The 988,708-nt window shown below is 44.6% G+C and overlaps 2 protein-coding genes, 1 non-coding gene and 2 pseudogenes across 7 annotated transcripts in view; 2 read left to right on the plus strand and 3 right to left on the minus strand.

Annotated features, from left to right (window-relative positions):
* Positions 1–287,070: 287,070 nt before the first annotated feature.
* On the minus strand, positions 287,071–287,323 carry LOC144679313 (general transcription factor IIH subunit 5 pseudogene; annotated as a pseudogene).
* A 97,395-nt stretch (positions 287,324–384,718) lies between these two features.
* On the minus strand, positions 384,719–959,420 carry itga9 (integrin, alpha 9). Its single transcript, XM_078540091.1, has 28 exons — positions 959,034–959,420; positions 958,414–958,541; positions 951,203–951,309; positions 914,589–914,712; positions 913,105–913,172; positions 879,878–880,007; positions 877,306–877,391; positions 873,601–873,663; positions 861,959–862,096; positions 847,144–847,249; positions 841,428–841,522; positions 829,422–829,512; positions 814,772–814,817; positions 786,821–786,975; positions 764,477–764,634; positions 648,004–648,156; positions 610,053–610,129; positions 580,768–580,918; positions 551,552–551,638; positions 545,681–545,760; positions 521,776–521,865; positions 519,866–519,974; positions 505,522–505,629; positions 445,228–445,353; positions 440,186–440,305; positions 439,097–439,198; positions 415,115–415,234; positions 384,719–386,296 (listed from the first exon to the last, which is right to left on the minus strand). Exons 1-28 carry the CDS (start codon positions 959,219–959,221, stop codon positions 386,198–386,200), a joined length of 3,105 nt encoding a protein of 1,034 aa, XP_078396217.1. The 5' UTR covers positions 959,222–959,420; the 3' UTR covers positions 384,719–386,197.
* LOC144680134 (U6 spliceosomal RNA) lies at positions 667,909–668,008 on the plus strand (annotated as a pseudogene).
* trnae-cuc (transfer RNA glutamic acid (anticodon CUC)) lies at positions 729,483–729,554 on the plus strand. The gene has a single exon. It is a non-coding gene; the product is annotated as a tRNA-Glu (tRNA).
* Positions 959,421–979,550: 20,130 nt separating the features above from the next.
* The window catches only part of golga4 (golgin A4), a 212,248-nt gene continuing 203,090 nt past the window's right edge, over positions 979,551–988,708 (minus strand). For 3 of the 5 annotated variants that reach the window (XM_078540096.1, XM_078540094.1, XM_078540092.1), the window contains 2 exons: positions 986,200–986,263; positions 979,551–980,081 (listed from right to left, as the gene is read on the minus strand). In XM_078540096.1, the coding sequence (XP_078396222.1) occupies positions 986,234–986,263 (30 nt within the window). In that variant the 3' untranslated portion in view covers positions 979,551–980,081; positions 986,200–986,233. The remainder of the gene's footprint in view (positions 980,082–986,199; positions 986,264–988,708) is intronic. The other 2 variants (XM_078540095.1, XM_078540093.1) reach the window with 1 other exon arrangement.

Genomic DNA, 988,708 nt, shown 5'->3' on the forward strand with positions numbered 1-988,708 from the left:
TCCTCCATGGAGAGAGTGGCAACTCTCATGGACAGGGGCCTCCAGGAGAGCAAGCAGCTTCTCCTGGGGTTATGCTCAGACCTGCAAGCCCTCACAGCACCAGTGGCCACAGCTGGTCATTGCCAATGTGGGAGATGGTGTAGGCTTCAAGCTTCCCAGCTCATTGCCCATCCATCGACGTTGAGCAGGGAGGTCCGGGGCGACCTCACGTCGGCGGAGCAGCTGCCTGTCCTATCTGCGGGTTCCTCTCACAACACTCTGGTTGAGGGCAACAGCTGATCCGCCCATCTCCCAGTGGCCGCTTCATCGGGTGAGGCTGCGACGACTGGGGAGATGCCAGCTGTGGAACTGGCAGATCCCTCCTAGGTGGGGCCAGCATAGGCTCCACTGGCCAGAGGGCGACCGCCAAGGTCATCGAGGCCAACAGGACAGCAGAGTCAGCAGACTGTCTCAGAAGCCACTCTGAGCGATGGGGTGACACCAAGCCTATAAACGTAAGCATAAGGCACCTTAGGCACTCCACAGGTTTCTCACTGGTGCTTTTGTGTTGGCCCGAGATTAGGGACTTTTTATTTGTTTCTGCCTGAATAACTTTTTGTTTTGACTTTGTGTGAACTTCTGATGGTGAAAATTAAAACCAGATGTGTTACCATGGCTGAGGATGGCTCCTTTGTTCTGCATTTGTATGTTTTACATACATGTCATGAGTGTTTGAGTGGACATTGAAGTTTATGTCCAAAGCCCTTAGCTGATGACCTGGCAGATTTAGTACTTAAGTGCCGAGTATGGAAGCGACAGGCAAGGCTGGTCCTGCTGATCCATTTGTCTGGAGCTAGCTGAAGGTTTGTTGGATTAAAGTCTCCTGGGTGTTCCTGCCTCCTTGGTGTGGTCCCGGGTCAGCGTTTAGCCCCTCAACATTCCCCTGTGCTTCCTCATTCTCCAAATCACTGCTGGACTCATCGTGTGCAGCCGCAGCCACTGCGTCAATGTTTTCATTGTCCACTGCTTCCCCCCTTTCCAGCAGAAGATTGTGGAGAGCGCAGCATGCTACCACTATCACCAAGATACAATCTGGGGGGTACTGGAGTACGCCCCCTGAGCGGTCCAGGCATCGGAAGTGCATCTTGAGAAGACCAATGGTTCTCTCCACCACAGCCCTTGTGGAGGCGTGGCTCCTATTGTACCGCTGATCAGCTTCTGATATCATGAACCACCTTCTGAGGGATAGCCCTTGTCTCCCAGCAGCCATCCATCCAGCCGGGCTGGAGCAGTGAAGAGCCCCAGCACCTGGGAGTGTCTGAGGATGTAGAGCTGCCTCGGTCCTTGCACAGACTTGTAGAATCGGCATCCTGTGATCACACACTATCTGCACGTTCACGGAGTGGAAGTCCTTCCTGTTGATGAAGGCACCGGGCTCACCTGCTGGCGTCTTGATGGCCACATGTGTACAGTCTATAGCACCCTGGACACGGGGGAAGCCAGCAATCGCCGTGAAGCCTCTGGGTCTGGCTTGCCTGGTCCCAGCAGAAGTGGATGAAGGTCAATGCATGTCTGAACAGAGCATCTGTGACTTGCTTGACACAAGTGTGGACAGCTGATTGGGAGACACCGCAAAGATCACCCACCGACCCCTGGAAGGAACCAGAGGCATAGAAGTCGAGGGCAACTGTGACCTTCAGAGCCACTGGCATGGGGTGTCTACCCACACAGTTAGGAGAAATCTCAGGGCCAATCATCTGATAGATGTAGTTGACTGTCTCCCTTGCCAGTCGGAGCCTCCTTCTGCACCGCACCTCAGTCATATTGAGGTAGCTGCTTCACTGCCTGTATACCCAGGCAGCAGGATAGTGGCATCTTCTGCAGCCCCTTCCACCTTGGACTACCTCTTGGCCCTGCGCCCCTTGTGCATGCGCCTGTACTCCCAAAGGTGGCTCCCCTGGAAGCTGATTGTGCACTCCTGGCCTTCGCCTTATTCCAGCCCTCCCTCCCTCCTCAGGGGAGCTTTCTCCAGTGCACATGTCAGAACCCATACCCAGGCTAAATGGAGGCCTCCAGAAAGCTGCAGGCCCGATAAAGATTACTGACTGCAGACTGGTGAGCTGAGGGTTCAACGTACACAGAAAGCTGATGGAATTCGTTCTGAACTGCTGCAGATCACACAGGCAAGTTTAAAACCCTTTCTGCAATAAATACTCACAGACCAGATTGACAACCCCACTGAGCCCTCTTATCCCACCTGCGGATGTGTTTGATTAAAAGGTCTCTTACCCGCCTACCCGTTGCGCCCATGTGCTGACCCAAAAATCACACGGGCACCTGAAAATCGCCGTCGATTGACGATTTAAGGGCCTTAACTAGCCCGTTAATTAATGGCGGGCGCACGTCGAACTTCATCGCGCGCCCACCCAGCGAAATATCGTGATAGCGCGCGGTGACTCAGGATGCTCGCCCAACATCACCGCGCGTCATTTTATGCGCTGACGTGCAGGGCCTGACCCCCCCCCAACACGTCAAGCAGAAAACTCTGCCCATAGAGTTTAGTCTTGGTCTTTCAGACGATCATGTTTGTGCCAGCTGAAAAAGAGCTGCCCAGTCTAATCTCATTTTCCAGCTCTTGGTCCAAAACCTTGTAGATTATTGCATTTCAGTAAACTTGCATACACTAAATTGTGATAGAAAAGTTTGGCATCTGTAATGTGACACCAGAGGTGAGAGACAGCGCAGATTATTTTCAACATTTCCCCCTTTGGCAATAACCTGGCAGATCATACAATCTTCCTATTGTAGAAGCTGCCTAATTATCAATCCATTGATTCAGATCAAGAGAAAGATGGATAGAGATAGAGAGTGTGTAATAAATCACAAAACAGTGGTTTGGAGATTGTGAACCAAAACCCAAACAAAACACAAAATGTATAGGAAAATAATTAAACTTCCCTAGACGACAGAATGTTCTTTAATTTCAGATCTACTTCCAACCAGTCTTGACTAGGAAATTCAGGACTGTCACTGCCGGTATAAGGGTAGTGAAGATTTGTGGTTAAATTGCTCGGTTTTGAGGTGCTAGATCTGTTTTGAATCCATTCCATTTAGCATGGTGGGAGTGCCACACAACATGATGGTGGGTGCCTCAATGTGACGGTACTTCTCCACACATACTGTGCGGTGATCACTCCTATAAATGCTGTCCTGGATAGATGCATCTGCAACAGGTAACTCAGAGAGGACAAAGTCAAGTAGGGTTTCGCTCTTATTAGTTCTTTCACCACCTGCCCAGGCCTGTCAGTGGTGGACAGAGTGAATATTTAAGGTCTTGAATCAGGTGTCAATTAAATGTGCTGTTTTGTCCTGGATAGTATCAAGCCTCTTGAGTTTTATTGGAGTTACACTCATCCAGGCAAGTGGAGAGCATTCTTCACATTCCAGCCCTGTACATTGTAGATGGTGAACAGGATTTGGGGAGTTAAGAGGTGAGATACTTGTCAAAGAACACCTAGCCCTTGTCCTGGTTTCTGGTCAATGGTGATTCCCCAGGATGTTGATGATTGGTGATTCAGTGATGGAAATCCTATTGAAAATCAAGGGTTGAGATTGTCTTTTGTTGGAGATGGTCATTGCCTGGCTCTTTGTGGCACAAATATTATTTGCCACTTATCAAAGCAAGCTTGAATGTTGTCCAGGTCCTACTGCATGTGGACACAGGCTGCTTCATTATCTAAGGAGTTGCAAATGGAGCAAAACACTGTGAAATTATCAGAAAACATTCCCAATTCTGACCTTGGTCCCACTTCAGGGCCTAGGTCCTGGGACTGAGGTGATTGGCCTCCAACATCCACAACCATATTCCTTTCCTAGGTACAATTCCAGTCATTGGAGAGGTTACCCCCTGATTGTCATTCATTTCAATTTTACTATGACCTTGTTGCCACACTCTATCAAATGCTGCCTTGATGTCAAGGGAGTCACTCTCACCTCACCCCTGGAATTCATCCCTTCTATATATGTTTGAACTAAAGCTGAATTGAGGTCTTGAGCTGAGTTCTGGCAGAACCCCAGCTGAGCAGATTACTGGTGAATAGGTGCTGTTCAAAGCACTGTGGATGATAACCATCTATCACTTTGCTGATGATTGAGAGTAGGGTAAAAGGCAGGATTGGATTTGCCCTGCTTTTTGTGGAAAGGACACACCTGGACAATTTTCCACATTGCCAGGCAGATGCCAGTGCTGCAGCTGTACAGAAACAGCTTGGCAAAGGTGCAGCTAGTTCTGGAGCAAAAGTTTTCAGTACTATATCCGGGATTTTGTCAGGGCTCATAGACGTTCCTATATCCAATGCCTTCAACTCTTTCTTGATATCATGCAAAGTGAATCGAATTGTCTAATATCCTGCATGATGGTAGCAGGAAGAGACTGAGAGGGATCATCTGCTCAGCAGTTCTTGCAAGTTCACAAGTACTTCCGCCTTGTCTTGTGCACTCATGTACTGGGCTCTGTCTTTATTGAGGATGGGGCTGTTCATGGAGACTCCTCCTCCCATTAGTTAGATGAGGCAGGACTGCAGAGCTTTGAGCTGTTGTGGAATTGATTAGCTCTGTCTATAGCATGCTGGTTCTACTGTTTATCATTCATGTAGTCCTATGTTGTAGCTTCACCAGGTTGGCATCTCACTTTTAGTTATGTCATGCTCTCCCACACTCCTCATTGAACCAGGGTTGGTTCCCTGGCTTGATGGTATTGGTACAGCGAGCGATATGCCAGGCTATGAGGTTACAGATAGTGATCAAATACAATTCTGCTCTTGCTGATAGGGTACAGTACCTTATAGATGCCTGGTTTTGAATTGCTAGATTTGTTTTGAATCTATTCCATTTAGCATGGTGGCAGTGCCACACAACACAATGGGAGGTGCCTCAGTCTGACAGTGGGAGTTCTTCTCCACATGTACTGTGCGGTGATGCCTCCTACCAATACAGCCCTGAATTGATGCAGCTGCGACAGGTAACTCAGAGAGGACAAAGTCAAATAGGTTTTCCCTCTTGTTAGTTCTTTTAGCACTAGCCCAGGCTCAATCTGGCAGATATGTCCTTCAGGACTTGGCGAGCTCGGTCAGTGATGGTGCCACCGAGTCACTCTTCGTGATGGATGTTGGAATTCCCCACCCAGTGTACATTCTGTGCTTTTGCCAACCTCAGTGTTTCTTCCAAGTGATGTTCAGCATGGAAGAGCACTGATTCATCTGCTGAGGTGTGATTTTATTTGTTGATTTGAGTAAATTAATTTTCATCTCCAGATAATTTAAACATTATGTATAAATTGAATGGCTCTTTATCCTAATAAGAAAATTCAGGTATAAACCATGGCTTAAAGAGAAAAAGGATCATTCATTATACAACTCATTAAAGCCTTAGTTCAAACATGGAAAAAAGAGCTGAGCTCTAGCAGTGAGGTAAGAGTGACTGCCCTTGACATTAAGGCAGCATTTGAACGAGTGTGGCATCAAGGAGCTCTAGGAAAATTGGAGTCAATGCGAATCAGGGGGAAATCTCTCTACTGGTTGGAGTCATGCCTAACACAAAGGAAGACGGTTGTGGTTGTTGGAGGTCAATCATCTCAGTTCCAGGACATTACTGCGGGAGTTCCTCAAGGTAGTGTCCTCGACCCAACCATCTTCAGCTGCTTCATCAATGACATTCCTTCCATCATAAGGTCAGAAACGGGGATGTTCACTGATGACTGCACACTGTTCAGGACTAAGCGCGACTCCTCAGATAGTGAAGCAGTCCATGTCCAAATGCAGAAAGACCTGGCCAATATCCAAACTTGGGCTGACGGAGTGGCAAGTGATCTTCATGCTACACAAATGCCAGGCAATGACCATCTCCAGCAAGAGAAAATCTAACCATTGCCCCTTGACATTCAATGGCATTACCATTGCTGAATCCCCCACTATCAACATCCTGGGGGTTACCATTGACCAGAAACTGAACTGGACCAGCTATAGAAATACTGTGGCTACAACAGCAGGTCAGAGGCTAGGAATCCTGTGGTGAGTAACGAATCTCTTGACTCCCCAAAGCCTGTCCACCATCTACAAGGCACAAGCCAGGAGTGTGATGGAATAGTCCCCACTTGCCTGGATGAGTGCTGCTCCAACAACACTCAAGAAGCTGGACACCATCCAGAACAATGCAGCCCGCTTGATTGGCACTCCATCCACAAACATTCACTTCCTCCACCACGGACGCACAGTTGCAGCTAAGTATCATCTACGAGGTGCATTGCAGGAACTCACCAAGCCTCCTTAGACCATCCAAACCCACGACCACTACCATCTAGAAGGAAAAGGGCAACAGACACATGGGAAGACCACTACCTGGAAGTTGCCCTCCAAGCCAGTCATCATCCTGACTTGGAAATATATTGGCATCATTCCTTTACTGTCGCTGGGTCAAAATCCTGGAACTCCCTCCCTAACAGCACTGTGGTTGTCCCTACACCACAGGGACTGCAGTGGTTCAAAAAGGCAGCACTCCTCCACCTTTTCAAGGGCAATAAGGGATGGGCAATAAATGCTGGCCTAGCCAGCAATGCGCCACATCCCAAGAATGAATTTATTTTAAAATCAGACAAATATCTACCTAGAGTTAAACAATGGGTGGTTTCACCAGTCCCTTAGCATGGGGGCATCATGGCGGGCGGGGAGGTTGGCGGGGGGGGGGGGGAGTTGGGGAACAACTCGGCATGAAGGGCGGAAACCAGTTTCACACCGGCGTGAAATCATGGTGGGATCATCTGACGGTGTCCGCCAGGGCAGAATGCAAATCCCACTGGAGGCCGTTGTAAACCCGATTTGCATCCCGTTAATGGGATCCAAAGTAAGGCCCGACCACAATCATCCAACAACGCCCGATTCACTGGGCAGAATCATCCCAGATTTGCACAAAGTGCAGTAGCGGGCGGGTAAAATGGTGTTTTACCCGCCGGCCGCGATGGCAGGTTTTCACATCATATCATCCCAAATCCGTCGCATTACTTATGCATTCCTGGGAAACACACCATTTCCATGGCGGACAGGCTCTTATTCGCTCACCACTTCATCACGTTAGCCATCACATTTAAAGTACAGCCACATTCTGTGCTTCCAGTCCAGGACTGTATCAAAGAAGACATCGCCCCAAAAGGCAAGAAGACTGCAGCCTCCAGCGCCTTTTAGACGCCGTGGAGGCCCGGTGTGATGTCCTCTACCCCCACTCTGGCCACAGGAGGGGCAGCTACATTAGCACTCCAGCTTGGTAGGCGATGACAGTGGCGATCAGTGCCAATGCTGCACAGAAGAGGTTGGCCATCCAGTGCAGATAGAGGATGAATGATCTCATCCGTGCAGCCAAGGTATGGCAACCATCTCATCACTCTAAACTCTCACACTCAAGCCCATCACACATTCACTGGCATCTCACTCACTGCCAGCTCAAGGGCATCACCACCCATTCTCACACACATACCCTGACATGTCCATCTGGCCTCACCTCCTCTGGAGACTGCCTCCTCAGCCCTCACCATCTTGAGGCCACTTGCACACATCAACTGGTGCCCCCACACACACCCTTTGTCCAGCAGGCGCCCAGCGAGGCATTACTAAATTTTGGGGCTGCCACCTTCTTTGCTTACGGGGCTATTTCTCACCTGGAGCAGTCCTGGTCTGTAGACATGAAGCTGGCATGCGCTCTAGTGTGGAGCAAGGAAGTACTGAGGTCATGGCGTGGCGGGCAAATCTGAGTTTGCTCGCCAGCAAACCAGCATGTTTCCCACGAATGCATTATTAATAAGGTGGGACGCATCAGGACGGGGCGATACGCCGCAAAACTCCGCCATTACAGCTGGCAGGTAAAACATCGTTTATCACGCTCGCTCCCACACTTAGTGCAAATCTGGGTCCTATATCTGCAGTTCATAAATGATTTAGAAGTGATTTGACATATAAAAATTAAGAACTTAACATCAGAACATAAGAGAAAGGAGCAGGTGTAAACAATACAGCCCTTTGAAACAGCATTGCCATTCAAAGAGATCCTGGCTAATCTTCTTCATCAATTCCATTTCCCCCAGATCATCTTGGTTCTCGTCAAATAGATGGCAAATTTCTTGAATATGCTCAATGTCTGAGCATCCAAAGTTTTCTGGGCAAGAAAACTCAAGATTCATAACCCTCTGAGTGAAGAAATTTCTCCTCATCTCAGACCTAAACAACTGCCCTCATATCCCAAGACCCATTTCAGCCTCTTTGCATCTATCTCACAGCTTACTTTTCTCCCGAGCTTTGTATTGTCAGCAAACATGGATACATTACTCTTAGTAGCTTCATCTAAGTCCTTAATATAGATTGTAAATTGCTGAGGATCCTTCGGGTCAAACACTAGTTATGACCTGCCAACATAAAAATGCCCCTTTTATTCCTACTCTCTGTTTTCTGTTCATTAACCAATCTTCAATCCATGCTAATATATTGCCCTCCAAACTCATGAGCCTTAAAGTTGCGTAACAGCCTCTTTTTTTTTTATTTGTTCATGGGACGTGGGCATCACTGACTAGGCCAGCATTTTTTGCCCATCCCTACTTGACCTTGTTCAGAGGACATTTAAGAGTCAACCACAGATAAGTCAACATTGCTGTGGGTCTGGAGTCATGTGTAGGCCAGACTAGGTAAGGACAGCAGATTTCCTTCTCTAAAGGATATTAGTGAACTAATTCCAGATTTTTTACTGAATTCAAATTCCACTATCTGCCATGGTGGGATTTGAACCTGGGTCCCCAGAGCATTACCCTGGGTCACTAGTCCAGTGACAATACCACTGTGCCACCACCTTCCCTCTTGTGAAGGACCATTTCAAATATCTTCTGAAAATTCAAATATATTACATCCATAGCTTCACCCTTATTTACTCTCTGTGAAATCTTCAAAAAACTCTAATAGATTTGTCTAACTCAATTTTCCTTTCACAAAACCATGTTAACTCAGCCTAACCATATTACAATTGTCTGACTGCCCTGTTGCAACATCCCAGATAAATATTCCAGCATTTTCAAAAACATTTAATAGTGAAAGGAGATAATTGAGACACTGGTTAAAAACTGATAAACATAGAAACATAGAAACTAGGAGCAGGAGTAGGCTATTCGGCCCTTCGAGCTTGCTCCGCCATTCATTATGATCGTGGCTGATCATCCAACTCATTGGATAAGCTGTCTGTACTTAAAGTTGATAAGTCAACAGAACCAGATCAGATACATCCAAGGATACTGAGGGAAGTAAGGCTGGAAATTGCAGAAGTACTGACCATAATCTTCCAACCATCCACAGGAGTGATGCCAGAGGACTAGAGAATTGCAAATGTTAATCCTTTGTTCAAAAATGTGTGTAAAGATAAGCCCAGCAATTACAGGCCAGTCAGTTTAATGTTGGTGATAGGGAAAACTTTTAAAAATGATAACCCAAGACAAAATTAACAGTCACTTGGACAAATGTGGATTAATTAAGGAAAGCCAGCTTGGATTTGTTCATGGCAAATTGCGTTTAATAAAACTGATTGAGCTTTTTGATGAGGTAACAGAGACAGGGCATGTGTGTATTACTATTGGCATAGTGCACATGGACTTCCAAAAGGCATTTGATAAAGTGTCAGCAAAGCTGAAACCCATGGATTAAAAAGGAGTGGTCACTTGGATAAGAAGTTGGCTGAGTGATAGGAAACAGAGAGTAGTGGTGAATAGTTGTATTTTGGGCTGCAGGACGCTATATAGTGGGGTCCCTGTGAGTCTCTATTAGGACCACTGCTTTTCTTGATCTGTATTAACAACCTAGACTTGGGTAAGCAAAGCACAATTTCAACATTTGCAGGTGACACAATACTTGGAAGTATTGTGAACTGTGAGCAGGATAGTGATAGGCTTTCAAGAGGATATAAACAGGTTGGTGGAACGGGTGGACATGTGGCAGGTGAAATTTAATGCAGAGAAATGTGAAATGATTCATGTTGGTAGGAAGAATGAGGAAAAGCAATATAAAATAAAGGATACGATTCTAAAGAGGGTGCAGGAGCAGAGGTACCTGGGTATATGAGCTCAAATCATTGAAGATGGCAGGGCAGATTGAGAAAGCAGTTAATTGAGCATACGATATCCTGGGCTTTATAAATAGAGGCTTAGAGAACAAAAGAAACTAAATTATGGTGAACCTTTATAAACACTAGTTGAGTCTCAACTGGAGTTCAATTCTGCACACCACACTTTAGGGAGGATGTGAAGGCATTAGAGAATGTGCAGAAAAGATCTACAAGAATGGCTCTGGGAATGAGAGACTTCAGTTATGTCGATAGTTTGGTGAAGCTGGAACTATTCTCCTCCAGAGAATGTTGAGTGGAGATTTGATAGCAATGTTCAAAATAATAAGAAGATAGAGAAAAACTTTTCCCATTGCAGAAGGGTCGACAACCAGAGGACACCAATTAAAGCAATTGGCAAAAGAACCAGAGGTGACGTGGGGAAAACCTCTTTATGCAGCGTGTGGTTAGAATCTGTGATGCACTGCCTGAGAGTGTGGTGGAGGCTGATTCAATCATGGCTTTTGAAAAGGAAATGGCTAATTATCTGAACAGAAAGATTTGTAGGGCTACAGGGAAAGGGCAGGGGACTGGGATAGACTGAGTTGCTCTTGTAGAGATCCAGCATGGACACGATGGGCCAAAGAGCCTTCTTCTGCCCTGCAGCCATTCTATGATTTTCCCAACAATGATGTCATGCTAACTTGTCTGCAGTCCACTATTTTCTCTCTCCCTCTTTTCTTGGACAGCAGGGCTATATTTTCTACCTTCGAATTCAGGGGGACCATTCTAGAACCTAGGGAATTCGGGAAAATCAAAACCAATTGGATCCGTTATTTCTGTAGCCATCTCTTTTAAACCCTAGGGTGAGGCCAATTACGTCTCGGAGACTTGTCAATTTTTAGTCCCATTAATTTCTGCAGTCATTACGAATATTAATTACTTTTAAGGTTCTTATTCCCAATAGATTCTTGGTTCCTCATTATTTCCAGTATATTTCTGACACCAAAATCTTCTTGCTCCAAAATCACTACCTAGCTTAGACAAAAAAGCCTATAGTACACTAATCCCTTAAAAGAAAGTTTTACATATGCTTAAGTTTGGCTTAGGCTTGAGGTTTGTTGAGGTATTTTAGTTATTTTGATGCCCATGGGAAGTTTTGTATCACATAACAGCAGTAGAGCAGCCATGCAAGAAATATAATCTGAAAAAAGCAATGAGGCAAAGAGGGTCCTTCCAATTGGTCATTTTTTTCAGTTCACTTGATTGGGTCCACAACCATGGGTGGTTGCTTGCCAATAAAGGACTTACAGATCAGCTCAGGAATTGACTTGCACTCCCTTCACCCATTGCCTTTGATCTAGCTCTGTTATGCAGGTTTCCATGGTGATCAGTTTTTCTCTTGTTTCGTCACAAGCTGTGAATTAATAGTATTTTATTCCAACCTATCTGAAGGAAATTTCACCGTTTTTATATTTTATTTTATTCCTACATTACAACAATGACCACAGGTAGAATTTGACTATTTCAACCTGCTCACAGTGGGCGAGGCCAGCAGTGAGTCGAGAATTAGAGAGTTAATGAAGCTGGCATTGCTGGGGAACTTAACTATATCTTGGCATTAGCATCCCACTTCCAGATTCCCTTACCAATCAGACCAGGTGGGCGTGATCACAACCAGCACCTGACTGTTAAAGGCTTTCCATTAAAAGAGATCCTGGCCAGGGTCAGAATGGGTCCATTATAGAACTGTCAAGATAGATAGAACAAGTGCAATAGTGGAGTCTCAGTATAGGAAAGCTGCCCTCCGATTCTTTGCGGCATCCCTGGAGTCAGGCTGCAGGGTCTAAGGGCTCACAGGGAAACACTCTGCTCAGCAGATGGGAGGAAAAGCCCAGCCTCTGAAACCAAGTAGGCATGGCTGGAAGTAGCTGAAGAGCAGGACTGTGGAACCGTGCTCTTGGATGCAGTGTCGGTCGAGGTTCAATGACTTCATCGGGGCAGGAAAAGTGAATTACATCCCATATTCAAGTGCTTCCCCATCATTGTCTGTGCAGCACTCCTCAGACCTTACAGCTCCACTCATTCCTCTCTTGATGCACCTCCATCTATTCCCACCTGAACAGCCACCGCTGGCACTTACCCCCATTAAAACCTTACAACCATCCCTCCCAGTCATCCTTTAAAAATCTTTCCATCCATTCAAAATGTTCCATTTCTCACACTCATAACGTTCTGTTTTCTCTCCTTGCAAAAGAAGAGCACAGAATTCCAAGGCGAGGCAGAGAACCAGGGGTGGCTCTCGAATAATCACCATTCTGATTGCTGTGGAGGAGGAAGCAATGAGATCAGCAGAGTGGTGGTGCACATGGCCATTGGCGATGAAGAGATGGGACTCTCCCAGATGCCTGATAACAGAATTAGATACCCCACAGCCACGTGGCATATGACACTCACTCATGTTGAATTGATGTTAACACTAACCTAATGATGACTTTGAATCCTTTCCCCTTGTCAGTTCTAATATGTCTTTCTTCTCCCACAGGTCATTGAAGCGTGACACAGGAGCTGGTGCGGAGGAGACAGAGGGTCCTCAGAGGAGATCACACACTCTGAGGATACACCGTTACACGACACATGTGCACCTTCCATCAGCTCAGATAAACACTCCTTGGTGGGGCCTCCAAGGCAGGTAGCTACATTGTTACATGGTGAACCACACATCAGAAGTGAGCAGGAGTAGGCGCTGGAGACAGGGACAGCAGTGGAGAGTCCCTTTATGAGAATGCCAGACACCCAAGCTCTGCTCAACTGGATGCAGATCTGCTGCCATCACTCAAAACCAGCTCGGTTGGGTGGGACCTGTCAAATTCATATGCCTGACACCAGACGCTTGAAGCAATTGCTCTACTTGGAACTTAGTCATGGCGGAAGACTCCCAGGAGGGCAGCAGAAATGCTTTAGGGATGTCCCCAAAACATTCCTGAAGAGGTCAAAGATACCTGCTGACTCTTGGGAGACCCTGGCTTATGACTGACCAAAATTGAGAAGGTTAATTCAAGAAGGCACCGAACATATCAAGAAACTTCATTGGAAATGTACAGATGCGACGTTGAGCCAGCAAAGGGAGCTCCAAATAACACATTTACCCAATCCTTCAAGCACCACCTGCCCTGCATGTGGCAGAGTCTGCATTGTGCATTGGGCTTATCAGCCATTTAATAACCCATCGAACTGAAGTGGAAGCAAGTCATCCTTCATCCCGAGGGATTGCCTAAAAAGAAAGAGAAAAGGACACAGATCCTGAGCCTCTGAGGTCATCCGTGAGAGAATTCCATCAGGGCCACCCAGCTCCCAAACCTTCACTAGAATCTTAGTCCAAACATGGATGAAAGAGCTGAATTCAAGAAGAGAAGTAAAAGTGACATCAAGGCAACTCAAGTAAAATGTAAGTCAATTGGAATCAAAGAGAAAACTCTCCACTGGTTGGTGCCATACCCAGCATAAAGTAAAATGGTTGTGGTTGTTGGAGGCCAACCACTTCAGCCCCAGGACATCACTGCAGGGGTTCCTCAGGGTAGTGCCCTACCACCATCAGCAGTTTTGTCAATGACCTTCCCTCCATCATAAAACCAGAAGTGGGGATGTTCACTGATAATTGCACAATGTTCTGTATAATTCGGAAGACTCAGACTCTGAAGAAGTCTGTGTCCATAAGCAAAAAGACCTGGACCTGAGGAGACCTGACTGCATTATAGAGGGACATAGAAGAGCAAATATGTAGGCAAATTTCTGAGAAGAGCAAAAATAATAGGGTAACAATCATGTAGGATTTCAACTACCTTAATTTTAACTAAGATAGAATTAAGCCCGGATTTTCACTCCCAGGTAAAAAAGAGCAGAGTTGGGACATTTCCCGGCTCCGCAAATCCGACCCAGGAAAAGGCGGCCCGGAAGTTGGGATTTTCATTCCGGGAGTGCGGGCTGGATTAAAAGTTGGACTCGCGACCCCAGAAACGACTACGAAGGCTGCCAAGTGCAGAAGCAGGCTGGCTGGAAGGCCTGCCTCTGTGCTCTGGCAATATGTGTAAGATTGAAAAAATAACAATAAAACAAAAAACAGCTCTCACACCTCCCCACACACTCACCATCCCCTATCCATGCCAACACATGCCACCTCATGCCAAACTATGCCCATGTACCCACCCCATGGCATCTCATACCCCTTATGCCAACCTATACCCTTGTACCCACCCCATGGCCCCTCATAGCCTCAATGCCCCTCTACCCACCCGCCAAGGCTCCTCATACCCCCTTTGCCATCTCATGCCCCCACTCATCCCCATGGCACGTAATAGCCCCTATGCCAATTTAGTGCCAACTCATGTCAGCCCATGGTCCCCACCCACCATCCTTTGTACTTATCCCCTCCATGCCAACTCACCTAGTTTCCACCATGGGCAAACTTCAGGAACCATAAAATAAAGTTATGACATCACTATTAAAAAAACACTAATTGATTTTAAAAAAACAATCAATTCATTGAAATTTCTATTCTATAACCACTTGCAGCTGTCAGTCAAATGGATCACTTAACAGGCACCCCACTGTAATAATGTTAGATTGTAAAATCAACCATACGGCATAAATCCTATAATGATAGTCTTCAGGCTTGTGTCAACAGACAGAATGAAATAGTAAACACTGATTTTTTTTTAAAAATCCACACTTTTTTCAATTTAAAGTGCAACAGAGTTAAATACCTGACAGCTTTTACAGTTCCAATGAGTTTTAAGAGTTCTTTGACAGCTTGACAGTTCTCTGACAACTTCACAGTTCTTTGACAACTTCACAGTTATTTGGCAGTTTTGACAATTCCAGAGTTTGTGCACTTTTCATGCAGATTCAATGTCTACTCTGAACAATGCCAAAAGGCACCTGAGCTGTCCAAAAGGGTATCTTACCTCATCAAAAGGAGTGCCTTAGGTTTCTGACCTCTCTCAAAGGTGTCCCTGGACCATATCCAAAGGGGTACTTCTCCAAAAGCTTACCCTGGCTATCCAAATGAATCCTACCAGGTCTAGTGTACACACTTTGGGCTTCAGACACCTAACTCACCAAAATCACACATGAATTTAGGCAGCTGCTTCTGGGGACATGGATGTGAAATTTAGAACCTGCCCCTATGCCCCCTCTGTGAAAACTTCAGAGGCCATGTTCAGGGCAGGACTTCCAGATTCAGGCCTCTGTCAGCAATTGTCTAATTGCTGATTACTATAATTTGAACTTGTCTGGAGGTGCTAAACTAGACATCTGCATATTTGGCACTCAAGTGCTGATTAGATGCAATTTTAATGGAGCACCCACTCCCACTGAAGATGTGCAGTACATTAGCTGACACACGCAACACACTGTAGGATGGCTCAAGAGCTGTATGAAAGGGCCTGCTGGATCTTGGACATGGCACTGGAGGTCCTGGTGGAAAAGGCCCAGAGGAGGATGGATGTCCCTGTACCCACAGAGAGTGGAGAACACTATCTCGCCCTCTATCCCTCTCTCCTGCAAACTCTCCATCTGCTTGAAAATTCAGGCCTTAGTGTGAAAGACAATAGGGAACAGAATTTTTAAAGTGCACTCAGGAGAACTTTTTTGTGGCAGAAGCGTTGAACAAGTATTTTGTGTCTGTCTTCACCGTAGAAGACTTAGAAAACTTCCCAAAAATACTTGAAAATCAAGAGGTGAAATGATGGGAGGAACTTAAAACAATCAGCTTCATCAGGGAAAAGGTACTGGGAAAAATATTAGAATTAAAGGCTGACAAGTCCCCAGGACATGATGGCCTGCATCCTAGGGTCATAGTGGATGCATTAGTTATAATCTTTCAAAATTCCCAGCAAATTTAAAAATGGCAAATTAAATTCCTTTATTCAAGAAAGGAGGGAGACAGAAAGTCGGAATCTATAGGCCAGTTAGTCTAACATCTGTCATAGGGAAATTGCTAGAATCCATTACTAAGGAGATTATAGCAGGATACTTAGAAAATCATGAGACCAAGCAGAATCAACATGGGTTTGTGAAAGGGAAATTGAGTTTAAATAATTTCTTAGCAATCTTTGGGGAAGTAACAAGCAAGGTGGATAAAGGGGAGTCTGTAGATATGGTGTACTTGGATTTTCAAAAGGCATTTGATAAGGTGTCACATCAAAGGTTACTATATAAAATACGAGCTCATGGTGTAAGGGATAACAGATTAACATGGATAAATGATTGGTTAGGAACTCAGGAGCATAGGAAACAAGAGGAGTAGGCCATCCAGCCCCTCGAGCCTGCTCCGCCATTCTACTAGATTATGGCTGACCTTCCGCCTCAACACCATTTTCCCACATGATCCCCATATCCCTTAATATCTTTAATATATAGAAATCTAATCGATCTCTGTCTTGAGTATACCCAATGGCTGAGCCTCCACAGCCCTCTGGGGTAAAGAATTCCAAAGGTTCAGCACCTTCTGAGTGAAGAAATTCCTCATTATCTCAGTCCTAAATGACCTACCCATTATTCTGGGACTGTGTCCCCTGCCTCCAGACTGCCCCCGCCCCACACTGTGCCCCCAGCCCCCAACCAGGGGTAACATCCTGTAGAGGTTCCCCTTTTCCCTCAGAGACCCTCCCCACACTCAAGTTTGTGACACCAGATTCACAAGTGTATGGCTTGAACAGAATGACCGATGAGACAAGTTTCTTCTGATAATTCACAATCGCTTTATTGAATCACCCACAACCCCACAGAATAAAACCACAAAATTTAAAACAACCCTTTCCCAGTACCCAAAATAAAGTCTTGGGCTTAAACTTACAAAAAATGCTAACTACCCATGGCTTGGTTTAACCTTACAAAAACATAGGCAAAACATCACGCCTTGTCCTGAAACCTGAAGAAAAAACCGTCAGACCATTATCACCAAGACATGGCTGAAACTTACAATCCCCAACACGGCTGGTCTGTCCAGTGTTGACTGTAGGCCTGAGTCAAGGTGACCAAACTCGACCCTTCTTTCAACTGCAGCCCAAAACCTTCAGGCCAATATCACCACGATATGGCTGAAAACACTTACACTCCCCAACACGGCTGGTCTGTCTGGTGTAGAATGAGTCAGGATGACTGGCCCTAACCCTCCTTCCAACTGCAGCCCAGATACTCAGATCTGCTCTTCTTTTATAATAATATAACTCCAATGTGTCAAAACATATTTCCTGTTGTTCCAATGTCCATTTAGTTGATTCCATGCAAAGCCCAGACAAATGTTATCAGCTCCTGCTGGTTGAAACAATATTGGGTTTTCCATGGAAGATGTATCCAGACAAATATTATTACTTCTCATTCTACGAGTAATTTTCCTGCTGTTTGAGGTAGCACAATAACAGCACCTGGCTCCAAAGTTAATAAGGGTTTGAATGACCCTATTCCAGTACCATTATCTGTGATGGAGACCTTAGTTGCATAATGCCTTGAGTGTATTGTATTGATGTGTCCTTTGTGCCATTGTATTAGGTAATCAGACTTCTTGATTGCATTAGCTGATGGCAGTTAATGGCATTTTCCTGGTATCATTGTTCTCTGATAGCAGTCAATCAATGTCCAAACCTTTTTGATGAGTTACTTTTTTTTAACTAAATGTCCGAATTAATCCCTTGCTGTCCAGCCCTGTACTGCTGATTGCAGTTTATCTTTTTGTACTTTATAGTTCCAATCATGAGGTCAAAACATGTCCATGGGTTTGCAATTATATTCTATAAATTTCCTAGTTGGAGGGGATTTCCAATCCTACAATTCTTCTTGCAACTACCCTGTCGAGTCCTGTAAGAATTTTGCATGCTTCAATGATATCACCACTCATTCTTCTAAACTCTGGAGAATACATGCCCAGTCTCTTCAATCTCTCTTCATAGGCCATCCCAGGAATCAGTCTGGTGAACCTTTGTTGCACTCCCTCAATAGCAGGTATATCCTCCCTAGTTAAGGAGAGCAAAACTGTACACAGTACTCCAGGTTTGGTTTCACCAAGGTTCTATATAATTGCAGCAAGACTTCTTTACTCCTGTGCTCAAATCCTCTTACAATAAAGGCCAACATACCATTTGCCTTTCTAATTGCTTGCTGCACCTGCATGTTAACTTTTAACGACTTATGAACAAGGACACCCAAGTCCTTTTGGACATCAACACTTCCTAACCTGTCACCATTTAAGGAATATTCTGCCTTTCTGTTTTTCCTACCAAAGTGGATAACTTCACATTTTTCCATATTATATTCATCTGCCAGGTTCTTGCCCACTCACTTAGCCCCTCCAAATCCCCTTGAAGCTTCTTTGCATCCTCCTCAAAACTCACATTTCCAGCTAGTTTTGTGTCATCAGCAACCTTGCAAATATTACATTTGGTCCCATTTTGGGACCATCAACTCTAAAATGATATCAATGGTTTGGTTGAGTGGGCGGAGAAGTGGCAAATGGAATTCAATCCGGAAAAGTGTGAGGTAATGCATTTGGGGAGGGCAAACAAAGGAAGGGAAGACTCAATAAGTGGGAAGTTATTCAGAGGGATTGAGGAAGTGAGAGACCTTGGAGTGAATGTCCACAGGTCGTTGAAGGGGCAGGACAAGTGGACAAGGTGGTCAAGAAAGCATATGAAATGCTTTCCTTTTTTGGGTGTGGTATTGAATACAAAAGCAGTAATGTAATGATGTAACTGTATAAAATGCTGGTTAGGCCACAGCTGGAATTTTATGTAAGTTTCTGGTCACCACATTACAGGAAGGACAGAATTGCTCTGGAGACAGCACAGAGAAAATTTACAAGGATGTTGCCAGGGCTTGAAAATTGCTGCTATGAGGAGAGATTATGTAGGCTAGGACACTGAAGGCTGAGGGGTAACCTAATTGAGGTGTACAAAATTATGAGGGGCCTAGATAGGGTAGACAGGAAAGATTTGTTGCCCCTAGCTGAGGGATCAATTACCAGGGGGCATAGATTTAAGATGGTTGGTAGATGGATTAGAGGAGAAAAGAGGGAAAGCTTTTTCATCAGTAGGGGGAGGGAGGGTGAGAGAAGCAGCCATGCACTTGGAAAAGCTTGTCAAAAGTGAGCATTCTTCCACAGCTGAGACCATTCAGCTGCAGCTCCATTGTCATGCTTGGAGTCGGGCCTCTGAAGCATTTCTGCCCACTCAAGCAACGCAAAAGCATGAAAGTGCCGCCAAATGTTCCTGAACTTTTCACCCCTCAGGTGCAGGCTGCAAAGTAATATGTTTTTTAGGGGACAGCAAAAGACTTGACCAACTGGGCAACTTGTACAATCCCTTTGCAAGAGGTGGCATGGAGCAGTCACTGGTGAAGGCGCTCAGAGCCCCTTGCAATGTCTTTATTAAGGTTTGGACCAGTATGTATTATGGTTCAAGCTAACAGCACAGCCTTGCAGTGTGGGTTAAGAGAATGCCTGCACCTGAGTTTGAGAGCACAGCATGTAGTCCAGTGGCTGAAGCTGCTGCCAATCGGTCAAGTGGAGGGGGGCGGAGGTGGGTGGCGTTTCAGACAGCCAATGAGTGCATTACACACTGGCCATCCAAGTGATGGCCAGCACTCTCCTGCATGTGTGAAAGGGCCTTCAGACTTAATCTTAGATTCTTAGGACACGTGCTAACCCACGTATCTCTCTCTTTGATCCTGCAGGAGAAGAACATCAGGATCATGGATCCTGGTGATTTAGCGGTATGCCTCATGGCAGAGAAGAAGAGGAGTACGGCAGAGGCACCTGACTCGACAAAGGAAGGAGCACCTCCCTCAAGATGAAGGAGCGGCATGGCCTGCTGCGCACACAGCTGAAGATCCACAGACAACTGTCGCTTATAGGCTAGACGCAGGGTCCATAGATGGCGCTTGTCATTCCTGCAGATGACTGAGAACCAGTGTCACCAATGCCTGTGCATGTCTAGAGAATGGGTCAGACACATGTGCCACCTGCTGCAGGATTTGGTGCCATGGGGGCATGGAGTACATCCTCTGCCAGTGGCCATGAAAGTGACCACAGTGCTCAATTTTATGCCAGTGCCTCCTTCCAGGGCTCCACAGGTGACCTGTGCGGGATCTTGCAAGCCTCCACGCACAAGTGTATCCGGGAGGTCATGGACGTCATCTTCGCAAAGGCACAAAACTTTGGGCATTTCGACCAGGACCAAGAAAGCCAGGAAGCAAGAGCGTTGGGATTTGTGCAGATCTCTGGTTTTCCAAAGGTACAAAGTGCCATTCACTGCACTCACGTGGGGCTTAGATCTCCACGGCAACAAGCAGTCAATTACATCAACCGCAAGGGCTTCCACTCGCTGAATGTTCAGCTGGTGTGGAACCACCATAAACACATCCTGCAGGTCAACGTACAATTCCCAGGGAACGTCCACGACTCCTACATCCTTAGCAGGTCTCAGATCCCTGCCATCTTCCAGGGTCCACAGAGGCTGCAGGGTTGGCTCCTTGGGGACAAGGGCTACCCACAGAGGTCGTGGCTGATGACGCCCGTGCGGCGGCCACAGACTGCAGCAGAGTGATGGTATAACGAGGCTCATGCCAAGACCCGGACTTTGGTGGAGCAAACAAAAGGCATCTTGAATATGAGATTCTACCTCAACATATCCAGTGGAGCATTGCAATACAGTACACCAAGAGCATCACGCATCATTGTGGCTTGCTGCGCACTACATAACCTGGCGCTTCAATGGGGGGAGGACCTGGCTGAGGAGGAGATGGAGGAGCTGCATGTCTCCTCTGATGAGGAGGATGTCGAAGGGGAAGATGGTGATGAGGTACTCAAAATCAAGGATGCCAGCTATGAGGCCATTGCACTGGCCAGATGAGGCAAGCGCACTGGGGAGACCCGCATAGCCTCAAGATTTATGGAGGATGATGACAAGATGCTGTGAGGACCCTCCATAGATCTTCACCTTGCATCTGTTAACGTTTGACTCCTATGTGGCTGACGGCAGCTTGCTTATGCTTTGTGATCAGGGATATACCATGGAGTTGCAGCCGTGAAACTTTAAATGTACCTAATCCTTTGTCAACCTTAAGCACCTGTCCCCTTCAGGAGCACACCGTCACCGGTCTCAGATGCTGATGAGATGGGGGGCCAGTCCCACCTCAAAGGTGCTGAGAGCACACAGAGAGAATGACGGAAATCTGTGAAGCCTGCCCATGACATCCTAGCAGCAATGACAGCACCATCGAGGTGCAGGCATCAGTAATGTGTCAAGTGAGTGTGAAACCAGACTATCACTATGACCTGAAGATTAGATGCTGCACAAGGAAGAGGCCCTGGACTGAGACAGCTGCCTTTATCTTGTGCAGGAACCAAGGGTTCACATCTGAATGACACGAACACTGCCCATCATAACAAGGAGCCATAGGAAAGGAGACATTCTTGGGAGTTTATTTACAATAGTGAACCTTATGTACAAGTGATTAACACCTATGCCCAGGGTGTGCAACTACATCTTCTTAATATTCCCAACCTTGCTGCAATAAGAACAAAAAAATAGGAGCAGGAGTTGGCCATTCAGCCCCTCAAGCCTGCCCCGCCATTCAATAAGATCATGGCTGATCTGCCCCAGGCCTCATTTCCTCTTTCATGCCAGCTCCTCATAGCCCTCAACTCCCTGATATTTCAAAAATCTAACCACCTCCTCTTTAAATACTTTCAGTGATCTAGCCTCAACAACTCTCTGGGGTGGAGAATTCCAGACATTCACTATCCTCTGAGAGAAGAAATTCCTTCGCATCTCAGTTTTAAATGAGTGTCCCTTTATTCTGTAACTATGTCCCCTAGTTCGAGATTCCCCCACTAGTGGAAACATCTTCTCAACATTTACCCTGTCAGACCCACTCAGAATCTTGTATGTTTCAATCAGATCACCCCTCATTCTTCTAAACTCTAATGAAAAAAGGTCTAACCTGTTTAACCGTTCTTGATAGGTCAACACCTTCATCCCAGGAATCAGCCTAGTGAATCTCTTTTGAACTGCCTCCAATGCCAGTATATCCTTTCTTAAATGCTAGGACTAAAACTCTACACAGTACTCCAGGTGCAACCTCACTGACACCCTGTACAGTTGTAACAAGACTTCCCTATTTTTAAACTCCAACCCCCTAGCAATACAGGCCAAAATTCCATTTGTCTTCTTAATTACTTGCTGCGCCTGCATGCTAACTTTTTGTGTTTCATGCACAAGAACACCCAGATCCCTCTGTGCTGCACTTTTTTGGAGTCTCGCTCCATTTAAATTATAGTCTGCCTTTTGATTCTTCCTACCAAACTGTATGACCTCACACTTTCCTACATTAAACTCCATCTGTCAAGTTTTGGCCCACTCACTCAACCTATCTATAGCCCCTTGCAGATTCCTTATGCCCTCATCACAACATGCCCTCCCACCTATTTTTGTATCATCAGCAAATTTGGATACATTACACTCTGCCCCCTCCTCCAAGTCATTAATATAGATAGTAAATAATTGAGGACCTAGGACTAATCCTTGTGGCATTCCATTAGTTATGTCTTTCCAACCTGAAAAAGATCCATTAATCCTGACTCTCTGTCTTCTGTGTGTTAACCAATCCTCAATCCGTGTTAATACATTACCCCCAATACTGTGAGCTCCTATCTTGTGCAATAACCTTTTATGTGGCACCTTATCAAATGCCTTCTGGAAATCTAAATACACCACATCTACCAGTTCCCCATTATCAACTCTGCTTGTTATATCCTCAAGGAACTCTAGCAAATTTGTCAAACATCATTTCCCTTTCACAAAACTATGTTGACTCTGTTTGATTGCGTTAAGCTTTTCTAAATGTCCTGCTATTTCTTCCTTAATAATGGAGGCTAGCATTTTCCCAACAACAGATGTTAGGCTGACTGGCCTATAGTTTCCTGCTTTTTGTCTCAACAAAGAACAAAGAAAAGTACAGCACAGGAACAGGCTCTTCGGCCCTCCAAGCCTGCGCCGATCATATTACCCGTCAACTAAAACAATTTGCACTTCTGGGGTCCGTATCCCTCTATTCCCATCCTAGGCCCTAGGACTGATCCTTGTGGCATTCCATTAGTTAAGTCTTTCCAACCTGAAAAAGACCCATTAATCCTGATTCTCTGTCTTCTGTCCCTCCCTTCTTGAACAGGGGCGTCACATTAGCGGTTTTCCAATCCACCGGGACCCTCCCAGAATCCAGTGAGTTCTGGAATATTTCAACCAATATCTCCACTGTCTCTGCAGCCACTTCCTTTAAAACCCTTGGATGCAGGTCATCAGGTCCTGGCGACTTGTCTGCCTTTAGTCCCATTAGTTTGTCAAATACCATGTCCCTTGTGATGGAGAATATTACAAGATCCTTCCTCCCATTAGCTCCTTGCTTATCTGATATCTTTGGGGTGTTTATAGTGTGATGACCGATGCAAAATATTGGTTTAAATTATTTGCCATTTCCCTGTTCACTGTTATCAATTCTCCAGTCGCATCCTCCAATGGTCCCACGCTCACTTTAGCCACTCTCTTTCTTTTAAATACCCGTAGAAACTCTTGCTGTTTGTTTGTATATTTCTTGCCAATTTACTTTCATAATCAATTTTCTCTCTCTTTATTAGCTTTTTAGCCATCTGCTGCTGTTCCTAAAAAATTCCCAATACTCTGGCCTACCACTAGTTCCCACCGCTTTGCATGCCTTAGTTTTTGATTGAATACTCTCCTTGACCACCTTTGTTAACCACGGGTGGTTCATCCTTCTCACCGAGTCTTTCTTTTTGACCGGGATAAATTTTTGCTGAGCATTATGAAATATCTGCTTAAATGTTTGCCACTGAAGATCCACTGACCTTCCCCTTAGTCTATTTTCCCAGCCTGCTTTAGACAACTCTTTCTTCATACCTCTGTAATTGAGGACGCTGGTTTGAGACCCGAGTTGCTCACCCTCAAACTGAATTTGAAATTCTACCATGTTGTGATCCTTAACTATGATATCTCTTATTAATCCCACCTCATTACATATTACTAGATCTAAAATAGCCTGTTCCCAGGTAGGTTCTGCAACATATTGCTCTAAGAAACAATCCCTGATGCACTCTACAAATTTATCATCCATGTTACCCCTGCCAAACTGATTTGTCCAGTAAATATGCAGATTAAAATCACCCATGACAATTGTAGCGCTCTTCTTACACGCCTCCATTATTTCCCAATTTATACTTTGTCCTACAGTGAGGAAACTCTTTGGGGGCCTAGAGACAACTCCCACCTGTGACTTCTTGCCCTTGCTATTCCTAATTTCTACCCAATTTCACATCACGATCTATTGCACCGATATCACTACTCATCACCGCACTGATACCTTCCTTTATTATCAAAGCCACCCCACCTCCTTTTCCTTTTTGCCTGTTTTTCCAGAACGTCGAATATCCTTGAATATTGAGTTCCCAGTCTTGGTCACCCTGCAACCACGTCTCTGTAATAGCTATCAAGTCATTTTCATTTATTTCTATTTGTGCCGTCAACTCATCTATCTTGTTACAAATGCTGAGTGCATTCAGATAAAGAGCCCTAAGCTTTGACTTTTTACCATTATTACTCCTTCTGATTTTAATTTCTGCTGCACTCTTCTGCTTATATTTTCTGCCTCTTCCTGTCACACTTTGATTATTGTTCGCCTCTTCACTACACTGCACACCTGCTCTCTTATTTCTTTTTGGCTTTTTAAACTTCTCTTCAATTGAACCCTTACTCCCCCCCCCAACTAATTAGTTTAAAGTCCTATCTACGACCCAAGTAATACAATTCGCCAGGACACTGGTCCCAGCACTGTTCAAATGAAACCCGTCCCAACGGAACAGCTCTCTCTCCTTCCCCAGTACTGGTGCCAGTGCCCCAAGAAGCGGAACCCATTTCTCCCACACCAAGCTTTGAGCCACGCATTTACCTCTCTAATCTTATTTACTCTACGCCAATTTACACGTGGCTCAGGTAGTAATCCGGAGATTATTACCTTTGTGATTTTGCTTTTAAATTTAGTCTCTAGCTGCTTGTAGTCCCTGAGAAGAACCTCTTTCCTAGTCTTACCTATGTCATTGGTACCTACGTGGACCATGACAACTGGACCCTTCCCTCCCACTCCAAGCTCCTCTCTAACCCAGAAGAGATGTCCTTAGCAAAAACAGAAAATGCTGGAAAAACTCAGCAGGTCTGACAGCATCTGTGGAGAGAGAAACAGAGTTGATATTTTGAGTCCATATGACCCTTCTTCAGAGCTGCTGCTGCTGAGATGGCCTTAGCTTTAGCATCAGTATGTAACACAGCTTTCGGGATTCTGTCTTTGCTGCAGAGAAGAATATCTATTCCCCTACCAATGCTATCCCCTATTACTACTACTTTTCTCTTTTCTCCCCCCATTTGAATGGTGCTCTGACCATGGTGCTACAGTCAGTTCGCTCATCCTCCCTGCAGTCTGTGCCATCGTCCATGCTAGGAGCAAGAACCTCATACCTATTGGACCTAAGGGCATTGGCTGAAGCTCCTCCAAAGCTAAATTCTGGATCCCCATACCTGCCTCACTCGCAGTCACACCTCCTGTCCCGGACCATGGTCCAAATTTGATGTAATCAATTTAAGATGTGTGACTGCCTCCTGAAACAATGTGTCCAGGTAACTCTGGTGGTTTTTATTTCCCGCTGCCGCTGCCCTTCTCACGCAGATCTGCTCCCTGTGTGCTCAAGTCCCAGGGTCTTCCTCTCACACTCTCCTCTACGTGCTGCTGACTGCCTATCCCAGGGTCCTCCTCTCACACTCTCCTCTGGGTGCTGCTGACTGCCTGTCCCAGGGTCCTCCTCTCGCATTCTCCTCTGGGTGCTGCTGACTGCCTGGCTTGGGGTCCTCCTCTCACATTCTCCTCTAGGTGCTACTGACTGCCTGGTTTGGGGTCCTCCTCTCGCACTCTCCTCACTTATGTCTTGGGTGCTCCCCCGACATCCACAGTTTAATTGAAGGCAGCCTGCTGACTGCTGTGATGACTTTGGCGGGTGAGCTATGGAAGGCCCCAGCCTGCTTTGGGTATCCTAATATGGGCCAAATGCACCGTCCTTGGCCTATGGAGCTGGAGCTGCGGAGCTCGCAGGAAGAGGGTATTCGGATGGGCTGGACATTCTCGGAGTCACCTGGGTGGATGGCCCTGGGGTGTGCACCTTCTGATCCTCCTCTCTATGCGTGCCCAAAGGCCCCTGGCTGATTCCTTAAAGAGAAGGGGAAACTGGAATGAGATCAAGCTGCCCCGCACCCCTCTCATGTTCACACTGTTGGAGGCCAACTATGGCATCAGTGATGGAGTTCAGCCCGCACAGCAGTGCAGTACGGATTTCCTGGACCAAGGTTTCCATGATGGCCGCCATCCTGCCAGTGTTGACCTCGATGTGCCGGCATACCAGCGCTATCACCTCAAACTGAAGGCGGATAGATTCCTCCATTGTCCCTTGCAATCTGAGGAGTGCACCAGACTTCCCTTCCTGATGTTCCCGTTATTGTCTCTGCAGCTCCCCAAAATGATTGAGAACCAAGTCCTGAGATTCATCATCTAATTCAGACTCAGCAGATTTCTTGCCTCCAGCAGTCTTCTGAATGCCGGTGACCAAGGATGTCCCTGCCTGCGCCTGCTGTGGAACAGATTGTGTGGTGTGCTCACCAGATTGTGATCCCGAGACTACTCTACATCTAGGTCCCACTGAGGTGTGTATCGCTGCACTAGTGGAGGGTGTGGGTGAGTGTCGTGACAGGTCTTCAGTGGTGCTGCCCTCAGGGTCCTCAACCAAGGTTGTCTCAGCGCTGGGTTCGGGCTCAAGGTTGCCTGAGGGCAACATGTCAGATATGCCCAGGAAAGAAAGTGGAGATTATTAGTGCTTGGCAGCCACGTGGAACACAGAACAGTGGATTTAGAGTAGCATTGAGAGAGGGATCATGTGGTGACTCACATGGGTGAACGCCGCTGACCTCACTGCCGCCACAGGAATGGTCGATGTCCTCTCTGGCCAGCTCCAATGGCCGACTTTCAAACAGAGTGAGGACTTTGATGTCTGGCACTCCACTCCTGGTCTGGGAACTCTCCCAGTGATTGTGCGCAATCTTGTCCAGCATAAAGACAGATGGAGTATGAACAAGGTGCATGCTAGGCCAAATAAGATGTCAGGCATGCATGTGTGCTGAGTGGAGCCATGGATGGGATGAGGAGGCAGGCTCCAGAGGAGATGAGGTCAAATGGAGATGTGAGGGTGTGTGTGATAGAGTGAGTGGTGATGTCCCTTGAGCTGGCAGTGACTGAGATGCCAGTGAATGTGTGATGGGCTTGAGACTGGGTGAGTTGAGATTAAGATAGTTGACTTACCCTGGCAGCACGGATGAGATCATTCATTCGAGATCCGTTTTCTGCAGTGGATGGCCGGCCTTTTGTGTGCAGCGTTGGCACTGACCACCTCTGCCACCGCCTCCCAAGCCAGAACGGTGAGACTGATGGGTCTCCTGCGTCCAGAGGTTAGAGCAGCAATAGAGGACATCATGGCGGGCCTCTATGATGTCCAGAAGGTGTCCCAGGGATGTATGACTGAATCAGGGTGGGGACTGCAGTCTTCCTAGCTTTTGGGGCCTTGCCTTCTGTGCAGCAGTCCTGGGCTGCAAGCATTGAGAAATATGCGTGTGGCTGCATTTTAAATATGACTCCTGGCATGAGGAAACGGCAAGATAACGGCGTGGCAGGCAAATTGGAGGCCCGTCGCCAGCAATCCGGTACGTTTCCCGTGACTGCATAATTTATGAGGTGGGTAGGGGATACAACGCGAAAACCTGCCATTGCGACTGGTAGGTAAAACGTCTTTTTCCATGCCTGCTACTGCACTTATTGCAAATCTGGGACAATTCCTTCTTTGGTCTTCCCTTTTCAGATACCAACAGACTTACTATGTGCTTTCAATATTTTGGCTTTATTTCAGATTTCTTGCATTTGCAATTTTTCATATTTGAGTTAGCAAAGTGGTCAGAAAAAAACTGGCTACTTTTGTTTTGATATTTTATTATAAATCTAGGCATACAATTTCATAGATGTGCAATTTAAGCAAAAAGTTTAATAGCAGGCTTGAAGTCCAGTCATGAAATAAGGGCTGCTTCACACAAAGTATTTTAATGGTTCTTGATCAGTCTTCAAAGTCCTCTATGTGTCATTATTGCTTGATTTGGATTCTGTGATTTCATACAACATCTGTGTAGGCAGGGTTTCCTTTGGGATGAGTTTTAACCATGGGAGACTTGGGTTCAGCCTATCCTCCATGGCAGACTCAACAATTTGATACATGATCCAGAGATGTGCACAGTATGCCACTCTATTGTCACTGAACTTGGCTGGCTGAACATTGGAATTTGGAAGGATACCTGTCCTTGTCCCTAATTAATTAATAGATAGCTTTATTGCTCTTCAAGTAAACTTCCAATCATATTCATTGCAGGCACTGTGTCCATACAGATATAAAAGCTTTTCATGCATTCGCAGGGGTGTACTGGCAAGCTAGGTGCAGCAGAATGTCCTCCACAGTATTAGTGCTAATTAGGTTTGCCAAGTCTATAAATAGATTAAAGATCCCCATGATTATTGTATTACCGTTGTTACATGCACTTTTAATTTCCAGATTTATACTGTGCACTACATTACCACTACTATTTGGTGGCTGATAAACCACCCTGTCCACAGCTATGTTTGCGGCTAGGTGTCCCTGAAGAGGGAGCACGCAGTGTCTGCCGGCACTGTCGAGGCCTTCCGTGCTCAGTGGGCGTCGCGGGGACTGGGGTGTTTTATTGACTCTATTAATCACATTTTGGTTTAATGTTTGCAAGTATCCATTAAATGTTGTCTTTGTTTTTGCAGTTTCCCTTTAAGGGGTTGCCTTTTACTTTGTCCCTAATTTTGTTAATTTAGTTTACTTAACTAAATTAAGTCAATTTTGGTGACTTAAAAAAGTTATAAACAACCCCGACTAATGTTTACTGCCCCTTGCTGTTTCTTAGCTCCACCAATACTGATTTTACATCTTGATCTTCCAATCTAAGATCCCCTCTCACTAAAGTACTGATCTCATCCTTTCTTAAAAGCGCATTGCCACCTACTTTTCTTTTTTGACTATCCTTCCTGAATAACTGGGAGTAATTTGGGAGACACAGCAAAAATTCATCCCTAGGAAGAAGAAGCATACTAAAGGGAGGACGAGGCAACCATGGCTGACAAGGGAAGTCAGGGACAGCATAAAAGCTAAAGAGAAAGCATACAATGCGGCGAACAGCAGTGGGAAGCCAGGGGATTGGGAAGCCAACAAAGACCAACAGAGCGCAACTAAAAAAGAAATAAGGAGGGAGAAGATTAAATGTGAGGGTAAACTAGCCAGTATTATAACAGAAGATTGAAAGAGTTTTTTTAGATATATAAAGGGTAAGAGAGAGGCAAAAGTGGACATTGGGCCGCTGGAAAATGACGCTGGAGAAGTAGTAGTGGGGAACAAAGAAATGGCAGAGAAACTGAATAGGTAGTTTGCGTCAGTCTTCATGGTGGAAGACACGAGTGACATCCCCAAAGTTCAACAGAGTCAGGGGGCAGAGGTGAGTATGGTGACCATTACCAAGGAGAAGGTGCTAGGAAAACTGGAAGGTCTGATGGTGGATAAATCACCTGGACCAGATGGATTACACCCCAGAGTTCTGAAGGAGATAGCTGAAGAGATAGTGGAGGCGTTAGTGGTGATCTTTCAGGAATCACTGGAGTCAGGGAGGGTCCCAGAGGACTGGAAAATCGCTAATGTAACCCCCCTGTTTAAGAAGGGAGTGAGGCAAAAGATGTGAAATTACAGGCCGATTAGCCTCACCTCAGTCGTTGGTAAGATTTTAGAGTCCATTATTAAGGATGAGATTTCAGAATACTGGGAAGTGCATGATAAAATAGGGCAAAGTCAGCATGGTTTCATCAAGGGGAGGTCATGCCTGACAAATCTGTTAGAATTCTTTGAGGAGGTAACGAGTAGGTTAGACAAAGGAGAGCCAATGGATGTTATTTACTTGGACTTCCAGAAGGCCTTTGACAAGGTGCCGCACAGGAGGCTGCTCAGTAAGATAAGAGCCCATGGTGTTAGAGGCAAGGTACTAGCATGGAGAGAAGATTAGCTGTCTGGCAGGAGGCAAAGAGTGGGGATAAGGGGGTCCTTCTCAGGATGGCAGCCGGTGACTAGTGGAGTTCCGCAGGGGTCAGTGTTGGGACCACAACTTTTCAATTTATACATTAATGATCTAGATGAAGGAACTGAGGGCATCCTGGCTAAGTTTGCAGATGATACAAAGATAGGTGGAGGGACAGGTAGTATTGAGGAGGCGGGGAGGCTGCAGAAGGATTTGGACAGGTTAGGAGAATGGGCAAAGAAGTGGCAGATGGAATACAACGTGGGGAACTGTGAGGTCAGGCACAGAGGCATAGACTATTTTCTAAATGGGGAGAGAATTCAGAAATCTGGAATGCAAAGGGACTTGGGAGTCCTAGTCCAGGATTCTGTTAAGGTTAACATGCAGGTTGAGTCGGTAGTTAGGAAGGCAAATGCAATGTTGGCATTTATTTCGAGAGGACTAGATTATAAAAGCAGGGATGTGCTGCTGAGGCTTTATAAGGCTCTGGTCAGACCACATTTAGTATATTGTGAGCAATTTTGGGCCCCGTATCTCAGGAAGGATGTGCTGGCCCTGGAGAGGGTCCAGAGGAGGTTCACGAGAATGATCCCAGGAATGAAAGGCTTAACATATGAGGAACGTTTGAGGACTCTGGATCTATACTCAATGGAGTTTAGAAGGATGAGGGGGGATCTGATTGAAACTTACAGAATACTGAAAGGCCTGGATAGAGTGGACGTGGGGAAGATGTTTCCATTAGTAGGAGAGACTAGGACCCGAGGGCACAGCCTCAGAGTAAATGGAAGACCTTTTAGAACGGAGATGAAGGGAAACTTCTTTAGCCAGAGAGTGGTGAATCTATGGAATTCATTGCCACAAAAGGCTGTGGAGGCCAGGTCACTGAGTGTATTTAAGACCGAGATAGATAGGTTCTTGATTGGTAAGGGGATCAAAGGTTACGGGGAGAAGGCGGGAGAATAGGGTTGAGAAACTTATCAGCCATGATTGAATGGCGGAGCAGACTCGATGGGCTGAATGGCCTAATTTCTGCTCCTATGTCTTATGGTCTTATAACCTTGAACATTCGGTTCCCAGCCATGGTCACCCTGCAGCCACATCTCTGTACTGGCAAATAGTTCATACCTGTTTACTTTCATTTGTTCCTTCAATTCATCCACTTTGTTGCAAATTCAGATAGACTGCCTTTAATTCTGTCTTCTTAGTAGTTTTTGCAACCTCTAGCCTTAAGAGTAATTGACTTAAATGGTTTAATTTAAAGGGATAAGTCATGGCAGGAGCGCTCAAAGCCAAGGTGTGCTCCTTGTGCTCCATGTGGGAAGCCGGGGATATTTCCAATGCCATGTGTGCAGGTAGTGTGCCCAGCTGCAGCTCCGGGAAGCTCGGGTTTCAGAGCTGGAACGGTGGCTGGGGAAACTGTGGAGCATCCACGAGTCTGAGAGCATCTTGGATAGCACGTTTAGGAGGTGGTCACACCACAGATGAAGGGACTTGAGGAAGGAAGGGAATGGGTGACCACCAGGCAGTCCAAGAGAAACAGGCAGGTAGTTCAGGAGACCCCTAGGGTCCCGCTCGCAAATCGGTATTCCGTTTTGGAGGCTGATGAGGGCACTGGTTCCTCCAGGGAGTGCGGACAGAACCAAGCTTCTGGCACCATAAGCAGCCTGTCTGTACAGGAGGCGAGGAAGGGATGAAGATCAATAGTAATAGGGGATTCTATAGTCAGGGGAACAGATAGGCGCTACTGAGGGGAACTTGATAGAATTTTACAAAATTATGAGTGGCATGGACAGAGTAGATAGTCAGAAGCTTTTTCCCAGGGTGGAAGAGTCAATTACTAGGGGACATAGATTTAAGGTGAGAGGAGAAAACTATAGAGGAGATGTGCGGGGCATGTTTTTTTACGCAGAGGGTAGTGAGTGTCTGGAATTCGCTGCCAGAGGAGGTGGTGGAAGCACGTACGATAGTGGTGTTTAAGAGGCAGCTTGACAAATACATGAATAGGATGGGAATAGAGGGATACGGACCCCGGAAGTGCAAAATGTTTTAGTTGACGGGCAACATAATCGGTGCAGGCTTGGAGGGCCGAAGGGCCTGTTCCTGTGTTGTAATTTTCTTTGTTCTTTATTCTTTGTACTGTGGCCATCAACATGACTCTAGGATGGTATGTTGCCTCCCTGGTGCCAGGGTCCGGGATGTCACTGAATGGCTGCAGGGCATCCTGAAGGGGGAGGGTGATAAGGCAGAGGTCATGGTACATGTTGGTACCAATGACATAGGTAGAAAGAGGGGTGAGGTCTTGCATCAATAATTCAGGGAGTTAGGCAGTAGACTAAAAAGCAAGACCTCTCAGGTTGTAATCTCTGGATTACTCCCAGTGCCACGTGCTAGCGAGCTCAGAAATAGGAGAATAGTGCAGATGAATACGTGGCTTAAAAGTTGGTGGAGGAGGGAGGGTTTTAGATTCCTGCATCACTGGGACTGTTTCTGGGGAAGGTGGGACCTGTACAAGCGGGACGGTCTACATCTGAACCAGAGCAGGACTAACATCCTTGTGGGCAGGTTTGCTAGTGCTGTTGGGAGGAGTTTAAATTAATTCAGCAGGGGGAGGGGACACAGAATGTTAGCACAATAGGGACACATCGTAAAACAGTAAAACAAACAAGTCAGAGGGAGTACAGCTGCAATAAGCTTCAAGGGAGTAAGGCAAGGCTGGGTGGCCTCTACTTTAATGCCAGGAGTATAATAGGTAAAACGGATGAGTTAAGGGTGAGGATTAACATGTGGAATTGTGATATAGTAGCCCTTACTGTGACATGGTTGAGGGAAGGGCAGAATTGGCAGCTCAACATTCCAGGATATACAATCTTCAGGCGAGACAGGGGAGGGGGTAAAAGAGGAGGAGGCTTTGCATTATTAGTTAAGCAGTCCGTTACTGCAGTAAGGGGAGATGATATCTTGGAGGGGGCATCGAATGAAGCTTTGTGGGTAGAGGTGAGGAATAAAAACACATTATTAGGTGTTTATTATAGAGCCCCAGATAGTCAGCAGGAAATTGAGGAGCACAATATGTGCACGATTTGTGGAGGTGTGTAAAAACAATAATAGGGTAATTATATTAGGTGGTTTCAACTTTCCCAACATTAATTGGGATAGACATAGTGTTAAGGGCTTGGATGGAGTGGATTTCTTGAAATGTGTGCAGGAGAAATTTTTAGGTCAATATGTAGAGGGTCCAACAAGGGACGGTGCATTGCTGGACCTAATTCTGGGGAATGAAGCCGGACGGGTAGCTGAGGTGGTGGTGGGCGACCACAACATGGTACAATTTAACTTTGTTATGGACAAAGAAATCGACAAGTTGCAAAAAAATGTTTTGGATTGGGGGTGAGTGGATTTTAGTAAAATAAGGCAGGATCTGGCCAAGGCGGACTGGGAACAGCTACTTGTGGGGAAATCTACAGAGGAACAGTGTGGGGTGTTCAAAAAGGAAATGGGGAGGGTACAAGCTCAACATGTTCCCTCTAGGGTGATAGGAAGCAGTAACAAGCCCAGAGAACCATGGATGACCAGAGATATTCAGGTTACGATGAGAAGGAAAAGAGAGGCTTTTAGCAGGTACAAGGGAAGCAAATCAGCAGAGGCATTCGTGGAGTACAGAAAGTGCAGGGTGGAGCTTAAGAAAGCAATTAGGAGAGCAAAGAGGGGATATGAGAATGCTCTGGCTGGTAAAAGTAGGGAAAATCCCAAGATATTCGTATATCAATGGGAAGAGGATAACCAGGGAAAGAGTAGGGCCCATAAGTGACCAAGGGGGCAATCTATAGGTGGAGCCAGAGGACATCGCTAGAGTGTTGAATGAATACTTCACGTCCGTCTTCACCCAAGAGAATGCGGATGAAGGTATCGAACTTGGGGAGAGAGACTGCGAGGTTCTTAAGCAAATTGTTATAGGGAGTGACAAGGTATTGGAGGTGTTGGCAGGCTTAAAAGTGGACAAATCTCCAGGTCCGGATGATTTGTGTCCCAGACTGCTGAGGGAAGCAAGGGAGGAGATCGCAGGGGCTCTGACCCAAATTTTTAATTCCTCTCTGGCCACGGGGGAGATGCCAGAGGACTGGAGAACAGCTAATGTGGTTCCGCTATTTAAGAAGGTTTGTAGAGATAAGCCAGGGAACTACAGGCCAGTGAGTCTCACGTCAATGGTAGGGAAAGTATTGGAGAAATTTCTGAAGGAGAGTATCTATCTCCACTTGGAGAGTCAGCATGGCTTTGTCAGAGGGAGGTCATGCCGAACAAATTTGATTGAATTTTTTGAGGAGGTGACCAGGTGTGTAGATGAGGGTAGTGCAATTGATGTAGTTTATATGGATTTCAGCAAAGCCTTTGACAAAGTCCCACAAGGGAGACTTTTAAAGAAGGCAAATGCATATGGGATACAGGGTAATTTGATAAGGTGGATTCAAAATTGGCTTAGTTGTAGGAGGCAGAGGGTGATGACAGAAGGATGCTTTAGTGACTGGAAGCCAGTGTCCACAGGGATCTGTGCTCGGTCCCCTATTATTTGTCATTTATATAAACGACATAGATGACTATGTTGGGGGTAGGATTAGTAAGTTTGCGGAAGACACAAAGATTGGCCGGGTGGTTAACAGTGAGGTTGAGTGTCTTGGGCTACAGGAAGATATAGACGGGATGGTCAAATGGGCAGATAATTGGCAGATGGAATTCAACCCTGAAAAGTGTGAGGTGATACACTTTGGAAGGAGTAATTTGACAAGGAAGTATTCAATGAACAGCATGACACTAGGAAGTTCTGAGGAACAAAGAGACCTTGGCGTGTGTGTCCATAAATCTCTGAAGGCAGAGGGGCATGTTAGTGGGGTGGTGAAAAAGGCATATGGGACACTTGCCTTTATCAATCGAGGCATAGATTACAAAAGTAGGGAGGTCATGTTGTAGTTGTATAGAACCTTGGTGAGGCCACAGCTGGAGTACTGTGTGCAGTTCTGGTCGCCACATTATAGGAAGGATGTGATTGCACTGGAGGGGGTGCAGAGGAGATTCACCAGGATGTTGCCTGGGATGAAACATTTAAGTTATGAAGAGAGGTTGGATAGACTTGGGTTGTTTTTGTTGGAGCAGAGAAGACTGAGGGGCGACCTGATCGAGGTGTACAAGATTATGAGGGGCATGGCCAGGGTGGATAGGGAGCAGCTGTTCCCCTCAGTTGAAGGGTCAGTCACAAGGGGGCATAAGTTCAAGGTGAGGGGCAGGAGGTTTAGAGGGCATGTGAGGAAAAATTGTTTTACCCAGAGGGTGGTGATGGTCTGGAATGCATTGCCTAGAAGGGTGGTGGAGGCGGGTTGCCTCACATCCTTTAAAAAGTACCTGGATGAGCACTTGGCACGTCATAACATTCAAGGCTATGGGCCAAGTGCTGGTAAATGGGATTAGGTAGGAAGGTCAGGTGTTTCTCACGTGTTGGTGCAGACTCGATGGGCCGAAGGGCCTCTTCTGCACTGTGATTCTGTGATCTGTTGGTGCATTCTTAAGTTTGTATTCTCTGCCCCTTCTTGCCACACTCAGATTATCAAATCACTTATTGCTATCTTGCTCTCTTGCATTGTTCTCCCTTTAGTTTATCAGATCTTTCTGCACTTGATCCCTCATCCCCACCATTTAGTTTAAAGCCGCTTCTTCCGTTCTAGTTATACAACTTGCCAGAACACTGGTCCCAGGACGGTCCAGGTGAAGACCATCCCAACAATACAGCTTCCGCTTTTCCCAGTGCTGGTGTCAGTGCCCCATAAATCAAAACCCAATTCCCCCACACTAATCTTTAAGTCACGCATTTAACTCCCTAATCTTATTTACCCTCCTCTAATTTTCTCGTGGCTCAGGTAATAATCCACCTCTCATTCTTCTAAGCTCCCATAAGTATAAGCCCAACCTGTTCAACCTTTCCTCATAAGACAAAACCTTCATCTCAGGAATCAACCCAATGAACTTTCTCTGAACTGTCTCCAATGCAAGTATATCTGTCCTTATATAAGGAGAACAAAACAGTACACAGTACTTCAGTTGTGGTCTCACCAATGCACTGTACAGTTGCAACAATACTTGCCCACTTTTATACTCCATGCTCCTTGCAATTAAAGCTAACATTCTATTTGCCTTCCTAATTGCTTGCTGTACCTGTATGCTAACTTTTTGTGATTCATGTACAAAGAAATCCAGATCACTCTGCACCACAGCATTCTGCAGCCCCACTCCATTTAAATAATATTCTGCTTTTCTATTCTTCCCATCAAAGTGGACAACCTGACATTTGCCCACATTAGACTCCAGAGGCTATTTTTTGCCCATTCACTTTACCTATCTATATCCCTTTCCAGAGTCTTTGGGCTGAATTTTCCGTCTGGCAGGGGGGCGGAGTGGGAGCAGACGCGGGCGGACGCGGACCTGATTGCCGCCTGCGATCGGATTCATGCCGCCATTTTACGTGGGCGGCCCAATTAAGGCCCACCCAGCGTATTTCCTGACTCGAGGATAGCAGGAGTGTGCGGGCGTGCACAGACCGCCGGGTCCAATGGCGACCCGGCAGTCTGTTTAAAAGAAGGCCTGGCAGCCTTTTATAGGCTGCTCACAATGGCCAGTGCTAGGTCGCAGCAGAGGGGTGAGCAGGCCAGGCTGGAGGGTAGGCTAGCAGGGGGGCCAGTACGCCCCTCGTTTTTCTGATGACTGCCTTGCTGCCCTCCTCGAGGAGGTGGCAGCACGGCGGGAAGTGTTGGTCCCCTAGGATGGAAGGAGGAAGCCCCCCACATGACAAAATGTGCCTGGGAGGAGGTGGCGGAGGTGGTGAGCTCCCGCGACGTGGTGCAGCGCACCTGGATCCAGTGCTGCAAGAGCTTCAATGATTTGCTGCACTCTGGTGGGGTGAGTACCATGTTGGCATTGGGCATTTAACCCAGCAGGTAGCCTTACCCTCTGCGACCCCCACCCCCAACTCCAAGTCTCAGTGTCGTGACTGCATTGAATCATTGACAGCATTTTTCCTTTGCTGGATGGGCAAGCAGACAGTGTCCATGCTGAGGTCAGCCTGAGTGGGTCATAAGGAGATGAGTTTTCCCCCGCAGCATGTATTGATCTGAGTCCCGCACGACTTCTTTGGGGGCAACCTGGAGGAGCTGCACCTATGCCCAGACTCAGAACTCCAGGACATGTCCCGGTCAGGGTGATGAGATGGTGGAAGGGGAGCTTCAAGGTGGCGTGGCAACGAACCATCTGATGCCCTCTACGTTGCATGTGCTTGCGCCTCCTTGCTACGGGAGGAAATACCATACGGTTCCTAATGTGATGTAGGCAGCATGTGTCCAAGGGGGCTGTGGGATGCAGGCCTAGCATCTTTGCCTGAGTGATCGGCAGCAACGGAGTGAGGAGGCACTGGAGGCCTTTTATGGCCCACTCTGGTTGGGGTGGGCCGTGAACGAACAGAATCCATGCGCAATTTACCCTAATCAATGCTCTTCTCTCTTTTTCAGGAGAAGAATGCGCAGAACGTGGCTGAGCGTATGAGGACTGGAGGCAGCTCTCCATACTAAGCCACTTCGAGCAGGAGGCCCTTGAACTGGAGAGGTGCCATGCACCCAGGTCTACTGGTGTCGGTGAGGCTGGGGTGCCACGACCAGGTATTTATGCCCAACAGTGTGATCAGCATTGTCCTCCCAACAGCTATAGCACTGATGATTGTTAAATTAGTTATTGTTGCAACATAGCTGGACCATTGGTTATGGAAGGTTGAGCACACAATGAGCCGGGGGGACAGGGATGAACTTTGTCATTGTCTGCACGCTAACTGTTCCAATGTCTTTGTTCTTCCTTTCAACATCATCAGAGCACAGTCGGGAGGAGGAGCAGCAGATGCCCTGTCTCACACCTGAGGGACCTGCAGTCTCACCAGCGTCACACTATTTCTGTGAGGCAGGCACCAGCGCAGATACTAGCACCTCGGTGGGAATTAGAACAATAGCTAGTGTCCTGGGCACAGCGGTGAGGGCACTTCACACTCACTGGAGGAGCTGGCAGAGACAGAGAGTGCCGATGGCACCAGCAGTTGGAGGACTGCAGGGGACCAGGCACATGCTCAGTCGGTGCCTGATGATGTGCCTCTGGAGTCGACTGCGACGCAGCAGGTGCAAGAAATGCGGCCGGGTGTGCAGGAGCATCTGGGGGTGATACATGAGGTTATGCTTGGCATGGTCTCCATGCTGGAGAAGTCTACATGGACGCTCGCCAAAGCAATGAGCCATATGTCCCAGCGCCAAGCCACTCTCGTGGAAAGCCTACTCCAGGAGACCCGCAAGGGCTTCCTGGGGATCCAATCTGACCTGCAAGCCCTCATATCGGCAATGACCTCAGCTGGTCACTGCCAGTGTGGGAGATGGTGTGGTCAAGCTTCCCAGCTTGTTGCCCATCCATTCACAGTGAGCAGGGAGGTCCGAAGCGGCCTTACGTCGGTGCAGCACCTGCCTGTCGTCTCTGCGTGCTCCTCTCAGGGCACTCCGGATGAGGGCGGCAGCTCCTCCAACCCTATCCCAGTGACCGTATCATCCAGTGAGGCTGTGACAACTGGGGAGATGCCAGCTGCGGAATAGGCAGCTCCATCCCAGGCGGGGCCAGCACAGGCTCCATGGGCCAGAGGACGACCACCAAGGTCATCGAGGCCAACAGGACAGCAGAGTCAGCAGGCTATTTCAAGTGCCACTCCAAGCATTAGAGCAGCACTGAGATGTAGCACCCGTAAACAAAAGCATAAGGCACCTTAGGCACACCATGCGTTTCTCACTGGTGCTTTTGTGTTGGCCCGAGATGAGGTCCTTATGATTTCTTTTTGATTGTTAACATAGTTGTTTTCTCTTTTTGAAAAATTCTTCTGCTTCACACATTAAATGCAGATGTGTGACCATGGCTGAGGGTGCCTTGTTTCTACTGCATGTGTATAGTTGACAAAAGTGTAATAAGTGATTTGTTGGACATTCAGCTTTATTTACAAGGCCCTTAGTTAGTGCTGCTGACCTGGCAGATTTTGCACTTAGGTGTCGAGTTTCAAGGCGGCAGTCCAGGCTTGTCCTGGTGATCCATCTATGTTGTGCTAGCTGAAGGTTCGTTGGATTAAAGCATCCCAGGTGTCCCTGCCTCCCTGGAGTATGCCCGGGTCAGCGTCTACCCCCTCAGCATTTCCCTGTGCATGCTCAGCCTCAGAATCATTGCTGGACTCATCGTGTCCAGCCGCAGACACTGGGTCAATGTCTTCATCGTCCACTGTATCCCCCCTGTCCAGCGCAAGATTGTGGAGAGCGCAGCATGCACCCACTATCACCAAGACACAATCTGGGGGGTACTGGAGTGCACCTCCTGAGCGGTCCAGGCACCGGAAGTGCTTCTTGAGAAGACTGATGGCTCTGTGCACCTTGTGGAGGCGTGGCTCCTATTCTAACGCTGCCCAGCTTCTGTTCTTGGATGGCGGAGAGGCGTCATGAGCCATCTTTTGAGGGGATAGGCCTTGTCACCCAGCAGCCATCCATCAAGCCAGGCTGGAGCACTGAAGAGCCCCGGCACCTGGGAGTGTCTGAGGATGTAGGCATCGTGGGTACCTTGTACAGACTTGTAGAATCTGCATCCTGTGATCGCACACTATCTGCACGTTCATGGAGTGGAATCCCTTCCTGTTGACGAAGGCACTGGGCTCACCTGCTGGCGCCTTGATGGCCACATGTGTACAGTCTATAGAACCCTGGACGCGGGGGAAGCCAGCAATGGCCGCGAAGCCTCTGGCTCGCTGTGCCTGACTTGCCTGGTCCCAACGGAAGTGGATGAAGGTCAATGCACGCCTGAACAGAGCGTCTGTAACCTGCTTGACACAAGTGTGGACAACTGATTGGGAGACACCGCAAAGATCACCCACCGAGCCCTGGAAGGAGCCAGAGGTATAGAAGTGGAGGGCAGCTGTGACCTTCAGAGTCATTGGCATGGGATGTCCGCCCGCACAGTTAGAGGAGATCTCAGGGCCAATCATCTGACAGATATAGTTGACTGTCTCCCTTGAGAGGCAGAGCCTCCTTCGGCACTGCACCTCAGGCATATTGAGGGAACTGCTTCGCCACCTGTATACCCTGGCAGCAGTTTAGTGGCAGCTTCTGCGGCCCCTTCTGCCTTGGACTACCTCTTGGCCCTGTGCCCCTTGTGCCTGCACCTGCCATCCCAAAGGTGGCTCCCCTGGGGGCTGAATGTGCACTCCTGACCTCCTCCCCCTTCTAGCCCTCTCCTCCTCCTCAGAGGAACTGCCTCCAATTGGCAGATTAGCTCCCATACCCAGGCTAAGGGAAGGTTCCCTGAAACCTGCAGGCCCGGAAAAGATTCCTCACTGCAGAGTGCTGACCTGAGGGTTAAAAGTCCAGAAAAAGCAGCTGGGATGCATTCTGAAGTACTGCAGGTCACACAGGCAAGTTTGAAAAACTTTCAACAATAAATACTTCACAGAGCAGATTCACGACCCCACAGAACCCTTTATCCCGCCCGTGGATGAGGTTTATACAAATGTCTCCTGCCCCCCCCGCCCATTGCGCCTGTGCACTGACCCGAAGATCACACGGGTGCCAGAAAATCGGCATCGATTGAACACTAAAGGGCCTTAAGTGGCCCGTTAATTAATGGCGGGCGCGCATCGGACTTCAAAGCGCACCCGCTCAGCGAAATATCGCGATGGTGCGCGATGACATCGGGATGCTCGCCTGACGTCACCGCTTGTCATTTTACACACGGACGCCCACCTACCCCCCACCCCCGCACGTCAAACATAAAATTCTGCCCTTTGTGTCCTCATCACAATTTGTTTCCTACCTTTCTTTGTATCAGCAAATTTGGCTACAATGCTCGGTCCCTTCATCTAAGTCATTAATATACAGTGTAAATAGCTGAGGCGCCAGCACTGATCCTTATGGCACTCCACTAGCTACACTTTGCGAACCTGAAAATGATCATTTATCCCAACTCTCTCTCTGTTTCTTGCTAGCCAATCCAAGGTGTTGGAAATTGCCTCCAAAGTAGTTAAAGCATATTCTCAGAACAAGTCCTGGAAGAAAAAGCCTTTCACTTAGGCAAAGAAGCAGCTGTCATAGTTCAGTCTTTAAAATTTTCCTATCAATTTCACAGCTGTCAATCCCAGCTGTGCTCCCACCTTGTTGGCCTTGGCAAGCTTCAGGTGACTTGGGAAACTCGTGCACTGGCAGTTAAAGTCAGAATTCAAGGTTAAATCGTCAATCTATCGTCACCTTGCACCTGGTAATTGACAACCCACCTGTCTCACGGAGGCTTCCTGCACACCTCAAAATGCACACAGATTAAATCTGGGAGGGGTCAGTGGGTTTCTTCCATTTTTAACTCCTCTGCACACACCAGCTCCCGCAGCCCCTTCCCCTTCACACAGGTTAAAATTGCTTCCTACAGTTCAAAAGTACTTAATTGGCTATAAAGCCCTTTGGGATGTCCTGAGATCGGGAAAGCCACTATATAACTGCAAGTTGCTTCTTTCTTTCTGTTATATTTTTACTCGATACAAGTTGGAAATTCAATGCTTGTTGCTCAGGAACTACAGGTAGCTGTAGCTTGTCCCTGTTACCTTGAGCTCAATCTGGGTCAGGCTAACTAAAGCTCACAGATTCCCTGTTTATATTAGTCCAGATCACTATTCATCAAAATACCAAGTTAGCAGCTCACCTGATCTCCATTCTTGCTGTTGGCAAACGAGCTTCCTAACTGTGCTTTCTCAACTCATTGTATCTTCCTTCCCCCAGGTGCTCACTAGACCAAAAGTTTTGACGTCATAATTAGTAATGTCATTTCCCAAAATAATGAAATCCATGCAGCATGTGCAGTCATCATGGGGGGAGAGGGAGGATCTGGGGTGGGGTTTGGGTTCTTCAGTTTAATGATAACAGTGTCATGCACCAATGTTGCTTCATAGAAACATAGAAAATAGGAGGAGTAGGCCATTTGGCCCTTCAAGCCTGCTCCGCCATTCATCATGATCATGGCTGATCACCCAACTCAATAGCCTGCTTCTGCTTTCTCCCTATATCCTTTGATCCCTTTTGCCCCAAGAGCTATATCTAACTCCTTCTTAAAAACATACAATCTTTTGGCCTCAACTACTTTCTGTGGTAGCGAATTCCACAGGCTCACCACTCTGTGGGTGAAGAAATTTCTCCTCATCTCAGTCCTAAATGGTCTACCCCATATCCTCAGACTGTGACCCCTGGTTCTGGACTCCCCCACCATCGGGAACATCCTTCCTGCATCTACCCTGTCCAGTCCTGTTAGAATTTTATAGGTTTCTACGAGATCCCCCTCATTCTTCTGAACTCCAGCGAATATAAACCTAACCGACTCAATCTCTCCTCATATGTCAGTCCCGCCATCCCAGGAATCAGTCTCGTAAACCTTCACTACACTCCCTCTATAACAAGAACATCCTTCCTCAGATAAGGAGACCAAAACTGCACACAATATTCCAGGTGTGGTCTCACTATGGCCCTATATCATTGCAGCAAGACATCCCTGCTCCTGTACTCGAATCCTCTTGCTATGAAGGCCAACATACCATTTGCCTTCTTTACCGCCTGCTGCACCTGCATGCTTACCTTCAATGCTTACAAGGACACCCAGGTCTCATGCACATTCCCCTCTCTTAATTTATAGCCATTCACATAATAATCTCCTTTCCTGTTTTTGCTACCAAAGTAGATAACCTCACATTTATCCACGTTATTCAGATAAGAGGTGTATTTTATTCATATAGAGGGAAACAATAATGTGAACCAAAGCACTGTAATTTTAATGATGTTTCCATTTCCCTATTTCTATATCAACTGTTAAGAGAATTAAACTAAAGGATATATGTATAGTTGAATGTTGTGCTTACAAAGATAAAGTGAGACCTCAAGCCTCACAATTCCAATGTCCCTGCCCATCTGTTGTGTTGTACGTGTGCCATTAAGTCTGTAACTAAGACTGATAAGTCACAATATCTCACCTAGCTATATAGAAATTGATGAATTGCTAGATCAATCTAAATGAGACAAAAATAGCTAATGGTAGTCCAGTCACATAATATTATCTTTTGATATGTTACTCGACAAGGTTGGGATTGACCGGTGCTCAAGAGTGGCAAATGTTTAAAATTATCAAACAATGAAAGGTACTATGACATATCACAATCTCTGATATAAAGCACATGACTTTCTTCTTATGTTAAAGGATACACATTGATTCATGCGAACTTATATACGAAAATACGAATTAGGAGCAGGAGCAGGCCGCATGGCCCCTCGAGCCTGCTCCAACATTCAATAAGATCATGGCTGATCTCATTGTAACCTCAACTGCACATTCCTGCCTACCCCGATAACCTTTCACCCCCTTGTTAATCAAGAATCTATCTAGCTCTGCCTTAAAAATATTCAAAGACTCTGCTCCCACCGCCTTTTCAGGAAGAGAGTTTCAAAGACTCACAACTCTCTGAGAGAAAAAAATTCTCCTTATCTCTGTCTTAAATGAGCGACCCCTTACTTTTAAACAATAACCCCTAGTTCTATATTCTCCCACAAGAGGAAACATCCTCTCCAATTCCACCCTGTCAAGACCCCTGAGGATCTTTAAGGTTTCAGTCAAGTCACCTCTTAACTCTTCTAAATTCCAGTGGATACAAGCCTAACCTATCCAACCTTTCCTCATAAGATAACCTGCCCATTCCTGGTATTAGTCTAGTAAACCTTCTCTGAACTGCTTCTAACGCATTTGCATCTTTCCTTAAATAAGGAGACCAGTACTGTACACAGTACTCCAGGTGTGTCTTACCAGTGCTCTGTACCATGGAAGGATAAGCTCCCTGTGGAGACACGGGATAAAAGAGCATGAGGAGAGCGGCAGAGGCACAGGATAAAAGAGCATGAGGAGAGCGGCAGAGGCACAGGATAAAAGAGCGCGAGGAGAGCGGCGGAGACACAGGATAAAACTGAAAAAGTGACATCACAGGAAAGCTGTGACCTGATTGGTTATTAGGAAATCTGCACCTAATTTGAAAAAAAACTGCAAAGCTAATTAATAAATTAATTAACTAAGTAGAGGTGGCTGGGCAGGTGTTGTGCTGTAGCTGTATGATGTGGGAGCTGGCAGATCCCATTGCGAGCCGCAGTGACCACATCTGCAGCAAGTGTTGGCTGCTGGAGGAACTCCGGATCAGAATTGATGAGCTGGAGTCCGAGCTCCGGACGCTGCGGCACATCCGGGAGGGGGAGAGTTACCTGGACGCTTTGTATCAGGAGGCGGTCACACCCAGTAGATTAAGTACCTCAAATTCGGTCAGTGGTCAGGGTCAGCAGGGTGTGACTGCAAGTGAGGCAGGTAGAGGGATCCTGTGTTCATGAGCAGAGGAGCCTCAGCTCTTGACCTTGTTCAACAGGTACGAGGTACATGCTCCCTGTGTGGATGAGGAAGAGGGCTGTAGGGAGGATGAGCCAGCTGACCACGGCACCATGGCACAGGAGGCCATTCAAGAGGGGGAAGCAAAAAGACAAGTGGTAGTTGTAGGTGATTCTAAAACTAGGGGAATTGTTAGCATCCTTTGTAAGCAGGATCGAGAGTCCCGCATGGTATGTTGCCTGCCCGGTGCCAGGGTGAGGGACATCTCTGACCGGCTTGAAAGGATTTTGCAGGGGGAGGGGGAGGATCCAGTTGTTGTGGTCCACGTCGGGACAAATAACATAGGTAAGACTAGGAAAGAGGACCTGTTTGGGAATTATCAGGAACTAGGAACTAAATTAAAGACCAGGTCCTCAAGGGTTATAATCTCCGGATTACTACCCGAGCCACATGCAAATTGGCATAGGGACGTGAGAATAGGGGAAGTAAACACGTGGCTAAAGGAGTGGTGCGGGAAAGAGGGGTTCCATTTCATGGGGCACTGGCATTAGTATTGGAACAGGAGGGATCTGTACCGTTGGGATGGTCTCCACCTGAACCGATCTGGGACCAATGTTCGAGTGAAAAGGGTAAATAGGGTGGTCAACAGGACTTTAAACTAGAAAGTGGGGGGGGAAGGGAAGGGTAAAACTCCAAGAAGTATGACTAATGGGAAACAAAGCAGCAAGTTAGCGTGTGGGGGGGGTGGATTCAACTTCATGGAAATTATGGAAAAACTGAAAAGGACGGAGAGCCCAGGAGAGGCTATTAAAGTCTCCAGAACACAAAATAGGACAGAGTTTTTGGAAAGGGCTAGGAATCTAACTTCAAGCACATCAGATCAAAGGACGACAATGAGAAAGGGGATGGGAAATACAGGACTGAAGGTGTTGTATCTGAATGCACGCAGCATACGAAATAAGGTAAATGAGCTTGTGGCGCAGATTGAAATTGGTAGGTATGATGTGGTGGGCATCGTGGAGACATGGCTGCAGGGGTATCAGGTCTGGGAGCTAAATATCCAAGGATATACATGCTATCGAAAAGATAGGCAGGTTGGCAGAGGGGGTAGGGTTGCTTTGTTAGTAGGAAATGAAATTAAATCGATAACAAGAAACGATGTAGGGTCAGATGATGTAGAATCTGTATGGGTAGAGTTGAGGAATCGCAAAGGTAAAAAAACCATAATGGGAGTTATGTACAGGCCTCCGAACAGTAGTCAGGATATGGGGCACAAGATACACCAGGAGAGAGAAAAGGCGTGTAAGAAAGGCAAGGTTACAGTGATCATGGGGGATTTCATTATGCAGGTAGACTGGGAAAATCAGGTTGGTAGTGGATCCCAAGAAAAGGAATTTGTGGAATGTCTACGAGATGGCTTTTTGGAGCAGCTTGTGGTGGAGCTCACTAGGGAACAGGCAATTCTAAATTTAGTAATGTGTAATGAGGCAGATTTGATAAGGGAGCTTAAGGTGAAGGAACCCTCAGGAGGAAGTGACCATAATATTTTAGAATTTACCCTGCAATTTGAGAGGAAAAAGCTGGAATCAGATGTAACAGTATTACAGTTGAATAAAGGCAACTACAGAGGCATGAGGGAGGAGCTGGCCAGAACTGACTGGGAGATGAGCCTAGCATGAAAGACAGTGGAACAGCAATGGCAGGAGTTTCTGGGAGAAATTTGGGAGACACAGCAAAAATTCATCCCTAGGAAGAAGAAGCATACTAAAGGGAGGACGAGGCAACCATGGCTGACAAGGGAAGTCAGGGACAGCATAAAAGCTAAAGAGAAAGCGTACAATGCGACGAAGAGCAGTGGGAAGCCAGGGGATTGGGAAGCCTACAAAGACCACCAGAGGACTACTAAAAAAGAAATGAGGGAGAAGATTAAATATGAGGGTAAACTAGCCAGTAATATAAAAGAAGATTGCAAGAGATTTTTTTAGATATATAAAGGGTAAGAGAGAGGCAAAAGTGGACATTGGGCCGCTGGAAAATGACACTGGAGAAGTAGTAGTGGGGAACAAAGAAATGGCGGAGGTACTGAATAGGTACTTTGGGTCAGTCTTCACGGTGGAAGACACGAGTGACATCCCCAAAGTTCAACAGAGTCGGGGGGCAGAGGTGAGTATGGTGGCCATTACCAAGGAGAAGGTGCTAGGAAAACTGAAAGGTCTGAAGGTGGATAAATCACCTGGACCAGATGGATTACACCCCAGAGTTCTGAAGGAGATAGCTCAAGAGAAAGTGGAGGCGTTAGTGGTGATCTTTCAGGAATCACTGGAGTCAGGGAGGGTCCCAGAGGACTGGAAAATCGCTAATGTAACCCCCCTGTTTAAGAAGGGAGTGAGGCAAAAGATGTGAAATTACAGGCCGATTAGCCTCACCTCAGTCGTTGGTAAGATTTTAGAGTCCATTATTAAGGATGAGATTTCAGAATACTTGGAAGTGCATGATAAAATAGGGCAAAGTCAGCATGGTTTCATCAAGGGGAGGTCATGCCTGACAAATCTGTTAGAATTCTTTGAGGAGGTAACGAGTAGGTTAGACAAAGGAGAGCCAATGGATGTTATTTACTTGGACTTCCAGAAGGCCTTTGACAAGGTGCCGCACAGGAGGCTGCTCAGTAAGATAAGAGCCCATGGTGTTAGAGGCAAGGTACTAGCATGGATAGAAGATTGGCTGTCTGGCAGGAGGCAGAGAGTGGGGATAAAGGGGTCCTTCTCAGGATGGCGGCCGGTGACTAGTGGAGTTCCGCAAGGGTCAGTGTTGGGATTACAACTTTTCACTTTATACATTAATGATCTAGATGAAGGAACTGAGGGCATTCTGGCTAAGTTTGCAGATGATACAAAGATAGATGGAGGGACAGGTAGTATTGAGGAGGCAGGGAGGCTGCAGAAGGATTTGAACAGGTTAGGAGAGTGGGCAAAGAAGTGGCAGATGGAATACAACGTGGGGAACTGTGAGGTCATGCACTTTGGTAGGAAGAATAGAGGCATAAACTATTTTCTAAATGGGGAAAGAATTCAGAAATCTGGAGTGCAAAGGGACTTGGGAGTCCTAGTCCAAGATTCTCTTAAGGTTAACTTGCAGGTTGAGTCTGGAGATAGGAAGGCAAATGCAATGTTGGCATTTATTTCGAGAGGACTAGAATATAAAAGCAGGGATGTGCTGCTGAGGCTTTATAAGGCTCTGGTCAGACCACATTTAGAATATTGTGAGCAATTTTGTCCCCCGTATCTCAGGAAGGATGTGCTGGCCCTGGAGAGGGTCCAGAGGAGGTTCACGAGAATGATCCCAGGAATGAAAGGCTTAACATATGAGGAACGTTTGAGGACTCTGGATCTATACTCAATGGAGTTTAGGAGGATGAGGGAGGGATCTGATTGAAACTTACAGAATACTGAAAGGCCTGGGTAGAGTGGACGTGGGGAAGATGTTTCCATTAGTAGGAGAGACTAGGACTCGAGGGCACAGCCTCAGAGTAAAGGGAAGACCTTTTAGAACAGAGATGAGAAGAAACTTCTTTAGCCAGAGAGTGGTGAATCTATGGAATTCATTGCCACAGAAGGCTATAGAGGCCAGGTCATTGAGTGTATTTAAGACCGAGATAGATAGGTTCTTGATTGGTAAGGGGATCAAAGGTTATGGGGAGAAGGCGGGAGAATAGGGTTGAGAAACTTATCAGCTATGATTGAATGGCGAAGCAGAGCTGATGGGCTGAATGGCCTAATTTCTGCTCCTATGTCTTATGGTCTTATTTAAAATCTGAAGGAATGATAATCCACATTTGTAAAGGTATATTTTTAGTGCCAGTGAAGTTGCTTGGTATTAACCAGGATTTAAAATGGCATTAATAATTCACTTACAACTGAATACACAAGTCATAACTTCTTCTGCCTTGTTTAGTGGGTATTAACTGGGTAAATACAAGAACTTCATAGTCTTCATATACTTAAATGCTGTGAATCATCGCCAGATACCCATGCAACGAAGCTTGTGAGGGGGAAAAGGTAAATTGGACAGCAACTATTAGAATTTCAAGTTTAATGGCACAAGTGCGGATGCCAGAAGTGCCATCCAATTTACTTTATAGTTATTCATTGCAAATAGCACTGATAGCATTCCCCTTATTCTCAATGCAAAATCTAGACCAAGAGGTGATGAAAAATTCTGATCAATAATCATTATCAATTCCGATCTTTCATGAATCCAAATTTTTGGTTCTAAACTAAGGACCTGTTTACCATCTCAGGTGGAACCTTGGCATTATTTTGAAAAAGAGCAGGGAGCCATCTCCAATGTCCTGGAAAATATTTATCTCGTGATGAGGACCTAAAAAAATTATCTGGTCATTGCTGTTTGTGTGACTTTACTGAGCACAAGTTGACTGCCATCTATCCTATATTACAAAAGTGTTCAAAAATTGCTTAATATACTTTAAGTGCTTGTAGTGTCCTAAGACTGTGACAGGCACCAAGTTATTCTTTACTTGTATTTTTGAAGGCAAGAAATTAGTCCAAATATGAATAATGGGAAAAGTCTTTCTAAAATCTCATTCTAGCAATGATAACCAACATGTTCTAACTTTATTAGCTTACCAAACCTACAAGTCTCACTATAAATCTCTAGTAGGCTGTTTTAAAATGCCTCCTACAGTTTCCTCAACACCTTTGGTTGACTGCAAATATATGCTGTACAGTTGTTAAAAGATGATTCAGAATAAAATATTAATTTGGGGAAACTTGTCTTCAATTTTCCTATTTTGTGTCAATGGGAAGTCTGTTGCTAAAATGTCTATGGGCAACTGATGGCACTCAACATTGAATCTGTCATTGCTCTGTTTTTACTGATGGTTGTGCAGTCGTACCTTTCACAATCCTGTTTATGGAAGATTTTCAAGACAATCTGGCAATGTAACAATGTTTGAGAACAATGGATGACAAGTTTATATCAAGTATGAGACAAAATACTTTGCCACATAAAACATTTCGCATCAGAGGAGGCGGCTTGATGAAGGCACCTCTCTGTGTTAAAGAGAGAGCTCCTCCTAGGGGCTGCACAGTGAGGTACCCTGTTATTAAAATGCAGTAAAGATGGTAGAAAGGCATAGATTCATAGCATGGTTACAGCACAGAAGGCCATTCAGCACACCATGTCCTTGCCAGCTCTCTGCAAGTGCAACTCACCTAGTCCCATTTGCCCACCCTTTTCCCCACAGCCCAGCAAATGCTTTTATCTTCAGATAATTATCTACTTTTCTTTTGAAGACGTCAATTGAATCTGCCTCCACCACACTCTCAAGAAATGCATTCCACATTCTAAGCTGGTGTATCCATATACTTGGCCTCAGGTTGCAAGAGTGAATGTTTATGCCTGTAATAGTTGCTCTATGGGTTTAAGAAGGTGCCGTGAAAAAGAAGTGTCTGCTTCATAGGGAAGTGAGGTTAATTGAAAGAAGCCGATATGGGAGAAGCCTCAGAACAGGTCACCCGACTGACCTCTATATTAGGAAATGGTGCATTGTTAAGGAGAAGCTAGGAAGACAAAAAATAATTTCAAAAAAGAAGGAAAGGGAGTAAAAATAATTTTTAACAGTGCATGCTGGCTTATCCAATATCCCTAGTGAAGAAAACTCGATTAAATCAATTGTTTACTAAAGAAAATGAAGATGGGCTGGGAAACAAAAAGATATAACTAAGGATTGCAAGGCATTTTGGTATTCCAGGGGTTAATTTGAGGACTGTAATAAAACACTGATTAATGACCAGGGACTCCCAAAGCTATTTTATCTACATCAGCAATACATGGCTTGAGCAGCAGTGTAATATATAATAACTAATTACTGACACACGAATTAAGTCATTTTGCCATGAACAGATCATTATGGGCCATATTTAATTATAAGCAATGCAAATTCTATTGAGACATTCAGGGGACAATAAATTGATTCATTTTAACAATAACATTTTTGTATTTTATTAAATTGATGTAAATTCTGTGAAAAAGGCAGTATATAAACAGGGCAGGTGTTGATGATGCAAATGAAATAGATGACAGATGGTTACCAGTGAGATCACTGGCTGTGTCTATAATGGATTGAGGTAATCAAAATCCTCTGTGAATATGTGACTTTGTTTAGATGTACAACTTTCAAAAACAATGCAGGAAGGCTCAAAATGCATTATTGAGAGCAATGCTATGCACTAATATTAATATTTCTAAAATCACAACCTCAGGTACAATATCTTTCCACATAATGGAGAAACATCTTTATTTTAGACAAGGAAAAATAGACATTGACATTTCAATTATTCCATAATTCTGTATATGTGTGTATTTTATTTTTGTAATTTTACACAGCAAATCGATTGAGCTGACAACATACATGTTCTTTTGCCACAAAAGTCTTGCGAATTTGTTCAAACAGGGGCTTTCGCAAATGCAGCATTTCTGTGAAGGGGTCCAGCTATTTTATGGAATATGTGCAGAAAAATATATTTTAGAAGTCTGTTTAAAGCTTTATTAATTGGGACCCATAGTTGGTCGTCAACAATGTTCAAGAAAACAAGTACTGGTTTCATGTACTTCATGTACACATGTAGACTAAGAAAATTATGATTTAAGCACAGAACAAGCACCATGGCTTTGATAATGAAAATATGCTGGACTACTGCCAGTCCAGATTATAACTGGTGTCTGCACATCTCACTTGTATGCCATCCCTTTTCCTTTTTATCTTTTCATAGATGTCAGTGCTTATTCTCAATTCCTTGCCAAAACTGTATAGTCTATCTTACACATGGTTCACTAATACAAATAAAAGTGCATGAACTCAGTTGCCGCAAATAATAATTCACAAATCAGCAGCTGCTATTGCAACCAGTGTAACCATAGTACTCCTTTACAGACAGTTCAAAATACATATGTGGCTGCCAAAATCAAGATCATACTTTTGGAGCTGTGAACGTCATTAAAACTTCAATGCTCCATGGCATGGAATGGTTTACAGAGGAACATTGGAACAGGACTAGACCATTCATCCCCTCATGTTTATCCTGCCGTTGGCTGATCTGTATCTTAACTCCGCCTACCTAGCTTGGTTTTGTAACCTTTAATATCCTTACCTAACAAAGATCTATCAATCTCAGTTTTGATATATTTAACTAGCCTAGACTCAACAGCATTTTGGGAGAGAGTTCAAGATTTTTGCCACCTTTTTGCCAGAAACATTTTCTGACATTAGCCCTGAATGACCAAGCTCCAATTTTACTAATATATTGTGAACTCCCCCACCAGAGGAAGTAGTTTCTCTCTTTTTCTTCTTCAGTTCTCTGTCTGAAGGCAGTTCCTGGCAATCAAGATTACGTGTCGTGATTTTTTTACAATGGGTAGGGCAAGGAGGCAAGTCCACCTCAGCCAGAACAGAGATCGAACTTCCTGCTGTTGGCATTAATCAGATCCACACGCTAATCACCTTGACAACTAACCAGCCCCAGTTTTTCTCTACCCTATTAAACCCTTTAATGACTAAAATTACCTCAATGTATTTTAGATCTCAATGAGGTCAACACATTGTATTTTATATTCAAAGAAATACAAGCCTAGTCTGTGCAACCTTTCTCTAATTTAACCCTTTTAAGTTCAGTATCATTCTGTTTGCACCTATGAATTCTTCACAAGTTCCCAATCTCAGTTATGTCTTCAAGGACAGGCTGACCACAAAACAACTTGAAGAAATGGAACATTTAGTTTGAGACTAATTATGCAACAAACTACTGGAACTGCCTGTAACGAGTCAACCCATTACAGCTAACTGTGCTACCCTGCCAATAATTAAATAAATTAACTAAACATTTGCATATATTCACGTTGATTTTTTGTTTTATTGCAAATGCTGTATCATTTCCCATTCAGGCTAAAGCTTCACATGTGCTGGTTAATTTATTAATTATGAAATGAATTCTAGAAGAATGATGCTCAGCTTGAGTTCCTCCATGGCCATTCAGCTCCTGACCTCATTAAAACCTTGGTTCAAACATGGGCAAAAGAGCTGAACTCCAGAGGTGAGTAGAGAATGACTGCCCTTGACATCAAGGCCGCATATGGCAGAGTGTAGCATCAAGAAGCCCTAGCAGAACTGGAATCAATGGGAATCAGGGGGAAAACTTTCCACTGGTTAGAGTCATACCTAGCACAAAGGGAGATGGTTGTGGCTGCAGGAGGTCAATCATCTTAGCTCCAGGACATCACTGCAGGAGTTTCTCAGGGTAGCAACCTAAGCCCAACCATCATCAGTTGCTTCATCAATGACCTTCCTTCTATCATAAGGTCAGAAATGGGGATGTTCTCTGATGATTGCATAATGTTCAGCACCATTTGCAAATCCTCAGATACTGAAGCAGTCCATGTTCAAATGCAGCAAGACCAGGACAATATCCAGGCTTGGGCTGACTAGTTGGGGAGTCGATGGCGTAGTGGTATTGTCGCTCGACGAGTAAAACAGAGACCCATGGTAATGCTGTGGGGACCCAGGTTCGAATCCCGCCAAGGCAGATGGTGGAATTTGAATTCAATAAAAATCTGGAATTCAAAGTCTAACGATGACCATGGAATCATTGTCGATTGTTCCTTAAAAGAAAAACCCCATCTAGTTCATTAATGCCCTCCTTTACAGAAGGAAATCTGTCGTCCTTACCTGGTTTGGCCTCCACGTGACTCCAGACCCACAGCAATGTAATTGACTCTTATATGCCCACTGAAATGGCCGAGCAAGCCACTCAGTTGTAACAAACCACTACAAAGTCACAAAAAAGTAATGAAACTGGACGGACTACCTGGCATCAACCTAGGCACCAGAAACAACAACGGCAATCTCAGCACTTTCGACCCTGCAAGGTCCTCCTTACTAACATCTGGAGGTTAGTGCCAAAATTGGGAGAGCTGTCTCACAGGCTTATCAAGCAACAGCCTGACATAGTCAGCCTCACAGAATCATACCTTACAGATAATGTCCCAGACATGGCCATCACCATCACTGGGTATGTCCTGTCCCACTGGCAGGACAGGCCCAGCAGAGGTGGCAGCACAGTGGTATACAGTCGGGAGGGAGTTGCCCTGGGAGTCCTTAACATTGACTCTGGACCCCATGAAGTCTCATGGCATCAGGTCAAACATGGGCAAGGAATCCTCTTGCTGATTACCACTACCGCCCTCCCTCAGCTTATGAATCAGTACCCCTCCATGTTGAACATCGCTTAGAAGAAGCACTGAGGGTGACAAGGGCACAGAATATATTCTGGGTGGGGGACTTCAATGTCCATCACCAAGAGTGGCTTGGTGGCACCAATACTGACCAAGCTGGCCGAGTCCTAAATGACATAGCTGCTAGACTGGGTCTGCAGATGGTGGTGAGGGAACCAACAAGAGGGAAAAACATACTTGACCTCATCCTCACCAACCTGCCTGCTGCAGATGCATCTGCCCATGACAGTATCGGTAGGAGTGACCACCGCACAGTCACTGTGGAGACAAAGTCCCGCCTTCACATTGAGGATACCCTCCGTTGCGTTGTGTGGCACGACCACTGTGCTAAATGGGTTAGATTTCAATCAGATCTAGCAACTCAAGACTGGGCATCCATGAGGCGCTGTGGGCCATCAGCAGCAGCAGAATTGTACTCAAATCTGTAACAATCTGTAAGCTCATGGCCCCGCATATCCCCCACTCTACCATTACCATCAAGCCAGGGAATCAACTCTGGTTCAATGAAGAGTGCAGGAGGGCATGCCAGGAGCAGCACAAGGCATATCTAAAAATGAGATGTCAACCTGGTGAAGCTATAACACAGGACTACTTGTGTGCCAAACAGCATAAGCAGCAAGTGATAGAGAGGGCTAAGCGATCCCACAGCCAACAGATCAGATCTAAGCTCTGCCGTCCTGCTTAGTTCAACAACTTTAGATCTTGAACTCTCTCCTCCATCCCCACCCCCTTTCCGTTTCTTCCCCCTCCTTTTTGTTTTTTCCAATAATTTATATAGATTTTTCTTTTCCCACCTATTTCCTTTATTTTTAAATGTATTTCCACCCATTGTTTTATCTCTACCTTTTAGCCTTTTTAGTATTCCTTCACCCCACCCCACCCCCACTACAGCTATCTGTACCTTGTTTGTCCTGCTTTCTACCCTTAATTAGTACATTCCTTTAGATAATATCACCACCTACAACACCTCTTTGTCCTTTTGTCTGTGACATCTTTTGGTTATCTCCCCCTATCACTGGCTTCTTGTCTCAACAACGCCCCCCCCCAACTTAAACCAGCTTATATTTCACCCCTTTCCTATTTTTACTTAGTTCTGTCGAAGGGTCATGAGGACCCGAAACGTCAACTGTGCTCTTCTCCACCGATGCTGCCAGACCTGCTGAGTTTTTCCAGGTATTTCTGAATAGTACTGAAGACTTATGCTCCAGAACTTGCCGTGCCCCTAACCAAGCTGTTCCAGTACAGCTACAACACTGGCAGCTACCTGGCTATGTGGAAAATTGTCTAGGTACGTCCTGCACACAAAAAGCAGGACAAATCCAATCTGGCCAATTATCACCCCATCAATCTACTCTCCATCATCTGTAAATTTTAAGTGCTATCAGTGCTATCAAACAGCACAAGCTTAGCAATAATCTGCTCACTGATGCCCAATTTGGCGTCACTCAGCTCCTGAATTCATTACAGCCTTGATTCAAACATGGACAAAAAAGCTGAGCTCCTGATGTGTGGTGAGAGTGACTGCCCTTGACATCAAGGCTGCATTTGACAGAGTGTAGCATCAAGGAGCCCGACCAAAACTGGAGTCAATCAGAATCAGGAGGAAAACTCTCCAGTGGCTGGAGTCATACCTAGCACAAAGGAAGATGGTTGTGGTCGTTGGGGGTGAGTCATCCAGGGCATCACCGCAGAAGTTCCTCAGGGTAATGTCCTCATACCAACCACCTTCAGCTGCTTTATCAATGACCTTCCTTCCATCATAAGGTCAGAAGCGGGGATGTTTGCTGATGATTGCACGATGTTCAGCACAATTCGCGACTCCTCAGATACTGAAGCAGTCCATGTCCAAATGCAGCAAGACCTGGACAATATTCAGGCTTGGGATGACAAGTGGCAAGTAACATTCATGCCATACAAGTGTCAGGTAATGACCAACTCCAACAAGAGAGAATTCAAACATCACCCCTTGATGTTCAATGGCATTAACATCACTGAATCTCCCACTATTAACATCCTGGGGGTTACCATTGACCAGAAACTGTACTAGACTAGCCATATAAATACTGTGGCTACATGAGCAGATCAGAGGCTAGGAATTATGCAATGACCTCCTGACTCTCCAAACATGTCCACCAACTACAAGGCACAAGTCAGGAGTGTGCTGGAATAACCTCCATTTGCCTGGATGAGTGCAGCTCCAACAACACTCAAAAAGCTCGACACCACCCAAGACAAAGCAGCCCCCTTGATTGGCACCCCATACACAAACATTCACTTCCTCCACTACCGATGCACAATAGCAACAGTGTGTAGCATCTACAAGATGCACTGTAGGGACTCAGCAAGCCTTTTTAGGCAGCATCTTCCAAGCCCATGACCACTACCATCTAGAAGGACAAGAGCAGCAGACACATGGGAACGCGACCACCTGAAGGTTTCCCTCCAAGCCACACCATCCTGACTTGGAAATATATCGCCATTCCTTCACTATCATTGGATCAAAATCCTGGAACTCCCCCTAGGAGGGGAGCACTGTGGGCGTACCTACACCACGTGGACTGCAGCAGTTCAAGAAGGCAGCTCACCACCTTCTCAAGGGCAATTTGGGGTGGGCAATAAATGCTGGCAGAGCCAGTGATGCCCACATCCCATGAATTAATAAAAAAAAAACTTTTCCTTGAAAATGCCAATCATAAAATAAGTATTGTTTAAAATAGTTTATATCTGTGCCTCCTCCACTTCTGTAAGATTCCAATTTTACAAGGGAAGGGTGTTTAAAGTGTCTAATAATTTTGCTTCGGAGTTCCTTTTACATGATTAATCCTTTCACATGAATATATCGTCATACATAGACTCTGTTTTCAGAGAGATTTCTGAACACGTAAGATGTGATTGATGAACATTAATAAGATATGCATCAGTTTAAAAAGAAATAGGAATTCCAAATGGATGAAACAAACTACACAGAATAAATTTTCTTTCTGGCTGTACCTGCTCAACATTTGAAGTTGAAAATCTTCAAAGAAATCATGGCTTTTATGACCCAGATCTTCTGATCGCCAGATGGATTACATGAAGAAGTGCTGCAGGAACCCTCAGAAATTCCAATGCAAGAACTCCGTAGGAATTGCCCATGAAGTTTGGATTCCCGATGGGCAATTCCCCTGCTCTCCGGACCCTCCGAAAAAGTCTCCAACTCTAATTAGAGCCGGAGACTTCGGATAGTTCCAACTTCCTTACCTGGATAGTTACCCAGGAAATGTTAGGCAGAAAAATCTTAGTCTAGCTCCTGGGTAACTCTAACTGACCCCAAAACACTTACACTGACCGTCCCCCCGCGACTACTTCCCCCGTTCTCCAACTATCACCCTGACCCCCCTGATCCGACCTGACAAGCCCCCACCACCCAAGTCCCCTCGACCCGACCTGACTAACCCACAGCCCAACATGATTAGCCCCTACCACACAACACCCCACTCCCCAACCCCACCTGACTCGCCCCCACCACCCAACTCCACCCGACCTGACCTGACTAGCCCCCACCACCCAACGCTCCCTGACCTGATCTGACTAGCCTCCACCATTCGACTCCCTTCTGAAACCAATTGACTAGGCCTCACCACCCAACTCCCCCACTGACCCACCCTGACTATCCCGCAACCTGACCCGACTACCCCTGGTCCACGTACCCACTCACCCATCTACAGTCCTACCCACCCCATCCTCCTACCCACCCCATCCTCCTACCCACCTGCCACCCTACCCATCTCACCTACCTACCCACCTGCCACACTACCCCCTTACCCACCTACTTTACCCACCCTATCACCTTACACACTTACCTTCTCTCAGTAGCTGTTTTCAAAGCAGCTTTGGGACATTCAAACTCTACTTACTGGAATACGGCAGCCACTGACGTAAAAAGGGGACGTGGCTTCTGCGCGGATTCTCTGCGCCGCTGCTCCCTCCGGGGTTTGCTGCACTGTGACGGATCCTCCATCGGAAGATCACTCGGAAAAATCCGAGGAAGGCAAGTGTGCATTCTTTTGGTCTGATCAGGGTCGGAATTCGGGTTTCTGACCTTGATGGGAAGATGTGGGGCCTATCCAGTGTTGAGCAATTGTCAGCGGATGAAGTAATACATAAAGGCCAGGGTAATAATTCCTGGGGCAGGAAGGAAGAATATGTGGTTGGAAAGCCCAGAAGTAAGGAGGATTCCTTCAGATCCCGCCAAATTTATTTTTTCCCCAATAGGTTTTCAGCTGTCGGGCTGGAAAACAGTTGAGGAGCAGGAGCGAGGAACGTTTGACGTAGATGGAGGTGGCGGGAGGGGAGTGGGGGTGGGGGTTGGGTCAGATGTTAGGTCGTGGTGTTTGGAGGTTGGAGGGAGTTCATCATCTGGGACCTGAAATGTTAAAAATAAAAGCAACATTAAAATGGACTTATTCAGTCTCCTTAACATATTTTAAGAACTGCCTCCCACTCCCCTGCTGAGAATGGTTGGTCGTCTGCCTCCTGACTCACTTCCTTTAAAACCAAATGTAGGTGGGCTTGAGTCCAGTTGCCCATCTCTTATATTTAACACCCCCGGGTTGGGAGTTAAAACTATCTCCAGTATTTTATCTTGCCCCTTTGTCTTTCCTCCTGGGTTTACAACCACAACCTATTGATATCTTTTATTTTACTTGTTTTTTTTTACATGTCAGAGATTCATTTTAATAACATCTATACAGGTTGGAATTGACAGAACAGGCAGTATGGTTTTCCAAGTAAAGCAAAGTAATTTACATAAAGTTTAAGTTGGCTTCTTCTATTAACCGTTCCCAAGGTTTCCACTTGGCCATTTTATGTGCCAGAGAAAGTTCATTCTCAGCCTGTGAAATGACTTCCTCTATCCACCCATAGTTGATTTTGTCTTCCAGTTTTTGAACATCAAGCTCTGATTTTATCAAGTTAAACCTTTCATTGATGATCTGCTTGGTGTACTTCCTGTAGGCTGCATCCTGAAGGATGGATTGCAGGACAGCAAGAATTTTGGTGTACTGAATTCTCAACATCTCATAAGGATTCTGGGCCACAGCAAGACCCACCAACCCAGTGGTTTTCTTTAGGATTGGGCATTTATGTTAATTAGCCATTCTAACAAGAATGTGGTTACATATTTAGCTGAAGTGCTAGCTTTGTTATTGAGGACGTTGTTAACTAGCCCTAATTATGCACTCAGGGCAACGATATCAATGTTGTAGTACATGAGTTCCCAATTAGCAGTCCAGTGCACAGATCTGTCACAGTTTGGGTTGTCCATGAGGGTCTTGGTGTTCCAGGTCCTGAACTTCATTTGAGGAGTGGAAGATGCCTGTACATTAATTCTTTTAATGTGGCGTGGTTGTTGTATGCCAGCTACGACATGGTTTTGACAGAGTGAGGTCTTGATCCAATGATAAGGAAGTCCAGGACAGGAAATTAGAGATGCTTGTAACAGCGTGCTACAGTAATCACGGGTGCCTTGAATCTACATATAGACTGGGCAAACCAAATTAGCAATAATACTGTGGCGGATGAATTCCTGGAGTGTGTATGAAATGTTTTATTAGACCAGTACGTTGAGGAACCGACTAGGGAACAGGCTATCCTAGATTTGGGTGTGTGCAATGAGAAGGGGTTAATTAATAAACATATTGAGTGGGGTCCTTTAGGAAACAGTGACCATAGCATGATAGAATTCTGGAAAGTGAAGTAGTCCAATCCAAAACTAGGGTCCTAAATCTAAACAAAGTAAACTACGAAGGTGAGGCATGAGTTGACTAAGATAGATTGGGGAGTTTCATTAAATGGATAGACAATGGCTAATATTTAAGGAATGAATGTATGCATTGCAACAGTAATATATTCCTTTCTGGAACAAAAACACAATTGGAAAATTGGCCCAACCATAGCTAACAAAAGAAATTAAGGATAGTATTAGATCCAAAGAGGAGTCATATAAAGTTGCTAGAAAAAGTAGCAAACCTGAGGCTTGGGAGCAGATTAGAATTCAGCAAAGGAAGACCAAGAGATTGATTAAGAGGGAAAAAATAGAGTATGTAAACTTGCAAGGAACATAAAAGGACTGTAAAAGCTTCTGTAAGTATGTAAGAAGAAGAAGATTGGTGAAGACAAGCCCTTAAAGTCCGAAACAGGAAAATTTATAATAGATAACAAGGAAATTGCAGAGCAATTTAACAACTACTTCAGTTCTGTCTTCATGGTGGAAGACACGAATAACTTCCCAGAAATGCTAGGGAACCGAGGCTCTAGTAAGAAGGAGGAATTGAAGGAAATTAGTATTCCTGAAAAAACAGTGCTGGAGAAATTAATGGGACTGAAAGCCAAAAAGTCCCCAGGGCCTGATAATCTATGTCCCAGGGTACTAAAGGAGATGGCCTTGGAAATAGTGAATGCGTTGGTTGTCTTCCAAAATTATGTAGATCTTGGAACAGTCCCAGCAAATGTAACCCCACTATTTTAAAAAGGAGGGAGGGTAAAAACAGGGAATTGCAGACCGGTTAGCCTAACATCAGTAGTAGGGAAAATGCTAGAGTCTATTATAGAGGATGTGATAACAGGACACTTAAAAAAATATCAACAGGATTAGACAAAGTCAACATGGATTTATGAAAGGGAAATCATGTTTGACAAACCTACTGGAGTTTTTTTAGGGGATGTAACTAGCAGAATAGATATGGGAATACCAATGGATGTGGTGCATTTGGGTTTTCAGAAAGCTCGAGGTTAGTGTGCAAAATTAAAGCACATGGGATTGGGAATAATATATTGGCATAGATTGAGAATTGGTTAGCAGACAGGAAACGGAGAGTAGGAATAAATGGGACTTTCATAATGGCAGGTGGTGACTAGTGGGATACCGCAGGGATCAGTGCTTGGGCTCCAGCTATTCACAATATATATCAATGATTTGGATGAGGGAACCAAATGTAATATTTCCATGTTTGCTGATGACATATTCCCACCTAGTTTTGTGAGTGGTGAGGAGGATGTTAAGAAGCTTCAAGGCAATTTAGACAAGTTGAGTGAGTGGGCAAATACATGGCAGATGCAGTATAACGTGTATAAATGTGAAGCTATCCACTTTGGTAGGAAAAACAGATTGGCAGAGTGTTATTTAAATGGTGATAGATTGGGAAATGTTGATATACAGAGGGACCTGAGTTTTCTTGTACACCAATCACTGAAAGCCAGCATGCAGGTTCAGCAAGCAGTTAAGAAGGCAAATGGTATGTTGGCCTTCATTGCAAGAGGATTTGAGTACAGGAACAAGGATGTCTTACTGCAGCTATACAGGGCCTTGATGTGACCACACCTGGAGTATTGTGTGCAGTTTTGGTCTCTTTACCTAAGAAAGGATATAATTGCTATAGAGGGAGTGCAGTGACGGTTCACCAGACTGATTCCTGGGATGGGAGGACTGTCGTATGAGGAGAGATTGGGCCAATTAGGCCTGCATTCATCGGAGTTTAGAAGAATGAGAGGAGATCTCATTGAAACATATAAAATTCTGACAGGGCTGAACAGACTGGATGCAAGGATGATGTTTTCTCTAGCTGGGGGGTTCTAGAACAAGGGGTCACAATCTCAGTATACAGGGTAGACCATTTAGGACCGAGATGAGGAGAAACTTCTTCACTCAGAGGGCGGTGAACCTGTGGAATTCTCTGCCACAGAGGGCTGTGGATGCCAAGTCACTGAATATACTTAAGAAGGAAATAGATAGATTTCTAGACTCTAAAGGCTCTGAAGAAGAGTCATGTGGACTCAAAACATCAACTCTGTTTCTCTCTCCACAGATGCTGTCAGACCTGCTGAGTCCAGCATTTTCTGTTTTTGTTGCAGAATTCCCTGCTGGGACTGGACCTCCTGAGGGCCATGAACCCAAGGGGATTTACCATTATTCATAGTTTTTAATAGTGCTGAAGGATTCATTATTGTGAACAAGCAGCCAGCCTGCAGCAGCGGGGGGGTGGGGGGGCCGATCCTGGTGACCAGTTTGCAACATGAGATGATGCAGCACAGGAGGAGGTCATTCAGGCCATCTTTGCTATGCCAGTTCTTTAGTAGAGCTATCCAGTTAATCCCACACACCTGCTCTCTCCACATAGCCCTGTACTTTTTTTCTTTTCAAGAGTTTATTCAATTCTCCTTATGAGAGTTACCATTGAATCTGCTTCCATCACCCTTTCAGGCAGCGTATTCTAGATCAACAACAATGAAAACAACAACCTGTGTGTATCTAGCTCATTTATATTAGTTAAAAAGTCCCAAGGCGTTTTACAAGAGTACTATGAAACAGAAATATCACCCAGTCACATCAGGAGATATTTGAGCAGATGACCAAAGGCTTGATCAGAGGGGAAAAAATGCTGAAAAAACTCAGCAGACCTGACAGCATCTGTGGAGACAGAGACTGAGTTAGCATTTCAAGTCCGTATGACTCTTCTTCAGAGCAAACTCTTCTTCTTCTTCTTCATCATCATACGGACTCGAAACTTTAACTCTGTCTTTCTCTCCACAGATGCTGTCAGACCTGCTGAGTTTTTCCAGTATTTTTCATTTTTGCTTCAGATTTCCAGCAACCGCAGTATTTTGCCTTTAGCTTGGTCAAAGAGGTATGTATTAAGGAATGTCATAAAGAGGAAAGAGAGGAAGAGACACAAAGGTATTTAGGAATTCCAAAACCTAGGGCTTTGGTAGCTGAAGGCATGGCCACCAATGGTGGAGCAATTAAAAGTGGAGATGCTCAAGAGATCAGAATAAGAGCATAGGGTTAAACAACTAGAGGAGGTTACAGAGATAGGGAGGGGTGAGGTCATGGAAGAATTTAAAAACAAAGGTCAGAGTTTTAAAATCAATGTGTTGCTTAACCGAGGGCCAATGTAGGTCATTGAGTACTGGGTGAACAGGACCCGGTGTGAGTTAGGGCACAGGCAGCAGAGATTTTTTAAATCTAAAACCTCCTGATGTCTGTTGAAATGCACCACAATGTTCACCACATTTCAGAGTTTGGTATCATCTGCAATCTTTGAAATGATGCCCTTTATATTCAAAGTACTCGTTTAGTGTTATTGTGATCCAGATGCCATCCATCTTCATGCTGCCTGTTCAATACTATGATTTCTGCCTGCAGCCAGCCTTAACCATGCTGTTCATTGGCTACACACATCAGCATGGGTCCCAGGATCATTACTTGCTAGCATTGCTCAAAGCTAGCCTACACCTTTTAAACTAAAGATGCATTGTGGCTGCTAGAGGTGCTGACATAATTCAAAATAGTGCTATAAAAAACAAAGAATAATGCTGATCCTGGGAGAGCGTGGATACCAAGGTTTTCCACGGCTAACTGGAGGTTTTTTTTGATAATTAGTTATTTTATTTAATTAATTAACAGTTGAATGCGTTTGCAGAAGGTTTCACATACAAGCGCCTTTGCTGCGCATTAAACAATTTGAATTATAAGCTCTGCTTTTGATTTGGAAACCAGGGGAAAGCATGAACGCAGTCCCCCACTAGCCAGAAAGATGTCCTTTATCTGAAGAGGGGCAGGAGGCCCTACAGACACATGCTGAGAAAGCATTTGAAACAGATAGCTTCAGAGGTTAATACCAGGAGATTAGCAGTACCAAAGTTAAATCACCTCACACAAGTAGTCAAGGAATGCATCTTCAAATGCCACAACCCACCAACAGCACTGGCCTCGCACATTTTTCAATTCATCACACCCCCATCCCTCACCTACCCACAATTTCTGACATATCAAGACTTACGCACAAATCTCTCAGCTTGCGCAAGTCAAACATGGGCAAGGAAACCTCCTGCTGATTACCACCATGAATCAGTACTGCCCCATGTTGAACACTAAATGGACGTAGCACTGAAGGTGACAAGGGCACAGAATGTACTCTGGGTGGGGGACTTCAATGTGCATCACCAAGAGTGGCTCAGTAGCACCACTACTGACCAAGCTGGCCGAGTTTTAAAGCTGCTAAACTGGATCTGTGGTAGGTGGTGAGGGAACCAACAAGAGGGAAAAACACATTTGACCTCGTCCTCAACAATCTACCTGCTGCAGATGAATCTGTCCATGACAACATTGGTAGGAGTGACCACTGCACGTCCTTGTGAAGATGAAGTCCCATCTTCGCCTTGAGGATACCCGCCGTTATGCTTTGTGGCACGACCACCGTGCTAAATGGGATAGATTTTGAACAGATCTAGCAACTCAAAACTGGGCATCCATGAGGCGCTGTGTGCCATCAGGAGCAGCAGGATGATATACTACCACAATCTGTAACCTCATGGCTCGGCATGTCCCCACTCTACCATTACCATCAAGCCGAGGGATCAACTCTGGTTCAATGCAGAGTGCAGGAGAGCATGCCAGGAGCAGCACCAGGCATACCTAAAAATGAGGCGTCAAACTGGTGAAGTTACAACACAGGATTACTTGCATACCAAACAGCAGAATCAGCATGCAATTGACGGAGCTAAACGATCCCACAACCAACGGATCAGATCTAAGATCTGCAATCCTGCCACGTTCAGTCATGAATGGTGGTGGACAATCAAACAATTAACGACAAGGAGACTGCACAGATATCCTCATCCTCAATGATGGGGAAACCCAGCACATCAGTGTAAAAGAGAAGGCTGAAGCAATGGCAACCATCTTCAGTCGGAAGTGCCAATGGATAATCCATTTCGACTCCTCCTTGGGTCCCCAGCATCACAGATGCCAGTCTTCAGCCAATTCAATTCACTCCACGTGATATCAAGAAACGCCCGAAGGCACTAGATACTGCAAAGGCTATGGGCCCCGAAAACATTCCGGCAATAGTGCTGAAGACTTGTGCTCCAGAACTTGCCACGTCCATAGCCAGGCTGTTCCAGTACAGCTAAAACACTGGGCTCTACCTGGCAATGTGGAAAATTGTCCAGGTATATCCTGTACACAAAAAGCAGGAAAAATCCAACCCAGCCAATTACCACCCCATCAGTCTGCGCTTGATTATCAGTAAAGTGATGGAAGGGGTCATCAACAGTGCTATCAAGCGGGACCTACTCAGAAATAACTTGCTCACTGATGCTCAGTTTGAGTTCTGCTTGCGCCATTCAGCTCCTAGACCTCATTACAGCCTTGGTTCAACCATGGACAAAAGAGCTGAACACAAGGGGGGAGGTGAGAGTGACTGCCCTTGCATTTCAAGCAGCATTTGACTTACTGACTGACTGATGCCTGTAGCATCAAGGAGCCCTAGCAAAAATGGAATCAATGGGGAATCAGGGGGGAAAATCTCCACTGGTTGGAGTCATACCTAGCACAAAGGAAGATGGTTCTTCTTCTCATATTCCAATTCCTCCTCATCATACTATCTCTGCTGATTGAGAAGCTACAGTGTAAACATGCACAACTTATTTTTCCTTCACCCCTCACCATGACCTTTCCCTTATGTTTTTCTTTCATTTCAGATACCCAAAAAGTGATCAGCACGTGAAGCTGAGCAGGAGAGGTTATTTGAGAAGTTGACCTTTGGGACTTTTTGTGGATAAGATCTTGTCAGCTCCCATCCAGCAGAGTCGAGCCACAAAAGAAGATTGATGTAACTGTTCTTAAAGACATGGCCAAGAGACAAGAACTGGAACACAAACTAGCCACAGGGATTGCTCATGGCCCAGAGGGCAATGTTGCCACTGAAGATTCTTGGATAAGCTTAAAGGATATCATTTACAGCATGGCATCTGAGATCCTAGGATTCATTAAATGGAAGCACCAAGACTGGTTCAACAACAACGATCAAGACAAAGACAAGCTTCTAGACGAAGTGCACGATGCTCACAAATCTTAACTATCTGACAAGGGATCACCAGCAAGGAACACCAGATACCATTGCGCAAAATACATGCTGCAGGCCAAACTAGGAGAGATGAAAACCCTTTGGTGGAAAAACAAGGCTGATGAGCTTCAAGCAACTTCCAATAAAAATGACCTGAAGGTTCTACACCAAGGTCTGTAATTAGTCTATGGCCCAAAAACCAACAGTGGAAGTAACAAAGGCCAGAAAGCAGCTTTCTATGGGCCAGTCTCTGGAAGCTGATTGCATCCCACCTGAAATATTCAAGTACGGAGGGACTTGCATGGTTAGGAAACTCATTAGTCTCTTTTGCCTAATTTGGAACCAGGGTGCTGTGCCCAAGACTACAAGGATGTCTCCAGAACTCAAATTTACAAATAGAAAGGGAGAAGTCCATCTGTGACAATCATCGTGGAATATCACCCCTTGCAACAGTAGGAAAGATTCTTACATGGGCTATTCTTAATCGGATGGCCACTGACCTCATTGACTCTGTACTCAGAATCACAGTGTAGCTTCCATACAGAATGGGGAACAATGGACATGATCTTTGCAGCACGTCAAATTGCAGTAAAGTCCCGCAACCAGAATAAGGACCTCTATATGGTGTTTGTTGACCTGACCAAGGTTAAGGTTCTCTACAAATGTGGCTGCCCTAAAAAGATGATCGTTATCATTCGCTCATTTCACAATGGCATGATGGCCAGCGTGATGCAAAGTGGTAGGTCATCTGATGCGTTGCCTATCACCAACGGCGCCAAGCAAGGCTGTTTGCCATATATTTCTCAGCTATGCTCCTCATAGAGTCATAGAGGCCTACAGCACAGAAAAAGGCCTGTTGAATCTGCACAGGTCAAACAAGTACCTAACTATTCTAATCCCATTTTACAGCACCAGGCCCATAGCCTTGTATGCCATGCCATCGCAAGTGCACACCCAAATACTTCTTAAATGTTATGAGGGTTTCTGCCTCTACCACCCTTTCAGGCAGTGAGTTCCAGATTCCCACCGCCCTCTGGGTGAAAAAATTCTTCCTCACATCCCCTCTAAACCTCTTGTCCCTTACCTTAAATCTACACCCCCTGGTTATTGATCCCTCCACCAAAGAGAGAGATTCCTCCCTGTCTACCCTATCTATGCCCCTCATAATTTTATACACCTCAATCATGTCCTCCCTCAATCTCCTCTGCTCCAGGGAAAATAACCCCTGTCTATCCAATCTCTCCTCATAACTAAAACTCTCCAGCCCACGCAACATCCTGGTAAATCTCCTCTGCACTCTCTCCTTGCAATCCCATCCTTCCTATAATGCGGATTCCAGAACTGCACGCTGTGGCCTAACCAGTGTTTTATACAGCTCCAGCATAACCTCCCTGCTCTTATATTCTATGCCTTGGCTAATAAAAGCAAGTATCCCATATGCCTTCTTAACCACCTTATCTACCTGTCCCGCTACCTTAAGGGACCGGTGGACATGTACACCAAGGTCCCTCTGATCCTCGGTACTTGCCAGGGTCCTACCATTCATTGTATTTTCCCGTGCCTTGTTTGTCCTGCCCAAGTGCACCATCTCACGCTTATCCGGATTCAATTCCATTTGCCACTGATCAGCCCATCTGACCAGCCTGTCTATATCCTCCTGTAATCTAAGGCTATCCTCCTCACTATTTACCACCCCACCAATTTTCGTATCATCCGCAAACTTATTGATCAACCCATCTACATTCAAGTCTAAATCGTTTATATGTACCACAAACAGCAAGGGACCCAACACCGATCCCCATGGAACCTCACTGGACACAGGCATCCAGTCACAAAAATACCCCTCGACCATCACCCTCTGCTTCCTGCCACTCTGCTAATTCTGGATCCAATTTGCCAAATTGCCTTGGATCCCATGGGCTCTTACCTTTGTTATCAGTCTCCCATGCGAGGCCTTATCAAAAGCCTTGCTGAAGTCCAAGTAGACTACGTCAAATGCATTGCCCTTATCTACACACCTGGTCACCTCTTCAAAAAATTCATTCAAATTGGTCAGACATGACCTCCCCTTAACAAAACCATGCTGACTGTCCTTGATTAATCCCTGCCTCTCCTAGTGTAGATTAATTCTGTCTCTCAGAATTGCTTCCAATAGTTTCCTCACCACTGAGGTTAGACTGACTGGCCTGTAGTTCCCTGATTTATCTCTTCCTCCCTTCTGGAATAACGGTACCACATTGGTTGTCCTCCAGTCCTCTGGCACCTCTGCTGTGGCCAGAGGGGTATTTAAAATTATTGCCAGCGCCCCTGTTATCTCCTCCCTTGCCCCTCTCGACAGCCTGGGATACATTTCATCCAGGCCTGGAGATTTTTCTGCCTTTAAGCCTGCCAGACCACTTAGAACCTCCTTTTCTATGCTAATTTCTTTAATTATATCACAGTCCTTCTGACTGATTTCCATACCCACATCATCCCTCTCACTTGTGAACACTCCTGTATGCACTCAGAGATCTTAACACAAGAATTCAATGCAGGACAGACAACAGCATCTTCAATGTGCAAAGGCTCAAGGCTTGCACAAGGGTTACTGAACAGCTACTGAGTAAATACTTGTTCGCGGATGACTGCTCTCTCATAGCACATACTCTGGAGGACATTCAGCTGCTTGTTGATTTCTTTGCCCTAGCCACTGAGCATTTTGGCCTGACAATGGGCGAATTGTCCCAAATTCACACTAAGTGCGGTGGTGGGCTGGAAAGAGGACACTTTACCTGCCCACTACGATGGCGGCTTTTCACGCAGCATCATCCCATTCCTGCCTCATTAACATCCATGTGAGTATCTGCACCACATCACCCCCCTCTCAACACAACTGTGAGTGCTCTCTCTCCTGTTTTTGACTCTGCTGCCATGCACTAATTATCTCTCCCTTGGTTCACAAGGAGCTCTGCCAAGCGACTGACACCCTCAGCTCCATCCACGCCCTCACCTCCAGCCAGCGGACACCATTGAAAAGCCAGAAATAAGCAGCCTGGAAGACTCGTTACAGCACTTACCCACACCTTTCACCAGTGCAGAGACACACACCTCGGTGGTTCCTAGATCTCGAGCAGGCTCGGGTTCACAATCTGGTAGTCACCACACGGACTCGTGACCACAGCAGGTTCAGCCGAGCTCCCCAGCACTCTGAGGACTCCTGGGGAAAATGCATGCTTGAGGTCTGACTCAGATGACGAGCCTCTGGATTCGGCCTTCTAACTCATCCTGGGGATTCAGCAGAAGGTAGGGGAACATCACGCAGAGCAATTGGAAGCCCTCAACAGAGTGGCACGCAAGTTGGAGGAATTTGTCCGCCTGCTCTCTGATGAAGCGGTGCCCACATGTGCATGTATGGAGATCTCCATGTGAAGGATGGCGGACACCATGGAGACCCTGATCCGCAGCCCTCAGGCACCTGAAGGAACATATGAACAAGGAGCAGGAGTAGGCATTCGGCGCCTCGAGCCTCCTCCACCAGTTAATAAGATCCTGGCTGATCTGATAGTAACCTCAAATCTGCATCTTGCCTACGCCCAATAACCTATCACCCCCTTGCTTATCAAGAATCTATCCACCTCTGCCTTAAAAATATTCAAAGATTCTGCTTCCACTGCCTTTACTAGAAGAGGGTACGACCCCCTGAGAGAAAAATTTTCATCTCATCTCCATTTTAAATGGGCGACTCTAGTTCTAGATTCTCCCAACAATAGGAAACATCCTCTCCACATTAATCCTGTCAAGACCCCTCAGGATCTTATATGCTTCAATCAAATTGCCTCTTACTCTTCTAAACTCCAGCAGATACAAACCTAGCCTGTCCAACCTTTCCTCATGAGACAACCTGCCCGTTCTAGGGATTAGTCTGGTAAACCTTATCTGAATTGCTTCCAACGCATTTACATCCTTCCTTAAATAAGGTCACCAGTACTGTACACAGTACTCCAAATGTGGCCTCACTAGTGCTCTGTATAACTGAAGCATAACCTCCCTACTTTTGTATTCAATTCCCCTCGTAATAAATGATAACATTCTATTAGCTTTCCTAATTACTTGCTGTGCCTGCATACTAGCCTTTTGTAATTCATGCACTAAGATGCCCAGATCTCTTTGCATCTCAGAGCTCTGCAATCTTTCACCATCTAGATAATATGCTTCTCTTTTATTCTTCCTGCCAAAATGGACAATTTCACATTTTCCCATATTATACACGATTTGCCAGATCTTTGCCCATTCACTTAACCTATCTATATCCTTTTGTAGCCTCCTTATGTCCTCTTCACAACTTACTTTCCTACCTATCTTTGTGTCATCAGCAAATTTGGCAACCAACCCATCCATCCCTTCACCCAAGTCATTTATATATACTGTAAAAAGTTGAGATCCCAGCACTGATCCCTGTGGCACAGCACTCGTTACATCTTGCCAACCTGGAAAAGACCCATTTATGCCGACTTTTTACTTCCTGTTAGCCAGCCAATCTTCTATCCATGCCAATAATTTACCCCCTATACCATGAGCTTTAATTTTGCACAATAACTTTTGATGTGGCACTTCATCAAATGCCTTCTGGAAATCTAAATACAGTACATTCACCGGTTCCCATTTATCCACAGCACATGTTACTCCCTCAAAAAACTCCTATAAGTTGGTTAAACATGACTTCCCTTTCACAAAACCTTGTTGATTCTGCCTGATTACCTTGAACTTATCCAACTGCCCTGCTATAGCGCCTTTAATAATAACTTCTAACATTTTCCCTATGACAGATGTTAAGCTAACTGGCCTGTAAGTTCCCACTTTCTGTCTCCCTCCGTTTTTGAGTAATGGAGTCACATTTGTTATTTTCCAAACTAATAGGACCTTCCCCAAATCTAGGGAGCTTTCGAAAATTAAAACCAATGCACCAACTATCTTACTAGGCATTTCTTTCAAGACCTTGGATAAAGACCATCAGGATCTGGGCACTTGACAGCCCGCAGCTCCAACAATTTACTCAGTACCACTTCTCTAGTGATTGTAATTTTTCTGTGTTCCTCCCACCTTCTATTTCTTGATTTACAGCTGTCTCTGGGATGTTCCTTGTATCCTCTTTAGTAAAGACTGATGCAAGATTTCTGTTCAATTCATCTGCCATTTCCTTGCTATCCATTATGAGTTCTCCAGACTCACTTTCTATAGGACTTTGTTAACTTGTTTCTTTTTTAAATATATATAGAAACTCTTTCAATCTGTATTTATATTTCTGGCTAGCTTTCTCTCATACTCCAATTTTTCCTTCCTTATTAATCTTTTAGTCATCCTTTGCTGGACACCCCTGGGTCATCCACTCAGGAATCTCTGAGGCTGTCCTCTCCCTCCGAGTTCCCTTTGCCTATGATCCCCTCAACCTCACTCTCTGTCACCCCAGAGGGAGCAGCCGGCCCACAGGAGGACGGCCAAAGAAACTGGGGCCCTCAAGGCCTCGGCTGTCCAGAGGAAGCACACTGAAGTCATCAGAGGCAACAGGACCAATCATTGCACAGGCTGTCTCCACCCCTCCTGCAGATGTCAGGGCTGCACCTAGAACAAGTGGTAGGCCTAAAATCGTTAAGAAATTCTGACCACAAGTGGTTGAACGGATGAACACGTTTTGTCACTTAATCTTTAAATATATTCAGTTTCACTGAATAATGTGTAATGTTGTCTTTCAGCTTCATTTGCAGGCTTCTCGATTCCTTCTCATGCATTCCCCCACCCCCCCACCCCCCCCACTAGTAGTTCAGCTGCACGCAGCCGGACTACGAGTGATTCTGGAGGGAGAAGTGTATGGGGCAGGGCCTTTTGGAGCCTCATGCAAGCGATCTCCCATGCACATGGAGCCTTCCTCCATCACACTCATCTCAATGCCCTGAGCATTTTCAATGCTGCCTACTGTCCCTCTGAGCTGACCTGCATCTCCGCCCACCTACTGATCACACTCCCATGCAGCATCTGTGCCCATCCAACACGAGGCTCCTCTCGCTTTCCATTTGAGAAAAATGGTAGTCATTTCTGTTCAGTTTCCCCCATCCTTTCCCCTTCTGTAGACACCCATATCCTTTCCCCCATCACCCTTGATCCCCCGGCGTCACCTACCAACCAGAACCCTTTACGTTCCAGGATGTCCAGGTGAACGTGCATGTTCTCTACCTTCCTGAGAATCCCACCCCCATCCACGTTGACCTCCCCGACCTCCTCCTTCCCACCCCCAGGGTCCACATGATTTCCTGAGTCAACGCAGAACAAACAACTCACTTTATAAAAAGGCGTCCGAGTCCCAACCAACCTTTCTCGCTGCCCTTTTCTACCGCTATCATCGCACCCTCAGTCTCCCGCCCTTCCGGCTCACTCTGCACCCTCTCATACTCATCATTCCCTTCTACCATGCCTACCCTCAGTTTGCTCCCCAGGAGGCAGTCATTGACTCCATAGACTCCTCCCTTGCACGCTCACCTGGACCCTAACTCCCTCCTCCCCATGGTCCCCTTCCTCGTCCTCCCCACCCCAGGGTCCTTCCTCTCCACAGACTACTTCCTCCCCCTGGACTCCTTTCCCCCTTCTAACTCCTTCCCCTCCCTGGACACCTTCCTTCCCATTGGACTCCTTCCCCCATCTGAATCGCTCCCCCCCCCAAAAGTCCTTTCCCCCTTCCAACTCCTTTCCTTACACCTACCTACCCAGTTGCTACATTCTCTCCCGTTACACACTGCCCCACCCTCAACCCCCTCTGACACCTTCATTCCCCCCGTCCCAACCTCATCCACTGCCCCCACAACCCCCACCCCCCTCCCCGCCGCCTTGGTACACCTTCCTCCTTTAGCCAAACCTAGACCTTCGTCTCCCATCCCTCCACCCAGTACCCCTCTCTCTCCCCCCATTGCCAATCACCGTAGCAGCCATTGGCCAAGACTGTGATGTCCCAAAGCAGACCCCAGACATCAACGGAGATCTCCCACCTTCCGTGGGCTGCTTCGTGGCAGAGCCATGTCTATGAGAATCCACCCAGCATGGGATGCACGTGTTCCTCCAGGGTCCGGTAGCTGTAGGGCTCCAGCATCTTCTGCTTCTTGGATGTCTGCGATGTGAGCAAAACCCTAATGTTAAGTCCCAACTACTGCACATCATACTTGTCCAGACGTGTTTTGGATCGGCATGTTTTCCCGCCAACATGGGTGGTAAATTGAACATGGCGGGATGATTCCGGTGAGCAGGCAAGGCGATGAGAAGCAAATGCATTGAAATTAGGTACCCGATGTTGGATAGCGAGAAAGGTGGCCTACTGTTGACAGGCGGAATGGACGACCACAAACTGGTTTCATGATGGCGTGAAACTGATTTTTGTCCTTCTCGCCATATTGTCTGCTCACGCAGGCCATGAGGCCCAATGCCAAAGAAGGGCGGAAAATTCCAGCCAATAAGTCTGAAAAAGAAACAAATCTTGTATCAACCCACCCCTTGACACAGTCCAAGACCCCACAGTCACTATTAGCAACACAGCCCTCTGTTCAGTACAGAAATTTTGCTATCTTGGGAGTATCCTCTCAAGTAACACTAAGCTGGATCACAAAGTCAAACATTGCATGTCAAAAGCAAGCTCAGCATTTGCCAAACTCACTCACAGACTTTGGAAAAAGTTTGTCTCAGAACAAAGATCAAAGTCTGCTAGACAGTGGTTCTTACATGACTTCTTTATCAGTGCGAGACTTGGACAACCTACCAGCATCACATAAAACAACTAGAAGCATTCCATCTTCACTTTCTAAGATCCATTTGCAACATAAGGTGACCATAAGACATAGGAGCAGAATTTAGGCCATTCGGCCCATCGAGTCTGCTCCGCCATTCAATCATGGCTGATAAGTTTCTCAACCCCATTCTTCCGCCTTCTCCCCGTAACCTTTGATCCCCTTACCAATCAAGAACCTATCCATCTCGGTCTTAAATACACTTAAACACACCTGGCCTCCACAGCCTTCTGTGGTAATGAATTCCATAGATTCACCGCTCTCTGGCTAAAGAAGTTTCTCCTCATCTCTGTTCTAAAAGGTCTTCCCTTTACTCTGAGGCTGTGCCCTCGGGTCCTAGTCTCTCCTACTAATGGAAACATCTTCCCCACGTCCACTCTATCCAGACCTTTCAGTATTCTGTAAGTTTCAATCAGACCCCCCCTCATCCTTCTAAACTCTATTGAGTATAGATCCAGAGTCCTCAAACGTTCCTCATATGTTAAGCCTTTCATTCCTGGGATCGTTCTCGTGAACCTCCTCTGGACCCTCTCCAGCGCCAGAACATCCTGAGATACGGGGCCCAAAATTGCTCACGATATTCTAAATGTGGTCTGACCAAAGCCTTATAAAGCCTCAGCAGCACATCCCTGCTTTTATATTCTAGTCCTCTCGAAATAAACGCCAACACTGCATTTGCCTTCCTAACTACCGACTCAACCTGCAAGTTAACCTTAAGAGAATCCTGGACTAGGACTCCCAAGTCCCTTTGCATTCCAGATTTCTGAATTATTTCCCCATTTAGAAAATAGTCTATGCCTCTATTCTTCCTACCAAAGTGCATGACCTCACAGTTCCCCACGTTGTATTCCATCTGCCACTTTGCCCATTCTCCTAACCTGTCTAAATCCTTCTGCAGCCTCCCCGCCTCCTCAATACTACCTGTCCCTCGACCTATCTTTGTATCATCTGCAAACTTAGCCAGGATGCCCTCAGTTCCTTCATCTAGATCATTAATGTATAAAGTGAAAAGTTGTGGTCCCAACACTGGCCCCTGCGGAACTCCACTAGTCACCAACCGCCATCCTAAGAAGGACCCCCTTATCCCCACTCTCTGCCTCCTGCCAGACAGCCAATCTTCTATCCATGCTAGTACCTTGCCTCTAACACCATGGGCTCTTATCTTACTGAGCAGCCTCCTGTGTGGCACCTTGTCAAAGGCTTTCTGGAAGTCCAAGTTGATAACATCCATTGGCTCTCCTTTGTCTAACCTACTCGTTACATCCTCAAAGAATTCTAACAGATTTGTCAGGCATGACCTCCCCTTGATGAAACCATGCTGACTTTGCCCTATTTTACCATGCACTTCCAAGTATTCTGAAGTCTCATCCTTAATAATGGACTCTAAGATCTTACCAACGACCAAGGTCAGGCTAATCGGCCTGTAATTTCCCGACTTTTGCCTCACTCCCTTCTTAACCAGCGGGGTTACATTAGCGATTTTCCAGTCCTCTGGGACACTCCCTGACTCCAGTGATTCCTGAAAGATCACCACTAACACCTCCACTATCTCTTCAGCTATCTCCTTCAGAACTCTGGGGTGTAATCCATCTGGTCCAGGTTGATTTATCCACCTTCAGACCTTTCAGTTTTCCTAGCACCTTCTCCTTGGTAATGGCCACCATACTCACCTCTGCCCCCCGATTCTCTTGAAGTTTGGGGATGTTACTCGTGTCTTCCACCATGAAGACTGACACAAAGTACCTATTCAGTTCCTCCGCCATTTCTTTGTTCCCCACTACTACTTCTCCAGCGTCATTTTCCAGCGGCCCAATGTCCACTTTTGCCTCTCTCTTACCCTTTATATATCTAAAAAAACTCTTGCAATCTTCTTTTATATTACTGGCTAGTTTACCCTCATATTTAATCTTCTCCCTCCTTGTTTCTTTTTTAGTAGTCCTCTGGTGGTCTTTGTAGGCTTCCCAATCCCCTGGTTTGCCACTGCTCTTCGCCGCATTGTATGCTTTCTCTTTAGCTTTTATGCTGTCCCTGACTTCCCTCATCCTCCCTCTAGTATGCTTCTTCTTCCTAGGGATGAATTTTTGCTATGTCTCCCAAATTATTCCCAGAATTTCCTGCCATTGCTGTTTCACTGTCTTTCCTACTAAGCTCATCTCCCAGTCAATTCTGGCCAGCTCCTCCCTCATGCCTCTGTAGTTGCCTTTATTCAATTGTAATACCGTTATATTTGATTCCAGCTTTTTCCTCTCAAATTGCAGGGTAAATTCTATCATATTATGGTCACTTCCTCCTAAGGATTCCTTCACCTTAAGCTCCCTTATTAATTCTGCCTCATTACACATCACTAATCTAGAATTGCCTGTTCCCTAGTGAGCTCCACCACAAGCTGCTCCAAAAAGCCATCCCGTAGACATTCCACAAATTCCTTTTCTTGGGATCCACTACCAACCTGATTTTCCCAGTCTACCTGCATATTGAAATCCCCCATGATCACTGTAACCTTGCCTTTCATACACACCTTTTCTATCTCCTGGTGTATCTTGTGACCCACATCCTGACTACTATTCGGAGGCCTGTACATAACTCCCATTATGGTTTTTTTACCTTTGCAGTTCCTCAACTCTACCCATACAGATTCTACATCATCTGACCCTACGTCATTTCTTGCTATCGATTTAATTTAATTTCTTACTAACAAAGCAACCCCACCCCCTCTGCCAACCTGCCTATCTTTTCGATAGGATGTATATCCTTGGATATTTAGCTCCCAGTCCTGATCCCCTTGCAGCCATGTCTCCGTGATGCCCACCATATACCTGCCAATTTCAATCTGCGCCACAAGCTCATTTACCTTATTTCGTATACTGCGTGCATTCAGATACAACACCTTCAGTCCTGTATTTCCCGTCCCCTTTCTTACTGTCATCCCTTTATCTGATGTGCTTTAAGTTAGATTCCTAGCCCTTTCCAAACACTCTGTCCTATTTTGTGTTCTGGGGACTCTAATAGCCTCTCCTGGGCTCTCCTTTCTTTTCAGTTTTTTCAAAATTTTCTATGAAGTTGAATCCACCCCCCCGCCCCCCCCCCCCCCCACACGCTAACCTGCTGCTTTGTTTCCCATTAGTCATACTTCTTGGAGTTTTACCCTTCCCTCCCCTCCCACTTTCTAGTTTAAAGTCCTGTTGACCAGGCAGGACAAAATCCCCAACACTGAGGTTCTTGCAAAGTGCTGCATCTCTGGCATTGAAAACGTGCTCAGAGCTCAGCCTTGTTGAGTTGGTCATATGATTCGCATGGAGGATTCCACAAACCAAAGGCAGTACTCTCAGCCAGCTGAGCACGGGAACCTGCAACACAGGACATCCCAAACTTAGATATAAAGACAATCTGAAAGCCAACCTTAGAGCTTGCAAGCAGGATCCCAAAACATGGGTAAGAGCAACTATGGACAGATCCAAATGGAGAAGCGTCTATCATCAAGTGATTTTGACATTTGAGGAGAGCAGACTCAAGTGCTTTCAGGACAAGCGAGCATGGCTCAAAGCCAATGCCTTCATTTATCACCCCCCAACACTGACTTCATATGCATTACTTGCAATCAGTTATGCAAATCGAGACTTGGCCTAATGTCACACATAAGACAACATCAAACTAGACTGTAAACTAGTCTTTTTTTACTTGCTGAACACTCATCCATTGAAGCGATGGAAGAATCCATCACCCAGGAAATGCAATCTGGCAGGTAGTGGAGGAAGCCCAAGAAGACATTACTGATGAAGAAACCCCATTACTTGATTTCAGCCTTGCAGTCACCAGCTAGATAATGTGAACGCACATACCTTAGTGAACAGCATCGACTTGGGATCTCTACTTGATGAGACACTGGGCACAAATGCACTGTAGCCAGTGCAGGAAACAAGGATAATGGAGATACCGGCTCTCACCTACACTACTGCACCCCCATGCCCGAATGGACCCAACCTGACACCCGACCGGGCACCCCCGAAGCCCCACATCGATCCCCCGCACTACTCTGTCCCTCCAGAGGATTGACCCCTGGCGCTAGCGCACCCCCGCCCCCTCCCCCCAAACCGTCCGACCCCGCCCCCCGAGGCCTGACACCCACCCTGGAGGCTCGAGACCCGACACGCAACCTCCGAGCCCCAACACCCTCCACTCCGAGGTCTGACCCACCACCCGAGGCCCGACACCTGACCCCTCCTCCCGTGGCTCGACACCCCCGCCCCCCGAGGCCCTACACCCTTCCCTCGCCGAAGCTCAAAAGCCCCCTTGCCTGATCTGCCCCCCACCTCCCCGAGGCTCAACACTCCACCCCACAAGGCCTGATCCTCCTCCCCGCAGGGCCTGATCCTTCCCCACCTGTGACGCCTGACCCTCCTCCCACCGACATCTGACCGCTGCTAACCCCTGGTATCCTCCCCAACCTCTGAAACCCCCAACTTCCGATCACCCCTCGACCTCCAGTCCCCAACCTCCGGTCCCCCCACCCCCCATTTCAATGGACCTTTAAGCTTAACTGGTTTACGACAGCTAATGCCATAAAAAGGGGATGTGGCCTCCTTCACTTCGACTCTCCTGCACTTTGACGCTAGGCCCCGAGGACATGTTGCACTGCTTGGATCTCGCCCAGCCTGAGTCGGTAGGTCGGGCGAGACAGGCTGGGAAAAAAAATCAGATAAGAAACTGGGCATAGAGTGGCAATCCGACGCTAATTGCCATTCCGAAGATGTTCACGCCCAATATGATGAATGGACTTGTGCAATCCAAGTTTGCAATATGTCATATTAGCCAGTGATGTTGTTTGACATCACTACCTGGCCAATTGGGTAACTTCTAGCATACATTCTGCATGCCTTCATGAGTTCCCTTCACCACATGGGTGGTACACAAGTTTCCCAGAAGCTACTGGAGGTCCTGAACATCCTGTTCAAAGGGCCTCCAGCTTTCATAGCACCGGTTCCAATGGCACTATGCATTTTCTCACCTAAGTTCTGCGTAGAGGACATTGATGAGGCATATATTGGGCCAGGCTACAGAAGAAAACTGGTAGGTGTACACGAAGCAAAACTCTTGTTGCATTGGAAAGCCTGTCAGAAAGCCTGCATTCATTGAAGGAGCCAGGAGGAGTCTGGCACCAATTTGGCAAAAGGCTTTAGGAACATGAGGACATAGGAAAAAAAGAGCTGGAGTCAGCCATTTGGTTCCTTGAGCCTGTTTCACCATTCAGCACGATCATGTATGATCTTCTACTTCAACTCCACATTCCGCATTATCCCCATATCCCCTAATTTTCGTGGTATCCAAAAGTCTATCGACCTCCATTTTGAATATACTCAACAACTGAGCATCAACAACCCTCTGGGGTAGAGAATTCCAAAGATTCACAACTCTCTAAGTCAAGAAATTTCTCCTCATATCAGTCCTAACTGGCTGACCCCTTGTTCTGAGACTGTGCCCCAGTGTTCTAGATTACCCAGTCAAAGCAAATATTTATTTCAACATATACCCTGTTAAACATCTTAAGAATTTTATATGATTCAATTAAATCATCTCTTATTCTTCTAAACTCAAGGGAATATAGGTCTAATCTACACAACCTCTCCTCATAGGATAATGCCCTCAAACCACAAACTAGTGCAGCGAACCTTTGTTGTGCTTCTGCTCAGGAAATTATGACCTCCCTCATTAAGGGAAGGGAAAACACACAGCACTCCTGGTATGGCCTCACCTAATGCCCGTTATTATTGTAGTAATACCTCATTATTTAATCCCTAATCCCTTTGCAACAAAAAGTAACATACAATTTCCCTTCCTAATTGCTTGTTGTACCGCACGTTAACTTTCTGTGATTCATGTACAAGGAGACCTAGGTCCTCTGCAAACATTTCCCAGTGTCTCACCATGTGCCTTGCACAGAGCTTGGAGTCTATCCTTTCCAGTATGGAACAGAACATCACACTTATGAACTCAACAATGTAGTGCCTGATAACCCAGCCACTGGCGTAGGCAAGTTGGCATGTATCGGTGCCAGCCTGAACACCCCCCCCCCCCCCCACTACCCCACTCCCCCCAAAGTAGGAAGGGTTAATGGCAGGAAGGGCAGTTAGCTGTAAAACCACCCATCAAATCCAAATGGTGGTTGATATGAATGGAGAAGGCACCCATTTTGGAGCGTACCCTGCAAGTGATGCGCAGGGTCCCTGCTGAACCCTGTGCAGAATGGGCAAGGATTACCATCTAATGGACAAGGATGGCTAAAGAAGAAAGCCTGAAGGAGAGGTGTAAAGGTGAAATGGGAAGTTGAAACACCGGTAGCCTGACAGAGAGAAGTAGTGAAGTAACTGACCTGATGATGAGAAAAGGAATTCAAATCATAGGTCTCCAGGAAACAAAGTGAAAAGGCAGCAAAGCAAAAGAAATTGGTAATGAATGTAACCTTTATTACCATGGAGAGGATGGGAGAAGAAATGGTGTTGGAATAGCACTAAGAGAGGAAATGAAGGACAAGGTGCTGTCAGTAGACAGAATCAGTGGCAGAATCATCAAAGTAAAGCTAGAAATCGAAGGTAAATGTAGAACATGTTCCGCACCACAGAACAGGTATGGACCAGAAGGGAAAGAAGAATCCTGGAGCGGAAGGACAACGCAATTCAAACAATACTAAGCAGTGACAGACTAGTGGTGAGAGGTGATCTAAATGAACATGTGGGAAGAGAAATAGTGGGACATGGTGGACAGTTTTGGAGCAGCAGATGAAGAAGGAGCCAAGATCCCGGAATTTGCTGTGTTATTCCAACTGGTAATACTAAACACCCTGGTATCAAAAAAAGCAGAAACCACCTTATACCCTACAACAGTGGTCCTAGAGAAACACAGCTGGACTACAGCATTGTTCAAAATGAACATGCAAAGGAAGCAAAGAGCTGCAAAGTCTTCCCAAGTGAGACATTGACCACCTAACATAGACCACTGATTATAGAGCTGATTGCAAATAAAAAAAAAAACAGCAGCAGACAAGAGTTGGACAGAATATCAGGTAGTGGAAGCTTAAAGATCCGCAAGTGAAGAGGGAATTCAAACAACAGATGGAGAGACAGTTAAGAGAAATAGAAGTTACGGCAGACACGGAGGAAGACTGGTGGACCTCAAGTGCTCAAGTGGCAGACTTGTTTCGGAAAATTGGCAAAGAAACATGCAAAAGATCATCAGGGAGGAGAAAGGCTGGAAAAAATACTTGGTGGTGGAATGAAAACAAGGAAAATCAGTCAAAGAAGGAACTGTTAAAGAAGTGAAAACAGTCAGAGCTCAAAGAGGATAAAGAACAGTACAAAAAGGCAAAAAGGAAGTAATTACTGGAGAAAGATCCCTGACCATGGAAGAAATACATGAAATTCTGGATACCAAAGAGGGACAAAAGATATCTTCAGAGTAGCAGCTTAGAGATAGATTGACAAAATTTGTGAGAAATATCTAGGGTACAATTAAGGATGTAAGTGGAGTCGCCTTGTGAAAGAGAATGAAATCAAAGAGAGGTGGGGCCAATACTTTAGCTAGCTTATGAATGAAGAAAACCCAAAAACAAAGACTGAGGAGGTAGCTGCAAATCAAGGAATGACAACTAGTATCAATGCAAAAGAAATCAGAACAGCATTGAAAGGAATGAAAATGGCAAAGTGTCAGGACTGGATGAGATATTAGCAGGCATTAGGACCTGCCAAGGTGAATATGGAGTCCAGGTCCTGAACAAGATACTCAATTGTGTCATGATAAGAGAGAAAATCCCAAGAATATGGAGGCAAAGCATTTTGGTACCAATATTCAAAGGAAAAAGACATTCAAGATTGCAAAGAACTATCGAGGAATTAAACTCCTACCACATACCTTCAAGATATGGGAGAGAGTCATCGACCAGAGACAGAAAAATAGTGGAAATCAATTAAGCTCAATTCGGATTCACACCCGGAAGAAGTACCACCAATGGCACTTTTGTTTTGAGGCACACGGTGGGGAAATATCAGGAAGGCCAATGCAACATAAAGATTGTATTCATCATTCTATAGAAGGCTAATGACTGGGTGTCTAGGGAGGAAGTCTGGAGATGTACTAAAATTTTTGGAGTGCATGAGAAGTATGTATGACCATTACAGGACATGTACAATAAGTGCCAGACAAGGGTAAGAAGCAGTGTGGGGGAGAGTGAGAATTTTGAAGCCAAAGTTGGATTGCACCAGGATCAGCACTGAGCTCATTCTCCTTCCTGATTGTCATGAATGTTCTAACAGAGCAAGTGAAACAGGAAGTGCCATGGTCAATATTTGTAGATGACATTGAGCTATGTGGTGGGGATAATGAGAACATGACTCAGTAGCTGGAGAACTGAAGAAAAACACTGGAAGTCAGTCAGTAGGCCAAGGACCCAATTTATGGACTGTCTGTTTGAGCCTAGGGAAGAGGATCAGAGTGAAGGTGTAATTATTATGGGTGAAGATGTGGAGAAAATGAGTAGTTTCAGTACCTGGCAGCAGCAGTTGCAGAAAATGGACGTATGGAAATGGAAAATTAAGCCACAGTTTAGCTCTAGTTAGAGCAATTAGAAGAAGTGCAGCGGAGTATTATATGATAGAAAAGTGTCGCTGAGACTGAAAGGTAGAAGCTACAAGGTGCTTGGGAGACCGACCTTGTTATATAGTGCAGAAACTTGAGGCAACATCAAGAAGAGAGGAACAATAACTAGATACTAGTGAGATGTGGATGCTGAGATCGATGTGTGGAGTAACGAGAAAGGACAAAATCAGGAACCAGCAAATCAGGGGGTCAGTGAAGATTGTGGGGTCATAGGAGAAAGTAGCAGAGAAGAGATTGAAATGGTATGCTGCCGAGAGACAAAATGTGATGAGGCGAGTGATGGAGATGGGACTGCCGGGAAGACGGAGAAGAGGAAGGCCAGATGGAAAGATGCGTTAATGAGAGACTTAAACACAGCAGGATTGAAAGAGGAATGGGTGACTGCCAGGAGATGGAGAAGGGTGATTAATCAGCATTGTGGTAACCCCAAGCAAAATGGGAGAAGCCGGAAGAAAAAGAAGAAGAGAAGAAGAATGATGTAGTGTCTCATGTCCAATTGTAGGAGTAGCAGCTTCCACCAACAGTCTGATTGCTGAAATGGAAGCTCAGATTGATGTTATCCAAGGTCAGCTTTCTGCCACAAAGCAGATTCCAGCAAACTGCCCGTCTGATGGGAATAGAGGGGCATCTCAGTTCTTGTGTAGGCAACAATGTTATGTGTTTGTGTTCAGTCTTTATTGAATATTCATGTGTGTAGCATGATTTGTAATCTCGACTCTGGGGGACATGTCTGAACATGGAGTCTTTGGTGGCCCTCCCTTAAGCCGTAGCAAGGAGAATGGCTGGGGTTACTTGCTACTGACACAAATGCTGTATGGGCACTCAGCCTCTCATGATGGACCAGCATCTAAAGTCTCCATCATGGTACTTTGTGACTTATGTCCAAGTGCGCAGCAGTTGTCCTCAAGAACAGCCTTCACTCGCTTGCTTGTGACAAAGCGCCACTCTCCTTGCCCTAGATGATAGAGGATGCAGATTTAAAGCTTGCTCCGGGGGAGGCTGAGGGGGGAAGTGGGGAGACTGGCAGAGGTGGACGACCGTCCCAAGCAGGCAATGGTTTGCAGGAGACGGGATGTTGGCCAGTTAGGTGCCCCACACTGTGCAAAACAAGTTAAAATCAAGTTGTTTCTCATTGGCCCTTGCACCTTGGAAAGGTGCCATGACATTCCTAGCCTCTTTCTCAGAGTCCTCACCGTCATCCATATCTGAGGATTCCTCTCCTCATTGCAATACCATGTTGTGTAATGCACAGCAGGCCACAACAATCTGTGGTACCCTCTGTGGAGTGTATTGTAACGCTCTGCTGGACCAGTGAAGGCAGCGGAAGCACATTTCCAACAATCCAATGGTCTGATTTATGATTGCTTTGCTTGAAACATGAGCTGCATTGTACCGATCCTCCATGGGGCTGTTGGGACATCGCACTGGTGTCATGAGCCACATCCTGAGGGGATAACCCTTGTCACCCAGAATCCAACTGTCGGCTTGGGCGGGGACCTCAATAAGCCCTGTGAGCTGGGAGTAGCGTATGATATAGGAGTCACAAGAGTTCTGTGGAAACCGAGCACAGACCTGCACAATCTGTTGTGTGTGGTTGCGGACCAGGTGTACATTAAGGGAGTAAAACCCCTTACGATTGACATATGTTGCTGGCTGCTCCCAGGGAGTTTCCATGGCCACATGAATGCAGTCAATTAACCTTGCACACATGGAAACCAAGTGATGGAACTGAAGAGCAGTGCCTTCGCAGCCTGGCTCTCTGTATCAGTCAAATGCTGATGAAATCTTTGACCCTTGGGAATATGCTAGCCTCCTTTATACATCTATGTGTGGCAGCCTGGAATATGACATACATGACCCTGTGATCACCTGAAAAGCGCTGGTGACATTGGAATTCAATCATGCAGTCACCTTGAGAGCGACTGGCATTAGGTTACCTTCAAATCCACGTCTTGTTGAAGGAGGACACAGGTCAGTGACTGCTTCCTGGGGTAGCCCCAGCCATCTCTGGCATTGCCTGTCAGAGAGATGGAGGTAATCGGTGCGCATTCGGAACACGTGCTGACGCTCCAGTGCTCGTCGGTGACTAAGCCTGCCCTGGTTGCCTTCCCCTTGATTAGCCTCACCCTCTGATACTGTCTGTTGATGGCCTTGTGGCCTCTGTTGTTGCTCAGCCACAGTCTTCCTCTAGTGAATCCTCTCTTCCGCCTGAGGTTGCAAAAAGACTGGATTGTACGGGACACATTGCAAACCCACAAAGTGAGCTATGGGAAGAGAGTAGGCAAAGATATGAACACCTCTGCATACATGGCCTTCATCCATGGAGCAGCTGCAGCTGACCAATGGGAATTACTGAAATTGTCATGTGCCACACTCAATTTTCTCCCATCCTACAATGGCCACCTTCCTCTTGAACCTGGACTTCTGCCAGTTGCAACTGCATTTGCAACTATATTGTCAGACAAGCCCAGCTTAACCGTTCAGTTGTCAGCCATCATCTTCCAACCTCCCTCTGTCGTCCTCAAGCTTTCACCCATTGCCCTTGACTCTCCCAGCATCGCCTTGCATCTTCCCTTCTTCACCTCCTACCATCACCCTTGCCCCCATGACAGTGATACTCAACCTTCCACCTCTCACCCTCGACCCTAACTCCCTCATCCTTGACTGCTTTCTGTGATTCTGGAGCTTCCGCCCATCACCCTTTACCTGCGCTCTGTAGCCCTCAACTCGCCCTCAGACATCATTAAAGTCCCCTGCCCTTCAAGCTTCAACTTCCTTCTCTGACTATTGACTTTCCCTCTGTGGTACAGCTGGCTCCCTTATACATCCAGGACCCAACATCTGACGTGACAGACCCTTCATTATGGGTCAGACAATTGCTCAATTGAACTTGCTCCTCCAACCAACTTGACCACCCTCTCAAAACATGCCAATGCCTTCCATGCCCCAACCCAACCCTTTGCCCTTGCAAGCTCCACTGTTGAGCACTTTCATGCCCCAATCCCATCTGCAAGACCCTCACTACACTTTGTCCTTGCCACTACCGACAGTCCAATTCTGCAAACATTCCCCGGCTCCCCTCTCCTTTGCTGCAGAGTTCACAAAGGTAACTGCCATCTCTGATGTAAATGGACTACCTCGCCTGGTGCATGCCACCATTAAATAGTTGTAAATCAGGTGACACGAGTTTCCCATTCGCCACTGACTTAATCTTGAAGGTAGGACTTAATTTGGAAAAGTAATTTAATGAGTATTCAAGAGATGCTAATCCCATGAAAAAAGAGGTTCCCGCCACCGGATGGCGTGAACCCTGACCCACCACTAACGTATTAATTTCTTAACACACAACTCGCTGACAGGAAGCCAAGATTTTGGCTCCCAACTGATTCAGTCACTCTGCCCGACTTGTTTCCTGCTCCTGGTGGCCACAATAAGTTCCGTTCCATGAGTGAGTAAATGACAACAGGGGAAACGGTGCTATGCAAAGGAAGGTAATTGGACGTTACAAAAAAGATGGGTCCAGAGTAGATGTAAATAGCATCATAGGGTCGAATATAGTGTAGGTGAAGCAGGTTCAGCTCACAGTTGGGAGTACCAGTAGGAAACCTGTGTAACCTATCAAGTGGTGCCCAATGCTATTTAAATGCACTCAGGCATTTACATGGATAAGGTTGGGACACAGACAGAAGTAAGGTGGAAATCCAGCTCCCGAGAGCTTCTGGCCTCTGTATTTACAGGCAGAGACACTGGGACCAGTGGCTGATGCCGGCAATGCTCTGAGGTCTTCACCAGTGTTCATCACTGGGCCCCTGGGCACAGGTGAGCGACGTGGATTGGGGGTCACGGGGAGGGAGTTGTCAGTCAGGGAGGTGAATTGGCGCTCAGATGCAACGCATTGGAGTGGCTCTCAGTGGGCACCCTCCTTCCTGCTCCCAGTCCCTCGATTGGGAACTGTGTGCTTTTGAAAGAGAGACCCCTGGAAGGCTGGTGGCAAATCCAACATGGTTTGCTGGGTGGCCATCAGGAGGCGAGTTAGGGAGAATTACGGAATAGTGGCTTTTAAGTGGCTCAATAATTAGTCCAATTAACCATATATGTCTATATGTGAGACAATTCCTGCTGCTGACTAAATGGGATTCAGTTTTCCACCAATGGACTACACAGATTTCCCTGCAATTATTAGAGTGTAGCCTGCTCCAGTTGGCTCCATTAAATCCCAGAGTCATAGAGAAATTACAGCACAGAAGAAGGCCATTTGACAAATCGAACCTATGCTGGCTCTCTGTAGAGAAATTCAGGCACACCGATATCCACTGTATCCCCATAGCCATGCACATTTTTTTTTCCAACGTGTACCTATCTCATTTCCTTTTGAAACCATCAATGGTCTCTGCTTCCACCATCCTCATGGACAGTAACATCTGAGTCATTAAAGTCATTAATACCTGCTCAGTTAAATCATCCTGTCTCACATCCCCCCCTGCATCTCTTGCCTAAAACCTTAAATCTGTGTCCCTAGTCCGGGTACCATCAGCTAATGGGAACAGTTTACATTTGTCTATCTTATCTAAACCTGTCATAATCTTGTACACATAACCTTGTCAAGTGTGGTAATCAGAACTGGATGCAATACTCTCTCAATATGTCCTGTCACTTTGAAAGATCTGTGTACATGAATCCCCAGATCCCATTGTTACTGCAAATTCTTCAGAATGTGCCATTAAGACTATATTGACACTCCCTATCCCTTCTGCCAAAAACCACCACGTCGGTTATATTTAATTCCATCTGTTATAATAAAAACAGAAAATGCTGGAAAAACACAGCAGGTCTGGCAGCATCTGTGGAAAGAGAAACAGAGTTAACGTTTCAAGTCCGTATGGCTCTTCTTCGGGGTTGCCATTTGCCACTTATCTGACCACTCTGCCAGTCTATCTATGTCCTGTTGCAGTCAATTTTTAAAAATTCTTTCATGAGATGTGAGTGTTGCTGGCAAGGCTGCTTGTTGCTCGTTGATATCATCCTCCATATTTGCCACATTTGGTAGCAGGGGTAAATTTTGAAATTTACTCTGTATTCCAAAATTCAAGGCTTTTGTATGTATCTAAAAAAAACAGTGGTCCCAGCACTGACCCTTCACTAAATGACTGTCTACCATGCTTCAGTATGAAAAACAATCATTTATCACTACTTGTTGTTTTCTGTCCTTTAGCCAATTTTTTATCTAAGTTGACACTGACCCTCCTATTGACACAATTCTGTTAACCAACTTTTTATGAGGCACTTTGTCAAACCCTTTCTTTAAATCCATATAGACAACAAACCACTGCATTCTTCATCAACAATCTCCATTACTTCTTCAAAACATTCAATTAGACTTTTTCCTGATTATTGTTTCTAAAACCATACTGATGTTAAATTGACCAGGCTGTAGTTGATGTCCTTCCACCCTTTCTTGAATAAGGGTGTCCCTTTGCTACTCTGCAATCCTCTGTCATATCCCACATATCAAAGGAAGATTGAAAGATTATGACAAGCACTTCCACCATCTACACTCTCACTTCCTTTAGCAGCCAGGGATGCAAACCATCCAGACCAGGCGACTTATCCACTCTATGCATAGCCAGCCTTTTCAGTACATCCTTCTTATTATTAACCCTGTCCATTACCTCTACCATCTCGGCTTCTACCAATATTATGTCTGCATCCTCTTTTTCGGTAAACACCAATACAAAGTAATCATGAAGTATTCCAGCCTTGCACTGCACCTCTCAGTATATTTCACCTTCTTTGTCTCTAATAGACTCCACCATGCCTCTTACTACCCACTTACCATTTACATGCCAGTAGAAGATTTTGGGATTCCTTTTATGCTAACTGCCATTCTATTCTCATATTCTCTCTTTGTCAGTCTTATTTTCCTCTTCGCTTTCCCTCTCAACTTATTCTATTTAGCCTGCTTGTCACTTGAAGAATTTATCTGACAGGCATCATGCATCATCTTTTTTTTGGCTCATCATATTCTCTATCTCTCTCTTCAATCAAGGACTCCTGGCATTATTTCTCCTACTTTTTGACCTTGTAGCTGAAACATCTGCCCATTAAAGATTATCCATCTTTCCATTACAGATTTTCCTGTCAGTCTTTGATTCCATTTCATCCTGGCTAGATCCCTTCTCATCCCATTGAAATCATCCCCTTCCAATTTAGATGTTCTACTTTAGATTGTTCTTTCCTGTTCCCCATGATGAATCTAAACCTTATGATACAATGATCACTCTTACCCAAGTGTTTTCCAACAGACAAGTGGTTCACTAGCCCACATCATTCCATAGCACCAGACCTAGCAATGCCTCATTCCTAGTTGGACTGAAAACATATATGTCAGAAATTCCTTCCCCTCCTTACCCTTTACTCTAAGATTATCCCAATCGATAGTTGGCTAACTAAAGTCCCCCAATATCACCATCTATACTTCTTGCATATCTCTGTGATTTCCTTGCACATTTCCTCCTCTCTCTCTCTCTCTCTCTCTCATAGTTTGGAGACCCTAGAATACCCCCAGTCACATGATCACATGTTTTTCATTTCTCAACTCTAACCAAATGAATTCTGTCCTTGCCCCTTCAAGGGTATGCTCTCTTTCCAACACTACAATGTCATTTGTAATTCATACTGCTACCCCACCTCCCTTTTTTCCTTCCCTTCCTTTTTGGAACACATTGTTACCTTGAATATTAAGCACCCCAGTCCTCACCATTTTTAAGCCATGTTTCCGTTTTTGCCAGTAAATTATATTCCCACATGGCTATTTGTGCTTGTCTCTTACCTCTTATTTTCCCTTATCTAGGCCAGAGAATTTTAATTGGAGTAAGTATAACATTAAATGAAATATTAAGAGTATAAGCACTATTGGGAATAGTGCCAGTAATTAAAATTTAAATAAGAAAATAATTAATTAGTTAATTAAAACATCACAAAAGGCAGGGCAGGTGATGCATTGCAGCTGTAGTATGATGGACATCTGTGGGATCCATAGCACCACATCTGCAGTAATTGCCAGGGCTTGAGGAAAACCAGTTCAGAGCCAATGAGCTGGAGGGTGATGCATCAGGGTGGGGTTAAGTTACGTGGACACTTTGTTCCAGAAGGCACTCCCCTTAGGCTAAGGTCTTCTAATTTGGTCCATACAGCTACATGAGGGTGTGACTGCAAGTAAGGCAGGTTGGAGATTGATAAGGTGGAAGTGGACAAGCCTCAATCCTTGTAATTGTCCAACAGGTTTGAGATGCTTGCAGCTTGTATGGACGATAGCAGGGGCAGCAAGGTGGATGAGGGAACTGACCATGGCACCATGGTGGAGTGGACCATTCAAGTGGGGAGAGGAGTTGTAAACAGAAATGAGAAATGTAGGGGCAGTAGGGCACACTATGGTCAGAGGAATAGAGAGCATGAGTCCAAAAGGCTAGGTTGCCTGCCCGGTGATGGGGTTCAGAACTTCTCCTCGGGACTGGAGAGGAATTTACAATGAGAGGGATAGGATCTAGTTGGCATGATCCACATGAATATCAACAATATAGATAGGGCTAGGAGAGGGGCTCAGCCTTAGGGATTATGAGCAGCTAGGGGATACATTAAAAAGAAGTACTACAAAGGAAATAATCTCGAACCACAAATGCATTGAAGTAGGGTAAATAAGACAAGAGAGTTGAACTCTGCAATCTCTATCTACAGTTAAATAATATACTGCTTTTCTATTCTTCCTGCCAAAGTAAAAAAGTTCATATCTTCCTACATTATACTCCATCTGCCAAATTTTTGCAAACTTACTTAACCGATCTAAATGCCTTTATAGACTGTTTGGGCAGAGGCGGGGCCGTAAAATGCGGTGAGTCGTTCAAAAGTCCATTGACTTCAGCAGGACCTTAAAATCCCGCTGGCGTAAAATTTCACCCTTTGTCTTCTTGACAACTCTGCAATCTGGTTGTTCTGGTACATGATCGCAAAATGTTGGTATACAGGTGCAGCAAGTGATTAGGGAGGCAAATGTTGGCAGTTATTGCAAGGGGAATCAAGTATAAAAGCAGGCAGTGTTGCTGCAGCTGTACGAGGCCTCAATTAAACTGTATCAAAGGAAGATTGAAAGATTATGACAAGCACTTCCACCATCTCCACTCTCACTTCCTTTAGCAGCCAGGGATGCAAACCATCCAGACCAGAGTATCTGGAGAACTGTGTACAGTTTTGTTCTCCTTACTTAAGAAATGACATAATTGCATTCAAAGCAGTTCAAAGAAGGTTCATTCAACTGATTCCTGGGATAAAGGGATTATTTTATCTGGAAAGCTTGAGGAGGTTGGGCCTATACCCATTGGAGTTTAGAAGAATGAGAGATGATCTTATTGAAACCTATAAGATCCTGAGGGGACTTGACAGGGTGGATGCTGAGAGGATGTTTCTCCTTCTGGGGAAGTATAGAACCAAGGTCTCCCATTTAATACTGAGGTGAGAATTTCTTTCTCTCAGGGGGTTGTCAGTCTGTGTAATTCTCTTTCCCAGAGAGCAGTGGAGGCTGGCTCATTGAACATATTCAAGGCAGAGTATGAGGGATAGACAGGTAAATGCAATTGAGGCCACAATCAGATCTGCCATGATTTTATTAAATGGCAGAGCAGGCCTGAGGGGCCAAATGGCTTTCTCCTGCTTCGAATTCTTGTGTTCTTGTAGTTCACCAACCTTATTTACCACATTTCATGTGTTTACATACATGCATTCTAAACTAGCCTTTGTAAGCTAGTCTTCTTAGTCTGCACCTATATAATAAGGCACTATTTCCTTCTCTAGTACTATCTAATTCTCTCATTCCTCTATGCACCTTATTCCTCAATTCTACTTCTATGTACTAATGATCTTCCCTCATCCAATTTGCTTTAATCCCTCACCAACCATACTAGTGAACCTCCCCCTGAGGACATTGGCCCCAGTCTGTTGAGGTGCAACCCATTACAGGTGCCTTCTGCTCCAGAAATGGCCCCAATGCCCCAGGAATCTGAAGTCCTCTCTACTGCACCATGCTTCAAGCCATGCATTAATCATCCCTATCTTCCTATTTTTACTCTCACCCTGCGAGTAATCTAGATATTACTACGTTTGAGATCCTACTTTATAACTTCTTCCCTAACTGCTGAAAGTCTGATCATGGGACCTCAATACCTGTACTCGCTATGTTGTCGACACAACGTCTGGCTCACTCCTTTCCTCCTGCAGAGTATTCTGCATCCTCTCAGTGATGTCCTTTAGTCTAGCACAAGGGAAGCAATACCACATGCGGGACTCAGATGATGGTTACAGAAATGACTGTCCTCCTAACTATGGAATCTCCCATAACAACTGCATTAAAACTCTTTGTCGTACCCCACTGTGCAGTCCTTTGCCCATTAGTGCCATGATCTGGGCTGCACTCCTTCAATGTGTCATTACTCCCAGCATTCTTCAATACTGTACACCAATTTGAGAACAATGCAGACCCCAAAGACTCCTGTACCTCCTGCCTCTTCTTACTCTTCCGAATGGCCACCAAACTACTATCCCGAACTCTCTCTGCCTGTGGGGTGAGCATCTTCTGGAATGTATAATCTAGGAAACTCAGCCTCTTAACTGCAGCTATCCCTCAAATTTAAAAACCCTGAGCTCGAGTTCAAGCAGCTGAAGTCACTTTCTATACACATGATCCCCTTAAATCAGATAAAGTGTCTTGAAGTCCCCACATGGTATAGGAACTGCAAGCAACAGGCCTTAGCTGCCTAACCGTGATCTAAAACAAAAACTCTATCTCCTCTTTTGAACATAGGAATATAGGAGCAGGAATAGGCCATTCGGCCTCTCAATCCTGCTCCACTATTTACCTAGGTCATGGCTGGCCTTCTACCTCAATGGCATCTTCCCACACAATCCCCATATCCTTTTGATGTCGTTGGTATCTAGAAATCTATCATCTTCTGCTTTAAACATACTCAATGACTGAGCCTCCACAACCCTCTGCGGTAGAGAATTCCAAAGATTTACCACCCTCTGACTGAAGAAATTCCTCCTCACCTCAGTTCAAAATGGCCTGCCTCTTTTCTGAGACTGTGTCCCCTGGTTCTAGACACCCCCCCACCCCACCCCACCCCCAGCACCCCCCCCTGCCGCCAACCAGGGGAAACATCCTTCCTGCATCTAAGCTGTCAAGCCCTGTAAGAATTTTGTACGCTTCAATGAGATCACCAATTTGAATCTATTTGTTCAAGCCAATAATTTTAATTTATGCTTCTGTGCTAATACTCTTAATATTAACTTGCTTACTGTTCAACACACTTTCAATTGAAATTTTAAATTTCCCAGGTCCTAGTTTTAAAAGTGTCCTGGTTTCGAGACAGAGAATTGGAAAAAATGACTTACCTGCTTCCCTGTGAGGTCATACTTTGAGATCCCCAAGCTCTTTATCCCTCTACTGGACTCACTCAGCTCTCACTCTCGCTGCTGGCCTCGGTTGATGGCATGCCAGTGGTTCCCAAAAAATAGATCCAAAGAGAGTAAGAAGCCAGCGGAAGATGTCTAAGTGAACTGAGAGTTCTGAAGACGGAAGAGGTGAAGACTCTAGGCCAAAGAAGTAGACTTGAGGTGAAGGCAATGAAAGATCTCAGCATCATATCAAGCTCGAAATTCATTGAATTGGGGCTTATAGGAATGGAGATGAGGCCTTTGCTGAGGACTGATCAGTCAGAGAAGAGAATTGAGAGGACTATGAAAACAGTGAAAGGTAAAATTGGAATGAAAGATGGAGACAGAGGAGATGTTGGAAAACAAAAACGGAAAATGCTGGAAAAACTCAGCAGGTCTAACAGCATTTGTGGAGAGAAAGACAGCGTTAACATTTTGAGTCCATATGGAACAGATGCTGTTAGACCTGCTAAGTTTTTCCAGCATGTTCTGTTTTTGTTTCAGATTTCCAGCATCCGCAATATTTTGCTTTTATCCGAGATGTTAGAGAAGAAGGATATGGAGGGGCATTGGTATCTTGGAGTTCTTGAATATTGCCATAAACTCGTATGGTGACATTGTGAACAAACTTGTGAAAATATTCACTGCACCCACCAAAATTGTAAACCTATACACCTCACTGGGAGCTTCAAGTTCTCTTTAGTTCATTGACGATTTTCAAGTTTCCATTGATATGTTAAAGACTTTCTTCAGACTTTTCCCATACCCTAATCTGATACTTCATTTGCCATCCAACACTGGCACTATGACTGTCCATATAAACGACAGTAAGTGTTTGGCCTGAATTGTAAAATGTGTCATGTCACACTAATGTATAATGAGGAAAATGACACAGATCCTGTAAGTACAATCTGCCTTTGATTTCTCTAGCGAGTTTGAGGTGGATAACATGCAGCTGCAGGGCTTGTTACACAGGCTTCCTCACTTGTGAAATAACAGATTTTACTGCTAACTGAGTATTGTCCTTTCTGTTATATGCATGTGGTGTTTTACGATCAGTAGTTTATGCTTCTCATGGGACTCTGCTAGAAGTATTTTAAAATGATTACCTGGCCAGCGTAAATTGTGTTTGATGCAAAGTCCTAATGAACCAAAAGTAGTGATCACATTAGTGAACTACAATTTAATAGAAAAAAGGATCAGAGCAGAGCCTTTACTAATTCAGTGTTTCACTTCCACATTGCAGACATGGTCTAACATTTCAGTAACACACATGCTAATTTTGATAATGATGAAAACGAATGAGAATTAGATACAATGCATAAAGACCAAATATAGCAGACAATGTACCCTGGTATGACCTCAGGACTTGTAAATAAAGGGGGCACTTCTGAATCCTGCAGCCTGATGTCCTCATTCATAAACACTTGAGGGGACGAATTCATTTGTATAGCACCGATTAAGACCATGTTGATTCCCAGGGGCAGACAGCAGCTTTTGCTGCTGCCTGCATGGCCTGTGGTGCTTTCTGCCTCTGGGAACTAACACCATGTAACGCCACGTGAAACAGTTCCACGCAAATAAAAAAAAATTCCCTCTTGATCTTTTCCCTTTATTCCCTATGTATGTAATTCAAAGCACCTTTGTGTTAAGACAGTGTCTGGGAATGTAAAACATGTAACAAAGTCCCAACTGAGTTATTATGATCAGCTGCACAAGTCAAATTAAGACAGTTTCAATCTCTAGAGCAAATGTGGCTCTGTTTATGCAGGGCACTCTTGGTATTATTTAAAAATATGATTCTTATGCAAATTTTTTAATGTCATATTTGTATTCATAGTAGGTCTGTCACTGTGATGGAGGGTTGAATAGTGTGCGCAGGTCACTGTGACCCTGACTAATTCGTGGAGCATGAGCTGAATGGCGGATCGTACAGTAAGAGAAGTAGTGATGGGAAATGAGTGACAGGGATTTAGCAGCAAGAATCTAAGGGAGCACAGAATGAGAAAAATCCCTGGCCTAGAAACTGGGTCATGGAATGCACATTTTTCAGGCATTATTCTGCCACCTAAGGACTTGAATGGCGGGATCAATGAGCTTTGTGGAGTTAGGAGTGCTCCATCCGCCATTTTGCTACTGGAGGTGGCACTTGTGGCGAAACTGCACATCCATCCCATTTAAAGTGAGAAATACTTTATTGAGCTGAGGGTCTCTGCTAGACTACCCCAGCTGATTGGACTCCATAAGCACAGAGACACTAACAGGTATAATTACTTATCAGTATTATTTAATATGATCATACAGCATTTACAGCTTAGTTGCTAGCTTACTATTTTTGGATACTGTTTCACTTCTATACCATTATGGCTGCATTATACTGCGCCACTCCTCAAACTTTACTTTCCCTACCTAGAGAGAGATTTGGCTGCTTTTGCACCACTCTTGCATTTAGTCTCACAATCTGTCTGCAAGCATGGATGGTGTGCTTCTAATTATAGAATATGATTGGGAGCACCAAGGAAGACCACAGAGCAGGATAAGGTGCCAGAAATGGCAACTTGGGGAGTGACAGCATGGATACAATATTAGGTGAGAGACAGAAAGCAGAGAGTAGTGGTGAATGGTTATTTTTGACTGAAGGACAATGTGCAGTCGTGTCCTGAAAAGATTGCTATAAGGGCCATTGCTATTATCATAATACACTAATGACTAAACCTCTGAGTGTAGAGCGCAAAATGTCAAAGGTTGCTGATGACATAAAAGTAGGAAATGCAATAAACACCGAGGAGTTAGAAGTTACAGAAATGAAGTTACAGACTTCAGGATGACAGAGAAAGACTGGTGAAATGAACATGGAATGGCAGATGAACTTTGATGAGGAGAAGTGTGAAGTGAAGCATTGGGAACAGTAGTATAGTGGTTATGGGACTAGTAATCCAGTGACATGAGCTCAAATCCCACTACAGCAGCTGGGAAACTTAAATTTAGCTAATTAAATAAACCTGGAATAAAAAAACTGGTGTTAATAATGCTGACCACATTACTAACAGATTATTGTAAAAGCCCATCTGATTTACTAATGCCCTTTTGGAAAGGAAATCTGCTGTCTTTGCCTGGTCTGGCCTATTTATGACTCTAGACCCAGAGCCATCAGGTTGACTCTTAACTGTTCTCTAAAGTAGCCTAGCAAGCTATTCACTGTCAAGAAGGCAACTTCCAATCACCTTGTCAATGGGGTGGAATTGACAATAAATGCTGGTTTGCCAACGATGCCCTCATCTCAGAGAGAATTAAAACATGTTTAAACTGAAATGAGGGCCACCAATGAGAAGTCTAATTGTTCAATTTTCCAGGGGGGTGCAGGAACAGAGACACCTGGGCATGTACATATACAAGTCTCTGAAAGTGGCAAGACAAGTTGAGAAGGCTGTTGGAAGATATATTGAAGCTAGATATATTTAGCTCTATAACTAGAGGTATAAAGTACAAAAACAAGGATATGACAACAAACTTATAAATCATTGGTTAGATCACAGCTGGAGTGCTCTGTCCATTACTAGGCACTGCACTTTAGGAAGGATGTTAAAGCCTTGGAGAGGTTCCAGAGGAGATTTAGCAGAATGGTGCCATGCTTGATGGAATTCAGTTATTGGGAGCAACTTGAGAAGCTGGAGCTATGCTTCTTAGAGCAAAGAAGGTTAAGAGGAGATTTAACAGAGACTTCCAAAATTATGAGGAGTTTTGATACAATAGATAAGGACAAACAAGTTCCACTGGCAGGAAGGTGAGTAACTAGAGAACATAAATTTAGGATAGTTGGCAAAAAAGCCAAGATGGAGTGGGAAATGTTGAGGAGAAATGTCTTTGTCCAATGAGTTGTGATCTAGAATGCATTGCTTGAAAGCAGGTTCAATAATAACTTAGAAAATAGAAGTGGATCATTTGGAAAATGTAAGGATCAATTTGCAGAACTGGGTAAAGAGAAGGACAGTGGGATGAGTTGGATAGCTCTTTCAAAGAACAGGTACAATAGGCTGAATGGCCTCTTCCTGTGTTGTATAATTCTCTGGTTGGAGTCTTATGGCCCCTCTGGGGGTGTGATGGCAGGTGAGGAGGGCATAAAACTGGGCAGTTTGGCAATGGCACCATGCCTGTCACCTACCTATACCCACCAACCCCTGCTGCAATTTTACTGGTGGCAGAGGAGGTGTGGGTTGGTCCACTCACCTGTGAGACAATTGAGGCCTGAAGTAACCTAACAATAACCACTTATGGGCCTCCTCCTACTGCTGCATGGATTTTATCTGTGGCAGGAGAGGCTCTCACCAAGTGCCCAGGCCCCCCTCCCCCACAAGGTAATATCCCCACACCAGGTTTTTCTCCCCTCTTCCCTGATGATACTGGACCCTTCCAAACCCCTCCTGGTGAGACCCCAGGCTTACTTTAAAATATAGGGTCCACCTTGTCTCTTTCCCCAGTGGCACTGCTGGGAAGAGAACTGATAGCCCTCTGTTCAGCAGCTCTCAGAAGTGGAACTTACTCCCCAGTGGGGGTGGAAGACCCTTCTCGAGCCATTTAGTAGCCCAATGGCCATAAAATAGGAAAAGGTGAAAACAGCAACATCTCTCAGTTTGCAGTAAACGACGTATCAGGGAGATTACTGAAGCACTCTACACCATGACATCTTGCATCTCCTTCCCTGTTGATACAGAAAAGCAGGATGAGAGAGCACAAAGTCTTATCCACATGACAGAATTCCCCGGGATGCAAGGTGCTATTGACTGCATACACAGTGCTTTGCATACTCCACATCAAAATCCTGGAGCATTGATTAATCTCAAGGGAATATACTCCCCCAGTGTACAACTAGCTTGTAAACACAGATAACCCAACATGCAGTCTGTGCTAACTATCCTGATAGCAGTCAGGGCTTTTTCATTCTCCGCCAATCCCCTGTGCTACCTTTATTCCAACCATACCACCAAGTTACAGACTGGCTATTGAGTGACAAGGGACATATTAGATATCTCCTGTCAGGGGGATTTCCTAGTGCTATTAGAGAGGGTTTAAACTAGTTTGGCAGAGGGATGGGAACCTGAGAGAGAGCTCAGATCGGACAGAAGCAAGACTGGTAACAGGAAGTAGAAAAATGGTAAGTGAACATAGAAGGCAGACGAAACAAAGACAAGCATCAAATAGGATCAAAGTACAAAATATTGTTGAAAAGGCAAAGATAAGAGCACTCTAAATGCACACAGCATTTGCAACAAGGTAGATGATCTGAAGGCATAAACAGAAGTAAACAGGTATGATTTATTGCCGTTATGGAGATGTAGCTACAAGACTATGAACTGAATACTCAAAGATATTTGACATTTAAGAAGGATAGGCAAAAAGGAAGAGAAGGTGGGGTAGTGCTGTTAATAAGGGATGAAATCAGTACATTAGTGAGTGAGAATTTTAGATCGAAAGATCAAATTGTGGAATCAATTTGGGTGGAGCTAAGAAACAGCAAGGGGCACCAAACATTGTGGGGAGTTGTTAATAGGCCACTAAGCAGTAGTGGTAATGTTGGTCAGGCTATAAATCAGGAAATTAGAGGTGCATGTAACATGGCTAACACAGTAATCATGGGTGACTTCAATCTACATATAGACTGGGTAAACCTAATCAGCACTAATGCTGTGGTGGATGAATTCCTGGAACATGTATGAGATGGGTTTCTGGAGCAGCATGCTGAAGAACCAACTAGGGATCGGGCTATTTTCAATTTAGTGCTGTGTGATGATAAAAGGCTAATTAATAACCTTGTTGTCAAGGAATCTTTAGGAAATAGTGATTATAATGTGATAGAATTTTACATTAAGATTTAAAGTGATATAGTTCATATTGAAACTAGGGTCTTAAATCTGAAGATATGAGGGGCAAGTTGATTATGGTGGATTGGGAAAATGCATCAAAAGATTTGATGATAGACATACAATGGCTAGTATTTAAAGAAGTATCACAATGGTAATTCCCCAGGATGATAGTGGGGATTCAGGCCACACAACTGCCAGGCAATGACCATCCCCAACAAGAGAGAATCTAACCATCGTCCCTTGACATTCAATGACATCAACAGTGCTCTCAATGAGGTCAGGAGCTGAGTGACCCTGGTGGAACCCAAACTGAGCATCAGTGAGCAGGCTATTGTTAAGCTAGTGCTGCTTGATAGCACTGTTGATGCCATTGAATGTCAAGGGTGATAGTTAAATTCTCTCTTGCTGGAGATGGTCATTGCCTGGCACTTGTGTGGTGCGACTATTACTTGCCAGTTGTTAGCCCAAGCATGGATATTGTCCAGGTCTTGCTGCATTTGGACATGGGGCAGGATTTTCCTTTCATCAGGCGGGAGCGCACCCAACCTGACCAGGCGTAAAATAGTACGCGACGATGTCAGGCGAGCGTCCTGACATCATCGCACAGTCGCATGATGTTTCAGTCGGCAGGCACACAAGAGTGCCTGCTGAAAATTAAGAAGGCTATTAAGCCCATTAATCAATTAATTAAGCAGTACTTTTCACTGCCCGTCCAAATAGCCTTTGTATTTTTTAGGAAACCTCATCCACAGGCGGGATGAGGTTTCCAACAGTAATTTAAAAAATATAAAAATGTTTAAACATAATTCTTAATATGTCCCTGCTTATGTGACTGAGTCACATTTGGGGACGTCTTTCCCTTATTTTTAAAATCTTTATTTTTGATTGTAAAATTCTTCAACCCCCTGAGGCAGCTTTGTGCCTTCAAGGAACTTTCAGTGCGCGCTCTCCCACGCAAGCACAGACTTTAGCGCTCACACTCCCCCCGCCCCCACCCTAGCAGTGCTGAGGATTCCAGCCCACATTTCATGCTAGCTGTCCATCAATTGGCCAGCCAGTGTGAAATCGCGGTCGGGGCCTGATCACAAGTGGCGGACCATTTCCCGACCGTTCCCCGGCCCAACCGCCGTGCCCGCCCAACGAACGGAAAATCCTGGCCATGGACTGTTTCAGCATCTGAGGAGTCGTGAATTTTACTGAACATTGTGCAATTCATCAGAGAACATCCCCACTTCTAACCTTATGATGGAGAGAAGGTCATTGATGAAGCAGCTGAAGATGGTTGGGCCTAGGACGCTACCCTGAGGAACTCCTGCAGTGATGTCCTGGAACTGAGACGATTGACCTCCAACAACCACAACTGTCTTCCTTTGTGCTAGGTGTGACTCCAACCAGTGGAGAGTTTTCCCCCAATTCCCATTGACTCCAGTTTTGCTAGGGCTCCTTGATGCCACACTCGGTCTAATGCTGCCTTGATGTCAAGGGCAGTCACTCTTACCTCAACTCTGGAGTTCAGCTCTTTTGTCCTTGCTTAAACAAAGCTTGTAATGAGGTCAGGAGCTGAGTGACCCTGGCGGAACCCAAACTGAGCGTCAATGAGCAGGTTATTGCTAAGCAATTGATAGCACTGTTGATGACCCCTGCCATCATTTTACTGATGATGGAGAGCAGACTGATGGGGCGTAAATTGGCTAGATTGAATTTGTCTTTTTGGGAACAGGACATTCCTGGGCACATTGCCAGGTAGATGCCAGTGTTGTAGCTCTACTGGAACAGCTTGGCTAGGGGCACGGCAAGTCCTAGAGCACAAGTCTTCAGTACTATTGCCGGAATATTGTCAGGGCCCATAGTCTTTGCAGTATCCAGCACCTTCAGCTGTCTCTTGATATCATGTGGAGTGAATCAAATCAGCTGAGGACTGGCATCTGTGAAGCTGGAATTTCTGGAAGAGGCCAAAATGGATCATCCGTTCGGCACTCCTGGCTGAAGAGTGTTGCAAATGCTTCAGCCTTATCGTTTGCACTGATGTGCTGGGCTCTTCCATCATTGAGGATGGAATGAGAAATAAGAGTGCTGGTCCGAACTGTTTTTTCCTATTGGGTGGGGATATTTGTGGAACCTCCTCCTCCAGTGAGTTGTTTAATTGTCCACCACCATTCACGACTGGATGTGGCAGTACTGCAGAGCTTAGATCTGATCCATTGATAATGGAATCACTTAGCACTGTCTATTGCTTGCTGCTTATGCTGTTTGGCATGCAAGTAGTCCTGTGTTGTAGCTTCACCAGGTTGACACCTCATTTTTAGGTATACCTGGTGCTCCTCCTGGCATAGCCTCCTGCACTCTTCATTGAACCAGGGTTGATCCTCTAGTTTGGCTGTAATGGTAGAATGAGGGATATGCCTGGCCATGAGGTTACAGATTGTGCTTGAGTACAATTCTACTGCTGCTGATGACCCACATTCTGTGCCCTTGCAACCCTCAGCGCTTCCTCCAAGTAGTGTTCAACACGGAGGAGTACTGATTCATCAGCTGAGGGTGGGGGACAGTGCATGGTAATCAACAGGAGGTTTCCTCGCCCATGTTTGGCCTGATGCCATGAGACTTCATGGGGTCTAAAGTCGATGTTGAGGACTCCCAGGGCAACTCCTGCCCAACTGTCTACCAATGTGCTGCCACGTCTGCTGGGTCTGTCCTGCCAGTGGGACAGGACATACCTAGGTGGTGTTTACGATGAAGGGGATCTTATTGGTAAGGTATAATTCCGTAAGTATGACTATGTTTTGGCACAAGCCCGCAGATGTTAATAAGGAGGACTTTGCAGGGTTGACAGGGCTAATTTTGCTGTTGTCATTGCGGTGCCTAGGTTAATACTGGGTGTTCTGTCCGGTTTCATTCCTTATCCAATTTTCTGTAGCAGTTTGATAAAACTAAGTGGCTTGCTAGACCATTTCAGAGGGCACTTAAGAGTCAGCCACATTACTGTGGGTCTGTAGTCACATGTAGGCCAGACCAGGTAAGGACAGCAGATTTCCTTCCCTAAAGGAGATGGGTTCCCTAAACAAGATGGGTTTTTAACAGTAATCGACAATGGTTTCATGGTCTACAAACATGTCTTTGTATCCCTCTTAGCCTGCTCCTATTTAATATGTCTTGTCATATAGGAACAAAGGACCATTGGCAGTTGGAGCAGGAGTGGGCCATTTGGCCCATCAAGCCTGCTCCACCATGCAACAGAACTTGGCTGATCATCTACTTCTGCGCAAGTTTTCCTTACTATCCCATATTCCTTGACAACATTAGTACCCAGAAATCTATCGATTCCTGTCTTGAAAATGCTCAATGATTGAGCTTCCACAGTGCTCTGGGGTAGAGAATTCCAAAGATTCACCACCTTCTGAGTGAAGAAATTCCTCCTTATCATGGTCCTAAATGGCCTGCCCCTTATTATGAGACAGTGTCACCTGGTTGTAGACACACCAGCCAGGGGAGACATTCTATCCACATCTACCCTGTCACGCCCTGAAAGAATTTTGGAACCTTCAATGAGATCACCCCTCATCCTTCGAAACTCTGGAGAATACAGGCCCAATTTCCTAAATCTCTCCTCATAAGACAAACCTGTCATCCCAGGGATTAGTCTGGTGAACTCCCATTGTACTCCCTCTAAGGCAAATACGTCCTTCCTCAGATAAGGAGACCAAAATTGTGCACAATATACCAGATGCAGTCTCACCAAGGCTCTATACAATTACGGCAAGACATCTTTACTCTTGCACTCAGATCCCCTTGCAATGAAGGCCAACATACCATTTGCTGCACCACTTTGCTAGCTTTTAGTAACTCATAAACATCGATACCCAGGTCCCTTTGGATATCAATACTTCCCAACCTCTCACCATTTAAGACGTACTCTGTCTTTCTGTTTTGTTCTACCAAAGTGGATAACTTCACACTTATTCACATTATATTCTATCTGCCATTTAGCTCATTCAATTAGCTTGCCCAAATCCCCTTGAAGCTCCCTTGCATCCTCCTCACATTCCCACCAATTTTGTGTCATCAGCAAATTTGGGAATATTACATTTGGTCCCCACATCTAAATCATTTATATAGATTGTGAACAACTGTGGCCCAAACACTGATCCTTGCGGTACCCCACCTAACACAGTTGGCCACCCTGAGGATGATCCATTTATCCCAACTCTCTGCTTTCTGTCTGTTAACTAATTTTCAATCCATAGAAGTGTATTACCTCCAATCCCATGTTTTCTAATTTTGTTTACTAACCTCCTGGGTGGGACTTTATCGAAAGCCTTCTGAGAATCCAAATACACCACATCTACTGGTTTTCCTTTATCTGTGCTACAAGTAACATCCCCAAAAAATTCCATCAGGTTTGTCAAACTTGATTTCCCTTTCATAAATCTATGTTTACTCTGCACAATCATATCATTATTTGCCAAGTGTTCAGTGATCACATCCTTTATAATAGTTTCTAATATTTTCCATACTACTGACGTCAGACCAACAGGTCTTTGGTTCTTTGCTTTCCCTCTCCTTTCTTAAATAGTGGGGTTACACTTGCTACTTTCCCATCTGCAGGAACCTTCCCAAAATTGATAGAATTTTGAAAGGTAATCACCAATGAATCCACTGTCTCTATAGCCACCTTCTTCGTTAAGGAATACATTGCAGTGTTGAAAAGAGAGGATCTCCTGGAGGGTGCAAAGACAGAATCCACCTAGCTAGAGTTGAGAAGCACAAAGGGTATGATCATACAACTGGGGATATTCTATTGGCCTCCAAATCATGAGAGATAGAAGATCAAATGTGTAGGGAAATCACAGAGATGCTCAAGAACTATAGAGTGAAGATATTGGGGGACTTTAATTACCCAAATATCATGTAGAGTAAAGAATAAGGAGGAAGAGGAATTTCTGAAACATGTTCAGGAGAACTTCATGACCAGTATGTTCTTGGTCCAACTACACATGAGGTTTTGCTGGATCTGGTGCTGGGGAAAGAGGTGAGCTAAGTGGACCAAGTGTCTGTGGGGAAAAACCTCGATAAGAATGATCATCACATCATAAAGTTTAGACTATTAATGCAGAAAAGCAAGAAACAATCTAAAGTGAAACATCTAAATTGGAAAAGGGGTATTTCAATGAGGTGAGAGGGGATCTAGCCAGGATAAAATCAAACAAAAACTTGACAGAGAAAACTGTAACGGAACAATGGATGATCTTTAAGGAAGTGATGTTTCAGGTACAGGCGTGGGACATTTCAACAAGGGTTAAAGGGCACCAAAGCCAGGGCTCCTTGAATGTTGAGGGAGATAGAGAATATGATGAATCATAAAAAAAAATGATGTTTGATGCATATCAGGTGAATTCTTCAAGCGAGAACCAGGTCAAATACAACAAGTTGAGAGGGAAAATGAAGAGGAAAATAAGACTGACAAAGACAGAATATGAGAATAGAATGGCAGTTAACATAAAACAAAACCCAAAATCTTCTACTGACATGCAACTAGTAAGCAGGTAGTAAGAGGTGTGGTGGGATTATTAGGGATAAGGAGGGTGATATATGCTTGGAGGTGCAGGGCAACATTAGAAAACCTGAGTACTTTGTATCAGTGTTATTAAGGAAGAAAATGCTGACTAAGTATTGGTTGAAATGGAGATGGTAGATGTAATTGATGGAGTGAAAATTGATAGGAAGGATGTACTGGAAAGGCTGGATATACTTAGAATGGATGGGTGGTATTTTATACCCTCCACTATGGCACTTTTGGAAGTGCCATAAAGAATCAGGCATTATGGTAGTGGGTGGGGACCTCTCCACCTTTATGCATCCAACCCCATTTAGTCTGAGGTAGGAAGGCTCATGGACAACCTTCTCATCCCACTGCCAATTATTAAACCAGCAGCAGGTGGGCCTGTCACCTTGAAGGAAGCACAACAAGCAAACCTGTGTAGGGGCATCCCTCGGTCAAAGATCTAGATAGCCTGATCTAGAGACCCAGCATCGGGAAGAGGGAGACCTGCTAAGAACCAATCCCTGCCCTTACTGCCAAACCCCCCCTCCCCTGTGACCCTCGCCAACACCCCATGAAACCCCTCCTGCCATTACTTACCTCTAGCCTGGGTCGCTTTGTGCTCCTGGGTCTCCAGTGAGTATATTTTCCACAGCAGCCACTGCCTTCCCAGTGATGCTGCTGAGAAAGAGATCTGCTGACCTTTAATTGGCCGGCACCTCTTACCATTGGGACTTCCCACCCCCAAGGTCCTAATCCTGGTGGAAGGCCTGCTACGGCTCAGTTGATTGCCTGATTGGCTCCTAACTTGACAGGCCTTCCCAAAGGAGATAACGCAGGTTTCTCGCCAGCTCTCCACTGGCAGGTGAGCCTCCAATTGCCTCCATAAAATTCCCCCCAATAAGTCATCTGGCCTAGAGGGCTTGCATCCCAGGCTGCTAAAGGAAATGTCAGTGGAGATAGCAAAAGCGCTAGCCATAATCTTCCAATCTTACCTGGGTGCAGAGGGGATGCCAAAGGATTGGAAAGTAGAAAATGTGACATGTCCTTGTGACAAATGTGACAACAATTCCGTTGTTAAAAGGATGTAAGGAGATTCCTAGTAACTACAGGCCAGTCAGTTTAACATCAGTGGTTATGGTTTTAGAAACAACAATCAGGGACAAATTAACAGGCTCTTGGAGAGATTTGAATTAATTAAGGAGAGCTAGCATGATTGGTAAAAAGTAGATCATGCTTGACCAATCTAATTGAATTTTTTGATGAAGTAACAGAGAAAGGTCATAAAGAGAAAACAATTGATGCTATCTGTATTGATTTTAATAAAGCTTCTGATAAAGTACCACATAAAAGGTTGGATAACAATATTCAGGCTCAGGAATAGGAACGTCATTATCAGCTTGGATAAAAACGAAATGGCTTAAGAACAGAAAACAGTGAGTCATGGTAAATGATAGTTTTTCAGACTGGAAGATTGAAGACTTTTTTTGATATATAAATGATCTAAATATTGGATTACAGAGTAAAATTTCAAAAGTTGCTGATGATACCAAACTTGGAGATGTGGCATACAATGAGAATGATACCAATCAAAGCTTATGGGATTGTGGCCTTCATAAATAGAGTTATTGAGTACAAAAGCAAGGAAGTTATGCTGAACCTTTATAAGGCTCTGGTTAGACCACAACTAGAGTATTGTGTCCAGTTCTGGTTGCCATAGTTTAGGAAGGATGCCAGAATCCTTTAGAGGGTGCAGAGGAGGTTCCAGGGATGGGGGATTTTAACTACAACGTTAGGTTGGAGAAGCTGGGCTTGTTTACCTTGGAGCAAAAGCGTTTAAAGTGCGATCTGATAGAAGTGTACACGATTATGACAGGTTTAGGTCAGGTAGACAAAGAAAAGTTATTCCTATTAGGTGTTTATAGAATGACTCGGGGACTCATATTTAAGGCTTTGAGAAAGAGATACAGAGGAATTTGAGGAAGAACATTTTTAAGCAGCGAGTGGTAATGATCTGGAATCGGCTACCTATGCAGGTGTGAGGGAGCTAAAAATGGAGACACTGAATGATTTCAAAAGGAAATTGGATAGGCCCTTGAGGGAATATATTTGCAGGGCCATGGGGATAGAACAGGTGAATGGGGCTGATTACAGAGAACCAGCATGGAATCACTGGGCTGAGTGCCCTCCTTCAGTGTTGTAAGACACTAGGAGGAGGAGCATGAAGAGAAGGAGGAGGAAGAGGATACAAGAAAAACAGCAGGTAGAAGAACAGCGGAATAGGCCCAAGAGATCACCTATCTGACTGAGTTATCAGAGACAAGCTCATCAAGAAACACTTTAAGTGAGTCAGATCTCCTATTCCCTATTCACCAGCAGTCACACTATCATTATCTTATTTTGCAACCAACATGTCATTGCTTTCCTACACACTCATTGGTCTGTCCCTCACTTCAGTCCAAATATGGAGTCTCACGTTTCATGCTGAAACTCAGAACCAAACTTATCAAATAAAGAATGTTATCATCAACAGAAAACATGGCTATTAACCCTTGTGCATATCCTTACCTGACTTGTGTCTTCCCTTCCCTACCTTAATATTCCTGTAATATATTCATACATTATGTTAATATGATATAATGTTTGAGCATGCGCAGTATGTATTGACACAATGAACTTACTCTTGTGCATTGGCTATACCTGTTATTGGTCATCTTCATTTGTGCTATGCAATATGCCACAAAATTAGCGATGAAGGTGGATGGGATAAAGCCACCATGCCCAGGGTCAACCCAACAATCTGGTAAGTTTATATAGGCGCAGGTAAGTTTTTGCACATGTCTGGGAAATGCCCTGCTCCCTGACACAAAAGAGCAGGAGCGATCGGGGTCATGCTAAAGCCACACTGTTTTGCTGAAGTGACATAGTTGCCCAATACTCTGGAAACTAAAGTAGAATCAGGCCTGGATCAAAGCACAGAGAGGCTCCCAGAAATATATTCAGCAGATGGATCTTTTGGAGAAAAAGATTTTTGAGGTATAGCACTGTTGCAGAGCAGAACAAGTTAGCACACAACTTTATTCCATTAGGCCAATTGCCAATAACATTATTGCAAGGCAAGCCATAGATGAGTCATCTGCTAAATTTGATGATGTCTGAAAATCCTTTGACGTTTTCTTCAGCCTGATATCCAATAAAATCCTGGAACATGCCAAATTTAACAGGACAGTCCAGCAGCCTGGGGAACCTGTTGATTTCTTCATCAATGATCTTTACCACATGGCTGAACATGTAACATGGCAACTCAAAATCCGAACTCATCCAAGACAGAATTGTGATGAGTATAGCAGACAGTTCACTCTCTGACCTCCTTCAAGTCAAAGATGATCTTACTCTTAACAAGGCTGTCCAGCTGGTTAAAAGCAAAATACTGCAGGTGCTGGAAATATGAAACTAAAACAGAAAATGCTGGAAAAACTCAGCAGGTCTAGCAGCATCCATGGAGAGACAAACAGAGTTAACATTTCGAGTCCATGTAATTCTTCTTCAGAGCTCTGAGGAGAGAACACTTCATGGGGCAGAAGACACACCTCAGTCCACCATATCAAGCCACAGAAACACAGGGACCACCAAAGTCAGGGTAACCCACCCTTGAACTACCCTGACGAATGACCTTGCCAGCGCTGCAGTGCAAAGCACCCTCACAGGAAAGACCAACATCCTGCAAGTACTGCCCAGCACTTCCAGTGCCACAGACAGGGACATTTCAGTAAGCTGTGCATGTCAAGACCCCAGCACCACACAGAAAACCAAAACGCCATCCACAAGGTCAAGGCTAGCGACCCAGAAGACACACTGCCTCTCTTTTTAGGCGACATCAGACGATGCGGCTCTTTGTTCTGGAACACAGACATCATGGTGAATGGCCATCTAACCAACTTTAAGTTAGGTTCAGTGACAGTCCTATCATTGATGATGGGGATATTTGTGGAGCCTCCTGTTCCAGTGATTTGTTTAATTGTTCACCACCATTCACGACTAGATGTGGTAGGACTGCAGATCTTAGATCTGATCCGTTGGCTGTAGGATCACTTAGCTCTGTCTATAACTTGCTGCTTATGCTGTTTGGCACGCAAGTAGCCCTGTGTTATAGCTTTGCCAGGTTGACCCCCTGGCATGCCCTCCTGCACTCTTCATTGAACCAGGGTTGATCCCCTAGCTTGATGGTAATGGTAGACTGGGGAATATGCCAGACCTTGAGATGTTCGAATACAATTCTGCTGCAGCTGATGGTCCTCAGCAACTCATGGATGCCTAGTCTTGAGTTGCTAGATGTGTTTGAAGTCTATCCCATTTAGCACGGTGGTAGTGCCACACAACACGACGGAGGGTATCCTCAATGTGAAGGCGGGATTTCATCACCACAATGTGCAGCGGTCACTCCTACTGATACTGTCATGGACAGATGCATCAACAGCAGGCAGGTTGATGAGGATGAGGTCAAGTATGCTTTTCCCTCTCGTTGGTTCCCTTACCACCTGCTGCAGACCCAGTCTAGCAGCTATGTCCTTTAGGACTCTGCCAGCTCGGTCAGTAGTGGTGCTACCGAACCACTCTTGGTGATAGGACACTGAAGTCAGAACGTTAAAATCCCCCACCCAGAGTACATTCTGCACCCTTGCCATCCTCAGTACTTCCTCCAAGTGGTGTTCAACATGCAGGAGCACTGATTTATCAGCTGAGGGAGGGTGGTACATGGTAATCAGCAGGGGGTTTCCTTGCCCATATTTGACCTGATGGCACAAGACTTTCTGGGGTCCGGAGTCGATGCTGTGGACGCCGAGGATAACTTGATGCCAACTGTATACAACTGTGCCACCACCTCTGCTGGATCTGTCCTGCCAGTGGGACAGGACATGGTGATGGTGGTGTCTGTGAAATTGTCTGTAAGATATGATTCCGTGAAGATGACTATGCCAGGCTGTTGTTTGACTAGTCCACGAGACAGCTCTCCCAATTTTGGCACTAGCTCCCAAATGTTCGTAAAGAGGACTTTGCAGGGTCGACAGGGCTGAGATTGCCGTTGTGGTTTCCAGTGCCGGTGCTGGGTGGTCCATCCAGTTTCATTCCTTTTTTGTGACTTTGTAGCAGTTTGATACAACTGAGGGCATGTAAGAGTCAACCACATTGCTGTGGGCCTGGAGTCACATGTAGGCCAAATCAGGTAAGGACAACAGATATCCTTCCCTAAAGGGTATTAGCGAAGCAGATGGGTTTTTACAGCAATTGACAATGGTCATCATTAATTCCAGTTTTTTATTGAATTCAAATTCCTGCCATGACAGGATTCGAACCCAGGTCCCCAAAGTATTACCCTGGGTCTCTGGATTACCAGTCCAGTGACAATAGCACTACGCCATCGTCTCCCCATACATATTTACAGTAGGTATGGAGAGGACTCCGTACTAGGTCCTTACACATTGCTACTCATCTCTAGACTGGCCCCAGCTCTAGACCATGTGCCTTCTTACATCACTGTGTGGGCAGTACTATACTCAGTCCCATGTTAACCCTTTAGGTACCAGATCCTTCTATAACACCTCCCTCCAAGGAAGGAGTTCAGTCATCTCAGCTCCAGGACATCATTGCAGCAGTTCTTCAGGGTGGTGTCCTTGGCCCAACCATCCTCAGCTGCTTCATCACTTATTTTCCTTCCATCATAAGGTCAGAAGTGGAGATGTTTGCTGATGGTTGCACAATGTTCAGCACAATTTGCAACTCCTCAGATACTGAAGCAGTCCATGTCCAAATGCAGCAAGACCTGGACAATATCCAGGCTTGGGCTGACAAGCGGCAAATAACATTCGCGCCACACAAGTGTCAGGCAATGACCATCTCCAACAAGAGAGAATCCAACCATTGCCCCTTGCTGTTCAATGGCATGACCATCATTGAAACCTCCATTATTAACATCCTGGGGGTTTACCGTTGACCAGAAACTGAACTGGACTAGCCATATAAATACTGTGGCTACAAGTGCAGGTCAGAGGCTGGGAATCCTGAGACGAGCAATTCGCCTCCTGACTCCCCAAAGCCTGTCCACCATCTACAAGGCACAAGTCAGGAGTGTGATGGAATACTCCCCACTTGCCTGGATGAGTGCAGCTCCCGCAACGCTTAAGAAGCTTGACACTATCCAGAACAAAGCAGCCGGCTTGGTTGGCACTACATCCACAAACATTCACTCCCTCCACCATCCGCACACTGTAGCAGCAGTGTGTGCCAACAACAAGATGCACTGCAGGAATTCACCAAAGCTCCTTCAACAGCACCCTCCAAACCCACGACCACTACCATCTAGAAGGACAAGGACAGCAGATGGATGGGAACACCATCACCTGAAACTTCCCCTCCAAGTCACTCACCATCCAGACTTATAAAAATATCACCGTTCCTTCACCGTTGTTGGGTCAAAATCCTGGAACTCCCTAGCAGCACTGTGGGTGTACCTACACCACATGGACTACAGCGGTTCAAGAAGGCAGCTCACCACCACCTTCTCAAGGGCAACTAGGAATGGGCAATAAATGCTGGCCCAGCCAGCAAAGCCCACATCCTGTGAATGAATTTTTAAAAAGCAGTATCTCATGAAAAACATGTTTTTTTCTCTGATGCTCCTACACAAAGTTGCCCTGTGATGTGAAGTCTTCTCCAAATATCTTTCATGTTACAATGGTTAAGATTTTGTAAGGATTGCTGTATTGCTTATGCAATCAGAACAATATGCTGATAGTGAATGCAACAGAGGAAGACAATCTTCAAGTGTTGGGTGAAGTGTTAAAAAGTTTCAGTGATCACAATGTGAAGTTGAAAAGGAACAAGTGTGGTTTCATGGAATTTGAGGTGGTGTCTCTTGGCCTGCAAATCAATGAGGAGGGATTACATTAAAAGAAAGAGAAGTTTTAGTCAATCCCCAAAGCCAAAAGATGTGTCTGAACTTAGATCTTTTCTAGGCATGGTTCAATTTTATTCATGATTTCTGCCTGAGCTTGTAACGGTGTTAGCTCCATGACATGAATTGTTGAAGAAAGATGTAAAATGTAAATGGTCCAAAGCATCACAAGATGCTCATGATACATGTAAGAGAAGCTTGATCAGTGATGCACTACTCACATATTATGACACAAATGACCTTAAGTCAGCATGTAACAGTTCAAACTATGGAGTGGGAGCAGTGATCAGTCACGTAATGGATGATAGTCGAGGGAATTCCATCACATTCTCATCACATATTCTGACCAAGAGTGAATGCAAATATGTGCAGATATAAAAGGAAGCACTCGGAATCATCTTCAGAATCAAAACATTTCAGCAGTTTTTGAGGGGTAAAAATTTCACAACAGTAACAGATCATAAATCTCTATCAGCTATTCCAGGACCAAAATTGCAATACCAATGATGGTGGCATCGAAGATGTACTTCTCTTGCTGTATGTCTACAATATAGAATATTGCAGTTCAAAAAAGGATGTTATTACTGACACAGTTGTGTTTGCCACATGAGGACGCAGAAGTTGGCTGTGAAGATGCAATATGAGCAACAGATAATCACTTTCCAATCACTGAAACTGAAATTGCAAATGAAACTCAGGAAGGCTCACGAAAATGTCTACAAACAGACATTGATGGACAGAATTTGATCAGGAGGAACTGAAACCATTTCACAACCATTACAATGAGTTGTCATGGGAGTAAGGCTTTATCAAGTGGGGCCACAGAGTAGTTGTACCTAGTTTTTTGAGAGATAGAGTTCTGGCGGAACTCCATATTGAACATACTGGAATAGTCAGTATGAAACCCACAGCAAGAAGTTTTGTTTATTGTCCTGGTTTTGTAAGAAAGATATCTTTTTATTTCTGTTGGACTGTTGTAAAGAACATCTCTTTTTATTTTTTGTTGGACTGGAGATTAAAACTACAATGGCTGCAGGTTGAAAGACATGTCCACTGGAACAGGGTGAGAGATATATACAATGTTGCAGTCCTGGAACAGAGTGTGCCATGAAAGACAGAATGGTGCTGGAAAGGAGCCCTGGACCAAGAGACCGCCTGGCAACATTTTAATTGGCTCCTGACCAGGTGACCAGGTTTTGTGTGAAAGCAGTGCAGAGAATAGTTCCTAGCCTGAATGGAAAAATGCCTAAAACCTCTCTCTCATGTGTATGGAAGATTCCAGAGATTCCACAATAATAGCTAGCTAGCTTTTACTCCTCATATCTATATAACCTGCTGTCTCTCTGAAAACCCCTGTCAAGAGGCAGAAGGGGGAAATCACGGTTAGAGACATTGAAAGGCAAGTGTTCAACCAGTGAACTAAATACTGAAAGTCATGGAAGACCACCTCATGTCATCAACAAGAACTGAAAAGAATTTGGAAGACATCAATCAAAATCAACCCATTGAATCCTGTACTCTGGAATTGGTGCTATTGAACTGTTTTATCCCATTCTGAAAATCCATGTTTTTGTGTGTCTTATGTGTCTTTTATGTCTGTGTATAGAGATTTAAGAAGAGGTAGAATTTAGGTTATAGAGATAGAAGTTAGCAGTTCACAGTTCTTTCTTTTGCCACAGGTTAACGACAGTCAGTTCAATAAACATTTATTTACTTATTAAGTTTACAAACCTGGTGCTTGTATTCTGTTTACCTAAATTAAACAGTTAGGTAGGATTGGGGCAATCTGGTGTTTCGGTCAAACTTTTCACATTTGTCGTGTTTCGGGGAAGTGTGGGGCTTGATATTACAGAGCACTATCCACAGTGAGTTGTGACAAAGTTTGGGGGCTCGTCCAGGATATTTTGGAACAAAAGTAATAAAAGCAAAAAGGAAACACCAGGTTTGTGCTGTCAAAAATGAATTGCATGGAAACTGCTAAAGCTTTCTTGCAAGTGGAAAATATGTCTCTGATGATTTTACAAGGGATCCCAATAGCCAGGTTAATTGAATTGGCAAGTAAATTAAGAGTATTATTGCCTGCCAAAGCTAGAGATAATTGAAGAGATGACACAGCATTCAAAATTAGAAGGAATACCTGAGAGACCAAGTTCTCCAAGGGGTGGTTCATTGGAATGGGCTCAAATTCAGTTGCAAATAAAATAATTGGAACTAGAGGCAGCAGAAAAAGAAAGGGCAGAGAAATAAAAAGAACAGGAAAGAGAGAGAGCATTCCAAAAGGAACAGGCAGAAAAGGAAAGAGAAAGGACATTTCAAAGGGACTTGGAAATGGCAAAGTTAGAAAAGGAGGAAAGAGAAAAAGAGAATTCTAGCTGAAAATGCTGACAGTTAAAAAGAGACACCAATAGGTGAGACAGGACTTATTTCCAGATCAGAACCCACTGGGGAGATGTTTAACTTTGTACAAGCTCTTCCAAGGTTTGAGGAAAGGGATGTTGAAGCATTCTTTATTTAATTTGAGAAGATAGCTAAACAGATGAACTGGCCAAAGGAAAACTGGACATTGCGCATGAAGAGCAAATTAACAGGTAGAGCACAGGAAATTTATGCTTCGCTGTCAGAGGAGGTTTCTGATGTGGTGAAAAAGGCCATTTTGAGTGCCTATGAGTTGGTCTATGAAGCGTACAGACAAAAGTTTTGAAACTTAAGGAAACAGCCTAGACAAACTTACATTAAATTTGAAAGGATTAAGCAAAGCAGTTTTGACAGATGGATACAAGCGTTAGGAATTGAAACTACATATGACGTTCTCAGAGAGACCATTCTCTTGGAAGAATTTAAAAACTTCCTACCTTCTGTTATAAGAACCCATGTTAAAGATCAAAGGGTTGCAACTGCTAGGCAGGCAGCAGTAATGGCTGACGATTTTGAGCTGATCCATAAATCTTTTTTCCATCACCCCGATAAATTTTAAAAGGATAGAAAGGGAGAGGGTGAAAGGAAGGCAAGTGGTCAGGGTAAAGAATGGACAGCTGGGAATACCTTGAGATCTCCTCCCCAGATCAGGAAGGAAGGTAATGAGGGTGGAGGTGAAACTCGAAGGCCCAAGTGCTTCCATTGTAATAATGTGGGACACGTTTGTTCAGAATGCTGGAAGTTGCGAGGGAAGCCCATGGGACTTCTTAGAGTTCGTAAGAGTGAGTTCGAAAAGGGAACTCAAAAAGAAAATGCCACAGATCAAATTGTAGCTTTAGCTACAAATAAGGGACTGGAGGTAAACACTGCTGTGAATGCAGGTGAAGTGAATAAGGTAGATGAGAGATATAAAGGGTTTTTTGTCTAAAGGAAAGATAACCCCTTTTTCATCAAATGATGCAGCTAAACCCATAACTATGTTAAGGGGCACAGGAGCTAATCAAACTCTTTTGCTGGAGAAGGACCTAGTTTTCCCTGCAGAGAGTTCAATGAAAGCTAAAGTATTGGCAAACAGGATAAGTGGTTCCATTATACAAAATGCAATTGGAGTGTGATTTGTTGTCTGGATTGGTGATTGTAGGAGTGGTTAAAAAATTACCCGTGGATGGAGTTGATTTACTCCTGGGGAATGATTTGGCAGGAGTGAAGGTTATAGCTTGGCACATAATTACAGAAAGTCCGAGAGAGGCTAAAGAGGTGGAGCAGTTACAAGTACAGGTTTCCGGTATTTTTCCATCGTGTGTGGTGACCAGAGCAATGGCTAAACAAAGTCCATCACCAGAGGTCAACATGGAAACATAGAAAATAGGAGCAGAAGTAGGCCATTCGGCCCTTTGATCCTGCTCCGCCATTCATCATGACCATGGCTGATCATCCAACTCAATAGCCTGCTCCCGCTTTCTCCCCATATCTTTTGATCCCTTTCACCCCAAGAACTATATCTAACTCCTTCTTGAAAACATATGATGTTTTGGCCTCAACTACTTTCCGTGGTAGCGAATTCCACAGGCTCACCACTCTCTGGGTGAAGAAATTTCTCCTCATGTCAGTCCTAAAAGGTCTACCCCATATCCTCACACTGTGACCCCTGGTTCTGGACATCGGGAACATCCATTGTGCGTCTACCCTGTCTAGTCCTGTTAGAATTTTATAGTTTCTATGAGATCCCCCCTCATTCTTCTGAATCCCCCCTCATTCTTCTGAAAAGTAATACAAAGTAATATCACGAGCAGATGTTAGAGGAGCTGAAACTTTCTTTAAGGATGAGCATAATTCAGAGGAACTGTTTGGCATGTCTTCATTAATTGAGGCTCAGGAAGCAGGTCCAGAGTTAAACAAGTTAGCACAGTCAGCTCACACTGAAGCTGAGGGAGAAGGAGTTCCGGAGTGCTATTGCATTAAAAATGGAATTCTGATGAGGAAGTGGAGACACCCTCACAGACCTGTGGATGAGGAATGGACAGTCGTTCATCAGATAGTGGTACCGCCCAAATATCGTAAGGAGATATTGCGAGTAGCACATGAAATTCCTATGGCAGGACATGTAGGAATACGGAAAACCCAAGCATCGATAAACAGGCCAAGACCTTGCCAAGACTTCATAAGGATGTAGGGCAATTTTGTAAAACATGTCATGCATGTCAGGCAGTAGGTAAACCTCAACATGTAATCAAACCAGCACCTTTAATACCCATAACAGTTTTGAAGAATCATTCAGTTGGGTATTAGTAGATTCCGTAGGGCCATTACCCAAAATGAAAGCAGGACATCAATATATCCTTACAATCATGATATGACAACCCGATTTCCAGAAGTTATTCCTTTAATGGCAGTTACTGCTAAGGTGGCAGTGGAAAAGTTAACTCAGTTTTTCACTCGTTATGGCCTACCAATTGAAATACAATCTAACCGATGTTCTAACTTCATGTCTAAAATTTTTCAGTACATAATCAGCAATTTGGGTTCTAACAACTAAATCTATCACCTACAGACACAGGGAGCTTTAGAGAGGTACCATCAGACTCTCAAAACCATAATTAAGACCTATTGCCATGAATATCCAAAGGATTGGGACAAAGGATTAGATTGCTACCGGAGATTCTCTGAATGAATCTACTGATTTTAGTCCATTTGAATTGATCTATGGTCATAAAATAAGAGGTCCATTAAAAGTGATTAAGGAAAAGTCCCTAAAGCAGAAAGATGAATCCTCCATGTTGGATTACATGTCCATGTTTCTAGAAAGTTGTCTCAAGTGGTGTTCCACAGGGCTCAGTTTTGGGACCCTTGCTGTTTGTGTTATATATTAACGATTTGGACGTGAACGTGGGGGGCACGATTGGGAAATTTGCAGATGACACGAAGATTGGCCAAGTAGGGTATAGCCATAATCTCTAAAACGATATAGATGGGTTGGTGGAGTGGGCGGTAAAGTGGCATATGGATTTTAACATAGTGAAGTGTGAGGTCATACATTTAGGGAGGTCAAACAGTTACAGGGATTACAAAATAAATGGGAATATACTAAGAGGGCTAGATGAAGTGAGAGATCTTGGCATACAAGTACACAGGTCCCTGAAGGCAGCAGTTCAGGTAGACAAGGTTGTAAAGAAGGCATATGGAATGCTCTCCTTCATTGGCAGAGCTATAGAATATAAAAGTAAGGATATAATGTTGGAATTGTATAAAACACTTGTGAGGCCACAACTGGAGTATTGTGTGCAGTTCTGGTCACCACATTATAAGAGGGACATAATAGCTCTGGGGAGAGTGCAGAGGAGGTTGCCAGGGTTAGAAAAGTGTAGCTGTGAGGAGAGATTGGATAGGTTGGGGTTATTTTCCTTGGAACAAAGAAGGCTGGGAGGTGACTTGATTGAGGTGTACAAAATTATGAGGGGAACAGATAGTGAACAGGATAAAATTGTTTCCCTTGATGGAGAATTCTAGAACCAGGGGACATAGATTCAAGATAAGTGGCAGAAGGTGTAGGGGGGACATGAGGAAGCAATTTTTTACGCAGAGGGTAGTGGATGTCTGGAATTCATTGCCCAAGTTGGTGGTAGAGGCAGAAACTTTAAACTCTTTTAAAAGGTACCTGGATTTGCACCTAAAGTGCTGTAAGCTGCAGGGCTATGGGCCGGGAGCAGGAAGGTGGGATTAGAAAGGCACCTGGGTGTCCTCGGGCTGGCATGGACAAGATGGGCTGAATGGCCTCCTTCTGTGCTGTAGCTTTTCTATGGTTCTAAAGATTCACAGGAGCATGTAAAGTAGCACAAGAACACTTAAAAATTTCCCAAGCCAAAATGAAAGAATGGGCAGACAACCATGCTACAACTAGAACGTTCCAAGCAGGAGATGAAGTATTGGTATTATTACCTTTGCAGGGTGAACCCCTGAAAGCGAATTTCAGTGGCCCCTACAAGATAGTTAGGAGAGTTAATAAAGTGACTTATCTGATAGATACTTCTGAGCTTAGGAAGGAGAAACAGTTATGTCACATAAACATGTTGAAGCAATATCATCGCAGAGAAGGTGATAAGACAGAGCATGTATGCCAGGTGGTAGGAGTAATGGAGGATGACAGACAGTAAAGGCAAGGTAGGAGGAGAAGTAGGCAGTGCCCAAAGCGAACTTCCTGCATTTCGACTAGCCAATATGACAATACTGGGACAGTTAGACACTGCGTTGTCATATTTAGAGGAAGGAACAAGGAAAGATTTAATAAGGTTACTTAGGAAGTATAAGGGAATTTGTAGGGATAGAGAGGCTGGTGGGGTACTTTTGCACAAAACTAAATCAATATCAGAGGACGTACTCTCCTGTAGAAAAAGAAACTCTAGCATTGTGGTTGTCTCTTCAACACTTTGAAGTTTATGTCCAACACAATAGCAAAGAAACACTAATCTACACTGATCATAATCCACTAGCGTTCCTTGAAAAGTTTAAAACTCGAAATGCGAGACTGTTTAGATGGAGTCTGTTGTTTCAACCATTCAATGTAAAGATTGTTCACATTGACAGCAAAGATAATGTGATTGTGGATGCATTGTCCTGGGCGTAAAATACTAAAATAAGTTAGAGGGGTAAGAAATGCTGAAGATTGTATAAACTTGTATAAGGGGGAAGAAGGATGAATGAAATTAAGTCTCATGTTTTGTTGTCCATGTGTGACATATTTTGTGATGAAATGGCGTTTCATCTCTTTTAAGGGTGGAGGCATGTAAGGAACATTTTTTAAATTTCTGTTGGACTGTTGTAAAGAACATATCTTTTTAATTTTTGTTGGACTAGAGATTAAAATTGCAATGGCTGCAGGTTGAAAGACATACCCACTAGAACAAGATGAGAGCTATATATAATGTTGCAGTCCTGGAACAGAGTGTTCCATGAAAGACAGGATGGTTCTGGAAAGGAGTCCTGGACCAAGGGAGTTGCCTGGCAACAACGTTTTAATTGGCTCCTGACCAGGTGACCAGGTTTTGTGTGAAAGCAGTGCAGAGAATAGCTCCTAGTCTGAAAGGAAAAAGACCTAAAACCTCTCTTTCCTGTGTGTGGAAGATTCCAGTAATTCCACAATAATAGCTCATTGGCTTTTTCTCCTCATATCTATATAAGCTGCTCTCTCCCTCTGAAAACCCCTGTCATGAGGCAAAGTGGGTAAATCACTGTTAGAGACATTAGGCAGAATTCTTTGCTCAGGCGGGTGCACGCCCGACCCGCTCGAGCATGAAATGACACATGTTGACGTCGGCCGAATGTGCCGGTGTCAACACGCTCTCTCGCACTGTTTTGCTAGGTGGGCGTACTATTAATTAAGAGGCCAGTTAAGGTCCTTGACACACCAATTGTCTCCGGGTTTACGTAGCTCGTGCAAATTTTTGGCCATCACACAGGCAAAACGGTCAGGCCACAATTTGCAAAAGGTCATCCATGGGCGGGATAAGAAGGGTCAGCAGCATTGTCAATATGAGTTGTGAGGAGTTTTGGAGATCGTGTGCTGCTGGTTGATTTGGTGAACTGGACAGCTTCATCTCCTTCAGAGCTGCATTCTAAGTATTTTTAGGCTTCATTTCAGGACTCATTGGTGTCTTTCAGGTCCCCAGAGGATTCAGACCTTGTAGGCCCTTCCAGGTATCAGACAGCCTTCCATAACCTTGGTGATGGGGATTGTGGTCTCCGCTGGTGGCACCTCCTCTGAGGAGGAAGAGAGGGGCAGCAGGGAGAGGAGGCCAGGTGTCCCTATGCAGCTTCCTGGAGAGTGACCTGTGGGAGGAGAGATGCAGGTACAAGGGGGGCAGGGCCAGCTGGCAGCCCATAGCGGAAGGGGCCACAGAAGATGGTACTATCCCGCTGCCAGGGTTTACAGACAGCGATGCAGCTACCTCAATATGTCCAAGGTGCAATGCCGAAGGAGGCTCCATCTCTCAAGGGAGACAGTGACCTCCATTTGTCAGAGGATTGGGCCTGAGATCAGTTCCGACTGCATGGTGGACATCCCATGCCAGTGGCTCTGAAGGTCACTGTGGCCCTCAACCTCTATGCCTCCAGCTCTTTCCAGGATTCAGTGGGGGATCTGTGTGGAGTGTCCCAGTCAGCTGTCCATAGTTGGCTCAAACTGGTGAAAGAAGCTCAGTTCAGGTGTGCATTGACTTTAATTCATTACCATACAGACGAGGCCAGCCAGGCCGAGCGAGCCAGAGGCTTTAAAGTGATTGCTGGGTTCCCCCACATCCAGGGTGCGATCAACTGCACACATGTTGCCATCAAGGCGCCAGCAGGTGAGCCGGGTGCCTTTGTCAACAGGAAGGGATTCCACTCCATGAACGTGCAGATAGTGTGTGATCACAAAATGCAGATTCTGCAAGTCCTTGCAAGGTACCCTGGCAGCTCCCATGAGCTTACATCCTGAGACACTCCCAGGTCCCAAGGCTCTTCAGTGCTCCAGCCCGACTGGAAGGGTGGCTGCTGGGTGACAAGGGCTAACCCTTGAAAAGGTGGCTCATGACGCCTCTCCACCACCCAAGAACAGAGGCCGAGCAGCAATACAACAGGAGCCATGGCTCCACAAGGGCGGTGGTAGAGAGAACCATAGGTCTTCTCAAAATGTGCTTCCAAAGCCTAGACCATTCAGGGGGCGCACTGCAATATCCCCCAGAATCACTGATAGTAGTTGCATGCTGCACTCTCCACAATCTGACATTGGCAACGGGGGACCCAGTGGAGGAAGAGGATGTTGACGCAGCTGCGCAGGCCACAGATGATGAGTCCAGTAGTGAGTCCGAGGACGAGCACAGTGAGGAGAATGCTGAGAGTATGGACGCTGGCCTGGGTAACCTCCAGGTAGGCAGGGACACCTAGGATGCTTTGATCCAAGGCTTCTTCAGCTAGACTACCAAATAAGAACCACCACCACATGCGAGGGCTGCAGGCTCCATACTCGATCCCAGAGAGGACCATTTCCTTGGCCACCAACACACACTCTGCCTGTGCGTAAAGTTTCAGGAGATACACGTCCATCATTACATAATGGCTTACCTTGCACCTACAGAACAAATGAAATATAGAGAGGCCAAAAGCACAAAGTAAAATCTCATTTAATTTTGGATGTGACACATTGCTGAAATGAACATAAACCAGTGTTCTTAATCACACCATTAAAAACATTAAAGCAAAATGGGGGGACAAAATGTCACCCGTGATAAGGCCATCTTATGCTTAAGGTGCTTTACATTTACATTTGTGGATGCTGCGTCAAGGCACACCCCCCTCGCTGGCACCGGCATTGGAGACAGTTGCTGACTCTGCTATCTTGATGACCTTGTGGAGCCTGTGCCACGGCTGGCATCTCCCCAGTCACCGCAGCCTCATCAGATGCCATGGTCACAGGCAGAGGGGTGGAGGAGCTGCTTCCATCATCCGGGGTGCCCTGAGAGGAGCCCGCAAAGATGACAGTGCGCTAATGTGAGGTCGCTTTGGACCTCCCTGCTCACCTTTGATGGACAGGCACCTAGCTGGGATACTGGGTGCCCAATCCATCTCCCACACTGACACTGAACAGCTGAGGTCATTTCCAGTGTGTTGGCTTGCAGGTCCAAGTGCATCCCCAGGGACCCTTGATTTTGTCCCTGAAGTAGCCTCTCCATGAGAGTCGCCACTCTCTCCATGGAGGAGGCATTGCGCTCGACCATGAGGGTCAACACAGGGGTCATGTTCCACAGGGACTCCTCCCAAATGGACACCATGGCACGTATTCCCTCATATATCTCTGCCAGATCCTCTCGCACACCTCGCTGGACTTCCAGCATCTGCTGCCCAATGGACGACTGCAGAGGCCCATCATCAGCCATCGACTGAGCATTGTCCTGGTCTCCAGCAGTCCTCCGACTGCCGGCACCCTAGGCGCTCTCAGCCCCTGCCTGCACCTCAGGCAAGTGTGAAGTGCCCTCACCAATGTGTGCTGAGATACTAGAAGGCGATCTTATGCCCACCGAGGTGCTGTATCTGTGCTGGTGCCTGCTTGACAGAGTTGGTGTGACGAAAATGCGTGCTGAGCATGGTGGTCCTCCAGGATCAGGGGTGGGCCTTCAGGGTCCTCATTGTGAGCGCCTGCTGGTGAGCCTAAAAGGGAGAAGAAGGACATTAGTTTAAGTTATGACAGTCATGCTAGGCACCCTGGTGAGACAACAGATATCTGCATTATGCTGCCCTCATCTTTCTATTATCAATGGTGACTCCAGTTTTGAGGCTCACATCAATATAGAGACAACGCTACAATGGTTGCAAAAGCCGACTTTCTCACCTCAGTGCACTGTAGTCTTACCTTCATCTGGCATCCCAACCCCACTATGACCGGTTGACCGAGGCACATGCTGCCCCTCGAGCTCCAGTGCCTCCTGCACATAGCGTGTCAGGATTAGGAGCTGTGGGGGCCCCCCACCAGTCCGTCACCTCTCAATATTGTTATGGGATGACTTCTCCTGAAAGGATAGAGGAGCATTGATTAGTCCACTCTGTAACTGCATCACCATTGCAGCCTGGCCAACCCCAGCTGAGGAAAACCTGGCAGCGTTCAGCTGATTCGTGGCCCTTGAGCCGCAAGGCACTCAGCCCACGCAGCCAGGGCTCGCCCTCTTGCCAGCTCCAGCATCATTAACAGTTCCCACTCACACTCTATTAACACCCCTCAGGTCCACAGTGGGGGGGGTGGCCGGCTCTTGGCTGTTCTGCACACTGACCCATGCCAACACGGTACTTACCCTTCCCGATCGCAGCAGATCGTTGAAGCGCTTCGGGCACTCCACCCATGTGCACCTCACCACATCGTGGCTGCTCACCCTGGCTGCCACCTCTTCTCAGGCCTTTTTGGTGAGGTGCAGGGACCTTCTCCTCCTGTCTCTGTGGATAAGGGCTTCCCTCTTGGCTTCCACCTCCTCCAGGAAGGCAGCAAGGCACTCATCGGAGAAATGCATGGCCAATGGCCCCGCCGACCTGCCCTCCACTCTGCCGTGTCCAACCGCACTGGAATCCATCAATACTTCAGCGTCCTGCCATGGCAGCTTTCCAGGGGCTGCCTGGGCTGCTTATGAATCGGCCGCCGGGTCGCCATTGGAGCAGGTGGACATCATACTCCCGCCCCCGCCCCTTCTCAAAGCTTCCCCAACCGCCTTTCACACTGGGCGGGCCTTAAATGGCTCACCAGCCGTGAAATCATGGCGCCATGCTGATCGAGTCCGCTCGAGCCCACCTGCCAAGGGCAAAATTGTGCCCATTGAAAGGCAAGCTATCAACCAGTGAACTAAATACTGAAAGTGCTGGAAGATCACCTCATGTCATCAACAAGAACTGAAAGGAATTTGGAAGACATTGATCAAAATCAACCCACTGAATCCCGTTCTCGGGAATTGGTGCTATTGAACTGTTTTATCCCACCCTTAAAATCCATGTTCTTATGTGTCTTGAATGTGTGTGTACAGGGGTTTAAGAAGGGGTAGAGTTTAGGTTATAGAGTTAGAGGTTAGCAGTTCATATTTCTTCCCGTTGCCACTGGTTAATGACAGTTTGTTCAATAAACAGTTATTTACTTACTGAGTTTACAAACCTGGTGCTCGTATTCTGTTAACCTAAATTAAACAGTTAGGGGTAGAATTGGTGGTTTGGTCAAACTTTTCACATTTTTCAAGGCTCGGGGAACAGTGGGACTTGATATTACAGCGCATTATCCTCGGTGAGTCGTGACAATCAAGACAGTGACCTAGAATCATTGGTTAAAAATGTAGTATCTGCCAAAATTGTAGAATTATCCACCAAAAACTCCTTTGCAACCATGGTCATGGCCGATGTGACCATTTCACAGAGTCAGTGTAGACTTTTGAGAAAAGGAAATGACAATTCCTTGGTGCTCATTGATAGCAACTTGAAGTGGATCGAAGTAAAGTACATAGGTCAAAACATCAATACTGAGCATACAATAGACAAATTACAATTTATATTTAATGTCATGGTTTACCAAAGGAGCTTATCTCAGATATTGGTTCTCAATTTTGTCTTGCTCTGTACCAAAGCTTCTTGAAGCAAAATGGTACCAGGCATACCCTCACTTTTCCTCATCATCCAGCATCAAAAGCAGATGACAGATTCATTCGGATGGTTAAAGAAGCACTGCATGGATGTTCAAATTTTATTATGAAACAACAGTTGGCTAATTTTCTGCTGAAGTATAGAACAGATTCACACTCCACTACAGGGTATGCACCCGTGAGCTTTTGATGAAGAGACAGTTAAGGACACCTTTGAGTCTGGGTCTACCAAACTTGGCTGTTTAAGTTGAACATAAACAGTTCAGTCAAAAATGAGAGCATGGCATAAACAAAAGGGAATGCTGTTTAACTGAGGATTTTTGTTTTTGAGACTCCGCACATGTCACACAAGCGAGATGTGAGAAATGTAGGAGAAGTTTGAAACCAAAGATACTTGGTTGAAATTCACAGAAAAGTGAGAAATACCCATGTAGATTACATGATCCTGGCAAGGGATGAACCATAACTAACCGCTTGATCACTCTCTCATACCAGAGTTTGAACTAGTTCATAACCCAACAGTCCAAAACTTGACTTGACATCAAAACATGTAAGGGTCTGTATTTTTGCTCCTGGGTTGGGAGAGCAGAGTCGGACATTTCCTGGCTCCGCAAACCCGACACAGTGAAAATTATGGCCAGGAAGTTGGAATTTTTGTTCAGGGAGTCGGGAGTGAAACGGGAGGAGGGCCCGCCACCCTTGGGACAAGTGTGGAGGCTGTCAGGTGTAGAGATGCTGGCTGGCCAGAAGGCCTGCCTCTGTGCTCCAGCACTTTGTCAAAGTTTGAAAAAAAGTAATAAAACAAATAACAGCCCTCACCCCTCACCACCCCTCATCCCTTCGACACACTCCCCATGCAATGTCATGCCCCATACTGCCCATTACCCCATGCCACCTCATGCCCCAACCCGCTCCCATAGCTCCCATACCCCCATGCCACCTCATGCCCTGTACCCACCCCTATCACTCCTCATACCCTCCATGCCATCTAATAACCCACTCCCATAATCCCCATACCCCCCATACCACCTCATGCCCTCTACCTATTTACCCTTAACTCCATATCCTCCATGCCACCTCATCTTCTGTACAAACCACCATAACCCCCCCATACCCTCCATGCTAACCTATGCCCTGGTACCCATAGCAAGCTAGGACTTTTTTTTAACACTCCAGGTATTTTTCAAGAAATTTAATGGGCAGGACTATTAAATGCTTTGACAGCTTCCTTTGACAGTTGGTTTTCACAGATCCTCTTGACAGTTCTGATAGCTCTGTCTGACAGGTCCCTTTAACAGGTGCCTCTGACAGTATTGACAATTGATTTTGACAGGTCTGTTGACAGTTGCAATGAGCTTGACAGTATGAATTTACACACATTTTACCCATATTTATGCCTACTTTTAACAATTCCAAAGGACATCTGACCTACCCCAAAGGGCATCTTTCCTCGCCAAAAGGTGTGTTGGAACCAAATCCAAAGGGGTACCTTGTTTCTCCAAAGGTATACCCTGGCTATCAAAAAAAATTGACAAAGTTCAGGTCTGCTCTTACCTGGTCTAATCTGCACCCTCTGGGTTTCTATAGGAATGCAAAAATCAGAATTGAGTGGAAGCAGCTGATGATTTAAATGGCCAGTTGCCTCCTTGAACCACGCATGCACGAATTCCATCCTACCCCCATTCCTACCCCTGTGAAAATGAGAAGTTCCACATTTAGAGGCAGGACTTAGGATTTTCAGCCACTTCTGCCAATTTCTCCATGATGGAGAGGCTTTCCATTGTGGAAAAATTCAGTCCCAGGAAGGCTTCGTAAACCAATTACTAAACTTGATTTGTAGAAAAAAAAGCCAATTGTAATTATGCCAAGTGTGCATATCCATGACGATTGCAAAACATTAAATGTGCGAATTACAGGTTTTTAAGGAATTAAGAATCTGCTTTATGCACAGCTCATAGCATTTGTATATGTATCAAAGAATATACCAGCAATACTTTTGTATAGCTGAAGAAAGAGACATGCTGTAGAAGCTTTTCATCTTGCACTCATCAGAACCGATGCAAGAATGCTAAATTTCAAAGGTAACAACAGTTGGCTGCATGAGAAAAGAGGTACTTATTGGTTAGCAAGTCGGCTCTGAGTGGTCAAGATGTTGCCATGGCGAATGCACAAGGAAGCTATTGTCCCTCATGCTTTTGTTTATTCAAAAAAGATGCAATGTCTGGACACATTCCTTTGTCTGCAGAACATATGTTGCTTCTAGCAAACATAAGTGAGCTTGACTTGAATTGACCTTAAATTGACCAGAAGACCATAAGATGTAGGAGTAGAAGTAGGCCATTCAGCCCATCAAGTCTGCTCTGCCATTCAATGAGATCATGGCTGATCTGATATTCCTCAATTCCACTTTCCTGCCCTTTCCCCATAACCCTTGATTCCCTTACTGATTAAAAATCTGTCTATCTCAGCCTTGAATATACATAACAACCCAGCCTCTACAGCCCTCTGCGGTGAAGAATTCCACAGATTCACTACCCTCTGAGAGAAGAAATTCCTCCTCATCCCTATCTTAAATGGGTGACCCTTTACTCTGAGATTATGCCCCCTGGTTCTAGACTCTCCCACAAGGGGAAAAAACCTAAGTCAAGTCCCCTAAGAATCTTACATGTTTCGGTAAGGTCGCAGCGTAAAATTATGCGTGATGACATCAGGCGAGCGTCCCGATGTCATCGCGCACTGGCATGATATTTCAGGCGGCGGCGCATGCAAGAGTAGGCAGGGTGCCCACCGACAAATAACAGGCCTATTAAGGCCATTAAAATAACAATTGAATTAAATTTTTCACTGCCCGTCCAACTGTACAGTGGGCGGGCAGGCAAAAAGGCCGAACGGCCTTTGGATTTTTTAGGAAACTTTATCCACGGGCGGGATGAGGTTTTCGACAGCAATTAAAAATTAAATAAAGATTTTAATATTTCATTAATAACTCTGTCACATGAGCAGACATGTGTTTAACATTTTAAAATTCTTTATTTTTCATTTTTTAAATCTTCATCTCCCTGAGGCAGCTCTGTGCCTCAGGGAGCTGTCATCGTGCGCACTCATGCCTACATGTGAACTTATGCGCTCGCTCTCCCCCACCCCCCTGCAACACACAGGCAGTGCTGAGTGCTGCAGCACGCGTTTTCTGCTAGTTGGGCCTTAATTGACCCGCCAACATAAAATCGCAGTCGCAGGTGGCTCTCTGACCGCCCCCGCTTGCCCCCGCCAGGCCCACCCGATGAGGGCAAAATTCTGCCCCTAAACTCCAATGATTACAGGCCTAACCTACGCAACCTCTCCTCATAAGAAAATCCCTCCATACCCGGGATCAACCTAGCGAACCTTCTCTGGACTGCCTCCAATGCCAGTATATTTTTCCTTAGATAAGGGGACTAAAATTGTTCACAGTATGCTAGGTCTAATTAGTGCCTTATATAGTTTCAGCAAGACAGCCCTATTTTTATACGCCATTCCCTTTGAAATAAAGGCCAAAATTCCATTTGCCTTCCCTATTACCTGCTTAACTTGTATGCTAACTTTTTGTGATTCATGCACAAGGACCCCTAAGTCCATCTGTGCTGCAGCTTTCTGCAGTCTTTCTCCATTTAAATAATATTCAGCTCCTCTATTCTTCCTGCCAAAGTGCATAACCTCACATTTGACCACAGTATATTCCATCTGCCAAGTTTTTGCCCAATCACTTAACCTGTCTATATGCCTCTGTAGATTCTTTGTGTCATCCTCACCACTTGCCTTCCCACCTATTTTGGTGTTATCTGCAAACTTGGCGATAGTACATTCACCTCCCTCATCCAAATCATTAATATATATTGTAAATAATTGTGGCCCTAGCACTGATCCCTGTGACACTCCACTAATTACAGGCTGCCATCCTGAAAATGCCCCCCTTATCCACCATCTGTCTTCTATTAGTTAGCCAATCCTCTATCCATGCTAATATACTCCCCCCAACGCCATGGGCTTTTATCTTATTAAGTAACCTTATGTGCGGTACCTTATTGAACACCTTTTGGAAATCCAAAATATTACATTTACTGCTTCCCCATTATCTATGCTGCTTGTTACCTCCTCAAAGAATTCTAATAAACTTGTCAGGCATAATTTCCCCTTCATGAAGCTATGCTGACTCTGCTTGATTATATTGTGTATTTCTAAATGGTCTGCTATTATGTCCTTTATAATACACTCTAACATTTTCCCAATTACAGATGTTAAGCTTACAGGCCTATAGTTACCTGATTTTTGTCTCCCTTTTTGAATAAGGCTGTTACATTGGCAGTTTTCCAATATTCTGGGACTTCTCCAGAATCTAAGGATTCTTGGAAGATTACTACCAGTGCATCCTTTATCTCTGTAGCTACTTCTTTAATATCTTAGGATGCAACTCATCAGGTCCAAGGGACTTATCAGCCTTTGGCCATATTAGTTTCCTAGTACTTTTCCTCTAGTGATAGTTATTGCATTTATTTCCTTCCCCACCAACCCCCCCCCCCCACTTTTGCACCTTGATTATTTAGTATTTTTGGAATGCTATTAGTGTCTTCTACCGTGAAGACTGATGCAAAGTATTTAATCAATTCCTCTGCCATTTCCTGGTTCCCCATTATTATTCCGCCAGCCTCATTCTCTAAGGGGTCTATGTTCATTTTGGCCCCTCTCTTCCTTTTTATATATTTAAAGAAGCTCTTACTGTCCATTTTTATACTACTTTGCTCATTTACCCTCAAAGTTTATTTTCTCCTTCTTTATTATTTTTTTTGTCATCTTATGTTAGTTATTAAAACTTTCCCGTTCCTCTGGCTTACCACTAATCTTTGCCACATTATGTTTTTTCTTTCAATTTGATACTATCCTTAACTTCCTCAGTTAACCATGGTTGGTTTATCCCCTTCCTAGAATCCTTTTTCCTCACTGGGATATATCTTTGTTGTGAGCCATGAACTATTTTCTTAAACCCCTGCCATTGTTCATCAACTATTTTTTCTGTTAAACTCCTTTCCCTGTCCAGTCTAGCCAACTCTGCCATCATTCCTTCATAACTGCCCTTATTTAAGTTCAGCACAGTTGTTTCCGACCCAAGTTTCCTCACTCTCAAACTGAATGCTAAATTCTACCATGTTATGATCACTGTTTCCTAGGGGATTCTTTATTCTGAGATCATTTATTAAACCTGCCTCATTATACATTACAAGATCCAAAATATAAATACAAATAAAAAATCAAACTTTCTTATCCAAATACTGCATGCATTTATTCCTACAGTAAACTGAATTTGCTAGCTGAATTTATATGCTCCTAATTGGTCATTAGTGTAATTCTTAGCAGACCGTGATTGTTCAGCAAATGCTGCCCAAACGTGAAATCACATCTAACATTAGATATTATGTTCTTGAGTTTTGTTAGCATGGGTTGGTTAAGTAGGGTTAGTACTTTGCCTAATGCAAACAACCGAAGGAACTTTTCTTTTAGAAAGGAAATACAGTGTAGAGTATTCATACATTATGTTAATGTGCTATGATGTTTGAGCATGTGCAGTAGGGAATGATGCAATAAACTTACTCTTGTCAACTGTCTATACCTCATGTTAGTCTTCTTCATTTCTGTCATGCAATATGCCACAATTCCTAGTAAGTTTTTCCCAGTATCTACAGGTTGGAGGGTTGAAGGTTGCTGAGATTCTAATAAGATAACTTCAGATGACCATGAAGAGCAAACTCAGGTAGCTCTGGGCCTAGGAGGCAAGGCCACAGATTGTATCATCTTGGCAGCAGTCTGCTGGATGACAGCAAAAATGGCACTGGTGGAGTGGCTGACTGGAGACCAGGAATACTGTCATCATGAGAGGGGACAGAAGATTCCTCTCCCATGCAGTAAAGGCCATGCTCCATGGGGCAGCACCACAGTACTCACAGTGCACTGTTGGAGAAGAGACTGCTGGAGTGATGTGAACCTTGGGAGTCACTTTCAACAATGTCACATGCAGTCAAGATGGCAGCCATCTGAACTTTCATGGCAACAGTTTGTGCTGTGATGGATTCTGTCAAATGCATGTTCAGGCATTCCAACATGATGGGATCATATTGATGGATTTGACATCCCATGCTGGAAAGAATGGACTCCATGTTCTGTGCAAAGCTTTGTACCAAATTGTAGGCGCACTGGTCCATTCAATGCAACATTGTGTACAAACTCTGCGGCAAGTTGCCCACTACCCCAAACATTTCCCAATGTGAACCTATTAGCCTCCTTTGGTAACCTGGCCCATCGGAGTCCGTAACTGACTCCTATGCAACATAATTAGTACAGGGCCTTGCCTGCATGAGTAGTTTGTTGTGTATCACCATGCAGATCCTGCCCACTGGTGGCATGCTACTGCCTGGCAATATTTGCCACCTTCTGCTGCAAGAAAGAGGTGTGTTAGTGAAAGGTTTTGAAGATAATTTGGTGGCTGCCATGGTTCAATATCTGTCATTGTGTGTGTGAGAAGTGAGTTCCAGGTGTGAAACTTGTAAAATGCTGAGGGGTGAAGATGAAGTAAAAAGCATTGTGACATGTGCTGATTGGAGCAAAGTGAATGGTGGAGGAGGGGATAATTGATTCAATCAATGTGACTGTGAATGATGAGGGACATTTGAATTCCCTTCTTGAGGTGTCAGCTGTGGCTCAGTTCATAGCACCCTCGCCTTTGAATCAGAGGGTTGTGGGTTCATGTCCCACTCCCGGAAACCAAGAACTGTGATTGTACTCGAAAGAGTTGCAATCTGTGACTGTTGATAACTCGAAAGAGTTTCCCTTCTTACCTTGATAGTCAAATTATTTAACCCCTGCAGCACTGCATCCACAACCTGAGAGCAATGCCCCTGGCATTCATCTCAGTGGTGACTCCATCCCTTTCCTTCTTTCCTCTAGGGAATAAAAGATTTCCAAACTCTTCTACATTTCCTGCACCAACTCCTTCAGTGCATCACCCAAGAGCCTTAATGCCTGTTCTACCCCAGCTTCAGCCATTAGTCTTTCACAAAACATTTGTGCACAATACTTTTGCAGTCACAATCCAACGGACCCTTTAGAAAATACTGACTACCTTTAAATAGCACGGATTCTCCATGATATTGCCTTCATCCACACTCGACAGGCTTGCAATGGGGAGATGCTGTTTGCACACCCAGATTATTAAGATTGTAAGCAGCATGGATTTCATATGCTGCCTACATTGCTAACTAGCTGAGTTAATAGCAGATCAGCATCAAAATGTACATTTTGAATTTCTTGGCTATGTGTCTCCTCAAGCCCACACATTCTTCAGATCATTTACTAACTAATTCAAGATAGATTCCACCCTACCCTTCAATCTCCCAAGGGAAAGTTCTGCAAAATGTCTTCATGAATCCAAAAGCAATCAAAAACTAAAAGCTGGAACACTCAATGTCCTCCAAAATCCTGTTTTGGCCAGTTGCTTTCCATAAATGAGATTTCTGGCAGAGAAAGCATCATTGTTTATGAAATTGGATTAAATCCTTCCTGTTCCTTTAATCTCATAGGTGCCAGGATAGAGGGGGGAGTGAAGCCAGGTTACCTGGCAGGGTATGTTGGAATGCCGGGAGGTGGGGTTGAAGGTGGGGGATGCAGGAGCTTTTTGACATTCATGCTGATTTAAAGGGCTGCACTCCTGTGCAAACTCTGCACCTGTTTGGAGCACCCTAAATAAATCAGTAACAAAAATAAAAATTGCTGGAAAAACTCAGCAGGTCTGACAGCATCTGTGGAAAGGAAGCCAGAGTTAACGTTTCGAGCCCACATGACTGTTCATTTTGCTTTTATCCAAATAAATCAGTGTAGTACAAGTATAGGTATAGGGCAATCTCGAACACAACCTGTAACCTCATAACCCGGCATATCCCCCACTCTACCATTACGATCAAGCCGGGGATCAACCCTGGATCAATAAAAAGTGCAGGAGGGCATGCCAGGAGCAGCACCAGGCATACCTAAAAATGAGGTGTCAACCTGGTGAAGCTGTAACACAGGACTACTTGTGTGCCAAACAACATAAGCAGCAAATGATAGACAGAGCTAAGCAACTCCACAACCAACAGATCAGATCTAAGTTTTGCAGTCCTGCCACATCCAGTCGCCAATGGTGGTGGACAATTAAACAACTCACTGGAGATGGAGGCTCTACTAATATCCTCATCCTCAATGATGGGGGAGCCCAGCACATCAGTGCAAAAGCTAAGGCTGAAGCATTCACTACAATGTTCAGACAGAAGTGCCAAGTGGATGGTCCATCTTGGCCTCCCCCAGAAGTCCCCAGCATCGTCCCCAGATGCCAGTCTTCAGCCAATTCAATTCACTCCACATGATATCAAGAAATGGCTGAAGGCACTGGATACTGCAAAGGCTATGGACCTTGACAATATTCCAGCAATAGTACTGAAGACTTGTGCTCCAGAACTTGCCGCGCTCCTAGCCAAGCTGTTCCAGTACAGCTACAACACTGGCATCTACCAGGCTATGTGGCAAATTGCCCAGGTATGTCTTGTACTCAAAAAGCAGGACAAATCCAACCCAGTCAATTACCGCCCCATCAGTCTACTCTCAATCATCAGTAAAATAATAGAAGGGGTCATCAACATTGCTATCAAGCAGCACTTTCTTGCCAATAACCTGCTCACCCGACGTCAAGAGCTGAACTCCCGAGGTGAGGTGAGAGTGACTGCCCTTGACATCAAGGTCGCATTTGACCGCGTGTGGCATCAAGGAGCCCTAGCAAAACTGGAGTCAATGCGAATCACTGGTTAGAATCATACCTAGCACAAAGGAAGATGTTTGTGGTTGTTGGAGGTCAGTCATCTCAGCTCCAGGATATCCCTGCAGGAGCTCCTCAAGGTGGTATCCTCGGCCCAGCCACCTTCAGTTGCTTCATCAATGACCTTCCTTCCATCACAAGGTCAGAAGTGGGGATGTTCGCTGATGATTGCACAATGTTCAACACCATTCGCAACTCCTCAGATACTGAAGCAGTCCATGTCCAAATGCAGCAAGACCTGGACAATATCCAGGCTTGGGCTAACAAGTAGCAAGTAACATTCGCGCCACACAATGACCATCTCCAATCAGAGAGAATCTAACCATCGACCCTTGACATTCAAAGGCATTACCATCACTGAATCTCCCACTATCAACATTATGGGGGTTACCATTGACCAGAAACTGAATTGGACTAACCATATAAATACTGTGGCTACAAGTGCAGGTCAGAGGCTAGGAATCCTGAGACGAGTATCTCACCTCCTAACTCCCCAAAGCCTGTCCACCATCTACAAGGCACAAGTCAAGAATGTGATGGAATACTCCCCACTTGCCTGGATGAGTGCAGCTCCAACAACACTCAAGAAGCTTGACACCATCCAGAACAAAGCAGCCCGCTTGATTGGCACCATATTCACAAACATTCACTCCATCCACCACCGACGCACAGTAGCAGCAGTATATACCATCTACGAGATGCACTGCAGAATTCACCAACACTCCTTAGGCAGCACCTTCCAAACCCACGACCACTACCATCTAGCAGGACAAAAACAGCAGGTAGATGGGAATGCCACCACCTAGAAGTTCCCCTTCAAGTCACTCACCATGGAAATATATCGCCATTCCTTCACTGTCGCTGGGTCAAAATCCTGGAGCTCCTTTCCTAACAGCACTGTGGGTGTGCCTACACCACATGGACTGAAGGTTCAAGAAGGCAGCTCACCACCACCTTCTCAAGGACAACTAGGGATAGACAATAAATGGTGGCCCAGCCAGCGAACCCCACATCCCATGAATTAATGAAAAAAAACCTAAGCTGCCATACTGACAGGTCCTGTCATGGACCATCAGTGTGCGTTCTCCCAAAGTCCATTCAGGGCATCGCAACTTCCAGATTTGAGTGTAACTGGACTGTGCCTTATTTGTGGCCCTCAATAGCAGTGAACCTCTCAGCGTTCACTGCCTAATGGATCCGCAACATCCAAGCCTATATGCTTTAATGGGATCATCACTCATTCTTGTAAACTGTAAGAAATTTAGGCCTCATCTACTCAATCTTTCAACATAGCACAATCTTCTCATCGGAGGGATCCAGTGCACCTTTGGCAAGCATATCCTTAGGTAAGGAAACCAAAACTGTACACAGGCGCAGTCGCACCAAAGCCCTACATAATTACAGTAAGATAACCTTATCTTTATACGGCCCCCTTGCAATTAAGGCTAACATATATTTTTTCTTCATAATTGCTTGCTGTACCTGCATGTTAACTTTCTGCGAATTATATACATGGACACACTGATTCCTCTGAATATCAACATTTCCCAATCTCTCGCCATTTAAAACATATTCTGCGTTTTCTATTTTTCCCACGAAGGTGGATAACTTTACAATTCACTATACTCCAGCTATCACATTCTGGCCCACTCACCCAATTTGTCTAAATCCCATTGCAGCCTCTTTGCATTCTCCTTACAACTTACTTTCCCACCGAGTTTTGTATCGTCAGCAAACTTAAATACATTACACTCATCCCTTCATCTAAGTCATGATATAGATTATAAATAGCTGAGGCCCAAGCACAGATCCTTGCAGTACCCCACTAGTTATAGCCTGCCAACACAAAAATGGCCCGCTTATTCCTGCTGTCTATTTTCTGTCCATTAACTAATTATCATTCCATGCTAATATATTATTTCCAATCCCATGAGCCCTAATTTTGTGTCCTAACCTCTTGTATGGCATTTCTCGAAAACCTTTTTGAAAACACAAATCATCCACTTGCCCCTCTTTATCCACCCACCAATTTAGCAAACACAATTTCCCTTTCATAAATTTATGTTTAATCTACCCAGTCATATTATGATATTTTTCATGTGCCCTGATATCACATTCTTGATAATAGATTCCAGCATTTTGACAGATGACAGGTTAACTGGCCTAGATTTCCCTGTTTTCTCTCTTTCTCCTTTCTTGAATAGTGGAGTTATGTTTACTCCCTCCCAATCCACAGGGACCATTCTAAAATCTTGGGAAATCTGAAGCATCAAATTGTATCCACCATCCCTGCAGTCACATCTTTTACAACCCTAACGTGCAGGATATTGAGTCTGTGGGATTTGTCGACATTTTATGCCAGAAAATGATGATGAACATTGTGCTATCATTAGCAAACAATGCAATTCTGATCTTATGATGGAGCAAAGGGGTGGAATCGTCCCAGATTTGCACTAAGTGCGGTAGCGAGCAGGAAAAAGAACATTTTACCCGCCGGCCGCAAAGGTGTCTTTTCACACCATATTGTCCCAATCCTGCCTCATTAACCATGAATTCCCAGGAAACATACCATTTTGATGGTGGGTGCCATGTTTAAAGTGCAGCCGCGTGCACGCCTCTTAGTGCTTCCGGCCCAGAAATCCTGCAAAGAAAACATGGCCTCGAAAGGCAGGAAGGCTGCAGCCCCCTGGTTTAGTGACGTGTCACTCCAGCGCCTTTTGGACGCCATGGAGGCCCACCATCCTCTACCCCCACTCTGGCTGCAGGATGTGCAATAGCATCACCAATCCAGCATGGGAGGCGGTGGCAGCAGTGGTTAGTGCCAACACCCTGCAAAAGAGGATAACTACCCAGTGTCAAAGAGGATGAATGATCTCTTCTGTTCCGCCAGGGTAGGTCACTTTTCTCATCACTCTGAACTCACAAACCCATCACACATCCACAGGGCCCTCACTCACTGCCAGTTCAAGGGACCATTCACTCTCTCACAGACACCTTCATTGTCTTCATCCCATCCATGGGACCACTCATCACCCACACATGCCAGGCATACTTATCATCTGGCCTGGCAAGTGTCCTGCTTACATTCTTTCTATCTGTATTCATGCAGGACAAGCTGGCACACAAGTGGGAGAGGTCGCAGACTGGTGGAGGAATGTGAAGGTCCTCACAGACTTTGAAAGTAGAGTCTTACTGCTGGCCGGTGAAGATCTGGACCGTTCTTGTGCTGACGGTGAGGTCAATGGTGCTCTACCAAGTGAGGATGCGATATCAATCAGACAACCACGTTGTGAGTGATGTGTCCTGTTTCAGAGGCCTTTGTCATGCACTAATTATCTCACCTTGCTTTCGCAGGCACATCTGGGAAACAGCCGAGGGGGTCCATAACTCAGGAGCTCCAATCAAGTCCCAAAAACACACCAGATGAAAAATCTGAAGGCACCCTCATTGAAGACCCGTCACAGTGCTCACCCACACCTACCAGCACAGAGACACAAACCTTGGTGGAGCCTAATTCTAGAGTAGCTTCGAGGTCACAATTTAGTGAACACATCACACTATCTGAGCCACAGCAGGTGGTGGCAGGGACTTCCCAGGTTTCCGGCACTTGGAGGACTGCTGGAGGCCAGAAATCTGCTGAGTCCAAGTCAGATGACGAGCTTCTGGACTTAGTCATACCTCAGTTGCTGCACCTGCAAAGGCAAGGCTGAGAATATCAGAAAGGGATGTCCGCTGCACTCCTCAGATTGCAAAATACAATGGAGGAGTCTGTTTGCCTTCAGTATGAGGTGATAGAGCCAGCATGCAAACGCACTGAGGTCAACACTGGTAGGATGGTGGCTGCCATGGAGACCTTGGTCCAGGACATCGGTCCTGCACTGCTGCACAGGTGGAACTCCATCATTGATGCCATAGTTGGCCTCCAGCAATGTCAATGCAAGAGGGATGCAGGGCAACTCGATCTCACTCCAACTTACTCTTCTCCTCAAGGAGTCAGCCAGGGGCCCACGGGCATCCATAGCGAGGAGGATCAGCAGGTGCACACCCCGTGGCCATCCACGCAAGTGACTCCGGGAGTGTCCGGCCCATCCATTTTTATTCCTTAAAAGCACGTATAACTGTTGATGTAGTTTATATGGATTTCAGCAAAGCCTTTGACAAGGTCCCACATGGGAGACTTATAAAGAAGACAAAGGCACATGGGATACAGGGTAATTTGATAAGGTGGATTCAAAATTGGCTTAGCTGTAGGAGGCAGAGGGTGATGACAGAAGGATGCTTTAGTGACTGGAAGCCAGTGTCCAGTGGCGTACCACAGGGATCTGTGCTCGGTCCCCTATTATTTGTTATTTATATAAATGACATAGATGACTATGTGGGGGGTAGGATTAGTAAGTTGGCATGACACTAGGAAGTTCTAAGGAACAAAGGGACCTTGGCGGGTGTGTCCATAGATCTCTGAAGGCAGAGGGGCATGTTAGTGGGGTGGTGAAAAAGGTATATGGGACACTTGCCTTTATCAATCGAGGCATAGATTACAAAAGTAGGGAGGTCATGTTGGAGTTGGATAGAACCTTGTTGAGGCATCAGCTGGAGTGCTGTGTGCAGTTCTGGTCGCCACATTATAGGAAGGATGTGATTGCACTGGAGGGAGTGCAGAGGAGATTCACCGGGATATTGCCTGGGATGAAACATTTAAGTTATGAAGAGAGGTTGGGTAGACTTGGGTTGTTTTCGTTGGAGCAGAGGAGACTGAGGGGCGACCTGATCGAGGTGTACAAGATTATGAGGGGCATGGACAGGGTGGATAGGGAGCAGCTGTTCCTTTTAGTTGAAGGGTGGTTTAGGGGGGATGTGAGGAAAAACTTTTTTACCCAGAGGGTGGTGATGGTCTGGAATGCACTCCCTGGGAGGGTGGTGGAGGTGGGTTGCCTCACATCCTTTAAAAAGTACCTGGATGAGCACTTGGCACGTCATAACATTCAGGGCTATGGGCCAAGTGCTGGTAAATGGGATTAGGTAGGTAGGTCAGGTGTTTCTCACGTGTCGGTGCAGACTCGATGGGCCGAAGGGCCTCTTCTGCACTGTGATTCTGTTGCAAATTATGAAATAATCCTTTAAATGTTTGCCATTTTCTTTCTACCATTAAATCATTTAATCTGGTTTCCCAATCTATTTTCACCAACCTGTCTCTCAGATCATGATAATTTGTTTTTCAATTTTATGACCCTAGACCACAACTAAATTACTTTCAAGCTCAATGTAAGAATCTGTAATATTATGATCACTCTTCTACTGTGCTTCCCTCTCAATGGCATAACCATTACTGAATGTCCCTACCAGCAACATCCTGGGAGTTACCACTGACCAGAAACTTAACTGGGCTAGCCATATAAATACTGGGCTGCAAGAGCAGAGCAAAGCTACGATTTCTATGGCAACTCACCACCTGAGTCCCCAAGGCCTGTCCACCATCTATAAGGCACAAATCAGATGTCTGATAGAATACTCTCAACTTGCCTGGATGAATGCAGCTCTAACAACACTCAAGAAGCTCGACACCATCCAGGACAAAGCAACCCACTTGAATGGCACCCCATCCACCATATTCAACATTCATCCCCTCCACCACCGATGCACAGTAGCATCAGTGAGTACCATATACAAGATGCACTGCAGGAAATCTCCAAAGCTCCTTCGACAGCACCTTCCAAACCTGTGAATTCTAAAAGAACAAGGACAGCAGATACACAGGAACATCACCACCTGGAAGTTACCCTCCAAGTCACACAACATCCTGACTTGGAAATATATCACCATTCCTTCACTGTCGTTGGGTCAAAATCCTGGAACTCCCTTTCTAACAGCACTGTGTGTGTACCTACACCACATGGACTGTAGCTCACCACCACCTTCTTAAGGGCAATTAGGGATGGGCAATAAATACTGGCCTAGCCAGGGATACCCACATCCCATGAACGAAAAGGAAAACTATAAAGGTTATTAATTAACTCACTTTCACTGCACAACATCAATATAAAATAACCTGTAACTTAGTTGGTTTCTTGATACACTGATCTAGAAAACTCACTTAAATGCATTGCATGAACTCATGCACCACAATAGTGCAAATCTGGTTTGCCTAGTGTATCTGAAGATTAAAGCTCCCCATGATTATGTTTTTACCCTTGTTACATGCACCTCTAATTTTCTGATTTATACTTTGTCTCATGCTGCAATACTGGTAGGGGACCTATAAACTACCCCCACAATTGCTTTCTGTCCTTTAATGTATCTTAGCTCAATCCAAACTGAAACCACATCTTGATTTTCTGAGCTAAAATCCTTTCTACTGTTATAATCCCATGCTATATTATCAGGGCAACACCTAATGCTTTTCTATTTTGCCTAAAGGTCAAATACCCTGGAATATTTAATTCCCAACTCTGCAACCATAGACAAAATTTTAAACTGATTGCATTGGCAGGACTTGAAGTGGATCAGAAACCCGAATGTTGAAGAAATTGGCTTTGGTGTGGCTGTTTAACTCTTAACGGTATTAGCATCCTACTTTGGCTTTCCCAACCAATCGTAAAGGGTGGGCAGGATCACTCAACATCTCTCAAAGAAGGCTGTATATTTAAAGGGCCCTCACAAGGGTCTGAATGGCTGCAGGAAATCTTGCTAGGGAAGCAAGGATAATGGAGGCAAGATGTGGGAAGGCTACCTCCTTGTTTTTAGACTCATCTCTGAAGGTCATAATGGATGCAGAGATGGCCAGGAGAGACTCTTCCCTGAGGACAGGAGAAGGAGGCCCGGCATGGCTGCAAGTAGCAGAGCCTGTGAGCAGCAGAAGTATTGAAGTATGGTACCGAGGACATAGATACGATGTCTGAAAAAGTTTCATGGTCTCATTATGTACAGTAAGGTGAGTGTCTTCCCACAATCATCTGGCAACCATCACTCTCTCAGCTCCCTAACATTCTCCTGCACAGCACTTATCTGATGAACACACCTTGCTGTAACATGCATTCCTTTTACTCCAGCCTGCTCCACAAAGCTCCCATCAACTCACACTCAGCCCCACCATTTTGCCCTCTCACACCCATTCCTCACATTCACCATCCTCAATGGTTCTTATTACATCCTCAACACTTATTTCATTTCTCAGACACATAACTCTCTGCTCTCACTATTGCAGGAGTAGGGACCCCACAACTCCAGAGAGAAGCAGAAAATCCGGGACGGGGGTGGGGGAGGGAGGGTGGACTTGCAGCCACTGCCACACTGACCACAATGGAGGGGGACACCCTTCAGATCAGCAGAGTGACAGACATACTGGACATCTGTGATGGAGAGATTGGAGTAGCCCAAAGACCTGGTGACAGCGTTAGATGATACATTGCTACTTGGCACTTAGCAGTCACTCTGAGTTACTCCAAACTCTGGTCAGCTGGAATTAAATGCTGACCGTCAGGGGAAAAGGACAAAAAGAAGAAATGTGTGTGCTTCAGTCAGCAATTCCAGACACAGTGTGCATCTATGGAGACAGATTGGAGACGCCATCTCTAGCATTAGTGCCATGATGTCTTAGGTACTTATGCTGATATTCACCTCCACAAAAAGCATGGCCACCCTCATGGAAAATCAGACACAGCAGGCAACTGAGTGAATGTTGGCCCAGATAATTGGCCTGCACACTCATCTGCCATTTTACACTGGATGGAGCAAAGCCTCACCTTAGTGGCTCGACAGTTCATTGAAATATAGTCAAGTGCTTTCCAGCTCTTGGTTAGCAGTGAAGTACAGGTGGCCATGAAAGGGAAGATGGAGAAAGGGCTCAGGGCAGTGGGGATAATTTTTAGCCCTTGCCTCCCCCACTCAGACAGAGGTGCATGAGCTGTCCATTGCCCCAGTGACCAATTCTACCCCTGCACAGGTTTAGGTGGGGCAGTCTTGCCAGGGCCCTCACAGGCTCCAAAACCCAGAGGGCATCTGCCACGGGCATCTTCATGTGTCAGAGTCGGTGAACAATCAACCTGCCTCCAGCTGTGCTGAAACCACAAGCGGAGAACCATGTAGGAGTAACAGAAATTGGAAGAGGAATACATTTTAGTTGCACAAAGGAATTCACTTGAGTCCTTATTACAGTGATAATGAGCAGAAATTAATGCAGTCCTCCCACCAGGAGCGGGCTGGAAGGTGGGGTTGAGGGGGTGGATGGTGGGGGGGAGGTGAGGTGACGGTAGATTTAATTGGGGGGAAAGACAGGGGGCGGGGAGCCCACCACCTTCCCCATTCCCTCTAATTAAGGGAAGGTTGAAGATGGCCTTGCCACCCAGAGATCAATTAAGGTACTTATGTGGATAATTAAGAGCCACTTAAATGCTTCATCCCATTGTCACTGGTATTCTGCCAGCAATCGGGTGTTGGGGTGGAGTGGTGCCATGCCTTATGGACAGGCCACCAGGTATACCCTGGCAGCCTGGAAACAGGCTGGAGGTAGTGGGGGAGCTCCTATTCAGGAACCCTGTACCCAATGAATGTCCCTGACAGCAGCAGGGCTGTCCCCAACGGAAGACTCCTCCCCGCCCTCCACACCGACCCCTCTACCACCCGACACCAAGACCTGCCTAACTGGCCTCTCGGAGGCCATCTCACTCACCTTTTCTCCAGGCCTCCAAGGTTGCTCCCTGCCCGGGACTTCCTGCAATCCCAGCAGTGGCCATCGATCCTGGTGGCGCTACTGGGACTGAAGGTACAGCCCAATATGTCCTGTTTGGAGAAAGCCAGAAACTAGGAGTTAAGTTAAAGAACAGGATCTCAAGGACTGTCATCTCCGGAGCCCGGTGCAAATTGGTGTGGGGATAATCTGATCAGGAAAGTGAATATGTGGCTGAGGGAGTAGTATGCACTCGACAAGTGCAAGTAATATTGATGCCACACAAATGCCAGGCAACGACCATCTACAACAATAGAAAATCTAATCATCCCTGCTTGATACTTCATGGAATTAACATTACTGAATCCCCCACTGTCAACACCCTGGGGGATACCATTGACCAGAAACTGAACTGGATGAGCCACAAAAATATTGTGGCTACAAGAACAGGTCAGGGGCTGAGAATTCTGTGGTAAGTAACTCACCTTTTGACTCCACCATCTACAAGGCACAAGCACAAGTCAAGTTGTGTGGCGTGAATGTTACTTGCAATTGCTTCTTACTATATGCCACTTTTGGAAGGCTATGAAGGCATTAGAGTGAGTGCAGAAAAGATTCACAAGAATCATTCCAGGGACGAGGAACTTCAGCTATGAAGAAAGATTGGGGAAATTTGGAATGTTCTCTTGGAGAAGAGAAGGTTGAGAGAAGATTTGATAGAGGTATTCAAAATCATGAGGGCTGTGGATAGAGTAGATAGGGAGAAACTGTCCCCATTGATGGAAGGATTGAGAACAAGAGGGCACAGATTTAAGGTAATTGACAAAAGAAGCAATGGAGTTATGAGGAGAGACTTTTTCACACAGCAAGTGGTCAAAATCTGGAATGTTCTGCCTCAGGGTTTGGTGGAAACAAGTTCAATCGAGGCATTCAAGAGGGAATTGGATTATCATCTAAAAAGGAAGAGTATGCAGGGTTATGGGGAGAAGGCAAGGGAATAACATTAGATGTATTGCTCATTCAGACAGCCAATGCAGAATGACTGACCTCCTTCAATGCTGTAACATTTCTGTGATACTGTGAAGTCAGGAGTGTGATAGAATGCTCTCCACTTGCCTGGATTAGTGCAGCTCCAACAAAAATTAAGAAACTCGATGCAATCAAAGACAAAGCAGTCTGCTTGATTGGTTCATTCACTCCCTCCACCACCAGTGCACAGCGGGCAACAGTGTGTACCATATACAGGGTGCTCTGCAGCAACTCATCAAAATCCCTTCGACAACACCTTCCAAACCCACAATCTCTACCACCTGGAAGCACTAGGATAGCAGATGTATGGGAACACCACCACCTGCAAATTTCCCTCCAAACCGCACATCATCCTGCTTTGGAACTATTTCGCCATTCCTTTACTGTTACTGGGTCAAAATCCTGGAACTCCCTTCCTAACAGCACCGTAGGCTGGAATGCAGTTGTTCAAAAAGGTGGCTCACCACCACCTTCTCAGGGGCAATTAGGGGTTAGCAACAAATTTTGCCAGCATGCTCACACCCGACGAAAGAATAAAAAAAGAGGGGTTCTCTTTCATAGGGCACTGGTACTAGAATAGGAAGGAACTGTAACATTGGAATAAAAGCAAAATACTACGGATGCTGGAAATCTGGAATAAAAACAGAAAATGCTGGAAAAACTCAGCAGGTTTGGCAGCATCTGTGAAGAGAGAAACAGAGTTAACGTTTCGAGTCTGTGTGACTCGCTGAAGGGTTATACAGACTCAAAACATTGGATGGAATTTTCCATGCCTGCTGGCATCAGGCGTGCTCGATGATGTGAACGGACCATATGGCAAGAAGGCCAGAAATCGGTTTCACAATGTCGTGAAACCAGTTTGTGATTGTCTGCTCAACCCATCAACGGTGAGCTGCGTTCCCCACCATTGGGTGTCAGGAGCCTCATTGTAATACATCTGTATATCATTATAAGACTGGCCCGCTGGAATTATCCCCTACCTGCAGTAGATCATCCACCCAAGTCAGGATGTGCAGAAGTCGGGACTTACCGCCAGGATCTTGTTCACATCGCTGACATCTGAGGAGCAGAAGGTGCTGGAGCCCGACACCAGCGGCAAACTGGAGAAATGTCCATTGCATGCTGGGTGGATTCTGCTGTGAAGCAGTCCATGGAAGTTGCAAAGACACCTTTGAGGGTCGGCTTACAACGGATGAAGTTTGAGGGGGTGGAGTGGAACGTCCAGCTGTGTTTGGGAGATGAAGATGCATTGGGTGGTGGAAGAGGAAGATCTAGGATCAACTGGGGGAGAAAGAAGTGTCATGATGGGGGAAGGTTGGGAGGGGGGACAATGAAGGTGTCAGGATGGGGTGATGTTGGGATGGGGGGTAATAAAGGAGTCAGGGGGAAGTTTGGCGAGCGGGGAGGGAGTCCAGGGGAGGAAGAAGTACAGCGTGGAGAGGGAGTCCAGGGGGAGGAAGTAGTGCAAAGAGGGGAAGGAGTAAGCCTGGAGGAAGAAGTAAGGGTGGGGGAAGGAGTTGGGAAGGGGGAAGGACTAAGAGTGGCAGAAGAGGTAAAGGTGTCTGAAGGAGACAGGAAGGGGGAAGCGGGGGTGACCAAGGGCGGAGGGGAGGAGGACCAAGAGAGAGGAGGCCGGGAGCAGGGGGGGAGGAGTTCCAAGGAGGGGGAGGGGGAGGGGTTTCAAGGGGGGAAGGGGTCTGGAGAGGGAGATGTCCAGGTGAACGTGTAAGGGATGGGCTGTGATGAGTTCATGACTACCTCCTGCAGAGCGATCTGAGAGTGGGCATGGAACAAGGGAATGGTGAGAATGACCAAGGGCAGAGTGAGGTGGGGTGTGGGTTTGACAGTAATGGTAGAAGGGATGGCGAGTGTGGTTGTTGGGGACTCAGAGGCAGTTACGGACCTTCAGGGTGCGAAGGAGGAGGCCAGAGAGGTGAATGTGGATGGAGGTGGAATTTTCGGGAAGGAAGAGAACCTTCATGTTCATTGGGACATCCCAATGTTTTGCCATTCAAAGAGATCATGGCTACTTTGCACACAAACTTCATATACCCATCTTACCACCATGAGTAATTCCCTGACAACAGGTGTTAGGCTAACGGGTTTATAATTCCGTCTTTTCAACCTCACTTTTCCCAAGATGGCAGCCATGACTCAGTTGGAGGCCTCTTGTCTCTGAGTGAAGAGGTTGTAGGTTCAAGTCACTCCAGGAATTGAGCTCAATAATCTAGGTTGAATGTCAGTACAGGACTGAGGGAAATCTGCATGGTCAGAAGTGCTGTATTTTGGATGAGATATTCAACTGAAGCCTCCTAGATGGATGTAAATGATCCCATGGCACTATTTTGAAGAAGAATGGGGGACTTCTCTCTAGCCTCCTGGCAAATATTTATCCCTCAATCAACATCAGAAAAAGCAGATTATCTGGTCATACTGGCATTGATGTTTTTGGGAGCTTGCTGTGTATAAATTGGCTCCTCTGTTTCCTACAACAGTGACTACACTTCAAAAGCACTTCATTAGCTGTAAAAATATTTGGGACATCCTCAGATTGTGAAAGGAGCTATACAAATGCACATCTTTCTTTCCTTCTTTAAATAGTGAGTGACTTGCATTCAGGAAACACCATTTTGATGACGGGCAGGCTCTCATTCACCACCATGTCATCACCTTGCCGCTTCATCACATTGGACACCATATTTAAAGTGCAGCTGTATGCACACCTCTCAGCGCTTCCAGCCCAGGACTGCTGCACAGCTGTCTTCTCCTCCGGCATATGCCGCTCAATAGTGTAGAGAGGATGGGCACTAAGATTCAGCTTAAAGGAGGTGTGACCCACAACTCAGGATCAGCTCCATTGATATGTGTGAGTATCATTGCTTCACGAATGCAAATTTTCATTATAGATTGTTGCTGCCATCTGTGTGATAGAGAATCTGTAATGGAGACTGTGTGATAGGGAACGTGTGATAGGGTATAGGTGATGGAGAATCTGTGATGGACACCCTAGTATGTAGAATCTGCAATGCAGAACCTGTGATAGAAAATTTTGTGGGAATATTTGATGGAATATTAGTGATGAAGGCAGTGATGTCATTGGATTGTAAAACAGGAGTCTTTGATGGATAATCTGTGGTTGGAATCTGTGATGAAGAATTTTGTGGTGGAAATGTGTAATCGGACTTTGATAGGATATCAGTGATGTAGAATAATTGATCGGAACCTGTGCTGGATAATCTGTGGTGGGTAAACTGCATTGTGAATTTGTGACAGAGAATCTGTGATAGAGAATCTGAATGGAATCTGTCAGAGAATTAGCAATGGAGCAACTGTGATGGGGAATCTATGATGAGAAATTTGTGATGTAGAAACTGTTAACAGGTAACCTGTAATAAGGAATCTATGATGCAGAATCTGTGATGGGGAATCTCAAGTGGAGTATTCTTGAGAAGACCATATGTAGAGGAGTAGGATATTTAGCCCTTTAGTTGATGCTGCCATTTATTAGATTGTGGCTGATCTTTATCTTAACCCTATCTATCTTGGTTCCATAACTGAAATGACCCTTGTAAAAAGAAATGATCAATCTCAGTTTTAAATTTTTCAGTTGACTTAAAGGGAGTGAAATTGGACTTTGAGAGAAAATGAGCAAGAAATATAAAAACAGATAGTAAAAGCATTTACAAGTATATAAAAAGGAAAAGAGTAACTAAAGTGAGCATTGGTCCCTTAAAGAATGAGACTGGGGAATTAATAATGGGAAACAAGGAAATGGCAGAGACTTTGAACAAGTATTTTGTATCTGCCTTCACTGTATAAGACATTTAAGGCATAGAAAATCAAAAGGCCAAAGGGAGGGAAGACCTTAAAACAAATACAATCGCTACAGAGAAAGTGCGAGGAAAACAAATGGGACTAAAGGCTGACAAGTCTCCTAATCTGATGGTCTGCATCCTTGGGTCTTAAAAGAAGTAGCTACACTGATAATGAATGCATTTGTTGTAATCTTCCAAAATTCCCTAGATTCTGGAAAGGTCCAAACAGATTGGGAAACTGCAAATGCAAGAAGGGAGGGAGACAGCAATCAGGAAACCATAGGCCAGTTAGCTTAACATCTGTCATTTGGAAACTGCTAGAACTCAACATTAAGAAGATAGTAGCAGAACAGGTCTTGTGGCATCCCTATCTCTGGGCCAGAGGATCCGGGTTAAATCCTATTTCAGGACTTGATGGCCAAGGAAGGTGTGTGCATAGCATGGCTGAACAGGTTAGTTATCAGCCTGTAAATCCTTCCAATATGCCTGATAGCAGGAGGTAAAGAGAGGGAGAGGTTCCTGGTCAGCCATACTGCAGAAAGCAGTGGAAAACCACTGTAGTGCTTTGCCAGGCACCCTCTAAGGGCATGGCACCTGAAGGAGGAGGAGTGGCAGGACATTTAGAAAATTGTAATACAATCAGGTAGAGTCAACATGGGGCAGAATCTTGCCCTTGTCAGGTGGGGTTGAAGGGGGCGGTGGCAGGGGGGCAGCTGGGAAGCCAACTGCCACCCGTGATCAAGGCCAGAAGGCGATTTAATGCTGGCGGGCCAATTAAGGCCCGCCCAGTGTGAAACGCGAGCAGCAGCGCTCAGCACTGCCTGTGCAGGTGGGGGGAGGAGGGTGAGCGGGGCGAGCAAGACTTTTGCGCATGCGCACGAGTGCGTGCTTCATAATCTCCGTGAGGCACAGAGCTGTCTCAAGGAGATGAAGCATTTTCAAAAAAAAGATAAATAAATAAATAATGTAATAAAACATGTCCCCTCATGCAGGGACATGTTATTAATTAAATTTTAAATTTTTTATTTTATTTTTATTTGCTTTAGGAAACCTCCTTCTGCACCTGGATGAGGCTTCCTAAAAAGTGCAAAGGCGCTTGGCCTTTCCGCCTGTCCGCCAACCATAAGGTTGGACGGGCAGCAAAAAGTTTAATTTAATAACCTTGTGAATTGCCTTAACAGGTGCTTGCCCACCCACCAAGCTAAAAATTTTGCCCATGGTTTTGTGAAATAGAAATTCTGCTTGACAAATTTATTAGTTTGACAGATTTACTAGGGTTCTTTGAGGATGTAAAAAGCAGGTTAGATAAAGGGGGCAAGTAGATGAAGTGTATTTGGATTTTCCAAAGACAATCATTCAGGTGCCACATAAAAGGTTCCTGCACAAGATAACTGCACAAGAGAAAATCTTATTGTTTGTTTTTTTTTATTTATTTTTTTTTATTCATTCACAGGATGTGGGTTTCGCTGGTTGGGCCAGCATTTATTTTCCATTCCTAGTCGCCCTTGAGAAGGTGGTGGTGAGATGCCTTCTTGAATCGCTGCAGTCCATGTGGTGTAGGTACACCCACAGTGCTGTTAGGGAGGTAGTTCCAGGATTTTGACCCAGCGACAGTGAAGGAACGGTGATATATTTCTAAGTCAGGATGGTGAGTGACTTGGAGGTCAACTTCCAGGTGTGACGTTCCTATCTACCTGCTTCCCTAGTCCTTCTAGATGGTAGTGGCCGTGGGTTTGGAAAGTGCTGTCTCAGGAGCCTTGGTGAATCCCAGCAGTGCATCTTGTAAATGGTACACACTACTGCTACTGTGCATCAGTGATAAAGGGAGTGGATGTTTGTGGATGTGGTGCCAATTAAGCAGGCTGCTTTGTCCTAGACGGTGTCAAGCTTCTTGAGTATTGCGGGAGCTGCACTTATCCAGGCAAGTGGGGAGTATTCCATACAGTGATGGTAATGCCATTGAATGTCAAGGGGTGATGGTTAGATTCTCTCTTGTTGGAGATAGTCAATGCCTGGCACTTGTGTGGCACGAATGTTACTTGCCACTTGTCAGCCCAAGCCTGGATATGTCCAGGTTTTGCTGCATTTTCTGCATTTGTGGGTGATATATTAGCATGGATAGAGGATTGGCTAATGAACAAGAAAACAGAGAATTGGGATTAATGGGTTGGAAAACTGTAACTTTTGGAGTGGCACAGGGATCGGTGCTGGAGCCACAACTATTTACCGCCCAGACTAATGGCTAGAATGAAGAGACCAACTGTAGCCAAATTCGCTGACAATAGGTCGGAAAACAAGTTGTGAATAGAATACGGAGTCTAAAAAGGAATATGGATAAGTTAGAGAGTGGGCAAAAATTTTGCAGATGGACTATAATGTGAGGTTGTCCACTTTGGCAGGAAAATAGAAAAACAGAATATTATTTACATGGCGAGAAATTGCAGAACGATGCAGTGCAAAGGATCTGGGTGTCCTTGTACATGAATCACAAAAAGTTAGCATGCAGGTACAGCAAGTAATGAGGAAAGCAAATGGAATATTGGCCTTTTTTGCAAGAGGATGGAGTATAAAAGTAGGGAAATCTTGCTGTAACTGTACAGGGCATTGGTGAGATGACACAGAATCACAGAATTGTTACAGTGCAGAAGGAGACCATTTGGCCCATCGTGTCTGCACTGGCTCTGTGAATGAGCATCACGACTCAGTGCCAGTCACCTACCTTTTCCCCATAACCCTGCACATTGTTTCTATTTAAACTATCATCTAATGCCTTCTTGAATGCCTCAGTTGAACCTGCCTCCACCACACTTCCAGACACTGCATAACAGACACGAACCACTCACTTTGTGAAAAAATTTTCTCACAACGCATTTGCTTCTTTTGCAAATCACTGTAAATCTGTGCCCTCTCATTCTCGATCCTTTTACAAGCAGGAGCAGTTTCGCCCTATGTACTCTGTCCAGCCCCCTCATGATTTTGAACATCTCTATCAAATCTCCTCCTAGCCTTCTCCTCTTCAAGAGAACAGTCCCAACATCTCCAATCTGACTTCATAACTGAAGTTTCCTATCCTGGAACCCTTTTTGTAAACTCTTCTGCACTGCCTCATTCTTCCTAAAGTTCCCAGAACTGTACACAATACTCCAGCTGAGGTCTAACTAATGTTCCATACAAGTTCAGCATAACGTCCTTGCTCTTGTATTCTATGCTCCTATTAATAAAGCCTAGAATACTGTATGCTTTATTAACTGCTCTCTCTACATGTCCTGCCACCTTTAATGACTTATGTGCATATACACCCAGGTCCCTCTGCTCCTGGACACCCTTTAGAATTGTACCCCTTATTTTATATTGTCTCTCCATGTTGTTCCTACCAAAATTAATCACCTCACACTTCTCTGCATTGAACTTCATCTGCCAGCTATCTGCCTCTCCACCAATTTGTCTATGTCCTTTTGAAGTACTACACTGTCCTCCTCACAGTTTACAATGCTTCCAAGTTTTGTATTGTCCGCAAGCTTTGAAATTGTCCCCTGCGCACCAAGATCTAGATCATTAATAGATACCAGGAAAAACAAGGGCCCAATACCGATCCCTGGGGGATCTCCACTACAAAACTTCATCCAACCCGAAAAATACCCATTAACCATTACTTCCTGTTTTTTATTACTCAGCCAATTTTGTATTCATGTTGCTATTGTCCTTTTTATTCCTTGAGCTATAACTTTTCTCACAAATTTGTAGTACGGCACCGTATTGGATGCCTTTTGGAAGTCCATGTACGCAACATCAACTGCATTAACCTCATCAATCTTCTCTGTTAAGAAGACTGTTTCTTTTTATCTTAAAATTTCTATCTCCTTTTTCATCCAGGGAGCTCTGGATTTGTTTGCCCCACCTTTCCCTTTTGAGGGAATATATCTTGACTGTGCCTGAACCATTTCTTCTTTGAAGTTAGCCAATTGTTCATCTACAGTTTTTCCCACCAACCTTCGGTTCCAGTCTATCCGGCCCAGCTCTGTTCTTGCCCCATCAAAGTCGGCTCTCCCCCAGTTAATTATTCTTATTCTGGATTGCCCAGAGTCCTTTTCTACCGTCATCCTAAACCTTACAATACAATGATCACCGTCTCTTAAATGTTCATCCACTGACACTTTATCCACTTGGCCCACCTCATTTCCAAGAACCAGATCTGGCAGGTGCCTCCTTTCTTGTTGGACTGGACACATACTGCTGTAGAAAATTGTCCTGAACACACGTTAGGAACCCTTGCCCCTATCTGCCCTTTACAGTCCTACTATCCCGGTCTATAATCAAGTAATTAAGTCCCCATTATAACTACTCTATAATGTTTACACCTCTCTGTAATTTCCCTGCAGATTTTTTCCTTTACATTCTTTCCACTAGATGGTGGTCTATAGATTGCACTGAGCAATGCAATTGCACCCTTTTTGTTCCTTAGCTCTAGCCACATTGATTCTGTCCTTAAACCCTCTGGGACATCCTCTTTCTCCAGCACTAAATGCTCTCCTTAGCCAATAAAATCACCCCTCCTTCTTTTCTTACTGTCTATTTTTCCTGAACACCTTGTACCCAGGAATATTTAACACCCAGTCCTGCCCTTCCTTGAGCCAGGTCTCTGTTAACGCCACAGCACCATAATTCCACATCTCAATCTGTCTGCAACTCCCCAATCTTACATGCAGTATAACCATTATTTAGTACTTTTTCCCTTACTCTGATTCCACCTATTAACTTACTATTCTCTATTCTAGTGCTATCTATCTCTTCTAGTATTTTGAGCACCTTGGTATTACTCTCACAATGGTTCCCACATACCTACTGAGTTAGTTTAAAGCTGCTACAACAGCCTTAGCAAAACGCCCCGCAAGGAACTCAGTCCGGCTCTGTTCAGGTGTAACCTGTCCGGCTTGTACAGGTACCATCCACCCCAGACCGTGTCCCAGTAATCTAAAGCCCTCCCTCCTCCGTCTTTCCAGCCACACAATTCATCTGCCTTATTTCTGTACCCGCTTGTAAGTGGAAGTAATCCGGAGATGACTACTTTTGAGGTCTGTTATGACACAGCAGTTGGTAAAGGCTGAGTTATTCAAAATCCCAGAGGGAAACTTTAAACAACTGTCATACCCCATATTTTCAATTGGTATATTTGAAATGCAGCTTTGAATTCAGAAATGAAACCGCCAAGCCACCAGAGGTTTCTTTTTATATAGATTATTTTTTTTTTTTATAATTCATTCATGGGATGTGGGTCTTGTCACTGGCCAGGCCAGCATTTATTGCTCATCCCTAATTGTCCTAGTCCTAGTTCAGAGGGCAGTTAAGAATCAACCACATTGCTGTGGGGTCTGTAAATACATGTAGGCCAGGCCAGGTAAGGACAGTAGTTTTCCTTCCCTGAAGGGCACTAGTGAACCAGATGGGTTTCGGTAATGATTTCATTCGGTAATGGTTTAATTCTAGATTTTCATTGAATTCAAATTTCACCATCTGCCATGGTGGGATTTGAATCCAGGTCCCCAGAGCATTACTCTGGGTTTCTAGAATACCAGTCCAGTGACTGGTACCACTATGCCACCACCACCTTTAAGGTATTAAACACATACACATGTCTGCAAATTACTACCATAATAACTATTAAACAAATCCCCAAATTAATCACTCACAAGTAATCTTTCCCAAGGCAACAATAACCCATAGACTTAAACAGACACCAGGCAAAGCAAATTTTATCTTACAAATTCAAAATGAGGTTCCTTTCAATGTGGTTCCTTTACACAGTTGTAGGCTTACAGGCGGCATCTCTCTGATTCACACACAAAACTCTTTCCCTTAGAACTCCACTTCCTCTAACAATAAACCCCTTTCATAGTGCCAATTTTATTAGTAATATAAAAGTATTGCTTGGTGTCTCCTAACTAGGTGCAAGATTTCACCCCCAGTCTTTGAATGGTTTATTCAAAAAAATGCAAATGTCCCCTCTACCTTGCTGTTTAACATGTCAAAATTACTATACATCAAAGCATCCAGACTAGCTGGCTTTAATCCAATTAAGACACAAACACTCACACCCACAGACGAAGACCCTACTACAAGTCCAATTTAAAATAATTTTCAATAACATATATACATTAATATCTTCATGACATCCCCCTCCCTATCCAAAAATGAACTGTCATAATTCTAAAAGACGGCTTCGTTTTTTAATAACCCATCTCACACTATCTCCTATACTTATTACATTATCAGATGCATACATTAACATAACAATAGATATACACAAGCCCTTGGTAGCAACAGAAATCACTCCAGTTCACTGTCCAGGTTTTTTTAAAACATCCAATCTTCCTTTAAGCTTCAAACTCTTGATAACACATCTGCTAACAGACTCTCTACCACCAACATGTATAATCCGTAGATTAAATGGCTGTAATAATAGGCTTCACCCGAAAAGTCTTGCATTTTTGTTTTGAAATTTGTCCAAAAACTTCACAGAATCACAGTGCAGAAGAGACCCTTCGGCCCATCGAGTCTGCATCGATACGTGAGAAACACCTGACCTACCTACCTAATCACATTTACCAGCACTTGGCCCATATCCTTGAATGTTATGACATGCCAAGTGCTCATCCAGGTACTTTTTAAAGGATGTGAGGCCACCCGCCTCCACCACCCTCCGAGGCAGCGCATTCCAGACCGTCACCACCCTCTGGGTAAAAAAGTTTTTCCTCACATCCCCCCTAAACCTCCTGCCCCTCACCTTGAACTTATGCCCCCTTATGACTGACCCTTCAACTAAGGGGAACAGCTGCTCCCTATCCACCCTGTCCATGCCCCTCATAATCTTGTACACCTTGATCAGGTCACCCCTCAGTCTTCTTTGCTCCAACAAAAACAACCCAAGTCTATCCAACCTCTCTTCATAACTTAAATGTTTCATCCCAGGCAACGTCCTGGTGAAACTTCAAAGGATTGTGGTCTGCATAAACAATTGTTTCTGATGAATTGTTTGCATCATAAATTTCAAAATGATGCAATGCCAACACCAAACACAAGGTCTCTTTTTCGATCTTTGGATATCTTCTCTGTTGTACATTCAGCTTCCGTGAAAAATACCCTATTGGTTTTTCAATTCCAGCGTCATCTCCAGCCCCAATAGCTAAATCACTTGCATCAAAGACAACTTGAATTGCTTGGCATAATTGGGTACTGCCAAAACTGGTGTCATAGCTAATATAGTTTTCAAACTATCGAATGCCTTCTGACACTCCAGTGTCCATTGAAACGTCTTGTTCTTTTTAATAGCTCAGTCAGTGGAGAAACCACACTTCTAAAATTTGGTACAAATTTCCGGTAAAACCCACTCATGCCCAGAAATCTCAAAACTTCTCGTTTTGTTGTAGGCGTTGGGAAATCCACGATAGCCTTGACTTTCACATCTCTCGGAGCCACCATGCCATGTTCAATGGTATTGCCTAGATACATAATTTGAGCTTTTGCAAATTCACTCTTAGCCAAGTTGATCACCAAATTAGCTTCTTGTAATCGAGAAAATAATCCTTCCAGATGCTGTAAAAGCTCTTCCCACGTAGGACTGAAAACAATTAGATCATCAATATAAACAGCACAATTGCTTAGACCTGCAATTACTTTGTTTGTCAGTCTTTGAAATGTTGCAGGTGCATTCTTCATACCAAATGACATGACTTTAAACTGATATAGTCCGCTCCAAAAATGTTATCTGCTAATATCTTTTTAGCAAGTCAATCTTTGTGATAAATTTCGATTGTCCCACTTTCTCAATGCAATCTTCCAAAATTGGTATAGGATATGAAAGCACTTTGGTCACTGCATTCACCTTTTGATAGTTCATACACAGTCTTTGTGTTCCATCCGGTTTCAGTACCAGAACAATAGGCGAACTCCAGTCACTGCAACTAGACTCAATGATATAATTTTTATGCATGAAATCAATTTCTTTTTGTACTTGTGATAAATTTGCTGGGTTTAATCTATAAGGATGTTGCCTTATTGATGATGAAACTTGTACAGAGACATCATGGGCAGAAATTTTCACTCAGCGGGCAAGCGCACGCCCAACCCGCTCGAGCATGAAATGACGCGCGTTGACGTCAGCTGAGCATGCCAATGTCAATGCACAGTCGCGCGATAGTTTGGTCGCCGGGCATGGTGCCGACTCCAGTGCCGACGATTAAAAGGCCTGTTAAGGCCATTAAATAATCAATTAACCTAAATCCTTCATGCCTAACAGTTGACGGGCAGGCGGAGAGGCCAAGCAGCCCTTGCATTTTTTTGGAACCCTCATCCACAGGTGGGATGAGGTTTCTAAGAGCAAATAAAAATAAAATAGAAGTTTTACAAATGAATTAACAACATGTCCCTGCTCATGTGACAGAGCCACATGAGGGGACGTGTTTTATTACATTCTTATTTTCTTTATTTTCTTTTTTTAACATTGCTTCATATCCCTGAAGCAGCTCTGTGCCTGAGGGAGATAATGAAGCGTGCACTCACATGCACGTGCGAAGTTCGCACTCGGCCCACTCACCCTCCTCCCCACTCCATACAGGCAGTGCTCAGCTGTTTTACGCTGGGCAGGCCTTAATTTGCCTGCCAGTGTCAAATCGCGGTCCGGTGCCGATCGCAGGCTTCCCAACCGCTCCCATCCGCCCCAACCCACCCTCGCTGAGCCCACCTGCGAAAGGAAAAACTCTGCCCCACCTTTCCCAATTTATTCCCACAAATAGATTTGTGTGACTGCAATAGCTTTTCCAAATCACTTTGACACTTGCTTGGAAGGTAACTCAATATTTCATTTAAATTTTCAAGCACCCCCTCATTATCCAATTTGATTGGAGGAAAATCAATTTCCTGTCCTGCACTTCTACCCCTTTCTCATCATCCACCATCACTAATAACTCTTTTTGTTCCTTTTCCCTGTCAAAGTACTTTTTAAGCATATTTACATGACATGACTCTGCTTCTTTCTTCTATCTGGAGTACTTATTAAATAATTTACTTCAATCTCTTTTCAATCCTGTAAGGCCCACTAAATCTTGCATTTAATGAATCACCTAGTACTGGTAACAAAACTAATATTTTCTCTCCAGAAACAAAACTGCGAGCTTTAGCTTTCTTATCAGCCTTCACTTTCATCACTTGCTGTGATGTCTTTAAATGTTCCCTAGCCAACTCACATGCTCTGTTCAATCTTTCCATGAAATTTGATATGTAATCCATGAGAATAGTTTCTGAATTTTGACCTACCAATTTCTCATGAATTAATTTCAGTGGTCCCCTTACCTCATGACCATAAACTAGTTCAAAAGGGCAAAAACCAGTCGATGCATTAGGACCGTCTCTAATAGCAAATAACAAGTATGCAATTCCTCTATCCCAATCCTGTGGATATTCTTGACAGTATGCTCTCATCATAGTTTTTAAAGTTTGATGCCATTTTACCAAAGCTCCTTGTGACTCCAGATGATAAGCTGTTGACTTAAACTGTTTTATCCCAAAAATGTTCATTACTCCCTTAAACATGAAATTTGACCCTTGATATGACTGTATTTCCTTAGGTAAACCATGGGGAGAATTTTCCCCATATTGGGTGGGGAGTGCGGGTGTGGGCACTGGCGGGCGCGGTCCCGATTGCCACCATTTCGCGTGGACGGGCTAATTAAGGCCCACACAGCATGTTTGGCAAGTCCCGGGGACGGCAGGAGTGGGCGGGTGCAGGTGGAAAGGCAATCACCACCGGGTCCAATGGCAAACCAGCGGCCTGTTTAAAGGCCAAGCTGTAGCTGCAGCAAGGCTGCTGTACATGGCCAGAGGTTGGGGGCAAGGCAAATCAGAAAGAGCCAAGCAGGAGGGTAGGACCGGTGGCCTGTGTGCACCCAGGTTTTCTGATGAGTGCCTTGCTCTCCTCCTCGAGGAGGCGGCAGCACGGCGGGATGTGCTTGTCCCCGAGGACAGGAGGAGGAGGCCACCCCACTTAACAAAGTGTGCGTGGGAGGAGGTTGCGGAGATTGTGAGCTCCCACGACGTGGTGCGGCGCTCATGGACCCAGTGCCGCAAGCACTTCAATGACCTGCTGCGCATGGGAAGGGTGAGTAGCATGTTGGCATCATTCACTGCACCCATCATGTAACCTTCTCCCCCGCTGGCGGACCACCCATGTCTGAGTGGCCTGAGTGCAATGAGTCAGTGACAGCATGTGTCCTTAGCTGGGCGGCCCACCAGAAATTGCCTATGCGTTCGTCAGCATAAAAGGGTTGAGATGAGATGGGTTCTGCACCCACAGCATGTGGTGCAGTGACACCCACATGACTGGTGGGTTCAACCTGGAGGAGTTACACCCAGGTGCACTAGTCAAACTCCAAGACATATGGAAGTCAGGGTGATGACATGGTGTAAGGGGATCTTCAAGGTCCTGTGGCACAGATGAATGGCTGGGCGGGCGCGCGATGATGTCCAACGTGTACCCGCTGTTAATTAATGGGCCAGATAAGGCCCTTTAGTCTTCAATTGATGCCGATTTTTAGGCACCCATGCGATTTTCAGATCGCCGCATGGGCGCAACAGGCAGGTGGGTAAGAGACTTTTCTATGAACCTCATCCACGGGCGGGTTAATAGGGCTCAGTGGGGTCGTCAATCTGCTTTGTGGAGTATTTATTGGAGAAAGTATTTTAAACTTGCCTGTGTGCTCTGCAATAGTTCAGAATGCATTCCAGCAGCTTTTTGTGAACTTTTAACCTTCAGGTCAGCACTCTGCAATCAGGAATCTTTTGCGGGCCTGTAGCATTCAGGAAGCCTCCCCTTAGCCTGGGTAGGAGATCTGACATGTCCACTGGAGGCAGCTCCTCTGAGGAAGGGAGGGCTAGAAGGGGGAGGAGGCCGGGAGTGCACATTCAGCCTTCAGGGGAGCCACCTTTGAGGGTACAGGCGCAAGCACAAGGGGCGCAGGGCCAAGAGGTTATCCAAGGTGCAAGAGACTGCAGACGACGCTACTATCCTGCTGCCAGGGTATACAGGCGGCGAAACAGCTACCTCAATATAACTGAGGTGCAGTGCAGAAGGAGGCTCCGACTGACAAGGGAGACAGTCAACTACATTTATCAGATGATTGGCCCTGAGATCTCTCCTAACTGTGTGGGTAGATACCCCATGCCAGTGGCTCTGAAGGTCACAGCTGCCCTCAATTTCTATGCCTCTGGTTCCTTCCAGGGGTCGGTGGGTGATCTTTGCGGTGTCTCCCAATCAGCTGTCCACACTTGTGTCAAGCAGGTTACAGACGCTCTGTTCAGATGTGCATTGACCTTCATCCACTTCTGCTGGGACCAGGCAAGCCAGACACAGTGAACCAGAGGCTTCGCAGCCATTGCTGGCTTCCCCCGTGTCCAGGGTGCTATAGACTGTACACATGTGGCCATCAAGGCGCCAGCAGGTGAGCCCGGTGCCTTCATCAACAGGAAGGGCTTCCACTCCATGAACGTGCAGATAGTGTGTGACCACATGATGCTGATTTTACAAGTCTGTGCCAGGTACCCAGGCTCCCACGACACCTACATCCTCAGACGCTCCCAGGTGCCGGGGCTCTTCAGTGCTCCAGCCCAGCTGGATGGATGGCTGCTGGGTGACAAGGGCTATCCCCTCAGAAGGAGGCTCATGACGCCTCTCCGTCATCCAAGAACAGAAGCTGAGCAGCAGTACAATAGGAGCCACGGCACCACAAGGGCTGTAGTGGAGAGAGCCATCGGTCTTCTCAAGATGCACTTCCAATACCTGGACTGCTTAGGGGGTGCACTCCAGTACCCCCCAGTGTCTCAGTGATAGCGGTTTCATGCTGCGTTTTACACAATCTCGCGCTGGAAAGGGGGGACGCAGTGGACGATGAAGATGTCGACGCAGTGTCTGCGGCTGCACACGATGAGTCCAGCACTAATTCTGAGGATGAGCAAACACAGGGGAATGCTGAGGGGGTAGACGCTGACCCGGGACTACACCAAGGAGGCAGGGACACCCGAGAGGCTTTAATCCAACCAACCTTCAGCTAGCACAACACAAATGGATCAGCAGGACATGCCTTGCCTGGCGCTTCCATACTCGGCACCTAAGTGTAAAATCTGCCAGGTCATCAGCAGGAACTAAGGGCCTTGGACATAAATTTGAAAGTCCAAACAAACACTCGTGACAGTTTTCTTAAACATACACATCCAGAACAAACGAGCCGCCCTCAGCCATGGTCACACATCTGAATTTTAATTTTCAAATCAGAAGTTCTCCCAATTATTAAACAATACTGTAATCAAGCAAAGAGAAATCCTGAGGGCCTAATCTTGGGCCAAGACAAAAGCACCAGTGAGAAACCTGTGGTGTGCCTAATTTGCCTTAACGTTTCCATTTCTGGCTGCTACATCTTGGTGCTGCCCCATCGCTTGAGGTGGCATCTGAGATAGCCTGCTGGCTCTGCTGTCCTGTTGGTCTCAGTGACCTTGGCGGACGTCCTCTGGCCCGTGGAGTCTGTACTGGTCCCGCCTGGGAGGGATTTGCCAGTTCCACAGCTGGCATCTCCTCAGTGTTCGCAGCCTCACCAGATGATATGGTCACTGGGAGAGGGGCGGAGCAGCTGGTGCCCTCATCCAGAGCGTCGTGAGAGGAGGCCACAGAGATGACAGGCAGCTGCTGCACCGACGTAAGGTCACCTCGGACCTCCCTGCTCACCATGGATGGATGGGCAACAAGCTGTGAAGCTTGTTGCCCACACCATCTGCCACACTGGCAGTGAGCAGCTGAGCTCATTGCCGATGTGAGGGCTTGCTGGTTTGAGCGCATCCCCAGGAAGCCCTGGCGTGTCTCCTGGAGGAGGCTCTCCATGAGAGTCGATCACTTTCTTCATGGAGGACGCTTGGTGCTCAGACATGTGGCTCATTGCTTCGGCGAGCGTCCGCGTAGAGTCCTCCACCACGGACACCACGCGAAGCATATCCTCATGTATCACACCCAAATGTTCCCGCACACCTGGCCAGGGTTCTTCAGTGCTGGATGGATAGCTGCTGGGTGACAAGGGCTATCCTCTCAGAAGGTGGCTCATGACACCTCTCTGCCATCCAAGAACAGAAGTTGAGCAGCAGTACAATCGGAGCCACGCCTTCACAAGGGCTGTGGTGGAGAGAGCCATCGGTCTTCTCAAGATGCACTTCCAATACCTGGACTGCTTAGGGGGTGCACTCCAGTACACCCCAGTGTCTCGGTGATAGCGGTTTCATGCTGTGCTTTACACAATCTTGCGCTGGAATGGAGGGACGCAGTGGACGATGAAGATGTCGACGCAGTGTCTGCGGCTGCACACGATGAGTCCAGCACTGATTCTGAGGATGAGCACACACAGGGGAATGCTGAGGGGGTAGACACTGACCTGGGACTACACCAAGGAGGCAGGGACACCCGAGAGGCTTTAATCCAACCAACCTTCAGCTAGCACAACACAAATGGATCAGCAGGACATGCCTTGCCTGGCACATCCATACTCGGCACCTAAGTGTAAAATCTGCCAGGTTATCAGCAGGAACTAAGAACACACCCAGATGCTCCCGCACACCTGGCCACAATTCCTGCAGCTGCAGCATCGCGGACCAGAGGCACATCATCAGGCACCAACTGAGCATGTGCCTGCTCCCCTGCAGTCCTCCGACTGCTGGCGCCATCGGCACTCTCTGTCTCTGCCAGCTCCTCCAGTGAATGTGAAGTGCCCTCTCCACTGAGCCCCGGGACACTAACTGATGTTCCAATGCCCACCGAGGTGCTAGTATCTGCGCAGAAATGGTGTGACGCAGCTGAGACTTGAGGGGCCTCAGGTGTGAGAGGGGGAATCTGCAGTTCCTCCTGCCAGCTATGCTCTGATGATGCTAAAAGGAACAACAAGGACAGTGGGTCAGTTAGCGTGCACACACTGACAAATTTCATCCCTGTGCCCCTGGCTCATTATGCGCTCAACCTTCCAGAATCAATTGACACGAACATTGGTGGGGTGGTAAATAGTGAGGAGGATAGCCTTACATTACGGGAGGATATAGATGGGCTGGTCAGATGGGCTGATGAGTGCCAAATGGAATTTAATGTGGATAAGTGTGAGGTGATGCACTTGGGCAGGACAAACAAGGCACAGGAATACACGATGAATGGTAGGGCCCTGGGAAGTGACAAGGATCAGAGGGACCTTGGTGTGCATGTCCACCAGTCCCTTAAGATAGTGGGACAGGTACATAAGGTGTTTAAGAAGGCATATGGCATACTTGCCTTTATTAGCCGAAGCATAGAATATAGGAGCAGGGAGGTAATGTTCAAACTGTAGAAAACGCTGCTTAGGCCACAACTACAGTACTGCGTGCAGTTGTGAAATGCACATTATGGGAGGGATGTGATTGCAGTGGAGAGAGTGCAGAGGACATTTACCAGAATGTTAGCTGGCCTGGAGAGTTTCACTTATGAGGAGAGATTGCATAGACTGGGGTTATTTCCCCTGGAGCAGAGGAGATTGAGGGGGGACATGATTGAGGTGTATAACATTATGAGGGGCATAGGGTCGACAGAAACAAACTTTTCCTCTTGGTGGAGGGATCAATAACCAGGGGCATAGATTTAAGGTAAGGGGCAGGAGGTTTACAGGGGATGTGATGAGCAACATTTGCACACAGAGGGTGGTGAGAATCTGGAACTCACTGCCTGAAAGGGTGGTAGAGGCAGAAACCCTCAAACGTTTAAGTATTTGGGTGTGCACTTGTGATGCTGTGGCATACAAGGCTATGGGCCTAGTGCTGGAAAATGGGATTAGAATAGTTAGGTACGTGTTTGACCGGTGCAGACTCGATGGGCCGAAGGGCCTTTCTCTGTGCTCCACACCTCTGACTCTATGACCAAGCAATTTTGCAACAATAACAGATCAAAATATCATCCGTGCTATGGATGTTGAGAGGACATTGCAGATCTCACTGTTGGCCTCAAATACCTGGCCGTGCCACCACAGCCTTACCAACACCAGTTGACCTGGATGCATGCCCCCTCTCCAGCTCAAGGGCCTCCTGCTTGAATCTGCCTAAGATGAGGTGTTCCTGGCCGCTTCCAGTCCTTGCACACTCCGAGGCATTATGAGCATTCTTCTCCTGAGAAAGAGAGAAGACCATTCATTACGGCAAATTGTAAATGGACTCTGCACACGCACGCCGCACCCCAACCACAGTGGGCCATATCAGGCCTCCAGTCCCTCCTCTCCCCACTACTGCTGATCACTCACACAAAGGTAGTATGCCTGCTCCCAACCTCCAACGGCCACTTGGACTCATGCTGCGTACATCACTTTAGGAACCACACGGTATTTGCTTCCATAGCAAGGATGCGCAGCTAGGTGCAGCGTCGAGCGCAGCAGATGGTTCTTTGTCACAACATCTTGAGGCTCCCCTTCCACCATCTTATCACCCTGAATAGGACATGTGTTTGAGTTTTGAGAATGCGCCTAGCTGCATCTCCTGCAGGTTGCCCCCAGACTAGTCATGTGCGACTAAGATCAACACATGGTGCGGGGGAGAACTCATCTCCTCATGAACCACTCAGGCTGATCTAAGCATGGGCACTATCTGCTTGCCCGTGCAGTGAAAGAAAAATGCCCTACATGATTCAATGCAGTCACAACAGTAAGACTTGGTGGGAGGGAGGGTGCCTCAAAGGCTAAGGCTACTTGCTGGTTTAAATGCCCAACATGGTACTCACCCTGCCAAAGCGCAGCAAATCATTGAAGCACTCACGACACTGGATCCAGGTGCACTGCACCACGTCGCGGGAGCTCACCACCTCCGCCACCTCCTCGCAGGCACGTTTAGTCATGTGGGGGGGCCTCCTCCTCCCATCCTGGGTGACCAACACCTCCCGCCGTACTGCCACCTCCTCGAGGAGGGCAGCAAGGCAGTCATCAGAAAAACGAGGGGCGCATTGGCCCCCCACTGGCCTACCCTGCAGCCTGGCCTGCTCCTCTGCCCTTCCCTCCAGCCTGGCCTGCTCAGCCGACCCTCTGTGGTGTGCCCTCGAACTGGCCATTGTCAGCGGCCTACAAAAAGCTGCCAGGCCTTCTTTTAAACAGACTGCCGGGTCACCATTGGACCTGGCGGTCTGTGCACACCCGCCGCTGCCTGCGGCAAATACGCTGGGCGGGCGTTAATTGGCCCGCCTGCGTAAAATGGCAGCACGGACCCGATCACGGGCGGCGATCAGGTCCACGCCCGCCCACACCCGCTGTCCCCCCTCCACAATGGAAAATTCTGCCCGTAGGGCAGGTTTTCCCAGTTGGCAAGTGGGGGCGGGGCCCGCTCACCAACGCGTAAGATGATGCAGGGATACGTCGGGCATGTGTCCTGACTTCACCCCGCATCATTTAGATTGTCAGTGCGGCGGCCTATTAAGGCCATTAAAAAGCCAATTAACGGGATTGATGGACCTGCCCCGGGAGCCCAGGCGGGCCTCGGGAAAAGCATGAAACCTCATCCACGGGCAGGATGAGGTTTCATGAGGGTCTTTAAATTTTTACGAAAGGCTTCAATAAAAGTTATGGACATGTCACAACTTATGTGACAGTGTCACAAGAGGGGACATGGCAGGGAAATTTTTCAAACCTCTTTATTTCAAGTTTTACATCGGAGATGATCTCCCTGAGGCAGCACTTTGACTCAGGGAGATCTGTGCGCTCTTTCGCGCGCATGCGTGAAAGAGCGCACTCCAGGCCGAGGGAATCCCCCTCCTGCTCACACAGGGAGTGCATAAGGCTTCCTGGCGCACGTCACGCTGGGTGGGCCTTAATTGGCTCACCCACTTGAAATGGCTGCGCGCCCCCTATTGGGGGTGCCGATCGGAGGCCCACCCGCCGGCACCCACTCCTGCTCTTCCACCCTGACGGGGGGAAAATGTTGCCAATAAAAACCAACTTAATTTATTTTTTTTAAGAGAGAATACAGAAACATTCAACTCACCCACTGCTTTAATACGATGGCTGAGCTTGCTTGCCCTTAATGAGTAGCACTGTGTCTCAATCATAGCACTCCTGAAATTCAGCTCAACGTTTTGCTTGCTTTCCTTTCCCATTCTCTCTCTCTGCCTCTCTCTCTCTCTCCTTTCCCACTCTGTCGCTCTCTCTCTCTCCCACTATCGGTCTCTCTCTCTCTCCATCTCCTTTCCCACTCTGTCTCACCCCCAAACCAGCCCAGGGCAGTGACTCAACAACCCAAGGCTCTGGCCAATTCCCAGTCGAGGCTGCGCCTGCACCTGCGCCTGTAGCCTGGGCCTCTTCCTCTGTGTGCAGGGCCTGAGCCTCTGTCCTGGGACACCAATGGAGCTAGGAAGGGGAGCGGGGGTGAGCCGCTGATCGAGCCGAGTGTCCTGCTCCCTCTCTCCCACTTCACCACCTTATTAGCAGCCGCAGTTTCCCAGGCCTGCCCTGCACTCCTTCTCCTGGATCTCGGGCCTCACTCATTCACTGCAGCATGAGCCTCTGGTGACTACGGCTGAGGCTCAGGCATCAGAACATGGCGGCTGCTGGCCCAGAGTGCAGCACGTGGGGCGTGCGGGGCCAGATTTTCAAGTCTCTCTGTGGGCCAGGTGAAAAAGTACAACGGGCCATTTTGGCCCCCGGGCTGGGGATTTCCCCACCCCTGCAATACAGGATATGCATAACATCCCAGAAACAGCTGTAAATCAGGGAATGGAAGGGACGGAAGAACTCAAGAAAATTACAATCACCAGGGAAGTGGTACTGAACAAATTGTTGGAGCTGCAGGCTGACAAGATGATCGACTTCATCCTAGGGCCTTAAGATAGTTGATGTGTTAGTTTTAATTTTCCAAAATTCCCTAGATGCAAGGGAGGTTCCAATGGATTGGAAAGTAGCAAATGTAACTTCTTTATTCAAAAAGGGAGGGAGACAGAAAGCAGGAAAGTACAGGCCGGTTAGCTTAACATCTGTCATAGAGAAATTGTTAGAAGCTATTATTAAAGATGTTATAGCAGGGCACTTAGAAAAATTCAGAATAACTAGGCAGAGTCAACATAGTTTTATGAAAGGGAAATCATGTTTAACCAATTTATTGAAATTCTTTGAAGAAGTAACATTTGCTGTGGATAAAGGGGAATCAGTGGATGTACTGTATTTAGATTTCCAGAAGGCATTTGATAAGGTGCCACATCAAACATTATTGTGAAAAATAAAAGCTCATGGTATAGGGGTAATACATTGGCAGGGATAGAAGATTGATGAGCTAACAGGAAACTGGGGGTAACATATTGGCATGGATAGAAGATTGGCGAGCTAACAGGAAACAAAAAGTAGGCATAAATGGGTCACTTTCTGGTTGGTAAGAAGTAACAAGTGCTGTGCCACATGGATCAGTGCTGGGCCCTCAACTTTTTACAATTTATATAAATGACTTGGATAAAGGGACTGAATGTATTGTTACTAAATTTGTTGTTGACGCAAAGATAGGTAAGATCGTAAGATGTGAAGAGGAGACAATGAGGTTACAAAGGGATATAGGTAGGTTAAGTGAGTGGGCAAAGGTTTGGTAAATGGAATATAATGTGTGAAAGTGTGAAATTATCCATTTTGGAAGGAAAAATAAAAAGGAAGTACATTATCTAAATGGTGAGGGATTGCAGGGCTCTGAGATGCAGAGAGATCAAGGTGTGCTCGTGCATGAATCGCAAAAGGCTAGTATGCAGGTACAGCAAGTAATTAGGAAAGCTAATAGAACGTTATGTAGTTTCCTGCTTTCTGTCTTTTTCCCTTTTTGAATAAAGGAGTTACATTTGCTATTTTCGAATCTAATGGAACCTTTGCCAAATCCAGGGAATTTTAGAAAATTAAAACCAAGGCATCAATTATCTCACTAGCCACTTCTTTTTCAAACCTAGGATAAAGCTAATCAGGACCCAGGGATTTGTCAGCCCGTAGCTCCAACAATTCGCTCAATACCACTTCCCTGATGATTGTAATTTTCCTGAGTTCCTCCCTCCCTTCCATTTCCTGATTTAAGCTATTTCTGAGATGTTGCTTATATCCTTTATAGTGAAGACCGCTGCAAAATACCAGTTCAATTCATCTGCCATCTCCTTATTTTCCATTATTAATTCCCCCGACTTACTTTCTATAGGACCAGCACTTACTTTGTTAACTTGTCTTTTTAAATATCTATAGAAACTCTTACCATCTGTCTTTATGTTTCTAGCTAGCTTTCACTCATACCCTAATTTTTCCTTCCTTATCCATCTTTTGGTTATTTTCTGCCGTTTTTTCATATTCTGTCCAAACGTCTGACCTGTCACACATCTTTTCACAATTATATGCTTTTTCTTTAAGTTTGACACTATCTTTAATATTTTAGTTAACCATGGGTTCTCCCCTTGGAATTTTTCTTTCTCATGTAATCTGAAATATCATGTTTAACCAATTTATGGAGTTCTTTGAAAAAATAACATATGCTGTGGATTTACTGTATTTAGATTTCCAGAAGGCATTTAATAACGTGCCACATCAAACATTATTGTGAAAAATAAAAGCTCATGGTGCAGCGGGTAACATACTGGCAGAAGGTTGGCTAGCTAACAGGAAACAGAGAGTCGGCATAAATGGGTCATTTTCTGGTTGGCATGATATAACGAATGGTGTGCCACAGGGATCAATGCTGGGGCCTCAACTTTTTACAATTTATATAAATGACTTGGATGAAGGGATTGAAGGTATAGTCGGTAAATTTGCTGATAACACAAAGATAGGTCAGATAGTAAGATGTGAAGAGGACATAAGGAGGCTACAAAGGGATATAGATAAGTGAGTGGGCAAAGATTTGGCAAATGGGGTATAATGTGGGAAAGTGTGAAGTTGTCCACTTTGACAAGAAAAAAAGGAAGCATATTATATAAATGGTGAGAGATTGCAAAGCTCTGAGATGCAGAGTGATCTAGGTGTCCTAGTGCATGAATTGCAAAAGGCTAGTATGCAGATGCAGCAAGTAATTAGGAAAGCTAATAGAGCGTTATCATTTATTGTGAGGAGAATTAAATACAAAAATAGGGAGGTTATGCTTCAGTTATTGGTGAGACCACGGGCAGAATTTTCTGCCTGTCAAGCAGGCTGGCCCGACCCAATCTCCGGCAGGCGGGGAGCCATTCCCAGCCGGAGATGCGGGCCGCACCGCCATTTTACGTGGGCGGGCCAATTAAGGCCCGCCTAGCATGACGTCCGGCAGGAAGCACTATGCGCTTCCTGTGCGGGTGAGGGGGGATTCCCTAAAAGGGAGAGTGCGCTATTTCGCGCATGCGCACAAAAGAGCGCACATCTCTCTGAGGCTAAGTGCTGCCTCAGGGAGATCGCTTACACTTTGAAAAATTAAATTTGAAAAATTACAATTCCTAAATTTAAATTAGGAAACTATAGGCCATTTAGCCTGACATCTGTCATAGGAAAAATGCTAGAAGCTATTATTAAAGATGTTATAGCAGGGCACTTAGGAAAATTTAAGGCAATCAGGCAGAGTCAACATGGTTTTGTAAAAGGGGCAGAATTTTTCCGTCGGCTGCGCGCCCGCCAACCTGTCAACAGCCTATTAAGGCCATTAAGAAACCAATTCAGCTCATTATTGGATCTGCCCATCCAACCTTAAGGTTGGCGGGCAGGCCGGGAGCCCAGGCGGGCTTGTGAAAACACATGAAACCTCATCTACTTGCGCGATCAGCCTACATGAGGGTTTTTAAATTTTAATGAAAGGTTGCAATAAAAGTTATGGGCATGTCCCAACTAATGTGACAGTGTCACATGAGGGGACATGACAGGGAAAATTTTAAAACTCCTTTATTAGAAGTTTCAAAACGGAGCCAATCTTCCTGAGTCAGCACTTAGACTCAGGGAGATCTGTGCGCTCTTGCATGCGCATGTGCACTCCCGGCTGAGGGAATCCCCCCCCACCCGGCCCGCACAGGGAGCGCATAGTGATTCCTGGCAGACGTCATGCTGGGCGGGCCTTAATTGGCCTGCCCATGTAAAATGGCGGCGCGCCCCCAACTGGGGGCGCCGATCGAGAACCCACCCACTCGCGCCTGCTCCCTCTCTTTCCCCCCCAATGGGGGGAAATCTTTCCCACGGAAATCAAGGCCTGAATTTTTCAAGCAGCGGGCGGTCTCGGTGGGAGCCAGCTGTGATCAGCTCTGCGCCGCCATTTTACGTGGGCGGGCCAATTAAGGCATAAGATGTGAGCGGTAGCGCTCAGTGCTACCTGTGCAGGTGGGGGGAGGAGCGAGAGTCAGGGCCAGCGCTCTTTCGCACATGCGCACGAAAGAGCACTTCAATCTCTATGAGGCATGGAGCTGCCTCAGAGAGATTGAATCGCTACTGAAAATATTAAATACATGCATTAAAAGTTTATTTAAACATGTCCCATCTCATGTGACTGTGTCACATGAGATGGGACATGTTTTTATATGTAGGAAAGATTTTTTATTAAATTAATAAAAGCTTTAGGAAACCTCATTCCACCCATGGGTGAGATTTCCTAAAAAAACGCAAAGGCCACTTGGCCTTTTCACCTGCCCACCAACCTTAAGGTTGGACCGGCAGCGCTAACAATTACCTTAATCACTTCCTTAATGGCCTTAATAGGCTGTTTAAGTATCGGTGAGCACACAGCCGACTCCGGCGTGCACCCACCAAATGAAACATCGCGAGACAGCGCGATGACATTGGGACACACACCCAACATCATTGCGCGTCATTTTACATGTTGGCATGTCAGGCCCAGCCTGGCACGCCGACTGAAAAATCCTACCCCATGTTTAACCAATTTATTGGAGTTCTTTGAAAGGGTCACATGTGCTGTGGATAAAGGGGAACCAGTGAATGTACTGTACTTAGATTTCCAGAAGGCATTTGATAAAGTGCCACATCAAAGGTTATTGCAGAAAATAAAAACTCATGGTCATGGTCAGCCATGATCTTATTTAATGGTGGAGCAGGCTCGAGGAACCGAGTGGCTTACTCCTGCTCTTAATTCAAATGTTCGTATGTATATAAATATGATGTAAATCCCTTTACATTTTGTATCCAGCCCTCTTGAGGTAAAAAGCTAACATTCCTTTTAAGTCATTTTTTGTACCTGTTCACTAGCTTTTAATGATTACTGTATTGGACCCCTAAATCTTTCAGCTTCTCTGGAGTTCCCAGCTTTTCACTATTTAGAACCATTACGAACATATGAACCTACTATTTAGGAGCAGGAGTAGGCCACTTGGCCCCTCAAGCCTGCTCCACCATTCAATAAGATCATGGCTGATCTGAATGTAATCTCAACCCCACATTCCTGCCTATTCCTGATAACCTTTCACCCCCTTGTCAATCAAGAATCTATCAAGCTCTGCCTTAAAAATATTCAAAGACTCTGGTCCCACCGCCTTTTGAGGAAGAGAGTTCCAAGGACTCACAACCCTCTGAACGAAAAAAATTCTCTTCATTCTGATCTACCTTTCCTAGGTCCAAATTGGATGACAGCCACTTCCCCTCATTGAACTCCATCTGCCACAGTTTTGTCCACTCACTTAATCTACCACTATATCTTTGAAACTTTCTGCTCCCGTTTAAACTATTTGCACTGCCAAATATCATCAGCAAACTTGAATATATGGTTCTTTATTCCTTCACCCAAGCCAATTGTAAGCATAATGAAAATTTGAGGCCCAGTGCAGATCCCTAGGGGACAACACCAGTCACATCCTGTTGATTTAAGTACATACCCATTACCCCTATTTTCTGTCTCTGAACCAATTCCCTATCCTTGGCAAGAGGTTGCCTCCAATTAGGTGAGATCTCATCTTTGTTAACATTTTTTTTTGGACCTTATTGAATACCTCCTCGTGGTTCCCATAAACAACATCCTTCAACCATATTAGTTACCTCTTCAAAAATATTCAACTAGGTTTGTTAGACATGATTTATGAACCTTTACAAATCCAAGCTGGCTCTGTCTAACCAATTTATATTTGTCTGAGTGCTCAGTCACTGTGTCCCTAATGGTAGATTCCAGTAATATCTCCACAACAGACTTTAGACTGATAGACCTATAATTGCTTAGTTTGACTGTCTTACCCTTCTTAAATAGTGGAGTAGCATTATTAAATTTCCATTCCAAGGGATGATTGCTGAATTAAGAGAGATTGGGAAGATTATGACTCAAGCATCCAAAATTTCCTCTCCCACTTCTGTTAATTCCTTGGGGGCGATATCATTAGGTCCTAGAGATCTATCAACGTTCAGTCTCAATTCTTCTTCATTATTTTTCTCACTTACATTAAATCTAGTATGTCTTCCCTTGATTTATTTTTTTCCTCTTCTCTGGTATTTATCCTCATCGTCTATTGTGAAGACTGATACAAGCTAACTATTTAGCAAGTTTGTCATTTCCTGATCTTCAGCTACAATATTTGGAGAAACTGTGAATGGAACCTTTGGTGTAGAATTTGTGACAGGGAATCTGTGGTGGGGAATCTGTGGGGGTCAATCTCTGACAAGGATTGAGAGTTGTGCTGAAGAATTTGTGGTCAAAAGTCTGTAATGGAGTATCTGCAATGTTTAATTTGCAAAGGTTGAATCTATAATGGTGAATACATGAAATTTAAGCATTGATGGCTAAGCAGAAATGGGTATTTGTGATAGAGAAGCTCTGATGGAGCATCTCAGATGTGGAATCCATCACGAGGGTAACCATAATTGAGAACCTGTGATCCGAGGTCTATGATGGAGAATCCATAGTGAAGAGGAAACAATAGGGAGTAGATGACATGAAATAACTGTGAGTTAAGCCTGCCAGGGGCTTTAAAGTTGCTAGCATATTTATAGAGATGTTGCAGAGGCTAGGGGTTAATACTTGCAGCTGCCGTATGTTGCCATTTTCCTTGAATTGGAATGAAAGGTTTCAATGATCTGAATTCAAACTACAGATGCTGGCTTTAGTAACTCATCTGCAAATGATAATATGCTGAAATGCTAGAAAATTGACAGAAGAAAATATTTTAACAAATTAGCCAATGCCTTGCAAATGGAGTCTCAGCATCTGAGGACGCTGTGAAGGCAAAGCTTAGTACTTGTACGTGTGTCTCAAATCAGTACAACCTTGTAATGTAACATAATCTGCAGTTGTGCATTTGACACATTGTGAAAAAATAAAAAATTCTATAAGCCTGATATAAAATCTCCTCCAATGACTGCCCATCCAGGCAGCTTGCGTCTTCAGTTTCCTGAGTGTTGGTATCCGGAGGCTGTGCTGCCAAGCTGCCAGTCTGCAGCGTCACACCTTACTGCCTTTAAAGATTGCCCTGCAGAGACAGAGGAAAATGGCAATTTTTACATGATGCAGTCTGGCAGCCCATGAGATTTAAAGACAGAACTGGTGCCAAGGATTACCCTAGAGAATGAAACATGGAAAGCAGAGACCTGCATATCAGAAGAAAGTGTGCATTAGCCCCTAACATACTTCTAGAATTATAGGTGGAGTGACAGAAATCTAAAGTATTTAATTTCACTTTTAATCCTTATTTCATTTTTGTGTTAAAAAGTAGAGCAAAAATTTGTGTTTTTTTGTCAGAAATTGCAGTAGATTGTGAAATGTAAATGAGATGGTTATTACACCAATGTTCATCAAGCTGAGCTGGAAAGACTTCAATAGCCTGATGAATATGCATGTGAATTTGTTAATTAAGTTAATTATTCTGCTGAAAATTCATTTGTCTTCCAAGGACATTTTCCCAATGATTTTAACATGCTTGTGCCATTAGTCATGCCCTACGCTGTTTAAAATCACTTTTGTCCACCCATGTAACTGCAACTTCATAAACATGGTAACAAGTAAAATCCTTTTATTTTTCTAAGCTTTTAGAATCCTGAAATATCTTTAAGACCTTTTGTTCTCATGTGAATCTACCGATTAATTTTGCCTTTGAATCTCTGTAACGATTGCAGATTCTCAAGGGTTAGTGGTTTTAACAATAAAAAAGCCCTTTGATGCATGAGAATAACTAAGCATTGGCTTCAGAGTGCAGCATATAAACTTTTGAGAGTGCCAAAGGGAATCTGTGTATGCAATGACAAGCAACACAATGCCAACATTCTGCCCTGAGACAAGAAGAATTCAACCATGAGCCAACGCTGCAAAACTTATTCAAATAGAGATCTGTTTTGTACATCAGATACTTCCTCCTGCAACATTTGTGTCTGAAATCTTCAGAATAAAGCGGTATACTGCAGATTCAAGTAACAATATGACTAAGCTTGCGATTTTCCTGTCTAGCTCTACTTAAGTGATGACCTTGTGTGCAGCTCAGCAGGCGATTTCTCAATGTATTTTATGAAAAATTTTGTAAAATTATCATGACTTTGAAAACCAGTATTAAGGATCAGTAAAATGTCTTGATTTTATATTGAGCATCTGTGTGACTGAATGAGGAGTCGAGGACTCAGATGGTATTCAGTCACAAATGAGTGACACCGTTGGCAAGGAAATATGATGTATGATTTTCTGTCAACTTCACAGTGATTGTCATTGCAGGATTGCAGAACATTAGGTATCCAGCTCACCCTTTCTTCAATGGATGTTTCCTCCCCACAACTCCCCCACCCCTCCCCACCCCCTCCCAAACCTTTAATGGATTATGTATCCTGTTCCAAATCATTTTCTCCTACATTTTCTCTTTCCTATTTTGGCGTCTTTCAGTGTTACTGAGAGTGTAGGTGCTAGGCCAATTTATCCCTCAGTGAGCACTTTCCCAGTATATCTCATTTACCATATAAACTTCAAAACAGCCAAGATCTTACCAGTGACAGCCAAGGCATGGCAAGGGAATTCATTTTGGCTGCTTTTACTTATTTACAACTGGGATCTTGTTTGTTCCCCATCCCCCAAATAATTTGAATCCACATAAACATGTTTATATGGTTTGCCAAGAAATGTTATGCTTGGATAAGGCTTACATTTGGATTAGAATTTCTGTGGAATGCATATGAAAAAAATAACCAATTTATAATAATTATACCCTATCCCATTTACTGCTTAATTCAGTAAATTGGTGTAAATGAAAACAACTAAAACTCTGCAGTGTTATAAATTTGTTAAAGGAGCAACATTCATTATTTCAAAAATGTGAATTCAAATAAATTATTTGCAATCACAACATTCTGCCAGCTGTTTGATTGGAGTGCCACTGCAATCCAAATTTGTAAAATTCTTCTGTGTCACAGAGATAACATTGGTGTCAATTCTTGGAGGGGATTCTCAGCAATGTCATTTCACTGTGGGCTGCTTGTGCTCTGTGGCTGCAGTTGTACTTCAGCGCATTTCACAGAATACAAACATATCTGTGTATATACACACATGTTTTGCTAAGAGATACCTGTGGCACTGCTCATGGCAAAACAGATGATGAGGAAGAATAAGAAAGTCAGATTAAGTAAGCATGGCTTCAAGTTGCAGAGTTTAATTTTTATTTCCTTCAAGTATCAAGGTGTGATGTCTGCTATGGACAATATGGGACAATATGGCACTAATGATGTGACTCAAGCAACTTTGTCGGGGAGGCGATAACATAGTGGTACTGTTGCTGGACTAGTAAACCAGAGACCCAGGATAATGCTCTGGGGACCTGGGTTCAAACCCTGCCACGTCAGAGGGTGGAATTTGAATTCAATAAAAATCTGGAATTAGAAGTCTAATGATAAACATAAAACGATTGTTGTAAAATCCCACCTGGTTCACTAATGCTCTTTAGGGAAGGAAATCTGCTGTCCTTAGCTGGTCTTGCCAACAAAGTGGTTGACTCTGAAATGGCCGAGCAAGCCAGTTGTCTCAAAAATAAAGGAATGAAACTGGACATTGACCTGGCGTCAACCTAGGCACTGGAAACAACAATGGCAAACCCAACCCTGTTGACCCTGCGAAGTCCTCCTGACTAACACCTGGGGGCTAGTGCCAAAATTGGGAGAGCTGTCTCGCAGACTAGTCAAGCAACAGCCTGACATAGTCACCCTCATGGATTAAGATAATGTCCCAGACACCACCATCATCATCCCTGGGTATGTCCTGTCCCACCGGTAGAGGTGGTGGCACAGTGGTATATAATCAGGAGGGAGATGCCTTGGGAGTCCTCAACATTGACTCCGGACCCCATGAAGTCTCATGCCATCAAACATGGGCAAGGAAACTTCCTGCTGATTATCATGTACCTCCCTCCCTCAGCTGATGAATCAGTGCTCCTCCATGTTGAACATCGCTTGGAAGAAGCACTGAGAGTGGCAAGGGTGCAGAATGTACTCTGGGTGAGGGACTTCAATGTCCATCACCAAGAGTGGTTCAGTAGGACCACTAATGACCAAGCTGGCCAAGCCCTAAATGACATAGCTGCTAGACTGGGTCTGCAGCAGGTGATAAGGGAACCAACAAGAGGGAAAATCATACTTGACCTCATCCCCACCAACCTGCTTGCCACAGATGCATCTGCCCATGACAGTATTGGTAGGAGTGACCACCGCACAGTCATTGTGGAGATGAAGTCCCGCCTTCACTTTTGGGAACCACATAATTCATGTGATTGGTTGTAAAAGACTGACCCTGCCAGTTAACCAATTTACAATACTGTGTAGATTACAACGTATAAATGTTCCCAGCATATAAGATGACCCCATTTACACAGTGCCAAAAATCATGCTTATGCACATACTTGGCATATAAGTCAACCCTCCTTTTTCAGCTATGAAATGCGATACTTGCATTCGTAGTCAGCCTCAATTTTTCACCTCAGGAATGCATGTTTTGCGTATTTATACTGTAAGTTGGTGCATGGGATCAAGCAGGCGACACGGGCTATGTTGCGAAGAAGATGCATGGGAGTTTAAGACACATCCACACATAGCAGACCGTGTATGATAAACGATGAACAGAAATGGGTCCTCTACCAAAAGGAATTAAATATGAAGCTGCTTTCAAACTAACAGTCCTCACATTTGCTAACTCTTCAAATAACTGAGTTGCAGCGAGGACATTTGGTGTTAATGAAGAAGTGGTGTGAGAATGGAAGAAGAAGGAATTTGCCCTGAAGAAGATGCCCAGGACCAAATGCGCCATGAGAACAGTGACCAGCCACTGGCCTGATCTTGAGAAGCATGTATCAGAATGGGCCCTTGAAACTCGTCAGAATATTTACATCGTCACCAGAAATGCAGTGCGTATATACACGTTTAAATATGTCAAATCAAACCCTGAATCCAGTCAAGATTTCCGACCAACAGTTAGTTGATGTAACTGCTTTATGGAATAAAACAGTCTAGCGTTGCTACCGAAGACCAAGATTGCTTAGAGGCCACCAAGAGGCTTTGATGTCAAAATGACTAGTTTCCAGCAGATCATCATCAAACAGTGGCAAAAACACAAGTTCCCATTTAGTCACACCAGCAACAGGATGAAACACCCATGAATTTCGAAATTCCCAGCATCTGAACTGTGGAGCGGAAAGGTTCGAAAACAGTTCTTGTGAAAATGACAGGACATGAGAAGACAAGATTCACGGTGGTACTAGCCTGCATGGCCCACGGAATGAAATTAAAGCTATGGTAATTTTCAAATGTAAAACCATGTCGAACATCAAGCTCCCTGCAGATGTTTTTGTGGATGTCCATGACAATGGTTGGAGGGATGAGGATGGAGTGAAGTTATGGATCGATAATGGGCGGAATTTTCCCAGATTTGCACTAAGTTCGGTAGCAGGCGGGTGAAATGGAGCCCTACCCGCCGACGAAAATGGCGGGTTTTCACGCCATATTATCCTGAGCCTGCCTCATTATTTATTCACACCCACGAAACACACTGTTTCCATGACGACAGGCTCTCATTCACCCGCCTGCCATCACCCCACTGTTGCATCACGCTGGCTGCCATGTTTAAAAGGCAGCAGCCATCACAGTGGTCATCGCCACCAGCTCACCGCTGCTGCCCGGGAGACGTGGACAGCAAAGGGAAAAAGACTGCAGCCCCCTGCTTCAACATTGGGTCCCTCAAGCAACTGCTGGATGCTGTGGAGGCCCGCCAGGTTGTGCTCTACCCCTGCTGCAGCAAAGTCACCAACCCAGCTTGGGAGGTGGTGGCAGCGACAGTCAGCACAAACGCCCTGCAGAGGAGGACAGCCACCCAGTGCCTCTAAAGGATGAATGATCTCCTCCATTCTGCCAGGGTAAGTCACTCTTTTCATCACTCCCAACTTACATACTCACAAACCCAACACACATCCACAGGGCCCTCACTCACTGCCAGTGCAAGGAACATCACCATTCACTCTTTCACACACACCTGCATTGTCCTCAACCTGTCCATGGGGCCACTCACCACCCACACAGGCCAGGCATACTTATCATCTGGCCCGGCAGGCATCCTGATATACCCTCCCCTTCGCTATCTGTGCTGGACAAACTGGCACACGACAGGAGGGAAAGGTCGCAGACAGGTGGAGGGATGCCGGAGATGAAAATTCTGACAGAATTCAAAAACAGAGCCATCCAGCTGGCCGACGATGACCGGGACCGTTCCTGTGCTGACAGTGAGGTCAACGCTGCTCTACCAAGTGAGGATCCAGCAGCGCAACATCCATCAGACAACCATGCCGTGAGTGATGTGTCCTCTTTCACAGGCCACTGCCATGCACTAATTATCTCTCCTTGCTTTCGCAGTCACATCTGCCAAACATCCGACAGAGTCCATGACCCAGGGCCTCCAATCAAGCCCCAAAAAACCTCTGAAGAGGAATCTGAAGGCACCCTCCCTGAAGTCCCATCACAGCTTCACTCACACCCTCCACCAGCGCAGAGACACACAACATGGTGGGACCTAGCTTTAGAGTAGCCTCGGGATCACAACCTGGTGAGCACATTGCATTTTCTGATCCATTGCAGTAAGAGGCAGGGACTTCCCAGGTCCCCGGCACCCGGAGGACTGCTGGAGAACAGAACGTTGCTAAGTCTGAGTCAGATGATGAGTCTCTAGGCTCAGTCATGTCACAGTTGCTGGAGCTGCAAAGACAAGCTAGGGAACATCAGGAAGGGATGTCCACTGCACCTCTCAGATTGCAAGGCACAATGGAGGTGTCTGTCCGTCTTATAGTGTCAGCATTGCAATGTACCGAGGTCAACACTGGCAGGATGGTGGCTGCCATGAAGACCTTGGTCCAGGATGTCACTCCTGCACTGCTGCGTGGGCTTAACTCCATCGCTGATGCCATAGTTGGCCTCCAACAGTGTGTACACGAGAGGGGTGCTGGGCAGTTCAATCTCACTCCAGCTCACAGAGTCAGCCAGGGGCTCTCGGGCACCCACAGGGAGAAGAATCAGCAGGTGCACACTCTGAGGCCATCCACCCAGGTGACTCTGAGACTGACCGGCCCACCTGAATCCCCTCTTCCTGTGGTCTCCACTGCTCCAGCTTCACAGGCCGAGGACGGTGCCACTGCCACACAGCAGGAGCCTGAAAGCAGGCCGGGGCCCGCCACATCTCGGCCCCCCCAGAGGACGCCCCCCAAAGTCATTACAGACGGGGTGTCACAGTCAGCAGGCTGCCTCCACTTCTGCTGTGGATGCCCGGGGAGCACAAAGACATAACAGTAGGGTTAGGAAAGTTAAGTAAAAGTAGCTGCACAGCCTGGGCAAGAGCTTTGATCACTTGTACATACTGTTCACTATTGGCAATAAACTCCTAAGAATGTCCCCCTGCCTGTAGCTCCTTGTTCTGATGAGCAGTGTTCTTGTTACTCAGATGTGAAATCTTTCTTCACAAGATAAAAGGCAGGTGTCTCAGTCCAGGGCCTCTTCCCTGTGCAGCCTTCAGACCACAGTGATGGTCCAGCCTCACACTCCTTGGAAACATTACTGATGCCTGCACCTCAGCAGTGCTGGTCATTGCTACCAGAGTGTAGTGAGCAGGCGCCACAGAGTTCCCTCATACTCTCTGTGTGCTCTCAGCACCTTTAAGGTGGGACTGGCCCCAACCACACTGGTATCTGTGACCAGTGATGTTGTGCACCAGCTCCTGAAGGGCTGAGCTGCTGAAGGCGGACACAACATCAGATGCATCTAAAGGTTCATGGCTGCGTCTCTGAGATGGCCTTGATCATGGAGCGCAAGCGAGCTGCCCTCTGCCAGACAGGAGTCAGACATTCTCAGAGGCTATATGAAGACCTATGGAGTGTCCTAACTGCATGTTGTCATCATCCTCCTGCGATCGAGCAACTATTAGTGCCTCCACTGCATCTCCATGACAGGAGCATTATCACAGAGAGTATTGCCGCTGCCATAAGCCAGACTAGAGTCAAACGTTCACAACTGTGATGTGAGGATCTATGGGGACACCTCACTGCATGTCCTCATCATCCTCCACAAATCTGGCAGCTATGAGGGCCTCCTGAGTGCGCCTGCCTCATCTAGCCAGCATGAGAACCTCATCCCTGTCATCATCACTACCGAGGACCCCCTCACCCTCATCCCCATCGGCGTCCTCCTCATCCGAGGAGGCCTCTAGCTCCTCCATCTCCTCCTCAGCCAACTCATCTCCCCGTTGCAGCGCCAGGTTGTAAAGGATGCAGCAGACAACGATGATGCGTGACATCCTCTGAAGACTGTATTGCAGGGTGCAGGGCTCCACCAGACCGTTCCAGGCACCAGAACCTCGTCTTCAGCATCCCGATGGTTTTGCTCCACCAAGTTGCGAGTTGCAGCATGAGCCTCATTATTGCGTCGCTCTGCTGCAGTCTGAGGCCACTGCACGGGTGTCATCAGCCAAGCCCTCTGCGAGTAACCCTTGTCCCCAAAGAGCCAACCCTGCAGCATCTGTGGACCCTGGAAGACTGCAGGGATCTGCAAGTGACTCAGGAAGTAGGCATCGTGCACACTCCCTGGAAAACATGCGCACATCTGCAGGATTTCTCGTGGTTGCATACCAGCTACACATTCAGCGAGTGGAAGCCCTTGTGGTTGATGAAGTCCACTGAGTGTAGTGCTGGAAACCTGAGTGCTACATGAGTGCAGTTAATCACACTTTGCACCTGTGGGAATCCCGCGACCAGGGCGAATCCAATGGCCCTTGTTTCCTGGCTGTCCCGGTCCTGGGTGAAATGCACAAGGCTGTGTGCCATGGAGAAGATGGCATCCATGACCTCATGGATGTATTTGTGGGTGGCGGCTTGTGAAATCCCCCAGAGGTCACCTGTGGAGCCCTGAAAGGAGCCACTGGCATAGAAAATAAGCGCCGTAGTCACTTGCACAGCCACTGGCAGTGGATACCCTCCATGTCCCCTTGGCGCCAAATCCTGCAGTAAGTGGCAGATGTGAGCTACCAGATCCCTAGACATGCACAGTCATCAGCAACATTGGTTCTTAGTCATCTGCAGGAATGGCAGGTGACATCTATAAACCCTAGGTGTTGCTAGGCGCTGACCAGCCACGGTTTGCTGTTGTTCCTGGGCAGCGTGTGCGGGAGCCCCTGCTGCCCCTTCTTCATGAGGTTGCTGCTCCTGCCTTTGCACAGCCAGGAGCCTCAGTTACTCTCTTCTCGGCTTTCTACGCTGTCTGTAGGCCATCAGGCATACGGCTAGGTCACCAGGATCCATGATCCTCAGATGGTCCTCCTGCAGCATGAAAGAGAGAGAGAGGCATGGTTATCATGGCTGTACTTAGCACCCTTACTGGCCCTATGTGACCGCCCCTTAATGCTTCCCGGAGAGTGCTGGTCACCCCTTGGATGGCCAGAGATGAGTGTGCTGCATGGCTGCCCTGTCAGTCTGCGACATGGGGGAGGCTGCTCCTAAATGGGTTGCTGAGATTGCAAGGGGCTGTGAGCGCCTCCAGCAGTAACTGCTACATGGCCAGCATTGGCGAGGAGATTGTACAACATGTGCAATCCAATTGCTCCAATGTCCAATAAAGTGGTGGTGGACTCGAAGTCTGTGCAGGGGGTGGGGTGAGGGACAGTGGGGGGTAAGGTATGGAGCGCTTGGTGGCCCTTTGGTGCTTCCATGTTGCTTACATGGGCGGCAGGCTAGGAGCCTGACCCCAATCATATTACTGTGGCTGCGCCTGATCTGTCTCATTTGCAGAGGTATGGTCAGTTTATACAGGTGTCCCTAATGCGTGGCCACTGCCCTCGCTTAGCCTGACCCCCACTTCGGTTGCCTGTGTGTGGATGCAGTGCCAGGACAGCACTTGACCAACCCCCCAACCGACAACGGTTGCCTCTGAGGCTGGCCAGCATTTTCCCCCAGACCCTGGACACCGCACCCCCTCCTCCCCACCTCCACAGCAATCGCCTCTGGGGCCAGGCATCAGTTTCCCCCACCCCCCAGCACCCCTAAGGCCTGTAAACAAGTGGCGAGCTGTGGAGAGCGCTGCTGCTCACTCACCTCAGTTCCCCCAAAGTGAAGGCCGCCAAGTGCACGTCGCCTGCGTGCTGTTGTGAAACACGTTGGCGTGTTTTCCCACCGACGTGGACAGACGATACGCCGGGGTTCCAAGAGCCTGGCAAAATGGCCTTTTAATTACATGCTGATGTATTACAATTAGCTTCCCGCCAACCGATGGCGGGAAACGTGGCCCGCCGTCACCGGGCTGAGTGGACGATCACAACCTGCATTCACACCATCGTGAAGCAGGTCGCGCCATATTTTCTGTGGACACCACCTAACCCCCCCTTCGCCAGCGGGCTCAGAAAATTCTGCCCAATGTGTGGAACAGGCATCCTGGTGGCCTATGTAAATAATTCAGCTTATTAACGCGGGACATAATCAGATTCCATATAATCGATGAGATCAAGAGGTGCCTGTGAAGAAATAACACCTATATTGCAGTTATGGCAGGGGGTCTAACAACCATAGTTCAACCTTTGGATGCATGCCTCAACAAACCATTTAAGGATCACTTTCATGCCGAATGGAGTAGCTGGATGGTTGATGGAGAAAAATCCTTCACAAGGAGTGGAGATATGTGTGGAAATATGTGTGGGATGCTATTAGTGCATAAAATGTCATCAGATTATTCAATAGGCGCAGAATATCCAATTCAATGGATGGAGAGGAAGTTGATTTGATGAGGACAGATGATTCTGAAAGTGAAAGTGCCAAATCTGATGCTATATGAGTCAGAATAAATTCGATGAGCTCTTTACATTGGGTGCCGAAGGCAATGAATTTGATAGTTTTAAAAAGCTTTGATTGCAGTTAAAGATATCTTTATACAATTAATTCATTCAATAAAATGCGCCACATTAATTTATTGTGAATTCCTGATTTTTTTTATCACATTTCGAAATGGCATCACCTACACCCACATCGGTGATTCACATTTTATACTCGATGTATAAGTCAAATTCGATTTTTGAAAGATTTTTTTGAGGTTTCAGTTGTCAATTTGTACACCGCGATCTACGTAATTGTATTTATCCTATCCAACACATACAAAAGAAATTTAAGAGTTATAAATTGTTAGAAAAGGACAGAAGTATAATGCTATGAATTGCATAAATTAGATGAACCTAATAAATTATTCTATGAAAATTTCTGACAAAATGAAGTTATAATAAACAAGATGTCATCTAGAAATATCATGCTACATTCATGATGCATAAGCCATTCACTGTGGGCAGGATTTTCCAGCCCCGACACTGGCAGGCATTGTCATGGGAGAGACGGGAAAATTTGGAGAGCCGTTAAAAGTCAATGGTTCTCCAAATTTTCCCATCCCACCATAAGGATGCACGTTGGTGTCAGGGCCGGAATGTTACAATACTCCTGTACATTTACTAAAAATAGGTGAGTAGATAGATCGATCGATAGACAAACAGACAGACAGAAAGATAGACAGACAGACAGATAGATAGATAAATAGTTAAACAGATAGATAGATTGACACCGATAGACAGACAGAGATGGAAACAGTTATACTTCAATGGTTCTTGCCAACACAGGACTGATTATTCCAGTACTTGTGATGTGAGGAAGACAGGGTATTTCCATTATTGTTTATGTATTGAGTATTCATTTTTATTTACTAGTAATCTTTTGGTATTCAACAATAGAAATAGAAAAGATAGATAAAAGAAAAACATAGGAGTATTCATAAACGTGCAGCATAATAGGACAAAATTCAAGCTGGAACCTTTGTACGTAATATAACTAAATAATTAAGACAGCTCCATCACATATATATCTCGATACAGGCAGGGCAGATGGTCGTCTACCTAGAGGATGGGTGTGAAAAGGATGTGATTTTGTACATTGGAATTCCAACCTTGGCTCAGTTGCGCATTTATCTCAAGTCAACTGCAGTAAAATTCTGAACTTCACTGAAAACACTCCTTAGGAGCCAGATGCTCTTTTCAGTTCAGCTTGCACAATGCATGGCTCCTTGTCTCTCACTCTTTTATGAAAAAACTGAGTACTAGCTTCTCTTTGTGTCCTTCCTCACTTTAATAACCTAACTACGTGTTTTAGCAAAGAATGTCATCAGTTTGAAATCTCTAACCTCACAGTGAGCAAAATTCTACTGATCCGAAAAAAATCAAGAGCTATAAATGCTGCTTTCATACTCAAGAGCTTGGTTCCATGACTATGCCTTGTTCACTAAGTAGCCTCAATAATTTCTCAGGTTTTTATTGAATATAAAGGCCTCAGAATGGTTAAGGAGTAGAAAAAGATATTACATCCTCGAAGGATCTTTAATTTTAAATCTGTTTTTTTTTAAAGTGCATTCTGTTGAATACTTTTCCCAAAAGCTCACATGCTGAGGTAGCTAAGGATTAATAGACCATTTCATTTCTTCATAGATGCAATAACAGCATCCTCTGCTCCAATCTGCTCAAAGGCCTTGGTCCTGATTGTGGCCTTACCTGCCCAGCACTGAACACATTGGATTCAGGTCACACATTTGTTTACAGCTCATCTGATTTTACACTCCATTGACTTCACTGGAGCATGAACTAGGGTGGGGTATAAAACAGGCATCTGACCCAAATCTGCTCAACTTTACTAAGTGGGTTAGTACATCGCCAGAAAATGTCATTGCCCTTGATCTAGATGGATAGGGGATGCTTGCATCTTCAACATTTACATTACCTTTTTATAAAAACTGGATACATTCTCATTGAGAATACTCAGATTTATCCAAACTTCTATAAAATGTATTATATTTGCTCTCTAATTCTCATGGGTCAAGTTCTATGGGTTTGACCTAAAGTATTGGTACAGCAAATGCAATGTGAATTTGGACTTATCTTGTAAGTGGGAGGGAAAACTTTAGGATATCATAAAATTGATTAATTTGAATGGAAAAGAATACAAAAGACTTTCATTTGGAGCACACTTTAACAGGTATTTCCAAAACATCTAAAAGTGCATCATGTGAATCACAAGTGAAGCCACTGTTGTTTTGTAGACAAATGTGGCAATTATTTTCTGCACAATAAGATCCCACAAGAAGCAATGTGATGAATGACAAATTAGTCTGGTAGTCTATATGGTGTAGAAAAAAATGATGTTTGAATATTATGATAAAAATGACCTCAGAAACAGTGGAGGCTGGACCATTGAATGTATTTAAGGCTGAGTTAAATTTTAGATCTATAAGGGAGCCAAGAGTTATGAGGGCGCAGGAGGAAATTGAAGTTGAAGCTGAGATAGATCAGCCATGATCTTATTGAATGGCTAAGCAGGATCGAGGGACTAAATGGCCTACTCCTGCTCCTATTTCTTACGTTCTTATGTAAATGCTTAATATGTTGCTTTCTTGACTAGTTTAATAAGCAGTTGTCTTTTAGATAGGTGACTGGCCCTGTTAAATTAGCAAAGAGCTTTCACATGAATGCTTTCAATGCTGCACAGTCCTTTTCACACTAGGGCCTATATTTTTGCCACTGTCTGGGGCAAATAAGATTAAAGGCATCTTCAGTGACTAAAGGATATTGTTGCCAGAACATTATCTACCTAATATCTGCTTCTTGGTTCCTGATCTTGCTTCGACTCACTCACATGTTTCTCCTGCCAAATAGAGAAAGGTGCGAGCAAGCAGAAACAAACTCTTACCTCTCCAGTGATTCAGAGGGGAAGATGAGGAAGAATTGTGCTCCAGCTCTCAGTAAGAGAGAACATGCAGAGTGTTTAGAGGAGGAGCAGGCTGAGCTTCTGGGGAGATGTACAGACGGCATGTTTCAGATATGCAGAATTTGATTCTTGGCATTCATCAAAGCACACAGCAAGAGTACCAGATTGTGACTGTGTCTACCTCTATATGTCTGTTACAGTTTCAAGTAATTGGGCAAAATAAAATCGTGCTGCATTTTGTCGATGGTCTAAATCTTGTATTACTGGTCCAGTAATTTCTGGTAAGCATTTTGATAGCATTTCTCCACAATTGGTTAATCTTAGGTATTCAGATTCCCTCTGATGAAAATTCAGTGGGGATTTGAGGCTTCAGGTTAGTACAAAGAAATAATTATGTGGATAGTAATTGTCAAAGTTACAGTGTGATTCAAGGAACTGTAGAACACTTAAAACCAGCTACATCTACTTTGGTACTCCAATTATATCAAAAGCATGATGAGTTTCTTTAACGCATCATGTTAAAGTGTTGTTGCCACAAATGCTGGTATAATATCAGTAGGATTAATTGTTATGAAATCTTCATTGATTAAAAATATTATAAAAATTACCATTCACAGATTATTTCATAATTAGTGACTATAACATTACATATGCACTTTGATTAGTGTTAAACTGCCCTTCATATGACCAAAAAACATCCATAACTCCTTTTCTGCTGCCTGATCATCATTTCTCTGGATTAATCACCTCAGGTTCATATTTTCCAAACTGAATTAAACACAGCCATGATAGATCACTATATTGCAACCAAAGTGCCAATTAAATATTACACAAAGTTGAACATGACTAAAATAAGTCCATTTTCTGCATCTTTTCAGGTGTAAGGATACACAATATGAATTATTTTGAAGCATGATTCTGCATCACATTTAGACAATAATCTCACATGCTCCACAATAAAATCAGTGAATAGTATTTGGATTTCAAAGTAATGTGCGACATTTAAAAAGTATCTATAGTGTTGCTCTGGAGGGACCATTTTGCAAGGCTTTGCTCTTGCTCGGTGGGAGTGAGTATTGGAGATCGGACTCGAACACTGCAGAGCCAATTCTCTGGCCCCTGTTCCCATCTGGCAAGGCTCCATGCCAGAAGCACAGCCTCATAAAATTACCCCTAGCATTATAACAGGAGAAATGGCAATCTGCCCATTTTTGCTTTAATTTATTTTAATGAATTACCTGAAACAAAGCAAGACATCTTCTACATGCTTACAGTAAAGGAATGAGAACCCAGAGGCATTTAAGATATGTCAGAATACCTCGGAAACAGAAAATGGAGCACATATGGTTCTCCCACAGCTTACAATTCTCATTTTTAATTTTAATTCATGCTCATAACTAGATTTCCAGCACCACATTAAAAGGCACCAGATGAAGAAATATTGAAACATTTTGCTTAAGAAGACTTTGACAAAAAAGCAATGCATTATATTGATGACTTTACTTCGTACGAATAAAATAAAGACAAGTTTTTGTCACTGATGGTTATAATTATTTTAAGACTCTCAAACTTGCTAAAAGGAAGAATCATGACACAAATGATCCACAGGGACAGCCTCTGTGGGAAGCAACACATCAAACACAATAGCTCTCAAGTCTGCCCCAAGAATCTTGCCAGGCTGTCAGAGGACTCCAAGGAAAAGGCCTGACTGGCATCATCCTTGAGCTGCATGAAGGAAAGTGCCTGGCTTCAGACCAGTGTAGTTACTAGATTGACAACAGAGCCAACCTGCTCAACAAACTGTACCCAGCCAACTAGATTAGTGTGATTCACTGTAAAACAGACTGTATGCTATCCAAGAATTGTCAGAGCCCTAAGCCTTTCGAGTATTCACTGTATCAGGCTGTCTTAAAGTGTTGAATGGGAGAGCATTGAAGGCATGGTTCTGGGTGCTTTCACTGTTGTATCCTTTCATTTTTTCGTTTAAAGTGCATACCCTCATAAAAAGAGTTTGGACCAATACATTCCGGAAAGAAAAGGAATCAGGAAGGCTATGCATTATTTTTATCTCAAAACGTAGCACACAAGAAACATGTTGCAGCATTCATGGACAGATAACTTTCTAATGAAATGATTCTTCTTGAAAGCCTACTACATTAAGCTAATAGCGAACAACCAAACATTCTGAAAAGCAGTTTTATATTGCAGTCATATCACATTAGCTGTGATTGGTATTATCTACTAAATGACATGATATAACTTAAATTTCAAGAGCTCTTGTTTCCACAGACAACATCACACCATAGGTCAATTCCTTTCTGTAACCAATAGTTATCTTCAATAAAAAATGTCCACCCTTGTCTAGTCTTCATATTTCTTATTATGGCATAACTTCAAGCATATCAATTGTTTGACATTATTGAGATTCCTTCTGATATTTGGAAAGGCTATCTTTGTGTTTTATTCTTAGTTTCTCCACCCTACTAAGATTGAAAGCTCTGACCTTGTAAGCTATTCGTCCCCCAGTCTAATTAATGCTATGTGTGTGGACCTGGTTTTGAATTGATGAGAAATTCCCCCTTTTATCAGATTAAGAGCCTGTGTGTTTTTGATGAAAATGAACACAGCAAAACCTTCAAGGCTTTGCTCCCTCTGTTGGATGCATATATAACTACACAATATGGTTTTAAATACTCATCCCCAGAAATGGCAATAGCCATTCGAAACCAAGTGATCATGTGATTGAACCTCTTGAACTGGGAATCTATTTTTCACAGAATGCGGACAATGCTGGCAAGGTTACATTTATTTTCCATCCCTAGCTGCTATATCATTTAACCATTGTTTGTTTTCCATTGGGTGCTTTACAAACCATATTTTCCTTCCTCTTGCTTTGTTCCTTTTAAAATGCTATTTATCTATAATATCTTCCAGTTCTGATGGAGAGAGCACACATTTGAACCAGTAGCCTAGCTGCTCTCTCCACTGATACTATTTTCTATTTTTTGTTTTAGATTTCCAGTATCTGCAGGATCAAAATGTCAAAATGTTTGTCTGAATACTTTGGTGCCTTCCAGACCAATGTACAAAAAACATACATTTTCATAGGTTTGGTTAATCAATTGGCACCTACATGTGTGACAACAGAAATAAAATTTCTCTAATTTTAATTGAAAGCAGAGAAAGAGGAAAGAGCTCTATTTACATATGTTTTTACATTGAATTGCAGGTATTTGCTCACTGTAAGGTCCCGCAAACAGCAAATGAGATAAATCATCAAATAATCCTTTAGAGATATTGGTTGTATCATGCCCAGAAGATATGAAGGAATATATATATATATATATATATATATATCATCCTGGCTAATTTATAAAATTACTATTTTTTTTAAAGTGGACAAAGGCTTTACACTGACTGAAGATTGACTAACTACAACTCACACAAAAAGAATTTCTAGCCTTCAGAAAACAACAGGGACCTCATTATCTCAAAAGATGCGTTAATGCCCCTGTGGCTGCAGAAATTAAATTCCCAGGAAAAGCACAAAGACCCTTTACATTTCTAAAGCAGAGCTCTGACCAATGGAGGAGATATGTTTGTGAGAACAAAGGGGCCCTGAAACTTATTAATGGACGCAGCATGAACCATGTCAAGAATCTAGGCCAGGAATATACATCCTTTGTCCAAACCAAGGGGAAGAAGTGGGAGTTATGTCACATGACCACACCAACCCCACCTCCCCAAGCTACTAGAACCTGTAATATTGCCTTGTGAAGCTAAAAGAGGCAGTCTGCCATCTTCCATCAACTGAACAGCAGCAGAAATAGAGCTCTGTCCAGGTTTAAACTGACTGGCCCTCATCTACGCTGTTTCTACTGGAACGTGTGAACTTCTGTACCAGGGCCTACTGCAAGACTGATTCATCTCTATGTGCTTCCCCCATCATGGACATTAGCGCTACTGGAAAAGTGGATCACCTCACATCGGTTTCAGCCTGCTAACCTCTCTGAAGGAATGCACCATTAGTCTTTTTGATTCTGGGTTCTGGACTCACATGAAACAATAATTCTTATTTTGTCTGTGGTCTCTGCCCTGTACCTCTTTCTTTCCCTTATCCCTCTTTTATTGTGTGAATGTACCAGGGTTACATAGTGACATTCCCCTCCCCATCTTTTCAATGTGTGTAAAATAAACTAATGATCTGATTCTCAAGTTTGCTGTGGGGTTATTAATGGAGGATTGGAGCACTCCAAACTGAGGGGTTGTAGAAAATTTGCCACCACTTATAAAGGTGAAAATCAAAAGTCAAAAAACATCTTTATGTTTACAGACAGGTGGTGAGAGGAGAAAGCAGAGCTGTTAAACTTAAACCCTCCTCCTGTCTGTAGCAGGGATAAACATTGGCCAGAGCACTGGGAAAACCTCCCTGTTCTTCTACAAAGAGTGCTGTAGAATCTTGTAGGTTCATCAGAGAGGAGCCATGATTTAATGGTACGTAACTTCCAAGCTCCCCAGCGTCACATTGTGGCGGGGGTGTGGGGCGGTGGGGAGGGCGGTTGTGGAATCCCAAAGATGCACTGGAGAATCCCCTTTCAATGTTCCGGGTAAGGTTTGCATGGCAATTTCCCAGAAGTGCAAACTCCCCTGCATTGCCCTGCAATGGGAACCATCTGAAAAATGCGATTTACATCGCAAACTTCAGATGGTTCTGATTGGATTGCACCAATAGTTCTCCAGAAAAGGTTAGAAGAATTAAAACCTCTTCTAACTTCTGGATAATTATTGCACAGACCCATACCAATGCCTCCCACAGAACTACCCCTACTCCCCCTCACCCTAACCCCCAAGGATTGCCCCCCAACCTCCCCACCCATGGAACTCCCCCAGCTCCCTTGACACCACAGGGTTCTCCCTCCAGCCCCCCGATTACTCCCCACGGGACTTCCTCTACACCCACGGGGACTCTTCCCAGTCCCGATTCTCACCCCCACCCGCCAGCCCTGAAGCCCGACCCAACCCCACCCCAGACCTGACCCAGCCAGACCTGACCCCCTCCCCATCAGCCACCTCCAGGCCCGAACCCCCAAGACCTGACATGCCCCCGCAAGGCCCGACAGCCTCTGTAGTAAAGTAGAGTGTTATGTATCTTTAAGAGTTAGTTGACCATGTGACTGTATTAACCAATCGCTACACAGTATGGGCTTCTTGGATAACTAAGTCTAGAGCTGGATGTGATTGATGAAGCACACATGGCGTTAGTGCTCTGTTCTTAGTTCCAATAAACTACCAGACTTTGCTCAGTTAATTGGTCTATCTGCCTATATTATTTCAAGCACCAACTAATGTATTAATATCAAGGGTGCAGCTAACATTAACCGGTAAAAGTGAACCTGATGACCAAAAACATAAAACTGGCGACGAGGATAAACTGGATCAATTGACGGCAATCAAGAATGCTGCGGTAAGCCAGCTACATTACTTCGCCACTACCTTGAAAGCTGTTTGAAAGCGCAGTCTCTTTAGTCATTGAGTATGCCGCAGTTTGGGCATCTTGAACCATTCGACCCCGTTTCCAATGACTGGTCTCATTATGTCGAATGCCAAGCGTTCTTGTTTACCACTAACGACATCGCGGGGGAGAACACGAAGAGGACGATTCTTTTGTCCACATGCGTGAGCAAAACACATAGGCTGATCCGCAGCATCACGTCACCTAACACTCCCAATACTAAGACTTTCTACGACTTAGTAAACATTGTAAAAAACCACCTGAAGCCAAATCCCTCAGTCACTATGCAGTGTTTTGAATTCAATTCGAGGAATAGGCTTCCAGGAGAGGCAATCGTTGGCTATGTAGCTACTTTAAAGGAATTAATGGAATATTGTGAGTTCAGAATTTCAATTAATGACATATTGAGAGATCGATTGATATGCGGAATTAGGGACGAAGCTATTCAAAGTGATTGCTATCTGAAACTAATCTAGACTTCAGTAAGGCATTAAAATTGGCAACAGCCATGGGGAGCGCTGTTAGAGACTCGGAGGCAATAAAAGGCAGACAAAATGGCTCCATCCATCTTGTGGGGCGGGAAGTGCCGGTAACAAAAGGCGCGAAAACATCGAACTCTGCAGAAAGGCAGGGAACGCCCACTATGTACAGACCATTGAAGAACAACAGTGCTACAGTAAAAACCCATGACATTAATGAGAGAAATGCATTCAGGCAGCCTGCAGGCGATCGACAGTTCAAAAATTTCGAATGCTTTTTCTACTACCACAATGTGACATAATGTGGCATGTCAAGATAGGCTGAGACAGCAAAGCAAAGGTAGAAATTGTGAAATCTGTCTCGTTGAAAAACCAGAGGAAGCAGAGTCTGGCATCTATTCATTATACAATCTGAAAGTGGGTAGAACTGAGCCAATCCAGGTAGTCATTAGAGTCAATGAACAACCCATCAAGATGGAGGTCGATACTGGGGCATCAATGTCTGTCATAGGAGAACATGCATTCAGACACTTGAATAAAGGAATCCATCCTTTAAGTTTGGAATAATTGGACACTAAATTCAAAACATGTACGGGCGAAGAAATAAGAGTGAAAGGGTTATGTCAAGTCCTGGTGCAGTATGGGGATCAGTCTGCAAATTTACTCCTTATAATAGTAGCTGGGGCGGGCCCCAGTTTAATTGGTCACAACTGGCTCAAAAAGATTAAATTGCAATGGGCCGAGATTTTTCAAATCAGAACAAGAAACTTACAGGAATTGTTCCAAAAGTACACTTCCATTTTCAGTGATGAGCTAGGAAGGATTCGTGGGCTACAAGCCAAAATCCACATTGGCCCTAACGCGACCCCCAGTTTTATCAGAGCCAGAGCAGTCCCTTATGCTCTACGGGACAAGGCTGAGACCAAGATAAACAGGCTGGAAAAGTTGGGTATCTTACAACCGGTGCAATTTCCTGAGTGGGCGGCAACCATAGTACCCATACTGAAGCCAAACCAAAGTGTTCGCTTATGCAGTAACTATAAGTTAACTGTAAACAGAGTGGCCAAACTTGATAGACACCCAATACCAAAGATTAATGAATTATATGCTAAATTGGCAGGGGGTATCACATATTCAAAACTCGACATGAGCCACGCTTACCAGCAGGTGGAGTTGGAAGAAGGCTCTAGGGAATTTGTGACCATCAATACACATCGAAGATTGTATCAATATACTCAACTACCCTTTGGGGCCTCATCGGTGTGTGCTATTTTCCAGCGTACCATGGAAAATCAGCTTCAGGGACTGCCCCATGTCATTGTTTATCTGGATGATGTCTTAGTCACTGGATGAACTGACAAAGAACACTTAGCTAATTTGGAGGAGGTGCTGACAAGCCGGGGTGCACTTGAAGGGAGAAAAATGTTTTTTCCAAGCCAAAGAGGTAGTTTATTTGAGCCATAAGGTCAAAGTGCAGGGCCTACATCCCTGGAAGAAAAAGTCAAGGCTATACACGAGGCACTTGAACCGAGAAACACTACAGAGCCAAAGGCCTTCTTAGGCATGATAAACTACTATGGGCAATTTCTCCCAAATCTATCAACCATACTGGCTCCATTATATGCATTGCTTAAGAAAAACCATGAATGGATTTGGCAAGCTCCACACCAGGATACATTTCTGAAAATAAAGCAATTGTTAAGATCATTGGCCCTGCTGGCCCATTTTGACCCAAAGAAAGAATCAATTTTAACTTGCGACGCATCCCCTTATGGATTAGGAACTGTACTTTCACATCAGATGGTGGATGGTTCCGAACGACCCATTGGCTATACATCTCGCACGGTCAGTGCTGCAGAGCGACGATATTCTCAAATTGAGAAGGAGGGCTTGTCTGTTGTGTTTGATATTCGGAAATTCCATCAACACCTCCGTGGTCACCAATTTCACGTTATATCCACCACAAGCCTCTACTGGGATTATTTGGAGAGGATAAAGTGATACCCTACATTGCATCTGCTTGCATCCAGAGTTGGGCACTGATGTTGGCTGCTTATGAATACACTTGTATTCACCGATCGGGAAGCTAGACCGCACATGCGAATGCACTGAGCCACCTGCCGCTGCGAGATAACAATGTGAAGGTTCCAATTCCCCAAGAACTTGTCTTAGTATTAAATTTTTTGGATTCCTCCCCTCTCCAGGCCAAACAAATCCTTGAGTGGATAAGCCGAGATCCACTTTTATCTCACATCCAGGGGCAGGTCAGGCGAGCCAAAGTCTGATGACATGAAGCCTTATTTCAATCACAGATATGAGCTCACCTGCCAGGACGGCATATTGCTCTGGGGAGCACGGGTTATCATGCCCCTGAGAGGGCAGAGGCCATTACTGGCCGAATTACATAGCACTCACCCTGGCATTAGTAGGACAAAGATGCTTGCGTGCAGCTACTTTTGGTGGCAAGGGATGGACGCGGATTTCAAAATCCTAGTCAAAAGTTGTCTTCAATGCCAGCAGGTACAAAAGCTACACCCCTTAGCTCTGCTGCAAACCTGGGAGTGGCTGGGGCGGCCATAGGTGCGCCTCCACGTCGACTGTGTGAGGCCCTTCTTGGACACGATGTTCCTTTTACTAATAGATGCCCAGTCCAAGTGGATGAATGTCTACGAAGTCCGGCCACCCACATCTGCTGCCACCATAGACTGTTTGCGACAGAGTTTTGCAGTGCGTGGGTTACCAGAGGTGCTCGTGTCTGACAATGGGACTGCATTTACCAGTGGGAGTTCCACAGGTTTGCAGCCCTCAAGGGAATAACTCATATCAAAACCACGCCTTACCACCCCGCCTCTAATGGTTTGGCTGAGTGGGCGGTCCAAACTTTTAAATTCGGGATGAAAAAGCTGGACGGGGATTCCTTCAGCACCAGATTGTCACAGTTCCTGTTCGCATACCGGATGATACCACACATGACCACCGGTATTTCCCCCGCTGAATTACTAATGAAGAGACATCTCCACACCCGTCTAAATCTTATCAGGCCGAATTTAGGGGGGAGAGGGGAGGGTGGAGAGAAGACAAGAGGCCAAGAAGGCTAGACATGATGGCCATAATCATGAAAGAAATTTCACGGTGGGAGACACAGTTCTCACGAAGAACTTTGAAGATGGGCCCAATTGGCTATGGTGAGTGCCGTAACAGGGCCTCTCTCCTATAATGTGTCGGTAAATGGCCAAGTAATTAGACAATACGTGGATCTTCTCTGGAGAAGAGAGACAGCCCCACAAGAAGGAATTCCGTCATCATTTGCGTTTGAGTCTGCACCGCATGTGGAAGAAATATCACACGATTTGGAAGTTCTGATGGGGCCTGTTGGACCCGAGAGGGTCAAAGGCACAAACTTGCCCACTTCCACCGAAGAGCCTGGTGGACAGTTAACACCTGAGAAGCAGGTCTCAGAAAAACCAGCCGAGGCCATTGAACTACAACGCTCGATACGTCCGAGAAAGCCTCCTGAGAGACTTGACTTGTAAATAGTTATTCATGTAAATAATTGGGATGTTGTGATGCTTGTCAATTATACTTTCAAGTAAAGGGGGAGGAATGTGGTAAAGTGGAGTGCTATGTACTTTTAAGACAATGTAGTTAGTTGACCATGTGACTGTGTAGACCAATCATTGCATAGCGCGGGCTTCTTGGGTAACTGTAAGCCTAGAGCTCAAGATGATTGAAGAAGCAAACATGGTGTTAGTGCTCTACCAGTGTTTGTTCAGTTAATCGGTCTCTCTGCCTATGTTGTTTCAAGCACAAACTAATGTGTTAATATTAAGGGCGCGTTGGCCAAACAAAGTGAACCTGATAACCAAAAATATAAAAGCCCCCATAACCCCTGATGCCCGACAGCACCCACCCCCGGAGGCTCGATCCCCCTCTCCCCCGAGGTCTGACTCCCCCACCCACCGTCGGGGCCCAACTCCCCCACACCCCCATGGCCCAACCCTCTCACCTACCCCAAAGCCCGATCACTCCCCCACCCCGAGGCCTGACTCCACCACACCCACCATGGCCAAACCCCACCACCCACTCCAAGGCCCAACTCCCCCAGCCCCCCAAGACAGCGACTTCCCCACCCACATCCCCCAAATCCTACACACTTACCTTCTACATTTACCTTCTCGCTGGTCTGTCATGGACCTTTAAACTTACCTGCTTTGTGGCAGCTAGTGCTATAAAAAAAGGGTGTAGCTTACTTCCCTTCGATGGAGCTGCACTCAATACTGGGCCCCTGGGATGCACTGCAGTGCCCAGATCTCACCCAGCCCAAGTTGGAAGGTCGGGCGAGACAGGATATCAGGTGAGTAACTGGGATCAGAGTGGCAATGTGACGCTAATTGCCACTCCGAGGAAGTTCAGGCCCATTGTCTCATCCAAATTATGACACCTCTGAAAGTGCAGAAGTCCCTCTATTACACTGAAGCATATCAGCCTAGATGATGTACCCAAATAACTGGAATGGAACATGAACCCACAACCTTCTGACTTGGAATTTAAATTAAAATACTAAAAGTATCAAATATTTCAGCCTTTGAGCCTTGGAATGTCAAAGACTTGACACAGGAGACTGGACAACTGGTGAAATCCATTTTACAGGCTAGGATATTGATATCCTGATTGACAGCATGAAATGCAATGATTGCACCCATGTAGCCATCAGGGCACCGACAGAGGTGTCAGTCAGATTCTTCAATGGAAAAAATTTCCACTCATTGAACGTGCAGTTGGCCCATGATCAGCTGAAGCATCTCTTTGCAGGTCATGATTACTTCTTCCTGCAAGAGTCCCATATGCTGCACCTATTCAGGCCAACATCCAGACGCTGTAGGTGGCTGTTGGAGGATAAGGGTTATCCTTGAGGAGGTGACCCAACTGGTACCCAGACTTGGAATTGGAGAGGCAGTACAACCAGAACCACCTACTAACATGAAGCTGCATTGAGCAGATCATCAGCATATTGATGATATTCTTCCATTACCTTGACCAGAGAGGTGGTGCCCTCCAGCATGAGCCAGCCTGGGTGTCCCATATTGTGGTCATCTGCTGCATGTTCCACAAATCGTCTATTCAGAGAAGCCTAGAGTTAGATGAGGAGGAGGGAGTGATATACCACCCTTCCTCAGAGAATTTTGGAGAGAAGGAAGAGGAGGACAGATGGGGCACTGCAGAGGAGCCTGGCTTCCTTGCATGCCAATACCCTTCCAAGTCTCATGGTGATCGATAGGTTGGCATGGCCGCAAGTGCCATGTTAATTTGTCAACGCTTCACCTGAGTGGCTCCCAGGCCTATGTCACATGACTCCCAATCTGAATTTGAACCATCAAGACGTGTTTTCCAACAAGCACACATATCTGGATAATCAATTGCCACCCAGAAACATCTGGAGCATGGGGTCTCCCCACAACCACCATTACCCCACCTTACAGACCTGGCACCTGCAAGAAGGCCATGGCCTCCCTCTCTAGCAACACCCCTAGCAACACTCCCTCATCCCTTGCTCCTTAGCCTTCTTCGCTTTCCCCACAACAATCCATGAACACATAGAAATCTGAGCAATGCCATCAAACAATATTTTTTTGCAAATCAATGAAAACACAAACAAAGAAACATCATTCAGGTAACCCATTAAATGACATGGCACCTTACTCTCATGGCTGCTTCTATGCGGTGCTCCCCCTGTAACTGAGGATGAGGTAGAAGTAGCCTGTTCCATTCTATCAGCATCTGGCTGACATGCTGATGGTTTTCATCCTTGTACTGTAGGTAACCGTGGGGGCTCTTTCACAGGGTACTGCACCTGCTTCATTGCAGGAACCAAGGAGGTATGGGATGACGCCAATGCCTGCTGATTGCTGGCCCCTCATCAGCCCCTTTGACTCCTATAGCTCTTTCATGCTGCCATTGATGTTGAGGCCACCAGCTGGGGTGCAGCTGACATCCCCTCATCCACTCCTCAAATCTCTGTGCCATTTGTGACACTGAGCATTCCATGTGACAAAGTCTCTCTCTTTGTGTGCATGTCAACGCACTGCCTCTGCATCTACTGTTACATATTGCTCTCCAAGAGGAGGAGTGCATTCCTCAAAACCCTAACACATTATGGAGCACATGTGCTGCATGGACTTCTCAATTGCCTGCCTGTGGCTCTGCAATACCTCAGAGATCTCTAAAAATCAGAAACTCATCTGCCTCTGATGCTCCAGGAAGGTCCTCCTTGTCTGTGACACCCAATGCCCAGCATCTCCACCCAGCAGAACATGGCTGTGTCTTCCCCCTGTCCTCCGAATGGAACTACCCACAGTTGACTCTGCTGTCTCCTCCTCCTGTTCACTGGTTATGTGATGCTCACCCATTGCTCATTACTGTAATCTAGATTGTGGCCCTGCTGAGGTGATTGTATCTGCGCTGATGGATCATTATTGAGTATAGGAATGTTTTTAGATTTTCTGCCTCCAGTTATTTGTTTAATTGCCCACCACAATTCATGGCTGGATATGGCAGGACTGTAGAGCTTAAATCTAATCCATTGCCTGTGGGATCACATAGCTCTGTCTATAGCCTTTTGTTTCCACTATTTAGCAAGCACGTAGTCCTGTGTTGTAGCTTCACCAGGCTGGCACCTCATTTTCAGGGTACACCTGGTGCTGCTTTGGCATGCACTCCTGCTCTCCTCAATGAACCAGGATTGATCCCCCGGCTTATGGCTCCCTTAGAACATGCCCCAGACCCAGTCTGGCAGAAATGTTCTTCAGGATTCAGCCAGTTCAGTCAGTAGTGGTGCTACTGAGCCACTCTTGGTGATGGACATTGAAATCCCCCACCCAGGGTGCATTTTGTGTCCTTGCTACTCTCAGTGTTTCTTTTAAGTTGTGTTCAACATGGAGGAGCCATGATTCGTCAGTTGAGGGAAGGTGAGAAATGGTAATTAGCAGGTTTACTTGACCCGATGCCATGAGACTTCATGGGGTCTAGAGTCAAGGATGAAGACTCCTAGGGTAATTCCCTCCTGCCTGTATACCACTGTGTCACCACCTCAGGTGGGTCTTTCCTGCCGGTGGGACAGGACATGCCCAGGGATGGTGATGGAGGAGTCCGGGATGTTGGCTGCAAGTCCTGATTCAGTGAGTATGACTATAGGCCTCTGCTTGACTAGTCTGTGGGATAGCTCTCCCAATCTTGGTACAGACCCCCAAATATTGGTAAGGGTAACTTTGCAGGGTCGACTGGGCAGGGTGTTCCATTTTTGGTTCTGAAGCCTGGGTCAGTGCCAGATTGTCCATCTTGTTTTATTCCTTTTCAAATTTTCTGCCACAGTTTGGTACAACTGAGTTGCTTGGCTTGCTAGGCCATTTCAGAGGTCAATTAAGAATCAACAACATTGCTGTGGATCTCGTGTCACATATCGGTTTGACCAGGTAAGGGAGACAGAGTTCTTTCCCGAAAGAGCATTAATGAACCAGCTGGGTTTCTGAGACAATCCCATAATTTCATGGTCATCATTACGGAGACTAACTTTTAAATTCGAGATTTATTAATTAAATTTAAATTCCACCAGCTGCCATGGTGGGATGACAATGGTCCATTTTGCTGGAGCATTAGGCTGGGCCTCTGGATCACTGGTCCAGTGACATTACCACCACATAAGCTCTCCCAGCATTTGTGATACTGGACCCATGTCCTTCTGGTGACATTGTGACTGTTGATCTCCTTCACCACCTGCAGCCATGCCCTTTCAGTTGCTTGGGGGTGGGGTGGGGTTTCTTTGACCAGATGCAGGAAAGAAAACATGCTGCCACTCAGCCACAGTCTCATTGAGGACCTCCATGAAGGCATCAGAAAATCTGGGGGCTACCTGTGCCTGCCCACCCCAGCAGCATAGGCTTCATCCCGTACTTCTCCTTGGTCAGACATCTCCGCAGCAAGTGGCAGCACTCAGATAGATCATTACTGAATGCATAGTAGTGATATGTATAGAGAAGCACATAAGTTGTTGCCTGACAGCCACATCAGTAGTAATTCTGGCACATTATGTAATAAGTAAATGCTGCCCCCATCTCACAAAGCAATAGTGAGGTTCATAGCATAGGGTTCTCATGACACTTTTGCAAGTGTATCAAGGTTAGTTGCAATTGCAAGCCGCTTGCCTTCTGAATCCTAGAGCGGTTTGCCAGAGCACTGCAACCTCCTTCATTAGGGATACACTTCATAGTAAAGTAAGTAGTATAAGCAGTAGACAGTTCAAAAGTCACTAAGACACTTATATCACACACACTGTAAAAATATAGACACTCATTCACTAAATAGAATTATATCACTTTGAATATATCTCACATTCTGCCATTCTTTCACTGCGTTGGAAAGTTTGCCTGAAGTAAACTGAAGTGAACAGTTTGGATTATGAGGCTCAAACAAATAGATAAAGAAATAGGCAGGTTCCTGATTGCAAATATGTGGAATAGAAAGCTGCAGCAGGTAACTGTAGGACTGCTCCGCCTACCCTTAAACACTATAAAATCCATCACATTTCTACCTCTCTTCAGCTCTGAAGAAGAATCACGTGGACTCGAAACATTAACTCTGTTTCTCTCTCCATGGATGCTGCCAGACCTGCTGAGTTTTTCTAGCACTTTCTGTTTTTATTTCAGATTTCCAGCATCAGGTTCACTAAATGCTGCCAAATATCAGTGTCGTCCTGTTGTGCCATGTCTTTTTCTTGCTCGTCTTTCAAGTACATAGTGAGGTCTCTGCCCATGGTAACTAGATACACCATAAAATCATAGAATTATTGAAAAGTACAGAACAGAAGGGAGCCATTTGGCCCATCAAGTCTGCACCGACTCTTTTGAAGAGCAATCCAGTTTGCTTCACATCTCTGCTCTTTCGTCATGTTCCTGCAATTTTTCCTCTTAGAATCATAGGAGCAGGAGTAGGCCATTTGGTCCATTGAACCTGCCCTGCTATTCAATTAGATCATGGCTGATCAGCTACCTCAACACCACTTTCTTGTGCTATCCCCATATCCCTTGATGTCAATAGTATCCAGAAATCTATCAATTTCTGTCTTCAACATAGTCAATGACTGACCCTCCACAGCCCCCTGAAGTAGAGAGATCCAAAGATTCACCACCCTCTGAATGAAGAAATTCCTCCTCATCTCAGTGCTAAATGACCCGCCCCTTATTCTGAGACTGTGCCCTCTGGTTCTAGACTCACCAGACAGGGGAAACATCCTATCCACATCTACCCTGTCATGACCTGCAAGAATTTTGTAAGTTTCAATGAGATCACCTCTCATTCTTCAAAACTCTAGGGGATACATGCCCTGTTGCCTCAATTTCTCCTCATAAGACAATCCTCCCTTCCCAGGGATTAGCCTGGTGAACCTCCATTGCACTCCCTCCATAGCAAGTATATCCTTCTTAGATATGAAGACAAAAATTGTACACAGTACTCCAGATGCTCATACTCATTCAAGTATCTATCCAATTCTCATTCAAAAGCTCCTATTAAATCTATATGCATCACCCTATCAGGCAGTGCATTCCAAATCCTAAACCCTCATTCCATTAAAAAAAAATCCTCATTTTGCCCTTCTTTGTGACACTTCAGCCATTGGAAACAAGTTTCTCTTTATTTATTCTATCTAAACCCTTTCCCTATTCACATAAGTGGAATACCTGACCCCTGGAATCATTCTGGTAATTCTCATATGTACCTTCTTCAAAGCCTTAATGTCCTAAAGTATGGTGTCCAGAAGTGGTCACAATACTCCAGCTGGCTCTGAGCTAGTGTTTAGCATAACTTCCTGGCCTTTGTACTCAATCAACTTATTCTTTTACCCACTTCCAGTGGGGCATGTTAAAGAATCTCAAACCACTGATATCTCTTCGCAAGACCTTTGGAGACTCATGTGAGGTGGGATGAAACTTCCACCCAGCTTATCAATACACAGCTCCGTCTTTCCTAGATTGAGCTGCTTTGCATAATTCAGATGTGCACCCAAACCACATATAACATAACTAGGGTGCTTGTTTGAAGTGTAGGACGGAATGGTAGCAAGTTGCTGTGGCATTTTGCTGGAGCATTACTGCTCCAGCTCCTGATTTAAGAAACTCAAAATACTATCTAATTTTACAACAGGCCTGTTAAGTTTTAAATAGCAAATCCAAGGCACATAGCAACAGCCAGAAACATATCAGCTTCCTTCATGCCTAGTATTTCTAGTGGAGAAATAGAGGGAAATATGCCACATTTCCCACCATTGCTTGGTTTTACGATGAGTCCATCAATTTCTGACATTGGCAAAAGGAAGTGGGGACTCAGCAAAAATCCATGCCCTCACCCATTTTCTTTTATGTTAATCATTAATCTCTTCTCATGTTCTTTAGCAGGTACAAGGGAAGCAAATCAGCGGAGGCATTAGTGGAGTACAGAAAGTGCAGGGTGGAGCTTAAGAAAGCAGTTAGGAGAGCAAAGAGGGGATATGAGAGAGGGTAAAAGTAGGGAAGATCCCAAGATATTCTATAAGTATATCAATGGGAAGAGGATAACCAGGGAAAGAGTAGGGCCCATAAGGGACCAAGGGGGCAATCTATGGTTGGAGCTAGAGGACATTGCTAGAGTGTTGAATGAATACTTCACATCCGTCTTCACGCAAGAGAATGAGTATGAAGGTATCGAGCTCGGGGAGAGAGACTGCGAGGTTCTTAAGCAAATTGATATAGGGAGTGACAAGGTATTGGAGGCGTTGGCAGGCTTAAAATGGACAAATCTCCAGGTCTGGATAATTTGTGTCCCAGACTGCTGAGGGGGAGGCAAGGGAGGAGATCACAGGGGCTCTGACCCAAATTTTTAATTCCTCTTTGGCCACGGGGGAGGTGCCAGAGGACTGAAGAACAGCTAATGCGGTTCCGCAATTTAAGAAGGGCTGTAGAGATAAGCCAGGGAACTACAGGCCAGTGAGTCTCACGTCAGTGGTAGGGAAACTATTGGAGAAAGTTCTGAAGGAGAGTATCTATCTCCACGTGGAGAGGCAACGTTTGATCAAGGATAGTCAGCATGGCTTTGTCAGAGGGAGGTCATGCCTAACAAATTTGATTGAATTTTTTGAGGAGGTGACCAGGTGTGTAGATGAGGGTAGTGCAGTTGATGTAGTTGATATGTTTTTCAGCAAAGCCTTTGACAAGGTCCCACATGGGAGACTTATAAAGAAGGCAAATGCACATGGGATACAGGGTAATTTGATAAGGTGGTTTCAAAATTGGCTTAGTTGTAGGAGACAGAAGGTTGCTTTAGTGACTGGAAGCCAGTGTTCAGTGGCGTAACACAGGGATCTGTGCTCAGTCCCCTATTATTTGTCATTTATATAAACGACATAGATGACTATGTGGGGTGTAGGATTAGTAAGTTTGCAGATGACACAAAGATTGGCCAGGTGGTTAAAAGTGAGGTTGAGTGCCTTGGGCTACAGGAAGATATAGACGGGATGGTCAAATGGGCAGATAAGTGGCAGATGGAATTCAACCCTGAAAAGTGTGAGGTGATACACTTTGGAAGGAGCAATTTGACAAGGAAGTATTCAATGAATGGCATGACACTAGGAAGTTCTGAGGAACAAAGGGACCTTGGCGTGTGTGCCCATAGATCTCTGAAGGCGGAGGGACATGTTAGTGGGGTGGTGAAAAAGGCATATGGGATACTTGCCTTTATCAATCGAGGCATAGATTACAAAAGTAGGGAGGTCATGTTGGAGTTGTATAGAACCTTGGTGAGGCCACAGCTGTGTGCAGTTCTGGTCGCCACATTATAGGAAGGATGTGATTGCACTAGAGGGGGTGCAGAGGAGATTCACCAGAATGTTGCCTGGGATGAAACATTTAAGTTATGAAGAGAGGTTGGATAGACTTGGGTTGTTTTTGTTGGAGCAGAGAAGACTGAGGGGCAACCTGATCGAGGTGTTAAGATTATGAGGGGCATGGACGGGGTGGATAAGGAGCAGCTGTTTCCCTTAGTTGAAGGGTCAGTCATGAAGGGACATAAGTTCAAGGTGAGGGGTAGGAGGTTTAGGGGGGATGTGAGGAAAAACTTTTTTACCCAGAGGGTGGTGACAGTCTGGAATGCACTGCCTGGGAGGGTGGTGGAGGCGGGTTGCCTCACATCCTTTAAAAAGTACCTGGATGTGCACTTGGCACATCATAACATTCAAGGCTATGGGCCAAGTGCTGGTAAATGGGATTAGGTAGGTAGGTCAGGTGTTTCTCATGTGTCGGTACAGACTCGATGTTTCAAAGGGCCTCTTCTGCACTGTGTGATGCTGTGATTCTGTGACTCTCCCTTTGCCTCTCTTTTCCCTTTATTTAGATGTCCTCTGTACTATATATATCCAACTTGGTTCTGTACCCTTTTATGAACCTTATAATTGTCATATATCTCTTTTTTCAGACTCATTTTGGCCTCTATATATTTAGTTATCCAGGGAACTCTAGCTTTGCATGCCCTCCCGTTCCCTCTCATGGAAAACGTATTCACTCTGTACTCAAGTCATCTCCCCTTCAAAGCTCTCCCATTGTTAAATTACCAGTTTCGCCAACCAATTTTTGATTCCAACCTAGGGCCAGATCCCTTTCAACTCAATGAAGTTATTTCTTCTTTAGTATCTTAATGCTAGATTTTTCCTTGTTCTTTTCTATAACTATTCTAAATCTGATGATATTATTATCACTCTTCCCCAAATACTCCCCTCATAAAACATGCTCTAATTGTCCCACTTTGCTGCCCAGAAATAGATCAGATGCCAACTCTGTATCATTGGTTCTTACATGAAATATGACTTCAGTCTGTTCCTTTCCCCCTCAAAATGTTGTACACTTTCTCAGTGATGTCCTTTAATACGGCATTTGGGAGGCAATACATGAGGTGGGGCTCACGTCAGTGCTTCAAGAAGTGTTTGTCAATCCCCCTGACTATCAAATCCCCTGTAACCACTGCATTTCTACATTTTCCTACATCCCCATGTACAATTATTTGTTCCACAATGCAATGGATGTGCTCTAAACTATACTCCCCAAGGTGTCATCACCCTTCAGCATTGTAAACCATTTTGAAAGGGTCACACTTCCAAAGGATTCCTGTACTGCTTGCCTCTTATGATCCTGCCGAATGGCCACTCAATGACCTGAATTTCTGAATTTTTTGTAGCTGAAGAGTAACCACCTCCTGAAACATGCACTCCACGAATCTCCAGCTTCCCGTCACTTCAGCCACTCCTCAAGTCACAAGCTGACAAACGTGAACTTGAGTTCAAGCAACTGAAGGCATTTCTTGCACACTTGGGGTGGAATTTTACAGCCCTATCGCAGCAGGAGCGGGGCGCCCATAGTTATCTAGCACACATGAAGCATCCTAATGTTCACACCTGGCACAGGAATTGCAGGCACCGGGTTTCAGCTTTTCCAGCATTTGGCTTTAAAGTCTATTGAATTATGTTATACACACATTTTTAGTTTGGTTTCCTCTTACCCCTATCAATTATTCAGTTATTTAAGTACACCAGATTTTTATTCGATGCAATTTGGACACCTTTCGTGTTGGCATTCTCAGTTAATTTTAAATCTATTCCAATTGATCTCATTAACCACTCTGAGTTGTATTTACTTATTTACGGTCGTTTCTTGGTTTAAAGCAGCATCTCCTCCCCACTGAAGTAAGTTCCCAATCTCACAAATTGCCTGTAGCCACTCTATTTAGTAAGCCAATCTATTCAAAAGATTCTCCCGTTCTGTGCGTACAGCACTCCTGCCAGGGGTTAACCTATTCAAAATAATTGGGCTTACACCAACATTCAGGTAATCCCCACACAAAATTCTAGGTAGAAGAAGCCAACATTCCATCTTGTTTTTTGTTCAAGTGACATACTTGATTGTCATAGAATGAAAGTGTGGTATTATTTCCTGGACAAAAACAGAATTACCTGGAAAAACTCAGCAGGTCTGGCAGCATCGGTGGAGAAGAAATCAGTTAACGTTTCGAGCCTCCATGGCCCATCGGCAGAACTGAAGCATAGTTAGAAGAAGGGAGAAATATAAATTGGTTTAAGGTGGGGGGGTGGGGGGAGAGAGAGAGAGAGAGAGAGACACATTGAGGGTGTGGTGATTGTGGAGATGAGCAGATAATCAAAAGATGTCACAGACAAAAGGGTCAAAGAGGTGTTTTGTCTGAGAAAAGTGCTAATTAAGAATGGAGGACAGGATATTCAAAGTACAGCTCTAGTGGGGGTGGGGTGGAAAGGCTAACAAGGTTTTAGTTTTAGATTTAAAAATAATGGAAATAGGTGGGGAAAGAAGAATCTATATAAATTATTGAAAAAAAAAAGCGGGTGGGGGGGGGGGAAGAAACGGGGTGGGGATGGGGGGAGGGGGAGTTTAAGATCTAAAGTTGTTGAATTCAATATTCAGCCCGGAAGGCTGTAAAGTGCCTAGTCGGAAGATGAGGTGCTGTTCCTCCAGTTTGCGTTGGGCTTCACTGGAACAATGCAGCAAGCCAAGGACAGACATGTGGGCAAGAGAACAGGGTGGAGTGTTAAAATGGCAAGCGACAGGGAGGTTTGGGTCTTTCTTGCGGACAGACCGCAGGTGTTCCGCAAAACGGTCGCCCAGTTTGCGTTTGGTCTCTCCAATGTAGAGGAGACCGCATTGGGAGCAACGAATGCAGTAGACTAAGTTAGGGGAAATGCAAGTGAAATGCTGCTTCACTTGAAAGGAGTGTTTGGGCCTTTGGACGGTGAGGAGAGAGGAAGTGAAGGGGCAGGTGTTGCATCTTCTGCGTGGGCATGGGGAGGTGCCATAAGTAGGGGTTGAGGAGTAGGGGGTGATGGAGGAGTGGACCAGGGTGTCCCGGAGGGAACGATCCCTACGGAATGCCGTCAGGGGGGGGTGAAGGGAAGATGTGTTTGGTGGTGGCATCATGCTGGAGTTGGCGGAAATGGCCTGGCATAGTCAGCATTGGTAAAGAGCAGAATCGTCCCAGATTTGTAGTAGCGGGTGCCGAAAAGGACATTTTACCTGCTGGCCACAATGGTGGCTTTGCACACTGCATCATCCTTTTCCTGACATCCGCGTCTTATTAATAATGCATTCCCGGGAAACATGCCTGGTCACTGGTATGACAGCCCCTGATTCACTAGCCCTGCCCCGCCATCAGGCCTTCAGTAATCCCGGCGCCTTATATAAATGGGACCTCTGCACAGATCTAATTCTCTCTAAGGCTACTGGAAAGTCTTGGCTGCCAAACTGGGGAAACATGCTACTCCCAAATTTAGCGATGTCTCCCTCGGCATCTACTGGATGCTGTGGGGGCCTGGTGCAAAGTCCTCTACCCCAACTCTGGATAATAACCAGCAAGCAAGGTCACCAATCCAGCATGGGAGGCGGTGGCAGCGATGGTCAGCACCAACGCCCTGCAAAAAAGGACACCCACCCAGTGCCGAAAGAGGATGAATGATCTCCTCCGTTATTCTAGGGTAAGTCACTCTTCTCATCACTATCAACACACACATTCACAAACCCATCACACATCCACAGGAATCTCACTCACTGCCAGTTCGAGGGACATCATCATTCACCCTGCAGATCGTGTCCTCATCCTGTCCATGGCACCACTCACCACCCACACATGCCAGGCATCCTTGTCATCTGGCCTGGCAGACATCCTGCTTACATTCTCTCCATCTGTATTCACGCACAAGCTGACACACAAAAAAAGGGAAGTGTCGCAAACTGGTGGAGGAATGGCTACATCAAGGTCCTCACAGACTTTGAAAATAGAGTCATCCAGCTGGCCGGTGATGATCTGGGCTGTTTCACTGTTGGAGGCCAGAAAGCTGCTGAGTCTGAGTCAGATGACGAGCCTCTGGACTCGGTCATACCTCAGTTGCTGAATCTGCAAAGGCAAGCTCGGGAACATCAGACATCAGGGAGGGATGTCCGCTGCAGTCTTCAGATTGCAAGGCATGATGGAGGAGTCCGTCCGCCTTCAGGCTGAAGTGATAACGCCGGCATGCCAATGCATCGAGGCCAACACTGGTAGGATGGCGGCCATCATGGAGACCTTGGTCCAGGACATCAGTCTGGCATTGCTGCACAGGCTGAACTCTATCGTTGATGCCATAGTTGCCCTCCAACAGTGTCAACGCAAGAGGGGTGCAAGGCAGCTTGATCTCATTCCCGCTCCCCTTCTCCTCAAGATTCAGCCATGGCCCTCGGGCAACCAGGTGCACACCCCGGGGCCATCCACCCAGGTGACTCTGGGTTGTCCGGCCCATCCGAATCCCCTCTTCCTGGAACCCCCAGCAGCCCAAGTTCCACAGGCCAAGGAGGGTGCTACTGCCACACAGCAGGACCCCAAAAGCAGGCAGGAGCCCTCCAGCTTTCAGCCCTCCAGAGGATGCCAATCAAAGTCATCACAGACAAGGCGTAGCAGTCAGCAGGCTGCCTCCACCTCCGCTGTGGATGTCGAGGGAGCACCAAGTGTTGTGGCAGGATTAGGAAGGTTAAGAAGGTGTAGTTGTACAGCCTGCCATGGGTGTTGATCACTTATACTTAATGTTCACTATTGTAAATAAACTCCCAAGAATGTCTCCTCACTTATGGCTCCTTGGTCTGATGAGCAGTGTTCGTGTCATTCATGTGAAACCTTGGTTCCTGCACAAGGTAAAGGTGGGTGTCTCAGTCCAGGGTCTCTTCCCTGTGCAGTGTGTAACCTTCAGATCAAAGTTATGGTCCGCCTTCACACTCACTGGACACATTAGTGATGCCTGCACCTCGATGGTGCTTGTCATTGCTGCCAGAATGTCGTGGGCAGGCGTCACAGAGTTCCGTCATTCTCTCTGTGTGCTCCCAGCACCTTTGAGGTGGGCCTGGCCCCCATCCCTTCAGCATCTGTGACCGGTGACGCTCTGCTCCTGAAGGGGTCAGGTGCTGAAGGCTGACAAAGCATCATGTGCATTTAAAGTTTCATGGCTGTGTCTCCATGATATGACCCTGATCACAGAGCACAAGAAAGCTGCCCCCAGCCAGACAGGAGTCAGACATTCACAGAGGCTATGTGAAAATCTATGGCGTGTCTTCAGTGCACGTCATCATCATGCTCCTGGAACGTAGCGACTATTAGGGCCTCCGCTGTGTCTCCATGACATGAGCCTGAGCACTGAGGGTATGTGCACTGTCATCAGCCACAGAGGAGTCAAACGTTCACAGATGCAAGGTGAGGATGTCAGGACAGTGCTCACTGCATCCCGTCGTCATGCTCCATGAATCTTTCGCTATGAGGGCCTCCCAAGTGCACCTGCCTCGTCAGGCCATTGCGATGGCTTCATCACTGGCATCCTTGCCTTCAAGGATCTCATCGCTGTCATCCCCTTCGATGTCCTCCTCAACGGAGGATATGTGCAGCTCTTCCATCTTCTCCTCAGCCAGCTCCTCCCCCCTTTGCAGCGCCAGTTTGTGGAGCATGCAACGAGTGACGATGATATGCAACACTCTCGGTGAACTGTATTGCAGTGCTCCACTGGACCTGTCGAAGCACCGGAACCTCATTTTTATGTTATACCATCACTCTGCTGCAGCCTGAGGCTGTTGCACGGGTGCGATCAGCCATGTCCTCTGTGGGTAGCCCTTGTGCCCGAGGAGCCAACACTGCAGCCGGTCTGGACCCTGGAAGGTATCAGGGATCTGAGATCTGCTATGGATGTAGGAGTCGTGGACCTTCTCTGGGAATTGTGCGCAGACCTGCAGGATGTGTTTGTGGTGGTTGCACACCAGCTGAACATTCAAAGAGTGGAAGCCCTTGCAGTTGATGTAGTTGACTGTTGGTTGCCATGGAGATCTAAGCGCCATGTGAGCACATTCGATGGCACCCTGCACCTGTGGGAAACCTGAGACCTGTGCAAATCCCAGCACTCTTGCTTCCTGGCTTTCTTAGTCCCCGGTGAAATGCACAAAGTTGTGTGCCTTTGTGAAGATGGTGTCCATGACCTCCTGGATAGACTTTGTATGTGGAGGCTTATGAGGTCCTGCACTAGTCACCTGTGCAGCCCTGGAAGGAGTCACTGGCATAAAAATTGAGCGCCACGGTCACTTTCACAGGCAATGGCAGCACTTGCCCTCCATGTCTCCGGGGCACCAAATCCTGCAGCAGATGGCATATATAACTGACCAGTTCCCTAGACATTTTTTTAAATTCATTCATGGGATGTGGGCAGCACTGGCTAGGCCATCATTTATTGCCCATCCTTAATTGCCCTTGTTCAGGGGGCATTTAAGAGTCAACCACACTGCTGTGGGTCTGGAGTCACATGTAGGCCAGGCCCTCCCAAAGTAGATTCATGAATCAGTTGGGTTTTTACAACAATCAGCAATGGTTTCATGGTCGTCATCAGACTTCTTGAATTCAAATTTCACCATCTGCTCTGCTGGGATTCCAACCCGAGTCCTTAGAGCATTACCCTGGGTCTCTGGAATACTAGTCCAGTGACAATACCACTATGCCACTGCCTCCCCACAGGAATGACAGGAACCATCTATAGACCCTGCATCTAGCAAGGTGCCGACGAGCAATAGCTCACTGTAGATCTTCATCTTAAGGGAGGTTCTCCTCCCTTTGCCGAGCCAGGTGCCTCCACCGCTCTCTTCTTCTTCTCTGGTCTCTGTGAGCCATGAAGCATACTGTTAAATCACCAGGTTCCATGATCCTGATGTTCTCCTCCTGCAGGATCAAAGGGAGAGATGTGTGGGTTAGCATGGGTTTACTAAGAACCTCCCTTGGTTAAGTCTGAAGACCCCTTCACGCATGCAGGAAAGTGCTGGCCACCACTTGGATGGCCAGCGTGCAGTGCGCTCAGCGGCTGTCCGAAACCCCACCCACCTCCGTCCCACTTCACTTTACCGATTGGTGGCAGCTTTGGCCACTGGACAGCATGCTGTGGCTTCAGCCCAGGCACAGGCATTCTCCTAACCCACACTGCAAGGCTGCATCATTAGCTTGAACCATAATAGATTCTGGTCTACATCTGAATAAAGACATTACAAGGGGCTGTGAGCACGTCCACCAGTGACTGCGCCATGGCCACCTTTCACAAGGGGATTGTACAACTTTCCCAGTCGGCCAATTGCTCTGCTTCCCCCTAAAAAGCACATTAATTTGCAGTCTGAACTCGAGGGGTGAAACGTTATGGAACATTTGGTGGTACTTTTATGCTTTTGCATTGCTTGAGTGGGCAGAAAAGCTTCAGAGGCCCGACTCCAAGCATGTCAATGCAGCTGCAGCTAAACGGTCTCAGCTGCAGAAGAATGCTCACTTTTGCCAAGCTTTTCCAAGTGCGTGGCCACTTCCCTCACTCCTATCCCCCCAACCCCGCCGCCATGTGCTTGAGGCTTTCCTTCAGTCTGTCTGTGCTGCCTTGTCCCCCATGCCCCCCAGCCTTACCCACACTGGAGCCTTTGCCCCAGCACCCCATCGAAAGCCAGCCAGGAAAAAGCAACTTGCCCGTGCCCCCCACAAATGTACAGCTTCTCATCCTATGGGCAATGCTTGAGAGCGCTGTGCAAGGTTGTGTGCACTCACCTCTGAGCTCCGGTCGAAGTTCAGGTTGCCAGGTGCACACCTCTTAAAGGCAGTCATGAAGTATGTCGTTCTGAAGTCATGCCGATGCGGGTGGCAAATTTGACATGAGGGAATGATTCCGGTGAGCAGGGCTTATATTTAGATGCAAATGTATTTAAATGATGTTCCCAACATCCGGTGGCGGGAAACGTGGCCCACCATTGACATGTGGAGCAGACAATGGCAAACTGGTTTCACGACAGCATAAAACCACTTTTTGGCCTTCTCGCCATATTGTCATTCCCCCCCACCGCCTGTCACGACGCCTGGCACCAACTTGGCCAGAAAATTCCAGACTTTGAGTTTACTACATAAGTAACAGCCAGAATTGTTAAAAAGCACAATATAAGTTAAATCCAAATAATTGAAAATCCTTTAGTCTTAATTCAATCCCATGCAAAATAATAGATTATCATCTCTGGGGCCACCATTCAATTAAAAATGGAGGGAGGAACTGGCACCCAGCTGGCCCAATGAGAGGGCCCTTGGCGATGTCCTGCCAGCAGTCCCACCGAGAGAGGTAGGCAGGCAGGAGAACCTGCCTCAGGGTGGAGCTGCCCTCAGAGGGTGTGTGAAATTATTTAAATTATTTGAGGTCACAGCTGCCAGGCCATCATTATGAAGGGGGTTCCCATTCCATAGAATGGCCTGTGGCCACAGCTGTAGCAGACATGGCTTCCAGGAATGGATAAATAAAGGTGGTTTCACTGGCCACCTCCAGTGGGGCCTCTCCGTTGCCTTTAAGATCTGAGTGATGTCGCTAATCTGGTCCCAACTGGCCAGATAACTGCTACTAATTGGACCTGACACTGCCGGGAGGGAAGCGCTTCTTTTGCTCACCAACCTCCAGCAAAATCACCTGGTGGTGATAACATGTTGGCCTGCTGACCAGACAGTAACCTTTCAGATTTCCCTCCCAGTCCTGCCTACAGCCCCTCTTCTGTGAGCCTCATAAGATTCTGATGTGAGCAGAAACAGCCACTCAAAAGAACTGACTCTGACACAGGCCCATTGCAAAATATGCCTCAAGGTTCTCAGTAATCTATCGATGAAACCGTGGAACCAGTCAGCGCATTTACTCCTCTGTAATGGAGTCATTTAGGAATGATAGGCATATATAGGTGAGACCTCATCCAGAAAAATAATCATGCAGCATTCATCAAATGATAAAGAAGTTTTCTATGTGGCAGACAGTGGCAGTACTGTAATATGTCTCTTGACCTATAAAGACATCTGAAACATTTCTACAATGATTCTGATGGTAGAACGGGTCTTGTAACTCTTTTTCCTTGGGAACATGTTGATAAAATGTGTCATTTGCGATGGTTGCAGAGGAAAGCCTTGATCTCCCAGAAGCCATCTTTCTGTTCTTTCTGACCTATTGAATAAGGTGGGCATAGTTGATTAGTGTAAAATAAAAGCATCATGGGTGCTTCTGGGAAGCGAGGCATTGAGCTGCTGATTCAATGTTGGTGGTCACAAACCAACTACAGATTGATAAGAGTAAAACCCTTTTTGATTGACATAGGCTGTAGTATTATGGATCAGTGCCCGAATAGCCACATGGCCATATCCAAACGCCTGTTATTTTCTTAGAAAGCTAGCAAATTACTAGAATGGTATGGTCTTTTCACACAGCTGCTGCTGTCAGTTGTAAATGTGGTGAAGATGAGAAAAAGTTAAAAAATCTGCAGATGATGGAAAACTGAAACACAAAGTGAAAATGCTGAAAACATTCAACAAGTCAGGTAGCATCCACGGAGAAAGCAGAAAACTTTGCATTCTCAATACTTACTTAGAGGGGGGAGGATTTACTTACAAGAATTTGGATGTATGGGTTTTCCACATTTACTGCCAACTTTATGGGCCAAAATTCTCAATCCTGTATGAATAAAAAATGGCTTCACTCCATTAACATTGGCGAAGTTTAACTGTAGGCACAATGTTATTCATATCAATGGCTGCCATCCTGATAACTGCCACAACTCCTTTAGCGCACCCTGTGAAACCAGCAGTATTTGAAGGAACAGAATGACTGGGTGAACCACTCCTCAGTGACTAAGAATATCCTCTCCAGTCTTAGCTATAAGTTAAATGGTGCTATTTTAAAGGGGGTGCAGAAACAAATAGACCTGGGGTTTAACATATCATATTGACAGGATGGCTGCCTGTTGGATATGAAAGTACCTGGGAAGTTGATCTCATTTAAATCTCGGGTGGAGGTGGCAGGGTGGACATCGCAGAGGGAATTTATACATTACTGGAGGATTTGGTCATCACAAAGGATTTGGATATCACAGTGGATTTAGATATCAGAGGGTAGTTTGGACATCATGGAGAATTGAATATCGCAGGGCGGGTCTAGATATTCCAAAGTATTTGCATATCATGGGTGATTTGGATATTGAGGGGATTTGTCATTATGGGAGGGGAGTTGGGATTTTGTGGGGGATTTGGATACTCCATGCGATTTGGACATCATGTAGATTGGGACATCACAAGGAGATTTAGATATTGTAAGGGATTTGGGTATTGTGTGGAATTTGGATATTGTGTGGGATTTGGATACTGTGTGGGATTTGGGTATTGTGTGGGATTTGGATATTGTGTGGGATTTGGATACTGTCAGATGCTGGCAGACCTGCTGAGTTTTTCCAGGTAATTCTGTTTTTGTTTCTAATAGCCTGTTTGTTAGTTTCACTGGTGGAGCAATGGCATTGGCTGTACCCTGCCAGAGTGGATGGGTTCTGGACACATCAGAAGGCACGTCTTCATTGTCAGCCAAGAGCCACCCTGAAGGTCAGGTGGTGGACTGAAGAGTTGAGGCACCTGAGACTACCTGAGATTAAAGGGGTCATCACAGTTGCCTGGGAACCTTGAGCAAACTTTCTTGAATGTGCATTTAGAGACTATAAACAGGGACAAAAAAATTCGATAGGCACTGGAAGGCTTTGAGCCAGCATGTGTTAAAAATTAAATGTTAAACGGAGGCACACAGCCTCCTTAAAATATTTCAGTGAGCATTTGACCTCCTAATCACAAGTTGGTCACCCACAGCCAGTGAAACCTGGGGTGGGTTGGAGTCTCTTCTCAGTTGTCCCCAGTACACCTGTCCTTGGGGACTATAATTCCCTCCAATATTTCAGCTATAGCCCCTTCATTAAAACTAGAGGGTTTTACAGCTGAACATTTAAAGAGGAACAGGATAAAGCGAATGGGGAGAAAGGCAAGCATGCAAAACTTTCCTCCTGTGTGTATGTTTTCCTCCCTACTCCCTTTGTTCTTTTTCCTTTTTTAATGCTGTTCATCTTTAATATCTTCCAGTTCTGATGAAGGATCCATGAACAAAACGTCAATCTGTCTGCTTTTTTTTAATACCTCTCCTATTGAGGGTTTCCAGCATTTTAGGTTTTGGAATATGTTGAAGGTCCAACTAATAGTGCATCTGTCACCTCTTTCATACATCTGTGGACAGCAAACTGGCCAACCACTGCCAGTCTGATAAATACATAAACATTGACATTTGTGCTCATTTTAACAACCACTAAAGTTAAAGAGTGTCTGGGTCGTTTTCCTTTAGGAAATTGCAGTTTTGTTAAAAGCCTCTGCGCTAAACACTAGCCTTCTACCCTGGGACACTAGGGCTAAAGGGTGATGCGACAGCAGGACTGGTTGTACATCTTCCCTACTACCTAACCTCCCTGAGAGTATTTTCCAGTTTCACTGATCTCCCTCAGCCAAGTCAATTATGAGGGAGGTAATAAACACAATGTCAATGTCCATTTCAGACAGATTTCAATGCCTTGAAGCCAAATGATGCACTATCTATTCTGTCACTGCAGATATGTGGGGTACTGCAATGCAATGCATAAAGCATCTGCCCAGAATTGTACAAAGGTAAGCAGGCATAACATTTCCAGAAAAGGCAAGACAAATCCAATCCAACAAATTACCATCCCATCAGCGTAATCCCAAACATTAACAATGTGATGGAAGCAGTTATCAACAGTAGTATCAAGTGGCAATTTTCTCCAATAACCTACTCACCAATGCTTATTTTGGGCCCTAGGAAGACCACTTGGCTACAGATCTCATTAAAATCTTGGTCCAAACATAGATACATAATCTGAAATCTGGAGGTGAGGTGAGAGTGACTGCCTTTGATATGAAGCATTTGACTTAGCGTACCATTGAAGATCCCTCATAGTCAATGGCCTGATTTTTACAGGGGCAGGGTGGGGTGGTGTACTGCTCGCCCCTCCCCTACCCCCCTACCCCACCCTGGAAGAAATGTTGGACACCAGCCGACCCACGTTACACAAGGCTGCCCAACAGCAATAACTTGCTGTGGGTGGCCTTAAGTGGGTGAGAGTGGGACTTCTGCACCTCAGCGGGAGAAAGTCCTATCCTCAAGAGTTACCCAGCTCGAGCAGTCTAAGAGCACAACTAAGTAGTGGCCACTGATGGGACTGCAAGCAAGCCCATGGATGAAGATGGCCATGGCCTCTGAACCCAGGTAGGTCTCAGTTTTGGTCAGGGAAGGGTCAGGGAGCCTAGGAAGAGGAGTAAGGTGGTTAGGGGGAAGGTTTTGGTGGCCAGGTAGGAAGTGACAAAGTGGGAGGAGGTAACATCTTTGGGAGGGAGGGGTTGCCCCTGATGTACACACTCCCTGAAGGACATACCCCACCTTTCCTTTTTGTCTTTTCACCAGTTTTATAAAAAAAAAGGCGGCCTACCCACTCCCACCTGCCTGCCCACACCAACCGTTTTATGGCATGGGCGGTGTGATATTTGGGTCAACGAACTTGTTAACAAGCTCAATTGCCCATTATTTTTTTTTTAATGGGATCAGCTGCTGATTTTGGCACCCGATTATGGAGACCTGGTCTGGGTGGGGAGGAGGCGGTGGGCTGGCCACACATCTTATTTTATGTGCCTCACCTGCTGAAAATATGCCCAGCAGGGCTGTATAATCCAGCCCAATGAGAATCAGGGAGAAAATTCTCCTCTGGTTGGAATCATTCCTGGCAAAAAGAAAGATGATTATGGCTGTTCAGTTCATCTGAGCTCGAGGACATCACTACAGGAGTTACTCAGGGTGGTGTCCTCGGCCCAACCATCTTCAGCAGCTTCACCAATCCATCATAAAGTCAAGGACTTTTGCTAAAGATTGCACAATTTTCAGGTCCATTTGCAATTCTTCAGATAACGAAGCAGTGTATGTTTGCATACAACAAGGCCTAAGCGACATTCAAGATTGTGCTAATGGGTGACAGGTAGCACTCACACCACACAAATACAAAGCAATGTCCTCTTTGGCTGCACTTCCCAAGCTCAGAACTTCCACCATTACCTTTAAGTCATACACCACCCTTACTTGGCAATGTATTAACATTCCTTCATCGTTGTTAACTCAAAATCCTAGAACTTAATGAGCCATGTGGGAGTGCCCTCATCACATGGACTGCAGCAATTTAAGAACCCACACCACCAACTTCTCAAGGGTAACTAATGGATAGGCAGGAGTACATTTAATTTGAGATGCTTGTGCCTTGTAACATTGGGGCAGAATTTAATGCCCCTCCCCAGTGGTAAGTTTGGTGGTGCAGGGCATTTAAGCCAGCCAGGGTATGGCAGGTCACCACCACCTTCTCACCTTCACCCCAATTAAATCATGGTGGGAAAGCCCATGGACAGTCTTCCCGCTTCACTGCCAATTGAGGCCTTTAAGTGGGCAATTAATGCCTACTTAAGGGCCTCATCCCGCCACCACTGGTGGTAGCCTAGCAGCTACAGGGGGCTCACCATGCGGAAAGCACATCAAGCAAACCCATGCAAGGTTGCCTGCAGGCTCTCGGGGCGGGGATACCTCTTTAAAGGCAATCACTGACTTTTCGAGGAACCCGGTATCGAGAACGGAGAGGGGCCCACTGAGATCCAGCCCCTGCCCTTGTTTCCAACTTCCACCCAACAACCCCCCCTCCCACCATTACTCACCTATGGCCTGGGATCCAGCGACCAAGCTAGGCCTCAGGTGGGTGTAGTACTGTATTATGACACAGCCGATGGTAAAGCCTGAGTTGTTCAAATCCCAGAGGGAAACTTGAAACAACTGTCATAATCCATTTTTGCAATTTGTATGTTTCGAGATGCAGGCTTTGAATTCAGCAGTAATAAGACCACCAAGAGGTTTTTTATAAAACTAAATTAAACATTTATTAATACAAGAAAAATTGTAAGCACATACATATGTCTACAAAATTATTACTACAATAACTACAAAAATCCCCTAATTAATCTGACTCTCAGTTACACCCCCGTTAAGGCAACAGTAAAACTCATAGACTTAAAAAGACCCCAGGCAAAACACATTTGACCTTACGAATTCAAAATGGGGTTCCTTGCAGACATGGTTACAGGCATACAAGCTGATTAGATCTTAAATGCATCTGCCTTACACACACACAAACTCCTTTCTGTTTATACCAAGTTTTTCCGTTGAATGTAAATTTTCCATTGTATTACTAGGCTTTTAACGTCACATCTTCTAACAATAACATTTTCATCCCACTGATTTCATTAGTAATATAAACACATTGTTTGGTGTCTCCCAGCTAGGTGCAAGATTTCACCCCCACTCTTGAATACTTTATTCAACAAATGCAAATGTACCCCCTTGACACCTATGTTCTAAATTTCCCCATCTTTATCTAATTACCATTTCAAACCTACTTCTTTCTATACATCAAAGCACCCAGACTAATTGGCTTTAATCCAATTCAGACACACACATGGATAGACACCACTGTACTCTATTTTAAAAAATAATTTCCAATCATATGATAGACATTAATCTCTTCATGACATACTGGCAGGAGAATATAAACTCCTGCAACTAAGCTGCCATGTGCAGCTCATTTGGAAAAGCACTTGATTCCTACACATATCCTAGATACTTTGAAAACATGCTTCTTTCAAAAACAGCTCCATTAAAACCAGAACTTTGTTCCCATTAGCAGAGATGCAACACAAGTTGCCTAACTGGATAGCATATGCCTTCATCTCTGATTGGTTGCCAGCTCCAGCGGGCAGGACTTCCACCCCCAGGGCCCTTGATCACAGTGAAGGCCCACTACTGTCCAGTTAAGTGCCCGAGTGCCACTTAATATCACAGGCCTTTCCTAGAAGAAGTGGCGCAAGGCTCTCAGTGGCTCTCCAGCCATCAGGCGAGACCCCTGTCACCTCCATTAAATGCTGCCCATTATGTTCATTGCTTTTTGCTTGAATCCCAACAAAAACAACCACCAAACTCTTCAACTTTAAAGAGAGTGAAAGCTGAATCCCCTCTGCAGCTATTTCACAGCATACATTAAATAGCCAGCAAAGGTGAATGACTCTGCATTCCTGACATTACTCATTGCTACTGCACAAGTAATACATGAGTTAGAGCTAACACCAACTGTCATTTTCAGGCTCCCATCAGTGCTTTCATATGGCCTTATGAATTTAAAAAAGCAATTGAATATGCTTTAAACGTAGCCAAGAAAACAAAAACTGCTGGTGCTTGACCTGGTTTAGACTCCCAGTGGATAATTGGGTCATTATGGTTAAAATATAAGAAACCTTTGTGCCACTATCAGCTAAATCTGTCAAGTTTTTTCCTGCCACATCTTTCTACCCTCGGCTATGGAGCTGTCATCGCCTCTTAAGCAATAATGAGTAAAATACGTCTGGAAATGCAAATCAGCTGGATAAGTGCTGTACAAACCACAAACCCACATATTGGATTGGAATGGAGGTGAGATGGTAAGCACCTTTGATGTGTAGAAAATAATGGGTGGATGCAAGTGGTTTAACGTGATTTGCCTGAGATTATAGGTCTGATTTTTGAAGAAGTAAAATAGAATGGAGGAAGGCAGAAAAGCTTCAACCAGACAGAGAATGAGAGAGAAGGCCACATTACAAAGCACACATTATTGAGACCAGTTACTTGGTCAGGTTCTCCAATAGTTTCCACCCAATCCACAGAGTGCTATATCAGTTGCGAGGTCATGATTTTAAAGCCTGTTTTCTTGGAACATTCCCTAGCAGAAGTGAGACTGAGCTTTAGCTTTCTGAGAAGAGAGGCTTTATAGATAGTCATAGAGGTCTACAGCACAGAAAAAGGCCCTTTGGCCCATCGAGTCTGCGCCAGTCAAACAAGTACCTAACTATTCTAATCCCATTTTACAGCACTGGCCCATAGCCTTGTATGCCATGGCATCGCAAGTGCACATCCAAATACTTCTTAAATGTTATGAAGGTTTCTGCCTCTACCACCCTTTCAGGAGTTCCAGATTCCCACCACCCTTTTGGTGAAAAAATTCTTCTTCACCTCCCTTCTAAACCTCCTGCCCCTTACTTTAAATCTATGCCCCCTGGTTATTGATCCCTCCACCAAAGGGAAAAGTTCCTTCCTGTCTACCCTATCTATGCCCCTCGTAATTTTATACACCTCAATCATGTCCCCTATCAATCTCCTCTGCTCCAGGGAAAATAACCCCAGTCTATCCAATCTCTCCTCATAACTAAAACTCTCCAGCCCAGGCAACATCTTGGTAAATCCTCTCTGTACTCTCTCAAGTGCAATCACATCCTTCCTATAATGTGGATTCCAGAACTGCATGTAATACTCTAGCTGTGGCCTAACCAGCATTTTCTACAGTTCCAGCATAACCTCCCTGCTCTTATATTCCATGCCTTGGCTAATAAAGGCAAGTATCCCATATGCCTTCTTAACCACCTTATCTACCTGTCCCGCTATCTTAAGGGACCAGTGGACATGCACACCAAGGTCCCTCTGATCCTTGGTACTTCCCAGGTCCTACCATTCATCGTGTATTCCCGTGCCTTGTTTGTCCTGCCCAAGGGCATCAACTTACACTTATCCCGATTAAATTCCATTTGCCACTGCCCATTTGACCAGCCCATCTATATCCTCCTGTAATCTAAGGCTATCCTCCTCACTTTAACCCTGGATTCCTGGCTGTTGTATCATTTCTGAGAAATTAGCTTCTGGCTTGGGTCCTAAAGAAAAGGAAGCGAATTGAGAAGAATAAACAGGCAGGGGATCAAATGTTAGCCTGTGTTCACAACAACAGTGATAAAAGGAGCAGTTTCTGTTCAGTAGAAAAGAGAACAGTTCAGATGAGCTGTGACGAGAGAGATAGGGGTGAAAATGAAAAGAAAGAAGTGTGGGTATAACAGATGTCAGGTAGAAAATACAATGGAGAATCAGGCTGAATATAGAAGGACCAGAGGGGAAGTGAAGAAGCTAATATGAAAAACAAGGAGAGAGCATGAAAAGAGGCTGGCAGCTAACATAAAAGGGAATACCAAGGTCTCCTATAAGCATGTGAATAATATATGGGTGGTAAAAGATAGAATGGAGCTGATTAGGGACAAAAAAGGAGACTTGTATGTGGTGGCTAGAGAAATAGCAGAGGTACTGAACGAGTACTTTGCATCTGTCTTTAGAAAGGAAGAAGATGCTACTGAGGCTGAGTTGGGAGAGGAGGTAACTGGTACACTAGAAGAAATTATAATTGAGAAGGAGGAGGTGTTAGAAAGACTATCTTTACTTAAAATAGATAAGGTACCAGGACCAGATGAGATGCATCCAAGGGTACTGAGGGAAGTAAGACTGGAAGTTGCAGAGGCACTAGTGATAATCTTCCAGTCTTTCTTAGACACAGGGGAGGTGCTAGAGGATTTCAGAATTGCGGATGTTGCAGTCTTGTTCAAAAAGGCGTGCAAGGATAAAGCTGGCAATTACAGACAGTTTGACAGACTACGGTTTGACCTCAGTGGCAGGGAAACTTCTGGAAATTATAGTTCGGGATAAAGTCAGTAGTCACTTAGACAAGAGCAGGATAATAAGGAAAGCCAGCATGGATTAATTAAGGGAAAGTCATGTTGAACTAACTTGCTGGAGTTTTTTGAGGAGGTAACAAAGTAGGTTGATAAGGGAAAAGCCGTTGATGATGTGTATATGGATTTTCAAAAGGCATTTGATACAGTGCCACACAACAGACTTGTGAGCAAAATTCTAGGTCATGGGATAAAAGGGAAAGTAGACACTTGGATAAGAAATTGGCTGAGTGACAGGAAACAGAGAGTAGTGATAATTGGTTGCTTTTCAGGTTGGAGGAAGGTTTGTAGTGGTATTGCCCAGGGGTCAGTGTTGAGACCCTTGCTCTTCCTGATATGCATTAATGACATAGACTGTGGTGTGCAGGGCATGATTTCAAAATTTGCAGATGACATGAAGGTTGGAAATGTTGTCAACTGTGATGAGGATCGTCTTGAACGTCGAAAGGACATGGACATGTTGGTGGATTGGGCAGACAAGTGGCAGATGAAGTGCAATGCAGAAAAGTGTGTGAGGTGATCTATTTTTTGAAGGAAGAATATGGTGAGACAGCATAAGCTAAAGGAAGAGACTCTAAAGGAGGTGCAGAAACAGAGAGACCTTAGTGTATACATACATAGATTATTGAAGATGGCAGGGCATGTTGAGAGAGCAGTTAACAAAGTGTATAGTATCTTAGGATTTATTAATAGGGGCATTGAGTGCAAGAGAAAAGAGGTCATGTTGAACTTGTATAAAACACCAGTTAGGCCTCATCTGGAGTACTGCATCCAGTTCTGGGCGCCATACTTGAGGAAGGATGTGAAGGCATTGGAGACCGTACTTAGGAGCTTCACAAGAATGATTACAGGGATAAAGAACTATAGCTATGAGGTTAGATTGCAGAGATTGGGACTCCTCCTTGGAGAAAAAAAGGCTGAGATGAGACTTGATAGAGGTTTTCAAGATCCTGAGGGGTATGGACAGGGTAAATTGTGAGAAACTGTTCCCACTCAAGACAGCATCAAGAACCAGAGGGCACAGATTCAAAATAATTGGCAAAAGGTGTAAAAGTGATGTGAGGAAAACATTTTTCACCCAGAGGGTGGTTGGAGCTTCCTGACTGAACTTTCTGAAAGGATAGTGGAGGCAGGTTCAATCAAGTTCAGTTCAAAAAAGAACTGGATTGCTATCTGAAAAAAGAGAATGTGCAAGGTAATGGGGATAAGGCAGGGAAGTGGGACTAGGTGGAATGTTGTATCAGAGAGCCAGTGCAGACTTGATGGGCCGAATGGCCTCCTTCTGCACTATAAAGATTCTGTGACTCTGTGAAATGGAGCTTAGCATGATACAGTGTTTTTTTTTCCAACTGAATGAGAACAGGACTGTGACTGTGAAGTTGGGAGGATTTTGAAAGGTGTGCCTATTGGTGGACATTGTACCCATGGAACTCAGAGAGGTCATAAAGCTGCTATCGGAGGTGACTCAATATCTGAGAATAAGGGAACAGAAGATCTACCTGGGAAGAACAGAATTTTGTAGAGCTTTTTGGCTGAGATTAATGCCATATATGGTGAAGGGAGAGCTGAAGAAATTTGGGAGACGTACCCTTTGTTGTGTTGCCTATTTAAAGGTAATTTTATAGTTTCTACATCATGCCATTTGGCTGTAATTCATGTTTAATTTCTGTTGATTTTAGCTTGATTGAAACAGTTAAAAGTTATAAAAAGAGAAATCTTGTCCATCGGGTTTTTCCATTGAGGTCATTTGGGAAGCTCAGTCGTTTCACCTTGTATGTCTCCATGGAGATAGTAACACAGTTAATGAGAAAAGTGATTGCATTTTTTCTACATTGCCCTCATTAAGGATGTTCAGTGTCAAAATATGCTGAAGCTGTTGACCACATACTTGAAAAAAATCAGTTACATTGGATATTGCACTATTCAGTGTGTCCTCCAGACTGAGCAACTTTGTTTTGCTGCAGTATTTGGTTTTTTTCTTCAATGTTTTGAATCATTTTACACCTAGTTTCATTGTTTTTTTTGGTTTAATTTTTATGGCTCCCTTTTAATCTGTAGCTCACTAGCAACTACAATTTATTTCACAACAATTACAATTCTGAAGAGCAATGTCCCATTCAGTAAACCTTTGCATTTGTTTATTTTGGAGAAGGAACAGAAGGATCCAATGTGGCCTAAGACAAAGGTCTAGATAAATCTGAAGCAGTCTAGCCACACCTGCTCTCACCTAACCACACATATCACAGACCAAGGCAAACCTATCCAAGAAAATCGACCTTCAACGCTAAAGGCAATCCAGACCTCTCACAACTGAATAACGAGAAGTCCAGATAAGTTCAAGTATAGCTCTGCCAGTAGCTGCCACAGCAGCCACAACCTTAAACTTCTATGCTACTGGAGCTTTCCAAGCAACAACAGGGGTATAGGCAAAGTTTTGCTAGCATAAGAGTTCCAATTCATTAGGCTAGTGGTGGATGCCTTAACTTTTGCATTCCATTCTGCATGAAAAACATTCAGTGCCAATGAAATGCCATGTGCATTTTCCCCAAGTTTTAAGTTTCTCCAAAGTGTAAGACATTATCTATCACTGGCATGCGAAGGGCCAAAATTCCCAATCCTGCTTGAACAGAAGCACCTAGAGTTGTGCCATACCAAAGAGCCTCTCCGCTGTGGCGAAAATAATGGAATTGCCTGAATATCAGAAGTCCGCCCCCAAATATGACTGGCATGAAACTAACATTTTTTTCATAATATTTTTCTGGTTTATTGTGAAGTAGGTTTATGGGGGTAAGTAAAGTTGGGTCTGTCTGTGCGATTTAATTATGTTTTGTAGTCAAGCATACTATAAGTTTTAATTCATCAAAGGAAGCTAGGTGCTTGACATGTTAATGAGTGAATATGGATGCTGGCTTAGCATGTAAGGTGTGAAGGGAATTTGCATTTTTAGATAAATGAAGGGATATTTGGATTTCAAAGGGATCTTAGTCTGTTTACAACTAGCCAGATAAGCAAGGCTAAGGAATATGTTTATTTTTCCCAAAGGTTACTGATAATATTGGAAACATTAAAGTTTTTTTATTATGAGGAAGATACAGATTCAAAGACATATGGAACAATAGAATTTACATATTAAAAAGAGAGAAACATATATAAAGGAGAAAGAAGGGCTATGTGAAAAGAGAAGGCCATGTAAGATCCAACAGGGGTGTGTGAAATAGCCTGAATGAAGCGTCCAGAATTTGTGCGTAGTCTGCTATGTAAGAAAACTGAAGCTGGGGAAAAGCTATTTGGAATTCCAATGTCCAGGGTACTGTGTTAACTTAAACAAAATAAAAACAGAATTACCTGGAAAAACTCAGCAAGTCTGGCAGCATCGGCGGAGAAGAAATCAGTCAACGTTTCGAGCCCTCATGGCTCTTCGGCAGAACTGAAGCATAGTTTCAACAAGGGAGAAATATAAATTGGTTTAAGGTGGGTGGGGGGGAAGAGACACATTGAGGGTGTGGTGTGAGCAGATAATCAAAAGATGTCAGAGACAAAAGGGTCAAAGAGGTGTTGAAGGTGGTGGTCTTTGTCTGAGAAAAGTGCTAATTAAGAATGGAAAACAGGATATTCAAAGTACAGCTCTAGTGGGGGTGGGGTGGAAAGACTAAAGGTTTTAGTTTTAGATTTAAAAATAATGGAAATAGGTGGGGAAAGAAGAATCTATATAAATTATTAAAAAAAAAAGGCGGGTGGGGGGGGAAAGAAACGGGGTGGGGATGGGGGGAGGGGGAGTTTAAGATCTAAAGTTGTTGAATTCAATATTCAGCCCAGAAGGCTGTAAATTGCCTAGTCGGAAGATGAGGTGCTGTTCCTCCAGTTTGCGTTGGGCTTCACTGGAACAATGCAGCAAGCCAAGGACAGACATGTGGGCAAGAGAACAGGGTGGAGTGTTAAAATGGCAAGCGACAGGGAGGTTTGGGTCTTTCTTGCGGACAGACCGCAGGTGTTCCGCAAAACGGTCGCCCAGTTTGCGTTTGGTCTCTCCAATGTAGAGGAGACCGCATTGGGAGCAACGAATGCAGTAGACTAAGTTAGGGGAAATGCAAGTGAAATGCTGCTTCACTTGAAAGGAGTGTTTGGGCCCTTGGACGGTGAGGAGAGAGGAAGTGAAGGGGCAGGTGTTGCATCTTCTGCGTGGGCATGGGGAGGTGCCATAAGTGGGGGTTGAGGAGTAGGGGGTGATGGAGGAGTGGACCAGGGTGTCCCGGAGGGAACGATCCCTACGGAATGCCGTCAAGGGGGGTGAAGGGAAGATGTGTTTGGTGGTGGCATCATGCTGGAGTTGGCGGAAATGGCGGAGGATGATCCTTTGAATGCGGAGGCTGGTGGGGTGATAAGTGAGGACAAGGGGGACCCTATCATGTTTCTGGGAAGGAGGAGAAGGCGTGAGGGAGGATGCGCGGGATATGGGCCGGACATGGTTGAGGGCCCTGTCAACGACCGTGGATGGAAAACCTCGGTTAAGGAAGAAGGAGGACATGTCAGAGGAGCTGTTTTTGAAGGTAGCGTCATCAGAACAGATGCGACGGAGGCGAAGGAACTGAGAGAATGGGATGGAGTCTTTACAGGAAGAGGGGTGTGAGGAGCTGTAGTCGAGGTAGCTGTGGGAGTCGGTAGGCTTGTAATGGATATTGGTGGACAGTCTATCATCAGAAATTGAGACAGAGAGGTCAAGGAAGGGAAGAGAAGTGTCAGAGATGGACCATGTGAAGATGATGGAGGGGTGGAGATTGGAAGCAAAATTAATAAATTTTTCCAGGTCCCGACGAGAGCATGAAGCAGCACCGAAGTAATCATCGATGTACCGGAGAAAGAGTTGTGGGAGGGGGCCGGAGTAGGACTGGAACAAGGAATGTTCCACATACCCCATAAAGAGACAGGCATAGCTGGGGCCCATGCGGGTACCCATAGCCACACCTTTTATTTGGAGGAAGTGAGAGGAGTTTAAGGAGAAATTGTTCAGTGAGAGAACGAGTACATCCACTAACGCCTCCGTCGCATCTGTTCTGATGACGCTACCTTCAAAAACAGCTCCTCTGACATGTCCTCCTTCTTCCTTAACCGAGGTTTTCCATCCACGGTCGTTGACAGGGCCCTCAACCGTGTCCGGCCCATATCCCGCGCATCCTCCCTCACGCCTTCTCCTCCTTCCCAGAAACATGATAGGGTCCCCCTTGTCCTCACTTATCACCCCACCAGCCTCCGCATTCAAAGGATCATCCTCCGCCATTTCCGCCAAATCCAGCATGATGCCACCACCAAACACATCTTCCCTTCACCCCCCTTGACGGCATTCCGTAGGGATCGTTCCCTCCGGGACACCCTGGTCCACTCCTCCATCACCCCCTACTCCTCAACCCCCACTTATGGCACCTCCCCATGCCCACGCAGAAGATGCAACACCTGCCCCTTCACTTCCTCTCTCCTCTCCGTCCAAGGGCCCAAACACTCCTTTCAAGTGAAGCAGCATTTCACTTGCATTTCCCCTAACTTAGTCTACTGCATTCGTTGCTCCCAATGCGGTCTCCTCTACATTGGAGAGACCAAACACAAACTGGGCGACCGTTTTGCGGAACACCTGCAGTCTGTCCGCAAGAAAGACCCAAACCTCCCTGTCGCTTGCCATTTTAACACTCCACCCTGTTCTCTTGCCCACATGTCTGTCCTTGGCTTGCTGCATTGTTCCAGTGAAGCCCAACGCAAACTGGAGGAACAGAACCTCATCTTCCGACTAGGCACTTTACAGCCTTCTGGGCTGAATATTGAATTCAACAACTTTAGATCTTAAACTCCCCCTCCCCCCATCCCCACCCCGTTTCTTTTCCCCCCCCACCCGCCTTTTTTTTAAATAATTTATATAGATTCTTCTTTCCCCACCTATTTCCATTATTTTTAAATCTAAAACTAAAACCTTTAGTCTTTCCACCCCACCCCCACTAGAGCTGTACTTTGAATATCCTGTTTTCCATTCTTAATTAGCACTTTTCTCAGACAAAGACCACCACCTTCAACACCTCTTTGACCCTTTTGTCTCTGACATCTTTTGATTATCTGCTCACACCACACCCTCAATGTGTCTCTTCCCCCCCACCCACCTTAAACCAATTTATATTTCTCCCTTGTTGAAACTATGCTTCAGTTCTGCCGAAGAACCATGAGGGCTCGAAACGTTGACTGATTTCTTCTCCGCCGATGCTGCCAGACTTGCTGAGTTTTTCCAGGTAATTCTGTCTTTATTTTGTTTTGGATTTCCAGCATCCGCAGTAGCTTTTAGCTTTTTGTTTTTATCACTGTGTTAACTTGCTGAGTTTGTTTTAAATCTAAAATCCATTGTGGGCCGTTGCCTTAAAGGGAGTGTAACTGGGGTCAGGTCAATTAGGAATTTTAAGAGTTATTACATTAGTCATTGTGGTCTTGTGTTTGTGCTTGACACCTTTTATTTTGTTAATAAATATTTTAATCTATTTTTTTTTAGTCTCTAAAGGTCTTGGTAGACTTATTACTTCTGAATTCAGGGCACACATCTCGTAATAAAGACAAATTGCAAAACCATTGTGATAACTTGACCAAGTTTCCTTTGTGGACTTGGTTGGCCTGGCAACATCATCTGCCACATCATAACAATGGCACTTCCCATTTTTGCAGGGGCGGTAATGGGGTTGCATGTGTTTCACACATATATGGTTTACGGAGTCAGCTAGCCATTTAAATCATCAGCTGCCTCGACTGAAGTGGGATTTTGGTAGGCCACAAGTGTGAAACCCAATGTGTGCAGATTAGACCAGGTAAGAGCAGAGCTGAACTTGATGGAGTTGTTTGGAAAGCCAAGAGAGGTAAGGTACCCCTTTTGATCTGGTCCCAGGACACCTTTAGGAGAGGTACCTGTTGGTGGAGCTCAGATGCCCATTGCAGTAGGTCAGGTACCCTTTGGAAATGTTAAAAGTAGGCATAAATATGCATAAAAAGTGCATAAAAGCATTACTGTCAAGCTCATTGGAACTGTCAACAGACCTGTCAAAATCAAATGTCAAAACTATCAGAAGCACCTATCAAAGAAACCTGTCAAAACTCTCACAAGTACCTGTCAAAGCGGCCTTCAAAACTGTAAGAAGCTCTTGTCGCACGGACCTGTCAAAGGGAGCTGTCAGGCTGTCAGATCTTTGAAATAAATGTCCCTCTGCCTGTTGACATAAGCCTGAAGGCTTCCATTACTGGATTACAGCTGTATGACTGATTTCACAACCATCCATTTTAACAGTAGGGTGTCTTCCATTTCACAGTTTGATTGATAGCTACAAGTGGTTATACACTCTTTGATGTGGGATTAAAACCAATGTTGTTGTTATAAGGGATTGTGCATTTGAATTAAATGTTTATTGTTATAAGACATTACTTAGTTGAAGGAATGTAAATGTAGCAAATGGGTTTTTATGAATGAGAGTGTTATTTCCAATATAGTGAAGGCTGCAATAGACACTTAGGCTGGAATTTTCCAGCTCCATTGACATCAGGCAACATGACGGATGGGGGACAATTTGGCATGAGGGGCAGAAATCAGTTTCACACCAGTGTGAAAGCACAGTGGGATCATCCGATGACGTCTGTCATGGCAGAACGTGAATCCCGCTGGAAGCCAGCATAAACCCGATTTGCATCTCAGTAACGGGATGCAAAGTAAGGCCCGACCAGAATCATCCTCCCATGCCTGATTTACCATTACGCTGGCAGGGAAACATACCAGGCCAGAATACATCTGGACAAATGTGATGAGCAGAAGTTGAGACTTACTGATAGAGCCTTGTTCAGATTGCGAACATCCAAGCAGCAGAAGATTCTGGAGCCCTACAGCTACTAGGCCCTGGAGGAACATGTGCATTGCATGCTGGGTGGATTTTCATGGACATGTCTCTGCCACGAAGCAGCTCACTGAAGGTGGGAGGTCTCCGTTGATGCTTCGGGTCTGCTTCGGAACATCACGATCTTGGCTATGGGCTGCTACGGATGATCGGCGAAGTGTGGGAGAGGAAGGTCCAGCTGTGAGTGGGAGAGGAAGGTGTACCGGGTTGGGGGCGGGGGGGTTGGTGCTGGTGGGTGATGTTGGGGGTGGGGGGAAATGAAGATGTCAGGTGGGGGTGAGGTTGGGAGGGGGGATGGATGTGTTGTGGGTATGAGGTTGAGATGGGGGAGGAGGGATTACAGGGGAAGGAGGGTGTAATGAGAAAGAATGCGGCAAGTGGGGAGATAAGTGTAATTGGAGAGGATAGTGTAAGGGACGGAGTTCGGAGTGGAGAAGGGGTTTGGAGGAGGGAAGGTGTCCAGGGCGAGGAGGGTGTTCAGAGGGGAGAAGTAATTCAGTGGGCAGGAAAGTGTCAGGGGGAAAGAGGGAGTAAGGATGGAGGAGGGAGTAAGGGTGGAGCAGGGAGTAGGGGGTGTGGTGGATGTCCAGGTAATGTGCAAGGGAGGGGTCTGTAGAGTCAATGACTGCCTTCTAGGGAGTGAACCAAGGCACGGTAGGAGGGATTAATGAGTATGAGAGGGGACAGAGGGAGCCGGTAGGGTGGGAGGATGAGGGTGCCTCAGTAGAAGGGATGGTGAGGGTGGTTGATGGGGACTCGAAGGCAGACACGGGCACTGGGGGTGGGAAGAAGGAAGTCAGGGAGGTCAATGTGGATGGGAGTGGGATTCTCAGGAAGGTAGGGAACATGAACATTCACCTGGACATCCTAGAAAGACAAAGGTTTGGCTTGGTAGGTGACGGTGGGGAGGTGGAAGGTGATGCCAGTGGGGATGGGGGAAAGGACATGGGTGACTGGGAGAGGGGAAAGGACAGAGGTGCTGACAGTATACTTCACTGCTACCATGGTTGTTGAAATCTGAAGTGAGCGGAGGCTCGTGTTGGACTGGCACAGGTGCTGCATGGGAGTGCAATCAGTGGCGGGGGGTGGGTTGCAGATGTGCAGCTCAGGTAGACAACTGAAATAAACCCCAGCAGGCAGCATTAAAAATGCTCGGGATAGTAAGATGACTCACTTCGTGCTTCGTGCGTGGGAGAATGCTTGCATGAGGCTCCGAAAGGCCCTCTCTCACACACACTTCTCCCTCCAGAATCACTCATGGGCCAGCTGCGTGCAGCTGAACTGCTGGTGGGGGGCATGTGCATGGGGAGGACTCGCGAAGCCTGTAAATGAAGCTGAAAGACACTATTACACATTATTCAGTGAAAATGAATATATTTTCAGATTATGAAGTGTCACACAGAATCACAGAATCAGAGTGCAGAAGAGGCCCTTCAGCCCATTGAGTCTGCACTGACACATGAGAAATGCCTGACCTACCTACCTAATCCCATTTACCAGCACTTGTCCCATAGCCTTGAATGTTATGATGTGCCAAGTGCTCATCCAGGTACTTTTTAAAGGATGTGAGGCAACCCGCCTCCACCACCCTCCCAGGCAGTGCATTCCAGACCGTCACCACCCTCTGGGTAAAAAAGTTTTTCTTCACATCCCCCCTAAACCTCCTGCCCCTCACCTTGAATTTATGTCCCCTCGTGACTGACCCTTCTAAGGGGAACAGCTGCTCCCTATCCACCCTGTCCATGCCCCTCATAATGTCAAAATGTGTTCACCTGTGGAACTACTTGTGATCAGAATTTTCAACTTTTGTAGGCCTCTCATTTCTAGATGCTGCCCTAACATCTGCAGGCGGAGTGGAGACAGCCCGTGCAATGGTTGGTCCTATTGCCTCTGATGACTGAAGGCCTTGAAGGCCTCGGCTTGCTTTGGCTCCTGTGGACCAGCTTCTCACTTTGCAGTGAGAGAGGACAAGATTGAGGGGGTCACAGGCAAAGAGGACTTGAAGGGAGAGGACAGCCTCTGAGATTTCTAAATAGATGACTCAAGGGGGTCCAGCTGCCGCTCCTTCTCCCTTTGGGTGCCTGAGGGCCCTGGCCTGACTCTTTGAGGGGAAGGAACACCTGGAGGGACGTCGAGGTGCCCCGCTTCCCTTTCGCGTTACCACTGCAGGAACTCACCCATGGCTATGGTAATGGAGTGCAGGTCGATACGCATCTCCATGTTTTGCTGGATCAGGGTCCGCGTGGCGTCTGCCATCCTTCCAATGGAGACCTCCATGCGCACACATGTGAGCACCACTTCATCAGAAAGCAGGTGGCTGCACTCCTCCGACTCGTATGACACTCTGTTGAGGTCTTCCAACAGCTCTGCATGATGTTCCCTCACCTTCTGCTGACTCTCCAGGATGAGTTGGAAGGCTGAATCCAGAGGCTCGTCAGCTGACTTGGACCTCACAGATGCCTCTTTCCCAGCAGTCCTCCAGATGCTGAGGAGCTCAGCTGAACCTGCCTCCTCCTGCTGCAAACACATGTCCATGCGTTGACCACCAGCCTGCTCTTCATCTAGGTCCCACCAAGGTGTGTCTCTCTGCGCTGGTGCAGGGTTTGCATAATTGCTGTGATGGGTCTTCCAGGCTGCTTATTTCCAGCTCTTCATGGAGGAGCTGTCCTCTTGGCTGGAGATGAGGACACGGATGGTGCTGAGGGACTGGCTGGCTGAGGGTGTTGGTCGCTTGGCAGAGCTACCTGTGAACCAAAGTAGACATAAGTAGTGCATGGCAGCAGAGTCAAAAGCAGGAGGAGAGCACTCACAGTTGTGTTGAGAAAGGAATGATGTGGTGCAGAATCCTCACATGGGTGTTCACCTTGACCTCACCGTCGCCGCAGGCGCGGTCCACATCCTCACCAGTCAGTGCGATGGCACAAAGTGAGTGAGGGGCCTAATGTTGGCCACTCCACCTGTGGTCTGGCACCTCTCCCTGCTGATGTGAGCCAGCTTCTCCTGCATGAAAACAGATGGAAAGAGTGTGAGCAGGACACATGGCACTGCATGAAATGTTTGTGTGGTGAGAGGAGCCATATACGGGATGAGGACATGAGCTCCAGAGGGTATGAGCCTGATGGAGATGTGACGGTGTGTGTGAGAGTTAGTGGTGTCCCTTGATGTGTGAGATCCCTGTGGATGTGTGATGGGTTTGAGAGTGTGCGAGTTGAGAGTGATAAGGTGGTTGATTTAGCCTGGTGGAACAGATAAGAGCATTCATTCTCTTCCTGCACTGGTTGGCTGACCTCCTTTGTGCTCCGATGGCACTGATCGTCGCTGCCACCGCCTCCCAGGACAAATTGGTGTCTCTGGTGGACCTCCTGTGGCAAAAGCGGGGGTAGAGGACATCGCAGCGGCCTTCCACTGTGTCCAGCAGGTGCCCCAGAGAGATGTCACTAAATTTGGGGGCTGCTGTCTTCTTTGCTTTTGGAGCTACCTGTTGCCTGGAGCAGTCCTGGTCTGTAGACATGAAGTAGGTTGCACATTGGTACGCTTTAAATATGGCACCTGGAACGAGGAAGCGTTGAGGTCACTGCATGGTGGGCAAATCCAAGCCACCCACCAGCAATCAGGAGTGTTTCCCGTGAATGCATTATTAATGAAGTGGGACGTGCCAGGAATGCGATGATACTGTGAAAAAAACCGCCATTGTGACCAGCAGGAAGATTAAGCCGTTAGAAATTTATTTTATAGAAATTTATTTTATCTCATTTCTGCATGGGCCCTGAGATCTGCCCATGGTGGATACTGGGTGAGTTGGCATGACATGTGTAAGGGCAAAGGGTAATGGGTGTGGGTGCTTGGGTTGGCATTCATTGGCATGGGGCTATAAAGGGCCATGAGCGTGGGTACAGGCATGAGGTTACATGGGTTGACATGGATGCAGTATGGGGAGCGTGTGGGAGGTGGGATGGTTATGCTTTAATCTTTATTTTTTTTATTTTTGGCCACAGTGCCGGAGTCCTAAGGCAGGCCTTCTGTCCAGCCGGCCTCCGCACCCAGCAGCCTCCTCACTTCTTCCTGGGTCACCTACCCCGACTCCTATTCTAACCCATTCTGCGGACCAAAAATCTGACTCTAGGCAGCCATTTTTAAAGGTCTTTTTTTTCTTTACTCTTTCATGGCATGTGGGCATCGCCAGCAAGGCCAATATTTGTTGCCCATCCTTAATTGACCTAGAATTGAATGTCTTGCTGGCGCTTTCAGAGGACAGTTAAGAGACAACCTGTGGATCTGGAGTTACATGTAGGACAGACCAGTTAAGTATGTCAGATTTCCCTCCCTAAAGGACATTTGTGAACCAGTTGGATTTTTACAATGATGGATGATAGCTGTCACGGTCACCTCATTGAGAGTAGCTTTATATTCCAGATTTATTCATTGAATTTAAATTCTACCAGCTGCCATGGTGGTATTTGAACTTATGTTCCCAGAGCATCAGAGCAGGAGTAGGCCATTCGGCCCGTCGAGCCTGCTCCACCATTCAAACAGACCATGAAAATCTAACGATTTCTGTCTTGAACATACCCAATGATTGTGCTTCCACAGCACTCTGGGATACAGAGTTCTAAAGATTCACCACCCTCTGAGTGAAGAAATTCCTCCTCATCTCAGTCTTAAATGGCCTGCCCCTTATTCTGAGCCTGTATCCCCTGGTTCTAGAACCACCATCCAGGGGAAACATCCAACTACATCTACCCTGGTGAGTCCTGCGAGAATTTTTGGAAGTTTCAAGGAGATTACTTCTCATTCTTTGACACTCTAGAGAATACAGGCTCAATTTCCTCAATCTTTCCTGCCAATCCTGCTATCCCAGGGATTAGTCTGGTGAACTTCCAATGCACTCCCTCTATTGCAAGTATATCCTTCCTTATATAAGGAGATCAAAACTGCGCACAATAGTCCAGGTGCTGTGTCACCAAAGGTCCAAATACAATTAGAGCAAGACATCTTGACCCCTGTACTCAAATCCCCTTGCAATGGAAGCCAATGTACCATTTGCCTTCCTAATTACTTGCTGCATCTCTATGCTAGCTTTCAGTGGCTCATGAACAGGGACACCCAGGTCCCTTTGAACAACCACACTTCCCAACGTCTCAACATTTAAGAAACACTCTGCCTTTCTGTACTTTCCTATCAAAATGGATAACTTCACATTTATTCACATTGTATCCATCTGCCATGTTCTTGCCCACTCACTTAGCCTATCTAAATTCCTTTGAAGTCTCCTTGCATCCTCCACACAACTCACATTCCCACCTAGATTTATGTCATCAACAATTTTGGAAATTATGCAATGGTCTATTGGAAATGATCCAAATCATTTATATAGATTATGAACAGTTGTAGCCCCATAGTGATCCTTGCAGTACCCGACTAGTAACATCCTGCCATCCTGAGAATGACCTGTTTATTCCTACTCTCCGTTTTGTTAAAAAATTCTCTACCCATACCAATATGTTACCCCCAATCCCAAGTACCCTAATTTTGTTTACTAACCTCTTGTGTAGGACCTTATCAAACACTTTCTGAAAATTCAAATGCACAACATCCACTGGATCCTTATCTATGCTATGAGTAACATCCTCAAAAAAACTCCAATGGTTTGTCAATTTCCCTTTTATAAATCCATGTTGACTCTGCTCAATCATATCATTATTTGCTAAGTGTCCATTATCCTTTATAATAGATTCTAATGGATTACTAGTCCAGTGACATTACCACTACGCCAATTCTCCCATCTCTGCGCAACCAACCCAGTGCAAAAATCTGGGCTAAAGTGTCCAATTCTGAGCACAATACTTTAAGGAGGGATTCCAAGGCTTTGAAGATGGTGCATAGATTAATTTACTAAAGTGATTTACTAAGGATGAAAGACTGAAGAAGCTGGGATTGTTCCCTTTTGGACAGAGAAGTTTTAGAGGAAAGTTAATTGAGGTGTTCAAAATTATGAAGGGTTTTGTTAGAGAAAAGCTGCTTGAACTGGCAGGACAACGCAGTTTTAAGCAAGAAAGCCAAGGGAAGATGAGGAGTTTTTTTTTTAAAGTTCAGCTAGTTGTTATGGTCTGGAATGCACTGTCAGAAGCAGACCCAATAACAAACGATTGGATCGCTACGTTAAAAAAAATTGTGGGGCTGTACAAAAGCAGCAGGAGAGTGGAACTAATTGGTAGCTCCTTCACAGAGCTGTCACAGGCATGGTGGACCAAATGGTCTCCTTCCTTGTGCTTTATGATTCCAAGGTATGTGTTTAATACAGTGGGCTAGATAGTTCCTAGCTAATTAGTTTCTATTTCTTTACAAATATTTACAGATAACACAACAATATATAACAGGCCCCTCAAGCATGCTTTGCTACTCAATAAGTTCATGGCTATCTGATTTAGGACTCAACTCTACTGTCTTGCCTGTTCCTCAATATCCTTGATTCCCCTTTAGTTCAAAAATATGTCTATCTGAGCCTTGAAAAGACTCAGTCTTCACAACACTCTGGGTACAGAATTCCAAAAATTCATGACCTGCTGAGAGAAGAAATTCCTCCTCAACTCCATTTTAAATATGAGACCTTATTCTGTATCTATGCTCCCTGGTTCTGAATTCCCCCACTTAAAGGCCTCAATTGACCTCCGGATAAGAAGGACAACCTTGACCCTTTCTGCCCCAAGCATAACTGGGGGGAGTCGGAAGGCAAAGGACTCTCCACCCAAAGCCTTCTCACCCCACTTTATGGCCCATTCCGGCCCCACCGCTGCCCAGTTCAATGGTGGGGTGTGGGGAAGCATTAACTTCTGCCCGTACTCTCACCAATACTTGGAACAGCACTGTGGAACCAACTACAAAGCTATTTTACATCTGGTATTGTACAGGGATAATTTGTAATCTCATAGTAAATCTGCTGGGAAGAAGTGATCATAAAACAATTGAATTTCATTTTAAGTTTGAAAGCGACATACCAGTCCCAAACAAGAATCTTAAACTTAAACAAAGCCAATTGCATAGATATGAGGGGAGAGCTGTCTAAGGTTGCTTGGGTATATAGACTAAAAGGTACTAAAGCTAATAAACAGTGGGAAATATTTGAAGAAACAATTGAAAATGTTCAAAAGAAGTATATTCCACTAGGAAACAAATATTCAGCAATAAAGATCCATCCATGGCTTTAAGGAAATTAAAGATAGTATTAGATTAAAAGCAGAAGCTTATAACATTGCAAAAACTAATAAGATTGGAAGTGTTTTGGAAATCAGCAAAGGGCCATCAAAAAGTTGATACAAAAGGAAAGATATAATGAGAGTAAACCAGCCAGGAATATAAAATCACATTGTAACAGTTTTTACTGATTTGTATAATGGAGGAGATTACCCAATGTAAATGTTGGTCCTTTAGAGATACAAACAGGAGAAATTATCATGGGGAATGAGGAATTATTTTATGTCTATCTTTATAGTAGGCAATACACAATACATATCAGAATAAAAGGCAGCCAAAGGGTGAATAACAGTAAGGAACTTAAGGTAATTAATAATAGCAAAGAAAAAGTATTGGGAAACCTAAGGGGCTAAAATCCTGATGGCCTACATCCTGGGGTTTTAAAGATAGCTATAGAGTTAGTGGATGTACTCGTTCTCTCACTGAACAATTTCTCCTTAAACTCCTCTCACTTCCTCCAAATAAAAGATGTGGCTATGGGTACCTGCATGGGCCCCAGCTATGCCTGTCTCTTTATGGGGTACGTGGAACATTCCTTGTTCCAGTCCTACTCCGGCCCACTCCCACAACTCTTTCTCCGGTACATCGATGATTGCTTCGGTGCTGCTTCATGCTCTCGTCTGGACCTGGAAAGATTTATTAATTTTGCTTCCAATTTCCACCCCTCCATCATTTTCACGTGGTCCATCTCTGACACTTCCCTTCCCTTCCTTGACCTCTCTGTCTCAATTACCTTCTGGTGATAGACTGTCCACCAATATTCATTACAAGTCTACCGACTCCCACAGCTACCTCGACTACAGCTCCTCACACCCTGCTCCCTGTAAGGACTCCATCCAATTCTCTCAGTTCCTTCGCCTCCGTCACATCTGTTCTGATGATGCCACTTTCAAAAACAGTTCCTCCGACATATCTTCCTTCTTCCTTAACCGAGATTTTCCACCCACGGTGGTTGACAGGGCCCTCAACCGTGTCCGGCCCAACTCCCGCGCATCCACCCTAACACCTTCCTCTCCCTTCCAGAACCATGATAAGGTCCCCCTTGTCCTCACTTATCACCCCACCAGCCTCCGCATTCAAAGGATCATCCTCCGCCATTTCCGCCAACTCCAGCATGATACCACCACCAAACACATCTTCACTTCACCCCCCCCCAGCGGCATTCCGTAGGGATCGTTCCCTCCAGGACACCCTGGTCCACTCCTCCAACAACTCCTACACCTCAACCCCCTCCCACGGCACATTCCCATGCAACCGCAGAAGGTGCAACACCTGCCCCTTTACTTCCCCTCTCCTCACTGTCCAAGGGCCCAAACACTCCTTTCAAGTGAAGCAGCATTTCACTTGCACTTCCCTCAATTTAGTCTATTGCATTCGCTGCTCCCAATGCGGTTTCCTCTACATTGGAGAGACCAAAAGCAGACTGGGTGACCGCTTTGCGGAACACCTTCGGTCTGTCCGCAAACATGACCCAGACCTCCCTGTCGCTTGCCATTTCAACAGTCCACCCTGCACTCATGCCCACATGTCCGTCCTTGGCCTGCTGCATTGTTCCAGTGAAGCTCAACGCAAACTGGAGGAACAGCACCTCATCTTCCAACTAGGCACTTTACAGCCTTCCGGACTGAATATTGAGTTCAACAATTTTAGATCATCCCCACCCCCTTTCCGATCCCCCTTTTTCCAATAATTTATATAGATTTTTCTTTTCCCACCTATTTCCATTATTTTTAAATGTATTTCCATCCATTGTTTTATATCTACCTTTTAGCCTATTTCGATCCCTTCACCCCACCTCACCCCGACTAGGGCTATCTGTACCTTGCTCGTCCTGCTTTCTACCCTTAATGTCACCTATTATCACATTCCTTAGATAATATCACCACCTTCAACACCTCTTTGTCCTTTTGTCTATGACATCTTTTGGTTATCTCCACCTATCACTGGCCCTCTATCCAGCTCTACCTGTCCCACCCCCCCTTAAACCAGCTTATATTTCACCTCTTTTCTATTTTTCCTTAGTTCTGTTGAAGAGTCATACGGACTCGAAACGTTAACTGTGTTCCTCTCCGCAGATGCTGTCAGACCTGCTGAGTTTTTCCATGTATTTTTGTTTTTGTTTTGGATTTCCAGCATCCACAGTTTTTTGCTTTTATTTGAGTTAGTAGATGCACTGGTGAAGATTTTCCAAAATTCCCTAGATTCTGGAATGGTGCCAGCAGATTGGAAGATATTCAAGAAAGGAGGGAGTGAGAAAACAGGGAATTACAGGCCAGCTGGTCTGATATCAGTCATTAGGAAATGCTGGAATCTCTTATTAAGGAAGTCTTAACAACGCACTTAGAAAATCAGAGTATGATCAGACAAAGTCAACATAGTTCTACAAAGGGAAATGATGTTTCACAGAAGTATAAACTTTTGATGAGGATGTAACTAGTTGGGGAGATAAAGGGGATAAATTTTGATATCCAAAATTAAAGAAGGATATACTTGCAATGAATGCGGTAAAGCAAAAGTTCACTAGATTGGTTCATCTGATGAGAGGATTGTCCCATGATGAGAAGCTGAGTAAATTCAGCCTATACTCTCTGGAGTTTAGAAGAATGAGTGGTGATCTTATTGAAACATACAGGTTTCTAAGGGGTTGACATGTGAAACACAGAGATTGTTTCACTTGCCTAGGGAATCTAAAACACAGGGCACAGTCTCAGAATAAGGGGCCAATCATTTAGGACTGAGATTAGGTGAAATTTCTTCCCTCAAAGGGTTGTGAATCTTTGGAATTCGCTACCCCAGAGGGTTGTGGATGCTTCAGCATTGAAGATATTTAGGACTAAGATAGACAGATTTTTGGTCTTTCAGGGAATCAAGGGGTATAGGGAGCAGGTAAGAAAGTGAAGTTGAAGCCAAGGATTAGCTATGACCGCATTGAACGGCACAGCAGGCTTGAGGAGCTGTATGGTCTACTCCTGTTTCTATTTCTTTTGTTCTTATGTTCAGCATCCACCCTGTCTAACCCCCTCAGAATCTTACATTTTTCAATAAGGCCACCTCTCTTTCTTCGAATCTCCAAAGAGTATAGGTCCAACCTGTTCAACCCTTCCTCAAAAGATCACCCCTTCACCCCAGGAAACAACCTAGTGAACCTTCTCTGAACTGCCTCCAATGCAAGTATATCTCTCCTTAAATATGGAGACAAAAACTGTACCTATTTGCCTTCCTGATTACTTGCTGTACCTGCATGCTAACTTTTCATGCACAAGGACACCCAGAACCCTCTGTACCACAGCATTCTGTAGTTTTTCTCCATTCAACCATTTATTTTGCTTTTTGATTCTTCCTACCAAAGTGGATAATTTGACATATTCCCACATTAAACTTCATCTGCCAAATTTTTGCCCACTCACTGAACCTGATCCCTTTTCAGACTATTTTTGTCCTATTCACAACTTGCTTTTCCACCGATATTTGTATTGTCATCAAATATGACTACAATACGCTCGGTCTCTTCATCCAAATCATTAAAATAGATTGTAAATAGTTGAGGTCCCAGCCCTGCTCCCTGTGGCAAGCCAATAGTTACAGTTTGTCAACATGATGAAATACCATTAATCCTGGCTCTCAGTTTCCTGTTCGTTAGTCAATCCTCTATCCATGCTAATATATTACCCCTAACATAATGAGTTCTTTATGTTGTGTGGGAACCATTTATGTGGCACCTTATCGAAAGCTTTTTAGAAATTCAAATACACTACATCAGCTGCTTCCCCTTTATCCACCCTTCTTGTTACTCTAATAAATTTGTCAAACAAAATTTCCCTTTCATAATATTATTTTGACTGTGCTTGATTATATTATGATTTTCTAAATGTCCTGCTACAACTTGTTTAATGATGGATTCCAGCAATTTTTCAATGGAAGATGTTAAGCTGACCGGCTTATAGTTTCCTGCTTTCTGTCTCCTTTCTTACTTGAACAGTGGTGTTACATTTGTGGTTTCCAATTCACTGGGTCCTTTCTGGAATCTAGGGAATTTTGGAAGATTACAACCAATGCATCCCATAGCTCAGCAGCCACTTCTTCTAAAACCCAAGGATGCAGGTCATCAGGTCCAGGAAACTTGTCAACCTTTAGTCCCAGACAAATGCGAGGTAATGCATTTTGGAAGGTCTAATACAGGCAGGAATTATACAGTAAATGGCAGAACCCTTAAGTGCATTGACGGGCAGAGGGATCTGGGTGTACAGGTCCACAGGTCACTGAAAGTGGCAACGCAGGTGGATAATGTAGTCAGGAAGGCATATGGCATGCTTGCCTTCATTGGCAGGGGTATTGAGTATAAAAGCTGGGAAGTCATGCTGCAGCTGTATAGAACCTTGGTTTGGCCACACTTGGAATATTGCGTGCAATTCTGGTCACCATATTACCAGAAGGATATGGAGGCGTTGGAGAGGGTGCAGAGGAGGTTTACCAGGATGCTGTTGGTCTGGAGGTTATTAGCTATGAAGAGAGGTTGGAGAAACTTGGAGTGTTTTCACTAGAGCGACGGAGATTGAGGGGCGACTTTATAGAAGTTTACAAAATTATGAGTGGCATGGACAGAGTAGATAGTCAGAAGCTTTTTCCCAGGGTGGAAGAGTCAATTACTAGGGGACATAAATCTAAGGTGAGAGGAGAAAACTATAGAGGAGATGTGCGGGGCAAGTTTTTTACGCAGAGGGTAGTGAGTGTCTGGAATTCGCTGCCAGAGGAAGTTGTGGAAGCAGGTACGATAGTGGTGTTTAAGAGGCAGCTTGACAAATACATGAATAGGATGGGAATAGAGGGATACGGACCCCGGAAGTGCAAAATGTTTTAGTTGTTGGGCAATATGATCAGCGCAGGCTTGGAGGGCTGAAGGGCCTGTTCCTGTGCTGTACTTTTCTTTGTTCTTTGTTTTCCTAGTTACTTTTTCTCTAATGATAATGATTATTTAAAGTTCCTAAGGCCTTTTGTCCTCTGTTTTTCTAGTTATTGGGATGCTTTTAGTGTATTCTACCATGAGGACAAATGCATAATATTTGTTCAAAGTCTCTGCTATTTCCTTATTTCCCATTATTAATTCCCCTCTAAGGAACCAATGTTTACTTTAGCTGCCCTCTTCCTTTTTATATACCTGTAGCTGTTTGTTTTAATACTTCTAGTTTACTCTCAGTCTATTTTCTCTGCCTTTATATTTTTTAGTCATCCTTTGTTGGTTTCTAAAATGTTCTAAATCTCTGGCCTATCACCAATATCAGCTTTATTGGAGATGCTTTCTCTCAATCTGATGCCATCCTTCTCTGCCTAATTGGCCAGACATCATTCATCCTCACATAGAGTCTTTCTTTCTCAATGGAATATATCTTCATTGAGAATTATGAAATATCTCCTTAAATGTTTGCCACTCCATTGTCTTACAGCCCTAACATGAAAGGAAATGCAGAGGTCTTCTGAAGGCACATTAACAGTAAGAAGATTCTCTGATCAGGTTGATTAGAGACAAAATGAAGATATATTGCTGGAGGAAGAAGACATAGTGAGGGAGGAGACCATGCCTGAGTGAGATGGAAACAGAGTGAGTACTTGGGAATTTTATTCAAAGCGGGAGTTCGGTGCAAAGGGGGAAAGAGGTGCTTTAGGTAAGATTTATTGCAAGAAATAGAGCTTACTGAGTTTGGAGCTTGGTGAAGTGGGGGAGGAGGTTCTCCTTCTACTCTTTTTCAGCCTCTCGCATTTGATGTCCACTTTGGTGCAACAGGAGGAGTGGGTTAATCAGTAACTGGTAAGCAACTGGAAAAGTCCGAGAGCTTAAACAGCAGGTGCTCAGACTGTGAGCCAACCACATTCTGTGAAAGATAAAAAATTGAGAAACAGGTAAGGAATTCATTGGTGGTATTTTGTTCATTTATCTTTCAATACTTAGGTGATTTATTGGTCATTTTAGGGTCTTATTAGTATAGTAGGGTTCACTAGCATTAATAAAACTTATTGGGAGCAGCAGGGTTTATAAATTGTAATTTAATTTAGAACCAATAAATTAATTATTACACAATAAAGATCGCAGGGCAGGTGATGTGCTGCAATTGCAGTATGTGGGAGCTTCTGGACGTCACTGTGGTACAGGACAAACACATCTGCGTCTGCGTGAACTTCGGCTCAGAGTTTATGAGCTGGAGGCTGAGCTACAGACACTGCGACACATCAAGGAGGGGGAAAGTTACCTGGAGGTGGTCACAACTCTTGGGATAGGGCCTTCTGATTTGGTTAGTGGTCAGGGACTGGACAGTGTGACCTTGAGTGAAGCAGGTAAGGGTCCCAGAGGGCAGGAGTAGAGGAGCCCCAGCCACTGCAATTCTCCAACTGGATTGAGGTTCTTTCTGTATGTTTGGATGTAAGTGAGAGCTACAGGAATAATGAGCTAACTGACCAGGGCACTGTGGTACAGGAAGCCACTCAAATGGGGGGAGCAAAAAAGAATGTAGTGGTATTAAGGCACAGTATAGCGAGGGGAATAGACACTGTTCTGTACAGCCAAGAGCATGAGTCCAGAGACAACATTGCCTATCCGGTTCCAGGGTTTGGGACCTGTTCAGGGCTGGACAGGAACTTGGAGTGGGAGGGTGGGGGGGACCCAGTTATCATGGTCCATCTAGGCTCTGCTTAGACAGTGTGAGTAGCTAGGCACCAAATTGAAAAGCAGGACCTCAAGGATAACAATCTCTGGATTATTACCTGAGCCACGTATCAATTGGCAGAGCACACAAAAGATTAGTGAAATGAATACATGGCTCAAAATATGGTGGGGGAGAAGAGGGTTTCGGTTCATGGGGCATTAGCATCAGTACTGGGGAAAGTGGGGGCTGTACTGTTGGGATGGTTACATCTGAACCATGCTGGGTCCAATATTTGAGCAAACCGTATAATGAGGGAAGTAGAGAGGGCTTTAAAGTAAACAAGGTGGGGGCAGCGGTGGGGGTGGAGGGGGGGGGGGGGGGGTGAAGGATCAAACTTTGATCGAAGTAGCAAATCAAAAGGTAGAGCCAAGGCAGGAGAGCAAAATAGTAATATGGGAAATGAAAGTCAGAGAATGGCAGGAAGGGACAGAGAGAGAAAAACCTAAGAATACGCCAACAGTCAAGACTACATGTTACAAAGATAACAAAAAGACAAAACTAAAGGCTCTTGATTTGAATGCGTAAATTAATTGATAGCATTGAAGGAAATGCTATCTGATAATCATTGCAGATTACAAGGATTGGGTCCTGAATATTGATGGGTATATGACATTCAAGAGGAATAGGAAGCTCGGTAAAGGTGGAGGGGTAGCATTGCTAATCAACGATGGCATTGGAGCAATTGTTAGAGATTACCTTTGTTCTAGAGATCATGATGTAGAGTCGGTTTGGGTGGAGATAAGGAATAGTAGGGGGAAGGAAATTGCTAGTGGGAGTAGTCCACAGGCCCCTGAACAGTAACCATAAGGTAGGACAAAGTATACAAGAAGAAATATTGGGTGCTTGTGATAAAGGGACGGTGATAATCATGGGTGATTTTAATCTACATATAAACTGGAAAAATCAGATTGTTGGTAGTAGCCTGGGTGAAGAGTTCATAGATTGTTTTTGAGATAGCTTCTTCGAGCACCACATTCTGGAACCAACCAGAGAGCAGGTTATATTAGACTTGGTGTTATGTAATGTGACAGGATGACCTCAGGGTAAAGGCACCCCTAGGTGGCAGCAACCACAATATGAATGAATTTTGCATCCAGTTAGAAAGGGAGAAGAGTGGATCTAAGACTAGTATCTTAAACTTAAATAAGGGCAACTATATGTGCATGAAAGCTGAGAAAGCTGAAGTGAACTTGGATACTAGGCTAGGGGATAGATCAATAGAGAAGCATGGCAGACATTTAAGGGGATATTTCAGAATGCTCAGAATAAGTATATTCCTACTATCAAGAAAAATTCTAAAGGGAGGACCCACTATCCATAGTTAACTAAAGAAGTTAAGGAAAGCATAAAGGTTAAGGAAAAAGCATATAATTGTGCAAAGATGTGACAAGTCAGATGATTGGTCAGAATATGAAGAACAGCAGTGAATGACTAAAAGATGAATCAGGGGAAAGAAATTAGAGTATGAGAGGAAGCTAGTTAGAAGTGTAAAAACAGACAGCAAGAGTTTCTACAGATATTTAAAAAGGAAAAGAATACTTAAAATGAGTGTTGGTCCACTAGAGAGTCAGAATGGGCAGTTAATATAATATGGGCAGATAATAAGGAAATGGTGGGTGAAATGAACAAATATTTTGCTTCTGTCTTCACTATAGAAGATACAGAAAACATTCCAGTAATAGGAGATGGAAGGAAAAGAGGAACTTGGTGAAATTACAATCACTAGGGGAGCGGAACTGAGAAAACTGATGGAGCTGCGGGCTGACAAATCTCCAGGTCCTCATGGACTTCATCCTACGGTCTTAAAAGAGGTGGCTAATGAGGTAGTAGATGCGTTGGTGTTAATTTTCCAAAAGTCGCTAGATTCTGGAAAGGTCCCATCGGACTGGAAAGTAACAAATATAGCCCCTCGATTCAAGAAGGGAGGGAGGCAGAAAACAGGAAACAGTAGGCCAGTTAGTTTGACATGTCTTGGGGAAGGTATTAGAATTGATCATTAAGGAGGTTATAGCTGGGCACTTAGAAAAACTCAAGGGGAGAATTTTCCTGTCGGCGAGTGGGGGCGGGGCCCGCTCACCGACACGTAAAATGACGCACAGTGACATTGGGTGAACGCCCCGACATCACCATGCGTCATTTAGATTTTCAGTTCGGCGGGTGCACAGCCGACTCAGCTGCGCACCCGCTGAACTGTCAAAGGCCTATTAAGGCCATTCAAAACCTAATTAATTCAATTTAAGGAGCTTCCCATCCAACCTTAAGGTTGGCAGGCAGGCGAAGAACCCAGACAGCCTTCGCGTTTTTCATGAAACCTCATCCATGGCAGGATGAGGTTTCATGAAGTGTTTTAAAATCTAATAAAAATTTATACATTTATTCTTTGACAGGTCCCAGCTCATGAGATAGTGTCATGGGGACATGTTTTAAAAGTGTTAAAATTCTTTATTTAAAACTTTAGCACTGAAACAAATCTCCCTGAGGCACCTCTGCGCCCCAGGGAAATCTTTGCGCTCTTTCGTGTGCATGCGCGAAAAAGCACAGGGAATCTCTCAGGGAATCCCCCCCGCCGCCTGCACAGGGAGCACTTACATAAAATGGTGGAGTGCCCCCAATCGGGGGCGCCTATCAGAGGTCCCGCACTTCCCCCCCAACGGGGGGAAAACTTTTCCCAAGGTAATCGGGAAGCATGGTTTTGTGAAAGGGAAATCATGTTGAACCAATTTATTGGAGTTCTTTGAAAGAGTGACATGCCTGTAGACATACTGTGCTTGGATTTCCAGAAGACATTTGGAAAGGTGCCACATTAAAGGTTATTGCACAAAATAAGAGCTCATGGTGTAGGGGGTAACATACTAACATGGATAGAGACTCGGCTGGCTGACAGAAAACAGAGAGTATGTATAAATGTGTCATTTTCTTATTGGCAGGATGTGACAAGTGGAGCCCCACAGGGGTCTGTGCTGGGGCTGCAGCTTTTTACAATTTATATCAATGATTTAGATGATGGGAGCGAAGGCATGGTAGCTAAATTTGCAGATGACGCAAAGATAGGTAGACAGATGTCAAACTAACTGGCCTATAGTTTCCTGTTTTCTGCCTCCCTCCCTTCTTGAATAAAGGGGTTACATTTGCTACTTTATAGTCTGATGGCAGCTTTTCAGAATCTAGTGAATTTTGAAAAATTAACACCAACGCATCTACTACCGCATTAGCCACCACCAACGCATCTACTACCGCATTAGCCACCTCTTTTAAACCATAGCATGAAGTCCATCAGAACCCAGAGACTTGTCAGCCCACAAATCCATCAGATAGGTAGGAAAGTATGTCATGAAGAGGACATCAGGAGGGTGCAAATGAATGTAGATATGTTGAGTGAGTGGGCAAAAATTTGGCAGATGGAGTATAATGTGGGGAAATGTGAAGTTGTTCACTTTGGGAGGAAGAATAAAAAAGTAGACCATTACTTAAATAGAGAAAGACTGCATAATTCTGAGGTGCAGAGGGATCTAAGTGTTCGAGTATCAGTTAAAGAAAGTAAGTTTGTAGGTTCAGTGAGCAATTAAGAAGGCGAATGGAGTGCTATCCTTTATTTTGAGGGGAATTGAACATAAAACTAGAAGCTACACTTCAATTGTACAGGACATTGTTGAGACCGCATCGCAAATACTGTGTGCAGTTTTGGTCTCCTTATTTAAGGAAGGATGTAATTGCACTGGAGGCAGTTCAGAAGAGGTTTACTAGATTGATACCTGGAATGTGCGGGTTGTTTTATAAGAAAAGGTTGGATAGACTGGGCTTGCTTCCACTGGAATTTAGAAGAGTGAGGGGTGACTTGATTGAAGTACATGAGATCCTGAATGGTATTGACAAAGTGAACGTGGAAAGGATGTTTCCTTTTGTGGCTGAGTCCAGAACAAGTGATCACTGTTTTAAAATTAGGAGTCGCTCTTTTAGGACAGAGATGAGGAGAAATTTATTCTCTCAGACGGTTGTGCCACTTTGGAACTCTCTTCCTCAGAATTTGATGGAGGCAGGGTCATTGAATATTTTTAAGGTGGAGGAAGATAGATTCTTATTAGGCATGGGAATCAAAGGTTATCAAGGGGTAGATGGGAATGTGGAATTCGACATTCAAACAGATCAGCCATGATCTTATTAAATGGCGGGGCAGGCTCAAGAGGCTGAATGGCCTACTCCTGCTCCTAATTCATATGTTTGTATGTTCATATACCTGAGGTACTAAATGAGCAGTTTGCATCACTATTTACCCAAGAAAAGGGCTTTTCCAAACCTATTGCAAATGAGGCAGTTGCCAGAAAAATGGAAGAGATAGTAATAAAGAGGAGGTAGAGAAAGGCTGGCAGTAATTAAAGTGGATAAGTCTCCCATTCCAGACAATATGCAACCTAGGTTGCTGAGGGTAAAATAAGGGTGATAGTAAGGGTAAAAATTGCAGAGGTGATGGTCATAATCTTCCAATCCTCCTTAGATATAGTGGTGGTGCCAAATATTTGAATGATTGCATATGTTACATCCTTGTTCACAAAAGAGGAGAAGGATAAAGCTGGCATTTACAGGCCAGTCTGTTTCACATTTGTGGTGGGGAAGCTTCTAAAACCTATAATCCCGAAGAAAATTAACAGCCACTCGGATAAGCATAGCCAAATAAAGGAGACTCAGCATGAAGTTGTTAAGAGCAAATCTTGTTTGACTATCTTGATTGAGTTTTTGATGAGGTAGTAGAGAGGGTGCATGGGTGCATTTGATATTATCCATGTCAACTTTCAAATAAAGTATTACCTATTATCCTTGTTGGCAAATTGAAGCCGATGGACCAAAACGGACAGTAGCAGCTTGGATACAAAATTGAGTATGGGACAGAAAACAGAGCTGTAGAAGGAGTTCCCCTAGGCCTCTAGGAGGCCTCTAGGCCTTGAGGAGTTCCCCTCGGTCTCTTCTCTGTCGTCTCTGCTCTCTATACACCATGAGGCATACAGCTAGGTCACCAGGCTCCATGCTCCTGATGTACTCCTCCTGCACGATGAAAGAGAGAGACATGTGGGTTAGCTTGGATATACTAAAAACCTCTCTTGGTTAAGTTTGAAGGCCCCTTAACGCATCCTGAAGAGTGCTGGCCATGACTTTGATGGGCAGAGATTAGTGCGCTGCATGGCTGCCCGAAATCCCACTCACCACCACCCCGCCCCACTTGACTGATTAGCGGCAGTTTTGCCCACCGGACTGCACGCTGTGCTCTCAGCTCGGGTGCAGTGTTAGCTTGAACCATAGGGGAGACTGGTCCAAACCTGAATTATGCCATTACAAGGGGCTGTGAGCAGTTCCACCATTGACTGCTCCATGGCCAGCTTTAGCAAGGAGATTGTACAACATGCCCAGTTGTCCAACTGTTCTGCAGTCCACTAAAACGCTGATTAGTTTGTAGTCTGTGCCCAAGGGGTGTAAAGCTCTGGAGCACTTGGTGGCACTTTCATGCCTCTGCATTGCTTGATTGGCAGATAAGCTAGAGACCTGACTCCACGCATGTCAATGTAGCTGCGTCTGAACTGTCTCAGCTGTGGAGCAATGGTCACTTTATATAAGGTTTCCCTAATGCATGGCCGCTTCCCTCCCCCCCACCCCACATATGCTTGTGCACCACTTTGAACCACAGGGCAGTCCTTGCCTCCACCCCCAAGTCACCTCAACCACAGGCCACCCCTTGCCCAGCTCTCTCTCCAACCGCCTCAACTTCGAAATCCAACAGGCAACCAGGGTGAGCGCTGCACTACTTTACTGTACACTCACCTCTCTGTTCCCCTCAAAGTGCAGCCTGCCTGGTGCAGACCTTATATATATACATGAACATAAAAACATATAAACAAGGAACAGGAGTAGGCCATCTGGCCCCTCAAGTCTGCTCTGCCATTTAATAAGGTCATGGCTGATCTGATAGTAACCCCAAATCTACATCCCACCTACCCCCAATAACCTCTCACCTCCTTGCTTACCAAAAATCTATCCACCTCTGCCTTAAAAATATTCAAAGACTGCCTTCACCGCCTTTTCAGGAAGAGAGTTCCAAAGACCCACAACCCTCTGAGAGAAAAAATTTTACCTAATCTCCATTTTAAATGGGCCACCCCTTATTTTTAAAGAGTGAATGCTGCTGTGAAACATGCCGGCATGTGGGCAGATGACCCAGTGTGGGCGGATGATTCTGGCGGGCTGGCCTTATAATGATATACAAATGTATTACAATGAGGTTCCCAACGCAGCCGGTCATCGATAGGCTGAGCGGACAATCAGAAACCAATTTCTCGCCTTCTCGCTTTATTGTCTGCTCACGCCACCGAGCACGCCCAGTGCTAGCGGGCGTGGAAAATTCCACCCATAGTCAAACTCACAGAATCACACCTTACATAAAGTGTCTCAGACACCACCATCACCATCCCTGGGTATGTCCTGTCCCATCGGCAGGACAGACCCAGCAGAGGTGGCAGCACAATAGTATACAGGCTGTGTATACAGGCAGGATGGAGCTGCTCTGGGAGTGCTCAATATCAGCTCTGGACCCCATGAAGTCTCATGGCATCAGGTTAAGCATGGGCAAGGAAACCTCCTGCTGATTACCATGTACTAGACACCCCTGCCCCCTCATCTCATGAATCAGTACTCCTTCATATTGAACACCACTTGGAGGAAACGGAGGGGGACAAGGGCACAGAACATACTCTGGGTGGGATCTTCAATGTCCATCAGCAAGAGTGGCTCAGTAGCACCACTAATGACCGAGCTGGCCAAGTCCAAAAGGATATAGCTGCTAGACTGCGTCTGCAGCAAGTGGTGAGGGAACCAACAAGAGGGATAAACATACTTGACCGCATCTTCACCAAACCGCCTGTCGCAGACGCATCTGTCCACGACAGTATCGATAGGAATGACTACTGCACAGGCCTTGTGGAAGTCCTGTCTTCACAATGAGGATAGCCTCCATTGCACTACCACTGTGCTAAAGGGGATGGATTTCAAACAGATCTAGCAACTGAAGAGTGGGCAACCACAAGGCACTGTGGGCCATCAGAAGCAGCACAATTGTACTCGACCACAATCTGTAACCTCATGGCCAGGCACGTCCTGCGCTCTACCATTACCACCAAGCCAAAGGATAGACCCTAGTTCAATGAAGAGTGCAGGAGGGCATATCAGGAGCAGCACCAGGCATGCCTGATGAAGCTACAACTCAGAGCTACATGAGTGCCAAACAGAGTAAGCAGCATGCGATAGACAGAGCAAAGCAATCCGATAATCAACGGATCAGGTCTCAGCTCTGTAATCCTACCACATCCAGTTGTGAATGGAGGTGGACAATTAAACAACTCATTGGAGGAAGAGGCTCCACAAATATCCCCATCCTCAATTATGGGGGTGCCCAGCACATCAGTGTAAAAGATAAGGCTGAAGGATTTGCAACAATCTTCAGCCATAAGTGTCAAGTGGAAGATCCATCTCAGCCTGCTCTGGAGGCCCGCAGCATCACAGATGCCAGTCTTCAGCCAATTCAATTCAGTCCATGTGATATCAAGAAATAGCTGAAGACACTGGATACTGCAAATACTACGGGCCCTGACAATATTCTGGCAATAGTACAGAAGACTTGTGCTCCAGAATTGCCACACCCTTAGCCAAGCTGTTCTAGCACAGATGGGAACTGCCCGGCTATGTGGAAAATTGCTCAGGTATGTCCTGTACATAAAAAGTGGACAAATCCAACCCGGCCAATTACTGCCTCATCAGACTGCTCTCCATCATCAATAAAATGATGGAGGAGGTCATCAACAGTGCTATCAAGCGGCATTTGCTTAGCAATAACCTGCTCAATGACGATCAGTTTAGGTTCTGCCAGGATCACTCAGCTCCTAACCTCATCACAGCCTTGGTTCAAACATGGACAAAGGAATTGAACTCCAGAGGTGAGGTGGGAGTGACTATCCTTGACACCAAGACAGCACTTGACCGAGTGTGGCATTAATAAGCAATAGCGAATTTGGTGTCTATGGGATTCAGGGGGGAAATCTCTGCTGATTGGAGTCATACCTAGCAAAAAGGAAGATGTGTGTGGTTGTTGGAGGTCAATCATCTCAGTTCCAGGACATCACTGGAGGAGTTCATCAGGGTAATGCCCTAGGCCCAACCATCTTCAGCTGTACATCAATGGCCTTCCTTCCATCATAAGGTCAGGAGTGGGGATGTGCGCTGATGATTATACCATGTTCAGCACCATTAGCGACTCCTCAGATACTGAAGCACTCCATGTCCAAATGCAGCCAGACCTGGCCAATGTCCAGGCTTGGGCTGACAAGTGGCAAGCAACATTTGTGCCACACAAGTGCAAGGCAATGATCATCTCCAACAAGAGAGAATCTAACCATCGACCCTTAACATTCAATGCCATTACCATCGCTGAATCCCCCACTATCAACATCCTGGGAGTTACCATTGAACAGAAACTGAACGAGACTAGCAGGTCAGAAGCTAGGAATCCTGTGGTGAGTAACTCACCTCCTGACTCCCTAAAGCCTGTCCCCCATCTACAAGGCACAAGTCAGGAGTGTGATGGAATACTCCCCACTTGCCTGGGTGAGCACAGCTCCAACAACACTCAAGAAGCTTGACACCAAGACATCCAGGGCAAAGCAGCCCACTTGATTGGCACCCCACCCACAAACATTCGCTCCCTGCGCCACTGGTGCACAGTGGCAGCAGTGTGTACTATCTACAAGATGCACTGCAGGAACTCATCAAGGCTCCTTAGACAGCACCTTCCAAACCCACAACTGCTACCATCTAGAAGGACAAGAGTATAAGGTGCTTGGGAACACCACCACCTGGAAGTTCCCCTCCATCTTCTCACTATCCTGACTTGGAAAGATATCACTGTTTCTTCACTGTGGCTGGATCAAAATCCAGGAACTCCCTCCCTAACAGCACTGTGGGTGTATCCAACAACACTCAAGAAGCTTGACACTGTCCAGAACAAAGCAGCCCACTTGTTTGGCACCACATCCACAAACATTCACTCCATCCACCACCGACGCACAGTAGCAGCAGTGTGTACCATCTACAAGATGCACTGCAGGATTTCACCAAGGCTCCTTAGGCAGCACCTTCCAAACCCACGACCACTACCATTTAGAAGGACAAGGGCAGCAGGTAGATGGGAACATCACCACCTGGAAGTTCCCCTTCAAGTCACTCACCATCCTGACTTAGAAATATATTGCTGTTCCTTCACTGTCACTGGGTCAAAATCCTGGAACTCCTTTTCTAACAGCACTGTGGGTGTGCATGCACCACATGGACTGCAGCAGTTCAAGAAGACAGCTCACCACCATTGCCTAGCCAGCAGTGCCCACATACCACGAATGAATAAAACTAATCTAAAATTGTTTTCAGTATACATTAGTGACTTGGACCTGGGGTACAAGATACAATTTTGAAGTTTGCAGATGGCTCAAAACTCGGAGGGGTCGTAAAAGGGAAGGAAGATAGTAATAAGATTCAAGGGAAGAGGCAATTGGAATGGGTGGGCAGATGGCAGATGAAATTCAGTGCAGAAAAATGTGAAGTGATACATTTTGGCAGGAAAAATCATATGCTAAATGGTAAAATTTTTAAAGGGGGTTCAAAAAGAAAAGAAACTTGCAAGTGTTAGTGCAAAATCTTTGAAAGCAGCGAGATATGTTCAGAAAGAAGTTAATACATCACATGGGATCCTGGCTTTTATAAATAGAAGCATAGTGTCCAAGAGGCGGAAGTTATAATAAACATTTAGAAACACGAGTTCAGCCCCAGCTAGAGTATTATGTCCAATTCTGGGCACAACACTTTACAAAGGATGCAAAGGCTTTGGAGAGGGTAAAGAAGGGAATGGTTCCAGGGTTATGTGACTAGACTGGAGAAGCTGGGCTTGTTCTCCTGAGAGCAGAGAAGGCTGAAAAAGAGATATGAGAGAAATATTTAAATCATGAGGGGGTGTAGATAGAAGAAATAAAGGCTGTTTCTCACAGCTAAAGGGCCAATAACAAAAGTGCACTGATTTCAGGTGATTAGCAAAAGAACCCTGGGCAAAATGAGGAAAAGCTTTTTAATACAACAAATGGTTATAGTTTGAAATGCTCTGTCTCATAGGATAATGGGTGCAAATTCAGTAGCAACTTTCAAAGTGGAATTATATGGATACTTGAAGGAGAAAAAAATGTTGGGATATGAGAAAAGAGTGGGAGAATAGGATTAACTGGATTGCTCTTTGAAACAGCCAGCACAAACTCGATGGGTGTCCTTCTGTGCTGTACTGTTTTATGAACCCTTGACTCTAGAGGACACCTTTCCCTGCAATCTGGCCTTTGACTCCAAAGTTCACAAAAGCTGCAACTTCTTCAGCAACCCCCGCCCCTCCCCCACCACCGCCCCACCGACTCCTGCCTGCTTCTTCAAGCACTGCAGCAGTGTTTCCACTGTAGCACTGCTGAATCTCCCTCCATTGGACTGGTAACAGGAATCCACTGTGCATCCTGAAATGGGTCAGGTTAGGCAAAGTCCGAGCGCATAATAGAAGTCCCACCCACTACTCGTACTCCACCTCAAAAAGGAAAATTTATATGCTTAAACTGTCAGGTAGCATGTATGAATCTAGTACAGCACTTGTTGTTGTATTAACTAATAGTCTGAAGACAATTCCAAAATCTGTTTCCATCTAAAATGGAGAGCATAGTTATGTACATGCAAGACTGAGAAGACCTGAGCATCAATTGTATGATGTCATGTTAAGCTGGCTTGCAGACTTTATATGTATATATCTACAATTGTTTCATTAACCAAATTAAAGGAGGGAGTATAACAAATGTAGCTTTCCCTCTACCTTCTGAGCATTAATGGAGATCATGGGGTACATGCCCACACTTCTTCAAATTGTAGCCCCAGGAGATGAAGCTCCATGCTGGGAGTGTGTATTTCTGAAAAAGTCAGCTAACGCTAATAAATAGATATTTTCTTCATTGATAAAACAAGGTGAAAAGTCAAGGACTGTCCTGCAGAGTGCCACCAATGTCAAAAAGAGTAAGCAAAATGAGGTAATGGATGCTGAGGCCTGAAGGTGAAACAAGAAGATTGTAGCAAGCTGAGGTAGCAAAAACAGAGCAAGTTGCTGCTAGAGTGGGAGAGGCAGCTTTGAGATTGTGCACAGTGCACTCAGCATCAGAACTGCAATTTCAGCTTGCTCATTAATTTTTGATCCTGCTGCTTTATAGATGAAAAGCTGACTTTATTATTTGGAAGACCAATCTATCTAGCAATGGTATTGTGAATAATCCACCCTTCCCTGCCCAGGTCACAGTGCCGAAGTCACTAAATCTTGAGCCCTGATACTATTCTCACCTGTTTGATACTGGGACTAAAGCCAGCACTCAGGCTTGTGATCCTCACACCTGGGGCAGAATCTTGAGGGTGGGCGCAGTCAGCGGGCCTGGGAGAGGTCGGGAAACGGGCCACCACCCACAGTTGGCCCCCAACCGCGATTTCAATCTGGCAGGCCAATTAAGGCTCACTCAGTGTGAAACGCGGCTCCTCACTGGTCGGAAAGGGCCAAGCGGGGGCGGGGGCCTGTCAGCCGCCGCGTCCAATGGCAACCCGGCGGCCGGTTTAAAAACAGCCCAGGCAGCCCCTGGAAGGCTGCCAGCGAAGAAGACATCTTCAATGTTGTCAACAGGAAATTATGGCTTCCAGTGCAGCTGCAGATGCTAGGCGGTCGGGCAGGTCGGGTGGGCACTCAGAACCACCTCCCTCATGGAGGAGGTGGCTACCAGGAGGGACACCCTTGTCCTGAGGGATGGAAGGAGGAGGCCACCGCACCTTACAAGAAGAGCTTGGGAGGAGGTGGCAGCGCTGGTCAGTCACCATGATGTTTTGCAGCACACCTGGGTCCAGTGCCACAAGAGGTTTAATGACCTGCTGTCCTCGGGAAGGGTGAATACCGTGTTGGCTTGGATCAGTGTGTTGAAATGTTAAGGGCTGTCCGCCCCTCCCCGTGGAGCTCAGGGATGTTAAGAATCTGTGTGCCAACCGTCAATGACGCCAGAGCTGGCCAAGGGGGTGAGCCCTGGCTGCTTGGACTGAGTTCCTTGCAGCTCATGGGCCATGACTTGGATGTGCCCTGCAAGGTGTTCCTCAGGTTGTCCAGACTGCAATGGCGCTACAGGTAGAGAGTGGACTAATCTGAACCAGGCACCAGCGCAGGTACCAGCACCTCGGCGGCTAGAATGTCAATGCACAGCGGTGAGGGTACTTCACACTCTCTTGAGGTGCAGGCGGAGGCAGAGACTGCCCAGGGCGCTGGCAGTCAGAGGGCTGCTGAAGACCAGGATGATGCTGAGCTGAAGGCAGATGCTGAGCCTCTGGAGTTGTCCATCAGGTGGCAGATGCTGGATGTCCAGCAAGATGTGCGGGAGAATCTGGCAGAGATCCATAAGGGTATGTGTGCCATGGTCTCCATTATGGAGGAGTCCATGCGGAGCATCAGCACTGCACTCACCCTCGTGGATGAGTGCATTGCCTCCTCCATTGAAAGAGTGGCGACTTTCATGGAGTGGCAGCTCCAGGGACAGAATCAGGGGTTCCTGCAGTTGCGCTCGGACCTGCAAGCTCTCAAACAGGCATTGACCTCAGGTGGTCAGTGTCAGAATGGGAGATGGATGAGGCATCCAGTATCCCAGCTAGGTGCCCTTCCATCAATGGCGAACAGGGAGGTCCAGTTGGCGCACGAGCTGCCTGTCATCTCTGTGGGCTCCTCTCAGGGTGCTCTGGATGACAACAGCATCTCCTCCACCTCTCTGCCAGTGACCGTGGTATCTGATGAGGCTGCGGTGACTGGGGAGATGCCAGCCGTGGCACTGGCTGCTCCCTCCCAGGCAGGGCCAGCACAGGCTCCACTGACCAGAGGATGACCACCAAGGTCATCAAGTCCAACAGGACAGCAGAGTCAGCAGGCTGCCTCCAATGCAGCTGCCAGCAAGGGGGGAGCACCAAGACGTAGCACTCACAAGCGTAAGTTTAAGGCACCATGAGCATAAGAGGGACTGGTCACGGGTGATCTTCTGTTGTGCAATGTTTTGTTTATGTGTACTGGTCTGGGGTTGAAGACCAGAGAAGTATTTGTTAATTTGTTTGGACTGTCAAAATAAGATAAATTTTCTTTTGTCATAATGGCCTGAGTATGCTTCACCTTTTTTATTTAACGTGGTGCAGGGTACGCCAGTATGCAATGATGGACATGGGTGGCTCTAAACTTTATTGCACAGGCACTGAGTGGACTTTGGGGTCAAAGGAAAGGGTCATTTCTTACATCCAGGGTGGAGGCAGCAGCCCTGGCATGAGGTGGTAGCGTTTATTTGGCAGCCTAACTGAAGGAGCATTGGATCAAAGCCAATGGTGTCTCTGCCTCCCTGGACGTTACAGAGGTCTGCATCCACGTCCTCAGCATTCTCCTCACCATTATCCTCTTCGGACTCACTACTGGGTTCATATCTGTGATCTGTGCAGCTGCGTCAACATCCCCTTCCTCCAGTGGGTGCCCCCTTGCTAGTGCTATGTTGTGGAGAGCGTAACATATGAAAACGATCAATGACACCCGCTCTGGTGGGTATTGAAGGGCTCCCCCTTAACGGTCCGGGCATTGGAAGCAAATCATCAGAAGGCCTACAGATCTCTCTATCACTGCCCTGTGGAGGCATGACTCCTGTTATACTGCTGTTCTGCCTCTGTTCTTTGATGACGGAGAGGTGTCATAAGCCACCTTTTCAAGGGATAGCTTTTGTCACCCAGCAGCCATCCATCCAGTCGAACCACAGCATTGAAGAGCCTCGGCACCTGGGAGTGCCTCAGGATGTATGCGTCATGGGAGCTGCCAGGGTACCTTGCACAGACTTGCATCCTATGGTCACACACTATCTGCACACTCATGGAGTGGAATCCCTTCCTGCTAACGAAGGTACCCGACTAACCCGCTGGTGCCTTAATGGCCACATGTGTGCAGTTGATTGCACCCTGGAAGTGGGGGAACCCAGCAATCGCTGCAAAGCCTCTGGCTTGCTCAGCCTGGCTGGCGTCATCCTTAAGGAAATGAATGAAAGTCAATACCTGCCTAAACAGAGCTTCTGGCACCAGCTTGACGCAACTATAGACAGCCAATTGGGAGAATCGGACGCATAGAAGTTGAGGGCCGCTGTGTCCTTCAGAGCCACTGGCATTAGGTGTCCGCCCACACAGTTGGAGGTGATCTTAGGCCCAATCATCTGACAGATGGAGGTCACAGTCTCCCTGGAGAGGCGCAACCTCCTTCGCATTGCACCTCGGACATGTTGAGATAGCTGCATTGCCACCTGTAAACCCTGGCAGCAGGATAGTGGCATCTTCTGCAGCCCCTTAATGCCTTGGACTACCTGCTGGCCCTGAGCCCCTTGTACCTGTGCCTCTCCTCCCACAGGTCCCTCCCCTGCAAGTGCATTGGGACACCTGGCCTCCTACCCCTTCTGCCCCTCTCTTCCTCCTCAGAGGAGGTGCCTCCAGCGGAGACCGCAATCCCCATTACCAGAGTTACAGAAGACCTGGAAGGGTGCACACGGTCTGAATCCTCCGAGGTCCTTGGAGACACCAAGGAGATCTGAAATGAAGCCTGGAAATGCTAAGAATGAAGCCCCGAACAGAGATGAAGCTGCCAAGTACCAATAAGTCACCAGCAGCAAAGTATCTACCAAACTCCTCACTACTCACACTGACAATGCTGCTGACCCTTTCTATCCCAGCAGAGGATGAGGTTTTGCAAATTGTCGGCTGGCCACCTGCCAGTTTTGCCCATGCAACGAGCGCAAAATCACACGGGCAATGTAAAATCGGCATCAATTGTCTTTTTAATGGCCTTAAGTTGTCTCTTAATGGCGGGCACAGCTCTGATTCCCACCAACTGAAATATCGCATGAATGCGCGATGATGTCAGGATGCTCACCTGACATCATCACGCGCTATTTTATGTTCAAGAGAATCATGCACACACCCGCCCGCTCAGCAAAACATTCTGCCCCTGGTCACAGTTCCACATATCTAGCCATGTGCTCAGCTACTGCAGTGGCTCCTTCATCCTCTCACAAACTCAGCAATGTGGCAGCTCTAATGGAAAAAACTAAAGTTCCAAACATAATTCCCCCCACTTCTCCCTCCTTATTGGACTTGCAGTATCATTGTTTCACTTGTTACATGAAGCCATATAGAGGCCGTCTGGCTTCCTGTTTTAGTTTTGCAGCACACACAATGTCTTGAGGTGCCTTCGTGTTTTAGTGTCTTACCAAACCTTGATAAGGCTTTGTTTGTTCCAGCACATGGTTTCCAGGACACAGACTATTCTGCATCATGATCTCTTGGAGATTCTTCGTCATTTGACTCTTGATGTCATGCTTACATCATCATTACTATCATGGTCTCATTAACATAACCATTATCCCATTATACTACATCTCACCCCAAGTATAATCTCAACTGTTGCATTCTTTTGTTGAAATATTTACATTATATTCCCAATGTCTGTAAGCCTTCTGTCCAGTTTACAGTTTCTATCCAACTCCTACCTTCCCCCATTCCAAGTCACTGTCACCAAAGGCTTCAGTCCACAACAGTGTTCTGGGCTCTCTTGGGGGACATTGTGGACATATGTGTTTCATTATCTTCTCCTTGGAAGGCTAACAGATTGGTGGAGCACGATAGCAGTTTTTCACAACTGCTGATTCGTGAGCTAAAACTCTTACATTGACCTGACTGCAAAGGTTGTGAAAACCAATCAAGGAAAAACTGATTCAAGAGAGAAATCGTCAAGACTTGGAAAATCTCACCCCCTTGAAAAGGAAGAGAACAAGCTAACATGCTCTCTAATCTGCTTCTTCTTCTCTGCGCACTGAGAAGATAAAATATTTTCAACTTCTATGAAGAATTTTGCAGCTGTATCATTCACTACTGCTGTGATGACAAAAGGAGTGTTCAATATCTGAGACTTGAATAAATCTAGTAGACGAGAAGAACAACAACAAACATCTGGAAGACATTGCGGGATACAAGAAAAGACGAGTTCCTGACTTTAGGATAGAAATTTCATTTTCTGTAGGTAGTGGTATCATTTCCATGCTTGCTTCAGCGTGAGGCTGCTCTGCTGTAGGCAATGGGATCATGGCGTCAGCATGAAAAGGTAGGCCTGAACCATCTTCAACAATGGAATAAACCTCCTGACTTGGATCTTGATGAAATTCTTGTGCAGTACTCTTCAGCTGTAGAAGCTCTGTAGTTCATGTGTCTGTTTCTTCACTGAAAGCTGGCTTGGCTGTATCCATGACTTGCTGGTGACATTCAAGTCTGAGCTGTAGACTACATTTGTACAAATTAATAAGCTCTGAACTTCCTCTATTGGTGTGATCCAACTTGGAATCAAGCATCCCTTTTTCACTGAAGAGCTTACTGTGTCAGCCATCAATTATTGACACATGTCATTGGTGGGTTCAGTGGAACAAGTAGACAAATTCTCCTCTTGAGTGCCTCCTTCAATGAAAAACTGAAGCTCCTCAAAAAGACAACAGAGATTTCAGATGCATTGACAGTGGAGTCAAAGAGTGTAGTAAGATCTAGGACCTCTTCCTCCAATAGATCACCTGCTTTTGCAATGGCTTCATTGTCTTGAATGGCTTCATTGTGAGGAAAAAGCCAATCAAGGTCTAAAAGCTCCTCTAGCAGATGGTCACCACCTTTTTCAGTGCCATCTATTTCCCTTCTAGCCTGTCTGCAAAGAGAAGTGAGAGATCTGCAATCTCCTCCTATGGTCCAGCAGAAAGTATTCCTGCAATAAAGTGGGGCTCACTGCATAATGAGTGAACTTCAACTGCTGCTGCAGTTTTGAGGTTTGCCAGTTCATTAACCAACTTTGGAAATTCATCTCTGGGTATTTCTTCGCTGTCCTCTACCGATACCTCATCAATCTTCTGCATAAGACCAACGGCTGGATTTTCTGGCCCCCCCGCCGCCGGGATCATCCAGTCCCACCGAAAGTCAATGGGCTCTTGGCTAGGCCACTTAATCTCCCGCACCAGGTCCCGCCACGATAGGGCCCGAAAATCCCAGCCCAAGTCTTAAATATGCTGACCTGCTAAGTAAAGAAATTTGCTGGTTCTGTAAGATATAATGAGTTTCATTAATTTCTTTGTCTTCGTGCCTAAGGGTCGTAATGAACTGACCCTTCACTTTGAGGTCTATGCCTCTCAGCCTTTGTAGCTTTAATTCACATGGTTGCTCTTTTACTTCCTTAAGCCAGTTCTGAAGACAGTCCAATTTGTCCGACAAAACTGTGAGTCCTGTCCCGATGTCCAGTTTAAATTCCATTCTGTATCCTTGGACTTGTAACTCCACAGACCAGTTCTATTTATCAGAATCTTTTATTTCTCCGAGGAAATCATCATGTTGGAAAGGTGAATTTCCTATTTCCTGGACCGCAAAATGGTTGGGAACTTATTCTAGCTTTCTTCCATTGAATCATGTTTTAGATCTGCAGAACTGTTTAAAATGTCCAGTCTTATCACAAAGAAAACATTCAGCTCCCCCCTGCTGAGCTGTCTTATTGGCAATGCTGTCCGATGGTGCTGCACCTGGAGCATTTTTTCAAAGGTGGGAGAGTTCTCCCCACCCATTCAGCAGTTTTGGCAGACTTTTTTGTTGTGGGCTTTTCGATGGAAGGGGCTCCGAACTTTGGGCCTACATACTGAATTGACCCCCACCCCCCCCCCCCCCCCCCCGAGCCTTGACATCTCCCCGAATTAGACTCCAATTCTGCTGTCACAACTCTGCCTGCCTTGCAGTTTGTTCAGCCTTCGCTAAGGTCAAATCCTCTTTGGATTGCAAAAGGTCTGACAGCGCACCGCCAAGCATGCTGATTCCAATCCAGTCAAGAATTAACTCGTAATAAGGCACTGTTACTGCAAGGACTAGCCAATCGATATAAATCATTATTAAAGAGATGAATGGATTCACCCAGCCTTTGGTTCCTTTGGTTGAATCTTGCTCTTTCAAGGCTACATTCTTCTTAGGGCTGAAGTGCTTATCAAAGACCCTCATAACCTCATTGTAGAATTCCAAGGTCTCCTCAATGAATTGTCACACCAGGACATCATCAACCATGGCCCAATTTGCATATAAAACGGCACAGAATTGGTATTTCTGTGCTTCTTGTAAGCCCAAAGCAGTTTGGTACCTTTCGAACTGTCTCCTCCAGAGCTCCCTTCAATGTCCTTGCTGCTGAGCCTTGATGAGTTGGAACGGTGGTGGAAGGGGTAGTGGCTGTTCAATAGCTGTCAATGTCGTGTGTGCCTCACTGTCCCTTATCGAGGTACTTTTAGGTTTTGTTCTCCTTCATTGTGAAGTCGATGTCTTCTGTTTCCACGGTCTTCACCCATGGGTTAACAATCTATGGCATCAGTTTCTTAAACTGTGGCCTCCAATACTGTCACCATATCTGAATCTGTTTCCATGGCCTGAATTTTTCAGTCGTGGGGCATGTGCAATCGGCGGACCTGGGAGCGGATGGGAAATGAGCCACCGACCGCGATTGGCCCCCAACCATGATTTCACGCTGGCTGGCTGTTAATTGGCAGTCCAGCGTGAAACGCGCGCTGAAATGCTCAGCGCTGCCAGGGTGAAGGCGGGAAGAAGGTGGGCGCTGACGTAACCGAGAGAGCTTCGAGAGAGCTCCCTGAAGACAGACAGCTTCCCCAGGGAGCTGCAGACCTCCACAGACTAAAGGACATGGCAGAAATGCTGCAAAATGTGTCCATGCAGTGCAATAAAGCACCTGAAAGCATACCTCATAAAAACCCAGTACCCAAAAATCTCTTTTCATTTTCCCACAGAGGTTTCATCCCGCCCTGGATCAAAGTTTGAGCAAAAATATGAATGCCGCCTGGGGGAATGGCCTGTCCACCAACTGTAAATGTGGACGGGCCATGTAAAATTGCTGTTGATTGCATCATTAATAGGCTTAATTGTCCTTTTAATTGTCGACGGGCCCACTTCCAACTGCCATGCACGCCCACCGAGTGAAATATCGTGCAAGTACACGATGACATCGGGATGCTCGCCCAACATCATCCCGCACTATTTCACATCTGTTCAGGTCAGGCACACACCCGCCCATGCTTTGGGGTACCTTCATAGTTTAGTGTCTTACCATGCCTTGATGAGGTTTTGCTTACTCTATGAGAGTCTTGAGATAGTCGGTATATAGTTTTTTTGAAATTATTAAGAACTGTTTACAAAGACCTCAGTGTAAGACATGGTTTCCATGACACAGGCTATTCTGCTCTTGCTGCCTTGGAGCCTCTTGGTCGCCTGGCTCTTGATGTCATGCTTACATCATCACTACTACCATGGTCTCATTAACATAACCATTAACCCACCACTCTAACACAAGGCTCCATAGCTTCTCATTCACAGTAAAGTTTTCTTTTGCTTTGTTCATGAGGTGTGGACACCCTCCCCAATGACATTGCAACAACACTAACATCTGGAGGCCCTTGCCCTGGCCTGACTTGACCTAGATCCATCCTGAGAAAAAATTTATTTTATCAGCTTCAGTTCAGTCACTAATGTTCATCAGTTAGCAGCTCCGATAGCAGCAGCTGAAATGGTTAGCTTGAATGTTTCACTTTTTTAAGGAACAGTACTTAATAATCAGCAAAGATTATTTAGTCAAGAACAACAACTTGTATTTACATAGCACCTTTAATATAAGAAAGCATCCTAAGACGTTTCACAGGTAGATTATAAAACAGACATGACAGCAAGTCACGTAAGGAGATACAAGGGCAGATAAGCAAAAGCTTGGTCAAAGAATCAAGGAATCATAGAATGGTTACAGAACAGAAGGAGGCTATTCACACCTTGTGACCATGCAGGCCCTCTGCAAAAGCAACTCACCCTCTCCCCTGCCTTTTCCCCGTTGCCCTGCAATTTTTTTTCTTCAGATAATTATCAAATTCTCTTTTGAAGGTCTCAATTGAATTTGCCTCTGGCAAACTCACAGGCAGTGCATTCCAGATGCTAACAGCTCGCTGCATAAACAGATTTTCTTCATGTTGCCATAGTTTCTTTTGCCAATCACCTTAAATCACTGTCCTTTGCTTCTTGATCCTTCTGGCAACAGGAACAGTTGCTCCCTATCTAGTAACCAGACACCTCAATATTTCGAACACCTCTATCTAGTCTCCTCTTAACCTTCTCTTGTCCAAGGAGAACACCCTCAGCTTTTCCAATCTATCTATGTAACTGAAGTTCCTCATTCTCAGAACCATTCTTGTGAATTTTCCATACCCTCTCTAATGCCTTCACATACTTCCTAAAATGTGGTGCATAGAACTAGACACAATATTCCAATTGAGGCTGAACCAATGTTTTATACAAGTTTACCATAACTTCCTCACTTTTGTACTATTTAGAAATCCCAAGATTCCACATGCGTTATTAACTGCCATTTCAACCTGCTCTACCATCTTCAATTTTTTTTATTTATTTGTTCATGGATGTGGGCATTACTTATTGGCCAGCATTTAGTGACCAGCCCTAATTGCCTTTGGTGGGAAGCTGCCTTCTTGAACTGCTGCAGTCCACGTGATGTAGATACACCCACAGTGCTGCTTGGCAGGCAATTCCAGGATTTTGACCCAGCACATTGAAGGAATGGCAATATAGTTCCAAGTTAGGATGGTGCATGACTTGGAGGGGAACTTGCAAGTGGTGCTTTTCCCATGCACCTGCTGCCCTTGTCCTTCTAGGTGGTAGGGCTTGCAGGTTTAGAATGTGCTGTTGAAGGAGTCTTGGTGTAAGAAGTCTGTGGTGCATCTTGTAGATGGTACACACTGCTGCCACAGTGCATCGGTGTTGGAGGGAGTGAATGTTTGAGGCGGTGGATGGCACGCCAGTCAAGTGGGTTGCTTTATCCTGGAAGGTGTCAAGCTTCTTGAGTGTTATTGGAGCAGCACACATGCAGGCAAGTGGAAAGCATTCCATCACACTCCTGACTTGTGACTTGTGGACAGGCTTTGGGGAGTCAGACGCTGAGTTAGTCATCACAAAATTCCAAGCCTCTGATCTGCTCATTTCACCATAATATTTATATGGCTGGTCCAATTCAGTTTCTGGACAATGGTAACCCCCAGGACATTGATAGTGGGGAATTCAGCGATGGTATTGCCATTGAATCTCAAAGTGAGAAAGTTAGATTCTCCTCTTGGCAAATGTGTGGTGTGAATGTTATTTGCCACTTATCAGCCCAAGCCTGAATGTTGTCCAGGTCTTTCTGCATATGGACACGGACTGCTTCAGTACCTGAGGAGTCGCAAATGATGCTGAAGATGTGCAATCACCAGTGTATATCCCCACTTCTGACCTTATAATAGAGGGAAGGTTATTGATGAAGCAGCTAAGATGGTTAAGCCTAGAACCCTGAGGAACTCTTGCAGCAATGTCCTGGGACTGAGTAGATTGATCTCCAACAATCACAACCATCTTCCTTTCTGCTAGGTATGACTCCACATTGTACACATACGCCCCTAGTCCCTTTTCTCCTGGAACCCTTTTAGGATTGTATCCTTTATTTTATATAGCTTCTCCTTGTCATTTCTCCCTATCAAAATGTATCACTTCGTACTTCTCTGCATTAAATTTCATGTACCACTTGTCCACCCATTCCACCAGCCTGTCTATGCCATCTTGAAGTTTAAAACTATCCTCTTCATAGTTCACAATACTTCCAAGAGACATATGAAAATTTTGTGCATCATTCATCCAAATCTAAGTCATTACTATATATCGAGAAAAGCAGTGTCCCATGATTTGGCTTTGGTTTCCCCAATAATTAATTGGAAGAAATTTTTTTGTTCATCCAGCACTGGATGCCAGCCAAGCATTCCAATAGTTTAGAGACAATGGAGAGGTAGAGCTGAGTTTCATAAGCATACATGTGGAAGGTAACACTCTGCTTTCGGAACTGTCACAAAGGGACAGCATGTAGATGAGAAATAGGAAGGGGCCAAGAATAGATCCTTGGGGGATGTCAAAGTTAACAGAAGCAGGGAGAGAAGCCATTGTAGGTGATCCTCTGGGTACAGTTACATAGGTAAAAATGGGACAAGGCAATTGCAGTACCACCCAAGTGAACAATGATGGAGAGACATTAGAGGAGTTCTGATCAATTGTGTCAAAGGGTACTGACAGGTCGAGAAGGATGAGGAGGAATAGTTTACCTTAGGTACTGTGACATGAGTGTACACTTGAATGGAGGGATTCAAAAATGGAGTTCTAGAAAATATAAGCACAGACTTGCGAGGCAACAACATACTTAAGGACTTTGTGAAGAGAAGGGAGGTTGGAGCTGGAGCGGTAGTTTGCAAGAACAGTGAGGTCAAAGGTTGGTTTTTTGAAGAGGGTTGATAATGGCAGATTTGAATGAGAGGGGTGCAGATCTGAGAAGAGAGAACTGTTAACAATATAGCTAACATGGGAGCCAAGAAGGAAGCCAGGTGATCAATAGTTCAATGGAAGTAGAGTTGAGACAGCAGGAGTCCAATGGTTAATAATGAGAACACAAGAAATAAAGACTGTTTTCACTGATTGTACTGAATTATTAGGTCATTTTGAATGTTTGGCTTAAGTTACTTTGACAACTAAACATATCAAAAGTATTCTCAGAAGCTCAAGACCTAGATTTGGAAATGTTATAGTTGTTCGCCATCTATTGGAGATTGGAAGAAAGTGCAAAAGAATTTTCAATAAGGAATTAATAGCTTAATGATATTGATAATGATAAGGAAGAAAAACAACTTTGTCCTAATGTTTCTTCTTTGTACCTTTTCCCGCTCTTTGGCTTAACTGTCGCTAACTTTTCTATTGAAAGGGTCCCCATAACAATACCCTCAGTGTACATTCAAAGCCTGTGAAGGAGCGCTATTGTGATGGCACACAGCCCAATTGGCTGATGTAATACCAGATTACCTGACTTGAACCATGCAGGTCCAGGCAATGATTTTGCATATCACTCTGCAAACAATAAGCAGTCAACAGCAGGAAGGGCATTATTTAAAACGTCAGGCACCTAAATTGCAGGGATGGTAATTTTTAAGAATGTTGCTATTGCAAAGTTGCTGTAAGTATGCTGGAATGTTTTTGGAGGTGAATTCTTGGATTTTCCAAAGATTGTTGCTGCACTCTCACAGAAGCGAGTGGCACTGGGAATACTCTACATTCATTCCAGACCCCATCAAATATGGGCAAGCAAATCTTCTGTTCATTTTCAGCAAAATACTTGTTGTTGTGCCAACAAGTATTTGCTCAATCTATGTGAAGCAATACAAACTGCTAGTGACAGTGGTAACTTTTGCACAATGTATGATGGTATTAAAAGAGCACTCAGCCCCACCATCACCTAAGTTGCCCCTGTGAAATCCGTGGATGGGCAAGTACTCACTGGCAGGAACAAGCAAATTGCTCGCTGGATAAAGCACTACTGCGAGTTATACTTTTTATGATCTTTTGCAGCTGCCTGTCATGTATGAATTTTTTTTTTATTCATTCATGGGATGTGGGCTTTGCTGGCTGGGCCAGCATTTATTGCCCATCCCTAGTTGCCCTTGAGAAGGTGGTGGTGAGCTGGATTCTTGAACCGCTCCAGTCCATGTGGTGTGGGTACACCCACAGTGCTATTAGGAAGGGAGTTTCAGGATTTTGACCCAGCGACATTGAATGAACAGCGATATATTTCCAAGTCAGGATGGTGAGTGTCTTGGAGGGGAACTTCCAGGTGGTGGTGTTCCCATCTATCTGCTGCCCTTGTCCTTCTAGATGGTAGTGGCTGTGGGTTTGGAAGGTGCTATCTAAGGAGCCTTGGTGAATTCCTGCAGTGCATCTTGTAGATGGTACACACTGCTGCTTCTGTGCATTGGTGGTGGAGGGAGCGAATGTTTGTGCATGTGGTGCCAATCAAGTGGACTGCTTTGTCCTGGACGGTGTCAAGCTTCTTCAGTGTTGTGGGAGCTGCACTCATCCAGGCAAGTGGGAAGTATTCCATCACACTCCTGACTTGTGCCTTGTGGACAGGCTTTGGGGAGTCAGGAGGTGTGTTACTCATCACATGATTCCTAGCCTTTGACCTGCTCTTGTAGCCACAGTATTTTTATGGCTAGTCCAGTTCAGTTTCTGGTCAATGGTAACCCCAAGATGTTGATAGTGGGGGATTCAGTGATGGTAATGCCATTGAACATCAAGGGGGCGATGGTTGGATTCTCTCTTGTTGGAGATGGTCATTACCTGACACTTGTGTGGCGTGAATGTTACTTGCCACTTGTCAGCCTAAGCCTGGATATTGTCCAGGTCTTTCTGCATTTGATGCAGAACCCTCATTACTTGAGCTTGGAAACACCATTGACTCCCTAGCAGCAAGGAAAGCAGCTGGAAGGATGGAATACCAGCTGAGATACTCAAGTATGGAAAGCCCCACCTACTGTCATACCTCTATGAGCACCTGCTCTGCTGCAGAGGTTCTGTCCCACATGATATCTGTGATGCAAACATCATCACATTATACAAGAACAAAGGTGATTAAAGGGATTGCAACAACTATTGGGGCATCTCACTCCTCAGCGTTACTGGGGAATCCTTTGCCAAGTTCTCCCTAATGAGGCTCCATCGTCTAGACAACTGAATATACCCAGAGGTGCAATGTTGGTTCAGAGCAGGCAGATATGATCCCTCCCTGCATCAGCTTCAAGAGAAGTGCAGAGTGCAGCAAACATCACTCTACCTTGCTTTTCTGGATCTCTCAACAGCATTTGACACTATGAGCAGGACAGGCCTCTACTGAAAACTAGAGAAAATCAGCTGTCCCCCAAGTTTCACAGTCTCATATGATCCTTCCATGATAATATGCAGAGCACCATTCAGTGCGACAACTCCACAACTGTCAGTTTTAAGATAAAGAATGGGGTGCAACAGGGCTGCATCTTAGTCCCTACTCTGTTTATTATCTTTTTCTCTGTTTTCCTGACCTATGCTTTACCTGCCTACATGGAAGGAGTGTACCCCTACATATGATCAGACTGCGAACCCCTCAACCTGAAGAATGAAAGCCAAGATAAAAGTGTGAAATATCCCGATCAGAGAACTTCTGAAAGCTGATGATGCTGCACTAGATGCTGCATCAGACAGAAGACCAGCTCCAAAGGCTCATAGATCGTCTGTCAAATGTCTGTGTCATTTTATCCCTCACCATCAGTGTCAAGAAAACTGTAGTTATGGGACAGGGTGTTCTGTCTCTGCCTGTGATCAGACTCAACAACACACCACTGGAAGCAATCATCAAATTCTGCTACCTTGGATCTACAGTGATAGACAACCTTTCTCTTGATGAAGAGCTCAACACACAATGGAAAGGCAGCCACCAACTTTGGCCAATTAAAAAAACAGGCATGGAAAATCAACAAGTTGACACACAGGACCAAGATGCTTATCTGCATGGCCTGTACCCCCAGCACATTGCCGTATGGCAGTGAAGCCTGGACAACTTACACCTACCAAGAAAAAATAACTTCCATCTTTGGTGTCTATGACGCATCCATGTTGTCACATGGAAAGACAAAGGCTGGAATTTTCCATCCTTGTTGGTGTCAGGCGTCATGGTGAGCATGAGCGGACAATATGGTGGGAAGGCCAAAAATCAGTTTCAAGTCGTTAAACCAGTTTGCCATCGTCCACTCCACCCACCGCCGCATGTTTGGAACATCATTTTAACACATCTGCATATAATTATAAGCCCTGCTCACCAAATCATTCCCTCATGCTGGATCATCCGGGCACGTCGGTGGGAAAACACGCTGGCACAGAACACATCTTGACAAGTGTGACATGCAGAAGTCAGGACTTACTGTTAGGCCTTGCTCATTTTGCAGACATCCGAGGAGCAGAAGATGCTGGAGTCCTACAGGTACCCAACCTGTGGGGGAACAGGTACACCGCATGCTGGGTGGATTTTCATGGACATGGCCCCACTGGAAAGCAGCTCACAGAAGGTGGAAGGTCACCGTTGATGTCTGGGGTCTGTTTCAGGACATCAGGGTCTTGGCCAAGGGCTGCTATGGATGATGGTCAAGGGGGTGGGAGAGGAAGGTGTAGCGGGGGAGGGGGGACAGTAGAGGTTGAGACGGGAGAATGATGGTGTCGAGGGAGGGGGGGTGGTGGTGGGGTGAGGTTGGGACGTAGGGGGCCAAGGTGCGGGGGGGTGAGGTTGGGAGGGGGGAGGGAGTAGGGGGGAGCAGGGTGTAATGGGGAGAATGTGGCAAATGAGGAGATGGGTGTAAGGGGGAGAAAGGTGTAAAGGAAGGGGTTTGGATTGGGGAGGAAGCAGCTCAGGGGAGAGCAGGCCTTAGGGGGAGGAAGAAAACCAGGGGGAGGAAGAGGTCTGGGGGTGGAGGGAGTTTGGAGGGGGGGAAGGACTCCCGGACGGGACGGGGGGAAACAAATCCAGGGGAAGGAAGTAATCCAGAAGGGAGGAGATCGGTGGGAGGAAGGAGTAACGATTGAGGAAGGAGTAAGGCAGGGGATGTTCAGATGACTATGCAAGGGAGGGGTCAGTGGAGTCAATGACTGCCTCCTGGGGAGCAAACTGAAGGTGGGCGTGGAAGGAGAGAATGGTGAGTATGAGAGGGGACGGAGGGAGCCGGTAGGGTGGGAGGATGAGTGTGTGTCGGTAGAAGGGATGGTGAGGGTGGTTGGTGGGGACTTGGAGGCAGACACAGACCCTGGGGATGGGAAGGAGGAGGTTAGGGAGGCCAATGTGGATGGGGGTGGGATTCTTGGAAAGATAGGGAACGTGTACGTTCATCTCGACATCTTGGAAAGAAAAGGATTCGGGTTGGTAGGTGACGGTGGGGAGGTGGAAGGTGATGCCGGGGGAGTCAACAGTGATGGGGAAAAGGACATAAGAACATAAGAAATGGGAGCAGGAGTAGGCATTTAGCCCCTCAAGCCTGCCTTGCCATTTAATAATGTCATGGCTGATCTGCCCAGGCCTCAACTCCTCTTTTGTGTCAGCTCCTCATAGCCCTCAACTCCCTGATATTTCAAAAATCTATCTACCATCTCTTTAAATACTTTTAGTGATCTAGCCTCCACAACTCTCTGGGATAGAGAATTCCAGACATTCACTACCCTCTGGGAGAAGAGATTACTTTGCATCTCAGTTTTAAATAAGCATCCCCTTATCCTGTAACTATGTCCCCTAGTTCAAGATTCCCCCACTAATGGAAACTTCTTCTCAACATCTACCCTGTCAAGCCTCCTCAGAATCTTGTATGTTTCAATAAGATCATCCCTCATTCTTCTAAACTCTAATGAATAAAGGCCTAACCTGTTTAGCAGTTCTTGATAAGTCAACACCTTCATCCCAGGAATCAACCTACTGAATCTCTTTTGAACTGCCTCCAATGCTTTTCTTAAATACAGGGACCAAAACTGTACACAGTACTCCAGGTGTTGCCTCACCAACACCCTGTACTGTTGTAGCAAGATTTCCCTATTTTTAAACTCCAGCCCCCGAGCAAAACAAGACAAAATTCTATATGTCTTCTTAATTACTTATTGCACCTGCATGCTAACCTTTTGGGTTTCATGCACAAGAACACCCAAATCCCTTTGTGTTGCACTTTTTTGGAGTCTCTCTCCATTAAAATAATAGCCTGTCTTTTGATTCTTCCTACCAAAGTGCATGACCTCACATTTTCCTACATTAAATTCCACCTGCCAAGTTTTTGCCAACTCACTCAACCTATCTATATCCCTTTGCAGATTCCTTATGTCCTCATCACAAAATGCCTTCCCACATATTTTTCTATCGTCATAAAATTTGGATACATTACACTCTGTCCCCTCCTCCAAGTCATTAATATTGATAGTAAATAATTGAGGCCCTAGGGCTGATCCTTGTGGCATTCCACCAGTCACATCTTTCGAACCTGAAAAACACCCATTAATCCCGACTCTCTGTCTTTTGTGTGTTAATCAATCCTCAATCCATGCTAATGCATTACCCCCAATACTGTGAGCTCCTTTCTTGTACAATAACCTTTTATGTGGCACCTTATCGAATGCCTTCTGGAAATCCAAATACACTACATCTACCGGTTCCCTTTATCAACTCTGCTTGTTATATCCTCAAAGGACTCTAGCAAATTTGTCAAACATGATTTCCCCCTCACAAAACCATGTTGATTCTGTTTGATAGCGTTAAGCTTTTCTAAATGTCCTGCTATTTCTTCCTTAGCAATGGACTCTAGCATTTACCCAACTACAAATGTTAGGCTGACTGGCCTATAGTTTCCTGCTTTTTGTCTCCCTCCCTTCTTGAACAAGGGCGTCACATTAGCGGCTTTCCAATCCGCTGGGACCCTCCTGGAATCCAGTGAGTTCTGGAATATTTTGATCAATGCTTCCACTATCTCTACAACCACTCCCTTTAAAACCCTTGGATGCAGGTCATCAGGTCCTGGCAACTTGTCTGCCTTTAGTCCCATTAGATTGTCAAATACTTCATCCCTCATGATAGAGATTGTTACAAGATCTTTCCTCCCATTAGCTCCTTGCTTATCTGATATCTTTGGGATGTTTATAGTGTCCTCCACTGTGAAGACGAATACAAAATATTGGTTTAAATTATCTGCCATTTCCCTGTTCCCCATTATTAATTCTCCATCACATCCTCCAAGGGTCCTATGCTCACTTTAGCCACTCTCTTTCTTTTTATATACCCGTAGAAGCTCTTGCTGTTTTTTTAAATATTTTTTGCCAATTTACTTTCATAATCAATTTTCTCCCTCTTTGTTAACTTTTTAGTCATCTGCTGCTGGTTCCTAAAAAAGTTCCCACTCCTCTAGCCTACCACAAGTTTTTGCCGCTTTGTGTGCCTTAGTTTTTGACTGGGTACTCTCCTTGACCATCTTTGTTAAACATGGGCGGTTCATCCTTCTTATCGAGTCCTTCTTTTTGATTGCGATAAATTTTTGCTGAGTGTTATGAAATATCTGTTTAAATGTCTGCCACTGTTCATCCATTTACCTTGCCCTTAGTCTATTTTCCCAGCCCACTTTAGACAACTCTTTCTTCATACCTCTTTACCAACTTATTTAAGTTGACGACACTGGTTTGAGACCCGAGTTGCTTGCCCTCAAACTGAATTTGAAATTGTTGTGATTGCTACGCCCTAGAAGATCCTTAGCTATGATATCTTATTAATCCCACCTCATTACACATTACTAGATCTGAAATAGCCTGTTCCCAGGTAGGTTCTGCAACGTATTGCTCTAAGAAACAACCCCTCTACAAATTCATCTTCCATGTTACCCCAGCCAATCTGATTTGTCCAGTTAATGTGCAGATTAAAATCACCCATGACAACTGTAGCACCCTTCTTACATGCCTCCATTATTTCCCAACTTACACTTTGTCCTAAAGATTGTGAGGCAACTTTTGGGGGGCCTATAGATGACTCCCACCCGTGACTTCTTCCCCCTGCTATTCCTTATTTCCACCCAAATTGATTCCACATCACTACTCACCACTGCACTGATTCCCTCCTTTATTAACAAAGCTACCCACCTCCTTTTCCTTTTTGCCTATTTTTCCGGAACATCGAAGACTCTTGAATATTGAGTTCCCAGCCTTGGTCACCCTGCAACCACATCTCTGTAATAGCTATCAAGCCATATTCATTTATTTCCATTTGTGCTGTCAACTCATCTATCCTGTTACAAATGCTGCGTGCATTCAGATAAAGAGCCTTAAGCTTTGACTTTTTCCCATTATTGCTTATTCTGCTTCCGATTTCTGCTGCACCCTTCTGCTTATATTTTCTGCCTCTTCCTGTCACACTTTGATTATCCTTCACCTCTTCACTATCCCGCACCTCTGCTCTCTTGTTTCTTTTTGGTTTTTTAAATTTCCCTTCAATTGAACCGCCTCCCCACTAATTAGTTTAAAGTCCTATCTACAACCCTAATTATACGATTCGCCAGGACACTGGTCCCAGCATGGTGCAGATGAAGCCCATCTCAATGGAACAGCTTTCTCTCCTTCCCCAGTACTGATGCCAGTGCACCATGAATCGGAACCCATTTCTGCCACACCCACCTTTGAGTCACGCATTTACCTCTCTAATATTATTTACCCTTCGCCAATTTGCACATGGCTCAGGCAGTAATCCAGAGATTATTACCTTTGTGGTTCTGCCTTTTAATTTAGCCCCAAACTGCTCGTAGTCCCTCAGCAGAACCTCTTTCCTAGACCTACCTATGTCATTGGTACCTACGTGGACCACAACAACGGGATCCTTCCCCTCCCACTCAAAGTTCCTCCCCAGCCCAAAAGAGATGTCCTTAACCTTAGCACCAGGTAAGCAACGCAGCCTTCGGAACTCTCTGTATTTGCTGCAGAGGACAGTATCTATTCCCCTAATTATGCTATCCCCTATTACTACTACATCTCTTTTCTACCCCCACTTGAAAGGCACTCTGTACCGCGGTGCTGTGGTCAGTTCGCTTATCCTCCCTGCAATCTGTGTCCTTCTCCAAACCAGGAACGAGAATCTCATACTATTGGACAAGGGCACTGGCTGAGGCTCCTCCAAAGCCAAATTTTGGATCCCCATACCTGCCTCACTCACAGTCACACTCTTCTGTCCCTGAACATGGTCCAAATTTGATGTAGTTAATCTAAGGGGTATGACTGTCTCCTGAAGCACAATGTCCAGGTAATTCTCCCCCTCCCTGATGTGTCACAGTGTCCGCAGCTCAGACTCCAGCTCAACTCTGAGCCGAAATTCCATGAGCAGCCAACATTTGCTGCAGGTGTGGTCACCGTGGATCACACTGGCATCTACCAGCTCCCACATACTACAGCTGCAACTCATCAACTGCCCAGCCATCTCTATTCTATTTAATTAATTAATTTGGATGTTAAATATTTTAAAAGTGACTGTTTTAACTGTATCGTCAGCTGTAATAATGTCTGTAGGAACATCTGTAATTATGGGTGACATTAATCTGCATATAGATTGGGCAAATCAAATTAGTACAATACCGTAGAGGAGGAATTCCTGGAGTGTATATGTGATGTTTTTCTGGACCAATATATTGAGGAACCAGCGAGAGAACAGGCCATCTTCAACTGGGTATTGTGTAATGAGAAAGGAATAATTGGCAATCTAGTTGTGCGAGGCCCCTTAGGGATGAGCGACCATAATATGATAGAATACTTCATCAAGATGGAGAGTGACGTAGTTGATTCTGAGACTAGGGTCCTGAATCTTAATAAAGGAAACTACGATGGTATGAGGTGCGAGTTGGCTATGATGGATTGGGAAACATTACTTAAAGGGATGATGGTGGATAGGCAATGGCAAACATTCAAAGAGCACATGGGTGAACTGCAACAATTGTTTATTCCTGTCTGGTGCAAAAGTAAAACAGGAAACGTGGCCAAACCATGGCTTACAAGGGAAATTAGAGATAGTATTAGATGCAAGGAAGAGGCATACAAATTGGCCAGAAAAAACAACAGCCCTGAGGATTGGGAGCAGTTTAGAATTCAGCAAAGGAGGACCAAGGGATTGATTAAGAAGGGGAAAATAGAGTACAAGAGTAAGCTTGCAGGGAACATAAAAACTGACTGTAAAAGTTTCTATAGGTATGTGAAGAGAAAAAGATTGGTGAAGACAAATGTAGGTCCCTTACAGTCAGAAACAGCGGAATTTATAACGGGGAACAAAGAAATGGTTGACCAACTAAATACATTCTTTGGTTCTGCCTTCACAAAGGAGGACACAAATAACATACCAGAAATGTTGGGGAACACAGGGTTTAGTGAGAGGGAGGAACTGAAAGAAATCAGTATTAGTAGGGAAATGGTGTTGGGGAAATTGATGGGTTTGAAGCCTAACAAATCCCCGGGGCCTGATAAGCTACATCCCAGAGTACTTAAGGAAGTGGATCTAGAAATAGTGCATGCATTGGTGGTCATCTTCCAACGTTCTATAGACTCTGGAACAGTTCCTACAGATTGGAGGGTAGCTAATGTAACCCCACTATTTAAAAAGAGAGGTAGAGAGAAAACAGGGAATTATAGACCAGTCAGCCTGACGTCAGTAGTGGGGAAAATTCTAGAGTCCATTATAAAAGATTTAATAGCTGAGCACTTGGAAAACAGTGGCAGAATCGGACAGAGTCAGCATGGACTTATGAAAGGGAAATCATGCTTGACAAATCTACTGGAATTTTTCGAGAATGTAACTAGTAGAGTTGATGAGGGGGAGCCAGTGGATGTGGTTTATTTGGACTTTCAGAAGGCTTTCGACAAAATCCCACATAAGAGATTGGCATGTAAAATTAAAGCGCATGGTACTGGGGGTAGTGTATTGAGATGGATAGAAAACTGTTTAGCAGACAGGAAACAAAGAGTAGGAATAAACGGGTCTTTTTCCGAATGGCAGGCAGTGACTAGTGGGGTATCGCAGGGATCGGTGCTGGGACCCCAGTTATTCACAATATATATTAATGATTTGGATGAGGGAATTAAATGTATTATCTCCAAATTTGCAGATGACACAAAGCTGGGTGAAAGGCGTGAGCTGTGAGGAGGATGCAGAGATGCTTCAGTGTGATTTGGACAAGCTGAGTGAGTGGGCAAATGCATGGTAGATGTAGTATAATGTGGATAAATGTGAGGTTATCCATTTTGGTAGCAAAAACAGGAAGGCAGATTATTATTTGAATGGCTATAAATTGAGAGAGGGGAATGTGCAATGAGACCTAGGTGTCCTTGTACACCAGTCGCTGAAGGTAAGCATGCAGGTGCAGCAGGCAGTAAAGAAGGCCTTCATAGCAAGAGGATTCGAGTACAGGAACAGGGATGTCTTGCTGCAATTGTGCAGGGCCTTGGTGAGACTACACCTGGAATATTGTGTGCAGTTTTGGTCTCCTTATCTGAGGAAGGATGTACTTGCTATAGAGGGAGTGAAGCAAATGTTTACCACACTGATTCCTGGGATGGCAGGACTGACATATGAGGAGAGATTAAGTCGATTAGGATTATATTCACTGGAGTTCAGAAGAATGAGGGGGGATCTCATAGAAACTCATAGGTGGAGCTGAAAATAAACTTTACAACCACCATGCTTCTGAAATCGAATGTGAGGAGCCTTGTGTTGGATGGGCAAGCTGCTGCATGGGAGCGCAATCAGTGGGTGAGCGGAGATGCAGGTCAGCTCAGATGGACAACTGAAAGAGAACCCCAGTAAGCAGCATTGAAAATGCTTGGGGCATTGAGATGAGCATGATGGAGGAAAGCTCCACGTGCATGAGAGAATGCTTGCACAAGGCTCCACAAGGCCTTGACACACACACACACATTCCTCCATCCAGGATCACTCCTGATCCAGCTGCATGCAGCTAGTGGGAGGGGATGAAGAGGGAGGACTCGTGAAGCCAAATGAAGTAAGTGAAGCCGAAAGACACCATTACACATTACTCAGTGCAAGTGAATATATTTTCAGATTATAAAGTGACAAAATATGCTCACCCGTGCAACCATTTGTGATTAGAATTTCTTAACTTTTCTAGGTCTACCACTTCTTCTAAGTGCTGCCCTGATATCTGCAGCAGGGGTGGAGACAGACTGTACAATGGTTGGCTGTGTTGCCTTTGATGACTTCAACGTGGGTCCTCTGGAGAGCTGAGGCCTTGGGGGCCCTGGCTTGCTTTGGCTGTCCTCCCGTAGGCCAGCTGCTCCCCCTGCAGTGACAGAGGATGAGGTTGAGGGGCTCACAGGCAAAGGGGACTCGGAGGGAGAGGACAGCCTCTGAGATTCCTGAGTGGATGACCCAGGGGTGTCCAGCTGCCGCTTCTCCTATCTCCGGGTGCCCGAGAGCCCTGACCTGACTCTTTGAGGGGAAGGGGCACTTGGAGGGACGTCAAGGTGCCCCGTTTCCCTCTCACGTTGCCACTGCAGGAACTTACCCATGGTTGCTGTGATGGAGTGCAGGTCTGCGTGCATCTCTGTGTTCTGCTGGACCAGGGCCTCCAAGGCAATTGCCATCCTTCCCAAGGAGACCTCCAAACATGTACATGTGGGCACCACTTCATCAGAGAGCAGGTGGATGCATACCTCTGACTCGTGTGCCACTCTGTTGAGGGCTTCCATCAGCTCTGCGTGATGTTCCCTGCCTTCTGTGACTCTCCACAATGAGTTGGAAGGCTGAATCCAGAGGCTCACCATCTGACTCAGACCTTATAGATGCCTCTTCCCCAGCAGTCCTCCGAGTGCCAAGGAGCTCAGCTGAACCTGCTGCGGACATGTGTCTGTGCAGTTACCACTAGATTCTGAACCCGAGCCCGCTCTAGATCTAGGACCGTTGAGGTGTGTGTCTCTGCACTGATGGAGGGTGTGGGTAAGCACTGTGAAGGATCTTTCAGGTTGCTTATTTCCAGCTTTTCAGTGGAGGAAGTGTCCTCTTCACTGGAGGTGTGGACCTGGATGGAGCTGAGAGACAGGCTAACTGGGTGTTGGTCGCTTGGCAGAGCTCCCTGTGAACCAAAGTAGAGATAATGGGCAGAGTTGTCCCAGATTTGCACTAAACACGGTAGCGGGCAGGAAAAAGGACGTTTTACCACCGGCTGCAACAGTGGCTTTTCGCGTCGTATTGTCCCATTCCTGCCTCGTGAATTATGCAGCCACGGGAAACACGCCGTCTCGCTGGCAGGCAACCTCTGATTTGCCTGCCATGCCATTACCTCATCGCTTCCTCACACAGGGTGCCATATTTAAACTGTGGCTGTAAAAACACTTCTCAATGCTTGCAGCCCAGGGGGACACTGGTGAAGACATGGCCCTAAAAGCCAAGAAGAGTGCAGGCCCTGATTCAGTGACACATCCCTGAGGCACCTTCTGGACACTGTGGAGGCCTGCCGCGATGTCCTCTACCCCCGTTCTGGCTGCAGGACACCCATCAGTGTCACCACTCTGGCTTGGGTGGCAGCAGCAGAGGTGGTCAGTGCCAATGCTGCACACAAGAGGTCGGCCATCTAGTGCAGAAAGAGAATGAATGGTCTCCTCTGTGCGGTTAGGGTAAGGCAACCGTCTCATCACTCCAAACTCACACACTCACTGGCTACTCAGTCACTGCCAGCTCAAGAAACATCACCACTCATTGCCTCACACACACCCTCACATCCCCATCTGGCCTCATCTCCCATGGAAACTGCCTCCTCAGCCCTCACCATCTTGAGGCCGCTTGCACAGATCAACATGTGACCCCACACACACCCTGGGATACCCCCTTTCCCCAGTACAGCCCTCACCCTGCAGCCTCTTCCCTTGCCTGAAGCCATTTTCCCCCCTTCTCCAAGCAAGCCTGAGCCCTGCAGCCATTGAAAATCCACCCCCATCTTATGGCTGGTCTGGTAGGTGGAGACCGGCCCGTGAGCCCCCTAAAGGTGATGTGGTGCTGCCTATGAAGCCTGGCGCTGATGACCGGGAGTGCTGCCTGAAGAAAGGTAGGCAAATAAACCTCAAAGTCCCGAGCAAAGTGCAGCTCACCAGGTGCACATCGCTTATGTGCTGTTGTGAAACACACCGGCGTGCTGTCACGGCGATGTGCCCGGATGATCCGGCATGGGTGGCTGATTCCGACGAGCAGAGCTTTTAATGATATGCAGATGCGTTAAGATGACATCCCCAACGTTAGGCAGCGGGAAACACGGCTCGTCATTGATGGGTGGAGCGGACAATTGAAAACTGGTTTCATAACGGTGTGAAACTGATTTTTGGCCTTCCCGCCATATTGTCCACTCACACCTGCCATGACGCCCAATGCCAATGAGCAGGGAAAATTCTGCCCAATGAGCTGCCCCATGGCAGCAGAGTCAAAAGCAGGAGAGAGAGCACTCACAATTGAGTTGAGAGAGGAATGATTTGGTATAGGGTCCTCACGAGGGTGTTCGCCGTCGACCTCACCGTCACCACAGGCATGGTCCACGTCCTCACCATTCAATGCGATGGTACACTCCTCAAAGTAAGTGAGGGGTCTAATGTAGGCCACTCCACCTCTGGTCTGGGACCTCTCCCTGCTGTTATCAGCCAGCTTCTCCTGCATGGAAACAGATGGAGGGTGAGAGCAGGAAGCATGACATTGCGTGGACAGTTTATGTGGTGAGCGGAGCTATGGATGGGATGAGGACGTGAGCTCCAGAGAATATGAGCCTAATGGAGATGTAAGGTGTGTGGGAGAGTTAGTGGTGTTGGCCTTAAGGTGTGAGATTCCTGTGGATATGTGATGGGTTTGTGAGTGTGTGAGTCGAGAGTGATGAGAAGAGTGACCAGTGATACAAAGAGAAGACCATTCATCCCCTTGCTACACGGATGGCTGTCCTCTTTTGCAAGGCATTGGCGCTGACCACCACTGCCACTGCTTCCAAGTTGGATTGATGACCTTGCTTGCTGGCCTTTGCCCAGAGAGGGAGTAGAGGACTTTGTGGCAGGCCTCCACTGCATCCATTAGACGCTCAAGGGAGGCGTCGCTAAATCTGAGGGCAGCATGAAACATGCATCCCTTTGGCAGCCATCATTTCCCAGCAGCTTCCTATCCTTGAAGAGTGCTAGTTCGGTGCAGGAGCGGCCATTAAATATGGCAGCCGGTTTACTGAAGACCTGAGATGACGGCGGGGCGGGTGAATCAGCGACCCGGCATGTTTCCCAGGAATGCATAATTAATGAGACAGGAATGAGGCAATACGGCGTGAAAAGCTGCCATTGTGGCCGGCCAGTAAAAAATGCTTTTTCCCGCCCATTACCGCACTTAATGTAAATCTTGGAAGATTGCGCCCAAAATCACAAATGAAGCAGTCCATTCTCGGGCAAACATGTCAAGTATGCAAGCACTAATTGAGCAAAGAATGCTTTACTAGCTTGGGCGTGCACACAGGACGGAAGATGGCCCCATACCCAAGTGTGTACTATACTGGGAGGTAGCCCATTCCAAGAGACCAGCAGGATGCCCAAAGCTCCAATTCAAAGATGCTGTCAAGAAACATGAAAGCCCTCAAAATCAATCATGACAAATGGGAAACTCGAGCTGACGATCAATGCAAATGGCATCACCAGCTGTAGGTCACGATGGTATTTGGCTTGAGAAGCTCCAATAAAGGTGCCGGCCCTGAAAACAAGACACCCGCAGAGATCATCCCGGCACTACCAGCAAGGGATAATTTCATGTGTGGCACTTGTGGCAGACTTTGCCTTTCCAGAATCAGTTTGTTCAGCCATCAGAAGAAGTGCAGCAGATGCTGATCTCATTGACCTCACCAAAAATTCCCAGTATCTCTCGCAGCTGGAAGGATGCCGATCATAATTCCAGACCCCAAGAAGTATCATGTCATCAAACATGGATAAGCAAATCTTCTGTTGATTATCTGGGCATTGGTGAGACCGCACCTCGAATACTGTACGCAGTTTTGGTCTCCTAATTTAAGGAAGGATGTAAATGCATTGGAGGCAGTTCAAAGGAGGTTTACTAGATTGATACCTGGAATGAGAGGGTTATCTTATTAGAAAAGGTTGGACAGGCTGGGCTTGTTTCCTCTGGAGTTTAGAAGATTGAGGGGTGATTTGATTGAAGTTTACAAGATCCTGAACAGCCTTGACAAGGTGGACATCGAAAGGATCTTTCTTCTTGTGAGTGAGTCCAGAACTAGGGGGCACTGTTTTAAAATTAGGGGTTGCCCTTTTAGGACAGAGATGAGGAGAATTTTTTTCTCTCAGAGGGTTGTGCAACTTTGGAATTCTCTGCCTCAGAAGGTGGTGGAGGCGGGGTCATTGAATATTTTTAAGGCAGAGGTAGATAGATTCTCATTAGGCAAGGGAATCAAAGGTTATCGGGGTTAGATGGGAATGGAAATCAAAACACAAGAAGGTCAGCCATGAGCTTATTGAATGGTGGAGCAGGCTCGAGAGGCCAAATGGTCTACTCCTGTTTCTATTTCTTATGTTCTTATCACCTACAGCCCTTTGTCAACTGATGAATCAATGTTCCTCCATGTTGAACATCACTTGGATGAAGCCCTGAGTGTAGCAAGGGTACAGAATGTACTCTAGGGGCAGAATTTTACATTCCCCACCGCCGGGTTTTCAGGTGGGGGGGATGGCCATGAAATTCTTTGGATGGCCCTCCCACTGGCCCTTCTACTTGTTCTGACCACTCCACAATTTTACAGTGAAATGGATGAGGGCTAGGCTGGCCTACCCACCCTTGTCGCAACGGAGGCTGTTAAGTGACCAATTAATGACCACTTGAGGGTCATTTCCCGCACAGCCAGGATGGTGGGGGATGTTCAACAGCTGGGGGGGAAGCTGAGGCCTTGGGTGGGAAGGGGGCATAGCACCTCCATCAATAGCCTCCTTTCACCATTTGGTGCCCCCACACCACCATGAGGTCTGCCCTTGCAGGTGTTCCCTCCCCCTTGGACTCTTCACCAGCACCCCCAACACCACACCCGCCCCATCAAACCCGAGGGTCTCACTTCCCCTCTATGCCCTGAGAATCCAACACTTAACTGGTTCTGGACTCCCAGGACTTAGACTCTGGGGGTTGCTTGTAGTCCCAGTCTTGGCCACTGCAGCTTCTGGCATAATGGGAGTAGGGAGCTGCGGCCAATCTGATTGGCCCCCAGCTCTCTGAGGCGGGTCTTCCTCCTGACTGAGGGGTGCCAGTCCCATTTCCATGCAATTAGTACTCCTTGGAGCATTAAATGGCTGTGGGGTAGCCAGTACTAGTGGCGATATGATCCTGACTAACCCTTCGGGTGTTGGGCAGAGAAACCCCACCATCCAAAAAATTCTGGCTCAGGTGTGGGACTTCAATGTCCATCACCAAGTGTTGCTTGGTGGTACTATCACTGGCCAAGTACTGAAAGACAATTCTGCTAGATTTGGGCTTAGATAGGTGGCAAGAGGATCAACAAGAGGGACAAAGCTGACCTCATCAATCTACATGACACAGATGCATCTATTCATGACAGTGTTGGTAGGAGCGGCTGTTGCACAATCTTGTGGAGGCAAAATCCCATCTTCGCACTGAGGATGCCCATAATTAAATTGTCTGGCACTACTACTGTGCTAAATGGGATAGATTCAGAGCAGATCTAGCAGCTCAAAATTTGCTTTGGGCCGTCAGCAGCAGCATTGTATACAACCACAATATGTAACTTCATGGTGCGGTGCATCCAGGCAATGTGTATAAAAATCAAATAGATTTTGTGATGGTGAAACAATGCTTTAGATACAATATAAAGAACATTCATATGTATCCCAGCACAGATATAAATTCAGATGAATGTTTCCTTGTGGCAAAAAATAAGGTTTAACTGAAAATACCAAAAATGAAAAAGATGTGTGACCTTTTAGACCTTGGCATGCTGAAGTATGAGAACATCAGAGAGGCATTTACACTTAAAGTGAAAAATAAGTATGAATGTCTCAGGATCATGGAAACAAACCAAACAGAGGTCTCAGAACAAGAAATAGAAAGCAAATGGAAAAACATGAAAGTGAGTATACAGTATGCTGCAAAGGAAATATTAGCAAAACAGAAAAGAAAGAGAGACAAGGAATGGGTGACAGATGAGATAATAGCAATGATGATATAGTTACAACACCAGCATCTACCAAACAATGTGCAAAATTGCCCAGGTAAGTCCTGTCCACAAAAAGTAGGTCAATTAAATCCATGAAAATACCGCCCCGTTAGACTACCCACAATCAACTGCAAAATGACGGAAGGTGTCACTAGTGGTACTATATCAGATAACAGTGATAGGGGCCTGGGAGCCGTGTTGTTACAAGATGATGTTGCTAACATAGGGCGGAATTTTCCATGTCTGCTAGCGTTAAGTGTGTTTGACAGCGTGAGCAGACAATATGGTGAGAAGGCCAAAAACCGGTTACACGATGTCGTGAAACCAGTTTGCAATCGTCCGCTTTGCCTGTTGATGGCGGGCCACATTTTCCACTGTCGGACGTCAGCAACCTCATTGTAATATATCATTATAAGCCCAGCCCGCTGGAATCATCCCGCACATTGGATCATCCGAGAACACAGCAGCATATATAAGTTGTGCACTTGGCAGACTGCACTTCGCGGGGAGCTCGGAGGGAGGTGAGTGCAGCACTCGCCAGGGTATCAAAATTGAGGCGCCACGCATTCAGACGAGGATACTTTTTTCTCAGCTGGCTGACAGTGCAGCGCTGGGGAAAGAGCTGCCCTGTGGTTGAGGCAACTTGGCAGGGGGTAACGGCTGCACTGCAGTTGAGGCAACTTGAGTGGGGGGGGGCAAGAACTGCACTGTGGTTGACGGTAGTGCACAAGCACGTGCAGGGTTGGGGGGTAGCCGCCAGACACTAGGGAAACCTTGTATAAAGTCGCCATTCCCCTGCAGCTGAGACATTTCAGATGCATTGACACACGTGGAATTGGGTCTGTAGCTTATCTGCCCACTCAAGCAACGCAGAGGCATGAGATTTCCACCAAATGCTCCTGAACTTTTCACCCCTCGGGCATGGACTGCAAGCTAATGAGTGTTTTAGTGGACTGCAGAACAGTTGGACAGCTGGGCACGTTGTACAATCTCCTTACACAAGCTGGCCATGGAGCAGTCACTGCTGGAGGTGCTCACAGCCCCTTGCAATGTCATCATCCCGGTTTGGAGCAGTCTCCCCCATGGTTCAAGCTAACAGTGCAGCCTTGCAGTGTGGGTTAGGAGAATGCCTTGCCTGAGCTGAGAGCACAGCATGCCAATTAGTCAGGTGGAGCGGGGCTGAGGTGTGTGGGGTCTCAGGCAGCCATGCAGTGCACTAAACTCTGGCCATCCAATTGGTGGCCAGCACTTTCTGGGGTATGTTAAGGGGCCTTCAGACTTAACCAATAGATGTTCTTAGAACACCCAAGCTTGCCTGGTGAACTAGCTGTATGCCCCATGGTGTACAGAGGGTGGAGATGAAGGAGAAGAGAGCGACAGAGGCACCTGGCTGGGCAGAGGGAGGGGCAGCACCCTCAGGAAGAAGGGGCAGCTGGGGCTCACGCACATGCCACTGAAGAGCCACAGCGAGCCATCGCTGATCGGTGCCTAGCTAGACCCACGGTCTATAGACACCACCTTTCGTTCCCGCTGATGACCAAGTCCAGTGTTGCCGAAGACTGCGCATGTCTAGGGAACTGGTTGGTCACATCTGCCAGCAGCTGCAGGGTTTGGCGCCACAGCGACATGGGGGGCATCTGCCCATGGCCGTGAAAGTGACCGTGGCGCTCAATTTCTACACCAGTGGCACCTTTCAGAGCTCCACCAGTGACCTCTGTTGGATATCGCAAGCTTCCACCCACAAATGCACTCATGAAGTCATGGATGCCATTTTCATAAAGGCACACAATTTTGTGCGTTTCGCCCAGGGCCAGGAAAGCCAGGAAGCAAGAGCTCTGGGAATTGTGCAGATCTCAGGTTTCCCACAGGTGTAGGGTGCCATCGACTGCACTCACGTGGCACCCAGATCTCCGTTGCAACAAGTGGTCAACTATGTCAACAGCAAGGGCTTCCACTCTCTGAATGTTCAGCTGGTGTGCGAGCACCACAAAAGCATCCTGCAGGTCTGCACACGGTTCCCAGGGAGTGTCCATGGCTCCAACTTCTCAGTTGGTCTCAGATCCCTGACATCTTCCAGGGTCCGAAGAGGCTGCAGGGTTGGCTCCTCAAGGACAAGCACTACCCGCAGAGGCCATGCCTGGTGACACCCAGGCAGCGACCTCAGACTGCAGGAGGGCGAAGGTATATCGAGACTTATGCTGTAACTCTCATCTCGGTGAAGCAAACCATTGGGATGCGAAAACGAGGTTCTGGTGCTTGGACCGGTCTGGTGGAGCCCTGCAATATAGTCCACAGAGGGTGTCACACATCGTCGTCGCCTGCTGCAGTCTTTACAACCTGACGTTGCAACGGGGAGATGGAGATAGAGGAACTGGACATCTCCTGCAATGAGAGGGACATCAACAGTGATGAGGGTGAGGAGGTCCCTGAAGGCGAAGATGACGGCGATGAGGCCAGCGCACTGGCTAGACGAGGCAGGCGCATTTGGGAGGCCCTCATAGCTGCTAGATTTGCAGAGGATGATAACGACATGCATTGAGGAGACACCATAGATCCTCACATTGCATCTGGTAATGTTTGACTCCTGTCTGGTTGATGGCAGCGCACATACCCTCTGTGATAAGGCTCCTGTCATGGAGACGCAGTGGAGGCCCTAATAGTCGCTCGATCCCAGGAGGACAATGACAACATGCAGTGAGGACACTCGAGACATCTCACATAGTCTCTGTGAATGTCTGACTGCTGTCTGGCTGAGGGTAGCTCGCTTGGGCTCCGTGAACAGGGTCATATCATGGAGATGCAGCCATGAAACTTTAAATGCGCCTGATCCTTTGTCCGCCTTCAGCACCTGAGCCCTTCAGGAGCACAGCATCACTGGTTGGCCACAGATGCTGACGAGATGGGGGCCAGCTCCAACTCAAAGATGCTGAGAGCACACAGAGAGAATGACAGAACTCTGTAACACCTGCCCATTCTGGCAGCAATGAAAGTGCACCATCGAGGTGCAGCATTCACTAAAGTGTCCAGTGAGTGTGAGGCCAGGCCATCACTTTGTTCTGAAGGCTGCACAAAGCACAGGGAAGAGGCCCTGGACTGAGACAGCTGCATTTATCTTGTGCAGGAACCAAGGTTTCACATCTGAGTGACACGAACACTGCTCATCAGGACAAGGAGCGACAGACAGGCAGACATTCTTGAGAGTTTATTTACAATAGTGAATATTATGTACAAGTGATTAACACCAAGTTTCCACAGAAGAAACGAGGTGGGGAGGAGCTCATTCTGCTCCCCAGCTCCTCGATAAAAGATTGAATCGTTCATTATTATGCATCGGAATGGCTGAACACCCATTGTGGGAGCAGATTAGTAGAGGTTTTGTACATCACTATTGCCAAAGGTTTGATGTAGACCGAACAAAGCTTGGGACTCTTTATAGTGACTGTTCCTGCTTAATATGGGAAGGACAACCTTTCCAGGGAAAAGCTGCAATAATGGAGAAAATAGCTACATCTTCCTGATTGGAGACAGGTGCAGCTCATTGTTGTCTGAGCGGGAGTTGTTGCTGTGGCTCTGCCTGGAGCTTGAAGGAGCCAGGAGTTGTTGTTGCTGCTGTGAATTGCGGGGCAAGAACAAGGAAACATCTCTCTGAGGGAGTTTTCCTATCTGGCGAGAGAGGGGAAATACACTGCTGAGTAGGGGAGGAGACCTGCTGCATTTAGAGGAGGCCTACAGCCAGAGGCCTCAGGCTTTGGGCATGGCCCCATTTGGAGGGAGGAGAAGACCAGGAGGGAGGAAATTACCTCTGGAACAAAGAACAGTTGTAACATCAAGCAGTGGGTGTTGTGGGCCTGAGGGGTTGGGGGTGGGGCAGGTGGGGAAGAAGATTTCTCTCCAGGGGATTATTGTGCTGACGGGGGATGCAGAAAAGCAAGTAATACCGGTGGGGTGTGGCTGTGTTTGTGGACTTTCTTTTTGATGCTTTGTGACCATGTGTGCCCACACCACCCTTCACGTTCCTTTAGAGTCCAGGCTAGCTGGGGCTGCTTGGTGAAGAATACCATCTGCCTGAAAGACTGTGTGCTGGACAGTTCTAGCTACCCGGGTGAAGACGCTTGCCTCCCTCTGTCTGAAGACACTCTCTGTGAAGAAACCACATCCCCACCAACCACAAACCCCCACACCCCCCACATCTACCCACCAGTGGCACTTGACAACCCCGTGCCGTTCGATCCTCCCTCCTGTGCCTTCCTCTCTCTCACTCTATCCTCTCTGAACTTTCTCATTTGGGGAGTACATTTTCCACCCTTGTCTCCCTGTACTATACAGATAATGATACCTTTTTGGGGCCTGTGTGGCTCTGATAGCCCATGGCTATACCATCTCCTGTGGTTGCGGAGCCATCAAAAACCACCTATGCAGGGGTGGTGGCTTCTCCATCTCCTGCCACTCCCATGGCCCTGTCACCTTTTTGTCTGGTGACTAGGGAGCATGGTGTTAAAGAGCTACACCCACCCTGATGTCTATTGAGGCCTGCATAAAGGCAATGGCAGGGGTAGTCAGCCCCTCGGCCATTGTCGGGTCCTCTAAGATGTATGGCAAAGCCGTATTTTTCCAGAGGACCGAGCCCTGTAAAAGGTGTTCACTGTGGGTGGGACTTTTCTGGCAGTGGACCCCCTTGAGGCCACCACCCAGAGACTTGTATTGTCCAATGTCCCGCCCTTTGTCCCCAATGGGCTTCTCCTCCCCCACCTCCATCTACTGGTAGAGGTCAGGTCCGGGATTGTGCCGATCCCGCTAGGCCTCAGGGAGACGAGCCTCCACCACATGTACTCCTTCCAGCACCAGCTATTTATACACCTGGCCCGGGAGCAGTGCGTAGAGGGGGGCCTCACTGTGGAGTATGAGTGGACTGCCTACAGAGTCTTCTGGACTGCGGATGGCATGTGGTGCCATGCTTGCAAGGAGATGGAGCCCATCCAAAAGAACTGCCCTTTCAAGGCTGCCAATACCATCCAGGCAGCCATAGCTGGCACCACTGTTCCTCGCCTCGCCACTTCTCCGCAAAGGGAGGTGCCACCGGCAGCTACCGCCACCTTGACTGCCGGTGAGGAGGGGGGGGGGAAGAGACCCCATGGCAGAATAAAGCGCTTTACCCTCACACACTCCCCATTCCCCATCCATGACAACTCATGCCACCTCAAGCAATGCCCCACCCATACCACCAATCTATGGCACTTCCATGACCATACGCCCCGTATACACTCTACAGATAAGCACTGAACACTAGAGTAACAATAGCATGTGTGTAAAATCTTTCAAAAAAAGTCATTCATTTATAGAAGTTACTCTTACTACAGTCCTATAAAAGTGTCAATCATCCAGACCATTTAAAGTATCAGTATCAGAAACTGCAAGCACTTACATTTTTTTGTCATGTGTAAATAAACAATGTGCAATTGACAGAATAGATCAGAGAGAAAGAGTTGTTAATCAAGCAATGTTTTTCTTGGACACAGCAGTTTCAAAACAGTAATGGATGTCTGGACTCTCAGCCCAAAAATACATTATGAAAACCTCTTTCAGGAAGGATTCAGTTGAAATCTAGCCTGTTGGCTAAATGATTTTGAAACTATAACTGAAGAGCTTTTAGCAGTGAGTTAGTCTTCTGGTTTTTATTCTTTCATGGGATGTGGACATTGCTGGCATGGCTAGCATTTGTTGCCCATCCATATTTACCCTGAGAAGGTGTTGCCCATCTTGAACTGCATTTGCCTATCTGTGGTGCAAGTGCTGTTAGGACTTTGCTGCAGCAGTTTGGTTCAACTGAATAACTTGCTAGCCTATTTCAGAGGGCAGTTAAGAATTAACCACATTGCTGTGGGTCTGGAATCACAAGTAGGCCAGACTGGATAAGGATGTAGATTTCCTTCCCTAAAGGACATTAGTGAACCAAATGGGATTATACAATTGATAATAGCTAACATGGTCACCATTCCTGAGATTAGTTTATCCCAAGTTTTACAGATGAATTATAACATTTCTCACTTCAGTTATAACCTTATTTATTCCAGTTATATAGGCATATCATAAACTTATCTATTAAATAGTTGCATTATAACATTGTTCTCCATAGCTGTATGGGTGTAACATTGGTGCTGTTTTATAGAGTTTTCCATATAGGCAGCATCCTGTCACATCCTGGTCTGAGTAAAGGTTCTGCCCCAGGCCCTCCTTGCCACTGACCAATTTTCAAGGAAGCAGGTTTTTTTTAAACCACCCCTGACATTTATTACTTCTGCATTATTTGAAATGAGTTTTGATCCATTAAGTCTCCAACTTTTTCTTGTAAGATATGGACCTAAGGTGGTCCCCCACCAGGATAAACAGATGAGTTTCATCCAGGTCTTGAATTATGCATTTTTTTCCCCCAAAGCATTTGTCTCATCTAAGTACAGCAAAAATTATTTCATGGCTGGGTCACATTCAATAAGAACTCCTTATAAGACATTAGCCATCTTTATTGAAGCTCTATGATGATTGTCAAGAGTCACTGTTGATCATCAAACTGCATATGAACATATCAACGATGTAGTCCAATGAGATCAACCAACACCGCAGTTATTCCCAGTGGTCTTATGAGTGTTCAGCCTTGGATGTCTGTATAAATAAACTCTCAAGGACAGTTTCTGTTCAAAACATTTTTCAGTTCGTTGGGGGCTCCCAAACCAGCTCCTGGGAACCCACAATGAGCAGGCAGGAAATATCTTTAACAATATTTGGGTATCTCCCACAATGAAGTGTGCCTGCCAAACTTTGGGACTGGTCCAAATTAATATCCTGCCAATCTCCCCCTATAACAATCTTCTGCAAACTCTTCACAGAAATTCCACCTCACATTTTTTCCTCTTTATTTTCAACTGATAACTTATGACGTGTGATTAATTGCCCTCTGATTACATTGGCTGAGGTAGACCTTTAACATTTGGCACTATGGATGTCCAACATTCCAAATAGCTAGTGTTTCTGAGACAAAATTGGTGGGAATTATGTCAAGGTATTGCCATTATTGCATTCCTTTAGCACACATGCACCCATATCTAGACAACTGTGATGGTACATCCCAATCATTTCCATCAGAAAGTTCCAAAAGAAATCAAGAAGCTGATATGACTCCTAGTGGAGTTCGCACCACATTCCTCTGGAGTAACACCAGCACAAAATCCTACCCCTTTGCTTCTCAGTGGCTGGATCAGATTCAAATTGATATCTCATATCTGTTTTTCACTTTGGAAGAAGTGTTCCTTTCTGATGTGACTTTGTCATTAGATAAGAGAACCACTGGTCCTAAATGTTTTTCTGGACATCTTTTTACTTCACTTATCTCTAGAAGCAGTGAAACTTTAATGAGATTGAAGAGTTGATATGAAGTCAAAAACATTTAAAAAGTTGAACCAACTGAGATGTGCAACCTTCGCTTTGTAGTGATTGCAGTTATGCTGTATCTGGTGTGAAAACAGTGATGTGAGCTTATTTTATGCTGAACATTATGGCAGAACATGATTATATCCAAAATTGGGACAGACCCTTGGTGTATTTCCAAAATTCTCTGTTTTGTTCCCAATTCTCAGCTCTTTTTTACCTTGGCTGTTTTGTACTTTCTGTTTAAATTGAATATGTTGCCAGCTTAGTAACCATTCCTGGTACATATTTTGCATTGATATGAAACTAAAAAAAACTTTGTATTGACTTAAAATGTGCATGATAACTTGTCATTAAAAGATCTGTCGCAGTTGCTGTGTAGAACATACTGTTTTGGCTGTGACCTCTAGGGGGAGTAACAGAGCTATCTCCTTGTTGCAGGAGCTGAGCTCAGACAGTTTGTTCGACATTTAATCTTCATAGAATATTTAGACATTTGGAAAAGTAACCATGTCTCTGTTTCTCCTCAGGTGTCTAACCAATGTAGATGCATTTATTCCGGACTTATGTGCCTATACCCTCTTCAGATTCTCATTCATTATATACAACAATTTGTATACACTGATTCCACAAGGGAAGCTGCTTGAGTAATGCTTTAAATAGACTCTTAACTCAAAATCAACATCTGAGTGACTGACCAATGTACTTCAGAACAGGGCTTCGATGTTCACTGCATGAATGTTCTGCCGAGATTGAAGCACGCTGTGGCAGGGAGTAGTAAGATGTTAATTTATGACTGGAATTGGCCATATGGTGATTGTGTAGAGAGTGGAGACCGAGCAATTGCCTATGGGAAGGAGAGGAAATAGGAAGAGAGGCACAACCCAGGCTACACTCTTGCACCATCTGGTGTCGAAACACAGAGCAGCATCTTCAGAAATCTGGAAGCAGGTTGCCTGTCTGTTCTTTAAATGAGAGTCGGCCTATGACATGGGGAACCTGCTTCTAATTCAGGGAAGGTTAGGGACAGTTGGAAAGTCACTTGCTGCTTTGGAAATGAGGCCTGGCCTATTTTAATTCCGAAACCTCATTGAAACCATTCCAGTTGTGAAACTAGGGAAAGCTTGGTGACACCAGGCAGGTGGCAGGATTAGCTGCCAGAGTCATCTAGTGGGGTTATTGTGATCGTGAAGAGGGAGTGAGTCCACAGAAGGAGACGCCTGAGCTTTCATTGCCTGACATGGAGAAGCATTGCCGTTCTTTCTTGATCTATGAGGAAAGTAAAAAACCTACCTATTTGAACCTCTTCTGGCCTGATTCTCTTCTCCAATATCTTCATCTGGCTAGGAAGCCACTTCAGTGTAAGTAGCCTGGGCAATTTTATCTGTGGCCCCACTTGGTTTCTGACAAGCAGTAGAAATAAAATCACCTCCAAGGAGGTCCAGCTGGAAAAGGGATTGGAAATAGTTATCATAAAAGATAAAATGATTAAAAAAAACCAGACCTTATTTGAACCTCCTGAATATATATTGCTGCAATAGCCACCAGGGAGATGTTTATAACCAGTGGAGAGACACTCACTATATCGGTTGCATGTCAATGCCCTGCATTCTGTAAGCAATTTTCATCTTTGTTGTGACAGCCAAGTGGTGGTGATTTATCAGGATGCAAATTAGATGTTAAGTGGAATGTTGAAACTTTGCCCTGCACATCACATTTGAGAAACCACAGACTTTTGAATACACCACAGTGGGTTCAAAAGTCCGAACTCATCACCATCGGTATAGATTTATCATGGCCTCGACGATCTTGCGAAGTAAAAATCCCTCTGCCAGCAGTTTGAGTGCAGTCACATCTCTGGGGAGGGTTTGAAGCTGACTTGATAGCTATGTGAGGGTTGTGGAGCCTCAGTGAATTTGAAAGTAGGAGGAAGTGCTCTCTGTATGCCACTGAAATAACGTCACTGCTAACCACCACAAAGCTTTGTGTCTGGGCGACCAATTTATACCATAACCAAAAACACTGCAATTTAGAAATGAAAAGCGCACAACTGATTGCTTTTCTGCACTACTAACATCAACACAGAACAAATTTTGAAAATCAGCTGCAGTATTCCTGTTCCTGCCCAAATGAAATACATGACAATATTGAGGCACTCCACCCCAGAACTCACCCTGACTGTGGACAGCAAGTTTCAGTGACATCGAATCCTGGCTCTTAAATCTATTTCCAGCTGCTTGGAAATAAACTCCCATAACAATCCTGTGTGGAAGAAACTATGAAATACTGTGACATCATGTTAAATCAGAATGCTTTCATGTTCACCTCTTGGGGATCCGAAGGGTTCTTGAAAAGAGAATTCAATGCTAAAATCCTTCTAAAATAAATTGGGGATGAAGTGTTTTAATTAATTTTACCTTCTGTTTTTCTTCTTTTTTTTATATTTAATTTTGAATAGTTTTGTTTATACATCAAGATATAATTGAGGGAGCTGCTGAGCAGGAATTGTATGCGCACACATATAAATGCATGTGCACTCATACACAATGTACACAAAAATACTCTCCTGTGTGCACATACAATATCATACACTCCTGTGTACATGTACACATTTATATGCACACACAAACATGTGCACAGATACACACACTTACATATACAGATACATTCAAAAACACTAACACACATGTGGGTATGCACACATGCATGCACAAAATGCTTAAACTAGCATTCCTATTCCTTTGGTTAATGTACCAATAAAATTGTTGAATATATTTACTCTGGTTCTTAAGCAGGTGACAATGACGTTGATAAGCTCATTGGGATAAACGTTCTGCTTTGAACATAATTGACAATCCAGGCATGAATTGTGGTCAAAATTGTGCTAGTTTTCCAATTTGAACTTTTTTCTCAGGTTTCTGCCAAAACTCAATTGTACATCGGCGAATATATAAACTCTTCCATGAGCTCAGCTCTAGACCTCATTACAGCTTTGGTTCAAACATGGACAAAAGAGCTGAACTCCAGAAGTGAGGTGAGAATGACTCAAGGCTGCATTTGACCGAGTGCGGCATCAAGGAGCCCTAGAAAAACTGGAGTCAATAGGAATCAAGGGAGGAAGTCATACCTAGCAAAAAGGAAGGTGGTTGCAGTTGCTGGAGTTCTGTCATCTCAGTTCCAGGACATCACTGCAGGAGTTCCTCAGGGTAGTGTCCTCGGCCCAATCGTATTCAGCTGCTTCATCAGTGCCCTTCCTTCCATCATAAGGTCAGAAGTGTGGATGTTCGCTGATGATTCCACGATGTTCACCATTCGTGACTCCTCAGGTGCTGAAGCAGTCCATGTCCAAATGCAGCAAGACCTGGATAATATCCAGGCTTGAGCAGACAAGTGGCCAGTAATATTTGCACCACATGAGTGTCAGGCAATGATCATCTCCAACAAGAGAGAATCCAACCATCGCCCCTTGACGTTCAATGGCATTTCTATTGCTGAATACCCTACTATCAACATCCTGGGGATTACCATTGACCAGAAACTGAACTGGACTAGCCATATAAATACTGTGGCTACAAGAGCAAGTCAGAGGTTGGGAGTCATGCAATGATTAATTCACCCCATGACAACCCCAAGCCTGGCCACCACCTACAAGGCACAGGTCAGGAGCGTGATGGAATACTCCCCACTTGCCTGGATCAGTGCAGGTCCCACCACAATCATGAAGCTTGACACCGTCCAGGATAAAGCACCCCACTTGATTGACACCCCATCCACAAACATTCACTCCCTCCACCACTGACGCACAGTCACAGCAATGTGTACCATTTACAAGATGCACTGCAGAAACTCATCAAGGCTCCTTAGACAGCACCTTCCAAATCCACGACCATTACCATCCAGAAGGGCACGGGCAGCAGATAGATGGGAACACCACCACCTGGAAGTTCCCCTCCAAGTCACTCACTATCCTGACTTGGAAATATATCACCGTTCCTTCACTGTCACTGGGTCAAAATCCTGGAACTCTCTTCCTAATAGCACTATGGTTGTACCTACACCATATGGACTGCGACAGTTCAAGAAGGCAGCTCACCACCATCTTCTCAAGGGTAACTAGGGATGGGCAATAAATGCTGGCCTAGCTAGCAAAGCCCACATCCTGTGAATGAATAAGAAAAGTGCATTGGATCGCATTTGAGAGCATTTTTTGTTTCTTAAAAGATGAATATATTGATATATTTAATATAGTCTTGATATATTTAAGAGTGATAACCTAGTGCAGTTTCGTTAATACAGTCGAAAATAGTTTTAACACAAAAGATATTTTTAAACAGAGTATCTATACTACTACCTGTAGATAACCTGGTTAAAATAACTGAAAATGACTAAAACTAAATGAACTTAGTAGTATCATTGGTTTACACTAACCTCAAAATTTTTTAAAAGTGCCCTCGCAGAAATTTCCATGGTGATTAATTCAATCTGGAGTGTGGCCAGTTTTATAGGTGGAGCCAGTTTCCACTGTGATGTTTTGAAACCTGGGGCTTTCACGGGGCGTGCATCATAGACACTCAATTTGAGGCAGACGTCATTTACGCTTGGAATTTCACAATATTTTGTGCTGGTTTGGCCAATTCTGAATGAATTGCACTGGAAATATCAGCACAAGCTAACGGAACCTCCATCCCTGTCGTATTATCAACCCCTGTGTAAATGATGTTGCCTGTATAATCTCGGGGCTATTGAAAGTCAGTAAGGGACTCAGCATGAGGAGACAGGTGACTACGCCGGAGTGAGTCAGAGACCGAGTGAGGAGCAAATTAGGTTCACGTGTGAATTCGGTGCATGGGGGAAAGAGGTGTGGTAAACATAGGAATTATTCTAAGTCAAGAACAGGAGTAGCTGAGCAGAAAAGGATCCGGGTGTAAACCTCACCTTTGGAGCTAAGTTTGAAAAAAAAAATCAAACAATGACATCACAGGAAAACCATAAGTTCCTCGGTTGGTAAGAACTTACTGTTAGGGACTGTCTTTAAATAGCTGTAAATTAGAAAAGTGTATTACTTTTAAAGAAGTAGCTACTTGGATTTGAGTAAGAAACACTAGGGATAGGGGAGGTCAGGCCCAATAACGTAAAGTAATATAAGTAAGCCAAGGTATAATAAAGTTAATGTAAGGGAAGTAAAGTTAAAACATGGCAGGGCAGCTCAGCCATGTGGAATGCGTGTCTACTGCTGACATAGGCCACCACATGTGCGGGAAGTGCTGCCAGCTGCAGAAACTTGAACTCCAGGTTTCGGAGCTTGAGCAGTGGCTGGAGTCAGTGTGGTGCTTCCACAGGGCTGAGAGCTATGTGGATAGCACTTTCATAGAGGTGGTCACACCACAGGTTAAGAGCATGGAGGAAGAAAGGGAATGGGTGACCAACAGGCAGTCCAAGCAAACGAGGCAGGCAACACAGGAAGTCCTGCTCACTGGTGTCCTGCTCACTAATCGGTTTTCCGTTTTGGATACTCATGAGGGCGTTGGTTCCTCAGAGGAGTGCAGTCACATCCAAGTTTGTCGTACCACAAGTGGCTCAGCTGTACAGGTGTGGAGGAAGAAGAAAGGAAGAGCAATAGTGATAGAGGATTTGTTAGTTAGGGGAACAGACAGGCATTTCTGCGGCTGTAGACATGACTCAAGGATGGTACATTGCCTCCATGGTGCCAGGGTCAAGGATGTCACCGAACAGCAGCAGGATATTCTTCTGGGGGAGGGTGAACAGTCAGAGGTGCTGGTCCACGTTGGTACCAATGACTCAGGCAGGAAGCAGGATGTGTTCCTGCAGACAGAATTTAGTGAGCTAGGTAGAAAATGAGCAAGCAGGACCTCAAAAGTAGCAATACCTGGATTATTCCCAGTGCAACATACAAATGAATACAGAAATAGGAGATGAATGCATGGCTGGAAAAATGGTGCAGGAGGGAGGGCTTTAGATTCCTGGGACAACTGGACTGACTCTGGGGGCGATGGCACCTGCACAAGCCAGACAGGTTGCACCTGAACAGAGCCGGGACTGAGTTCCTTGAGGGGCATTTTGCTAGTGCTGTTTGTGGGGGGCTTTAAACTAACTCAGCATGGGTGTGGGAACTGGGAGAGAATGTTAGAGAGTAATACCAAGGTGCACAAAATACTGGGATAGACAAATAGCACTAGAATTTTTAAAATTAATTTACGGAATGTAGGCTTTCACTGGCGTGGCAAACATTTATTGTCCATTCCTAGAATAAAGAATAGTAAGTTAATAGGTGGAGTTGAAGTAAGGGAGAAAGTAATGAAGCCTAAATCAGGGTTGTACTGCATGTATGTGGATGCACGGAGTATAGTAAATAAGATTGGGGAGTTACAAGCGTAGATTGTCATTGGGGAGTTAAGATGTTGTGGCGATAAGAGACCTGGCTCAAGGAAGAGCAGGACTGGATGTAAAATATTCCTGAGTACAAGGTGTCCAGGAAGAAAAGGAGGAGGGGTGGCTGTATTGGTTAAGGAGAGCATTGCAGTGCTGGAGAAAGGGGGTGTCCCAGTGGGTTCAAGGACAGAATCAATTTGGCTAGAGCCAAGGAACAAAAACGGTGCAATTACATCGCTTAGTGTAGTCTACAGACCATAAACTAGTGAGAAGGATGTAAAAGAACAAATCTGCAGGGAAATTACAGAGAGATGCTGTTATAGAGTAGGTATAATGGGGGACTTTAGTTACCTGATTATAGACTGGGATAGTGGTAGTATAAAGGGCGGAGAGAAGCAAGAGTTCCTGGAAGTGTTCAGCAGAATTTTCCACAGCAGTATGTGTCCAGTCCAACAAGAATGAATGCACTGCTAGACCTGGCTCGTGGAAATGAGATGGGCCAAGTAGATCAAGTGGGGGGATCATTTAAGAGATGGTGATCATTGTATCATAAGGTTTAGTACGACGGTAGAAGAGGACATTGGAAAATCCACAGTAAGAATAATTAACTGGACTTCAAAGGGGCAAGAACGGAACTGGGCCAGATAGACTGGAACCAAAGATTGGCGAGAAAATCTGCAGCTGAACGATGGGCTACCTTCAAAGAAGAAATGGTTTGGGCACAATCAAGGTATATTCCCTCAAAAGGGAAAGGTAGGGCAAACAAATCCAGGGCTCCCTGGATGAAAAAAGAGATAGAAATTAAGGTAAAGAAGAAAAAGTGTGCTTATGACAGGTGTCAAGTAGAAAATACAATTGAGAACCAGGCTGAATATAGAAGGTTCAAAGGAGAGGTGAAGAAGCAAATAAGAGGTGCAAAGAGGGATTATGAGAAAAGACTGGCAGTCAACATAAAGGGGAATCTAAAGTCTTCTTATAGGCACATTAAATAGTATAAGGGTGGTAAAAGCAGGAGTAAGGCCGATTAGGGACTAAAAAGCAGATTTACACATGGAGGCAGGGGGCATGGCTGAGGTGTTAAATGAACATTTTGTATCTGTTTTTACCAAAGAAGCAGATGTTACCCAGGCCACGGTGACAGGGGAGGAAACTCTGTCACTAGAAGAGTTCAAGTTGATAAAGAGGAGGTATTGGATAAACTATCAGTAAAACGTTGACAAGGCACTGGGACTGGATCCGAGGAAGTGAGAGTGGAAATTGCAGGGGCACTGGCCATAATCTTTCGCCTTCCCTGGACTCAGGGAGGTGCCAGAGGACTGGAGAATTGCAAACATTACACCGTTGTTCAAAAAAGGTCGCAAGGATAAGCCCAACAATTACAGACCAGTCAGTTTAACTTTGGTGGTCGGGAAGCTTCTAGAAACAATTATTCAGGATAGAATTAATAGTCACATGGAAAAATCTGGGTTGATTAGGAAGAACTAGCATGGATTTCTTATGGGAAAACCATGTTTAACTAACTTGGAGTTTTTTGAAGAGGTAACAGAGAGGGTTGATGAGGGTAATGCTGTTGATGTGGTGTACATGGACTTCCCAAAGGCATTCGATACAGTGCCGCACTACAAAGCTGTGAGAAAAGTTATAGCTCATGAAATAAAAGGGACAGTAGCAACGTGGATACAAAATTGGCTGAGCAATAGAAAACAGCAAGTAATGGTTAATAGATGTTTTTCGGGTTGGACAAGGTTTTGCAGTGGAGTTCCCCAGGGGTTGGTATTGGGACCTTTGTTTTTCTTGACATATATTAATGATCTAGATCTTAGATCTTAGTGTGCAGGGGACAATTTCAAAGTTTGCGGATGGTACAAAACTTGGAAGCATTGTAAACTGTGAGGAGGACAGTGTAGAACTTCAAAAGAACATAGATAAGTTGCAGAATGGGCAGATAGGTGGCAGATGAAGTTCAATGCAGAGCAGCATGAGGTGGTTCATTTTGGTAGGAAGAACATGGAGAGACAATATAAAATAAGGGGTACAATGCTAAAAGGTGTGCAGGAGCAGAGGGACCTGGGTATATATGTACATGTCATTAAAGGTGGCGGGACAGGTGGAGAGAGCAGTTCATAAAGCATACAGTATCCTTGGCTTCATTGATAGGGGCATAGGGTACAAGAGCAAGGAGGTTATGCTGAAGGACATTAGTCTGCCAGCCAACACCCTGAGATGAACACACATTTGCACAGTATTGACACCGCCCCCTAGGCCCCTTATTTTCTTACCTTGATTGACTGTTACAGCCACCCCCAGCACATGAAGGGACTTCCCTCTTCCACCTCTCCACATGCCTGACCCCATCCTCTGTCTCCCTTGGATCCCTCTTTCACTCCTCTATGCCCCCTACTCCAACCTACAACACCGCCCCCCCATCACTGATTCATCCTTGCTGGTCCCATTCCTCCATGCAAGCTGCCATTCTCCTGCTCCCCTTCCTAGTGCCGCAGAATTCAACAAGGAAAACCACTAACCTCAAACACAACTACATAAAGTTGACTGTTGCACACCACCTTTAAACAAATGTGAACTAGGTTCCACAAGATTCCCTTGTGTTGCTGACTTTATCTTGAAGGTAGGACATAATTAAAAGAAGTTTTCTGTTAATGAATAATTATGGAATGCAAATGTATTACAAGTATGAACCCGCTACAGGCTGGCATGACATGCTGCTGACTTAATCTCTGCATCATAACCCGTCGTCAGGAAATCGAAATTTTGGCTCCTGCGTGTAGGACATTAGTTAGCCCTCAGCTGGAGTATTGTGTATAGTCCTGGGCGCCACACTTTAGACAGAATGTGAGCACCTTGGTGAGAGTGCAGAAGAGGTTTACAAAAATTGTTCTAGGGATGAGAAACTTCACTAATGAAGATAGATTAGAGAGGAGAAGGCAAAGAGGAAATTTAATAGAGGTGTTCAAAATCATGAGAGGGCTGGACAGAGTAGATAGGGAGAAACTGTTCCTGCTCGTAAAAGGATTGAGAATGAGAGGGCACAGATTTAAAGTGATTTGCAAAAGAAGCAAATGCGTTGTGAGAAAACACTTTTTCATAGTGAATTGTTTGGGTCTGGAATGCACTGCCTGGAAGTGTGGTGGAGGCCGGTTCAATTGAAGAATTCAAGAGGGCATTAGATGATTATTTCAAGAGAAACAATTGAATCATAATGCTTTATTGGAGAAACGGCACAGGCACGGTGGGCTGAATGGCCTCCTTCTACACCATAACAATTCTGTGATACTGTGTGTAAGGGTCCAAAGAGGAAGATAAAGCAGAGCATCATCAGCGTACATGGGGAACCCATGGGGGGGATTTTATGGAGCCTGCTAGAGTAGGAAATGTGACATGTAGGTTGGCTGAATTAGGCAGGAGCCAAAATTTCAATTTCCTGACGATGGGTCATGATGCAGAGATTAAGTCAGTAGCATGTAGCGGGTTCATACTTGTAACACATTTGCATTCCATAATTATTCATTAACAGAAAACTTCTTTTAATTATGTCCTACCTTCAAGATAAAGTCAGCAGCACAAGGGAATCTTGTGGAACCTAGTTCACATTTGTTTAAAGGTGGTGTGCAACAGTCGACTTTATGTAGTTGTGTTTGAGGTTAGTGGTTTTCCTTGTTGAATTTTGCAGCACTAGGAAGGGGAGCAGGAGAATGGCAGCTTGCATGGAGGAATGGGACCAGCAAGGATGAATCAGTGATGAGGGGGGTGTTATAGGCTGGAGTAGGGGGCATAGAGGAGTGAAAGAGGTATCCAAGGGAGGACAGAGGATGGGGTCAGGCATGTGGAGAGGTGGAAGAGGGAAGTCCCTTCGTGTGCTGGGGGTGGATGTAACTGTCAATCAAGGTAAGAAAATAAGGGGCCTACGGGGCGATGTCAATACTGTGCAAATGTGTGTTCATCTCAGGGTGTTGGCTGGCAGACTCCATACCAGGCTTTAAGTTCACCTACAACATTTCAATTATTTCCGCTGAGAGTGAGTTTGGACAATGTCCTTTACAATGCATAGAAGGGAGGGCCAGCTGAGCCTGCAAGTTTAACCATATACCACAGAGTGGCAAGTACAACCCTGGACGCTAACACGAATATTCAATCAAGAGTGAGGCAAAAGCACAACATTTTTTCTTCCACAATAAAGAAATGTCCCTAATTCCCCTGTCAATGTGTGCCAACCATAAGATGTGTCAGTACATTTAGCTCCCTGACTAAGCTAGTCTCAACCAATAACAATGTTGCACACATGAATAAAGTGAAACCAATGCAATGTGAAATATTTACAAGTAAAATTTAAATTTGAGAAACACCTGTGCCATCTTTGCACTCTCAATAAGTGTTATGTTAATGGCAGTGGAGTTGGGCAGGAAACTTGTGGCCATGATGAACAACCTCCCTATTTGACCAGGAGGCTCTTTTAAAACCCGCCTGTACCTGCTGCATTGTCAGCTGATGGTGGGTTTCACCAATGAAAAGCTTCCCCTACAGTGTAACCCGACTTGTCTCCCACGCATGCCACTGACTTTACATTTCAATTATAATTGCATGGGAACCAGCAAAAAACAAGAGTCCGCCATCGGGAACGGTGTGCCAGGGTTAAAATTCCGCCCTGTCTGTTTTCAGATGATGTTGCAGAGAGGCAAAAAGTAAATGAGAAAGAGAAGGAAGCCAAGGATAGATCTTTGGGGGACTTCAGAGGGAGCATTTCATGAGTGGGAAGAGATGGCATTGCACATGATTCTCCGACGAGGATTCAAATATTATGAATAGATCCAGGAAGGGGAGTTCCCCGCCAGCTGGATGACGGAGGAGAGGTATTGGAGATGGTATGGTTAATGGCTGCAGACTGTAGAGGAGGAGGAGTGATAGTTTACCACAATCACAGTCACATAGAATGTCCTTTGTAACTTTTTTAAGGGCTGTTTCAGTGTCATGGTGGGGACAGAAATCTGATGGAGTCAAGCATAGAATTGTGGGAAAGATGAGCATGGATTCAGGGGTGGCAACACCACATTCAAGGCCCTTAGAGAGGAAAGGGATTTTGGAGATGGGGTGGTAAATAGCAAGGAAAGAGGAGTCAAGGATGATTTTTTGAGCAATGTAGCGATGATGGTACATTTCAAGGGGAGGGAGATACTTCCCAAGGAGAGGGAATTATTAACATCAGTTAACATGGGGGTGGGAGACGGGTGCCATGTACAATATGAACTCAGAGAGAGTATGGCCAGATATGGGATAGAAGCTGGATAAAGATATGAGTTCAGGGCTAGCACAGAAGGGAACATTGGGGGAAGTTTGGTCCAGCATCCGAGCGGAAGGGAAGAAAGTGGCAGAGATAGCTGACTGGAGGGACTCAAATTTTGTACAAGTGAATAAACTTGAATAATATCACAGGGACTACCATGCCCCAACAATGGTGCTGCAACCTGGTTAAATGAGCCAGAGCCTACACACTTCTTCGGCTAGAAATTAGTTTACCCTGATTTTTGAGCACCAGGGGATCATTATTTGTGATGTGCCCACTCCTATTCAGATTGAGGTGAGCAATACTCAAAATTCATGTACCACCTCATTTGAATGGTTGTGGTGCTAACTGAAGCATCTCCGGAACCGCTCTCTGTTTATTAACACTGTCAGCATGCTCTATAGATAGCAGGAGGCCCCAGCAGTGTTGTTTGCCAATCACATGGCACAGGCAGCCTGCTCTTCACAATGGCAGGCTGTCTCTTAAAGGAAAGCTGCTCATAAAGATTGCTACAATGTCAGCTCCTGCAAACTGAACACCTGGGCTGGCAGAGGGCTCCATGATGCACCTTGTGGCCCAGGCAACATTAGTGGTAACAAGCGGACAGGAGGATAGGCAGGATCAGGAGATACTCAAGGACCACCCAAAGAGTGGAAGCAGGTGGCCAGGAAGGTCAACTCCCAGGGGAGAACTTTCCCCATATCGGGCGGGGAGTGCAGGAGTGGGCATGGTCCTGAGTGCCGGTGGTGATCGGGACCATGCCGCCATTTTGCGTGGGTGGGCCAATTAAGGCCTACTCAGCGTGTTTGGTGACTCCAGGGGACAGCGGGAGTGGACGGGCGCAGGCAGGATGGCAATCACCACCGGGTCCAATGGCGACCCGGCGGCCTGTTTAAAGGCCAAGCTGCAGCCACACCAAGGCTGCTTTACATGGCCAGAGGTTGGGGGCAAGGCAAATCAGAATGAGCCATGCAGGAGGGTAGGGCCAGTGTGCACCCAGGTTTTCCGATGAGTGCTTTGCTGCGCTCCTCGAGGAGGTGGCAGCACAGTGGGATGTGCTTGTCCCCGAGGACGGGAGGAGCAGGCCACCCCACTTGACCAAGCTTGCATGGTAGGAGGCTACGGAGGTCGTGAGCTCCCACGACGTGGTGCGGCACTCATGGACCCAGTGCCGCAAGCGCTTCAACGACCTGCTGCGCTTGGGGTGAGTAGCATGTTGGCATCATTCACTGCACCCATCATATAACCTTCTCCCCCACTGGCAGACCACCCATGTCTGAGTGGCCTAAGTGCAATGAGTTAGTGACGGCATGTGTCCTAAGCTGGGCGGCGCACCAGAGATTGCCTATGCGTTCGTCAGCATGAGAGGGTTGTGATGAGATGGGTTCTGCACCCGCAGCATGTGGTGTAGTGACACCCACATGACTGCGGTGGGTTCAACCTGGAGGAGCTACACTTAGGTGCACTGGTCGAACTCCACAACATGTGGGAGTCAGGGTGATGGCATGGTGTGAGGGGATCTTCAGGTCCTGTGGCACAGATGGATGTGCTGCCCTTTGCACTCCACATCATCGTGCCTCCTTGAAATGGCTGGTACAACTGTGTGCTCCCAACTGTGATGAAGGCAGCATGTGGGCGGCGGTGGGTGGGGGAAAGGATACACCAGGCATATTAGTGTGAGTGCTGGCCACCAGTGGGGGAAGGATGCACTGCAGACCTGCAATGGCCAACTGGGCTTGGGGTAGTCCGGCCGCGAGGAGATTGATGGTACAAGTATCACTTATCAATGCAATTTTTTCATTTGCAGGAGAAGAATTCTCATGACAGCGCTGAGCAGCTGAGGACTGGCAATGGGCCAGTCCAGATATTGATGCTCAGTTGCTTTGAGCAGGAGGCGCTAGACCAGGAGAGGTGGCACGCGCCCAGGTCTACTGGAGCCAGAGAGGTTGGGGTTCCATGGGCAGGTATGCATGGCCAGCATTCATGTCACCAGTAGTCTCCCAACATCCATGACAGTGCTGATTGTTGAGTGAGTGACATTACCAACATGGCTTGCCCAGTGCGTATGGAATGATGAGCGCTTGATGATCCGGGTACATTGACATTGTTCACAGGCTAACTGTTCGAATTTCCTTACTCTTCCTTCCAGCGTCATCGGCGCACAGCCAGGAGCAGGAACAGCAGAGGCCCCCTCTGACACCTGAGGGGCATGAAGTTGCACCATTAGAAGCGTCACACCATCTCTGCCAGGCAGGCACCAGCACAGACACTGGCACCTCGGTGGGCATCATATCTTCAGATGGTGTCCCGGGTTACAGCAGTGAGGGCACTTCACAGTCGCTGGAGCAGCTGGCAGAGACAGAGAGTGCCAATGGCGCCTGCAGTCAGAGGACTGAAGGGGCCCAGACACATGCTCAGTCCGTCGCTGATGATGAGCCTCTGGAGACGTGGGCAATGCAGCTAAGTGCTGACATGCGGCCGGGTGTTCGGGGACATCTGGTGGAGATACATGAGGCTCTGCCTGGCTTGGTGTCAGTGGTGGAGGAATCTATGTGGGCCGTGCGATGCATTGAGCATCATGGCTGAGCACCAAGCTTCCTCCATGGAGAGATTGGTGACTCTCATGGAGAGGCAGCTCCAGGGACAGGATCAGAGGTACCTGGAGTTGCACTCGGACCTGCACGCCCTCACAGGGGCATTGGCTTCATCTGGTCAGTGCCCATGTGGGTGGTAGTTTGGCCACCAGGTATCCCACCTCGGTGCCCATCCATCTACGGTGAGCAGGGAAAGCCAAATGGACCTCATGTCAGTGGAGCAGTTGCCTGTTGTCTCTACTGGCACCTCTCAAGGCGCTGCGGATGAGGGCAGCAGCTCCTCCGGCCCTGTGCCAGTGACCGCGGCACCCAATGAGGCTGCGACAACTGGGGAGATGCCAGCTGCGGATCTGGCAGCTCCCTCCCAGGCGGGTCCATCACAGGCTCGACAGGCCAGAGGACATCCGCCAAGGTCATTGAGGCCAACAGGACATCAGAGGGAGCAGAAAAAAGCAAAAAAAACTGCGGATGCTGGAAATCCAAAACAAAGATAAAAAAATACCTGGAAAAACTCAGCAGGTCTGGCAGCATCTGTGGAGAGGAGCACAGTTAACGTTTCGAGTCCGCATGACTCTTTAACAGAACTAAAGGAAAAATAGAAAAGGGGTGAAATATAAACTGGTTTAAAGGGGGGTGGGGGTTGGGACAAGAGAGCTGGATAGAGGGCCAGTGATAGGTGGAGATAACCAAAAGATGTCACAGACAAAAGGACAAAGAGGTGTTGAAGGTGGTGATATTATCTAAAGGAATGTACTGATTAAGGGTAGAAAGCAGGACAAGCAAGGTACAGATAGCCCTAGTGGGGGTGGGGTGAAGGAATCGAAAAAGGCTAAAAGGTAGAGATAAAACAATGGATGGAAATACATTTAAAAATAATGGAAATAGGTGGGAAAAGAAAAATCTATATAAATTATTGGAAAAAACAAAAAGGAGGGGGAAAAATCAGAAAGGGGGTGGGGATGGAGGAGAGAGTTCATGATCTAAAATTGTTGAACTCAATATTCAGTCCGGAAGGCTGTAAAGTGCCTAGTCAGAAGATGAAGTGCTGTTCCTCCAGTTTGCGTTGAGCTTCACTGGAACAATGCAGCAGGCCAAAGACGGACATGTGGTCATGAGAGCAGGGTGGAGTGTTGAAATGGCAAGCGACAGGGAGGTCTGGGTAATGCTTGCGGACAGACCGAAGGTGCTCTGCAAAGCGGTCACCCAGTCTGTGTTTTGTCTCTCCAATGTAGAGGAAACCGCATTGGGAATATTGACAATGACAGAATATTGTCACGGTCCATAGCCTTTGCACTATCCAGTGCCTTTAGCCCTTTCTTGATATCACCTGGAGGGAACCAAATTGGCTGAAGACTGGCATTAGTAAAGCTGGGGACCTCTGGAGGAGGTCGAGATGGATCATCCACTCAGCATTTCTGGTTGAATATTATTGCAAATGCTTCAGCTTTGTCTTTTGCACTGATATGCTGGACTCTCCCATCATTGAGGATGGAGGTATTTGTGGAGCCTCCTCCAGTGAGTTGTTTAATTCTCCACCACCATTCAAGGCTGAATGTGGCAGGACTGCAGAGCTTAGATCTGATCCGTTGGTTGTGGGATCGCTTAGCTCTGTCTATCACTTGCTGCTTATGCTGTTTGGCATGCAAGTAGTCCTGTGACATAGCTTCACCAGGTTCTGACCCACTGTCACTGGGTCAAAATCCTGCAATTTCTCTCCTAACAGTACTGTGGGTGTACCTACGCCACATGGACTGCAGTGGTTCAAGAAGGCAGCTTACCACCACCTTCTCAAGGGCAACTAGGGATGGGCAATAAATGCTGGCCCAGTCAGCGAAGCCCACTTCCCATGAATAAATAAAAAAAAGGTTGACACCTTATTTTGATGCAAGCCTGGTGATGCTCCTGGCATGCCCTCCTTCACTCCTCATTGAACCATGGTTGATCTCCTGGCTTGGTGGTAATGGTAGAATGGGGGATATGCCAGCCAATGAGGTTACAGGTTGTGGTTGAGTATAATTTTACTACTGCTGATGGCCTATAGCACCTCGTGGGTGCCCAGTCTTGAGTTGCTAGATCTGTTTGAAATCTATCCCATTTAGCACAATGGTAGTGTCACACAACACGATGGAGGGTATCCTCAATATGAAGGCAAGACTCCACAAGGACTATGCAGTGGTCACTCCTACTGATGCTCTCATGGACAGATGCATCTGCGGCAGGCAAATTGGTGAGAATGAGGTCAAGTATGTTTTTCCCTCTTGGTGGTTCCCTCACCACCTTCTGCAGACCCAGTCTAGCAGCTATGCCCTTTAGGACTTGGCCAGCTCAGCCAGTAGTGGTGCTACCTAGCCACTGTTGGTGATGGAGATTGAAGTCCCCCACCCAGAATACATTCTGCGCCCTTGCCAGCCTCAGTGCTTCTTCCAAGCGGTGTTCAACATGGAGGAGCACTGATTCATCAGCTGAGGGGGGTGTGGTAAATGGTAATCAGCAGGAGCTTTCATTGCCCACAATTGGCCTGATGCCATGAGAGAGAGTTGAGCCGATGTTGAGGACTCCGAGGGCAACTCCTGACTGTATACCACTGTGCCGCCACCTCTGCTGGGTCTGTGCCGGTGGGACAGGACAGGACATACCTAGGGATGGTGATAGTGGTGTCCAGGACAATATCTGTAAGGTATGATTCTGTCAGTATGACTATGTCAGGATGTTGCTTGACTAGTCCGCGGGATAGCTCTCCCAATTTTGGCACAAGCCCCGGACGTTAGCGGGGAGGACTTTGCAGGGCTCAGGTTGCCGTTGTCGTTTCCAGTGCCTAAGTTGATGCTGAGTGATCCGTCTTATAGACTTTGTTGTGGTTGGATACAACTGAGTGGCTTGCTTGGTCATTGAAGAGTCAACCACTTTGCTGTGGATCTGGAGTTACATGTAGGTCAGACCAGGTAAGGACATCAGATTTCCTCCCCTAAAGGGCATTCGTGAACCAGGTGGGTTTTTGTGGTGGTTTCATGGTCATCATTAGATTTAATTCCAGATTTTTATTGGATTCAAATTCGAACCCTGGTCCCCAGAGCATTACCCCAGAGCTGGGTCTCTGGATTACTAGTCTGGCAACAATATCACTGTGCCACCACCTCCCTTCTGAAACATACCAGTCAAATTGTACACAAGAAGATCCCACAAACAGTGAATTGATAATCAGCATTTGGCAGTATTGGTTGAGTTAGACATGGTTGACTGGGATGCTGGCTAAATTCCCCAATATTCAAAAAATGGGATCTAAACATTTTATCTGAAATCAATACCTTTGAAGATGCAGCAGTTCCTCAGTTCTGCACTGAACTGTCAATCTAAATTATATGCTCAAGGTCCTGAGTGGGACTTTTTTAGCTAGAGAGGAGAGTGTTGCTAACTGAGTCAAATGGTAAGGTGGACTAAGTTGGGGAGCATAAGTGTGACAGCGAGTTGATGGAGGGCATCATAGCCAATCTCATTCAGGAGCCTTCAAGTATTTGAAAGGACTATTTTATAATATATCAAAAAAGAGGGCTGGAATAGATCACCTGCCCATCAAGGTCTCCCACTCCAGGTACAATGTAAACTCAGCAACCCTTACCTCAGGAAAAGCAAAAAGACTGCTGCCAATTTAGGAAAAACCCATCTCCAGCCCCAAAGCCAGCAGCCTGGAACTCACATCTGACCATTGCTCATTATCACCCAAGTTAGCTAACAATTGGTTGTAGCACTCTCGCCTAGGAGTTGGAAAATCATGGGTTCAGGACTTATTCCAGGAGTTGTGCACATAATACAGGCTACAGCTTCAGTGCTGTACCGCTATGCTATTTGCCTGTTTCTACTTAACTGTCTGGTGGTCACCCATTCCCCCTCTCCCTGCATACACTTAACCTGCAGGTGACCACATCTATAAATCTGCCAACCACGAAATTAATTAACATGTTATTTATCTCATTGCTCTGTTTGCCTACATAACACATCAATTCACAGGGTGTGAAGTACTTTGAGATGAGCTCAGGACCTGAAAGGAGCCACATAATGCCAGTGCTTTCGCTTCTCATGTTCTCGAACTGAAAATTTCCTTTTCCCTCAGAAACGAGTCTAGTTCCTTTCTGAAGCACTGCAATGAACACATTCCTGATGGATGATTTAGTAATCTATTCCAGAATGTGACTTTTAAAAATTATATTATTTCCTGGCACCGAGCCTCTTTTGCCTAACGATTTTCCATTTGCATCAGGAGGAATATTTCTTCCTTTATTTTCTAAGAGCTGCAAAAATTGTGCCTTAACAAATAGCTGAGTTAAATTTAATTTCCTTTACAGTGAAATGACAGAAGGCAGCTCATACATTATAGGGGTAATTTTCTGAATTTATACTCCCAGAATGGAGCTTCATCCATCGGGAGCATGCATCATGAATTCGGATGTGGAGGTCAGCAGACTCTGTGGGCTGAAAATCCCACGGGACTCGCACTGACCTCCAGTTCAATTTACCAATAAGCTCCGCTGGAAGGTAACTGGAGCAAAAAAAAATCCTAAATTTGTATTCCCTCAGTTACTGAGGCAGCTTATCTCCGGGACAAAAGTGAAACTCGTTGACAGCACCGTGAGTAGCTCCGAGAATCTCTACAGGCTGTTGTACTCTGCAATTTAACTACCCTGATAACATTTTTTTTTAAAATTACAATGAGTTGTTCTTTCCCGCTGAAAAATACCATTAATGTCCAACACAGCCATGGGCCTGTAGCGAGTATAGTATGGCTGCAGATGAAATCACTCGGAGTACGAGAGACAAACCCCTCCCCTCCACCTCGACCTGCCCCATTTGCACTGATTCCCTACACAGAAAATGAGAGAGGAGAAAAAAGACATTATGGTGGCATTTTTACTGAAATATGCAGTACTGGCTGTATTTTTATAGTGATCCAAACAGGACCCTTGTCTTCAGAGTTTCCAGCACCATGTTGGGCACTCAGGCACATTCCGAGAGTACAACGCACTAGCCTCCTAGTTTCTTCTTACTTCGAGATATGGCTCAGCCATCCCAGTGAAAAATCAATATTCTAGGCAATTTTATCAGCAACAATAGGACAATGAACCTGGATTGAAGGATAAAGAATATATCTCAGATATTGCAGTAAAAATAATGGCGAGCCTAACGCGGTCTTATTAAAGTGTAAATCGGACAGCGACTTCCAGCGACCACACGTGTTCTGTTAAACGCAGAAATCGGAATGTAGCTGTTCGGGTTTCCCTACTCCTCCAGAATTTTGGCAAGAGACTCGACATTGAAATGCATTGGACGACATGAAGTTGCTGTACTTATATGATGTGTAAAACTCGCCACATAAAACTAGGTGCATCCATTCGTGTAAGAATGTTTTTTAACGGTGAGATAAGTCTTAATTACTGCCAAACGAACATCCTGACAAATTACAATTGTGGAATCTCACTGCTTCAGATTTTAATTATTGTTGGACATTAAAAACACAAAAATGCTTTTTTACTTCTAATTTCTCTTTTATCTCTCTCTCTCTTAGTCCAACCTTTCCCTCCTTATTTCACTTTCTGCACATGATTTTACATTGAATTAACAATTCTGACAAACACTTCCTGGTTCAGACTCCTCACACCTTAATAAGAATTCTACTTGATTGATTAAGAAAGCACATTACTGCTTGTCCTGATCACACAGTTACCAACCACCCACTGTAGAGGGCACAGCACCAAAATGGCTTTCCAATCAGAGCAAGTGCCTTTGCAAAAGCTCATAAAAAGTCTGTGAGAAAGTGTAAGTTAACAGCTGGTGCCATTCATTTGCCACTGATTGCCAAATCTGAGTCTACTATAGCTCAGGAAGTGGATGTGGCATGTAGCTGACTCAGGTCTCCAGTCTCACACCTGATATTAGTCCAATATTGACAGTTCTGAAATTACCACTGTAAGCAGAACACATGCTGAAAGAAAGCATAAAAGACTTGCATTTATCTAGCGCTTTTTACAACTAATGGCGGTCTCAAAGCACTTTACAGCCAATGAAATGGAGTCACTGTTGTAATGTAGAAAATATGGCAGGTAATTTGCACAAGCAAACTCCCACAAACAGCAGTGCAACAGCACTTTTGTGCTGTTGGTTGAGGGATAAATCTTGGCCAGGCCACCAGGGATAATTCCCCTGCTCTCCTTTGAAATAGTGCCGTGGGATATTTTACATCTACCCAAGTGGACAGGTAGGGCCTTGGTTTAACATCTCACCTAAAATGCAGTATTCCCTCAGTCCTGCACTGAGGTGACAGTGCAGATGTTTGAGCTTAAGCCCTGGAGTGGGATTTGAACTCAGAAATTTGTGACTCAGAGGCAAGGGTACTGCCAACTGGGACATGGTTGACAACCTGGGTAGAAGACAGTTACAGTTAGCTGAGGTAACGTCTACAGGGATACATTGCATTAAATAGGCTGTATTATAATACAAGATATGATAGGTTACATTTAAATGATTAAAAAATAGTTCCATATTTGGAATTCTAATAGTAAATGGATCATACCCAATGTACAATGTCACAATAAGTGGCTAGTTTCCCAGGCAATTACTGCCTCAAATTGGATTGTTGAATTGGTTCCTACAGGGAGATTCCAAAAATATATTCCTGACAATAATAATGTTCTACAACATTAAACCATTTCATAACATCTTGATCATTTCATAATCTATGAATCGCTGATAGTATCTGGGAGCAAACATGCTATTTCCCAGTGCCACTGAGAATCAGATCAACCATGAACTTATTGAATGGAAGAGCAGGCTTGAGGGGCCAAATGGCCTACTCTTGCTCCTATTTCTAATGTCCTTATGTAGGATATCTTATTGAATGGTTGGTGACAATTGCCAGTACATTTTTAGCTGAAAGCCAACAGTTCATAAGAAATATCCACTTTCCCCCACTGGAACTGCAGGTTGCTAAATTAATTAATCAGACCAGTTACAACTGCAGCCCTTCAGCACAAATCAGATATGTTGGAGAGATGAACATGAGCCCATTTATGGGCATTGATATTGAACATTCTTCTTCTATTATGGGCTAACTTAACTCTTAAAATCATATTTTAAGAATTTTAAAACTGTAATGTTTATAAATTTAAAAATAGTAAATTCATATCTATCTGCTCATAGCCAGAGAATCTCCTATAATGGTTTTTCTGCCAGCATCATAACTTCTGGTGCCCCCAAGGATCTATCCATGACCCCCTCCTATTTCTCATCTACGTGCTGTCCTTTAGTGACATAATCTGAGAACACAACATCAAATTCCACATATACGCTGACAATTCCCAGCTCTACCTCACAATCACATCTGTCGGTCATCTGATTTGTAATGCTGCTTTGTCTGGCAACCAATACAAGGTGAGCAGAAACCTTCTCCAATTAAATATTCTGAAGACCAAAGCCCCATTGTTTTCAGCCAATCAATGGCATTTCCATCACTGATTCACCCACCATCAACATCCTGGGGGTTACCATTGATCAGAAACTGAACTGAACTAGCCATATAAATACTGTGGCTACAAGAGCAGGTCAGAGGCTAGGAATCCTATGGCACATAACTCACCTGACTCCCCAAAGTCTGTCCACAATCTACAAGGCACATGACAGGGGTGTGATGGTATACTCCCCACTAGCCTTGATGATTATACCTCCAGCAACTCTCAAGAAGTTCAACACCATCCAGGACAAAGTAGCCTGCTTGATTGGCACCTCATCCACCACCTGAAACATTTACTCACTCCACCACCGACGCATGGTGGCAGCAGTGTCTACAAGATGCACTGCAGCAACTCAGGAATCTTGTTCTACAGCACCTCACAAACCCATGACCTCTACCACCTTGTAAAACAAGGGCAGCAGATGCATGGGAACACCACCACCTGCAAGTCACATATGTTGGGTCAAAATCCTGTGACTTACCACCCTAACAGCACTTTGAGAGGGTCTGTACCAAATGGACTGCAAACGGTTCAAGAAGGCAGCTCACCATCACCTTTTCAAGGGCAATTAGTGATGGGCAATAAATGTTGGCCTAGCCACAGCCATGTGGATGGCCCACATCCCATGACTGAATAAACATACAAAACAAGGAGCAGGAGTAGACCATTTGGCCCCTCAAGCCTGCTCCGCCATTTAATAAGATCATGGCTGATCTGATAGTAACCTCAAATCTGCATCCTTCTACCCCCGAGAATCTATCCACCTCTACCTTAAAAATATTCAAAGACTTTGCTTCCACCACCTTTTCAAGATAACATGTAATATTCTTACCTTGCCAGAAATCAGTTATATCTTCTAACTCTGATATGGCCTTCATACGTGCAACAACAGTTGTTGGAGGTTTCAATGATAATTCCTCAGAGGAGCTGAGTCCTTCTGAAGGTGGACAGTCACAGGAATCACGTAGAACATGCACCAGCTCAGACACTCATACATCAGTGGGACCAGTTAGACAGATAGTTGGGTTTTCATCTTGTGACTCAAATGTCACAAGTGAGCAAGCACAGACGGCAGTGGCAAGAACAATATTAGGGAGCTCAATTGGAAGGGCTCTGTTCAGCTGGACATAGATAACGTACCCAGTGGGCTGTCAATGAAAAGGGGAATCATTGAGCAGCAGTAGAGAATGTGCGATAGACTGACAGGATTTCTAAGCAAACTGTTCACAATTGCAGAGAGGATGAAGGAGTTCATCTCAAGTATGAATGAGTTGATGTCATAGGGCATCGTGGGGATGTCTTCTTCCAAGGTTGGAGTGGCCAACTCTGTGGGACATCAAACGTTTCCATCAAATGAGTCCATGCAGGCCTTGACTATGGCTGGGAAGACTCTGAATTATATGTCTGCTACCTTAAATGGGGTGACATATACCTTGTCTTTGGCCTTACAGTGCCGCACTGATCTGCACCAATGTGCTCTCCTGCACAGTACTATGAGTGAAATACAGCTGAGCCATGAGAGGTGTGATGGCAAAAGCAGATGTGTAAATGAGGACTCCACTCAAAGCATTTTCACTCCTCACCCCGACTCAGTACCCAATCATGCTACTTCATTATCCAGTGCCTGAATCTGGGCCTGCATAGGTGAAGGTGGAGAAGCATTTGGCTCCAATATCTAGAGGTCATTGACCAAGAGTGTCTCAGCAATCAGGGCAGAGGCCTGAGCACCTTTGCTATTGGACTTCATTGGTGGGTTTCTGATGGGTGCCCATTGAGTTTCAATCCTCCCTTATGTCCAGTATGAAACATGGAAACAGACAGCCTGGAAACTCCATAATTTTTAGGTGTTGGCTCATCTTTAAACAATGAGATGTGTGGATTCCACAAATGGCGTGAAGTACCCACACCTATGTCCATATTTAATTAGTTATTCACCAGATACTTGATACTATCTGTAGTCCAAATGGCAGGAGTCACATGGTTTGTTGCAGCCATCTTAACAGCTTGTATGTGTCCAATTTTTAAAACAATATTGACTGAAAGTTCATGAAATGACATGCCTGCACTGTGCATGACACCAAATAGATAGTATGAGGTACAAAAAGAGAACATGAAACTAAGATTGCAACAAATATCAAAATCAACACAAAAAGGTTCACAATTATATTAGGAAAAAGAGGGTGATTAGGAGTAATGTGGGCCCCTTGAAAGCTGATAATGGTAATATTGCCAATGAAAATAAGGAAATGGCAGACATGTTGAATAATTACTTTACATCTGTAATTACAGTTGTCAAGGAGGATAGTATACTGGCCCTCCTAAAGAAACTAATGTTGAGTCAGGAACATGACCTCAGCTAACTTAATGTGGAAAGTCACTTTCCTGGTCTGCCAGTGATACAAAAATCAGCGGGCATTGCAAGCAGTGTAGCTGGAAGCATAAAATTACAAACAGACATTGATAGATCAGCAAAACTGTGGCAAATGGATTTCAATATAGGCAAATGTGGCATCATCCAGTTTAAGTCTAAAATGGATAGGTCATAGCACTTTCCAAATGGCGAGAAGCTAGAAACACTGGAGATCAAAAGAGACTTAGGGGTCCAGGTACATAAATCATTAAAATGTCATGGACTGCGATGGAAAATAATCAAAAAATTTGAAATGCTGGATATAAGAGGGTAGAAGTTATGCTTTAGCTGTACAAAGCTATAGTTAGAATACACACTGGACAGTTCTCGGAACCACACCTTAGAAAGGATATATTGACATTGGAGAGAGTGCAGCATAGATTTACTAGAATTGTACCTAAATTTCAAGAATTCCAGGAGGAGAGGTTATGCAAGCTAGAGTAGTAATCCCTGGAATTTAGAAAGTTAAAGGATGATTTGATCCAAGTTTTCAAGACATTAGGGGGAACTGATAGGATGGACAGTGTGACACAATTTCCACTGGTTGCGGAGTTGCGCCTGAGGAATCGGGGACATAGCCAATAAATTAGAACCAGATTATTCAGGATTGAAGTTAGAAACACTTTCACATGCAATTGGTGGGAGAAATTTGTCTTCCGCATATTAATTTTAAATTGGAGATTGATAGATTTTTGTTAAAGGTATTAAGGGATATGGAGTGTAGGTAGACATATACAGTTAGGTCAGAGATCAGCCACAATCTCATTGAATGGTGGTGCAGGCTCAGGGAGTTAAATGGGGTACTGTTCCTTTGTTCTCCTGCTGTGCAGATACAGGCTTCTCAAAAGCCAGGTTGCTGCTGCTGCTGGTTCTGATACAGGTGTTGCTGATCTTGGTCTTCATCTGAGGTCCAATCTAAGGCAGCCAAAGGGCCACCGATCCTGCTGTGATTCAGAAAGCCTCCAAAGTGTAAAAAGTCTAAAGGACTGTGAACAAACCCTTCCTCATTAGCACGTCAGAAAACAGCTGTGTTGTGAGTATTAATTGCTGTATTTTCATGAGATTGATTCAGCTCGCTCAATTTCTGTTGTCTTCTTGCCTTGCTTTCACGGGCCTGGGGAACCTGTGGATATGTCGTTAAATTTAAAAGTGTGTTAAAAATCAATCCATTTCAGTCACAATACATTACAATGTGTTTTACTGCTGCAGTTATTGAATGTATGGCGTCAAATATGCTTCTAGTGAGTAGCTATTTTAAGGGAAAATTAGAGAAACATTTGAAGCAGAGCAAGGTACAGAGCTATGTGAAATGCACAGGCAGCTAGATTAGTTTTAAATTGCTTCAGTAAAGAGCTGATGCGAACACAATGGGCCAAATGACCTTCTTCCAAGTTGTAAATATTAGTTCAATGATAAATATAACGCTGGAACTAAGCCTTTGCAGAAAACAGCTCTCGGTTGTTCCATGCATTGAACGCATCTGGAAAAAGAAACAAGGTTAAAAGAGAAATTGCTCTGATACTGTACTCAAATTCATCGGATTGACTGGGCACATGGAATATCAACAATGTGGATGGGTCAAAGCACAAGATTGTTAAAAATAAAAAAATTAAAATCCTCCATTTAAATTAATAGAGGAAAAGAAGCAGTTCCTTCACAACTGACACTACAAACCATCCATTTTTCTAATATTCACTATGTTCAGGAGATCTAGCACACCTGAGCACAGACTCAAGAAAATGTTCACTTACTTCTGTAAGCAAATTGAGCACTTGAAGGGCAACACCTTCCCACTTTAAAGGTAATTATATTTATTCAACAGTTCCCCTTCTATTTTCTAGCTTGGAAAGAAATTGATAAGCAGGACCTCAAAGATAGTAACCTCCTGATTATTCCCCGTGCCATCTACTAGTGGGTACAGAAATTGCATGGCTAGAGAGATGGTGTAAGTGGGAGGGCTTTAGATTCCCAAAGAATGGGAATCAGTTCTGGGGGAGATGGGACCTACACAATCCAATGGGTTGCATAATACTGAAACATGACTTAAAGAAGGGCAGGAATACCAGCTCAACATTCCTGGTTACAGGTTTCTTTTATGGAATAGAGAGGAGAATAAAAGGTTTGTGGTGGGGGGGGTGCAAATTTAATATTTGGTTAAGAAAACAATCACAACTGTGAGAAACAATGATATGCTAGCAAGATCATCAAATAAGGCCATATGGTCTGAACCAAAGAGGGGAGATCACATTGCTGGGAGTGTACTATAGACCCTCAAAAAGACAGAGGGAGATAGAACAGCAAATATGTAGGCAAACTGGTAAGAAATGTAGAAAAAAAGGACAGCAAGAGTAGGGGATTTCAACTACCCTAATATTAACTGGAACAGAATCAGTGTAAAAGTTATAAAGAGTGCAAAATTATTAAAATACATTCAGGAGAACTTTATCTAGCCAATGCATAGCAAACCCAACAAATGAAAGGGGAAGTTCTGGACTTAGAATGAAGGGAATGAAGCTGGCTATGTGGAAGGGGTATAAGTGGGAGAGTGTTTTTTATGGTAGTGATCATATTTAATATAGTTCTGAAGAAAGACAAAGACACACCAGGAACAGTTCTAAGTTGGAGAAAGGACAATTTAATAAACTGAGATGAGATTTGGCAAAAGTGGACTGGAAACAGCTACTTGAAGGTAGATCAGTTTGAGGGCAGAGGGAGACATTTAAGGAGGAGATAGAAAGGGTCTAAAACAAATATGTTGCCACAAAGAGAAAGGGTGGGACCCCCACATCTACACTCCTCTGGAAGTCAAAGGGCATGCAGGGTAAGATAAAGCAAAAAAGGAAAGCTTATGCCAAGAGTTCAATACTTCAGAAAACCTAGGTGGGTATGGAAGATTGAGGTGTGAAATTTAAATGAAATTAGGAAAGCAAAGAGAGGGCATGAAACCATATTGGCAAGTAAGATCAAGGAAAATGAAAAGATATTTTATAAATTCCTAAAGAGCAAGAGGATAACGAAGGAAAGAATAGGGCCTATTAAAGAAAGAAAGAAAGTCGATTAGAGACTAAAAATTTATTTTGTGTGTGGGACAGAAGACGTGGGCATGGTTCTTAGTGATTACTTTGCATTTCACAAAATCACAGAATCACACAGTGTAGAAGAGGCCTTTTGGTCCATCAAGTCTGCACCGACACATGAGAAACACCTGACCTACCTACCTAATCCCATTTACCAGCACTTGGCCCATAGCCTTGAAAGTTATGATGTGCCAAGTGCTCATCCAGGTACTTTTTAAAGGATGTGAGGCAACCCGCATCCACCACCCTCCTAGGCAGCGCATTCCAGACGTCACCACCTTCTGGGTAAAAACGTTTTTCCTCACATCCCCCCTAAACATCCTGCTGCTCACCTTGAACTTATGTCCCCTCGTGACTGACCATTCAACTAAGGGGAATAGCTGTTCCCTATCCACCCTGTCCATGCCCCTCATAATCTTGTGCACCTCAATCAGGTCGTCCCTCAGTCTTCTCTGCTCCAACGAAAACAACCCAAGTCTATCCAACCTCTCTTCATAACTTAAATGTTTCATCCCAGGCAACGTCCTGGTGAATCTCCTCCGCACCCCCTCCAATGCAATCACATCCTTCCTATAATGTGGCGACCAGAACTGCACACAGTACTCCAGCTGTGGCCTCACCAAGGTTCTATACAACTCCAACATGACCTCCCTACTTTTGTAATCTATGCCTCGATTGATAAAGGCAAGTGTCTCATATGCCTTTTTCACCACCCCAATAACATGCCCCTCCACCTTCAGAGATCTATGGACACACACGCCAAGGTCCCTTTGTTCCTCAGAACTTCCTAGTGTCATGCTGTTCATTGAATACTTCCTTGTCAAATTACTCTTCAAAAGTGTATCACCTCACACTTTTCAGGGTTAAATTCCATCTGCCACTTATCTGCCCATTTGACCATCCCATCTATATCTTCCTGTAGCCCAAGACATTCAACCTCACTGTTAACCACCCAGCCAATCTTTGTGTCATCCGCAAACTTACTAATCCTACCCCCCACATAGTCATCTATATCGTTTATATAAATGACGAATAATAGGGGACCGAGCACAGATCCCTGTGGTATGCCACTGGACACTGGCTGCCAGACACTAAAGCATTCTTCTGTCATCACCCTCTGTCTCCTACAACTAAGCCAATTTTGAATACACCTTAACAAATTACCCTGTATCCCATGTGCATTTGCCTTCTTTATAATTCTCCCATGTGGGACCTTGTCAAAGGCTTTGCTGAAATCCATATAAACTACATTAACTGCACTACCCTCATCTACATACCTGGTCACCTCCTCAAAAAATTCAATCAAATTTGTTAAGCATGACCTCCCTCTGACAAAGCCATGTTGACTATCCCTGATCAAACCTTGCCTCTCCAAGTGGAGATAGATTTTCTTCTTCAGGACTTTCTCCAATAATGTCCGTACCACTGACATGAGACTCACTGGCTTGTAGTTCCCTGGCTTATCTCTACAACCCTTCTTAAATAGCGGAACTACATTAGCTGTTCTCCAACCCTCTGGCACCTCCCCTGTGGCCAGAGAGGAATTAACGATTTGGGTCAGAGCCCCTGCGATCTCCTCCCTTGCCTCCCTCAGCAGTCTGGGACACAAATCATCTGGACCTGGAGATTTGTCCACTTATAAGCCTGCCAATACCTCCAATACCTTGTCACTCCCTATATCAGTTTGCTCAAGAACCTCGCAGTCTCTCTCCCCGAGTTCAATACCTTCATCCTCATTCTCTTGGGTGAAGACGGATGTGAAGTACTCGTTCAACACTCTATCGATGTCCTCTGGCTCCACCCATAGATTGCTGCCTTGGTCCCTAATGGGCCCTACTCTTTCCCTGGTTATCCTCTTCCCATTAATATACTTATAGAATATGTTGGGATTTTCCCTACTTTTACCAGCCAAAGCTTTCTCATCTCCCCCTCTTTGTTCTCCTAATTGCTTTCTTAAGCTCCACCCTGCACTTTATGTGCTCCGCTGATTTGCTTCCCTTGTACCTTCTAAAAACCTCTCTTTTCCTTTCATTTACCTTAACAGAGGGGAGGATGTTGGAGGCATTGCAGTTAAGGAGGAGTATGAAATATTGGACAGGGTCATCATAGTGAGAGAGGAAATACTAAGGGGTTTAGCATCTTTGAAAGTAGATAAGTTTCGGGGCCCAGATGAAAAATATCTCAGGTTGCTAAGAAAAACCAGGAAAAACATAATGGTAGCTCTGACCATCTTCTCTGACTACAGGTATGGTGCCAGAGGACTGCTAACTGTGTACCACTATTTAAAAAGGGAGAAGGGAATAGACTGAGTGTAGTGGTCAATTGTTCTGTCTTTGATTACATGAGCCTGTTTACTATTAATGTTCACTGTGCTTGATTGGTTAAGCCTAGGTGTGGACTCAAAGAGAAGTAACTAACCTATAGAAAGAGCTGGAATCTAGAGCCTGAAGCATGAAATAGACATTTTAAAAGTTCTGTGAATAAAATGTGTTGCGCACATAGAAACTAGTGTCCACTCTTTCCAAAACATAAAATATATAACACTGAGGAATTATAGACCAGTCAGTGGTGGGAAAACTATTGGAAAAAATTATGAGCAACGATGAAAATCGTCATTTAGAAAGACACAAATTAATGAAGTCAGCGTGGATGTGTTATCTGTGATAGAGGCAGAAACCTCATTGTATTAAAAAAAAACACTTGGATACAGACTTGAAGTAAGATAATCAACAGAGCTACAGACTAAGAGTTGGAAAGGGAGATTAGGCTGGATAGCTTTCGAACAGCCAGCATAGAATGGATGGGCTAAATGGCCTCCTCCTGTGCTGTAAATTTTCATGTTTCCATGTTTTTATTTCCAGAATTCAAGTGAAATAAGTATCATTGGCCACTTTAAAGCAGCCCTTACATCAGGGAGATACACAGTGAAAGTGTAAAGCTGTTTTGGGAGATTAATTTGAACTTTAATTTTTCACATAAAATCATGTGTTTGTAATTAACTCTGTTCCCAGGCTGTTGCCAAGTAAAGCCATGTTTTTATATTTGGTAGGGTGATCTCACTCATATCATTAATGCAGCAATTTGGAGGTTTAGCTTGCTCTGAGGCAATACTTCCACAGACAGGATGTGCCTTATTTTCATTCAACTTAACAGCTGTTCTCTATCAAACTCTGTCTCTCTCCCAATTCTAAATGTTAAAGACTCTATAAATGGTTAAAAAGGCTACTATTTTAACTTCCTGTCATCACATATGGACTGTCAGGCTGTCCATTTCAAAGGGTCCCCTCAGTAGTGGTGGGAAATGTGACCTGCCTCAGGAAATTCCTCGTCTCACAGAATGTGTAATGTAAATCCAAGAATCATGTGCCTGAGGAAGGTCACACACTCAAACCAGTATAATGTGTTTTTTTGCTCAAGAGTTCTTCATCAACGTCTGTGTTTCTCCAATCTCCCCTTGCTTTGAAAGCTTTCTGAGAAAGTGAGGATGTGGTAAGGGGGGTGCAGTCTACAAAGGTGGGGATGAGGTAGTTTTTCTACAATTACTTGGAGTCTTAGCTCCAAAGTTAATGAACCTAATTTCTGTCAGAGAATATTGTGCTTACCACTTGAAATTCTTTGCCATCTGCATGCTGATGATTTTGATTTCATATGTGATCACAGTTTATTTCTCACTCAATAATTTAATGAAAGCCATTACGAAGTGCATGACTTGTAGCAGGGGATCACCATGTACAACTTGTGATGGAGTTGTAGCTTAAAGTGAGAAAATTGGATCAATGTCACTTGGTGGCTAGAAAGGAATGAGAACATTCCCCATCATTCCTGGTCCCATTAAAAATACCTAAAACTCAATTTTCCCATTTAGCTGTGCAGGAACATCAAAGGAAGTATTGCATGAACTTCTTTTATTGTTTGGATATAAAGTGTTAGGCCATCAGCAAAGTACCTGTAATTTATTTTGGATGTCCAGATGGTGGGCCAGATACTCCTCGGAAGTAGCCTAACAAACAGGCGGGTCATAAAGTCACGTGGAATGGAAGGTTGGGGGGGGGTGGGTGCACTGTGTCGTTGTCTACCCACACGCACTGGTATTTTACCAGCAGCGGTGTAAGTGTTGGGTGGCATCTGCTTTGGGCCAATTGAGGCCCTTAAGTGGCCATTTCACCCAACAGAGGGTTCCACCCCCAGTGGAAAGGGCCGGCGTTTCTTGAATTCCCAGTTCCACTAACACAGATGCTACAGATGCTGGAAATCTGTAATTAAAACAGAAATTGCTGGAAATGCTCAAGAGGCCTGCCAGCATCTGTGCTGATAGAAAGTGTTAGCAGGCTGAATTTTCCAGCTGGTGTCAGGACCCTGACATCATGTGCATACGGGGGTCCCAAGCCAGCCATGTCATCAGCAAGCCTGCCTGTGTACCCTTCTGGGGTGCAGCTTCCTCAACATTTGCCATTGTATTAAGAATGATGGGTAAGTTCCCAAGCCTGAAGGCCCATTCAGAGGGCCCGCAGCGATGTCAAGCTAGCAGCCCCACCAGGAGAAATAATGCTGTTGAGGCACCCGCAATTAAATGCTTTGATGTCATCAAATGAAAAGACTCGGAGCGACATGGTCGAGGGGAAATCTCACTGTCATGGATGAGAATGCAATTTTTCACCCATGAGGTCCCCTCATTGGAACTCTGGCTCTGATGGTCACCCGGCCTGCTGCCGGGAGGTAGTTTCAATTGCGCTGGCCTCCATACTCGGTGGAGTTTGCACTGATGATGGTGAAATACACCGGGGCCTAATTGTCCTAATTGACTGCCTGCCTCCATGGTTTACCCAGTTCCCAGCCCACCACTAGGAAAGACCTCTTGAAGCTGAAATGCATCATGCTGACGCAACTCCCTGCTATTTTCTCAGACCCCTCCCCATTTCCAACTACATTTCTATGGGGCCTGGAAAATGCCGCCCAACATTTCAGGTCGCTGACCTTTCAGTAGAGTTTAGGCTTTTGAATACATCTTATTGCCATAGTCAAAGCAGCATTGTTTGCAAATTTTATAACCCTCTCACCCATACTCATGGACATTAGCCTTGCCATAAGACAAGGGCCAAGATTTTCGTCCCCGGGTCGGGTTCACAGAGTTGGGAGATTTCCTGGCTCGGCAAACCTGAACTTTAAGAATGTCCACCTGCAGGTCGAATGTTCGGTCAGGGAGTGCGTGCAGGCTTGAAACAGGAGTTGGTGCGGGCAATCCCGGAATAAGTGCGGAGGCTGCTGGGTGTAGAAGTGGGCTGGGCGCAACAGCTGCCCCTGTGCTCTGGCACTGTTTTTAAATAAACAAAAAATATTAATAAAACAAAAAATATTCCCCCAGCTTTGCTCCTCAACCCTCCACACACACCTTATGCCCCATCCACGCCAACCTATGTCAACCCATGCCCCCACCCTTCCCCCATGGCCCCTAAACCCCCCATGCCAACTCAGTACCCATCTATCAACCCCCATTGCCCCATATCCCCATGCCAACTTAGTGCCCAAATACCCACCCTATTGTCCCATGCTCCTATGCCAACTTAGTGCCCCTCTTTCCACCCCATTGCCCCATTACCCCATGTCAACTTAGTGCCAACTCATGCCAAACACCCCACCCACCACTCTTTGCCTGTACTCCCTCCAGCCAACTCACCTAATATCCTTGGACAGTTCCTTGACAGCTTTGACACTTCCTGGGTAGCTTTGACAGATTTCACAGTTGCAAAGCTCCTTAACGTTTCATTGACAGCTGGAGAGTTCCTTGACACTTGGAAAGTTCCTTAACATTTCCTTGAAAACTGGGCAGTTTCTTGACAGCTGAACAATTCTTTTACAGCTTCACAGCTCTTTCACAGCTTGACGGTTCCAATGACTTTCTACCTAAAAGTGCATAATCATGTTCACTTTTAACAATCCCAAAGGACGCCTTACCTCTCCCAAAGGGTGCCTTACCTCTCCCAAAGGGTGCCTTACCTCTCCCAAAGGGTGCCTTACCTCTCCCAAAGGGTGCCTTACCTCTCCCAAAGGGTGCCTTACCTCTCCCAAAGGTGTCTTGGGACCCTATCCAAAGGGGTACCCTTGCTATCCATAAGTATCCACCAAGTTCAGACCTCCTCTTACCTGTTCTATTCTGCATACTCTGGATTCTACCTCCTGTTCTTCCAACATCCCATTTTAGTAGAGGCAGCTGGTGATTTAAATGGCCAGCAAACCCCGGCCCGACTCCATTCTCACCCCTGCGAATATGGGAAATGCCAGGGCGGGGGGTGGAACTTAGAGTTTTCAGCTGTTTCTGGGATTTTCACCACGGAACAGGCTTCTCCGTGATGGGGAAAATCCAGGCCAAAGTCTTCCCAGATCCAAAGTCACAGTTATTTGCATGGCCATTTCCTACCACTAGTTGCCCATCTCAGCCTTCCAGACTTCATCCTTCTCTGTCGAAAAGTTACCCTTTACCTCCCACACTAGCATTATCTCTTATCCCAACTCTCTTTCTTCACCCGCCATGACATCAGCTCCTCCGTTGATTAGCTCAACAACTGCCTTGCATTCATCATCAATGCCTTCATACACATTAGATTACGAGCTATCTCCCAACTTCACAATTCACAATGTGGCCGACCAGACCATTATGATGACAAATTCAAGTGTGGCTGGCCTGTGTGTTCATTGCTGATGACAATATGCTGTTTATCCTGTACTAGATATAGCTTAACCGCCTCAACAACAACAACTTGCATTTGGGCAGCATCTTAACATAGTAAAAATGTCCTAAGGTGCTTGACAAAACTTGACAACAAGCCACATAACAATAATTTGGATTTACATAGCACTTTCAACATAGCAACTTGACCCAAGGATTTTCACAAGAACGATGTAAATCAAAATTTGACACCGAGCCACATCAGGACAGATGGTAAAGAGGTATAAGGGTGGGTGACCAAAGCTTGGTAAGAAAGGTAATTTTTAATGAGTGACTTAAAGGAGGGGAGAGAGGTGAAAATGGAGGGCTGGATTTTTGTCACAGAGAGGGGAAACATGAGTTAGGTTTGTTTTCAGGTCAGAAACACAGCTCCGGTGAGAACTGATTAAAGTTCAGATTTTCACAGGTATAAGTTCTTAATTAATATGGAGATGGATTTCCTGTCCACTTAGAGCCAGTGGGAGTGGGAATGGAGGTGGGTCAGATAAAGTGTGGGACTGATTTAGACTCTCCACAGCAGCCATCATTGAGGCTGTTAGTTGTCCTAAGGGAGAAATCTGCTGATTGTTCCAAAGCCTTCCACAGCACCAGAGGGAAGTTGGAGAATTGGAGGCCTGGCACTCAGGATAGGGCAATCCCTCACTTCAATGCTGACCTGAATCTAATGCTGGAGGCAGTGAGGAAGAGGACGGAGGTCCTCTTCCCGAAGGGTGGCTGAGGGCACCACCTAGATGTGCAGCAAGGTTACCTCTCTATTCAGCGTCTTCTGCCTCCACTTCCAGATCCTCCTCCTCTCCAATCCGCTGCTCCTTCCCTAATTAGCAGACTCCTTCCAGGGCCTCAGTTTCCTCAAGTCCACACAGACAGTGCAGCAGACCATCACAATGACTGAGACCCTTGCAGGAGGGAATCGGAGGGCACCAGTTGACTGCTCCAGGCACTGGAATCACATCTTCAGAAGCCCAACTGCCCGCTCAATAGTTCTCCTGCTGAGCAGGTGCCATTGGTTGTATTGCCTTGGTGTCTCTATCTGGGCTCCTGTAGAGGCTTGAGTAGCTATCTGTTCAAGGAATTTCCCTTCTCCCCTAGGATCCACCCACACCTTGTGGGTTGGAGTGAAGATCTGAGGCAGCCCGGACTTCTGGAGGATGAAGAAGTCATGGCAGCTGCATGGAAAGGAAGCACTCAAATGGAGGAAGCTCTTGTCGTGGCAGCAGACAGGTTAGATTTTGAAGGAGTAGAAGACCTTCCCGTTGACGAATCTGAGTGAGCAGTCACTGGGGGCATTGTTGGCCATACGGGTGCAATCAATGATGCCCTGCCAGCAATAGCAGTGAAACTCAATGCCCTCTGCCTCTGCGAGACTGTGTTTGTTGTGAAATGAATGGACTGTCCAACCCTGGCAAAGAGGGCAAAAATGACGTGTGAGATGCTGCTGTTTTTCAGATGCTGCTATGGTCCACAGCTGATCCTTGATGGCCATTGCTAGGGAATGGTAACAAATGCTGCAAGTTGTGAGATTTGCGGTGTGAGATCTGTGACCATCTGTGGCACTGGTACTTGGTCATCTCCAGGTAACTGCATCTTCAACAGTAGATCCTGTGTTGAGGGAATGGATTCTATTGCCTTCTTCCCCCTCTTTCATCTCCCATGCATCGTTTTTTAAATTCATTTACGGGATGTGGGTGTCGCTGGCTAGGCCAGCATTTATTGCCCATCCCTAGTTGCCCTTGAGAAGGCTGCAGTCCTTGTGGTGTTCGTATACCCACAGTGCTGTTAGGGAGGAAGTCCCAGGATTTTGACCCAGTGAGAGTGAAGGAACGGCGGGCGATATATTTGCAAGTCAGGATGGTGATGGCTTGGAGGGGATCTTCCAGGTGGTGGTATTCCCGTGTGTCTGCTGCCCTTGTCCTTCTAAATGGTAGTGGTCATGGGTTTGGAAGGTGCTGCCTAAGGAGCCTTGGTGAGTTTCTGCAGTGCATCTTGTAGATGGTACAAACTGCTGCCACTGTGAATCGGTAGTGGAAGGAATGAATGTTTATGGAAGGGGTGACAATCAAGCAGGCTGCTTTGTCCTGGATGGTGTCAAGCTTCTTGAGTGTTGTTGGAGCTGCACTCATCCAGGCAAGTGGAGAGCATTCCATCACACTCCTGACTTGTGCTTTGTAGATGGTGGACAGGCTTTGGGGAGTCAGGAGGTGAGTTACTCGCTGCAGGATTCCTAGCCTCTGATCTGCTCTTTTAGCCACAGTATTTATATGGCTAGTCCAGTTCAGTTTCTGGTCAATGGTAACTCCCAGGGATGTTAATAGTGGGAGATTCAGTGCTGGTAATACCATTGAACGGCAAGGGGCGATGATTAGATTCACTGCTGTTGGAGCTGGTCATTGCTTGGGACTTGTGTGGTGTGAATGTTACCTGCCAGTTGCCAGCCCAAGCCTAGATATTGTCCAGGTCTTGCTGCATATGGACATAGACTGCTTCAGTATCTGCGAAGTTGGTCATGGTGCTGAACATTGTGCAATTATCAGTGAAGATCCCCACTTTTGACCTTATGATGGAAGGAAGGTCATTAATGAAGCAGCTGAAGGTGGTTGGGCCTAGGACACTAGTCTGAGGTACTCTTGCAGCAATGTCCTGGAGCCAAGATGATTGACATTCAACAACCACAACCATCCTCCTTTGTACTAGGTATGACTCCAACCAGTGGGGAGTTTTCCCCGATTCCCATTGACTCCAGTTTTGCTAGTGTTCCTTGATGCCACACTCAGTCAAATGCAGCCTTGATGTCAAGGGCAGTCACTCTCACCTCACCTCTGGAGTTCAGCTCTTTTGTTCATGTTTGGACCAAGGCTGTAATGAGGTCAGGAGCTGAGTGACCCTGGCGGAACTTAAATTGAGCATCAGTGAGCAGGTTATTGCTAAGCAATTATTGTCAGGGCCCATAGCCTTTGCAGTATCCAGTGCCTTTAGTGATTTCTTGATATCACATGGAGTGAACCGAATTGGCTAAAGGCTGGCATCTGTGATGCTGGGGACCTCCGGAGGAGGCCGAGATGGACCATCCACTCAGCACTTCTGGCTGAAGATTGTTGTGAATGCTTCAGCGTTATTTTTTGCACTGCTGTGCTGGGCTCCCCCATCATTGAGGATGGGGGTATTTGCGGAGCCTCCTCCTCCAGCGAGTTGTTTAATTGTCCATCACCATTCACAACTGGACGTGACAGGACTGCAGAGCTTAGATCTGAACCGTTGCTGTGTGTTACTTGCTGTTTATGCCGTTTGGCACGCAAGTAGTCCTCTATTGTAGCTTCACCAGGTTGACACCTCATTTTTAGGTATGCCTGGTGCTGCTCCTGGCATGCACTCTTGCATTTTTCATTGAACCAGGGTTGATCCCCTGGCTTGGTGGTAATGGAGGAGTCGGGGATATGCCAGGCCATGAGGTTACAGATTGTGGTTGAGAACAATTCTGCTGCTGATGGTCCTCAGCGGCTCGTGATGCCCAGTTTTGAGTTGCTAGATCAGTTTGAAATCTATCCCAATTAGTATGGTGGTAGTGACCATAACTCAGTTAGATTTAGGATAGTTATGGAAAAGGATAAGGTTGGGCTGGGAATAAAAATTTTAAACTGGGGAAAGGCTAATTTTACTAAGGTGGCTTACAATTTTGCCCAAGTGGACTGGGAGCAGCTACTTGCAGGTGAAACTGTGTCAGAGCAATGAGAGGCATTCAAGGAGGAAATAGCGAGAGTACAGGGCAAGTATGTTCCCATAAACACAAAGCAGGAGACCAAGTCCAGAGAACACTGGATGTCAAGGGACATAAAGGTTATGATTAAGAAAAAAAGAGAATCTTATGGCAGATACCGAGGGCTCAATACGGCAGAGTCTCTAGAGGAGTATCAAAAGTGCAGGGGGGAACTTAAAAGGGAAATTAGGAAAACTAAGAGCGTGCATGAGAAAGCATTGGTGGGTGGGATAAAGGAAAACCCAAAGGGATTTTTTAAATATATAAGGAGCAAGAGAATAACTTGGGAAAGAGTAGGGCCAATTAGGGACCATAGAAGTAATTTGTGTGTGGGCGCGGAAGACATGGGTACAGTCCTCAATAAATAGTCAGTCTTCACAATGGAAAAGGACAACGCAGATATAGATATCAGGGTGGAGGACTGTGAAATATTAGAAGAAATTAACATAGAGAGAGAGGAGGTACTAGTGGGTTTTGCGGCCTAAAAGTGAATAAATCCACAGGCACGGATGAGAAGTATCCCAGGTTGTTGAGGGAGGCAAGCAAAGAGGTATCACGGGCCCTGGCAGTAATTTTCAAACCCCCTCTGGCCACAGGTGTGGTGCCAGAGGACAGGAGGACTGCTACTGTTGTCCCATTACTAAAAAAAGGAGGAAGGGATAGACCAGGAAATTACAGGCCAGTCAGTCTAACCTCGGTAGTGGGGAAGTTATTAGAAAGAATTTGAGGGACAGAATATATCTACACTTGGAGAGACATGGATTAATCAGAGATAGTCAGCATGGATTTGTGAAGGGATGGTCATATTTGACAAATTTGATCGAATTCTTTGAGGAGGTAACAGGAGTGTTGATGAGGGTAATGCATTTGATGTGGTCTACATGGACTTTAGCAAGGCTTTTGATAAGGTCCCTCATGGCATACTGGTCAAGAAAGTAAGAGCATATGGCATCCAAGGCAAACTGGCACATTGGATTCAAAATTGGCTGAGAGGCAGAAAGCAGATGATGATTCAGCAAAGGAGGACCAACGGATTGATTAAGAAGGGGAAAATAGAGTACGAGAGTAAGCTTGCAGGGAACATAAAAACTGATTGTAAAAGTTTCTATAGGTATGTGAAGAGAAAAAGATTGGTGAAGACAAATGTAGGTCCCTTACAGTCTGAAACAGGGGAATTTATAATGGGGAACAAAGAAATGGTTGACCAACTAAATACATACTTTGGCTGTCTTCACAAAGGTGGGCACAAATAACAAACCAGAAATGTTGGGGAACACAGGGTTTAGTGAGAGGGAGGAACTAAAAGAAAAGAAATAGGGAAATGGTGTTGGAGAAATTGTTGGGATTGAAGACAGATAAATCCCCAGGGCCTGATAATCTACATCCCAGAGTACTTAAGGAAGTGGTTCTAGAAATAGTGGATGCATTGGTGGCCATCTTACGAGATTCTATAGACTCTGCAACAGATCCTATAGATTGGAGGGTAGCTAATGTAACCCCACTATTTAAAAAGGGAGGTAGAGAGAAAGCAGGGAATTATAGACCAGTCAGCCTGACATCGGTAGTGGGGAAAATTCTAGAGTCCATTATAAAGGATTTAATAGCTGAGCACTTGGAAAACAGTGGCAGAATTGGACAGAGTCAGCATAGATTTATGAAAGGGAAATCATGCTTGACAAATCTACTGGAATTTTTCGAGAATGTAACTAGTAGAGTTGATGAAGGGGAGCCAGTGGATGTGGTTTATTTGGACTTTCAGAAGGCTTTCGATAAAGGCCCACATAACAGATTAGCGTGTAAAATTAATGCACATGGGATTGGAGGTAGTGTATTCAGATGGATAGAAAACTGGTTGGCAGACAGGAAACAAAGAGTAGGAATAAACGGGTCTTTTTCCAAATGCAAGGCAGTGACTAGTGGGATACCGCAGGGATCAGTGCTGGGATCCCAGCTATTCACAATATATAGTAATGATTTAGATGAGGGATCTAAATGTAATATTTCCAAATTTGCAGATGACACAAAGCTGGGTGGGAGGGTGAGCTGTGAGGAGGATGCAGAGATGCTTCAGTGTAATTTGGACAAGCTGAGTGAGTGGGCAAATACATGGCAGATGCAGTATAATGTGGATAAATGTGAGGTTATCCACTTTGGTAGCAAAAAACAGGAAGGCAGATTATTATCTGAATGGCTATAAATTGAGAGAGGGGAATGTACAATGAGACCTGGGTATCCTCGTACACCAGTCGCTGAAGGTAAGCATGCAGGTGCAGCAGGCGGTAAAGAAGGCAAATGGTATGTTGGCCTTCATAGCCAGAGGATTCGAGTACAGGAGCAGGAATGTCTTGCTGTAATTATACAGGGCCTTGGTGAGACCGCACTTGGAATATTGTGTGCAGTTTTGGTCTCCTTAACTGAGGAAGGATGTTCTTGCTATAGAGGGAATGCAGCGAAGGTTTACCGGACTGATTCCTGGGATGGCAGGACTGACATATGAGGAGGGATTGAATCGGTTAGGATTATATTCACTGGAGTTCAGAAGAATGAGGGGGGATCTCATAGAAATCTATAAAATTCTAACAGGACTAGACAGTGTAGATGCAGGAAGGATGTTCCCGATGGTGGGGGAATCCAGAACCAGGGGTCACAGTCTGAGGATACGGGGTAGACCATTTAGGACTGAGATAAGGAGAAATTTCTTCACCCAGAGTGTGGTAAGCCTGTGGAATTCGTTACCACAGAAAGTAGTTGAGGCCAAAACATTGCATGTTTTCAAGAAGGAGCTAGATATAGATCTTGGGTGAAAGGGATGAAAGGATATGGAGAGAAAGCAGGAGCAGGCTATTGAGTTGGATGATCAGCCATGATCATAATGAATGGTGGAGCAGGCTCGAAGAGCTGAATGGCCTCCTGCTCCTATTTTCTATGTTTCTATGATGGTAGAGGGACGTATTTGTGACTGGAAGTCTGTTTCCAGTGGGGTTCCACAGGGCTCAGTGCTGGGGCCCTTGCTACCTAAATGTAGGGGGTATGGTCAAGAAGTTTGCGGAATACACGAAAATTGGTAAGGTGGTATATAGTGAGGTGGATAGCCATAAACTGCAGGAAAATATCAATGGTCAGGTGGGCAGAGCTGTGGCAAATAGAATTCAACCCAGAAAAGTGTGAGGTAATGCACTTGAGGAGGGCTAACAAGGCAAGGGATTACACTATGAACGGTAAGTACTGAAGGTCAGAGGGACATTGGAGTACATATCCACAGATCCCTGAAGGTGGCAGGGCAGGTAGATAAGGTTGTTAAGAAGGCATATGGGATACTTGCCTTTATTAGCCCAGGCATGGAATACAAGAGCAGCGGGGTCATGCTGGAAGTGTATAAAACACTGGTTAGGCCACAACTGGAGTAGTGTGTGCAGTTCTGGTCGCCACATTATAGGAAGGATGTGATTGCACTGGAAAGGGTGCAGAGGAGATTTACCAGGTTGCTGCCTGCTCTGGAGGGTCTGAGCTATGAGGAAAGATTAGATAGGCTGGGGCTGTTTTCCTTGGTGCAGCGAAGGTTGAGAGGGGACCTGATAGAGATATATAAGATTATGCTAGACATAGATAGGGTGGATAGGAAGGCACTTTTTCCATTAGTAAATGGGTCAATAACCAGGGGTCATAGATTTAAGGTAAGAGGTAGAAGGCTAAGAGGGGAGTTGAGGAGAAATGTTTTCACGCAGAGGGTAGTCTGGAACTCACTGCCTGAAAGGGTGGTTGACTCAGAAACTCTCGTAACATTTAAGTAGTATTTAGATATTCACTTGCGTTGCCATAGCCTCCAGGGCTATGGGCCAAGCGCTGGAAAATGGGATTAGTGTAGTCAGATCTTAGTTGACTGACGTGGACATGATGGGCCGACTGGCCTCCTTCTGTGCTGTAAATGTCTGAGCCTATGCCACACAACACGATGCAGGGTATCCTCAATGTGAAGACAGGCTTTGTCTCCACAAGGACTGCGGTTGTCACTCCTACCGATACTGTCATGGACAGATGCATCTGCAGCTGGCAGGTTGGTGAGGATGAGGTAAAGTATGTTTTTTCCTCTTTTTGGTTCCCTCCCCACATGCCGCAGACCCAGTCTAGCAGCTATGTCCTTTACGACTCAGCCAGCTCAATAAGTAGTAGTGCTACCGAGCCATTCTTGGTGAAGCCCCCCACCCAGAGTACATTCTATATCCTTTGCCTCCCTAGTGCTTCCTCCAAGTGGTGTTCAACATGGAGGAGCACTGATTCATCTCTGAGGGAGGGCAGTACATGGTAATCAGCAGGAGGTTTCCTTGCCCATGTTTGACCTGATGCCATGAGACTTCATGGAGGCTGGAGTCGATGTTGAGGACTCCCAGGGCAACTCCTTCCCAACTGTATGCCACTGTGCTACCACCTCTGCTGGGTCTGTCCTGCTGATGGGACAGGACAAACCCAGGGATGGTGATGGTGGTGTCTTGGACATCGTCTGTAACTTATGTTTCCGTAAGTATGACTGACAGGCTGTTGCCTGTAGTCTGTGAGACAGGTCTCTCAATTTTGACGCAAGTCCCGCTGTTGTTAGTAAGGAGGACTTTGCAGGGTCAACAGGACTGGGTTTGCCTTTGTGTTTCCAGTGCCTAGGTCGATGCTGGGTGGTCTGTCCAGTTCCATTCCTTTTTATTGACTTTTTAGTGGTTTGATGCAACAGAGTGGCTTGCAAGGCCATTTCAGAGGGCAGTTAAGAATCAACCACATCGCTAAGGATCTGGTTGCCATGAAAGCCAGACCAGGTGATGAGAGCAGATTTCCTTTCCTTAAGAGTTCTGCCCACCTTACAGATCTGTTGCCCCTCATCGTCGCAAGGCCAAAAGTCTGACAGTCATGCTCCCATCGCTAGCTGGAGCCTTCCTTTTTGACAGTTGGAGACCCAATTGTTCTTGGCAGCCTTGCCCCTCCCCGGTCTTCTGTCCCGCAATGCTGGGGTGGGGCGACCACTCCATTCAATGGCTGAATGCTGAGTGCCTACTCGCCCTGCCATCTGTATAATGCCAAGGGCACCTCCTTACCAAATTCTGAGCCTGCCTTTGCCCCCCCCCCCCCCCCCTTCTTTTATTAGGCCAGGATGATACATTATGGCAGCCATGACTCTGTATCTGCCTTTCTTCAGAAAATGATAGCTCCTGAAACCCATGCGCCCCTTCAAATATACTACGCTCCCCCTTCAACATGTGCGTAATGAGCTTTTTATCTAATTAAATTGGCTTCAATAGGGAAGGGAGTGGGATCTCTCTCCCACCACGGTGAGCATTGCTGGCACTGAGAACGGCATCCTGAAACAGACATGCTGATTAGCACTGCTATTTTCAGGCCCCTTCATGCCTCTGTTCCTGCCACCGGCGAGTGTGAAAATCAAACCTACAGAGTTTCTGAGAGGGAATTCCAGAGCTTTGGGTCTAATCAGTTGAAGGCACAGCTGCCAATATTGCAAAGATGAAAATCAGGAATTTGCAAGAGGCCAGAAATGGAAGAGTGCAGAGATCTTGGAGGATTGTCGGACTGGAGAAAGTGACAGAGCTTGACAGGAGCTAGGCCATAGAAACATTTGAACACAGCGATGAGAATGTTAAAATCGATTTGTTGTCAGTCTGAGAGTCAATGTGCGTCAATGTGCACAAGGATAAGGGACGAACAGGCCTTGGTGGAAGTTAGGACACAGGAAGCAGAGTTGGGATGAGCTCAGGTTTAAAGAGGGTGGAAGGTGGGAAGCTGGCCAGTTTAGTCCTGAGATAATTGAATTTGGAGGTAACAAAAGCATGGCTGAGTGTTTCAGCAGCAGATGAGCTGAGGCAGGGTTGAGATGGACGATGCAAAAAGGTGTGGGCTTGTTGAAGAAGATGATACGAGGTCAGAAGCTCAGAAAAGGCCAAATAAGACTCTATGGTTGCAATTGGTCTGGTTCAGCTTAAGGTAGTGACAAGGGAGGGGAGTGCAGTTGCTGGCTAGGGATCAAAGACAACAGCTGGATGTCATGCAAACTGCATGATGAATCAGTGGCAATAGAAGGGTTGAGAGAAGTTGTGGTGACATGGAGCAGTATCACCTCAATACCCCAAAGCCACAGCATCCCTATCTCTTTTAGATACACAAAGTCAATCCTAAAATTTTCTTCTCTACCACATGTCTCAACTCTTAACCTCCTTTCCCCACCCCTATCATTCAACATGGACTTCTTCATCTTTTAACAATTTTTAATTCCATTGAAGTCCATTGAAAGACCAGTTAATCTGTTTTCAGTAGTATTCTTAAATGTTGGCCAGGGTTGTGAGAACTCTGTGCATTTCAAATGGTGCCATGAGATATTTTACATCTGAGAGGTGGATGGGTTTAGTGTTTCATAAAACATACTTCACTTTCAACAGCACAGCACCTCTGTGCTACAATATTGAGGTGTCAGTCTAAATTATGAGTTCAAATTTGTAGGGAAGCTCAAACTTGACCTTTTAACTCAGGCAAGAGTGTAATCAACTGAGCCAAGCTGAAGTTCGGCTCCCCATCCCCCAGCATATTGATTTCAAAATACTTACTGAGTTATTAATCCCTCTGTGGCATTGTTCCAGCCTGTGCCTGTGCCTCTACGAATCATATATTACAATTCACACTATCTACTTTTCTGGTTTACTATCATTCGCCTCCTCTTTCTGCATCATCGTCTGTGTTGGATCCCCCAGCCAGCATAACCCTGCAGTTTGGGATTCAAAGAACAAAGAAAAGTACAGCACAGGAACAGGCCCTTCGGCCCTCCAAGCCTGCGCTGATCATATTGCCCGTCAACTAAAACATTTTGCATTTCCGGGGTCCGTATCCCTCTATTCCCATCCTATTCACGTATTTGTCAAGCTGCCTCTTAAACACCACTATCTTACCTGCTTCCACCACCTCCTCTGGCAGCGAATTCCAGACACTCACTATCCTCTGCGTAAAAAACTTGCCCTGCACATCTCCGCTATAGTTTTCTCCTCTCACCTTAAATCTATGTCCCCTAGTAATTGACTCTTCCACCCGGGATAAAGCTTCTGACTATCTACTCTGTCCATGCCACTCATAATTTTGTAAACGTCTATCAAGTCGCCCCTCAATCTCCGTCGCTCTAGTGAGAACAATCCGAGTTTCTCCAACCTTTTTCACAGCTTCTCTTGTCATTGTTCTACGCCTTCAAAAGTCCCCATCAAAACCAACTGCTTTAAATGCAAGCAAAATACTGTGGATGCTGGAAATCTGAAATAAAAACAGAAAATGCTGGAAAAACTCAGCAGGTCTGACAGCACCTGTGGAGAGAGACACAGAGTTAATGTTTCGAGTCTGTATGACCTCTGAAGAAGGATCATACAGACTTGAACTGTTAACTCTGTTTCTCTCTCTACAGATGATGTCAGAGCTGCTGAGTTTTTCCAGCATTTTCTGTTTTTAGTTCTTGAAATGCACCTTCATTCACATCCCCAGCTTCTTCTTAACTTCCTGCTCAGTGTCCACCACACTTCCTGCAAAGTGCTTTGGATCATTTTGTTGTGTGAAAGGTGCTATGTAAATGCCTATTGACATTTTTATAAATAGCTATTTTGTATAAATAGCATAAATTAAAATTAAACAACATGCTGAAGACAATTATAGCTTAATTGTAAAACTTTGGATACAGGAGAAGCTATAATCAAAAAGTATCTCATTTACAGTTTAAGATGCAATATAAAGTCCAGGATAATGTACAGTAGCACAGCCAAAGCAGCAGCTCAGTTGGAATCAGTCTAATGATGGGAAAGAGCTGTGTGCAGTCAGCCCAGGTTGCCAGTACACAGATGGTGAAAGCATGAGACTTATTGCTGCTGGCTCATGGCCAAGCTGGAATTTAAATGTTGTTCTGGTGGTTACCTAATTGGGGTTTTTTCTGCCTGACAGTAGGATGACATATCCTGACTAACTTGTACCAATATACATATGAGGCGACTTCTGACTTTTCTGACACAATCCCAGAATTACTTTGACTTAACTACGATTCATTACACTTTTTGCCACCAGTTGTGTGTGGTAGGACTGACTGTATCTTCCACTCAGAGACAGAGCTAATATAAGAGATATATGAGTGCACAAGGCTGGTGTTAATCATCAAAATGAAATGGATGTTAGTTACAGTGGAGTACCTAAATAGCTTTTTCCATAGTATTGATAGTATGGGAATCGTCAAAAGGAGTCCAGTCAAGTTGGGAAAGGGATAAATTAGTTTTGCCAGCCTGTTACAGTAAAGGAACCTGGTGGTGTTTTGGGTTACCGCATACTCCCGCCACCTCTTTCAGCCATGCATTGAAATCCAACCCAGACTGCTAGGTTGAAAGTTGTCTCTAACTGGTGGCTATAAGGGTCCTATGTCAAATGACTCTGGACAGTCTCAAGCCAGTTTTACATAAGAATAAAGGAAAAGACAAAGACAGGAAGGTCATTATAACATCCATCCTAATGTACAGGTATGGTTACCAAGTGGTTATGGTACTTAATTATTAGCCTGGAGATTTAGGAGTTCAAATATCAGCACAAACTGAAATTGAACTCAATAAATCAGGTAATTTGGGCTGGCAATTGAAAAGTAACTATGAAAGTTGTTAGCATAGGGTATGTAAATTTCTTGCAGCTAATTAATCAAATCTCATATTTGTGATTAGAGATAAATCAAAACTCAGTGACTGAAATAAGTCATAAATATCTATCAGTCAAAAAGCACACAGCGGATCAATCAGATTACCTTTGCAAAAATCCTTTCAGATCCCAATAATTATAAAGAGTATTGAAAAACTACTAAATAAAAAAGAAACTTGACCCAATCAAACTCCTAAACAATTGCCTTCAAAAATGTTTAGTCCGCCTTTTTACCTGTGCTTAAACTGAGCATAGTGCCACTATCCAAGCCCACCTGCAGATTTGTAGCATGGGAAGTCCCACTGGCTGCTGCCCATGAGGCATGGGTCAGCTGAGGTGTACAATCAAGAGTGTGCGCCTGAACATGCATGATGATGACATCACTCAAGTCAATGGGCTGATGCAATGCCAGGATGCCAAAACTGGCCAATAACTATGCAAGCAACAACATCTCTGAAACAACAAGCATTAGGAAGTAAGATGCCTTGTTCTCGGGGTATGTAAAGGCTCACTGAAGTAAAATCAGTGGAAACACTGTGGTGGGTTGCTGGAGGTTTTTGCTGATCACTGAAAATCGGAAAATAACATTGCTTTCTAACCTGTCAAGGCTTCTTCGACAGCTCCTTCCACTTCCACAACCTCTGCCATCTAGAAGAACAAGGACAACAGATACCTGGGAACACCACCACCTGGAAGTTCCCCTCTAAGCCATACACCATCCTGACTTGGAAATATATCGCCATTCCTTCATAGTCGCTGGGTCAAAATCCTGGAACTCCCTCCCTAACAGGGAATGCAGCGGTTCAAGGAGGCGGCTCACCACCACCTTCTTGAGAGCAATTATAGATGGCAATAAATGCTGGCCCAGCCAGCAATGCCCACACCCCATGAACAAATAAATAAAAAAAGGGTATGGGGGCAGTAATTGCAGTGCCACTTACTCTGCAACATGAGCAGGACATGGAGAGGAGGAGACAGAGAGAAGAAACTCTGCCAGGAGGGATGACAAAAAGGGTCTTCTATCTTCTTGAATGTCTGCTATTCTGGGACCACCCTCCATGTTTTTATCCTGCCACAGTTTTCCAAGACAGACAACAGGATGGCTCCTCGGTGACAAAGGACACCCTCTCCACACATGGCACATGACCCCCTTCCATCATGCCACCATGAGATCACCTTCAATGAAAGCCATCGAATCACACACAACACCATGGAGCAAGTCATCAGGCCCTGAATGCAGAAATTTCACTGCTTAGATTGCTCGGGAGAATTTCTGCAGTACATGCCCAAAAGGATGTCCATGTTTGTGGTGGTGTGTTGTGTCCTCCACAACCTGGCAATTGAGGGCCTTGCCACTACCCCCTGAGATCCGAAAGCCACCTCGGGAGGAAGAGGAGGAGAAAGACGAAGAAGAGGAGGAGGTCGGTGGAGCCTTCAGGAATCACGTGCAACTGGACAGAGGAGAGGGACTGACTTGTGAGATTTTGCTTCAGTTAAAAGGAACTACCCCACCTCTACAACCATTTCAGACTCCCCATCACAAAATCCCCTTAGACAACATTACTCAATAAACGCCAACAGCAAAATCTTTTGCTCAACAACTTTATCCAGTAATACATCAATAATACAAAAAAAGAACTAATCAGCCGTGTACATCCCCTTTAGTGCCTTTCTTGTGGGTGCCCTTGCCTGCCCTAGTTTTCCAATGCAGTGCTACCCCAGTAACTGCACCATGACTGGTGGAAGGCTGCTGGCTTTCACCGGGGAGACGGCAAATGGCCTTCAGGGTGTCTTCAAGCATCTCCGGCCTCAAGGGCCCAGCTTTGGACTGCACCTTCTATCACTGCAGCAATCCAGGCTGGCTGGCCTAACAGGCAGATGCAAGAGCACTGATAGATTGGCAGTGGTGGAAGACAATTCTGTCATCCTGAGAGAGCACAGCAGCTCTGTGTTCCATGGAGCCACTGCCATTCCAGTGGGGCCGCATTTCAGTGACCATTGTAGTCTGTTGGAGGACGGATTGCTGGACTGCCAGCAGTGCCTGTAAACCACATTGGCAGTGTCTCTGTCTGCATGTTAGTAGCCAGGGTTCTCATGACCTCTCTCGGAGCTTCCACTGTAGCACCAAGACATTAAGAGGCCTCCATCTGCAGTGTTGCTCCTTGTTGCTACTACCCCGTTTTTTCCATGAGCTTTAACTTTGCTCACAAGTCTGTTGTTTGGCACTTTTATCAAATGTCTTTTGGAAGTTCATGTACACCACATCAACGGCATTACCACGCCTACCCTCTCTGTCACCTCATCAAAGGACTAAAGCAAGTTAGTTAAATATGATTTTTCCTAAACAAATCTGTTGCACCTGAACCAGAATGGGACCAAAATCCTTGCGGGGAGGTTTGCTAGTGCTGGTGGGCAGGATTTAAACTAACTTGGCAGGGGGATGGGATCCTGAGAGGAGATTCAGCAGGGGGAGATGCACAGCCAAAATTAGAAGAGGGAGCAAGTGAGTCTGGAAGGCATAGAAATTATAGGCTAGTTAAGGCACAAGGGAGTTTGGCAAGGTTGGATGGTATTTATTTTAATGCAAGCAGTCTGACGAATAAGGCAGATGAGTTGAGGGCACAAATTAACACATGGAATTATGATGTGATTGCTGTCACAGAGACATGGTTGAGAGAGGGGCAGGATTGGCAGCTCAATATTCCAGGATATAGGGTCTTCAGCTGATACAGGGAAGAAGGTAAAAGAGGAGGGGGTATCACAATATTGATCAAGGAATCAATTACAGCAGTAAGGAGGGATGACATCTTAGAAGGCTCCTCAAATAAAGCCATAAGGGTAGAACTTAAAAACAAAAAAAAGGAGCAATCACATTGCGGGGAGTGTACTATAGGCCCCCAAACAGTCAGAGAGAAGTAGAAGAGCGGATATGTAGGCAAATTTCAGAGAAGTGTAAAAATAATAGGGTAGTAAGAGTGGGGAATTTCAACTTCCCCGACATTAATTGGTTCAGTCATAGCATGATAGGTTTGGAGGGAGCGGAATTCTTAAAATGCATATAGGAGAGCTTTTTAAGCCAGTACGTAGAAGGTCCTACAAGAGGTCCTGGACTTAATTTTAAGGAATGAAGCCGGGCAAATGGTAGAGGTATCATTGGGGGAACATTTTGCAGATAGTGTTCATAACTCCGTTAGATTCAAGGTTGTTATAGAAAAGGACAAGGATGGGCCAGAAATCAGAGTTCTAAATTGGGGGATGACCGATTTTAATAAGATCAGATATGATTTGGCTAGAGTGGACTGAGAGCTGCTACCTTTAGGTAAATCTACATCAGAGTAGTGGTTCGCATTCAAGAAGGAAATAAGGAGAGTACAGGGCCAACATATTCCAGTAAAGATAAAGGGTGGGACCAACAAATCCAGGGAACCCTGTATGTTGAGGGATGTACAGGATTGGATAAAAAGACAAAAGGAGGCTTGTGGCAGATACCAAGGGCTCAAAACAGCAGAAGCCCGAGAGGAATATAGAATGTGTAGGGGGGCACTTAAAAAGGAAATTAGGAGAGCAAAAAGGGGCATGAAAAAATATTGGCAGGCAAAATAAAGGAAAATCCAAAGTTATTTTACAAATACATTCAGAGTAAGAGGATAACGAGGGAAAGAGTAGGGACCATTAAGGACCATAGTGGTAATTTGTGTGTGGAGCCGGAAGACGTAGGTAGGGTTCTAAATGAACACTTTGTGTTGGTGTTCACAAATGAGAGGGATGACGTGGGTATGGAAATCAGGCAGAAGGACTGTGATATAATTAAAGAAATTAGCAAAGAAAGGGAGGAGGTTCTATGTGGTCTGGCAGGCTTAAAAGCAGACCCAGATGAAATGTATCCCAGGCTGTTGAGTGAGGCAAGGGAGGAGATAGCAGGGGCACTAGCAATAATTTTCAATACCTCTGGCCACAGGTGAGGTGCGAGAAGACTGGAGGACAGCCAATGTGGTACCGTTATTCAAGAAGGGAGGAAGGGATAAACCAGGGAACTACAGGCCAGTCAGTCTAACCTCAGTGGTGGGGAAACTATTGGAAGCAATTCTGAGGGACAGAATTAGCCCACACTTGGAGAGGCAGGGATTAATCAAGGACAGTCAGCATGGTTTTTTTAAGGGGAGGTCATATCTGACCAATTTGCTTGAATTTTTCGAAGAAGTGCCCAGGTGTGCAGATGAGGGCAATGCATTTGATGTAGTCTACTTGGACTTCAGCAAGGCTTTTGACAAGGTCCTGCATGGGAGACTGATAACGAAGGTAAGAGCCCTTGGGATCCAAGGCAAATTGGATCCAGAATTGGCTGAGTGGCAGAAAGCACAGGGTGATTGTCGAGGAGTGTTATGTGACTGGATACCTGTGTCCAGTAGGGTTCCACAGGGATTGGTGTTGGGTCCCTTGCTGTTTGTGGCATACATAAACGACTTAGACTTGAATGTAGGAAGGTTGATCAGTAAGTTCGCGGATGACACGAAAATTGGTGGGGTGGTAAATAGTGAGGAGGATAATCTTAGGTTACAGGAGGATATAGACAGGCTGGTCAGATGGGCTGATCGGGGGCAAATGGAATTTAATCCGGATAAGTGTGAGGTGATGCACTTGGGCAGGACAAACAAGGCACAGGAAAACATGATGAATGGTAGGATCCTGGGAAGTACCGAGGATCAGAGGGACCTTGGTGGGCATGTCCACCGGTCCCTTAAGATAGATAAGGTGGTTAAGAAGGCATATGGGATACTTGCCTTTATTAGCCGAGGCATAGAATATAAGAGCAGGGAGGTTATGCTGGAACTGTAGAAAATGCTGGTTAGGCTACAGCTAGAGTATTGCATGAAGTTCTGGAATCCACATTATAGGAAGGATGTGATTGCACTAGAGAGAGTGCAGAGGAGATTTACCAAGATGTTGCCTGGGCTGGAGAGTTTTAGTTATGAGGAGAGATTGGATAGACTGGGGCTATTTTCCTTGGAGCAGAGGAGATTGAGGGGGGACATGACTGAGGTGTATAAAATTATGAGGGGCATAGATAGGGCAGACAGGAAGGAACTTTTCCCCTTGGTGGAGGGATCAATAACCAGGGGGCATAGATTTAAAGGTAAGGGGCAGGAGGTTTAGAGGGGATGTGAGGAAGAATTTTTTCACCCAGAGGGTGGTGGGAATCTGGAACTCACTGTCTGAAAGGGTGGTAGAGGCAGAAACCCTCATAACATTTAAGAAGTATTTGGATGTGCACATGCGATGCTATGGAATACAAGGCTATGGACCTAGTGCTGGAAAATGGGATTAGAATAGTTGGTACTTGTTTGACCGGTGCAGACTCAATGGGCCGAAGGGCCTTTTTCTGTGCTGTAGACCTCTATGGACTCTATGACTATGCTGGCTTTCCTTAATTAATCTGTATTTGGCCAAGTGGCTTTTAATTTTGATCTGAATTATTATTTCTAAAAGCTTCCCCACCACTGAGCTTCAACTAACTGACCTGTAGTCTCTGGTCTTATTCTTTCACCCCTTTTTGAACAAGTGTGTAACATTTGCAATTCTCCAATCCTCTGACATCACCCTTGTATCTTAAGGGAATTGGAAAACTATGTTCAATGCATCCACAGTTTCCACCTTTACTTTCAGTATCAGCCTCTCATCTGGTCCTGATGACTTATCAAATAGCCAGCCTGTCTAATGCCTTCTCCATATCAATTTTTAACCCATCAAGTGTTTCAACTCGCTCTTCTTTCACTATGTCCAGGGCAGTATTTTCTTCTGTTATGATCCTGTTAGGGACCACTAACATTTAACGAAGAAATCTGAACACCCAGTGATTAACTGACAGAACTATGCCACAAGATTTCACATTTTTAAACAAAAATAAATTTTATTGCATATCAAATAAAATTAAACAAAGTCGGCACCATTAACTTAACAAACTTATAAAAACGTGCTATAAACTCAATTCCACTTTTTTACCTTCCCTTATCTTAAGAAATCTTGAAAGTTCATTCACTTTTCCTGGGACCAATCCAAAGGCATGCCACAATCCTCCAGAATTTACTTTAATTCTCCTTAATATTCCTGCTATTCCTCTGAGGTATGACCTCTATGGGGGTCCTTTCATTAGAATTTTGGCTATGCAACCCTCCACATTCTCCTTTACAGACCTCACGACTGTGGATGCATCAACTCCTTGTTGGGGTTGCCGGCAGATATCCAACTGCCTTCCTGCAGCTTCCCAAGCTAACTCTGCTGACTGCGTTCTTCCACAAGGCTCCGTGAGAACCACTGTAAATTTCTTCCACTAGCTGCAGGCTAAACCAAATCATCCAACTGCTTTTCCCTCATGAAATCCAAACTGAGATAGAATCCCATCCACATACTACATGCTGAATGATGAAGTGAGCATTTTCTCTGCTTGAAATGCAGGCTTAACTGACTATCACCTCCTGTTGATTCTCTTAATCCGGTAAAATGCAGTCTTCACCAAAGCAAAGCTACAACTCCCTCTATCTGTTCCCAAGCTGAACTGCCTGTTTCTGTCAGCAAACAAACACAGATAAATCAAATAAAATAACATTCTAAACAAGGCTCCACCCTGTGTCAGCGTCTCTATGACACACACAGCCTGTTCCCCGGTAGAAACACAAATTAGCTGCTTTTTAATTCCAAATTTTTCTTCGATTTTGGGAAACTATTTGAAGATTTTCAATCTCTAATGGAATGTTATGACCTTCTTTCCCAGAATTGCTAGCTCTGACCTCTCAAGTCAACATAATCCAACCTTTTTGTTTTGTTATTCATTTACGGGGTGTGGGTGTCGCTGGCTAGGGCAGCATTTATTATCCATCTCTGATTGTCCTTGAGAAGGTGGTGGTGAGCTGCCTTCTTGAACCGCTGCAATCCATGTGGTGTAGCACACCCACAGTGCTGTTAGCGAGGAAGTTCCAGGATTTTGACCCAGCGACAGTAAAGGAACGGTGATATATTTCCAAGTCAGGATGGTGATTGTCTTGGAGGGGAACTTCCGGGTGGTGGTGTTCCCACCTATCTGCCACCCTTGTCCTTCTAGATGGTAGTGGTCATGGGTTTGGAAAGTGCTGCCTAAGGAGCCTTGGTGAGTTCTGCAGTGCATCTTGTAGATGGTACACACTGCTGCCACTGTTCGTCGATCGTGGAGGAAGTGAATATTTGTGGATGGGGTGCCAATCAAGTGGGCTGCTTTGTCCTAGATGGTGTCAAGCTTCTTAAGTGTTATTGGAGCTGCTCTCATCCAGGCAAGTGGGGAGTATTCCATCACGCACCTGACTTGTGCCTTGTGGTCGGTGGACAGGCTTTGGGGAGTCAGGAGGTGAATTACTTATTGCAGGATTCCTAGTCTCTGACCTGCTCTTGTAGCCACAGTATTTATATGGCTAGTCCAGTTCAGTTTCTGGTCAATGATAATCCCCAGGATGTTGATGGTGTGGGGTTCAGTGATGGTAATGCCATTAAATGTCATGAGGTAATGGTTAGATTCTCTCCTTTTGTCGATGGTCATTGCCTGGCATTGTGTGATGCAGACATTACTTTTTAAGTGTAATAAACTCCAAGCTTTTTGAACTGCATTTACTTCTGGGTTGCTTATCAGTTCTCAATCATATGCCCCCATTTTCTACAGTTAAAACTTTACTTCCTAAAACCAAAAGTTATATTTCAAAACATTTGAATTATGAACTAGAAATTTGCAACACTTCACTGTTAAAGGCAGATGCAAAGTACTCATTTAGTACCTCAGCCATGCCTCTTGCCTCCATGCATAAATCCCCATTTTAGATCCCTTATCAGCCCCATTCCTCCTTTTACCACCCTTATACTATCTATAAGCCAATAGAAGACTTTTGGATTCCCTTTTACGTTAGCTGAAAGTCTCTTCTCATATTTATTGTTTGGGCCGAATTGTCACTCATGATAATTCCTGACACCGCTCGGGAGAAAGTGCCCCAGATCTTCAGATTTTTGTTCTGGGGTGGTGGGAGTGCAGCGGGGGTGGGGCGGGGTGGGGGGTGAGAGGGGGCTATGGTTTAATGGGAGTCAAGCCACCCAAGCCCAGAAACAGTTTAGAGGCAGCCACAGAGCACACAGGGTGCCAGGTGCCAAGGCAGGCTGGTAAAAAGGCCTGCCTCAGTACTTTGGACTTCATCCCAGTTACAAGACAAACTAAAAAAACAACCATCTAGCCCTCACCCCTCACACTCACACACACTACCCATGCCCCAGCTATGCTATCTCATGCTACCTCATTCCCCGCCCCCCACCCCCCCCCCCCACACACACTCCATGGCCCATCAATACCTTCCATGCCAGCCTATGCCCCATGATCTTTTATAACCCCCGAGCCAACTTAGTGCTAACTCATGCCGACCCATTCCCTCCCAACCACCACCAGTTGTCCTTACACCATCCACACCAACTCACAAAAACAAACATTTCCTTCAAGTATTTAATCCCATATGAAAACAAACATTTGTATTCATCAAAGACTTCATAATCACTTGGAGCTGTCAATCAAACTGTGAACTTCCAGCCCCTCCCCCACTTTGACAATGATAGAGTGTGGAATCAGTCATGTAACACTGATCCTATAATGATATTCCTCAGGCTTATGTCAACAGACAGCTAGTAAAACTGCAAGCAGCCACAACATGCTGTTTTTTTCCCAAAAATTTAAATGGCTTAGGGATTTAAATAAATTGAAAGCTTAACAGTTCCACTGAGCTTATCCACTTTTTACACACATTCATGTCTACTGTTGCCAATCCCAAAGGGTATCTGACCTCTCCCAAAGGGCTTCTGACCTCTCCCAAAGGGACCTTTACAAAAGGGTACCCTACCTCTCCAAATAGTCTTTCCAGGCCTTTTTCTCAAATTTTAAAGCCCACAAATCATGTTTTTTACATCCCAGTTATGAAAATTGCATCTGTTTGAAAGCAGCTTCACTTCTACTGCCACAGTGAACCACAGATGTGCAACCTATTACCCGCCCCCATTCCCAACACCAACCCCCCCAGGTGAAAATGATGAGTGCCGAGTTGAGGGGTGGGACTTGGGGAATCAAGGCTCTGGCACCATTTTGGCTAAGACGCAAAGCCCTTCTATCTCTGAAAATTTGGACTAAATTATTTGTTTTTTCAATTCCTCTCTGAACTTTTTATATTAAGTCTGATTCACCACCTGACTTTCATCATAAGAACCCTTTTTCTGCTTCATCTTGCTCTCTATCTCTTTTATCCAGGGAGATCCGGATTTGTTTGCCCTACTTTTCCCCCCTAATGGAAATGTACCTTAACTATACCAAACCATCTCTTCTTTCAAGGCAGCCCATCATTCAGTTATAGTTTTGTCTGCCAATCTTTGATTCCAATTTATCTGGACCTGATATGATCTCACCTTATTGAAGTTTCAATTCCTACACTTAAAATATGGTTGCAATATTGAAAGTTACCCTGAATAAGCACAACTGGAGGGAACTCGAATTTGGAAGATGCGGTGTGACCAGTTGTATGGTTGGAGATTTGTCTGGATGAAGGTATAATAGGGAGACTTTGAAGATCGAAGAGGCATGTGCATATTGTAGTTACACAACCTCAACTCATTCACACCCAAAATTCTGTGTTCTTTTAAAGATAGTGATTTTCCCCAGATGATAGGTGTATCTGAGTAAAATGTGAAGGAAACTCAAGGCCAAGCAGTCTTACCATGTGCGGTGTAACAGATCATCCCATGTGCATTAGTACTATTCATTGTAATAACTCAAAATGTATCTTTCCTTCAGCTTATAATTGCTGGCTTAATAGTAATTCTAAAATCACATGGGGCAGAAATTTTATTCTGTGGGCGGGCACACGCCCAACCCGAACGGATGTAAAATAGTGCGTGATGACATCGGGTGAACGTCCCGACGTTCCGCCAGCAGTTAGTCCAAGGCGGAAGGGGCCACAGAAGACACCATGATCCTGCTGCCAGGGTTTACAGGCGGCGATGCAGCTGCCTCAATATATCCAAGGTGCAATGCCGAAGGAGGCTCCGCCTTTTAAGGGAGACATTTGCCAGATGATTGGGCCCGAGATCAGCTCCAACTGTGTAGGAGGACACCCCATGCCAGTGGCTCTGAAGATCACAGTGGTCCTCAGCTTCGATGCCTCCAGCTCTCTCCAGGGCTCAGTGGGGGACCTTTATGGAGTCTCCCAATCAGCTGTCCACAGTTGCGTCAAGCTGGTGACAGAAGCTCTGTCCAGGCAGGTACTGATCTTTATTCTTTACTGTATGGACAAGGCCAGCCAGGCTGAGCGATCCAGAGGCTTTGCAGCAATTGCTGGGTTCCCCTGTGTCCAGGGTGCAATCGACTGCACACATATGGCCATCAAGACCCCCGCGGGTCAGCCGGGGGTGCCTTTGTCAACAGGAAGGGATTCTACTCCATGGGCAGAATTCTCCTGTCGGCAAGCGGGGGCGGGGCCCACTTGCCGACACATAAAATGACGCGTGGTGATGTCAGGCGTGCATCCCGACATCACCGCACGTCATTTAGATTGTCAGTTCAGTGGTCGCATAGCTGACTCGGCTGTGCACCCACCAAACTGTCAAAGGCCATTTAAATAGTCATTAACTCAATTAAATTAGCTGCCCATCCATCCTTAAGGTTGGTGGGCAGGCGAAGAGCCCAGACGGCCTTCGCATTTTTCATGAAACCTCATCCACGGGCGGGATGAGGTTTCGTGAAGTGTTTTAAAATGTAATAAAAATTTTTACATTAATTCTTTGACATGTCCCAGCTCATGTGACAGTGTCACATGAGGGGACATGTTTCAAAAGCTTTTTCCTTCCTTTATTTAAACTTACACATGTCAAACGGATCTCCCTGAAGCAAGGAGGTGCCTCAGGGAGATCTCTGCACTAAAGAGTGCAGGGAACCACTCAGGCAGTTCCCCCCTCTCCGCCCCCCCACCCGCACAAGGAGTGCTCAGTGCTTCCAGGCGCACGCCACGATGGGCGGGCCTTAATTGGCCCACCCAGATAATATGGCGGCACGTCCCCTATCGGGGGTGCCGATTGGGTTCACACCCGCCTCAGCCTGCTCCCACACAATCCCCCCAATGGGAGGGAAAATTTCTGCGAGTCTGTGCAAGGTACCCTGGCAGTTCCCATGATGCGTATATCCTGAGACACTCCCAGGTGCCAAGACTCTTCAGTGCTCCAACCCATCTGGGTGGATAGCTGCTGGATGACAAGGGATATCGTTGAAGTGGTGGCTCATGACGCCTCTCCACCAACCAAGAGCAGAGGCAGCGAAGCGTTACAATACGAGTCATGCCTCCACAAGGCCAGTGGTAGAGAGGACCATCGGTCATTTCAAGATGCACCTCTGATGCCTGGGCCGTTCAACGGGAGCACTACAATACCCCCCCAGAGCACATGTCACTGATAGTGGTTGCATGCTGCGCTCTCCACAATCTGGCACTGGCAAGGGGGGGACCCAGTGGAGGAAGAGGATGTTGACGCAGCTGCGCAGGCCACAGATGATGTGTCGAATAGTGAGTCCGAAGATGAGCACGGTGAGGAGAAGACTGTGGGCATAGAGCCAGACCTTGGTAACGTCCAGGGAGGCAGGGATACCAGGGATGCCTTGATCCAACGCTCCTTCAGCTAAGCTACTAAAGATCAGCTTCAATCACATGCCAGAGCTGCCTTCCCCATCCCGGATATCTGAAAGGACCCTTTCATTTGAACACAAAGAATACTCAGTACCTGTGCAGGTAGAGCCGCTCACGTCCAGTGTTACATACTAGCGCACCAATGAAATAAAAAGTAAAGCATACTCAGACGTCAAAAACAAAATTTACCTCATTTTGATAATTCCAAACTATTTACATGGACTTCCTCGGTCTTCAATCCCAGACCAGTAAAGATAAAGTGAACATAAAATAACCCGTGACCTGTCCCTCTTGTGCTCATGGTGCCTTTAACTTATGGTTTACGGGTGCTATGTCTTAGTGCCCCACTCCCTCGCTGGCACGGGCATTGGAGGCAGCCTGCTGACTCTGCTGTCCTGTTGGCCTTGATGACCTTGGTGGTCGTGCTCTGGCCAGTGGAGCCTTTGTTGTCCCCACCTGGGAGGGAGTAGCCAGTGCCACACCTGGAATCTCCCCAGTCATCACAGCCTCATCTGATGCCACGGTCACTGGCAGAGGGGCGGAGGAGCTGCTGCTGTCATCCGGAGTGCCCTGAGAGGCACCTGCAGAGACACCAAGCAGCTTGTGCATCAACGTGAGGTCACTCTGGACCTCCCTGCACACCATTGATGGACGGGCACCTAGCTGGGAAACTGGGTGCCTCATCCATCTACCACACGGACACTGATCACCTGAGATCATTGCCTGTGTGAGGGTTTGCAGGTCCAAGTGCAACCCCAGGAACCCCTGATTCTGACCCTGGAGCTGCCTCTCCATGAGAGTCACCGCTCAATCAATAGAGGAGGCACTGCGCTCACCCAAGACGGTCAACGCAGTGCTTACACTCCACATGGACTCTTCCATAATGGAGGCCGTGGCATGCAGACCCTCATGGATCTCCGCCATACCCTCCCTCACATCTCGCTGGACATCCAACATCTGCCGCCTAATGGACGACTCCAGAGGCTCATCATCAACCTTCGACTGAGCATTGTCCTAGTCCCCAGCAGTCCTCCAACTGCCGGCACCCTGGGCACTCTCTACCTTCACCTACACCTCAAGCGACTGTGAAGTGCCCTCACCAATGTACACCGAGATACTAGGTGCTGCTCTAATGCCCACCAAGGTGCTGGTATATGCTCTGGTGCTTGCTTCTGAGAGTGGGTGTGACGCAGGTGAAAGCGACACCCTGTGGTCCTCTAGTGCCGGGGTGGCCCTTCGGGATCTGCAGGTCAGATGCCTGCTGGCGAAACTAAAAGGGAGAAGGGGATGTCGTTAGTTAAAGTTATCACACTGTCACTGCACATGCCAGGTGCCCTGGTGAGACAATTCATCGTGGTGCCATCGTCTTTTAATGATCAATGGGGACTCCAGGTTTGAGACTCCCATCAATGAGGAGTCTGCACCAAAATGGTTGCATAATCTGAAACTCTCACCTCTGTGCACTGCGCTCTTACCTTCAACTGGCACCCCTGCCTCTCCACGCCCAGTTGCATGGGGAGCATGCCGGCTCTCGAGCTCTAGGACTTACTGCTTAAACCTAGTGAGCAGCAGCAGGTTGGGTGGGCCTCTGCCTATTCGTGCCCTCTCGGCTTGGTTATGGCTCGCCTTCTCCTGAAAGGACAGAGGAGCATTGATTAGCCCACCCTTTATGTGCAGCCTGGCCAACCCCAGCTGAGGATGACCTTGCAGGGCACATCCAAGTCATGGCCCTCGAGCTGAAAGGCACTTAGTCCAAGCAGCCAGGGCTCACTCCCTTGGTCAGCTCCATCGTGATTGACAGTTGGCACTCAGACTCTAACACCCCTGAGGTCCATGGGGGGACAGCCACACCTTAACACTTCTGCACACTGACCCATGCCAACAAGGTGTTCACCCTTCTGGAGTGCAGGCCTTTGAAGCGCTTCTGACATGGCACCCATGTACGCTGCACCACATCACAGCCACTGACCAGCACTGCCACCTCCTCCCATGCCTTCTTTGTGAGGTGCAGTAGCCTCCTCCTCCCATCTCTGGGGACAAGTGAGGCCCACATCCCATGAATAAATAAAAAATGCGTTGGAGTTGGTTAAAAAAAAAATCAAAAAATCTGAAACAGGAACCCAACCCGCCTTGAACCCATTCACTTCTGGTTTTAACAGACTCGGGACAAGGCACAGGTGACCAATCCATTCACAGGTTAGTTGGCCATTTAAGTATCATAATGAGGTTGAATGCCTTCATGTTAACAGTCATTCTATTTTTAAATTTAATTCAACTGAGTTTTCCAGACCTCAATAAACCCATTAGGCTGCAGTGGTGAGAAGTGTTAATCCATGAGCTATTGTGGACTGCTTGTGGACCAGGAGGAACAAGAGTCTTTACCCTGACATAAGTTACCCAGAAAGCTCCATTCCACCCCCGACCATCACCCAGCCCCTCCCAACAGCTCCTGTCAGGCCATCATTAGACACCCTCTACGATCAGCCCCCCACCACAATCAGGATCACCACCACCCCCCCCCCCCCCCCAACCACAATCAGGATCCCCCAACGCCAACTCTCCCAACTACTAGCTTAGTTGTGACTTGTGCTGGAAGCTTCCCTGCCCAATGGGGATGGCTGTGGGTGGGAAAGCAACAGAAAAAAATTAAAATCATCGACTATCAGAACCTATTCTTCCAGATTTACGGACCTCAAAACAGCTCACCCCATGAGTTTGTTTGTTTTCCAGGTGGCTTGGAAACAAGTCAGGCCATGAGCTTTAGAACTAACCTTGATACTAAGGTTTGCCAGAGAATCCAGCTATTATCATCTGTCAACACATTTAACACCCTTTTCTTTCTGTAATTTATATCTACAACTTCCTCTGCAAAACTCAATAATTATTAATCCTTTTAAATACTCAAGAACTTGTGTATTTTCTTTCCAAAACCTCTTAGAATTTAAGAGCAGAGCAGTTGAGTGAAGATCCAGCTGGCCATGACGATACACAGGCTCCAATAGATGAAGACGAAGAGGACTCAGAATATTTTCCACTAAAATAAACTGAGGATTCAGTTCTTGGGACTGATTAAAACAAGGTGCAGTTAATATTTGCACTCCACTGAGGCAATCTGTTTCTGATTAGACTTGTATGCAGTACTGAGAGCATTCAGCCCCTGAGTTTCCATTGCACTCTTGCCCCAACTTTCCTTCACGCCACACACACAGTATCCCTGTGGAAAATCAGGAGCCACACAAGTTAGCAGGCACAATGGCAAATGGACCTCAACAAATGGAATGTGAAAGTCAAAAACCGTTGAATTTATTTCAGTCTTTGTGCAACACTAATCTCAAATACAGCAATTACTTCATTTTTCTCAATTAAAAATACAAATAAAAGGGAACTTGAAGGAAGCAAATCAAAGGTCAGTGGTCCAGGTATCTTGAACCTTAACTTTGTACTTTGTGGCCGAGATTTTCGCTCCCAAGTCAGGTGCCTAGAAATGGGAAAATTCCCGGCTCCGTGAACCCAGCCTAGAAAAGTGGCTGCCAAAACTTCCCATTTTCGGTCCAGTGGGGGTGGGTTAGAATAGGAGATGGAGTGGCCAACCTGAGAAGTAGTGAGGGGTCAGAGGTGGGCCAGCATGGATTGGGCAACTCGGGCACAGATAAAAGGCAGAGAGGTGGGCCGCCAATGGTGAAGTGCCTGTGACTCGGAGGAGATTTTCATTGCCTTGTCAGGTGAGTGTCAAAGCTGTAAATGTTGTCCAACTGTTAGCTGACCCTGGAACAGCTGGCCCATCATGGGCTTTCCTTATGGGAGAATTGTCATTGTTCTTATCACAGTGTAGTCTACTGAAGCACTGAAAGCATGGAGTTGATTCTCAAGACATAGCCATGCAGATGGCATTGTCTTATCATCACCACCTGGTACACATATTGTACAGTCATGTGATTATCTGCCAAGACTAAGCGGGTGGATTAATGATGAATAGTGCCAAGCTCATTATCCCATCCACTTGCCCTCTTACCACTCATCTATCAGGATGCACACAGACTGTTAGCCTTTGATTAGGTCCCTCACAGCTACACACTGTCACCGCGTAACAGTCTGACTAACAGGGGAGGTGGTGGCACAGTGGTATTGTCACTGGACTAGTAATCCTGTGTTTGAATCCCACCAGATGGTGGAATTTGAATTCAATATTTTTTTTAAAATCTGGAATTAAAAGTCTAATGATGACCATTGTTATTGTTGACAGATGAAACTATTGTCATAAAAACTCATCTGGTTCACGAATGCCCTTTAGGGAAGGAAATCTACCATCCTTACCTGGTCTGGCCTACATGTGGCTCCAGATCCACAGCAATGTAGTTTACTCTTAAATGCCCTCTAAACAAGGACAATTAGGGATGGGCAATAATTGCTGGCCTAGCCAGCATCCTAGCCACATCCCATGAATGAATAAAAGAAAATGGAGGAGCACAGCATGCCATCTTGGTCACAGAGCATAGCATGCCACCTTGGAATCACAGCTACAATGTGGATGGCATTAAATATTTGCAAAGGGCCAGTTTCTCCACCAAACCTTAGCAGTAACCAATGATGATTTGGTGAAAATGGTTAGTGCATGTATGGACACAAAAGTGAATGAGAGCATTGTAATCTGAATGGCTCACCACCCTTTTCGCCTTACATTTTTATTCATGGAATGTCACACAGGAGATGAGGGTAAGGTGAAGGGATGGGTCCAGCTGCCCCACGCTTTCTGATCAGGACCTTCAAGTTTTGGCTGTGTTCAGATAGCTGAACAGAAACATTAAAGCTCCTCCTGCCCCCACCCCTCCTCCTGCCCCCACCCCTCCTCCTGCCCCCACCCCTCCTCCTGCCCCCACCCCTCCTCCTCCTGCTCCCAGTCCTCCTCCTGCCCTCAATATTCTTCCTCCTGCTCCCACCCCTCCCCTTCTCTCAATCCTTCTCCTGACCTCAATCCTCCTCCTGACTTCAATCCTCCTCTTCCTGCCCTCAATCTTCTTCCTCCTGCTCCCACCCTCCTCCCCTGCCCTCAACCCTCCTCCTCCTGTTCCCACCATTCCTCCTGCCCCTCTTCCTTGCCAGAGAGAAGATGGTGGAATAAGCACACAGCTTTGTGAAGATTGCAGGCCGCATACCTCGCTTTGCAGGCATAACATATCCACACTGACGTGTACCGCAACCCAAAGCAATTCCACTCCCTTCAACATCCAGCTGACATGTGACCCTATGTCATCTGTCATGCAGGTCAATGTCTCCTATCCTGGCAGCATTCATGATGCCTTCAATCTGCATCAGACCACTGTACCATCCACATTTGAGCCACTGTAACAAATCAGAGAGTGGCTACTGTGTAACAAGGGCTATCTGCTGATTACGTAGATTATGATCCTAGAGCACAACCTAAGCACATGCGGGCAGCGTTCTTTTAGTGAAAGTCATGTTGTGTCATCTTCCTCTGGCAAGGAAGAAGGGCAAGAGGAGTGGTGGGAACAGGAGGAGGAGGTTTGAGGGCAGGGGAGGAGGAAGAAGATTGAGGGCAGGAAGAGGAGGATTGAGAGCAGGAGGAGGATTGAGGGCAGACCAATGGAATGCTTAAACAGCCTTCTGCTACCTAGACTGCTCTGAAGGAGCACTGCAGAACTTGGCAGAGCACATGTCAAAATATATGGTGCCTTGCTGCATGTTACACAACCTCGCCATCATGAGAGCACAGGCCTTGCCACCGGGTATATGGAGGGCAGTTGGGGAGGAGGAATATGCAAGGCAATCAGCACAACATTTTTTGGCTGGGTTGTTCATGATCGACTCATCAGACTGCAGTACCAGTAAAAACAATCCCAATTCTCAATTCACCAACAATCCCACACCTTCTGTTACTGGCCATCACTGCGTCCTCTTGGCCACAATGTAAAAGCTACCACAAAACAAACATTCTAAACCAAATTTATCAAACCATCCAATATTGCATACAAAAGTCAACTAATCACCTTTGCGCATTCCCCAGTGCTGATCTTCCAATGCTTTTGCCTGACCTAGTGCTACCCTTATCAGTAGGCTGCTGATTTTCAGCAGAGGCGATGGAAGATGACATTGCAGGATTACCTCGAGCAGCCCTAGAAGGCCTAGCTTCAAATTGCACCATCTCGACATGGGGAGCACCAGTCCAGGTTAACTGGTTGACAGGCAACACAGGAGCATTGGCAGAGTGGTAGTGGTGGGAGGACAAATGCTGTCATTCTAATTGAGGACAGCAGGTCTGCACTTAACAGAGCCACTGCCAGTCCCCTGTTATGCTACCTCAGCAATCTTAGCAAAGTGTTGAAGAACAGAGCTATGAATGAGGTTAATGGTCCACTTTGTAGGATCTGGCACTTGAAGGTGCATTCAACTAGAATGCACCTCTTCTTTAAAGGTGTAGGTTGGTTTTCAGTATAGGCTAGCTTTAAGCATGCTAGCCTCACATGAACTTGGGTCCCCTGCTGAGGCATACAGCTACTTAGCAGTGTCTTTAGCACCAGGCTGCTTGCTACTATCATTTAAATTAGCAAGCAGCACAAAGTTTACATACTGCCTGCATCAGAAGCAATGGATGCAGGCTAATTGCCCTTGGTGATCCCCGCACTCATTTTCAGGGGCTATTGAGTTTTTTCTGCATGGTATTGAACAGAACCTGAGACATCACAGTACCCAGTCCTGCCGACGTGGTGGAATGAAGCAAGCAGCAGTCAGCGGGTTCAAATGACCAAATTTGACAGCTAGATGGCTTCAATCTCACCAGTCCTCCTTGCTGGCCATCTCCAATATGCAAATTGTCTATAGGGAGCTCTAGAAGTTTGGTGAAAGGCCCTTTCCAAATCCAGCAATCTTGCAAAGCATCTGAGACATTTTTCTCTGGGCTCTTATCATTTGGGCTTTAGTCAACAAACTATCATGAGAGACATACCGAGCATAGTCCTAAAGCTAATCCCAGCCAGTTCAGCGTTTACCATCATGACTCAGCCATGGTAGCAGAGTCACAGGATATCTCTTTTACAGCATGCAATGGAGTGTATAAGGGATGGTTTTCTGGACCAATACATTAAGGAACCAACTAGAGAACAGGCCATCCTAGACTGGGTATTGTGTAACGAGAAAGGAATAATTGGCAATCTAGGTGTGCGAGGCCTCTTGGGAATGAGTGACCATAATATGATAGAATTCTTCATCAAGATGGAGCGTGACATAGTTGATTCTGAGACTAGGGTCCTGAATCTTAATAAAGGAAACTAAGATGGTATGAGGTGCGAGTTGGCTATGATGGATTGGGAAAGGTTACTTAAAGGGATGACGGTGGTTAGGCAATGGCAAACGTTCAAAGAGTGCATGGGTGAACTGCAACAGTAATTTATTCCTGTCTGACGCAAAAGTAAAATAGGAAAGGTGGCCAAACCATGGCTTACAAGGGAAATTAGTGATAGTATTAGATCCAAGGAAGAGGCATACAAATTGGCCAGAAAAAACAACAGACCTGAGGATTGGGAGCACTTTAGAATTCAGCAAAGGAGGACCAAGGGTTTGATTAAGAAGGGGAAAATAGAATACGAGTGTAAGCTTGTGAGGAACATAAAAACTGACTGTAAAAGTTTCTATAGGTATGTGAAGAGAAAAAGATTGGTGAAGACAAATGTAGGTCCCTTACAGTCAGAAACAGGGGAATTTATAATGGGGAACAAAGAAATGGCTGACCAACTAAATACATACTTTGGTTCTGTCTTCACAAAGGACGACACAAATAACATACCAGAAATGTTGGGGAACACAGGGTTTAGTGAGAGGGAGGAACTGAAAGAAATCAGTATTAGTAGGGAAATGGTGTTGGGGAAATTGATGGGATTGAAGGCCGATAAATCCCCAGGGCCTGATAATCTACATCCCAGAGTACTTAAGGAAGTGGTACTAAAAATAGTGGATGCATTGGTGGTCATCTTCCGAGATTCTATAGACTCTGGAACAGTTCCTACAGATTGGAGGGTAGCTAATGTAACCCCATTAAAAAGGGAGGTAGAGAGAAAGCAGGGAAACATAAACCAGTCAGCCTGACTTCGGTAATGAGGAAAATTCTAGAGTCCATTATAAAAGATTTAATAGCTGAGCACTTGGAAAACAGTGGCAGAATCTGACAGAGTCAGCATGGATTTACGAAAGGGAAATCATGCTTGACAAGTCTACTGGAATTTTTTGAGAATGTAACTAGTGGAGTTGATGAATGGGAGCCAGTGGATGTGGTTTATTTGGACTTTCAGAAGGCTTTCGGCAAAGTCCCTCATAAGAGATTAGCGTGTAAAATTAAAGCACATGGGATTGGGGGTAGTGTACCGAGATGGATGGAAAACTGCTTGGCAGACAGGAAACAATGAGTAAGAATAAACGGGTCTTTTTCCGAATGGCAGGCAGTGACTAGTGGGATACCGCAGGGATCGGTGCTGGGACCCCAGCTATTCACAATATATATTAATGATTTAGATGATGGAACTAAATGTAATATCTCCAAATTTGCAGGTGACACAACACTGAGTGGGAGGGTGAGCTGTGAGGAGGATGCAGAGATGCTTCAGTGTGATTTGGACAAGCTGATTGAGTGGGAAAATGCCTGACATCTGCAGTATAATGTGGATAAATGTGAGGTTATCCACTTTGGTAGCAAAAACAGGAAGGCAGATTATCATCTGAATGGCTATAAATTGAGGGGAATGTGCAACGAGACCTGGGTGTCCTTGTACACCAGTCACTGAAGGTAAGCATGCAGGTGCAGCAGGCAGTAAAGGCAGCAAATGGTATGTTGGCCTTCATAGCCAGAGGATTCAAGTACAGGAACAGGGATGTCTTGCTGCAATTATACAGGGCCTTGGTGAGACCACACCTGGAACATTTTGTGCAATTTTGGTCTCCTTATCTGAGGAAGGATGTACTTGCTATAAAGGGAGTGCTGCGAAGGTTTACCAGTCTGATTCCTGGGATGGCAGGACTGACATATGAGGAGAGATTGAGTCGATTCGCATTATATTCACTGGAGTTCAGAAGAGTGAGTGGGGATCTCATAGAAACCTATAAAATTCTAACAGGACTAGACAGGGTAGATGCAGGAAGGATGTTCACGATGGTGGGGGAGTCGAGAACCAGGGGTCACAGTCTGATGATATGGAATAGGCCATTTAGGACTGAGATGAGGAGAAATTTCTTCACCCAGAGAGTGGTGAGCCTGTGGAATTCGCTACCACAGAAAGTAGTTGAGGCCAAAATATTATGGCCAGGATTTTCCCCTCGGCGATTTGGTGGCAGGGCCCGCTCACCGAAGGGAAAATGACGCGGGATGACGTCAGGAGGAATCCCCTGGTCCATTTAAATCTTCAGGAAAGCGGGCGGACAGTGAAATCAGCTGTCCGCCCGCCGACCTGTCAATGGCCAATTAAGGCCATTGACAGGCTAATTAGCCTTGTTAAAGACCCTGCCCGTCCAAGCTTAAGGCTGGCAGGCAGGCCAGGAGCCCCATCGGACTCCAGATTATTCATGAGACTTCATCCACTGGCGGGACGAAGTTTCATGTCGGTTTTTTTTAAAAAGTTAATAAACTTTATATGTTTCTTTTTCACATGTCCCATATCATGTAACATTGTCACAGGAGGGGGACATGTTAATAATTTTAATTTTCTCTATTTTTTGACTTTTCTTACCTGTCAGTAAACCCCCTGAGACAGAACTTTGACAGATGGGGAATCCATCTTCCTATCAGGAAGGCCGCTGGGTGGGCCTTAATTGACCCCCCCACTCAAAATGGCGGCCGGCCCCGTTTCGGCGGCAGAGTTCTGCTGCCCGCCCACTGTAGAGCCAGTGGGGCCCGCCCGCCATCCGAGGGCAAAATTCTGCCCTATACGTTTTCAAGAAATAGATATAGCTCTTGGGGCGGAAGGGATGAAAGGATATGGGGAGAAAGCGGGAGCAGGCTATTGAGTTGGATGATCAGCCATGATCATAATGAATGGCAGAGCAGGCTTGAAGGGCCAAATGGCCTACTCCTGCTCCTATTTTCTATGTTTCTATGTTGGCAATGTTATGTTAATGACCTTTTGGTTTATAACTTATTTCCCGATATTACTTAAAGACAGAAGGGAGTTAATACACTGTGACCTGATAAATTTACTGTAAAATTAATTTTACCTCTAGAGGGCAGGATTTGCTGAGTGTTCCCTATTAAGAGAAGTGGACACTTCCATTAGGATTTCATTCAGAAGTTCAGATATAGGAAACAAAATATTGCATCAAAATTTAGTAATAGAATTCAAAATCATTAGGGGTCTGGACAGAGGAGATAGGGAGAAACTGTTCCCACTCGTGAAAAGATCGTGAATGAGAGGGCAAAGATTTAAAGTAATTGGCAAAAGAAGCAAAAGTGATATGAGAAAAAAACCTTTTTAACACAGCAAATTGTTAGGATCTGGAATGCACTGCCTGAGAGTGTGGTGGAGGGAGGTTCAATTGAAACATTCAAAAAGGAATTAGACTTATCTGAAAAGGAAGAACGTGCAGGGTTATGGGGAGAAGGCAGGAGAATGGCAGTAAGTGAGTTGCTCATTTGGAGAGCTGGTGCAGACATGATGGGCTGAATGGCCTCCTTCTGCACTGTAGCATTTCTTCTGTGGTTCTGTAAAATATTAATGGAACTACAGAATGAAATAATTTGCATTCATTGAGTGCCCCCAGTACATCTCAAAGCACTTTACAACTAATGGACTATGTTTGAAGAGCAGTCATTGTCATTATGTAGGCAGATCCAGTTGTCAGTTCACAGAGCAAAATCCCAAACCCAGCAAATGATTGGTCAATCTGTTTTACGTGGTGGGAGTCGGAGCATAAGTATGGAGTGTAAGATTTCCCCTGTTTTTCTTCAGATATTGCCATGGGATATTTTACATGCACGTGAACAAACAGATGGAGCCTTAGTTTAATGTCTCTTCTACAAAACAGCATCTCTGACAGTGCAGCGCTCCCTGAAGTGTCAACCTAAATTATGTGCTCAAGTCTCTAGGGAAGGGCTTGCATCCATAGCATTTTTGGTGCTGAGAAGGAGAATATTGTGTGTCTACATTAAAAATGCTGCATATTGTTAAATTCTGATAAAAGCCATTGATGCTGATGATGTTAAATATCAAAATCATGTTGCCAACCATCGAGGCTGGGGACCAGAGTCAGAATTACAATAGCTGTTAAGGAAGGTCATTGGGGAAAATTTTCCAGCCTGCATGATTTGTTCTGCCATATCATAATATATTTGTGAGGGTGAGAATAGGGCAGGACATTCTTCTGTTTGGATCCCACTGGATTAACACGCTTTTCAATCTTCCATCAGCCTTTCAAGACACCTGAAAGTTTTCTGACACAAAAATGCAATTTAATGCAGAGAAGTGTGAAGTGATGCATTTTGCTAGGAAGAATCAGGAGAGGCAATATAAATCAAATGGTTCAATTTTAAAAGGAATGTAGGAACAGAGTGACCTGCACATCCACAAATCATGAAGGTGGCAGGACATGTTGAAAAGGTTTTTGAACAAGCATACAGGAGCTTTGACTGTATTCACAGAGGCTTACAGTACAAAAGCACGGAAGTTATATTAAACCTTCATAAATCACTGCTTTGGTCTCAGCTGGTGTATTGTGTTCAGCTCTGGGCACCAAATTTTAGGAAGGATGTCAATGTCTCAGGGAGGTTGCAGAGGAGAGTTACTGGGACATAGAACTTTAGTTACCTGGAGAGATGAGAGAAACACGTTCTCCGTAAAGCAGAGGTGGTTAATTAAGGTGTTCAAAATGTATAAGATTTTGACGGAGAAAATGGGGAGAAACTGATTTCAGTGGCAGAGGGTCTGTAACTGAAGGACACAGTTTAAGAGCTGCCTCAATTTCCACCCTGACATCCGTCAGTAATCTAAGGTGTATCCCACCTGAATTGGTTGACTTTTCCACTTTGAGGGCTGTCAACTTTTTGAGTACCTTGCTTATGTCAGCTGTGGCTCAGTTGGGAGCATACTCATTGCTGAGTTAGAAGGTTGTGGGTTTAAATCTCACTCCAGGACTTGAGAGCACAAATATCAAAACTGAGATTCCTGGAAGTCCTTCACCATTGGAATTGCTTTCATTTAGATGAGATATTGAACAAAGTCCCCATCTGCCATCTTAGGTAGATGTGGAAGATCCCACAGCGCTATTGTGAAGAAGAGCAGGGGAGTTATCCTTGTTGCCTTGACCAATTTTTACACCGCAAACAAAATCATAAAAATAAATTAACTGGTCATATGCCATTCCTGTTTGTATGAGCTATGTATGCACAAATTAGATGCTTTGTTTCCTACATCACAATAGTTCAAAAGTATCTCATTAGCTGTAAAATGCTTTGGGACATCCTGTGGTCATGTAAGGCACTATATATGCAAGTCTTTCTTTTTTATTATTTTCTTTATCTATTTTTTCCTATCCAATATATCTACTGCCTCTTTTTTTCACAGAATCACAGAATTGTTATGATGTAGGAGGAGGCCATTCGGCCATCATACCTGCATTGGCTCTCTGAGCATTTTAACTTTGTGTCAATCTCCTGCCTTTTTCCCCGTAACCCTGCACATTGTTTCTATTTAAATAATCATCCAATGCCCTCTTTAATGCCTCAATTGAACCTACCTCCACTACACTTCCAGGCATGCATTTGAAACCCTAACTACTTGCCGTGTGAAAAAGTTTTTTCTCACCACACATTTGCTTCTTTTGGAAAACACTTCAAAACTGTGCCCTCTGGTTCTCGATCCATTTAAGAGCGGGAACAGTTTCTCCCTACCTACTCTGTCCAGACTTCTCATGATTTTGAAAACTTCTATCAAGTCTCCTCTTAGCCCTCTCCTCTCTAAGAAAAACAGTCCCAACTTCTCCAATCATTCCTCATAACTGAAGGATCTCATCCCTCTTTTGCACTCTCTCCAATGCATTCACATCCTTCCTATTGTGTGGTGCCCAGAACTACACACGATGCTCCAGCTGAGGTCTAGCCAGTGTCTTATATAAGTTCATCATAACCTCCCTTCTCTTGTACTCTATGCCCCTATTAATGAAGCCTTGAATACTGTATGCTTTAGTAACAGCTCACTCTACCTGTCCTGCCACCTTTAATGACTTATGTACATATACACCCAGGTCTCTCTGCTCCTGCACACCCTTTAGAATAGTATCCTTTATTTTATACTGTCTCTCCATGTTCTTTGTATCAAAGTGTATCAGTTCACAATTCTCTGCATTGAACTTCACCTATCTGCCCACTCCACCAATGTGTCAATGTCCTTTTGAAGTTCTACACTGTCCTCCTCACAGTTTACAATTCTCCCAAGTTTTGTGTTGTCCGCAAATGTTGAAATTGTCCCCTGCACACCAAGATCTAGATCATTTATATATATCAGGAAAAGCAAGGGTCCCAATACTGACCCCTGGGGAACTCCACTACAAATATTCTTCCAGCCCAAAAAATACCCATTAACCATTACTCTCTGTTTCCAATCCCTGAGCCAATTTTGCATCCACCTTGCTACTTTCCTCACAAGTCTGTTGTGTGACATTGTATTGAGCACCCTTTGAAAGTCCATATACACCACATCAACAGCCTTGCCCTCATCAACCATCTCTGTTACCTATTCAAAAAATTAAAGCAAGTTAGTTAGACACGATTTTCTTTTAACAAATCCATGCTGACTCTTCCAAGTCAATCTTGAATCTTTTACAGAGATATTTGCAGCATCTCCTTCTCTTGTGAAGACAGAGACAAAGTATTCATTTAGCCCTCAGTCATGGTCTTTGTCTCCTCCCCCAGATTTCTTTCTTGGTCCCTAATCGGTCCCACTTTTTATTTGAGTATCATTTTTACTATTTTTATGTTTATAAAATCCCTTTAGGTTCCCTTTTCCATTAGCTGAAAACATAATCTTAAATTTTCTCTTTGCCCTTCCTTTCTCCTTCATGGAATGTCCCTATTACACCTCCTACCATTCCTCTTTGAAGGCCTCTCATTGTTCAATTGCAATTCTGCTTACAAATCTTTGATTTCAATCCACCCAAATCCTTTTTCAACTCACTGTAGTTGTACTCCTCCTGTTAAGTATTATTATGTTTAAGGGCTCCTTGTCCTTTTCCATAACTATTTTCAACCCAATGACATTATTAACGTTTGGAACACCAAATGCTCCCCTATTGAAACTTGCTCTAGTTCCCTGCTTCATTTTGCAGAACTAGAACTGCTTCCTTCCTAATTGGGCCAGGAAAATACTAACCAAGAAAGTTATCTCATTCACATTTCAGGAATGCCTCCCACTTACACTGCTATTATCCTAGTTTATCTGAGGATAATTGAAGTTGTCCAGTATCCCTACTCTGCAGTTCTTGCCTGCAAATTTGCATTTCCCTCTCAATCTCATTTTCTGGTTACCCAGTATTGTAACAGCTCCACCTTATCTGTAATTGGCGCCCTCAACTACATTGTCACTCTCCCAGTGCTATAATAGTTTCTGTGATTAATACTGCCACATTCTCTCCATTTTTTTCCTTCTCTTTCCTGAATACCTGGCGTCAGAAATATTAAGTTCCCAATCCTCTCCTTCTTAGTGCCTATAACAGAGGCCTGGCTCAATGTCACAGTCCCTGCAACAACTTGTGTCTGCAGCCCATCAACTTTATTTACCACGCTACATGCATTCAAGCACGTCCACTCCAAACTCACCTTAAATTGCTTCACATTTGCCAATCTGATTAATCCTAATTCTGAACTATTCTTTGCTGTAGTGCCTTCTCAGCTCAAGGACATAACTGCAAGAGTTCCTCAGGGTAGTGTCCTAGGGCCAGCATTTTTAGCTTCTTCATCAATGATCTTGCCTCCATCATACGGTCAGAAGTGAGAACATTCGCTGATGATTGCATCATGTGCAGCACCATTCTCGACTCCTCAGATACTGAAGAAGTCCATGTGCATATGCAGCAAGACCTGGACAATATCCAGGCTTGAGCTGACGAGTGGAAATTAACATTATGCCACTCAGGTGCCAGGCAATGACCATCTCCAACAAGAGAGGATCTAAGCATCTCTCCATGACATTCAACAGCATTACCATTGTAGAATATTCCCACTATCAACATTCTGGGGGTTACCAATGACCAGAAACTGAACTGGGCCAGCCATGTAAATATTGTGGTGACAAGACTAGGTCAGAGGCTGGGAATTCTGCAGCTAGTAACTCATCTCCTGACAACTCAAAGCCTGGCCACCATTTATATGGCACAAATGCGATGGAATATTCTCCACTTGCCTGGATGAGTGCAGCTCCAACAACACTCAAGAATCTTGACACATTCTAGGACAAAGCAGCCCACTTGATTGGCACCCCATCCACCACCTTAAACATTCACTCCCTTCACCATCAATGCACAGTGACAGCAGTATGTACCATCTACAGGATACATTGCAGCAACAGTCAAGGCTCCTTCAACAGCACCTTCTAAACCCGTGACCTCTACCACCTAGAAGGACAAGGGCAGTAGATATATGGGAGCATCACCATCTGCATGCACCCCTCCAAGGCACGCACCATCCTGACTTGGAACTATATCATTATTTCTTCACTGTCACTGGGTCAAAATCTTGGAACTCCCTTCTTAAAAGCTCTGTAAGTTTATCCACACCACATGGCTCCAGAGGTTCAAGAAGGAGATGCACTACCACCTTCTCAACAGCAATTAGGGATGGGCAATAAATGCTGGTCTTGCCAGTAATGGCCACCTTCCATGAATAAAAAAAAAGAAATTCTGTTGCCTTTGATGTTCCTTCTAGTGTCTAACCCTCTACCAAATTAGTTTATATTCTCCTAGCCACCATCTCCATTTTACAGCAATTACTGAAAACTGTTGATTCAAATCAGCTAAACTGCACACACTTATTAAGAAATGCAAGCTGTCTTTAAATGGTCTTTGAAGGGAAAAATATGCAGTGCTATGGGGAAAGGGCAGGAGAAAGGTACTAGTTGGAAAGCACTTTCAAAGAACCAGCACATACTGGTCCCAAAGGCCTCCTTCTGTGCTGCATCATGAAGGGTTAATAGTTATGTTAATTAAACAATGATGTTAATGATGATGCCAGCATGACATCAGGGAAAGATAACCAAGAGGCTCCAAGGGAGAAGGACACAGAGCAGTATGTGACCAGAGAACAATGTGCTTACCATGAGGTCTTGGATGTAATTAGTTCAAAATAATTTCAAGAAAAATTAAATACTGACCAACCCCAAGTCACTCAGAGTAAGAGAGACCTCATTGAGCCAGAAGACCAAACAAGTAAGGGTAACAAACACAAATACGGTGACAGCATAAAACATGGTGGCAGAACTGGGGGCCTCAGTTTAAGAAACCAAGATCACAGATTGGTAACCCATGGGTGAAGACCTTGGAGCAGCTTGCAATGAAAAAGAACAAAAATAAGGCATAGCTTGGTAGAGAACAGTGAACCACTCACAATGTTGGCAGGTATTGAACAGCCACTACTCCTTTCACAGTCCTACCAACACATTGAGCATCACAGCAAAGACAATGAGAGGAACCCTGGGGATGATGGTTTGAAAGGTACCGAACAGCTTTGGGCTTATAAGAGAGGGCACAAAAACACCAGGTCAGTATCCTTTTGTACACAGTTGGGGCTATAGCTGATGCTATCCTGGCGAGACAAGAAGTCGAGGAGACCTTGACATCCTACAAGGAGGTTTTGAGGGCCTTCAATAATTACTTCAGCCCTAACAGGAATCTGGCCATTGAACAGGCAAGATTCTACCAAAGGAGCCAATGGCCGGGTAAATTAATTCATTCATTTACTAATGACATGTATTGACTGGCCAGTAGTTACAGCTATGCAACTTTAAAGCATGAGTTAACTCATTGTAGTCAGCATGCTTGAAGATGCATTGTCAGACCACTTACAAACCAAGGAGGATTTAATGTTAGAGAAAGCCGAACAATTTGAAAGGCTGGTGGAGCAGAATTGGGGCATACTTCGGGGAGAAGTTGTGGCGCATGAGGGATCGATCCAGTATGCAGGCCCAATTTCAGGAGCCCCACCCATCAAAAAGCCTGTTAAAAGCCATCCAAAACTGCCTCAGGGGTAGTAAGAGCCTTTCCAACTATTATAAACTAATCCAGATGTGGTGCCAAAAAGGCAGCATTGTTACAGAGAATTCCAGCCGAGGGAGTCAATGCTTTCTCTGTGGCAAGATTGGACATTTTAGACAACTCTGCAGATCTAAAGCATAATTTAAGGGAAGAGAATTAGAACAAGCTTCCAACCATTTTAAAGTACTGGGAAATGAAAATAAGGACATTGAGGATGAAGATTTGCTGGGAGAAATAAAAGATCCCAATTACCAGTTCTGGTCTGTAGAGCTGAAAGTCCAAGGATATAGAACAGAATTTAAACTGGACACAGGGGCTGAGGGCCACAGTCTTGTCATACAGATTGAACTGGCTTCAGAACTGCTTAAAGAAGTAGAAATCCAGCCATCAAAGATAAAGCTATAGGAGTCAGGGGACACAAACCTCAAAGTGAAGGATCAGTTCACTACAACCTTGAGGCACGAAGGTAAAGAAATTAACAAACCTCTTTATATCTTGCAGAATCAACAAATTTCTCTGCTCAGCAGGTCAGCATGTTTAGGGCTTGGTCTTCTACAAAAGATCGACGAAGTAACAATAGAGGACAGCAAAGCAATATTCAGGGATGAATTTCCAAAGTTGTTCCAATGAAGCTCAAAATTGCAGCAGAAATTGAAGTTGACTTATTACGCAGTGAACCAGTCTTTACAGAAGGTGTAATCCTCTCAACATGGACAGAGTGCAGCTGGTTCTGAGTGTAATTACTGCAAGTTTGGCAAGTAAGGGAGTGAAGTTTTAAACTTTAAGGACCAATATCTTATAAAATCTATTACTGCTTGCTTGCAATTTGGCATTTAAGTTAAACTCATTGTTTTAAGTTTAGGCTTGGGCAGGGCAAATTAAGCAAATCAGGGTCTCTGAAGAGCAGGTAAGTTCAGCAAATTAAGTAACTGGCCTAATCTAGTTATGTAACTGCCACATAGTAGAGTCATTTGAATCTCAGTAGTATAAATAAGAGAGGTTAAGTGCCCTGGTACATAACACAGCTGGTTCTGAGTGTAAATACTACGAGTTTGATGAGTGAGGGAATTTGGTGAGGAGGGGAGGAAGGTGCTCTTTTCTTTTTCAGCCTCCACGAGACCAAGAGTTGAAATGTTTCACAAGAAGGCTAAGTTTGAAAAAAATCCAAGAGTTACATCACTGGTGAAACATAAAGTCACTGGTTGGAGAGAAGTTGTTGTTAGGGAGGGTCTTTAAGTAGCCAAAAATGGGAAAAATGCATTATTTTTAAAGGAAGTATCTACTGAGCTTTAAGTAAGAAACATAAGAAATTGGGAAGTAAAGTTAAGTCATGCCTAGGTAAAATTAATTTGTATAAGTAAACCGAGTCATTCGTGAGTGACTCTGAAAGACAGAAGCACAGGTTAAATAATGTATAGCACAGGAATTTGGCAGTGTTAAAAGGTGTATATGTAAATGCAAGGAGTATCACAAATAAAGCTGATGAGCTGAGAGCTAAGTTAGATGCATGGCTGCATGATATCATTGTTATGACAGAAACTTGGCTTAAAAAGGGATGAAAATGGCAGCTCAACATCCCTGGATACAGAGTTTTCAGACCCAATACAAAGGGGGGGTGTAGCATTATTGGTTAAAGAATCAATACAGCTGTGAGAAGGGATGATGATATACTAAATGAAGCATCAAATAAGGCCATATGGGTTGAGCGCAGAAATAAAAAGGGGCAATCACACTGTCAGGAGTGTACTATAGATCCCCAAATAGTGGAAGGAGTTAGAAGAGCAAATATGTAGGCAAATTTCTCAGTGCAAAAACAATAGGGCAGTAACTACCCTAATATCAATTGGGATATGAATAGTGTGAAGGCACAAAAGTCTTGAACTACATTCAAGAGAACTTTTCTAGCCAGCATGTAACAAGGCCAACAAGAGGGAGTGTAATTCTAGATTTAGTCTTAGGAAATGAAGTTGGGCAAGTGGATGAAGTAGCAGTGGGGCTGCATTTTGGGAGTAGTGACCATAATACAGTTAGATTTGGCAGTACCACCCTTTTTCTTTGTGGGGACATGTCTACAATATGCCTGTAGAAAATCGCTTTTGAATGCTTCCTACTAATTTGACAGTTTTCCCTTCCAGTAGCTGTATCCAGTCCACTTTCACCAGCAGTGGGGCACCATTTTGGGAATAGTGACCATAATAGGGTTAGATTTACCATCATTATGGAAAAGGACAAAGATATAACAGGATTAAAAGTTCTAAATTGGGGAAAACAAATTTTACAAAGATGAGGTGAACTGGTGAAAGTGGACTGGATACAGCTACTGGAAGGGAAAACTGTCAAATTAGTAGGAAGTATTCAAAAGCGATTTTCTACAGGCACATTGTAGACATGTCCCCACAAAGAAAAAGGGTGGTACTGCCAAATCTAGAGCCCCCTGGTTATCCAGAAGCATACAGGGTAACATAAAACTGAAAAAGAAAGCTTTTGACAGTCACAAAAAGCTTAATCCTGTAAAAAGCCTAGGGGAGTATAGAAAGTACAGGGGTGAAGTAAAAAAGGAAACTACAAAAGCAAAGGGAGGAAATGAAAAAATATTGGCAGGTAAAATCAAAGAAAACCCAAAGATGATACACCAGTACGTTAAGGGCAAGAGAATATCTAAGAAAAAGGTAAGTCCTATCAGAGATGTACGTGGTAACTTATGCATTGATGCTGAAGATGTGGGCGGGGTTCTCAATGAGTACTTTGACTCTGTCTTCACTAAGGAGAGGGATGATGCAGACATTCTAGTTAAAGAGGAGGAGTATGAAAAATTAGATACAATAAGCATAATGATAGAAGAAGTACTAGAGGGACTGACATCCTTGAAGGTGGATAAATCACTAGGGCCGGATGGATTGTATCCAGGTTGTTAAAGGAAGCCAGGGAGGAAGTAGTGGATGTTCTGAGGATCATTTTCCAATCCTCACTAGTTACAGGCGAGGTACCAGAGGATTGGAGATCTATGAACGTTGTACCATTATTTAAAAAGGGTGCGAGGGATAGGCCAGAAAATTATAGGTCAGTCAGTCTGACTTCGGCGGTGAGCACATTATTGGAATTAATTCTGAGAAACAGGATAAACTGTCACTTCAAACGGCATGAATTGATCAGGGATAGTCAGCATGGTTTTGTTAGGGGAAGATTGTATATTACTAACTTAATAGAATTTCTTGAGGAAGTAACAAGGAGGATTGATGAGGGTAATGTAGTAGATGTTGTCTATAAATGGATTTTAGTAAAGCATTTGACAAGGTCCCACATGGCAGAGTGGTCAGAAAAGTGAGATCCCATGGGATACAGGGGAAGGTGGCAAGTTGGATCCAAAATTAGCTCAGTGACAGAAATCAAAGGGTAATGGTCGATGGATGTTTTTGCAGTAAAGATTAAAGATGGCATTACAGTACTGGAGAGAGAGGATGGTCTAGAGGGGTCAAGAATGGAATCTCTCTGGCTAGAGGTAATGAAGAAAGTGCAATAACATTGATTGGTGTAGTATATAAACCACCAACTAGTGGAAGGGATGTAGAGAAACAAATATGCAACAAATCACAGAGGTGCAAGAATTAGAGAGTAATTATAATGGGGATTCCAATTATCCAAATATAGACTGGGATAGGAATAGTGCAAAACAACAAGAGGGGCGAGAGTTCCTGAAATGTGTTCATGATAATTTTCAGTAACAGTGCGTTTCTGGTCCAACAAGAGGACACGCACTTTTGGACCTAGTTCTGGGGAATGAGTTGGCCCAAGTGGATCAAATGTCAGTGGGAAAGCATTTAGGGGACAGTGACCATTGTATCATAAGGTTTAGGTTGACCATGGAAAAGGACAAGGAACAATCCAGAGCAGGGATCATTAATTTGGGGAAAGCCAACTTCGATGAGATGAGAATGCATCTGAATCGAATGAGTTGGAATCAAGTGTTGGCAGAAAAGACTATGGCTAGACAATGGGCCACCTTCAAAGAAAAAGTATTGCAGGCAATGTCAAGGTGGGAAAAGGGGAAAGGTAAGACAAGTAAACCCAGAGTGCTCTGGATATCGAGAGAGATAGAGGTGAAGATGAAAAGAAAGAAGTACTTGTACGACAGATGTCAGGTAGAAAATATAATGGAGAATCAGGCTGAATATATAAGAACCAGAGGGGAAATGAAAAGCTAATAAGAAAAGCAAGGAGAGAACATGAAAGGAGACTGGCAGCTAACATAAAAGGGAATCCCAAGGCCTTCTATATGCATATAAATAATAAAAGGGTGGTAAAAGAAAGAGTAGTGCCAATTAGGGATAAAAAAAAAGGGATCTTGCATTTGGAGGCAGGAGAAATAGCGGAGGTTTTAAATGAATACTTCGCACCTGTCTTTGCAAAGGAAGAAGATGCTACCCAGTCCGAGAGAGGAGATAACTGGTACACAAGGAGAATTTAGGATTGAGAAGGAGGAGGTATTAGAAAGGCTATATTTTCATGGGGAGTTCAAATGGCTGTATGTTTGATTGAGGGGAAATATTTTTCAACTGGAGTTTGAGTGTAGAATTGTTTATTTTATTTCCTCAGCATTTCAAAAACTTCCCAGTGTTACTATAAAGTTCACAAGTTCTGTACATAGTGGCTACTGGGTGAGTGGGCTTGGAGGATGCGCGGAGGATCATAAGAGCTGGATGAGGGAGTGACAGTGTGCGAGGGATGAGAGCTAGGGGACCTACAATCATGACGAGAACTGGGCTGATGTCCCAAAGAACAGAGGCGGGCCTTCTAACCTGCCAACATCAGCATTTTCCCACCTCCGTTCCCACCTTGGACATGCATCAGGCAGGAGAAGCCACAGCCCCGGCTCGCCCCGACTCTGGAAGATGAAAATTCCAGGTGAGTGAGCTGACTTTGGCAATGCAACGTAGGGAAATGGCTTGAATTGTGCTTCCTAGCTTGAAGGGGAAAATTCATGCCTAATTTTATTTTGTAAAGTTGTAACAAATGACTTAGGGCAGTAAAAATAAAATAAATGTGGAAACCCACTGGTGGAATACAGCTTTTCTGAAGCAAATGCTGCCCAATCTCATTAAACTGAAACTTGCCAATAGTAATCATTAAACCAAGTACTCAGACAACCTTCTGAGATACTGCCTATCTTACAAAACATTAACATTGAATCATCTTTAGCATTGAATTACAATTGGGTCAACTTTACAGGGGGACGTAAAGCCAGACAGCACTTTTCTGACTTTAAGTCTGGCTGCCTTGCAGCAATAATACGCTGGAGGCAGATTACTTACTTGCGGGTGGGAGTTCCACCCCTCAGGGACAGGGAGCTCCACCCCTCAGGGACAGGGAGCTCCACCCTCGAGAGCTGCCAGCCAATCTAATTGGCCAGTGGTTCTGTAGTCTCAGCAGCTCCAGAAATGGCTGAAGACAGCAGACTATAATCAGTCCCCAGGATGGAAGAAGATGGATATCGGACTTGATGGTGAATTTGGGAAGGGATTTGAGACCCCAGCAGAGGTGGGGAGGGGTGGAAGTCAGGTTTTAGAGGCTATGGGAGAGGCACTAAGGGAGGGGCACAATCTTGGACGGGACCCCCCACCAAATGTGGCACCCCACTTCCTGCTCACCTTTAGCACATGCAGTGAAATCTGCTGGCTTGGTCATCTTTCTTCGGCCTTTCCCAACCACGTGTTATAGCAGTGGAGGCAGAATGAAGTCCTTAAGTGGCCATTCACTGGCCACGTAAGGGCCTCAATAAACCTCAGGGCAGGTGGGTTGCCTAACACATTACCTGTTCCCTGTAATAGTGGAGATAGGGTCAGGGGTGGGCGGGAAGGTGGTGGGCTGGCCACTCACTTTATTTTATGTGCCCCCCCGCCTTCAAACATGCAGGCCGGATGTGCCATAAAATTCACCTCAATGTTTGTTTTAGCTCTCTTTGAAATAAGCTGAAATGAACCAAATTTTGATCGCACTGGAATAAGTTACAAAATGTTTAAATTTAAAAGGGCTGTGAGCCGCATGGGATTGACAGGGACAGGAATCGAGCATAAAATTGTTGATTAAATATATTGATTGAAATTAGGCTAAGGCAGACATTATTATACTATGGTGTGGGCTATTTGGGTCACTAAATTGTGAAAAATTCTTAGTGTGTGTGTGAAGCTTAATGTAGTCAGCATAGAGAGTTACTGGAAGTTTAACATTGCTGAACTAGTATTGTGACATGGTGTCTCTTAAAACTCTTGTTCTTTGTTTTGGAATCTTAAGTAAATCTACAATACATTTTCCCATACATAGGATACAAAGCTTCAGCATTATTGTGTTAAGTATCTTTTTGGTATGTGTATTTAAAAAAAAAAGTCACTTCAATAACAACTTACATTTTTCCAGCATTCCTCAAGGGCTTTACACTAAATAAGAAAGAGCAGAAAAGGAAAAGAAAACGCTTAAAGCAGGAGACCAGGCATGATCAAAAGGATGGCATCTGAGAAGGATTTTGAGACGAGGGAGAAAAGTAACCAGCTGGATGGAAACAAGCAGTAAGTCCCCAAGGGCAGAAGTTGAATGAACATAGTCTCTAATGGAGTTAAGTGGAGAGAGCAGTGGTAATGCAGAAGAAGAGTGGCAAGCTCATATGGGGATGTAAAACTAGAGGAGATCGCAAAAGTGGGGAAAAGTCATGGATGCATTTGAAAGTGAGGATGAGAACTTAACTTAAAATTAACACCTTAGGGTATGGGAAGTAAGTGTAGCCTGGGGAAGGCAGGGGTAATATGCAATGTTCCCTTTAAGATGCGCATCTGAGCAGCAGCTTAAAGATACTGTGCAAGCCACTTACAAGTTGTCCCATTGAAAACAATGCACACAAAAGTATTCAAAGTTTCTACACATTGAAGTACACAGGCCACACACACATAAAACAATATTGTGAATATTGGTGATGTGATTGCTGAGCCTCTGTGGATGAGGACATGAATGCAATGTTAAGAATTAGCTATATAATATGAAGTAAAAGAAAGTCTACAAATTTTTTAAGCAATTGATCCTCACGTTGATGAAATAATAAACTAGAATTCTAGCAGAGACAGGCAGCAGCAAGGGCAGAAGTGGAAAATGTCAAGAAGACTTGGTAGAGGTATTCAAAGTCATGAGTGGCATTAAGATGTGGAGAAGGAAGCTCAACTTAGGGGTAAGCAGCTTGAGGTGGCAGTCAGAGAAGTTTATTGAAGTTAAGGCATATAGGACGCTGGTAAGAGCCATACTTAAAGGCTTCTGTTTAGCCAACATTAAACTGAATGGAATTTTGGCTTGTGTAGGCCTTGACCTCAGAGGCAATTGAATACTGTAATGCTTTCACAATATACCATAAGCACAATTTCCCACACAATGGGCTGAATTTCCTTGGCCCCTGTGGACATGGGATTGGGGGCAGAGAGGCCTGAAAAATATTGTGGGGGAGGGCAGGAAGCTGTGTCAGGGAGGCCCCCCAACCACTAGAGGAGCTTCCCAGCAGTAGGCAGGGAAGAAAGTTGGCAGCTTGCTCCAGCAAGATAGGCAGCCACTTAATGGCCAACTTAGGAGCCATTTTCCAATGGAGACAGAATCTTCCCACCATTGGACTGATCCCCCCTGTTCAGCTCTCGAGAGGCATCATCCCAGTAGCAGGCCAAGAGGCCATTGAAACCAGAGGCTCCATGCCCCAATAAATACACCGCCAAGATGAAAGACTTCCACTGAATCCAATACCAGCCCTGTGTAGGTGTTCCTTCATGTTAATGCTCTCTTGCTTATGCCTGCCTGCCTCAGCAGTGCCCACTTCTCCAAGTGGGGCTGCCAGTTGGACATTGCAGTGGGCCCTCTGATTAGGCCTCCCACTTCCCTGGTCTGTCATCCTTAATTGGATAGGACTCCCAGAGGCCACTTCTTAATTGGCACCTCCAAGAAGATGGTGACTGATGCCCCACCAGCCACCTCTGGGTTCCCAACCTGAAATTGAGGCCAATGTTGGGGGACCATGATCCAACCAGGAAAATCTAGCCCAATGAGACAGTGATCTTAGCCATGCCATCTTAAAGCAGAGGATAGCTGCCAGTCTGTGCTGTGGAAGTTTAAAGTAGCCACACCAGGCTGCCTCACACACCGACTTGGCAACAGGCTACATGCAGTATTGGCAGAGGGCTGGGATTAGGTTTCTAACTCACCCTCTTGGACAATGACAGTGCATGAGATTACTCAAACTGGGAGGCACAAAGGAAGCAAAAGATAAAATGTTGACAATATATTGCCTGTGAAATGAAAAAAGACAGATTAACATTTTGGCTGTAAATGCTTTGTGAGATCGTTTTCTGGTTTTGTTTCAGTTTTATAGGGTTTTTTTTTTTCATTTTTGTTTTACTGAAAGACTTTTTAATAGCTCAGAACACTGGGGTTTTCTTTGACTATTACCACTGGATCACAAACACAATAGAGAATCTGTAGATTCTGCAGATTAATTTGTTTTTCACTTGAGCACCAGCTGACCCGGCAGCTCCTTGGTAAGAAAATAGGAACATAAAAAGTGCAGTTGTAGACTCTACATGAGTAAGAACCCAACTATTATTTAAAGAAGCACCATGTCAGAGATTTTCAAGCTACACTGTAGGCAGAGGTAGATAGATTCTTGTTAGGCAAGGGAATCAGAGGTTATTGGGGGTAGATGGGTAGAGGGGAATGTGGAACTCGAAACACAAACGGATCAGCCATGATCTTATCAAATGTCCCCTTTAAAAAGTGAAAGTAATTTAGGATTTCTGGTCATAAGTGTGTTTGATATCTGCTTAAAACAAGGCAAGACTAAAAGAAATTCAACATATGTTCAAAAACAGTGTATTTAGTCAAGATTTGAAATCAAAGAATGGGCTTAATTAGCAAATCTCAGCACAGAATCACACACAGAGCAGAAACAATCTAAAGTAAGAAATAGAACAATATGAAAAATTTGGGCTAAGATTGTTTTTCATTTGACCATCCAACTTCAGACCACCTGCCAAGTGAACCAAGTGGGCACACATTACCAGTGACAGTAAAAGCTACCACCACCCTTAATTTCTTTGTTCCTCGCTCCTGCCATGGTTCTCCAGGAGGTATTTAATGAATCTCATAGTTTGCTGCATCTCACAGGTGACTGAAGCCATGTTTGCTAGGACTGGGAATTATATGCAGCTGATGAGGCCAGTCTAAATGAATGGGTGCTCAGATTTGCAGCTCTGGCTGGCCTCCCGCAGACCCAGGGCGTTATCGAGTGCACAAATGGCAATCAAGGCACTCTCAGATCACCCGAGGTTCTTAGTTAACTGCAAAGGTTTCCAATCCATTAACATGCAACTTGTCTGCCGCAAAGAGGCCATCATGCATATTTGTGTAAGATTCCTAGGAAACTGTCATGATGCTTTCATCCTGCATCAGTCAAACCTCCCAGATCCCTTTGCACCTTGAAGTAGAGTTAACAACTGGCTCATTGGAGGCATAACCTCCTCACCAGAGACTTGACTGTTAACATTATGTAAAAAATCACTGTCTAATAACCTTATAACATCTTAAGAAATTGAACATTCTCAACATCTTATGAAGAAAGCTTCCTTACAGCTTGCTGGTTGAAAAACACAGGAAAGGCCTGTTATCTCTATCAAGGCTATGTCTCTAGTGCAGACATTCCTGATAAGGATTGGATCTCATGACCCATACATAAACAAAACATCTCAGTAAAGTTTAAAACAGGGTCTTGAGAGAAGAAAAATTCACTTTGGACAGGAAAGAGTTTCCAAGCCTTCAACAGGTGATGAAAGACCAGGGAAGAGCTTCCTAACACATCAGTTGGAAAGCAGAAGAGGCTGCCACCATCAAGTATGGAGACCAACACTCTGCATCATCAGTCAGTTTGTCCGCTGCCCATGTTAGCTGTTCCCGGAAGGGTTGTATGCTTTTTCTACTTAGCCTACATGCACATATTTAAATTGTTGCTTCTTAAACTACTTTAAAATTGCCGCAGCTTTTAAAATCTACGCCTTAACGACAATCAAAAGACACTTAACCATATTTTTTTTACCTTTTTTTATGGACTCTAACTTCCCTTATTTCTGATACGTGTGAGTGTGAGTCAGAGAGAGAGAGAGAGTGTGTGTGTGTCTGTGTGTGTGAGAGAGAGAGAGAGAGAGAGAGAGTGTGTGAGAGAGAGAGAGAGAGAGAGAGTGTGTGTGTGTCGACCCCAATGACTGCATGAGGATCGAATGCTTGATGTCATAACTTTATTATTTTTCTCAGGTTTAGTGGTTAATAAATTTGCTCTTTCTTTGACTCAAGAAAACCGTGTTTGATTGGCTGCTTATTGCTCACAGCTTAATTAATTAAATACATTCTGATTTGGAAAAGGCATATCCATGTGAAAAAGAAACTTAAACCTTTGTTGTGACCAACTGAGAAGGTTGAAAAGCAGGGAGTCAGTTCACCCCTTCTCACCTGGTCGTAATAATGCAATTCCTGTGGCTTCAGCAGAGGTAAAGGTAGGATACGCATATACTCCCTCCAACTGCTGAGATGCTCTTGGTTGACTTCCTTTGGGTCATGGAACCCATGAGAGCCCTGCCAAAGACTTCTCCAATCTGCCCATGGGCAGGGACAGAGTCAGTGACTTGGGCAAGAGGCAGCATGTGAGTGCCCACAGCTTCCCTTTCATGGCCCACCAGCACTTTTCCGCTAGCAATGGGCTGGAAAGCACTTTGCTGAACATGAAAGAGGCTTTGAAGGGCTAAGGCTAGGTTTTCATGAAAAGCAAAATACTGCAGGTGCTGGAAACCTGAAATAAAAATAGAAAATGCTAGAAATACTCAGCAGGTCAGGCAGCATCAGTGGAGAGAAAACAGAGTTAGCCATCGGAATCATCCCAGATTTGCACAAAGGGTGGGAAAAAGTCATTTTACCCGCTGGCTGCAATGGTGGGCTTTTGTGCTGTATTGTCCCATTTCCACCTCATTAGTTATGCAGCCACAGGAAACACGCTATCTCACTGCCGTTACCTTCCTGCTTCCTCACGCAGGGCACCATATTTTAACTGCAACCATACGCACACTTCCCAATGCTTGCAGCCCAGGACTGCTCCGTGAAGACATGGTCCTAAAAGCCAAGAAGAGTGTAGGCCCCCAATTTCATGATTCATTCCTGGGATGCCTTCTGGACGCAGTGGAGGTCCACCGCAATGTCCTCTATCCCCGCTCTGACTGCACGAGCACCATCAGTCTCACCGCTTGGCTTGGGAGGCAGTAACAGTAGTGGTCAGTGCTAATGCTGCACACAAGAGGTCTGCCATCCAGGGCAGAAAACAGATGAATGTTCTCATCTGTGCTGCCAGGGTAAGGCAACCATTTCATCACTCTAAACTCTCACACTCACTGGCATCTCACTCACTTCCAGTACAAGGAAATTCACCACTCTCTCTCTCACACAAACCCTCACATCTCCATCTGGCCTCATCTCCCTTGGAGACTGCCTCCTCAGCCCTCACCATCTTGAGGCCACTTGCACAGATCAACATGTGTCCCCACACACACCTTGTGATACAACCCTTCCCCTTAAGCCTCTTCCCTTGCCTGAGGCCACTTCTCCAAGTGGCTGCAGCCATTGAAAAGTCAACCCCACCATATGGTTGGTCTGGTAGATGGAGGCCTGCCTGTGAGCCCCCCTAAAAGTGATGTGGTGCCGCCTGTGAAGCCTGGCGCTGATAACTGTGACTGCTTCCCAAATCAATGTAGGCAAACAAACCTCAAAGTCCCGAGCGAAGTGCAGCTTGCCAGGTGCGCATTGCTTATGTACAGTTGTGAAACACGTCGGCCTGCAATCATTCTGACGTGGCCAGATGACCAGCGTAGGGAGATGATTCTGGCGAGCAGGGCCTATAATGAGATGCTAAAATATTAAAATTAGGTTCCTGACATGCAGCAGTGGGAAATGTGGCCTGCCATTGACAGGTGTAGTGGACAATCGCAAACTGGCTTCACAACGGCATGAAACCAATTTCTGGCCTTCTCACCATATTGTGTCCCCTCCCCCCGCCGGCCATGACACCTGACACCAACGGGGTCGGAAAATTCTGTCCAACATTTCAGGTTGATGATCTTTCATCAGAACTAATCAGGTTTTCAGCAATCCTGTTTACGGTGGCAATGTGAGTGTGCAAGTCATGACTAAGGGCCAGCATGAGCTTGTTTGAGTGCAGTACCTGATGCTCCATGCAGGTGGCCACTCTTTTCATGGAAGTATAGACATCAACACAAAGGCCTGCAAGATCATGACACTCATAGTTGAGATAGTCTCGTCCAGTACCTCTAAGTGTTCCGCTGTGTGGCTAGAAAGGCTGACAGCGCTTCACACATTTTCTGCTGCTGCTCCAGAGTTATGCTGTTTGTGAAAACTTCCTGTGGGAGAGGAAAACATGATGTAGAACTGTCAAGGTAAGCCACCATGCGTGCATAATAATATTTCACTTGATGTTGACATCAAGTCAGCATGAATGTGTAATAGAAACGGAAAATGCTGGAAAAATTCAGCAGGTCTGACAGCATCTGTGGAGAAAGAAACAGAGTTAATGTTTCGAGTCAGTATAACTATACTTCAGAGCTAAGGAGAAGTAGAAAGTGATGGAATTTATACTGTTTAAGGGGGAGCGGAGCAGGTAAAGCAGGATAAAGGTCAAAGGGGGCTCCTTTCTATCACTGACCTTCTATTCTGCTTTACCTGTTCCACCTCCCCCCTTAAACAGTATAAATTCCATCACTTTCTACTTCTCTTTAGCTCTGAAGAAGTCATTGAAACGTTAACTCTGTTTCTATCTCCACAGATGCTGCCAGACCTGAGTTTTTCTAGCATTTTCTGTCTTTATTTCAGATTTCCAGAATCCGCAGTATTTTGCTTTTATCAATGTGAATGTGTGTTGTATGCCATGTAGCTGCCTGATTTTAATTGTGTCCATGCATCTGCATGTTTGCCCTCTGGAGTGTCCCAGCTACTTGCACCGATTCTCTCCCTCTCCCTGGTGTTCTGTGATCTCTTCTGCAAGGAGAGAGAGAGGAGACCTGTTAGTCAGAGTAATAGTGTGTGCTGAATGGATGGATGGAAATGGACAATCATTTCTGGAGGATCACTGTGAGGGATGGGCATGACGTTGTATTAAGATAAGGATGAGTGGTCGGATGAGGATGTGAGGAGGTAACTGGACTGAGAGAGATGGGCGCACCTGCAAGGTAAGTTGGTATGAGAAGTGATGTGCAAAAGTAGGCTTGAGAAAGCAGCGTGAGGGGGGATATTGGGGTTAGACAAACATAAGAATGTACTTGAATGGACAATGCTGTTCACATTTCCTTACCTGATTGAGTATCATTAAACCTCTTCCAGCACTGAGTTTAGGAATGTGACACCCCGCTCCTGCTGCTAACTTCCTGAACAATTTCTAGCTATTCCTTCTTGTTCTCTGTGGCTGGTTTCTTCTTCCTGTTAGAAGCTCCCTGTGGTCAATTACAGCCTGTACCATCAGCATTAAGAATGATTCATTGATGTGAGGTGCTGCCTTGCAACATTGAGAGTTTATTTCTGCAGTTTCCTGCTCTGTGGATACTCCGAGGCAATCCTTCAACTTTCATCCTAGCATGGTCCCTTAAACACTTCAGCTGAAATACAGTCATGAAGATTGTTATCACGCCTGTTCACACTAATTGACGGGGAGCCTTGGAAGTCAGATGTGAATGCAGTGGCTGCATTAAAAAGCCACCGACAGACTGCTGAAACTTCCCTGAAGCTAGTATGTTGAAAAATTAAAGTCCATCCCATACTGATATATGGCCAGGATTTTCCTGGAGTGGGGGGGGGGGCAGCGCTCGCCAACACGTAAAATGCAGAACACCCGACGTCACCGTGCCCCATTTAAATGTTCAGGTAGGCGGGGGCTTAGCAAAATCAGCTGTGCACCCGCCGACCTGTCACTGGCCAACTGAGGCCATTGACAGAATCATTTAAGTAATTAATGGACCTGCCCGTCCAACCTTAATGTTGGCGGGCAGGCTGGGAGCCCTGGCGGGCTTCAGAAAAAGCATGAAACCTCATCCACTGGCGGGATGAGGTTTCATGTAGGTTTTAAAAAATTTAAAGTGTTTTTAAAAGTTATGGACATGTCCCAACTCATGTGACAGTGTCACATGAGGGGACATGTCAGGGAATTTTTTAAATTCTAATTTTAATATTTTTTAATGTACAATCGATCTCCCTGAGGCAGCACTTTGCCTCAGGGAGATGAGTGCGCTCTTTCGTGCGCATGTGTGAAAGAGCACGCACTCGGCTGAGGGATTCCCTGCCCGCACAGGGAGCGCATAGCGCTTCCATGTGGATGTCAGCTGGGTGGGCCTTAATTGGCTCGCCCGCATAAAAGGCGGTGCACCCCCCCAATTGGGGGCGCCGATCGAAGGCATGCCTCCGCGCGCCCGCTCTTCAACATCCCCCCTGACAGGGGCAAAATTCTGCCCTATGAGTAATGGCCATTTGAGCGAGATACAGAAGGCAGCTGACAACCATCAATTTGCAGATCAGAAGGGAAAATTTGGTTAGGGGAATATTAAAAACGTTAACATATGTGTTACTTATTTCTCATTGAAGTTTAAAAATCTTTATCAGTGGTACCACTGATCTAAGCCAGCACTAATTATGTAATTGAGTTTAGCCCTAGCCTTGGTAAAGTGCTTCGCAGAGAGATGACCCTTAAAAAGCTGAGTATCAGAACCCTGAAATGTTGGTCCCAGCATGGAATCTGAGGACCAGGTGTGGTCAGTGCTTTCCAAATGTGCAATGCGTTTCACGTTCTGCTAGTTCTCATCTGTTCTAGTCTAGTTTTTTGACCCGTGCACCCAACCAGAGAGACTCGTGAATGGGGGCAAAGAGTCTCAGAACATCAGGCGGCTCAAGTAACAAAACTATCATAATATTCCAGTCATAATGCAGCAAATTATAAGAAGCAAATGCATCATGTCATTACGGAGCGCATCACAGGTGCATTTACCAGCATGCACTCTCAATGAAGCCACTGTTATCTTACACACCCAAACGCCCTCCCTCAAGGTAAGAAGTGGAATGTAATAACAACACTCCCAAAATCTTTAAAGCCAATGGCTACTGCAATCTGCCATAGACCAAGATTATTAAAATATTGAAAAGCCAATACAGAAATAGTGTGAATCCATTTTTATTATAAAATTGATGGAAATAATTATAAATATACTTTGGAATGAGCTTACTCTTATACATGTAACAACACAGAAAATCAAATCCCAAGTATAATAAACAAACAGTAGTAGCATTTTCTAATCAGAAATAAAATGTGAAATACTTGCTGGGTAATTTGTATGTACTGCTGCGTGTGCCTATAAGGTAGCTCAACATGGTCAGCAACATGTAAACATTCCAAAAGTTCCTTGATGGACTAGTGGTGAAGCCAATATCTAGTGTAATTCAGACCAGGGAGTTCCAGATTCAATTCCCGGTCTAAGCTCAGTAAGCCAATCTTATCTGGGTGGCAGTTTGGGGATGATAGCCATCCACAGACATCTTAAACTAGTGAGGGAAAATAAATCAGCCAAGGTTCCTGCACCTAAATGTTATTCAGCTAGACGTCATGGTCATGGTTGAAAATCTTCCCCAGTGCAGAAATTAAAAGTGTTCTGACACCCAGGAGGAGAAGTGTCAGAAGCCCATCAGCACCCGGGGAAGTGCCCTACACGACTTGGCACCTTCTGGAGAAAGGATAGGAAATTCTGAAAATTATTCCCTTAACTTAATCAAGTGGGCAGATGAGTAGAGATTTAATATACCAAACTATACAATATTATCTATCCCAAATACAATGAGAACCAATTAAAAAGATTACGTTCAAGCTATGTTACAAGCATCAGAATCCAATCCTAGATCATCATCTGCTAATAGAATCATTTTAAGTTTCAACCCTCTTCACTAACTTGGATGCCTTTTTACAGGTTCAACCTGATCCCTTGAAATCCCTCGAGATGCTTTGGACGATATTGTGAAATATAACTCACTAACCACTGCCATATGATAAAAGTTGCACTATTTCCCTGAGCTCATGTCCACAGGGCAGTAGTTTGCCACATACACTGATACATTCTTTCTAATCACACTCATAAATAACAATTACTATACAAAGGTCTCTACTGATTTCTTTAGTTAGCATTTCCCTTGTTTGATACTGCACAGTCCACTCACAAAAAACTTACTCTAAATAATCTATTGGAGGGAAGGAGGCAGCTATGTGTTATTAAAGTATGATTAATAACTACAACTAATAAATGTTTCTTCATTAACTGTAAAATATTTTCATTGTTTTCTATGAAGAAACAACAGTTTTACTTCTCTCCCAGAAGACAAGGGGAATTAATTTTTTTTATACCAGTAGTGTGAAACAGGCTCACAATTATCCATCTGTGATGGAATATGCCAATTTTCATTGACATCAGTGGAAAACAAAGTCGGGTTCAGTAAAGCGAGTGCCTGTTTGTTATGAACCTATTTTACACTGCCAGCAAAAATTAAACACATCAAACCCCCTCTGTCTCATCAAAGGGTAAATTCCCCAATCCTGCTTCTCCAGAGAGAGCTGCATGTGAAGAAAGCACAGGTCAATTAGGGTTACAAAGCTGTAAGTCCTTTCCCGACCTACACTGCCTTCAAGTGTGGCTGCTCAATAGCAGTACAGGTTGCTGGTTGTACTCATGTTCTGAGTTACAAAAAGACCATGAGGACAATCACTTTCTTGTTTAACTTTCTTGGTCTGAAGCATGTTAACCTTGTGTCTTCCTTTCTAAGGCTTAAGGGGACACAGATTTTTATTATTTTACAGATTATATGTAATCTCAGCACTGTCAGGATGATATAATGCATGAAATTAATCTTTAAAATTTGGGAACCTACTGTAGCTGGGGAAGGGAGTTACTTTAAATTAAGGACGCTTTCTGGAAATTTGTGAAAACATTGCTGAAACCATTTTTAATCTCTTCAATGGAAGATAATCCTTCATAGTACAGACAACAAACTCAAGTGCGTGAGTACAAAAGCAGGCTGGGAATTTGCTGGTGAGTAACTCATCACTTGACTCCAAAGCCTGTTCATCATCTTCAAAGCACAAGTCAGGACTGTGATGGAATATGCTCCACTCAAAAGGCTAGGTACCATCCAGGACAAAGCAGCCTGCTTGATTGGCACCTTAAACATTCATTCCCTCCACCACTGGCTTATAGGAACAGCAATGTAGACCATCTACAAAATGTACTGCAGCAATTTGCCAAGGCTCCTTGACAGCACCTTCCAAACCTCTGATCTCTATCACCTCCGAGAACAAGGGCAAAAGACACATGGGAACACCATCACCTGAAAGGTCCCCTCCAAGCCTAACTTGGAACTATATCACCATTCTATCATGGTTGCTGAGTCAAAATCCTGGAACTCCCTTCCCAACAGCACTGTAAAAGTAGCCATCACTACATGAAATGAAGTGGTTCAAGAAACAGTTCTCACTACCTTCTCGAGGGCAATTAGGGATGGCCAACAAATGCTGGCCTTGCCAGCGACCTTTACATACCGTGAAATAAAAATAAAGATACAAAACCAGATATTCAAAAAATGTAATGCGAAACCAGTTGGCTAGTTTTGAAAATAAGAAATAGCCATTGTAAGCCACCAGCGTTAATGTTGTTTGAATATCAGATACACTCATTGTTACATATTAGCCCTTAACATTACTAAGAAGGGGCTGGTAATCAGTTCTTTGACTGAAAAGGTTATGTTTTATAAATATATATATATAATCTAAGTTTTATTACTACCTCAAGTAATATGCAACAATACTTCATCTTAATAAACTGGGCTCCTGGTTAATACATTATAGCTGAATCTTATACAGATCTTTCCTTGTGGCATGTGGTAACATATTTTTCAAAACAACAAATCAATTCCACATATATGAACAAAAGATAACTATGGAGTGATTTGCCAAGCTAATACAGTGGCTGAGTGAGATGTGCTCCTTTCATTAACAGGAAATTATGTCCTATTGTCACATGGCTCAGGGGTGCCCAACCAGTGACCCCCTGAGCCCTGACAATCAGTCCTTAATGCTCAGGCATCTAAATCTTATTTGCACATATATTTCTTTTTGTCTTTTGCAATTCATATCTTTGGTGGATTAATTCTTAATCAGAGCACTGAGACCTGTTAGTATCAGCAACATAAGATATATACATATTTATAGAAACATGGATTTAAACATGACCCCCCCAAGGCTTCATGGTCCATAGCAACAAAAATAAAAGCTTGAACACCCTGACACAGAAACTGTATTATGTTCAACTTGGTTCCCCTGGACCTTAGAAGCTATTAGCAGCAGATCAGTCATTGTTCAAGGGGATTTTACACTGAGGGACAGTGCTGCACAAACTACATGTATTGATCCTTGAACAATACACCAGAGAAATGTGACATGATAGGGACCTCAATCCAGCCTGCTCAGCCATAATACTGCAAATTTAACATAAACATATCTGTGCACATAAGGATATAACTGGATAAAATTATGATCAGGTTTCATGGCATCTAGTAAGTGTAGCATGATTGGGAGGAACAGGTGACTTTGGGCTTATGATTCCTGAAGCTTTTCACCACTAGTTGTTTTCCTCATCTCAGGTCTGTGTTTGTTGAAGACTAAGGTCTGAGTTTTCGCCTCCCAGTTGGGAAAATTCCCAGCTCCACAAACTGAACTTGGGAGAAAGTGCCCCGGATAGTCAGATTCTTGTTCTGCAGGGATGGGTGTTAACTGGCGTGAGGCTCACCACCCCCGGAAAGAGTTCGGAGGCAGCCACAGGGGCTGCCAGGTGTGGAGACAGGCTGTGTGAAAGGCCCACCTGGGTGTTCTGGAACTTTGTTGCATTTGTTAAAAAAAAAATAAACCAAAAAAAAAGAGCCCATTAGTCCTCATCCCCTCACAGGTGAGAATGACTGCCCTTGACATCAAGGCAGCATTTGACTGAGTGTGGCATCATGGAACCTTAGCAAAATTGGAGTCAATGGGAATAAGGGGAAAACTCTCCACTGGTTGGAGTCATACCTAGTACAAAGGAAGATGGTGTGGTTGTTGGAGGTCAGTTATCTCAGCTCCAGGACATCACTGCAAGAGTTCCTCAGGGTAGTGTCCTCAGTCCAACCATCTTCAGCTGCTTCATCAATGACCTTCCTTCCATCATAAGTCAGAAGTGGGAATGTTCGCACGATGTTCAGCACCATTCACGACTCCTCAGATACTGAAGTAGTCTATGTACAAATGCGGCAAGACCTGGACAATATCCAGGCTTGGGCTGACAAGTGGCAAGCAACATTTGTGCCACACAAGTGCCAGGCAATGACCATCTCCAGATGGATGGGAACACCACCACCTGGAAATGCCTCTCCAAGTCACTCACCATCCTGACTTGGAAATATATATCGCCATTCCTTCACTGTCGCTGGGTCAAAATCCTGGAACTCCCTTCCTAACAGCACCGTAAGTGTACCCACACCACATGGACTGCAGCGGTTCAAGAAGGCAGCTCACCAGCACCTTCTCAAGGGCAACTAGGGATGGGCAATAAATGCTGGCCCAGCCAGCGAAGCCCACATCCTGTGAATGAATAAAAAAGAATTCCTACAGACTCCCTATGTCGCATCCATGCCACCTCATGCCCCCAGCCCCCACTGTCCCTCATATTCTCCATGCCAACCTATGCCCCACTACCCACTCTCATGGTCCCTCATACCCTCCATGTTAACCTATGCCCCTCCACCCACCCAATCCCATGGCCCTTTATAGTCTCTATGATAACTTAGTGCCAACCAACCACCGCCCTTTGCCCTTACACCCAAGCTGAGATGAAATAAGATAAAATTCTTCAGTATCTATTGATGAAGTCACTTTTTTAAATTTAAAAATAAGGGGTTTCCCATTTAAAAGAGAGATGAGGTGAAATTTTTTCACTCAGAGGGTCATGAATTTTTGGAACTCGCTTCCTGAAAAGGTGGTGGAAGCAGTGTCTTTGAATATTTTTAAGGCAGAGGTGGATAGATTCTTCGTAAGCAAGGAGGTGATAGGCTATCGGGGGTAGGTGGGATGCATATTTCAGGTTACTATCAAATCAGCCATGATCTTATTAAATGGCATAGCAGACTCGATGGGCTGAGTGGCCTACTCCTGCTCCTTGTTCGTATGTTCATATGTAAATCCTATAAGGATGGCCCTCCGGCTTATGTCAATAGACAGAGTGAAATAGCAAGCACTGATTTTTCTTTAGCACTGTAGACAATTTTTCAAAAAAAATTAAAGGCCGGGAGATTTAGATGCCTTGACAGTTCCCTTGACAGCCTGATTGTTCCACTGATTTTATAAGGAAAAATGTTAGCATTAAACAGAGATGAGGGAGCAGCACTATTTGAGTAAGCATTAATGAATCCCATCTCCTCTCTCTCAGTGGCATCACAAGCAAATGGTGATACTGCAGTTGTTCCCTCATATTGCTGATACAACTGCTTCTCTTTGTGCAATATTACGGAGGTGTACGAACAGGTGAAGTTAACCTAGCATCATCGATTTTGCTCCAGAACCAATCTGATGTATCCAATGACCAATCAGAGATTGTCACAATGTAAGTCTTTTGAAACTTACAACATAACCAATTTAATTATTTTAAATAATCCAAGGAAATGAACTTCCCTAAGTATTCAGCTTTCAATAAGATAAATTTTTGGTCGCACTACTTTATACAGTAAATTCAGTGATGCTGTGCTCCTAGCACACAGCCTCATTCAAGAGGAGAGTGCATTGCAGGTAAGTCCCTTTAATGTTTTATGACCAATTTGCAGCCTGAGCTCTCCATAAGTGAGATTCTGGAAACATCACTGAAATTACACTCATTGGTAATACAGTCCTACATAATGCAATGTAGCAAAAAGATAATGAATAACCCACTGAAATCACTGTACAATAAAACCTTATGTAATATGTTTGTGACATGACAACACAGGAAACTTGCACACACTTAAGTCACAATGTTTGAGTACTGCTCGCACTGGTGTCACGTTTTCTGTATCACACAGACCCAAGGAAGCTTTTTATACTGTTCGGTCGCCAGAAATGTCAAGATTCGATAAATCAAATTAAAGATCGCTTTTAACTGCTCTATTATGGAGGGATTAATGGACAATAACAATCCTGTATTCAGGTAATATGCACAGCAATAAAAGTGCCCCTTTTGATTGTCTAATCACATACAAATACTTTCCTCCTTGCTTTCCAAAGCATGTCAATGGTTTTTACCTCTGCCAGTGGCAGACACGCAGACCGTTTTCATTTTCTTCCTAAACTCTCCCATCGTGCTTTCTCCTCCTTCTCCCTCTGTTTTCAGAAGCCCTTTAAAAGTCCTCCTCTTCGCCTGTGCTTTCAGCTTCAGTCCCTAACTCCTCCCTTCTTTTCTCCTTCCTTTCTCCCCTCGCTCTGTAAAGAATTCGAGAACGTCATTTTATGTGTAAATAGTATTTTATATTTCCATGGACACTTCTTGTCCTCTGGCACCTCAGAACAGTGGTAATTATTCTTATCTGAGCCTTGACAGGTGAATGTCAGTAGGTTATTCAACTGCTGAAGAAAATTACAACTAGGCTTGATCCTAACCCCATCCAATGTGCACAAATGGTAAACTTTCATCAGGTGTCACTAGATGGTGACCTGGTACAGAAACCCTGGCCCACATTCTCTGACCTAACCCAGGAGCAATATGTTCCCCACACTCCCCACCAGATTGAATGTTTTGCTTGTATAGAATACATTGCATGATCATTGTTTCAGACAGTAGACTATGGAAAGTAGCTTGCTGCAAAGTGCAAAGAATATACAGTACTGAAAGGGTTAGATAACTCTGCATGTGGTCGTGAATTTTCATTATCAAGATTGACCTTACTGCAAAGACCTTCAGATAAAATAGCTTCTTCATCAACTTGTCATCACTCAGGTTCTGAGCAAGACATCAGTGCAGTGAGTGTATTATAGAAATGGATAAGAGTAATTTACATTTGGATAAAAATATAGAGGAATAAACATTTTGGACAAACACGTTCTCTTTATAAAAAATATTTGTTTCTCTTTACTGAACACACAAAGAGAATTCAATCCCCTGAGGGTATTGTTGTAAATCCCATTCTCCTCCGTCTTGAGTCTGTGTTCTTCACAGCACTTTGCTTTCTGAAGTTCGTTGATGTATTTTAAAGGAAGTCTAAGCACCACAGAACAAATCTTCTGTCTGTAGTGCTGGCCTCAGGAATACTTCCAGCTGTTGAATTACGTGAATACACAATCATCAGATCTCCGAAAAATCTGGAGGATTCCCTCTTCCACGTATGGAAGACTCTGGAGCAGGGTCAATCGGCTGTCTGATGCATGTCACATAACTAAATTATCTGGCAGCTCATTGGTCTTTTTGCATCCAGTCCCAACTTTCTTCACTGTCCTTCCTGTTCTTCTCGGCTTCAATGATTTCCTTGTACCTCCGACGAAAGAAGCCCATCTAGATAAAAAAGAAAAGTGGAATGGGTAAGGGCTCAAGATGATTGCACACAGTATTGGAATTATGATTACAACAGTTCAGTTGTGACAAACCTCATTGCGATCAATAAATCTTTAAATATGTTTTTTTGAGGTTATTCATTCTTGCAGCTATGTTGTAACTCATCGGCACAAGCCCAATCGTATTGAGTGGGCAGACTGGTTGGCATATGACCCCCAGCACCCCAGTGAACCCTCTAGACATCACTAGAAGGAAATCATTCCTTAACACAAGACAAATTGAGAAGATAACTCTGAAAATTAAAAGGTGAATGTGTTGCCAGAAGCAAAGTGTTTGAAAGGCTTACAAAGGGAACTGTGTTTTTGCACACTCTTCTGCCAGATGAATTAAAATTTAGATCAGATTAGTGGGATCTGACAATTGGAATGGTCCCACCTGACATGAGTTTCAACTCAGGACCCAACCAAAGGATGAAGTATAAAACTGCTGACAATTCAGTAAAAGGTGGCATTAATACTCAAAAGGGGTAATAACGAGAACTGATATAAGAAGTGGAAATATTCACTTGATAGCAATGGGTAGCAGGGGCTTCTAGCATTAAGACATATTGTTGAAATGCAGTTGTATCAGATTTATGGCAGTTGACAGATCTCATACCTGACTTGGGGAGAACACTAACACAGATTACTCAAAATGGAAAATGTCCCATTCCTCAGTGCTGACATTAATCATCTTTATCAGCATTGTAAAGTATAATTGAGCAAAAGAAACGATTAGTGATCGTCATTGTCATTGAAAGAATGCTATTTCTACAAAAGTCGCAATTAAACTCTGCAAGGCCCTCACATAGCCTTTGACCACCCATTTTTCTGTTGTGTTTTTGTGGTAAATTTGAGCAGCCTAATCTACAGGCTGGGTTCCATGATCCCACATTCCCAATAAGGAGTTATCCTTAACAGGAACACGGGTCAGGGAAACTGTTCTCTGATCTACTCTCTTTTCAAAAACAGCTCACCATTGTGAGTGTTCAATTTTCCCTATTTTTTTTTGTCTGGGCTTTGTACTTGCGCACTGAAGATCATTTGGAGCTCAAATGTGGTACTGATTAACAGTGACCCGTCAGAGATTGTGTTGAAAATAAGGGGTGTGAGGAACTTCCCTCATGCATGAAGTGTCTCCATTTCCACCATATTGCTTTATGGATCTGATGTTACATTACTTTGATATTTTTTGCAAAATTTCAAGGCTTTGGGGGTATTCATGGGAGCAGAGGACAGGAGACAACGTCTGCAGTCCCTTTGCCCAGAAGCAGAAATCGGACCGCAGCAGTTAAGCCTCTCTGACATCTGGCCTCAGTCTCGACTTATATGGGGAAATGTGATCTCAGCTTAAAGAGAAGTCTGGAAATCCAACAATTTTCATGGTCTAAACAGTTTTTGTCATTTCCGCCAATACCTGTTTGATCATAAATAATTTGTACCATAAATATTATTACAACCATAAAAATTAATCAAAGTGCAGCACCACAGATATCGTAAGCAGCAGCAACCATTAACTGTTTATTGATTGGGCAATATGTGTGGCAGGATTATCTTTATTTGTGGAGAACTGAAGCTTTCTTCTTGATGTTGAAAGACTTCAAGTTTCCCTGTTGTTTTCTGATAACTTTTCCTTGCTTTGAATCATTTATAGGCGTAACTTTCTGTCTTTGTACTTAAGTCATAAAATTAGCTTTCATGTCAAAAGAAAATCAAGAGAAGCTGGAAATCCAAAGTGAAAAACAGGAAATGCTGGAGAATGCACAGCAGGGAAGCCAGCACTTGAAACAGAAAGAACAAAGTTGCACATCCTCAGGATATCCCAAAGTACTTTACAGCCAATGAAGTACTGTTGGGAAATGCTGCAAGAAAATTGTGCACAGTAAGATCTCATAAAAAACAATTTGCTAGGTCACCAAATAACTTGTTTTTGGTCATGTTGGTTGGGAGATAAATGTCAGTCTGGACAGAAGAAGTTTGCTAAAGACAGATTAATATTTTGTTAATGAAAGCTTGTAACTCAAACCTTGACCTATCCTTCATTTCAGGTACTGACTGACCTTCTGTGTATTTAGTTTCTGTTTTTATTTAAAGATAGCTTTACAGAATAAGAAGAGTGAGACAGGCAGTGCAATCATATTACTATCTAGTCAATCTGTTACAAATTTCTTATAATATAATAGTATTTATTCTGGGTTAATTCAGTATCCTCAGTTATCACTGCAGTTTCTATGAGAAAAGAATGTGAATTTTGCAATGTGTTTTAACGAATGACAAACATAATTATTTCTTGATTCAAGCGTAACAGCAGTAACCTTTTGATTAAAAGAGGACAAGTTTAGAGAGTGGCACCCAAACTATGAATTTATAGTATCTGATGAGGAGGAGAGAAAGAAAGATGCGTTTTTATATTCCGCCTTTCACAACCACAGGACAAACAAAGTCGGTTTGCTTTATAGTCGGTAAAGTACTTTTGAAGTGTAGTCACTGTTGTAATGTAGGAAACACAGCAGCCAATTTACACACTGCAACCTTCCACAAATAGTAATGTGATGATGACCATATATTCTAATTTTGTGATGTTGAGTGAGGGATAAATATTGGCAGGATACCAGGGATAATTTCTCTGCTCTTCTTCAAGATAGCACTACGTTCTACATCCACTTAAGAGGGCAGAGAGGACCTCAGTTTAACATCTCGTTTGAAAGGCAACATCTCAGAAGCATAACACTCACTCAGCACTAGGGTGTCAGCCTTCATTTTTGTGTTCACTTCTTAGAATGGAACTTGAACCCACAACCTTCTAACACAAAGATGAAAGTACTACCATGGCTGACTCTGAATGAATTGGGGCCAGTCCCACTGAACTGGACAATGCAGGACAGGTGCTGAAGGAGGATGAGGTGGTGAACCATGTCAAAGGCTGTAGAAGGGGATGAGAAGAGATAGGACTTATGATTACAGTCACAGAGGATGCAATTTATGATTATGTTTTGGGCCATTTTGGTGTTTCAGAAGTGATGGGCCAGGATTTTTCCTTTGTCGGGCAGGCTCTGCAGGGGCGGACGGGGGCAGTCAGGGAGTCAACCGCCGCCTACGATCGGGGCCAGTTAAAGCCAGCCCAGCATGAAACCGGCGCTGCAGTGCTCAGGGCTGCCTGTGTGTGTCTGGGGTGGGGGTGGTTGTGGGCCAGGGGGGAAGAGGGTGGCGAGCGCACAAGCTTGTGCAGGAAATTTAGAAAGAAAGACTTTTAGAATGTTAAAAAAAATGTCCCTTATGTGACTCTGTCACATGAGTAGGGACATGTTAGAAATTAGGATGAATTTTTTTTTTTAATGATGGATCAAAACCTCACCCTGCCCATGGATGAAGTTTAGCAAAAAATCCAAAGGCTGCTTGGCCTTTTCACCTGCCCGCCAACCATAAACAGCGAAAAATTTAATTCAATTACATTGTTAGTGGCTTTAATAGGCCTTTTAATTGTCAGCGGGCGCGCTGCTGACTCCCACACGCACCCGCTGACCGAAATATCGCGCGAGTGCGCAATGGCATTGGGACGCTCGCCTGATGTCATCGCATGTCATTTTACGCTTGAGAGGGTTGGGCGAAAAATCCTGCCCATAGAAACCTGACTGGAGAGTTTGAAGAAAGGAGTTGCGAGAAACACAGGCACAAATGTGCGAGGCAGCAATAGGTTCAAGTAATTTGTAGAGAAAAGCAGTGGGGTTGAAAACGGGCTAGTAAATTACAAGGACGGTGGGGTTGAAGGTGCTTTTTTGAGGGGGATATGATAATGGTAGTTTTTAAAAACAAAAATAGAACATAAGTAGAGGGAGGTTGGGTGGTCAGCCTTTTAGTGGGAAGATGATCAAGGCAACAGATGGTGGGTATCATGGGCACATTGAGCTCAGAAAAGGAATGATGGAAGATAGAAGAAAAGTTAGAGAAAAGTGATAGTTCAGGACACTGGCGGAGGAGGGTCTGGAATCAGGTTTGGTTTGTTGGGAATGCAAGTGTGCAGATGCAGAGATGATCTCAGTCCTAGTGAAAAAGACCTCATACCTGATGTTGGAGGAAAGGGAGGAGGGGGCAGAAATAAGGCCATAATAATCGATGAAACAGTAGCACCAGCAACAACAACAGCTTGTATTTATATAGTGCCTTTAATGCAATAAAACATCCCAATCCGCTTCACAGAAGCATTTTAAAACTAAATTTGAAACCGAGCCACACAAAGAGATATTTGGGCATATGATTAAAAGCTTGGTCAAAGACGTAGTTTTTAAAGAAGCATCTTAAAGGAGGAAAGAGTGGGATAGAGGCAGAGAGGTGTTGGGAGGAGATTCCAGAGCTTAGGGCCTTGGCAGCTGAAGGAACAGCCACCAATGGCAGAATGATTAAAGTCAGGGATGCTTAGGAGGCCAGAATTAGATGAGTGCAGAGATATTTGAGGATCGTGGAGCTGGAGGAGATTACAGGGATAGGGAGGGGTGAGGCCATGAAGGGATTTGAAAACGAGGATGAGAATTTTAAAATTGAGGCATTGCTTAACACAAAGCCAATGGAGGGCAGTGAGCGCAGGGGTGATGGGTGAACATGAATTGCTGCGAGTTAGGACATAGGTAATAGTGCTCTGGATGACCTGAAGTTTATAAATGCTAGAAGGTGGGAAGCCAGTCAGGGGTGATTGGAGTAGGCAGGTCTAGAGGTAACAAAGGCATAGATGACGGTTTCTGTAGTATCTGAATTGAGGCAAGAACAAAAACAGCTAAATGTTGCCTGGATGATGCAGCTCCAACAACACGCTTGACACCATCCAGGACAAAGCAGCCCGCTTGATTGGCACTTCTTCCACAAACATTCACTCCCTCCATCGTCTACAAGATGCACTACAGAAACTCACAAAGGCTCCTTAGGCAGCACCTTCCAAACCCATCGCCACTACCATCTATAAGGAAAAGGGCAGCAGATACATGGGAACACCAACACCTGGAAGTTCGCCTCCAAGCCATTCACAATCCTGGAAATATATCGCCGTTCCTTCACTGGGTCAAAATCCTGGAACTCCCTCCCTAACAGCACTGTGGGTGTACTTACACCACATGGACTGCAGCGGTACAAGAAGGCAGCTCACCACCACCTTCTCAAGGGCAATTAGGGATGGGTAATAAATGCTGGCCTAGCCAGCGGCGCCCACATCTTATAAATGAATTTTTAAAATGAGGGAAAAAAGTGGTCTTAGTGATTGTGTGGATGCGTGTTTGGAAGCTCATTTCAGGGTCACATATGACACCAAAATTGCAAACAATCTAGTTCAGCCTCAGACAGTTGCCAAGGAGAAGTATGGAGTTTGTGGCTAGGGAACGGAGTTTGTGGTGAGAACTGAAGACCATGGGCCTTCGTGGAGGAGGTGGAAAGGTCAAGTCGGGAAACCTCCCGACTCACCAGATCCGTCTGCTTTAAAAAGGTTCCCACCCGCCATACCTTTGTTCCGGGGTTGGGTGCAGGATGGAGTCAGGCCTGTCGCCTCTAGAGGCAGGCCTAAGGTGGCAACAGAAGCAGGCGCACGACGAGGGTAGCGGCTAGAATACCCAGTTCCATTTACTGGGACATCGTCTCAGTTGTAGTGATGAATGTCAGGCCCTCACCCCCCCTCAACGTTCCTCCCACCTCACATGCTCCCTCAAATCACCATAGGCAGACCTCAGGAGACATGTCAAATGGACACGAAAAAAAATTCTAACAATCTAATAGAGTTCTCACTCAAATACACTTCATGCTGATAAAAGATACCAATTCTAAGAAGCCATTCAAAAAGGTAAAATTCCCTCAAGTGATCAATCTGCTGTAAAAACAAATATCTATCCAATAACCAGATCAAAGACAATTAATCCTTTAATAATTTCTTAAAACTGTCAATCAAATTATCTACACAGCACCCTGCTGGGATAAATAGTTTCCCCAGGTTTTCAAGCTCAATCAAGTATTCATAATGGACAAAGCTATCAAAACAAACCTGTGCAACTGCAGTCAATGGAATCTATTGAAACCAGAAAAATGGATGGCTAGTTTTTTCCAGACTACACCAGATGGCCTGTCAATCAAAACAGCCCAGGAGAAGTTTTTTTTTCAAAGTGAAAGCTGAGACCAGTTTATTTTCAAATTTAAAGCACTGTGAATATTTCAATCACTTCAGATCATGAGACTTAGAATTCGCAACGGCTGTTTTCTTCTGTTTTGAATGTATAATAGGAAAAAGTACTCTAATGCACCTCCATGCTTTGCCAACTTAGGTTTTCAGGATAGAGCTCTATAATCAATTACTACAGTACAAACACATCTAACTTATGAATACATCATCTACCTATTGAAATTGAAAGAACAGATGTTTTTATTTGTGTTTCAACACCTGTCAATCAAAGAAGTCCAGGAGTAGGTGGCTGTTTAGTTTTTGGTTCCCCATTTGGAACAGGGGTTCCCATGGTTCACCGCAGCTCCCCCATGGTTCACGACTCTGCTGAGATGCAGTGAACCACTTATCCTTACATAAGGGGCCTTAGTTAATAAAAAATCCAGTAGGGGGAGGGGTAGTGGTGGATTTAAACTTTCCACCCCCACAATGGAACTGACAATGTCTGGAGTGCTGCGTGCGGGTGGACTACTATGGGAGTGGGAATCCCAGAATCAGGTCCAGCCCATCAATTTTAAAGGACTCCCGAGTCAGCCAGAGTCTGAAAATCCGGGCCAATGGCATTGGTCCTCCCAACATTTAGTTGGATGAAAATTCTGCTCACCTAGTACTGCATGTTGGACAAGGAGTCTGACAATTTAGAAACAGTGGAGGGGACAAGTGAGAAGGTGGTGAAGTAGTTGTCAGCCGCGTGTTGTCAGCATAGGGGACTATACCGGAGGAGAGAGAACCATTGGCCATATCACCTGATGTGGGAACCAGGAAGAGAAGCTGGATGATCAGCTGTTTAGCAGGAATAGGATTGAAGCAGCAGGGGCTGGGTTTCATGGACAAGGTGAGTTTGCAGAGGGCATAGAGGGAGATAGGAAATAAACTTGAAAAAGAGGCAAATGCAGGGTTAAGGCAGGAGGAAGCCTTAGAAGAAAATTGGCCTGTTGGCCTAGAGGAAGAGAGGGAAGTGGCAGAGGCAGCTGATTGGATGGTCGCTATCTTTGTAATAAAGAAGTTTGAATATTTGCATTCAGGATGACTGTGGAATAGTGGTGTAGCCAATGACCTTTTACACTAGTTTTAAAAACATCATGCTGCAAGCATTCCCACCTACACAACTGGCCATGCTCCCCCCAGGATCAATTAACCACATTCAAAGTTTCCACTAATTGAATTCCTTTGTTGGCCTTCAGGGAGGCTTTAAAAGTTAAGCTGATGCTTTTGGACACAAGGACACTAAAAGGATAGTTATAAAAACTTTTGAATTTCATTTTTGTTTAAATTTACTATGAGACTGATTACATAATGTACTCCAATTTAAGTAGAAAATAGCTTAATACATTTTTTTAAATGGATTGCAGTAATTTGAAATTAGATTACTCAGAGCTGATGAATTAAAATTGCTTTTATAAAGGAAAAATTACATGATAAAACACTGCCAGATTGTATTCGGTCATGGCAGATTTTGTGTTTGGCATTCTGCAAATGATTCTGAAACTCAAGGCAAAAGCACTTTTCAAAATGGGTGTGTTTGTGTTTGCACTGGAATCAGCAACTGCATCCAAAGCAGAAATTTATCCTTCATTTTTAAAATTAATTTACAGGATGTGGGCATCGTTGGCTAGGTCAGCATTTATTGCCCATCCCTAATTGCCTTTAAAAAGGTGGTGGTGAGCTGCCTTCTAGAACCGCTGCAGTCTATGTGGTGTAGGTACACACACAGCGCTGTTAGGGAAGGAGTTCCAGGATTTTGAACCAGTGACAGTGAAGGAACAGTGATATATTTCCAGTCAGGATCGTGAGTGGCTTGGAGGGCAGGTGATGGTGTTCCCTTTTGGCTGCTGCCCTTGTCCTTCTAGAGGGTAGTGGCCGTGGGTTTAGAAGGTGCTGTCTAAGGAGCCTTGGTGAATTCCTGCATTGTATCTTGTAGATGGTACACACTGATGCCACACTGCGTCAGTGGTGGAGGGAGTGAATGTCTGTGGATGGGGTGCCAATCAAGTGGGCTGCTTTGTCCTGGATGGTGTCAAGCTTCTTGAGTGTTGTTGGAGCTGCACTCATCCAGGCGAGTGGAGAGTATGCCATCACACTCCTGACTTGTACCTTGATGATCATGGACAGGCTTTGGGGAGTCAGGAGGTGAGTTACTTACTGCAGGATTCTTAGCCCCTGACCTGCTCTTGTAGCCACAGTATTTATATGGCTCATCCAGTTCAGTTTCTGATCGATGATAACTCCCAGGAGGTTGATAGCAGGGGATTCAGTGATGGTAATGCCATTGAATGTCAAGGGTCCATGGTTAAATTCTCTCTTGTTGGAGATGGTCATTACCTGGCACTTGCGTGGTGCGAATGTTACTTGCCACTTGTCAGGCCAAGCCTGGATATTGTCCAGGTCTTGCTGCATTTGGACATGGACTGCTTCTGTATCTGAGGAGTCGTGGATGGTGCTGAACATTGTACAATCATCAGTGAGCATCCCCACTTCTGAAAGGAAGGTCATTGATGAAGCAGCTGAAGATGGTTGGGCCTAGGGCTACCCTGAGGAACTCCTGCAGTGATGTCTTGGAGCTGAGATGACTGACCTCCAACAACCACAACCATCTTCCTTTGTGCTAGGCAGCAGAGAGTTTTCCTCCTGATTCCCACTGACTCCAGTTTTGCTCGGTCTTCTTGATGTCACACTTGGTCAAAAGCTGCTTTGATGTAAAGGGCAGTCACTCACCTCGCCTCTGGGGTTCAGCTCTTTTGTCTCTGAACCAAGGCTGTAATGAGGTCAGGAGCTGAGTGGCCTTGGCAAAACCCAAACTGAGTGTCAGTGAGCAGGTTATTGCTAAGCACTTTACTGAGAGTAGGCTGATGGGGCAGTAATTGGTCGGGTTGGATTTGTCCTGCATTTTGTGTACAGGACATACCTCTTAATATGGAGAATCCTTTAAAAGGGTGAGTGGCCATAATTATTATATTTTCCAGTTGGTAATTTTGAGAGACCTTAATTCTTGAAATCCATGTCCATGGAATCTCACTGAATCATTCATTTTTAAAGCTCTAACACTGGAGAGGAGAAATCTCTGATTGTCCCATTTTTTCATACTTGCTCCAGTTTTACTCATCGCCCATAACAGCACTCACTCAGACAGCAGCAAGACGCAGATTAGTCACAATTGCCCTTGCATGCAGACAATATCATTGGATCCATTGTAAGCCATTCATCTACCTTATATCAGATGGGAGCTTTAAATATTCTGTGAATTGTGGAACAATGAGGAGAATTTTCTCTCCATCGGGCGGGCTGGGCGGGAACGGGCGGGCGCACAGCTGATTGCCACCTGTGATTGGCTGCGCGCTGCCATTTTATGTGGGCGGGCCAATTGAGGCCCGCCCAGCGTGATGCGCACCCGGAAGCGTTGAGCGCTCTCTGTGCGGGCGGGGGAAGGAGGGAGATTCGGGGCCTGTGCTCTTTCGCACATGCACACGAAAGAGCGCAGAAATCTCCCTGAGGCACAGAGCTGCCCAGGGAGATTATTTTGATGTTGAAAAATTGAAATAAAGAAAAAAAAATTATTCAGACATGTCCCCTCATTTGACAGTGTCACATGAGCTGGGACATGTCAATGAATTGTAATAAAAATTATTATTAAACTTAAAACCCCTTCATGAAACCTCATCCTGCCCATGGATGAGGTTCCATGAAAAATGCGAAGGACGCCTGGGCTCTTCACCTGCCCACCAACCTTAAGGTTGGACGGGCAGCCCTGTTAATTGTGACTATTAGTTTTTAAATGGCCTTAACAGGCCTTTGACAGTTCGGCAGGCGCGCAGCCAACTCCGGTGCGCGCCCGCCGAACTCAAGATCGGAATGACGCGCAGTGATGTCGGGACGCACACCCAACATCACCGCACGTCATTTTACGTGTCGGCGAGCGGGGCCCGCCCCTGCATGCCAACCAGAAGATTCAGACCTCTATGTTTGTAGCATGCATCCCACCAGTGTTGCTGCTGATTTCTCCTCTCCAGCTCAGGGCTATAAAAATGGCTGATTCAGTGAATTTCTTGTCCCCATCATGTGAGCATGGATCTCATGACTCAAGGCCTCTCAGAATTACCAGTATATATTAAGACTTTTCGTATTGATGGACAGCCCTTGTTGTGTTCATCTCTGTGTGAAATGCCAGATGCAATAATCAATGTCAAATACTGTATCACCTCATCGTTATCAGATACCACCCCACTCCATTACTTAGCTGAAGTCTGATTATATAGTTTCTGTTGAGGACTGTCATCTCTGTATAAGCTGAGGGCTTTGTCTGGGAATAGAGGCTTTGTTTTCTGAACCCATCCTCAGAGAACTGACTGACTGAGTTACCTCATGTTGTACAATTGTTTATCATCACTATCCTGTCACGAAGGCATTTGTCTGATTCAAGCTGCTCAACCACTTTTTAGAGCAACATCACTTCATCAAGTAATAACCTACTAGAATACACATTAACTATTTTGTTCCATAGTGTGCCTCTGCTTGATGTGATGCGCTAAGCGTGTTAGCGTAGTGGGTGGTGTCCAGCAGATAGGGTGCTTGTCACCTCTTGCTTTCAGCTCTCACTGCTGGCTAGTAGTATAAATATTGCAACACTGGAGTGCTGCTTTGGGCTGCATTAGAGTGCTTAAGTTAGAGCTTAGTGTGAGAAGAACTTTTAAGGGTTAATTTCTATCTAAAGTCTAATCTTTCTTTAATTTAGCAAATAACTAAAAGTTGCTCTTTGTATTGGGAGAAGGTGAGTTTTATTCCAGCTTTAAAACAGGGGTTATACAGGCTCTTTTGCAGCTGCAGCTAGTAAATTAGATAACTGACTTAAACAGGTTTTCAGAAGCTAGATTCAGAGAGCATAAAAGTGCTGCTTTTGTCTGCACTGGAGTGCTGCATTTTGGGCTGCATTAAAGTGCTTCGGTTGGAGTTTGGTGAGAGGGAGTTTGGTGAGAGGAAGTTTGTTGATGAGGAAAGGAGAGATCCTTTCATTTTCCATCTTTCCTCAATAAGAAGAGCGGCGGCCTTGGTAAGTGGGACCTGGCGAGTATTTCTTCTGTCCTTAATATGCTCTAAACTAGAGGAAATGAAAATAAAGGGAGTAATTTAAGGTTAAGTCATGGCAGGGCAGCTCAGCCAAGTGGAACGCACCTGTGCGATGTGGGAAGTTAGGGACACGTCCAGTGTCCAGGGTGACCACACATGCAGGAAGTGTCTCCAGCTGCAGCCACTCGAAATCTGTGTTTTGGCGCTGCAGCTGCAGTGACTGTAGAGCATCCCCAAGGATGTGATCTTCGTGGATAGCACGTACAGTGAGGTGGTCATATCGCAGGGAAAGAGTGCACAGGCAGAAAATGAACGGGTGACCGCCAGACAGAGTAAAAGCAGTAGACAGGTAATGTAAGAGTCTCCTGGGTCATCTCCCTCTCTAACACATTTTCTGTTTTGGAGACTGCTGGGGGAGATGGTTTCTCGGGGGAATGCAGCAACAGCTAAGTCTGTAGCACACAAGTAGCTCAGCTGCACAGAGGGAGAGAAAAAGAGAGTGGAAGATCAATAGTGATAGGGGATTCTATCGTAAGGGGAACAGATAGATGTTCCTGCGGCCACAGACGTGATATCAGGATGGTATGTTACCTCCTTGGTGGCAGGGTTAAGGATGTCACTGAGCAGCTGCAGGATATTTTAAAGGGGGAGGGTAAATAGCCAGTGGTCATGGTCCATAATGGTACCAATGACATGGGTAAAAAGAGGGATGAGGTCCTGAAAGCAGAATATTAAAAAGCTGGACCTCAAAGCTAGTAATCTCAGGATTGCTCCCAGTGCCACATGCTAGAGGGATCAGCAATAAGAGAATAGACCAGATTAATGCGTGGCTGGAGAGATGGTGTAGGAGGAAGGGATTTAAATTCCATTCTGGCGAAGATGGGAACTGTACAGAACCGGGACCAATATCCTCATAGGGATATTCACTCGTAAGGTGCGGGAGGGTTTAAACTAGAGTGGCAGGGGGATGGGAACCTGAGCAGGGAGATACATGACAGGGAAAAAACAATAGGAATGAAAGACAGAAAAGTAGAAAGCAAAAGTGGAAGGCAGAGGAAACAAGGGCCAGCAGCAAATAAGGCCATAGTACAAAAAAAATGTGTAAAAATGATAAAAACACAAGTCTAAAGGCACTGTATCTGAATGCACAGAGCATTCGCAATAGGGTAAGTTAATTAACAGCGCAAATAGATGTAAATGGGACAATATGATTGCGATTACGGGGACATGGCTGCAGGGTGATCAAGACTGAGAACTGAAGATCCAAGAGTGCTTGATATTTAGGAAGGACAGGCAAAAAGGAAAAGGAGGTGGTGTGGGTGTTGTTAGCTAAGGATGAAAATCAGTGAAATAGTGAGAAAGGACATTGGCTTAGAAAATCTAGATGTTGAATTAGTCTGGGTGGAACTAAGAAGCAACAAGGGGCGGAAAATATTAGTGGGAGTTGTCTATAGGCCTCTAAACAGTAGTTGTAAGGCAGGGGATGGCATGAAACCATTAAATTAGGAAATTATAGATGCAGGTAACAATTAAGGATAGTATTAGATCCAAAGAGTCAGTGTGCAAAATTAAAGCACATGGGATTGGGGGTAATATATTGACATGGATTGAGAATTGGTTAGCAAACAGGAAAAGAGTAGGAATAAATGGGTCCTTTTTGGAGTGGCAGGCGTTGACTAGTGGGGTGCTGCAGGATCAGTGCTTGGGCCACAGCTATTCACAATATATATCAATGCTCTGTGATATTTCCAGGTTTGCTGGTGACATGAAACTTGGTGGGAATGTGAGTGGTGAGGAGAATGTTAAGAGGCTGCAAGGCGATTTAGACAAGTTGAGTGAGTGGGCAACTACATGATAGATGCAGTATAATGCGGATAAGTGTGAAGTTATTAGTTAATGCTATTGTGGTTTATTGTAAAAGTGGATCAATGGTGGGGTTTGGATTAGTTTCTCTGTGGGTATGTGGTGTGTGTGGGATTTAATTGAATTGGAGACAGCTGGTCTGGAGGCTTTGGGTTATCAACAAGAAGCTAGGGTTGAAATGCTAAATACGTAAACATGGCTGAAGTATTAGAATGTGAGGTGTAAGGAACATTGGCATTTTTAGATAAATTAGGTTAGTTTGAATTTCAAAAAGATGGTAAGATGTTACACCTGGCCAGAAGAAGCTAAGCCAAACAGTGTGTTTATTTTTCACAAAGATTACTGATAAAATTGGCACTATGAAAAGATTTATATTATGAGAAAGGTAAAGTTCCAAAGACATATTGGAACAATGGAATTTGCTTAAAAAGGGAGAAACATGCATAAAGGGGATGAGGCTATGGGGAGAATTTTCCCCCCATCAGGGGGGTTGTGCTGGGGCGGGTGCGGACCTAATCGGCGCCCCCGATCGGGTCTGCGCCGCCATTTTATATGGGCGGGCCAACTAAGGCCCGCCCAGCATGACTTGCTCCCAGAAAGGCTGAGCGCTCGCTGTGCGGGCCAGCGGGGGGGAGGGGGGGTTCCCTGAGTCGGGGCCTGCGCTCTTTCGCACATTCACGCTCAGGGAGTTTAGTTTAACTTTTAGAAATTTAAATAAAGAAAATAAAAGATTAGAAGACATATCCCCTCGTGTGACATGTCAATGAACATTAATGAAAAAACGTTAATTAATTAATAAACTTTTCATGAAACCTCATCCCGCCCGTGGGTGAGGTTCCATGAAAGATGCGAAGGTTGCCAGGGCTCTTCGCCTGCCCGCCAACCTTAAGGTTGGACAGGCAGCTCAGTTTATTAGTTTAATTGATATTTAAATGGCCTTAATAAGGCTTTGACAGTTGGGCGGGCGGACAGCCAACTCGACGTCACTGCGCATCATTTTACGCCTCAGCGAGTGGGCCCTGCCCCCGCTCGCCCAGCCAAAGGTTCAGGCCTATGTGTAAGAGGAGAAGGAATTCTAAGATCTAACACAAGTGTGAAAAGCCTCCAGCATCTGCGCATCAAGTTGCTGTCTGCAGGAACCAAAGCTGAGAAAACTCACTTTGAATATCACTGTCCAGGATATTGTGTTGCTTTGCCTGGATCTGTTTAAATCTATTTGTGTTTACTGTCGCCTTAACGGAGGTGTAGCTGGAGTCAGATTAGGAGTATTATAGTAGTAATTTGCAGACCTGTGTATGTGCTTGAAATCTTTTCTTTTGTTAATAAATGTTTCATTTCGTTTTCTAAAAACCCCTGAAGTTGTGGTAGTCTTATTACTTCTGATTTCAAGGCACACACCTCGAAATAAAATACAAATTGCAAAATAGTTGTGACCGCATGATCAGTTTCTCTCATGGATTTGATCCACCTGGCACACATCATCTGCCACGTCATAACTTTATCCACTTCACTCGGAAACCAGAATGGCAGAGTATTATATAAATGGTGATAGATTGGGAAATGTTGATGTACAAAGGCACCTGGGTGTCCTTGTACACCAATCACTGAAAGCAAGCATGCAGGTACAGCAAGCAGTTAAGAAGGCAAATGACATGTTGGCCTTCATTGCAAGAGGACTTGAGAACAGGAGCAAGGATGACTTACTACAGCTGTACAGGGCCTTGGTGAGGCCACACCTGGAATATTGTGAGCAGTTTTGGTCTCCTTACCTAAGAAAGGATATACTAGCCATAGGGAGAGTGCAGCGAAGTTTCACCAGACGGATTCCTGGGATGACACGATTGTTGTTTGAGGAGAAATTGGGTTTACTAGGTCTGTATTCACTAGAGTTTAGAAGAATGAGAGGGGATCTCATTGAAACGTATAAAAATCTAACAGGGCTGGACAGACTGGATGCAGGGATGATAGTTCCTCTGGCTGGGGGGGTCTAGAACAAGGGGTCACAGTCTCAGGATACTGGGTAAGCCAGGTAGACTGGTCAGGTGGGCAGAGCAGTGGCAAATGGAATACAACCCGGAAAAGTGTGAGGTAAAGCACTTGGGAAGGGCTAACAAGGCAAGGGAATGGTATTGGAATGGTATCACACTATGAATGGTAGGACCCTGGAAAGTACTGAAGATCAGAGGGATCTTGGTGTGCATATCCACAGATCCCTGAATGTTGCAGAGCAGGTAGATAAGGTGGTTAGGAAGGCATAGGGATACTTGCCTTTATTAGCCAAGGCATAGAATGCAAGAGCAGGGAGGTTATGCTGGAAATGTATAAAATGCTGGTTAGGCCACAACTGGAGTACTGTGCGCAGTTCTGGTCACCACATTATCAGAAGGATGTGATTGCACTGGACAAGGTGCAGAGGAGATTTACCAGGATGCTGCCAAGGCTGGAAGTTGTGGGCTATGCGTAAAGATTGGATAGGCTGGGGTTGTTTTCCTTGGAGCAGTGAAGGTTGAGAGGGGACCTGATAGAGGTGTATAATGAGGGGCATAGATACGGTGGATAGGAAGGCACTTTTTCCATCAGTAGAGAGGTCAATAATCAGGAGGGCATAGATTTAAGGTAAGAGATAAAAGGCTAAGAGGGGAGATGAGGAGAATTTTTTTCACCCAGAGGGTGGCGGGAGTCTGGAACTCACTGCCTGAAAGGATGGTTGAATCAGAAACTCTCATAACATTAGATATTCACTTGCATTGCTTCCAGGGCTATGGGCCAAGCGCTGGAAAATGGGATTAGTGTAGTCAGATCTTTGTTGACTGGCGTGGACACGATGGGCCAAATGGCCTCCTTCTGTGTTGTAAATGTCTGAGTCTAGGACTGAAATGAGGAGAAACTTCTTCACTCAGAGGAATGGGATGATACGGCGCCAAAAGCTGCCATTGTGACAAAGAACACAGAAAAGTACAGCACAGGAACAGGCCCTTCGGCTCTCCAAGCCTGCGCCGATCATATTGCCTGTCAAACTAAAACACTTTGCACATCCAGGGTCCGTATCCCTCTATTCCCATCCTATTCATGTATTTGTCAAGTTGCCTCTTAAACACCACTATCGTACCTGCTTCCACCATCTCCTCTGGCAGTGAATTCCAGACACTCACTACCCACTGTGTAAAAAACTTGCCCCGCACATCTCCTCTAAAGTTTTCTCCTCTCACCTTAAATCTATGTCCCCTAGTAATTGACTCTTCCACCCTGGGAAAAAGCTTCTGACTATCTACTTTGTCCATGCCACTCAGAATTTTGTAAACTAGCAGGTAAAACATCCTTTTTTCCGCCTGCTACTGCACTTTATTCAAATCTGGGACGACTGCACCCTGTGTCTTTCCTTTTCAGTATGGAAGCATTATTATTCTACCTACTGAAATACTGCTGGTATAACTTTCTAAATGATAAAATATGCATCCTATCAAATATATGATAAATATTTTACTGACATTTAAAGGTAAGTTTTAAAAATGGGGATTCCCAGCCACCAAGAGGACATATCAGAGGAAACATGTCATGAAACCCTGCTCCCAGCGTAACACTCACATATCAGGAGTACATTGTGAGGCAATTATTGCACCAATCACTGCTCCCAGCACAAAGCCTAGTGTGCAAGTGTCTAGACGAGGACATGCTTAATGAGACTCTGCAGTCAGGGAAAATCATTGCCCATTGGTGGAAGACAGTAAGTGATTTTTACACCAATCACTGCTCCGAGCACAAACCCTAACGTGCTGATGGTACATAGTGAGCAGATACTGTATGAATCACAGTTCCCAGCAATAACTAGAAGCTCAGGCACAAACTACCAGTTATGTTGAGACTATCATTTTGAAGCAAAACTTTCAAATAACATTGTCGAGGCTTATTGTCAACAGTGCAGGTTGTTAGAATCCCTCCCACTGGCTGCAATCCTCATCATTCTCTACTCCATAATGGACAGACAATTATAGGCCCTGTGCCCTGCAATTTCCCAATTCTTGCACAGCAGGTGAGTTTCCACATTTGTAAGTTAACCTAAGTAAATTAGATTTAAACATTTTACCATGATGAACAAGCAGCAGTTACTCATCCAGTCTACCTGAGGCAATCCCTTCTAACCTCAGTGACAATCCTTCACTAGTTAGTTTAGAGTTCAGATGATATTTCAAACTAATTCAGTCAGAATTTCTGTCCAGGCGGACTAGTGGTAAACTGAACTGAGTTTACAGCAACAAGATTATTCCTGAAGGAGTCATTTTGACGTAAATATTTGCTAAGATGGCAAGAGATTTCAATGTGAACTAAACATTTATTCCAGTACAAAAAAGTTGTTCTCATATACTGGAATGTGAAAGCCTTTTCATGTTAGTGTTGAATGGGTTGATGGCCTTGGTTGCATCAAATCCACCTCATTAGCCTGTGCATTTTTGCTGTTCGCTCAATTATGTTAAACAAAGCTCTGATTGAAGATTGGTGCACATTGCTTATCAGGGGAACAGGAAAATAAATCAGTGGTAAGCTGTTTTATTTTGTATATATAATGTATCTTCTACACCACTGAGTCATCAGGCATTGGACAAAGACTCTTTCTCGAGACTGGTTTTAATTTACCTTTGTTCAACAGCACAAATATTCCAGCTGCTTTCTTTGGAATTTTAACTGATAAGCAATTAGACGCATACTTTCCCATCAGCTGTTGGCCAGCAGTTTTGGCATTACTGAAAGTAAACTTCTGAATATTACTGAACTATTACAACAGAAAACTTCCCATTAATACATTCCTGGATCAATGCCACAGTTATCAGAACTAAAGAAACACAGCATTGGAAAACAGTTGAGATGTACATTGATACTAATCACCTGAGGGCATTGGTTTCAGTGTTGCATGGCATCCCTTATGCATGGGAACAGCAACACAAACCATTTTAGATCAAAGGTGTAATCAATAAATCAAAGGATGGAAAACTGAAGAATTTGCAAAAGTTGACTCCAGCTCCCCCGCCACCCACTCCCCCTCCCCCACCAAAGGGAAGGCAATTTCTGCACAAGAAAAAGGAAAACTCAAGCAAACACTTTGCGCTCATCTCCCTAGTGAGGAAAAGTAAATCACTGAAAAATAGGCAGCAGAGTGAGATCATCAAATCATTTTAGTTCATCAGCCCAATAAACGGATCATTGACACCATTCTCTGATTTTGAAGTTGATGGCTGATACTGAGCTGTTTAACCTTATATGGATATGTCCTAAAAGCTACCTAACAATAATTGCAACTATTTCACAGTGGGTAACATGTTGACCCCGAGTTTCTGCTAGGGCACAATTCAAATTGGCCAAAGCAGCACAAAAATTGAGGAATTCCACATAATGCCATTTTAGCCAGTTCAAATTATGTTCAGCACAAATAGAATTTTGATATTTTTTATGTTAGTTTATGAAAAGTTCATGCTGGCCCCACCTCCAGATTGAATTAATCACCATTCAGTTTCTGCTTATAGTCAGGAAGATATAATAATTTTCATAATGTTATTGTAATTTATTGTAAAGCAGAGTAATAGTGGTGTCTGTGTCTGTGTGTATGTGGGGGGTGAGACTTAACTGAATTAAAGGCAGCTGGTCTGAAGGTTTTGATGTACCAGAAGATAAGCTAGGTTTGAAATGTTAAATAGGTAAACATGGGAGAAGTTTTAGAATGTAAGGTGTAAAGGGGGCATTTGCATTTTTAAATATATCAGATTAGCTTGAATTCAAAAGAGGGGGTGAAATGTTTTGCCTAGCCAGGAGAAGTTAAGAAACAGTGTGGTTATTTTTCCAAAAGATTACTGGTAAAATTGGTACTTTGATGGATTTTTATTATTAGAGAGGTAAAGTCCAAAGACATAGTGAAACAATGGGAGTTTGCATTCAAAGGGGAAAATATGTATAAAGGAGGGAAGGCTGTGTGTAAGGGCAGGAATTCTAAGATCTAACAAGTGTGAAAAGCCTCCAGCATCTAAGCCTCAAACTGCTGTCTACCAGGAACTGAAGCTGAGAAAACCTTACTTTGAATTCGACTGTCCAGGGTATTGTGTGTTACTTTGCCTGGGTCTTTTAAATTCTATGGGCAGAATTTTCACCTCAGTGGACAGGCACACGCCCAACCTGCTCGAGCATCAAATGACGCGCATTGACGTCAGGCAAGCGTCCCGATGTCAACATGCAGTCGCATGATGGTTCGGTCAGCAGGAATCGGCAGCAGACCCGCTGACAATTAAAAGGCCTATTAAGACCATTAAATTATCATTTAAGTTAAATTTTTCGCTGCCCGTCCAATGTAAGGTTGGTAGGCAGGCAAAAAGGCCAAGCGACCTCTGCACTTTTAAGGAAACCTCATCCATGGGTAGGATGAGGTTTCCTAAAGCAAATAAAAAAATTTTTAAATTAAAAAATTCAATTAATACCACGTCCCTGCTCATGTGGCAGAGTTACATGAGGGGACATGTGTTGTAACATTTTAAATTTTTTTAGTATTTTTTTCTAAAACTCTTTGTCTCCCTGAGGCAGCTCTATGCCTCAGGGGGATTATGAAGTGCACATTCGCGTGCATGTGCAAAGGTCATGCTCGCCCCGCTCGCACTCCCCGCCCACCACACAGGCAGCACGGAGCACTGTCGCTCGTGTTTCACATTGGGCGGGCCTTAATTGGCCCACCAGCTTGAAATCACCTTCCTGCCTTGATCACGGGCGGCGGTCGGCTTCCTGACTACCCCTGGTGAGCCCGCCCGACAAGTGCAAAATTCTACCCTATATGTCTTACTGTTGCCCTAACAGGTGTAACTGGGGTTTAGATTAATTTGGGGATTTAGAAGTTATTATAGTAGTAATTTGTAGATCTATATATGTGCTTAAAATAATTTCTTCTATTAATAAAGGTTTAATTTAATTTTGTAAGAAACCTATAAAATTTGGTGACCTTTTTACTGAATTCAAAGCCCGCGTCTTGAAATATATACAAATTGCAAAACCCTGGCGGCAGTTGTTTCAAGTTTCTCTTTGGGATTTGAGCAGCTTGGCATTTATCATCCGCTTGCCATAACATTACTGTGCCATTTGCTAGCCTTCGAAGAGGATCTATATCAATGACTTGGATGAAGGTACCGAACGTATGGCTGTTAAATTTGTTGATGACACAAGGATATGTAGGAGAGTAAGTTGTGAAGAGGATATAAGATGTTTGCAAAGGGATACAGATAGGTATCTCAAAAATTTGAGCAACAGGCGAAGCTAGCTGTTTCATGCTGCTACTATGCAATGTTGATTCTGCAATTAGACATTTGCTAAATAATCCTCAGTATGCTAATAATTATGCTGACAACCAATTTAAGATCGTCAGTTGGGCGTGCAGTGTGGTGCATATGTGTGCAGTGGAAGCTACATATATTAATATGCATGGCCCTGTTCTTTGCAGACAGAAAGAACATGTACACACACTGTGACTGTTTCAGCTAAGAAAAATAAGTGATAGCCATTCGCTGACTCATTTCTCAGGGCAATGCCTTGACCAATCAGGGTCAAGCTGCCTGGTTTAAATTTCAAATGATGCTTGGCAGTTAACTGTCAATCACCATCAATTGCTGCATTCTCCTTGGCAACGCCTCTACCAATCAGAGTCCACTTGCCAACCAATCAGCACTCTCTTCTCATACTGGAAAATTGCTGTTTTCCCCTTGTGTTGGTATTCTTGCAAAGTGTCCTGATGAGTGCAAGATGAAAAGCCTCTTTTTTTGTCTCTTTTTCCAGCAATACTCTTCCTTTGCACTTGCAATAATACTGCACTTTGTCCCTGCATAGTTATTACCTACAGAATAATCAGTGGCTGGACTGGTCAAAGGTAGGAGTTTGGAAGACTTTTTTGTACAGCACTGATGCCCACCCATTGTATAATGCTGCACCGAGCATCCATTGCCATTTTCTTCCCACAAACCTAAGAAAAGCTGCCAAGCACCAGTGGTAAGTTCACCAGGAGCATTCCAGAAAAGTTACACTGACCCTGGCACACAAAGCCTCTCAAGATATGCCAGGGTAAATGCTCATAAATACGGGGGTGAAAGGGCAAAGCCCAGTCAGCTGTTGAATCAGAAATTTAGGCATTGCATTTTTCTTTATTTTTATTATGTATCTGTTAGAAAGACATGCTTTATATCAAAAATAACTTTATTTATTTATTGGGCTAAAACCACTGATTGAATTTTAAAAGACTGAAAACAGTACTTCAGTGACTTAAAACAGCAACTTCTAAGATGGCTGAACATTTGCATAACTGTGCCTTACAAATTCCAAAGCCATTAAAAAGAGTCAGGCTGCCTAGAAGAGCCTATTAAAGACAATCACCTTAGAGGAATGTGAATGCATCCATCTCCTGACCCACTCACAAAACACGCAGACAGCACCAGTATTCAACTGGGGGTTGGGGGGGGCATGCCATTAGACACAATCACTTTGGACAATGGAAACTGGCTGAGATAAGAACTCATCCAGCCATAATCTAATCACATCCAAACCATGGACCTGGAATGAACTTGCTATGACCATGTTTGGGGAACTGATCAGTTGATGAGAGGGGTCATGTGATGAGCCAGTTAAGGAACTGTTTAAGAAACTGTTTTTCTCCAAGTTAGAGAACAAAAGAAGAGAACAGAAGAAGCAGGATCCAGAGTGGGTACTATCTCTTTCTCTATCTCCAACCATCCTGCATTCATGCTCAAGCCCTGCCTGTTGTCTGACCATTCTCATGCCACAGGTGGTATTTTATGAATCAACACAGCGGCTGCTGGCTCCAAAAGAAAAGGTAAAAATTGTGCGTCAACGTCTTTAAATTGTTTCGATTCAGAATCCAGAAAGACCATTGAGCCCGGTCTGAAACCATCCAAGTTATCAATCCACTAGTTCCATGTACCACTGATTTTTATTGGACTTTTAAACTCCTCAACCTGTCCTCCCACTTTGTAACTTACTTGTGTGCGCGTATTTGAATCCTCGAATGCATGTGTGTAAGTCAGTCTTATTTTTATTTAGATCAGGTGTTAAATACAATAAATCCGATTATTTTCTTTAAAAGCTTACTAGAAAACGTGTCTGTCTTTTACAGTCACAGCATGTGAACAGTTAAACACTCACTGAATTGGCAAGCATATCCGTTCAAAAACCTGGAAAAAGAGGGCAGCCGGTCTATCTCTCCTCACCTGGCCTTAACAGTATCAGAAATGATGGTATGCCAGTCACAGCTAGACAGATAGTTTTAACTATACTGTTTTCAAAGAGGACAACTGAGAAATTGCAGTTAAAACACATTGTTAATCTTTTGTATATCTTCAGCACATTTAACTTATCTTTCGTTAGGTGCAATTTTACAGAAGATAATTACAGTGCTCACCTCCCTTGAATTAGCCTAGTTAACTCCATGCCTATTCCCAGAACCTCGGGATGTTTTTCTATGTTAAAGGTGCTATATAAATTTAAGTTGCTGCTATTGTTGACTGATGCAGTATTGGCTGGGGAAAGGGAAACAGAGACCCTCTAATGTGAATGCATGTGCGCCTGATGCTGAGATATTTGACAGCTCCAATTTGAAACAGTAAAGATATACATAATTTAGTATATGGATTCAGTGTGCACCCTCAGTGTTTTGATATTTACTACAGCCAACCTGAAGCTTATACAATCTTCAGCAGATAAAAATCAAAATGTGTACTCTCTAAATCAATCCCAAATCCTAAACATTTGCAGATGTATGAACACTGTATAAAGTACAATCAGTTAGTGGCAGAAACTAAGAAACAAAACCACAACAACTTCAAGAATGAATGGTGTCAGCTAAAAATGAATTATACTCTAGATTGCATAGTACTTTCAACTCACATGTTTCTGATATATTCTGCGATATGAAGATAGTGAGTGAACTGAATAAGCTGTGATGATTTACAAGAGCGATTCAAGGTCCCAAGATCTGACACGAAAGAAAGATGTGCCTTTATTGTGTATAGGTTGATGCTGTGTGATCTATACGACTTTCTTCTTATTGGACCTTTTATAGAGGATTGGTACATCTGAGCGGCTTACAAGGCCATTTCAGAGGGCAGTTAAGAGTCAATCACATTGCTGTGATTCTGGAGTCACGTGTAGACAAGGTAGGGTAAGGAAAGAAGACTTCCTTCCTGTGAAGGACATTAGTGAACAACAGCTCTGTGGGGAATGGCAGCAATAGTTTAGAAGCTAGTGGACTAGTAATCCAGAGGCCTGGACTAATGCTTTGGAGATGAATTCAAATTCCATTACAGCAGTTGGGTAGTGTAAATTCAGTTAATTAAATAAATATGGAATGAAAAGTTGGTACGAGTAATGGTGCCCATGAAACTAATAGATGTTCACTAATATAAAAGCAAAATAATGTGGATGCTGGAAATCTGAAATAAAAACAGATAATGCTGGAAAAACTCTGCAGGTCTGGCAGCATCTGTGGAGAGAGAAACGGGGTTAACATTTAGAGTCCGTATGACTCTTCTTCAGAGCTAATCTATACTTAAGTAGGAGTAAGGGAAAAATAAAAGCAAGGGTCCATATTCTATTTAGTTAAGATATGTCTGGGGAGCTCAGTCCCCTAATTTACACGTCCTGTGCTATGTGGGAAATCCTAGATGCTCCTGGCGGTCTGGGTGACCATGTGTGCAGCAGGTGCCTCCGACTGGAGCAACTCAAGCTCCGGGTTTTGGAGCTTGAGTGGCAGCTGGGGGCATATTGGTGCATTCACGATGCTGAGAGATTCGTGGATAGCACGTTTCAGGATGTGGTCACCCCGCAGCTTAAGGAAGTGCATGCGGAGAGGGAATGGGTGACCGCCAGACAGAAGGGGGCCAGATAGGTAGTGAGGGAATCCCCCAAGTGCATCTTGCTCGCAAACCGTTTTTCGCCCTTGGAAAATGGTGAGAGTGATGGTTCCTCTGTGGAGGCCAAACAGAGCCAAGGCCATAGCACTGTGGGTGGTCCAAGTGCTCAGGGCAGGAGAAGTGTGGAAGGGCAAAATGGTAGGGGATTCGTTAGTGAGGGGAGTACACAGGCGCTTCTGTGGCCATAGACGTGACTCCCTAACCCTAACCCTAACCCTAATGCGGTATGTTGCCTCCCGGGTGCAAAGGTCAAGGATGTTACGGAACGGCTGCAGGACATTCTGAAGGGGGAGGGTGAACAGCCAAAGGTCGTGGTCCATGTTGGGACCAATGACATAAGAAGAAAGAGGAATGAGGTCCTACAAGCGGACTTTAGGGAGTTAGGTAGGAAATTGAAAAGTAGGACTTCAAAAGTAGTAATCTCCGGATTACTCCTGGTGCCACGCAGTAGTGAGTAAAGGAACAGAAGGATAGAGCAGATTAATGCGTAGCTGGACAGATGGTGCAGGAGGGAGGGCTTTAGATTCCTGGGGAATTGGGACCATTTCTGGTGGAGGTGGGACCTGTACAAGTTGGGCGGGTTACATCTGAACAGGAACGGGACCAACATCCTTGCAGGGAGATTTGCAAATGCTGATGGGGTGGATTTAAACTAAATTGGCAGGGGGATGGGATCCTGAAAAGTAGTTCAGAGGGGAGAGAAGCTGAGATGGAATTAGAAGTTAAAACGCTAGTGAGACTGGATGGCAGAGGAAACATAGGCTAGATCAGAAATAATTGAGTTTAGCAAGGCTAAATGGAATATATTTTAATGCAAGGAGCCTGAGGAATAAGAACAGACGAGCTGAGGGCGCAGATAGGTACGTGGGAGTATGTTATCATAGCTATGACTGAGACTTGGCTAAAAGAAGGGCAGGATTGGCAGCTCAACATTCTTGGTTATAGGGTACTCAGGCAAGATAGAGAGGGGAATAGCAGAGGAGGAGAGTTGCAATATTGATCAAGAAATCAATTATAGCAGTGAGGATGGATGATATTTTGGAAGGATCATCAAATGAAGCCATATGGGTAGAAATGAAAAACGCAAAAGGGGCAAACACGCTGTTGGGTGTGTACTATACGCCCTCAAACAGTCAGGGAGAGATAATTCTGGAATCCGCATTATAGGAAGGATGTGACTGCACTAGAGAGAGTGCAGAGGGGATTTACCAGGATGTTGCCTGGGCTGGAGAGTTTTAGTTATGAGGAGAGATTGGATAGACTGGGGTTATTTTCCTTGGAGCAGAGGAGATTGAGGGGGGACATGATTGAGGTGTTTAAAATTATGAGGAGCATAGATAGGGTAGACAGGAAGGAACTTTTCCCCTTGGTGGAGGGATCAATAACCAGGGGGCATAGATTTAAGGTAAGGGGCAGGAGGTTTAGAGGGGATGTGAGGAAGAATTTTTTCACCCAGAGGGTGGTGGGAATCTGAAACTCACTGCCTGAAAGGCTGGTAGAGGCAGAAACCCTCATAACATTTGGATGTGCACTTGCGATGCCATGGCATAAAACGCTATGGGCCTAGTGCTAGAAAATGGGATTATAATAGTTAGGTACTTGTTTGACCGGTGCAGACTCAATGGGCCGAAGGGCCTTTTTCTGTGCTGTAGACCTTTATGACTCTATAGCTGTATAAAATGCTGGTTAGGCCACAACTGGAGTACTGCATGCAGTTCTGGTCACCACATTATAGGAAGGATGTCATTGCACTGGAGGGGGTGCAGAAAAGATTTACCAGGGATGCTGGGCTGGAGGGTCTGAGCTATGAGAAAAGATTGGATAGGCTGGGGCTGTTTTCCTTGGAGCAACGAAGGTTGAGAGGGGACCTGATAGAGGAATATAAGATTATGAGGGGCATAGATAGGGTGGAAAGGAAGGCACTTTTTCCATTAGTAGAGGGGTCAATAACCAGGGGTCATAGATTTAAGCTAAGAGGTGGAAGGCTAAGAGGGGAGTTGAGAAACTTTTTCACCCAGAAGGTGGTGGGAGTATGGAACTCACTGCTTGAAACGATGGTAGAGTCAGAAACTCTCATAACATTTAAGAAGTATTTAGATATTCACTTGCGTTGCCATAGCCGCCAGGGCTATGGGCCAAGCGCTGGAAAATGGGATTAGTGTAGTCAGATCTTTGATGACCAGCGTGGACATGATGGGCCGAATGGCCTCCTTCTGTGCTGTAGACGTCTATGAGTCCATAACTCTGGTTCAACGAAGAGTGCAGAGAGTACGGCAGGTGCAGCTGTAAACTGCAGGAGGATATCAATGGATTGGTCAGGTGCGCCTCTAGTGGCAAATGACATTCAACTCAGAAAAGTGTGAGGTAATGCACTTGCCCTCGGGCCAACAATCTTCAGCTGCCTCATCAATGACCTTCCTTCCATCATAAGGTCAGAAGTGGGGATGTTCACACAATGTTCAGCACCATTCGCGACTCCTCAGATACTGAAGCAGTCCATGTCCAAATGCAGCAGGACCTGGTAAATATCCAGGCTTGGGCTGACAAGTGGAATGCAATATTCGCACCACACTAGTGCCAGGCAATGACCATCTGCAACAAGGGAGAATCTAACTGTCGTTCCTTAACATTCAATGGAATTACCATCACTGAATCTCCCACTATCAACATCCTAAGGGTTACCATTGACCAGAAACTGAACTGGACTAGCCATATAAACACTGTGGCTACAAGAGCAGGTCAGAGACTAGGAATCCTGCGACGAGTAACTCACCTCCTGACTCCCCAAAGCCTGTCCACCATCCACAAGGCACGGGTCAGGAGTGTGATGGAATACTCCCCACTAGCCTGGATGAGTGCAGCTCCCATAACACTCAAGAAGCTTGGCACCATCCAGGACAAAGCAGCCCACTTGATTGGCACCACATCCACAAGCACAGTGGCAGCAGTTTGTACCACCTACAAGATGCACTGCAGGAATTCACCAAGGCTCCTTGGACAGCACCTTCAAAATCCATGACCACTATTGTCTAGAAGAACAAGGGCAGCAGATAGGTGGGAACACCACTGCCTGGAAGTTGCCCTCCAATTCACTCACCATCCTGACTTGGAGATATATCGCTGCTCCTTTACTGTTGCTGGGTCAAAATCCTGGAACTCCCTTCCTAACAGCACTGTGGGAGTACCTATGCCACATGGACTATAGCGCTTCAAGAAGGCAACTCACCACCACCTTCTCAAGGACACCTAGGGATAGGCAATAAATGCTGGCCCAGCCAGCGAAGCCTACATCCCACGAATGAAGAAAAAAACATTGAAGGTGCAAGATGCCATAAGATGCACGGTGGTTTAGATTCTATGTACATGGTACTTTCAACGTTATTGTCCCTCTCAAGCTCCAATTCTGATGTGAAATCCTTTTCACATGTGGCTTGTGAAGTTCTGTAATATGCATGATAGACTTATCCTCATGAGTGTACTTCTTTAGCTTTCAAAATTATTACACCAGCGACATTAAGCAGAAGTTAAACTGGATAAGGCCATATCACAACAACAGTCAAGAAGCTTCACACTATCCAGGTTACAGTAGACTGCTTCGTTGGTGCCCCTACTAGTGAAATCAACGTCCATCTCTTCCGCTTCCAGCAAACTGTGACTGCAGTATGCACATGGGTTGCACAGTAACAACTCACCAAGGTTACTTTAACAACAACTCCCAGCTCTGTGATGTCAACCATTGAGAAGAGCAAGAGCAACCATGTCATGGATCTACTGTCACCTTTAAGCTCTTCTCCAAGTCACTCACTAAGACATTTTTTTGTTGTTCTTTCATTGGCACTGGGTCAAAATATGGTAATTCCCTTATAGTACCACAAGGCCTGTAGAAGATCGAGGAGAAATCCCACCACCACCTCAGGCTAACTAGGGATGGATATTAAATAGGGCATTGGTAGTATCGTCCAAATCCCAAAAATCAAAACAATTTACAAGTTCATTCACTTTTCACACAACTTTTCAGATGTTGAAGTGGGGCAACACCTGCCTATTTGGAAAATATTTGTAAAAAATCCCTTGGGATTATTAGAAGAGTAGAAATTTCACCCAGTTTCCGGGCCAACATTAATCCATCAGCCAATACCACCAAATACAGATTACCTGGTCACTTACTTGCTGACTGTGGGACCTTGCTGTGTACAAATTGGCTGCTGCTTTTACCAATAAAACAGTGACTACAAAGCAAAATGCATTTCATTGGTTGTGGAGTACTTTGGGATGATCTGAGGATGTGAAAGGCACTGTATGGCGAGTTTATTTGTTTCTTTTGCTTTCAGCACAGATTAATAATTCAGATGCATCCATTTACAGTAAATGAATGGATAGAAAATCAGGCTGCAGCAAGGTAGTTCTGAGAATGCCTGATTCAAAAAACAACCCCATAATTTAAATATCTGTGCAAGAGTAATTATGTGATTTAGCGCTAATAGGATGGAGCAACACTTGCATGCAGTACATCCCTAGAAATCACAGCCCTCACTACCCACATAGGCCATTCCCAGGTTGTGGAACCAACCTGTGTGTTAATATTGTAGGAAGCATTTAAACGATTAAATGGATAATGGACAATCCATCAGATATAGTTTATTCACACTAGAAGAAAAAACAAAGGCAAATTTCTGCTTCCATGGAAAAATATAAGACTGCTCTGAGAGATCACATGCCAGTTTACCTTCCAAAGCAAAACAGCAAGTAATAGGAAAATGAGGATTCCCACAAAAAGGCTGATGGCGATGATCCATCCCACAACGTAACCACGAGGCTCCATATTGTGCAAGGCTTCAAACACCATCTAGATGAAAGGGAAAGCTGTGTTAATGGGACTCAGAGACACCAACTGGCAAAACATTAAGATGGCATCACACGTGGTGCCAATAAATTCTCAAGACACTTCAATTTGACAGTGCTGCTATGAGAGAAGCATGTTTTATGTAACATCCATATGCCATCTTTCAAAACTGTCAGTCATGTAACCAACTTGCGACTTCTTCAGATTTTGTCAGCAGCTCAAATCATTCCTCCTGTGTGTGTCAACCATGGCACATGATGGAAACTTGTTGCTGAATCAAAAGGTTGCATCTGCAAGTCCCACTTGAGCACACAAATCAAGCCACGAGTGAGTGCTGCACTGTTAGAGGTGCTGTCTTTTGCACAAGATCTGAAACCAAGGGTGGATGTAAAAGATCGCATGGTATTATTTGGAAGAACAATGGAGTTATCCGCTGTGTGCAGGCCAATGTTTATTCCTCAGCCAACATCACAAAAAATAGATTATTTGGTCATCATCAAATTAGTTACCATGTTTCTTACATTACAACAGTGACTAGTTTCAAAAGCACATCATTGGCTGCAAATCCAGTGGTCATGAAAGGCACTATATAAATACAAGTCATTCTGTCCTTTAATTTTTTCCATTTGAATAGTAAAAATGATAAATTCTCTTGTAGAACAATTGATGGGTTAATAAAAGGTTCAGTTACATTACTGGTGTAGACAATCATACTTGCAACCGAATACTCATTGTCTCCAACATTCTGAGACTGGACAGGCACAAAGCCTGATTTTTCCTCAGGGGCAGAATTTAAAATGGGCCCTGATTACAGTGGATTCTGCCCATTTGTACTGCCGTTTAACTTTCAGTATGGGGGAACATGGAACAATCTACCGCCTGGTTCCTCCGGCAAGGTTAAGGGGCCATTTTGGGTTGAGTTATTGGGCTTCCCCAAAAATTCTGCTTTTCATATAAATGAACCACCTAAGTGGTTCACCGGCCCATTGAGAGCTAGTTTGAGTCCCATTGAGGCCTTCTTAAAGGCACCAAGCCTTAGGTAATCAATCCCGGGGAGGGGATTGATTAACCAGTCTTGAAGACAACATAGCTCCTTTGGAGACAAAGGTTTGAAAAAGCTCATTTTTCTTAGAAAGGGAAGGGGATGTTATTTATTCTTTCATGGGAAGCAGGTGTTGCTGGCAAGGGCAGCATTTGTTGTCCATCCGTAATTGCTCTTGAGAGGATGGTGGTGAGCTGCCTTCGTGAACCGTCCAACTATTGCAGGTACATCCATAGTGCTGCTGGGAACGATACACAGGCAGAGAAATTGTGGGTTGCTTCACCTTACATCCCTTAAATACAGTGACAGCCACAAGGCTGGAAGAAAATGTCCATGTTGGCACAAGTTATAGAACAGAATAACGAAAGCACAGAGGACCAGCCCTGAAAATAATCGCCATCTTGTCCAATTTCCCAGCCCTCTTTAAAACCTTATTTTTCTTCTATATCAACTTTATACCTCAAAGACTCAAAGGGTACAATTTTACAGGCCCACACCACCAGCCCGCCCCACCCCATCCCTCAGAGCAGGCTGGCAGGCAGGAGGGCTGTATAATTGAGTGCAATGCCAGTGTGCCATGCCAGCATCTACCTGCCTCCACTGGTATTTTACCAGCGGCCAGGATGCCCGTCCACCCTTGGGGCAATTGAACCCCTTAAATTGCCAATCAATGTCCACATTGCCAATTAATGCCACATAAGGGCCTCCTCCTGCCACCACCAGTATTTTACCAGTGGTGGGAGGTGTGAAACTTGGTGGCTTTTTTGTGGGTTGTGGGGGAAGGTCCCACCTGTTTGGGAACCCTGTGCCAAATAAACACCACCTTCCCCCACCCCCACATTACTCCCCCCGTTGGTGTGCTCTCTCCCCTCACAGCCGTCCTGAACCCGGAGCCCCCAACCCCTCACTGGGGCCTGCCAGCCTGTCCCCAGCAAAACCCCGGTTTGAATGAAAGGTCACGACCTTAAATGTTAACTCTGTTTCTCTCCCCATAGATGCTGCCAGACCCCCTGAGTATTTCCAGCATTTTCCACTTTTATTTAACCCTAGACTTGCCAGGGTCTCTAGATCCTAGCTTTTTGCGGTTGAGGATGTCTGGAGTCCCAGCAGCGGCCATCAGTCCCGGTGGCGGTGTTGGCACTAAAGAGCCATTTGATTGGCCGGCAGCTCTCAGAAGCAGGACTGACTCACTCCCAGATGGGGCAGAAGTCTCACTCTGAGCCAATTAACAGCCCAACAGCTATAAGCTCGCTGTGGGGCAACCCTGCCAAGCAGAAGGAGAATTGCCCCCGACTTCTCAGTAACAGGTGTGAGGCCACCACCTTAACATAAACCTCTAGCCATAGAGTCATAACAGCACAGGAGGCCATTCAGCCTATCAAGCCCATGTCAGTTCTCTATAGAGCAGTCCAGTCAGTCCCATTCCTCCCCCACTCTATCCCAGTAGCTCTGCAAGTTTATTTCCCTCAAATGTCCATCCAATTTCCTTTTGAAATCATTCAGCATTTCCACTTCCACCACCCTCATAGGCAGCGAGTTCCAGGTCATGACCAGTTGCTGGGTAAAGAAGCTCTTCCTCACATTCCCCCTGCATCTATTGCCCAAAACCTTAAATCTGTGTCCTCTAGTCCTTGTGCCATCAGCGAATGGGAACAGCTTTTCTTTATCTACCTTATCTAAACCTGTCATAATCGTGTACACTTCTATCTAATCTCCCCTCAATCTCCTTTGCTCCAAGGAGAACAGCCCCAACTTCTCCAACCTAACCTTGTAGCTAAAATCCCCATCCCTGGAACCATTATGGTGAATTTCCTCTGCACCTTCTCAAGGAATCTCACATCCTTAGTGAAATATGGTGACTAAAACAGGATGCAACACTCTCGTTGTGGCCCAATCAGCATAACTTCCCTGCTTTTGTACCCAATATTACTTATGAAGTAAAAGATTCAACATGCTTTGCTAACTGCGCTTTCAATATGTCCTGCCACCTTAAAAGGTCGATGCACATGAGCCCTCAGGCCCCTCTCTCCCTGTATGCTCTTTAGGATTGTGCCATTAGGTCTATATTGCCTTTCCTCATCTCCTTTGCCAGAATGCATTACCTCACACATCTCCACTTGGGCTCCCTTTTATGTTAATTGCCATTCTAATATCATAGTCTCTCTTGCCAGTGAAATTTTACACTTTCCTTCCCCTGTCAACTTATTGTATTCTCACTTAAAGAACTCACCTGACATGCATCATACACCCTCTTTTTTGTTTCATCATATTCTCTATCTACCTTGTCATCTATGGAGCCCTGGTATTGGTTCCTCAACCTTTCCTCATTGTCGAAACATATCTCGCCTGCACCCAAAACATTTCTTCCTTAATGATCAACCATTATTTCATTACAGATTTTCCTGTTGAACTTTGGTTCCATTCTACCCTGGCTAGGTCTCCTCTCATCCCATTGAAGTTGGCCCTCTTCCAATTTAGAAGTTCTACTTTAGATTGTTCCTTGCTCTTCTCCATTACTCATCTAAACCTTATGATATGATGATCACTCTTACCCAAATGCTTCCCCTCAGATACTTGTCCACGTGGACTACCTCATTCCTTAGCACCAGATCTTCATCCTAGTTGTTCTGAGGAAATACTGATCAGGAAGTTTTCCTGTACACACTATTCACCCTTTATTCTAACATTAGTTATCCAAATATCAATGGGGATAAAGTCCCCCAATATCACCTCTCGATAATTCTTGCATATCTCTATGCTTTTCCTGCATATCTGCTCCTCTATCTTTCTCACTAGTTGGAGGCCTATAGAATATCCCTAGTAGTGTGATCACACCTTTCTTGCCTCTCAACTCTCACCAAATGGATCCTGTCCTTGTTCCCACAAGGCCATCCTCTTTTTCCAACTCTACAAGGTCTTCCCTTCTTTCCTTCCCTATCATTTTGAAGACTTTGGGCTGGATTTTCATCCTTGAGATGGGTAGCGGGAGTCGGGAAAATCCCTGGCTGGGCCCACCCACCTCGGGAGAAAGTTTCAGCAAGGATGGGATTTTCACTGTGGGAAGATAGGTGTGGGCTGCAGTTGGTCCAGCCAACCTGGGAAAATGTTCAGTTGCAGCCACAGGGATTGCCGGGTGCCAAGGTGGGCTATTTAAAAGGCTTGCCTCAGTGCAGGGTTACAGGGAAAAGGCTGGAAATTGGCACTAAGTTAAAATGCTCAGTGAGCCGGTGCAGACACGATGGGCTGAATGGCCTCCTTCTACACCGTAACAATTCTGTGCTGTGGGAATTTGCTCCAGCTATAATAAAAACACACGAAACACACAGGCCCTCCAGCCCTCACTCCTCATATCCCCTCACTCCCAACACACTCTCCATGCCCCCTCCATGACACCTCATACCCCCACCACACCCTATTGTCCCTCTTGCCCCCTGTGCCAAGACATGACCCCAAACAACCCCTATGGCCCCTCATGCCAAAATGTGGTCCCAAACATCCCCTCATACCCTCCATGCCAAGGTATGCCCCGCTTAACAACCCCCATTTATCATGTTCCCATGCCAAGCTATTGCACTTCCATCCACTATACATTGTATCAAACCAATGAACCCTATAGTGACAGCAGGATATGTAAAAAATTATTTTTTAAAAAGTCATTCATTGATAACTTTTCACTTAAAAAAAACTTTTATTGACCAATAAAAGTGTCAATTATCCAAAGCCTTTAAAGTATCCATAGCAGAAACTGAAAGCACTTGAAATCTCTCTATTTTTTTGGAAATAAGCATTGTTTTTTCCCTGGGCTCAGGTTTTTCAACAGGCTAATGAATTTCTGGGCTCTCAGCCATGCCTCATTATGTGTCCTTGGCTAAGAGACCAGAAATCTATTAGCCTGCTGAAAGACCTGAGCCCCAGGGGAAACATTGCTTGATTGACAGCTCTGGCTCTCTGATCTATGCTGCCAATTTCACAATGTTTATTTTCATAGGATAAAAAGGTTTCAACTGTTTTCAGTTCCTACTATTGATATTTTAAAGGGTCTGGACGATTGACACTTTTATTGGGCTGTAGTAAAAAGGAATTTTTATTAGGAAAGTGAAAAGTTATCAATAACTGTTTTCTAAAAGCTTTTTTTTAAACCCATCCTACTGACATTATCAGGTTCATTGGTTCTATACAGAGCCTAGTAGGTGGATGGGCATGAAAGTGCCCTAATGGGGCATAGGGGCATGAAGGACCATAGGGGTTACTTGAGGGCAGAGTATGCCTGGGCATGAGGGGCCATAAGGGGTGGTGAGGGCATAACTTGGCATGGGGGCATAAAGAGGACCTTTTGAACTTACATTTCAAAAGATTCCCTCATGAAAACTGTAGTTCATGACACCTCTGAGGTGCCGTGAAGCACAACTCTTTGAAAAGCTAGTCTGACCCCCTGAAAATTGCGGGCGACTAAGAGATGCCTATTTCTGCAATAGAGCCAACTAGGTCGGGGGCATAGCATGTGGGCTTGCGACCCAAACCAGCCTGCACCCTTAAAAGACACTCCTGAAAATCAGAAATCCCAGGAATGGGTTTGGGAATGCTGAAATAGGGACCCACCTGCCATTTTTAAAGGGCTTCTGAGTCACCCTGACTCAGCAAAGATCCAGCCCTTTGAATCCTGTGAATATTAAGTGCCCAATCCTCACCGTTTTGCAGCCATGTTGCCGTTATTGCCCCTACACTGTATTTCCACGTTTTTTGTGTTTATCGCTCACCAACCACACTATGAGTGTTTATATACATGCATCCTAAATCTGTGTTTGTATTCCTCACTGTTCTTCTTAATCTGCTCAACTCTAATATACTACTTTCTTGTCTAGTGCTATTCAACACTTTCAATCCTTTATGCACCTTATTCCTATTTTCTACTTCTATATGCTGATATTATAGACTCTGCTTCTCCTTCTGATTCTAGTTGCACAATCAGTAAGAAAAATCATTCTAGGGATGTGGGTGTTACTGACAAGTCTGGCATTTATTACTTGATTGTTCTAATTGCTCTGATTGAATAGCTTGTTTGGCCACTTTACAGGGCCTTAAGAGTCAACCATTCGTGAAGGATGAGTTACAAAAAGGATGGGAAGTGTTATTCCCTTAAGGAATTTCATGAACCAATTGGGTTCCTACAAGAATGCTCTGCATAAATTAATTTCTCCGAGCAACTCCCTTTTTTATTTGGTGATTATCTCAAATGTATGATCTCTAGTTACCTTTCATAATTTCAAACTCTGAACATCTCTATTTCATCTCCACTCACACTTTGCTCTAATAAAGGAGCCCCAATTTGTACACTCTCCTCATAACCAAATGCTCTCATCTCTGGTATCACCTTAGTCACTTAAATCCTTAGATTTAACTTTCTAAGTAGAGATGAAAATAGCCAGAGGGACATAAAAATAGCCACTACTATCTCAGAAAAAAAATCTATATCATTACTTTTATTTATTTAATGCTGTTTAACAACGTTCTTCAACATGCCATTCTGAGTGCTCATGTTCCAGTGAGCAGTTATGTGCTGGTAACAGTTAACCTCTGACTTCTAATTTCTACACAAGATTTAGGCAGCTTCTTGCGCATGCAAAGGTCACTTTTTACTTATTCCAGACACTGGGGATCTGTTAAGAGCCAACAGTTATGACCAGCAAGCGTGACACAGATTGTAATCTCATTTGAACATAAATATTTAAACTCACATGACTCAACACACTTGCATTTGTGAACAGAGTTGGCAGTCCAGGTTCACTCTCACTTTCCCATTCCCACCCCCACCCTGAGTATATTGAACTTAATAATAACAACTTATATTTATATAGCGCCTTGAATGTAGTAAAAACATCCCAAGGCATTTCACAGGAGCATTATCATACAAACATTGACACCGAGCCATAGAGAGATATAAGGACAGGTGACTAAAAACCTGATCAAAGAGGTAGATTATAAGCAGCAATTTAAAGGAAGAAATTGAGGTAGAGAGTTGGAAAGGTTTAGGGAGGGAATTCTAGAGCTTATGGCCTAAGCAGCTGAAAGTACAACTGTGAATGGTGGAACGATAAATATCAGGGACGTGGCAAGAGGTCAGAATTGCAGGAGCGCAGAGATCTTAGATGGTTGTAGGGCTGGAGGGGGCAACAAAAAAAAAACGGTGGGAGAGGTGACAGAGGGAATTAAGCACAAGGGTGAGAATTTTAAAATGAGGTGTTGCCATAAGAAGCATAGCTTAAGTCCCTCAGATATATTATTATTTGTCGACAATTTGTGCACATAAAGAGACACATGGGTCTTCTGGTCTGTACCTGATTGTCAATCATTTAAATTAAGTTTCACCTTTGCTCAAATACAGTATTCATGCCTCTGAGTCAGAGGTTGTGGGTTTATGCTCCACTTCAATGATATGAGCAAATAATCTAGGTTGACAGAGATTTGTTGGCTTTTATACAAGAGATTGAACTGAGGTCTTGTATTGTCTCTCAGATAAATATAAAAAAACCTCATGGCACTATTCAAAGAAGAGTGGTGCCCTGGGCAACAATTAACCCTCAACCAATATAACTAAAATGGGTTATTGAGGCAATCATCTCATGGCATTATTGTGGGATATTCTTATGTCCATTGCCTGCTATTTTTTTCTACATGGCAACAGTGACTAAATTTCAAAAAAATACTTTTTCAAATTTGTTCTCAGGATGCGGGTGGCATTGGCAAGGCTGCATTTATTGTCCATTGCTAGTTGCCTTGAAAGGTTGGTGGTGGGCCACCACCTTGACAGTGATTGCTTTCATTGTGAGTGGCTTGCTAGGCACTTCAAAGGTTATTAAGAATCAGACACAGTGTGGGAATAAGCGATGTGTAGGTCAGACCTGAATGACATTGGTTAACCAGTGGGTTTTTACAATGATTTGGTAATTGGTGTTAGCCTAAAAGTTACAATATTTATTGAACTCAATTTCACAACTTTCCCGAGTGATTTCATACTTGGAGCCTCTGGGTTGTTAATACAGTACCATAACTACTCAGTTGCTCTAACCCTATTTCATACTTCTACAACACATTTCAAAATTTACAGCATGGCACAAACAAAGGGCAATATTTTATGGTGCTCCTATGGGAAATACTGGAATTCCCAACTAACACTTTGTGGTTGCACCATCACCATAAGGTCTGTAGTGGCTCAAATAGAAAGAACACCCACCAACACCATTACAGGGCAACAAGGGATGGGTAACAAATAACAGCTTTGCCAATGCCACTCACGTTCCATGAAAAGAATACAATAAGCTCCTCAAAGGGATGCACAGCACGGAACACCAACCAAGAAATCAGAACCACTTGGCCATAATTTTCCAAGATGTACTCCCTGGAAATGCGGCTCCCTACTGGAAGTATCAGATTGTGTCACTGCCCCATCTCTCACAAGTGACGTATACACAGTTGAAAGACCCAGACTTGATTCCTAGTCTGTGGTGTACTAGGCAATGTCTTTAAGACTAATGTTGTGGGGGGGGAGGAGCTGGGACGGGTAGCTACAATTAGCCACAGCAGACTACGCGAGGGAGCGGGAGAGAATCTACTATGGTATCAAGCAACCTGTGCGCGACAGAATGTGTGCGGAGGACAGCATTGGAAGTGGCTGTGCTGTCCCTAGTGTGACACTGACTATCCAGACTCACACATGAAAAATGGCATCTTGGACAAGGGACGACAAGGGTGATTGTGCCTATGGAATCTTGGGCCGGTAAGAGTCAATGACAAGGAAGCAGAGATGAGAAAATGGGCGAAAGGGGAATAAAAGCTTCTGCCTTTAGTGTTGTTATTTTGCATTTGTCTAAAATAGGCATCAGCATTGCATGGACTATACCATGGGTCAGAATTCATCCGAGATGGCTGAAGTTCCTCCGCCAGTCTCGAAAGTGGAAGGTGACCACACTTCAGCTAGTAGCAGAATAGAGGCAGAACAGCTGCCAGCTCTGTCACCAGACTCAACAGTGCAATGGGGAGCTGTGGCCATTGCTGAGGCTACAGATACAAGTAAGGGTAACTGATGAAATAGCTGTGGTGCCCTCAAAGAGGGGTAAGTGGGTTTGGGGGCATTGGGGATAGGGTAGGCAAGCCCTAGTGTAGGTTGCCATGAGACACAGCCGATGCCGTTGCTGTGGGGGCATCCATTGCCGCCAGGGGGGGATTCTTCCATGGGCCATGCAGTGCTCAAAAAGTAGGGCCACCCCCTGGAGATTTCACCCAGCGGTCCCCCATATGGTGACAGGATCCCCAGATGCAGCCAAAATGCCTGAGGAGGCAGAAAATGGCACTTAATTGGCTACTTAAGTGGCTCAACTGGGCTCCAGGTGGGCTGCTAATCTGCCAAACTTCATACCATTGGCACTGTTCCATTTTGCCATCCTTCCACCTCCTAGCCCATCTCCAACTTCTTGATAAAATTCCAGTCATCGAGTGTGATAGATGTGCCTTCACATCAATTATTCCAAACACAGCAGAATCCGCTTCAATAATCAGACTTCCTAACTGAGATAGAGGGAAAATGGGGTGATGGATTAGCTTGGCCAACTGCAATATTAAGATTGGAAAAGAAAGACTATCATTTATATAATGCTTTTCATGAACACCAACACCTCAAAGCATTTTAAAGTCAATGAGGTACATTTGAAGTGTAGTCACCTTTGTAATATAGGAAATGTGGCAGCCAATTTGCACACAGCAAGCTCCCACAAACAGCACATGATAATGACCGGATTTTTTTTTTAATTGAGGGATAGATGTCGATCAGAGATAAACCAACCGCTGCTCTTCTCCAAAATAGCGCCATGATATACTTTATGTGGAGCTAAGCCAGACAGGACTTCAGATTAACGTCTCATCTGAAAAACAGCACCTTCAACAGTGCAGCATGCCCTGAGTGCTGCACTGAAGTGTCAGCTTTGATTTTTGCTCAAGTCCTGGAGTGGGACTTGAACCCACAAGCTTCTGCCTCACAGGCAAATGTGTTATGAGCTGAGCCACAGCTGACACTGATGAAGAGTACAGACATTTCTGAGGAAGCAAAAATGTGATTTAGCCCCCAAAAAATGAATGCTGGCCATAATTACAACACCAGATCTTAAAGGAAATTATACTTAACAGAATTAAAGCAAACCAGATGGATGGAGCAAAAATAGAGGAGGGTAGATAGTGCATGGCTTCCTTATCAGAGATATGCCACAACATCATAGCTCCAATTCTTTACCCTGGTTCTGCATCTAACTGGGGTCTGAACAGGTGTCCCTGCCTTGCAGCTCTGCAGTTTGGAAAGATATTCATGTGAGATTTGTACACAGGCATTAGTTTGTGTGTTTAGTCTGTCTGATGACCATGTACGGCTTCAAGTTATTCAGATGTTGAATATTTTGAATGTGTGAAAAAGAACCAGGTAGCTGATAGCCGGAGATGAAGAGGGAAGTGCCCAGGAACTTGCTAGGATCCCTTCCTGGGCCTGCTGCCCAGACTAACAGGGAGAACAATGTGAACACACGGGGCTAGGGCAGAGGTTGCAGTCAGTATAACAAGAGCAACTGTGCTCAAACTCAACCTGCACAAAAGTTTCAAGGAGGGAGGATGCAGCCTCCTGTGATCACAACACATGTACTGTGTTTTACAAGTGTGTTAATAGCTGGAACAACAGCAGCTGAGCCCTTTAGCCGGGGACGCTGATCCAGCACATGTGCTGATTCGGATACATATAAAATATCAAAGGTATTGATGCTCGCCAGCTTTGCTGCTGACAAACTTTGTTAGCTCAGCAAAAATTACTAGAAAGGGATTATATAACCAACAGCTCTGAAACAAACTGAATTATTTACATCAAATCCACCTCAACTAAATTAGCGTAGAAGACGGGTCGAGAGAATAAAACTGCCAAAGCAAGGAAAGCGTATGCACCATCTCGGCAGTCCTCACTAAAATATAATTTAACATAACACCAAACAGACTGAGTTTGTAGGAAATAGCGATTAGTAGACTGCTGGGGGTCATTCCAAACCAGTAATCAAATGAGGTCAAACGACTGGAGTGAAAATAAGTTGTTTATAACCCTTAACTAAATCACTCCTTATATATGTCAGCTAATCTGGAGATATCGGCAGGGGAAAGAGATGAGTTTTAAGAAAGGTCTTAAAAATAGGAGAGGCAGGTTGAGAAAAGAAGATTAGAAATTGTTAAAGACACAGCTATCAAAAATGGAGCAAATTGATTTGGAGTTGCACAAGAATCCAGAGTTGGAGGAACACAGTTTTCAGAGGGCTGCCAGGGCAGGAGATGTTAAGAGATAAGGAGTGGCAAGGCCAAAATGTGATTTGAACAAAATGATGGGAATTTTAAATTTGAGCCATGGGAGGATTCGGAGCCAACATGGGTCAAACAGCAGCACTGGTTAAATGGGACTTGGTGCAGAATAGGTAATGGGCAACAATGTTTTGGATGAGCTAAAGTCTATTGAGGGTGAAGAATGTGAGGCAGACCATGAGAGACTTAAAAGTCGAGTCTGGAGATGACAAAGGCTTGGGTGAAGGTTTCAGCAAAAGATGGACTAAGGCAGGGAAGGAGTGAAGTTATGGAGATGGAAATAGACAGTCATTTTGATGGAAAGATATAGGGTCAGAAGCTCAGTTCAAGATCAAATAGACTGCCAAGGCTAGTTCAACAAGATACAGAGGCCTGAATTTTCTCTCATGGGTCAGGAGCACAGAGTTGGGATAATTCCCAACTCCGCAAACCTAACCTGAGAGAAAGAGCCTCAGAGCTTTGAATTTTTGCTAGGAGGAGGGGGTGGTAAAAATGGGAGGCATGATCACCTCCTCTGGAAAGAATTCGGAAGCTGCCAGGTGGGCTGGGGAAAGGCCAGTCTCTGTGCTCCAGCACTTTGTCGAATCTATGAGAAAAATAAATGAAGCAAAAAACAATCCTCCAGCCCTCAGCCCCTTCCCCCCACCACACACATGCCCCATCCATACCAACCCATGCCAACCTATGTCCTTCTACCCCAACCCCATTGCCCCTCATACCCTTCATGCCAATCTATGCTCCTCTAACTAACCTAATGGTCCCTCATACTCTCCATGTCAACCTATGCCCCTCTACCCACCTCCAAGGCCATCATATCCTCCATACCAATCTATACCCCCTACCCATCCCACATAGCCCTTTGCATCCACCATGCCAACTTAGTGCCAACTCATGCCAACCCATGTCCCCACACCCACCATCCTTTGCCCTTATAACCTCCATACCAACTCACCAAGTATCCACCATGGACGGACCCATACTGGGATTAAACAAAGTCCTTAAATGTACGTTAATGAATTCAGTATTTCAAAAAAACACTCTGATTAAAAAAAACATTCACTACATTTAACTTCCTTTAATCCTTTATAAAATCAAGCAGCTGTATTCATAGTCACACTTCAAAGACTTTGAGACTTTGGAGCTATCGATCAAACTGTGAACTGATAGGCGCCACACCCCCCACCACCCCCACCGCCCCCAACTGTGATGATAGTTTGTGAAATAGTCATGTAGCACTAATCCTATAATGGTAGCCCTCAGGCTAATGTCAACAGACAAAGTGAAATAGCAAGCACTGATTTTTTTTAGACACTGCAGGTCTTCTTTCAAATATGTAAGGGCAGGAGATTTAAATCCCTTGACAACTTAACAGGTCCCTTTGGTAGCTCCCTTTGACAGTTCTCCTGACAGTTCCAATGAGCTTGACAGTTCCAATGAGTTTACATACTTTTTAAGCATATTCATGTCTAATTATAAAGATCCCAAAGGGCACTTGACCTTTCCCAGAGGTGTCCCAGGGACATATTGAAAAAGATACCTCTCCAAAAGGGTACTCTATCTCTCCAAAGAACTCCAGTAAGTTTAGTCCTTCTCCTACCAGATCTAAAGTGCACAAGACGTGTTTTGGATATCCCATTAACAAAAATCAGATCTGACCGAGGCGGTTGCCTCCATGAACCATGGATGTGCTATTTAGAACCTGCCCCCAATTCCCCCACCCATGAAAATGGTGGTGGCTGGGTTCGGGCACAGGACTTCTGGATTCGTGCCTCCGCAGCCATTTTTGCTAAAACGGAGACCTGAAAATTCAGACCTGACTAAGGAGGAAGATGGCTTCAGCCTACACAATGCTTAACAGGAGGAAAGTATATCACATCGGGATTGGATGTGGGACCAGAACTGAAGCCGATGGATGGAGCAAGGCAGGTAATGGATAGTAGAACTTGGTATTATTAGTGTATATATTGAAACTGACCCTATGTTTTTGGATGATGTGATATTGATTAGGGCCCTTCAGTGCTGTGGCAAGGGTGGAAGTCTGCTCAGAGGGATTCAAACATGGAGTTGTAAAAAAGATAGCTAAGTGGGAGGTGACAACACATTCATGATTTTGTACAGGGAAGGTAGGAGATGGGGCAATGGTTTGCCAGAACAGAAGAATTTAGATGTTTTGAGGAGGGGCTGATGATGGTTTTGAAAGAGAAAGGGACATTACTTGAGGAAAGGGGTAATTTACAATGTCAGCAAGAATGGGAGCCAAGATATAAAGTTGGGTGAAATAAAAACAGAAAAAGCTGAAAAAACTCAGCAGGTCTGACAGATTTTGTGGAGAGAGAAACAGAGTTAACGCTTCGAGTCCGTTTGACTCTTCTTCAGGGAAGCTCCAAAAAAGAGTCATATGGACTTTAAAGGCTAACTCTGTTTCTCACTCTACAGATGCTGTCAAACCTGCAGAGTTTTTCCAGCTTTTTTTGTTTTTATTTTAGATTTCCAGCAACAGCAGCATTTTGTTTTTATATTATAAAGTTAGGTGGTCAGCCAGAAGTACTTGGAATGGGGCCAAGTGGACTGAAGATGGGTCTAATGGACAAGTCGAGATGGAGCGGGCAGGAGGGGAGGTAGGACAAAAATGAGACAAAGTCACAGGTTTAGGTTAGGGCAGGGGGAAAAGTTTGGGTTTGCTGACCAAGGGGAAATGGGGTTACAACAGAGGCAGCTGCTCAATCTCAGTAACCTATTTCCCCATTTGTGAAACACACTGACTGAAATGTTTATGTGGCATCAGAGCAACAAAGATAACATATGAATATTGTCACACTCGGCGACACAGACCGCTCCTGAAATGTCAACTCGGCTCGGTGGTATCACTCCTCCCTCTGGCATAACATCCCCAGAGAGGACTGGTAAAAAACAGACCTGCTGAACTTCGCTCCACGCCATTGCTGTGACTTAGAATAAACACACCACTCACTTCCTCTCCACTCGTATGACCCAAGATAGGCTCATTATTAATCTCCACCCTAATAACCGTGACTAACAGCAGGCATACCACTTGCCTTTATTTTGCCAATGTGGTCAAGGTCAGCCATATAAGCAAGCATAACTAGAATTCATAGAATGATATATCACAGAAGGAATCCATTCAGCCCATCATGCTTATCCAGTTCTTTGGTAGAGGTTACAGATTAATCCTATTCCTCTGCTCTATCCCCACAGCCCTGTCATGTTTTTTTTTCCTTTAAGTATTTATCCAATTCCCCTTTGAAATTTACTATTGAATCTGGCTCCACCACCCTTTCAGGCAGTGCATTCCAGACTTCAACAACTAGCTGAATAAACCAATGGGTAACATTTATGCCCTTCCCCAAGATGAGTTTGGAGGTGGGTGGGAGGGTGATGGGGGAGGGTCCCCATTGCCTTCCCGTTCCCGTCCTGATGCCAATTGAGGCCCTTAAGGAGGCGGTGGCATAGTGGTATTGTCACTGGAATGGTATTCCAGAGACCCAGGGTAATGCTCTGGGGACCTGGGTTTGAATCCCACTACGGCAGATGGTGAAATTTGAATTCAGTAAAAATCTGGAATTAAAAGTCTGATGGTGACCATGAAACCATTGTCGATTGTTGTAAAAAACCATCTGGTTCACTAATGCCCCTTTTAGGGAAGGAAATCTGCCGTCCTTACCTGGTCTGGCCTACATATGACTCCAGACCCACAGCAATGTGGTTGACTCTTAAAATGCCCTTTGTACAAGGGCAATTAGAGATGGCCAATAAATGCTGGCCTAGTCAGCGATGCCCACATCTCATGAATGAATACATTTTTTAAAAGTGTGCAATTAATGCCCACTTAAGGGCCTCATCCTACCGCTGGGTTGAGGCAGACGCATGCAGGAAGCAAACATGCTTTGTGAGCTCCCGGAGGGGGTCGCTCTTGCCTGATTGAGGGACCCAGCAGTGGGAAGGGGAGGCCTGCTCGGAGCCTGCCCTTTCTTCCGTCTCACCTGCACATCTCTTAACCAATGACTTCCTCCCCACGATACGCATCCTGCCATAAATCACCTGTGTCCTGCGCCCTCACTGACTCTGGCATCTGATGGTTGCATTGCCGGCAGCAACCACTGTTCCCCCGATGACGTGACGGCAATGATGAGCTGCTGGCCTTTGATTGGCCAGCAGTTCCTGGGCAGGCAGGATTTCTGCCTCTGGGGTTCTTGATCCTGGGGAAATCCCACCATTGGCCACCTAAGTGTCTGACTGGCACTTAATATGGTGGACCTATCCCAAAGGAGGTGATGCAGGGCTCTTGCCGGCTCTCCAGCTGGATGGCAAGACCCCCATCGCCTGGATTAAATTCTACCCAATGTGTCTTCGTGTTGCTTCTGGTTCTTTTGCCACTCACCTTAAATCTCTGTTGAATCTCATCCGGCCCTTTTTTGCTCTAAGAAGCAGAACAATCCTAACTTCTGGAGTCTCTTCACATAATGGAAGCCCCTCATCTCGAGCACCATTCTAATAAAACTCTTCTGCACTCTCTTCAAAGCCTTAACATCCTTCTTAAAACTGGTGAACAGAGTTAAATGCAATACTCCAGTTGAGATTTACCAAGTATTTTCCAAAGGCTTAGCATAATTTACTTGGTTTTGAATTTGATGCCTCTATAAATATAACTATTTCATTAGGGACACTCCTGCAATGTCTCACTCCTACTATTCGACAGCACTTCCTGTAGCTCTGTTTCTGACCTGTGCTTCCTCTTAATGTGGCGCCAAGTTATGGGTTTGCCGTATCACTCTTGTGAAATGCTTCTCAAAGGTCTTTATTTGTGTTGAGCAATTGCAGTAAGGGTTTGCTTTAAAGTCTGTAACTAGCAGCTAAGGGACATTGAAGCATCTGGAGTCAGTTCCGAGTTAGTTTTCATACTAAAAATGCAGTTTGGATATCCTGCAAATATTTTTCATATTTGCACGTATCTGTGGTTGAAATTATTTTGCGGTGGGGACCTGGCTCCTTTTCTACTATTCCCTCAGCCCCAACAACACGAGTACATTCCCAACCTCTCCCCTCTTGCCCCACCATCGCTAGATTGCTGCCAGTTATAACAGATTTGACATTCTCAGTCCCCTTCGGGTCAACTGATTTTTTGTAAAGAGAAACTGTGCGCAAAAGTCAAATATTTATTAACTTTCCCTCCACATGGGGAGGGAGAGGGGCAAGAGAAACCAGACATCATCTTAATCATGATTTGCACGAGTGGGGACTTAACATGTCAAGTTTGGTGTCAAATCACTGCTGTGTGCAAACAAATGCAACAAAAGTACCTTCCCAAATACTTTTTTCTACAAGGTTCCTTTTAACCCAGTGACTCAACATAAACAGGTAACAGAATACTTATTGAAAGTCATTAAGAGCACCTTTATAGGAATGCAGTCTACACTTATTGCTTTAATTGCATGCAGCAGACCATAAATTTATCGCTACTGTTGTAAAGTTTAAAACAACCATTGTTGATATTAGTGAGTGAATTCTTAACGCTTTTACAAAGCATAGTGCAGACATTAATTCACTAATAAACTTCACTAATTCACGAATATATTGCTTTTAATGTAGTAAAATATCCCAAGGAGCTTCATTGAGATTCAATCAGGCAAAAAATTGACACAACCAAAGGAGGCATTGGGGCAGCTGATCAAATACTTGGTCAAAAGGGTAGGTTTCAAGCAGTGTCTTAAAGGAGGAGAGAGGGATGGTGAGGCAAGGCGTTTATGGAGAGAATCCCAGAGCCTTGGGCATATATGGCTGAAGTTGCAGCCACCAATGGTGGGGCAAAGGAACTGGAGGATGCACAAACCCAGAGTTGGATAAGTGCAGAGGGCTCAGAGGCTGGTAGGGGAGCAGCCAAGCCGTGGAGGAATTTATGAGGATGTTAATTTTAAAATTGTGGCATTGGTGACTGGGAGCCAATGTAGGTCAACGCGCACATGGCTGATAGGAGAATGGGACTCGGTGCAAAATAGGATACACTGTATCTCCTGGACCCACACTGGAACAGGAAGTCAGTGCTGCTGACATCATCACTGTGCACCTGGAATAGGAAATCAGCATCCACTCTGTCCATAGGCACATGTGAAGTCATCATTGTGCATCAGCTGTCCATTAAACAATTACCACCCACTTGCGCACCCTGCTCACCATCCCCCTCACCACTTCGCTTGTCGCTGCCCTCAAGCTTTGGTTGCCACCCTGCTCCAATAGTCAATATGAAATCCTTGCTTTTTAGACTTTGAACCAATAATAATTTCACCTGTGTTATTTTATTGCTTAAATGTATAAATTACATGAACATCATTAATTAAAGAAAGACCCCACTTACAGACAATTCTGGGATTTATCAGCTCACTAAAGAAGCACTTCAACCAAATGAGTCACTGAGACGAATGGCCCTACTGCTCTTTCACCGAGCTGCAGATATTACTGTACAGTCTGCTTTTGCTAGTTCAATTCCATTGTTCTTTGATACAGGCTTCAACCTGCTAGCAGTGACCTCACAGGCACTGTGACAGCATGTACAGTGAGTACGCCACCTGCAGTTGCAGTGGCAGCAAACACTGCCAATAGGGCACGAGCAGCAAAGCCTTCAATGAGATCAATTCAATGGTGGGTGGAAGATAGGAGGCCGGCCAGGAATGTCTTGGGACAGGCCAAATCCAGCGGTGACAAAAGCATGGCTGATAATTTCAGCAGCAGATAAACAAGGCAGGGCAGAAATAGACAATAGGTTATGGAAGTGGAAGTCGGCAGTCTTTATGGAGAGGATATGGGGTCAGAAGCTCAGCTCAGGGTCAATAGGACGTTGAGATTGTGTCTAGTCTGGTTCCTCCTCAGCATGATTCAAAACAATCTGATAAAAGTCTACAATGTCAATGGGAATTCTGATATTAAGTGGAATCTATTTCATTCTATTTTCCTCTTATCCATTAGTCTTTTGCTGGTGATTGACTTTTGCTGTTGGAAACCTGTGTCAGTTTTGCCAGTTTAATATAATTCTCAGCAAAATTATCCCATACGTTCAGCGGGATTAGGTTTTCTAAATTGGAAAAAGCAAATCCTTCACACACAAAAAAATGTCCAGCAGAACGTATTTGTAACCAAATGGGAAAAAGGATATATGGAACACATCATCATTTGACCCCTGAGATGACAACTTTTTTTAAAATTCCAATGCCTTCCAAACAAGAAAAGATTTAACAAATGCTTTTTTTCCTGAAGATTGTGGGGCTTAAATTCTCTGTACCTTTAACCTCAGAGAAAATGCCAGGACTCATCTGAATTGAACTTTGGATCAGCTCTTGCCAAAATTGGTGGGGTCGGGGGGTTGTCATCTCGTGTAAATATCCCAGGCAAATGCTTGTTATCAAAAGAGTATATCTCAGGCAGCCCCCAGGGTACTGGGTTAAATGAATTAGGGGTTACTGCCCCATCCTTCCCCATAAAGAAAACACAAGTGTCCTTTTGCCCTCAATTATAAGTGAGCTGTTGTTCCCCCCAATTAATTCTATTCTCTTTGGAGGACCAGATCACACCTCAGGTCTGGAACACAAGTTGGGCCCCACTTTTGTTGTTAGATCAGCTGGTTTGCTAGTCAAACTTGATATCAGCCCACTGGTGTCCTGTTAGGTCAGGGATGTGACAGCTTTAAACCTGGAGTCCTTGCACCTGGTCACAACCCATCCTGCATCAATAGCCTTGTAAAGGTTGGAAGGAGGCCCACCCTTTACAACAATCCAGTGGACTGCTGTGCAAGGCCAGGAACCACAGTGTCCAGTCTTTAGCCCGTACAAACAAATAAAGGTTTATGGCATAGGAGGAGGCCATTTGGTTCATTGTTTCCATGCCAGCCAAAAAAGACCTATTTAGTCTAATCCCACCTTCCAGCTCTTGGTCCACAGCCCTAAAGGTTATGCCAGCTCAAATGTATATGCAAGTATTTTTTAAAAGCAATGAAGGTTTCTGCCTCTACCACCTTTTCAGGCAGAGAGTTTCAGATTCCTACCAGACTCCAGATGAAAATATCAGTCCTCAATTTCCCTCTAATCCTTCTACCAATTATACTACACCTATGCCTACTGGTTATTCACCTCTCTGCTACTGGAAATAGGTCCTTCCTATCCACTCTATCTAGGCCGCCCCCAATAATTATACACCACAATTAAAACTCCCTTCAGTCTCTTCTGTCCCAAAGATAAGAACACCAGCCTACTCAATCTTTCTTCATTGTTAAAATAACCCATTCTGGGGACATCCTAGCAAATTTCTTCTGTATGCTCTCCAACGTGATCACATCCTTCCTGTATTGCAGTGCCCAGAACTGTACACAATACTTCAGCTTTGGCCTAACTAGTGTTTTGTACAGTTTTACATAGTCTCCCTGCTCTTGAGCCCTAGGCCTCAGCCAATAAAGAAAAATATCCCATACGCCTTCTTGTCTACCTTATCTACCTGTTCTGTTACCTTCAGAGGCTATACACTGCAAGGTTTCTCTGTTCTTCCACACTTCTTAGAATCCTACCATTTACTGTGTGCTCCTTTGCTTTACCTCTCAGTTCTCCAGACGGAACTTCATTTGCCACTTTTCTACCCATCTGACTGATCCACTGATATCTTCCTGCATCTACAGCCTTCTTCCTCACTAACAATCACATGGCCAATTTTCATATCATCTCCAAACTTCTTAATCATGTTCCCTACATTTAGTCTAAATTATTGATTTATACCACGAACGGCTAGGGACCCAGTACAGAGCCCTGCAGAACCCAAGTAGAAACAACCTTCTAGTCACAAAAACACCCATTAACCATAATATTTTGCTTACTGTTATCCCCACTTTTGACCTTATGATGGAAGAAAGGTCATTGATGAAGCAGCTGAAGATGGTTGAGCCCAGGACACCACCCTGAGGAACTCCTGCAGTGGATGTCCTGGAACTGAGGTGATTGACCTCCAACAACCATAATCATCTTCCTTTGTACTAGGTATGACTCCAACAGCAGAGAGTTTCCCCACTGATTCCCATTGACTCCAGTTTTGCTAGGGCTGCTTGATGCCACACTTGGTCAAATGCTTGATGTCAAGGGCAGTCACTCTCACCTCACTAACTCCTTAACTTGTTAACTTAAGGAATGTAGCTAGCTTAATTCTTGCACCGACCTATAAACAGTTAGGTAGGTACTTGTTTGGCAGTACAGGACTTGGAGTATTGCTGAAAAAAGACATGTCAAAGGTTTTCATCTTAGACTTATCAGGACACTACGCAATAATACAAATATAAGGGGAAAACAACAATTTATACTGTATGAGAGAGTGCTGATTGGTTGGCAAGTGGTAGAGGCGTTGCCATGGAAAATGCACCAGTGATGGTGACTGACAGTTAACTGCCAAGCATTATTCTTTCTGTCTGCTGGACCTAGAGGCAACACCATCTATTTGGGCCCAGCCTACCCCAGATTACCCTGGAAGGGCAAGGTATCTCAAAAAATTTAAGCAACAGGTGAAACTAGCTCTTCCATGCTGCTACTATGCAATTGCAACACAAGTGGTACTCGCCACTAATAGGATGCTGCTGTCAAGCCAAGAATGTGTTCTGCCTATCACACAGATGAGTAATGTGGTGTATGAATTTCAGTGCCAGTGTGATGCTAGGTATGTAGGCCATACTTACCAAAGACTGGCGGATCGTATCAAACAGCATGTCCCTTCTGCTGTTCACAACAGGCAAGGTACAGACCATACCCAACCAGCTAGTGCTTGCAAAACTCAAAACACAGTGTCTGACGTTAGATGGGATTCTGCGATTGGACAACATTTGCTAAATAATCTTCAGTGAGCTAAGAATTACGCTGACGACCAATTTAAGATCATCAGTCGGGCTCACAGTGTGGCGCGTTTGCATGTACAGGAAGCTACACATATTAATACACAGGGTCCTGTTCATTGCAGACAGAAAGAACATGTACACACATTGCGTCTGTTTCAGCTAAACAAAATAAGCGGCAGCCATTTGCTAACTCATTCCTCAGTGCAATGTCTTGATCAATCAGGGTCAAACTGCCTGGTTTAAATTTCAAACAATGCTTGGCAGTTAACTGTCAGTCACCATCAATGGTGCATTCCTCTATGGCAACGCCTCTACCAATCAGAGTCCACTTGCCAACCGATCAGCATTCTCTTCTCATACTGTATAAATTGTTGTTTTCTCCTTATTATTGGTATTCTTGTGTAGTTTTCTGATGTGTGCAAGACAAAAAGCTTTGACGTCTCTTTTTCAGCAATAGTCAAGTTAAGTAGAGATTGAATTGAAAATATCATTTTAAAAAAAAATTACATCTCTGTTATAACCAATCCAGGAATGCGTCAAAGAGAGGAGTCAGCTCGCCCCTCCTAACCTGGTTGTAACATCATCCAATATTTCATACTCCTCTTCCTAAATTACAATGTCTGTTTCTTGCGCCTCCACACATAGGTTATTTGTTTGGCCTCTAAATGATCTACTCTTTCCTTAGTTATCCTCTTGCTCTTTTTTTGATTAGAAAACATCTTTGTGCTTTTCTTAATTTCACTTGTCAATAGTCTTTCATGCCCTCTCTTTGCTTTCCTAATTTCACCCCTGCACTTACTATACTCCTCTAGGCTCTTTGTAGTGTTCAGCCCTTGGCATGTGACATAAGCTTCTCTTTTTTTGCTTTATCCTTCTCTGTATACTCTTGGGAGGGAGGTGGGAACAAGATTTGGGACTATCACCCTTTTTCTTTGTCAGAACCCATTTTTTCTGAACCTTCTTTAGTTCCTCCTTGATTGTCTCCCATTTCCCTGACATTAATTTGCCTTCAAGGAGCTCTTTCCAATGCATTTTTGCCAAATAACATCTCAGCTTACTAAAATTGGCCTTTCCCCAGTTGGTCTGCCTTCATCCTTTTCCATATAACTACTCTAAATCAAACTGAATTATGATCTACCACTAAAATACTCTCCCACTAAAGTACTTCCATCTGCCCAGATTCATTCCCTTAGTTCAAGTTCAGAAATAAGTCCAGGTTTCAGCCTTAGAAATGCCAATCATGCTCAGCCTCAGTGCCACTTCAATGCACTCTTAAGGCAGAATTTTCAGTTCCTGTTGGCATTGGGCGTCATAGCAGGCGTGAGTGGACAATATGGAGGGAAGGCCAAAAATTGGTTTCACGACGTCATGAAACCAGTTTGCGATTGTCCGCTCCACCTGTCAATGGTGGGCTGCATTTCCCGCCGCTGGACATCGGGAATATCATTTTAGTACAAATGCATATCATTATAAGCCCTATTTGGCACAGTCAGCCACCCATGCTGGATCATCCGGACACATCACACTGGCATGTTTCACAACTGAACATAAGTGACATGTACCTGGCAGGCTGCACTTTGCTCCAGACTTCAAGGTTTGTTTGTCTATCTTTCTTCGGGCAGCACTCATGGCCATTAGCGCCAGGCTTTGCAGACAGCACCACATTACCTTTAGGGGAGCACACGGGCTGGTCTCTACCTACCAGAGCAGTTGTACGGTGGGGGGTGGCTTTTCAATCGCTGCAGAGCGAGGGCTGTAGTGGGGAAGGGGGGTACCCCAGGGTGTCTGTGGGGCCATGTTGATCTGTGCAAGTGGCCTCAAGATGGTGAGGGCTGAGGAAGCAGTCTCCAGAGGAGATGAGGTCAGATGGAATTGTGACGGTTTGTGTGAGAGAGTGAGTGGTGATGTCCCTTGAGCTGGCAGTGATTGAGGTGTAAAATGTCTGATGGTCTGGTGAGTGTGGGAGTTTAGAATGATGAGATGGTTGTCTTACCCTGGCAGCACAGATGAGATCATTCATCCGTTTTCTGCACTTGACGGCCGACCTCTTATGTGCAGCATTGGCATTGACCACCTTTGCCACCACCTCCTAAGCTGGAATGGTGAGACTAATGGGCTTTCTGCAGCCAGAGTGGGGGTAGGGGACATCGCGGTGGGCCTCCAAGGCGTTCAGAAAGCATCCCAGGAATGTGTCACTGCACTTTTCTTGGGTTTTGGGGCCATGTCTTCACTGCTGCTCTCTTTGGCTGCAAGCATTGAGAAATGTGTGTGCAGCTGCAGTTCAGTTATGGTGCCCTGCATGAGGAAGCGGCGAGGTAATGGCGTGGCAGGCAAATCGGAGGCCCCTCGGCAGTGAGACGGCGTGTTTCCTGTGGCTGCATAATTAATGCGGCGGGATTGGGACGATACGGCATGAGAAGCCACCATTGCAGCCAGCGGGTAAAACGCCCTTTTTCCCACCTGCTACCACACTTAGTGCAAATCTTGGATGATTCCATCCCTAGAGTTTTGTTTCTATTTATGTTTTGCTGAATTAAGTTTGGCCCAAATAACACTGATAATGTGAAACAATACTCACTGTTGCATCTTCAGGGAGTCCGCCTGCCACCTCCACAATCCTCATGTCTGACATTACCATTCCTTTTGCCCTGGTAACAAATTGGATAACTGAGGCACTGTCCTGCAGAGAACAAAATGAAACGGTTAAAAATGCAAAATGATGACAGCCTGCTATCCTCACCGTAGGTGCACATTAGCACCAGCCTGTTTCGGATATTTTACCAGCCCAGGCAAAAGGCAAATTTTGTGTGTCTGTTCCATAACATCCTTTTTACAGGTGGATAAAGTCATTGGTACAGCTGAAATGTGTTGGTCTGTTAATAATCAGAAAGATGGGCCTGATTTTTTCAGTAGGCGTGCGGGGGAAGGCCCGACACGCCAGCACGTAAAATGACCCGCGATGGCATTGGATGTGCGTCTTGATGTCATCGCAGTGTTTCGGTCGGTGAGCGCGTGCCGATATTTAAACGTCCTGTTAAGGCCATTAAGGAAGTGATTAATGTAATTGTTAACGCTGCCCGTTCAACCTCAATGTTGGTGGGCAGGCGAAAAGGCCAGGCGGCCTTCACGTTTTTTAGGAAACCTCATTCACGAGCGGGATGAAGTTTCCTAAATCTTTTATTAATTAAATAAAACTTTTTTCCAAAATATAAAAACATGTCCCACCTCATGTGACACAGTCACATGAGGGGACATCTTTAAATAAATTTTTAATCCATTTATTTAATAATTTCAATTGTGATTCAATCTCCCTGAGGTAGCTCCGTGCCTCAGGGAGATTGAAGCACTCGTTCACGTTCATGCATTTGTGGTGCATATCTGAGGGGATGGTAGTGGGGGGGATGGTTAAGGCATATTGTTGGGGCAATTTCCACCGCGCACAGCTCATGTTGTAATTAGATGAGGAGCGCTCAATAATGCTGTTGAGTGTCAAAGTGGAGATGCATTGTGTTCCCCAGAACACTACAGTGCAGATGATTCAATTTTTAAACACATATGAAAGATAAAGCACAGTGTACATTAAAAGTCTTGGTTCCAAAAGGAGTTACTGATTTCCTATTCCACGTACGTGTGGAAAAGATTTTAGCAAGTTTTGACTTGCTCTCACCTTTTTCAATATCTCAGTATTGAGCAACAAGTGTACATCGATGTTCCTGGTTTCTTCCTTCGCTATGGAGTTTAATTTACAGTTGATGATCGAACAGGGTCGTCCAGGCCTGTCACAATCCTAAAAGAATTAGCAAGCCAAAGAAAAACAAACTTCACATTATTGAATTAGATAATTGTTTTAACTAATTACCTGACACATCATTGCCCAGAAACCTTGCTCACATGCTTGAAGAATTACAGCTAGAAAACTGAAAGAACTGCAGATCATGGACGCCAACTTTCACGTTTGATGCTCCCATCCATGCTATGGGTCACGCTGGGAGTAGAATCTGGCAACTTCACGGCTTAGATGAAATGAGATGCACATCTGCCTTATATTTTACACATAAGCACTTGGCTTGAACCTACTGAAAACTAAACAATTTAAGAAATCATACCCTTAATTTAAGTAATAGTGCAGTGCAACAATAAAATGATATTATAATATATATACAAGATGCATAATTTTGTGATAAAATGGATAGTCAGATAATAACAGGCTGAAAACCTACATTTCTTGGGATGTGCTCCATGAAAGCACCAATTCCTACTGGGAGCACCAGCTCTTGAAATCACCTTTCCAATGTTATAAAAACTCCCTATCATGGAGTTAAATCATTATATATCACTGGTTAGATTGGTTAGGATAATGTGTCCAATTCTGGCCACCACATTTTAGAATGGATGCGAAGGCCTTGGAGAAACTGCATTGAAGGTTTAATTACAGTGGTACCAGGGTTGAGGGATTTCAGTTACCTGAAAAGCCTAGAGATTCTGAGGTTGTTCTCTTTAGAACAAAGATGATCAGGGGAGATTTGACAGAGATATTCAAAATTATGAGGGATTTTGAGAGAGTAAATGGGGAGAAATGGTCAATAATTTATACTTGCATTTAGAGGCAGGACAGTGAAGTTTTCACTAAATTGGTCCCTGGGATGAGAGAGCGGTCCCATGATGAGATGCTGAGTAAATTGTGCCTAAACTCTGTGGAGTTTAGATGATCTCATTGAAACATACAAGATTGTGAAGGGGCTTGACAGGCTAGACACTGAGAGGCTGTTTCCCCATTGCTGGGGAATCTAGAACATGGGGGCACAGTCTTAGGGTAAGGGGACAATCATTTTAGACTGAGATCAGGAGAAATTTCTTCACTCAAAGCGTTGAGAATCTTTCAAATTCTCGATCTCAGGATTGTGGATGTTCCATCATTTTTGGTTCCTCAGCAAATCAAGAGGTATGGGGAGTGGGTGGGAGGGTGGAGTTGAAGCTGAAGATCAGCCATGATCATATTGAATGGCAAAGCAGGATCATACAGCCTTATGGTCTACTCCTGCTCCTATTTCTTAATTCTTACGCACTGGAGGATGTAGATTTAAGAGAGAAAGATGATAAGATACATTTTTATTCAGCAAGTTGTCATAACCTGAAATGCATTGTCTGATAGGATGGTGGAAGCAGATGTAACAGTAAGGAAATGGAATCACTGCTTAAGAAGCAAAACTTTTCAGGGCTATGGGAAGGAGCAGATGACTAGATCTAATTGCTAGCTCATTCAGTGAGCTGGCACAGGCATAATAGGCTGAAGATAATAGGTTGACATAGGCATAATAGGCTCCTTCTGTGCTGCATGAGTCTATGATATCAATGTACAAACTCTTCCCTCCAGGAATGCTTTTGCTGATATCCCTTTCTTCTTTGGAAGCAGTGAATTCACCTTTATGTATTATACAGATTACCATGCATGACAGTGCATTAACACAGTAATATCTTAGATGCAAATGTTGATAACTACTTGCTTTCATGAGGTATCTGCCCTATAACACAGATCACAAGGTTACGTAGGTAAGATGTGGTGAACTTTGTGAGTGCAGTAGAGTCTGTTTACTTCTGATAATTCAAAGTCATATTTTATGGGAGAATGTAGCCTATAAATTTTAGCAATTGGCAATTTCCTGTGCAGTGTTGTATTAGTATGGAGCATATGTTTCAGATTTGTTATTTTACTAAATGACAGGCTCTCCTTTTAGGAGTGAAGTTTTGATTGGTGGGATATTAAGTTGTTTGTGCAGAGTGCACTGCTAAAGGGGCATCAAAGTTAACATGGTCACACCACAGTTTGCCAACAAATACTGAGAGGCAGCACAAAGGTAGTTTGTAGTTCAGTGGTCATTAGATGCTAGTTGCTAAGGTTACAAAGGCAACGCTCAGAGTCAGCGTGAAGTTTTTCTTTCCTCCCTGTCCTGTAGTTATTCATGCTGAAGTGCTGTTCTATGGCATTGTCAGCCTGTGCTACTTCATATTGATGGGAATTCTTCATATGTAAGACAAAATAATGAAGTGCCTAAATTGCCGGTCTTTGCTCCTAGTATGCAATCTCACTGGACAGGAGTACAGATTGGTCAATCGAGACTCTGCTAACACTGTCAAATGAGACGCGACTATCAGTATGGAGTCTCACTGGATAGACTCAGCTATCAGTACGGAGTCTCACTGGACAGACTTGGCTATCGGTACGGCATCTCACTGGACAGGAGAACAGTGGCTCAAGTGAAACTGCAGGGGGAGTGGAGTCTTGCAATTTTGGGTCTTAAGTGTCAACAAACTAATTGACTTAGCGGTACACCACTGAATCCAATTCTATTCTCATCCAAAATCAAGAATCGCTACACAGTTTCATGGACTCATTAGCTGAATTTCTTCCCTCAACACAAGGATCCAGAGCCCAATTTTAGTTCTACGTCCTCGAAATAGTAGTCGAAATGAAATCAGTCAACTCAACAGAGTTACACAAATGAAACAGGGAGCCTTCTAGAGTATATGATCACCACAACAGAAAGCAGTGAACTAACTGAGCATTTGAGGAAAACTGGAAATCGATAGTTGTTTAAACCTTCTTTTTAACTTGGTAGAGTTAATTTCACTGTCTGATGCACCACTGAGCCATACAAACCTGAAGGTGTCAGGCTGTTTGTTGACTAAGCTCATTTCAACCAGGGTGGCATTTGAGCAGCTATAATCAGCCTCCCCTGAGCTTGGGAAGGGAACAATTTACCAGAGTTCCTGTTCTTGACTGCTGTCTAGTATCTTCTGCTGGACAATGTGCCTGTATGCAGATGTTAACTGAGAATAGAATTAAGTTTGTTTGTAGTATCTTCCATTTTTGAAAAACCCGCCAAAGTGCAAATGTCTCGGTCCATGGTGAATAGGCCGAGGTACCAATAGCAACGGGTGCACTGTGGAACTCTGCCCAGCCTGAGTCAGGACCGTTAAGAAAGCAAAACTGGCAAATAATTTCTTTGAAAAACTGCTCGTGGTAAATGATAAAGAATTTGTGATCAGTATTATCTCATGGATGTGGTTTGAATCTCTACCTCAGAAAAGTGTGACGAATTTATACCACAACTGTTAAGAAAATCAAAATAAAAGCAAAATACTGCAGATGCTGAAAATCTAGAACAAAAACAAAAATACCTGGAAAAACTCAGCAGGTCTGACAGCATCTGCGGAGAGGAATACAGTTGACGTTTCGAGTCTGTATGACCCTTCATCATCTGATTTTCCTAGGTCTATGCCCCGGTGCACTAGACTGTTAGGTTAACTAGAAGTAAAATGGGGCATGTTCCTTCACAGATGTGTGTTCCAAGCCACCCAATGTTCAGGTATTTATCATGCAGTTGGAGATACAGTGCACTTGGGCGCTGACTAAGGTAGATCTCCCTGCTGGTACATGAACTAAAATTTGAAAAATAAATTTAACCTTACATTGTGGTTTTCTAAACCCCTCCTCCAATTTTAAATTTATTTTTCTCTATTCTCTCCTTTCCTGAAGTTCTTTCCTGCACCATCTTCTGTCTAAGAAAAAGAAGGCAACTTGCTTCCAGTTCCAATCAATCTCAAGATTAATCCAAGCATTTTTCCATTCATATTCTATAAAATAAAAAAGCTGAACAAGAGCAAATTCTGTTTAGTTTTGGGGCTCAATGTGACTGTAGGCCTCCAAGATTTACCCTTCAATCATTGAGTCATTTCTCGGGCTTCTTCTCTCATCTCATTTCTTCAAAGAAAGGACACTGATATACAAGCGATATCTGGCATTGGACCTTATGCCTTTCTGTCCCTTAAACAACCCAAAGAATACCTGAAAAGTTAAGTCTTACCTTTTACTTCCAGTCTTCCCATGGATCTTTGAGCCTTGTGACCTTAAGGCCTTCAGCACCTGTTTTCTACATACAGGGCTCAAACAGGGAGCAGGCTGCCACTCGGGCTGCAACTGGACTTTCAACATTATCTGACGCATCAAATTCAGATATGGTCAGGCAGGGCAGGCGTCATCCAAGGAGAAGGGGGAAAGGAAAATAAAGCTACTATTTCCTCTGGACAGCTCATGTATCTTTTTTTAATTCATTGGATGTGGGCATTGCTAGCTAGGCCAGCATTTATTGCCCATCCCTAACTGCCCTTATTCAGAGGGCATTTAAGAGTCAACCACATTGCTGTAGGTCTGGAGTTACATGTAGGCCAGCCGATTTCCTTCCCTGAAGAACATCAGTGAGCCAGATGGGTTTTTACAACAATCAACAATGGTTTCATGGTCATCATTAGACTTTTAATTCCAGATTTTTTTAAATTGAATTCAAATTCCCCCATCTGCCGCGGCAGGATTTGAACCCGGGTCCCCACAGCATTATCCCGGGTCTCTAGATTTACCAGCCCAGTGAAAAATACCACTACGCCATCACCTCCCCTCTTCCATTGAAGTTTATGTCACATTGCACATGCCCTACTTTAAGCCCCAACACCTCATGTCCAACTCTCAGTGCATCCATTTGGATTATAATTCATGCAGAAACTCAAGTTCCATTTCCTTCCTAATTTATTTCTCACCTTGTGGTCCATCCTCCTTTAATGTCTCCTTGATTGACAAACTGAATCTTTTGCATTCCACTGCATTCCCTTAACCCATTTGAACATTAATAATAAATACTGAAAGTTCTAACTCACCAATACTTTCCTACCAGACTTGGTGAAGAAAGCAAAGATTGTGTGGAAAATGTTCTCCTTATCCTGAGGTATGAAGCAGGGTTCGAGATTCCTGTGGTAGGTGCAGTTACCTCCCTCATGTCCAACCTTAACAAAGAACAAAAACAGGATCAGTGAGCAATAGACTACATTCAAGCATAAGTTGACTAACTGAAGAGTCATTAATTGGCTGAATGACACAGTGTGTTTCCACATGTACTCTGACGACACCCAGCTTTACCTCACCATCGCTTCCTTTGATGCGTCCACTGTCTCTAATTTATTTGACTGCTTGTCCAACATCCAAAATTGGATGAGCAGAAATTTCCTCCAATTAAATATTGGGAATACCAAAACCATTGTTTGCGGTCCTCACCATTCCTTGGTTAGAGACCCCATTCGTCTGCCTAGCAATTATATGAGGCTGATCCAAACTGTTTGCTACCTTGGTGTCATAGCTGACCAAAAGATGAGTTTCTGATCACATATGCTTGCCAGGAGCAGCACCAGGCATACTTAAAAATGAGGTGTTAACCCGGTGAAGCTACAACAAAGGACAACATGCACGCCAAACAGCAAAAGAATGTGCAACAGAGTGAAGCAACCCTACAACTCACGGATCAGATCAAAACTGCAGTCCTGCCACATCCAGTCACGAATGGTGGTCGATAACTAAAAAACTAACAGGAGGAGGAGGCTCCACAAATATCCCCATCCTCAATGATGGGGAAGCCCAGCACATCAGTGCAAAAGACAAGACTGAAGCATTTGCAATAATCTTCAGTCAGAAGTGCTGAGTGGATAATCCAAGCATCACAGATGCCAGTCCTCAACCAATTCAGTTCAGTCCACGTGACATCAAGAAATGGCCGAAGGCCCTGGATACAGCAAAAGTTATCAGCCCTGACAACATCCCAACATTATACTGAAGACTTGTGCTGAACCTGCCCAGGTATATCCTGTCCACAAAAAGCAGGACAAATCCAGTCTGGCCAATTACCGCCTCAACAGTCGCCTCTCGATCATCAGAAAAGTGACAGAAGGCCTTGTCAACAGTGCTGTCAAGCTGGCACTTATTCAGCAATAACCTGCTCACTGACGCTCAGTTTGGGTTCCACCAGGGCCACTCAGCTCCTGACCTCATTACAGCCTTGGTCCAAACATGGACAAAACAGCTGAACTCCAGAGGTGAAGTGAGAATGACTGCCCTTGACATCAAGGCAGCATTTAACTGAGTGCAGCATCAAGGAGCCCTAGCAAAACTGCAGTCAATGGGAATCAGGGTGAAAATTCTTCACTGGTTGAAGTCATAACTAGCAAAAAGGAAGATGGTGGTGGTTGATGGAGGTCAATCATCCCAGTCCCAAAACATCACTGCAGGAGTTCCTCAAGGTAGTGTCCTAGGCCCAACCATTTTCAGTTGCTTCATCAATGACCTGCCCTCCATCATAAGGTCAGAAGCGGGGATGTTCACTGATGTCAGCGTCCATAAGCAGCAAGACCTGGACAATATCCAGCTTGGGCTGATAAGTGACAAGTAACATTCGCGTCACACACCTGACAGGCATGATCAACTCCAACAAGGGAGATCTAATCATCTACCCTTGACATTCAACAGCATTACAATCGCTGAGTCTCCTACTATCAGCATCTTTGGCTATTATTGACCAGAAGCATTGCTGGACTAGCCATGTTAATACTGTGGCTATAAGAGCAGGTCAAAGTCTGGGAATTCTGTGGTGAGTAACTCACCTATTGACTTGCAAGGCTTTTCCACCAGCTACAAGCTCAAATCAGGAATGTGATGTAATATTCTCCACTTGCCTGGATGAGTGCAGCTCCAACAACACACAAGAATCTTGGCACCATCCAGGTTAAAACAACTCGATCGACACCCTATTCATCACCTTAAACATTTATTCCCCCCACCACCGACACAGTGTCAGCAGTGTGTACCATCTACAAGATGCACTGTAGCAACTCACCAAGGTTCTTTCGACAGCACCTTTCAAACCTCGAACCTTTATCACCTAGAAGGACAAGGGCAACAGTTGCATGGGAACACCACCACCTGGAGGTTCCCCTCCAAACCATCCTGACTTTGAACTATATCGACGTTCCTTCACTGTCATTGGGTCAAATTCCTGGAACTCCCTCCCTAACAGCAGTGTGTGTGTACCTACACCACATGGACTACAGCAGTTCAAGGAGGCAGTTCACTATCAAGCATGATTAGTGGGATTAAGCAACAAATGCTGGCCTTCCTTTGCGATGCTCACATCCTACAAAGGATAATTTTAAAAATCCATGCTGTCACTAAGATCACCTATTATTACCTCTGTAACATCTTCATCCCTGCCTCAACTCATACACTGCTGATTCCCTCATCTCCGACTACTCCAACGCACTCCTGGCTCACCTCCCACATTCTACTCTCCTTAAACTTGATGTAATTAAAAACACCCTCGCTCATGTCCTAACTCACGCCAAGTTCTGTTCACCCATCATCGCTACGCTTGCTTACCTATGTCAAATCCCTCCATGGCCTAACTCCTCCCTATCGCTGTTCCTTCACTGTCACTGGGTCAAAATGCTGGAACTCCCTCCCTAACAGCACTGTGGATGTACCTGCACCATATGCAGGTTGAGAGTGCTAAATAAATATAAGTTGTTGCTTTTGTTGTTGAATGCTGCACTTTCAGATTTCATAAAAGACCAGTTCGATAGAAGCTAACATCTTCACAAGGTGCTTCAAACGTACAAAAATACTAGTTAGAATCTTTGGCTTGTCACCAGCAGCACTATGTGGTTTTCTTGTTTTCATAGTCAATGTGGTAGAAAGTCAAACCTTGGCTTTTGATGTTTACTGATTGTGGTTAAACCATCAGCCAATTCTCAGAAGTATTTATTTCACTATTATCAAAAAACAGACCAATATCAACAACAGAGTTCAACATATGTCACCTATTTGTAAGCCAAAATTCCACCCTGAACATATTTCAATAGTCCCAATTTTAACTTGGAGCTTGAATCAGATTGGGGGTGAGGTTTGTGCTGAACGGGAAGTGCCCACAGTGTCACCAACATGAGGCCCGTGCAATTTTAACTCCTGAGCCTCATTTCAATATGATTGGCCAGCTGCCCACCCAATCAAGTGAGGTAAGTGACAGCCTGTCACTTTACAATTGCCGACAGACTCTCCTTTGCAGCCTATTTAAGTTAGACGTATCTCTGCAGCACGAGCAAGGTTACTTTTCCTGAAGACAGATTGCCTTTCCAGAATGTCCACACAATTGTGCTTGTCGAATGAATCAGAGGTTGTCTCAGCTTCTCTGATGTCTTCCTGGAGGTTCTAGTGCAGGAGGTCAGAGCAAAGAGGGAAGTATCGTCCCCCAGCAGCCACAGAAGCATCCCCAGGCACATAATTCAGCAGTCCTGTACAGATGTAGCTGACAGGGTTAGCACCAACAGCAACACCCCAAAGTAAAGGTTCCATGACCTCACAAGAGAAGCAAGGGCAAAAACAGCTTTTCATCTCTCCAACTAGCACCAGAAAACTCTGGAAATACTCAGCATGTCAGGCAGCGTCTGTAGAGAGAAACAGAGTTGGGCTGAATCTTGTTGTGGTGTCAGGGGTCTTGCTTGCTGGCTGGAAAGCCCCACAGTGCCTCTTTTCAGGAAGGTGTGCCAAACCACAAATCAATCAGGCAGTGGCGAGGCCACTGTTAGGGCTACCCTGGGAATAAAGATCCCGGGAGCGGAAGGCCTGCCTAGCAAGTGCTGCCAGCCAATCACAGGCCGGCAGCTCTTGTACTCAGCAGTGCCACAGAAGAGGAGTGGCTACAGGTCAGTAAAGTGGGGGAGGGGTGGGGAGGGTTTCGTGGTGGGTGTCACAGGGAGAAGGGGTTGGGTGGGTCAGAAGCAAGGGCAGGGGGATGGCTCTCAGCGGCCTACCACCGCCCCTAATGTCTAGTCCCTCAATCAGGCAGTGATTGCCTTTGATCGAGGAACACCACCCCCCCCACCGAGGTGACATAGGTTCACCTGTTGTGCACACTGCACGGTGACAGGCCTGCTTGCCGCTGGGTTAATCCCAATGGCAGTGGGATGAGGCCCTTAAGTGATCATTAATTGGCCACTTAAGGACCACTGTTGACCACAGGGTGGGGAGGTCAACCATGGGCCTTCCCGCCCAGATCCTAATTCTGGTGTAGGCGGAAAGGCAGCAGGGTTCAAGTATGTCACCATCCTGCCTAAGTAAATGCTCTTCCTGCCTTCAAGTTCACCATTAACAACATCAGAAGATTCCACCCATGTTTCAGGCTGATGACCCTTCATCTTTCTACCTCTCTACAACAACACCAAAAGGTGCCAGCACTCTTCCAACTATTCTCAGAAATACCCTCCCCTTCAACACATCCTTCAAATTATAATCACAAGAACATACCTTTCTTTCTTATTCCAAGCCTGGTCACTGTTTCCTTTGCTCTCTTTACACCCGACACCTTAATTCCCATCAGGAGGGCAAGGCAAAAATTCATCCTACTCTCTCCGAAAATAAACTCCAATTACTCTGCTCAATAGGCTATCTGACACAGATAGAAGTACCAGTTTTAGCTTGTGAACCAAGTCCAATTGTGTAGGAGCCGAGGTAAGCAGGAGGTGCCAATGATAGCAATACATGAGGCACAGGTCATTTTAACCCCTGTGCTCCTGCCATCTTGGAAGATGGACTCACACTAAAACTCAGTGGATATCATTAGGTGGATGGTGGGCAGGAGTGGGATTTAGTACACCTGGAGGCCATCACTGAGACCCAAAGAAATGGACACCATGATAAATGGTGGGGTGGGAGGCAGGGGTCAATGTCAAGAGGCATTTGTGGTTGAGAGCAGAAGATGGAAGCCCCAGGGTACTCCTGCTCCATCTGAGTCACAAAGAACCCATAAAAAATTAAAAACTGCAAATTGCCTTGGCTTCTTCTGAACCTAATCCTGTCTGCCTCTAGGTTTCACTGGTGGCTCTCCCACTGTACATGATTTTTGTGACAAAGGGTTAAAATAGTGTAACAGTTTGAATGATGCAATGAATGACCAATGTTTACCTATTTACAAGACCCTCACCTGCCTGTGGTGATTACTTCTGAAGCTTCTCAAAGCCTTCAAGTTAAGGTAGAGGCAGGCAGGTGTTCAACGCAAATGTCCTTGAGTAGATGCCGTTCCCAGTCTTAAACACCTACTCAGCCTGTCCTCATGGAGTGCAGGGGTGTTCATATTGGGGCTATGATATTTTCCTTTCAACCGTTTTGTGCTTAGCTTTTACTGAACAGTAACAAGAGATACCCTTATACAATTCTGGGAAGCTGCCATTCTCACCTCTAAAAGCAACTGCTCAAACACTACTGGTATAGCTGACTGGGCTCTTATTTATTACCTAATTATTACACTGCTGCAATTAAATGCTATGTTCACTGTTCCCAGCAGAACACTAAGTGTTAGTGAAATTAGCAAAATTAATTTTTAAAACAAGTGAGTGAACCCCATGGATATATTTTTTTGTTACATTGTATCTGGACAATGGCCACAGCCAAAGATCTTGTTCCTTCCACCCTATGATATCGCTTTAAGAAGAATCTTGTTTAGTTTAAGGTATACAAACTTAAATAAAAACAAAAAACTGCGGATGCTGGAAATCCAAAACAAAAACAGAATTACCTGGAAAAACTCAGCAGGTCTGGCAGCATCGGCGGAGAAGAAAAGAGTTGACGTTTCGAGTCCTCATGACCCTTCAACAATTCTGTTGAAGGGCCATGAGGACTCGAAACGTCAACTCTTTTCTTCTCCGCCGATGCTGCCAGACCTGCTGAGTTTTTCCAGGTAATTCTGTTTTTGTTTTATACAAACTTAAAGTTCTACACATGATGATCACCTTTCTGTAAGCCAGTGTCTCTGCTGTAATGGGTCACTATAATTATGCTTAAAAAGGTCAATGATTTCCAAATAGAAACTGGCTGAGGTATCCTTTGGAATATGAATATGCATGGAGCAGTTGAATTATAAATAACCATTTTTGCAGAAAAGCTATTTTTGTATATACATAAATAGATGAGACTCCATTGGTGGCAAAGTGAACAAATACGCTATATGACGTTATGCCAAACTACAGACTGGGAAGGTCTCAAGAATAGCAGTCAGAAATTGTACTTTAGGCATTAAAAGGTGTAAAGTGATTAAGTGGGTGAGAAATAAGCAAATTGTGGGTGAAACAATAGAGCGAAGAATAGGTTAGGGCGCATGGCCCTAAAAACATTCTTTATACAAATGCATGGCTTATAAGGAACAAATTTAATGAATTACAGCCTGTAATGACTTGATGTAATGGACAGGTTTCTACTTGAAACAGATAACTTTATTACAGAGCTCTTTTAGAAGCTACATGCTTGAACCAGGTCCACGGCTAGAAAACTCCACCCCCCCGGATTACCCACGGTTAGATTTCATTCGTCAGAATAATCACGTGATTCCTAATTGGCAGTAGGAAAGGTTATATGTTCAATCGCTACATTTCCTCCGCCTTTAGATTTTTTTACCTTTCCCATTTACAAAGAACATTTCAATCCACAACATATACGTATATACAGGTCAGGTGATTAAAAATTAAATCTCTGAGATGGTTTTCTAATTCAGTTAGAATGGCATAGCTCTACCACTTGAGTTTCTCCCAGTGGATCGATGTGATCAGGAAGTGCAGCATCAGGTACATCCTTAGAAAGTGGCAGCTCAGGATTAGGCAATTCAACAGAGACATCAGGTACGTCTGTTCTAGGTTGATCTGTCACCTCAGGGATTAATGGTTCGACATTAATCACAGGCGGAATAGCTGGTCGTTGGAATGTCCCCTCTACTCCTTAGATGATCCACATGTTTTCGAACAATATGGTCTTCCATTTCCACTTGGAATGACAAGGGACCAGATTCTGAGACAATTATACCAGGAACCCAGCTAGGTCCATTTCCAAAATCCCACACAAAAACTGTATCTCCTACAGTAAATCTGCAAGCTTTGCTATTAATATTGTGATTCCATTTTTGATTACTCTGATTCTTCTTTACCTCCCCCTTTAAGTTTGGAAAAACCAGACTTAACCTTGTACATAGGCAGCATTTCATCAATAATTCAGATGCTGTTGAACCCATAGTTGAATGAGGAGTTGTATGATAATTGAGAAGAAAACTGGAAAGTCAAATTTTTAGAATACCTTTGGGTAACCTCTTCATTCCTGATTTGAAAGTTTGCATTGCTCTTTCAGCTAACCCATATGATGAGGTATGATATGGGGCTGTTTTAATATGTTCAATCCCATTTAAATTCATGAATCTCTGAAATTCTGTACTAGCAAAGACTGTACCGTTATCTGAAACAATGACTTCCGGTAGGCCATATATACTAAAACATTGGTGCAGCTTTTCACTAGCTGCACTCGATGTCAGTGTTCTAACTTCATACACATCCATCCACTTAGAATGCTCATCGACGATCAATAAAAACATGGTGCCTAAAAATGGACCGACATAGTCTAACCCAGGGTCAACTATGCCACTCCCATGGATGCAGTGGAGCTGAAACAGGCAACTTCTGTTGTTGCTGACAATGGAGACAGTGCTTGACCATGCTTTCAATGTCACTGCCTACACCTGGCCAGACATAGCATCGCGCAAGCATCTTCATCTTTGATATGCCTGGTAGCGCACAGTGAAGCTCTGTCAAGAGTGGTTCTCTTCCTTGCAAAGGGACGATGACTCTTGATCCTCACAAACAAGATTCCATCTTGACAACTTAACTCTGTTTTATGGGCATGGAATGGTCTTATCTCTTCAGACACTGTTGAATTTGACCATCCTTGCAATAGAATGGATCTCTTTTTGTCCAATTCCTTACTTGCTTCGCACACACAGACGAAGAGTCCAAGAAATTAAGTACAAGTACAACTTATTGTGGCACGGGAGCAGGTACAATGCTTCTGGTAACAGGAGACGACTCAGTGTGTCTACATTTACAATATGCACACCCAGATGGTGCATAAAGGTATACTCATAGGCAGATAATATCAAAGCCCAATGTTGAAATTCTTGCTGATGCTATTGGCAAAATGGCTTTATCCTCACTGAATAAACCCATTAGTAGTTTATGGCCTGACACAATAGTGAAATGTCATCCATGCAGATACTGGTGGAACTTTTTCACTCCAAATATTACTGAGAAACCTTCCCTTTCAAGTTCTGAATAACCTTTCTCAGCTGCAGAGAGGGTTCTGGAGACATAGCCGATTTACCCTTCTGATTTGTTTTTTGCCTTTCCTTCTTCTGTTTGCCGCAGAGTTTTGTCTCATCCTTCGTTTTGATTTCAGTCGACCAAATTTCTCTCTGGTGAAACCTCAACTTGGTTCAGTTCGTTGGTTGAGCTACCTACGGTTTCGTAACCCACTCGCATCTTGGAAAGTTCCACGCCTTTTCCTTCCAATGCCTCCTTTGTTTCACTCAGCTGATTCTTCAGCTCTTCAGTCTCCTTCTTGGCTTCCTCCTGGAACATTGAACATTGTTGAGTTTTTTCTGCCAACTGTTTCTTCAGTTTATTCAGAGTGCCTCTATATTCGTTTTGTTCCTTTTCAGAATTTTCCAGTGGAACCAACTCTGACATCAAGGATCCTTGCATCCTATGAAGGTCCTTCAATTCTCCTAACTCATTCTGATTACACTGTCATATTCCCTTAACAGCTCAGGAATTCCTCCTGTTCTCTCTTGAAAGATTTCTGACTAGTTGAGCTTAATTTTTTGTAATCAGTCGTGGCCCAGAAGACTAGGTCCTTCACCTGTTACTATGATCACTGGAAGCTGGGCTGTCTGTTGCCTATAGGACACAGGTACTGTGGCAATACCCTTTACCTATATTGACTCTCCAGTGTGTCTTCAGTTGAGTCGTGTTTGTTCCAGATTCAGTGGCTGGGTACCTTCATTTAGGTATTTAAATGTGTGTTCTCCAACCACTGTGGTCGAGGCTCCCATATCTACCTCCATGACTAGAGGCTTCCCATTCACTTGAATGGTGATAGTTATTGGTTCAGTTTTTACTTCTTTGACATTGTACAGGGAATAGAAATTGGTATCGGCAGCTTCTGGTTCTGTTATATTATTCACTTCATTCACTTTGGTCTGCTGTCTGATGGGCTGTCTCGATTTCGCTCTGCCTTGCTTTATGATGTGCCCTTTTTTGTGGCAGTAATGGCATTCTGCCCCCTTAAATCTGCAGGTGTCCGGTACATGGTTACCCCCATATCGGTAACAGGTTAATTTCTGATTCGCTGCTGAAATGCTTTCACTGGGCCTTTTCATTTTTCGAGCAGCAGAGACTGTCTCCTGCTTTGCTGCTGTCTCTCTGGTTTTCACACCACACCCGGTGGTCGGTTCCAGCCCCAACTGAAGGACGGTGCATGTTGCACACTCTGTAAAGCCTGCGAGTCTCTCGCAGCACTTCCCATTATTAGCGCTATTTCCATGGCACATTTCAAATCGATGTTAACTTCTGCAACTGAATGGTGTCGTTGTGATCGCCACAAACTAACCTGTCCCGCAACATGTCATTGTCTCCGAAGTTGCAGTGCTCAGTCAACTACTTCAGCATTGCTATATAAGTTGCAATAGACTCTCTCAGGGCTCTTACTCTGGAGTTAAACTTAAACCTCTGCATTATTACTGATGGCTTTGGCTGAAAATGCGTCTTCACGAGGTCTACCAATTTGTTAAAAGATTTAGAATTGGGCACGTCCAGGGCCGTCAGACTGCGGATGAGGTTATATGGCTTGCTACCACAGATACTTAAAAGAATTGCTTTCTGTTTCTCCCCTGTGGTAATTTCGTTCGCCACAAAACAAAAACCAAGATGCTCTATATACTCTGTCCGCAAGCATGACCCAGACCTCCCTGTCGCTTGCCATTTCAACACTCCACCCTGCTCTCATGCCCACATGTCCGTCCTTGGCTTGCTGCATCGTTCCAGTGAAGCTCAACGCAAACTGGAGGAACAGCACCTCATCTTCCGACTAGGCACTTTACAGCCTTCCGGAATGAATAATGAGTTCAACAATTTTAGATCATGAACTCTCTCCTCCATCCCCACCCCCTTTCCGATCCCACCCCACTTTTTTCTTTTTTTCCCCAATAATTTATATAGATTTTTCTTTTCCCACCTATTTCCATTATTTTAAAATGTATTTCCATCCATTGTTTTATCTCTGCCTTTTAGCCTGTTTTGATTCCTCACCCTACCCCACCCCCACTAGGGCTATCTGTACCTTGCTTGTCCTGCTTTCTACCCTTAATTAGCACATTCCTTAGATAATATCACCACCTTCAACACCACTTTGTCCTTTTGTCTATGACATCTTTTGGCTATCTCCACCTATCACTGGCCCTCTATCCAGCTCTACCTCCACCCCACCCTTAAACCAGCTTATATTTCACCTCTCTTCTATTTTTACTTAGTTCTGATGAAGAGTCATACGGACTCGAAACGTTAACTGTGTTCCTCTCTGCAGATGCTGCCAGACCTGCTGAATTTTTCCAGGTATTTTTGTTTTTGCTCTATATACTGGCTCCAGTCTTTCATGGATGCGTCATCAGTGTCGATTCTGCCAAAGAGTGGCACGGTTGGTGAGTATACTTTTCTTTTTTCCTTTAGAACTGATGTACTCACATTCAGCATTGGAGCTATCCCATTCTTGTCGCCAAATGTAATGACTTGAGGTACCGGACAGGTTTCTACTTGAAACGGATAACTTAATTACAGAGCTTTTTTAGAAGCTACATGCTTGAACCAGGTCCACGGCTAGAAAACTCCACCCCCTGGATTACCCATGCTTAGGGCTCATTTGCCAGAATAATCATGTACCCCTAACAGGCAGTAGGAAAGTTTATACCTTCAATCACTAAACTGCCACAAATTTAATTTGGAGGGTATGACATGGTAGCTATTACTGAAACATGACTTTCCACATTCCAGGTTATAAGGCTCATAGGGAAAATGGTAGAGGAAAAGGAGTAGCTTTAGTGATTAAGGGTGAAATCACTTCACTAGTAAGAGAAAGTATAATGAGAGGTAAGCAGGCACTGGAGAGTTCATGGGTAGTATTTAGAAATAGAAAAGCATTTAAGACTGCAGTGGTTGTGTATGAACCCCCTGGTAGCAGCTGTGATGCAGTAGGTTGTATAAATGCTAAGATTAGACAAGTAAGTAGAAAGGTAGTGTTTTAATAGAGGATTTTAACTTTCAGATAGAGTTGGAGAAGCAGACTAGCATATGTTAGAAACAAGTGAATTTCTTGCCTGCCTCTATTTTTCTGCAACAATGTGTTCTAGGGCCAACAATGGGCAGGCAATATTAGATTTAGCAATGAGCGGATTTGGGTAACAGCCTAATAGCATGTGAACATTTATCTCATAGCAATCATTATATGATCGAGTTCAAAGCAATGTTTGAAAGGGAAAATATTGAAGCAGCTACTAAGATTTCGATTTAGATAAGGCTGAGGCAGAGACTAATCTACAGTAAAATAGGCAAACCCATGAGTGTGTACAAAGTCAGAGGATCAGAAGCAGGTGTTTAAAAAAAAATGATACAGAATCAGTTTATATCCCAAAGGGACAAGAACTCTACCTGTCAAACAAAAAAAAAGACATGGGCAACTAAAGAGGCAAGAGAAAACTTAAAACTAAATGAAAAAAGCATATGAAAATGTTAAAAATAGCACAGGTCCTGGCAAATAGGAGAGACGAAAGAATAGCAAAGGGTGGCAGAGTAGATAGGGAGAATGAAAAAAACTTGCAAGGGATATCAAAATTAACACAAGAAATACAATTATTTTTGGAAACAGAGGATGGTAACGGACAATGGGGCCCCTTGAAAATTGATAATGGTCATTTTGTCAGTGAAATGGTGGACATGTTTAATAATTATTTTGCGTCAGTATTTGCAGTGGAGGAAAAGAACAACATGCTAGACATCCCAAAGAAACTAATGTTGAATCATGGACAGGGACTCAACAAACTTAATATAGTGGAATAACAGTAATGAAGGAAATAATGACACTAAAGAGTGACTAATCACCAGGACAAGATGGTTCCCAAGACAGGGTTTTAACATTGCAAGTGTCCTAATTTATAATCTTCCAAAGTTTTCTTGATTCACCCCATGATTTAAGAAGTATGAGGAAAGGCAGGGAATTCCAGATAAATTAGCCTAACATCAATGAGGGAAATTATGAAAGTCTGTAATTGCGGAGGTCAACTGAATACTTGGAAAATTTTCAGCTGATCAGAGTGAGCAGCATGAATTTGTAAAGGCTAGGTTATGCCTAATGAACCTGACTGATTTTTTTGAAGAAGTGACTAAAGTAGTCAACAGGGAATGTCCACTTTCAGATCAAGTCCCTCATAAGAGATTGCTGACTAAAGTGGAAACCCATGGGGAAGAGTTTTCCTGTCGGCAGGGCCCGCTCGCCAACGCATAAAATGACGCGCGGTGATGCCGGGCGTGCGTCCCAACATCACCGTGCATCATTTAGATTTTCAGTTCGGCGGGCGCACAGCCGACTCGGTTGCGTGCCTGCCGAACTGTCAAAGGCCTACTAAGGCCATTTAAAACCTAATTAATTCAATTCAATGAGCTGCCTGTCCAACTTTAAGGTTGGCGGGCAGGAGAAGAACCCAGGCGGCCTTCGCGCTTTTGATGAAACCTCATCCACGGATGGGATGAGGTTTCATGAAGTGTTTTAAAGTCTAATAAAAATTTATACTTTTATTCTTTGACATGTCTCAGATCATGTGATAATGTCACATGAGGGGACATGTTTTAAAAGTGTTACACACCTTTATTTAAAACTTTAGCACTGAAACAAATCTCCCTGAGGCACTTCCGTGCCTCGGGGAGATCTCTGCGTTCTTTCGTGCACATGCGCGAAAGAGCACAGGGAACCTCTCAGGGAATTTCCCCCCCCCCCGCCCGCACAGCGCTTCCGGGCGAGCGTCACGCTGGGCGGGCCTTAATTGGCCCACCCACATAAAATGGCGGCGCGTCCCCGATTGGGGGTGCCAATCGGGTTCGTGCCCGCCCCCCCGAAACACCCCCAACGGGGGGAAATTTCTGGCCATGGAGTTGAAGGCAAATATTGATCAGATTCAGAAATTGGCTGAGTAGCAGGAGATCGAGAGTAGGGATAACGGGCTAGTGGTGGATAATTGGCTAGTGATGTCCCACAAGAATCTGTGTTGGGGCTCAACTATTCACACATTTATGAATGACTTAGATGATTGGATAGAAAGCCACATATACAAATTTGCTGATGACACAAAGATAGACAGCACTGTAAACAATGTAGAGGGAAGCATAAAATTACAAAGAGATTTTGATAGATTAAGTACATGGCCAAAATTGTAGCAAATGAATTTCAATATAAGCAAACGTGAGATCATCCATCATGGATCTAAAACAGGACACTTTGTAAATGGTGAAGAGATAGAAATTGTGGACTGGTGGGCTGCTGGCCTTTACATCTAGAGGACTAGAATACAAGGGTGTAGAAGTCATGATAGTCAGCTATACAAATGCCTGGTTAGACCATACTTGGAGTACTGTAAGAAGGTACCACACCTTAGGAAGGATATATTGACCTTGGAGGGAGAGTCTAGGACAACCATTGGCAAATTATGGCCAGTGGACCCTTCCAATCCAAACTGCAGCTGCACCCCTGGTGAATGCAGCGTATGCTGAGCATGCATAGGCAACTGCTCCTACCACCTGGTCAATTGGCATCAGGAGCTGCGAAAATAAATTGCTGATCCTGGGAAGCTTCAAGGGAGACACTTCAAGGCCAAAGGAAGTAATTCCAGGAAGTTGGGATTGGCCATTGATCAGAACTGGTGACAGGTTTTTCTCAGGAAGTGCTAAGGGGTGTTAAAGGGATGAATATACATGGAGCAGCAGTGGAAGAACAGTGAGGAGTGGAGAAGCAGTGAACACAAGGTAAGTGTACATGTGAGATTAGATGACTGCAGTTTTGATTTGCTTTTTGACTCTGTGAGTATTTAAGCTGTAATTTCAAAACTTCAGCTATTTACACTTAGGTTTTAATATTCTTTATGAAAAATTAATTCAACTCATATAATTTTGTTTCTCAATTTTTTTGTTTCTTGCTGAGGTCTGGTGCCATGGGTGCTGGTAGTCCAGGATTAGAATCTTGGACCTTCAGGTCTGCATTGGCATGGTAATATAATGAAGAGTTCAGTTATATATCTATAATCCATCAAAAAATCTTGCATCTGTGTGTAAGTCTTGTCAACTTTTTATATTATGCAGAGCCACATTTATAATGGTATCAAAAATGTGGAACTTCAGTTAAGTGGGGAAATGAGATAAGCTGGGGTTGTTCTCATTAGAACAGAGAAAATTAAGAGTAGTTTTAATAGGTGTTCAAAACTGTGAAGGATATTGATTAGATAAATAAAGAGAAACTGTTTCTGGTGGCAGAATGGTCAGTAACCAGAGGACACAAATTTAATGAATTGGCAAAGGAACTAAAGGGTAACAGATTTGTAGGCCCAGCAAATACTTGATTTACAATTCTGCTGGTGGAAAGGGGATTGATATAACGAAGCATCAATGCTGCTGCCTGCAGCGAGTCCCAAGATGTGTATGTGTGAAGGTCTCTGCAATCAATTGCGGTTGAACATCTTGAGATGGCATCTCAGTGGTTAGTTGTTTAAGCACTTCCAGGAAAAAAGCATCTTCTGTTCCTGCCAGAGGTGCATCTAAGTTTTCGATTTTTAAAAGAAGAATGATGAATGCAATAGAAAGTGAAGAGTGGGTGTTTTGAGAAAATTAAAAATTAGAAATGTGCTCTCTAACACATATGATACAGATTACCGGTGCACTTGATAGTAGCTCTTTTAAAATGTGCTGTGAGATTATTAAATCCCAGCTCTAGGAATGAGAGGTGGCGGGAGGATACAGATCACTGTACTCCCTACAAGATTTGGTGACTGCTTCTGAGGTGGTTTTTGGTCTCTGCACATTTTATTTCTTTCTTCTTTACTGTTTTGCACTTGATAGTTCTTGCAAGACCATATTATAGATCACAGCAACACAGCATTTATAATGACACCGGAGTGACACTGGATTTTGACGCCATTGTAAAGAGGGGTGACCAACTGCATTATTCACGTTAAGCCAAGAGGGCGTGAAAAAGAGGGTAAATTTGGTTTTGCTATTGTGTGTAATGCATCATTATGATGATATAATTATCACAATAAATGTTTCATGTTTACTTGTACCAAAATTTATCTTCATTATAATTGCTCATTTTTTGAGCATTTATGGCCAGCACCCCCATACAACTTTCATATCCAGATGTGAACTTCCAGCTGAACAGTTTGCCCACCCTTGGTCTAGGGCTAGGGGGCAAAGTCTAAAACAGGGGTTACCGAACCATGGGTCGCGACCCCGAAATTTTGGGGCTGTAATGTCCGAGACTAAAATGTGGCCATAGCAAGGAGACCCTGTCCTGGGACTGGCTCCAGGATCCCATGATGCGCGCACCTGATTTTTTTCCCCCTGCCTCACAGCTCGCTAGAGGGGAGTGATAATTACTTGCAGGTAACATCATGGACAAATTTTTATCAGAACTTCGACCTCCAGCAGTGAACCTTCTGACCCCTTTGCAAATGAAAAGCAAAAAGGTTGGAAACGTTCATAAATACGATGACGCTTTCTTTGACCATGGGTTCACTGGTGTTTCAGTCAAATCTGAAGAAAGGCCGAAATGCCTCATTTGCCTACAAGCGCTGTCCAGTGAAAGGATGAAGCCAAATATGCTTAAACAACACTTGGGTGACCATCCACAAGGAATACATTGGGAAGCCAAAATACATTTTTCCTCATATATGCCTCATCTAAATAAACAATCCCACAACATGTTTACACAATCCCTTATGAGTGATTGTTGCCTTTATATCATTAGAACAACATGACAGATAGTAGATCAATCGCAAATTTTGAACTGAGAATGATAATTATCCAAAGGAAGGCTACCTGAAGAAAATCTTCTTTTATTTAGTGAGTGGTTAGGATTTGGAATGTTTCCTAAGAGTATGGTGGGGGCAGATTCAATCATGGTTTCAAAGGGAGTATTGGATAATTATCTGAAGAAAAACTATTGCAGGTCTACATGAAAAAGGTGAGAAAGTGAGACTAGCTGAGTTGATCTTACAGAAAGCTGGGATGGGCCGAATGGCCTTCCTCTGTGCAGCGACCATTCTATGATTCAAAGATATTAAAGGTTAAAGGGTAAACTTGGGTATATGGAGTTAGGCTGCACATCAACCATGACCTCAGTGAATGGCTAAACAAGTTTGAGGGTTGAAATGCCTTACTCCTGTTCCTAGTTTGTGCCGAATTAATGGGGATGAGGGAGGGGGGCACCCGCCTGATTTGCAGATGTAAGACCCAGCCCCTAATCATCAGCTAGTATCCTACTAGATACCAGACAAGTCAAAACCAATTAAAAGGCAACAAAGTTATGAAGATGGGCTTTAGATCAGAGAAGAGCTTATAGGTTTCTGCTTGGCCAAGATAACCCCAGAACCCATAACAAATAGGGTTGCCAAATATGATTAAATGTATTCCTGGAGGTTTCAGCACATGACCGCCGCCAAGCTCCAGCCATTTATCGACCAACACATCCATCCTTGTGACGCACTGCCTTCCTATGCCAATTGGAAAGCAAAAAGACTCATCACCAATTGGAAGTTGCTTGACTGTCAGACAAACAACCTTTTTTTCTCCCATTTTCAATATTTTTATATCTGACAAAGAGAAATGTTCAAAGAAAATGAAAAAAAAAAACGATTTTTTTCATATTGCTATGATATTTCTCCAGGATTGCACACAGCAGTGACCTGGAGATTGATCTTCAATTCCTGGAGACTCCAGGCCAATCCTGAAGGGTCAGTAATCCCAATACCAACTCACTGATTAGCCTTATCCCTAAATAAAGGCATTTGGATTAAAACAAACCATCGTGTCTTATGACTAGTATGAGTGAAGCTGGGCAAAAGGAATTAGCAGAAAAAGGGAGAAGTTTGCCATCATGTGTAAGATGTTGGTGTGATGGGTTCAATGCTGAGTCACTCTGACATGCATCCACATTCTCAAATGTATTATATGGTTTGCATAATCCCTGTATCAGTGATTCCTGGCAATATCTGAGAACACCAAAATGACGAATGTTTTTTTCTTAAAATAGAAGGAACAGAATAATAAGAGAAGCTGCTAATAGCAAGAGTAATAAGAGTCAATTTTACAATATCACCGTGCCCCACCCACTGGAAAATTAGACCAGAAAATCGCATGTGTATTCTCCAAAAACTCTTCAACAACAACAACAACAATAAAAAATGCTGGAATAACTCAGCAGGTCTGACAGCATCCGTGGAGAGAAAGACAGAGTTAACGTTTCAAGTTTGTATGACTCTTCTTCAGAGCTAAAGAGAAGGACAAATGTACTGAAATATATACTATTTAAGAGGGGTGGAACTGGTGAAGCTAGATAGAAGGCCAGCAATAGACGGAGGCAAAGGAGAGATTGCAAAATATGTCACAAACAAAAGGTCAAAGGGGTGTTAATGTTGGTGGTACTGGCTAAAGGAGGTGCTAATGGTGACATTATGAGTAGAAAGCAGGATGAGCAAGTGACAGATGACCTTAGTGGGGGTTTGGTGGGGGGGGGGGGGGGGGGGGGGGGAAGAGGGGACAGTGGTGGGAAAAAGATCAAAAATAGGCTAAAAGGTGGGGATAAACAATGAATAAAAATGGAAATAAATTTTAAAAATAATAATAATAAAAATGTGGAAAAAAAAATTTAAAAATAAAAATGAATATTGAAAAAGGGGGTTAAAAAGGGGTGAGGGTCTGAAGTTATTGAACTCAACATTAAGTCCAGAAGCCTGTAAAGTGCCTAATCGGAAGGTGAGGTGCTGTTCCTCCAGTTTGCATTCAGTGTCACTGGAACATTGCAGCAGGCATTTTGCTTTTATCTCCAAAAACACTTGCCTGTTCACAGCATCATAAAATTCTAGGATAATACAGCACAGAAGATCATTCGGTCTATCAAGTCAGCACCAGCTCTTTCAAAGAGCACTCCATCTAGACGCACTACCTGCTCTTTTCTCATATCCCTGAAATTTTTTGTTCCTTCAAGTATTTAACCAAGCCCTTCTGAAGGGTATTACTGAAAACCCTACCAGACAGTATATTCTAAATCATGCTTGTGGAGTATAAAAGATTTTCCTCATGTTGACACTGCTTCTTCTTAATGAATGGGGGTAGTTCACTTACGTTTTGTTGTTAACAGTTCCCAATGAGAGGGGCTCTGCGCCAGCATTCTGAAGACTGACCACCAAATGAGACAAGAACGGTCAGAGAAAAAATAGATCCAAGAAAAGAACACAGCTTGGAGGATCTCTTGCAAGACTCCACACTTTCCTGGCTTCAGATTGACTATGAATGAAGAAGTAAATCTTAAACTGTAACTCATCCCTATTGTCTGGGCAAATTGCCAAATGTAAAGTATAAAGTTATCAAACCTTGCAGAAAGATCAGAAAAATAACTCTGATGACTAGTTTTGATGAAATTTCCATATAAGATGAGAGAAGTCAGCACAATGATTTTTTGGTTGCATTTTAATGCATCATTGAAATGAAGCATTCAGCCTGTGTTTGCAAAAGAGGAGCAGTTTGGGTTGATCAACAAACATAGCACCAAGTTAACTGGGTGCAGGATTCATTGGTAGCCCTTTCCTTGATGATTGACACAACAGGTAAAATTCCTCTGCTGTGCTTTAGTGACTGTTAGCACTGACGTTTTGACAGGGAATGGCGATAAAATGTGGCAGGAAGGGTAATTTTTGGGCATCATGGTACCTGCAGGGAACCGCAGCCAACTGAAGCACATGGCAAATTGTAGGAAAGCCCTCTGTTATGTTCTGTTTGTTTGAATTACTGAAACACATTTACAGTAGTGGATGAAGTTACCTGACAGCAGCGCAAGGTCAGAAAATTATTCCTGTGCCTGGAATTAACAATTTATTCTGGCTCTCGGCATTGGACTACCACATGTCTATTTTAGGAAAGTCATGGGCTGCATGCACACAATTTTCCGAAGTTCATTCCCAAAAGGTGCGATGGCTCACATCATCGGCCTGTCAACTCACTAATGTCCTTTAGGAAAGGAAATCTGCTGTTCTCACCTGGTCTGACCTACATGTGACTCCAGATTTACAGTAATGTTGTTGACCCTTCATGTCCTCTGAAATGGCCTAGCAAGCCACCCAGTTGTATCAAACTGATAAAAAGGAATGAAACCGGATGGACCACCTGGCATTGACCTAGGAACCAGAAACGACAACGGTAAACCCAGCCCTGTCAACCCAGCAAAGTCCTCCTTACTAACATCTGGGGGCTTGTGCCAAAATTGGGAAATCTGTCTCACAGCCTAGCCAAGCAACAGCCTGACATAGTCATACTCACAGAATCATACCTTACACATCATGTCCCAGACACCACCATCACCATTCCTGGGTATGTCCTGTCCCACTGGTAGGACAGACCTAGCAGAGGTGGCAGCACAGTGGTAGACGGTCAGGAGGGAGTTACCCTGGGAGTCCTCAAAATCGACTTAAACCCCCATGAAGTCTCAAGGCATCAGGTCAAACATGGGTAACAAAACCTCCTGCTGAGTACTGCCCTCCCTCAGCTGGTGAGTCAGTGCTCCTCCATGGTAAGCACCGGTTAGAGGAAGCACTGAGGGTGGCAAGGGCGCAGAATGTACTCTGGGTGGGGGACTTCAATCTCCATCACCAAGAATAGCTCAGTAGCACCACCACAGACCGAGCTGGCTGAGTCTTAAAGGACATAGCTACTAAACTAGGTCTGTGGCAGGTGGCGAGGGAACCAACATGAAGGAAAAAAATACTTGACCTCATCCTCACCAACCTGCATACCATGGATGCATCTAGTCCAGGAGAGTTTCGGTAGGAGTGATCACCACACAGCTCTTGTAGAGGCAAAGTCCCGTCTTCACATTGAGAATACCTTCCATCATGTTGTGTGGCATTATCATCGTTCTAAATGGGATAGATTTCGAACAAATCTAGTACTCAAGACTGGGCATCCATGAGGTGCTGTGGGCCATCAGCAGCAGCAGAATTGTTCTTAACCACAATCTATAACCTTACAGACCGGCAGATCCCCCACTCTACCATTACCATCCAGCCAGGGAATCAACCCTGGTTCAATGAAGAGTGCAGGAGGGCATGCCAGGAGCAGCACCAGACATACCTAAAAATGAGGTCAACCTGGTGAAGCTACAACACAGGACTACTTGCATGCTAAATAACTTGCTAAGCAAGTGATAGACAGAGTTAAGCAATTCCACAACCAACGGATCAGATCTAAGCTCTGCAGTCCTGCCACATCCAGTCGTGAATGGTAGTGGACAATTAAACAACTCACCGGAGGAGGTGGCTCCACAAATATCCCCATCCTCAATGACGAAGGAGCCCAGCACATCAGTGCAAAAGAGAAGGCTGAAGCATTCGCAACAATCTTCAGCCAGAAGTGTTGAGTGGACGATCCATCTCGGCTTCCTCTGGAGGTCTCTAGCATCACAGATACCAGTCTTCAGCCAATTCAATTCACTTCACGTGATATCAAGAAATTGCTGAAGGCACTGGATACTGCAAAAGCTATGGGCCCTGACAATAGTCCGGCAATAGCACTGAAGTTTGTACTCCAGAACATGCCGTGCCTCTAGCCAAGCTGTTACAGTACAGCTACAACACTGGCATTTACCCGGCATTGCAGAAGATTGCCCAGGTATGTCCTTGTACACAAAAAGCAGGCCAACCGGTCAATTACCGCCCCATCAGTCTACTCTTGAACATCAGTGAAGTGATGGAAGGGGTCATCAACAGTGCTATCAAGCAGCACTTGCTTAGCAATAAACTGATCACTGACGCCCAATTTGGATTTCGCCAGGGTCACTCAGCTCCTGACCTCATTACAGCCTTGGTTCAAACATGGACAAAAGAGCTGAACCCCAGAGGTGAGGTAAGAATGACTGCCCATGACATCAAGGTAACATGGGGGAGGCGGTGGTGTAGGGTACTGTCACAGGACTCGTTATCTAGAGGCCCAAGATAATGGACACGGGTTTGAATCCCACAACGGCAAATGGTGGAATTTGAATTCAATAAAAATCTGGATTTAGAAGTCTAATGATGACTGTCGTAAAAACTAATAGTTCACTAATGTCCTTTAGGGAAGGAAACCTGCCTCCCTACCTGGTCTGGCCTACATGTGATTCCAGGCCCCACAGCAATGTGGTTGACTCTTAAATGCCCTCTGAACAAGGGCAATTATGGATGGGCAATAAATGCTGGCCAACCAATGACACCCACTCCCCATGAACGAATAAAAGAAAATTTACCAATTATGGTATCTGGTGCCCTAGCAAAACTGGAGTCAATGGGAATCAGGGGGAGTCATACCTAGCACCAAGGAAGATGGTCTTGGTTATTGGAGGTCAATCAGCTCAGTTCCAGGACATCACTGTCTGAGTTCCTCAGGGTAGTGTCCTCAGCTCAACCATCTTCAGCTGTGTCATCAATGACTTTCCTTCCTTCATAAGGTCAGAAGTGGGGATATTCACTGATGATTGCACAATGTTCAGCACCATTTGAGACTCCTCAGATACTGAAGCAGTCAATGTCCAAATGCAGCAAGACCTGGATGATATCTAGACTTGGGCTGACAAGTGGCAAGTGACATTTGTGCCATACAAGTGCCAGGCAATGATCATCTCCAACAAGAGAGAATATGACCATCGTTCCTTGCCATTCAATGGCATTACCATCACTGAATCCCCCACTATCAACATCCTGAATCCCCCAACTACCAACATCCATTGACCAGAAACTGAAGTGGACTAGCCATATAAATACTGTCGCTACAAAAGCAGGTCAGAAACTAGGAATCCAGCAGCACGTAGCTCACCTCCTGACTCCCAAAAGCCTGTCCACCATCTACAAGGCACATGTCAGGAGTGTGATGGAATACTCTGCGCTTGCCTGGATGAGTGCAGCTCCAACAACACTCAAGAAGCTTGACACCATCCAGAACAAAGCAGCCCACTTGATTGGCACCCCTTCCACAAACATTCACTCCTTCCACCACCGGCACACAGTGGTAGCAATGTGTATCATCTACAAGATGCACTGCAGGAACTCGCCAAGGCTCCTTAGACAGCACTTTCCAAACCCACGGCCACTACCATCTAGAAGGACAAGGGCAGCAGACATATGGGAACACCACCACCTGGAAGTTCCCCTCCAAGCCACTCACCATCCTGACTTGGAAATATATCATCACTACTTCACTGTCGCTGGGTCAAAATCCTGGAAACCCCCTTCCTAACAGCACTGTGGGTAACTACACTACAGGGACTGCAGCAGTTAAAGAAGGCAGCTCACCACCACTTTCTCAAGGGCAATAAATGCTGGCCCAGCCAGCGAAGCCCACATCCCGTGAATGAATAAAATAAAAAATTGCACACTTCCTCCCATAGTGGCCACGTGCACTGTCCCCCCACTCTTCTATCTTTATTATTGCCTGTTCCCAAGAACAAGATCTACCTCATCAACCCTCTCCCCAGGGGAACAAGAAAAGGAAAGAGAGCCACATCCCACCCCTCCACCAAACACTGCTACCCTCACCCCCACCATTCCCTCTACTCATCTCTCCAGAGCACGAGGAGGAGAAACAGAGCAGGGAGGGAGGCACGGTGACAATCACTATCACTGGGGTAGGTACCAGTTCTGAGACCAGACATACTGTAGAGGTGAGAGTAGAACATGGATCCTCACAGTGACACGCTCTAGGAACTACAGGGCAGCAGCTACACTGGGTGGAAGGGACACTATAGGTGTCATCTTGCCACGGGGGCAAAGTTGCATACTAGTTCTGCTGTAAAGGAGTCAGATGAAGATTGCACAGGGCCTAGCTGGATGGTTGGGTTTGTCAAATCAAATTCTTAATGCAATGAACATGTGGAAGCTTATGAGTTGTGGCTAGGAGAAGGAGTCTGCTCCTGCATGGCCCTGCTTAACCTAGAGCCTGGACCCCCATCTATTTAATGTGAAGAGGCTGGCCAATTCCTCCAGTGACCTGTAGAGCCCAACAGCATGCAGAATCCGATGGCTGAGTTAGCAGCTTTCACTGCATTTATTGCAGCATCAATGGAACAGCAAAGATCTGCAAAGGAAGCTCAGGCTGCCACAATGGTGACTCTGAACTCCTCAGTTGAAAGGGGCTTGCACAGTGTCTCAGCTGTCCTGAGACCTGTCTTCCATCGAATCAGTAGCTGAGTAGAAGTACGGGGGTAGTGGCAAGAGACTCAGATTTTGAACCTCCTGGTCTCTCTGGATGGTAGCATTCCTACGCTCTCCCCTACCACTCCACCACTGCTTGTGCAGTTGCCCGTCAGCCAGGTGGCCAAGATTGCTCAAGCCCATGGTGAGATGTTCCAGTTTGAGGTGGAGACACCACAACCAGCAGCCTCTACAGGGCAACGTAGGATAAAAATCTGAACTGGCCACTTCAGCTTCTCAGAAACCATCCAACTCACCTGCTCCCACCACTGGGGTTGTGCTTCATAGTAAGCAACAATTACAGAATAGCCTCTGAGAGTAAGTACCACGGTGAATAGTTTAAAATTTCTTTATTGTGTTGTTTCCAAGGTTTGTTTGTGTTCACTGTTGATAAAGTGTGATTATGCTAATTGGGTAGTGGTGGAATTGATGTTTTTTTGTTGTGTCCTTCATGGAGAAAGGGTTGAAAGGATTGTGTGCAGATGGTGGACTGTCGGACACTCTATCACGTAAGGTAAATCAGGGCAACATTGCTCTGAAGTCTGATGGTGGCGAGCATCTCTCAAAAGCGGTCTTCAATAAAATTGCAGTGAGCAGCCCTCGCAGAAGGGGGCCGTCTTCCTAGAACCCTGTGAGCACCACTTTTACCTTCTGCTCAAACTTCTTCTCTTCCTCCTCCTCAGCTTGGCCCATTGCTGGTGGCAACAGCTGGTCTCTCATGACTGCCAGTTTGTGAAGAATACAGCAGGTCACCATGAATCAGAAGCCCTCCTCTCCCATCTCTCCTTCTTCTCCTTCTCTCCAGCAGCTACTGCTGCTCTTCCTGGCCTTATCTTCTTCAGATCAAGCAGGGCTTTTAGTAAGACCAGCATGACCAAGTCTCCTGGTAACTCCCATAAGATCTCCAATAATGTATAGTAGCACAAGACTGACTCTTTGCTAATTAAGTCCTCAGAAAATTTCTAGAATAAATGCTGAGAGTGTGTGGGTGAATTCTTAACAAGTGCCCCAGAAAGTCTCCCGATGTGTATCAAAAATCTCCTTCAAATGCAGTGGCGTCAGTCAAACTCAATCAGCAATTGAGCAGTAAAAGTTGAGCATGGCTTTAAATAGTGCTGGCAAACCTCACCAATAACTTCTTTACTCCTGTCCAGCTAGTAACAATTAACATAGGTTGTTAATTGTAGAGCTAGCTACCAAAATGTTGTGCAGCCTCATGAACTGTAGGAGGCAAATGAATTGGTAGAGGCTTCATCATCTTCGGGGTAGCCATTCCTAGCATGCCAGTAAACCCCATTACAAAGATATATCTTGTACAAAAGCAACGCAAACCTGGCATTGCAGCTGAAGATCACATATTGGCATATGTGTATGTTAGACACTAAAGAGTGTCTAAACTACCAATGCAACAGCAGGGAAAATAGTCTCCAGGATGTTTCGGGTAAAATTAGCATAAGGACTTTCATCAAACATGCTTCCAAAAATGATGAAATCTTGGCATTAACTATCTTCTAATGGAACTATGTTAGGACAATATTTATGATGGATTTGAAAATGTGAAATGATAAATCAGTGTAGATAATTTTCAGCATAATTCCATTCCATTAAAGGGAAAAAGTGTTTGACACATGGCAAATATACAAGACAATGACACTAATCACTTTGAAATGTACTGTTGATGCCTGTCCATAATGTCATCACAAAAGTGCCAGTAACATGTTTACATTCTCTCACTCAACAAAACAGTCAACATCAAGGTATTGTAGCCAAGGTTGAATTACTTGCTTCCATTCCTTAAAGATCAAATTGGTCTGCTTCCTACATGTTATTAACAGCAGGGAACATTTGGCATGAAGAACAGTTTGTTCTTCCTATACATTTTGTATGCAAATTGGTCATAGCTATCAGCGTATGCACCATTAGATTGAAGGGGGATTACGATACCCAGTGCATCTAGTGAGGAGTGAACCTTGGAAAATTTTGTACGTGCAGTCCATAATTTTCCTCTAACAGACATGTGGCAGTTGAACTCCCAAAGCCAGATATAAATTGTCGATGTGCGATGCAGGAATAATTTTCCAGCTTTGTGCTTCTGGCTGGTAACCTCATCAACTACAAACATGTATAAGAAATTATACCATGGACTGGGCATGATTTTCTGATCATTAATTCAAATGCATGGAAAACTGGCACTGGAAATGTCCACATTTTGATACGTGCTTTCATCAGTTTCCCAAATGTCAACTGTCAATATGTATGAAGGATAGCGATAAATGTCTGAAAACTAGATTTGGGCGGAAGAGTGGGATTTGGATGTTAAAAGCTGGAGCCTGTAGCAAGATGAGAGTTCTTCCAAAATTCTGATAGTCAAGACAAATACTGAAGTTTTTTTCCCAACTTGAGTAGTATTTCAAGATGCATAAATCCTAACACAGAAGATGAGAAAATTCAGTTATGCAGAGAAATTAGAGAAACTGGATTGTTTTTGTTTCTGCAGCTGCCAATGTGAGACCACCATTGTGGTCAGAAATGTCCCAGATTTGAACTTGGGGCGGTAGCGGGCGGGAAAAACGACGTTATACTCGCTGGCCACGATGGCGGCTTCTCACGCTGTATCGTCCCAACTGGGCAAACACGCCGCTTCACCCGCCTGCCACGCCATCACCTCGCCACATCATCATGCTGGGTGCCATATTTAAACTGTAGCCACGTAAGCACCTCTCAGTGCTTCCAGCTCATGACTGCTGCACGGAAGACAAAAGGCAAAAAGACTGCAGCCTCCAGGTTTAATGACACATCCCTTGAGCACCTTTGGATGCTATGGAGGCCCATCGTTATGTCCTTTACCCCCGCTCTGGCTGCAGGATGGGCAGCAACATCACCCATCCAGCATGGGAGGCAGTAGCAGCAGTGGTCAGTGCCAATGCCCTGCAAAAGAGGACAACCACCCAGTGCCGCAAGAGGATGAATGATTTCCTCCAGTGTAAGTCATCTTCTCATCACTCTTAACTCACACACTCACGAACCCATCACACATCCACAGGGATTTCACACCTCAAGGGACAACACTACTAACTCTCACACCCACCCTCACATCTTCCTCAGACTCCCTCTGGAATTCGCGTCCTCATCCCGTCCATGCCTCCGCTCACCACACAAACTTTCCATACGGTGCCAGATGTCCTGCTCACACTCTCTCCATCTGTTTTCATGCAGGAGAAGCTGGCTCACATCAGCAGGGAGACGTCCCAGACCGGGGGTGGAGTGGCCCACATTAGGCCCCTTAGTCACTTTGAGTAGTGTGCCATCGCACTGACTGGTGAGGACATGGACGTGCCTGCGGTGACGGTGAACACCCATGTGAGGATCCTGCACCACATCATCCATCTCTCAACGCAAACATGAGTACTCTCTCTCCTGCTTTTGCATTAATTATCTCTGGTTCACAGGGAGCTACCATAGGTATACCATTTTGGATACTGTTGGGGGGGATGGCCTATCAGGGGAAAACAACAGCAGTAGCCAGAGCAGTGGCACCACAGCTGTCTCTGTTGTTCAGCAGGGGGGGTCAAAGCACAGAAGAGCAATTGTCATATGGGACTCTATAGTCAGGGGCTCAGATGGGCACTTCTGTGGTTGTGAAAGAGACACCAGGATGGTATGTTGCCTCCCTGGTGCCAGGGTCCAGGATGTCTCTGAATGGGTACGGGACATTCTGAAAGGGGAGGGAGAACAGCCAGAGGTCGTGGTATACATTGGTACTAACGACATAGGCAGGAAGAGTGATGAGGTCCTGCAGCGGGAGTTCAGGGAGTTAGGCAGAAAGTTAAAAAACAGGACCTCTAGGGTTGTAATCTCAGGATTACTCCCTGTGCCACGTGCCAGTGAGGCTAGAAATAGGAAGATAGTGCAGCTGAACATGTGGCTGAACAGATGGTGTAGCAGGGAGGGTTTCCGATATCTGGATTAGTGGGATCTCTTCCGGGGCAGGTGAGACCAGTACAAGAAGGACGGGTTGCATCTAAACTGGAGGGGCACCAATATCCTGGCTGCGAGGTTTGCTAGTGTCACTCGGGAGGGTTTAAACTAGTATGGCAGGGGGGTGGGAACCAGAGCAATAGGTCAGCAGGTGAAATAAATGACTGGGAACCAGTGAATATGGCCAGTAGGACAAAGAGGAAGGGCAGGCAGGGAGAAATTACTGAACACAGTGGGACTTGGGGTCTGAAATGCATTTGTTTCAATGCGAGAAGTATAACAGGCAAGGCAGATGAGCTTAGAGCTTGGATTAGTACTTGGGACTATGATGTTATTGCTATTACAGAGACTTGGTTGAAGGATGGACAGGATTGGTAGATAAACGTTCCAGGATTTAGATGTTTCAGGCAGGATAGAGAGGGATGTAGAAGAGGTGGGGGAGTTGCACTGCTGGTTAAGGGGAATATCACAGCTGTACGACAGGAGGACACCTCGGTGGGCTCATGCAGCAAGGCAATATGGGTAGAGCTCCACAATAGGAAGGGTGCAGTCACAATGTTGGGGGTTTACTATAGGCCTCCCAATTGCCGGCGGGAGATTGAGGAACAGTTATGTAGGCAGATTTTGGAAAGATGTAAAAGCAATAGGGTTGTTGTGGTGGGTGATTTTAACTTTCCCTATATTGACTGGGAATCACTTAGTGCTAGGGGTTTGGATGGTGCAGAATTTGTAAGGTGCATCCAGGAGGGCTTCCTGAGACAATATGTAGATAGTCCAACTAGGGAAGGGCCCCCAATACTGGACCTGGTATTAGGGAATGAACCGGGCCAGGTGGTCGAAGTTTCAGTAGGGGAGCATTGCGGGAAAAGTGACCATAATTCAGTAAGTTTCAAGATACTGGTGGATAAGGATAACAGGAGTCCTCAGGTTAAGGTGCTTAATTGGGGGAAGGCTAATTATAACAATATTAGGCAGGAACTGAGGAATCTAGACTGGAGACGGATGTTTGAGGCCAAATCAACAACTGACATGTGGGGGGCTTTCAAACGTCAGTTGATAAGAATTCAGGACTGGCATGTTCCTGCTAAGATGAAGGATAAGTATGGCAAGTTTCAGGAACCTTGGATAACGAAGGATATTGTGAGATTAGTGAAAAAGAAAAGGGAAGCATTCGTAAGGGCTAGAAGGCTGGGAACAGATCAAGCTCATGGAGAACATAATGAAAGTAGGAAGAAACTTAAGCAAGGAGTCAGGAGGGCTAAAAGGGGTCATGAAAAGTCACTGGCGACCAGGTTTAAGGAAACTCCCAAGGCCTTTTATACATATGTAAAAAGCAAGAGGGTAGCCAGGGAAAGGGTAGGCCCACTCAGGGACAGAGGTGGGAATCTGTGTGTGGAGCCAGAAGAAATGGGAGAGATACTAAATGAATGCTTCTCATCAGTATTCAGCAAAGAGAAGGACTTAGCAGTCGATTTGTCTAGGGAAGAGTATGTAGATAGCCTGGATCATGTTGAGATCAAAAAAGAGGTGTTTGGCGTCTTGAAGAATATTAAGGTGGATAAGTCCCCAGGGCCAGATGGGATCTACCCCAGAGTACTGAGGGAGGCAAGGGAGGAGATTGCTGGGGCCTTGACAGAAATCTTTGTATCCTCACTGGCTACGGGTGAGGTCCCAGAGGACTGGAGAATGGCCAATGTTGATCCATTGTTTAAGAAGGATAGCAGGGATAATCCAGGAAATTACAGACCGGTGAGCCTTACATCAATGGTAGGGAAATTATTGGAGAAGATTCTTCGTGACAGGATTTACTACCATTTGGAAGCAAATGGGCATATTAGTGAGAGGCAGCATGGTTTTGTGAAGGGGAGGACGTGTCTCACTAACTTGATCGAGTTTTTCGAGAAAGTGACAAAGATGATTGACGATGGAAGGGCAGTGGATGTTATCTACATGGATTTCAGTAAGGCCTTTAACAAGGTCCCTCATGGCAGACTGGTACAGAAGGTAAAGTCACACGGGATCAGAGGTGAGCTGGCAAGATGGATACAGAATTGGCTTGGTCATAGAAGACAGAGGGTAGCAGTGGAAGGGTGCTTTTCTGAATGGAGAGCTGTGACTAGTGGAGTTCCGCAGGGATCAGTGCTGGGACCTTTGCTGTTTGTAGTATACATAAATGATTTGGAGGAAAATGTGACTGGGCTAATTAGTAAGTTTGCAGACGACACTAAGGTTGGAGGAGTTGCAGATATTGAAGAGGATTGTTAAAGGATACAACGGGATATAGATCGGTTGGAGACTTGGGCGGAGAAATGACAGATGGAGTTTAATCCGGACAAATGTGAGGTAATGCATTTTGGAAGGTCTAATACAGGCAGGAATTATATAGTAAATGGCAGAACCCTTAAATGCATCGACGGGCAGAGGGATCTGGGTGTACAGGTCCACAGGTCACTGAAAGTGGCAACGCAGGTGGATAAGATAGTCAGGAAGGCATATGGCATGCTTGCCTTCATCGGCAGGGGTATTGAGTATAAAAGCTGGGAAGTCATGCTGCAGCTGTATAGAACCTTGGTTAGGCCACACACGGAATATTGCATGCAATTCTGGTCGCCACATTACCAGAAGGATATGGAGACGTTGGAGAGGGTGCAGAGGAGGTTTACCAGGATGCTGCCTGGTCTGGAGGTTATTAGCTATGAGGAGAGGTTGGAGAAACTCGGATTGTTCTCACTAGAGTGACGGAGATTGAGGGGTGACTTGATAGAAGTTTACAAAATTATGAGTGGCATGGACAGTGTAGATAGTCAGAAGCTTTTTCCCAGTGTGGACGAGTCAATTACTAGGGGACATAGATTTAAGGCGAGAGGAGAAAACTATAGAGCAGATGTGCGGGGCAAGTTTTTTACGCAGAGGGTAGTGAGTGTCTGGAATTCGCTGCCAGAGGAGGTGGTGGAAGCAGGTACGATGGTGGTGTTTAAGAGGCAGCTTGACAAATACATGAATAGGATGGGAATAGAGGGATACGGACTCCGGAAGTGCAAAATGTTTTAGTTGATGGCGAATATGATCGATGCAGGCTTGGAGGGCCGAAGGTTCTGTTCCTGTGCTGTACTTTTCTTTGTTCTTTGTTCTCTGCAAGCGACCAACAACTTGCCGCATGGACACGTGTCCACAGCAGAAGGAGGTGGGTTCAGGTGAGCTCTCCAGCACTCGGAGGGCTGCTGGGGAAGAGGCATCTGTGAGGTCCGGGTCAGATGATGAGCCTCCGGATTTGGCCTTCCAACTCATCGTGGAGAGTCAGCAGAAGGTGGGGGAACATCACGCAGAACTGTTGGAAGCCCTCAACAGAGCGGCACCTGCGTCGGAGGAGTGCATCTGCCTGCTTTCTGATAATGCGGTGCCCATATATGTGCAAATGGAGGTCTCCATGGGTAGGATGGCAGATGCCATATAGACCTGGGTCCAGCAGAACACGGAGATGTGTGCAGACCTGCATTCCATCGTGGGAGCCATGGATAAGTTCCTGCAGTGGCAACGCGAGAGGGAAACAGTGCACCGCAACGTCCCCCGCTAGAATTCCTTCCCTCGCCGGACTCCTCCCACCCCCTTAGTCCTTCCCCCTCCCCAGGCTCCAACCCCCTTAGTCCTTCCCCCTTCCTGACTCCTTCAAACACCCTAACTTCTTCTGCCACCCTTAGCCTTACCCTCTTCCTGACTCCTTCCTCCAGCCTCACTTCTTCCTCCACCCTCATTCCCTCCCCTGTGCGCAGTCCTTGCTGCACGATTAATCCCTCCCCTCTCTTCACTCCTTCCCCCTCCCCGGACTCTACCCACCCTTTTAGTCCTTCCCCCTTCCTGGCTTCTTCAGACACACTTCCTTCTTCCTCCAGCCTTACTCCTTCCCCCTTCCTGGCTTCTTCAGACACACTTCCTTCTTCCTCCAGCCTTACTCCTTCCCCCTTCCTGACTTCTTCCTCCACCTTTACTTCTTCCTCCACCCTTACCCCCTCCCCTCTCCACACTCCTTCCTCCCCACCAGACTCCTTCCTTTCCTTGGGCTCCCTCCCCTCTCCATATGCCTTCCCCCTCCTGGACTCCTTCCTCATTTACAGCGAGAGAGTGAGAGAGAAACAGCGTGGTCATTTACAGTGAGAGTATATGTGGGAAACAGCGTGGTCATTTACAGTAAGAGAGTGGGAGAGAAACAGCGTGGTCATTTACAGGGGGAGAGTGTGAGAGAAACAGCGTGGTCATTTACAGCGAGAGAGTGTGAAAGAAACAGCGTGGTCATTTACAGGGGGAGAGTGTGAGAGAAACAGCATGGTCATTTACAGTGAGAGAGTGAGAGAAACAGCGTGGTCATTTACAGGGGGAGAGTGTGAGAGAAACAGCGTGGTCATTTACAGCGAGAGAGTGTGAGAGAAACAGCATGGTCATGTATGGGGGAGAGTGAGAGAGAAACAGCGTGGTCATTTACAGCGAGAGAGTGTGAGAGAAACAGCGTGGTCATTTACAGCGAGAGAGTGTGAGAGAAACAGCGTGGTCATTTACAGCGAGAGAGTGTGAGAGAAACAGCATGGTCATGTATGGGGGAGAGTGAGAGAGAAACAGCGTGGTCATTTACAGCGAGAGAGTGTGAGAGAAACAGCATGGTCATTTACAGTGAGAGAGTGTGAGAGAAACAGTGTAGTCATTTACAGTGAGAGTGGGAGAGAAACAACGTGGTCATTTACAGCGAAAGTGTGAGAGAGAAACAGCATGGTCATTTACAGTGAGAGAAACAGTGTGGCCATTTACAGCGAGAGAGTGAGAGAGAAACAGCATGGTCATTTATAGCGAGAGAGTGAGAGAGGAGCGAGGCCTTTAAAAGTGGGAGAGTGAGAGAAGAGTGTGAGACCATTAAAGAGCACGAGAGGGAAAAGAGTGTGGAGAGCAGCTGACAGGTGAGTAGGATTGGTGAGTATTTCTAGTGAAAGTAAGGTTTTTTGTTTGTGTCTCCAGTCTTCTTTAAAAAATTTTCTTAAAGATAGCTTGCTAAATGTAAGATCGATACTGGTGTGTATAAAAAAATAATTATATTAAAGTGTAAAGAGTAGGGACACTAGAGTAATTAATTAATAAATTGAATAAAATACGATAGTGATGGTTGGACAGGTGATGTGTTGCAACTGCAGCATGTGGGAGCTCCTGGACACCAAGGTGATCCAGAGCGAACACATCTATACCAGGTGTTTGCAGCTCGAGGAACTTCGGGTCCGAGTTGAGGAGTTGGAGTCCGAGCTGCAGACATTGCGCCACATTAGGGAGGGGGAAAGTTACTTGGACACTTTGCTCCAGGAGGTGGTCACACCCCTCAGATTAGGTCATTCAAATTTGGTCTGTGATCAGGGACAGGAGGATGTGACTGCAGGTGAAGCAGGAGTGGGAACCCAGGGGGTAGCGTTCGAGGAACCTCGGCCCCTGCAACTGTCCAACAGTTACAAGGTTCTTGCAAGCTGTGTGGACGAGAGTGGGGATTGCAGGGAGGATGAGCGAACTGACCACGGCACCATGGTACATGGAGCCATTCAAGTGGAGGGGAGGAAATGGGAGTGTATTATTGGGAGGAGACAGTATATTTAGGGGAATAGATACTGTTCTCTGTAACCATGAGTGAGAGTCCCGAAGGCTGTGTTGCCTGCCCGGTGCCAGGGTTAATGACATCTCCTTAGGGCTGGAGAAGAACTTGAAGAAGTGGGTGGGGAGGTATCCAGTTGTCGTCATCCAGGTACCAGTGACATTGGTCAGACTAGAAAGGAGGTTCTGCTGAAAGAGTTTGAACAGTTAGGAGCTAAATTAAAACGCAGAACCTCAAAGGTAATATTCTCGGGATTGCTACCTGAGCCACGAGCAAACTGACATCGACTAAATAAAGTCAAGGAGTTAAATGCGTGGTTCAGAGATTGGCGTGGGATGAATAGGTTTCAGTTTATGGAGCACTGGCACCAGTACTGGGGTAGAAGGGAGCTGTTCAGCTGGGACGGGCTTCACTTGAACAGTGCTGGGACCAGTGCCCTGGCGAACCAAATAACTAGGGCTGTAGATAGGGCTTTAAACTAAATAGAAGGGGGAGGGTTCTGGAAAGGGGATACGTAGGCTTGCAAAGCAAAAGGATATGGCAGCTTTGCGGGGCAGCTTTTTAGGTAATGATACCCAGAGTGTGACAGGAAGGGACAAGAGTTTACAAACATTTAAAAAAAGCAGCAAATAGGATCAAAGAGGGAAAAAATGGTAGAAAGTCAAAATGAATGGCCCTTAAATGCACATAGTATTCAGAACAAAATAAATGAATTAACGGCACAAATAGAGGTTAATGGGTATGATTTTATAGCCATTCTGGAGACATGGTTACAAGGAGATCAAAGTCGGGAACTAAACATTCAGGGGTTTGTCACTTTTCGAAAGGACAGGCATGAAGGAAAGGGTGGTGGGGTAGCTTTGTTAGCATGAGATGGAATAAGTATGATAGCAAGAAAGGATCTTGGATCGCAAGATGTACAATCCATATGGGTGGAGGTAAGAAATAACAAGGGGAAGAAGACGCTGGTGGGAGTAGTCTAAAGCCCCCCTGACAGTAGCTATACTGTAGGACGGAGAATAAATCAGGAGATAATGAGAGCATGTAAAAAAGGCAGTACATTAATCATGGATTACTTTAATCTTCATGTAGATTGGGAAAATCAAATTGGCAGAGGTAGACATGAGCAAGAATTCACAGAGTGTATTAGGGACATTTCTTAGAAAAATATGTTGTGAATCCAACCAGAGATCAGGCTATTTTGGATCTGGTAATGTGTAATGAGGCAGGTTTAATAAATGATCTCAGAGTAAAGGATGCCCTAGGAAACAGTGACCATAATATGGTTGAATTTAGCATTCAGCTTGAGAGCGAAAAACTTGAGTCAGAAACAACTGTCCTAAACCTTAAATAAGGGTAATTACGATGGAATCAGGGCAGAGTTGGCTGGAGTGGACTGGGAAAGCAGTTCAGCAGAAAAGACAGTTGATGGCAGACAATGGCAGACATTTAAGAAAATAGTTCATGACTCTCAACAAAGATATATCCCAGTGAGGGAAAAGATTCAAGGATAAACCAACCCATGGTTAACCAAAGAAGTTAAGGACAGTCTCAAATTGAAAGAAAAAAATATACAATGTGGCAAAGATTAGTGGTAAGTCAGAGGATTGGGAAAGTTTTAAAAACCAACAAAAGATGACCAAAAAAGGAGGGAGGAAATAAACTTTGCGGGTAAACTAGCAAGTATTACAAAAATGGACACTAAGAACTTCTTTGAATATATAAAAAGGAAGAGAGAGGCCAAAGTGAAAATAGGCCCCTTAGAGAATGAGGCTAGGGAAATAATAATGCGGAACAAGGAAATGGCAGAGCAGTTGAATTAATACTTTGCTTCAGTCTTCATGGTAGAAGATGCTAATAGCATTCCAAAAATACTAAATAATCAAGGGGCAAAAGGGGGGGAGGAAATAAATACAATAACTATCACTAGAGAAAAAGTACTAGGGAAACTAATGGGGCTAAAGGCCGATAAGTTCCCTGGACCTGATGGGTTGCATCCTAGGATATTAAAAGAAGTAGCTACAGAGATAGTGGATGCACTGGTAGGAATCTTCCAAGAATCCTTAGATTCTGGAAAAGTCCCAGAGGATTGGAGAAAAAGGGAGGGAGATAAAAAACAGGTAACTAAAGGCCAATTAGCTTAACATCTGTCATTGGCAAAATGTTGGAGTGTAAAATAAAGGACAAAAGAGCAGAGCATTTAGAAAAACATAATCTAATCAAGCAGAGTCAGCATGGCTTCATGAAGGGGAAATCATGCCTCACAAATTTATTAGAATTCTTTGAGAAGGTAACAAGCAGGATAGATAAAGGGGAACTAGCAGATGTATTATATTTGGATTTCCAAAAGGCGTTCGATAAGGTATCACACATAAGGCTACTTAATAAGATAAGAGCCCATGGTGTTGGGGGTAGTATATTAACAAGGATAGAGGATTGGCTAACTAATAGAAGACAGAGAGTTGGGATAAGGATAATTTTCGGGATAGCAACCTGTAACTAGTGGAGTGCCATAGGGATCACTGCTGGGGTCTCAATTATTTACAATATATATTAATGACTTAGATGAGGGAAGTGAATGTACTATAGCCATGTTTGCCGACGACACAAAAATAAGTGGGAAGGCAAGTGGTGAGGATGACACAAGGAGTCTACAGAGGGATATAGACAGGTTAAATGAGAGGGCAAAAACTTGGCAGATGGAATATAATGTGGGAAAATGTGAGGTTATGCACTTTGGCAGGAAGAATAGAGGAACTGAATATTATTTAAATAGAGAAAGACTGCAAAAGGCTGCAGCACAGATGGATTTGGGAGTCCTTGTGCATGAATCCCAAAAAGCTAACATACAAGTTCAACAGGTAATAGGGAAGGCAAATTGAATGTCAGCCTTTGTTTCAAAGGGAATGGATTATAAAAATAGAGAAGTCTTGCTAAAACTATACAAGGCACTAGTTAGACCACACCTGGATTATTGTGAGCAATTTTGGTCCACTTATCTAAGGAAAGGTATACTGGCATTGGAGACAGTCCAGAGAAGGTTCACTGGGTTGATCCCGTGTATGGAGGGATTTTCTTGTGAGGAGAAGTTGAGTAGATTTGGCCTACACTCATTGGAGTTTAGAAAAATGAGAGGCGATTTTATTGAAACATACAAGATTCTTCGGGGGCTTGACAGAGTAGATGCTGAGAGGTTGTTTTCCCTTGTGGGAGTGTCTAGGACCAGGGGGCATAATCTCAGAGTAAGGGGTCGCCCATTTAAGAGAGAGATGAGGAGGAATTTCTTCTCTCAGAGGGTAGTCAATTTGTGGAATTCTTTACTGCAGAGGGCTATAGAGGCTGGATTGGTAAGTATATTCAAGGCTGAGATAGACAGATTTTTAATCAGTAAGGGAATCAAGGGTTATGGGGAAAAGGCAGGAAAAGTGGAGTTGAGAATTATCAGTTCAGCCATGATCTCATTGAATGGCGAAGCAGACTCAATGGGCCAAACGGCCTACTTCTGTTTCTACATCTTATGGTCCCCCGGACTCCCTCCTCTCTCCATACTTCTTCCTCCCCCAGGACTTCTTCCTCCCCCTGGGCTCCTTCCTCCCCCTGGAGTCCTTCCTCCCCTCTCCGTACTCCTTCCTCCCCCCGGATGTCTTCCTCCCCTGGACTCACTCCCCGCCCCACTCTCCTTCCTCCCCCCCGGACTCCTTCCCTCTCCGAACTTCACTTACACCTTCCATCCCCCTTCCACCTACCTCGCCAGTTGCCGTCTTCTCTCCCGTTACTCCCTCCTCTGCCTGTAGTCCCTTCTCCTCCCAGCCACCACCCCCCCCAACATCTTTGTTCTCCCCTCCAAACCTTACCCCCAGACCCCTTACTTCCCCCCCCTCCCAACCTCACCACCCACCCCCCCCCGACATCTCTTCCTCTCCCACTCTATCCTAGACCTTCTTATCCCACCCCCTCAGTACATCTTCCTGTCCCAAACATAGCTGGACCTTCCTCTCCACCCCCTCGACGATCATCCGTTGTGAGCAGACCCTCAATGGTGACTTTCCACCTTCTATGAGCTGATTCGCGGTGGAGCCATCACCATGAGAATCCACCCAGCGTGCCATGGACGTTATTCCAGGATCCCGTTGCTGTTGGGCTCTAACATCTTCTGCTCCTCAGATATCTGCGATGTGAGCAAGGCCCTGGCACCAAGTCCCAGCTTCTGCACGTCACACTTGTCAAGACATGTTCTGCACTGGTGTGTTTTCCCGCCAATGTGGGCAAATGATCCAGCATGGTTCTGGCTGGCTGGCCTTTTAATGATATGCAGATGTATTACAATGAGATTCCTGATGTACGATGGCGGGAAACGCGGCCCACCATCAACGAGGTCAGCAGACAATTGCGAACTGGTTTCACGACGTCATGAAACTAATTTCTGGCCTTCTCGCCGTATTATCCACTCACGCCACCGAACACGCCTGACGCCAGTGGGCATGGAAAATTCCGCCCTGTGTATTTTCCCTCTGGAGCCGGAATAAAGGACATCACTGAGAAAATGCTGAACATTTTGAAAGGGGAAGGGGAACAGTCAGAACCAATCTCATGGGAAGGAAAAGGTTTGAGGTCCCACTGTTACGGTTTCAGAAGCCAGGGAGAAAGTTAAAAAACAGGACCACAAAGGTATCAACCTCTGGATTACGCTCACTGCCACGTGCTAGTGAGTATAGAAATGCTTGGATAAAACAGTTAACATGTGGTTGGAGAGATGAAGCAGGAGGGGGCACTTCAGATTCTTGGGGCATTATGGTCAGTTCTGGGGCAGGAGGGGCCTGTTGAAGGTGGGTGGGTTGCACCTCAACAGAGCTGGGTCCAATCTCCTCGCCGTAAGGTTAACTCGTACTGTGGGGGTGGGGGGGATTATGGGATTTAAACTAATTTGATGAAGGGATGGGAATCAGGATGAAACATAAACAAGGAGATAAAAGGTGCGTGGAGAATTGGAAGAGGAAAATAACAATAAAGTAACAATGAATAGTCCAAAAAAGGGAGGAATCAAACAGCGGAAAAATGCAAAGCAGTCTAAGACAAGTTTGGAGTGCAACTATATATATATACAAGGATATACTGGAGCAGACTCCAACCTCCTGGACACATGAAGGAAACATTGCTGTTGATAGCCCATTGGGGAAGATAGAGGAGGTGATTGTAGACACAACACTGACTTTGCCCAGTTAATACTACTGAACAATACTGCCAGACCAGTAGAAAATAGGAAGATTTTCTCACCTGAAAAATAGATCCATGGCAGTTGATGGTTTGGTGGGAGCCCTGTGCACCTAGTTATCTGCCTGAAGCAACTTTCACATGTGCCTTCATATGGGCATGTCTGCCCAAAACAGTTGGGGCACTCTGAGGTTATATCAATTGGGGCCCTACGCCTATTGTGAGACCCTGACTGCAACTTTCAAACAGAAATGAGCAGAGTATAGATTGTGTGTATCCCGATTCCATTTCTCCAGTTGAGAATTCTAACCAGTGATCTTTAAATGGGCTGTCAAGGGTTGTGTCCTAACAGGTAATTTTTTCAAAATTCTTTTTAAGATTTTCTTGAGTTCCAGACTACTTCAGCAGACCTCACAAAAACCTTTCGACAAACTACTGCCTGTTCTCAGTCTCCCACAACAGGCGTAAACGTTACATCTCAGTTCACTGCATGCTACAGCTGGCCATTTTCTACCATGGGAAGCCACCCGTTTGTGCCCGATGTTCAGCAACAATATATTAATAGGGGCCAAACCTCAAAGCTAAAAGGGCCTCCCAATTGCTAGAAAGGCAGGTGCCACCACTAATATTGCATCCATTCTATACTCAAATCAAAAATTTCCCCCACATATTTGAGACTGTCATGCTGAAACTCTATAGTGCTTCTGTCAGGTCACATCTTGAATGACCACTGAGACTCAAGGAAAACATCACAAATAACACAAACATACAACAGCACATGGACCTTAATGAAAATTGACTGTTCAGTGAACTGAAACAACTCCAACATATTTTATAATATTCCATCCCAGTTGCCATTTCTACTGTGCTTACAAATAAGATAATTATATATTGATATTTCTAAATAGGTTACATGGTTTGGTCTATAAAAAGGGCAACAAAGATCCTAGTTTCAACCCTCTGCTTTACTCAAAATGCTGCCCTCAACTAATGCCCATTGTCTTGAAGGTACAAGAAGTCCTTGGTTATGTATTGTCCTAATGAGGGGAAGAAAAGTCAGAAAGCGTTTCTTTTCCTAACCATTATCCAATTATTATTTCCCTGCTGCCACTGGAAACTGTGTGTGTGGAAATTGACGAGGATGAGATTTGGCTCATGCCCATCCCAGCCTGAGTCATCTCCTTCAGAAGATGATGGAGAAACGGAGGAAAAGGAGGGCAGTAGAGTGAACAATTTTATCTGTAATATATTATGTACATTTTCATATCCCAAAATTTCAACTGTCACTGGTACATTAGGCCTCAACCACCATCAGAACACTTTACACAATAAATATAGTAATTTACCCCTCTGAGAGCTCTATGGAATGGCTTCTTTCAGGCGCAGCTTCCGAATTGCAGACCCCCATGGGGGTCAGTGTTACTGGCCTTCACAGCCAACATCTGGCAAGCGTACAATTTTTTGCTGCAGCTTACTCAACAGATTTACAAGACATCCTTGACATGCCAAATGATTAATAATGAGTAGGTTATCATACTGCACACTCCTCTGACAGGCAGATGTATGCGCCTGTATTGTGTTTCACCTTCTATTGCTGTACTGTGATATGAGTGTCTTGGGAGATGGCCCAGAATGTTGGGCTCAGCCAACCCCTGTCTCTGTTCCAAGTTTGGTTTATTTATCCAGATATATTTTAATTATCAGTCTTTCCATCACCTTGTAACTCCAGTACCAGACAGAATTATTCATGGTAAAATTATGTAGATTGATTGGAACCAACTGCAAATAATATGTTTGCATTCATTTCTCTTCCACACAAACCTCTTGACTGAGTAGTCAGTAAAGAGAATTTTGCATGAAACAGACTGGATGAACTCATCATCTCTATGGCACCCAAAGGACATGCTCTACTTTTAGCCTGTCAAACAGAACAACACAAAATAAAGTCACTGTGCTATAAGAATTATTTCTTTGTTTGTTATTCCATGTTAAAAGTATTTGTCTTCTCTCTACTGCTCCAATGTAATTTCTCTGGCTGAGTTTCCAGTTCTATTTCAATGCTGTTCTACAGCCAGGCACCAGGAGGTCTTCAGAAGTGGGCCAGTGGGCCACAATGACTCACTTCTCTCCTTCTAAGCTGGAAAGTATTTGGCCTTCAAACTACACCAGAACTGGATGTTCTGGCTACAGTGTTTTGAGTTTGATTATGTGAGTCCTTTTACAATTGATGTTGATTGTGTTTGATTGGTTAAGCCTGGGTGTGGGCTCGGAGAAAAGTAAACATATGGAAGAAAGAGGTGGAAACAAAAGCTGAAGCATAGAGTAGAAGACATTTTAAAGCAGTATAAATAAAACTTGTTACACACATAAAAACTATTGTCATCTCTGCATAGATCTGAGATATAAAATATACAACACTGGCTGGGACTGGAACCTTGTGGGGAATGGTGGGAGTGTACCAATGTCCAGTCACCCTATGCGGCAGAATATGTCAACTGCACCTCCTATTTAGAATAAAACATTAGAAACCACTTAACTCTTAAAACATTACAGTTTTTACTTGTAATTGCACAGAACTTCTGTTTGTTCGGCAAAGTGTGAATTAAGTGGTTTATGAAGTCAAGAGCTCAAGTCAACTGGAAGCTCAAAGTTTTATCTATTGGTCAGTGCCGAGAAACAAATTAGAGTAAAGTGTGTCTGGGTTTGGCTTAATTAGAGTTGACTTCATTAAGGAGCAAAGCTGAATTACAGCTATGAACCCTCAGAGGTGAGAACGCCCAATAATTTAATTTAAAAGTAATTTAAAAGTTTATTTAAAATTTGAAGTGATGGATGTTCAATCCAAATATTTCCCCACAATGCACACCATACACCTTGATAGAATCAGTCAGCGGCAGAGTAAAGCTGCTTCTACTTTGTTCCATCTGTGCGATTTTATCCCAATTTCAGAAGTCTGTTAATTCCCTACTGTGCCAATGGATACTTTTGCCATTTCCCAAACCAACTCTCCTTGCAGCTCCCCTGAAAGAGATTGATAGTTTATTGCCAGTTTCTGCAGAATTAGGAGCTGTTCTACACTGCGGATCTGCTCCCAATGTAATCCCAGACAATGGAGGTGATTTTCTGGGTTTCTGCAGCTATTGCATTCAAGTTATATGGCGGAATCGTCCCAGATTTGCACTAAGTGTGGTAGCGGGCAGGTAAAACGATGTTTTACCCGCCAGCCACAATGGCGGTTTACATGCCACATCGTCCCAAACCCACCGTATTAATTATGCATTCCTGGGAAACACACCATTTCCATGGCGGGCAGGCTATTATTCGCCCGCTACGCCATCACATCACTGCTTCAGCATGCTGGGCGTCATATTTAAAGTCCATTTGTGCACACATATCTCAGTGCTCCCAGCCCACGGCTGCTGCAAAGAAGACACAGCCCTGAAAGGCAAAAAGACTGCAGCCCCCAGGTTCAATGGCGCATCCCTCGAGCACGTTTTGGATGCAGTGGAGGCTCGTCATGATGTCTTCTAACCCTGCTCTGGCCACAGGATGGGCAGCAACATCACCAATCCAGCATGGGAAGTGGTGCAGCGGTGGTTAGCACCAATGCCCTTTAAAAGAGGACAACCACCCAGTGTTGCAAGAGGATGAATGATCTCCTCCGTTCCACCCGGGTAAGTCACTCTTCTCCTCACTCTCAACTTACACATTCACAAACCCATCACACATCCACAGGGCCTTCACTCACTGCCAGTTCAAGGGACATCACCATTCATTCTCTCATACGCACCTTCATTGTCCCCATCCTATCCATGGGATCACTCACCACCTGCACATGCCAGGCATACTTATCATCTGGCTTGGCAGGTATCCTACTCTCTATCTCCATCTCTATTTATGCAGGAGAAGCTGGCACACAACAAGAGGGAGAGGTCGCAGACCGGTGGAGGAATTCCTGAAATCAAGGTACGAAAACAGAGCCATCCAGCTGGCCAGTGAGGATCTGGACCATTCCTGTGCTGATGGTAAGGTCAGCAGGGCTCTACCAAGTGAGGGTCCAGCAGTGCAACATCCATAAGACAACCAGGCTGTGGCTCACAGACACTGCCATACACTAATTATCTCCCCTTACTTCCGCAGGTACATCTGCCAAACAGCCGAGGGAGTCCATGACCCAGGGCCTCCAATCAAGCCTCGAAGAAATCTGGAGGCACCCTCCTTAAAGTACCGTCACAGCGCTCACCTACACCCTCCATCAGCGCAGAGACACACACCTCGGTGGGACCTAGTTTTATAGTAGCCTCGGGTCACAATCTGATGAGCACATTGCACTGTCTGATCCGCTACAGGTGGTGGCAGGGACTTGCCAGATGTCCGGCACTCGGAGGGCTGCTGGAGGCCAGAGATTTGCTGAATCTGAGTTAGATGACGAGCCTCTGGACTCGTACATGTTACAGATGCTGGAGCTGCAAAGGCAAACTCAGGAGCACCAGGAAGGGATGTCTGCTGTACTACTCAGATTGCAAGGAATGATGGAGGAGTCCGTCCACCTTCAGGCTCATTGCAACATACCGAGGTCAACACTGGTAGGATGGCGGCCATCATGGAGACCTTGGTCCAGGACTTCACTCCTGCACTGCTGCAGGCAGCTCAATCTCACTCCAGCTGCCCTTTCTCCTCAAGGAGTCAGCCAGGAGCCCTTGGATACCCTTAGGGAGGAGAATCAAAGGTATACTCCCAGAGGCCATCCATCCTGGTGACTCCGGGAGTATCCGGCCCATCCGAATCCCCTCTTCCTGTGACCTCAGCAGCTCCAGCTCCACAGGCCGAGAAGGATGTCATTGCGACACAGCAGGACCCAAAAAGCAGGCTATAGCTCTCCAGGTCTCGGTCCTCCAGAGGACGCCTGCCAAGGTCATCACAGCAGGCTGCCCCCACCTCCGCTGTGGATAGCTGGAGAGCACCAAGACGTAACAGCAGGGTTTTGAAAATTAGGAAGATGTAATTACACAGCCTGGATATGGGTGTTTATCACTTGTACATAGCATTCACCATTGTCAATAAACTCCCAAGAATGTCTCCCTGCCTATGGTTCCTTGTTCTGATGTGCAGTGTTCATGTCACTCAGATGTGAACAGACCTTTTGGCACAAGATAAAGACAGGTGTCTCAGTCCAGGGACTCTTCCTTATGCTTTGTGCAGCCTTCAGACCAAAGTAATCATCTGGCCTCACACTCCCTGGACACATTAGTGATGCCTGCACCTCGATGGTACTTGTCACTTTTGCCAGAATGTTCTGCGCATGCATCCGTCATTCTCTCTAAATGCTCTCAGAACCTTTAATGTGGGGCTGGCCCCCATCTCTTCAGCATCTGTGACCAGTGATGTTGTGTTCCTGAAGGGGTCAAGTGCTGAAGGCAGACAAAGGATCAGATGCTTTTAAAGTTTCATGGCTGCGTCTCCATGATATAACCCTGATCACAGAGCACAAGCGATCTGCCCTCAGCCAGACAGGAGTCAGACATTCTCAGAGGCTAAATGAAGATCTATAGGGTGTCCTCACTGCATGTTGTCATCATCCTCCTGCAATCAAGCGACTGTTAGGGCCTCCACTCCGTCTCTATGACAGGAGCATTATCACAGAGGGTATGTGCATTGTCATTAGCCAGACTGGAGTCAAAGGTTCTTAGATGCAATGTGGTGTCTCCTCGCTGCATGTAGTCATCATCCTCCACAAATCCAGCAGCTATGAGGGCCTCCCGAGAGCGCCTGCCTTGTCTAGCCAGTGCGAGGGCCTCATCCCCATCATCATCGCCTTTGAGGACCTCCTTACCCTCATTCCCATCAGTGTCCTCCACTTCAGAGGAGACCTCCAGCTCTTCCATCTCCTCTTCAGCCAGCTCCTCTCCCTGTTGCAGTGCCAGGTTGTAAAGGGTGCAGCAGGTGACAACGATGTGTGACACCCTCTGTGGACTATACTGCAGGGCTCCACCAGACCGGTCCAGGCATTTTCGCCATCCCGATAGTTTGCAACACCAAGTTGCGAGTTGCAGCATGAGCCTCATTATACCGTCGCTGTGCTGCAGTCTGAGGCTGCCGCACGGGTGTCATCAGTCACGTCCTCTGCAGGTAGCCCTTGTCCACAAGAAGCCAATCCCTGCAGCCTCTGTAGACCCTGGAAGATGTCAGGGATCTGTGACCAACTGAGAATGTAGGAGCCGTGGACACTCCCTGGAAACCGTGCATAGACCTGCAGGATGCGTTTGTGGTGCTCGCACGACAGCTGCACATTCAGCCAATGGAATCCCTTCCAGTTGACATAGTTGACTGTGTGTTGTGATGGAGATCTGAGCAGTGAGTGCAGTTGATGGCACCCTGCACCTGCACGAGATCTGGGTAAACCCAATCGCTGCTGCATCCCAGCTGTCCTCCTCCCGGGCGAAATGCACAAAGTTGTGTGCCCTCGCGAAGATGGCATCCGGGACTTCATGGATGCATCTGTAGGTGGAGGCTTGTGATATTCCACAGAGGTCACCTGCGGAGCCCTGAAAGGAACCACTGGCGTAGAAATTGAGCGCTGTGGTCAGTTTTGCGGTCACTGGCAGTGGATGCCCTCCATGTACCCGTGGTGCCAAATCCTGCAACAGCTGGCTGATATACAGATTAGCTTGGTTTGAAGGTTTCAAAGTTGCTTTACCTTACAGCCATCCCAGATCAGTAACCCCGTGTCCATCCTGTAATGATTTGATGGAGCTGACAGGTTTCAACAAGAAACAGGTAAACTTTATTACAGAGAGCTTTTCAGGTGCTACATGCTCGATCAGGACTCTTGTCAGGAAGCTCCACCCCCAGGATTGCCCACACTTAGGGTTCATTTGTTGGAGCCTCCCAGAACATCACGTGACCCCTGATAGGCAGCAGGAGAGGCCCTTCCTTCAGTTACCACATTTTCTCCTTTTTTTACAATTTCTATTAGCAGGGAAACATTTGAATATCCAACAACACATACATATACACAACTTCAGGTGATTAAAGATCAAGTATGGAAACATGGTTGCATGGGAACTGAATATTAAAGAATATTCAACATTTAGGAAGGACAGACAGAAGGGAAAGGAGGTGGAGTTGCACTGATAATAAGAGATGGAATCAGTACACTAGTAAGAGAGGATCTCAGATCAGAAAAACAATGTGTGGAATCTATTTGGGTGGAGCTAAGGAACAGCAAAGGGCAGAAGACATTGGTTGGAGTTGTTTATAGGCCACCAAACAGTAGTAATAATGTGGGACATGGTGTTAATCAGGAGATGAGAGAAACATGTAACATGGGCAATGCAGTAATCATGGGTGCCTTCAATCCGCATATAGACTGGGCAAATCAGCTGAACACTAATGCTGTGGAAGATGAGTTTCTGGAGTGTGTTAGGGATGGTTTTCTAGAACAGTATGTTGAGGAGCTGACTAGAAGACAGCTATTTTAGATCTAGTGTTACGTAATGAAAAAGGGCTTATTAATCATCTTGTTGTAAAAGAACCCGCAGGGGTGAGTGACCACAATATGATAGAATTTTACTTTATGTTTGAAAGTGAGATAGTTCACTCTGCCACAAGGGTGTTAAAGTTGAATAAAGGAAATTATGAAGTCATGAGGGACAAATTGGCTGAGGTGGATTGGGAAAATACATTAAAAGGTATGACTGTACTTAGGCAATGGATAGTCCTCAAAGAACTATTACATAGCCACAGTTGATTGACTTTTTAAGGGTTTTTGCAACTTGACGTAATGTATAGGTTACATTATTTCAAGTTGCAAAAACCCTTAAAAAGTCAATTAACTGTGGCTGACAAAGGAAGCTGAGGATTGTATACGATTAAAAGAAATGGCTTATAAAATTGCCAGAAGTAGTGGTAATTGGGAAAGCTAATAGAATGTTATCATTTATTGTGAGGAGAATTGATTACAAAAGTAGGGAGTTTTTGCTTCAGATGTACAGGGCATTGGTGAGACCACATCTGGAGTATTATGTACAGTATTTCTCTCCTTATTTACAGATGAATGTAAATGCGCTAGAAGCAGTTCAGAGAAGGTTTACTAGACTAACACAAGGAATGGGCGGGTTGTCTTATGAGGAAAGGCAGGACAGGTTAGGCTTGTATCCACTGGAATTTAGAGGAGTAAGAGGCGACTTAATTGAAACTTTCAAGATCCTAAGGGTGGATGTGGATTAGATGTTTCCTCTTGTGGGAGAATCTAAAACTAGGGGTCACTGTTTAAAACTAAGGGGTCGCTCATTTAAGACAGAGATGAGGAGAAATTTTTTCTCTCAGAAGGTTTTCAGTCTTTGGAACTCTTCCTCAAAAGGTGGTGGAAGCAGATTCTTTGAATACTTTTAAGGCAGGGCTAGATAGATTCTTGATTAACAAGGGGGTGAAAGGTTATATGGGGTAGGCAGGAATGTGGGGTTGAGGTTACATTCAGATCAGCCATGATCTTATTGAATGGTGGAGCAGGCTCGAGGGGCTGAGTGGCCTACTCCTGCTCCTGATTCGTATGTTCGTATGTACATAGATTGCGATGGACTTTCCCAGGGCCCTAACTCTGGAATTAAATTTAAAACACTGCATTATTATGGATAGCTTCGGCTGGAAGTGCATTTTCACAAGGACTATTAATTCATCATAGGACTTAGAATTGGGTGCGCTTGAGGCCGTCAGGTTGCGAATGAGATTGTATATCTTACTGTCACATACACTCAAAAGGATGACTTTCTGTTTTTCCTCCATGATAATTTTGTTCGCTACGAAATAAAATCCGAGGCGCTCTACATACTGGTTCCAGGCTTCCATAGTCACATCGTAAGGATCAATTCTGCCGAAGAGTGGCATGACTAGAGAATAGTCTTTTCTTTTTCTTAAGATTCAATGTACTCACGATAACAAAGCGACATGCGTCAGAACTATTTTACCCTCATCGCCAAAAGTAATGACTTGACGTAGTGAAAAGGTTTCAACAAGAAACAGATAAACTTTATTACAGAGAGCTTTTCAAGTGCTACAAGCTCGATCAGGACTCTCATCAGGAAGCCCCACCCCCGGGATTGCCCACACTTTTGGCTCATTGGTTGGAGCCTCCCAGAACATCACGTGACCCCTGGTAGGCAGCAGGAGAGGCTATACCTTCAGTTACTATAGTTCCTTGCTGTGACATTGGGTTAAGTGTCATCAATGAGGTTTGGGTGTTTTACCTGATTTTTAGCTCCCAAATTGCTAAAAGTAGCCAAGCTGCTCATACTGTGCATTTCCCTGGCCCCAGGCCGTCTTCTACATAGGCTGCTGTACTGAGCTGTTCTTATCAGGTTTAACTCTTTGTCTACCTCTGTAAACCATGAATTTACTGCCCAAACCCAGGCGCTTTTACAGATCTAATTGTCAGGAGGTTAGTGGGTCGTGCTGTGACTTTCACCTCCTAGAGGGATTTGGTTTAGGTACTTCACATTTCGTGAGCTTTTCACCAACACCGTTCCGACTGAGGTCTAAAGTTTGTTTGGTTTTGTCTGGTTTACCAGGGCTAACCCCTACATGGGTTTCCCTATTCTCCTTGTGATCTTCTCAAGTTTTGCCTACTTTAGGGTAGATTCTCCTTTCTTTGTTTTTTTGCATTAGGAGGGGGTCTTCCCCTAACCTGTCCCATACACTCAGGAACACTACTGCCCTCAGGTGGAGGTTTAGCTCTTGCTGCATTGCCATGCAGCACATCAACTAGGTGAGGCACTCCCTCACCATCTGCATGTCTACTTGGGACTCTCCCTCTAAAGTTGGAAAAATGGTGTGGGCTGGCCAGACCTCCTGCTCATCCCACAGTGGTACAGGCTTATTTCTTTTGAAAACATTCTGCCTGGTTTGGGACCTTTGTTCATCCCTGTTCTGTCCTGTATCTTTGGGGATCTCTTTGTTCACAAGGGTTGGGCTAGCTTCGGCTGCAGTGTCCTGAAGCTCTTCAGCTAAGTGGGGCATCACCCTCACTCTCCCCTGGCCTATTTGGGAATTTCCCTGTTGCCTATTTGAATTTTCCACAAAGCTATCAATCCAGCAGATCCCTGGTTCAATAATAACCTCCGTTGTCTTAGGAATTTGTGTTTCCCTAACCTGTTTCACACCTCCTGGAACATTATCGCCTCCACGTGGATGTTCGGCTCCTGACGTAATCCCTTGTGGCTCTTCAACTGGGTGAGGCATCACCCTCACTATCTGCCTTTCTGATTGGGAACTCCCCTTGTCCCCATTTAAATCTGAAAAAAATGTACCAATGAACTCAATTTCCAGGTCATCTTCTGCCTGTTTTAAATTCCACTGGTCTCTTCTGTACCCTTGTTAACTTTACAGTCCTAACCTTGGTCTTCTTAAATTCAAGAAGCTGTTTCTTAACTACTCCAACCCTCACTAGTTCTATCACCTCCCTTTGGGCCCCTGAACACTCTCCAGCTCTCTGCAAACTTTGGCTGCGTGTTCCCTGCCTCTTTGATTATAAGTAGCCCTTGCCTAGCTACTCCAACTCTTACTGGCTCTCTTGCCCAATTTAAGGCCTCTGAACCATTCTGGGTTCCCTGTTTCCTATGGCTCTCAGTTGGCTTCGTCCAGCCCTTCCAGCTTCTTTTGACTCAAGTGATTTTTCCTCATTGCTCAGGAGTATTATTTTACCTTGGAGCCCTCTATTTCCCTTTCCAGTTCATGCAGTCTTCTTTGGAAAGCTTCTTCCCGTCCCTTTCTCGTCTCACTTTCCATTCTCTTTGGAAAGCTTCCCTTCCCTTTCCTAAAACTTTAATTTCCACAGCTCCAATTTTAACCTCCCTACCGCTACTCTATCCATTTCATCGTCCTCAATTTCCACTTGTAGACTGTTGGCCACCCCTTTTAACATTTCAGGTTTTTTAGCTTTCAGGTGAAATTCTAATTCTAAGTGCCTACATAGGTATAGGGGCCATAAAAGGCCATGGGAGTAGGTGGGGAACATAAGATGGCATGGATGGGGCATGGGTAGTGCGTGGAGGGTGAGTGGCTGTGAGTGATGAGGGCTTGAGGGCTGTTTTTGGTTTTACTGCCTTTTTACAACTGGTCCCAAGTCCCAGAGCACCAAGGCGGGTTTTCTAACCAGGCCACTTTGGCATCTGACTCTAGTTAGCAGCCACCCTGGAATGAAAATCATCAGAACATTCGGGGCACTTTCTCCCGAGTTGGGAGTAGGGAATTTTCCTGACTTTGCGCTCCCGACTCAGGATTGAAAATTCAGTCCCCTGGTCTCCAGCTGCCAGTGCTTTTGTAGAGCCGGCAGATTTGTGCAGCTTTTCCTGCTGAGAGAAGTATCGATTTCCTTTTGCATCTCTCTCAATGATAGATCCAACAAATCTAACTTATTCTCCTTATAACTCTGAGTATTTGAAAGGCAAAGAGAGTAAATAATAGGGAAAAAGGCAGGGAGATGGGATAGTGATTGTGCTGGATAAACAGAAAGCACCGGCCCCGACTCAATGGTCGGCTGTGCTTCCTCCTGTGCTGTAATTTCTGTGATTCAATGTGAGGCCATGGCTCACCCAAACTAAGTACAGCTGCACTTTGTAACCACTAGTGAGGAACAGGCAGTTCAATATTTAAACAGTTATTTGTAAATTAGGATTCACTGGATAAAGAGTCTTACAAAGACTCTACGTAGTGTGATGCCTTATGATGTGTTTGGTGTTGTGATACATGATACAATAATATGGTATCACATGTCACATCTGGCCCTTTAGTCATTTTATGTTGTGGGGAAATAATCTTGAAAGTAAAAAATCAATCTTTCTCAGGCCATTATTATGCCAACTTTTGGATGTGTCAGAATGCCATCACATGAAACCGTGCTACCTTGAAGGTTTTGTTCACTGATAAACTATCTCCACATGCTTTTTCATCTCTCTTGCCATCCATATCTTCCTACCCGTCTTAACCCCTGACACTGGAATAAGAACTTCCCCCTAGTTCCCTCACAAGTATACACTCTAACCCATAACTTTTCAGCTCTGGCTCTTCACTGCTGCCTGTTGCAAAAATCTAGTTTCATACTTCATGTGTTAGAATATAACCTATAGATTAGGAAATAGATTTTTTTAAATGATAAATGGAAAGGACCTGATTGAGAAACTGGTAATAACCCAGATGTGAATGCAAATTGAGCCAGCCTGAGCTAATTACAGTTAAAAGGTAACTTGTGTTTATTCAGTAAGGTCAGAGTTGATAGTGGGAAACTTAAACAATGGATGATTATCACTGAGGTTTTGGTGGAGCCAGAAGATCTCCAATTATTTCAATAAAATATTTAAATTATTAATGTAGAGGTCCCAGATGAAAAAAAAGCTGGGAAACATGAGATTTTTTTTTAATAGGGACCAACAAGTCTGGAAACAGCAATCATATCCATTAGCAATATCAATTATTCATATGAGTTACAGAATCAAAGGGTGTTCTGAAGGTAAAAAGAAAATTAATTTATATTTTTGGGAACATCCCAAAGCATGCCATGTTGTCATGGATATGGGCTGTGGGAGTAAGATTACTCCTTTGTTTAATTTCTCTGGGCGTTCATCACAGGAGGCAATCGCAGGTTAGGTGTGCTGTAGGTTGTAGCTCATTTAGAGAGAAAAAAGGTTGCCAGCAGGGTCAGCTTGGAAGGCTTAGAGAAGGCATTTGGGGTATCTGCCAGCAGCCAGGACAAGGATTTGACAGGTCGTGTGGTTTTTAAGGAAGAGTTAGAGGGTCGCATAGCCAAAAACTAATGGAAAGATACCTGTGAAATCTTGAACCTTAGAGAATAACTGGAACACTGAAGAGAAATTAAAGTGAATTCTGGAGGCCTGTGGCATAAGAGCATAAGAAACAGGAACAGGAGTAGACTATTAGGCCCCTCGAGCCTGTTCCGCCATTCAATAAGATCATGGCTGATCTGCTTGTGTTTTGAATTCCACATTCTCATCTACCCACATTAGCCTTTGATTCCCTTGCCTAACAAGAATCTATCTACCACTGCCTTAAAAATATTCAATGACCCTGCCTCCACCACCTTCCGAGGCAGAGAGTTCCAAAGTCGCACAACCCTCTGAGAGAAAACATTTCTCCTCATCTCTGTCCTAAAAGGGCGGCCCCTAATTTTAAAACAGTGCCCCCTAGTTCTGAACTCAGCCACAAGAGGAAACATTCCACACCCACCTTGTCAAGGCCATTCAATATCTTGTATACTTCGATCAAATCACCCCTCACCCTTCTAAACTCCAGCGGAAGCAAGCCCAGTCTGTCTAACCTTTCTTCATAAGACAACTCATTCCAGGTATCAATCTAGTAAGCCTCCTCTGAACTGCCTCCAATGCATTTACATCCTTCCTTAAATGAGGAGACCAAAACTGCACACAGTATTTGAGGTGAGGTCTCACCAATGCCCTGTATAACTGAAACATAGGCCTGAATTTTCTGGTCAGCGTGCGGGGGGGCAGGCCCTGCATGCCGACGTGTAAAATGACGCGCAGTGACGTCGAATGTGCCACCCGATGTCACCACGCATCATTCCGATCTTCAGTTCAGCAGGCGCGTACCGGAGTCGGCTATGCGCCCGCTGAACTGTCAAAGGCCTATTAAGGCCATTTATCAACTAAGTGAGCTGATTGTCTGGGCTGCCCGTCCAACCTTAAGGCGAAGAGCCCAGGCGGCCTTTGCATTTCTCATGAAACCTCATCCACGGGCGGGATGAAGTTTCATGAAGGCTTTACAAATTAAATTTAAAATTTTATTGCAATACATAAACATGTCACATGAGGGGACATGTCTGAGTAATTCTTTTTTCATTTTTCATACTGCATTGAAAGGGAAAGATTTTGGAACTCTCTCCCCTAAATGGCTGTAGATGCTGGGCCAACTGAAGTTTTCAATTGAGATCAACAGATTTTTAGGAGGTAAATGTATCAAAAGATAGGGAACAAAAGTGGGTAAATGAAGTTGAGGTACAGATCAGCTATGACTTACCGAATGGGACAACTAGCTTGTGGAGCTGAATGACCTACTCCTGTTCCTTTGTAGGATGTGTGGAGTACATGGGCAAAAAAGAAACAGTATGACAGTTTCAGCCCCTGGTGCGCTTGACTTTTCCCTACTATACAATACTACATAATACCATTGTTACAGCCACGATACACTTTTTTGCTCCCTTACCTTTTATTTAAACAATAACACCTGAAATAAACCATTTTAAAAATTAATCTTTTGGGAACATAATATAATTGTAGCTATAAGAAGCAAAATATGTAAAGCAGGTCCAATGATCTTCTTGTATATAACTGATTCCAGCAATGTAAAATCTTACCAAATAAAATACATACACCGAGGGCTGAAGTTTTTGCTCCCGAATTGGAAGTGCAGTCAGGTAAATTCCTGACTTCACAAATCTGACTCTGGAAAAGTGCCCTGGATGTCTAGATTTTTGTCTCAGAGGGTGGGGGCTTTCCAGAATCGGGGCTGCCAACCTCAGAAGTAGTGGAGAGGCGGAGGTGGAGCCCAGCATGCGTTAGGTGATTTGATCATGGAGAAAAGGTAAGGAAGGCCTTCTTTGAGGCAGGAAGTGTATGGAGGTGCTGTTTTCACTTGGAGGAGACACCATTAAGCAGTCAGGTAAATGTGAACTCTTATAGTTGTCAAACTGGTTGCAGACACGGGACAGATGATCCGTCATGGGCTTTCCATAGGAAAATATAGCTATTGCTGCTGCATATTTGCATTGTAATAAAGGAATAAACTCAACCAAGTTAAGGCTGGAAAAGAATCACAAGACACGCCATGGAGATGGTAGCATCTTGGCACCATCAACTGCTCACAATATTCTGGATTGGCTCAGGTTACTATTATGCCTCAGGGGATGACTGATACACACCCACCTTTATCATGATCCTTTGCCCTTCCAGCTACTTTCTTTCCACCCATCTCTCAGGATACGCCCATTTAATTGAACCTTAACCAGGACCCTCACAGCTGCACAATCTCATGGCACAACAGTGTGACTCTCAGAGGGGGAAAGCCAGCAGGGTAATTAGTGGTCGGGAGCACAGCATGCCATCCAGGAATGACAGGAACAAAATCCAGGCTACCATGTATTAGTCCAGAGCCATTTCACACTACTCCCAGACTCGCCCATCCACTTCCCAACATTAGTCGCTAATGAGATAGAGAACCAGGTTCCCAACCATGCTACCAGAATGAAGATGGTCCTTACCAGTGGCATGAAGACTGCATGCGTGCTATCAGGAGCAAAGGTGTGCCCATGCATGACCAGCAGCAGAAGTCTGTTTCCTTCTCAAGACCTTCAAATAAGGTCGTAGTACACCAAGGGTTGCAGCTTGAGATGCTCCTCGCAGCATTTCCTGTCCATCAATGACTGACTTCAAGGGGGAATTCAGTGACTCAATGATCAGATGGAGTTTATCAGGTGCACTTCAAGCATTAGTGCTGTGTCAAATGCAGTCATCCACATATGAGGGTTACGCATTCACCTAAGTGGATGCTCTACAAGTCAAGATGTCACGCATGCTCTAGGGAAGCATGCCTGTGTGGTCTCCCCACTACACTGGAAACCTTTGTCTTCCAGATGATAGAAGCTGTAGTTTCTAAGGGAGCTGAGGTTTCTGGCATATTGCAGATGTCACACAATCTTGAAAATAGATACAAGTGGTGGATGGACAACATGGAAGGCTATTAAAGGAGTTGTTCTAACACAGTTTAGGCCTCACCCTGCACAATTTGCCTCAGCTGCAGTACTGTTAGAACATATAATCACATATGTAGGTCTTGAATGTAAAGTGTTGCTTCCTACTGGCACTCTCAGCATAGTGGGCATGATTTGAGTAGACATAGGGTGACGCCTTTGCTGCTTCAGTGGCAGCCACTAACAGAATGTGAAGGGTCCAACTTGTGAAGGACTTCTCAAGGTGTGTTTATGCACTATGTTGAGGCCAAGGGTTATGATGGTCATGGTTTCAGTCATGTTTATGGCACTACCTTTAATTCTGTGCTGTTGGTTTTCTCTTGCTGGGTATGGGCATTTCCCTGAGGAAGTGTGTCTTCCTTTATTATGTGGAAGCTGCTCACCTGAGACTGGCTGATGTTATTTGTGAGCTTTCAAGAGCCTAGGTGAATCTACTCTGGATTAGCAGGCTTCTGGCAATGACCCGCTAAATCAAAGAGTCAGCCATAGCTACATGGGCCTGGCTGTCAGCTGTTTATTGCCGCCCTTTCCCTTCTCCTCCGTGTCAGATCCATCAGCCTGGACAGGGGCCTCCTTCTCCTGCTCCTCATTGTCGTCCTCCTCAGATGACGTAGCTATGGGCCCAGCTTCTGCCTCCTCTATTTGTAGGGCCCTCCACTGCGCCATATTGTGTAGCATGCAGTACATCACTACTATTCGGGAGACCCTTGCAGGGGAATACTGCAGAGCTCCTCCTGAGTGGTCAAGGCACCTGAAGTACATTTTCAGAATAACAATAGCATGCTCTATTGTACTGCGGGACACCACATGGCTGTTGTTATACTGCCATTTGAGATCTGTTTACAGTTGCCTAAAGGGGGTTATCAGCCACCTCCTTGTCCCCGTGAAGCCAACCATGGATCTGTGTCAGTGTTTGACAAAGCTGAGGTAGTTGCAAATTCCCCAGGATAAATGAGCTGTGGTAGCTTCTGGGGTATCATGCACATACATGCAAGAAAACCTTGGTGTGGTCACACACCACCTGTACATTCAGGGAGTGCAAGGATTTTCGGTACACAGAGGTGTCAAGTTGATAAGATGATGCACTTATGGTGACATGGGTGCAGATGACAGCCCCCTGCACCTGAGGGAAGCCTGCTAATTCTGCAAACCCCGTTGCTCTCTGCACCTGAGATACCACATCCATTGGGAAGTGTGCTCCTGTCCATGAGAAAAGAGAGCATCAGTGTCTGCCTTGATGCAGCTGTGTGCAGCTGACTGTGAGATGCCCCAGAGATCTCTTGCTGAGCCCTGGAAAGAGCCAGCTGCATAACAATTCAGAGTCATGGTAATCTTGAGAGCCACTGGCAGGGCAGGAGGATTGGCAGACTGTGGTTTGAGATGCTATTAGACCACAGCACACATCAGTGACCAATTCCTGGTTTAACCTGAGCCGTCTTCTTCATCGGTTCACAGTCATATCAAGGTACAACCTCTGTAGTTGGTAGACCCTTACCTCAGGGTAAAACCTGGCTGTCCTCTTCCATTGTGCATGCTGTGCTGCCTCTAACTCCTAGCCTGGTCCCCTCTCTCTGGCCTCACATTGGTCACGCTCAGATGCTTCCATGGCACAAACGTGCTAAAGTGCCATTCCCATTTTGTAGTTTCTTTGTCACAATGCACACTCCCTTTTCTGGCACACTCGCCTTCTTGCCACCTGGGTCCTCAGTCAAGAGGGGCAAATATATCTGCCTTCCAAGGCCAAAGCCCCGCCCTCCAATCATACACCCGTGATTGAATTTTTTGAAGTTCTGTGGCACTTGGTGAAACTTTTTAAAGCTCTCCAAAAGAGTACCTGACCTCTTGAAAGAACTTGGATAAGTTTAGGCCTTTTCCTGAAAAATGTAAAACCCTATGAGTCGCATATCAGAAACCTGGGTGACGAAAATTGCATCCAACTGAAGGTACCTGCACTTTTAAATGTGAGCCATACACGTCCAAAGTATGACCCCCCCCCCACCCTGTTTCATCCCCGACCCAGGTGAAAATGTTGGGTGCCAGGTTCAGGGTGGGACTTCAGAAATTGGGGCTCCAGCGCCATTTTGGCTAAGGTGTTGTGTTGTTGCAAAAATTTGGGCCTGAAGGTCAAGAGAACTGTTAAATGAGCTGAAATACTCTTGATGCTGCTGCACCATTTGGAATGACACAAAACACTAATGCAATATGTACACCCAACAGTTCCATTCAATATTCTCAAGATAGAATAAACATTTAGTTTTTTTCCACAAAAGCAAGATGGGAAACAGTAACATCCATTTTTTGCCAAACAGAAGGTATCCTTCCTAGTAAAAAGCTATATCACTGGTGCTAACCACCTGGAACATCTATGCCTTATCCTACTGCAGTTTTGTTGGAGAAGGGAAGCTTGGGAAGGGGGGAAAGTAGAATAAATAAACATGATAAACATCAGAAGAAAGTATGTATGTTTGGGACTTAATGATGAGTTCAGCTGCCATGGAAATTAAACTGATTTCTTCAGTTCATCATTGCCTTTCTGATGTCTTTCTAAAGAAAGAATCCTTTCAAGCAATAATGTTAGAAACAGGAGTTGAAACTATTATTGAAAAGCAATTATTTTGTTTAAAGAATTAAGAAGCATGCCTGTAATTGTCTTTCACAACTCAGGCAGTTGACCATTAATTATTGTGCTCTTCACTCAACGTTCATTTTTGTATCTATTCAGGTACTTCAATCATGATAAGATTGTATGTACATCTTCTAAAAAGGGCTTCAGATGAGTAGTTCGCACAATTAATTTGATATAAATTTGCATGATTGGTTAAGGGAAGGTAGTAGGCTCAGAGTAAAAGATGGGGGAGGAGATAACTTTCCCCTAGATTCTCCTGCTCACCATCGTATCTTTGGCAGAAGAGGCCCATAAACACCATAATTAAACACCGCTGTTGATTTTAATAGCATTTTTCCAGGGATTTTGTGACTGCAGATGAAATTCACCACTGCGAACTTACTTTGCATTAATTCAAGCACTTTGGTAGGTATCAGATGGAATTGGATATCAGAGAACACAAAGCACATCATGAAACATTAAACAATGGCTACCCTACCTTCAATGTTATCTTTCAGCATTGAGGAAAGTTCAGCAAACAGCACCAAGCATTGATCTGGGGCTTAGTTCTAAGTTACGAGAAGAAGTCTACAAAAATCTGCTTATTTTTAATTAAATGTCATATTTTCCTCCATAATATCAACTCAAAAGTAATTTATTAGTTGCAAAGTGTGAAAGATAAATGCTAGTTTTTTTCTTGCATTCATTGGGCAAAAGACTGAGATGAGCTTTGACCTAGTTTTTCAAAATGTTGAAAGCCACAGGTAATGTGGATACAAACAAATTCTTTCACCAGGTCCATGAGCTCTGGGCTAGAGGATACAAGTACAAGTGTGGCAAGGTGAATGCAAGTCGCCTGATGCCTCCCTCACAGCTGGTAAAATCGCAGCAGGAGTGGGTAGGCAACTGGAATGGCGCTGCTGGCATGTTACTAGTTTCATGGCATTCCTGCCTGCCATTCTGCTGCCAGGGTTGAGGGGGTGCATAAAGTTCCAGCCCAGGAATACATATTGGAAATTCAGGCATATATCTGACATCATCCCATCAATTGTGGTCCCCTGTGCTGAGCATGTTCCTGAATTATTTTCATAGAAAACTGGACACAGAGAACAAACTTCAGTCAACGTGCTAGTGCTATATGAAACAACTCCTCAAAAGGGGACAGATGTCTGATGGTTTTAAAGCTAACTGCAGATTGAGATGAACAAATCTTTATAGTTCAATTAGGCTCTAGATGGGAGCATCATCTATGGAATGCAATTTGTCACTTTGTCCTGAATTTTATTTGATTGCCTTTGGCAGGGGGTAGAACTGTCATAAAACAAAAATAAAAATACCTGGAAAAACTCAGCAGGTCTGGCAGCAGCTGCGGAGAGGAACACAGTTAACATTTCGAGTCCGTATGACTCTTCAACAGAACTAAGGAAAAATAGAAAAGAGGTGAAATATAAGCTGGTTTAAGGGGGTGGGGGGGGGGTGGGTAGAGCTGGAGAGAGGGCCAGTGATGGGTGGAGATAGCCAAAAGATGTCATAGACAAAAGGACAAAGAAGGTGTTGATATTATCTAAGGAATGTGCTAATTAAGGGTAGAAAGCAGGATAAGCAAGGTACAGATAGCCCTAGTGGGGGTGGGGTGGGGTGAAGGGAAAGGATCGAATTAGGCTAAAAGGTAGAGATAAAACAATGGATGGAAATACATTTAAAAATAATGGAAATAGGTGGGAAAAGAAAAATCTATATAAATTATTGGAAAAAAAAGGGGGGGATCGGAAAGGGAGTGGGGATGGAGGAGAGAGTTCATGATCTAAGATTGTTGAACTTAATATTCAGTCCGGAAGGCTGTAAAATGCCTAGTCGGAAGATGAGGTGCTGTTCCTCCAGTTTGCGTTGAGCTTCGCTGGAACAATGCAGCAGGCCAAGGACAGACATGTGGGCATAAGAGCAGGGTGGAGTGTTGAAATGGCAAGCGACAGGGAGGTCTGGGTCATGCTTGAGGACAGACCGAAGGTGTTCCGCAAAGCGGTGACCCAGTCTGCGTTTGGTCTCTCCAATGTAGAGGAAACCGCATTGGGAGCAACGAATGCAACGAACTGTCATAATTTACCTTCCTCGACCTTTTAGCTCTGGTTACTTACTGGTGTTATGTGGTCAGAAAATATGGTGTAAGCTGTTGCCTTTATTTCTCCTGCCACAGAGCTTCACATACCAGGGGCTGAATTTTATTCTGTGGGCGGGGACCCCACCCCCACCAATGGCATAAAAATCGGGGCAAGCCGACCTGAAGTCAGCGGACTCATCCCGCAGCCAGTTAACAGTTGTCGAGACATTGATTGGCTTAAGGCGGGCAAGCCTTCCAATACCACCAGGGAGGATGTCCCGCCTCCGAGAGCTGTCAGCCAATCAAATGGCCGGCACTTCTCTTCTCCCAACAGCTCCACCGGAAATGGACTGCAATGGAGCTCGGGCCCTGAGTTAAGTCCAAGTCTCTCAAGGGCCAGGCTAGCAGGCCCTGACGAGGTGCGGCGGTGGCAGAGGTGCAGCAGTCAAGAGGGAAGGGTGGACAGGTCAGGGGGAGGTGGGAAATGCGGGGATAGGGGGAGTACGTGTATGTTATGGGGGGTCCTTCCGATTTGTGCAGGGGGGCTGGAGAGAAGGTACCCACCCCCCATCACCTTGCCCTGCCACATCATGGGCTGGACACTTGGTGCCAGCCTCCCCTGCTGATTACCCCACAGGGAGTACCTGGTCATTAATTGCCCACTGAAGGGCCTTAATTGGCCCTTGGGTGAGTCACCCAACACCACCTCCACTGCTGGTAAAATTGCAACGAGGTGGGGAGGCACCTGAAATGGTGCTGCTGGCATGTCACCCAATTTTATGATACCCCCACCTGCCATCCTGCCCCTGTGGGGCCCATAAAGCTCCGGCCCAGGAATGTGAATTGGGAATTCAGGCTTATATCTGACTCGCAACCCCATCAACTGTGGTCCTCTGTACTGTGCATGTTTCTGAATTCTCAGGTTGCATTCCCCGTGCACAAAACTATGCACTAGGAACATTGGAGACAAACTGTACCCTATTAATGATGTGAATAATGCAGGGATTGTTGGAATTTGCAGATTTTTACTGGCAAAACAGCTTCTTCATACTTGAATATGTTGTTAACAGGACACAATACACTCAATACACTCTTCAGAAAACCTGTCACATTGGATAGTCAAAAAGAACACTAAAATATTCTGCAATGCACTTCTTTGGCAATAAGAGAATAAAGAGTCCTCTGTTCTGACATAATGCCTCATTACATTCAGTGCCAATCATTTGCAAATGCATATGGATAGAAAATAAAATTTAACACAATCCAGGCCGAAAAAGTGACCATATATAGGAAAAGTTATCTTCACCCCAGTGATTTACAAAGCGCTATAGTAACATTGCGATTGCTGCATAGTTTTAGAAATGGTGCCATCTACACTTGACAACCAAGTTTTAAAACTGATACTGACAATTTATTCAAAGGTAGTAGGAGACTACAGCAGAATTGACCGCGCTGTGTACTCACCATGGCCTCCTGGATAAGAAAGATGTCAGCTCCATTCGTATAAAGTCTGCTAGGGATCATAATTTGCACAGCAAGTTCCGGCACACTGCTTGGGCCCATGTTTATAACCTTTAATTCAATAATAAAGGGGAAAAAAGGTTGTTATTAGCCCTATTTGATTCAAATTGTTCTGTTACAAGCATCAGCAATAGCCCCACTCCTACGATAGCAATCTCTGGTCACAACATGCATCATTTATGGCTCGCTTTTTAATACAGAACTCTGTAAAGGAAGACTGGACAATTCTGCAATCCACAGGTCCTTCTTAATGAATGAAAATCACATGCTCTGCAGTCGTAATTTCCAGAGATGCGCCCATGACATTGCTCATTGCTGGAAACACCAGCCTGATTATGTGCCCTTATTTGTCTCACTGTGACATCCTTCTACATGGCTCCCAGCGGTAATCTTTATTGAGATGGTTTATGTTTTAAACATTTCCTTGTTTACCCTCTATATAATCAGCACAAGTTAAAAACTCTAAATAGGGAACAAAGGCAGTGGAAAGAAGTGGTGAAGTCAGACTTAATGGCAATTTCCCATCAATTCTAATTATGGAAAAGCTAAGTAAACATTTAATCACAATTTGATTTATTGCTGTCAGTGGCTGTAGCACAAATACACTTTAATCCCACTTTAAAAAGAATCCTGATGTAGGTAGTTTCTGGCTGGTATTAGCTGAGTTATTTTAACATAATGTCAATTGCTGAAAAAGAGCTGTTGTCAAAGCTTTTCATCTTGCGCTCATCAGGACAATTCGTAAGAATGCCAAATATAAAGGGGACAACAATTTGCGGACAGAAGGAACATGTACACATTGTGCCTGATTCAACTGAGCAAAATAGGCGACAGCCATTCTCTGGTTCCTCCCCCAGGGCAATGCCTTGACCAATCAGAGTCAACCTGCCTAGTTTGAATTTAAACAAAGCTTGGCAGTTAACTCGCAGTCATCAATTAACTGGTGCATTCCCCATGGCAATGCCTCTACCAATCAGAATCCACTTGCCAAGCAATCAGCACTCTCTTCTCATGCAGTATACACTTTTTACAATATTCCCTTTACATTTGGTATTCTTGAGAATTGTGCTGATAAATGCAAGACGAAAAGTTTCAACAACATGTCTTTTTTCAGCAATACTCAAGTTCTGTGCTACCAAACAACTATAACTTCAATGTTCATTGAAATAAACTTTTAAACTGCTGGTTACTGCAGCAAGGTCCATTGTGGTCTCGTTAGGACAAACACATTTAAAATGATTTGTTTAAATCCTTTGCCTCCTATACTGTTCATGCCACATGAATCCAATAGGATGGAACTCTTAACATTATAGCAAAAGTAAAAATGGATGCAGAGGAAAATAGGTGAAATTCACTAATGTTTTATCTCAATATAAGCTCAAAATATGCCTCCATTCAGAAGTGAACACCTGCCAACTTTATAATGTTACCATTAAATAATGAAGTGTACAGCTTGCTCGAGTGTTCTAAAAGTGCCAAATTTCAAAAATAGCATCATGTAAAATAAAACCTTGGTAAAATGTTCTCTTGCCATTTGTAGGGATATAGTGATTTGTATAAATTCCAGGTCCAGGAGGATACTAGACTAGAACTCCTCCCCTGCTGTCATACCTTCCCCATTATGGGAAGGAGCACGATTAGAATGAGATAAATAAAAGCTGTCAATGGGGCCGAGCAGGCATAGAGTTGGGTTGGAATGCGTTTTTGAGCACTAACTGCATTTTCCCAAAGGGGTTGTTTATGTTGAAAGGAATGCTTGTAGAAGAAAGCTATATGTCCCCAGCCAAGAATTTACACTATCCCAGAGGTACAAAGAGGGACTGAGTCTAATTAAAATAATGCTGAATGCTCTGAATGTTCAGGGCTTGGCAGGGTTCAGAGAAAATTACAGAGTCCTATTTAGTCAGTCAATCAGGACAAACTGCACCTACAAGTCAGGTCCACATAACCATGTGTTCTTTTAAGGATCAAAGATACTCTTTTACACATTGCATGCGGTAATTGAAATAAACATGTATTGCTTCAAAGCTGGATCCCTTTGGCCCTCAGAGTACTGGGCGTCATGAGTTCAGGGTCTGGAACTGTTCTATAAATAGATACGCCAGATTATTAAAGAGCAGACCTAGATGCACATTGAATAGGTCATTGTTTTAGAGCTACCATTTTCTAAACCGAGTAACTTTGAACTGTCGAGGTTTACACCAGAGAAGGCTGCCACTCGGCCCATCACATCTGAGTCAGCTCTTGCCATTCAAAAGTAATTCCACTGCTCAACTCTCTCCCAGAGCTCTGGATCTTCCCCTGTTTCCATTAATTGTCAATCTTTCCCTAAAAGAAGCAAATAACCTTCGCATCAACCACTCGCTGTGACAAAGCATTCTGTACCCCAGCAATTCTCCACAAAGAAGTTTCTCTAATCCTCATTCTGGTAGGAATAATTTGAACTTGATTACATCTGGTCACTGACATTCTAACCAGCAGAAAAAGTGGTTCCTATTTTAGAGGATGGGTTGGGGTAGGGGGATGCGTACAGTCAATTTGAACTCTGAAACATGGAAAACCCAGGGGGATCAGGGGAGTGGAATAACTTTTACTTGGAGACTTGACCAAACCCAGGCATATCCACCACTGGACTGGTAGGCAAAGCAGGAAATCGGTGGTGGGAGGACAATGAGGGAGGACAGAGGGGAGCCCGGGGCAATGGAGTCCCAAGGTTTCCTTGAGAAACCCAGAAAAGCCCTTCTGTTCCCCCTGACCCACAAGGCAACCTAAAATAACAGTTTAAAGCTTCTGGAGGAGGCAGAGGCGAAGTGGTATTGTCACTGGACTAATACTCCAGGTATCTATGGTAATGCCCTAGGGACTGGGGTTTGAAGCCCACCAAGGCAGGTGGTGAAATTCGAATTCAACTTTTTTTTAAAATCTGGAATTAAAAGTCTAATGATGACCATGAAATCATTACCAATTGTTGTAAAAACCCATCCGGTTCACTAATGCCCTTTAGGAAAGGAAATCTGTCGTCCTTTCCTGGTCTGGCCTACATGTGACTCCAGATCCACAGCGATGTGGTTGACTCTTAAATGCCCTCTGAAAAGGCTTAGCAAGCCATTCAGTAATCATGGGCAATAAATGCTGACCCAGCCAGCGACGCCAACATCCCATGAACAAATTTTTTTAAAATCCACCTCCCAGCAAGCCTGGCCTGATGGGAAAGGTGCCACTGCTCATCCACTTAGGTCCCTGACTAAAATAGCAGATCAGGTCGATGGTATCAATGGAGCTGATTTGTGTAATTGAAGGATTCCATGCCTTTCTGTGGGTGACATACTTGCCATCTCAAAAGAGCAAGTTAGCATTGGGACACAACAAGGCGGCAATTGGGTCGAAAGGGTAAGTTACCTTTATTTTAGCTTCCATACACTCCCCTCTCTCACCAGCTCAATTTCCACCAGACTGTGAGCAGGACGGATGCCAAAGCAGATGATAAGCTTGCCATCCTACTGCGTGTGCTGAGCATACCTATGTTAAGGGCTGAAGACGCGACTTGTGCAGAATGTGACAATAGATAAAGATGTCAGTGTGTGTGAAAGAATCAGTGGTGACATCCTTTCTACTGGTAGCGTGTAAGATCCCTGTGGACTAGCAGCCTCCTCCAAATGAAATAGATAAAAGGTGTGAATGGAGCCGAGCAGGTATAGAGTTGAGTTGGAATGCTTTTTTTATGGGGTGGGGGGTGGGGTGAGATGGGGGGTGGGGTGCAGGGGGAATTATAATCAGGGCCAGCGTTACCCTATTCAAAACTCTTTAAAATTTTAACATTTTCCATTAAATTTTCTCTTAGGGCAGAATTGTCCATTCCGGAAATGGAATGGCGGGCAGGAAAGACGGCATGGCAAGTTGCCGCGCAAGAGTGTCCGCTTTCTAGTTCATTATGTTTGCATGAGCGAGCAGCACACTGTATCCCATGACAGGGCAGCCCATCTACCCCACCATTACCTTATTAGCTCATATTTCTAAGCGTCATATTTAAACAGCACCCACACACACATTCACTCTCTGCAGCCCAGGACATGCGGGACAAGAAGAGATGAAATACCGTGTGCCCAAGTTCAGCCACAAGGCACTGGCAGAACTCCTCCAGGCAGTCGAGGACTGGAGAGTGGTCCCTTGCCCCCGGGAGTGGGAGGTCCACCAACCTCACTACCAAGGTTTGGGAGGAGGTTGGCAGTCAGGTTAGCACCTGCGGTCCTCAGAAGAGGATGAATTCTCATCTGCTCCACCTGGGTAAGTCAACCTTCTCCTCAATTTCAACTCACACTCTCGTAAGACCATCAGGCATTTGCAATGTTACAGTCCACAGGGATCTCACACACTACCAGCAGAAGGGACGTTACCACTGATTCTTTCGCACAAACTTTGACATCTTCATCTATTGTCACATCCTGCACAAGTCGCGTCTTCAGCCCTTACATAGGTACACTCAGCTCACCCAGCAGGGAGGCAGCTTATCAACTGCTTTGGCATCTGTCCTGCTCACAGTCTGTCCTTCTGCCTTTATGCAGGACAAGATTGCCAGCAACAACAGGGAGAGATCCTAGACCGAAGGAGGGATGCTGGAGCTCAGGCCACTCGCAAGCTTTGAACAGCAGGTAGCAGAGCTGGCTGGGGGGGAATGGGACCATGCCTGCACTGAAGGTGAGATTGGTATACCCCAACAAACCCGTGAGGCCCCATCCACTAGTCTTTGCCCACCTGCAAAACTGTGAATGATCTTTAATGTGGGTGACTATCCAGCCAACACTAATGTTCTCCTCTCTCTATTACAGCTGCCAGCAAGAAAAGGAGGAGACACACTGCCTGCCAGCCAGCCAGCCAGCCAATCAGTCCCAACTCCCAGACCACCTCGGGTGAGGATTCTGAGGACGCATCACAGCATTCACCTGCGCCCTCCACCAATGCAAATACTCACAACTCAGCATTAATTAATTAATTCTCTGATAATAAAGAACACACATCAGGTGTAGTGGAGCTTAGCTCAGATCCCATTTGAGGCCTCCCCATTTTCATTCCAGAAGTCACAGATGTCCACATGGAAACCAGGTACACTGATGGCATTCTCATGATCAGATAACCATGTTGCATAGCACAGATTCTGGACCACAGCAGGCAGAGGCAGGGACATCCTATGTCACCGGCACTCAGAGGACTGTTGGAGGCCAGGCTTCTACTGATTCCGAGTCCGAAGACAAGCCTCTGGACTTGGCCCTGAGAGAGACATTGGAGCTCCAAGTCTGACAACCAGGCGTGGTTGTCAGAGACCATAACCAGATTAGAACGGAGGATGGAGGTGTCTGGCCACATTCAGTCTGTTGTCTTGGCCCGACATGCCAATACATCGAGGTCACCATTAGAAGGATGGCAACCACCATGGAGACTTTGGTCCAGCAGTTTCTGCCTGATATGCGTGAAGCCCAGTACACCATTGCTTCAGCCATGAGGATGTTCCAGCAGTGGCTTGGCAAGAGCGGGATGGGGCACCTCGATCTCCCTCCAAGAGCCCCTTCTCCTCAAAGAATGAGTGATTTGGACAAGCCACGCTAGCGTGGAGGTCCAGAGCAGCAGCCTCCCATATAATAGTCCAGCATCTGGGGCCTTGACGCGTACACCTTTGTTCTCGCATGGTCGTTGCCTTCTAGCAGGCATTTCAGGAGTCACCAAGTGTTAGCTGGGTCCATAGCTCTGCATTATGCAGGAGATCAAGTGGGGACCACTACAGGGGTGATGTCTAGCTGTAAAAGCAGACATGACACAACGCTGCAGGTCACTGGCTTACCCTAGACATCGCCCCTATAGGGATGTGTGTGTGTCAAGGTCCCTGATGCTGGACTATTATATAGGAGGCTGTTGCTCTGGATCTGCAGGTGTGGCGAGCATGGCTTGCCCAAATCCCTGAGGCAGCTCTCCGGTGGGCAATCAGCATGGTTATCTGATCATGAGAATGTCATCAATGTACCTGGCTTCCATGTGGGCATCTGAGACTTCTGGAATGAAAATGGGGAGGCCTCAAATGGGATCCGAGCTAAGCTCCACTACACCTGATGTGTGCTCTTTATTATCGAAAAATTAACTAATTAATGCTGAAATGCAGTGCCTGCACTCTCAGGCCACAGATGTAAAGGTTAGGCTGCGCGGGAAGTTGGGATACTCCAGACAAAGGCACGGTCATGAGTGGTTGTCAGTCATCAGATGATGCTGCTGCAGAAGCTCTCACCAGCGCACACAAAGGTGACCTGACTCACAGGCTTGCAGCCATGTTTTAAAGAACAATCTCATGCTTTGGACTCAGTATGATGACAAGGCCTGAGAGCTAATCCTGCATGTGGGATTGCCTGTGGAGAGATCCTGCAGTCTGGATTCAGATTAGACCTCAGACATCAAAGCGAAAACCAGTGAATGCTAACTGTCCTCCTTGAGGTGCCTAGCAACACTCCAGGCAAACTGTCGCAAGTGCACTGAGGTTGGCAGTGCTGCTCCTGCCTCTTGAAGACTGCCACAGACAGTGGAGTGTTGGTGAGCTGCTTGAAGAGACTGCATTATGTCTACTCTGCTCATAGTGTGCACTGGTGGAGTTATGATCCCATAACATACTCCAGAGGCTGACTGCATTCCAAGGATGATGCTATCATCACACAAGATTGTAACTACTCATTCTGAGAGAGATGGCCTTCATTGAGATTCTGAGGATAGCAATGAAGGTGTTAATGTCGAGGCAGCATGGAGGGCACAAGTGAAAGAGGCTTATCTGAGCTAGTCGTCATCGTGGTCCTGGAACCTTGTGGCTACAAGCATCTCACGGACATGACTGCTGCATCTGGCTCGTATTATGGCCTCCTCCTCCTCTGGAGTCCCTGCTTTCTCATGCTCATCGAGCTCAGCCCTCTTGACATCCTCATCAGAGGAGACGTGAAGTTCCTCCACCTCTCCATCTGACAAATGATCCCCCTTTGTAGCACCGGTTGTGTAGAGCAAAGCAAACCATAATGGAGACCCTCTGGGGACAGTACTGAAGAGTGCCACCTGACCCATCCAGACATCTGAAACGCATCTTCAACATGCCAACAGTCTGCTCAATCAAGGAGCATGTCGCAGAATGAGCCACATTGCACCTCGCCTCTGAAGCGCTTTGTGGCTGTCTAATGGGCGACATTAGCCATGTCTTTTGTGGGTAACCTTTATCACCGATGATCCAACCCTGGACAGGCTGAGGGCCCTCGAAGATCTGTGACACCTGCAAATGACTCAAGATGTAAAAGTAGTGCAAGCTCCCAGGGTATTTTGCTTAGACTTGCATAATCTGCTTCTGGTGGTTACAGGTTAAATTAACAGAGAGAGTGGAGGCCTTTTCTATTGATGAATCACTGTGGTTGGTGACAGGGAGCTCTTAAAGTCGCATGTGTGCACCCTGCGCCTTTGGGAAGCCTAAGATTGCTGCAAATGCCACTGCTCTGGCAGCCTGGCTGGCTTCACCCAGGGCGAACTAGACATAATTGTGTGTCTTGCTAAATAGGGCATCGGTTACCTCTCAGATGCATTTAAGAGTAGATGCTTGGGATATGTCACAGAGGTCCCCAGTGGAGCCCTGGAACAAGCTACTCACAAAAAAGTTCACTGTAGTGGCCATCTTTAGAGCCACTGGCAATGAATGGCCTCCCAGTCCCTGTGGAGTCACCCCTCCCCAAGAATATTGCACATGTGATTCACCACAGTCTTTGACAAGCGAAGGCGTCTATGGCACTGTCTGTTGCTGATCTGCAGGTATGAGAAGTGTCTTTGGTACACCCTTGGTCGTGCCAAATGCCTCCATGGAATAGGTCAGTCAGCTTCAGTGTCTGGGTCTTCATGGGGCCCCGCTGGCCCATGTTCCTCATGGTGAGGCTTTTCCTTTTGTCCTGCCTGATGGTGATGGGCCCTCCTTCTTTTCCTCCTCAATTGCCTGTGTGCCAGCAAAAAGGCAGCATTGCCTTCTGCATCCATTCTCCACTCCTGCTCATCTCTACGGAAACATTGAACTGATGCATGATTGTACATAACCCTGCAATGATCACCTTCCAGTTGCAAGCTAGGGGATCACAGCGAAGCCCTTGGATAGCCCTCATTCCAGGCATTCCAGCCCCAGATCACCCCTTGCAGCTGTAGCACGGCCTTGAGCATCAATGGATTATGCAAAGGCCTGAAGCATGACAGCGCTTTCAGAAAGGGGTTTGGATCTGGATGAGTGCAGCCAGGCGCTAGCGGTGTTTGTCAGGGCTCTGACAGACTGACTCCTTTGGATTAGGCTCGAGCCCAACCTTGCACTGATGTAAGGCCTGTAATCGGGGAGGTGTGCGAAGCCTGGGACTGTCAGCTAAGAGGTATGGCGATCGTTGGGACATTAGGCATTTGTAGCTTGGCCATTGTCTCTTCACAGCTGGATCCTTCTGAGGGTTGCACTTTCCTATGAGAAGGACAAATGGTCATTGGGACACAATCAAAATCTGGACCCAGGTGGAATGGAGTCTTGCAAGAATGCGCACCATGAGTTAAAGTGCCCAAATCCTTCAATTTGCATTTGAGCGTTTGTAGTAATCTGATGTGTAATATAACTTTAAGCCGAATGCTGTAATGGAAGATCACATGATCTTGGTATCCAATAGCAGAGTAGCACAGGCTATCTCTGCAGTCAGTAGCCTTGAGTTAAGAGTCTGAAGTGTAAAGGCTGAGTTTTTAGTTGTAAGCACACAAGCGTAGCTGTTGTAAATAAATAGAATGTGTTTCTTCTAAGAACAATCTACTGATCTTCTCTGTCTTGGTACCAACTCAGTTGCCCCAAAGCAAGCATGCAACCCGGATCTTTAAGTCCCAACAAACCAGGGTACAATATCCAACGAACTGGCGACTAGAGTAAAAAGCAAGAAAAAGACATGAAAGGACGAGAGAAAGCAAGAAAGAATGAAGGAAATCAAGAGTACCTCACATGGTAGTTGTAAGTAAAGAAAAATTTCCGTCCTGATCATCAAAACAATCCCCTCAGAGAATGCCACAATTTGGAAGAATTGAACCTTTTGACCCAGCCTCGGACGATTGGTCTCATTATGTTCTTCTCCCAGCCGAACAGTATTGTGGGGGAGGAGAAGTGCCCGATCCTCTTATCCACATGTGGGAATAAGAGATATAGATTAATTTGAAATTTGTTGGCACCTAGTGCCCCAGATTCGAAAAGTTCTGATGACTTAGTGAGCCTCGTAAAGAATCACTACCAGCCAAAGCCCTCAGTGACGATGCAATGGTTCAAATTTAACTCAAGGGATAGAGACGGTTACTTGTTATGTGGCAAGTCTGAAACAATTAACAGAATTTTGCGAGTTTGGTACATCTATCAATGATATGCTTCGAGATCGTTTGATGTGTGGTATAAATGATAGTGCCATTCAGAAGAGATTACTGTCTGAAACAAATTTGAATTTTCAGAAGACATTGGAAATTGCTCTGCCAATGGAAGACACAGGAACTCGGAAGCCATACAAGGAGCGCAAAATGGCACGGTCCTCCACTTTGGGCAGGGAGCCTCAGCCAAAAAGAACACTACAGTACAAGGCTTTGTTCAGAAGTGGGAAGCAGCCACTGCTAGCAGACAAATAAAAAGAGATAACTTAGCAGCGAAAACATAGCATAATGGTAACAGAGGTGGAAGCAGACAACCTTGTAATGAATCACAGTTGAAAAAAATTGAATGTTTTTTCTGTCATCGAAACAGACACCTCATGAGACATTGTAAAGATAGAATCAGGCAAACTTTCAAACAAAAGCAAAAACCCAATGAGATCTACAGCGTTGAAAAACCTGAAGTAATAGATTCAGATATTCATTCGTTGTATAGTTTAAAGGTAGGAAGAACAGAGCCTATGTAACCATGAGAGCGAATGAGAGGCCGATAAGAATGGAGGTGGATACAGGTGCATCCACTATGTCGATAGGTGAGCATACTTCTAAATACCTGAAAGAGGTAACCTACCTAGGTCACAAGGTAGATTCACAAGGCCTACACCCAGTTGAGGAAAAAGTGAAAGCCATTAGAGGGGGACCAGCACCAAAGAATAAATCCAAACTCAAATCATTCTTGGGGATGATCAATTACTTTGGATGTTTTTTGCCTAATTTGTCGACAGAACTGACACCGCTGTATTACTTGCTCAAGAAAAACTAACGATGGTCTTGGAAAGCACCACAGGAAGAAGCTTTCACAAAAATGCTACAGTTGTTGCAATCATCTACCCTACTGGTGCATTTTGACCCGAAGGAAGGGTTGGTATTGACATGCGATGCATCTCCCTATGGAGTGGGAGCAGTGCTTTCCCATCAAATGAATGATGGATTAGAACGGCCTATAGGATATGTATCGAGGACACTCAATACAGCAGAAAAGGGGTACTCACAGATAGAAAAAGGAGGCCTGTCAATCATCTTTGGTGTTAAGAAATTTCGCCAGTATGTACACGGTCGTCATTTTACTGTCATAAATGGACCAGAAGCCCTTGCTGGAATTATTCAGCGAAGACAAGGTTATACCACCTATAGTCTCAGCAAGAGTACAAAGGTGGGCATTGATCTTGGCAGATGAGTATACTTTCATTCTGTGCTGTAGTGTTCTATGGTTCTAATGAGAGGTCTGGAGGGCTATGGACTAGGTGCAGGTCAATGGGACTAGTGGAATAATATTTCGGCACAGACTAGAAGGGCCGAATGGCCTGTTTTCTGTGCTGCAGTGTTCTATGGTTCTATGGTTCTATTCATAGACCTGGAAGTCAAATTGTAAACTTTGATGTACTTAGTCGTTTGTCCATGCAAGTAAACGATGAGGATGTTCCAATTCCTCAGGAATTCGTTTTATTATTGAACTTCCTATGTGCTAGGCAGATTAGAGATTGGACAAGTCGAGGCCCAGTCTTATCCAAAGTATGAGAACAATTTCTTCATGGTTGGTCACAAGAACAGGAATCTGACAAAATGAAACCATATTTCCAGAGAAGATACAAGATAACCAGCCAGGAAGGTATCTTATTGTGGGGAGCGCCAGTGATTGTTCCTGCAAAAGGAGTGTAAAGCACACAAGTGTAGCTGCTCAGTTCCTTTTGTAAATAAACAGAATGTGTTTCTTCTAAGAACGATCTACTGATCTTCTCTGTCTTGGTACCAACTCGGTCACCCCGAAACAAGTGTGCAACCCAGATCCTTTAGCCCCAACAAACCATGGCACTGGGTCCAACAGTGTTCCTAGCATGTCTCAGCTATGCAGTAATCTCCATTTGGTAATGCGCAAATTAGTAAGGTGCCCCTTCACCCAGTCCAAAAATGCAGTATTTGACTCCTCCCACAAGCCCTCAGACCCCTTCCCTGACAATATTTTTCATAGCTTATTTTTGTGCTGCATCACTGGGTTGGCTTGCAATATGGTGGTGCTCAAGTTTTACTACGAGACCAGCTTCCAAATCCCCAGCACCACTGAAGTTCCCCCAATCGTGCTGGAAGAGCATAATATGCAGATTTCCCTCTGTCTGATCACTCTCCTTCCTCCACCTCTAATCCTGGATCCCATCATGAATGTTGTTGATATCCTCCCCCCAACTGTTTGATGTTGATGTCCTGATGCTCCATGACGACCTGACCCCTCCCCATTTTGAAGACCTATGCACAGTGACATACCAAGACCGCCACCACCCCCACCTGCCATGGGACCATTGAGTGCCTGCCACTGTATTACCTGTTCCCTATCTACAAGCTGCAGATGCCTCCCCTGACTGTGACTGTGCCATCTGCGTTGCAGTACCATCCGAAAACTCCCAGGACCGAAGTGTGTGAGGGAATGACTATGCCCTGAACACCGTGCTGGACATGACTGACACAAGCCCTTCCCTCCCTGTACTGAGCCCAGGACAAACTTGCCAAGCACAGCCCTCTAAATTGATGTGCAATTGCACAGACATTCTATGCTTTCTGGCTCCAACTAGCTCCCCCACCGCCCCACCCCCCACCCGCCCTAGTCATGTGTCTCTGTGCCCCTTCCCCCCACCCCAGTCAAGCCTTTGCCTTCCAGCACCACCCACCCCTCTTGCCTTCCCACTGGTCTTGCCTGAGCAGCCTTGGCATGGAATCAGAGCAGCGATGAGTACAGCGTAGTGAGAGGTTGGTGAGTGCTGCACACACAAACCTCGAGGTTCCAAGTAAAATGCAGCTCACCAGGCGCACATCACTTATGTCCGGTCATGATTCACGCCAGTTTATTTTAACACCGGTGTGCCATTTGATCTGGAAGGGGAGGTGTGATTCTGGCGAGCTGGGTTTTTAATCACTATTTATGATATTCAAATGCATTCAAATGTGTTTCCCAACATGGTGCGGTGGGCTACCTGGCCCACCGTGAAAGTAGGGAGTGAAAAATTTTAAGCTATTTTCACACCTTTTGGCTGCACTCCAAATTTTTCTTCCCACCCGCCACTGGCAGGACCAGAAAATCCCGCCCTTAGTCTCCTCTGCTCCAGTGGAAGCACACCCAGCATCTCCAGTCTCACCTCAAAGCAATGGGTTTGCATCGTTCACAGGTCTCTTCTGTAAATCTAGAAAACAATTTATGATTGCAGGCTGCTAAGCACAGCCCTTTGTAGCCCAGCTTCATACAAAGGTACTTGTCCAATCAGAGAGTCCGGCACAATCCAATAAATCAGGAGCACTCCAAAACGGATACACCAAGCTCTACATTTGATTCTGTGATCCAATCTCCTGGAGTAAAACCTCAAATGTTAGCAATTGCTAGAAGTAGACAATGTTCTGAGAGTTGCAAATGGAAACATAGGCCTGAATTTTTCCCAGGTCGGCTCTGCACCGCCATTAAGGCCCGCCCAGCGGAATACACGAGCGGCAGCGCTACCTCTGAGGGAGGGGGGAGAGTCGGGGCCAGCGCTCTTTCACGCATGTGCGCAAAAGAGCGCTTCAATCTCCCTGAGGCACAGAGCTGCCTCAGGAAGATTGAAGCGGTTTTAAAAATTTTTTTTACAGACATTAAAAATTGTGCCACATGAGATGGGACATGTTTTTATTTTTCATATAAGTTTTTTATTTAAGTAATAAAAGCTTTAGTAAACCTCATCCCACTCGTGGATGAGGTTTCCTAAAAAATGTAAAGGACATTTGGCCTTTTTCCCTGCCGTCAACTGTAAGGTTGGACGGGCAGCGTAAACTTTAAATGAATTACTTCGTTAATGGCCTTAATAGGTCTATCAATTATTGGCGGGCGTGCAGCTGACTCCAGTGCGCGCCTGCCAAATGAAATGTCACGATGACGCTGGGACGCATGCCCGATGTCATCACGCATCATTTTATGTGCCGGTGTGTCGGGCCCACCCCCGCACGCTGACCGAAAAATCCTGGCCATAAAACAAAATAGCTTACACTTAACCTCAGTAAAGTGCACGGTGCCTGACTCTTCCTACCAGCGTTTTAAAACCTGTTCATAACCCTTTAGCAGATGTGATACTCATGACCACTATCCGTTGTTCTTTTCCTCCCTTTGTTTTTGGGTATATTCTGGCATGAGCATTGGGAGCTGGGAATGCCCAGCAACACCATTTGCCTCTGGTTGGACGAGAAGCATGTTGGCACTTTTGATGTGGACCCTTCATGAAAGCAGAGGTGTACCAGAGGGGGTCTGTGTTCCTGGGCTCTTCCTCTGTTTGGATGCTGGTAGGCCTCCTGTGCGCATTGACTACCACAATCAGCTGGTCTGGCTGCAATTGGCTAACTTAGCATAGACCAGAGAGCAAACCTGTGACCTCTTGATAATTGTATTTCAGAGCTACTCATTCATGTAACCATCTGATGCTCTGCGGCAGCTGTTACAAGGTACCAAAGGCTATACTGGGAAATAAATTGCAATGAGCTGTCAAATGGTATGCTGTTTGGGAGTACGGGTCACAGGAAGGGCTACAATCCATGCCCAGTGAGAATCTCTATCAGAAGCTCAAGATCATGGAATTGTCCCATATAGAGTAGATTTTACTATTTCATATTCCTGTCGAAATGGCACCAAAGACTTTGATTTCAAGGGTAAGAGTCAGTGTACCCCACAGAGTTTTTATACCTGGTTTTATAGCTGACTGAAAGGGTATTTCAATGGAATAAGTACACAACTGAGAGATAGACTCCTTTAAACAAATTGCCGCTATATAAAAACTGAATACTGGCATGGATAGGTCACCTGAAATGTCAAGTTGAAAGGTTGAAAGAGGCAGGGCATGTCTTCCAGTTGAATAAACTTTGATGCATCCACTGAATCACCATAAATAAAGGAAGCTGGGGAAATAGACCTATTTTAAAAAGAAATGAAGAGTTGTCAGCTTGGAGAGAAAAATGACACAGCACCATGGTCCGGCAGTGCTGAACATCAAGAATAAACAAAGTATCAGCATTTAATCTGCTAGTCTTCAGTATCAAAACAGCAGGAACTAAATTTGAACCTCTCAGGGCAATATTTGGGATTGCAGAACAAAACAGCACTTGCACTTTTTAACTGAGTTTATCAGTAACAAAATATAAAACGTCAAATTGTCATCTTTACATTTATCCAATACATTGATAAAAGAACAAATGTAAAAGTGAGTGTGTATATTTGACATCTAAATGTTATATGTAACAAATTAAAGTGTAACAACAGCTTGCATTTTATGCAGTAACTTTAATGTACGAAATGTTTCAAAGCACTTTGCACAGTAGTTGTATGAGGAACAAAACACTGAGCTAGCAGAGAAAGCTTCAAAGGGGTGATTAAAGACTTGGGAGGGAGTCCCAGAGAATGGGAGCTAGGTTTACCCACTAATAGTGAGGCAGAGGGTGGGATGCACAGGACGCTAAAGACAGGGGGGTCATTTTTGTTTTCAGCACCTGCACAGTTAACTGGCAGGATGGATCATCAGCCCATTATAAAAAACGCCTAATTTTCATTTTCAAGAGAACGTTTTCTATGTCATGCATGAAAAATGAACCACTGCCCAGGAAAACAGGTCAGGGTTATGGTGGGGTCAAAGGGACAAGTGGAAGTCCTGCCCTACCACCAGCCCATTAAGTGTGGTGAGCCATACACAGACAACCGGCTTTGTTACGTATTTTCAAAGCAGCACAGGGCTTGCAGCGTCCGAAGGGTTAATTACTCAACAGCATATTTATTTTCCAGAAAGCTGCAAAAAGATCAAAGCTGCAAATTACTAAACTGGCACTCGAGTAATGACTCAGGAGTCAGTGAACCCATTACTAGTAAATCTTTAACTTTGACACTGCAGTGGTTGTTCCTCTACAGAGGAAAGAGGAAGTCATCTGACAATACTGAAAGCCTGCAACATCCTTTGGAAACTACACACTGAGGCAAAGTTTAGTACCTCCTTCCAGTTCTTCCTTTATCGAGTATTATCTTGAGGCCTGCCTTTCTCAATACTCTTCAACTCAAACACCTTTCCCCTCTCCTATCACTCTGTACCGTAGTATGACCAGGTCTCCCTCCATTCCTATTAATCTAAAACCCAGTATTTAATTCTCCCACCTCTCAGAATACTCCATAACCCAGTTGTATCAGATCTCCTTCAGTTCCTATTGCTGTCTAACCTCTACTCTTTACCTAATTGTATAACCTAATAACCTCAGCTGCACCTTCTTTCCTTCCATTCCTCTTTAATATGTCGTACAGAGAATGCACATGCAATTTCTGCTGGAAGGAGAGGAAAATAAATCGTCGTGCGATGGCTACACCTGCCAGTTCTGATCTCCTGAATGTGGCCTCCAGCTTCAGCAAACCTTCTTTCCCCCAACCCTGGCTTCTGCTCCCACTGCACCCCTCTCCCCCACCACCCCACTCCCAGCAATGTGATTCTCTTCATCTTGATTCTCTCTGCTGGCTGGCTGACACACTGCTCCAGCTTGATGCTAAACAGGCCCTAGGCCCAATATCAGGCCCCTCAGTCCTCACTATTCAGGTGCAAGGATTCAACCTCAAACCTCCACCCCATTCCCACACATCAAAAAATGTGTGCTCCTGAATTTCTACCCCTTAATCTTTGTGGCAAATTATATTCCAGCAATGTTCCCTTCAAATCCTGCCAGTATTTTGGTCAAATTTACCCCGTGATAGTCGTGTCCACTTCATGTTTCAGAGGCATGGTGAGAATGAGTGTGTTGTCAAATAGAGATTCATTCCGCTCCACATTCCCACTGCAGAAAAGAAACAAAACATAAAACTGAATTAGTCAAACTGCCATATCAGAAACAATGAGTGGAATCGTACCAGATTTGCACTAAGTGCGGTAACGGGCATGAAGAAAGATGTTTTATCCACTGGACACAAAGTCCTCTACCCCCGCAATGGCCGCAGGAGGTTCACCAATCCAGCCTGGGAGGCGGTGGCAGCAGTGATCAGCATCACTGGAGCACAGAGGACAGCCATCCAGTGCAGGAAGAGGATGAACAATCTTATCCGCTCCGCCAGGGTAAGTCAACAACGTCATCACTCTCAACTCACTGGCTCACAAACCCATCACACATCTACAGGGATCTCACACCTCAAGGGACAACACCACTAACTCTCACACATACCCTCACACCTCCATCAGGCTCATATTCTCTGGAACCCGTATCCTCATCCTGTCCATGTCCCCGCTCACCACACAAACATTCTGTACAGTGCTATGTGTCCTGCTCACACTCTTTCCACCTGTTTTCATGCAGAAGCCTGCTCACAACAGCAGGGAGCCCCTCACTCACTTTGAGGAGCGTGCCATCGTGCTGACTGGTGAGGATGTGAATTGTACCTGCGGCGACGGTGAAGTCAGCGGTGAACACCCACCCGAGGATCCTACTCTACATCGTCCCTCTCTCACCGTATATGTGAGCGCTCTGTCTCCTGCTTTTGACTCTGCTGCCATGCACTACTTATTTCTACTTTGGTTTACAGGGAGCTCTGCCAAGCGACTGACACCCTCAGCCAGCCAGTCCCTCAGCCCCATCCAGGTCCTCATCTCCAGCCAAGAGGACACCTCCTCCATTGAAGAACTGGAAATAAGCAGCCTGGAAGACCCATCATAGCACTTACCGCTTACCCACACCCTCCACCAGCGCAGAGACACACACCTCAGTGGGACCTAGAACTAGAGCAGGCTCAGGTTCACAATCTAGCGGTCACTGCATGGACATGTATCTGCAGCCGGTTCAGCCGAGCTCCCCCGCATTCGGAGGGCTGCTGGGGAGGAGGCATCTGTGAGGTCCGAGTCAGATGACGAGCCTCTAGATTTAGCCTTCCAACTCATCATGGAGAGTCAGCAGAAGGCAGGGGAACATCACGCAGAGCCTTTGGAAGCCCTCTACAGAAGGGCACATAAGTCAGAGGACTGCGTCCACCTGCTCTCTGATGAAGTAATGCCCACATGTGTGTGTTTGGAGCTTTCCATGGGAAGGATGGCAGATGCCATGGAGACCCTGGTCCAGCAGGACACGGAGATATGTGCAGACCTGCCCTCCATCGCAGGAGCCAGGGGTGAGTTCCTGCAGTGGCAACTCAAGGGGGAAACAGGACACTTCAACATCCCTCCAGGTGCTCCTTCCTTTCAAGGAGTCAGGCCGGGGCCCTCGGGCACCCGAAGGGAGGAGCAACAGCTGGACACCCCTGGGTCATCCACTCAAGAATCTCTGAGGCTCTCCTGCCTCTCTGAGTCCCCTTTGCCTGTGACCCCCTCAAACTTCATTCTCAGTCACCGCAGAGGGAGCAGCTGGCCCACAGGAGGACAGCCAAGGCAAGCCGGGGCTCCCAAGGCCTCAGTTCTCCAAAGGATGCACACTAAAGTCATCAGAGGCAACAGGGCCAACCATTGCACAGGATGTCCCCACCCCTGCTGCGGCTGTCAGGGCAGCATTTAGAAGAAATGGTAGGTCAAGGAAAGTTAAGAATTTCTGATCCCAAGATGTTGCACAGGTGAACATATTTTGTCACTTTATAATCTGAAAATATATTCACCTTCACTTAATAACGTGTAATGGTGTCTTCCAGCTTCATTTGCAGTCCTCCCCCTGTATCCCAGAGAACCCTACAACCCCCTTTATCCCCAACACCCCCCCCACCCTCCCCCCACAATAGCAGTTCAGGTGCACGCAGCACTAGTGATTCTGGAGGGAGAAGTGTGGCAGGGCCTTTCAGAGCCTAGTTCAAGCACTCTCCCACAGAGCCTTCATTCATCACACTCATCTCAATGTCCTGAGCATTTTCAATGCTGCCTGCTGTGGTTCTCTTTCAGTTGTCCATCTGAGCTGACCTGCATCTCCGCCCACCCACTGATCACACTCCCATACAGGACCTGTGCCCGTCCAACACGAGGCTCCTCTCACTTTCGATTTGACAAACATGGTCCTGGTAATGATTTTGAATAGATCCCCCTCCCTTTTCCCTTTCCTAGTCGCCCATGCCCTTTCCCCCATCACTGCGGAACCCCCAGGATCATCTTCCACCTCCCCACCGCCACCTACCAACCCGAACCCTTGCAGTTCCAGGATGTCCAGGTGAAATTCCCTACCTTCCTGAGAATCCCACCCCCATCCACATTGACCTCCCCGACCACCTCCTTCTCACCCACAGGGACCGTGTCTGCCTCCGCCCCTTCTACCATTACCAACACACCCTCGCCCTCCCATCTTAGCGGCTCCCTCTGCCCCCCTGCACACTCACCACTGCCTCCTACCACACCCACCCTCATATCGCTCCCCAGGAGGCAGTCACTGACTCCACAGACTCCTGCCTTGCACGTTCACCTGGACATTCCTCCCCCACACCCACACCCCCACCCCCCCCAAACTTACTCCCTCCTCCCCCTGGGCACCTTCCGCCCTTCGCCTCTCCGAACACCGTCCTCCCCCTCCCGGGACATCCTCCCCGGACACCTTCCCCTCTCCAAACTTCCTTCTCCCCCTCCCTGGACACCTTCCCCTCTCCAAAGTCACTCTTCCCCCTCCTTGGACACCTGCCCCTCTCCGAATTCACTCCTCCCCTTCCCTGGACACCTCCCCCTCTCCGAAGTCACCCCTCCCCCTGCCTGGACACCTCCCCATCTCCGAGCTCCCTCTTCCCCCTGGACACCATCCCCTCTTTGAACTCCCCCCCTTATACCTACCTCCCCACTTGCAGCTTTCTCCCCCATTACACCCTCCTCCCTCCCGTAATCCCTCCACCCCGATGACACGTTCGACCTCCTCCCAACGTCATCTCCCGACACCTTCATTTCATCCCCCAAACCTCTCCCCCTGACACCTTCATCCTCCCCATCCCAACCTCACCACCCCCCGACACCTTCATTTCACCCCCATTCCAACCCCCCCGCCCCCCCAGCCCACACGGTACACCTTCCTCTCCCATTCACAGCTAGACCTTAGTCACCCCTCCCTTCTCTGATCATCCATAGCAGCCCATCGCCAAGACCGTGATGTTCCGAAGCATCAGCAGAGACCTCCCACCTTCCAAGAGCTGTTTCGCGGCAGAGACATGCCCACGAGGATCCACCCAGCATGCGGTGCACGTGTTCCTCCAGGGTCCGGTAGCTGTAGGACTCTGGCATCTTCTGCTCCATGGATGTCTGCGATATGAGCAAGGCCCTAACGGCAAGTCCTGACTTCTGCACATCACACTTATCCAGACCAGTTCTGGGCCGGTGTGTTTTCCCACCACGTAATGGTAAATCTGGTGTGTTGGACGATTCTGGTCGGGCCTTATTTTGCATCCTATTAGCAGGATGCAAACTGTGTTCACGCCAGCTTCCAGTGGGATTCATGGTCCACACCATCGAATGATCCCGCTGTGATTTCACGCCGGCCTGAAACTGATTCCTAACCCTCACGCTGAATTCTCCCCCTGCCCCCACCATCAATGGGACTGGACAATTCTGCCCGATGTGTAGTTAAATAATTATAATACTGTGGTTTGATGACAAATAATGGTGTTGCGGGGATATTTCCTGATTCAGCACTGTAGGTACAAAGTCTGAAAGATAGCTTTTATCTTTTCAAACTGCTCAGGTTTGAATGGTAGAAGTCACAATTGCATAACAGCTGCACCATTCAACATTTCTGAACAGTGATTTGAATATTTTGATCATTTGATAGTTTTATAGACAAGTAATGATGTCCCATTGGATTAGGAAGGAAATTTAAGGCAGCAGATTTCCAGATTTAAATACAATGTTAACTGAATTTTATTAACAACAGATTTGAAACACTCTGTTCACTCAAAGCCCTCAAGGTCATGGTGAATGGACCAAAAATCAAAGGGCTGCTTAGCCCGAGATACTTGCATCCCAGTGTATACAAAGTATTATTTTATTAATGTTTTATTCGTTCATGGGATGTGGGCATTGTTGGCTAGGCCAGCATTTATTACCCATACATAATAGCCCTTGAGAACTGAGTGTCTTGCTAGGCCATTTCAGAGGGTATTTAAGAGTCAACCGTATTGCTGTGGGTCTGGAGTCACATGTAGGCCAGACCAGGTAAGGACAGCAGGTTTCCTTCCCTAAAAGACATTAGTGAACCAGGTGGGTTTTTACAACATCAACAATGGTTTCATGGTCATCATTAGACTTTTAATTCCAGATTTTTTTTTTTAATTGAATTTAAATTTCACCATCTGCCATGGTGAGCATTACCCTGGGTATCTGAATTAGTAGTCAATGACAAAACTACTATGCCACCGCCTCTCCTCTGCTTCACATATCAGAAGAACAAAACCCACTAAATTTTAGTTTAGGGGCTCGCATGCATCATTTTAATAAAAAGATATCTTAAATCAAAAATAAAAATGAAAATGTTACAACAGGTCAGTTAACATCTCTAACAAATACACAGGTTAATGTCTTAGGTACAGAGCCTTCATTGGAGCTGGAAACTGGAAGGTAAGCAAGCTATTTAGTCAAACTGAAGAAAACTAAATGGAGGGGGAGAAAGAGAGGTGCTGGGCTAAAGGTTTTATTGAAAATCTGAAAGAGTGAAAACTGGTGGGGGATGTATAAATCAACTGGAGAGAAGTGTTTATCATTCAAGATGGAACTATGATTAGAGGCTCAAAGAGTCTGGTTTTGATACACAAAATTCTGGAAGGGGTCAGATGGCAGTATATGTCCCTCTATTCCTCTCTGAATAAGTCAGTGTAGCAACCTCTGAGTCTAAGGTTGGAGATGCCTCATTTTCTATAGTCAGAGACTGTGTATGTTCAAGCTAAATCTAATTGGCGAGCTGCCCATTAGTGCTCATTGAGATCTGGTAGCTTAGAGTCAATCCAAAAGAGGCTTGACCATGATAATGGTTCAATTGTTTGGGGTCATTGGGCAGGACTTACACACAGTCTGCAGACCTTTAAAATGGCAGGCAAGACCCGCATGCAGAAGTCCCAACCCTATCCCAGATCCCATTTTTGTCGCAGGGGCATGGGGATGGGGTGTGACTCACAGAGGAGGGAAAACCAAACTCAGGAGAACTATTTAAACTGAGTTCAAACATACCCCATCTTGGATACGGCAAGGGTCCTAACCCGCAGTGTGGGAGTCACGAATTGATGGAGCAGATGTAAACGCTCTTGAAGGGCAGATAAGGTTTGTTTATATGTCATGATCTGGGGTTTTTTTTAATCTCCCACTCTTGAAATTTGAAAGAAACAGGCTGAGAGAGTTGAGTCAGAGTTAAGAAAAACGTACTGCTGAGCTGATTGGATTGACAGACCTTCTGGTGTAGGTTAGAAAAAATGCAATCTGATCATGTAGTTTCAATAGAGTTCTTTGTTGACATTTCCCCAAGGGCTAGTATTACGTCATTATGAATGATTGACTAAGTTTCAAAGCTACAATTATCTCAGCAGTGGATTCTGGGTTTACAGTATGGTTGATAGTTTTATAAGGATATTAAAGGATTTACTCTGATGTGGGGTTTGAAGAGAAGCGTTTTTGTTTTTATAAGAAACTAATCACTTGAAGAGATTTAAAAGCTTTGAACCAGTTTCTTGTATGGGAGTTTATTTTTCACTATCAAGTGTGTATGAGTGAGAGTTGTATTGAATTGTTAGAAATGTATTTCTTTCATCTCCATATGGCTCCTGAGGTCTGTCCATGGTGGGCACTGGGTAAATGGCTATGGAGGTGGCATGGGGGGTATGAGGGGCCATTGGGGATGAGTCGGGGCCAAGGGTGTGAGAAATGTGAGGGCTAGAGGGCCTAACATTGTCTAAAACAACCGGGATGAAGTCCTAGAGAATCGAGACTGGCCTTCTAAACAGCCCACCTCAGCAATTGTCCACCCCTGTGGCCACCTACAATCTGTTTCCAGGGTCAGCGAGCCTGATTCATATGCCCCAAGTTAACAACACTTTTTGGGCACACAGCAGATGACAAGTTCTGGACACACATGGTGACACATGTTTGGGAACACACAGGATGACAACACATTCTAGGCACATGATGACATATTCTGAGCACACACAAGGTGACATGTTTTGGGCACACACAGGATGACGCATATTGGGCACACATAATGTGACAAGTGTTTTCTGGGTACTCACGAAACACCAATGTGTTCTGGTTTGCAGAAGATGGAAATATGTTTTGAATATGCAGAGACTACAGTATCTTCAGAGTACACAGAAAATAGCAATATGTTTTTAATACACAGAAGTTGGCAATTTATTCTGACCACACACAGGCGATCAATGTTCCAGGCATACCGAGGCTGACAATGTGTTATGGGTACACAGAAGATAGCAATGTTTATTGGATGGAGAATTGAGAGATTTGTTTTGGGTAATCATGGAAAAAAGTGTGTTCTGTATTTATATGATGGCAATGTATTCTGGGTAGACAAAGCTTGCCAATATATTTTGGGAGCATCAAAGCTGATAATATCCCACTCGTAATGCTCGCACTGTCACGGTAAATACATTGTAATGTTTTTAAATTAATTCTCACTGGAAATACTGGTAAAACGGTCTGAGAAACAGCATTGCAGTTTACTGGCTTAAACAGACCTTTTCGCTCACCCCAGCTTTCCATATACAATAAAACAGCCTACATTCACAATGGTGCAGTTCATCTATTGACCTTTTTGAATCCAAATCAAACAATACAAGATAATAGAGAGGAGAACCACTGTGGTAGGATTTATTTTGACCAGGTGCCAAAAGCAGCTGACATGCATCTTTGACTTGCAATTCATTGTCTGAATACGTTCTCATAATCCCAAAAACAAACGTTTTAAAGAACTAGAGTTCCAATGCAATGAGGTGCCTAATGAGTATCAGTGAGAAGAAAAGTTCCAGGGAATGTCTGGCCAAGGGTAGCTCATGTAGCTGAAGTGACTGTTGAGTCAGGGAATGTTTGTATGTCAGTCTAAATTAGGAAATCTGGTAAACACTGTAAATTGGCCCTGTCCCAATAAAAGTCTAGCACTGTATTTGTATAGTGCTTTTCATGACCTCAGGATGCTCAAAATGTTTTACAACCAATGAGATACTTTCGAAGTTTAATCATTGCTGTAATGTAGGAATAGCCACAAAATAGTCTGGCTGAAAATAGTCTTATTAAATTTGACAAGTGAGCCCAAGATATCAGAGTATATAAAATCATCAGAAACAAAATTGCAGGGCAAACATTCGGGAGATGAATATTATTCTGTTTCACAATGCTTGGGCTCTTCTCAAAATTGAATCTCTTGTTCCCATGTATCGAACAGTGTTAATGTGACTATTGCATTTTTTTTGCTTGGAAAAACTGAAAAAAATTATAATTAATTTAATTTCACTTAATTCAATAAAGAGTAAGCTAATTTTAGAATTGTTCCATTGGATTGTTTTTTTCCCAATGGGGCAGACCAACTCCAGAAAAATAACATTTGGCCTCTTTTGGCTGTGCCAGGTTCATTGTGGGATGGCTCTTGTATCCTTAGCAGACATGGGCCTGATTCCACAAAAAGCATGGAGCTTGGCTATTGAGTTAATCAGGAAATAGCTTTGGATTATTTACAGTGTAAATAATCTGAATGTACCTGGTTTGTGTTAGACCCAGAAATGTCAGTGGGTTTAAAAGTTTGCTGAGTGAGGCTCTGTATGTGTTAAAATGCAATTACATCTTAAACTATTAACTATGTCAGTGCAAGTTGATGGTTTTGCTAATAACTGTTTGCATTTCTGCCATATATGGAATCAATCTCTGAATTCTTATGAGTATTCAGCCAGACTCCTAAAACTGCTCATTTTCTTACTGTTATTTTGCATCCAAGAAACTCAACTCATATTTGACTCTTGTACTTTGTACAACTGTTATCAGTGGATAGCTTCGCAGGACTATTTTTGAGCAATCTTTGCTATTTTTCAAAGAACACTACTCAAGTACTTGTATAGCAATACTAGTACAGAGCAGCTAGACTAACCACTGCATTCCAACAATGATGAATCGAGCAAGGGATAGATGATCCCAATAGATCAAGGATTGGATTACAAAGTGAACAAATTAAAGAGTGCAAGCTGCATCTTGCCTTAAAATGCCACGGCCAAATGGGTTAATGTGGCTTATGCTATGGGTTTGTACATTTCTAACATGCACATCTCATGGAACCAGGGGCTTAAACTAGATTTAGCACAAAGGCAAGTTTCCCTTTAATAGAACTGATGCATAGAATTCTGACTAGAAGGCATTAATCTTCCCCAGAACTGGCTCTCAAGTCATGCAGACCATTTAGAAGTGTGCAGATGAGAAAATGTCCCTTCATTTAGACCAATATTCCCTGATGTCCAATATGTTCATAGATCCTGCTAATAAAACGTTGAGTTGAATCTGAAGCTGCTTTTACAGTGCAGCCCAAGTCTCAGGAAAGTGACCAACCAAGCAACTCTCCTGCATTGAACAGTGTAGATGGTTTTTCTGGGGCCTCTGATTTTGTACATATGCTGACTGACCCTGTCCTTTTGCCCAGCGTATGGTGCAGTGACATCATGATGTTATGTTAAGACATCATGAGCGGTACGTGGTATCTGTGAGCGATGTCATGATGTCACTACCAAAGTGTGCTGACACCACTAGACCAGAGGATTTATCAGTCGGTCCCAGCAAGACCAGTGGCAGTCAGTAAGAGCAAGTTTCTTAACTCCAGGTTGCTTTACTTTGGTGTGACCACTGCTACACAAATAAGCCCACACTAGGAGAACCAATAGAACAGCAGCTTGCATGTAAACACTTAGGTTTAGAAAGGATGTTTTTATAGAAAGAACTTGCATTTACAAGCTGTCTTTCATGTCCTCAGAACACCCCAAAGCACATCACAGCCAATGGAGTGTAAACCCTTTAAAAGAACTGATGCTTTGAATTCTGACTAGAAGGTATTAGTCTTGAGAATTTGCATTGCCCATATTATATCCGAAATCACACTGCACAAATTAATTTGCTATTGCTGATGTGCAGAAAAACACAGAAGTTGATTTATGCACAGCAGGATCTCACAAAACAGCAGTGAGATGACTGACCAATGAATGTGTTATTTTATGCTGTTGGTTCAGGGAGGAATGTTGGTCAGGACTCCAGCAGAACTCCATGCTCCTTTTTGAATACTGCTATGAGATCAATTACAGCTGTCTCTACCACTCAGGATGGCATACTTAATTTTGCTGGAGAAAAAATGTAAAATTCTAGAGCAAAATTATTATTTTCAATCTTTCTCTCTCTCCCCATTGCCTGTTTAGTTCTGTGGGGGATGGGCATCTGTAGAAAAAAAAACGCTGAAGGAGATCAGAGAACTGATGGAGGCAGATCGAGGTGTTGCTGAAACAGCCCAAAAGCTAACAGGAGATAACAAGGCAGACAGAGCCACTACCCACAACTCAAATAATGTGGTTTAGTTAACAGTTTACACATATATTAGAAAGATAGTTTTAGAAAACTGCCCTGATTTTAATCAAGCTTCTAAATGTTGGTTGTATTTCCTTCAGTTAGTTTGCTGCAATGTTGATTTTTGAGAGAAAAGAAGTTGAACAAAAACCCTGTCTTGACCCCAATCAATGAAGTTGTGGTCCCTTTATTGGATGGGAACAGGAGAGTATTTAATAAGTACCGTACGTCTTTCAGGATACTGACTCAAAACAATCAAATCCTTCCTCCCACCACCCCTACCCCCCACCCACCACCACCAACAACAACCACCACCACTCTACTAAAACTCAACAAGCAGCTGGATCCAATTAAGATTATCACAGGAACTACAAGAATGCTGCATCTGAATGTATTATGCAATTTATTTGTTAACCAGACTCCATACAAGCTAGAATGTAGAATGATGTCCATGCCAAAATCTTTGAATTATAATTCGCCCTGCTCATTCTTCATGTTACTACATATCTTGTAAACAATTCTGAGTAAACACTTTGTTCTAAAGTTTTACTGCAGCTTATCTTCTTTTGCAAATATCTTCTCAAAATAAAATTTCAACAAACTACGTAAGTGTATCCTATTGTCCTGACCTCTTTGCTTGTTACACAGCATGATGTGGCCTGAGAGGTGTTAATTTAATTATAGCTATAAACATCTATTTAATTGGAGGAGGCAACTTCCAGTGCGAACAAGGCTACGGTTAGTGGTGTAAGATGAAGCTGGTAAAGATTTACAAAGTTCTGAACCCCCACGCAGAATGTTTCTGGACAATGTAAAACTGTGTGATAGTTCTTCAAATGGAAGTGGTATACAGTCAAACTGTGAAATTAATGGCCGAAAAGTTTGTTTGTGTGGTTGTGTTTTCATTTACAGCACCATGTTAGTACGTTAGCAGTTGAGCAATAGGTTGGAGGATAGTTCCCTAACGTGTTCCAAATCTCAACCACCAGGGAAGACCATCGACTATCAAGTCTTGTGTTGCTCCCAGTAGCTGATTAAGGCTGAGGTTCCACAACTACTGGAGAATTGATACAAAACTAAAGTTAAAGGGGTCAACATGGTAGAAACGGGCATTATCATGGATTGCATAGCTATCATTTTATAATCCTCATTCATTGGGTAAGGCCTCCACCAGTAAGGATGGGGTCACGCAAAAGTTTCACCATTGATATAAATCCAGTCAAGTCCTCCCAGCTCTGGGGCAAGGAAAAGTGGAAGAGAGCCTCACTCATTTCATCCTGAGTTAGTAAAGATCCGTTCACACCAACTTAACAGTTGACATGTAAATATAACTGATGAGTATCATTGGCAGAGACTTTGGGGATAAGGCAGCCATCCTTGTTATTCAAACAGGAGCTGGCTCTCCTCGTGACTTGACTAAGGCATAAAGACCAGCAAGGTTCCAGGTTCAACTCTCCTCTGTGCCAATTAAGTTAGCTGATCTGAGCCAGGCTGGCATTAGGGTGCACTCCCATGGCCTCAATATCCTTTAAACAAGTACAGGGGGATAATTTTTTAAAGGTGATTCTACATTCCCAACGGAAGCAGCACTTTCAATGTCATAACCTCATCTTTGACCAGTGTTCCTTGCAGGCACGCTTCCACACTGGAGCACAGGATCATGGAAGATATAAAACATAATTGGTAAATGCTTTCCTGGGCTCTGGGTTAGCACTAAGGGAAAGATTCATTTTTAAATTCCAGGGATGCCTCCCTTTAGTGAAGACACATGAATAGAAGGAGAGATGCATGAAGTAACTGGTCTTCATTACTGCAGTAAATTGAATACTATTTTTAAACAACAGGAAATACATTTAGGCCAGAATTTTCCGGCCCTGTTGGGCAGGGTGCATGGAGGGCAGGGTGGGGGTGGGGGAGACACAATATGATGAAAAGGCCAAAAACCGGGTTTCAGCAGTCATGAAACCAGTTTGTGATCGTCTGTCAATGGCGGGCCGTGTTTCCTGCCGCTAAACGTGGGGAACGTCATTTTAATAAATTTGCATCTAACAATAAGACCTGCTTGCCGGAATCATCCTCCCATGTCAAATTTACCGCCCCCGTAGGCGTGATATCAGAATGGTGTGCTTCACTACTGCCTTTAAAAGGCATGCACCTGGCAACCCGAATTTTGAGGGGAACTTGGAGATGAGTGTGCCCAAAATTGAGCAGTGCTCATAAATATCACCTGTAGGATGTGTGGCAGTGGCACCCTCCTCGGCCTCTGGAGCTGGAGCTGCTGACGTCACATGAAGAGGGGATTCAGATAGACTGGACCCAGAGTCATTTGGATGGATGGCCCTGGGGTGTGCACCTGCTGAACCTCCCTATAGGTGCCCAAGAGCCCCTGGCTGACTCTGTGAGGAGAAGGGGAGGCTAGAGTGAGATTGAGCTGCCCCGCACCCCTCTCGTGTTGACACTGTTGGAGGCCAACCATGATGTCTGTGATGGAGTACAGCCCCCGCTGCAGTGCGGGACTGCTTTCCTGGGCCAAGGTCTCCATGGCAGCCGCCATCCTACTAATATTGACCTCAGTGCGTTGGCATGCTGGCGCTATCACCTCAGGCTGAAAGTGGACGGACTCCTCCATCGTGTCTTACAATCTGAGGAGTGCAATGGACATCCCTTCCTGATGTTCCCGAGCTTGCCTTTGCAGCTCCAGAAACTGAGGTATGGTCGAGTCCAGAGGCTCCTCATCTGATTCAGACTCAGCAGATTTCAGGCCTCCGCTGAGTACCAGAAACCTGGAAGGTCCCTGCTGTCACCTGCTGTGAATCAGACAGTGCGATGTGTTCACCAGAATGTGATCTTGAGGCTACTCTAGAACTAGGTCTCACTGAGATTTGTGTCTCTGCACTGGTGGAGGGTGTGGGTGAGCGTTCTGACCGGTCTTCAATGAGGGTGTCATCAGATTCTTCTTCTGAGGTGCCTTTGGGCCTTGAGTCCCAGATGTGCCTGCGAAAGCAAGGAGAGATAATTAGTGCATGGCAGGGGACTGCGGAACAGGGGAACTGACTCACAGCATGGCTGTCTGATGGATGTTGCACTGGATCCTCACCTGGTTGAGCACAGCCAACTTCCCAGGAATGGTCCAGATTGTCGCCAGCCAGCTGTGTGACTATTTGCAAAGGACCTTGATGTCAGTCATTCCTCCACCAGTCTGCAACCTCTCCCTTTTATTGTGTGCCAGCTTGTCTTGCATGAATACAGATGGAGAGAATGTCAGCAGGCTGCCTTCCAGGCCAGATGATAAGGATACCTGGCATGTGTGGTTTGTGAGCGGTGCCATGGACGGGATGAGGATAGATGAAGGTGTGTGTGAGAGGGAGTGAATGGTGACGTTCCTTGAACTGGCAGTGAGTGAGATCCCTGTGGATGTGTGATGAGTTTGCGAGTGTGAGAGTTGAGAGCGATCAGAAGAGTGACTTACCCTGGTGAAACGGAGGAGATCATTCATCCTCTTTTGGCACTGGGTGGCTCTCCTCTTTTGCAGGGCGTTGGTGCTGACCACCGCTGCTACCGCCTCCTATCCTGGATTGGTGGCCTTGCTTGCTGGTCTTCACCCAGAGAGCGAATAGAGGACTTAGCAGCAGGCCTCCACAGTATCCAGTAGGTGCCTGAGGGAGACGTCGCTAAATTTTGGGCTGCATTTTTCCTCCCTTTGGCAGCCATGGCTTTGCAGCAGCTTCCAATGCCTTAGAGAGTGCCCGCTCTGTGCCCTTTAAACATGGTACTCAGATTACTGAAGGCTGAGGGTGATGGCGGGGCAGGCGAATCAGAGGCCGCCCCACCAGCGACCTGGCGTGTTTCCTGAGAATACATTATTAATGAGGCAGGAGGTGCCTGGAATGGGATGATATGGCGCGAAAAGTGGCCAGCAGATAAAACACCCTGTTTCCCATCCGCTACTGCACTTTGTGCAAATCTGGGATGATTCTTCCCTTAGAAACAAAGTGGGTGACTTCCCAAATAAGGTCTCCTAGATGTCCACCAAATCTTTATCTGGATTTCCCATTGCTCTTGTGAAAACTACAATGGCCAACTGAGATAACCCCAAGGAAATTCACTCCAAGTAGTTTTTATTTTAAAAAACAGATAATAAACCAGTACTTTGAACAAAGTTGCCCCTATAATGTAGCCATCAGAGTGAAGTATTGACCGATTCTAACAACATAATAGAAAATCAATTTATGACTTTTTAAAGAACAGAATTGTGACCAGAGAAAGATTTTTGTATGTTTTTTAGTTTTTTTATGCAACTCCCTTAACAGCAGCATTCACAATCTGAGTAGACACAGGGAAACGAAAAAGATGTTCTGTCCTCTATAATATGCCAAGTTAGGTCAGTAAAGAAAGAATGTGCATTCATATAGCACCTTTCATATCCTCCGGATGTCTCAAAACACCTAGCTGTCAATTAATTACTTTTACAGTGTAGTCGCTGTAGTAAAGAAAGCAAACACAGTGGCACAACACGATCCCACAAACAGCCACAAGGTATTCCAACAGGTCATATGTTGGTGCAATTGTTGCTTGAGTCAGGTTAGTCAGAACAATCCACTGGCTCTTTCAATAGTGCCATGGGATTTTTACATCCCACCCAAACAGAAAGATGTCCCAAGTAAAAGACGCCACTTGCAACAAGGCAGCACTCTCTCAGTACTATACTGAAGTGTTATACATTACTACCTCTTCTGTAGTATTACTGAGTCAGTATGAAGAGAGAAGCATGATATTATGGCAGGTGTTAAAATAAGTACAAGCTAAATATGACAACTTCACCTGAAAGATTTTTTGTACAAAGGAAGAAACTGTTTCATTACAAGCAATTGCAAGAAAAGTTAAAATAGTGCTTGTAGACGAGCCTAACTTTAGCTACAGAAAGACTGAGGTTTAAGAAGTGTAAACTATTTGACTGTCATTTTTTTATAATAATTATGCTGCATAACATCTATCCATAGCTTCAATTTTATACATTTTATACATAATTGTAAATTAAAATTAATTTACAGTCTATTTACTGAGCTTCACAATTCCAATGAGTTAATGCACTTTTTACGCACCTTCATGCCTAATTTTAGCATCCCAAAAGGCACCTGACCTCTCTAAAACAACACCTGACCTGCATCATGGTGTCCCAGGACCATGTCCAAAGAATATCTTACCTCTCCAACAGGATATCTTGATTATCCAAACAAATCCATAACGTTCAGACCTGCTCCTACCAGGTCTAATCTGTACATGTCAGGTTTCAGACACACCTCACACCAAAATCACACACGAGGGGTGGCAGCTGCCTCTGTGAAATGCGAATGCGCGAATCCTGATCTGAGTTCTTTCCCGCCCCTGCAAAAATGGTAAGTGCCATGTTTGGGGAAGGGCTTCCGTATTTGGGCCTCTTCAGCCAATTTTCCATGACCTGGAGGCTCTCTGTCATGACAAAAATCTAGGCCAAAATAGTTAAAGGTGGGATTTCAGGATGTTATGCCTATTACTTCCAGCTACATATGGGCCATCAGTGAGTTATTGTATTACTACTAGCTATGAAACGAATCTGGCTGTTACCCAGTATTAGTTATTGGTGCAATTTCAGTGAGTTATAATTAGTTATAGAGATCAGAGTTCCTCCATCCTCTAGTTTTTCCTTTGAAAACTGCACCCCCTTCTTTGCTTCCCCTTATTCCCACCTTCAGATTCCCTTCTTCCCTTGCACATGGGTGGCTACCTGGTTCTCAGAGCTTCTTACCCGATAGCTGTTGGCACAAGAGCACGAGTAAAGTTACTGGACATCATGCATCCAACCAAATGCAGTGACATTTGCAGGTGTCATGTGATTAGATGCCACATGATCAGATGTCATGTGGTCAGAATGTCACATGTTCCAACCAGAGTTTTGAACCCTAAAGTGAGTGTACGGTTCATGTTTTACTGTTAAATTGGGTTAATCCCTGGGCTATGCTAACACAATGACAGAAGTGAAAAAAACCAGTTTCAGACTGTAAAGGCACAGCCTACTTATAGAAACATTTAGCCTAAATAGCATTTGAATACATCTAAATTATTAACACAAGAATGCCAGTCTTAACCATAGTTAGTTTCTGATCCAGCTTCCTAAATGACACCAGCTCAACACATTAACATGTTCTATGAATATGACGGAATGCTACAGAATCTTGTTTTTTAGGTCAGCTCTTGACAATATAAAGACTTGTTTCACATACTTTTGTTTAAAGAGGACAAAGAGAAATATCATTATTTAGTTGGTGAGTTAGGGTTTTTTCTCCATGCCTATATTTACATGTTTATTCAGCATCTATGGAATCCTTCTTTCCGAACTGAAACTGCAAATTGTTTTCAATTCTGCTTTTAATCAGCAAGGAGTAACCTCTTGACTCTGCTTGTACTGGAAAGGTCAACCAAACCCAACTTAAATGCCTGAGGTGATCCAAAATGACCCGAACAGGGCAATTTTTGGTTGAAATACAAATACCCAAATTTAGTCCGTCCTGACCCCTTCAATAAAATATGGCAGCACACACAGTTACGGAGAAATGAATGTGCAAAGCCATTACTGAGAACAGACCATTTGGTCTACTGAACCTCGTTCTTGTACTAAATCACTTTTGCCATCATATTTGGAACAACCCCAGTGTAGTAGCTTCTATTATTTTGCTTGATAATTTATTGCATTTATCATTCTATCAAATTCAAATTAGGGGTTGCCAACCCTCCAGGATTGACCTGGAGTCTCCAGGAATTGAAAGATTAATCTCCAGGACACTACCGCAAATCAGCCCTGCAGAACAATCAAAAGAGCATCAAAAAGTAAACTGTATTTGGTTTATTTTCTTTGAACACATCTTTTCCTTAGTTATAAAAGTGTTTGAGATCGGAAAAAAAGGCTGTTTGATTCAGTCAAGTCATCCAATTGAGTGATGAGAGTTGTTTCACTTTGATTGGTGTCGGAAGGTGAAGGGTGTTTTGGGTAATCAATGGCAGGAATGTGGAGCAGGGTAGTAGGAAGCAGGAGGTCATGTAATGAAACCTTCAGGAATATATTCAATCAGAGTTGGCAACTTGGCACTGACCCAAGATTTTAAATCCACCACTGCCAAGAAATCCTGCTTTGGCAGCAATGGCACCATTAGGGCAGTGGCACAGGACTTCCACCCACCGAAGTGATCTGCGATTAATACCACGTGATCTCTCTAGGGTCAACATAACATTTCTACAGTGGGATTTCCACCCGCACTGAGGAAATGGCCACTAATGTGACATCAGACATCTGCGGCAGCTTAAAAGGACAGGCAACCAGGGTGATGCAAAAAAGAGTGCTGGTGCAAATGAAGAGCTAAAATTGTCACATTTCTATTTTTCCCACTCCAAGTCAAAAGATTGCGCATTCAAGTCCTACTCCAGGACTTGAGCAGATAATCTAGGCATCCCACTTAAGTATAGTACTGAGACAGTGCTGTACAGAGAGACTGACACTGCACCATTGCACCAACTCTCTTTTCCATTTTCCTCACTGCAATACCGCACCTCACCGCCAGCAAATTACCCATAGGCATGGAGATAATCTATAGCACAGGTGGAAAACTGTTCAACCTACACCACCTTCAATCCAAAACCAAAACCACTCCAATTTCAGTAATTTAGCTCCTGTATACAGATGATACTTGTGTGTGCACTTAGTCAGAAACTGAGCTCCAGGTGATTGTCGACTCCTTCGCTGAATCATATGTTTCACTAAACACCTGGAAACTAAGAGCCCCTTCCAAACTGGTCTCACAGCAAAACACCTCCCCGCATCAATTAAGATGAACAGCAAATTCCTGGAATATGTGGATTATTTTCTGTATCTTGGGTTCCTCTTGACAAAGACAGACACAGACAACAAAATTCATTATCGCCTCCAATGTGCCAGCTCAGCCTTCAGCCAACTGAGGAAAAGGGTATTTGAGGAGCAGGATCTCAAATCCAACATTAAGGTCATAGTTTACCGGGCCGCCGTGATCCTTGCATGCTTCAGAGACTTGGACAACCTAAAGCAGGGGGTACATGGTGGCGTAATGGTAATGTCACTGGAATAGTAATCCAGAGACCCAAATCTCACCATGGCAGTTGATGGAATTTAAATTCAAGCAACAAATCTGGAATATAAAGCAAGTCTCAGTAATGGTGACCATGGGTGGAATTTTCCATGCCCACCAGCATCAGGCGTGTTTGGCAGCATGAGTGGACAATATGGCGAGAAGGCCAAAAATCAGTTTCATGACGTCGTGAAACCAGTTTGCAATCATCCATTCTGCCAGTCAATGATGGGCCGCGTTTCCTGTCGTCGGACATCGGGAACCTCACTGTAATGCATCTACATATCATTATAAGCCCAGCTCGCCAGAATCATCGCCCATGCTGGATCATCCAAGCACGTCGACGCGTTTCACAACTGTGCACAGTGACGTGCACCTGGCGAGCTGCACTTCGCTCAGGACTTTGAGGTTTGTTTGCCTACCTTGATTCAGGCAGCACACGCGGTCATCAGTGCCAGGCTTCACAGGCAGCACCACATCACTTTTAGGAGGGCTCCCAGGCAGGACTCTACCTAACAGACAGGGATGGCTTTTCAATTGCTGTAGGGCTAAGAATTGCTTGGGGAAGGGCGAGAAGTGGCCTCAGGCAAGGGAAGAAGCTGCAGGATGAGGGCTGTACTGGGGAAGGGGGGTATCCAACATTGATCTGTGCAAGTGGCCTCAAGATGGGGATGGCTGAGGAGGCAGTCTTCAGAGGTGATGAGGCCAGATGGAGATGTGAGGGTGTGTGTGAGAGAGTGAGTGGTGATGTCCCTTGAACTGGCAGTGAGCAAGATGCCACTGAATGTGTGACGGGCTTGAGTGTGTGAGTTTAGAGTGATAAGATGGTTTCCTTACCCTGGCAGCAGGGGTGAGATTATTCATCTTCTATCTGCATTGGATGGCCAACCTCTTCTGTGCAGCATTGGCACTGATCACCACTGCCATAACCTACCAAGCCAGAGTGGTAATGTTCCTGCCCTTCCTGTGGCCGGACTGGGGATACAGGACATCAGAGTGAGCCTCCACAGAGTCCAAATAGCACTCGTGGGGCCTGTCACTAGACCAGGGGCGCTGCAGTCTTCTTGCCTTTTGGGGCCATGTCTTCTCTGCAGCAGTCGCAGGCTGGAAGCACTGAAAAGTGTGTGCGCAGCTGCACTTTAAATGTGGCGCCCAGCCTGATGAAGCTGCAAGGTGACAGCGTAGCAGGCGAATCGGAACCCGCCTGACATTGAAATAACATCTTTCCCAGGAGTGCATGACTAGTGAGGTGGAATTGGGACGATACAGCATGAAAAGCCAACATTGTGGCTGGTGGGTAAAACGTCCTTTTTTCCGCCCGCTTCCACCCCATGAAACTATCATTGATTGTCATAAAAACCCTTCTGCTTCATTAATGTCCTTCAAGGAAGAAAATCTGCCATCTGTACCTGGTCTGGCCTACATGTCACTCCAGATCCACAGCAATGTGGTTGACCCTAACTCACCACCACCTTCTCAAGGGCAATTAGGGATGGGCAACAAATGCTGGCCTTGCCAGTGATGCCCACACATCATGAAAGAATAAAGACAATAAAAAGCAGGCACCTCAAAGCATTGGAGAAGTACCACCAGCGATACTTTGGCAAGATTCCCCAAATCCAGCAGCAACAGCAGTGTCCTCTCCCAAACCAACCTGCCCAGTAACAAGGTGCTAATCACTCAAAACCAGTTCTGCTGGGTGGGTCGTGTTGTTCATATGCCTGACACCAAACTCCTGAAGCAATTGCTCTACTTGGAATTTTGTCACAGCAGGAAACTCCCCGGAGTACAGTGGGAACATTTCAGCATCCCTGAAGAGATCAAACATACTCATGAGAGACACTGGTTTGTGATCAACCAAAATGGAGAAGGTTCATTCGGGAAGGCACTAAACAAATCAAGAGGCTTCATCAGGAACATGCAGAGGCAAAGCTGAGGTGTCCGAGGGAGTGCGCAAACCTCCAAACAACGCATCTACCCAAAGCTTCAAACGCCACCTGCCCCACACGTGGCAGAGTCTGCAGATCACGCATTGGACTTATCAGCCATCTCAGAGCCCATCAAACTGGTATGGAAGCAAGTCATCCTTGATCCCAAAGGACTGCCTAAGAAGGAGACTGAGGGAGTGCTGTATTTCAGATGAAATGTTAAGCCAAGGCTTTGTCTACCCTCTCAGGAGAAGTAAAATCTTCCATGGTAGCTGTTGGGAAGGGTTGAAGCTAACTTGGTGGGGAATAAGAATTAGAATGTAGTATTAAAAAAGAACAAAGTGCATGAAGGGTTTGGAGAGACAGGTAGCACTAGAATAATTAATACAAAGGGATTAAGTGGGTACTATATTAAGAAGGATTGAAATAAGGTCTAAATTATGCTGACAGTGCATGTATGTTAATGGATGAAGCATAGTAAATAAGGTTGGTGAACTGCAGGTACAGATAGTCACATGGGAAATGAGGTTGTGGTGTTTAATGGGGACCCTAGCTCAAAAAATGGCCCAACTAATTACTAAATTTTCCTGGACACAAGTTGTTAAGGGAAGATAGAGAAGAAAAAAAACTTAAGGAGTATTGAGTAAGGATAACATTACAGCGCTGGAGAAAGAGGACGTCTATTTGGTTAGGGCTAAGAAACAATAGAGATAACATTACACCATTGGGTTAATTACATAGGCCACAAACTAGTGGGAAAGATAGAGGAGCAAAGTTGAAGGGAGATTAGAGAGGGGTGCAAAAACTATAAAGTGGTACTAATGGCGGACTTCAATTACTCTAATATAAACTAGAATAGTAATTGTGTAAATAAAGAGCAGAGAACATTGAGAGCTTCTGAAGTGTGTTCAGGAGAATTTTCTTGATCAGTGTGTTTTTAGCCCAATGAGGATGGGGGTATTTCTGGATCTGGCTCTGGGGAATGAGGTGAGTCAAGTGCATCAATTATCAATGGGGGAACATTCAGGGAACAGTGAATTAGGTTTCGATTAGCCATGGAAACAGACAAAGTGGGTAGTTTGAGTTGGAAATTTCCCGACTCAGCAAACTCACCTCAATATAAAGTGCCCTTTTACGTACTATTTTTGCTCTGGGCATGGGTGCCGGATGAGGTTGGGCCCACTGTCCCTAGAGGCAGATCGGAGGCAGACACAGGGGTAGCCGAGTGCTGAGCCCGCCTCAGTTCTCTGGGACTTCTTCCAGTTGTTTATTTACAATTTAGACCCTCTAGCTCCCACCCCTCATACCCCATCAGCCGCGCCCCCCACTCCCAAGCCATATCCATGCCCCCATGCCAGCTCAATGCCAGCTAGAGCCCCTACCCACCCCCACGGCCCCTTATAGCCCCATGCCAACTCATGTCACTCGCCCATCTAGAAATTTCCGACTCGAGCTACCATTGGCTCCTCATATTCTACATGCCAACTCATGGCCCTTCCATACCCATTCACCTTGTGTACACTACGTACTAAACCAATTAACCCTGTGATAACAACAACATCTGTGAAACTGCTGAGAAAATAAACACTTATTCATAATTTTTTGAATACAAAACCAGTGTTCCCACAACCCTATAAAAGTGTCAAACAACCCATTTAACTATCAATGGTTTCAAGCACTTGACGCCTCTTACCTTGTATAAATAAACATTGAGACAGTGACAAAAGAGATCACAGAAGAGATAACTTATAAAAATAACTTCATAGAGATATCAATCAAGTAAAGTTAACACTTCTCTGCACCTGTATAAATAAAAATATTCACATAATCTTTTATGTAGGAGTCTGTGCTCTCAGCTAAGCCTCATTATGCATACTTGGCAGTATACTCTATGTGCAGAACCAATGAGCCCTATAATAACAATGGTATTTGAGGGACTGCTTTAAAAAAAAAACACCCACTGATAATTTTCTTAAAAATGACTGCTGTGGTTACGACTATACGGACAAAACTTTTAGCTTGATGGGCGGGCACGCACCCAACCCGCTCGAGCATAAAATGACGCGCGTTGACGTTGAGCGAGCATCCCGACGTCAACGCGCAATTTTTCATTCAGCAGGCGCCGTGGGAGTTGGCAGCGTGCCCGAAGACAATTAAAAGGACTGTTAAGGCCACTAAAAAGATAACTGAATGAAATTTTTTTTGCTGTCCGTCCAACCTTATGGTTGGCAGGCAGGCGAAAATACCAAGCGGCCTTTGCATTTTTTAAGAAACCTCATCCACGGGTGGGATGAGGTTTCTTAAAACAAATAAACATAAAATAAACATTTTAAAATTTAACTAATAACACGACCCTGCTCGTGTGACAGAGTCTTATAACATTTCTAATTTCTTAATTTTTAAAAAATACTCTTCATCTCCCTGAGGCAGCTCTGTGCCTTAGGAAGATTATCATGCGTGCACTCGGGTACAAAGTTCGCGCTCACCCCGCTCGCTGCCCTCCCCCGTCCACAAAGGCAGTGCTGAGCGCTGCCACTCACTTTTCACACTGGGCGGGCCTTAACTGGCCCACCAGTGTGAAATTTCCTTCCGGCCTCGATTGCGGGTGGCGGTCAGCTTCCCGACCACCCCCGCCGAGCCTGCCCGACAAGGGCAAGATTCTGCCCTATATAAGTGTTAATCAAACAGATTTTTAAAGTATCAATAACAGAAGATATAACCACTTGATGCCTCTTTATCAAGTGCAAATAAACATTGAGCCATTGACAAAATAGATCACAGAAAAAATAGCATATAACATCATTGCTCACCTTGTTGCCCTTTCAATTAGACCCTCAGTAAATTCTAATTCATCCAAAATTCTATTGTCTTTTTCCTATGCTCTATTAAATTTTGCTTCCATATCATTGGTGGTGGGGAAACGTCTAGAAACGATAATTCTTGATAAAATTAATAGTCACTTGGGCAGATGCAGGTTAATTAGGAAAAGTCAGCATGTATCTGTTAAGGTCCAATCATGTTTAACCAACTTGCTTGAGTTTTTTGATGAGGTGACAGAGAGGGTTGGTGAGGATAATACTGTTGATGTGGTGTACATGGACTGACAAAAAGCATTTGATACAGCGCCACACAACAGACTTGTGAGCAAAGGTACATCTCATGGTATAAAAGGGGCAATAGCAACATGGACATGAAATTGGCTGAGTGACAGCAAACAGAGAGTAGCGGTTAATGGATCTTTTTCAGGCTGGAGGAAGATTTGTAGTGGAGTTTCCCAGTGGTCAGTGTTGAGACCTTCGTCCTGGCTGATATATATTAATGACCTAGCAGGTGATACAAAACTTGGAAACATTGTGAACTGTGAGGAGGATTGTGTAAAACTTCAAAAGACAGACAATTTGGTGGAATGGGCAGATAAGTGGCAGATGAAGTTCAATGTGGAGAAATGTGAGGTAATTCATTTTGGTAGGAAGAGCGTGGAGAGACAATATAAAATAAAGGGTACAACTCTAAAGATGGTACTGGAGCAGAGAGACCTGGGTGTATATGTGTATAAGTCATTGAAAGTGGCAGGTCAGGTTCTTTGCAAGCAATTTCATCTGTCTGCCCATTTCACCAATCTTTCTATTTCCTCCTGCTTTCCACTTAATTGTTTACTCTAATTCTGAATTTCATGTCATTGAAATGTAGAAATTAAACCCAGGTCATTTTAATATATATCAAAAAGAGTCATGGTCCTCATACAGATCACTGGGAGACACCACTGTACACTTCCCTCCAATCTGAAAAACAACTGTTCACAAACACAAAGAATCTAACAGTCAATAACTCTTGAAGGTAAAAAATTGTAATTTTAGAACAGAGGTAGTGTAATATTGAATTTGGTAATGAAGGCAGGATGAATTGTCACATTTTTATCCTATAATTACAACCAATTTTACATTTAACAGTATTTCATATAAAACTTCTATTTTGCGTTGCTCAGTAGACATCATTTAACCAATTTTAAATGCTGAGCGTACAAATGAATAAAACCTAGGTCATGGTGATTTTTATATTCTGCAGTGAGCCTTACCTTTGTGTTGTGACTGTGAACTCCAAACTTTCCTGCTCCCCAGACAGGTGACTTGTGTCAAAAATCACGCTGAATTCATACTACAGGGTTAAAGAAAGTATTTGGAGGTGAACAAATGAACCGATGAAATCTTATCTATCTTCCAGAGTATTATGATGACCGACGGTGCTGAGTGCTACACTCACTCATCTTTGCTGATGTTTTGCAATGCAAGATAGGCAATGAGCTACATCCACTTTCCGGTTACCCTAGGCATTTTAATGAGCTGTCACTGTTAACCTTTATCCTAGGTCCAAGGCAGTTCTGTCAAACAATCTATAGCTTTATCTAATCTAATATAATCTAATGGATTCCTGGGCCTCAAATTCAAGAGAAAGCATAAACAACATATGCAATGCCTTCAGTGGGATACATGCGATAATAGTGGCTCTTAATGTGGAGACCTGTGAGCTCAAAACACAATGATAAACAAAAAGAAAAAAAAAGTGTTATACAGAGAAAATAAATCTGGATGAAATAAAAAGAAATTCAAGAGGAAAAGTATCAATGCCCTCAATAATTTAAAAATCTCTGATAAACACAAATTAAACATCACACATATACAGTACCATGGGAGGTCACTGTATATACCTCCGGCTGATAAATCATCAATGAAGCTAATCTGACCAACGAACATTCATACTGTTTTAGTGCACAGTCTGTCATCTGGAAAGTTAGATGGCAAAATATTTTAAAATATCTTACAGTAAATGTACTGATAAGGAATGGTGGTCATGATAGATATGAGGTTGTGGAATAACTCCCAATGTAATTGTTTTCCAGTTCCTGTCGCTTAGTTGAATTGCCAGGTTGTCACTGCTGAAGAGAATAGGAGATGTACAATGGTGCTGGGGAAGGTTAATAGGCAGTAGAGGGGGAGAGGAAGGGGTCATGGAAAAGGATGTAGAAAAAGGGATGAAAGAAAACAATCTTGGAGATAACACAAAGCATTGGAGAAAACAGGAAGATCATGATGTGACATGCTGACCCCTGAGGCTGAACCTCCTATATGCTGTTGAGGGAGAGTCCAAACTGGGAGCAAGGTTTTTGACTTCAGAAATATTATCTAAAATGAGGTTGGGTTTTCTGCTTCACCCCTTTCCATTTTCTGCCTGTTCACTTGTATGGGAAATTGTGAGCTGACCATGACAGAAGCATAAAATCTCAGCCAATCAATTCACATGGCATATAAACAATACAGTGCATTAAGCCAAGTTTCTAACTCCTTCTTCCTTACCAGATCTTATATAAAAATAGTTCAGTGCTTTCTATTTTTAAAACTGTAAACAAAAATTACACTTGTTTTCCTCTCTTCATTTTGCAGCAGCAGTTTCCAAAAAGGAAATGTAATCACAACACCATTAGTCATAGGAGCAACCCTTGACCCTTCATGAATGTGATCTACAAGGTACTCAATTACTGATACTAGTGTGATTCAGGATATATGCTTAATATGGAAATTGCAATATGTGGAATATTCAGGTCCTGAAGAACATATTTTCAAGACTAGGCCTTCAACAAGTTGAGAGAAAACCAACAAGAAGGAAAAACCAACTTGACCTCATCCTCACCAATCTACCTGTCACCGCCGATGCATCTATCCATGATCGTATGGGGAGGAGAGACCACTACATAGTCCTTGTGGAGACAAAGACCTGTCTTCACACTGCGCACACCCTCCATCATATTGTGTAATACTACCACTGTGCTAAATGGGTTAGAATCAGAAAAGATCCAGCAGCTCAAAACTATGGATCCATGAGGTGCTGCAGGCCATCATCAGCAGCACAGTTGATTCCACCAAATCTGTAATCTCATGGCCCAGAATATCCCTCACTCTACCATTACTGTCAAGCCAGGGGACCAACCCTGGTTCAATAAGGAGGAACAACAGCTGGCATGCCTAAAAATGAGTTGCCAACCTGGTGAAACTACAACACAGGACTTTATGCATGCTAAACACTGGAAACAGCATGCGATAGACAAGTGCTTGGTGAATTTTGGAATGTAGTCTATCGCACTTAATTACAACCCATGAAATTAACCATCCATTAATTCTCAATATACATTCACATCACACAAAGCTCTGGAGTGTAAAATTCAAAAAATAACCCCAGGTAGCTTTTATTTTATCCTACAAAGAGTTGTAGGAAGGTATAACTGCTGGAAAAATAAAGGCAAGTGTTTGGTTAAAATGTTAGTGAAGCCTATAAATCAGAGAGATGATCAAATAGCATGTGGAATAAGGTGCTGCTGTGGAATGGAACTGATCAGAGTTGTAACTGAGTGTTGTGATCCTATGTAGATATCTGGAAGTTTAGTGGAATTCAGATGGAAATGTGCTCTATGGTTCACACATTATGACTTTTTGGGGTATTGTTTGTCTCCTTTGGGAGACTGAATGGGTAAAATGGAGTCCATGTTAGTTGTGTGGAGAAATCTGATTTGATGTGCTCATAGGCCTTTTGTCATTCTACACTTCATTTTTTTAATACAGATTTATTAAAAAATGTACGCCTACAAACACTTCTTGTCAACTTTTCCATTATAAATTCCTGTGACCACATTTATACTGGAAACTGCCTATGTAAACTTCTCATGCTCTAAGTAGACCCTCCCACCAGCATTGGTATGACATTGTCTCATTTCTGACCTGAAATAAGGCCTGAACTGAAGTCCCTGTGCATCAATCAAACATCTTTTTCCACTTCCCAAATTAATGCAAATTGTATTATTTCATGTCAAGTAATAATAAAGTATTATATACGAAAATAAGACAGAATGTTTGATTTCAAAATGGGGGCTGAGTCATGTCTCCATGCTCCTGTCAATACCTACTCTGTTCTCTCACCTCATTTCACTTCAGTACCATACTTGGCTTTCACTCTGTGTGCCCCACATCACAGAAGATCAATGATATCAATGAGTCTTATGCATGGTACAAATTTCCAGAGTGTCACTCTTACTTCCTGAAACACATTCCTCTCCCGCCATCACATCCAGGTCCATTATTGCTGCTACCCAAGGCTGTACGATATCTTCCACTAGATGGTCTCAAAGAGTGACAGTTAAAGGGGGGTGTGAGAGGGAAGAAATCAGTGAAGCCAGGTTCCACCCACCCCAGCCCCTTCCCCTTGCACTTACACATGGTGGGCAGGCAGTGATGGTCTCAGCAGTGGTGGGAGGTAAATGTAGTCGGAGCAGAGGTGCAACAGTCAGCCTTACTGCTGGATTTTGCTTCATTTTTCACCAATATCCTACCCAATTTTGGAAGGGAAAGCAGAGAAAAATTCAACAAAGAGGTTTGTATTTCTCACATTTCCTCTTCTATATACTGCGACAAGGAAAGTCACACAGTTATATTATCTTGGGATTGCTCTTTGATGAATTTTGTGTACCTCAATGTGAGGGATGTTGGTGCTGGTGAAAATAAAGCTTTCTGTTTCAGGCAACCATTATTATAAAGAATCAGTCTCAGGCCAGGCACAACATGGTCAGCTGAAGAGTAAAACTCCCTCTATTCACGTTATATTGATAGGGTGAGATGAATGAGGGGGGGGGAGAAGGCTCATGTGGAGCACACATAGGCCTATTCGGATGAACGCTTATTTCTGTGCAGTAAATGAAATGTTGAGGACATGATAAGCTGCTATATAAATGCAAGATCCTTGTTTCTTAATTAGTGCAGAATCAGAGAGAGTTTATGCTGTAGGTCCAAATCCATTAGGAACTGAATTTGAAACTGCCCAAACCAATTTCACAAAGGACTTTCATCCCATCAGTGTGAGCTGGAGTTCAAGCGGGGTCCTCCGAGGTGAAAGTTCAGAATCCAACTTGCAGCACTTCCCAATCTCCATTGCAACGTCATTCTAAATAAAATATACTAATATGTCGAACAAAGGGGGTAATCTTATCGCCCAAAAATGAATGAGCTTGGGTTGGGTGGGAGTTTAAAATGTTAAGAATCTGAAACTGGAAAGCAACCCACTTCAAAGTCCAAAAATTCTATTTTTAATGGTGACAGGACAAGGAGCAAGCAACTGATTCGCTCTCAGGAAACCGATGAGTTGTTGAAACCTTTTGAGGAGGCTGCAGACTTATATTTTATTAGGATTTATATTTTTCACCCATAAAGGCCATGTTACCCCAGCTTCAGGGAACCTAGCAGGTAATAGGAGGCACGAAGGGCTGGATCCATCAGCTGAGTGCCTTTGTAGCACTGCTTATGGGCCAGGAGAAGCAGGAGTATTTCTTCCTGACCCAACAAGTTAACCCTGCAAACATACCAGACTTCCACACCCTCCCTGCCCTCAACACACCTTATCACCAACTCCCATCTCTTCCCTTGATCTCTGACTCCCCTCCAATCATACCGTGAACTTCCCCAACACCTCTCCTCCAACCACACTCTACCCACACCCACCACACCCCGATCTCTAACCTCAACAACATTGTAACTAAGTGCTCCTGGCCTCTTCTCAAGTGTTACCCGCCCAACAGCCAGCCAAGCTTGTCAATCAGGCAGACTTCCAAGCGGGGATCTGTTCAAAAAATACACATGAAGCGGAGATAAAAATTCACAGCTTTTGTGGACATCTGACTCCTGGGATTTCTGGCCATAATTCCTCCCCACCACCGAGAAACCCTATCCCAGTAAATGTCATGGGCAAAGTGTTTTGGACTACAGTAAAACATTTCTTGCTGAGTTTATTTACAACACTGATTTTTGTCCCAGACCTTCACCCAGAAAAAATTACATCACTTAATTAATTTCTTCAGATTTCATCCAGATTTAGCTTATTTTAAAGAAACTTAAAGCATGCGGAAAATAAGTAATAACAGATGGCAGCCTTATGAATCAAACATAACATTTAACTACTTAATAAATAACAATCAATGTAGCCTTATGAATCAAACAACACATTTAGGCATTTCGTCCTGTGCTAAGTTGCTGCATTTTGTTGAAAGCTGGACTGACTGGTATTATAATCACCACCTGTTAGTAAATAGGGGCTTCTGATGAAAGGTTGAATACAATGTATTAATTAAAAGGACCCAATGACACACTTAGGTCAAACCATTTAAGTTAAATCAAAGCATCATGATCACACCTAGAAATAACTGGATTCTTATGTCCAAGACATGAATTCAAACCTTAGTCTTGATTGACATCCAGAGTTAGCTACTCAAATAGAAGGTAAATGCCACTGAGTCCAGGAAAATATTATTAGTGGAAAGCAGGAATGAGGGAAAAGTGTAGACACATAATGTGGAGTTCTGAGAGAATTAGAGAAATGTTTTACAGAACGTTCCCTTAGAGTATTACTAAATCTGCAATTTTGATGGATCAAATGACCCATACTCATTCTGTGCTCATGTGTGTTTTTAATGAATATGCTTCTGTCATATCTCAGGGAAGCCAGACTAGCAAACATCTTCATTCCTGAAGGAGTGTTAGGCAGGGAGGGAGATATGGGCAAGCAGGAAATTCACTATAAGCTGCTAGATCTCTCTTACCCAACAAAGCAAACCTCTTGCAGAAAGACAAACCATAATATTGGTAACTCCTGTTATGGTGTTCAAGAGGGCGCCAGAGGACAAGTGGAATTGGAACAACAAAAACATTGACGTAAAGTGATTGAAAAGAAAGGACAAGAAAGAGTCCAGCACAGGGTTAACCTATGTAAAGTGGAGCTGTGCTGTCAGCATTGTGAAGGCAAAGGAAATCCATGCACAATGACAATGACTAACCAGCCAAAGCTTTAGAAAAATTAATCAAAACAGGCTGTTACTGTACCATCTGGTGTAAATATAATAGACTCAGCACTCTACCTTGGACTGCGACCTCATGAAAGGAAATCCCACGCTGCATTTCAGGAAGTCCGACTCCATCAGTTCACAGTAAGTGCCCTTTTCTTCCTGAAATGATGGGCAGGGTAAGAAATTACCAATCACAACTGGACAACTGGTTCTGAACAATAGTCAATAAAAGTGACAGAAGATTATTTTATTCCTAGGTAACAGTAATTAAAGGACTATAAGGAAATATATGAACTCATTACATTACAACTTTAAAAACAAATCTTTGCAATTAAGGCCTGTAAAAACATTCTGGAGAATATTTCAGTCCAGTTCTCAGGAAATGTGTTAATCCTGCAGTCTCATCAGTGAATATTTTTATATGTGCACTCCCATAGAACCGAGGTCACTGAGAAAGTGAACTCTTTTCTGCTTTACACCTAATCAGATAGCTCTGTTTTGTTCAGCATTAATTGTAATTTCTGGTAAATGGAATTGGTGCTAATGCTGGCAGAAAAGTCACTGGCATCGCCAGCCAAAGAAAGTTGAAATCGAAAACAAATCACATAGTGGTTGAATCATGTGGGTCACAGCTAGCCAGTGATGTCTAAAATTAAAATAACAAAAAATTCTAGAAATGTTCAGCAGGTGAGGCAGAAACAGAGTTAATATTTCAGGCCAATGACCTTATTTTCTCACACAGAGAAAAGAATTGGTAAAGTTGGTAGCATCTCACCTCTAAGTCAGAGGTTTGTGCGTTGAAAATACACTCCAGGGCTTGAGCAGATCATCTAGACTGACAATTTAGTGAAATGCTCCTGGTGTACTGCGTCATCAGCGGTGCTGTCTTTTTGGACAAGTTGTTAAACCAAGCTCCTAATTCCCTGCTCAGGTAAATGTAAAAGATCCCATGATACCATTCAAGGAAGAACAGTAGAGTTTTCTTGGTGTCCTGATGACCAACATTTATGCCTCAACTCACAACGGGAGAAACAGATTAAGGTTGTTCATCTGCTTTGTGGTTGTGAAATTTTGCCATGTTCAAATTGGTTGCTGCCTTTGCCTACATAATAACAATGACTACTTTTCAAGAAGGAATTCGGTGATGTGAACCACTTTGGTTCACCACTTTGTGACATCCTGTGGATGTGAAAGGTACTATCTTAATTCAAGTCAATTCTTTGGGCAGAATCGTCCCACAGTGTGATAGTGGGCTGTGACGGCGGTTTTCACACTGTATCATCCCAAACCGGCCGCATTAATTATGCATTCCCGGGAAACACGCCGTTTCCATGGTGGGTGGGCTCTCATTCGCCCGCCACACCATCACCTCGTCGCTTCATCACACCAAGCACCATATTTAAAGTACAGCCACGCTCAGTGTTTCCAGCCCAGGGCTGCAGCAAAGAAGGCACGGCCTCAAAAGGAAGGAAAACTGCAGCCTTCAAGCACCTTTTGGACACCCTGGAACTGTGATGTCTTCTACCCCCACCCTGGCCGGAGGAAGGGCAGGAACATTGCCACTCCGGTTTGGTAGGCAATGGCAGTGGTGATCAGTGCCAATGTTGCACAGAAGAGGTTGGCCATCCAATGCAGATAGAGGATGAATGATCTCATCCATGCAGCCAGGGTAAGGCAACCATCTCATCACTCTAAACTCATACACTCAAACCCGTCACACATTCACTGGCATCTCACTCACTGCCAGCTCAAAGGACATCGCCACCCATTCTCACACACATATCCTCACATGTCCATCTGGCCTCATCTCCTCTGGAGACTGCCTCCTCAGCCCTCACCATCTTGAGGCCACTTGCACAGATCAACATATGCCCCCACACACACCCTGGGGTACCCTCCTTGCCCAGTACAGTTCTTATCCTGCAGCCTCTTCCCTTGCCTGAGGCCACTTCTCCCCTTTCCCCAAGCAAGACCTTGCCCTGCAGCTGGCTGATCTGGTAGGGAGAGACCTGTGATCCGCCCTAAAAGTGATGTGGTGCTGTCTATGAAGCCTGGCGCTGATCACTGCGAGTGCTGACCGAAGCAAGGTAGGCAAACAAATCTAAGTCCCAAGCGAAGTGCAGCCCGCCAAGTGTACGCTTTATACATAAGAACATAAGAAATAGAAGCAGGAGTAGGCCATTTGGCCCCTCAAGCCTGCCCCGCCATTCAATAAGATCATGGCTGATCTGCCCCAGGCTTCAACTCCTCTTTCGTGCCAGCTCCTCATAGCCCTCAACCACCCGATATTTCAAAAATCTATTTATCACTTCTTTAAATACTTCCAGTGATCTTGCCTCCACAACTCTCTGGGGTAGAGAATTCCAGACATTCACTACCCTCTGAGAGAAGAAATTCCTTCGCATCTCAGTTTAAATGAGTATACCCTTATTCTATAACTATGCCCCCTAGTTCGAGATTCCCCCACTAGTGGAAATACCTTCTCGACATCTACCCTGTCAAGCCCCCTCAGAATCTTGCATGTTTCAATAAGACCAGCCCTCATTCTTCTAAACTCTAATGAATAAAGGCTTAACCTGTTTAGCCGTTCTTGACAAGTCAACCCATTCATCCTAGGAATCAGCCTCGTGAATCTCTTTTGAACTGCCTCCAATGCCAGTATATCCTTTCGGAAATACGGGGACCAAAACTGTACACAGTACTCCAGGTGCAGCCTCACCAACACCCTGTACAGTTGTAACAAGACTTCCCTATTTTTAAACTCGAACCTATGAGAAATATAGGCTAAAATTCCATTTGTCTTCTTAATTACTTGCTGAACCTGCATGCTAACTTTTTGTGTATCATGCACAAGAACACCCAGATCCCTCTGTGCTGCACTTTTTTAGAGTCTCTCTCCATTTAAATAATAGTCTGCCTTTTGATTCTTCCTACCAAAGTGCATGACCTCACACTTTCCTACATTAAATCCCATCTGCCAAGTTTTTGCCCACTCACTCAAGCGATCTATATCCCCTTGCAGATTCTTATGTCCTCCTCACAACATGCCTTCCTACCTATTTTTGTATCGTCAGAAAATTTGTATACGTTACACTCTGCCCCCTCCTCCAAGTCACTAATATAGACAGTAAATAATTAAGGCCCTAGGACTGATCCTTGTGGCACTCCACTAGTTACATCTTTCCAACCTGAAAAACACCCATTAATCCCGACTCTCTGTCTTCTGTGTTAACCAATCCTCAATCCATGTTAATGCATTACCCCCAATACCGTGAGCTCTTATCTTGTGCAATAACCTTTTATGTGGCAACTTATTGAATGTCTTCTGGAAATCCAAATACACTACATCTGCTGGTTTCCCTTTATCAATTCTGCTTGTTAGATCCTCAAGGAACTCTATCAAATTTGTCAATAATGATTTCTCTTTCACAAAACCATGTTGCCTTTGTTTGATTGCGTTAGACTTTTCTAAATGTCCTATTTCTTCCTTAGTATTTGACTCCAGCATTTTCCCAACGATAGATGTTAGGCTGACTGGCCTATAGTTTCCTGTTTTTTGTCTCCCTCCCTTCTTGAACAGGGGCGTCACATTAGTGGTTTTCCAATCCGCTGGGACCCTCCCGGAATCCAGTGAGTTCTGGAATATTTCGACAAATGCCTTAACTATCAGTTAACTATGCCTTAACTATCAGTCCTACTCCGGCCCCCTCCCACAACTCTTTCTCTGGTACATCGATGATTACTTCGGTGCTGCTTCATGCTCTCGTCGGGACCTGGAAAAATTTATTAATTTTGCTTCCAATCTCCACCCCTCCATCATTTTCACATGGTCCATCTCTGACACTTCCCTTCCCTTCCTTGACCTCTCTGTCTCAATTTCTGGTGATAGACTGTCCACCAATATCCATTACAAGCCTACCGACTCCCACAGCTACCTCGACTACAGCTCCTCACACCCCGCTTCCTGTAAGGACTCCATCCCATTCTCTCAGTTCCTTCGCCGCCGTCGCATCTGTTCTGATGATGCTACCTTCAAAAACAGTTCCTCTGACATGTCCTCCTTCTTCTTTAACCGAGGTTTTCCACCCATGGTAGTTGACAGGGCCCTCAGCCGTGTCCGGCCCATCTCCCGCGCATCCACCCTCACGCCTTCTCCTCCCTCCCAGAAACTTGATAGGGTCCCCCTTGTCCTCACTTATCACCCCACCAGCCTCCGCATTCAAAGGATCATCCTCCGCCATTTCCGCCAACTACAGCATGATGCCATCACCAAACACCCCTTCACCACCCCCCCGGCAGCATTCCGTAGGGATCATTCCCTCCGTGACACCCTGGTCCACTCCTCCATCACCCCCTACTCCTCAACCCCCACCTACGGCACCTCCCCATGCATACGCAAAATATGCAACACCTGCCCCTTCACTTCCTCTCTCCTCACCGTCCAAGGGCCCAAACACTCCTTTCAAGTGAAGCAGAATTTCACTTGCATTTCCCCCAACTTAGTCTACTGCATTCATTGCTCCCAATGCGGTTTCCTCTACATTGGAGAGACCAAACGCAGACTGGGCGACCGCTTTGCAGAACACCTTCGGTCTGTCCGCAAGAATGACCCAGACCTCCCTGTCACTTGCCATTTTAACACTCCACCCTGCTCTCTTGCCCACATGTCTGTCCTTGGCTTGCTGCATTGTTCCAGTGAAGCTCAACGCAAACTGGAGGAACAGCACCTCATCTTACAACTAGGCACTTTACAGCCTTCCGGACTGAATATTGAGTTCAACAACTTTAGATCTTGAACTCCCTCCTCCATCCCCACCCCCTTTCCGTTTCTTCCCCCTCCCTTTTGTTTTTTCCAATAATTTATATAGATTTTTCTTTTGCCACCTATTTCCATTATTTTTAAATGTATTCCACCCATGGTTTATTTCACCCCACCCCCACTAGAGCTACCTTGCTCGTCCTGCTCTCCAATCTTAATTAGCACATTCTTTCAGATAATATCACCACCTTCAACACCTCTTTGGTCTTTTGTCTGTGACATATTTTGGTTATCTACTCCTATCACTGCTTGCTTGTCCCAACAACCACCCCCCTTCTTCCCCACCACCACCGCCCCCGCCCCCCCACCCTCCCGCCTCCCCCTTAAACCAGCTTATATTTCACCCCTTTCCTATTTCTACTTAGTTCTGTTGAAGGGTCATGAGGACTCGAAACGTCAACTTTGTTCTTCTCCGCCGATGCTGCCAGACCTGCTGAGTTTTTCCAGGTATTTCTGTTTTTCCTTAACTATCTCTGCAGCCACTTGGATGCAGGCCATCAGGCCCTGGCGACTTGTCTGCCTTTAGTCCCATTAGTTTCTCAAATGCTTTGTCCCTCGTGATAGAGACTGTTACAAGATCTTTCCTTCCATTAGCTCCTTGCTTATCTGATATCTTTGGGATGTTTATAGTGTCCTCCACCGTGAAGACTAATGCCAAATATTGGTTTAAATTATCTGCCATTTCCTTCTTCCCTGTAATTAATTCTTCAGTCGCATCCTCCAAGGGACCCATGCTCACTTTAGCCACACTCTTTTTATATAGCCGTGGAAACTCTTGTTGTTTGTTTTCATATTTCTTGCCAATTTACTTTCATAATCAATTTTCTCCCTTTTTATTAGCTTTTTAGTCATCTGCTGCTGATTCCTAAAAAATTCCCAATCCCCTGGCCTACTACTAGTTTTCACCCTTTGTATGCCTTAGTTTTTGATTGGATACTCTCCTTGACCACCTTTGTTAACCACGAGTGGTTCATCCTTCTCATCGAGTCTTTCTTTTTGATCGTGATAAATGTTTGCTGAGCGTTACGGAATATCTGTTTAAATGTCTGCCACTGCTCATCCACTAATCTTCCCCTCAGTCTGTTTTCCCAGCTCACTTTAGACAACTGTTTCCTCATACCTCTGTAATTGCCCGTATTTAAGTTGAGGACACCGGTTTGAGACCAGAGTTGCTCGCCCTCAAGCCGAATTTGAAATTCTACCATGATGTGATCACTACCCCCTAAACGATCCTTAACTATGATATTTCTTATTAATCTCACCTCATTACACATTACTAGATCTAAAATAGCCTCTTCCTGGTTAGGTTCTGCAACATATTGCTCTAAGAAACAATCCCTAATGCACTCTACAAATTCATCTTCCATGTTACCCCTGCCAATCTGATTTGTCCAGTCAAGATGCAGATTAAAATCATCCATGATAATTGTAGCGCTCTTCTTACATGCTTCCATTATTTCCAAATTTATACTCTGTCCTATAGTGAGGAAACTCTTTGGGGGCCTATAGACAACACCCGCCTCTTGCTATTCCTTTTTTCCACCCAAACTGATTCCATATCACGATCTATTGCACTGATATCACTACTCATCACCGCACTGATACCTTCCTTTATTAACAAAGCTACCCCACCCCCTTTTCCTTTTTGCCTATTTTTCCGGAACGTTGAAGACCCTTGAATATTGAGTTCCCAGTCTTGGTCACCCTGCAACCGCGTCTCTGTAATAGTTATCAAGTCATATTCACTTATTTCTATTTGTGCCAACAACTCATCTATCTTACAAATGCTGTGTGCATTCAGATAAAGAGTCTTAAGCTTTGACTTTTTACCATTATTGCTCATTCTGGTTCTGATTTCTGCTGCACTCTTCTGCCTATATTTTCTGCCCCTTCCTGTCACACTTTGATCATCATTCACCTCTTCACTACCCTGCACCTCTGCTCTCTCATTTCTTTTTGATTTTTTAAACTTCCCTTATGCTATTGCAAAACACATTTGCGTGTTTTCCCGCTGACATGGGCAGACGACCCAGCAAGTGGGGGGGGGGGGTTGGGAATTGAGTCCAGTGGGCTGGCCTTATAATGATATGCTGATGTATTACAATGAGGTTCCCGATGTCCGATGGCGGGGAACGTGGCCCACCATCAGTGGGCAGAGCGGCCAATCGCCAACTGGTTTCACAATGTCATGAATCTAATTTTTCCAATATGGCTTCTGGTGCTCACAGCACCGAACATGCATGACTCCGGCGAGCATGGAAAATTCCGGCCTTATTTCTTTAGTAGTTTACAATGTTAACAAGCTGTGACATCGTCACTTGTGAACCCAGCCACATTTTCTATGTCTTGGATATGGCTGAGAGAGGAGTTAGCTGGACTGAAATGTAAACAGTTTACGAACAGATTGATGACAGTGACCAGCTGCTATCTGCTGGTGTGACCCCTTCTGCCTGGGAATTTTTAAACAGCATCAAAAGTGGAACTAACTCTTAGAAGCACGGGCTTCTATTCTCAAATGCTCTGCAATGCTATTTTGTGACAAAAGGAAAAAGAGCTGTCCCTGGTTAGGGTAAATGCTGGCTTGATAAAGTAGCTAGCCAGCTGGTTTGTGCCGTAATATTTTTCTCAGGAGAGTAATGCGCTGACACTGTGGCGGGAGCAGTGAATATCCAGGCAATTTGATGGGTGAGTTTAACTTTCAGCTGCTGTGGAAAATGGGTGGTTGTGGATCAGCTGATCATTTTACAGCCCCCTGATTTCATTTCCATTTGCATCAAACAAATGGAAAATCAGGCAAGGTAATTAATGGAGGGTCGATTCACAATTGTCTGTTTTCTGCCCCTGCAGTCTCACTGACCCACTCCATATGGCCCATTCTTAATTGCTCTGAGATGACATTTATCAGAATTTATTCAAGGGGCAGTGGCATTGTCTGGGGGGGGTGTGAAAGGCGGAGGCACATAGTCCAGGTCAAGGGAAGCTTAAGGCTTCCTTATGAACCGAAAAGAGCACTCCTGTTTTTCCTGGCTCACACAGAAACATAAAATAAAGTTATAAGACTTAAAATGCCTATGATTCACGTCCCAACAAGTCTGGCCTGTAAAGGAAGCTGTTATCACTCCTCTGCTTAGGCCCCCAGCTACAATTGCAGATCGTGTCCTGATGACATTGTCTGACCCGATCAACATATTTAAAGAAGGACCCTGCTTCCATGATGAGGTGCCCAGCTGCCTGTTCAAATGATTCACCAAGTTTCCAAACTTAGTTGTTCATCAGTTTTCTTCCTGCAAGATGTGTGAAATTCAGACAGGAAGGCATTTCCCTATTTGTTGTTGGGATGCATTTTTGCCCATCTAATTGGCCCTAATGCCATCAAAAGTCAAGATACTTATTTGCTGCACCAGGCAGAAATGCTGCACTTGCTGTCCAAAATTCCAAGAAAAGCTAACTGCCCCATGTCTATGTCCAGTGTGACTCATGTCACTTTGAAAGGGGCCTACTACTAAGTGTCCAGAAGACCTGCCTGCTTAATATGCAATTGATGGTCTGATAATGTCAGCAAAACACATATAATGGATAGTTTACCTGGCTGGCAATCAAAAACAGTAAGTTTAAAACTATTTGGTCAGCCACCAATTGTTAAAATTGATATTCAAGATTGCCTGTCATTGTTCATTTGCAGCAGAGATTTCTTGCTAGTAATTCAAAGTAGAAAACTGTATTTTCCTCACGCTATCCCAAGGCATCTGAGGCTAAATGTAGTCCCTTCCCTCCCCCAACACCAGACCAGCCAAGAACTATTTATTCATGCACTCATTAGGGTATGAATTGAGAACTTTTCTTATTTGTAGACATTCATATCTCATTTTACAGATCATTTATTCAATAAGTTATCTGAGGAGATAGCCCCTCTTCCCCTCCACCTCCCTTTCAGTTTCTATGACAGAAAAGCATAAGCAGACCAATGAAATGTCACTGAGCCCAGTGGTCAGATTTTCATTACTGAGGTGGATAGCTCTTGTCGGGAAATTCCTCGACTCGGCAGACCCGCCTCAGTTTAAAGGGCTCTGTTATACCCATTCTGCTCTCTGGGCAGGCAGGGGCAGGATTGAGTCAGGCCCGCCTTCCCTGGAAGCAGATTACAGGTGGCAATGTGGGCGGGTAAGTGCCAAGGTGAGGGCTAGTTAGAAGGCCTGCCTCAATTCCCTGGGACTTTCTCCCAGTTGTTTTAGATGCTGTTAAGCCTCTAGCCCTCGCCCTTCACACACCCACTGCCATGCCCCCCTACCCCCATGCCACCTCCATGCCAACTGATGCCCCAACCCACACCCCTCATATGCCCATATCACCTCCATTGCCAGTCAATTAGTAACCGCCGTGATAAGACATCAGCAGCCTTCTACCAACCTAATACAGTCTCACTCACACGCACTTGATAGTGAAAAAATATACCATACAAGAAACCCTTTCAAACCTTTTAAATCTCAAGTGGTTAATCTCTTATGAAAACAAACTTCTATTCAGGCACCATATCAAAGACAGCTAATCCTTCCATTGTCTCTTTAGTGTGTCAATCAAACTGTGAACTCAGGACTCCCTGCTGAGATAACTGTGGCTTTTAAAATTCAGTCAACCATTCAGAATGACATAATAATAGCCGTTGGGAAAATATTAATAAAGACCTCCATTGAAGCTGCAAGACCAGATAGTAATGTTTTTTTTTCTAATCTACACAAGATGACTTAACAATCAAAGGAGTCCAGCAGAAGATAATTTTTTAACTGTCACTGACAGCTTCAGCCTCTTTTTTCATGTTTAAAGAGCTGAGCGTTTAGAACACTCAATATCAAGACACTTAAACAGACCTTATCCACCCTTCAAGAGCATTTATGTCTACCCCATCAATTTATGACTCCTACGCTGTGGTTTAAAGTTTCTGAAACAGCTAAAATGGGGTCTGTTTGAACTCAACACTAAATTCAAATGGTCCCGCTGAGTTTGGGTTTCCCACCCCCTTCCCCGTCGGCAGAAATGGGATGTGTCAGAAATGGGGATGGGACTTCCAGATCCAGGTCTGCCCACCATTTTTAAAGGGCCACAGAGTCTTCCTGACATGAGAAAATCTGGCTCCAGATGTTTTAGTGATGTCTGTTATTAGCTCACAGAGAAAGTTATCAATGAGAATTGCTAATGGCAATAGCTGTGGTTGCTTGATCATGGAATGCTTGAATTAACACCTATATCGGGAAAATATGTCACAAGTAATAAAATATAAAGTTACAATATAAAAAGTATACAATATAAATGTAAAAATACAAGTTATAAAATTCAATGCGGCAACTTGGTTACCTGCAAATGACAGCAATAAGGTACAGTAAGAACACAACTCGAAGAGTAAAATTTCTAAAGTTTTCACCCTTCCTTACTGTTTTCACCACAATGCCATTTAAATTCAGCTTACAACAGCTTTTAAGATGTGATCTCTGCATTTGGCACTGGCTGTGCATTTTCTTGCATATTCCATGATCTCAGTAGCAAATGCTGTCTGTCTCCCCTCTCTTCTCATATGCTAACAGCACTTTTATCTAGAAGTTTATGAATTGTCAGTCCTAAATATACCCTTTTTTATTTAATATTTTTTCAGTGTATGATGAGTAAAGATTAAACTGAAAACATTATATAGGACAGCTGTGTGTGTGTTTTTTTCCCCATTTAAAACTTGTATTAATGGCTGTTCCTGCACAGGAAATGTCAGTGCTACAGCCCCAGCCTCTTTCCATTATTCAAAACAAAAGTTTTGGGTGTTCAGGGAAGAAACGTCACTGCTCGTGCAGTAGAAAGTTAACCATATTGTATTGTTTTAAAAAATATGAATTACAGATCCATAAGGAATTTGGTATGTTGTAGAATATTAGTATGACTAAATAAAAGGCAACATTAAAAAGCATTTCTCCTTGGCTCCTTCCAAATGTTTTCCTAACATGTGAATTATTGTTACTGGAAGTTCTTCCAAATGGGCGTTAACCCAATGATTGGAAAAGTCAAAGCTGTGTCCATTGCTGCCTTGGGAACTATACAGATGAGCAATGAGTTAGTATCATCTGCAAGGCATTGAAATGCTGCCCTCACCCCTTCTTCCCCTCACCCTCTGCACAGATAAAAGGTCCTACAGATATAAGTATCACATCTAATGCTGAGTGGTGAGCAACTTAGAAACCATAATTAACAGTTTTATACGTAGGGCAGCATTTTCCTCTCGACAAGCGGGGGGTGGGGGTGGGGGAGGGCGGACCCCGCTCGTCAACACGTAAAATAACACATACTCAGAACTCCAACATATGTCATATTGATGGTGATGAGATGGTGCAAAGGGTGCCTCAAGGTGTTGTGGCCAAGTGCCATCTGCTGGCTTCGGCGCCGCACCTAGTTGTGCCTCCTTGCCATGGGCGCTAAGACCCGTGTACTATTCAAAGTGATGGACGCCAAATGTGTCCAAGGTGGCCATAGGGGGAGGGAGTTGGGACCAGCCGTACTATCTTCTGGGGACTGATCACCAGTAGTGTAGACAGGAGCCGCTGGAGGCCTCAGTTGGGCCACTGTGGTTGGGATGCGGCGTGCGCGTGCAGAGTACATGAGCGATCAGCCCCAATAAATCCTCTTCTCTGTTCTGCAGGCAAAAAGTCAACACAATGCCCGGGAGCACCAGAGGACTAGAGGTGGGCGCGCCCAGCTCCAGCGCCTCACCACATTTGAGGAGTAGGCCATGGAGCTGGGGAGGAGACAGGCGGCCAGGGCGGCAGGTGGCGGTGAGGCTGGGGTGCAGAGGCCAGGTATTTGAGGTCCACAGTCCCATTCACTCTGTCTGCCCACCATCCAAGTAACTGATGGTTGCTGCAATTGTTAATGCTGCAACACTGCTCATTCACAGACTGAGACACTCTGAGGTGTGGGTCTTACACAAAGGTCCCTCATCCCCTTGAGGATTCGCATCTCCACCACCTTCCAAAGTCCCCTTATCCCATCTGTGACCACTATCCCCATGGCCTAACATGCCATAGCATCACTGCTGCACAGCCAAAGACTTATTGCATCTTAGGAGGGTTTGTACCTCCACCACCCTTTCAGCCAGTGCGCCCCACATTACTCTGTCCAAAAGGTCCTCAGCACCTCAGCTGTCAACCTCATGGCACTCAACTTAAATAAATGCCACCACGTTACTCATCCATGCGCCAAGGGGAAATGTTGCCTTCTGCCCACCCGGTCTATGCCCCTCCTAATGGTGTGAAGGTCCATAATGTGATCTCTCAATCTCCTGTGATCCACGGCAAATGTCGCAAGTGTTTCCTCAGCACCGCAACTCTCCAGGTCAGCATGCATCCAGGTCAGGTACCTCTGCACTATCCCCACTCCAAAGGCACATAACATGCCATGTGGCATTCCTGAGGCCATCTGACCAGCCTGTCTGCATGCGCGTCTAATGGTTGGGCCTCCTCTTGACTCTTTTCCACCCCACCAATGTTCGTCTCCTTCGGGTCTTGAAGGGTGAGCGACTTATGAGGCTGGGGGGGAAAGGGATGAAAGGTTGAACTAACTGTACACTAACTGATGCACTGTCCTTGTTGTTAATTTCAGCATTGCCACCACATGGCCGCGCCCATAGACACTGCAGCCCCCCCTCCACACCTGAGGGCCAAGATGTGCAACTTGCGGCACATCATTTCAGCCAGCCAGGCACCAGTGCAGACACAAACACCTCGGTGGGGAATTTACCGTCGGCTAGTGTCCTGGGGCACAGTGGAGAGGGCACTTCACAATCGCTGGAGGAGATGGCAGGGACAGAGAGTGCCGAAGGCGCCAGCAGCCGGAGGGTTGCAAGGGACGAGGCACATGCTGAGTCTGGCACTGATGATGTGCCTCTGGAGATGTCACCAATGCAGCAGCTGCAGGCCAAGCGGCAGGAAGCGCATTTGCATCTGGCAGGGTTGCATGAGGGTGTGCTTCAGTTGGTCTCTGCGATGGATGAGTCCAGGCAGAGTGCACGTGAAGGCATGAACCTCAGGGCAGAGCTTCAGGCTTCCTCCAATGAGAGATTGGCGACTCTCATGGAGAGGGGGTTCGATCGGATGGAGACTCTTCTGATTGGGTTACGCTCTGACCTGCAAGCCCTCACAGCGGTACTGGCCATGGGTGGTCATTCCCAATGTGGGAGATGTTGTGGGCACCAAGCATCGTCGCTCGGTGCCCATGCATCTGCGGCGAGCAGGGAGGTCGAAAGGGACCTCACGTTGGAGCAGCAGCTGCCTGTCGTCGCTGCGGGCTCCTCTCAGGGCGCTCCGGATGAGGGCAGCAGCTCCTCCACCCCTCTGCCAGTCAACGTTGCTTCCGTTGAGGCTGCAACAACTGGGGAGGTGCCAGTTCTGGAACTGGCCACTCCCTCCCAGGCGGGGCCATCACAGGCTCCACGGGCCAGAGGACACCTGCCAAGGTCATCGAGGCCAATAGGACACCAGAGTCAGCAGGCTGTCTCACAAGCCACTCCGACCGATGGGGCGGCACCTAGACATAGCACCCGCAAACGAAAACATAAGGCACGTTAGGCACTCAGAATCAGAATCACAGTGCAGAAGATACTTAAGATACTTCTGTATACGAAATAAGGTAAATGAGCTTGTGGCGGAGATTGAAATTGGCAGGTATGATGTGGTGGGCATTAGCTGCAAGGGGATCAGGGCTGGGAGTTAAATATCCAAGGATATACATCCTATCGAAAAGATAGGCAGGTTGGCAGAGGGGGTGGGGTTCCTTTGTTAGTAAGAAATGAAACTAAATCGATAGCAAGAAATGACATAGGGTCAGATGATGTAGAATCTGTGTGGGTAGAGTTGAGGAACCGCAAAGGTAAAAAAAAACATAATGGAAGTTATGTACAGGCCTCCGAACAGTAGTCAGGATGTGGGCCACAAGGTACACCAGGAGATAGAAAAGGTATGTAAGAAAGGCAAGGTTACAGTGATCATGGGGGATTTCAATATGCAGGTAGACTGGGAAAATCTGGTTGGTAGTGGATCCCAAGAAAAGAAATTTGTGGAATGTCTACGAGATGGCTTTTTGGAGCAGCTTGTGGTGGAGCCCACTAGGGAACAGGCAATTCTAGATTTAGTGATGTGTAATGAGGCAGATTTGATAAGGGAGCTTAAGGTGAAGGAACCCTTAGGAGTAAGTGACCATAATGTGATAGAATTTACCCTGCAATTTGAGAGGAAAAAGCTGGAATCAGATGTAACGGTATTACAGTTGAATAAAGGCAACTACAGAGGCATGAGGGAGGAGCTGGCCAGAATTGACTGGGAGATGAGCCTAGCAGGAAAGACAGTGGAACAGCAATGGCAGGAGTTTCTGGGAGTAATTTGGGAGACACAGCAAAAATTCATCCCTAGGAAGAAGCAGCATACTAAAGGGAGGACGAGGCAACCATGGCTGACAAGGGAAGTCAGGGACAGCATAAAAGCTAAAGAGAAAGCATACAATGCGGCGAAGAGCAGTGGGAAACCAGGGGATTGGGAAGCCTACAAAGACCAACAGAGGACAACTAAAAAAGAAATAAGGAGGGAGAAGATTAAATATGAGGGTAAAATAGCCAGTAATATAAGAGAAGATTGCAAGAGTTTTTTTCGATATATAAAGGGTAAGAGAGAGGCAAAAGTGGACATTGGGCCGCTGGAAAATGACGCTGGAGAAGTAGTAGTGGGGAACAAAGAAATGGTGGAGGAACTGAATAGGTACTTTGCGTCAGTCTTCACAATGGAAGACACGAGTGACATCCCCAAAGTTCAAGAGAGTTGGGGGGCAGAGGTGAGTATGGTGGCCATTACCAAGGAGAAGGTGCTAGGAAAACTGAAAGGTCTGAAGGTGGATAAATCACCTGGACCAGATGGATTACACCCCAGAGTTCTGAAGGAGATAGCTGAAGAGATAGTGGAGGCGTTAGTGGTGATCTTTCAGGAATCACTGGAGTCAGGGAGGGTCCCAGAGGACTGGAAAATTGCTAATGTATCCCCCCTGTTTAGGAAGGGAGTGAGGCGAAAGACGGGAAATTACAGGCCGATTAGCCTGAGCTCGGTCGTTGGTAAGATTTTAGAGTCCATTATTAAGGATGAGATTTCAGAATACTTGGAAGTGCATGGTAAAATCGGGCAAAGTCAGCATGGTTTCATCAAGGGTAGGCCATGCCTGACAAATCTGTTAGAATTCTTTGAGGATGTAACGAGTAGGTTAGACAAAGGAGAGCCAATGGATGTTATCTACTTGGACTTCCAGAAGGCCTTTGACAAGGTGCCGCACAGGAGGCTGCTCAGTAAGATAAGAGCCCATGGTGTTAGAGGCAAGGTACTAGCATGGATAGAAGATTGGCTGTCTGGCAGGAGGCAGAGAGTGGGGATAAGGGGGTCCTTCTCAGGGTGGCGGCCGGTGACTAGTGGAGTTCCGCAGGGGTCAGTGTTGGGACCACAACTTTTCACTTTATACATTAATGATATAGAGAAGGAACTGAGGGCACCCTGGCTAAGTTTGCAGATGATACAAAGATAGGTGGAGGGACAGGTAGTATTGGGGAGGCTGCAGAAGGATTTGGACAGGTTAGGAGAATGGGCAAAGAAGTGGCAGATGGAATACAACGTGGGGAAGTGTGAGGTCATGCACTTTGGTAGGAAGAATAGAGGCATTGACTATTTTCTAAATGGGGAGAGAATTCAGAAATCTGGAGTGCAAAGGGACTTGGGAGTCCTAGTCCAGGATTCTCTTAAGGTTAACTTGCAGGTTGAGTCGGTAGTTAGGAAGGCAAATGCAATGTTGGCATTTATTTCGAGAGGACTAGAATATAAAAGCAGGGATGTGCTGCTGAGGCTTTATAAGGCTCTGGTCAGACCACATTTAGAATATTGTGAGCAATTTTGGGCCCCGTATCTCAGGAAGGATGTTCTGGCCCTGGAGAGGGTCCAGAGGAGGTTCATGAGAACGATCCCAGGAATGAAAGGCTTAACATATGTGGAACGTTTGAGGACTCTGGGTCTATACTCGATGGAGTTTAGAAGGATGAGGGGGGATCTGATTGAAACTTACAGAATACTGAAAGGCCTGGATAGAGTGGACGTGGGGAAGATGTTTCCATTAGTAGGAGAGACTAGGACCCAAGGGCACAGCCTCAGAGTAAATGGAAGACCTTTTATAACAGAGATGAGAATCTTCTTTAGCCAGAGAGTGGTGAATCTATGGAATTCATTGCCACAGAAGGCTGTGGAGGCCAGGTCATTGAGTGTATTTAAGACGGAGATAGATAGGTTCTTGATTGGTAAAGGGATCAAAGGTTACGGGGAGAAGGCGGGAAAATGGGGTTGAGAAACTTATCAGCCATGATTGAATGGCGGAGCAGACTCGATGGGCCGAATGGCCTAATTTCTGCTCCTATGTCTTATGGTCTGAAGAGACCCTTCGGCCCATCGAGTCTACACCGACACATGAGAAACACCTGATCTACCTAACTAATCCCATTTACCAGCACTTGGCCCATAGCCTTGAATGTTATGACGTGCCAAGTGCTCATCCAGGTACTTTTTAAAGGATGTGAGGCAACCCGCCTCCACCACCCTCCCAGGCAGTGCATTCCAGACCGTCACCACCCTCTGGGTAAAGAAGCTGTTCCTCACATCCCCCCTAAACCTCCTGCCCCTCACCTTAAACTTGTGTCCCCTCGTGACTGACCCTTCAACTAAGGGGAACAGCTGCTCCCTAACCACCCTGTCCATGCCCCTCATAATCTTGTACACCTCGATCAGGTCGCCCCTCAGTCTTCTCTGCTCCAACGAAAACAACCCAAGTCTATCCAATGGGTATGGCACTGGTGATTTTGTGTTGGTCTTAGAATAGGGAACAAAATTCTTATGTTTGCAATGGAGAAGTCTCTGTTATATTTTGTAAATAATAAAGTCCACTTTTCTGACCATGGCTGAGGGTGTGCTGCATTTTTCTTTTTAACAGACATGAGTGTTTGAGTGGACATTGATGTTTCTGTACTAAGCCCTTAGTTGCAGCTGATAAGGTGGAAGATGTAACACCTAAGTGCCACGTGTGGAAGCGCCAGGCAATGCTGTTCCTGCGGATCCATGCGTGTGGAGCTAGCTGAAGGTTCGTTGGATTAAATTGTCCCGGGTGTCCCAGCCTCCTTGGTGTAATAGCGGGTCAGCGTGCAGTCCCTCATCATTGCCCTGTGCTTCCTCATCCTCTGAGCCACTGCTGGATTCATCATGTGCAGCCTCATCCAGGGCGTCAAGGTCTTCATCGTCAGCTGCATCCCCCCTTTCCAGTGCAAGATAGTCTGCTGCGCTCTGCACAATCAGTATCAGAGAGACGCGATCTGGGGAGTACTGGAGTGCGCCCCCTGAGCGGTCCAGGCAACGGAAGCGCATCTTGAGAAGACCGATGGCTCTCTCCACCACAGCCCTTGTGGTGCCGCGGCTCCTATTGTAGCGCTGCTCAGCTTCTGTTCTTGGACGGCGTACTGGCGTCATGAGCCACCTTCACAGGGGATGATCCTTGTCACCCAGCAACCAACCATCCAGCCGAGCCAGAACACTGAACAGCCCCAGCACCTGGGAGTGTCTGAGGATGTCGGCGTCGTGGGAGTTGCCTGGGTACCTTGCACAGACTTGTAGAATCTGCATGCTGTGGTCACACACTATCTGCACGTTCACGGAGTGGAAGCCCTTCCTGTTGACGAAGGCACCGGGCTCACCTGCTGGCGCCTTGATGGCCACATGTGTAGTCTATGTAACCCTGGACGCGGCGGAAGCCAGCAATGGCCGCAAAGCCTCTGGCTCGCTGTACCTGACTTGCCTGGTCGCAGTGGAAGTGGATGAAGGTCAAAAAATATCTGAACAGCGCGTCTGTAACCTGTTTGACACAAGTGTGGACAGCTTATTGGGAGACACCGCAAAGATCACCCACTGAGCCCTGGAAGGAGCCAGAGGCATAGAAGTGGAGGGTAACTGTGAGCTTCAGAGCCGCTGGCATGGGGTGTCCACCCACACAGTTAGGGGAGATCTCAGGGCCAATCATCTGACAGATATAGGTGACTGTCTCCCTTGAGAGTCGGTGCCTCCTTCGGCACCGCACCTGTCATATTGAGGTAGCTGCTTCTCCGCCTGTAAACCCTGGCAGCATGATAGTGGCGTCTCGCACCTTGGACAACCTCTTGGCCCTGTACCCCTTGTGCCTGCGCCTGGCCTCCCAAAGGTGGCTCCCCTGGAGGCTGATTGTCCAGTCTTGGCCTCATCCTTATTCTATTCCTCCCTTCCTCCCTTCCTCCTCAGAGGAGCTGCCTCCAATGGAGATATCAGAACCTGTACCCCCAGGCTAAATGGAGGCCTCCGGAAAGCTGCAGGCCGAGAAAGATTACTGTCTGCAGACTGGTTTCAAAGTACACAAAAAGCTCTTGGAAATCGATGTGAACTGCTAACAATCAAACAGGCAACTACAAAACACTTTCTGCAATTAAAACTTTGTGGAAAACATGAACAACCTCTCTGAGTCCACATATCCCGCCAGTGCATGAGTTTTATCAAAAAATCTCCTACCCACCTGCCCGTTGGGCCTGTGCGCCGACCCTAAGTTCGCATAGGCCCCTCAAAATCCTGGACAATTAGTAAGTTAAGGCCCTTAATGAGGCCTTTAATTAATGGCGGGTGAGCGTCACGCTGCTGAGTGCGCCCGCCGACCGAAATATCACGATGCTGCGCGCTGATGTCGGGACGCTCGTGTGACATTTTAAGCCCTGACGTGCGGGCTCCGCCTCCCACACGTCAGCTAGAAAATTCTGCACTGTGTCTCGGCTAATAAAGGCAAGTATCCCATATGCCTTCTTAACCACCTTATCCACCTACCCTGCTACCTTCAGGGATCTAAGGATATGCACACCAAGGTGCCTCTGACCTTCAGCACTTTCCAGGGTCCTACCATTCATAGTCTAATCACTTGCCTTGTTAGCCCTCTCCAAGTGCATTACCTCACACTTTTCCAGGTTGAATTCCATTTGCTACTGCTCTACTACCTGACCAGTCCATTGATATCCTCCTGTAGTTTACGACTATCCTCCTCACTATTTACCACCCTACCAGTTTTCGTGTCATCGGCGAATTTCTTGATCGTACCCCCTACACATAAGTCCAAATCATTTATGTACACCACAAACAGCAAGGGCCCCAGCAGCGGAACCCCACTGGAAACAGACTTCCAGTCACAGAAACACACCTCTACCTTCACCCTCTGTTTCCTGCCTCTCAGCCAATTTTGGATCCAATGTGCCAATTTACCTTGGATCCCATGGGCTCTTACTTTCTTCACCAGTCTACCCATGAGGGACCTTGTCAAAAGCCTCTCCAGCGATTCCACCTGGGAATGTATTGAAAGTAGATTCAGGTAATTATCCCTGAACAAAGAACAAAGAAAATTACAGCACAGGAACAGACCATTTGGCCCTCCAAGCCTGCGCCGATCATATTGCCCATCAACGAAAACATTTTGCACTTCCGGGGTTCGTATCCCTCTATTCCCATCCTATTCATGTATTTGTCAAGCTGCCTCTTAAACACCACTATCGTACCTGCTTCCACCACCTCTTCTGGCAGCGACTTCCAGACACTCACTATCCTCTGCGTAAAAAACTTGACCCGCACATCTCCTCTAAAGTTTTCTCCTCTCACCTTAAATCTATGTCCCCTAATAATTGACACTTCCACCCTGGGAAAAAGCTTCTGACTATCTACTCTGTCCATGCCGCTCATAATTTTGTAAACTTCTATCAAGTCGCCCTTCAATCTCCGTCGCTCTAGTGAGAACAATCCGAGTTTCTCCAACCTCTCCTCATAGCTAATAACTTCCAGACCAGGCAGCATCCTGGTAAGCCTCCTCTGCACCCTCTCCAACGCCTCCATATCCTTCTGGTAATGTGGTGACCAGAATTGCACGTAATATTCCAAGCGTGGCCTAACCAAGGTTCTATACAGCTGCAGCATGACTTCCCAGCTTTTATACTCAATACCCCTGCCGATGAAGGCAAGCATGCCATATGCCTTCCTCACTACCTCATCTACCTGCGTTGCCACTTTCAGTGACCTTTGGACCTGTATACCCAGATCCCTCTGCCCGTCGATGCATTCAAGGGTTCTTCCATTTACTGTATAATTCCTACCTGTATTAGACCTTCCAAAATGCATTACCTCACATTTGTCCGGATTAAACTCCATCTGCCACTCCTCCGCCCAAGTCTCCAACCGATCTATATCCTTTGACAATCCTCTTCACTATCTGCAACTCCTCCAACCTTAGTGTCGTCTGTAAACTTACTAATTAGCCCAGTTTCATTTTCCTCCAAATCATTTACGTATACTACAAACAGCAAAGGTCCCAGCACTGATCCCTGCGGAACACCACTAGTCACAGCTCTCCATTCAGAAAAACACCCTTCCACTGCTACCCTCTGTCTTCTATGACCAAGCCAATTCTGTATCCATCTTGCCAGCTCACCTCTGATCCTGTGCGACGTTACCTTCTGTACCAGTCTGCCATGAGGGACCTTGTCAAAGGCCTTACTGAAATCCATGTAGATAACATCCACTACCCTTCCATCGTCGATCATCTTTGTCACTTCCTCGAAAAACTCGATCAAATTAGTGAGACACGACCCTCCCCTTCACAAAACCATGCTCCTCTCACTAATACGCCCATTTGCTTCCAAATGATAGTAAATCTTGTCATGAAGAATCTTCTCCAATAATTTCCCTACCACTGACGTAAGGCTCACCGGCCTGTAATTTCCTGGCTTATCCCTGCTACCCTTCTTAAACCATGGAACAACATTGGCCATTCTCCAGTCCTCTGGGACCTCACCCGTAGCCAGTGAGGATACAAAGATTTCTGTCAAGGCTCCTCCCTTGCCTCCCTCAGTACTCTGGGGTAGATCCCATCTGGCCCTGGGGACTTATCCACCTTAATATTCTTCAAGATGCCTAACACTTCCTCTTTTTTGATCTCAACATGATCCAGGCTATCTACACACTCTTCCCTAGATAAATCGACTGCTAAGTCCTTCTCTTTGGTGAATACTGATGAAAAGCATTCATTTAGTATCTCTCCCATTTCTTCTGGCTCCACACACAGATTCCCACCTCTGTCCCTGAGTGGGCCTACCCTTTCCCTGGCTACCCTCTTGCTTTTTACATATGTGTAAAAGGCCTTGGGATTTTCCTTAATCCTGGTTGCCATTGACTTCTCATGACCCCTTTTAGCCCTCCTGACTCCATGCTTAAGTTTCTTCCGACTTTCTTTATATTCTCCACGGGCTTCATCTGTTCCCAGCCTTCTAGCCCTTACGAATGCTTCCCTTTTCTTTTTCACTAATCTCACAATATCCTTCGTTATCCAAGGTTCCTGAAACTTGCCATACTTATCCTTCATTTTAGCAGGAACATGCCAGTCCTGAATTCTTATCAACTGACGTTTGAAAGCCCCCCACATGTCAGTTGTTGATTTGCCCTCAAACATCCGCCTCCAGACTAGATTCCTCAGTTCCTGCCTAATATTGTTATAATTAGCCTTCCCCCAATTAACCTGAGGACTCCTGTTATCCTTATCCACCAGTACCTTGAAACTTATTGAATTATGGTCACTTTTCCCGAAATGCTCCCCTACTGAAACTTCAACCACCTGGCCGGGTTCATTCCCTAATACCAGGACCAGTATTGCCCCTTCCCTTGTTGGGCTATCTACATATTGTCTCAGGAAGCCCTTCTGGATGCACCTTACAAATTCTGCACCATCCAAACCCCTAGCACTAAGTGATTCCCAGTCAATATAGGGAAAGTTAAAATCACCCACCACAACAACCCTATTGCTTTTACATCTTTCCAAAATCTGCCTACATAACTGTTCCTCAATCTCCAGCCTTGCCTCCCTCAGTTCTCCCTCAGCAATTGGGAGGCCTATAGTAAATCCCCAACATTGTGACTGCACCCTTCCTATTCCGGAGGTTTACCCATATTGCCTTGCTGCATGAGCCCACCGAGGTGTCCTCCTGTCGTACAGCTGTGATATTCCCCTTAACCAGCAGTGCAACTCCCCCACCTCTTCTACATCCCTCTCTATCCTGCTTGAAACATCTAAATCCTGGAACGTTTATCTGCCAATCCTGTCCATCCTTCAACCAAGTCTCTGTAATAGCAATAACATCATAGTCCCAAGTACTAATCCAAGCTCTAAGCTCATCTGCCTTGCCTGTTATACTTCGCGCATTGAAACAGTCCCACTGTGTTCAGTAATTTCTCCCTGCCTGCTCTTTGTCTTACCTGAACTAGGTAGTGAAATTGCAATCTTTAATCAAAAGTAATCACAAGTTAAAAAGAACGGCATTTCGCAGTGTCTCAGCCAGAATTTCCACGAGGACAATTCAGCCCACATTCTGACAGTGTCTGACCTTATTTTGTGCACTGCAAGGATATTGGTGGAGATCGTCTGCAGGGTTTTCTTGATATCCTGCCACAACTAGTGGCTGCTTTTAGCCATTTATGACATTTCTCGGGAGATTCCACCAAAGTTACAGCAATACTTTTGGTTAAACACCAAGGAAGTGATTAACAGGTAAACACTGGTGGTACTTTGATAAGCCAATTATTAAGCATTTGTATATTGCAATAGCAGTGTCTGACTCTCGATGTAAAAGATCGCGCACAACCTACCACAGATAGTGTCACTAAGATCGACATCCCAAAAGATCTGTAGTAGGAATGGAGTGCAATACTGCACTTATACACAGAATAAAGACAATGTTCATCAACAGCTTCTTTCAAATCAACCTTACATTGTGACTCTCATAGTTCACACCTCCAGTCAGTAAAAGTTCAAAATGATAGACTTCGTTTGGCAGAATTCCTTTGACATTCAATGGCATTGCCATGGCTGAATCTCTCATTATCAACATCCTGGGGGTTACCATTGACCAGGAACTGAATTAGACCAGCCATATAAATACAGTAGATATAAGAGCAGGTCACAGGCTTGGAATTCTGAGGTAGTGGAAGGAAGGTTGATTGGAATACCAAGATTAGTAGCACCTCTTGCCCCTGTCCAACCTCAGGAATCTGGTATGGAGGAGGATGGGGAGGGCGGAGGAGGATGAGGCATGGCCATGTAAGAGGGGCTCATCACCAGATGCACCCTAGTTCAAAACAGATTCACATGGGCTCCTTTCATCTAACCCTTGCCAGCAGTAACTCCCTGGTGAGCAACTTCCACATAATGAATCTTTAACATGGAATCCACAGTTACTCAGGGAAATGTCCATGTCCGACAAAAGAAAAAAGCAACAATGAGTTTGACTCAGTTACATAAGGCAGAAACCATCACCATCAAAACCATTGGCCACAACATATTGCAAACATATGGCATGAGAAGTCCTTCACAACCTGGACCCTCCACATTCCTGCCAATGGCTGTCAATGAGGCACCAAAGCTGCCACCCTATGCATACTCATGACTTCACACCTAATACCTGCTGGTATGATTGTATGTGCTGACAGATAAGCAGATAATGCAAATTGTGAAAGGTGAGACCACAACTAGACCAGTTATCCATTCACCCCCATGGTCCAGTTTCAGGAGTGCGTGACATATGCAACATGCAATGCTCCCAACAACCTTGGCTCCCTTTCAAACCGCAGCCTCTGCCACCTGGAATACAAAAGTTTCCAAAGTATTGGGGACAACAGATGAGCAATCTACACTGGGAATACATGACATCTCGACCTGCATTGCCTACACTTAGGTCATTGTGTGACACTGATTTGCAGATGACTGCCTTGCACCTAGCACCCATGCTTGAGATGCATCTGATCAACTCAATCTGATCATTGATTCTGATCATTGAGCCTCCTTTAAAGTCAAGCATGGGTGGACAATGAATGATGTAAGGAGCATCTCAGTCCTTGACCCTTTGTTCACTACTACCTCATGTTAAAGACCAGAGAAGGAAGAAGCCTTCCATTCCCTCACCAGTACGGTCACACCCTTGATGCTGATGATGTCAATATGAGATGGACCTCAGATGGGCCTCAGTGTCATTGATTAGAACATCCTTCATAATGTTAATATTGTCACTGAGTTTTGTAGTGTACAAAGACATAGCAAGACATCTAAGGGTGTATTTACATTTACTTAAAAAGCGCTTAACTGTGCTCCCGATCACTAACTACCCTACTGCGTCAATGTCTCGGAGTCGCACTGTTCTGCCATGTCAGCATGCAACTGTGAGGGACCTGGTCAAGGGGCAACAGTGTGGGTGCATCCTGATAGATGGGTAACAAGAGGGCAGATGCATGGGCAAAGAACTGTGGCACATTTAGTGTTCATTAGACATCCCCTGAGACATAACAGCAAACTATATTAATGCAGAATATCTTTAGCAGCTGGTGGTGCAAAAATGCTGCCATCTCCGTGGCCGTGTCTTGTGATTCCTCTCCATGCTTTAAGTGGCTCAGTGTACTCTGTCAGTACAATGTGAATAGGCAGCAACAATATGTTTTCCTATGGAAAGCTCATGATGGGCCATCTATTCCAGTGTCAGCAACTAGTTGGACAACATTTAATGAGTTTGCACTCACCTGACTGCTCAGTGACATCTCCTGCGAGGTACAAAAACAGAATCATCAACTTCTGGGCTCACAAACGGGTCTTCCATATTTCCAACTGAGTTGCCCAATCCACGCTAAGCCTGCCTCTGCCTCCACACTACTTCCAGAGTCAGCAGCCACGACTCCCATTACACCCTGCCCCTCCTCCCCAGACTGAAAATCCGAACATCCAGGGCACTTTCTCAGGAGTCGGATTTGCGGAACCGGGAATTCTTCCAACTAGGTGCACCCATCGCGAGAGCAAAAATTCAGGCCACAATTAGGCTAACTCTCAAGACTTCAAGTGGGGCTTGAACTGGCAACCTTCTGGTTCAGAGATGAGACTGTCACGAACTGAGTCAAGCTGAGAAAATGACAAGCCCACCCCTTCCACTACAATTGTACTCAACATTGTTCCTGGTTACTCTGTGACTGCTGAGCTCTAAGCTACTGCTCTTTAACCCAGTCCTGTTCCTTTTGTAACTGATACGCTTCTGTTTCCAATCCCAACAGACAGCAGGAAATGATCTGTGACAACCAAATCTCAGCAGTCTCCTCTTTCAGGCAATCACATAATTCCTCAACAAAGGCCCAGTAAATTAAATTAAGATTTAAGATTAAGATTTAAGACCGCTCTCAGTGACTAACATAAATTCTATTATGCACCTTAAGAATGATTAAAATCAATTGTGTTTTGGCATTAATTGGAGGGCCCTAATACTTATCATTTGCTCTCTACACAGATTAGCTGATGTGTAGGGATCATGCTAGGTTCATAAGACAGGGCAAGCAATGGATCAGCTGCTCTAAAAGGGATGGTGCTCAGAATTAAAGCACACTACATATGGGAAAATGCAATGTTTTCTTTCGAGCAGTTGAGATGGGAAGCAAGGATAGACCAGAGTAGGGATGCTCCTTTGCGGGAGTAGATTGACAGGTCTTACTCCAGCAGGGTTGATATGTTTGAAGCAAGGTTCCGAGTACAAAGAATATCTTTCTAGCTGTTATGAACAACGGATACAGGAGATTGTATCGGCTTTTTCAGCCACATCAAGCTGGATTGCCAATGCTATCTCCCATGTTTATTGGTTATGCAAATAACTATAATAGAATCTGTTGGATTCAGGAAGGTTACCAAGGAACACTTGGTTCACACTTTGTTGACTTTTCATATATGGTCTCCTTCAGAATGCTAACAAAAATTCAGTCTCACCTTGCAGGAGTTTCACTGAGGAAGCATATCAAGCACTCTGGCAATGTTGAGGTCTTCATGATGCAAACATACGAACAAATGAAATAGGTGCAGAAGTAGGCCATTGCCTGCTCTGCCATTCAACGAAATAATGGTTGATCTGTTTGTGCTTTGAGTTCCCCATTTCCATCTATCCCTGACAACCTTTGATTCCCTTGCCTAACAAGAATCTATCTACCTCTGCCTTAAAAATATTCAGTGCTCCCGCCCTCACCATCTTCTGAGGCAGAGTTCCAAAGTTTCACAACCCTCAGACAGAAAAAAATTCTCCTCATCTCTGACCTATAAGGGCGATGCCTAATTTTAAAACAGTGCCACCGAGTTCTGGACTCGCCCACAAGAGGAAACATCCCTTCCATGTCCACCTTGTCAAGACCATTCAGGATCTTATATACTTCAATCAAGTCACCCCTCATTCTTCTAAACTCCAGTGGAAACAAGCCCAGCCTGTCCAACCTATCCTCATAAGACAACCCACTCATTCCAGGTATCAATCTAGTAAACCTTCTTCGAACTGCCTCCAAAGCATTTACATCCTTCCTTAAATAAGGAGACCAAAACTGCACACAGTATTCGATATGCGGTCTCACCAACGCCCTGTATAACTGAAGCATAACATCCTTACTTTCATGTTCAATTCCTCTCGTAATCAAGGATAGCATTCCATTAGCCTTCTTAATTACTTGCTGTATCTGCATACTAACATTTTGTGACTCATGCACGAGAACACCTAGATCCCTCTGTGCCTTGGAATTCTGCAACAGTTCTCCATTTAAGTAATACTCTGCTTTTTTATTCTTCCTGCTAAAGTGAACAACTTTGCATTTTCCCACATTATACTCCATCTGCCAGATTTTTACCTGCTCACTCAACTTATCTATACCCATCTGCAAACTCCTTATGTACACATCAATGCCTCTGTTGCAGGGTAGAATTTGTTGCTGGCTCAGAAAATAGCATAATATCACACAAAAATCTCATTAAATTAGCGTTATTAAACATGCTGCCAACAGAAGCATGCTGCATATTTATGGATATACAACAAGGTGGCATGCAGGCTGGGACTTGGGTGCCACTGATTCTGTTTTTCAAAATTCTAACACATGTATGTTTTGCACCTAATTACAGAAGAAGATTGCACTTAACAGGAGGTAGGAACAGTCGACTGTATATGGTCATCTCAGTAATGGACTAACAGTGATAAAGAAAATAAGGCACTAACCAATGACAAATCCCCAGGATGAGATGGTTTTGGTCCCAGGAAGTTAAAGGAAGTGGATGAGAACATTGCAAATGCCCTAAATATAACTTGAAGTTCTCTTGATCCTGGAAGCATTCATTAGATTGGAAAATTACACATTTAACTATTTAAGAAAGGTGAGAGAGAGTTATAGATCAGTTGGACTGACATGTATTTCAGAAAATGGCTAGAGTCTGCAATTAATGATACAGTGACTGAAAACCTTGAAATTTTTCAGCTGATCAGAGGGAGCCAGCTTGAATTTTTAGACTAGGTCATGCCTGAAGAAACTGATCGAAACGTTTGAAGAGGTGACTATATAGTGGACAGGGCAATGGATGCTCTTTATATGAACTTACAAAAGGTATTTGATAAAGTCCCCAATAAGAGACTGCCAACTAAAATTGAAGCTCATAGAATTGAAGACAAATTATTGACCTGGTTAAGAAATAGGCTGAGCAGTAGGAAACAGAGAGTAGGGATAATGGGCAGGTAATCTAATTAGCAATCTATGAATCGTGTCATCAAGTAAGGAACTGTGTTCAAGAACCTGCTCACCAGTTTTATTAACAATTCAGATGATGGGATAGAAAGCTATATATCCAAATTTGCTGATCATACTAAGATGGGTAGCATTGTAGCAGCATGGATAGAAGTATAAAATTACAAAGAGATATTAACAGATTAAATGAATTAGCAAAACTGGCAAATGGGTTTCAGTACAGGAAATTGTGAGGTCATCCACTTTGGACCTAAAAAAGATAAAACAGGGTACTTTTAAATGGTGAAAAGCTCGAAACAGTGGAGATCCAAAGAGGCTTGGTGGGGTCCAGGCACCGAGATCATTAAAATGTCACGAACAGGTAGTGAAAATAATCAAATGTTGGCCTTTATAACTAGGGGGCTAGAATTTCAAGGAGGTAGAATTCATGCATCAGCTATATACTATATACAATCAGCTATACAAAGTACTTTTTAGGCACATCTGAATACTGTGAGCAGTTCTGGATGCTACATTTTAGGACAAATATATCAGCCTGTACAGAGTGTTGTGTAGATTTACCAGAGTTCCTGGGGAACCATCTATTCAGCCTAAGATGAGCAAGCTCATTCAGCCCATCTCAGCTCATCCATCAAGAATGGCCCTGATGACCCATCACTGTAGCATCCAATTGATTGTCAAAGATTTCAAACATTTTGCCTTCATTACTCTACCTGACAGCCCTTTTTCAAAGAAAAACATTCTGACATCCATGTTAAATTTACCTTTTACTAGTCTGTACCTGCTTTGTAAACTTGCAATTTATTGCAGAGCAATCTTTTGGATTTACTTTTTCCATACTATTTACAATCTGATACATCTCTGTAAGGTCACCTTTCAGAAGCCTCCTGTCAGGGATGAAAAATCTGAGACACTATAGTCTTTCCTGTTGTCAAAAAAAAATGAGCAAGTGATCATGCAAAACTCACTGATACAAGAACAAGAATATAGTGGGGACGTGTCTTTCAGAGTGGCAATGATGTACAACCTGGATGATAGCAATCGTGAAGGATCTAATTTATGAAGAGAAGCTCAGGGTCCTGAACTTGCTTTTATTAGAGGGATGAAATTTGCTTTTATTTTAAATGAGAGACATTCATAATAATTGATGTGAGCAGGCCATTTAATCAAAACTATAACTAAATAACTAGAAGAAATATACCTAAAATTAGCTCGCTACAAAGCAATGCCAGGGATTAGAAATGGAAAAATTGAAGAAGAACATGGGATCATGGTATCAGCATCACGGGATCTGACAAAATATTTGACTCAGCTGCATTACTGAACCACAGTTCAAACTAGTAAAATCACAGTTAATTCAACTGAATAATTTTTCTTTATCACTCTACCCCAGTCAGTGATACAGGCTTCCTCATTAGATGTGGCTTGAACTCAACAGTCAGAAGGCTTTGTTTTGCTGTCATCAATGCAATTTCCCTTCTGATTTGTTAAAATGGAGGGAGACACCAAGGAAAATAAATCCCAAACTGCTGTTATGGATCCTTTCTTCGACAGACTTTACGCTATAAGTTACAACCAAAATAAACTGGAGCCACAGGAGTTCCCATTACATCCTTCCATGAATAGCTAAGCTTCAAAAAACCTGCTACAACAGCCTGGGTTTTAATGACTCACAAGTCAGGCTTAGTCAGATTTCAGTTCCAAAAAGGCAGATCAAAGATTTCTAGCCTTATGAGTTCAAGATGCATCCACTGTTTACCAACCTTCTGCCACATTTTGATGAAGAAGAGCTCTTGAGTGAAGTTAAAGTAAACATTGGTGTCGTATGCATCATCTCCTGCATTTCGAACCGTCACATTCACAGAGATGTTCTTCACTGCCCCTAATGCTAAGAAAGGCTTGTGCTCATCAATACTGAAAAAAACAGAAAAAAAATAGTCAATGAGCATACTGTGCTGCTTAGGATCAACAGGGAGATCCGCTGCAGTTGGGAAAAAGTGTAGCCATCAGGTATATCAATCATTTAAGTTTAAGCAGCAGACATTGAATGCAAGGGATATCTCATTAGCAACATCTGTGCCTTCGCTAGAGTGTACAATTTTATAATGTTTTCGTTTATGACTCATGTCCATTGAATATTAACATAATTCATTATGAATTAGAGTTAGCTTTTTAAATCACATTTTTAAAATGCATTACGTAGGAAAGGCCAGAAAATACCTGGCAATCTAGCTGGTTAGTCCCAAAGATAGAACACAGTTAAGGAAAAATAGAGAGGCTGCAAGAAATGAGAAAGCACTGATCATGGTCAGAGAAGGGGGTGGAGCAGGGATGGCTTTATAACCAGTAAATGTGAAATAGTTTAGAGGCAGCAGTAATTTCTTAGAGATCGAGATAAAAGATTTCCATTCATTTGAATGAACAGCAGTGACAAAATGAAAAGGCAGACCTTCAGAAAGATCTTTGTGTCCTAACCTGAAGATGTGCTTATGCACTACTTCAAACCAAGTTTTGGTGCTCAGTGTAAAAATCAGAGAAACACATCTTATATCGAATGCAATCTTTATCAAACTAGAGCCTGCACACAACTGGTGGACAATGTGGGCGATCACCCCAAGGCACTATGCACAATTATAAGCAAGTAAATGATGGCTAGGGGCAGGAACTGCACCCCCCCCATGCTCCACTTCCCCCTGCTCCTGTTCCTGCTGCTCCCATTCCCGCTGCTCCCATTCCCCTTGCTCCCACTCTAGCTGGTCCCACTCCAGCTGGTCCCGCTCCCTCTGCTCTGCATCACAATCCTCCCGCTCGCCCTGCTCCTGCACCCTCTGTTCCCGCTCCGTCTGCTCACATTCCCACTGCTTCCACTCCCCCTGCTCCCCTTCCAATGCTCCCGCTCCCTCTGCTCCCAATCCTCCCACTCAACCTGCTCCCTCTGCTCCCCTTCCAATGCTCATGCTCCCTCTGCTCCCATTCCCTCTGCTCCAGATCCCTCTGCTCCCAATCCCAATCCTCCCACTCAACCTGCCCGCACACCCTCTGCTCTCACTCCCTCTGCTCCCGATCCCTCTGCTCCAGCTCTCTCTGCTCCCAATCCTCCCATTCAACCTGTTCCTGCTCCCTCTGCTGCTGCTTCCTCTGCTCCCACTCCCTCTGCTCCCAATCCCAATCCTCCCACTCAACCTGCTCCTGCTCCGGTTCCCTCTGCTCTGGCTCCCTCTGCTCTCACTCGCTCGGCTGCCGGCTCCCTCTGATCCCGCTAGCTCTGCTCCTGTTTCCTCTGCTCTCATTCCCTCTGCTCCCATTCCCTCTGCTCCTGCTCCAACTGCTCCTCCTCCCTCTGCTCCCGCTCCAACTACTACCGTTCCCTCTGCTCCAAATCGCGCAACTTCCCTTCCCAATGCTCCCATCCCTTATGCTCCTGCTCCATCTGCTCCCACTCCCTCTGCTCCCCTTCACAATGCTCCCACTGCCACTACTCCCGCCACCTCTGCTCGCCTTGCCCCTTCTTCCATTCCCTCTGCTCCCACTCTGTCTGCGTCCCTTCCCAATGCTCCTGCTCCCTCTGCTCCAGGTTCCCTGCTGCTCCTCCCTCTGCTCCCCCTGCCTCTGCTCCTGCTCCATTTGCTTCCATTCCCTCTGCTCCCCTTCCCAATGCACCCACTGCCCTTCCTCCAGCTCCCTCTGCTCCAGCTCCCTCTGCTCCCCTTCCCCCTGCTCCTTTCCCTCTGCTCCCCTTCCCCCTACTCCCGTTCCCTCTGCTCCCATTCCCTCTACACCCCTACCTAATGCTCCTGCTCCCACTCCCATGCTCCAGATACCTCTGCTCCCGTTCCCAATGCTTCCGCTCCCTCTGCTTTCACTCCCTCTGTTCCCCTCCTTCTACTCCCAGTCACCCTGCTTCCGTTCCCTCTGCTCCCATTCCCTAAGCTGCCCTCCCTCTGCTCCCCTTCCCCCTACTCCCATTCCCTCCGCTCCAGCTCCTTCTGTTCCCGCCCCCTCTGCTCCCGTTCCCTCCCAGGCTCCTTCTCTTCCCATGTGCTCCTGCCCATTCCCCACAAGCTCCTACTCTCCCCCTGTGCTCCTACTCTACCCCCATGTGCTCCTGCTCGCCCCTTGCTCCTGCTCTCTCCTTGCTCCTACTATTGTGGTCTGCTTTCTCATTCCTTCTGCTCTTCCCTGCTTCCCTAATGTTTTCTTCATATTCTGCGCTCCCTGGTCTCCAGCTCACTCTGTGTTCCTTCCAAGGATAGGCTGTGCAATAAGAAGCAGACACACTCATCTCACTGGTATCAGTAGGTAAATGCCTGACCTCTTAAAAAAACTACTAAAACACTCTTTATATGCAATACTTCCATATTATTAGTATTACTTAGCATTATAATTTGAATAGGACTGGGTGATTAATAATTTATTTGAAAGGGGGAACTTCAACCAAAACAGTTTGAGAACCACTGACCTAATACATTTATATCTCAATCTTTCTGTGATCTGGAACACAGAAATTGCTGCAGGTTATTTCTGAATATACACTGGGGATGAATTGAGTTAGTTATCATTCCTGGTGCAGAATGTTGCTGTACAATCACAGCCACAGCTGTGATTTTCCAGTGATTGCTGTCCAGCCCTCTTTCCTGCTATTGCCACCTTACCATTATTCACAGTCCCCAGCTAAAGAGGGAAGTGAGACAATGGCCTGAATTTTCGCACAGAGGTGGAGAGTCCCAGCTTATCCAAAATAGCACTGGAGGTCCGAATCCAGAAGTCTCCTGCACCCCCAACAAAACCCATCCCTTACAATTTTTTCAGGGGTTGTGGAACAGGGGCAGGTTGTACTTTGCATATGTTAAAGTGCACCTGCTTTCAGTGGGGTCATGGGTTGGCATGAGTTGGTACTAAGTTGACATAGGGGCTATAAAGGCCATGGAGGGAAGGTGGAGGGGCACAGGTTGGCATAGGGTTTTTCAGGAGTCGGGTTTGCAGAGCCATGATTTCTCCTGACTCTACGCTCCTGATTGTCATGACTCACTGGGGATAGTGCACTGTAATATCAAGCCCCACTATTCGCTGAGCCCCAACAAATGGGAAAAGTTTGACTAAGCCACCAGATTGCCCCAATTCAACTTAATTGGTTTAATTTAGATTAACAGAATACGAACACCAGTTTTGTAAACTTAAGTAAATAACTGTTTATTGAACAAATTGTCTTTAATTACTGGCAAAAGAAAGAACTATGAATTGCTAACTTCTAGCTCAATAACTTAAACTCTACCCCTTCTTAAACTCCTACACACACACACGCACACAAATACAAAACATGGGTTTTAAGGGTGAGGTAAAATAGGTCAATAGCACCAATCCAGAGTACAGGATTAGATGGGTTGATTTTGATTGATGTCTTCCAAATTCCTTGTAGTTTGTTGTTGATGACACAGGGTGGTCTCCCGGCATTTTGTCTGTGGTTCACTAGTTGGAAAACTTGCTTTTCAATGTCTCTACTGGTGATTTTTCCCCCCCCTTTTTCTCTTGACATGGGTTTTCAAAGAAGCAGGTTATAGAGATGTGAGGGATAGCCAGCTAGCTATTATGGAAGAATTGCTGTAATCTTACAAACACAGGAGAGGGAGGTTTCAGGTCTTCCCTCTTTGCAGGCTAGGAGCTGTTCTGCCTGCACTGTTGCCACACAAATACTGGTCACCTGGTCAGGAGCCAATTAAAATGCTGTTGTTTAGCAGTTGCCCCTAGTCCAGAACTCCTTTCCAGCACCATCCTGTTCTCTTATGGCACCCTATGTTCCAGGATAGCAACATTGTAGATATTCCTCATCCTGTTCTAGTGAACATGTCTTTCAACTGCAGCCAAGGTAGCTTTTAAAGCCACAGTCCAAGAAAATAAAAAGATATGTTCTTTACAACAGTCCAACAGAAATAAAAAAATATGTTCCTTACACGACCCAAGGAGATTCATGCCAGTATGGAGGTATGAAAAGGAATCTGGTGAACTGAAAATTAGGAGGAGTTAAATCTAGCACACTGGCCATCAAGGGAGGCTCCACACCAGGAGTTTTCAGTTGCAAAATTACTGCCACATTTTTTAATGATGTATCAACATTATGTGGCAATGAGCAAACAGGCAATTATGTTCAAACCCATGGGCTGCTCATTTCAAGGCTGACTAAACAAACAATAAACACCACAAAGTGAAAACTGTACAAACTGTTGCATGAAGGGACTTAAAAACCTGTTGTCCAATGGTCAAGGTCAGCCAATGGTCCTAAACTGACCAAGGTTTACTCTTACAGCTTTTGATATTATTTGAATGCAGATAACCACATCATAATACAAATGCTCTGCCAAATAAATTCAATTCTCCAGATTATTCACAATAAGTTAAATTGGAAAGTTTTACTATCTGAGATTCCAGCCAACATAAAATTCATAAGAATGTTACATGTAAATGGATGAAGTGCTGGGCACAGCAAAAGCTAAAAGAGGTTCAGTTAGCTTTCTTTATCATGAAACTTTTACAGAGGCACAAGAGAGGTTGGTGTTCAGAACAAGCAAAGTGGCAGAGAAACAGGAAATGTGAAAATGCATGTCACCCAAGATTTAGGAAACAGTGGGTCAGATTTTTGCCCAGTCCATTAACCTCACAGCAGCACAATGTTATCGCATGCAAGAGCAGGGTGATATCCTGCAACAGCTTCATGGCTCACTCAGTGACCTGCAGCAGGACGTTCAGAGTACAAGTGCTGATCTCCAAGAAATACCCAAGAAGCTGTGTACCCACAACTAGACATTCGCGCTGGTGGCACATTGATGGCTGGAAGGGATACCCACTGCGCCCCAGCAGTCAACATCATCTAACCCACCTTTATGCCAACCCAGGGCTGTAAAGGCGAGTGAGGAGGATGATGGTTCTGATGATGCACCCTCATCTTCTACTGTTTCCCTGGCTGTTCCACATCCGGGTCCCATCCACCATTTTTAAGGACCTCTGGAGTTGGCTTAACTCCAAGAAAATCCAGCTCAGTATCACACTAGTTTAATTGTTTATACTTCACTACAGTCAGAGTATTTATTAAAAAAAGCTGAAGTGATCATTGTAATCATATTTCACACCATATAAATACATGAGTACAAAAGGGTGTCATTCCGAGGAATGGCACATCGTATTCCTGACTTTTAAGATATGAACATTATGCAATGTGGATTCTTTGAAATTCACTTTTCCTTTAAAAAGTGGACAATGTGCTGCAAAGATGGCCAGAGAAAGTCAGATGACTTGCCATGTGTATTCAAAAACTGCCTCACTGTCCAGCAGAGACAAAAGGGCACACCCCAGATGAAAAGGCGTTAATTCCACATATCCTGAGACCATCAAAATCCAATAATGAATTGAATGGGCCTTTTTTGAAAGAAAGAAGGTGTTTGTCTTAACCCTTCAGGATGAATATCTGAAAACAATAAACCAGGATGCGTCTAATCAATCCAAGACAACCACCATATCTGAAAAAGGAACTGCTATTGTGAGGAGTCACGTGGTAAGGTACCAATGTTTGTCCCTTTGTAATAACTAAAATATTAACTGCAGAAAATAAGAGGCAGCAGCAACAGAAAAGGCAGTAATACCTATGCCTTAAAAGAACCGAGGATTGTAACATCACAAGGTCTCCAAGCCTGTTCCTTTTCAGGTCCACCCATACAACAAACTGACCTCTTGGTAACAAGACTACAAGTGACTAACTTCATGGCCTCCAGAAAGTCCACTCTGTCAAGAGAATCCTGAAATGACTTTGGCATGTGAGTTCAGCTGCTGAATTCACCTAAACTACCCATCAGGAGTGAGGACGCCTTCTTCATCAGGCCTGCAATGCGTGTTTTCCAGAGAAAGAAAATAACGTGAATTATGAACCATTCTTTTTGTTTATAACTTGGATAAGTGCACTATTTTCTTTAACTGTAATTTCCTTGAGCGTGTTTGTAACTGTGGCTGTGAGTGCTGTAGTGCTAGATTTTGTGGTGAGCAAGTAAATAAACAATTCTCTTTACTTAAAGCCTCCAAAAGTTTGCTGCTGCTTAATCAAATTATCCACACTCAGGAATTAAAAAACACACATCTTCCTCTCAAAAGCTTACTGATTATGGACAGTTGGGAAGGAAACAGGGATTCCAGCAGTTCTCTCTCAACCTGTCCGTAGCAATGGTTAACAATGGTGTAATATCTAGGGTAATACATAGTGAACAGGACTCCAATTAAGAGCAGTACAATTCTTATTCCAAGCTGGAACAAGATCCCTTGCAATTGACAGGTTTTAGTAATTCTAAAGCTTCAATTGGAGATCCTCATAGTATGGGAGGATAAAAACACCAGGATTAGTCCTGCTTATACAAGTAAGTGCAACTGTCCCATCACAAATCGATACCCACAGTGGACTTGGAGAGTTCTGAAGTCCCCACTATTCTTCTCTTTCCCCTATTCTCCTCAATTTTCAGCTCTAAAAGGAAGCCAGGTAGGGATTGTTAGTAGTAATACACTTAGAGAAAATCAGTATCAGATATAACCATGTCGAATGCAGATAGGAAGTTGACTAAAATGACAAAAATACTGAATTTTAAAAATGTAAGTCAATGTAAATGAGCCAGTTTTGGGGTTCCATTTTAGCCTCTTCCAGGGCTGGGATCACAGCTCCTGAGCCATTTTTACAGAAATGGGATAGGCGGGATAGGGGGGGGTGGGCGCAGTGGATGGCAGTTGGTTGAGGTTTACCCACCCACATGTGGCAAGTAACCAGTCTGGCTCTTAACAGCCGCTTAAGGCCAAGGAGAGCAACTGGGATTTTCCAGTTGCCATCCAGGTTCCGGTAGGCAAAATGTTGGAGGGCACCTCCATTTTGAAGTGCCCTCTTCCTTACTTATGTTCCAATGCTGTCTACTGCTCCTTTAGAGCTGGAAGGCCTCTGTTTGGCCTTCCAGTTTCGAGAGTCTGCTCACCATCCTTAATTGGGCAGCAAGCCCGCCCTCTGGTCATCAATTGGCCACTCTGGGAAATTCACATTGAGTGACTGTTTCTCGCCCAGTGCAGCTTCTGACCTACATGTCAGCCTGACAGCAGGGTTCAGGGGCCCACAGGGAAAGACTTGCCCTTTGTGACAGTGTACAAAAGAACGTTTGAATTATACTTTCCATGAGATAATAATTTGTTACGTCACTGCAAAAACATGGATATTCAAATAAAAACAATTCATGCTGAAGCCAAAACCACAATGGCAACAAAAAGAAAACACGAACAGTTCGTGTTAAAGCAAAGCCTGAGGCTGAATGGGTTTTATTGAAGGAAATTGGCTGAACAGCTGGCTGGAAAGTATGAACATTAAATAATTTAATGGCTATATAGTTGAGGCAGGCAACATTTTATAACTTTTTTCACTATTTTATGCCACTTGATCTGATTTAACCACAGAAAACTAAACAGCACTCCCTCCCTCTGTTTGAAGTGGAAGTACCGTCTACACCAAATATCCAGAGTGGAGCTGCGGTTTGTCCTTACTTTTTTAGGTAAGTACAGCACAGTACTTTTTAAAAAGCAAAATACTGCGGGTACGAAAAATCTGAAATAAAAACAGAAAATGCTGGAAACACTCAGCAAGTCAAGCAGCATCTGTGGAAAGAAACAGTTATCGTTTCATGTCGATAACCCTCCATCGGGCCAGCATAGCATTAACCTTTCAAGCGATGAATTTAAATTCAGAAGAAAATCTAACAGGTCAAAATCCTGGAATTCCCTCCTTTCCCAGCACTGTCGCTGTATCTACATCACAAGTACAGCAGCGGTTCAAGGCAGCGGCTCACCACTACCTTCTCAAGGACAACTTGAGATGGTCAATAAATGCTGTCGTTGCCAGCAATGCTCAAATTCCATAAACAATATTTAAAAATTTCTTAGTCCCCAAGACAATCAGTTACATTCACTACTGCCACATTACGACTGGGATACAGACACATTCTATTCAAATGGAAACCTATCAAATACACAAAAGAAAATCTTTGACTTTACATCATAAAATACAATGACGAACCAATAGGAACATTGGTTTAGGTCTCCAGGCAGATAATTATTCTGGAACACATTCTCTATATGAACACGCTCTTTTTTAATCTTTCACAAGACATGAGCATCGCTGGCTAGGCCAGCATTTTTATTGCTCATCTCTAATTGTACTCGACAAGGCAGTGCTAAGCTGCCTGATGATGAATTGTATCATATGAATTTATTAGAGGGAGTAAACTGGAGCTCCTCCAAAATTCTGTTGCTTGTGTCCTAACTCTCACTAAATCCTGTTCAGACATTACCTATGTGTTCGCTGGTCTATATTGGCTCCTGGATAAGCAAGCCTCGATTTCAACATTCTCATCATTGTTTTCAAATTCCCCCATAGCCTTGCTCCTCACCATCTCTGTAATCTCCTCCAACTACACAGCCCCTGAGAAATCTGTGCTCTTCCAATCCTGGCCTCTTGAGCATCCCCAATTTTAATCATTCCACCCTTTGTGTCCATGCTTTCAGCTGCCAAGGCCTTAGGCTCTGGAATTCTCTCCCTAAACCATTCTTCCTCTCTACACCTTTTTCCTCCCTTAAGACACTTTTAAATCTACCTCTTTGACCAAGCTTTTGGTCAACTGTCCTAATTTCTCCTTATGTGATGCAATGTCAAATACTGTTTGTTAACATTCCTGCGAAATGTCGTGGGACGTTTTATTACATTCAAGATTCTGAATACATACATACTGTGGGTGGAATTTAATGCCCTCCCCGTGGCACGTTTGGTGGCAAGGGGCATTTAATCAGGCAGGAGGGTGGCAGGTGGGGATACTGTCACCTTCCCACCTCCAACTCAGTTAAGTCCCTGACAAGAAGGCCTTTCTGCCTCACCACCCACTGAAGCCCTTAAATGGGCAACTGATGCCCACTTAAGGGCCTCATCCCACTGCCGCTAGTTTAAATCCAGTAGCAAACAGGGGGCTTGTCATGCGGGAAGCACGAGGAGCAAACCCATGCATTTTCCTTGCAGGTCCCCCGGAGGGGTGGGGGCGGGGGGTAGCCCTCATTCAGAGCCACTCGCTGCATGATCGAGGGATCTTACATCAGGAAGGGCAGGTGGGATGTGCTAAGAGCCAGCCCCCTGACCTTGCTGCTGTCCCTCATCCAGCAACCCCACCCCCTCCCGCCATCACTCACCTGAGGCCTGGGATACTGCAACAAAGCTGGGCCTCGGGTAGGCACCATGGCAGCAGCAGCCACCATCTTCCCAGTGGCACTGCCATTCAATAGAGCTGAAGGTAGTTAATATGGCATGCCTTCCCTAAAAGAGGCTTTCCAGCCAACAAGCAAGATGCCCATGCTCCGTTAAATACTACACTATGTGTTGCACAAACAGCATCAGTAATGACGTTTGAAATTTCAAAGGAAGTCAGAACAAACATTGTGTTCAGCATAACTTGGTCTCATACAGTTCATTCAAACGCATTAGTCATTGCCCGCAGATCCAAGGCTTATGTTAGGCCATTGGTGTATCCAGGGGGAGATGGAGGCATTTTGGTATTATTACCGCACTAGTAATCAAGAGGCCCAGGCTAATGTTCTGGGGTAAAAGCAAAATACTGCGGATGCTGGAAATCTGAAACAAAAACAAAAATAGCTGGAAAAACTCAGCAGGTCTGACAGCATCTGTGGAGAGGAATACAGTTAACGTTTCGAGTCCGTATGGTTCTGATGAAGAGTCATATGGACTCAAAACGCTAACTGTGTTCCTCTCCGCAGATGCTGTCAGACCTGATGAGTTTTTCCAGCTAATGTTCTGGGGTCATGGGTTCAAATCCCATAGCAGCTGGTGGAATTTAAATTCAGTTCATCAAAAATCTGGGCCTGGATTTTTCCTATGGCGGGCGGACTGGGCGGGAACGGAGCCGATTGGCTGCATGCTGCCATTTTACGCGGATGGGCCAATTAAGGCCCGCACGGCCGATAGCACTCAGCGCTACATGTGCGATCGGGGGGAGGAGGGAGAGTCGGGGCCTGCGTTCTTTCATCCATGCGCACGAAACGGCGCAGCAATCTCCCTGAGGCATAGAACTGCCTCAGGGAGATTGAATAGATAATAAAACAGTTTAATAAATGATGTAAAAATTTATTTAAACATGTCCCCTCATGTGACAGTATCACATGAGTTAGGGCATGTTTGTAAAGGTGGGAAAATTTAATTATTTATTTTATAAAAGCTTCAGGAAACGTCATCCTGCCCGTGGATGAGGTTGACTGAAAAAAGCGAAGGCCGCTTGGGCTTTTCGCCTGCCCGCCAACCTTAAGGATGGACGGGCAGCGTTCTAAACTACTTTAATAAATCTCTTAATGGCCTTAATAGGCCGCAGACATTTTGACAGGCGCGCAGCTGACTCTGGCGCGCGCCTGTCAAACGAAATATCGCGATGGTGTGCGATGACATCGGGACGCACGCCCAACATCATCGCATGTCATTTTACGCGTCAGCGTGTCGGGCCCAACCCTGCATGCCGACTGGAAGATTCTGCCCCTGGGTTTCAAAAGTTAGTCTCAGTAATGGTGACCATGAAGCTATCATTTATTGTCGTAAAAACCCATCTGGTTCACTAATGCCCTTTAACGAAGGAAATCTGCCATCATTACCTGGTCTGGCCTACATGTAACTCTCTGAAACTGCCTAGTTAAGCCACTCAGTTCAGGGACAACAAATGCGATGCCCACATCCCAAAGAACAAGTAAGGGGCCCAGTTAATTCAGTTGACCAGATGGCTGGCGTGTGGGTCAGATAACAGCACAGGGTTTGACCCTGTTCTGGCTGAGGTAGACTTGGGGCCTGCCTCCTGCCCTACAAATAGTAAAAAAATCAAACACTTTGCAATGGTTTGGTGAATAATCGCCACGACCTGCCTTTGGGCAGAGAACTCAAGAAGATGGAGGTGCATACAGCAGGTCCAATTTACATTATGATTTTAGCATTGTGTCAAGGAATTACCATATTTTTCCTAATATTATTGTGGGATATTTTAAAGCAGGTTTGTGTTTGTATGTGTGTGGTTCCATGTGTGTCTGGCTGATTTAATTGGGCTGGAGACGGGTAGACTGCAAGGTTGAAATGATCAAAGAAGTGAGATGTAAAACAGGCACTTAAAATGGAGATGAGTAAAGCTAGGGTGAGGTCAGTAGATACAGTGTGAATGGAATTTGCATTTTTAGATAAGTGGAGAGTGTTTGATTTTCAAAGAGACATGGGGCAGGATTGTTCAGTCAGCGTAAAGGGGCGGGCCTGACACGCTGACGCATAAAATTACGCGCGATGAGGTCAGGCATGCGTTATCGCGCAGTCCTGCGATATTTTGATTGGCAGGTGCTCGCCGGAGTCAGCTGCACGCCCGCTGATATGTAAAGGGCCTTTTAGGGCCATTGAGAAAGTAATTGAAGTAATCGTTAACGCTGCCCGTCCGACCTTAAAGTTGGTGGGCAGGCAAAAAGGCCAAGCGGCCTTCGCGTTTTTTAGGAAACCTCATCCACGAGCGGGAATTTTTTTCCTAAACATTCAAACATGTCCAATCTCATGTGACACAGTTTTTACACAATTTATTTAATTATATTGATATTGATTCAATCTCCCTGAGGCAGCTCTGTGCGTTAGGGAGATTGTAGCGCTCTTTCATGCACATGTGCGAAAGAGCACTGGCCCCGATTCTCCCTCCTCCCCCCCCGCCCGCACAGGTAACGATCAGTGCTACCGCTCGCATGTTACGCTGGGCGGGCCTTAATCGGCCCCCCTGTGTAAAATGGCAGCGCCCACCAAGCCCGCCCGCCACCTGAGAAACTCAGGCCATGGAAAATGTTTACAACTGGCAAGGTAATAAAGCAAAAAACAAAAAACTACTGCAGATGCTGGAAATCCAAAACAAAAACAAAAACAGAATTACCTGGAAAAACTCAGCAGGTCTGGCAGCATCGGCGGAGAAGAAAAGAGTTGACGTTTCAAGTGCTCCTAACTCGAAACGTCAACTCTTTTCTTCTCCGCCGATGCTGCCAGACCTGCTGAGTTTTTCCAGGTAATAAAGCAAGGTTATTACGCTGATTGTTTCCCAAAAGCGCTGGCCATAATGATAACATGAAAGATTTTTATATTCTGAAAAAAATAACTTCTAAAGGCAACTTGAAACAATGGGATTTACAGATCAAAAAGGAAGAAATATATTTAAAGAAGGATGAAAGGCTGTGTGAGGTGTAGTCATGTGAGATCTTGGAAGGTGGCTGTGTGAAACAGACTTTGGAAAAAGCCTCTAGCCACCCTGCAGATGTTTGTTGTTTCAGTAACCAAAGTTGTGTTAAAAGATTTTGGAAGTCCATTGTCCAGTAGGTGCCTTGTGGTAAAATTCGTGGATGACTTTATAAATTTGGAACCTATCTGAACTGCTGCCTTAAAAGGGGTATGTAGTTGGGAGTCTGTTAAGTAGAAATGTTGGGAACTGTTGTAACTGTGTAACTGTAAGCTTGTGTGTGCATTTAAGCATTTCTTCTTTTGTTAATAATTGTTCAAATTTAATCTTTAAAATCTCTAAAGGTGGTAGTGGACTCATTACTTCTGACTTCAGTGTACAGGTCTTCTCGTAATAAATACAAATTGTAAAATCATTGCAATAGCGTGGCCAAGTTTTCCTTGTGGATGTGGTCAGCCGAGCAAGTACCACCTGCCATATCATAACTCTTGTTTCTACTCTTGGTGTTACAACAGACTTACTCACCAATTTGGGTAAGTCTCTGTGGAGCAAACGCAATCAGTCCTTCTCAGGAACTGTGGCTACCATGCAAACAGCCAAGCTACATCAGAAACATTTAGGGGTGAAGTACCCCGAGACTCAATGGAGGTTCAACAAAAACCATGTTTGCAAGTTGAGATGGGGTTTCCATCGAACTTACAGCAGCAGAGTGGCAGAAACTCTGGGGAAAGGCAATGCCATTAGTGTAGTAAGATAATCAGACGTCATCTGGCGGCATATGTATATCAAGCAGCATCAGGCAGATTTGGAGCATGATTTTCTACAAGGTAAGTGCTTGGTTTGGTTGCTAATCTCCTCCCATTGAGTCAGATGGGCTCAGTCCCCACTGCAGGGTTGCCCCCACCCCCACCCCCACCCCACACCCGACAGTGAGTTTGGAAGCAGAGGGGGAATTTAATCTGGTGGGAAGGTGCAAGTTGGAACACTGCCTTCCCACTTCTGCCTGATTAAATCTGCCCAAACATTAATTGAGACCCTTAAGTGGGGGAGTTGGGTTTGCTTGCAGGCTTCCAGTGGGAAGACCCCCAGAAAGTTGAATGGGGGTGGGGGGGGGCACTAAAAGCCAAACTTCTGTCTGTTTTCCATCCCCTTTCCTCCAGCCAGCGAACCCCTCTACAAGACCTCTATCCCGCCTTCACTCACCAATGGCCTGGATCCCTCGTCAATCCTACGCCTGTGGTGGGTACATTACCAGCAGAAGGCACCACTCCCAATGGCACTGATGGGCAATGGAAAGCTACTGGCCTCTGATTGGTTGGAAGCTCCTTGGGGGTCAGGATTTCTTTCCCCGGGGTCCTAAATCCCAGGGGAAGTCCTGCATTGGGGCACTTAATGAAGGTGGGCCTTCCCCAGCGGGACTCGATCCCACCAGTTTTCTAGCCACTTACATTAAATGCCACCCTAGGAAATCACGGTATACCCTAGGCTGGGAATTCCAGGCTGCGCTACTAATGGAGTGCTACACTGTCAGAAATGCTGTGTTTTGCGTGAGATGTTAAAGTGAGGCTTTCATTAAATGGACCAAGAACTTCCCCGGGTACAAAAATATAAATCTAGCAACAAGAAATAATAATCACAAAAAATTAACCAGCATTTCCTCTTTCTGCTGGCGCTGTCATGATTGTCTGACAGAAAGTGGGCTTTTCTACTTCAGCCAATTCCAGCCTCTAATCTTCCGCACATTCATTTTAATGGGCAGAGAATCGTGGGATGGTGAGCAAAGAAGCAAAATATCACACACAAACCATGACCATACTATCTAAATATTACAGATAAACTGCAGCATGCCAGTTTTTTAAGCATTCTGTCTGACCTGGTAGCTTTATTCGACTAAGTGTAATTAACCTTTTAAATGCTGAATGTCAGTTGAAAAGGGAAGTCCTTATCTGAGCAAGAAATATTTTAAATTGTTTTGGTAATGAAACAAGCATATATAACCAGGAATAAACTAGTTACATGGTTATTTGCCATTCACACCCTGTATAACAGGGTGGGACAGGGTCATACTATTCAATCTGAAACTCATCAAACTTATCAAATGAAAGGAATGTGGTAGATTAGTGAGGGTAAATGTGAATCACTGGTGTATAATAAATGCACTGTTACCACCATCAAAGTTGAATTTTACATGTGTGATATTGGAAACCAGGTTTGGTAGTATAGTGGTTATGTTACTGGGCTAGTAGCCTAAAGGTCCAGAGTAATTATCCACGCACTTAAGTTCAAATCAAACCACGCTGTTTGTGAATTTGAATCCAGATAATTAAATAAATCTAGAATAAAAAGGTTGCATCAGTAACGGTGACCACAAAGTTAATAGATTGTCATAACAATGCAACTGCTTAAATTCATCTCTTGAGGGAAGGAAATCTGTCGTCCTTACCTTGCCTGGCCTATATGTGGCTCCAAACCCACAGCAACTTGACTCACTTATAACTGCCTTCTAAAATGGTCTAACAAACAGAGTGTATCAAACTGCTACAAAAAATTACAATGAAGTTAAAACCAGATGGACAGCCCAGCATCAAGCCAAGCACCAGATACAATAAAGGCACACCCAAACCAGTCAACGCTGTGAGGTCCTCCTCACTAATATTTATGAACTTGCGCTAAAATTGGAAGAGCTGTCCCACAGACTAGTCTAACAACAGCCTGACCCAGAATCATACCTATCAATTAAGGTCACAAACTCCTCCATTACCATCCCTGGACAGACCCATCAGTGGTGGTGATACAGTCGCCCTGGGAGTTCTCAACATTGACCTCAGACTCCACAAAGTCTCATGGCATCATGTAAAATATGGGAAAGGAAACCTCCTATTGATTACCAGCTAGTGCCCTCTCTCAGCTGATGAATCAGTACTCCTCTATGTTAAGGAACATAGGATTTAGCCGCAGGTCCTTTGGTCCTTTGAGCCTGCTCCACCATTCAATGAGATCATGGCTGATCTGGTTGTGGTCTCAACTCTACTTTGCAGTCTGCCCCCATTACCCTCAACTCTATTACCTATCAAAAATTTGTCCAACTCTGCCTTGAATAAATTCAATGACCCAGCCTCCACTGCTTTCTGGGGAAGAAAATTCCACATACTAATGACCCTCAGAGAAAAAAAATTCTCCTCATCTCACTCTTAAATGGTAGACCTCTTATTCTTAAACCGTGTCCCCCTACTTCTGGTCTCCCCAACAAGTGGAAACATCCTCCCGGTATCTACCCTATAAAGTCCCCTCAGGATCTTATGGCCAGAATGTTTAGCTCGGCGGGTGGGCGTGCACCCAGCCCAACCGAGTGTGAAATGACACGTGATGATGTTGGCCAAGCGTGTCCACATCAAATCACAGTCGCGCAATAGTCTGCCGGAGCCAGCAATGCGCCCTCCAACGGTTGGCAGCAGGCAAAAAGGCCAAGTGGCCTTTGCATTTTTTGGAAAACTCATCCATGGCAAGCAAATATAGAAACATAGAAAATAGGAGCAGAAGTAGGCCATTTGGCCCTTTGAGCCTGCTCCGCCATTCATTATGATCATGGCTGATCACCCAACTCAATAGCCTGCTCCCGCTTTCTCCCCATATCCATTCATCCCTTTCACCCCAAGAGCTATATCTAACTCCTTCTTGAAAACATACAATGTTTTAGTCTCAACTACTTCCTGTGGTAACGAATTCCACAGGCTCACCACTCTCTGGGTGAAGAAATTTCTCCTCATCTCGGTCCAAATGGTCTACCTCATATCTTCAGACTGTGACCCCTGGTTCTGGACTCCCCCATCATCGGGAACATCCTTCCTGCGTCTACCCTGTCTAGTCCTGTTAGAACTTTATAGGTTTCTATGAAATCCCCCTCATTCTTCTGAACTTCAGCGAATATAATCTTAATCGACTCAATCTCTCCTCAAATGTCAGTCCCGCCATCCCAGGAATCAGTCGGGTAAACCTTCGCTGCACTCCCTCTATAGCAAGTACAAATAAAAACTTTATTTTTTAATTAAAAACATGTCGCTGCTCATGCCAGAGTCACATGAGGGGACATGTTTCATTACATTTTTCTGCTCTTTATTATTTTTTAAAATATCTCTTCATCTCCCTGAAGCAGCTCCGTGCCTCAGGGAGATTATTCTGCGCTCTCTCGCGCGCATACGCGAAGTTCACACTATGCCTGCTCGCATTTCCCCCCCACCCCACCCACCCACACAGGCAGCACTCAGCACTGCCGCCCGTGTATCACACTGGCTGAGCCTTAATTGGCCCGCCTGTGTAAAATTGTGGAGTGCTGCCGATTGTAGGCAGCAGTCAGCTTCCCAAACACTCCTGCCAACCCCCGGTGATCCCACACGCCATGGGCAAAATTCTACCCAAGATGTTTCAATAAGATCACCTCTCATTCTTCTAAACTGCAATGGGTGTGGACCTAATCTGCTCAACCTTTCTTCATAAGATAAACCCTTCATCGCAGGAATCAGTCGAGTGAACTTTCTCTGAACTGCCTTTAATGCAATTATATATTTTTTTAAATAAGGGGACCAAAACTGTACACAGTATTCCACCACCCCACTGTTACCCCTATAACCCGAGCCCTCATCATTCCAGGATGCCAGGTGAACGTGCATATTCCCTACCTTCCTGAAAATCCATCCCAATCCACAATGACCTCCCTTACCTCCTTCTTAACCCCAGGGTCAGTGCTTGCCTCCATGTCCTCACCAACAACCCTCACTGCCACTTCGACTGGTACCGACTCAACCTCACCCTACCGGCTCCCTCTGCCCCCTCTCACACTCACCTTTCCATCCTACAACACCAACCCTGTGTTTTCTCCCCAGGAGGCAGTCCCTTGCACGTTTACCTCCCAAGCACCTTCCTCCAACCTTACTCCTTCCTCCATTTTTATGCCCTTCTCCACCTTTGCTCCCTTCTCCCGCTGAACACCTTCCTTCTTCAGACCTCCCTCCTTCCCCCAGACACCTACACCCCTCAAAACTCCCTCCTTCCCCCAGACACCTTCCCACCTCAAAACTCCCCCCTCCCCTGAGAAACCATCCCCCCTACAAACTCCATCCTTCTCCTGGACACCATCCTCCATCCAAACTCTCTCCTTCCCTCGGACACCTTCCCCCCTCCGAACACCCTCCTTATCCTGGACACCTTCCTCCACCTCCCCCGCTCCCCCCCCACCCCGCAATCCGAACTCCCTCCCTTAAATCTTCCTTCCCCACTTATGCCTACCTCCCCTCCTGTTACACCCTCCTTCCCCCTCCCCACCCAGATACCCTCCTTCTCCCTCCCAACCTCAAACACCCAAGACCTTCATCTCCCCCCAACCTTACCCACCACCCCCGACACCTTTGTTACCCCCCCCGCTTCCAATCTCACCTCCCCACCCCACCACACCTTCCGCTCCCACTCACACCTAGACCTTCCTCTCCCTGAAACCTTCGCTGATCATCTGTATCAGCCCATGGCAAAGTCTGTGAAGTTCCAACGCAGACCCGAAGCAACGGAGACCATGGAAGACAGTGGGAGACCACGGCGAAGTCCATGAAGATCCGAAGCCTCAGCGAAGTCGAACCTGCTGCGTGGAGACCTCCCACCTTCTGAGAGCTGCTTCACAGTGGAGCCACGTGCATGAAGATCCACCCAGCATGTGATGCACGTGTTCCTCCAGGGTCCGGTAGCTGTAGGGCTCCAGCTTCTTCTTCTCCTCGGATGTCTGCAATCTGAGCAAGGCCCTAAAGTGGAGTCTCGACTTCTGCACATCACACTTGTTCTGGGCCGGCACGTTTTCCCACCGGCATAACAGTCAATTGGACATGGTGGGATGATTCCGGTCAGGTCTTACATTAGCGGGATGCAAATTGGGTTCATACTGGCTTCCGGCAGGATTCGGAATCCACCATGGTGGATGATCCCGCTGTGATTTCTGCCCCTTCCGCCAAATTCTGCTGCCCACCATGACACCTGCCGCCAATGGATGCGGATGATTCCGGCCACCATCTCCTCTTGACAACATACTTTCCTACCTATCTTGGCATCATCGGCAACTTTATCTGCTATATATTTGGTCCCTTAATCCAAGTCATTGATATAAGTTGTAAATAGTTGAGGTCCCAGCACTGATCCCTGTGGCACTCCACTTGTTATATCTTGCCAACCTGAAAATGATTCATTTATCCTACTCTCTGTTCCTGTTAGCTAGCCAATCATTTGTCCATGCTAATATCCTAAACCATGTAATCTTATATGTTGACCAACACATGGAAGAAGCACAGAAAATTGGGCACAGAATGCACTCTGGGTGAAGGGCTTCAATGCCCATCACCAAGGGTGGTTTGGTACCACCACCACTCACCAAGGTGGCCAATCCTGAAGGGCATAGCTGCCAGACTGGGTGGTGAGAGAACCAATATGAAAAAAAACAATTTACCTTATCCTATCTGTCATAGATCCATCTGTCCATAACAGGACTGGGAGGAGTGCCCATCGCAATGTCCTTGCAGAGATAAAGCGCCCTCTGTACACTTCCCTCCACTGTATTATATAGCACTACCACTGTGCTGAATGGGTTATACTTAGGACAGACCTAGCAGCTTGTATCTGGGCATCCATGAGGTGCTGTGGGCCATCAGCAGCAACTGGGTTCTATTCCACATGATCTGTAACCTCATGGTATCCCTCAATCTACCATTACCATCAAGCTAGGCGATCAATCCTATTTCAATGAAGAGAGCAGCACCAGACATGCCTAAAAATGAAGTGCAAATCTGTAGATGCAGCAACACAGGACTATATGCTTGCCCAACAGCAGAAGCAGCATTCTGTAGAGAGAGTTAATTAATTCCACAACCAACAAATTGGATCAAAACTCTGCAGTCCTATCACATATGGTTGTGAATGGTGGTGGACAATTAAACAACTAAAAGGAGGAGGCATCGCAAACATTATAGGCAGAATTTAGCCCTTGGCTAGCCCGACCCTGCTGCCGAAACGGGGCCCACTGCCATTTTGAGTGGGCGGTCCAATTAAGGTCTGCCCAGTGGCCTGCCCGACAGGAAGCGCTATGCGCTTCCTGTTCCAGGGCGGGGAGGGAATCCCCAACTGTCAAAGTGCGCTCTTTTGCACATGCGCATGAAAGAGCACACTGCTCCCTGAGGCAAAGTCCTGTCTCAGGGAGTTTAGCTAAAGGTAAGTAAAGTCAAAAAATAGAGACATTTTAAAATTAACATGTCCCCCTCATGTGACAATGTCACACGAAATAGGACATGTTGATAACAAACTCATAAAATTTATTAAATTTTTACACAACGGTAATGAAACTTCATCCCGCCAGTGGATGAAGTTTCATTAATAATCTACAGGCCGCTGGGGCTCCTGGCCTGCCCGCCAGCCTTAAGGTTGGCCGAGCAGGGCATTTAACTATCTTACTAAGTCATCAATGGCCTTAATTGGCCATTGACAGGTCGGCCAGCAGACAGCTGATTTCGCTGTCCGCCCGCCTTCCTTAAGATTTAAATGGCCCGGGATGACGTCGGGGATTCCTCCCGACAGCATCCCGCGTCATTTTCCCCTTGGCGAGCGGGCCCCGCCCCCAAATCACCGAGGGGAAAATCCTGGCCTATCATCCTGAATGATGGCGGAGCACAGCATGTCAGCGTGAAATACAAGATTGAAGCATTTGCAACTATCTTCAGCCAGAAGAGCTGAGTGGATGATCCATCTCAGTCTCCTGCTGAGGTTCTCACCATCACAGAAGTAAATCTTCAGCAAATTTGATTCACTCCATGTGATAAGAAGAAACAGTTGAGTGCACTGGATACAGCAAAGGCTATGGACTGGAATAATATTGCAGCTGTAGTACTGCAGACTGCTGCTCCAGAACCAGCCGTGCCCATAGCCAAGTTGTTCCAAATTAGCTACAAATGTTGACATCTACCCATCAAAGTGAAAAATTGCCCAGATATGTCTTGTCCATAAAAAGCAGGATAAATTCAATCTGCACAGTTACTAACCGATCTGTTCACTCTCAACCATCAGATAATGATGGAAGATGTCATCGACAGTGCTATCAAGTGGCAGTTGATCACCAATAACCTACTCACTGAAGCTCAGCTTGGGTTCCGTCAGGCTAACTTAAGTCTAGACCTCATTACAGCCATGGTCCAAACATGGGCAAAAAAGCTGAATTCAAGAGGTGTGGTAAGAGTGACTGCACTCGACATTGAGGCAGCATCTGACCGATTGTGGAACCAAAAAGCACACGTAACATTGAAGTCATTGGGAATCTAGGGAAAAGCTTTTTATTGGCTGAGTCATAACTGGCATGAAGGAAGATGGATGTGTTTGTTGGAGGCCAATCACCTCAGTCCCAAGATATCACTGTAGGGTTTTCTGAGGGTACAGTCCTTGGGCAAACCATCAATAGCCTTCACTTCATCAAAGTTAGAAATGGGGATGTTCACTGACGATAGCACAGCATTGAATTTCATTCTCAATTCCTCAAAACTGAAGCAGACCATGTCTGCTGCTGCAAAACCTAGATTACATTCAGGCTTGGGCTGCTAAGTGGCAAGTAACATCTGGGCCAATCAAGTAGCAGCAATAACCATCTCAAATGAGAAAGTCAAACACCTTGCCTTGACATTCAAATTCCTCCACCATCAACATCGTGGAGTCGCCATTGACCAGAAATGTTACTGGACCAGCCTCAAATATTGTGGCTACAAGAATAGGCCAGAGGTAGGGCATTTTGTGACAAGTGACTCACCTTGTGAAAACCTTTTCACCACCTACAGGTCACAAGTCAGGAGTGTGATGGAATACTTGCCTGGAATGGTGCAGCTCCAACAATACTTAAGCAGCTCAGAGCCATCCAAGACAAAGAGGTGTGCTTGATTGACTTCCCATTCAGTAGCGTAAGCATTCAATCCTTCCTTCACCGGCACAGTGGCAGCAATGTGCATCATCAACAAGATGCACTGCAACAACTCACCAAAACTTCTTTAATAGCATCTTCCAAACTCAAAAGCTCTATCATTATAGAAGAGAAGGGCAGCAGGTGCATGGACAGATGCATCTGTGACAGGTAGGATGAGGTAAAATGTTTTTTTCTCTTGTTGGTTCTCTCACGACGCAGTTTGCAGTTACGCCATTCAGGACTTGACCATCTTGGTCAGTAGTGGTGCTACCAAGTCACACACACTGCCTTGGAAATATGTCACCGATTGTTTGTTGTTGCTAAGTCAAAATCCTGGATCTCCCTGCCTAACAGCACTGTGGAAGTAGATACACCATACAGACTGCAGCAGTTCAATAAGGCTGCTCACCAAGAATAATTAGGAATGGCAATAAATGCTGGCCTTGCCAGCAACACTCATGTCCTTCGAAAAAATAAATTTCAAAAAAGCATTTTGTAAACATACTGTGAAATTGACAATTAAGCTGATCTAAATAAAGTGTGTCATATTACAGTTTCTAATCATTAAAGGATCTGCACACATAACAATATAGATTCATAGTGTATCCCCACCTGCTTCCAATGTAAGTCTTGGCTGACTTCAAAGTTGGGAAAATAAAATGCTGCCAACTGGAAATGGCGCAACCTTGGGGCACTTTTCCCACTTCTCACATTTTGTTCTCACTGGACGGGAGGGGTGGGGTGGGTGGGAGGAGGGGTTCAAATCAACCACCATTTGGACCGAAGCAGGAATCCAGTTCATCATCATCTTAACTTCCCAATCATATTATATAACCTGTCTTCAAGTCATTCATGCATCTGTTCTGTATTACTCAAATAGTTGCACAGCAGGTTTACAAAGCCTATCTGTTCTCATAGTAGTCAGAAGGACTCAACCATTGAAATTAAAATATATATGTACATTTAATTATTTCTTAACCAAACCAGGCCACCAACTTCTTGGTTTTATCCTGTGTAGTCCCTCTCCTTTGATATGGCAACACCAAATCAATCTTTCATCCTTTAATGAAACAGATCATGTAAAATAATAAAATCTTCAGCATATTTTCTCCTCCTCCATGTCTCATGGCCCAGGTTTATGGTTTACAGGCAGCAGGGAAAGAAATTCAGTCTGTGCTGTATTAAAGGGACCAATATTAAACATATGTCAATTCTCCACTCTCTCAGATTATACAAAACCTGCATATTTAAATGAAAAAGGAAAGGAAACATCCAAGATGATCAGCATATTAAACTGGATTAAATCTCAACAGATCTGACAGTTTCTGAAATGAGTACCACCTAGAACCAGCGTAAATATGTTTAAAATGTGTATCTGAAGCAAAAAATACATGTTCCCAAGTCTGAAAATAGAGCATTACCAAGAAATTGTCTCAAAATCAATGGACTTTCTTTTCACTGGCAAAGGTGGTGTAAGAAATGGTCAAAAGAAGTATCACTGAGGACATCTGGGATGTGAAATTATCTCATGGTGCACTTACACATCAATCTAAGTTAACTTTCATGTCCATTGCTAAGGAAGAAAACTACTACAGCAACCATTTATTCCATGCAAGATTATTTAAATTTCAGAAGTGTACTTGCACTCATTTATTATCCAATATACTCGTCTTCACCCATATAGCTATAAATAGCTCTTAGGCCATAAAGGGGAGGGAGATATAAATGGGTGGCTGAGGTGGGGATGGGTATCTTTCCCTATTTTTTTCTCACTCATTATTATTTGTTTACTTACTTTGCCTAAGATTTGCATATCTATGAATCATCACCATCTAAAGCAAGGGTATCTACTTCATGAGCCCCAGGAGTCTCAGGCAAAGATGTGGCATTCTCACAATCAGCACACAAGCAGATGTTGGTGCAAGGTAGTTTGATGCAAAGACAAGGACACCGTCCTTGTGCACACTGTCTTTTTCATGACCAATGTCCAAGTTCCATTATACTTGCTGGTCCAGGAGGGAGTGTCATTATTAAAGTGCATCATTTTCTAGTTTCCAGCCATAGTCCTTTACTTGTGTATTGTAGATTAGTAATGGACCCGCTGTATATGCTTGTACAATGAATCTTTGTTTGGTGGCAAGCACTTCTCTGCATAATTTCCAGTCCTGAACATTTGGCCTCTGGTCTAGTTCACAACTCTACATCCAACCTGCACACAGAGTTCACAAGTGTATGCTTTTAGTTCTTCACATAGAGGCTACGAAACAACAAATGATGGCCCTAACTTTTCAAATGTTGCACAGTGCTCTTTGCTGGCGATCATGACATTCACCTTCCCCATTCCATACAGAGCACTCACTGAATCGCATCCTGAAAAACAGTGAATCCCAATGGGATCAGCACACAGATCTCTACCAGAGTGATCAAATATGTGATGAAAATCAATTGTATACATTGTTTCCTCTTTCTATGTGAAAATCATGTTTAGCATCAACATCCTTGCAGAATGCCAAGAACAGTACAAAGACATCAGTGTCAGGAATGTTCATGATGACACGCTCACTGGAACTAGCTGCAAATGCACAAGGAAGCAGTAGTCATATGTCAGCTTCTTGGTCAGAGAACACCGTTGGGCTTGGTACCACCTCCAGATCTGTTACGCTGTCATTCTGCTGAAAAGCACGACGCTCATCTCCATGTCCAGCAAAGAGTGTTATATCATTAATGATCTGTCTTGCAGAATTGCACCATCTTTCATAGAGGGACTGGAGTAAATCTTCCTTGTTGTCATTGCAAGACAAAAATTTTGTTCAATGCTTTGGAATTTTATAGTCAGGAGTGAAATTTTTCAGTGATTTGCGTTCCTCCAGCTGATCTCTGTCTCTTTTCACCATTCTTGACGCTGTTGGTTTTGTATCTGTACGGAGCAAAGTGGATCACTTGGCTATCCATCTTTGCTTGTCTCACAAGAATTCCCAGTATTTGGTCAGCAAGCTGTTCAAATGTTGATTGTAATTTCATGACTTGGATCAATGCTATAACATCCCATACCCATGTTGTACCACTTGGGATCACATCAATGCATGGGGTTGACTGATGTCTCAAGAAAGTGCAAGAGCTTTTCTTTGTTTTGCTGAGGGATCAATCATGATTAGCTAGGGACAATGGTAATGTTCCCAATGTATGAACCAGCATCTCACTGGTGTCCGCTTTTTTCACTGCTTCAACAACTAATAGTCTGGCAAATAAGTTTTGATCTACTTTAAGAGTAATCTCGCTACCTTTTACTGTGGTTACTGTACATTTTCCTGGGTCCTCAAAAGTCGTCAGTTACATCTTCTTGACAGGATCATGAAAGCTGACATTTTGCGGTTATAGTCACTTCTGACAAAAAGTCACGAATACTCCCTCTCCCTTGGCCTCTGGAAGATCCTTAACTAAGATCCCTAACTGGTATAACTTGGCCTGATGTCAACTGATCTGTCTCCAAGGAGGGATCAAAAGGATTAACTGGGTATTATAGAGGAGACATCAATAAAGCCCTTCAGGAATAGCAAACCATCTGCAGTATCAGCATACATAAGTGAAAATATGTTTTTTTGCTTGTGAAAGCCTTGTCTACAGAAATTTGTGTAGAATTTTATGGGGAGGGAGGGGTATAAACTAAAAGTGAGTCCTGAACTCCAGCTCAGAACTGACTATCTTATGATGTGTTCAAAAACAGGATGATTTTTATTGTAGAAATTCTTGGAGAGAAAGGACCATTTTCAATGACACTACTCCAGTTGCTCTTCTGGAAAAGGTCCAGCAGAGAAGAGTTGCTATATCTGCGGAAGAATGAAACCCTCTTTGTGTGTGCAAATGTGGATCAGGAATGGCAGTATTGGTGGATAGAGTCAATACTGTCTTCTATACCTATAGTTCATGGAGCAGATAAGGAATACACTCTCTACCTCTACAGCCTCTGCCTCTCCACCTCCCTCTTTGCCTTTAAGACTACCTTTAAAGCCATGTTTTTGGCACCCCTCTTAATATCTCCTTCTTTGGCTCAACATTCATTTTTCACTACAATTCCCTAACAGGCTGTAGTGTTTTTACATGTTAAATGTATGATATAAATGTAGGTTCTTGTTAAGGAATTGTTTGCTAACTCCAATTAAATAAAAAATTAAATTAAATATATCTTCATATTATGCATGTCACAAGCATTATGTCCCAAACATAGCAAGCACTTCCATAATCACTTCTCAGACCAAAATCTCCTATTCCCTGCAGCTTGAACTTTGTAGCTGGCACAGAGAAATGCCTCTAATATCACACCAAACTATTAATTGCTGTGACAACAAGTCAAAATCTCACCAAAGATAATTGCACATTGTGTGGTCCTCCTATCATACTAAATGAGATAACAATATGTATGATAATAAAGGCGGTGATGATTTGGCAGCTCTTGCTGTTTATGGGGCTATTATATTGTGGACAGGACAATAGGACTGATCACACAGGGGCACATTTGCAGATTTCAGTACAAATTCCATCAATCAATTGATACATTGGTATTCCAAGATAACAATTCCCTGAACCACTTCTTCTGCCAAGATCTCAAGCTGCTTATCCAGCTGAACAATTTCCTCCTCTGGGGAGTGAAATTATGTACTATGTATAACCGGAGTAGGTCATTTTTGGCAGCTTTTAAGAATTATAGAGCATTATGTGCTCCAACCTCTCCAAACAGCAGAATCTTCATTCTCCCAAAATTAGAATGGATACATGAACTTAATTGTATCCATTCTCTACCTCTGTCCAAGGCTTCTCAATAGGACTATTCACCAGGGCGCCAATGAATAGCCTTGGTTCACGGGTAACCATCTATCCAGTCTGTCTGCTCCTTTAAAATGGTGGCATGATGGGCTGCTGCAAAATGATGGTATTGTGGCTGCTACCAGGATATCAGACAAGGCTGTCCCACTTGATGGACACCATTTTCACATTGATGGAATAAAAACTGCTCCGGGATGGTCCTTCTTATCTGGACTCAAGGCGCAGTACTTGGTTACCAGACAGTCTATAATCATACCTGATACTACATCTAAACAGGTTGCAGGGTGGCATGTTGCTCCTGGGCATGGTGTTCCAATCTCTCTCTCTCTTTCCCTCTCAAGAGAGAGTCTAACACATGACTAACTGATGTCAGTGGTAAATCATCATCATACATTAACATATCCCATGTGTGAATCCTTTATACTACAAACATATTTTCTATTCACTCATATCTTGAAGTTGTTGTCAGATGGTCTAGAAATTGGTTTACATCTATGTGAACTGGGTGTAGGGATTGATTCCTGCGTCTCAGACCTCATTGCAACCAGACGTCTGCTGCAATAAATGCAGCAAAGTAATGCTCCAAAAATACAAATACTAAAAGAAAAAGGAGGAATCAGTCTTCTTGTTTCAATAAACTTTAAGCTGTACTCTCTTGTGTAAAATTGTGTCACTCTCATTACAAATGTCAAGTCTTGACAGTTTTGGGGGCAATTCAGTTGTTTGAGCAAATCATGAGGGTTATGTACTTCTCTTCATAACAGGCTTTTGGCTAATCTTAAGGCCTGCCTAGGATCATTCTCTACCTTTAAGTGAAATCATTTTGAAATATTTGGATCCATTTGGGACCACACCCTCTCAGTCCTTATAAATTAGGCAACATCAGGGCCTTATTGCTGCACCTACACTACTACATTTGATACACCACATAAACAATTCGCTTCCTTCCACAGCACCATAGTATAAAAATATGCAGAGAGCAACGGAAAGAACAAATCTATATGTTGTGCAATACCATCCTTCATTATCATTCAGCTGTGAGTATTGAGCTCAAAGAGTGACCAACATATAGAATCATTTCACAGCCAATGGATCAGATCTAAGCTCTGCAGTCCTGCCACATCTAGTCATGAATGGTGGTGGACAATTAAACAACTCACTGGTGGAGGACACTCCACAAATATCCCCATCCTCAATGATGGGGGAGCCCAGCACAGCAGTGCAAAAGACAAGACTGAAGGATTTGCTACCACCTTCAGCCAGGTGATCCATCCCGGCCTCCTCCTGAGGTCCCCAGCATCACCGATGCCAGTCTTCAGACAATTCAATTCACTCCATGTGATATCAAGAAATGGCTGAAGGCACTGAATATAGCAAAGGTTATGGGCCATGAGAACATTCCGGCAATAATACTGAAGACGTATACTCCAGGATGAGTTGCACCCTTAGCCAAGCTGTTCCAGTACACCTACAACACTGCCACCTATCCGGCAATGTGGAAAATATGTCCTGTACACAAAAAACAGGACAAATCTAACCTGGCCAATTACCACTCTATCAGTCTACACTTTCGATCATCAACAATGTGATGGGAGAGGTCTTCAACAATGCTATCAAGTGGCATTTAATTAGCAATAACCTGCTCACTGACACTCAGTTTGGGTTCTGCCAGGGCTACTCAGCTCCTGACCTCATTACACCTTGGTTCAAACATGGACAAAAGAGTTGAACTGAAGCAGCCCATGCTAATATGCAGCAAGACTTGGACAACATTCAGGCTTGAGCTGATAAAGTGGCAAGTAACATTCGCGCCACACAAGTGTGGGGCAATGACAATCTCCAACAAGAGAGAGTTCAACCATCTCCCCTTAACATTCAATGGCATTACCATTGCCAAATCCATTATCAACATCCTTACCATTGACCAGAAACTGAAATGGACCAGTCATATAAACACTGTGGCTATAAGAGCAGGTCAGAGGCTGGGAACTCTGCAGAAAGTAATTCACCTCCTGACTCCCCAAAGTTTGTCCACCGTCTACAAGGCACAAGTCAGGAGTGTGATGGAATACTCTCCACTTGCCTGGATGAGTGCAGCTCCAACAACACTCAAGAAGCTTGACACCATCCGGGACAAAGGAGCCCACTTCACTGGAACCTCAGCCACCACATTTAACATCTACTCCCTCCACCACTGAAGCACAGTGGCAGCAATGTGTACCATCTACAAGAAGCACTGTAGCAACTCACCAAGGCTCCTTTGACAGCATCTTCCAAACACATGACTACTACCATCTAGAAGGACAAGGGCAGCAGATACATGGGAACACCACACATGGAAGTTCCTCACCAAGACACTCATCATCCTGACTTGAAAATATATCGCCGTTCCTTCACTGTCGCTGGGTCAAAATCTTGGAATTCCCTCCCTGACAGCACTGTGGGTGTTCCTACACCACATGGACTGTAGCAGCTTGTCACCACCCTCTCAAGGGTAATGAGGGATGGGTAATAAAACTGCTGCCCTAGCCAGAGACAAACACATGCCGTGAAAGAATTTTTAAAAATAACCCTACAGGAACAGCAGTGTAGGTGTAAACCTGGAGTCTTTTAGGAATAATTGTTTAGACATGGGTAAATAAGATGGGCTTCATCCCTACTTAACTAGTGAAGGCCACTCTAAATGAAATAAAATTTTGAACGTTTTAGCTCTGATTCGTCAAATCACTTTATATTTCATTGTTTACTTCAAATACTTAGCCATGTTAAAAATAAACAATGTTATAATTTGTTATTGTAATGCTTCTTTTAATTCTCATATACATATAAAAATGAATCTTTTGTAAAGCTGGAGTAAAAACATCATCCAATTAAATTGAATGAAAAGCTATTTTGGGCAGTTATTATTCATTTGGCTTGTTGCTCATAGTGGGATGTGGCACCTGTGGATTTGCACCCGAGCACATACCTGGACAGCAGCAGCTTGCCACGAAGTTGCAGATCAGCAGCACAGTCATCTGACAAGCAGTTTCTTTCAAAAACAGTCTGTAAAATGAAGAAGAACTTAAGGGTCAGTCAGGCTACATACTGAGAGTAATGTGTTGCACTGATTGGAATTGTGCTGAAACGTGAAAATCATTGCTTTAGAAGAATAAAATAAACCATACATTCTGATTATATTTCGTCTTTAAGGCAGTCCTAATTTTCACCTCTTTGCCCCAATTTCCTCTCCCCCTCACATCTCAGCTTTTAGTGCTGTAGAAGTGTAAAATGTTTTGTTTAAAAACAGGTTTTGCCATCGGCAGTCAACAATTTCAAATGCACTGACCTATCAATTAATCATGTTTTTTCAGCCAATCCAATCTTATCATTAATTCATCCTTTTCTTCTCACTCTAGCTGCAATCTTGCCCAGACTACTTTACCCTTCTCTCTAGTCATGCATGGCCTTATCCAGTCTTCCATTTAGAAGAGGTTAAATATCTAATTTAATAGATTAGAATAGTGGAATTCACAATTAGGGATGTACATGACATTGTAGTCAAACACTTTTGCTTTTATATTATTGAGTAGGCTCTTTTAGATTGAATATATTTGTACATAGAGGCCTGTAGGATAAACAGCAGAGCCAGTATCAAAATTAATTTTTAAACTGAATATAATTTTGCAGGGCATTTGGCGAGGAGAGTAATCCATGTAACTATGGTGTTCTGGTAATTTTGCAGTCTCTCAGCCAATTTACTGAGCAAAATAAGTAATCCTAAAACCAGCACTTTATTCAGTTATGGGTTTCTAGAACTCTATGTAATTAAAATGAGATGGTGCTTGCAACTGAAATATGTTGGCTCACTCTTCGCAAAATATTAGCAATGCCTTTTTTTTGCTTGTTGCAGATCACATGGAAACATGTAACAACTCCAATATGCCTGAACAAGATGGGATTTTCATTTTAAATATTCTGAAATTATAGGCGGCATTTTAACCTGTCAGGTTGGGTCGATTTCTGTGCAGGTGGCAAGTAAAACATCTGAAATTGCCAGTGTGTTGGGAGGCGGGCAGGCACACGTCAACTTCAACCTTTAGCCCAAGCACGTTCTTCAGTGTGCAGGAAAGTACCGCGAGACATGCAGCTCTGTCATTCAAACGTATTCATTAACCGATAGCTGCTGTTTTAACCCATGGTTCTGACTTCTGTGCACATGGGTTTCCCATGTTTCATGGAACTTGCCAGGAAAAACAAGGTGAAAGAACAGCAGGAATTGATGGGGTTGAGAAAGCAAATAGGCAAGAACACTCTAAATACTAAGATGTGTCACCTGCTTCCTTGCTGAAGTGAAAAGCTTTTGCTCACCAAATTAGTTCTGAGTGTGTTCACTGCTTTGGATGTAATTTCCAATACTTTGAGGTCATTTCACTACGTTGAACCAGGTGGGCACACATTGCCAGGGCAGATGAGGACACTACTGTGCTTACTTTCTTTGCCTCCATCTCCTTCCAGGGAGATATCTGTTGAATCTCACGATCTGCTGCCCAGAAGTGCATTTCACAGGTGAGGATGCCACGTTTGCAAAGATGCGCTTCTCTACTGATTGTTACGGACAAGGGACAAATGATATATTTTCTCCCTTTTATCCCCACCTCTCAACTAACTGCAACAAGGTGTGTTTTAAATACGTGTTGTGACTTACAAGAACAGACACAAGACAGGTTTTCTCTTAGGTTTAAGTTAAAAGAATTAACATTTATTTTCTCAACACCCAAAATGTAAATGCAATAGCACTCACTCACTCGCTTACAGGAGTCCTTCACACATAAGAAAAGCTGGTTAAAAAGATGTAGCATGCACTTAGTAACATTGGGCAGGATTTCCCGGTCGGCGAGCGGGGGACACCCGCTCGCTGACGCGGGATGACGTCGGGCGGAACTCCTGATGTCACCCCGCTTCATTTCAATTTTCAGGTTGGTGGGGGCTCAGCCGAATCAGCTGTGTGCCCGCCGACCTGTCAATAGCCTATTGGTTGGCGGGCAGGCCGGGAGCCCTGGCGGGCTTCAGAAAAAGCATGAAAACTCATCCACAGGTGGGATGAAGTTTCATGTCGGCTCTTAAAAATTTAATAAAAACGTAACTAAAAATGATGGACATGTCCCAACTCATGTGAGAGTGTCACATGAGGGGACATGTCAGGGAAATTTCATTTTTCTATTTTTAACATTTTTAAATGTGGAGCTGATCTCCCTGAGGCAGCACTTGGCCTCAGGGAGATGAGTGTGCTCTTTTGCGCGCATGCGCAAAAGAATGCACTCTCGGCTCAGGGAATCCCCCCCTGCCGTCACAGGGAGCGCAACTGGCCCGCCCACGTAAAATGGCAGCACGCCCCCGATCAGGGGCACTGACCAGAAGCGCACCTCCATGCATCCGCTCCTGAACTTCCCCACCGACGGGGGGAAATTCTGCCCATTGACTTTTTGGACTCTTTCAGAAATCTATCAGCTCTTGAGATGGTAGTTGGAAACATTGCAGACATGAGGGTTCTCTTGTGGTTCATTAAAGGCAATAGAGGCTGGAAGTTTCTGGCAATGAATTTACAGTGGCTTACCTCTGGCAAGAACAGATTTATGGCTTTTTTCCTGTCAAAGTGCTAGTTGAATCTCTGTAGTGAAGATATAATCTGCAGGTAAAGAACTCTACCTGTGGGTGATTTTCTGGGAAGGGTTCTTCCTTTTTCTGAATGAGATGTATTCTCTCTGCAGTCTTTGTATCCCAGACTGATTGACCCAGGTCAACTCAAGATGTAAATTATTAAGGTGTCACTTACCAAAAGCTAGTTTCTGTCAAGTGACCACAGTATCAGTGTTTCCATTGTCTACTCAAATAGTTTGATAGGCTAAGTAATTGTCACGAAATGGGGAATGTTTGATATCCCATCAACATTTCTGTTGTGAATAGCCTCCAAATATCTTTATTTGCATTTCCATCTCCATGAGGCTGGCAAGTCTATGGAGAGGAGCAGTCATCAGTACCTGGAAGGTCATTTGCATTTTAAGCGACTTCCCAGAGGCATGCCCAGACATGAGTCAGTCTCTGTGTCTATACAGTGTCCATCCTGTCAAGGTAAATTGTCCATTTCCGTTCTGCTTTTAAAAGTAAAGTCAATTTTCTATATAAATCTATGAGCAAATTATACATGATAAAGCCAGTCAGGATAAGTAAGCGCTCAAACTGCTCTACTGGCTTCTCACAGGTCCAGGGAGTTGTCGATTGCACAGATGTGACAATCAAGGACCCACTCCACCTCCACAAATCAACCAGGAGTCTTCATTGACCGAAAGGGATTCCACCCTATCAGACTCCGAAGAAGAGTCATATGGATTCGAAACTTTAACTCTGTTTCTTTCTCCAAATGCTGCCAGACCTGCTGAGATTTTCCAGCATTTTCTGTTTTTATTCCACCCTATCAGTGTTCAGCTGGTCTATAACCACGGAAAGAATACCAGTCATTTCTGTGCAAGATTCCTAGGGAGTTGCACGTTTCATTCAACTACACCAGTCACATCTCCTTGAGATATTCACACTCCGAAGCAGAGTTAGCAGATGGCTCCTTGGAGACAAGGGCTATCCTCTAAAGATGTGGCTGATGACACCTGTACAGAGCCCAAGCACTGACGCAGGGAAGTTACAACTGAAGCTATAGGAGTGCCAGAGTTGTTACTGAACAAACAATCAGTCTGCTAAAGACACAGTTCAGGTCCCTGGACGAATCAGGAGTGCCCTTCAGCATGCAGCAGCCAGAATGATAATGGTCTGTTGCACCAAGATTGGAGAGACCAGCGCTCTCTGATGGAGTCTCTCCACTGCTGGACTAATTTCCAACTCCAGCTCACCAGTGATGTGTGATTCACCATCTGAAAACCCATGTATCTGCCTTGCCAGCATCACCATTCTGAGCTGGTGGAGAGCGCACAAGAGTCCTGTGATGATACATCCTTACAGTGAGTGAGCTCTGGAGGAGTCTTTGTTCTCCTCATACACCACCTCCTGAAAGGACACTTGTAGAAGATGAAAGACAAGAATTAGAACTGAGAAGGTGAGAGGGTTCTAAGTCATCATTGTGCAGGTGGCCAAATTTCAGTGCCTGCTGACCTCAAGTCAAAATGGGTATGTAGGCCATGATGTTATATTTAATTCTGTCACCAGATAGCTGGGAGTCCACCCCCATCCCCATGCAATGGCCAGGTATGTCAAGACTCAATTATCTCCATCACCTACAGCTGTCAAGGTGGATGGAGATGACAGGAGAGCCATCTCCAGTTTTCTACCTCCACCTGGCGTTCTGTGACTCTTCTCCTGCAAGGAGAGAAAGAAGAGACATATGACTGTAAACTGTGGAATGTTTTGAGAGGACGGAAGGAGAGTCACTGTGTGGGAAGGGTGTGGAGAGTCACTGTGTGGGAAGGGTGTGATATTGCATTAAGATGAGGGTGACCATCAGTGGTGGCTGGTCTGATGGGGATGTGAGAAGGTGCCTCACCAGAGAGGGACGGTTGTACCCTGAAGGCATGTTGGTCTGAGGAGTGATGTGTAGAAGAAAGCTGGGAAAGGCACAGTGAGGGGAGCTGTACTTGAATGTGCTGTGCCACTCACCTTTCCTGCCCTGATCAGGTCACTGAACCTCATGCGACACTCAGGATCAAGGCACCACATTCCTGTTGCAGATCTCCTCTGCTTACTTTTGGAGTCTATCTTCTTTCTCACATCGGTGAGAAATAGAATCTCCTTGCAGGCTCTTCCATCTCCAGAGACTCATCAGGGAAGTATGGTGCTGCCTCATTGACCCTCCATCTATGCAGGGCTGGCTCTGCCAAAACGCATGTTTCAATTCTCATTCTCACAGGGTCCCTTTAAATAATGCAACTCAAAGAGACTGATGTGGGCAGTCAACATGCCCACCCACCCATCCTAATTGTTCAGGAAACCTGGAAGTCAGATACAAATGTAATGACTGTGTTAACAAACCACTAACACGTGCGCTGCTAAAACTTCCGAGTTCCTAACCTGCTGTCAGGTTCCCTTTCTGTGAGCAGGTCTGAAGGCTAAAATTCAGCCGTATACATTTAAAACTCCATCTTTATAATTCTAAGGCCTCACATTGTCTGGCATTGGTCATTCCCAGTTGCAATGGGTTTTCCCAGTTCTTGCTGGGGCCATTAGGTGGAGCAGCACACCCTGGCATCTGCTGTGAAAAAAACCAGCCAGACGAATCAGCAGGAAGATTAATGGAAGGGCCAGCCTTGAAGAAAGCAGTTAAAAATCTGTGGCTTAGCAAGGGCTGAAGGAAGCATTAGAAAAGCTGAAGTCTGGGCCAATCCTAAAGGAAGCAGTGGAAAAGTCCACAATTTGCCCAGCCCTCAAGGAGGCTGTGGAAAAGCTAAGAGCCATCTGTGGAAATGCTCAAAAATGATGATATCATACACTACTTCAGGCAAAGAATGTTGTTTCCAAACTTCATAAACATTCTCAGAGTGAAAACACCACTTCTCACATTCTGGCTAAATGTACCACACTAAATAACTCATTAATCACATCACTTTTGACATAATATGGCTGGTCAGCAAGAGTAGAGAAAAACAGAGCATGTTACTGAAGAAACCTCATCTGGGACATCTTTCATATAAACTTTATTTGTTCATGCTTGACTGAGACAAACCTTGTTGGCCCTTTTCACAACGATTCTTTTTTTCTCTGGTTCAAGACTTGTTTTACTGTAATAATTCAAATGTGGCAACATATCTACAATTGGTCCTCAAATCTCCAGAGAAATGAACATGAGAAGATTTCTTGTGGAGACACTCAGCAGGACATCTGAGTAATCACTGCCTTCTTGTGTTTGGGGCCATGATCCTTATTAGGGGGCAGAGTTGGCAAACAGAAGCCTGACTTAACTTACTAAAGGCTAGAAAAACCTTTTCAGCTTTCAAACAAAATAGATTCACAGGGCAGATTTCCACAAAGTGTGGTAGCGGGCAGGAAAAAGGGCAGTTTACTGCCGGCCACAATGGTGGCTTTTCGTGCCGTATTGTCCCATTCTCGGCGCGTCCCGCTTCGTTAATAATGCATTCCCAGGAAACACGCCAGATCACTGACGGGGTGGCCTCTCATTCTCCTGCTCCACTGTCACCTCAGGCCTTCAGAAATCCAGGCGCCACATTTAAAGACTGCCCCTGCACAGAGGTCTCTCTAAGGGATCAGAAGCTGCTGCAAAGTCACGGCTGCCAAAATCAGGAACATGCTGCCCCCAAGTTTAGCGATGCCTCTCTTGGGCGCCTACTGGACGCAGTGGAGGCCCGCCATGAAATACTCTACCCTGTTCTGGGTGAAGACCAGCAAGCAAGGTCACCAATCCAGCATGGGGGACAATGGCAGCAGTGGTCAGCACCAATGCCCTGCAAAAGAGGACAGCCACCCAGTGGCGAAAGAGGATGAATGATCTCCTCCATTCTGCCAGGGTAAGTCACTCTTCTCATCACTCTCAATTCACATACTCACAAACCCATCACACCTCCACAGGGTCCTCACTCACTGCCAGGTTCAGGGGACATCACCATTCACTCCCTCATTCACACCCTTATCTGCCCTGCGGATCATGTCCTCATCCCATCCATGGTACCACTAACCACCCACACATGCCAGGCATCCTTATCATCTGGCCTGGGAGGCATCCTGCTTACACTCTCTCCATCTGTATTCATGCAGGACAAGCTGGCACACAAGTGGAAGAGGTCACAGACTGGTGGAGGAATGCCTGATATCAAGGTTCTCACAGACTTTGAATATAGAGCCACCCAGCTGGCTGGCGATGATCTGGTCCGTTCCTGTGCTGATAGTGAGGTGGGCAGTGATCAACCAAGTGAGGATCCAGCACTGCAACATCCATCAGACAACCAGGCTGTGAGTCAGTTCCCCTGTTCCGCAATCCCCTGCCATGCACTAATTATTGCTCCTTGCTTTTGCAAGCACATCTGGGAAACAGGTGAGGGGGTCCATGACCCAGGTCCTCGACTCAAGCCCCAAAGGTAGAAGAATCTGATGACACCCTTATTGAAGACTCATCACAAGTGCTCACCCACGCCCTCCATCAGCGCAGACACACATCTCGATGGGACCTGGTTTTAGAGTAGCCTTGGGGTCACAATCTGGTGAGCACATTGCACTGTCTCATTCACAGCAGGCAGCAGCAGTGACTTCCCAGGTTTTCGGCATTCGGAGGACTGCTGGAGACTAGAAATCTACCAAGTCCAAGTCAGATGAGGAGCCTCTGGAGTTGGTCATACCTCAGCTGCTGGAGCTGCAAAGGGCAAGCTCGGGAACATCAAGAAGGGATGTCCACTGTGCTCCTCAGATTGCAAGGCATGATGGAGGGGTCCATCCGCCTCTGGGCTGAGGTGATAGCACCGGCATGCCAATGCACTGAAGTCAACACTGGTAGGATGGCGGCCGCATGGAGACCTTGGCCCAGACATCGCTCCTGCACTGCTGCATGGGCTGACGCCGTCGGTGGCCGCCAGCAGTGTCAATACAAGAGGGGTGTGGGGCAGCTCGATCTCACTCCAGGTGCCCCTTCCCCTCAAGAAGTCAGCCAGGGGCCTTCGGGCACCCATAGAGAGAATCAGCAGGTGCACACTGTGGGGCCATCCATCCAGATGACTCCCGGAGTGTCTGGCCCATCCGAATCCCATCTTCCTGTGGTCCCCTGCAGCTCCAGCTCAACAGGCTGAGGAGGGTGCACCTGGCCCACAGCAGGACCCCGAAAACCACCAGGGGCCCTCCAGGTTTCGGCCCTCCAGATGATGCCCACCAAGATAATCACAGGCAGGCTTTAGCGGCCAGCAGGCTGCTTCCACCTCCACTGTGAATGCACAGAGTGCGGTTTATAAGATTGGTGAACTACAGGCACAGGTTGGCAAATGGAATTATGATATTATTCCAAATCAGAGACCTGGGTCAAAGAAGGGCAGGACTGGGCGTTAAATATTCCTGGCAACAAGGTGTTTAGGAGAGACAGGAAAGGAAGATAAGTGGTTAAGAATATTAAGAAGATGTAGTTGCACACCCTGGGCACAGGTGTTAATCACTTATACGTAATGTTCACTATTGTCAATAAACTCCCAAGAATGTCTCCTTGCCTATGGCTCCTTGTTCTGATGAGCAGTGTTCCTGTCACTCAGATATGAAACCCTGGTTCCTGCACAAAATAAAGTCAGGTGTCTCAGTCCAGGGCTTCTTCCCTGTGCAGTGTGTAACCTTCAGACCAAAATGATGGTCTGGTTTCACACTCACTGGACACATTACCGATGCCTGCATCTCGATGGTGCTTGTCATTGTTGCCAGAATGTCATGGGCAGGCGTCACAGAGTTCCATCATTCTCTCAGTGTGCTCTCAGCATCTTTGAGGTGGGTTAAAGGCAAAATACTGTGGATGCTGAAAATCTGAAACTAAAACAAAAAATGCTGGAAAAACTCATCAGGTCTGACAGCATCTGTGGAGAGAAAGACAGAGTTAACGTTTTGAGTCTGTTAACAGAGCTCTGCAGCCCTGCAGTTTTCAGAGCTCTGAAGAAGAGTCATCCAGACATTAACTGTCTTTCGCCCAGGTGGGCTGGCCCCCATCTCTTCAGCATCTGTGACTGGTGACAGTGTGTTTCTGAAAGGGTCAGGTGCTGAAGGCGGGCAAAGGGTCAGGTTCATTTAAAGTTTCATGGCTGCCTCTCCATAATATGACCCTGATCACAGAGCGCAAGTGAGCTGCCCTCAGCCAGATAGGAGTCAGACATTCACAGAGACTATGTGAAGATCTATGGAGTGTCCTCACTGCATGTTGTCATCATCCTCCTGGAATCAAGCAACTATTAGGGCCTCCGCTGTGTCTCCATGACGTGAGCCTGAGCACTGAGGGTATGTGTGCTACCATCAGCCACACGAGTCAAGGTTCTCAGGTGCAAGGTGAGGATGTCAGGACTGTCCTCACTGCATCTTGTCATCATCTTCCACAAATCTTGCGACTATGAGGGCCTCCCAGGCGCGCCTGCCTCAACTACCAGTGCAATGGCCTCATCGCTGGCATCCTCGCCTTCCAGAACCTCATCACCATCATTCCCTTCAACGTCCTCCTCATTGGAAGAGACGTGCTGCTCTTTCATCTTCTCCTCAGCCAGGTCCTCCCCCGATTGCAGTGCACAGCATGCAGCGAGCGACGATGATGCACCACACTGTCTGGGGCCTGTATTGTAGTGCTCCACTGGACCTGTCGAGGTACCGGAACCTCATTTTCAAAATGCCTATCATTTGCTCCACCAAAGTCTAGGTCATGGCTTGAGCCTCGTTATACCGTTGCTCTGCTGCAGTTTGAGGCCGCTGCACTTGTCCCTGAGGAGCCAGCACTGCAACCTCTCTGGATCCTGGAAGATGTCAGGGATCTGAGACCTGCTAAGGATGTAGGAGTCATGGACACTCCCTGAGAACTGAAGAATGCGTTTGTGGTGATTGCATACCAGCTGATCATTCAGCGAGTGAAAGCCCTTGCGGTTGGTGTGGTTGACTTCTTGTTACCACGGAGATCTAAGCGCCATGTGAGTGCAGTTGATGGCACCCTGCACCTGTGGGAAACCTGAGGTCTGTGCAAATCCCAGTGCTCTTGCTTCCTGGCTTTCCTGATCCTGGCCAAAATGCACAAAGTTCTGTGCCTTCACGAATATGGCATCCGTGGCTTCCTGGATATACTTGTGCATGGAGGATTACAAGATCCTGCACAGGTCACCTGTGAAGCCCTGGAAGGAGCCACTGGCATAAACATTGAGCACCGTGGTCACTTTCACGGTCACTGGCAGTGGATGCCCTCCATGTCTCCATGGTACCAAATCCTGCAGCAGGTGGCATATGTGATTGACCATGTGCCTAGACATGTGCAGTCTTCGATGACACTGGTTCTCAGTCATCTGCAGGAATGACAAGCGCCATCTATAGACCCTGGCTCTACCAAGGCACTTACGAGCAATGGCTCACTATGGATCTTCAGCTGTGTGCACAGCAGGCCCTGCCACCCCTTCATCTTGAGGGAGGTTCTCCTCCCTCTGCTAAGCCAGGAGCCTCTGCTGTCCTCTTCTTCTCTTCTCCCTGTAAACCATGTGACATACCACTAAATCACCAGGCTCCATGATTTTGACATTCTCCTCCTTCAGGATCAAAGAGAGAGACGCATGGGTTAGCATGTGTGTCCTAAGAATCTCTCTTGGTTAAGTCTCAAGGCCCCTTCACGCATGCAGGAGAGCGCTGGCCACCACTTGATGGCCAATGTGTAGTGCGCTTCATGGCTGTCCGAAACCCCATCCACCTCCGCCCTACTCCACTTGACCGATTGGCGGCAGCTTCGGCCACTGGGCTGCATGCTATGCTTTCAGCTCAGACGCAGGTGTTCTCCTAACCCGCAATGCAAGGCTGCGCTGTTAGCTTGAACCATAATGGATACTGGTCCAAACCTTAATAAAGATATTGCAAGGGGCTGTTATCGCCTCATCCAGTGACTGCTCCATGGCCACCTTTATCCAACTTTCCTAGTTGGCCAATTGTTCTGGTGCCCCCTAAAATGAACATTAATTTGCAGTCTGTGCTCAAGGGTTGAAAAGTTCTGGAGCATTTGGTGGCACATTCATGCTTTTGCATTGCTTGAGTGGGCAGAAAAGCTTTAGGGGCCTTACTCCAAGCAGGTAATGGAGCTGAATGGTCTCAGCTGCGGGAAGAATGCTCACTTTTGACAAGCTTTTCCAATTTCGTGGCCACTTCCTTCACCCCCCACCACCCCACCATGTGCTTGTTACTTCCTTCAGTCTGTGCTGCCCTGCCCTGCACCCCCATGGCCTAACCCACACTGGAGTCCTTCCACCAGCACCACACTGAAAGCCAGCCGGAAAAATGCGACTTGTCTGTGCTCCTCCCTGAACGCACTTCCTTGATGGCTTACAGGCGATGCTCGCGAGGGCTGTGTAAGGTTGTGTGCACTCACCTCTGAGTTCCCCTCAAAGTTTAGGTCGCCAGGTGAATGTCTCTTATGTACAGGTGTGAAACATGTCGATGTGCAATCATGCCGATGTAACTGGATGATCTACTATGGGCTGATGATTCAGGCGAACAGGACTTAGAATTAGATGCAAATGCGGCGGCTGGAAACGCAGCCTACAACTGATGGGTGGAGCGAACCATCGCAAACTGGTTTCACAACGGGATAAAACCAATTTTTGGTCTTTTCGCCATATTGCTCCCCCCACAGCCCGCCATGACGCCCAATGTTAACGGGGCCGGAAAAGTCCTGCCATAGAATCATTATCATGACTGCACATTCAGCCCAATGTGTCCAATTATTGTGGAGCAATCCAATCAGTCCTATTCTCCCCTCCAACCCCATAGCCCTATAAGTTTACTTTTCTCAAGTATCCATCCAATTTCCTTTTGAAATCATTCACCATCTCCACTTCTACCACCCTTGTAGGCAGAGTTCCCCAGGCCATCACCGCTTGTATTATAAAAAAAAAGTTCTTCCTCAATTCCACCTGCATCTCTTGCTCAAAACCTTCCATCTGTGTCACCTGCCATCCTATCCACCTGTCACCTTACTCACTTACCACCCTCCCCACCTGCCACCATATCTATCAATCTCAATTTTGAAATTTTCAACTAGCCTAGCTTCAAAAGTTTTTTGGGGGAGAAATTTTCAGATTTTCACTACCTTTTGCGTGAATAAGTGCTTCCTGATATCAGCCCTAAATAAACTAGCTCTAATATAGATGAAACATCAAACATTGGCTCTAGTTGGCTGTGCAACAGCAGGCGAGTTTCCTCGTCTTTACTTGTAATTTCCACTTGCACTATCATACCTGGTGGTGCTCAAGGAGTCTGTCTGTCTCAGCCAATCCCCTAATGCCCAGGATTGGTTCAGAATTTTTATGTAGCTTCTCCTGCTCTGAAATTTTGCAATTCCAATTATGTTGTATTGTAGAGCAGGGCTGGATAACTGTGTCCAGACTGCAGGAAAGTCAAGTCAAGTACTGGAAATTTAATCAGCCAACATCCTCATTAGTCTATTGCTTGTGTAGTGTTCAATTGTTTTCTGTACAATTATGTATATCTGTCACTATTGATGCTCACTGTGCTTGATTTGTTAAGCCTGAGCGTGGACTCGGAGAAAAATAAGCAAACTGTAGAAACTGCTGGAAGCCAGAGTTGAGGCATGGAGTAGGCATTTTACAGTACAGTAAATAAAACCTGCTAGGAAGATAGAAACTAGTGTCATCTCTATACAGATTTGAGATATAAAATGTACAACAAAATGGCTACGAGGATGATGGGAAAAAGTGTAAATTCACCAACTCCTGCACCTTTTAATTCTTCACTGGAGATCCCACACCGTGGGATCAATGGATTTTAGGGTTCAAGACCTACTTGCTCACTACAGGGATGGATAGTCCGGATGTAGCAGTGATCCTCAAGAAGGCAATGCTCGTTCATTGTCTCTGAATAGAAGGCCAGTGAATATTCCAGCAGCTCACAGAAGACACGTCTACATTTGATACAGCGGTAAGCGCTCTCAAAAAATACTTTGGGCCAAAGTGTGATGATTGAATGATATACATCCTGCCAGAGGTGGCATGGAAATTATGAACTCCTTAAACAATAAGCGACAGTGTTGCGGCAATTGGCTTCTACATGTAAATTTGGCACACTAACGAATGAACAAATTTGTGACCAATTAATTAGAAAGACTTCAATTAACCACAAATTAGGGAATGTCTCCTCATGGAGGATGATGCACTGGAAATGTCCATGACCGCAGTTCAAATTGAATCCATCATGTTAGATTCAGAGGTTACACAGAAATATACCCCCAGATTCAGTGTTGCAGACACAGTTTGTCCAACCAGCTCAAGTGCAAAGAGACCACAGCAGTCTCATCAACATGGGCCTAAATTGTCGGGGTGCTCATCGATTCACAATATGCCACATCCAGCTGGTGGGAAATGTATAACTCATGCTTAAAGTGGAACTACTTTGCAAAGTTGTATAGGTCAAAGAAGAAGACGACCTCATTAGTTTGACACGTGGCGGAATCTCTTCTGGAGACTGAGGTATAGCATGTGCATACCATCACAGATGGTAAGGCACCGGGTCATTTTAAGGATTGCTCAGTCCAGATCACGGGCATTTCTATGTCGCTTCTCATCAATGTTGGCACAAAAGTTTATATTCTAAGTGACAAACTCTGCTATTGATACTTTCCACAACTTTCTCTCACTCCTGCGACTGATACTCTTCAAGTTTATTACTTGACTGGTTTTGGGAGCGATCACCTTTCCAGTCCGCTACAAAAACGTCACCGTGGACAGGTTCACATTCTATGCAAAGGCAAAAGCCTTACGGAGGTAAACATTTCTGATAGGCATGGATTCAAACCTGAGGACCCCAAAAGCACACATTAACTTGATTGATAATGCAGACTATACACACCGATATCCTTCCATGTTTACTTGATTTGCAGAGATTAAGGGATACTCTCTGGCTCCTCATGTTGACACATCAATTCTGCCAGTTATTCAAAACTCGAGGTGGTCACCTGAGATTGACTTTCTAGGGTACAGAGTGACAGCAGCTGGAGCAAAGCCTACGCACGAGCCATTCATATGCTTCTGATGTGATGTTCCTCTGTACTATCAACTTTTATCATAAATTCATTCCTAAGTATGCAAAGATCATGGAGCCTCTCCGGAAGCAACTGCGTAAAGATGCACAATGGAAATGGACAATCGCACAGCAAACAGCATTTGATACACTAAAGGTGAAGATAGCATCTCTGCTACTCCTCACCATTTTAACCCACATGCAAGAATGTATGGTACAACAGATGCAACAGGAAATGCAATTGGAGCTGTACTCTCACAGTACATTGAAAGAAGCAAATGACCAATTCTTTATGCATCACATCCGTTGTCAGAAACTGAAGGCTAATACTCTCCTGGAGAGTAGGAAGCACCAACCTGCATTCAAGCTCATGAATATTGACACATGTCTCTATGGTAGAAAGTTCACTGTCCAAGATCTCTAAGGGCAGAATTTTTAGGTCGGCATGTGGACGCTCGCTTGACATCATCCCACGCTCGTGCGATATTTCAGTGGGCGGGTGCACGCAAAGGTTGGAAGCACACCCGCCGACAATTAAAGTTGTTAAAGTTCCAATTGTCCCCGATTTTCATGGTCCATCTAACCTTATGGTTGGCGGACGGATGAACCTGCCAGGCAGACTTTGCATTTTTGATGAAACCTCATCCAAGGGCAGGATGAGGTTTCCATTATTCAATAAAAAAATAAAAATATATGGACAGAATTTTCATCATGTATATGTTCAGGTAACTGATTGTGATGCATAGACATTTTTTTCCGGATTTTAAAGCCTTTATTTATTGGTTTCAAAGTCTTCAGCTCCCTGAGGCAGCTCTCTGCCTTCAGGGAGCTTTCATTCAGCTCTCGCCCGTGCCTATGTCAGCACCTGCCCTCCTTCGCCCCCATCCCGGCAGTGCTGAGCATTTCAGCATGCGCTTCACACTGGCTGGCCATTAATTGATCGCGGGCGGTGGTCCGTTCCCGGCTGCTCTCGGCCCGCCAATCACGCCCACATGCCAACTCAAAAATCCTGCCCTAAGTGTTGACTAGATTATTAGCCACCTGGGGTCAAAATACTTCTTCAAAGAGCTCTTCTTGAGGGCTGTTTTTTGGTTTTCAGGGGCTCCGTTTCCATTCTCGCTAACTCCTTTATTAGGTGATGTAGTCATTACCTTCTGTTTTTGTGTTGACATGTGGGTCATTCAGACTCACACAGAAGCAGATTAAGAAGAATTCATCAATCTCCTCAAAAATCATCACACCTCCATTAAGCTTCAAGCCACAACACAGGAGGAAAGTATTAATTTCCTAGACATGACAGTATTTATATTGACAAGAAAACAACAGGCAACATTTTTTTTTTCAGAATAACTAACACACGCTTCTACACACAAAAAGCCATCACTGTAAACATACCCTCTGTATTGTCTTTGTACATGCACAAACATGGAAGATTTTAACCAGGAGTTACTACTCTTTCTACTGCTTTACAGATCTTAATCTCCGATTTCAATTTAACAATTAATCTAACATTGATATTGATCTCACATCAATTGCAGTTTGCAGAAGAGAGTTCCAAACTTCTACCACCCTTTGTGTGAGAAAGTGTTTCCTAATTTCACCCCTGAAAGATCTGGTTCTCATTTTTAGATTATGCTCCCTAGTCCTAGGCTGCCCTAAATTAATTGGTCATTTACCTCATTACATTTTCTTCATTCCAACAATGACTACACTTCCAAAGTATTTCATTGACTGTAAAGCACTTTGGGGTGTCCTAAGGTCATAAAAAGCACTATATAAATGCAGGTCATTCAATACTATAGGCAAAATGGTTGCATGTTTGTCTCTAATACAGTCACTGCCTCTCAAGTAATTCAAAGTATGTGAAACTCTTTGAGATGTAAGCATACATAAATGCGAATCTTTCTTATGAAATAAAACAGTTCAGTATTAAATTATCAAATTAACAGTGTTCATTACAACTACATATTTTTTCTGTACAGTAGCTCTAAACTTTTGCAGCCTTAAGCTAGAAATGCCACATACATTTGCAAGGAACTGATTACCTCAGTGACTTCAAGTTTTCCTGGCTCCCTGGCTGAGTATTCCTTTGTTGATAGGTATAAAACTGTTCTCTCTTGTTCACAGCCTCTCCCAAGCGCAGCCCCCTCTTCCCACAACCTTTCCCCATTGCACCCTCTCCCACCGCCACCAATCCAGTGCTCAGCCATGACGTGCAGCCATTCACCTTCCCATTGTTTGCTGCTCCTCTAATCACAGGCCATTATTCTCCTGTGTTTGCTGCTGATAAGCTCACTAGAAACAACCTGTGATTGGAGGAGCAACTACTCACAGATTTTGTCACTTCCATGTACAGGGGCGACTTTCTAGTACAGATATGATAGGCTGAATGGCCTCCTTCTGCACTGTTAACAATTCTGTGATTCTGTGACTTTTCTCTCATTGGTTGCCACTGTGATTGAATTTTCCTGGAGGTTTTGAAGGCTTTCAAAAGGTGAATTTTCCCACCGCCCCTCTGTATTTTGAACCCTATTAGCCATGCAGGATCTAGTCTTCAACCTCAATGTATGTACAGGTGATCAGATCGTCTCATCAGTACAACTTTGAGCTTGAGTACCACACAGGTTCATGCAATTAAGTAGCTGACATGCTTAGCTGTACTACTACTATCGCAGATGGCATTAGCAATAAAACAACTTGCTACATTGAAGACTATGGCTGGGATTTCCGGTTCTGCCCGTGGTGGGAATCGTCGCAGGTGGGACAGAAAATTTAAGGGACCGGCCAAAGGTCCATTGATTTTAGGCGGGAATTTCTGGTCCCTCGAGAATCCCGGCCTATGTGATTGCACTGATCTCACACACAACTACGAATCTTGTGAATGGGAACTTAGTGCAAGTAAGGACTCAGGCAGGCGAGTTTTGGATGTTGTCAAGTTTGTGGAGGGTAGAATGTGGGGAACCAGGCAGGATTGTATTGATATAGAGGTAAGTCTAAAGGTAACATAGTCATGGTTGAGGGCTTCAGCACCAGATGAGCTGAGGCAGGTATGGAGTTGAGCAATATTGCAGAGCTGGAAATGGGTGGTCTTAGTGAATGCGCTGATAGGTGGTTGAAAGCTCAACTCGGGGTCAAACATAACACTGAGATTGCAAACAGTCTGATTCAGCCTCAGACAGTTCTAATTCTGTCAGTGCCAGGCCTCCACTCACCCACTGCCAGTGTAAGCCTCCACTTGGTAGCTTTCAGGTCTGAGCAAGACTGCTGAGATTGAGAAATGTGTGTAGGAAATCACCTTTATAAATCAGCCTCCTATTATTGAATGAAATAACATATTAGAACTCTAATTCTCACCATACAGCCTCTCTGATGATTATTTTCCTCCAACTCCTGATTTCTCCCTTAATTAAAAAACATTGATAAATACTGAGATTCAAACATGATTGCAAACCACCTGTGTCCAAATAGTGCACTGAGTTTTCAAAACAACGCAGTCTTTCTTGTTCAAAAGTCAGGCAATGTGTACCATGCTTCTCTCCTTGACTTGATATTGGTTATTCAGTCATAAAGCAAATTGTTGACAAGCCGCCAGCCCCATAACTGCTAGCCCCAAATCATTGAATGCCAAATCATCCAGCCCAAAACCATCCAGCCCCCAAAACCATCCAGCCCCCAAAACCATCCAGCCCAAAACCATCCAGCCCCCCAAAACCATCCAGCCCCCAAAACCATCCAGCCCCCAAAACCATCCAGCCCCCAAAACCATCCAGCCCCCCAAACCCAACAGCCCCCAAATCCTCCAGCCCCCAAATCCTCCAGCCCCCAAATCCATCAGTCCCAAATCATCCAGCCCCCAAATCACCCAGCCCCAAATCTTCCTGCCCTCAAATCATCCCACCCCCCCCCCAAAATCATCCAGCCCCAAATTTACCCACCCCATAATCATCCAGCCTCCAAATCATGCAACCCCAAATCATCCAGCCTCAAATCCACTAGCACCAAAATCAATAAGCCCTAAATCCTCCAGCCCTAAATCTTCCAACTCAAATAAGTTCTGCCCCAAATCAGCCAGCCCCAAATCAGCCAGCCTCAAAACCACCAGCTCCAAAATATACAACTCCGAAGCAGCCAGCACTAAACAGCTAAGTCCCTCTTTGCAGCCTTTAGTTCTCTTGGACATTTTGGTATTCTCTGCTTCATTTTTTCACCCATATATCAAGGAATAATTTCTAACTCATTTAAATGCTTAATTAGCATAATTGGGTGTCTTAATTCCCCATTGGTACATATTTGCAGACATTATTCATTAAGTACTGAGTATTTTTCCCCATCTGTATAAGGTCTAAAACCTGCCCAAAATTGTTTTGTTTACTTCTTGAAAGTAAAAGCATAATATCCTGGTTCTTTTATAAAATGCTAATGAAATAAATACTTAATTAATGGTGTTGACTTGGACATTCTCTTAATCCACTTAATTGAGCTCGGTCTTGAAAAGCTAATTGCATCACTTCCTGCAGTCTCTATTCCATAGGGTTTAGTAATCTGCTTATTCTGTTCATAACTAACTGCATTAATAAGGATCATTTGAAACAATCATCATGACCGTATTGAAGAAATAGCTGGACAACCCTCTCCAAAAACTTAGCTCACTTTAGGTAAATTTGCTCTGCAGTTAGCCTGCACCAGTTGCAGCACAAAACTTGCTAGGTGGTTTATGTTTTTAGATTGGTAACAAATAAATACCAGAATTCATTTTCCTGAGATGATTAGCATAACAAAATTATATAAAGAGTAAAGTTCTCATTACACTGTCCCATCAAATACTCAGAAGGTCAGGTACAGCACAGGGCAGATGTAAATTAAAACTTTGTCTACTCTGAAAAGCAAACATACCCAGAGCATGACAGCAGAGGTTAGTAAAGTTCTCTCTATATTGAAACTCTAGAATCACAAAACATACCTAGAGATTCCTACAGTTGTTTATAAAGAGCAAATTACCGATTAAAAAGTAATCTTTCAGTCATCCACAACTGTAACTATAGGGCCTGAACTTCCGTGCAGTGGCAAACAGAGTCGGATTGCCATTCCGTTCCTCCTTTTTTACTTTGAAATCTTTCCGATCCTTTCTCGCCCAACCTTCTGACTTCTTCTTCTTATCGTGTCCATGGACAGTCTATACATGGCCCAGCCAGAACTGGACACATTTTTGCGCCTTGTTGTTGAATTCGGCAAGATCTGCAACAGTGCAGGGTTCCTCTAACGATAGGCATTGCAGGAGATGTTACATAGTCTGTGGCTCAGTTCCACATTCACACGTTGTCGGGCAGGTTGTATATCCCCATTTGCTTAGTGACACTTTTGAACGACCTACACCAGTCCTAAGTCTGTTAAGGCACTTCTAGGTTGCCCAGTTGCAATTAGCTCCTGGGGGAAGGCTTTCATCCGGTAGAATTTCCATCGCTGGGGGTTGTTCGAGACTGGCGAGCCGGTCTTTCCACAAGGCGATGCGGGCTTCAGATGGGGTTGATTGTAATGGAACAACACTGTTCATGAAGCTCTTCCTTGACTTTAGAAAGCTGGGTGTAGTTGTATGACCATGTAGAGGGTGCCTCTCATCTGATGTTTGACGGAGTCGCTCTTTCTTGCTGGCTACTGTTCTTCTTATATCAGGGGGAGCGATACCCACCAAGATATATAGGCTGTTGGTGTTTGTTTGTTTTAAACAACCTGTGATAAGTAGGCAGCTGGCATTCAAAATGGCATCCATCTTCTTAGCATGAGTAGATCTTTCCCATGCAGGGCAGGCGTATTCTGCAGTGGAATAGCAAAGAGCAAGTGCACTGGTTCACTATGTTTTCGAGCTTGCTCCCCATTTTGTGTTAGTGAGCTTATTCAGGATGTTGTTTCGTGCGCTCACTTTTGCCTTTGTCTTTTCGATGTGGTTCTTGAAGGTGAGGCACCTGTCAAGGGTGACTCCTAAGTAGATAGGGTGCTCGCAATGCGTCAGTGTTGCTCCATACCAGGTTACTTTAAGCTGACATTTGGCTTCACGGTTTCTGAGGTGGAATGCACAAACTTGCGTCTTTGATGGGTTTGCGCAAAGGTGGTTTTCTTCATAGTAGGAACTGTGTAGGGCAGCACGTTCCCGGGGACTTCTGTCGGGGGCTTTAGAGTCGGATGCAAGGAGGCCACTCTTCCTTTTCATGGCACCAGCTGCTGTAAATCAGGGGGTAGGTTTAAAGGTCCAGGCACTATCAAGCCAGGGTTTGTCAGGTAAGTGTTTAGAATTTGGGGTTTTGGTGGGGTGTGGGGTGGGGTGGTGTTTGGCACTTGGGGCAGAGGGGTCAGGTACTCCGGGGGGTCGGGCCTTCGGGGGAAGGGCGAGACAGTTGGTGGGGGTGGGTTGGGAAGTCGGGGGAGGGGGGAGGAGAAGGGGCAGGTCGGGTGGGTTGGACCTCAGAGAGGAGAGATGGGGGGTGAGTAGACGGGGGTTGGGTGAATCCAGTGAGGGGGTTTAGTTGGGAGAGGGGTGGGGAGTGCCATGGTGGGGTTAGTTGAGTCCCCTGGGGATTCGAGGGTCTGTGGGGAGTCCCATGGGTCTTGGTGTGGGCCAGTGCAATAGTTACCCAGAAGCTAGAAGTGGTTTTAATTCTTCTAACTTTCTTTGGGTAACTATTGATGTAAGACAGTCGGAGCCATCTTAAGTTTGTAGCTTAAATTGCATTTTCAGATGGTTCCCAGTGCAGGGCAGTTGCCCATCGGAAGTTTGCACTTCTCAGCAATTGCCGTGCAATCCTTACCTGGGAACCTCTGAGGGGGTGGGGGGAGCACATCTATGGAGTATCCCCCAGTTACACTTCCCTGGAGCTTGGAAGTTACAACCCAAATACTGGAAAATCTGTATGTGGATTATGCTTGACCAACTAGTCCAGAGAGCACAGAATGTCAATCTAAAAGGTTGTCAAGGCCTACTTCAGACAGAGACACTTCAAAGGAACAAATGCAATGCAAAAGGCTGAGCTTTAATCTCCTTTGGTTGCGGAGACAGTGGAGACTGATTATCATCTCAGCAGAAACCATCCCCTGTTGAGTTAGAGCTCAGAATGTGGAAATGATCTGAGTTGAAAGAAAGCAGATTCTGGGTGTATTCCAGGAATACACAAGGTATTAAAAAACCAGCTGTCAACCTGATCAGTGTGTTCTAGTTCTGGTGTGCTAGTGTGTGCTGTGAAGGTCACAGCAGAAGACCAGCAACTAGACATCCCTGCAGCTTGCAGGTAAAAGTCTTCTTTCTCTCTCTGGCTGAAGGCAAGTCAGCAAAGCCACAGTCAAAAAGGAAACAGGACAACTCCAGCTAACCTGCAGAACCAAATGTCTCCAAACCAGCTACCCAACTACCAAAGTCAGCTCTACTGGAATCACCCAACTTAATGGCGGCAGCATTTCACCATCTACTCATCACTGACAAGCCAAAGACTGATTTGTGTATCTTTTATTAACTTTTATTTTTGAACTCAACTTCTCAGTTCTGATCTGTGTGTAGGTGTGTTGCATTTTTATTATTTTTTCTCAGATTTTAGTAACTAATAAACTTACTCTTTCTTTGACTCAAGAAAGCCTGGTTAAATTGGCTCCTTCTAAAACACAGGAGAGAATTTTTAGCTCAGCAGGCAGGCGCGCACCCAACACAACCGAGTGTAAAATGACATGCGATGACATCGGGCGAGTGCCCCGACATCATCGCGCGATATTTCAGTCGGCATGCACACGCCGGAGTTGGCAGCGCGCCCGCCAACAATTAAAAGGCCTATTAATTAAAATAAATTTTTTTCTGCCCGTCCAACCTTATGGTTGGCGGGCAGGCGAAAAGGCCAAACAGCCTTTGCATTTTTTAGGAAACCTCATCCACGGGCGGGATGAGGTTTCCAACAGCAAATAAAAATAAAATAAAACTTTTGAAATTTAATTAATGACATGTCCCCACTCATGTGACAGAGTTACATGAGGGAACATGTTTTATAACATTTCAGAAATCTTTATTTTTTAATTTGAAAACAGTTCATCTCCCTGACGCAGCTCTGTGCCTCAGGGAGATTTTCAAGCTTGCACTTGCGCGCATTCGCGAAGTTCACGTTTGCCCTCCTTCCCTTCAACACACAGCCAGCGCTCAGCGCTGCCGCTCACGTTTCACGTTGGGCAGGCCTTAATTAACCCACCAGCGTGTAATCGCGGTCTGGCCCTGATCACGGGTTGTGGTTGGCTTCCCAACTGCCCCCGCCGAGCTCGCCCGATGAGGGAAAAGTCCTCCCCATAAATACATTCGGACTGGGAAAAGGTATTCACGAGGGCAGGGATCCTTTTTAAATTAACCTTGCTGCGATCAACAGAGGGGGTTGAATAAAGAAGGGGAGCCAGCTCATTCCTTGTCATCCAGGAGCACAAGAAAATTGGGGTCCCGTTCGGGAATCGGGAAGTTAACAATTTGGGGTATCTCGTCCAAGGTCATAGCAAATTGGGGGACCTCGCCCAGGCACTGGTCGTAATAAATTCCACACTGACAAATAATTTAGCCTTGGAGAGGAATTATACAATGGATAGTGTAACTATTCTCCAAATACATTGTGAAAGAAAGATAAATGGGATATCCTATAAACATAAAAGAACTCATCCCCTTATGAAGTCCATTATCCATTTACACGATAACTTAACAGCACTGTTATATTTTCTCTGCTGTGAAAGGCACTCAGAAATGTCTCAATTCAATTTAAGACAGGCACTTTATGGGACTGTTGTGTTTTTTATAACCCATACCAGAATGCTGGCAGTTTTGTGTGGGATAAATATACTTTTAATGGCCCTGATATTTGATTAGAGGTGGGGAGAGTGCATGGCAGTGGGGAAAGTTGTTTTGCAGTCGGAAACCCTGTAAGTATGGACCCTGGTTCCTGATGAATTTATTGGCAGAACCTGATCAACATTTTTTGTCTCCATTCCCAGCAATGGAGCTTGAAGGCTGGAAGGGAGATCAACTGCCTCAGAGCGTGGGTGGGATAGATTAGAGCTAGAGGACGGATTGGAGGTGAGGTGGGGTGTGGGGCCTGAAGGAGATCAAACGCTTGAAGGGTGGGCAAAAGAAGTAAACCAACTCCAGCAGCTAAGAGGAAAGACACCTATTGGATCCTGTAGTCTTTGTTTCCTTTTAGCTGTTGGATTAAATTTAAAATGGACATTAAATCTGAGGCACACAACCTCATTGTAATCAGATGACCAACCTACCTTCTGTCCTCCAACCTGCCTTTGTTAAAACCAGAACTGGGTGGGTTTGAAGTGGATTCAAGTCAAGTTTGAGAATTTTAATATTTTTTAACATTTTAGAGTATTTGGGTTTTGATAATCCTCTGAAGTCAGCCACCTGGACCAAAAGAAATGGAAGGAGCTAAATTGAATAGCCTCCAAAAATGGGCATGATGATCTCAAGGCATAATTAACCCGCTCTCATGGATTTCAATTCAAACAGCATGCTCATTTAAATGGTCTCTGCAACTAGACAGCGTGCCGGACACATCAGCAAGGGACAAAATAGTAGTGGCTGACACCAATTAATGCTAACTTGCACCTCATGAAAGGGAAGGAACATTCTGGTTGCAGCAGGTACAGGGAGTCATGATGGAAGAGAATCTGACCTGAGAAGGAATGAGGAATGGCACAACAGGGGAGAGTATGGGCTCCAAGGTTTTTGGACACTGCACTGGAGGTCTTGGTAGAGGAGGTGGAAATAAAGAGATGTCCTATATCCATGGAGGCCCTCCAGATAAACACTCAAAAAGCAGTGGGAACAGATGGCCACGGAGTCCAATGTCAGAGTCAAGCCTGAGGAACAGGATGCAGTGCCACAAGAGGTTTAATGACGCACACCCATGTCAAGGTCAGTGAGTAAATCTTCCAATGCCATATCTGACTAACTGCATCACTCACTTCAGCCACTGCTCAATGTGCCACACTGCAGCCCACCCACTCCTCCCCAATCGCCCACCTACCAACAATCTCTATCAATCAGGACTCATATCTAAGATTCACATCTCCAATACAAAAGCAAAATACTGCAGATGCTGGAAATCTCAAACAGAAACAGAAAACATCAAACACGAGCCACTCCAATGAAGTGTCATCGACCTGAAACATTAATTTTGTTTCTCTCCACATATGCTGCCTGCCAGCTGAGTGTTTCCAACATTTTGTTTCTGATTCATAACTCACATGTTTAGCACTGCCACAAGCCTCACACTCAGATCTCTCAGCTTGCACACACTGTCAGACATTCAACTATGATAGTAACATCACATAACCAGATTGCACAACACTCACTAACACACTTCTATACTTACTCAAATCTCCTTTGAAGCCACCAATTGAATCTGCCTCCACCACTCTCTCAGGCAGTGAATTCCAGATCATAAAAACTCTGCATAAAAATGTCTTTCCTGTTGGTTCTTTTCCCATGCACATTAATCAGTGACCTCTGGTTCTCAACCCTTCCACCTATGGGAACAGTTTCTCCCCAACTATTCTCTTCAGACCCCTCTCAACTTTGGACACCTCTATCAAATCTCCTCTCAGCCTTCTCTTCACTATGTAGAACAATTCCTGCTTCTCCAATCTATCCATGACAATCTATCCATGAAACAAAAGTCCCTCATTCCTGGAACATTCTGCTAAATCTTTACTGCACCCTCTCAAAAGCCTCTACGTCTTTCCTAGAGTGTGGTACCCAGATATGGCCGCAATACTTCAGTTTTAGTGTTTTAGAAAGGCTCATCATACCTTTGTTGCTTTTGTACTCTATGCTTCTCTTTTATAAAACACATGATCCTGTATGTTTTATAACTACTTTCTCAATCCGCCCTGCCACCTTCGATGATTTGTGCACATATACCCCTGATCTCTCTGCTCCTGTACTCCCTTTAGAATTGTACCCTTTCTTTTGTGTTGGCTCTCCTCATTCTTCCTACTAATATGTATCACTTCACACTTATCTGCATTAATTTTCATCTGCCACGTGTCCACCCATTCCACCAGCCTGGCTGTATCCTCTTGAAATCTACAACCATTCCCTTCACAGTTCGTAATAGCCAATGTGCAAAGAGGGTTGTAGGAGTCACAAAAGTCCAGCATTCTGTCCTTCTACAGATCATGAGATTGCTGAGGCGTCACCCAGGGGAGTGGCAGTGGCTCCATAGAGCATGCTCCTCCTGTCCTCTCTCAGGAAGACAGCATTTATCATCCCACCCCTGACACTGTGCCATTGTCCATACTGCTGCTGTCCATGCCAAGATGGTGCAGTCCCCAGCCAAGTTTTCAGAGCTGCTCAAGGTCTTTCTCCAAGGTGATCTACAGTCTCCTCCACTGAAAGTCAGTAACCTTCTTCAAGCCATGCTGCAGCAACTGCAGTAGCACTGCATTGGAGCGCTAGGACAGACAAACGCACACGCAAAGTGACTAATGAAGTACAGAAGGGAGATTAGTTAACTTTCGTATGCAATATGGAATGACTTCATTTATAAATTTGGTTAGGAATATATATTTTGTGGTGGCTTTTATTTTCACATTTTGGCCAAGAGGACACTGTGATGGTCAATGACAGAGGGAGGGTAAGGTTTGCGACTACTGGTGAATAGGGAACTAGAGTTATGGTTATTGATATTGCACTCAGATGAGTTCTTCATGGACAGTCCAGGCCAAAAGTGGCTGTCTCAGTTGCCTCCTTCCTTCCTCCTGCTCTGTCCTCACTCTTTTGCTACTGTTCTTCAGTTGCTCGACATATAGCTGGTAGCAAGGGCTCCCTCCCATGATGGTGAAGTTGTGCAACATACAGCAGACCACTATGAATTTTGACACTCCCTCTGCTGAGTACTACAGAATTCCTCCAGTGCGGTCCCAGTACCAAAGGTCTGCTCTATCATGGCTTTCATTGTATGCATGTACGTGTGCAGTGAATTGCACACAAATGTCATCAGCCATATCTTCAGTAAATCGCCCTCATCGCTCAGATTCCACCTTTTGGTTTGCTATGTTGGCTCAAGTGCAGCTGGAACAATGGGCTTCCACACAATGAAGGGCATTGACCTGTGTGAATGGCTGATTTTGGTCACACACCAGCTTTTTGAGGAAGTTTAGTTCTGTTTTGGGGCAGTGTTGACATGCAGCGTCTGCAAAGCATATGTGTGTAATGTGACCCGGCACCATGGGAAGCCTGCAATCCTAACGGAGCTGTGTATCCACTACACCTGGTCTCTAGCCAGAAAGAGAATGAAATGTGGTTAGCTCTCAGAATAGAGAAACTCAGTGACCTCCTTTATGTAGTAGTGGATGGCAAACTGAGAGATGCGACAAATGTCTCCAACCTCAGCCAGGAATAGGCCACACACACAAATATTTGTCACCATGGTCAGCTTCATAGCCATTGGCATAATGATTCGGAGGCTGCAGGTGTGATTGGAATGGGTGACATTTTCAGTGAGGACAACCTTACTGTAGTGCAGACTTCTCACACACTGGGTAGAACTTAATGCTCTCCCCAAGGCAGGTTTTGTGGCAGGCAGCATTTAATCAGTTAGTAGGGCTGCAGGTGGGGACCCTGCCACTTTCCCGCCTCCATCCCAATTAAGTCCATGGCAGAAAGGCCCATGGATGGCCTTCTTGCCCCACTGCTAATTGAGGCTTTAAGTGAGCAACTACTGCCCACTTCAGGGCCTCTTTCTGCCGTTGTTGGCATTTAACCTGTGGCGGTTGGGGGACTTACCATGTGGAGATCCTGAAAAGTAAACCCTGTCAGGGTTGCTTGTGGGCTCCCGAAGTGTGGTCCCTCGCTCAAAGCACTCAGTGCCTGGTTGAGGGACCAGGAACAGGAAGTGGGAATCAGCTGAGAATCAGCCCCCTGCCCTTGCTGCCTATCCGCTTCCACTCCTCCCCCATGACCCCCACCCCACAACAACCCTCTTGCCTCACTCATCTGTGCCTGGGTCCATCCGTGAGCCTAGGCCTCAACTTGGTGTAACACAGGCAGCAGCCATCACTTCCCTGATGGGGCTGCCGTTCAATGAAGAGCCACCGGCCTCTAATTGACCAGCAGCTCTCCATGGGCGGGACATCCGACACTGCGAGATATTGGACGGGATAGACATAAAGAGTGAAGAAGTGCTCAAAGAGTTGAAATCCTTGAAAGTTGATAAGTCACCAGGGCCAGATGGATTGTTTCCGAGGCTGCTGAAGGAAGTCAGGGAGAAGATAGCAGACGCTCTGAGGATGATTTTCCAATCTTCACTAGATACAGGGGAGGTACTGGAGGACTGGAGAAATGCAAACGTAGTTCCATTGTTTAAAAAGGGATCAAAGGAAATGCCAAACAATTATAGGCCAGTTAGTTTTATATCAGTGGTGAGCAAATTAGTAGAATCAATCCTGAGAGATAGGATTAACTGTCATATGGAAAGGCATGGACTAGTCAGGGATGGTCAGCATGGATTTGTTAAAGGAAGGTCTTGCCTCACAAATTTGATTGAATTCTTTGAGGAAGTGACAAGAAAGGTTGATGTAGTGCAGTGGATGTTGTGTACATGGATTTTAGCAAGGTATTTGACAAGGTCCCACATGGCAGATTGGTCAGGAAAGTAAAAGCCCATGGGATTCAGGGTAATGTGGCAACCTGGATAAAAGGTTAGCTTTGTAACAGGAAACAAAGGGTAATGGTCGATGGATGCCCTTGCGAATGGAAAGTTGTCTCAAGTGGTGTTCCACAGGGCTTGGTGTTGGGACCCTTGCTGTCTGTGTTATATATTAACGATTTGGATGTGAATGTGGGGGGCACGATTGGGATATTTGCAGATGACACAAAGATTGGCCGAGTAGTGGATAGTGTAGAGGATAGCCATAATCTCCAAAACGATATAGATGGGTTGGTGGAGTGGGCGGTAAAGTGGCAGATGGGTTTTAACATAGTGAAGTGAGGTCATGCATTTAGGGAGGTCAAACAGTTACAGGGATTACGCAATAAATGGGAATATACTAAGAGGGGTAGATGAAGTGAGAGATTTTGGCGTTCAAGTACACAGGTCCCTGAAGGCAGCAGTTCAAGTAGACAAGGTTGTAAAGAAGGCATATGGAATGCTCTCCTTCATTGGCAGAGCTATAGAATATAAAAGTAAGGATATAATGTTGGAATTGTATAAAACACTGGTGAGGCCACAACTGGGGTATTGTGTGCAGTTCTGGTCACCTCATTACAGGGAAGACATAATAGCTCTGGAGAGAGTGCAGAGGAGGTTTACAAGAATGTTGCCAGGGTTAGAAAAGTGTAGCTACGAGGAGAGATTGGATAGGTTGAGGTTATTTTCCTTAGAACAAAGAAGGCTGAGAGGTGACTTGATTGATGTGTCCAAAGTTATGATGGGAATAGATAAAATTGTTTCCCTTGGTGGAGAATTCTAGAACCAGGGGACATAAATTCAAGATAAGTGGCAGAAGGTGTAGCGGGGACATGAGGAAGAACTTTTTTACACAGAGTGTCGTGGGTGTCTGGAATTCGCTGCCCAAGTTGGTGGTAGAGGCAGAAACTTTAAATTCTTTTAAAAAGTACCTGGATCTGCACCTAAAGTGCTGTAAGCTGCAGGGCTGTGGGCCGGGTGCAGGAAGGTGGGATTAGAAAGGGCACCTGGGTGTCCTCGGGCTGGCATGGACAAGATGGGCCGAATGGCCTCCTTCTGTGCTGTAAATTTTCTATGGTTCTATGATTCTATGGGGTCCTTGATCCTGGAAAGGCCCACCACTACTCTTTTAAGTACCTAAGTGGCAAATTGGTGGGCATTCCCTGAAGGGAGTGAAGCAGCTTGCTGGCGAAAGTGACACCAGTCGCCTTCACTAAATAACATCCATTGTTTCCTACTGAGGTTCAGGTCAGAGAATTGCTCCCTGAACAACCTGAAGTAGATATGGTCTCTTGCTGAGAGCCCATATCCCCTTCTCCTCCTCTCGATTGCAGAAGCTTGTCCTGCTTGCATGTCCTCTTTGTTTATTCTTCCAGTTATGCTGTATTCCGGGGGAATGTCGACCACTGTACCTATGTCTGGGAGCATCTGATTTGTACAGAAGCCTTGAAGTCAGGAAAAAGTCCTTCAGCAGCTGCCACATTACTTCCTGTATACTTTTGCAACTTGAAACAACTATAAAAAGAACCAGGTATTCAGCAGCAGGAAAGACATCAGCACTAAATAAAGTGATTATCAGCAACTTGCAGGTTAGTTATTGGTTGATTTCGTCTGGCAGTTACGATGATTCTACAACACTTGTAGAATCATCGTAACTGCCAGACGAAATCAACCAATAACTAACCTGCAAGTTGCTGATAATCACTTTATTTAGTGCTGATGTCTTTCCTGCTGCTGAATACCTGAGATTAAGAGAGGGAAATGGCTGGGCTGTTGAGCTCTAAAATGGCACTGCTAGCATCAAACCAATATTGCATGCTGAATGCCTGTTTTACATACTCACTGCACACATGTTGACACCTGCACCAATGTGATTCACCCCACAGTGCATGTGTGTGCTGCAGGTGACATTTTGGAGTTTTAAGGGCAGTCGTAACACCCAAAAAACAGGTGGTAACCAGCTCAATTTCTTGCCTGAAGACTAGAAAAAATTAGCTCTTAATATGGATGGAGCCTTTCAGCCAATGAAATAAAGGAGAAATTGTGGGTAAGGTGGCTCAGCTTGAATCAAGATGCCTTTCAGTGAAAGACAGTCGGCAACAAGCTCAGAGAATAACCGTTATATTTTCCCATTAATGTAATGGTGTTGTGAACAGGATCAAATTCCTTGTGGGAATCAATAGTGCTATGAATTAGTTATCTGCAGCACAAGAAGTGTTCCAAACTAAGTGTTCCAAACTATTCTGAACTTTGTCTTCAATAAAAAGGTCATTTATCTGAAGGTGATTCCAAATTATTAATAGGAACCAATTCCTCTCTACGTTGATTGCACTTGTCATTTGTAAAGTTTGGCATCTCACTTAAATCAAGTAATGGACACAATACTAAGCAAGTCATGCTAGATTTCTAATGCAAATATCCTGAGGGTGTAAGGGCATCTGGAAAGCATATTGAACACTAATTGCCTTTTTCAAAATTGTAAGTTCTTCGACTTGTATTTTTAAAAAGGACAGAGAACAATGCTGACAATACTTCAGCTACAGCTAAGTGAATTCCAGAATACCAAGGAAATCAACAAACATCTTGAATTTCCTCAGTTACTGTAACTATGAATAAGTTCTCAAATTGTAACAGGCACCTTTTGGAGTTGCACTGTTCACTTTCAGAGATTGGAAATTACATCTGTATGTTGTCACAAGCTCTATCTAAGCAACACTGTTCCAATGCAAAGAATTTTTGTTCAAGAGTCTGTCATTGTTGAGCTAGAAAAATTTAAACAAGAATGTTTAAAGCATCAGTATTTTATTTGGCCTGTATGTTAAGTTGTTAATAATTGGCTCTGTACCTCATCAGGTTCCAGCAGAAAGCAGCCTTTTGACAGTTGTAAGGTGTCACTATACCATACTGTCACCTAGGCATAAATTTGAAGAGATGCCAACTTGACATCCTCATCCACTAAAGTCAGTTGGTGCCATGTCTTCCCAATACAATTTCCCAATAGACCCGAGTTATGCTGCAGTATAATGTAACTCAAATCAGACATGATGCTATTTCAAAAATGCCCAATAGATTGTGAGGCTTTCAGGAACATTTTAAAGCCTTTAATAGTTTTTTTAAATGTTAGAAAAACTTAGACATTCCCATACATGCCCTTGCCACCTTAAATTCAATGACCTTTTGCATGGTAATTTGCTGTAACCTGCGTAAACAGGGCAAGCAACTATGTATCTCCTTAACCAATCAGAATGAAGCATTATTAATGACCGGCACAGTGTCTGAACCTGGAAGTGTAAGAATAGTGATTTCAAATTTCAATTTCAAATCAGGTGCAGAAGCAAAATAAAGAGAGGGTAAGTAGATTGGATTACGAAAATGAGAAAAAGTGACAGAGGAAGTTTTAAAAGATTATCCTTTCTTTAAATCTTCAACAACAATTAAAGGTTGAAAGAATGAGACTCCAAATTTGTAAGCTAATATTCAGTGCCAGAGAAGTTGTTTAGAATTAAATAAAATTTATCACTTTGTTAAAAATGCCACTAAGGTTGCAATGGACATGTCCTAATTTTCTGTGGTGACTTGAGTTCATGTCTACCATGCAAGTACAAATGTAATTGAATGTTGAGTTCAACTAAGTCATGGTGAGTACCATTAGCATCATTCTTATCTTGATAGAAAAATCTGGGCAATTGGGTGCAAACAAACGGGAGTAAATACTTCTGGAAACATTCTGTACCCTCAATTAATCATTTAGTACCATTCCAACACCAATATTTAGGGTACAGTCTCCAACGATCTGGAAAGTGCAGGCAATAGCTCAAGGGGATGGATTTTAGCCTTCACAAATATTGTAGACACCAAAACAATCCTAAGCCCTGAAATTCCAGAAGGGTTTTTCTGGTTATGGCGCATCTTCATGGTAGACACACCATATCCCCAAAGTTATTTACACCAATATCTCTGGGGGCTCCTCTGGTCTCTTGCTGAAGTTAAAGTGGGAGCCCAAGAAACCTCTATAGGTAACCAGGGTGTTAATCTCGCTACTCTGATGATTATCCCACATTTAAGATACAGAGAGAGCTGTGCATGATGGAGTGATGAAATTATGCAAACCTCAAATTTTCCCCTTTTTTTTGGCAACATTTTTGAGCATACAAGGAATTACAGCCGAGGCTCAGGGGACCCCCACCCCAACCGAGATTGCATTGTTCTCCTGGAGTACGGAGATTTAATAGAGGTGTTTGAAATCATGAACTGTTTTGATAGAGCAAATAAAGAGAAACTGTTTCCAGTGACAGAAGGGCCAATAACCAAGAGGACACAGATTTAAGGTGATAAGGAAAAGATCTAGAAGTGATATGACTTTTTAATGCAGCATGGTATGATGATTTGGAGCACATGGTCTAAAAAGGTGGTTGGGAGCAGATTCAAAAGTAACTTTCAAAAGAGAATTGAATAGATACTTGAAAGGGGAAAATGTACAAGGTTGTGGGGAAAAAAGCAGGGGGACTGGCACTAGTGCTCTTTCAAAGAGCTGGCACAGGTACGATGGGCCAAATGGAGGCCTTCTGTGCTGTATCATTCTATAATTCTTTTTTTGTGATCCCTTACACCATGGAACTTAATTTTTGTACAGAGTCCCTTTTGCAGAACATTATCAAAAGCTTTTTGGAAACCCAATTAGATTATGTGCACCGTATCTCCCTGATAGACTGTTGAAAAGCTGGATCACACACATTATGATGTTGCTTTGAGTGCCCTTTATCACACCAAGTGTTCTGGATGACCATTACTAGTATTACTAATGATGCTTTCCATTAACTTGCTCACCAGAAAGGTTAAATGCATTCAGCTATAGTTTCCATGTTATAATTTTGATCCTTTTTTAAACAAAAGCATCTATCTCGGTTATCTGTCACTTCCCTTCTTCTCAATGAATTATTGATAACATTGACCAGGCAATCACACATGACCTCTGCCATTACTTTCAGTACCCGAAGGTAAATTAAATCTGTCTCTCACTTTTTCCACCTTGAATCCTTTTAATGTAGATTTGATTATTTTCTCTGAGATGTGCAAGTAACCCATTTGAACTTCAGTTTAATCTGCTACACAATGGGCCCAATTCAACTTTCAGACAGCTAAGTATCTGTTCCAACTCTGTTGCTATGCTCTCATTATCATTTAGAATTCTGCATTAGTCAATGTTTTTTCTTCCTCTTCCTAATTTTTCATAACCTTCAGTGTTTTAAAGAAAATGGGATACATTAAAAGTTGTGTGCTGCAAATATCCTCTTTGAAACTTATATTGGTAATTAGAAAATTCTTTTAAGTAAGAGGGTGTTAATCAGCGGTATCTATGGCTGGAATCTTGTGCTCTTGCAGTGGTGAGCTTGGAGGCAGGAAGGGCATTTACTTAGGCGGGATGGTGACATAATGGAACCCTGCTGCCTTCCCACCTCTGCTAGAATTAAGTTCTGGGCAGGAGGGCCCATGGTCAACCTTCCTGCCAATTGAGGCCCTTAAGTGGTTAATTAATGACCACTTAAGGGCCTCATCCCGCTGCTCCTGGTTTTCACACAGCTGCAGACAGGCTTGGTGCCATGTGGCGTGCACGGCAGATAAAACACGCTTGTCACCTTGAAAGTAATGGCAGAGGTCATGTGTGATTGCCTGGTCAATGTTATCAATAATTCATTGAGAAGAAGGGAAGTGACAGATAACAGAGATAGATGTTCTTGTTTAAAAAAGGATCAAAATTATAACATGGAAACTATAGCTGAATGCATTTAACCTTTCTGGTGAGCAAGTTAATGGAAAGCATCATTAGTAATACTAGTAATGGTCATCCAGAACACTTGGTGTGATAAGGGGCACTCAAAGCAAAATCATAACGTGTGTGATCCAGCTTTTCAACAGTCTATCAGGGAGATACGGTGCACATAATCTAATTGGGTTTCCAAAAAGCTTTTGATAATGTTCTGCAAAAGGGACTCTGTACAAAAGTTAAGTTCCATGGTGTAAGGGATCACAAAAAAAGAATTATAGAATGATACAGCACAGGAGGCTGCCATTTGGCCCATTGTACCTGTGCCAGCTCTTTGAAAGAGCACTAGTGCCAGTCCCCCTGCTTTTTTCCCACAACCTTGTACATTTTCTCCTTTCAAGTATTTATTCAATTCACTTTTGAAAGTTACTTTTGAATCTGCTCCCAACCACCTTTTTAGACCATGTGCTCCAAATCATCATACCATGCTGCATTAAAAAGTCATATAACTTCTAGATCTTTTTCTTATCACCTTAAATCTGTGTCCTCTTGGTTATTGGCCCTTCTGTCACTGGAAACAGTTTCTCTTCATTTGCTCTATCAAAACAGTTCATGATTTCAAACACCTCTATTAAATCTCCCTACTCCAGGGAAAACAACTCAGTCTCTCCACATAACTGAAGACCCTATTCCTGGTTCCACACCATCTATAAGCCCCCAGTATCCTTCCTTAAGCGTGACAACAAGAATTGAACACAATACTCCAGCTGAGGCCTAGCCAATGTTTTATAAACATTTAGCAAACTTCCTTTTCTTTATACTCAATGGCTTCAAAATTCGATCAGATTGATTTCTGGAAACGGGGTCCACAGGCTTTTCTGAACAGGTAGGCTGCCTCTTAAATGAAAGTTGGCTAAAAAAGATTGCCACAGTGGAAAATGCTGAAGAATAACGCAGAAGAATCCAGACTAATTGATGCAATGCTGAAGAAAATCATGCAGAAGGTGAGCAGGAGGAGACTGACACTGTGAATCCATAGGAGACCCTTAAAACCACTCAGAACAAAGTGGGAGCAGGTGGCCAGGAAGGTCAATTCTCAGAATCTAGACCCAAGAGCTTGGCAGCAGTGCCACAAGAAGTCTAATAATCTTCTGAGGGTGGTCAAGGTCAGTGAATACATTTTCAAGTGACATCTCCTACTCATAGCTCCACCAGCCACTCATGCTGCTCAATGCACCACATTGTCATCACTCACCAGGTACCAGTCCCTGGAATTCAGAACTTACATCTAACAATCAGATACTGCCCCTCAGCCTCACACATCTACCAATGCTTCTAGCCTCAAACCCACTCCTAGATGTTTATACATTATTTAGCTATGGCAGGCACATCACCCAAACACAGCACTACACAACCATTGACATTCTGCAGGGCAAGGTGACACACAATGGAAGGGAGGAGAACGGAACTGATGGTAGACAAGAATGCCTGCATCTCCTGAGTCCTATGGAGGAGGTGGTTCTCATTGGGACCTGTTGCATCTGACATCACTGAGAACATTGAGGATGATGGCATATTCCTGCCTTATGCTCTTCTCAACTCCCGGTACACGTCCATCCTGCTATTCGGCATGATGAGCAAGTCAGTGATGGTGTGACAATGCACACCTTGCTTTCTACTTCATTCCCCCTGACCTCAGATAAACCTTTCCCTTCTATGTAACCTGCTTTCAGACACCCAGCCACAACAGCCCAAAGAGGGAGAGACAGAGCAACAGCTTTGATCACTTGATCTGACATTCGCAGCCACCAGTGCAGATATATGTACCTTACTATGGAGTTGGGGTCAATACACATTGAGTCATCTAGCCATGAGTGGGCTGCAGCCAGGCAGAAGGTAAAGAATGAATCGTGGGCCAGCTCTCTGGAGGGCAAGGATGCAGGTGAGTTCTTGCAGCAGAGGATTCAGACGAGAACCTCAATGGGGCATGCACACCAAGATGCTGGGTGCATTGGCTGGCCTGCCAGACAGCCATCTGTCACTATCAAGGAGTACAAAGTAATCTGCCTCCAAGTTGGCAGAGGGAATGGAGTGCAGCTTGCCCTCTCCACAGCCTCTGCTCCATTTCCCTGTGGTGCTGCAGACCCAGAGGTCCTGTCATTGCTGTCCTCCTTTGTTGCAGCCTATTTTTTTTCCTCTGCTATCCCAATGAGCATGTGGCAACACTCTCTGGCAAATACACAAATACACCTTCAAAAACACTCCTGAGTACTTACCGACTCTTTCCAGGCAAGGTCTTTTAAATCAAGCTACTCCAAAGCTCCTCCTCTTACTCTTTAGAGTGGACATCGCAGGTATTGCTAGGTTCTGTGTGTTCAATTTTGGCATCCTGGTGTCACAGGCTTGGTTGTGTGATGTCAGGATATCGCTGTTTTCATGTGCCTGGGGGCACGCAGAGAATGCAGCTGAGAGTCCACATCATGCTGGCTACACACATCATGAGCAGCAGCACTGCTTGCCACCATAGAATGGAGGTAAGTCTGCGTAGCATCACACCACTGAATTTCTCACTGATTGCCTATATTAATAAATCTGAGGATTCTATGATATTTCTCAAAGTACATTCGCAACTTGTCCTGCTGCCTTCAAATATTTGTGCACATATACTCCCAGATCTCCACCCCATTTAAGATTGGACCATTGGCTCTCTTCATTCTCCCTAACAAAATGTATCACTTCACCCTTCTGTGTTTAATTTCACCTGTATGTGTATCTTTTCACCAGTCCATATGTGCCCCTGAAGTCTGTTATTATCCTCCTCATTGTTTACTATATTTCTGAGTTTCATGTCATCAAAACTTTGAAGTATGCCCTGTATACAAATTCAGATAATTAATATGTATTAAAAAAAAGCAGTGTTCCTAATACCAGCCCCTGAAGAATACCATTGTAAGCTTTCTTCCAGTCTACAAAACACTGTTCACCTTAACACTCTGCCTTAGCTAATTTTATAACCATGCCCCATTAATCCCACATGCTTCAATTTTATTATCAAATTTATTATGTGGTACTTTGTCAAATGCTTTATGAAAGTCCTTATACATTACATCAACTGCACTATCCTCGTTAACCCTTTCCTGTACCTTATTAAAGAGCTCAATCAAGTTAGTCAAACATGATTTACCTTTAACAAATCTATGTTGGCTTTCATTTATTAGCCAATTTTGAAAATGGCAATTACACTTTCCCGAATTATTGTCTCTAAAAGTTTCCCCACCACTGATGTTAGGCTGACTGCCCTGTAGTTTTCTGGTTAGTTAAATATCTATAAGCAAAATTTGATTTTAAATGGACCTACTTCCCAATGGAGTCGTTTATGGGATGCCCCATGATTTGGTATCAGCTCTACTTGTGTTCAATACATCTAGTGACTATCTGGTGCAGGGAATATTTAGTATAGTTATTAAATTCACACATAATACTAAATTGTGCAATAGAGTTAGCATCTTAGAAGAAAGGACTAGATAGCAATCTGACTTGGATAGTGTGGTACCTCAAAAGGACACTTTGGCTTGGAGACGGTATAGGGAAGAGCACCAAACATGATCTTCAGTTTGCATGCAATGAGCTATGGAGATAGACTTCATGCCTTGGGTTTGGATATGCCAGAGAGGAGTAGACTTGGAGGGGAACTGATTCAGGGCTTCAAAGGCATTAAAGGAATAAATAATACATAAGTAGATAGTTTGAAGTGAGGGAGCCAAGTAGAACTAAGGAATCACCCATTTAAACTGCAAAAGTAAAGAGTGAGTTTGGGTGTGTCATTCTTATTTTTCTTATAGTGTTGGAGCCATCTCCAGGTTTACCTGATCAACCTATGAGAAGTTGGAGAGCAATTTTTAACAGATTCCTGAATTGTCTTCACATTTTTAGTTTTTTTTCCCTCTTCCAAGAAGTAGGGTGAGGTGGGGGAGAAGTTAGGTACATTGGAACTAATCTAGCAAAGAAAGGGGGCAAATCTATACAATCTTGAATGCTTTTTCTCATCTGTAATACATAAAATCTATCTGAACTCTGTGCCAAAGGCAAATTAAACCAGCAAAGATTATAATATAAACATAAGTTAACTATTTGTTCTGAAATAATACTGGGTGAAAAAAAAATCACATGAACATTGTGAAGTGAAATAATACACTTCTCCTTCACAGTCAGATCAAAGATAATCATTCAATAAGATTCTGCACTTCATAGCCACAATCCATCCATCCATCACAACCAAAATTAGACCATTATCCAAATTGTCTAGATTATTTTCAGTACTAGATGGCACTGTAAAAGGTTGCTTTGTGACTAGTTATTAACAGGAGATCTTCATTAACGCGTTGATCTCTCAAAGGCTTTGCCAGGCTTCTATTCTTACGAAACATCTGCTGAAATGATATTGGTGAATTATTGTCAGAACGTCACTCTGTCAGAAAGTGAAGCTTCAGATAAAAAAACGATCAAATTCCAGGGTCTGCGGAATGAAGTTAAACACTGAGCTTATGGTGTTTGGTTTGGGCACAGAAGAGCTATTACTGCCCTCAAGGGGTTACTGTGGATGGATTTACCTGTTGCTGACCATGGTATGAGTCTGCTTCAAACTCACATTTAATTGAAAAACTATAGTAACATGTGCATACAAAGAACAGGAAATATGGCATCTGTTGTACTGCAATATTGTAACCAAAGAATACCTGGTTCTGCTGAGCCAGCTTATGTCCCTTCCTCCAGCGCAGGATTGGTTTTAAAGCTGGAAGCTCCTTCTCAGATTTTCCAGAAATTTTGTGCTTGCCCAAGTTGTATGTGACTTCAAAGACAATTGGTGTTATCACATCCTTCACTTCACGCTGTAGAAAAAAGTCAATGGTTGTCTTAAGAAATTTCACATCAAGGCAAAGCAGGAATAAAAACAGAAAATGCTAGCAATACTCAGCAGTTCTGGCAGCATCTGTGGAGAGAGAAAAACAGATTTCCGGTATCTATTGCATTTTGCTTTTGTAAGGCATGAGAGGAAACCGTAATAAGAAAATCTGAGAAAATTGGGGAATATTTGCAGATCAACAACCACGAAGGCATTCATATTGTTTAACAAAACAGCACTTACTCAGCAGAAACTATTGGAACCAATGGCCAACACGAGCCACAAATTACAGGGAGTAAAGGGAATGAAATTGTTTTAAATGCTTTAAACATAAGACTCAACCTTCTTCCAGAGTGTTTCAAATATCTTGCCTGTATATTTTTCAGCTGGACGACCTTTAACAATGCAAAACGCTTTGATTGTAGCAGCTGATTTTATCCACAGTTCTAATGGGTTGAAAGTGCTGAAATGACCTTTATACATCACTGAAGCCAAGAATACAAACCACCATCCCTCCATGTAGCTCTGCGTCCTATTCTGAATCTAAATATGATGCTAAATCCCCAGCAAGATGCCACAAGGGAAGGTTAAAAAACAACAACAGAGGGAAAAGAGAGACATGTTGCTGAAGCATTTTGCCTTGCATTCATCAGGGCAAATGCAAGAATGCCAAATTTCAAATGGTCACAACGGTATGTACTACAGGAGAAAAGAGTGCTGATTGATTGGCCGAGACATTGGCATGGAGAAAGCAACAGGGAACTACAAGTTCCCCAAGCTCCTGGTAATTCAAATAAGGCACAAGATTTTAACATATTCTGTTTGCTTGTAGAGAACAGGTTCCTGCACATGAATGTATATTGCTTCGAGCAAGCATAACTAAGCCACATTATGAGTTCAACTGATTATCTTAAACTGGTTGTTAGTGTAACTTTCAGCACACTCTCATTGTTCAGCACATGCTGCCCAATCACGGAATCACATCTAACAATAGACGTTTTGTTTGGGTTTTGCAAGCACGTGCTGGTTGAATACGGTCTGTACTCTACCTATTACAAACAGCCAGAGGAACATGTTGTTTGATTCAGTCAGCCAGTTGTTGGGATGTACAGCCTATCACACCAGCACTGAAGTTCATCCATGATGTTGCTCAATTTTGTGGGAGGCAGAACATCTGCTTGGACTGACAGCAGCATTCTGTTAGTAGAAAATGCCACTTGTGCAAACTGACAAAAAGCTCTATGTAGAGGGGGTTCCATGGTTCCACCATCTATTTGGGCACACACAATGTCATTAAACTGAACTCAACTGTACGAGTTGCTAAATTCATAATTTCAATGAATACAAATTCAGAAAATGGTGGCATGTCTATATTGCCACGATATAACGATACGGCGCACATGCTAATGGCTTCCTTCAGTGGCACATTTGTAAAGAAGCCCGCAATGTAAAACGAGCACATAGACATAGCATTGCTATCAATATATTTCATGTAAGGTCATCAAACATACAAACACAAAAATTAGGACGAGTCGGTCATGTGGCCCCTTGCGCCTGCTCTGCAATTTGATAAGATCATGGCTGATCTGATTGTAGCCTCAACTCTACTTTCTTGTACGCCTACTTTGCGACAACTATTCTACTAACAAGGTGCTGTCATCAGTCCAAAAAGACATTCTGCCTACCACACAATTGAGCAATGTCAGTTATGAATTTCAGTGCAGGTGCAATGCCAGGTAGTAGGTACATTCCAATGATTGGCTGGTTGCTGTTTGATTCAATCAGTTCCATTGCCCCACTTTACCCCTGTAGCCATCCAAGTTTATTCCCCTCAAAAGCTTATCCAATTTCCTCTAGAAATCATTGATTATATCTGCTTCCACCACCCTCATAGGCAGCAAGTCCAGGTCATTGCCTCTCTATTATATCTCAGTGGTTCCACCTCATTTAGCTCATTGCTAAAGGGACATGGCTAAACACTTCTAAGATAAAAATTTCTCCCCAACTGGCTAAAAGCAAAGATTAAGGGTGTAAATCTCATATTACAGCAGTCATGACCCACAGGGTACTCAAAGCCTTTGTGTTCCTTGGAGCAATTGGTTAAATATGAATAAACAATGTATTCTTTTGATGAGTGTCATTTATTCTAAATTTTCCAAATCGAAAGGAAGAGTTCCCATCAACATGGATATTTGTGAGTTCCATACTCAAAATTCTAGTGGGGAATTAACATGACCGCCAACATATTATCTTCTCACCTGGGAGCAAGTTAAAGCCTGCTCCACTTCAGCTGCACCCCACTCCATTCCCGCAACCAACCTCCACCCCCACCAAACAAAATGGCCTCGCTCTTCCTCCCAGGCTGCAGTTGGCTCATGTAAATGGATTTCTATTTAACCACAGGTAGTCTGGTGCACTTCGGAGTAAGACAGTGTCTTTAATCAGGAACATACATCATGTTCTACCTGGAATGGTGCATAATATGGTGGTTTTGCTTCTCCAATGCACTAAAAGAATGCTCTTTTATTAATTTTGGCACAGGGAACAAAATTTGCTTTGTGAGATCTAGTTATTGACACTCACCACCCTGACTTGGAGATATATCACTGTTCCTTCACTGTCGCTGGGTCAAAATCCTGGAACCCCCTTCTTAACAGCACAGGGACTGCCGCAGTTCAAGAAGGCAGCTCACCGCCACCTTCTCAATGGCAATTAGGGATGGGCAATAAATGCTTGCCCTAGGAAGCCTGCAAATAACCCTGTATGGGTTTACTTGTCATGCTCCCGACATGGCGAGCCCCCACCCACCGCTTTGGTTAATACCAGCAGCAATGGGACCAGGCCCTTAGGTGGGCATTAACTGCCCACTTAAGGTCCTCAACTGGCAAAGGGGGCAGGAAGGCCATTCACGGGCCTTCCTGCCATGGATTTATTCAGGGTGGAGGTGGGAAGGTGGCGGTGTCCCCACCTGCCACCCTCCTGCCTGATTAAATGCCCTCTCCACCACCAAACTCATCACAGGAAAGGACATTAAATACTGCCCTTAGGCTGGAACTAAAGGAGATATTTCATATCCAATAGATGCCAACAAATACCCTCATACAATTTTGGGATAAATAAATAACCCTATTGTTTAACATGATGGGAAAATTGTTAAACTGCATTGACAACTAAGTGACAATTTTAAAACTATCACGTCCTTGGCCCTTGCACATCTCACACTAGTGTCCTTACATCTTCAATCTGTCTATCTCCCTAGTATTCCCATAGGCTTGTATCTTTGCTCCAGAACCTATTTATCAGTTTAATTATCATTGAAACCCAAACCGTAAACAGATTGCATTCAAAATCACTGTGAAAACCCAGTGGTTTACCAGATTGGAGTTTCATTGGAGTCTCTCCCCAGAGCTTCATGATTAGATCGATGCCTTTCATAGCTCCTGTCACCTTCACTCATTCAACAGCTAGTTCTCCATAATTATTTTAAACTAAATTATATCAAAAGTTATTAGCTCATTAGATCTGACACTAATTAAATTAGGAAAGTAAAGTTCAAAATCCCAAGTCAATGCCTAATTAAATGCAGCTTTCTGTGTCGGGCTGATTTATCTTAAAGCATAGAGTGTACTCAGTAATCACACTATTTTAGAAAACAATAAAACATTGTGTTACATTGTATTAACAACCAGGAAACATCAAGTTTAACTCTCAATCTCTTATCTACCAATCCCAATATCCTGTATCCTATCGCTCAATATCCCAACCTTTGTCTGGCTCCATTTCCCTTACATGTCTGCATTCGCTGAACATTTAATCAGATTCTGGTTAAAATGAAGACTTTTATCGGTGAAGATCATCTAATACCTATGTTATGATGGTTACTTTATAACTGAGCTCTGCAGAGTTGGCCTTTAAAACTGTCTTAGCCTGGAATAGCCAGAGATAGGATAAAGTTCACAAGCTGCACCAGAAGACACTGATTTAAAGTGAATGGCAAAGAACCAAACGGCGTCATGAAGAAAACTTGTTTTACACAGCAAATGGGTAGGATCTGGGATGCACATTCCCAGGTATGTTCTGTCCACACAAAGCAGAACAAATCCATTCTGACCAATTACCACCACAATCTATTCTCGATCATCAGCAAAGTGATGGAAGGTGTCGTTAACAGTGCTATCAAGTGGCATTACACCACAATAACCTGCTCACCAATGCACAGTTTGAATTCTGCCAGGTACTTGGCTCCTGTCCTCCTTAAAGCCTTGGTTTAAACATGGACAAAAGAACTGAATTCAAGGGAGAGAATTTTCTCCCCGTCGTGCGTGCTGGGCGGGAGCGGGCACAGGTGGGCACACAGCCGATCACCGCCTGCGATCAGTTGCACAATGCCACTTTATGTGGGCGGGCCAATTAAGGCCCGCCCAGTGTGACGTGCACCCGGAAGTGCTCAGCGCTACCTGTGCGGGCGGGAGGAGGAGGGAGAGTCGGGGCCTGTGCTCTTTTGTGCATGTGTGCGAACGAGCGCAGAAATCTCCATGAGGCACGGAGCTGCCTCAGGGAGATTAATTTCATTGTGAAAAACTGAAAAAAATTTTTTTTTTAATTATTTGTACATATCACATGAGCTGGGACATGTCAATGAATTTTACTAAAAATTTTTATTACATTTATAAGCTTTTCATGAAACCTCATCCCGCCCATGGCTCTTTGCCTGCCCAGTCCTGTTAATTACTTCAATTAGTTTTTAAATGGCCTTAACAGGCCTTTGACAGTTCGGCGGGTGCGCACCGGAGTCGGCTGCGCACCCGCCAAACTGAAGATCGGAATGACATGTGGCGACGTCGGGACACACACCTGATGTCACCGTGCGTCATTTTACACAACGTCGAGCATGGCTCTTCCCTGCATGCCGACCAAAAGATTCAGGCCAAAAGGTGAGGTGAGAATGGTTACCCTTGACATCAAGGCAGCATTTGACCCAGTGTGGCATCAAGAGGCCCTAGCAATTTTGAAGTCAATGGGAATCAGGGGAAAACTGTCCATTTGCTGGAGTCATATCTAGCACAAAGGAAGATGGTTTGGTAGATGGAGGCTGTGAATTCTCAGCAAGTAACTCACCTCCTAACTCCCCAAAGACATCCACAAGGCACAAGTCAGGAGTGTAATGTAATACTCTCCACTTGCCTGGATGAGTGCAGCTCCAACTCAAGGAACTCCAGGACAAAGCAGACTTCTTGATCAGCACTCCATCCCTCCCTCCATCACCAATGCACAATGGCAGCAGTATATACAAGAGGCACTGCAGCAACTCACAAAAACTCATTCGACTGCATCTTCCAAACCCGTGGCCTCTAACACTTACAAGGATAAGGGAGCAGAAGCAGGGGAACACCACCGGCAAGTTCCCCTCAAAGCCACACATCAACCTGACTTGGAACAATATTCCCATTCCTACACTGTTGCTGTGTCTCGAACATTAATAACAGCAGCGTGAGAGTACCTACACCAGATGGACTGCAGCGGTTTAAGAAGGGAGCCCACCACCACCTTCTCAAGAGCAATTGGCGATGGGCAGGGCAACAAGTTCTGGCCTTGCCAACGATGCTCATATCCCATGAAAGATTTTTTTTTAAAACTACCTGAGAGTGTGGTGGAGGCAGATTCACTCGTGGGCTCCAAAAGAGAATTGGATAATTTTCGAAAGAGATTTTTTTTAAATTGTGGAGCTACAGGATAAAGCAGAGGAGGCGGGACCAGCTGAGTGGCTCTTGCAGAGAGGCAGCGCAGGCAAAGAGAGCTGAATAGCCTCCTTCAGTTCTCTAACCATTCTATGATTATATAAGCTAGTGCTCTCAGTGTAGAGCCTCGGGCGGTCCCGATTGGACAAGTTAACATACAGGGCAGCAACTCCAATTTTACAGATGTTAAACATAAAAGCGAGAAATTAGTGAGGGCTGCAAATTAAGTACATTGATCTACCCACCCGCTTGTTCCATCAGCCCTCCCATCAAGGAAGTCTCTGTGCCAGGGCACTAACATATATACTTTTACCCATATCTATTACTTACAAGTGTGAGTCAGGGCTCAGTTGGCAGCACTCTTGCTTCTGAGCTAGGGGGTTGTGGGATCAAGTCCCATTTGGGGATTTGAGCATAAAAATCAAAGTTGACCAGTGGAGTGCTACATTTTTCTCTTCAAAGAAGAGAAGGGAAATTATCCCTGATGTCCTGGGCAATGTTTATCTGTCAATCAACATCATAAAATAAGTTATCACATTGTTGCTTTTGGGAGCTTGCTTTGCACAAATTGGCTGGTACTTTTCCAATATTACAATGGCGTCTACACTTTAAAAGTACATTATTACATTATCGGTAAACCACTTTAGCACATCCTGTGAAAGGTGCTATATAAATGCATGTCTTTTTTAACATTACATAATGGAATTAGAGCATAGACAGGACCGTAATACACACAATATCAATCACAATCAGTGGCATTATTACATTGTAACTCAGCCAGGTCAACTGCTCTGTGAACATCTATAATGGCTATTGCACTATGACTGTCAAGCAGCCATCTGTAACACAACATCAATTGCTGTGGAAATTGCAGCTTTCCTGAAGTACAGTGGCAAAAGGTCTCTCCAGGCATAGTGGGAAATAGCCATTTTGTTAGACAACTGTCACTTTTGTTTCTACAGTGAAAGAAATGCAGCCTACAAAACATGATAGAAGTGAATACATTTCCTTTAGTGTTTCAGTATGCCTGGAGTATGTGTTTAATGCATTTTCCCCTCATGGGATATGCCCTTCTGCACATTAGTCAGTGGTGTGCTTCACTATCATGTGATTCCATGTGGAAGAAACAAAGATGGATGACAGCAGAGTCAGCTGGTGAGTTGAATGGAATGTAGAAAGTCTGCTACCTGCATTTAGGATTAATTCTGATGTATGTATGAGTGGTAAGGGCCTCTTATCCAGGTGTCATTAAAAGCTCTGCCCCAATTAGGATATTTCGTACACTTTTTATACTATTTGACCATGGCAAATGTGGTAAAGTGAGGTACCCTGTCCCTTTAAAAGAATGCGAGTGTACTGATCGTGTGACAGCACTAACGAATCACTGTACAGCGTGGGCAACTGGGAACTGTAAGTCTAGTTCTGGAGGTTTCTGAGTGAGCACGTATGATCTAGTGCTCTGTCCTATGTGTCAATAAACCATCACTGTTTATTCTTACATCAATCTCTCCCCGTTATTGATTGCAAGCAGCAATTGATGATTTACTCAAGGCATAAAAGTGGCGGCAACGATAAAGAACAAAAGAAAATAAATTTCAAGACAGGTGAGCAAAGCATTGGAAAGACCATCTGTACTTAACTTGTAAAATAGGTGGCAGTTGGCAATTGAAGCAGGAAGCAGTGCTGGAGTTTAAAATTTTTAAAAACCCTGCAGAACTGCGATCACAGGGATTCTGCCAAAACTCAAAAAGAGTGCGAAACCCAGCAGAGAACAGCCAACAGCTGCAGAGACAGAGTTTAAAAAAAGGTGACTGCTTTTAAAGCAGCAGTACATTTGAAAGGGTAAATACATGAAAAATGGCTATGGACAGAAATTATAAGACACTCCAGAGAGAGGGCAATTCCGTGGTAAGTCAAATGCCTAAATTTGTCTTTACCTGGAAAGCCTATTGGAAATGCAGTCCCCTTGCAGTCGTTCACAATTACGCAGTTTGGGCGTGTCGATCCATTCGACCCCATTTCAGATGACTGGTCTCGGTATGTCGAATGCCTAGCGTTCTTTTTACTGCTAACGACGTTGCAGGGGAGGAGAAGAAGAGAGCAATTCTTATGTCCTCATGTGGGAGAAAAACGTACGGGCTGATCCACAGCCTTACGTCACCTAGCAGCCCAGACTTGGAAGACTTTCAACGAGTTAATAAAAATTGTACAGAGCCACCTGAGACCAAAACCCCCAGTTACTATGCAGCGCTTCAAGTTCAATTCATGGTACAGGCTTCTGGAAGAGACAATAGCTGACTATGTGGCCGTTTTAAAGGCATTAACCGAGCATTGCAAATTCAGAGTAGCCATTAATGATATTTTGAGAGACCGGCTGATATGCGGGACTGGAGATGATACCATCCAAAGGCATTTGCTAGCCGAGCCTAGTATAGACTTCAGTAAGGCATTAGAATTAGCTACCACGATGGAGAGTGCTGTTAGAAATTCCGAAGTTATAAAAGAAACACAAAATGGCGCTGTCCATCTGGTCAAGCGGGACAATCTGGCAGCAAAAGGCGCGAAAACTTCGGACTCCAAGGAAAGACGGGAAACACTCTCTAGCTCCAGATCATTGAAAAACAATGGTACCACAGTGAAAGCTCACAAAATGAATGAGAGAAATACGTCCAGGCCTCCAGTGAGCGAACGATAACTCAAACAAGTCGAGTGTTTTATCTGCCACTGCCATGGCCACATAAGGTGGCACTGCAGAGAAAGGCTAAAACAACACTATAAAGGCAGAAGGAAAAATCATGAAACATGCCTCATGCCTCATGGAAAAGCCAGAAGAAACAGAATCTGACATCTATTCATTATATAACCTCAAAGTGGGAGAACTGAGTCAATCCAAGCAGTCATTACAGTCAACGGACAACCCATTAAGATGAAAGTTGGTACGGGTGCATCAATGTCCGTCATTGGAGAGCATACATTTAGATATCTGAGTAAAGGAACCCATCCTTTATTAGAAGTTTCGGATACAAAGCTGAGGACATACACGGGCAAATAAATAAATATGAAAGGGGTATGCCAAGTCAATATGAAGAACAGTCTGCAAAATTATTTGTAACGTCAGGCAGGGGAATGAGTCTCCTCAGAAGGGGCTGGCTGGGAGAGATGAATCTTGAGGGCCCGCTAAGTTCCCAATTCAAAACCAGAACTGTTGCTGCAAGAAAAAATGAGTACGCAAAGACCCAATGGGAGAAGCCCGTAGAAGTGTTACACTGGGACAGAGTACAAGCGGAAGTCAGCATCCTTCGAAAGGAAATGGAAAATCTATTAAAAGACTTCCATGCTCTACAAAATTCAATCAGCTCCCAATTGGTATGCAGAAGAAAAGGAAGAGTTAAACCTGTCTCTGGCTGAGTTAAGGAACGAATTAGCTGAGAAGGGGGCAACATTATGCAATTCTCCAGGAAATTATTAATGAGAATAGGAAAGAGTTGGAAGAGCTGAAGCAGCAATTGCATAAAATCCCTGAGGTTATAAAGCTAGAAGGCCCTGAATTCTCAGAAGAGTTGTCGGGAAACCCAACGACTCAGCTCATTCGCGTTCAGCTCGCGCCTGAGCCTAGTCCAGCCAACAGTGAAAATAAAGAGAAGACAGAGGTACAGGTCAGTGCCACCAAGAAAAGGACATGCAGGAAGAAGAAGAGTTTTATTTTTCCCTTTTCCTCTTTCTCCTCACACACCATTTAGCTCACTGATGTATTGCTTTATGCTTGTTTCCCTTTATCTGTTTCAGCTTGGAGGGGAGGGGTAGTAGGAGTGAAGGTGATTGCACCCAGAAGATGGTGAAATCATCCACTGAGGGACATAGCGGGCAACTGCCCCTGAAAAGGAGGTCTCGGAAACACCAGCCGAGGTTGTTGGGCTAGGATGCTCAACCCATCAAAGGTGGCTTCCTGAGAGACTTGACCTGTAAATAGTTATTGTGTAAATAGTTAATGTGTTTTAAGCTTGTTAGCTGTACTTTTAAGTAAAGGGGGAGGGATGCGGTAAAGTGAGGTGCCCTGTCCCTTTAAGAGAATGCAAGTGTACTGATCATGTGACAGCACTGACGAATCACTGTACAGCACGGGCAACTGGGAACTGTATGTCTAGTCCTGGAGGTTTCTGAGTGAGCAGGTATGATCTGGCGCTCTGCCCTATGTCTCAATAAACCATCACTGTTTATTCTTACATCAGTCGCTCCCCATTTTTGATTGCAAGCAGCAATTAACGAGAACATAGGAAGGCGTGGATTTAGAGTTTGGTTGGCCAACGAACTCACTTACCCAAGACATAAAAGCAAAGTTGAAGGAGTTTTAGTCTGAAAGCGCATGATGCTGACACTGGATGCCTGAAACAGGAAGTGTCCATTCACCAGTATTAACATCCGTCAACTTGATGTCTATAAAGGAGAGCATTTAACTTCCTTTCCAACATAGACCTTATAAGTATAACCCTCTCATACATGTTTGCTTTTGAATTATATACACAAGATAATTGGTACAGTGGCATACAGCATGAGCTATTGCACCAGCTATTGTATACTTTGCATGCAGGAAATCAAGATTAGAGGAATGCCCTTCTTTAAAAACTATTTATCTCTAATGAGAAACATTAGTACATCAAAAGTAGACCAGGTCAAGCTGTAAAGACAAAAATACTTCTGGAGAGCTCTAGTTTCCTTATTAAGTTTAATATATGTTTCCCAGATTATTGTTCTTAATGATCATCTGACTTCCTGAGCTATGATTTTGTTGTATAGGTTCTCTCAATAAAAGTTGAAATCATATCTGCATCGAGTGATTAACTTTGGCCATATTTAGCACAAGAACTATTTTCTTCTTCTTTGATTCACTTACCTGGAGGATAGCATTGGTGAACATTGCAAAATAATTTTTCCAATATCAGACGGTAAATGTAACCAAAGCTCCCATTGCCACTTGGGTACATATAGGGAAACCCAGTCACCATGACTTCAGTCCATTAATGAATAGAAAACATAGGATGTGCACCATGATTTGTGAACACCCATTTCCAGTTGTCAATGCTTCTACCTGGCAATATTTATCCTCATAGCTAGATGGAAAGATCTGGTACTAACCCAAATAAAAACGTAATTTTTTTGGTTAAGCTGAGAGTGTGAACTTCAGGTCCAGCAGCATTTTCATTGAAAACTAAATGTTAAAAATGCTAAACACAGCTGGACTGAACTAGAAGACAATTTGATGTCTGAACTGTGAACTGTAAATATCATTTGAATGACAAGTCCTGAAATTTCTTAGGCCCCAAAATAAACGTGAGACCAGCAGAACCCCCAAGGAAAACGGCAGAGACCAGGTTCCAGCAATTCCCCACAAATTCCAACAGTCTCACCAATGCCTTGTCAGAGGTTGAAATTCTGTCCATATCTGACATGGCAAATGATGGACATGTGGTCCATTCCCTAAGCTGGGAATCTGAGCCTGTAAGCTCCAGTCAGGACCCACCATCAGCAGCAGTAGTAGTAGTAGTACTGTGGGTGAAATTGTATTAGCCTCATCAAGCGTAAAACGTGAGCCCCATCGGTAGGCACCTCACCAGGCAAGTTGCCTGAATGATCAAAGAGGTAAAACTTCGCACACTGGCCCCCTAGTTAAAGGATCATTGTTGGGTCAAGGGGTTTAAGCTGACCTTTTACTGAGTGCTGGATCATCCAACAGGCATGAGCAAGTTCATGGGGTGTGGGCATCACTGGCTAGGTCAGCATTTCTTGCCCATCCCTAATTGCCCTTGTTCAGAAAGCATTTAAGAGTCAGCCACACTGCTGTGGGTCTGAAGTCACATGTAGGCCGGATCAGGTAAGGACAGCAGATTTCCTTCCCTAAAGGACATTCGTGAACCAGATGGGTTTTTACAACAATCACCAGGCTTTTAATTCCAGGTTTTTATTGAATTCACTATCTGCCGTGGTAGGATTTGAACCCAGGTCCCCAGAGAATTATCCTGGGTCTCTGGGATACTAGCCCAGTGACAATACCACTATGCCACCTCCTTCTACCCAATTAATGCTAATGTGGTGTCCTCCCACTGACTCCACAAGCACCATGGGGGTCAGCATTGTTGAGCACCATGAGGCTGAATTTTAGTGTAAGCACAGATATCAATACTGTTATGGAGGGGATTTAATTTAAACAGTCCTGATTTCTCCTCTCACCGCCCATCCGTAAACAGATTTCCCCTTTTATAAGTGGTGTTGTATTTCCCAACCCCTCAATTTTGGTGTGATCCAACTTAATTAATAGCACCACAGAAAACTCAAGATAGGGTAAACTCAGAGAGTTAGTTTATTCGCACACACTCAAAATGCGGGAGGAGGGTTGTTACTACGAAGTCCCCGGTGCATTCATACAATAAAGAGGGATAGAGAAAGAAAAATTTACAGGGCAAAGACCACGGAATGAAGAATTATTGTTTCACTTGAGTCCAGAGTCCAGAATCAAAGTCCAATTCCTTCAGAGATTAGCAGGTGGAAGACTGATGCTGGATAATTCACTTTTCCAGTAGAGGTGACTTCCACAATGTGCTAGGTATGTAGAGATTAATTAGTCTTGTCGGTGATGGGATAGAAGGTCAGAAGTTCCAGCAGAAATTATGTAGATGGCAGCCAGGCATTCCCCTGGACCACGCCCTTGTTCTGAGCAGCTGCTTGCTAGATGGAGGATGGCACACAGATTGGCAGTACAGCACTGGTTCTCCCACCTATTTTTTTTTTGTGGGGGGGGCGGGGGGGTCATGTGACTCCCACCTCTCCACTTTGGATTTGACGAAGGATGAATATTCCTTTGTCTGGATTCTTCAGACTGTTAATGTTTCACCCATTAAGAATTGGAAAGGAAGTTGCAGGGTCCTTTGTCCTAGCAAGATTCTGTTGGCCAGGCCTGGATTAAGAAATGTAGATGGCCTTTATATAATTCCCTTTGAATTTGGTTTCTGCCGCTCACAGGGTCAATAGAGTCTCTTCAGAGATAAAAAGCTTCTCTGATACTGCCAGAAGGTATCCTTTTGTTTGAAAGTCACAGCCAGTCATGGCTTCAGTCATTTTAAAATATTTGCCCAGTTTTTAAAATTTTAGGAAGTAGCCATGATAATATATATATATTATAAAAATATAGTGTATTTTAACTATACCCTGTCAGGTATTGGAGTTCTACTTCACAATTCTATCCCACAGAGAGTGCTGCAAAATGTGTTCTACTTAACAATCCTAGTAATATGTCCCAGACTTTCTACATTTTATAGCTTACAGGGAATGAATTACATCTCTGCCTGAACTTTGTAGGTCATATTAAATGACAGTGGCCTGTAGCTGCAGCAGTTAGAGTCACAGTATCCTATCAACTGCGAAGTTAAAACTTCATTTGAATTTGTAAGTACATTAAAAGCAGATGATATTGATTATGACTGAATCATGATAAATATTTAACTGTTTTGCAAGGTAATTTATGATTGGATTAGAAGCTCTTTAAACTGCAGATATAAATAGCCAATAGGTAGCCTGATAAAACAGACTATTTCATTGTTTAATCAACAATGAATACTTAAGACAAACAAAAGAAGACATTCACCAAAAACCTATTTTTTTACCTTTGGTATCTCAATCTAAGTCACGTAGCTAGTTCTATCTCCGGCTATATTTGATGTACTGAGGGAATATGTGTTAGAATTTTTAGCTGCTTGGATCAACACTACACGATGGAGGAACAGAACTTCTGTGAAGTGGCAATCTCAGTCAGATTGCTGCTCTGCTCTTTTTTACTTAACCAGGTCTGGAGCTGCACATTTCTCTCTCCAGCCCTCACCCATTAACACCCGCCACACACTCCTGATACCCTATCCATGCCAACCATGCCACCTCAAGCCCTGTTGTTACGCTCCCAGCTGATGTTAATGCTGGTTAAGTCAGATCCCAGAGTGAAATCTGGCTTGAAAGATCCAAACCTTTTTTTTAAGAAACCATGAAGGAGCATGCATACCAGACTAGCTCCTGGTCTAAAGAGCTAAGGAAGCCAACTGCACATGTGTGCAGGACAAGAAAAGCCATTAAGTGCGCATGTTTTTTTTATTCGTTTATGGAATGTGGGTGTCATTGGCTAGGCCAGCATTTATTGTCCATCCCTAATTGCCCTTGTCCATAAGGCATTTAAGAGTCAACCACATTGCTGTGGGTCTGGAGTCACATGTAGGCCAGGCCAGGTAAGGACGACAGATTTCCTTCCCTAAAGGGCATTAGTGAACCAGATGGGTTTTTACGACAATCAGCAACGGTTTCACAGTCATCATCAGACTTTTAGTTCCAGATTTTTATTGAATTCCAATCTCACCATCTGCTGCGGTGGGATTCAGAGCATTATCCTGGGTCTCTGGAATTGTCCAGTGACAACACCACTATGCCACCGCCTCCCCGGCCATTCTCTGGCCAGCACAGGTCCCCAGATCCTGATGGACTTCATCCTGGAATCAGGTTGCTGAGATAGTAGATGCATTGGTTTTAATTTACCATAATTCCCTACATTCTGGAAAGGTCTCATCAGATCTGAAAATAGGGAACGAGACTCTTCTCTTCAAGAAAGCAGGGAGACAGAAAGCTTGAAACTACAGGCCAGTTAGCTTAAAATCTATCGTAAGGAAATTGCTGGAGTCTATTATTAAGGAGGTTATAGCAGGGCACTTAGAAAATCTCAATGTAATTGGATAGAGTCAACATGGTTTTGTGAAAGGGAAATCATGTTTGACTAATTTATTGGAGTTCTTTGAGCAAGTAACAATCAAGATAGATAAAGGGGAACCTGTGGATTTGCTATACTTAGATTTCCAGAAGGCATTTGACAAGGTGCTACATCAAAAGTTACTACGTAATATAAGAGCTCATGGTGTAGGAGGTAACATTTTAGTATGGATAGAAGATTGGCTAGCTAACAGGAAACAGAGAGTAGGGCTAAATGGGTCGTTTTCAGGTTGACAAGATATGATGAGTGGAGTGCCACAGGGATCAGTGCTGGGGCCCCGACTATTTACAATTTATATCAATGGCTTAGACGAAGAGACCAGATGTGTGGTTACTAAATTTGCTGATGACACAAAGATAAATAGGAAACTAAGTTGCAAAGGGGACATAAGGAGACTGCAAGGGGACATAGATAGGTTAACTGAGAGGGAGAGAATCTGGCAGATGGAGTATAATGTGGGAAAATGTGAATTGTCCACTTTGGCAGGAAGAATAGAAAAGCAGTACACCATTTAAATGGAGACAGATTGCAGAGCTCAGTGGGGCAGAGGGATCTGGGTGTCCTGATACATAAATCACAAAAAGTTAGCATGCAAGTACATGCAGGTAAAGGAAGGCCAATTGAATCTTGTCATTTATTGTCGTTTATTGCAAAGGGAACAGAATATAAAAGTAGGAATGTTTTGCTACAATTCTGCAGGGCATTTGTGAGACCACATCTGGAGTACTATGTACAATTTTGGTCTCTTTATTTAAGAAAAGATATAAATGTGTTAGAAGCAGTTCAGAGAAGGTTCACTTGACTGATACCTGTGATTGCGGGGTTATCTTATGAGGAAAGGTTGGATAGGCTGGGCCTGTATCCATTGGCATTTAGAAGAATGAGAGGTGACCTTATTGAGCCATATAAAATCCTGAGGAGACTTGACAGGGTGGATGCTGAAAGGATGTTTCCCCTTGTGGGAGAGACTAGAACTAGGGAACACAGTTGAAAATTAAGGGGTCTCCTTCTTTAAGATGGAGATGAGAAAAAAAAATTCTCTCAGAGGGTTGCGAGTTTTTGAAACTCTCTTCCCAGTGGGGACAGGGTCATGGAATGTTTTTAAGGCAGAGGTAGATTGATTCTTGACTAACAAAGGAGTCAAAGATTATAAGGCAGGCAGGATGTGGAGTTGAGGCTACAATCAGATTAGCCATGATCATATTGAATGGCAGAGCAGGCTCAAGGGGCAGAATAGCCTACACCTGCTCCTAATTCATACATTCACACGACCTCCCCAAAGGTGTCTCTTTGGACCGTGTCCAAAGTGTATCGTACCTCTTTCCAAAGAGATGCACTAAAGTTCAGACCTGCTCATACCAGGTCAACTCTGCACACTTGAATGGAAGTAGCTGCTGATTTAAATGGCCAGTTGCCTCTGTGAAATGTGTATGCACAAAACATGAACCACCCCCATTCCAGCATCCGCAAAATGGCAAGTGTCATGGGAAGTTACTCATCTCAGAATTCCCAGCCTCTGACCTGCTCTTGTAGCCACAGTATTTATATGGCGAGTCCACTTCAGTCTCTGGTCAATGGTAACCCCCATAATGTTGATAGTGGGGGATTCAGCGATGGTAATGCCATTAAATGTCAAAGGGCGATCATTAGATTCTCTCGTTGGAGATAGTCATTGCCTGCTACTTGTGTGGCACGAATGTTACTTGCCACTTTTCAGCCCAAGCCTGGATTTTGTCCAGATCTTGCTGCATTTGGATATGAACTGCTTCAATATCTGATGAGTCACAAGTGATGCTAAACATTGTGCAATCATCAGCGAACATCCCCACTGCTAACCCTACGATGGAGGGAAGGTCACTGATGAAGCAGCTAAAGGTGGTTGGGCCTAGGACACTACCCTAAGGATCTCCTGCAGTGATGTCCTGGAACTAAGATGATTGACCTCCAACAATCACAACCATCTTCCTCTGTGCTATGACTTCAACCAGTGGAGAAATTTCCCCGATTCCCAATGAAAATGCTGCCTTGATGTCAAGGGAAGTCACTTTCACCTCACTTCTTGAGTTCAGCTCTTTCGTCCATGTTTGAACCAAGTGAAACTGAATACAACAATGATGGTGATAATCATAGTGATAGCTCTGTCAATATTATCCATATAATCAAAATGTTTCACCTGGCCCATGAATGCTGCAATAAAATCCACTTCAGAGTAAACCCATAGTTTATGTTAATCTCTGAAAATAGGAAAATACCATTTGCAGGCAGGCTGAAAAGAGAGAGGGCAGAATTTCCCATGCCTGTTGGCATCAGGCATCATGGTGGGCATGTGCGGACAATATGGCAGGAAGGCCAAAATTGGTTTCACGATGTCGTGAAACCAGTTTGCGATTGTCCGCTCCTCCCATCAATGGTGCCAGACGTCGGGCGCTTCATTTTAATACATCTACATATCATTATAAGCCCTGCTCGGCGGAATCATCCCCCCGTGTTGGATCATCTGGGCACGTTGGCTTGCATGGTTCACAACAGCACTTATAAGGTGTGCACCTGGCGAGCTGCACTTCGAGGGGGACTCTGAGGTGAGTGCAAACTAATGCTGCAAAGCACTCGCAAGGGTCGCCTATTGGAATTCAAGGTTGAGGCGCCGTGCGCTCAAGTGCGGACAGAGGTAAGTCACTTTTTCCAGCCTGGGTGACACGGCCGTGCTGGGGCAAAGGCTGCCCTGCAGTGGGGGTGAGTTATGAGGGCAAGGGCTGCACTGTGGTTGATGGCAGTGCACAAGCACATGTGGGGTGGGGGGTGGGTGAGGGAAGCGGCCACACATTAGCGATACCTTGTTTAAAGTGACCATTCCTCCACAGCTGAGACATTTCAGGCACAGCCACACTGACAAGCTTGGAGTCAGGCCTCTAGCTTATTTGCCCATTCAGCAACGCAAAGGCACAAAAGTGCCACCAAATGCTCCATGGCTTTTCACCCTTTGGGCATACAGTGCAATCTAATGAGTGTTTTAGTGGACTACAGAACAACTGGATGACTGGGCAAGTTGTACAATCTCCTTGTGAAAGCTGGCCATGAAGCAGTCACCTGTGGAGGTGCTCACAGCCCCTTGCAATGACATCCTTCAGGTTTGGATCAGCTAACAGTGCAGCCTTGCAGTGCAGGTTAGGAGAATGCCTGTGCCTGAGCTGAGAGCACAGCATGCAGTCCAGTGGGCAAAGCTGCTCACAATTGGTCAAGTGAAATGGAGCAGAGGCGGATGGGGTTTCGGACAGCCGTGCAGCGCACTAAACTCTGGCCATCCAAGTGGTGGTCTGCACTGTCTGCAATGCATTAAGGGGCCTTCATACTTAACCAAGGGAGGTTCTTAGTACACCCAACGCATCTCTCTCTTTCATCTGCAGGAGTACATCAGGAATATGGAGCCTGGTGACCTAGCTGTATGCCTCATGGCTGGACAGAGGAAGCAGCAGCACCATGCACGCTGCTGAAGAGCCACAGCGAGCTGTCACTGGTCGGCGCCTAGCTAGGCCCAGGGTCTATAGCTGACGCTTGTCATTCCTGCAGCTGATGAAGAACCAGTCTCGTCAAAGACTGCATGTCCAGGGAACTGGTCAGTCACAGCTGCCACCTACTGCAGGATTTGGCACCACAGGGACACGGAGGGCATCCACACCCAGCAGCACTGAAAGTGACCATGGCGCTCAATTTTTATGCCAGTGGGTCCTTTCACAGCTCCACAGGTGACCTCTGTGGGATATTGCAAGCTTCCATGCACAAATGCATCCATGAGATCAGGAAGCCATATTCGCGAAGGCACACAATATTGTACATTTTGGCCGAGATCAGGAAAGCCAGGAAGCAAGAGTGCTGGGACATGCCCAGATCTCAGGTTTCCCACGGGTGCAGGGTACTATCAACTGCACTCTTGTGGCGCTCAAATCTCCATGGCACCAAGCAATCAAATACGTCAACCACAAGGTCTTCCACTTGCTGAATTTTCAGCTGGTGTGTGACCACCACAAAGACATCCTGCAGGTCTGAGCAAGGTTCCCAGGGGTTTTCAGTTGGTCCCGGATCCTCGATGTCTTCCAGGGTCTGCAGAGGCTGCAGGGTTGGACCCTCGGGGTCAAGGGCTACTCGCAGAGGATGTGGCTGATGACACCCATGCAGCAGCCTCAGACTGCAGCAGAGCGAAGGAGGCTCATGCTGCAACTCGCACCTTGGTAGAGCAAATCATCGTAATGTTGAAAATGAGGTTCCGGTGCCTGGACCGGTCTGGGGGAGCCCTGCAATACAGTCCACAGAGGGTGTCACACATCAACACCACCTGCTGCACCCTTTACAACCTGGCACTGCAACAGGGAGAGGAGCTAGCTGAGCAGGAGATGGAGGAAGGCCTCCTCTGATGAGGAGGATGATGGCGATGAGGCCATCTCACTGGCCAGATGAGGCAGGCATGCTCAGGAGGCCCTCATAGTTGCTAGATTCATGGAGGATGATGACGACATGTAGTGAGGATACACCATATATCCTCACATTGCATCTGTGAATGTTTGACTCCAGTCTGATTGATGGCAGTGCACATACCCTCTGTGATAAGGCTCCTGTTATGGAGACGAAGCAGATACCTATAGTCCCTACATTCCAGGAGGATGATGACAATATGCAGCGGGGACATTCCATAGATCCTCACACAGCTTATATGAATATCTGACTCCTGTCTGGCTGAAGGCACCTCGCTGGTGCTCTGTGAACAGGGTCATATCATGGAGAAGTAGCAGGGAAACTTTAACTTCTCTTGGTCCTATGGCTTCCTTCATGAGCTGAACCCTTCAGGACCACACTGTCACCGGACACAGATGATGAGATAGGCAAGGGGGTGGCATGGCTGTACCTCCAAGGTGCTGAGAGTGCACACAGAATGACGGAACTCTGTGCTGCCGGCCCAGGACATGCTGGAAGCAATGATAAGCACCACTGAGGTGCAGGCATGACTGATGTGTCCAGTGACTGTGAAGGTATGCCATCAGTATGCTGGGAAGAGGCCCTGGACTGAGACAGCTGCCTTTATCTTGTGCAGGGGCCAAGGTTTCACATCTGAGTGACACAAACACTGCTCATCAGAACAAGGAACCAAAGGGAAAGAGACATCCTTGGGAGGTTATTTACAATAATGAATGTTAAGTAAAAGTGATTAACATCTGTGCCCAGGCTATACTAAAATTGGAACGATACAGAGAAGATTAGCATGGCCCCTGCGCAAGGATGACACGCAAATTCGTGAAAGAAAAAAAAACAAGGAAGCCCTCCTTGTTTCAACAGGTCCAGGCAGCGGGTGGTTGAGGGGGTTGTCCGACCCAACTGTCTGCCCCTCTTCCGCGGCTATGTTCGCAGCCAGGTGTCTCTGGAGAGGGGGCACATGGTGCCTGCCGGCAGCGTCGAGGCTTCCGTGCTCGGTGGGCATTGCGGAGACTGGGTGCTTTATAGACCTGTTTGATTTAATGTTGGTAAGTTTCCTTTGAATTTTGTCTTTGTTTTTGCAGTTTCCCTTTAAGGTACTGCTTTTAATTTATCCCTGATTTGTTAATTTAGTCTATTTGTTTTGACTCGAAAAGAGTTACATCTTCTTAACCTCCCTGACCCTGCCGCTACGTCTTGGTGCTCTCCCGACATCCACAGCGGAGTTGGAGGCAGCCTGCTAACTGTGATGACCTTGGTGGGCGTCTTCTGGATGTTCGAGACCTGGAGGGCCCCGGCCTGCTTTCGGGGTCCTGCCGTGTGGCAGTGGCACCCTCCCGGCCCTGTGGAGCTGGAGCTGCTAGGGTCACAGGAAGAAAGGATTCGGATGGGCTGAACACTCCCTGAGTAGATGGCCCCAGGGTGTCGAGCTGCTGCTCCTCCTCCCTATGGGTGTCTGAGGGCCCCTGACTGGCTCCTTGGGGAGAAGGGGAAGTTGGAATGAGATCGAGCTGCCCCTCATCCCTCTCGTTTTGACACTGTTGGAGGCCAACAATGGCATCGGCGATGGGGTTCAGCCCACGCAGCAGTGCAGGACCATTGTCCTAGACCAAGGTCTCCATGGCAGCTGCCATCCTACCAGTGATGACCTCAGTGCATTGGCATAATGGCGCGATTGCCTCGAACTGAAGGTGGGTGGACTCCTCCATCGTGCCATGCCATCTGAAGAGTGCAACTGTCATCCCTTCCTGCTGTTCCTGTGATTGTCATTGCAGCTCCAACAACTGATTGAGGACTGAGTTCAGAGGCTCATCATCTGACTCAGACTCAGCAGATTCCTTGTCTCCAGCAGTCCTCCAAGTGCCGGTGAACTTGGGTGTCCCTGCCTCCGCCTGCTGTGGAACGGATTATGTGCTGTGTTCACCAGATGGTGAACCTGAGCCTCTGTACATGTAGGTCCCACCAAGGTGTGTGTCGCTGCACTGGTGGAAGCTGTGGGTGAGTGCTGTGATGGATCTTCAAGGGTGCTGTCCTCAGGTTCGACATCCGAGTTACTGTCGGCTTTGGAGTTGGGGCCAAGTTTGCCTGAGAGTGATGTGGTAGATGTGCCTATGAGAGAAAGCGGAGATTGTTTGTGCATGGCCGCCCGGTACACAGAACAATGAAGTCAGAGTTGAGTTACCAGAGGCACGATCTGGTGCATGATTTTCACTTGGATATTTGGCGCCGACCTCGCCGTCATCGCACGAACGATCCATATCCTCCCGGCCAGCTCTAATGCGCGGTCTTCAAAGGGAGTGTGGACCTTGATGTCCAGCACTGCTCCCTAGGTCGGGGACCTCTCCAAGTGAGCGTGTGCGATCTTGTCCTGCATAAAGACAGATGGAGAGAGTTTGAACAAGGCGCATGCCCAGCCAAATGAAAAGAATGTCAGGCGTGCATATATGTGTGCTGAGTGGAGCCATGGATGGGATGAGGAGGCAAACTCCAGAGGAGATGAGGCCAGGTGGTGATGTGAGGGTGTGTGTGAGAGAGTGAGTGGTTATGTCCCTTGAGCTGGCAGTGAGTGAGATGCCAGTGAATGTGTGATGGGCTTGGGTGTGGGAGTTTAGAGTAATGAGATGGTTGACTTACCCTGGCTGCACTGATGAGATTGTTCATCCTCTATCTGCACTAGATGGCCGACCTCTTGTGGGCAGCATGGCGCTGACCACCGCTGCCACCCCCTCCCAAGCCGGATTGGTGTTGCTGCTGCCCCTCTTGCAGCCAGAGGACATCGGTCCAGGCCTCCCCGGCGACCAAAAGGCGATCCAGGGATGCATCACTGAATTGAGGGGCTGCAGTCTTCTTGCCTTTCGGGGCCATGTCTTCTGTGCAGCAGTCCTGGGCTAGAAGCACTGAGAGGTGTACACGTGGCTGCACTTTAAATACGGCATCCGGTGTGGGGAAGCAGCGAAGTGACAGCATGGCGGGTAAATCTGAGTACGCTCTCCAACGAAACTGCATGTTTCCTAGGAATGCATGGTTAATGAGGTGGGATTGGGACAATACACCATGAAAACCCACCATTGCAACCAGCGGGTAAAACATCCTTCTTCCTGCCTGCTTAGCTCAGAGTTTGAAAGGAGAAGAAAGGACCACAGGACAAATCTTCCTATCCAAAGCCCTAGCCAGAGCAGTACTCAGAGGAAACATATATCAGAGAAAGGGTTACAAAACTAGAGTTCTAATTCTCAAAAAAGTAAGCTCTTTCAAACCCAGATTGCCAACGTCTGCTCTCAATATTCCATTCCATTCCCCAATCAAGCAACAATTTTACCAGAAAAAGTATAATTTATCCAATAATCCAAATAAATGGGAGTAACATACATCAATACTGAGATGATTTTATATAAAATGTGGGGGTGACATATACACAAGGTTTTATGGTAAATTTTTAATCCAGGTTTTCACTGTGCTGACGAGCTGCAGAAAAGGGTGGCCGGGCTGCAAATCAATGGTCTTATCGAATTGGTTTGAGCTGCTGCACTGGTTGTTGGTCCTGTTGTCTAGACTTGGTTAAACTAATGGCCGTGGTAACTAATTTTCTTTATCAGCATCCATGCAATTGGGTGATGTATCATTGTACTCTCAGCTCTAACAGCCCATATACTGGCACTTTCAGAAGGTGAAATACAGCATTGTTAAAAACAGATCAAATATATTTTACTGTGATTTTTTTTCTCTATTTCCAACTACAAACTGAATAATTAATCAACTTTTTATAAGCAGGGAGCTGATGTTTTCGTGAAACTATGCCTTGCTGATCTATAAACTATAAGGAAGGAAATCATTGAGACCTCAGGAAACTCCCAGTGATGATTTATGGGTAATGATCATTCTATGACAACAATCTGTATTTTTACAGAAACAGCTGGACAAATCAACTATATGACATCTTTGGCAACGTCAATAACACACAGGAGGCATGAGCTAACTGTTACTGGAGGAAGTGTTACACCCTCCATGTGATTGAAAGGCCTCTGCATCTTCCTCCTTAAAGGGTTAAATCACAGAATAACCTGTGTAACGGATTTTTTAAAATATGTAGCGTTTTGATAGAAAAAGGGATAGACATTTTCTATAGTCGGGGAGCCAGAAAAGAGAAGCCATCAATTTAAAATTGTCACTAATAGAAAGAGGAAAGGTGAAATTTCTTTAGACAAAGAGTTATTTAGGCCTGTCATGCTTTATCACAGGGAGCGATTTAAGCAGAGACCATTGCATCTTTTAAGGGAAGAGTAAATGAATATTTGAAGCCACAGGGTATTGGAGAGAGCAACAGCATACAGTAAGTTTTGCATTGCCCCAGCACAAACATGATGAACCAAATGGCCTCTACCTCCACTGCAAACATCCATTATGGTTCCATGTGCACTTTGTGCACAACGATGCACCATCTCATTGGTCATATCTGCCATTAATTTATCACCGGGTAGCTTTAGTAATAGAACATTGGACTCCAAACTCAGAGGGTTCAGAATATGTGCCCTCATCGTGTGATGAGGTACCGGGCAGGATATAGTTGGAAATCCATTGCATAGATAGGGCATCTAACTATCAGTCAATGCAACAAAGAAGTACACTTCCTGGTCTTTAATTAAGCTATTATATTCATAACTGATTTGGAAATTGATGGCTGAGAGTTTATATTGTGATAGTGGGTGGGGAAGATGGCATGGACACCTGCAGGGCAATAACCATCATATTTATTTTTATTTGCTAGATTTATGGCGATGTCTAAAACTGAACAATGACCCTCCCACAGGTTTGAGGTTGTCATGTTGCCTTGCTCCTAACCTCCCACCCTTTCAATGTTTTACCTGAGTCTCCAAGGTATTTCAGCCCTTCCTCCAGTTGTTCAGTACTAAACTAAAAATCATTAGGATGTGAAATTTGTGCCAATAGTCCAAAGATAAACACAGGGCTCAGCGATCTAGTAGTACTGACTAGCCTGTATTGCAGCAAATATCCCTCAATGGTGCTATAAATTGTGAACCAGTGGTGCAATTATTAGAGAATGATAAAGGCCTCCCCAAGTACAACACTACATTTGACCAAAGGTCTACTGACCTCTTTACTCTCTCAATAATTCTAAGACGGAAACTGAGGCCATCAGCATTTTCCTTTGGAAACACAATGGCAGAAACAGCTCTGACCAGTACAGAATTGTCTGCAACCTGCAATCAGCCTGTGTTTGATTTCCCTGTGAGTTTAATTGTTAGCATGCCGCAAATAAGTTTCTCAATTCAGGAGTTCTATTCCGGGGTGTAGGAGGAAGCTGCCAACAAATTTATATATCCATCAGTCACCCATTCACATTTGATGTGGAAAAACACTTCAAGGTTTACAACCATGTTCTTTTTCAACTCCTTTACCATTTGATTGACTGATCAATTATTTTAAAGGTTTCCAAGTGGACAGAGTAAAGCTAGGCTGAAGAGAACAGTAACTGAATGATTTAAAACCCATAAAATTGGGGGAATAAAAGGCAGGAAGAACTATCTACCTGAATAGCTAAAGGACCTGCATATTTTGGGTCATACAGTGAATGCATAAGATGGCACATTACTTTGTTCAAAGCACAAGGGGAAAAAAAATTGTGTCAAATTTTAGATCAGGAAACTGTCAACCAGGAGGCTGCATAAAATGTAATCTTTCATACAATTCTAAATATACTTTTTTGAACAAGAGTTTCCTTCATTCAGTGTATTATTCAAACCGATTTCTCCTAGCATTCAGATTTTTGTCCCAATTAATTATTGCGAGGGGGTGGAATATAAAACTAGGGAAGTCTCGGTACAAATGTACAGGGCGTCAATGAGACCACATCTAGAGTACTGGGTGCTGTTTTGGTCTTCTCGTTTAAGGCGGCTTGCATTATTATTATCGATACTTGGTTTGGAAGTAGTTCAAAGAAGGTTCACTAGGTTGATTTCTGGGATGAAGGGGTTGTCTTACAGAGGAACAGTTGAGCAGGTTGGACTTATACTCATTGGAATTTAGAAGGAGAGGCAATCTTACTGAAATACATCGAATTCCGAGGGGGAATCTAGAACTACGGGGCACAGATTCAGAATAAAGGGCCTCCCATTTAAGACAGATGAGAAGGAATTTCTTCTCTCAAAAGGTCATTAATCTTTGGAATTGTGTACTCCAGAGAGCAGTGGAAGCTGGGTTACTGAATATATTCAAGACTGAATTTAATTTACAAGGGAGTCTAGGGTTATGGGGGCAGGCAGCAAAGTGGAGTTGAAGCCGTGACCAGATCAGCCATGATGTTATTCAATCATGGAGCAGGCTCAAGGGACCAAAGTGCATACTCCTCTGATTTCTTATGTTCTTAATGTTATAGTGTGTTGCATATTCAGTAGGTCTTAATGAAGTCTTTGTAGTCTCAAGTAGGTTAACAATATGTATTTATTGACTACAAGAACTATGTACATACATACAATAAAGGGTTCAAGCTAGGACCTGTCTCCATGCTTGCTTATGCACATGGCTCTGTCCTACACCAGACTGACCACTATGTGCGGGTCATGTGTTTTCTTAGATCACTAAGTGGGTGGGACTGTACTCAGTCCCACGTTAACCTTATATGTTCCGGACCCTTATACTACACCTCCCACTAAGTCTTTATCCGATGTATTTCAAGTTATTCTAATTTACCCCTTGTATTTGCATCTTTATTCTTAGCCCATCTTCCCCCTTCAACTCTCTTGAGTTGATAGGTTCAGGCAGTGAGAGGCCTTATACCCGTTCCACATCTCGTTCACACTACTGTCAGAGGAGTGGTACACTACGTTGTTGCAGGGAAACTCTTGCACTCTCATGCTGACTAGGAGTTGCAGCGTTTGCTCTGTGGTCGCAATGTTGACCTCATCAACAGTCATAGAAGCCAGAGGTTGAGGCTCTTCTGGTTACTGGTTGTTCTTTTGTCTATCCTTCACTGGAGGCATCATGGTAACCATCTGAGTGATAGTTTGGTCTGACCAATGAGGGCTTTCTGACACCTGTAACGAAAATTGACAAACCTCCTCTGCAAAGAGAGAAGAGAGTTCATAACTGAAGTCCCAGTCATGATACTCTTTCTTATTTGAGCTCTCGAGAACTTGCAGTTCTGTATAATTTACAGCAGTGGCTGTCTTGGCATCTCCTGCCATGTTGAGGAGATTCAGGGCTACACAGGCATCTCTGCTCAAGAGGGAAAAAGGCTGGCTAGGGATGATCAGCTCGAAGATTTGTTTGCCACATAAGATATCGGTAAGGTAAGGTAAGGAAGTTGGATTCCTCCAGGCCCTAGAGTGGTGTGTCTGCTGTTCGAAGCCAGAGGTGTCTCAGCCATGGTTCTTTGTCCGACAGGACCGTAATACTGGCTCCCTTGTCCAATTTGAAGTTTCTGAGATGGCCGCTAACCGAAATGTCTGCACTCCAAAACAAAAATCGAAGATCTTCAATCTCACCCAAGGAGCATGTGTGTGTGTCCCCTTGGTGTGCAATCTCGTCCTCATGAATCATCTTTGGGTCTTCTGTGCGTTTAGATGTTTTGGCCTTGCACAGTTTGCTGAAGCATCCAATCCTGTTACATTGAAAGCATTGAGCTGAAATTGCAGGACATTGATCTTACTTGTGGGAACACTTTGCTCCACAGTGCTGGCTCTACTGGTCAGTTAAGGTATTGCATCTCTTGGCCCGGAGTGTCTCTGTTTCTGTGCCATTTGATTAATTGGACTGTGGGGTTTCCCTTCTACCATGGTTTACTTTCCCCTCTTAAAATGGACCTGTGCTGCCCATGGAGTTCAGACTGCCTAACAATTTGGATAGCTTTCTCAAGGGTTAGATCTTCCTTCGCTTTCAGCATTTCAGAGTGCGTCATTTGGTGCTGTTACAACTATTCTATCCCTGATAAGTTCAGATTTTACGTCTCCATATCGCAGCCTTCAGACATCCTGTACATATCATTAATGAATGAGTTGACAGGTTCTCCTGGCTGCAGGACACACTTATTAAATTTATCCCTTTAGCAGATTTTGTTATTTCTTAGGTTAAACATCAAATGATATTGGTACTTCTTCAAATTTAGCAGACGATTCATTGATTTCTTGCCTATCAATAATGTACCTACTAAATAAAGCAGTGTGTTAACTTGTTCAGCTTCTGTCTGTTTTCCAGACCTGAAGCAATCTTTTTCCCTTAAGTCCCCAATTATGTGATTGATCTGGGCCTCATAAATCCAAATTAATCTGGAAGAGTGGATTTCTGATCCATGGTTAAAAATTTTTTAAAGTGCAGGCTCAGCTTTAAGATGCAGCTGAAATTCAAGGTTGCACCATCGTTCATTTGAAGACAAAGGGTTTACCTATGCTTGCCAGTTCTGGCAGGCTCCCACTACAATGCCACTCGCCCACAACGTTGAAAAAATTTTAAACAATGGCTCCGTGGATCGACTAGCTACAGACTTCTCTGTTTCAGCGCTACGCTTTAGGGTCACAAAAGCGTAGAATTCTGGCCTTTAAAGCTGATTCTTTAGTCGCAATTCTTCTGAATTAATTATTTTTTTCTTCTTGGAGTGAGCTTGGATTCAGGTGCCAACTCAGGAATCTGTTTTTTCTGACAGGGTTTTTAAATGGAAATTTCTGACCATTGAGTATTTAAAAATTTCTCAGAACTTGCTGTATTCTGGAATTTAAATGATTTAGCTCACCTCTGCCAGGTCTGCTGACTCTGTACTCTGGGAATTGCAGCTGGACTTCCAAGAGATCCCATAGAGTCTTCTGCTGCAGTGAGGAATTTAAATTTCGGCCTTCAGCTTCCAAGCCTTTCTTTGGAGCTTTTCTCAGATCATTTCCCTGTGCACATCTGCTTCTCGAGCTTTTCTTCAGGTCAGAATGCTTCTTCAAATGTGTCTTTAGTCTTGCAGGGTTTTAGTCACTCTCTGCATTTTTTGCTAGGTTTTGGGTTTTCCCATTTGCTGCCACCATGTGGTAGGGTATTGGATACTGTTCAGTAAGGTCTTAGCGGAGTCTTCATAGTCTTAAGTAGGTTAACTGTATGTATTTATTAATGACAAGAACCATGTACATATATACAGCAAAGAGTTCAAGCTAGGAGCTGACTCCATACTTGCTTGTGCACGCGGCTCTGTCAAACACGAGACTGACCCCTAGATGCAGGCCATGTGTTGTCTTACATTACTATGTGGGCAGTGCTGTACTTAGTTCCACGTTGACTGTTATACTACACTTAACAGTATATAACATATTTCTAACAATGAAAACAAAGCCCACACATAATCAGTCATTACATAAGAGAAACTATGAAGCTCCCCTCTCCTTGCAGCCTGGGGCTCAAGTGCTTCTAACTTTTATTGTGTCCGTTTTGTTTATCAAGTGAAGAGACTCAACTTGGTCATAGATTCCCAGCATGCACCAGTTTCATCATTTACACGTCATTTTGTAGATTGCGAATCTCAGAATACGTCCAAAACCTGGCACACTTTGCTTCATCAAATGCAGTGATGGTAGGGTTTGCAAATACAAAATAAGGATATCCAAAAAGTGAGATCAGAAAAGACCAACTTGTTCATCAAGCCTGCCTTAAACAGTCATGACACAACAATGCACCAGGACTCCCAGTGTTTCCTCTCACTAGTGATCATATTGGACTGCATTTTCATTCTGCCGAAGCAGTCAGTTCAGATGTGGGCATACCAGCAATATTGCGCTACTGGCCAGCGTACTGGTCTATCAGCATGTTCCCACCTCCGGCCTATTTTCAAGCTTCTGTGGGGAGTGACAGCTGCTGGTCTGCCAGCAGAAGGTAGTCAATTAAGCCAATTAGAGGGCTATGGAGAAATGGTGCCAGAGTGGGATCAGCTAAACTAGTCTTGCAGAGAGCTGGCACAAGCTAGACAAGACTTCCTTCTGTGTTGTAACCATTCTATGATTCTTTGGCAATTATGTGATTATATTTATATTATCAGTATTATTTTCAGCATCAGCATGTACCTTGGTACAGCAGTCAGCAGGCTACTATCACAGAATCACAGAATTCTTACTGTACAGGAGGAGGCCATTCGGCACTGGCTCTCCGAATGAGCATTATGACTCAGTGTCATTCTCCTGCCTCTTCCACGCAGCCCTGCACATTGCTTCTATTTAAATAATTACCTATTGCCCTCTTGAATGCCTCGACTGAACCTGCCTCCACCACACTTCCAGGCACTGCATTCCAAACCCGAACCACTCGTAAGAAAAAACTTTTTCACATTACATCACATTTGCTTCTTTTACAAAACACTTTAAATCTGTGTCCTCTTGTTCTCGATCCTTTTATGGGCAGGAACAGTTTCTCCCTACCTACTCTGTCCAGCCTTCTCATGATTTTGAACACATCTATCAAATCTCCTCTTAGCCTTCTAATCTCCAAGGAGTCCCAACCTTCCTATAAGCTTCCCACAAGCTTCCCAACATCTCCAAATTACCTTTATAACTGAAGCTTCCCATCCTGGAACCATTTTTGTAAACCTCTTCTGCACTCTCTCCAATGCATTCACATCATTCCTAAAGTGTGACGCCCAGAACTGTACGCAATACTCCAGCTGAGGTCTAACTAGTGTCTTATACAAGTTCAGCATAACCTCCTTGCACTTGCAATCTATGCCCTTATTAATAAAGCTAGGATACTGTATGCTTTATTAACTGCTCTCTCCACCTGTCCTGCCACTTTTAAAACTTATCCACATATACACCCAGATCCCTCTGCTCCTGCACACCCTTTAGAGTTGTACCACTTATTTTATATTGTCTATCCATGTTCTTCTTACCAAAATGAATCACCTCACACTTCCCAGTGTTGAACTTCATCTGCCACCTATCTGCCCAACAATCCACCAACTTGTCTATGTCTTATTGAAGTTCTACACCTTCCTCCTCACAGTTTACAATGCTTCCAAGTTTTGTATCAACTGAAAACTTTGACATTGTCCCCTGCACACCGAGATCTAAGTCATTAATGTATATCAGGAAAAGCAAGGATACCAATACCAACCCCAGGGGAATCCCACTACAAACCTTCCTCCAGCCCGAAAAATATCCATTAACCATTACTAGCAGTTTCCTATTGCTCAGCCAATTTTGTATCCACATTGTTACTGTCCCTTTTATTCCATGAGCTATGGCTTTTCTCACAAGTCTGTTGTGCGGCACTGTATCGACTGCCTTTTGGAAGTCCATGTACACCACATCAACAGGATTACCCTCATTGACCTTTTCCATTGCCTCTTCAAAAAACTCCAGCAAATTAGTTAAACACGAGAAATCCATGCTGGCTCTTCATAATCAACCCACACTTTTCCAAGTGACTATTAATTCTATCCTGGATTTTCGTGGAGTCGAGAAGACACCGCAAATGTTTAAAAATAGTGGTAGAGGAAAGGGATATGGTGTGACTTACACAGGAAGGAAACATGAATTCAGCAGGGCCTTTTGAGCTTAGTGCTGAGTTCAAATAGACCGTATTTTGGCTGTTGAAAGGGGCTAAACCACAATGCAGGAGCCATGAATTTTTGGAGTAGACATAAACACTCTTGAAGAGTAGGTAAGATCTTTTTAACTGTCATGCTCTTAAGCTTTTTGAATCACCCATTCTTTAAGCTGTAAAAAAAAAAATGCTGCCATTCTCAGTGACTGTTGAAGAAAATCCTCTGCTGGACTGCTTTGATTGACAGGCCAGATGGTGTAGCAGCTGTTCGAGCAGTTTCAATAGAGTTCTTTCTTGACATTTCCTTAAGGACTACAGCACACATTATGAGTTCTTGGCTGAGTTTCAACTGCTACAAGTATCTCACAGGGGTTCTGAATTCATAGTTTGATTGACAGCTTAAATAGGTGATTAAAGGATTAGGGGCATAAGCAGAGGTTTGAATGTTTTCTAAGAGATTAAACACTTGAGGAGATTTAAAATGTTTACTGATGTCGTGATTGGGGGGATTTTTTTTCACTATCAAGTCTGTACAGTGAGAGCTGAATTGGATTTTTAGCAGTTTATTTCATTTCATCCTTACATGGTTCCTAAAGTCTGCTCATGGTGGATGCTAGGTAAATGGCTATGGAGTTGGCATGGAGGGTATGAGGGGCCATAGGGGGTGGATGAAGGGCATGAGTTGGCAATGCAGGATATGGGTGGCCATGGGGGTGGGCAGAAGATTGAGGGGTGAGAGCTAAAAGGCTGGAAATCTTCTAAAACAACTTCTAACCAGACAGCCTGGCACTCTCCTGCTCCTTTGCTTCCGGGGTCTTATGTTCAATGGACCTGACTTCATTCCACCCCAGAGCGAAAATTCTACAATTCAGGATACTTCTTACTGAGGCAGGTATAGCGAGTGAGGAAATTTCCCACCTCAAGCTACCTGCCCCGGTAGCCAAAGCCAGCCTAATGCTTCAGATCAGGCATAACCATTGATTTGACATAATGAAGCTCTACAAAACATGCAGGCAGTTCAATCAGTGCATGAGAAGAGTATGAAGGTTGTAAGTGCACAAAATGTTGTGCCAACATTAAACCACAAAGCTAGAGTGTCCTCTCCAGGGCACAGGCTTGGGCAAATAGTGTGGAGGCCCTGAGTTACCAAACATCAGGAATCCCCTCTTGGCATTGCTGGTATTGCCCAAAGTAAAGGATAAAACCAGTACTGTTTGGTATCAGCTCTGCCAGAGGAGTTGCCAGAAAGCCTGGTAAGTGATAAGTGGAGACTGTGGGCTCCACTCTGATAACCACCTGTGGGCTCCACTCTGGATTTTCTGTCCAGTTCACTCCCTTAGCTTTCTTCTCTCCCAAAAGGCAGTGGGCCCAAAATCCACAGCTGGGGGTCTGGTTCACGAACACCACAGCTTAACCACAGGAATTGTTTTTCGCCCTTATACAGGCATTCTTGCAAGTGTCCTGATGAGTGAAAGATGAAAAGCTTAGACATGTCCCTTTTTTCAGCAATTTCTATTCTTCACAGGTCTTGTACTGCCATTCAGAAATATGCAAAAATCAATATCAATAATCCAATTTCTAAATGGCAAAGAATAGAGCAAAAGAGCGCAACAAAAGTCAAGTTCACAAGAATTAAGTGCGATTTTTGCATTGTGTATGGAACATTTTGGAAAGTAATCTTCTGAAGTTCTGATTTTCAATGCAGAGTTTTGAATCTGTCCTAATAGGGTCTGGTATATTTGTACAAAGCTTTTTTTTGCCGCTATTGCTACAGTATTCTGGAACCCTGTGAAGAAGCTGAACAGGGCAGAACTGAGGTGGAGAATAAATCTGCCTGTAGTATTTTTCTAAAATTAATTTTGAAATTCAGAAATCTGAGATGGTTATAATCACCACATGAAAAGAATCAGTGCTAAGGATTTTGTCAACTTGCTTTTTAAATGCAGTAATCAAAGCCAAATAATTAGATTCACATATTAGACGGTGGCCAATTTCCATACTCCCAAATAAAATATTGTTATTGTCATGCAGCCAAAATTTAAGTTATGCAAATAGTAAATCCAGGAAAGAGATTGAAATCTCTGTTCAAACAGTATCAAAATATTGGATTCAAAAATTTGTATTCTCAAGCCTTATCAGAGCCTACAAAATCAGTTTGATTTATAATAATACCATTTAACCTATTTCAACATCAAACACCAACTGGTAAATGATTCCTAATCACCAATGGATTAGGAAATAAATTCAAAACACTCTGTGTAAATCTAAAGAATACCTCAGTTATGTCTTGGATTTGCAGAAGGAAAAAACTGTAACTGGGTCACATCCTACCCAGAATAACCAGCGTGTACCTGTGGTCAACCAGAAAACAACCAGGAAGCATTTCATCCCCAATATGGTCAGCCGACTTTAGGCTACGTCCGGCTCTGATTTACAAGAAGCTTGAACTGAGGACTAGCTGAAGTCGAGCATTGCCCAAGCCCCTATAGGGCCCAACTGAGACTCTGATGTGTCCCTATATCTCTGACATAAATGTGATTTTTGGGCACCTGAACAATTATCAGGCTCGCGTCTATGGGAATGGTACTGGTGATATGGACTACTACTCAGCAGTGGGAAAACAGCCAGCCAGCGACCAGCACTGCTGCCTGTTCCAGAAAGCTGGTCAATATGGAGTCGGGACAAGATCGATGGAAAGGGAGAGGAGGGGGTGGAGGCAGCGGAGAGGAAGAGGAGGTGACCCTCACCCACCCACACACTCAATTGCACTCACCCTCACTCACTACCCACACTTAACCTCACTCACAACCTTACTCACCCAACCCTCACTCATTCCTTACCCCTCACACACGGACCCACCCACTCACACCTCACTTGCCCTCACTCACATGCACTCAAATACTCCTCATTCGCACTCACCCTCAGTCACCCCTCACTCACACTCATCCCTCACTCACACAACTCATCCTGACTCACATCCTATCAGCCTCAAACACTCAGTCAGCCTCACTTACTGAATCAACCTCACTCACTCATACTCATTCATCCTCACTCATTCACTCAGTCTCACAGTCAGGGGTGTGACTCATCGGGAGAAGTTCGGGAGAAGCCGGCAGAGAGCAGGGAGGAGCCCGGGAGAGCCAGGAGAAGCAAACAGAGAGCCAGGAGAATTGTGGGAGAAGTCAGTGGAGAGCCGGGAGAAGTGTGGGAGAAGCCCGGGAGAGCCAGGGGAAGCGCAGGACATCCGGGAGAAGTGTGGGAAAAGCCGGTGGGGAGCTGGGTGAAAGCCGGGAGAAGTGCGAGAGAGCTGGCCTGAGAAGTGGTGGATATAGTGGGGAGAGGCATGGGCAGTCAAGGAGAAGTGGGCAAGAGCCGGGGGGAAACGTGAGGGAACTGGCAATACAGGGAGATTCAGAGAGAAGTCGGGGGAGAGACGGTGCCAAGCGGGAAAGATCTGGTAAGTGGGGGGGGGGGGGGGGTCCAACAAGAAGTTCAGCATATGCTTTTATTCAATTTGATAATTGCTCTCCCTGATGCAATATGGCACTGAGCACAGAGGGCTCCTCCTCATTTCCAATTGGCAGAACCTCACTGACATTGTGGCAGTGGTTCTGACCCCGCCCCTAAATCTCAAAACCAGGAAACCCCTGCATAATGCTGATTGGCTAGATCTCAGAAAAGCTGAAATCCAATTGGCCATTGTGAATGACGCTCAGCAGGGTAGTTTGAATCTGCAGCCTGCAAGAAGCTTTCCACATGCTGTCTGCTCTGGGAGAGAATGATGAGAAAGAGGGAGAGATTTCAGCAATCAATAATCCATTATGTTCTGAAGGTATGCATTGCAGGGCAGTTAGGAAATCCATTTTTATTTACTTTGCATATATTTGTAGAGAAATATAGCAAGAGGAAGTAATGAGAGAGTTTGAAATTTTGAGACAGTGCTGCATATGTGTACTATTAGAAAGTCTTTTTTATTACAGGATTTGAGCTATATTTTTCTCCGCTCTTAGAGCGCCTGTAATCTAGCTGTGGGATTCAGCCTGCATGGCCAGATTCATAAAGACCTGCAGCCATTAGACATCTCTACTGTTGCTCTTGACTCCCTTGTGCTGTGAAAACACGCTAGGGAAGTTTGGAAAGTCACGGCGGAAATTGAGGGCAGCCCTGTGGCAGATGATGGAGGAGGAAGAGGGGACAGTTGTACACCAAAGGGTGGAGGTAATCGACGCACAAAACATAAAGCTGGGAAAAGCACTGGCAGAGTCAGTTAACTTGTCTATCTGGATATCCCATCCTCTTCTCTCAAGCAGCACTGGGCGGGAGAATGGCATTAATGATTTTCCAGCATTGCAGTTTAAAAGGCAGCACCCAGAGGCACAGCAATAGCAAGGTCAGGCCACCGCCAAATGCTTGTGGCACCTGGAAACACAGCCACAACTGAAGTGATGGCAAGGTAATTAATCTTAAATGATACTCATCATCTGGGCCTTAGCTTCGTGCATAAAGAGAGCACTGACAGCAATGTGAACCTTAATGGAATATGTGATTTTTTACCTAGATTTTTTTAGATGTGTAATAACTCTCTGCGTTTATTTCACTTATAGGTTTAAATGCTGGGTCGGGTCAAGATCCGGGAGCAGCTGCGGGACTCAGTCCACGGCCAGTTGATAAAATTGTAAAGTCCCTGGCTGTTAGCACATGGGGCACTGAGATGCTCTGTGGGAGAGTGGTCTGCAGCAGAGTATGCCTGTGGTTCGTAAACAATGGGCATACTGCAAAGCCGGCACTTTCACCAATGAAGCTGAGTGCAGTACAGGTAACCACTTAAATATACATCTGACTGTTAAGTGTTGTCGTCTTTGTTCTGTGTCTTTGATCTACTGTTGCTCTCACTTGTCTAAATGACCCTTCTGCTGTGATAAAGGTTTTCCTTGTTTACAATCCTCATTTCTCTGTCCACCAGCATGCTCCATACTCCACCTCTGCACCCAGGGCCCAAGTGTGGAGGATTTAGTGAAGGAAATGAGGAAGATGAATGACCACATTTCAGAAAAAAGATCAGAATCTGAACAAGAAGCCACATTCCAAGGGTATTATGTAAAATGTTTATTTTAGTTGTTTGATTTTGTATATAACATGTTCCTTTCAGTTGAGTTTTACATAGTTTAAGTTCTGTTTTTACAATAGAAGTTTGTAGTCAACCACTGTCTCTTTCAGTTTCTTGACCAACAGTTTAGTTACAATACTGCACATCATTCCTGTGCCCACTTGATCATTCGGGGCGGGTCTCCTGGGAGATTAGGAATTCATACACTTACATAGCAGTTATATGACTTAATTCAACTTTTCCCCAATAAACTTGAAACCTAGCTCTGCGAGTGTCTTCACTGGATTTTCACAATCAAAAATAGCAATAACGTGGCAAAGCACACAATTTCATCATGGAGTGGAGTCACTAACAATAATATCACAGCTCAAAAGGCTCAGCCTGGGGGCCAACCTGGAATCATTGCCTCCAACAATAGCAGCTGACGAGCCAGCAATCAGCGCCAACAGCCTTGCAGCTCGATGGAGGATAATCAGCCGGTTTCCAACCATCCGAGGTCAAATGCCCGCTAGCCGGGTATCACCCAGGTTTCAACTAGCCAAGGTCAACTGCCTGCTAACCGGGGATCAACCAGCCTCCAACCTGCCAGGCTGCCACATGTGCTAACCGGGGATCAATTGGGTTTCAACAGTCTGAAAGCACAGTTGCCGACTGGTCCAGTGACTGCTTTTTCGAGGCAGGGGAGCAAACAATCTGTGCTCTGTGCAGTCTTGTATAGCGTATAAGAGATTTCACCATTGCTTGGAGTTGACTAAAACAAGTGATGGCAAGGTAATTAATCTTAAAATGATTCTCATCATGTGGGCTTTAACTGCGTGCATAATATGAGAGCACTGAAAGCAATGTGAACCTTAATGGAATGTGTGATTTTTTACCTAGATTTTTTTCAGATATGTAATAACTCTCTGCCCTTGTTTCATTTACAGATTTAATTACTGGATCGGGTCAAGATCCAGGAGCAGCTCTGGGACTCAGTCCACTGCCAGTATCAACTGCACCACGAGATAAACACAACAAATTCTGACTTCTCAACAGAACACATGGCTGTGTGTGACCCAGCTGTGTGAACACAATCATGAAACTCTTTCGAGTTATCAACACAGATTGCAACTCTTTCGAGTACAATCACAGTTCTTGGTTTCCGGGAGTGGGACATGAACCCACAACCCTCTGATTCAAAGGCGAGGGTGCTATGAACTGAGCCACAGCTGACACCTCTTAAAAAATTCTTTCGAGTTATCAACGGTCACAGATTGTAACTCTTTTTGAGTACAATCACAGTTCTTGGTTTCCGGGAGTGGGACACGAACCCATAACCTTCTGATTCAAAGGCGAGGGTGCTATGGACTGAGCCACAGCTGACACCTCCCAACACAATCATGAACCTGCACCAACTACACACTAAACTATTGAGGTGTCAGCTGTGGCTCAGTTCATAGCACCCTCGCCTTTGAATCAGAAGGTTGTGGGTTCATGTCCCACTCCCGGAAAACCAAGAACTGTGAATGTACTCGAAAGAGTTACATGCGATCTGTTGATAACTCGAAAGAGTTACACACTAAACTAATTAGTCCTCTTTTGTCTCAGAACAGAGGTTCTGCTTCCAAGATCTCTGTCATAAATGGTCACAATTGGTCTCATCACTAGCTCCCAATTATGGTCAAATTTACTCACTAATTCCCATATAGAGCGATATCAGTGTCAGGCTCTTCCTCACACCCAGTCTCAATTTCAGACAAGGCATACACAGGGTACGTGACAATTCTTTCACTTCCTCCACCAATCTGTGACCACTCAGGGCTGACAAATAATGGAACATATGGAGCAAGTCATATTTCTCACATATAAGTGGATGCCATAATGTTAAGAAAGCTAGAGCAAAGTTTGTTTTGTGCTTTCACCACAAATGGATTTTTCTGTTATTATTCAGTGACAAGTACTGTAAATTGTTTACTAGCAGAAACATTTACCTGTAAACTAGGAGGTTAAGGCAAGAATGGACTTTCCTTTATATATTATGCAAAAGATTGTTCCCATGTTATTACTGTACACTTCATATAGGTTTGTTCCTTGCGGTAAGAGTAAACATTGAGTAGGTGGGCTTTTTCACATCTCCATTTATGAAAGAAAAGGCAAAAACAGATTAGCAGAAATTCAGAACTCATTATCAGTGCGTGGATGTAGAATGAGAGAAAAAGGGAAGAAAGAATGACATTGTGCTTATATCAAACCTTTCACATTCTCAGGACATCTCAAAGTGCCTCACAGTCAATTAATTACTTTTGAAATCATCACTGTTACATAGGCAAAAGCAGTGTCTTATTTGTACACAGCAATCTGTGCATTTCCCACAGATAGCAATGATATAAATGAGCAGAAAGTTTTTCATTGACAAATGAATGGAGGGAAGTAAACCAAGAGAATTCCCTGCTCTTTAACTGATGCCATGTAATGTTTTACTCCCATCTCAACAAGGAGACAAGGCTTTGCCGTAAGATCTCATCCAAAATATGGCACCTCCAACAAGTGCAGCACTCCCTCTGTACCTCACTATGGTATCAAACCAGATGACATGCTAAATTCTGGAGCTAGATTTTTCTGAGGTGGGAATGCAACCAGCTCAGCTAAACTGATATTCAAATAATTGCTTATTCAAACATTGTTTTAAGCACACTGTATGGATTAGCCTGCCTATACAGTTACTGCTCATTTCAACCTCATTGGAAGTGCACTGTAGGGGTTATCCTGTAGTTGCTATTCCATTTATTTCCATAAAATTTAACTTTGCATTTACACAAGCTTCAGGCATGGATTAAGTCATGTCTAAGTTTTTTGTTTCCATATAGAGAGCTTGCATGAAGAGTGGAACTCTCTTCGGACTAATCTCAACTTGAGAAGAAGGAAAGCCTTTGAGTAGCTGGTAATACAACTACACTTGCTCCACCAGCCGACAGGATTAGTTTTGATGTTTACAATTGCCCTTGCAGTTAATTTACAACCTGAACTGCGACACCGAAGGAATTATCAAGCAGAGGGAATGCATTTCCCGACAGGGATGGGGAAGTCAGATATAAACTGATGAGAAAAGGGAGCATGCGAGTGTGGATTTGGCAGAGAACTGGTGCTGGATTTTCACCATAAAGGTGGGAAATTCAAGTCAGGAAATCTCCCAACTTGGCAAGACTATCTCCATGGAAATGGCCCCGATTTTCTTCCATGGGAGCAGGGCCGTGATTGACTTAGGCCTGTCGCCTCCAGAGACGGTCTAGGAGACAGGCAAGTGCCAAGGCAGGCTGGTTAGAAGGCCCAGAATTTCATCAGGGCTGTAATTTCAAATTACTGCTCCAGAGCCTGAACTGGACTAGCCACATAAATACTGTGGCTACAAGAGCAGGTCAGAGGCTAGGAATCGTGCGGTGAGTAACTCACCTCCTGACTCCCCAAAGCCTGTTCACTATCTACAAGGCTCAAGTCAGGAGTGTGATGGAATATTCCACACTTGCCTGGATGAGTGCAGGTCCCACAACGCTCAAGAAACTTGACACCGTCCAGGGCAAAGCATCCCACTTGACTGGCACCACATCCACAAACATTAACCTCCCCCCACCACCGATGCACAGTGGCAGTAGTGTGTACCATCTAGAAGATACACTGCAGGAATTCACCAAGGCTCCTTAGACAGCACCTTCCAAATCCATGACCACTACCATCTAGAAGGACAAGGGCAGCAGACAGATGGAACATCACCACCTGGAAGTTTCCCTACAAGTAACTCACCATCCTGACTTGGAAATATATTGCCGTTCCTTCACTGTCGCTAGGTCAAAATCCTGGAACTCCCTAACAGCACTGTGGGTGTACCTACACCACATGGACTGCGGCGATTCATGAGGGCAGTTCACCACCACCTTCTCCAGAGCAACTAGGGACGGGCAATAAATGCTGGCCCAGCCAGCGAAGCCCACATCCCATGAATGAATAAAAAAAGAATTCCCAACACACACTATCTTCCCCTAGTCAGGAAACATTTCAGGTCACAACTCCTCACACCCGTCCCGTGGCATAAAGGCCTAGGGGAAATTTGAATTTCATCCCCCACACTATTTTTGCTAGGGTAGGAGGGTTTTGGAAACCTTTGGGAACACCGCCAGGTAAGTCAGTTTGTGAACGTTGGGGGAAGCCTACTGAAGAGTTGGGAATCTTTTGATTGGTAAGTTTAAAAGGTCTTGCCAATGTCCCATCATATCCCTCATATCCCCTAGACCCCCATGCTCTTTCCATATACTTTTCATTAGCCCAGCCCCTTCCATCCCCATGCAGGAATATGAGGGGGTATGGGGTTAGCAGGGGGAAAGGAGAGGGAAATGAGATATATGGGGGCATGGGGATGGGTGAGGGGAGAAGGCTAGGGAGCCTAACAAACGTACAGGACTGGGCGATGTCCCAATGAACTGAGGCAGGCATTCTAACTAGCCTACCTCACCACCTGGCCTTGCCACTTGCAAGTCTCTTTGCTACCTTGGGTCTGCTTTGAGAGGTGGCATTCCTGACTCCAGCCCCATCCCAACTCCAGGGGACCAAAATCTCATGGGAGCTGCCTGACTTTCAGAAGTCGGGAATGCGACGTCGGAAAATGGCCCGACTCATGGTCCCTGACTATAAAGGGGAATAACCAGCCCAATGTGACGATGGAACAGTGAACCAATGTCTGACATAACAAGGGTGATGAGTAAGGTAGAAGTAATACGGAACAGAATACAGGCAGCTCAAACCACCATGCAGGCTCCAAAATTGATAAAACCATTGGTCCAAGGTGCCAAGGGCCACCAGTGTATGCGGAACTGCTCTCCAGCATAAGTCTTCACTTTCAGAAGAGAACTAATCGAAAGAAACTTGGAGGAGAAATCCACTAATGATGCACAAATGTGACCAATAGTCATACATTGTATGGGTTTAGCAATTAGACTAAAATTCCACCGAAGTAATGGGAAACTTTGATACCGCTGGGTGAGCTCACTTAAGAATTAAATATTGTACAGAGGGACAAGGCAGCTCCAAAACTGAAACTGTTTAAATGGCCAATGTTTTACTGGCGTAATTTAACTGCTTGTAGCAAACAGGACTGGGAGGGAGCAAGGCACTGAGTTACTGCTTGCATTTTATAATTCCATTTTTCATAGTAGGCATATGTGCTTTTGATTTATAAATTGTCTGTGAGCCTGCTTCCAAACCCAAATCCTAATATAAGCCACCAGCAGGTGATTCTCTGCAGCTATATAACTATAACGGTTAAACAATGTGGAACAAAGAATTATAGAACTGAACAGAAGGAATGTACATTTTCACAGGAAGAAAACTGGCTGTCGTGGATTGGTCACTCGTTATATCCAATGTCCAGAATCAATGGAAGAGGGAGTGTAATGAGCGGCAGATTGTTTAGCAACCACAACTGCCACCAAGTCCAAAAGATAAAATCAGCCTTAAAAATACCACATAGATCTGAGTGCAAATAGTGGGATAAAGTAGCATCCATCCACCTCATTCATTTCTTTGTGTACTTCAGACATGTATTTTAAGGGAAAGGTACAAAGGGCAGGTGACTAAATATGGGAAAATATGCCATCATACCCTTCAGACTGTCAGGATGAAGAATTTGTACCTGACAAGTTTTCATTGTACTTTTTATCCTGTATTATAGTTCTGAATTGTGGATTCAAATCCCTCCACGGCATGTGATGAAATGGAATTCAATAAATCTAGTAATTTGTGGAAAATGCCCAGAAAAGCTGCCGCATTGTTGTAAAAGCCAACTGGTTCACAAATGTCCTTCAGAGAAGAAAGCCTCCCACCTGTACTTAGTCTGACTCCGGGTCCACACTATGTGGCTAACTCTTAATGCCCTCATAAGTGGCCTCGCAAGCATCTCAGTTGCAAAGAAACGACTGGGGTAAAAATTGGGCATGGCTTGTTTTCAGGAAATTAAACAAAGGACCATGCCATGCATGTCACAGTTGGGAGGCCCAAGGCTTCACGTCAAGCTATATCATTGGTTTACTTCCCTGTTCTGGTGCTGCAACTTGCAACAACAATTCACATCTATTCAGCACTTTCAACATAATAACATGTCCCAAGGCACTTCACAGGAGCATTATAAAACAAAACTTGACACGAAGCCACATAGAAAAGTATTACGGCCAATGGCCAAAAGCTTATACGAAGAGGCAGATTTTAAGGAGCATCTTAAAGAAGGACAGTGGGGTCGAGAGACAGAGAGGTTTAGGGAGGAAATTCCAGAACTTAGTGCCTAGGCAGCTGAAGGCACGTCCAGCAATAGTGAAGCGATTAAAATTGAGGATGCTCAAGAGACCAGAATTAGATGAGCACATCTATAGTCAGAGGGTTGTGGGAGTGGATGAGATCAGAGATAGGGAGGAGCCAGACCTGGAGGGATTTGAAAAGAAGGATCAGAACTTTAAGATCAAGGCGTTTCTTATCTGGGAGTCAATATAGGTCAGAGAGCACAAGGGTGATAGGTGAACAGAACCTAGACCAAGTTAGGACAAGGACAGCAGAGCTTTGGATGATGTCAAGTTTACTCAGGGTAGAACATGAGAGACCTGCCAGGATTGAGTTGGAATATAGTCTAGTTGAAAAATAATGGGTGGAATGTTACGGCCCCATCGCAGCTAGGGAGGAGCCGTAAAACGTGGCGAGCCATTCAAAAGTCCATTGATTTTGGCTGAGCCGCAAAATATCACCAGTGTAAAATTCTGCCCAACAAAGGCATGAGTGAGGGTTTCAGCAGCAGGCCTCATCCATGCCAGGAAAACTAAGCAGAACAGGCCCAGGACCTCAAGTGTTCCTCAAAGGTCATTGCAAGGACCACTCACTGTATTTTTTTGATCTACATAAATGACATGGATATTGCAATACAGAATAAAATTTCAAAATTTGCCGATGATACGAAACTTGGAGGTGTGGTAAACAGTGAGGATGATACCAATCGACTGCAACAGGACATAGATAGGCTAGCAGAATAGGCAGGCAAGGGCAAATAAAATTTAATATAGTGAAATATGAGGTGATGCATTTTGGCAGAAAGAATAGGGAGAGGAAGTATAGACTTAATGGCAGAGTTCTAAAGAGTGTGCAGGGACAGAGGGAGCTGGGGGTTCATGTACGTAGATCTCTGAAGGTGAGCGAACATACTAAGGGAACACCAGTAAAGCATTTGGGACCTTGGGCTTGATAAATAGGGGTATTGAGTACAACAGGGAAGTTATGCTGAACTGTTATAAAGCTCTGTTTAGGCTACAACTGCATGAATTCACCAAGGCTCCTTCGACAGCACCTTCCAAACCCACGACCACTACCACCTAGAAGGACAAGGGCAACAGATAAATGGGAATACCCACCTGGAAGTTCCCCTCCAAGTCACTCGCCATCCTGACTTGGAAATATATCGCCGTTCCTTCACTGTTGCTGGGTCAAAATCCTGGAACTCCCTTCCTAACCGCACCGTGAGTGTACCTACACCACATGGACTATAGCGTTCAAGATGGCAGCTCACCATCACCTTCTCAAGGGCAACTAGGGATGGGCAATAAATGCTGGCCCAGCCAGAGAAGCCCACATCCCGTGAATGAATTAAAAAAAAAACAACTAGAATATTGCTTCCAGTTCTGGGCACCCCACTTTAGGAAGATTGTGAGGTTCTCTACAGGGATGCAGAGGAGATTTACCAGAATGTTTCCAGGGATGAGGAAATTTAGCTACAATGTTCAGTTGCATAAGGTGGGGATGTTCTCCTTGGAGTAAAGGAGGCTGAGGGGAGATTTGACAGAGGTGTATAGAATTATGACAGGCTCAGAGTAGGTAAACAATGAAAGCTGCTCCCATTTGCTGGTGGGACAAGAACCAGGAGACACAGAATTAAGGTTTTGAGCAACAGATAAAAGGACGATATGAGGAAGAATGTTTTCAAACAGCAAAAGGTAATAACCTGGAAGTCGTTGCACATGAGGGTGGTGGAAGTGGAGACAATCAATGATTTCAACAGGAAATTGGTTAGGCACTTAATGGAAATAAACTTGCAGGGCTGCGGGAATAGAGTGAAGAAGTGGCAGTGACTGGAATGCTCTGCAGAGAGTTGGCATGGACCCAATGGGCTGAATGGCCTACTTCTATGCCGTAATGGCTCTATGACTCAATGACATGTCAATCAATTAGCAATCTGGGTATATTTCTAACACTGCTCTTTGCTCATGCTGACTGTTCGTCTTATGTCCCAAGATTAGAAATTCACAATGGACTTTTTATAGTCTAGGCATGCTAGGAAATATTTTCTGCTTCACATGCAGAGTTACAACCAACAGAAACATAGGGCAGGATTTTTTAGATGGTGGGGTTTTCTACACCAACACTCAAAGTGTCGGCAGGAATGCATCCCCGCCAATACCGGCTGCCCCTCAGCCATTTAACATTTAGCAGGGCATTAACTGGCTCAGGCGAGGCTTCTGCCCCCATCTGGGGAGGAGGTCCTGTCTTAGAGAGCTACTGGCCAATCAGATGGTCCCAGCAGTGTCAGATTCAAGTGGTGGCCACTGCTGGAAATATAGGCAGCCCCTGGAGAAGAGGAGCTAATAGAGGCTGGACTGAAAGTAAGTCCAGGGTATCCATGGCAGGACCCAGCAAGGGAAGTGAGTGAACAAAAACAAAAATACCCGGAAAAACTCAGCAGGTCTGACAGCATCTGTGGAGAGGGAACAGTTGACGTTTCAAGTCCGTATGACCCTTCATCAGAACTAAGACATATAGAAATGAGATGAAATATAAGCTAGTAGAAGGGGGTGGGACAGGAGAGCTCGGTAGGGGGCCAGTGACAGGTGGAGGCCAAGAAGAGGCTGCCAAAAATGTCATAGACAAAAGGGTGTTGACGGTGGTGATACTATCTAATAGATGTGCTAATGGGGACATTAAGGGAAGCAGGCTAGTGACAGATGGTGCTAGTGCGGGTGGGGTGGGGGGAAAGGATCAAAATGGGCTGAAAGTTAGAAATGAAACAATAGATCGAAATAAATTTAAAAATAGGAGGGAAGAGAAGAATATAGCTGTAAAAAAAAATTATAAATTATTGGAAAAGGGGGGATCGGAAAGTGAGTGGGGATGGAGGAGAGAGTTCATGATCTGAAATTGTTGAACTCAATATTAAGTCCGGAAGGTTGTAGAGTGCCTAGTTGGAAAACGAGGTGCTGTTTCTCCAGTTTGCGTTGTGCTTCACTGGAACATTGCAGCAGGCCAAGGATGGACGTGTGGGCACGAGAGCAGGGTGGAGTGTTGAAATGGCAAGCGACAGGGAGGTCTGGTTCATGCTTGTGGACAGACCGAAGGTGTTCCGCAAAGCGGTCACCCAGTCTGCGTTTGGTCTCTCCAATGTAGAGGAGACCGCATTGGGAACAGCGAATGCAGTAGACTAAATTGAGGGAAGTGCAAGTGTTGCTTCACTTGAAAGGAGTGTTTGGGCCCTTGGACGGTGAGGAGGGGGGAAGTAAAGGGGCAGGTGCTGCACCTTCTGCGGTTGCATGGGAAGGTGCCGTGGGAGGGGGTTGAGGTGTAGAGGGTTATGGAGGAGTGGACCAAGGTGTCCCGGAGGGAGTTGGGGGCTGGTTTTGAGAGGCTGGGAGGGGGGATTAAAGGGGGGTATGACCTTGGGAGGAGGGTGTCTCCGATGGGCACAGGGGATCACCAAATCATATACACCACCCCCTTGCCCAACACCAGCCCGAGCAGCTAAAGCTGCTGGGCTACCCACTTAGCGTGAGCACCCACCATGAGAAAAATAGCTGTGGGGATGAGGTACTTAAGTGGCCATTAATTGGTCACTTAAGGGCATCAATAGGCCCAAGGGTAGCTGGGCCACCTGATTCCTCCAGCACCCCCCAGAAAATGGGAGACAGGTCAGGGGGTGGGCAGGTAGGCGACGGGCAGGCTATTCACTGCAATTTACAAGCTCCCCCACTTCAAACCTGCTGGTGGGGAATGCGAAATTCCACTCATAATTTTGAAAATGCAATGTCTCCAAATGCATCATAACTCTGACAAATGAACGAGGTGAATGAATGATATTAAGACAAATGAAGTGCTAATTGCTACATGCCTTCGATTTCCCAATATGACCGCCAAGCAGATAAGGCTCTGCACTGGAACGACATGATTGGAAAGCATATTGCCATACTCTACAGTGAGGCACCACAAATGTTCTCAACCTTCTTGTTTCTGAGGTCCCTCTCCAGTGTTATAAAAGTTCCACGAACACCCTGAAAGACTCTATAAAAAATAGGTGCACAATTATAAAATAAATGTTGCTTGTCCCTTTCATATTTCATACTTGTTAATTAAATGTATATTATTTGGAGGATTTCGAAGTCATTACACAGTACTCGTTCACAAATTACACACTGAGTAGATGTCCACTTCTATTACAAATAAAACCAAAATTCAAGTAGCTGTCCTTGTATTTCCATAATTTTGCAGGGTTAATGACAGCTTTATGGTTTTTACCTCAGTGTTCTTCAACCCTTACAGTCCAACTTAATGAAGGGAACTCTGAATTATCTGTGGGATTTGCTATTTTGAAGCTGATGGTTGAATTTAAAAAAATCTATATCTGGTATTGGTTGTGTGGGTTTACAAAGATTTTTACTTTCCTTTGTCATTTATCATGCCCCTGAGGAAAAGGCTCCATTACAGTTTACATAAAGAGAGAACATATTGCGTAATCTGAGAATGTGCTAAGTTCTGCAGTTTCAGCATGTAATAACCATGTAGCAACTAGGGATGGACATAAATGCCTGCCTTGACCATATCCCAAGAATCAATAGATAATAAAAATATGCAACTCCAACCCAAATGGTGAGTACAACTTAAAATGGGCAAACATATCAGATGCCCCAGAAGAATGAGCAAAGAATAATATATCCCAGGTGAGTGAACCAGAAATCCAACCTCTTCTGAAAAAATGTTTCCTGCTGTTCTTGTAGATATTGACTGACTGCAGTTTTCCAATATGTGCACTGTGGCAGTAATTTGCTTTTCATCCCCTTACAAAGCAGATACTTTAACAGTAATTTTGTAAATGTGCACCACATTAATTCCTAGTTCACGGGTTATTGAAGCAGTCACCTGCAGATGACTAAATGACAACCCCATCACAGCTGGAGTGTACGGTAGAGGGCAGAGCTCTGTCAGAGGCCACATCCACTGGGGTGAGGAGCGGTGGAAAGAGCCGGGAGAGTCAGGGTGTAATGTGTCCAGTTAACACTCAATGTCATCACTGCACCCAAAGGGGAACTGGAAATTACCTAGAAGCTGCAACCTTGTTGATTTCATTGAGTTGCTAGTCCATCCCCATGCTATGTTGTCTATCTCCACATGAATCCTTTGTCTCTGCCAGTGCTTAAAATGACTTGCCTTTTTTCAAACATCGCATTGCTGCTGATAGCTTTCAATCACAGTCCATTTTCTAGTGACCTCACTGTGTTAGTATGGGCAGCGGGGCTGAGCCAATTTGAGAATGGGTACCGCTATATTGCATTAAGGCAAAAACAATTATTACTTTTGCCTAGGCATTGGCTGACCCCTGGGACCTTCTCATGGATCACTAAGAGACTGTTGACCCCACTTGAGAATTCCTGAAGTAGAATAAATCACAGTGGTGCACAAAATCATGTGCCATCCTCAGTATAAACCCCATGGCATCCACGTTCAGGTCATCCCGACCCAAACAAAATACCAGCGTCAAATATTGAGAACACAAACAGGGTAAAAAGGACATGGAGTAATTGTTTACTTAACTAACAGACTGCAGCAATGACTGCGACATGTGCAGTCACTTTCATGTTAAAAAGAAATGAACAACTGATAACATTAATTTAATCCTAATACTATATAAACCAGCTACAGGAGATTTTCGATCCATCCAACCTACCTATCCACAGTAGTTCCTTTCTGCATTTCTATTAATCCTGAAATCTCATTGGTTGACAAAATGCTGTCAAGTTCTTTTGATGTTGTTCCATCATCCATTTCTTCCACATTCTAACCAGCCTTTTAATAAAATGTTTTGCCTGTATTTCCTATTTTCTTTCCTTGGCCTGAGTGCCAAATTGCAGAGTCGTGAAAATTCCCAAACATTGGGCTTTTGTTCTGGGGTGGTGGGGACAGGACACGAGTGATAACAGGGGTTCGGCCAGCCATCGCTGGAAAGTGCTCAGAGGCAGGCATAGGGGTTGCCGGATTCCAAAGTGGGCTAGTTAAAAGGTGATCCAGGACCTTGTCCCAGTTGGAAAAAACAGTAAAAACAGCCCTCACGCCCTCACCTCCAACATCACCTCACCCTCCCCAACCCAGGCCCCATGCTCCATCCATGCCAATTTATGCCATCTCATGACTCCTACCCACTCCACATGGCCCCTCACTCTCCACGCCAACCTATGCTCTTCTACTCACCCCCATGTTGCATCAAACCCTGCCAACTTAGTGCCAGCTCGTGCCAACCCATGACCACCCATCCACCATCCTTTGTCCTTACACCATACATGCCAACTCACTCAGCATCCACCATAAGCAGACCTCAGGAATCATGGTGAGATGAAATAAAGTTCTAAGTATCTAAAACAGATTTCATTATATTAAAAAACACGCTCATTGTTAAAACCTCAATACAATTCAATACATTTAAATCCCTTCAAGTACTTAATCCCTTTTAAAAGCAAACATTTCCTTCAAATACTTAATCCTTTCATTAAAACTAATATTGGTATTCATAGCCACACATCAAAAACAACTCACTGATGCTCAGTTTTGGTACCACCAGGATCACTCAGCTTCTGACCGCTTTACAGCCTTGGTACAAACATGGACAGAAGAGCTGAACTCCAGGGGTAAGGTGAGAGTGACTGCCCTCGACATCAAGGCAGCATTTGACTGAATGTGGTATCAAGGAGCCCCAACAAACTGGAGTCAATAGGAATCAGGAGGGGAAGTGTCCGCTGGTTGAAGTCATACCTGGCACAAAGGAAGATGGTTGCGGTTGTTGGAGGTCTGCCATCTCAGTTCCAGGATATCACTGCAGAAGTTCCTCAGGGTATGTTCTAGGCTCGACCATCTTTAGCTGCTTCATCAATGACCTTTCTTCCATCATAAGGTCAGAAGTGGGGATGTTCGCTGATGATTGCACAATGTTCAGCTCCATTCGCTACTCCTCAGATACTGAAGCAGTATCCTATCCAAATGCAGCAGGACCTGGACAATATCCAGGCTTGGGCTGACAAGTGGCAAGTAACATTCACACAAGTGCAAGGCAATGACCATCTCAACAAGAGAGAATCTAACCATCGCCCCTTGACATTCAATGGCATTACCATCGCTGAATCCTCCACTATCAACATCCTGGAGGTTACCATTGACCAAAAACTGAACTGGACTAGCTATATAAATACTGTGGTTAGCAGGTCTGAGGCTAGGAATCCTGCAGCAAGTAACTCATTTCCTGACTCCTCAAAGCTTGTCCACTATTCCCTGATCACCTTTACCTGTCTCCAGTGGTCAACTAATACCAGGGTAGTTGAAATCTTGCATGATTATCATTGTTTTTTACTCATTTCCCTCATTTGTCTGCATATTTCCTCCTCCACTTTACTTCCAATATAAAGTGGTCTGTAGTCTATTGCTGTTTGTGCAATTGACCCTTTATTATCTTTTACCCATATGGATTCAATTTTTCTCTTGCTGTCTTAAAGTATGGCTTGGAGGGGAACTTGCAGGTGGTAGTGTTCCCATGCACCTGCTGCCCTTGTCTTTTCCAGGTGGTAGAAGTCACAGCTTTGGAAGGTGCTATCGAAGGAGCCTTGGCGAGTTGTTGCAATGTGCATCTTGTATATGGTACACATAAAAGTAACTGTGCACTGGTGTTGGAAGGAATGAAACATAGAAAATAGGAGCAGGAGTAGGCCATTCGGCCCTTCGAGCCTGCTCCGCCATTCATGATCATGGTTGATCATCCAACTCAATAGCCTGCTCCCGCTTTCTCCCCATATCCTTTGATCCCTTTCACCCCAAGAGATATGCCTAACTCCTTGAAAACATACAATGGTTTGGCCTCAACTACTTTCTCTGGTAGCGAATTCCACAGGCTCACCACTCTGGGTGAAGAGATTTCTCCTCATCTCAGTCCTAAATGGTCTACCCGGTATCCTCAGACTGTGACCCCTGATTCTGGACTCCCCCACCATCGGGAACATCCTTCCTGCATCTACACTGTCTAGTCCTGTTAGAATTTTATAGCTTTCTACGAGATCCCCCCTCATTCTTCAGAACTCCAGCCAATATAATCCTAGCCGACTCAATCTCTCCTCATATGTCAGTCTCGCCATCCCAGGAATCAGTCTGGTAAACCTTCGCTGCACTCCCTCTATAGCAAGAGCATCCTTCCTCATATGAGGAGATCAAAACTGCACACAATATTCCAGGTGTGGTCTCACCAAGGCCCTGTATAATTGCAGCAAGTCATCCCTGCTCCTGTACTCGAATCCTCTCATTATGAAGGCCAACATACCATTTGCCTTCATTACCGCCTGCTGCACCTACATGCTTACCTTCAGCAACTGGTGTACGAGGACACCCAGGTCTCATTGTACGTTCCCCGCTCTCAATTTATAGCTATTCAGATAATAATCTGCCTTCCTGTTTTTGCTACCAAAGTGAATAACCTCACATTTATCCACATTATATTGCATTTGCCATGCATTTGCCCACTCAGCTTGTCCAAATCACACTGAAACATCTCTGCATCCTCCTCACAGCTCACCCTCCCACCCAGCTTTGTGTCATCTGCAAATTTGGAGATATAACATTTAGTTCCCTCCTCTAAATCATTAATATATATTGTGAATAGCTGGGGTCCCAGCACTGATCCCTGCGGTACCCCACACTGCCTGCCATTCGGAAAAAGATCCGTCTATTCCTACTCTTTGTTTTCTGTCTGCCAATCAGTTTTCTATCCATCTCAATACACTACCCCCAGTCCCATGTGCTTTAATCCTACATGCTAATCACTTATGTGGGACTTTGTCAAGAGCCTTCTGAAAGTCAAAATAAACCACATCCACTGGCTCCCCCTCATTAACTCTACTAGTTGCATTCTCAAAATGTTCCAGTAGATTTGTCAAGCATGATTTCCCTTTCGTAAATCCATGCTTACTCTGTCAGATTCTGCCACTGTTCTCCAAGTGCTGAGCTATTAAATCTTTTATAATGGACTCTGGAATTTTCCCCACTACCGACGTCAGGCTGACTGGTTTATAATTCCCTGTTTTCTCTCTACCTCCCTTTTTAAATAGTGGGGTTACATTAACTACCCTCCAATCTGTAGGAACTGTTCCAGAGTCTATAGAATCTCGGAAGATGACCACCAATGCAGCCACTATTTCTAGGACCACTTAAGTACTTTGGGATGTAGATTATCAGGCCCTGGGGATTTATCAGCCTTCAATCCCATCAATTTCTCCAACACCATTTCCCTACTAATACTGATTTCTTTCAGTTCCTCCCTCTCACTAAACCCTGTGTTCCCCAACATTTCTGGTATGTTATTTGTGTCGTCCTTTGTGAAGACAGAACCAAAGTATGTATTTAGTTGGTCAGCCATTTCTTTGTTCCCCATTGTAAATTCCCCTGTTTCTGACTGTAAGGGACCTACATTTGTCTTCACCAATCTTTTTCTCTTCACATCCCTATAGAAACTTTTACAGTCAGTTTTTATGTTCCCCACAAGCTTACTCTTGTACTCTATTTTTCCCTTCTTAATCAACCCCTTTGGTCCTCCTTTGCTGAATTCTAAACTGCTCCCAATCCTCAGGTCTGTTGTTTTTTTTAGCCAATTTGTATGCCTCTTCTTTGGATCTAATACTATCTCTAATTTCCTTTGTTAGCCATGGTTTGGCCACCTTTCCTGTTTTACCTTTGCGCCAGACAGGAATAAACAATTCTTGCAGTTCACCCATGCACTCTTTGAATGTTTGCCATTGCCTATCCACCATCATCCCTTTAAGGAACGCTTCCCAATCCATCATAGCCAACTCGCGCCTCATACCATCGTAGTTTCCTTTATTAAGATTCAGGACCCTAGTCTCAGAATCAACTACGTCACTCTCCATCTTGATGAATAATTCTATCCTATTATGGTCTCTCATCCCCGAGGGGCCTCGCACAACTAGATTGCCAATTATTTCTTTCTCATTGCACAATACCCAGTCTAGTGTTTAAAGTGGTGTATTGGGTGCTGACCAAGCAAGTTACTTTGTCCTTGATGGTGTTGAGCTTCATAGAGTGTTGTATTGAAGTTGCACTCACCCAGGCAAGTGGAGAGTATTCAATCACACCCCTGACTTGTGCTCTGTCGATAGTGGAAAGGCTTAGTCACGACAGACTACCCAGACTGACTCGCTTTTGTTGCTATAGTATTTACGTGACTGGTGCAGGTAAAGCACAACTCTCCAGAGTGACATGCTTCAAAAGTCGTTACATCTTAAATGTGTATCTAAAGTGTCGCATCGTAAAAATGTCTGTAGGACAATTGTGATTGGCTTAAAACAACAGCCATCTGTCAAATTATCCCTATCAATTGGCCTAAATATCTACAGACTAAATGTGAATCAATCAAAAACATTCAATGTATACAGAACCATAGAACCATAGAACACTACAGCACAGAAAACAGGCCATTCGGCCCTTCTAGTCTGTGCCGAAATATTATTCCGCTAGTCCCATTGACCTGCAACTAGTCCATAACCCTCCAGACCTCTCCCATCCATGTATCTATACAATTTATTCTTAAAACTTAAGAGTGAGCCCGCATTTACCACATCAGATGGCAGCTCGTTCCACACTCCCACCACTCTCTGAAAGAAGAAGTTCCCCCTAAACCTTTCCCCTTTCACCCTAAAGCCATGTCCTCTCATGTTTACCTCTCCTAATCTAAGTGGAAAGAGCCTACTCGCATTTACTCTGTCTATACCCCTCATAATTTTGTAAACTTCTATCAAATCTCCCCTCATTCTTCTACGTTCCAAGGAATAAAGTCCTAACCTGTTTAATCTTTCCCTGTAACACAACAGTTAAAACCCGGCAACATCCTAGTAAATCTTCTCTGCACTCTCTCAATCTTACTTGATATCCTTCCTGTAGTTAGGCGACCAGAACTGCACACAATACTCCAAAGTTGGCCTCACCAATGTCTTATGCAACCTCACCATAACATCCCAACTCCTATGCTCAATACTTTGATTTATGAAGGCCAGTATGCCAAAAGCTTTCTTTACGACCTTGTCTACCTGTGACGCCACTTTCAGGGAATTATGTATCTGAACTCCCAGATCCCTTTGTTCCTCCACACTCCACAGTGCCCTACCATTTACTGTGTATGTCCTACCTTGGTTTGACCTTCCAAAATGTAACACCTCACACTTTTCCGCATTAAATTCCATCTGTCATTTTCTGGCCCATTTTTCCAGTTGGTCCAGATCTCTCTGCAAGCTTTGAAAGCCTTCCTCGCTGTCCACAATGCCTCCAATCTTAGTGTCATCAGCAAACTTGCTGATCCAATTCACCACATTATCATCCAAATCATTGATATAGACAACAAACAACAATAGTCCCAGCACAGATCCCTGAGGCACACCACTAGTCACAGACCTCCAGTCTGAGAAGCAATCATCCACTACCACTCTCTGTAATCTCCCACATAGCCAATTTCAAATCCAGTTTACAACCTCTCCATGGATACCAAGTGTCTGAACCTTCTGAACTAACCTCCCATGTGGGACCTTGTCAAAGGCCTTACTAAAGTCCATGTAGACAACATCCACAGCCTTTCCTTCATCTACTTTCTTGGTAACCTCCTCGAAAAACTCTACAAGGTTCATTAAACACAACCTACCACGCACAAAGCCATGCTGACTATCCTTAATAAGCCCTTGGCTGTCCAAATAATTATATATCCGATCTCTCAGAACACCTTCCAATAATTTACCTACTACTGACATCAGGCTCACTGGCTCGTAATTACCTGGTTTACTTTTGGAGCCTTTTTTAAACAACGGAACAACATGAGCTACCCTCCAATCCTCCGGCACCTCACCCGTGGCTAAGGACATTTTAAATATTTCTGCCAGGGCCCCTGTAATTTCTACACTAGTCTCCCTCAAGGTCCGAGGGAATATCATGTCAGGCTCGGGGGATTTATCTACCTTTATTCGCTGTAAGGCAGCAAGCACCTCCTCCTCTTTAATCTCTATATGTTCCATGACACTACTGCTTGTTTCCCTTCCTTCCATATACACTATGCCAATTTCCTGAGTAAATACTGATGCAAAAAAACTGTTTAAGATCTCCCCCATCTCGTGAGGCTCCACACATAGACGACCACTCTGATCTTCAAGGGGACCAATTGTGTCCCTTACTATCCTTTTAATATACTTGTAGAAACCCTTCGGGTTTACCTTCACGTTATCTGCCAAAGCAACCTCATGTCTTCTTTTTGCCTTCCTGATTTCCTTCTTTAGTATTTACTTACATTTTCTATACTCTACAAGTACCTCATTTGTTTCTTGTTGCCTATACCTGCTATACACCTCTCTCTTCTTCTTAACTAGATCGCCAATATCCCTTGAAAACCAAGGTTCCCTATGCCTGTTAACTTTGCCTTTAATCCTGACAGGAACATGCAAACTCTGCACTCTCAAAATTTCGCCTTTGAATGCCTTCCACTTACTGAACACATCCTTACCAGAAAACAACTTATCCCAATCCACTCTTCCTAGATCCTTTCTCATTTCCACAAAATTGGCCTTTCTCCAATTTAGAATCTCAACTCAAGGACCAGACCTATCCTTATCCATAATTAGCTTAAAACTAATGACATTGTGGTCACTGGACCCAAAATGTTCGCCTACACATACTTCTGTCACCTGACCTGTCTGGTTCCCTAATAGGAGATCAAGTATTGCATCCTCTCTCGTTGGTACCTCTATATATTGATTTAGAAAACTTTCCTAAACACATTTGACAAACTCCAAGCCATCCAGCCCTTTTACAGTATGGGAGTCCCAGTCAATATGTGGAAAGTTAAAATCTCCTACTATCACAACTTTCTGTTTCTTACATCGGTCTGCTATCTCTCTACAGATTTGCTCCTCCAATTCTCTCTGACTATTGGGCGGTCTATAATACAACCCTATTAGTGTGGTCACACCTTTCCCATTACAGAATCAACTTGTTTTTCTATAATGTCTTTAACATAATAAAACATCCCAAGACTCTTCACTGGAGAATATATTCAAACAAAAGTTAACAGCATGCCATATAAGGAGATGTTAGGGCAGATTACCAAAAGCTTGGTCAAAGAGATAAGCTTTAAGGAGGAAAGAGAAATAGTGTCAGAGAGGTTCAGGGAGGGAATTTCAGAGTTTAGGGCCATGGCACTGAAGGTAGAGCCACCAATAGTGGATCAATTAAAATGGGGGACACAGAAGAGGTCCAAATTGGAGAAGCACAGATAAACCAGGCAGTTGGAGGGCTGGAGGAGATTTACAAGAGGGAGGGGCAAGGCCAAGGAGGGATTTGAAAACAACAATGAGAATTTTAAAATTGAGGAATTGCTTAACTGGGAGTCAACATGCACAGGATGATGGGGTTGTGTCCTAGGCCCAAATATCTTCAGCTGTTTCATCAATGATCTTCCCTCCATCATAACGTCAAAAGTAGGAATGTTCATTCATGACTGCACAATGTTCGCCACCATTCATGGCTCTTCAGATACTGAAGAGTCTGTGTCCCTATACAGCAAGACCTGGAGAATATTCAGGCTTGGGCTGATGTGTGGCGCAAATGTTATTTGCCACTTAAGTGCCAGGTAATGATCATCTCCAACAAGAGAAAATCCAACCATTGCCCCTTGACATTCAATGGCATTACCATCGCTGAATCCCCCACTATCAACATCCTGGGGATTGCCATTTACCAGTAACTGATCTGGAATAGCCATATAAATACTGTGGCTACAAGAGCAGATCAAAGGTTGGGAATTCCGTGGAGAGTAACTCGCCTCCTGACTCCCCAAAGCCTGTCCACCATCTACAAGCCACTAGTCAGGATTGTGATGGAATACTCCCTAGTTTCCTGGGTGAGTGCAGCTCCAACAACACTCAAGAAGCTTGAAACCATTCAGGACAAAGCAGCCCACTTGACTGGCACCACATCCACAAACATTCACTCCCTCCACCACTGATGCACAGTGATAGCAGTGTGTACCATCTACAAGATGCACTGCAGCAATTCACCATACTCCTTTGACAGCACCTTCCAAACCTGCAACCTCTACCACTAAGAAGGACAAGGGCAGCAGATGCATGGGAACACCGCCATCTGCAAGCTCCCCTTCAAGTCATGCACCATCCTGACTTGGAAATATATCACAGCTCATTCACTGTCGCTGGGTCAAAATCCTGGAACTCCCTTCCCAACAGCACTGTGAGTGTACCTACACCACATGGACTGCAGCAGTTGAAGGCGGCGGCTCACCGTCACCTTCTCAAGCGCAATTAGGGATGAGCAATAAATGCTGGTCTAGGCAGCGAGGCCCACATCCCATGAATGAATAATGAAAAAAAAATGGGTGAAGGGCAATTGGCATGAGCTAGGATAGTTAGGAGAGGGGAGAAAATGGAAGGCTGGCCAGGAGTGTGTTGGATTAAGGAGAAAAATACACCAATCAGAAAACAACAACCACCACAAAAACAAGCAATCAAATTATTCAAATAAAGGCAAAGTCACTTGGTGGCCATGTTGTTTTTGAACATGATACCATAGAATCCCAATGTATAAGGTAGTGAATACATTAAAAATGAATGCTTAGGACTTAGAGAAGGACACAGTATGTGCAGTAGAATTTTGAATAAGTGGAGGTTATAGAAAGTGACAAGACAACGATAAGAGCACTAGGGGATTCAAGACTAGAGGTGATGATAATACGTATAAGGGTTGAGATACAAGCAGGGGTGAGACATGTTGCAGAGGCACAAACAGTCTAGGTAACGTATAATGTGGGGATTAAAACTCAGCTCAGGATGAAATACAACACCAAACTGACTCATCCTGTAATAGTGATCAGGAAAGGAAATGGATCCAGTCATAAGGAAAATCATATGGCTTCAGTCTAATAATGTTGAACTGGAAAAACATGAGACTCATGGTAATCGAGATATCTGACATTAGAGGTAGAGAGAGGTAGTGGAAAAGTGAAATGTCGGATTAGCAATATAAGTTTGTAAACTGACATCAGGTGACTGGGGAGTGGTTATCATATTGGGCAATCAATTGTCTGTTATCATTGTGTGTCTTAGCTTAGGTTGTCCTTGGTTAGGGTTGATAGAGACTGCTGCAGGCAAGGCCGGTGGTAAACCTTATGGGCAGGATTTTGCAGTCCCGACACTGGTGGGCATCGTCACAGGCGGCAAGGGAAAATGTGGAGAGCCATTGACTTTTAAACATCCTTCTAGTTATATACAGGATAAGGCTTAGAACAAGACTTCACATAGAACCATCCCTCAGCAGGCTCTGCTGTCATGTGACCTTACATCACTGATGATGTAGACTGTCTATTTACATATTTAAAATTAACCCTTTACAAATTAATAGTGGAAAATATAAACAATTATCACAAAGGCTCATGAGGATGTGATAAATCCTGAGTGAATAAAAACAAAAATGGTCCAAAAATATTGCAGATACAAAGTCTCAAGAAATCTGTGATTGCTTCCAACCACAATCTTAAACAGAAATCTAACAGCAGGAAGGTGATTCACAGCCTCCAGTAGAACTAAACTACCAGCCAAATCTCAGGTCGGTTATAACAGGCGAGTGTTAGCCTGGCTCTCTCTCTCCACTTCACACAAGACAAGCAAACATGACAGCACTGGAAACAGATCAAGGATAGGTCAGGTCCTCAAAGGGTTTGTCATCAAGAGTAAATCATCTCCCTAATGTCCTGCCAAAATTGCTTTCTTAATCAAAACAAACAAAAACAATTAACCGTACACTCTGCTCATTTGCTGTTCGTGGGTCGGTGCTGTATTCAGGTTCATTTCAGCATTTGCCTACATTCTTCATGCTGTCTGGCATCCAGAAAAATGCCAGGAACTCTTAATTGCGTTCACCAACCTGAACAAAGTATCTGACTCTGTAAATCGTGAGGCTCTGTGGATTATGCTCCAAATTAGGGGTTTGGATGTCCAAGAAACTTCATCACAATTCTGCAACTGCTTCCTGATGATATGGCTGCAACTGTTTTGAGTGGGCAGTCTAAAATTCACCTTCAAAATCCAGACTTTGGTGAATCAAGGCTATTTGATAGCCCTCATATTATTTACAATCTACCAGACAGTGGCTATTCACCTCATCAAAGATCAACTGCCCTCTGGTGTGAGTATTAAATACCGCCTAAATGGAAAGCTCTTTAACCTCAGTTGCCTTCATGCCAAAACTGAACTGACCACCATGGACAAACATGATTCACAGCTTGTGGATGACTGCCATGTTGTGTCAGATTTATAAACCACTCTCAATCTCCTCAATTCTGCATACAAGAAACTCAGCCTGTCCTTGAATGTTGCCAAAACAAAACTCATATCAACACACTCCTGGTCAACCAAATATTCCACCTCCCGTATGTGTTGAAGGAGACCCTCTGGAATATGTTGAACACTTTCCATACCTTGGCAGCCACCTCTCTCAAAAAGCCACTATTGATGAGGAGATCCAACACCAGATCAACTGCTCCAGCTCAACCTTCCACAAATGATGTCAGCGGGTGTTTAACAACAAAGAGCTCAGCAAGTCAAGTCAGCAAAATTCCTAATGTACAAAGCATTTGCCGTCATCACAGTCCTGTACTGCAGTGAGACCTGTTCTATGTATCAGCAACACATAAGAGCACATAGAGAAATTCCATTAGCAATGCCTCAGTTGCATCCTCTGGATTCAATGGAAAGATCAACAAACAAATGCTAGTGTCCTTCTTGAAACCAGTTTCACAAGCATTCGGGTAAAACACTTACAAAATCAACTAGGATGGACTGAACACTGTACCCGGATGGGTGAAAAACATCTCCCCCACCAGGTTCTGTTCTCTCAACTCTCAAATGGTCAACACTCCAGGGGAGGACAAAGAAAACACTTCAAAGGCACTCTGAAGTTATCTTTGAAGCGTAACAGCATTGACATTAATGACTGGTAGGAGCTTGCTACCAATCCTTCAAAATGGCAACAACTTGTACATCACGTTCCATCATGCCATGATTCACAATTTCTTAATGATGAGGCAGAGCAGCGACAAAGAAGGAAAGAAAAGGAAGCAAATTCTGCATTCTGGGTCCCACTACACCTTTAGACATGCTGCCCCTTGTGAAAAAGATCTAGGTGTCGAGAATCAGCCTGTTCAGTCAGATGAAGACCCATGGCAGAAACTCACAACCCTGAGTAGACATCATCCTCGAATGGAGACACAGTCAATGATGGCGAACAGCAACTGGATTTCAAAAATAAACCAGTGATGATATTTTGTGGCATCCTGACAGGGCTGTTATTAATTATCAGCCTGCAGCATTTTAAGGATTTAATTGAAATCCTACCTTGGGATGGCAGCATGCAGACAATTAAACACATTGCTCTGAAAATCCTCTCTATTATTTGGTAGAGATTTAATACTTCCACTGTAATAGTGAACATGGAGTAATTCAGGTGAATGGCTTAAGGGTTATTACATGGGTATCCCATTAGGTAAGCTATTGTTTTTAAAGTTAAAAAACTTAAGCTTAAATCATGGAATGTGACAGAAACTTTCCAATCCCTGATTTCCACTAGTCAGGTTTTCTTTCCTGCTCTCTCGCTGCTGTTCTTTGCTCTCTCCTGAGCTTTCATTCCCTGTTGAGGTTTTCTGGCTGGGATGAAGCTTGAGGCTTGATTCCAATATTTGCTGATGTGTGGTAAGCCTGGAGATTGGACCAATGACTGTTCTGCAGGTACAAGCAAGTACATATTTGCAAAAATGTATGTGGGGGACTCCAGGTCAGTCTGTGGGCTCATGTTGGTTCTGGCGAAGGTAAATATGACTTAGAAGGGAGAAGTTAAGTTTGAAACTTATCTGCTCCTTGGTAACATTCCTCATAGAACTAGTGCTGGCAAACTCCAGCATCACAGCAAAGTGCCTGGGCAGGAAGTGGTGACGAACTATTTTAAAAGTGGTCCATTCAGTGATTCAATTGAAATGAGATACACACTCAGAGTTTTCAGTGAACTGATTTCATTTTCAAAATTGTGAGCAATCATTCCCAAATTTGCCCCAACAATGAAATTATTCTGACCCAAAATTCCAGCACAATTCACCCAAAATTGCCCAAACCAGCACAACAGGACGAGGAATTTTAAAAACAAGTTACATGAGTGTAACTCGAGTTTCTGCAATCTTCAGGTCTTGCTTCAAAAAAAAAAAAATTTTGCTGGAAGCCAACCCTCCCCATAAAACTGGCTTTGACACCCAGATTTAAATAATGAGCTTGACGAGTTTCAACTGATAGCATCCATTCAAGTAGGCTCTAAAAATCAAGTTATTTTTTCCTTAGGCGCAAAGACACGTTAAAAAATTTTAAACTATTTAATAATATTTATTTCATTAGGAAATTGACTCATGCACACCAATAAAACCGGTAAATGTACAATGTAATTATTTAAGGTCATTTTAAATTAGGTTACTTGTTGGTGGTAGACCAGACACTCCTCTTAAAAATGCTTCTCTTTTGAAATAAAGCCATTTTCAGCTGTATTAATATAACTGCACCAGGTTACCACGCTTAATTAAATCTAATAGTTTTTTTTTCAATGCAAGGGAGGAAAGTAAACAGTTAAGCTGCCCTGGTTCAAGGAAATATTTACTTGTTATTATGCAAATAGGTTTGAGCTGAAACTTGAACCATAACTTCATTCTTAGAAAACCAGTGCTATTTGCATCCGGGTTGCCAAACACGGAATTTCCAAAGTGGAAACTTTAACCTGAAATGACAGTAAGCTGAGATTGGTGCAGCCCATACTCTACGTCTCCAGCTGTGTTACACCAGCCAGTAGGACAATTTGGAAATACATCGCTGACTACAGTAAATATTGGGAATATTCATCTCAATGAAGATGAGTCAACCTTTTGCTGGTATCTTTCCAAACAAAGTTAACCAATTCATTAATAGCTCTCCCCTACCATGGTTTCAATTCCCTTGTTAGCAGTCAATTTGATTCACTTCCCTCCATATTTTGATTGATTCTCTTATGTCATTACTATAATTCCAAGGTCAACGATGAGTAATGATCCACTCCTGTTGTTTAGCATTTCTATTCATACATGTTTAATGGAGGAGGGTGAACCTGCCAATCTGACCCATTCAATTTACAAAAAGCATTAATCTAAATCAAACTGATTAGAAAAAAATGCCCCTGACAATTGGTCTTGGATATTCAGGCAGCAGCACTGCCAAATTCCATGGCAGAACCAAATCAGCAACATGCTAGCCAACAGAATTTCCTTATATTTTATGTGGTGCACCTCAATCATAGGTATGGATTTCACAACGACAGAGAGCCTCTCCACCATTGTGAAAACAGTGGAAGAGGCGGAAAATTGGAAGTCCCATCGCCAAAGACGGCACCAACCATTTTGTAGAGGCAGGAATAGGGACGGGTTGCATTTCGTGTATGTGCGCTTCACGGAAGCCGCAGCTCATATAAATCAGCAGATGCCTCTACTCATGTCTAATTTTGGTGACCCAAGTGTGTGAAACATGACAGATTAGACCTCATAGGAGCAGGTCTGAACTTTGAGGAGTCCCTTGGAGAGGTGGGGTATCTCTTTGGATATAGTGCTGGAAACCTTTGGGGGAGGTCTGGTGCCCCTTGAGAGAGGTAAGGTGCCCTTGGGATTTCTATAAGTAGGCATGAATGTGCATGAAAAGTGCATAAACTCATTAACTGTCAAGGTCATTGGAACTGTCAGAAGTGTCAAACTGAACTGTCAAAGGCAACTGTCAAGCTGTCAAGGCATTTGAAACTCCTACCCTTTAAATCTTTGAAAAAACAGTGTAGAGTATTAAAAAAACATAATTGCTTGCTTTTTCACTCTGTCTGTTGCCAGGAGCCTGAGGGCTGTCACTAGTGGATTAGTCCTGCGTGACTGATTTCACAAGCTTCCATTATCACAATAGGGTGCCTGCCATTTCATTGTTTGATAGCTCCAAATGGCTGTGGACTCTTCTAAGTCAGACTATGTATTCCAATGCTTGGTTTATAAGGGATTATGCACTGAATGAAATGTTTGCTTTTATAAGAAATTATGTAGTTGACGGAATGTAAATGTAGTAAATTAGTTTTTATGAATGAGAGGGTTTTTAATATAAAATCTGCAATAGACATTAAAAAATTTATATTTCTTCATCTCAGCATGGCTCCTGAGGTTCCTTAGGTCTGCCCATGGTGGATACTGAGTGAGATGGCATGGTAGGTATAAGGGCAAAGGATGGAGGACATAGGTTGGCATGAGTTGGCACTAAGTTGGCATAGGAGCTATTAAGGGCCATGGGGGTGGGTATAGGGGCATGACATGGAATGGAGGGTATCAGGGTATCAGTGGAATCAGTTTGGGTGGAAATAAGGAAGAGCAAGGGAAAGAAGTCACGCGTGGGAGTTGTCTATAGGTCCCCGAAGAGTTGCCTCACTGTAGGACAAAGTATAAATCGGGAAATAATGGAGATGTGTAAGAAGGGGGCTATTGTCATGGGTGATTTTAATCTGTATATTGACTGGACAAATCAGATTGGCAGGGGTTTGTAGAATTTGTAGAGTGCATCAGGGATTGTTTCTTGGAGCAATATGTTGCAGAACCTACCTGGGAACAGACTATTTTAGATCTAGCAATGTATAATGAGATAGGATTAATAAGAGATATCATAGTTAAGGATCCCCTAGCGATCACATCATGGTAGAATTTCAAATTCAGTTTGAGGGTGAGCAACTCAGATCTCAAACCGGTGTCCTCAACTTAAATAAGGGCAGTTACAGAGGTATAAAGAAAGAATTGTCTAAAGTGGTGAGCAGTACCAGGCATTTAAGCAGATGTTTCAAAACGCTCAGCAAAAATTTATCCCGGTCAAAAAAAAGGACTCAATGAGAAGGATGAACTACCCGTGGTTAACAAAAGAGAGCATCCAATCAAAAACTAAGGCATGCAAAGCTACGAAAGCTAGTGGTAGGCCAGGGGATTGGGAATTTTTTTAGGAACCAGCAGCGGATGACTGAAAAGCTAATAAAGAGGGAGAAAGTTGATTATGAAAGTGAATTGGCAAGAAATATAAAAACAAACAGCAAGAGCTTCGACGGGGATATAAAAAGAGAGTGGCTAAAGTGAGCGTGGGACCCTTGGAGGATACAACTGGAGAATTGATTATGGGGAACAGGGAAATGGCAGGTAATTTAAACCAATATTTTGCATCGGTCTTCACGGTGGAGGGCACTATAAACATTCCAAAGATATCAGATAAGTAAGGAGCTAATGGGAGGAAATATCTCGTAACAGTCTCTATCACTAGGGACAATTTGAGAAACTAATGGGACTAAAGGCAGACAAGTCACCAGGACCTGATGGCCTGCATCCAGGGGTTTTAAAGGAAGTGGCTGCAGAGACAATGGAGGTATTGGTTGAAATATTGCAGAACTCACTGGATTCCAGGAGGGTCCCAGCGGATTGAAGAACTGCTAATGTTCAAGAACGGAGGGAGACAAAAAGCAGGAAACTATAGACCAGTCAGCCTAACATCTATTGTTGGGAAAATGCTAGAGTCCATTGTTAAGGAAGAAATAGCAAGACATTTAGAAAAGTTTTACACAATTAAACAGAGTCAACATGGTTTTGTGAAAGGGAAATCATGTTTGACAAATTTGCTAGAGTTCTTTGAGGATATAACAAACAGAGTTGATAAAGGAGAACCCTGTGTGTGTAGTGTACTTGGATTTCCAGAAGGCATTCGATAAGGTGCCACATAAAAGGTTATTGCACAAGATAAGAGCTCACGGTATTGGGGGTAATGCATTAGGATTGATTAGCACACAGAAGACAGAGTCAGGGTTAATGGGTCTTTTTCAGGTTGGAAAGACATAACTAGTGGAGTGCCACAAGGATCAGTCCTAGGGCCTCAATTATTTACTATCTATATTAATGACTTGGAGGAGGGGGCAGAGTGTAATGTACCCAAATTTGCTGATGATACAAAAATAGGTTGGAGGGCATGTTGTGATGAGGACATAAGGAATCTGCAAGGGGATATAGATAGGTTGAGTGAGTGGGCAAAAACTTGGCAGATGGAGTTTAATGTAGGAAAGTGTGAGGTTATGCACTTTGGTAGGAAAGATCAAAAGGCAGACTATTATTTAAATGGAGAGAGACTCCAAAAAAGTGCAGCACAGGGGGATCTGGGTGTTCTTTTGAATGAAACACAAAGTGTTAGTATGCAGGTGCAGCAAGTAATTAAGAAGACAAATGGAATTTTGCCTGTATTGCGAGGGGGTTGAAGTTTAAAAATAGGGAAGTCTTGCTACAACTGTAGAGGGTGTTGGTGAGGCCGCACCTGGAGTACTGTGTACAGTTTTGGTCCCGTATTTAAGAAAGGATATACTGGCATTGGAGGCAGTTCAAAAGAGATTCACTCGGCTGATTCCTGGGATGAAAGTGTTGACTTATCAAGAACTGCTAAACAGGTTAGGCCTTTATTCATTTGAGTTTAGAAGAATGAGGGATGATCTTATTGAAACATACAGGATTCTGAGGGGGCTTGACAGGGTAGATGTTGAGAAGGTGTTTCCACTAGTGGGGGAATCTCGAACTAGGGGACATAGTTACAGATTAAGGGGACACACATTTAAAACTGAGATGCGAAGGAATTTCTTCTCTCAGAGGGTAGTGAATGTCTGGAATTCGCTACCTGAGAGAGTTGTGGACGCTAGATCACAAAGTATTTAAAGAGGAGGTAGATAAGTTTTTAAAATATCCAGGAGTTGAGGACTGTGAGGAGCTGACAGGAAAGAGGAGTTGAAGCCGGAGCAGATCAGTCATGATCTTATTGAATGAGGGGGCAGGCTTGAGGGGCCGAATGGCCTACTCCTACTCCTATTTCTTATGTTCTTATGTATGAGGGGCATGGTGTGGGCAGAGAGAGGCATGAGGTGGCATGGAGGGTATGAGGGGGCATGGGAGCATGAGGTGGAATGAAGGGTATGAGGGACAATGGGGGGGAGGGCATAGGTTCGCATGGAGGTCATGGGGAGTGTGTGGATGGGTGAGGGGGTGTGAGGGCTGGGCAACTGTCTTTTTGTTTCAATGCTTTTGTTTAAATCATTGACAAAGTGCCAGTGCACCAAGGCAGGTCTTCCACCCAGCCCACCTCCATACCATGGTTGCCCAGCCCTACTCCCAGAGAATTCTGACACTCTGGAATGAAAATCCTAACTTCCAGGGCACTTTCTCCTGGGTTAGTTTTTCAGAGCCAGGAAATGCCGCGATTCTGCACTCCTGACACGGGAGCTAAAATTTAGGGTGTAGTCTTCATGAGATTCTGCTACTTGACAATTGTGGCGTGTGCTTTGCAAACTTACTAACCCTTCGCTGAGCAGTCCTTGAATAATTAGTTACAAGGAAATGTTGTTTATGTTTCTAATTCTGAGTAATTCATCCACTCACCATAAACCAGTGCTGTCACCTGAATAGTAAAGCAAGAGTATTTCACAGCAAATCCCAAGTCCCAAAATCTCCACCAACAAGAAGGATAAGATCAGCAATACCAAGGGAAGCATGCTGGACTGGGGCCAGACATTTAAGGAAGTCCAGGATCTTGCTGGGGTCAGACTCCGATGGGCACAGAGGGCCTGTAAAAGAGGCATCCCACTCCCCATGATTGGTCACAGTGAACAGTGTTGGGCTGGACACTTGGTGCCAGCCTCCTGCCACTGCAGGTAAAATATCAGCGGCAGGGAGAAGGCCCTTAAATGACCATTAATAGGCCTAAGGCTGGGTGGGCCTCCTGTCACCTCCTCCCGCCCCAGATTTGCACTAAGTGCAGTCGCAGACGTGAGAAAAAGACCTTCTACCCACTGGCTGCAATGGCGGGTTTTCAGGCTGTAGGGCTCCAGCATCTTCTTTGCCACGGGTGTCCATGATCTGAGCAAGGCCCTAACAGTAAGTCCCGGCTTCTGCACGTCACACTTGTCCAGACGTGTTCTGGGCCAGCATGTTTTCCTGCCGGTGTGACAGTGGCCAGGATTTTCCCCTCGGCGATTTGGGGGCGGGGCCCACTCGTCAAGGGGAAAATGACGTGGGAGGAATGCCCGACGTCATCTCGGTCCCTTTAAATTTTTAGGAAGGCGGACGGACAGCAAAATCAGCTGTCCGCCCGCCGACCTGTCAATGGCCAATTGAGGCCATTGACAGGCTAATTAAAGTAATTAAAGACCTGCCCGTCCAAGCTTAAGGCTGGCGGGCAGGCCAGGAGCCCCAGCGGGCTCCAGATTATTCATGAAACTTCATCCACTGGCGGGATGAAGTTTCATGTCCATTTTTTAAAAATGTAATAAATTTTGTGTGTTTATTATTAACATGTCCCATCTCGTGACATTGTCACATGAGGTGGACATGTTAATAATTTTAATATTTATCTATTTTTAGACTTTACTCACCTCTCACGAATCTCCCTGAGACAGGACTTTGCCTCAGGGAGCAGTGCGCTCTTTCACACGCATGCGCAAAAGAGCGCACTTTGACAGATGGGGAATCCCTCCCCCCCCCAAACACAGGAAGCGCATAGCGCTTCCTGTTGGGCAGGCCTTAATTGGCCCACCCACTCAAAATGGCAATGGGCCCCGTTTCGGTGGCGGGGGTCGGCTGTCCGCCCGCCGCCAAGCCAGTGGGGCCTGCACACCATCCGAGGGCAAAATTCTGCCCAGTAAATCAGGCATGAGGGGACGATTTCGATTGGGCCTTACTTTGCATCCCATTACCGGGATGTAAATTGTATTCACGCTGGCCTCGCATTCCACCATGGCGGACACCATCGGATAATCCCACTATGATTTCACGCTGGCGTGGAACCGATTTCTGCCCCTCACGCTGAGTTCTCCCCCCACCCACCATGATGCCCGCCACCAATGGGACCAGATGATTCAACGCTACCACAGAAAGTAGTTGAGGCCAAAACATTGTACGTTTTCAAGAAGGAGTTACATATAGCTCTTGGGGTGAAAGGGATCAAAGGATATGGGGAGAAAGCGGGAGCAGGCTATTGAGTTGGATGATCAGCCATGATCATAATGAATGGCGGAGCAGGCTCGAAGGGCGGAATGGCCTACTCCTGCTCCTATTTTCTATGTTTCTATGATCCCGCCCTTAGTCATGCAGAAGCAGAAGTTATTATTTACAATTCAAATGCAATTGATCAAAACAAGCTTGAAGGTCCCAGTTTTCTTAGCTGCAATATTGTAGAGGAGTTGCATACATTCTTAAAAGGGTTAGAACAAAAGGTCATCTGAGATTAAGGATAAGCAAAGATTCCAATTGGTGGAAATTTGTGTAAACTTCCTTTTGTCCATCAGTGATGCTGTAGGCATAAAGCCAATGAATTGGAGCTCACAATTTACTATTATAAAACTACATTCAATAATTTACTCAAAAATTAATGAGTGATAGCAATAGTAAACTTCCTCATCCAACACTTTCATTTAAGTGCACACTAAAATTGATTTTATCAGAAACTAGTGTCGACTTAACTCCTTCTCGGAGAGCGTTACCTCATTTAATATCCCTTGTTTCTCCTAGTTACATCTCCGCTCTTTCACTACATGTTCTTTAAAAGTTTTCTACTCAAAAAAATTCCTCAAACTCTCTCCTAAGGGTCTTGCAGACTGAGACATCCTACATGACTGCAGAGCATGACTATATCAGTGGCAACTATGAGTGACACCCTCAGCGATGTTATCCCAACGAACCTCTGAGGAACAGGGGCCTTGCAGCTTCAATCTCCAAGTGAAGCTTCAAAAGTTCTTTCCTAATCACAGGTTTTGGTTGGGGTTTTCCCTGAAATCGGCAAAGTCCGATATCGGCCAGGGAAATCGGCGTTTGACCTGCTGACGGCAATGGCAGAATTTCACCCCATATTACGTGGAACATTGTAAAAAAAATCAGAGGCATGGGTTTTACGATGGATCGCTGGTGAGATGGCCGCGGATTCGCTCATCCCACTGTGATCTCAAGAGCTTCAGTAATCAGGTGCCATATTTAAAGGCCACTCCTGCACAGAGTGAGCACTCTCCTAGGGATAGGAAGCTGCTGGAAACTGATGGCTGCCAAAGGGAGGAAACATGCTGCCCCCAAATTTAGAGACACCTCCCTTGAGTGCCTACTAGGTGCAGGCCGCGATGTCCTCTACCCCCACTCTGGGCAAAGACCAGCAAGCAAGGTCACCAATCCAGCATGGGAGGCAGTGGCAGTGGTGGTCAGTGCCAACGCATTTCAAAAGAGGACAGTCACCCAGTGCCAAAGAGGATGAATAATCTCCGTCCCGCCAGTGTAAGGCGCTCTTCTCATCACTCTCAACTCACAAACCCATCACACATCCACAGGGATCTCACTCACTGCCAGCTCAAAGGGCATCATCATTCACTCCCTCACACACCTTCATCTGGCCTGTGGATCATGTCCATATCCCGTCCATGGCATCACTCACCACCCACAAAGGCCAGGCATCCTTCTCATCTGACTTGGCAGGCGTCCTGCTTACATTCTCTCCATCTCTATTCATGCAGGACAAGCTGGCACACAACAAGAGGGAGAAGTCCCAAACTGGTGGACAAATGCCCAACCTCAAGGTCCTGACAGACGTTGAAAATAGAGCAATTCAGCTGGCAAAGATCTGGACCATTCCTGTGCTGATGGTGAGGTCGCCGGCACTCAACCAAGTGAGAATCCAACAGTGCAACATCCATCAGATACCCATACTGTGAGTGATTTGTCCTGTTTCACAGGCCACTGCCATGCACTAATTAGCTCTCTTTTCTTTCACAGGAACATCTGGGAAGCAGCCAAGGGAATCCACGAGCCAGATCCTCAACTCAAACCCCAAGGACACCTACGGAACAAGAATCCACAGATGCTAGTACTGAAGACCCATCACAGCGCTCACCCACACCCTCCACCAGCGCAGAGACACACATCTCAGCGGGACCTAGTTCGAGAGTAGCCTCGGGATCACAATCTGGTGAGTAAATCGCACTGTCTGATCCACAGCTAGCAGAGGCAGGGACATCCCAGGGTTCCGGCACTCAGCGGATTGCTGAAGGCCAGGAATCTGCTGAGTCCGAGGTTCCCTTCTCTCCGGCACTGTTGCCCTAGCCCCCTAGCCCCGAGGTTCCCTTCTCTCCGGCACTGTTGCCCTAGTCCTGAGGTTCTCTTCTCTCCGGCACTGTTGCCCTAGTCCTGAGGTTCCCTTCTCTCCGGCACTGTTGCCCTAGCCCTGAGCTCCCTTCTCTCCGGCACTGTTGCCCTAGCCCTGAGCTTCCTTCTCTCCGGCACTGTTGCCCTAGCCCTGAGCTCCCTTCTCTCCGGCACTGTTGCCCTAGCCCTGAGCTCCCTTCTCTCCGGCACTGTTGCCCTAGTCCTGAGCTCCCTTTTCTCTGGCACTGTTGCCCTAGTCCTGAGCTCCCTTTTCTCTGGCACTGTTGCCCTTGCTCCAAAGCTCCCTTCTCTTCCGCATTGTTACCTTAACCCCGAGGTTCCCTTCTCTCTGGCACGGTTGTCCTAGCACAAAGGTTCCCTTCTCTCTGGCACTTTTGCCCTAGCCCCGGCACCACAAGCCACCCACAAAGAAGCAACTGTGGAGACTTGCCTGTAACCCCGCCTGAATCCATGGAATCGCTTCCTTGCATTGGGATCCCCGCAAGAGTTGTGTTGAGTTGTGTGCACTCACCTCTATGTTCCCCTAGGAGTTCAGGTCAGCAGGTGCATGCCTTTTAAAAGCAGTTGTAACTCATGCGGTTCATGCTGACATGGGATTTAAATTTGACGTGGGTGGAGGGTTGATTCTGGCATGTGGCCACAATAATGATATGCAAATGTATTCAAATTAAGTTCCCAACATCGGATGACAGGAAACTTAGCCCCCCATTGAAGGGTGGTGGTGGTGGTGGGGGGGTGGGGGGGTTAAGGCGGGGGGGGGGGGGGGGGGGGGGAGGGGGGAAGGAGGTGGTGTGGAGAGGGAGCAATCGCTTCCCGGATTTACATCGCCAGGAAAGGTGCCTAGGGACTTCTTGTGAAGTTTGGCATTTATCGCTAAAAGAATACAGTATGAAAATAGGGAAGTGTTGTTGTAACTGTACAAAGCATTGGTGAGACTGCACCTGGAGTACTGTGCACAGTTTTGGTCCCCTTACTTGAGGAAGGATGTAGTTGCATTGGAGGCGGTTCAGAGGAGGTTCACTAGATTGAATCCAGAGATGCGGGGCTTGTCTTATGAGGAGAGATTGAGCAGTTTAGGCCTATACTCGCTAGAGTTTAGGAGGATGAGAGGAGATCTAATTGAGGTATATAAGATGCTTAAGGGGGTAGACAAAGTAGACGTGGAGCTGATGTTTCCCTTCTGGGGCATTCTAGAATGAGAGGCTATAGTTTTAGGCTAAGGGGTGGTAGATTTAAATCAGAGATGAGGAGGAATTACTTTTCTCAAAGGTTCGTGAATCTGTGGAATTCACTACCTCAGAATGCAGTGGATGCTGGGACGCTGAATAAATTTAAGGAGGAGGTAGACAGATTTTTAATTAGTAACGGGTTGAAAGGTTATGGGGAGAAGGCGGGAAATTGGAGTTGAGGCCAAAATGAGATCAGCCATGATGGTAATGAATGGCGGGGTAGGCTCGAGGGGCTGAATTGCCTACTCCTGCTCCTTGTTCTTATGTTTTTTGATCACACCACCAAACATGACCGTCCTGACCGGGCACTGAAAATTGTTTCCTTATGTTTTGGTTTCATATTAATTAACCATTGTACATGGCCAAACAAGTTCGCTCACCACGAATGCATGCTTATACTTTTCCACAACGCAACCCACTGTTCTCAGTTGAATTTCTTGAGAGGTCAAAAGAAGGAAGGGTGTTTCTCTTGGGGGTGCCCCAACAGGCAGTTGCAGAGCAATAGCACGACTAAAGGCCCAGCAACTAGCCGTTTGGGTTAGAGAATAGTTTGACATAAGTTAGACTCTTAGAGCAGCAAAAAAAAAAATAATACTGCTGAAAAAAACTGAAACTGAGTGGGGAAACATTATTTCAAAAATAATGCAGACTGAATAAGATCTTCAGCACTTTTAAAAATAGATTCAAAAGTAACATAGTTAAAAACACAAAACATCACAGAATTGGGATCTTTGCACTGTGTGCATACTGAAGGCAAATTTAACTTCCTTTCAAATGCAATGTTTGGTATGTTTGTGCTCTGTTCATGACAACATCATCAAGCTCTCTGAAGTTCCCAGCACACAGTTTGAACTATAATCTGCTAAAGATGATTCGCAACCTGGCAGATAACATATAATATCTTTTTAAGGGCAACACATCAGTGGTTTATTTCCTGGGAAGGGCCAGAAGACCATTTTCTCAGGAAATGATTATTACTTTTGTAGAGTATTGTTCAACAACCACAAAGCCTGGGAGGCTGGGAGGAGGTCTCACTGAGTGTTATGAAGAAACAGATGATGTGTTTCCACATGCGTCACAACTTCATCCTGATAGGGCAGGGGCTACATTAAATTTCAAGAGTTTCTGTGAAACGTGTGAAAGCTTTTGGTCTTTGGGAAAAAATATAAAACAAGACTGTAACTTCCTTTTCACTGAGATAGAGATAGGAGCACAGCCTTAGCATGATGACTTTGAAAGACCAATTTTACAAATTTACATACCATTAATACTCTCTTTGTCTTCTGTCCATGACATCTTTGTCACTCTCTCCTGAGCTCCCACCTACCCCTGACCTTCTATTTTTCTCCACCTGCTCTGCCCCCTCTTAAACAGTACAAAATCCATTACATTTCTACTTCTCTTTGGCTCTGAGAAGAGTCATACGGACTCAGAACATTAACTCTGTTTCTCTCTCCACAGATGCTGCCAGACCTGCTGCATTTTTCCAGCATTTTCTGTTTTTATTTCAGGTTTCCAGCACTCACGGTATTTTGCTTTCAACAAAGCTCTATTCCTATTATTACTCTTCAATTCAGTCTTGTTACTCCAATGAAACAGGTTTAAATTTGTGTGCAATTTTAACCTAACCTGCCCATCAAGAAACTGATGGGATCGGGTCACCCACCCCACCAACCAATCTTATTTTGTATTAAAGACAGGGTGTCACACAGACAATTGATTTGAGCTTGTCAGTTTCTCCCAAGGTGGGTTAAGTTAAAGGAATTTCTGTGAACCACTATCATTGAACTTTTTCCGACATGGTACAACTTTAACAACACTCAATGAGCTAAACACCAGCCATGACATAGCAGCCCACCCAATCGGCAGCCACCCATCCACTATCTCAAACATTCACTCCATGTGCCAGCGGTGTACTGTGGCTGCAGTGCATATACATGATGCACCATGGCACGTTGTCAAGGCTTATTTGACAGTACTTCCCAAACCCAAGACATCCACCACCTTGAAGGACTAAGACAGCAGGTACATGGGAGCACCAGCCCCTCCAAGATCCTCTCAACGACCTATACCATCCTGTCATGGGCGTATATCGTTCCTTCAGTATCGCTGGGTCAAAATCCTGTAATTCCTCACATCATAATATTTTGGGAGTACCTTCAACACACAAATGTAGCAGTTCAGGAAGGTTGCCTAGCACCAATAAATAAATAAATGTAATAAACTATGGCCTCACTAGCAGCACTAATATGTACATTTGAAGTTCTTCTCCCTAATATGACAGCAGAGGGCTAGCTCTATTTTAAAGAATCTTACAGTCCATTTGGCCCATTGTGCCTGTGTCAGTTGTTTCAAAGAGCTATTCAATTAGTCCCATGCCCCAATCATTCCCCAATGCCTTGCAAATTTTTCCTTTCCAAGTATATATCCAATTCCCTTTTGAACATTACTATTGAATCCACTTCTACCACCCCTCAGGTTGTACATTCCAGATCTTAACAGCTCACAGCTCAAAAAATTGTTCTCATCTCTCCCTTTTTTCTTTTGCCAATTATATTGAATCTAGGTTGACTGTTTTACCAGTGCTCCTGCCAGTGAAAAATATTTTCCCTCACTTATTCTAACAAAACCCATCATTGTTTTCTACACCTTAACCTTCCCTGCTCCAAAGTAAGTAATCCCAGCTTCTCTCGTCTCTTCAGATAACTGAAATTCTTCATCCCTGCTATCATTCTACTAAATCTCCTCTGCACCCTTTCCAAGGCCTCATTAATTTTAATGTGTCTACAAGATGAAAGAAGTTGCATTTATCCAGTTGTTTATGAAGTTTCAAAAACATCTTAGAGTGTCAGAGATAAAATTACTTTGAAGTGTAGTGACTACTATTAGGTTGGCAAATGCAGCAACCATTTTCCACACAGCAAGGTCGCATAAACAGCAATGAGATGAATGTCCAGTTCATAATATTTATTCAGAAAGACTGTTTAGAGAATAGAATAAGGCCATTCAGATCATTATCTCTATATTAGAGCAATTCAAAACACAGTAATAGAATCGCATAACACAGAAGATGCCCAATTGGCCCATATTGCCTGTGCCAACTGTTTGGAAGAGTTATCCAATTAGTCACACTTTCCTGCACTTTTCTCTTAGCCCTGCATACTTTTTTTCCAAGTATATATCCAATTCACTTTTTAAAGCTACTACTGAGTCGGCTTCTGCCACTCCTTCAGGCAGTGCATGGCAGATCAAAGCAACTTCTTGGAGGAATTCCCCCCGGCTTGTTTATTATATTAAATCTATGTCCTCTGCTTATTAACTCTCCTGTCAGTGAAACAGCTTCTCTTTACCTAGTATAACAAAGCCCTTCACAATTATGAATATCTCCATTAAATCTCAACTTGATGAGCTCAAGAGAGAACAAACCTGACTTCTGTAATTTCTTTACATAACTGAAGACCCTCAGCACTGCCCTGTTTTCTCCTCCACCTCTCTCCTCACCCAAATTCTTGCATGTTTCTGTTTCACATTTGATTCAACTTTCCCATAGATGATGACCTGGGCCTTTCCCTTTGGCAAAATGTTTCATGCCCCAATGACTCCTTGCATAAAGAAACTTCTCCCCTCATTCTCTAAGTGATAATTTAAAATTGATGACCCCATAAAACTGACTCCCAATCAATAGTTCATTCTGCAGGCAATGTTTTCTTGTAGGGCAGAATCATCCCAGATTTGCACAAAGTGCGGTGGTGGCCGGGAATAAAGTAGTTTTACCCGTTGGCCGCAATGGCGGGTTTTTGTGCCGTATCATCCCATTCCCGCCTCAATAATTATGCAGTCACAGGAAACACGCCATCTCCCTGGCGGGCAGCCTCTGATTTGTCTCCAGTGCCATTACCTCACTGCTTCCTCACGCAAGGTGCCATATTTAAACTGCAGCCGCGTGTACACTTCTCAATGCTTGCAGCCCAGGACTGCTCCATTGAAGACATGGCCCCAAAAGCCAAGAAGAGTGAAGCCCAGATTCAGTGATGCATCCATGGCACACCTTCTGGATGCCGTAGAGCAATGTCCTCTACCTCCGCTCTGGCCGCAGGAGGCCCATTAGTTTCATCACTCTGACTTGGGAAGTGGTGGCAGAGGTGGTCAGTGCCAATGCTGCATACAAGAGGTCGGCCATTCAGTGCAGAGAATAAATGATTGATCTCATCTGTGCCACCAGGGTAAAGCAACCATCTTATCACTCTAAACTCACATACTCAAGCCCATCACATATTCACTGGCATCTCACTCACTACCGTATTAGGGACATCACCACTCACTCTCTCACACAAACTCTCAAATCTCCTCTGGAGATTGCCTCCTCAGCCCTCACCATCTTGATGCCACTTGCACAGATCAACACGTGCCCCCCCACATACCCTTGGGATACCACCCTTCCCCAGTACAGCCCTCGCCCTGAGGTCACTTCTCTCCCTTCCCCAAGCACTAGCCCTGCAACTGTTGAAAAGCCACCCCCCGCCTTGCGGCCGGTCTGGTAGATAGAGAGCTGTCCATGAGCCCCCCTAAAAGTGATGTGGTGCTGTTTGCGAAGCCGGGCGCTGATGACTGAGAGTGTTGTCTGAGGCAAGTTAGGCGAACAAACCTCGAAGTCCCGAGCGAAGGGCAGCTTGCCAAATGCACGCTGCTTATGTACAGTTATGAAACATGCTGGCGTGATTGTACCCGGATGATCCAGCATGGAGGGATGGTTCTGGAGAGCAGGGGCTATAATGAGATGCTAAAGTATTGAAATTCGGTTCTCGATGTGCGGCGGCGGGAATTGCGGCCCACCATTGATGGGTGGAGCAGACGATCACAAACTGGTTTCACGACGGCGTGAAAACAATTTTTGGCCTTTTCGCCATATTGCTTCCCCACACCTGCCATGACGCCTGATGCCAACAGGGCCAGAAAATTCCAGCCATAGTCTTTTGTAATCATTGTTGCTGCTTACAAACCCTCCACTTTTGTCTTCAGCAAATTTCAAGATTGTGCTCCCTATGCATCAATGCAAATTATTCGAACATAAAACACCAATGGCTTAAGTTGGTTTGAGTGCCCCACTTTCAAACTTCCTCCAATCTGATCAAATAATGTATTGGTTTAATATCTCATGTGAAAAATATCAACATCAACAATGAGGCAGTCTCTCAATACCGCTGTACAGTATAGAAGTTTTGGTCTGGATTACAAAGTCAAATCCTGAAGTGGGGCTGAGCACAACTTTCTGACTCCAATGTGAGAGTTCTACCACTGAGCCAGAGAAAAAGGGAGAACACTCAAGCAAACAACTAAAATAACGCCTGCTATTTGCTCAGCTCCATAGCGACTGCTGCAACCAAAACACAGCTGATGCCTAATAGTACCGTCTAAAATAATCTCAACAACATCGACTGAGCATTGGGTCATTGAATCAGGTTGCTTAGACATCAGCTGGAAGGATGTGCCTGGAAATGTATGTTGCAACATGACAAATAGCGGTCATCAAAGCAGCGGCAGCATATGTAACCAAAAAGGGATCCGGGTGTCAAGAGGTCACAGCTAAGGGACGAGGGCCATGCAGGAGGAGGAGGTAATACTAAAGCAGAGTCTACCAGGACAGTCTAAGATAGCTGAACATGAGGGAGAACCAGCGGAGGAGACGGCAGCTCTCGGCAGATGGTGACAGATATTTTGCGCCCTTGTCAGGGAGAAGATCCTCTTCACTCCAGTCAAAGCCACACCCTGCCAGTCACAGTCAAGGTCAAGTGGCCTTGAATTTCTTTGCCACTGGATCATTCCAGGGCTCAGCTGCAGATCTCTGTAGCATCTCACAGTCAACTGCACATGGCTGTACCACCAGGGTCACAGATGCCCTCTTCACCAAGGTTGAAGACTACATCAGATTTCTCACTGCTGGCACCCAAGCTCAGAGGGCGCTAGGTTTTGATTCAACTGCTGGATTGCGCCAAGTCCAGGAATCATTGACTGCATCCACGTGGAGTGCTGTTTTGGGCTGCATTAGAGTGCTTAAGATAAAAGCAAAATACTGCAGATGTTGGAAATCTGAAATAAAAACAAAAAATGCTGAAAAAGCTCAGCAAGTGTGGGAGCATCTGTGGAGAGAGAAACAGAGTTAACATTTCAAGTCCATCTGACTCTTCTTCAGAGCTCTGAAAAAGAGTCATGCGGACTCGAAACATTGACTCTGCTTCTCTCTCCACAGATGCTGCCAGACCTGCTGAGTTTTTCCAGCATGTTCTGTTTTACATTAGAGTGCTTAAGTTGGAGTTTGGTGCGGGCGGGACTTTTAAGGGTTAATTTATATCTAAAGTCTAATCTATCTTTAATTTAGCAGTTGACGAAAAGTTGTTTTTTGGGTTGGGAGAAACTGAGTTTTAGTTCAGTTTTAAAACAGGGGTTATACAGGCTCTGCTTGCAGTTGCAGCTAGTTAATTAGATAACTGGCCTAAACAGGTTTTCAGAAGCTAGATTCAGAGAGCATAAAAGCTGGCCATCTATTTGTTTTTGCAGTTTCCCTTTAAGGAGCTGCTTTTACTTTATCCCTGATTTTGTTAATTTAGTTTAATTGTTGACTCACAAGAATTACAATGCTGCCTTGTCTGCAGTGGACTGCTGGGTTGGACTGCATTAGAGTGCTTAAGTTGGAGTTTGGTGTGTGAGGGAATTCAGTGACGAGGGGAAGAGGTGATCCTTTCATTTTCTACTTTTCCTCAGAAAGAAGAGCGGTGGCCTTGGTAAGTATTTCTACTGTCCTAAATATTCTCTAAACTAGAATAAGTAAAAATAAAGGGGTTAATTTAAGGGTAAGCCATGGCAGAGCCACTTGGCCCCTTGGAATGCTCCTCCTATGCAATGTGGGAAGTCAGAGACACTTCAAGTGCCTAGGGCGACCATGTGTGCAGGAAATATCTCCAGTTGCAGCTACTCGAAATCTGCGTTTTGAAGCTGGAGCTGAGGCTGGAGTCATTGTGGAGCATCCGCAAGGATGAGATTTTCATAGATAGCACATATAGTGAGGTGGTCATACCGCAGGTAAAGAGGGCACAGGCAGAATGTGAATGGGTGACCGCTAGGCAGAGTAAAAGCACTAGCCAGGTACTGCAGGAGTCCCCTGGGTCCATCTCCCCCTCTAGCAGATTTTCCGTTTTGCATACTGCTAGGGGAGATGGTTTCTCAGGGGTATGCAGCAAAAGCCAAGTCTGTGGCAACATGAATGGTTCAGCTGCACAGAGGGAAGAAAAAAAAAAGTGGGAGGGCAATAGTGACAGGGGATTCTATCGTAAGGGAAACAAATAGACATTTCTGCAGCTGCAGACATGACACCAGGATTATATGTTGCCTCCCAGGTGCCAGGGCCAAGGATGTCACTGAGCAGCTGCAGGACATTGTGAAGGGGGAAGGTGAACCACCACAGGGATCAGTGCCTGGGCCCCAACCATTCACAATATATCAATGATTTAGACTGGGGAACTAAATGTAATATTTCCAAGTTTGCTGATGACACAAAACTTGGTGAGATTGAGAGTGGCGAGGAGGATGTTAAGAGGCTTCAAGGCAATTTAGACAAGTTGAGCGAGTGGGCAAATATGTGGCAGATGCAGTATAATGTGGATAAGTGTGAAGTTATCCACTTCAGTAGGAAAATCAAAATGGCAGAGTATTACTTAAATGGTGATAGATTGGGAAATGTTTATGTACAAAGGGACCTGGATGTCCTTGTATACCAATCACTGAAAGCAAGCATGCAGGTGCAGCAAGCAGTTAGGAAGGCATATGGTATGTTGGCCTTCAATGCGAGAGGACTTGAGTACAGGAGCAAGGTCTTACTGCAGCTGTATAGGTAGGGCCTTGGTGCAACCACACCTGGAGTACTGTGTGCAGTTTTGGTCTCCTTACATAAGAAATGATATACTTGCTATAGAGGGAGTGCAGCAAAGATTCACCAGACTGATTCCTGGGATGGCAGGATTGTCATATGAGGAGAGATTGGGTCGACTAGGCCTGTATTCATTGGTGTATTGAAGAATGAGAGGGGATCTCATTGAAAAGTATAAAATCCTGACACGGCTGGACAGACTGGGTGCAGGGATGATGTTTCTTCTGGCTCAGGTGTCTAGAACAAGGGGTCCCAGTCTCAGAATACGGGATAAACCATTTAGGACTGAGATGAGGAGAAACTTCCTTCACTCAGAGGGTGGTGAACCAATGGAATTCTCTATCATAGAAGGCTGCGGAGACCAAGTCACTGAATATACTTAAGAAGGATAAAAGCAAAATACTGCAGATGCTGGAAATCTAGAACAAAAACAAAAATACCTGGAAAAACTCAGCAGGTCTGACAGCATCTGCGGAGAGGAACACAGTTAACGTTTAGAGCCTACGGACCGAAAGGTCAACTGTATCCTTCTCCGCGGATGCTGGCAGACCTGCTGAGTTTTTCCAGGTATTTTTGTTTTTATACTTAAGGAGGAAATAGATTTCTAGACTCAAAAGGATTCAAGGGGTATGGGGAGAGAGCAGCCATGATCATATAGAATGGCGGAGCAGGCTTGAAGGACCAAATGATCTACTCCTGCCCCTACTTTCTATGTTTCTATATTGTGATCAGGGCATCCACTGACAGAACAGAGAAGTCCATCAACAGAAAGGCCTTGATCTCCCTGAATGTGCAGCTGGTCTGTGACTACAGGAAGAACTTTCTGCATGTATGTGCACACTTTCCCAGAAGCTGCCACAACACTTTCAATCATCACCAGTCAACCCTTCCGAAGCACTTCCATCCCATCCCCAAGTCCGTAGATTCTAGGTAGCAAGAGCTATCCTTTGAGATAGTTGCTTACCTTCTATGAGTCCTATGAACAGTTCCACAAAGACGTTACAGTGACAACCATCTGCTCACTGTAAACCTCATCAAGCAGTCCATTGGTCTGCTGAAAATTCACTTTTTCTGTCTGAACTGCTCGGGTGGCAAAGGGGAGTGACCCTTGAACAGACAGAGAGAGAGCGTGATGTCCTTGGAGGGAGAGGATGAGCAGGATACGGGAGAAGATGGGGAGAAGGGTGGCCACCTGCTGCGCGAGGTGGCCTGGGTGACTTATGGACCTGATCCGGGTGACCATGGATCTTGCTGGGAAGGCCTGGGGTGTCAAAATGAGGTCTGCCAAGGGAGCCATGATTGCAAGGGACCATCTGATCCAGCAAAGGGTTTAACTGATGAATTCTGAGGCCTGAAAGACTAACCACACGGTTGTGAATGCAGCAAGCATGCACTGACACAGGAAAGACAACTATGCTTCCAGCCTATACAATCTTACCATCACAGAGAGATGGACAACTGCCTGCAGTCTTCACTATCACTGGTGAGAAGCTAATGTTTTGTTGACACACTTTTACTACTGTTCAGCACAGATTTAATTAAATCACGCATCTCATGATAATAAAGAGAGAGTTTTTTTTAAAAAAGAGACTGAACCTTGCTTACTAATAACATGCAGCTTCCATATATAACACCATAGTACTCACTCAGACCAACTAAGTGCCCTCTGCATTCAGTCACTCCTGCCTAGTGCTTCCCGTGTTGCCTCAGAGGCAGCCTGCTCACATCTCTGACTTCATGGCTGTGATGACTATGGCGACGGTCCTCATCTTGGATGGACCCGTAGGGACCTCTCCTGGGATTGCTCTGCCAGCACCTTTTCAGGCGCAGCCATCATCACTAGGCCCTGACTCCTCTGTCAGAGGGGCCAAGGAAGCCAGGTTGATAAGGGTGCCGTGAGAGGTGAGACGCCCTCATCCGCTTCAGGCACGTCCTCAGCCCTTAGTTCACAATCCTACTGCCTTGGGGGTGACATCCCCTCCAGATATTTCTCAGCCATCTGCATGACTGACCTGTCCAGGCTGTAAAACGCTTCATGGACTCCATGGATATCAATGCTCAGGTGCTGAACTGACTGGTGCAGATGATTTAAAACACCATGAATTCTATGCAGGACATTGAACTGCTCCTGCATGCACTCCAGGTGCTGGTGTATATGGCTCTCCATAAGGTTTGCACTGTCTCATGGGAGGAGCTCATGTGCTCCAAGCCCTGAGACATGGTTGAGCTCATCTGCTGCATGGGACTCCTCAATTCACAAACCAGGAGCACACACAGCCTCAGGAAACTCCCAACAGATAGGAACACATTTGCTCCTGCCTCTCCAAGCACTGACTCCCAATGTGTGACTCTTGAGGACCCTCAACAGGGACCTCAACTGTTTACAATTTATATAAATGACTTGAAGGGATGGATGCAATGGTTGCCAAATTTGCTGATGACACGAAGATAGGTAGGAAAGTAAGTTGTGAAGAGGACATAAGGAGGCCTCAGAAAGGTACATATAGGTTAAGTGAGTGGGCAAAGATCTGGCTAATGGAGTATAATGTGGAAAATGTGAAATTGTCCATTTTGGCTGGAAGAATAGAGAGGCTTATTATCTAATTGGTGAGAGATTGCAGAGTTCTGAGATGCAGTGGGATCTAGGTGTCCTTGTTACTCACAATAAGAGGCTGTGGCGGAAGAATTAATCCAGGCTGATCTTTTGGTTCATGCTGGTTTATTTCAAGACAACTCCTCCATTTTACTGGCTTCCACACAAAGCGTTCCAGCCGTATCTTTTTATTCTATTTCGATGGGATTATCAATGCCCATCAACTGTTTAACTAGCAATTGTCTTTAACAAGGTGATTGCCATGCAGTGCGATTATTTATACATTGACAGTCTTCAAACCGTTCCCTGGTGGTCTAGTGGTTAGGATTCGGCGCTCTCACCGCCACGGCCTGGGTTCGATTCCCGGTCAGGGAAGTTTGTTGCTTTAGTGAGAGGTGAGCGAGCTTGTCATATGAGGTGTCAGCTGTGGCTCAGTTCATAGCAGCCTCGCCTTTGAATCAGAGGGTTGTGGGTTCATGTCCCACTCCCGGAAAACCAAGAACTGTGATTGTACTCGAAAGAGTTGCAATCTGTGACTGTTGATAACTCGAAAGAGTTTGACAGTCTTCATGCATGAATCGCAAAAGGCTAGTATGCAGGTATAGCAAGTAATTAAAGAAGCTAATAGAATGTTATCACTTATTGCAGGGGAATTGAATACAAAAGTAGGGAGATTATGCTTTAGTTATACAAAGCACTAGTGAGACCACATCTGGAGTAATATGTATGGTATTGGTCACCTTTTTTAAGGAAGGATGTAAATGCGTTGGAAGCAGTTCAAAGAAGGTTTACCAGACTAATACCTGGAATGGGCTTTCTTCTTAAGAGGAAAGGTTGGACAGACAAGGCTTGTATCCGATGAAGTTTATAAGAATGCGAGGCAACTTGATTGAACCATATAAGATCCTGAGGGAACTTGACAGGGTGGATGTGGAGAGGACGTTTCCTCTTGTGGGAGAATCTAAAACTAGGGGTCACTGTTTAAAAATAAGGGGTCGCCCATTTAAAACAGAGATGAGGCGAAATTTTTTCTCTCAGAGTCGTGAGTCCCTGGAAGTATCTTCCTGAAAAGGTGGTGGAAGCAGAGTATTTGAATATTTTTAAGGCAGGGCTGGATAGATTCTTGGTAAGCAAGGCGGTGATAGGTTATCGGAGGTTGCCGGGGTGCAGATTTGAGGTTAATATCAGATCAGCCATGATCTTATTAAATGGCGGTGCAGACTCAAGGGGCTAAATGGCCTACTCCTGCTCCTTGCTCGCATGTTCATCACTGTTACTGTGACTGTGTGGAGGCTATCGTAGGATGGCTTCCTGCCCTATGTCATTAAGCGGTAGACCCTCATTGATCTCCTCACTCCCATGGGATGGTGTGAAATTATAAGCGCCCAAGGCTTTGTTCAGTCAGTGGCCTCATCTTTAGGATGGTCACACAGGGCTATATTCAGGGTCATGTGTGGGGAGAGGCCCCTCAAGGTCTGCTCAATTGCATCACTTTGCTGGCACCCCCAGTAGCTGCACATTACAGTCTGCACACAAAGGCAGGAGGGAAAAGAGAAGACTAAGGGCCACCACTGACTGTATTTGTAAAGGGCCTCTGAGCCTATAAAGTGAAGACACGAAGCAATGGATCCTTCCAACTTTTTAACAACTCTGATTTTGTGTTCTTTATACAAGGTCAGTTTGCAGAGGGTCTTACAAATGGGGGGGCAGCAGAGAGAGGTTTCGGAACAGTTACTCTTACTTGAAGATCTCTTGTCAGCACTTAAAAACTAACGGGATGATTCAGGCACAACATCAGTGGCAGAGATGAGTCTTTTACCCGCCTGCTCCCGAGTCAGCCCGCCTCCATCCTGGCAGCCTAATCGAATGGCAGACCCAGCCCCTATCTTACCTTGGAAAAATTGCTGCCAGTTCAGGATTCGTGGTGGAGGCGGGTTCACTACCTGGAATCAAGCCCGCCTCTTTTTTCCCGTTTCCTACAGCTTCATACAAGGTGTTTCATTGTGACTGATTTTTAAGTCAGTAGTTAGAGGTTTGCTGGGATTTGCCACTACTCCTGTTTCTTTTTAAGTGACCGGAGCACCACTGGATACTGTGCTATAAGATAAAGTTGGTTGATTGTTTAAACTATGAACCATTCAGCAAGTTGCACTTTCAGAGCTTTATGGACTAAAGTTTATAGAGAGCAGCAACTTTTCAGGGGCAAAGATGTCAACCATCTGGAGCTGATTGGGTGAAAGCACAAAGACCTTACTGAAGGTCTCTTTAAAAGCAGCTTCTTTTATCAGTACCTACTGACTTGAGGCTTTTAACCTTTATTTCTAATATCAAAGTCATTAATCTTGGGGAAACCATCTGACAATGGTTTCTAAACCTGCAAAGACCTTATCTGTCTCTAAAACCTAAACATTGATCAGGTATGCATTTAGAATTTCATTTACTTAGCTTTGATCTTGCTGTCCCTTTCCTGAGAGAAAATCATAGCTATGATTTGCTCCATCTCACTGCCAGTAACCCTGTGGGACCACTCTAAGACGTCAGAGCATTTCAGGGAATTTACAGGATGCTTTGAGGCAGAAATTACCCAGGTTATCCAAGTGATATCTTGGCTCAGCTAGCCAATAGCCATGAAGGAGGAGAATAATATCAACTACATGTTACAGGAAGACTTCTGTTTCTTGGCTTCCCTGCCTACATTAGACTCATCATTAATTTCACTCATCGACTGCCTCAGAGATGTTAACGTCTTCCCAATATCTCAGATGATTTCAAGATTCATAGTCGTGCACTGGTCTTCAAATCATAGGTCTTACAGTCCAAAGAAGCAAAGCAACTGAAGATTGACCTATTGACCCAGCCACTACGGTTGGATTTCCAAGGCTGAACAAACATAATAGGACACAGCAAGTGGCACTGGATGCCTATGGCTGCCAATTTTCCTCACCATTCATTTCTTTTCATTGCCAGTTATAATAGCCCTCCCCCCATCAATGGGAACAGTCTGCAGCTGGAAAATATAAATGCCAATTGCACATGTGATAAAGAACTGTTGATAAGCATCTCTTTCTCCACTGCCATTAGTGCTCAATACAAATGGACTAGAGGACTGCCACCTTCATCACATGGGTTCAAGCAGAGTAATTCCATATAGAAAACTGGGTGTTAAGTAACACAGATATTTATGGGGAGGGCAAAACCTTAACAGAATGTCTCATTTTGGATAAAAGCAAAATACTATGGAAGCTGGAAATCTGAAACAAAAACAAAAAATGCTGGAAACACTCAGCAGGTCTGACAGCATCTTCAGAGCTCTGAAGAGTCACACAGACTTGAAGCGCCAACTCTGTTTCTATCTCCACAGATACTGTCAGACCTGCTGAGTTTTTCTAGCATTTTCTGTTTTTGTCTCATTTTGGAGATGTCTACTGCAAAACCCTATGGCTTTCATTCTGGAAATACTTTGCTCACTGGCATTTCAAGCAAATATTAACATCTTAAGCATAGCCATGCCAACATTTATTTTATAGGGATACTGCAACTTTATGTGAATGCTTTTAACTGCATCTTGCTTAGTTTTGCAGTATCATGAGGCATAAACCTCTCAAAAGCAACTGCAAGGTAGATATAATTGAAAGAATTAGCAGGTTATCAGATTCAATCTCACACAGGCACTTTCTGTAATGTTTTTGAGGCTCACACCTGTATAACATGGAATGGAATAGGATTATGTTATAAAGAAGCTAAGCAAATGCACAGTCAAATCCAATGTGCAATTGAAAAGTACTAAACATTACACTGGGAGGGAATTAATATATACATTAATGCCTGACCTAATTAGGGTGGCTGAACCTGTTAGAAAAGCTTGAAATTTTCTCTCCAATTATACAAATTACAAATTGAAGTGATTTCATCAAGATTTAGTATGTCTGCTATCTTTATCACTTAGTAGGAGATTTCCATTTGGAGCAGTCAGCCACATCCTATTTATTCAACGTGAACAGATCTATTTGAAGCTCAAAGAATTTGGTAACATCTCTCATTCTGACAACCTATCACAGCAGCATTTACCAGCATTTTTGAGATGTGGCAAGCACATTTCCTTATATTACAACACTGACAGGGCTTAAAAGATATACTTCGTTTGGTTATGAAGTGCTTTGGGATGTCCTCACATCATAAAAGTTTGTCTTTTCTTATATTCTGCCCCAAAACTGGGCCATAAAAGTGAAGTAATAAAACAAGGCTCAGTTGTACTGGTCATTAAACTTCTGGTAATAGCAAATCACTTTAATAGCCATCAGGTAAGTGAAGGCAGTGTTAACCTAACATAAAACTTTCTCCACACATAAAAAGTATGCAAAGGTCCTTCTCAGAACACCTTGCAATCAATTTTCCATTGTAATGCCTGGATTTTGTACTTTCTGATGCTCAAGCCAAAGTCCCATTCAAAATGATACAAATGTCTGCTGTTAGATACTGGATTTGGCAATGCTTCTTTCACAATCACTTATGTGGTTGGAAAATGCTATGGGCAATAGGCCACGTGTCGGATCCTATAGTGGGACAATGATTAATATCTCCATAAGCACCGAGTTCCCAAGTGCAATATTTAACACATCTCACTGCTTGTCATTGCAATTTATTTTTGTCAAACATTTAAAATATAATTGTAAAAGAAAGTAGCATTTTACTTTATTGTAATGAGGATAACTATGAACTTTGATGTTTCACTGCCAACTGACTTGAACAAGGATTAAATATTTTCAGAAGGCATTTGATAAGGTGTCTCAAAAGAGAATTGCTCGAAAAGCTCTGGGGCATGGTTAGACAAGGAAATGTAGCAGCATTAATAGAAAGTTGGTTGAGAGACAAGAAACAGTGGGTGAGAAATTGAGCTAGTTATTGCCAGTTTATTCAGAATTTGTAGTGAATGTCTGCTGGAAGTATGCAGATCATGGCGTCAATCAGCATGATTTCTCATCAGTACTGCCATTTTCACTTCAGCTTACACCCTCTCTTAACCTCACACAGCTGAACACACATTCAGACACAGGAAGGACCTCCATCAGCACTAGTTAAAGAGATTGCTGTAACCTGCAAGGCTACGGACCAGGTGCTGGAAAGTGGGATTAAACTGAGCAGCTAGTTTCTTTTTTCTCTTTTTGGCCAGCACAGACACGGTGGGCTGAATGGTCCCTTTCTGCACGTAACTTTTCTATGGTTCTATTGTCAATTGCTTACAGGTTAGTTGCTGGTTGATTTCTTCTGGAAGATGCGATGATTCTACAAATGCTTGGTGAAACCTATAGTTGCTTCAAGATGAAAAAGTCTCACGGTGTGATAGGTCCTGAAGGACTTTCTGCTGATGTCAAGGATCCTCTTCAACCAGCTGCCCCCAAATTTGGGCATACTAGTAGGAATTCCCCTTAGAATACAGCATGACTCAGAGAATGAACAGAGGACAAGCTGCTGGAAGAGAGAGCAGGAGAAGCAGAGGGCCATATCCCCCCAACTGTGTTCAAGGAGTAAGCTTCACACCTGAAACCCAGTGAGGAAGAATTTGTGTGAGGTCTGTGCTTCATTAAGAACATTCTCACTGATATCTGCCACCTGCTGCAAACACAATTGCCAGCTCAGAGCAGGGCAAGAATGGCAATGCCAGTGTCTGTGAAGGTGACTGCAGTGAATAACTGACTCTTTCCAGGCTGGAAACTATTGCAACATTTTGCAGTTTGTCATCCACTGCTGCATAAGTCAGTAAGGCTCTCTATTCAAAGACAGCTCACTACATCGCCTTCTCTCTTTCCAGAGACAAGTAGGCAGAGCAGCCACACAAAATTGAAGTCTTCTCTATTGTGTCAGGTATCATTAACTATACACACGTATATGCATGTGCATGCTCCACATATCACTTCTACCCTATACCAGAACCAAAAGGGATTCTGTGTCCTCAATATGCAGCTGCTGTGTGGTCATTGGCAGCAAACGGTGTGTTGGAACTGTAGTATGTGGGTTTTGTGGACAGCAAGTCTCTTCCCGAGCGAACACTCCGACAGATAAGGGAGGTGTAGCAGTATCTGGACTCGTAACGAGGTACTGATTCAGAATGGGCATAGGTGGATAAGGTGGTAGGGATATTAGTTCATAAACAAGTGAAAGGGAAGGCAATAAAGTGACAGGCAGGAATTGTGCTGCTGCCATTACAGGTAAAGAGAAAACTAAAAGAAGGTCTGCAGGGTACTGAGGTGGGCTGTTGAAAAGACCCTCCTTGATGCTCTGGGACTTCATCCCAGTTACAATAAAAACAATGAAACAAAACACAGCACTCACCCCTCAACCCTCACAGACTCCCCATGCCCCACCTATACAGTGTGTGTGTGGTTGAGGGGCTGTTGTAGTAAGCAAGGCATGCTTACACCATCTGCAACTTGCAATTCTGAAAAGTGTGGGATGAGGAGGAAGTGGAATGTAAGGAGAAGAATTAGGTTATCAGGATACTGTTATCTTCATGGTCTCAGCCCTGCTGATAGTGTGTGCAAACTATTTGGGTGTGAGGCTTGCAGCAGTGCTAAATATGAGAGGGTGAGGTGAAGCTATGAATGTTAGGTGTGAGATCTGATTCCTAGAGATTGTTGGAACGAGAGAGATGAGGGTATAGTCATTGGAGAAGTGGCTGAAGCTACGAGGTGCAGGTGGTAGGATATGGCATTTCAAGGTACACTTACTGACTTTGTCCACTTGGGTCATTAAATTTCTTGTGGCACTACATTCAGGTGCTCAGGTTCAACTCCTGAAATTGACCTTCATGGCTAGCTGTTCCAACTGTCCTTTGGTTTCTTGTCTAGACGACCTTTTTCTTCCCTGAAGATACAGGACATCTCTCTTCCATGTCACCTCCTCTTTCAAGATCTCCCATACAGACCTAAAAATCTTGGAGCATGCACTCTCCCCTGTTGTGCCACTCCTCACTCTTTTCCAGGTCAGATTCTCATCCACCATGATTCTCAGCAACTTCCCTTTAAAAGATGCAAGTTAGCTTTAAGTGGTGTCAGCCACTCATGGTATTGGCCGTTGCGGATATGTCCAGCCAATGAACAGCTTTGTTAGTGATTGCTGGACACCGAAATCATTCAAATAAACAGGCTGCACTAAGTTGCGATGCTATCTGCCTTGTAATCAATGGCTGTAAGTTAATTGCGCATCATGATCCCCATGCCCTTGTTGGAATAGAATTGGGTCTTCACCAGGAACACAAAATTGGTTCAGAATGAATTCACAGCTTGTCATATATCATGTTCGATTTCCTTATCCATTGATTTTTTTTTAAGGTTATTTGCAGGTCTCCACTTTAGAAGGAAGAACAGGGTATAGATATGCCCTTCCTGGTACTGAAAGCCTACTCTGGGTAGGCAAATAACCCTTTCTGGCAATTAGTATGGGGTTTCTGGCCTTGGGTAAGAGTGAGCAGGGGCTCTGCTCTCAATCAAACAGAGCAGTGCCCCTAGGATCTCCAGGTCATGAACTGTGCACCACAAATAAGTCTTCTTATGACAGAATCATGAATTTAGAATGGTGTGACCGTCAGACCAATACATGTCCTGGATACCCAAACTGTGCTATTAAGCAAGGGCAAACTTCCAACTATTACATCTGAGCTACAGGTTTAATGACATCAACATGCATTCATTATTGAGTAAACTGAAGCCTTACTGCACTTCTCATTTAAGCTGCTCAGTTCAAAACCTTTCTTCAGTTCAATTGTAGTTCATCCCATCAAAATGAATGGAAAGTAGTATAGTACATTTATCATGAAAATACTGCAAATAAATCAAGTCTCTTTTTAAAAAAAAAATTACTTATACAAGGGTCATTATAGAACAGCTGATGCAGAATGGCATGATAAATTTCTTGCCACATTTTGAAATTCTGATTGCAAAGCTAGCCTAGATTTTCTTCCACTATGCCAACCCAAATTGGGCAGGATAGTGGTAGAAACAGTAGGAAAATAGGTCAATGAAGTCTACCTCCACTCATGCTCAGACATTAACTTCATTACCCCTATATCCCTTGAGAAGGTGGTGGTGAGCTGCAATAAGCCTCAACAGGTTACACGATGGAGGCAGGGAGCCTAGTAGTTGCCTCCTCTTCCTCCTTTATGGTCACAAAGACATACCCACTGAACACCTCTTCACCACAACATCCCTACAGGTATCTGCTCTGTATAACTGACCCAGAAAACTTGGCCAAGTTCACAGCAAGGTTAGGCTGGCACACGAGCTGAGGAAAATCCATGACCATTTTGTTCATTTCAAAATGGATGCCAATCACTTTTTGTTACCTGGCTATGACATCAACATGGTGAGCTCCATGTTTCCTACATTAACTTTGGGAAAAATTTAGACAGGGCTTTGCTCCAAGCATAATCTCCTTCAACAAGGAAAAAAAGAATTGGGCACAGTTTAGAGAGCCCAATTGGTGATGTTCCCATATTTCTGGAAATAGTTTTTACTCACTAGAAAATTTGGAGCACCACGAATCAGGTCCCACTGACCTGCACACCCAATTCTCTGAGTTACACTCCTGCTGTCAAAGGAACATGCCACTAACATAGCCATGCTGAATTAGCCCACCATGTCACCATGGTTTACAATGACTTCCAACTCTGATTGAGTTGGCAATGAGGCAACAAAATAAATTTTTCCTAACTAGATTTTCTATGACCTCTAGAGATTCCAAAACCTACATGTGCCAACTTTGAATGTATTTTGTCACCAGTCTTTCAGAATCTAAAGAGGTATTTTCCTGCCAATGCTGCAGAATCACAAAACCAGTGATCCAGCAAGAGGGAGGAGGCAGATGTTGGGCGAAGGCATCACTGCATAAATACAATGCTACTCACACAGGAATGGACAGTTTGCTTGTGTGAGGGGTAAACACCAACATGAGCTAGTTTGACTGAAAGGCCTGTTTCTATGTTACAACCTCTTAGTATTTCTATGTATATATAGAAAAGAATCCCACTGGTTGATTAAAACTTGCCACGGTGAAAGTTGAAAGAGATGGAGAGATGTTAGTTGACTTGGTGCTCACCGTGTCCATGCAGAGATGGTTGCTAGTAAACAAAGAATTGGATGTTGGGCGATAGTGTCACCTCAGTTGAGTTCAAATCCCCAGAGGTTATGTTATATAATGTCATAGTCAGGCTATACCCAGAAGTTTACATATTATGTCATTGTGTTCCGGTCATTGTGACACCAGGGCCACCCGGTCCTTAAGCAGTGCACAAGAGAGCAACGAGAGTCTTCGCCAATGGCAGAGAACCTCTGAGATCGATAAGCTAAGGCCCATCATCCTTATGACCTGTCATCAGGGAGCTTGCAGAGACACAAGATAGGAGGAGTTAATTCCAAACAGTACTTCTAGACATATGAGGCACAGGTTCAAAGGGGTAAAGAGCAGATTTAGGACAGATGTCAGTAAGTATTCCATTACACAGATGTTGATTGACAGCCGAGGCAGGTTACCAAGGGGGTGATTTGACACTGAAACCATTTACGAAACAGCTAAATACTGCAGGGATGGTATTCTGGAAAGATAAGATCAAATGGGCTGATGTTTCTTTTTTGTCTGAACCTGTTTAATTAGTAAACCTGCACAGTAACAATTGCATTGTCTGGTAACCAAGTCCATATACTCATTACTTAAGAAAACTGCCTTCTGATCCCTCAGACTGAATTTTCAATTGCCAGAGAAGGTGAGATCAGGCACAGATTGAAAATTACATTTTAAAACGCAATTTTTGAAACAACAAATTGTATTCACGTAGCACCTTTAATGTAGTAGTATCAAGGAATACTTCAATCTGATTGACAACCTGATCACTGTCTGTGGCTGAAACAGACTGCTTGCAACAAATGCAATTAGTTGCTTTTCACAAATATATAAAGATTACACGTTTGCCCATTTACTGAATGAAGCCAATTCATGGGGCACTGTTATCAACAAGCTTAATAATCATAGTGGAACATATTTTTAGGGCATCCTATCATAAATTGAAACAGCTCAATTTAATTCAGTGATAGGTCAACAGTTAGAGTTTGTTGCCTCTGCCACTTTGTGATTAGAGTGTCACTCTTGACTTTGACTGTCAATACTTGTAGATACTAAATCCTCCATTGCTGATCCTCACTGATTCACTCAATGGTTGATAAGTTGCAAAGACAAAGCACATGAGTGTCAGTCATTTGGGACACATGCCTTGAGTCAGAAGAATGTAGGTCAGCGCTCCATATTGGAGAGGTTTAATCTCATCATTCAGATTGACAGTCCAGTGTGGCACTATCAGATTTTCTGTCTTTCAGATGAACTGTTTTCCTGTTCTGGTGATTCAGTCAGATGACTGAACTCCCATGCCATATACGAAGTGCAGGGAGTTTTACAAGGGTCAATCAGTCTTCTCAATATAACTGAAAAACACTTCTGTTCATCCAATACTGGATGTCAGACATATAGCGTGGTGATATAGAGCTCAGTGCTGTCAGACTACATGTGGAATCTGACACATTTTCTGATTACATGCTGCCCCTTGGTGACAGACAAGAAATAGGAGGGAGCTAAAGTTGGATCCTTTAGGAACTCGAGAGGTAATGGTGTGAGAGCAGGAAGGAAAGCCTCTACTGTGGATTCTCTGGCTGCGAGTGGATAGATAAGAATGGGATCTGGGGAGGGCAGTCCCATTCAGATGAACAATGAAGGAGAGTCTTTGGGGGAAAATAACGTGGCCAAACTTGCCAAGACAGGGTAGTTTACTTTCGTCCGTCACATAAGGAGTAATTTCTGACTTTGATAAGTATCATTTCAGTGCTGTGGCAGGGGTGGAAACTTGATTATAGAGTTCCAAACATAGAGTTGTGAGAAAAACGGACGTTGATTTGAGAGAACTCAACATGAATCAGTACTCCTCCAGGTTGAACACCACTTGGAGGAAGCACTGAGGGTGACAAGGGCACAGAGTGTACTCTGGGTGGCGGACTTCAATCTCCATCTCCAAGAAATAGCTTGGTAGCACCACCATAGTCCGAGCTGGCTGAGTCCTAAAGGACATAGCTACTAGACTGAGTCTGCGGTAGGTGGTGAAGGAACCAAGAAGGAAAAACATACTTGACCTCATCCTCACTAACCTCCCTGCCGCAGATGCATCTGTCCATGACAGTATTGGTAGGAGTGACCACCTTGTGGAGGTGAAGTCCCATCTTCACATTGAGGATACCCTCCATCGTGTTGTGTGGCATTACCACCATGCTAAATGGGATAGATTTCGAACAGATCCAGCAGCTCAAGGCTGGACATCCATGAGGCATTGTGGGCCATCAGCAGCAGCAGAATTATACTCAACCACAATCTGTAACCTCATGGCCCAGAATATCCCCCACTCTACCATTACCACCAAGACAGGGATCAACCCTGGTTCAATGAAGGGTGCAGGACGGCACGCCAGGAGCAGCACTAGGTATACCTAAAAATGAGGTGTCAACCTGGTGAAGCTACAACACAGGACTACTTGTGTGCCAAACAGCATAAGCAGCAAGTCATAGAAAGGGCTAAGCAATTCCACAGACAACGGATCAGATCTAAGCTCTGCAGTCCTGCCACATCCAGTCATGTATGGTGGTGGACAATTAAACAACTCACTGGAGGAGGCGGCTCCACAAATATCCCCATCCTCAATGATGGAGGAGCCCAGTGGATCAGTGCAAAGGATAAGGCTGAAGCATTCGCAACAATCTTCAGTCAGAAGTACTGAGTGGATGATCTATCTCGGCCTCCTCCCAAGGTCCCCAGCATCACAGGTGCCAGTCTTAAGCTAATTCGATTCACCTCCACATGATATCAAGAAATGGCTGAAGGCACTGGATACCGCTTAGGCTATGGGCCTTGACATCATTCCAGCAATAGTACTGAAGACTTGCGCTCCAGAACTTGCTGTGCCCCTAGCCAAGCTGTTCCAGTACAGCTACAACACTGGCATCTACCCAGCAATGTTAAAAATTGCCCGGGTATGTCCTGTTCACAAAAAGCAGGACAAATGCAACCCAGTCAATTACCACCTCATCAGTCTACTCTCAATTACCAGTAAAGGTGTCATCAACAGTGCTATCAAGCAGCACTTGCTTAGCAATAACCTGCTCACTGATGCTCAGTTTGGGTTCCACCAGGGCCACTCAGCTCCTGACCTCGTTACAGCCTTGGTTCAAACATGGAACAAAGAGCTCAACTCCAGGAATGAGGTGAGAATGACTGCCCTTGACATCAAGGCAGCATTTGACCAAGTGTGGCATCAAGGAACCCTAGCAAAACTGGAGTCAATGAGAATCGGGGGAAAACTCTCCACTGGTTGGAGTCATACCTAGCACAAAGGAAGATAGTTGTGGTTGTTGGAGGTCAATCATCTCAGTCCCAGGAAATTACTGCAGGAGTTCCTTGGGGTAGTGTCCTGGGCCCAGCCACCTTGAGCTGCTTAATCAATGACCTTCCTTATATCATAAGGTCAGAAGTGGGGGTTCACTGATGATTGCGCAATGTTCAGCACCATTCACAACTCCTCAGATGCTGAGGCAGTCCATGTCCAAATGCAGCAAGACCTGGACAATATCCAGGCTTGGGCTGACAAGTGGCAAGTAATAGTCACGCCACACAAGTGCCAGGCAATGACCATCTCCAACAAGAGAGAATCTAAGCATCGCCCCTTGATATTCAATGGCATTGCTATCACTGAATCCCCCACTATCAACATCCTGGGGGTTACCACTGATCAGAAGCTGAACTGGACTAGCCATATAAATACTGTGGCTGCAAGAGCAGGTCAGACGCTAGGAATCCTGTGGTGAATAACTCACCTCCTAACTCCCCAAAGCCTGTCACTAGCCATAAGGCACAAGTCAGGAGTGTGAGCGAATACCCCCCCACTTACCTGGGTGAGTGCAGCTCCAACAACACTCAAGAAGCTTGACACTATCCAGGACAAAGCAGCCCACTTGCTTGGCACCCCTTCCACAAACATTCACTCCCTCCACCACCGATGAACAGTGGCAGCAGTGAGTACCATCTACAAGATGCACTGCAAAAACTTAGTAAGGCTCCTTAGGCAGTACCTTCCAAACCCACAACTGCTACCATCTAGGAGGATAAGGGCAGGAGATACATGGGAACACCATCACCTGGAAATTCCCCTCCAATCCACTCACCATCCTGACTTGGAAATATATTGCCATTCCTTCACTGTCAGTGGGTCAAAATCCTGGAACTCCCACCCTACCAGTACTGTGGGTGTACCAACACCACTGCAACGGTTCAAGGCAGCAGCTCACCACCACCTTCTCAAGAGCAATTAGAGATGGGCGATAAATGCTAGCCTAGCCAGCTAAACCCACATCCCGTAAAAGGGGATAAAGAGATAAAATGTTAATGAGCTTAAGTGGAAAGAGAGGCTGGAGTTTGCAAGGACAGAGCATCAAAGGTGTATTTTGAAGGATGGGGATGATGATGGAAGTTTTTAAGGAGAGGTGGGCAATGCCTGAGGGGAAATTGTTATCAATATCAACTAACATAGAGGCCAGGAAGGATTTGCTTGACCAATAGTGGAAATAAGGTTCAAGAGAGCAGGAGATGAGTCTCATGAAGAAGATGAGCTCAGAAAGCAGAGAAACTAGAGAAAGATGCGAGTTCAAGCTAGGGTAGGGGAGAAACTTAGGGAAAGTTAGGCCTGGAGGGCTGTGATAGAGAAGTATGGGGCAGAGACAGCTGAACAATGTTCTCAATATTAGTGACAAAGAAGTCGATAAGTTTCTTGCATGTATTGTTAGCAGTGAGCATGGAGAAGGCAGAGGGGAGAAGTTTGAGAAACAATTGGCAATGAAGAATTGGGGAAGGTTTAAACTAACTTGGCAGGACTGTGGGATCCAGGAGAAAATATCAGAGAGGAATACCAAGTTGCACAGAATACTGGGAGAGTAAGGGAAAAAGTAATATAGTCTAAATCAGGGTTAATGCGCATGTATGTGAATGCATGAAGTGTGGTTAACAAGACTGGTGAATTACAGGCTCAGATTGCCATGTGAAAATAGGATGTTGTGGCTATAACAGAGCCTGGCTCAAAGAAGGGCAGGACTGGGTGTTAAATATTCCTGGATACAAGGGCCGGAATTTTGCGGTCCTGCCAGCAGTGGGCATTGTCACGGGTGGGACCGGAAAACTTGGACAGCGGCCCAGGAAAGATAGAAAAGGAGAAAAAGGAGGAGGGGTGGTGGTATTGATTAAGGAGAGCATTGCACTGCTGGATTGAGAGGATGTCCCGGCGGCTCAGGGGCAGAATTTGTTTGGCAAGAGCTAAGGAACAAAAAAAGGTGTAATCACATGGCTCAGTATAATTTATAGGCCACCAACTAGTGGAAAGGATATAGAGGAACAAATTTGCAAGGAAATTACAGATAGGTGCAAGAATTATAGAGTAATCATAATGGGGCACTTTAATTATCTGAATATAGACTGGGATAGTAGTAGTGTAAAGGGCAGAGAGGGGCAAGAGTTCCTAAAGTGTGCCCATGAAAATTTCCTACAGCAGCATGTTTCCAGTCCAATGAGAAAGGAGGCACTGCTAGACCTGGTTCTTGGGAATGAGGTGGGCCAAGTGGATCAAGTGTCAGTGGGAGAACATTTAGGGAACAGTGATCATTGTATCGTAAGGTTTAGGCTGGCTATGGGAAAGGACAAAGAACAATCCAAAGTAAGAATAATTAACTGGGGAAAAGCCAACTTCAATGGGGTAAGAATGGACCTGGGCCGCATAAATTGGAATCAAAGATTGGCAGGGTAAATGGTAGCTGAACAATGGGCTGAACAAGAGGAGATAGTTGGGCACAGTAAAGGTATATTCCCACGAGGAGGAAAGGAAAGACAAACAAATCCAGAGCTCCCTGGATGACAAAAGAGTTAGAGATTAAGATGAAGCAGAAAAAGTGTACATACATCAGTTATGAGGTTGATAATACAATGGGGAACCAGGCTGAATATAGAAGGTGTAAAGGGTAAGTGAGAAAGCAAAGAAGAAAAGCAAAGGGAATGTATGAAAGGAGACTGGCAGATAGAAAAAGGGAATCCCAAAGGCTTCTTTCGGCACATAAGTGGTAAAATGGTGGTAAAAAGAGAAGTAGGGCTGATTAGGGACCTAAAAGATGGCTTACTCATGGAGGCAGAGGGTATTGATGAGGTATTAAATGAATACCTTTACCAAGGAAGAAGATGCTACGCAGACCATGGTCAAAGAGGAGGTAATTAATACCCTAGAAGGATTTAAAATTGATCAAGAGGAGATATTAGATAGGTTGTCTGCACTTGATGTTGATGAAGCGCCAGGACCAGATGACATGCATCCGAGGGCACGGAGAGAAATGGAGGAGTGGAAATTGCAGAGGCACTGGCCATAATTTTTCAGTCTTCCTTCGACTCAGGGGTGGCGCCAAAGGACTGGAGAATTACAAATTTTAAACCCTTGTCAAAAAAGAGTATAAAAATAAGCCTGGCAAGTACAGGCCAGTCAGTTTAATTTCAATGGTGGGGAAACCTCTAGAAACAATAATCCTGGACAAAATGAAGAGTCACATGGACAGATGCAGGTCAATTAAGAAAAGCCAGCACAGATTTGTTAACAGAAAATAGTGTTTAACTAACTTGTTGGAGTTTTTTGAAGAAGTAACGGCGTGGGTTGATGAGGGTAATGCTGTTGACGTTTTGTACATGGACTTCCAAAAGGCATTTCGATACAATGGCGCACAACAGACTTGCGAGCAAAGTTATTGTTCATGGATTAAAAGGGACAGTAGCAACATGGATATGAAATTGGTTGAGTGACAGGAAACAGAGTAGTGGTTAATGGATGTTTTTCAGGCTGGAGAAAGGTTTGCAGTGGAGTTTCCCAGGGGTCAATGTTGGGACCCTTGCTCTGTCTGATTTATGTTAATGACCTAGACCTTGGTGTACAGGTCACAATTTCAAAATTTGCAGATTATATGATACCTGGAAGCATTGTGGACTATGATTAAGTAAAACTTCAAAAGAACATAGACAAGTTAGTCGAAAAGGCAGATGAAGTTCAATGCAGAGAAATGTGAGGTGACTCATTTTGGTAGAAGAACATGGAGAGACAATATAAAATAAAAGGTACAACTCTAAAGGTGGAGCAGCTGCAGAGACACCTGGGTGTATGTGCATAAGTCATTGAAGGTGGCAGGACAGGTTGAGAGAGCACTTAATAAAAGATACAGTATCCTAGGCTTTATTAATTGGAGCATAGAGTATAAGAGCAAGGAGGTTATGTTGAACTTGTATAGAACACTCGTTCAGCCTCAGCTGGAGCACTGCATCCAATTCTACGTGCCGCACTTCAGGAAAGATGGGAAGGCATTGGAGAAAGTGCAGAAAAGATTCACAAAAATGGTCCCAGGGATGAGGAACTAAAGTTATGAAGATAGATTGGAGAAGTTGGGATTGTTTTCCTTGGAGCAGTGAAGGCTGAGAGGAAATTTGATAGAGGTATTCAAAATCATGAGGGGTCTGGACAGAGTAGACAGGGAGGAACTGTTCCCGCTTGTGAAAGGATTGAGAACAGGAGAGCACAGATTTTAAGTAATTAGTAAAAGAAGTAAAAGTGACATGTTTTCATGCAGCGTGTGGTTACGGTCTAGCATGCAATGCCTGAGAGTATGGTGGAGGCAGGTTCAATCGAAATATTGAAGAGGGAATTAGACTATTCTCAAAAGGAAGAATGTGCAGGGTTACGGGGAGAAGGCAGGGGAATGGCCCTAGATGAGTTGCGCATTTGGAGAGCCGGTGCAGAAATGGCGGGTCGAATGGTCTCCTTCTGTAGCAATTCTGTAATTGTGTGATTCTGCCAAAAACGTGAAGACTGCTTTCACTTTGTTCATCAATGGTGAACTATGGCTGCAGTGGGTACCAGTACAAGATGCATGGCAGCAGCTCATCAAGACATCTTTTTTTAAATTCATTCACGGGATATGGGCTTCACTGGCTGGGCCAGCATTTATTGCCCATTCCTAGTTGCCCTTGAGGTGGTGGTGGTGGTGAACTGCCTTCTTGAGGTGTAGGTACACCCACAGTGCTGTTAGGAAGGGAGTTCCAGGATTTTGACCCAGCGACAGTGAAAGAGATTGCCGTTGTCATTTCCGGTGCCTAGGTTGATGCCAGATGGTCCATCCAGTTGTATTCCTTTTTTTATGACTTTGTAGCGGTTTGATACAACTGAGTGGCTTGCTAGGCCATTTCAGAGGGCATGTAAGGGTCAATCACATTGCTGTAGATCTGCAGTCACATGTAGGCCAGACCAGGCAGATCTCCTTCCCTAAAGGGGGTGAACCAGATGGATTTTTACAACAATTAACAATGGTTTCATGGTTATCATTAGGCTTTTAATTCCAGATTTTTACTGAATTCAAATTCCACCATCTGCCGTGGCAGGATTCGAACCCAGGTCCCAGAGCATTACTCTGGGTCTCTGGATCACTAGTCTAGCGGCAATACCACTACCACCTCTCTTCAACAGCACCCTCCAAACCCATGACCTCCATTAACTAGAAAAACAAGGGCTGAAGATACATGGAAACACCATCACCTGCAAGTTCTCTCTAAGCCATACACCATCCTGACTTAGAAGTGTTATTGTCATTGTTTCTTCATTGCTGGGTCAAAATCCTGGAACTCCCTCTCTAACAGCAATGTGTGTGCAAACACCACATGGACCTCAGCAGTTTAAAAAGCAGATCACCACCTTCTCAAGGGTAATTAGGGAAGTGCAATAAATGTTGACCTTGGCACCAATGTCCACATCCCATGATCCAATAAGAAAAAGTTGGAGCCATAACTTGGGAAACAACCAGGTCAGAAAGATCAATGGTGTTACTGGGGATCCAGGCAACAAAGGTGAAGGTGACAGAAATGACTGAACTGATGGTTAGCTCCAGAAATATCATGGGATATGGGCTAGAGAGTTGGGAATTTGAAAATATCATAATATATGCCTTGGGAGGGTTATTACAGGGGCAATCACAGAAGAAAATGGAGTTGGACTTGGAAAAGGGTGCAGGAGGGAAGGGATGCAAGGAAGTGAACAGAGATAGGCTTATTTGTGGTTGAGATGATGGGAGCAGAGAGGCCACAGGAAACGGCAAGGTCATAAAGGCGGTCATGAATATAGGTAGGAGAGTTCATAAGGAGGAAGAGGTTAAGGGAGGACAGGAGGGAGTGAATTAAGAGAAGAGGGCAATGTGAGTTGAGATGGAGATTAAAATCATCAGGGATGAAATGTCACTTGGTACTGGGCCGAGGGAGGAAATCAGTGATGATATTATCAGTGGAAATAATGAGTTGCCATTCATTGTGTTTCTTATTTGTTGCTTCAGTGCATATTACCTTACATTCATCCACACTATAATTCATCTGCATTTCCTCAGCCCATCAAGGGTAAATTTCCAGTTTAATGCTCCTTGTTGGGAACTTAGCTCTCCAGGAGCATGAAGTTAGAAAAATGAACTGTTTAATGTATTCCTTATTCCAATGACTTGGACACAAAGTTTAATGTCATTGTAGCATCCCTATTTATATCTTCCTTGTCATTGTTAATAGCTGGGGACACAGACCAGCTCCATGCTAAATTCCATTAATCATGCCTCACAGACAGAGGATTTCCCATTTATTATCACCGTCTGCTTTCAGTTGGTGAATTTCTTTTGAATCCAGCTGGCAATTTTTCAATTTTCATTCTAATTTCTAAGAGCCTTAATTTGGGAAAATCTTAGGAGAACTTTATTAAATGTCCTCTGGAAATCAAAGCTACGTCAAATGAATTGTCTTTACCCTCTCATTAATTGAATGCTCAAAGAAATCCAACAAATCCAAAGAATTTACAATTTTCTCAGATTTTCCATTCGCTTCTTTGCCTTTTAGCTGTTCTGTTCTCCTTTATCTGTGTTCTTCTTCGCCTGCAACTGTCTATTATAAATATCCATGCAGGATGGCTATCTTTTTCATGCTACCTTTGACTGCCTGATTGCACAAGTATTCCCCATTAGGGCAGGGGCTACGTAGTGCAAGCATGATCTAATTAGAGCCAGAGCTTTGAACAAAAATCTAGAGGGCAAATATAGCCTCAAAATTGTCAGAGCCACCGGGAAATCCCACAATGTAGGCAAGTTTACAAATATGTTGAGTTTTTCAGTGTAGCTTCTGTTTATACAGAATTTGTTCCACTCAAATTAAGTAGCGTGGATAACAGATGACTTATTGAACATATACTGAAAGGCTCTGATTGAGGTTGCAGCTGAGGGCCAGGCCGTACACAGGTGGTCTACAGGTGTGCCCACACATGCCAAGTTCAGTGACTTCAAACCTTTAGGCTATGTTAATTAAATTGCAGGCAAATAAAGCAGCAGGGTTCCTTAAATCAATTGGAAAGTTTGTTATTGGTAGCACTTCTGTTTCCATTTCACACGCACAGGGCGCTGTACAAATAACATTTAGACTGGAATGCAGGCTGCATTTCACTAACTGGAGTTATTCATTGAGTAAGGTAGGAAATCAACACATCCGCATAGCACACCATCACATCAATGGTGGATTTTGGTGGTTATGCTACTATTCTACTTCCCTTGTAACATTACTATTTACCACACGGGTAAACTTGCTGTGGTGCTGCTCGAACGCAGTCGAGATCTGAAACACAGCTCGCCCTGCGTAGTCCCAATGCATTCCTATCCCCACCATTTAATTTACTTCATGATACCAGATAGCATCTATAACATCATTTTAGCTTCCATGTTTGAGCCCTGGCAGCTGAATCATAGCATGGGTCGTGGAGAAGGGCTAAGGTAAATCTAAAAGCGTAAGTCTAAAAATGTAACTTTATACGGAATTTTTATAGGCCAAGAAAGATCCTTCAGGGCCCACGTGGAGTCCTTTCTCTTCTTCAGCTCTGGACAGCATCAGCTGCCAAATTCCATTCCTCCCAATTTGGTTAAATTGCAACTTTACTCACTGATTTCTGCCTTGATTGGTGAGTTGGTGCAGGAATCAACTTCAAAAATAATTAGCTTCAGGATTACTTTATTGATGTTAATACCCTGCTGGTGATGCTGCAACCACCCTTGTTGTTTTATTGCCCTGGTCTGCAACCTCCTAAATATCAGACCTCAAATTTCTAGTATATCACTACCAAACACCAGAAAACAAATCTGGGAGTTAATATAGCTCACAATTTAATACCATTCTCTCAAACACTAAGCTTTGAATTACCTTCTAAAGCACGACTTGAAATGTTTTCAAATGCCCGAGGTCCGATGTGGATACACTTTGAAAATAGCACAGTCAGAAGGCATTTCCATCTTCCAATGCCTACGGAACATGCTGCTATTTCCAAAGAGAGAGCGGATGAGTGGGGAAAGGGGCAGCCAGCAACCCATTCGCCTCCAATTAACGGCCTGCTAGGCTCCTTGAAGAGCTTGTTAATGGGCTGGGGAGAACCAGGGGAAGATTTTCAAAGTGAAGACCAAGAAAATTCAATAGTTTGGTACACATAGGTGCTCAACTTCAGGAGCAATGTGGTCTGGGGAGCCATTAGCAGCTGATAAATAAACGTAACATAAAAATGGGATGTTTCAAACAGAGCAGCTAAGGAAGAGAGTGGTGTCATGGTAATGTCACTGGACTAGTAAACTAGAGGCCCAGAATAATGCTCTGGGGGCATGGGTTTAAATCCCACTACGGCAGCTGGTGGAATTTGAATTCAGCTAATAAACCTGGAATATCAAGCTTGACTCAGTAATGGCGACCATGAAACTATCATCACTTGCTGTAAAAACCTATCTGGTTCACTAATGTCCTTTTAGGAAGATTATCTGCAGCCCTTACCTGCTCTGGCCTACATGTCCCTCCAGACCCACAGCAATGTGGTCACTTTTACTGCCCTCTGAAATGGTCTAGCAAGTCACTCAGTTCGAGGGCAATTAGGCATGGGCAAAAAATGCTGGCCTTGCCAACAACGCTCAGATCCCATGAAAGAATAAAGAAATAGAAAAATACCTGCTGATGACTGTTTGGACACTTGTATATAACTGTTAAGCTACTGGCCCTCTGATCTCCTACCTGCTCCATTCTGCAGCCTTGTCATGACTGCTTTCTGCCTTTGAGCATTGCAATCTACAGCCAGCTCCCATCTCCATGTAGCACCCAGCGCCACTAATTGGGCACCAAGCTCCCCTCTGACCTAATTAGTGGCTTTCCATTTCAAAATAGTGTCACATTAGTAACACCGGTGCAGCATTGGGTTGGGACCTGAAAATGATCCGGTTACCAAATCCTGATTGAAAATCTAGCCCATTATTCCTGACTTCACTTCCAATATGCATGTGTTTGTTTTTATTTTGCCTTTAAGAATATAATATTGTACTTGGATCAAATGAAAAGTGAGATAAAATCTGAGGACTGCTGGATGAAAAGTCCAACAGGAGAGGGGGAGCATTTTGGTCTGTTGAATGTAGGCATCAAACAGTAATAGTTATTCATATGCTTCTTAAAAAGTTTGTGTATATCTTGCTGGTTATTTCCATAATCTGTCTGCATTCCAAGATATATTCTCAATTCCTCCCTAATGTCTTTTGCTTGAACTCTCCTGAATAAAATATACAAAGCGTGGATTCTCCTCTCTAGTAAACATTATAATTGGCTGTGATCATTTGGGAAGCAATACTTTCAGTATTGCCAGTAAAGTTGATTTACAATTACCACATGGTCCCATCAAACCTAGTTGGAGGCCATTTTTGAGGAACACAATGTTCACTGAATATAAATTGGCAAAAAGAAAATTTTCCCAAGATATATTTCTATAATTATTTTTAGACACATGTTTAAAGATGATTTATATTTGTGCTGTTTGTAACAGGAATTCTCAAACAATAAAATTTTCAAATTTACAACGCCAGAGAGATATCAAAACAGCAACACTTGAGGTGCAAAAATGTACAGCTCACAATGCAACAAGGGCCCGATAATAAGTACTGCTCATTAGTGACTTCCACCAAATTGTTCAAATATTTCTTGTGTGGTAGGAGACATTATAATTTGCGGTTGTATAACTGAAGTCTGTCAACGTGAATGCATCCATTGTTAGGCAGCAGGCAACTCCAGGAAAGGATTCCTCTTACTGTCCCTTCATCAACCCTTGTTATCTGCACATTATTCAAAAATGCTCAAATGCAAGTCAAGTGGGTTTTTTGCCAAAAACACAGGCAAATCGGGAGAGCAATGGGCTGACCTGAGAGTGCAAGCCCAGACACAGCTTTGGCAGTTTATACTTTGATTAGTTCTCTAGCTGCATCTAGAAGCCCAGTTTCAAATACTAGAGCAAACTATTTACTTTTGCTACTGTTAAAAGACTCAAAGAACTTACATTATTCTATCATTTTCACATCTTCAGGACATCCAAGTATGCCTCATGGCCAATTAATTACTTTAAGTGGAGTCACTGTTGTAACAGGCACATGCAACAGCCAATTGATAGACCACAAACAGCATAAGATGAATGACTAATTACTCTCTTTTTGATAATGCTGGTTGAGAGATATCAGACAGGACACGAGGAGAACTCCCTTCTTCTTCTTTGAATATTGCCATGGAATCTTTTACATCCACCTGAACAGGCAGATGGAACCTTGTTATAATATTACATCTAAGTGACAGCGCTCCCAATAGTGCAGTGCTCCCTCAGTTGTGCACCAAAGTATCAGTTTAGATTATGTGCTCACATTCTGGATTTGGGCTTGAATCCACAACCAGCTAACTGAGTGGCACCAAAGGGGATTTTTGTGGGAGTGATTAATAAATCCCTAGGTTCTTCTTTAAAGAGATAAGATATTAGTCAATCAAACATTGCATCTTGCCCATTATAAACTGTGAAATAACATATTTCCATTCAAATTGCTGCAAACAAGTTTGACACGAATGTTATGGGATGAATTCACCTATCATAAAGTTCCAGTGGGGAGCCAAGTTAGAAAGAAGCGCAGGTTACAGAACTGTTCCGACAGTGTTGTAGCCCTGTCTCCGAATTTCACTCCCTTCAAGCATGGCTCCCCTCTATCCAACCCACTGGAGACCAGTCAGTATCTCTGATTGATAGGACAACAAGAATGTGAACTTTCTCGCACAAATACACTATTAACTATTTTGTTTATATCACTTTCCATAATTAAATGACTATCAGCATCCATTCATCTCAGGCCCCATTTCTCTGATGTTCTCTGCACTAAACTCTCAAGCTCCTCATCAGGATTTCACATGTATTTAACAGCACTCAGTTCAACGTCATCACCGCATCTCTCTCTCAAACCCTTCACTGCTTCTCATTTGTCAGGGTGCTCAACCAACATCCAGCATTAAACGAAAAGATTCTTCCTCCAATTGAATATTGGGAAGACCAATATCCATATCCTCTCCATCAGCACGACCATCTACTTTTACCTGCGTAACATCACCCGTTTGATTCATTGTCAAATTTTGTTTGATAATGCCCCTATCATGTGCCTTGAGACATTTTACTATGTTAATGGCTCAGTTTAAATGTAAGCTGTTATTACTGAAGCATCGGCTGGGATTTTACCAGCAGGATGTAAGTCTAAAGTTGGGGTCAAAGCGAGTCCCGAACCCTCTTAACTGGCTGCTGCTGGGCCCACTATCCAACTAATGACAGTGGGTTGGTTCTCTAAGCTGTCAGCCCAATCAGAGGGCTTTGCAACCTTGGTAGCTACTGCTGAGCCAATGCCATCCAACTGCTGGTAAAATGGCTCGGCAGCAGAACTGCATAATGAAGCTTTCCCAACAGCTTCCTTGCCTGCCATCCGGAGGTCAGTAAAATCTCACTCATCAACTCTCAGAATCATAGAACACAGAAGGAGGTCATTCAGCTTGTGCCAACTCCTTGAAAAAGTTAAAAGCAAAAACTGCAGATGCTGGAAATCCAAAACAAAAACAAAACTAAAAATACCTGGAAAAACTCAGCAGGTCTGACAGCATCTGCGGAGAGGAACACAGTCAACGTTTCGAGAGTCATACGGACTCAAAACGTTGACTATGTTCCTCTCCACAGATGCTGGCAGACCTGCTGAGTTTTTCCAGGTATTTTTATTTTGGTCCTTGAAATAGTTATTCAATTAGTTCCACTCCCCTGATCTTTCCCAATAGCATTGCAAATTGTTCCTTTTCAACATACTTGATAGAGTACCACACGAGCTTGTAAGCAAAGTTGAAGCCCATGAAACATAATAGGCAGCAGCAGATACTAAGGAACAGGAAACAGAGAGTTGTGGTGCATGGGTGTTTTTCAGAGGGAGGGAGGCATACATTGGAGCTCCCCAGGATTCAGAACTTAAGGGTACAGTGCACAATTTTGAAACTTGCAGATGACACAAAACTTGGAAGTTCAGTAAAACCAGTGAGGAAGAAAGTAATGTACTTCAAAAGGTTATTGAAAGGCTGGTGGAATAGTCAGATATATAGTAGTTGCAATTTGATGCAATAAAGTATAAAGTGATACATTTTGGTAGGAAAAATGAGGAGAGAAAATACAAGCGAAATGGAATAATTTTAAAAGGGGTGCAAGAAAAGAGACAGGTGGTATTTGTGAGTAATTCTTTTGAAGGTGTCAGGACAAATTTACAAAGTAATTAATTTTAAAAAAGACTTGCATTTACATAGCGCTTTTCATGACCACCAGATATCTCAAAGCGCTTTACAATGAAGTACTTATGAAGTGTATTCACTGTTGTCATGTAGGAAATGCAGGAGCTAATTTATGCACAGCAAACACCTACAAACAGCAATGTGATAACGCCCAGACAATCTGTTTTTGTGATATTAATTGAGGGATAAAAATTGGCCAGGTACCAAGAATAACTTGCCTCCTCTTCAAAATAGTGTGGTACTCAGAATTGGACACAGTATTCCAGCTCAGGGCAAACTACTGTTTTTTATTGGCTTCACATAACTTCCTGATTTTCATATTCATGCTTTTATTTAGAAAGACCAGCATCTATATGCTTTAGTGTTAGCTGTGGCTCAGTTGGTAGAACTCTTGCCTCTGAGTCACAAGGTTCTGGGTTCAAGACTCATTTCTGGACTTGAGCGCAAAAAGCAAGGCTGACACTCCAGTTCAGCACTGAGGGAGGGCTGCATTGCAATAGCCACAGGGTCTTTTACATCCACCTGAGTAGACAGATGGGGCCATGGTTTAACATCTCATCCAAAACACAGCACCTCCGACAATGCAGCCCTCCCTCAGTGCTGAACTGGAGTGTCAGCCTTGCTTTTTGCGCTCAAGTCCAGAAATGAGTCTTGAACCCAGAACCTTGTGACTCAGAGGCAAGAGTTCTACCAACTGAGCCACAGTTAACACTAAAGCATATAGATGCTGGTCTTTCTAAATAAAAGCATGAATATGAAAATCAGGAAGTTATGTGAAGCCAATAAAAAACAGTAGTTTGCCCTGAGCTGGAATACTGTGTCCAATTCTGAGTACCACACTTTAGGAAGGATGTGCAGTCTCTGGAGAGGGCACAGAAGAAAATAACTAGAATGGTCCAGGCAACAGAGATTACAGTTACATGAATAGACTGGAGACACTGGGGTTGCTCTCCTTAGAACAGAGAAGGCTAAGAAGTGATTTGCCAGAGGCGTTTAAAATTATGAAGGGTTTACATAAGAGTAAATAAAGAGAAACTGTTTCCAATGGATTGAAGGGTCAAAAGCTAGAGGGCACATATTTAAGGTGTTTGGCAAAACAACATTAGGAAACCGTGTTTTACACGAGTGGTTAGAATTTGGGATGCACAGCCTGAGAGGATGGTGGAAATAGGCTCAATAGGAGTTTTCAGAAGGTAACTGGGCAAGTACTTGAAGGAAATAAAATGCTGCGTTATGGGAAAAGAGCAGGGGAGTGGGACTAATTGAATTATTTGTCAAAAGAGCTGGCGCAAACCCACTGGGCTGCATGACTTCCTTCTGTGTCAAGCTATTCTAACATTCTATGATTTATCCCTTTTGAAAGTTATTATTCAATCTGCTTGAACCCCCCTTTCAGGTAATACATTCCAGAACATAACAACTCTGCATAAAATAAATCTCATCTCCCATCTGGCTCTATTAACAATTAATTTAAATTTGTGTCCTTTGGTTACTAATGCTTCTGCCTGTGGAAACATTTTCTCATGTACTCTATCAAAACCCTTCATCCAAAACTCTACCACCGACACCCTGTCCCTGATTTAAATTCTGCTCACTCAACAAACCTAACCTTGGTGAGTTCAGCAGGCTCCTGCTCTCCAAACACATTGGGGCTGGATTTTCCCATCCTGGCGGAAGCGCATTGGGCAGGCTTTAAAAATGGCGGATGGATCACAGATCTGGGATTCCGTGCCCCATTTCCGGCACGAGCGATTTTCATTGGCAGGGGAAAGGGGGCAGGTCACACTGCTGACTTGACTTCACTGGCACCATTGTTGAAGTGGGCATTCAGAACTTTCACAATTTTGATGTAGGTGGCTGGGTTTTGGCAGGCGAAGTGAATCACAACTGCACAGAGATGTTGTGAACCAAGGTTTGGGGTAGGAACCATATGAAAGGTCAGTGTAAAAGGTGTTGCCTACTTCACATGTCATTATAAAATGCTGTAGTATAAGTTATGCCTGGTTTTACTACAATGATTGATCATAGTGGTTTGCTTTGAAAAAGCCAGTGTCCACTAAATAATGTGGTTACCAGATTGTTACTTCTGACAACTGGCAAGTTGTCAAGGGAAAGAAGAGCATTGTGAAAGTGGAAAAGTCTTCAGATGTACTAGTTATCCACTGGATAAAGTACTAAACTACATTGTACAATTTTGAAAGGCTAGCCCAGTTTGAAATCCAGATCTGATTGTGTGAAATTTCTCCATTGCTTTCATTTTGTCCTTGATGTTCAGCTCAGCCAACTGCTTGGCTGTTTCAAAGATATGACAGATGGTTGAGCTTCTGGTCATCTTCGAAGGCTCTGATGGATTCTGCTCAGGAGTGTTTGTTTACACCAGGTTTGTCCAACGTACGGCCCTTCTATGCAGCCCCCGGAGCCAGTTTCAAAATCCCGGTCAAACAGGTAAGTTTGAATGGGAGATTCTGCATAGGGCCGCTCCTCCAATCACAGGTCATTTCTCTCCCGCGTTTGCTGCCAGTGAGCCTATCAGCAGCAGATGTGGGAGAGAAATAATTTGTGTTTTGCGGAGCTGCGAACATGAGCCGCAGTGCGTTTGGGGCCCAGGGAGCTCAGGAGCGGGGAGCTGAGGGCTGTGGAACCCAGGAGTGGGGAGAGGAGTGGGAAGCCCACGGGTGGGGAGCCAAGGGACGGGGTGAAGCTGAGGGCCAGGGAGACCATGAGCGGGGAGCTGAGTGGTGGGGGTGGGAGGGGAGCAGAAAGAGAGAGTGAGCGTGAGGGGGAGAGAGTGAGCGTGAGGGGGAGAGAGTGAGCGTGAGGGGGAGAGAGTGAGCGTGAGGGGGAGAGAGTGAGCGTGAGGGTGAGTGAGCGAGCGTGAGGGGGAGAGAGTGAGCGTGAGGGGGAGACAGTGAGTGTGAGGGGGAGACAGTGAGTGTGAGGGGGAGACAGTGAGCGTGAGGGGGAGACAGTGAGCATGAGGGGGAGACAGTGAGTGTGAGGGGGAGAGAGAGAGTGTGAGGGGGAGAGAGAGTGTGTGAGGGGGAGAGAGAGAGTGTGGGGGAGAGAGAGTGTGTGAATGTGCGAAGGGGAGAGAGAGACTGTGAATGTGTGTGTATGTACGTGTTTGTGTGAGGGGGTACAGAGAGAGAGAGACACACACACACACTCACCCAATTACACTGTAATACACATCTTTATTTATTACTCACTTTTTTTCTTTTGCTCAGCAAGTTGTTTCATTTCATATCTCTTTTTTTTAAATTCATGCGTAATTTTTTGCTGAACTTTATCTTGCTGAAATTTGCTCATCGGCCCCTTGAGCACGGAAAATTTTGAAATGTGCCCCCACCCTCAGGTGAAAAGTTTGGGCAACCCTGATTTACACAGTTGTTAAGGGGAATTTCATTTTGGATGCTTAGCTGCCTTTCAAACCACTAATGGATTCTGCTTAGGATGGCTTGTTTACAGAGTTGTTCAGGGGAATGTCATTATGAATGCTTGGCTGCTTTTCAAAGCACTAATGGTTTCTGCTCAGCAGGGTTTGTTTACACAGCTGTCCAGAGGAACGTGAGATTGTTAATTTTTACAGGTTTATGAGCTTCTGAAAAAGAAAGTGGCTCTTTTAAGTGACTATCCAGGAAACATTTGTTCATTTTGACAGCCATATGGGCCATAAACTTCCAAATGTTATTATACAGCTTGAGAGTTCTGTTCATAGTGGATACTGGGTGAGTGGGTATAGAGGAATTGAAGGGTGGATGGGATATGAGGGGGTAAGGGAATAAGGGAGAAGGGGGTAGGAATTGAAGGGGTTAATACTGAATTCAGAGCGGTGTTTTGCTATGGGCCTTACTACTAAATTCAAGATAATGATAGACTACAGAAAGCCCAAATTTTAAATAAGGGACTCCCCAATCCTGCTTCCTTTCCAATCAGAGCCTCACCAGACAGCTCCACATTTCTAAATTTTAAATTGCACCAGTTGGCACCAACAGCGATCAAAAGAACCTGCATAAATATACATGACCTTGGGAGATTCCCAAACTCTTCATAACCAATGAGGTGTCTTTTGAAGTGTAGCCGCTGTTATGATGTAGGAAATATACCAGTTGATTTGCATATAGCAGGGCTGCACAAAAAGCAATGAGATTAATGACCAAATAATCTGTTTTTGTGGTGTTGATTGAGGGAGAAATTTTAGGCCAGACACCTAGAGAACTTCCCTGTTCTTTTTCAAAAAGCTCCAGGGGAACTCTTAACACCATCGAAAATAGCAGATTGGGCCTCACATCTTAGCTAACAGACAGCACTCCCTCGGCATTGCATTGAAGTATCAGCCTAGATTATGCACACAAGTCTATGGAATTGAGACTGCACTCATGACCTAGGGTGCTACCACAAAATTAATATATTACATTATTAACCAGACTTTAGCTACAGCACACAACTAAACCTGCTCCTCTCATTATTGAACCCACAACATATCCTCCTAGATCACTTTGCTGACTAGAACTAAATTATCAATAGCAAATGGTCTTTTAACAACCTACACTCATAATTGCAAATGGGAGTTTATGCGCTGAAAAAAAAAATCAAATGATTCCTCTTTGCTGATTCTGAATAGATTATTTGTTCAGACAAGGAATAATTCAGAGGTTTGAAGCATCTGGCTAAGCTAGACAGACAGAGGTGCTGACAATAATATGTCAGTCTTTAATATCTTCTGCCCTGACCCAGCGTTTCTCTGCTTAAGTTTAATATACTAAGTAGGTCAGGAATAGGGATAGAGAGAAAGGAGCATTGTCCAGGAGAACTCATAGGAGAATAGAAACAGGCCAAGAATGGGCAGCTATGTTGTTTCCTGCCTCCAGGTGCAGCTTCATGGAACAGCCATAGTGAACTGAACTTGCTGAGCATGGGTTGTGCTTTTAGGTTCTCAAAATAAACAAGGGGGTCATTTTAATCACCCGAACATCACATAGGCCAAGCTAACCTCTATGCCAAAGTTCCAGATATATATTCCCACCACTCAATGCTTTATGCCAGAAGAACTAATACCCATTTTTGCCCCACCATTGTTGGTTGTGGCTTCAGCTGTCTAGGCCCAAAGCTCTGGAATTCCCTTCCTATAACTCTTGGCCTCTCTACCTCTCACTTTTCCTTAACGGTATTTCTTAAGACCTACCTCTTTAACTAAGCTTTTGGTCAACAATCCTAACAGTTCTGATGGAAGATCTTCGGCCTGATAAGTTAACACTTTCTCTTTCCAGAGATGCTGCATGATCTGCTGAATGTTTCCAGCATTTTCAGTTTTTATTTCTAGTAGTTCCTTCTTTGGCTCAATATCAATTTTTTGGTTTTACATGTTTTCAATATCAAAGGAACTATATCAGTGCTGGTTGTAGTTTTTTTATACAATGATACAGTGCATAAGGAAGCCCTTCAGCCCATCATGTCTGTGCCAGCTGATTGTTGAACAATCTAATTAATCACATTCTCCTGCTTGTTCCCTAAAGTCATCTAAGGGTTTCTTCAAGTATTTATCCAATTCTCTTTTTCATGTGACTTCTGAATCTGCATCCACTACCCTTTCAGGCAATGCATTTCAGGTCAAACAACTCACTTTCTAAAAAACTGTTCTCTTATGTCACCTCTGACTATTTTATTAATTATCTTAAATCTCTGTCTTCTGGTGACTGACACATCCACCACTAGAAACAATTTCTCTTTATTTATTCTATCAAACCATTATTTTGAACACCTCTATCAAATCCCCTCTTAACCTCCTCTGCTTCAAGGAGGATGACCTCAAATTTGCCAGTCTCTCCATATAACTGAAGTTCCTCATCCTGCGATTCTAGCTAATCTCTTTTTCCTGCCATCCAGATGGCCTTGACATCTTTCCTAAAGTGTGGTGCACAGAATTAAACACAATACACAAACTAAGGCCTAACTAGTGTTTTATAAAGATTTAGCATAACTTCTTTGTTACTGTATACTGTTCTTCAAACTAAGGATTCTTTACGCTTTCTTAAAAGCCTTCGCAACTTGTCCTGCTACCTTCAAAGATTTGTGTGCAAACACCCCAGGTCTGTCTGTTCCTACACCACCTTTAAAAATTGTATCAGTTAGATCATTTTACCTCTCCTTATTCTTTCTACTATCATCAGATCCTGCAGTAGTGAGTCCAAATCCTTCTAAAGAAAGTCTAGCAAATATGTGTGCCTGTGTCCAAGTCAGAAAGTTGTATGTTCCAGTGCCCATGCCAAAAACTTGCGCATATATGTAAGCTGCCACTTCAGTGCAGTACCAGGGAAATGCTGTACTGTCCGTGTTTTTGAATGGGATATTAAACTAAGAACCGGTTCACCCCCGCAGTTAGACATAAATTTTCCACAGACCTATTCAAAGAATAGCAATGCCCTGACCAACATCTTCCTTAAACCAATATCAGTAAAACAAAATATATGAGCAGCTATTATTGCTGTTAGTGATACTTTGCTGAACAGAATTTAGCTTTCATGTTTCCCTGCATTAAAACAGTGACTACATTTCAAAAAGTTCTTCACTGGCTGTAAGTTACTTTGGGATGCCTTAAGTTTCTGAAAAGTGCTATGTAAATTTAAATCCTTTCGGAAATTAAAAAGGTAAAGTTGTAAGCTTTCATAAGCATAACTAATTGCTAACTCATACATAATTGTACGATGCAATATAAATTACAGGTAGAGTATCAGAACTTGATTAAAAGGGAATTAAAATATGTACAACAGCAACTGGGGAAGTGTCCCAAGTGTTTAACAGGTGCATAATCAGACAAAAATTGATCATGTGATCAAACGTTTGGTCAAAGAGGTAGATTTTAAAGAGTGGTGTGAAGCTAAATAAAGAGGTGGGAGAAACTAAAATGTGTAGACAAGAAATCCTAAAGCTTGGGCCATGAGGGCTGAAGGCAAGGCCACTAATGGTGAGGCCAAGGAAGTAGGGGATGCACAAGAGGCTAACGTCGGTGGAACACAGAATCCTCAGACAGTTAGAGGAGGTTACAGAGAAAAGGAGAGATGAGGCCACAGGGAAATTTGAACAGAAGTATGGGAGTTTTTAAACTGAGACGTTGGTGGCCTGAGCACCAATGTAGGCCAGCGAGCACAGAGGTGATGGGTGAATGGCAATTGATGTGAGTTAAGATATTGCAACAGAGTTTTGGATGAGCTCAAATTTATGGAGAGTGGAAGTTAGGAGGCCACTCGGGTGATTATTGAAATATTTGAGTCTGGAAGTAACAAGAGCAAAGATGAGGGTTTCAGCAGCAGATGACCAGAGTTGATGCAGAAATGGGCAATATTATGGAGATGGCAGTGGTCAGTCTTGGTGATGGAGTGGATATGGAGTCAGCAGCTCAGCTTACGGTCAGATGGGATGCTAAAGTTGCGAACAGCCTTATTAAGCCTGACAGTAGCCCGGAAGAGGAATTGTATCAATGGTGAGGGAATTGAGTTTGTGGCGGGGCCCAAAGTCAATGGCTTCACAGATTATTTTTCCAGAGACAACTGTTTGGGGGTGGGCTGAGAAGCCTTTGAAGGAGGTTAAAGGTTAACTGGATAGGTAAGAGTGAGAGGACAATAAACAAGAGGTGCTGATGAATGGCGGTTTGGTTACCAAGTGTAAAAGTCCATAGACTGTTTGAGAAGGATAAAAGGGGATTGTGCACCACGGTCACAGCCACAGATGGTACAATTTATGATTTAGGCTGTTTCAATTCTGTGGCAGCAGCAGAAACCTGACTCAAGACGTTCAAACACAGAGATACATGAAAAATGGATACAGATTTGGAAGACAACACCATTTCAAGAACCTAGGAGAAGAAAGGAGAAAGGAGATTGGAGATGAATGCAAGGACAGAAGAGTATGTGAGGTGGGGGCTGATGACGGCAGGTCAGGAAGAACTAGGAATGAGAACTATGGGTCATATCTGCAAGATATAGGAACAGAGCACCAAGCACCTGTAGTGTTTTGTAGAAATCCTGCAGGTACCTGTGTGCACATCTTGTCCGTAGTAACACTGATTCACCAACAGCAACCAATGTTTCATCAACAACAGAGGAATAATGGGTATTAGGCCAAAAGTAAGATGCTTGTCGGCAACTTCCTCCTTCAATGGTACTGACATGATGTGGAAAAATATTCACCTTGGTTAAGAATGAGACAAAAATGTCTTCTCGAGTTTACTGCTAAAATTCAATTATTATTTACATATTAATATTAATGATATGCAAAAAATAATACGTGATCAAAGTAGGAAATTGGTAATCGTCTTTCTTTCCAAGAAAGTTGGACTGACAATCTGGAAAGAATTCCTGAGACCACCCATTATCCATTTCTGGCACTGTGTCCAGCTATAGCTAGATGTAATACAGATGCATTGGAAAAAATTCAAAACAACAGTCACCGGGAGTGACTCAGGGGCTTAATGAGGAGAGGTTGGAGAAACTCAGATTGTTCTCACTAGAGCGACAGAGATTGAGGGGCGACTTGACAGAAGTTTACAAAATTACGATTGGCATGGACAGAGTAGATAGTCAGAAGCTTTTTCCCAGGGTGGAAGAGTCAATTACTAGGGGATATAGATTTAAGGTGAGAGGAGAAAACTATAGAGGAGATGTGCGGGGCAAGTTTTTTATGCAGAGGGTAGTGAGTGTCTGGGATTCGCTGCCAGAGGTGGTGGTGGAAGCAGGTACGATAGTGGTGTTTAAGAGGCAGCTTGACAAATACATGTATAGGATGGGAATAGAGGGATATGGACCCCGGAAGTGCGAAATGTTTTAGTTTGACTGGCAATATGATCGGCGCAGGCTTGGAGGGCCGAAGAGCCTGTTCCTGTGCTGTACTTTTCTTTGTTAATCTGTTGTCAAAGGGGAATAGACTAAGATGGTGGAACATGATTCAGGGCTTTATAATGATAGAAAGAGTTTAAAAAGATTACTGTGTATTTTGTCTACAACCAGGAAAGAGTGTCAGACTTGAATTTACATAGCACCTTTTACAACCTCAGGACATTCCAAAGCACTTTGTAGCCAGTGATTTCGTTTTGAATTCTAGTCACTGTTGCAATGTAGGAAAGGGAGCTCTAGGTCATGACTGGACAAGAAAAACAAACTGAATAAAATTTAATGGTTTCAGTTATACAATAGACTGTCGCCAAGGACAGTGAAGTCTAAGTGTTTAGGTTTCATACAGGAAATTATCAGTTTCCTGATTCTGCAGAGAGTTGGGTAGCATTGATCAATAAGCATTTGTGTAGCATCTTACAGAAACCTTGGACCTCCCAAGTGCATCACAGCCAACGAAATATTTTTTGAAGCGTATTCACTATTGTAATGCAGAAAAACTGGGCACCAATTTGTGTTCACCAAAGTTCCACAAACAGCAAGACACACCTGGCCAAGTAATCTGTTGGTTGTACGGTAAAAATTGTCAGGACTCCCCTACTCTTCTCCAGAGAGTGCCATGGAATATTTATGCCCACCTAATAGGGCAGACAAGGTTTAACATCTCATCTGAAAGATAGCATCTCCAACCTGCAGTACTCTCACAGTACTGTGCTACAGTATCAGCCTAACTTTTTATCTTCTAACATCCAGAGTTCAATTCTCGTTCTGGGATCAGGACTCTGAGGTCAGGTGAAACATCCGGGTACTAATTCAGCAACAGATGCCAACATGTTATTTGACCAGCTGCCCAATTAGTGACCAGGGTATGTGCTTGCCATCTAATTAAGAATGGCAGGAGACTGGAGGCCAATTGAAACCCTCCAACAATGACAGATCAACAGCCTCTCAATCAGAGATTGGAGATTCCCAAGTAGCTAGAAGAGAGGGGCATCTCAAGATGCAGGTGCCCGCTGAAGACTTATTGAACATGCAAAAATAAAATTGGCTACAGCTGCAAGACTGCTACTGTAGAGGGGGAATTTGTCCTCAGGCAGCCCTGTGGCCGCAGCTGTGGTCACCTCGGTCGTGGACACGGGTGTACTCGGAGGGGTGGGGTAAGAATGTTATATTGCTATAAGGAGCAATCACCCTAGTCTGATGCTGGGAAGCCGCCTGCATTCATCAGCCGGGATTTGACCTCAGCGGAGGGGCCAGATGACGTCTTCAATGTGTCCTTAATAGATCACTTCAGGTCCTTATTTGGTTACGCACTGCTTGTGAGTAGGTAGTTATGCCCTGCTCCTGCCACCCCCTGCCTCCCAATCAACCATTTCTAAAATGGCCCATAGGCAGGAACATGCCGACAAACTGGCATGTTAGCCGGTGCCGAGAAATTGTGGAGCCATCCAGCTCTGGTCTGGCCTCTGTGGCCGTTTAAAAATTCAGTCTCCTGTTTCACACAACCCAATCCTTATTTTCACCAGTAAAGAAAACAAAATCAACTGAGAAGAGATTTGCAAACAGATCTTTAAAGACAGATTTTTATCTCATGAGGTGAGGTAGTGGACTGACCTTGACAATGACGAAGTAGTGCTTGCAACTCTCTTTCCTGGAGGACAGCTCAATTTTCTCCATGACCTGGCTCATTGGTTCATTGGCATAAATGTAAACTCTGGCCTGCAGACCCTTCCCTTTCTTCACTGCATCTGCTGTCAGATTGTAAATCAATTCTGCAATGAAGCAATGAATTAAGTATTAGTCAGTAAAGTGATTACAGCATTTGTGCTTGAACAACAGTCCAGCATTCAGGGGGACTAAACAAGGACAATCTAGTTATGCAGGAGCATCAAAGATAATGAGATTCTGCTGATAATTAACCTCAATAGAATCACCACCTGTTTGCAATAATATAGAATAAAAAAAGTCACACAGAGAATTCTATGTTTGCAATGTGTTTGGACATACTTTTGATAACCCACAGATGCAGCTTGTATTATTTCATTCACATCTTTTATCTAGTATTCACCACACAGTGAAAAATACTGTTTGTCAGCTTGTATTCCTATAGTCAATCCACGGTCAGGGCTTTGAATCATGTTTGGCTGAGGGGTAAGGGTATGTTGGATACAGAGTTTATGTAACACATGGGTTTCAGAATAAGCATCCGCAAAAAAAAAATTGTGCAGATTAAAAGCTCCCACAGGTCAAACCGATAGAACACATTAGTGATTGCTGCTGAAGAAAGAAAGAACTGAAAAACACAAGAAATAGAGAGAAACACAGTCAGAGATAAAGGAAAAGAAAAGGATAAACAAGAGAGATTAAGAGACAAACAGGGATGGGACAAAACAGAGAAAATGGGAGAACCGGAGACAAGAGGAGAGAGGAGCAAAAGAGAAAGGCATACAGATGAACTAGCAGAGGAGCTGAGAGGGAATGGGAGTGAGGGGTGGGTGGGAGAGAGAGAGGGAGAGTGGGAGAGAGAGAGGGAGAGAGAGAGAGAGAGATGTTGAGAAGTTGGCAGACAGGGAAAGGGGGATAGAGTGTGTCACCAAGTCAAGCAGCAAAACAAATGCAGATACAATGGCCAATCCAAGCAGGCTCCAATATCACAATCTCATAGATTATGTAAGGAAAAGATATCAGTTCATCATAATTCATTTTAATTTCTTTACAGTAAGATACATTTTCAAAAAGAAAATAAAATTAAATGCATCAAGTTGCTACAGTCTTAAGAGTGGATTGCTAAACAGTGAGTTTTAGGTTCTTGGGACAGATTTTCTGTGTGCATATTCAATGTTGTAAGATTTTGACCAGTCTGTTAGCTGTCCTTTTATGCTACCCTTCTGAAATGATGCTTATTTTGTAAAATCAGGAGAAAATGGAAAGTCAAGGAGAGCTTGTTCTAACTACTGTAATAAATATAATGCTGACTCCTGTGTAATGTGAATAATTGGGACTGAGTGCATCAGTCTGTAATTTGTGTAACATTTTTTCATTTTATTCATATGGCTGAGGAAGCAGTTAGTTTGATGTTGAGTTTAACAGTCCATTCAACAGGTTCAGCTAATGCAGTGTGAATGGTTGTGGGGCCACCAGGAATGTATCTCTCAGGGTAGAAATTCACTTACAGTGCCCCCCGCCAATGTTCTGGTCCACATGGGTGCTCCTTCCCCACCCGCGGCTTCTCCACCAACCCCCCAGCCCCACCGCCTCCCCTCCCCGCCCTGAGACCTCTCCACATTCACCTGGTCCTGCACTTCCGAATCTTAAACTCTGCAGACTGCTTCCTGTCCACTGCACCTTCTGCGCCTAGAGAACTGCCAGCCACTCTCTAAGGTGGGACTTTCCCCTAAATGAGGGATGAAAGTCCCATTCCCAGCCAATTAACACTCGTTAGAGCATTAAATGGCCGCGGGGCAGGCAGTATCAGCAGTGATGCATTCGCCGCTGACTCTTTGGAGGAGGTGGGGGGAAACCCCGCCATCCTAAAAATCCAGGCCTATGAGGAAAAAGCTAACTAGAAATATAAAAACAGATAGCAAGTGTTTCTACAAGTATGTAAAAAGTAAAAGGGTAACTAAAGTGATCCTCTGGAGAGTGAGTCTGCGGAATTAATAATGGGAAATAAGGAAATGGTGGAAGTGTTGAACAGATATTTTGGGTCTAGCTTCACTGTAGGAGACACAAATAAATTACTTGTAAATAAAGAGGTGAAAGAGAGGGAGGAACTGAAAACAATTACAATCGCCAAGGAAAGGGTACTGAGCAAACTATTAGAACTAAAGGCAAACTAGTCCCCTGGACTTCGTAGACTTCATGCTAGGGTCTTAAAAGAAGTGGCTATGGAGATAGTAGATACATTGGTTGTAATTTTCCAAAGCTCCCTCAGTTCTGGAAAGGTCCCATCAGATTGGAAAATAGCGATTGCAGCACCTTCATTCAAGAAAGGAGGCAGATAGAAAATAGGAAACTACAAGCCTAACATCTGTCATAAGGCAAATGCTGGAATTTATTATTAAGGAGATTATAGCAGCGCACTTAGAAATTCTTACTGCAATCAGGCAGAGTCACCTTGGCTTTGTGAAAGGGTAATCATGTTTGACTAATTTATTAGAATTCTTGAGGAAGTAACAAACAATGTCGATAAAGAAGATGTGGTATTTGTGGATTTCCAAAAGGCATTTGATAAGATGCCACATCAAAGGTTACGACACAAAATTAAGAGCTTATGATGTAGGGGGCAACATATTAGCATGAATAGAGGACTGGTTAGCTAACAGAAAGCAGAGAGTAGAATTAAATCAGTCAATTCTAGGTTGGCAATCTATATCAATGACATGGACAAAGGGACCGAATGTATGATTGCTAAATTTGCTGATGACACAAAAACAGGTAGGAATTTGTTAAAACAACGTAACGAGTCTGCAAAGAGATATAGATAGGTTGCGTGAGTGGGCAAAACTTTGGCAGATGGAGTATAACGTGGTGAAATTGCAGGAAGAGTAGAAAAGCAGTATACTATTTAAATGGAGAAGAGATTGCAGAACTCTGTGGTACAGAGAGATCTGGATGTCCCAGTACATGAATCACAAATGAGTTAGTATAAAGATTATAGCAAGTGATTGATTAGGAAGGCAAATGGAATGTTGTCGTTTATTGTAAGGGGTATTGAATATAAAAGGGAAGTTTTGCTCCAGTTGGACAGGGTGCTGGTGAGATAACAACTGGAAAACTGTGTACAATTTTGGTCTCCTTATTTGAAAAAGGATATAATCACGTCAGAAGTAGTTCAGAGAAGTTTCACTCAACTGATACCTGGGATTAGAGGGGGGGGGGGGTGTTATCTTATAAGGAAAGGTTGGACAGATTGGGCCTGTATCATCCAATGGAATTTAGAAACATAGAAACTAGGAGGAGTAGGCCATTCAGTATGATCATGGTTGATCCTCTATCTCAATGCCATGTTCTCACTTTCTCTCCATACCTCTTGATACCCCTACTATCCAAAAAATTATCAATTTTTAAGCTCAAGTGAATACATGCCCAGTAAAACCAATCTCTCCTCATATAACAGTCCTGCCAACCATGCTACCAGCCTAGTGAAGCTTTGCTGCACTCCCTCTATGGCAAGTATATCCTTTCTTAGGAAGGGAGAACAAAACTGCATGCGATACACCAGGTGGGGTCTCACCAAGACCTTGTATAACTGCAGTAAGACATCCCTACTTTTGAGCTCAAATCCTCTTGCAACGAAGGCCAACATACCATTTGCCTTCCTAATTGCTTGCTGCACCTGCATGCTTGCTTTCAGTGAATGGTGTACAAGGACACCCAGGTCCCTTTGAACATCCACATTTCCCAATCAATCACCATTTAAATAATACTCTGCCTTCCTGTTTTTCACACCGAAGCGTATAACTTCACATTTATCCATGTTATACTGCATCTGCCATGTGTTTGCCCATGCACACTTGTCTAAGTCACCCTGAAGCCACCTTGCAGCCTCCTCACAACCCCGCCCAGTTTTGTGTCATCAGCAAACTTAAAAATATTGCATTTGGTTTCCTCATCCAAGTCATTTACATATATCGTGAATAGCTGGGGCCCAAGCATTGATCCCTGCGGTACACCACTAGTCACCGCCTGCCATCAGAAAAAGACCCATTTATTCCCAGTTTCCAGTCTGTCAACCAATTCTCAATCCATGCCAGTATATTACCCCCGATCCCATGTGCTTTAGTTTTGTCCAATAGCCTCTTATGTGGGAACTTATCAAAAGCCTTCTTGAAATCTAAATACACCACATCCACTGGTTCTCCCTTATCTATTCTGCTAGTTACATCCTCAAAAAACTCCAGTAGATTAGTTAAGCATGATTCCCTTTCATAAACCCATGCTGACTTTGTCTAATCCCATTAATGCTTTCCAAGTGTTCTGTTACCAGGTCTTTTATAATAGACTCTAGCAATTCCCCACTACTGATGTTAGGCTAACTGGTCTGTAATTCTCTGTTTTTACTCTTCCTCCTTTTTTACATTTGCCACGCTCCAATCTGTAGGAACTGCTCCAGAGTCTATAGAATTTTGGAAGATGACCACCAGTGCATCCAATATTTCCAGGGCCACTTCCTTTAGTACTCTGGTAGATAATCAGGCCCTGGGGATTTTTCAGCCTTTAACCCCATTAATTTCTCTAGCACCATTTTTTTACTAATACTGAGTTTCTTCAATTCCTCCCTCTCACTAACATTTCTGGGAAATTATTTGTGTCCTCTTTTGTGAAGACAGAACCAAAATGTGTGTTCAATCCTTCTGCCATTTCTTTGTTCCCCATTATAATTTCCCAAGTTTCTGACTGTAAGGCACCTACATTTGTCTTTGCTAATCTTTTTCTCTTCACATATTTATAGAAGCTTTTACATTCAGTTTTTATGTTCCCTGCAAGTTTACTCTCATATTCCATTTTCCCCTTCTTGGTCAATCTTTTTGTCATTTTTTCTGAATTCTAAACTGCTCCCAATCCTCAGGCTTGCTGCTGTTCCTGGCAATTTTATATGTCTCCTCTTTGGATCTAATACTACCCCTAATTTCTTTTGCAAGCCATGGTTGAGCTACCTTTCCGGTTTTATTTTAGCGCCAGGAGAATGAGAAGTGATCTCAGCTGCTTCATTAATGACTTTCCCTTCAATCACAAGGTCAGAAGATTGATGATTGCACAATGCTCAACACCATTCGCAACTCCTCTGATAATGAAGCAGTCTGTATCCAAATGCAGCAAGACCTGGACAACATTCAGGCTTGGGCTGATAGGTAGTAAGTTATATTCGCATCATACAAGTGTCAGGCAATGATCATTTCAAGTGCAGTTCAGGCCACAATCGGATCAGCCATGATCTTATCATATGGCTATACAGGCTTGAGGGGCCAAATGGCCTACTTCTGCTCCTAATTCGTTTGTTCATATGTTGATGGTCTGACTAGGATGGCCACAGTCATAATTTGAGCTATTCCTCATGTTCCTCTTGTGCAACAAGTGGCCACAGCTTCCCTGACCCATCTAGGATTGTCCAGGTTTTCTGTAGAAGGTTGAAACCTGGGCCTTCAGCACTCAGGTCAGTTACCAGGGGCAGAATCCTCCAGTCCTGCCAGCAGCAGGAAGCTTGGCAGGTGGGGGATCTTAATTTGGCGGGAGGCCAAAAATCAGTTCCCAATGGCGGGATTAACTTTAGCAATTTATATTCTAGGGAGCTTCCCAATGAACAATGTCAGGAAGTCCTTTTGTATGCATCAGCATGTCTTGCATGCTCATTAAAAGGCCACCTTGCCAGAATTAAGCTCCCTCTCCAAATTAAGTCCACCGCCAGCAAGAAATTAAAACTGTCACATCCGCAACTGCACATAAGTGGTGTGCACCTGGGGGGTGGGGGTAGATTTCTTCCATGTTCAACGATGAGTTGCCGCTGCATTGTCCTCTTTGGGGAGTGTCTGTAAATGCCAGTCCACACTCAAGACCGGGTGGTGACAGTGCAAGTTGCCTGGGGGATGACCAAGGCAGGAAGGATTAGTGAGTGAAGGTGGAGTAGTGGCCAGGCAAAGGTAGAAGAACCATAGAACCATAGAACACTACAGCACAGAAAAACAGGCCATTTGGCCCTTCTAATCTGAGCCGAAATATTATTCCGCTAGTCCCATTGACCTGCACCCAGTCCATAACCCTCCAGACCTCTCCCATCCATGTATCTATCCAATTTATTCTTAAAACTTAAGCGTGAGCCCGCATTTACCACGTCAGATGGCAGCTTGTTCCACACTCCCACCACTCTGAGTGAAGAAGTTCCCCCTAAACCTTTCCCCTTTCACCCTAAAGCCATGTCCTCTCGTGGGAGGGAAGGGATAGCACAGGCTGTCCAGGTGCCCTTCGACCCCATGAGGTATTTTTTATATGGATTTCCAAAAGGCATTTGATAAAGTCATTGAAAAGAGAATGGTAGTCAAAGTGAAACTTATGGTGTTGACAGAAAATCACTGACCTGGTTACGAGATTGGCTGAGGTATAGGAGACAGAGAGTAGGAATAATGGCCAGCCACTCTCATTGGCAGGATGTGACTAATAGAAATCTGTGTTGGGGCCTCAATTATTCAAAGTAATCAATAACAACTTAGATGATTGGGCACATATTCAAATTTGCAAATGAATAGTGTAGATGGAAGCATAAAATTATAAAGAGTTAATAGATTAGTGAATGGCAAAACTGTGGCAAATGGATTTTAATGTCAGCAATTGAGATTGTTCAATTTGGACTTAAAAGGGATAGATCAGAGTACTTTCTAAATAGGAAAAAGCTAGAAGCAGTGGAGGTTAAAGAGACCTGGTGGTCTATGTACATAGGTTAAAATAGCATAAACAGATACAGAAAATAATAAAAATGGCTAATGGAATGCTGGCCTCTATATATAGAGGACTAGAATACAAAGGTTTAGAAGTCAAAGGCTGTGGCTAAACAAAGTTCTGGTTTGACTACACCTGAAGAACTTTCTTCAATTCTAACAAAAGAATTAAGGAGCAGGAAGGGGTCATTTAGCCTCTCAAGCCTTCCCCGCCATTCAATAATATTCTGGCTGCTCTGACTGTAGCCTAAACTCCACTTTCCTGCCTGACCATAATATCCTCGACTCCCTTGAGATCAAAAATCTGCCTAGCTTTCAATATATTCAATCACCCAGCCTCCACTGCTCTCTGGCGTAGAGAATTCCAAAGATTAATAACCCTCTGAGAGATGTTCTTTCTCCTCTCCTTCTTAAATGGGAGACCCCGTATTTTGAAACTGTGCCACCTTGTTCTAGATTCCCCCATAAGGCAAAACATTCTTTCAGCATCTAACCTATCAAGCCTCTCAGAATCTTATATATTTCAATAAGGTTACCTCCCATCCCTCTAAACTCCAAATGAGTATACACCCAATTTGCTCAACCTTTCCTCATTATGAAAACACCTTCATCCCAGGAATTAACCCAGTGAACCTTCTCTGAACTGCTTCCAATGCAAATATATCCCTCTCTAAGTAAGGAGACCAAAACTGTACACAGTACTCCAGGTGAGGTCACACCAATGCCCTATACAGTAGTAGTAAGACTTCCCTACTTTTATACTTCATGCCCTTGCAATAAAGGCCAATATTCCATTTAGCTTCCTAATTACTTGCTGCATCTGCATGCTTAAGTTTTGCATTTCAAGTACGAGGACATCCAAATCCTTCTGTATCGCAGCATTCTGCAGTTTCTCTACATTTCAATATTATTCTGTTTTTCTATTCTTCCCCAGAAGTGGACAAACTCACATTTTCCCACCTTATACTCTAGCTGCTAAATTTTTGCCCACTCACTTAACCTTATGAGGATTATTTGCGTCCTCCTCACAACTTGCTTTCCTAGCTACCATTGTATCATCAGAAAATTTGATTACAATGCACTCGGTCCCTTCATCCAAATTATTAATATGGATTGTAGATATTTGATACGTGCATCTTGGTGGGTCCACACGCAGTGTTAGAGTTAGTGGCACTGGGTGAGAAGCACCACACTAGAGTGCAGGAGGAGGTATCTTGAGGCAGAGGCAACCGTGGTCGGTGCACTTTGAAGGGGGCAGAGCAGTCACAGTGATGCTCTGTGGGGCAGAGAGGAAGGGCCTCAAGCGCAGAATTTTCCACTCCTGCCAGCAACGGAAATTGTGGCGCAAGAGTTGGTTGGGGTTCCAAAAATTAGTTTCCCGACGTTAGGCAAGTAGTTTGCAATCTTGTTCTTCAAACTTTCATGGCGGTTTAAAGGCGGGTCGAGTCCCACTTATCTATGTCGGGAACCCCATTTTCATCTTATGAATGCTCATCAAAAGCCCAACACACCGGAATCTTGTGCCCCCTCCAAATTTTGCCAACATTTCACGACTGTATGTAAGTGGAGTACACCTGGCGAGGGAGATTTTTTCCTGGATTTACAGGTCAGTAGACGCTGCTTTTGCTTCCTTTCACACCGAATTCTGAGATATCAGCTGCCTGTCACACACACTGCACCAAGGCTGGACACAGGGGAGGGCTGAGACTGAGCCAGGGCAGCCAGGGGAGTCAAGGAGCAGATTGGAAGAGTGAATGGCTGATGGGTACCATTTAAATATGGTATCCAGACGTTGGAGCCTATGAGGTGACCTATGCCTGCCCTGCCTCAAAATTTCCACTTGCTCCTTGTGGCTGTCCTTCTCTCCAACAAGTCGCACTCCAACTTTTGCTTCCGCCACCGCACCTGGTCTCTGGAAAGGAAAATTCCACCCCCAATTCTTCTCTGCCGACCCGATTGAACTTAGTTTTATTTACTTAATTAATTAAAGTTAAATTAAAATTAGGGACTCCTTTTTAAACTCCTCCAGTTCTCATCCTTTTACTCTGCTCCATTCCTTGTTTTTGCTTATTCGTTCATTTTATTCTTTGCTTAACACTTATTAATTACTTATATGTGTCAGATTTTAATATAATGAAAATTCAGAACCATCCAATGTTCGCATCCTCAATTTATGTAATTTTGAAATAAATTCATCACTTAGCTGTAGATTCATAGGCTCCGTGACCCCTCTAACGTCGCTTTATCAGACTTTAAATATTTTTTCAGATCCTTCCCTGCATTACAGATGGGCCTCTCCTTTCAACCTCTTCCCCTATGCTTTACAGCCTATTTCCACTGGCTGGCAAGTCTAGGGCTACAAAATATTGTTTAAAATTAGAGCCAGACCTTTCATGAGTAAAATTAGGAATAAGCTGTAAAGGGTGGAAGAAGTTTGTTTGGAACTGTCTTCTGCAAAAGGCAGTTGGGCTTTAGTCAATGATTTCCATCAGCCAGAGCTAGTAAGGAGCATGGGGCAAAATTGAGTATATGGAGTTAAATCACAAATCAACCATGATCTCGCTAAATTGCAGAAAGACTCATGTGGCTAAGCGGCCTATTTCTGTTCCTCTGTTCCTCTATGCAAAAAGGATGAGCACTGCCTTTGTGGAGCAAACTGTTTGGGCCAAATGACTGTTTCCATGGTGTAATTTCGGAGTAATTTCCTCACACTGATGGCTTTGAGGTGAGCGCAATGGCCACAAGGGAGAACAGTAAAATGACAGTTTTCATAAAATCAAAGGTCTCATGTTCCCATGTTTTTGTTTTAATCATAATTCCTCTAATTTAACAGGATTGTGTTTTGTTTTTCTTCTAGCAACCTTTATATTTTCCAGCTGTTTCCTGCAGTATGTTTCTGATAAGATGAAGGGGCATTCAGAACTACACAGGTACTACATTAAGATAATGGTCATCCCTCCAGACAGGAGCACAATTATAGAGTTGCCTAATTTGTGTCCAAGTGTAATTTATTTAATAGCCATTAAAGGAAAAGCAATTATTATAAATTGGGATGAGTTGGTTGGGGGTTGGGGGTGGTGGTGAAGAGAAAGCCTTTTTATGCTGTTCTTCAACTGCTACATGGAGCATTGGCTGAATATCCCCCTCCCCCACATCCCTGCCAGCATAAAGCTCTATTCTTCCTGTAACAGAGGATTCTTCATTCTCGCTAGTAATTTCAAGTAGCCACACTCTCTGCTTGAATTCCTGTGGCAAGTAGAGTAAGAGATTACTTCTGGTTTTTTGCATTTATTTTTTTGAATCAGTCATGGCACTCACATACTCTGGAGGCTGTTTGCAGACAGCAGCTAAATGGCCAGTTTTGCTACTTGCACTAGTCCCAGTGATTGACGATCCTCCTGCTTATACCTCAAAAGAAATCAGATAGATAGAAATTGCAGTACAGAGCAAGGCCATTCAACCTGCCATGTCTGTAATGGTACTAGCTCTTCAGCTGCAGCTACCCTATGAATGAAGGTGGCTCAGGCAGAAATAAAAATGAAAGAGAAAATAGCTTAAAGATAAAAGTTAGGGTATTTTGTTAGTATGATTTCAAACTAAATTGTCACCGTTTAACTCCAGACACTTCAGCATGATAGATGGGGAAGTTGAGTCTTGCTTCTGTATGTGAACAAAAAGTGGGTGTCAAAGTTAAAAGTCAGAGAATGCTGAAGTTTCAAATATTATTATAACACCCAAGTCAAAAGAATTAAGCACCTAGGTAAGGATGTAGTTGCTGAGATACCTACAAACCAAAGTAACTGATAGCACTGAAAGACTGCTGAGGCAGCTAACATACAAGACCGTGAGGAACAGCTGAAAAGGAGCACCTATACAATCCAAAGGGTGCATACATGCAACCCCAAGGCAGTCAAATAGTGTCAGGATGAAGCATCTTCCATCCAGAATTTAGAATTCTTGGAATGATCTGAAGTCCACAGCTGGGCAGGCAGCCTAGAAAGCCAGGACTAATCACTCTAGGCCTTAGGAACCAGGTGTATTACTAGCTGGTAATTTAATGTAATCTGAAGATGGTTATATTAGAGAACCATTGAACCAATTTACACCAAAACTTGTTATTGAATAAACCACTCAGCCAGAATCACACAGGAGTTATTGTTGAAGCGCTTCTTCTTCCTCCTCAGTTCTCTTCTCGGGTCTGACCCACAGCACCACAACATCTGCCAGAGGTAGGACAAGGAGGCAGGTCCCAAATCCACCCCAGCTGGAATGGGGATCGAACCCCATGCTGTTGGCGCCAATCTGACCCACACAAGCCGTCCAGCCAACTGAGCTAACTAGCCCCCTTGGGAAGGACTAACATCCTTTTTTTGTAATGGTAACCATGGTAGAAATTAGATGAGATTAAAATGAGGAAAGCAAAGCACAGACCATAAATAGTGTTAAAAGTAACATAAAAATTCATAAAATTTCACAGCATAAAATAGGCCATTTGACACAACAGGTTTGTATGCCACTGGTTATGCTCCACACAAGATTCCTTCCACCATATTTCATCTCACCCGATCAACAAATCCTCATTCCTTTCTCTCTCATGTACTTACCTAGCTTACCTTTAAATGCATATACACTGTTTACTTCAACCATTCCACATGGTAGTGAGCTCCACATTTCCACTACTCTCTGAGTAAAGAAGTTTCTCTTGAATTCCTTATTACATTTCTTGGTGCCTATCCAATATTTATGGCCTTTGTTTATGGACTGCCTCATGAATGGAACCATCCTCTCCATCTACCCCATCAAATCTATTCAAAATAGTGAAGAACTCTATCAGTCTCTCAGTCTTCTCTTTTCCACAGAGTGTCTTTGTCTGTTCGGTTTTTACTGATAGTTGCATCCAGTCTTTTCTAGAATCATCTTTGTAAATCATTTTTGCACTTTCTTCAGTGTTTCGATATCTTTCTGTAATATGGAGACCTGTGCGTGATACTCTAAAGTGTGGGTTTAACTAAGGTTCGACACAAGTCTAGCACAACTTCTCTGCTTTTGAATTCTACTCCTGTAGAAACATTCAAATAGGAATTGAATTGCTACTTAAAAAGGAAAAATTTACAGGACTATGGTGAAAGAACAAGGGAGTGGGACAATGATAGTTGTTTCAGAGACCCAGCAAAGGCACAATGGGCCAAAAGTCCTCCTTCCCTGCTGTGTGATTCAATTGTATAAACTGACTGAAGTGCTTCTTTTCTACTTTTCCTGGTTTTGTTAAACTCATTGCTACATTTAATGATTTATGAACCTGTATTGCTCGACCTCTTTGCACCTTGACCACATTTAGGCTCTTATTTTCCAAGAAGTAGATGATTTCCTTTTTCCAGCGACCAAAATGTACCATCTCACATTTATCTACATTGAAATATTTGCCATTTATACATCCATGCTGCAAGTTTGTTAATGTATTTTTGTATTTTGTCATGGTTTTCCTCAGTATTAACTATACCCTCAACTTGATGTCATTGACAAGTATTGATATTGTACCTCTAATTCCGGCGTCCAAATCATTTATGTAGATAGTGAGTAACAGTGAGCATTGATCCCTGCGGAACACTTTCTCACCTTCTATGGAGTATGAGTAACTGCCTTTAACCAATACCCTGTTTTCTGTTTTGTAGCCAGTTTGCCATGCATTCTGCTGCTTGTTCTCTGAGTCAGTATTATCTGACCTTATTTAAGAGGCTGCAATATGGTAACTTATCAAATGCCTTTAGAAGGTCCATGTATATTAGGTATCTGTACACTTCTAGTTCAATAAAAAAGGAAATCACAACAAAATAACAGATAAAAATAGGATAGGAGGAATGAAAAGCAAGTGGTACAGTAAGTTAAAAAGTAAGGGAAAAACAGCAACAAGGCGAAATAGTGGGGTATTAATGTTCTATTAATGCTCTATACACAAATGCGCCCCAAGTAAGGGATAAAATAAGTTAAGTAGCACAAATCCAGTATAAAGGATATGATGTAATGCCCATCACTGAGACCTGGTTACAAACTGGGCATGACTAGGAGATAAATAGTCCAGGCTGCATAGTCTGTAAAAAGAACAAGGAGATTGGAAAAGGAAGGGGCAAAGCAACACTGATAAAAAACGCTAACATTGCCTGAGTAAAAGGGCTTATCAGTAAGGGTGAAAAGCAGTAGAAGGACTTAGGAATAAAAAAAAATGTAAGACTTCACTAAGAGTTGTTTATAGACCTCCTGATAGTAGTGTTGAAGTAGCGGAGTGCATACATATGAAGATCAAAGAAACATTTTGGCAAAAGCAGTGTCGTCATAATGGAATACTTTAATCTTCAATTAGACTGGGAGAAGCAGAATATCTCAGGTCTCAAAGGCAGTGAATCTCTTTCATGTTTGAGACAGTTTTCTGGAACAGTGGGCCCGATATTAACTCAAAGATGTGCTGGGAAACTGATATCGCATAGGAAACTTATATGTACAGTGTGCCTTTCTGTCGCATTTTAATACTTCTGGCTTTGATATTGATTGTGCAGTAGCAGGCATGCCGAGGAGCAGCATAATGCAATCTCAACTCCAGGATTTAAAGAGTCAACGGAAAGGTGGAATTTTGAGTTGGAAGCAAGAGAAGGCAAGGTGTGACAATGGACAGGTTGGGCCAAATGGCCTGGTCCTCTGCTGTATATTCTATGTAATTATGTGCAACGGGGGAAAAAAATAGATCTGTGTAATACTGTAGTGACATGTGTTCACTAACAGGTTGCAGTGCATTTGTTGATTGTAAGAATCAGGGGGTGGCACGACATTGCCTATTGGATATGAGTGAGTGACAGTTGTGGATAGATAGATGAAAATGTGAAGCAGAGAAAGAATGACGGGAGCGCTTTTAAAGTAAGTGGGTATGAGGAGTGATATGGCTTGACAAGGCAGAGTGAGGGGATGGGCTGATGCACACAGCACAATGTCGGTGAATGTACTTGCTGTTTCTGACCTGGTTAGGCTATTAAATTGCTTCCTGCACTGGATTCAGGGACAAGGCAAAATGCTCCTGCTGCTGACCACATGGGCGACCTCCAGTCACACTTTCCTTGTGGCAGAAACAGGTTTCTTTTTTTTTTCATTCATGGGATGTGGGCTTCACTGGCTAGGCCAGCATTTATTTGCCCATCCCTAGTTGCCCTTGAGAAGGAGGTGGCGAATTGCCTTCTTGAACCGCTGCAGTCCATGTGGTGTAGGTACACCACAGTGCTGTTAAAGGAGGGATCCAGCAATAGTGAAGGAACAGCGATATATTTCCAAGTCAGGATGGTGAGTGGCTTGGAGGGGAGCTTCCAGGTAGTGGTGTTCCCATGTGTCTGCTGCCCTGGTCCTTCTAGATGGTAGTGGTCATGGGTTGGGAAGGTGCTGCCTTGATGAGTTTCTGCCCAATATTGGACAAAGTATCTCTCTCTGGCTCTCCACAACCCTCAGCAGTGCATGAAGAGAGGCACCATTAAATTGGGACACAGCCTTTAAGTGTACTGAATTTATTGGCACACCTTGTCTTCTCTTGCTGGTTATTTATGCTCCACCTGAGCCTCCTTCCATATTTTCTCATCTAAATCTACCATTGTAACCATATATTCTCTTCTCTTTCAAATGTGTGTCCAGCAGAAGGGAACACAGAACACTATGGAGAACTTCAGATGGACCTCCACATATTTCATAGTTAACAACAGCAGAGGGTGTGGTACTCAAAATCAGTGGCATTTTGGCATCCCTGGTCTCAGAGATTTCTCTGCTACTTAGTGGCAATTAAATATCAACAATCCACATATCATATGCCACTCAGTAATATTGACTTGATTTCAAAAGCAAGTGTAATGTGATCATCTTCACAATGGTAGTCTGCAACATATTCTGACCTTGAACAAAAACAAAAATACCTGGAAAAACTCAGCAGGTCTGACAGCATCTGCGGAGAGGGGTACAGTTGACATTTCGAGTCCGTATGACTCTTCATCAGAACAAGACATAAAGAAATGAGATGAAATATAAGCTGGTAGAAGGGGGTGGGACAGGAGAGCTCGATAGGGGGCCAGTGATAGGTGGAGGCCAAGAAGAGACTGCCAAAGATGTCATAGACAAAAGGACAAAGGGTGTTGACGGTGGTGATATTATCTAAAAGATGTCCTAATGGGGACATTAAGGGAAGCAAGCTAGTGGCAGATGGCCCTAGTGGGGGTGGGGTGGGGGGAAGGGATCGAAATGTGCTAAAAAGGTGGAGATGAAACAATAGATCAAAATAAATTTTAAAATAGGGAAAAGAAAAAAATAGTTGGTAAAAAATGATAAATTATTAGAAAAAGGGGGATTGGAAAGGGAGTGGGGATGGAGGAGAGAGTTCATGATCTGAAGTTGTTGAACTCAATATTAAGTCCGTAAGGCTGAAAAGTGCCTAGTCGGAAGATGAGGTGCTGTTCCTCCAGTTTGCGTTGAGCTTCACTGGAACATTGCAGCAGGCCAAGGACGGACATGTGAGCATGAGAGCAGGGTGGTGTCTTGAAATGGCAAGCGACAGGGAGGTCTGGGTCATGCTTGTAGACAGACCGAAGGTGTTCCACAAAGTGGTCACCCAGTCTGCGTTTGGTCTCTCCAGTGTAGAGGAAACCGCATTGGGAGCAGTGAATGCAGTAGACTAAATTGAGGGAAGTGCAAGTGAAGTGCAGCTTCACTTGAAAGGAGTGTTTGGGCCCTTGGACGGTGAGGAGGGGGGAAATAAAGGAGCAGGTGTTGCACCTTCTGCGGTTGCATGGGAAGGTGCCGTGGGAGGGGGTTGAGGTGTGGGGGGTGATGGAGGAGTGGGCCAGGGTGTCGCGGAAGGAACGATCCCTGCAGAAAGCCGCTGGGGGGCGGTGAAGAGAAGATGTGTTTGGTGGTGGCATCATGCTGGAGTTTGCGGAAATGGCGGAGGATGATCCTTTGAACGCGGAGGCTGGTGGGGTGATAAGTGAGGACAAGGGGGACCCTATCATGATTCTGGGAGGGAGATGAAGGTGTGAGGGAGATGCGTGGGAGATGGGCCGGACTTGGTTGAGGACCCTGTCAACCACCGTGGGTGGAAAACCTTGGTTAAGGAAGAAGGAAGACATGTCAGAGGAACTGTTTTGGAGAGTGGCATCATCAGAACAGATGCAACAAAGGCAAAGGAACTGAGAGGATGGGATGGAGTCCTTACAGGAAGCAGGGTGTGAGGAGCTGTAGTCGAGGTAGCTGTGGGAGTCGGGACAGCAGTGGACGGTCTGCAGCCTTCTCAAAGCTCTGCTCAGCAGGACACAATGGGCAGAATCATCCCAGATTTGCACTAAGTGCGGTAGCGGGCGGGAAAAACGACGCTTTACCCACCGGCCACAATGGCGGCTTTTCAGGCCGTATAATCCCAAGCCCACCGCATTAATTTTGCATTCCCAGGATACACGCTGTTTCAATGGTGGGCAGGCTTCGATTCGCCTGCCATGCTATCACCTCGCAGCTTCATCACACCAGGCAACACATTTAAAGTACAGCCATGCTCAGCGCTTCCAGCCCAGGGCTGCTGCAAAGAAGACATGACCCTGAAAGGCAAAAAGACTGCAGCCCTCGAGCACCTTTTGGACACCGTGGAGGCCCGCTGTGATGTCCTTTACCCCTGCTCTGGCCGCAGGAAGGGCAGAAACTCCAGCTTGATAGGCGATGGCAGTGGGGATCAATGCCAGTGCTACACAGAAGAGGCTGGCCATCCAATGCAGCTAGAGGATGAATGATCTCATCTGTGCAGGCAAGGTATGACAACCATTTTATCACTCTAAGCTCACACACTCACAAGCCCATCACACATTCACTGGCATCTCACTCACTGCCAACTCATGGGACATCGCCACCCATTCTCACACGCATACTCTCGTGTCCATCCGGCCTCATCTCCTCTAGAGACTGCCTCCTCAGCCCACACTACTTTGAGGCCACTTACACAGACCAACTTGTGCCCCCACACACACCCTGGGTTACCCTCCTTCCCCAGTATAGCCCTTGTGCTGTAGTCTCTTCCCTTGCCTGAGGCCACTTCTCCCCCTTCCCCAAGCAAGTCCTAGACCTGCAGCCATTGAAAAGCCACCCACTTATGGCTGATCTAGTAGGTAGAGACCTACCTGTGAGCCCTCCGCCCCCTAAAAGTGGTGTGGTGCTGTCTGTGAAGCCTGGCGCTGATGACTGCGAGTGCTGGTCGAAGCGAGGTAGGCAAACGTACCTTGAAGTCTCGAGCGATGTGCAGCCCGCCAGGTGCACACTTTGCCTTTATCAACAGCGCCTGGAGTACAGCATTGGCCGGGATTTTCCGTGACCGCTGGCGTTGGGCATGTTCGGTGGCATGAGCAAACAATATGGTGCGATCGTGGGCCACTCAACCCGCCGATGGCGGGCCACGCTTCCTGCTATCGGACATCGGAAACCTCATTGAAATACATCAGCATATCATTTTTAGGCTAGCCCGTCGGACTCATCTCCCCCTACTGAATCATCTGCCCATGTCGGCGGGAAAACACCTTCTGGCCAAGAGAACGTGCAATGTACTGACAGGTCTTCAAAGCACACTGAACATTACTGCAGAGAAATTGGAGAAGTACATCTCAAAAACGAGGGAGCTGATGTATTTGTGCATGGATAAATTGATCAACTTCACGACACATCAAATGCAGCAATCAAATGAGTCTGTGCACCTCTACAGTGGTGAGACCTGAGTAACATATACTAGGCAGAAGAAAAGGCGCTCTGAAGAAGAGTCATACGGACTCGAAACATTAACCCTGTCTTTCTCACCACAGGTGCTGTTAGACCTGCTGAGTTTTTCCAGCATTTTCTATTTTTGTAGGAGTAAAAACTGAACAGTTTCCACCTTCGCTGTCTCAGACATATCCTTGGCATCTCTTGGCAGGGCAAGGACACCAACCTAGAGGTCCTGGAGCATCAGCACATGCTCATGGCTAAGCCAACAACAGGCAGAGTTTTCTATTATGGAGACTAAGTCCAGTGGAGGGTGGGATAGTCGGTAGCATTCCTGCTGGGCGGTAGGGCAGATGAACACGCACAATCTTCTGATTTTGAGCTCAGTAATAGTGCATCCGCGAGGAGCTCGGCAAATTTCATAGTAGGGCGGACAGGAAATTACCCACCCCATCGTTATCTCATGTGGTCGAAGGTCCTGGCGCCATATTTAAACGGCACCCGAACAGACGTTCACTCAGCGCAGGCCAGAAGCACTACTCCTCCCAAGACCTTGTGGCCACAGCTCATATTAGAGAAGCTCACAGATAAGAGCAACCCCATCCCAGAATATATGAGGGTGCCTCCAGCATTGTTTTTTGCTCATCTCTGGATAGGAGCACCACCGGTGATGCACACATAATTGGGCCAATGTTCGCTGTTGCATTGATCCATATTTGCCAGCCTCTTGACCGTATAAAGATCCTGGTGCCTCTTGCTGCCAGGCCCTTGCTCCTCATAGCCCTGTGCCAACTGGGGATGGGACTTCCTTCTCATCTGGATGAGAGCCATTACTGTTGCAGGCTGCAGGTAATCCTGCCTCATCGATGCCTCAGTGGATATGTGAACAAACTGAAGTTATACTCTAAATGAGCATGTCCTTTGTATGTTTCCCTCCATATCAAAGCCACATGGCAAGTGCTAAGCCCTTCACCTGGTCTCCGTCTAGACATGACATCCCCTCCCCACCCCTTCCAGATAAAGCACATCCTGGAGGACCAGAGATCGATGTTCCTCCCATTCATACATGAATGCGTATGGAGACATTGCTCTTTGATCGGGGTGAAGAGAGCCATGTGCAAGAAGCCTCACGTGGATACTTTTCCACTCGTCTCCACTACCGTCGGGACTCAATAGAGAGACTATTGCCTTGAAAGACTAACCACATGATCCTTCGTCAACCATGGTCATTCACCTGGGAGGATGGAGGTTTGGAGTTATAAGTTAGCTGCCCCCCACCAGCTTTGCCCCTTGGGGGCATTCTACCTCCCTCCCTCCTTTTATCCCTGCCTCTGACTGCAGCTGATGGCAAAAGGCACAGAATGAACGGCAGCTCCACACCTTGCTGGGATCTCGATGTCATGAGACTCATGAGTTGGGAACAAACCTTCTGCAATGCGGTCTTCAGCATAAGAGAGAACACAACTGAGGTTCTTTGACATTTAGTTGCGTCATAATTGTTAGGCTGCCCCTTTAATTGGACACTTGTGCTGACCTTGAACTCCACCCACCTGAAAAGATCCTCCTCCCACCTCAAGGGATCTCAACGACTGACTACGTGGTTAAGGTCAGTTTGGAAAAATGGTGCAGGTCACTTTTCAGATTCTCTCCACCACCTCTACCCTCCCCATATTATCCACAAACTTCCACCCATCACCATAGATCCACCCAATATCACCATTCCTCTCCATTCTGTCACCCTTGAACCTTCTGCCATTACCCCAGACCCCATCACGATCCACCTCCACATACCTTTCCACCCTTCAGAGCAGACACCTGTTACCATCCCCATGCCCACACTGACCCTGCCCCCTCCCCTTATCCGAATCACCTGGCTAGTCCCCTTCCGCGACCCACCGGTGAGATCTTCAGCTACCAGAGTCTCACCCTGGACCTGCCACCCTACCCCATCCCACTTCCCCCTTTGACTGTGACTGTACCTTCCTATCACCAGTACCAAGATTCCTCCCCCCACCGGCCAGGATCCCACTGTCGATGCCACTGACCCCGCCCTCTAAGACTCTCGCTTCCCTTCCCCAGACACTCCCCTGCAACTTCTCCCATAAGCTTGCTCCAACTATCCAGCCTTTGCTCTACCCTTCTACCCTACCACTGCCACCCTCCATCCTTCGCCTGCCTCCCTTGTCCAACCCAATTGATGTTATGTATTTAGATACATAATTTAGTAGAAGATATTTAGTAGAATGGTTCCAGGAATGAGGAAGTTCAGGTACATGGATAGATTGGAGAAAATAGGGTTCTTCCTCTTAGATCAGAGAAGCTTAAGGGGAGGTTTGATAGAGATGTCTGAAATCATGAAGGTTTAGCTAGAGTAAGTGAAGAGAAACTGTTTCCAATGGCTTAAACGTCAATAATCTGTACTATTCTATGAATAAAGAGCCATTTATCCAAGATTTTTGGATGACCCTAAATTAGTTGGCATATATTAAATAGTGCAGATGGGAGGAGAAAGCTCAAAAGGGTCATTGATAGATTAAGTGAGTGGGCAGAACTGTGGAAGATGGAGTCCAACATGGGGAAGTGTAAGATCATTCACTTTGGGCCAAAGGAAGTTAGATCAGAATATTTTTTAGATGCCAGGAACTTTGAGAAACAGGCAGACCTAGACAGCAACATCTACAGACCTCAACATCACAGAAGAGATAAAACTCGCCAGGTGCAAGCTACTTATATACCGTCGTAAAACTCAACATTATAATTTCTTGCTAGTGGGGAACTTAATTTGGAAGGAAAACTTAATTCCAGCAAGATGGCTTTTTAATGAGCTTGCATGAGATGCTAACGTGTGCAAATGAGGTTCCCAACATTGTTCATTGGCAAGCCTTTAACTTGCCTTGAAAGCTGGGAGAACTTACTAGAAAAGTTACTAGAATCTCTTATTAGAGACAGAGTATGAACTGATCAGAGAAAGCCAGCATGGATTTATAAACAGTAAATTATGTATAATGAACTTAATCAAAATGTTAGAGAAGCCCTATTGCAATTGTATAAAGATCTGGTTGGGCCACATTTTGAATAGTGCATTCAGATCTAGGCACCACACATCAGAAAAGATGTACTGATTTGGAGGGAAGACATTGTAGGTTCACAAGAATGTTAAAAGGACTAAAGAGGTTAAATTATGAGGGCAAACTGCCTAACCTAGGCTTGTATACCCTTGAGTATTGAAGGTTAAGATGTGATATAATTGAGGTGTTTCATATAAATAGAGAGAAATGATTTTCTCTGATGGAACAGTCCAGAATGAGGAGGCATAACTTTAACATTAGAGCTGAAGCATTCAGAAGCATTTCTTCGCATAAAGAGTAGTGGAAATCTGGAATTGTCTCCCCCAAAAAGCTGTTTATGCTAGGTCAATTGAAAATGTCTAAACTGAGATTGATGGATTGTTTTTTTCAGGCTAAGGCATTAAGTTTATGGAACCAAGGTAGGTCAATAAAGTTCAGCCATGATTTAATTGAATGGTGAAACAGGCTTGAGGGGCTGAATGGTCTACTCCTGTTTCTACGCTCTATTCTAAAACCATTTCCCTGTTCTTTCCTCATTTCTCCATCTCTGAGCATCACCGGTTAAGAGGCGGGGTAAAAATATTAATGGAATGGAAGCAAATGCAAGTTTATGTATGTCTCCTCTAGTTGTGAATTATGAAACAGAATGAGATCCCAGTGTGACAGGATGGAATGAAACCCTAAACATTTCATATATACTTCAAATTATGCCTGACATCCAACAGCCCTTCCCACGAAGACTTAAGTGACTTGTGAAACAACTGTTTATTTCTGGGTAACTCCTATACTCTGGTTTCTCTTCAGACCATATAAATCTTTCACTTTTTGCTGAAGATTTCCTATGTTCTGTGATGGTTATTGAACAATGTATTTTTCTTGTTTCTATTGTACTGATTTAATATTAGCCCATGGCCCACAAATCAACCACCAGTCTGAGATCTTATTTTAAATCATGTTCTTCACACTAAAAAGCTTAAAAACTCCTAGTCAGTACATCTAATTCAGTAATCAGTGTGCACTGGAGTGTATTTTACGGTCGTGAATTTTAGACGCAAGCTTGTACTATGTTATTCTCTATGTTATTTTTGGCAGATGTTAGTTCATTTAACATAAATGGGTTAACCTGCTTTAAAATAGTGCTAAGCATTCATACTTGACATTTGTCAACTGAAATGTATATCCAACTGTATTTTTTTTTAATTAATTAAAAAGGAGAGGCACAATAGGATTCTCTAGTCAATTAAACTTCCCAGGTAGTGCAATTTAGCCCAACAATTTTAATTTTCATTGAATTGTAACTTTGAACCATCTCATAGTTGGTTATTGGGAATCAGATGTTTACTCCTGTCAGATTAGGCTATTAAGAGCCTTAGGCAATTTATTCCCACAGTTTTCTAAGTGGATTGGAAATAGGTTAGAAAAGAAAAAGAGATAAAGTGGTTCAATCTGAATTCAGTCAAGCAGAAAAACCATGGCCGGAACTTTCTGGCCCCTTCCACCAGCGGGATCTTCCGGTCCTGCCGATATCAATGGACTTTTCAATAGCTCGCCGTATTTTCCAGCCCCACCCCCGCTGCAAGAGAACCAGAAAATTCTGCTCCATGTGTCCATTAACTAGTTGCTTAGCCAACCTAAAAAGTTGAGAATCAAAAGCAAGAAGCAAATAAAACTGAGTATTACAAAGAAAGTAATCATCACACCATTACCTATTTCACCTGGGACCTGCTTGCCATGAAAGCGGAAACAAGTTGTAACGTTTAGACAGTTGACTTGCTGTATGCCATCGTGGCACTGTGGAGCTGTGATGTTAATGGAGCTGGGAAGGAGGATGGAGATCTCCAGGGTTATAACCGGCCGAGCTCTGGAGTGGAGGAAAAATATAAAAGAAACATTCTCAACACTAGACCAATAAATCATAGGAGAGCTTTCCCTCTTTCCTTCATAGCTAATTAACATTTCCTTGTGCATGGAAGAGTTAAATACTTGCAGAGGCCCAATATGGAGGCTCCACCCCCACCATTATTCTTCCTTCCCTGTTGCTGGGTCAAAATCCAAGAATTCCCTTCTTAACAACATGGTGGGTGTTCCTACAAAAATGGATTGCAGCAGTCCAAGAATGCACCGCCTTCTCGGGGCAATTAGGGAGGGCAATAAATGCTGGCCTAGCCAGCAATGCCCACATCCCATGAATGAACATAAAAAAAAACCTCTCACTCCCTTTTGGATGGCCTGTGTCTTTTGGATATGCAGTGACTGCCCATAAATGAAAACGCCTCTCCTTTTGTTATCCTCCAGAAACAGTCAGCGCAGGCTCAGTTGATAGCACTCTTGTCTCTGAGCCACAAAGTTCTGGGTTCAAGTTCCATTCCAAGGATTGAGCATAAAAATCAAGGCTGACACTCCAGTGCAGTACTGAGGGAGTGGTGCACTGTCAGAGGTGGTGAATTTCAGATGAAATATTAAATCAAGGCCCCTTCTGCCTCCTCTGGTGAATATAAAAGATCTCATGGCATTATTTTGAAGAAGAACAGTGGAGTTATTCCTGGTGTCTTGACTAATATTTTTCCTTAAACCAGCATCACAACAACAGATTATCTGGTCCTTATCACTTTACTGTTTGTGAGAGTTTGCTGTGTACAACTTGGCTGCTGTGTTTCCTACATTGCAACACTGACTATACTTCGAAAGAACATTCATTGACTGTAAAGTACTTTGAGACATCTGGTGGCCATGAAAAGTGCTATATAAACGCAAGTCTTTCTTTTTAAAGGAAAAGAATCTTTCTTTTAGATTTTCACGGTCAGCAGTTCCCTTTCCCATCATAATGACCTATTGTAAGGGAGGGATTCAAAGCAATTCCAAAAAGTGTAACATGGTTCTCTTTTGCTGGCTTACGCCAACTGGATTTCAGAGATGATGAAAAATCAACCTAAACAAAATTCTTAGGTTTCAATATTTTTATTATGTTTAAAGTATGTTAGAGAATTCCAAATTCTACGACAATAATACTCTCACATTTCCACTCCTTACCATTTAAAAAAAAATTATTTTTAATTCTCCTCTTTAGGTTTCAGCCTCAGCCAAGAGGGTGGACTTTTATCAGAACAGCTTGAACTGATTTTCTTCAATGTTTTAATCCATTGCTTTGGAAGTGGTTGGTATCCACTAAGCACCTTTCCCAGACTATCTAATCAGTAGGTTTTTAATTTGGAGATGTGATGACAGACAGACTGCCATTTAGTGCTTTACTGTATCAATACATTTTTCATTTCAGCCACCTATAAGTCTACAATTTCTAATTATTATTGGTGGATGTTGTAAAAGTACTGATGCCAAACAATGTGGTTCTCCTGCATTAGTGATAATGTACTTAGTCATTTGGTAGCACAGAACTTGAGTGTTGCTGGACGAAGACACATGTCGAACTTCTTGTCTTGCAGTCATTAGAGCACTTCGCAAGAATATCAATATTAGGGGGGAAACAACAATTTATGCATTTATATAGCATCTTATCAGCTTTTCAGGGAATTCCAAAGCATTTCGCTTCTAATCAAATGTATTTAATTCAATCAATAAAAATAAATCTAGAATAAATAATTAGTATCAGTAACAATGACTATGAAAATAACGAATTGTCATAAAATACAATCTGAATTACTAGTGTCCTTCAAGGAAGGAAATCTCCTGTCCTTGCCCAGTCTGATCTGTGTGACTCTAGACCTGGAACAATATGGTTGCCCTCTGAAATAGCCTAGCAAGCCCCTTAATTGTATCAAACCACTCCAAAACATCTAATAAGAATAACTGGATGAACTATTTGACTTTGACCTGGGCACTGGTCTTAACAAATGCACAACCTGCACATCCCTACAATTAAAGTTCACCTCATTATCATCTGGGGGTGTGAGACAAAATTGGGAAAGCTATCTCACAGACTAGTCAAGCCAGTCATACTAACAGAATCATATCTCTCAGCTAACATGCCAGACTTCATCATTAATATCCCTGGGTAGGCCTGTCTAATGATATATAGTCAGGAGGAATCCTCCTGGGAATCCTCAGTATTGACTCCAGTCCCCATGAAGTTTCATGCCATCAGGTCAAATAGGGGCAAGAAAAACTACTGCTCATTACCACCTACAGCCACCCTCAGTTGATGCATCACTATTACTCCATGTTGAACACCACTTGGTAGAAGCACTGAGGGCAGAATCGTCCAAGATTTGCACAAAGTGTGGTAGCGGGCGGGAAAAAGGTTTTACCTGTTGGCCGCAATGACGGCTTTTCATGTCATACTTTCCACTTCCCACCTCATTAATTATTCAGCCACAGGAAACACGCCATCTCAGTGGTGGGCTGCCTCTGAGTCGCCCCCTGCACTGTTTCCTCACTCAGGGTGCTCTATCTAAACTGCAACCACGCACACAGTTCTCAATGCTTGCAGCCCAGGACTGCCCTAGTGAAGACATGGCCCTGAAAGCCAGGAAGAATTCAGTGACCCGTCACTGGGATGCCCTTTGCAGGCCTGCCATGATGTCCTCCAACCCACTCTGGCCACAGGAGGTCCAGCAATCTCACCACTCCGACTTGGGAGGTGGTGGCAGTGTTGGTCAATGCCAACGCTGCACACAAAAGGTTCACCATCCAATGCAGAAAGAAAGAGGATGAATGATCTCATCTGTGCTGCCAGGTTAAGATAACCATCTCATCACTCTGAACTCTCACACTCACAAGGCCATCACATTCACTGGTGTCTCACTCACTGCCAGCTCAAAGGGATATCACAACTCACTCTCTCACACACACTCACATCTCCATCTGGACTCATATCCTCTGGAGACTGCCTTCTCAGTCCTCAGCTTCTTGAGGCCACTTGCACAAATCAACATGTGCCCCCACACACAACCTGGGATACCCACTTCTCCAGGGCAGTCCTCACCCTGCAGTCTCTTCCCTTGCCCAAGGTCACCTTCCCCTTCCCCAAGCAATCCCTAGCCCTGCAGCCATTGAAAAGCCACCCCTGCATTACAGATGGTCTGGTAGGTAGAGACCTGCCCATGAGCCCCCTAAAAGTGATGTGGTGCTGCCTGTGAAACCTGGTGCTGATGACGGCAAGTGCTGCCCGAAGCAAGGTAGGTAAACAAACCTTGAAGTCCCGAGCGAAGTGCAGCCCGCCAGGTGCACGTCGCGTATATATACAATTGTGAAATACATGCCGACCTGCCCGGATGATCCAGCATGGGGGGATGATTCCAGCGGGCAGGGCTTATAATGATATGTAGATGTATGAAAATGAAATTCCCGACATCCGGCGGCAGGAAACACAGCCCGCCATTGATGGACAGAGCGAACGATTACAAACTGGCTACACGATGGCGTGAAACTGATTTTTGGCCTCCTGCCATATTGTCTGCTCATCCCCACCATGACGCCCAACGCCAACAGAGCTGGAAAATCCTGTCCTCAGGGTGAGAATGAGAACCATGCATACTTAAAAATGAAGTGTCAAACTGACAAAGCTACAACACACAACTATATGCATGCTAGAAACCACAGCCCATAACTTCTGAGCTCTGGGGCATTGTACCAGGGGGCTACCCCAAAAACACGCTGGGTACCCTCCTGGATGTCCCCATGTATGGATTGCACGACGATTACCTGGGAAGTTCAAACTTCCATTGGGCAGTTATCCTGTAATGGGAACCATCCGATAAAGTGATTTAAATCGCAAACTTCAGATGGTTCTGACTGTCATACAGTAATAGTTACCCAGAAAAAAAATTAAAATTAAAACCACTTCTAACTTCTGAATAATTATAGTACCGATCTCCCTGACTCCCCCACAGGACTCCCCCCAATCCCCTGAACCTCCACGGGACCCCCGACCCCCATGGGACAACCCCATGGCAGCACCCCCATCTGCCCTCCCCACTTCCGACTGCCCATCCACTGCCCAACTACAACCCCAATACCCACCATGACTCCTTCCCCGCCCACTGACTACCCTCCCCATGCCCCCAACTGCCCTCCCAACCCTGACTACCCACCCACCCACCTGAGGCTACCATCACCACCCCCATCTACCTCCGACATCCCCCACTGACCACCACCCCTGCACTGACCACACCCCTGCACACCCCACCCACTGACCACCCGACACCCCCAACTGGCCACTCAACGTCCCCCAATTGACCACCACCCTACTGAATAAACAAACACCCCCCCACTGATTACCTGACTTCCCCCCCGCCCCCCCCACTGACCACACCCCCACTAACAACCCGATATCCCCACTGGCCATCCACCCCTGACCACCTGACCCCACCCACTGACCAACCCCTGACTAACCACCACCCCAGTGATCACCCAAACTGCCCCCCAATGACCACGCAACCCCCCCCACCGCACCCCCCCGATCTCCCGATTCTTCCCCGCACCCCCCCCCAACTCCCGATTACCCATATTCCATCCACTTACCCGCAAGCGTACCTTCTCCCTGGCTTCTCAAAGTGGCTGGGATCTTTACAGCAGCCAGTGCTGTAAAAAGAAAGGGGGGTGTCTCCCTTACCTCCGACACAGCTGGCCTCGTCACAAGGCCTCGGGAACCCGCTGCACTGCACCTTTCTCACCTTTTTCACCTGGCCTGAGTCAGAAGGCCAGGCGAGAAAGGTGTGGCTTCATTTCAGGGTAAGTAACTAGGAGCGGAGTGGCAATGTGACTCTGATTGCCACCCCATGTAAGTTACAGCCCAATATGTTTTAGACAGGGTTATGCAATTCCAAAACAAATGGATCACATCAAAGCTTGCCTGCCACATTCAATCATGAATGGTGGTGGATAACTAAACATAAGAACATAAGAAATAAGAACAGGAGTAGACCAATAGGCCCTTGAGCATGCTCCGCCATTCAATGAGATCCTCATGTTTTGATTTCCACATTCCCAACTAACCCCGATAACCTTTGATTCCCTTGCCTAACAAGAATCTATCTACTTCTGCCTTAAAAATATTCAATGACCCCGCCTCCACCACCTTCTGAGGCAGAAAATTCCAAAGTCGCACAACCCTCAGGGAAAAAATTTCTCCTCATCTCTGTCCTAAAAGGGCGACCTTTAATTTTAAAACGGTGCCCCTTAGTTCTCAACTCACCCACAAGAGGAAACATCCTTTCGACATCCAGCTTGTCAAGGCCGTTCAGGATCTTGTATCCTTCAATCAAATCACCCCTCACTCCTCTAAACTCCACTGGAAACAAGCCCAGTCTGTCCAACCTTTCCTCATAAGACAACACACTCATTCTAGGTATCAATCTAGTAAACCTCCACTGAACCGCCTCCAATGCATTTAAATCCTTCCTTTAATAAGGAGACCAAACTGGCACACAGTATTCGAGGTGCAGTCTCACCAATGCCCTGTATAACTGAAGCAGAACACCCTTACTTTTATGTTCAATTCCTCCCATAATAAAGGATAGCATTCCAATAGCCTTCTTAATTACTTGCTGTACCTGCATACTAACTTATTGTGACTCATGCACGAGGACACCTAGGTCCCTCTGCACCTCAGAATTATGCAACTGTTCTCCATTTAAGTAATACTCTGCTTTTTGCTCTTCCTGCCAAAGTGAACAACTTCACATTTAAACTCCATTTGCCAGATCTTTGCCCACTCACTCAACCTATCTATATCCATCTGCAACCTCTTCATGTCCTCTTCACAACATACTTTCCTACCTATCTTTGTGTCATCTAAAAATTTAGCTACCATGTCTCCACTCCCCTCATCTAAGTCATTGATGTAAATCGTAAAACGTTGAGGCCCCAGAATAGACCCCTGTGGGATGCCACTCGTCACATCCTGCCAATTCAGAAAAAGACTCATTTATGCATAATGTATGCTTTCTGCCAGCCAATCTTCTATCCATGCTATGTTACCCACTACACCATGCGCTTTTATTTTTCATAATAATTTTTGATGTGGCACCTTATTAAATGCCTTCGGGAAATCCAAGTACAGTACGTCTACAGGTTCCCCATTATCCACTGCACATGTTACTCCTTCAAAAAACTCCAATAAATAGGTTAAATATAATTTTCCTTTCACAAAACCATGCTGACTCTTCCCAATTGCCTTGAGCTCTTCTAAGTGCCCAGCCATAACCTCCTTACTGATTGATTCTAACAACTTCCCCACGACAGACATATAGCTAACTGGCCTACAGGAGGAGGAGGCAACAAAGTAGAAAACTGCCTAGATATATCTAAACCACAAAGCAGGACAAATCCAATCCAGCTTATTACCGCCCCATCAGTTTACTCTCACACACTACACCAGCAGTGTACATCATCTACAAAATGCAATGCAACAACTCAGCAAGGCTCCTTCAACAGCAACTTCCAAACTTGTGACCTCTACCATCTAAAAGGACAAGGGCAGCAGATGCATGGGAACATCACCATCTGCGAGTTCCCCTCTAAGCCACGTACCATCCTGAATTGGGAACTACATCACCGTTCCTTCTCTGTCGCTGGGTCAAAATCCTGGAATTCCCTTCCTAACGACACTGTGGATGTGCCTACATCACATGGACTGCAGCGGGTCAAGAAGGCAGCTCACCATCACCTTCTCAAGGACAAGTAGGATGGGAAATAAATGCTGGCCTGGCCAGTAAACCCACAGTAAACCCAAGAATGAATAACAAAACAAGAAGCAGGACAAATCCAATCCAGCCCATTACCACCCTAAAGTATACTCTCAATCTTCTGAAAAGTGACAGAATGCATCATTGACAGTGCGGTCAAGCAGCACTTACTCACCATCAAACTGCTCACTAATGCTTAATTTGGGTTCTGCCAGGACCACTCAGCTCCTGACCTCATTACAGTCTTGGTCCAAACATGGACAAAAGAGCTGAATTCCAGAGATGGGGTGAGATTGACTGCGTTTGACATTAAGGCAACGTTTGGCCGAGTGTGGTATTGAAGTCAATGGGAAATCAGGGAGGAAACTGTTCTCTGGCTGGAGTCCTATCTAGCACAAAGGAAGATTGTTGTGACTGCTGGAAGCAGTCTGTGGCAAATAACATTTGTGCTACACAAGTGCCAGACAATGACCATCTTCAATGAAAGAGAAATCTAATCATCTTTCCATTACATTATGGAGATGCTCAGTGAGGGGCGAGTGAAGAAACAGGAGACTATGCCTGAGTGAGATGGAGACCGAGTGAGTAGCAAATTAGATTCACGTGGGAATTCGGCTGCGTTGCATGCCCAGTGCCAGAGTTCAGGTCATCTGCTCAGAGCTGGAAGGGAACTTGCAGTGGGAGGGGAAGGATCCAGTTGTCGTGGTCCATGTGGGTACCAGCAACATAGGCAAGACAAGGAAAATGGTACTGTATAGTCAGTCTGAGGAGGTAGGTACTAAATAAAGCAGAACCTCAAAGGTAATAATCTCTGGATTATTACCCAAGCCATGTGCAAATTAGCATGGGGTAAATAAGATTAGAAAGATGAATGTGTGGCTCAAAGGCTGCTGTGGGAGAAATGGGTTCCAGTTCATGAGGCACTGGCATCAGTAAGGGAGAAAGTAGGGACTGTACCCTTGGGACAGTCTACACCTGAACTGTGCTGGATCCAGTGTTCTAGCGAGCCGCAAAACCAGGGAAGGAGAGAGGGTTTTAAACTAAACGAGGTGGGGGGGGATTGTGTTGAAGGATCAAGCTTGGGTAGATGTAGCAAATCAAGGGGTAGAGTCAAGGCAGGAGAGCAAAACAGGAATATAGGAAATGAGAGTCAGAGAATGACAGTAAGGGACAGAGAGAGAAAACCTAAGAATACACCAACAGTCAAGACTAGATTTTACAAAGATAAAAAAAAAGACAAAACTAAAGGTTCTGTATCTGAATGTGCATAGCATTCATGAGAAAGTGAATGATGCCGCACATTGAAGTAAATAAATATGATCTGATAGCCATTACAGAGATGTGGCTGCAAGATGATAAGGATTGAGTCCTGAATATTGAGGGATATAAGACATTCAAGAAGAATAGGAAACTAGGTAAAGATGGAGGGGTAGCACTGTTAATCAAGGATGGCATTGATGCAATAGTTAGAGATTACCTTGCTTCAGGAGATTAGGATGTAGAATCAGTTTGGGTAGAGATGAGGAATAGTAAGGGAAAGAAGTCACTAATGGGAGTTGTCTACAGGTCCCCTAATAGTAACCACAATGCAGGACAAAATATACAAGAAGAAATATTGGGTGCTTGTGATAAAGAGATGGCAATAATCATGGGTAATTTCAATCCACATATAAACTGGAAAAATCAGGTTGGCAGTAGTAGCTTGGATGCGGAGTTCATAGAATGTTTTTAAGATAGTTTCTTAGAGCAGCATGTTCTGGAACCAACCAGAGAGCAGGTTATATTAGGTTTGGTATTGTGTAATGTGACAGGGTTAATTAGTGACCTCTAGGTAACAGTGACCACAATATGATTGAATTTTACATCCAGTTTGAAAGGAAGAAGAGTGGGTCTAAGACTTAAACTTCAAACTTAAATAAGGGCAACTATGTGGGCACGAAAGCTGAGCTAGCTGAAGTGAAATGGGATACTAGGCTAGGCAGAAAACAGGAAACCACAGACCAGTTAGCTTGACGTCTATCGTGGGGAAGGTGTTAGATTCGACCATTAAGGAGGTTTTAGTTGCACATTTAGAAAAATACACGGTAATCAGGAAGAGTCAACATGGTTTTGTGAAAGGGAAATCATGTTTCACCAATTTATTAGAGTTCTTTAAAGAAGTAACATGCACTGTGGATAAAGGGGAACCTGTAGACGTACTGTAAATGGATTTCTGGAAGGCATTTGATAAGGCCCCACATCAAAAGTTATTGTGGAAAATAAAAGCTCATGGCTAGGAGGTAGCATATTAGCATCAACAGAAGATTGGCTGGCTGGCAGAAAACAAAATATGTATAAATGGGTATTTTTCTGATTGGCAGGATGTAATGAGTGGAGCCCTGCAGGGGTCTGTACTGGAGCCTCAACCTTTTACAATTTATATCAATGGCTTAGGTGAGGGGAGTGAAGGCTTGGTAGCTAAATTTGTGAGTGGGTAAAAATCTAGCAGATGAAGTACAATGTGGGAAAATGTAAAGACGTTCACTTTGGCAGGAAGAATAAAAATCAGATTATTACTTAATTGGAGAATGATTGCAGAATTCCGAGGTGCAGAAGGATCTAGGTGTTCTCTGGCACGAGTCACAAAAAGTTAGAATGTAGGTACAGCAAGTAATTAAGAAGGCTAATGGAATGCTATCCTTTATTACGTGAGGAATTGAACATAAAAGTAAAGATGTTATGTTTCAGTTAGACAGGGCATTGGTGAGACCACATCTTGAATACTGTGTGTAAAACAGTAACTGTGTACAGTGTTGGAAGTGGTTAAGAGGATGCTTACTAGATTGATACTGGAATGAGCGGGTTGTCTTATGAGGAAAGGTTGAACAGACTGGGCTTGTTTTCGCTGGAGTTTAGAAGAGTGAGCGGTGACTTGATTCAAGTATATAAGACCCTGAATGGCCTTGACAAAGTGGACAAAGAAAGGATATTTCTTCTTGAGGGTGAATCCAGAACGAGGGGTCACTGTTTTAAAATTAGGAGTCACCCTTTTAGGGCAGAGATGAGGACAAATTTTTTCTCCGAGGAACTCTGTGCCTCAGAAGGCGGTGGAAGCGGGGTCATTGAATACTTTTAAGGTGGAGGTCGATAGATTCTGGTTAGGCATAGGAATCAAGGTTATTGAGGAATTCAAAATACAAATAGAGCAGCCATGATCTTACTGAATGGCAGAGCAGGCTCGAGGGGCCGAATGGCCTACTTCTACACCTATTTCGTATGTTCGTATGTCATGGTGAAAATCCTAGAAATGGGTGAAAATTCTAAGTCCTGCCCCCAAGTAAGTATTTCCTATTTTCATGGGGGCGGGACAGGAATCGGGCTGGCTTTCTGGTATGCGTAACCCGTGGAGGCAGCTGGCCATTTAAATCACCAACTGCAGTGGTGGGATTTTGGTAGGCAAGGAGAGTGAAACCCGGAGTGTGCAGGTTAGAACAGGTAAGAGGAGGTCTGAACTTGGTGGATTCATTTGGATAGCCAGGGTGCCTCTTTGGAGAGGTGAGGTACCCCTTTGGATCGGGTCCCAGGAAAACTTTGATAGGGGTAAGGCACCCTTTGGGGTTGTTCAGATTAAACATGATTGATTGTTCACTTTTTACACACAAATTCATTGAAATTTCAAGCTGTCAGAGAATTGTCAGGAAACTTGCAAAGTTGTCAAGAAGTGGCAAAGGATACTAGGTGAGTTGGCATGGAGGAGGTAAGGACAATGGTGGTGGGTGGGGATCATGGGTTAGCATGAGTTGGCGTAGGCGGTATGAGGGGCCATGGGAGGCTGAATAGGTGGCATAGGTAGGCATGGGGTGTGAGGGGTCATGGGGGTGGGTAGAGGAACATTGGTTGGCATAGGATAGCATAAATGGGGCATAGGGAGTGTGTGGGGGGGGCGGGCGGTGAATGGTAAGGACTGTTTTTTGTTTTAATATTTTATTTATTTAAACACATTGCCAGAGCACAGAGGCAGGCCTTCCACCCAGCCTGCCTCTGCACTCCCCAGCCTCAACATTCATTCTCGAGGTAGCGGCCCAACTTCTAAACCAGGATGAAAATCCAAGCTGCAGGTGACCATTTTTAAAGGTCAGGATCGTAGAGCCAGGAAATCTCCCAATGCTGCACACCCAACCCAGGAGCAAATATCTGGGCCAAGGGTACTGAGTGTAATGTATCCAAGTTTGCTGATGATACAAAGTTAGGTTGGAAAATGAACTGTGAGGAGGATGCAAAGAGGCTGAATGGAGGAGGAGCTTAAAGGGATGAATGGCCTTCTCCTACTCCTATTTCTTATGTTCTTAGGAACCCACATCCTTCTAACTCAGAAGCAAGGGTGCAGCCAACTGAGCCAAGCTGACAGGTAAAGTTATAAGATTTCTCTATCATTTCCAAGTATTAAGAAGTTGATCCTTACACACTTCGGTCCTGTAAAAGTTGAGTTGTGTCAGTTAATTATTACAAGGGAATTAGCCTTTATTACAAGGGGATTGGATTAAAAGGATAAAGGAGTCTTGCCACAGCTTGTACATGATTTTGGTGAGACTGCATCTGGAATACTGTGTGCAGTTTTGGTCTCCATATTTAAGGAAGGATATATTGCATTAGAGGCAGTACACGAAGGTTCACTAAACTGGTCTCTGGGATGAGAGGGTTGTCCTACGATGAGAGGCTGAGTAAATCAGCCCTGGAGGTTAGAAGAATGAGAGGTGATCTCATTGAAATATACAGGATTCTGAAGGGGGTTTCTAGGGTAGATGCTGAGAGATCATTTCCACTGGTCGGGGAATCTAAAACACGGGCCAGGACCTCAGGGTAAGAGGCTGATCATTTAGGACTGAGATGAAGGGAAATTACTTCACTGAAAGGGTGTGAATCTTTGGAATTCTCTACCCCAGAGTGTTGTGGATGTCCCATTGTTGAATATATTTAAGGCTGGGATAGACAGATTTTTGGTCTCTCAGGGAATCAAGGGATATGAGAAGTGGGCAGGGAAGTGGAGTTGGAGCCCAAGATCAGCCATCATCACAATGAATGGCGAAGCAGGCTCGACAGGCAATATGGTCTACTCCTACTTCTTGTATTTTTATGTTCTTGTGTTCTTGGGCTCGACAGGGTACACACAGAGGTTGTTTCCACTGGTTGGGGAATCTAAACATGGGTGCACAGTGTTAGGCTAAGGGGACGATCATTTAGGACTGAGGTAATGAGAAATCTTTTCACTCAAAGGGTGGTGAATCTTTGGAATCCTCTGTCCCAGAAGGTAATGGATGCTCCATCATTGAATACATTTATGGCTGGGAAAGACAATCTTTTGATCTGCTAGAGAATCAAAGGATATGGGGAGTGGGCAGGAAAGTGGAGTTGAAGCCTAAGATCAGCTATGGTCGTACTGAATGACAGAGCAGGCTCAAAAGGCCGTGTGGTCTACTCCTGCTCCAATTTCGTGTTCTTGTGTTATTATATGGACTTTCAATTTGCCCTGCTAGAATAAGACCACTTGGCAGTTTATCTCAGTTTCAAAGGCAGTGGTCAACCAGATAACTGTCAAACACTCACCACCATGTGAGTGGAAATGAGCAACTTGCAAAAGGAGGAAAACTGGTTTGCCAACACCAACGGACTAAGTTTCAGTGAATTTATGCAGCCACAAAGAGGAAGTAACAATAGCGACAATCATCATTAACAGTCAATCTTTTTCTTAAGAAAGTTATGTGTTTACTTTTACGTGGAATTTTCTCTCTGCCAGCAGCAATAGACACGCCTGATCTGAATTGGACTGTTTATGTTTCTTTCATCATGTTTACTGCACTAGCATGAGCTTCTCAGTTCAGGGTAGCTGGCACCCTTGGAGCTCTCCTGCAGCAAACCCACGCCTATCATGCCACGTCTGTATATTTTGGCAGAGCAGCATCACAAGAACAAAGAGAGTAGCTCTAACAGAAGTTGACCAAATTTTCAGAGAATCTCAGCAATGTATCAATAACACTTGGCAACCTGTTTATTATTCTTGGCAGCCCAGGACTTATGGGTTTTATTTAAATAAAGCATTGGTTCATATTAAGTGTTTCTTATGATAATACTTTTTTCCAATACTTAATTTTAAAAATGTTGCGACTTACCCAAAAAGATACATGGATGGAGGAAGAATTCTTTGTCAATCACACCTGGCTCATTATGTATGAGTGTGCATTGACTATGAAGTATATTCAAGAGGGTTACATATTTAGCCTCTTTGCTTTTGACAATTACCTGCATGTTAATTGTCATAAACTCAAAATCAATCAGTTAATATTTTACAACTTTTAGTCCTGGTTACTTACTAGGTTCCACACATGGCTTAGTGGCAGCACCCTCACCTCTGAGTCAAGGGTTCAAGACTCACTTTAAAGGCATGATTACACAATGTACCCTGATACTAAGGGAGGGCTGCATTGTTGGTGTTGCTGCCTTTTGGATAAGGAGTTAAATTTTGCCTGCCTATTCAAATGAATGTAAAAGATCATGGCATTATTTGAAGAACAGAGGGTTCTCCAGATATCCTGGATAACAACATTCTCTCACCTAACATCACCAAAAAATAAATTATCTGACTATCCATTCATATGTTGTTTGTGGCAGCTTGCTGTACCTAATCTGCTGCTCTGTTTGCCTGCACAACAACAGAGTCTGCATTTCAAAGCTAATGCATTAGTGTTAAACAATGTGGAGATTTCTGAGGACGTATAAACGCAAGTTCTTTCTCTTAGTAAAATAATTTAAATCCAACTGGAAGATAATAAATGGAGCAAATCTAACATGGACCTTGAATTTCTTTCCTGACTTCAGCATTTACAATATTACCGGAAAGAAGAATGCATTTATATAGTGCCTTTCACAATCTCAGCGTGTCACAGGTTCTTTTACAGTCAATTATTGCGTTAAAAATAATCGAGGGAATCAAGTGCCGTGGGATTCAGTTACAGAGGAGCACCAGACATCTGCTGACACCTTGCTTGTAGCATCACTACTACTCTCTGGACAAGTTAGTCTGATAGAATACAGACACATCTGTTCCCCAAATCACCCAATCTGGCAGAAGAGAAAAGTTTGAGAACTTGAAGAGGCCCCAAACTCTGCTTGCTAATTTATGGCTTCACATATATTCTTTCAACCCAGACTCAGGTGTGCACACTGACATTTGCACTTGGCCCCTTTCAAACCCAGTAGCGCTGTAGTCTCTGCATGCCAGTCCCAGCACCACCACCACCGCCCACCCTACCTACCCCCACCAACATACTGAGAACAACTCTGGAAAAAGTATAGCATCTTCCATAGGCACTCTGATGGAGGAGGTGTGGTAACAACATTGAGGTAAAGGGAAACCAGCCCTTCACACCATGTCATTGAGTAAAGAGGTCCCTTAAGGCCCTCTCAGAGGAGCTCTGTCTTCAAAGTGTGCAATTGTCCAAGCCTACCCACTGCCTTTTTGTGCCCTTCATAGCAGAGATTTTCATCCTTATTTCAGTCCAGAAAGGCTTTGTCACTACGGAAGTGACCATTGCCCTGATTTTTTTAAAGCACTTGATCCTTTCAAGTATGTAACAAGAGACAGGGGATTAGTCAGCAGGTGCCCATGACGGACAAGGAAGAAAGGCACAGTGTGCTTTGGATTTATCTTGCTGCATTGGTCAAGGCATTAAACTTCTCCCTGTGTTGCTGTGCTGTCCTTAGATAGAGGGTGTATGCATTGAGTACCAGAATCATATCTCTCCAGCAGCAAGGCTGGCACTGCTGGGTAGCTTTCTGCCCTCTTTTCTTCCAGGAGAGTATGCTGAGATAATGCACTCCCACAATGCCCATGGGCACAGCTGGCTTCTGACCGCTCATGATTCTGACAAGATTCCTTAAGTGGATAAAGTGCAAAGGAATCAAAGAATAATCTCTGCCAACTCCTTTTGTTATCTCCAAGTGCTGGTGAACACCTGTACCATATCTGTACTGAAAACTTCAGTGCCCAAACCTGTTCACTTCACTTTTAGAACATAAGTACATGAGAAACTTACCCCATTTTATATGTAAATTAACTTATCCAGGAAACTTGTATACCACTCTGTCTGCTGGTGAATGGTGCAACTTCCTCTAGAATAGCACAATGGCCATCAAGGAAATTTTCAATTAAAAATGATTTACATTATTCATCAGGCCTCCATCCATTACAATTCTACTCATTTCAGCGGCCAAGGAATTGCGCACAATATTTGGACATCAATTTAACTCTCGGTCTAGCCAAGTCTTATTTCTCTGAGTTATGATCATAAGATAGATGGGTCTCCGTTTAATTATAGGGAAGAGCAGACTCTCCAAAAATTATTCATCAATCATGGTCAACTGCCAAATCAAACTGTACATTTTCAATGATTCAGAAAACATTAAAATTATTTCTTTGGGGAATTAGAATACCTCTGAATAGGTCAGATTATTGCTGAGAATCCACTGGGAAGGGTGTGGAGAAAATGAAGCTGACCTCCTCAACTAAAATGAATCACTTAGTTTATTAGTTGAGGGTGCTTTTCGAATGGTTGTATATTAAACACTGAAGTGATGCCTGAGAGTATTGTACTCAACCAAAATGGCTGAATAAAACCTCCATAGATAACAACCGGAAAAGGGGATCCATTTCTTAAGCATGAGACAACGCACAGAATTGCAAGGGCAAAAATAACACTTATCCAGACAGAAAAGGTGGAAATATGGCAACAGGGTGCGGGTAATCATTTGAGGTGCAAAGCCTTCATTAGAAGTGAAAATTAAAAGAACAATTCTGATAAAGGCAACAAATCTCAAACATCAGTAATTTTTTTTTATTATATATATCCATTTTCAGTTTTTGTGTCAGATTTCCAGATTTTTATTTCTTAATCTTTTTAATTTGACTTATACAAAACTGCTGATAAATCAAGCACCTTGTTTAAGATCACTAAGTACAAGTCAACAGGAATAAGTAATATAAAGAGAGCCTTGTCCTTGAACACCTGCAAAAAGGGTGTAATCTGGAATGTAGCTGATAATTAAAATTAGAAGTAAAAGGCTTTGGGAGGATGCAGAGGAGACTTACCAGAATGGTACCAGGGATGAGGGACTTCAGTTATGTTGAGAGGTGAGAGAATGACGCAGGAAGGATGCAGAGGCAACATCAGCTCATAATCAAGGCAAAGGGGAAGTTTGGTGATCTGCAATTTAGGGGAATATGGTTGACAGGGCAAGAGGTGGGTTTCACGGCCAAGATAACCTCAGAGAGGGCATGAGAGGAGAGAGGAGAGAAGCTACAGAAAGATGCAAGTTCAGGGCTAGGATAGGGAGGAATCTTACATGGGGTGTAGTGGTATTGTCACTGGACTAGAATTAGAAGTCCAATGGTGACCAGGAAAACATAGTCAATTGTCGTAAAAACCCATCTGGTTCGTTCATGTCCTTTAGGGAAGGATATCTGCTGTCCTTACATGGCCTGGCCTACATGTGGCTCCAGGCACACAACAACATGGTTATCTCTTAAGTGCCCTCTGAAATGGCCCCAGAAACCCACTCAGTTGAATCAAACCGCTACAGAATGAAGCCAGATGGAACACCCGGCATTGGCCTAGGCACCAGAAACGACAATGGCAAACTCAGCCCTATCGACTTTGCAAAATCCTCCTTACTAACATCTGGGGCTTGTGCCAAAATTGGGAGAGCTGTCTCACAGGCTAGTCAAGCAACAGCCTGACATAGTTATCCTCACGGAATCATACCTTACAGATAATGTCCCAGACATTACCATCACCATCCCTGGGTATGTCCTGTCCCAACGCCAGGACAGGCCCAACAAAGGTGCTGGCACAGTAGTATACAGTTGGGGGAGGAGTTGCCCTGGGAGTCCTCAAATTTGACTCCGGACCCCATGAGGTCTCATGGCATCAGGTCAAACATGGGCAAGGAAACCTCCTGCTGATTACCACATACCGCCCTCCCTCAGCATATGAATTACTACTCCTCCATGTTGAACACCACTTGGAGGAGGCACTGAGGGTGGCAAGGGCACAGACGTACTCAGGGTGGGGGACTTCAATGTCCTTCATCAAGAGTGTCTCGGAGGCACCACTAAAGAATGAGCTGGCCAAGTTCTAAAGGACATAACTGCTAGACTGGGTCTGTGGCAGGTGGTGAGGGAATCAACAAGAGGGAAAAGAGGACCTCATCCTCAACAACCTGCCTGCTGCGGGTGCACCTGTCATGACAGTATCAGTAGGAGTGACCACCGTACAGTTATTGTGGAAATGAAGTACTGTCTTCAAATTGAGGATAACCTCCATCATGTTGTGTGGCACCACAACTGTGCTAAATGGGATACGTTTCAAACAGATCTAGCAGCTCAAGACCGGGCATCCATGAGGCGCTGTGGGCTATCAGCAGCAGCAGAATTGCACTCAACCACAATGTGTAACCTCATGACCCAGTATATCCCTATATTCTAGCATTACCACCAAGCCAGGGGATCAACCCTGGTTCAATGAAGAGTGCAGGAGGGCAAGCCAGGAGCAGCACCAGGCATACTAAAAATGAGGTGTCAACCTGGTGAAGCTACAACACAAGACTACTTATGTGCCAAACAGCATAAGCAGCAAGCGATAGATAAAGCTAAACGATTCCACAACCAATGGATCAAGTCTATGCTCTGCATCCTGACACATCCAGTCGTGAACGGTGGTGGACAATTAAACAACTCACTGTGGGAGGCGGCTCCAAAATATCCCCATCCTCAATGATGGGGGAGCCCAATACCTCAGTGCAAAAGATAAAGCTGAAGCATTTGCAACAATCTTCAGCCAGAGGTGCCGAGTGGATGGTCCATCTTGGCCTCTTCTGGAGGTTTCCGGCATCACAGACGCCAGTCTTCAGCCAATTCTATTCACTACAGTGATATCAAGAAAGGCACAGTGAAGTGAAGGCACTGAACTCTGCAAAGACAAAAAACTGCTCACTGAAGCTCAGTTTGGGTTCCACCAGGATCACTCAGCTCCTGGCCTCATTACAGTTTTGGTTCAAACGTGAACTCCAGAGGCGTCACTCCAGGGTGACTGCCCCTTGACATCAAGGCAGCATTTGACAGATTGTGGTGTCAAGGACCTGGAACAAAACTAGAGTCAATGGGAATCAAGGGGAAAACTCTCCGCTGGTTGGAGTCATATCTAGCACAAGGTTGTGGTTGTTGGAGGTCAGTCATCTCAGCTCCAGGGCATCACTGCAGGAGTTCCTCAGGGTAGTGTCCTAGGCCCAACCATCTTCAGCTGCTTCTTCAATGACCTTCCTTCCATCATAAGGTCAGAAATGGGGATGTTCGCTGATGATTGCACAGTGTTCACAAACTTATGCGACTCTTCAGATATTGAAGCAGGTCATGTCAAAATGCAGCAGGACCTGGACCATATCCAGGCTTGGGCTGAAAAGTGGTAAGTAACATTCGCGGCACACAAGTTCCATGTAATGACCATCTCCAACAAGAGAGAATCTAACCATTTCCCCTTGACGTTTAATGGTTTTACCATCTCTGAATCCCCCACTATCAACAACCTGGGGGTTACCATTGACCAGAAACTGAACTACACTAGCCATATAAATACTGTGGCTACAAGAGCAGATCAGGGACTAGGAATCTTGCAACGAGTGACTCACCTTCTGACTCCCCAAAGCCTGTTCACCATCTACAAGGCACAAATCAAGAGTGTGATGGAATACTCTCCATTTGCCTGGAAAAGTGCAGCTCCTACAACATTCAAGAAGCTTGACACCATCCAGGACAAAGCAGCCCACTTGATTGGCACCATATCCACAAACATTCACTCCCTCCACCACCGATGCACAATAGCAGTAGTGTGTACCATCTACAAATGCACTGCAGGAACTCACCAAGGCTCCTTAGGCAGCACCTTCCAAACCCACGCCTACTACCACCTAGAAGGACAGGGGCAGCAGATAGATGGGAACACCACCACCTGGAAGTTCACCATTCTAACTTGGAAATATATTGCCGTTCCTTCACTGTCGCTACGTCAAAATCCTGGAATTCCCTCCCTAACAGCACTGTGAGTGCACCAACACCACAGGGACTGCAACAGTACAAGAAGGCTGCTCACTACCACCTTCTCAAGGGCAATTAGGGATGGGCAATAAATGCTGGCCTAGCCAGCGACGCCTGCATCCCATTAATGAATTAATATAAAAAATGACTTTGGCCCAGAGGGCTAGGGGAAGGCAGGAAAATGGTTGTGGCAGCTGATCAAATAGCCTCAATCTTAGTGTCTGGAAGTACATGTTAGAGGTGAGGATGGAGGAGACAGAGGAAAGGGGTTTAAGAAGATGGTGGCAATCGAGAAAAAGTCTGGCGATTGTCTTTGAGTTCAAGGGTAACCCTGGAATAGCGAACCGTTTTGGCAGACAAGAGAAAACCCTAAAGTGCTTTTTGTGGTCCATCCAGATCTGGCCGTGAACAGCTAAGTTAGGTGTCCACCATAACCATTCAAGTCTGCATCCCTTGGATTTAAGAGAACAGAGACGAGGGCCATACCATGGGAAATGGTCATGGCGAGAGAGAGTAATGATGGTAAGGGTGACCAGGACATCAAAAGTGAAGGTGTAGTTCAACAGATCAGTGGCTGCAAAAATGTTGTGGTAAATAGAGGGCCAATGGCTAGATGGTTGGGATTTTGAAAGTGCAGTCATAAGTATATTTGAGGTTTGGGAAAGGGGGCATAATTTCAAAGTTTGCAGGTGACAACAAACTGGAAAATGTAGTAAACTATGAGGAGGAAAGCAGTAGACTTCAGAAGATCTGGTGAAAGCAGCTAAAATTCAATACAGAGAAGTGTGAAGTACTTTTGGGAAGAAGCATGGTTACATTTTTAAATTGGTTGTATGAACAGTGAGACCTGAGGGTTGGCCTATGGAAATCTTTGAAGGTGACAGGACAAGTTGATAGGGCTGTGAAAAATTGCCTGACTTTACAGAGATGCGGGGGTTTTTTTTTTACAGGCAAGGGGAGTTGAGTTTAAGGGCATGTGGAGAGTTGCATTGGGTCAGGGTATCGCCATAAACCCGCCCTCTTACAGGTTTCACCCAGGCAGATTTGAAGACAAGTGGAGAATTCCCATGCAGCTACCAAGTGAGATGCTTATATATATATTCAAATAGATCATTAAGTTCTGATTTAACCAAGGTTTCTGGGTTTAACAGCCAGTGGAACTATTTTCTGATCCATCAGCAACTCGTCAGGATCACCTGTGCACAGTGGCGAGCGCTGCTTCAGGGAAGCTGACCGGCTGGTTAAGTGAAACTGAAAAGCTGCAGCTATGGCCAGGTGAGAGGCTACTGCTCACATCACAACTTCTCACAGAATGCGTTCAGTCTTTGACAGGTGATTGCCAACTTCTTGGAAGTCACTTCACTCACCATCAGCTGCATTTCCCTGCTGTCTGCCTTCACTGCAGCATAGGAGCAACTTATTCAGCTGTACATTGCACCTCTGATGAAGAGCAAGAGGAACAGCAATGCCAAGACCAGCAGCAGCCAAACTGCCTTCTTCTCAGCCATATTCTGTCCACAGGGCAGAGGGAATGGACACTGATGTGAGCTCTTTGAGCTCACAACACAGGGTCTACAGGCAGTTGACCAGCTCGCTTGAGACAGTGAGCACCAGTACCTCAGGTCACTCAGGCTCTCATGGCAGATCTTTGCTGACATCTTCAACTTCTTGGAACAAGGCCTCTTTGCCAGTGGGCCAGCTGGGCAGGCATTGCCAGTGTCTATCAAGCTGGTTGTCACAGGAGGGTCATCCCCAACTTCAATCCCTGCCTTTCCCCGAGGTTGTGTGCTCTCTTCTCCTGCAAGGAGAGAAAGCAGAGAGGTGTGAGTGTTTGCAATCGTTAGAGCAGATAGGAGGGAAGGAAATATTTGTGGGTGATGATTGGGAGGCATGGGTGTGAGAAGGTAAGAGCTGATGGTGACTGTGAGTGTTGGCTGCTCAAATAGGGGATGTTTGGTGCCTGCAGAGAGAGGAAACAGTAGAGCTGCAAGGTGTGTTATTATGACGAGTGTGTGCAGAAGAATGCTGGGAAGGTCAGAGTTTGGATTGACACTTGAAAGTGTCATACCACTCACCTTTCTTGGCCTCCTGAGGTCCTGGAACCTCTTGGTGCCCAATCTCCAGGTTGGAAGTAGCACAATTCTGCTGCTGACTTCCTCAGCCACTTCCATCACATCGGCTTGGATGGAGAGGTCGTCTTCTTTCCCTCTTTGGAAAGATCACCTCATTACCACCCCTCTGATCCCTCAGCAGGACCTCCAGGTAAGAATGAGAAGCCCTCCCAGGTCTCCTCGCCATCCCTGTGACTGCTGCAGCCTCAAAAATCCATGTCTGGTGATCCATACTAACCCATGCCAGGGTGGCTTTAATTAGGAATCATTCCTTTGATAGGTCCAGAGTGTGACCCTGCCTGCCCTCCCTGATTGATCAAAGAACTCAGGAATGGGATGTTAATCAGTTAAAGAGCCACTGCAAAGCCTGCTGCCAACAGGTTCCTCACCCGCTAATGTCACACTGTTTTGGCAGGGACTAGGTTTTGAAAATTCTGCCCTTATGGTACGGAAGCAAGGAAGTTTTTTTTAATTATTTATAATTCACAATTCAGGCTTCAACTGGAGTAATGTGCCCATTTCTGTGCATCACACATTAGAAAAGACATCAAGGCCTTGGATGCAGAGGAGAATTACTGAAAATGTACCAGGGATGAGGTAGCTCAATACTTGGAGACACTGGAGAAGTTGGGATTGTTCTCCTTAGAGTAAAGAAGATTGAGGGGAGATTTAATAGATGGGTCAAATATCATGAAAGGCTTTGACAGCATTAGTAACAAAGCTGCTTTCACTAGCAAAAGGGTTGATAACCAGGGGACACATTTTAAGTTACTAGTGATTAGTGTTTTATTTAGTTCTAACATAACCTCCCCACTCTTACTCTCTATGCCTTAGCTAATAAAGGAAAAGTATTCCGTATGCCTTCTTAATCACCTGTCCAGCTATCTTCAGGAATCTGCAGCCATTGACTCAAGACCCCTCTATTCCTCTCTACGCTTCTCAGTATTCTACCATTTATTATATATTTCCTTGCCTTGCTTGTCATACCAAAACGTATTATCTCACGTTGGGGTCAACAGTGGTAATGTGGCTCAAGTAATCAAGAGCCCAATGTTCTGGGGACACGGATTCAAATCCCACCGTTGCAGCTGGTGAAATTTAAATTCAATTAATTAATAAATCTGGCATTAAAAACTTGTCTCTAACGGTGACCATGAAACGATTGAATTATCCACAAAACCCATCTGGTTCACTATGTCCTTTCGGGAAGGAAATCTGTTGTCCTTACCCATTCTGGTCTACATGTGACTGCACACCCATGCACAATACCCTCTGAAATGGCTTAGCAAGCCAGTGAGAGCAAGCCAGTGAGTTGTACCAAACAGCTATAGAAAAGTCAAAAAGGAATAAAACCCAATGGACCACCTGGCATCAACCTAGGCACCAGCAATGACAATGGCACACCTACTGCTCTCCCTCAGCTGATGAATCAGTGTTGAACACCACTTGGAAGGAGCACTGAGATTAGCAAGTGAACAGAATGTATTCATATTTGATAACTTGTTAGAAATGGGTGTAGTGTCAGAGGACGGATATAGATTAAACAACCATGCCCTAGAAATAAAGTAATGGGTACTCGCCAGGCAGCTGCCTTCTTCAGATGGAGGAAGACCAGGGGAAGAGCTTCCTAACACTTCAGCTACTGAGCAGAAGACTGCCACCAAAAGCTGCAGGGATCAACATACTCTGTGCCATCCGTCCGTTTGTCCTCCAGGATCAGTATACCTTTCACAACTGTCACAAGTCATATGCTTTGCCTATCGGTTTATACATCATATCTAAACTGTTGCTTCTTATTAAATGAAATAAACTACCTTAAAATCAATTATGAGTACTCAACCGCCTATTTTGGGTTAGTTGTGACTCCTGATCTTACATCCCTCCTTAAAAAATTCAATTGAGCTTGTAAGAAATTACCTTTCCTTAACAAATCCATGCTAACTGTCCTTGATTAATTTGTACATTTCTAAATGATGATTAATATTGTCCCTCAGAATTTTTTCCAGTACTTTGCCCATCGCCGAGCTTAGGCTAACAAGCCTGCAATTACTGGGTCTCTTTCTACCTTTTCAAACAATGGTAACACATCAGTCCTCCAACCCTCCATTCCTCCTGTACCACACCTGTAACCAGAGAAGATTGAAAAATGATGGTCAGAACCTCTGCTAGTTCCTTCCTTGCTTCTCTTAACAGATTGCAATATATTTCATCCAGGTTTGATGATTTATCTACTTTCACAGATTCTAAATACCTTAATAATTCCTCTCTTGCTGTGTTTATTCCATTCAATATTTCACACTCTTCCTCCTCAACCATGATACCTGTATTTTCTCCCTCTTTTATGAAGACAGATGCAAAGCATTCATTAAGAACCATGCCCACATCGTCCACCTTCACACACCGGTTAACTTTTTGATCTCTAATAACCCCTACCCTTTACGTAGTTATCCTCTTGTTTTTTATATATTCATAAAACATCTTCAGCTTTTCCTTGCCAATATTTATTCATGCCCTCTCTTTGCTTTCCTAATTACCTTTGTAATTTCATCCTGCACATTCTACATCCCTCTAGGCTTTCTGCAGCATTGAGCTCTCAGTATCTGACATGAGTCTTATCATCCCCCACATGCTCCTAAACATCCACAAAGTTCTAGAGTTGAAAGTCCAACCCTATTTCTTTATGGGAACATGTTTGTTCTGTAGCCCAAATCACTTCATTGGATGCCTCCAATTCTGACACAGAATTACCTTCAAGTCACTGTTTCCAGTCCACCTTTGCTAAATCACATCACAGCTTAGTAAAACTGCCCTTTTTCCCAATTGAAACTCTTACTCCTGGTCTATCCTTGTCCTTTTTCATAATTACACTAAATCTACCTGGGTTATGATCGCAACCGCCAAAATGACCTCCCACTGATATCCATTCTATCGGCCCAGCTTAATTTCCTAAAACTCTCCTAACTTTCTCTGGGTATTTGGGATTATAATACACTCCCAGTAATGTAATTGTCCCTTTTTTGTTCTTCAATGCAACTCATCTGGCCTCATTTGAGGATCCTTCTGGCACATCGATTTGCTCTTGTTCTTTCAACAGTGACTTGGGATCTCTTACATCCACCAGATAGGACGGACAGGGCATCAGCTTAACATCTCAAGTGAAGGACGGCACCTCCAACAACACTGCACTTCCTCAGTACCTGCACTGAGTGTCAGGCTGGATTATGTGCCCCAGTCCTGGAATGAAACTTGAGCAAGACTACAGTCAACTGTGTCAGGGCCAACATCGAAACAATTTTCTTTAACTTTGTACAGAGGAGAACATAAATTCTCACCCTCAGGGTCAGCACTGAATTGTACTATTAGGAAAGGATGAACCTTATTCAGATAGTTGTACTTCTTAAAAAGTTGTTTTTCCAAAAGGACATAAGATTGAGGATTTACAATGATTCCTGACCTCGTCCTCAGTTTAAATAATTCAAGCTGATTTTTGTTATGGCTGTACTGTTCTAAAGCTCTACGGATGTGGAAACTGCATCTATTTTGACAGGTTCTGAATGGAATTCATAGAATCATAGAATGGTTACAGCACAGAAGGAGGCCATTTGGCTCACCCTGTCAGTGCTGGCTTTCTGAAGGAGTAATTCACCTAGTGCTGCTCCCCTGCCTTTTCCCTATAGCCCAGCACTGTTTTCCTTTTCAGATAATGATCCATTTCCCTTCTGAAAACCTCGACTGAATCTGCCTCCATTACACTCTCCAACAGTGCATTCCAGACCTAAACCACTCACTGTGTGAAAAAATTTTTCCTCATGTTGCCATTGCTTCATTTTCCTTAAAGCTACATAGGCTTTTCTTTGATAACTTACAAAACTGTTCCCTATAGGCTAACGTTCCTTTTTAATGCCATAACCATTCAATGGAAAATACCAACAGAAAAAGAAAGGTACTTCAAAGCACGACCTTGGCCTCCCTAATATGCTTTAATGGCATGCTTCAGAAATATAAAATGGGAGGGAGAGGGAGGGGATCAGGGGGAACAGAGGGAAAGACAGGCATCAGAGGGAGACAGAGAAAGATGGAAGACAGACAGATAAAAACAGAAACAAACAGACAGGCACACAGACCAAGAAAGGCAGAGACAGAAGGAGAGAGAAGAGAGGGAGAACATATATTTTTATGGCTCCTTTTCACATCTCTCACAAATTTCCCATTACACAAGCAACAATTTACATTGTGTAGTTACTGTTTTAATGTAGGTAAATGCAGCATTTTTTGCATAGAAAATCCCACTGGGAGGAAGACCTAAAAACTGGGTTGCCCTGGCTGCAACATGGCATCTGATGTTGCTGAAAACATTGAGAATGACGGCATTATCCTGCCTTATTCTCTTTCTCAACCTGCAGCTCACCCTCTCTATCTGGCATCATGAGCAAGCTGGTAATGGAGTGAACATGGACCTCTTGCTTGCCACCTCATGCACCCTCCCTGATACCAACCTTCCCGTTCTGATTTTTTGCTTTCAAATTACCAAGAACTGCTGCCTGCCCCAGCCACTTCCCAGCCAGGAGGGGGAAAGAGAACAACAGCACAGTACTAATGAAGAGTCCCCATCGCTTGATCTGATACTCTCAGCCAGCAGACTGGAACTGCAGGTAACTTAGAGGCTAGTGTAATGTTGGGATCAGCACGTGGTGAGTCCTCCGGGCGCAAGTGAGATGCAGCCATGTGGTCTGGCTGCCAGCTTACTGGGCAAATGAGCACTGACACCTCAGTGGGACAGAATATAGGAGAATGCTGATGGACATGTACACCAAGACTTTGGTATCATTTGCTTGCCTTCCAGATAGCCTCCTCTCACTATCTAGGAATCTGGAGGAGGTTGGCTCCAAATTAACAGAGGGTATTGTGCAGAGCTTGCCCTCTCTGCAGCCCCTGTTCCAAATTCCTGTCACACTACAGAATCAGAGGCACTGGCACTGCATTTTGTGTGGACAAGTCACCTACTCCTCTGCTCTTGCAAGCCCCTCCCCCAACACCCATCATGAGAATGCGGTAACACATAAAAACACCTGCAGAGTAATTCCAGACACTTTGAAATAGAAAAAGTTCCAAAAAAAATCACTTTCCCTGCAATATGGGTGCCAGACCCTTTCAATGCCAGTGCAGGACCTGTCTTGCATGTCTGCAAAGTAACGTAGGGATATGTTGTCTTTTTATTATTTTTTCACAGCATGTGAGCACCGATGGCAAGGCCAGCATTTGCTGTCCATCCCAAATGCTCCTAAGAAGGTGGTGGCAAGCCACCCTCTTGATCCGCTGCAGTTTATCTGGTGCAGGTACAACCACGGTGTTGCTGGAAAGGGAGTTCCAGGATTTTGATTCCACGACAGTGCAGGTACGGCGATATAGTTTCAAGTCAGGATGGTGTATGACTTGAAGGGGAAGCTGTAGGGGTTGGTGTTCCCATGCCTCTGTTGTCCTTGTCCTCCTAGGTGGCAGAGGCCTTTGCTGTCAAAGGAATCTTGGTGAGTTCCAGCAGTGCATCTGTGCAGTGATGGTAATCAGTGCAGCCATGGTGATGCAGAGAGTGAATGGGTAAGATGGTGGATTAGGTGCCAATAAAGCAGATTGCTTTGTTCTGGATCGAGCTTCTTGACTGTTGTTGGAGCTGCACTCATCCAGACAGTGGAAAGTATTCCATCATACACCTCACTTGTGCCTGGTAGATGGTAGATAGATTTTGGGGAACCAGGAGGCGAGTTACTCACCACGGAATATCCAGCCTCTGACCTGCTGTTGTAGCCACAGTATTTATATGGTTGATTCAGTTCAGTTTCTGGTCAATGATAACCCCCAGGATGTTGCTGTTGAGGGATTCAGCAATGGTAATGCCATTGAATGTCAAGGGGAGATGGTTAGGTTTGCTCTTGTTGGAGATGGTCGTTGTCTGGCACTTGTGTAGCACAAATGTAACTTGCCACTTATCAGCACAAGCCTGAATGCTGTCCAGGTCTTGCTGCGTAGGGGCACGGACTGCTTCAGTATCTGAGGAGTTGTAAATGGTGAACATTGTGCAATCATCAGCGAACATCCCCACTTCTGACCTTATGATGCAGGGAAGATCATTGATGAAACAGCTGAAGATGGTTGGGCCTAGGACACTACCCTGAGGAACTCCTGCAGTGGTATCCTGGGACTGTGCTGATCGGCCTCCATCAACCACAACCATTTTCCTTTGAGCTCGGTTTGAGTCCTGCACGTTCATTCTCCAAATTTAGGATATTGGCATCAAATCAGCCAGTTGGGTTGCGTGACATCAGGCTGGCATCCACTTACAACTTTCTGGCACACACAGGACTGCCTCCATCTGCACCCTGCTACTAACAGAATGCCATGCACAAAGCGGCTGGCGGTGTGGGGGACACACAAGAGAGCAGTTCAAGCCTCTGTAGCACTACTACAAGTTTGTTATGTGAGGCAATGTCTCACCCAAATAAAAGAAAATACACAGTAAATCAATGAATATCTGCCAGGAAAAGGAAAAGTAATCTTTCATAGGAACTATTCTGACAAAGAGTTGATGTCTAAAATATTAAACCATCCTTTCTCCTTACAGAGGCGAGTAGACCTGTTGCACATTTCTAACATTATCCATTGTTTTCAGACTTCAAACTTTTCTTTTTGTACGAAACTAATCCAATCTAACAGAGTTTGCACAAACAAGCCTGTAAAATATCAATTTGAGGAGAATTCAGAGCGCAGCAAGAAACAAACAGTTCTTACCTCAGTAGGACCACGCTGTCTGACATGAAGGCACCAATGGTCACATCTGGAGGGAAAGGAGACATGTTGATAATTTATCAATGCAGTACTGCTTCTCCTCAGGAGAATTTTTTCCATTTTGCAGTTAGGCAATATTTCACCACTCAACCGCTCAAACTACAATGCTTTGAGAATTTTTCATGTCTTTCTCTTAAAGGATACCTTGATCAGGCCCCATCTGGAGTGTTGTGTTTAGTTTAGGGCACCAGGACTCAAAAAGTATATGTTGCTTTGAAAGGGATATAATGCAGATTTTCCAGAATAATACCAGGACATAAAAAGTTAAATCATAAAGACTGATTGCATAAGCTTGGTCTGTATTTCCTTGAGTTGGGGATGTTGAGGGGCGATCTTATTGAGGCCTTTAAAATGGCAAAAGGATTTGACAGTCTAGATACAGAGAAACAACTTCATCTGATGGAGGAATCCAGATGACAGGGCATTATCTTAAAATTAGAGTTAAGTTCAATTAGGAGTGAAATCATTAAGTACAAGGGATGGGATTTTCCCGTTCCTCCCATGATGATGCCCGTCACTGGCGGGACCAGAAAATCCTGGCCAAGGTCTAGTAGACGGCTGGAATTCTCTCCCTCAAATGACTGGGGAGGCTGGGATAATTGAAATTTTCAAAACTGAGATTGATACATTTTTGATAGCTAAGGATATCAGGGGTAGGGAACAAGGGTGGATTTAAGGTACAAATTGTGACCTAGTTGAATGGCAGAAAGGGTTAGAGGTGCTAAAAGGTCCAGTCCTTTTTCAATGATGCTGATGCGCTAACAAACAACATTGTGGAATGGCAAAATGAAGGCTCTGCAGAGAGAGATCCTAGTTTAATCCAGTCATAGGGGGGGGATGGTGATAACCATGGCAGGATTTCCCATGTGTGGGGTAGGTGAAAATCAAAGGCCAAGTCAATCCACGTTATTTTTGCATACATGCTGGTGACTAGTTAAGAGTGATGATTACTTACGCATCTGATCAGAAAATAATGTGCAACACAGGGGTGCCTGAACGGTAATTGAAGTGTAACTTATAAAAAGGGAGGGGCTCAAATATGGAAGGCATACTACTACTATCAGAAACATTGTTGCAGTACCGAGCATTTCAGGCAGACTTAGTAAATGACGTAAAACAGGTAAATGCCTTGCCAAAACTGAAAATGCTGTGAATCATTATACACTCCCAGATAGATCTCATAACACAATATGTATTGGGAGGCTTGACACTGAAAGTCCAGTTTCATCATAGTTCCTCTGCAGATGAACAAATCACTCAAATATTAAGTGTGTTCTCAGTCTCTAACCTAATCAAGGAGGTCCAATGTCTTAGGGGTTTAAGGTTTGTTTTGCCTTCTTCCTGGTATGCGCTGGAGCAAATATCGGGTGATCTGCACACTTCAAGTCCATGGCACTATGCCCATCAACTCATAATTTTGCATCCGTTAAAGTTAACGCACACAAAATCATAGACTGGGAGAGAAAGAAAGACTTGCATTTACATAGCATCTTTCACAACCACCGAATGTCCCAAAACACTTTACAGCCAATTAGGTGATAATTAGTCGTAGTCCAGAAAGGACCAAAGACATCTCTCTCCATTTGGGAGATATAGTTCATTATATAGCTTGAGGGGCATCACTCCACATCAAGTGAGGGGCAAAGTAAGGAGGCAGGCCTCCATGGACCACCACATCGGTACTGGGATTGAACCCGAGCCACTAGCATTATTCTGCACTACAATCTATCCATCTAGCCAACTGAGTTAGCAACTCCCACACAACGAATTTTGACTGTAAGTCTAATTACTGCTGTAATGTAGGAAACCTGGCAGCCACTTTATGCATAGCAAGCTCCCACAAAAAGAAATAATGACTAGTTAATCTGTTTTTGGGATGATGATTAAGGGATAAATATTGACCAGGACCCTGTCCCTCTTTGAAATAGTGCGTTGGGATATTTTACATATACCAAAGAGAGCAGATAGTGTTTCAATTTAACATTTCATCCAAAAGACAGGACCTCTGATAGTGCAGAACTCCCTCAAAGTCTGTGTTCAAGTCCTGATTTAGGCCTTGAACCTATAACCTTCAGACTCAAGGGTGCTACCACTGAGACACAACTGACCGCTTCCTGACCAGCAATGCTTGTATGTGCCAAGAATGGGCAAAGTGAAACTGTTACCTCTAGAAATGTGCAAAAATGCAGCATTAGATCATGAAGTTGCCCAACATTTTTGGTATTTTGTTTGACTTTAATGCTCTTTGGATTGGAAAGTGACAAATGTAATGTATTTAAGAAAAGAGGGAGAGAGAAAACAGGGAACTACAGACCTGTTAGTCTAAAATCAGCCGTAGGGGAAGTGCTGGAATCTATAATAAAGAATGTGATAACGGGACGCTTAGAAAATAATGATAAGATTGGGGAGAGTCAACAAGGGTTTATGAAAGGGAAATCATGTTTAACAAACCCGTTGGAGTTTTTTGAGAATGTAACTAGCAGAACAGATAAGGGGGAACCAATGGATGTGGTATAGTTAGAATTTCAGAAAACATTTGATGAGGTCCCACACAGGAGGTTAGCAAACAAAATTAGAGCACATGGGATTGGGGGAAATAAACTGGCATGGATTGAGAACTGGTTAACAGACAGAAAACAGATAGTAGGAATAAATAGGTTATTTTCAGGTTGGCAGGACTTAACTAGTAGGGTACTCCAAGGATCAGTGCTTAGGCTCCAGCTATTCACAATCTATACAATGATTTGGATTAAATATAACATTTCCAAGTTTACAGCTGAAACAAAACTAGTTGGAAGTGAGTTGTGAGCAGGATGCAAAGACAGTTCAAGAGGATGTGGAGAGGCTAAGTGAGTGGACAAAAATTTGGCAGATGGAATGCAATGTGGAGAAATGTCAGGTTGTCCGCTTTGGTGGGAAAAACAGAAATATAGAGTATTTCTTAAATGTTGAGAGGCTGGGAGGTATTGAACTTCAAAGTGAATTGGGTGCCTTGTTCATGAGTCACTGAAAGCTAACATGCAAGGTACAGCGAGCAATTAAGAAGGCAAATGGTATGTTGGCCTTTATTACAAGAGGAATTGAGCACAGAAGTAAAGATGTCTTACTATAATTATATAGAACCTTGGTGAGACCATACCTGGAGTACTGTGTGTAGTTTTGGTCTCCTTACCCAAGGGAAGATATATTTGCCACAGAGAGAGTGCACCAAAGGTTCACCAAACTAATTCCTGGGATGGAAAGATTGTCCTATGAGGAAAGATTAAATAGACTGGGTATGTCACTCAGAGGGTGGTGAGCCTTTGGAACTCTCTGCCCCAGAGGGCTGTGGAGGCTCAGTTGTTGAGTATGTTCAAGACTGAGATCAATAGATTTCTACATATTAAAAACATCAAGGGATACAGAAATAGTGCAGGAAAATGGTGTTGAAATAGAAAATCAGCCCTGATCTCACTGAATGGAGCAGGCTTGAAGGGCTGAATGGCCAACTCCTGCTCCTATTTCTTATGTTCCCATTGTACAACAATGCTTTATTTAAATTTATGGTCAGAATTTCCTTCATAAACTTGATAATTAAAATGGGTTCAGATCATGAGTTGTTTTTGACTTTTCTCCATACAAATTTTATGATTTGAGATTTCAAACAGCCAATGTAGTCTGGCCAAACAAGCTTGCTATAAACTTTACAGTAATAAATGGCGTATTATTTTAATTCACACGCCTGTTTGACAGCTTTCAATTATAGAGATACAATTCACAAAACCAGTCTAGTGTACAAAGTTTGATTAAAATGTCTACTCAAAATGAGCGCAGCTTGAACTTCTGATTTTACAGCTATAAAAATAAAGGATGGGAATTTCCGATCTGGGACTAAGTCCCGTGGAGGGGGCGGGGGAGTGTTTCCCGCCACAGAGGCTGCCAGGAATTTACGCAGCATCGTGCGATGCCAGCCTCATTAATTATTTCCTGACGTATCATGCAGCAGGACGGGCTGGTTGATGGTGCCTAGCCATCGTATCCAGGGGCTATTTTTAAAAGCACCCAGACAGCAACTTACTAACAAGGCCGATAGAAATGGCAAGAAAGAGACAGAGACCTCCAGCACCAAAGTTTAGTGACTCATCCCTGGGTATCCTTCTCAACCAGGTGGAGGACAGGAGGCACCTCCTCCCAGCTGATGGGGGGGAGGAGGAGGCTGAGCAGGGAGACCAACCCTGCATGGGAGCAGGTCACCACTGCAGTCAGTGCCCAGGGTCTCCAGTACAGCTCAGCCTTCCACTGCCAGAACAGGATGAACAACCTCATGATAAGTGAAGTCAGGATAAGTGAACCCTCAGCTGCTCACACTAACCACGATGAATGGTACAGGGGACATGGGCCTCAGTCATAAGTTCATGCCTCATAGCCCCATTGCAGTCCATCCACTCTGCAGGGGTAGAGGTCACTTTGCTCCCCTTATCCTTCCACACAGAGAGCTCATGTTGTCTGGAGGTGGGGGTGGGAGTGGGGGGGGGGGGGGGGGGGGGTGCTCAGGCATTGACGGTACCAGCAAGCACTGCAAATGACATGCCTCTCTGAGACTTATCCTTCTATCTGGATGGGCTCACTACTCTGGAGCGTGCTGGCCCAGGACCCTCCTGGACAACCTGCAGCCCATCAATCACATACCACACAATCCAGTGGGTTATCTCTAACATTGGAAGCAAGAGAAAGAAACATGAAATAACTATGTACAAATGGATGTTGAATACAATTCCTCTCAACCCCCTCTTCCCTATTCTCTTTAAGGGGGAGAAGTTAAGCCATAACTGGCGAGAGAGGGAGAAGACTGGAGGAGGTCGGCCACACCTGAAGGAAGTGACAGAATTCATGGAGCAGGGAGCCCAACTAGCAGGGGTGAAGCGGGACTGGGCCATTACAGATGTGGAGATGGAATTTGGGCCTCCGACCAATAAGGATCTATGCATGTCATAGAAACCTCAGGGCCAAGGGTTCCGCCATGTTCGAGGCAGCTCATGCAGTCACTCGCTCTCTCCTCTCTCACTTTCAGGTACCACCAGGAAGAGGGCAAGGCCCAAGCAGCAAGAAGCCCTACGCAGCTTCAAATCAAGTCCAAGCCCAGAGAGGAGCGAGGACATCACAGTAGAGCGAACTGTAACTGTACAGGCACCTGCCATCAGCCCAGAGACACACACCTCGGTGGGTCTTAGCTCTAGTATAGGAAGGGTCTCACACTTGTGGTCACTGCACGAACACATATCCACAGTAAGAGGAGGCAGGGTCAGCTGAGCTCACTGGCTCAACAGTACCTCCTGCAGCCTTCTAACTGCTGCTGGAGGATCTGATCCCTGGGCAAAGTCCCTGGATGAAGGTCCAGTCCCTGGGCGAAGTCCCTGGATGAAGGTCCAGTCCCTGGGCGAAGTCCCTGGATGAAGGTCCAGTCCCTGGGCAAAGTCCCTGGATGAAGGTCCAGTCCCTGGGCAAAGTCCCTGGATGAAGGTCCAGTCCCTGGGCAAAGTCCCTGGATGAAGGTCCAGTCCCTGGGCAAAGTCCCTGGATGAAGGTCCAGTCCCTGGGCAAAGTCCCTGGATGAAGGTCCAGTCCCTGGGCAAAGTCCCTGGATGAAGGTCCAGTCCCTGGGCAAAGTCCCTGGATGAAGGTCCAGTCCCTGGGCAAAGTCCCTGGATGAAGGTCCAGTCCCTGGGCAAAGTCCCTGGATGAAGGTCCAGTCCCTGGGCGAAGTCACAGGATGAAGGTCCAGTCCCTGGGCGAAGTCACAGGATGAAGGTCCAATCCTTGGGCGAAGTCACAGGATGAAGGTCCAATCCTTGGGCGAAGTCACAGGATGAAGGTCCGATCCCTGGGCAAAGTCATAGGATGAAGGTCCGATCCCTGGGCGAAGTCCGTGGATGAAGGCCCGATCCCTGGGCGAAGTCTCTGGATGAAGGTCCAGTCCCTGGGCCAACTCTCTGGATGAAGGTCCAGTCCCTGAGCGAAGTCGCAGGATGAAGGTCCGACCCCTGGGCGAAGTTGCTGTGCTAAGAACAACCACCTCCTAGTTGCTGCTGCACAGGGAAGATCCACATGGTTAATGCTCCATCCGCCCAGTGTTGCAAGTGGTGTTCCAGGGTCCGGTTGCTGTAGGCCTGCATCTTCTCTTCAGATCTCCGCAAGCTGCCCAAGGCCTTCTTAAGGTAAGTGCCAGCTTTTACACGCCACATTGGTCCAGGCATGTTCTGGGCCGGTGTGATTTGCCACTGGCGTCACGGACGATTGGACATGAGGGAGCAATTCTGGTCGGGCCTTCACCTGCATCTCAGAGAGATGCAAGTTGGTTTCATGCTGGCCTCTGGCTGGAAATGCGAACCGTCATGGTGTGCGGTAGTGGAAGATGCCACCATCATTTCACGCCGGTGTGAAACCGATTTTTGGACCTCCCACTACTTCTCCCCTCAGCCCACTATCAGGCCCACCCACAGGGTCATGGGAAACTCCCACCCAAAGTTGGTGCCATCTTCAAATGCAGGAGAGTACTCTATTCATATTAGTAAAATATCAACTCTTAACAAAATGAAGGATTCACTACATACAAAATGCTAGATAAATGGGAGAATATTGAGAGCAACTAACAAACACACTTAACTACAACAGGGAGGAAGCTAATACCCAATTAGAATGCAAGGGCCAAAATAAACAGCATTATGCAACAGAAGTGTGTCCTTAACATGCTGTCAACTGTGCGATTCTGAGACTTCCATATTTCATTCTGTCTTCATCAGTAAGGGTGCGGGTAAAACGTATAAAAAATATCCAGTAGTTTGCCACAGCAACTTAATTATGAACTTGAACTGTTACTACCCCCATAAAGACCAATAAATTTTAAAAAGAAATTTGAACTTCCAGTGACTGACTGAAAGGATCATATGACAAGATTTCAAGTTTTATGACTTTTACTGCAACAAACTAAAAGCAACATTTCTGCACGCTATTCAGGCAACTTATACTCTAAACTGTAGAAAAGATCCCCCATTTAACTTTTAAAACAACCAAAAATCCCCCTTCACAGTTATACCTTTTCTGTCCCTTAAATTCATTCTCCAAGGATCAGTCCAAAACCAATCTAAGCTCCCGATGGCTTGCTTTCTTTTTCCTTTTCCAGCTGGGTAACTTCTAATCCCCAAACTAAATTTCACTGTGAGAGTTACCCTAGAGATTCCTCACTCTAGCCAAAGCTTGGTAAATCTTTCAGATTTATTTAAATCCTCCCAAATTTGATCTCGTTAATCAAAGTGCAAACTCCCACCCACTTTCTGTGTAGTGAGCAATAGAGACTGGCTACCTCTACATCTCTGTTCGCTCTCTCTCAGATTCTTGCAGGCTTACACGCCCCCCCCGAACCCTCCACCCCAACCCCCCGCCAGCCCCGATCTACAAATGCTCCTGCTGTTGTCCACAGGTGTGAACATCATGTACCTTCTTCTCAGTAAAACAACCTGGGTCTCACTGTCCCCATAGCAACCAAGCCACCCAGGCTTGTTGTCATGCAGGATTCAAACCAGGTCGCATGACCCCCTTCACTACTCCATCCTACCTTAAAAAGACAGTCCCAAAACATAACAAACTTATAAACTTAGGGTTTTTAACAGCATAAAAGTACATTTTAACGAACTGAATACTATATGGCAGATAGGTCATTTGAAAAGACTGGAACTTCTATTTAAAATGAGAAAATAGACCTTAAATATTGCTATATTTTTAAAACCAAAGTTAAAAAGCAAAGAAATTAAATAAAGTGAGAAAAATAACCCTCGCAGTCATTATGAATTTCTCAGCTATAAGGAGTGCCCCTTCTCGAGGGTCATTTGTGCTAAGTTATAGAACGTTCACTGTAGTATGCTTCATGTTATCACTCATTTCCACTTCCAAGCTTCTCCAGACTGTCCTCCCCCAGAAGTCCTTCTCAGTTATAATGCAGACATTAATACACCCAATCCTCACCAACAGTGCCCCAGCCCCAACTCCAAATGGAGTAATGCTTGCAGCTCTAACATCTTCGGAGTCAGCAGGAAAAGGATAAAGACTATTTGGAGTTAGCAGTAATTCTGCTTGTAATGATTCATTCACATGAAATGAATTAGCGGAATCAAAGAAGTATCCATCTAATATTATACCTGTCATCAACTATGAGCTGTACATTTCTGTTTAACATCAATGTTCATGTGTCTTACTGCCCTGGTCACAGTTTCACAATGTTGTTTTTAATCATCTAATAAGAATTTCCTTCTTTCAATAAAGTAATAAACTAGCATCAGAGTTGTCCTTAGCTAAAGTCTCTCATTTTGTCGCTTTCTTTTCGACCCACATGTAACGTTAAAACAACAACTTACATTTATATAGTGTCTTAAACATAGTAAAATGTCCCAAGATGCTTTATAGGAGCATTTTCAGATGATATTTACCACCAAGCCACAAAAAGACAAAATAAGGTAGGTTTAAGAAGCATCTTAAAGGAGGAGGGCGAAGTAGAGAGATGGCACAGTTTAGGAGGTAAGTTCCATAGCTCAGACAACTGAAGCCTTGGCCAACAGTGGTGGGGTGAAAAAATGGGGGTGCAAAAGAAGCCAAAGTTGGAGGAATGTAGAGTTCTTGGAGGTTACAGGAATAGGGAGGGGAAGGGACATGAGGACAAGAAATTTAAAATTCAGGTGCTCGTGAACTATTGTAAATCAGCAAGCACAAGAATGATGAAATGAATGTTACCCAGACAGTAATATATGGTAATATAACTGTGGCTGTAGAAGTTAAATAAGGTGCAAGTGTTTTACCAAATAAGGCAATAGTACTAAGAAGTGAGGGGAAAATGTAGAATGTTTAAAGATCATTCCATCTTTGCTTAGGCTTTCATGTCTAAAGAGGATAAGATGGTCCTGGCAGTTTAAGATTGGTGCACAATTAAAGCTGCTTCAACTGAAGTAACTGCAGAGATGGTCTTAGCTAATGTTCAGGCACTTAAAGTTGATCATTCTGATTGGCCTGATTCCATTCACTCCAAAGTGCATATGGAAATGAAGGATGTTGTATGTGAGCCAGTAGCTCACATATTTAATGGATTAAGAAAGACATCTACGGTACTATTATTTAAGAAGATAATGAAATCAGACCCTGTCACTAATAAGCCTGACAGTTTGACTTTGGTTCTAGGGATGTTATTTATGATCACTTCAAAGAGATTAGTGGGTGTTTTTTTAATGATTCCCAGCACGGTTCAGGAAACCCAATGTATTTTGAGATTTACCAACAAGTGTATGACAAAATGCTATGTAGAACATTATTGGAAAAGGTTAGATACTGCTGTCCCATTTCCAATTACTATTTCTCCTCCAACATCCTTTCTCCATGTTTGATTCCTGCAATCATGTTTCTGCCTTGGCAATGTACTGAAACAGTCCATATCAAAGTCACAAATAGCATCCCACATGAATGTGATCATGTAACTTATTCCTCTCTTCCTTCTCTACTTGTAAGCAGCCTTTGACATGGTTAATCACACCATCCTCCTCCAATGCCCTTCCACTATCATTCAGCTGGCTGAGATTGCCTACTGGTCCTATTCTTATCTATCACCCTTCAGCAAAAGGACTTCCCACCTCAGAGAGCAGCTGGCCAATCAGGGGGCTGGCAGTTCTCACATCCCAGCAGCGTCATCAGGAGCGGTGGCCACTGCTAGGACTGCAGCGAGGCCAAGAGGAAGGCATTCAGCATTGGCTTTGGATGTAAGGTGAGTCTGGGATCTCACCAGGGCCAGAGTGACAGGGGTGGTGGTGTTTGCACCTCGTCTGGCACCAAGGCTCGTCAGATTTTATGTGGCAGGCTAGGGACTCCGCATGGGTCTCTACTATGGGTAAAATACCCGCAGCAATGGGAGGAAGCCCCTGTGGCCATTAATTGGACACTGATTGGACTGGTGAGCGGGCTGCCTGACGCCTCCCTTGCTGTAAGTAAAATACCATAGGGATTAGGGCAGGTGAGCAGGCAATGGGCAAGGCACCCCTGGCCTGACACCCAATTTTACACTCCCAACCCCACCTGCCATTCCGCCCTGGAGGGGGAAAATAAAATTCAGTCCATTGTCTCCTTTCCCCACCAAAACTCCATTCCCTAACTAATGACTCCATCGATCTCCCTGACGGCCGTCTGAGGTTCAACCAGGCCATTTGCAACCTTAGTGTCGTATTAGGCTCTAAGATGAGGTTCCAACCACATAGCCGCTTCATCAAGATCACTGTTTCCACCTGCAGAGCATTATCCAACTCTGCCCTGCCTCAGCTCAACTGCGCCGAAATCCTCATCCTTGCCTTTGTTACCTCTAGTATTCAATGCTTTCCAGACCAGCCTCACACTTTCCACCCTTAGGGGAAGTGGTGGCATAGTAGTATTGTCGCTGGACTAGTGATCCAGAGACCCAGGGTAATGCTCTGGGGACCCAGGTTCAAATCCCAGGCAGATGGTGAAATTTAAATACAATAAAAATCTGGAATTAAAAGTTTAATGACGACCATGAATTGATTGTCGTAAAAACCCATCCGGTTCACTAATGTCCTTCAGGAAAGGAAATCTGCCATCTTGGTCTTCTCCAGAGGTCCCCAGCATCACAGATGCCAGTCTTCAGCCAATTTGATTCACTATAAAAAATGGCTGAAGGCACTGGATAGTGCAAAGGCTATGAGCCCTGACAATATTCTGGCAACAGTACTGAAGATTTGTGCTCCAGAACTTGGCGTGCATCTAGCCAAGCTGCTCTAGTACTGCTACAACACTGGCATCTACCTGGCAATGTACATGTGACTCCAAACTTACTGAACGCCCTCTGAAATGGTCTAGTAAGCCACTCTGTTGTATAAAACCGCTAATAAGTCTCAAAGAAATGAAACCTGATAGACCACCCAGCATCAACCTAGGCACCGGAAACGACAACAGCAAACACATCTGGCCAAAATTGGATGAGCTATCTCACAGACTAGTCAAGCCAGCCCGAAATACTCATACTCACGGAATCATAATTTACAGACAATGTCCCAGGCACCACCATCACCATCCTTGGATATGTCCTGTCTCACCAGCAGGAAGTGGCAGCACAGTGGTATACAGTCAGGAGGGAGTTGTCCTGAGAGTTCTCAACATTGACTCCAGACCCCATGAAGTCTCGTGGCATCAGGTCAAACATGGGCAAGCAAACCTCCTGCTGATTACCATATACGGCTCTCCCTCAGCTGATGAATCAGTGCTCCTCCATGTTGAACACCACTTGGAGGGAGCAGTAAGGGTGGCAAGGGCGCAGAATGTACTCTGGGTGGGGGACTTCAATGTCCATCACCAAGAGTAGCTTGGTAGTACCACTTTAAGCTGAGTCCTAAAGGGCATAGTTGCTAGACTGGGTTTGCAGCAGGTGGTGAGGGAACTAACAAGAGGGAATAACATACTTGACCTCATCCTCACTAACCTGCCTGCTGCAGATGCATCTGTCCATGACAGTATCGGTAGGTGTGGCCACCGCACAATCCTTGTGGAGGACGAAGCAGGACAAATTCAACCTGGCCAATTACCACCCCATCAGTCTACTCTCCATCACCAGGAAAGTGATGGAAGGGGTCATCAATAGTGCTATCAAGCGGCACTTGCTTAGCAATAACCTGTTCACCGACACTCAATTTGGGTTCTGCCAGGGTCACTCAGCTCTTGACCTCATCACAGCCTTGGTTCAAACATGGAAAAAAGAGCTGAACTCCAGAGGTAAGGTGAGAGTAACAGCCCTTGGCCAAGTGTGGCATCAAGGAGCCCTAACAAAACCAGAGTCAATGGGAAATGGCACCCCTTCCACAAACATTCACTCCCTCCACCACCGACACACAGTGGCAGCAGTCTGTGCCATCTACAAGATGTACTGCAGGAACTCACCAAGGCTCCTTAGGCAGCACCTTCCAAACCCACGGCCACTCCATCTAGAAGGACAAGGGCAGCAGACAACTGGGAACACCACCACCTGCAAGTCCTCCTCCAAGCCACTCACCATCCTGACTTGGAAATATATCACTGTTCCTTCAGTGTCACTGGGTCAAAATCTTGGAACTCCCTCCCTAACAGCACTGTGCATGTACCTACACCACATGGATTGCTGTGGTTCAAGGAGGCAGCTCACTACCACTTTCTCAAAGGCAATTTTGGATGGGCAATAAATGCCGGTCCAGCCAGCAAAGCCCACATCCCATGAATGAATAAAAATAAATGAATAGCTTAAACATGGGACCCAGACGTCTGGAGTTCTCTTTTGATCTCACCTATAGTCCTAATTTGTCACAATCATTTTATCTCTGCCTCCTGTTACAAAGTCATTTTTTAGTCTGGCTGTCTAATTTACCTCTAAAAAATTTATTAGAAATACCACATTGAATACTGAATCCCGGTTTTAAATACAAAACCTGAATCTCATTATAACTGGAGGCTGTATCATTATAAGACTCACCATAAATACTATGAGATAAATTTTGTGCATTGGCCCTCCTGGTGCAGCCAGAAGTGCATATTAGAAATAAGGCCAGGGAAGTCAGCACAGCTCATGTAATTTTCCACCTGTTTAAAGCAGAAAATCATGTGGAGCACACTTCAATCTTCACTGTCGAATTGCTGAAACGTGCGCGCTCCCTTTCTCCAAAGTTCTGCACCAGAAGCAGTAAACCATAATATCTACAATAATGTGCACAGAGAGTTGAATATGCACTACAGTGAATGCCAGAATGATTGACATGTTTAACATGACATCCTAAGCTTTATTAATAGGGGCACAGAGTACCAAAGAAAGGAAGCTATGTTAAACTAGTATAAAACACTGGTTCAACCTTAACTGGAGTGCTGCCCCCAGTTCTAGGCACCACACTTTAGGTAGGGTGTGAAGGCATTAGAAAGAGTGCAGAAAAAAATCAGGACAGTGCATACAGGGAGGAAGAACTTCAGTTATGCAGATATATTGGAGAATTTGAGGCTGTTTTCCTTGGAGAAGGATGAGGGGAGATTTGGTGGAGGTATACAAAATCATGAGGGGTCTAAACAGAGTAGATAGGGATAAACTGTTCCCAATGGTGGAAAGATCAAGAACAAGAGGACAGAGATTTAAGGTAATTGGGTCACAGCCAAGCATACATACGAACCCTGACCAATAAAAGCATTAGCTCAGGAGTTGGTTCTGCTTAAGTGAATTTGCTTGATTGACATTTTTCAGTTGTCATAATAAAGTGTTCTTTCTGTGATCTCTTTTGTCAATGCCTCAATGTTGATTTGGAAAAGCCTAAGAGGTGTGAAGTATTTGAAGCCTTTGTCATTGATACTTTTATGGTCTGTCTGCATTGACGCTTCGATGAAGTTGTGGGGAACAGCAGTCTTTTTCAAAAGAAGATTTGTGAATGGAGTTTTTTTCTCTCAGCAGTTCCACACTTGCTATTGCTATAATGCTATTGGTTATGTACATAGGCATATTAGGTGAATGGACATGAGGGGCATGGGTTGGCATGGACATGAGCGGTCATGAGAAATGGCTGGGTCCATATGTTGGCATTAAATTGGAATGGAGCAGTCATGGGGGGCATGTAAGGGGCATGGGAGGCAAGAATAAGACTTTTGACCTTACATTTCAAAAGGTTCCCGAATCTAGGCTACAGTTCATAACTCCTCTGAGGGGCCATGAACCGCGAGTCACGGAGAAGCTGGCCCAACTCCATAAAAATTGTGAGTGGCTAGGAGGTGCCTACCCTGCAAATGAAGCCCGCCAGGCCGGGTGTGCAGGGTGCAGGTTCACTACCTATACCCCTATCTCATGCCAGCGAAAATTGGGGACGCTGGGAATTGGGGTAGATTCCTGGAATTGGGTTCCACCTGCCATTCTTAAATAGTTCTGGAGTCATTCCGATTGCATGATATTCCAGGCCTAGGTTAATTGAAAATTTCAAATCTGAGATTGATAGATTTATTGTTAAGTAAGGGTACTGAGGGTAACGGTACCAAAACATGTAAATAGAGTTAAGGTTTCAGATCAACCATAATCTAATTGATTGCCAGAACAGGTTCAAGGGACTGAATGGCATCCTTTGTCCCTATGTTCCAACTCAGTACACGCACTGTGTATATATATGAAAGGCAACTCAGAATTGCAGGTATTTCCAAGAGGGTGTGACCAAATTGAAAATGGTTCGAATGTGAAGGCATGTGTTCAATGGTACTGTACTATGATCAGGTCCAGACTGTAATATAAACCATAATTCTTTTCCATGCCAATATTCAGTCCTGGCTATGTAGTATTAAGTATCCATTGTGCTCAAAACAAGCTTAAGATTGAAAAATGCATCATCAGTAAAGAATGCACATAAAACATGTTCTATAATGGAAGCAAACTACAGCCAAGTTTCAATCTAGTACAGAACATGTAGCCAAGAACACAAGCAGGTTGACATACTGAAACCAAACAGCTCAGGCTAACCTTCAAAACTTTTGGCCAAGAGACAAGATATAACAAAACATTTTCAAACATGGCTTTCAACTCACTTACCTGGATAAGCATTTCCATCCATGTCCACTCCTCCCGATATAGACTGGCCAAACATGCGCAATATTGGATTGATCAGCTGCCCTGAAATCCTCTAGACGAGGGAAGAGGCAGCAAACATTAGAAAAACAAGGTCATTATTTTGTCTAAACAGGCTACTGCATGCGAGGGGCAGGAAATTTCCTGTTTTAAAGGAGGCAGTAAGCTAGCATCATTTAACACATCTGATGTTTGAGTCAGCACAAGACTCCAGGCAGGATTCTAGATAGCACCACTCTGAGTATGATAGCAAACAGTTCCATTTTTAACTCACCTCCTGAGATTAATGGTTCCAGTTATGAATGGGCACTGGTTGTCATTGTGACCCTATGAGCTCTAAATAGGGCAGGTGACAATTTCAGACAGAGCAGAATAAATACAAATGTAGTCTGTTTGAAAGCTGTGACATTTCATCTATTTTTGGACTACATCAGTATAAATGTTTTGATAGCCATAAAGCTGTACACTGGTCTTATCCCAGCCCTCATGTCCTGAGCAGCAGTCACAATTTGTTTTCAATATAATTGATGAAATGAAAGAACCAAGGTTGGAGTAATTTTGGGAAAGACCTGGGGTAATTATCACATTTAATCGCTGAGCAAGAAACGAGTGATAGCAGCTCAACAACTTATTTTATACCTCACCCGATTTTCGTGCCCATCGACTTCAAGCGGGCAAGATGTAAAAGAGGCTGGTAAGACTATCACCTGATTATCGCCTGGTGATAAATGAAACTTAACTTAGCAGTGTGTTGTTGCTGTGTTGCTGAAACAGTAACTTCAATCAGAAAAAATTCCCCTCTTAGGATTTCATCATCTTCAATCAAAGTTCACACTTTAGGCCCAAATGTGATCTGAATCAGCACAGGAGGAGGCCATTTAGTCCATCAAGTCTACATTGGCCTTTTCAAAAAGCAATCAAGTTAATCCAATGCCTTGCTCTTTCCCCATATCCCTGCAATTCTCTTTCCTTCATGTATTTACCATTTTGAAAGCAACCACTGAATCTATATCAACTCCCTATCAGGGAGTGGATTTCAAATCCTAACCACTTGCTGCGTAAAAATGATTTTCTTCATGTCACCTCAAGTTCTTTTGCCAATCACCTTAGATCTGTGCCCTCTTGTTATCAACCATCCCGTCAGTGGAAACAGTTTCTCTTTGATTACTCTTTCTAACAATTCATGGGCCTGAATCTTCTGGTCGATGTGCAGGGGCGAGCCCCGCTCGCTGACACGTAAAATGGCGCACGGTGACGTCGGGCCTGCATCCCAACATCGCCGTGCATCATTCCGATCTTCAGCTCAGCGGGCACGCACTGGAGTCGGCTGCGTGCCTGCCGAACTGTCAAAGGCCTAGGAAGGCCAATTAAAAACTAACATAATTAACAGGGCTGCCCGTCCAACCTTAAAGTTGGTGGGCAAGCGAAGAGCCCAGGTGGCCCTCGCATATATCATGAAACCTCATCCACAGGCGGGATGAGGTTTCATGAAGGCTTTATAAATTAAATAAAAATTATTAAAATTCATTGACATGTCCCATGTCACGAGTGGACATGTCTGAATATTTTATTTTTCTTTATTTCAATTCATAATAATCAAAGTAATCTCCCTGAGGCAGCTCTGTGCCTCAGGGAGACTTCTGCGCTCTTTTGCGCGCATGAGCGCAGGCCCCGACTCTCCCTCCTCCCCCGCACACACAGGGAGCACTCAGCCTTAATTGGCCCGCACACATAAAATGGGGGTGCACAGCCAATCATGGGTGGCGATCGGTTGCACACCCGCCAAGCACGCTCCCACTCAGCCCAGCACCAACGGGGAGAAAATTCTCACCATGATTTTAATCTCATTTTAGCCTTCTATGCTCCAAAGAGCACAACCCTGGCTTCTCCAGTCTATCCACAATACTGTAGTCCCACAACCCAGAACTATTCCAGTAAATCTCTTCTACACTGTCTTCAAAGGCTTCAAGTCCTTCCAAAAGTGTGGTGCCCACACCAAACATCAGCTGAGGTCAAAGTAGTGTTTTAATGGGTTTAAGTTAACATCCTGGTTTCAGACTCTGTGCCTCTCTTTGTGAATCCCATCAGCTTTATTAATTGCACAAACATCGTAGGTCTCTTTCTCTTGAAGTCTATTACTATCTTCCTCAATGTTTACTACATTTCTACATTTCATGTCATCCGCAAATTTTGAAATTGTGCCCAGTACCCCCTAGGCCTAGTCATAACGGTGACCATGAAACCAATGTAAATTGTCATAAAAACCCATCTGGTTTACTAATGCCCTTTAGCAAAGGAAATCTGTCATCCTTACCTGGACTGGCCTACATTTGACTCCAGGCCCATTGCAATGTGGTTGACTCTCGAATGCCCTCTGAAATGGCCTAGAAAACCACTCAGTTGTATCAAACTGCTACAAAAATGTCAAAAAGGAATGACACCGGATGGAACACCAGGGTAATGTTCTGGGGACCTGGGTTCGGCCATGGTAGATGGTGGAATTTGAATTCAATAAAAATCTGGAATTAAAAGTCTAATGGTGGCCAGGAAACCATTTTTGATTGTCATAAAAAACCCATCTGGTTCATTCATGATCTTTAGGGAAGGATATCTACTGTCGTCACCAGGTCTGGCCTACATATGGCTCCAGGCACACAACAATGTGGCTGACTCTTAAATGCACTCTGAAATGGCCCCAGCAAGTGACTCAGTTGCATCAAACTGCTACAGAAAACTGGATTAGGAATGTAGCCGGACGGACCGCCCGGCATCGGCAACAGCAACGGCAAACTCAGTCCTATCAACCCTGCAAAGTCCTCCTTACTAACATCTGGGAGTTAGTGCCAAAATTTTGAGAGCTGTTCCACAGACTAGTCAAGCAACAGCCTGACATAGTCATACTTACAGAATCATATCTTCCGGGAAATGTCCCAGACAACACCATCACCATCCCTGGGTATGTCCTATCCCACGGCAGGACGGACCCACTAAACGTGGCGGCACAGTGCCCTGGGAGACTGTTCCCATTGATGCAAGGACAATCAGAAGACACCGAGTTAAAGTGAATGGCAAAAGAACCAATGACGACATGAAGAAAAACTTTTTTACACAGTGAATGTTTCAGATCTGGAATGCACTGCCTGAGAGGGAGGTGAAGGCAGATTCCATCATTTCTTTTAAAAGGGAATTGGATAAGTACCTTAAGAAAAAAATGCAGGGTTACAGGGTAAGGGCAAGGGGTGGGAATAGCTGAGTTGCTAGCAAGGACACAATGGGTCTAATGTCCTCTTTCTGTGCTGTAATCTTTCTATGATCCTATGATGTCAGGGTATGCCCATGTGATTCATGTTGCCATGGAGGTGGGCTTTGAGAGGGGAAGAGTTCCAAAGATATCCCTGCAAGTCACAGACACAGACAGACTGCCACGATCTGGAGAGAGAGAGAGAGAGAGAGAGAGAGAGACAGCAGCTAGAGGCCATAGACAGCTATGGCTCATCGGGCAGGTAGGAGTTTGTGCTTGGATTGAAAAAAGCAAATTTGTGAGAAGTTAAAATGAGGCAGATTCACCTAGCTTGCGCTAGAGGAAGAATCTCTGTGGGGAAAGAACCTCACTGTGAAAGAAAGCTCTGAGGTTAAAAGTTACCAAGCTGAGAAAGGAAAGGAACAGAAGTAAACCCTTGGGATCTAAGAATCACTTTGGACTGGTTCAGGGTGAATTGAATGTCTACTTAAAGAACAAGGTAGAGTATATCTGTTAAGTGTGTTTCTTCAGTTGTGCTAAAAGGGGAAAATTCTGTTCCATGCAAGTTACCTACGCTATTAGTCAAGAGTGTTTTTAGACTTTTGTTACAGTACAAGTCTTAAAACTTGAAATCTTGTCACATTTTCCTTTCAGCCATTAACAGAAAGTTTGCAATTTATTTTGTTATCAGTCTCTACGGGGATCATAACAATGAGACTGAGGCATTTAAAATAGTGAATGCAATTGACAGTATATATAGGAATGGCCCTTCTTTGTAGTACAGGAATCCAGAACAAGGGATCAAAATCTTAGATGTAAGCTGGTTCAAACCAATTGCAGAAAAAACCTTGAAATAATTATGTGTGTGTGGAATGAACATACTCAGATAACCAAAAGGACAGAATCAATTGAGATATTGAATGGGGAGGTAGATGTGTATTTGGGAAATAAGAGTATTCAGTGATTGGGATGTCATACTGGCAAAATGATTGAAGAGAAAGAGATGCTATGGCCAATAAAATATTTGTGAACAGGCTCATTTGGACAAATGGACTACTGTCATTTGTTCCCAAAGCAAAGATAATATAACCTTTCAAATGCTGCACAGAACCAGTACCAGTACTAAGGAGTCCTGGTAAAACTAAATTTAATGGGGAACAGGGGAATTCACTCCATTAGCTGGAATACATTCCAACTAGTATATGACCAAGTCGGAATGGTGTGCAACTTGGAAGGGACCTTGGAAGTGGTGGTGTTCCCATGCCTTTGTTCTCCTAGGTAGAGGTCATGGGTTTGGGAAGTGCTGTTGAAGGAGCCTTAGCAAGTTGATCTAGTGCATCCTGTAGACGGTACACACTACAGAAACGGTGCAGTGCATTGCTTAAGGTGGTGGATGGGCTGCCATATCGAGTGGTCTGCTTTTTCCTGTATGGTGTATAACTACTTGAGCATTGTTGCAGCTATAACAAATCAGGCAAGTGAAGGCCATTCCATCATACTCCTGATTTGTGTCTTGTATGATCTGGTGAGGCTTTGGAGAGTCCTGAAGCATCATTCATGATCCAAATATAATGGCCTAGTATTTGGTTCACTCACGTTCCTCTGAAGTAAGCATCAATATTGATGCTACATGGCAGCCAGTTGGTGAATGGGAGTGCCTCTTCCCTTCTCCTCTCTCCTTCCTCAACAACAGCAATTTCCCAGCATAGTGACTTCCTAGTGAGATAACAAACTCAGTGGAAAGGGAGATTTGGGGCTTCACCCCCTTCGCACTGCTCTCAGTTCAACACTTGGAATCATAGGAGTTAATGCAAAGAAGGAGGCCATTCACAAACATGCTGGCTCTTTGCTGAGCAATCCAAAATTATCATCCTGCCCTCTCCACATAGCTGTATAACCTCCTCTGCTCCAAATATTTATGCAATATTTAAGGGAAAATTGGAATGATCTCTGCCTCTATAATACCCTGTGGTGAAGTGTTCCTTGCTCCAATAGCCTTACGCGCAAAGCATTTTCTCCTTACTTCCCTCCACACTATCTTAGTGACAATTTTCAATTGATGAATCCTCATCAGACATGTTAAATAGATACATGGGCCAGGACTTTCCGTCCCCGTTGCGATCGAGCATCTTGGCAGCCGTGTGGACAATGTGGCGAGAAAGCAAAAAATGAGTTTTACGCCGTCATGAAACCAGTTTGTGATCATCAGCTCCACCCGTCAATGGCGAATCGCCTTTCCCGCTGTCCAACGTCGGGAACATCATTTTAATACATCTGCATCTAACTGTAAGTACTGCTTGTGGGAATCATTCCCTCCATGGTGGATCATCCAGGCACATGCCGACGTGTTCACAACTGTATGTAAGCAACATGCACCTGGAGAGCTGCACTTTGCTCAGGACTTCGAGGTTTGTTTGCCTGCCTTACTTCAGGAAGCACTCGTGGTCACTGAGATACTGAATGAGGAGGTAGATGTGTATTTGGGAAGTAAGAGTGTTCAGTGATAGGGATACCATATTGGCAAAATGATTAAAGAGAAAGAGATGCTATGGCCAATAAAATAGTTGAATAGGCTCACTTGGACAAATGGACTACAGGCAGCACCACGTCATGTTTAGGGGGGGTTCATGAGCACCTACCAGACCAGCTGTAAGGCAGGGGTGGCTTTTCAACAGCTGCAGGGCTCGGGCTTGTTTGAGGAAGGGGGAAGAAGTGGTGTCAGGAGAGGGAAGAGGCTGCAGGCTGAGGGCTGTACTGGGGAAGGGGGGTATCCCAGGGTGTGTGTGGGGGCACATGTTGATCTGTGCAAGTGACCTCAAAAAAGTGAGGACTAAGAAGGCAGTCTCCAGAGGAGATGAGGCCAAATGGCTGCAAAAAGATATGGATAGGTTAAGTAAGTGGGCAAAAATCTGGCAAATGGAATGTAATGTGGGAAAAAGTGAAATTATCCATTTTGGCAGGAAGGATAAATGAAAAGCATTTTATCTAAATGGTGAAAGATTGCTGAGCTCTGAGGTGAGGGGGATCTGGGGGATCTTTAGTGCATGAATCACAAAAGGCGAGTATGTAGGTACAGCAAGTAATTAGGAAAGCTAATAGAATGTTATCATTTATTGCGAGGGGAATTGAATACAAAAGTAGGCAGGTTATGCTTCAGTTATACAGAGCACATTTGGAGTACTGTGTACAGTACTGGTCTCTTAATTTAAGGATGTAAATGTGTTGGAAGCAGTTCAGAGACGGTTCACCAGCCTAATACATGGAACGGGCGGGTTGTCTTAAGAGGAAATGTTGGACAGACTAGGCTTGTATCCGCTAGAGTTTAGAAGAATAAGAGGCAACTTGACTGAAACATATAAGATCCTGAGGGTTCTTGACAGGGTGGATGTGGAGAGGATATTTCCTCTTGTGGAAGAATTTAGAACTGGGGGTCACTGTTTATAAATAAGGGGCTCCCCATTTAAAACAGAGATGAGGCAAAATGTTTTCACTCAGAAGGTCATGAGTCTTTGGAACTCTCTTCCTGAAAAGGTGGTGGAAGTAGAGTCATTGAATATTTTTAAGGCAGAGGTGGATAGATTCGTGGTAAGCAAGGGGTGATGGGTTATTGGGGGAAGGTGGGATGCAGATTTCAGTTTACTATCAGATCAGCCATGGTCTTATTAAATGGCGGAGCAGGCTCAAGGGGCTGAATGACCTACTCTTGCCCCTTGTTCATATTCACATGTTTTTATGGTGATATGAGGGCTTGTCTGAGAGAGTGAGAGTGGTGATGTCCCTTGAGCTGGCAGTGAGTGAGGTGCTAGTGAACGCGTGATGGCCTTGTGAGTGTATGAGCTTAGAGTGATGAGATTGTTGCCTTAGCCTGGCAGCACGGATGAGATCATTCATCCGTTTTCTGCACTGGATGGCTGGTCTCTTCTGTGCAGTATTGGCATTGACCATCTCTGCAACTGCCTCCCAAGCCGGAGTGGGGAGACTGTTAGGCCTCCTGTGGCCAGATCGGGGCTAGAGGACACCGTGGCAGCCTTTGCAGTGTCCAGAAGGAATCTCAGGGATGCATCACTGAATTGGGGGGGCTACATCCTTCTTGGATTTGGGGCCATATCTTCACTGGAGCAATCCTGGGCTGCAAGCATTGAGAAGCGTGCGCGCAGCTGCAGTTTAAATATGGTGTCCTGTGTGAGAAAGTGGTGAGGTAACAGTGTGGCAGGCAAATCAGAGGCTGCACGCCAGCGAGATGGCGAGTTTCCTGTGGCTGCGTAATTAATAAGGTGGGAAGGGGATGATAAGGTGTGAAGAGCCGCCATTGCGGCCAGCGTATATAATGTTTTTTTTCCCGCCCACTACCACACTTCATGCAAATCTTGGACGATTCCACCTATGGTCAAACGTCATCTATTGCTCGTTTGAAATCTGTTAAGCATTTTCTGTTATTTTGCATTTGGAGCAACTCAGTGATGAATGGAGTAGAGTTAAATAAACTTATAGTTGGCCGTTTTGATCTGAAGTTGGCAGAAATTTTAATCTCAGTGTTATATCTGTGCATTGATCAGAACGCAACTGTATTTAATTTGGTTTATAATGAACTACTTGAAAGCTACAGCAGCAAATTCCTGAAAATCTCTGTGGTATAAAATTCACGCTTGGGACAACAGTGGCTATCAATTCACAATTGGCCCTTTGTGTGAAATGCTCCTATGGGTCAAGAAAACTCAACATGTACAGTGAATTTTACAGTTGCTATTACACGTGAAGAAGGTTGATCAGTCAATGGTTAATGGTGTTCAATTATCACATATTTTTATCCACAAACACTTGTTATATCAAATCAAGTATACTGGTTGATCTTCCTTCAATATGAAAATGAACCAGACGCTTGTACTACTTCCAAAAATAAACAGCAAGTCATTTTTCTCTCCACAAGAAAGTGCAAGACTGGCAGACTTGACACTGTCATCGGGGCAAAAGGAAAGTGGGGCTGGAAAAAAAATGGCCACCAAGTGCCAAATCCGTTTCCGCCTTCAGCCATTTTCACAGGGAGGGAGCAGGCTCCATAACAGGCCCACTCCTAGTAAGGAGGTAATTAACTGCATTGTGGACTCATTGAGAGCCTGTCTTCGGTAAGCTTTTTAATTTTCATGGAGGCGGCTGGATTTTAACAGTTGTTGGGTTTTACACCAGGTGTGAACCATGGAATGGAGGTGGGAAGAGTTTAAAACGTAAGTGAAATGGTTTTGCCTCCTTTACAGTCCATCATTAAATGCTGTAGCATGACCTGTATCCGTGTTCAGTAAGATAAGTTATGACAATAAAGTGGCTGGAAGATGTAACTACCCATTAAGCAATGTGCTTGCTGGATTGTTATTAAATCGGCTGACAAGCTGTCATGAAAAAGATCAACATTGTAAATGTGGAAAAGTCTTCAGATGAATTAAAAAAGGTTCATGAAATGGATAAAATTGTACATTTTACAGTATCGAAAGTGTAGCCTTGTATGATAACAATGTCTAATTTCTTAAGCTTTTCCCATTGCTTTTTTGTATTCAGTCCAGGCATCTGTTGAGCCAGCAGTTCTGAAGTCAGTTTGTGTACCTGGGGAGAGTTATGGGCTCTTGGCTGCAATCCAACTGGCTGTTCATTTCGCAAGTGTTTGACTTTGTATACACGGCTAGTTTAAAGAGTCAGTTTTTTTACTTGGGGGGAGTTATGGGCTGTTCAATGGTTTCCAACTGTTATAACAGGGCTTGTGAATCCTCTTCATAAAGTGGATAGTAGGTGAGGGTGTGAGGAGCTGGGGGGGGTTGTTTTAAATTGGTCAGAAGGTTCAACTGCATACATGTGAGCTGCTGATTGCATTGTGTTGTGAAAATGTCTAATTTCGTGATTCATATGTTGTGGGAATATAACTTGTAGTTTGGTGAAATTAAATCTGTAAATGTAAAATAACTGAACATTTGGAATTCAGAAGTTGCCAGCTCACCCAAGGTATTTACACATCAGATAAAAGCAAAATTATATGATGAAGCGTTATACGGACTCGAAACGTTAACTGTATTCCTCTCCGCAAATGCTGCCAGACCTGCTGAGTTTTTCCAGCTATTTTTGTATTTACACATCAGGTCTTCCATGTGTACTTTCAAGGTGGGTAGATGGGTAAGAGCCATAAAAAGGCAGGTAGGTCTGTTTAGCTGGAGAACTGAAGACAGTAAGTCTGAGGCCCTGCCTTTGTTACAGATGTGAATTATTCATGTAATTTCCCAGATCAAGGAAAGGTCTGAAAGCATAGGTAAACAAAGGAAGGTCTTAAAGTATCCATAGACTTTTCAGATCAAAGAACAAGTTTGGGAATTGAAGTTAATTAGTTGAAATCTCTATCTGGGACATCCCAAATGTGCCACATTGCCGTGGGGATGGATTGCAGGGAGGCAATCTTTAAGGCACAAGCAGTTTTAAATCTGATGTTGGAACAGCTTGCAAATAGGCAGAGAGAGAAAGCTGCCAGGAGCTGTAGGTTACTAAGCAAGAAGGCAGTGAAGACCATGCTTGAGCTGGTGTCCGAAATCGTGAAGTGCTTAAAGAGAATTGGAGGATCACCTGGCAAGTGGAAGGACTGAAATAAATCTCATACTTCAGAGAATAGCAGGAACACTGAGGAGAATCAAAATGAATTCCTGTGGCACACCTTGGTTTGGTCCCAGGAGAAGTGAAAGAATTCTCAAGATCCTGTAATGTACTGTATAGGGGAACTCTTCGGTGGAATGAAAAACAGAACAGGAGCTGGTTGCTTTTCCAAATATATACTAATGACCTAGACCTTGGTGTAAAAGGTACAATTTCAAAATTTGTGGATGATACGAAACTTGGAAGTATTGTGAACTGTGAGGAAGATAGTGTAGAACTTCAAAAGGACACAGACAAGTTGTTGGAATGGGTGGACAAGTGGCAACTGAAATTCAATGCAGAGAAATGTGAAATTATTCATTTTTGTAGGAAGAATGTGCAGGGACAATATAAAATAAAGGGTACAATTCTAAAGGGGGTGCAGGAAAGGAAGGTCCTGGGCGTTTATGTCCATAAGCCATTGAATGTGACAGGACAGGTTGAGAGCAGTTAATAAAGCATACAATGTCCTCGGCATTATTAATAGGCGCGCAGAGTACAAGAGCAAGGAAGTTATATTAAACTTGTATAAAACACTGGTTTGGCCTCATCTGGCGTATTGTGTTCAGTTCTGGGTGCCACACTTTAGGTAAGATGTGAACGCATTAGAGAGAGTCCAGAAAAGATTCACAAGAATGGTCCCAGGGAAGAGGAGCTTCAAGTTATGAAGATAGATTGAAGAAGTTGGGACTATTATCCTTGGAGAAGAGAAAGTTGAGAGGACATTTGGTAAGAGGTATTCAGAATCATGAGGGGTGTAGTCAGAGTAGTTAGGGAGAAACTGTTCCCACTGGTGGAAATATCGACAATAAGAGGACACAGATTTCGGATCATGGGCAAAAGAAGCAAAGAAGCAGCGACTGGTTAAGATCTGGAATTCACTGCCTGAGGGTGTGGTGCAGGTAGGTTCAATCGAGCATTCAGGGGGAAATTGAATCATTATCTGAAAAGGGAGAATGTGTAGTGTCACTGGAAGAAGGCGAGGGAATGGCAGCAAGTGCACCGCTCATTTGGAGAGCTGACACAAACACAACAAGCGGAATGGCTTCCTTCTGTGATGTAACAATTGTGTGATTCTGGTCTGTTGAGAATTTTGGATTTAAAATCTAAGCATTTACAAAATATACATAGAGTTAAATTAATACTGCTTGCTTTGTTTAATTCTTATACAGTAAAAGTTTCTGTTTGAAACATGAAGTCTTGCAGCGTAATTCTTTCAGTCAATAATTAGGAGTTTGAATTTCTTTTAAAAGTTAATGGCCGCCCTCGAGATCATAACGATCAGAAGCAGTGGACAAGATTTTCCAGAAACAGAGACGGGCCTCTTAACCTTCCCACTCTGGGCTGCCTGCTTCCATCTCCACCTCAGGTCTGCCTCTGGAGGTGCCAGGCCTGTCTCCAGGTCACTTAGGGCCTGAACTCCCAGAAAATCCCATCTCCCAGCAGCCTGGAGACAGTGGTGGGAAGGCGACGCGGGAGTAGTCCCGTCTCCCAATTCCCACCTCTGACATGAAAATTCAGCCTTTCGGATCTGCCCAAAATCAGACAGATTGGAAGAGGAAAAAAGGAACATAGGAGCAGGAGTAGGCCATTCAGCCTATCGAGCCTGCTCTGCCATTCAATACAGTCATGGGTGATCATTGACTTCAACGCCTTTTTCCCACACAATCCCCATATCCATTTATGCCAACAGTATTTATAAATCTGTCAATCTCTGCTTTAAACATGCTCAATTGGCAGAATTTTCTGTGCCCGCTGGTGTTGGGAATCATGGCGGTAATAAGCAGACAATATGGCGGGAAAGACAAAAAAAAACGGTTTCACGCTGTCATGAAACACTTTTGCAATCCTCGGAGTAAAAAAAACTTCTCAACTCGGTCCTAAGCGGCTTCCCCCTAATTTTGAAATTATGACCCCTGGTTCTAGACTTCCCAACCAAGGGAAACACCTTCCCTGCATCTCCCCTGTCCATCCCTTTCACCCTCCAATATATTTCCTACTCGGTCGAAAAGGTAGTGCCAAAAACTGTAGGCCTCACACAGTGAGTAAAATCAATGAATAGTTACCATTGAATATTTGGAGACAATTCCATTGGCATCTCCGTGGTAAATGTAAATCGCTCCATGATAATCATTTTCATTGGGCGCTCCAATCGCAACATCTGAAAAGAAAAAATACTTTCGGTAATCACTGGTAAACTGTTATGGAGATTAATAGTTTTGTGGCTGGAACTTGGGTCTGGCAGATGCGGTACTGCACAAGCCTAGTGCTTGTGATACTCGACTCAGACCTCGTGTCTGCGGGAGCGGCCTCAGGCCTCGTGTCTGCGGGAGCGGCCTCAGGCCTCGTGTCTGCGGGAGCGGCCTCAGGCCTCGTGTCTGCGGGAGCGGCCTCAGGCCTCGTGTCTGCGGGAGCGGCCTCAGGCCTCGTGTCTGCGGGAGCGGCCTCAGACCTCGTGTCTGCGGGAGCGGCCTCAGGCCTCGTGTCTGCGGGAGCGGCCTCAGGCCTCGTGTCTGCGGGAGCGGCCTCAGGCCTCGTGTCTGCGGGAGCGGCCTCTGGCCTCGTGTCTGCGGGAGCGGCCTCTGGCCAGGTGTCTGCGGGAGCGGCCTCTGGCCAGGTGTCTGCGGGAGCGGCCTCTGGCCAGGTGTCTGCGGGAGCGGCCTCTGGCCAGGTGTCTGCGGGAGCGGCCTCTGGCCAGGTGTCTGCGGGAGCGGCCTCTGGCCAGGTGTCTGCGGGACTGGACCAGGACCTGATGTCCGCAAGAATGGACCAAGGCCTGATGGCTTCAGGCCAGGTGGTTGTGGTACTGGATTCAGGCCTGCTGGCTGTGGTATTGGATGAGGGCCTGTTGACTATAGGAATGGACCAGGGCCTAGTGGCTTCGGGCCAGGTGGTTGTGGTGCTGGACTTAGGCCTGATGGCTGCGGTACTGGACATGGGCCTGTTGCTTGTGCTATTGGACCAGGGCCTGTTGGTTATGGGAATGGACCAGGACCTGGTGGCTGTGGGAATGGGCCAGAGCCTGGTGGCTGTGGGAATGGACCAGAGCCTGGTGGCTGTGGGAATGGACCAGAGCCTGGTGGCTGTGGGAATGGACCAGAGCCTGGTGGTTGTGGGAATGGACCAGAGCCTGGTGGCTGTGGGAATGGATCAGAGCCTGGTGGTTGCGGGATTGGACTCAGGACTGGTGGCTGCTGGACTGGCCTGGGTTCTGGTGGCTGTGGGACTGAACTCAAGCTTAGTACCTGTGGGACTGGACCAGGGCTTGGTGACTTTGGCCCTGATGGTTGTGGTACTGGACTTGGGCCTGGTAGCTGAGTGATATGGGCCCAGGCTTGTTGGCTGCAGGTCTGAACCAGAGCCTGGTGGCTGAGTGACATTGACCCAGGCCTAGTGGCTGCAGGGCTGGACCAGGGCCTGGTTGCTGTGGTGCTGGCCTTGGGCCTGGTGGTTGTGATACAGATGATGGCTGCAATATGTTTACAATTCTAAAGCACAGGTTTTACTAAAAATTAATGAAACAGTTGATCTGTTGTACTCATGCCACCGTTATCTTCTGTGAGGGGACTAAGAACTCACCCTGTATATTTTTTTTATAACATATATAGAGATATGCTCATTGCTATCTTCAACAATCTTTGGACAAAGACCTTAAAATGGCTGAATCTATGTCTGTCTATGACCCCTGAATAAAAGGAGCTAAATGGCATTATCGGAGAAACTTGCACCTCATTATCTCTGAACTAACGATGCATTGAATTTGGTCTGCGCAGCCCACAAAAAGAGCTATGCAAAGGCTATCTGCATTTCATAACACAGGTTGGCCAACTGGAGTCTACTTGTCTGCTAGGACAAAGGGCCTTGCAACCTTCCTTCCTTTCAATTCTCAATGGTTGAGACATTTACCAATCTTGGGGACACAGACAAGGGATACACACCCTTTGTCAAAGACACTGTGAAAAGATGGGAGTCATGTAACATAGACCCCTATCTTGTGGAACCAGTAATATTGTCTTGTGGAGCTGCAAAGTCAGACTGCTGTTTACCATCCCCCAAGCAGCCTCACAGAAAAGGAGCTCTGCCCAGGTGGAATACCTGGCCCCATCTACACTGTTTCTGCTAGAACTTCAGTATCATCGCCTACAAGACTGATTCAACTCTTCATGCCTATCTCACCATGCGAAGTCAACTGGAAAGGTGAATTATACAGCATCGGTTTTCAACCTGCCAAAGTCCGTGAAGGAATACTTCATTGGACCTGGATTCTGGACTCTGGACCCATTTGAAACACTATTACTTTTCTCTGTGGTCTCTGCACTATCAATCTTCTTTTCTCTATCCCTCTTTTACAGTATGAAAGCAAAGGAGGCAACGTTGCCACCTTCCTCCCACATTTTGAGTATGCGCAAGTAAACTACTCCTTTGAGTTCATCCTACCTCAAGTTTGCTGTGGGGCTATTAATTGAAATTGGATCTTGCCAAAATTAAGGAGTCAGAAAATCCGCCACCGTTTATAAAGAGGGAAGCATATCAGAAATCCTATTCTGTTTATGGACTGGTGATGAGAGGAGAAATTAGTGCTGTATAAATTAATCCCCCTCCTGTCCATAACACTTCCTATTTCCGAATTCTTTCTGTATCCTTTAATTTTAATTTTATTCAGAAACCATCTAATCTAATCTCTTCATGCATGTGTGGAGGATGGTTTAAACTAATTTGGATGGGGAGGGGAACCATGAAGAAACATCGGAGACGTGAAAGGAAGAGCATGGAGAATTGGGAGAAGCAAACTGCTTTGGAATATGGAGTAGTCCAGAAAACTGTTTTGGAATATGGAGTAGTCCAGAAAACTGCTTTGGAATATGGAGTAGTCCAGAAAAAGGTGAATCAGGCAGGGTGAAATACAAAGCACATTAGGTGTGTTTGGAGTTCAGAAGCATAAAAGGACAGAGTGTAACAAATAAAGCAGGTGAGCATGCAGGCACACGATTATAATCTCAATTGTATATTGAGATTACAATGTACTTCTTAGGTATTGAGGATGACTTGTTTCCACTCCGGTTCGATGGGTTCTGCGATGCCTGATAAGTCCAAAGCGCAATCTGCAAACACTGCCATATGTGGAGCAGGTCGTGCTTGAAGGATCTTGCAGATGAGGTGTTTGGAGGTTTGTGCACTTTACCTGATGCCTCAGCTTCACCTCTGCATGCTCCCAACAAAATCTCTCAATGTGTTTGGTGCCTTCCCGAATTAAAGTTTTGGTCAGTCATAAGTCAGAGGCTCCCATGAGTCAGCAGGGATGTTTGATCTCTTCAGCTGTGCTTTGAGGACACCCCTAAAGTGTTTCCACTCTCTTCCTGGGAGTTTCCTGCCATAAATGAGTTTTGAGTAGAACAGTTGCTTCAGGAATCTAATGTCAGGCATTTGAGTGACATGCCCTTTCCAGCAGAGCTGATTTTGAGTGATTTTTACCACAATACTGGGCAAGTTGGCTTGCAGTCGTGGCTACAGCAGATTTCAGTGCGGACATCCTTACTGACGTGCAGATATTTCACACACTGTTCCTTGGTGAGATTCAAGCAGAAGGCATGCTTCCTGAACAACCTGACTGGATCTGGCCCCCTGCTGAAATCCCTTCTCTCCCTCCTCTAGCAGCTTGTTCTGCTCTGTGTGCCATCTGTTCTTTGGCCCAGTCATGCTGTATTCCTGTATTCCAGTCATGCTGTATTCCTGTATTCCAGTCATGCTGTATTCCTGTATTCCAGTCATGCTGTATTCCTATGATTGTACCAATGCTTGGAAGCAACTGGTGCAGAAGCCTTGAAGTCAGCAAAAAGCCCTTCAGCACCTGCCATACTGCAGGTGGACTTATACAACTTGAAAAAAACTACAGAAAGCTCCAAACGCTGGTATAATCATAGAAATGCCTGAATAAATCAACCAGCAACTAACCTGCAAGTAGGACAAAGCAGCCTTCTTGACTGGCATCCCATTGACCTCCTTAGACATTCACTCCCTACATCACCGATGCACAGTAGCAGCAGTGTGTACCATCCACAATGTGCACTGCAGCAACTCACAAAGGCTCCTTCGACAGCACCTTCCAAACCCACGACCTCTATCAGCTCAAAAGACAAGGGCAGCAGAAGCATGGGAACACCATCACCTGCAAGTTGCCCCCCAAGCCACATACCATCCTGACATGGAACTACATCACCATTCCTTCACTGTCACTGGGTCAAAATACTGGAACTCCCACCCTAACAATGCTGTGAGTATACCTACGCCACATGGACTGCAGTGGTTCAAGAAGGTAGCTCACCATCACCTTCTCAAGGGGAATTAGGGGTGGGCAGTAAATACTGACCTAACCAGTGATGCCCACATCCCGTGAAAGAATAAAAAAAGTTGATGATTGCTTTAAATAGTGCTGTTGGGGTGAGGGTTCTTTTTTGTTGTTCAACATTTGTTCAGCTGTCCGAGGTTAATGGGGGGGAGCATTAGTTTGAGCACTGAGCTCCAAAATGGCATTGCTAGTGTCAAAGAAGCATTGCATTCTGACTGGTGTCATGATTTGCCCGTTATGCATACTTCTGGCAGATATTGGGCCAATAGACCAAACGGTCTCTTTCCATGCTGTAAAATTCCATGACTCGATGACTATGACACTCACTGCAGATGCGTTAATGCGCTCACGAATTTGGCATCCAGAACGATTCGCCCCAAAGCAGTGCACTCCCCCAACAGATGCCATTTTGGTAAGGGCGCTTATAACTCCCAAAAGACAGGTCCTGATAAGCCCAATTTTTCATCCGTTGACAAAATTAAACAGCAAAGACACACTTATAATAATGTCAGTTTCATAATGCAGTAAAGAATAAAGCAGAAAATAGAAAGTGCAGAGGAGAATTCAAAATGGAAACAAGAGGGGCAATTGGAGTGCATGAGAAAAAATAAGTGGATAAAATAAAGTAAAACAGTAAAGTCTTCTATAAGCATACAAAGAGTAAAACAATAATCAGATAAAAGGTGCTGCCAGTTATGGACCAAAAAGGAAATCTCGTTGAGAAGAGGGCATGTCTGAGGTGCTAAATCAGTACATTGCATCTGACTTCACTTAAGATGCTGCCGATGTCAGTCAAGGAGGGGGGTAGGCAAATTAGATTGGATAAAAATAGTTGAAAAGAAGCTACTTAGAAGGTTGGCACAATCAAAGTAGAAAAGTCACCCAGTCTAGACAGGATACACCTGAAGTTGCTGAGAGAAGTAACAGTGAAGAAAGCAGAGGCAGTGTTCACAATTTTTCAATCCCCCATGGATATGGAAGTAGTGCCAGAGAGTTGGAAGGTTGCAAATGTTGCACCACTGTTCAAAAAAGGAGGGATAAATCCAGAAACTAGATTATTCAGCCTAACATCGGTGTTAGGATAACTTCTAGAGACTATAATCCAGAACAAAATTAATTGTGACTTGGAAAAACTACACAAGAGAAGCTGAGATTATTCTCCTTAGAAAACTGAAGGTGAAGGGAAAATGTAATAGGGGTGTTCAAAATTATCAAGGATTCTGATAAGAGTAAGTAAGGAGAAACTCCATTGCCAAGACGCTGAGACCAGTGAGCAGTGGTTTAATGCTATTTTAAAATTGGAACATGAAGAAGATGGTGAATAAAGGGAATAGGTAAAGAGCTGGCAAAATAATTTTACAAAATGGGAAGGGAAATTAATACATTTTGATAAGCTTTAGAAATTTTGATTTATGAATATATTAGGAAGCACTGACCTGGAAACCCATCATCATCAATGTCACCCAGAGATCCAATGCTATCTCCAAAGTGAGCATTATACATGCTATCACCCCTTAAAAGCTGCTGTTCTTCCAGTGCTGCCTACAAACAAGAAATAAGGCGTGTTGAGAAAAATTTGTACTCTGTCTGGATCGTCTCGAACTGTGTGACGTTCGACTCCCTTCAGCAAATACCACCTCTGTGCTCTGGAAGAGTCAAGACTGATTTTTACCAAAAGGTTAAGAGCATTTTGTTCTTGCACTCAAAAACACTTCACATTACTTGCCGAAATTTCTTTGATCCTGATTTTGTTACTCTTCTTTGAAACCTGAATTCTCATGTCAGGTGCGTGAAATACAGGTCAGGCCCTTTCTCAACTTCCAAAACGCAAACCTGACTCATTACTGACTGTGCCAGGCATTTTTGTGTTTTCACACAGGTTTTGGGCCTGCAGCGCAGTTTGTGAGCCAAAATGGAGTACGTGAGGAGTGCAGTTGCAGAGGCAGGCTGGTTAAAAGGCCCACCTCAGTTCTTGAAGACCACAACACAGCTCCCTACATCGCTCAAAGGCCCATTAAACCCACCCCCTCACCTCCCCACCCACTCCGTGCCACCCATGCCCCTCCGATCCCCATGCACCCTCAGAACCCCCATGTCCCTTCCATGCCCTCTCAGATCCCCCCTGCCCCCTTAGTACCCCATGCCATTTCATGCTCTCTCAGATCCTTATGCCACACCATGCCTGCCCCCCCACCATGTACCCTCCATAGCCACTCACCCAGAATCCACTAAGTATGGTCCTCAGGTGCCATGCAATAGCAATGGGAATCCTTTTGAATGCAGGTGTAAAAAAATGAAACCTGTGGAAATCTAATGCACTCATTCAGAAACCTGTCATTGATATTAGAAAGGAAGAAACTGTACTCCTATTGAAAGGAAACTTAATCCCTTAAGTGACCATAAAATTTTATAAACCAACAACCATGAACTGCCAATTGTTTATCTGAGCAACTATATCATATACCACCTGCTGAGCTCAGGCTTAGTCACAGCTTTTGAAACTCAGCCAAGTATTCATAATAGTCAAAGGGTTCAAAACAAACCATTACCGCCACAAAACCCCCGAATTGAAAGAACAGATAGTGTTACATTTCCATTACAAAGCGCGTTGCCTGTCAATGAATAGTAGGGGTCAGGTGCTTAGATTTTTTTAACTTTCAACAGCAAGGCATTTTCTTTCAAAGTCTAAGCTCTCTGTACATTTAAATCACAGTACCAAACATTATAGGAGGGTTTACCAACATAATTTTCCACACTATGACACTTTCCCTAAGGGAAGAACTACTGTAGTGCATATCAACACTTTTACAATTCTGCCCAATGTAATAGACAATTTAGCTTTGCAGGATAAAGTCCTATGATCAATCATTGCATTAAAACACATCTGCAATGCCATACAGCATCTAATTGTAATATTTGAAGGTGTCAAAACATTGTACACTTAATTGTCAAAGTGTTCCTGATTCTTATGCAGGCTTTACCCAGTGGTCATGAACTCCAATGAGGTGGTTTTTTTTGGTGGCTTCCAAAACCCACACCGCCAAAGGAAAATAGAGTGTGGGAGGATGTATAATTTTCCTGTGGTCCTCACAATGGGGGCCCTGACCTCGGAGGAGGTGCTTGAGCGTTTTTTATCCAAGGCCTTCCCAATCTATAAAACGGCCACATGTAAATGGCACACGGTCAGGAAGGCACAGGAAAATAGGTTTCCTGCAAAATAAAACTATGTTCTGCGTTTCGCACGTCAATTTGCATTTCCATGAGGAGACAAAAATACAGCTCCTTATCTTTACTGTGCAAAGAAGAACAAACTAAATTCTGCTTCATTTGTGGTTTGGTTGATCACACTCACTTCTGATTCGGATGATTTTGGGTTCAAGTTCCATTGCACTGAGTTGAGCACAAAAATCTAGACTGACACTGGAGTGTAACAGTGCAGAGGAATGGGTGCACCACATTTTGAGTCATACCTTAAATAATTAGAGTCTAAGAGAGACTGATTGAGGGGCTAATCTCTCAAGTGGGCACAAGAAATCCCATGGTACTACTTCAGAGAAGAACAGGAGAGTTATTTTTGGTAACCTAGTGAATATTTATCCCTCGATCAACATCACTAAAACAGATTATCCGGTCAGTATCACGGAGTGAGTTTAGTCCTACAGTCACTGGGTCTGCTGGCAGGCCCAGAAGTGATCGGGAATCTGGCATGGGAAGGATGCAGCCATCACGAATGACCAAGGCAACCTGGATGAAGGGTGCTACAGAGGTAAGTTGCCGAGGGCTCCATCCAAGGGACTGCATCTAGTGCTGGAAAGGGTGAATGACCTCCTCCACACTCTGCAAAGGTGAATTTGAGTGTCAGGCTGATAGTAAGTGGATGAAAGATGGGCAGGAAAAGAAGGGACACTGCATGGTTAAGGGCTAGAACTGGCACTGAAGTGTAAAGTGTTCCCCCTCACCCACTTCCATAGTTACATAGGCTGTATGTCTGTCCGCCACTGAAATCTGCATCTCCCTCTGCACTTTACCCAGATTTCCTGAGAGTGTGAGCATCGAAAAAGCAGCTGGCCAACCTGACACCTCATGGGACCAGGGGCCAATCTGGCAGCAAGGAATTCTCCTCAGCATCACTGGAAACCTCACTTTTTCTCCACTTATGATTGCAGGACAAAAGGGCCACAACAGCAGGGAAAGATCCAAGACCAGGGGTGGAGTGCAGAAGATTCATCCATTGACAGAGGCAGAGCTAGAAGCACTGGAGCTGTCAGGGGAGCAGGACGGATGGTCAATATCTGATGCAGAGTTTGGAGTAACGGGCGTGGGGAGTGAGGAGGAATTGCATAATCTTTGACTACCATGGCAGCTTGCTGTACCCATAAGTTGTAGGGGACCTTTACATCATCACTCCAGTAATTGTTTTGATACTTCATGTGCAGGGTCACCTACAGCAGAGACTCGGGAGTAGACTGCCTGTGTTGCAGCTCACACCTCTTTCAAGGATGACAGTCTGAATGCCTCGGAGGGTGCAGCATCACATGTCTCCAGTGCACCCAGCCCCAGCACAGATACGCTCACCTCAGGGTGACGAGCTTGTGTACTGGCCCTTGGCCACAAATAGCTGAGCACCACACAGCCCGACAGATGTAGATGAGGGAGGTAGTGATAGGCAAGGCCACTGGCAGTCGGAGCACTGTTGGGAAGCAACCTCATGCTGCACCCTCCACCAAGCTGATGAAGGGTATCTGATGAGGGCCACAGAAACTGTTTTAAGTTGCAGAGGAAAACGGTAAGTATTTGGCTTTGAGCAGGCGTGCACGTGCGATGAAGGAGTTCATCCATGGCATGGCCTCTGCCATGTCTCAGGTAGGAGAGAGCATCACTTCTTCCATGACGAGGGTGGCAAATGTCATGGAAAGGCAGGTCCAGGAAGCCACACAGAAATGCCTCCTGTCAGTGCAACCCTACAGGCCATGGTTGCGCCATGCCTCTGTAGCAGTGGGCCAGTGAGAGATTTGTGATGCCCCTGGACACCCCTTAATGTGCATCTCAGTCATCAGGAAGTGCCATCTTACACCAAGAGGCTGGGGGACCTGTAGCCTGATACACTTGTGGGTTCTTCTCAAGGCATTCCGAGTACTGCCAGGAGCTCCCCAGCCCCACTGCCAGTGACCCAAACTCCTCCAGTGGCACTGACCACGGAGGACTCTCCTGCACAGCTGCAGGAGAGCCTTATATGCCCTGGCCCATCCAGGCCTAGGGCTTCCAGAGGACGCCTGCCACAGTCAGCAAAGGCCACAAGGCAGAGAGAGCAGCAGCCTGCTCCCACCACATCTGCGGATGTTGAAGATGCACCTTGCCACAGCACTCAGAAGTGTTTCAAGATGTTCACTTTCACACAGTAAGGTTGCACTGGTGTTTCTACAATTGTGTAGAGGAAGGAGTGTTAGCGTCACATTCAAATGTTGTTGTGCCTTATTCAGCATGTGCTATTTCATATAAGGACCTCAAGATGATACCCCTTCAAGAAGATAGGATGCATATTAGCATGTGGGCAAGGGGCACTGACAGCTTGCTAGCAAATTGAGATGCAGGCCTCTGAGTGATGACAGAGGAAGATCAATAGGAGTGCTTCATTGCAAGAATAGGGCCCATCCATGGAACCAGGGTAAGGCTGGTGAATGTATGACTATTATGGTGACCAGATATTTGGAAGGGAATCAGCACAAGGTTTTTTTTTAATTTATTCTCCCACAGGATGTGGATGTTGCTAACTGGGCCAGCATTTATTGCCCATCCCTAATTCCCCTGGAGCAGGTGGTGTTGAGTCACCCTCTTCAACCACTACAGTCCATGTGGTACAGGTACACCCACAGTACTGTTAGGAAGGGAGTTCCAGGATTCTAACCCAGCGACAATGCAGGAATGCTGATATATTCCCAAATCAGGATGGTGTGTAACTTGGATGGAAATTTGCATGTGGCGGTGTTCCCATGTGTCTGCTTCCCTTGTACTTCTGGGTGCTCAAGGTCACCAGTTTGGAAGATGCTATCAGAGGAGCCTTAGTGAGTTTCTGCAGTGCATCTTGTAGCTGGTAGACACTGCTAACACTGTGCGCTGGAGATGTGAGTGAATGCTTAAGGTTAAGAGTAATTATGAAAGAGAGAACAGGGACATAAAAAAGTGAAAAGTTGTGAACTGTGTCTTGTAATAAGAAATGATCCAACCAAGATTCCTTTCATTCTATGGCCAAACATAAGAAAACCTTGGGAATGAGTGCATGTCAAGTTCTTTGAAGTGGAAGAGAAACGGTACTTTGTTTTATTCGATAGCTATAGCAAGTGAATAAATGTTGAGTCTATGCCCAATATCACAAGAGCCAAAACCATTGAGGTTTTGAGAAGTGGGTTTGCAATTTATGGGTTGCCAGAGCTGCTAGTGTCAGATAATGGTCCATAGTTTATATCAGAAGAGTGTGAAATATTTGAGTAAGAGGGAGTCAACCACACTCTAAAACTACCATGTCACCCAGTGTCAAATGGTATTGCAGAAAGAAGTATATAGATTGTGAAGAGATCTTTGCCAGGTGACAAGCTAGGCAGTAATTTCAACAAAAACAGAAAATACTGAAAAACTCAGCAAGCCTAACAGCATCTGTGGAGAAAAAGACAGAGTTAATGTTTCGAGTCCGTATGACTCTTCTTCAGAGCTGGGTTTTTCCAGCATCTTCTGTTTTTGTTTTAGATTTCCAGCATCCGCAGTATTTTTCTTTTATCTTAGGCAGTAATTTCCATGGTTTCTCTTTGACACAGGCTAGACAATTTGCTGTTCTCTTACAGAATAACTGTACAGTCTAAAACAGGTTGCTCACTATACAAGTTAATGTTAAAATGTGTTCCTACCACAAGGTTTAGTTTGTTCAAGCCTGGCATCAGTAGCAAAGTAAGAGAAAAGCAAGACAAAGTGAAGATGAGTCATGATACACCAGGCATGAAACTTAGGGCAGAATTTTACGCCAGTGGGATTTTATGATCCCAGCGAAGTCAATGGACTTCTGAATGGCTCATTGCGTTTTACGGTCCCGTCCCTAAAATTGCGCCCTTCGAGAGTTCAGTGCTGGCCAGAAGGTCATGGTGAAAAAACACCGAAATGATCAGGAGAAGTGTGTGATTGGAGTTGTTGTAAAGTGACCAGGTACATTCGCATATCTAGTGAAGAGTGGACAGAGACTCAGTCAGTGTCATGTAGATCATTTGCTTGAAAGAGGAAATTTTACAACAGGAGAAACTTCCTATAGACCACACACTTCTTACAACCGAAAGTGAAGGTCAAAAAGAAACTGAAAATTTGCCGGTGTTACAGGATCCACAGAGCAAAGTGAGTCAGGGTCTTTGGTTAAGACAAACTGATCAATATCATAGTCCCAATTATTAAGTGGAGTTGGTAGTCAAAGTTCAGGTTTGACACAGTCAGAGAGATGTTGAGAGAGCACAGTCAAGCTAATGAAAAGGGAAGGACATACACAGACAAAGAGAAAGAATAGGTTAATTGGAAGTATGTCCAATGATAATTTTTTGTTAAGGAAAACAAATGAAAAATTTTTTACACGTAAATTACTCTGGAAACATCAATCATATATATTTTAGTTGTGATTACAGTAACAACAAATATGTAACCCAAACTGTTAAATTTTGTGTCAGCCTGTTCCTGACCCACGGAACTCATTTCTCGCTATCTTGACTCCATTCTCTCTCCCCTTGTCCAGTCCCTTCCCACCTACATCCGTGATTCCTCTGACACCCTACATCATATCAACAATTTCCAGTTCCCTGGCCCCAACCGCCTCCTCTTCACCATGGACATCCAATCCCTCTACACCTCCATCCCCCACCGGGACGGTCTGATGGCTCTCCGCTTCTTCCTCGAACAGTGGCCCGAACAATCCCCATCCACCACTACTCTTCTCCGTCTGGCAGAACTTGTTCTCACACTGAACAATTTCTCCTTAAACTCCTCTCACTTCCTCCAAATAAAAGGTGTCGCTTTGGGTACCCGCATGGGCCCCAGCTATGCCTGTCTCTTTATGGGGTATGTGGAACATTCCTTGTTCCAGTCCTACTCCGGCCCCCTCCCACAACTCCTTCTCCGGTACATCGATGATTACTTCGGTGCTGCTTCATGCTCTCGTCTGGACCTGGAAAATTTTATTAATTTTGCTTCCAATTTCCACCCCTCCATCATTTTCACATGGTCTATGTCTGACACTTCCCTTCTCTTCCTTGACCTCTCTGTCTCAATTTCTGGTGATAGACTGTCCACCAATATCCATTACAAGCCTACCGACTCCCACAGCTACCTCGACAACAGCTCCTCACACCCCGCTTCCTGTAATGACTCCATCCCATTCTCTCAGTTCCTTCGCCCCCGTCGCATCTGTTCTGATGATGCCACTTTCAAAAACAGTTCCTCTGACATGTCCTCCTTCTTCCTTAACCGAGGTTTTCCACCCACGGTGGTTGACAGGGCACTCAACCGTGTCCGGCCCATCTCCCGTGCATCCGCCCTCACACCTTCTTCTCCCTCCCAGAAACATGATAGGGTCCCCCTTGTCCTCACTTATCACCCCACCAGCCTCCACATTCAAAGGATCACCCTCCGTCATTTCCGCCAACTCCAGCATGATGACACCACCAAACACATCTTCCCTTCACCCCCCCTGGCGGCATTCCATTGGGATCGTTCCCTCCGTGACACCCTGGTCCACTCCTCCATCACCCTCTACACCTCAACCCTCTCCCACAGCACCTTCCCATGCAACTGCAGAAGATGCAACACCTACCCCTTTACTACCCCCCTCCTCACCGTCCAAGGGCCCAAACACTCATTTCAAGTGAAGCAGCATTTCACTTATACTTCTCTCAACTTAGTCTACTGCATTCGTTGCTCCCAATGCAGTTTCCTCTACATTGGAGAGACCAAATGCAGACTGGGTGACCGCGTTGCAGAACACCTTCGTTCTGTCCGCAAGCATTACCCAGACCTCCCTGTCGCTTGCCATTTCAACGCTCCACCCTGCTCTCATGCCCACATGTCCGTCCTTGGCTTGCTGCATTGTTCCAGTGAAGCTCAACGCAAACTGGAGGAACAGCACCTCATCTTCCGACTACGCACTTTACAGCCTTCCGGACTGAATATCGAGTTCAACAATTTTAGATCATGAACTCTCTCCTCCATCCCCACCCCCTTTCCTTTTTTTCCAATAATTTATATAGATTTTTCTTTTCCCACCTATTTCCATTATTTTTAAATGTATTTCCATCCATTGTTTTATCTCTACCTTTTAGCCTTTTTCCATTCCTTCACCCCACCCCACCCCCACTAGGGCTATCTGTACCTTGCTTGTCCTGCTTTCTACCCTTAATTAGCATATTCCTTAGATAATATCACCACCTTCAACACCTCTTTGTCCTTTTGTCTGTGACATCTTTTGGTTATCTCCACCTATCATTGGCCCTCTATCCAGCTCTCTTGTCCCAACCCCCCGTCCCTTTAAACCAGCTTATATTTCACCCCATTACTATTTTTCCTTAGTTCTGTTGAAGAGTCATGCGGACTCGAAACGTTAACTGTGCTCCCTTCCACAGATGCTGCCAGACCTGCTGAGTTCCAGGTATTTTTGTTAAATTTCAAGTATTGATGATATTGGTCTAGTCATGTTGTATTCTGGGAACAAATGTACATGTACCATTTTACATTTTAATGTGTCAGTTGATTTTTAAGCGGGGAGGAAGATTGCAATGAGCATTTTGTTATATTGCCCTCTCTGTTGGGGAGGTGTAACTAAAGTTAGTTCAATAATGGCTACCTGCTGTACATCCACATGATCATCTTTTCTCAGTGCAATATACAAGTGTCCACCCTATCCCATGGATGCAGATCATCCTGCATTGGGCAGATAGTTCCGTAATTGTCTCCCTGGAGAGGTATAGTTTCTTCAGGCATTGCCTCTCCAACATTTGCAGGTATGTTAGCCTGGCCCTGTAAACTCTTGGATATGCTGGGGGCCTGCATCTGCCTCTTCCTTGCTGCCTGGCTTCCTGCCATTGTGCTTCCCCCTGTTGCTGCTGCTCCTGGGCAGCCTGTATTGGTTGTTGTGCTGCATGATGTTCCTGTGCAGCACTGATGCCCTCAGCGCACGAGAATGACTAAGTACAGGGTGAATGATTCCCAAAATGCCACAATCTCTCCCATTCTTTAAGGGCAGCCTCCAACGTGTTCCTCCCTTAAGGACTCAGGTATGTAAGGCCACTTTAATGAGTGCCCCCTCTGTCCCTAGGCTTTGCATTTTCCCTTTAATTTTTTGGACATAATACTTTTGGCTCAGGCACTTCCTGCCTCAGCCTCTGCCCTTCACAGTGTCCAACTATCAAGTTTGAACATGGAAAATCTCTCCATGGAAAATGCAGTTTCCTGTAACTCTCTCTCTTGCAATCAAAGATTCTCAGTGAGGCAGGTAAGTCACATTTAAGTAACCAGTGTTCAAAGGCAGGCTATTGAAGGCATGAGTTATTTACGTCAATTTCACTTAATCAGGAAGTCTGCATTAAATCCTGGTGAATAATATTTAAATTACATGCAAGTGGTCCATTTTGCATAAATATGAGTGTCCCACAGCTAAAAGGTGAAGCCTACCCACCGTCTTTCCCACTCCAGTGGGCTCCACAAAATCCAGCCCCACATTGTTGCTGTTTGTGGGCCTGTCAGGAAACTATCATATTTTTCCTTAATATTATTATGGGATATTTTAAAGCAGTGGGTGCATGTATGGTTCTGTGTGCGGGGCTCATTTAGTTAAACTAGAGACAATTAGACTGCAAGGTTTAAATTATCAAAGAAGTGAGGTGGAATGGAGATGAGTAAAGCCAGGGTGAGGTCAGCAGACACGGTGTGAATGAAATTTGCATTTTTAGATGTTTGATTTTCAAAGGGACATGGAGAATGTTTACAACTGGCAAGATAAATAAGGCAAGGTTATTATGTTGATTTTTCCCAAAAGTGCTAGCCATAATGAGAACATGAAAGATTTTTATATTCTGGGAAAAGTAACTTCTAAAGACAAGTGGAAACAACGGGATTTACAAACCAAAAGGGGTAAAATATATTTAAAAGAAGGATGGAAGGCTATGTGTGAGGACTATGTAAAACAGACTTGGGGAAAAACCTCTAGCCACCCTGCAGAAGTTTGCTGTTCCAGTAACCAAAGTTGTGTTAAAAGTCTTTGGAAGCCCATTGTCCAGTGGGTGCTTGTGGTAAAATGGCTGGATGACTTTATAAATTTGGAATCTATTTGGACTGTTGCCTTAAAGGGTGTGTGTAATTGGGAGTTTGGTTGAGTAGAAATTTTAGGAACATAACTATGTAACTGTAATCTTGTGTGTGTTTAAGTTTACTCTTCTTTTGCTCATAAATGTTTTAATTTAATCTTTAAAATTTCTAAAAGTGGTAGTGGACTCATTACTTCTGACTTCAGTGCACAAGCCTTCTCGTAATAAATACAAATTGCAAAATCATTGTGATAGTATGGCCAAGTTTCCCTTGTGGATTTGGTCAGCCTGGCTATTACCATCTGCCATATCATAACAGGGAACTTGCTGTAAATTGTGTTTCTGACACTGCAACTTTGACGGTACACTTAATAAAAACTTAATTGTCTGTAAAACACTTTGGGTCATCCCAAGATCATGAAAGAGACTGCAGAAATGCAAGTCCTTCCTTCTTTTATTTCAGACAATAAGGAGTCATCAGTTTGTAGTAAAGCCAGGCAATGGCAGAATATACTTGGAAAAAGGGTGAGAATGGAGCATTTCTACTTTAATTTTATTATTTTTCCATCCTTCCTGAAAAAGATTCCCTTGAGATGTGGAAAATGGGATACTGCAGAATCTTTGCAGGAAGGATTGTTAGAACAAAAGCATAATTAGAATGAACTTACAGGATGAAGTTCAAATATCCTCAAATGTTCATTTAGAATAAAAAAAGCTCTCAAATGGATGGAGGATGAGGTTAATCAGTAAAACATCAGTGTTACAACACCTAAAACAAAAATAAAAATACCTGGAAAAACTCAGCAGGTCTGGCAGCATCTGTGGAGAGGAGCACAGTTAACGTTTCGAGTCCGTATGACTCTTCAACAGAACTAAGTAAAAATAGAAAAGAGGTGAAATATAAACTGGTTTAAGGGGGTGGGGTTGGGACAAGTAGAGCTGGATAGAGGGCCAGTGATAGGTGGAGATAGCCAAAAGATGTCACAGACAAAAAGACAAAGAGGTGTTTAAGGTGGTGATATTATCTAAGGAATGTGCTAATTAAGGGTAGAAAGCAGGACAAGCAAGGTACAGATAGCCCTAGTGCGGGTGGGGTGGGGTGAAGGAATCAGAAAAGGCTAAAAGGTAGAGATAAAACAATGGATGGAAACACATTTAAAAATAATGGAAATAGGTGGGAAAAGAAAAATCTATATAAATTATTGGAAAAAAAGGAAAGGGGGTGGGGATGGAGGAGAGAGTTCATGATCTAAAATTGTTGAACTCGATATTCAGTCCAGAAGGCTGTAAAGTGCGTAGTCGGAAGATGAGGTGCTGTTCCTCCAGTTTGCGTTGAGCTTCACTGGAACAATGCAGCAAGCCAAGGACGGACATGTGGGCATGAGAGCAGGGTGGAGTGTTGAAATGGCAAGCGACAGGGAGGTCTGGGTAATGCTTGCGGACAGACCGAAGGTGTTCTGCAAAGCGGTCACCCAGTCTGCGTTTGGTCTCTCCAGTGTAGAGGAAACCGCATTGGGAGCAACTAATGCAGTAGACTAAGTTGAGGGAAGTATAAGTGAAATGCTGCTTCACTTGAAATGAGTGTTTGGGCCCTTGGACGGTGAGGAGAGGGGAAGTAAAGGGGCAGGTGTTGCATCTTCTGCGGTTGCATGGGAAGGTGCTGTGGGAGGGGGTTGAGGTGTAGGGGATGATGGAGAAGTGGACCAGGATGTCACGGAGGGAACGATCCCTATGGAATGCCGCCAGGGGGGGTGAAGGGAAGATGTTTGGTGGTGTCATCATGCTGGAGTTGGCGGAAATGGCGGAGGATGATCATTTGAATGTGGAGGCTGGTGGGGTGATAAATGAGGACAAGGGGGACCCTATCATGTTTCTGGGAGGGAGAAGAAGGTGTGAGGGCGGATGCGCAGGAGATGGGCCGGACACGGTTGAGCGCACTGTCAACCACCGTGGGTGGAAAACCTCGGTTAAGGAAGTAGGAAGACATGTCAGAGGAACTGTTTTTGTTACAAACCCTGCCCCCTACGCCATGTGAGGTAGCAATTTATTTGTTACTTTTTCCAATCTAGCACCTGCTGCTCATGGTGTGATCTTCTATGTATTGGAGCAGTCAAACATCAAACAGTTGATCAATTCACTAAACCTCACGATCTATCCCCAACCATGACAATGGGATAAACTGCAGTTTCTTTCATGAAAATTCAAATTCACTTTTTTGTAACATGGGATTTAAGCACACAACTGTGCAAAAGTTCAAAAACGGATCTTTTATTCTGCCGGCATCAAATTTGTATTATGTTATAACCGCGTGAGGAGGGTCAAATGGCTTCCCTCTTTGCCCTCTCCTCATTTGACGGCAACAGGTCTTTGTTTGCAAAGGGTATATTTGCAGATTTAGTGATTTTGCCAGTTCAGTGATTACTTAACTACTTATATACTGTGATCGTAAAAGAACCAATTGGCCAGGTTTTCTTGAGTTTAACAGAGAAAGGAGGTTAGCTTTAATGTCCTTAAACCAATCCAAGTAAAATGATAAAATATGCAACAACTTTCACACAGACACACACACACAATACAGATTACAGAATGGAGAAGGATAGGTTGCCCAAATTAGAGTCCAAAAAAAAGGAGTATACAGTCTGTCGTTTAATGACTCAAATGGCTTCAGACTGAATACGATTAGAAGATGTAGGCAACTGAGTTGGTTGTTCTTCGGGAGACAGTAGTACTCGGCTGGATTCTTTTAAGAAATCACTGTCTGCAGCAGGACATCCCTGGATGATAACAGTCGACAAACAGGGCTCAAAGGTTATCATCAGGTGGATTGGAGAAAAAAGGAGCCAGGAGGGACCCCACTTTGGTGTTCTCCCTAAGCTACTTGTCATCAGTTCTGCTGAGAAAACGTGCTTAAAACATACAAAGGGTCGGCTTGTAACGAGACCTTCCTTCTCCAACTGCCAGGGGAAAAATACATTGTCCATGTATTCCAAAGGTAACTAGATTAACTCATGTCTGGAAACTAGTTTAGCCAGGGTTCTATTGTCAAAGCGATTAGTCTTCATTGCCCGATTCTGAAAGTTGAATACCTCAGGTGATTGCCATCGATGCCTTGCTAATGAGACAGGAGTGCAAGTCCTTCATACTCCCCTGAAAGAGGTGTCAGCTGTGGCTCAGTTCATAGCACCCTCGCCTTTGAATCAGAGGGTTGTGGGTTCATGTCCCACTCCCGGAAACCAAGAACTGTGATTGTACTCAAAAGAGTTGCAATCTGTGACTGTTGATAACTCGAAAGAGTATACTCCCCTGAAGTCAATGTTCTTGATGGGTTTTGCAGACAGACTGACTCCATTCTACTGAATTGGAATGTGGAGTGTACTATAATGCAAATTGGGGTTAACAATCTTGAACTGAGAGTTCTTTAGGCTCTGTATTTTTAAAAAGTCTTGTTTTTAAACGTTCCATTCAGGTTTCCAGCCAATGGGTTAAAAATCATTATTTGGGATGAAACATGTCTTCACGGCAATGTTCATTTATGGAAAAGCTTGGCTCACAGGAACAAACTATTTACAATGGATGATCGTGGCCCAACACTCCAGACACACCTGAAAACCATTGAAAGCTCAACTCCTGATCTTGAATCAGGGTTGCAGAGCAGTGGGAGCAGGAATGCCTCATGTCCAGCAGAAGCGACACTTAGGGAACTTCTGAAATCTTCCTCATTTTGGGGCTTCTAAGACTCAGGGGGATTCTGCACTGTGCAGACAGTCTTCCTTAGTACCTGGCAGCTGTATGCTTGCTCCAATCCTCCTCATCGATTCTCCAGACACCGAAAGAGGCTCTGGGCTGCACTATTTGTGGCTCTTAATCCCTGCACTCTGTAGCTCACCATTCAATGGCTCCTGCTTCTTCTTTAGCCTGCTCCTCATGGCCTCTGGCTCCACCCCCAGTCTGCCAAAGACACTGCTTCTTGCACAGAGGGGCATATAGGGGCCAACCAGTTTCCCTGCCCGGTGCTAACCCCCCACCATCGCCAACTGCTGGTGGAGGCCCTGTTACATTTGAGTTAATAATCTGATAGCAAAACGGCACAAGAATCCAACACTCTAACTCAAAGGGCTAACAGTTTTTTATTTTGCCACCAAGAAGTGTGTTGATTACCTTACATCATGCTATTTTGATCCTAACATATCAGAAAAGCCCAAGAAGTATACATTTCATAGGGTTTTGATCAAAATGTGGAGTGCTGCTTGATGCGGAAGTGATTTGATGGGCAATATTCCCAATGATTAATCCTCCATGCCATATTTCCCACTCCACACACACACTGTCAATCAAATCTTTTATTGGGATGGAGCCTTGGAAACTTCAGACTGCACTGTATGCACATTCTGTGTACATTTTCCTATGTTACTGAAGCCCGTATCCCACTACCATTAAAATAAAAGCAAAATACTGTGGATGCTGGAAAACTGAAATAAAAACAGAAAGTGCTGATAATACTTAGCAGGTCTGGCAGCGTCTGTGGAGATGAGGGTCCCAGACCCGTATTTTCCTTTTGTTTCATTACATCCCACCCTCTACCCTATCCCAGACCTTCCTTTTTATTCTCCCTCCCCTTTTCACCGGCATAACACCCAACACATTTCTACCTTACTTCAGTTCTAATGAGTCAAATTCGACTCAAAACGTTGACTCCGTTTCTCTCCAGTGATGCGGGAAGACCTGCTGCGTATTTTTAGCACTTTGTTTTTATTCCATTACCATTAATATGTGGCCCAAACGTTCAAAATGGGGGTGAAATTGCACCCTTTTCATATGGCAAACATTTCTCTGGTTAACTCTGCACAGACAAAGAGAAAAGGCAGTTTCTCCCATTTAGTCTTTTTATCTAAATAAGCAACCAAACATTTGCTCCAAAGAGTAAACTTACATTGCCCCTGTTGATGAACACAGTCACTTGGCCTTCGTCTCTTATATCCGTGAACATGGGGGCTCCAACCAGAAGATCCGAGTAGCCATCTGAGTTCAAATCAACAGTGCACAGTGACGAGCCAAAGTAGGAGCCCAGCTAGAATGAAGAGATTCAAATTGCATCAATGTGTGTATTGGATAGACAATTCCGTCACTCAATAAAATCTTCGGTGGCTTCACATTTTAATATAACACAATAAAGTCCCACCATTCACAAAGGTTACGTTCCTGTGACACATCGCAAACAGCGAAATCGCGAATGATGAACGTACTTTACAATGGGAATCAAATAGATAGTTTCTAGCCATCCTAATATTTTACATGTATAAAGGACCAAAGGCAATAAAGACTATGTTTGTAATAAATTTAAAGAGAAATTTACTGGAGAAGTAGTTTAATAAAACAAGAAAGCAAGAAAAAAGAAAAATTTGTCACACACGCAGTACTTTATTTGGTGGACTGCGATCGGGGTCGCGGGGAGTTCTTGCCGCTGTCGGGGTCGCGGGGAGTTCTTGCCGCTGTCGGGGTCGCGGGGAGTTCTTGCCGCTGTCGGGGTCGCGGGGAGTTCTTGCCGCTGTCGGGGTCGCGGGGAGTTCTTGCCGCTGTCGGGGTCGCGGGGAGTTCTTGCCGCTGTCGGGGTCGCGGGGAGTTCTTGCCGCTGTCGGGGTCGCGGGGAGTTCTTGCCGCTGTCGGGGTCGCGGGGAGTTCTTGCCGCTGTCGGGGTCGCGGGGAGTTCTTGCCGCTGTCGGGGTCGCGGGGAGTTCTTGCCGCTGTCGGGGTCGCGGGGAGTTCTTGCCGCTGTCGGGGTCGCGGGGAGTTCTTGCCGCTGTCGGGGTCGCGGGGAGTTCTTGCCGCTGTCGGGGTCGCGGGGAGTTCTTGCCGCTGTCGGGGTCGCGGGGAGTTCTTGCCGCTGTCGGGGTCGCGGGGAGTTCTTGCCGCTGTCGGGGTCGCGGGGAGTTCTTGCCGCTGTCGGGGTCGCAGGGAGTTCTTGCCGCTGTCGGGGTCGCGGGGAGTTCTTGCCGCTGTCGGGGTCGCGGGGAGTTCTTGCCGCTGTCGGGGTCGCGGGGAGTTCTTGCCGCTGTCGGGGTCGCGGGGAGTTCTTGCCGCTGTCGGGGTCGCGGGGAGTTCTTGCCGCTGTCGGGGTCGCGGGGAGTTCTTGCCGCTGTCGGGGTCGCGGGGAGTTCTTGCCGCTGTCGGGGTCACGGGGAGTTCTTGATGCTGTCAGGGTCACAGGGAATTCTTGCCGCTATCGGGGTCACGGGGAGTTCTTGCCGCTGTCGGGGTCACGGGGAGTTCTCGTTGCTGGGGCCATGGGGATGGGAGGTGTGGGAAGAGGCTGGCTGCAAGAAATACGACATGGGCACCTTCGTTTTTTGGAGGTTTTCTTTTATTCAGCTTTTTCTAAAGGCTGCTTCTATTTTTTTATTTTTAAAACCATGTATAAGTGCATTTGGGCCCACAATGGGTGAACTGGTGTACAAAGACTTTTGCGTGGATAAGCGAATTCGCGAAAGAGGAAGTCTGGAGCACGTTTCTGCGCTTAATGTTTTAATCTAAGGAAATTCAAAGCTCAGTTGCCTGAAAATCAATTGCTGAATGAAGCAGGTGCTATTCTTTATTGTACTTTCAATCTAAAAGTGTTCTGAGTGAGCAGTCATGCCCACCAGAAACATATATTGGACGTGCATGGAGCCTGATGATCCAAGCAATTAGAATGAAGAGTCAGAGAATCATGTAGGGCCCATACACAAATTTCTGATCAGCCCTGGTGTTGATTGGGGCTTCACAGCAAGTGGCAGGAAGTCAGAAATTAATGCCTTTAATATCATATTGAAGAAGGGGTCAGCCACTGGATAGAATGTTTGTTTAAATAATACACACACACAACCCTTGATAAAGTACTTTGAGTTCTCCCAACAGTCTGCTATTTTCCACTCTGTTGGAACTCACACTGCTTAGTGACGGCTGATCATTAGGTTTAGTAGGTATCATCGTGTTGTGTGGCACTACCGCTATGCTATATAGGATAGATTTCAAACTGATCTAGCAACTCAAAACTGGGCAACCATGAGGCGCTGTGGGCCATCAGCAGCAGCAGAATTGTACTCAACCACCATCTGTAACCTCATGGCCCGGCATATCCCCCACTCTACCATTACCACCAAGCCAGGGAATCGACCCTGGTTCAATGAAGAGTGCAGGAGGGTATGCCAGGAACAGCACCAGGCATGCCTAAAATGAGGTGTCAACCTGGTGAAGCTACAACCCAGGACTACTTGTGTGCCAAATAGCATAAGCAGCAAGTGATAGACAGAGCTAAGCGGCTCTACACCCAATGGATCAGATCTAAGCTCTGCAGTCCTGCCACATCCAGTCGTAAATGGTGGTGGACAATTAAACAAATCACTGGAGGAGGTGTCTTACCTAGCACAAAGGAAGATAGTTGTGTTTGTTGGAGGTCAATCACCTCAGCTGCAGGACTCCTCAGGGTAGTGTCCTAGGCCCAACCATCTTCAGCTGCTTCATCAATGACCTTCCTTCCATCATAAGATCAGAAGTGGGGATGTTCACGGTCAGCACCATTCGCAACTCCTCAGATACTGAAATAGTCCATGTCCAAGTGCTGCAAAACCTGGACTATATCCAGGCTTGGGCTGACAAGTTGCAGGTAACATGCGAGCCACACAAGTGCCAGGCAATGACCATCTCCAACAAGAGAGAATCTAACCATTGCTAAATCCTCCACTATCAACATCCTGGGGGTTACCATTGACCAGAAACTGAACTGGACTAGCTATATAAATACTGTGGCTACAAGAGTAGTTCAGAGGCTAGGGATCCTGCAGCTAGTAACTCACCTCCTGACTCCCCAAAGCCTGTTCGCCATCTGCAAGGCTCAAGTCAGGAGTGTGATGGAATATTCTCCACTTGCCTGGATGAGTGCAGCTCCAACAACATTCAAGAAGCTTGATACCATCCAGGACAAAGCAGCCCACTTGATTGGCACCACATCCACAAACATTCACTCACTCCACCACCGACGAACAGTGTGTACTATCTACAAGATGCACTGCAGAAACTCACCAAGGTTCCTTAGGCAGCACCTTCCAAACCCACAGCCACTACCATCTAGAAGGACAAGGGCAGCAAACATTTGGGAATACCACCACCTGGAAGATCCCCTCCAAGGCACTCACCATCCTGACTTCGAAATATTTCGCAATTCCTTCACTTTCGCTGGGTCAAAATCCTGGATCTCCCTTCCCTAACAGCACTATGGGTGTACCTACACCACATGGACTGCAGTGGTTCAAGGAGGCAGCTCACCACTATCTTCCGGAGGACATTTAGGGATGGGCAATAAATGCTGGCCGAGTCAGCAACACCCACATCCCATAAATGAATTTAAAAAAACACATCCAACAAGGTAAACTAATGATGGTTAGTTGTGCTTAAGTACTCTTTAAGGAGCAGTGCTTCACAGTACACAGTGAAAAACTGCTGAGATGCTTAAATCCAGACAAGCAAAAACCAATTAACACAATTATAATTGTTACGGATTTTCTACTTCCGTACCCAAAGCCTAGTCTGCTATTGATGCCCAGTAACAAGTCAGGGTCAGGGAGGCAGCAGCTTCCTTTCTGGCAAGTTAAAGCGATGTACAATATATTTTTGGACATACACAAGTGATCCCACCCAATAAATAAGGAAAAGGACCTGGGAGGAGATGGCTTCAACAATCACCTGCCAGGTCAAAGATTGATAACAAGGTGCAGTTCACTGATAATTGAAAACATGTACCTTATTGCCAGACAAACTCTCACAAAGGAAACCAGACACAATCCGGTCCTTCCAACACCTCTCCCAAACCCATCTTACATCATTGTTTCCATAGTCGTATCTCCATTATCATAGCGAACGCTGGGCTAGCAGGAAGTGATTCTTGGCAGCAATGCTAAAGTTGTCAGAAAGATCAGCCAGCAGCACAGTTAATAGTTTTCACTGCTATGCACATTTACAATCAATTATTGTGCAGTGTATTCATCCAGACTCTAGAGGGGGAACTAGGAACAAAGGTAATCTGGTACCAAAACAGAAAATGATAGAAATACTTGGCAAGTCAGACAGCATCTATGGAAAGAGAAGCAGAACTACTCATGCTGAGTATTTCCTGCATTTTCTGTTTTTATTTCAGATTTCCAGCTTCCGAGGTATTTTTCTTAAAAATTATGGGGTGTTTCTAATAATTGTAACAACCAAGGACTTTCTGCAATTAAATGTGTGGTTTAAAGAAAACATGTATTTTATAACAATGATGCCTCAAAAGCATTAATGAGAGTTTTTTTTTTTACAGGTAATTTCAGGAGGTATAAGTATGATTCAGTTTTGCATGGCACAAAGGCTTCATTCGGCTATAGGCTCATATTTTTCTGAAGTAAATAACCATACATCCAATGTCTCCCCTATCAATACAAGTAATAGTGCACTGCTATTAGTAATATGGGGGTTACATTTTGCTTCATTACCAACCCATTTGTAGCTTAAACTACAATAGCAGTAGGAACAAATTCTCAAAAGAAAGTGAACCACCCATGATGGCTGGAGGTCTACCCTTTCCGATTTTCAGACAGATCTCAACCAAGGTGGCTAGAGCATCTGCTGGAACAGACGAGGGCCTCTCTAATGAACGCAAGTCATGGTCAAATTACACAGTTGCGGTGCAATGCCATCCTCTCTATTTGCATTACTACCGGCAGCTCTTCAACCCGCCTGCTGACCACGTGTGGCACAAGTTGGGATGAAGCATTGCATAACTGCCTCTGTTGTGGTACTGCAGCTCGGCACGCTCACTGATCTGTACGTGAACAGACTGCAGGGCATCCAGGATGCAATGAAAGCCTCCATCCGTTCAACCTCAATACCTGTCCAAGGCGGAGGAAATGGTGAAAGCTGGCGTGGCATCAGTATGAGAAGGCCTGAGAAATGCTTCAAAGAAGGTCTAGATGTAGCCTTCATTGCTCTCACACAGTGTGCAGAGTTTCAATGCCATCCACCTGAATCCCAGGCAAGCTTGTAGTTGACTCCACCATTTAGTCCATACATACTTGTCCCATTACCATCTCGTTTTATATTACGCTTAATCTCTCCAGCCTATAAGTCCTTTCCTCCCTTCCCCTCCTTTCTCAAAAACTATAACACCTCTAAACACACTCAGTCCCTCAAAGGGCACTGGCCTGAAATATTATTTCTATCCATGGATGCTGCCAGACCTGCTGAGTATTTCCAGCCTTTTCTGTTTTTATTTTGCTGCAGAATTTCCCCTCCAGGCAGTCCAATTAATTTAGCAATTGCTGATAGACAGAAAGCCCCTAAAATTTAAATCTTTGCCCTCGTCAGCAGGGCTAATATGTTTGGGTACATTCCATGAGCATGTCCTATCCTTTCAACCCGCCCCTGCTCACTTTGCTCAGTGAATCAAGGGCCTAAGTTTTTCCCTCGTCGGGCGCGTGCCCGGGGGCGGTCGGGAAACAGGCCTCTGACAGCGATCGGCCCATGACCACGATTTCACACTGACTGGCCAATTAAGGCCCACCCATCATAAAATGCATCTTCCGAATGGTCGGGAAGCGCGGGCGGGGGCCTGTCGGGCGCCGGGTCCAATGGCGACCCAGCAGCTGGTTTAAAATTGGCAGAGGCAGTTCCCTGAAGGCTGCCAGGGGAGAATCTTTCAGTGGTCTGGAGGTTGGAGCAATGGCCTCACCAGCGGCTGGAGACGTCAGGCGGGAGGGCAGGTCGAGTGGGAATTCCATCGCCCATTTCTCGGATGAGTGACTCGCGGTCCTTGTGGAGGAGGTGAGTGTCAGGCAGGACACCCTCGTTCCCAGGGACGGCAGGAGGAGGCCACCACACAGAGCAAAAAAGCTTAGGAGGTGGTGGCAGCTCAGATCAGCAGCTATGACATTATGAGGTGCACACAGGAGCAGTGTCGTAAAAGGTTCAATGACTTACTGCATTCGGCAAAGGTGAATAACGTGTTGGCATGGATCAGTGTGGAGAAGTGCTAAGGGCTGGCCATCGCCCTGTGGAGCTCAGGGGTGTTAGAGTCTGAATGCCAACCGTCAATGCTGCCAGAGCTGGCCAAGGGGGTGAGCCCTGGCTGCTGGGTCTGAGTGCCCTGTGGCTCGAGGGCCACAGCTCTGATGTGCTCTGCAAGTGGTCCTCAGGTGGAGTTGGCCAAGCCTCAATGGCACTGCAGGTAGAAGGTGAACTAACCAATGCTCCTCTGTCCTTTCAGGAGAAGAAGAGGAGCCATAACACCATCAAGAGGCTCAGGCAGAAGCCCCCCAAACCTCCTAAGCATGATGAGGTTTGAAATGGATGCTTTGGAGCTGAAGAGCCGCCACCCATCTCGGTCAGCCAGTCATGGAGAGGCAGGGGTCTCTGACGAAGGTAAGAGTACAAGGCACAGAGGTGAGAGTTTCGGATGGTGCAAACGTTCTTGTGCAGTTTCATCATTAATGGGAGCCTCAAACCTGGAGTCCCCATTGATCACTGAAAGACGATGGCACTGTGATGCAGATTTCCATTGTCACCAGGGTGCCTGGCACAATGACAGTGTGATGACTTAAACTAATGATGTTGTTGTTCTCCATTAGATTCGCCAGCACGCACTCGTATGCAGGACCCCAAAGAGCCAGAGGACTGCCAGGCCTCAGATGCACCTGCGTCACACCCCAGCTCTGAACCAGGCACTAGCACAGATACCAGCACCTCGGCGGGTGTTTGGTCGTCAGCTAGAGTGTCGGTGCACAGCGGTGAGGGCACTTCACACTCGCTTGAGGAGCAGGCGGAGGCAGAGAGTGCCCAGGGTGCCAGCAATTGGAACATTGCTGAAGACCAGGAACATGCCGATTCGAAAGCTGATGATGAGCCTCTGGAATCGTCCATTAAGCGGCAGAGGCTGGACGTCCTGCGGAATGTGCGGGAGGGTCTGGCAGAGATCCACGAGGGTATGTGTGCCATGGTCTCTGTTGTGGAGGAGCCCATGTGGGGCACAAGCACTGCTTTGTCCCTCAAGGCCGAGCTCACTGCCTCCTCCATTGAGCGAGTGATGACTCTCATGGAGAGGCAGCTCTAGGGTCAGAATCAGGGATTCCTGAGGTTGCGCTTGGATCTGCAAGCCCTCACACAGCCAATGACCTCAGGTGGTCAGTGCCAGTGTGGGCGATGGATGAGGCACCCAGTATCCCAGCTAGGTGCCCATCCATCAATGGAAAGCAGGGAGCTCCAGAGAGGTCTCATATTGGCACACCACCTACTTGTTGTCTCTGCGGGCGCCTCTAAGGGCACTCTGGATGATGGCAGCAGCTCCTCTGCCCCTCTGCCAGTGACCATGGCATCTGATGAGGCTGCGATGACTGGGGAGATGCCAGCCGTGGCACTGGCTGCTCCCTCCCAGGTGGGGTCAGCACAGGCTCCACTGGCCAGAGGACGACCGCCAAGGCCAACAAGACGTCAGAGTGAGCAGGCTGCCTCCAATGCTGCTGCCAGTGAGGCCGAGGGGGTGGGGCACAAAAACGTAGCACGCGTAAACATAAGTTTAAGGCACAATGAGCACAAGAGGGGCTGTTCTCAGGTGATCTTCCATTCTGCAATGTTTTGTTAATATGTTTACTGGTGCAGCCAACACCAGATATAGTTCTGTTCATTTGATGTGAGTGTCAAAATTATATAAATTTTGCTTTTGTCTTAATGGCCTGAGTATGCTTCAAATTTTTTTGTAGGTGCACGGCACGTCAATATCTCATGCTGGACATGAGTGGTTCTAATATTTATTGCACAGGCACTGAGTGGGCTTTGGGTTCAAATGAAAGGGTCATTTCAGACATCCGGGATGGAGGCGGCAGCCCTGGCATGAGGTGGAAGCAGATCTCTGGCAGTCTAGCTGAAGGAATGTTGGATCAAGGTGCCCCTGCCTCCCTGAAGGGTACAGAGGTCTGCCTCCACGCCCTCAGCATTCTCTTCACCTTGCTCCTCTTCTGACTCACTACTGGATTCATCCTCTGTGGCCTGTGGAGCTGCCTCACGATCTTCTTTCTCCAGTGTGTCCCTCCTTGCCAGTGCCAGATTGTAGAGAGTGCAGCATGCAACCACTATCAGTGACACCAGCTCTGGGGGGTATGGTAGTGCTCCCCCTCAACGGTCCAGGCATAGGAAACGCATCTTCAGGAGACCTATGGTCCTCTCTATCACTGCCTTTGTGGAAGCATGACCCCTTTATAACACTGCTCCGCCTCTGTTCTTGGGTGGCGGAGAGGCATCATGAGCCATCTTTTCAACTGATATCCCTGGTCACCCAGCAGCCATCCATCCAGTAGGGCTGGAGCCCTGAACAGCCTTGGCACCAGGGAGTGTCAGAGGATGTCTGCATCATAGGAACTGCCAGGGTACCTTGCACAGACTTGCAGAATCTGCGTCTTGTGGTCACAAACTATCTGGATGTTCATTGAGTGGAATCCTGTTGACTAAGGCACCCGGCTGACCCACTGGCGCCTTGATGGCCACATGTGTGCAGTCGGTTGTACCTTGGTTGCGGGGGAACCCAGCATTCTCTGCAAACCCTCTGGAGCGCTCAGCCTGGCTGGCCTCGTCCGTATGGAAATGAATAAATGGCATTACCCGCCTGAACAGAGCTTCAGTCACCAGCTTAACACAACTGTGGACAACTAATTGGGACACTCCACAAAGATCCCTCATTGACCCCTGGAAAGAGCCGGACGCATAGAAGTTGAGGGCCACTGTGACCTTCAAAGCCACTGGCAGGGGGTGTCCACCTACACAGTTGGAGGTGATCTCAGGCACAATCATCTGATAAATGGAGTTCACTGTCTCCCTGGAGAGGTGGAGCCTCCTTCGGTATTGCACCTCGGACATATTGAGGTAGCTGCATCGCTGCCTGTAAACCCTGGCAGCAGGACAGTGGCATCTTCTACGGCCCCTAACGCCTTGGACTACCTGCTGCCCTGCGCCCCTTGTGCCTGCGCCTCTCCTCCCACAGGTTGCTCCCCTGGAAGCTGCATTGGGACACCTGGCCTCCTCTCCCTTCTACCCCTCTCTTCCTCCTAAGAGGAGCTGCCACCAGCAGAGAGCACAATCCCCATTACCAGGGTAACAGAAGGCTGTCTGATACCTGGAAGGGTCCACATGGTCAAAATTCTCCCTGGGCCTTGGAAACACTAATGAGTCCTGAAATGAAGCCTGGAAACGCTAGGAATGAAGCTCAGAACAGAGATGAAGCTGTCAAGTTCAAATAAGCAACCAGCAGCAAACTACCTCCTAAACTCCTCATTACTTACACTGGCAATGCTGCTGATCCTTTTCATCCCACCCTTGGATGAAGTTTTGTAAAAGGTGGGCTACCCACCCGCCTAAACTCGCAAACAATTGCCTTTTTAATGGCCTTAAGTGGCCTTTTAATTGTTGACGGGCGTGGCTCCATCACCCGTGTGCGCCTGCCGACCTGAAGATTGCTCAAATGCAGGATGATGTCAGAACGTTCACCCGACGTCATCTCACACGATTTTATACCCTTTCAGGTCGGGCACGCACCCGCTCGTGGAACGTAAAATTCTGCCCAAGCAGTGTACACCCCTCAAGCTAACTATCCACAGCATGTGCTGGTGCTTGGAAATGATGGGGAACTAAAGCTATAACAACGCAGCTGTTCGTTTATGTTAAAATTGAGTTGGCAAACTGCATTCATCTTTGACCAGTTTTAAGACTTTATAAATGTTGTTATGCCTGTAATAGCAATGTTTTTATTTAGATAGTAGCTTGAAAAGAAAAGGTATAAGATGTATTTTTGTCTGATGTAAATTAAATGACAACTGCTAGATTCTTGCTGTCATATCCCCACAATACCAATACTTTTTATTTTTCTTTCACTGGCTTGTGAAAAATTTCTGGAGTAATTTGAAATACTATCTAGATACAGATAAGTGAGTAAACACAGCTGTTTCTGTCTGAAATAGGTGCAGCACTTCATGCATAACCGGCAACTCTGAAATTGATGTTAATGCAAATACGGAAGTTAAGGATTACACATTTAAGTATTGCTGAAAAAGGAGACATGTTGCCAAAGGTTTTCAGCTTGCACTCATCAGGACAGTTTACCAGAATATCAATAGTGAAGGAAACAACAATTTATAATGCTTAAGAGAGTGCTGATTGGTTGGCAAGTAGATTCTGATTGGTAGAGGCATTGATATGGAGAGTGCATTAGGGAACATTTAATTGCCAAGAATTTTTTCAAATTCAAACGAGGCAAGTTGGCTTTGATTGGTCACACCATTGCCATGGGGAATGAACCAGGGAATGGCTGTGCCCCAAGCTTTTGTTTAGTTGAAAAGAGCGCAATGTGTGGACATGCTCCTTCTGTCTGTGAAAGACAGGGACCTGTGTGTGAATGTATATAGCTTCCAGTATGCAGCAAGCCTGACTCAATCTTAAATTGATTGTCAGCACAACCAGAATTGTTTAGCAAGTATTGTCCAATCAAGGAATCACATCTAATATTGGACACTATGGGCAGAATTTTCCGTGCCCGTTGGCACCAGGCGTCATGGCGGGCGTGAGCAGACAATATAGTGGGAAGGCCAAAAATCAGTTTCACTGTCGTGAAACCAGTTTGAAATTTCTGGGCACGTCAATGGCGCGCCGCGTTTTGCGCCGCTGCACACCGGGAGCTTCATTTTAATACATCTGCATATTATTATAAGCCCTGTTCACCAGAATCATCCACCCACACTGGATCATCCAGGCATGTCAGCAATTTATAAGGCATGAACCTGGTGTGCTGCACTTCAATGTGAACTCGGAGGTGGGTGTATGGCAACATTGCTTAGCGCTCACAAGGGTCGCCTGTTGACTTAAAGGTTGAGGCGCCGCACATTCAGGTGAGAACAAAGGCAAGTCGCTTTTTCCCAGCTGACTGACAGTGCGATGCCGGGTCAAGAGCTGCACTGTGGTTGGGGCGAGTTGGTGGGGGGCAAGAGCTGGACTGTGGGTAATGGTGGTGCACAAGCACGTGCGGGCTGGGGGCGGAGGGGAGCGGCTATTCATTAGGGAATAAAGTTACCATTCCTCCACAGCTGAGATGGTTCAGACGCAGCCACATTGACATGCTTAGAGTTGGGCCTCTAGCTTATCTTCCCACTTGAGCAAAATAGAGGCCTGAAAGTGCCACCAAATGGTCCAGAGCTCTTTGCCCCTCGGGCACAGACTGCAAACTAATGAGTGTTTTAGTGGACTGCAAAACAATTGGATGACTGTGTACGTTGTACAATCTCCTTGCTAAAGCTGGCCATGGAGCAGTCACTGGTGGAGGCGCTCACAGCCCCTTGCAATCTCATCATTCAGGTTTGGACTTGTCTTGTTTTCTTTTAAACTGAAGTTAGCCTTGCCTCACCAGAAATTTAGACACCATTTGCACAACTAAAACACGTCAGACCTTCTGTTGCCTTTTAAGTATATCGAGCCCATAAATTGATACTCAGAAAGAGGCAGGAATGTAACAAAACATCAATTGTCTAAAAAACTGACCTCTTTTCCTGGAATTGTGAAAATCGCCGTGAGTTTGCCATTGCCAATCTTAAATATATAAACCTAGAAAAGGAAATAAGATGGCATTATATTGTATCAACCTTAATTAGGTAGATCATATTATAAAAATTGCATCTATGTTGAAAGATAAATAACGTATTAAATGTCATCTCATAATAATTCCTCACAAATGCATATTGTTTCTTAGGGGAATAACACAAAAAACAGCCGTCTAGCCCTCACCCCTCATAACCTCTCAAACCCATAACGCTCCCCATGCCACACCCATGCCACCCATACCCATCCCGCACGGTGCTTTATAGCCCTGTTCCAACCTATGCTCCTCCACCCACCCCACCCATGGCCCTTTATAACCTCTATGTCAATTTATGCCCTTTTGCCCATTCCCATGGCCCTTTATAGTTCCTATGCCAACTTATACCAGACCAGGCCCCTCCCCTAACCCACCGGCCTTTGCCCTTACACCTACTATGTCAATTCACCCAGTATCCACGATGAGCAGAGCTCAGGGCCATACTGAGATTAAATAAAGCTCTTAAGTATCTATTGATGAATTTGCTATTTCAAAAAAATCACCCTCATTGATGAAAAACCTGTTTACGACATTTAACTTCCCTTAATCGCTTATTAAAACAAACATTCATATTCAGAGTCCCACTTCGAAGAGTTTATACCCACTTAGACCTGTCAATCAAACTGTGAGCTGACAGGAACCCCACAGCGATAATGACCGGTTGTGAAATCAGTCATGCAGCACTAATCCAGTAATGATAACCCTCAGGCTTATGTCAACAGACAAAGTGAAATAGCAAGCACTGATTTTTTTAACCCTGCAGACAGCTTTTATTTCTAGTATTTAAAGGACAGGACATTTAAATGCTTTGACAGCTTGCCAGTTCTCTTGACTGTTCGCTTGATAGTTCCAATGAGTTTATGTACTTTTTACGTACATTCATCTCTAATCTTAACAATCCAAAAGGGCACCTGGTCTCTCCTAAAGGTGTCCCATGACCATATCCAAAAGGGTACGCTACCTGTCCAAAAGGGTGCCCTACCTTTCCAAAGAACTCCGGTAGCTTTGGACCTTCTCCTGCCCAGTGTTTTAAGTGCACAAGTCATGCTTTGCACATTCCACTAGTCAAAATCAGATCTGACTGAGGCAGATGCACTTTAACATGTGCAGTTGCCTTCGTAAACCATGGATGTGCACATTAGAACCCACCCCCCATTACCCAACCCTACCCCCACAAAAATGCCAGAGGCCAGGTTTGGGGATGGGACTTCCAAATCTGGGCCTCCGCTGCAATTTTTGCTAAAACAGAGAACCTCTCGGTCTGTGCAAAAATTCTGGACTCACAATCTGGGTGAAGTTGATCAATGAATTTAGTCTCAATGAGCACCCAATGTTTTCTGATAGGCACATTTATAATGGAGATTGGGTTATGGATCATATAAATGGAGCATGGGCAATGAACACCTACCTTTAGCATTGATTGAGCCACGTGTTCTAACCTGGAAGCCACAGATCAATTGAATCTGACCAGGTTAATGGATGAGGAACCAGATTATGTAAATTTTATTTTACTGTTTGGCTAGATGAATGGATTTTTAAGATTGTTTATGATCTGAGCCCAGATATTCAAGCTGTCTGCATCCTTCCTGCTCCCTCTGCTTTCTTGGAAAGTGTGAGCTCTTGCCTCAAGAAAAGGAAATGAACTGTCCAGAAATGGACGCATCAGAGGAGAGGGAGAACAGGACAATATGACAGAGAAGAGCGAACAGAATGTGAGAGAAGAGAGGGAGAATGGGACACTGAGAAAAGAGGGAGAACAGGATATGCGTGAGAGGAAAGGGGGAACACGATCATTGGTGGGACAGTAATGTTTCTTCCATGATGCGCATGCCTGGCTGCACAGCAATCCAGAAATTACCACATATTGAAATAAACAGATCTGTCACAACATCATGAAAGTTAGAGGGAGTATGATCAGCAGGGAATGCAGTCTGGTGTACCCTTATATTTCTGCACTACAAAATAAATTAATTGGGAGCCTGGCAGAATTAACACTTTAATTTATGTCTAGGGCCAGAATCTGCCCCTGCAGGAGGAGAGGAAGGAGGCAAGCAGACCTAAGGATTTGGCAGGACTTATACATGACGCATTGCCACCTCCACTGGAAGTAAGTTCTGAGCAGGAAGGCCAATGGTCGACCTTCCTGCCCCGCCTCCACTTTTGTTTCTTAAGTCACCAATTAACGATCACTTAAGAGCCACTTCCCAACTCTGTTGCAATTTTCACAGACCTGGGAGGGCCTGCTGATATGCGGCCTGTATGACTGGTTAAACTGTGTGGCTGCATGTCAGCTGGAGTGGGAAGGTCCCTTGATCTGCACTAATCTGTGCATGATTGAGGACATGGACATAGGGCTGGGGTGGGGAGGGGAGCAGGGAAGACCACTGACAGCCAACCCCTGCCCTACCAACCTCCATGGCCCCTTCCATCTGCAAACCCCATCCCACGGGATACCCCCACCCCCAACGTAACTTTTTCCTGAATCATTGCATGATCCTGGGACTCCAAGGATGTTGTTCTGAAGGCAACCGCGGTCTCCTCCATGGTGCTACCGAGTGCAAGAGCTGCCGGCCTCTTGGCGGGCAGGTAGTGGTCTTCCAGGGTCTTCAGTCTGGAGGAAGGCCCACTTAAGTGCCTGATGGAGAGGTGGTACGATGGGCCTTCCTCCTTGGAGTTAACACGGGTATCTCGCCGCTTTTTCAGGCAGCGCACGAGATTCCTGCCGAGGATGGAAGAGTCCGTTTTTTGTGTAATGAGAGGAAGCAAAACCAAAAAACATTCCTCTATGTCCTGTACCTTCAGCTTGCAAGGGAATAGTAAGTAATGCAGTGAGATGATGTTGAGACTAACGGGTAAGGTTTAAAAATGTACAATCCAGTCATGGAACCTTGCACACTAGAGATATGCTCAAGGAAATCAAGAAACCACAAGCCATCCAGATATTCTATCCATTAATTTTAATGGATGGGAAATCATGGGAAGCATACAAGCATATTTTGCCAGCATGTACTCCTGGTGGGCACCTGAACCACACATTACAAAATGTACCCTCAAACATTGTCCCAATTCCTTCATCTTTCATGCACTTGAGATGGGAATATATTTGGGCCCATCGGAAATAGCAAGCATCTCCATAAAACATCTTCGCAAAAGGGGCAGCAGAATGAGATTGGCCTTCTAAATCAAGACTGCATATCGTTATCAATCTATTGAAATGGAGTAGGTTCCAACTCATTTCTGACCTTGAATTATGGCTAGGCTAAGCAGGGCTGGGGTAGAAACAAAGGGCTAGTACAATAAGAAGTCTCCTGAACCATACACCAGCAATAATATACATTACCTGAATACAACTAGAAAGCTTTATAGTTGCGGCTGCTTTTCAAGAATTGGATCCAGATGTTCCGAGGCCACTTGTTCAAATAAAACTCTTAGCACCACGAACAAAATTGTATAAATAAACAGTAACAAAATGCTCCTTTTAGAACACAGTTGCTCTTGAAAAATAGAATGAATCTACAAATGTAGCTCTATATCGCATGACATGTAGTCAGTTGTGGCCAGTTATGGTAAAAGTAGACTACTAAATTGGTTACACTTCCTTAGACCCGTACCTTTCCAATGCCTTCATCCTGTGGGGCTCCTCCTACAATCTCCAAAGAACCGGGCTGTGTGAAATGGCCGGTAGCCACTGCATATCCTATATAGAAAAGAAGAGCATAAGGAACACGTGGTCCAGCTGGTTCAAATTAACAGTAGGGCCTGTTTCAGCAGCCTCCATTCATCACCCCCTGCCCCAGCCCCCAACTCAACGTAAACAAATAGGTTTAGTAACTGCCTTACAATTACATTTGTCATTGTGAACAGCAACTCTCAGGAAATCCAATGCAAATACTTCACTGCAAAAAAGAAATTGGATTAAAACAGCCTATGATTTTATTTTGGTTGTTCCCTCATTTTAGAAAAGAAAACTATTAAAAAATGGTACTTTAATTGAATATGTGTTCCAGTAAAGTCAATTTCCAATTAGATACAGTGGGGCTAATATTGATACAGATATGTTATTTAGGACTACAAAAAAATACTCATTGCAAATGTAAAATGGGTCAAATTATGAATGCACAAATTGACTCTATGGTGAAATGTGTATCTCCCCCTCCCAATGAGTGCATGTAAAACTGATCTTCCTCCACTTTGAAGATCATTTGACATTTCTAATGGTTGGGCTGCACAAGAGTAAATTTCCCAACCTGTGATCCCTGAATAAACTAATGGACTCTTATGAACACAAGATATTTCATAAAAGCAAAGAAAGGGCTGGACAATATCGCCATAAGGGATTTGGCACCCCAACACCCCATCACAAACCAAACCTCAGGCATTATATGCCACCAATTTTGATGATCCAATCCATCATTCTTGCATAATTCTGTGTACATCTTGCACTAATAACAAACTCTTTGACAAGCTGTATGATTCTGACATCCTTCATTACAAGTCTACCGACTCCCACAGCTACCTCGACTACAGCTCCTCACACCCCGCTTCCTGTAAGGACTCCATCCCATTCTCTCAGTTCCTTCGCTTCCGTCGCATCTGTTTTGATGATGCCACTTTCCAAAACAGTTCCTCTGACATGTCTTCCTTCTTCCTTAACTGGGGTTTTCCACCCACGGTGGTTGACAGGGCCCTCACCCTCCCAGAACCATGATAGGGTCCCCCTTGTCCTCACTTATCACCCCACCAGCCTCCGCGTTCAACAAATCAGCCTCCGTCATTTCCACCAACTCCAGCACAATGCCACCACCAAACACAACTTCCCTTAACCACCCCCCCGGCAGCTTTCCGCAGGGATCGTTCCCTTTGGGACACCCTGGTCCACTCCTCGATCACCCCCTACACCTCAACCCCCTCCCACGGCACCTTCCCATGGAACCACAGAAGGTGCAACACCTGCCCCTTTACTTCCCCCCTCCTCATCGTCCAAGGGCCCAAACACTCCTTTCAAGTGAAGCAGCACTTCACTTGCACTTTCCTCAATTTAGTCTATTGCATTCACTGCTCCCAATGCGGTCTCCTCTACATTGGAGACACCAAACGCAGACTGGGTGACCACTTTGCGGAACACCTTCAGCCTGTCCGCAAGCATGACCCAGACCTCCTTGTCACTTGCCATTTCAATACTCCACCCTGCTCTCATGCCCACATGTCCGTCCTTGGCCTGCTGCAATGTTCCAGTGAAGCTCAACGCAAACTGGGGGAACAGCACCTCATCTTTCGACTAGGCACTTTACAGACTTCCGGACTTAACATTGAGTTCAACAACTTTAGATCATGAACTCTCTCCTCCATCCCCACCCCCTTTCCCATCCCCCTTTTTCCAATAATTTTTAAAAATATATTTTTCTTTTCCCACCTATTTTTAAATTTATTTCGATCTATCGCTTTATCTTCACCTTTTAGCCCATTTCGATCCCTTCCCCCGCCCCACCCCCACTAGGGCCATCTGCCACCTATCACTGGCCCTCTATCCAGCTCTACCTGTCCCACCCCCCTCTACCAGCTCACCTCATTTCTATTTCTCCTTAGTTCTGTTGAAGTGTCATACAGACTGGAAACGTTAACTGTGTTCCTCTCCACAGATGCTGTCAGACCTGCTGAGTTTTTCCAGCTATTTTTGTTTTTGTTTCATGATTCTGACTGGACCTGTTCGGCATTTTTAAATACCAATACATGAAGCCTCACAAAATTCAATGTTCCCTCTCTTGATTTGTGAAGAAAAGTGACAAATTGGACACATCTCTCTCCATAATTTGTCCTCTGATTTTGTTTTTACAAGTATCTGTAAACTGTTGAGGATCCAGCCTGCCCATTGCAATTAACCCACCAGATTATCATGCAGATGGTAAAGTGGAAAATCTGCCCCAGTGACACCAGAACAAAGAGCAGCGAGACCCCCGAGAGAATTTCACTCTACTTCTCTTCAGATTCAATTCGGCCAGATTTTGACTTCACAGTTTTAAAATGTCCAAACGCCAAAATCTTCTGCTGCAACTTGAATCCTTTGGTGCATTTGCACCAAAAGAAAACAGAGACAAAACATTTTTCACCAAACATTGCTGGATTATCATTGAGAGGTCAAGTATTTTATACTTGTGTACTACAAGATGCTCGAAGTTTACTTACCAAGGTAACGATAATGGCTGGGCCCAATAGTTGAATCCTCAAAGTGATAATACTTGCCATCCTTCAGGCTGTAAACTTTGACTGTGCCAGTCCAGTAGTATGACCCAGGTGCCCCCATTACAACCAGATCCTGCAAAATAAAGCAGATGTTAAACTCACTAAACTGATGGCAACAGTGCAGTATCGTACGCTCAGTGATCATAGAAACTACATTGCTAATTTCATAGCCACCGTGCATGCTAAGTTGTTGCCAGAGTATGATTAGAGACCTTTAGCAGATTAGCAGTTCCTAGTGTCATCGAAGTCTGAGCCTAACATTTCCGCAATCTGGCTAAAATTGCCTAAACCAGCAAAGAGGATTGTGTAATTTTAAACTCAAGTTACATCAAGCATAAGTTGAGTTTTCACGAGCTTTAATGCTGGTTTAAAAAACATTTCACCCAAAGCCAGCCCTGCCCACAAAACCCCAGTGTGTGCAAATTTGCATGGAAAACAAAACTGACTACAAGATCAAAAGTAATTCAATGACTATTGAAGTGCTTTGGGGTCTGAGAGATGCTGTATCATTGAAAGCTCTTTGCTTTAACGATCAAGTGTTTCTTTGAGCCACAATTTGAGTTACTTTATCAAACCCTTCAAATAATATAGGCCTGAATCTTCTGGTCGGCGTGCGGGGGCGGGCCACACTCGCCGATGCGTAAAATGACGCGCAGTGATGTTGGGTATGCATCCCGATGTCACCATGCGTCATTCCGATCTTCAGTTCAGCGGGCACGCACCGGAGTCGGCTGCATTGTCAAAAGCCTATTAAGGCCATTTAAAAGCAATTGATATAATTAACAGGGCTGCCCATCCAACCTTAAGGTTGGGGGGCAGGCTGAAGGGCCCAGGCAGCCTTTGCATTTTTCATGAAACCTCATCCACAGGCTGGATGAGGTTTCATGAAGGGTTTATAAATGTAATGAAAATTTTTATTAAAATTCATTGACATGTCCCAGCTCATGTGACACTGTCACATGAGGGGACATATCTGAATATTTTTTTTAAATCTTTATTTCAATTTTTCATAAGCAAGGTAATCTCCTTGAAGCAGCTCCGTGCCTCAGGGAGATTTCTGTCCACTTTTGCGCTCAGCACTTCCGGGTACATATCACGCTGGGCAGGCCCACCCACATAAAATGGTGACGCACAGCTGACCGTGGGTGCGATGGGCTGCACGCCCGCCCGCACCTGCTCCGGCCCAGCATGCCTGATGGGGAGAAAATTCTCCCCATAGATTCTGTCCTTTCCCAAAACAAACAAACAGTGTGGTAACAATTCTGGGATCTTTTTAAGAGTGCTACATCTCAAGTTCCACTTCTACGGACACACACATAACACAGCAATACCTTTCAATTTAAGTAATTAGCCATCGTCCACCAGGGGCCATAGGCATCTCTCTCTCTCTGTTAGCAAGAGGCAACAAGGCAGGCCTCCATAAACTACCACAGCCGGTAAAGAGATTGAACAGATGCCATTAGCATCTTCCTACACCACACTATCTCCATCTAGCCAACTGAGGTAACTGACCTCCACAAGAAATCCCTCGGAAATTATTCTACATACAGTGATTGCAAACCAACTCCACAGGCAGCGTGCTTAATACAAACATACAAACAGACAAGGAGCAGGAGTAGGTCATTCAGCCCCTGGAGTCTGCTCCACCATTTAATAAGATCATGGTTGATCTGATAGTAACCTCAAATCTGCATCCCGCCTACCCCCGATAACCTATCACCTGTTATAACCGATGCAGTTGGTAAAGCGGAGTTATTTTTAAAAATTTCCAGAGGGAAACTTTAAGCAACTGTCATAATCTATAATTTTAAATGTTATGTTTGAGGTACGACACTCAACTCAGGAATCAGACCACCAGTTTTCAAGATTTTGCATTAGACTAAACAAAACATTTTATTAATTTTCACAGGTTAAAATATATGTACACGTGGCTACAAATTATTACTATCATAGCTTTTAACAAATTCCCAAACTAATCTCCATTAAGGCAACAACAACCCATAGACTTAACCAAACACCAGACAATGGATTTTCACCTTACGTATTCAAAATTAAGTTCTTTTCACCATGGAGCCAGTTGGAGGCTTGCAGCTGCCTTTTGATCTTACATTGCCTCTGCCTGAGCACCTAAAAGCTACTGAAGTTATACCTACCAGCCCCTGGATGTTAATTCTTATTGTATCAACAACCTCTTTGAACTTCACCTTTTAAAAATGAAACCCTTTCTGAGTACTAATTTTATTAGTAATATAAACATATTGCTTGGTAGCTGCTAGAAAAGCATCAATTTTCACCCCACTTCTTGAATGACCTATTCAAAAAATGCAAATGCACTCTATCACTCTTACATATCAAAACTAGTACATAAAAAAGCACCCAGACTAGCTGGCTTTAATCCAGTTAAGTCATACCTGCAGACTAAACCTCTATTTTAAAAGAAAAATATTTTCCACAATATTATATACATTAATAGTTTCATGATATCAGTCCCTTGCTTATCAAGAATCTATCCACCTCAGCCGTAAAAATATTCAAAGACTCTGCTTCCACTGCCTTTTGAGAAGAGAGTTCCAAAGACGCACGGTCCCATGAGAGAAAAAATTTTGCCTCATCTCCATTTTAAATGAGCGACCCCTTATTTTTAAACAGTGAACCCCCAGTTCTAGATTCTCCCACAAGAGGAAACATCCTCTCCACATCCAGCCTGTCAAGAACCCTCAGGATCTTATATGTTTCAATCAAATCGCCTCAGTGAATGCTCCAGTGGATGCCAGCCTAGTCTGTCCAACCACTCCTCATAAGACAAACCACCTATTCCAAATATTAGTCTGATAAACCTCCTCTGAACGGCTTCCAACACATTTACATCTTTCCTTAAATAAGGTGACCAATACTGTACACAGTACTCCAGTTGTGGTCTCACAAATACTCTGTATAACTGAAGCATAACCTCCCTACTTTTGTATTCAATTCCCCTTGCAATAAATGATAACATTATATTGGCTTTCCTAATTACTTGCTGTACCTGCATACTAGCCTTTTGCGATTCATGCACTAAGACACCCAGATCCCTCTGCATCTGAGCTCTGCAATCTCTCACCATTTAGATAATATGCTTCTCTTTCATTCTTCTTGCCAAAATGGACAATTTCACATCTTCCCACATTATACTCCATTTGCCAGATCTTTGCCCATTCACTTAACCTATCTATATCTTTTTGTAGCTTCTTTATGTCCTCTTCACAACTTACTTTCCTACCTGCTTTTGTGTTATCAGTAAATTTGGCAACCATCCCGTCCATCCCTTCATCCAAGTCATTTATATAAATTATAAGTAGTTGAGGTCCCAGCACTGATCCCTGTGGCGCACCACTCATTACATCTTGCCAACCTGTAAAAGACCCATTTATGCCTACTCTCTGCTTCCAGTTAGCCAGCCAATCTTCTATCCATGCTAATATGTCAACCTTGGCTCAGTTGGCAGCAGCCTTATCTCTGAGTTACAAAGTTCTGGGTTCAATCCCCACTCGAGTACAAAAATCTACAACTAACACTATAGTGCAGTATTCTGCATTGCCTTTTGGATGAGACATTAAACCAAGACCCCAACTGCCTGTTCTGGTGGATGTAAAAGATCCCATGGTGCTATTTCAAAGATGAACAGAGAAGTTATCCCTGGTATCTTGACCAATATTAAATTGTACAGGGCGTTGGTGAGAACAAACCTAGAGTAAAGCATACAGCTTTGGTCTCCTTATTTAAGGAGGGATATACTTGCATTGGAGGGCTGCTTCAGAGAAGGTTCACTAGGTTGATTCCTGAGATGAAAGGGTTGTCTTATGAGAAAAGGTTAACAGGGTTGGGCCTATACTCATTGGAGTTTAGAAGAATAAGAGTTGATCTTTGTGAAACATTTAAGACTCTGAGGGGGCTTGACAGAGTCTACAAAGTGCAAGACAGGAGTGTGATGGAATACTCCCCACTTGCCTGGGTGAGTGTAGCTCCCACAGCGCTCAAGAAGTTTGACACCATCCAGGACAAAGCAGCCTGCTTGACTGGCACCACATCCACAAACATTCACTCCCTCCACCTGCGGCACACAGTAGCAGCAGTCGTACCATCTACAAGATGCACTGCAGGAATTCACCAAGGCTCCTTAGACAGCACCTTCCAAACTCATGACCACTACCATCTAGAAGGACAAGGGCAGCAGATAGATGGCACCACCACCACCTGGAAGTTCCCCTCAAAGTCACTCACCATCCTGACTTGGAAATATATCACTGTCACTGGGTCAAAATCCTGGAACTCCCTTCCTAACAACACTGTGGGTGAACCTACACCACACGAACTGCAGCGGTTCAAGAAGGCAGCTCACCAACACCTTCTCAAGGGCAACTAGGGATGGACAATAAATGCTGGCCCAGCCAGCAAAGCCCACATCCTGTGAATGAATTTTTAAAAAGTCGATGTTGGGGAATCTAGAACTAGGGGGCACAGTTTCAAAATAATGGGTCTTAATACAGAGATGAGGAGAAATTTCTTCTCCAGAGGATTGTTAATCTTTGGAGTTCTCTACCCCAGAGAGCAGTGGAGACTGGGTCATTGAATATATTCAAGGCTGAATGAAACAGATTTTTGATCTACAAGGGAGTCAAGCATAATGGGCCAGGGGTGGGTGCAGGCAGGAAAATAAGTTAAGGCCACGATCAGGTCAACCATGAACTTATCGAATGGCAGAGCAGGTTCAAGAGGCCAAATGACCTACTCCTGCTCCTTTTCCTTACATTTTTATATTGTTGTTTCATTTTAAGGACAAGATGAAGAATTATATCCATTTTAACAAAGACTTTCAGCACTCAGAAAAAGTGAATTAAGCAACATATAAAATGTTCAACAAAACCAGTGTTTCAAATCCCCCAAGTTCCATTGGAATGTTATAATGTGGTTATGGAGCTCTATCCTAATAGATAAATTTCACCACTCGGAAAGACTACCTTTAAATAAGCAGGAACGACAACTGCTTGGAACATTTTCTCTCAGTTTCATGCCAGTCCAAGTGGAGGGCATTTGTATAGGAGTCCATTGCTGAGCACATTTTAATGGGAAAACATACAATATGAAAATGCAGCGCAGACATCATTAACAATGAACTTCAAAAAAAAAACAAAGGACTAACATGTAAAACTAATCACCAGTATTTAAAGTAACTTTAAGACCATTCCCTCTCACTGCTGTCCCCATTTCTGACATGCAGAAGGAATCTTTATGTTGTCACTATAATCAAGCATTATTATACAAAAGCAAAGGGTGTTTAAAAATTCATTCTCAGAATGTGGCTGATGCTGGCAAGCATCACATTAGCAACCTTGAGCAGAAGGTGGTGAAGAGCCTCCTCCTTGAAATCACTGCAGTCCTTGTGATGGTGAGGCTCCCCCAATAGTTTCAGAGATAGGAAATTCCAGGATACTAAGCCACTCATGGTATCTTCTTTATGTCTATTTTTTTTATTTGTTCTTGGTGTCGGGACTCACTGGGGATAGTGCGCTGTAATATTAAGCCCCACTGCTCCTTGAGCCACGACAAATGTGAAAAAGTTTGATCAAACCACCAGATTGCCCCAATTCTACCTAAATGTTTAATTTAGGTTAACAGAATACGAGCACCAGGTTTGTAAACTTAATAAGTGTCATCAAGTTATTAATGTATATAATGTTATTGGAAAAAAATTTCTTTTAAAGTAGAGGTTTAGTCTATGGTGTGTCTTAATTGAACTAAAGTCAGCTAGTCTGGGTGCTTTGATGTGTACTAGTTTTGATATGCAAGAGAGATAACGTGCATTTGCATTTTTTGAATGTAGCATTCAAGAAGTGGGGTAAAAACTACCACCTATCTAGCAGATACCAAGCAATATGTTTATATTACTAATAAAATTGGTGCTATGAAAGGGGTTTTATTGTTAGAAGAGACTGGTGATACAATGAGAATTTACATTCAATGAGCGGTACTAGGAATAACTTCAGCAGTTTTCGGGTGTGCAGAACAGAGGTGATGTGAGATCAAAAGGTAGCTGTAAGCCTCCAACTGTCTCCACAGGAACCAAAGTGAAAAGAACCTCATTTTGAAATTGTAAGGTGAAAATGCTTTGCCTGGTGTCTGGTTAAGTCTATGGGTTGCTGTTGCCTTAATGGAGATTAGCTTGGGAATTGGTTAAAAGTTATGATAGTGGTGATTTGAAGTCATGTGTATATATATTTTAACCTATGTAAATTAATAAAATGTTTAATTTAGTTTCATGTAAGGCCTTGAGAACTGGTGGTCTGATTCCTGAATTTAGAGTCGCACCTCAAACATAACACTTAAAATTATAGGTTATGACAGTTGTTTAAAGTTTCCCTTTGGGATTTTAAAATAACTTCACTTTACCAACTGCATCGGTCACAACAATAAGTAAATAACTGTTTATTGAACAAACTATTAACCAGTGGCAAAATAAACAAATATGAACTGCTAATTTCTAACTCTATAGCCTAAACTCTACCCCTTCTTAAATCCCTATACAGACACATACAAGACACATAAGACACACAAAAACATGGATTTTAAGGGTGGGATAAAACAGTTCAATTGCACCAGTTCCAGAGTACATGATTCGATGGGTTGATTTTGATCGATGTCTTCCAAATTCCTTTCAGTTCTTATTGATGGCACGAGGTGGTCTTCTAGCGCTTTCAGTATTTAGTTCACTGGTTGAGCACTTTCCTTTCAATGTCTCTAACAGTGATTTTCCCCTTTGCCTCTTGACAGGGGTTTTGAGAGAGAGAGGTTATAGAGATATGAGGAGAAAAAACCAGCCAGCTATTATTGTGGAATCAATGGAATCTTCCACACACAGGGGCAAGAGGTTTTAGATCTTTTTCCTTTCAGGCTAGGACTATTCTGCTACACAGCTCTCACACAAAACCTAGTCAGGAGCCAATTCATTGTTCAACATTGTTGCCAGGTAGTTCCCCATTAGACCAGACACCTCCTTGGCACCATCCTGTCTTTCATGGCACACTCTGTTCCAATACAGCAACATCGTATATATCTCCCGCACTGTTTCAGTGGGCATGTCCTTCAAACTGCAGCCATTGTAATTTTACTCCACAGTCCAATAGAAAATAAAAAGATATGTTCCTTACAATGGGATGTAAGAAACTCTGGCAAGGGCAGAATTTTTTGCCCATCCTTAACTGCCCTTGAAAAAGTGGTGGTGAGCCACCTTCTTGAACAGCTGCAGTCCATGTGGTGTGGGTATACACACGGTGCTGTCAGGAAGGGAGTTCCAGGATTTTGACCCAGTGACAGCGAAGGAACGGCAATATAATTCCAAGTCAGGATGGTGTGTGGCTTGGAATAAACTTGCAGATGGTAGTGTTCATTAGAATCTGCTGCCCTTGTTCTTCTAGGTGGCAGAAGTTTCAGGTTTGGAAGGTGCTATCGAAGCAAGTTGCTGCAGTCCACCTTGTAGATGGTACACACTGCTGCATTGCCACCGGTGGCAGAGGGATTGAATGTTTAAGTTAGTAGATGGGGTGCTGATCAAGTGGGCTGCTTTGTTCTGGATGCTGTCAAGCTTCCTGAGTGTTGTTGGAGCTGCACTCAACCAGGCAAGTGCAAAGTATTCCCTCACACTCCTGACTTGTGCCTTGTAGATGGTAGACAGGCTTTAGTGAATCAGGAGGTGAGTTACTTACCACAGACTTCCCAGGCTCTGACCTACTCTAGTAGCCACAGTATTTATGTAGCTAGTCCAGTTCATTTTCTGGTCAATGATAAGGATGTTAATAATGGGGGATTCAGTGATGGTTAAGCCGTTGAACATTAAGGCAAGATGATTAGATTCTCTCTTGTTGGAGTCTGTCATTGCCTGCATCACTCGTGAATAATTGCTTGTCACTTATCAACCCAAGGCTGAATGTTGTCCAGGTCTTATTGCACATGGGCACAGACTGCTTCAGTATCCGAGCAGTTGCAAATGGTACTGAATACTGCAATCATCAGAGAACATCCCCACTTCTGATCATGCTGGAAGGAAGGTCATTGATGAAGCAGCTGAAGAAACTTGAGCCTCGGACACTACCCTCAGGAACTCCTGCAATGATATCCTATGACTGAGACATTGAAATCCAAACATAACCAAATTCCTTTGCACTGGGTATAACAACAACCAGTGGAGAGTTTTCTCCCAATTCCCATTAACTTCAATTTTGCTTGGGCTGCTTGATGCTACACTCGGTCAAATGCTGCCTTGATGTCTAGGGTATTCACTCTCAACTCAACTCTATAATTCACCTCTTTTGCCCATGTTTGGCCAATATTCTAATGAGGTCAGGAGCTGAGTTCCCTGATGGAGACCAAACTGAGCATCAGCGAGCAGGCTATTGCTGAGTAAGTACCACTTGATAGCACTGTCAATGACACCTTCCACTTTGATGACTGAAAGTAGACTGATGCAGCATAATTGGCCAGATTGGACCTGGCCAGCTTTTGGTGGACAGGGCATATCTGGGCAATTTTCCATGTTGACACATCAATACCAGTGTTGTAGCTGTACTGGAACAGTTTGGCCAGGGGCACAGTTAGTTCTGGAGCACAAGTCTTCAGTACCACTGTTAGAATGTTGTCAAGCCCTTCATTATATCCAGTGCCTTCAGCCACTTCTTGATATCACATGGAGTGAATGAAATTGGCTGAAGACTGGCACTTGTGATGTTGGGGGCCTCAAGAGGAGACCGAGATAGATCAGCCGCCCAGCACTTCTAGCTGAAGATGGCTACAAATGTTTCAATCTTGTCTTTTGCACTCACTTGCTGGGTTCCCCCATCATTGAGGATGGGGATTTTTGCGAAGCCTCCCCTTCACAAGAGCTTTTGCTTATAGAAACAAGCAAACACCTTAGCCTTGACTTGCACGAGTGCTGGCTCCACAATGGGTATGACTACCCTTGTTGTTGAACTTGTCTGTGGGACAGCCCTCCCAACTTTGAAAGCCAGGTTCCAGAGGTTCTTGACGAAGTCTTTGCGAGATCATTTGCATAAGTTTCATGACCTCTACCACAACTCATCATATCCTATCCCCTTCAAGTACACTGCCCTCCTTTACTTAATTAATTGCCCCCTCCATAGGAACTCCTCTACCCATAGTCAGTTACCCCCTTGACCACACCATCTCATGTGCCCTCTCTTCTTCCTTCAACTCAACCAGAGATAAGGTCATCTCTGATCACTTTTATCCCTCTCCACACACATTTCTGTTTACCCTCCCAGCCCCTCTTTCTTCCTGTTAGACCATAAGACGTAGGAACAGGAATAGGCCATTCGGCCCATCAAGTCTACTCCGCCATTCAATGAGATCATGGCTGATCTGATAATCCTCAACTCCACTTTCCTGCTTTTTCCCCATAACCCTTGATTCTCTTACTGATAAAAAAAATGTCTATCTCAGCCTTGAATATACTTAACGACCCAGCCTCTACAGCCCTCTGCGGTAAAGAATTCCACAGATTGACTACTTTCTGAGAGAAGAAATTCCTCCTCATCTCTGTTTTAAATGGGCGCCCCCTTACTCTGAGATTATGCCCTCTGGTCCTAGATTCTCCCACAAGGGGAAACAACCTCTCAGCATCTACCCTGTCAAGCCCCCTAAGAATTTTATATGTTTCAATAAGGTCGCCTCTCATTCTTCTAAACTCCAATGAGTACAGGCCCAACCTATTCAACCTCTCCTCATAAGGCAATCCCTCCATCTCCGGGATCAACCTAGTGAACCTTCTCTGGGCTGCCTCCAATGCCAATATATCTTTCCTTAGATAAAGGGACCAAAATTGTGAACAATTTTGGTTCCCTGTTCATCCCTTGGGAAAAAAGAACTCTCCTCCAAATCAGTTAGTGACATTTTCAAATTACCAACCATCTAACCTTTGACCCTCCATTCACATTTCTGCAGCTACTGATCTTCTCAATCCCACACTGAACTCCACCTTTGATGCCCTTGTCACTACTGAAACCATTACTCTATCACGTTGGGTATTTCACTGGTAAAGTCCTCATATCTGCTCCCTTAAGTCCAGAGGACACAGCCTTGAATGTTTATGGTGCACAATTGGTTGAGCCATTTATCACCAGATCTGGCTGGATCACAAGGCATCTGATCCTGATCTCCACTGCCAAAACTCCCCACTGTTCCAGATAACTGGCTTCTCAACTGCACTGCAAGCTATCTTCTTAAACTCCTCCTCCCTGCCTCCTGCAACAACAAGGAGGAGTTAATGGATTTCTTTGTTGCCAAGCATCTGAATTTTTATTCATTCAACAAATTTTGAGCAATTTGTTTACTGAATTGCTTGTGGAGCCACATAAAAGGCAATAAGATTCAGCCACGTAATGTAAATCAGACTGAGTAGGGGCAAAAGGCTTTCTTCCTCAAAGGAAATTAGTGAGCCAGTTGCATTTTCATAACAGTCTTGGAAGCTTTCAAAGTTATCCTGTAACTAGTTTTTCTCACATATAATACAATGTAATGTTGTGCCTCTGTTGTAGACCTCCATTAACACCTATAACAGTAATGGCAAATATATTTCCTCCCAACTGTTTTTCTTGTGAAACTTGTACAAATCTTATTACAAAATCTGCTTCCCAAGGGTCAATTACAGAAGCTACAGGCAGAGATCACTGGTAAGCTGGCTTTGAATTTGGCATGTTTATTTGTTTTACCTCTGTGATTCTTTAAGTCAAAAGATCTTCACCTACACACACCCACTGAGTCAGTCTCTGTTTGGGATTCTAACTCTTGTATTGCAGGAGGTTTCACTCCACGGATCTGCTGCCTCCAACCATCACACCCTCGCGCCACTGGTCTCCAGACACGTCCATTCTCACAGCACCGCATCTTCCAACGCTACTGAGAAAACCAACAGACTCTTTGTTCCCAACTGAATAATTCTTGACTATCAGCCTTTTCTTCTAGCCTCCTATGTTTGCATGACAAATAAAAAGTTCAAAGGTAAACAAAAACACAGTTTTTTAATACCTCAACGGTATACCTCTGAAGTTGCTCAAAGCAGTGTCTGGAAAATTAATCTTTAATTCCTAAAAACTTCAGGAGAATTAAGAGGGTTGGGAAGCTCACCATTCTTCAGCTCCTACAATGGCTGTGGCTATTAACTATAAACAGGGCCAGAATTTTTCGATGGCGGGTTTTCCCATCCCTCGGGAGGAAGTCCCATCTTAGAGAGCTGCCGCTCAATCTGACTGGCCGGCAGTTCTCTAGTCTCTGCAGTGCCAGAAGCTGCAGTGGACAGCTGCATGCGGTCCCTGGAGCCTAAATCCCAGGATTCGTGGAAGAGGTGAATTTTGGGGGTCTCAGGGCGGGGAGGGTAGGGGAGACCTGGGGGAGTGGACAGTGGGGGATTGGGAAGAGATCAAGAGGTCCTATGGCTATCAGAGAAGTGGGGAGGACGGTGGGGGGGGGGGGGAGGGACGACCAAAGTTAAAAGAGGGCTTCTGATGATGGCAACCCCTCTCCTTCCTGCTCGAGGCCTGAACCCATAACCAGGAGAGGTTTACCATATCTTCCCAAATTTGATCCCTTGCCCCCCAATATTTAGTTTAAGACCTTCTCTACTTCCCTAATTATGCAGCTCGCTAGAACACCAGTCCCAGCAATGGTTCAGGTGCAGACCGTCCTAACCATATAAATCCCACTTCACCAGTACTGATGCCAGGAACCCACTTCTCCCACACCATTCTTTGAGAGTGACTGCCTTTGACACGAAGCCAGCATTTGACCAAGTATGCTGTCAAGGAACCTAATAAAACTGAAGTCAATGGAAATCAAGAGGAAACTTCCCAATGGGGCTGTTGGAGGCCAATCATTTCGGCCAGAGGATATTGCTGCAGGAGTTCCTCACAGCAATGTCCTGGGCCCAACCATCTTCAGCTTTTTCCTTAATGATCTTCCCTTCATCATAAGGTCAGAGGTAAGATGACACTAACTGGCTTTGAAATCAAGGCAACATTTGACCGAGTGTGACACCAAGCAGCCTTAACAAACTTAAGTCAATGGAAATCAGGGGGAAATCTTTCCACATGTTAGAATCATATCTTGCTTAGGGGAAGATTATTGGGCTTATTGGGAGTCCAATTATCTCAGCCCTGGGACAAGACTGTTGTTGTTCTTCAGGATAGTTTCCTAGGCCTAACCATCTTCAACTGCTTCATCAATGACCTTCCCTGCAACCTAAGGTCAGAGGTGGTGATATTCACTGATGATTCACTGATGATTGCCCAATGTTCAGTACCCTCACAACTCCTCAGATACTGAAGCACTCCATACCCATGTAGAGTAAGACCTGGACAACATTCAGGCTAGGGCTGCAAAGTGGCAAGTATGATTCATGACACAAGTGCCAGACAACAACCATCTCCAACAAGATAGAATCTAACCATCCCCCATTTGCATTTGACAACATTGCTGTTGCTGAAGCCCCTATCATCAACATCCTGATAGTCACCACTGACCAGACAAGAGGAACAAGAGCAGATCAGAGGTTAGAAATTCTATGTAAATTAATGCATCTTCTGACTCTCCAAAACCTATCCACCATTTACAAATCACAAGACAGGAGTGTGATGGAATACTCTCAACTTGCCTACATCAAAGCAGCTCCAATAGCACTCAAGAAGCTCAGCACCACAAAGCAAACAAAGCAATCCAATTGATCGCACACCACCTTAAACATTCACTCCCTTCAGCACCAGCGCACAGTAGTAGCAGTGTGTACTATCTACAAGATGCATTGCAATAGTTTACCAAGGCTCCTTTGAAAGCACCTTGTAAACCCATGACCTCTACCACCAAGAAGAACAAGGACAGAGCTGTGTGAGATCACCACCGCCGGCAAGTTCCCCTCCAAGCAATACACCATCTTGAATTTGAACTATGTACCGTAGTTCCTTCACTGTCACTTGGTCAAAATCCTGGAACTCTGTCCTTTACAGCACGTGGGTGTATATAGATCACATGGACTGCAGTGGGTCAAGAAGGTGGATCACCGCCACCTTCTCAAGGGCAATTAGTGATAGGTATTAAATGCTAGTTTTGCCAGTATTGCCCACATTCCATGAATGAATAAGAATGAAAAACCTTTTGCTGCTTTCATACAATAAGTAGATTTCCCGTCAACAGACTTCTCTGTAAGTGCATATGCATCTTAGCAGTTGTGGTGTGTGGGATTTCTCAGTTAGGTTAGTCTTATTTATTTTTACTTCTACAGGTGACCAGTTTCTGACATAAACTTAAACAGGAAGCAGATGTTTAATTGTCCAGGGTGTGCAGTATTTTCAATTAGAAAAGGGCACTGCCTTTGCAGCTGGTTCTGAACTGACTCCAATGCCCTAATAGATTGATGCCCCAACATTTTTTTTAATCAGGCAAACCGCAACAGCGCTTATTTGATGACTTAAATGAAGAAAAACATAAAAACATCCCAGGATGTTTCCCAGAGGCACAATCCTGGACTGAGGCACAATGGATGCCAGGCCATATTATAATGGGGGGGGTAGTGGGGTGTGTGTGGAGCAGAGCAATAGCTTGGTGGGTTTTAAGAAGGGTTGTCAAGGTAGAGTAGGTAGTGAAGAAGTGGAAAGGTTTAGGAACAGAATTCCAGAGTATGGGGCCTAGGTATGTGGCTAAAGGCACAGCGCCAATGGAAAGGAGATGCACAAAGAGCAAGAATCAGCGCAATGGATAATTCAGGAAAAGGCTGTAGAGCTAGAGGTGAGGCAATGCAACAAAGAGTTTAAACACAAGGGTGAGAATTTTAAATTTCAGATGTTAGGAGACTAGAAGCCTGTGTAGGTCAGTGAGCGCAGCAGTGATAGATGGACAGAACTTGGTAAGTGTAGGAGACAGACATCAGAGTTTTGGATAAGCTGAGTTTACAAAGATGGAGGATGTGAGGCCAGCCAGAAAAGTATTGAAATAGTTGAGGCTACAGGTGATAAAGGGTAAGGGTTTCAGTAGATTGGCTAAGGTGGAGCCAAATGATATTACCAAGTTGGAAGAAGGCAGTCTTTGCAATGGACAGAATATAAAAAAAGGCATGCATTTATGTCGCACTTTTCACAACCATCAGATGTCTCAATGTGCTTTACAGCCAATGAAATACTTTTTGAAATACTGTTCTAGTACTCACTGCTCTAATGTAGGAAACTTGGCAGCTAAATTGTGCTCAGCAAACTCTCACAAACAGCAATGTGATAATGACCAGATAATCTGTTTTTTGTGGTGTTGATTGAGGGACAAATATTGGCCAGTACACCAGAGATAACTCCCCTGCTCTTCTTCAAAATAATGCCATGGGATCTTTTACACCCACCCAAGGAAGCAAAAGGGCCCTCAGTTTAACATCTCAACCAAAAGATGGCACCACTGGCAATGCAGCACCCCCTCTGTACTGCATTGGAGTATCAGCCTTGATTTTTGTGCTCAAGCCCTGGAGTGGGACTTGAACACAGAACCTTGTGATTCAGAGGCAAGAGTGTTGCTAACAAAGCCACAGCTAACACCAATAAGATCAAAAACCTGGTTCAGGCTGGAATGGAGCCCCAAGGTTCAATCAATCTGGTTCAACCCAAAAGAGCAGCCAGAGATAAAATCAGTGACAAAAGTACAGTACTCTTATAGCGGGTTCCTTAGCTGAAGGCAATTGTGGTCTGGTCAGTCAGTCTGACAATACTGAGGTGGTTAAATGGTGAAGAGATGGGGCTCAGTGCCATATATTGAATTTGACCATATCCCTGGTGCCAAGGGGCAGTATGTAGATGAGGAAAGGGAGCTATAGATAATTCCTCAAGGGACTTCAGAAAGAAGGGAAGCCATTTCTGGAGAGGCTCTGACTACAATTGTATAGGGAAAAGTGGAACCAAGCAAGGGGCTTTCCACTAAGCACAATAATGAAGCAGCAGCATTGGAAAAGGATGGTGTGATTGGCTGTGTTAATGGCTTCAGAGAGGTTGAGAAGAAGAAAAGTCTTGCATTTATAAAGCACCTTTTACAACCTCAGAACATCCCAATCACTTTAAAGCCAAAGTACTTTTGAAATGTAGCAATTGTTATAACGTAGGAGAAACAGCAGCTAATTTGCACAAAGCGAGCTTGCTCTAATGACAGTGTGATCATGGCCAGATATTCTGTTTAGTGGTTTTAGTTGTAGGATAAGTATTGACCAGAACACCTGGGGGAGTTCCCCTGTTTCTATTCAAAATACTGCAGTGGAATCTTACATCCATCTGAAAGGACACTCATTGGTTTACATCTCATCCAAAACCCACAGCTCTCTGACTCAGAAATGAAAGTACGATCCACTGTGTTCAAAATAAAGGGAGGTGGTGGGCAAATTTGCCCTGGAAACCACACAAGTAGCCGGCAAAAAATCAAAGATGGGGGCAAGAATTTCAAGGAAGGATGTCCCCATGTTACATTTATGGCTCCGCTGTAGTCCACATGGGGCTTAACAATTGCAGATGCAGGAATCTCATTGAGAGTGAGAAAATAATGCACAGTTTGTCTGGAGGAGTGCAAGTGATGCTCCTCCAATCACAGATTCTGTCTCTCCCATACTCACTGCTACAGCTCTTCCAATCACAAGTTCCATCTCTCCCACTCCTACTACTCCTCCAGAGACAGAATCTATGATTGGGATGCTGCTAGACCTTCCGAGGATTTCTGGGATTTTCTTTTCTTTTTATTTTAGATTCCCAGCATTTTGTTTTTGTAATAATGGAATACTTTGCATTTGGTTTTATAAAGGAAACAGATGTTGTGAAGATTTCACTCAAAGAAGCGAGGGAAGTTATGGGCAGGATATTAATAAATAGTAGTATTAGGAGATAAATAAATACCATTACAGAAAGCTGCTTACGTCACCTGGTCCCGATGGAATGCATCATAGATTGTTTAAAGAATCAAAGCTAGAAATAGCAGAGGCAACCATTACAATTTTTAATTCTCATTGGATAATGGAGTGTCAGAGTGCTGCAAGGTTGCTAATGTTTTGCAGCTGTTAAAGAAAGAGGAGAGAGATAATCCGGCCAGTCAGCTTAATATCAGCGGTGGGGATGTTCTTGAAAAATATCAGAGAAATAAAATAAATTTTCATTTGGAGAAACAAGGTTAATCAATCAAGGAGCACGAGCATGGATTTGGTAAAAGAAAATCATGTTTGACTAATGTGACTGAATTCTTTGATGAGGTAACGAGAAAAGGCTGATCAAGGCAGTTGGGTATATGACCTTCTGAAGACATTCGAGAAAGTGCCACACAGGAGGCTGATTAAGAAATGGAAGCCCATGGAATTAAGGGAAAATTAGCAGTCACGGCTACAAAATTTTCTCAGTAACAGGAAGCAGAGGGTGCTGGTGAATGGGTATTTTCGTACTGTGGAGTGGTTTGCAGTGGTGTTCTTCAAGGGTCAGTTTTGGGCCAATTACTATTTTCAATTATTATAAATGACCTAGAGAGCAACATTATAAAGTTAGTAGAGGTTCCAAAACTCAACAACATAGCTAATAGTGATGAAGATAGTTACAGACTATGCAGAGTGTGACAGACAGGGTGGTGGAATGGGCACAAGCATGGCAAATGGAGCTCATTGTGGAGAGGTGGTGCATTTTGGGAGAACTAATATGGAAACACAGTTTGCTATGAATGGCATGATTTTGGAAAAAGTAAGTAATTAGAGAGACTTGGTGTCCATATACACAAATCTTAAAGGTGGCAGAACAATTGATAAGGTAGTTAAAATAGCACATTGGTTAGTTGTTTGAAATAGAAGCCTATAAAATAAAAGCAAAGAGATCATGCTAGAACTTTATAAATCACAAGTTAGGGATCTGCTGGAGTATTGTGGGCCCGAGTCAGGGAAAATGATAAGGCTTTAGAAAGGGTACAGAGGTGATTTACCAGCATGTTCCTAGAGATTAAGTTTTTGAGGATAGTTGGCAAAATTAGAACTGTTCTTCTTGGAACACAGAAGGTTAAAAACGCTAACAGAGTAGATACAGAAAAACTATTCCATCTGCAAAGTGGGTCAATAAACAGAGGGCATGGAATTAAAACCATTGGAAAATAATCTGGAAAGAAAATAAGGAGTGTGTTTTTTTCCGCTGAGTTGTCAGAATCTGGAATGCTCTTCCATTCCATAAATAAATTTTAAAGGAAAGTTGGGCAGCTGAGGATGAAGAATTTACAAGGTTGTAGAGGGGGAAAAAAAAGTGTGGCACTATACATGACTGCTCTTTCAATTGCACAAGCACAATGGGCCCCCAAATGCCCTCAAAAAGATGGTGTAGAGCTTTCTACTTCAACTGCTGCAGCCTGTGTGGTTAGAATATTGGCCCAATGACGGTGAAGGAATGGTGATATAGTTCCAAGTCAAGACGTAATGTAGAGGGGAGCATACTGATAGTGGTGTTCCCATGTGTCTGTTGCCTTGTCCTTCTAGGTGGTGGAGGCTGTAGGTTTGGAAGGTGCTGTTGAAGGAGGCATGGCAAGTTGCTGCATTGCACTTGTAGCTGGTACACACTGCTACCACAATGAAGCAGTGATGAGGGGAGTGAATGGCGATACTCAAACTGAGTAAGTGTTGCTTGATAGCATTGTTAATGTCACCTTCCATCACTTTGCTGTTGATTGATGTTGCAGTAATTGGCCAGATTGGATTTATCCTGCTTTTCATGGACAGGACATACCTGGGCAATATTGCACATTGTCAAGCAGATGACTGTGTTGCAACGCAGCCTGGCTAGAGATTCTGGAACGCAAGTCGTCAGAAATGCTGCCATGAAATTTGCCAGGACCCACATAGTGTACTCAGTTTTTTCTTGCTATCACAGAGAGTGATTTTGATGTCTGAAGTAAGATATCTGATGGTGGGCACCTCAAGAGGAGGCCAAGATGGATCATCCACTCAAAATTTCTGATTGAAAGATGGTTGCAAAGTTTCAGCCTTGTCTTTTGCACTGATGTTCTAGTCTCTTCCAGCATTGTAGATGGAGATGTGCATGAAGCTTCTTCTTCCTCCAGTTAGTTGATTGCCCACCACCATTCATAAGTGATGTGGCAAGACTGCAGAGCTTTGATCGAATCCATTGGTTGTGGGATTGCTTAGCCGCCTATAACATGCTACTTCCACTGCTTAGCATACATGCACTGCTGTGTTGTAGCTTCGCCAGATTGGCAACTCGTTTTTAGATATGCCTGGTGACGCTTCTTGTATGTTCTCCTACACTCCCCACTGAACCAGGGTTGATCCCCTGGCTTGATGGTAATGGCAGAGTCAGGGACATACTGGGCCATGAGGTTTCATTTTGTGGTGGAATACAGCTCTGATGCATCTGGTGGCCCACAGTGCCTCAAGGATGCCCAGTTTTGAGCTGCTAAATCTATTCTTAATCTAGAATGTTGGTAGTGCCACAGAACACAATGGAGGCTGTTCTACATGTAAAGATGGGACTTGATCTCCACAAGGACTGTGTAATGGTCACTCCTTCCTACATTATCATGGATAGATGCATCTGCAACAGATAGATTAGTGAGGATGAGGTCAAGTTGATTCTTCCATCATTTGATTCACTCAGCACCTGCCATTGGCCCAGTTTGGCAGGTATACACATCAAGGCTTGGACAGTTCAGTCAGTGGTGGTGCTTACCTGCCCTCTACTGAAAATTGCATTTTACATTTTGTCCACTTTAGGCTACCATACACACATGTACCAGCACAGGGAGTCTGCTGGAAGAGATGGTAAAAGATCCATGTTTAACAGCTTGCGCAGTTCTAATTCTAAATATCTCTGGCTGAAGATATAACTGTTCCTGTCCCAAGAACTTCACAATGGTGACAGGATGGTGAGAAATGAAAGTTTTGAGGCTTTTGTCTAGTTTCCGTAGACAGCACTGTAAGTTGGAGATTTAGGGACAAACTGAGAATGTGTTCAATACATACAGGAGGCATTCCAGCTTAGGTTTAGCAACAGGAAAGCCTGCACAGTGTACATACACACATGCCAATCTCGCCAAAATAACCATCCAATCAAAGAAAATTAATCTCAGATCATTATGCAGAAGGTTAATCTTGGCGATGCTGATGAATAGGACGTTGTTTAAGCACAATCTACTACCTTTGGATGTGCATTCAGAACCATCATCTGTATTCCCAAGTTGGCAAAAGTGACTGTGACATTTCAAAGGTGTGAAGGCAGGTTTGCAATCACAGAAGACAACAGGAAAAAGGCTTTTACTTCTCCACTATGGCAGTGAAGAACTGGAAGATATTTTTGAGATACTTATGCCTGAGCAAAATGACAGCTCCTCAGCAAAAAACACACTAACAACCTATTTCACACCCAAGAAAAATTCAATTTACAAACCAACTGTCTTCTGATGCATCAAGCAAGAAACAAGCAAGACAACTGACCAATATGGGGCACGATTGAGGCAACCAGTAACCAAATGTGACTTTGAAGATGTTGAACATGTTGAATGAGAAAATAAAACACAAATAATCGAAGGTTGTATCTCTAGTCAACTAAGTCAAAAAGCCCTTGAGAAATTTAGAAAGCTGTCAGAGCTATTGAACTTAGCATGATCATTATCGCTTTCAGAGACCAGGGATACTGAAACTGAGACAAAAACAAAAATTGCTGGAAACTCAGCAAGTCTGACGGCACCTGTGGAGAGAAACACTTGTTAAGGGAAAATTAAAATTGCTAAATAAGAACACTGTAAGAAGTTACTGAAGAGCACTTAAAATCTCCAAGCAGCCATGGATGTTAGACCTAATGACAGCTGAGGGTAAGCAGATGGACATTGCACACAAAGGAGCTTTGAGTTTGTGTGATTTACACAGTTTCAAGAGATGAGCTAATGTCCAGCCACAGGCAGAACCATTCAAGTGGTGGAACGATTCGATGAAGCCTTGAGAGCTGGACTAGAGATAAGACATAACATAAAGTTAGTTTAGGTATACTCCTCTCTCAGATAGGGACAGGGCAGATGGTTTTAGCTTAGATATGGGAAAACATACAATGGACAGAGGGATCTTTGTTGAAACAACAGCAGTCTTGAGTTGTGAGAACCAAGGTCTTCCGTACGTGTTTTAATTTTGATTGGATAATATAATTATGTGTACACTCTTTAGAATAATTGGTTAGCAAAATCACATGTTTATGTACTCAATAGGATAGTTTTAAAATGGTACCTATGTGTAGGTTACCGATTGGATATATTCAAATGTACTCAAAATGTATTGTGATAAGAAAAAGTACAAAAGTAATGAAATGTAATCAGTCTGGGAGCTGGGTCTTCATTCTTAGGAATGATTGCGGCTCCCTTGCATATGCTTGAATAAAACCGGTAAAGGAAGCCTGATTCTCTCTGGTCGCTATGTGGTCGGGGATTGTAGTTTCTCCTCTTCAACTGGCCTATGTGGTAGTTGCACAATTGGAGGGAATGCCCTCTTCAGACAGCATTAACATTTCGAGTCCATATGACTCTTCATCAGAACTAAAGAGAAGTAGAGATGTGGTGAAAGATATACTGTTTAAGGGGGGGTGTGACGGATGAAGCGGGATACAGGGCCAGTGATAGGTGGAGGCAAAGGAGAGATTGCAAAAGATGTCATAAACAAAAGGTCGAAGGGATGTTGATGGTGGTGATACTGGCTAAAGGAGGTGCTAATGGTGACATTAAGAGTAGAGAGTAGGATGAGCAAGTGATAGATGGCCCCAGTGGGGCTGGGTGTGGGATGGGGATGGTGTGGGAGAAAAGATCAAAATAGGCTAAATGGTGAGGGTGAAACAATGAATGGAAATAAATTTTTAAAATAATAATGGGTGGGAAAAAAATGTATAGATAAAAATTTAAAAATAAATATTTGAAAAAAGGGATCAAAAAGGGGTGAGGATGGAGGAGAGAGTTCATGATCTGAAGTTGTTGAACTCAATGTTAAGTCCAGAAGGCTGTAAAGTGCCTAATCGGAAGATGAGGTGCTGTTCCTCCAGTTTGTGTTCAGCTTCACTGGAACATTGCAGCAGGCCAAGGACGGATATGTGGGCATGAGGGCAGGGTGGTGTGTTGAAATGGCAAGCGACAGGAAGGTCTGGATCATGCTTGCGGACAGACCGAAGGCGTTCCACAAAGCGGTCACCTAGTCTGCGTTTGGTCTCTCCAATGTAGAGGAGACCACATTGGGAGCAGCTGAAGCTGAATCTGAGGCTGCCAACAGTAAGGACCACACTCCAAGTTCAACTCCTGTGAACATTATTCATCGCTCAAGTGTCAGGAAACCATCTGCAAAGCAAAATAGCAGTCTCACAAACAGAGTTGTGACTTGCCCAAAGAATATTTCCACTGTGGTGACGTTTAACCACACCAGATAGAATGTTCTGCCACTGGTAAACAGTGTAAAGCTTGTGGAAAACTCAAGCACTTTGCTCATGTTTGTTGTTCATCAGCAAATTCAACTACTAAGGGCAATACAACATATGAGTGCCAAGTATCCACATCACAGAGAAAGGGCAAGAGAATGTAGCCAGAGTACAGGCGGATGGCCCTGAATATACTTTTGCACTCTGGCCGGGACTTTCCTTGCCTGCCAGCGTCAGGCGTGTTTGGTGGCGTGAGCAGACAATATGGCGCGATCAGTTTCATGACGGCATGCGATCGTCCACTCAGCCCGCCAATGGCAGGCCGCGTTTCCCCCATTGGACGTTGGGACCCTCATTATAATACATCTGCATATCATTGGGAGCCTCCCCGCCGGAATCACCACCTCCCCCGCTGGATCATCCACCCAGGCCAGCGGGAAAGCTCGCCGATGTGTTTCACAACAACATATAAACGGCATGCACTTGGCAGGCTGCACTTTGAGGGGAACTTGGAAGTGAGTGCACAGTAACATTGTGCAGCGCTCACCAGGGACGTCTGTTGGACTTCAAGCTGGGGACAGCTGCAGTGTCCAAGGGCAGCCCTGCTGTGGTTGGGGTGATTTGGGGATCAAGGGCAGCCCTGCGGTTGAATGTAGCGCACAAGCATTCAGGGAGGGGGTAGGGTGGGTGAGGGAAGTGGCCACGCATTAGGGGAACCTGTACAAAGTGAACATTCTTCTGCAACTGAGGCAGTTCAGGCGCAGCCACATTGATATGATTGGAGTCGGGCTTCTAGCTTATCTGCCCATTCAAGCAATGCTCCAGAACTTTTCACCCCTCGGGTACAGACTGCAAACTAATGAACGTGTCAGTGGACTACAGAACAGTTGGACGACTGCACATGTTGTACAATCTTCTTGCTAAAGCTGGCTATGGAGCAGTCACTGGTGGAGGTGCTCACAACCCATTGCAATGTCAGCATCTCGGTTTGGACCAGTCTCCTCAGTAGTTCAAGCTAACAGTGCAGCCTTGCAGCGCAGGTTAGGAGAATGCCTGTGCCTGAGCTGAGAGCACAACATGCAGTCCAATGGGCAAAGCTGCCACCAATCGGTCAGGTGGAGTGGGGCGGAGGTGGATGGGGTTCCAGGCAGCCATGCAGCGCACTAAACTCCAGCCATCCAAGTGGTGGCTAGCACTCTCCACGATGCGTTAAGTGGCCATCACACTTAACCAAGACAGGTACTTAGTACACCCATGCTAATCGAAGGGTCTCTCTCTTTCATCCTGCAGGAGTACATCAGAATCATGGAGTCTGGTGAACTTGCTGTATGCCTCGTGGCCTACAGAGAGCAAAGACAATGGAGGAGAAAGTGACTGGCTGTGCAGAGGAAGGAGCTGAACCCTCTGGAAGAAGGGGCGGCTGGGATTCCTGCACATGCCGCCGAAGAGCCACAGTGAGCCATCGCTGGTCAGCACCTAGCGACACCCAGAGTCAATAGACGCTGCCTTTCATTCCTGTAGATGATCGAGAACCAGTGTCGCCAAAGACTGCACATGTCTAGGAACTGGTCGGTCACATCTGCCAGCTGCTGTAGTATTTGGTGCCACGTGGACATGGAGGGCATCCACTGCCAGTGACTGTAAAAGTGACATCGGTGCTCAATTTCTATGCCAGTGGCTCCTTTCAGGGCCCCGCAGGTGACTTCTGTGGGATCTCAAGCCTCCACCCACAAATGCATCCATGAGGCCATGGATGCCACCTTCACGAGGGTACACAACTTTGTGCATTTCGCCTAGGACCAAGACAGCCAGGATGCAAGATCGATTGGATTTGCCCAGATCTTGGGTTTCCCACAGGTGCAGATGCCACGTAGCGCTCAGATCTCTGTCACAACACGCGATCAACTACATCACCGCAAGGGCTTCCATTCGCTGAATGTGCAGCTGTTGTGTGAACACCACAAACGCGTCCTGCAGGTCTGTGCACGGTTTCCAGGGAGTGTGCACAACTCCTACATTCTCAGATCAGTTACAGATCCCTGAAGTCTTCCAGGGTCCACAGAGGCTGCAGGGATGGCTTCTCGGAGACAAGGGCTACCCACAGAGGACGTGGCTGATGACACCCATGCGGTGACCCCAGACTACAGCAGAGCGACAATATAACGAGGCTCATGCTGCAACTCGCATCCTGGTGAAGCAAAACCATCGGAATGCTGAAAATGAGATTACAGTGCCTAGACCAGTCTGGTGGAGCCCTGCAATAGAGTCCACAGAGGGTATCAAGCATCATCGTCGCCTGCTGTGCCCTTTACAACCTGGCGCTGCAACAGGGAGGAAAGCTGGCTGAGGAGTAGGTTGAGGAGCTGGAAGTCTCCTTCGACAAGGAGGACGCCAATGGGAATGAGGGTGAGGAGGTCCTCAAAATCGGCGATGATGGAAGTGAGGCCCTCGCGCTGGCCAGGCGAGGCAGGTGGATTCGGGAGGCCCTCACAGCTGCTAGATTTGTGGAGGATGATGACTACATGCAGTGAGAAGGCACCATAGATCTTGACATTGCATCTGTGAACATTTGACTCCAGTCTGGCTTACGGCAGCACGCACACCCTTTGTTATAAGGCTCCTGTCATGGAGAAGCAGTGGAGGCCCTAATAGATGCTCAATTGCAGGAGGATGATGACGACATTCAGTGAGGACACTCCATAGATCTTCACATAGCCTCTGAGAATGTCTGATTCCTGTCTGGTCGAGGGCAACTCGCTTGTGCTCGGTGATCAGGGTTATATCATGGGGATGCAGCCGTGAAACTTGAGAAGCACCTGATCCTTTGTCTGCTGTCAGCACCTGACCCCTTCAGGAGCACAGCGTCACTGGTCATAGATGCTGAAGAGATGGGGTCAGCCCCACCTTAAAAGGTACTGAGAGCACATCAAGAGAATGAGAGAACTCTGTGATGCCTGCCCACGACATTCTGGCAACAATGACAAGCACCGTCAAGGCATCAGTAATGTGTCCAGGGAGTGTGAGGCTGGACCATCACTTTGGTCTGAAGGCTGCGGAAAGCACAGAGAAGAGGCTTTGGTCTGAGACACCTGCTTTTATCTTGTGAAAGGTTTCATATCTGATGACACGAATACTGCTCATCAGAAGAAGGAGCCATAGGCAGGGAGACATTCTTGGGAGTTTATTGACAGTAGTGAACAATATGTACAAGTGATTAACACCCATGCCCAGGCTGTGCAACTACATCTTCAGCTGTGGCTCAGTTCATAGCACCCTCGCCTTTGAATCAGAGGGTTGTGGGTTCATATCCCACTCCCGGAAACCCAGAACTGTGAATGTACTCGGAAGAGTTACATGCGATCTGTTGATAACTCGAAAGAGTTACATCTTCTTAACTTTCCTAACCCTGACGCTACATCTTGGTGCTCCCTGGACACCCACAGTGTAGGTGGAGGCAGCCTGCTGGCTGCTATGTCCTGTCTGTGATGACCTCTGGAGGGCCGAGATCTGGAGGGTCCCGGCTTGCTTTCAGGGTCCTGTGCATGGCGGTGGCACCCTCCTTGGCCTGTGGAGCTGGAGCTGCTAAGGTCACAGGAAGAGGGGAGTCACTCAGGCTGGTCACTCCCTGAGTCACCTGGGTGGATGGCCCTGGGGCGGGGAGAAGACACCTGTTGATCCTTCTCCCTGTGGGTGCCTAAGGGACCCTGGCTGACTCCTTGAAGAGAAGGGGTAGCTGGAGTGAGATCGGGCTGCCCCACATCCCTCTCGCGCACACACTGTTGGAGGCCAACTACGGCATCATCGATGGAGTTAAGCTCGCGCAGCAGTGCAGGAGCAACGTCCTGGACCAAGGTCTTCATGACAGCGACCATCCTACCAGTGTTGACCTCAGCATGCCAACGCTACCAGTCTGAAGGTGGATGAACTCTTCCATTGTGCCTTGCAATCTGAGGAGAGCAGCAGACATCCCTTCCTGATGTTCACAAGCTTGCCTTTGCAGCTCCAGCAACTGTGACATGATCAAGTCCAGAGCTCATCATCTGACTCGGACTCAGCAAATTTCTGGCCTCCAGCAGTCCTCAAAGTGCCAGAGACCTGGGAAGTCCCTGCTGCCACCTGCTGTGGAGGCAGTGTGATGTGCTCATCAGATTGTGATCCCAAGGCTATTCTAAAGCTAGGTCCCACCGAGGTGTGTGTCTCTGCACTGGCAGAGGGTGTGGGTGAGTGATGTGACGGGGCTTCAAGGAGGGTGCCTTCAGATTCCTCTTCACAGGTTTCTTCAGGGCTTGACTGGAGGCCCTGGGTCATGGACTTTGTCAGCTGTTTCCCAGATGTGCCTACGGAAGCAAGAAGATAATTAGTGCATGGCTGTGGCCTGTGAAACAGGCAAATCACTCACAGAATGGCTGTATGATTGATGTTGCACTGCTGGATCCCCACTTAGTAGAGCACTGTCGACCTCACCATCAGCACAGGAATGGTCCAGATCCTCACTGGCCAGCTGGATGGCTCTGTTTTCAAAGTCTGTGAGGACCTTCATTTCAGGCATTCCTCCACTGGTCTGTGGCCTCTTCCTGTTGTTGTGTGCCAGCTTGTCCTGCATGATTAGAGATGGGGAGAATGTAAGCAGGATGCCTGCCAGGCCAGATGATAAGTGTGCCTGGCATGTGTGGGTGGTGAATGGTCCCATGGACAGGATGAGGACATTGAAGGTGCTTGTGAGAGAGTAAATGGTGGTCCCTTGAATTGGCAGTGAGTGAGATCCCTGTGGATGTGTGATGGGTTTTGAGAGTGTGGGAGTTGGGAGTGTGAGAAGAGCACCCTAGCAGAACGGACGAAATCATTCACCCTCTTGTGGTAATGGGTAGCTGTCCTCTTTTGGAGGGCATTGGCACTGACCACCATTGCCGCCACCTCCCAAGTCTGTTTGGTCACGCTGCTGCCATCCTGCTGCCAGAGTGGGGGTCAAGGACATTGCAGCAGGCCTCCACAGCATCCAAAAGGCGTTCCAGTGACACGTCACTAAACCTGGGGGCTGCAGTCTTTTTGCCTTTCATTGACATCTTCCCTGCACAGTAGTGGGCTAGAAGCACTGAGATGTGTGTATGCAGCTGGGCTTCAAATTTGGCGCTCGGCGTGATGAAGCAGCGAGGTAATAACGTGGCGGGCGAATGAGAGCCCGCCCACCATGGTAACGGCAATTTTCCAGGAATGCATAAGTAATGCGGCGGGTTTGTGATGATACAGCGTGAAAACCTGCCATCGGGCCAGCGGGTAACTACCGCACTTAGTGTGAATCTGGGACGATTCCTCCCTCTCTTTCACACACAGTAAACAGCCACGTGTGACAGTGACCATTGGCTGCTCAGATGTAGATACTCCCATATATACAGGGCCATCTGTCAATGTCATGGGAGATAAAACATTCAACAAACTTCAGGATTGCCCTATCCTCTGCAAACTAGGAAAAACAAAAACTTTTCCTAACAACAGTGATAAACTACTGAAAGTTCTTGGGACTTTTGAAACACCAGTCTCATTCAAAAACACTACAAACAATGGTGTATTCTTTGTCATATCTGGAGAATGTGACACATTTATCAGTTTCCATGCAGCAACAGATCTGCAAATGATTGCTGTTACATATGCAATTCCTACGCGTACCAACAACATTCTCGAATTGTATGCTGACCACTTCACTGGTATCGGCAAACTGAAAGGCGTTACCTGTGAGCTGCATGTAGATCCTAATGTGCCCACAGTCACACATCAATGGTGATGAACACCAATCATGTCAGGAAGCAGACAGAGAAGGATCTTCAGCACCTACTTGACTTTGGCATTACTGAGAAAGTTGGAGATGGGCCTACATCTTGGGTCTCACCCATCTAAGTCATCAAGAACAAAAACAGAATTACCTGGAAAAACTCAGCAGGTCTGGCAGCAGCGGTGGAGAAGAAAAGAGTCGACGTTTTGAGTCCGCATGACCCTTCAACAGAACTGAGTATAGTTAGGAGAGGGGTGAAATATAAGCTGGTTTAAGGTGGGGGGCGGGGGGAGAGAGAAGTTGAGGGTGGGGTGGTTGTAGGGGCAAGCAAGCAGTGATAGGAGCAGATAATCAAAAGATGTCACAGACAAAAGGATCAAAGAGGTGTTGAAGGTGGTGATATTATCTAAGAAAAGTGCTACTTAAGAATGGATGGCAGGACACTCAAGGTACAGCTCTAGTGGGGGTGGGGTGGAAAGACTGACAAGGTATTAGTTGTAGATTTAAAAATAATGGAAATAGGTGGGAAAAGAAAAATCTATATAAATTATTGGAGAGACCAAACACAAACTGGGCGACCGCTTTGCAGAACACCTGCGGTCTGTCCGCAAGAAAGACCCAAACCTCCCTGTCGCTTGCCATTTTAACACTCCACCCTGCTCTCTTGCCCACATGTCTGTCCTTGGCTTCCTGCATTGTTCCAGTGAAGCCCAACGCAAACTGGAGGAACAGCACCTCATCTTCCGACTAGGCACTTTACAGCCTTCCGGGCTGAATATTGAATTCAACAACTTTAGATCTTAAACTCCCTCCCCCCATCCCCACCCAGTTTCTTCCCTCTCCCTTTTGTTTTTTTTTCAATAATTTATATAGATTTTTCTTTCCCCACCTATTTCCATTATTTTTAAATCTACAACTAATACCTTGTCAGTCTTTCCACCCCACCCCCACTAGAGCTGTACCTTGAGTGTCCTGCCATCCATTCTTAAGTAGCACTTTTCTTAGATAATATCACCACCTTCAACACCTCTTTGTTCCTTCTGTCTGTGACATCTTTTGATTATCTGCTCCTATCACTGCTTGCTTGTCCCTACAACCACCCACACCCCCCCCCTCAACTTCTCTCTCTCTCCCCCCCACCCCTCCCCACCTTAAACCAGCTTATAGTTCTACTTAGTTCTGTTGAAGGGTCATGAGGACTCGAAACATCGACTCTTTTCTTCTCCACCGATGCTGCCAGACCTGCTGAGTTTTTCCAGGTAATTCTGTTTTTGTTTTGGATTTCCAGCATCCGCAGTAGTTTTTTGTTTTTAAGAAACCAAGAGCAAGAACCGGATTAGAATCTGCATTGATAGGCAGTCACCAAACAAAGCCATACAATGAGGAAGACACCTGACACCGAGAATCGATATCATCATAGAGCAAGTGAATGGTGCTAAACGCTTCACTAAACTTAACCTCAAAGTAGCTTACCAACAAATCAAGCTGGCAGAAGAGGCACCTTACAGTATTCCCACTCACATCAGATTTCTTTGATACAGGAGGCTCAACTTTGGAGTCAATTCAGCAACTGAGGTATTTCAGCATAGGATTCGGTCTGCATTCAAAGACTTGAAGGCACACTGAACATCATGATGACATTCTCATCTAGGTCACACTGAAAGTGACAAGCCTACAATGTCTTAGAGAATGTAACTTCACCAAGTGCTTGTTCAATGAAAGCAGAATCAAATTCTTCAATCATGGGTTCAGCAGCGAAGGAGTATAACCTGATCCATGGAAATTTGAAGTTATTGCAAATGTTGCTGATCCTACTAAAGTCCAGAGTCTGCTAGAACTCATCACGCACTGTAGTCACATCATTCCTGACCCGCTATGATATCTGCCCCCCTAAGCAATATGATAAGAGACCACCATGTGGGAGTGGACTACATCAAAAAAACAGCTGTATACCAGATCAAACAACAGCTGTCAGCAAGTTGCGTAAATGTCTCTTTTGACCCTGAGAAAACCACCCAGCTAGTCATGAATGCAAGTCCGTTTGGCTTCGGTGCAGTTCTCGTGCAGAAAGACGATGCAGGCAACATATCAATCATTGCGATGGTAAACAGATCGCTAATGTCTGTAGAGCAAAGTTATTGGCAAACAGAGGCAGAAGCGCTCTTATTCACATGGAGTATCTTATATTTTATCTCTACATGTATAGAAGTGAGCTCAAAGTAATAACTGATTATTGACCACCAGTAAGCTTGTTCAACAATCCACAGAGCAAACTGTCTACTCAAATGGAGCGTTAGATACTCAAACTACAAGAGTACAAGTTCCATAGTGAGTTATCAGCCAGGCAAGCTCAACCCAGCGGACTATCTCTCGCAACATCTGTTACCAACAGTCAGTCCTACTGGTCATGAGGAAAAGTTGCCAAGTAACTTCTTAACTACATAAATGCAGTGCCAAAGTCACTAAAACTAGTTGACATCAGAGCAGCAATAAAACAAGATGGGGCGTTACAATTATGTGTGACAGCTATGGAATCACAAAACTGGAAAGACGTTCTCATAGTCCTCAAAGATCCTCTCAATGTTCAAAATGAGCCCACCATTACAACCAACCCAAAACTTGTGAATGGCAAGTCATCAAAAGGAAAAGGCTGAGCTCCCTGGAAATAAAGGTCACATGTTCCAAAGAGAGTCTGGAGTTTGATCCTTGTGCCTATGCACTGCAGCACTAAGAGCACATGTCTCATTTTCAAAGGCTTCCATCCCCCCTTCAGAGGTGTCTCTGACTCTTTAGGAACATGAGATTCTGGGGCTCAATGGGCATCCCCAGCATTCAAACAGCACAAGTACTCAGAAATATGGCAGAAGCTGTGTGTCTGTTTTAATTTAATTTGCACGTATCCACCCACTGCACGTTTTATTCCACTAGGTTTAAGCACCAGGAGAAGGGATGGAGTGGAGCTTCACCTGGGTGAGCATGCCAGGAATTAAGTTGACCTTTTCACTAAAATGTCAGAGATCTGCTATTATTCTTTTATGTAAAATGAGAGGACGAGAGGATACCTTGGGCACAAAGGACTCCCCCTAAAAGGTTGCTGCCCCCCTCGTTTTTCAGGACGTCCAATTTGAATACAGTACAAATGCAAGTCAGAATGGCCAAACTCTCACAGGATGAGGTTATCCTTTATAAAATAACTTTTATTAATCAACAATACGTGGAAAATGCACATGAAAGAACAGGTTCTATCCGCTATGGCGATTTCTTGGTTCCAAGGCTTGAAGTGGAGCTGCGACAGGATGGTTCTGGCACACAGATGTTTTTAGTAAGGATATGTGGTCACAATGTCCCAGATAGAAAGTGAGAATGTGGTCAAAGCTCTTTCGTAAGAAAAAATGAGGAATCCCAGCAGCTCAACAAGTATCACCAAAAGAGCTCCTTTAATAATTCAACACCAATAGAAACAAAATGCAAGGTACATTTCTTCTCTTTATACAGTTTAGTGGAAGAAATCAAGAATTAATAATTTCTTAATCTTTACATCCCTCAGACCATTTGAAAGCCACAAAGTGTCACACTCTGCATCTGTTATTTGATGCAAAGCATGTGTGCACTTTGAAAGCACCAAAAGAATTTCAAGGTTCAAAACAGTTAACACAAATAAAATCCTGTGAGGAGGAGGTCTTTTAAGTGGATGGAGGAGCCAAAAGAACCATGTTTTGCTCAAGCCCTTTACCCTTCAATTCTGTTCCAGGCGTTTAGCTGTAAGTGTAGTTTAAAGATTCTGATCAAGCTCCCAATATAGCAACACACAGCACCCGTTTTAAAATTCTCACCTACAATTAGGTATTTAAGCTAATTTAGAAAAAGATGAACCATGAGAACTTTCTGGAAAGGAAGAAAAAGTTTCTTGCTGGATGATTTAAGTAATAAGAATGGATTAGTTTAGCATCCTTTATTTTCTATATCATAATTCAATCAAATATCAGTATTTGCCATTCCAGGTGATAGAGAGTTATTCGCATTAAATGACGCTTTGGGTGAAATTCTAGTTCAGAGTTTAGCACAGATACTGCAGATTTTAAAACTGGTGAATTTTCTACCAATCTTGATATTCTGATGCACACAGTCCCATATATGTGTCTGAGAACTGCGCAAAAAAAATTTATAAAGCTGCTATTAGAAAGGAAGCCACACAACATTTGCTTGATCAGAGTCTATATTATGCTTGAGAATGTACATTATAGTAATTCCTTAGCACGTATAACTGAAACAATTAGGGTGCGTGCTGTTGTTGATAAAATGGAGCACACTGGAAACTAGATCGCTAAGTGTTGTATTTTTTTTGTATCTTTTCATTTAACAAGATCAGGGTTAGCCACCTTTCCCACTTCAGTCACTCCGAATTAACATTCCAATTCCAGGCCCAGATTTTCGCTACAACGGAGAGGCTGTCCATTGTGGCAAAAAAAATCCCAGAAATGGCTGGAAATTATAAGCCCTGCCCCCAAACATAGCATTTCCTATTTCCGTGGGGCAGGACTGGAGACACCGGGGTTTGTACATGTACGGTTTACACAGGCCATTTAAAGCATCAGCTGCCTCCACTGAAGTGAGATTTTGGTAGGCCAGAAGTATGAAACCCAATGTGTGTAAATTAGACCAGGTAAGAGGACTTGGTGGGTTCTTTTGGATAGCCAGGGTACCCCTTTGGAAAGGTAAGATACCCCTTTGAATATGGTCCCAGGACACCTTTGGGAGAGGTAAGGCACCCTTCTAGGATTGTTAAAAGTAAAGCTGATTATGCACGTATTACTCACAAACTCGGTGGAACTGTCGAATCTGTCAAAGACCTGTCAGGTTGTCAAAATACTGTCAACCTGTCAGGGAATTGTCAAAGAGCTGTCACGCTACCATCAAAGAACTGTCAAGGTTGTCAAAGATTACTATGTGAGTTGGCATGGAGGCGATAAGGGCAGAGGGTGGTGGATGAGGGTTGGCACTAAGTCAGCATAGGACCATAAATGGCCTTGGGGATGAGGGGCCATGGAGGGTAGGTGGGGGACATGAGATAACATAGGTTGGCATGGATGGAGCATGGGGTGTGTATGGGGGAGCTGGTGAGGGGTGGGAGCTAGAGGGCCATTTTTTGTTTCAATCTTTTTATAAATAACTTAAAGTACCGGAGCACAGAGGCAGGTCTTCCGCCCAGCCGCGTCCACACCTGGCAGGCTTCACACTCATTCCAGGGGTAAGGGTCCCAACTTACCAATCCAGCCCGCATACCTGCACCCCCCTACGAAAATCCCAACTGCAGGTGGCCATTTTTAAAGCTCAGGTTTACAGAATTGGGAATTCTCCTGTCTCTCTGCACTTGACCCAGGAGCAAAAATCTACCAGGTATGGGCCAGATAAAAGCTGAAAAATCGCCATGTTCTTTCCTGATGCAGTGTCTCACATCCTTGACCACAAGACAGATCAGAGAATATGTTGCTGAGATTAGGGTTATTGCTCCCAATTTTCCAGTTAGCAGGGATGCAGCATGATGAGCTCCATGCCTTATGCTCCATCTGTTCCTCACAAAATTGTACCGTCTCACTTGGTTAAGGTTTTAAAGTTCCCTTGCTCTGTGCTGATCCTTAAAGCCAACCTCTAATGGGGGTCTGACCACTGCACCAGCGTTTTATCCATTTTTCACAACAGCCAATACCAGTCCTTGAATTTTGTGTGATGGTCCCAACCCATTTATCAAACCTAGGTTAAGTGTCCAAATTCAGTGTCCCTCACATTCAATACAATTCTCATGCTATTAATCTGGATGGTACTTGAACCCAAGTCCTAGGTATAAAGAAGCAGTGTCCAGATTGCATTAGTCCATACACTGTACAGTATTCCACTATACAGATTTCAGTAAGGCAGAAAGATTGATTACTTACCTCAATGAAGTGGCCTGCTATTCCAGCCTGGCAGGAACCATGTTCCTCACCATACTTCTTCTTGTACTCTGCACAAAAAACATCCACAGTTTATTAAAGTCTTTGCCAGAAACTGGAGTCAATGCTTTTCAGAACTCCTTATTTGAAAATGAATTTCTATTACTGATGCTCCATGGTCATATAGCCCTTAAAGAAAAAGCCAGGGTTAAGTGCAGTGAGAAAGTGTACCTGAATTCTAGCAGCCCTTTGAGAACAGCCTGGGAGGCAGGAAGGGTGACACAACGGCAGTAGGTGGCAGACGGTAGAATGCCCTTTCCGCTGCCAGACCATCTTGTCAGCGGTGCGAAAAGTGACAAAGAGCCTGCCTGCCCAGAGCCCAATTGAGCCCTTAAGGGCTTCTTCCTGCCCCCATTGGCATTTTACCAGTGGCTGGGAACCCTCCATCCAGTGGATAGGCCGTTCAGTGAAACCTGGTGGTCCCCTGACAGACTCCAGTGTAGGAAGAAAGTTCCTTCCTTTTCACACGCTCTTTGGTCATGAAGAGAGCCCACCCAACAGCAATGGCCGCCCAATGGCAACAACGGCAACTGCTCTCAGTGCCCCTACTCCCTCTCTCAGCAGCCTGCCTGACTGCCCCCGCTGCCCCCAGACCACACTAACTTGACCTTGTGGGCACACACCATCCAAGTGCATTCCAGTAGTTGTCACTGCTGCTAAGCTGCTGGCTGTTTGTTTGGCTGGCAGCTCTTGAGGGTGGCTGCCGTCCTTAACTGGCTGTTCTAAATTGGTTGCCACTGGCAAAATGTGGCCCTAAGTCCCGCTGCCTGTAGAAGTGGGATCAACCTCCCCCACTACTCCCCAACCCCTCTTTCAGCCATGGTGGCAAATTCTCTGCTCTCTATGTAAATTCCTGACCATGGTGTCTGGGTTTTGCACCTCTCAGATTTCCCGGAACCCTTGGGGCAGGACTTTTCGTCGGCGTGCGGGCATGATCGGCGGGCCCGGGAGCAGACGGAGAATGGGCCATCGACCACAATCGGCCCTCCACCGCCAATTAACAGCCAACCAGTGTGAAGCGCGCACCGAAATGGTGGGGGGGGGGGGGGTTGCAGGCACTGATGTAGGCATGGGCAAGCACTGAATTAAGTCCGTTTTCAGATTGAAACATTGTTCAAGTGCATAACAACTGGTTTTGATCCCAGATATATGAAACAGGCACCTGGAAATTACAATCCTCAAACAATGGGATTTAACTCTCCATCTTTTGAAACCTGGATTGGACAGTTAAAAATCAGTAGTCACATTCCCTCCCACAGCCCACACCCAGCTGAAAGGTGAGAGAAGCTACCTGCTCCCAGGCCTCTCTGCCACTGGTGACTAAGAACTGTATGTGGAGAATTGCAGCAAAACATGCCACTTTTTCTAAACCCAAGGTCTAGATTGGTTAGTCTCTCCTTTACCAATAATTACAGCAAGTACTTTACCTTGGTAACAGGGGAGGAGTTCTTTAGTTCTTCTGGATAAATTAGGTGGAATGATGTAACAGGCTCCATGGGGTAGGATATGTTCTGACTCATAGTGTATATTCTTCCAACGATGTGCACATGCCTATAATCAAGTGATATGCAAAAGTAACTATGTGCTCTACATACTTTGAGAAAAAAAATGCATAGTATGTGCACTTCCTGTACCAAAATCTTCCTCCTGCTCTCACAATTTCTGGTCACTCTTTTTTGGTCAACAATTGCCATTGTGAATTGCCATTTCAATATACCTCCTTCAATTTTGCTATGTTTCATGTCAGTGTAATTGGATACTTTGTTCCCTACCTGTTGCTGTGCCGTGAATTGAGAGCTTCACCGCAGGCCATTGCTATCCTGTACAGATATACATATTTCTTAAAAAATCAACTATCCATGAGCAAAGACACGAGCAAGTTAACTAGTCTCAGGGCAAAAAATAGGTTTGATCTTACAAATTAGAGCTTCCAGCACTAAGCTTCATACATTTATTTGCAACTTGCTGACTTCCAGGCCCAGATTCCCAGTCTATGCTCTCAGCATGCACTGATGCACCAGAAATTTCCTTGACTGTTCTCCTGATCAGCCAGCGTAATTTCAGCAGCGATTCCATTCATGAATCTATCTGGAATTTCCAATGATCCTCTGGTGAAGTTACAGTAGCTGATTAGGAGTGCTTCTTGTGGAAATTCTCAGCAAAACTCTGTGCCAGGAACTGTAAAGTACAAACAAGGTGGGGAGACCAACATCCATTTTGTTAAGTGTATGAACTTCTTCTGTTCTAATATTTATGATTTTTGTCAGAAAATCTGCAGCACATGCAGCTACACTTATCCGGAGATAAAGACAAACCACATCCTGTCAGTATTTGTAACCTCCATAACTGTTTGGACTAGCAGCCTCCTGTTTAACCAGCTTATTCAAGGCCTTAGAAAATGTAAATCAATATAAATGTGAACAAAAGGATAAAATGATTATTAGTAATTAAAAACAAAATGCATATTTTATTTAAAAATTGTATGTATTCCATATGAAATTCCCTGCCCATAAACTTAATTTTATGTTGCAATGTTCCATTGAAGTCAAATGCAAGCTTATGGGACAACACTTCATCTTCCAATTAGGCATTTTACAGCCTTCTGGACTCAACATTGACTTCAACAACTTTAGCCCATGAGCTCTGTCCTCCATTTTGTATTTTTTCCCCCTGTCTGCTAGTCTGTATCTTGTCCTTGTGTTTTGCTTTCAGACGGCACTAACCTTTATTCTGCTATTAGCACCTCATCAGCGTATTGGAGCTCAATGACTAAGGTTGAGGTGGTCTTATCTCCAAAGAATTGGCTACCTGAAGAAGCGAGTGTTTGAGCTTCACATCAAAACTGAAACCAAGCTCATGGTTTACCAAGCGGTCGTGATCCCTTCCTTACTGTACCGGCCTGCAAAATGGACAACGTATAGGGGGCACCTCAAAGTGCTGGAGTCATACCATCAATGTTGCCTGCAGAAGATCTTACATATTAAGACAGACTACCAACATCAGTATCCTCTCAAGCAGGTACCACAAACATCAAGGCTATGACCATCTGCCATCAGCTTCGTTGGGTTAGTCACAGTTCAAATGTCAGATATCAAGCTCCCAAAACAGGTCATCTTCTCCCAGCTGAGTTGGGGCAGACGCACCAGAGGAGGACAGAAGAAGTACTTTTAGGATGTGCTGGAGGCTACTAAGAAGAAATGCAATAAAAACAGAAAATGCTCGAAAAACTCAGCGGGTCTGGCAGCATCTGTGGAGAGAGAAACAGTTAACGTTTCGAGTCCATATGACTCTTCTTCAGGGCTCTGAAGAAGGGTCATACAGACTCGAAATGTTAACTCCATTTCTCTCTCCACAGATGCTGTCAGCTTGCTGAGTTTTTATAGCATTTTCTGTTTTTATTTCAGATTTCCAGCATCCGCAGTATTTTGCTTTTATCTTATGAAGAAATGCAACATTGACATCAACTCCTGGGAGACCATCACCTTGAACCAAACCAGATGGCAGCAATGTCTGTGGGAAGGATCCTAGCAATTTGAGACCCAGTGACAACAAGAAGAAGAGGAAAAGAGAGGACGACATAAAAAACTCGTGATGTCCTGAATTGATAACACACAACCAGACATCCCACATGACAACAAATGTCCTTCGTGCCATAAAGTCTGCAGATCCCGAATCGGCCTCATCAGTCATTTTCAGACTCATGGAAGACAATTATCCTCACTAGCGAGGGATAGCCAATAATAATTGGCACCTACTCTGGACCAATGCTTTGTTCCTTTACTACTACCATTACCTTTGCCTTTTATTCCATGACATCTTGTCATTTAATCTCTCCCACCTTCTAACCTAGCCCTAACCTTCCCTTTTGCTCCATCTGACCCTCCACCCCCCCTTTTCAACAGCATAAAAGACATCATATTTCTACCTCTCTTCATGTCCAAAGAAGAGGCATATTGGACTCGAAACCTTAATTCTGTTTCTCTCTCCACAGATGCTGCCAGTCCTGCTGAATGTTTCCAGCACATGGTGCCACGAGCCTCGGTGACAATTTTGATGTCAACATTTATCACTGAAAATGAATTATAATGGGAATTCTGTATGTGAACAGATCCAAGAGATGGTGCACTTATAGGCTGATGTAAACACTGTAGTTTACAATGTATGCCTGGATTTTCATCTTTGAGTCGGGAATTGCAAGTCAGGCATTTCCTGATGTCATGATGCCGCCTCCTGTCCAGCAGTGCCTGCCCACACTATTTTCATCATGGGGTTGTAGGGATGGGCTGGAGTTGGGACCATCACAAGCCTGAGACAGGGATAGAGGCGGACAGATGCTTAGGCAGGCAGGTTAAAAGGCCCACCTCCAATCACCGGTGCATCAGCCCAACTCTGCACATGAGTATTAGTCACCCTAGCCCTTACATCCCACCCACCCTCATACCCCTTCATAACCCCTCGCTGACCTCTCCATATCCCCCATGCCCACTCACACAGTATCCACTATGCACATAAGTTGTGAGCTCTATAATAACATTGGAAGTCTTTGAGGTGCTCAGGAAACTGACAAAATAAACAGCCATTTAAAAACCTCTTTAAAAAAAAACATAATCCTATTAACTGCTTATAAAACTGTCAATCAAAACAATGGTCACAGTCCCCTTGGCAGATGTGTTAACAACCCTGATGAGTTGACAACCCTGATGAGTTGAATCCATTTAGAACTCAGCCCAGCATTCATAATGGGATTCCATTGCATAGCTATGTCAACAAAGCTTCTGGAGCTGAATACATTAAACTGCTCAACAGATAGCTGGATAGTCAATCAAAGAAAAGATTAAATCACAGGGGAAATCTGACACTTTAAAATCTGAATCTCAATACTGTTGAATGCAGAAGAACACATTGAATAAAGTACTCTAATGCATTTGAACATGTTCAGAATTCTAGTCAATTTAATGGTCACTTAACTTTTCTAAACAAAGCTCTATCATTAATCACTGTATGAAAAACATTTGTCTTATCATAAACTATTACATTATGACATGTGATGCTGTCAACACCTTTTGAACTTACTAATCAAAAGGTTCCTGACTCCAGACCAGGCTTCCGCCACGGTTCAGGACTCCTCTGAGGTGCTGTGAACCAAACCTCCTACGAAAACTTGCCCAACTCCATAGAAATAGCAGGGTGTTCTATAATGCCCAACCCTGAAATAGAGTAGGCAAGGGCAGTATTGTTACCCGCACCCTTATTCTGCACCTTTAAAAATCCCACATGCCGGAAATGGAGTGGTATCATGAAACTGGGTCCCACCCGTCATTTTTAAGTCCCACCTGCCTCTGGTCCGACATGGATGGAGGCATTAAAATTCAGTCCAAGATGTTAATTTGAGGCAAAAACAAAAATACCTGGAAAAACTCAGCAGGTCTGGCAGCATCTGCAGAGAGGAACATAGTTAACATTTCGAGTCTGAATGACCCTTCAACAGAACTAAGTAAAAATAGAAGGGAGGTGAAATATAAGCTGGTTTAAGGGGGTGGGGGGGGAGGAGGGTGGGGGGGGGGGGAAACAAGTAGAGCTGGATAAAGGGCCTGTGATAAGTGGAGATAACCAAAAGATGTCATAGACAAAAGGACAAAGAGGTGTTGAAGGTGGTGATATTATCTAAGGAATGTGCTAATTAAGGGTAGAAAGCAGGAGAAGCAAGGTACAGATAGCCCTAATGGGGGTGGGGTGGGGTGAAGGGACCGAACAGTAAGAGGTGACTTGATTGAAACGTATGATCGAAACATATGAATGAGCAATAGGAATAAAAAGGGCTGCAGCCTTGGCTATAACACTTCCTCTGGAGAGGTTTCTCCTCCACACTGATGGCCTTAAAGAGGTGCGGCCCTTCCTTATTTTTAACATTTAAGCAACTAACAGGGAGCATCTCTATTTTGAGATGCATTCACTCCTCCCCAGATGTCTCAGCAAAGCCCACCTCTCCTAGTGGGCCTTCTATTCAAGTGCTGTGGGCACTCCTATTGGGTCTCTGGCCACCGGAATCCACATGCTGTCTTTAATTGGGCGGTGAACATGGATGCAGCCTCTTAATTGGCCATAAGATTCCCCATCAGTGCACCTTTGACGCGTGCAGGGCTGGGACTTAGAAATGGTCCTGGCCTGCTATTATAAAAAATGTGGTATTGTGTGTTGCACTGAGTAAAGCTAACATGATCAACTGCAGGCAGTCATTATTGAACTAGCTTTATTTACACCTCTCCAACACAACAAAATGCACAGATTTTGTCATATACTACACACCCTTCCCTTCCCACTTAAAAAACTTATACATTAAAATGTAAAATGATACATAAAGTTCTCAGAATACAATATGACTAAATCAATGATACTGAAATTTTAACAGTTTGGGTTACATACTTGTTTTTACTGCAATCACAACCGAAACATATGTGACCGATACTTTCAGAGTAATCTTCATGTAAAAACGTTTCTTCTCCTTAACACCAGTTAACAAATATCTCCTTAACAAAAATGTCATCATTTGGCAAGAAATAATGAAAAGAACATTTTTTTTTCTTCTTTCTTCCTTCATCTTTTCAATTAACCTATCTGATTCTGTCTTGAGTATCTCCTTCCATTTCCATTGGCTTGACTTTGCTCTTTCAACCTCTCCGACTGTCAAATCTGAACTTTGACTTCACTAGCAACTCCACTTTATAGTTGGGCCTGTTTCTTTGATTGATTTGTCTTAATCAAAGACTCTAACTCACTTTGCTGTAGATTCTGTAAAACAGCAAATTTTCAGTTTGACTTTCAATTTCTTCCTGACTTTCCCTTTGGGGTGCAGGAGGAATTTCTACTATAGGGGGTTTCTCCTGCTCTCCCTTTGTCAGATGTCCTCTATCAAGCAAATGATCTACATGACACTAAAGGAGTTGATCTCTAATCTTCACTAGATATGTAAATGTATTTAGTCTCTTAATAACACCTTCAATCACGTGCCTCTCCTTATCACTTTGGTGATTTTTCACCTTGACCTTCTAATCAGCATTGAGCTCTCTAAGTTCCATGCCTGTTGTGTCAAGACTCATCATCTTTGTCTTGCTTTTCTCTTACTTTGATGTAGCTATTGGCCAAAACAAGGTACTTTTCTCTTCCAGTTCAAATAAATTAACATATACTCATTCCCACGGTTTTCTCATGTTTGACCATGGAATGAAAGGAACCTTGGTTGGATCATTTCGCATTCTGAGACACACCACAACTTTTCACTAACTCTTCTACTTACCTTTGGATACAAAGATAACTTCTCAATTGTACTGTTTTCATCCAGGCTATCCCTCTATGCTCTTAATGTAGCTCCTCTAACAAGTTCTCTCTTTTTGGCAGAATAATGATCTTAAACCCCATAGCAGACAGCATTGAACTCAGTTCATTTCTATATGCAAAATGCTCCTGAAATTTTTCATCCTCACACTCATTAGGCCAGCTATTCATGACATAAATGAGCACTTTGTTAAGCACCACGTCCTTCCAAGTTTCTTCACTAATTTCTCTGGTAGACACTGTCATTTGTGAACATTAAGCAATTCACAAGTAGCTCAGGGATAGAAATTGATCAATCTTCACGGAAAATCTAGAAAGAACATCTGCATTTGTATGATTTGCTGCATCATGATATTTAATCTCATACTGATGGGCCACCAAAGTCAATGCCCATCTCAAAAGCTATGTTGCTGCTAGGGATGGTACTCCCTTCGATGAATCAAATGTACCCAAAGGGCTTGGTGGTCAGTTAACAAAGTGAACTTCCTACCATACAAGTATTTGTGGAACTTAGTAACACCACAACAGAATAGGATTGCTCATGCCTCTTTCTCAGCTTGAATATTTTGCTCTGACTTTGTTAAAGTACATGAAGCATATGCTACAGGCTTCTCCACAATGTCTTCAACTAGGGTGAGATAACACCACAACTAACCGCCCCCCGTGGTGAGGCATTACACACTAAAACCAATTTTTTCTTGGGATCATAGTGGGTCAAAACAGCACCACTAATCAGTACTTTCTTCACTTCTTCAAATACATTCTAACACTCCACAGACCACTCCCAATCTGCTCCATCTTTGAGCAGTTGTTACAGTGGAGCAACTATATTGGCTAAATCAGGGATGAACTGAGAATACACAACAATCCCTTTGAACGTTCTAAGTTCTTCTTTGCTTTCAAAATCCCCTCAACCTTCTCCTGCATTGGGTGGATGCCTTCACCATCTATTTGGTGACCGGAGTATGTTACACTCGACACCATGAAGTATAACCTGTGCTTTTATGCTTTGATGCCATACTTTTAAAGTTGATCTCGGACTTTATTCAACCTTACAAAGTGCTTTTTCTCTGTCTTACTGCCAGTTAGAATGTCATCTAAGAAGCAGCAGACACCTTTCATCCAACTTAGTACCTGATCCATGATACTCTGGAACACTGTGGGAGCAGTAGATTATGGCAACCTTTCTTACTGGTACAATCCCTCGTTTTATGAATGTTAAGCAGTTGCCTGCTCTTGTCAGTTAATTCTAACTGCAATTATGCATTTGACAAATCTATTTTACTAAACACCTTTCAATTGGCTAAACTAGAAAATTAATCTTCACCGGTAGGTAGTGGGTAAATATCATTCTCAATCACATTATTTGTTGTTTGCTTATAATCTCCAAAAATCCCAACAAACCCATCTGCTTTTTGAACTACCACAATGGGAGTGCCCTATTCCTGCTCTTCACTTTCTTAATTGCCCCTGTTCTTCCCAATCTATTCAGCTCTTTACTTAATGCTTCTAACTATGCATAAAGCACTAGTCTAGTCTTGCAAAATGTCAGTTGTACATTGTCCTTTATCTTGACTTCAGCCTTGAGATGCTTAATTTTATCATTTCATCCTTCTTATTCAAAGCCCATTTTGTGCTCTCTTAGCACTTTCTCAATGATTCTTACTGATCCCTACTGTAAATAGCTCAGCTAGTTTAACCATATCTTCTTAAGTCAATTCCTTCCCATCGGGGGACTTTGTTTCCTCCTACTACTAATGGCAAGCAATAGGATGTATTATCATATTCCACCCTAACACTAACTTGACCTAGCACTGGAATGCTGTTGTTGGAATAACTAGTCAGTTTCACACCAGTTTTGCGTAAGGGAATGAGACTTAGAGTCTCCTTGTACTCTCTTTCCAAGATAACAGGCATGGCTACAGCTTTATCAACAATGAAAGTAAGTTGTCAATCTCCAAATTTAATTTTTATGTGGGTGCTTGAATTATATCTTCAGCCCTATGACTCTCATCTTCCATGTGCTGTTTTCCTTGCTCTCTGACTGAGTGCAACTCTTGATCTTGCTGTTAGATAACATCAACTTTTATTTCCACTATATCAGCATTCAAGGATTTCCAAACTCCTGAGCTAACTTTAGATCTACCACGACCTTGACCTGGCACATGGCTGCGACCGAGAGCTTTGCCACAAGCTGGCGCATTACTGTTTCCTCTACTCCTGCATGCCTTTTGAATAAGACTGACTTTCACACAGGCATAGCACTTTGGCTAGAAATGGGAGCATTTAGATGGTTGGTGGCTATCATAGCAATGGTAGCATCTAAATTTCTGACTCAGATTGTGAACTTGGCCGCCATGGCCTGGATCTTGTTAAAATTCGGGGCGCCTCCGCTGCCTTTTCAGGAAAAGAACTCCCTTGCAATTTTGCAACTATCTCCTTCTGCATTCCTGTGGCTATGGCCTCACCACAGGCCATCAGTGTATTGCCTTTGCTCAAAAGCCTAGTCTTGATTTTATTGTTCTTTGGGCCTCCTATGAGCTTGTCCCAAAGGTCAATTTCTAAGTTTGTGCCATACCCACAGTTACAAGAGAGCTTCTTTAATTCAAGATGGTAATCTGCAACAGTCTCACTTTGCAACTGCTTCTTTTCACAGAATGCAATGGTCAGTGCAACCTCATTCTCAGTTACACCATAATATGAGTCCTGAATCTCATCAATTTCAGAATAGGCCTTAGTGCTGGGGCCTTGCAGGCAACACTGGTTAGACACCACCTCAAAAGCATATAGCCCCATCATGGTGTAGAAAGCATTTACTCTATCCTCATCTATTTTATTCACTTTCAGCCAAATGTGTAACCTTTCTTCATAATTACATATGTCCTCTTTGTTAGAGTTGAATTACCACTGGTGTCCACAAATATGCCTTCAGTGCCATTTTTCAATTAGGTACCATGCTGACTCACTGACCTGCACCTGAATATGATGTGCACACACAAAGCAATTATGCAAATTGCTCAAGTTTCCTCAAAATCAATTTGAGAAGTTCCAAAAATGTGTCACGATGTTCTTCGTTCCTTAATTTCTCAAGTAAAATGTAAAAAAAGAATTCTAGCCCACCCAGCCTCATCATTAGTTTTCCCTTGTATATTGCACTGAGCAAAACTAACACATGGTCAACTGCAGGCAGCCGTTATTGAACTAACTTTATTTACACCTTGCCAACAGAGAGGGCAGCAAAGAGGGCAATCTCACAAAATGCTCAGGACATTCAAGATAATACATTCGGCAAGATTCTACCTTTGATTTCCAACAATATGCAGAAGGCCTCAAAGACAACAGCCAGTCCAACCTCATGTGAATACAGATGCCACTGCAGACTTATTTCAGTTTTCCACCACAAGGGATATGTGGGGCTAGGCCGAAGATATATTTAAATCATGCAAATGACCCAGCCCAACAATTTGGGCACTCTAAATTCTGACAGAAACAGCAAAATCAGAGTAATTTAGGACTTTGAGCTTCATATCCAGACCTAAATGTGCCTTACAACAGTTTTAACCTGTATTTCCTTGGCCTATGCTCACAATTTCATTTGAAGTAATACTCCAGATTTTCTTACTCCAGACTTTATCATATAATGTACTATCTCAAATTTCTAGGTCACCTCCCAGTTATATCATTTTGAGGCTAAATAGCCCAAACTTCTTCAGTATATCTCATGCCTCAGACTAAGGATCAGCCTCTTGGTTCTCTTTATGAACTGCCACCAACACTGGAAATGTCTCCAACTCCCAGCTGAATAGCTGCAGCCAGTTGCACTACCCCTGCTCACTTTGATCATCTGCTTTTCATTCCACTGGGGCTTGCTGCCAGTAATCTGATCTGTCATCAGACATATGATTGCTCAATAGATCTCCTTATCCTAAATGTGAGGTGCTGAGAGAGTGAAGGCAGGCCTATCATGGAGGATAGAGAAGTAGCAACAGAGACACAAACAGAGACAGAGAGAGCTCACACATGGCTATACAAGATGTTCATGAGACACTAGCATATTCATCGTAAGTTGCAAGTGCAACTCTAGTGGCTTAGAACATCAGTTTTTACCCCTGAATTACCGTATTCAAACAACTTCCTATACACCCGTTCTTTAAAGTAATTCCTGAATAACTCACAAAAGGACAGGAAATAGGAGGGTGCAAGGAAGTAGATGAAGCAAATGCCACAGAGAATTCCAAAGGACAGGAATGTCATGATTGCCAATAGTGAGAGTAAAATGAAAGTGAAAATTTACATTACACAGCATTAAAAGAGCAAATTGTGTCGTTTTTAACTGGAAAGATCAGGAAAGACCCTGAATCAAGCTTTAATCGGAGTGGTGTTGCTTCCTTCTTTTTGCAACTTTGTTTACAAGTAAATAATTTAAAGTTTATTTCATTTCAACAATTGTTTACACCAAACTAAATGAAGACAGATGAATGGCATCCTGTCTATTTCAAACGTATTTGTATGTTTAGCCTTTAATCAGGAGGCAGTCTCTTCCTGTTGGCCAAACTGATATTAAGAAGGGCAATTCAGGTAAGTTATCTGTAGAAAATCAGTTCATATTATAACTATAGGGGAACTTTTCAAGGTTCTGCACCCCATGTGGTTCGAGTCTGAAACGCACTGCCTGAAAGTGTGGTGGAGGCTGTTTCAATTGAGGCATTCAAGAGGGCATTAGATGATTATTTGAATAGAAACAATGTGCAAGGGTACGGGGAAAAGGCAGGAAAATGGCACTAAATCATAATGCTCACTTGGAGAGCTGGTGCAGACATGATGGGCTGAGTGGCCTCCTCCTGCACTGTGATTCTGCACAAGGCTGGAGCATGGGCTGAAGATAGGACAATGACAAAGAGACTGATTCCACAACCACTGTAGTCAGGCTACACATCTGGAGCCCTGTCTCACAAAATTGCCCATATCATTCTTGTACCATAAATCAAAATGACTCTCTTCATACTTTAGGCAATGAATCTGAAATATCTAACCTAGTTCTGTATGAGGTGCTAAGTTTGGATATCTTGATAATGCAACAACTCAGCAGTATTCATCCATCAGTGTTGAATTTACAGCGTTTCCTAGATTGTGTAACTATGGCACACATTACCTTTACTATTATTGGTACATCTATTACTAACACCACAACTGCAATATTACTACTATCAGTATTACATCTAGTTTCCCTACTGCCACTAGTTTTACTACAACAAGCACCATTTATATAGATAAAAGCAAGAAAACTGCGGATGCTGGAAATCCAAAACAAAAACAAAAATACCTGGAAAAACTCAGCAGGTCTGGCAGCATCTGTGGAGAGGAGCACAGCTAACGTTTCGAGTCCAAATCTGTTGCAGGGTCATTCGGACTCGAAACGTTAACTGTGTTCCTCTCCACAGATGCTGCCAGACCTGTTGAGTTTTTCCAGGTATTACCATTTATATAGTCTCTTCAACATAGAAAAATATCTCAAAATCAAAATACTAAATATGCCTGGTTATAATATATGGAGAAACAGAGAGGAAAGAGAAAGCATGTGATGTGTACAAGAGCAAGTACGAGAGAGCATCAACCAAGCAGTTCTGAAAGCTGATCGAACTACCTAGGCTGGGTTCTTACTATAGGAATTGTTTCAAATTACTATTGCTCTCACTGCTTAAAAGTTCAGTGTAGATTGGACCAGGATGGGTAATGGCCAAAGCAATTTACAACAGGCCTTCTGCCAAGACTTTCAAACCTATTAAAATGACCACGAAGAGTACCTACTGTATCCAAACTGTGCATTTAACAGTGATTTACCTCATGTTTTTGAGAGATTGTTGCACTAGTGCTTCATGTGCACATCCCAAGTCCCTTCTTCCCAACCACAGAAAGCTTCTTTCACTCTTCCAGAGTGCTCTCTTGTCTTTCTCCCATTCTCTCTCAATTTTGCTATATCCTGCTGTTCTTACTCTTCCTCCTCCCCTTATGTTACTGCCTGTTATGGAGCCATCCATTGTTAACAATAAACCAGTTGAAACCAGACCAATGCTTTGCCATTCTAATTAAGCTAAGCACTCACGCTGGTAATAAATGATTGAAATTCAAACCTTTTAATGTATCGCTGCAGACTGCTGCAATTGGAAACAGCAAGTGTAAATAAACTATACCTTAGAATATCAATCATTTAGAAAAAAGCACTCTTGAGATGGCTGATATCTCATAATTCTGCATCTGCTCATCTCTCTGATCATTTACCTTCTCTCATTCACCTTTTCCTGACGTGAGAAACGTAATTTCCCAACAGCCAACATTCACTGGATAAGTTTTACCACCAAGAGTGCAAAGTACTTAAAGGGCATTGTCTTCATCAAAAAGTATTTGACAAACTTCTTTTTGTTTGATTGGCAGCATGTGGTGCATTAAAAAGAACCATTCTGCTATGGCATGGAACAGTTTCCCCCACCACCATTCCCCCCACCCTACTGCCCAAACAAGAGACAACAAATACTTTTTTTATATTCACATTGCCCCTTTAACTGTGGTTCCTCTGGTTTACACAAGTAGCCCAAATGTGTAAGTTCAGCATTTTCCAATCCCTTCTCTCAAAGTAAAGGCATTCGACAGTCTACAACAAAACCAATTTTCTAGTCAAGAACATTTAAACACATGAAGACAAAGTCAGAATTTTCTGAAGAAAGTAGGCCCTTCATAAGCACATTTAAGTTCCTGATTATTTTTGAGATTTCCCTCTTGTTATATTGAACTACATCGTTATATTTAATGGTAAAAAGACTTGCATTTATATAGTACTTTTCATGAATTCAGGATTCCTTAAAGCACTTTACAGCAAATGAAATGCATTTGGAGTGTAGTCACTGTTGTAATTTGGGAAATGCGGCAACTGACAGTGCAGCACTCCCTGAATATTGCATCAGAATGTCCGCTTAGATTTCTGTGCTCATGTCTTGGAGTGGGGTATGAACCTACTGACTCAGAGGAAAGACTGCTGCCAACTTAGCCATAGCTGCCACTAAAAGTGAAAACTACTTTTGTTGAAAAGGCCCGCAGGCAATTTACAGCATAAACCTCAAAACCAACTATAATCGTCTGGCAGCTTGCTGACTAATTGGATGAAAACTCAGTCAGACCCTTGTCACTACAGATAACCAGGTTTAATAAAGGGAAGCTGCAGGACGAGAGCTGTACTGGGGAAGGAGGGTAACCCAGCGTGTGTATGGGGGCACATGTTTCTTTGTCCAAGTGACCTCAAGATGGTGAGGGCTAAGATGATGAGGCCAGATGAACATGTGAGGGTATATGTGCGAGAATGGGTGGTGATGTCCCTTAAGCTGGCAGTGAGTGAGGTGCCAGTGAATGTGTGATGGGCTTGAGTGTGTGAGTTTAGAGTGATGAGATGGTTGCCATACCCTGGCTGCACGGATGAGATTATTCATCCTCTATCTGCACTGGATGGCCAACCTCTTCTGTGCAGCATTGACACTGACCACTGCTACCACCACCTGCCATGCTGGATTGGTGATGCCGCTGCCTGTCCTGTGGCCAGAGCAGGGGTAGAGGACATCACGTCAGGCCTCCATGGCATCCAAATGGCATTCCAGTTATGCGCCATTAAACCTGAAGTCTTTTTGCCTTTCGTGGACATCTTCCCTGCAGTAGTCGTGGGCTGGAAGCACAGAGGGGTGCACTTGGCTGGACTTTGAATATGGCGCCCGGCGTGATGAAGCGGCAAGGTGATGGTGTGGCAGGTGAATGAAAGCCTGCCCGCCATGGAAATGGCGTGTTTCCTGGGAACGCATAAGTAATGCGGCGGGTTTGGGACGATACGGCGTGAAAAGCTGCCATCGCGGCCGCCGCACTTAGTACAAATCTTGGGTGATTCTGCCCAGCAACGTGACAATGTCCAGATAATCCATTTTTAGTTATTGGCTGAGAGATAAATATTAGCCAGAACACCAGGAAAAAATTTTCCTGCTAATTTTCAAAAAGTGCCATATATCCAACTGAAGGGACAAACCAGGCCTCAGTCTAACATCCCATCCAAAAGACAGCATCTCCAATAATGTAGCACTCCTTCAATACGCTACTAGAATGTCAGCCTACACTTTGTGCTCGAGTCTCTAACCTAGAGACTATCACTCAAATACTCCCATAATTTCCTATGGTTTCAGAGCAGGAATCTTCTTACCATCTTCATAAGGGATATGGGGATGGTGCTGGAAAATGGTGTTGAAGTGGAAGATCAGCCATGATCTCACTGAATGCTGGAGCAGGCTTGAAAGGCTGAATGGCCTACTCCTGTTCCTATTTCTTACGTTCTTATGTTCTAAGCTGAATGGCCTTTTCTCATTCTTATATATCTATGTACACCTCCATATACCTCTTGTGACTAAGCTTGGAGGACTGTTCGGCACTGTGAATAATATACAACCACAAGGAGGTCAGAAAGAAACAATGGAAATCTCATTTTCCAAAGAGCAACATTGATGAGCCCTGCCATTATGATTCTGAAATAAGAACAGATATTGCTGAAAAGAGAGACAGGTTGTTGACGCCTACCACCTTGCATTCATCAGGACAAATGCAAGTAATGAGCTTGACTAATTATCTGAAATTGGTTGGTGGTGTAGCTATTAACGCACTCAGAATTGTTCAGCAAGAGATGCCCAATCATGGAATCCCATCTAACAATAGATGTTTTATTTTGGCTTTAGAAAATGCGGGCTGGTTGAGAATGGTCTGTACCCTACTTATTACAAACAGCCAAAGGAATATATTTCACCTCTCTCCTAACTATACTCAGTTCTGCCGAAGGGTCGTGAGGACTCGAAACGTTAACTGATTTCTTCTCCACCGATGCTGCCAGACCTGCTGAGTTTTTCCAGGTAATTCTGTTTTTGTTTTAGCCGAAGGAACATGTTGTTTGAGTTGAAAAGCCAATCGTTTGGACATATGGCCTATGTACTTGGCATTGCACCTCCACTGTAATTCACACAGGAAGTTGCTCAATTGTGTGGCAGGCAGACTCAAAGATCGCGAATGCATCATTTACATATCAGAAAGATTACGTGATAGGAGGTCAGGGCTCATTCGATCAAAAATTAGTTTCCTGTGGAAACTGCCAAAAATGTTAGCGAGTGCTGGACCTATAGGTGTACATGGCTATACCGTCTATTTGGGCCTACATGGTGTCATTATAACTAAGCTCAACTGCATGCGTTGCCCAGTCTGGACAAAGTATCTCAAAAATTTGAACAACAGGTTCAGCAAGCTGTTTCACGCTACTATGCAGCAGTGCTGTGAGTGGTATTTTCCACTACTGTCAGTAGAAAAAGACATTCTGCCTAGTCACAATTGAGTAACATCGTGTGTGAATTTCAGTGCCAATGCGATGCCAGCTACATTGACTGTACATCCCAACAACTGGCTGACCAAATCAAACAACATGTTCTCCTCTGACTGTTCTTAATAGGCAGAGTACAAACTGTACTCAACCAGCCCATGCTTGCAAAATCCAAAAACAAAACATCAAATGCTAAATGTGATTCCACGATTGGGTAGTACTTGCTGAATAACCCTCAGTGCGCTAATGGCTACATTTTCAATTTAGATAATCCAGCGAGCTAAACATGACTCATTTACACTTGCTAGGAGCAACATAGGTTCATATGCAGGGACCCATTTTCTGCAAACAAAGCTGTCAAGCCTTATGTCTTTTTTGAATTACCTAGAAGCATGGGGAACCTATAGTTCCCCATCACTTTCTCCAAGTCAACACCTTAGTCAGAGTCGACTTGTCAATGAATCAACAGCCTTTTCTCCTGTAGTATATATTATTGTGATCATTTGAAATTTAGCATTCTTGCATTTGTCCTGATGAGTGCAAGCTTCAGCAGCATGTCTCTCCTTTTCAATAATATTCACCAAGTGACTGTAAGAATAAATATTTAGCTGATACTCCTAACCATAAAGTGATCTGAGCTTTTGTGGTTTCACACAAATCACTTCTGGGTGAAATATCATCCCTGACAAATAATGCTGTGTTTTGGTGGAGGGATATGAAGTATTAAAGCAATCAAACTTCTTCTGACACAAATACATTTCCACCTGTTCACAGACTGGCAAGTCAATGAGCTACTACAAAAGATTTCACCAGCTCAGAGCCTCCTCCTGCTGATATCCCAGCCTATTTGCAAACACTCTGTACAAATGTCTTTCTGCACTAAATTAGTGGGTGGCCTTAGCAAAACAACATTGGACATTAAAGGATCAATTCACTGGTGAAAGCTGTAGGGAGACCCTCAAGAGACCCACTCCCAAAACTTGACTCCTGTCTTCAGATCCCCATGTGTCCATTTACAAGGCTACACGTGGAAGGTCACTGAGAAACGTGAGCTTAATCTTTCTTCTTACTTCCCTAGTTCACTGCCGTTTCTTTTGAAGTGCAGGTACTAATAACCTTCACTATAGATTACTGGGCTGTCATCAATCAAGAGCTACAATTTTACGGGTAATAATTTAAATAAACCATACAATGTGTTTGGCAGGTAGCTGAGATATACAATACCTCCAGTCATCAATTTTTTTTGCTTGGGAACATCAAAAGAGTAATTAGGGCCACATTTTTGACTGCAATATATTTTTTGTTGTGGGATTTCCATTCGTCTATCACGCAACTATTTTAAGTTGCCATCAGTTCAGTTGAATTGACTCTCATATGTAATCAAACTCCTAATTCATTTAATGAAAATATATATTTTAGAGAATTTGGGCTAAATTATTGATGGAAGGAATCAGTGAGTTGCCAGTCACAATGTATCCTATTTGTATCTTTAATCATCTAAAGTATCCTATTTGTATCTTTAATCATCTAAACACTCCTCTCGGCTGGAAGTCAAACTCCATGCCAAAGGAGCACCATTAACTTCACAGCCCAGTATAGATCTGAAAGCAGATATTTCATGTCACACACCACATGGTGGGATTAAGAATTTTTGAGGCCTTGTCCTTCTGCACCGCACGCCCCTCCCCCTTTAGGATTGCTTGAGGTGTCATCACCTGACCTCATCCCTCCAACTGACCCATCCTGTCGGACAGCCATTCTACCCTCCCCGCATCTTCAATATTTTTATAACCAGTAAACGATGAGAAAAGCTATTTTTACTCATGTTCCTTGGATATTTCTCCTGGGCTTTTCACAGTACTGTCCAGGGATTAACCGTTAATTCCTGGAATTGCTGGGGGCAATATTGGAATGTTGGAAACCCTACTGTCTCCTTCCACTACCACCACCCCAACACCATTCAGTCCATCAAAATATAAAGATGTTATAAATGGCATGTGTCAGTATTTATATGGTAACAAATCCGACAGCTCTGCCTCTTCCCCTTCTGACAGCATTTTTAAATGCTGGGTTATTTTGATCCAATAGTTAGATGAGCTATTATTGTGTTAGTGATTCCTGGACATTAGGCTCATGAGGCTGCGTGAAAAATCTGCACCTGCCTGACCAGAAGCATATTTTCGGCACACATTTTTCCCTTGCACTTGCTCAGCTTCCACCTGTTTCCAGATCAACAGAAGCCGGTGACTACCATCCTCGAACTGGCCAAAATGTAATTTGAAGAATTTAACATATACCCGTGAGACGAGAATTGTAAAGAATTCAGCAAAAAGTATATCTTACAGGTCTAAAGGTCGAAGGGACCAAGATAAAATTGGTGATGGAGAGCCCTGAAAGCTTGTGCTGAGTGTTGTGCACAAGCAGCTGCTTAGATGGGGAATGTTGGATATTTAGGGAAGGAAACAGCCAGAGTCATTTTTAACATTGAAGACGCCATTTGCAAGTAGCATACTGATATTTTGTAATACTGTGATATTCCCAAAAAACCAAGGGTACCTGCAATGGAAATTGTGTCATTTAATTCTGTGATTATGGAAGTGCCAAAAAAAGGGATTCCTAACCATATGACAGGACTGTTACTGCCTCTTTAAACAAAGGATTAAAAGAAAAAATTGTTAAAGAATCTAAATTGAAAACACGTAGAGTTTATCCTTAATAAATAGAGACAATAATGCACCATATAAACACAAAGAATTTGTGCTAAACAGAGTTTGTATTAAACAAACAACAAGGCCCAATTTGAATGGAGGTGAGGACGCAGTGCATGCATACCCCAAAACTGTCAGTAAACCAGGGGACATGGAGATCTCAATACTATCAATATTTTTGCTGACCCACCCAAACCTTCAACAGGCAGGGGCAGGGCTTCAGGAGCATGAGTTAAGACCCAGGAAAGTGGTAAGGTGGGTTCTAGATGTGATCGGGGAAAGAGGTGCAGCTTGGGTAAGAGAGGCTCAAGGCTTTGTTCTAAGGCCCATCGGAGAATTCCTAACCCACAAGGAAACCTAAAGTTAAAATTTAAAACTACCACGCTGGGCTCCTTCTGACCCACGCTCACCCTCCAAGCAGGACTGGTCTGATGGGGAAGCTGTCACTCCTCATTCAGACCAATATTGCAATTGTGCCCTGATGACAAAGTCCCGCCGTCCGCAACTTCCTCTTTCACAAATTCGCTTATCTGCGCAAAAGTCTTCGTATACCAGTTCACCCATTGTGGGCCCAAATGTTCACTTACCACAACTTTAAAAGTAAAATATAGAAGCCATCTTTAAAAGATACCGGAAAAAGAAAAACAGCCTAAGTTAAAAAAAAGGAAGGTATCCATGATGTATTTCCTGCAGTAGAAAGTGCGCACAGTGCGTGCGTTGTCTGCTGTTGTTTGCATATAGGTGTTCCTTTTGCTGCGATTTAATTCCTGATCACAGTTCACCCCCACTCTCAAATGAAGTACTGCAAGTGTGACAAATTTTACATTTTTCTTGTTTACTTGTTTAATTAAACAACTTCTCTAGTAAATTTATTAAACACATAGTTTTTATTGCCTTTGATCCTTCATACATGCAAAATTTTACGATGGCTGGATCCTATGTAATTGACTTCCATTGTAAGGTATGTTCGTCATTTGCGATTTCACCATTTGCGAGATTTTGCAGGAACGTAATCCCTGCGAATGGCGGGACTTTACTGTAATCAGTACTCGATCAGAATATTTAGAGGTCTCAGCTGACTTCCTGTAGGGGTCATGTTTGCCTGTTCAAAAGAACAGGTGAACCTAAGAATGCAGCAGGAAGGCAGCGAAATCAGAAGGTATAAGTGACTGGCTTCATTTATTACTCCCCTCATCTCCCCACTGTCTTCCACCAAGTGGAAGGAATTAAAATCAAGCCCAAGAGTTTGTACAAAATAGATAAAGAGTTTGTATTAAACAAACACATTAAGTTACTGCTAACTTGCTGGTTTAAAAGAAGAGCTATATTCAGGGAATGTCCTTCCCACCCTCCAGTATTTCTGCTTAATATATCAAAAACAGAGGTGTATCAAATAAGTAAACTCAAAGGTGCATGGGTTCTGTCAATGGGTGTACACTAGTTATTTTTTTAAACCTTCCAATCTGATATTTCTCCTCATTTGCGAATCTCACTGGAGTTGAAATTGGTTACAAGATAATGTTCAATAGGCAATGTCTTCAAGAAAGCATCAGAATGTTTTGTGTCAGTTGTTTTCAGATATGTCAGATGTTGAAACTCGTGATACTGTAAAGATGGAACTAAGAAGGCTGATCTCCAAATAAGATATCATTTGCCTAAAAACGCTTCATAAAAAATGAATTAACAACAGCTACTGTCACATGTTCTTGCTTTGGGATCTGCAAGTGAGTTTATACAAGCGATAATATCAAACATCTTACAGTTGCATGTTCTCCTTGTTGCGTTTTGCCATTATAAATTATGTCGATATTCATAACAGAAAGTGCCCATGTTAATTTAGCAATACTGTAAATACCTTCTATCACCAGTGGAGACATTGCAGCACCAGCACTGGAAAACGGTTGTAGGAACACAGAAACAGGAGCAGGCTATTCCAGCCTGTTCTGCCTTTTAATTTCCCTCCAGCCGATTCTGCAATTCAATTTGGTCATGGCCGATCTGTATCTTGACTTCTACCTCGCGGAGGCTGAGCGTCAACTCGCAGACATTTCCTCCTACCTCTCCCTGGACCATGACCCCACCACAGAACATCAAGCCATTGTTTCCAGGACTGTCACTGACCTCATCTCCTCTGGAGATCTTCCTCCCACAGCTTCCAACTTGATAGTCGCCCAACCTCGGACGGCCCGCTTCTACCTCCTACCCAAAATCCACAAACAGAACTGTCCTGGCAGACCGATCGTGTCAGCCTGTTCCTGCCCCACGGAACTCATTTCTCGTTATCTTGACTCCCTTCTCTCTCCCCTTGTCCAGTCCCTTCCCACCTACATCCGTGATTCCTCTGACACCTTACGTCACATCAACAATTTCCAGTTCCCTGGCCCCAACCGCTTCCTCTTCACCATGGATGTCCAATCCCTCTACACCTCCATCCCCCACCAGGATGGTCTGAGGGCCCTTAGCTTCTTCCTTGAACAGAGGCCCCAACAATCCCCATCCACCACTACTCTCCTCCGTCTGGCTGAACTTGTTCTCACACTGAACAATTTCTCCTTTAACTCCTCTCACTTCCTCCAAATAAAAGGTGTGGCTATGGGTACCCGCATGGGCCCCAGCTATGCCTGTCTCTTTATGGGGTATGTGGAACATTCCTTGTTCCAGTCCTACACCGGCCCCCTCCCACAACTCTTTCTCCGGTACATCGATGATTACTTCGGTGATGCTTCATGCTCTCGTCGGGACCTGGAAAAATTTATTAATTTTGCTTCCAATCTCCACCCCTCCATCATCTTCACATGGTCCATCTCTGACACTTCTCTTCCCTTCCTTGACCTCTCTGTCTCAATTTCTGATGATAGACTGTCCACCAATATCCATTACAAGCCTACCGACTCCCACAGCTACCTCGACTACAGCTCCTCACACCCCGCTTCTTGTAAAGACTCCATCCCATTCTCTCAGTTCCTTCGCCTCCGTCGCATCTGTTCTGATGACGCTACCTTCAAAAACAGCTCCTCTGACATGTCCTCCTTCTTCCGTAACCGAGGTTTTCCATCCACGGTCGTCGACAGGGCCCTCAACTGCGTCCGGCCCATATCCCGCGCATCCTCCCTCACACCTTCTCCTCCTTCCCAGAAACATGATAGGGTCCCCCTTGTCCTCACTTATCACCCCACCAGCCTCCGCATTCAAAGGATCATCCTCCGCCATTTCCGCCAACTCCAGCATGATGCCACCACCAAACACATCTTCCCTTCACCCCCCCTGACGGCATTCCGTAGGGATCGTTCCCTCCGGGACACCCTGGTCCACTCCTCCATCACCCCCTACTCCTCAACCCCCACTTATGGCACCTCCCCATGCCCACGCAGAAGATGCAACACCTGCTCCTTCACTTCCTCTCTCCTCACCGTCCAAGGGCCCAAACACTCCTTTCAAGTGAAGCAGCATTTCACTTGCATTTCCCCTAACTTAGTCTACTGCATTCGTTGCTCCCAATGCGGTCTCCTCTACATTGGAGAGACCAAACGCAAACTGGGCGACCGTTTTGCGGAACACCTGCGGTCTGTCCGCAAGAAAGACCCAAACCTCCCTGTCGCTTGCCATTTTAACACTCCACCCTGTTCTCTTGCCCACATGTCTGTCCTTGGCTTGCTGCATTGTTCCAGTGAAGCCCAACGCAAACTGGAGGAACAGCACCTCATCTTCCGACTAGGCACTTTACAGCCTTCCGGGCTGAATATTGAATTCAACAACTTTGGATCTTAAACTCCCCCTCCCCCCATCCCCACCCCGTTTCTCCCCACCCCTCCCCGCTTTTTTTTCAATAATTTATATAGATTCTTCTTTCCCCACCTATTTCCATTATTTTTAAATCTAAAACTAAAACCTTGTTAGTCTTTCCACCCCACCCCCACTAGAGCTGTACTTTGAATATCCTGTCTTCCATTCTTAATTAGCACTTTTCTTAGACAAATATCACCACCTTCAACACCTCTTTGACCCTTTTGTCTGTGACATCTTTTGATTATCTGCTCATCTCCACAATCACCACACCCTCAATGTCTCTCTCACCCCCCCGCCCCACCCACCTTAAACCAGTTTATATTTCTCCCTTCTTCTAACTATGCTTCAGTTCTGCCGAAGGGCCATGAAGGCTCGAAACGTTAACTGATTTCTTCTCCGCCGATGCTGCCAGACCTGCTGAGTTTTTCCAGGTAATTCTGTTTTTGTTTTGGATTTCCAGCATCCGCAGTCGCTTTTAGCTTTTTGTTTGTATCTTAACTCTATTTACCCGCTTTGGCACCCTTGCCTAATACAAAATTATCAATCTCAATTTTGAAACTTTCAATTAATCCAGCCTTAACAGCTTTTTGCTGGAGATAATTCTAGATACCCATTATCTATTGTGTAAAGATGTGTTTCCTGACAGCGTTCTTGAATGGCCTAGCTCTAATTTTAAGGTTATACACTCTTGTTCTGGATTTTTCTCTTATCTTAACAACTCAATTTTCTACACTCAAGGGAATAAAGCCTCATCCGAGCAACCTGTCCTCATCATTTAACCCTTTTAACCCAAGTATCATTCTGCTGAATCTGCACTGCACACAAGGGCCGGGGAGAGAAACCATAGGCCCTGATGCTTCGCCTGTTTTTGCACCCCTTAGCCATCACCTCCCTCCCAATCCCTGTACGCCTTACTTCCTTTGGGTGCCAGAATAGGGAACCATAGTTACCGTGGGGTCAAGCTGTTTTATATAGGTTTACTAAAACTTCTTGGCTTTTGTACTCTATGGGCAGAATTTAACATTTGGTGTGCGGGTGAGCACCCAACATGCTGGAACGTAAAATGATGCACAATATTTCATTTGGCAGGCGCGCGCCGATTGATAGGCCTATTAAGGCCATTAACCAGGTAATTAACCTGAATTTTACACTGCCCGTCCAACCTTACGATTGGCGGGCAGGCGAAAAGGCCAAGCGGCCTTTACGTTTTTTAGGAAACCTCATCCACGAGCGGGATTTGTCAGACTGAAGACCGGACTGACAGTAAATATGGTTACTCCTTGCTGAACGGTTGTCAAGAGGAAAACGCAGCAGGGAAGCTGCCCGGAGTCTTGGAGCGCAGTGAGAATTGCCTGATGGTCAAGAAAGATCGGAGGGACATGCCTGAGGGAAACTGCTTGAAGACGGAGGAGCGAGTCACAAAGGACAGGAAAGGAACATTTGTCAGACAATTAAACACAATGTGGCCATTCATATTATGCAACCAGCTCCACTTCATTGAACCTGCCCCTATGCAATGTCTGGACAGCAACACTCGGAAGGCTTGAAATTCACAAGCACCACAAACAACAATTCCAAGTACAAATGAGAATATCTTGATTCAACATGTTCTATTGGCGCATGACTCCTGGTTTCACTTCCAAATTTAAAAATGGCAAAACTTCCCAGTAAATTTGCACCAGCCTATTCGCCTGTAATCATGTGCTATTTCGACCCAAAAAAGAGGGCTTTGTTAGCAGAAAAATTACACTTTGCATCAAGTGATAAATATTTCCTCATTTTAAATTGAAACTAACCACACTTGCAATTGTTCAGCATGGAGCATATAATAGGAGAGCACATGCTGGTGAACTTGGTGAAATTGAAATCACAGGGGAAACAGTACTGAGCAAATTGATGGAGCTGCCGGCTGGCAAGTCTCCTGGTCCTGAAGGACAACATCCTAGGGTCTTAAAAGAGGTGGCTAATAAGGTAGTCGATGCATCTGTGTTAATTTTTAAAAATTCACTAGATTCTGGAAAGGTTTCATCAGGCTGGAAAGTAGACACTATAACCCCTCTATTCAAGGAGGGAGTGAGGCAGAAAACAGGAAACTATAGGCCAGTTAGCTTGACATCTGTCATGGGGATGCTGTTAGAATCGATCATTAAGGAGGTTCCATCCCACCCTGTCCAACTCTTTAGCTTCCCTGGGTCTTCTTTCACTACAGCTGCCACTTCTCCTGGCTTCCTTGGTCCGTTCCTCCATCTTGACTCCTGTAGTCCTTAAGTGGGCCATGCCTGCGCGGGAGGGCAAGAGCTCAGCCAATGGAAGACTACGTCTCCCAGAATGCACCATGGCTGGCCATGGAGACTCCAGTTCTTGCTCTATTAGCCACTTATACTACAGAATTTTGCCCTGGAGCAACACGCTCATTGCACATTTGTTTGTGAGCACCTTGAGGCATGAGGTACCCACTGAGAAAGGGCCAGTGCTGCCCTTGCCCAGGTCTCCCAAAGGCATGGGTCCTGGTGATTAGCACCATACGCACCCACCTCTCCTAGGCTCTGCTGCACCATCTCCCAGGCCATTATGTGCTTCCTGGGGTATGGTGCCCAAAAGTGAACAGAGTGGTTTTTTAAAAATTAATTCATGGGATGTGGGCTTCGCTGCTTGGGCCAGTATTTATTGCCCATCTCTAGTTGCCCTTGAGAAGGGGCGATGAGCTGTCCTCTTGAACCACTGCAGTCCATGTGGTGTAGGTATATCCACAGTGCTGTTAGGAAGGGGGTTCCAGGATTTTGACCCAATGACAGTGAAGGAACGGCAATATATTTCCAAGTCAAGATGATGAGTGACTTGGAGGGGAACATCCAGGTGGTGGTATTCTCATTGATCTACTGCCTTTGCCCTTCTTGGTGGTAGTGGTCGTGGGTTTGGAAGGTGCTGTCTAAGAAGCCTTGGTGAATTCCTGCAGTGCATCTTGTAGATGGTACACACTGCTGCTCCTGTGCATCGGTGGCGTAGGGAGTGAATGTTTGTGGATGTGGTGCCAATCAAGCGGGCTCCTTTGTCCTGGATGGTGTCAAGCTTCTTGAGTGTTGTGGGAGCTGCACTCATCCAGGCAAGTGGGGAGTAATCCATCACACTCCTGACTTGTGCCTTGTAGATGATGAACGGACTTTGGGAAGTCAGGAGGTGAGTTACTCGTCACATCAAGCGACGATGGTTAGATTCTCTCTTGTTGGAGATGGTCATTGCCTGGCACTTGTGTGGAGTGAATGTAACTTGGCACTTGTCAGCCCAAGCCTGGATATTGACCAGGTCTTGCTGCATTTGGACATGGACTGCTTCTGTATCTGAGGAATGGTGAACGGTGCTGAACATTGTGGATTTTTGCTGATGATTGCACACTTCTGACCTTATGATGGAAGGAAGGTCATTGGTGAAGCAGCTGAAGATGGTTGGGCTGAGGACACGACCCTGAGGAACTCCTGCAGTGTTGTCCTGGAGCTGAGATGACTGACCTCCAACAGCCACAACCACCTTCCTTTCTACTAGGTATGACTCCAACCAGTGGAGAGTCTTCCCCCTGATTCCCATTGACTCCAGTTTTGCTAGGGCTCCTTGATGCCACACTCAAATGAGTTAAATGAGGCCTTGATGTCAAGGGCAGTCACTCTCACCCCGCCTCAGGAGTTTAGCTCTTTTGTCCATGTTTGAACCAAGTAATGAGATCAGGAGCTGAGTGGTCCTGGCGAAACCCAAACTGGGCGTCAGTGAGCAGGTTATTGCAAAGCAAGTGCAGCTTGGTAACACTGTTGATGACCCCTTCCATTACTTTACTGATGATCGAGAGTAGACTCATGGTATGGTAATTGGTTGGGTTGGATTTTTCCTGCTGTGTACATTTTATACCTAGGCAATTTTCCACATAGCTAAATAGTTGCAGCTGTACAGGAACAGCTTAGCTAGGGGCGCGGCAAGTACTGGGGCACATGTCTTCAGTACTATTGCCAGAATATTGTCAGAGCCCACAGCCTTTGCACTAACCAGTTTCTTGATATCACATGGAGTGAATCGAATTGGCTGAAAACTGGTATCTGTGATGCTGGGGACCTCTGGAGGAGGCCAAGGTGGATCATCCACTTGGCACTTCTGGCTGAAGATTGTAGCAAATGCTTCAGCCTTATCTTTTGCACTGATGTGCTCAGCTCCCCTATCATTGTGGATGGGTATATTTGTGGAGCCTCCTCTTCCAGTGAGTTGTTTAATTGTCCACCACCATTCAGGACTGGACATGGCAGGACTGCAGAGCTTAGATCTGATCAGTTGGTTGTGGGATCGCTTAGCTCTGTCTATCACTTGCAGCTTATGCTGTTTGGCATGCTAGTCCTGTGTTATAGCTTCACCAGGTTGACACCTCATTTTTAGGTATGCCTGGTGCTGCTCCTGGCATGTCCTCCTGCACTCTTCATTGAACCAGGGTTGATCCCCTGGCTTGATGGTAATGGTAGAATGGAGTATATGCCAGGCCCTGAGGTTACAGATTGTGTTCAAGTACAATTCTGCTGCTGCCTCATGGATGCCCAGTCAAGTTTATGATCTGTTCGAAATCTAACCCATTTAGCATGGCGGTAATGCCACACAACACAATGGAGGGCATCCTCAATGTGAAGGCAGGACTTCGTCTCCACAACGACTGTGCCGTGGTCACTCCTAGCAATACTGTCATGGAGAGATGCATTTGTGGCAGGCAGGCTGGTGCGGATGAAGTCAAGTATGTTTTGCCCTCTTGTTGGTTCCCTCACCACGTGCCGCATACCCAGTCTATCAGCTATGTCCTTTAGAACTCGGCCAGCTCAGTCAGTAGTGGTGCTACCGAGCCACTCTTGGTGATGGACATTGAAGTCCCCAACCCAGAGTACATTCTGTGCCCTTGCCACCCTCAGTGCTTCCTCCAAGTGGTGCTCAACATGGAGGAATGCTGATTCATCAGCAGAGGGAGGGCAGTACGTAGTCATCAGCAGGTTTCCTTGTCCATGTTTGACCTGATGCCATGAGACTTCATGGGGTCCAGAGTTGATGTTGAGGACTCCCAGGGCAACTCCCTCCCGACTGTATACCACTGTGCCGCCACCTCTGCTGGGTCTGTCCAGTCGGTGGGACATGGATGGTGTCTGGGACATTATCTGTAAGATATGATTCCATGAGGATGACTATGTCAGGCAGTTGCTTGACTAGTCTGTGAGACAGCTCTCCCAATTTTGCTACTAGCCCCCAGATGTTATTAAGGAGGTCTTTGCAGGGTCGACAGGGCTGAGTTTGCCGTTGTCATTTCTGGTGCCTAGGTCCATCCGGTTTCATTCCTTAGTTCAGGCTTTGTAGCAGCCATCTCAGAGGGCAGTTAAGAGTCACATGTTGGCCAGATCAAGGGAGAGCAGCAGGTTTCAACAATCAACAATAGTTTCAAGGTCATCTTTAGACATTGAGTTCCAGATTTTTATTGAATTTAAATTCCACCATCTGTCATGGCGGAATTCAAACCCTGGATCCCAGAGCATTATCCTGGGTCTCTGGATTACTAGTCCAATGACAATGCCACTACGCCATTGCCTCCCCATGCGCTAAAAGTGGTCAAGCCAGAGCTTCACATAACTATAACATAACTTCCACCCCCTTTGTAATCTAGCCCCTTTGAGATAAAGGCCAGCATTCTGTTAGTCTTTGATATTATTTCTTGTACTTGTCCACTACCTTTTAATAATTAGCGTTAGAGGTTAAGATATGCAGCTTCTATGGTAAATGTAGAAAATTATGTAAATGGAAAAGGACAGAATGTATGACTTTAAATTGGAGATTAAATTACACATGTGCACCCTAGTCCAACCGTCTCCTGCCCTCTGACCCCACTTCACATGTGTGCAATGCCATGGAAGATGAATCAGAAATAGTATTAACTCATTTATCTTTGAAATCCTCAAACAACACATTTTAATTTGTATAATGAAATAAACATTCAATGTTCTGGATGCCACATGTATTAGCTTGTGAAGTCACTTTCTGGCCCACATTAATGGAAACGATTCGAAGTGTGTACAAAACCATAAAATCTCAAAATATTCACACTTCTCTTGAGATGTTCACCATGTTGTGCATTGTAAACATACTCATTGCCCAATCCTTCTTTTAGTAATATGCATCACTTAAAATGCCCCACAATTAAATCAGATAAAATGCACTAACTGATTTCCATTGCCACTATTGTCAATTACGGAGTTAATTACATGCTGACAGTACACAGGCTATTTTGGGCTGAAACGGGTGTTCAGTAAACATGTATAATGAAGGAGATGCATTGGAGCAATCATGCCTTGCCTGTGATCAAATTTATATAAACTATCCAAGAAACAACATGAAAGCAGGTTAAATATTTCACACACACATACAAACACACATACGAGATGAATGATGGCAAGCCAGATCACGAGCATCACAATACTGCGTCCGGTAGAGAGTGAGACAGTTAACAATATCAAAAGATACATGACTCATCATGATAAGCATTTCAAGGTAGCTACTGAGCTGTATATAAACCATCCAACAAGTGTAACAAGAAAATTGTGTTAACACCGGCCATAAACTGTAGGAATTATAGTAAAATAACAGATCATCATGGAAGAATCAAGATAGTGGGAGAATTCATGCCAGGAGGAGAGTCTTGTTTGATGACAGCACAGAGGTCAATGCAGTTTAGAGAATTAGGCCAAAAGAACTGGCCATGGTGTCAATCTGAGGGTTGAGCTTCCTCATCAGACACTGTTGGTCACAGGTGACACTTAGAGGAATTGCTACTCCAGAGTCCAAGATCTTCATCCCTTTGTGGAGGTGGGAATGCGTTTGGAAATGGCAGAAACTTTGGCTTTTTTTTCACTGGGATTTTGAATTTCCTGTGCCTTTCCAACCCCACGCCATTTCCCAACGGACATTTTGCAAGTTAGAAACACCTTGGGTCACAACTCCGCATACATGTCCATTGATGTCAGGGCCACCACGCACACCCCTAGTGGAGATTTGTTTTGCCTGTCTCCCAGTATTACTGTCGGGTCAGGCAGGTTTTGGAAGGCTTCTAAAAATCCACCTTGTTTGACAAGTTTATGAACCTTGGGAAAAACCTGGAGAGTCAGGAACATTCTGACAGGTAAGTGTTAAATGGTTTGACAGCTTCAAATGTCATTATTGGATGTTGTATTATAAATGTATTTATTGCAATGATTGACTTTAGGGCTCTGTCCTGCAAAGGAAAGTTGGCCATTACATTGATCAACATAATGTAAGTGTTAAAATGCATTTGAGTACTTTACCCATTGGGAAAAGTGCTATTATACATTCATAACTGAAGGAAAGACAGCTTGGGAACTGCATGGTCATGATCTGAAGTGATTTAAATGTCCCTAGCTTTTGAAATTTGAACAAAATGGGTCCGAGAGAAAAAAAAGACACCTGCTCCTGGACTGCTTCGATTGACAGGAAATCTGATGCAGCTTAGGAAAAAACAGGGCGACCTGTTTTTGCAGTTTCAATAAGCTCCATTGTCTGAAGGGGTAATGGTTTGATTTGACAGCTGGGACTATTATGAATTATTGACTGAGTTTCAAAATCTACAGAACCGCTTATTTCAGCAGGGGGCTGCGTTCGCAGTTTGATTGACAGTGCTAAGAGGGTATTAAAGGATTTAATGATGTAGTTACTGAATATAAGTTTGTTTGTTTTTACAACTGAATGACCACTTGAGAGGGTTTATTTTTTTTTCATTGGGTCAGGTGTTTTCTTTATTACAACTGGCTGCCTGTTTCATGGACAACTCCATGAGATTGTTGGAGGTGTTCACTTATAATATCCATTGCAAAGGATTCCCATTGCTATTACAGGACTCTGGGGGGCTCACATAGTGGATCCTGGGTGAGTGGCTATGGAGCTTACATGGGGGGGCGGGGGGGAGCACATGGAGTTGGGATGTGAAATATGAGCAAAGATGTGGAATATGAGATGCATGGAGGATATGAGGGTAGGGTAAATATGAAGGGGCCTGTAGGAACCATAGGCGGTAGGGAGGGAGAGGTGAGGATTAGAGGGCATAGGAACTATGCTGGAGAGCGGGGTCAATATCCCAGTGAATGGAGGAGGGCCTTCTAACTAGCCTGCCTCTGATGCTGCCTCCAGACTTGAAAGACCTGACCCTACTTGCCCACCTCTCCAGGAGATGAAGATATGGTAGGTATCTAACATATTTTCACCATCTACAAGGCACAAGTCAGGAGTCCCCACTTGCCTGGATGAGTGCCGCTCCCACAACACTCAAGAAGTTTGACACCATCCAGGGCAAAGCAGTCCGCTTGATTGGTACCACATCCACAAACATTCACTCCCTCCACCACCGATGCACAGAAGCAGCGGTGTGTACCATCTACAACATGCACTGCAGAAATTCACAAAGGTTACCTTCCAAACCCACAACCACTATCATCTAGAAGGACAAGGACAGCAGATAGTTGGGAACACCACACTTGCAAGTTCCCCTCCAAGGCACTCACCATCCTGAGCTGGAAATATATCACTGTTACTTCACTGTCACGGGTCAAAATCCTGGAATTCCCTCCCTAACAGCACTGTGGGTGTAACTACACCATTTGGATTGCAGCGGCTCAAGAAGGTAGCTCACCACTGCCTTCTCAAGGGCAATTAGGGATGGGCAATAAATGCTGTCCCAGCTAGCGAAGCCCACATCCCGTGAATGAATTTTTAAAGAAGGTAGCGTAGAGGTGATGTGCTCGGGTTTCCAATGTTGGCAAATAGCCCAACTCACATTTACTGAGCCCAACATGAAAGTCCATCTCCGAGACTCTGTGAACCCTGACACAAGAACACAAGAAACAGGAACAGTAGAATACGCAGCCCATCAAGCCTGTTCTGTCATTCAATAAGGTCACGGCTGATCTGGAGCTTCAACTCCATTTTCCCACCCGCTCCCAATATCCCTTAATTCCCCAAGATGAAAAATCTGTCTATCCCAGCGTTAAGTTTATTCAATGATGTAGCATCCACAAGCCTCTAGGGTAGAAAATTCCAAAAATTCACAACCCTTTCCGTGAAGCAATTTGTCCTCATCTCAGTCCTAAATCCTTATCCTGTGACTGTAGATTCCCTAATCAGCGGAAACAATGGGTGTAATATTCCACTCCTGCCAACAGCAGGAATTGTGGTGGGTGGAGAAGCAAGATTTGGCGGGAGGCCAATAATCAATTTCCTGACGTTGGGAAATTAGTTTGGAATCGCCCGATTTTCATGGCGGTTAAAGGCAGGTCATGTGTCCTGCTGATATTTGTCAGGAACCCCATTTGCACCTCACGGATGTTCATTAAAAGCCCCACACACCAGAATCTTGTCCCCCTCCAAATTTCTGTCCCGCCAGCAGGAATTTAGAACGTTCTATTTCATGACTGCACATAAGTGGCGTGCACCTGGTGCGACAGACTTCTTCCTGGGCTTTCAGGCCAGTAGACGTTACTTTCCCTTTTCTTTCCCACCTTCACTGAGATATCAGCCGCCTCTCACACACGCTGCACCAAGGCTGGGCAAGGAGGAGGGGAGAGACTGAGGCAGGACTGGAGGGTCAAGGAGCAGATTGGAAGAGTGAATGGCCAACCAGGTGCCGTTAAAATATGGCGCCTGGACGTTGGAGCCAATGAGGTGGCAGCGGGGTGCGCCACTTCCTGCCCACCCCGCCATGAGATTCGCTGCGCCCCTCACAGCTGCATAATTAATGAGCTGTACAGCACAATATCTCACGCATTCAGCCACCCCATTCTCCAGCGGAAGTCACTCCAGCTTTTGCTTCCGCTACTGGACTTGATCTCTGGAACAGAAAATTCCACCCAATCCGCCCTATCAAGCCCTTCAGACTTTCAATGAGATCACCTCCCATTCTTCTAAACTCCAGAGAACATAAACCCAATTTATTCAACCTCTCTTCATAGGATAACCCCTTCAACCCAGGGACCAATTTAGTGAACCTCCACTGTACCACCACTGATGCAAATATATCCTTTCTTAAATGTGGAGACCAAAACTGCACACAGTACTCCAGATGCACTCTCACTGAAACCCTGTATAACTGTAGCAAGACTTATTCTTGTACTCCAATCCCTTGCCAACACGCCATTTGCCTTCCTAATTGCTTCCTGCACTTGCAAGAATGCATAGAAAATTTTTTTTTTTCAAAACATCCCGCAAAATGAAGGTACAGAAAATATGGGATTGGTTGTCTACAGTCAATCAAGCCTTTGGCATGCTGACTCTTGCACCTGGTCTGCACTCCCTTTTAATGAGACGTCAAATCGCATCTGAAAAGAGCCCCCACCTCCCTCCAAAAAAGACTGTTTCCATCTCCTGATCAGTATGATACAACTAGTTGCTTATGAAAGAGAATGCAAAGTAGCGCCCACATACACAGAGGCCAAAGTTTTACTCTCTCCCACCGGCAGGTTTTCAGGTGGGGGTGGAGGAGGATTTTGGGGGGGGGGGGGGGGGGGGGGGGGGGCAGCGGGTGAAATTGAAGGGACGAGATTCCCCCCGGGCTCCCGCCTGCCCTACCATGCAACAATTTTACGCTGGGACCGGCAAGGCCTCAGATGGAAAGCCTGCCCTTGCCCCAATTGAGGCCCTTCTGTTTCTCACCCAGCCTCAATTTCTAGGCCAATGGGAGAATTGAGCTGGTGTGGGGGAAGGCCAAAAACTAAAAGACTTACGTCTTGGGCGGGAAGGGGGTGGGAGTGCCTCCATTAGAAGCCCCTTCTGAAGTCAGGCGCCCGCCGCTTAAGGTCAGGTGGTGTCCAGACCTCCCTCCCCCCACCAAACCTCTCCCGAGACCCCGATCTCCCCATTCGCAACCCCCAGGCCTTCCCTACCCTCCCACCCTGGGACCCCCTGACCTTACCTGGGCCTCAGGTGCCTGGACTTAGAAGAAATGCAGGAGGACGTCGGAGCCTGTCCACTGCAGCACTGTCGCTGCAGGGACTAGAGAGCTGCAGGCCAATCAGATTAGCTGGCAGTTCTCTAAGGCAGGACTCCCTCCCGAGTGAGGGGCAGGAGTCCTGCTTTCAGCCACTTAATGCTCATTCGAGCGTGAAATGGCTGCGGGGCACTCAGAGTCTCGGGGGACGGGTGGGGGGGGAGAATGTGTTCCCTGCCAACTCTTTGGATGGCACAAAGAGAGACCCCGCCATCTGAAAAATTCAGGCCAGTGTTTTGGTTACAATAATATGACCCATTTACTGCACTAGTATTTGCCCAACTCTTCCACTAAGCCTCCTAATAGTTATTTGAGTATTATTCAAATCCATGTGATGTACAGTCAACATGCCCTTTATAAAGAGTGTTTCTACTGCCCATAAAAATCTACGGTAAAGTGAGCGATTTTGTATTCTTCTGTTAATGAAGAGACCACAAGCAGCAGGAGATTCTAAAAATTACGCTACAGGAAACCCATCATGAGTTTTCTTGATACCATTTTTTGTCTCTGTCAACTTATTATCAAAAAAAAATAGCAAAAATATCAACAACCCAATCTTTATCCACAAAAGTGAATTAAAGATTACTAATAATGTTACGTATCATTGCCAATATGAGTACAATTCTGTTCAGGTGCAGTATTGACCATACTGTTTACTATATTCCTCCAACTCAAAATAGAGTAAAGCACTCATTATGATTTGGTCTTTGCTAGGTTTTTTTTGTCACACCAACACAAGATCCAACTCTCAGAGGAAAGCTCACACTTCCTATTCACTGAAGCAAGACCCAGTGCAGAGACTATTGCTGATATCGTGCATGGTACACAGTCAACTTCATTATCGTCTCTAGGTTTACATGCAAGATTCCCACTACACACCCATGTCACCCTAGATCAGTCATCCAGACATTTCATACTACCAAAAGGATTTATTTACAAAGAGTTATTTACTCAATCAGGTATTAAGAAACAGTTGTTTAAATTAGTCTGAATAAAGCACCTTTGACTCAGCTCAGGAAAAGGTTAAATAGATAAGACACATTAATTATATATTAATTGTGTAAAATTGTATGCAGGTGGTGGGCATTAACAGTGGATTCATTTGTGTCGCTACAAATAGACACAGACTAAAGCTTTGTTTCTTGGTTGAAGAGGTACATCTTGTAATGCGTGCCTGCTAATAAATGGGTGTAAAGGTTGGCTCCAGTTCTATCCTTCACCTACCAGGCTTTCTGGAATCTAACAAGCCACAGCAGTTTATTTCCTTTGAGCACCTTTGTTTGCCAATGAACTGTTGCCAGAGTGGGAGTAGCTACCTGATCCTCGCTAATTACTGCTTCCCTCTGAATTATATTGATGTCCTATCTAGGATTTATGTCTTGCGTAAATGAGTTCATTGGCCAGCCAAACTCTAACCACACGCTTTCCCATGTTCTCATCAATGGCTGCTTGCAATCAATAACAGGGAGAGACTGAAGTAAAAATAAACAGTGATGGTTTATTGAGACATAGGGTAGAGCACCAGATCATATGTACTCAGAAACCTCCAGGACTAGACTTACAGTTCCAGTTGCTTGTGTTATTGTGATTTGTCAGTGCTGTCACATGATTAGTACACTTGCATTCTCTTAAAGGTACTGGGTACCTCACTTTACCACACTAGGGAGCAGCATATTGTCATTTGCAACAAGGTTAAAACATAACCAGCCATTACATCTGAACTGTTGGGTTTTATGAATATAAGAACCTTTCAGAACATAGTTCACTTTGAGAAGTCAGTCCATGAGACAGAGGCATATTCCTCAAACAGTGGTCATTGAAGTTAATAACAAATACACAAAATAATGCTGATAGGCATGTGTGGTGTTTTCCAAGTTTAGATTAAATGATGTCCCTGATCAATAGCCCAATACTCCCTGTTGAACTGTTTTTCATGACTGGGTGAATTGAGCAACTTCACACAGAGTGATAACACTTCATAATTTAGGCTGGCACTTCTGTACAGTACTGAGGGGGTGCTACAATGTTGGAGGTAGTGTCTTCCTGATCAGACATTAACCCAAGGCTCTGTTTGCTTTTTCAAGTAGATATAGTTCCCTTGCTTTATTCTAATAAGAACAATTCTATAGTGTCCTTTTCAGAATTTATTCCACGAACCAACATCATATCTAGTCATTTATTTCATTGTTGTTTGTGGGAGCTAGCTGTGTGGAAAATAGCTGCAACAGTACCTAGAATGCAATATTGATTATATTTCAAAAGTATTTCTTTGGCTGTAAGGTGCTTTGGGACACCCTGAGTCTGTGGAAGGCGCTTTATAAATGTAAGTTCTTGCTTTCTCTTTGGGCCAGAGGCAGTTTTACATATTGCTTCTGATCAGGCTCTGCTCAGTGCAACCAATCTTAAAATGACTACAATTAAGGCATGAAATCCCATAAATATTAAAACTTAGGCAGGAATTTTCCGGTCCCTCCCGCCAGCAGGATATTCCGGTCCCGCCAAAGTCAATGGACATTTGAATGGCTTGCTGCATCCGCCGCGGGGGAATCCGCCACAGCGGGGCTGGAAAACTCCAACCTTAGAATCATTTATGATTTCTAATACCATTGATCATAGCATAGTCCTAGTGTAGAAACATAATTTAAAACGAGGTATGTTACATAATTCTCAATTAAAAATTTAAATGCAAATCACTTTGCAGGGGCAGGGCCGTAAAATGCAGTGAGCCGTTCAAAAGTCCATTGACTTTGGTGGGACCGGAAAATCCAAGCGGCGGGAGGGCTGTAAAATTCCGCCCATGGTTTTTGAACAACCATTAAAAATAAAGACATGCCTGTATTTATAGCACCTTATAACCTCTCAAATGGCTCAGTGCCAGCAGTGAGGGTTTATCTCATTGAACAGAGCAGCCGTGTTACAATATGAATGATTAATTAATCTGTTTTAGTGGCGTGGTTTATGGGATGAGTGTTGAGCATTACACCAGACAAACAGTGTCAAACTGCAACTCAGGGACCTACATGGGCAATCAGCCCTCAAAACCCAGACAACACAGTTCTTTTTACCCGTGCATTTTCCATTTGTTAGTTTGTTCTGCTTCAATTTTATGGGTCTGGAGCTATTTTAAACATTATTGTCTTATGCCCAAATCAATCCTAAATCAGGTATCCCCCGGTCTGTTCTTTCACATGGCTCTACCATCTTTCTTTCACAAACAGTAATCCTTTATCAATCTAATTCCAAACACCTTTAAATGCAAATAACAAAAAGCAAGATCACACAATACATCCATTAACTCTTCAACCTCCAACAGTCCCTCAAGCCTTATGACCCCTAACTCCAGATGCATTTATCTTTAAAGGGGAGGTTTTTAAAGAGCCATATATTTACTCAGGGCCCAAAGGTCTTATCAGGCTGTGGCTGGCATACCAGCCCTCAATCACCCTGCCACAGCTCATTACTTTTCTGTCAAAGTTTTTCCTACTTTTCTCCAGTGCACGAGTCTCACTTCTGCATTCAAAAGTGTAGGAATCATATACCTAGACCTTTTACCACTGGCCTCTTTAGTGAATTACTAGGAGGCTCAGTTAACAACTGGACAGGTCTTCACCAGTTGACAACACCCTTTTCCGCACTGGAAAAGGCTATAGCCTCTGCATGGCTACTTACCATTTCACAGAGTCAGATTTGTATCTGAACAGATTGGCGCACTGTTTTAAAGGGAAATCATAGTATATCAGACAGATGTAAACCAAAAGATAAGAAAAGTAGTCGTCTCACCAGAATACTGCCATTGCCGCCAGCCTGTCGGGACAGACTCACTCCCATCCACTCATTGTCCCTGTTCTCTTTGCAAGTTTTACCACAAGTTTTTCCTCTTTGATTACCTGGGAATTCCAAGAACAATTGTTACATTCCAAGTTAGTTCTAATGATGATGAGTTTCTGTCAATCAAAAGATTTTGAAGCAAATGAATGACACTTGGATAAAAACACCAGGAGCACCAAAAGATTCTTAAACTCAAAATGGAATATCTTTTATTCTGAGCAAATTGCTTTTCCTTTAGTCTTTGATGGAATGTGTGCGTCACTGGCAAGACCAGATTTGTTACCTATTCCTAATTGCTCTTGAATGGAGTGGCTTGCTAGGCCATTTCAGAAGGCAGTCAACCACATTACTGTGAATCTGGAGTCACATATAGGCCAGACCAGTAAGGATGCCAGATTTCCTTCCCCATAGGATGTTAGTGAACCAGATGGGTTTTTATGACAATCAACAATGGTTTAATGGTCACCATTACTGGGACTAGCTTTATATTCCAGATTTTATTCATTGAATTTAGCTGTCATGGTGGGCTTTGAACCTATATCCCCAGAGCATCAGCCTGGGTCTCTGGATTATTCGTCCAGTGACATTACCACTATGCCACCATCTTCCATAATCTAAGAATGTTCGACAATTATATAAACATCTCTGGTTCTACACTTGAAGATAGGGTGTAAATAGATGGAATTGCAATTTACTCCCATTAATTGAAAGTCGTGCTTGTGCTAAAAAAAAACTGACATTCCAATCATTTGAATTAAGCAATTTTAACAACACAGCAAGGTGGAAATTTAGTGGCAAGAAAACAATTGTTCAGATAATTCAGATCAATTAACTTTGAACTCAAAGTGGACTGTATCAGAATATCTATAACATTCATGATAATAAGAGTTTGCACTTGTTACTTTACAGTAAGTTCTTAATCTCAGTTAAGGGATGAATGTGCACTAGCCCATACTTCCAGAGGGAGCAATGATCAGAGGTTAAATCAACATGGGGCCGTTTTCCAACCTTTGGCTTACAGAACAGAAGTATGGGAAGAATTCTCAAATAGTATAGGATAATGGAAGGAGCAGACAACTTGAGTGAGGCAAAGATTAAAAAAAAATAAAATCAAAGCAAATTCACAAAGCTCTACTTGAAGTACTATGACAAAAAGGAATCAAATATTCAGAGGTGCTGGTCGCTTTTATTTAAAAATGCTATGGAGTCATAGCGTATGAAGGACTCTTACTGCACAAAAAGGAGGGTATCTGGCTCGTCGTGTTGTGCCAGCTCTTTGATATAGCTGTCCAATTAGTCCCACATGCTTTTTCTTTCCCCATTGCTCTGCAAAGGCTTCCTTTAGAAGAATATAACCAATTTGCTTTTTAAAATTATTATTGAATCTTCTTTCAGGCAGTGCATTCCAGGTCTTGACAACTCACTGAAAAATATAATTTCTCCTCAACCCTTGATTCTTTTGCCAATTACTTAGATCTGAAATCATTGGAAACTGCTTCTCCCTATCTACTCAATCAAAACCATTCATGATTATGAACACAATAAAATTTCTCTTTAACTTTCCCTGTCCTAATGAGGATGCCCACTTCTCTAGTCTTTCCACATGCCTAAAGTCGCTCATCCTTAGTACCATTCTAGTAAATCTTGCTCTGCATCTGCTCCAAAGCCTCGACATCCTTTCTGAAATGCAATGCCCAGAATTGGACACAATAATCCAGGTGAGGTCTAACAAGTGGTTTATAAATTTACCATGCCTTGTTTTGGCATCCTTTGTTTATATTTATAAAGTGAAGTATCCAATATACCTTTTTTAAACAGACTAACCAACTTGTCCTGTTACATCATCAAAGGTTTGTGTATGATATAGTATCTTGTGTATTATTTAGTATCTTCCATATCCTTGGAATATCCTTAAACACTTCAGAGCTAATGAATTATCTTTATTGCTACTGTTATGTGGACAAACCCAGCAGTCAATTTGTGCACAGAATAGGATTTCCAATCTTCCAAGACCATTCTGAAGTCACCAGGAGTCAATGATTAATCTCCTGAACGTAGCTCCAAACAAACCAGGAGAAAAATCTCAGCAGAATTAAAAATAATCTCTATTTTCACTTTCTATGAAGACTTTTGTTTTTTAGTTATAAATATGGGCACAAAGTTTCCAGCTCTTCACTATTTAGAAAGTACACATCCAAAAAGTGTGTAAAGTAACCTCTCAGCACAACTACTCTGAACAAACCCTTACCCACAAAACACGAAAGAAAGCAACTGTGAGTACTGAATATTTCCATAACATAGCCACTGCCATTGTGTTCCCGCCTTGCTTTCACAGGCGAATTCCAGGAAGCCTGAGAAACCCAAGGAAATAAAGTTAAAGTTGAAAACCCATTTAGGTAGCAACCTGCCTCTCCAGAAGGGGTTGCGCACACACAACCTAACACATTCCACTGAACTTCAAAAGTCAGTGGATCGGGGAGCTGCAAAATACAGCGGATGTTGGAAATCTGAAACAGACAGAAAATGCTGGAAAAACGCAGCAAGTCTTACAGCATCTGTGAAGAGAAAGACAGAGTTAACGTTTTGAGTCCGTATGATTCTTCTTCAGAGCTCTGAAGAATCAAACGAACTCGAAACGTTAACTCTGTCTTTCTCTCCACAGATGCTGTTAGACCTGCTGAGTTTTTCCAGCATTTTCTGTCTTTGTTGCATTTATATAGTGTTTTTCATGACCACTTGACATCTCAAAGCACTTTACAACCAATTAAATACTTTTGAAGTGTAGCCACTGTTGAAATGTAAGAAACACAGCTGCCAATTTACACACAGCAATCTCCCACAAACAGCAATCTGATAATGACCAAAAAATGTGTTTTTTGTGATGTTGATCGAGGGATAAATATTAATATAACTCCCTGCTCTTCTTCAAAACAATGCCATGGAATCTTTTACATTCATCCAAACAAGCAGATGGGTCCTTGGTTTAACATCTCATCCGAAAGACAGAACCTCCGATGCGCAACACTCCCTCAGTACTGCAATGGAGCATCAGCCTTGATTTTTGTGCTCAAGTCCTGAAATGGAACTTGAACCCAGAGCCTTGTTTCCTTTCTTTACTCATTCACGGGATGTGGGGGTCACTGACAAGGTCAGCATTTGTTGCCCATCCCTAATTGCCTTTGAATCTGAGTGGCTTGCTAGGCCATTTCAGAGGGCAGTTAGGATTCAACCACATTGGTGTGGGTCTGGAGTCACATGTAGGTCAGACCAGGTAAGGATGGCAGATTTCCTTCCCTAAAGTGCATTAGCAAACCAGATGGGTTTTTAGACAATGATATTTTCATGGTCACCATCAGTGAGACTTAACTGAATTTAAAATCCCACCAGCCACCATGGTAGGATTTGAACCCAAGTGCCCAAGGCAATGGCTGGGTCTCTGGATTACTGGTCCAGTCACATGACCATCTCCACCTTGTGACTCAAACTTATAGCACTTTTCACATCCTCAGGCTGTCCCCAAACTCTTCACAGCTAATGGCAAACTTCAGAAATATTACCACTGGTGCAGTGTAGTCAAAAGCAGCAGCCAATTTGTACATTGGAAGGTCCCACAATTATCTGTGAAATACATGACCAGGTAATCTGTTTTTACTGGTGTTGATTGACCAGGATATCGGGAGAATTCTCCTGTTTTTCAAATAGTCCAATAGCATCTTTTACATCCATCTGAACAGCCTCTTTAACATCTGACCATAGGGTTAAACTCTAACTGCCTCATTATGAAACTGATGTGTTATTTAGATTACAAGAACAACCCTGCTTGAATTCTTGCCCTTCTGTTACTGACGTTAACTATGTCACCAGCTGAGTCGAGCTGACACTAGGGGCAAGATTTTTGCCTCAAAACAGAGGCAAGAACAGAGGGGGGCGGGTGTGTAATTTCTCTGGTAGGTTTGCCACAACATCGCTCCCCTAACTCAGTGTGCTCTGGGGCAAACAGTTACTCAGCCATGTACGGTAGGTAGTTTGTTACAATAAATGAAAGACCAATTATCAATTAGTATTATCAGGAGCACAACCAGCTGTCTAGAGCTGACATCCCAGCAGCAAGCCAGGGGCCAGAGCTCCCTGGATGTCTTTGAGGCTCACCCCGTCTATCTGGCCAAAACTATGGCCAGAGGCTTCCCTATGGAGTCTCCCCCTCCACAGTGGTGGCCTGACAGCTGTGGCCATTTTTTAAATTTCAAATTTGTTAAAGTGGCTGAGAGGGTGCCTCCATTTCTCCCTTAACGGCTGCATTTAATTCAGGCCCTCCAGCTTTGAAAACCCACTCTCCATCCTTAATTGGATGGTGAACATACCTTCTGGCCATTAATTGGCTAATTGAGGGAAAATAACTGTTGGCTGGTTCAACACAACGCGGGGTCAGGACCCTCATTTGACCTCGGTTTCGGGGTCCTGACCCAGGATGCAAAATCCTGCCCTCAGATTTCACATCCATATCCTCTCCTCTTCAGTTCTCCCACCTGACCCGCAGCACCATAACCTGCACTCTGGAAGCAGCTCCTGAATCCATCCCAGCCGGAATGGGAATTGAACCCCATGCTGTTGACATCAATCTGGTCCATACCAGTTGTCCAACCAACTAGACCCCCAAGGAGTCTGAGTTGCTGTGACAACAAGCGCTTTTACATGCATGTTGTAGTCCGCTGCCATGAATAGTGATGGTAAAGGCACCAATTTTCTTTCTAGCACATGCCTACCAGGAATCTCTCCTGCTCTCGATGCCTGCCATTGGCGTATGTTGGAAGGATTTACAGTTTGGGACTTGAACCTGCAGCTTCTGGCTCAGAGGCAGGGATGCTACCCACCGAACAACAACACCTCCACTCCACATCCGTATAATCAGCTGCAACTAGGTAAGTGATGGATTGGGAGTGCCACTGGGATGAACCTACATCCTGCAAACACATGACATATAAAGTTACCGGGTCTTGGAGTTCTTTGACCAATTTCCAGCCACACATCTGCAAAGGCGAGGGGTTTCTCCCAGCTGCAGATCATAATACCAAACCCACAGGATATACAACTCAGCACAGTGGGAAAGGAGACAAGTACTTACCTCTAAGTAATAAGGTATGAAAAGCAGGGTTTTTATGTACTTGGAAAATAACTAAAATCTAAATATATGATTGGCCAAGGGGGTTGGTAAACATGCAAAGTAGTTTTTTAAATCATTCCCTGTAAGTGTTGTAAGTAGAAGTAGTTTTCCGGGAGTTAACTTAGCGCTAGACAGAATAATCAGTAATGCCACAAAACAGTGGCAGTCTAAACAAAACGTGGAGAAAATTCTCATTTTTAAAAATAATAGTGTAATCCTGTCATCCAACACTTTGGGCCATCAGCTGTTCGACTGCCTGCATGTATTGAACTAGGGTAAATATTAAAGTACTGTCTTTAAAGGGTACCGTAACCTGGTTGCTGGGGTACTGAACTGGCAGCCCCAAAGTCAGGAATTCATATTTCACCATAGCAAAATAATAAATTGAATACAACAACAAATCCAGTCATTTGTGGGTTGGCAGAGAAAATAACCATAGAAATGACTGGATTGCTATGGAAAACCAAATGGTTCACTAATATATGTTGGGGAACCTGTTACCTCCTAACTTCTCTGGTCTACAAATGACTGCATTCAAATATAATATGACTGACTCGTAACGCCTGCAGGACAACTAGGGATGATTCATCGGCAGTGTCACCCACATCCCGAGAACAAATGTTAAAAAAGTTGTCAGTCACCTTCTACAGTGATGTTTGTTTGCATGCAACACAAATGATGTATGCGAGGAAAAATAAATTCAAGTTTATCAAATGCAATGTACTTTTAATGTGGCCAGGACATCCAGCAATGAACAATAAATGCTGCCTTGTTCTGCAGGAATCATCACAACTGGAAGAAGGGTATGTTTACACAGTTACCAGCTCCAAGGAAAGTTCTTACAAGACACCAACCTGGCTGCTCTAGGAGCTCAGTCTGCTCATAAACACCCTGAAAAGCAATGATGCTTCTTTCACAGGAGATTAAGCTAAGTGCATATAACTGAGTATAAATCAGGGCCTCACATGAACAAGGTGTTGATAGTTGATTCAGGATTCACACTCCATGCCCTGAAGAGTGTTAGCATCCATTGTTAAACCTTTTCATTAAAGTTGAATTAAGAAGCTTCAGACATTATATTAATTTCACAAAATCTTTTGATAAATGTCTGTGATTAACAAACATTTTGAAATATGTTTCTGACATTACTGCATGGAATAGCCTTTGATGATAAAAGTTGTAGGGCTGATGATGGGATCAGGCCTCCTGTGTGAGAGGCTGGGACTTAAACTCACCCCTCCCATGGTATTATTTGACACTTCATTTTATACTTCATTCAAATGCATTGTGTTCAATCCTGCAGCCTTTTTCTTTTTTTTTGACCAAAGCTGTATCTGTAGGTTATATATGATGCTAACACTCCCTCCAAAATCAAAATCATCTTGTTGAATGTTTCATCCTTTTGAAATAATCCTGTATGGTTGTCAAATGAACAGGGATAATGCAGTGTTCTGCATGGTAATGGAATGATTGTGTGTATTTGTGTGTGAGAGCGCGAGATTGTGGGGTGTTGGAGGGGATGGTGTTTATCAGCTTGGAACAGTTTATATAGGTGCTAAATGCTGGGAGGAACGAACAGAATCCTCCACAAAGACTGATGCAAGCAGATTTACTCAGAGGTGCAGCCTACCCATTTAATTAACCCCATCACTTACTGATCATAGCTCAGGAGAAGAGTCCCTTCCCCTACTTGAAAACATTTTAACCCCCACCAACTTTTCCTCCACCTCTCCAGTCAACCTCATACATAGGTTACACTTGGTTATGAGTCCACAAATAATTAGCACAGTGGTTTTGTTAAAAAATAATACTTGCAGCTTTCTCCAGATTTGCAATACGAACAGTCCAGGAGCAATAGTGACATGCGCCAGAATTGTTTCATTACAGTGCCAATGTGCACTCAGATTGATGGGACCATTGCATCTTGCAGTTCATCTAAACTGCACCGTCATAATTCAGGAAGGAAAACAAGTTTTTTTCTAAAAAAGTAAACGAAACTAACCTCGACCCAGATCCAGCTCTGTACATCTCAACGCGGGATTACTGTGAATTCGACATTTATACACGGCTCCCGGGGACAGCACAGACGAGCTGTAAGTAGAATTAGCCTGGGGGGCCCCGACCAGCACCCTGCAGAAAATACATTGCATTTCAGAGAGAGAGAAAATCTGTCTAAAACAAGCATTTTCAGATCCAAATATAGTAAAACCCAGGTAGGAGAGTTCGTGAGTCCCTGCTAGTCATTGTCAACATTTCTTAAAAAAACTGGAAGAAACGTCTTAAAATGTTGGAGATTGGGTGGTTCTGGCCTTTTTTTTTTGGCTGAAATCAGTGAAATTGTTCAGGACATTGAAGCAGGCAATTTGCTGATCAAATATTAGCCCTCGTCCTGAGCCAGCATTCGTTTTACCTTCAGAATGACATGATCAGGCAAACATCTCAGCTACAGTGGAATCTCTGCATTAAATTGCAAGGAAATTACATTTACACGGACTGGAATTTCCACCAATTAAGATACCGTTACAGGCGAGAGGGAGAGAAAGGAGCTGCCCCACGGAGAGCTTCAGGCACAGTAAATGCAATGCTGTTTTCTAACTCGCTGACGCTTCTTGTCCTACTCACCACCGTGTGTTGTCGTGGAAATGCTCCAATACGGAATATCCAAAGAAAGTGCCACTGGTTCCCCGAAACACGACTGGATGATCCAGGTCAATGTTGTACGAATGCACCAAGCCAAACCAAATTAAAGCCATACAGAGTTTCAGAAACTTCATATCCTCTCCAAGCAGCCCATCCATTCCCCTCTTCATCAGAAGCAAGAAGAAAAAAGTTCCCTCAGGCGCCTGGGTGATTAAAATTAAACTCTCTGGCGCAAGGCAAATAAATCCTGAAGGTGAACCAAAGGATCTGGTAAATTGGCAATGCGGCTGATCTCCGATCAGAGGTTCGGATCAACTCTCACACACTGCAGCTGCTAAGAGGCACAGGCTTTCTACCCTGTGATCATCTGATTTAACTGGGGGGTGGGCTGAGGAGTGCAGAATCTAATCAGAGAGCAACGGCGCCACACACCGGCCACAGCGTGTGTTACACCACATTGGAGCATAAACCGCTGGCTTTCATCATCCTGATTCAAACTGCAACATGCGCCTTTTTGATATAAAAAAAAGTTGTTGAAGATGTCGCTGTAAGATTCCCAGTCAAAGTTCATAAAAGCTACATGTTATTTGTTTAAAACAGATCGAAATAAAAAAAAATTGCACTTCTTTTTCGTCTGAAAGCAGTTCACCGACAACCAATCGTTTTTTTTGAATGGAGTTACTGTGGTTATTGTGGACGAACACCACAAGCCTGTCGAAACCAAATAAGATGAATGATCAGATAGCCTGTTTCCCCTGGTGTTAAGGGAAGAATGTTGATCATGGTACCGGAGAATTTCCCTGCTCTTTTCCAAATAGTGCCATGGGATCTTTACTACCCATCTGAGAGGTGGGATTTCAGTTTAATGCCTCAGCTGAAGACAGCATTTCCGACAGTGCAACACTCCTTCAGTACTGGACTGAGTTGATACTTTCATATTTGACCTTTCCTCTAAGTTGATGATTACAATTTTGTACTACTGTTAAATGGTGCTACTAATTTTATTCTCATTAACCTAGTATTTTTATTAGTAATTAGAAGAAAATATTAAAAATATTGATCGGTGAATTTTACAAAGATCAAAAGAGTTGGTTGTTGCTGAATCAGATTTATTTGGTGTGCAGCTGGGAAGTTGTTTATTTTCTGCTTACCTTTGAGCTACTGTTTTCTCATCTCCGAATAAGTAACATATTAGAGTAGAGAGAGCACTGAATGGAAAAACAAAACTCCCATGTGATGAATCACTGATCTTTAGAGTTATTGGCTATACAGTGGATTTAATGCCACTGGGACTTGCTTTCAAATCTATCCCTGACTGACCTTAGTCTTTTCTGTCTGTTGACTATAAGAATGCTATGGTAATAAGTTTGAACAGTTTCAACCCAGTTTCTAGAAAGCCCAAGGCCGTCGAATAAACTGCCAGGGATTGTTTGGGTTCATGCACCTGAGTTATGCTGCTGGTGTTCATGTAAGATTGCCGAGGTACAGCTTGCTTATTAACTGATTAAGAAGGGCCAATTTTGAACTGTATACATTTGCAACTAGTTGGGATCAACTCAAGATGATTTTTAAATCAAAATCAGTTTTCTACTATCTGGAGCTCTCAGCTTGGTTCAGTGATAGAATTCTCACTTGTGAAGCTGAAGGTTATGAGTTCAAATCCCATTCAATATAAAAGCACATAGTCTAGGCTGACACTTCAGTGCAATACTTAAAGGGATGCTATCTTCCAGATGAGATGTAAGCCAAGAATCTGGCTCATTGGTAGAAGAAGGCATTGTCCAGGCTGATACTCATTCTTCAGCCAACACCAGTTGCTGCTGTACAGAAACAGAAATACCTGAAAAAACTCAGCAGGTCTGGCAGCATCGGCAGAGAAGAGCACAGTTGATGTTTTGAGTCCTCATGACCTTTCAACAGAAGTTCTATTGAAGGGTCATGAGGACTCGAAACGTCAACTGCGCTCTTCTCCGCTGATGCTGCCAGACCTGCTGAGTTTTTCCAAGTATTTCTGTTTCTGTTTTTGTTTTGGATTTCCAGCATCCACAGTTTTTTGTTTTTATCCCAGTTGCTGCTGTGTTTATCTGTGTAACAACCGTAAATACACTATATAAATGCAAGTTTTTTCTCTAAATGCAATGGCCACCTTTAGCAACAATGCATACATCTTGTGCAATGCCACATCTTATTATTGTTCTGGCTTCAGAAGCGGGTGGAACAGAATGATTATCATGGAAATGGTTTGACCAGCTTACTAGTTTAGAAATGTTCTATGTTGGTGCATGTGTAAGGCATCAGGTTGTGCGGTGGGGCATTATTGGAGGAAACTGACTTCTGAAATAGTAAGTTGACTGAATTTCCTGTTGGTTGGGTAGTATCCATCTGCCTTCCTGCCAGATATATGCATTTTCCTTCCTGATGGTCAGGGAGGGGTGTACTTAAATCTTCCTGCTTTAATCAAGGGAAATTCCTTCTTAGCCAGCTCTGTGAATATATATTTTTAATTGGTTTTGGAAAATGTTAACTTTAGGAGAAAGCTAACTGCCTGAATCTAAACTCCATATTAATATGAATATTGTTCTTTTAGTGTCCACAGGTTGCTCTGGATAATGAAGCATTATGGGGATGTTCAAATGCTTGTTGGACAAACTGTGCTGTTTTGCAAAAACTGGTCTTTTGTATGGAAAGAAGTTGATAAAAATGCCCATTGTGTTTGTGCTATCCCACATGTTGATTGGTGTTTCAGTTATACTGGAGTTTTTCCAGGTAATTCTGTTTTTGTTTTGGATTTCCAGCATCCGCAGTAGTTTTTTGTTTTTATTTCAGTTATACTGTTGGTTTACTCTTTGTGGTCCTTACTTACAAAGATCTATCATGGATCTAACACCAGAATTGTTTTTACGTTTTGAACCATTATACTCTGAACAATTTAGATTATTTTGGTAAAGGATTCACCTATCATGCTTACTCTGTTTTTGAAGAGCATATGATCAATTGAACTGTTGTTTCTACATCTTCATGGTGTTACGATCAGCTGAGAAGGGGTAATCTGGCTCTCCTCTTTTCCCACTCTTTGTTTGACCATAATGGGGCTTTTTAAAAGGATATGCTTGCCAATTCAGTGATTGTTTAACTTTTTACGTGTTGTCACTGTAACAGACACACACAGACAGGTTTCCTTGTAAGTTTTTTAAAATAAAAGAGAATAGTATTTATTGTACTTAATATAGGGTCTAAATAAAAACAATAAAAACTTTCTCACACATGTGCATTCAAAGGTTCACTCACACACACAAGCAGGTTACAAGGTGGGAGGATAGATTAAGCAGTTTCTTAAAGTCCAATAAAAGTTAGCGATATACAGATCTTGTAGACTGATGACTTGGATGGTTTCAGGCTGGGCTCTATGGTCCCTCAGGATTCAGGTTGAGATAGTTTAAAGATGCTGAAGGACAATTTATCTTTTCTTATGGAGTCAGCAGCTGCAGGGTTGATTCTTAAAACACTGCCTGTGGTGTATGGATGGTCAAAGAGCAGACGGGGCTCCAACTTGTAGGATGGATGGAGAAAGAGGGAGAGAGACAGACAGTGCCCCATTCGGGGTCTTACTTCTTTGGTGTCTCTTCTGGTTCTGTTTAGTGGCCTGGAGAAAAGCAGTTTCTTAAACACAAAAGAGGTTTAGTCGGCCCATTACATGATCCCCTCTCACCACCTGATCAGTTAGCCAACCATGTCATAGCTAGTTGATTCCAAGTCCTTGGTTTACATGATTAGATTAAGGCTGGATGTGTTCCTTTCTCAGCCAGAGTTCATTGTTCAAAGTGATTATGTATAATGCTTGGTCCCCACCCAGTTGTGTGCATAGGTGATTGTGTGGATGTTTTGTGAATGGGTCAGGAGATGGTCCAATCACATTCCACGAGGTGATTGTCTCAGATTGGGGTTTTCCAAACAGGCTGGCTCCAGTTTAATGGATTTGGAATTTGTGAGGTAGAGTCATGAAACTGTCCAACCATCTTGGAAGCTGTTGTTTTAAATTACTGGATGCTATTTCAGCATTTTAAAACTCAACAAGTGGTTTTCAACCCAATAAATATATAAAGTCATTTCAAAATAAAGCATGGCTTTATAACAATGAAAACAAATATGAAAATCGGGCTAGTTCAGCCAGATTACCACCAAAGTAGTGAAGAAAGGAAAAAGGAAAACTTGAATTTATATAGCACTTTTCACAATATCCGGTCATCCCAAAGTTAAGTACAGTCAATGAAGAACTTTCAAACTATAATCATTATTATGATGTAGGAAACACAGCAGCCAATTTGCACATAGGAAGGTCCCACAAATAGCAATGAAATAATGATTAGATAACCTGTTTCTGTGATTTTCATTGAAGTTAAACATTGGCCAGGACATCAGCGGGAAGGTCCCTGCTGACTTTTGAAACAATGGGATCTCTTAGATCTATCTAAGAGGGCCATCAGGGCCTCAGTTTAACATTGTATCCAAAGGATAGCGCCTCTGACAGTGTAATGCTCCCTCAGTGAGTGTTAGCTTAGATTTTTGTGCTCAAGTCTCTAGAATGGGACTTGATGGGACCTGAGCAAGCAACCTTCTGACAGAGAGGTAAGAGTGCTCCCACTGAGTCATGGCTAACGCTTCAAGTTGCAGGTCCCACCAGGGAAAAGGCAGGGACATTAATTTGGTAACTCCAGTTGAAGAACTGATACTGGCAGTGGTATGATGGGCTGAATGGCCTCCCTGTGTCCTGTAATTTCTACTAAAGAGTTTTGCATAACTTTTAGAGGTCTAATATCTGCAAGTTCCAAAACTATTTTAAACCTGTCCAGTACACAATCTATCAGATAAACTAAATTAGTATAGCTAAAAAGGAAGCAGCGGTGATGAAAGTTTGTAATGTCAAAGATATAATGGGGGTCTTAGACCTTGACCATGCCAGCTTTGATGAAAGATTCCATCCAAAATGTTAACTGGCTTTCCCATTTTCCGATGCTGTGCATGTCCATCATTTTATTCAATGAAATAAACTGCCTTTTCTGATTTGCTGAACAATATTTTCAGTAAGTCTATAAAGTTATTTCCAGTTTTCCACATTTTCCCTATAGTGCCTGTGGTGTAATATTGTGCACAAATCAGACCTTCAGTCAGGCTTCCAAGGACCTGTGGATTTTGATGATCACCTATAGAGTTTGCTTTAGTCAGGTGTTATTAAGATAGTAAAAAGGTTTCCAACTGCATTTTTGAGGTACTAAACCTTAATTCCTAGTTTTGCAGCATTTTCCCTAAAGAAACTGGGCATGTTTTCAGTGTTGACACAGAAGAAGCTGTGCCTCCCCATCCTGCCTGTGTTTGAGTAATACATAGGGGGAGCTGGTTTGGGAGGGAGTGGAGCAGAGGGTAGCACTCTGTACCTGAGGCTCTTGATTATTTTTTGGCCTGTATGACCCAAATGAATGAACTGGTTAAACACCAGCTTAAACCTAATATACCATCTTAACAGAAAGCTTCAAAACTCTAGAGAAGTAATGCATGAGCTCTCACTGCTGCAAAGTAAATACTTTTTTCTAATCTAACATTAATTACCTGATGTAAATGTCACTTTTTTAATGAAGGTAAGTGCAAAAATACAATTTGCCCACTGGAGGACTTTTGTTGCCATTGTTTTAAGGACTTGTAACAAGGCAGTGGTTCATGTACATATGTGAGGCCCCTGGTGTGAAGCTTCCATCACTGGATTATGAATTGGAGGACTGGCTATTCCAAATTTTCCGAAAGGCAAATTCCACACATCAGGCACACTGACCTCTAAAAAGCTATGGAGGCTATGTCAATTGAAAATTCCAAAACTGGGGGTGATACATTTTAGTTAGGCAAGGGTATTAAAGGTTACAGAACCAAGGCAGGTAGCTGCAGTTAAAATACATTATCAGCTAAGATCTAATTGAATGTGCTTGTGGGACTGAATGGCATACTCCTGTTCCTGTGCTTCATTCTCAGCTCTCCACTCTATGGCTGGAATTTTCCAGCCCCCCCCCCCCCCCCCCCCCCCCCGGTCCTGCGGTGGGTTCCCCCACGGAGGGGCCTGCAAGCCATTGAAACCTCCGTTCACAACAGCGGGACCGGAAGATCCCGCCGGCATGAGGGGCTGGAACATTCCGGCTTATGCTCCCATCAAGTAAGGCTCTTCTCTAAGAGCCAACCATTATAAAATATGCCCTGCAGTATAAAAAAATTTAGCAGCAACATAATAATTACTTGTGTGACACCTTTAAGGATTTCCTCATTTAATACCATGCAGTATAAGAAAGAATTGTCATTTATGTAGCACCTGTCATGGCCTGAGGACACCCCCAAAGCACTTCACAGTGAAATAATTACTATTGAAGTGTAGTTAATGTTATTATGTGGACAAATACCACTAACAGTTAGTGCACAGCAAGAGCCCACAAACACTAAATGAAATGGATGACCAGTTAATGTGTATTTTAGCGGTATTGGTTGGGGGATTGATGTTAGGAGAGCAGGAGAACACCCCAAACTGCTTCAAAAAAAAAGCATGGGATCTTGCACTGTTAACTGAACAGATAGGCCCTCACATTGACATCTCAGCCTAAAGACGGCATCTTCAATGCTCCCTTCATACAGCATTGAAGGATCAGCCTTGATGATTCTATAATTCACTGCAGGAAGTGGGAAACAGGGTGTACAGGGAGGTTCGGGCTAAGAAATCTTGATATTCCATTCAAGTTGCCGATTTCAATTCTGCAAGATCTGAATCCTGGGATTACTACTCGTGCAGATGTCGTTGGGAGACTTGATGAATTTCCCCAGCATGGGCAAACTTAGTGCATAAAATGATTCAGTCATTTTGCCTAATATGTTGTTGGTATTGCTCATCATGTATTAACACATCCAGATGTTGCTTAAACCTCTGCCTTGCTTTTATAATTAAATATTAGTCATATATCAGCTGTGAAACAACATTTTCAATGATGTAATCGTATTAAAATCCAGACAAACTACTAACATGAGTTCTCAAAGTAGCAGATCATTGCACAAATTATATCATTGTAAATGACATTGCCTGCAAAGGATCCCATAATAATTTCAGAAATCCTTTTTAATTGAATTAAAAAGATATGTAGACCCTATTACAGTACTAAAATAGCTGGAAGGGGGAAAGGGGCCAGCCAATTTCAAATGTAGCCTCTCCCATCAACAAGACTGCCTACTTTCACCTTTATGTGAATGTGGCTGGCTAGGCTAGTCCTTAATTGTCTTTGAGAGGGTAGGAGTTAGTTGACTTCTTGAACTGCTACAGTGTAGTACACAAACACTGCTGTTAGATCTGTTCTTGTCACAATATCATAGTCCCATGTGGCTATCAGCACCTGCAGCTCACCAACCTTATTTGGTGCACTTACACACATGCACTGCGAACCTGAATTAGATTTTACTCTGTTTCCTCTGAGTCTGTCCCCACAAAATACCTTACTATTTCTTATCTTAGTTCTATCTGTCTCTCATAATCTCTTGTTTATCCTTCCTAATGCTACATCCCACCCTCCTGCTAAAGTTAGTTTAAATCCGCCCAATAGTATGAGGAAACTGTCCTGTGCTGGTTGTGGTGCCAATCAAGTGGGCTGCTTTGTCCTGGATGGTGTCAAGCTTCTTGAATGTTGTTGAAGCCACACTCATCCAAACGAGTGGAGAATATTCCGTCACACTCCTGACTTGTGCTTTGTAGATGGTGGATAGTCAATGCGGACTCAGATAAGTTACTCACCACAGAATTCCCAGCCTCTGACCTGTTCTTGTAGCCGCAGTATTTATGTGGCTGGTCTGGTTAGGATTCTAGTCAATGATAATCCCTTGGATATTGAATGTGGGGGGGATTCAGTGTGTAAGGTCATTGAATGTCAAGAATGTCTTATTGGAGATGGTCATTGCCTGGCACTTGTGTAGCGTGAATATTACATGCCACTTAGTAGTCCAAGTTTAAATATTGTCCCGATATTGTTCAGTGTGAATTTGTTATCTGAACACTGTGCAGTCATCAACAAACAGCCTAACTTCCGATCTTATGATGGAGGTAAGTTCATTCATGAAGCACCTGAAGATGGCTGGGCTTGAGGAACTCTGGCAATGATGTTCTAGGGCTGAGATGATTGGCCTCCAACAACTTCAACCATCTTCCCTTGTGCTAGGTATGACTCCAACCATTGGAGAGTTTTCCTCCTGATTCCCATTGACTTCAATTTCACTAGGGCTTCTTGATGCCACATACGGTTAAATGCTGCCTTGAGGCCAAGGGCAATAACTCTCACCTCACTTCTGGAATTCAGTTCTTGTGTGCATGTTTGGATCAAAGCTGTAATGAAGGTTGAAGCTGAGAGGTCCTGCTGGAACCCAAACTTAGCGTAAGTGAGCAGGTTGTTGCAGAGTAAGTGCTACTTGATTGCTGTCAATGACACTTCCATCATTTCCTGATGATTGAGAGTAGACTGATGGGATGGTGGTTGGCTGGATTGGATTTGTCCTGCTTTTTGGGGACATGACATACTTGGGCAATTATCCACATTGTTGGGTAGATGCCAGTGTTGTAGCTGTACTGGAGCAGCTTGGCTAGGGGTGTACAAGTCTTTAGCACCACAACCATTTCTTGATCTCATGTGGAGTGAATTGAATTGTCTTTAGACTGGCAGCTGTTATGGTGAGGCCTCAGAATGGCCAAGATGGACCATTCACTTGGCACTGGCTGAAGAATGTTACAAATACTTCTGCCTTGTCTTTTGTACTGATGTGCTGGGACCCGCCATCATTCAGGATGGGGAGGTTATGGATTTTCCTCCAGTCAGTTGTTTAATTGTCAATTGTATAACTCACATTAATAGCTGACCAGGCTCTCTTCCGACTGCACATTTGGTTCCTATACCCTTCTGTTTGACCTGGGTACTACATTTGCAGTGATGTCGCTTTCTCATTCATACAGTGCTTTCAGCCTCAGGTTATCCCCCCCGGTGAGACAATGGGTCCTTAGGGTCATCACAACTACCTGCATCCTGATTGCAGCATTCAAACTATGCTGGGCTGGTCCTTTGTTCCAGGGTTCCATGTGTGTAGGTGCAGTTTGACACATTTCTGCCTACATGTCTGGGCAAGTTCCCTCTCTTCTGGTCATTTTTGTCTGTCCACAACTTAACCCTCCTCAACAGCTGTCGGTCCACCAAGCAACCATTTTTTGTTATACGAAAAATACATTGGTTCAATTTCTAATACTATGTTTGGTATGACTTCAACAAGAAAAAACAGTACATAAATCATTTCAAATATGTGGATCAAAGAAACAAACTACAAAAAATATCAATATCAAAATATCAACATCTGTAATAGTAAATGCCAGACAAGTTCCATTCTGACAATTTCATCTTGATCTTGTTCTATCTCTATATTGCAAAAGTCAGTGATTAAGTTACAAATGTTATTCTCTTCATTTACTGACAACTAAGCCACACTATCTGTTAAAAGCAAAATACTGTGGATGCTGGAAATCTGAAAGAAAAACAGAGAATGCTGGAATTCCCCATTGTATAACAGTCTCACCGTACCTTCCCTTTGTTACTGACCATCTTTTTGAAGCTCTGGCTAGACCCCATTTGCAGTGATGCTCTCAGCTCTGTAAATGGCAACTCAGGAAGGATATATTGTCCTTGGGGGAGGTGCAGCACAGATTCATCAGAAAGATACCTGGGTTAAAAGGGTTGAAGTATGCAAACAGGTTGCATGGACTAGACTTGTATTCCCTTGAGTGCAGAAAAGTAACAGGTGATCTAATGCAGTAGCTCTCAAACCTTTTTGGTTATAGGATCCCTTTTCAAACAGATTACTAATCACAGGCCCTTCCAACTGAATTATTAAACCATATAATACTCATAACATGAAAGTGTAAATGTGCAATGTGTAAAGAATGTTTTAACAATGCTTTTAAGAAGCAGATATTTATTTACAAATAGCAGTGAAATTGTGTGCCTACTTTTCATTGCAGAATATGTCTGTCCTTCAGCCTTCAGTGCTCGTCCATGCACTTTCCCCCGCTAGGTCAGACAGGCAACCCACTTTGCGATGTGCATGTGGTGGCCACTCCTCCTCCAGGCTTGCACAAAGCCCACCTCTGGCCACAACTCATACACTTCCTCCTGACCACAGTGCATTGGACAGTCACTCACATATAAAACTGGATCTGCTCGATAAGCACTTTCGCACTATTTCACTGCCCCCCACCCCCCAGAAAGTCTGTATGGACACCAATGGGAAGGGGATCCCAGTTTGAGAATCACACATCTAATTGAAATGAGTAAGTTAATTAGAGGAATTGAAAAGTTAGATAGAACATAGAAACAAGAGTAGGCCATTTAAGCCTTCGAGCCTGTTCCACTATTCAGTGAGATCATAGTTAATCTATAACCGAATCCCATATGCCCACTTTTGTTCCATATCCCTTAATATCTTTGGTTAACAAAAGTCTATCAATCTCAGTTTCAAAGTTTGCAATTGATTTAGCATCAATTGGTCTTTGTGGATGAGAGTTCCAAACTTGTACCATGCTTTGCGTGTACAAGTGTTTCACTCTTGGAATGTCTGCCTATAATTTTTCAGGATTTTCTCCATAGATCTGGACTCCCAAACCAGTGTAAATAGTTTCTCTCCATCTACCCTATCTGTTCCAGTTAATATCTTGAAAATTTTGATTAAGTCACCCCTTACCTTTCTAAATTCCAGGGAATACAAGTCTACTTTGTGTAATCTCTCCTTGTAATTTAGCCCTTGGAGTCCAGGTATGATTCAGCTATATCTAGGCTGTGCTCCATCCAAGGCCAAAATATCTTCCTAAAGTGTGGTGCCCAGAAAGCAGTCTTCAGGTGTGGTCTAACCAGGTCTTGTATGTCTGAAGTATGACTTCTACCCTCTCGTATTCCAGTCCTCTGGAGATAAAGGCCGGCATTCAATTAGCTTTTTAATTATTTCTATTTGTATTTATTCATTGTATCTATTCATCGTGTTTATTAACGATAGATGATTAGATAGAGAGCCAGACATTCAAATTTGCTAATGACACAATGTTAGGTAAGCAGTGTAGATGGAAACATAAAACTACAAAGACATTGATTGGAGTCGATGTGAATGGACAGAACTGTGGCAAATCGATTTCAATAAAGAAAAATTTGAGGTCATTCACTTTGGTACTAAAAAGAATAGAACATGGTAATTTCTAAATGGTGGAAAGAACAATTGGAAACTGTAGAGACTTAAAGAAATTTGGGGATCCAGGTGCATAGAGCATTAAAATGTCATGAACAGGTACAGAATTTATTTTTATCCATATGGCTTGTGAGGCAGTTATAATTTGACGTTGAGATTAACAATCCATTCAACAGCATTAGCTGATGCAGTATGAATGGCTGTGATGTCACCAGGTGTGGATTATTCAGGGTAAAAGTTCAGAAAGATGGGCTGGACCATTGCCCACAGGAAGGATACTGACCCTGGCTCTCCTCAATGGCTGTGGCCAGAAGGGAAACTGCTGGATAATTGTCAGGTCTGAAGAATTCTCCAAGGTTTGACTTTTGGACCTGCAATACTGAAAGCATCTGCTGTTGGAAAAAATATATAATTTAGCGAACTTTTTAATTGCATTTTAAGGAAAAAATGCCTACCCTTCCACCAGAGTGGAATTCACCTGTAGAATTTTGACATATTTTGTGGAGATATGAGGGTTCCTTAAGAGTTTTCCAAAGCATTCTTGGATGTTAAATAAGCTCCACGGAATGCTATTCTACTACTTGTATGTGTGTTTCTTCTCCTCATTTCTTATATCAATACTCCATATACCATCAACCTCTGCTGAGGCTGCAGGTAAATGATTTGTCCCCAGTGTTATTCTCTAAATGGCTACCTAAAGGTAAACAAAGACACCACATTGTCACATTTCTCAAAAATGTCTCAAAATACTCCCCATGTACCATAAACTTTATGAGCAGAATTTTACAGACCCAGCCAACAGGTTTGAATGTCTTGTAAAATGCAGCGTGTGGCTGCCCACCACCTACCAGCTTGCCTCTGACCTGCCTCCCATTATACAGGGGGCAGTGGAGGTGTCAGGCAGCCTACCTACCCTTAGGCCTAATTGAGGCCCTTAAGTGGCCAATTAATGGCCTCATCCTGCCCCACCATGGCAGGGGGAGGCCCGTGCTAAGTTTGTAGCTTGGCACTTTAGCTGCAGGGGCCGATGTCAGGCAAGGGGGGAACATCATTTGGGGGTACCTTTGCCCATCGAAGGCACTCTACCCAAGGTCATATCCCCCTTTAATCCTCCCCCCACCAGTCCTCTCAAACGTGGCCCCCCCAACTCCTTCACTATCCTTACCAGGGCTTGCCAGCCAAGCCCAGCTGATACCCCAGACTTGCCTTCAGCCTATCCTCCATTAGCTTCTCTTCTTTGCAGATCGGATGTAGTCCCAACAGGGGCCACCGCTCGAACCTGGCGTTGCTGGGACTACAGACCTGCCGGTCAATCAGCTCTCTAAGTCAAGACTTAGTTCCCAGATAGTGGTGAAAGTCTCGACCTTAGCCAGTTAATGCCTTGCTGAACATTAACTGCTCGCCGTGTGACTCTTCAGGTGGTGGGGCAGGAAATCCTGCCATCCTGAAAATGCTGCCCCATGTTTTAACAATAGAATTGTGGTAAAGTGGAGTCCCCTTACCAATCAAGAACCTATCTATCTCCGTCTTAAATACACTCAATGACCTGGCCTCCACAGCCTTCTGTGGCAATGAATTCCATAGATTCACCACTCTCTGGCTAAAGAAGTTTCTCCTCATCTCTGTTCTAAAAGGTCTTCCCTTTACTCTGAGGCTGTGCCCTCGGGTCCTAGTCTCTCCTACTAATGGAAACATCTTCCCCACATCCACTCTATCCAGGCCTTTCAGTATTCTGTAAGTTTCAATCAGATCCCCCCTCATCCTTCTAAACTCCATCGAGTATAGACCCAGAGTCCTCAAACGTTCCTCATATGTTAAGCCTTTCATTCCTGGGATCGTTCTCGTGAACCTCCTCTGGACCCTCTCCAGAACATCCTTCCTGAGATACGGGGCCCAAAATTGCTCACAATATTCTAAATGTGGTCTGACCAGAGCCTTATAAAGCCTCAGCAGCACATGCCTGCTTTTATATTCTAGTCCTATGGAGCACGTTCAGCTCCATGCCCAGATTCCCAATATGAACTCCAGTCATATGAAGCTCTGGCCCTAAATTTCTTTGAACTTTCTGCCACTGCACTGTCGTAACTTCATCTGAAACGCATTGGAAATTCTGGAGAAGTTACAGTGGTGCAGCAGCAGAAAGTCTATGGAAATTCACAGCCTATGGGCCTGGAAGTAAATTTATAAAGCCTATCCTAAGGTGAATTATCTTTTGGTGCATTGGGTGCAATTGTAAAGACAAACAATACAACAATTTACCTTATAGCAAGATGTCATGAACAACAACTTGATGATAAAACACTTAATCATTTGAATTTTGTTTTATAGGTGTTGGTTGAGAGAGGATCACTAGCCAGACACTGGGAGAAGCTCCTGCTCTTCAACTAATGATCTTAAATGTCCACTTGAATGAAAGACAGGGCCTCATTTTAAGATTACACCTCCAACAATGTAGCAACGGATTAGCCTCTGTTGAACATTTGAGCCTACAGACAGTCCTGGCTCTAGTTTTCAACTGATGCAAGTGTTAGGAAGTAGGTCGGAGGATAGATTACTGTTATTGGAATCTCATTTGTGTGCGTCCACCCAAATATGGGCACAAATCTCACTGGGAATAGTGGACTAAGTTGGGGGTGTGATGACCTCTGATGCAATGAGAAACCGGCAAGAAGGAGCCATAAAATGTACCTCATAAAATTGAAATCCACATTCCCATTAATTTGCAATTTTTTCAAGCTGTAGCTACCAACAGATCTAAGTATACTGTTTCAGGATTCATCCATTGATGTAGAATCTGTGTGGGTAGAGTTGAGGAACCGCAAAGGTAAAAAAACCATAATGGGAGTTATGTACAGGCCTCCAAACAGTAGTCAGGATGTGGGGCACAAGATGCACCAGGAGGTAGAAAAGGCATGTAAGAAAGGCAAGGTTACAGTGATCGTGGGGATTGCAATATGCAGGTAGACTGGGAAAATCTGGTTGGTAGTGGATCCCAAGAAAAGGAATTTGTAGAATGTCTATGAGATGGCTTTTTGGAGCAGCTTGTGGTGGAGCCCACTAGGGAACAGGCAATTCTAGATTTAGTGATGTGTAATGAGGCAGATTTGATAAGGGAGCTTAAGGTGAAGGAACCCTTAGGAGGAAGTGACCATAATATGATAGAATTTACCCTGCAATTTGAGAGGAAAAAGCTGGAATCAGATGTAACGGTATTACAGTTGAATAAAGGCAACTACAGAGGCATGAGGGAGGAGCTGGCCAGAATTGACTGGGAGATGAACCTAGCAGGAAAGACAATGGAACAGCAATGGCAGGAGTTTCTGGGAGTAATTTGAGAGACACAGCAAAAAAATCATCCCTAGGAAGAAGAAGCATACTAAAGGGAGGACGAGGCAACCATGGCTGACAAGGGAAGTCAGGGATAGCATAAAAGCTAAAGAGAAAGCATACAATGCGGCGAAGAGCAGTGGGAAACCAGGGGATTGGGAAGCCTACAAAGACCAACAGAGGACAACTAAAAAAGAAATAAGGAGGGAGAAGATTAAATATGAGGGTAAACTAGCCAGTAATATAAAGGAAGATTGCAAGAGTTTTTTTTAGATATATAAAGGGTAAGAGAGAGGCAAAAGTGGACATTGGGCCGCTGGAAAATGACGCTGGAGAAGTAGTAGTGGGGAACAAAGAAATGGCGGAGGAACTGAATAGGTACTTTGCGTCAGTCTTCACGGTGGAAGACACGAGTAACATACCCAAAGTTCAAGAGAGTCGGGGGGGCAGAGGTGAGTATGGTGGCCATTACCAAGGAGAAGGTGCTAGGAAAACTGAAAGGTCTGAAGGTGGATAAATCGCCTGGACCAGATGGATTACACCCCAGAGTTCTGAAGGAGATAGCTGAAGAGATAGTGGAGGCGTTAGTGGTGATCTTTCAGGAATCACTGGAGTCAGGGAGGGTCCCAGAGAACTGGAAAATCGCTAATGTAACCCCCCTGTTTAAGAAGGGAGTGAGGCAAAAGACGGGAAATTACAGGCCGATTAGCTTGACCTCAGTCGTTGGTAAGATTTTAGAGTCCATTATTAAGGATGAGATTTCAGAATACTTGGAAGTGCATGATAAAATAGGGCAAAGTCAGCATGGTTTCATCAAGGGGAGGTCATGCCTGACAAATCTCTTAGAATTCTTTGAGGAGGTAACGAGTAGGTTAGACAAAGGAGAGACAATGGATGTTATCTACTTGGCTTCCAGAAGGCCTTTGACAAGGTGCCGCACAGGAGGCTGCTCAGTAAGATAAGAGCCCATGGTGTTAGAGGCAAGGTACTAGCATGGATAGAAGATTGGCTGTCTGGCAGGAGACAGAGAGTGGGGATAAGGGGGTCCTTCTCAGGATGGCGGCTGGTGACTAGTGGAGTTCCGCAGGGGTCAGTGTTGGGACCACAACTTTTCACTTTATACATTAATGATCTAGATGAAGGAACTGAGGGCATCCTGGCTAAGTTTGCAGATGATACAAAGATAGGTGGAGGGACAGGTAGTATTGAGGAGGCGTGGAGGCTGCAGAAGGATTTGGACAGGTTAGGAGAATGGGCAAAGAAGTGGCAGATGGAATATAACGTGGGGAAGTGTGAGGTCATGCACTTTGGTAGGAAGAATAGAGGCATAGCCTATTTTCTAAATGGGGAGAGAATTCAGAAATCTGGAGTGCAAAGGTACTTTGGAGTCCTAGTCCAGGATTCTCTTAAGGTTAACTTGCAGGTTGAGTATGGAGTTAGGAAGGCAAATGCAATGTTGGCATTTATTTTGAGAGGACTAGAATATAAAAGCAGGGATGTGCTGCTGAGGCTTTATAAGGCTCTGGTCAGACCACATTTAGAATATTGTGAGCAATTTTGGGCCCCGTATCTCAGGAAGGATGTTCTGGCCCTGGAGAGGGTCCAGAGGAGGTTCATGAGAACGATCCCAGGAATGAAAGGCTTAACATATGAGGAACGTTTGAGGACTCTGGGTCTATACTCAATGGAGTTTAGAAGGATGAGGGGGGATCTGATTGAAACTTACAGAATACTGAAAGGCCTGGATAAACTGGACGTGGGGAAGATGTTTCCATTAGTAGGAGAGACTAGGACCCGAGGGACAGCCTCAGAGTAAAGGGAAGACCTTTTAGAACAGAGATGAGGAGAAACTTCTTTAGCCAGAGAGTGGTGAATCTATGGAATTCATTGCCACAGAAGGCTGTGGAGGCCAGGTCATTGAGCGTATTTAAGACGGAGATAGATAGGTTCTTGATTGGTAAGGGGATCAAAGGTTACAGGGAGAAGGCGGGAGAATGGGGTTGAGAAACTTATCAGCCATGATTGAATGGCGGAGCAGACTTGATGGGCCGAATGGCCTAATTTCTGCTCCTATGTCTTATGGTCTTATTACGAAGCAATAAACCATCTGCTAATCACAGGTACTAGTTACAGAAGTCCAGATGAATATATTAACAAAAAAAATTTTGATGATTAATGAACAGCAAAAACTGAAAATCTAACAAGGGCATGTTAAATTTACTTCTTAATCAGTTTAAATATTAATCTTTATCAGGTAATCCAATCGCTGTGATATTCTAGTGCAGAACATACCATTGAACTGTAACCTCATGGAAGTGTTTAGTGGAAACATACCATGCTTCTAACAGCAAAGGCTGTTCAGCAAAGACAGATTTATGGCGTGGATTAAGGCTCACATTTAATAAAAGTGATAAAATGAATGTTTATTGCACTTACTTTGGCAGTGATCTTAAGGAAAGTCTTCAATCATGTAACTATTGTTTGGATTTAATCACATTTTTGATGGATGGCAAATAATGCTATGAGCTGTATTTCAACCATGTTTGATTATTATTTACTCATTATATTGGCAGCATTAAATGAGTTAACCATAAAGCGTAACATCAGACTGCAGATAGATTCAAGGTTAAATTGCAAATACTGTAAGTCCCCATTTTAAGTTGTGCCGTTTTAATGTTGGTCAGTAAGCAGGGCCACTATTCGTGTTTGGTGTTGAGAGTTTCATTTTAAAGTCGTTTTGAGCCGGGTATGATGTAGGGCAGTGTGACGCGATTGGCACCATTTTGGAGTGACCTTCGCTGCTCCCTGACCCTCTGGCTCACAGCTTCTGCCATTCCCTGACCCTCCCTCTCACTGCCAGTCCTCCGGCTTGCAGGCTCTGCTGCTTCCTGGCCCTCCTTCAAGGTACTGAACCCCCATTTTGAGGCTTACCTCCTGCAAATCAAAGTGCTTTTCTTGCCTCGGCTGTTCATCTCTAGAGAGCTCACTCACAGCAGGGAGAGGGAAGTGGCGAGTGGGAGAGACAGGGAGCAGGAGGGGCTGCAAGAGGAGGGATCTGCAGCAACTAGGAGCGTCAGGGAGCAGGAGAGGCTGTGAGCTGGAATGTTGGCGAGAGGGAGAGCCAGGGAGTGGGATGTGTCACGAGGACGCAGCAAGCAGGAGGTTCTGCGAGTAGGAGAGGCAGCATGCGGTAGGTACATTGAAAGTTAGCATATTTCTTTTATATTTTAAAGTTTATTTTTAAAGTTTATCAATGTAGGAAATTAGTAATGTAAAATATTTAAACTTACAGGTTAAAATGTTTTTTGCTGATGAGAAAGGTCCTACAGAACCTAACTACAGCTTTTATACTGGTTATCAAGGGAAGTGTGATTTGCTTGATGTTTCACTTAAAAGTTGCACTTTTCAGGAACGCAACTACAACTTTACATGAGGATTTACTGTAGTTCATAACAGCATAATAAGAGCAGGAGATGACAATATGGTCTCTCTGGTCTACCCTACCATTCAGTAAGACCATGGTTGATGATGGAGCTTTCAACTCCAGTTTCCTGCTCAATGCCCACATCCCATGATTTCCTTAAGAGTCCAAAAATCTGTCTACATCCGCATTGAGTATACTCAATGATTGAACATCCACAACCCTCTGGAATATAGAATTCCAAAAATTCATGACCCTGCGAGAGAAGATATTTCTCCTCACTTCAGTCCTAACTGGCCAACCCCTTAACTGACAACCATGCCTCCGAGCTCTCGACTGCCCGGTAAGGGAAAACAGCAGGCTTGATTTTGATTAGAGACTTCAGGCCCTGGCATGCCACTCATTGAGCATGGTGTGGCAGGCTGAATGTGATCACGCGGTAGCTGGCCGTTTAGCGAACTGGAGATGCAGCACCTGTCCAATTAACGAGCGTGGGTGGGCAACGAGGCAGCGATGGTTGGGTCACCTGACTGAAAAGCAAGGGTTGGCACAATATTTAAAGGCATATTAACCCAGCATGCCCTACTATCTTGTTTAAAATGATTCCCCCAGCAACATTGCAAGAGCCCTTCACTACAATAGATCCCTACCCCTCCATCATGACAGACCCCTGCACCCCTCCCCCTCCATCACAACAAGCCACTGCACCCCTCCCCGTCCATCACAACAGATCCCTCCACCCCCCCCCCTCCATCACGACAGGCTCCTACACCCCTCCCCCAGAACAGACCTCTGCACCTCTCCCCCTCCATCACAACAGACCCCATGCACCCCCTCCCCTTCCATCATGACAGATCCCTACACCCCTCCCCCAGGACAGACCCCTACACCTCTCCCCCTCCATTAAGACAAACCCCTCCCCTTCCATCACAACAAATTTCTGCACCCTTCCCCCAGGACAGACCCCTCCCACTCCATCACAACCCCTGCACCCCTCCCCTCCACCAGGATAGAGGAGCTGTTATCCACACAAGGCATACCTTGAGGTGAGCCTCCAGATATATCAGGCTGCCACATCTCTACCTTATCTGGGCATACTTGTCCCTCATTATTCACCTGAGGACTTAATGGTGACTCAAGACACATTGCCCCCTCCTGCCCAGCGATTGCTTCACAGAATTCATGGAGGATGCGATTGCATGCAGTTCTGACATCTCTGGCATCCACTGAGTGAGCTTCAGCAGTGTCTTGATGGAGAAGGCCCAACTTGCACATGGCAGAGACATGGCGGCACTCATCTCCTGCAGGGATGACTCTTCTGTCTGTGCTAGGGTGCGCACAGCGCTTCTGACCTTACAATGGAGGGAAGGTCATTGATGAAACAGCTAAAGATGGTTGGGGCAAGGACACTGCCCTGTGCAACTCCTGCAGCAGTGTCCTGAGGCTGAGATGATTAGCCAACAAAAACCACAACAATCTTCCTTTAGAACAGGCAATCTCTATTATAAATGGATTCCACGTAAACTTATGCTGTAATAACACTCCACTGGACAACTCTCGTCCCCCACACAATATAAAAGTAAAAAAATTATAGCTTTCAAATGCCCCAAATTACTTTTGTACATTCTAGTCCAAATATTCCCCAACTTCACTTGGCTACATTTATCCTCGACTCCCCAGTGTGCTATGTTACAGTACATCAACTAGGACATGATTCAAATAGCTATATCCCATCACCAATAGGTGCCTGTAGGTGGCAGTGTAATGGAGATTTCCCATTTAAGTATTTAGCCTTTTGTCAAGTTCCTCATCACAAAATTTTCTTGGAACTAGTACTACAGCCAGTGTAACTTTGGCATATGTGCTGTGGGATATTTGTTAATCTCTCCACCATTGGTGGCTATGTTTTCAGCTGCCAGGGCCATAGGCTTTGGAATCACCTTCCAAACCTCTCCTGTGAAGCAGCCAGGGATGCTTTACTACATTAAAGGTGCAACATAAATACAAATTGTTGTTGTGATTATTCCCAGAACTGGAGTTTCCGTCACATTTTCAACCTAGTGAGTGACACAATGAGAATGTCTCAAATAAAATTTCATGCCTAAATTTATCATAAATCTGTTTGGCCTCTTTTCAGCTCCTATCAACTTGAAACATTACCCTAGATTAAATTAAACTGATGCAATTTATACAATTCATTGACAACTGCTGTGTCAACTTAAATAGATCAGTAGAGATCACTGGCGGTTCTTTAAAGTAACACAGGTCTTTAAAGTAGCACAGGTCTCACTGCAAGACTAAGGACAATACTGTGATTAAATGGACATCATTTTATGTAGTATAGCTGTGACAGAGGTGGTGGAAGGGCACTAAAATAATTAGCAAACACAATATAAATCCATCTTGGAAAAGCATTTCTCCAAATGTTTACAAACAAGTGGTCAGGCAACAAAAGACAAAGACATCTGTCATACAGTAAATAAAACTTTATTTCACTTTTCCAAGTGAATGTTACAAGTTACCCTTCTGCTTAGCATAGATATGAATCATGTATTTACAATTTACAGTAGTGTATCTTTCGAAAATACAGGTACAAAAAGCTATAGTAAACAAACGAGGTTTGCGATTTCGGTATCTTTATAGGCTGAAGCTCCAAGGATATGACCTAGCAAAAAAAATCAAGCTGTACAGAAAGAAACATTCCAGTCAAACATTAACAGTATGCATTAACGGCTTATATCCCATTAGAAATTTATTGCACAATTTATCCTAGTGCCATTTAACAAAAACCTGCTAGAGTTAACATCAGAATAATGTTTTGTGTCTTTTTTAAATTTTAGGTTTTGTACTAATCACAGTAAAAGGCCATAGAAACATCATCTTTATAACAGTACCACATTTCCCTTCTCCCCACACGCAAACAGATAAATAACATCCCAGCAGCATGATCATGGAACAGCTCCGTGTCACCGTTGTCGATTTCCCAGTTAGCGTAACCAAGTCTAGAGAAGGGAACAAAGGATCATTCTGTGAAGTACATGGCAAATATTTTCTTGTTATATTCTCAGATCATAATATGCAATTTCTCAGCAATGCAACCAAATGGTTTTGTTCCCATGGTCCATGTCTTGAATGATTGAAGTTTTGGTCAGCCGCAAAAGGCATGTATAGATCAATTAATATATTACCAATGTTTCTGCAATATAACATCATTTTATAAGTAACTCAATTACATTTTGAAATCCATTATTAAAAGCACAATTTTCTGATCAATCAAATGGCCAATCCAGAGAGGCAATAAAGCCCTCACAAAAAAAAAAATCATCAGTGCATTCTTTTAGTAATTGTGACCATGAAACTACCGACTTTAAAAAAAACATCTGGCTCACTGATGTCTTTCCGGGAAGCAGATCTGCTGTTCCTACCCGGTCTGGCCTTCATCTGGTTCCCGACCCAGAGCAATGTGGTTGACTCTTAACCACCCTCTGAAATGGCCCCGCAAGCCATTCAGTGTTATATCAGACTGCTACGAACAAATCAAATAAGATTTAAAACCGATGGATCACCCAGGACATTGGTTATATAGGCACTAACTAACATATGGGACTTAAGACAAAGATTAGTCAAGCAACAGCCTGATATAGTCATACTTGCAGAATGATGCCCCTCAGCTAATGTCCCAGATTTCTCCTCCTCCACTATCTCTGGGTATATCCTGTTCCAACAGCATGACAGGCCCACCAGAGGTCTGGGGACAGTGCTATACAGTTGGAATGGAGCAGCCCACGAGTCCTCAATATTGACTCCGGAATCCATGTAGTCACTTGGCATCATGTCAAACATAGGCAAGGAACCTCCTGCTGATTACCATCTACTATCCTCCCTCAATCGATGAATCGGTGCTTATTTATTTTGAACACCGCTTGGAAAAAACACTTGAGGGTAGCAAGGGCACAGATATAGCTTGGATGAAGAACTTCAACATCCATCACCAAGAGTAGCTTGATCACACTGTTACTGACTGACCTGGCCGCATGCTAAAAGACATATTTACCAGGCTAGGTCCATGGCTGGTAGTGAGAGAGCCAACATGAGGGAAAACCCTATGTGACCTCGTCCTTGCTAATTGTCCAGTTGCAGTTGCATCTATCCATTGTAACATTAGTAGGAGTGACCACTGTTAAGATCCTGTTTTGACACTGAGAATATCCTCCATATTGTTGTGTGGTGTTATCACCAAGTTAAATGGGATAGATTCAGAACAGATCCAGCAGCTCAAAACTGGGCATTCATGTGGCACTATGGACCATCAGCAGCAGCATAGTATTCCACCTGTAATTTGTAACCTCATGGCCTAGCATATCCCTCACTCTACCATTGCCATCACCAGGGGATTAACCATTGTTCAACGAGGAGGCATATATGAAAATGAGGTGCCAAGCTGATGAAGTTACACAGGACTGACTAACGTGTAGGCTAAACAGCAGGAGCAGCAAGCTATAGGCAGAGCTAAGCAGAATCACAGAATTGTTATGATGTAGGAGGTGGTCACTCAGCCCATTGTGTCTGCACCGGCACTCTGAGCATTTTAATTTAGTGCTAATCTCCTGCCTTTTCCCTGTAACCCTGCATGTTGTTTCTATTTAAATAATCATCCAATGCCTTCTTGAATGCCTCAATTGAACCTGCCTCCGCCACACTTCCAGGCAGTGCATTCCAAACCCTAACTACAGCTGTGTGAAAAAGTTTTTTCTCACTTTGCATTTGCTTCTTTTGCAAAACACTTTAAAACTGTGCCCTCTGGTTCTCGATCTGTTTATGAGCGGGAACAGTTTCTTCCTATCTACTCTGTCCAACCCCTCATGATTTTGAAAACTTCTATCAAGTTTCCTCTTATCCTTCTTCTCTCCAATGAAAACAGTCCCGACTTCTCCAATCTTTCCTCATAACTGAAGTGTCTCATCCCTGGGACCATTTTCGTAAACCTCTTCTGCACTCTCTCCAATGTGTTTACATCCTTCCTATAGTGTGGCACCCAGAACTGTACACAATACTCCAGCTGAGGTCTAACCAGTGACCTATATAAGTTCATCATAACCTCCCTGCTCTTGTACTCTATGCCCCTAAGAATGAAGCTGTATGCTTTAGAAACAGCTCTCTCTACCTGTCCTGCCACCTTTAATGACTTATGCACATATACACCCAGGTCTCTCTCCTCCTGCACACCCTTTAGAATAGTATCCTTTATTTTATAGTCTCTCTCCATGTCCTTTATATCAAAGTGTATCACTTCACACTTCTCCACATTGAACTTCATCTGTCAATGTCCTTTTGAAGTTCTACACTGTTCTCACTGTTTATAATTCTTCCAAGTTTTTGTGTCATCCACAAACTTTGAAATTGTCCCCCGCACACCAAGATCTAGATCATTTATATGTATCAGGAAAAGCAAGGGTCCCAATATTGAACCCTGGGGAACTCCACGACAAACCTTCTTCCAGCCCGAAAAACACCCATTAACCATTACTCTGTTTCCCATCCCTCAGTCAATTTTGTATCCACGTTGCTACTGTCCTTTTTATTCCATGACCTATAATTTTCCTCATAATTCTGTTGTGTGACACTGTATCGAACACCTTTTGGCTTTGCCCTCATCAACCATCTCTCTTACTTTTTCAAAAAACTCCAGCAAATTAGTTAGAGACACAATTTTCTTTTAACAAATCCATGCTGACTCTTCTGAATCAATCCATATTTTTCCATGTGACTATTAATTCTATCCCGAATAATGGTTTCTAGAAGTTTCCGCACCACCGAGGTTAAACTGACTGGTCTCTAATTGCAGGGCAGATCTTTGCAACCTTTTTTGAACAAGGGCGTAATGTTTGCAATTCTCCAGTCCTCAGGCACCTACCCCAAATCCAGGGAACATTGAAAGATTATTGCCAGTGCCTCTGCAATTTCCACTCTCACTACTTCAATATTCTTAGATGCATCTCAAATGATCCAGGTGCCCTATCAACTTTAAGTAATGACAGCTTATCCAGTACCACCTCCTCATTAATTTTAAACCTTTCTAGTATCCGAGTTTCGTTTGTCAACATGGCCTAGGCACCATCTGCCTCATAAGGGCAGATGCAAAGTATTAATTTAACACCTCAGCCATGCCTCTTGCCTCTATGTATAAATCCCCTTTTTGGTCCCTAATCAGCCCTGCTCCTCCTTTTACCACCCTTTCACTATTGATGTGCTTATAGAATACTTTGGGATTTCCTTTTATGTTAGCTGCCAATCTTTTTTCATAACCTCTCTTTGCTTCTCACATTCCTCCTGAACCTTCTGTATTCAGCTTGGCTCTCAATTGTATTTGCTACCTGACACCTGTTGTTAGCACATTTTTTCTTCTTTAACTTAATTTCTATCTCCTTTTGTCATCCAGGGAGCTCTGGATTTGTTTGTCCTACCCTTCCCTTTTGAGGGAACATACCTTGACTGTGCCCAAACCATCTCCTCTTTGAAGGTAGCCCATTGTTCAGCTACTGTTTTTCCTGCCAACCTTTAGTTCCAGTCTATCCGGCCCAGCTCCGTCCTTGCCCCATTGAAGTCCACACTCTGCCAGTTGATTATTCTTACTCTGGATGAACCAATGTCAATTTCCCACAACCAAAGCATCAGATCAAAGCTCTACAGCCCTCTCCAGGTTTGAATGGTGGTGAGCAATTAAACAGTTAATTTGAGGAGGAGGCTGCATGAAAATCCTCATCCTTAATTATGGCAAAGTCCAGAATATGAGTATAAAAGACAAAGTCAAAGCATTTGCAACCATCTTCAGCCAGAGTGACAATGGGTTGATCCATCTCAGTCTTCTCCACCATCACAGAAGCTCGTCTTCAGCAACACTGATCCATTCTACACGCTATCAAGAAATGTCTGAAGGTACTTGAGACAACAAAGGTGTGAACGCCAACAACATCCCGGCTGTAGTGCTGCAGACTTACCAGGACTAGTCATGCCTCCAGCCAGGTTGTTCCAGTAAAGATACAGCACTGGTATTTACCCAACAAAGTAGAAAATTGCCCAGCATGCAGGCTTCTCCTCTAGTTAGCTGTTTAATTGTTCACCACCATCTGCTTAGCTCTGCCACAAAAAGCAGGACAAATCCAATCCAACCAATTATTGCCTCATCTGTCTACTTTCAATCGGCAGTCAATTGTTGGAAGATGTCATTGACAGTTCTATCAAGTGGCTCTTAAGCACCATGATCGTGCTCATCAATGTTCAGATTGGGTTCCGCCAGGACCGCTTGGCTCCAGGCTTCATTAGACCCTTGGTCCAAACATGGACAAAAGAGCTGAACTGAAGAGGTGATGTGAGAGTGATTGCCATTGACATCAAGACAGCATTTGATTGTGTGTGGCATCAAAGAGCCCTAACAAAATTCAAGTCAATGGGAATCAGGGATAAAACTCTCCACTAATTGGAGTCATTCCTAACACAAAGAAAGATAGCTGTGGTTGTTGGTGGCCAATCACCACAGTCATTGGACATCTTTACAGGGTACAGTCGTAGGCCTAATCATATTCAGCTGTTCCATCAATGACCTTCCTTTCTATCATAAAGTCAGAAGTGGAATGTTTGCTGATGATTGCATAGTGTTCAGTTCCATTTTCAACTTCTCAGATAATGATGCAGCCTTTGCCTTCATACAACAAGACTTGGACAGTTAAATGGCAAGTGACATTCAGACCACACGAATGCCAACGAAGGGCGACTTCCAATCCACAAGAATGTAGTGATGTGAAGGCCATGTAACATTTGCAAATGAGCAAGCTGAGGTCCCACACCAGTTGTAAAGTAGTTGTTTTTGTACACAATCTGTGGGCTGCCTCCTAGGTTCTATGTGAATTTCTGGTAGGGAAACATAAAATGCTTTTAATTGAGCAGGAGACAAAGCCTCTTTTAGCCCTTGGACAGGACAACCAGAATCCTTAAGATGGCAATGTTGTTACATAACCATGCAAAAATACATGTTCTAGATATTTTTCTCAGCACATCTTCAACTTATTCACCATAGAGGGCCTGGACAATGATAAAACATTTCTAAAATGGTGCATCTTGGAAATCTAGAAGTACATCACAGAACATTTTTTGTTGCAGTGGTATAGTCTGCATGAAGTTTTTGACCCATGAAGCAGGGCACAGGCAAATGAACTATAAACTGAAACTAAATAAATCTGTGGTGAGAATAATGTACTATATGAAGGAATTCATTCTGCAAACTGCACGAAGCAACAAACTAATTGAGTTGAACAAGATTTTAATGTGCATATATTAACTTTAATTTTAATATGATACCAGATAACTTTTTAAAATGTGAACTTGATCATTATTAAAGTAAAAGGTACAGTTTTACAATGAAAAACATTTAAATCTGTTGTGTGTTGTTAGGTCTTCCTATTAGAAAATAGGATTGCTGAGAAAAAAAAAGAGATGCTATCAAAGCTTTTCATCTTGCACTCATCGGGACAGCTTGTAAGAAATTACCAACAGTTATGGGAGAACAACAATTTATACTGCATGAGAAGAGAGTGCTGATTGGTTGGCAAGTGGACACTAGTAGAGCTGCCTTCATCAATTGGAGTCCACTTGCCAACGTACCAGTACTCTCTTCTCATGCAGTATAAGTTATTGTTCCTCTGTTGCAGTTGGTAATTTCTTGCAAGCTATCCTGATGAAAGCAAAACGGAAAGCTTTGACAGCATGTCTCTTTTTTCAGCAATACTCAAATTCTGTACGAACAAACGACCCTACATAAGAAAATAGGAATTGAAACACACAATTATTTCTGAGATATTTTACTTTTTGGTCATCTAAACCAAAAGGTGCAATCCATAGTAAGTCAAACTATATGAGGGCTGTGGAAGGAAAAACTCAATGGTTGAATACAGGTACCCATTTCTTGTTCCAGATTTTCCTGCGTGAATGCTGTTCTGTGCTCTTAATCAATTACATTGCCTAAGTAGATGAACTATAAAACACACATCATTTTGTTAGTAGGATAGTTTTATGTTATGTTACAAAAAGCTGACAAAAAACAGACAAACAAAAGGTATGACTCACCCATGGGTTAAATGATTGCACCACCAACCAACTCTCAGAAAATACCAGTGCGAGATGAGGAATACTACAGAGCCAGGGGTAAATGAGCAAAATAAGTAAATGAGCTTGTTAGATAAGCAAGTAACACACCTACTGCTATGAAAAACGCATGCAATAGAGGTAACTGTTAGATGAATTGTTCAAACAATTGTAAGGGTTAGAAGAAGTCAGCAATGAATGATGAGGAGCGAGAGCAAAAGAATGCTCTGACGTTGGACTAACAGCTAGTTCTTGGAACGGCCGACAGACTTTTAAAAATGGGGTCCATTAGCATTAAGCTAGTCCAACACAATACGGTTATGTTAATTTTGAACAACCATGTGAATTTGTGGTATTTAACCCTCTAGATACACACTAAACATACTGGAAAAAGCTATGACTTGTCCTTTCAAGTCAAAGTGAATTTTTAACGGAGTGTTAAGTCTTAGTTATTGCAAAAGAATTTCTCTGACATGGTTTCATTCCTTCAGGTTTTAAATATTGTTGGAGATATTCAAAGAGTTTTAAAAATTCAAGTAAATTTTTAAACTTTCTCTCTCAACCCATCTTTCTTCGCCTTCATTTCGCTTTCTGTACATAATTTTACAGTGAATTAAATATTTTAAATTACATTGGGTTAGACACTGTCTCAGTGAGCATTCTTCAATCTGACTGGTTAAAGAGAAATGCTATTGCTTGCCCTGTTCACAAGCTGCAGGTCCCCTGTAGGGCATGCTGCTCTGTTTCTGATGCTGTTCAAAAACTCATAAAAAATCTGAAGACAGCTGAACCTGTAATGAACATTGAGCACCGTTTGCTCACTGGTGATTGCAAAACCCAGGCCAATATAATCACCTCAATGCTAATACCCCTCTTTTGTACCCATTTGTCTATGCAAAATGAAAACAATGAGATTTGAATATTCCTTTTAAAATGCAATTTACAGGTCAATCTGTGACTGATTCAGGTGCCAGTTTATGATCCTGTTACAATCTACCAAGACCATTCACTTGCACATGAAGTTAATTTACACTGTGGGCACCAAATATATGCTTAAGGTGAGAACACTAAACTCTGTCATTACCACTGAATATAAAAGTACAGCAATAAACAAATTAATGTTGAAAAATTGGGGAATCTTTGAAACGGAGCAAGCTTTAATCACGTTTGGACCTGTTGGGATACTCATGAGACAGGGTGCCCAGATGTGCAAAGCTGAGGCACAGACCAGGAAGATCACATTGAGTCCTAATGTGTGCTAGATTAGCTGATGACAGAATTGTGGAGAGGCTAACAAATGTTAAAGGTTCTTACGTCAAAAAGGACCTGAATAAAGTTAGTGGTGCCTTATTCAGTCCCTGCTGTCAACAATTTAACTCATTAAAGCAGCTTTTATTATCATTAAATATTTAAACGTTTTAACTTCAATAAGTGACAACAACCCTATTAGTGGCTTGGTGAAAATACTGTACTATAAAATAATTGTGGTCTCAGGAGCACTAAGATTCCACTTTTTCTCATGGCTACTTTAACTAATCAAGAGCTAGTACCACATTACAACCATCTTCAGGCTCTATTCAAAGTTACTGATGTGTGGATGTGGGAGAAATAAAGCCAGTGGATAAATTAATTGGATGGACAACAGAACCAAATGGACCTGGATTTGTGTGGGCTTAGCTCGTGTCAGGCAGCTTTGTTGAGGGGGTTTAACCCATAGTCAGAGTCATATGTGGCACAGAGGGAGGCCATTCGGCCCATTGAGTCTATGCTGGCTCTCCGCAGAGCCATCCAATCAATCCCACTTCCCCACTTAATCCCCACGGCCCCACAAGTTTATTTCCTTCAAGTGCTCATTGTTTGTTTCCACTTCCACCAACTTCATGGGCAAGTTCCAGGTCTTACCACTCAGGGCAGAATTTTGTGTGCTCGTTGGTGTTGGGCATCATAGTGGGCATGAGCGGACAATACAGCGGGAAGGCCAAAAATCGGTTTCACGACATCATGAAACCAGTTTGCAATCATCTGCTCCACCCGTCAATGGCGGCCGCTGCACTTAGTCGAGAACTTAATTTTAATATACCTGCATATAATTTTAAGCTCTGCTTGCCAGAATCATCCCCCATGCTGGATCATCCATCGGTGTTTCATAACAATATTTATAAGGCATGCACCTGGCGTGCTCCACTTTGAGGGGAACTTGGAGGTGAGTACACAGTTGCACAGCACTTGCGTGGGTCGCCTATTGGACCTCAAGGTTGAGGAGCCACGCATTCAGGCAAGGGCACAGGCAAGTCAGATTTTCCCGGTGCTGGGTCAAGGGCGGCACTGTGGTTGAGGAAAGTTGGGGGCAGGAGGCAAGGGCTGCACTGTGGTTAATGGTAGTGCACAAGCACATGCCGGGGATGGTGGGGGGGAGAAGCCTTGTATGATAAGTGACCATTCCTTCGCAGCCGAGACAATTCAAGTGCAGCCACATTGGCATGCTTGGAGC

Source organism: Cetorhinus maximus, chromosome 4, assembly GCF_964194155.1.
Source record: "Cetorhinus maximus chromosome 4, sCetMax3.hap1.1, whole genome shotgun sequence".
NCBI lineage: Eukaryota > Metazoa > Chordata > Chondrichthyes > Lamniformes > Cetorhinidae > Cetorhinus > Cetorhinus maximus.

What these genes read in the sequence shown, in the direction of transcription:
- itga9 (XM_078540091.1), bottom strand. Translation starts at nt 959,221, where the DNA reads ATGAAGAGGGGAATGGATGGGCTGCTTGGAGAGGATATGAAGTTTCTG. An exon ending in TAGCAGGCCACTTCATTGAG is followed by an intron (nt 880,008 to 913,104) that starts GTAAGTAATCAA and finishes TTTATTTTGCAG; the next exon opens with GATCTGGTTGTAATGGGGGC. An exon ending in GACTCCCTGAAGATGCAACA is followed by an intron (nt 415,235 to 439,096) that starts GTGAGTATTGTT and finishes CCTTTCATCTAG; the next exon opens with ATGGTGTTTGAAGCCTTGCA.